This window comes from Panthera onca, chromosome A3, assembly GCF_046562875.1.
Source record: "Panthera onca isolate mPanOnc1 chromosome A3, mPanOnc1 haplotype 2, whole genome shotgun sequence".
Lineage (NCBI taxonomy): Eukaryota > Metazoa > Chordata > Mammalia > Carnivora > Felidae > Panthera > Panthera onca.
In genome coordinates, this window is record NC_138341.1 from 75,729,962 (window position 1) to 76,710,313 (window position 980,352).

At 39.8% G+C, this 980,352-nt stretch overlaps 5 protein-coding genes, 1 long non-coding RNA gene and 1 pseudogene across 21 annotated transcripts; 2 read left to right on the forward strand and 5 right to left on the reverse strand.

Annotated features, from left to right (window-relative positions):
• Positions 1-92,960: 92,960 nt before the first annotated feature.
• On the reverse strand, positions 92,961-498,570 carry CAMKMT (calmodulin-lysine N-methyltransferase). 5 transcript variants are annotated; one of them, XM_060607408.3, is made up of 11 exons: positions 498,068-498,541; positions 481,550-481,722; positions 474,758-474,822; positions 156,679-156,739; positions 154,538-154,592; positions 153,413-153,476; positions 145,396-145,462; positions 118,151-118,225; positions 110,587-110,650; positions 99,449-99,580; positions 92,961-93,556 (listed from the first exon to the last, which is right to left on the reverse strand). In XM_060607408.3, the coding sequence occupies exons 1-11, from the start codon at positions 498,335-498,337 to the stop codon at positions 93,479-93,481; spliced, it is 1,104 nt and encodes a 367-aa protein (XP_060463391.2). In that variant the 5' UTR covers positions 498,338-498,541; the 3' UTR covers positions 92,961-93,478. The 5 variants fall into 5 exon arrangements, with proteins under 5 accessions (XP_060463391.2, XP_060463418.2, XP_060463410.2 ...); XM_060607417.3 differs by lacking the exon at positions 92,961-93,556 and adding an exon at positions 93,618-98,714 and having other exon boundaries at positions 498,068-498,570; XM_060607435.3 differs by lacking the exon at positions 99,449-99,580 and having other exon boundaries at positions 498,068-498,570.
• A 141-nt stretch (positions 498,571-498,711) lies between these two features.
• Positions 498,712-556,363, forward strand: PREPL (prolyl endopeptidase like). Of its 4 annotated transcripts, none has more exons than XM_060607265.3 (15): positions 498,717-498,840; positions 500,179-500,701; positions 513,377-513,499; positions 515,177-515,243; positions 515,785-515,988; positions 517,415-517,550; positions 534,091-534,307; positions 534,880-535,065; positions 543,217-543,414; positions 545,510-545,685; positions 548,483-548,699; positions 551,754-551,903; positions 552,298-552,421; positions 553,246-553,319; positions 553,693-556,363. In XM_060607265.3, exons 2-15 carry the CDS (start codon positions 500,483-500,485, stop codon positions 553,780-553,782), a joined length of 2,181 nt encoding a protein of 726 aa, XP_060463248.1. In that variant the 5' UTR covers positions 498,717-498,840; positions 500,179-500,482; the 3' UTR covers positions 553,783-556,363. The 4 variants fall into 4 exon arrangements, with proteins under 4 accessions (XP_060463266.1, XP_060463248.1, XP_060463240.1 ...); XM_060607257.3 differs by having other exon boundaries at positions 498,718-498,840; positions 515,782-515,988; XM_060607291.3 differs by lacking the exon at positions 500,179-500,701 and adding an exon at positions 512,801-512,862 and having other exon boundaries at positions 498,723-498,840; positions 515,782-515,988.
• On the reverse strand, positions 522,229-522,310 carry LOC132672905 (U4 spliceosomal RNA; annotated as a pseudogene).
• On the reverse strand, positions 554,467-590,739 carry SLC3A1 (solute carrier family 3 member 1). Of its 2 annotated transcripts, XM_060607304.3 has the most exons (10): positions 590,234-590,739; positions 585,555-585,734; positions 585,253-585,407; positions 579,527-579,652; positions 568,546-568,665; positions 565,616-565,740; positions 563,567-563,762; positions 560,620-560,787; positions 559,621-559,737; positions 554,467-554,907 (listed from the first exon to the last, which is right to left on the reverse strand). In XM_060607304.3, the coding sequence occupies exons 1-10, from the start codon at positions 590,649-590,651 to the stop codon at positions 554,467-554,469; spliced, it is 2,046 nt and encodes a 681-aa protein (XP_060463287.2). In that variant the 5' UTR covers positions 590,652-590,739. The 2 variants fall into 2 exon arrangements, with proteins under 2 accessions (XP_060463287.2, XP_060463294.2); XM_060607311.3 differs by lacking the exon at positions 579,527-579,652.
• A 21,703-nt stretch (positions 590,740-612,442) lies between these two features.
• On the reverse strand, positions 612,443-708,931 carry PPM1B (protein phosphatase, Mg2+/Mn2+ dependent 1B). 8 transcript variants are annotated; one of them, XR_009602502.3, is made up of 8 exons: positions 708,488-708,929; positions 651,391-652,250; positions 642,685-642,802; positions 639,504-639,615; positions 639,057-639,114; positions 634,753-634,830; positions 616,860-616,904; positions 612,443-616,118 (listed from the first exon to the last, which is right to left on the reverse strand). XR_009602502.3 is itself a non-coding variant. In XM_060607360.3 (7 exons), the coding sequence occupies exons 2-6, from the start codon at positions 652,234-652,236 to the stop codon at positions 616,860-616,862; spliced, it is 1,179 nt and encodes a 392-aa protein (XP_060463343.1). In that variant the 5' UTR covers positions 652,237-652,250; positions 708,488-708,929; the 3' UTR covers positions 612,443-616,118. The 8 variants fall into 8 exon arrangements, 6 of the variants coding, with proteins under 6 accessions (XP_060463343.1, XP_060463356.1, XP_060463371.1 ...); XM_060607360.3 differs by lacking the exon at positions 634,753-634,830; XR_009602499.3 differs by lacking the exons at positions 612,443-616,118; positions 616,860-616,904 and adding an exon at positions 630,868-632,181 and having other exon boundaries at positions 632,445-634,830.
• A 108,147-nt stretch (positions 708,932-817,078) lies between these two features.
• LOC132662109 (uncharacterized) lies at positions 817,079-834,389 on the reverse strand. The gene is made up of 3 exons (XR_009602518.3): positions 833,786-834,389; positions 829,218-829,288; positions 817,079-817,399 (listed from the first exon to the last, which is right to left on the reverse strand). It is a non-coding gene; the product is annotated as an uncharacterized LOC132662109 (long non-coding RNA).
• Positions 834,390-862,813: 28,424 nt separating this feature from the next.
• LRPPRC (leucine rich pentatricopeptide repeat containing) lies at positions 862,814-973,994 on the forward strand. The gene is made up of 38 exons (XM_060607488.3): positions 862,814-863,016; positions 878,100-878,296; positions 879,619-879,741; positions 882,462-882,583; positions 882,690-882,748; positions 883,479-883,565; positions 884,399-884,525; positions 884,877-885,021; positions 885,339-885,484; positions 885,738-885,843; positions 885,925-886,032; positions 895,681-895,799; positions 897,542-897,635; positions 900,908-900,974; positions 913,489-913,516; positions 915,543-915,600; positions 916,688-916,794; positions 917,017-917,094; positions 917,432-917,476; positions 917,824-917,937; positions 918,976-919,106; positions 919,814-919,899; positions 921,317-921,524; positions 931,023-931,147; positions 931,628-931,734; positions 940,870-940,938; positions 941,731-941,821; positions 948,781-948,923; positions 949,059-949,167; positions 952,248-952,374; positions 958,665-958,753; positions 962,445-962,649; positions 964,411-964,550; positions 964,683-964,798; positions 967,335-967,409; positions 969,548-969,632; positions 971,828-971,970; positions 973,835-973,994. The coding sequence occupies exons 1-38, from the start codon at positions 862,868-862,870 to the stop codon at positions 973,889-973,891; spliced, it is 4,185 nt and encodes a 1,394-aa protein (XP_060463471.3). The 5' UTR covers positions 862,814-862,867; the 3' UTR covers positions 973,892-973,994.
• Positions 973,995-980,352: the final 6,358 nt, after the last annotated feature.

The window sequence follows — 980,352 nt, forward strand, 5'->3', positions numbered from 1 at the left end:
GATTATGAAAATAATTATTTGCTGTGGAGCTCTACGTATTCTATGGTTACACTTCCTCTCCTATACTTAACTTTCCTTGTTTCCCTTGGCTTACTGTATACTTATCACTAATTCATCCCTACATATTTGAAATCTTCTCTCAATGTGTTTAGAATATTATCCATTTTATTTTTTTCCCTAGAGACTTTCATCTCAAAGCTCTCTATCCTCCTGCTTCAATCTGGACTGGACATTCCTGAGGCTATTGTGGAGTTAGTATCTTAGATCTTTCTTATTACTATCTTGATGATCCCCTCAGCTTCTAGCTTCTCTCTCTCTCTCTCTTTGTTTATTTTAGAGACAGAGCTCACAAGCAAGGGAGAGAAGGAAAGCGGCAGAGGGAGAGAGAGAGAGAATCTTGAACCCCGACATGGGGCTCGATCCCACGTCCATGAGACCCTGACTTGAGCTGAAATTAAGAGTCAGGCGTTCAACCGACTGAGCCACCAGGCACCACATGCTTCTCTCTTATATTACATTCTCTGATTTTTGTGTCCTTGTCTTCCCTTTGTTGGTTTACTTCCTCAGAAGCTTCATAGTAAAAATATAAGTAAAAAAAGGGGGAGGTGACTTTTTGAGCTCTTATAAGCAAAAATGTCATTATTCTGCTCTTATGCTTGACTGATAGTTTGGCTAGGTATAGAATTCTAGGGTGCAAATAATTTCTCTCCAGCTTTGTAAACACTTCTATACCTCCTGGGATTGCATGCTGATTCTGAAAATATTAAACCAACTTGACACTATCAGTGACTATCACAGTGATAACCTACTAGATTTTTGAGAACTGGAGAAAAGTTGAAGGGCAAGAGATCACCCTTTGGCAGGTATATATTGATTATGGTATAGTAATGGTGGCATTAATTTTTCATAGAACTTCCTTCCTTGCTTAATGACCCTTAGTGTTTCTCACACTCCCCTGACCATAGAATCAGGTTCAGTCTTCTCTAAGCAGCCTTCCAAGCTCCTCTCCACATCCTGCCTTTCTCACATGCCTTCTATAGTCCAGTCCAGAGAAGATATTCTTCTTATTAACCCCTGCCCAATTTTCCTCTTCACCAGCCAGGAATTCTTTTCCCTGAAAATTTCCTTCTTAAAACAAATCCTATACATTTTCAAGGCCAGTTTCAAAGCTCATCATCTGCATATACCAAATACTCTAGATTTGCTCACTCAACTTCCCTTTGCAGTTGGAGAGGTTAGAAAGATTAAAACGACATCTCTGAAATTTTCTTGCAGCTAGAGTTCTGGATTTGAATTAGGTTCTAGCTAACTAAATACACTCATGCAAGGTTTGGAATTGAATTGAATTGATTTGGAGTTTGGAATTGAATTATTCACCACAATATATGAAGAAAAAGAAAATGAATGAGGTCTAAAATAGAAGAAAAGAGTTTCTCTCCAAGCTTATCCTCAAAGGATTAGTTTGTCACCCTCAAGCTTGACTATTTGTGTGAACCAGGGTCTGCCTATTTCATTCATTAGTCACTCAGTGCATGTTTGCTGAATGAAGAAAGGATTAATGATCTCTAGAAAGCTACTAGAGATTTCACAGACTGAGGTACTCATTAATCCTTATCCCCAAAGAAAAAGAAAAAGAAATAAAAAGGAAAAGGGGAAGAATATTTCAGTAAACAAATACTGTCCTGGGAAGTTCAGAGTCATCACCTACAATGGTGGCCAAGGGGTTGATGGAAGATGGAGGGGTGAATGCTTAATTAACCCTGCACATCTCATCTACAGAGTCTCCTCCCGGTTCCGCCTGGCTAGGGGCATTTTTGTTTTTTATTCCTTTTGGAAGCAAGTTTCTCTCCCCTCAAGCACCCTTCACTTCATCTACTGTCCAGTTCATTTCCCACTTGCAAGTGTCACGGGAAAATCACTCTCTAACAACAACACTTGTGTATTCTCCCAAATTGAGCTCTGTGAAGTCCCTCATTGTTCTCCAGGGAACTCATGCATGTCCGCCATTATGTCACTTCTGACACAGAGAAGAAAAAGAGGACTCTGTTGAGAGCGGTTGACAAGGCTGGGACAATGTATTCCCAAGTCAGACAAGTCAATCTTACAGCTGTTCACAAGGAGCTCTTTGGAAAATGGCATAAATCTAAATACCATCTCAAAATCTATATGTAGGGAGGCAACAAATATACGATCAAATATATAAATAAATGTTTCAAATGATCACTTACCAACATCAGTTAATGAAACGACTACTGACTGTGTTCACCAAAAATCATGGGGAACCAGAAAGGATGGACAAGAGCAGGAGAACCAGAGTCAGAAGCAATAACTAAGTTAAAACATGCGAATATGAGTGAACATCTGCTGTTTTCAAGCACATTATCTCATTTAATCCATACCTTGTGGGTTATATATTATCAACCCCATTTGGCAAATGAAACTTAAGAGTCAGAGGAGTTACGTAACTTGTCCAAGGGCATACACCTTGTATCTGAATTAGGATTTGAACCCAAGCAAGAGTACAGATGATCAAAAGCCCCAAATAATGATATAAGCTAAAAATACTATATTGTATACATTTGAGTAAATAGAATGGTTAAATGGAAAATTTTATTATACATATATATTTTTTAAACATACACATATACACACACTGTAAGTGGGAATGTAAATCCTTCATGGGAACTGAGATAGAAAATTTTAGTAGACACCAAACTGGACCTGATTTCAAGTCATGGTCTCAGTTTCAGTCTTTGTGCAATTATATTCTCACCAGAATATGACAGATGGTGAGAACCAGAGAAGGAGTTGGAAGAGACACAATGTCCATTAATGGGTTTAGGATGAGTGTTGAGGGGAAAGGTAAATGGATGAGCATTGTTTACCCTGGGAAACGGAATATCTTATGACTTGTTATCATACTCTTTACTACAAGACACAGATGAAAGTTAGACAAGCAGAAGGCTCCATTAGCCAGGAATTGTCATGTGTATTTCTCAGAAGCCTTTGATCCTGGGAGAAATTCTCTTCTGTCTAGAGCTTTCTGGGAAGCTTCCAGAAACTTGAAGGCAGAGAGGAGCATTAGTTCTTTTACCACAGCTCACCCAGAACACCTCCATTGAATTCAGTTAGGTACATTGGTTTTCCCCATAAAAAATAGTTTGAAAACCAGTATGGCGCTGCAGAGCTTGGAATCAAGTGTCTCATCAAGATTTCTGTCATTCATTCATTTAATGTAACAAATGCCAATTTTGCTTTTGTAGTTTTCTCTTAGAATCAAGAGGCAATAAATACATTTTACACATGATTGTTGAAAAGAGACCATGTAGACCCTTGGATTGTACTCAGGCGCCCATAGACGAAAATGAGCTGGGGGCCCCTGGGTGGCTCAGTTGGTTAAGCGTCCAACTTCAGCTCAGGTCATGATCTTGTGGTTCGTGAGTTCGAGGCAGCATCGGGCTCTGTGCTGTCAGTACAGAGCCCCCTCTGGATCCTCTGTCGCCCTCTCTCTGCCCCTTCCCCGCACACACACACACACACACACTCTCCTTCTCTCTCCAAAATAAATAAATGGACATTTAAAAAAATGACCTGGACTTGGTACAGAGAATGAAAATAGGAGCAAAGTGCTAAATGTATATCCTATGAAGTGGAAGGCGTCTTCTACTCATTTTTGTTTCCTCCATGGAGAATCACACAAAACATAAAGAGCACAAATATACAGGTATTGGTTTCCATCAGAATTGGTCCTTAACCACATGTTCTTGGAATTATTTAGGTGTGGTGAAACTCAGAGGCAAGGGAATGGACTTGGTGGCCACTGGGGGGCCCTGTAAAGATCGGGTGCCCATAAGTGAGGACACCACTGAAGTATATAATGCACACTGCTTGATTGTTACCAAACAGCCTCTGGTTTCTTGCAAAGTGTTTGGGGACCCCTCACCCCACACTGGTCCCTCAACTCTCCACCAGTCTTGGGACACACAAATCAAACTAAAATCTTCTAAACACCAAATTTCAGATGCACATCAGTAGCGCTCACCAGCTGAAATATTTTATCTGTAAAACGTATCACCTTTCCATCTTGGAATTCTGTCCAGAATGAATGCCTCTTACTAATCTCCGCATACTCTCAGGAAGACATCATAGCAGAGGCATAAGGTGATGTCATAGGAAGCATGTCATCAGGAAGCATACGGCAGATTCTCACATCCCTTCCACTTATCATGGGCAGGGACACAGAGAGAGGGAGAAAGTGGGCTCGGCCCCTGACATTCAAGGCTGCTGCGTGGGCCAGGCTGAGCTGGGTTTGTGGGCAGGAAGCAGGATTTAAGAGGGGAATATAGGGCACGGTTTTACCCTGAGGGGGGCTGTATTTAGTTGGGGAGACACATACAGTGATGGAACACAAGCACCAAGAGGTAGAAGGGAGTCCTGGATTGTGTGACAGCCACAGCAATTCAGAGAGGGGAGGGATGGAGTCTCCAAGGAAAATTATGGTGATTGAACCAGGCAGGGCTTGCCCCCTCTCCAGCGTGCTTGAGGCTGTTTATCTACCCTGTCGAATCGCTCAGCTTTCCCAGGTTCCTATCTCGTTAAAGATGCTTTCCTCTCTTCCCACTCCCAGAAATATTGGCAAGCTTCTTTTGCCATTTGTGTTTCTTCACATTATCAAGGCCAGAGGTATATCTTCTCTGATAGATAATGGCCCTCAGTTAAGACTAGCAAAAGCTATTTTGTTTGATGTATTAGCGCCCTATTTTAGAATAATCCTATTCCCTTGATTCTTTAGTATTTACAATTTTTGTAAGTACCGATTATATTTTCTAAGTCAAAGTGGGATAAAATTAGTGCATTGTGTCCTGTTGTCGCCGCTTTCTGGAGTAGTCGGTCTGACATATTTGAACAATACCACCCTGGTGTAATTTTAAAAGGTAAGAGCTCGATTCTGTAAAAAAACACTTAGACGGGCAGTGTGAGCTCTCGCTGAGGATCCTCACATTAGGAGTGTTTTACATATATCACACAAAAGGAAAATGCGTTCTGAGGGGATCGAGGCTCATCCGAGCTGGGAGCTGAGCCCGCTGAATTGTGACAGATGGGCCCTTTTCTGCCAGCTACATACTGTCAGCTGGGTAACATTGGAGGCTATGTTCTGTTAATGGGCTTGGGGTTTGAGGAGGGACTGGTGGGGGTGTATGAAGTCCCCGTCAACTTCGTAGGGGCCCTCGTGGGCTTTGGACCTGACTGCTCTGGGTTATCGAAAACTCCTGAAATGAAGAGTTAGTGATACACAGTGAGCAGCGGCTTTAGGGGCTCTGATAGTTGAACAGAGGGAGAGGTGATTGTTAGCTGGAATAGTCTGGGAAGGCTTCCTGGAGGAGTGGGACTTCAGTACAGCCTGGAAAGGTCACCAGGATGTAGATGGGCAGAGCAGAGGACAGAGACAAAACCTGACCATGTGCTCTGATCCCAAGCATGGCCTTCCCTTGGCTGTGAGAGACCATCCCTTTGGAAACGTCTTAGCTGTCAGCTCCTTGACTGTTACACCGGACTGATCACTTTGCCAAGTGTTCATCTATGGCCATAGGCTCAGTTCTGTCCTCTTTTTGAAATCTTAAATTAAAATAGTAAGTACATGCATAGAGGAAGATATAACGAATGCCCACATCGTCCCAAACAGGAAAATATTCAATCCTATTTATTCGGATCTTTTTATAATGAAATAACTTTTCCAGACAACATATTCCCCTACATCCCTCTCCAATCCTATCCTTCCCACCAGCAACTACTAACATGAATTCAGTTTATATCCTGGTTGTGTTTTTATACTTTTCAAGTGCATGTGTGTTTTTGTTGGCCTGCTCAAAGAGTGTTTATTTATTTCCCTTTACTTTTTTTTTTTTTTTTTAATCAGGAAGTAGGTGCTTCAAGTATCAGACACTACAATGCGGAGTTGGGAACACCTGGACGGCAGAGTCAGTAGAACATGAGACTCTTGATTTCAGAGTCGTGAGTTCAAGCCCCACGTTGGGCATGGAGCCTACTTGCAAAAAAAAAAAAAAAAAAAAAGAAGAAGAAGAAGAAGAAGAACACTGCATGCAAAAATAAAATCAAATAAATAATCAAATGGGGAATTGGCTAAGTGGAGGTTGGAGGACAGAAGAGGCTGGGAAGCTGGGGACAAGTAACCCCAGTGTTCCTTGGGACATAGACAATTTGTCTACTAAAGCTGTAGTATTAAGAAGAAGTTCAGTTGGGGCGCCTGGGTGGCTCAGTCGGTTAAGCGTCCGACTTCGGCTCAGGTCATGATCTCACGGTTCGTGGGTTCGAGCCCTGCGTCGGGCTCTGTGCTGACAGCTCAGAGCCTGGAGCCTGTTTCAGATTCTGTGTCTCCTTCTCTCTGTGACCCTCCCCCGTTCATGCTCTGTCTCTCTCTGTCTCAAAAATAAATAAACGTTAAAAAAAAAAAATTAAAAAAAAAAGAAGAAGTTCAGGATCTTGGTGTGTTAACTCTATCTTACTGCCTTTGGTAATATCCTACGGGGAAGATATGACTAAAGGCATCCTAAAGCAGAGAAAAGAGGGAGATCGAGCAAGAGAAATGTCAGTGTCTTGCCATCCCCTAGGTCCTCGCCTGATAATCTGGACCTTTGCAGTCAGGATGGTTTAGAATTGTTTAAGACAGAGGCCAGGAGACTGGAGGACAGGGCCTGGGGCTTCTGTTATTTGCATTCAAATGATTTAATTGAGAGGGTATCCATAAATAACTGTATTTTATTACATGTAGGTAGCCATAAACAATATATTGCTTCCTGCTCTTTTAAATTCACTTAAATGAAATCCTACACTTGGTAATGTTACATACTTCTTTTTTCTTCTACATTGTTTCTAGATCTATCCATGTCGATACCTTTAAGTACAGTCCATCCATTTTAACCCCTTGATAGTAGTTTGTAGAATAAACATAGCATAATTTATTTGTTCCTTTTTCTTTAAAACAATTTTCGTTAGTGTGTATTCATTTTTGACAGACAGAGACAGAGTGCAAGCGGGGAAGAGAGAGAGGGAGACACAGAATCCGAAGCAGGCTCCAGGCTTTGAGCTGTCAGCACAGAGCGCAATGAGGAGCTCGAAACCACAAACTGTGAGATCATGACCTGAGCCAAAGTCTGACACCCAACCGACTGAGCCACCCAGGCTCCCCATTCCTTTTTCTAATGGACATTTAGATTGTTTCCGATTTCAGGCTGTTCCAATGCTGGAATGAACATTCCTGTAACATCTCCTTGAATACATGTGCAAATGTTTCTCTACAGTATTTAAAGTCGGTTCTACCAGGGCATAGAATATGCACATTTCACATTTTGCTGGATATTGCCAGGTCGATCTCCAAAACGGTTGTACCAATTTGCATTCCAACCGGCATTGTGTGAGAGTTCTTATTCCCCCATATCCTTTCAACAATCAGAATTTATTTTCTGCTAATCTGATGTGTGTGACATGATCTCTCATTGTGATTTTAATTAGCACTCCTTGATTATACTTCGGCTGAACCTTTTAAAATGTGTTTTAGGCTATTCAGGTTTCTTCTTACATGAATCACGCATTTTTCTGTTTGGTTGTTTGTAGTCTTTTTATTCTAAATAGTAATCTTCTGATTGCTATATGTGATGTAAATATCTTCTCTCAGTATACTGCTTGGCTATTCATTTTGTTCATGGTGTCTTTTGTTCCACAAAGTTTTCCACTTGGATGTCACATGTTTTCAGCCTTTCCTTTATGATTTTTCTGTGTATATGTTCTGTGTGTATGTGCCTTTAAGAAACATTATTCCTTACCTTGTGGTCAAAAATGTGTTTGCCTATATTTTCTCCAAATAGATTTAAAGTTTTACTTTTACTTTTTAATTAAACAACTTCTTTTTTTTTAAAGGTTTTATTTGTAAGTAATCTTTACACCCAATGTGGGGCATGAACTTACCACCCTAAGATCAAGAGTCACGTGCTCTACCGATTGAGCCAGCCAGGTGCCCCAGTCAAGTTCAATTTTAAGAGCAGTTTTAGGTTCACAGCAAAATTGAGCAGAAAGCACACTGAGTTTCCATATACTCCTTGTCGGGCACATGCACAACCTCCCCCACTATCAATTTCCAGCACCAGAGTGGTATATTTGTTACAAATAATAAACCTATCGTTATCATGCAAAGTCCGTAGTTTACATTAGGGTTCACACTTAGCATTGTCCATTTTATGGGTTTTGTCAAATGTATGATGAATGTATCCACCACTGCAGTATTGTGCAGAATATTTTCCCTGCGCTAAAAATCCTCTGTGCTGTGCCTCTTCATCCCTCTCTTCTGATAACCTCTGACAACCGCTGATCTCACTCACTGTCACCAGTTTTGCCTTTTCCAGAATGTCATATAGTTGGAATCAAACAGTATGTAGCCTTTTCAAATTGGCTTCTTTCACCTAGTAATTTGCATTTAAGGTTCCTCCGCGTCTTTTCAGGGCTTGATAGCTCATTTCTTTTTAGTGCGAAATATTTCATTGTTTGGATGTACCAGTTTATTTATCCACTCGTCAACTGAAGGACATGTTGGCTGCTTCCAGTTTGGGCAATTATGAATAAAGCTGCTATAAACACCCTTGTACAGGATTTTGAATAGACATAAATTTTCAGTTCATTTGGGCAAATACTAAGAAGCACGACTGTTAGATCACATGGTTAAAATATATTAGTTTTGTAACGAAATGCCAAACTGTCTTCCCAAGTAGCTGTAACATTTTTGCATTCCTACCAGCAATGAATGAGAATTCCAGTTGCTCTATATTCTTGCTACCATTTGGTGTTATAAGTGTTTTGGATTTTAGCCATTCTACTAGGTATGTAGTGATATCTCGTTGTTTTAATTTGAAATTGTAATTTAGTGACATATGACATATTTTCATATGCTTTCTTGCCATCACGTTTTTTGGGGTGAGGTGCTTGTTCAGGTCTTTTGCCCATTTTTAAATTGGACTGTTTATTTTTTTTTGCTGAATTTTAGGAATCCTTTGTATATGTTGCATAACAGTCCTTTACCGGATGTATATTTTGCAAATATTTTCTCCCAAGCTGTGGCTTGTCTTCTCATTCTTTTGACAAGTCTTTCACAGAGCAAAACCGGTTAACTTTCATGAAGTTTAGCGTAGTAATTATTTCTTTCACAGATCATGCCTTTTGTGTTATATCTAAAAGGTCATTGCCAACCCAATACCACCTAGTTTTTCTCCTGTGTTTCTTCTAGGGGTCTTACAGTTTTGCATTTTACATTTAGGCCTGCCATCCATTTTGAGTTCATTTTTGTGACGGGTGTAAGGTCTGTGTCGAGATTTATTATTTTGCATGTGGATGTCCAGTTGTCCCAGCAACATTTAATAAAAAACTATCTTTGCTCCATTGTTTTGGTCTTTGCTCCTTCGTCTAAGATTAGTTAACTATATTTATGTGAGTCTATTTCTGAACTCTCTGTTCTGTTCCACTGATTTTTTTGTCTATTCTTTTGCCAATACCACACTGTCTTGGTTACTGTACCTCTATAGTAAGTCTTAAAGTTGGTTAGTGTCACTCCTTTGACTTTGTTCTTGTACTAAAATACCGTGTTGGCTTTTCTGGATCTTTCACCTCTCTATGTAAACTTTAGAATCATCTTGTCAACATCCACACAATAACTTGGAACTTTGTTTGGAATTACACTGTATATTAAGTTCTTGACCAATAGGTTATTATTAGTGTCTAGAAGTGTTAATACTTTACATATGTTGGGACTAAGCCCAGCAGCCTTGTTGAATACTCTGATTAGGTCTAAGAGCTTGGTTTTTGGATTTTCTCTGTAGATAATTATGTTATCTGTAAATGATAATTTTTTTCTTGTGTTGTTGTAAATAAGTAAAGTTTTCCTATTGTTATTACATTCTCTGAACCTCCAGGATAATTTCGTGTAAGAGGAGCAGAAGAGGGCATCCATGTCTTATGACATCAAAGGAAATTAAAACTACACTTCAAACATTAACTAAGATATTATTATAGATTTTTGGATGATATTCTGTATCTGATTAAAATGGCCCCTTCTATTTCCAGTTAAATAAACATTTCCTTTTTTTCGTTATGAAAGAGTATTTACTTTTGTCAAATATTTTCTGCATCTTCTGAGATGATCTTTCAATCTGATAAGTGGTCACTTACATTGATATATCTTTTGCTATTGATTAACACATTCCTAAGATAAATCCTGCTTGATCAGGACATATTTTTACTTTTAAACCTTTCTGAAGTTGATTGATATAGTATATTCCATCTATGTTCATGAGTAACATTGCCATATGAGTCTTTTATCTTTCCTTCCTTCATCATATGATTTTCTCCTGTCCTATTATCCTTGACTGGGTTTACTACCAAGGTTAAACTAGCTATCTGCAATGAGTTGGTTAAGTTTTCTAAATTTCCATTCTCTGGAACAGTTTGTTTTGATGATGCAATTTGTACTGATGCAATTTGTTTAATAATGATTATAGATCTCTTAAAGATAACAATTTTCCTTGAGTCAGTTTTGATGTTTATCCATTTATCTAAGTTTTTCAGATTTAAAGAAATGTAGTTTTCAAATTTCAGTAAAATCATCTATAGATTATTTTATGATTTAAAATTTTCTATTGCATCTGTAGTCAGGTCCTCTGTCACCATCCAGTGTTATTACTTACATAATTTCTGTATTTTCCACTTAATCTATCCACCTGATAGAGGTGTACTAAAATCTCTCATGTAATTTTGGGTTTAAATTTTTTTTTCAAGGCGTCTGGGTGGCTCAGTGGGTTGAGTGTCCAACTCTTTTTTTTTTTTTTAAGATTATTTATTTATTTTGAGGGAGAGTGCAAGCAGGGGAAAGGGAAGGGGTGGGGGTGGAGAGAGAGAGAGAGAGAGAGAGAGAGAGAGAGAGAGAGAATCCCAAGCAGGCTCCACAGTCAGCACAGAGCCTGACTTAGGGCTTAAACTCATGAACTGTGAAATCATGACCTGAATCAAAACACGTAACCCACTGAGCCACCCAGGTGGCCCTGAGCCACCTACTCTTGATTTCAGTTCGGGTAGTGACCCCAGGGTCATGGAATCCAACCCTGCATCAAGCTCCATGCTGGGCATGGACCCTGCTTGGGATTCTCTCTCTCTCTCTCTCTCTCTCTCTCTCTCTCTCTCTCTCTCTCTTTTTCTCTCTCTCCCTCTGCCCCTCTACCACTCACAAGCACGAAATCTCTCTTTAAAAATAAAAATAAAAAATTTTTTTTCCTTGTAATTATGTCAGTTTTTACTTTATATATTTTGAGACTATCTCTTATTAGGCATATACGATTTCATGATTATTATACCTTATTTATGAATTGTTTTTTCCATTATGAAATATTCCACTTTATCTCTATTTATGTGTGTGCCTTAAGTTATATTTCATCTGATATGAATAATTATTTTGATTAGTATTTGCGTTGTATACCTTTGCCATTCATTTGGCTTCAATATTTCGATTATTTTGGTTTGAGGTGTACTTGTAGACAGCACATATTTGGATTTAAAACATATAATTAAAAAAAATCTAAAATCTGAATGATAAGCTCAGGGTTTTTGTAGTTGAGTTTAGCCCATTTATATATATGATGATTATTGACATGTGGAATTATTTCTGGCATCTTCTTTTTATTTCCCTTTTTTCCATGTGTTTCCTTGACTTCTTTTTCTGCTCCTTTTCTATTGTTAGATTGAGGATGTTTGCTTTATCCCCACTCTTTTTGTTTTTTCTGCTAATTTGGAAACTGCATATATTTTTTATTTTGTTTCAAAGATTTATTTTTTATTAAAAATTTTTTTTAGTATTTATTTTTGAGAGAGAAACAGCACGAGCAGGGGAGGGGCAGAAAGAGAGGGAGACACAGCATCCGAAGCAGGCTCCAGACTCTGAGCTGTCAGCACAGAAACTGATGCAGGGTTCGAACTCACAAACCACGAGATCATGACCTGAGCCGAAGTCAGATGCCTAACCAACTGAGTTACCCAGGCACCCCAAAGATTTTTTTTTTAATTTTTAATTAATCCCTTTAACCAACTTGGGGCTTGAACTCACAACCCTAAGATCAAGAGTTATATGTTCCAACTGAGCCATCCAGGTGCCCCTATTTTTTATTATTTTAATGGTTATCCATAGTTTAAAATTTTTTGCTATGAAATATTTAAAATATATAGACAGTTGCACCAAATAATAGTACATTCATCAGTGTACTTACTATTCAGCTTCATAGGCCATGTTTGGTTCAGATTTTTATAAAGAAATAAAACATTACAGAGCAGTTGAAAACTCTGTGTACTCCTCCTTAATCCCACCTCCTTCTTTCTCTCCAGAGGCAACCACTAATCTGAATTTGGCAATTATCATTTCCATCCATGTGATACATTTATGTGTTCATGTCCAATATAGAGTGTTGCTTTGCAATTTAAAAAACTTACATAAATGATATCTTGCCATATACATAATCCTACAACTTTTGTTTTATTATATGATGTATTATCATCTATTATTATTTTGAGATTTATTTATTATAGCACATGTGGCTTTAGTTCATATCTTTAATATTACTATAGAGTATCTATTGAAAAAAATACGTCACAATCCATTCTCCTGTTGATGGATATTTGGGCTGTTTGCAGTTTTTCACTGTCACAAAAGCTGTTGGAATAAACTTTATTGTGGTTTAGTTCCTTGGGCAAATGTGTAAGAGTTTCTTTAGATTATTGACTTTGAAGTAGAGTTTCTTTGTCCTAGGGTAGGTTCAGTGTCAACTTTACTAGATACTGCAAAATCGCTCTGCACAGTGGTAACACAAATTTACTTTCCCAGACTCCTTTGCACCTAGCATTCCAGATATGATCCAGTTCTGCAAACAGAACGTACTCACGAAAAACCCAGAACGGGGAGTAAGCCACGCTCTGCTGCATCCAGAAGCAAGCACAGGTGGGAAGCCATTTTATTTTTCTGTGGTGGCATTAGTGGGGGTCCGAGGGCCTGGTCCCCAGTCTCAAGGGGATGGAGAACAGGGTGTAGGATAGCCATTGTGTTAGTGCAGATCATAGCAGGAGCTTCCTGATCGTGGTGCTTCAAGATCATATAAGGGGCAGCCACCATCTTGTTGGCCCAATTAGTTTGAGAATTGGTGGCCTGGACAACTGTTTCTGAAAACTGAACCTAGAGTCCGTTTCTTTGGTGGAATGATTCTGTGAGCTATTTAACTTCCTGTCAGAAACTCCTTTCTATTGAACTTTCTAGAGATTCAGTGTTTCCTGCAGTACCCCAGCCGACAGATTAATTGTTTTTATGGTTACTTTTTCCCTAGAGTCTAGGTGCATTATGTTTTCAGTTCCGTTTCTGTAAAAGTCCATTTAAAAATTTTAACCTATCTTGAGTATGATCATCATTTTAAAGCTGAGTCAATGCTTGAGACATGTTTTAAAGGTAACACATGCACCTGTCAAACATTCGAAAAGCACTAACAGGTTCTCAGTGAAAAGTAGGTCTTCCCTCCTTGGTCCCTTCCCTCTCTGGCCTCAAGCAGCTCAGTTCCCCAGAGGCAAATAGCGCTAACAGTTTTGTGCCAATCCTTTCAGAGTTATTTTTATGCAGAGACAAGGGGATATATGCATCTTATTTTTGAAAATAAATAGTATCATACAATGCACATAGTTCTGCACTCGCTTTTGTGGAAGAAAAGTTGTTGCGGGAAAGAACACGCACACAGGAAAGCAAAGAACATCTATGTGGAGTTACAATAAAAGCATACACCTGTGTAACCACCGCTCAGCTCACGACACAGAGCAGTGTCAACACTCCAGAGCCTCTTCTTAATATCCGTTCCCTCCCTCCCTGTAGAGGGAACCGTTATCTTGACTTTTGTGATAGTCCCTCCCTTGCTTTTCTGCACAGTTTTGCCTCCTCTGAATTGTATCTCTAAACAATAGAGTTTAGCTTTGCCTGTTTCTAAACTTTATATTAGTGGAATCATATCATATATATTCCTTTGTGTCTTTGCTTTTTATTGCCTAATATTATATTTTTAAGACATGTTGTTGAATGTAATGCACTTTTCTTTTTCCGCTTACAAATGCATCTTGGAGATCGTTCCATTGCACCGCACGTAAGAGCAATAATTCATCCAACCGGTGGCGTAGTGAGGGACATTTAAGTTGTTTCTCATTGTTTGCTGTTACAGGTATGCTTCTGTAAATATTCTTGTACGTACCCGTGCAAATAAATGAGTCGAATAAATTCCTAGATGCTAAATCCCTGAGTAAAAGATGATGTTCATTTGTACGCTTTTTTTAAGTTCATGTATTTTTTTTTGACAGACAGAGAGAGAGCAAATGGGGATGGGGCAGAGACGGAGAGAGAGAGAGAGAGAGAGAATCCCAGGCAGACTCTGCACTGACAGACAGAGCCCCTGTGTGGGGCTCGAACCCATGAACCATGGGCCGAAGTCAGATGCTTAACTGACTGAACCACCCAGGTGCCCCCATTTGTACCCTTGATAGACATTGTTCTTTATAAACATAATATTAGTATTTACTCTGATCATCAGTATAGATTTCCTTTTTCCCTACACATTCTCCAAGACATTTAAATCTTTTTCCTATATGATAAGTAAAATATGGTACTTCATTGTCGTTTTAGCTCTTCTTGTATTAAGAGAGAGGTTAGGCCCCTATTCATTCTTGAACTTTAAAAACAATTTATATATCCTTTTCTGTTAGTTGGTTTTTTTATCACTGACGTTTAGAAACGTTTCATATTAATATTTTTCCTTTTTTAGGTTTATGAGTTGCAAGTATTTTCCCCCAGTTTTTCCTTTTTTGTTTGTTTTTTCCATTCTTTATGATGTTTTCTCCCATGAATAAACTTTGGTTTTTATACAATTAAGTTTTCCAAATTTTTTTCTTGTTCCCAGCTCTTACGGCATAACTACAGATGATGTCCTCAGCCTGGACCCATTAAAAATACTCTGGGGGAGCCTGGGTGGTTCAGTAGGTTGTGTCCGACTTTGGCTCAGGTCATGATCTCACGGTTCGTGGGTTTGAGCCCTGTGTCAGCCTCTGAGCTGTCAGCATCTGAGCCTGCATCAGATTCCGTGTCTCCCTCTCTCTCTGCCCTCCCCTCCTCGCACTCTGTCTTTCTCTCAAAATAAATAAACATTAAAAAAATAATATAAATAAATAAATAATAAAAATACTGTCCCATATTCCTTCTTGCTCTTTTAAAGTTCACTTGTAATTATTTATATCTTTGAACCCCCTGGAGTCTCTTTAGGTAGAAGACCTGAGATAGGTATACAAATTATTTTTATTCATAGTTCTATTTTTTTAATGTTTATTTATTTTTAAAAGAGAGACAGACAGAGTGCCAGTGGGGGAGGGACAGAAAGAGCGGGAGACACAGAATCTGAAGCAGTCTCCAGGCTCTGATCGGTTAGCACAGAACCCGACGTGGGGCTCGAACCCATGAACTGTGAGATCATGACCTGAGCCAAAGTCAGACGTTCAACTGGCTGAGCCACCGAGGCGTCCCTATTTATAGTTGTATCGATCTGTCTATTCATGTGCCAGTATCAGACTGCTTCAGTTTTATAGCTTTATAATATAATTGAATATCTGGATGAGCCAGTTCCTTTCATCACATCTCAGTTTTGAAATTTCTATGGCAATTTCTGGCTTGTTTTTCCATGTGAAATGTAGTATCGGCTTGTCTGATTCGCCTTCTACCAAAAAAATGTACTGGGATTTATAGATTAATTTAGAGACTATTAGCATCTTTATGATGTTGACCCTTTCCGTAGAATATCCTTTGTCCAGATCTTTTTTGGTCCATATTGTTGCTCATTGACATTTGAAAGAATCCATCATTTGGACATTACCTGCTCGATTTCTCCCTAAGTATGGTTTCTTCCTTTATCTCTTCTAACATGTTCCCGCTTTCTTTACAAGGGCTATATATTACTTTATATTAATTTCATACTCAGTCATGCCACTGAATTATAAGAGTTTTTCATCTGAGTCTCCTATTGTTTTTTTCCCTCGGTAAGTGATCACCTCGTACACGAAGAATCATCACTTTGTTTCTTCTCCCTGCTGCATTTTGTGGGCCCGTGCTTCTAGGACAATATTCAATAATAGTGCTCCACAAGAACACTGCGGATTTGTTTTTCACTTTTATGCATCTGCTTCTACTGTTCCATCCAGCCAATGGAAGTTTTGCTCCAATAAGTTGGAGAAAGCTGGGGCCACGGGGAAAAGATGGTGGCAAAGTTCATGACCCTCACAGAAAGCCCATGGCTCTGTCTCATTGGCTGGGCTGGGTTGCAGGGATGCTTCTGTTTTGCCCAGTTGACCACCTTACCCTTCCTCAGGGCAAGGTCAAGGAGAAGTCCTATGAGAGATGGAAACCAGGTGATGGGAGTGGGGGTGGGGGGTTTCAGAGAATCCTCTGGATTCCTCTCCAGGGCCAACGCTGACCGTGGATAGTTACAGCCCTGGAGGCATCGGCTGTTGGTCCTCCTTTAACATCCCCTCTGTAGTGTGTCCCCTTTCCACTCCACGGGAAGACTGGGAAGCTGCTTAGCTGTTGGAGATGGGAGAGACGAAGAGGACAGAGAACACTTACTTGCCTTTCCTCCTAGTGCAATGTAAGTTTGGAATATCCTTGTTTCTTTCCCGTTAATAACATAACAACTTATTTACATTCATCACCACCTCTCCTATATTACAGAACTCCCTTCCCTTCCCCCCCGGTCATCGCGGAAACATTAGAGTAATACTCTTTTCTCAGTTAACCTTTCCTTCCAGGATAGTTTATTTTCAAGAGGAAACATTTGATAAAGCTCAGAGTAATTTTAAATACATGATTTGCCATGTTAACACTTGTCACTTATCATATGCACTTCAGTCTGACCTCCCTGCCATTCTGTTAACCTTCAGAGGCACCGTTAAAGCAAGCCATTTGCAGTTGCCCTGTGAAAACTCTGCATTTAAATTGCTTTTCCTCCCTTCCCCAAATTTTCCATAACTATAAATAAATTTAATTACCATTCCAAGAAGTGTAAGCAAATCTTCTATTACATTTTTTAATCTTTTATCTCCTCCCTGTCCCTCTACCAAATATACAGTTTATCAGGCAGCCTCCCTGCCTCTGGTGGCACTTGCCCCTCTCTGCTCCTCTCCCACTAATACGAATCTCAGTCTGTGTCCCTTGTGCCCAAGTGGGTTTCCCGAGACTCTCAGTCCTAACGCTGCACTCCGGGGCCTGCTTGGAGACCCGAGCAATTCTGTAAAGGGGTCGGTGGGGAGTCAGTACGTAGGGCTCCTCAAACGCCTTTTCGGACCTCTCTTCGCTGGCATCTAAACATGGCACGTCCAAGGTTGTGTCCTTTTTGCACCAGAAGAACACATTTCCTTTTGTCATCATGAGGTTGGACCCAAATGACATCTTATAAAGACACACCAATAACAATTTACCTTGAAGGCTTTACTCTTTAGAAAGTACTTTTTTTAAAAATAAGTATTTTGTTAATGCTTATTTTGAGAGAGAGAGAGAGAGAGAGAGAATGGGGGGAAAGAGAGAGATTCCTAAGCAGCCTCCATACCACCAGCACACAGCTCAACGTGGGGCTCAGACCCACAAACCATGAGATCATGACCTGAGCTGAAACAAAGGGTTGGACGCTCAACCCACTGAGCCACCCAGGCGCCCCTCAACGTATTTTGTAATGCATTATTTCCTTTGTTCCTTATTTCCCAATTATATAATACAGTGATATCAGCTGTATATTTCATTCGTTGTTGACAAGCTCTTCACAAGGCAAGAATGGGGAAATTGATGCAGATGGGGAAATTAAGACACATCGCGCGCGCGCGTGCGTGCACACACACACACACACACACACCTGTCTCTGTCTCCAGAATTGCTTCATTGACCTCTACCTTCTGTTCTTTCAGGTGATCTTCCTCTCTCTTCCTTCCCTAAGCACATCAAAAGCTCCTCACAGAGACGGCCATGGGGCTTACAGCAGGGGTTGCTGGACACTCCCTCAACACCGCTGAAGGCAAAGCACCCGTGTCTGGGTCTATGTCCTGGACTCTGGAGCTTTCTGTGCCTGCTGGTCCCTCCCTCAGTTTAGCCCTCAGATCGTCGCTGCACCTCTCTCCTCAGATTCCCACACGGTGAACCCAGGGCTAAGCTCACTTTACTCTTTTCCCTCCATCCGTGTTATCCAGAGTTAACACACCACTTCTCAAGTGCCTCCCTCCTTGAGCTCAGGACTCTTGCAGGGGTGACTTTGCTGCCTAACAGCCCATTCCTGGTCTTCTGGCCCACAGCACCAGCTGCCTCTGGGCCTTTAGGTCCTGGGATCCTGGAGCTGGTCTTGCTAGAACTGAGCAGAGAACAACGGGAAGGTGGACACATCACTCAGATGGGAGCAGGAAGACCCAAGGCAAGAAAAAGATTGAGAAAGACTGGAAAGGACCCAGGACCTTCATTCCAAACAGACCAACAATCGTGGGTGAGGGGAACCATTCCAGATCTTCTATCGTCTAATGGCCAGGCGAGTGTAGAGAAAACTCATGAGAGGCATTCAGGGGAAGCTGTCGAAACTGCTGCCTGCTCATAGCCAAGAATAACAGTGAGAGTGATGATAAGAATTGCAGTGTCACAGGCATCCTTTAAGCGCCTTATATATAATAACTCATTTAAGCTTCCAGCAATCCTAAGCAGGAGATAATATTATTATACACATTTAACAGCTGAGAAAATCGAAGCATAGAGAGGCAAGCAAATTTTCTGAGCTCACACAACTAGTAATTGATAGAGTGAGAATTTAAAATCAGGGATTTGGGGGTGCCTGGGTGGCTCAGTTGGTTGAGCGTCCGACTTCGGCTCAGGTCATGATCTCACAGTCTGTAAGTTCTAGCCCCGTGGTGGGCTTGGTGCTGAGAGCACAGAGCCTGGAGCCTGCTTCGGATTCTGTGTCTCCCTCTCTCTGCCCCTCCCATGCTCATGTTCTGTCTCTGTCTCTCTCAAAAATAAATAAACATTAAAAAAAGTAAATTTAAAATCAGGGATTTGGGTTCTAGAGTCCATGTTCTTAACCACTACACTTGAGAATCAATGATGGCAAGAAAATTTTTAAATCTTGGTTTAATGGGTTTATAACTTGGAATGCCTACCACCGCAAATATCAGAAACTCCTTCCCCAAATTACTTACACACGCATCATGAAAGAGCCTTGAGGACATTATGCTGAGTGAAATAAGCCAGTCACCAAAAGGCAAATACTGTTAGAATGGCTATGATAAGAAAGGCAAGAAACAACAAGTGTTGGAGAGAAAAGGGAACCCTTCTACACTGTTGGTGGGAAGGCAAACTGGTGCAGCCACTACGGGAAACAGTATGGGGGTTCCTCAAAAAATTAAAAATAGAAACACCATATGATCCAGCAATTCCACTTCTGGGTATTTACCTGAAGAAAATGAAAACATGAACTCAAAAAGACATCTGCACCCCCTTATTCGTTGCAGCGTCACTGACACTAGCTAAGATATGGAAATAATCTGTCTGTCAGTGGGTCAATGGATAAAGAACATGTGGTATATGAAAACACAATGGAATATATTCATCCATAAAAAGAAGGAAATCTTACTATTTGTGACAACATCGATGGACTCTGAAGGCATTATGTTAAGGGAAATAAGTCAGACAGAGAAAGACAAACACCATATGATCTCACTTAAATGTGAAATCTAAAGCATACAAACAAAAAAACACAAGCGCATAAATACAGAGAACAGGATCCACATATGAGTGAAAACATATGGTATCTGTCTTTCTCTGTCTGACTTAGCACAGGTGCTTAGCATAGGCTAAGTCACCTTAGCTAGGTGACTTAGCATTTCACCTAGCATAACACTCTCCAGTTCCATCCACGTTGCTACAAATGGCCAGGTTTCATTCTTTCTCATTGCCAAGTAGTATTCCATTGTATATATAAACCATAATTTCTTTATCCATTCATCAGTTGATGGACATTTAGGTTCTTTCCATAATCTGGCTATTGTTGAAAGAGTCGCTATAAACATTGGGGTACAAGTGCCCCTATGCATCAGCACTCTTGTGTCCCTTGGGATGAGCAATGGGTGTTGCATGGGAAACAATTTGACAATTAATTAGATTTAATATAAAAAAATAAATGAAAATAAACATTACACATAAATAAATAAATAAATAAATAAATAAACAAATTGGTGGTTGCCTGAGGCAGGGGATGGGGGGAGGTGGGCAAAATGGGTGAAGGGGAGTCAAAAAGTGAAAAACTGGGGCGCCTGGGTGGCTCGGTCGGTTAAGCGTCCGACTTCGGCTCAGGTCATGATCTCATGGTCCGTGGGTTCGAGCCCCACGTCGGGCTCTGTGCTGACAGCTCAGAGCCTGGAGCCTGTTTCAGATTCTGTGTCTCCCTCTCTCTGTGACCCTCCCCTGTTCATGCTCTGTCTCTCTCTGTCTCAAAAATAAATAAACGTTAAAAAAAAAATTTAAAAAAAAAAGTGAAAAACTTTCCATTATAAAATAAAGAAGTCATGGAGATGTAATGTACAGCATGGTGATGACAGTTAATAACACAGTACTGCATACTTGAAAGTCGCCGAAAGAGTAGATCTTAAAAATTCTCACCACAAGAAAAAAAAATTGTCACTGTGTATGGTGATGGATATTGACTAGGCTTAGTGTAGTGATCATTCACAGTGTATAGAAATGTCGAATCCTTATGTTGTACACCTGAGACTAGTATAATATTATAGGTGAACTATACCTCAATTAAAAAAAAAAAGAGGACGAATACTAAATGATTCTACTTGTAAGAGGTCCTGGAACAATCATATTCATAGAGCCAGAAAGTAGAAAGGTGGTTTCAAGGGGCTGGAGGACGGCAGAGAATGGGGAGTTAATATTTAACAGGTACTGAGTTTCATTTTGGAAGGACGAAAGCTCTAGAGATGGATGGTGGTGATGGCTGTACAAGAATGTGAATGTATTTAATGCCACAGAGTTGTACACTTAAAAATGGCGAAAATGGTAAATTTTCTGTTATTTATATTATATAAATATAAATAACATGGTTATGCCACAGCTGTTTATAAAAGCTGTTTATAAAAGACGAAAAGTGATTTACAATCGGGAAATTTAAAATGATCACACAGCACACAAAGCCCAGAGGTAGAGCAACTCTACAGCATGTGATCAGTGGCTCGGACACATCGTGGAGGACGCAGGGCCATTCCATCTTTCTGCCCTGTCATTTCTGGATGTGTACCTGGCTCTTCTCATGGTCACAGAATGGTCACAGTTGGACACATGACATCCAGACATGATAAATTATAGAGAGACCATTTATTCCTAGGGAGAAGGGGGTTTCCTTAGGAGAGAGGAAACATTTCCCACATGTAGCCCCATTTCACCGACCAGAGTTACATCACACCCTACCCCGTGCCTAAGGGGGACCATAATGGCCATCTCAGACCCCTCAGGATCTGCCCTTTGGAGCTGGGACCAGAGCCAGCTTTCCTTGAAGCAGAAGGCCACGTGGAGTAGGGTGGAACCTGAACAAAATAGATTCTGTGAGGACAGTAGGGGTGGTGGAAATGATGCTGAAAGCCACCCAACTGTGTCTGCTGCAACTTTGTAAAATAGCACTTAATAAGGCCATTTATTACTCATGGTCACCATGACCCTGTCGCCCTCACTAAAACGTGTGTCATGAATACCTGTTAAATTAAGCTGTTTTAAGTTAAAAAAAAAAAAAAATGTATACAGGGGCACCTGGGTGGCCTGGGTGGTTAAGCAACCGACTTCAGCTCAGGTCATGATCTTGCGGTTTGCAAGTTCGAGCCCCGCATTAGGCTCTGTGCTGACAGCATGGAGCCTGCTTCGGATCCTCTGTCCCCCTCTCTCTCTGTCCCTCCCCTGTGCTCTGTCTCCCTCTCGAAAATAAGTAAACGTTTCAAAGTGTGTATATATTGCAACAACATCTCTTCCATAGCTCATTTTGTACAGTCACCTTCTCATAACAGCTTAGAAATACAGAAGTGGCTCGGGTCACCACTGCAATTTTGGTAACACATCTGTCAACTTCTTTTTCATTCGAAAAGTTTAGGGAAAGGGAAGAAGGGAGGAGATCTACGGAGGAGGTGAACCTAGATTAAAGCGTCTGGAAGGGGTCCTTTGCTGCCCCCACCCCCGACCCGCACACACAGAGGGTCGCGGTGGGTGGGTGGGTGGGTGGGTCAGGCCGTAAGACACGCAAGGGGTTGTTGTGAGGAGCTGACGTAATCCCAGACTCTTCCCTTTCCCTCGCCACCACATCCCTTCAGGATATTCAGCCCTTCCTCCCCTTTGGCGCCCTGCACCGCCTCCCCGGCCCTGGCCTTGCTCCAATAGTTCCCTAACCCGCTTCAGGTCTTTGATCTTCAGCCACCCTCCCTCCCTGATTCATTCACCCTGCAACTCTAAGAGAGACCTTTCAGAGACACACATCTGATCCTGCTGTGGCTCCGTCATGCACAGGATAAAACCGAACTGCGTGGCATGGGCCCTGGGCCCGGGACTGTCAGGCTTCCTGGTCACGCCCCTCTGACCTGCTCCCAGCCCCAGCTGTCCCTGCGCCCCCTGGATGTGCCTGTGCCCTCGTTTACATGTCTCCCTTCACCTGAAACGCCGTTCTCTGGCCCGACAGTCAAATGCATCCTCCTTTTCAGTGGAGTTTGGAGTCAGTTGGGTCTGAATTCTAACCTCAGCTAGCCAGCTAGCCAGCTGTGAGACCTGGGACGACTAGCCTTACCTGTCCCAGTCTCAAGTCCGTGAAGGGTCTGGTGGGTCCTACAGGGTAGTGAGAATCAGACAACAGGCAAGGAGAGTGCCCAGGACGGGGCCCTGCTCCGGTGAGTTCCTCCAAAGGACAGCTGCTATTCTTAGCAGCCCATATGTCCCAGCTCAAGTATGGCTTCCTCTGGAAGATTTTCTAGGCCCCTGGGCTAGAAGAGTCCCTTCTTCATTTCTGCCCAGAACCCCTTCTCCCGGCCTGCTCTAGCATCCACGACACGTTCCGAGATGAGTTGAGTTCCAGGTCTTCCTGTATCCTCACCTCACTGGACTATAAGCTCCTGGAGGGCAGGAACTCATTTATTCATTTTGGGATCCTCAGCCTCTGGTCCAGGGTGCTTCACAGGGCTGTTGCTTTACCTAAGTGCTGTACCCACCCTGTAACAACCCATCAACAGCTTTCATGTCCAGCCCCTCAGGCCAGGCCCTGATGCCAACTTCTCCAGGGAGACCTCAGAATCGGGGCTAGATGTGGAGGTAAAAGCCCGTTAAGTATAACAACCCTGACTTCCATCTGTCCGTGTCTACTGGGTAACCTACTTGTGTCCCCCGACATGCCGTGGTGACCCCCTTGTCCTCCCTGCCTACTACGGTCCAAGACTGGAGGTGAACTTATTTAAGTACCCACATAGTCTCCCAAATTGCTTTTCCCTCTCTCCTCTCCCCTGGTGAACAGAAAGTAGCATTCCTGGGCCATCGTGCGTCCAAGATACCTCCCGAGTCAGTTTATCAGTCTCGTTTTCAGATGAGGCAAGTACTGCCCCACGTGAGCAGACCTACAGAGAGGTCTCTGGGAAGGCGGGGCATGAGGCCCTGGCCACCATGAGTAGGGGTCAGATTGTTGGATGGGTTCCTGAAAATAGTCTTCATGTCCACAACTTTGTTTTTGTTTTTTTTTGTTTTTGTTTTTTTCTGAGCCTGTGGACAAGGCCAGGCTGAAAGTCTGGTTTACCTCTGCTCCTCCCCCCAAACCCACTCCATTTTTATATTGCTCCGAGGTTAATAGCCATGTCGTGTGGGGTCATAGAAGACATCTGTGTCTCAGATAATATGCTTACGGTGATTACCACACATAATTGACTGACCTTCCCTCATTCTTTCCCTGCTGCAGGCCGCGGCTGATAGGATGAAGCAAGCCACAAGAGTTTATTTTCCATCACACACCATTGTGCTGCTGAGCAAATATTTTAGCAAGCTTTGAATGAACCACCTTTTCAAGCCCTAGGTTTTCAGAGTTAAAATAGGAAGCCATGACCAACCTAATAATAGTAGAGTTTAAATCAGCTTTGGGCCACCCTACTTAGAGCACTATTGTGAGTCTCCTGGAAAACCAGGTTGGGGGCACGAGCATCGCAGGACCCTCTTCCCTTCAACCTTATCCTTCTTCACGTTGCCTTTGCAGGGAGTGGGGAACCTTGATACTCCTCATGGCAGAGTCTGGGTCTTTATAGGGAAAGGAAAATTCGCCTTTGGGTGCCCAGCCAACCAGGTCCCGGAAGGGTAACTGGAGTTCAGCCTTTCGAAGTCACCTCATCTCATCATATCACTGGCCACCCGAGGCCCAGCCACCAGCTCCTGCCTCCACCCACCGTCACAGGGCCACCTGGATGTTCTTAACAAAGAACATCGTGAGCTCTCAGCAAATGGATCCCTCCTTCTGCAAAGACAACTAAGACTCCTGATCCCGGAGAGAATGGAAAAAGTAGGAGACTGAAATGAAAAAATTCCCCAAAGCAAATTTCAAAATGTTGCATTAAGATTTTAAAACTTCTTAATAATGTTTTACCTGAGCTCGATTCCATCTATCTAGCAATTAATCCATCAGCCTTCACATAATACACACCTACAGGAAACGCGATTCCGCGTCTCTGGGCTGGATTCCACTGTGAATTACTAATGCGTTAACACTCGGGAATGCCTAGCTCCCTTGATTTTCAGTACCCCCTCTCCCCGCCGCAGCCCTCCCGATTAAGTTCCTATGTGTCACAGAGGACAAGGCCGGGGCTCGGTGACTCCACCAGGGTTTGGTCCCAGCCTCAGAGAAGCAACCAGGGTCTAACTCTCAATGGCACCACCTCACCCAGATGGAAAGATCTCAGTGTTTGCACTCTGAAACCCACATCAACTCCCCAGACCTCTACCGTGCTGCAGTTCAGGAGGATTACCCGGAAAGCAAGTGTCAACAAGAAAGTTTCCTGCCACAGTTTATCACACGAGCGCGGCTTCAAAGTCATTTTAATTTGTGCAGTAACCTAAGTTGGGTTCTAGTTGCCACTTAGAGAAATGCACCTGGAATCAGCAGTTCACCATTTCACGTAAGTCATCCCTATCTTCTGTTGGCAGGGGAGGGACCAAGGAGTCAAGCTGGGGGTGGGGGAGAGATCGAAACTGCTTAACAGAAAAATTATACATATTCTAAACATATGGGTGATCTTTAGAAAAATCTCAGCATCACTTCATAATTATATACTACAAGTTTTAATTAACTAAAGCTCTGCAAATCATAATGCCTTATTAAAATGCAATTAATCCTTTGATTAGAAAACAAAAAGCACAAGTATTTACAACAAAAACACAAGTAGAATAATTACAAATATCATGTACCCATTTCTTTTATTTGGGTGTCACTTATGATGTTGCCTGCTCCCTTCATTAATTCAAACACACACATTATCTCGCATCCACAGCAGCGTGAGTGACAGTGGCCACCAAACACACAGCACTATATCCTATTGATTTCGGCAAATCCCGAACAATGCCATTTGCATGCTTGTTTCTGTAATAATAAAGATATGCCATTCAGAATTAAAGCCCGGCCAGGCTAGTGGCAACTAATTGTGTTGTATGTAATGAGTGCAATTTCAATTTGATATCACCCTCAGCTTTTCTTGCCGCCCTCGCTAAGTACTTTCAAGTCTTTGTGGGGAAATAATTGATTTTTTTGTGCCGTGGGCACAAGAAAATTATTATGATCTTTTGAATAATGCCAAAGAAAAGACCATGAATGATTTAAATTGGTATATGAAGAAGGCTTCGCCGTGGACTGCGGCTTGACTGACATCCCACTAATGCAGTATCTAGATTAGCAGTTTTTAAGGAGGCAGCTAATAGGAAACTAGTAAAACAGAAAAGGTTGCTACCGGGATTGGGTGGTGGCGGGGCGGCGGAGAGGGGTGTGGGTAGTGAGGGTTGTTGTTCCATTTTATTTGTTATCCAGGAAGGACCAACAATTCGGAGATTTGAGGCACGACACACGATTACATAATTGCCTGGCCCTCACCACCGAGGGTAAGTTTCCACTGATAAATTACACATTTGAAATGGGCAGATAGGAGAGGGCTGAGTGGGATTGTTTAGCGGGGCCACAGTTCAGTTGGGGAGACCCACCTGCGGTGGGCAGATCCCGGTGCCTAGAACATGAAAGTTAGTTAGTATCTTTTTCTGACATTCAACTCCAGGAAGAAATTGGGAGTAGGGTGATGAAGGAGCTACTTTATTTATTCCTTAATCTTCCCATTAGGAGCTGCAGCTCTCTCCCACTGTGAGCATGGCTTGGGTCTAGCAGAAGAGCTAAGTCCCCTTTTAACCTGGGGTAATAACAGGGAAGGAAATCCAAACCTAAGTCAGGTTTCCTTTGTGTCCAGGAAACCTCGGATCTGCAAACCCAACTGGGACAACCGACTGGTCTCCCTCCCTCTCTCCCCAGCCTCCAGCTGAACTCCATCCCCACTGTGGCAGCCTGGACTATAACAGGCGAGGAAATAAGCACCTTAGAAAGATGGATCGCCAATTCAAAACACAATTCCACCTTAAAATGCATCCACCTTCCAAATCTCATTCTTCAGAGGAGGGAGTGTTGTTAATTTAGTTGGTCATAACTAAATAGTTTCTAATCTGGAGCAGGAGGCTGCTGGGAATATTGGACAGTTTAAAGGTTAATCACCATCGCCTGGTTACACAAGTGAGGCAGAACTAATTCCTCCAAAGGCAAATGGCTTGCAGTTTTATCAGCAGTGCAGATTAGAAGTGTTAATATACAGAACAGAATGGACGCTTAAGGGCCGGTTTTCCCCTTATCGGCAAACTTTGCAACAGAACTCAGCTCCCGCACAACCTCTGCACTTCTATAATAAGGCCCCTTATTTTGCCTCTCGAGCAGAACTATCAAACAATCCTGTCCAAACCACTGCCACCAAAATCAGGGTATTACAGACCACGGCTAATTGGAAGATCACTATAATGAAGGAAAAGATAAAATACTTTGGCTGTTGGCCTAAAATGTGGATCAACACAACATAGGAAGCTATCTTGCTATGTCACATTCTGAGAGATTTACATAAACAATAAACTCAATCCAACTGCCCCCCCCAAATACATCTTTGTTTACAGTAAATGCAACCTAAAGCCAGACTAGAGGAGGCGGGAGAAGTACTTTACATAGGCAATATGATTAGGCCAGCAGTTTTGCAACTGTGCAGGGGAGCAGGGACTGTGTAGATTTCCTCTCTTGGAATCAGCAGGGAGAAAATGGTTTTTAATGTTCTCCACGCTTCCTATATCATAGATATTTAAATATTTGGACCACTCAATATGCTAAAACGCTTGTACCAGCCGCACAAATTGACGACCATATTTCTACTAGGGCTGCAGGTGCCCTTCTCGGGGAGGGAGGGGCAGGGCAGGGAAGGCGAGGCTGCTACAGGCTGGTACCCAAGTGCTTTGGTGGGTTTTCCTTTGGTGACTGGAGGAGGAAGTGGATGCAGCTGGGAGAGGGTGGTATTTTGAGAGCAAAATCAGAGAGAGCCTGCCTAACTGGGCAAGGAATGATGCTTCCTTGAAGGGAAATCTTTTATTATAACAAGACCAAATATTCCAAACGCACAAGGAAGAGACTTTTGGGGCAGTAGGGGGCTGGTGTGCACCGAAGGCAGGTCCATCCAGGTGATAGTTTCTGGAGTCAGATTTATCTTTTCCCCAGGTATACCCAGCAGCCTGGATGGGTCGATCTCCCAAGTATTATTCATTGACTTTTCCACCCTGGCTGCTGGCTCTCTCCTGGACTCCAAATCTTGCCTGAGCCCTGAGATGGTTGAAAAAGAGGGATTCTTATCTACTGGCAATAGGCTTCTGTAGTCCTGTTATTCAATATCCCATTCCTTTATTGTGCAAGCTCCTACCAGAAGGAGCCGTGTCTTTTGTCTGAATGGCCCACAGCACATGGAAGAGTGTTCCCTTAGGTATTTCGTAATTTATACCAACTGACTAATATAGTTATTGAACGTTGTAGAGCATACAGGCTGTCTACAGGGAACTTGCAAGCTTACGGGCCAAAGCCAAGACTATCACCCGAGGGTTAGTGCACCCCAGGAGATAAATGGCTATGTGATAAAAGGGAAAATGTGACATGAAATTGTGGTTAAGTGTCAGCCACCTAGAGCTTTGGGAGTTGAGGAGGGTGGGACCTATGTGGTTAAAGTGCTCAGGAATTTTGAACTGGGTCCATAATTCATTCATTCAGTGTTTTAGTCATTTGTTCACTCAACGAACACTTTCTCTGCTCCTACCACGTGCCTTGCTATTTTCTAGACACCAGCCGTGCAAAGATGAGTAGAGCAGGGTTCCGCTATCAGGATGCTCCCAGTGGGAGGTGGGGAAGAGGGACAGATACACGACTAAATGACCCCAATACATCAGGTCCTTGACACTTCCAGATCCAGCATGTGAAACTTGGACTCATGTCAGGAATCAGCGTTTGGGCCCGTGACATGCAGCCATGAGTGCTGAATGGTGACTGCAGAGGCCTGTATATGGAGGGACACACTTGGCTAATAATAGGACTTGGCCAACTGGCAGTTTAGCAAGCAGAGAAATGGCGCAGCAACTGAGGGGAACGTGAGGCCCAGGGAGGATTTTTAAAAGGGAGACAAATTCACAGCATGTTTATGTGCTGCTAAGACCCATTCCGAAGAGACAGAAAAAAATGGTGGTGCAGGAGAGGAACACAAGTATGGGACCATCGTCCACGATTCTATGAGGAGGAAGAATCCAGGGCACTGTGGGAGGTGGGGAGGGGGGCGAGAGCAACTCATCCCGGTTTGCCCAAGACTTGCCTGTTGTTTGTACCGAAAGGCCCACCTCCCAGGAAAACCCTCAGATCCAAGCAACCTGAGATGGTTGGTCACCCTAGAGGAGGGGGTGAGGGAGCAGGGGAGGCAGAGAAGGTGACACAGATGTGGGTGGATTGGTTGATTGGTGACAGGATAAAAAGGTGGTTCTCTTTTGATGCTTCTATTTTTTTTTTTCAGTGAAATAAAGAGTATTGTATTAGCTGAGAGTAATGAGAGCAAGAGGAGGGGGTTGAAGGTTTGAGGGGAGAAGAGAAGGGGGCAATAGTCGTCTGGAAGAGGAGAGCACAATAATCTGGGGGAGAGGTTAGGACTTCTAGACAGTGCTGAGTGCCCACTAGAAATTTGCAGCAATAAATTGAAAGCGAGACCAGTCAGTGTGGCCCATCTGCTTTTCTCTAGCCACATTCAACTGTCGAGGAGCAGGGACCATGTAGGAGGGAGATTGCATGTATCCAGAGCATTCGATCCTGGGTGGGGAAACTGAGGACTGACAGTTAAGTGAATTTCATGCAGGAGCTGAGGCAAGGCCTGGTGAACCTGCCTCCCAACGCAGTCCTTTCCGTTTGCCAGGAATCAGCACTCAGGTCTCACCGGTCTCTTGGCCAAAGGTGTTTCCACGATCTTCAGAAAACCTGCCTCCCCATGCCTATAGGGCCCAGCGTGGGTGAGCTGATAGGCTGTGGGCAGCAAGGAGGAGGAAGGCAGTCCAGGATACGGGAATGACCAATTGGCAGCCAGGGACCACAGGCAGGAGTACCTCGGGGACATGTCCCTGTCGATCGGAACAGTGGTCTGCCAAGGGATTTAATCTCATGTGCCTGTGGAAGCATCCAAATATACAATTACAGCATTTCATTCCTCAAACTGGAGCAGAGCTGATGAGACAGCAGCCTGCCCCATCTCTCCTGTATCCCAGCCCCGCCACCACTTTCCTTGGATTCTTTCTCTGAGCTCTCTAGCAGAGGCGTGGTCATTTCTTATACCTCTTGTTGGGGGAAAGGGCTCAGAGACCCCAACGGGCATCAGAAGAAGAACCTTGGACAAGAGAATTTTATGCTTCACCACAGGAGAGCCATGGTAGTTGACTAGGACACATGTAAGAAGTCTACCAGTATTGACTGAGCCCCTTGTGAGTACGTGGCTCTGTGCTGGGGACCACAGGAGACACAAAGAAGAACAGAAGTTGACAGCCCACCATACCAGGGGCTGGCATGGCCAAGGAGGATTGTCTGGGTCTGTTGAGAACAGAGCGCAAGAGAGAGGCCGGAAGCCACTTCACCTGGGCTGGGCGAGTCATGGTCAAAACCCCCCAGCAGCGGCTCCCTGTGTTCACCTGTGCCTATAATGCTGCCATGAGCACCGGTGAATTCAGACATTGATTTTAGTTACTCTCCACCTGAGGTTTCCAAAGGGGCCGATGAAACTCTTAGCAATGGGCATGCCAAAGTATTTCAATATTTTAAAAGTCGAAATCATAGATTTAACCACCATAAGCAGAGTAAATTTCAAGTGTCTTTACCTTTGGCTCGAAAAGAACAACTCCACATGGCATTTCTTGGCAGTGAGAAACTTGATGGGCAGTTCTGTGTCTCTAATCACCATGAGACAGTAGTTACTTAAGATGCCATTTGTTTGATGGGCAGTATCTCTTCAAGTATCATGCTCAGGGGGTAATCTAATAAAAAGAAGGAGACCGAAAGTTAGGAAAGCAAGGATCTGTCTACATGGCTTGCCGTCTAAGCTATTTTTTTGACCCAACGTTACAACTAGAAGGTTTGGTGCCATGTTAACGAAGCAACTTTTGTGTAAGTAAGTGCAATTTACACACGTGCATCTGCTTCCATTTCCAGCTCAGACACCTCCCTGACTCCTCACCAGCTCAGCTGATCATCTGGGACCTAGAACTTGGCTTCCCATGCTGTGAGTAGCCATGGATGCTCTTCCACTAAAAGTTGATGGTTACCTGTGCTCGCCTGTCCACAGTGATGAATGCTTCCAGGCCCTGCCTGGTGTTCACTCCTGTCTCCTTGGCTGAATTCCTTTCTGCAAGCTCAGCCTCAGAAAGGACCCAGTCTGATCATAGCGGGCAAACTTGGAGAGAGTCAGAGAAAGTCCACACTTTGTATTCGCCCACTACAGACTCTTGGAACTGGGCTTCTTCCCTGATTCTATGATTCTTTCATCAGATATTTATTGAGTGACTATTAGATGCCAGGCACTGTGTTAGGTTCTACGGCTACAAAAATTAATAAGTAATTATCCTCTCTTCCCCCAAAGAGCTCTCACTGCTCACACGTAAGCAATGATACCACCATTGTGGTAATGGTTCTAAGACACACAAAGGCTGTGACAGGCCTTCTGGAGACAATATGTGTATTAGAGAAGCTTTATTCAGGTATGAGTTATAGTGCTGTTGGTCTTGAGTCCAAGGTTAATGAATCACCCATATATATCGAATAAGGTATCTTTAAACAGACACACATAAAACAAAGTTATGCATTGACCCATTCATGAAAATGTGGCCAGAGGTTTGTAGGAAAGTAACCTGGTATTTGCCCTGGATGTAATGGTTCAGTATTTGCTAATTTAGTGATCAGGTGACTTTACAGATCGTAACTACTGCCAATAACAAGAATTGACTGTAAATAGGACAAGGGATTTGTGGAGTTAAAGGGAGGCCCCAGGCACTCTGGAGCTGGAGTCCTCCAAAGCTTGCAGGAAGTGGTCTGGCAATAACTACCCCTTTCAATAAAGACTCAAATTGTGGTGGGGGGGGGGGGCTTTTGGAAATAGTTACAAAGACATTCTTTATTGTTGTTTTTTTTTTTGAAAGATGTTATTTTCTTGCCTTTAAAGGAAAAGCGCAAGATCTTGGCCCATCCTGGCCCTCAGTTCTGGTTATAGGATCCTTCTGGGTGAGTCTCTGTCCAGGATTTCCAGAACTAGAATCCTGCTCTGACTCAACCATTTCCCTCTCCCTTCCTTCCCTTTCTTGTCTCTCAGCCCAGGGATCCATTTCTCTGCCCATTTTCTGTCCAGATGCCAATTGCTTGTCTGCCCAAGCTCTCATGGGTAACCTGCCCCTGATTTCATGTTCCCCCAAGTGCTGGTTCCACTCAACGGGGCATATCCACCGGCAGACTCTAGCCCTCTCCTGCCACCTTGGCTAGGGTCATAGGTTGAATCAAAGCTCATTGGCTACAAGAAACATAAATTTTACTTAAAGAAAAGGATGATTGCTAAAAGGTGTGGAAGCATCTTCTAGAAATAAAGTAAATTCAGACCTCTTGGGAACTGAAACTGGCAACGAGAAGGCACAGGCAGCCAGAAAGATTCCCGGTCCCCTCTGGCTTGCTTTCTGTCTCTATGCACCTGTCTTTCCTTCTTTCCATTCTCCTTCCCTTCTTTCCCACTTTTTCTCATTCCTGGTTTATCTCTCCTGCTCTGTCTCATTCTCTTTGCAGACCATTTTGCTCTGCTCCCTCTGACCACTCCTCCCTTCCAATTCTGGCTCACATGAAGCTTGGCTTTGCCTTGCCATTAATTCCAGAGCCAACTCTACATGGTTATCTCCAATGCCTGCTCCCAAATACAATTAGTTTGCATACAGAAGGGAGGATCTGACTGGCTGAGCTCCCTAGCTAATGCAGGCTCCTCTTACGTCAGATGCCCACCCCTGGCTCACTTAGCTGCAGCTGGAGAGGGAAAAGAACATCAGACGAGTCATGGCCATCTACACCTGCTCCTTTTTAGAGGGTAGGCAGTCCTGCGGGCAGAACTCAGTTCCCAGAAAAGGGAACAGAACCCCAAAATATGTTACCTATAGTCATTTCATCACTCAGACCATATTCTGATGTATGAGAAAATGTTCCGGTGGATATTAGGAATTCTTATTTAATCTTTCATGTGGCCTCATTGTCTAATGGATAGAGTTGGCAAGTCATTTATGACACTTAATCCTGTGGTTTAGGACTGTGTTCTGGGAACAGAAATTCAGTCCTCTGGCTCAACCCCTCTTCTTCTGTCTGATCTCCCCACTGTCTTTCTTCAGCACTTTAGGAGGACAGACAGAACTGTCAACCAAGGACCACTGTCTCCTTCAGGGAGGGCTCAAGCGGGCTGAGGGTTTCCCAGGGAGCAGTTTCAGAGCCCCTGTTGCACAGCAGGGTCAAGGTAGGGATATGGAGGGACAAGCCTGTGCTGATCTACAGGTAGCAAGAGGACTTTCCGAAGGTTCTCCAAGTGAAGGCACATGAATCTCAGAGATCAGAGATGGTCTGACTCAAGGTGGGGATGGATGAGGTCATGTTTCTAGGCCAGCTTTCAGTTCTTCCTTTCTATTGGGCACTGCCTTGTTGGGGAGGAAAGAAACTTCTCCCCTGCCCTCTCCCGCCATGTTTCTGCTTCTCTCTGTGGAGAGGACAGAACATGGCACAGTCCTCTTTCCCGCCCTGGTGGGTGTTGGGGGAACATCCACACTCCCCTTTATAGATTCTGTCCCCATGGGAGGAGGGGGGAATCTGAGAGCCTAAGGGTCACCGTACATAAAAAAGTTCGTGAACATTTTGCCCACGTCCTCTTTTATTTCCTGCTCCACATCAACACGGCCCCTGGGGTCTCACAACCCAGACAGCTATTCAGTTGGGCACTGGAGACACTGCTCTTTCATCTACAAATAAGCTTCAAATTGGCCTTTCGTAGCACTGCATCCTTAGGTTCTGGGGCTAAACGAGGCAGATTTGGGAAAGTGGAACAGTTGCCACTTTGACCTGAAGCCTGAGCCATCTTCCCCAGCCCTGCTTTTTTCAGAGCCCTGCTTTGGGGTTATACAGTATTGGCCCAGAGACTCTTTAAAGCTGTGTTTTGTTTCACAATTGGCTACTGATCTTTGAGCTGCTACTCAATCCATCAGAACCTCCGAGAAGGCCAGATAGAGAAAGACAAATACTGTATGATCTCACTCACATGTAGAGAGTAAATCCTAAAAGGTCTCATCTCACACAAACACACACACACACATGCACACACACGCACACACACGGACACACACTTGTAACTATGTGAGGTGATGGATGTTAACTAAACTTACTTGTAGTGATCATTTTGCAATATAAACATATATCAAATCATTATTGTGTCGACCTGAAACTAAAAAACAATGTTAGGTGTCAATTATATCTCAATAAAATTGGAAGGAAAAAAAAATCTTGGAGAAGGGAGGAGGCATTTACTCCAATATGCTTAGGAGACCCAGAATCTAAAAGCAACTTAATTTGTTTCACCAATGATTTTATCCTTCATGCTACTTAAATTTCTACAAGTTAAAAGGTGGGATGCCTTAGAGACTTCTGTCTTCCTCCATCATGGAAGAATGAGAAAGTTAAGAGACAGGTTTTGTTTTTGTGATTAAAATGTTTTATTTAAAAAATTTTTTCTAACATTTATTATTGAGAGACAGAGAGAGACAGAGAATGAACATGGGAAGGAGAGAGAGAGGGGGAGACACAGAATCTGAAGCAGGCTCCAGGCTCTGAGCTGTCAGCACAGAGCCCAACTTGAACTCACAAACTACAAGATCATGACCTGAGCCAAAGTCGGATGCTCCACCCCCTGAGCCACCCAAGCACCCCTGTGATTAAAATTTTTTTAATGTTTGTTGACTTCATCAGAAGATTTTCTCTGCTGTGACATCAGACCAATTTGGGTTATGTAGTTTATTCTCTTTTACCCACCTGTTGTCCTCACATTACCTGGGCAGCATGAGGACCCAGGAGGGCCTCCTCTGAAGGCAGTGGGGGAAATGATTTCAGAGCCCCTGCCCTGGTGGGCCTTTCCCTTTCTAGGGGAAAAAGCAGGGGGCCTCTGAGACCCTGAATATATCCGTAGGGCCTTCTAGAATTGGATTAGGGCCTCTGCCTGAGCTGCCCATGCTATGTTAGGAGACTGTGTCTCCCGGTGATCTTGCAGGTAAGTGGAACAATGAGAAATAGCCCATCTAGAACTTGACCATTAGCAGACCCATCCTTGGCTCACCTGTGGCCATACACCCGGTTTCCCCCACCTGGCCCTTCAAAAAATCTGCACAAGTATATACTACGAATTATATAAAATTTAGAATACAAATAAACAAAAAGAAAACCACCACCTGAAACCCCACATGCTGGGTGGACCCTGGCAACACTTTGATGTATGTTCTTTCAGATTATTTTCATGCACATGTGTGATGTTTATCTACAAAAAAAGGGAGCCATATTATGTAATGCTCATTTGTAATCTGCCATTTAAAATCTAACAATACAGGGGCTCCTGGGAAGGCTCAGTTGGCTAAGCGTCCGACTCTTGGTTTTGGCTCAGGTCATGATCTCACGGTTGGTGGGACTGAGTCCCACATCGGGCTCTGAGCTGTCAGTGCAGAGCCCGCTTGAGATTCTCTCTCTCCCTCTCTCTGCCCCATCCCTGCTTATGCGCGTGCTCTCTCTCTGTCTCTCTCAAAATAAGTAAACTTAAAAATGTTAAAAAATAAAATAAAATCTAACGATATAGTGTGACTGTATGTTCATGGTGCCATCCAAAGGTCGACAGCATCGTTTTGAGTGGTTGTACCCTCCTCTGAGGCAAGGCCATACTGTCATTTATTAACCAAGCCCATCAGTGGCTGGTTAGGGGTTCTCCAGTGTTCCGTTGCTGTTGTAAACAACAGCGCGGTAAGCATCCTTGTTCATTCCCCTTTCAACACTGTTTGGTTATTTCCTGTGAACGCATTCTTGGACATGTAATTGCCACGATAAAGAGCATGTACTGCTTAAAGCTTCTTTTGCATATTGGCAGATTAAGTGCCCCCGCCTCCCCGCAAAGGTAACCAACTGACACCTCTACAGCAGTGAATGGGAGGGCCCATTTCTGCCTACCCATGGCAACATTTGACGTCATATCTGCTCCTTCAGAGCAGTGGTTGAAGCATCGCGTGTGTATGTGTAAGCCTCTTTTGTCAAAGCATCTGATGGGCACAATAAGCAGCAAGTCCTTCGGCAGCGTGGGCCTGGGACCGTGGGCCTCCCCGGACGTGATCTGGCCCACTCCGAGGGGTTTTGCTCCTAACAATGAGCAGGTCTCGGGCCATTACTCTTACTGCTCACCCAGGTGGCACCCCCATCTCTGTCCTCTGGCCAAAGGCCCATCGCCCTGTGGGCTAAGTCAGGGCTGGGCCTGCTGTAGCAGGAAACACTGGAAGGTGAGAATGTCAAACACACCAGTCTTCGCTTCCCCAGGGAGCTGTGCTTTCACAAACACCCTTGAGGCCCCCTCCATGGGTCCCAGCTGGCTTTCTGTGCAGGTTGATTGAAAGCTTGGAGCTTCCTCATCAGTAAGTGTAGAAGAAAATCTGTTCCGTCACTCAGCAAGCCACGGAGCTCATCAGAGACCACAGAACCTGGAGAAAGCTGAGCGAGCCAGAAGAGCAGAATGGCACCCACTCTTCTGCTGGCCCATGTCTTCCTTTATGCTGTTCTTTCTTGTCTAGCTCCACAAAAGCTGCAGCTCCCTCCAGCTCGTGAGGAGGCTAGCTTTCCCTGCAATCTGCATATTGTGGTCCAAGCAGACTCGAGTCTCCAAGGGGAAGGTGGTTGATTTATGGGGGCCCTCCCCCATATCTTCAATCAGCTTCATTCTCGCTTCTGAGGCTCTCCAGCCACTCCCGTTTGGTTCTTAATTCATCAATCCCCCCACTGCCTCACACTTGCCTGATCCGATTACTTTTACATAGAACACGTTACTGTGTTCCTTTATGTAGCGCTGACTACTCGTGTGATAATATGTGCCCCTGCACCTCGTACTAGGAGATGTGAAGGGGCCGATACGGGTCCTTCTCTCCATCCCGGGGACACCGGGACAGAGCAGCAGAAAGAGAAGTGACAGTAGGGGAGAGGCTCACCAGGGTAAGGAACCTTCTCATCTTTCGGTTCTTTCTTCATTATAGAGAAGTTTTAAAAACGTCTGCATCTTCAGAAAACATGTAGCATCAGCAGCATCTCTGGGGTCTCGGTTCTTCTGCAGGATAATGTGGAAGGTCCGCCAAGGGGACCTGACTTATCTATAGAACATTCACACTTCGCTTAGGGCAGGATGGCTGAGAGCTTCACCAGAACACCAGGCTGGCAGTTAGCATGTTTGAAAGGAGATATGCTAAATTTTAGAGCTAGAGAGGACTCAAAGATGATTCTTGTCAAACTGCCTCATTTTTTTCCTATTTTTTCCCTATTTTTTTTCCTCCCTCCCTTCCCTCCTCCCTTCCATTCTTTTTTTCATAGCCATCCAAGGAAGTCAGTAGCTCAGTGAAAAAATACTGGTCTTGCATCCAGAATCCAGGGGCTTGGGCACTACCATGGGAGTGTGCCAACTGGGTCAGGGAAGAAGGTGAGAAGGCCCCAGGTGGGCTTGCAGAACCCAGGTGTGCAGGACCCTATCTCATACTGGGGTCCCCAAGTGTGACTGTCTTCAGGGCTCAGATTTTAATGGCAGGGTGGGATGTGGGTTGCCATTTAGAAGATCCCAGTGAGGCTCTGCTGACTCACAGCAGCCCAGAGTTCTTACCCTGGAGAAAGTGGCCAGGCCTAAGCATGAGTCCCAACTCTATGAGCCCCCACCTTTGCCCCAACCCTCGTGTTCACTTTGCCCACCCCTGTGCTTTCTCTCCCCAGCACCTCATCAGTCTGGCCAGTCTCCTTTACCTCTCACATTCATCATGCTCAGCCCTGCCCCGGTGCCTTCTCACAGGTGGCAGGTGCCTGGAAGGCCACATTAGGCCATGAATCCCACCTCCTCCATGAAAACTTCTCTGATCGCTTCAGACTACACAGCACTCGACGGGCAGCACTGAGGGACTCGTTAATTATGTTACCGGAGTCTCTCAAGAGTCCACTCTGGAGGGGCCCTTGCCTCTCCCTCACTTCTAGGCTGAGTGCCACATGCTCTGAGCCTAGAGCGACACAGAGCTTCTCTGGAGCCCAAGGGGGTTTCATGTCCACCTTCCCTCCTCCGCCTGTCAGCTCCTTTGGGCTGGGCCTTTGCGTTTTTCTTCTTTGAGCCTCTAGCATTTAGTGCTGTGCCTGGCACTGATTAATTAAACAGATACAGATCAGGGTCAGGGAAAGAGTAAAGAGGGGAAAAGCTACAAAGTTAAAAGAAGCTTCTGTCATCTTACAACGGTTATTTCCAGTGTGCATGAAAACAACAGTTCTCAAAGTGTGGTTTGGAGCCCCCTGGGGTCCCCAAGACCCCTTCAGGGGACTCTGAGGTCAAAATTATTTTCAAAACAATATCAAGATATTATTTGCCTTTTCCCCTCCCGTTGTCTCACATGGTACATTGGTGTTTTCCAGAAGCTACACGGTGTGTGATCTCACAAAAGACTGAAGGCAGGAGCAGATACAGGCATCCAGCTGTCCTCTACTAAGCCAGACACTGAAGGGATTTGCAAAAATGCAAAGCAATGCTACCTTTCTCATTGATTTTTTTTTCTTTGAAAAATATAGCTATTGTCATAAAAATATGCTATACGTGCTAACATGTAATGGGCTTGTATGGTGACTTCAAAAGTCACCATAAATATATAATTAATATTAATAATATTAATATTATTAAATATTAATAAATATGTTTATATTTATTAATAAATAAATATTTTAAGCCTTAATAAATTAATAAATATTAATAAATATTTTAAGCATTTCTTAGTTTTAATTTCTAACGCAATTAACAGCAACAGCTATAAGCCACATAAACAAGAGTTCTTTGGGATCCTCAATAATTTTTAAGACCAAAAAGAGGCTTAAGACCAAAGAGTTTCAGGATCTTTGCACAAGAACATGAGTATTAATTGCTTGTCTGGTAATCAGTACCCCTTCCCCCTTACACACTCCCAGTTTCCATCTCTTGTTTATTCCTGGAGCCTGTGACTGTGGATTTTGGGATTCCTCTTTGCTCTGGAAAATCCACAAAGTGTGGCTCCCAGTGGCCCTCAGTGGTGGCATGCTAATGAGGACAGGCCAGCTGTGTGAGGAAGGGGGCTTAGCGAGGGTCCCTGGGCCTTCTCCCCCACCCCATGCAATGGCCCGCGGGCCTTCCCCCTCCCCCCACTTTATAGAAGCCCATCAGTCTCTCTCATCACCTCATAAATGACTTGTTTCATTCCCCACAACTTGACCAATCCAACAACCAGCCCTCCTCAGCTCACAAGCCCTTTTCCCAAAGCAAGAGCTGAGAGAGCGCTTCTCAAGACCTATCCTTCAGGATTAGCTGAGCCCCAATTTTCACTCTCCCTTGGAGATGCCAGGGGGAGCAGGGGGAGCAAGGAAGAAGGGCATGTCCTTTCCAGAAGGCAGCTGCAGGGCTGGGGTTCCTGGTGTTGTTACCGCTAAACCGACACACGCCGCAGAATCCTCAGAACCATCTGACACGGGAAACTCGTCTCGAGGCCCAGACTGAAGCGTGATACGTGCAAGCTGCTGTTGCCGTGAAAAGACGGAACAGCTCGCTGCTCAGGATCCAATCAATGAAAGCATTTCGAGCATTGGAGGGTCACGTCACAAAGGAATGGAGATTTGTCTGCAGGATAAAGGGCAGGGGCAGAATTTAAGGGTAGAAATGCCGCCACCACCCAAATAAATAGTAATAATAGTAACTAACGCTTACAGTTAGCGCAAGCACCCTGATGTACTTCCCGACGACAACCCAGTGAAGCAAGTGCGTTGTTAATATTTTCTGCACTTTGCGGGTGAGGAAGCTGAAGCTCAGCAAGTTGAAGTAATGTGCCACCTACTAAGTGGTGGGGCTCGATTCTGGCTGCAGAAGTCTTGCTCCAAAGCACGGCTGGTGAGGGAGTAAGCGTTCTGGAGAGGCCTGAACAGGTAGTTGGTTCTCTTGGCTAATTATTGCCCGGAGGAAAGGAAAGAGAGCCGCTCTTCTGCAAGCCACATTAACTGATCGTAAAACACCTGCTTCACACTTCATGCGGTGGTGGTGACGTCATTTCTCAAGCAGTGCATCCAGGGGACACACCAGGAAGTGTGGGCAGGCTAGGCAAACATTCTTGAATTCCTTCTTGGCAGGTTGGCGGAGGCTGGATATCTGGTGACACCTGCTTTAAACATTTTTCAGGCTAGACCATTGGGCACACCGCCTGGAGGGGACCCTGGACACCTGTACCACTCTGTGTGTGTGTGTGTGTGTGTGTGTGTGTGCGCACGCGCGCGTGCATTGGAGCCAATTCCAAATGCTTTCTGAGGAGATACCTGGCAGAGCAATGAGTCTCCCTGGGCTCACCTCCAGAGGAGGTGGGATGGCTGCCTAGAGAGGGGAGTCCCCAATGTCTACAGCTTCTGTAAGGGGACAGCCAAGCCTGCTCCCAGCTGGCTGCCATTGCCCCACAAAGACAAGACCCTGATGGTTCTGCCAGGCCCCTGCCAGTGGCACAAACCCCATCTCACCTCCCTGTATTCTGCCAAGAGCACGAATCATTTTCTCTAAGGACATCTTTGCTTGAAGGACACATGGTCCCTTTATGCCTCCAGGGGCTTGGAAGCCCACCCCTGGGCCAGGCCAGGTTGGCAGAGAGCGGGGCCTACCCTGCAGCTGTGGGGCTCCTGCGGAACTACTTTATGAATGGGCCTTGCTGTGATGCCAATCACAAAAAGCAAAAAGAAAAACAAAAACTACTCACTGGCTCGTGGCAAGGCTGTCGTGAGGAGGCCGTTCATCACGTCCCATGGCAGGACCAGGGGTGGCCCCCACCTGTCCCATCCTTGCAGACAAGTTTAGGTAAAGAAGTACATAAATGTAGATTCCTAACAAATAGCTTTCTCCCCCAACCAGACACACACACGTGCACACACACATGCACACATGTGCACACATACGCCTGCAGGCTCCTGGATCCCTACAGACACTCTGGAGCCACCATTGCTTCTGGGGTTTCTAGTATCAGCTTCTGGGCTTCTCCAAAGCCCAGATAGGCTTTCACCTGGGGACAGTCATGACACCATGAATTATATAACTGACCCGGCACCTTTCTTTGTATCGGCCTTTAGAAAGCTCAGAGATAAATTTGTGGCTCCCTAGAGCAAGTAAATACAGCCTTGAGGTATTCTACCAAATCTTTTCTACTTCTTTCCCTTTTTTAAAAACTTGAGGAACTTTGAAAATTCTGAAAAGCGCACACAATAATGTTATATCTGATATTGCCATACAAAATTGACAAGCGTTACTATTTTGTTATATTTGCTTTAAGTCTGTAAAACATTACACACAAAGTTGAAGTGCCCATTGTCCCCCTCTAGGATTGTTCCCTGCTCCCAGTCAGAGCATAACTCCCAGTCAGAGCATAACTAATATCTTAAATTTAATTCAGATCTTTTTTTTTGAAATTGCAATAAACATTTATACGTGTTCATAGAAATTTGTAGGCAGACCTATTTTTTATGAAGTTTATAAATGGCTCACAGAGTATGCATTATTCTACAGTGTGCTTTTTTCATTTAACAGTATGTGGTGATGATTCCTTCTGACCCTTTCTGTGTTCTTGACTGTATTTTATGGTTCCTTCCTGGCCATCATGTATCCTTTTAGAAACAAGGCAGTGTTTGGGGCGCCTGGTTGGCTCAGTCGGTTGAGTGTCCGACTTCGGCTCAGGTCATGATCTCATGGTGCGGAAGTTTGAGCCCCGCGTCGGGCTCTGTGCTGACAGCTCAGAGCCTGGAGTCTGTTTCAGCTTCTGTGTCTCCCTCTCTCTCTGACTGCCTCCCCTTGTGCTCTGTCTCTCTCTCTCAAAAATAAATAAATAAATAAATAATTTTTTTTAAAGAAACAAGGCAGTGTTCAAACGACAAAGGGATTAATAAAATAATGATATTCTGGTATCATAGGTATTATCCTAAGTAAGAGCTGGTCGTCCGCTATCTGTCTTCACGGACACCTACAACAATGAAAAACGAATCAATGTTGCCCGAGGAGACACTTGAGCTGGATGTCAGGAAGCTTCCCCTATGCTCAAATAGGCATTCTCGAGAAGTTTTCTCTAATGTGGTTTTGCTTCTTTTCTACGTGGAGACAAAGAAATGGATGAAATGAAATGACCCATTGAATTTTCAATCAACTGAGAGGTCTTGGGAGGGAGCTAGTGGGCCAGCTATCAGGCTAAATGCTAGGGAAGATGAAAGTGCCTGTGCCTTCCAGGGCTCTATAATCTTGGTGGGAAGATAAGTCAGGCCACATCAAGATGGCGTGGGCGTACGTGGGGCAGTGTGCGGGAGAGGGTAAGAGCAGGGAACCCAGCTGCCTGGGTTTAAGTCCCTGCTCTGCACTAGATAGCTCTATGCATTTACTGTACCTTCTTTTTGCCCCACTTTCTCATCTGTAAAATGGGAACAATAAGGTTGAGTGAGAATTAGATGTACTAATATAGGTATAGCTATGAATACAGTACCTGACGCTTAGCAGGCACTATATATGTATTTGTTGAATAAAAATAAGTGTTTCAATGACACAGACCATGAGCTATAATGGTCCAGAGATGGCTTTGAGCAGGGGGGTGGGGGGAGGTTATGTGAAATGGCTTCCCAAGGTGGATATCAGAAAGAGTGTGACCAAAGGCCTGAGCAATTCAGATCTCTTAACCAGAAGACTTTCTTCACTAAAACAAGGTATGTGTGGGCCCAATAAGGAGAGAGGTCGGGTGGGACCGTGGGAGCACGTGAAGAGAATCCTGATACCTAGAATGCATGGGGAGAGGGGAAGGGCTCGATGTCAGGACCAGAAGTTCGAGATTTATCCTGTAAGGAATAGGAAGCCCATACAGGTTCCATACAGCGGTGACATACTGTAAGGACATATATCAATCAGGACACGCCGGCACCCCCCTACTTCTCAGTGGCAGACAACAAAGTTTATATGCCCTCTGTCAGTTACCTGAGCCTCTGTCCCACATGGGCTTCACGTTGAGATCAGACCAAGGACAGACTCGTCTAGAACACTTCAGGGTTGTTGCAAAGGACCAAAAAAAAAAAAAAAAAAAAAAAAAAAAAAGGAAGAGCAAACTGTGCTGGCTCTTAAAACTTCCTCTGGGAAGTGACACAGGTGTCATTGGCCCAAGCAAGTCATACAGCCAAGCCTGCTGCCAGTGGAGCTGGGACACAGGTCTTCCCAGGAAGCAGCAGCAAATATTTGTGAACCATAATATACCCCTGCCACAGGGAGTTTTAAGACCCTTCCTAATATTATCAGACAGGCTCATGCCCTGCTATCCCCTCCTTCCCAGCAACGTTGCTATCATGCGTTGTTAGGAATTTTGCTTTTACCAAGATGTTTTAGAATTTGCTTTGAAATCAATGTGGACCTCACCCCCACCTCAGGATACCCCATTAGCTGATTAAAAAGAAACCATTCCTCTAAGAATCGTTTTCCCCCCAAGCCTGAGAAATGAATATAATATTTCTGCCTTTGAGTTACTCAGGCATCTTGGTGGAGGTGAGCCTGTGTGTTCTCCAGTTTGCCTGGTCTTATAATTTTGTAGCCTGCTGCGATTTCTGGCCTATTGATTAATGGGTCTCTCTCTCTCCACCACAAGCGACCTTAATCTTTTCTTAATTGCTTTAATGGCTGTTCGGCTCCCCTCTTGTGCCTTCCCCCACAATGTTGTTGTTGCAAAGCTTTTGTGTCTTAACTTCATTCCCCAACCGAGGACTTTGCAGGAGCTTGAAAGGTGAATTCTTTCTTTGTTTACCCTCTTTTCCTTGTTTTTCTCTTTTGCTTTATTTCTTCTTCAGCTGTTTTCACATTATGTAGCCAGTGTGGGGCATTGTTTGAGGTTCCTGGGCACAAATAGAAAAATAGACACAAATATCATAAGGAAAGCCAATGCCAAGGCTCCCCTCCCCCACAGCGACCCCTGCACCCACTCGGTCAGCATTCTGTCTGGACACTGCCTCTCCCTCTCTGTCTCCTGCCCAGCAAGGCCCGTAGCAGGCAGGCCACCCCTCCCCTATGCCCAGGGAGTCTGAAAGCCAGACTAAGGTGGAAGGGTAGGGCCAGCTTCCACCTGACCTATTTTGTGGTTCTCTCCCTCCTTAGGAACAGAATTCCAGGAATTTTTTCAAATGTACTTCACTCATTCATTAATTTATTCACAAGCACTTATTAAATGCCTAGTGTGTACCTGACACTGTGCTAGGTATCATGGGAAAGTACAAATAAGGCATAGACCCTGAGCTCCAATCACTCACATTTCAAACTAACTGAGGTAAAAGGGTAACTAACAAAGAAACACCTCAGAAACCCGTGAGGTACTGGATGACGAATACTGTGGGAGTTTAGAGGTGAGAGGCCATGGCAGGCTGGAACAGACTGCCTGGAAGAGGTGGGCTTTTTAAAATGGACCTTAAGTGATGGGTGAGACACACAAAACAGACAAAAGAGAAGGTATTTCCAGAGGTGAGAGAAACATAGGAGTTGGGGAAAGGGAAGCATAAAAGTGGGAACTCTGACTCCTTTGCACCCCAGGCTGCCATGGCCTGGGAGGTCAGGTGTGGTGAGGGAACACTTCACTGTGTGCACCAATGCTCGCGTCTGCTTGCATCTGTGGGAGACCCCTTTCTCCTTTGATTCCCCATTATTATGAGGAGAGAAGGATGATAGAAATGGTTAATGGGTGCCATTTTGAAGGGAAGAGAAGGAGACAAAGAATATTCTCAGTCAACAAGGATTCAGAAAACAAAATTTCTGGAACCTTTTTAGGTGGCCCTACAAAGTCTGAAAGGATTCCCATGGAGCCTGTGCCCTCCATAGGACCCCAGACCCTGGTCTTCATACCAAGCCTGTTGGGATGTTAAGGCTACATTTCAGCATCTCACCATGTCCCAGTTGGTCGCCAGGCATCTTGAACTGCTTCCTGGCAGACTCCCCAGGTGTCAGTGAACCCCTGGGGAGAAGTCAGGGTCCTCTCCTGTAAAGGAATAGACAGGACCTGGGAGCCTGATAAGACAGCCGATCCAAACTGCTTGGCACCATTCGTGCCAAGGGACTCACCTCTACTCTTACTTATAAACTCTTAGGGGAGGCAGAAAGAGAAAGACCATTTACTGAGCATTTATGTCAGTAAGTTAAGGGAGGCATAGTATGTGGTTAAGAGTTTATCTCTGGGATCAGACAGACCGAGTTCAAATCCAAACTCTTCAAGTCTGCCTCTTCCCAGCTGGGTGACCTTGACTGAGTTATTTAATCTCACTTTTCTTTTCCCAAAATGTCTTAATTTAATTACAATATATCTCAAATATAAAACAAGCACTTATAGGGGCCCCTGGGTAGCTTAGTCAGTTAAGCATCAGACTTGGGCTCCAGTCGGGATCTCGTGGTTTGGGAGTTGGGGGCCCCGCGTCAGGCTCCGTGCTGACAGCTCAGAGCCTGGAGCCTACTTTGGATTCTGTGTGTGTGTCTCTCTCTCTGTCCCCCTCCCCTGCTTGCACTCTGTCTCTCTGTGTCTCAAAAATGAATAAACATTAAAACAAAACAAGCACTTATATATAATCTTTACATTTATATGTAACAGGTACCCATATATTCATCACTAACATTAAAGACATAAACATTGTATCATATTTACTCCATATCATCCTTTTTAAAAGAAGAAATGGAATGTTAACAATTAGTTAAAACTATCTTCTCATTGTTCCCCTTCTTTCCTCTACTAGGGTAACAAGTGTCCTGAAGCTGTTTATTATTCCAGTGCATTTTTTTTAAAACGTTCACTACCTACATAAGTAACTGTGAAACATATACGCCGTAATAACACCTGCTGCTTAAAATTTTACATGATAGGTACCATATTTTATGGATTCTTTTGAAAATTCCTTTTTCTCTGCATTCGACATTGCATTCTGGGACTGACTTTGGCTGATGCTTATGTGATGGCTGTGTGGTATTCTTTATTTATTTTTAAATATTTTTTAAAATCTTTTTTTTTTCTTGACAGAGAGAGCCCACGGGTATATTTGTGCACAGCAGAGGAGGGGTAGAGAGAGAGGGAGACACAGAATCCAAAGCAGGCTCCAGGCTCTGAGCTGTCAGCACAGAGCCCAATGCAAACTCACGGACCTAGAGCTCATGACCTGAGCCGAAGTCAGACGCTTTTAAAGGACAGAGCCGCCCAAACGCCCCTATGGTATTCTGCTCTGAGAGTGTGCCACTGTTTTGTTTCTCTACTCCTAGAACAGGGACCAGCGATCTTCCTCTGTAAAGGGCCAGAGAGTAAGTCTTTTAGGCCATATGGTCTCTTCCATGATTTAACTCTACCACTGGAGAGGGAACGCAGCCATAGACAGTATGAGTTTGGCTGTGCTCCAATAAAAAATTTATTTCAAATAATTTTTTAAAATAAGATTTTATTTTTTGGAGCAGTGTAAAGTTCACAGCAAAACTGAGGGGAAGGTACAGAGATTTCCCATATATTCCCATACGTCCCCCCCACACACGCACAGCCTCCTCCATTACCGACATCCCCCAACAGAGTGGTACATTTGTGACATCTGGTAAACCTACATTGACATGTCATGATCACCCAGAATCCATAGTTTACATTAGGGCTTACTCCCGGTACTCTACATTCGATGGGTTTGGACAAACGTATAATGACATGTATCTACCATTATGGTTCCATACAGAGTAGTTTCGCTGCCCCCCAAATCCTCTGAGCTCTGCCTCTGTGCCCTCCCTACTCCCTATACCCCATCCCTGGCACCACTGAGCTTTTTACTGTCTCCACTGTTTTGCTTTTTCCAGAATGCCACACAGTTGGGATCCTATGGTACGTAGTCTTTTCAGACTCGCTTCTTTCACTTGGTATATGCACTTAGGCTTCCTCTGTGTCTTTCCATGGCTTGGTAGCTCGTTTATTTTTAGCGCTGAGTGGTATTCCACTGTCTGGGTGTACTACAGTTTATTTATCCATGAACCCTGCAAGACGTCTTGGCTGCTTTCACGTTTTGACAATTAGGAATAAAGCTGTTAGGAACATTCATGTGCAGGTTTTTGCATGGACATAAATTTCGATCATACTTTTCATGTGTCACAAAATATTCTTCTTTTTATTTTTTTCAACCATTTAAAACGGTTCGAAGCACTCTTAGCTCGCAGGTGGCAGGCCAGGTTCGGCCTAGAGACGGGTGAGCCATTTCCACTCTTCTCCTGTGGCAAACGATGCTGCCATGTTCATTCCTGCGAACACTTCCCCGAGGACCATACGAGCACTTCTCCAAAGGAGACACTGAGGGGTCAAACTGCTGTGGCGCGGGGTGTGCATTTACGTCACCGGATACTGCCCGATTGCTGCAGAGTCCTCAGACCCATTTACATTCCTACGGGCACCACCTACGTCTCCTCCCATTCTCACCAACGCTTAGCGTTGTCAGACTTTAACTGGCCAAACCCATGAATGCGATGCGTGGTATCTTATTCTTGCTTTAATTTGCAATTTCCTGAGAGGTGGGGAGGGGGGCGGTCTCCAGATGTTTATTGTCCAGGTTGCTTCCATCCTGAATTGCCCCTTAACACCTGTTGCCCATTTTTCCATTGGATGGTTTATCATTTCCTGGTTAATTTATAGGGGTTCTTTACCTGTTCTGGATGATTACTTAAACCTTCGTAGCCCCAGTTTCCTCATCGGTGGAGCTGCTGGAAGGATTAATGTACATGAGTATCATATAAATGGTCTTTGGCCTTATCACAAAGAGTAAGGACAAGCAGGACATCGTGGTCCCCAGAATCCCTCCTGGGGAGAGCCCTGTATCTGCTTGGAGAAAATGTTATGCTAAACAACACAGAAAGGAGGGTAAAGCAGGAAAGGAATATTCAAGAGCAATGGAGTGTGTAGCTAATTGGCTACATAGGACAAAGTGCCAGATTTGCTTGATCACTGAGAGGGAGGGAAAGAGAGGCTGCAGTAGGTCAAGGGGACCACAGGGGCTGGGGGAGGGGGTGGCGGTGGGTTCAGGGGGAGGTAACAAAGAAACCTCACAGAGAGACATTGGAGGAGGATAAAATCTCAGACGTCTTTTTCGACTGGCTGGGAGGTGTGTGGTTTAACTTCCCTCCCGTGTTTCTCCTGCGGAAAGTCTCCGTTGCTCACAAACGATGTTTGTAAGGGGACTCTTCCGTGCCCAGAAGAGGTACCAGTGTGTGCACTGGGTTTGGTATGGGGGTGGGAACTGCTGGCATGGGGGCACCTCAACAACTGAGTCTGAGGGGAGGGCTGACAGCTCAGAAGTTGTTTGCCAGTTTTATGATGTCAGGTGCTGTACTTGGTCCTTTCCATACATTACCTCATTCAATCCTGGCAGCGGGATCACACAGCCTTGATATCATTCCATCTTTAAAAAAAATTTTTTTTTAATCTTTATTTTTGAAAGGGGGGTGGGAGGGGCAGAGAGAGAGGGAGACACAGAATCCGAAGTGGGCTCCAGCCTCTGAGCCGTCAGCACAGAGCCCGACACGGGGCCTGAACTCAGGAACCAAGAGACCATGACCTGAGCTGAAGTCGGATGCTTAACCGACTGAGCCACCCAGCTGCCCCTATATCATTCCATCTTACTTGAGGAACCTGAAGTTCACAGAGGTAGAGTTACTTGCCCAGGCTCATGCAGTCAGCAGGTAGTGGGACAGGATTGCATCCAGGTATGTCTGACTCTAAAATGGCCGTTCTTAAAGAGAGATAGAGTTGGGAGAGGGAGAGAAAAGAGGCAGGAGGGGAAAGAGGAGGAGAGCGAAAGAGAGAGGGGGAGATGGAAAGAGAGAGCAAACATCGCTGATCCTTCTGGAAGCCCCATGTGGAAGGAAGGGAAGGCAGGGCCACCTGGGAATCCCAACCACTCACAACAGGTGGGATTGCCAAATTCAGCCACTAACGATATGGGACACCCAGTTCAATTTGAATTTCAGACCAACAATGAATAATCACAATTATGTCCCCATGAGCTATATGGGACATACTTATACTAAATAATCATCTGTTGCTCTTCTGAAATCCAAGTTTCACTGGTGTCTGTGTGTAATCTGACAACCTCCCATGCACAGCATCTGGGTCCGGCGCCTGGAGAGACAATCGGCAGCGTCTGGAAAAAAGCACCAGAGCAGTGTTTCCCTTCACCTCCTAATGCCCGGGATCTTCAAACAAACATGCCCCATGTAGCAGCTGCCTCCTTTCAGAGCACCTGCTTCTCAACCATCTGAGCTAGGAAGCCTTCCAGCATGGCGGGAGCCAGCAGAGGTAGGGGTTGGTGGGAGCAGCCATCAGCGCAGCATCCCAGCTGCCCATCGAGCCCTGTCGGGAGCATGGACAAACTTGACGGGTGGACAAGTTTGCCTTTGGGGCATCCCACCTGCTGTGTTCTCCCTTTTCCGGGCATTCCTTTACTAACCCAGGCTCCCCGAGGCACCGAGCCTCCTGCCAAAGCATTCGATAAACGAGTCCACGCTGAGGTGGCAGGGACTGCACATGGGACCCCTTCCTAGGAGAACCTGCAATGGAAAGAAGGAGCTCGAGGAGGATATGCTCGAGCCAAGGGCAGGAAACTCAAATGGCAGGATGCCAGGCCTTGTGACAAGTGTTGGAAGGAGACTGGGAACAGAAGTGCCCTTTGGTAGTCCCCAAAATATACCAACTGGGTGACCACCTCTTCTGCCAACTCTGCCTGAAGGAATGGGTACCAAAACACGAGCACGTAGTATCACACCTAACACGAAGTTCCAGCCTGAACCAGAACTCTCTGGGGCTCGTCCTGCTTTGGGCAGCTTCCTCCACGCTGAGGAGCAACAGGGGCCGAAAGGCCTTCTTTGCACAGGCATCACCGGCCCTGAGCTCTGAAGTCTCTAGTTGGTCTCGTTCTTGCTTGGCCTCCATCCTCTCCTTGGAGGGTCTCCACCCGGAAGGCAGACGGTGCTGAGCCATGGTCACAGACCAGCTCATGGAGAAGGCGCTGAGCTTCCCGCACCCCAGGGCCAGACTCTCAAACACATACCTGTCCTTGGCTTGTTGTTGCTCTCTCCTAGAAAGAGTACCAGGCCTCCCACCCTGGCCTTCCCACCTCTAAACAGCCTTCGAGTGCTGTTTCCATGACAACCAGAGGCCTTGCTGTAGTTTCACACCTATAACACGGATCTCCTTCCCTCCCAACATTTTGCCCCTCTGCCCAGGATTCTTGTCAAGACCCTCTATGGTCTCCCCGGGTACCTGCATGCTCTGCCTAACAGACTCCCACTTCCGTCAGCTTCCAAGAATTTTACCCCCATGTTTACTCAAACACATCAGTGGAGGCCTTCCCTTTGAATATGGAGGGTTTGTTTGTTTGTTTTTTTTATTTGTGGTAAGCTAAAAATGTAACAAACAGGGTGTGGACCATTTACAAAAACCTTTGGTACAGCCGAGACTATGATAAGAGCTTCAGCGATGTGAAGGGAGAACTTGGCCCAAAGGCCTGTATGTGGAGATGTGATTATTCTTCAAGTAGGAGTTAATGGGGAGGCAGATCTCCAAATATTTCATACAGGGATTACAGCCAATTATTGTATTATACAAGAGGCCAGCATGCGGGCTCCCCTCTGGCCATCCCCACATTGTCAACACACAAATGGCAAGGAAGAAGGGGACCCAGGAGAGACGCCTGGGTAAAGTGTAGTGAGGAGTAGAACCCTCCGGGGCCCGTCCACTCCCTCTGCTCAGCCTCCTTGCCCCAGCTCTGATTCTGCTCTCGGTAATTTTTGGAGCTCCCCACCTCATTCAGTTGGCTCCCTCAACCACAGGCTTGGGTTGTTTATAGTCCCTCTCCCCACCCAATGCTAGTCCAACTCATTCTGCCACATATGTCATTGGCAAAGCGTCATTCCCAGCAAACCCACCCATCGGACCAACTTGGAAGGCATATAACGTTCCATAAGGGAAGAGAATGGAGAATTATAAAACCGTATCATCTGATTTTTTTTAGACCTTTGCAAAATAATCATATTTTGTTGATCGTGGCTGAGAGGGTCCTTCCGGGAGGGGATGCCCAGATCCAGGAAGGGGACAGTCTTTTAGATTCAAGTTTCTAGATGCCTGGGATGTGGAACATTCTCTGGTCCTTCCTGAGGGTTCAGAAGTCTCTACGTGGTTTTTCTGTGCCCACCAGGAGGCCCTTCTGATAGGGTCAATCTCCACAAACCCTGACCTGCCATCTCCCCGCCAGACTCCCACCCTCAGCCCCTTCCTTGTTGACTGGGTGGCCAGAGGGCAACTCACATGTCGTCTATATAATCCCATAAGTGGCAGTAATCAGACAATGAAATCTCCATGGACCTCCTCTCCAGTATCTCCTGAAAGCAAAATTCTAAAATACAACCTAAGGTTACTTTGTCCCCATGTAACTCCTTCCTTCGTAGATGGGACAGGATGTGGCATCAGGTGATGAGATCTCCACGGGGTGTTCTGTTTCAGCCTAAACCCTAGTGCTTGGGAAGTTTGGGGGATTTTGTGACAAGTCCCACAGGGTAGGCTGATTTCCCCAGAACCGCCTGGCCCCATGTCACAAGGTCCCTTCAAGTGAGTGACAGCCAACGCAAACCTGGGATTTTAGGTTATAAGGCCAATTCCATTTCCTATTCCAGAGGAGAGCAGACCTTTCAAAGAATAGCTCAGCAGTGCACATTCTGGTCTCCCCAACCCAAAATGTCTCCACAAGGGTGTCCTCTGCCCTGTTCACTCTGGATCTATTCCAGCTTGACTTTGGACAACATCTGTCTTCCTAGGAATACAAAGTGCTAGACCCTCAGTTTCTCTAGTCTCCCCTGCCGGCCAGCTGGTGACAGAGGTTAGCCTCTACTCTCTACTCTCTACTCTCTGAGCATGAGTGAAACTGAGGACCTGGAAGGACATAGACCTTTCAATCCCTTAGCCCAAGAACTTCCCAAGTTCAAGATGCCCAGTTTGGAGGTAAAGGAACTCAGACATCTCTGGATTGTGCAACCTCTCTGCGTTCCTCCCACCCTGCCCTTGTCTGGGGGAGATCCCAAACTTCTGAAAGTGCCTTTGAGCTGGTCTGCAGCCTCAGTCTCCACTGTATGTCTGCTTAAAAATTCTCCAAATCAGAAGACGCATAAGTTACAGCATCCTAAGATTCCACTAGGTGAGTCAGAGAGGCAGCAAGGAGTGTGATAATTCAGTACCTAGGGGGCTAACCACAGAAGGAAACAGCAAAAGAAAGATTCTCATGTCTTCTCTTGGCCCTTTCTTGCAGCTCCCACCTTCACCTCAGTTTGGTCTCAGCCTCCAGTTCCCCAGCCCCAGCAGATACCATCCGGATCAACGAGGCAGGGACTCTGCTCCCCACTGGATCCCCTGCCCCTCCCTCATTCCAGGAAGTCTGAGGTACATCTGGTGAAGAGAACTGATCCCAGGACTCTCACTCAAGTGAACTTGGATGGACCCTCCGGGACATTAGGGAGTGACTTCTGCCAGTGCCATAGTCAAACACAGGCCTTTGTGTGTGTGTGGGGGGGGGGGGGGGGGGGGGTGCCTGGGTGGTTCAGTCAGTTGAGTGACCAGCTTTCTCGTGGTTTGTGAGTTTGAGCCCCACATCGGGCTCTCTGCTTCAGCGCAGAGCCCGCTTTGGATTCTCTTGTCTCCCTCTCTCTGCCCCTCCCCTGCTCACGTGCAGCCCTGGGCTGCATGCTCTCTTTCTCTCTCTCTCAAAAGTAAACATTAAAACAAAAACAAAAACAAAAACGGGCTTATGGGGAAACCAAGTCAAGTCTCCAATTAAGACTCAGGCAGGAAGTTCTGGATTATAGGACAGTCAAACCCGAAAGAACCTTCAGAAATATGAGTGTAATAAATTGCACACATCAGGATAGTTAGCCTGCCAGGGAGTGAGACCCCTAGATGTCAGCCTTCGGGGAATATCTCAAATGACTACAGGCACATACATCTCCAGAGGGAATGGCTTGGGTGCCAGGGTTAGCCAAAGCCAGAGTAGACACTGGAAATATTTTGACAACAGAGCAGAGCTATCTGAGAGGACGCAGAAGCTACGATTTCAAATGGGAATGAAATTGCTGCCGGTGTAGGATTGTCTCCATTCTAGAAAAAAACGCACCCGTTTACACTTTTAAGACTAAAAGATAATTAGCAATTCAGCTCTGGAAAACCTGTTTCCTACTCTCTCCTTAGCACGTCTGAGGAGGTCGGCGATATGACAGCATGTGGGAAGAAGTACTTAGTGACGAGTGTTGCCAAAAATACAGGACGCCCGGTTCAATGTCAACTTCAGATATCCAACGAATACTTTTTTAGTATGAGCATGTAGTACATTAAAGAAAAGTGTTCATCGTTTATCTGAAATTCAAATTTAACTGCGCATCCTGTATTCTATCCGACCACCCTCCCATCCCTGCATGAGTGAGGGAAAAAGGAGCAAATTCCTGAGGCCCTTTCATTGCAAAATTCATTCAGTCTATAATTATATACCAAGCACCTGTGCTCTGTGCCCGGCACTGTGTTCCATGCTGGGGTGATAGACCGAGTGCCTGACCTCAGGGAGCCTACAGTCCAGCCTGGGAGGTAGAGAGGAAGTGACTATCAAAGCACCCTGAGCAGGAATGTCCCGGGTTAGGAAAAGCCAAGCAAGAATCGACATTCCAGATGAGTGAGGGAGCAGAGGTCACCACCAGTACAGAAACCTCAGCTCTGCTGCATGTCTGGGGCAAAACACGAAGGCCCTCTTGGCCCTTTCTCTGTTGTGGCACGTCCCTCTTTTCACCAAGAACCCATTCATTCATTTATCCATTTAACTGACGTTTATTGAGAGCCTATCATGTAGCAGACCTTGTGTATACTAGAGAGACAAAAATAACCAGGACATAGCACCCTTGAGGTTGACAGCCTGGGAGTCAAGAAACATGACAATGAGCTCAGTCTCGCTGTGGGGATAAAGCAACGAGGGACCACTGAGGTGTGGCCCACAGCATCAGAAAGTATGGGCACCCCAGTCACACGACTTTGTTCTGAGGCCAAAGTCCCCATCGATGTGTTGAGTGACCCTGATCAAGTCACTGAACCTCTCTGAACTTCATCTTCTTGAATTGAATAAAGGTGATGTTCATAACAGTGTCTGTCTCCTTGCTCTGAGAAGCTAATAAAACAGCCAGCATTTGGTCAACCATAAATGTGTCACATAAATGTGTCATAAAAGTGATTTTTGGTTGACAAGTTCTTAAAGGTTAAACATAAAATTACCATCTATGATCCAGCAATTCTATATCTAGCTACATACCTAGAGAATTGAAAGCAGGGACTCAAACAGACGCTCGTACACCCGTGTTCAGAGCGGCATTATTCACAGTAGCCAAAAGGTGGAAGCAACCCAAATGTCCGCCATAGAAAGATGGACAAACAAATGTGATACATGCATACAATGGAATATTATTCGGCCTCAAAAAGGAATGAGATTCTGATACAACGCGAATGAACCTTGAAAACATTATGCTCAGTGAAATAAGCCAGGCTCTAAAGGACAAATGTACTATGATTCCACTTATATGAGGTATCTAGGGTAGTCAAATTTATAAAGACCCAAAGTGAGTTAGAGCCTCCAAGGGGCAAGGGGAAGAGAGAACGTTCTTGTTGAACGGATACAGGGTTTCTTTGGGGGATGACAAAATAGTTCTAGACATGGATGGTGGTGATGGCTGCAAAGCATTGTGAATATACTTCATGCCACTGGACTGTACACATAATAAATAGTTTAAATGGTAAGTTTTATGTTATATGTTTTTGCAGTTAAAAAAAAAAAGTCATTCTCCAGAGAAGGCTGGGAAGTCAGAGAGGGCATGAGACAGGAGGTATTCCTTAGGCAGAATTGGACTGAGAGAGATGGAGGAAGGACCTTTAAGCAGGACAGACAGAAACTACAGGAAAGGCAGGGCTCTCTAGGAGCTTCCTAGGCCCAGTGGCTCCTGTAGGAGAAGTCCAGTCCTAAGGTTGAGATGCTTCAATGCCACCTGCTATGGAGTTGTCCTGCAGGCCAAGGAAGAAAGCATCGATGATACACAGGGTGGTGCCAGGGCAAAGGCTCATCTGGGAAGTGGGTAGAATGTGTCTGCTGTGGAGCTGCTACCCCAGAAATCAAATCACTGGAGACGGTGTATCTAGAGGATCGGGAGCTCAAAGAGCCTGAGGAGCAGGTCATAGACAGCTGGGGAGGAGGAGCCAGAAGGTAACCAATGGCTGGAGAGGAGGGGTTAGAAGCTGACCAATGGCTGAGGAGGAGGAGGAGCCAGAAGCTGACCAATGGATGGGGAGAAGGAGTCAGAAGCTGTGTGTTAGGGTCAAGCTGTGGTTAGGGTCAAGGTGGCTAGAGATGGGGGGAAGGGGGCCTTATGCAGGAGACATCCCTCAAGCCCAAGTCATTTGGGAAGGTAGGTTGGGCAAGTAACCCAGTGAGGATGGGCTGAATCCAATCTAAGACCACGTCCACACCAAGCAGAGACTTTCGTGGTTATTCAGAGTCCTTTCCAAGGAACCTGAGTGCAGACCCTGGGATCTGCTCTTGTACCCTAACAGAGACTGGTCTTGTACTTACTTATCCTCTGGACAAAAAAGCAGAGATATCATTTCATAAGATCAAAAACTCAGACTCTCCTTCCCTCGTCCGCACTCCTTGGAAGTCCCTCTGATTCATGGTCATTTTCAGCAAAATTATAAATTCAGTGAGGATAATTTCCTTCCTCCCATCCACCCTCAGAAAAGGGCTGGGGTATCAAGCATTTTGCACCTTTTTGTGAATTCAAACTTGAGTGTTCCTTTTCCCCCAAAGCATTTGCATTTTAGCCAGATCTATTGTTAAAAGATTTTAAACATCAGGGACCAGGCTGGCAAGATTTAGAGACAGGGAGGTCTTTCCAGCTCTCTCGTGCAATCTCTCCTTCAACTATAAGAGACATTCTCCTGATGAAAGGGTCACCTCTCCTCACCTCTAGCAGATTGTCACCTCTCCCTTAAGTCAGCAGCAGCCATTGGCTAAACAGCAGGGTTTTCATTTAATAATAAAATGTCCTAACAGCAAATAGAAAATTCTCTAGAAATAGAGATCATGTAAAATGACAGTGGATTAACATTTTAATTAAACATGGCAATTCCAATCATTTTTATCATTATAAAGATACCCAACATTTTGACACATTTCAGGCGTAAATTGATAGTTCCAGTCCGATGGCAAATTGAAATAATTTTTCAGGTGATATTTGTAAGCTTTCCGTGGCAGCAAGAGATGGTATTCAACAGTCAAAGCCACAGATTCTAGACATTCCCATTCAAAATACTAATCCTGAAGCCTCCCTCCCTCCAGAGAGAGCTTTCAAAATTATCTCCCCAGACATCACACACACAATCATACACTAAATTGATGCTTTATGATTTGCAAAACTCACACCAAAGGGTACTTTGTTTTCCCTGGTAGAATGTCAGACTCTGTTCTTTGGCTGAAAGGCATGGCAAGCAGGACTGACGTGTGTATTTGTCTTGGCAATTAATGATTTATTGAGCACGGAGGATGTGATTTAACATCACACCACTGCTGATCCTCCCAGGGGACCATGCAAGACTATTGTGGTGGCTGCTGCAGAAAGAATTTAGGTTCAGAGCAGAGAGGTGACTTGCCAAAAGGCACACAGCGAGAAAGTGGCCGGACCAACACTGGAACCCCCCAACAATTAAGCTCTAAACACTGGACCCTTTGACTACCATCTTTCTTCCTCGTAAAGGAAACTTGGTACCGCCTTGGTTGAAAGGGAGCTCCGTAAATGGTTCTTGATTTGTCATACTTCTCCTACCTTCTATGCCAAAGAAAACATTCCAAAGCTGGTAACCTAACCTTAAGGAGACACTTTGTCACGTTTCCTCTGAGCTGACTCTCACCAAACCATCACCACCAACCACTACCACGGCAAACTACAGGTGGTATTTGAAGGAGAAATATTTTTTCAAGAAAACGAGAAACATTTTAACAGATGGATCATGGTTTTTCTATACTAAGCAATTTCAATCTTTAAAATCTAGGTTAGGCTCCATGCGTTCTTGGTTTCACGACCTTTATTGTTACCCACAGCGGGCTGAGCCATTGGCCTTAGTTTACAGTCACCATTTGCCTTCAAGGCCCCCTGAGAAACACACAGGGCTTTGCCAGCGAGGGGAAGCAATTGATATGCCTGTGGAGCCTTCTCCAGAAACTTCCATCGCTGCCCAGGCTGCAGTGTGCTGAAACGCTACACAGAGAATTTCACATTGAAATGATAGACCCACTCAGGGTAAACGTTCCTCTAAGTGAACATGCTGAACAAAATATTTCTGGTTTTGGAACCTTTGGAACATGTCAGAGAAAATGAAATCACTCTGAGAAAAATTGCATGGTAACTAGTCTCTCCCTCTTATAGTTTGATGAGCAACTCTTGATGATTTAAGATGCTAAAACTCTGTGGGACTGAATAAAGTTTATTAATAAAATCAGTAAATATCCCCTGACTACATTTGTGGGTGCCAGCAGCACATCTTCAATGATCTTTTAAAACAAATGTCTCGAGGGCATGACTGTTGCTTTTCATCTTTGTAACCCACAACAGGGCTTAGCCTGGCACCACTCTTGGAAAAATCTGTTCCACAAATGTTTGTTGAGTGAATATCGATATTTAATAAGTCTTCTCCAAAGACTTGACGGTGATTCTACAACTGGGAGAAATTATAACTAAAAAACGAACTACAGACACAACATTGTGAATGCCCGAAATGCCACTGAACTGTTCACTTTGAAGTGGTTGATTTGGGGTTATGGAAATTCCACCTGAATAACAACACTAACGGCAGAAACCAGGGAATAGCAACCTGACAGCTTTCGTTAATATGTAACACGGTATACTCTCATATTTTCATAACAACTATAAAGTATTTGCAACAAATAAAAAGAGCCCATAAATATTTCTTACTAGTAGGAAGTATAAAAAATCGTTATTAAATAGATACAGTTTAAAAGTTCCAACAGAATTTCCAGAAATTGTGATGCAAATAGCCTGAAATATTTGAAGCACTCAGGGCTTGGGGGGGAGGATCTAGAGGGTTTTACAGCATCCTCCCTGGCTGTTCCTGTTTGTGGAACTCGTGGCCCCCAGCACGCTGGAAAGGGCAGGGTGAAGAAGCCCCGAGTTTCTTCCCCATTCGAGAGATTTTCCAAGTACGTAGAGAAATGTGCCCCATCCCGACATGCCTGTCCTTTCGCCAACTTTAACCTCAGTTCCAAATTCAGGGTGATCCTTCTGAGAACCTCAAACATACAAATCATTTCAAAAATGAGGCTTCCCTTCTTAGATGACAATGTGACAAGCTTCTTTTTTTAAGCAGTAAAGAAAAAGCCTCTCATTTAAAAGGTTTTAGTAATCTCAGTAATTCAGTAGGGCTGCAAATACAAATGTAGCTTCCACTAGTTTAGGAAGCAATATTTTCTGATCATAGACAAAACAGTTTTTCTTTTCCGTTACAGGGTCGTTTACGGAGATAAATGCTTCAGTTCCGAGGACATCGCATGAGGTTTGCAAGCTGTATCTTTTTTGTAAAAGGCCAATGATTGCACACTTGTTTTCAAAAAGTTAACACATTTCGAGTAAGCCGCAGCTTGGAATCTTGTCTGTATCAAATTTTCCCTTCTGCTTTCTGATAAATCACAATGTGACAGCCTGCGAGCCTTCCTCCCTCATCCGTTTGGCTTGCTCATTAGGTCTTTAAGAGAAAATGCAAATCCTCATCTCTTCATTAACCCATCTTAGAAAATAACTCAGATGTTCCTAATTTCTCGTCTGATTTATCAGACCGGTCTCTGATAACTTTTGAAAGAAGTCCATTCAACATTCTCAAGGACAAAGGACACTTTATAGAAATAAATAAAAAGGAACCCTGACATAAGCACAGAGGAGAAAACCGCCAAGACGTTTGGGACGTGTTGCTTGCTTGTTTCAGAATTATTTCTAGTTCTGTCCGAACCAATAAACACCTTACACTGAGAATGTTTTATTCAAAAACTTCTCTGATATGATCTACGAAAATAACTAAAAGACTCTCCATTTCACTCCACGTTACAGATGCCTGGAAGCCTGAAGGAAATCAACACTCTACTGTAACCTTTCCTTTAAAGGAAAATAACAATAAATACAGCAACATGATGGAGCCTGAAGGAATCAAAACATGTTTATTCTTAACTCCTGAAAAATCTTTTCACCATGTGACGTGTGTGCATGTGTGTGTATGTGTGTGTGTGTATTAAAACCTCTCTAAAATTAAGTCTTTTTTCACACACCAACACTAAACTAAATCCTAGGGTCTTCTCAGAATATCTCCCCATGATCAGGTGGCTTTAAAAAGAATTCTATTTACCAAAATCATTATGACCTGTTTATTTTCCTCGGGGGGGGGGGGCTGGAGGGAGGGCAGGAGGGGAAAGGAAAGAAAGCTGGTGAGTTTTTGTAGAATAAGTGACCCTATCATGCAAATAAACAAGCGCTCCACTTTCAGGATATCTGTTATCAAAGACATCTCCAAGGCTGACAGCATTTCTCGGCTCCTCAGCAGAAACAGGATTACTGACCCCACCAAAAGTAAAGAAGATCTTTCTCCTTATCCCAAGACACGGGGAAAGGAAGGCAGGGAGGCTTGTGGGGGAATGATTTTTTTGAGCAGTGCACCAGACACATTCTCAGCCATTTGACCACACTCTGGGTACCTCCCCGTCCACCTTCTTCCCCTCAAACAAATCGCACGGGTGGACCCCATGCTCACAAGAATTCCATCATACTGCTTTCCACTGTTTTCTTCTTCAAATTCTCTGTATTTATGGGTCTCCAAGTTAGGGAAGGGGCAGGGAGGAGCTCTTCCTCACAAAGACAAACACGGTTTGCAATAACAAAGCAGAGAAAGTGTGTGTGTGTGTGTGTGTGTGTGTGTGTGTGTGTGTGTAGTGGGGGTGGGGGGGGTCACGCTTGGTTTTGTTTTGCTTTTCCCCCCAGAAGAAGGAATTGAAAGGCCACCCAGAGTTCCAAAGTAGTCAGTTTCTGAGGAGGTAACTGGGGAAGGAAAGCGTTTGATAAAGTCCCGGACTGGAAACTCAATCACCAGATTCCAGAGAGAGAGTCCAACACCTTCTTTAAAAGGGGCATCCATTGTGTTCTTCTGCACCAACACCTCCTGTCAGTTCCACAAAGACCCAAAGACACACCTCAGCTGGGAGAGCATTGTCCCCTCCACCCATCCAGGGCGGGCTGGTCCCGTCAGATGGGTACAGGGACAGAAGGGAACTTAGACGTGGGGACGTGCAGCAGAGGCAGAGGAGGGCCCACGGGACTGGATCTTTCTTTTCCGGAGACTGCCTTCTCTTCTCTTCTCTTCCACCTGCTTCCCGGCAGGGAGTCCGGTCTCTCCGCTGGTGGGGGCCTGTTGACTAATGAAACAGCGAAAGCCTAGGTCAGCCATCAGACAAATAATAAACATATTTGTGTTGCACATCTGTTAAGCCTGTTTAATGGGTCGTCCCTCCATGTAAATGGGCTTCCTACCCCAGCCCCCATCGCTCCACCTGTATCAACAACAATGCCTCCGCACAATTATCTTACCTTAATGAACTTAATCTTTAATTTCCCAGCTTGGCCCTGGGACTCAGCCTCCTAACAAAGGAAGTGGAACTGTTTGAGTCCCCGTGAGCCGCCTTCCTCCAACAGCTAGGGAAACTTTACCCACGACAAGGATTTTTGCCCCTTGTGGAACTGTCAAAAGCAATAAATATTTTTCTTTTTATTCCATCATTAGACCCTCCTAAGAATGCCTCCCCATTGTCCACTGTAATTCCCAGAGCTCTCTGGGCAGGGGCGTTATTGTGGAAAATGAATCCTGAAGTGTTAACAATCCTGCCAAAGCGGCTACACTTTTTTTTTTTTTTTTCGAGGGCGTAACCGTTAGGAATGTGTCGCCTCACCATAGCCTGCTCGGCGAAAAGAGCACTTGTGTTTTTTAACACTGGGCTTTGAGAAGGATGCTCAAGTTAAAGCATTGTGGCCACTGTAAATAGATGCACTCAGCAGAATAGAGCTTCTTCATTCCTAATTAGGGAAGTAACTCTAGAAAGACAGAATGTCACTTGCTAGGCTGTGCGTATTGTTGAGTTTGTACTCGCCTCCACAATGTGAGGTAATTGGAGTTGTACCTTTTAGAAAGCTGCTAATTTCACATAGGAAGTGCTAACAAGACCTTTCTGGGCCATGTTTTCCTTCTTCCTTTTTAAGGAAGTTACAGACCTTCAGTAGTGGGAATGGCTGAGCCCTGGCCTGGCGGAGGAAACAGCAGTAATGAACCACTTCAGCCCGCGGTTAGAAAAAGGAGGCCTCATTTTGGAGTCCTGAGAATACTAAGCACAACAAAAGGTTCTGTTTAAGCTTGTTATCCAGGACATTCTTACAGGCTACACAGCTTTCCCTGCAATGACCCTCTCCAAACAAGTGCATCAAGTTTGAGCAAATAGAAACACCCAACTTTCAAGGCTCAGAGTTATAGTTTTCTTTACAAAGCCATTTATATAATGTAAGCTGCAATTAGCATGGGACAGAGCGAGGAGATTTAGGCTGGAAAGTTCTTTTAACAAAAGATAGAAATTAGTGGAATAAGTAACAGTTAAATATCGGCTTCAGATAACTAGTTGAAAAGGCCTTTTAAATCATTTACTAATAAAATAAAATAAAATAAAATGATTTTGCCTCAGACCTTGTTCCAACCAAAGTGTGGTCTTTTAAATCACTGAACTGATTAATCTACTAATTTTAAATTATCCAGCAAGAATGGATCCAAGCAAAAAAAAAAAAAAAAAAAAAAGTCCACACACCCCCAAATGAAAAGCACTACAGCTTTTAAGCCTGACAATTTCATCAAAATGTCCATAGGAATTACATAAAAAATTCAAACCGTAATGAAATAAATTGCTACTTACATTATGAAAAGTCTGCAAAAGCTTTTTATAGACTTCAAATGCAGAAGTTATATAAACTGCACAGTAAAAAGAATTAGAAATTGACCTTTACAGATCAAGGGCTAAAATTAACAGTCTTCAGGGGAAAAAAAAAATTCCCAGTTCACAGTGGCTTTTAATGCCATTTTTTCCCCCTACACTCATTTATCTAATAACCATGGCAAGGTTAGGATAAACAATGAACAGTATGTTTTCACATTTTCCACCTTTTGTGTCCTCCATATGAATTTCTAAAACACTTAGGAGAATAGATACATAAACCTGTGACCTTCAAATGAGCTTTCTGATACTCTCAACATTTTGAATAAAAAGATCAGAAAATGGAACCACTTTTACATAGTAATGAATTCCATTCTGTTGGGTAAACAAAGCTAAATTTTAAAACAGAGACCTGACATTTGTATAGCTCAAGAAGCTGTTCTGTTCTTTTGGGGGTAGGCAGAGGGAGGGAGGGGACTTTGTCCGTATGACCAAATGTACAATTCGCATAAAAAGGAGACGAATCCATTTGGCCCTGTTCAACAGACAGCCACCGTTTCCAAGACAAGGACAACAAAAATGCCCAATTTTTATGACAATGTCCCCCCCCCCCCACCCCACCCCGTGAACAATCGATCCATCCCACAGAAAAGGGGGGTTGCTGGGGGAGGCCCATGCCGCCATTATGGAGCGGGCGCTTATTGACGGGAGCTTACAAGGGCCTCCAAAAGTTACTCCAATTTCCGTCGAGCTTTTGTGCGTCCCTTGTCCTGTCTGAAAGGCTCAGTTAGGTATTGTTGCAAAAAAAGTCTGCATCCACATTTGTTCCCCTCTAATTCATACTCGGCATTGTGAAGTTTTGCTATTCAGAGGCTGATTGGACAACAGCCCTGACAATGGCCAAGCGATTAGTCCCTCAGCATGGGCTGGGGTTGTGGGTATAAACCTAGGGATGGGGCTGGAATTCACTGGGGCATTCAGCTTCCTCTCGGGGCCTTCCCGAGAGGCCGTGCCTCCTTTGCTGCAGGTAATGCATTCCTTCAGACCCGGGAAACAGAATCCTTGTAATTAGCGTGTCCAGAACGGGGCAGGCCGCCCCCTCCCAGCAAGTCGGCCCTCAGGGGCCCTGAAGCTTTCTAAGGAGCTCAGCCCCTGAAATGCTCCAGCCTCGTCGAATTGAAAACTTTCTCGGGCGACTCGGCGGGCCTGAAAATCGGCGCACAGGGGAGGGGAGCCAGGGGAGGCGGCGATCGGCGCCACTTAACCCTTGGCGCGCCGAGCCGCGCGGCCCCTTCCCCTGCTCTGGGAAGGCACCGCCGCGCTCCGCGCTGCGCCCCGGCGGCTGAGCGCGCCGCTGAGTGTACAGATGTCAGTCTGGTGTTTTACATGTCAGTAACTGGAATTAATTTACATTTATTTTCCTATTGTTTTATATCACTTTATGACAATGTGCTGCATAATATAATTTAAATCTTTAATGTACAACTAATTCTCTACCATTAATTTGTCAACATGATTACTGGATATGCCACCCGGAAAAGCAGGCTGCCTTGAAATATGTGTAAGACGTTCCTGTGTTTTTTAAGAAGGTTTATATTGAAAATGACAAAGATTTACGGAGGGTTTTTCCTTGGACTGTCTATAATCTTGTGAAAACGACAATTTCAATGGAATTCCCGCTTAGACGGTGGAATTCTGGATATCAGTGTGGGAATAATGCACGCGCACAGCCCCCTTCTTGGAGAAATTAATTTAGGTAGCGCAGGGTTCTCGCAGCAGCGGCCGGAAATGAGCGGTGGCCCAGCCCTCGTACGGAGATGGATCCCCCAAGACGCCGCTGGGGCCGCGTGCGCGCGCGGGGTGGTCGGGCCTCGCCGGGAGCACTGCCCCGGGTGCTCCGGGAGGTGGGAGAGCAAGAAAGCGGGCGCGGGGCCCGGGCCGCGTTCCCGGGGCGCCTGCGGGCACCGACGGCGTTGGGAACAGAAAGGAGGAAAGGGCGTGCCTGTGGGCGAAGCGTTTCTGGGCTGCCCTGACTTGGAGACGCCCCCCCCCCCGAAATTTCCCCCCAACCCCAGCGTCCTTCTTTCGCAGGCTGTCGGAGCCCAGCTTGAAAAAAAAACAACAACAACCTGGTCCTTCCCTCCACGGCCCAGGAGGACGCGCGCCCTACAGCCACCAGCCGAGTGATAACACCCAAACGTCTGCACCATTAAAATTAAAAAAGAAGAAGCACCCCAAACCTTATTAAACATTCAAATAGAAAAATTAAGATATTCTGGGCAAAAGAAGTGTTTAGACAAAGGCTGTCTGCTTCAATTTCCCCCGTTAAGCGGGGAGCTGGCTGCTCAGAGAGAGAGAGTGACGGTGAATTCCATAAATTAACTGAAAATCCCTCTTCTCCGGAGCCCAAGTTATCTCTCCGTTGCCTGCAGCTCTGATTTAGAATGGGAGCCGACTTGTTTACCGGTTTAATTAATGCTCCTTTTCAAGCAGGGAGGAGGGGAAGGGAAATGAAGTGACTCCGCGATAAACAGGTGTAGCGCGGCCTTGTAGCACAGCTCACGGGGCCTGTGGCAGCCTCATCAGGCTTGACTGGGCCTGACCCCGCCAAGCGAAAAAGGTAGATGGCCCAGTTGGAAACGCAGTAGGTGAGCATTATTTTAACCGCGAGCCTGTGATTGGAATGGCTTAAAGGGACAATCAGCGCTTGGGGTTTTTCTTCTTCCTCCAGAATGCATTCTGATTCTTTCCTGTTGCTGAGAGCAGAAGAGACCTTGAAGATATAGGTCATAGGCCTTTCTCCTCCTCTTCCTCCTCCTTTTCCTCAGCCTGCACCTCCAAATGTGAAGGAAGAAGCTCTTAAGGAGGAAACCTGGCTCGCTCAGGTCGCCGAGGACCGGCTTTCTGCTCTGAAAAATCCCTGGGCATTCTCTCTTTATTTACTTATTTCGGCTTTTAATTCCAAGAGCCTAATATCTGGGATTGGACTGTCCGTGGCCTACGTGTTTCTGTGACCTTACAGATAACAGGGAAGCTTGGATGGAAAATGAAATTCAAGCGCCAGCTAATTTTAAAAACATAACTAAAAACTCATTCCCGAGGGGGAAATGGCAGTTTCAGTAAGCACAGGCTGAACATGTTTTTAAATTAATAACTAGCCCTGGTATTTGCTAAATGATGGCTGTATGGGGGTGGGGGGGGGGGGTTAGTCATTAAAAACAGCCGGTGCTGAAGGTGAGAATATATGTTTCATGACTTTAAGTCACCTGTCTGCTTTGCCTGCTGCCTTTCTTCAAGCCAGCGTCCCGGAGAATCAGAAGTGAAACCAGAAGCTGGGACTGTCAGCCATGCTGGCCTTTTGGAGAAGAAGAAAAAAAAAAAGGCTTTTTCTTTTTTCTTTTTTTTTTAAATTGCCATCTATCCAATGCCTATTTGATGCCTCCACATATTAGTGCCAATTCTTACAGCTTCCTTATGAGGCGGTTATGCTCATCCCCATTTTTGAGACGGTTTTAGAGAATTCTACGTGATTTTCCCAGGGCCATCAAACTAGTTAAGTGCCAGAGTAGGGATGAGGACTGGGGTCTCTCTGACCCTAGGGCCCTCACTTCTTTCACTCTCTGCGAGGTAGCAGTGATCCTCGACACCCACTTTCATGTGCACGCTGGGATTCCATTCTAGACCGGGACCGGTTATGTCCTTGGTTACAGAAGAGAGATGTTTGCCACCTGGAGAATTCCACTCCAAGTTCCGGTTCAGGTCTATGGGGGCCCAACACATGTATAAGCACAAAGTACTTTGCGGAATACAGATTTCTTTCTGGAAAGATCTCTAAACTGGGATCAGGATCTTTCAATTTCGTTGCTCGTTCTACTACCCTTGAATGTGTGATCTGGAGCAGGTCACCTTGGCTGAGTGAAAGTCCCTCGTCTCTGACTGGCATCGCCTGCCTCACGGTGGGGCCAAAATGCGTGACGTGAGTTCAAATGCGTTGATCGCCGTGAGGGGCTGTCCAAATGTACTTTCATGACCAGTTTCGGAGAGTTATCGGGTACTAATTATGACCATAGGGGCGCCTGGGTGGCTCCGTCAGTTAAGTGTGTGACTCTTGATTTCCCCTCAGGTGATGATCTCACAGTTCCGAAACTGAGCCCTGAGTCACGCTCACAGGGTGGAGCCTTCTTGGGATTCTCTCTCTCACCCTTTGCCCCCCTCCCCCACTTGCGCGCGCGCTCTCTCTCTCTCAAAAGTAAATAAACTTCAACAAAATCTTTTGAAGGACCCTATGTGCATGTGCTTTGAAAGAAGTGAATTACTGTACAAAAGGGGAGACTTTTTTTCTCCTTATGAAAGACAAGAGCCCGTACCTCCTACTTTCTAAACGTGAAAATCCTGGCTATGTTAACAACAGTTCTAAAAGTTCTAATGCATCCTAAAATAATATAATTTTGATGGAAGAGACCATTAATAATAATTTAAAATTACACGAATGATGACTAATGTTGCTGTATGCCAGCAGGACACGAAATACTTGACCTGTACCAATGAGTTCTCATCATAACTCTATGAGACAGACACTGTTATCATCACACCCATTTCAGAGATAAGGAGACTGAGACAGAGGTGATTCGGTCACATGATTTCACAAATGACAGAACAAACATTTGAGTCCACACACTTCATCACTGTGTTGTACAGCTTCTCATAAGAGACTGTCTGTACTGTCCCTACCTCTCCAAACCACACGTTTAATATGGTAAAAGTGAAGCTCAGGGAGGCTAAATGACGCCAATTACCACACATCTGTTTCAAAAGGAGAGCTCGTATCTCCTAATGTCCGGCTGCGGTTCTATTCCTAACCTGATTGCTACTCACTTCACCCAGCCTTCGGTGCTCTCTGCAGAGACAGGCTGACTGGTTTGAACATTAGCTCTGCCACCCCAGGCAAGCTCTGTAACCTCTCTGAACCTAAGATAATAATGCCCACCTCACTGTTAGGCAGATTGAATGAAATAACACACAGAGATATTTAGCACAGTTCCTGGCATGTAGTAAATGCTCAATAAACCCTTCTCAAAAGTAAAATGTGGGATCCAGGAAGAGAAGCGTGAACAGCGGGGAGGCCCTGACTTGGAGGTGGTTGTTGCTGTCAGTGAGTTGGCCCAAGCTAAGTTGAAGGAAGAGACTAGCAAGGCTGAGAGGAGGTGCAGAGCCCATCAGTTTGGAGGAAACCTGAGGCCAGCCCTTCAGACATTAGAAGATCTTCTGAAGTGAGTCCTGAGGACATGGGACTTTGAAATCATTGGCCAGCCTGAAGGACAAAGGGGAGGTACTGACTCGAGAAAACAGGAAGGAGAAAAGGAACAATCAAAAGGGATGGAAAAAGCAAGTTAGGGAAGGCTGGAATAAGAAAAATGGCTGCCTCAGCACTCAGTCATCATGGATGGGGCCGCGTCACAGCGTTGATCCCCAGAGACTTTGGCAATAGTGTTTCCCTCCATGGGGAGAAGGAAGGATGGGTTGACAGGAGATTGAATGCCGAGGAGGAGCTACAAAAATGCCTGGCCTACAGAAACATCCTCTCTCCATGTCAAGGCCTCCGTGGACCTTTGTCTTTTTCTGTTTCCTCACCTCATCAGCAAAATTTCCCAACTGCCCAACTCGGGTATTGAAGGGATCAAAAGAGTTATTTGATGTAAATGAAAACCAGATATGTCAAATAAGTCTAAGCTATTGTTACCTTGTCTGTAGAGAGAGCAAGGGATATTAAGTGAGGAATTTTATTATTGAAAATTTCAAACATATACTGAAGTAGAAGAGTACGATGAACTCCCATGAGCCCATCATCTAGCTCCAACCATTATCAATTTATAGCCAATATTGTTTCATCCTTCCCCACCCTCCGCCCAGCCCACATTGGACTCTACTGAAGCAAATCCCACATATCATGTAATTTCATCTGTAAATATTTCAGAATACATTTTTTAAAGTTTATTTATTTATTTTGAGGGAGAGAGAGCATGAGCAGGGGAGGGGCAGAGAGAGGGAGAGACAGAACCCCAAGCAGGCTCTGCACTGTCAGCACAGGGCTCTACTCCGGGCTTGAACTCATGAACCATGAGATGGTCACCTGAGCCGAAATCGGACGCTTAACTGAGCCACCCAGGTGCCCCTCAGAATACATCTCTAAAAGATAAAGCTCTTTAAAAAAACATAACCAGGGGCGCCTGGGTGGCTCAGTCGGTTGGGCGTCCGACTTCAGCTCGGGTCCCGATCTCGCGGTCAGTGAGTTCGAGCCCCGCGTCGGGCTCAGGGCTGATGGCTCAGAGCCTGGAGCCTGCTTCCGATTCTGTGTCTCCCTCTCTCTCTGCCCCTCCTCCGTTCATGCTCTGTCTCTCTCTGTCTCAAAAATAAATAAATGTTAAAAAAAATTAAAAAAAACATAATCATAATTACATTATCACATAAAAGGATTGATAGTATTTCCTTAACATCATCAAATACCGAGCCTAGGTTAAAATCTCATTTGTCTTACAAATGGACTTTTACAGATGTTTTCGCAAAGCAGAGTCCAAACAAGATCAACACCTTGCATTTGGTTGATCCAGGGAAGGGACTTTTCCTGAGGGTTACCCTTGTCCTCTCAGCCCGCCAAGGCTAGGGGACCTCCTCTGGGTAGGGTTTGCCTAGACCTGACGCGAACAGTGGTTCCTAATCATCGTTTGACCATCGATTCATCCTTTTGAAGGGGTTCTTGGACATTTAACTATGGATTGAGTCGCCCTTCTGAAGTTTGGGAAGGCCCAGAAAAAAGGAAGCATCTTGGGGTATGCTGAAAGTGTTGGTGGCAGACATCTGCTCCTTTGCCAAGGTGAAGTTTGAAACAGAGACTTTAAGTAATGGAATTTAAATAAAAACTTGAAGAAGAAAAATCCAGAGACTTTATTTTTTATTTTTATTCTTATTTTTTCTTTCCTTTGTTTATTGAAGTATAGTTAACATACAATATTATGTTAGTTTCAGGTGTGTAACATAGCGATTCAACATTCATATGCATTATGAAATCACCTTGATAAGTCTAGTTACCATCTGTCCATACCTTATTACAGTATTATCGACTATATTCCTTATGCTGTACTTTATGTCCCTGTGATGTATTTCTTTCATAACTGGAAATTTGTACCTCTTAATTTCCTTCACATATTTTGCCCATCCTCCCTCTCCCAGTCTTCCCCTCTGGTAACCACCAGATTGTTCTCCATATTTACAAGTCTGTTTCTGTCTTTTGTTCATTCGTTTTTTAGATTCGACATATTAGTGAGATCACATAGTATTTATCTTTTTCTGTCTGACTTATTTCAATTAGCATAATACCCTCTAGGTCCATCCATGTTATCATAAATGGCAAGATCTCATTCTTTTTTTACAGCCAAGTAATATTCCATTGTGTATATATATATATATATATATATGGCGCATATATATATATATATATATACACCACATCTCTATCCATCCATCTATCAACAAGCACTGAAGTTGCTTCCATATCTTGGCTATCGTAAATAATGCTGCAATGAACATAGGGGTGCACATATCTTTTTAGATTAGTGTTTTTGTTTTCTTCTGATAAATACCCAGAAGTGGAATTGCCGGATCCTGTGGTCATTCTATGTTTAATTTTTGAGGAACCTCCATAGTGTTTTCCACAGTGGCTGCACAAGTTTACATTCCCACCAACGGTGCACAAGGGTTGCCTTTTCTCCACATCCCTGCGAACAGTGGTTATTTCTTGCCTTTTTGAAATAAGTCCTTCCGACAGGTGTGGGGTGACATCTCATGGTGGGAAAACAGAGACTTTAAAAGCAGACACTGGAATTCCCGCTTCTTCCTTTCCCCAAATCCCACTTCCTCCTTCAAGTCACACCTCCATCACCAACCCTGCCTTGCCCTCACTCTGGTCCCTCAGCTGAGCCCCTGTAGCATTTAGCAACTACCACTTTTTTTTTTTTTTTTAATCATTTGGCTTCTAGGAGTGGAAGCCAACCTCTCTTAGAGGATTTGCTGTTCTGTGCACAATATATATCTTGCCTTTTCAATTGAATTCCAAGCTCCTAGAGCTCAGGGACCCATAGCATCTGGCACAAAGTTGGTCCAAGTACGCGAGACCTGTAGGCGTCTGACAGGTTTACAATACGAATATCTACACTATTTACAATATGAATATCTCAGACAAGTATTCCTTACATACCTGCTTAAAACTTATGCAGTAGGGTAGGACAATGCTGATTTGCTATTGATAAAATTATCTGCCTTTTCCTAGATACTCAGAGTGAGGGATTGATTTACTACATGCACCGAACACATTTGAGACATCTTTGCTCCCATCAAAATAATACACACATATACTTGCAGATCAAGTAAGGAGCACATGCACGCTTGTGAGTAAAAATGCTACAGCTCCAGGGCGCCTGGGTTGTTCAGTCGGCCGAGTGTCGGACTTCGGCTCAGGTCAGGATCTCACGGTTCGTGGGTTCGAGCCCCACATAGGGCTTGCCGCTGTCAGCGCAGAGCCTGCTTCGGATCCTCTGTCTCCCTCTCTCTCTCTGCCCCTCCCCCGCTTACGCTCTCTCAAAAAGAAATAACATTAAAAAAAAATGCTACGTCTTCTCCCACCATCAGCCCACTGCTCTGAAGCAACCTCTTTGATCTGTTGGATTTTTAGTTCTTCCAGTGGATCCAGGGTTGCCGAGTTTAGGGAGGAAAAGTACAGGACGCGTTGTAAAACTTGAATTTCAGACAAACGGCGAATACGTCCAAAATACTCCAAGATACTGTATTTTATCTATTTCATTAGATCCCTCATCTAATGTATAGATTTATATACAGTATGCCTCTAATGTATTTCTGTCTTCATTTCTTCATTTACTTGTTAGTATCCATAGAATCAGAAGTGTGAAAAATTTTTTTTAATTTTTTTTTTTAACGTTTATTTATTTTTGAGACAGAAAGAGACAGAGCATGAACGGGGGAGGGTCAGAGAGAGGGAGACACAGAATCTGAAACAGCCTCCAGGCTCTGAGCGGTCAGCACAGAGCCCGATGTGGGGCTCGAACCCACGGACCGTGAGATCATGACCTGAGCCGAAGTCGGATGCTTAACCGACTGAGCCACCCAGGTGCCCCAGAAGTATGAAAATTTTTAATAGTTATATCCATTTTTCTGTTTGCCTTTGTAACTTTAACAGAATGTTTAAACCTGTATTTATTGATCCATCAACTTTTAGCATTGCCTCTTGGCTGTCTACTTCATACGTTGAGTCATTACCGATATCCTCTCCTTCCTTCTATATTTTTCTTTCCCTTTCCATGTCTCACCTTCTGCTACTATACTTGTACTTTTACATTCATTAGGTTGTTAAAACTTATATTCTGTTCTGATACACACCCTTGTCTTCCCAGCTTTGTCTAACAGTTGACTCTTACAATGAGAAATGGATCATATATTTTGTTATTATTGTGGAATTTGTATTTAATGGTAGTTATCATGTTAGGTTTACACACCCTGCCTCTCCAAGGGATGTTTCTGGCACCAGCTCACGTGGATTCTCATTCCTTACACTTTATCTTTAGCTTAATATCACGTCACATTTAGCTAGCGTCATATTCAGATCTTGAATTGAATTGAATATCAAATCAGTTTTCCTCCAGTGTTTCCAGTTGCCTTTCCTTTCTCTTGCATTACTTGTTACTATCATATGCTTATTTCAGGATCTGCCCGTTATCTAATCTATTGAGAACAACCTTCTCCCCTTCCTCGGAGGCCTCTGTCCATCCTGCTCCAGTGTGGGCAAGTTGCTCCCCAGGCTGGTGGGCAACAGTCATCTGGAGACTTGTCTTTACTGCCTTCCCAGGTGTGAGCCCAGATTTTCTTCTTTCTACCACCTTCTGTCCTAGTTTTCCTGAAGTATGGCCTCGTGTAACTTCGTAAGAAAGAGCGCGCGCGCTGGAGACAAATTTTCTGTGCTCCCTTTTGCCCAAAAATTTTTCTGTTGTCTTTCATTTGACTGATAGCTTGTGTATAGAATTCTAAACTGAAAATAACTTTCCCTCAGAATTTTAAAGACATTACTCCATTGTCTTCTGGCATCTAGTGTTGAGGAGAAGTCTGACACCACTCTTACTGCTATTTGTTTGTAGGAGATCTGAACTTTCTCTTTGGAACCTTTCACAATCAACTCTTTATGTGTAGTGAGTTGATATTTGGCCAGGATGCATCTAGTTGTGGGTCTTTTTCTTACACTAAGCGGTCCTTCCAGTATTAGGACTAGGCTTTCGTAAGCCCTGGGGAATTATCTTCTTCACTTTCTTTGAGAATTCTCTCCCCTTTAATTTCTGGTGGTTTCTTTCAAAGATTCCTATTAGTGAGAGATTGGATTATGCCAGGGTGTCTTTTTTTCTCTTATATTTTCTCTCTCTCTGTGTCTTTCTGCTCAATGCTTTCTGAGATCTCATCTACTTTTTAGTGCTTCTGCTGAACATTTTTTTTTCACCACTTGCATTTTCAACTTCCAAGAGCTCATTCTTGTTCTCAAAATCCCATTTCAGAATGCATTTTCTTCCCAGCCCCAATAGAAAATTCTAAAAAATATTTAAAGTGATTTCCTGTTTCTTGTGTTTCCCTGGGATGATAGTTTTCAGCTCGCTTATTTTTATGTATTTATTTCATGTGAATGGTTCTCATCCTGCACATATGCCTCCTTGATTATCCTTTGATGATGAATGTGGAAGAACTCGAGATGGTGTGGATTTACTGTGCAATCGTGCACATCTCCTGCCTGAATAGACTTCCCTGAACCTTTGTGAGGTTCTCTGAGTGAACTGGCTCCTATCTCCTCTGCTGCCTCTCAAAGAGCATTTTATGCATGGTTTCCTTCAGCCCTTTCCTCTAACAACGGCTCCCATATACTTGACATGTTCCAGAAATTTGTCTTACATCTCTTATCTGTTGGTGGCCTCCTCCCCCTCTCTTTAATGTTACAGGTGTATATCATTTTGGAATTCTAAAAATTTATTTCAATGAGACTTTGGGAAAGATGGGAGGCAAATGTGTATCCTGGGTTCACCATCTTGAACTATAAAAAGACTCTGAAATTTTTGTGTTTTTAGTTTTGTTTTTTGTTTTTACACTTTTGATGGCTTCATCTTCCAGCAGCTTGGTACCCCTAAGCCAGGAGGTCCACCTGAGGTTTAGGGGCTCCCCAGGAAATTGTTGTTCACAGACGCTTAGCATTTCGTGGCCCTCACTCTTACGATGGTACACATAAACTAGGGCTTGGTTTTCCCCAACTTCTTCCTGCACAGCCTTGGGGGCCCCAGGAAGTAGAATGAGGGTAGCCTTTCTTTGCAGTCACCATCCTTTTCTTCACCACAGGGTCCAAGAGCCTCTACGACACCCAGCAGGCTCCCCTTTGTCCTTCATTCCATCTGTTCCCATCCCCAACCTAGCTTAGCCCTTATGTGCCCTTCAGACCCCAGATCCAGCACCATTTCCTCAGAAAAGTCTTCCCTGTCCCTCTTGACTCAGCCAAGTTCCTCCATAGTATAATCTCTCGTTGTTTTTGCTTTTGGTGTCAGATTCAAAAAATCATCTCCATGACCTATGCCAAGGAGCTTACCACCTATGTTTTCTTCTAGGACAAGGACGTTCAAGTATTTAATCCATTTTGAGTTAATTTTTGTGTATGGTGTAAGACCATGGCCCAGTTTTCCCAACATCATTTATTGAAGAGACTGTCCTTTCCCCATTATCTATCCTTGGCTCCTTTGTTGTAAATTCATTGAGAATATATTTGTGGGTTTATTTCTGGGCTCTCTGTTCTATTGATCTATGTGTCTGTTTTTAAGCTCATGCTACACTGTTATAATTACTATAGATTTGTAATACAGCGTAAAATCAGGAAGCAGGATGCCTCAAGCTTTGCTCTTCTTTTTCTAGATTGCTTTGCCTATTTGTGGTATGTGTGTGTGTGTATGAGTGTGATTCCACACAAATTTTAGGATTATTTATTTCTTCGAAAAACTCCATTAGAATTTTGATAGGGATTGCATGGAATATGTAGATTATTTGGGGTAGTGTGGACATTTTAACAGTACTGATTCTTCCAATCTAGGAGCTCAGATTGTTCCGTTTATTGGTGTCTCCTTCAATTCCTCTCATTAAATCTCTTGGAATTTCCAACATACAGATTTCTCACTCGCTTGGTTCATTTATTCCTTGGTATTTTAGTTTTTTTGATGCAGTTGTCAATGTTCTTGATTTCTCTTTCTGATTGTTATTGAAACTAACTTTCATGTTTCATGGAATAACTTTCATGGTTCATGTTTCATGTTACTAAGTAACAGTGAACAGATTTTTGTGAATTTATTTTGTATCCTGCCATTTCTGAATGTATTAGTGCTTATAAAAAATTTTTTTAACGTTTATTTATTTTTGAGAGACAGAGACAGAGAGTGAGCAGGGAAGGGGCAGAGAGAGAGGGAGACACAGAATCTGAAGCAGGCTCCAGGCTCTGAGCTGTCAACATAGAGCCCGAAGCGGGGCTCGAGCCTTCGAGCCGTGAGATCGTGACCTGAGCTGAAGCTGGATGCTTAACTGACGGAGGCACCCAGGTGCCCCTGAATTTATTAGTTCTAACAGTATTTTGATGGAGTCTTTAGAGTTTTCTATATATAATCTCATGTCATCTGCAAAGAATGAAAGTTTAACTTCTTTGTTTCCAATTTGGATGCATTTTATTTCTTCTTTCTCTTGCCTAATTGCTCTGGCTAGAACTTCCAATACTATGTTAAATAGATATGGTGAGAGTGGGCATTGCTGTCTTGTTCCTGATCTTATGGGAAGGCTTTCCACTTTTCACTGCTGAGTAGGTTAGCTGTGGCTTGTCATATATGGCCTTACCAAAAGCAAAAGCAACAAAAGCAAAAATAAACAAGTGGGACTATATCAAACTGAAAATCTCCTGCACAGCAAAGAAAACCATCAACAAAATGAAAAAGCAACCTACTGAATAGGAGAAAATATTTGCAAATCATGTATCTGAAAAGGGGTTAATGTCCAAAATATATAAAGAACTCCTATAACTCAATAGTAGAAAAATAAACAATCTGATTAAAAATGGGCAGGAGGAGGGGCGCCTGGGTGGCTCTGTCGGTTAAGCGTCCGACTTCGGCTCAGGTCATGGTCTCACGGTCTGACAGCTCAGAGCCTGGAGCCTGCTTCAGATTCTGTGTCTCCCTCTCTCTCTGACCCTCCCCCATTCATGCTCTGTCTCTCTCTGTCTCAAAAATAAATAAACATTAAAAAAAAATGGGCAGAAGGGGCTCCTGGCTGGCCCAATCAGTGACTCTTCATCTCAGGGTTGTGAGCTTGAGCCCCACACTGGGTGTAGATTCTACTTAAATGAATAAATAAGAATTTTTAAAAATAGAAGAATATCTGAACAGACATTTTTCCAAAGAAGACATACAGATGGCCAACAGACACATGGAAAGACGCTCAGCACCACTCATCACCAGGGAAATACAGTGCTCGCTTTCGCAGCACTTATAGTAAAATTGGAACAATCATCAGGGAAATGCAAATCCAAACCACAATAAGATAGCACCTAACACCTGTTAGAATGGCTATTATTGAAAAGATAAGAAATAACAAGTACTGGTGAGAATGTGGGGAAAAGAGAACCCTCGTGCACTGTTGGTGGCAAGGTAAATTGGTGTAGTCACTGTGAAAAACAGTATGGAGATTCCTCAAAAAATTAAAAATAGAATTACCATATGATCCAGAAATTCCACTTTTGGGTATTTATGCAAAGCAAATGAAAATACTAACTCAGAAAGACACATGCACCCCCATGTTCATCGCAGCATTATTTACAATAGTCAAGATATGGAAGCAACCTAAGTTTCCATCAACAGATGAATGTGTATAGAAGATGTGGCCCATATCTAGGATGGAATATGATTCAGCCATAAAAAAAAAAAAAAAATGAATGAAATCTTGCAACAACATAACCGTGGATATATATCGAGGGCACCATGTGTGAAATAAGCCAAACAGAGAAAGACAAATACCAAGATGATCTCTCTTACATGTGGAATCTAAAACAGGAAAAAAAAAAAAAAAAGATACAGAGAACAGATTGACGATTGTCAGAGGCAGGGGATAGAAGTGGGTAAAGGGGGTCAAAGGGTAAAAAAAAAAAAAGAAAAGAAAACGCTGAGATAAAACATGTGACAATAACAACAAAAATATATATAAATTTATTCTATGAATTGTATGTTTCTATTATAAAACTTTAAATATTTGAGACTGGCAACTTACTGGCCATGTGCCTCTGGAAATTTACTTGCAATTATAGATCGTAGTTTCCTTATTTATAGAATGGGATAATGATATCAAGCCTTCCTTGTGAAGGATTAAGTGAGATAATATACATAAAGTGCCCAGCACAGTGCCTGACCCATGGTAGGTTCTCAACAAATGACTTACTGTGTTTGAGAAGTTTGGGATGGCAGTGTGTCTCAGGGCACAGGGCAAGGAACATGTGAGGAGGGAGAGGTTTTATACATTTGTTCAAATGCCATTTGGATGTAAGAACTGAGGAGAGGACATGGAAAGTAAGATCAGAAGAACTGGCAGAAATCAAATAAAGGTGGTTCTTACCAAAAATTCTGGAAATGTGGACATGGGCACACCTATTTATTAAGTACCTAGATTTCATGGGTCCATGGAAAAAGATTACAATAAACTATATGGACAGGGCATTAGGAAAAAAAAAAAAAAAAGACTTGCCAGGGAGATGGTAAAGGGCCAAATCTCAGGCAAGCTGAAATGGAGCATCCATATTTTCCTTGGAGTCCTACATTTGCATAAATTCCCACAGTCCCCCAAATGTCCCACTGTCATGCAAAGAGAGTCTCCCAAGCACCTCAATTTACTTTTGATTGTACTTTGTGTTTTCAAGCCCCCCTTGGTCAATTCATCATGTTTCCTCAGCACATGACCAAGCATTGGTGTGGACCACTTAAACAGCTCACCGTAAGCAGAGAAAGACTAAGATTTACGCTAGGCTTTGACAAAATGCCAGTGGGACAGGTACTACTTAGGGAGTTCTTGTAGAGAAAAGTGTACAGTATCCTTTATTTGGTCCCCAAGAGATGACAATGAAGATAGTCCTCTGGCCTTTGAGAAATAAACCAAATCGATTTCTTGGCACTATGTGAATTATCTTTTTCTCTTCATTCACAGAACTTAAGAGGCATCCCCCTAGAAAGAAAAAAAGAAAAAGAAAAAGAAAAAACATAGTATGGCCTCATGAAACAATTTTTCCTCTCCTTTACAGCCCTTAACTCCATCTGTATCATTTGTAGAGTGAGACCACGTCTGTTTTCTGTTCACTGTGATGTCCGAGGCACTTGAGGACAGAGCTGGAGCATAGCGGGTGCTCAGTGAGTATCTCTTGAGTCAATGAATGATCACGAAGGTGGCCACAAAAGAAACATTCCTTAACTACCCATAGTTTGAGAAATAGCTCACATGTGCCCAAAGTAAACACCACATATACATATCAGACGCCTGATAGCCGACTAGGCATAGACATCCAGGTTTTCATCAGCACTGCCCAAAGCCTGAATCACAGTTTTCCCATGGCCTCTTGTCTGAAGCCTCAGCTCTGCCCATGGTGAGCCCCATGGTCAAGAAGGTGGGTTCTGGTGCAGCCCAGAGCATTTGAGGCTTCTATGGCCTTATGACCACCCAAGCATTCTGCAGAGACTCTGTTCAGAACGGACAAAATTGTGACTCATCTCAGACAAGGCCCTTGAAGCCTGGAACGAGGGAAAATAGCCAACTCACCCAAGAGAACAGGAGGAACTTTTCAGCCAGGGCCACAGAACCCCCAGGGGGTGGTCCAGGGGCTGCCCAGCACCAGTGGTGATATCCCCAGCTGGGAACAATGTGGCTCCACACCTCAGCTACCTTTCTGACTCTGGCTTCCCAGTGGTGAGGCTTTTATTAAATTTGGGATTACCATGTGTAAAGCACAGTCTGAATTTTGTTTGCTCTGCCATGTAACTTGCCTTTCCAAACACTCAGCCAGAGCTGTAGTTAATCTACTGACCACAGGCTTAATCGGCAGGTGGCCACGAGGCCCCACCAAATTCCTCCTGACCCTTTGTTACCTGGCCTGGAAGGCAGAGACCCCTTGTTTGGGAAGTGTTTCTCCTCCCCCCGAACATTTTCAGTATTAGGAGTCTTTTGTCACCATAAATCTGAAGCAGGGGATTATGACGGGCAGGCTGTCACCCAGATTGTTTCTTGCAGGGGATAATGGGACAAGTTTGCGGGCCGGCCTAATGAAACCTTTATTCAGGGGACAATACCATTTCCATTAAGCTTAAAGCTCAAGCCTTAACAATGCCTCAGAACAAACCCAATTTGAATATTTAATTTGGGATGGAAGGGACTGAGTAAACACCCTCTCTCCCCTCAGCCCCTTTCTGGAGACCCCTTGCAGCAAAATCTGAGGAAGATTCCCGAGTTGTTAATGCCAGCTTAGCAGCTGTTGCTGCCAACCTCAAATGTAGAAAAATCCAAATCTTTAATATTCAATTGACATCAAAGAATGTTCTTTAGTCCTCACCCCCCATTCCCTCCCCTCCTCCCACAAAAAATCAGGAAGGGAATGCTAATCATATAAGTGACCAACTAAAGCTGTCTGTTCTGAGCCTTACAGACTTTTGGGTGAGAGCTCTCCCCACCCCAAGTGCCCACAACCCACGACCAAGCCCCAAGGTCCTCTGAGAATCGTGCCCTGCCTCAAACCCTGCCCAATTCCTCCTTCTTTGCTTCTTCAAAGAGAATCTCTAAGAGAATGAAACATCTAAAATGCTCGATCATTTTTTTAAATGGCTATACTGACGTCAAATACACGGTAAGAGAGTGGAATTTTCTGTGTCTTCCTCCTCTACCTGGCAACCAGGCAGCGAGGCAACAGGCACTTGAGAGATGGGGTTGTGTGTGGGCTCCCTGTGCTGAGAGGAGAATACCCAAGAATAATTTCTCTGTGGGATCGCTGGTAGTTTTCCTGTCCCTACCCATGGCACGTCCGTGGATCCTTGGTCTCCTTTTTGCCTCTTGCTTCCTGGGGGAGACACCTTTTGTTCTAGCCAGTTTAGGCGGTGGCTCTACTTCCTCAGCTCTTCTGTTTTCCTCAATTTTCATAGTCTCTACCTATAGCAGAGGTGATGAGAAGCCACTGAATCACACTGTAAGGGGTGAATCATCATCCTGACACAGTTGATTTCTCCGTCAAAAACGTGGCTTCTGCCTTGCCCGTGACGAACAGAAGGGAACACAGAGAAGGAATGTCTCTGGCACTGCTGACCTGGTGGCTTTTGAGCCTAGTCTCGGCCCAGGTGAGCAGGCCACAAGTGACTTCACGTGGGAGTGACCACTGTGGCCACAGTGTTGGATGTCGTCTGAAAAATTCGAACCAAGTTGCCAACATCCATTCCGGGCGATAGCAGTCAAATCCCTAGACAAAGAATGCATCTCAGACTGGCCACCGGGACCAACTAGCCATGGGCTACCACTTGGAGTCCTGGGAGGCCAGAGTCCAAAGAAACTTCCTTTGCAGGCAGGTTGTGTGTGTGTGTGTGTGTGTGTGTGTGTGTGTGTGAATGAAGGCTTGGCACTCGACTTTTGAGAGGTGGCTAACCTCTAATCTGTCTGTGGTTTGGGCCCTCATCTGGCCAAATCATGTGCTTCACAGCCCCCGCAGGGCTCCTTGCTCAGACATGGCTCTCTGATGTCGATTCGCTTCAACAACTCCATCAGTCTAACAACCAGGCACCAGTGACACCACTCTTCCTTTCCTCTGCCTTCAGATTAACCGCTAAACCTTCTTCCTAGGTGAGCCTTTCCTCTGGACAATGGTCTCACAGGCCGAACGGCCAGGGTTCATCTGGGCCCATCATTCCCTCAGCAGAAATGGTACCAGGCCAGAGATGGTTGGTCATTTCACCTGTCTGAGCCTCAATCTCCTCGTCTACAACAAGGGGGATAATAACAACAAGGTCAGAGGAATGCTGTGAAGATAAAATGTGGCAACAACGCAGAGCACTTAGCACAATGCCTGGCCCTTGGTAAGTGCTCGGTGAATGTGAGCGGCTGCTACTGTTTCCCTTGGGTCTTCAAATCCTCGATGGAGGTTTTCTTTCCTTTAAATAGTCCCATGGGGGCACCTGGGTGGCTCAGTTGCTTGAGCGTCCGACTTTGGCTCAGGTCATGATCTCACGGCCCGTGAGTTCGAGCCCCATGTCGGGCTCTGTGCTGACAGCTCAGATCCTGGAGCCTGCCTCAGATTCTGTGTCTCCCTCTCTCTCTGCAACCTCCCCAGCTCGCACTATCTCAAAAATAAATAAACGTAAAAAAAAAAAAAAAAAAAAAAAAAAGTCCCATGGTTGTAGGGCATGTGATCGCGGACGACAACTCTTAGAGGTTTCTGTTGGGAAGTGTGTGACATTTCTGCCAATTCCTGAATGTAGCCGAGCAAAGAGGGTGGAGTTGGGGCCAGAGATGTCCTGGGCCAGTTCTTGTCCAGCCGCCTTCCTCCAGCCTTCCCTTCCATCAACTACTACCTGCCAGATGCTGGGATGCCTCAGTGAATGAGACACCGCTCCCTGCTCGCATGGGTCAGTGCACTGGCCCTGAGGCTCTCAGGGGCCGGGCTAAGGTCCTGCAGTCGTCACACGCCAAAGACAGACCTGGAGCTCTGCTTCCATGTCTGCAACCTGCAGCGCAGGAATATTTTCACTCCAGCTCCTTACAAAAGTCACACCAGGTCAGCAGTCTTGATGGTCTCCCACTGCTCCCAGCTGGAGTCCAGCCCTCTTGGCCAGATGGATTCTCTCTGCTGACTCTCCAGGCCTCAGCCGGCTCCCTGTTTTCTCCCCTCACCTGTCACCTCCTTCCCGAATGACTATAACAGCTTCTCCTGGTACCTTCCACTTCCCCTCTTACACCCCCCTCTTCTCCTCGCAGCAGCAACAGAGAAATCAAGATCATGTCACTCTTTCAGATCCTGCAGTAGCTTCCCACTGAAATAAAATCCAGCTTCTCCTCCATGGCCTACAAAGTCCCATACGTTCCTTGCCTCACACCATGCACTTCACTTGTGCCCTGAGCTCCATCCGCCCTGGCTCTGCAGATTTGCTCCTGCCTCAGGGCCTTTGTACTTGTTGTTGCCTCTGCCTGGAATTCTCTTCTTCTCAATCTCCAAAGCTTGGCTCTTTCTTGTCATTTAGGTTTCAACTAAAATGATGCCTCCTTCAAGAGAGCTTCCTTGACCTTGTATCTAAAGGAGGCCCAGTCACTTTCTAAAATAGCAACTCATCTTCTTGTCTTCACCAGACCTGTCCTGATTTGAGCCAGTCTTATTTGTGTGCCTGTAGATTGCCTTTCTCCCCCACACAGGAATGCTGCTCCACGAGAGCAGGGAATTTGTCGGTCTGGTTTGCAATTCTCCCTTGTGTGCCTGGCCCCTGTTAGGCTTTGATGAGCCTCAGGCACCGCTCCCTGCTGGATGGGATGAGCGAATCTGTACCTCAGTCAACCCCACCATCCTGCCAAGTCAAACGTTTTCCGAAATCTTCCGCTGGGCCTTAGCTCATGAGGTGCCCTCCCTGGCAGGGCCTCCCCTTCCACCGCCACCACCTCGAGGCCTGCCGCGAACCTGGCCTCCTCTTGTATGGCGCTCCTGCTCCCCCCTTTGGTCTCTAGTAACCCTTATGCCAGTCGTTTCCCATGCATCTGTATTATTTGAGGACAGGCTCCATCTCCCTACGGGTTTCTAAGTGCTCCGTGGGCCTCATTCTCTTACTCCTGTGCACACACAGTCAGGTGTCCACACTGTCCAGTCAGGACAGCCCTCCTGGCCCCAGGTAACATCGTGAAGCTGACGAGTGGATCCTCCCATTTCGGTTCCTCCCCCAGGTCTCGGGGCCCCTTTCCTTCCCCTAGGTTCCCAGGGTCCTCTCCTCACCCACCTCACCCATTTCACTTCCCCATCCCCACTAAGGCCTGTTCTCAGATATTTCACACCAAGGACCATGAGACTGGACTCTGCCCAGAGAAGCCTCATTTTAACAGCACCCCCTGCCTTGAGCTAAGGGGAAGATGTTCTGTTGGTGGAATTTCAGTATCAATGACTCGTTTCTTTCCCACCCAAGAGCTTTGCTGGGCTCTTTAAATCTTGCCACATAGGGGATTACTTGTTCTGCCTGTGTTGAGCTCAGTGGGGCCTTATGATCAGGACAGAGGCTAGTCTCTGACCTCCTTGGGTTTTCCCCTTAGAACTCCCAAGTGTTGATGCCTAGAAAACAGTATGAATGAATGAACTCTTCTATCCTGGGAGTTATGTCCAAAGAAAGGATACAAATGAGCTCCTAGTCCTATAGCCTCATCCTGTCTGGTCACTGCCACCTCGGACTCTGAGCATATCAGAGGATGTTAGGCAGGTCCACCTGGGGGGCCAAGGAGGCATCAGGATATGAAGACCCCTGTTCCCAGGTTCTTGTAGATCATGAAGCTGGGGGTGGAGCGTGTGGAGGTCCCATCCCATCCGTGGTCTGTCCTCCCACACCGCCACATATCCCCAGCCAAGTGTGGCAAAGGGGCTTATATTCCCAACGCAGTGGGTTCAGATTTTTAGGCTGACCAACCATATCCTCACCCGAAATCGGGCTACTTGCAGGTCAAGCACAGACTTTGAATTGGTTTGTTCCTCCTTCCTCATGGTCACTTGCGTCCCTGGTCCACACTGTCGTTTTCGTCCCCCAAGACCGCAGCGTGACAGAAGCCTCCTGATTGGAATCTCCACTTCCTCCAAACTGTCCTCCGTCCAGCATCCGGGGTGAGCTTTCAAAAATATACATCTGATTATGTCATTCTCACTACCCCAAACCATTCAGTGGCTGCTCATCAGACTCCAGATAAAATCCAAACTCACGAAGTCCTGCACAGTCTGGCCCTCACACATCCCACGACCCTCCTCCCAAGGCCCCAGCTCCACTGGCCTCCCTTTCACTCTTCAGAGGCCACATCTCCAGCCTACCTTGGGGCCTGCCTTCCACATTCCCTCCCTCTGAGCTCCTCGGCCCCACCATCACTGCTTTGCAGGAATGTCCCTTCTCACAATTGAGACCCTCGGGGCTTTCTCCCATCCATCCTGTTTGAAGTAAGTCTCTCTATGATTCTCCATCAATAGGACCCTATCAGTTTCATAGAATTTATCACAATTCATAATTATTCCATAAATGCACTGGCACCTTTACTGTTTAGAATGCAAGCTATGTGTGGACAGCAGTTCTGTCTTTCTCACTAGACCCCAGCATAGAATGGGGTCTTTTTGTTCACTATTAGATCCCCAGCACCTAACAGGGTGACCAGTACCCAATAAGCATTTATAGATAAATGGATAAAAATGAAGGCTCAAGGGTCCCCATTGCTCCTTTCTTTCCCCCCAGATTCAGCCTGCAACAGAGCAAGGTAGGATCCTGGGGTTATTCCAGAGCCCCACCAGGCTAAGTCTACTTAGAAGTACTAAGTATTCTCAGGGTGTTGGGGTGGCTCGGTAGGTTAAGCATCTGACTTCGACTCAGGTCATGATCTCATGGTTCACGAGTTCCAGCCCCATGTCGGGCTCTGTGCTAACAGCCCAGGACCTGGAACCTGCTTCCAATTCTGTGTCTCCCTCTCTCTCTGCCCTTCACCTGCTCCTGCTCTTTCTCTCTCAAAAATAAACGTCAAAAAAAATTTCCTCTCTCTCTCAAAAATAAATAAAAACACTAAAAAAAGTTAAGAACGACTAAATATTCTCTAGGACCAAGCTAATGCGGAACAAGTTTTTCTTGGCAACATCAGAGAATTCCAATTCCCTGAGGTGATGAACATCTCTGGCCCTGATTGATAATGGAATGTTTTTATCTTGAATCCTTCAGAATTTAGTGTAAAATGGGAAATTAAATGATCTTGTTCAGAGAGGAGGAAAGTGATGCCCAGGGAGTGGGTAGCTTGCCTGAAATCACCAGTTTGTTACTGGAAGAGCATGGGCCAGCATCTAGTTATCCTAACCCTGACTCCATCGTTCTTTCTCCCATAGCTTATTTTCTCTTGTGTCTTCTCCTAGGAGCCTGAGAGTGGTTTGCCTGTGGCACTTGCTGGCCTTCTGATGGGTGAGTGAGGCCTGTGTGGCCTGTATCCTCTTTTAGTATTTTCAAAATGCTGGTCACCATGTGACTCAACACATTTTAGGCAAAACATTATCTCAAAAGTTTTGGTACCTCAAGGTACACTTAAGAAAAGTACTTCAGGGGCACCTGCATGGCTCGGTCGGTTAGGCGTCCGACTTCGGCTCAGGTCATGATCTCACGGTCCGTGAGTTCGAGCCCCTGCGTCGGGCTCTGTGCTGACAGCTCAGAGCCTGGAGCCCGCTTCCGATTCTGTGTCTCCCTCTCTCTGACCCTCCCCCGTTCATGCTCTGTCTCTCTCTGTCTCAAAAATAAATAAACGTTGAAAAAAAAAAAGAAAAGAAAAGTACTTCAGGGAGGGGTGCCTGGGTGGCTCAGTCAGTTAAGTGTCTGACTTCAGCTCAGGGCATGATCTCATGGTTCAGGGGTTCGAGCCCCACATCGAGCTCAGTACTAACAGTGCAGAGCCTGCTTGGGATTCTCTCTCTCTCTCTCTCTCTCTCTCTGCCCCTCCCCTACTCCCCTGCTCACTCTCTCTCTCTCCCAAAATAAATAAATAAACTTAAAAACAAAAAAAGAAAAGTGCTTCAGAGAGAAAAGACCAAGGATTATATCTGTTATCCCTTCCTGTGTAGCAAACTGCCGTAAACTTTAGTTGCTTAAAACCACCATTTAGGGGGTGCCTGGGTGGCTCAGTCGGTTAAGTGTCTGACTCTCGTGTTCAGCTCGGGTCATGGTCTCATGGTTTCTGGGATGGAGCTCTGCATTGGTTTGTCTAGTCTTGCGGGGGGGTGGAGGGGGGCAGAAAAGGAAGCTGAGGCTAGACATAGACCCCCAGCTGTGAGGTGGGGGGGGGGGACACTAAAAGCCAGCTGGCGGTCCTGAGGCCTCTGTCCTGCAGCCCAGGGGGTCCTACTGAAATGGACTGACCCAGAGTATCTGAGAATCGAGGATACACCTCAGACAACTTGTGAGCTGTGAGCTGCCTCCTTCTGGTTAGCTCTTGGCATCAGGAGATGCCACTTATATAAATGGTTTGGCCAAGAAAGAGACAGAGAGGGTGCATTCCACTCAAAACACAGGCGGGTCAGTGCTGTGCCCTCTGCTCCTAAAAATAAAGCCTATAAAGGAAAATGAAGGCTAATGTACCTGGAGATGAAACCATAGGTCAGGTGGGCAAAGCTTTTAAAAGTCGTGTTTTCTGCGCTGGGAACAGCATGGTGACATTCCCCCCCCTCCCCCCCCAAGCTCAAGGAGAGCCGCCCACAGGAGGCAGATGCCACATCAAGAGATGAACTGAGCTCACTTTCCAACCCTGACAGACACGTGCTAAGCTTCCAAATTTCTCACATTGCCGGGCTGCAAACAAACAAACAAACAATCAGAATTCAATTTAAAAAGCGGTGTGCCTACTCGAGGTTGAGCAGGCGGTTTCCCCTCCCAGTGTTTGCACATCCCTCCGCCAAGCCTCCCCTGCGGACCTGGCCTAGGATGGCGAGGTGACAGCGCCCACCCCGAAGGCACAGGGGCTTCCAAACGAGGTGAGGGAGGGACGCTGCTCTGAGGCCTTTTTCTTGTATTTCCAGACAAATTAAAAACCTCCTTAGCAGCCATTCATTCCGAGGAGGCCTCTTCCTTCCTCCACAGGGGGGCTGCTGTGTTGGAAGGAGATCGGATTCTGGGAGGCTGGGCCTCCCGGGGCTCTCGAGGAGGGGGAGCCCACAAGAATGGAAAGAGGGAGGACCCAACCCTGAAGAGATTGGCAGGCAGGGAGTGGGGGCAAAGTGCGGCCCAGGTCACTGGGAAAAAAGAAATCTCAGAGTAAGGGAGTGGGGGAAAGTTCCACTTCCAGCCTAATTATGAAAGAAGCCTGGGTAGAGAGGGGCGGGAGAGCCCCAAGGAGCGAGAAAGGGGAAGTGAGACGTTGCGGAGAGCAGAAAAGAAATTCTCAGGGGGCACCGGCTATTGAAGGAGCACAGGCAGGGAAAGGTGTCGCCTCTTCAAACAGGGGCCGGTTAATAACTGATTTCGAGAGACCTGGAAACACATTTGCCTGGGACTCCCAAAGAGGGAGGGCAAAATGCCCTATTAAGGGTGGGACGAATTGATTTGCCAAAGAACAGCACCATTTCCTCCAAATGCCCTCTGCAGTCCTCCTTAATCTGCCTTGGAGGCGGCAGGTGACCTCTGCACAGGCTCCTGGAGGCGCCTTTGTTCTGGGGCATTCTGCAGCGGCTCCGCCCCCACCCCTTGCACCTGGGCAGCAGACTCAAAATGCACTTGTCCACCCTGGGCTGGCTGGCTCGAGGGGAGGGATGGGCGGATGCCTTTGTATGTGAAACGCCACGAGTCCTCCAACTCTTGTTTTCTCTTCAGCTTGACACATTCGCTGATGGTTTTCCTGTTCCCTCTGACAGCCACAGAGACCTACTGGGGGAGGGGGGGGGGGGAGTTTCGCCTGCAAGACCGTATCTGGTTAGGACAAGTTTGTGATGGGGACTACCCAAACAGGCAGACCCTCGCTATTCACGGCGAGAGCCCCGCCGTTCAGAAACTCGGCTCGGCCCCAGAGTCCCAGGTGTTCCCCGCGGAGTCCTAATCCCATCCCTCCGAGGTTTGCTAATTGAATTGTGTAATGGTCCACACCCGAGACATTCCCTTAACTATCTTTAGGACAGTACTTAGCTTAAAAGAAGGACTAATAAGAGTACTAAGACGGGGACTTAGACATTGAAAGCTTTTGTCGTGTCTAAAACATCTGAGTCAAGCAGAAGCAAACCGGAGGGGGTGGGGGAAGACCTCCAAGTTAGAAAAAGCAACAAGAAGTAATTAAAGTTCTTGCTAAGTGAGTCTGAAATATGTATTGAGCCCTTGTAAATTAAATGCCCTGGGTTTTTAAAGAGCGATTTCTCCAAACATCTATTATTCACATCAGTAGGACAGACGGTAAGCCACTGTAAGATTTATAGAAACTAAAAGACTTCCTCTGCTAAAGGTTAATGAAAGTGTAATCGGAATCATGAAATCTTTATGTGTCGCTTCAGTTTACACCGAGGGCTCATTAAGGATGCGTTTGGGTCGGCAGGTGACGTCACAGCGGGTATTTACATGGGCGGGGCCAGGCTGCCCGGCATGTAATTCTTTAAAAATATAAAAGCCTCCCTTTCCCTCTGTGTCTCCAGCTGTAACAACTTCACTGACTGTCTTGGTTCCACCCCGAGGATTTCGTGGATAGAACACGTTAGAGGGAATCAGGAAGCAGAGAAAAGGTCACGAATAAGCACCTCAGGAACAATGAAAGCTTTTCTCTATGCAGCAGTGGGAGAGTTGCTAGAAAAACTGGAAAGGTATTAATCAGAAGTGGCTATAAATCCTCTGGAGTTTTGCTCTTATAAAACTCCTCAGAGAAAGTCTTGAAGGAAATGCAGGTCAAAGCCCAAAAAAGCTCTTGATCAGAGATTGCTGGAGGAAAATCTTCCCAGACGCCTTTAATAGGCAGCAATCACCCCAGGAGTGGGGAAGCCAAGTACGCTTGAAACATGGTTGCAATTCCTAATAGGTCTTGTCACACTTAAGGCACCGCGAGCTCCATCCAACGAACAGCTGAAGCTAGCTGGCGATTCATAAAGCCAACAGTTTAAAGTTTATTATGATGAAAGCACTTAATGACAGCCATCGCTAGGGGCCCATCATTTATAAAGCTGTACCGAGTATTAGGCATGTAGCATGACCACCAATTTTATGTCACAATTGCTACCATAAAATGACCTTTGGTGATTTTTGCTGCATGTGGTGGACAGCTCTTCCTTCACATTAGTGCTCTGTGGCTTTCTTTGCAGACTATTATGCTGTCTGAAGCTTATTTGGCACTGTCGTGAGCCTCAACCCTTGTTATTACCCCGAAGGCCTGTCTAAAAAAAAAAAAAAAAAACCAAAAAACCCCACAAAACAACAACAACAAAAAAACCTTCATGCTCTATTACTCCACTCCAGTAATTTACAGTTCTTACCAGCCTTGGTTGGTGTAATATTTTAATGCAAATATGCTATACCGTTGCATTTTATTTAAAAAGAAAAAACAAGTTCCCATGCTTGTGGCTAGGGCAATATCCATATGATAGGAATTCACTGAAATCAGCCTCTGATTTCCTGGTCAAGTCTCACTGAACGGGCACTCTTTTCCCTGGTGGGTTAGAACCCCTCCAAAGGAAGGGAAAAAAAAAGGTTAATTAAACTTCCCTTGAGATTTTTTTTTTTTAAAAGATCCCATGTGTGATAAACCCACCTAAGGCAGAAACACCAATTCTTATTTCCTTACATCCCATCCCATTGCAAATTTACATCTGAGTAACATTATTTAATTAGGATTCCATTTTCCAACCTGCTTTGTGTAGTTCAAAAGTGTTTGAATACACGGCCACTTTACTGCTCTGATGTAAAACGCTGCTGAAAAAGTGGTCTGTCCATGCTACACCACCTTTAAATTGTATATATAATTTTATAAATGATATAAAATCTGCTTCTAGTTCCTGAAAACACACACACACGCACACACATGCACACACACAAGCATGGCACACTGCAATTTTGGAAAGATTTAAAATATGTGATTTCTGCTGGTACCTACTGTATTGGGTTTTATATAAAGCTTTTTTCAATAAGGTAAATTGTTACATGACAAACTCATCTTCCACCATTATCATCTGCTGTTTGTGTTTAACAACAGGAGTGCCGCTCTAACAAAACTGTTGTAATGGCTGTACAAATTACTCAGCTGAAAGCTTTTCACCAAACAAAACAGTATTAATCAGCAGTTCTTATGAAGGTGCTAATTAAAAACAATTTTCTTCCTCAGTTTGCAATACTAAAGCCATCTTCACTTGCACAGTTTCCAATATACAGCTACTGTATTTGCTCACACTTCAGGCCCTCTATTAACTATTGAATCTCCCATTAGCCATTTTATTACATTTCTGTTTACAAGCTTGTTGACATTTTAAAAGTCACAGTATGATCTGTTTTATCTATTTAAAAAATGTATTAATTGAAAAGTCAGAGAGACCAAAAAAAAAAAAAAAAAGGCAAAATATAGACTCCAAATGCAGACTTCCAGGGCAGTGAGCACAGTGAGCTTTTAACCACAGCCTAGGCAGTCAGCTTCCTGGGTGAAACAAAGTCTGAGAATTAAAAGTGGCATTTCGGGCTTAATGGTTTGTTAAACACCAACAAGCTCCTTCCTAATTTGGAAACAGTCCACTCAGGAAAACATATTTGCCCTGTCTAAATTCAGTTTCTAAGGAGACTGACTTTCAAATCAGTCTTTCTAATCTATGAGATACACTCTGCATAATTATGACATTTCGGGCTGTCTGAACTCAGGAGATTTTGATCTGGTGTGAGGAGCAGATCTGGAATCTGGGAACTGGAGCCCCAATCTAGGGTCTAAATAGCCTCATCTTCCTTCTAAGTGTGTGTGTGTGTGTGTGTGTGTGTGTGTGTGTACCCGCGTGCGGGCACGGGCACACCTACATCTACTTTCATTCCCTCCCTCATGTGGGTGTCCTCCCTCCTCCACTACCAGAGTCCAATGAAAGGGTCCTGCTGGATGATGCCACCAAATTGTTTGGCACTGATTGGAAACAAGTCGAATGCTAAGACAAACTCCATGGAAGCTGGGTTTAGGGAAGGGGACGGTCTATTCCTGTTAAACAAGGGAAAGTCTAACCCTTAGGAGAAGGTATGCTCCACTTTGGCAGTGGGAAGAAGGAAACAACCACAACAACCACAACAAACCCACCACCACAACAGCCTCCTGCCTATGCTATTAAAATCAGCTTCTTCAAGTGTCAAAAGCAGTTAACTAGTTCAGGACAGACACCTGGCTGTTGAAATAGGGCTCCGGAGGGCCACTAATCCTTCCATTCACTCGGTTAACTGCTGGATCCCCCAAATTGATTCAACAGGTATGCCGTGGTAAATTCAGCCCATACTGAAGCCAAAGGGAAAATCAGCAAGGGGTGGGCAGCTCTTCTCTGAAAACACCCGAGGAACCAGCCAGAAAAGCTTTTATGGCCCCGACAAGTTTTCTGCTGAATACTGAGCACCTAAATTACCCTTCCCTAATGGAAGTTACATTTTCATGCTCAGTCAAAAAGCCAACAAAATACACAATTTATACAAAATAGCATCAACCTCTTAGGTACTCTTTGCTAGCACTTTTATCCCAATTCACAGCATATGTCTTGCTATAAAATAAAATATATTTCTTATAACCAAGTTGTATGTAGCTGTTCATACCACCGCATCAGAACTGACCACGGGTGATGTGGAAAACATTCTTACGTCCAACCCAATCTACTTATTATGATAAAGGGAAATCATGAGTTTTATCAGGAGATACAGGTACACGGAGAAGAGGAATATCATAATAATCCTACTGATTTCTTAAGTGGACAGGCCTCCTTTCGAAACAAACACATATATAATTACCTAATAGACAATTATGGAAGGGGCATTTGAACTGCAATTATACAACCCAACAATGATGCATACAAATGGTTCTTAATCATAAAGTTCAAAGGAAATGAAAATGGTAACCTTTCTAAAGCAGCTATATATTTTTTTCCTTCTCAATATTGGCATTTCATTAAAATTTCAGGAAATAAAAACAACTTAAAATTATTCAATACCACACAACGTGAGTTCCTCACCAACCTCCCAAGAGCCTGAACTAGAGACATCTCCAGGCGAGGATCCCATAAAGATCAGCTCTAGGAAGCCTTTAACATTTTGCAGGAGACCCTCTGGGTTTTAATCACAATAAGCCTATTTCTTTACCAGGCATCTCTTGGCAAGAAAAGCCCAATTCTTACACCCCATCTCAAGCTTGGGAACCTATACATGCCATTCTCAGATACATTTTTTTAAAGAATACATCACTAGTCCCTTTTTAAGGTAAAATTTCTCCCAAAGAAATAAACAGTGGATGTCTACACCCACAACACACAAATGCAAATGGAATTCTTGCCGATTCACGTCTTCTCATGGGAAAAAAAAATGACAATATTCTCTACGTTTTGAAGAAAAAAGAAAAAGGAGAGCCCATCTTAGATGCTACTGTAGGGATGGGTTTTCTTTGGCTGATTTAGTTGCAGGTTTTATGGAAGAAATAATTCTGGCTGTTTTTCCACCCGTATAAATGGAACTACCTGTGTTGCCTTTTAAAACATTCCAAATTCTAATTTTTAAACAAGAAAATGTGAAGCCAGTGTGCAATCTATACAGTCGCCAAAGGAGAGCTGCCACTAGCTGAACTACTCGGCTAAATGGCTGGTTTGCATTGCCCTGGTCTTTATCTAGCACTGAGAATAGACTGCTGTTTTATCCATAGAGGAATAAATTGCTGTTATTGTGATGTTAGCCCATCGCTTGGCATTGCAATTCAAGTTTTTGTGAGAAAGAAATGTATGATCTAACTGCGACTTGACCTATGCCTTCCGAGATCCATCTAGGTGCTCTAATGGAGCAGAAAAAGTGGTGAATACAAGGACATGCAAACTGATGGTGAAAAATTTGTTTGATGATAGAAGTGAGCAGAGGAGACATGTGAGAGTGGCTGTTTTTATGACAGCTAAGTTTGTTTAACATGCAAAAGGATTTGCCCCCCAGTCTCCCACCTAGCACTTTAATTGTATCACACGAGATACATGCTTTGCCTCCACTGAAGATATGAGCATATATAGCTAACCTACTAATGACATTACTGCTAAAGTGGGCACAGATGATTCCTTACAGATAAACATCTGAATTTCCACAAAAGGCATTAAAGCTTCTCGCGGATGCACCAGGCAAGGATATGCTTGGGTTCCCCGCAGAAAAGTCATTCTTTCTTAATCCTAGGTAGCACCTATTAAATGTTTACTACACACTTGAATCCCAGCACACAACAAGATGTACTTACTTTAAATAAGATAATTGTGTGATTGAGTTTTTAAAAACTCCCCCCTGGTCGCAATCCAGTTTAGCAACCATTTATTCAAAATTTCTCTGGAAAGGACCTATTTTGAAAGAGGCCTGGAGAATAGCAGCAGTTAGATGTGAGCCCCGATAAAGGCTCACTTTTCATTCATAGTCAGAGCCTAAATGTGCTCTTCTTGTACCTAAACAGATAATAAGCACTCAGCACACTCCTCCTCCTTGACACAACACATTGAGACTAATCACACATAATTGGAGAGGAGGAGCAGAGGGCTGGCCACGCTATTGTGTCCAGAGGACAAACGGTCAGTTTATGAGGCTTTGGGCTGATGTAGTCATTTCTTATACATCTACAGGGAAAAAAACATCCTGTTGAAAAGGAAAAAGAGAACGAGAGAGAGAGAGAGAGAGAGAGAGACAGAAAAAAAAAAGATGGCAGATTTAATACAATTAATTCGAGGGAGGTGAGAAAGATATGCCTTTATTTCTTTCTTTTCTCAACCAGGAAAGAATCATGATGTTAGCTGTTTACAGATTAAAAACTACCACCACAAAATAAAACAAAGACCAAGATATTTTCTAAAAGGGCTGGCGGGAGTGGGAATCAACCAAAAGAAATTCTGTCTCAAAAGGAAAAATATTTAGGATTCTCATACGTCCAATTCAAATCGCAGGCTGTTTATAGATATTTGAAGACAAACAAAGGTTTGGCACCAGAAGAGCAGATGATAAAAGGAGGAGTCCAGCAAGGCTGGAAATAATGTGAGTGAGGACAGGTGGACTCCATAACCCCACATGTGGAATGTTTGCAAAGGTGGTGGTGGGGGGGGGGGGGTGCTCACAAATCTCAGGGGGCCTCAGGGAGCCTCCTCAGGGAGGATTTAAAAAAAACTCCCATCCCAGACTTCTGTTTTTGTGAAAATATTCCCTGTGCGCTTGGTGTTTTCTTCGCCTTTTGAACATCTTAATCTTCTATCCATTTTTGGTTAAAATAAGCAGAAGCGGGTAATGAAGGTTTTCTTCATATACATCCTGGTTTTCCTTTTTCAACTGAAAACAATAACAGAACAAAAAAGGTAAGGAGACTCAGATTAGGAATTTTGACCAGTAGTTTTGTTTTTTTTTTTAATATAATTTATTGTCAAGTTGGCTACCATACAGTGTATACAGTGTGCTCTTGGTTTCGGGGGTAGATTCCCATGATTCATCGCTTGCATACAACACCCAGTGCTCATCCCACCAAGTGCCTCCTCAATGCCCATCACCCATTTTCCCCTCTCCCCCGCCTCTCCCCCATCAACCCTCAGTTTGTTCTCTGTATTCAAGAGTCTCTTATGGGTTTGCCAGTAGTTTTTCATGCCGAATGCAACGAAGACTTCTTACCCGAATATATTGTTCTGGAAAATAAATCACAAAAAAGCAACTCAAAGTAGTTTCAGTGGCATTGGCATGATAGTACCATGCACCAGGCTGGGATGTTTCCTGGGAGGGTGGGAGGGGTGGGGGGGGGACGGGCAGGTAAGGAGGAAAGGAGGAGAGCAGGGTGGGTTTTTTTTCATAAATAGACAGTATTTGTGACCTCTATGAACTGTGAGGCACTTCAGTGAAGGGAAAGCTGGAGGCTCAGTCATCTGCACCAGACCAGCCATTTGGCATCGAAGTTTCTGCTCTTGGTCTACCGTGTCCCACACCTGAGCCCCAGGAGCAAGGCGGCCAGGCATTTCAGATCTCTTGGAGACTGGCAGCACCTGGGCACAAGGGACAGGTTTCCAGGCCTAAGACATTTCAAAGGCTCTCCAGCTGCTCCTTAGCGGGGGTTAATATTAATGATAATTCAAAAACTCTTTTCTCTGAGGAGGAAAACAGAGTCCAACAATAGAGCAGCAAGCTTCGATACCATTCAGGTGAAGTTCTGAGGGCCTTTCCGTGGTAGTTTTAAAAATCCAATCAGGGTTCTCAAATCTAGAGTACTCTTTTCCTCATTCGGCCAGAAGACTTTGACGGTCATATTTATATTTCTCCTGGCAAAAAATAATTTGCTATTTATAAAGACAAAAATCAGTATTTTGACATCGGCGTTTCTGAGCCAATTGTTAATTCAGTTTTTAAGTGATAAGGATCAGAAATAAATATTTCTTTTAATAATACACGGAACCAATTCTTTTATTGTTTTGAATCAGATTACCTCCCCTCACCCCCCCCCCCCCCAAACTACATGAATGGCTCCAATATGACACTTTCCTGGATTACTATAGGTCTGGGGCATATTAACTTGAATTTTTTCATGTTTCTTCTAAATCATATTCCCAAACTGTGACACACCCTCACCGGTAAGGACCAGGAGCAACGGGGCCGGCTTTACCTCCCTCACTGGGGAACAGAAAGCCAACCTCGCCTGTACTCTCTAATCCATTTTCACAAGAAAAGATGGTGTGCAGTCACTGAGGTAACTTCCTTCTGTTTTCTTAGACGGGACTTTGCTTTGTTTACAGATGATTAGTTGCCTACTTAGAAAGATCCCCTGGAATTTTGTTACCGCCAAAGTAGTGACAGTGTTAATCCCCAACACACGGTCCCTTAACATCACTCTTAAAAAAAAAAAAAAGGCCAAGAAAATGGCTTCACAAACTTCCCAATCCAAACCCACTACCTAGGGCCTGCCAGCTGTAAATACCTTTGTTGCCAGCTGCCCCAGTGATAGGAGCTCGCTGACATACATTACAGAGGGAAGAGGGGGTCAGGCTAGCTCGGTTCTTCCTCAGGGATTGGGGATGGAGGAAAGTTGATTACTCAGCGTGAGTCAGCTGACCTACTCACTCACAATGCACTAATATACAGAGACTCAAATGAGCTCTTTATATAGTCCCCAAGGTAATATGTGGGATAAATAATTCTTTTGTAAATATGGGTTAGAAATCACTTTTAACTTGGATTCTGTGCTGACCTCTGGAGGCCAAAGCAGAGGCTTCCTTGCTAGAAGGGGCCAGGGGCCAGCCCCGCACTGACTGCGAGCCCTTCCTGCCACGGGGAAGAACCAACGCCCCTCAAAGGCATCACCACACCCCAGCACCAGATCATTTCTGAACCAAGTCTGTCATGTCAGGGCACCTGAACACACACAAGGCTGTTGGGAAATACTTGCTGTCGACGAGGGAATGTGATGTGGTCTAAGAGTAATTCCATTTGCCCAGGCTGTACTTCTCTGCTCAATTGATAATTACAATTTTAAGAAATGAAAACCACCTTGAAAAAAAATGAACAAAAAGCAAATTGCGAATAAAACAATTTTTCAATTTCATCGGTTAAAACAGGGTCTTTGAGGACCCAACTAAATTACATAGCGGCTATTAGTAACATTATGCTTTACTTCATAATTGGATGTAACACGCTCAGCCTCGCCACTGTGCTGAGCGAGCAGCAGCACTAGGGACAGAGTTCAGACTGTTTACCCTTTACAGTATCCACAATTATCAACAGCACACCACACAGATTATAAGCACCAGCCACTTGTAAAGTGGCATTTTGAATAGATAAGCAGAAGTGCAATACGGCCATGCTTTTAACACAATGTACCGACTTCACAAATGAGCCCAAGGCTGTTTTCATGGCGAAGTCTACAAAATACAGAAAATAAACACACCGGTGGTTTTGCCAAAGTTAAAAAAACAAAAACAGAAACAAACCCCAAAACGTGTGGCATGTAGATTTCAAAGACTGCATGAATGAGAGTATTTTTATCAACTGATTTCAAGCCAGCAGTAAGCTCCAAGTGAGGTCTCCACCTTGAGAAACAATTTGCTTATCTTAACATCCTAAAGGTTTTGAGACACGGGCAAGGCACGGGATTCCTAGCCTGGAGGAGACCAAGACGTTGGGAAGGAGAGGGAAGTGTTCTATTTTTCTTCCCCCGTCGCCTGGAAGAACAGAAAGGCAATATTTTTTAAAACACCACACCTTCGGCCGCCTGGTTCCTGAGCACGCTGGCTGCATGGTGTGGGCACAATTTAACAAAAGCACTGGCAGAAAAGTGCAGAATGGCACCGTTTTGATTACAGGCTTGCTTTTTAACGGAAATAAAATTTCACAGTTAACAATGAGAGGTGAAAAGTTTAAGAGGCAAAGCTGTTCCTCCTGATCACTGACTGTTAATCAGCTTCATGGGTGGTTGCCTAAATCTGTAGATTTTTTTTTTTTTTACCTTCCACTACTGCCAAGATTGTAACTAATTTTTTCCCCTGTTGTAAGAGGAGGGGTGGAAAACTCAGCATAGAAGCCAGCTGTGTATGAGTGACGTGAGGCACTAATGCAGAGGGCGAAATTAAAATTCATGAATCTCTTCACAACCATTTGTGTAACAAGATTAAGACGGGACAGCGGAAAAGAGCGGCATTATCAGGCGTCTTACAGTCCTCCAGCTGGTTACGCTCTATTCCAACACAGTAGGGCTAAGAGGATAACACGCAGCCCGAAGGAAAACGCTGCTCCTCCGTTTGCGAGCAGGCTCGGCCCAGGGACCGTGGGGCTTTGGCCAGAGACGGAGAGGAAGAAAGCTGATTGCCGCGCAAGATGGAAAACTTTTAAGCCCTGGCTATTAGCACGCGGCAAACAAAAGCGGCCAGGGTGGAGGTTCCCGGCGGCCGCGCGGTCCCCAGCGCGTCCCCGGAGCCCCGGGGCGGGCGGCGGGCAGGGGCCCGAGGGGGCGCCCCGGAGAAGAGCACCGGGGCTCGGCGCGGAGCAGGGGCGCTCCCCGCTCCCTCCGCCTTGGCCCGCGGCCCTGTCTGGGCGGCCTTCGGTTGCAAAGGAGACCTCCACGTGCGAGCCGGAGCCGGGTGTCGCCGCCCCGACACACCCGCCAGGCGGCACACGGTTATCCGCGCCGCCGCCCGAAGCAGGAGGGCAGGGCATTCTGTGCTTCTGGGGCAGAAGGGACCAGAGGCGCTCTTTTGCTAGAACACCAGACCAGCTGCAACTGCCCCCCCCCCCCCATCCTTAAAAAATACACATCTTGGGTTCACGTTGGTACCGCGTAGTCAGGGGCGCCCCAACCCTGCAGAATATTCGCCTGGCGGCTCCACTTTCTGAGAGCCACACGCAACTCTCAACTCCTCATAAGCTGAGGAGGAGGGAAACTGTTTCTTAGCCCAGGGTCAGCAAAGTGGAGAGTTTTAACTTTTGAGCACTCATGAAGAGATGAAAACTAAGGCCGCCTGGTTATTTATGGAAATTTACTTCCGTGGGACCAATCAGTCCATGGTTATTTACGGAGTACTACCTACCTGTGGGTACATGACACAATATAAATACAAGAGGCATGTCTAGCGATTTATGGACCGTGCTATGCTTAGCAGGGTAGTGTACAGCATTGAAAATAGAGGCAGCTGCTGTCCGCTAGCCGCTGACAATCTAAAGTTCTAGACAAAGGAGACGTGGCCACGAAGGACTCACGTGGCCCAGCACACTTCCAATCTTGCAGGGAGGACACGGAGGGTATCAGGCACAACGCTGACCCTCTCCGCTGGTGGACAAACCCTTGCCTTTGCTCTCCTGATCTGTGACTGAGAAACTGAAAGCATTTGTTGTTCTAGGGGGAAGGTGAATGACATTTAAGCAGCCACAGGCTGATCCCTGTAGCTCTAGCCCGATCCAGGAGAGAAGGCTGTTTTTGTCCCTTTGGGTAGAGGAGAGACCCTTCCCCTACCTGGTAAAGCCCTCAGAGGCTTTCCTTTTATTCTGGGGAGGGGTTGCAAAAGGGAAAAATCTCATTCTGGAGAAGCAGGTCAGATTTGAATAACACACCATTCTCTTTTTACTTTCTGACTGTAAGCAAAGGGCAATCCCACCAGGCAGAGGAGGTGATTTAACCCTTTCAGTTCACAAAGCATCATTGTTTCCTCCCCCACCCCCACCCCCACCCCCACCCCCAGGGGGGCTAAATGAAACCTTAGACACCCAAAAGAGTGAACCCATCTCCACAAAGTAAGGATTTTCTTTTTCGTGCCTGAAGATCAGATCCACTTTGCATATAATTTTTCAAAAGTCAACATACTTCGACATTATATCATAGTCCTGGGTAATAAAGAATGCTCTTCCCATTTTCTCAGGAGAAAATTAAGGTCAGGGCTTAACTTTTCTGCGTTCACAACTTGCAAAATCATGACAAGTTCAAAGTCTCTTGCCAAGGTCAGACTAGCTCAAAGAAGGGAGATTTCTGTAAGGCACAAAATTACAGAAGTAATACATGTTAGACTAGCAAGTGTGATATGTATTAGCAAAGGTGAGATTCCTAAAAAGTTTTCAGTGGAACGCTTGCCTCTCAGTGTCCTATACTGCTCTATACTTATAAATAATAAAAAGGCTGATAACATTGCTTTATGTAAGCAAGCTTAGAAATCACTCTCAGATAAGTGCTTTTGACCTAAATCTTGTAGCTCCTCGATCTGACATATAACCTCACAACTGTGAAATTCTGTATGAGATTTAACAGTCTCAAACTGCCAACTGACCCAGCCATAAAGCAAGCAGAGATAAAGATTTACAGTCCAACATGATACAATTAGACATTCACCTTCTATTTATTTCAGTGCAGCTGAGCATTTAACCTACTTAAAAGCCGAAGGTTTTTCATTAAAATATAAATGCTTGTTTATCATTCATTCTATGCCACCTCCCCTGCATCCTACAAATTAGTCTATTATGAATGAAAAGATTAGTTTGTTTCAGAGAAAGGAGTAAACAGAAATGGTTTCTGTAAAATCCTTCTAGACATGCAAAGATAAAAGATGGCTTTACCACACAAAAATAATCAGATACAAATAGCTGTTCAGAAGCAGCACACCTAAGGAGTGCTTTAATCAAATATTTAGGTTACCTGCCAAAAAGACCATGATCTCTTCAAAATGCAATGCGGATTAAAGTGTTATCTAACATAAGCAGAAAACTAACCTTGGAGTGGAAGTTTGAAATGTGTTCATCATAATTTTCATGTCTTTGGATAGAGAAATCAGCTTTTCCAGCTAGATTGCAAAACTGGTTTAAAGTATTCCCTCGGCGTGGGGCGAATACCATTGCTTTCCCCTAGAACATTAAAAAGGAAATTCACACATTTTAAACCTGGAAGGCAACCAAACACAACAAACATTGGGTAAAGCATTTAAAGTACTGCTCTCAGGTAGAAAACACAATTGTTCTTGGAGACATCCACACAGGATGGGCATTCACAGCGAGAATAATTTCGAGGACAGATATACATCGAGCAAGAAAAAATACGTGTATTTCGCATTCAAATGTTGTTGTCTTTCCCTTTTCAACTAACGCATCTGATAAATAAAATGTGGCCCAGAGTCGGTATTCTGTACGACACACACCTCTCTTGGGTCCAGTGGTTCAAACCATCAACTAGATGTTAGAGTAACTGGTCCACGAAGTGCTACCCACCTTGTGACTCCTTAGCAGCTACCAGCTTGTCCACAACACTGCTCCAATGTGTGTGTGGCAACGGACGCCTAGGGACGTTAGTTTATTACTGTGCCCTGAGAACTCAGTTCCAAGAAATTCTCCACAGAGACAGCTAAGTGCAATCTCTATTGAAGAATTTTGCTCTTTGCTACCACCAGCCTTCTCCGGGACCATGCTGTCAGAGACAAGGCTACCAGATCTTGGTTTCCAACTTCATCGAATCCTTCATGATAGTCATCATTAGAGCAAAGCAGCTCCTTGCGGTACTCAAATGATTGCTTTTCAAAGAAAGTGGTATAATGAGGGTCGCTGGGCTTTTCCAAATAAACTGCACAACCTCATGAGCTTGTTGCCGTGGAAAGGATGGAGGGACTTGAGTAAAATCTACACTGGATTTCAGAAGGCCATTGGACACGAGACTCCATGATGTCCGTTTGCTGACCCTTGGCTGCAAGCGGACTTTTCCGCGCCCTCTGAGACATGCACAGAAGAGCTCAACTTCCAAATCCTTTCTTTTTGTTCAAAAGATGACCGTACGCTTCTGTTAACTTCAAGGTTATACTTCACCTCTGTCAAATGCTTCTTCAGGTTTTGAGGGAGTCATGAAAATATTTCTTATGAAAGGTGGTTTCTCATTTATTACTGCCACCTATTTATGGAGCATCTGGGATAGGCGCTCCATTGGCCTCATTTGCTCTTCACACCATCCGGTAATGGAGGTGTTATCAGCTCCATTTTTACAGCATGCTCCCAATGGTTGAATAATTGGCCAAGATGACACAACCGGCAAAAGACTGGACACTTACCGGACTCCAAGGCTGATGCCCGCTCCACGACACTACACTGCCTCCTTATTAGCAATAGCGATGGCAATAATAATAATAATAGCTACCGGTGTGTTTGGTGCTTCACCAACCTTCCTTTCCATCCCATCAACGGTACCCTCAATGACCTTGTGTGGTAGACATTACATTTCACACATGATTAAACATGCAGTGAAGGCCTTGGAGAAGACGAGGAGGAAGTGCGTGGCAGAAAATGTTCTGGGCTTAAAAGAGTCTCCACCATGACACAGCTGTCACCTCAGGAAAATTAGAAGAAGGAAAAAAAAAAAAAAAGCCGTAGAACTGTTGAACGAGAAGGGACCTTGGGGATGACGTAATCCAGTCTCTTCAGTCATCCCAGCCGACCCACCAAGGTTTCTCACTCACCAAACGGGAAGAACGAAGCCGCAACCCCCCCCCCCCCCCCCGTCCCAACTCCAGTAAGTTGTGAGGATCGAATGAGATGACGAATGTGAAAATAATCTGAAAATCAAGGTTATGTCAATGTAAGACTAGAGACATCTACACCACTTAACAATGCCAGAGGGATTCTATCAGTTCTTTGTCCCTCTCTTTCCCTCATCCACCTGCCAGAAAATACACTGATATAGTGTCCTGGACATCAGGTGTGTTTTCATACTGTGTTTACACAGACATGTGCACACTCAGGCACATAATTATATCAGCACCAATCACGCCACCACACTTCAGGTCCTGTCAGCTTTTCTAATATTAATTGCTATTTTCAGCGTTTTTCAAACTTAGCAACAAAAATTCATTTTGATGTGAAACTGGATATAATACATGGTCTCGGCAGGGGAGCAAAAGTCTCCATTAAAAAAAAAAAAAAAAAAAGGAATACTAGTGGGTCATTTTAGTCATTTCTAAGAGCTGGTTGCCAGTCTGGCTCTGTGAATAATGGAAGTTGCTTTATTTTCAAGTCACCTGCAAAAATGGTCTCACAGTTAAAATTGAAGAGTTGATTTTTTTTTTCAAGATTTTATTTTATTTTTTTTTTTAAGTAATCTCTACACCCATCGTGGGGCTTGAACTTACAACCCTGTTATCAAGAGTCGCATGCTCCATCAACCGCGCCAGCCCGGAGCCCCTGAAGAGTTGATTTTTAACAGTTATTATCTGAGCTACCTATCATAATGTTTACAGGGCTACAGGGCTCTTGGCTGGGTTGGTGTTTACATTTATAAGCACACGCTCCCCACCCCCACCCCCACCCCTTGCTGGTCAGGGTGAGCTGTAGGGGGACCCAGCTAAGCATATGGCATTCCTCTCCGCCCAGACATCTCTCCCTCTCTGGGTCCCAGCTTATCTGTCCTTCCCTAACCACCCTCTAGAACAGCAGCTGCTTCCCCATCACGCTCCCCTCCCCTCCCCCCTTCACTTTTGTTCTTAGCGCTCATCACCGCTAACACACATTATATCCCTGTTTGTTACTGCCAGTCACCTTCGGCTAGAACGGACGCTCATGACAACGGGATCTTCTAATGTTTTATTCACTGCATTTTCTCAGTGCCTAGCACATAGTAGACTCTCAGTCAATACTTGTCGAGAGAATAAACGAAATCCAGATGTTGAGTAATGTGAGAAATGCAAGTCTTAGGGAATTCGAAGGCCACATTCTATTGCTTATTCTTGAAAAATGATCTTCCCCAGGAAGCTTTTACAGAGTCTGATGGGATTTCAGAGGGCAGCATTCTGTGCACAATACTGTGCCCACAACAAAGAGAAAGGGTGAGCAGTAGTTTTAATCTCTAATTACTCAGTTTTGAGTTTTAAAATGCTTTCTTTTTCACTTTATTGAATACAGACAGACACCTTTGAGGTGTGAATCAGTATTTAGGAGGGACAATAGCACATCATCCATTCATTCAATAAACAGCTGCTGAGTGCCAGCATCCACCCCATAAGGAATGATTTTAGAATTCCCCTGTCCCCAGTGGAGCAGGACACTGGTACAATCAGAGGAATATGGCTTACAATTTAGGCTGCAAAAATCAAAACAAGAAAAAGAGATATAGATTTCAAATTAGCCCATCACTTTAGAAAAATTACTTTCAATTTACCAAAGCCCAACTTTCTAGGCATTTGAAGTCCTAGAATCATCTTAAACTCAGAATGAACACTCAATTGAACGTAAAATTTTGACTGATGGGCAGAAATTTGAGAGAATTCATTTATCCCTGGAGAGGAGAGAGGAGTAGTTCCACTAAACAACAATGATATTGTTTACATCGTGAGCTCAGTTGTTGTTATTTTGCTACACTAATCTATACTCATATATTAAAGGGTGTGTGCTTCTGGAAAAAATAAGTATGCTTCAGATTTCTTTTAAAAGGAATATGCTATGCTGGTGAAATGCCTTTATTCCTGTTTCATTTCCAGGCAACCAACTATTAAATACCGATTACATGTTTAAGCTTATGTTTATTTTTTTCTTTACCTGGCTTCTGAGATGCTGCCTTTGCCTGCTTCCTCCCCTCCATCTCTCTCAACCCCCTTCCCTGGCTTCTCCACCTGCCCCTTGGTCTCCAGGGATCTGCCTACTTTTTCTTCCTGTTGTGCTCGATTCTAGGCAATCGTATGGAAGTCCACGACTTCAGCTCTTACTGATACATCAACACTTCCAAATATTTATCTAGAGCATTCATCCAGGGCCCACCCATGTTTTCAGGTGCCTACTAGATCTCTCCATGAGGATGTTCTGAAAATACTTTTTTTTTTTTAAGTAGGTTCCATCTGGAGCCCAACTCGGGGCTTGAATTCACGACATTAAGATCAAGACCTGAGCTGAGATCAAGAACTTAACTGACTGAGCTACCCAGGCGCCCCATGATAAAGGAGTTGATTTTTGTTTTGTTTTGTTTTGTTTTTAAGTAGGCTCCATGCTCAATACGGGCTTGAACTCACGACCCTGAGATCCAGTCACATGCTCTACCAACTGAGCCAGCCAGAGGCCTTTTGAAAGTACTTTTAACCTATTCTGTCTACAATGGAACTCGTACCCTTGGCCACAAACCCCTTCCCACCCCCATCCTCCCACCCAAACACACTGAGTACCTACTAGGCACCAAGCATTTCCGTACCCTTCACCTTCAAAATGAAGCTGGAAACCAGGGAATTGTGGCATTGCCTGTAAAACCCTCCAATGCCACACCTGCATCAGTGTCATTTGCTGTATATGATTTTCAGACTGTGTTTGAGTTGTGTCCAGAGTGACATGGGAGGGTGAAAATGAGACCAAGAGCAGAAGTGCTAATATTCTCACATCCAATCTAACCACAGCTGCTTCACTTTTATCTGTCTTACAATTGGGGTGATGGCTAAAAACGTTTTGACCGAAGGCTTCTCCCATTTAAAAAGAGTTTGAAAACCATGACATGGGCCCCACCTTTCTGGGAAGGCAGGCAAAGTCTAGCATGACCCGACGAATGCCTCTATCTTCAGCCCCGGCTCTAGCCCCTCCCCCATACCCACTTTGAGCTCCAATCAGGCCAAACTCGTCGTAGTCCCCCGACTTGCCCTTTCATGGACCCCATGTGTCTTCAAACTTGCAAACATTCCCTTGGGTGAAATGCTTCTCTTACCCCCCAGTTCTTTGTCTGCCTGGTAAACCCTACTCCTCCTTCAGCACCCAGATTAGACACCCTGTCCCTGGGATGTCTTTGCTGACCATCCCTGGCCTCAATGCTGTGCCTCCTCCCTGTTAGCCACTTTTGCCCTCTGCTTCCTCACCCACACCTCTGTTATATCCTTAACACACCATCAGGTAATTGCTTGCTTGTTTGTCTCTAACACTAGACTGGGATCTCGTTCAGGGCAAGATTCCATTGTACCGTATTCTATCCCCAGGTCCTAGCACAGCATCTCAGCATCTGGCATCTGAGAGGTACTCTGTAAATGTCTGCTGAATAATTCCTCAGTAAATATCCACTCAATTCTCTCTTTTCCATCTTCAGATCTTCTTTAGCTCCTAACTATTCAATCTCATGTACAAGTTGGTCCACGATGGTGACCTGAGGAGACTTGCTGATTTCCAGCTCTCTCATACTCCACTACAGCCTCTATGTGGGCCAGTCGATCTTTCTAGAACCCACATCTGACCACCCCACTGCTCAAACACTTTCAGTGGCTCTCTATGGCCCATATAATAAAGCCCAGTTTCTTCTCATAGTGTCCTCAGCCTTTCATAAAATGGCACCCCAAACTAACTCTTTAACCTCATCTTCTGCCCCTCCCAATGCTAACCCCAAAACCACACAGATTCTCACACTCCAGTCAGAGCAAACTTTCTGTTGACCCCAGAATGCAACATGCTGTTTCATGCCCTGTACCTGGGAGCATCGTTCCTTCCACCTGGGATGTGGGATGCTTCCTTTCAGCCCCCTTCCCTTGAAGCTTAGGATGCTTTACTATTAAAGACCAGAGTCAAAGGCCACTCCCTCTACAGAAACCTTCCTCAGGCAGTCAGTCACTCTTTCTAGTGTACCTCCTCCCCAGTACCCATCACACTGCACTGTAATTCCTGGTGGCTCAGGCACTCATCTGCTAAACTGAGATTCTCAGAGTGCTCATGATACATATTGACACCCCTACCCTACATTCCCAGCAGAGTGCCGGGTAGTTCGTAGTTGCTTAACAAATGTTTATTGCATCAAGACAGAGTCCAAATCTTGACTATCACGTTCTACTGAAGGCGTAAATTAGAAAGACTGTCAAAGCAAATAAACTCAGCATCGCATTATATGTGACCAAAGGCTGGGCTCTTGTAGGCCATTTTTCACTGTCCACTGGGGTTCCACCTGTGAGTGTGGTACATCTCCACGACCAGATTATAAATTCTTTGGGGGCAGAGACTCAGTACTACATGTGCTGAACAAGCACCTGGGTAGACTTCAGGAAAGAACTTCTAGAGCCAGCCTCCTACTCTGAGGGTCTTAAAACAATCTGGAGATTCTCTATTCCTACAACTGGGAGAGGCAGGTATGGCTGAACCCGGTTTCTCACCAAGAACAAGGGAGGATTTGTTGGGTCTCTGACCCAGCTGGCAGACAGGAAAATAAGGGCCCTTCAGCACCAGCTCAGTTCATTGCCCTGAACCCACACTCACAAGGCATTTCCCTGAGATAAGCAAAAACAGAGGTTTGTACAGATGTATGCAGAGATGTTGGATTAAAAAAAAAAAAAAAAAAAAGGAGGAGGAGGAAATCTCTGCTCTTCAAAAACCATGTCTGTGATTTACATGCATAGCACTCTTGGCATACAAGCAGGGCTCCAGGAATTTGGTGGTTAGTTAGGGCCAGTTTTAAAGGTTAAATGAATCCCAAGATGGCATTTCTGAATTCCCGACAACTGGTTAGCGGCAACGAGCTGGAGAGCGGTCAACATGGCATCCCCATCCATCTCTTTGCGCTTCTGAGTAAATTCAGACCGTCTAGCTGGCTTGGTGTCCCTCCCTGCACTGAAAGCCATTTCAGAGAAATATTAGTAGATGCCATTTGTGGCTTGTCATTTCCAGGCTAAAGTTCAACTTGCAGGTTGCTGTGGCTATATTTTAAATTACATTCTGGTCCTCTGATATCAGACATTGCTGATGTTCTTTGAAGAACACAACAACGGGGGGTCACCTATCAATCAGCAGCAACAAGAAGCCACTCATGGAAGGGAAACAGATGGGGAGGGGACGCTTTGGAGCAACATTGCTTCTTAGAATAAGTACATTTTGCCAATTTCATTCCTTTTTAGTATCTATTCTTTTCTTTTCACCTTTTAAGTTTGCTAGAGAGTTCCCTGTACATTCTGGCAGGACGCCAGTGTTCTATAGCTTCTCTCAACCAGCAGGTTGAGGACAGTTCCCATTTGGGCCGGCGAAAAACATTTCCTGCTGAAATTTGGGGCTTCGTGTAATGACTCTGCAACTACAGGTGCCCATCTGGCTGAGGATCTAAGCTCAGCCCTGGGATTTGACATCGGCACTGTGCCATGCCTGGAGTGCACCTTGGTGGCTCAGCTCTCTCTGGGGTCTGTTCTTCTCACTCATGACCACACTACGAAATCTGAAAAGCAGGGGCACCTGGGTGGCTCAGTTGGTTAAGCGTCTGACTTCAGCTCAGGTCACGATCTCGCAGTCCGTGAGTTCGAGCCCCGCGTCGGGCTCTGGGCTGATGGCTCAGAGCCTGGAGCCTGCTTCCGATTCTGTGTCTCCCTCTCTCTCTGCCCCTCCCCCGTTCATGCTCTGTCTCTCTCTGTCTCAAAAATAAATAAACATTAAGAAAAAAAAAATTCAAAATCTGAAAAGCAGGGAAACTCCTCTTCTCCATCTACCCTTTTTTGCTTCTGGATCGTGTGACTCCAGACAGCTGATTTGCCTTAGCTAGAAATCAAGGAACATACCCGCAAATGGCAGAGTTCATTTCTTCCCGCAGCTCACCCCTTGAAACCTCACGTGACAATTCCTCCGTTATTGCCATCTAGCACTGACCTCTCTCCTCTCACTCTATCTGTAGCCAAAAGTGTCATCTTCATCCATGCGGACAGTCCTCCTGGGACCGAGGGACCCGCTGCAAGGCATGCAGGACCTGGGTGCGGGGGAGACGCTGTATGTGCAGGTATGTGCAGAAATCACCAAAGTTTGGGTCAAGAGAATGGTGTATTCCCCTCCCACCGGCATATCTGCAAGGAAATATTCTGTCCTCACCACAGTCAGAAAGTCTCTCTGGTTCTTCTTTAGGAGCTAAAATATATTCAGAGCCAGTGGTGTGTGTGTGCTAAAGCTTTCTGATGCGTTGGCTTGTTCCCTCCCCATTTTACACATGGGGGAAACTGAGGCTTCATGAGATGAACCCAGTAAGTGGCCCATCTGAACCTTAAACTTTCAGACTCCAGAGAACAAGCATACCTTCCCTCCAGAAGAAGGACTTGGTGAGAGAGATTGAGTTCCAGAGCCTGCTAGTGTGAACTTGGGCCTAGATTCATGTCCCACACCACCCTCCATCGGCCAAGTCAAGTGTCCCTTTGGACAAGTGTCTCATGGGTATTAACCCTGACAAGCTAATAGAGCAATAATAAACAGCCAGTTTTCATCCTGGAGCACATCCCATGCACCAGGCACTGGGCTGGGCATTTACATATGCAAATACTTTACATCAGGAGGAGGTAAGATTTACTCCTCCCTCACCCGGAGGTGATGAAACTCTGGGCTCAGAGAGCCTTGATAGTAAGAGCAGACTTGGGTTTTGTATGCAGATATTTGTGACTTCACCCTCTAGCTTTACCTGCTTTCCCAGCAGAAACTGGGGCCCTCCTGGGCATTTGGAAGCATTTGGCTGAAATAGTTTTCACAGAGCACCCTGAGAACTTGGCTTTTATCTCCCACTGAATTTGCTGAGCCTTGAACCCAGAAGTTGGGATCCACTAATGGAGCCCCCCAAGTTGTTTCTTTGTGGGCCTCTTGTGACACCTTTTTAACACCAGGGCCACAAAACCATGGAGAAGTTGTCTGGGCTCAAGAGAACGTTAAAAGCAGCTCTAATTGTAATGGAATAAACCTCTCATGTTCTCTTAGTCTTAGATAGTGATTTCCGCAGGAGGAGAGCCTATGGCAGCAGAACAGCCAGTCCTGAGACCTAAGAGGGGAAGGGGTCAGTTTTTGCTCTGGTTACCCCCCCGCTCCGGGTAACCAGCCCACTGGTGCAAGATACGGAGCTCCTGGTGGCCACTGCCAAGTCTATGTGATCCTTCTACCACCCACCTGGTGGAGGCCCAGGAAGTGCAAGTGCCTTGCTTCCAATGGGGAGGAGATTCCTGGGCGGTAATTTGGGCATATCCGTGTGCCACCCACAACTTGGATTTCCCCTCTCATGGTGGGTCTCTGACACCTTGGGCGAGAACACCCAGCAGCCTTGGGCATCAACCATCCCATGAGGGGCCTAAGCAAGGCTCCCTACTCCCATCTCGAATGCTGCGGTTCAGGGCAGGCCTCTCTGATTTGGCCTTCCTGCTCCTCACGTAGAATGGGCAAGTACCACCTACTCCAGGGTCCTGCCTCGTCCTTCTCGAGCTAACGGTGAGTATCGGCTGTCACTAGGAGGGCTGCTCCGTGGAGCCACACTTCAGGCAAGGTTCAGGGTTTACTGGAGGGTGTAGAAGAAGCTGCTAGAGATTCCAGCCCAATCCGCGTTTAGGACTATCCACAGCCTGGACGGTTTTCCATTGGAAATCATTTGAAAGATTTACAATAGATCCTAGGTAAATCATGCAAATCTCTGACAAATGGAGCATTTGCCACAAATAGGCTTTGAAGGGTGTTGGTGAAGTCCTGTCTGTGCAGCGTGAGATCCAGGAGTCCTTGAAAGCATTGTATTTATGTATGATACATTTTCACAGAGGCCTTTACATCCAAGAATCTCCATGCCCTCTCTGAAAATCCTGACCTTGCAAGTGCTCACAAGAATCACCCAAGGCTAATGGTGGGGGTGGGGGGGATGAGGAGGCTCCCAATTCCTTCTTCTACCCTCAACTTGGGCTGCTCATTCAACCATGGCAGCAGCCATCAATAGCTTGGAGCATGCCCCTTCCTTGCCTCAAGACCTACTACCCACCTCACAGGGGGAATTGAGAAGGCCAATTTAATTTAATTGATTACCACTTACCAAGCTGTGGTTACTCCTCTGAGAGGCCTATTTAAAGTTTCTGAGCTACACAGAGATAACAAAATAAAAAGCAACAGCATAAGGCAAAGGACGATTATCAAATTGCTCTGGGAACCTTCAATGTGAATAAGATATAAAAGAAAGATTGAAAGGTATTAGTCCATAAGTCTCATCGAGGTCAGAGAACTAGAGCAAACCTTCTTAAAAAGACTTTTGAAACAAAACTTTAGAAAATACTTTTACACACACACACGCGCGCGCACACACACACACACACACACACGCTGCAGTCCTTTCTCAGACAAATATGAGTACCTGTCTTAGAACTGCATTAACATTGTTAACCTATTTTAAATTCCTAGGGCACAGCAAGAGTCTTACATACTTATAAGATTTTTTTTTTTAATGCATGAGCTTTAAACTTGTTTTCTTACTTTAAATAGATGTATATTAACTCTCCGGTTAGGCTGTAGGACCTCCTAGCTTAGTGGAACAGCCCAACAAAATAAGAATGGCTACAAACTCTGTAATTTACTCACAGGCATAAATGGATATATAAATGTAAAAATGTGCACAATATTTTATGCCATGCTTGGCTTCATTGTGACCTAATGTTTATAATATGTAAATAATGGCTTCCTTTTAAAGCAAAGAACTTTTAATATACAGATTCATCTGAAGTCCTATTTTTTTGATATAAACAGAAATAAAAAGAAAAAATATTCTTTTGCAATAAATAAATACCCAATGACAAAGGTTACCATTGAAGGCATTTAAAATGACAGAAGTCAACAGAAAACTTTCAATATCATACTTCTACTTTAATATGAAGATATTGTTATCAAAGGAAAAGACTCAAGAAATTCTTTGATAAAAATAATCTCACACTATCTTTGAAGCGGTTTCATTTATTTTACTACCCACTGTGTTCCTTATCAGAAGGCCAAGGGTAAGAAGTTTCCTAGTTGTGATTAGGAAAGAATCTGATAGATCAGAAGACCCAATTGAAGTTGGACATAATAAGTATTAAAGTATTACATGACATTAATCCTGCCATTCCATTACTCTCTCCATCTTTGTGCACAGACTAATTATTCTGAAGCCAGTGTTCAGGAGAAAATAGAAACATACTTACTCTGGGCTGGAGTAATCTCTTTATTGCATCAACAAGGCTGGCTCTGTACTGGTCCAGAAACAGGCTGACATTGAGAAGAGAGCAGAATCCAGATTAAACTGGGTTCCAAGTCTAATGATACTAATGGAGATAAGTACAAGACTAATTACACATGTTTACTCAACACTAAAAAAGGAGAAATTGTTTCCTTCCATTCAAGTGTCTCACTGGAACAAAAAAAGATATTGTGGTTGGTGTTATCCACCCGAAGCCAAGTCATCAACATGCAACTGGCCAGGATTCACACATGACTGGGTCATGTGTGAGTGACAAAGGGACAATTTCTAAGCTGCCATTTGGGGGGATCATCTGGTTGAGATGTAACACTTCCTGTCATGAGAGCCTAGTTTATATAGACCTGGGCCATCAGCCAACGGAGGGCACTATGAGGCCACCCTCCAGAAACAAACACCAGCCCTCTGATGCCCAAACCACAGAACAGATCTCAGGTGGTGATGGGTTTCAGTGACTAACAGCAGCACTGAGGTCAGACTCAACCACTGACCTAGGAGTAAACAGTTCCAGAAACAAAGACCAGGTTTAGGCAAGGTATCACACAGGGTTTTTCTCCTTTGACCTCCATGTTGATTTTTTTCGAGTTCACTGTGATTTTTCATTTTTCTTCTCTTTTGAGAATTTCTTTTTTTTTTAATGGTTATTTATTTTTGAGAGAGAGAGAGAGAGAGAGAGAGCATGAGCAGGGGAGGGGCAGAGAGAGAGGGAGACATAGAATCTGAAGCAGGCTCCAGGCTTTTCACTGTCAGCACAGAGCCTGATGTGGGGCTGAAACTCATGAACCATGAGATCATGACCTGAACTTAACTGACTGAGCCGCCCAGACGCCCCCTCTTTTGAGAATTTCCGTTTGTTGCTCTGTCACCCCTTTGGTTGGGTCAGGCTAAGCCTTCTTTACCAGGCCTGCTCTTGGAAACCTGGGGCAGATTTGTCTTATCTGGGACTTGTGGACTAAAGCACTGAGCAGCCTTGTGAATCAGCCACCTCATAAGGGGCCTAAGTGGAGCCTCGTCCTCCCGTTTCTAATGCTGCAGTTTGGTGTGGGTCCCTCTGATTTGGCCTCCCTGGTCCTCACATAGCATAAGTAAACACCACAGATTCGAGGGCCCTGCCTCATCATCCTCCTCTGAACTCAGCGTGACTACCACCTTTCAGTAGGAGGGCTGCTGTGCCGAGTCAAACTGCAGGCAAGTGGGGAGCCCAGTGCAGGGTTTAATAGACTTCTGGCTCTGAACTTTCTACTATGTGTGGCTACGTTGCTTCACACGAGGCCTCGGTTTCCTGGTCCATAAACGCCCACCTACGTGGCTGTGGTGGGCATCAAATGAATAATAAATATTAGGTGACAAATATTTGTTGATCATCTACTACATACTAGGGGCTGTTTTAGGCATTGGAGACATGCTGTGAATAAAACAAAGTTCCCATCCTCAAGGAGCTCCTGGTCTCTCTTCATTTACACACTACAAGTTCTAGCACAACCAACATACGCACCCAGAAGGTACTCTCTGTAAGTATCTGCTTACTGCCTGACTGGTAGAGAAACACAGTTCTTGAAATCGAGCAACTTACGTACGGTGTTGGTTTCAATGACCCTCAAACAGGCTGTCCGCACTTCTTTACGGGTATTGTTAAGGAATTGTCAAGGAAGAACCAACACTTGGGTAGAAAGTTCCACCAATTAGGTTGGTTCTCTTCCAAGTCTCTCATTTGAGAAAGGAGTGGGGGAGAGCAGTGTATGAAAAATTGCCAGGAAGTCAGTGCTTGGGTTTCACCATGACGTGTACAGTAGAAGGTTCTTCTATAAAAGGATGCTTTGAGCATCGGAGAAAGAATCCTTTAAAGATGAGCTAAAATCATATCTAGAGTGGGAACCTTATCCCGCTCCATCCATCAATCAGGACAACCTGAGGGTGAGCCAGGGGAAAATGTTCCTATCATTCCATTAAAAAAAAACAACCAAAAAAACCACAAAAAAACCCCACTAAATCTTAGAGCTTAGAGTGTGTCTAATTCAAATGCTACAAAAACTTGCCCATAAGTCATATTAGTCAGTGATTAATAATCATTAAGGGTTGATAAGAAAGGAATCAAGTTTGGGGCACCTGGGTGGCTCAGTTGGTTGAGCATCCGACTTCGGCTCAGGTAGTGATCTTGCAGTTTGTGGGTTCGAGCCTGCGTCAGGCTCTGTACTGACAGCTCGGAGCCTGGAGCCTGCTTCGGATTCTGTGTCTCCCTCTCTCTCTGCCTCTTCCCCGCTCATGCTGTGTCTTTCTCTGTCTCTCAAAAATGAATAAACGTTAAAAAAAATTTAAAAAAAAAAAAGAAAGGAATCAAATTCTATCTTGGTCTTTTTTAAAGTTTTCTCTTCAGGACTGTATACCCTATTCTTTAGTGAGGTAGTAATATCTTAATTTTGTTTTAATTTTATTTATTTATTTATTTATTTATTTATTTATTTATTTATTTTTAGAGAGAGATAGAGAGAGAGAGAGAGATATCAGGGGAAGGGCAGAGACAGAGGGAGACACAGAATCCGAAGCAGGCTCCAGACTCTGAGCTGTCAACACAGAGCCTGAAGTGGGGCTTGAACTCACGAACTGTGAGGTCATGACCTGAGCCAAAGTCAGATGCTCAACAGATGGAGCCACACAGGCGCCCCAATAATATCTTAAATTTTAATAATTAAGCACCCTGGTTTTATTTTTTAAAATGACTATCATTGTGGGACAATATCTCTGTCAGTTATTCAGGCCCGTAGGAGAGCTGGCTGGTTATGATACGCAACATTAAGCAAAAGACTGCTCTTCAGTTTGTACCTGTGCATCCTATGAGCTGGTAAGACTGTCAGAAATAATCAGCACCTTAAAAACTGAGCTTAAAACATAACCTTATAAAGCCCTGTTTCCACTCAACGTTGGTGATATGACAAAGATATTAATATTGCAGCCTACTGGAAAATGCACCTTAACACCCAAGCACCCATTCCACACAGGTATTTGAATGGCAGTGTTGTCTACTCCATCCTTCCAAGTCAAATTTCCCAAAAGTAATTCTTACAGTTCTCTAATAAGTCTTGATTCCAAGCAGCTCACCTTTCTACTTAGCTCTGAGGCAGAATGTATAATGCTTTGTAGGATACGTCATATGAGCAATTTCAATGTGCTTTAGTGGGAGTGATGTATAATCTCCTGAAAATTCACCCCTTAAATAAGTCCTAATGGGCTCTGAGAACAACAGCAGCTTAAGTGGATCTATTTAAAAAAGGCTGAGTGGGTCACTGATTGGAATGGAGATACCATTTCAACTCTCCCTTCTGTTACTGATCAAAATACATGGACAGTTGCACTAGTTTGGCTATTAAAATACACACACACACACACACACACACAGCCCTCTATATAATGCACTTGTGGAATCAACACTTGCTTTGTTCCATTGATCTGGTCTGATTTCAGGACAAAGGAAAGGTGCTAGGCCATTTTCACCGCCTCCCTTAGAATCAGAGTTTTAGGCAGAGCACAGAGCACCCAACCCTCCACTCATAGACAAATTAATTAATGAGTGCAGTGGACAAGGAGACATTTCTCGGTCAGTATCCACAGAAAGGAAGGTCTCTATGCAATCTTTAAGATGACATGTGCTAAGTTAAAGATTTAACTTTCAGAAGAATGGCCTCTATCAATATTTATCAACTGATTGCTGTGCAGCCAGGGTTGATGGGGGTCTGATTGCCTGTGGGGCTACCCCTTAGGGTGCCAGATCTTTGACAATTTGTTTATCTTCTTTGGGACTGAGTTTTAGGTATGGCTGAGTTTAGGTAAAAGGGCTGGCCGCATTTGGGTTAAAGAGTTTTTCAGGTGGGAAGGCTGCGATTTAGAACTATCCACGAGCACAGCATCTGGAAGAAAACAAAGATATTCTAGAGCCTGTTTTGAGAAAAAAAAATTTTTTTTTGTTGCCACAAACACACCTTAAAAATCAAACTTTTTTCATCATTTAGAATAATAGAAAATAGGAACAACCCACCATACATAGTGTAAAAATGCTAAGAGAGCCAGTGGGGTGGTGTAACCTTCCTCCATTTCTCCACAAAGTCTCAGACGGCGCTTGCAGGCACAGTGCTGACTGTCCTGCGGACCTAGCGCGATGCATCAGGCTATGGGTGGCATTTTAGACTTCCTTTCCAAGCCTTTAGAGAATCCAAACATACAGAATCATTTTTATTTATTGCAGAGCTACAATAAACTGGACAGCCATCGAACACTGAATGAAAGCGTTCATTGGATGAAAAAAAAAAAAAATCTTACTTCCAGACTCTGAGATTATTGTGATTGAACAGGAGTCTGGAAAGGCAGGCTGAAAATTAACAATCATGTGCTAATCTAAACTCAGCAAGGACCAGGCTGGACTGCATTCGGGTAGAAAGGAACTCTTACATTAAATTCGATGTTAAACAAGTCAACCGAGGAACTTAATAGGCAGGTTTTTCTTCTACACCTGTGGTTAAATATTCTAATATTGTGATGTTTGTCAACAGCATCCTTTCGCAGGTGTACCTCAATTTTTTTCCTCTTGTTTATTTCAAAGTTGACATTTTACAAGTTATTTAGAAACTGTTGAACCATGAAACTATATTTCATTGTCAAAAATGCTGAATGGTGAAATACTGGCTCGCTTTCGCAGCTTGCCTCTTTATTTTAGAATCTGGGGAGCTCCTAAATTTAGACGTGAGCGAAGGAGACCGTCTCTTCTGGGAAAGAAGTCATTTCCCCCACAGCCCACAGGTTTATGAATGTTTGAATGTAAATATATGAATATATGAATGATTTAAAAACATAAACATATCACCCGCTCCCTCTTGTAATCATGTGCATTTTCCCTGAACCGCAACGTGGGTTTGGAATAGGTTTGTGAATGGGGTTTGTTTTCATGTAAATGGGATCAAGCAGTCCCACTGGTTAGCTATTCAGAGAATCAGACAATGCCACCCTTGCTGGAAATGCTTCAGTAAGGATTTAATCCATGAACCTAATATTTGAACTCCAACTCTTGCTTCATATTCCTATGGCCTTAATCCAGATCTCACGGATAATAACTAAAGGACGGTGTGCGGCAGTGTGATCTGTTTATGCGTGGCACCTATTTCTGCCACTGAGTATTTCAAGTTTCATCTTGGAGGTGGTGTCTAAAGAGAGTTGTTTTTTCTTTTCCCCTCCTCTGTAACATTGTGGAAAAAAAAAATGCAGCATGGTCTGCCTGCCCGTCCCCAGAAGCATCACCCACGCCAATCACTGACAGAGCAACACCAAACCGTCAGGACATAAAGAGCTCACGGAGCCTTTGCTTCACTGCTATGTGTACAACATGCATATTAAAAATATCACTGTGCTTTCTAAGTTTCTAAGCAGCTTACCCATCCCTGTGAATATGAAGAGAGACTATTACCAAAGCATTTCTTTTGGAAATAATATCGGCATTGCAGTGAGACTAGCTTAATGTTTCACATTTACAAATGGGAAATTATAAACAGGCTGACATTTTGGCACTTATGACACCAGGGGGAAAAAAAAACTTAACAACTCACGCATAGAAAAGCCATTTATAAAATAAAACTTGGTATATTTAGTTCATTTGAATCCATAAATACTCACATAGCTCCTAGATGTGTGTGTGTCTGTGTGTGTGTGTATACATCTAACATTGTGCTATGTTATGTATTTGCAATGAAAGCCTTAACTGAATATGCATTATGTATACCGGTTGTACGTGACCCTGTTGTTCACTAGGGGAAAAAAAAGATATTTCTCAAACATGCTGTGTGGCTATTTTTAACCTGAGAACATTAATCAGAAAAGAGCTTAAATCTTACTTCCGCTGCTTGTCTCTCTGGTACAAATAGGATGACATGGTGTGAGTGTCCATAGCACAGGGCCTGACAAAGCCAGGCTGTTCTGATATTTGTGTAAGGGACACATTTAACTCTAAATCTCCCAGCCAGACCTGACTTTCTCCACATATCAGAGCCCACGCCTGCGACCCTGTCTAAACCTCCAAGAAGATGCCTCCCTGCTTCCCTCTTCCTGCTGCTCTCTGATCTTTCATGCTTAATCTCATCTAATCCTGCCAGCATTATCTTCACCTGTGCAATGAAACCTGGAGGATCCTTTCTCATATTTGGTGAGGAGAGGCAGTTACTAAATTACTTGCTCAAATCATATGGTGAAGTTTTAGTGCCTTGGTTTTGATCAGATGAGGGATATAACATTAGGCACCATACCAACGATTAGTCCAAAATCTGTTTCTCCCTCTTTTGGAACAAGGTTTTCTGAAATTGGGTGCAAAGACACTAAAAGGCCATGGAAAACTAGAAATAGAACAAATTCCTTCTTTTCCCTTGAGAAGTATTTTTCAGAAGAAAAAAGAAAGCAAATCTAATTCCAATGACTTACGTAGAAGAGTTACCTATTGAAAATCTTATTTAGAATAATAATAATAATAATAATAATGACGGCCTGAAAATTTCATCCCATTTCTCTCTGGGGAAAGTTGTCTCCAGGTTCCGGATCTCGTAATTGGGTTGATTGATACAATAGAACTTCTTCAAAATCCGAACTTGTGTTTTCAAATCTAAAGTGTCATAAAACCATGATAAAACGACAAATAACATCTTACTCTTACCAGGGAAAAAAATACTTTAGAACTGTCAACGTTTCCCGTATGGTGAAATAATTCTTATTCGACGTGCATGAAGAAAATACCTAAGATTATTTGAGATAATTATTAAGGTTTGATACATATTTATCCTGCAACTTGGGATCAGGCTCTCATTAACAATAAGTAGATTGAGCTAAAAGAGAAGACAAAATATCTAATGTAAATTATTTTTAAAACGCAGGCACCTGACAGAGATTTTAATGTTATTTGCATAACAATAAAATGTAATTTTATAATTCCTGTTTTGTGTATAATTAAACATCATAATTGAATACATTGAAAATTTAGATAACAAAGATACATTTTAAGAAAAGATATTTCCCCGAAGATATTCCACAAATACGTTTATTTGTAGGAGCATATACGTGCGTGTACATACATGTACCTATATTCCCTTATCTCAATAGTCAGATCTCTCCTAAGAAGTAAGCTAATTGAGCTGTTTGTGTTGATAAACTCCTTTTTCTCCAGACTATTCCTCTCCGAGCCATAATTATTTGCAATTTGCCTAAGTCGTCCATTTACTGATACGTCAAGCATGAAACAGAGGCAATTCCAGAAAATGGAAATGCTTCTCAAAATCAATCTTTGGGAAATAATGTGGTAGAAGTTACTGTGTGATAGAAGACTACCTTATAACTGTCACATGGAGATGAATATTAATTTGTTGAGGTTAAGGTGGCTTTGTGCTTCATTTGTTGACTTGACTTAGCCGTCAGCAAAGCAGCACAGCCCAATTACTCCAGCAAAGCTATTTTTTCTAACAGGAGTTTTATGATTTTTATGTACTTACCAGTCAGCACACATAACAATGTCAAAATGTCCTTCCAGTTGAGAGACATCTGTCTCATTATCCCATCGTAAAACGCTTGAGGAGAAAAAGATTTTAAAAATTATACTTAGGGTTTTTTTTTTTAACTTTTGATTTTGAGCTATTAACATTATTTTTTGTGGCACTTGAAATTATTTAAAAGGTATATACAAATTATTTCAAAAGGTATAATAAAAAAATTAAGGATGTAACTGTCTGTTCTGTATTTTACTTAGTCTTCAAATCTAGAAGAGGAAGAATTCTCTATTTAGATACAATAGTTAAGCTTGTGCTAGTTTTTATAGTTTTTTTTTTTGTAGATGAACCAGGGAAAAACATCTTATTTTTACCGTAGTCATTACAATGAGTCCAGACTCTTAACATCAATGAGGTACATATTGAGATCAAAGTATTCCCCGTCTGACTGGAATACAAATTTATAAAAATAAATGATATGAAACTTAGTGTGTATCTATCTTGCCTGGCATGTCAGTTGCCTTTGCCTTTCTGATTGAGGGAATGAGCAATTTGGCAGGATGGAAGAAGAGCCAACTTTCGTTTTTGGTAGTTCTAGTTTTTAGGCACATTTTAAAATTCACCCATCCTACCACTTAGTCTCCCTAAGAGGATCAGGTTTTAAACCTCATATTAGCAACAATAATTAATAGCACATATTTAAAAATTCTAGTTGTGCTTATGAAGCCAACCAAAGATTTTAAGTTACTTTTAATTAATAATGGGGATAATCAGCATTTTACCACATTAAAGTACTGTAATGATTCCTCTTTCCACATCGAAAGTGATTTGCAGTGCTATTTTTCAAAGGAAAATTGTGCTCCTATCTTCTACTTTGATTACTATTTAAAACCAAACTGAGTGAGCACATTCAACCCTGTCCAGATATATTTGGTTTTCCTGGTGGGTTCTTTATTTCTTCTCCATCTTCCCTGGGTGAAAAGCCATATATTTGAATAAAAAAAACTAAGTCTTATGTCGGTAAGTCCAAAAGTTCTTCCGCTATACGCTAATATACACAAGTGGTAGTGAATTTCTTAACGCAGAAAAGATTAAACACATCACCACGAAAATATCTATACAGACTGAGCATCAGTTCCCCATTCACTCATCAACTCGTTGTTACTGAGCACCCACTGTGTCGCAGGCCCTGCATTGTGCCACAGGCTGTATCTTCATGATGGCAGCCTAGCAGGACATGCAGATACATAAACCTATAATTCTGATGCTGTGTCCTATGTGTTGTGTAAGCATACAGACATAATAGAGCTCCAGGGAGGGCTTTCCAGAAGAACGTGTCATGCCATGACACTTGGACAAGCTTTCTAAATTAACTCTACTGTTCTACTTACTTGGGCCTACTGGAGAGCCAAGGAATGGAAAAACCAGGGAAGCCCTAAGAGATTAAGGCTTACTTTGTTTTTAGATTAATTCCTTAGAAACTCCATGCACCTGAGGAGAGTGGGACACAACCGATATCAACTTTTATGGAAATGCTGAGGCCTCCAGTGCAGCTGGAACTCCAGCTCCCTGGGAAACCGGGCCCATTGAGCCCTCATCAGAGACCTAAGAGTCCTAAAAAGTTACTACATGAAGAAGCTAGTTGAAAGGATAGATCTATTCTTGACCTTTTCAAATCATAAAAATAATGTACCCATCGCACAAATTTTAGGAAAAAGAGAAAACTGTGAAAATTACTCATAATCTTACCATTCCGTAAACCATTATTTAGAAAGTGCTTCTAAAACATAAGTAGTTACTAAAGCACATGAACAGAAAATGTAGGAAATCCTGTGGTGGGTACTGCATGTTGGATTCCTGGGGTGCTTCAGCCTTTGATTCGACAAAGACAAATTGGAGAGACAGGGGCCTAGATAGCAATTGGCTGTGGATTACCACAGCAGATGTAACGAGTGATTCTAAAAGAAACTGAAATGCTTGGCTTGGCCACATGGACCACAACACATTCCCAAAAGGCATTTGTCTTAGTTCTCATGAGGCTTATGGCCATGCTATCCCCATAACGGTAAGCATGTGACAAAAGAGTGGTGTATAGACAGAGTTCAGCTTTGGGGTGACAGGCACACCTAGGTTCAAATTTTGGTTCCTTCCTTGACTGGCTATGTGAACTTGGAGTTTGCTTTCTCAGCTGAAAATGGAGAGAACAATGGCCACCTTCTTGAGAACACCATTCACACTGTATTCTGGAGTTACGGTGTTCACGTAGCATACGACGAGAAGGGTGCCCGCTGGAGCTATGCAATCAGGAGACCTTCCATCTTGGAAGGAAACTGACGATGGTGACGTCAATATTCAAGAAGCTGGGCCTTCCAGTTCTTCTCTTCCAATGACCTTGCCCTCCACCCTTCTCAGATAACTCACAGGATGGTCATGTACACTAGAGCAGTATTTTAGCTGTGGGGAAGGACCAGATTTTGTTGTTATGGTTTTTAGACCCAGTCTGTTGCAGACCAACCCTTTTATAAAATACAATATAAATTAATAGACAGATGAGATTTTAAAAGCCAAGACATTCTAAATATAAGTCCACCGATCATATGCTTGGATAGCACAGTAGTGTTCCTAAACGTTTACTTTCAGTTTCTGAACTTTCCTCATTGCAGATGAGTAGCATGCAGTTCACATATTGGCTCCAGTGTATGGCCTATTTGTTGAGCAACACTGTTCAAGACCTTGTCTTTATGAATAACTACAATCCTGACCTACTCTCTGACCAGCCCTTTCACAGCTAACCCCTTCCAGAAGGTATTCTAATCTCAACCATTCTTCTACTCCCTTTTCCCTTTCTTACTCCCTCCTGTTTGTTAAATCCAGCCCTCTGCCTGCTCTGAGACTGCACCTGTGCACCTGAGTGTGATTGGAGAAAGCACAAAAGCATCCTGACTGGCTTTGCTTTAGATTCATAACCATGAACCCCAAGTGGACTCTTGGTGATGTCTAACAGTTATACTTAGACTTCCCTTGTCCACTTACTCCCCCAGTCTCCCAGGTTGCTATTTTGCACTACCTTCTCTTTTCAAAATGCTAACACTTCCTCTCTCACCCTCACTCTCAGCTGATCACCTTGCTTCCTACTTTATACTGTCAAAATTGCAGGTATCAGATGAGAACTTCCACATACTCTCACCACCACACTTATGCTCCTAACAACATCTGTTCCCATATACCCTGCCTTCCTGCCTGTTTTCATAGATGAATTAAAGATGCCATACCCTGGGGTGCCTGGGTGGCTCAGTCAGTTGAGCATCCAACTCTTGACTTCGGCTCAGGTCATGATCCCAGGGTCGTGGGATTAAGCCTCATGTCAGGCTCCATCTGGGCATAGAGTCTGATTGAGATTCTCTCTCTCTCTCTCTCTCTCTCTCTCTCTCTCTCCCCTCTATCCCTTTCCCTCACTCACATGCTCTCTCTCTCTCCCTCTCTAAAATAAAATAAAAATTTTAGGAGAGTAGTTCTCTCTCCTAAAATATCTTCACTCTACTTACCCTCCAGTTTTAACTCTATTTCCCAATTCCTCCTCTGCAGGAAAAATCCATGAAAAAATTGTTTAAACTCTTTATTTTCAATTCAACCTCATAGTTTACAGGGTACCGGGTACAGTCCTCAGATGGGTCTTATCTCGGTAGGGGAGAATATTTAGTCCTAGACTAAATGCTACTCTGGTTCTGCCTAATAAATATTAAAAGCAAGACCCAAAAGTTATTTCAAAATAACTTAACTGTGACCCAGAACAAAATTCAGAAACGTTTACTGGAATACAAAAACGTTCGATTCCAACAAGATAAAATATAAAATACCTGGCATACAATCAAAGATTACCAGGCATACAAGGAATTGAAATAATACAACCAATGATGAGACAACTGGTTTCAAACAACTGAAACCAGTCTAAACCTGCCACAGATGTTAATATTAACAGACAAGAGCATTGAAATAGTTATTATAATGATATTCATTGTATTTAAAGAAATGAATAGAAACAAGAAAGATATTTTCAAAGTCCCAAATCAAACTTCTAAAGACGAAAACTACAATGTCTGAGAGGAAAAAAATACATCAGATGTAATTAATAGCAGATTAGACATTTCAGAAGAAAAGATAAGTGAATTTGAAAACAAAGCAATAGAAACTATCCAAAATGAAATACAGATAGAAACAAAGAATAGAAATAAATTAAAAGAGGTTTAGTGATTGAGCTGTAGGGCAAATTTAAATGACCTCAAATATGTGTAACTTGAGTTTCCAAAGGACAGAAGCGAGGGAGGAGCAGGTATGGAAATTATTTGAAGAAATAATGGCTGAAATGTTTCCAAATTTAATGAGAACTATTAACCCACAGATCAAGAGATTGCACCAACTCCAAGCACAAGAAACATGAAGAAAACTATAAGGCACAAATAATCAAATTGCCCAAAAGCAGTGATAAAGAGAAAATCTGAAAAGCACCCAAAGGAAAAAAAGACACATTATATATAAATAAAGGTAAGAATGACAGCATATTTCTTGTGAGTAATGGGCAAGTCTGAAGACAGTGGACTGACATCCTTAAAGACTGAATGGGAAAAAAAAATCTGTCAAGCTAGAATTATATAGCCAGTTAAAATATACTTTCCCCCAAAATGTAAAATAGGTATTTTCAGACATACAAAACCTCGAAGAATTAATCATCAGTAGACCTATAGTACAAGAAATGTAAAGGAAGTCATTCAGGCAGAAGAATGATCATACCAGACGAAAATATGAATCAACAGAAAAAAATGATGAGAACCAAAAATTGTAACAATATGGGCAAATATGTAAGATTTTTTAAATTATTTAACTCTTTGAAATATAATGGACTAGCTAAACAAATAACAAGCACTGTGGAGCTTATAACATATACCTCAGTAAAATATAAGGCAATAGCATAAATACTGGGAGGGCAGTAATAGAAGTATACTATGATAAGGTTTTTATAGTGTAGATGAAGTGGTCCATCACTTGAAGATAGACTGTGATAAGCTAAACATGTATATTGTAAATCTTAAAAAAAAATTCTTTTTTAACATTTATTTATTTTCGATTTTCGAGAGACAGAGGGAGACAGAGCATGAGTGGGGGAGGGACAGAGAGAGAGAGAGACACACAGAATCCGAAGCAGGTTCCAGGCTCTGAACTGTCAGCACAGAGCCCAATGCAGAACTCGAATCCACACACTGTGAGATCATGACCTGAGCTGAAGTTGGACGCTTAACCGACTGAGCCACCCAGGAGCCCCTAAAGATGTATATTATAAAACCTAAAGTAACCACTAAAACAGCTAAACAAAATTATAGCTAATAAGTCAACAAAGGAGATAAAATAGAATGGAAGGAGAAAAAGATGAAAAGAGGAAGAAAAAGATGGAACAAATGGAAAACAAAAAGCAAAATGACAGATTTAAATCTAACCACATTAGTACTTGTATTCAGTGAAAATGGTATAAATGCCCCCAAATGAAAGGCACAGTGTCAAGTTGGATTAAGATACTGCATTCTCTCTCTCAAAAAAATAAAAAGTAAAAAGTAAATAAAATGCTAGATGCAAGTATATGAGGTTTACAGTGAATCTATTTTTTTTTTTTTTTAGAGAGAGAGAGAAAGCATATGAGCCAGGGGAGGGGCACAGGGGGAAAGAGAGAGAGAGAGAGAGAGAGAGAGAGAGAGAGAATCTTAAGCAGGCTCCACACTCAGCACAGAGCCCGATGTGGGGCTCAATCTCATGATCCTGGGATCATGACCTGAGCAAAAATCAAGATTCAGATGCTAAACCAACTGAGCCACCCAGGCACCCCAATAAGTGTATTTTAAATGTGAAGCACAAGTGGGTTAAACGTAAAAAGACATACCAAGAAACACTAGTCAGAAGAATTCCAGATTGCCTATGTGAATGCCAGACAGTAGATTTCAGAGCAAAGAATATTATTGGGTATAAAACGGATCACATTATAATGTTAAAGGGCCAATTCAAGAAGGAGACATAACACTTCTAAATGTATATGAACTTAATAACAGAGCTTCTAATTTGAAGCCCAAATGGGTATTACTGCAAGAAAACATAGACAAAACCACAATTATAATGAGTGATTTCAATACTCCTTCTTCAATAATTAATTGAAGTAGACAGAAAATAACCAAGGTTACAGATGACTTTAACAATGCTATTGAGCAACATGACTTAATTGATATTTATAGAACACTCCACCCAATAATAGCAGAATAAACTTTTTTTTTTTCAAATAGATATGGAGCATTTGCCAAAATATATCCATTCTGGTTCTTAAATATTTTTTTTAATATTTATTTTCGAAAGAGAGAAAGAGATAGCGAGCATGAACACGGGAGAAGCACAGAGAGAAGGGGACAGAAAATCTGATGTGGCTCTGTGCTGACAACAGAGAGCCCAAAATGGGGCTCAAACTCACAAACTGTGAGATCATGACCCCAGCCCAAGTCAGATGCTCAAGCAACTGAGCCACCCAGGCATCCCTACCCATTCTGGATCTTATTCTAACTTTCAACAAAGTTAAAAGATTTCCAGTCATATAAAAATATGTTCCCTGCCCATCATGGAATTAAAATAAAAATCAATATTCTCTATAAATAATCTCCAATATTTAGAAAATAAATAATATGCTTGTAAATAACCTAGCATCCAAAGAAGAAATCAAAACAGAAACTGAAAAATATTTTTAATTGAATGAAAATGAAAATACAACATATAAAATTTGTGGGATGATATCAAAGCAGTACATGGAGGGAATTAATAGCACTAAAATGCCTATATCAGAAAAGAAAGGTCTCAAGTCAATAGACTCCATTCCAAACAAAAGAAACAAACAAAAAAGCACCCCCTCACACACAAGAAGTTAAACTCAACATAACCAGAAGAAAGGAAGTAAAGATTAGAACAAAAATAAATGAAATAGAAAACAAAAACATAATAGAAAAATCAAAATAGGAATAGATTTCAAAATAGAAAATTTCAACATAGAAAACCAGTGAAACCAAACACTGGTTCTTTGAGAAGAGCAATAAAATTGATAAACTTCTAGTCAGACTGACTAGAAAAACAGGGAGAAGACATAAATCACCAACATCATGAACGAGTGAAGTGGCATCACTACAGATTCTACAGATAGTAAGAGGATAATAAGAATATAACAAGTATTCATAAAATATATTAATAAATATATATATTCTCTACAGGTATATAAATACATATCAATATATAGATATAGATGTCATGATCAAGTGAGGTTTGTCCTAGGGATACAAGAAGGTTGCTTTAATGTTTAAAAATTGATCAATATAATAAATCACCATATTAATGAACTAGAAAAGGAAAAAAAAACATATCTCAATAAATACAGAAAATGCATTGACTGACAAAATCTAATATCTATGCCTGATAAAAATTCTCAGCAACCTAAGAACAGAAGGGAACTTCCTCAACCTGAAAAAAGTCATCTGGGAAAACCTACAGCCAGTATCATATTTAATGGTGAAAGACTAGATTTTTTTTCCTTAAACATCAGAACAAGGAAAGGATGCTTCCTCTCACTATTGAACATTGCACTGGAGGTTCTAGACAATCTAATAAGGCAAGAAAAAAAAAGGTCATCAAGACTGGGAAGGAACAAGTAAAACTGTCTTTATTAGCAGGCAACCCTATCGTCTATGTAGAATATTCAATAGAATATACAAAAAATACCAAGCAGAACTAACAAGTGAGTTTAGGAAGCTTATGGAATATAAGACCAATATACAAAAATCGGTTGCATTTCTTTATACAAGCAACACATAATTGGAAATTGTAATTTCCAATTCCATACCATTCACAATAACATTAAACAATCCATACCATTAGTAGAATAAAAATATGAAATACTTGGAGATAATTCTGACAAAAGATGAGAGAAATTAAATAAGACCTAAATAAATGGAGGTAATTCAGTGGATAAAGGAGAGTATTTTCAACAAATAGTGTTTTAGCATTTGGATATCCACATCAAAAAAAAAAAAAAAAAAATATATATATATATATATATATATCTCCAACACATATCTTGTACCATATTAAAAAATTAACTCCAAATGGGTCATAAAATTAAATGTAAAACCTAACACTATAAAACTTGTAGATGAAAGTACAGGAGAAAATCTTTGTAACTTTGGATTGAGCAAAGATTTCTTAAATATGACACAAGATACATGATCCATAAAAGAACAAATTGGTAAATTAGACTTCATTAAAATGAAAACTTCTGTAGTTTGAAAGATGCTATGAGGTGAATGGAAAGAGAAGCCACAGGCTGGGTGGAAATATCTGCAAATCATATATCTGATAAAGGTTATATCATGTAAGCTTACATATAAACATATAAAAAATATATAATGAACTCTCAGAGTATGTTAATAAGAAAACAAGCACCCCCCCACCCAAAAAAAAAAGTAGGTAAAGCATTTGAGCAGATGCTTTTCCAAAGATATGTAAGTGGCAAATAAGCACATAGAAAGATACCCAACATCATTAGTAATTAGGGAAATTCAAATTAAAACCCTAATGGGATAGTACTATACACCTATTAGAAAGGCTATAATTTAAAAAATATTTTTAATGTTTATTTATTTTTGAGAAAGAGAGAGAGAGAGAGAGAGAGAGAGAGAGAGAGAGAGAGACAGTTGTTAGCAGGCGAGGGGCAGAGAGAAAGGGAGACACAGAATCCGAAGCAGGTTCCAGGCTCTGAGCTGTCAGCACAGAACCCAACACAGGACTCGAACTCGCGAACCACGAGATCATGACCTGAGCCAAAGTAGGACGCTGAACTGACTGAGCCACCCAGGTGCCCTAGAAAGGCTGTAATTTAAAAGACTGACCATATCGAGTGTTGAAGAGGCTGTGGACAAAACAGAACTCTCTGACAGCACTGATGGGAATATAAAATAGTAGAACCAGTTTGGAAAAGTTTGTTGGGTTCCTTAAAACATTACATATGTGTCTCTATATGATTTAGCTGTTCCACTCGTAAGTGGTTTACACTAGAGAAGTGAAGGCACATATCCATATAAAGAATATATCCACATATCCGTATGTGTACATAAATATTCCTAACAGTTTCATTCATAACAGCCCCAAAGTGGCAACAGCCGAAAAGTTCATCGATGAGTGAAAACAGGAATAAATTGTGGTGTATCCACACAAGGGCACGCTACTCAAGAATAAAAAGGAAAGAACTATTGATCCATGCAACAACACAGATGAATCTCAAAATATTCTTACTGACTGAAAGAACACTGACTTTCTAAAAAAAAAAAAAGCACGTACTGAATGATTCCATTTATTTAAATCTCTAGAAAATATAAACTCACATAAGGGGAGGGAAAACAAAGCAGTGGTTTTCTGGGGAGGGAGGAACCTTCAAGAAGCAAAAAGGAGGGATTATTAAAGGGCAAGAGAAAACTTTTTGGGGGTGAGAGATATTTTCAGTATTTGGATTGTGGTGATGGCTTCAAGGGTATACACAAATTTCAAAACTTACAAAATTGTACATACAGTTTACTGGATGCCAATTTACCTCAATACAACTGTTAAGGAAAAGCTAAAAGGGAAATGCTTTTTGAGACAGCAGGGTGTATACATAAATACTCCTAGCCCCTGGACCTATATGGACTTTACACAATCTAAGGCATAACATTCAGATGCAAAGACAAGTAAAAGATGGTTCTTCCAAATCCCCAAATCATGCCAATGTGTTACCTAGAATTACACCGACACTGAAGAAAAATTTATGTTGTCACCATTTTATTTGACCACAATGTCAAAATCTTATTTGTTTGAAATTCATTACGAAGCAGAGTACAATTTTACAGATAGAAATATAAAGCCAATCATCATTACAGAACTCCCCATGCTTTAGAAAAATCTGAATACCTATAGGCATATCAAACCCAGTAAGTTTAACAGGTACAGCATAGCAGAAAGAATGCTGGGCTTGTAGCTAGGAAGTTCTGAGTTCAAATACCAGCTCTGCCACTCACAGGCCAGTGGGGCTGAGAGACGCAGAGTATCATGGCCCTCATCTGTAACAGATGTTAGTTGCCTTGCACAGCAATAAAGAATCGAATGAGCTAGAATATATGAAAGATGCATTATCGGTGCTCAATATCAGTTTCCCTTCCCTTATTCTTGCACTAACTTAGACTTTTTTTTTTTTTTCATTCTGGCTTTGACTTTGGAGTTTCAACCTGAAATGCAAAGCCAAGTCAATTTCTGATAGGACTCCTACCTTGTGATTTAAAACTCACACTAAAAAAAGAAAAAAAGAAAAAAAATTTCTCAAACAGAAAGTCTGCTTTAAGTTTATAATAAAACCTAATGTCAAACATGCTTAATCTCATTTGTATTTCATTCTGGTGTTCACAGATAACCTTCCTTCTACAGATTTAAGGTATTTCTTTTCTCACATTCGCACAGTTAATATTTGTTTACCGTTATATTTGTAGATTCTTTGTTGAGGAGCGAGTCACAGTTTTTAATTCTGCTGTTAAAACTGTTGTCCCTTATGTGTTTGCAATAGTGTACTGATATAATTCTTTAAAAAAATTTTTTTAATGTTTTTATTTATTTTTGAAGGAGAAAGACAGAGCATGAGCGGGGGAGGGGCAGAGAGAGAGGGAGACACGGAATCTGAAGCAGGCTCCAGGCTCCAAGCTGTCAGCCCAGAGCCCAATGCGGGGCTCGAACTCACGAACCGTGAGATCATGACCTGAGCTGAAGTCGGACGCTTAACCGACTGAGCCACCCAGGCGCCCCATGCTGATACAATTCTTGATGATGTTTGCCAAATGTAATGAACTTAGACTTATTAAACAAAACAAAACAAAACAAAACACAAGCTGTCCTACCAGCAGTGGGGAAGGCAGTGGTTTTCTTCACATGGATATTACACCCATTCTTCCTTGCAACAGACTCCAGGAACCCTTCCACGGTTTCTTACATCTTACTTCTCAAAGACTGTCTGGGCTTAGCTCCCCCTTATGGAGGGTCCATTCAAGTCATTTATAGTATTAACCTACACTGGGGAATCATTTCTCTTCTTTCAAACCATTCCCTATCACTTGGCCCTCCATTTCTCCCGATCTTTTAATAGAGTTTCAAAATGCCATATGCTAGAAGCTTCTCTAATGGTGCCTTAGACACTTGGAGGAAGGAATCTAAATCTAGAACAGAAACCGAGAATGAGGAGGGACACCAATCTGTTGATTTCCTAACTTGTGCGCCAGTCCATCCGCAGGGTTATTCAGCACTTGTCTGGAGGCTGTGAACCGTAGGACAAGGAGGACCTGTTTCTAAGTAACAAAATTAGAACAGTCAAAGGAAACATATAGTCTTATCTGGAAATGAAACAAAAGAATTACAGAGGGCCATGTTGGGGAAAGTAGGCTAAAGAAGGTAGAAGGTGGAATGTGATGTTAAAGTCAGGTTTGGACAGGAAACAGAAAGAGGAATTACATCTTAGACAAAGTGTATAGGAGGCAAGGGTTTGGAGGCTGGATGTACACATCTCTGTTTTTAGCTCCCCAACATCCCAGGTCTTTGTTCTCGAAGATGACCTTATCTCAAGCCTGGGGCTCTCTGATATCTTTCCCCTCTTCTTCATCTTTTCTCTTTGCCTCTTATCTAAAAGGAAGTAGTCTTTCCTTTCAAAGTCCGTCCTTTCCACCTACGCGCAGGGTTAAGCCACTCCCTCTTTCCTCTAGCTCGGTGTTTTTCAAACTTGAGCATGCATCAGAATGCTCAGAAAGTTTGTTAAAATACAGATTGCTGGGCTTCAGTCGCAGAGTTTCCGATTCAGTAGGTCTGGGGTGGTGGCAGCAAATCCACATTTCTAACAAATTTCCACGTGGTGCTGATGCTGCTGGTCTGGGGACCATGCTTTGAGAAGCACTGCTTTCCATCCTTGCTCCATCAAATCCACCCCCCGGCCCCGCCTCACTTCATATATTACTTATTTCTTCTTCCTTGGCTGTCCTCAACTCTGCTTCTCCTTGACATACATACTACTTGTCTCTTTCCCTTTGCCATCAACAGTTTGGCAGGAGGAGTCTACTCCCTTTGATTCACCTGCCCTTGCAATATGACCTCTCCCCCAGCAGACACCAGCACTGCTCTGCAATTTGCCAGACCTGACCCTGCTCCCGTTAAGGAGCAGTTTTACGCCACACCACCCTGCATCAGCCTTCCGATCTCCAGCTCCTTCTCTGTGTCCCTGACTGACTCCTATTACTCTGCCTCCAAAACAGCCATTTTCCAAGATTCTGTCATTGGCCATCTTCTTTTACCTTCCAGTTTCCATAGTTCTGCTCTTATCTCTTCACGTCGATCTCCAAATCTTCTGGCACATTTCCTGAGATTTGAACTCTCCTACTTAACCGCTTGCTAGTTATTGTCACATATAGAACACACATTTATGTTCTATGACCACATGAATGTATCATGTCCCAAACTGCTCTCTCACTCCACCTATTTTCTTTAGTGCCCACATATAGTCAATTCTCTGGAATGGCCTCCATATTTGCTTACCAGGTTGCACTCTTAATCAGGCCTGATTACTTCTTTCCCTTTCTCTGGAACCACTGAGATGGCTTTGAAACAAGCAAAACAAAAACAAAAACAAAAACAAAAAACAACACAAAACAAGAACCAAACAACAACAAAAACCAACCCTAAAACAGTGAAACAGAAAACTATGTGAAGCAAATATGCATCTTAATTAGTTATGAGGCTAAAAAACTCGGGACCACCACCCAGATCAAGAAATGGAACTTTGCCTGATCCCTCAGAAGTCCCTTTATGTGCTCTATCATTCACCTTCAACCTTCACCTCAATGCAATGACTTTCTAACTGGTCATCGGCCTCTACCCTGCCACCATTCATCACACCAAAGAACTAAATTTGCCTGGACACATCTTTTCTACCTCTATGCCTTTGATGATTTCCTCCCTGCTTATCATATCTAGAATGCACTCTTCAACTGCTTTTCTTCTCTTGCCTTTCAAGGGCCACCTCCTTCATGACCCTTTGTCAGATCCCTCTTCCTTGGATTGGCTGATCTTCTTTTTATACTTATAAAACACGAGTAACCCAACTAGAGCAGACTCAGTCTTGTGTTTTGGTAGTTGGGCAAGTATCTTATGTCTCATGTGGATATCTTGAAACCTCACCTTACTCATATTTAGGGGTTACTCATGGTAACCCCTAAAGGGCTCACCATAGTGCTTTTACATGGAGCAGACTCTAAATTACATTTTATTACCTTGAACTGAATGACACAAGTTGAACTAGAATATAGCAGCTAATTTAGTGAAATATTTTAGGTAAAAATGTTATTCACTAACAAACTTAATTAAAGAAGAGTGTATGTAAGACAGATATAGCAATTCAAAAAAAAAAAAGAAAAAAAGTCCAGAAAATAAGCAATGCTATAAAAGTGATCCAAGGTTAATTTCTGGATCTCCATTTTTCTCAACTAGTATAGGATGAGTGTTTCTCAACTGGGGTAGTATTGGCATTTGGGACAGGACAACGCTGAACTGTAGTCCCTGGTACTGTAGGATGTTTACTCTCTCTGTTCCCTCCGGTTCTAGTAACAACCCTTAGGCATTGTGACAACCAAACAGAAATACCCCACATAATTACAAACAGGTACAGAGGTGGGCACACAGTCCACCTCTGGTTGAGAACAGCTGGTGGATTATCTCAAAGGACTCTTCCACCTCTGATGCGTGCTTCTTGTTGGATCCCAGTAACGAAAGGCTGTGATGCAGACAAGAAACTAATCAGAACTCTCCCTTCTCTGTACAACTTTCCCCCTCCCACTGCCATTTACATCGTCACGAAGATGCCACCATAGGAATCCAGAGTCCAACATGAGGAATAAAGCATGGAAGGTAAAAACAAAACAAAACAAAACAAAACAAAACAAAACAAAAAACAAAACAAAACACCTCTCCTAAGGACAAATAGCGGGATATCCAATAGATTCGCCTTTATGCTTTCAGTTGGTATGCTAAACTGAACAGCATTGTAGGAATAAAACAAGTTGATCAAAGTGTGATCTGTGATCCAAATACATTACAGTCACCGTGGGAGATTGTTAAAATGTGAGATTCATGAACCACAACCCTGGGGAGTCCAGTTCAGTAAGGAACTTTTGTTTTTAAAATAAGCACCACAAGGTAATTCCTATGAAAATGGGTCATGCATCATTTTGAGAAACCTGTTCCAGAAGATCTTTACCAGTATAGATATGCATTTAGAATACTCTTTAGCCAAAGGTCTAGACTTTTAGTTCCACGTGTCAAATGTCTTTATTTTCAAAAGAGTGATTTTAAAAAGGGTGCCATTCCAGAGAAGTAATAGTGGCCCTAAAAACAGAATTAAGAGCACTCCACACTATATACAGAACTTATATAACTCAACACAACATCATCATCACCATCACCACAATAATAATGATGATCCCATTGAAAAATGGGCAGAGGACCTGTCCCAAGAAGACATACAGATGTCCACCGGACACATGAAAAGATGCTTGACATCACTAATCATCAGGGAAATGCAAATCGAAGCCACAATGAGATATCACCTCACACCTGTCAGAATGCTAGAATCAAAAAGACAAGAAATAACAAGTGCTGGCAAGAATGTAGAGAAAGAGAAACCCACGTGCACTGTTGGTGGGAATGGAAATTGATGCAGCCAATTTGGAAAACAGTAGGAAGGTTCCTCAGAAAATTAACAATAGAAATATCCTATGATCCAATAATTCCACTACTGGGTATTTACTCAAAGGAAACAAAAACACTGATTTGAAAAGATATCTGTACTCTTATGTTTATTGCAGCATTATTTACAATGGCCAAGATATGGAAGCAACCCAAGTGTTCCTCAATAGAAGAATGGATAAAGAAGATGTGGTATATATGTGTGCAATGGAATATTACTCAGCCATAAAAAAAGAATGGTGTCTTGCCATTTGGGATAACATGGATGGATCCATAGGGTATTATGCTAAGTGAAATAAGGCAGACAAAGACCATACGATTTCACTTACATGTAGAATCTAAATGACAAAGCAAATGAATAAACAGACAAAAAGCAGAAATAGACCCATAAATGCGGAGAACAAACATGGTTGCCAGAATGGAAAAAGGTGAAGGGATGGGCAAAATGGGTGAAGGAGGTGGGATACAGGCTTCCAGCTGTGGAATGAACAAATCATGGGATAAAAGGTACAGCATAGGGAATATAGTCAATGGTGTTGTAATAGTGTGTGGTGACAGAGGGTAGCTACACTCGTGGTGAGTATAGCATAATGTAGAGACTTGTGGAATCACTACGCTGTACATCTGAAACTAACATAACATTGTGTGTCAACTATACTTCAATTAAAACAAAAGGAAACAACAACAACAACAAAACCCCACTCCCCCCTGGATCACTAAGGGAAGGAAGCAACATCACAGATTAACCAAAACAGGATTTCATTTATATAAATTCCTTGAAACAGATGACCTGACCAACTTTTTGATTTTTATCCTGAAGTGAACTAATTCACATTTCCAGACTAAGAAAGAAGGCTTGGAGAAAGGGGAAAGGGAAGTAAAATGAGGTCTCGATGAAAATTTTACTTTAGAGGATCTACAAGATTGATTAATTACAGACAATTAAGAGTTGCCAGGATGTCAGATCTTGTACTTTCTTTGTAAATACATGAGATCTATAAAATAAACATGGGAGTAAAGTGGATGGAGCTGGTTTTAATGAATGAAAATTGGGACAACTTTAAAGCAATGAAACACTATAGAATTTAACGAGAAACGCTCAGAGAGACCGCAAGTTCAGTGGTTCTCAAGTGAGGTCTCCAGACCAGCAGCAGCAGGGTTACCTGGGAACCCTGCTCAAAATGCAAGCTCTTAGGCCCCCACCTCAGTCTCTCAGGGGATAAGGCCCAACAATCTCTGTGTCACAACAAGTTCTACAGATGATTCTGATACTAAAGTTTGAGAGCTATGGCTTTAGCTTGTTGTATATTTCTGGACTGACTTTAAAACTGACCCCACTCTCTGGATCTGTGTTTTTGTCTGTAATTCAGCTGAAATAAACTTACTTCAGAGTCCAAAAGGAAGACAGATTTCCTTAACATTTGGACTTCCTAAGTTGTTGACCAGTATATTCCACACTGGTTAAGGAGGACTGGTAAAGGGTTTTGAAATCTTGGAATGAAAGGTACTAATTATTTTACTAATTATATTTCCCATTTCAAGTATCTCTGATTCCATAATTATGACAGCTGATTAACTTACATAAGAGCAAAACAAAGTGATGATAAAAAATTAGAATTAGCTCTTATTTCATATCAAATTACAATTATGTGCCATTAGATGTGAAATCACAAATTGATTATTGTTTTTTCATGTTTTCATTTCTTTTTTCTTTTTCAAACTTATGAACTTTCAAGCATAATGCAATTTTAATATAAGAATTTCACTATTTGTTGCCAACTTCAAGTCATAGCTTCCAAAATAATGGGGTAAAAATTGCTTTGATCTAGCATTATGGTAGCAACTTAGGGTGACCCAGATTAGGTGGTTCAAAAGATAAGAAAAGCTTCCAAATTCTTTTAAGAAGCCATCATACCAGTGATATTAAAATCTAATAAAGATTGTGCAATAAAATTGTGGACCATTTCTACTGATGAATATCAGTGCAAAAAGCCCAGATAACAAATACACTGCTGGTGGGAATATAAAATGGTCCAGCCAACTTAGAAAACAGTCTGGCAGTTCCTCAAAAGGTTAAACATAGAGTTAGTATATGATTATATACACCCAAGGGAAATGAAATTTGTCACAAGAACTTGTACACAAATGTTCATAGCAGCACTATTCATAATACCCCAAAAAGGGCAACCACCCAAATGTCTATGGTGAATGGATAAATAAAATTGTAGTCTATCCATCCACCAAAAAACTATTAGAACTAATGAATGAATTCAATAAGTTTGTAGGATACAAAATCAATGTACAGAAGTTTGTGGCATTTCTGTACACTAATAATGAAGTAGTACAAAGAAAAACTAAGAAAACAATCCCATTTACAATTGCACCAAAAATAATAAAATACCTAGGAATGAACTTAACCAAGGAGGTGAAAGACCTATATTTTGAAAACTATAAAACACTGATGAAAGAAATTGAAGACGACACAAATAAATGGAAAGACATTTCCATGCTCATGGATTGGAAGAACCAATATTGTTAAAATGTCCATACTACCCAAAGCAAACTACACACTTAATGCAATCCCTATCTAAATACCAGCAGCATTTTTCACAGAACTGGAACAAACAATCCTGAAATTTGTATGGGACCACAAAGACCCTGAAAAGCCAAAGCAATCTTGAAAAAGAAAAACAGACCTGGGAGTATCACAATTCTACACTTCAAGCTATATTACAAAGCTGTAGTAATCAAAATAGTATAGTACCATCACAAAAACAGACATATAGATCAATAGAACAGAAAAGAAAGCCCAGAAATAAACCCACAATTATATGGTCAATTAGTCTTTGACAAAGGAGGTAAGAATATGCAATGGGAAAAAAGTCTCTTCAACAAATGGTGCTGGGAAAACTGAACAGCTACATGCAACAGAAAGAAACTGGGCCACTTTCTTATATCATACATAAAAGTAAACTCAAAATGGATTAAAGACCTAAATGTGAGATCTGAAACCATAAAAATCCTGGAAGAGAGCACAGGCAGTAACTTCTCTGACATTGAGAAACAACCCACAAAACTAAAAGATAACCTACTGAATGGAAGGAGATAATTGCAAATGACATATCCGATAAAGGGTCAGTATCCAATATGTATAACAAATTTATACAACTCAACACCAAAAAAAACCTCAAATAATCCAATTAAAAAATGGGCAGACGACATGAATAGACATGTCTCCAAAAAAGGCCTACAAATGGCCAACAGACACATGAAAAGATGCTCAACATCACTCATCATCAGGGAAATGCAAACTGAATCCACAATGATATATCACCTCTCACCTGTCAGAATGGCTCAAAACAAAACCAAGAAACAACAAGTGTTAGCAAGGATGTGAAGAAAAAGGAACCCTCATGCACTATTGGTGGGAATGCAAACTGGTGCAGCCACTGTGGAAGAAAGTATGGAGGTTCCTCAAAAATTTCAAACAGAACTACCCTATGATCCAGTAATTGCACTCCTGGGTATTTGTCCAAAGAATATGAAAACACTGGGGCACCTGGGTGGCTCAGTCAGTTAGGCGTCTGACTTTGGCTCAGGTCATGATCTCACGGTTCGTGGGTTTGAACCCCGCGCCGGGCTCTGTGCTGACAGCTCAGAGCCTGGAGCCTGTTTCAGATTCTGTGTCTCCCTCTCTCTCTGCCCATCCCCTGTTCACGCTCTGTCTCTGTCTCAAAAATGAATAAACATTTAAAAAATTGTTAAAAAAATATGAAAACACTAATTTAAGGGATATACACACCCCTATATTTATTGCAGCATTATTCATAATAGTCAAATTATGGAAGCAGTCTAAGTGTCCATCAGTAGATGAATGAATAAGGAAAATGTAGTATATATATATACGATTGAATATTATTCAGCTACGAACAGAATGAAATCTTGCCATTTGCAACAACATGGATGGATATAGAGAGTATAACGCTAAGCGCAATAAGCCAGACAGAGAAAGATAGATGCTATATGATTTCATTCACATGTGGAATTTGAGAAACAAAACAGAGGAAAAAAGTGAGACAAACCAAAAAACAGACTCTTAACTACAGAGAACAAACTGATGGTTACCAGGGGGTAGGTGGATTGGGGGACGGGTAGAATAGATGAAGGGGATTAAGACTACACTTATCTTTATGAGCACTGAGTAATGTATGGAATTGTTGAATCGATACACCTGAAACTAATACAATATTGTATGTTAACCATGTTGGAATTAAAATAAAATAAAGTAAATGTGGTCTATCCATAGAGTGGAGTATTATTCAGCCATAAAAATGAATGACATCCTGATATGTGCTAAAACATGGATGAACGCCAAAACATTACGTTAGGTTAAAGAAACCAGACATGAAGGACCACACGTTGTATGATTCCATTTATGTGAAATGTCTAGAATAAGCAAATCCATAGAGACAGAAAGATTAGTGGCCCCCTAGTGCTAGGACGGAGAAAGTGTGGGGGGGCAATGGGGAGTGACTGCTAATGGGTCACTTTATTATTTAGAATTTAGAACATTTGTATCACTTTTTATATTTTATAACACAAAAATGTTCTCAAATTGATCATGATGGTTGCACAGCTCTGTGAATATACTAAAAACCATTGAGTTGTACACTTTAAGTGGGTGAATTGTATGGCATGTGAATTGTATCTCAACAAACTTGTTATAAAAATAATTCCAGATATCACGTTAGAATACAGCAGCATGTTAAAGGACAAATTAAGACTCCATGACCAAGTGACTAGAAATGCAGAGATGCTTTAATATTAGGAAACTGGTTAATAGGACTTGTCATAATTACAGGTGAAATTAAAAAAACAATTTGCTCAGCTCCGTTCATGCAAAAAAGGCACCTGCTGAAGTTCCAAATTTATTTATAATAAAGTCTCTTAAAAACTAGGAACCAATAACAATTTCCTTAACAAGATAAAAAATATCATATGTATTTCCACTCAAAAGCTAATGCATAGCTAATGGTGAAATATTAGAGGAGTCCCAACAAAGTCATATTCAAAAATGCCTATCATTTAATATCATCTTGGAAATTTTTATCCAATAAAAGTATACAAAGGATACAAAAGAAGAGGTATGAGAATTGGAAAGAAGTCAAAATCGTCATCGTTTGCAGATGATGTGATTGTTTATTTGGAAAATTCAAGAAAATAAACTGACAAACTTCAGAAACAATAACTCATAGAGATGACTAAACATTTACTATACAAAACCCTGTAGCTTCCTTTATAAACATACAAATAACAACCAGTTAGAAAATATATGAAAGAAAAGAGCTCATTTATAAGAGAAACAAAACTAATTTCCAAAAATAAACTTAACAAGAGACATGAAGAAAGATTTTAAGTGCCAGTGAAACATCTGGAAAAACTTGAATAAAAAGAAAACGCCCTGTTCTTGAATAGGAAGACTCAGTCATAAAGACGTCAAGGCTTAGTAAATTATATTTCTTTCAATCACAATGAAAATGCCAGTGTAATAAAAATACCAACATAATTTTAGAAAATTCTAAAAAGAAAGCATAATGACAAGGGACTAGTCTTAACAGATAGGAAAATATATTACTAACAGGTAGTAATTTACCCTTTGGTAGAGCCATATGAATAGACAAAGTTCACTTCTGAAAGTCTGTTGTGTAGATATACTTGCAAATATACAGTCTACGTACAGATGTGTTCACTGCAGCACTGTTTGTAATGGCAAAATACTGAAAACAGACTATTATTAAAGTTAAAAAACAATTAGTTTTTAGCAATGGATTATGATGTGGCCATTCTCTAAAAAAATATTTTAAGATTGCCCCTTGTCCGTTTTAAAGTGAAGAAATCCTTTGAAAACGAAGACGTTTGGGGCACCTGGGTGGCTCAGTCGGTTGAGCTTCTGACTCCTGATTTCGGCTCAGGTCATGATCTCGGGGTTGTGGGATTGAGCGCCGGGTGGGGCTCCGTGCTGAGCATGGAGCCTGCTTAAGATTCTTTCTCTCTCCCTCTGCCCACTCCCCCACTTACACATGCTCTCTCCCTCTCTCTATAAAAAAAAAGAGAGAGAGAGAGAGAGAGAGAGAGAGAGAGAGAGAGGTGCCTGGGTGGCTCAGTCAGTTAAGCATCTGACTTTGGCTCAGGTCATGATCTCGCAGCTGGTGGGTTCCAGCCCCGCATCAGGCTCTGTGTTGACAGTTCAGAGCCTGGAACCTGCTTCCGATTCTGTGTCTCCCTCTCTCTCTCTCTCCTCCTCCCCCACTCACACCCTGACTCTCAAAAATAAATAAAAATGTTAAAAAAATTTTTTTTTCTAAAAAATAAAAAAGAAAGAAAATGAAGACGTTTTTATTTGATATGTAACTTCGGTGATACACATTTCTATAAAGGAGTGATTTTTCTCTTAAAACTAGAAGGCATTTTTGCAGAGGATGTAGTAGTCTGACATGCACACCTGGCTATCAATATTGAACTTGGCCAAATTTGGATAGTGAGATTTTGATCTTGGTGAGGAGTAGGAAACTGCATGTCCAAAGAGTTAATATAATGTTATTTTAGAATAAGAGACCTTAATTTTTAATTTACTGCAGTTTAAGAGGATGCCTTAAAAAAATACAATGTCCCCAACTGTTAAAATCTGGCTCATTTTAATACAAAAAGGAGAACTCTATCAAAATAATCAAAAACTGGATAACATGCCTGTGGGAGCTGGTTTCTTCAGGGCAAAACACTGAAGAGTAGGGGGCATGGATCCTTCTTTAAATTTGTCAGGCAAATAAAAAATGTTCGTAATAGAAAGTACATGTAGCAATTTCCTTCCCCCACATCCAAGATAGCAATGGAAGGAAACAGGACTGTGGCATCTCTAGAATTGTCAGCAGTTCTCAAGATTCTGTTACATAATTCTAGCAAAACTCACTAACAGGTATAGTTATCAGAAAATTTCCCAAAGACAGCCTTCAGCCTCCTTATCTCAGTTACCTTCTTCTAACCTTCCTCTTCAACCTGACAAAGGACCGATAAATGCCTACTTACAATGTCAGTTTGTCTATAGACACGGCATAGGCATTCCTGAGAAGAAGCCTATCCTGAAATGAAAGTCAGCTATCTGATGTATAAACTGATGTCTGAGTCTCCAGAGCTTGACTTTCCTCCTACTAAAAATTATTTGGTTCCATAAGCCTTATGGATTCATGTCTTTCAAAATGTGCTCCAACTACAAATCTTAAAAACCTTTTTCTATGGCAGGGATAAAGCGTACTAATTGCTTCAGGGAATAGAAAAACATATTAAGCAGAACCTTTGCCTTCAAGAAAATTATCCGTCTCCCCTGCTAGAGTGTGAAGTCCAAGAAGGCATGGGCTTTCTCAGTCTTGTTCATCACTACATCTCTGGCACCTAGAATAGTACTTGGTGTGCAGAAAGTGACAGAAATATTTGTCAAGAAATGAATGAACCTCAGCAAAACTAAAAGGCAACCAAAGGAATGGGAGAAGATATTTGCAAATGACATATCAGATAAAGGGTTAGCATCCAAAATCTATAAAGAACGTGTCAAACTCAACACCCAAAAAACAAATAATCCAGTGGAGAAATGGGCAAAAGACATGAATAGACACTTCTCTGAAGACATCCAGATGGCCAACCGACACATGAAAAAATGCTCAACATCACTCATCATCAGGGAAATACAAATCAAAACCACAATGAGATACCACCTCACACCTGTCAGAATGGCTAACATTAACAACTCAGGCAACAACAGATGTTGGCAAGGATGCAGAGAAAGAGGATTTCTTTTGCACTGCTGGTGGGAATGCAAACTGGTGCAGCCGCTCTGGAAAACAGTATGGAGGTTCCTCAAAAAATTAAAAATACCATCACCCTATAACCCAGCAACTGCACTACTAGATAATTATCCAAGGGATACAGGTATGCTGTTCTGAAGGGGCACATGCACCCCAATGTTTATAGCAGCACTATCAACAATAGCCAAAGTATGGAAAGAGCCCAAATGTCCACCGATGGATGAATGGATAAAGAAGATGTGGTATATATATACAATGGAGTATTACTCAGCAATCAAAAAGAATGAAATCTTGCCATTTGCAACTACATGGATGGAACTAGAGGGTATTATGGTAAGTGAAATTAGTCAGAGAAAGACAAATATCATGTGACTTTACTCATATGAGGACTTCAAGATACAAAACAGATGAACACAAGGGAAGGGAAGCAAAATTAATATAAAAACAGGGAGGGGGGACAAAACATAAGAGATTCTTAAATATGGAGAACAAACAGGGTTACTGGAGGGGTTGTGGGAGGGGGGATGGGCTAAATGGGTAAGAGGCATTAAGGAATCTACTCCTGAAATCATTGTTGCACTATATGCTAACTTAGATGTAAATTTAAAAAATAAATTAAATAAATTAAAAAAAAAGAAATGAATGAAAGAAGACACAGACAACATGCTTTGAGCAATAAGAGAATATGGCACTTTTAACTGTGGGATCAGTCTAAGGCCAATGGAAGTTAAAAGGATGACAAGATTAAGGCAGGATAAATGATAATTAGGCCATCCTACAAGGAAGAATTTAGAAGGACGAGGGGGAAGGGAATAGGACTGGTTAAGGCCAGTGACGGGAAAGACCAAATGTGTCCAGAGAGTGCAGAGGCCTGGGTGGCCATGGGAGAAGGCCACAGGAGAAGGCCATGGGAGAAGGCCCCTGGAGAGGGCCAAGGGAGAAGGCATATGCTGGGGAAGCAGAGGGAGCTAGACTGAATGAGGAGAGTGAAGGAAGTGAGGGCAGGCTGCAGAAGGCCTAGAAAAATCAGCAACTGGATCCCACTTGGTGGACATTTACACTTTTAGAATCATTTTTCACACCCTTGATTTAACCTTTAAAAGGAAATGAGCCTCAGAAAAGGCATAAATCTTAAAAAGCAGTAGGGCAATGGGGCCAATAGCCAGTCCTGGGGGCCCACATAAAGGTGAAATTTGGGTTATAAAGAAGTCTTAAATGTTATAATAAGTTCCATAGTTTACTAAAATTAATGGTTTATCAAAGAATAATACAAGTCACAGGCCTAAATTCGCCAGCAATTTTCACACAAAGATAAACTCTTTTCTTAGGCAGAAACTTACTTTTAATATCACAGCAGGGTATATTTAATAGATTTTTTAAAATACTGTAACTGTTAACTAATATTAACCAGAGAATGACGCCCTTCACTAATTCTAGAACACCCAGAAACATGTAGACGTCAAAAGCTCCAAATGCTTTTTTATGAGACAGTCAAGGTTTTGAAGACAGCTTCAGATAAACCTAACAATTGAGAAGCCGTAAATATCCTTGCTCTTTCCACCACTCTCCGGCTATATTTAGCAGCACAATTTCCTTTGTTCACAAGTTACTCTCGCTAACTCCATATTTATATTCTCAAAGGCAGAATGCCTTGGACCTATCAGTTAAATGAGTGGATGGCTACATGGATGGACAAACACGTGAACCATCAAATGACTGTATTAAGATCTGTGAGATGAAATGGATATAACGCTTCATCAATGGGCATCCTAGATCTTCCTTCACCGGGGCTAAAGCTCCCAGGCCTCCACAGATATGTCTGTCTCACTATGCAACAATTAGACTGGGATTAGAATGGAACAGGGGGAGTGAGAAAGTTTGTTATTAAAGGAAGGGCATTATTCTAGGCAAGGGTGGTGATGTTTAGGAGAGCAGGGGTGGGTTCGTTGTGAAGCTAGTGGAGCTTAAGTATCTGGGTCCCTTACTTGCACAGGCTCCTTCCAAGCACATGAGGCGCCCCAGTGATGTGTTCCTATGGTCAAATGCTTCTGTAAAATTTGCCAAAGTAAGATGTCATCAAATTCATTCTCCTGAAGAGAGCCCTCAAAATGTGGGGCCCCACAGGCACCCGCGTCTGCCCTGGCTGAGAGGCAAGAGGAGGCTGATGGTCACTGAGCATGCTGTTGGAGCAGCGGGAAGGGGAGCTTGGGGTGCCGTTGCCATTTCTGGGCAGTTTCCCGCTCCTTTCTAAAAACACACCATTTCCTAGGCCCCATGTCCTCATACCCTGATACACCTTTCTGCTGTTACATCTCCTTTGCGAATGAAGTCACAGGAAACTCTCGGCTGTTCCAAACTTCATGTCAAGCTTTGAAGTGCTTTTCAATAGCAGAAATATTGGGCTCACGGGTGGGCTTTGTAGCTATGGTAAATACTTCTTAGTTATCTGTCGCTACTGTTATCCCACACCTCCAATTTGGAGGAGAAATTCTGCATAGGCATTGAGGCAATAAAAAAGAACATTGAACTATATCTTAGCTCTTTTGTGAACAGTTTCCTTTTATTTCTTCTCGCATGGAACTAATGTGCTCATCATATTGTACTGGTTATGGGTGGGAAAGCAGTGGAGAGAAGGGAAATGCTGATTACTACATCACTGGTTGGCAGTTTCCTCTTAGCTTCTGGAAGGTTAAGTGGTCAAGTAGCTTCTTAATATGAGATCAAGGCATTTCAAGGTCTGACTCATCCGCTGGTTATCTGGCAAAGTGTTTTTAGTAGACTTTGGACACAATGCCTGCAGTGGTCAGAAGAGAAAAAACTGACCACAATGAATAGAAGATAAAGACAAAAAACCCAAATCTCTCACCTTGGGAGGTTCCTATAAGACTACTGTCATGTAGACTATATGTCCAGGTACATATCAGAACAACATATTTAGAGATCACATTTTGAATAACAGGTAAATAGAAACAAAGGCCATTTTGGATACGTCCTGTGTTGAACAACGACATTTTGCTTCTTTCTGTAACAATTATTTTATGAAAAGATGACAGCAAATTCTGTTGCACTCTGTAAGTTAAACACTTGACATTTTTATTCCTCAAAATGGCACATTTTAGAAATGTAGATATGTTTATTAATTAGTGATTATTAACACCCAGTAAACAACATTATGTCTTGTAAAAACACAATCTCACTTCACAGCATGATGCTGAAATCTATTATTCCCTGATTCCATATGCTGAAATACACTCAAATGGTCACAAATGACCTTAAGCATTAAATAAATGTAAATGAGGACAACATAGAAAATGTGCTTTTGATTGATAACTAAAAGACCAGGTTGCAAATCACGTCCCTAAAGAAGGCCTCCCCAGAAGGGTAGGGCGGTCTACACCGCGGTGTGAAGGCTGTCCTAAGAATGAAGGATACACAGGTAACAGATTGCTCTTTCTCCTGACCTGCCTGAGGCTTTCTGGGAAACAGAAAGGGTTTGTTATTTACATGAGGAACACAGAGCACATTGTCCCCTGTGCCACCAGCCCACTCTGACATTCTACTGCGAAATTTCAAAACACATACGTGGACACTCCATTATCTTCACCAGCTGACAGGAGAGAAAAATAATTATTGCTATTCCATGGCCTCATGCCAATGTGTTGACCACTGTAGGTTTTAAGCGTTGTTGCTGTTCATTCATCTCCCTCCCACACCCCCAAACTGAGCAGTTTGGGTGGGAAAGCATCTTCAACACACAGAAAACTCAAAATATCAAAGGGTGACAGGTTAAGAGTAATAAATAAATTAAATAGTTAGTTAAAAATCAGACTGTTCTTCTAATGTCTGGGGTTTGACCTATGCATGAAAAATGCACAAATACAGACATTTCATGGGAAAAGTACTGAACGATGATTACTCACTCTTCTGGTTCCTATCATCAGGGCAAAAGGAAATGTAGCATCACAGAAAGCACTATTGTTTGGGTTGAGGGGAGGCATTTCTCTAAGTTTGAATAGGAATCAACAGAATCTGAAAGGGAAAGGACACCTAGCCCATTTTACAATCATGAATGGAGCGAGGTTTCTCAAAGGGGCCCGTCTTGTGCATTGCAGGAGGTTTAACAGCATCCCTGGCCTCTGTCTACCAGATGTCAGTAGCAATCCTCTCCCCAGGTCAGGACAATGAAAAAGTCCCTGGGAGCAAGACTGCCCCTAGTAACAGAGCCTTCATAAGGAGGTCTCACGAGGGACCTCCCCAGCCTCATCCTGTACACTCTCAACCCTCAAATCATTCCCAACCCAGGGTTCAATACACTTCAGTTTTCCTCACTTATTAATTGAAGATAATGAAAATGTCCGTCTGCCTCATTACAAGTTCTTTTCAACATTAAATGAGATACTTTTAAAGTGCTTAGAACAGGGCCTGACCCACAGTAAATGCTCAGCAAATGTTAGCTATTATTATTTTTAATAATCATCCCTTGGTAGTGAGAACACCAGAGTGTTTTAATGCAGAAGGGTATCTTACCCGCTTGATATTTTCCGAGTTTTAAACACACCAGCCTTCTGATTCCTTGTGATGATGTCTCTCACGTCTGAAGGACACAGTTAAGAAAGCTTCTGCAGAGACTGTCAACTGACTCAAAACAAAACAAAACCAAAAGGTCCACAAACACGACGATCTTCTTACAGTACATGGAATCAGCACGGTGAAAAGAGAAGAGTTGTAGGAGAAGAAAGGTCTAGCCCTGGCTCTCCTACCACTCTTCACCACCAATGTTGAACTGCTTGCCACAGGCAAGCTCTCTGGACTTGCTGGGCTGCAGTTTTGTCACCCGTGAAATGGACATTCAGGGAGCATGCTGGCAAGGCCCAGGGCTATGAATGCTGGTGGGTGTAGATGACTCCTGCGTGGGCACCATGCCCCACTTGCTTAAACGAGCTACAAGCCCCAAGGCAAGCCTCTTTCAGTCAGTGGGGAGGGCAAAGGCAGTTTTCGGAGACTCTCCAGGTTGAAGAATTTCCAATCTCGTAAACGCTAGCAGAGAGTATGGGGACGAGCAGCAGGGAAGGGCTTGGGAGGAAGTGAGAGGCGAAAGACAGAAAAGCTTGGAGAGCCTTTGAGAGAAAACAAATTACTAAAGAAGAAAGTCAGTCCAGGGAAAGGCCCCTTGAAGAACTGGCTTTACTTTACAGACTCATGCCGCGGCCTTTGGCCATCTGCTGGCACATAAGGGCTTGTACGAGAAAAGCCATATTTCTCGAAGAGATGTTTTGAGGAGCTAGTCCATTACATCACACAGCACCATCTTGATGAGGGCCCGTGGGAAAAATCATGTCACATTCCAACACCGGGGCAAGGCTAGACTTGAGATCAACCGTTTTTGCTTCAACTTCCAGGCGCTATAAATCTTACAACTGTCCTCGTTTCTCTTCTTGCTCTGGTCCCTGTGCAATCCAGAGCCAAACGGATGACCAAACTCTATCAACCACAAGAGCTCTTATGGTATGTGTTTTCTGTACTGACCTCTCATCCTGGCTTCATCATATTTTCCTGGCTTTCTGATTTCAATAATCCTCACTTTCTCATTTATTTCATATGGTATATCCTATGCGTTACTGTAAAAAGCCTCCAAGTCCCTCTTTCGGATCAAGGCAGGTTTAAATAAGCAAGAAATAAAATAATTCCACTGAAGGCTGCAAGCTGAACTAAATTGGGCCCATGGGGAGGACACCAAGCAGACAAGCGATGTTCCCCTATTGCTCAGAAAAACAGATTTCCTTTTTTTTTTTTTTTTATTATAGAAAAACAGATTTCCTGAATGCTCCAAACAAGCATTGGCCAAGATCTCCCCGTAAGAACAGAGCCACAGGACTTTTTAACCCAAATCTCTGCTTGAAACATCAGGCACACCCATTTCTTCTCTGAGTGAATAAGCAGGTACTGTGATAGTTTTCTCCCCCCCAGGAGTGGGTAGGAAAAATCAATTAGGTCTCCTAATGAAGGGCTTTGTGGAGGTTTACAAAAGTGCATTATATGGAGACTTTTTTTTTTTCTGGGTGAACTTTCCTGTATGCAAATTAAATACCGTTAAATTACATTCATTAAAAAAATAAAAGAGACTAATTTGCCTACTTGTTTTGATTAACTAAAATGACACATCGGCCTACAGTTCTGTCTATTTCAGGAAGAAAGTATTTCAGGAAAGTCTTCTAAACGAACTGTCTTGTAAGAAAGGACAGCTGACATCTTTATTCTGAGAAGACCAAAATTAGTGAAGAATCAACTGACAACTGTTTTTTGGTTATGCTCCCCCACACGCCGGCCACACCCTTCTCGACATTTCCATGACATCCCACCGCATGCAACAATGTGCCTGGTTCACCTGTAGCGTCGTATGAGTACATGACTAATCTATCAAGCCAAACATATTATTTTGTTAGTGGAGGTAATACTTCTTATAAAATAGTCACAGGGAAGTTAAATTACATAAGCCTGAAAACCTATTAATAATTTTTAGTAAACATCTTAACGCTCCATGCTTTTATACAATTTATAAACCTGTGGCACTGGGTGGTCAGGTTGAAGCAAGTGTACGTATTTGTAATTCTAGAGGTGCTTTTTTTTTTTTTTAATATAATGAAAAAAATTCACAGCAGTATTTGGGCTGCTTTATTTTTAGAACTGGGAAGGAGATATGTTTTATGGTTTAGGAGGTGTTTTTATATTAAAACAAGTCCAAAGAGAAAAACAAATGGCAGTAGTGTATTTAAATATCTTAAGAGATACATTCTGATATTCTGCTCCCCCCAACCTTCACTTTAGGTCAGATTTTGAGGTGGTTCCTCTGGTTGGCATGTATCTAATAACAAATTTTATCATTTTTTAGTGTCACTTCAGAGTAACAAAGGAAATCCAATCCATATATATATAAATATATGTATATATAAGAGCCTGGGTGGCTCAGTAGGTTAAGCATCCAACTCTTGATCTCAGTTCAGGTCCTCGTCTTAGGGTTGTGAGTTCAAGCCCCATGTTGGGCCCCACACTGGCTGTAAAGCCTACTTAAAAAAATAACATAAAATAATAAAACAAACATTGTGATTCAGAAAGCAATACTTTCTGAGTTTATGTTACCTTTATTTTCACTGGACCATCCAAGGTGAGGGTCGAAAACCATGAAGTTATAATATAAATCCTGTTCATTTTGATCACTGGTTTTTAAAAATGCTTGATGTGGCAATATTTGCCAGTTTAAAGGCTGCAAAACATTCTTAAATGTGGTTGTTATCAAAGGAATTGAGAGGATGACAGGAGATGCTTTGAACTCTGTTAGCAGTGTCAACTGTTATGTTTTTGGATGAGAGGCCTTTTCTTACTGAGGGTGCTGAGGAAAATGTAAGATGACACTCAGCAGACCATTCTAGGTTTTGGTGAAACAAAATGGTTTAATGGGGGCGGGGGAGGGAAGCTTTGAAGCCAAATGAACCTGGCTGGCTTCTAAGCTGATTTTGATACTTAACGGCTGTGTGAACTTCGGTAAATTAGCCTCTCTGAGCTCCACCTCAAAAATAGGAATAATGATTCTGCTAATAAATAATAAATTATTTAATTTTATAGGCTTAATGGAGTACTCCATAGGATGAGCCTGACACATTGCCTAATTCATGCCAATTCATTATCTTTTTCAAGAGTTCAGGCAAAAGCTTTGGAAGGACGAAGAGGCTGGTGAGTAACTAAAATGAGGTTTGGCAGTTAGGCTTTATTTTCTCTCCCTGCCACTCAGAACTAATAATGTTAACGTTTATGTTGTAGAATTTATTATTTAAAAAAAATTTTAATGTTGATTATAATTAGCAGGGGGCGCCTGGGTGGCTCAGTTGGTTAAGCGTTCGACTTCGGCCCAGGTCATGATCTCGCGGTTCACGAGTTCAAGCCCCACATTGGGCTCTGTGCTGACAGCTTAGAACCTGGAGCCTGCTTCGGGTTCTGCGTCTCCCTCTCTCTCTGCCCCTCACTTGCTCAAGCTTTGTCTCTCTGTCTCTCAAAAGTAAACAAACATTTAAAATTTTTATTTATTTATTTGTTTGTTTGTTTATATTTAATATTTATTTATATTTATTTTCTCATTATAATATATTATAAATTATAAATATTAACTTATTCACATTTATTTATAAATTATAAATATTTATTTCTACAGTTATTGTTTATTTTATTTTTGTTTATTTAATTTTTGAGAGAGACAGAGACAGAGAGACAGAGCACGAGCTGGGGGGTGGGGCAGGGAGGGAGTGAGACACAGAATCTGACACAGGCTCCAGGCTCTGAGCTGTCAACCCAGAGCCGGACGTGGGGCTTGAACTCGTGAACCGTGAGATCATGACCTAAGCCGAAGTAGGATGCTTTACGGACAGAGCTACCCTGAAGCCCCTATATTGTAGAATTTAAATAACTGGAAGGAATCAAAGAATTTCTGCCCTGCAGATTTTCAATGTCTTTCCTATGTATAAATGTGCTCCAGCCAAGGCACAGTCCGAGTCCCATAAGAACAGGCACTTGGTTCGTCTTGTCCACTTCTATGTCTTCAGCACCTGAAATGGCGTGCAATTAATAGCGGTTGGGTTAGTTTTAATTAATTACTTAGATTAATTTATTACTTAATTTAAATTGAATTTCCAAAGCCATTTATTGAGCTCCTACCCAGTATGAGGCACATGGAATCCATTAATGACTCAGCCACCAAACAGAAGTGCAGTTGGCACAGCTATTAGAGGAAGAGACCTGAACACAGGACGATGGCGTGGCATTCCCAAGGTCTCAGCCATCCGCAGCACAGGCTGCACAGTCTACAGGAAGCTGAATTTATTAATTCCTCAAGTCAGGGATTCTGCTAATAAATAATGTTAAGCCAGGGGTAGCATCTTTAAAATGCACAGGAGATTTACCAATTTTTGGTGGACCCTGAGCTCGAGATCATGGTCCGGACTGTGCATGCTGGGGGAATAAGACGCCTGAGTCAGGAGCACAAGAAATGGGTCAACAAGCACTTCCACCGTCTGCAGATAATACACTTGATGTTTCCTAAGGATGGATCAAGGCAGGGTGCTTGTGTTGGGGGAATTAGTGAGTATACCAGAGAGGGCTCCTTAGTTCTGGGTGTTGTACTTTTATTCATGATGATTTGGAAGAGGCTTAGCATCGACATTAATTCGGTATATCACTTCCCTCCCCTATTCTTCTGTCATTGTCATCACCAGCTATGAACTGTAGTGAGTAATTATTATCTGTAGGCACCGAGAGATTTCTTTCTTTATTACACCAAAAGGGCCACGCCAAAGCAGAGGGAATGCATTTCAAACTATTTTAGGTAAATTTGAGAGGTGGACGAACCAAAGGATCCCATTTCTAATTTATCTCTTGTTCTCTTTGGGCGCAGATACACATGGCATCTGTAAGGAGAGGGAGCTCTCAGGTAGAGGGGCTCTGGGTTAGACCCAGCAATGCAGTTTAAGGACCCAGGAGAACCTGAGGGGCACGTACCCACGAGTCTAAGAAAATATTTAGGACTCACAACATTCACTTATACCTCAAGTCTTAATCTCTTTTCAGATATCTCTGTTTAGTAGATCTCAAATCAACATCTAGCTTTCCAGGGTCAAGGGAAAGAGCTCTGAAAGACATAGCCAATCCATTTGATACATCTTAGGGAAGATTATAAATAACCTCACAACTGGTTGACATGCTTCTAGGAAATAAAGATTCAGAAGTCATCCATTCATTACATGTTAAAAAATAGAAATCACAGGAGATAAAAAGGAAATATCAAAACATGCTTTTTTTTTTTTTTTTTTTTTTAAAGGTAAAAACTAGAACCTTAATAAGCCTAAGAGACTAGAAAGTAAGATTCGGTTGGATTCATTAAATTCAGATGCCAAGAACAACAAAAATAATTTTTAAAATGATGAGAATAATATACAGGCCAATACTCAGATGTGATGTGCGATTGCCAGGTCGATTTTCAATTACATTTCACTGATGTATTCATTTGTTTCTTAATGTGCTCATCTTGCCCATTAAGAATAATTAGCAGCTTTGCTTAGAGATTTCCTGGCTTCTGGCAATGTTTCTCCCCCCCTTTTTTTTGTTGACATCCACTTTTACTTTTTAGAAAGTAATTTTTGGATAATATCCTACAACTGGTATATAATTTAGGCTTCCTAAAATTTTAAAGGAAAGATGTAAACAGTAATTTTTAAATGAATTTGTTTCGATCTATATGCATCAACAGTATGTGATTCAGTAAATTAGTTATTCTCACAGAAAGTGGGCACACAAATAGAAAAAAAAAATTTCATTCATATTAACCCTATTCAGGAAAACAGCTTACAACGAATGCCAATTGTAAGCTCTGTTAGCAAATCGAGAATAACATCGGTATTAAAAGCAGGAGAAACACATTGCCAATTTTTAAGGCTTTATGCATGCTTTTTTCTCTTAATTAAAAAAAAATTAGATCTAGTTACAAAAGAAAAAGGCACACACACAGAACAGCTGCATGATAAAAACTGAACTCCATCAGGAAAGTCCTGAGAGATGAAATAAAACACACTCCGAGTTTTGGTCTGCATCCTGAAAGGACCTACTTTATCTACATCGTAAAGTTCTTCCCCTCCTGCCCTTTGGCACCCCGCTATATTAAACCCATTGTAAAACCCAGCACAATAAAGCACTCTCAGGGCTGAGCTTCTGAGGACCAAATGTTAAAAATCCATTTTCTTGGGAGGGGGCTGTACCAATCATTTCCTTGAAAGGCCAGCAGAGTGAATACAGAATCTAAGATTTTTCCTCTCTGGTTTCAAGAGCTGGCATGGCATCTTTGCTGTTTAAAGCAAAGGTGTGTTAATTAATGACATTAGCATTGCTTCCCTTCTTTGGAAGCTCTGTACTTTAGCTCTCTAATAATTTTAGCACGATTAAATTTACATGCTGACTACAGATGTTCCTATAGCTTGATAAAAGTTCGCATTTGTTTCTGACGCTATTAAATGAGACACCTGCTGACTTGGAGGAAAACCTTGGGTTGCCGGGCCCAACCTGAAAGTTTCTGTGGCTAAATTGACCCTCTCTTGTCCAATAATCCTCCTCATTTCCCCACCCCCACCCCCAAGGGGGGTGGGGGAACATCCACTGGGGCTGAGCCAGCATACCTGACTTCATCTCACTGTCTGTGTTCCCTGACATGCGAAGGAGGAGCACAGTGAAATGATACAGTGCAAGGCATAACTCAGAATAAAGCAGAGTGAATGAAACAGCACAGGCTCATCTCCGGGGATATTTTGAGAAACTTGCGACAGTCTGAAGATCATGATTAAAATCCTGCATCTTAAAAAAGGAAGCACCTTTTGTGATCTCTTTCCCTTGTGTGAAAGGCCAAGATTGTGATTGGCTGTTTTTCCTTCCCGAATTTTTTTTTTTTTTTTTTTTAAGTCTGTCAAGCAATTAGCTGGGTGGGGCTCTGTAGAGCACAGAAGGTGCTGCGGAACAATATTAGCTACTGTGCTTCTCACATCCCCTTTCTCCTGTTCGAGCAGCCTGATAGAGCTGCTGCAAGTTTTGTTTAAAAAAAAAAAAAAATTACATAGCAGGGGTAGAAAAAGAAAATCGAAAACAGGCTTTATGTAAGAGGCCACAAAAATCAAACGTGCTTTGGCATTTTAGGGGTCTAGAATTCACGTAAGTAGATTGCCTCCTTCATGATGCAAATGTAAGGCACACCAAAAAAATCCAAAGCAAATATACCTTCCACTTCGCCTCTCAATTTCTAACGGCTGTTAACTGCTCCTGAACAAGTCAGCTCGATTGCTAAAGTAGCCACAAATTATGCTTGCTTTCTTAGTTAAAGTACAGTTCAATTTTCACGAACTCTGTGTACATATTGGTAAAGCATAATCTAATATAATGGGGTTTGAACTGTAACAGCATAGCAGAAAAAAAAAGAGATAGCTTTTATAATCCTAAATAAGAGGAAATAACGAAAGACTGATAGCTGTTTCCAAGGGGGAGATACAGGTAACCCCTTAGCAATGAGAGTAGGTACCGTGCTACTTAGCACATAATGTTCAGTATCGAACGCAAGAAAGGTCATAATGAACATGAAGCTGGATGTTAATTTTTGCAAGCAATATCCAATATAATAAATATTCAGTTGTTTCTTTTATCCTGGGAAACTTCCGTGGAAATAAAAGGACAAGAATGCCTGGAAATTATTATGAAACAAATGCTCTTATTGCCTTGAGAGGTCCACAAATCATAGGCTCCTTTAACAAGAAGTGACTGTAAAAATCTATCGAGATAAAAGAAAAAAAAAAAACAGTCGTATCCAATGAATCCCATATATCTCTACTTTTTCTTAATTACTTATCATGTGTGTGGGGGGAATTCTCTTTTAATACCCCATGCTGTCTTTCTTTATATCAATTGTTACTCAGCCGGGAAAAGGGAATGAGCACAACAAACCCGTTTTCTATCTGAATAAGGATACTTCTGATGGCCTTTTCATTCCCATCAGTTAACAGAACTTCTTTGACATCTGCAGAAATAGCAACCTGAAAAAAAAAAAAAGGAGCACAGCAAACAATGAGCAAATATGCTTGTCTGTGTGGAAGTGAAGACAGGAATGACAAGCCTTCAGTATCATGCTTCCTCACCTATTCCTCTGTAACAATCTTCAATCTTTTTCCATTTTATGTCTGCATTATTTTAATCATTCAATCAAATCAGTCAATACTTTTATCATTCCATTTGCGGGAGCCTCTATCTTGCTATCATTCTGTTCGGTAATTGCATTGTGACAGCGGATGATGGTATTCTGAGAGGCTTTCATTTGTGGGCTTCTGTTTATCTAGTAGAGCCATCATACAAGGCTGTCTGTCACTCTGCCTTTCAGCTCGCTTCTGTCTGACTGCCTGATGCCCTTCATATAACTTTGCATTGCAGGCAGATGGCTTTGTGAGGGTAATTTTTTTGTGAGCTTTGACATGCTCGCACATTGGGCTGTAACCTCGACACATTGTGTAAGAGCGACAGGTTTGTCAAATGCCAATCAGTGTAACAATATGCTTTTATTTGTAGAGACATAAAAACTTGTCTAATGCACTGTGCTGCTACATAATATCTCCTGAATACATGACTCAGAACCCAGAGAATGGGGAACGACGTTCCTGAATGGCCAATCTAATTCAAAAGAATCTAATTACTGAGCGCTCTGGATCATGTTTGTTGGTGTAATAATGCAGGCAAAACATTAGCAGCTATATCATGGTGCTCCAACTGTGATTCGCCGGGCTATTCCTGTATCTTAGCAAATGGGACTATAATCTGAAAAAAAAAAAAAATGCTTTCGCTATGGCAAAGAAAGACTGCGCGAGGCCTGGAATGTCACAACAAGCGATATTGACTACACTGAGGTAAAATGTTTCTGCTCATCGAGGCAACCATAAAATCAATATGATCCGAAAGTAAGTCAATCTAGAAGGTCTCTCAAGACCCGGCAGCTTGACCGCAGCTGATGCTGTTGACGGTTCTCTGACCCAGCAGTTGGAGGCCCTGGAACATTTTTCCTTTTGTTCCTCCCTCTGAATGGGATTGGAATTGAGAAAAGACCTACCATGAGCCCAGCCAAGCATGTCATGCCACCCCCTAGCTCACACACAGCAAGGTCCCTGAAAGAGAGAAAAGAAATGGTAGAACCCATACAAATTAGATGAAAATGGTCAGAGAGATATATATGTTACAAGAACAAATTGCCATCTGCAGTAAGAACGGCACTACCAGGAAGTTGTAGAGACATGACTAGGCTACCTCATGTTGCTTTGCGTTTTAAAAATAATTATGAAATAGAAAAGTCACAAAGCAGGCAAATCAGTGGGGGTTCCCTCATTAGTGTTCACTGCAACATTACCACCGCTGAGCTGAAAAATCTGAGAAGGTTCCCTTTTTTTCCCTTGTCAATGGCGCTGTCTTTTAGAACTAAACTAGCTAGAGTAGCGAAAGATAATTGTTAGGAAAGGATAACACTGTTAATCCACATTCATTCCTTCAAAAACAGTTAGACAAGTAAATGAAGAACATATATGAGTGTGTATATACCTATGTTATAGTCACACACACACAACACACACACAAATAAATGCAACCTGGAATTTAAAAAAAAAAAAATGGAAACCAAACTGAAACATTTTGGAAAGCCGAACCACCCCCATAAAGAACAATTACACAAAGAGCATTTAGCAATTAACACTTAAATCACAACTGACCCCAAGACAACACAGTGAATAAACAATGCGGGGGCATAATATGGTTAAGCCAGCGAACCCGGGCTAAAGTAATGACCGGGCTCTGACTTTGCCGCTCCAAAGTAAAGCGGTTCAGAGTTAAAGCGGACAGTCTAGGGTGGCACTCGGCACTCACCTTCCCCTTTGTGCCTACATATTAGCCCTCAACGTGTGACATTCTTGCCCTGGCCCACAGCTCGATGATTGGAGCTCCAGTCAAGCTTACGCACAGCGAGAAGAGCCAAATGCCGGACTCCCAGGGCAGCTTTGTGGCCCAAATTCAATACTGCCCTGCTGTTATTTTATATGCTTAAACCCTTAAGATTGTTGCATCTTCCCAGGTTGGGAAGTTTATCACCTCCACAGGGGAAAAGAAAAAGAGAGAGAGAGAGATAACTGAAAGGGAGGGAGAGGTGCAAAGAGGGGGAAGAGGAAGAGAAGAGGCCAAACGAGGATGTTCATATTCTGAAATGCACTTAATGGGCATTTAGTTGTTCAAAGCAATTATAGACTGGTTGGTAAATATGGGCCACAGAGCTTCAAAAAAAACATATTATTGACCCAATCTTGTAAGTACATATTGTTAAAACACACACCATGATCTCTAGTGACTTGTCTGGAATCATAATGGGCTATTCAGGGAGTATATATTAGATGACTTTTATTAAATGAGAATTAAAATGAAAAACCTGTATTTTCTGGGTCTACCAAACATCTTTAGAATTTTTAAGTAAAAGGAGGTTTCTCTCCCCTTTTTCCTAAATCCCATCCATGGGTTTAATCTATAATGCACACTGACAATTGAAAACAGTTATTTCCATAGCATGAGTTTGTAATAGTAATTTATATTTTACAAATACATATTGTTAGGTATATAAAATACCTTTAAAACCAGGGCTGGGATGGCATCTTTAAATAAGAGCTGTGGGGTATATATTTATCAAATATTCTGCAATGATTTCCCTAGCAGAAGTTTAAAGAATGTCCTTATTGTGGTTTGGTTTTTTTTTCTTTCTTTTCTTTTTTTTTTTTTTTTTTTTTTTTTTTTGACCTTCACAATCAGTAAGGATTGATTGGAGCTTCACTTTTGTTTCCCCAAAATCAAAGTGAAATAAAATGCCTTGAGTGGAAATCAAAAGCCTTTGACATATAGCAAAAAGCTTGCTGTGCAATATTAGTACCCAAAGGCAATTCAGATTTCTTTTTCAGAAGCAACATGTTTTCACCATGAACTTTTTTTCCTTTCTTTTTATTTCTTTCTTTCTTCCTTCCTTTCTTTTTTCTTTCTTTCTTCCTTCCTTCTTTCCTTCCTTCCTTCCCTCCTTCCTTTTTTTCCTCTTTCCTTCCTTTCTCTCTTTCTTTTTTATATGTTTCTAACAACTTAATTTGAAGAATGCAATCATGGCAATCGTTAACATGCAGATACAATATCCACAAGGGGCTAAAAAATATCTTTTTAAGTGCAGCTTTGTACCTGAATATATGACTGTGCTTGAGGCAGTAGTAAGCCAAAACCTCTTCAGATGGCCAGATGCCTGGAAAACACAAGAGGATACACTTTTTGATTATAGGAGTCTGTTCTATAATCATTCTCGTAAGAAACTGCTTTTAAAAATAATGTTCAGCACAAGGTATTTCCACCTGAACCAAACTTAACATAATTATTACTTGTAATATGTCATATCACATGGGTTTCTTTTGTTGTTGATTATAGCTCCCTTCCCAGATAAACAGTAAAATATCCTAAATAGATTTTACTACATTTCAATCACAATAAGAGAGCAAAAACAATAACAATCAAATTACAAATATTAAAAGTTCAATTTTAATGGGATTTCAGGTAGATAATCTTGTACACATGAACATTCTTCTCAGCCAATCCATAAGCATCAGTTGAATACCTACTATTTATGCAGCCCATATGAGGCAAAAATAAATGAAAAAATCACTTGCAAGTAGCAAAGAAAAACCCCAGAGGTCATTATACTTTTTTCTTTGATTCCATCCTAATCTTTTCAAACATGCACAATGATTTCCTTTCTGCAATTAGAAATATCAAACTGGAGATTAAAATTAAGAACTTTAAATTTCACCAACTTTTGGCACATCTTTAAATTTAACAATAATCCTCCCCACTAAAGTCCATGTATGGGCATTTTCTAAAATCATCTCTTAGAAGTCATTTATTTTGACGACTTATATAGTCTTCATGAATGAATGTGAATTCCTTAAAAATAAAAAGACAAGCATGGAAATGACAGTTTCTAGTGGTTATCACAGGATGGTAGGGTTGCAAGTGCTTTCAATGTGTTTCCTTTACACTTTTTTATATTTTCCAAAGATTTTCACAACGAATGTGAATCACCCCTATGATCAGAATTAACCATGGTCTTATGTTTTCCCCAAGGGGCCAGACTCAAAGCTCAGGCAGGCAGGGCACCAGCATCTCGCTCTGCCTGAGGTTGAGAAGGCTCTGCCTTCCTGAGGAAGAGCAGTGAATGTTCACCGCCTTAGCACTAAACGCTCTTCTAATGGGTCTGGATGCAAAGCTGAAACACCTAATGAGCATTAAATTTTTTTTTCTCTCCCAGCTGCCTCTCCAGCTTCAAAGAGTGAGAAATCCGAACATTTCAGAAAAGAGGATGGCAAAGAAATGGTAAGTAAAAGCCTAAGGGAATCAATGGGTAAATATAGGGACAGCAAAGACAGTGACCCCACAGAAGCATGTGCCGCAGGAGAGTCCAGTCAAGTGTGCTCAACAAATTCAGCCTCCATGGTATTTCTAGTAGAAACAACAGTTTGGGAGAGAACAAGGTCCCCAGCAAGAGGCGTTGGAGTCGTATTTATGAGGAAAGTCAGAAAGGCAGTGGAGTAGGGCAGTTAAGACCACAGGTGCTTTGGAACCAGACTCGTTGGGCTCCACTCCCAGCATGTTGGACTGCATGCCCTAGCTGAGTAACCTTGGGTAGTTTACTTAACCTCTCTGTGCCTCAGGTTCCTCATCTGTAAAATAATGTAATTGTAGTATCAATTTCACAGAATTGCTGTCAGGATTAAATACATAAAATACACGATATGTATGTAGAACAGTTCCTAACTTATAATGAGCTCCAAGAAAAATTCATCGTCAAATGTGACTCTCCTGGGGCACCCAAGCGGCTCAGTTGGTTAAGCATCCAACTTCGGCTCAGGTCGTGATCTCACGGCTCTTGGGTTCGAGCCCCGCATCAGGCTCTCTGCTGTCAGTGCAGAGCCGGCTTTGGATCCTCTGTCTCCCTCTCTCTCTGCCCCTCCCCCGCTTGCTTGCACGCATGTACGAGCTCTCTCTCTCAAAAATAAATGAAATGTTAAAAAAATAATGTTATTCTCCTGAGAAGGGGGACAAAAGAGTAGAAGAGAGAATATGTGGACCCCAGACAATTATCCCAATGACAGAACAGATGGAGAACATTTTTGTCCTGCTCCTGCCCGTGAACGTTGTCACACCCCAAAGTCCTTAATACCTGGCATACCTCCACATAAAAAGAACTCCATAAAGACTAAAGCACATAATAAAATTTTCCAAAGGAAGAGCCCAAGACAGTATTCTACACCATGTGCGTATAATCACCAGAATAATAAATTTCTTTATGCCTTTAGTAGATGGTTTTGAGGTTTTAAAAAATAATGATAGGGGAAGGGTATTTAACTAAAATTCAAGCTTTGATTAAGTACAAAAATGTGACTTCTAAAATGCATAGTTTTTCAAGAGAGTTTTATAATTTTCTCAAAAAATTATAGAGGTTGATTTTTAACTAAATTAAATACAAAAATATGTAGAACAAAGTTAATAAAATCACCTAAAATTCCACCACTGCTATATAACCCCTAGTATCATTTTGGACATCATTCCATAAAAAGCTCTCCAAGCAGGGGCGCCTGGGTGGCTCAGTCGGTTGGGCATCCGACTTCACCTCAGGTCATGATCTCATGGCTGGTAAGTTCGAGCCCCGCATCAGGCTCTGTGCTGACAGCTCGGAGCCTGGAGCCTGCTTCAGATTCTGTGTCTCCTTCTCTCTCTGCCCCTCCCCAACTTGTGCTCTGTCTCTCTCTGTCTATCAAAAATAGATAAATGTAAAAAAAAAAAATTTAAAAAAAAGATATTTTACACAAATGGCATCTTATCGTGCAGGTATTTGGCAATCTGATTCTGCCCCACTCAATATGTGATGGATAACTTGTGATGACAATAAAAATCTACTTGCATCATAATTTTTAAAAAAATTTTGGGGGCATCTAGGTGACTCAGTCAGTTAAGTGTCTGACTTCAGCTCAGGTCATGATCTCACGGCTGGTAGGTTCAAGCCCCCTGTCAGGCTCTGTGCTGACAGCTCAGAGCCTGGAGCCTGCTTCGGATTCTGTGTCTCCCTGTTTCTCGGCCCCTCCCCTGCTTGTGTTCTGTCTCTCTCTGTCTCTCAAAAATACATGTTAAAAAAAATTTTTTTTAATGTTTATTTTTGAGAGGGAGTGCGCACCAATGGGGGAGGGGAAGATAGAGAGGGAGACAGAAAATCCGAAGCAGGCTCCGTGCTGTCAGCACAAAGCCAGACGCGGGGCTGGAATCCACGAACTGTGAGATCATGATCTAAGCTGAAGTTGGAGGCTCAACTGACTGAGCTGCCCAGGCACCCCACATCATTGTGTTTAAAGACTTCCTAGGGATTTTATGTCTGCATCATAATTTATTTAGCTAGTTTCCTCTTGATAGAAGTTATTTTGAGTTCTTGATATAATGAGATTATAAACTGTGGTACAACGAAGACACATTTTTTTTTCCCCAAATGTGGTTTTTCTCCATAGGTCAAATGCCCAGAAATGGGAAATCTGGTCAAAAGCTAAGTACATATCACATTGTGATATATCAAACTGTCCTCCCCTAAATTTGTACCAAAATATACCTCCAAATAAGAGTGTTTACTTCCTCAAAGCCTTGCCAAGATGAGATTTTGACAACGTATTTTATCTTTGCGAATGTATTAAGTTTTTGAAAGTGATCTCAGTGCACATCAAAACCACAATGAGATACCACATCACACCTTCTAGGATGGCTATAACCAAAAAAGTCAGACGATAGCAAATGTTGGCGACGATGAGGAGCAATTATGTAAAATGGTAAAGCCACTTTGGAAAACAGTCTAGCAGCTCACCAAAAACTTAAATATAGACTTAACATATGGCCCAATAATTCCATTCCTAGGAATGGACTCAAGAGAATAGAAAATAGGTCCACACAAAAATCTGTACTCATGTACATGTAGCAGCATTCTTCCTCATAGCCAAAAAGCAGAAGCAACTCAAACGCCTATCAACTAGTAAGCACATAAGTAAAATGTGCTATGGCCATGCAATGGACTATGACTTGGCAATTAAGACATAAAGTATTGATTCATATGCTACTACAACACAGATGGAACATGAAAACGTTATGCTAAGTGAAAGAATCCCAAAGCAAAGAACCATGTGCTACATGGTTCCATTTACATGAAATGCCTAGAATAGGCAAATTCATAGACACGATACAGAGTGGTGGTTGTCTAGGGCTGGGATGGTTGAGAGTAAATGTGGAGTGACCTTTTACCAGTGAGGAAATATTCTAGAATTGATTGCGGTGATGGTTCCACAACTCTGTGAATATACTAAAAACCACTGAGTGAACTGTGTGGTATGTGAATTATATGTCAATAATGTCATTATTTAAAAAAGTTTTCTCATTCCTATTTGTGGAAACAGTGGTCTCTTTTTTAAAGAAATTTTTTAAGTTTATTTATTTTGCTAAAAAAAATTTTTTTAAATGTTTATTCAGTTTTGAGAGACAGAGAGAGACAGAGCATGAGCGGGGAAGGGGCAGAGAGAGGGAGACACAGAATCCGAAGCAGGCTCCGGGCTCCGAGCTGTCAGCACAGAGCCCGACGCGGGGCTCGAACTCATGAACTGTGAGATCATGACCTGAGCCGAAGTTGGACGCTCAACCGACTAAGCTACCCAGACACCCCTCTTTATTTATTTTGGGAGAGAGGGTGGGGGAGAGTGAGCAGGGGAGAGGCAGCGAGAGAGAGAGAGTGAGAGAGAGAGAGAGAGAGAGAGAGAGAGAGAGAGAGAGAGAGAGAGAATCCCAAGCAGGCTCTGTGCTTACAGAGGGGCTTGAATCACGAAACATGAGATCATGACCTGAGCCAAAACCAAGAGTCAGGACACTTAACTGACTGAGCCATCCAGGTGCCCCTAAAGGATTTTATTTTTAAAGAACTTATCCAGAGTTTAAAGAGCCATTGAGTTCCATGAGAATGATCAAGACAAACAGCAGTACCCATCCCCTCTGACCCAGTCTTTCTCCTTTCTCAGAAACTAGTATTTCCAATTCTTTTAGTTGATGCTTCTGGCAATTACTTCCATATTTCTACATATGTGTGTATTGTTACTTCTTGATTTTTCAGTTTCAGGCAAAATCTACTGACCCCCACTATGGAAGATAAGCATTTTTCACTTTCATCTACACGCCCCTCCCCATGCCACACACACCATGCTCCTTATCCATCCACTATCACCGTCTTCCTATCATAGATATATTATAATTTTGGGAAGATCACTACTCTTTGTCAATTCCCTTATGACCATGAAATAATACTGAGCCATGTAGTAAACTATGATTGCTTTTCCTCTCAAGTACAATTTTCTTTCCTGTGGAGTTTATAATTGTCCATTTTTTTTCTCATTTGCTAAGATTTTTATTCAATCTCAAAATCCAGTTGTCAATTTCCCCTCTCAGTACATTCATTCACATCAGGTATTCTTTTTTTTTTTTAAGTTTATTTATTTATTTGGGGGGTGGGAAGAGAGAGAGAGAGAGAGAGAGAGAGAGAGAGAGAGAGAGAGAAGTCACAAGCACACAAGCAGGGGAAGGGCAGAGAGAGAGAAGAAGAAAGAAAACTCCAAGCAGGTTCCGCACTGTCAATGCAGAGTCTGACATGGGGCTGGATCCCATGAAGCATGAGATCATGACCTGAGCCAGTATCAAAAGTTGGACACTCACTGAGCCACCCAGGTGCCCTCACATCAGGTATTTTATCAACCTCATGAGGAAATCTCTCCTGGTGCCTTCTGATCTGCCTTTGTCTGGAACGAATGCGCCCTATGCATGGTGCACAGCTGATCCCCTAGAATCAGTCTTCACTATCATTCCAGGCTCTCTTTTGCCCTTTTGCTGTATCTCATCTCTTGTTTCTCTTTCCTTTGTCTTCTTCTCTTGGTTTACGTCCTCATTTTAATGCAACATATCCTCCAGTAGTTTCTTTGAAAAGTGTGTGGGAAGTAAATGTTTGGGAATTTTCAGGATTCAGTGGGTAATTTCAACCTGGAAACTTGATGTTCTCAGATCCTCTAAAGTTTTTTGGGAAGTTCCGTTGATGATTTCCTGACCTCCATTTTTACCTGTCCTTTTTCTCTGGAACTCTTGCTATTTGGATGTTGAATCTCCTGAACTCATCCTCTAATTTTCTTATCTATTATTCTTCCCTGCTTTCTAGTTCTCATTGTTTTCTACTTTCTTGGAAATTTCCTCAACTTTATCTCCCAACCCTTTTATTGTTCTTTTCATTTATGCTATTGTTGTTGGTAGTTCTCTGAATATTTCTTTTTTAGAACATCTTACTCTTGTTTCAAGAATGCAATCTTTTAAAAAATTATTTGACAATATTAATTAGTTTCTTTTAGGTTTTCTGATCCTTACATAGTCTGTTTTCTTCATGCTGTTGGTTTTGTTTGTGTGTTTGTTTTTGCTGATGTTCATTGATTTGGGTACCTGTCACATTAAAAGTTTTCCTCAGATAGCTGGTAATTCTTTGTTGTTTGCTTAAACATAGTCATAGAAAGATAAAAAGCTGGTTGGAGATGAAGACGGCCGAATGGGTGGGCACGGAGCGGAGTGTGGGTGGCTCTGTGTATGCTCACCCAATCCTTCCAGCCTGCTTTTGGTACTCTCTCTGATTTCAACTGTGCCTGGTGTTCCTTAATCTAAAACCCTTCAGTTTAACCCTCTCCAGAGAACAAATCTCTTCCACTAGGGGTACAGAAGAGGAAGTTACTCAGCAGACTGGAATAGGGATGTAACTGCTTTATAAACAGCTTTCAATCAGTCTTCCTTATTTTAGCCCCCTTCAACTCCTACTTTTACAATTGCCCCAATTTCTGAGCCTTTCAAAGTTTCAGATGTATGAATTGGTTTGCTTCTCAGCTTTCTCAACTGCTGGCTTTCTCAAATCTGCTAAGTCAGTGACTTCTCATCCACCTGCTTCCCAGGTTCCAAAATTATGTTGTTATATGCCCCTTCATTCTATCATCCTTGTGTGTTTAGGTCTTAAAAACATCTCTCTATAGTGGTTTACTACAGTTTCTCAAAGGAAGTGATTTTAACGCATTGTTCAACCCCCATGTTTACCTGAAATCCAGAAATGTCTGGTCTTTTGAAAGTAACTGTTTGTGGGATAATTCTGGAACCCAAGACATATAGTAACGGTTCTTATCTCTCATAAGGTACATTTTAGTATAAATGCTTTAAGGTCTGAGTGGTGGGGTTTCAGTATGCACCCCAGGAGAACAGTGACTAGAAGGACTTCATGCAACAGAGAGAAACTCATTGGAAAAGTGATGAGGACAAATTAAAAAAAAATTTTTTTTATGTTTATTTATTTACTTTGAGAGAGAAAGAGACGGGGGCAGAGAGAGAGGGAGAAAGTTAAAGAGTCCCAAGCAGGCTCTGCACCACCAGTGCAGAGCTAGATGTAGGGCTTGAACCCATGAACCACGAGACCATGACCTTAGCCTAAATCAACAGTCGTATGCTTAACTGACTGAGCCACCCAGGCACCCCTAAATTTTAGGAGGACATACAAGCCAATGACATGAATGGGGAGGTTTTTCTCATGCTCAAGATTTTTATCGTCCATTAATAATACTGTAGGACTCTATCAATCAATTATAGGCATTTCTGCTATATGCTTGACATCACCCATTGAGACAGAGAAGAATGACCAAAGTGGCATTTATAGTAGCTAAAGCATTGATCCCCCAAAAAGCATCACAAAATATTTTAATTAATGACTTATTCTAGATAACTTGTTTCCTAAACACATGTCATGAATTAGGATACTTCCTTAGAAGTTATTTGAAGGCATATAGTTCTCTATGCCTTAGTGTTTTCTATATAAATTGAATTCATTTAACTCATAGGAGAAAAGTCTTCCTTCATCCACTGGGCCTCCATAAAAGCATTAGTTAAACAAGAGCTCTGTTTGGAAGAAAAAAAAAAGAATACTATATTATACTTGGGTTTCCATGGTCATTTGATTTCATTCCATTTTCTTTCAAACAAAGGATTGGTTCCCTGCAGATGCTTCTGTCAGAACGGGGCCTGCTGGATATGACAAACTTCAGAAAGCTGTAGCCAGCCAACACGAAAATAAGAAAAACTAGCTATCCATGTAGCAATAATGAGGGGGGAAAATGACAATGCGATCTATTTTATGTATGCAATCACTTTTTTGTTGTGGGTTAAGTAGCTAGTTTAGAATTATTTTAAATGCCAACTTTTATAGTCAGTCTGGAAACAAACAATAAATCCATTATTAACCTGAGGGCTGAACAAATCTTGAAACTAACTATGTGGATGATAAGAGATAGGAGTCTCTAACTGAGCGTGGGTCCTCCTAGATCACTTGCATCTGAGAGCTTTTTGCTTCCCCAGAGTTCACGTTAAAGGAAAGTCCTAAGACTCTGCCAGATGGCACTGGACCCACAGCACTGCTGACTCTTGCTTCTCACTCTAACAGCTTGTACTTGGCCCATGGGGACAACACACCCAGCTCGTGAAGCAGAGAGATGACTTTCCTCTGATCAGCTGATAAGGCACCCAAGCAGCAGCTTTCTTTACCCTCCTCAAATGAAAGGGTCACGTCCATTACACAGGAGTCAGAAGTAAAGCCTCTCTCAAATCTGAGAGGAGGCCAGCACACCCTTAGCTAAGCTGTTGACTCTTCTGGAAGAAGAAGCACACCGGCAGGTGTTACGAAAATGAAAATCAGCTAATGTGGAATGGGTAGGTAAATCTCTTGGACTGTTTTCAGTGTTTATACTCTGACTCCTCTTCCTTAAACATTTCTGCTTTGTCACTAATATTTCGACCCAGAGTGGAAATCCAAAAGAGGACTACAGAATGCTCCATAAATATTTTGGGGGCACCTCCTACATCTCAGGCCCTGTGGGTCGGCAGAGAATGAGACAGCCTGGTAACTGGAGCTTCCGTCTAGTTAGAGGAGATACTAAATAAATAATTACACAATTAATGTGCCTAAGTATAATTATAATAAAGGCTATGTTGGAAAAATAGAGGGTACTTCTGAAAACATATCATAGGAGACCTGACTTGGCTGGAAGGGAGGTTGGGAGGATTCCATCAGGGAACACTTCCCTGCAGAGATGGCATGAAAAGCCAAGTAGGGCAGGAAGAAGGGGACAGATGAAGGGAATGGTCCATAGTAAGGAAGCCCCATGAGCGAAAGCTTTGAAGAGGAGAACAGTTTGATATTCTAGGAATGGAAACAGGGTCAGTGGAGCTACAGAATATATGAGAAAGGAAGACAGCAGTACCAGGCGAGATTGGAGGTGTGGTCGGGGGCCAGATGCCACAGGCTCAAAGCCACATTAAGAATTGCAAATTGCGTCTTAATATAAATAATACATTTTAAGCAGCAGAGTGGTATGATCAGACTTACATCTTAGAAGATTTTAGATTACTCTAAAGAAAACATATTGAAGAGGGGCAAGAGGAGGCAGCGAGAAACTGGGTAGGAGGCTACCACAATGACCTAGGTGAGCACTGACAGTGGCCTGGGTGATGGTTAGCAGAGATGAAGAAAAGTGGGAAGATATGAGCTATATTCAGAAAGTACACTGACAAGACTTAGTAGTTAATTAGATGGAGGGGATGGTAAGAGAGAGGAAAGTGTCAGATAGGACTTAGGTTTGTGTCATGGATTAGTAAGTAGGTGGGTGATGCACAGCAAATGCATATAGGATTTTCTTTCAATTTCATATGAACCGAGGAGGCCGGGTTCATGGTACAAAAACACCAGCTAGTGGTTTGGAGTCTGATTCTGGCTCTGTCACGGATAAGCTATGTGATATTGGGAAGTGATTTAGCCTTTCTGAACTTCAGTATCCTCATCCCCAAGAATCTAGGCTGGGGCCAGATTATGCCTAGGAGGACTTCAAGCTATAAAAAGTTGTAATAAAAAACCAGATTTCATGCTCCAGACTTAAGAGTCCAGTTTGAGGACTGGCTCTGACGGTTGTGTGACCTTGGGCAAGCTTCTTAAACTTTCTAAGCCTCCATGGAGGAGGGCACTTGTTGGGATGAGCACTGGGTGTTGTATGGAAACCAATTTGACAATAAATTATATTTAAAAAAAAAAACAACCCGGGGCACCTGGGTGGCTCAGTCAGTTGAGTGACTGACTTGGGCTCAGGCCATGATCTCACGGTTTGTGAGTTCGAGCCCCGCGTCCGGCTCTGTGCTGACAGCTCAGAGCCTGGAGCCTGTTTGGATTCTGTGTCTCCCTCTCTCTCTGCCCCTCCCCCACTCACACTCTGTCTCAGAAATAAACATTAAAAAAATTTCTTTTAAAAACCCAAACTTTCTAAGCCTCATTCATTCTTTTATTCAACTTATAATTATTGGCAGCCAGGCCTGTTCTAGAAGCTGGAGATCCAGAAATGGTTAAAACAAAGCCCTTGCCCAAATAACTTCAATAGGGGCAATAGGCAGTAAACAAGATAATTTCAGATAATGATTAATGTTGTGAAGAAAATAAAACATCAATGAAATTAAAAAATAACTACAGGGTGGGGGGGGGGGGGTATTGCTACTTCAGCCAGCATTGTGCAATGCCTCAGTTCTCTCACTTATTAAGTTCCAGCAGTATAAGTACCCACTCAGCATGGTTGTAAGGATTAAATGAGATAATATCTGTAAGGCACTTAGAACGGTGCCTGGCACATAGCAAATTGTTTTATAATGTTAGCTATGGTTGCCGCTGCTTTTTGTCATTGTTATTATTTTGACATACTTCTATCCAGGAAATTTTATCAACCTTGATTATACTTTTATAATACTTCCAGGGGGATTATGATTCCTAAATCGATAAAAAAAAAAAAAAAAAAATCAACCCAAAATCAACCCAAAACTGAACTGGGGGAAAATTCACCCTAGCTCTGGGAACTTCGAAAAACGACTGTACATAGAATTCCATAAAAATGGGCAATACTTGTGGGCGCCTGGGTGGCTCAGTCGGACTTCACCTTAGGTCACGATCTCACGGTCCGCGAGTTCGAGCCCTGCATCCAGCTCTGTGCTGACAGCTCAGAGCCTGGAGCCTGCTTCAGATTCTGTGTCTCCCTCTCTCTCTCTCTGCTCCTCCCCTGCTCACGCTCTTTCTCGCTCTCAAAAATAAATAATCGTTAAAAAACTTAAAAAAAAATTTTAATTGTCTTCCTGCTCTGACCCATTAACAGACTTGTTCTGAACAATAAATTACAAGTGCAGGCCTCCCTGTTTTGTGGAGCCAGGTCACAGAGAACACGGGTCCATCTGGATGAAAGGGAATGTCTGCGTAGTCGGGTACAGCGAGCTGGTGGACGCCTGCCCCGTGACGTTCCAACATTTATCGAATGCTAAGTATCCTCTCCTCGTATACTAAGCGGTATACGAGGAAATCAAGGGACGGAGAGGTTATGAAAGCCTTCCCCCCAAATCAGACAGATATTTTGTCATGAAGTTAGAATTGAACGCAGGTAATCTGACTCTAGTGAATGCTGTTAGTGTTAGTTTTTATTACCATTAATTAGCAGCATCACTAATTGGACACTCACTGCTTCACAAACACTGGGCTATTTGCTTTATATAGATTATCTCATTTAATCCTTAAAACAACCCCGTAAGGTATGTACTATCATTACGGCCAGCTAAGGGGCACAATGAGGTTTGCTGACGCACACAGATCTGAAGTGGCTTCGCTCAACCTCCAGGGCCCGGTTTCTTAATCACTACCCTGTATTGCTCGAACCCTAGTGGTTGGTCCTGAAATCCAGGGAACTAGTTTCTAGTTCTCATGGCTGTCAATAACTAATTTTAGGACTTTGGACAAATCATATTTGGGCTCTAGCTTCAAGAATAAAATGGAAGGGTCAAATTGATTTCTGAGGCTTCTTCCAACTCTTAAATCCAGTGGCTATATAGATCATTGTATTTGTGCGTTTCCAAATGAAACCTGTAAAATGGTTAGTGGCTCTAGCCCGCAACATTTTAAAGAAATTCGATTCGTTTAAATATTTTATTTGTACTATAGTATCAAATCTAAAGGAAATATTTTAGTTAGGATTCAAAATGGTCTCAGAAGTCAAACCTTCATTACCTATTTTAATTGAATTAGCACTGCCTTTGTTAATTCAACCTCATAGCTTCAGAAGAGACTCCTCTATCATTGTATTCTGGTGGCAATAGCTTTTTTTTTTTATTTAGTTAATCCAGCATATTAATAACAACCTCCTCGAGTATAATTTTTCCTCTCCAATACTGAGCAGGGTTCTCAGATAAATACCGTATTTTTTTCCCTCCTATTTTCTCCTTGTCTGGGTACCAACCACCCTTGGGGCAGAAGAAATGTCCCCGAAGTCTCAAAGCACAAGTAGGACAGTATCTCCGAGTGCAATCTTTCTGGGCTTAGACCAGAAAATGCTCCATCCCCGTTGGTCAGAGAGGATGTCAGAAAGTGAGAACAGTCATGTCTGGCAAAGGAACACCCAGAGAGCTCCTAGCAAGAGAAGAAACATGGCCTGTGTTCCCCTAGAAACAGCACATTCTCCTCATAGTTAAAGAGAGAGAGAGAGAGACAGAGAAGACAAAGAAAGACACAAAGAAAAAGAAAGAGAAATAAAACAGGGAGATTTTCATTGCCAGTTTTACTTTAAGTAACACCCCCCACCAAGACCTTGCTGTGCTCAGTGTCCTTAGAGTGGAGTGACCAGGCTATCATTTTAAGGAGAGCACCCTTTTTCCTTTTAATATAGGACTGTGTTGTGTCTTGAAGTCATGTGAAAGCAGCAAGGTGTCAAAGTAGAGCAAAGAAAGTATTAGGGGGCGCCTGGGTGGCTCAGTCAGTTAAGCATCCAGCTCTTGATTTTGGCTCAGGTCATGATCTCATGGCTCATGAGTTTGAGCCCCGTATCAGACTCCGTGCTGACAGTGCAGAGCCTGCTGGGGATTCATTCTCTCTCTCTCAAACTACAAAAAAAAAAAAAAAAAAAAAAAAGAAATTAAAAAAATTGTTTAAGTATTAGAAATAATTGTTATTTTTCCTTATCTTAGGCACTGAGTCACTTCACCAGCTCAGACGTACACTTCTTACGTGGCACACCAAAGAAAAGTAGAGAGTGAGACCCCCCCCCCCGGCACCCCCCCACCCCGTCTTAGTCACCTACGATTTGTGAACTTGATTTCTGAAGCAGCTTTCTACCTTGGGGTCCGGCTTTATCTCACTTCTAGGTGAATGCTAAGACTGAATTCCAAACAAATGGAAAGCCTTGTGCTCCAGGCAGACTACATGCTCTGCGCATTTATGAAAGCCTCCCTGGAGAGAAAATGGTATTCAGGGGGTGCGTGTCACAGGTGCCAAAGCAAAGTGCATCTATTAAACGGCCCTGGTGTTAGGCTTTTTAGGCAGAACTTATTTATTGAGCAGTGTGGTTTGGAAGGTGCACATCGTAGTGTTTCAAAACTGCCTTCGTTCCAAGTTCCTCCTCTTAGGCCTGAGAGGGGGTGGGGGAAAGAGAAAGCCCGCCTCCCCTTCTTACGGCAGGAATTGCCATTAGCAAGTTCCAGAAGGAAAAACATCATTAGGCAAATTGACGCCGTAGATATGGCAACATCTCTGTGTGCTGAGGGTGTTGAGGTGCGGTCTCAACTCACTTTAAACAAACCGCTCTCTGCCATTCTATCTGAAAGTAAACGTGTGGTGTTCAGTGTTCAGATCGCGCATACACACACACACACACACACACACACACACACACACACACACACACATATATGAGTTGGCAGAGAATCTCAGCTGTGCAAAATGGCCTGGGTCTGTCCTTCCGGGCTCCCTGCTCATCGTCATTCATTGATACAAAGGAAACATGACGGTCTGCTCTCCAGAAATTTCTGCTGCTGTCCAAACTTGGGCAGCTCACTGCAACTAATGTGGAAATAGAGTGCGAAGCACGTCCTGGCTGTAAACACAGCGGTCTTGCTCTGTCAGGGCCATCCACAAATGGCTCCAACCAACTTGTACGATTGTCTTTAACACCTTTGTGTATTTTTTAAAGAAATGAATTTGATTTCATTTTCCTTCCCCAGGTTTCAAATAGTCATTAAAAATTAAACAACACCGGGAAAGGCTTTTGTGATTATAGCCTTCATTCTCCTGCAACAAACTGGATCTATAAATTTACGTACCATTGTAGATGTAAATTACAAAATTTATATTCAACTATATTAAAACATCTATTCCAAAAATGATTACCAGTTGTGAAAAGCAGACAGGCTTATCACTTGCTGTCAGTTGTTCATGTCTAGTTAAGCAATAACGTGCTAAAACTGCTCTTTTGTTTTGTGTAAGAATTTTGGCAATAGAAGAAATGAACGCTCAGTTAATAAAAACTCAGGCTGCTTTTTGCTTTGATGGAGGAAGCAGCTGCCTGTTTTCATTTGCTGCAGAGCAGCAAAACCCATCAATATAATAAGCAGCTTAGATGCACCCATCCACAGCATCTGTAAGGATATAGGGCTATTCGCTCAAAACCAATCCCTGGTTTAATTTTAACAAAGATGTGTCTGACATATTTGAAAATGCATTATAATAGGTTTTGAAACATGAACAATTTCCCTTTCTTTTAAATACTTTTTCCGGATTTGAAAGGTTAGTATACATAGCTGAATGATAGCAACGATAAAAAGCTGTCCAAACGGTGAGGCCATCCTAAAACAAGGGTAGTAAAGGGAGCAGATCAAGAGGCAGCTATTTGGTCCCCTTCAGAATGGGAATCATTCATTTGAATGTGATTTCACTCATTTATTCATTCAGACAAATATTTATTGAATCCTTACTGTGTACTGAATTGGGCTGGATACTGAGGCCACCTTTCTTACTCTCAGTGAGTTCACCCTTCAGGGGAAAAGATGGGCACAAAAAAACCATAAAGTGAAACAATGGCGCAGGCACAGTGATGTTAGATGTGCACCTTCTGCTACCTCTGTTTTTTTAAAAAAATCAAATGGGTAGAGAACACAGAGGGAACGAACATGAAGAAATTGAAAATCAAATACTGTCTCCTCTATTATACAGTCACACACTTCATTAGACATTCCTTTAAGGAAACTGAATTATGTTTAAACACATGTCAAACTGTTTACTAGTGTAGCCAAGAATTATCACACTTTGGATAAAAGTTTTATGATTTTAAGTTTCGTTTGGACAGCCTCTAGTTTTACAGCAACCACTAGATACCTTTACATGATCGCGAGTATACCACACGGCAAGCCTAGTAGAAAACACAAACTTTCAAATAACTTAAAATGGGATACAGTATGCTTTGGCTAATGAACATGCTATAGGGATTTATTTTATTTTATTTTATTTTATTTTATTTTATTTTATTTTTATTTTATTTTATTCATTTCATTTCATTTCATTTCATTTCATTTCATTTCAGTGCTGGGGGCATTCCAAAAAGTCAGATAATTCTAAATCCTCCTCTTCTAATTCAATATCAGATAAGTGGGCATTTGCCCAGGATCGGCTAGGGACCCGTTGGATGGTATACATAAGTGTAGGGTTAGCCATCAGCTTCTCAGGATACAAAATTTAAATGAGCAGAAACATTGAGGAAATGCTCCCATAAGTGAGAGCTAAGGGTGTTCTCATTCAAACGTGCGCATTGTGAAACACACATACCTGGGTTTTAAAAATAGAGTTTTAATTTTGAAATAATGTCAGATTTACAGAAAAGTAAAAAGTTGCTGAAACAGTACAGAGAGTTGCTGGATACACTTCATCTGGTTTCTCTCCTTATCAACATCTTAACATTGATCAAAACTAAGAAACTGACACTGGTACGTTCATATTACACTATATCCATGGGTTCGTTTTTAATGGGAGGGTAACTATTCAAGTGGAGAGCTAGGCAGGTGTCTGTCAGAAAGCCAAAATTTAAGCCTAAACGACAATACTAGCATCTATCATATGTTTCCTTCCCTTAATTTTCTTCCTTCTTCTCAAGTTACTCTAAAGAAATTCGTATCAGATTTAAGAATTAAAGCAGGGCACAAAATGCATATAACTCAGGGTTAAAAAAAAAAAATCTGACCCCATCAAGGGAACTGTGTAGTCCAGCTTCCCCACTACATTATTGAATGGGCAGAATATTACTTCTAAGTCATTATTCACATAGAAATTCTGATTGCCCCTATTCAATTAATACTTTCATATCACAGTGTGATATGGACCTTATAACCAATCTTGTGGCAGCATGAGTTAAGAACCACAAAGAAGTCAGAGGTCATTATTTTTCAGCCATTCAGAATGTTTATAAAGCATTCACTACGCACCCTCTCCTCTCTGTGCGTGCTTTCTTACCCCCTCTGCTCCACTGCTTAATGGCTGGGCACAATGCTTCCAGAATCCTGCAAAGATTCATGGGCTCCATACTGGTTAATGGTAGTCTCTCCAACAGCAAGTTGGAAAAAACACCTTTGGGGAGATACCCTGTAGCTACAAAGAGTGGTTGCCATAGACCGCGAGAAGGAAATGTCCGTTGTTAAAGCCACCCAGTCTATGGCATTTTGTTAGGGCAGCACACATTGGCTGAGACAGTGGTCAATGGTTCGTGCCTGATATTTGAGTGAACACTCCCTCTCTAGCTCCAGTACATTCTAAGCTGAAAGAACTCCCTCCCTAAAACATACACAGGACCCACAGCACAGACAGAGCACAGCCATGGCCCCAGTAGAGCCCTTCACTCTGCCTAGTCCTTTCTGCCCCCCCTTGATTCCTTCAGTGTCCTCTCTATCCCTCTCATTATCTCTCCTACTTCTCACTTCAATCTCGACTAAAGTTTTAGCCTCCGCTTTCCAGTTAAAAGAATTCACAATAGAAAAGCAAACATTAATCACACTCTGATAAAGACATTTTGCTGGTACCGCCTTCAAGGTTTTATAAAAACATTTTAATCTGCTTCTTTGTTATCTTGAAACAGAAACTCCTTGAGGGCAGGGAGCTCATTGCTTCTCTTACCTCTCTGTGGCATGTTTACATGATGCATGTGAAGGCATGCTGAAATTGTGTACAGCAGTAGCCAAATGTTCTAAAGCTGGAAATCACAACAATAAAAAAAAAATGAATCCCTTTTCTTCTGCAAAATCTAATGTTGAGCTTTATATGATGGATCTCCTCAGGACCTGAGTCTAGCTGTAAATGCAATCATGGGTCAATTCTTGTGTGGATAAGTTTCTAATTGCACTCAATCCACTTTCACTGGCTTTCTTATCTATATCCACAATCTGCAGGGCTGGCAGGACAATTATCACCAGAAGACAGGATAGATGCTCTGGGGAGCAAGGCTGTCCTGGGCCTGAAAGGTACATGCTTACAAGGTTCCAGGCCAGCAACAAAGAATCCACATTCAATAGGCCATCTTTCTTTAAATCAATCCTTTTGCCTCATTCAGCAGAGCACGTGTTGTGAGTGCTCATATCTGGGGTTTATCTGTGGATATCTACAAACAGGCAGGTCTCTAATCATAGTAGCCTGGAATGAGTCCCAGAATGGGCCCTTTAAGTGACTTGAGATAGAGAAAATGGTTCTCTTTTCTTTTCATTCTTTCCCTCCTCCTTATTTTATTTTGACCTCCCCCCCGCCTTTTTTTTTGCTTTGATGAAATTTATAACCTTAACCCACAGAGCAAAGTGTTTTCTCCGAGAATCACAACTCTTGGAGAAGGGCCTTCGAAATAAACTATCTAAACTGAACTATTGCTCTAAAGTTGACACCACAATCATCTTTCTGTTGGGAAAAAGACAAAATTCTAGAGCCGTTATATTTGTCACTGGCATTCTCACACCAGGACAAACTGGTGCATTTAAGTTGAGATCAAAGTGCACGGGCTGAATTGCTGGGAGTGGAGAAGTCATCATGGTCTCTCTGGACTCACGCTGGACTTCTCAGGACAGAAAGCAGATTTCCTTCTCTCTCCAGCAGCAAAGAGTTCATGTTATCGTGAACCCCATCATTCCTCCTCCTTGGCCCCACCCGCAACACATGATTGAAAAGGGGACTTCAAACCCAGACCATTTCATTTAGACTGGCAAATATTTTTCATTTGTTCATGTTGCCCAAGCACTGAAGAGATTTTGGCTGACCAAATGCTATAATCGAGGTCTAAATTCATGCCATAATTGACACGGGAAACAACCTTTTGGGAGAATATAAACCAGTGTTGACCTACCGTGAGACTACTTAGCTACTACTTTTCCTGGGAGCTTCAGAGAAATCTCGATTTATGAAGTAAGGCCCAGAGAATTAAGGGACTTGCTTGTTAGCCTTGGCTAGTCAGTGGCTCAGCTTCAGTTAGGACCTCAGTTCCCTAATTCCTCTCCTTGGTTCTCTTTGCAGAGGAAGAACTGGGGCAGCAGAGCAGGAAAGACATCGTCGGTTGCATTTGCATTTTGTGGAAGGATGTTACCTTCCAGGTGGAAATCGGTATTTGAAGAGATGAATCTTACTCCTTCCAATTTCAACATATTCGCAGACTCTCAGGAATCAAATGTGAGTCTTGTTGGTTTTTATTTCTCAACGAACAGTTTTGTGGAAATACGCACTCTCTCCAAACCATACCGCGACATCCTGGCTGGAGGAAGAGGCTATAGATAACATTCAGCTGCAGCCCACCTAATGGTGGAACCTCTGAATTGAGGCCAGGAAGCAATGAATAATCTTCGGAAATAGTGACCCCTTTCTCCAGAATTACAATGATTATGTGCCTTGTTTTATAAAATTGGGCTTCTGTTTGTTTTCAGGAAATTTATTATCCACGCGGTCATTATTCTCGCTTACTCAAATGTCCCCCATGCAATTTGCCTTGCAATTAAGAGTTTGCAGCAGATCCCAGCTATTCTTTTGATTCCCAGCATTCCAATCATAATAAAAGTAATTTTATTTTATTTTGTTGTGTCTCAGGAGGGGAAATCATGTAATGTATACAATTTTCACACACACCACCGTGTTGAGAAATGTAATTTTCTGCGTATTCTCTTCTAAGAATATTTTCCACGTTCCTGGATTGTCTCTGCACTCAGAAACGGGATTGAAATCTCCACTTTGGTATTTATCTGAGGCTGTGATAGCTCAGTCGTCTGCCGCCGAATGCCAAGATAGAGGGAATCTCATCATCCAGAGACCAGCTGCATGATGGGCAGTTAATAGATATATCAAACCTTAGGATATATGCTAAGCTGAAGAGATGATTGGTTGGTTGATACACTGATTGATTAGCATAGGGAGAATGGGTTTCTTCTTGACAACCTAAGATTATGCTTCAACTAAGCTCAAATTGCTTACACCTCTTCTATTGGGTTTAAAATTACAGTCCTGTCATCTGAAATCTCTCTTCAATGAAATTTTTACCATATATAAAAATTAAAGGGGAAAAGAAAGTAGGAGCACTGGATAAGAGTAAATGGAGTAGATACATTTCATGCTACTGTTGTTGATTCCACTAGGAAAAGTTGATATGTAAATCCCCTCAAAAAAATGTTACACATTTCATAAACGATTACTTGAATATTATACAATAATTCAGGGGGAAAAGTTCAGTATGCTCATGTTAGCGAACACCGTATTTTCCAACACATTAAAGGTAGATCTCCTCTATGTAAATATGTGAATCAAAACAAAGCCCCCTGTTGATCAGGTTTCCGTTCAAGGGCACACAGACTCTATCCTCGGACTTTTAATATTTTTAACTGCTGGCATGCCTTCCAGGGGGCAGGGGGAGATCGGGCAGACTTACGGAGCCTACGGATTAGCTTTGTTTTTGAAGCAGCTTAACGCAAGTAGTAACTTCTTTAATTAGCACTAATGATCCTGAAGATAGTCACATGGACATCTTGAAATATGTGAATATTGTGCCTGTTTCCCACGCATGTGGCGTCGGCTAGGCTTTACGACGAAACAAAACCACTTGAACGAAGGAAACACAACCTTGTTCTACCAAACTCTAAACTGATGTGTAAGCAGTACTGAATAAAAATCATCAAGATGTTTTGCACAAAAGGCCTGCATTTTGGAGCTCTATAAACATCTGATATTCTTAGTTAACAATAAACTCATTAAGCGTAAGCTTGGTTTACGATGTCCTGGGTAAAGACTCAATCTCATTGTACTCCGAATTATCAGAGACCGGCTGACGAAAAGGCCTTGCTCTGTCTCTCCCCTTCCCCCCTGCCCCTCCCCCTCCAAAAAAAAAAAAAAAAAAAAAAGCTGGTAAGCTTTAATTCAGCACTTTGAAGAACACCCCCTCCTCTGCCTGAGCAAATAAGGATTTGGTTGCCGAATCACACTGGATAAGTGGTTCATTGAGAATGTTAAAATCTGCATTAATAAATAGGACTGGGCTTCTCGGATTTTCCCCCTTCCTATCAGCTATGAGCGGTAGGGGATCAGCTGCGACCGAAATCCCCAGCTGAACAACCCACATACAACTCAGTGAGCAGACTTAAAACAAGGCCATTTATTGGTGACTGTTATGCAAACAAAGCGTCCAAGTCTTAGAAACAGATGTCAACTGAAGCATATGCTTACTGTAAACTGGAGTTTGATTCTCTTTATAAAAATAGACATAAATGGGCCTTCAGAAAGTAGACTGCCTCTTGTTGTCTACCACTGCCTAACTCGATTCAGCCTAAAGCTTTTGAAGAGATGAATGGACTGATATGGGAGGGCAAAGGAATAAAACTTAAAAAAAAAAAATTAAATTGGAAATAAATGATAACACGCTGGAGCAGTTCCCAGAAGCAATTTTACAGATTCTTCTCTAAAAACACAAGACAGGAAGTTAAAAGCCTAGTACGGGTCACCGTGGCACGTCGAGTTACCATTTCCTGCCACTTAGGGTGGAAAAGAAACCGCGCTTTCGGGTGGCAAGTTTCGTGGCGCGGACTTTTTACCCTCCTTTCCCTTTCTTTTTCTCTCCCTTACCTCTTCTCACATCTTGATGTCTTTTAAATGTCACTTATTTTACATGAGGCAGTTGGTGGAGACATGAGTCAACAGCAATCAGAACCATTATCCCCTGCAGCGAGTGCTGTTCTTAATGCATTGTGACACCTTTGCTGGCCAGCCACCGATTTACCTTTCTGCTTCTTAGGGAATTAAGTGGCATCATGTGAAAATGGTTGTGATATGAACAGCATGGGCATAACTGGTATTAAATTTACCTCTCAGCCTAAGTGAATTTTCCTCACATGTGACTAATCAAAATGAAAGCTCGTGGACCCAGGCTGAGCCGGCCGGCACTTCCCCACCCCTGGGACCAGGGCTATTTTGTTTTATCTCTTTGTACACGCTGGCAGAAGTTTAAAGTGAAGGGGATAATCCAGTGCTGGTGTCTTTATGAAATAACATCCTTACATGAAGAGGCTTTTAACTGTCTGTCGCCGTCCTCTCAAAAAAAAAAAAGAGTGTGACAATCTCATTTTGCTGAGCACCCTCCCATGAAAAGGGAAAATAATAGCCGTGGCCGCCATGGCTAGTACTGACCTTACATGATCCATTATCCACTAAACACTTTAAAAGTCAGTTTTACATACACTGTGGGGGGAAATGAGGGAACTACCACAATCATCTTCACTTTAGTGAATTTGCCATCCATTTGAAGTCAGTCACTTGATATCCCAACACATCCAGCCGGTGTCACAGTAGAACGCGGCAGAAAGCACAGTTGATTAACAGATGCCAGGCAGGGACGCAGTGGCACCCTACTATTTAAGACACGCGAGGAGTAACGGCCGCAGTGCAACGGCTTTGCGTGAACTTTCCTCAAACTTAAGCGTGAGGAAAAGAACAATCAAAAAACTAAGTCCTTCACATTTTCAGAAGTGCTTGACATTCCTACAAAAATGTTTTACTAACCACTTAGCAGAGATCAGTAGGTGCCAAAGGAAGTGCAGGCAGAGCAATTATCTTCCTGCACAGTCAGCCTGATGCTTATTCACAGACAAGAGTGGCTTGCATTCCGCCATGAACCAACTGTGCATGTTGCTGATAATAGAGCAGAGGTATTGCTAAATTGGTACTGAAATAGCACACCTCGTTTACTTCCAGCAACTTATTTGTGGAAGGCAATGAAGGCTGGAATATTTTCTCATCACTACAAGAATACTCACCTCATTGTTAACATTAAAATTAGTTTTCTGACATGGCTCATGCTATGCATTTACTTTTCCTTAAATAGGAACTTCCGTGCCTGGAGTAAAAACACTAATGGCATTTCTTGCCCCTTGTGGATAATGCATTGCTTCATTAATAAACCATCTGGAAGCCTGACTGGTAATCAGAGTCTTGGCCACTTTACAGTTCTTCACTCTGAAGTTCATAGACTGTTGCCCTTCATTTTGGTAACACATTTATTCTTGAACCCTCCTGCTCCGAGGCGAGGCAGGCAGGCAGAGTGGAAAGAAATGGTGGGGAGGAAATGGCTGAGAGTGTGGCAGCCGTCCAATATCAAACATGGTAACTGCCAGATCTTGAGCCACATTTATAAAATTTTATTTTACTATGTCAGGGTGCTGCGGCAGGAGCAGAAGAGAACAGCCAGATATATGGTTACAATATTCATGAAGAGTTGATTCACCTACCCAACCCTCACAAACTGGAGTTTGAGTTTTCTGAGCTTAACCTTTCATTCTGAACCCCACACCCCAACTCTACCAGCCAGCCTAGGGGAGACCACGATGGCTATTCAAAAGAGTTTGAGGAATCTTACTCACACAGGAATGGAAGGAGGACTCTGTTAAGGTTCTGCTGGGACCAAACCAACTTAAAATCCAGTCTGCTACTGATTTCCTGGAGATTTTCAACTCGGCGTGGAGTCAAGAGAACCAAAATTCTCAAGGACAATGAGTGAAAAACAGGATTTGTGGCAAGACAGTTGTGGGAAAAGAAAAGTGAGTAGTGGAGTCTGCCATTTTCATAAACCATGAACAGAAAATTCCAGAGACTGCATTTTTAGAGTTCATAAGAGAAAGTCTAAGAAGAGATGGGAATGGAGGCTATTGGAAGAAAAAGAGAAGACAATATATGAGCGTTCACACTTAAAATCTTACTCATGAGAAAAAAAAAATACAACACAAAACATCAGAAGGTAGGCTTGTGAGCTGCTATTATCCACTAAAGAGTGCAGTCTGCTTTGGCTGAGTAAAACCTGCTGTGCAAAGGAAAAATAAAAACACCCAAGCAATTGGTTTTTAGAATTTGATTACATGCTTCAGGAATGAGACAGGAGTAATGAACCCAACCCAAGCATTTGGATAGACTGGCGATCTTAGACACGTCTGAACCATTAGCTTGAAACTAGAGTGTCGTACCAGGGGTGGCCGTGCCGTTCACGGATGACCGAGCAGCACTGTAGCCTCTGCAGCAATCTCAGGGAAGAGCGAGTTAAGTTTAGAGAACTACACTCCTGACTATACCTGAAGGTCTAATACATGATGGGGAACTAACACCATTCCCACTTTCACTACCTACTTTTTCACCATTCCAAAACATCAAAGGAAAATAGCAACCTGAAGTCTAATTTTCCAATGCCTACTTATTAAAACCTTTCTCCAAACTACTCATAAGAGTTGTTTGGAAGTTTTGTGGCTGCTGTTAATGGGTTTTCAGAGACCCAGCAATCTAGCTGGGTAAAGAACACTGTCCGTTCAGGATCCATATGTGGAATTCCTATTTTCAATGCAGCTGGACGTGGCCCGGCTACTCTGGACAGCTCCCTGGAGTGCAGATTGCTGATGAGGAAGTTGGGATTTAATATGCCTGTGTACCCTTCTTCCACGAACTGAAGACAGTCTCCTACCCAGGTGTGTCTTCTGCTGAAAATGTGAAAGTCTGTCTCCTGCTGAAAATGTGCAAGTTTGCCTGTTTTCCTGCCAAATTGTATTTTGGCGTGTGTGTGTAGGGGGCGATATTCATTGATTCCACTTATCCTAGTTAAAACTCTTGGCACACTCAAAATAAAGTTATGTGTAAGATCATGCTGCCCCTCTATCATTCCCTCCAACGGAGGGATTGGGTTCTCTCCAATCATGGAAATCTCGCTTTACTGACTTTGTAGCAATCTTCTTCTAAAAAATGAGACTGGGCTCAATAAATCTTGCAGGTTGTAACTGTTTTGTATAAAACAATTTTGATGAGGCAGTCTACGAGATGGAAATCCCCTCCAAGATTGTTTTAGGAATTCTAAATGTCACATCAAATCCCAAACACAAATATGAAGGATCAACCCTGAACACAATCACTATCCTCTGATTGCTATACTGAATCAAGGACATTGTAAAATGAAACATAATGCTAAAATGCAGTGGTTTGTTTCCTTCAAGTCACTAAATATTGGGAGAGAAAAATCTTTATAAGGGAAGAAGGCTAGTAAACTAGAAGTAGGAAGATAGGATTAACAGAAGAATTACCATTTACCTAGCTTCTGCCAAACACTGGGCACCGTGCTGGGCTATTTATAAATATTATCATATTTAATGATCAAAATGCCTTGCAAATTGGGCTTTCTTCTGTAGATAAGGAAATTGGGGCTCAGTGAGGTCAGGTGACTAGCCCAGCATCCTCTCTCCTTTCCAAGCCAGGGAGTGGCCAAGCTGGAGTTTGAATCCAACCCAAGCCCTTAGATCCACCTGACTAAGAACCTCTTCTGCAAGGACAGAGAGGCGAGGATGGGTATGAAAAGGATCAGGAGGCAAAAGTGACAGGACTTTATGGCAGTGAATTTGGGGGATGCAGGAGAAAAAGGCTCAAGAATGACTCGGAGTTTTAGGGTCCAGGTGACTGGGGAATTTGTGGCATCATTACAACATAGGGGTGTCAGAATGACAAGCTTATTTTGAGGATCAAACAATGACTGGCTTGTTTTTTTTGCATGGTGACTCAAAGGCAACAGAGATCCCAGGTTCTGTTGGATGTACTGGATATCTGGAACTAGATTCAGCACCAAGATTACATTTAGGATATACGTTTTGAGAAACATCCATATGGAGATTATAATTTAAAATGTAGGATAAGATCAGCAAAGATGGGAGGGAGGGGGAGAGGGAGGGAGAGAGAAGAAACAAGACTAAGGATAGAATTTAGAAGAATGCTTTCCCACGGGGAAAAGCTGTGTAGCTTTGATCGGTTATTGTCTGAGCCACATTTTCACCATTATAAAATGGGGATCATCAATGGAAGGATGGATAAACATTCTTCAAAATTCATAAAAATGTGACATATCCATACAATGGAATATTACCCAGCCTTTAAAGTGCAGGAAATTCTGACACATGCTGCAATATGGACGTACCACAAAGACATGCTAAGTGAAATAAGTCACAAAAGAAGTAAGTCACAAAAAGACAAAAACTGTGAGTGCATTTATATAAGACGCCTAGAGTAGTCAAATTCATATACACAAAAAGGAGAAGCGTGGTTGTCAGGGGCTGGGGGTAATGGGAGAATGGAGAGTTAATGTTTAATGGATGCAGAATTTCAGTTCTGCAAGATGAAAGTTCTGGAGATGGACGATGGGGATGGTTGCACAACAATGTGAATGTACTTAATGCCACTGAACGGTATACTTAACAATGGTTACTATGGTGAATTTTATATTATGTGTACTTTACCACAATTATAATGAATGAATGAATGAATACAATTTTAAATAGGAATAATATTTATCTCTTAGGATTGATGTGAGGACAAAAGGAGATGTTTGAAAATCTGGCACAATACCTGGCATACAATTCGTTTTAAGTGTTGATAAATACTAGTTTCTTTTTTTTTCTCTCTCTTACCAGGAATGAAGAAAGGAAGGAGGGAAGGAAGGAAGGGGAGAAGGGAGGGAAGAGGAGAGGAAGAGAAGAGAATAAGGGGAGGGAGAAGAAAAGCACAAAGGTAACATGTCATGGAAGTCACGTACGGGCACATTTTGGAAAAGGGGCGGGTCGGGGTGCCCAGGTGGCTCAGTTGGTTAAGTGTCCAACTCTTGATTTTGGCTCAGGTCATGATCTCAGTTTGTGAGTTCGAGCCCCGAGTCAAGCTCTGCTCTGACAGTGCTGAGCCTGCTTGGGATTCTCTCTCTCTCTTCCTGTCTCTCGGCCCCTCCCCTGCTCGAGCATTCTCTCTCTCTCTCTCTTTCTCTCAAAATAAATAAACTTAGAAAAAAAAAAAAAAGAAGAGAGGCAGGTCAACAATGTGAAATGCTGCAGACATCAAGAAAACTTAAGAATGTAGAATCTGACGATCCAGAATATATCGATAACTTTCGAAAGAGCTTCATCAGAGTGCTGACACCAGGAGATCTTAAGGGAGTAAGAAGCAGTCAGCAATCAAGCTGAGGCTACAAGGAATGTGGGTCCCCTTTAGGAAGCTTGGGGAGATGTAGAGGCGAAAGATGGTGGAGGCTTCCGGGTCGCAGCATAAGAGAAGATTCCTGCACTTGTATTTGCTGGCTCACTTTAAAAAAACAAAAACAAAAACAAAAACAAAAAAACCTTAAGGATGGTAACCCCTGGACATGTTTGTGACAGAAGAGAAGAAATTAGTGGAGGGGGAGAGGGAAAAGATGTAGAGCTAGAAGACAGAGGAGAGAAGGATCAAGGCCACGGGTGGAGGGCTGAGTTTGGGGAAGGAAGGAGTTGTCTTAGGAAGGGAGAGAAGAAGTGGAGAAGATTGATGGTTGGGTTCCCCCCACCCCCCCCCCCCACCTTGTGGGGGAGAAATCATTACATGCCAAGAATGAGAGGCTATTAGCAGGGTAGAGAAACAACAAAGCTGTATAATCAACTCTTAATTATCAGCATTTTAGTTTATCAGCTTCAAATCTTGCTTTCAAGCAAGTTAGCACTTACTCAGCTTAATTACTTGCTTTGTTAGCATTTCAAACTCAGTGTAATATAACTTTGTATGCGGCCTGCAGCCCAGCGGGGTAGCGTTTTGACACCTGAACACTTAACCACTTCCGTTGTTCTGGGGAGAGATTTACAGTAGGGCACTTGGGTTGAGGTTGGGGGCTTCGCGGCAGTCTGAGAGGCAAGCAGTTAAGCTTTCCAGGTGTTACTATGTTTTCACTGTGCGGAGGGAGGCATTACTTTGTTCGCAGTGATTTCTCAGATCAGATATATCTATTTCTTCAATTATTTATTCAACTAACATTAAACCCCAGCTCCATGCCAGAGACTGTGCTCTGGGTTTTGGATACTAATATGATCCCTGCAGTCAAGACACTGATAGTCTCGCAGAGAAGACAGATGTAAACAGATCATTATAATACAAAGGGGTAAGTGCACAATATCAAAATACAAATGCAAATAATCAAGCGTAAATCCCAGTGGGATGCAACACCATCTTGGCTTATCAACCTTTCCTCTCATCCTAAACAGTTCATATAATAATGAAGTGACTACACCCTCGCTGCCTCTTATGTACTGCAGAGCACAGTAGAGAAATGAGGCATCCCGATAAATCCGATAGAAACATCAAATTTAGTGAGCCCTGTCAGACAATGCATGATTCCACATCGACTTCCTTTATGGGAAAAAATTCAGTTAACTTCTTTTTTCTTTAGGTAACACTTAAGGTCTCAGTGCGTGAAAAACAGACGCAATGCAAACTCTTCTTCATTCATCATGAAGGGGGTTCACCATGAAGATCAGTTACTGTGCTGGAGTGGTATGAGGTGAAGAGCTCCAGGGTGACTGGAACCTACCATCTACTGGGCTGTCTCACTCTGTGAGCCCGGTGCCCTCAGGGGTAGGTGTCCCAAAAGGCTGCTCAGCTAGGCTAGGCTGTTTACCCCTACCTGTGTCAATTTCTGTAACTGATGCTCTCCTTTCCTCACATCAGTGTTTAAATCTGTTTCTCTTTCCAGTGACCTCCACTGTCCCCCAGTCTCCCTTCATATCCTTTCTTCTTCCCCCTTTCCTTTGTTTTCGTGTTGCCTGACTCCTTTGTCTGGCATTCTCCCGTGTTTCTAGGTTGTTGCAGCAAGTCCCTTGGTTTGTACAGCTACCAGCACCAAATCAGAACCCTTCTTTTTTGATTCGCAAACCAACCAATCATGCTGGCCAGTTCTAATCTTTAGGTCTTTAGCTATTTATTTTAACCATTCACTGCCCCGAGTGAATGTTTGCCTGTTAGCGCCAAATTTTTTTAATCAAACAAGATCATATACGTAGAGGGGCTTTGTCATCTCCCATGAGACACACAATTTATTTATTTACTTATTTTTAATTTATTTTTGTTTATCTATTTTTGAGAGAGAGAGAGAGAGAGAGAGAGCGAGCGGGGGAGGGGCAGAGAGAGAGGGAGACACAGAATCTGAAGCAGGCTCCAGGCTCTGAGCTGTCAGCACACAGCCCATTGAGGGCCTCGAACCCAAACCGTGAGATCATGACCTGAGCAGAAGTCAGACGCTTAACCGACTGAGCCACCCAGGCGCCCCCTGAGACACACAATTAATTAAGGTTATTACTCCCTGTTTCGGCACTGTTCTGGTGTCTAAGGTTGCTTTAAAAAAAAGTACAGTTAACAGAGGCATGGATTTATTTTTATTAGATAGTTATGAAATACCTAATTATAAGAACTGCTACTTTTCAAGTACATAGTTACAAATAGAATTTTCCTGGCTCACAAACGATACAAAACTTTATTGTTTAGTCTCTCTTTTTTTTTTTTTTTTTTGATGACTCATAAGGTACTTACAGATCTTATAATGCTTCGGAGTTGTTATTATCTCAATTAACACAAAACTATAAATGTATAAAAGTGCCCAGTAACCCAGAGCTTGGTTGATAGTCTGGCAAATAAAGCAAGTCTGAGCTTCTGGAGTTGGGAAACATAGACACAATGCCCTCTACATTCCCAAGGCATATTCTCCCGCTGTGTCATAGGGTTCCCTTTGAATGAATAGACACTGTGCTCGTGTCAAAAGAGGCTAAATTGGAGAAGGTCCCTAAACCCAACTAAAAAAGAGAAGTGGCCTCATGGTACAAATGGTTGTCTTGTTTTGCAAAAGTAAATCAAGATGGTTCAGCCAACGTCAAACTACGAGCAACAGAAAAAAAAAAAATCCCATAAAATTATTTACTGTTTTAGCTGCAGAAACTAGAAAAGTGGTGTTTCAAACTGAAATCACAAAGAACTCTATGCACTCCGCTTGTGAAGCTGCATTCAGTTTGGGCAGGTTGTTCTGAGAGCGGAATGCACTCTTTCCAAGTATGTATTGCTGCCATTCACCAGACCTCCTTGCTAGCCTGCAAGCAACTATCTCCCCATTATACATCCAAAGAGTAATCAGGGTGAAAAGGACAGTCAGTGTAAGAAGAAATAATTGCAGCTTAAACTACTCTTACTCATTAAGAAGCAAGACTATTTGGGGAGCGTGGGGGTTGGGGGTGGGGGTTGGGGAGAATGGTACTGAGTTTTCATCATCCTGTCAGGGCAGGTCAAGTTTGAGCTCTAGCAATTTTGGCATGATTTTCTATAATCGCATTACAGTTAAAAGTATATTAATCACAGTAGCTATCACCATCCTACGGTGAGATTAATACTTGCAGGAAGGACAGGAAAAAAAATCTGAAGTCTGTCCTGGGGTCTGCTTCTGTGTTTGGTGGGAGCTGCCTTTTGTCTTGGGGAAATGTGGTCGAGGATCAGTAAGAGAACAATTACGAAAATATAACCCTCTCCTTTCGCTGTGGACAAAAGAGAAATATACAATAGGAGAGAAATGGAACAGGTTAAAGAGGTTTGGGTTGAAATGTTAAGGCTCAAACCAGCTGACAGTATTTCACGAGAAAACCCACCAGAAGTTAAGCATGAGATGTCTCTAAGTTAGTGGTTTGCAGCCAGAGGAAATTTTGCCCTCAGGGGACATTTGGCAATGCCTGTAGACATTTTTGGGTGTCACACGGGGTAAGAATGGGCTGCAACTGGCATCTTGAGTAGAGGCCACTGATGCTGCCCAACACGGGCGGCCCCACACAGCAAAGACTTACCCAGCCCCAAAAGTTAATGGAGTCACTGTTCAGAAAGCTTGCTCTAGGGGTGCCTGGGTGGCTCAGTCAGTTAAGCGTCTGACTCTTGGTTTCGGCTCATGATCTCACAGTTACGTGAGTTCTAGCCCCGCATCGGGCTCTGCGCTGACAATCTGCTTGAGATTCTCTTTCTCCCTTTCTTCTACCCCTCCCCCAATTGTGCTGTCCCAGTCTCTCTCAGGATAAATAAACTTTAAAAAGAAAAAAAAGAAAGCTTGCTCTAAATAAACTTGAAGGACGACTTAAATATTTGTTGTTAATCTTTACTCAGTATTCTGTTGCCCATCTGAGGCTTTATTATTAAAATGTTTGATATTATTATGCATGTCCTAGAAAAACTCATGGGGGTCACAAATGGGGCTGGAGATGTGGGGTGACTAACTCACGACAGGAAAGGGTAGGCATTTTAAGTGAAATTTGGAAGGAAGAAAAGGAGGGTTTTGCAGAAGGAGACTTGGTACCAGAGCATGACAAGACAGTGCGTTTGATTCATGATTTAATATTGTATTAGAATAACTTCATCACACAATATACTCCTAAAGGAGGTGGCAAAGTCAGTTAATCAATAGTCCTGGGACATTTTAAAAGCTGTATGTTAACTTTGAACAAAATGGCATTTATTTAACATGGCAAGCACTGCCTAGGCTGCTATCTGCACCCAGGACTGGTAAGACCCACTAACGTCAACTGAGGCAACCCTCAGCTGGGAAAAGATTGACAGGTCAAGAACTCCTTTGGCGAAAAGGACCCTGTGCTGAGCAGGAGAGATGGGCTATGTGTTAGGCACAGGGTGTGATCTCTAAGAAACCGTGGAGGGAGAATTGGCTAAAGGTAAGAGTGAGAAGACAGAATGGGCTGAGGCAGACTTTCTCACGGTGCGCTTCCTGGATCAGCAGCATCACTTTGGGAACTTACGAGAATGCAAAGTCTCACCTACCACTTGAGAGAGGTACTGAATCAGAAACTCTGCAAACGAGGCCCAGCACTGTGTTCTCATAAGCTCCTCAGGAACTGTATGGAATTGTGTCGTAGAAAATCATCACCTATCAGCGATTTCTTACAGTTGAACCGAATCCATTAACATTAAGAATTTCGCTCATTAAATCTTCATAACAATGGTAGAAGGGCAAGCTGAAAACTGGGAGCCGATAACATATACCTTGACAAAGGATTCGTAACCAGAATACATAAGGAATTCTTACAAATCAAGAAAAAGACAGTCCAGTAAAACAAAAGGTCGGGGGGGGGGGGGGGGCGGGGAGGAGAGAAGGCCCAAATACGAATAGGCATTTAAAGGAAGAAGAAACCGGAAAGTCTATAATCATTGAAAAGGAGCCGATTAGTAAATAGGGAAATTCAGATTCAAACCATAATGAGATGGCATTAATTAACTACCAGACTAGCAAAAATTTTAAAAGTCAGATGGTACCAAGTTTTGGCAAAGACATGGAGGAACAGGAACTTCCATTTAGTGTGTATAGTAGTAGAAATTGATTAAAAAAAAAAACACATTAGAAAACAACTTGGGAATATCTAGTAAAATTGACCCAGTAATTCCACTCCTCAGTATATACCCTATGGAAATTCTTGCACCTGCACACATCAGGAGCCCAGGACCAGAATGTCCATAGCAGCATTGCTAGAAATAGCAAAAAATCCAGAAACGACCCAAGTGTCCATCAACAGTAAACTAGAAAAATATATTGTAATATGGTCATAGAGTACAATACTACGCTGCAATGAAAATGAATGAACTACACACAATTAGGATAGTATTTTTAAAAAGCCTAAGTTGGGGGGGGGGGCACCTCGGTGGCTCAGTTGTTTGGGCGTCTGACTTTGGCTCAGGTCATGATCTTGCCCTTTGTGGATTCAAGCTCTGCGTCAGGCTCTGTGCTGACCGCTCAGAGCCCGGAGCCTGCTTCAGGTTCTGTGTTTCCCTCTCCCTCTTCCCCTCCCCTGCTCGCACTCTGTTTCTCTCTCTCTCTCTCAAAAATCAACATTAAAAAAAATTTTTTTTAGGCCTAAAGGGGAGTGGCAAAGCAAGTGATCAAAGTATGTAACTCTATCTAGGTAGAGTTCAAAAACAGGCAAAACAAAAATGTATTACTTAGGGATACATACGCATATGGTAAACTTGTAAAGAAAAACAAGAGTGATGACAAAAATTCGTGACAGTGCTTACCTCAGCAGTGTAGGGAGGGGAACACACTTGAGGAAGGACATACACGGGAGGAGTTCAGGTTGTAGAGACACAGGTGTTACCTTTATTTCCTTTAAAAAGAAACCTACACATCATACATGCTCTCGTCTATATGTATTTCACACAAAAAAGTAATGAAAAATAAGAGTGAACTGGAGGTGATGGAGTTGACCGATAAAGACAACTCTTTCGAGGCATTTTGCTGTGAAGGGGAACAGAGAAACAAAGTAGGTAGAGGTACTACGGTCAACAGAGGCCTTTCCTGTCCTTTCCTTTCCTTGAGATGCGCGCTCTTGCCACATGCTTCTGTAGTGATGGGAGTTCATCAGCAGTGAGGGAAATTTGCTAATGAGGGAAAGAGGGAATAATTACAGACCAAAATACTGAAGCTAATGAAGAGACTGGTACCCAGAACAAAAGTGGGGAGGGCTAGCCTCAGCAAGGAGCGGGGTAGTTCATCACTACTCCTGAAGGGAAGGTAGAGACATGGTACACAGGGGTGGGGGCAGGAGGATGTGTGATGAGAACAAGCAGCAGATCTAGAGTAATTGCTTCTATTCCCTCAGCCAAACATCTGCCAAGTCATCGGCTGAGAAGGACGGGAGAGGAGAAGCTGGAGATCCGTGATGAGCAAATTTCCCAGGGGAATGAACGCAGCAGGATTTCTCATGATCTGAGATCTGCGATCATGGATTCAAAGCAAGGCCAGTGAGCCTGGCTGATTGCCATGGTCAGCTGCTCGGGTGCAGGCCCCGAGTGTATCGGGGGGCCGGGTGAGTTTCCTGAAGTGAGCGAGAAGGAGGAGTGTGGAGGATGTGTATCAAGAATGACTTATACGGTGATGAGTGTGCCACATAAACAGGTAAGAAGAGAAATGAGAGCCTGAGGTGGGGGGGTGGGGGCGGGGAAGGGTGCAGGAAGGAGGGGTGACAGGCAATGAAAACTATATAGGGTCAATGGAGTGGAGGTCCAAAACAGTTCCACGCTGTTGGGATGGAGTTCTCCCGGTTGCTGGGCTGCAGAAACAGAAAGTGAGGATGCTACCCACAGAGACTTCAGAGGTGGTGCAGTTCCTGGTGATGACAAGGTCTAGACTATGTACTAGGACTATAGGGATGACTAAGATAGCGTGGAGGAAAACTAGTGTGAGAGATGAGGGTGAGGAATGAAGAAACCAGGGTTAGATCTTCTATCTACATGGACATCGGTGCCTTTGAGAATAGTGACAAAGAAGAGAGTGAGGCAGTTTCTAAAATCTTCAACAGAGGCGCACCTGGGTGGCTCAGTCAGTTGAGAGTCTGACTTCGGCTCAGGTCATGGTCTGATGGTTCAAGAGTTCAAGCCCTGCATCGGGCTCTGTGCTGCCAGTGCAGAGCCTGCTTGGGATTCTCCCTCTCTCTCTCTCTCTCTCTCTCTCTCTCTCTCTCTCTCTCCTTGCTCTCTGCCCCTCCCCTACTCGTGCTTTCTCTCTCTCAAAATAAATAAATAAACTCTAAAATCTTCACCAGAGTGGAGAGTGTCTCAAATCAGCAGGTAATAGCAACATGAGCTTCAAAGGAGCTACAGACTTTGAGAGAGAAGGAAGGAGAAATGTGTGGAGGTGGCAATGTGGAGCAGTGGTAGGAGGAGGAAAGAGAAGCAACCTCCAGCTTCTGAGAGAGCTGCGGTGGGGGGGGGGGGGGGGCATCTCTTGCCTATTTTTTTCCCCTTAGACTTATCATCATCTAACTTCCTGGAAATTTATTTATCTTACTTATTGATCTCCTTGCCTCACTATAATATAAACTCCATAAGGCAAGGATATTTGCCTGTTTCGCTCATTGCTGTGTCCCTGTCACCTAAGAGCACTGCCTGTCACATAGAAGATGATCAATATATGTTTGTTATATAAATGAATGGAAAGATTCACAAAGAAGATGCTACCTGGAGAAATCAATAGAGTTTGGATGGCTCAAGGGGGTGAATGATAAGACATTATAGAGAAGCAAAACCCCATGAGTAGAGGCATGGGGACGTGACTGATAGAGTGTGGCTCGGGGCAAGTAGAGAGACTGTGCTAATGGTCATGCTATGTCTGAAGGAAGAAGAAAGGCTCACTGAACACAAGTCTTATGAAAAGGGTCCGGAGTGGAGAGAGGTTGAGAACCTTTAGAAAGTTGTCGCTTCCAATGCCTACATTGAAAGGTCCACAGTCAAAATGCTAAACAAGGTTAAATGGAAGGGGAAAGCTCAAAACTGAGCAGATTTCATAATTTACTTTATTTTTTACTTGAAGGTGATAGCTGAGTGTTTGCTGAATCAGTGATATGGAAACTGTGGACAAAGACCTGGGGAGTCTTCACAGATATCCAACTTCTGAAGCATAAAGAACACTGCTTTTAAGGTGAAGAAATCAGCAGGCACCTGAGTGAAATGCATGATACTGGATTGGATCCTGGAACCCCTCCATCCCTCCCCAAAAAGCTATAAAGGACTATATGGGGATAATTGGTGAAATGTGAGTATGGACCATAGATTATATAACAGCATTATATCAATGTTAAATTTTCTGATTTATAACTATATTGTGGCTATTCAAGAAAATGTCCTTATTTGTGGTAAATATAAACTGAAATACTTAAAGAGGCACATCTGCCACTTATTCTGAAGTTGCTCACAAAAAATTAATATACAACTATTTATATTTCTGTGTAATGTACATCAATCTATCTAGAGAATGATAAAGCAAATGGGTGAATCTAGGTAAGTGATACACGGTAATCCTTTGAGATATTCTTGAAGTCTTTCTGTAGATTTAAAATTGCATTAAAATAAAAAGTTATCCCCCCTGTCAAAAACTAAAAAACAAGAAAGAACACCTTCCCTTCAAACTTTAATGGGCTGAGTTTTGAATATGCACTTTCAATATGTAAATGCAAGAGAAAATATAGCTTAGTAGTGTTGGTGTGGTTCAGATATACTTTCCATTGATAGTAAGTACAGGGCAAGTCCATGCGATACAACTGTCAAAGAAGCTAGATCTTCAGATCCATTAGCAAGTAATGGCAATAAGGCCCCACTCAACCCTATAATGGTCACTCAGCATCAAGAGTATGGAGTGTCATTCTGGGTATGAGACTTCTAAGACGTCTCATAGAAGGGTAGAAGGGGCTAGAGGTAGAAGAAGGGTAAGAAAGGGGCTGACAAAATTTTCAGATAAAGAATAGAGTAGGCGTGACTGGGTGGCTCAGTCGGTTAAGGGTCCTTTTGATTTCAGCTCGGGTCATGATCTCACGGTTTGTGAGATCGAGCCCTGAGTCGGGCTCTGCACTGACAGCTTGGGATTCTCCCTCTCCTTCTCTCTCTGCCCCTCTTCCACTTGCACTCCCTCTCTCTCAAAATAAATAAAAACATTAAAAAATTTTTCCTTCTTAACCTATCTTAGTTCTGAAAATCCTTGGGCAAGTGTCAGATAATATATATAGTGATAGATATATACACATATAGCCAAGCTATTTTTTTAGGTGAAGGCATGATCTGATTTTCTACGAAAGGTGCAAGGACGGGATTGGGCCGAGCTGTATGAAGGTATGGCTGAAGGTGGTAGTTAACACTCCTCCACCATGTTTATTTTATTACCCATCTGAAACCTCAAGGGTATGTGTCCCATAAGCAGAAAACTCTGTTTATCACCGCTGCTACTTCAAAGTTATCCAAACCAGACTCTGTTGCCACTGTTGGGCAGGTCAAGCACTGGCAGCCTCCCTTCTGTCCAGTGGAGCTATTTGAAAGTTCAAGACTATTTTCCCATGGAAGGAGAAATGGAGAACCCAGGTAATTACTGGAACCAGCACCACCATACTGCAATGGAAATTCCATCACACTGAAGGCAGAGCTGGGATCCTTAGAGGATCCTTAGAGCAATACGTAAGCTTAAAGTCTTGCTCACGACCATGATTGCTATCACCTAAATTACAAAAAAGACGTAAAATACAGTAAAATAAATGTGTTGTTCTTCTGTACTAACTTATTCTGAACCTAATGCCACTCTGTAAATAAGGCAAGCCATCTCCCTTTCATCATGAGCTACCTCACAGCAGGAATAAGACAAATCAATTTGCTCCACTCTAGTTATAGAACGGTATAAAGATGATATAACAAGGAACACATACAAATAAAAATAATGGCTTAATAAAACTAGTTTTACTATTATCGATTGGAAGGATAAAAAAGCTAAGCCTTCCTATATACCACAACTAAAAGGATGATCACTGTTCAATATTTTTCAAAAAGGCTTGCCAAAAACATAACACTGATTTCATATATTGCTAGTAGCTTTCAAAATACATTGTCTAGATCTTGAAGGAAAAATCTAAGCATTCCCATCAACAATAGTTTGACCTTAATGTTTCTATGAACTTTGGGAGAAGGCTTAGAGGCGTATTTTCAAAACCTTAACAGCTCACTGAAACCATGAAAAAGTAAAATGTGGGCAAAACATTAATTTCGATTTCTTATATTGCTATTTTCATCGGCTACGTTCTACAGCAGCAGTTCTCAAAGTGTGGTCTGGGGCCCTGAGCATCCCTAAGACCCTTTCGGGGGTCCTTAAAATCCAAGCAATTTTAATAGTAGTAGTAGTAATATATATTTGCCTTTTTCACTTCCATCTACCCACTAGGCTACAAGATGTATGATATTGCAACGGAGTGAATGCAGAAGCAGATCTAAGAATCTAGCTGTCTTCCATTAAGACAAACATTAAGATGTTGGGGTGCCTGGGTGGCTCAGTCGGTGAAGTGTCCAACTTTGGCTCAGGTCATGATCTCGTAGTCTGTGAGTTCGAGCCCCACGTCGGGCTCTGTGCTGACAGCTCAGAGCCTGGAGTCTGCTTGGGATTGTGTCTCCCTCTCTCTCTGCCCCTCCCCCAATTCATGTTTGGTCTCTCTCTCTTTCTCTCTCGCTCTCTCTCTCTCTCTCGCTCTCCCTCTCAAAAATAAACTTAAAAAAAAAAAAGATGTTAACTACACTTGTGTTGATCATTCCACAATATACACACATCTTGAAGTGCTATGTTGTACAGTTGAAACTAATATAATGTTATATGTCAATTACAGTTCAATTAAAAAAATAGCACACAAGCAAATATTACATAGGTTTACAAAAACAATACCACTATTTTCTCTAAAATGTTCTGTTGCTGTTGTTTTGGAAATTATTGTTCATATAAATTTATGTTAATGCATAGTGGATTTGATATATAATGAGCTAATACATAATGAGTATATATTTTATTTATTTATTTTTTTCCAATATATGAAATTTATTGTCAAATTGGTTTCCATACAACACCCAGTGCAATGAGTATCTTTTTTAAATGAATTTGTAAGTCAACATTTTTTACAAGACCAGTGCTCTAACCCCTGAGCTATAGGGCCAAAGTCAACATTTTTTAAATTTCTCAGTTTTAATATAGACATTGAGAGATAATAGCTCACATAAACAAAAGCTCTTTGGGTCTTCAACAATTTTTAAATAATATTTTTTAATATATATATTTTTAATGTTTATTTTTGAGACAGAGAGAGACAGAGTATGAACGGGGGAGGGTCAGAGAGAGAGGGAGACAGAATCTGAAGCAGGCTCCAGGCTCTGAGCTGTCAGCACAGAGCCCGACGCAGGGCTCGAACTCACGGACTGTGAGATCATGACCTGAGCTGAAGTCGGATGCTTAACCGACTAAGCCACCCAGGTGCCCCTTAAATAATTTTTAAAAATATTTATTTTTGAGAGGGAAAGATAGAGCACGAGTGGAGGAGGGGCAGAGAGAGAGGGAGACACAGAATCTGAAGCAGGCTCCAGGCTCTGAGCTGTCAGCACAGAGCCCGATGTGGGGCTCAAACTCACAGACCATGAGACCTGAACCAAAGTCGGACACTTAACCGAATAAGCCACCCAGGTGCCTCGGTCTTCAAAAATTTTTTAAAGTGCAAAGGGGTCCTGACCAAAAAAACTTGAGAACCACTGTTCTATAGTAACATGATGAGGTACAGGAATGTGTATTACTCTTTTGATTTTTGCTGGGAAAATAGAATTAAATGATTTACATTGAGCTAACTCTGTAGATGGGTATTTTGGGTAAAACATCAGCTCAGGATTGTCATATTTTCCCAAGTAAGTGATACAATAACGATCTAATACTATCATTAACAAACAGTAAAAATTAAGGGGAGAATAGAAACTTTGCCACCTATAGAAATAAGCACTATGAAGTACCATAAAGAAAATGCAGCCTTATTATTTCATTCTTTATTTATTTATTTTCCACCTACTTTCAAAAGGATTTGAGACAACTTCCAATAAAAGCACCAGAACAATAAGACCAACAACTAACAACGCAGGATGAAAGGCCAACATTTAGAAGGGAGGGGGGAAGGGAGGAGGGAATGGAGTGGAGGCGAACAATATTAAGCCCTATTTGCAGAAAGCCACAGCAATTAAGCCTGAGTACTAGCTCCGTGTTTGCTACTAGTCAAAGTAAAGGGGAAAATGGCTCCCACTGTCTAGAAGGAAATAGACTAGCTCTTTCGAAGACATAATCTTCCTTGGGGACCTGAACTCTGGAGACATTTAAAGTAATCTGTCACACGACTCTTTTCACTGAGAGTGAGGAGGAGAGTGAAAGCAATAGTACCCTTCTTGAAGGAATTTCATACATTCCATTATTTAACAATTTAGGAAATGGAGTCTACCAGAGGGTAAAAAGATTGCCCAGGGCAATCAGCTCTAAGTATCAAATAAAGCCAAGATGTAAATTCAAGTCTGTTTGACTTCGAAGTATGTGTCTTAACCACTTTGCTAATCTGTCAAGGTTTTCACGTTAAATCACGTTTTTCTTAAAAAAAAAAAAAAAAAAGAAAAAAAAATCTTCTTCTTCCAGTATTCTTCGGTCTCCATCCCTGGCCAACAGTTTCTCCTAATAGTGTGAGAATAAAAAAAATATCCCCACAAATTTTAAACTGCACCCTTTAAGAACCACTGGCTGAGAACCTTGTAATAGGCCTCCCACGGTTGTGAATTAGACCACCATGGATATCCTCTCCAGGCCTAGCATGATACAGGGGAGCATGTGATCAATTTTAAAAATCAAAACTGGATTACTTTGGAAAAATGGAACTTGCTTCACGAGAACCCCTCTTCTGGGAGCCTCGCCAATTCTAGAGCCACCTCTGATGACCCATGTGTGCAACAGTTCAACTTAACAGCGATAAAGCTTGGACGATCAGAGGGGACAGAAAGCAAATACACGTTTGGGTTCGTGTATGTCAGGCTGGGGTACACTCCAGGAATGTGTACATTCCATAGGGGTACACAGTGTTGTGCCAAGGTTACACAGCACCGCAGAATCAAACAGAGCACGTGGGAACCAAATTTATCAATGACTGGGGGGTGGAGGGGAGACACATCACTATTTTATATTAAAACACAGTATGGAGAAGAATACAACACTTATATGAAGTTTGAAACTAAAACCGAAGATCTTAAATGTTGAGTCTGCTATGCTATGTTGAACTCTGACTCTACAGTACAAGTTCCTTCTTTCTTTGCTGTGTAGAAATGCTTGAGAATCCAACTTTGTCAGTTATTCTTATACGTGACTGAAATAAGATTTTTTTTCCCCCCTAAGAGTCTACAAAATAATACACACGTAGCTGGAAAAGATATATTTTGAACAACAGAATTGTCTGGCTTTCTTGTTCAAAAAAGTGGTGACCCACCTTCAGGAGGGGGCCTCAGAAACGCCTGTAGCTCGAGGTATGGTTTGTTCAGGAAAAGCTCCATGTTCATCTACTCATGTGCTTATGGACTTAGTTTAATTCCAAACGTATGCACCATAAATCATGGAAGGCATGACACTGGCCAGAAATGGCTCAGTGACACATGTAACCAAGTTTCTGACGGGCTAGATCCTTTCACGGGAAGGATGGAGAGGTTAGTTCCGGTCTAGACTTCAGATCTGTGACACTCACGAAGAGCCACATGGTTAAGGCTTAAAGCTCTCTCCAAATGAGTTGGGTGGGATGTGCAGTCATCGCATTTGGGTGTGCATGTTTATATCATTGATCAGTTACATGTAAACACGGAAGATAAATCAATAATTGTTGCAACCCTGTTTTGGCATCTATTCAGTTCTTTCCTGTGCTTAAAGCCTCAAAATGTAAAAGGCATCTGGATCTTGCCCTACACTGTACTCTGAGAGATCCCGACCTCTGGCCTCATGTGGCTCTCACACATGTTGGATTTGGGGCGGGACTACACCCTGAATAAGAACATGAGAACAAATTAGAAATTGCCTATATCCTCCGATATCTGAGAGTTAACTTTTAAATACATGAACGGTAGCCATCTGGATGTGAAAATGTCTCCGTGAAAAATCAATCATCTTAGCTTTGTGGTTCTTTCTGACAACAAGTAGCCAACAGTGTCGGTTGCTTCTCGAGAGCATTTGTGGCATTAGAATATAAGAAGAGGAAGCCTGCTTACCCTCCTGCTTGCTGGGACAAAGTATTAACCCAGGACATGTGAAAGCTATCAACGTGTTGGAATATACATTGAAGTGTGTTGTATCATTTAAAATGGGAATTTTCTCTTATTTTGGGGGTAATGGTGAGAGGGAAAAGAAGGAGTGTTAGTGGCCAAAAAAAAAAACAACCCAAAAACCAAAAAACCAAGGCTTCTTCTGGAGGCCTTCTTTAGTGTTAGAATTAAAGGACATAATAGGTTTCAGAGAGTCGGTGACACTCAGAGTGACAGTCACAGTGGAACGGATGGAGAAATGCTTACCTGGGTTTCAACAGCTCTTTGTGTTTCTGTAATTCATTTCACTGCAGTACGAAAGCCATGGGCAACAATGCCCCAGAATTCACATTTCTTATCCACTCTTACTATTACATACAGCACAGGCTTTCTAGAGACCCCTAAAGAGGGACTATTGCTTTTTTTTTTTTTTTAGCTTCTTTTTTTTTTCCAGAAGCAAAAAATATTCTTGAGAAAATTATCATCTAAATCCAAGTATATCTAAATAAATCTAAACATATCTCAGAGTGTAATTCATTATTCTCTTTTGGTGACAAGCTAGGGCCTTCCAAACATACTCTTAGATGTACTGTTATTTTGGCTCAGGTTTGAGTTTAGTTTAGTTTTTTAAGAAAATGACTAATAATTCTTTTTGAGAGAAATTTCTTATAGGACATAAATTTATTGTCTAATGAACGATGAATAATTTAGCAAAGCACATACTCACCTCTCCCATCGCGGCCTCACAGAAAGATAAATGAAAATATTTCAAATAAATAACATTCCCTTACTTTAAGCAAAAACCACTGGTAGGCAACTTGAAATCGTTTTTGTAATTATACTTCTCTGATGCTTTGGAAAGAACTCATTTCGTAAAACATAATCTTCAGTGTTCTCATTGTGCTCTAATCTCTGTTTGCTTGTTATAGATTATTTTCTCCATAATATCACTTAAAAGAAACTAATGTTTTGCTTGTCCTCCCCCCCTCCTGCATCCACTTAAATCAACAAAACTGAAATGAAGAGCCTTCTGACCTATTTTTAATTCCATGTCTCTTTTAGTTAGCACAAAAAAAATCGTACCAGAAGAGGCTGATATTTGCCACATGATAACTGAGGCCTGCTGGCATCTCCAGATTCCAAGGCCATTAAATTAAATATAAAAAGATAAAGGTTATTGCAGACTTTATCATGAAAATCATAATGCCATCAAGTTGAACAAGCTCAGTAAGCATAGCCTCTCTCCCCTCTTGTCTCCTTTCGTCCTAATTGGATAGCGCTGCTCTTACATCCCATTGTGTGCAAAACTGGGGAAGCCTCCAGTTTCCTTACTTTAAATACTCCTCTAAAGTGGCCTTGCCTGAATGTTTATGTTCTCTTGTGGGTATAGATAGTACAAGACCTATTTAGGAGATAAGTTCAGATTGCTGGAAAGCACCTGTAATGTGTCACTTTCACTTAATTAAAAAGGCAACACCTTATTGTTTATATAATCAGCCTGGAAATGGGTAAATCAGAGGGGAAAAAAGATTAGTGCATGGTCCAATGACATTTTGCCTCCAGCAAGAAACCGCCTCATGTCAACCAGCTAAACAAAGCATCCAGGCTTTGAAAATAATGAGGGGAAACCGATCAGCATAATTTAATATTATTATTCCTAAGAGAAGACCGTCATTTAAAGCATTGAAATATCTTAAAACCATCTACAACAATGTGTTTGGAAGATCATCATTTGTCAAATACAATTGTATCATTGCATAATAAAAAAATGTGTTTCTTGCGAAGAAGCAAAATTAAGTACTAAGTCCTAAAAACATCTTAAGTCTCTGAGGCAATTTCAAAGTCTACAGGAAGATAATTTCATTGACACCTAAAAACTCATTTCCCACCCTACAACTGAATCTATTTTAAATTCAGCAATCATACTCCTCAGAACCTATTCTAAGAATGTAAGTGAATATGTGAGTCAAGATGTATAAATAAGGAAGTTCACCAAGGCACTGTCTATAATGGCAAAAAATGGGAAATAATCTAAACATCCAAAACCAGGAGATTAGTTAAACAAATTATGGTACTTGTACATAATGGAATACTATGCAACCATTAAGAATGATTTCTAGAAATATTCACAAGATAAGAAAAAGCTCAGTTTTAAAACAGTGTGTAATTGATGAATGGATAAAGAAATTGTGGTTTATATACACAATGGAATACTACGTGGCAATGAGAAAGAATGGAATACGGCCATTTGTAGCGACGTGGATGGAACTGGAGAGTGTCATGCTAAGTGAAATAAGTCATACAGCGAAAGACAGATACCATATGTTTTCACTCCTATGTGGATCCTGAGAAACTTAACAGAAGACCATGGGGGAGGGGAAGGAAAAAAAAAAGGTTAGAGAGGGAGGGAGCCAAAACATAAGAGACTCTTAAAAACTGGGAACAAACTGAGGGTTTATGGGGGGGGTGGGAGGGAGGGGAGGGTGGGTGAGGGGTATTGAGGAGGGCACCTGTTGGGATGAGCACTGGGTGTTGTATGGAAACCAATCTGAGGATAAATTTCATATTAAAAAATAAAAATAAAACAGTGTATAGAATATGGCCCCATGAATATGCATAGAATAAAGGTCTACAAGGGTACACAGCCAATAGTTAACAGTTAATCTTTGGCTCCTGGAGTTAACACTGGTTTTATTCTTCCTTGTGATCACCGATACTTTCTAATTTTTCTAAAATGAACATGTATTATTTGAGTAATGTATAAAACTTTTAAAGACAGCAATATAAATTACTTTTGCCCTCATGCAAAGGTTCATGGGTTATAGAACTATAAACCTAAATATATTCTCTAAAATTACATAAAGCCCTCCCCTCACACCTGGAATTGGAAACGCAATCTGATGTTTGAGATTCACCTTAAAAATTTACGTTAGTCATACCCAAGATGTTCAGGCTAAGATTATAAAATGTTCAATGGGCATTTCATTTGTAAGTGACAGGGTACTAGTTTTCTCTGGTAATTTATGACATTCACACACAGGTATTTCAGTTCATTGTAATTTGTGGCTGAACTACTTGTCGAGAGTCAATTAAAATACATGGCCAAACCAAGAAACTTGATTCAAAGAAGACTAATATTTTTCATAAGCGGACTTGATAATTCTGGAACTAAATAATACTCCTAGTCCTTAGAAAATGAGAAAGTTTTGGTTTCACTCTTTCACTCAGCAAATTTTAATTGATTGCTACCATGTCAGGTTTGTTGTAGGCACTTGGATGAGAACTTTGCAATTCTTACTTTAGGTCAGTCTTTAAAACAAATAAAAATAACTCCAAAAAAATTACTATTTTCCTATGATATCTATAACTCCAAAAGATCTGTGTACACAAAAGAGGGATAACATTTTTCTTTTTCCCAGCAGTATAATCTAAGCCATTCTTTTTGCATACCTTCTGCGTAACTCCTTTTATATGATCCTTGGAAATCTGAAACATAACAGAAATGGCTCTAGAGATCTGAGTTCTAGTCCTGACTCTGCTACAAATGTTCTGGGCAATCAAAGACAAGTTACCTTACTCCTTTGGGCCCACGTTTCCCTGTCAACAAAAGTATCTCTAATGCTTCTTCCAATTCTGAAAGTCTAGAGTTTTCTGTCAGTTTCTTTTTTTTATAAAAATGGCATGTCTGCTCACTGCTCCTTACTGTTGTGACTTTCTCATGACTTGCCTGGGCTCAGGTCATGATCTCACCGCTCGTAAGTTCAAGTTCCGTGTGGGGCTCCATGCTGATGGTGCGTAGCCTGCTTGGGATTCTCCCTCTCTCTCCCTCTCTCCCTGCCCCTCCCACCTTCAAAATAAATAAATAAACTTAAAACAAAAATAAAGAAAAGCAGAGGAGATCTCTTTATTTTGAAAGTACTCCCTAGCTAGCTGAAAAGATAAAACATCCAAGAGATGACCACTAAAGGACTTACGAGGCAAGGATCAACAAGCACAAGATTATGCATCAGAAACTAACAAATGTGTCTTGTGAGGAATCCAAATATACCAAGAGACCAGATTTGATCAAAATCACTGCACTAAATCAGCCAAAAGAGAGGGTTTGATACAGGTAATAGAAATGGGTTGGCAGAAATGGACTGAGGTATTTTGAGTATTTTCCCTGTTAGGAAGAAGGGAAGCAGGCAACCAGCCAGATGGCAAAGGAGGAGAAGCATATGGCTTGGATAATCCACACTTTGGATGATCGGCCCCTGAATGACCGAGGGCAGGCTGCGTTTCAGTAGGGAGCCAGTAGATGTCCATTGTCCAGCACTGCTTTGCATGGATCCCCATTGTCTAGTCTTTACTTTGGAGACAGGGATTAACTCCTTTCCATCATCACTTCCACACCCACCCACCAGACTCCTTCTTTTCTCCTAAAGGATATAAATTGGTTATTTGGCATTAAGCCTATATACACAAGTGTGAGTGTGGGTGTACGCATGCCTCTGTGTGTGTGTGTGTGTGTGTATTATCTTGGGAGACAGTGAGATGCGCTACCACTAACTTTAATCTTCAGGTAGTGAATTCAGACTAGTGAATTCAAAGACTAGTCAACCAGATTCATAATCTAATCAGGCCTGTGCAGTGGACAAGCCCAAAGGGGTTGTCATCCCTGGTTATTTCTCACACCCCCAAAGAGAGTTGGCTGCCTGTGTTCCCTCGGGGACAGTGGGCAGTCCAGCAAGCCTGGGGAATACACCAGGTACATCTCACCAGGAACAAGGAGCGGGGCAAATAATCATGCTTTTATACTTCTTATAAACTCTACCTTTGAGAAGGGAGGAGCAAAATTTCTTTATAAGGATGCAAATAAGGAGACTGCTAAAAATAGTGTTCACTGCATTGATCACCTGGCATTAAGCCTGTGCTATTTAGTCCTAACTACAAAGTCAGAGGAGATCATTTCTCATGATGAAAGTAAAACTATTTTTCTCTAGCCTATGGGCAAGTTATTTTCTTCGAAAGTATGGCTTTTAGGGACTCTGGGTTGGCTCAGCTGGTTAAACGTCTGATTTTAGCTCAGGTCGTGATCTCGTGGGTTGTGAGTTTGAGCCCTGTGTGGGGACTCTGTGCTGACACCTTGGAGCCCGGAACCTGCTTCGGATTTTGTGTCTCCCTCTCTTTCTGCACCTCCCCTCACTCGTGTTCTATCTCTCTCCCCCTCAAAAATAAATAAACATTAAAAAAAATTTTTTTAACGAAAGTATGGCTTTTAAATCTCAGTCACAAAACCCATACTAAAGTGAATGACAAGACAGGATTAAAAGAATTACTTCACCAGTCAAAAACATGGCCATTCATCACACAATGCACATATACCATATTAAAATGCTTTCTTCAAGTGTCACTTTTTCATATCAGAATAATCCTACCGCTTAGTACAAGACTTATTTATGATAGAAAAACATCTGGTGTGATTTACACTACTACTGTGAGCAAAAAAATTTTTCCCAGAAAGCTCATTAAAGTCTCCTTACCTCCTAATGATTTCATCAACATGCAAGCAGTACAGGAGGATTTTAAACCAAACAGTAAGCTGAATATGCTTAAACAGTTTTTAAATTATACGAAAGTTGGGAAGATGACAGAAAAATGGCTCCCGATCATATCACCTTAATACAGCTCCATGCTCCTGGACACCTTCTGTACACTCCACCATCTCATTTGTTGCTATCTATCCACGTGCGTGCCTTCAATTTTACATTAATGCCATCATGTATACAACGTAGAAAAACCACGTAACCTTAAAACAAGTCTTTCTTCATGTTGTCACGGGACTTCATTGTTACGCCTTTGGATGGCTGCGTTTCCAACAGGAGGATGCATCATAATTCACCCACCTGCTCCTCTACTGTCAGACAAGTAAGACTGCTCCCAAGTTTTCACTGTTACCAGTGATTCTGCAATTCATAACCGCATGAACACAGGTTTTTTTTTTTCTTCTTCTTCAGGTCTATTTAGTGAGGTTAGATTTCCAGAAATATTAATTGTGGGAACGTTTTGATGACACTGGATGTATCTGCCAAATGCTTTATTTACAAAGGGACTGCAGCAACGGCTATTACCCTCGGCGATGTAATTATTTATCAGTTACACTGCGATTTAAATTGCACTTTTTAACAATTATTAAATACCTTCCCACATGTTTGCAGAACAAAAATGAATGGTGTTTTTACACATGGTCTGGTCACATCCTTTGACTACCCATTGGGGTCTTAACAGTTATATGTAATATACCGTTTATGTTTACTGTCTGATACGGCATAACATTTCCTAATCGATCATCTCCCCATTGAGTTTTTCTTGCACAAAAAACTTAACATTTTTATACAGTTAGAGCTCAGGGACCTTTTCTTTTATTATTTCTACTATTTCTTACAATCTTACAGTTCTTGCAATTTAGTTTTTACAATTCTTACAGTCACACAAATATTCAAGAGACCAGATTCTTTGTTTTATCTACAGTTCTGTGAAATACTTAACCCTTCAACCTATTCGCACATTTTGGGGGGCATATGGTGCAGGTATGAATTTTAAAATTATTTTTCCTAAAGGTATAACCAGTTACTTGAATACTGTTTATCTTTCATACCAATACACTTCAAATAAATAGGAACTATTTTAGGAATACTTTGGAATTACTCTTAATTATTTCCTAAACTACTTTAGGAAAATTATGAATTATTTTAACTAAAAAACTGGAATAAACTAGAAATAAAATAAATGAACAAAATTGGAATGTAAATAAGAATAAAAATAAAGCTTTTAAAAATCTGTTACAGGGGCACCTGGGAACTCAGTTGGTTGAGCGTCTGACTTCAGCTCAGGTCATGATCTCGTGATTTGTGAGTTCGAGCCCCACACTGGGCTCTCTGCTGGCAGCACAGAGCCTGTTTTGGATCCACCTTCTTCCTTTCTCTCTGCCCCTCCCTCATTCGCACCCTCTTTCTTTCTCTCTCAAAAATAAACATTAAAAAAATAAAAGTTTATTACAAAACCTAGGTATGAAGAAACATAATTTGGAAAGAGAGCATTTCTTATTTATATACCAAGGGCAAAGTCATGGTGGTATGGATTGAATTATATCCATCCCTCCTCCTTCCAAAAGGTAATTCTTAAGTCCTAACTCCCAGTACCTCAGAGTATGACCTTCTTTGGAAACAAGGTCATTGCAGACACACTTTGTTAGCTGAAGATGAGGGAGTGGAGTGGGCCCCTATTCCAACATGACTGGCCACGTGAAGACAGAGACACAGGAGGGCATCATGTGAGGCCAAAGGCAGAGACTGGGCTTCCCCAGCTAAGCAAGACCAAAAAACACCAGCCACTGCCCACAGACCAGCAGAAGCTACGAAGGGGCAAGGAAGCGATCCCCTCCGGATTTCGAAGGAGCAGGGCTCTGCTGACACCTAGTTTTTTGACTTATAGCCTCCAGAATGGTGAGACGATACATTTCTGTGGTTTAAAGCCACCCAGCTTGTGGTACCTGTTACCCAGGAAAGTAACACACAAATGGCAACAGCTACAAAGTAAGACCAAACCATGACGACTGATGAAAAAGTTACATCTCTACCTCTGGGAGACACTACAGGTTGGCCAAGGTCATTCACAGTCTCCTTTGGCCTCACCTTCCTCCTCCAGAAAAATTGTTCAGCCTCCCTCGCCGTTCACAGTGGCCTGTGTGGCCCCTTCCTGTCCAATGAAAGATCCTGTCCACTGGAAGATCGGGGGGAAGGACTTTCCTTCCTGGGAGAAATACAAAGCCTCACAACTGAAGGTACAGTTGCCCTTTTGACCCTGGGGATGAAAGCCACGTGGCAAGGATAGCGGAGTGGGAAGGCAGCTGAAGCCTCTACCATGAGCTACCTACATCTCTAATTTATTTAAATAGTACTTGTTGGATTTTCTGTCAGGACAGAAAAGAGGAATCAACCTGATTGTCATTTCAATTTTATTTTTTAATATATTTTAAACCTTTTGTAAGTTTATTTCTTTATTTGAGAGAGAGAGAGAGGGAGACAGAGAGAGAGAGAGAGAGAGAGAGAATCCCAAGCAGGCTCTGCACTGTCAGCGTGGAGCCCTATACAGGGCTTGAACTTATGAACTGTGAGATCGTGACTGGAGTCGATATCAAGAATTGGATGCTTAACCGACTGGGCCACCCAGGCACCCCTGTCATTTTAGTTTTATAAACAGTCATGGAAAACTTCACACCAAACGTCAAGCAGCAGCTCCAAACATCCAGCCTATGATAGAGGATTTCTACCTAACAGGCTCCTGTCTTCCCTTCAGGTTCCAGTTCAGGTGTTTCCTCTCTTATGAAGCTTTCTCGGACTCCTCACACAGACTTCAGTATACTTGTCCGCTTTCTCCATCAATATCACTTACACGCCTTTATTTTTTAACCCTAATCACATCATGTTGCAAGGATCCGAAATTCTTTCTCCTTCTGACCAGGGGCACCGAGCCCCTACTTTCTCATCGTAGTACTACCAGCACCTGGGATTGAACCTGGAACTCAGAAGGTACTCAATAAATGATTGTGGAATGAACAAAGGAATAAGAAAAGTCACTGAACTTCAAGGACAGGAAAACTGAAAGGAAACGAGGTCCAAGAGCATCAAGAGTGTGTCAGGCTTTTAATCATCAAATCATTTTTTTTTTCCATTCACTGAAAGGAAAACCTGACAGCTGTACCCCCAGAATCTTGAAAATGTCATCTCACTTATAATAACATTATGATTTAGTGGGATCCATGTGTATGTATAATTTTTACTTCCTTGAATAGTTACTCTGTGCTAGGCATTGTGCTAAATGTCTTAATCATCTCATTGAATTCCCTCAACAACCTTCTCAGGCAGTGGTGGTGCTCTCTTTTTACAAAGAGAGGGTTTAGAGTTAGTAATCTGGTTGGAAGTGGATGACTAAAGTACTTGTCTGAAAGCTCTATTAACCGAGCTGGCCCACGGTTTTTTCAGTTGGGCTGTATATTTATTTGAGGTGGTCCAGGGGAGCAAGCAGATGGAGACCGTAGAGGAGGAAGATGTGATGCGACTCTAACTCCATCTTGAAGATGTGTCTGCTCTCAAAGATGCTATTAGTTTAGGGGCGCCTGGGTGGCTCAGTCGGTCAAGCAGCCAACTTCGGCTCAGGTCATGACCTCACAGTTCCTGAGTTCGAGCCTCGCATCGGGCTCCGTGCTGTCAGCTCAGAGCCTGGATCCTGCTTCGGATTCTGTGTCTCCCTCTCTCTCTCTGTCCTCCCCTGCTCATGCTCTGTCTCTCTCAAAAATAAATAAACAGTTTAAAAAAGATACTATTAGTTTGACTACTGCCTTTCACACATACGAAAACGGAGACCTAGAAAGGTTAAGGAACATACCCAAGGTTAGTAAGTGATGGTGCAGGAGTGGACCCGGAGCCCTGCCTTGAACTCCTACACATACTGCCTGAAGCGGATTCTCACAGGTGAGGTAGAAAGATCCACTCCCAGCAAAGAGGCTGAGCAGGACCAGAACAGCACCATAGATAGTGCAGTTATGAACAGCCTTCTAAAACCTGATGACATCTTGGGGCGCCTGGGTGGTTCAGTCGGTTAAGCGTCCGACTTCGGCTCAGGTCACGATCTCACGGTATGTGAGTTCGAGCCCCGCGTCGGGCTCTGTGCTGACAGCTCAGAGCCTGGAGCCTGTTTCAGATTCTGTGTCTCCCTCTCTCTGACCCTCCCCCCACTCATGCTCTGTCTCTCTCTGTCTCAAAAATAAATAAATGTTAAAAAAAAAAATTTTTTTAAACCTGATGACATCTAAAACGTCCAGTCTTTAGAAGTATTTTTGTTAACTTTTTATAGTTTCAAACATGTATCTCTTTATTACACCCATGGGCCCTGTTTCTCCAGGGATCCCTCAGAACAAATCTAATCTTCCAGGAGTAACCCTTTACATGTTTCAAGGATGCCATTATGTTCTCCTTGAGACAGGCTCTGTGCAAGCCAAATATCTTAAATTATTCCTCATGTGAGGTTTTAAAATTCTGTACACTTGGCAAAAATTAACAAAAGAATTGTGCATTTGTTGACCAAAAAATTAAAATGACACAGAGGTGCAAGAGCACAATACGAAAGTCTTCCCATCCCCAAGCCCCAGTCTCCAATTCCTATTGCTTAAGAGTAACAGTTGCTGACGCTTTGGTGGGCTTTCCAGATATTTTTCTATCAAATATAACTAGATATAGAAATACATATGTGTAATGCGTGCATGTGTCTATATGTGCCTGCATGTGTATATCCACATTTCCTTTTTATATACATGGGATTATACTATATAGTGTTCCCTTCTTTAAAATATAATTTATTGATGGGCGCCTGGGTGGCTCAGTCGGTTAAGCGTCCGACTTCAGCTCAGGTCACGATCTCGTGGTCTGTGAGTTCGAGCCCCGCGTCGGGCTCCGGCCTGATGGCTCAGAGCCTGGAGCCTGCTTCCGATTCTGTGTCTCCCTCTCTCTCTGCCCCTGCCCCGTTCATGCTCTGTCTCCCTCTGTCTCAAAAATAAATAAAACGTTAAAAAAAAAAAATTAAAAAAAAATAATTTATTGTCAAGTTGGCTAACATACAGTGTATACAGTGTGCTCTTGGCTTCGGGGGTAGATTCCCATGATTCATCGCTTGCATACAACACCCAGTGCTCATCCCAACAAGTGCCTCCTCAATGCCCATCACCCATTTCCCTCTCTCCTTTGCCCCTCCCCATCAACCCTCAGTTTGTTCTCTGTATTTAAGAGTCTCTTATGGTTTGTCTCCCTGTCTGAAACTATTTTTTCCCCTTCCCTTCCCCCATGGTCCTCTGTTAATATACTATATGGTGTTCTAAAGCTGGCTTCTTTCACTCAATAATGTATCATGGACACCCTTCTGTGTTAATACATAGCAGATTTACCTCACTCTTTTTGATAGCTGCACAGTATGAATGTACTAACTTTTATTTAACTAGCTCTTCTTTCGGGTTGTTGGTCTCTATTTGTTCCCATTACAGACAACGGTGTGTCGAACATTCTTGTGCAGGCAGTCTTTGCTTTTCTCTGACAAGAGGTGGGTTCACCATGAAGATCATGACGCTCAAGTTGCGTGGCCCTCCACATGTATAGGCCTCTTCGAAGGCCGTGGGAGGGGCAGTGCAGCTAAGCTTGCATGAGCTGTCGAAAATTGAGAAGCCATTTGCCCACTTTCTGGGTTAGGGCACCTCTTCCATGCTCCATGGTATATTACAGATTTTTAATTTTTTTTTATGTTTATTTATTTTTGAGAGACAGAGAGACAGAGCATGAGCAGGGGAGGGACAGGGAGAGACGGAGACACAGAATCCGAAGCAGACTCCAGGCTCCACGCTGTCAGCACAGAGCCCAAGGTGGGGCTGGAACTCACGAACTGTGAGATCATGACCTGAGCTGAGGGAGGACACGTAAAGGAAGGAGCCACCCAGGTGCCCCCAAGGTTTCGAAAAGATGATTCACATAGGCTCAGCTAACATGCTGCTGTCTGCGCTTCCTAATTCACTCAAAGAAATGCTTTCTACCTTCATCTCTGCATTAAACACCTCTTCCTAAGGTCATCAGTGGCTTCCCAGTTCCCAAATGCAATGACCACTTTTCAGTCTATTTCTTCTTGAATTACTTGCAGCATTTGACATTGCTCTATATTCTTCCTCACTTAAAATTCTCTCCCTCCTTTGCTTCAGAAATAATTCTGATTCTCCTCTTAACTTAGGTGTTACCACGTCAGTCTCCTTCCCTTTCTCTGCTGGCCCCCTAGGTGTGCTTTCAGGACCAGGACCCCAACTTTCACTCTATATCCTTTCTCTGAGTAAGGACATCCTTTACCAAAGATGTGACTACGATTCATTTATCAGTGAGGGCTAAAGCTGTCTCTAGTCCCAGACCAAGAGCTTCCAAGTATTTATAATCAGTTCCACCAGTATATCCTGAACTCCTCATATCTAACTGGTCCAGAACGGAGCTCACCTTCCCTTCCCAGCCTCTTATACTCTCTTTTATAAGCTAATGGCATCACTATCCACCAAATTGCTGTCATCTATGATGCCCACCTCCTTCTCATCCAACCATACCTAGGCAGTCACCAAGTTCTACAGGTTCTGCCTCTGAGACATTCACCCATCCACTCTCTCCTTTCCAGTCTCATCACTCCTGCTTCAGGTGAGGCCTCAGCCTCCCTTATGGAGTAGGGTAAGTGGCTCCTTACTAGCATCCCTCACCAGATGACAACTTCCTTACCATCTATCTGTCCCCCATACAGCTAATGGAAGGAGATTTCCAAGTGTAGATTTGATTATGTCACTTCACTGAAAACCCAAGGCATCCAAGGCCCACACATCACTTCTCAGACTCATTTTAGCTCCTCCTCTACCCAGACAGTATGCTTCACCCCCAACTGAACTGATGTTTCCTAAGTCGGTACCAATGCCTGGCATGCCTCTCTTCCCTTTTCCATCTGTTCACTCCCTAAAACCCAGCCTGTACATCATCTCAAGGAGTCTCCCCCGGTTTCCCAAACAAAGGACACTGCACCCTCCTTTATGTTCATCTGGCTCTTTGTAGGCTCTTTTTAAGAGGAGAATCAGAATTATTTCTGAAGCAAAGGAGGGAGAGAATTTTAAGTGAGGAAGAATATAGAGCAATGTCAAAAGTATTTATGTGCTGGGTTGCAGCACTTTTAACACTGTATTGCGAGTACCTAAGGGACTGGATTATGTGTTCTTTCCCATGTCTGGAGTCTGGTACAGTGTTTGGCACTGAGTAGGTGCTCAATAATGCCTGTGGGATGAAGGGAAAGGAAGAAAGGAAGTCACTGTCTTTTGAGTCAGACAGTGTGTTAGATATATATATATATATGGCATTCAGTTTAAAACTCTGACATTTTGGGTTTGTATTATTTTCTCCTTTGGATGGATGAGGACTGTAAGGCTCTGAGAGATTAAGTGTCTGTTCAAGGTCAGATTTGCTTGTGAAATGCAGCTCTAAGACTCAAACTCAGGTTTGCCTGACCCCAAAGCTCAGGCTCTTGATGGAAAGCAAAAGCTGTGATAATCCTCCTGACCTAAAATCCAATGGCAAATGCCATTTACTTTTACAGTAACAGGCATGAAGACGTAATCTGATACGTATAGATGCAATTCCATTGCAATTAAGTATATGAGACCTCAAGGAATGTTTTTAATATCCCATTTATATGAAAAGTAACCAGGAAAGATCCTTTCCCTAATAGTCTGCCTGTGACTCTCAACTCCCCACTGGAGAGCAGCACAGGCCCATTGGTCTTTACCCTTCTTTCATCTAAATCATTAACCAGCCTACATAGTTTGCCAATGAGAGACAATGCGCTCTCTTTAATGCTCTTTAAAAGGCACAACTGTACCTTTCTTGACAATCTAGTATCTATGAAGTCTCTGGCTTCTTACTGAGGAAGCCTGGGGCTTGGTGGTGGTTCTCTTCAAAGCAAGTTGAATAAAATGTGTCCGAATTACACTAAATGTAAGGTTACTGAAATTCCACAGCTTTAGAAAAAAAGGTGGAAATTTTGTCGTGGGCATATGCTCTAGGCTAGCTTCCAAAGCAGGCAGGAAAAAATGTTTATCTCAGTATGGAGTGCAGAGACTTGAGGGAGGCAGGCAGGCCGGGACTTAACCCGTCTCAACAGTGAAGATTTCAAGTTATCTCCTGGGCTTTATTGCAGTTGGTCCCGGGTCAGCTAAATCACTAGCTGAACTGTAAGAATTTGGTGATGCTTCTCTTTCCTTGAGCCCCTCATTTTTCTGTAAGGTTGTAAGGCAGGTGAAGTAGTCACTCTACTGGGATAACCTTTGGAACATCACAAACTTCGTATTAATTAAAAACGAAAACAAACCAAAAAAAAACCCAAAAAACCAAAAAAACCAAACATTTAGCAATGCCTAACTCTGTACAGTTATAGGCACACAGAACACAAAGCTGAAATCCATGATACTGCTATTCGTCTCTAACCTGAGCCGAAATATTATTCCCTTTGGTAGATGGAATCCATAACCCTCACACAAACAGGAAATGCTAGACTGTTAACAGCTTCCCCACGATCTGTTTTTTGCTCTGATGCCTCCTATGAGTTCATCATAATTTAGGCAGAGTATAATATCACAATTGATGTTCCCCGGCACGAACCCCCTCTAACTGTTCTACGATCCGTTTCCTTCTCAGTCTGGTTTTCGATCTCTTTTTAAAGTAGAAAATTCTTAAACATGCGATGGGAGCACATGTAGAGTTATAACAGTCATAAGTTGTTGCTACAATGTTTACAATGCCATCTAACAGGATAGTCTGACCCTAAGCAAAGATCGTTTCTTTTTTCTTGTTGTTTTTAAATGTTTACTTATTTTGAGAGAGAGAGAGAGAGAGAGAGAGAGAGAGTGTGTGTGTGTGTGTGTGTGTGCACGCACATGAGCAGGGGAGGGGCACAGAGAGAGAATCCCAAGCAGATTCCCTGCTGTCAGTGTGGAGCTCGATGTGGGACGCGATCTCATGAACCATGAGATCATGACCTGATCTGACATCAAGAGTCGGATACTTAATCGACTGAACCACCCAGGTTCCCCGAAGATCATTTCTTATCCTGGCTCTTCGGTAAGACACTCCTCTTTGTCACAGTCAGACTTTCTACTCTTTGGAAGAGAAGATTAGTAAGGAGTGCAGAATTTTGTTATCTTTTCTATTCATTCTCTGCTTAACTCTTTTCAGTTTTCATTTGTTTGTTCTGCTAATGGACTTTCCCCATTCACTTTTGGTTTTTGTTACACTTCCTTTTTGGTCCAGCCATTTTTTCCCCCTGAAGTATGCTTCACATCCAGCACAGAGCCCAACTCGGAGGCTTAAACTCATGACCCTGATCAAGACCTAAGCTGAGATCAAGAGTCAGCCCAGTCATTCTAAAAGCTCTCCTAAACTTCCTGGAGCCCGGACCTATGCTACTTTTTCCCTTCTCCTTGTGCCCACCTTTCCACTGACCCTTGCCCCATGCCTCCCTGCTGTGGCTGCTCTGTGGCCGGACTATGCCACTGGCTGACTCTTTGAGAAGAAGTCATCCTGGAGCAGATCTACCACCATAACGCTTCTCTCCCCGTGATGCAACTCCATGAGACAGGACTGGGGGTAAAAGTTCATTTTTGGCTAATGTGTATGTCGGTGTTTTTCCCCCAGTCTCCTAATTACCACCACCTTCCATCCCAACCCCTAGCCTTCCAGTTTCTACCAAATCAAACGTGGGCCAAGCTTGGGTTGTTTGCTTGGACTCAACTACAACAGTGTGATCTGGGATGGCAAAAGGTGCAAAAAATAGCCTTAACATTCAGACATGAACTACTTTTATCGATGGGGAAAGAATGTTAGAGCAAAGCAAGCTTTTCTACAGTCTTGCAATACAAGTCTGTGTGAGAGAACGACAGAATTCTTGCTTCTCCAACACAGGGCTGAGCTGGTAATTACATATTTCAGAAGAATACCACATACAATTAAAAAAAAATCATAAAAAACCTACCAGCATAAAAATGACATGACAGGAAGCTCAATATAAAGTTGTTCAATGCACATACAGTAATTGCACCAATTACATTTAAAATATTTATTTGCTTACCAAAAACCCCAAGATGTAAAAGGCTAATTATCAAAAATGACACCAGTGAATGGTTTGCCCAGCCTAACCAAAAACAGAATAATATTAATAGTGCAAAGAAATGAAAAGAAACTTCAGTTTACATTTTGAATTAAAATGTCAGCTAAATAAAACGGCAAATCCATCCGCCTTGTTCACATACATGGCTTCAACATTTGAAGAAAACACAAAAAGCCTTTTCAGCTTAGATAATCACTTTGACTCTTTGGAATTGATTGAGAAAAGGAACTACGTCAAAACTTCCATGTGTTAAGATAGGTTAAATTCAATGCATAATTTGAAAACATGTGATACTTCTTTAAAGAACACATGAGCCTAGTTAACGGTTCCCATTCTCAGTGCCTTGATGGAGTCAACTTACAGACTGAAGTGTTGCAGTGCCCATGTTTTATCTCCAAACGCTACATGAAGTGCATGACACAGGATAGTTCTTTTTGGTGTATTTTACACAGTGTTTCTTTCTGAGTTTCTCAGGCCTAAAATTAAAGAATTCTACGTGATGACAGTCAAGGGGCGATTTACTGAAATGAATGACATTCTCTACTGGCGGCTCAAGATTGGATTCAGATTCCTCTGTGCTAGGACGATGCGATCCCTATGAATAATTAAATAATGGGGCATAGATGATCGTAGTCATGTTAGTGAAAAACAACTCTGCCCACGTTTATGCTTTGACTTAAAATGAAGAAAAACGAAGATCCTGTCTTTTGTCACAAGAGGTAATCACTATGTGAGAGTAGTGCTTGCTTCTCCTGAAATGGGCAGAGGTAATGTTTAAGAGGTCCCACCATCTCAATGCTTTGTCACTGTCTCTAATTAGTCTACTTTATCATTAAGTGTTAATGGTGATCATAGCTACATGATATGGAAATGTTAACTGATCTCAGGTACGATCTAGTGTCTTCTCTTTCTGGGTTCATGGGGAAAAGGTGTAACTACAGAATCACGGCGAGGTTCAAATACAGAAGCATTTCCAAATCATACCAGGAAGGTGAATGGTTACTTTTAAATAGGAGGATATTTCATTTCTTCCTGAGAAAAATACAGAAAATTTCTACACTTTTTAAAATTTCTAAATTCCTTTAGAAATATTTTACTCCTTCTTACCGTTAGTGGTTACAACTACGAATGACTGTGGCTTCCTAAAACCTTTAAAAACAATTTTGCAAGTTCGTTATTATTTCCTTTAGCTGGAAAACTCTCTCATCTCATTTTTACCATTTAGCTCCTGCCCATCGTTTTAAGAACTAACTGAAGCTTTTTTTTTCCTCCATCAAGCCCTCCCTCATTTTTTCGGCCTGTAACAATATTCCTCTCCTTTGAATAGCTCCAGAATAGTCCATTCCTTATAGTAGTGTCCATTGTATTATAAGGTCCTTTCCTTATATTAGATATATTCTATATCTTCTCTTATATCATTTGTTAACTCTTTTATGACGTGCCTTTGCTTTTCCAGTAACTTGAGTAGTTTGAGCTCCCTCATTTCCTACCCTCTCCATGCCTTTACACAGTGCCCCCAGATCTACTGGACTGATGGAAACAGCTTATTTTCAGTAGGGTTTCCTAAGGAATATGAAATAGCCTAAATCTTGCAAATTAAATAGAGAGCCACCTTCGATATACTCATGGGGAATAATTTAACTGAAAGTTTTTTGAAAACTAAGCAAAAAAGAGGTAGCAAGACACATTGTTGACCGATACCTCCATGGTCATTTATATCCATAGGGTTCTACATGTTTTTTCTGCCAGTCTGTCTCCCCTGCCCATTTTACTGTCAGTCCTTTCAGACTAAGAATTAGGTGTTCTTATCTTATGACCCATTAGGCTTACGCCCATGCCCTGAACACAGCAGATGCTCGACATGAACCTTTGCTTGAGAGTCATCCATGGGTAATTGTATGTTCTGTTTATTCAGACAAAGAAAAGTTAACTGTTTCATGCACTGGATGAAATCCTTCACCAAACCTCCTCCGAGCTTCAGTGCAGCTGGGTCCCAGAGTGTCATTTCATTTCATGTTCCAGGAAGACTGGACCCAAGGGCACTCCGCTCCCTCTGCCCCCGCTGCCCGCCCCCCTCCCCACAGTCCTCCTCCAAAGTAGCTTAGACACATCCACCAGGCTTGCCAACACCTGGGGGCAATAAGGGCACACCTTATTTCACAAACAAGAGAATCTGTGTGAAGAGGAGGCCAGAGACTTCTCACAAAGTCACATACATAATCACAGACACACAATGCTGGGAAGCAGAAGGAATGCTTCTTGAAGATCAGCCTTCTTTTCAAAGACCTAGATCACACTCATTCCCTAGATTATAATAAATGTGTATGAAAGACCAGTACCCTTTTCAGTCTCAAGAAACAGTGGAAATCAGGAAGACACTCAGCTTAGACTCAACACAGCTGCCTCATGCCACCAGTGCCACTAGGAAGCACTTGAGACAATTCAAAGGCCACTTGATTCCTTTCCACCAGATGAGCCTGTCTTTCCTCTACAGCCTTATTTTCTCTCTGCCCATTCTTTGCTTACCCTTTGAGTTCATTCTCATCTGTTCCTGAGGCCTGCCTATACCACCTAGCACATTATTCAGGCTGGCACTCAAGGTGATTTTTAGCAAACAAAAGTAAAACTGTCTTCCCTTATTTTTTCCATTAATTATTTTTATATAGGAGGCAGAAAAAAAATACAAATACCACAGCATTACCCTTACGCTATGTCTTTACGATTAAAGTAAGAAGTCTGGAGACAACATAAGCCTTTAAGAATAGTAGGCCTAGGGGCGCCTGAGTGGCCCAGTCGGTTAAGCGTCTGACTTTGCTCAGGTCATGATCTCGCGGTCCATGAGTTCGAGCCCCGCGTCGGGCTCTGTGCTGACAGCTCGGAGCCTGGAGCCTGTTTCGGATTCTGTGTCTCCCTCTCTCTGACCCTCCCCTGTTCATGCTCTGTCTCTCCCTGTCTCCAAAATAAATTAAAAAAAAAAAAAAAAAAAAAAAGAATAGTAGGCCTAAGAGGCACCTCGGTGGCTCAGTCGGTTAAGCGTCCGACTCTGGCCCGGGTCATGATCTCACGGTTGGTTAGTTCAACCCCACGTCAGGCTCTGTGCTGACAGCTGAGAGCCTGGAGCCTGCTCTGGATTCTGTGTCTCCCTCTCTCTCTGCCTCATGCTCTGCCACTCCCTGACTCACACTCTGTCTCTCTTTCTCAAAAATAAAAAAACACTAAAAAAAAAAAAAAAAAGCAGGCCTGAGAAGTCTTTTGCCCAAATGTCAGGATACTAGATGGCAAGATAGGTAAGGATAGCTCAGTAGATGCATGCATAGCTAATCTTGGTAACAACGATGGTATTTCTCTTCTAAAGCCCTGATTCATGTCTGGGATCAGACAAAATATAAGATTACAAAAATTCCGAACAATGGAACTTGACCCTATAATGTGAACAGCCAGATGCATGTGTTTGAGTCTAGTGGTTCACGTCTGGGGTTGTTTTTGCAAGATTAGGCTATCCTCTCACCTGAGAAAACTGTTCATCCTGACACATGGAAAATCATATTTGCCCCAGGAAGGGACCAGACTGAAGGGGCTCATGAGATCATCTTCCTCTGTAATTCTTTGAGAGGAGCTTAAAAAGATCAACGTTAGAAAAAGAAAAGAGGCAGGCATGAATTAATTATGTTAGAATCTAGAAAAATTAGCAGTGACGATAGAGAAATAACTACTGCTTTGCTCTTGAATGTAATCTTAGTGAGGGAAAAGCTGACATTAACAAGATATTTATATTTTCGTACTATTATTTGAAAGATTCTTTAGGTTGAGAAGATAATGTGTGAGATGAAGGAGGCAATTGAGATTTACAAAAATCACTATCAGGGGATCTGAAGAAGATCAGAAGGGATACATCCACCTGATCTATAACACAAAAAGGAGGGAGGCCCCACTTCCTGAAGCACGTAGCCTTGGTCGCTCCATGTCCGGTTTACGTAGCACAAAATAGGCTCATGGCACTCGTGACTCCAGGAAATGGCATTAGCTGGACATGTTTGGAAGTGCAGGAAGGCTTCGGGAAATTTCATGGCTGACAGATTAACATTGGGATATTAAAGGAAGCTTGTAAATACAATTGACCAGAGACCAACATGGGTTTGAACTACAAGGGTCCACTTGTACGTGGATTTTTTCCGATTAATACAGCACAGTACTAAGTGTTTCTCTTCCTTATGATTTTCTTAGTAAAGTTTTCTTTTCTCTAGTTGCCTTTATTATAAGAATCCAGTGGATAATACATACGACATACAAAATATGTGTTAACCGACAGTTTACGTTATCGTTAAGGCTTCTGGTCAACAATAGGCTATGGGTAGTTAAGTTTTTGGGTAGTCAGAAGTTATATGGGGAATCTCAACCGCACAGGGGTGGATGGCCCTAACTCCTGCATTGTTCAAGAGTCAACTGTATTTCTAATCTTTTCAAGATTAATATCACACTAGCTTTTACTAAGATGCCGGCACTGTATGGTGTGCTTTACTTATGTTATGAAGCCATTTAATTCTCCATCACTGCCATGGGGATGATTTCTCCACCATGTAAATGAGGAAACTGAGGTCTACAGAGGTTAGGTAATTTGCCCAAGTCAGAGCTAGTGAATGGCAAAGCTAGGATATTAAGCCAGGCAGTGTAACTCCAAAGCTCATGCTCTTAAATTATGTGCAACCCAGTGCGTATTTACATTTTTCAGAGGAATTCAAACTCTGAAACACTCAAAACAAAACTCTACATAAAAGGGGAATCAAATCAGAGAAGATATTTCTTTGTATTATGTTGTTATAAAAGGTGTTTTAAAACGATTAAGAACCACTGATCATTTCACTTATGATGGTTCTATTTAAAGTACTATTTCTATTCCATTTTACCAAAAGTCATATTATTGATACTCATATAGTCATATTGTCTGTTTGATGACACATCAATAGTAAAATGACTTTTAAATTGTCTGTTGCTTAATGTGGATATTCAAAACCTATGTATTTAGTGGAGGGATGTGTGTTCCACAAGGAAAACTCATTTTTCAAACAGGAGGGAAATGGGTGCTCACTGGGTCCTTGGTAGATGTCCCCCTTTCCTCCCCCCAACCCCCGCCCAGGGCAAAAACCAAGACTGCAATAAAATCACATACAATCCCTGGGTCAACCAAGTTGGGGTTGTATAGCTTGTTTGGTTGTATAGCTTACCACCTGGTAGCTGCTCAGACAGTCCAAAATGTGAATCAATCCTAAAGATTTACAAATGCATTAGAAGCTTTTAAGTTACCCTAGTGTCCTTAGGTAATTTAACCTAATCACAAAATTAACTTGTATTCCCAGAAAACCCAATCAGCTTCTAGTAAATGGGGTGCCCTCAGAAACAGGGTGAATAGGGCAAAATAGCCCAGAATTGAAATACCTCCATGGATAGTCCTCAAAATGAGTGATCGTCACTTGGTTATTGAGCATTGACTGACTACAAATGAAAAAACTAAACTTAACATTCGGGTGACCGGCCTTTGCCACATAGGATTAACCTAACAGAGTGGAATTGAACACGGGGCTTTGGGATATCATCAGTATCCAAACATCCAGCCACAGAAGACAGGAGCTGGTGTTGAAAATTATTGTGACGACACATATGTCATCCAGAAACTATACCACTGCTTCAGCCATACTTGTCTAGTGCTTTCTGTGTAGCAGGCTTTATTCCAAGGGCTTTTCTATTTATGAAGTCACCTCCTACAACCCATGACAACATTATGAAGTAGGCACCATTATCAGTGCCATCTTATGGATGACGAAACTGAAATTCGGACACTAAGGAATTTGCCCATTCACCCGACGAGGGAGTGGCAGAGTTGCAACTGAGATCCACACGGTCTAGGTCCAGCATCTGTGCTCTCAACCACTAAGTAAACTGTCCACAAGAACTGAAATAACATAACACCCCCTGGGAAAGTCTGAAAGATGGTACTGCTGCCTGTGCAACAGGCAAACCATGATCCAGTTGTATCTACTACCTTGCCAAAGACACCCTGGAGACTCAAATGAACACAATAAACTAAGAGCTCGCTCACCCATTAGGAGTTTCGGTCAAGTATCCTGACCTGAATTAGCTTTGTTAATGTCCCACGTTGGCTTTGTTAATATACCCAGTCTATCTAGTTTTGATTGGAATGTTTCTTAAATATCAAAGACCAGTCTTGATTTGCTTTCTTGTATCTTGTTTTCTCCATGTCAAAAAGCCAAAGGAAATAAGTGTAACTCAGGATATCATGAAAAGATCACACCCGCTGTGGAACAAGCCATTTGGGAAGCTAACTGGGTAGTTCAGACAACCCAGAGATAATCTTCTCCACCACTTGAGGGCTTGGGCTTGCCAGCGACTACAAATGAGTTCTTTCTATCTATCCCTCTGCCAGCTAAGAAGGCAAAACTGGCTATCTAAGGCTTGTGCCACTGACCACGAGTGCTGGAGCAGGCAAAGGTCAGGAAAGGGCAGGGGCAATTAGTCACGTGTATCGGAAAGAGCAGAACATATCTCCTGCTTGTGTATTTTCTTGATGTCATGCCAATTTTTTATAAAAGAAAAAAAATCAGAAATCATATTGCATCCTACAATTTTACTTTAGAGGGGTATTTCCTTTCTCTTGAGAGGCCTTGGCTCCATCAGAAAGATAATAAGACATCTATCTATGAGGAATTAGAAGAAGCACAGTGTTTTGCTTTGGATTCTCATTAGGAAAGATTTCATACGAAGCGGATGGCAGGATTTTAGACTTCTCAGCTATCTCTCATGACACACTGAAGGAACCTTAGTTCCTTTCCTCCTGTTTTTTTTTTCAACGTTTTTTATTTATTTTTGGGACAGAGAGAGACAGAGCATGAACGGGGGAGGGGCAGAGAGAGAGGGAGACACAGAATCGGAAACAGGCTCCAGGCTCCGAGCCATCAGCCCAGAGCCTGACGCGGGGCTCGAACTCACGGACCGTGAGATCGCGACCTGGCCGAAGTCGGACGCTTAACCGACTGCGCCACCCAGGCGCCCCTCCTGTTTTTAATCTCTAATAACGACTCAGGTAGAAGAAAGGTAGTCTTTTAGATTTCACGGGGGGAAGGGAGGGGAGTTCTGAGTATTCTCCTCGAATCTGGGGGAAAAAAATAGCCTATTCCAAATAGAAATCGAACAATACTGACCGACACCCTAACTTTCACAGCACTGCCTTGAATGCTGAAAGACACAGGAAAGAAAGAAATATCTGTGGAAGATGCGGTTTCTCTCTCAGGAGATAAAACCATAGTACACACACAAAAAGTACAGTTTCACCTACAAACACATAAATGCATATGTAAATTTAAGAATACTTTAATATGCTGGCTTCTCAAAAAAGAAACTGTAAATAAATGGGAGGTTTATTATTATTTTGAGTAACCACTGTCATTCTGGGTTTAAGATTATCAACAGGCTCCTTACCACTGAAGTCCAACCTGAAGGAGGAAGAGGTCCACCTTTTCCAATATACTGCCTTAAAGTAAAGGGAGCAGGGGCGCCTGGGTGGCTCAGGCCGTTAAGTGTCTGACTTTGGCTCAGGTCATGATCTCACAGTTCGTGGGTTCAAGCCCCGCATCAGGCTCCGTGCTGACAGTTCAGAGCCTGGAGCCCGCTTTGGATTCTGTGTCTTCCTCTCCCTCTGCCCCTCCTCCACTCATGCTCTGTCTCTCTCTGTCTCAAAAATAAATAAAAACATTAAAAAAAAAAAGTAAAAGGGTCCATTGGGTACCTCAGAAAGTTATTTAAAATGGCTTATATATATTTTAAAAATAGAAAAGGGCAACTTGCTATCTTTAGGCTGAAGTTAACACAGTGGTGGGGGTGGAGTAGAGAAAAGACTAGTTTCCTATTAAAAATGGAGACCTCAATGATTTCCTTAAGACTAAACTCACATTAAGAAAATCCTGATTTGAAAAAAATTGGATAATAAAAAACCAAAAAGCATTCAGTGAAAAAAAAATCCTTCTGACAGACTAATAAGGACTTTAATATGATAATCTGGTGTTTATCTGCGCTTGGCTTGTGCAATTGCCGTTTTCTCGGCTATTATGCAAGAGCTGTAAAATGAAGAATACCTAATTGCCTCCTGGAGAAAAGTATTACTACCGAAGTGACTTAAGCAAACACATTCTGAACTAACAAAGTATTTTAAAATAATCTGAGCTGAAAAGTGAATGACAGGTAAATGACTGCCATTAACTGTTCTACAGGTGCCCCTGGCTCTGGCCCATTTTTTTAGCGAACACCCACCAGCCTCAGGACAGCTACAGCAGCAGTGTGTCAAACACGTTTGTAACTCGGTGCTCCCCTCTTACCTGCCACAATGCCTGTCCGCTTGAAGCCCTACTCTATCTACTGCTGGGTGAATTCACGACAGGGGATATTCTCGGCTTCTGTTTTTAGAGTGATGTGATGTTACCGCAGGTAGAGGTGTCAGGTAAAATGGAGCAAGAGGTAGGCACGGTGGCCCCAACGACTCTCCAGGCAAGAAACAAAATCGAAGCTGGAGGAAAGCTGGAAGAGGCAAATGGAACCCTGTCCTACCCGACAGGAGTAAGTTTTCTGGACGTGGTTTTCCAATTTGCAAAAGAAGTTGATAGGCCTTTGCTCTCAAACTGCATAGAAAGTATAGTATACAAGGACATGGTTGATACACTGTCACATAACTTAGGAAGCGCTCCCTTTGTTCTGGGAGATAATATTTTTTAAAACTATAAATAGAATTGTTGAAAGTTCAGAAATAATAGAAGTGCTTCAACCAGTGGGTAAATGTGGGGCATACGGACTATTCCCAAACCATCTTTCTTTCCGCCTCCATTGCCCACTCCAGGTAGGTTCTCCGCTCTGCCCTGGCAGCCTGCCTCACTGGAAGCCCAGAGACTCTGCTGAGCCGAAGCCGCCTCTTCATCGTTCAGGTTTTCCTCGGGGCTGGTTCTTTGCATCCATTCACCAAGCTCTTGCAGACCTCCTGGGCCCTAACTCTGGTAATTCTGTTTTCTTAGTTTGGAGGCACCTCGTCCTAATTCTGGTAATTCTGTCTTTCTCGTTACTTCCTTCTCAAATACCTGGCTTCTCACTGTGCCTGATGTCTTCAGCTGCCTGAACTCTGGCTGGCCTCCCAGCCTGTACCATTGATTTCTGGGACTTTCAATTCTACCTGGTTTTGTTTCGATGGTCCAACTTCTTGCTTAGTGTGCCCAGTCTGGATCTGTTCCATTTTTGGACATAATACAGGTGAATCAAAAAGTGATTTGCCGAAGTTTGAAATGTCAAGTGTAGAGTGAAGGCCTGCAGGTAGCAACACCGGTTTTCATCGCAGGGAACGGCGACTCCGCGTTAGACACTCCACTGCTTCAAGTCACTTGGCTGGTCTAGTGTATTACGTCTTGATGATGCGACAAATAACCACTCCAGGTTAGATTTCTATCCTCTTCTAAGGAGCAGCCCCAGCTATATAATCTTGGGTCTGGAAGGAATCATATTTAGTCCAGCCTCTCCTCTGCTTTAAAGGCCATTACTCAGAATCAAAGTCACGTTCAGAACCTTTTTAAAACCGAATTCTGATCAATTTCATTGCCTGCAGAAGAATCTTCAAAGATCCCCACTGTCTACTGGCCTACAAAGTGAGGGTTATGAACCTAGGGTGTGCAAGACGAAGCATGGAATGCAGGAAAAGAGTACTGCAATGTCGATTTGCGTTTATATTATCCCACTTACATTTCCTTTCTTTTTGGTATATTTTTTAGTGTATATCTCAACCTAGTAGTACATATATATAGTTTATTAATAAATGTGTATACCTATGTTGGGGGTAGTATGCAGAAATCTTTTACAGATGGGAAGTGCAATAAAAAATGTTTGGAGGACAGTGGCCTTCAGGACAGTGACTAGCCCCTTACAGCAGCAATTAAAGTAGCTTAAAATCTCCCTTCAACCTGCCATCCCTGTCACCTCACCCACAAATATTACCTCCACCTGGACACCCTACACTTCCTCCACACTGAGTTGCTAGACTGTAAGCTCTATGAAGGCAGGAATTATGAACATCTTACTCACCCCTTGGATGCCCAACCCTTAGTACATTGCATAGCATCTAACGGATACTAAAGACAGATTTACTAAATGAATGATTACTTAATTAAACTAGTTTTATATGCACATTGTGCTATTTCATCTGTCTGAACCTTTCCATTTATTGCTTTCTCTTTGCAATATCCTTTCTGCCAGCTCTCGACCCGGGCAACACCTGTGAAACTAGGACTAATTTCTTCATCAATACCTCTGCCCCTACCCTGCAGCTATTTATGTCTTCTTTTTAGCCTCCCACATACCTTTCTAATTGTTTATAATACATGTTTGTCTTCTCTGACGTTCCTTTGTATCCTCAAATCCTGGCATGGTACTTAGCAGATTGCAGGCGCTCAATAAATCAGTGTAACGGGGTGTATAAGTGAATTTCTAAGCAATTACTTATTAATCTTTAAAAGGCATTAGAATGCTTCTGCTTCTAGTGAGGACTGAAAACGAGTACCAGACTTGACCTTCAACTGCAAACACTTGGACTAAATATATGAAACCACTGTTTTCAGCTACTGGACAACAGGCAGCATAGGACTGTGATCTCCAGGAGAAGGGAAATAAATGAGGTGAGCCTGAAGATCACTCCAGGCAGAAGATGGATGATTTGCTGAGTTGAGGAGATTAAGCCTGAATTAGGGGAAGCTGAGGTAGCTGGAATTGACAGGGCAGAATATCAGAGAGGAGGGAGCGATGCACAAGTAGAACTTCAAAAACGTGAATAGGTTCTTTCTTGAATCTTTGCCTAAGCATTAAGCTCTGCTTCCACAGAGTGACTTCTTGAAGCTGGGCAAAGAACGCCAGGCTGGATGGTGTTCCAGTTCAGCTAGCCAATACTGGAAGGATATCATTACATAATGGAAGCATTCAGTGAAGAGCCCGAAAGGATCCCAAAAGATCCCCTTTGGTAGTAGGGCTAAACTAGCCAGAAAGTAAAGGCTACTCTAGACACATCCCAGCAAATTTTAAAAACAAAACATAAGCAAGACTTCAATGACACAAGCTGATCCACAGCAGCTTAACTGACTACCAAGAGAAAACAAAATTCAGACCTTTAACAATGTAATGTTCACATCTTGCATCCTGAAAAACTTACCAGACTTACAAAGAAGAAAAAAAGTGATCAAAAGAGAAGAAAATTTGCCCAATAGAAATAGACCCAGAAGTGACAAGATGATGGATTTAGGAGTTATAAAAAGATGTTACAAACGTATTCAAGCGGGTGCCTGGGTGGCTCAGTCGGTTAAGCGTCTGACTCCTGATCTCGGCTCAGGTCATGATCTCAGAGGTTCATGAGATTGAGCCCCGCGTCAGGCTCTGCACTTCAGTATGGAGCTTGCTTGGGATTCTGTCTCTCCTTGTCTCTGCCTCTCTCTCTCTCCCTCTCAAAATAAATAAATAAACATAAAGAAAAACATTTGAGAATTAAAGGAAAACATGAACACAATGAACAGAGAAATGGGAACTATTAAAAAAACAAGGAATCAAGTACACTTTTAGAGCCAAAAATATACAATGTCTGAGATTAAAAATTCACGAGATGGGGTTTAATGTCAGATAAATCTATGGGTGAAAAGACTGGTGATAGTGACAGCTAAGCAAATTGAAGGAAAGACAGAAAAAAGGATGAAGAAAATGAACAGAGCTTCAGTGACATATGGGACAATATCAGTGTAAAACATACATATAACTAAACCTTTAAAAAGGACTGGGGAGGGAAATAAACTCAAAGAAACAAGCCCAAAACTTGATGAAAATTATCAACCCAAAGATCCATGTGACCAGCAAACCCCAGGCAGAATAATTACAAAGAAAGGCACATTAAGGCACCTCATAATCAAATTACTGAAAACCAGAAATAAAGAGAAAAATCTTAAACCAGTGTCTCCCCTCCAAAAAGACATAGTGTATTCAGAAGAAAAAAAGATAAGAATTATCACTGATTTCTCACCAGAAATATACAAGCCAGAGAACAATGAAATGATATCTTTAAAGTGTTAAAGAAAAAAAAAAAAAACAAACCTGTGAAACTAAAAGTCCTATCCAGAAAAGAGTGTTAAAGAAAAAAAATGCCATAAGCCTAAAATTCTATGTCCAGTGGAAAGAAACTTTAATAATGAGGGAAAAATAAAACCTTTTCCTGACAAACAAAAGATGACAGAAGGCATTGCTGGCCAACCTGAATATAAGAAATGATTAACAAAGATCTTCAAGCAAAAGGAAATGACACCACATTTACAGTGAGATTTACATAACAAATGAAGAGCACTGGAAATGGTAAATATGTGGGTAGTATATATATTTTCTTCTTGTTTTTAAGTTGTGTTAAAAGATAATTAACTGCTGGGGCGCTTGGGTGGTTCAGTTGGTTAAGCGTCCAACTTCAGCTCAGGTCATGATCTCATGGTCTGTGAATTCGAGCCCCGCATTGGGCTCCGTAATGACAGCTCAGAGACTGGAGCCTGCTTCGGATTCTGTGACTGTGTCTCTCTCTGCCCCTCCCCTGGTCTCTCTCTGTCTCTCAAAAATGAATAAATGTTAAAAAAAAATTTTTCTTTAAAAGATAAGGAACTGTTTAGGCAAAAATAAAAACATTGTGTGGTGAGGTTTATGACATATGTAGAAGTAAAATGTTTGATACCAATAGCATAGAGGAGAGAATGGAAAGAGTGAAAGTATATTCTTGATGGTTCTAATATTACATGTGAAGCAGTATATAATAGTACTCCTTTATCCATGTGGATACGTTCCAAGACCCCTGGTGGGCACCTGACAGTGGTGGATAGTACCAAACCCTACATATGCTATGTTTTTTCCTATACATACACACCTATGATAAGGTTTAATCTCTAAATCAGGTACAGTAAAAGATTAACAACAATAACTAACAATAAAATAGAACAATGATCACAATATACTGTAATAAAAATTATGTGAATGTGGTCTCTCTCTCAAAGTATCTTTTTTTAAATTAATTTATTTTTTTCTCTCAAAGTATCTTATTGTACTCTACTCATCCTTCTTCTTGTGATGAAATGATAAAATGCCTATGTGATGAGATGAAGTGAGGTGAATGATGTAGGCACTGTGACATAGCATTAGGATCCTCTTTCCTTCTACATCAGAAGGAAGATTGGCTGTTTCCAAAAAGAGATTGGCCATGGGTAACTGAAACCATGAAAAGTGAAACCATAAATAAGGGGTGCGGGGGGGAACTACTGAAATACCATTTGAAGGTAGATCAGTTAGTTATAAAGTTTAAACCTTACAGAAGCCACTAACATTTTTTAAAAGTTCATTTATTTATTTTGAGGGAGACAGAGACAGTGCAAGTGAGGGAGGGGCAGAGAGAGCAGGAGAGAGAGAGTTCCAAAGAGGCTCTACAACAACACTGTGCAGCCTAATATGGGGCTTGAACCTACGAATCGTGAGATCATAACCTGAGCTGAAATCAAGAGCTGGACGCTCAACCAACTAAGCCACCCAGGTGCCCCAGCAACCTCTAACTTTAAACAGAGGTATAGTAACTGAGCCAATAGCCGAGAAAAATGGAATGCTAAGAAATAATTCAAACAAAAGAAGACAATAAAGAAGAAAAAAAGAAAAATACCAAATGGGACAAATAAAAAACAAATAGCAAGATATTAAACTCAAACACAGCTATATCAATAATTAAATTGAGTCCAATTAAAAGCAAAGTTTGCCAGTAGGCTCAAAATCCAAGACTCAACTATATGGCTGTCCACAAGAAACATACACAAAATATGAAGAAACAGATATGTTAAACATAAATGGATGGAAAAAGATATACCATGCAAATACTAATCATAAGAAAGCTACAGTAGTTATATTAATATCAGACAAAATAGACTCTATACAAAGAATATTACCAAGGATAAAAAGGGACATTTCATAAATATAAAGGAATCAGCAAAATATGAAAACATGTAGCAATAATTAATATATATGCAACAAATACAAGGGCTTTAAAATATATGATGTAAAAACTGACAAAAGAAAAGAAAAATAGACAAATACATAATTATAGTAGGAGATTTCGTCACTCCTTTCTCAGCAATTGATAGAATAAGTAGACAGAAAATCAGTAAGGATACAGAAGACAAGAGTAATACTACCAGAAAACTTGATTTAACTGACATATATAGAACAATATATCAAACAATGGCAGAATACATATTTTTTTTCAAATGCATATGGAACATTCATCAAATGAAAACATATGAAGGGCCATGAAACCAGTCTCCATGATTTAAGATTAAGTTCTACAGAATCCATTCTCTGACCAAACTAAAATTAAGTTATAAATCAATAACATACAGATGTCTTAAAAATCTCCAAATACTTGGCAAACAACATACTGCCAAATTATCCATACATTACATAAATCACAAGAAAAAAATTTAAATATTTTAAACTAGTAGTATTTTGAATACTAATTAAAATATATTGAAATCTGTTGGGTGTGTAGTGCTTAGGAGGGAAATTTGCAGCATCGAATGCTTACATTAGGCAAAAAGAAAGGTTTAGAATCAACGACTTCAGCTTTCATATTTATTTGGAAGCTAGAAAAAGAAGAGCACATTAAAACCAAAACAATTAGAAATCAGGAAATAAAAAAGATAAAAGGACAAAGCAGTGAAATAGGAAAGGGACAAACAACAGCGGAAATCAATGAAATCAAAAGCCAGTTCTTTGAAAAGATCAATAAAGTTGATAAACCTCTAAGTAGACAGCTTAAGGAAGAAAAAAGATATGAAACACAAATGTTGGGAATGAAATAGGGGACACTGCTACAGATCCTATGAACACGAAAAGGGCAACAACGGGATATTATAAACAACTTTATGCTCATAAATTTGAAAAATTACAGGAAATACACAAATTCCTCAAAAATTGTCAAAACTGACACAGAAGAAACAAACAATTGGAAGCACCCTCTGTATTTAGTTGACAATGTAAATAAGAACTTTCCCTTTACAAAGAATGCTCTAGGCCAGATGACTTCATCGGTTGAGTCTGTCAAACATTTAGGGAAGAATTACTATTAATCTTATACAAAGTCTTTCAGAAAAGGGAAGAGCAAAAAATAGCTACCAATTTATTTTATGAGTTCAGCAATAACTGGACAAAGAAACTACAAACAAACTTGAAGAAAAATACAAACCATGATGGCTGGTATGGACATAGATGACATAATCCTTAACAAAATAGTAGCAAATCAAATAGAGTCATATCTAAATATCTAAATATCTAAACATCTTATGACAAAAAGCTGTTGATTCCAAGAATAAAAGGTTGGATCAACATGGAAAATCAAACGTAATCAAGTGTATTTACCATATTTAAAATAAATAAGAAAAACTATACAACACTTTCAAAAGATGCAGAGAGATAACTTGACAAAATACATATTCATGACAAGATTTCTCAACACACCAGAAATAGAGAGACACTTCCTCATTTTAATAAAGGGCATCTACAAAAAACCCTATACGTAGCATCATAATTAATGGTAACATACCAAATACTTTTCCCTAAGATCAGAAACAAGAGAATAATATCCACTCTCAACACTTCTTTAAAAAAAATTTTTTTTAGTGTTTTTATTTATTTTTGAGACAGAGAGAGACAGAGCATGAGCAGGGGAGGGGCAGAGAGAGAGGGAGACACAGAATCTGAAGCAGGCTCCAGGGTCTGAGCTGTCAGCACAGAGCCTGACACAGGGCTTGAACTCACAGACTGTGAGATCATGACCTGAGCTGAAGTCGGATGCTTAACCGACTGAGCCATCCAGGCGCCCCCTACTCTCAACACTTCTATTCAGAGTTGGACTGGAAGACCTGTTTCCAGGTTATATAAAGAACTACAATTCAATAAAAAGAAGCATACAATTCAATTAAAAACAACGCAAAAAATTTAAGTGGAATCATCAAACTTCACAAAAGAAGACATACAAATGGGCAACAAACACATGAAAGATATTCAACACCAGTAATCACCAGGGAAATGCAAATTGAAGTCATAATGAGATGCAGTATATAGTCGCTATAATGGCTGAAAAATTAAAAAGACTGACTCTACCAAGTGTTAGTGAGGATGTGAAGCAGCTGAAACTCATACACTGCCCATGGAAATGTAAAATGGTCAAACCACTTTGGAAAACTTTAGCAGTTTCTGAAAAAGTGAAACATACACCATACGACCCAGCCATCTGACAACTAGGTATTTATCCAAGAAAAATGAAAATGTACGCCCATAAAAAAAACCTACCACAAATGTTTCTAATAGTTTCATTCACAATAGCCTCAAACCAGAAGCAATCCAACTGTTAATCAACAGATGAATGGATGAACAAATAGGGGTAGCATACTAATACAATGGAATACTACTCCAAAATAAAGGAGACTGAATTGCTGATATACAACAATGTGGAAGACTCTCTAAAAACAAAAACAAAAACAAAAACAAACAAAAAAACAAAAAAAGCCCACAAAGATTTGAGGGGAAAAGATACCCACAAAAGATTATATACTATATAATTCCATTTATATAGAATTCTACAACAAGCTAAACTAATCCCTAGTGACAATACACAGATCTGCAGTTTTCTGGATTTGGGGCTGGGGCTGGAGCTGGGAGTTCATCACAAAGGAAATGAGGGCACTTTTCCGAGGGCTAGAAACATTTTATAACTTGACTGGCATAGTGGTTACACATGAGTTGTTAAAACTCATTGAGATATACCTTTAAAATGGGTGCATTTATTGTATGTAAATTGGAACTTTTATAAAGTTGATTTTTAATTTATTTTATTAAAAATTTTTTTTAATGTTTTTATTTGTTTTTGAGAGAGAGAGAGAGACCGAGTGCAAACAGGGGAGGGGCAGAGAGAGAGGGAGACGCAGAGTCCGAAGCAGGCTCCAGGATCTGAGCCATCACCACAGAGCCTGATGCGGGGCTTGACTTGAGATCATGACCATGAGATCAGACCTGAGCCGAAGTCGGACGCTTAACCGACTGAGCTACCCAGGTGCCCCATAAAGTTGATTTTTAAAAGTTAAAAAAGACTCTAGACACAAATAAGTAGAAGTTTTCCTTGCTAGCTACTGTACTATGAGAAATGAGAAACCAAGGCCATTTTGAGATCAAAATGAATAACTTTGTAGTTTGAATTATTCCTTACTCTTACCTTTACCTTTGTCTGTCTGGAGACTGTGGACTGCTAGAGAATGACTTATATAAATAACCTCATCATCCACCCTATTGTTCAAGCCAGTAACTTAACAGTCCTAACTTGATGCTTACCTTTCCTTCACTATCCCCCCACAACCAGTACATAACCATGTCCTGATTTCTATTTCCAAACTACATCTTAAATTCATCTATTTCACACCATTACTACTGCCATGACCACAATCCAAATGACTATTATTTCTCAATTAGAATAATGCAATAATCTTTTATACACCTTTCCTCAGTCCACTCCTGCCCCTCTAACAAATCTATTCTCCATGAAGCAAAAAGAGCAATCTTCACAAGATACAAATAAGATCATGTTCTTCCTCTGGCCCAAACTCTTCCCTGGCCTCCCATCACACTTAGAATAAAACCCATACCCTTTATGTGGCCCACCAGGCTGCTCTGTGGTGCTGGCCCCAGCCATCTCACCAAGTTCATCTTGAGCCGTTCTCACCCTTCCTTCCACACTTCAGCCTTAATTACTGTCCCTTCATTCCTCAAACAGACCAAACAATTTCCTTTTTTCAAGGCCTTTGCACTAGTGTGCCCTGCCTAGAATAAGTCTTCTCAGCTTTTCACTTGACTGGCCCATGCTCATGCGTTACATCTCAGCTTATATGTCACTTCCTCAGAGAGGCCTTCCCAGACCACCTTAGGTAAAGAACCTTCCTCCTGCTCATTTCCTTATGCTACTTCGAACAGTCAGGAACGCAGGTAGTGCTTTGGAAAGGTAACAGTAACGATAATAACCATTACATGTATTGTGTATGATCTCTTATGTGCCAGGCCCTGTCCTTAGAACTTTATACATATTAAGTCACTTAATCCTCTTGGCAACCCTAAAGGCAAGAACTATTATAATTCTCACCTTACAGATGAAGAAACAGATGAAACACAGAGGAATTGACTAACTTTTTCAAGGACACATAGCCAAGAAAGGGTGAAGCCTGAATTCTAAACTAGGCAGTCTGGTTTCAGAGTCCATGGTCTTAAACATTAACCTTGTTGGAAAAAGGAACCTTCTTTTGAGAAAAAGCATAGGAACGAAGGGTGAATATCCAAGTCATCTATTACGCCTGAAGATACTGGCTAGAGGCAAGGTTGGGGAATGGAGAAAAGTGTGGATCGAAAATAGCTCCTGTGGGGAATGGGTAAAACGGCCACCAGGTGGTACCAAGGGGCCACTTAAAGCTGGAAATCACACTTGTGTAATGGTGCCATCAACAGTCACACATTTTTCTTCAACAGCATTTAGCAGAGATTAACAGGAGCAGAGAAAAACAACTGTTAGCTTTATATGTAGTTGGTGATTGAATGAGTAAGCATAAAAGAGGGCCAAGGGATGAAAGCTTTCAAGGGACAGATGACAGTGCTACTGAAATGCTCAACTTGGCTGGGTGGGATGAGAAGGAGTCAAAAACAGGCATCAAAGGACAACATGAAAATAGCTTTGGGGAGAAACGTGTGTGTTTAGAAAAAAGGAAAGAAATGTATCAAAATTTCAAACATTGGTCATCCTGGATAACAATAACAAATAACATCTGACTCTACCTTTGATAATATTAAGGAATTATTGTTGAATCTGCTGTGTTAATGGTATGATAGTAATGCCACCTTTTAGATATGGAAATATTTTATGGATGAAATTATATGGTTATCTTGGATTTGCTTCACAATAATACAAGACAAGGGGTGAATGGGGTTTTTGACGAACAATATTGGCCAGGGATCGTTGCCTGTTGGGACTGAGCAATGGTTACATGGGGTTCCGACCAAACACGGCCATCTTAAAAAATAATCCATTTGAAAACATGATCTGATGTTGAAGGATTTATTTCCCACATATTATCATTGCTTTCCAGAGCAATGTGTACATACGAAACCATAGGGTTAGATTTCCAAATCCAGCATTAAATACATACACCAAAGATCCCCTGTTTCTAAATCAAGGTCTACAAAAAGGACTTAACCACTATAAGTTGCCAAGGTGTTAGTGACAAAATTTTAATTTTGTATCTCAGCAGAAGAGTACTCTCTAATAGTCTGAAAGAACTTATACATGCAAAATACTTTCATTTGCACCCTTTTCAGAGGTCAGTAATTACCAAGTAATGGCACCAGAATGTAATTGTAGAAATTACAGAACTTTGTTATGAAACATAAATTATAAATATAAATACACAAAGAAGTGCACATGTGTTTGCAGCTGCATATGTATACACCCACACAAATACAATCGGCTAGCATCATTCTTGCTTTTAAAAATGTAAGCGTTAGGTACAACTTGCAAACTATCGCAAATGATTTATATGCCTGGTAAGCCTATCAAATACCAGAAAGTCGAAGTTAGAAATGTCAATTATCTACATAATGTAAAAGTCCACATCATACTAGTTTACTGATGTTAGTAGATGTTAAGGCTGTTCAGCAAATCTTTAAGTACAAATGCAGACTTGATAACAGTAATAGTCTTTCATCACCTCAATCAAGTATCCTGTATAACTTTATCCAGGTCAAAAATGAAGCTTCCCAAAGATACCCAGTTTCCATCTGGACGAGACTGGTTGCGTTAGTACTACATCTGTGTTTCCATCCTTGTGTTTATATCCCTTCCACTCGAAGCTGCCCCAGTCTCTTTGGATAAAAGGTCATGGAGCGAAAACAATGGCGTCCTTCCCAATCCCCATGGTTCCCAAGCCACCCTGAGAAGTAAGTGGAGCTGAATTTACAGTAGTCTAGGAGAGAAGGAAGATGTCACAAAGGCTCTTTAACTTTATCATAAATGAAGTGATCAATAACTACATGCAATATTGTCATCAATTATATATGAAACAGAATAAAAGGTAGTCGTGCAAAATAACTGCTTTGGGAAGCAAAAATAAAATAAAATAACAAGGAGGTAGAAGCACTGAGAGCCTTACTGCTGAACTCTGCAGAAGGCGCCTTCAAATAAATATTTCAAGCCTTCATATGAATATTTTAAGCATGACAACCACACATAAACACACAGCCAAAGTGCTCAAATCCACTCAAGAAAGACTATTAAGTCATCAACTTGCTCCTGACAGGATCCACTGAATATGGCAACAGTGAGAAGTCAGGAGACAGTTGGAATCATTTCAAGACTGCTAATTTAACTTGTCTTAAAACCAACCAATGCTCAACGTGTCATCATCAATGTCATCTCATCGCAGTCTGAAAAGCCTTCGACCTAAAGCAAAAAGGTCCCCAAGTGCCACCCTTCTTGTCTACTGGTTGAAAATCTAATTGGTTCTGCTGACAGGCTTGGGAATTGGTAGGAAGGCTGTTCAGTTAATCTCCAAGGGCCAGCAAAGAGCTCAGTATCCATCTCTGAGCTTTGCTCCCTGGCTGTCGTAAAATGACTCTGATGGCAGTGCGAGCTCTTATGCTTCAGCTGTCTTCTGACTTCTGTTAAGTCAAATTCAATAAAGTTTGTCACTCAATAATCTGAGAGCTACCCAACAAAACCTCTTTGATCAATAACAGCTTGCCTGCTTGCACTTGGGAAGGTGACCTATTAAAGATTAAAAACACACCTGCTGCTTGAAGCAGAGAACGTCTTTTACTTTTAAATGAAAATCCAGCCATTAAAAGCAGTTTAACTATTAAAAGTGTATACAAAGCGATGCACGGGGGAAACAGGAGGGAGATAAAAAGAACAGCTCGGATAGTTTCTTCTGAATAAAGAAAAGTTTGATATCTGTACGCTTCTGCTGTATTTGGTTCCTATATAGGCCACCTTTATCCCATTTTTGCATTTCAGAATCACATTATTTATTTGTTGCCTGCGTACGGACAAAGACTGTACTGTAACATTAACTCAATCCTCAATCAAAACAAAGTAATCTGTTGTCCCATGTCATCTGCCTTTCTGCGAAAAATCATGAGTGTGCATTCTGGGAAAATGCACTGTACTCTTCAAAGTCACAATGTTCTTTTTATTTAAGTGGTTTTCTTCACCCACCTACATACCTTCGGTGAGGCTGTGATGAGGGATAACCCCAGGTGACTTCAAAATGAAGACAGATTGTGCAGTGAGCCCAGGGAGCAATGTGTAAATTAGTGGGAAAAGTAGAGAAACGTGTATGTTTACATCCCACACTCAAGTTTCCCATCTGGATGGTTAAAACTATTGCAGAATGAAAAAAATAACTTCATAAAAAAATCTTATGAAGAATGCAAAAAGAATTCAAAATTTAACCAAGGGTATTTTGTTTCGTTTTAAGAAAGAGAAAACTGTAGAACTCCTTTTTCCAAGAGCAGAGAACAGTCTAGTTTAGGCCTTTTCTCCTATCTAAGGAGTGTATGTTTAGGATGCCATTCTGTTTGCATTCCAACAATAATAATTGATGGGGCGCCTGGGTGGGTCAGTTGGTTAGGCAACCGACTGTGGCTTGCTGCTTGTGGGTTCGAGCCCTGCATTGGGCTCTGTGGTGACAGCTCAGAGCCTGGGGCCTGTTTCAGATTCTGTGTCTCCCTCTCTCTCTCCTTCTGCCCCACCCCCCCTGCTGATGCACGCACGTTCTCCTTCTCTCAAAAATAAATGAACATTAAAAAAATAATAGAGATGCATTACCATTATACAAAGAACATTATATAAATAGAATAAGATAAAAAAAAACTTCAACAGAGACACAATTATGGCTCAATATTAGTAAAAGGTTCTGCTAGAATGTGACCCCTGATTGTCAGCTGCACTCACTGTGAGGCAGATGAATTTTCCTGTAAGACGAACATGTCCATCTCTGAAATGTATGTATATCAGTCTCTTGTGTGGGTATTCTTCACAAAGTTTAAACATGTTTATTCTGTAAGGCATTAATTTTCTCCCATGACATTCACGGTACTATCACATAGGACATATGTGACAGGGAGATATGGATTACATCTCCAACAGCCCCTAATAATTTCATCATAAGTCTCTTTGAACTCTGCAGCTTTTTCCTGATCTGAATTAATCACTTCTCCCCTTCGCTGGCTATTATCTCCTTAGTTTTGTGCTTCTGGTTTTCCAGTTTCTATTTGAAACGTCTTCATCAAAGCAGCTGCATACAGAAACATGAGTTCATTTCTGCTTTCATCTGCTTTCTCCTGATTTGTGTGATATGCATAGATCAAGGTGTTTAACTCCTGTATGTCACAACACATAAAGTCCAGAAAGGCCAACCTAATCTAATTAAGGTTTTCTAACTAAAATAAGATAATTCTTCATGTCAGTTGAACCCTGGGATGAGGTGACTCATTTCTGAGGATATCTTAGTTTGCTCAAATGTATAGTTATAATGAGGTTGAGCTGAGGACAAGAAACGTTACTGCTTGTGATCAAGAAAGGATCACCTTTTCTGGTGAATCAAAAAAAAAAAATAGTGTTGAAGGTTGTTCTATTAGTATACATATGTCTTGTGATGGAAAAGCTTTTAAGTCATCTAAATCAAATGACAATAGTAAAAAAAAAAAGTGAGTTCTAGAATATGAGAATTAGAGACAATAAAGGAACAAGCAATCAACAGAGCTCTTCTTCCGTGGGGAACAATTGCTTGGCAGATAAAGGCAATTTTTCTTTTTGTTTTTTTACAGTCTAAAGTTAGTCAGTATGTGACTGGGCATCTTAGGGTAGGTTTGTAAAAAAATATATTGCAGCAGTTTAAAACACCAACAAGAACCGGAGTGGACGACATTATCATCTTGAATCTGTATGCGGTATCTCATCCAGACCATGCCTGATGCCTCTCAAATGTAACACGCCCCAAACCATTTTCATCATCTCGCCTAAATGCCTCCGAAAACTTTATCTTTCTCAGTGAATGGCATCATCAGCCGCTCAGCTACCCAACAACACAGAAACCTGGGAATTACCTGGAGTCTTCGTTCCCCTTTGGTTACCACATCTAAGCAATCACCAAGTTCTGGTGATTCTTTTCCTTCTAAATCTCTGCATCTGTGTACTTTTCTCCATTCCCTTGGCCAGCGGCAGCACTAGCTCAGGTGCTCATCATATCTTACTTTGATTTCTGCTCCTTGATTACTGATCAAACGGTCTCTATGACTTTGGGATTGTATCTCTCCAATTCATTCTCTGTATGATGGCCAGATCTGTCACTACCGTGCTTAAAGTTCAATGGTTCCCCACTGCAATCAAGATGAAATCAAACTCCTTGCAACGATTTGCAAGGCCTTTTTATGATCTGGTCTCTGCATCCTTTCCAGAATCACGTCTCAGTATGACTCCACATACACCAACAATATCCCCTTCTCTCTTTGACATCATCAATCTGCTACAACTGTCCCCTTGCTCGCGGCAACCAGCCATTTGGTGTCCTTGCTGTCCAAGAACATGCCAGTGATTTATCATTGGGTATTCTTTCTGCCTGGAATATTCTTTCTCCGTAGAGAGTCATAGGGCTTGTTCCCTTCTTGGCTTTCAGCATTTTATTCAAATATCTCCCTGAAGCTGTTCCAGACCTCCCTATTTAAAACTGCAGGCTATGTCTCCCAGCTCCAGCAGACCCCACCACTTCCCCTGCTTTGTTTTTTCCTACTGCACTTTTCACCATGTTATGTTCTACGTTTTACAAATCTTCCGTCTATCTTGCTCATAAGAATATAGGCTGTATGAAGGCAGGGAGTCTGATCCACTTTATTCTCTGGTATATCTCCAGCGTCTTGAATGTGCCTGGAAGGTGGACACCAATTAGAACACCATGCATCTTTCCATGCTCTTTCTTTCAGGTGTCAGACTGCATGCGATGCGTTAGGGCCCCACCACTCACAGTTTGCATGAGCTTGGAAAAATGACTTCATCCCTCTATGCCTCAGTTTTCTCATCCGTAAGACAAGGAAAATAAACTCCTAGGGATATTATGAGGGCTAATGAGATGAAACATGAAACATGCTTAGAACAGTGCCTAGGCGTCTAGTAAGTGCTATCAGCTGCTGTTCCAACTATTGCTGCTGACACATCTGTGAGCTCCTTGACACTAGGAGATGCGACTTCTTATTCCCTGGTGAGTTAAGCACAGTGGTCTGCATGTAACCAAAGATGATTTAAACATTAAATATCTTCACAGCCACACTAGGTTAGGGTCCTGAAGACTCTCTGCTGTGCCTTTCATTTTCCTTTTATTTGCTGGATCATAGGGAGATCTAGAGGTTTCTGGAAGAGAGCCTGGGTCTTCCAGAGCATGGAGGCAGAGCATGGCTCCGAGGGCAGTGCTATCTCCTAATTAATATAAAAATAATTCAACATTTTAACAGAAGGTACGTTTGTTCTGCTGTGTAATGTGGATCACACTGTATATAGCAGACACCCAAACACTAATTATACAAATAAAAGACAACGTATGAGTTAAAATTTTGTCAGTAACACTGCTATGTTACCAAAATAATGCCAAATACAGAAATCTTACATTGCTCCCAAAATGATTCATTGAAGTCTCATGTAAATTTAAAAGAAGAACCATGGATTCTTTATTTAAAAAAAAAATTTTTTTTGAGGGGCGCCTGGGTGGCTCAGTCGGCTAAGTATCCGACTTCGGCTCAGGTCACGATCCAGGGTTTGCTGGTTTGAGCCCCGTGTCGGGGCTCTGTGCTGACAGCTCAGAGCCTGGAGCCTGCTTCAGATTCTGTGTTTCCCTTTCTCTCTGCCCCGTCTCTGTCTCAAAAATAAATAAAACATTAAAAAAATGTTTTTAGATAAAAAATAAATCAATATGTTTTGAACCGTGGATTTTTTTTATAGCCTTATTCCCATCCATCTTTCCCTTTTCACCACTATCCCCGCTGCCACATAATGTATATGGAAGAAATGTATATGCAGGCAGCAGACAAAGTAGATTGGCAAAGATCTGTTCACATTTAAAGAAATCTTGATTTAGTCTTTAAAAGCCACTGATAGTAATGAGTGAGTGGGGTGAGGGGAGGAAGTGGAGAGAGGGAAAAAAGAGAGGGAGAGATTGAAAAGTAAGCTCAACAGTAATTTAAATAGTCTTACTAGTTATCACTCCAATGAGTTTTAATATCACCTTGGAGGCCCTGTCGTGATTGCAATAAACATGCTCCTTAATTTTGAATTTAAACTCCCGAGTCAACCTTTCGTTCACCCTTGGTCAATGTTGTTACTGATTTTTTTGGTGGGCCGGTCTAGTTGCAAGTCAGACATTTTCCATCCATGCTCTTTATTATAATAGGAACTAATAATGTATTCTGCTGTACTTCTGTGCAACTACTAAAAAACTATTTGATCCTAAGAATACGAATATATCTCTATTTGTGATGCCTTTCAGAGTGAGAGGAAATTATTACTGCTAAAATTCCACAGTGAGTACTCCCTCAAAGTTAATTCTCCTCTTTGCTTTTTTTAAAGTAGTGCCTTTAGTCAGTAAATAACATCATTTCTGACAACTAAAGTGATGAATGTGATGCTATCTTTATTGATTGGCAGGGAGATACTAGAAATTTTCTGGAAACTTTGAACTATCAATAGCTGCCAGCTATCCCCCTTCAAAGCAGCAATGTATGCTGCCTATTCTATTTCCTGAATGATCGTTCCATGAATTGACTTTCTTTTTTGGGAAATGTGTGCAAAATTCTGTATGTAAATGTAAGTAATTCTCAAGAGAAAGGGCTCTATAGCTTTCATCAGTTTCCCATAGACTCAACACAAACGTTAGGAACTGTTTGTTTCCACCCGCGCTTAAATAACAGAACACAATTGAGGCTTACCACTCATATCTTATTTTTACTTTGGGATGTTTCATTTATTTTTAGCAAATAGGTTGCAAGGGTAGCTTGCCAGTTTCATTGAAAGGGTTACATTATTTTGGTTGTGCTGACAGTGTTTGTTCACTGGAACTGTAGATTTTGGTAATTTGGGTAATTTTCTTATGTGAACCACAAAGATGGAGGAAACTTAAGAGCTTTTGGAGAATTGTCATCAAACTCACTTCACATGATAAAATCAGCACCTCCCAAAGAAGCCCCAGTTTTTCGAAGAGGCCCAAATTCCTTCAGAAATCCTTTGGCACTTATTCTCGGTTTCATTCTGCTTCCTGGGCTTTTTTTTTTTTTTTTTTAATTTTTTTTTTTTTTTAACGTTTATTTATTTTTGAGACAGAGAGAGACAGAGCATGAACGGGGGAGGGTCAGAGAGAGAGAGGGAGACACAGAATCTGAAACAGGCTCCAGGCTCTGAGCGGTCAGCACAGAGCCCGACGTGGGGCTTGAACTCACGGACTGCAAGATCGTGACCTGAGCCGAAGTCCGCCGCTTAACCGACTGAGCCACCCAGGCGCCCCTGGGCTTTTTTTTTAATCCCAAATCCTAATGCTTAATTAAATATTACCTTTCATTTTTATTTAACTCTTTCATGTCTGTGTGCCTTCTCTGTTTTATTAGTATTAGTATTAGTATTAGTATTAGTATTAGTATTAGTATTAGTATTATTTGAGTGTAGTTGACACACAATGTTACATTAGTTTCAGGCGTACTATACTGCGTAGTAGTGATTCGACAAGTCTACACATTATACTATGCTCACCGCAAGTGTAGCTACCCTCTGTCCGCACCCACTGCTATTACAATAGTGATGTGGAAATGTTGGGGTTCAGAGCTGATGGCCGAGAAAGAATTCTTAAGATGTCTTCGGGGCAAAAAGGTGGTTTTACTAAAGCACGGGGTCAGGACCCATGGGCAGAATGAGCTGTACTGGGGTGGTGAGGTGTGGCCAATGATCTACTTTCAGGTTGGGAGGGGGTTAGGAACAGCAGGAGCCTCCAAAGAATTTTGGAAACAAGGTTTCCAGGGCTCCGAGGGGGCTAGCTATAGTTAGGAAAAGGTCATTTATTAGTTTAGTAAAAGCTCAGTCATGAGACCCTTCTTTATATCCATGTATATCCATGGGCCATACGTTTGGAGTATGTTTGCCAGCATACATCCTGGGCGGGCAGAGATAAAGAAAGTTTCCAAAGGAATTCCTATATGTTTAAAGTAGACTCACAGGATCCTGGGGGGTCGGGCTAATGTTAAACTAAGATTGCCTTTTGCCCTTAGCAAAGTGTCATCATCCAGGCAGTTGAGTTCCCAAGGAATGTCACTCTGCCTGTATCAAGGACTCGTCAGGGGCTGTAAGTAGCAAGGAAATTTAATTTTTTCTTTTGTCTTTGTTTCCCACATCAATACTGTTGACTACGCTCCTTTATGGGCCTTTTCTCTTCAACCAAACTAAAAGCTCTCGGGGGCAAGGGGCACTTAAAATTTTTATTTTCTTTCTCCCTCAGAGATTTGCACCAGGCAATAGTAAGTAGACACTGGGTAAACCCCCACTAAATGAATACACTCATTTCTCTAGTCAGAAATGTATCCTCCTCCGTAATCTAGTCCAGGTACGTGAAATGAGCCTTCTTCCTTAGTGCAGAAAGAGAGGTCACGATACTCTCTGACCTCTGTTTTCTTAATAGTCAACATCCTAGCGTAAGATGACTTTGAAAGTCAATGAGGCACACTGAAACTTTATACAGCAACTTTCTCATGAGGGTCTTACACAGATAGACTGTGGTTTTCAACCTCTCTTCCATCCCCAGCACATCTGACAGATGTCTGATGATTCCATCAATAGTAGTGGTGATGACTGAACACTACATGGGAGTGTTCAATTCAGTAGGGATAAGGCGGAGGCAGGGAGGGGAAGATCAGGGGGCATTCAAAGCCTTAAGGATAATTCCCAATCCATCCTTCTGGAAATGAGCCCATTCTCTCTCCTTCCTCCCCAGCAAGCCGAGAAACACTAAATTAGAACGTTTCGGAAAAGAAGAGAATTAGCCCATTGGAACAAAATTTGTAATTTCAGAAACTGAATTCCATAAAATTACAGTGGTTAACAAGCACTTGGTAATGAAGAATTTATGGCCATATTAGGAGTCACTTACAAAGACTCTTACCTAAAGGGCTTAAAATGGCCTTTGTACACCTCAGTGGAACTCTCTCCACCCACAAGTAAGAATGAGCTAAAATTTTGAGTTGATTAATCTCTCTTTTCAAGGTCTAGGAACAAGTGGGAAAGCAGTCTTTTTATATGTAATTTTCTCTTTAAAATACCTGCAAATGTGGCAACAACGTGGAAGGAACTAGAGTGTACTATGCTAAGCAAAATAAGTTAGTCAGAAAAAGACAAATATCATATGATTTCACTCATATGTGGAATTTAAGAATCAAAACATAAACATAGGGGAAGGGAAGGAAAAATAAAATAGGATACAAACAGAGAGGGAGGCAAACCATAAGAGACCCTTAAATACAGAGAACAAACAGGGCTGCTGGAGAGGCGGTGGGGGAGGGGATGGGCTAAATGGGCATTAAGGAGGGCACTTGTTGGGATGAGCACTGAGTGTCATATGTAAGTGATAAATCACTAAATTCTATACCTAAAACCAACACTACACTATACGTTAACTAACTTGAATTTAAATTTTAAAAGAAAACATAAAAAGGGGTGCCTGGGTGGCTCAGTAGTTGGGCAGCTCGGCTCAGGTCATGATCTCACCATTCCTGAGTTTGAGCCCCACATTGGGCTCTGTGCTGACAGCTCAGAGCCTGGAGCCTGTTTCAGATTCTATGTCTCCCACTCTCTCTGCCTCTCCCCCACTCACACTCTGTCTCTGTCTCTCAAAAATAAATAAACATTAAAAAAAATTTTTTTAAACATAAAAAAAAACCCCTGCCAATGTGATTGACTGGTATGGCAAGAATAAGTTAGACCTGGGGACTGGACTTTCCTTGAATGAATAAATACAGTACTTTACTTGAATGAAGTAGAGAAATGAAGACATGTTGAGATTTACATTCCCAGCAAAAGATGAAAGATGATATTAAAATAAAATATGAAGGGGCAGCTGGGTGGCTCAGTTGGTTAAGCATCTGACTCTTGATTTCAGCTCAGGTCATGATCTCACAGTTTGTGAGATGGAGCTCTCTCTCTCTCTCCCTCCCTCTCTGCCCCTCCCCTGTTCATGCTCATGCACTCTCTCTCTCAATACCCCCAAGGAGGTACTATCCAAATAATCCAGAATATGGGGAATTCTACAGGACGAATGACCCAGTTTGTTTCATAAATGATTGGCAAGAGAATTTTTTTTAAGTTTAATTATTTATTTTGAGAGAGAGAGAGAGCAGGGAAGGGGCAGAGAGAGACAGAGAGAGAATCCCAAGCAGGCTCCGCCCTGTCAGGACAGAGCCGGATGCAGGGCTCAAGCTCATGAGCTGTGAGATCAAGACATGAGCTGAAACCAAGAATCGGAGGCTTAACCAACTGGGTCACCCCGGTGCCCCAAGAGAATTTTTACAAAGGAGAAGGAGGAAACCTCAGTTTAAGAGATTCAGGAAAAATATTAGCCAAATAAAATATGTGGACTCTAGTTTGATCCAGATTCAAACAAACTGTAAACATGTATATATGATGAGATAATCAAGAGGAAAGGAAACCTGAACTCTTTGAATATTTGATGGTATTAAAGAAAACATTTTAGATGCATTCTTGGTGTACAATTTATGGATTAAAGTTCTTCAGGATGAATGATGTCTGGTATTTTATTTGAGATAATCTCATGGAGACAGAGTGGTGCAAGGAGATATAAATGAAACTAGATCTGTAAGCTTTGATTATTAAAGTAGTGATGGGTATACTGGGCTCATTATATTATTATCTTTACTCTTGCAAATGTTAAAATTTTTCATAATAAAATATGTTTTAACAAGAAACCCATATACACTGCTAGAATTTGGAGGATAGAGGATAAAAAATCAGAAAGTTTTGAATTATAATTACTTCCATATGCACAAATACAGACTTCATTTAAAATGCCAATTAGGGGGCGCCTGGGTGGCTCAGTCGGTTGAGCGCCGACTTCGGCTCAGGTCACGATCTCGCGGTCTGTGAGTTCGAGCCCCGCATCGGGCCCCTGTGCTGACAGCTCAGAGCCCGGAGCCTGTTTCAGATTCTGTGTCTCCCTCTCTCTGACCCTCCCCCATTCATGCTCTGTCTCTCTCTGTCTCAAAAATAAATAAACGTTAAAAAAAAAATTTTTTTTAAATAAAATGCCAATTATGCATCTAATTATATCAATTATAGATCTCTGCTCTTAAATCACTACAGCCAAGGGTTTACTTATTTTGGGCCTCATTATGGCACATAAAACACCACATTTTACGAGAAAACGTATCAAGAATTCAGAGTATTTCCTGTTCTTCCAATACATGATAGGTAGAATTGACAATAAGCAGAAAATATCTTTTTTGTGTAACTCACTGGAGCTTTTATGTTCACTGCTAGAACCCACATGTATGCAAATGTGACACAGGCAAGAGCAATTTGGTGTTCAGTTAAGAAATAAACACAGGTACTGCTAATTTTTAAAATATTTTTAAAGCTTCATGTATCAACCTCCTTTCCCCAAATTAGCTTCCCAAAGAGAAAAGAAGAGATTTCGCTACCATTTCCGCTGTGAGTTAAACCTTTTATGTTATTGGAGATGATGGAAAACATGAAGAAAATGTTCTTAAGAGTCAGAATGATCTCATCAGCATTACTGGGGCATTCTGAATGTAATCAAAGAGGTAAATGGGAATAAAAAATATTCTTTGACAGATGAGCCTACCATGTCATGGGAATTTGCAGCCTGTCTGCACAGAATGAATTTCCTATTGAGGCAAAATGTTCCCTCTGACGATAAAGGAACTGCTACCAAAATAACTTTAAAACCACAGAACTGTTATAAGAACAGTAAGAGGTGCTGCGTGACACATCACAATTACGAGCTACTAATACTGACAAACAATTCAGGGTCTATATAAGCAGGCTGGGCTTCAGTGAAGGCTTCAGGATGGTCATGAAAATGGAAGGGAAAAAATTACTGCCTAGAGACTGCTGCAATAATCTGCTGAATATTAACTATAGAAGACGAGTCTAGCAGAGTGATCTTGGGGGACGTGGGGCATGTGTGTCGGGCGGGGGTCATATTAAAAATCTTCTCAGTAATCTATTCAACTTTGGTTAAATACTGAAATTCTACACGAGGCACTTCATTTATATTCTGGAAGGGTAGATAATTGAACTGGATAACCTCTAATGCAGTGGTGCTCGGATTTTTGTAATTTCCTGAATGGTACAATTTGTTTTTAAAGTTTGGGGCCCCCGACTTTGCTGAGAAAGATCATTATGAAAACAAATAATAACAGCAAGAACTAAAAATAAACAATAACAGCAAAGATCTATTATTACAGTCATTTTGAAAATGATATTTCAATAGTAAGCCGGGTATATTTAGCTCTATGACAAGTTCACCCCATCATCTACCTCCTCCTCACTGCACTACTGAGGCTAACGTGCTGTCATAGACTGCTCGTCACAGGCTGGTGGACCGGCTGTGGGTGCCATTACTCTATGGTCTCTTCCAACACTGAGTAAGAATCATGGAGTCTAAGATCTTCAGACTCCCGAGATGGTAAAGAGGCTGATCTTTGAGGGTATTTAAATGGAGAAGGATATTTGCCATTTTGAAAGGCAATTTTTCAGCCACTTTGTTTCTCCGGATGATCAAGTATTGTCTCATTTCCTCACCTGTTTTCCTTTCCAAATCACTTTACAAAACAGGTATTTTAGACACATTGTTTATTATAGCAGTGGGGATCCCTTTTGGCTAATACTTTAGGAGTTAGTTTGAAAGTCCTGATTTTGGGGGGTGCCTGGGTGGTTCAGTCAGTTAAGAGTCCGACTTTTGGTTTCATCTCAGGTCATGATCTCCCAGTTCATGAGTTCGAGTCCCACATTGGGCTCGGCACTGGCAATGGGAGCCTGCCTGGGATTCTCTCTCTGACCCTGCCCTGCTTGTGCTTTCTCTCTCTTTCAAAATAAATAAATAAACTTTAAAAAAAGTCCTGATTTTGGAAAGTAGTATAGACAACTGATTTTATAATATGCTTGAAAAGGCAGCTCCAAACCCTCATAAAACACAAAAACAGGTAACTGGTTCCTGGAGTAGTTCATTTTGAACGATACTCATGTGAAGTGTTCAGTTGAGGGTAGCCTCAAGTTCTTCCAATGATCATGGGCAATATAGAAATCTTCTTTCCTTTTATATATTTCCAATTAAAAAGGAAATTTACCAATCGATTATTCTTCAACAGTTTGGAGCTGTTAAGAATATTTGAAAGGGGTTGAAAAAAAGGATATTTTAAAGAAGTTAGAAAGAAAGAAAGAAAGAAAGAAAGAAAGAAAGAGGCTGCTTTCTATCATTAACATCAAAATTTCTTAAGAACCTCAATGTACAAGATTCTACTCCATCAGAACTCACTTTCATGTTGGGGAATTCGGACGAACAAGATGTGCATTCACAGAAGAAGAAGAGCTCTGTATCACTAACCATGGGACTTCAGAGGAGTCATTTCATCTTTCTGTGTCTTCGTTTCCTCAGGGTATTAAAATAAATGCCCACTAAGCCTCTTTCAGTGCCGACCTTTTGCTTCTTAAAATTCTAAAGTGGTGTGCTTAACCAAACACAATAACAGCAACAGCCACCTGTGGAAACTACTTTTTCTACACATATCTTAATTAGTCTCATTGCCTTATATACGTGTGATTGTACACCTGTGTGTGTATGGAAAGGTGCTGTGTGTAAACACATGTTACCCAGTGTGATTCCTTCCAGTGAAATCACCCATATTGATTGCAAATAACCTATATCTGCTTCCAAAACAAAACCCACCTCTCAAGAAAGAAGATTTGCCACCACCAAGTATATTCAAGACAACATGCAACGGTTTGAAAAGATCTTAACAAAAATGCTGGGAGCAACAGCAGCACAGATAGGTTAAGATAACAAGTGTGAAGGAGGCAACACTTCTGTGTATGCTAAGTTTGGATATGTGCTCTAATAGGATGATCCGTTTCTTAACTTTGAGTTCCCCTGAGGTGAAATTCACTTTCAATTATGGCTCTTTTTTACCCTCAGGAGTTTTGGATTCCCTATTCCACAAATAATTAAGAAAAAAGGAATTGAGGGATAGAAAAATAAGGGGAAATAAAGTAGAGGAGAACAGAGGTATTACCATGAATGTCTTGGAGAGGGAGAGGGTGAGGGACAGGAAGCTGAGGGAAAGTATACGGAGGCCTTGGAAAGCTACATTTATCAGGGACTGAAAGCACTTAGTCTGGAACTAAGGCAATGTTAACACTCCTCCTGAAATGGGGGTAAAGGCACACTCATTCAGGCTGTTTGAAAAAAATGAGCCACAAACAGCTTACAAGTCCGGTTTTCTCCGTCTCTGGGACCACGGTGGGAATTAGACAATGGAAGTCAACTCCGTATCATAAAATTTGCTGGAGGATCAACACTTACACTCAGGGGAAAAGACACCAAACTGTTAGTATAAGCACGTGCTGCAACAAGCACAAATTGAAGTTGTAAGCATAGGGTTGAAATCAAGGATGATGGAGAGCCTGAAAAGCTTATGGCTTTAATTCTTCAGGATCTCATTATAACTATTTTAATATGTGTATTCAGTTGCTGAAATTAGTATTTTATTTTAGTGAATGTAAAAAAAAAAAAAATTAGATGAGCTTTCATAGGTTTGCTTCTGCCCACAAAATCCCTCAAACATATTTCCATGAATTCTACTAGGTGGGGTTTGCAGAAAAGAAAGGGTTTCTGAATTTGGGGAAATTGGTTGTTTCCCTTCTAGTCACACTTAGTATTATAAAGGATGGTCAGAAATTTAAAGATGGTAGTGAAATAAGCACTTTAGCAATCCCTGTTGTGAGCTCAGTGGCAAATATTTCAGCAGATAGTTTTGTGTTCGTGATAAAGAAGGTAAATTTCTAACCATAATTTTTTTGAACAGTATAAAATAAAATAAAATAAAATAAAATGAAATGAAATGAAATAAAATGAAATGAAATAAAATGATTCTATACATGAATCTATATACTCTTCCCTAGTCTATCTAAATTATACCTCTAATCCAAGACCGAAATGAAGCCCTACCTCCTTAACAAAACCCCCAGTCTACAGAACTTTAATTTAGCCCCTTTCTGAAATTCAATGGTAGTTACTAAGTATTTACTGAATGCTTACTAGATGTTAAGTAGTTAACCCAGTCTATCCTCCAGAGAAGGGAAAGAAGTAAGCAATTTGACAACTATACAAGTTCTTATAATTCAATTTGACTATTTTGTAAGTGTTGGTGTTCCCAACTAGATTATAACTTCCTGAAAAACAGACGATGTCTTATATTTCTTTCTTTTGTATTGTTCTTAATGTCTAACTCAATATATTGATTAAAATGAATCCAGCCAGCATCTCAAAAAGTTATTCTGAACTAAAATGACTTTGAATTTAAAAAAAATGCAAAGAGAACCTAAGGGAAGAAAAACATTTTAAATAATTAATAAGGATAATTTGGCTATGGGTATGTATAACTTTATATAATTGAACTCCAATTCTAGGGATTCATCAAGTGAGAATATCTTCCTCCAGAAGACTCAGCAAAGCTGACACACGATTGTGGTGGCAGGAATAATCCCCACTGTGACCAGCAGAAAAATTGCCCAGCTGAGCTCAGCCTATACTGTTGACCCATACAACCATGAGCAAATAAAGCATTGGTAAGCCACTAAGCTTTGAGGTATTTTGTTATGCAGCAACAGAAAGCTGATTCAATTACACTAATGAGTACGTTATTTTTTCTAATAGATTGGAAAACAACTTAAATGTAAAACAATTTTTGTTTTTTTAAATATAGGTTCAGAAGTTTCCTCAAAAAGTTAAAAATAGAACTATCATACAATTCAGTAATTGTACTATGGGGTATTTGTGCAAAAAATATAAAAACACTAATTCAAAGGGATACATGTGCTATTGTTTAAAAAAATTTTTTTAACGTTTATTTACTTTTGAGAGAGACAGAGAGAGAGAGAGACAGAGGGAGAGAGAGACACAGGATCCAAAGCAGGCTCCAGGCCCTGAGCTGTCAGCACAGAGCCCAATGCAGGGTTCAAACCCATGAACTGCGAGATCGTGACTTGAGCCAAAGTCGGACGCTTAACTGACTGAGACACCCAGGCACCCCCATGCACTATTGTTTAATGTAGCATTATTTACAATAACAAAGATACAGAAGCAGCCCAAGTGTCCATTGATAGATGAATGGATAAAAAAAGATGTGCTATATTTATACAATGGAATATTATTCAGCCATGAAAAAGAATGAAATCCTGCTGTTTACAACAACCTGGATGGATATAGAGACTATAATCCTAAGTGAAATAAGTCAAAGATAAATGGCATATGATTCCACTCATATGTGTAATTTAAGAAACAAAACAAAGAGGAAAAAAAAGAGAGAGAGACAAACCAAGAAGCAGACTCTTAACTATAGAGAACTTACAGATGGTTGACAGAGGGAAGTTGAGTGGGGGGAATGGGTGAAATAGGTTATGGGGATTAGGGAATACACTTATTGTGATGAGCACTGAAGTACTTGAAGGGGGAGGAGTATACTAGTATACTGAAATACATAAAAAATACAAGATGTCTTGATAGGTAGAGAGAGGGCTAGTTCAACTGATATGTGATAAAGCAACTATAATAAAATGTTAGTTGTAAAAGCTAAGTGGTGGGTATGTGAGTGTTCACTGTAAAATTATTTCAACATTTCCATAGTCTGTTTTCTTAATACAATTGCTGGGAAAACAGGTTGGGAGGTTGGGTCATGTGGTGCATTCAAAAAATAGAATGCTAGGTACTCATTAAAAATAAGAGGGTGGAAGAATGTTTATTATCATAACTGAATGACAGATCTTTGAAAATCAAACTACAAAATAGTATGTGCAGTATATCACTTTTGCAAAACACAAGTTAAAAAGCACAGATACTAAAAAAAGAACCAAAAGACATACACTAATATCTAAGTTATTACCTCTGGACATGGGACTATTTTTTTTTTGTTTTTAACTTTGCATGTTTTCCAAATTGTCTACTTAATTAGGAAAAACTAAAAAGTAATTAAGAGAATGGGGAAACTGTTTAATAATAAGTTTTAAAGCAGAGATTTCAAAAAGAAATTTTAAAACTAAAGTGTTCAATATTTTAAAATGGAAGAAAATGAAATATGAGGAATGGAGTTTAGAGAACAGTAAGAGTTTGTTTCTTACTATATTTGAAATGTTTGATAATAAAAGTAACTACATCCTAGAACAGAGACTAGATTTTTCCTCTTTCTGGAAACATAGTCCCTAAGAAAGGAAACTACATAAGTGACCTCTTGAGGTTTCTTCCAGTTTTATGACTTTTTTTTTTTTAAAGCATGGCTGATATTTATAGTCAGTCTAAGGGTGTCAAAATAGAGCCAGATGTTATAATTAACTTGGAGATGTATATTATTCCTCCCTTAAACTTAGGCTATGACAGAAACCCAGCAATTAGAGGAAAAGACAGTATCAACAGAGGAGGCTGAGGGACTCTAATCTCCAGAGGTAGCTCAATTGTTAGCCAAACCTCACATAAATTCATGAGTCTAAACACTGGGCAGTTTCAATCCCCATGTGACCAAAAAAACCCCAAAAACAAAAAAGAAAAACAAAGAATAATTTCCCAGAAGTCACCATAACGCTCTCCACGGAAATTTTAAAAATTAATTTTAACACCAAGAAACCTTGGGAATAACAAATCAATTTCATCCTACAACTCAGGGAGAGTTTGCCAACATGCACAGGCACGCCTATGTGTGTGTGTTAACTGAACAATGGGGACAATAACTTGCCCAGGCTAAAGTACCTAAACACGAAAGTGGAAAACATTAGGGGAAAGGTTTCTGTCAAAAACTTGGTATTATGGTGATGGGGATGTGTATGAAATGGTGAGCTGGGGACAGGGTATTGTGAATACAGTTTTAAACTCCGAATCTGGAGAAAAAAAAAAAAAAAGGTTTTTTTTAAATTTCGATTCAATTATAAATGTAAATTTCAGAATGTGGAAATACTAACAGCATTTCTAACAAAATTTTTCAGCCAACATGGGTTTTTCATGAAGTAAAACCTTGGTTAAAATGAGAACACTAGACACATCTATGAGCTTATTCATAAATCTCAAAATAAGGTATTTAAAAACCAAAGTCCATAGAGTAAGGAAAATTCATAAAATTCCCATACTGGAATGAACCTCTTCTTAGCTTCTTAAAGCAAACAATAAGAGAAACATACAAATTGTTTTATTGGCCTTGTTGAGGTAATTAATGTCACTGTTAATATAAACTCTTTCTCAGGAATACTATCAGCTCAACCTGAGCTGGGTTATTAGACTAGACATGTTAGAACCCAGGCTGAAAAATAAGACCTAACACATGTTTGAAATCTAAGCCCTAGATTCCCATTTCTGAGATTTTTAATGAGTGTGTTTGAGATTCTTTAAAGAAAAAAATCTAGGGTTTCTTTTATTTAAAAAAATTTACATAGACTGATCTTTAAAATTTTAGAAATGATTCTGACAAATTACTTTTCATTTCCACAGAAGATAATGGCCCTATTAAACGAAATAATAATAGGGCATGGATTAAATGGGCTCTAAAAGGATATGATATTGATGTACCTACATTTTCCAGCTCATTCATTGAAAGGATTAGCTGTAACTAGTGCAGTAGCTATAAAGGTTGAGAGAGAAGAGTTCTGAAGAACTGCCAGATGGTCAGAAGAAAATATCTTACAATAGTGTGACTGGAGCCCTTCACACAAGGACAGATAGAATCTAGCTTTGAAAGCTGCCAGGTACCATGCAGCGTTGCTTTCCATTTGTAAATAAACGATGAGTTATTGTCACAATGTTGGAGAAATGGAGAAAAACAGAAATTTCTGACGAAGTCCCAAAGCTTCTCATAGCGAGGCAATTCTCACCAGTTTTAAGTATTCTTCCATGTCACCTTAAATGTTAAAGCTAATTGTTGAGTAAACAATGATCAAGAACCCCCACGTGCCAGGGTCCACGCAAGTGGAGAACTTTACATTGCTAGCAGAGTTTTAGTTGATCAAAATTTAAAAGACATGATAAAGGGGTGAACCCTACTCAGACAAAATGCATACATTTTTCTTAGGTAATTATGGCTTTTTACCAACATGTGCAATTACTCCATCTAATCACGCAATGCCAGTTAGCGACTTGCAAATATGATGTTTGGCATATCTACTGAACACCTGTAATAGGATGTAATTCTTCTGAGCCTCATATTTTGCAAACAGGACTTAATTTGTTCCTTCTTTTTGTTCTCTTGTATCGTCCCTCACCATCATCTTACCACCCAGAGCCTTCAACAAGTTTCTAAACTGAATGAGACCCAAAGGACTTCTGATTTTAAGGGTCCCAAGCTTGCAGCCTTTAGGTTCTTCTAAGCTGGGATTTCATTATGATATATAATTCTCTCCTTTATATCATTATATTTCTATTTTGTGCTAACATTCTAAATAGGTTTCACAGATTAAAAGTGCTGTATGATTAAGTCATACTTGTCAGGCTGTTCATTAGTGGTTCATTGAAAAGGACAATGCTAATTCCAGCAGGAAGTAATGGAACATAAAAAAAAAAAAACAAAACGTATATCAAAATGTTGAATACCAATTCAACCAATTCCACAAGAAAAATGGACCTTCATTTTTTTCTCTCATATTCCTTCATAATTTATTTTTTGCATAACTTGTTTTTCACGATTCGAATTTTCATTAAAAATGAACAGAAAGTAAGCAGGGTTTCTTAGGATTCATGGAGTGAATTCAGGGGTCCTTGAGCTTGGAAGGAAAAAAAATACCCGTTTTTTACTAAACTCTTGAAATTTTAGCATTTTCTTCAGTTACAAAGGTAGGCTATGAACAGCGATATTTTCATTGACATTATAGTTGTTGCAGTTATTTCCAAATGCCAAGTAGTAGCTCATTCTTGATGACAAATTACAATAGTTCTTATAGCTGCAACTAGAGCTTATTATTTTATTGCATGAATAAGGAAGCACATATATTACTACAACACAATTGTGTTTTAAACATATTTTGATAACTGTATTTCAGTGTAATTGGTTTCTTTTGTATTCCTATAATTTTATTAATACATTTGCAACATTATTTTGAGAAAGGATCTATAAGCATCATCTAATATCAAAGGGGCCCATGGAATAAAAAGGGTTAAGAACTTCTGAGGGATTGTAATATATACACTTAAACACCATCTACCAAATAATATCACGTTTCCACTCCTTACTGGAACATAAATTAAAATTTAAAAAGAGCTCAGATACCCAAAGAATACAAAAATACTAATGCAAAGGCATACATGCACCCCGATGTTTACAGCAACATTATCTATGATAGACAAATTATGGAAACAGCCCAAGTGTCCATTGACTATGAATGGATAAAGATGTGATATATGTGTGTGTGTGTGTGTATACACATATTCACACAATAGAATATTAATCAGCCATAAAAATGAATGAAATCTTGCCATTTGCAATGACATAGATGGAGCTAGAGTATTATGCTAAGCAAAATAAGTCACTCCAAAAGACAAATGCCATATGATGTCACTCGTACGCGGAATTTAAGAAACAAAACAAGAAAAGGCTGGGGGAAAGAGACAGGCAAACCAAAAAACAGACTCTTAACTATAGAGAACAAACTGATGGTTACCAAAGGGGGCAGGGGAGGGGATGGGTTAAATAAATGATGGGGATTAAGGAGGGCACTTGTGGTGAGTACAGGGTATTGTAAGGAAGTGCTGAATCACTATATTGTACACCTGAAACAGATATTACACTTTATGGTAACTAACTGGAATTTAAATAAAAACTTAAAAAAAAAAGAAAGAGCCCAGAAAGTGACATGCTTCCTACATAAAGTGGTGATATCACTGGCTGGTGAATATTATTGGTAATAGATTCACCAAAAGGAATTATGGACATTAGATTTTTTTGATGATTCTATATTTAGTCAAACAAAATGTTTGTATGTAAGTACGCAGTCAGTGGAAACCTATTATTCACAAATTGGTACCACCTTCCTAGAATCAGAACTTAGTTGCAATGATAGTTAACTAGTCTCTGTGAAAGTTGAACCTTTGTGAAAACAGTAACACCACAGTTCATCAAATCTGGTACAGATAAATCAACCAGTCAATTAACAGGCACTTAGGGAAGTGCAATGACACCCTTAGAGAGCTGTTCTCTGGAAGAGAAAACAACTAACTTGAATTTATTATGTAATAAACAACCTCTAAGGTGACTTTTATCAGTAGAAATTTCACAATTACTGAAAAGGATTTTAATCTTTCCAAACTTTAACAGAGCAAAGATCTAATCAATAACATGGAACAACTTATTTTCCTTATAAAAACATAACTTTAAAAAGTTTGATTTCATGGCAGATTGGAGCAAATGTTCAATTGTCTATTGGCTATGAAATAGGAATCTATATGCATATTCCTAATTACCAAGTAAATTTTAGACTTGTTACAATTCTTACAATTCTGCCAGAATGACTTTCTGACAGTTTTCTGCATGGAATTTTCTGGGAGAGAAAGTTCTACAGTTTAGTGATGCAGGTCTGTGATGACACAAACATAGTTTGAAGCTGAGACTCACAGGTTGATCATGACCCCGTTAACCTCTTGAGAACTGCCACTTCCCTGGCTGCTTGATGATTGGATGGGCCTTTAAGAAATCACATTTTATCCAATCAGAATCAGATGGGAAGCTTGTTACAAACAAAGTTCTAAGCTCACCCACAGATCTGAGATTTACTAGGCCCAGCTGGCTTCGCTGGTGCATTCTACCAAATAGCAAAGGAGACAATAATACCAATTCTTCTCAAATTCTTTCAGAAAGTTGAAAAGGAAGGGTACTGTCCAACTCATTTTATGAGGACACTACCCTGATACAAAAACCAGACAAAGACATTATGAGAAAATTCACAAGCCCAATATCTCTCACAAATATATATATCCCCTGTTGTAACTTCTATTTAACACTACAGTATAAGTTCTAGTCAGTTGCAGAATGACAAGAAAAAGAAATAAAAGATATCCAGATGGGAAAGGAATAAGTAAAACTGTCATTATTAGCATGTAATATGATTGTCTATGCAAAACATTCTATGGAATCTACCAAAAAAAAAAAAAAAAGCTAATATTTAGTTAGGTTGCAGGATATAAGGTCAATTCACAAAGCAGCTGTATTTCTACATAATAGCAACAAGCTATTGGAAATTTAAAATTTTTAAATAAAATTTACAATAGCATTTAAAAATACAAAGCACTTAGAGATAAATCTGACAAAAGATACACAAGACTGGTACAATGAAAATCACAAAACATTGCTGACAGAAACTTAAATTTTAAATTAATGGAGAGATATACCATGTTCATGGGTTTGAAGACTTAATGATGTTAAGATGCCTATTCTCTCCAAACTGATCTATTGATTCAATGCAATCTCAGTGAAAATCCTGGCAGTCAAGTAAAAATTAACAAGATGATTCTAAAATTCTATGGAATGCAAAGACCTAGAATAATCAAAACGTTTTTGAAAAGAAGATCTAAGTTGAAAGACTAAGATTTCCTGATTTCAAGACTTACTATAATGATCAAGCAACCAAAATAGCATGGTTTCGGGGTAAAGTTGGACAAGTGTGAAGTTGTGACTTACAGTAAGAAATACATATTTGATCTTCATCCCAGTTTCTGGCACAGAGCTTCTAAAACCCTTGGAATCAAATCTCCCAAGTGGTGAGAGAGACTGGGGTGTCTTTTGTTGGGTCAGTGAGGTGACTTTGTCACCTAAGGATGGAGGCTGGTTGCCAGGGGAACCAGCCAAGTGACAGGTGGGTTGGAACTTTCAATCCCACTCCTCTACCTCTGGGAAGAGGAAAGGGGCTGGAGATTCAATCACCATTGGCCAATGATTTGAACAATCATGCCTGTGTAATGAAGTCTCCATAAACACCCAAAAGGACGGGTCTAGAGAGCTTCTACGGTGGTGAAGGTGTAGAGATTTGGGGAGAGTGACCCACTCAGGGAGCGTGGAAGCTCTGAACCCTTTCCACATACTTTGCTCTATACATCTCTTTCATCTGGATGTTCATCTTTATCCTTTATCATATCCTTTTATAATAAACTAGTAATCCAAAGAGTAAATGGGTTTCCTGAGTTCTGTAAGCCACTCCAGCAAATTAACTGGACCCAAGGAGGGGGTTGTGGGGACCTCTGATTTCTAGCCAGTCAGCCAGAAGGCAACAACCTTGGCTTGCAACTGGCATCTGAAGTAGAAGCTGGCCTTGTGAGGCAGAGTCCTCAGCCTGTGGAATTCGGGGAGCATCAGCATTGAGGTGAATTATAGTATGTCCAACTGGCCTCCGAGCATTGCTTAGAATGCTCACACATACATTGCAAAATGGATCTCAGAACACTCTAACAAGTAAACCAATGCAACTGAATTGGGAATCCAGAAATAGACCCAAACATATATAGACAAATGATTTTTGACACAAGCTCAATGACAATTCAGTGGGAAAAGGCAGTCTTTTCAACAAATTATGCAGGAACAACTAGGTATCCATATATAAAATAAAAACATTGATCCATACCTTGTACCATATATCAAAAAATTATTCAAAATGGATCATGGATCTAACTATAAAACTTAAACTATAAAACTTCTTTAAGAAACATAAGAGAAAATATTGGTGATCAAAGAGTTTCTAGGGGTGCCTGGGTGGCTCAGTCAGTTAAGCGTCCCACTCTTGATTTCAGCTCAGGTCATGATCTCACAGTTTGTGAGTTTGAGCCCTGCACTGGACTCCACACTGACAGTGCAGAGCTGCTTGAGATTCTCTCTCTCTCTCTCTCTCTCTCTCTCTCTCTCTCAAAATAAGTAAACTAAAAAAAAAGTTTGTAGACATGAACAAAAAGCATGATCTGAAAAAAAAAAAAAACCACACCAACAAAAGGATGAATTGGACTTCAACAAAATGAAAAACATCTTCCTTTGAAAGACACTGTTAAGAGAATGAAAAGGCAAACTACAGACTGGGAGAAGATATTTGAAATCATATATCTGCTAAAGGACCTGTATTCAGAATACACAAAGAGCTCTCACAACTCAAAAATAAAACAAATGCCCAAATTAAAAAATGGGCAAAAAAACTGAAGAGACACTTCTCCAAAGAAGATACTCAGATGTCAAATCAGCACATGAAAAGATACTCAACATCTCTGGTCATTGGGTCAGTTTAGATTAAAACTGTAATGAGATACCACTATACACCCATTAGAATGTCTAAAATTAAAGACATTCACTCATCATCAAGTGTTGGCAGAACTCACCGACAAGTGCTGATGGGAGTGTAAAATGGAACCACCACTTTGTAAATGGAAAATAATTTGGCAGTTTCCCCCAAAGTCAAATATATACCTACCATAATGATCCAAACATTCTACTCCTAAGTATTTACCCTAGGAAAATGAGAGCTTATGTCTATACAAAAGCTTGTACATAAATCTTCACAACAGCTTTATTTGTAATAATAAAAAAACTGGAAACAACCCACATGTCCATCAAAGGAAAAATACATCAACAAACTGTATATCTCCATACAATGGAATACAATACAAAGAGGAATGAACTACTGAAATACATTATAGCATGGATAAAACTAAAAATCAACCTGCTAAGTGAAAGAAGCAACATGAAAAAAAAGTACAAATCATCAGATTCTACTTACATAAAATTTGAGAAAATGCAATTTTATAGTGTCGGAAAACAGACAATGTTTGTCTAGAAAGGTCTGGGAAGAAGAACTACAAGGGGGCATGGGAAAACTCTTGGAAATAACGAGTATATTTGTTATCTTGAGTGTGGTAATAGATTCATGGGTATATATTTAAGTCAAAACTTATCCAGTTATATACTTGAAATACATGCAATTTATAGTAGGTCAGTTACACCTCAAGAAAACTATTTTACAAAAAAATTCTATCCAAGTGATCCTGACACTGTCAGATTTTGGAACCATTGGACTAAACCAGAGCCTTCAACACCTATGCTATGTTAGGCAGAAGGCTGTCTATTCTGTTTTCAGCTTACAAGAAAAAATATTTCAGATACTCTCTGATAACATGTTTTAGCATTTAATGAACTCAATAGGAAAAGAGTTCTTCCTTTACCTACCCACACTCTTGCCACATTTAAGCTGATTTGTTTTATATACTCCCCCTGTAAAAACAAAACAAAACACTTGCTCCAGAAACTGACATGAAATATCTTGACAATCTGACATATATATCTGCTACTCAACAAATGACTATAAAATTTGAAGAGTGGTCGCTCTTCTCTAGTCTGAACTTTAAAGAAATATCCACTCATCATCTTACATATTTAGAAGGTTTTTTTCTCTGGACCATCTAGCTTCCCTGCAGTGTAAAATTAGAGTAGTCTGAGAATTGTGATTAAAACAGACTATTGTAGAGTAATGACTTCTGGGCGCCCCATGCTTGCAAATCATATTCCTTTTTACACGGTCTAAAATTATGTGTTACTTACAAATAATAACACAGAATTGTTCAGCGATACATGGATCGGGTTCCACCATTGACTACCAAGTCTTTCTTTGCCATATTTATGGCCAAGCACTCCCACTTTGTATCTATCTTTGGTATTGTTCATGATCACCACAGCATGTTATTATGAACTTGGTCCTATTGCCCTTCGCAGAGTACATAATGGTTCACTTTTATGGTTTAAGATCATGTCATTTAAACCATAACAATCTCCCCAAGTCCTTGTATCAAAGCTTTCCTCAGCCAACACATGAGTTTTTTTTCTTTTGTTTTTTAATGTTTATTTATTTTTCAGAGGCGGGGGCAGAGGAAGGGCAAAGAGAGAGGGAGATAGAGAATCCTAAGCAGGCTCCATACTGTCAGTGCAAAGCCTGATGTGGGGCTCGAACCCACGAACTGTGGGATCATGGCCTGGGCCAAAGCCAGATGCTCAACTGACTGAGGCACCCAGGCACCCCAACGTGAGTTTATTTTCAATTATTTATCTATGACACAGATAGACACTCAGAATAGAACTCCAGCATTAGATTATGCATTTATAGAAGAGGATTCATTATTGACACCAAGCTCTCAGTAAGCATTTTCAATTGTGACTTGTCAGAGAGGTGGGCCCCTTCCTACAGGAGGAATATGGTCTGGACTGGATCATATCCTTTGAGTTAGTGCTAAAATGGCACATGTGACTTCATCAAAATCCTGTCTGAAGTTTAGATAAATTACATGCCCTGCTTCCTAAATGTCTGTATAAACTGTCAATCTCTTGAAGAAGAAAATTAAATCGACTTGGTACAATTTGCTCTTTGCAAAGCCAAGACAGTGACTACTCAGTACTTCATGCTCTCCTATGTGGTGACTAATTGATTGTTCAATGATTTCATCTAGCACAGAATCTTTAAAGGTATCAACATTAACCTGAGTGGCTTATAAGAGATGTAATTTGTTCCGCTTTTAAAAAGCTGGGCACTATGGCCCAAAAACAGACACTCAGATCAGTGGAATAGAATAGAGAACCCAGAAATGGACCCACAAACGTATGACCAACTAATCTTTGACAAAGCAGGAAAGAATATCCAGTGGAATAAAGACAGTCTCTTTAGCAAGTGGTGCTGGGAAAACTGGACCACAACATGTAGAAGAATGAACCTGGGCCACTTTTTTTTTTTTTCTAAACCTGGGCCACTTTCTTACACCATACACAAAAATGAACTCAAAATGGATGAAAGACCTAAACATAAGACAGGAAGCCATCAACATCCTAGAGGAGAATGCAGGCAAAACCTCTTTGACATCAGTCACAGTAACTTCTTATTCAACATATCTCCAGAGGAAAGGGAACCAAAAGCAAAAACAAACTATTGGGACCTCATCAAAATAAAAAGCTTCTGCACAGTGAAGGAAACAATCAGCAAAACTAAAAGGCAACCAACAGAATGGGAGAATATATTTGCAAACGACATACCAGATAAAGGGCTAATATCCAAAATCTGTAAAGAACTTATCAAATTCAACACCCAGAAAACAAATAATCCAGTGAAGAAATGGGCAAAAGACATGAATAGACACTTCTCCAAAGAAGACATCCAGATGGCCAACTGACACATGACAAAATGCTCATCATCAGGGAAATACAAATCAAAACCACAATGAGATATCACCTCACACCTGTCAGAATGGCTAACATTAACAACTCAGGCAACAACAGATGTTGGTGAGGATGCAGAGAAAGAGGATCTCTTTTGCATTGCTGGTGGGAATGCAAGCTGATGCAGCCACTCTAGAAAACAGTACGGAGGTTCCTCAAAAAATTAAAAATAGAACTACCCTACAACCCAGCAATTGCACTACTAGGTATTTACCCAAGGGATACAGGTATGCTGTTTCGAAGGGACACATGCACCCCAATGTTTATAGCAGCACTATCAACAATAGCTAAAGTTATGGAAAGAGCTCAAATGTCCATCGATGGATGAATGCATAAAGAAGATATGGTATATGTATACAATGGAGTATTACTCAGCAATCAAAAAGAATGAAATCTTGCCATTTGCAACTACGTAGATGGAACTGGAAGGTATTATGCTAAGCGAAATTAGTCAGAGAAAGACAAATATCATGTGACTTCACTCATATGAGGACTTTAAGACACAGAACAGATGAACATAACGGAAGGGAAGCAAAAATAATATAAAAACAGGGAGGGGGACAAAACATAAGAGACTCTTAAATATGGAGAACAAACAGAGGGTTACTGGAGGAGGGGTGGGAGGGGGGATGGGCTAAATGGCTAAGGGCACTAAGGAATCTACTCCCGAAATCATTGTTGCACTATATGCTAACTAATTTGGATGTAAATTTAAGAAGTAAAATTTTAAAAATAAAACTAAAAAGCTGGGTACTAAAACTGCTTTGGTTTAATCAACAAGCCTTTTTACTATTTTTTATCATTTGATGCAGATCCCCAATTTCCAAGTTTTAGACCACAGGACCTCTAGGGAAGGAATGCCATCTTGCTTATCTTCTATTACTTTATAGAACTGAATACTATGCTTTGTGTATAGCAGACAAAAATATTTATTGAATTTTAATTCTAAAAATTATTGTTGAGTTCCAAAAGTACCCCACAATGAATGGTATTGGGTTAATTTGATTTTAGTGTCTCACACTTCAGCATTCTACTCAACAACTTAGAGAGCATGTAGTATTATCCATAAATTATCAGGGAAACTGTGTTTCCGTAGGTAGGATTTGTCTTTATAACAGACTTTCATTGGGGGATAAAAATGATTTCAATGTAGGCCAACTTTATTTATATATGGTGAATACCACATAACATCCCAGGTCATTCCCATAGTTCACAGCTAAAACTAAGCCCTTACTTTCATCTTATCCTTTGGGGAACAGGTTAAGGAGTGATCCATAATCTCATTGGATGAGGTTCTATTTTACAAAATATCCAAGTAGGATTTAAACATCGCTGAGGATACTTTAGGCAATAAACTGAGGTCAGCTTAATAAGCCATTTTACAAACTACTTATAAAAATAATAATAATAATAGCTCTTTTTTATTGAGAATTTTTGTGCCAAGCATATTGCTACAACTCTTTATCACCATGAGCTCTTTTAACCCTCACAACAACTCTGTGATGTAAGGCGATATAATTATCCCCATTCTACAGAGAAGGAAACTGAGGTTTAAGGTAATTAAATAACAGGTAACAAAGCTGGCTAATTAGCAGAGCAGGGATTTAAAGCCTTGTCTGTCTTACTACAGAGGCTAATAAGCTCTTCTTCACCATCCTATTTAGTCATTCTGTGGGCCTTCTATGTGCCAAGTGTGGCTCTAGATACCAAGAGGAAAAGACAAATTAGACATAGTCCCAGTTCTCAAGGATCTTAAATTTGTGGGAAGAGAAAGATGGCCCATTGCAATGGTTTTTGCTGTCATTTTGTCCCTCTATAAGGTGGCTTTCTTATCTGGCATCCATAATGAGTACTCTAGGGATTCCTGCCCAACTCATGGGAGTCTCTCTAAAAACTTGCCCATGGGAAGATAGTTCCTTAATCTCAATTTCTCTTTTCTTTAGCCTTCATCTCTCACTTAACCTAAATGTCGTCCTTTTCAATATGCATATCTGAGTTTCTAATTAAACAATGTTGTCTGTCCCAAGAATTGTTGCTAAGAGGTCTGAAATTCTTAATTTAAAAAATACAGGAATTTCCAGGACTTTTGGCAGTGAGTTTACCCAAATATAAGAACAAGATATTAGGAAAGTGTTAATAAGATGTAATAGGCCAACTTTCTTTCCTCCACAAGTTTTTTTTTTTTTTCTTTCTGTTGCTCTCTGGGAGCCAGTGTTGATTAGGCAACTGAAAAACAAGTTTACTTTCCCTTTCTCCATTTCTCTTTGGAATATTCCACTCTCACTGACACTTTATGATATAGCTGATTCCTGCCATACTCAGGCCACAGTACCTATACACATAGCCCACTCAGGAAGGCAGAAATCCAACAGACAAGAATTTGAACAAGGACAATGGTCTCTGTGTTTCTTAATGTTCATCGTAAAAGAAAAGTTTCTAAATTTTAATCTGGTGACTACTACTTTTTTTTCCCTATTAATTTCTCAAACTGAAAGACAAGGTTAAAATCTGTTTTTCAGAAATGTGTCTCTTTATGTTCTGTACTTACCCTCTCAAATTTATTCCCTAATATAAAGATTGGTGAGGACTGGGTGCCTGTGTGGCTCAGTCGGTTAAGTGTCTAACTTCAGCTCAGGTCATGATCTCGCAGTTCGTGACTTCAAGTCCCACATCGGGCTCCTCACTGACAGTGCAGAGCCTGTTTGGGATATTCTCTCTCTCTCTCTCTCTCTCTCTCTCTCTCTCTCTCTCTCTCTCAAAATAAATAAATCAAATAAGTAAACAAAACAAAACAAAAAGACTGGTGAGGACTTTACAATGGTTTGAACCAACTTCAGTTTGGGACAGTATGAGAATCAGAGTATAATGTTTTCTAGGCCAAAAGGAGACAATTCTAGGGGAGAAATGTTACTTGAAAAACATTTCACAGGTTATGTGAAAAGACACAGGGGCAAAACAGCGTGTGTAGCTGCAGTTTTTAAGATAGCAGACCTAACCAGAAGAGACAGGACTTATGTTGGAACACTGGAAAATATAAGAATTTAGCTTGAAGGGTAGAATGCAGATGGGGGGTATGACCCAAGGGAAGGGAGAAGATTCTGTAGGGCTTTGAAGACCAGAAATGTTGGGACTTAAAGTCACTGACCAATCGGACTCTTTGTAGGTTTTTGCAGAAAGGTGCAGAAGGAAACCTATGGGCTCCAGAATCAGATAGAACTAGGCACAAATTCCAGCTCTATTACTGTTGAGAGTTTAGTTTTTGTTGACTACAAGGTGAGGTTAATGAGGCTTGCTTCACAGAATTAAATGAAATAGTGTGTGATAAGATAAGATAAGTCAAGACAATTCCAAGATTTCTAGCTTAGGCACTGAAAGAATGGTGATGGAAACAGACTTGACTGAGGGTGAACAGACATGGTGACTTTGGGTGTTTCCATTTCTGATATGTTGGGATGGAGGTAAAGTTAGAGGATCCAAGAGATTATGCCAGGAGGTGTTTGGGAATATATAGAATAAGTAAGAGAGGAAGCCTGGAACTTTCTAAGTCATTGACCCAAAGAAGATGAATGCAGTCAATAGACTCCTTGAATTTCTAAGGAATAGAGAAAAAGAAAACAAAAGCTATGGGTTTAGAGCCATGAAGATTAGCGCTCCCCTACCCCTGACTGTACACATACAAACAACCATATGCTCATCAGGATCACCCTTGTAAAACATAAATCTAAAACATGAACCTGATGTTGACACTCTCCTTATTAAGAACAGCCTCATTTACCTTTCAAGTTCAACAGTATAACAGTAATACCCAAACCTTCACAATATAACCTTGGCCTCCTTCCATATCACACCTCTCCCTGTGTGCTCTCTCTGTCTCTCTTTCTCTCTCTGTCTCTCTCTCTACTTCCTCTCCCTCTACCAACCACCCATAAAAACTCTTTACCTTACTCAGAACAAGATAGCTTCTGGGTCTCTATATGCTATTCCCTGGGTGAGCAGAGGAATGAAATAGTATGTTAAGAAGATTATTTTTGCAAGGACAAGAAGGGGATTGCAGTTTACTTTTCCCCACTTCTACTTCTGACCTCAATAAGATACTACTACACTTCCCATACTGAGTGCTGGCAAAGACATAATAGAGCAGTTGGAACCCTCAAGCGCTGCCTGTGGCAATGTAAAAGAGAAAATCATTTTGTTAAACAATCTGGCAGTTTTTCATATAGTTAAGTATACACTTCCCCTATGAGCCATCCCGGGATTCCACTCCCTATTTTCTCAAGAAAAATGAAAGCCTATGTTCACGTAAAGACCTCTACATTAATGTTTATAGTACCTATATTCATAATTGCTCTAAACTGGAAAAAAACCTCAAATGTCAATCAACAGGTAAATGGATAAACAAATTGTAGTATCTATTAGTATTCTATTTTATGTATATATATATATATATATATATATATATATATATATACACGTGTATATATATATTCAGCAACAATAAGGAAAACACTGATATACACAAAAACATGAGTGAATCTCAGGAACATCAGGCTGAGCAAAGAAACCAGACACAAAGAGTGTATGCTGTATGGCATCATTTATCTAAAACAAATCTGAGGTCCTGGGGAAAGTTGTGGGTTGTACTGGGAAAGAGCACAAAGGTACCCCTTTTTGGGTAATATAAATATCCTAAATCTTTTTTAATTTTTTAATTTTTTTCAACGTTTATTTATTTTTGAGAGAGCGAGAGACAGAGTATGAGCAGGGCAAGGGGCAGAGAGAGAGAGGGAGACACAGAATCCAAAGCAGGCTCCAGGCCCCTAGCTATCAGCACAGAGCCAGACGCAGGACCCAAACTCAAACCGTGAGATCATAACCTGAGATCATAACCAGATGCCCAACCGACTGAGCCACCTAGCTGCTCCCCTAAATCTTTTTTTTCAAGTTTAATTATTTATATTGAGAGAGAGGTAGAGCGAGAGAGAGTGCAAGTGGAGGAGGGGCAGAGAGAGAGAAAGGGAGAGAGAGAATCCCAAGCAGGCTCCACACTGCCAATGTAGTGTGGGGCTGGAACTCATGAAATTGTGAGATCACGACCTGAGCCAAAACCAAGAGTTGGCCGCTTAACCATCTGAGCCACCCAGGCGCCCCTAAATATCCTAAAGCTTGATTAAGGTGATGATTATAAGGGTGTATAGGTGTGTGCATACATATATGCCTGTATATGTATATATACTCATACATACATACATGTATATGTGCAAACAATTACTTATATATACACATATATACATACATATACACTTAGATATGCATATACTTAGATGTATACTTACATATGGGTATGTATAAACACTTGTACAAACTCATCAAAATATACACTTGAATGTATGCATTTTTAAAAAGTGAAATCAGGGGCGCCTGGGTGGCGCAGTCGGTTAAGCGTCCGACTTCAGCCAGGTCACGATCTCGCGGTCCGTGAGTTCGAGCCCTGCGTCAGGCTCCGGGCTGATGGCTCGGAGCCTGGAGCCTGTTTCCGATTCTGTGTCTCCCTCTCTCTCTGCCCCTCCCCCGTTCATGCTCTGTCTCTCTCTGTCCCAAAAATAAATAAAAAACGTTGAAAAAAAAAAATTAAAAAAAAAAAAAAAAAAAGTGAAATCAAATTTTAAAGGTTGATTTTTTATTTTTTTTCATGTTTTATTCATTTTTGAGACAGAGAGAGACAGAGCATGAGCAGGGGAGGGACAGAGAGAGAGCCAGACACAGAATCCGAAGCAGGCTCCAGGCTCTGAGCCGTCAGCACAGAGCCCAACACGGGGCTCAAACTCACAAACCACAAGATCATGACCTGAGCCAAAGTCAGACGCTCAGCCGACTGAGCCACCCAGGCGCCCCTTAAAGGTTGATTTTTAAAGATCCCTGTCTTGGAGAACAATAAAAATGATCTGATTTATTTTTTTAATTTTTAATTTTTTTTTTAAGTTTATTTTGTGAGAGAGAGGGTGTGTGTGCGTGCATGTGAGCAGGGAAGGAGCAGAGGGTGGGGTGGGGGAGAGAAGCCGAAGCAGGCTTTGCACTGTCAGCTCAGGGCCCAATTCAGGGCTTGAACTCAAACCATGAGATCATGACCTGAGCCAAAACCAAGAGCTGCCCCTTAACCGATTGAGCCACCCAGATGCTCCTGATCTGATTTCTTTCTTATTTTTAAGTTTATTTATTTATTTTGAGAGAGAGAGAGATACAGTGCAAGCAGGGGAGGGGCAGAGACAGAGGGAGAGGGAGAATCCCAAGCAGGCTCTGTGCTAATAGCACATAGCCGGATGCGGGGCTCAAACTCACAAACCATGAGATCATGACCTGAGCCGAAACCAAGAGTCAGTTGCTGAACAGACTGAGCCACCCAGGCGACCTTGATCTGATTATTATTAGAAAAACCTCTAGCATCTTGAAGTTTGTTTAGGTATACAGTATTAAAGTGAAAAACTGCATTAATTAATTATGTAATTAGTTGTCTAACATCTGTCTCATTGCCTTCCTCACTGCTTTGAAGAGCAGGGACTGTGTGTGTCTTGTTCATTGACTGCTGTATCTGATGCCCCCCTACGTTAGGTAAGAAAAGTGTTAGAGGAATATACAAACAGCTATTTTCTTTGGTCCTCACAGAGACATCAAGCGCTAAATATCTCAACTCTGAGCGACTTCTGCGTGTAACTTTCATGCCTTTCACCCATTGTCTTCTGAAATATTTTAAGCAAGAGATCAGTCATTTGGTCTTTTAAAACTAGGAATATAAAATAGTTGTCAGAAAGGAAAAAAATCATTGCTCAATCATGATTCAAGAGCTGCAAGATTTAAGACCAAACGGGAATGTGTTACTGCTGCACTTGGCTTATGGGACTACTTGCTGTGAGTTTGCCTTTAAAACACAATGAGTAGGTAACCACTGACCTTTAGAATACAATGGAGGAGTAGTTGTCAGCAAGAAAGGATGAAACAGCTAATTACTAGGCACAACCAAGAACACTTAGAGATGTAGAACTATGTGTAAATGTCCCTTCGTCTAGAACACCAATTGGAGAATCCGATTATCAGTTCCAAAACGTTAATATCTTTATAGTATTTCATTGTTAGTAAAGTGCGCCCTTTTTACACCTCTTTCTTTTCAGACAGAAGGGTGAACATGCCATTGTGAACACTGTCGGGTTTTAAATAAACGTATGTATGGGGTGACTTGAATATCAAAATAGGCTTCTGTGTAGTGTCAGAAAGGTCCAGTCCAGGCATCAAGGTATGATGCCACGCTACGGTTATCTGTGAAGGGTAGAATGATTCCAAAATGCAAGAGGAGTCAGACTGAGGAAGGTAAGAAATGGCAGAAGAAATAACCTTAAAGAATTTTCCCACATAAGCAAAACATTCTGTAAGAAACATCTAGATTTTAAGGAGCCGCCAGCTATAAAATTCATATTGCTCTTTATATAAAATGACTTTGTCTTGTAAAATATAAATCCCCTGCTAGACTTTGGTCTTTCAAATGCTGTAAATATTTAATGCCCCAGATAGTCTCAAAAGTTACCCAATGCAATAATTTATTTAAATAACATCAAGGTCTTTTTTTTTATGTTTATTTTTGAGAGAGACAGAGACAGAGACAGAGACAGAGCATACGCGTGGATGGGCAGAGAGAGAAGGAGACACAGAATCCGAAGCAGGCCCCAGGCTCCGAGCTGTCAGCGCAGAGCCCGACGCAGGGCTCGAACCCACCAACTGTGAGATCATGACCTGAGCCAAAGTCAGACGCTCAACAGACTGAGCCACCCAGGTGCCCCCCTCCCTTTTTTTCTTAATGAACCTGAATGAAACATTAGACCTTTCAGGACATTTTTAATGGTCAGATTGGATAACTTAATAAGGGAGAACAGCAAGACAAACTCGACTTATATTCAGAGGAAATCAAATTCATGCCTAGGCCTCAGTGTTCTTACTGATAAAACAAGAATATTAACTTACACATCACAGCCTTTAGACATGAGAAAGCACTATATCCACGTAAGGTCTCATTATTATCATCAGCTAGATACACAGAGGCTGGTATCATTACAGACGGCCCCTGATTTACAATGCAGCAGCTTAAGGATTTTTTGACTTTACAATGCTGCGAAAGTGATCTGCATTCAGTAGAAACCATCCTTCAAATTTTGGATTCTGGTCCTTCCTGAGGCGAGTGATACACAGCACTCTCTTTGCAACGGGAGGTAGGGGCAGTGGCCCCAGCCCCCAGTCAGCCCCGCCATCACAAGGGCAAACAATCGATACACTGACAACCATTCTGTCTCTCACTTTCAGTACAGTACTCAATAAGTTACATGAGATAGTCAACACTTTCTTATAAAAGAGGCTTTGTGTTAGATGATTTTGCCCAACTGCGGGTTCATGTAAGTGTTGTGAGTGCACGTTCAGATGGGCTGGGCTAAGCGACGATGTTTGCTGGCTTAGGTGGATTCAACGCATTTTCGAATTAGGATATTTTCAATTTAAAATAGGTTTATCGGGACATAACCCCGTCAAAAGTCCAGGAAGATCTGTATATTCATATGGAGGGACAAATACAGAAAAGGTAAAGTCTTTGAAAATTTCTCTTTGTAACCTCATCTGGAACACGCTTGTTCCGCCTAGTTTTCATATTAGCTATAGTCTGACATTTGTGTAGTCAACCACAGCCACGGCGAGCAGGATGGCATTTATCTTTTATAATAATACAGAATGCTCTGCCGTAAAGTAGGGTCACTGAAATGAGTAATAATCCCACCAGTATCTAAGGTACAACCAGCAGGGTCCAGGTCAACAGGCAAGCAGCCGATAATTTGCCCCACAACACTGAATTTCATCTGCCCACAGCCTCTATCTACTGATTATACAATCAATACACCTCAGATGAGAAGAGCTAACAACTGACCGGGGCAGATCAATGCTAGCAAATAAGCGCTTCATGACAAAAAGTTTGATAATTACCATTCTGAAGCCGTGTAAATGTTGTTTCTATTGTAACAACATTCATGATGATACTGCTATGATTGCACTGTTATTATAGGTTTAATGTTAGGCAATCAAGCTACAGTGGTCTAGATATCAACAAACAGCATCAAAAGAAAACATCAAATTGTCCCTATTCTTTTGACACTGTAGCTGAGAAATTTTTCTATGTTAGTGGCCCTAAATGAACAATAATAAGTGACAATTTAGTGGAAAACACTATTTTCACATCTTACAAAAGTCATGCAATATAGATTGATACAAGTATGATTATTTCTAGGGCCACTTGAACCAGGGGATTAAAATAAATTCAGTCCTGTGACCATGGTTTTCTTTCTTTCCTTTTTCTCACATACATCATTTAAAGAGGATTTATGTAAATTTTCTCTGTACTCCTAATTTTTCAAGCATTAGTGCAGTCATAAGTATAGGGCACCTTGGCTTGATTTAATTATTACTGTTCCTAATACGGCACACTTTATTTTATTTTATTTTATTTTTGAGCCCTGATTGCTAGTTCATTCTCGATCATTAACATTTAGAAGAACTAGTCATTACTGGTTTTCAATAGCTGCTTGGGTTCCTATAAGCACTAAGAGTCTTAAAACACAGAAATGGAAAACAGACATTTCAAAGGTTGGGTTCGAGAAACCCTGGGTGTGTGGGCACTGAAGCACACAAACTCTTCACTTTTCCATTTGCCTTTTAAAAACCACAAGGAATTGGGTCTAAAAAAACTAGGACACCTCATTTCTGTAAGACGCTTGCTCATATAGAAAAGTGGGAACCGATTCCAAAATGAAAGTCTTTTCAAAAGAATGGCAGTCACTTTGGGCCATAATAACTATTTCTACAAGGATATGTCTGACTTTCGATTTGTGCAACACACGTTTTTAATTGTCCCTTCCATAAATACATCCTCCAGCTGCACCCAGACGGCAATAAAGTTACCTGTCTAAAACTTGGTCTCCACATCCTGAGTGGCCAAATCTCTGTCTGGAGTCAATCAGCCACCTTTCCATGTAGATAAGAGACACGGGGGGGAAGTGGGGAGCACCGCTAAAGAGTTTGTCAATAGCTCGGGAGAGAAAGGGCACACCAAAAACCTTTTGTGAGCAGCAGTGCGAGCAAGATTTTCAGCATGCTCAGGGGTTGCTACTAAATGTCTTTTTCAACCGCATTCTCTTTCTTTCCATGCAGCTTCTACCTCGCAACAGAGTCAAAGAATGTGATGTATATTAAAATGCTTTGCCTCTCAGATGGGGTTCATTTTTATTCAGGGACAATTTTGCTGACTGACAGGTAAGCGCTCGGTGCTGAAATTGGACCTGTACGAGAGCTTTGCATTTCATTTGCTCCATTACACCAGTGCATGAATTACTGGGCTTCCACGTTGGCATCTTTCCATTACTTTCAAATATCTGACATGAGCAAAATGACTCATCTGACATTTCACGTAACAAATTTGTTCCAAAAAGAATAGAACATTATTATACTATTTGATATACGTGGGTACTACAACCTTCTACCCTAATCTGACCAGAAATTGTAAGTGTATAAATAGTAGTTGGTATCAGTTTAAGAAAACACACTGCCAGTGACAGCTGTAAAATATCGCGGCAAGAAAGAGTTCTGCTTTTTCGTGTTGCCCACTGTCACTGCACCCTACTTCCTGAAATGTTAACAAACTTTATCAAAGGCATAGCTTTGCATTTTGGTGTCCTTGCCACCCCTGAGTAAACCTGGAGGCATTATTGATTCCAGTGCACCAATGTGTCAACTTTTTCACTTTTAATCCGTTGCTTTAACATGTGTTCATTTTCCCTTATAGAAGCATACTTCTTGGAACAGTACAAATACCTAATAGAGTCAAGGAGTTACAAGGCCTGTATCAAATAGTCACTCATAATTGTAACACTGCTATTTGCTGACCAGAACAGAATTATCTGGTCTTCAAATCCTTCTAGCTCTCACTTTTCCTTTGAATGCCTTTTCTTTTTTCTAGAGTGACAATTATACAGACCATGACGCACAGCCTTAAGATTACTTCTCAGCTCAAACCTAACATCACACCCACTTATCCAGTTTGCCCTGTAGAATTAGGAAGGTGCTTTAATTCTTTGCTAGAGGCCAGTGTTATCCTACAGAGCCTTGCTCCAGGTAGAAGATTAGAGGAGAAAGAAAGAATCCTCGGCTTTATGACTCAGCCAGGAGTTTTTCCCACCTCTTCACTTAAAAATACCTCAGTGACACATTACAATCTGCCATCTAAAGCTGAAGATCACAGAACTACACTCAAAGAAGGGTTTTTCTAGGTGACAGTATAACATTTCAGAAAGTAGGAGCATAATTATGTGACAGCAAAATTTAAAATATCATGTTCACTGTTAGTATGAATACATCAAATTAATACAGTATTATTTCCATATGAAATTATTAGCCTCATTATTATATAATGGTATTTTCTTTAATAAATGGCCTCCTTACATCATAAATGTTAAAGTACTTTATACTATGGTATATCCTTCTTACCAATGTTAATTTACCTTCAGGCATTATTCATATGTTGAATTTATGGAAAGCTACGATAAAAGAAAATGAGACATTCAAAAAGTCTCATTACTTTTGGCGTTATAACCATCTGTATTAAAAAAGCATCTGGGAATTCACAGCATTTCCCTGGTATACCAGCACCAAAATGATTTGCCCACTCTGGGGAAACATTTAACTAGAATGCTTATAGAAGATACTGCATATTTGAATAACATATACCTTTAAAGAAATGGTATTAATAAATGGTCCAAGAAAGTAAATCTTTTAGAAATAAACTCCTTGAAAATAGCTCTGGTACTGAACACAAGCGTTCTTTCCACAGAAACTGAATGAATGAAATTCTTTGCAAAATTTTTATCTTGGTTATGAGCAGTGGCGCTATTTAAGTGTCCGTGATGATCTTTTGAGTCGCATTTTTAAATTGTGCAAGGAGGCCATTTCTGAGCAAATCGTAAGCATTCTCTAGCTTCAACAGTGCTGTTACCATTATTCTTGATATCCCTCTCTCACTAATCCTCATCTGTTAGCCCTCAGAACTGGGAATTTCACCAACCATTCTCCCCACCTGCTCCTACGCTTACTGACTGCCATCGGGGCAAGGCATAAAGTCACATTCACTTGGATCACTGACCACATTCATGTTGGGCTGCTGGGTAATCCAACAAGCTTTCTATTTCTCTCACAAGATATATCCTCCTCCATTCAAACTTGCCCCTGACCCTTCATTTTCAGCAGACGATTGCTTCTTCCTAAGTTACCGAATATATCAAAGCCACTGAGCCCCACATCCCAGAACTTCTGTGCCCTTTGCTTCAGATCTGTGGCTTCTTTTGCTTCGGCCTCTCCCCTCTCCTACCTGTGTTTTTGATCTCATCTGTTCTTATCTTCTCTGAGACATATTCTACCATCTGCCTTCCCTCTATGCAACATCTCCACAGCAGTGCTCAGATCTCCCAGATCTGGATATAGCAGGTCCCCAGGAAAGGGGATGCCTGGTGGGTACCTGCGAGTCTGATGCACACTTTATAAGTAGACAGCAAATATTTGCTGGGAAAATAAATGAATGATTGTGAGGGGGAGCAAAAAACAGGACCCCAAAATACTCTACTCTGGCATGTGGATTATGTTGAGCTGAAGGCAATCAAGACCCAGCAGACTTAAGAAACAATTTTACCTCTCCCTTAACTACCTAAAAGAATTTGTACAGGTGGCCTGGCCCAGAAGAGGCTATTACCAGAGATAACTTTTTACCTGAAAGACCTATCTGTAGGTCAGGGCAAATGTCTAATTACCAAATATTTGCTCTTCCTATTGTCCTGTGAATTACCCTCTTCCTGTTTGAAGCCCTAAGCCCCTATCCCATTCCTTACTCAGGATGGTGTATAACCCTCAATTGCCCAACTTGTCCTTGGGTCTCCTATTTTTTATGGGGCTTCCATGCGTATGTAATTAAATTTGTTTTTCTCTTATGAATCTGTCTTCTCTCAGCTTGATTAATAGACCAGCCAAAAGAACTTAGAAGGGTAAAGGAAATATTTTTCCTCCCCTACAATCAAATATTGAATAAGATCCTATAAAGGCTTAATGCTATGTGAAGCCACAGGCAAACAGGAACAGCAACAAAAATTATAAGGATATTTATGTTTGGTTTATTGGTCCTAAGTCTCTTCAAACATTGCCACTGTGCTCTGAATCTAAGGACTCTCACTCCAGATGATCTAGCCTTTAGCTCAAGATATTTTTTATTTTAATTTTTTGTACCAATAAGTGCCTCCTATCTAATAGTACAACAGGACTAAAATATGGCAGGCTGTCTTTTGAAATTAAAACATGCAACGAACACTCTGATACTCTACCAGTGTCTGATGAACTTCTGCACACAGGGTCCCAAACTTGCACTTTTATAAGCCAAGTGGAATTGGGGCGCCTGGGTGGCTCAGTCGGTCGTGCGTCTGACTTCGGCTCAGGTCATGATCTCGCGGTCTGTGGGTTCAAGCCCAGCGTCGGGCTCTGTGCTGACAGCTCAGAGCCTGGAGCCTGCTTTGGATTCTGTATCTCCCTTTCTGCCCCTCTCTAGCTTGCACTCTGTCTCTCTCTCTCTCTCTTTCAAAAACGAATAGATGTTTAAAAAAAAATTATAAGCAAAGTGGAACCATGTTACACAGTAGTACAGATCATTTTCAGTCTGTGGCTGGTTTTTGTTGGTCCTACAGGCTTCTAAAAAGTAGAATTATTCACACCAAACTATCTAAAAATTAGGCAACTTTGATCAGATTTGAAGAAACAGAAGCAGATAAGAATAGCTACCAGCATCAGTAGCTTCCATGTGAGACTGTTCCTGCTGCGTATCAATAACAACAAACATTTATTTAGTTCTGACTGCAGATAAGGAACTGTCTTCCCCCATGTAAATGAATAGATATATCTCCATTATGAGGAGACTCAGATAACGGTATTTTGTTAAATTCCTGGAATGCAGTTGTTTGAAAGAAGATGATAAATCTATTCCTCTAACAGATTTAGCATTGCCACAGGGATTTCATCATAGTTCAGTCATAAATTAATTGCATAGTAGATTTATTCATCTACCATTCTCCTATAACAAGTCTGATCGTGATTGCTTTGCATGTCTCCATTTGGCACACTGGAGTTTTATTCATTTAACAGGATTATTTATTAATCAGGCATTTATTGAATACGGTTTAAAGGAACTCAATGGGTCTGATACAGAGTGCATTAGATCTCTCATTAGGATTATTTTTATTTCAGGTATTCCTTTAAATGGGCCTCATTGTATTTGGGGGAAGTATTACTCATAAGATGAATATTTTCTCTTAAATACATTTAATCTAGCTTTATGAAATACCTGATATGGGGCTAATCCAGTTAAAAAGAAAAAAATTAACTATGTAGCATCTCTATGATTTTGGTATTTAGAGGGGGAAAAAAAACCACTTCTAAATTAATATCCGATAAAGGAGTAATCCTAGTTAAGAAATAAAATCCTCCCTGATCCAAATGGCAACTTAAAAAAAAAAAAAAGAAAAGAAAAGAAAAAAAAATATCACCAACAACTATAAAAACTCCCCACACAAATAAAACCTGCCAGTTGCTATCAAATTCACATTATCAGGCTGATACGCCATTTTGCCTTATACCAGAGAAAAATTGCCATTGCAACAAAGAGCTTTTTATTTGAGGGCTAAATGAGTAATGACTGCACTTGAAGCTAATGCACAGAGAAGATTGAGGAAAGAAGATCAGCCAGGACTAGGGCCCAAGCTTCCCTTGATAACTACACTCCTTGAATATTCTAACCCACACCTCTCAAGCCAGCCACTACCTTCACAAAGAGAGAGCGATGGGAAACTGAGCGAAAGGATGGGATGAGAGATGAGAAGGCAGGAAAATCAGGGTATTTGAGAGTTGGAAGAGATTTTACAGAACTACCGAGGGACAGTAATAATAGAGATTCAGAATGAGGTTCTTTTCTTTTTTTTTTTTTTTTAATGTTTATTTATTTTTGAGAGAGAGAGAGAGACATACACAGAACCCAAAGCAGGTTCCAGGATCTGAGCTGTCAGCACAGAGCCCAACGCGGGGCATGAACTCGTGAGCCGAGAGATCATGACCTGAGCCGAGGTTGGACACTTGACTGACTGAGCCACCCAGGAGCCCCAGGGAATGTGAAGTTCCTAAAAAAAACTGATTTTTAAAATGGGGGAGAAAAAAAATGCCAATGACTCAGAATCATTTCGATGAATACATTCCATCGGATTACGTATGCAAATTTAGCGAAATAACTCCAAGAAAATCGCCATTCCTATAATAAGCTGTAAGAAGCCTATGATATTTGCATCTTGATTTATAGACCTTTACCATGTAAGCAGAAACATTGCAAGTAACTGATCTTAGAACTTTTGAAAATGAAAAACATTTATTTTGAAGCAGTGAGATGATATTATCACCAGTTATTAATGGTTTTCCTATTGAGTTGTCTCTAGGTACAATTGTTCCATGAATAAAAATCACAGGAGCGTGATTTGAGTGTGATTTTTATTCATGAGGCACAGTCTCAGAACACATACTTAGTTTGGGGCTCTAACTGTCTCGCATTAATCTAAGCAATCCAGAAACTGAGGTAAGATGGCCAGAGCACTCAGATGAAATTCTAGGACTGGCCTTTCAACCACCATCACTGCATCGTTGCCGAGACCTGACTACTCCACCTTGTGAATATATCATGAATGCTTCCACTTGTCTCTTCCACAGCTGTCCCCCTTATTCCAGTTTTCAGATCTGGACTTTTCCAGTAGCATCCCCAGGACCTCTCAGAACCCATACCCCATTCCAGACATAGTCCTTTGTGCACTCCGTAACCAGAGAATTCTTTAAAAGTACCAGCCTGTGCATTTCATTCCCAGGCCTTGTGCCTTCAACACCTTCCCATTTGCTTTTAGGATAAAGGCCAAAACCCCTGCCGTGGCCCATGGGGCTCTGCAAAGTCTGTCTCTTTCTCCTTCCTCCCCTGTTTTGCTCACTTGCTCCACCTAGGCTGGCCTTTTTATTTATTTTTTAACACTTTTTTTCTTTTTTTCTTTATTTTTGAGAGAGAGAAAGAGCACGTGGGAGTAAGCAGGGGAGGGACAGAGAGGGAGGGGGACAGAAGATCTGAAGCAGGCTCTGTGCTGACAGCAGAGAGCCTGATGCGGGGCTGGAACTCACCAACTGTGAGATCATGACCTCAGCCAAAGTCGGATGCCTAACTGACTGAGCCATCCAGGTGCCCCTAGGCTGGGCATTTTAGACTTTCAGTTCCTTCAGTACCAAACTCTTTGTTACCTCAGGGACTTTGCATATGTCCTTCTAGCTGTCTGCTTTGCCCCACCCCTTTGTCTCTAACTCCAGTACATCCTTTAGATTTATGCTTAACTGACACTTCTTCAGGAATGCATTCCTTGAGCACCCTAGCCCCACCCTGGCCAAGTTAGATCTCCTTATTTTAAGCTCAAACAGCAACTGTTTACCACAACTGTAAGCAAACAATTACCTCTCCAGGACTCACTTGCAAACTCCATAAAGGCAAGAAAGGAATTTGCTCTCGTTCACCTGTTTCCCCAGTACTAGGGAAGCACACAGCACAACACAACAAAAGAAAACAAACCCACCTGCTGAACGAATAACTCTAGATCCACAGAGCAGTGACCAGCATCTTTGAAATCAGCTTGGATGGCCATGCTGTCAAAGAAAAAGTGAATCCTGGTGTGGCACTCAAATGTTGGACTCCGCCATGAATCATGCTAGCAGGGCTGTGCCAGGACAACAGACAGAACTACAGAAGAAATCGGACGCAGGAAAGCCTCGGTTTTTATCTTCTTTTTTTTTTTAAAGTTTATTTATTTTTGAGAGAGAGAGAGAGAGAGACAGAGCAATGAGTGGGGGCAGGGGCAGAGAGAAGGAGACACAGAATCCAAAACAGGCTCCAGGCTCTAAGCTGTCAGCACAGAGCCCGACGCGGGGCTCGAACTCACAGACCACGTGATCATGACCTGAGCTGAAGTCGGAAGCTTAACGGACTGAGCCACCCAGGCGCCCCTTTATCTTCTTTCAATTTGCATCCCTCCCATCTCTGTGTCCGTCTTTTTTTTTTTTTTTAATTTTTTTTTTAACCTTTATTTATTTTTGAGACAGAGAGAGACAGAGCATGAATGGGGGAGGGTCAGAGAGAGGGAGATACAGAATCTGAAACAGGCTCCAGGCTCTGAGCTGTCAGCACAGAGCCCGACGCGGGGCTCAAACTCACGGACCGTGAGATCATGACCTGAGCCGAAGTCGGACGCTTAACCGACTGAACCACCCAGGCGCCCCTCTGTGTCTGTCTTAATAGCAATCTTTTCCTCCCAGAAATCAAGCTGAGCCCTAAACTGAGCTTCCTCCAAATGGAACCCCACTGCTACCAGTGCACTAGCTTAGATAAGCATTCTTACTCAAAACTCTGTGTTGATCTCTTGCCTGACTTTGTGACGAAGGATTTGCACAAGAGAGAAGCGAGAACATAATTTTTCCAGCCCACAGCTGCTGCTCTGTACTCCCGCTCCACGAACATCATGTCCACGCAGAGGTCACCCGCAGCTCCACGGTCCTGTGGAGAGCATTTTAAGGTGCCACTGATAGTTGGGTTGCATACGTCACATAAGCCTGACAGTAGGACTGAATTCATGTTAATCAGGACAATCTGAGAGCTCTTTGGATAACCCGAGACTGAGCCAGTACCACTAAAAGAGCTGCAGGAAAATTTCTGCTCCTCTATTACATCATCCAATAATTCCACACTGAGACCACTAGATTGGAGACTCTTTACAAATACACACAGGAATCTTTTGATCAACTGGTAACACAGAAGCAGAATTTACTTCTGGAATACTGGTTCCTATGGTACCCGTCCTCCCTCAAGCATCTGACTTTGGCTATTTAATGACACTCCAATGCTGCTTTCCACTACCACTAGTTTTTTGTTTTGTTTTGTTTTGTTTTTTAATGTTTATTTATTTTTGAGTTATTTTTGAGAGAGAGACAGTGCAAGTGGGGGAGGGACAGAGAGAGAGAGAGAGAGAGAGACAGAGAGAGAGAATCCAAAGCAGACTCCAGGCTCCAAGCTATCGGCACAGAGCCTGTCATGGGGCTCGAACCCATGAACTGCAAGATCATGACCTGAGCCAAAGTCGGACACCTAACCGACTGAGCCATCCAGGTGCCCCTCCACCACCACCACTGGGTTTCTAATCCTAGAATCTTGTCTCCCTGAGAAATACTTACAGATCAGGGCCCAGTTCTTAAGTACACATTTACATGAATCTTTGTTAAAAGCACAAGAGACCGCGCCAACTGAGATGTTTTTAACATGTATGTTTTCCATTTATCTTAAAATTTTTTAATGAAAAGCATCCTTTAGCTGGTTATTCTTACACAATCCCTCAAACCGCATCCACTCATGAAATGTCGAGTGGGGTTCTCAGACTGCCAGCTGAAAAGCCTCGATTTGTTTTGATTCTGCCACAACTTCTTAACCTCCTTTCCTGTGGCTGATTTAAAAAAAAAGAAAGAAAGAAAGAAAGAAGAATGTTAAACGTCATATTTCACTGCTGTGGCGAAGAGGTCTGCTTGATCCTTCCACCATCAACCAGAAGCCCCAACAGCGGCCTTGTGGTTCATAGGCCTTTAAGACTGCCCCTGTGTGAGTCAAACAATAGCTCATATAGGATCCAGCAGCCAGACTGAAAAGAAATTCCAAATTCTGCCCCAAAGGACTAATTGAACTTAGCAATTTGTTCTTTTTCATAAAAAAATACTTGTAGTACCTTTTTGTAATACAACAATAAGCTACCATGTGGATTTCTGCAGAATTCTGGAACAAAGCCAGGGCAACAATAGCTCTTTTTCCTTAGGAATAAGACCCATATGTCAAAATTTATCTAGAAACTCAATTTGGCTTGCTGCTTCATCATGCTAGGAGAATAACTACAAAATTATATTACTGTTCATTATGTCCAGGGGGACCCCAATTTATTATGATTTGTGCCAGAGTAAGTACAGTAGCCCTAGCAATGGCTATTGCTGTGTGGAGATGTGCCAGTCTCATAATGGTTATGAGTGGATCATAATACTATCCTTGGTTTTTGCAAATGTTTAATTGACATGAAATATTCAACAGCCGGTAGAGATAATTTGTAATCCTCAATTCCTTTTTAGCCCCACCTAATTTACTCAACAGATTTACAGGCTATATACACCCACGCTTGCACTCACACACAAATACGTGTTGCCGTACGACAAAACGATATTGTGCGGCAAACTACCTCTCTGTGAAGCCAGCATCATCAACTTTCAAGAATCCAGCCTTCCTATTTATTTTTGTAAGCCAAAACAGTAATACCTGTGGCATGACCAAGACTCGATCACTTATTAAGACAACGGGGAAACCGTTTGAAAACGGTGTCTTTGGCTGAACGAAGAATCACTTGGGAAGTTTTGAGGTTTTTGTTTTTGTTTTGTTTTGCTTTGTTTAATTCCTGACCCGGGCCACACTTATCTCACTTAAATCGGATGATCTGGGGTAAGATCCAGACATCAGGTCTTCCTCCAAAGCTCCCCAGGTGATTCCGATGTGCAGCCAAATTTTAGAAAAACTGCTTTAAAATCTGTTTATTTCCAAGTCTTCTTTTTCTCTTCCTCTAAAGTAACAAGCTATAGCAATAGTAAATTACAGAATCCTCACATGTCCGTTCTGGAAACAATCTAAAATAATCATCTGATGTGATGTCTTCATTTTCAAGAAGGGGAGATAGAGACCCAGAGGAGTCAAGTGACTTCCCCGAGTTCTCTAAGCAAGTTGGTGGCAAATTTTACAGCTACATCTTCCTGCTCCAATCTACTGTTCTCCCCAAGATACCACACTGCCCGAGTACTGACTTTCTTTGGTTTTTAATTTCTACTTCTTTTTCTGAGCATCCCTGACCCAATTTATGAATTAAAAAAGTGTTTGGAGCCATTACCATTAAGCCACCTCTGCCATGTTAGGTGAATGTAAAAGTTAAACCATTTGGAGGGGTCCTCTTGACCTACACTCTGCTAGGAAATGCAATGCGCAAAGATGAGAAAGACGATGCCCTCTCCAAAGAATCTACAGTCTAGTAGGAAAAATTAAGATAAGAACACACATGACTCTGGCATCGGGCAGACCAAGTGAGGAAGCAATGGATAGTCCTGGCACAGCTTTTTGGACTATGATTCCATCTCACACAACTCTAATAGCAACGCTACTACAAGGTCCAATGAAAACTTAAAGTATTATCAGCTTGATAAATAATAGAAATGTAGGCCTTTATTCGTCCTGAATTAAGTTCTAGTCAACGAATGTGCTTTGCACCTCAACCTTATTGATACTATGAAACTACTACTTAAAATTATTACCCTTACTATTTTTCCACTATGAGACAGTATCAGAGCACAAAGGGTAATATTCATTCACATGAGGAAAAACAATACGACTATTAAAATAAAATTGTAGAAGAATATTTAATCACACCGAAATGTTCAAAATGTATTTTGAAGTTTAAAAAAGGCAGATTAGGAAAAAGACGCTTCAACAAATGGTACTGGGAAAACTGGTCAGCTCCATGGAAAAGCATGAAACTCCACCCCTTTCTGACACCATACACAAAAATAAACTCAAAGTGGATTAAAGACCTAAATGTGAGGCAGGAAACCTTAAAAATCCGAGAAGACAGCTCTGGCAGTAATGTGTCTGACATCAGCTGTAGCAACATTTTCTAGATGTGTCTCCCGAGGCAAGGGAAATAAAAGCAAAAATAAATTATTGGGACTACATCAAAATAAAAACCTTCTGCACAGAGGAGGAAACAATCAACGAAACTAAAAGGCAATCTACTGAGCAGGAGAAAATATCTGCAAATGACATATCCGATAAAGCGTTAGTATCTAAAATATACAAACTCATAAACTTAAATATATATAAAAATATGTCCTACAACCCAACACCAAAAAAACAACTAACCCAATTTTAAAATGGGCACAAGACATAAACAGACCTTTCTCCAAAAAAGACATCTAGATGGCCAACAGACACACGGAAAAGACGCTCAGTGTCACTCATCATCAAGGAAATGCAAATCAAAACCACAATGAGATATCATCTCACACCTGTCAGGATAGCTAAAATCAAAAATACAACAAACAACAGGTCTGGTCAGGATGTGGAGAAAGGGAACCCTCTTGCACTGTTGGTGGGAATCCAAACTGGTGCACCCACTGTGGAAAACAGCATAGAGGTTCCTCAAAAAGTTAAAAATAGAATTACCACAGGATTCAGTTAATTGCACTACTGAGTGTTTACCCCCAAAACACAAAAACACTAATTCAAAAAGACACATGCACTCATGCATTTATTGCAGCATTATTTACAATAGCCAAATTATGCAAGAAGCCCAAGTGTCCACCACTGGATGAATGGATAAAGAAGGTGTGTTATATATATGCACAATGGAGTATTACTCAGACACAAAAAAGAATGAAATCTTGCCATCTGCAACAACGTGGATGGAGCTAGAGAGTATGATGCTAAGCGAAATAAGTCACCCAGAGAAAAACAAATACCATATGATTTCACTTATATGTGGAATTTAAGAAACAAAACAAACGATCAAAGGGAAAAAAAGAGACAAGCCAAGAAACAGACTTTTAACTATAAAGAACGAACTGATGGTTTGCAGGGGCTGGGAGGGACAAGTGAACTAGGTGATGGGGATTAAGGAATACACTTATCATGATGAGCACTGAGTAACGTATGGAATTGTTGAATCACTATATTGTATACCAGAAACTAATATAACACTCTATATGTACTACACTGGAATTACAATAAAGCAATTAAAAAGTTAGGTTATAAAACAGTACATGCTGTATAATCCTGGTTTTTTTTAAAGAAATAACTAATTTTTCTATACACTTATGGGAAATGTATCCAGATAAAAAGTAAATACCTCTAAGTAATGGGATTATAGGATGATTTTTATAATAAGAAAAAATATTGTAAAAATTCCATGAAGGTAACCTTGGTATGATTTAATTCATCACAACTTTATTTTTCTCTTCTGTAAAATAGGAATAATATTTACAGCAGGATTGCCGTTTAGATCAAACGGTGTAACGTCTGTTTAAAAATGTTTTAAATCTCTGGGCACCGCGGTGGCTCAGTCTGTTAGCGACCGACTCTTGATCCCAGCTCAATCATGAGTCACGATCTCATGGTGTGTGGGTTTGAGCCCCGTGTCAGGCTCTGTGCTGACAGAGCAGAGCCTGCTTGGAACTCTCTCTCTCTCTCTCTCTCTCTCTCTCTCTCTCTGCCCCTACCCCACTTGTGCTCTCTCTCTCTCGTTCTCTCAAAATAAATAAACTTAAAAAAAAATTTTTTTAATAAAACAAACTTAAAAATGTTTTAGGTCTTTGTATATTATGAGATGCATACTTATCTCTCTATCTTTACACCCCACTTCCACCTCTACCATCAGTACTGCCGGATGCAGAGCCCCTTATGCAGGCCAGGCAGGTGGGGGTATGATATGTTAAGAGTTTGGCTTTGGAGGCAGATCCAAATCCTGGCTTACCAGCTGTATGACCCTGGACCAGTTACCTTGCTATAATAAAACCTACCCCACAGGGCCATCTTGAGGATTAAATGATTTAATACGTGTATCGGGCACGTAACAGAAGCTCATAAAGTGTGAGCTTTTATTGTTGTTAATAGCTGGCGTGACTATTATAACAGTTATAATTACACTACGAAATAAATGCATAAGAAGAGAAAGGAGGCATCACAGAGGCCTGACAACGTCAAGAAAAACACGCCTAGTTTGTTGTGAAACTGCTCAGGGTCTGAAGGGCTGAGGTACAATCCAGGATGGCGCGGGAAGGGGTAGAGGGCAGTCAGCCCCTCTTGCTAGCTCAACACATCAGAGGAACCCGGACTCAAAGTAGCAGCTAGGTGGGATATCGCAAAGCCCTCAGCAGAATACTCTAATAAATTTCCTACCCACTTGATCTTGGATCTCATTCTGTGCATGCTCATTACCAGTAAAAGCAACTCTACCCCCACGGCTACTCGCCCCCCACCCCCAAGCCCCACCCCATCACAGCCACCACCACTCTGAATGGAAGCTAGTTTTTTCTCCTACTGACACTCTCCTGCCTTATCTAGGGCTCACTTCCCTACTTGGCCACTGCCTGGTGATTTCCCAGACCTTTCCTAACCAATCCCCGTCCTGAGGCTTTGCACCGCACAATTCCACGCCCCTGTTGATTTAGCAGCATCAGATTTACTTCACCTTCTGTCACAAGTGAGTGAGGGGCCCCAACGTGACCAGATCTTCAGGCACATCATTAATGCCTTAGTTGCCACTTGTCCTAGACCCATATGTTGCTTCCTGTCTATCTACAGTTTAACCTAGCAGATTGAAAAACCCTTCAAGAGGAATCCCACTCACCTCCTAAAAAGGAGGAAGAACGTGTTTGACAAAAACCTGGCTGAAACGACTGAGGAATATTCCTAAAAAGACCTATAGGTATGACTTTTCCCCATATAATTGGGAAAGGCCACCAGGTCATCTCAGGAGAAAACAAGAGGGAAAACAAAGTGAAATGCCTATTTTGCCCATTATGATGGTTAATTTTATGTGTCAACTTTAACTAGGCCATGGATCCCCAGATGGAACATTATTTCTTGGTACATCTGTGAGGGTGTTTCTGGATGAGATTAGCATTTGAATGGGTGGACTCAGTAAGTAGATGATTCTCCCAAATGTGGGTGGGCATCATCCAATCCCGTAATGGTCTGAATGGAAGAAAAAGAGGGAGAAAGAAGGATTCTTGTCCTGCCTGCCTGCCCACTGCACTGTGACACCAGTCTTCTACTGCCATTGAACTGGGATTTATACCATTAACTCCTCTGGTTCTCAGGCCTTCAGATTCGTACTGGAATCACACTACCTACTTTCTGGTGTCTCCACCTGGGAGCTGGCAAATCATGGGACTTGTTCAGCCTCCATCATGCGAGTCAGTTCCTCCTAATCAATCTCCTTATGTAAAGACAGAGATAAAGAGGTAGAGAGACTGGTTCTGTTTTTCTCAAGAACCTTAACTAATATGCCTATATACCAATGCATAGAGATGAGTAATGATTAAATTGTATGTAAAATCGTATTTATCTACATAAACATATAATACAAAGAATAAAGTAGAGATTAAGAAAGGAAAACAGCAATGGTAGTCCTATGAGAATACATATATTAGAAACCACCATCAAGATGGAGAATTAAGATGATCCATGTCTAAATCTAGATACGAACTTGACATTTTCCTAAGATGTAGTAGTGATAAGGAGCTTCACCTTGACAGACTTCTGCTGTAAAGTTGATAGGAGCTTATACAACATAGTGTTGGAAAGGCCAAATTCCAGAAAGCTAAGGTTTGCAAGAAGAAAGAAAAAAAAAGGGTTAAGATTAGAAAAGGTTGTTTGGAACAAGAAGATAAACAAGAATGTTATAGAACAAGTGTCCAGGGTGTGCAATGTAATAATAAAGAATGACAAGAAGAAGGCAGTACTTATCAATTCCTTTTTTTTTTTTTTTTTTTGCTCTGATTTAAATTGCTCTCTGGGAAGGGTAGAACAAGTTAAAAAGAAGGACTCAAAGCCCCATCTAAGATGTAGAATAGTAAAAAAAAAAAAAAAAAAAAAAAAAAAATTGCATGAAGTTACTTTGAGTGAATTCAAGTTTACATGAGTAGACCATCTACATCCCAGGGTACTGAAAGAATTTAAGGGTGAGTGTGCAGAATCAGTATTAGGAGCTTCAAGACATCCTGAAGAACAGGGGAGGTGCCAGGAGAATGAAGATAAGAATAGGCTTTGTTCATATTTTTTTTAAAGGTAAAAGATTAGGTAAATCTATAGCCCAAAGAGTATAACTATAATACCTCCTTTCCTCAAACTGTAGATATTAATAAATGAAAGTATGCTAAGCTCATCTCATAGTCTTTTTTCCCCTTTTTTGACAGAACAATCAGGCTGTCATTAGAAGAATGTCACAGAGTATCTCTTCATTTCAAGAAGGCATTTAAACCTCAGGAAGATCCTTACGGACATATTCAAGAAAAACCAGCCAAGTTAGTTGATGGATGTCAACCTGTCTTAGGAGAAACTCCCAGAATGGTGTGTTTAGATCTACCCCATTCAAAAATTTTTATTAACAACTTGGAAAGATGTCAAAGACAAACTTTTTGGCTATTTTTCCAATAGCCAAAGCAGGAAGTTTAGTTGATAAGCTGGATGATAAATGAAAATTTTCAGTGGATTTTGATTGAGTAAAAATGAGTTTCAAACCAGTATTATTCAAATTCAAATGAAACCTAGCAGGTAGAAATATAAAGAATGTTATTTATCCTAAGACAAACAAAAGCCAAATATACAGGTTAGAGAAGACCCTGGTTGCTAACAGTTCAAATGAAAAGGAAGGTGATTTTCAATAGTCATAAAATGCTTTATCATGAACCAATCACATAATTCTAATTCAATCAACTGTTTCAGGCACTATACGACATTCTTTTACCTATTTCTTAATTAGGCTTCAGTAAGTAGCGGGCCCAGATGCACAGATGTAATAGTCTGCTATACTGGACCCTGTGTGAGATGTGTCTTTCAAAGGGACGACAGATTTAGAACAGAAGAGGGTGAAAAGTCTGAAGACCCTGTTAAAAAAAAAAAATAAGTGGTTATACAAAATAGAAATTCATAGTCTGAAGAAATGAAGACTTTAAAAAGCCATGAGAGGGGGTGCCTGCATGGCTCAGTCGGTTAAGTATCCAACTTCAGATCAGGCCTTGATCCCCCAGTTCATGGGTTCAAGCTCTGTGTTGGGCTCTGTGCTGATGGCTCAGAGCCTGGACCCTGCTTTGGACCCTCCCTCTCTCTCTGCCACTCCCCTGCTCATGCTGTCTCTCTCTCTCAAAAATAAAATAAACAGTAAAAAAATGTTTAATAAAAAAAAATAAAGCCATTAGAGTTGTCCTCAAAAATGTGAAGGAGTCTCATGAAAATAGGGTAGTGCTTCAGAGAGAGGACAAAGAGTGTATATTACAACATAAAGATAGATTTAGGCTCATTCTGGGGTACCCTTCCTCACACACGGTTAAACAATGGTCTAACTATGTTCTACCCTCAAAAGGAGTGTACTTCCTAGGAGTAAATATGCTCACAAGCCTGTCAAGATGCTTATTGGAGGGGTTCCTGCATTGGGGGGAATAGATGGAAGAGAAGACTGTATATCCCCTTGCAACACTATTGTTCCATGTTCCTACAAATACTGTGCCCTGATTAAAACAACGCCATCACTAGGTTCTGCTTCTAATCCAACAGCTCTCAAGTTGGATGCCTCTAGTGGGTCTAAACCTTTGAAGAAGCATCTGTTATAGGTACTGAGAATTAATTAATGAGTCCCTCTGAACCTTGTCTGTTTAAGATGGACTTTTGCCTTGAGAAACATCCTTTGAGGCGAAAACAGAAGGTATGAGCATTCCTCATATCCTTTCATATATGTAAACTGGTCTAAACTTAGCAAGCACCGAGGAATTTGTGACAGTGAGAAAGAGCTTTAAAAAAACCTGACAATACCACCACAGTTGCTAATCTCAAGGAGAGACTTATCACATACATTTTCCTTTAATGCCAGGTAGGGTCCTGCTCACAGATATTTTAAATTGACTGACATGAGACAGAAGGAGGGCAACTTAAATTGATAGAAGGCAGAGAGTAATGGCTAATCTAATTCTTAAACTGCCTCCTATCTCTTAATATGTTATTATTCTCCCTTAATATATTATTATATATTACAAATTAAACACAAGGAACATTTGTCTATCAACATGGAATGGAAACATCCAGAAAATAATTAAAAGTGCCTTTAAAAAATCATCTCTCCACATAAAGTGGTCACCTGCTGCTACAAGCAAATGGACAATGACTCAAAAATATGGTACAAACCATCCTTTTAATTACTTAGAAATTTTTTTCCCAAGCCTTTCCTAAAGATATTATTACTACTATTACTGCTTCTATTTTACACATGGAAGGGGGAGGAAGAAATACAGTGAGTTGTTCAAGGTATTCCAGCATGTCAACTCCAGATCAGAAACAATACCATCAGACCATCCCACTAGTATTCCTCCTCTTCAAAAACAGATTGCCAAACAAACAAAAGGATTGCCCTCAGAGAACTACAAAATTAAGTGCCTTATTAAACATGGTTTAGTATTGCTTCCTATTTTTTTCATGTGTGAGTCTTATTTCCTCAAATGAGGGAATGTACTAGCATTTAAGTACAGCCCTATCCCCAAAACAGAAACAAGACAGAAAATATTCCAATTGCTTCCTTTTAGTGCTGTGCTCCGGCAGAGCTGTGAACATGATTGAAGCAATGCCAAAAAGAGGACTAAACAGCAGTTATTACCATTATATTTCTACTGGACATTTCTGTGACAAATACTGCTTATAAAACACATTACCATTAATTATGAATAAATCTTATGTCTAGGTAAATTAATAAAGAAGACATCTCATCTGTGAGAAGAGACAAAGCAAACCACATAAGGGGAGAGTTAAAAAGACAAATTCTTAGCATACTGTTGCATTCATGGGGGTGGGGTGGGGTGGATATTTTCTATACATTTTCTCCCTGAAATAAAATTACATCCTTCAAATATATATATACATATATATATATACACACACATATATATGTGTATATATATATATATATGTATGTATATATATATATATATATATATATATATATATATATATACACACACACACACACATATATATATTTAATAACCTTTCACTTTGAAATGGAGATGCCACTTACACAGGCAGGTATGCCCCTACACTCTCCTTTCTGCTGCTCCCCACATCTGGATTTCCTTTATAGACAAGCCAGACTTCCTCACCTCCCATTCACTCCTCAACCCACTGCAATCTGGCTGCCATTCCTTATTACCTGCTGGAAGCCTCTCTGGCCAAAATCAATAATGACCTCTTTGTTGCTAAATTCAATGGATACTTTTCTGTCCTCATCTTACCGTCTCTGCAGGATTTGACATGGTTGACCACTTTTTCCCTCTTGAAAGTTTCTCCTCCCTTGGTTTCTATGACAACACCTTCTCCTGGGTTTCCTCCTCTCTGGGCATTAGTTTTCAGTCTATTTCCCATGGTTTTGTTTGCTGCTATCCACTCTTCAAATCTGTGATCACCAGGACTCTATCCTAAACTCTATTCTATTCTTTCTTTATTCCTCTTCTTCATGTTATGCCATCATGGCTTCAACTCACATGTACTTGAAGAAGAATCCCGAATCCATTTCTCCAGCTGAGACCTCTCTGCTGACCCCTAGACCTCTGAACAGCTGAAGGCCTAATGGGACAACTCTTCTCGTTGTCCCACAGATTCTGCACACTCAAAATACCTAAAATGAAACTCACCTTCCTGCCCCAGCTCTTACCCTAATTTGTTCTTCTTCTTGTGATCCTTGCTTCAGCATTACCCGTTTCACAAGCCAGAGACCTGAGAGTCACAAATGATTCCCCCTCATCCCTTATCCCACACATTCAACTAGTCACCAAATCCTAGTAACTCTACTTTGTTTCCAGCTCTCTCAACACTTCCATGCTCTCCCATTCCCACTATCAATACCCTTAGTTTAAGGCCTCAATGATTTTTTTTTTTAAATTTGAATAATGTCAACAAACCTTTGACTGGTCTCCCTGTGTCTGCATTAACCCCCCTTCCAATCTATCTTCCATGAAAATACTGTAAAAATCTGAATCTCAAAATGCAAATCATGCCCATGCTTTTATACAAGACTATCTAACATGGCTCCTGCTTCTCTCTCCAGTTTCTTCTCTCAATGCTGTCTAACCCCCTTTCCACTCTCTTTGGCAGTTCCAAGACTACTCTTGTCAAGTCCTTATAGATATGCAGTTTCCTCTGCTGGAACTTCCCTATCTCCCCCTATTCCCATTCCAACCAAAACGACCTCCATCTCATTAAAGTCTATTCATCTGTTCAGTTTTACTTATAATACTGCACTTACTATGTACCAGATGCTGTTCTAAAGGCCTAATAAATATTAACCAATTTTTTTATTATGCTCATTTCACAGAAGAAAAAAGGAAGTACAAAAAAGGCCAAGTAACTTGTCCAAGAGCACACAGTTAACAGGATTCAAACCCAAGCGATCTCGGTCCAGCTTCCATTTACTTAACTACTAGGAAGACTTTTGTGTTCCTACGCAACTGAATGCATCCCTCTGTCACAATGCTTAACTAACCATTGGATTTTTCTACTCTCTTGTCTATCTCCTTCATGAAACAATTTCTTGGAGGCAGAAATTATATCTTACTGATCTTTGAAGGTCTAGTGGTTATCCTAGTAATTGCTATTGAATATACAGATACTAGATACTTGTTCAATGAATGAATAAGGTAGCAAAAATGGTCACAATGGATAAGTACGCTTAGTATTTCTAAAACCTAAACAGGTATCCATTTCTTAAGATTCTCCATACTTTTTTATTTGCAAGTCACTTAGACTCTAATACTTAGAGCCTCTTTTTTTAAAGTTTGTGTTTTATAGAACCAGAGGACCCAACCAAACAATAAAGGTAACCAATTAAATGAACAACACTTTGTAAGAGGAATGTGTTAAATTTTAAACCCATTAAAATGTCTTCCTTTGGTAAATTATTTTTATTTCAGTGTAAAATTATAATTCAAAACTCTATCTGAGCTGTGTGAATAATTGTACCATTCGTTAGACTAGAGCAAAGTATCATTCATTAGAATAAAGCAAAAAAGGGTACAACTGTGGAATATTTTACCATCTAACTCTGGTAGGCCACAAGAGGGGAATGCCGTTCTTTCAGCACATTTAAAAAAAAACAAAAAACAAAAGCAAAAATAAAAACGTGTCTCACTCCTGGACAAAAGGATGCCATGTCCTTTTAATGGATAAAACAATACAGGTTAAAAAGTCAACTTGTCTTGGGGTACCTGGGTGGCTCAGTGGGGTAAGCCTCCGACTTCGGCTCAGGTCATGATCTCACAGTTTGTGAGATAGAGCCCCACGTCGGGCTCTGTGCTGACGGCTCGGAGCCTTGAGCCTGCTTCGGATACTCTGTCTCCCTTTCTCTCTGCCCCTCCCCCCCCTCATATCCTGTCTGTCTGTCTCTCAAAAGTAAACATTAAAAAAAAATTTTTTTAAAAGTCAACTTGTCTTTTCTTAGGAGTACTTATACATAGTTACCTCAGAATGACAGCCCTTGTATGAGAGTATAAAACGAAGAACGTTCACATGTTATCTACACATGTGAGTTTCTGGCTTAATGGTCAACAAGAGTGGCAGTAGTAATACTGTGTTGGTCAATAAGAGATATTTGGATACCATCCGCTACTTGCTGAAGGGGTTCCCGATTTTAAACAAAAGACTTTCATGTGCCATGAAACTTTAAATCATAGCACATGTCTGGTACTTAATTTCTGTGACAAAGGAGCATTCTGACCTTGTCTTTGGCTAAGCACCATTTTACCTTGTGCAAAATTCATGCCAAGGGGAATCTGGCATGTGGGCATTGCCCCACAAGTGTCTGCCATGCGGATTTATAAATTTTAATGAGTCCAAAAGAGAATTGTATATTTCAGGCTAAATATTTGAAAACCTCTGCCCTGTCAACTAGAATAAGAACCACAAACCTCTCCTCCTAAGCCCAGTGAGACTATATAGCCAAGTGTGCATGGGACAGTCCTACTCCATGCAATTACTGGAGCACAGTTATTAACTGCACCCCCTTTCGCCCTCAAAAGTGTCCCTATTTGTATGACAAATTATATGGCCATCTTAAAAATGCCTATTTAAAAAATGTTTTAAATGTTTATTTATTTTTGAGACAGAGAGAGACAGAGCATGAAGGGGGAAGGTCAGAGACAGAGGGAGACACAGAATCCAAAGCAGGCTCCAGGCTCCTGTGCTGTCAGCACAGAGCCGGATGCAGGGCTTGAACTCACGGACCGTGAGATCATGACCTGAGCCAAAGTCCGACGCTCAACCGACTGAGCCACCCAGGCACCCCAAAATGCTTTGTCTATTAGATGCACAGAGATGGATGTAAGACACCAGGCAAATCACACTCAGTATCTCGAGAGGAATAATACAGAATGGAAAATCATTCTCAATCATACACAGGCAAATAAATCTGAAGATTTATGGTAGGTATGACAACAATTTCAGCTCAGTATTAATATTAATGTCAGACGACACATTAATATTCCTTGTGCTAGGTGAGGAAGATGTAGACTAAAAGGGGAACTCTTCTCTTATTTTCTTTCCAACTTTCCTATTCCCTCCCTCCAAAATAGTTTTTTCTTCTAAAATCACTGCAGATTTGTCTAATGACGATCAGGGAGAAACGTCCTACCTAAACTATATAAATTTACTCTACCCCTGAAGCAGAAGAACAGGAGGCAGTAGTCCAATGGTTAAGAGGTGGGCTTTGTGGCCAAACAGACTAGTTTTCACGTCGCCGCTTTCGCACCACATACTGTGTGACTCTGGACAAGTCACTGAGCTTCTGTGCATCTCAGTTTCCTCACTTGTAGAGTGGGAACAATATTAGTGGGACAGTTGTGAAGATTAAATACGATGATGTCTGTAAACTGCTCAGCATGGCTCCTGAAACATAATAAATAGGTGCTGAATAAATGGAAAATATGAGGGTGAGTAGTGGTGTCAGTCCTCATACCAGATTCTGAGCACAGCTACAGTACTGGGTGTGGAAGGACTCCAACTGTGTAAAATTCCAGAATTTTAGAGTTGTTATGGTAAGATCCTCCATTTCTAGAGAAGAATGTCAAGCCCTAGACAGGTCAGTGACTTGGATCAGTTGGCACAGCTTGCTAATGAGAAAGCCAGAAGTAAAATGGAGTTTTTATATTTTTCTCTTCTGAATTTGATTAAAGATTCAGAAGTAGCAATGACTGTAGACAAAATATCAGTGGATGTCACCGTGAATGCTTATCTATCCTATATGCTAGAAACCATGGTGCACTTTGCCCAGAGTAAGTTACATTGGCTCTGATACAAATGCCAACATACCATTAAGGAAAGTTCTCCATAGCTTTTCAGAGGCAGATTGTGTATGGGCCTCAGTTTTCTCTTATGTAAAGTGGGAGTAAGGGCATGTGATTCCCAGTGCTGTTACCAAGATCAAAGGAAATAACATACAAAAGCACTTAGCACAGTGCCTCACTGTGATGTCCCCAAGTTTACTGCGCTGATAATGATCTCTATTCTTCCACACAAATTCATCTATAGTGACATAAAATTTCAACAAATCTTTTCCATTGCTGCCATTTAAAAAGCATTCTTTGGTTTAAAGCCCAGCCCAAGATGTTTTGAAGAAAGCATGGCCTCAATGCTAATGGACTGGCTGTGTTCCAGCATCTTTTTGTTGGAAACTCTCTCTTGCAACTGAATGTTAAATACAGATCACAGGTGACCCTGATAAAACTACGCAAGTAAGCAAATTCGACACCTTTCTTTCTTATGCATAAAACTCCAGGGAGCTTCAAGGCCCATCAGTAATGGCCAGAGGAATACAAAGGGCAACTTGCACAATTCCCTCCAGAACTTGCAACCCTTCCAACACTATGCATGAGCCATCTGCTTAGAGTCACCTGGACAATGGGAATTTGAGGTCTCCACGCTCAGATTTCTAAAGTAAATTTATGAATTCAATTAATGTGACATCTAAGGCATGCCCAACTACTATGTGACACTTGGTGAAGCCCCACAACAGTTCTTTGGGCAATCTAAGAGCGAGAATAAAGATCTTGTGGATGTGGGTTTCTGCCCCAAGTTAAATAGTACTATGTAATCTTGTGATTAGATTACTGGGGCGTATTCTGTCTGGAACTTTGGAACACCACCTGGAATTGTGTGGCTTGAGGGAATGGATAGCTTTTTTCCAAACAAAACACTGAAGAAACTGCTTTAAAATTAATCGACTTTTAGGTCTTGCAAGATGTCCTACTTTATGTACAGGAATTTAGGTAGGTGGGCATTCACTGAACAGGGAGTTTAAAATTTTGGTCCCAAGCCCCATTCTTAGCAGTCCCTGTGAAGATATACAAAGAATATATAAAACATCCACAGTTCCCTTCATATCTTGCAATGTATGAGGCAATACATCATTGGCTTAATCCCCAAATACAAGTGGAAAAGAGGGAAACACAGAATATAACTCATCCAGACACTGCAAGCTTCTAGAGTACTCCTTTGGTTTAGAAGATAGTGAATCAGGTATCATTTGTTTACTGACTTCTTCCCATATCCACCACATGGGAATAGAAAAAAAGATATGAGGAGCCTATAAATCCCCTGTATTCACTGTCTCCCCAGAGCCTTGTTTAATGTTAACCTTCCAGTAGACATTTCATAATTGATTTAAATCATTTACTATCCCAGGGGCACCTGGGTGGCTCAGTCAGCTAAGTGCTTAACTCTTGATTTTGGCCCAGGTCATGATCTCATGGTTTGTGGCATCGAGCCCCACGTAGGGCTCTGTGTTGACAGAATGGAACCTGCTGGGGATTCTCTGTCTCCCTCTCTCTCTGCCCCTCCCACTCGCTCTCTCTCTCCCTCCCTCAAAAATAAATAATAAACATTAAAAAAATCATTTACTATCCCACATGTGGAATTTTCATATATGTGTTTTATATGTAAATACACTCTTATACGGTTGTCAGTTTAAAATATATATATATATATATATATATATATATATATATATATATATATATATATGCTGATGTTCTTTGTGCTGACACTGTCTCGTTAGCAAGACGTTTCTGTAAATACGACTCCCTAAACACACTTCCCTTCCCCATTCTCTGCCCACCTTTTAATGTTACTTCCAATTCTGACAGACCAAAGTGAATCTCTCCTATTTTAAAAATCCTAGAATCTAAAGCCAGTAAGAACTACACACTAAGCAAGGGAAGGCTGGAGTAAAGATGCTTGCCACATAGCACCATGACTTTGAACATGACAGAGCTGGATCTGGAAACAAAATGTATGGCCAAAGTTCAACAAGTTCAAGAAGACCCATTCTGTCCTTCTAAGATGAAAGCCCAGCAGTGGGTGGGGTTGGAGGACATCACAGAGGACATAGGTTAACTGGGACTTGAGGCTTCGGGGTCCTTAAGGTAAGCTGGTAAACAAAAGGATAATGATTCTCTGTCAAGAAATGTCTTTAAAATACATGAGTAGCTCAAGAGGTTGTGGCAGGTGGCTTGACAGGAAAAAATGGAGTCTTCCTGCTGTGAGTGAAGGATTCTTCTCTTCCCTTGGGGTGAATTATGTTTGCCACTCGATGTACATTTTCCGTGTTTGGGGGATTATAGAACTATAATAATCATAGTACTCTGGCGGGGAATCCCCCCCGGGGGTGCCTGAGTGATCAGTCACCAAAGAGAGCCCAAAGAAGTGGACAGAGCTGGTAAACTAAAGAAAGCCTTAGTCATTCTCTAGCTTCAGAACATCATAACCATCTCTTTCTACAAATGAACCGGGAACATTTTCCTCCAGCTGAAAGAAGAACTTAATGGATGTGAAAATAGAAAAAGGAGATCATGCTTTCCTCTGGCCTAGGAGGAAACTAATATGGAAAAGGCAAGAATCAAAGAGAGATGACACCTTCGTTTTCTATTACTATGTAACAAATCACCACAAACTTAGCAGCTTAAAACAGTACCCACTGATTAGTTCATCATCTTGTAGGTCAGAAGTCTGGCATGGCATGGGTGGGCCCTCTGCTCAGGGTATCACAGGCTGAAATTGAGGCATCAATGAGACTTTCTCATCTGGAGGCTCTGGGGAAAAATCCACTACCAAGCTCATTCGTGTTGGTAGAATTCAGCTTCTTGTGTTTGAGAGACAGAGGTCCCCTGTTTCTTGCTGTTGTCACCCAGTGGCCACTCTTTGCTCTAGAGACTACCAGCATTCCTTGAAGTGTGGCTCCTTTTGTCTTCAAGTCAGTTAAGCCCTTCTCATGCTTCCAATGTCTGACTTCCCGTTTCTGACCTCTAGCCTCAGATTTAAAGGGCTCACGTGATTAGGTCAAGTCTACCCAGATAAACTCCCTGCCTTAAGGTCAACTGATTTGGGGCCTGAATTGTGACTGCAAAATCCTACCACAGCCAATACCTAGATTAGCATTTGACCGAATACATGGGAGAAGGTGTGTGCACACCAAGGGCCAAGAATCCTGAGGGACATTTTAGGATTCTCCCTACCGCAGGAGACACCTGTTATGGAGGCTTGAGGTGTCATGTGAGACTATGACTTCCTAGTTTAGAACCAGTGAAAGCCAAAGCAGGTATAGAGAACAATGGTCTTAGACGACGGAAGAGCTTCCAAGGCTTTGGATTCACAGAAAACTCTAGACTGGGACTAGAAGTGACCTGTACTTGTCTAACATTCATTCTGTGATATCCAACAGAAGTCAGGACTGAGACAGGAGGGGACCTGGAGCTGGCTGTGCCTGTAAACTATGCTAACACGTAGGAAGCACAGAGTAGGGTGCTAAGTAAATATTTGTTAATTAAAAGAACTAAGCCCATTTGGGGGCAAACATTAATTAATGTTGGAATCACACACCTAAACCCAGCATATGTCTATGCTTCTGTCTCTCTTCCATTTCCCTAAATTTGTAGGAAAATGTTCTAAACTGAGGCTCTTTCCCACTCCTCCAACAGGCTAGTGAGAGTGGCTAGTGTGCCTCTGATAGGCAAGTATGCCAGTGTCAGGACAATGCTGCAGGAGGGACAGCCAGGGACAGACAGCTGTGGGGATGCTCTCTTTCCACCTGAATTTCAGTTTAATCCTGTCCTCCACACTGCATTATAATTAACTAAATTTAGCCCTTTATGGATAAGAAGGGGGAGTAATATAATTTACTATGTGCCAGACACTTTTTTATAAGTCCTTACTTACTTCTCATAATAACCCCATGAAATGGACATTATTTCTAATGAAGAAATTAAGGTAGAGGGATGGGATCTGAAACCTGGGGCTTTCTGATTCTAAGGTCCAACCACTGTGCCCAATCTCATTCCATGTATTGCTAACCGTCAACTTGTAATGATCTCATTCACTGTCTTTTAAGTTTTAGGTTAATCTTTCATCTACCATTTCCTGACTCACTCTTCTTCCTTGAACCCTGAATTCCCAGCTTGATCAATCCTGCTGAGACACCGTCCTCCCAAACTATCGGCCTAGACCAGATTTTATTCTTGCTTCTGCTGGGCGAATTTCCAAGAGGCTGCCTAAAGGTTGAACAAGACTACCAGTAATGGAGTGGAGGTTTCTGAACCTGGATCACGTTCTCTGGATTCTAGTACATTCACGGTTTCTTTGGGGATCAGAGAGAGACATTCGCGCCTGAGCTCCTTCTGTCCAATCAGGTTCTTTTCTCCACCCACAAGACCCCTCAACAAACACATTTCTGCAGAGCCAGCCAAGCCAACCCAAGCGATTTATCCTTATTTACCCTTGGGGATTTACAGTCTATATTTTAAAGTGGCAAATCCCACCAAAAAGGCACATTTACAGAGGCAGAAATGAAAGGAACACCAAGTCATGTGTCATTTCGTGTTGTATGGTCAGTCTCCATGCACACTGCACTATATCAGCATTAGGGAAAATTAAGTGAGAAAAACATTACAACAGCCCAGGGACACTTCTACCTAAATTTTGTGATTACATTTTAAGTGCTCTCTGTCACAGATATCATAAACTGATTAAATCATTTCATGCCTGACCCCTACTGACTATGCTAAGTGAAAAGAGAGGGCTATTAATAACTACCCATTTCTGACAGCTGCCCAGGGGCAATGCTGCCTTTTGCAGCAGTGAAATGACTCCCCAGCTCACTTACTGAATGCTGAATATTGATTCATATTATGAGTGTTGTCAAACACAGAGTGCAGGGCTGCAGATCCGTGGTGGCAGGTCATCAGGAAGAGCATTAGCAAATGTCAGGTCAGGAATCAAAGGCCTGCTGGACTCTTTAGGGATGAGATTTATCGATTCCATAAAACGTGAAACAGATCAAGTACTTGTGATGATGGAAATGGTCGTGGCAGAATGAGGCTGAGCCTACTCTGATGTAGACCTCAGGACAGATGCAGCACACAAGTGACCACTGAAGAAAATGCTAAAAGTTGGAGTGTCTGGGACAAGGACAACGGCAGCTTTGGGCTAAGGAGATTTTAGGGCTAAATGTCAGATCTCAGATGTGAAATTGGTCAAAGGTGTGTGTGTGTGTGTGTGTGTGTGTGTGTGTGTGTGTGTGTGTGTCTCCTACCAGTCTAAGGTATTTCCCAGAGCCAAATCCAAAAGAATATGATCAGGTGCCAGAAGGAATGTTACAAACAAAAGGCAACTGTCTATGTAAAAGGTGAAATTTGTTATCTTATTGACCTCTCTTTTTGAAGGCACTTAAAATATAACTGGCTTCTGGATTTCCATCACTAGAATTAATTTTTTTGAATCAACTCCTCCCATGCTATTACGCCATTCTCATATTAGTCCACAAGGTGTCCTTTAACACTGTAATTTTTGTAATTCCCTTCTCCCCTCTGGTGGCTTCATCTTGATATAGGAAGGAAGGAAGGAAGGAAGGAAGGAAGGAAGGAAGGAAGGAAGGAAGAGAGGGAGGGAGGGAGGGAGGGAGGGAGGGAAGAGGCTCTAGACTAGAAGTCAGAATCCTAGATTTTTTTAATTCCATTTATCTTGTTACCTTAGGCAAGTCACAACCTCCTGTATCTCAATTTTGTCACCCACAAAAACATAAAAACCAAAACAAACAAAAAGTATAGGTGTACTAGCTCCGCAAAAAGGTTTTAGGTAGAGGATCAATAACAGATCACAAGTTCCATAATGGAGAGCAGGGTACATGTGGTATTATTACCCATCTTGATGTTCTCAATACCTAGGAAAGTGACCGGCTCGCTAACTGATCACTAATCACTAATTAGTGATTGGCTTACTGATAATTTACTTTTAAATTTCACTAAATTAAAGATGGATATGCTTTGAGAAAAGTTTACTAAGTTATTCTTATTGCCTTTATTATTATATATGTGTTTGCTAAGTATGTAGTACTTGGTCTAGTATCACTGGAAATGTTTTGAAACTTGCATTGCTTAATGGAAGTTTGCAGAAGCCATACTTTGTTTTCACCTCTCCTAAAAGCAGACCACAATGACTTCTTCAATTTTGCCCCATACTGTGATGGAGCCTTGAGCTCTCCATAAAGGGAAAGCTAGCAGCTGCGAAGTTCTAATTGTTTATTATATTTGACTAGGTAAATGTACATTTGTTATTTACAGCTCAAGAGTTTTCTGCTTTTTGAAGAAAATTTGCTCCTTTGACCACGGTAGTATGTCCTCATTGATTAACTTTTTATCTACAAAATGCATTTCAGAAAATTAAACAAAACTATCCTTTTCAAAAATTATTTATAATAGCCTAGACATCATTGGATGACATCAGCTTAGTCCACCTTTGAAATAATTTTTAAGAGAAATTTACATGTGGTTTATTTTTTTTCTTTTCTTCGTTCTTGCTTAAATTCTAAATTTCCCTCTGATAAGAAAAGAAAAAGGAAGAAAAGAATGAGGATCTTTTAGCCTGCCCATCAAAGGATCGCTCTAGTCTAGTTTTAAATCGGTTGATGAGAGAAAATGAACAGGTGCTACAGGTTACTCAGCTGTTCTAAAATTAAAGATTGATATTTTTCCTCTTGTTCTATTAGCAGACCTTTAGTGACATGTTAGCACTGGATAATGGTTGCAGCAGTGTAAGCCTCATGCTGTGATTTTCAACAGAAAGCCCAGCTACAGCAGCAAACAATGACATCTCCCCGTAGCCAGTAACCTAATAAGGAAGCAGTTGCAGCCTTAGGCAGTTTGACTAAACAGCAAGAGAAATCTGACTTCCAATGTACTAACTCCACTTTAAAGACAATGGCCTGGCTTAATTAACACTGTATTCATTTGTAACTCAATCAATTTAGAATTTTTGTCCTTTAACCATTGACTCTGCCAGCTTAAAAAGAAAAAGAAAAAGAAAAAGAGGGCTCACGCTGCTGAAAATCCCTCTTGATGAGTATAAACAGAAATTTCTGAACCAGCACTAGAATAAATAATCCTGAACTTTAATTGCTAAATTTCCCAAATGGCTAGGTAATCATGAAACTATCATTTAATAAAAGAATTTCACCGACTATTTTGGGAATAAATTGGGAATGTACTTAATGTAATAGAAATTTGAAATTGTTTGAAACCATACTCCTCTTTCAGGGGGCACTAAATTTAAATATCAAATCTTGTGAAAAACATGTATTTTGAATTATGATCACCAACAGTAGCCTGCATATTTTGTCTAGCACACTTATGGGATCTCATGAACTTCATTTGGCCTATCTTGGCCCCTTGGCTTTGGTTTGACCAATATATACCACCCTCTGAACAGAAATTAAAATAAATGCTAACTCAGATTGTTCATAGATGTTGATTTTCATTTTAAAACATATCAGTCAACAAATCAAGTTAATTATGTAAGACTCTAGACCAAATCAGTATTCTGAATTCTCATAAGTAAAGATACAATTTTAAGAGAAATAAATCACATAATTACTGCATGGATCAACTAAATTGTGTAAACACTTGATAAATATTAGAATTTGCAGCCTTATAAAACCAACCACATAATCTTTCCTGACAATTTTTGCATTCTGTAAAATTATGTGCTAAAAAATAATAGGGCTTGGGTGTCTGGTTCAGTTAGTTAAGCATCCAACTCTTGGTTTTGGCTTAGGTCATGATCTCATGGTTTGTGAGATCAAGCCCCGCGTTAGGCTCTGTGTGGACAGCCCAGAGCCTGCTTGGGATTCTCTCTCTTCCTCTCTCTCTCTCTCTGCCCCCCCCCCAAATAAATAAACATATTTTAAAAATATGTTTATTTATTTTTCAGAGAGAGGGAGACAGAGCATGAATGGGGCAGAGGCAGAGAGAGAGGGAGACACAGAATCTGAAGCAGGCTTCAGGCTCTGAGAAGTCAGCACAGAACCTGATGCGGGGCTCGAACCCACAAACCATGAGATCATGACCTGAGCTGAAGTCGGACGCTCAACCGACTGAGCCACCCGGGTGCCCCATAAATAAATATGTTTTTAAAATAATAATAATAGAGCTTATGAGGGTTAACTCAAAACATGTTAACCAGAGCATAAATGAAAGTAGTAACGATCCAATTAAAAACACCAGCATGGTTCATCTCTGCTGATATTTACACTTAGTTTGGCAACCTCTGCAGCCTTAAACCTTGAGGCTCGTGCTTCCTCCTACATACAGGTCTTGGTGGGCATTTGATTTTAAAGAGACTATTTTCATGAAAACGAAACGTATGGACAATCCACAGCATAGCGTTCTTCACTAATTCATGTTTTTAACGAGGGAAATGTCTTGTTGCCTTCTGGCCTCCACTTGCCTCCATCTTCACAGACGGCTTAGCGCCATGGAAGGAGCAGAGATTCTTAAAGCCACTACGTGACCCACTACTTGCACTAAAGGAAGGCACTTCTGCAGACTGTCAGCTTCTCTCTTGAGGTCTTCAGAAAATGCTAAAGTTTTCTCTTCAATTGAAAGAAAGCTTGCCCTGATGGCTTTAAAACATAAATCAAAATATATAAATAAATAAATAAAAACCAACACAATTTCCACATCATCTCCTACTTCATTCCCCTATTTACCAACTCACAAGAGATAATCTGCATGAAAGAAACTGTTCAGTAGATAAACCATATTCTCTATTATAATAAGAAAAAAAGTATGGCTTTTGAAAGCTACTGAGGGTGAGGAATGGAGGCTGAGGAGAAAGAGGGTCCCAGCTTTCTAACCTGGTACTCTGAGCTTCCCACCATCTGACCATTATTCTGGAGTTCCAGTTTCATCTCCCAGACACAGCTCATCAGATGAAGCCAGGCCGGAATGATCTTTAATTTGGTCCTTACCTTACGCTTTCCATAACTGCTGTCCTGAATACCATGCCTGTTTCTGGGCCTGGCACTGATCCTACCTCTTCCATGAGCCTTCCCCGCCTCCCTCCTGAACCTACTTGTTTAGTTCTTTCTATGCAATGCCTCCTTGACCTCAGCCAAGTTTTTACATACATATACATACGTCTGTGCACATGTGTGCACATATGTATATGTATAGCTATGTCTACGTATAAAAAAAAGAGAGTCTTTTTTTTTTGAGACAGAGACAGAGAATGAGAGAGAGCGAACACAAGCGGGGGACAGGGGCGGGGGGGGGGGGAGAGAGAGAGAGAGAGAGAGAGAGAGAGAGAGAGAGAGAGAATCCCAAGCAAGTTTCATGCTCAGTGAGGAACCTGACACAGGGCTCAATCCCATGATGCTGGGATCATGACCTGAGCCGAAATCAAGGGTCAGACACTCAATTGACTGAGCCACCCAGGAGCCTTGAGAGAAAGTGAACCTTATCTCCTTGGATATGAAGCAAGTTGAGTAGAGGTCTTAGTTATTATCTTCCTCTTTTTTTCTGGTAACCCCCAATGCCTAGCAGTGTTTATGCATGGCAATAGCTCTCTAAGTATTTATTCTGGATTTTTTGGGCTGAGGGCCTTATATGGAAATGTATACTAACCGCTCTACATTTGATAAATATATTCAAAAGAGTTGAAAGAAGTTATGAACCAAACAGTATCTGAAAATAATTTATACACACAAACTCAGATTTGAGTTGATTATATCCACAAAGATAAGGCTACTTTTAAGGATTCACCCTAAAGAAACACCTGAACATTGCAAAAAAATACATATACAAAAGGTTATTCATTGCAGCATTTTTTGTTAAATTTAAAATATTTTGAGGGGTGCCTGGGTAGCTCAGTTGGTTAAGTGTCCCACTTCAACTCAGGTCATGATCTCACTGCTCGTGAGTTCAAGCCCCACGCTGGGCTCTGTGCTGACAGCTCGGAGCCTGGAGCCTGCTTTGGATTCTGTGTTTTCCTCTCTCTCTTACCTCCCCCACTCATGCTCTGTCTCTCTCTCTCTCTCTCAAAAATAAATAAACATTAAAAAAATTTTTTTCAATAAAATATTTTGAAACAGGGGCACCTGGGTGGCTCAGTCAGTTGAGCATCTGACTCTTGATTTTGGTTCAGGTCATGATCTCATGGTTGTGGGATCAAGCCCCACAACCAGCTCTGTGCTGAGGCAGAATCTGTTTGGGATATTCTCTCTCTCTCTCTCTCTCTCTCTCTCTCCCCTCCCTCTTCCCCTTCCCCACTCATTCTCTCTCTCAAAATAAAGAAATAAACTTTTAAAAAATGAAATAAAATATTTTGAAACAATCTAAAGGTCTATGAACAATAAATAGAGTGGCTAAATAAACTATGGTACATCAACACAGTGCAATAATTAGTAGCTACAAAAAAAATGTTGGTGAGGATGTACAGAAAGGGGAACTCTTTTGCATTGTTGGTGGGAATGCAAACTGGTACAGCCACTCTGGAAAACAGTATGTAGGTTCCTCAAAAAATGAAGGTTCCTCAAAAAATTAAAAATAAAACTATCCTATGACCCAGCAATTGCACTACTAGGTATTTATCCAGAAGATACAAAAATAGTGATTCGAAGGGACACATGCACCCTACTGTTTATAGCAGTGCTATCAACAATAGCCAAATTATGGAAAGAGCCCAAATGTCCATCGACTGACAAAGGGATAAAGATGTTATACACACACACACACACACACACACACACACACACACACTGGAATATTACCTGGAGATCAAAAAGAAAGAAATCTAGCCATTTGCAACAATGTGGATAGAACTAGAGTGTATTATGCTAAGCGAAATAAGTTAGAGAAAGACAAATATCATATGATTTCACTCATATGCGGAACTTAAGAAACAAAACAGATGAACATATGGGAAGGGAAGGAAAAAAAAATAAAAACAGAGAGGGAGGCAAACCATAAGAGACTCATAAATACAGAGAACAAACTGAGGGTTGCTGGAGAGGTGGTAGGGAGAGAAATGGGCTAAATGGGTGATGGGCATTAAGGAGGGCACTTGCTGGATAAGCACTGGGTGTTATATGTAAGGGATGAATCACTGGGTTCCAGTCTTGAAAGCAATGCCACACTATATGTTAAATGACTTGAATTCAAATAAATAAATTCTTTTAAAAATTAAAAACAGAAGAGGGGCGCCCAGGTGGCTCAGTCGGTTAAGCATCTGACCTCGGCTCAGATCATGATCTCACAGCTCATGAGTTAGGGCCCTGTGTCAGGCTCTGTGCTGGTGGCTGGGAGCCTGGAGCCTGCTTCAGATTCTGTCTCTCCCTCTTTCTCTGCCCCTCCCTCACTCGCACTCTGTCTCTCAAAAATAAACATTAAAAAAAATTTTTTAATTAAAAAAAAAGAATGGAAAGATCTCTATAAATCAATACAGTGATTCACAGTATATATTAAAGTGCAGTAGTATATATGGAAAGGTATCTTTTGTATAAGAAAAAAGATAAAATAAGAAAATATACACTCTGCATTTCTTTGGCAAAAGAAATCAAGAAAGGATAAATCAGAGATTAAGGAATATTTCTTAGAGGAAGCAGGTAAGAATGGGTGGAAGAGTGGTCAAGTGGGGAGGGAGCAAAAAGACAGTTCTTTGAGTGATACACTTTTGGGACCATGGTAATACTTTATGTATTAAAAAGATAAAATAGCACAAAGCCAACAAGGATGAGAGGGTAACCTTAAAATGCAGTATGAGTAAATACAAGTGAACAGAACTTTATATTTCAATTAAATAATATAACTACACTGAAGGTGGGAGAGGTTGGAAGGGGCAGGTGGGGATTCATTTTATACCTCACTCTAAAGACAGAAAGAACTATAAACAAATACTGAACTCTAGTAAATAGGTTTGTTTTTTGCAGTATTTATGGGTTAGCAGTTCTGAAACTATTTTCTGTATATTCTAGGATTCAGCAAATACCTAAATATATTGAGGATAATGGGAACCAGATTTTTCATTGATAAAAGAGAGGGTTACAAATATGGTGTTGAAATAGGATTGAAGATATCAGTAGTGTGTGTGTGTGTGTGTGTGTGTGTGTGTGTGTGTGTGTGTAATTTTTATAGTTTTGTTCCCTGTGAGGGCCTAAAGGCAGTAACATCCCAATAATAATGAGCACACCTAAAAACCACTTCTGGGTTTTTAAATCACATTTTCTACTAAAAAGAACCAGTGTTCCTTGGAGAATTGGTTGGTGCCATGGCTGGACCAAGAAAGTATACAATGAGCCTAGAATATCTAGTTGTATCAGAAAGTAAAAAAGAATACAAAAAACATAGGGCCATGTCAAAGAGACAAAGGGGTCAGCTTGAAGGGGCTTCCACTGACCAAACCTGGGGCAATTTGAGCACCAGAATAAATAACGAAAACAAAATATTTTAATCTATTGACTAAAACAAGAACCCATGAGTCCATACTAAAATGCATACATGCATAAGAAAGGGGAAATGGAAAGTTCTTCTTTACGACAGAATGTCAACTAATAAATGCAGAAGTAATTATTTATACAATAATAATTGATTCAAGAATGATTCATCAGTGAATGCTAAAATCGGCAGGTGAGCGTTTGACTGGGGAATAATATATTTGAATAGTCTCAAAGTTTCTCTCCCGATTACTTATTGATTACAGAAGGAAAAATGGTAACTGTACAATGGAAAATCTAGAAGTCATCAGCTTTGTCATCACCAAGTGTTTGAGACAGTATCACCTAGAATGGAACAAACCAATATGATGTTATCCCCTGATGTCATGCACTGATAAAGACATCATCGCTCTGTGATATGCCTGCCAAAAAGGTATAACCTGAATTTGATCATGAGGGAACAAGACAAACCCAGATTGAAGGACATTCAACAAAGTAATTGGCCTTTACTCTTCAAAAATGTCAAGATCAAATGAGACAAAGGGAGGCTGAGGAACTGCTATGGATTAAAGGAGACTGAAGAGACATGACAAGTATATTAAACGCATGATCCTGAATTGGATACTGGTATGGGAAAAACAGCTACAAAGAATATCAAGATAAGTGATAAAATCTGCATACGGATTGTGGGTTAGATAACAGCTTTGTATAAATGTTAAATTTCCTGATTTTGACAATTGTTCTGTGGTTAGGGAAGAGAGTATAGATATAGAAAGGCATATACAAAGAAGTATTATATACATGACATAAAGGTTATTGAGATAGATGGATGGATTGAGAAAATGTTAAATTAAATGGGGCAAAATGTAAATAATGTATTCAAGTAAAAAGTACAGAAGCTCGAGTTCTGTAAGTGCGAAGTATTTAAAGTGTGTGTCTACATAAATATATAATTTGCACGTGCGTTTGAGTGTGTAAGAACGTGGCCCACAAAGTACTTCCTCGGGAGGGTGTCACAGACAGTGATCATTTCCCCTGAGAAACTCAGGGTCAGTTAGAAGATAAGCTTGAAGGAAAGACCAAGCTATCCCCAATGAAAGGAGAGCCATCAGAAAATACTGAATATGTTGGTCACTTTAGTGGGAAAAAAAAAACAAAAAGAAAAAGAAAAGAAAGCCAGCGAGAACCCAGGAGACCAAATGGCCTATGTTCAGTCATCCATATGGAGTCCCTCTGAAAACAAGTTATCAATAAGAGAAGAAAATATTCATAGGAACTCTAAGATGGCAAAATAATGAGTAATAAATTTTGCTTTGTCCCAGACATCCCAATTTATGCCTGTGTTCCTGACATGTGATTCATAAGCCCCAAAAGTGTTCAAGTTGGGATGACAAATTATAAAATCATTTTACAGAAAATTAACTATATGGCTTTCATCTTTGTAACCACTGTCATCATTTCTTGTTCCTCTTTTTCTGAAATTTCCCAGGTCATGTTTCATTTCCTTCAGATGAATCAGCATATCTTCTCTGATTCCGTATCTCCCTAATTCTGGTCTTATTTTACAGAAGCAACTATTTCATCAAGTTTTTGTTTGTTTTGTTACTATCCTTCCTTCCTATCTTTCTACCTTTTCATCTATCTTAAAATTATGACCAAATATGGTTATTGCCTCTACTCTATTTCAACACTTTTCTGGTAAGTTTGTCACTGGTTTTTTTTTTTTTTCTATTTCTTTTCTTCTTTTTCCTTATGATATTTCTGTATTGATCCTGCCGACTCCTTTTTTTGTTGTTTTTTTAATTATTAGTCATCTTTGAACAAGGTGAATTTTTCCAAGGCCAGCTATTTGCATAAGGTTCATGTTGGGGAGGCCCAGAGCCACACTCCAGGCTATTAGTCTATTGGGATTTCTTCTCTTTTCTTTTTTTTTAATTTTTAAATTAAGTTCATTTATTTATTTTGAGAGAGAGAGAGAGAGAGAGAGAGAGAGAAAGGGAGAGAGGTGGAGAGGGGCAGAGAAAGAGGGAGAAGAAAGAATCAGGCTATTGGGATTTCTAATAGGACATAAGACTGAATAAATTCTCTGAGCCTTTCCTTCCCCTGAGCCAAATGAAGTTAACACTCCAGGGCTGTTCAGAATGTAGTTTCTCTTTCCTCAACTCCACCTTCCTGAAAGCCTACTTCCTTTAACTTGCTTTACCCTACTTGTTTCTCCAAGACTTTATGCCAAAATTTTCAGGGAAGCTCTCAGTGTCAGTCTATGTATCCACCTACTTCCATGATTTTAAAAAATGAGATTTTTGATTTCCCCCTCAGAGTAAATGTGGAGGTAACTGCCATCTTTATTCTGCCTCTTCAAAACTGTATCTCTAACACAAAAATGTGATCTGTCAACCTGTGAAAAAAATCCAGCGGCATGCAATTAGGGTAAAAGTAAAATTCTTTAATATGACTTACAAAGTCCTCATAAATTTTTTTCAGCTTTAATACTTGAATTTTCTGCCTGCCCAACTAGAGTACGTTAATAGTGATGCCTTCCCTGGCTCCCACAGAAAAAATGAATTTGTCCCTTTTTGTGTTCCTATTGGAACGTAGGTATCCTATTATATATACTACGCATTACCATTATTTATTTGCATGCCAAGTTTCCCCAATATACTTCAAGCTCCATGAGGGCAGGCAAATTGTCAAATTCACCTCATGCATCAGATACAGAATGTGACATGTCGTGGGAGCTCGATAAATGTTTGTGGCACAAGTCAAAATATAATGAGAAGTGCCATTGCATGCAAGCTGATATGTAAACTTCTGGATTTCTGGATTCCTTCCTATTTTATTACCTATTTTCTTTTTGCATATCAACAGGTCATCTTCCCTTTTCAATTTATATGCCCATGTATTTGTCAACATAATCTATATGTGATATTAATAACTGTGATTTCTTAGACACTTGTACATTGTAACTGTTTAAAAAAATTTTTTTTAATGTTTATTCTTGAAGGAGAGAGAGAGAGACAGTGTGTGAGCTGGGGAGGGGCAGAGAGAGAGAGGGAGACACAGAATCTGAAGCAGGTTCTAGGCTCTAAGCTGTCAGCACAGAGCCCGACATGGGGCTCAAACTCATGAGCCGTGAGATCATGACCTGAGCCAAAGTCAGACGCTTAAATGACTGAGCCACCCAGGCACCCCTGTACACTGTAACTTTGATCAACAAAACATCTTACTGTTCCAACATACTGACACTTCAAAAGCAAGTAGCTACCCTCTCTCTATGCTGTAGGTACCATTTTTTAAATAGTTAATTGATTAAAATATTGATAAAAAATGATGCTGGCTCAACATGAAACCAGATTTGGAAAATGCATGTACATACATATGTACTATACATTGGACTAGAGGAAAGCACTATAGGGAATACAATCAAGAGTCCTAACTCTCAGTTACTATGACATACATTTATTTTAAGTTAGTTGAATAGCCTCTAAAAATACCCTTTCCTGCCTTTTATTTTCTAATGCTTAAACTCCTGTAGAAGATGCCTTAGAATGATGGCATCACACTGTAAAATTGTGATAAGACCAAAAGAAAAAAAAAGAGAAGAAGAGAAAAGAAAATGCAGAAACGATGCTCTTTTAAATATACTCAAAAACATTTGGCTTCCTTTTCTTAGGGGAACGTGTGTGTAACTGAAAAAATACAAGTACAATATCATGAGATTCAAAGGTTTATCAAAATTGCTATGACATAGACAAACCTCAAGTAAAACAGATGCCGATATGTACCAGAGAGATTTGTAGTGCTACTATTTATTTTACATAAAATAGATATACATGATGTGAGTGAATAGTAATCAGAAAGTAGGAAGCCCAGTGGAAAAAGGTATATATGACTGGAACCGAAGCACTAACTCCTGTGACTACTAATGCTCTGGCCTCTGATAAAACTGTGAATCTCATGTCAGTTGTCTTTCTTATTCAAATGAGACTTCTTGTATCCACATCAGCACAGCAGTTGTGGGCTGTCAGCCAGGACACTTAAAGAACCTTAAAACAGCTGGATCTTACAAAGAAATCCTTCATCATGGGGTTGTGCAGTCTCAAATTATAGCATGGTATATTAAACAGAGCAATTCTTACAAGGAAAACCATATAAAACATTGTTAAGGAGAGCCATGTATTTCCAGGATTTGAAGTCCATGTAACTCTGTATTGGCTCCATTATTGAAAGAGAGATCCATTGGGTTGGACTTAATGCTTTTTTTTTTCAAAATTTTTAATGTTTATTTATTCTTGAGAGAGAGAGAGAGAGAGAGAGAGAGAGAGAGAGAGAGAGATAGCGAGCAGGGGATGGGCAGAGAGAGAGACACACACACACACAGAATCTGAAGCAGGCTCCAGGCTCCGAGCTGTCAGCACAGAGCCTGACGTGGGGCTCAAACTCATGAACCTTGAGATCATGACCCGAGCCGAAGTCGAAGGCTTAACCAACCGAGCCACCCTAGGCACCCCTGAACTTAATTCTCAACCTTAAAAACAGAGTGGAACAGAACTATTACAATTCCTTAGAACAATCTTTAAAAAAAAAATAGGTTTGCTAACTACCCTAACAGTATAATCCAGAAAGGGAAAAACTTATCTTCAGTTTATCTTGCGACTAGAAAATGAGATTTTTCATGTCATACATTTTTATTTTATTTATTTTTTTTTAATTTTTTTTCAATATATGAAATTTATTGTCAAATTGGTTTCCATACAACACCCAGTGCTCATCCCAAAAAGTGCCCTTTGGCTCTCTCCCACTCTAACCTCTTTTTTTTTTTTTTTTAATTTTTTTTTTTTTCAACGTTTTTTATTTATTGTTGGGACAGAGAGAGACAGAGCATGAACGGGGGAGGGGCAGAGAGAGAGGGAGACACAGAATCGGAAACAGGCTCCAGGCTCCGAGCCATCAGCCCAGAGCCTGACGCGGGGCTCGAACTCACGTGACCTGGCTGAAGTTGGACGCTTAACCGACTGCGCCACCCAGGCGCCCCTAACCTCTTTTTTTTTTTTTTCCTTCCCCTCCTCCATGGGTTTCTGTTAAGTTTCTCAGGATCCACATAAGTCATACATTTTTAAAAGTCAGTCTCGAGGCGCCTGGGTGGCGCAGTCGGCTAAGCGTCCGACTTCAGCCAGGTCACGATCTCGCGGTCCGTGAGTTCGAGCCCCGCGTCAGGCTCTGGGCTGATGGCTCAGAGCCTGGAGCCTGTTTCCGATTCTGTGTCTCCCTCTCTCTCTGCCCCTCCCCCGTTCATGCTCTGTCTCTCTCTGTGCCAAAAATAAATAAAAAACGTTGAAAAAAAAATTAAAAAAAAAAAAAAAAGTCAGTCTCTGTTCTTTATAAGATATTGCACTCCTAGCAAGTTCACATGCACAACGGGGAATGTCCTTGTCATCATCTCTTGTTTCTTCTAAGGCCACTACACTATTAAACCATTAATAATATTTTTTACAAAAAACATACACCTACAAGTACTGTGATACTGCTTGAGGTTATTAAACAAACGGTGGATATTTTAAAAACTTTCTACACATTAACATTTCAGAATGACTTTTTAAAATTAGAATTTAAATAATGTCTTAAAATATGTCATATACCCTCTCTTTTCCTTTTCTCTAATATGTAATACAGGAGCGCTGAAGAGGCACGTCACTTATGACCATCAAAAATATTAAATCATTCATCAAGTGAAATGTGTCTTGTTTTAGTAATAGTGAGACCGCATGTGCTTTGGCCCTTTAAGGACCTTAAAGGTATTCAGTTGGAGAAAATACACTGACTGAACATTGACAAAGTACGGTACTGTTAGAATCATTCACATCAAACACATCATCGGTGATTTTCTAGAGAAAAATGCCAACAGTGTGGCTAATCTTTTTGGTTAAACAATGCTTTTAGAAGTGCCTTAAGAACAAAAATGAATATCTAAAAATTCTTTCAAATGCTATAAGGCCATTAGTAGACAAACACATTTGTCAACAATTTAATGAAATATTTTTAAGTCATCTCAAAGTCACGTAGTGGTCGTTTTTTTGTTTTCAAAGCATCACACTTGTTATTGATATGCTACATAACAAATAATACATTCTGAATTTTTCTTTGTTTATTAACAAGCCCTTGTAATTAACTTGCTTTTAAATCATAAGTATGATACTATTTTAATTTCCCTCACATTCTCTACCCTATCATTTGAAATCACATTAAGCTGACTCTTAGAAGGCCACCTGGTGTAATACTGTGACATTGAAGGAGCTGTTCTGGTATGTGGGAAACACTGACAGTCTTCTGTGCTAAAATCCATTTCTCTAACTGATGACAGAACTAGGGGAAATTAATTTTTGCTATTCATAAATACCTGACAGGTTTAATGTAAATGTTTTGAAAAAGACCTCAGCATATGCGGCACATACATTATATATGCAGCACTGCACTGGAATATTGTATGTGAAACCCATTCAATTTCTAGATCACTACTGCTGAAACCGTTGAAATTTCTCAAATTACTCACAGATTGCAATTTTCTCCATATACATGTAAATAACAACAGAAATCCCCATGAAACCTTTCAGTCACTGGAAAAATCAGCAATTTGACACTTAGGACAAATTTCTTTGATAGGAATACCATGAAAATGCAGGTAAACCTGACAAATGGCTGAGCATTAGCCTAGCTTCCCTCCTGTGGTCAGAGCCAAAGAACTTACGGGGAGGAGGCTGTGTTTGTTTTTAATGCCCTGAAGAGCCATTGCAGAATGCCTGCCACCTCAGAAACAATGCTGGCCCAAAGCAGAGGAGTTGGGATCTTTCTGATAAAGGCGAACACGTAGTCATTCCTTAGGATACCATACACAGTCCCCGAGATCCATGGAAACACTTTCGTTCAAGTGTATATGCCCAGTAAAGGCCCCCGTGCAGGTTTGACCCACTTTGTGTATTAGATATATTCCCGAAAAACCAAGTGTAACAACACAGGGAAGCTTTTTCTTTAAATAAATTCAATGAAGGAAAGCCATCTGTAATGCAATCACCCTTTACTGATCTAATTTTCAAATTTTATATGCATTTTCAGGTTTGAGAATCAATAGAATAAAAACTGTAGTGGATTGAAACACATCAAATAGGTTAAAAATCTGTGAGTTCATAATGATACTAGAAAAACAAGCCAGGGGTGCCTGGTTGGCTCAGTCAGTTAAGCGTCCGATTTCAGCTCACGTCATGATCTCGTGGTTCGTGAGTTCGAGCCCCATGTTGGGCTCTGTGCTGACAGTTCAGAGCCTAGAGTCTGCTTCAGATTCTGTGTCTCCCTCTCTCTCTGCCCCTCCCCTGCTCACATTCTGTCTCTCTCTCTCTCTCTCTCTCAAAAATAGGTAAACATTTTAAAAAGTTAAAAAAAGAAAGAAAGAAAAGAAAAACAAGCCAAATACAACCTGGCTGGTCCCCTTCGGAGCATGCTAAGGAACAAATTCATTATTCTGAAAACTGGTAGATAAAGGGAAAGAAATCAAGCATTTAATCTGCCTTTCCCATAAGAACTGTACCTCAGGTTATTGATAAGAGAAATTTTCTCTTAATAGAAGCATTCCAGCTAATAAAGGAAGAAAGATAAACATATTAGAATATCACCATTTTGGAAGCCTCTAATGAAATAATGGCCACTAACATCAAAAAACAATCAGATACTTGGTTGAAATAAAAATGCAGAGTACGAGCAATGAAGTATTCTTGTCACCCCCCTCCCACCCCAAAAAGGCTTCTTAAGCTAACTATCAGTTTATAGGAGACAAATGTATTAGACGACGCCACAGAGATGCAATGAGCAAATCCTGAATGTGAGAAACAACAGGAAGAAGGACCCAATTTCTTGAACAAATAAAGAAGGGAGAGGAAACTATAGATTAAAACCATAGATAAAAATGCAATGGGTGGGGCGCCGGGGTGGCTCAATCTGTTAAGCATCCAACTTCAGCTCAGGTCATGATCTCACTGTTTGTGAGTTCGAGCCCCATGACGGGCTCTGTGCTGACAGCTTGGAGCCTGGAGCCTGCTTTGGATTCTGTGTCTCCACTTCTCTCTGCCCTTCCCCAGCTTGCGCTCTGTCTCTCAAGAATCAAAATTTAAAAAAAAAATTTTTTTTAATGCAATGGGTGATGCTTTTTGCTCCCAATTTAAACAAACTGACAGTTAAGAAAAAAAAGATGGGAAATTTGGGAAAATTTGAGCAATGGTTAGATGTTTGATGATTTTAAGGGATTGTTGATCACTTTTAAGGTATGATAATAGTACTGTGTTAATTTTTTTCTTAAAGTCTGTATCTTTTAAAATACATATTAAAGTATGTACGGATGAAATTAGTGATGTCTGTTAATCAGAAATGATTCAGTTGGTAGGAGGTGGCACTGGATAGAAGGACAGATAAAAAAGACTGACCAAAAAAAAAAAAAAGACTGACCATGTATTGGTAACTGTGCTCTCTCTCTATATCATATATCTATCTATCTATCTATCTATCTATCTATCTATCTATCTATCTATAATATTATATATATGTTATGCTCTCTACTATTGTGTATTTTTGAAATGTCCTATTATAAAAAATGCTTTATTGCACATAAAATAAAAACTAAGGAAATACTGTTTCTTGTTAAATTCTAAAATTTATTGCCTGACTAACTATAAACTGGGAAGTTAGGAAGAGGCAGAAGCTACAAAAAAAGAAGAAAATTCTACCTGTGACACTCAACAAGAAAGGAAAGAATAAATTCAGCTGAAGAGACAAAATTCTTACTAGATCCTTCCCAACTGGTTGGTTGAACTAAATAATCTCTAAATCCCTTTCCACTATGAATTTCTATAATTCGATGGCTTTAAAAAGAACTATACGGGATTAAAAGGCAGAGCACAGAGGATTTTTAGGGCAGTGAAACTACTTTGTATAATACTGTAATGGCGGATACATATGTCACTATGCATTTGTCACAACCGAGAGGATGTGTAACACCAAGAGTGAGTCCCAATGTAAACCTTTATGGACTTCTGGGCGACAATATCATGTTGTTGCAGGTTCATCAAGTGTAACAAATGTACCACTCTGATGCGGGATGTGGGTAGTGGGGGAGACTGTACATATGTGAGGGCAGATGGAATATGAGAAATCTCTGTACATTCTGCTTAATTTTGCCATGAAAAAATACTCTAAGAAATAATCTATTTCAAAGAAAAAAGAGGAACTATAAGACACTCATCAACAGGCTGCACAAACTCAGAATACTGCTGCTCTTACACATGTATGATTGACTCTAAGTACAAATAATCGTAAACTATCTTAGAACGTTAAAAATGACTTGGGGAGCTGGCCTAGAGATAGGTGGATTGGGAGGAAATGAGAAGTGACTGCTAATGGGTAGAGGGTTTCTTCTGGGTGATGAAAATGTTCTCAAATTGGTTGCGGGTGTGGTTATACAACCTTGTGGATATACTAAAAACTATTGAATAATACAATTTAACGGGTAAATTGTATAATATGTCGATTATACCCTCATAAAGTTCTTATTTAAAATTTTGAGGGGTTTTGTATCCACATGTAGAAAAAAAATTGAAAATTATCTGTGAATGTCCTTAGCGTTATGCATTTTCTAAGGCAGTAGCCATTAATGTCATAAGATTATCAGCATATGTATTCAGTTTGTTGGCACAAAATTTCAGTGTGAAATATTGGGGAAGAAGCATATTGCTTAACACAACCGGTTTGAGATCTGACAGACCCAGGTTGGAGCCCAGGCTCTGCTACTTATTAGCTGTTGACCTCAGACAAATGAATTATCCTCTCTCAGCCTCAGTTTCTTATCAGTAGAATGATTTTTACCTAATAAGATTATGATAAGGACTGCATGACATAAGATGCTAGAAAGCGGCTAGCGCTCAAAAAATAGAATTATAATTTTCCTGTGAAAATGTGCAGTGAAATTTTTAAAGGAGATAATATCTTTCTAATATTTATTGGGACAATTTTTCTAATGGTTGTAATTGGATTTTAGCCATCAACGAGCTAAACATGGACAGTTTTTAATAGCAGTAATATAATTTAATATACATCTGTATCTAATTTAATATACATCTGTATCATCTAGCTCGAGATGTTTGTATAAATGCCTAAAAATATTTCCAGTACTATTACTATTAGTATAATTACTCATATATGCTGGACATCTTAATCCCACCTATTCTCATATAAAATAAAGGGTTTTAAATGAATATTTGATGAAAATAATACAAAGCGTTGCTTAACAAGCTACATTGGTTATTTTATTATGATACTTTGCACTCGTGTTGAGGCTCTTAAACTGTTCAAAGTAAAAAGAAAAGATCTTTGGAAGCATACTGGCTATCGTTCAGAAGAAAAGCAGAAAAGGAAAATCATTCATTCAGTTAATCATTCTACAAACATTTGCTGGATTCTACCCATCATGCCAGACCTGGTGGATTAATGAAGACTTTTGCCCACCAGGAGTTCCCAACCTATTGTCATACACAGGTTTAAGTAGGCAAATAATTCCAATAGAATAAAATAAATGCTAACAAGAGGGATATACAAAGTATTTTTGGACCATAAGGTAAGGCATGGCTGACCGCAAAAATAAGGACTCCAAGATTTCTCCAGCCCTATTGTTTAGTTCATTTATTCACTAAATATTCACCAACTATGTACAGGTGTTGAGGATACAGAGGAAAACAAGGTAGACCTACCATTCTCCCAAGAAGCTTCTAGTCTAACAGGGAAAGTAGACAATGTAAATAATTACATTAATGTCTTCAAAGTAGTAGAGTGGGGCACATAATGGGTGTTAAGAGTAATGTCAAGAATGCCATTTCTCTTAATGTCAAGGCAATAAGTTTATGTTAACATTTTAAATTGTTGTGGAGGTTTGTGAGACAAGCTATTTGAGTTACAAGAAATGATATCTTAAAATTCCTGCTTAATTTCACATGAGCCATTCTGACTCACCTAGCTCACTTCCAATTTTTTAAATTTCTCCTACTTTGTGCAAAGACATTGTCCACTTAGTGGATTACCGACTTAAACAGTTTACTGATTACCTACCTGCTGTTGAGATGAGTCCCTAGTTTACGTCTTACCATATATATTGGGACAACTTCAAATAACTGGAAGTAAGCAACCCTAACCTAATGATATTTGAGTATCAGTATCATTCTACTCCTCCATTAGCATGCATGTCTGACAAGTGACTTTATTAAGCGCTCAGGAAATTCATACCCTAAACATGTTTTTCTATATTCATGAAATACTCACAGATTCTTCTGGCCAATTCACTTCCCCCAATTCCATTCCCATTTTAAGTGATTTGCACTGACAGGGCAAGGAGTTCTGTACAAGGTTAGCAATTTCATTCTCTCATTTGTACCAAAAATATTGTCTACTGGCCGCCCTTGGGGAACTAGAGAGTCCAAATGGCTTCTCATACTTTATCTCCCTGGAAGTTCAAACAAGAGACTCTATTTTACAAGAATTTCCTTCAACTTTACTCCTTACCGATACAGTGTGCTCACAGGATGAAAATGTTCTCCAACATTCATTCTACCTTTTTATTCTATTTATTTTCTCCATTGTGCTCTTGTCCTCTTTTCAAATTTTACAGCTTGAGATATTTTAAAGATTTCAGATTGTCCTTAAAGCTAATAACCTCCCCTCCCCCCACTAAAAAAACCCCCAAGAACAACAACCAAATGAAAACAGATACTAAGGGACGTCTGGTGTACATCACTCGATGATGAAGATGATGATGAGGGAGAAGTAGGGAGGAAGAGAAGTCGGAGAAGGAAGAGGAGGGGAAGAAAGGCACAGAAGAAGGAGGAGGAACAGAAAAGAATAAAGAAGAGGATGATGAAAAATATAAATAGGATTAGAACACTAACAAAAGAGAGGCAATAAAAACACCATCTTTGGACAGAAACACTTCCATCTTCAATAAAATAGTATCTTTTTAAAAAATTTTTTTCAAAGTAATCTCTATGCCCAAACTGGGGCTAGAACTCATGACCCAGAGATCAAGAGTCACATGCACTATCGACAGAGCCAGCCAAGTACCCCAGTAAATAATATCTTGAGGGGCACCAGGGTGGCTCAGTCGGTTGAGTGCCCGACTTCGGCTCAGGACATGATCTTATAGCTCATGAGTTGGAGCCCTGCGTCGGGGTCTGTGCTGACAGCTCGGAGCCTGGAGCTGATTCTGTGTCTCCCTGTCTCTCTGCCCCTCCCCCACTCATGCTCTGTCTCTCTTTCAAAAATAAATAAACATTAAAAAAATTTTTTTTAAATAATATCTTGAAACCTCCCATCTGACTAGTAGGAGAAATTCTTCAATGAGGAATGGGGGGATTAGAGACAGGTTACTGGGCCATGGAGTCAAACTGTATTACCTGCCCCCTGAATTTTACCATCCTTGTGGCAGTTTTAAGACATGAACCCAGGGGCGCCTGGGTGGCTCAGTCAGTTGAGTGTCCAACTTCGGCTCAGGTCATGATCTCACGGCCTGTGGGTTTGAGCCCCGCATCAGGCTCTGTGCTGATGGCTCAGAGCCTGAAGCCTGCTTCGGATTCTGTGTCTTCGTCTCTCTCTGCCCCTCCCCCACTCTTTGTCTCACTCTGTCTCTCAAAAATAAATAAATGTAAAAAAAATTAAAAAATAAAGACATGAACCCAAAATTCTTTGATACTTTCCCCATTAAGCAGTGAATTCTATGTCCCCTTCCCTTGAATCTGGGCAGACTTGTGACTGCTTCAACCCACAGAATTCACTGGAAGGGATGCTATGTGACTTCTGAAGCTAAGTAAGGAAAAGTATACAACCTGGGCCTGATCCTTGCTCTTGGAATGCTTGGAGCCCCCCTCACAGAACACCCTCTCAGAACCTAGTACAAGCTACAAAAAGCCCAAGCCACATAGAGAGGCCATACCACGATAATCTAATCAACAATACCAATTAAGCCAGCCTTTTAATCATCCCAACTCAGGTACCAGACATGTGAGCAAAGAAACCATCTTAGAAATGGATCCTCCAGCTCTCAGCCATTCCAGTTTTACCAGCGGAATCCCAGACATCATGGAATGGAGAAGAGCCATTCCTAGATTCTTGATTCATCAAATTTATGAGCATTATAAAACAGCTGCGGTTTTACACCACTACCATTAAGATTGGTTTGATTTTTTAATGTAACGAAGATAACCAGGGCAGATTTGGTTACTGGAAGCATGATGCTGCTATATCAAAATCTACAACACATGGTCTTAGTTTTGGAACAGGACTCTAGAGGCTAAAAGTGAGGGCTTAAAGGAAGAAAGATGTTACTGGAACCTGGAGGAAAACAGGCCCTTGTTGCACAGTGGCTTAAAATGTGGCAATACTTACGCTGCAGAGGCATGGGAAATAGGAAACATAATTCATTTGGTGATATAGCTAGGGAGATTGGGAAAAGAACACTACAAGTATTACCTGCCTTCTTCTTGCTGCCTATGATAAAATGGGAAAGCAGAGAGATGAACTGTTTGGTTTTTAGGCAAAATTTACAGGAGCCATAAAGCAGCCAGGACTTGGTGAGGTTGACAGACCCAATTTGTTTCTTATTCCCAGTCTCACAGCAAACACTTCTCAAATTAAGAAACACCTTCAGGGGGCGCCTGGGTGACTCAGTAGGTTAAGTGTCCCGCTCCTGATTTTGCCTCTGGTCATGATCTTACAGTTCATGAGATGGAGCTGGAGTAAGGCAGAGCCTGCTTGAGATTCTTTCTCTCCCTCTCTCTTTGCCCCTCCTCCACGTGTGTGTATGTGTGTGTGTGAGCACACACACACGCAGGCACTCTTTCTCTTTCTCTCTCTCAAAATAACTAAATAAACATTAAAAAAAAAAAAAAAAGAAATGTCTTCAGGGTAAAGATCAAATCTAGGGTGATGTGAAGAAAACACCACAGACTGTGAATGACTGTAAAACCCATTGTTAAGCCCTTTGTTAAGTGGCCCCTGGCTGGTTCAGTCGGTGGAGCATGCATTTCTTAATCTCAGGGTTATGAGTTCAAGCCCCACAGTGGGTATAGAGATTACCCTATAATAAAAAAAGAAGAAAAAGGACCTTTGTTAAGGTGATATATCATAAGCCCTTTTGGACAGATTAAACAACTTCTAAATCTCCTAAGATCACACTTAAGATGAAGACTTTCTCTGATAAATAACAGAGCTTCTAAGCATCTTAAAGGTGTTATTCTACAGCAGCCTCACAGGGAGTCCAAAGGAGAGAAGGACTGATTAGTAAGTATGGCTTTTGTCTAATGTAAGGGGTTATAAATGATTATACAGTAAGTTGACAAAGTGTTTAAAGGAATTGTATTAGTTTACGTTGAAAGGGCAGATAGAGTACAAAATGAAAAGAGGCTTTTGGACCACTAAGTTTTTACGAAGAGGAAGCAAGAGAATAAGACTACTCAGTTGTAAACAGGCCATTTCTTTTTTTTTTTTTTTTTTTTAATTTTTTTTAACGTTTATTTATTTTTGAGACAGAGAGAGACAGAGCATGAACAGGGGAGGGGCAGAGAGAGAGGGAGACACAGAATCCGAAACAGGCTCCAGGCTCTGAGCTGTCAGCACAGAGCCTGACGCGGGGCTCGAACCCACGGACCGTGAGATCATGACCTGAGCCAAAGTCGGACGCTTAACCGACCAAGCCACCCAGGCGCCCCGTAAACAGGCCATTTCTTATAGGAAAGAAAGGATGACTCAGAACCTAGAACCTAGAACCTTCAGAGCAGAGCCAAGAGTTACAAAGAACATAGAACATGCAACACGTGCCGGGATGTATAGTTATGGGTCAGTCATTATCACGTGTCCTATTCCTCCTCTTTCTGAGTAGGAATATGCTCAGCAGTTACCCAGTGCCTATCCCACCACTGTGTGTGGCCATGCATGGGGGACAGATGCATGGGGGACAGAGCATCTCTCTGGTTCATAGGACTAGAGAAGAGAAACCATACTCAAGCAGTCGTATAGCTGAGGACCTCATGAACTTGATTTGGATGACAAGTTCCTAGACTTCCAGTTGTCATGATGGGAAGATAGGAGAACATAGGGGAGCATTATAAGTCTATTTTAATTTAAAGGGGGACTGTAAATAATTTCTGCCTCCAGCTCAGCCGAGGATAGGACACCTCTCCAGTGATTCTCTCCAGTGGTGTTCTTCTAAGGACTGAGATTCAAGATCTCCTCCAGAACACAAAGAAGGCCCATAGAATTTTACTAACTTCTAAAGTTTCTCAAATCCACTAAGGATCATTGGCCTTGACCAGCTGAGAAGACTCCTACTCCAGGATTCACTGACTTTGGCTTTTTTCTCTTCTGTTTCTTTCCTGGGCACCTTCTTTTTTTCCCTCAAAAGGAGCAGTCTCACATTACTTCAGCCACTCATGTGAATAATGAGAGCTATTCCTAAACAACTTAGCTTTATAGAAGGCTATATAAAAAGTGGTTGAGAGCATGAACTCTGGAGACAGATCACTAAATTCAAATCAAGTGGCTCTGCCACTTAGTAGCTTTGTAATCCTAGGAAAGTTGCCTAACTTCTCCGTGCTTCAGGATCATCATCTATTAAGTTGGAATCGTGACAGCACCGACCACGTAGACTGTTGTGGAGAATAAGACATAAAGTATAAAATGCTTTTAATAGTACCTAGGGGCGAGCAGTCCATAAATGTAATAAAGTTTACCACAAAGCAAATTCACCTACCTTATGTCATTTTCAATTTGGTCCTTCCAACAAGCCTGTGGAGATAGGTTGCACTGATATCATTATCCCCACATTACATACTAAGGAAACGAGAGATTGGGTGAATAAATCCAGAGTCACACAGCTAATAACTACTAGAGTTAGTCTTTGAATCCATATTTTATGACTCTAAATCTGCTTTTTCCGTGGTACCAGGTTGACTTTGAAATAAGAGGGACAGGTACTAAAACCAACACTTAATAGGTAAAGAAATTGCTCCCCCCAAAATAATTCACCTATGATGAAATGGGTTGATGAATGGAAGAGAAATGGGTAGACGACATGAATAGACACTTTTCCAAAGAAGACATCCAGGTGGTGAACAGACACATAAAAAGATGCTCAACATCACTCATCATCAGAAAAATACAAATCAAAAACACAATGAGATACCACCTCACACCTGTCAGAACGGCTTAAAATTAATAACTGAGGAAACAACAGATGTTGGCAAGGATGCAGAGAAAGTGGAACGCTTTTGCATTGTCGGTGGAAATGCAAACTGATGTGGCCACTCTGGAAAACAGTATGGAGGTTCCTCAAAAAATTAAAAATAGAACTACCCTATGACCGAGCAATTGCACTACTAGGTATTTATCCAAAGGACACAAAAATAGTGATTCGAAGGGGCACATACACCCCAATATACCAACACAGCAACACTATCAACAATAGCCAAAGTATGGAAACAGCCCAAATGTCCATCGACTGACAAATGGATAAAGAAGATGTAGTATGTGTGTGTATGTGTATATATGTGTGTGTGTGTATGTATATATATATATATATATATATATATATATATATATAGACTTTAAATACAGAATATATATATATACACATATATATAGACTTTAAATACAGAATATATATATATATATATATATATATATATATATACACACACATATATATACTTGAAATACAGAAAACAAACTGAGAGTTGCTGCAGGAGAGTTGGGTGAGGGGGTGGGCTAAACAGGGGATGGGCATTAAGGAGGGCACTTGTTGGGATGAGCACTGGGTGTTGTATGTAAGTGATGAATCACTGGATTCTACTCCTAAAGCCAATACCACACCGTATGTTAACTAACTTGAATTTAAATAAATAAATTTTTTAAAAATGCTTTGGTTTCCTCATGTACAAAATGAAGACAATCACTACCTCACTGGGTTGTTGGAACCAAATGAGATAATGTGTCTTGAGTTCTAAGCACGGTGCCCAGCACATAGTATAAGTATTTAGTAAATACACATCTCCTATGCCCTGTGTCACAGATTTTTTTTTTTTTTTTTTTTTACCAAACTGTGCTGACTCAAGTCTGTCATTTCATTTCTTAAGTCTTTGTGGTAAAAGAAAGTCACTCGAGGCTTGTGGTTAATTATCTTTCATAAATTATACTTGACACTTTGTTATGCATGTAGTAAGGTGGAGAGGGAAAAGTACTTAATAAAGTGTTTATTTTAAATGAATATAAAATGTTTTCACTTATTAGATGGTCTTTCAGTTCACAGGAGGAGAAAATCGTGATGAAAATTATACAGGTTCAAAATTACAAACTGGAAACCAGCTGTATTGAAAAAAGAAATATTTAATAATATACATAATACTCTCTATAAACATACATCTCTGCTTCAAAGTATATTCCAAAGGAAGGGTTTATGTCCCAGCTTATTTAAAAACACATGTATGGGGGGTGGGGGGGGGGCGGGAAGAGTTCAATTTCCATCAGTGGAAGGAAGCGATCTGTTTCACCATGGGTCTGGAACGGTTTTAACAAGTCTGAGATATACAACAGCGGCAATTTCAACTCTTCCTAGCATTCTATTATGCTGAAGCATCTCATTTTGTGACAGCATTAAAAGTTTATCCATCCCGGAGGATTAATAGTTAAAAATCAGTTCCATATCACATTCATCACATTTGGCCCTAAAACAGCTCGGAAAAGTGGAGGCATCTGTTTTACTTTGTAGGTGCCATTATAAAATAAGAAGGTAACCAGGAAAGAAGTATCACATGGGAGGTATGTCCCGGACTATTTTTCTCTCCGAAAGCTGGAGCCTACCTTTCAGTATTCAACTAGCAACACTTCAGCGTTGTCTCTTCAGGATGACATGTTCTAAGACATTCTTCCCACTCACATTTGTCATGAACATGCACTCTCACTTTGATTTCATCTGGGCACGTCTACCTGGCTAAGCTCCATCTGTCAGAAATATACATCGTAATCAGACGGTTCAGGACACTCCTACTCTGGAGAATACCCGTGGATCATTTACCTTGATGTCCTACAGGTTCAAGTGGGAGAGAAGGAGCGATCCCAGACATCTTTGGGTTTAAAAAAACAAAACAAAACAAAAAACCCTCTTTGCTAAAGTAAATAGATTAAGGAGGGGGGTTGAGGTTTGTACAGGGGCAATTAGAGTAAATCATTTAATGGAGTTAACTAATTTTTCAAAAGTCTATTTCTATTTTCAAGAACACAGAGTAGGTTCATGTTTTCTATTGTCACATTGGATTATTCCACCTGCTTCAACAGCTGTTTGAAAAAAAATTTTTTTAACCTTTATTTATTTTTGAGACAGAGAGAGACAGAGCATGAACGGGGGAGGGGCAGAGAGAGAGGGAGACACAGAATCTGAAGCAGGCTCCAGGCTCTGAGCAGTCAGCACAGAGCCCGACGCGGGGCTCGAACTCACGGACCGCGAGATCGTGACCTGAGCCAAAGTCAGACGCTCGACCTACTGAGCCACCCAGGCGCCCCACATAGCAGCTGTTTTAGAAGTGACCTTCACGTGTTTTATTTTCAAAAATAGCTCTACAGATATCACAATAATATACAACATATCTTGAAGGTGTGCAGAAAACAATAAGATCAGTAACATACAAGGTACAGTGCAACCAGACATGTCACATGACAGTGTGACAACACATAATGGTCCCTTGACGATCCCCCATGACTCCAGTGACCAGAGACAACATTCATGTTTTGGTCTAACAACAACAAAAAAGCACTACATTTTCTCCAAAAGAAAAAAAGAGAAAAAAGGTGTTTTCTTTTTCCTTTTCCATATTCCTCCAGGGTCTCTCATTTAAAACTGAACAGCAGAAGAGGCACCTGGGTAGTTCAGTTGGTTAAGCAGGAGTCTGACTCTTGATTTCAACTCAGGTCATGACCTCATGTTTTGTGAGTTGGAGCTCTGCATCAGGCTCCACACTGACAGTGGGAACGGAGCCTGCCTGGGATTCTCTCTCTCCCTCTCTCTCTGCCCCCCACCCCCCACTCTGTTTCTCTCTCAAAATAAACTTAAAAAAAAAAAAAAACTGAATAGCAGAAGATCTGTAACACCTCCCTAATTTTCTAAACCCTAGCCCCACCCCCAAGCCCTACCAAACACTAGCTAGCACCAGACCCAAGATGGGTAAGTAATTTATTAAGTGAAAAGGAAAACTAAGTGGTTTCCTGAGAAAAGCAAAAGAAAAAAATTCAAGTGTATGGAGATGGCGTATTGAAAAATCACAGTGTAAAACATCATTCACTTTAGGAAACAAATTAATTAAACTGTTAAATGTCAAACAAGACCCCTTATTATTCATGTCAGCGAAATTTCAACTCAGTAATAGGTGTGATAGAGATGTCACCTAATTGTTGATGATCTTTCTAGCTAAATTGTTCTCACACAGTAGCACCGGGGCCTTGGGAGATGAAGTATTTATGGCTGTCAAAATCTTTCTCTTGGGGTTACCCATTTGGCCTGTAACTTGGGATACTGCCGTTTTCCACTTTGTTCCCCATTACACCTTTCAATACTTTCTGACTACCTGGGGACGGCAGAAAGGCTGGATCGTGCTCACAATGGGCTGTACGTTAAAACGAAGAGCACCACTTTCTCTGTTGAGACAGTGTATGGAGGTATTACAGAGCTCTGTGCAAAAAGAAAACTGTCTTTTGGGGTTTTCTTTCCTCCAGAAGAAAATCCCATCCTTCTAAAAGTACGCCACTGGAAAATTACAAGAGTCTGTTGAGCAGTTCAGCATTAGAAAATTATTGCTGTAATTTATCTAACTCCACATTTCATTAATTCTTAAGGTACTCAGAAAGTAATTTTCAATTAATCAAAACTGAAGACTTCCCCCTAGACACAGAGTATTTCCAGACAATGCATCTTCTGTGATGTATTTTTGTAAATTGTTTATTCCAAAAAAATATTTTTATATTATCTGCAATCTCTTTAGCAACTCCTTTTAGTTATTCAAAGAATGTGGTTATAGTTTTTTCAAAGAATTTTATTAATCAGAAACTTGATTAACAAACACTTATGTACATTTATGTTGTAATAATTTTTTTGAGTTTTATTTTAAAATACTTGGCATACATACAGAGAAAGACAGATACCATATGGTTTTACCCTTATGTGGATCCTGAGAAACTTAACAGAAACCCATGGGGGAGGGGAAGGAAGAAAAAAAAAAAAAAGAAGAGGTTAGAGTGGGAGAGAGCCAAAGCATAAGAGACTCTTAAAAACTGAGAACAAACTGATGTTGTTCTGGGTTGATGGGGGGTGGGAGGGAGGGGAGGGTGGGTGATGGGTATTGAGGGGGGCACCTTTTGGGATGAGCACTGGGTGTTGTATGGAAACCAATTTGACAATAAACTTTATATACTGAAAAAATAAAAAATTAAATTAAATTAAAATAAAATAAAATAAAATAAAATAAAATAAAATAAAATACTTGGCATACATTGGGGCATCTGGGTGGCTCAGTCGGTTAAGCGTCCAACTTCGGCTCAGGTCATGATCTCATGGTTTGTGGGTTTAAGCCCCGTGTCAGGCTCTGTGCTGACAGCTCAGAGCCTGGAGCCTGCTTCAGTTTCTGTGTCCCCCTCTCTCTCTGTCCCTCCCCTGCTCATGCTCTCTCTCTCTCTTAAAAATAAATAAAAATTAAAAATAAAATACTTGGCATACATCAATGTACACATTTAAGGCATACAGCATGATGGCATGATTTATATATACTATTAAGTGATTATCACAATAGGTTCAGCTAACATCAGTCTTTTCATTTCGATACAATAAAAAGGAAAAAAAAGAAAAACAGGAAAAACTTTCCTCCTGGTGATGAGAACTCTTAGGATTTACTGTCTTAACAACTTCCCTATATACCATACAGCAGTGTTAACTAGAGTCGTCATGCTGGATATTATATCCCTAGCACTTACTTACCTTATAACTGAAGTCTAGACCTTTGACCACCTTCCTCCAATTTCCCCTCCCCCTTCACCTTCCGTCCCCAGTAACCACAAGTCTGATCTCTTCTTCTACGAGTTTTGTTTGGTTTTAGATTCCACATATAAGTGAGATCATATGGTATTTGTCCTTCTCTGCCTGACTTATTTCACTTAGTGTAATGCCTTCAAGATCCATCCATGTTGTGGCAAGTGGTAGGATATAAATATACCACACCTTCTTTATCCATTCATCCACTGATGGACACGTGGGTTGTTTCCGTGTCTTGGTGTTGTAAGTCATGCTGCAGTGGACACGGGGAAGCACAGATCTTTTGGAATCAGTGCTGTTGTTTCTTTTTGGATATACTTCCAGAAATGGAATTGTCGAATCATATGGTAGTCTATTTTTAATCTTTTGAGGATCCTCCACACTATAAACTGTACCAATTTACAATCCCCCCCAACAGGGCACAGGGCTCCCCTTTCTCCATATCTACACCAGCATTTGTTCTCTCTTGTCTTTTTGATACTAGCCATTCTAACAGGTGTGAGGTGATTTCTCCTTATGGTTTTAATTTGCATTTCCCTAATAACTAGTGATGTTGAGCATCTTTCCACACACCTGTTGGCCTTTTGTTGCTATAATACTAATTTAATTATCGTAATGATTCAAAGCCCTTCAAGATCTCCAAAAGCTTTCTTACTTATAAAGATTAAGCTGCATTTAAAATAATTTCATTGGGGGCACCTGGGTGGCTCAGTCGGTTAAGCGGCCGACTTCAGCTCAGGTCATGATCTCGCGGTCCGTAAGTTTGAGCCCCGCGTCAGGCTCTGTGCTGACAGCTCAGAGCCTGGAGCCTCTTTCAGATTCTGTGTCTCCCTCTCTCTGACCCTCCCCCGTTCATGCTCTGTCTCTCTCTGTCTCAAAAATAAACGTTAAAAAAAAATTAAAATAATTTCATTGGTAACTGTTTATTTTTTTAAATAGTACATAATAATACTTTTCTTGAAAAGCTATATAGTTAAAATTAAGCATAGAGAATTTTTTTCAAATATTCAAGGGTAATGAGTTAATAGTATGTCTCTTCAGCTGTCGCAAATACAGCCATTTCAATACAGAGGCATTCTTACCAAATTAAATTTTTTGACCTTTGAGAAAGATGCTTTGCTTGGTCACGTGTACTGGACATTAAACCCAAATCTCTCCCTCACTCTGTCCTCTGAACCACACCAGCTGGCTAAGACTCAAGCCCACATCAAAAGAAACCAACAAAAATTAAACTAGGAATGCATGCTAAAAATAATTCAATAGCAGGGTTCCCCTCTAACCTAACACTGTGGCATTTACTTCATTAAGTGTTTCTAAAAAACTCCCAGTGGGAAAGGTACTTAATTTATTTACTGCATGAGTCTAACGAGACTAGGAAAGAAATTTTAAGTAAACTGTCATGGTTTGCAGCAGGATTACTGAAACAGTTGGTTTTCTATATGAGGCTTTCTTTTTCACCCATCAGTCACCCTGGTGCGTTTCAACACAAGCAATGAGATGTTCTTCTTTGGCATTGAGCATGTATTTCCTGATAGACCTCGATAATAGTTAAGTTCTCAAGGAAAAAAAAAATGGCAAAGAAAACTGCTTATCTGTGAATCTTGTTCTTTAGATTCTCACTCTAATAAATAGAAGTCACTGCTTTGTGTTTTCAACATGTCATTAGCGATGTCCTAATGCTGTTAGACTACACATAGGCAAAGGACCTAACACCTATCAAGGCAACAGGCTAAATGTGGTATCTGTGGTTCATTGCTTTCCCGGGGCGGGGCGGGGGTGGGGTGGGGGGAGGAGTTGAACAAAAAGCAAATGATCCCTAACTTGATTCTCCCCTAAGCTTTCCCTCTGTTCTTCCCAGCTCTCTACCACAAATTTCAACATGCCGTGCTGTCATTTCCCACTCAGAATTTCTAAAACCAAAATGATGATCCTTCCACCCAATCCAGTTTCTACTTCCAAATTCCCTGACCCATTCACTGGTGACATTATTCCCCCAATTTTTCAAGTCACATCTCTGGTTCACGTACCACAGTAGATTCCTCAATTTCAGATATTCCTTAGAAGTAAGACCTCTGTAACTGACAGGTGAATGAACTGCCTGTTCCATTGGCCATCTTCTCCCCTAAATGCCCCTGTGTTTTAGGATATTCTGTAGACACTGTAGAGATCCCTCACCAGGGCCTGAAGGGCTATTTTTGTCAGGCTCTGAGCATTTTGACCCAGTGTCGTAAGTCTCTTTGTACCCAACCCAAATTTCCTCTAACCCCCTCCCCATCCCCCTGAAAAGCCTCTATTAGTGACTAGAGCCACTCTCCCAAAAAGCTTTTCAGACACCAAAGCCAGCATCTGAAGAATGATCTAGCGGTAGATTAAAGCTCCTCTTAAACAGAAATTCGAATCACAGGTGAGGCCACATTCACTTCTAGGTATAATCTTTGTAGATGATCATATGATGTTAAACCCCAAATCCTCGGCCTTTCCCTGGCCACTCCCTTCTCGATCCCTTACATTATACAGACATTAAGACATAAAAGTATATTGGGCCAGCTCTATTTGTCACTTGACCTGGTGCAGATAAGCAAGTGGTTTACACAGACTACCCAACTTCTCAGAGGCTGTGCAGGCTTCATATCCAATAGCATCCTCCCTTGTGAATATACTAAACCATCTCTTGCCCCATTCCATAAATCACAGCAACTATATCCTATGATTACCTAACATATTCCTTCAATATGTACTTAATTATCTTAACGTATTTGGGATGGATATTAGGAGAAATCCAGGCATGGCTATCATTGATAGAGCAATAACCCTTACATAAAATCGACCTTGCATTTAATCTGTCAGAAGTTTCTCCTGTTAATACAATCATTCAAAACTATTTACTGAGCATCTGCCATGTGTCAGGCCCTCGTCTAAGAGCTGAAAATAGAGCAACGAATAAGACAGACAAGGTCCCTGCTCCCATGGCATTTATAATCTCATTAGCTCTTCCTCTGCCTTTCTTATCATCGTGGCATCCCTTGCTTTGGAATCAGACACCCTTGATTAATCTGCACAGCACCTCCCTCTTTTGACCTTCTACCTAGTACAGACTAGCAACTCCCACAGACCAGTGTCACCTGCTCTCAGAGCAAGCTAGCTCTAGGCTTGCTTAGTCCTCAGAGAGGAGAGACTTTTGATCGATTTGGACATTCAGGGCCATCTATGGCATGCTACCCTAAAAAAGCTGGATCTCAGCAAGTTTGCCCTTCTACCAACCTCTCCATCTAGCCAGTCACCAAGGTCTGGCCAAAGGTATTTTCAGTACCTTGCCTGGCACAAACATTAAGTAAACTTTGTCTTACTCCTAAATACATTTGCCTTTCTTGGATATAGGTTCTAACCCTGGACAACTAACTCAGCTTCTTCATTCCTCTTATGGTGCTTTTCATGCTGGTCTCTACATAACCATTCATGTTCTGCTTTCTTTAAGCGCTGAATTTCTTTTCAACCTTTCTTCCTCTGTCTTGGAAGCGGGGCGGGGAGGGGGGTGAGGAATGTCTGCCCTATCTTGCACGGTGCTCTCTTCTATACTGTCAGAATAAATCGAAGTCCACGGTAACCAGAGTGTGTCCCTTCCAGTGCCCCTACCCAAGAAGGGAGGGAGGAGTGAGCACTACAGGCTGCCATGAGAGGAAGCCATGATAGGAACCGGCCCAGAGTCCCAAGAGGACCTCCCCTTGCATGTGCACCATGTCTTTCTTAAGTGCCCTAGTCCAAATATGGGAGGTCGCTTATAATATTAAGGCACCCTGCTTTACCAAAAATTTTTAAATAATTGGGAGTAAACATACGATGTATCAGACACCTCGCCTAGTTGCTACAACTGAATAATAAATTTAGCCCTGACATTTCTAGCAGTCACGGGGAACATGGAAACATCGTGCCTATATCATCTGTGCATTCATTAATTCGATAACAATTATTGGGTCACTACTATGTACTAGTCATACTCTTATGCTCTGGATCCCTCTCCGCTGGCCCCCATCTAACTCTGTGTGAAAAGCAGAGGGGGTTGGGTGCATAGTGGGGTGAGCTGGCTGTCTGCGGTGAACCACAAAGAAGAGCTGCCTGAGAGCATTTCTCCCTCTGCAGGGCTTGGAAATTACGAGCACCACTAGTACTGACCATGAAAATAAATACATATAAAAAGTTATTAAAACTCTCATCAGAATGTGTTTTAATTCCATGAAAATGCATGGCATCTTGTGAATAGTATTAACACCAATGTAATTACACAGGATTTTTTTTTTTTTTTTTTTTCTGTACTGGCTCCACATACATAGATGGGGGACAGCATGTATCATATCATTGCAAGTCCCTCTGGAGACCCCAGGAATACTGACATTCATTTTATTATCCGCTTCGAGAAAGGAAGTTTGCTTACATTTATCTTAAGAAAAAAACAAAAATAGAAATCAAATGAAAATTCAACTTTAAGCAGGTATGATAAAAACCATTCTAAGTTAGCTTTACATCACGCCTTTCAAAATTTTATACAGACACAGATTTAGGTTTTTATACGTTTTATGTTACCTTTGGCCAGTTGGCCTTCCAATATACAAAAATCACTAGCTTATTTTATTATAATTCACATACATCACAGTCCAGGAATTGAGAGTGCAAAAAAGGTAGGGGACCCTTGAAAGGCTAGCAATAATGAAAGGGTAGGAAGAATGTTCTTTAAAATTTAAGTACATGTAGGTCAGAAGAAGAAGTATACTGTCAAAATGAGGTAAATGAAAGTACAATTTTGTTCCATATTTAAAACGCATCCATAAAAGTTAGATAATAATGATAATAGCTGCCATTCATTGAATGCTTACAACGTGCCAGGTGCCAAGCTAAGTGCTTCATGTGTGTTTTCTTATTGCATCCCTACAGGAAACCTGTGCTTTATTAGCCTCCATTTATTTTTATTAAAAAAACGAGACACAGAAGGGCGAAATTATTTGCCCAAAGTCAAAATGTGGGTTAAGAGAGGAGCTAATAATAACTTTATGCTGTGTTTTTAACCACTACACTACTGCCTCTTCAGAGGAAACACACACACACGCACACGCACACACACATGCAACAGAGGGAGAAATTTTGTTTGTAGTGTGACTTTTTTTTTTAAGTTTTCAAAAAAAAAAATAGTAATCTCTATACCCAACGTGGGGCTCAAACTCACAACCCCGAGATCGAGTCGCATGCTCTTCCAACTGAGCCGGCCAGGGACCCCTAGAGCATAACTTTCTCGATGAAAGAAGAAGGAAGTTGACTTAATTCTGGTATAAACTCCTAATTTCATTGCAGACTGGTACTTTGACCAGCACTGCTCTACACTTCATCAATAAAAGGCAGGTAGCAAAAAATACCTATCGCAAAGGGATATTAAACATGAGGCTTAATGTAATCTACGTAAAGTGCTTATCAAATGCATTAAATAAATATAAATTATGATGATAATTATTACTATTATCAGAACAGAAGAGGAGATCAGGGCAAAGAGCATAAGAAAAAAATGGGCAAAGGCATACCACCTGGCATGGTATACTAATTAAAGGTAGCCTGCAGATTTGGTTCAGTGGGTTTGTGTAGTCAATACAAAGAAGAAAATGCTATGTGTTACATGATTCATAATGTCCATCAGATTTTTGTTTTTTTTTAAGGAGCTCCAAAGAAGTACCACGAGTCCTTGTTCTGAATGAAGGTCACTAAAGATTTAAGGTCTTCATTTCAAAATTGAAATGAAGACTACTTTGCCTTTTGCCTTCAATTTGTAATGACAAAAAGAATTTACTGAAGCAAGCTAGAAGTTTTAACAGACTTGCTATAGAGGAAAATTTAGCCATTAATCTGTCATTTCAGTCAAAGCTAAGCTCATTAATAACTTCTATTCAGCTTCAAACTGCCTTCAATTTTTCTATTCCTTTCTGATGATAAGGACCTACATATTCAAATTTCTCCAAAAAAAAGTGAACAAATTTTATGAATTCAAAAATGAACAGGTAAATAATATTGAAGATAATACTTTTCTTGTAGGCACTACCTTTCTAAATGCCTTGTGAGCTTTTAAAATTAAAATATTTTAAAGAGTATGTTTGCCATTCTGTCACATAGTCATTTTTATAAACATTTCAAATGTGAAGATTTTTTGATCAGCATAAATTTGCAAGATAAAAATGATACCTTGATTATTTAAAGTAATATTAGCTAACACATTTTGAAATATGACAAAAAGCAAGAATGGTTTAAACAGAGTTAATTTTGGAGGAAAATTAGTCAGTAGACTTATTACAGAAATTCAATTTGGTGTAAGGTGACGGATTTCTTGAACTATATTGATACTATAAGAAATACTTTGTGTTGTTAGTCATTATCAGCACTAAAATTCTGGGATTGTGGGTATCTGTATTTATAGAGTCCCTCTGCAATGAGAAATAAGGTTTAATTCTGACCAGATTATAATCAGGATTTTAACATAATTTCAACTCCAACAAATAAAGAATAAATTACATATATATTGACAAAAACCAACCATTATTATCCCCGAGTGTCAAAAATCAATTATAATCAGGAAAGAGTAAGAAAAATAATTTACTATGTTTAAATAAAAAATCTCTGAAAACTGTCTCATATACCAGAAAGAGAATCATCCCTTTATATTACAAAATCCTTAAGGGATGAGAAAATTTCTTAAATAGAAATAAATACATTTTGCAGAAGGGATAAGCTCTTTCTCCTTGAATTTCAACTTTCCTTACTTATTTAGTTATCTTGCTTTGATATCCCGATCACTCAGCAACTAGTCATTTTCCGCTCTGTCTTTGCCTTGAAGCAAACACACATTAAAACTCTTTGTTTCTCCGTAACTGAGACAAACTGGCATTTTTATTTTTATATTATTTTTTTAATGTTCATTTTTGAAAGAGAGACAGAGTGTGAGTGGGGAGGGGCAGAGAGAGAGACACAGACTCTGAAACAGGCTCCAGGCTCTGAGCTGTCAGCACAGGGCCGGACGCGGGGCTGGAACTTATGAGCCCTGAGATCATGACCTAAGCCGAAGTTGGAAGCTTAACTGACTGAGCCACCCAGGTGCCCCCAAACTGGCATTTTAAAACAACATTCATTAGCAACAAAAACAAAAAAGAATCTCAACTAAAACTTCACACAATATACAAAAGTCAACTCCAAATGGAATATGGACTTAATTTAATGTAAGACGTAGAACTATAAAATTTAGACAAAAACACAGAAGAAAAATTTTCAGGATCAGGATTAGGAGAAGAGTTCTTAGAATTGATGTCAAAGCACAATCCACAAAGAAAAATAGATAAATTGGATTTCATCAAAATTAAATGTCTTTGCTCTGCAAAAGACCCTGTTAAGAGGATGAAGACATTAGCCGCAGACCAAAGGAAAATAATTGCACACTATGTATGCAACAAAGGACTAGTCACAGAATATACAGTCTCCAAACTCAATTATGAAAAAAGCCAAATAATCCAATTAGAAAATGAGCAAGACATGAACAGATATCCCACCAGAGAAGATATACAGATGGGGAAATAAGCACATGAAATACCTTCAACATCACTGGCCACTAAGGAGATGCAAATTAAAACCATAATGAGATATCACTATACACCTATCAAAATGTCAAATAAAAAATAATGACACCACCAAATATTGACAAGGATGAGGAAAAACTGGATCACTCATATGCTGGGAATGAACAATGGTAGAGCCACTCTGGAAAACGGTTTTATAACTAAAAATGCAATCGCTATATGATCCAGCAATTACACTAGTAGGTGTTTATCCCAGAGAAATAAAAGCTTATATTCAGAAAAAAAACCAAAAAAAAACCAACTGTACATGCCTGTTCATAGCAGCCTTATTCATAAAAGCCCCAAACTGGAAAACAACTCAGATGTCCTCCAACAGGTGCATGGTTAAGCCACCTGTGGTACGTTCATACCACGGAACACCAGACAGCAATAAAGAGGAACAAAACTTTTGGTACATGCAACAATGTGAATGAAATTTAAGGGAATTATGCTGGTTGCCGGAGATTAAGGATGAGAAGAGGTAGATATGGTTATGAAAGGGCAACATGAGGGATCCTTGACGTGATGGAACTGTTCTGTCACTTGCCTGTGGTGGATACACATACCTACATGATAAAATTGCATACAACTAAACACATACAGGCGTGCACACACATACACACACACAACTGAACACATGGGAAACTAGAAAATCTGAGTGAGGTTAGTGAATTGTATCAATGTCAACTTCCTGGTTGTAATATGATACTATTATTTTGCAAGTGTTACCATTAGAAGAAACACTAGGTAGGGGCACCTGGGTGGCTCAGTCAGTTAACCGTCCAGCTTTGGCTCAGGTCATGATCTCATGATTCGTGAGTTCGAGCCCCATTTCGGGCTCTGTGCTGCCAGCTCAGAGCCTGGGGCCCACTTCAGATTCTGTCTCCTTCTCTCACTGCCCCTACCCTGCTCGCTCTCTGTCTGTAGCTCTCAAAAATAAACATTAAATATAAATATATATATACATATATATATGTATATATATATTTAGAAGAAACACTAGATAAATGGTACACTGGATATCTCTGTATTATTCCTTACTGCATGTGAATCTACAACTATTTTAAAAGTTAAATAAAATAAGTGAAAAGAAAAAGGATATCAGTTAAAACAATGTTCAAAATAGTTGAAATAACAACATAATTATTTCTGATTTAATAATTCCAATAAAAGTAGCATACAAAGAAAACAATACCTTACCACGCTATTTTATGACAGGGCTATCCTTCTAAAACTATCACCATAAATTAGCCGATGCAGCACATTAAAGGTGGCCTTGAATTCTTTGCTAATGGTCCCACTGAGAAGTAAGGTCTATTTCTTTTTACCTTGAATCTGGACAGGCTCTGTGATTCCTCTGACCAATAGAATATGGTGGAAATGACACTTTACCTGTTTCTGAACTCAGTCCCTAGCATACTGGCAACTTCTACTTCCTGTCTTTTGAAACACTCACTATTGTAAGCCAACTGCCATGAAAGAAATGTGACTACCCAGAAAAAATGATCAAGCCACCTGGGGACATCCTGGAGGATGACAACACACGTGGACACAGACTGGACAAAGAGCACCAAGGCATTTGACATGTGAGCAAACAGCCATCATCATTGATCAGCTGAGCCTTGCCAAATTCTTAACCCACGAAATCATGAGCAAAATAAAATGGTTGCTTTAATCCATTAAGTTTTAGAGCAATTTGTTATGTAGGCAACAGGTGGCCAAAATAGCTGACAGGGCCCATAGGCACTTTGCCTAGATGTCTTCCCTCAGTAGGTTGGCCTCCAGAGGAATGGAACCATCTTCTTTCCTGATATCCACATGCCTTCTACCAAAATATTCATTTCCTCCTCTTCTTTTCTGTTTCTAACTTTAGTCTCTTTCTCCTGGAGTGCTCTGTCGCTCAGCTCCAGGTTTTAGTCTGAGGGATGCATCTAGTTATAAGTTAAAAGCAGTGTTAACCTAAACCCTTGAATCCCAGCAAGATGTCCAGTCTAGTGTTTTTAAACCTCTTTTCATCAATGATCCACAGCAAAAAACGTGTTTTATATAAAAACACTCACACACACACACACACACACACACACACACACACCTGTAATTGAAAGACAAGTTTCAACAGACAATCCTTACCCTTACTATATGTGATTGATTCCAATATATTCTATCCTATCACAGTAGTCCATTCTATTTATTGTAGTCTTTACTAGAACCCAATCTTTCAGCCACTAGGCCAGAGCTTTGCCTTTTCTTTTTCTCCCCTTAGACAAATGAGGGCATCATAACGATTACACTATGGAAAGAAAAAATTCCCCATATCTTCTTATTGATAACCTTCTCGAAAATTATGCACTTCAACCTCTTCTATAAGGGAAGAATAGATATTAGCGATCTAAAATGCTGACCCTTATGGGGGCGCCTGGGTGTCTCGGTAGGTTAAGTGTCCAACTTTTGCTCAGGCCATGATCTCATGGTTTGTGAGTTTGGGCCCTGCAGAGGGCTCCGTGCTGACAGCTCGGGGCCTGGAGCCTGCCTCAGATTCTGTGTCTCCCTCTCTCTCTGCCCCTCCCCTGCTCTCCTCCTCTGTCTTTCTCTGTCTCTCAAAAATAAATAAATGTTAAAAGAAAAATTTTAATGTTGACCCTTACAAAACAAACAAAACTGATGCACAAGTCACTTTCCATTGTCTAAACAGAGAAGAACATGCTGACATTTTGGTAGGGAGATCATTCATCTCTGCCTCCTTTTCTGTCTGTTCACAAAGCTCTTTCTGACATAAGAAGAAGCTTCACAGGAAAACTGGAGGTAAAAAAAAAAAAAAAAATTAAATTTGGGAGAAAAAAAACTTTCAGAGATGCCCTCATAGGCTAAATGGAAAGAAGTACCACAACTTCTCATTTGGACATAGGAATGGTCTGGAGACATTAATGGTGTGCCTATTGGAATATTCTCACATTTCTTTTTTTTTTTTTTTTTTAATTTTTTTTAACGTTTATTTATTTTTGAGGCAGAGAGAGACAGAGCATGAACGGGGGAGGAGCAGAGAGAGAGGGAGACACAGAATCCGAAACAGGCTCCAGGCTCTGAGCTGTCAGCACAGAGCCCGACGCGGGGCTCGAACTCACAGACGGTGAGATCATGACCTGAGCAGAAGTCGGACGCTTAACCTACCAAGCCACCCAGGCGCCCCTCACATTTCTTAAAATGTATTAAAGTCTCTCCTTAGGTGGGCCTTTCCATTGTACTGATACAACTGACTGCCCACTGCTTCTTGAAACTCATTACTTTATGGATAAGACAGAGACTGTTAGTACTCTTGGAGTCCTCTGTACTTCCCAGCCTCCCTTGCATTTAGGCTGGGCCCATTTGACTACTCGGGTTCAAGTAGTAGTTCAGATCAAGGCAGCAAAGAACTGGTGTCCCCCCCTTCATCTCATTTTCCTCCTGCCAATGACAAACTCATAGCCCACAAGTTCCACCAAGTGTTAAAGCAAGGAGGTGAGGGCTAGACCTGCATAGGACTCTGCATGAGAAGAAATCAACCTTTGCATGTGGCCATTTCACTGTTACTTGTTTGTGGTTTTTGTTGTTACTGTAGCTTAGCACTGTACCCTCAGAAGAGTACTTGGCTGCTATGACAATACTCTCCGCTAATTGTCTCCTCCCTCTCTGCTCCCTTCTTGGGCTTATCCTTCCTGCACACTCCTTAAACATTGTTCACCAAGTCTCTGTCCTGCTCCCTGTTCACTTCTCTCCACTTTTTACCCTGTCCCAACACAATCTCCTCCATGTTCGTGGCTTTAATAACCATGTGTATGCTCATGATTCCCAGTCTATAATAGGACTGGGAATCCACCTAAGCCAGGCATGTCACTTTGGCTGTCCCAGAAGTACCGGCAATTCAAAATTTTCCAACCTAATGTCATAAGCTCTGAGTACACCATACAAGGCTCTCCCATGACTTGGCCCCATCTAATTCTTCAATCCTGTTACTTGACAAATGGCTCTTGACCCTTTTGTGAAGGCACACTTCTAGCAGTTGTCTAGCAGTGACTCCAAAGTGTCACTGCTCATGCCGCCCCTTGTAGCTTCTCATTTTGCTTCATTTGGTTCATGCTTATCCTTCCTTCAGCTCCTCCAGAAAGCCTTCCTTGAACCTCCCAAATTGGCTAAGTGCTCCTCCCCTGTGCTTCAGAGAACCCTATGCATTACCTTGATCTTGGCGTTTATCAACACACTGAAATCATCCCTTATGACTCTGTCTCCTTAGCTACACTATCAGTGCCTCACACATCATAACCATTTTGTAGCCCCATCACCTAGCACAGAGGTTGGAAAACTAAAGCCCACAGTCTGGATGCTTATTCTTGGAAATAAAGTCACACTGATTGGTTTGCATAGTGTTTACGGCTACTCTGTCTTATAGGCAGAGTTGAGTAGTTATGAAAAGACCCTATGACCCACAAAGCCTAAAATATTTGCTATCTGCTCCTTTAAGGAAAAGTTCAGAAACCCCTGACCTAGCGCAATACTTTGCACATAATATGTGCACGATACAAATTTGGGGGAGATTAAGGGTATATAAAGGTTCTTTACGTATTCAGTAATAATTATAACAAGTTCATAGCAAGTGCTTTTATACCCACCTCAATTCTGCCCTTGTAAGTACAGGGACAACACGTTGAACAAACTCCTAGGTCACAAATCAGAAAGAAGCCTCTAACAGGCATCTGTTAAGTAGTTGTTAAATAACTAAACAAACCACATTTATGTCAAGCCAAATATTCACTTTTATGGAGTTATAAGGTGACCCAATTTCTCCAAAAAGCTAATTTTGAGAGAACAGTTAAGGGGTAAGCTGGCTGGCTCAGTCGGTAGAGCACACAACTCTTGATCTCAGGGTTGTGAGTTCCAGCTCCATGTTGGGTGTAGAAATTACTGAAAAATCTTAAAAAAAAAAAAAAAAAGAAAAGAAAACAGTTGAACATGAATCTAAAAGCATTTATAAATATTTGAAGTCAGAATTAGTACAACCATAAAAACGTAAAGGGAAGGCCCTGAACCAAATCTGGACTAAGTCTTTGCTGGGCATCTTATCTCCCAGGGTGTTGAAGGAAGACAGGGAGTCAAAGCAGAGATGGGACTGTACATAGCACATATGAGCTATGGGAAGTGCATGAACTGAATGTTAGTGACCCCCAAAATTCATGTTGAATCACTAAAACCTCAAAGTGATGGTAGTTGGAGCTGGGACCTTTGAGAGGTAATTGGGTTTGGATGAGATCATGAGGGTGTTGCCCTCATGATAGGATTAGTGTCCTTATAAAAAGGGAAAGTCTGTTATAAGATTAACAAGGTCTGAGGATCTTATGTGTGACCTGGTGACTACAGTTGATAACACTGCATGGTATAATTGAAATTTGCTAAGAGAATAGAACTTAAGTGTTCTCACCCCCAAAAAATAAAGGTAAATATGTGAGGTGAGAATGTGTTAATTAACTCAACTGTGGAAACCTTACACAAGGTATATGTGTATCAAATCATCACATCATGTAAAGATATTACAACTTTGTCAATTACACCTCAATAAAGCCAAAGAGAGAGGGAGAGAGACCTGAAATCTCTCTCCCTTCACATGCAAGCACTATAGAAAAGCCACATGAGAACATAACAAGAAGATGGCCTCCATGAACTAGGAAGTGGGCCCTCATGAAGAGACTGAATCTGGCAGCACCTTGACCTTGGACTTGTCAGCCTCCAGAACAGTAAGAAATAAATTTCGTTGGTTCAAACTTCCCAATCTATGTTGTAATAGCAGCCAGAGCTGACCAGCACCAGGTATTTGGAAATAGGAGGGGCCAGCCCAGTGGGTTTAGACAGGCTTCCTGTGGACCAATGAAGAAACTTGGAAGTTAATAATCTTTTTTGCTCTTTTCCTTAGTTTGGTACATGTACCACCTTTGGGGCTCAGAATTCTACAGGAGCATTTTAACATTTCCATCTCAAAGGTCCTTTTCCCTTTCACCTGTTCAAAGTTCAGCTTAAAACTTCTCTGGCATCTCAAGCTTGTTGTAATTTCTCTTTCCTCTCTGATGCCTGATAATGTTAACTTTATCACATATCTTAGAACTAAAAATTACCCTGGCTTGCCAATAGGTTGCTTCATATGGAGTAATCTGATTTCTTAATAGACCATAAATGTCTTATGAAAAAGAACTCTATCTTATATTCTCTTTATTCTTGCTTTCCTTCACACTCCTACAAGTATAGACTTGGAAATGCAGAGATTCTACCAAGGGTAGACCAGAAGTACTTCAGTTGCTTGCTCTTGGATGAAATCTGAATGACACAAGCAAGGGAGGGGTTAAATAAATACCTGGGGGAAAAGGTTTGATCATTACACTAACAAAAAGAAGTATAGAACCTAAGAAAGGGATTTTTTTTTAAGCTTTTATTTAATTATTTTGAGAAACAGAGAGAGAACGAACAGGGAAAGGGCAGAAAGAGGGGGGTGGTGGGGACAGAGGATCTGAAGCAGGCTCTGTGCTGACACCAGAAAGCCAGATGTGGGGCTGGGACTCACAAACCATGAGATCATGACCTGAGCTGAAGTCAGATGCTTAGCCCACTGAACCACCCAGGTACCCCGAGAAAGGGATTTTTTTAATGATGACATAATCTTTCTATGAATAGACTTTAGTTTGTTCTTTGTTGCAGTTTTTTGTCAAGAAAAATAACGTGAACATAATACAAATGCCCCCTTCATAGTTTAACAAATGAGAGTTTACCTATAATAAATACTAAACAACTCTAACAGAGAATTATAAAACAGGGCAAATCAGCAGTCATCATCACAAAGATTAAAAATAGATGATTAAAAAAGGAAATGCTTTCCATCTTCCAAATTGTGTGTCCTGTTAATATAAAATATTTTCATTTCAATATTTTCATTTAATTGGCTAAGAGTATGCAACTAGAGGGTATTTTATTATGGATCATAATTGTTGAATAAAGTTTTGCCTTCTCTCTTCTAAAATAAGCTTTCCTTAAGGAACAGTCACAGTCTTATACTTAAATTAACAAATCTTGAAAGCAGATATGCATTGATAGTCTATCAGTGTTCTTTTTCCTTCCAAATAAATACCTAAACAAACCAGCTTGAAAGAGTGTCGAAACCATCAAAGTCCAGCCAGCAAGGGGGTGTACCCTGAAGGGTTCTTCACCAAAAACTGAGTAAGTTACAATTATTCATTACCATGGCAAACTCGAAAAGGCTATCACATCATCAACTACTACCAATTAAACAATGATTGGTGCACAGAACTAATTGCTAGGTCAATGAAATACAGAGGGACTGAAATGGGCTTGGCAATGTTTGGCAATGTTTGAATGAAGTTTGACCTAAGGGCATGGGACATGGGAAGGCTGGTAATGCAGAAAGGGAACAGGGGCACAGGCTGTGGCAAAGGATCCTTATCAGAGGGTGCATGAGAGCACCGGGAAGAGTTTATGAAAGGAAAAAGACTATTCAATTGATGAGGTATGGCTGGTAAGTTTAGAAACATCAAAGATAAATGCATATCTACTTGATGATTTTTGCCAGAAGTAAGCCTTCTATCACCTTTATATTTTCTAACGTATGATCTAATTCAGACATTTGAACTGTGCCTTAAAACTATTCCCTGAGTAGAACCAGTGTTTAAATTTGTCCAAGTCTTGGTTGAGCTAAAGCTTACGAAGTAATTATTCTATCTGTTGGAGAAAGTATCAACAAAGACAGACTAGGATGTGCCATATGCACTGAGCAATAGAAAACGTAAACTATACAAGCCCCTTTTCTTACTCCTGCTCCAAATTACAGTGCTAGATTTTACAGAAATATGTAGCACTTTCAATAGACCCTTCAAAAGTGTGATGGAACATTTCTCTTTTGTTCTTATATATTCTCTGGTGTGCACATGCATAACACAGTTAGTGGTTCTACCTCACCCACAGAAAGTGTCTAGTAGTAAAAGAGTGTCAATGCTTTCTCAAAAGAAAGATACCACACATGGTTATAAACAAAGAGAAATAAACTACTAACTAACAAATTACCCAGGCTTAGACTGGGGTGTGGGGGGTGGCGGTGGGATGGGGTGAAAAGACTACCTTTGCAGAAAGAAAAGAAATAACATTGTCATATATTTGTATACAAAGATTAAGACTTGTCATAAATATATATATATAATATTTACATCACATATATTAATGTATACTATACAAATTGAAAGTTAGTACTAAGTATAATCCCCAGAAAACACAATTTTTTTTAAAAAAGCTAAGAAAATGCTAACAAAATTCAGCATCCTTTCTTAATAAAAACCCTCGAGAAAGTCGGGATAGAAGAAACATACTTAAACATCATAAAAGCCATTTATGAAAAGCCCACAGCTAACATCATCCTCAATGGGGATAAACTGAGAGCTTTCCCCCTGAGATCAGGAACATGACAGGGATGTCCACTCTCACCACTGTTGTTTAACATAGTGTTGGAAGTTCTAGCATCAGCAATCAGACAACAAAAGGAAATCAAAGGCATCAAAATTGGCAAAGATGAAGTCAAGCTTTCACTTTTTGCAGATGACATGATACTGTACATGGGAAACCTGACAGACTCCACTAAAAGTCTGCTAGAACTGATACATGAGTTCAGCAAAGTTGCAGGATACAAAATCATTGTACAGAAATCAGTTGCATTTTTATACACCAATAATGAAGAAACAGAAAGACAAAAAACTGATCCCATTCACAATTGCACCAAGAAGCATACAATACCTAGGAATAAACCTAACCAAAGATGTAAAAGATCTGTATGCTGAAAACTATAGAAAGCTTATGAAGGAAATTGAAGGAGATATAAAGAAATGGAAAAACATTTCATGCTCATGGATTGGAAGAATAAATATTGTTAAAATGTCAATACTACCCAAAACTATCTACACATTCAGTGCAATGTCAATCAAAATTGCACCAGCATTCTTCTCGAAGCTAGAACAAGCAATCCTAAAATTTGTATGGAATCCAAAAGGCCCCGAATAGCCAAAGTAATTTTGAAGAAGACCAAAGCAGGAGGCATCACAATCCCAGACTTTAGCCTCTACCAGAAAGCTGCAATCATCAAGACAGCATGGTATTGGCACAACAACAGACACATACACCAATGGAATAGAATAGAGACTCCAGAATTGGACCCACAAACATATGGCCAACTAATCTTTGACAAAGCAGGAAAGAATATCCAATGGAAAAAAGACAGTCTCTTTAACAAATGGTGCTGGGAGAGCTGGACAGCAACACGCAATAGAATGAAACTAGACCACTTTCATACACCATTCACAAAAATTAACTCAAAATGGATAAAGGCCTGAATGTGAGACAGGAAACCATCAAAATCCTAGAGGAGAAAGCAGGAAAAAACCTCTCCGACCTCAGCTGCAGCCATTTCTTACTTGACACATCCTCAAAGGCAAGGGAATTAAAAGCAAAAATGAACTATTGGGACCTCATCAAGATAAAAAGCTTCTGTACTGCAAAGGAAACAATCAACAAAACTAAAAGGCAACCAACGGAATGGGAAAAGATATTTGCAAATGACATATCAGACAAAGGGCTAGTATTCAAAATCTATAAAGAACTCACCAAACTCCACACCCAAAAAACAAATAATCCAGTGAAGAAATGGGCAGAAAACATGAATAGACACTTCTCTAAAGAAGACATCCAGATGGCCAACAGGCATATGAAAAGATGCTCAACGTCGCTCCTCATCAGGGAAATACAAATCAAAACCACACTCAGATATCACCTCGCGCCAGTCAGAGTGGCCAAAATGAACAAATCAGGAGACTATAGATGCTGGAGAGGATGTGGAGAAACGGGAACCCTCTTGCACTGTTGGTGGGAATGCAAATTGGTGCAGCCACTCTGGAAAGCAGTGTGGAGGTTCCTCAGGAAATTAAAAATAGATCTACCCCTATGACTCAGCAAAAGCACTGCTAGGAATTTACCCAAGGGATACAGGAGTGCTGATGCATAGGGGCACTTACCCCAATGTTTGTAGCAGCACTTTCAACAATAGCCAAAGTATGGAAAGAGCCTAAATGTTCATCAACTGATGGATGGATAAAGAAATTGTGGTTTATATACACAATGGAATACTATGTGGCAATGAGAAAGAATGAAATATGGCCTTTTGCAGCAACGTGGATGGAACTGAAGAGTGTTATGCTAAGTGAAATAAATCATACAGAGAAAGACAGATACCATATGCTTTCACTCCTATGTGGATCCTGAGAAACTTAACAGAAGACCATGGGGGGAGGGGAAGGGAAAAAAAAAAAAGGGTTAGAGAGGGAGGGAGCCAAAACATAAGAGACTCTTAAAAACTGAGAACAAACTGAGGGTTGATGGGGGGTGGGAGGGAGTGGAGGGTGGGTGAGGGGTATTGAGGAGGGCACCTGTTGGGATGAGCACTGGGTGTTGTATGGAAACCAATTTGACAATAAATTTCATATTTAAAAAAATAAAAAATTAAAATAAAAAAAAGGTAAGAAAATGCTAACAAAATATTCTCTACATCTTTGATCTTTAATGAATTTAAGAAAATGGTAAAATGCTATATTTTGGTTGGAAAACGGAATCAAATATTATGTGACAAAACAAACTAATAGAATGACATAATAGACATATGCCATAACTTGGGTCAGGCTTTTTTTTTTTAAATGTTTATTTACTTTTGAGAAACAGAAAGAGACAGAGTACAAGCAGGGGAGGGGCAGAGGGAGAGGGAGACACAGAATCTGAAGCAGGCTCTAGGCTCTGAGCTATCATCACAGAGCCTGAAGGAGGAGGAGGTGGGGCCGGGGTGGAGGGTTGTTTCGAGCTCAGGAACCATGAGTTCATGACATAAGCAGAAAAAGTCAGATGCTTAACCAACTGAGCCACCCAGGCACCCCTTGGGTCAAGTTTTTATGATCTAATCAACACAAAGTATCAATTCTCTTTTACAATCTTAGGAAAATTTATTTTTTCATATAATAATCTGAAAAAGTAATTTGTTAAGATAAATGACTAAAACAATATGTTTATAATTTTATAAATATTATGAAATTGAAAAATAAAGCACAGGGGCACCTGGATGGCTCAGTTGGTTAAGTGTCCAACTCGTGACTTCGGCTCAGGTCATGATCTCACAGTTGGTGAAGTCGAGTCCTGCATCTGGCTCTGTGCTGACAGTGTGGAGCCCTCTCTCTCTCTCCCTCTCTCTCTACACCTCCTCTGCTCTCTCTGTCTCTGTCTCTCAAAATAAATAAACTTTAAAAAAAAAGAAAAAGAAAGCACAAAATGCTTTTTAAAGAATAATGTCTGATAGTTCATTCTTCAACATAATTTAAATAAGACATAAGCTCAAAGGTTCTTTAAAAGGAGGCCAATTCAAAATGTATCATGGATTTAATTGTGTAATTATATTTGCAGCCTTAGATGGAAGAACTTCAGTAGATGCTGCAAAACCCACAGGTGAGAACTAGATTAATGATGTTGAAGGCACATGTGGGGACAGCAACCACTTTGAACCTATATTCTGTGGCTTTGTGCTTATGTTTTAGTCAACAGCGTTGCAGGCTATTGTCCCTGTTCATGTATTTTAATACTTTCATCAAGTGAATCTTATTTGTATTTACTTCTTGAAGAGTAAAATGAAGAGTGAAATTCTGAATGTCTAGAATAGATAATAAATATGTACATAAAATCCAACTCAAGGATTGTTCCAATACATAGTGCAAGCTTTTCATATTCAATTCAACCCAAGGTGTAAAACCAATGTCATCCCCATGAATGAAACATGGAAAGACTAATCCTGAGTAAGAACTATAGCCATCCAAAAGGATCACAAGACAGATTGACTCAGCACTGTTGTGCCAAAAGCCTTTCATGTGAGAGTCTGAAAATCCACATGGTTCCACAGCATAAAAATCACAATCTCGTTTCAGAACTTCACATTCACTTGGCTAGAAGACCTGGGACGCTCTGAGTGATCTTAGAAGCATCTCGTCAATGCTCACCAGGCTTAGAGAGGACAAGTACAGTGAATTCCCATTTTGTTGTAAAGACATGAGATAATGTGAGATTTCTATTATCCACAATAAGTATTTAAAAAGACATACAATAAATTATAAAGACAAGCTCCCATTTTGTAAGAATTATACTGATTTCTCAGTATGTCCTTCACACCAGAGGAGAACAATCATGAAGTATGATAGGAACACACCAGAAGTTAGCCTGACTATATTCAAAGCTTCAATTAATTTTAAATGATCAAACAACTGCACTGCCGAGACACAAGAAACCATAGGTCTTTTACGTGATCCTACAAAGTAACAGGCAGAAAGAGGTCACTCTCTAAGGTCAACATATGCACCGCTAGATACATTCAAGAAAAGAACTTCACATAAATGGCTGCAGACACTTCCGAAGACAGTCCTTGTTGGCATAATTACTCAAATAGTACTTACAAGTTTCTCCTCAGATCTACCCATTCTTAAGGATAAATAACTGATTCGATGTATTTTCTTAGACATCAAAGAATTCAATTAAAAAAAGACCGAGCAGAGGTCATTAATCTCATAACTGCAACTAGTCTTAAGTAACAAGATCTCTTACAATGCAGGAGATTTTGCAAAAATGACATGGTGACCTGTATCTTTATCACCACCACCACCCTGAACATATTACCTTCACTCTGCCAACCCAAATGGGAGATTTCTGATTATAAACTTGAGAGAAATTCTTTCCCTCCCACCCCCCCATCATCCACACCAAATTCAAGACTTGAAAGTGCTCTGGATAATTTGGTTATTTCCAACAATCAAAAGAGACCAATCTCATATGGGAATATTGGCCAATAATTAAGGAGATATCAGTTGCCCTAGCAACAGATTCCTTCTCAAATAAGCACTGTTTTCATTCAGCAGCCTTTAGCCAAAAGGGGAATTAAATCACTGAAATCAACAATTCCTTTGTTTAGCAAACAGAACAGCTTTCCAGGTCTCAAGAAAACAGAGCCCTCACAGTTGGTCCAGCATTGCCCAAGGTAGCAGTTTAGTTGAATAAGCCAACCTCTTGAATTGCAGGATTTTATCATCAAAACCACCGCTAACAGAACTGCTAGCTTTTGCCAAAGAAACATGACAAAAGAGAGCATCTCCTAAGTGATACTAATGAATATATTTAGCTTTCTAGATTTTAAGCTGACATAGAGAATGTATTATGTATGTACTTCTGTCTATATATATTGATGTAATTCCAGATGTCTAGCATAGCTAACTATTAATCAACCCACCCCATTAGCTAATAAATAGCTTCTTTTTTTTTTAATTTTTTAATGTTTATTTATTTTTGAGAGAGAGACAGAGCACGAGTTGGGGAGGGGCAGTGAGAGAGGGAGACACAAAATCTGAAGCAGACTTCAGGCTCTGAGGTGTCAGCAAAGCCCAATGCAGGGCTTGAACTTAAGAGCCACAATATCATGGCCCAAGCTGAAGTGGGAGGCTTAACCCATTGAGCCACCAGGCACCCCATAAATAGCTTCTTATACTTCAATTTATAGATGTAAGAGTCTGACCCCGTGTTAGACAATTTAAAAAATATTTTACATGTGTCATTACCAAAACTGAGAAAAATGAATAGCTTCATTCCTGAATGTTGATATAACCTGACCAACTGAAGTCATGTCATTGCATTAAGGTTGTCTGGAGAGGGCAACTATCATTCATTTTCTGATAAATAAAAATAAAAATAAAATAAGGGGCAACTGGGTGGCTCAGTCGGTTAAGTGTCCGACTTCGGCTCAGGCCATGATCTCGCAGTTCATGGGTTTGAGACCCGTGTCAGGCTCTGTGCTGACAGCTTGGAGCCTGGAGCCTCTTCGGATTCTGGGTCTCCCTCTTTCTCTGCTCCTCCCCGCTGTGCTCTATCACGTTCTCTCAAAAATAAATGAACATTAAAAAATAAAAATAAAAATAAAAATAATAAAATTAGTAAAGGCTCACTATGACTGATCTCACTCAATAGAGACACATACCTAAACTCCCAGTGGCTCCCCAGGTTAACACTCTTGCCACAAAATGCTTATATCCTAGCTACACTCCAGGATCACTGATTTCATTATTTCAAGCTATCTCCATAAACAGTCCCCTCACCTTCCCAATCTTTCTCCACTATCACATTCCCTCTACAGTCCTATTCCCACTCCACACAGGCTCCCAGTTGGCCACCACTGGCGTGGGTTGCGGATTTCTCTTTCGGCAAGAAGACTCCATCAGCCAGCAAGTATCTGAATTGACCTGTGTCATGACCAGGTTCTAATGACCACAATCTTCACCCCTTCTGCCATCCTCTGACTTCCTGAGGCCCTTCACATTTTCTCTGTCTCTGTGTGTCTCTTTCTCTTTTTGCTTATTTCATAATTTTTTTAAATTATAGGAATAATACATGTTATTCAAAGTAAACTGCAGTACTATGGAGGTATATAAAATAAAAAACAGAAAAGGCCCTCTGGTTAGAGGCTTGTTCCCCAGGGGCAGTCATGGTTAATAATTTTGGTGTGCAACTTTCGGGTATATTTTTTCTACATCGATATAAAATTTCTTTTTTCACAAAGAGGGGTCTTTGTTACTCTCACTTTCTCCTACCCTTTGCCATGCCTACACGGAAAAACTTGAGTTAAAAAAGTCAAATATGAAAGAATGGGTTCCCTGAATCCATCCCATCCCACACCTTGAGCTGTACACACCCACTTTGTACTTCTTACCTCAAGTACTTTGTTCCCCCCGTGGCAATACTATACCATTTCCTTTTCTATTTATGAAAAATAAAGTGTCCAATTCTATGCTATTTATTTTTATGATTATGAAAAATAGAGACAAGGCATCCCCACTGAAACAGAAATGTCTACTTATTTGTCAATATCCCCCCGTATTAACTGAGGTGAAATACTCAATCAGCTAATAACATTTAAAATCATGATTTCTCTATGAAGATATATGAAACTAGCATTCTAATTTACTTTGGAGCCTTTAAAACTGTACTTGGTTTTAATTCACATTGTCTCATTTTTAACAAAGGAATCATAACAAATGTACTGCATCTATGAATAATAAATGAGGATATTCTCCCTTTTCCAATTAAAAAAAAAAAAAAAAACTCATACCTGAAAATGGCTAAGGTTCTTTGGCTAGCAAATAATTCCAGCCAAAGACTGACACTTAACTTCTAAATCCACCGTCACACTAATAATGCAACATATGATGCCAACAAATATGACTGCCAGGAGCAACGAAGGTTCTCACAAGCAAATGAGTATATCAGAGTCCCTAGGTGCCTATACTTTAGACTCAGATGGCCAGTAGAACCAAGCATTTACATGACTATAGGTTGCCATTACTCATTTAAATGTCATTCCCCAAGTCCCTAACTGGGAAACCGCTTTTGTGACCTTACAAATTTATCCATGATGAAGAGAGGTAATTCAAAGTCCTATTCTCTTTGGAATGTAGAAGACCACCAGACATTAATTAACTCTACCGAGAAGGCTTGGTTATCTCACATGCAGTACTGAAAAGCAGGGATATTCAACTCTCATCAGCAGCTAATATTTAATGAGTGCCTGCAGGGTATATGACAATATACAAGTCACCTACAAGGGCGGGCTCTAAAGGCTATATTAGTCAACAGTGGAAAATGCTGTTGTTACTCTATGAAATATACATGAAAGCTGACCACATTTTCTACTGAGCTCTACTTATGCGTACATAATAAAGTAGGGTGCCTGTTTCTTTCAATCTGTAGGGAGTGTTCACCTTTCAGCCTTCACTCACCAGACAACAGCTGTTCTTGTCTTCAAGTATTGACAATACTGTGCAATAGTGTCTGGAAAATAGGACTACTGAATACTCTTTATTGTTATAGGACAGTAAGGGATCAATTTATTTAAAGAGCTTTGGTTTATGTTAGGGGAAAAGTGTAATAGTGCTTGTTAAATTAATAGTCAAATCTTTAGATCAGTCAATATAAAGGATAGTGTAAAATTGTACTGAGGACTTTACCACAGAAATCTGAAAAACTTCAAATGCCTTGACGTTTTGAAAATTACAAACTTGGTTATGGCCCAGTGCAACCATAGCTTTCTTCTGCACGCAAGAGGGGGAAAACTTTGCTGAATTTAAGGTGTAGAATTATTTATGGCTCTTTACTTGGAAATTCTAGATTTCATAAGAAAGTAAGAGATCCTGCCAAAAAAGTGATTAGAGATGGGAGGAATCTAATTTAATCATTAATAAAAATGAAACTCAACAACAGCCCAACAGAACGATAGCAAAACTTTTGGCTGACCCATGTTCACTGGACACATTCTTTGTGGCCTCCTGATGGGGAACGAGAAGTGTGCGCACCCTGTGACCGCTGTTAAAGAAGGGGGCCTGACTAGACATTTCAGCTTCAGCTTGGGTCCAAATCTGGTTCACATCATTGGCCAACAATTAGCAGTAAGGAAGAACTGCTTTTTTTTTTCTTTTAAGTTAGATATTTTATTTTATTTGCTTATTTTTTAATGTAATTTATTGTCAAGTTGATTAACATACAGTGTATACAGTGTGCTCTTGGTTTTTGGGGGTAGATTCCCATGATTCCTCACTTACATACAACACCCAGTGCTCACCCCAACAAGTGCCCTCCTCAATGCCCATCACCCATTTTCCCGTCTCCGCTGCCTCAAGAATCACTTTCGATTGACATCCTTGGCCACCAGGAAAGGATAGTATTGAAATTAACACTACAAAGGATTATTTTTTGAGAGAGAGAGAGAGAGAGAGAGAGAGAGGGAGAGAGAAAATCTAAAGCAGCCTCCACACTCAGCGTGGAGCCCGACAAGAGGCTGGATCCCATGAACCCAACTCACAATCGATTCCACAAGCCCAACCTGGTCCCATCCCACAAGCCTGGATGGCTGAGCCATCCAGGTGCCCCTACAAAGGCTTTTCAAAACCCCAAAGCAGTCAAGTTACCAAAATCAAGTGATGATATTTTTGGCAATATATTTTTACCAACTTTTACATATACATAATTTTTAATCATCAGTCCTCAAAAAATAATAAATATCAACTCTTCTGGAAGACCGCAGAGACATTTGTTTCTTAATGAAAAGGCAATGGGAGTATTTTCAAGCCCACACATGCAGCTTATTTTGATGGAAGGATGTAGACGTAATTAGGGTCTGTCCAGCATCTCTCTACACCTGATATTCATTCAACAGATATTTCCTGAGCAACTACTGTGTGACACGGGTGAGACACGAAGCCAAATAAGATACAGTCCTTGCCTTTAAGGAACTTTCTGACTAGTGATGATGTGCTAGGCATGAGGTATGTCTCACACAGAGAAAACGAGACGAGTATTCTTACAAGAGCTTCACAGAGGTGTACCTGACCCAATAGGTGCAGGAGATGAGATAGGTCAGAGAACGCTTCCAGAGGACGTTTTCATTTTTAATTTACTAGTTATCAATTTTATGTAAACCTTATCTGTTGTGAAAGAGTCTCTCTCCCCTATATTAGTTGATATGTTTTAGGTAACTGTAATCCACATTCTTTAAAAGAGACCATATTCTCTTGTTACAATTTAAAGTGGTAAAGAAAAGCAACTAAAAATAATTTTTTTTTTTTTTTTTTTTTTTCAGGAAGGGATTCCTTTTCTAACCTCCCAGCATACTATTGTCTTAGAACCACAGTAAAGCTCCAGGAGAGCTGTTTTCTATTATTCTTCTATATCTCATCCTGTGATACTCTTTAACCATTTTAAATATAGAAGACAGACAAATAGGCAGTATGGGGAGTCAACTGATGAACTGAACACTTAGGTTACAAAACACCTCACACCCTTTCCAGACAAAGATCTTGTCAAACAATCCCCTGCAAAACACCGGTGAAAATTTGAATCACTCTTTAACAAACTGTTCGAGTTTTAGGAAACTGTTCGGTTTACAGAAACTGATGTAAAATGCATGTAGTGGGTACACCCATCCATAGAACAGCTCTGCTGTTTTTTCCTTCAGTTTATAAGGGATGTAAAGGGGTGGGGGAGCTGAACTTCCATAGTATCAAATTTTTTTTTTTTAACGTTTATTTATTTTTGAGACAGAGAGAGACAGAGCATGAACGGGGGAGGGTCAGAGAGAGGGAGACACAGAATCTGAAACAGGCTCCAGGCTCCGAGCTGTCAGCACAGAGCCCGACACGGGGCTCGAACTCACGGACCGCGAGATCATGACCTGAGCCGAAGTCGGCCGCTTAACCGACTGAGCCACCCAGGCGCCCCAGTATCAATTATTTTTAATAACTCCCTTGCCCCCAATATTTTTATGCTACCCAAAGAGACTAAATCTGGGGCAGTCCTTCTTATGCACTTCATCCCTCCCGGCACCTGAGATTACCACACCATCCTGTAGAGCGTCTCCTAGTCTTTGGTGTCATACCAGAATTGAAACTCTCACAGAGAGAGACTGGGCCCCCGTGGCTCAGAAAATAAAATGACTCGCCCACAGTCACACAGCTAATTAGAACCAAAACAGGTATGGGTATCTACACCTGCTAATTTCTCTATTCCTTAGAATTCTCAACCAAAAAACTGCCTCTCGTTCCTAAGCATAAGAAGAAGAACACAACAAAATCGATTTGCTCTGCATTTCTCTAATATCTGTTTCACTTCATCAAATTTAAGACAATCTAACACTTGGAACTGCATCTTAACATTGAAAACGTTTCCGTTTTTATGTCTTAGTCTTTGATGTTATTAACATTTCACATTCTGTATGCATTACCCCGTGGCAACACACGTCTTAAAAATTTGAACCAAATCCTAGAGAATGAGAGCATCTGGATTTTTTATATCAACAGAGGGAAGAAGAAAAAAACTGATGTGGCATCTCTCTCTTGCCCACCTAAACACAAAAGAAATGTATTAAAATACCACTCACAGAATTTCAAGAGGACACAATTCAAAGGATAATAATAAATGCAGGTCACCAAGAGTTGACATTTCCATGACCTAAGCTTGTTGTATACTGTACCTCCCGCTCCATGTCTGCTGACATCCAGGAGTAAACCCTAAGGGAGTTGTTTTGAGTGAGGGTTTCTGTATGTCTCTTTGAATAGGAATACAAAGTGACAGAAAAATAACTCAAAATTGCTATAAAATGAATGGTATTTCCAAATGCGCAAGCAAACAACATGCACTTTAATGTAACACATTTCTTCTTATTTGGCAGTAAGTTAAAACATATGTTGTTTGAAGTTTATATAAAATGGATGAAAAGGTGTTATTTGTGTTAAAAATGAAACCAAATTACTAAGTGGTTTAAAATCTATGGCTTTTATTATCCAAATGTAGCCATTTAAAAGTAATGTCACTTGAAGAGTAAAAATAAATTAGGGTTAACAGTTACTGGTTTGCTTGGTTTTTTTTGTTTTGTTTTGTTTTGTTTCTTGATGAAGGAAATAAAGTAAAAACCTTCAAAAATATGCACTCAGTCATTACAGTTTCGCAATTTTAACACAATTCCAAAAAAACAAACAACAAAGAAATTCAGTTACCCCTGAAAATCAAGTACAAATATTTTTTTTCCTGAAGGCTTTTTCTTCTACCAATTACCAAAGAAAGAGCTGTCAAAAGCTTAGTCTCACTTCAAAAAGGAAAAGTCAATGGCAGCAAGTAAAAATCCGGTGGTCAAAATGTCCTCATCGGCTGGCCCTGGGAAAAATCTCATCAAGAACAACATCAACAAAAAGCAAAAATCATTACTATTAAATAAATTATTTTTACCACCAAGAGTTTGATTAGCGCTTTGCAAAGCAAATAAAAACAAGAAAGCGTACATACTCTTGAGTTGTTTAGAGACAGAAAGAACAGGTTTTCAAAACAGGACTGGAAGATGAGAAGTTCAGAGCCAAAACTTGAAGTTTTGTTGCTTGGTTTTTAAATATAAAGTATATCCAAAAGCATTTGTTTCTTAGCCCTAAGGTCCCTTGCATAGGTGACTTTCTTGTCATGTTCTTTTCTATAACCTATTTAGGATTCAAAGTGTTTTTCTCTTCTGTTGACCATTGCTTAATATAGCCAAAATAAGATCTAGTATATCTACAAAAGATCACATCATTTAGCTCTAATAAATACAATCAGGGAAGCATGTTTGGTTACAGTAAATTCTTAAAGTAGGTACGAGTGCCTTAAAAGATAAAGCTTTTATCTTCAAGTACTATATAAGGAATTGTAGCCCATTTTGAACACCGATAAATTTTTTTAGATTTATTTATATAAGTGATCTCCACAACGTGGGGCTTGAACTCACAACCACGCTATCAAAAATCGCACACGCTTCCAACTAAGCCAGCCAACACACCCCAAACACTGATGAAAATATTTTGTCACGCATTACATCATCATTGTCACCGACTGGCAATAAAAATGGACCAAGTGGTGAAGAGGAGCTGACCCACAAACCAACATCATCAGTGACGTGGGCTCCAAGGAAAATGTGTCAAGAAACGTGTCAAGGAAAATGGGATCATCATACTCAATCGCCGCTTTTGCACAGCAGTAAAGTATACATCCAGATGCAAAACACATTACATCATGTTATATTACATTGCTTACCGTTATCAATTTTTTTTTAACCTTTATTTATTTTTGAGACAGAGAGAGACAGAGCATGAATGGGGGAGGGGCAGAGAGAGAGGGAGACACAGAATTGGAAGCAGGCTCCAGGCTCTGAGCCGTCAGCCCAGAGCCCCACGCGGGGCTTGAACTCAGGGACCGCGAGATCGTGACCTGAGCCGAAGTCGGACGCTCAACCGACTGAGCCACCCAGGCGCCCCTCAATTTTTTTTATTTATCTTTTTAAGTTTACTTATTTATTTTGAGAGAGAGAGTGCAAACAGGGGAGGGGCAGAGAGAGGGAAAGACAGAATCCCAGGCAGGCTCCTCGCTGTCAGTGCAGAGTCCCACACAGGGCTCCGTCTAACAAACCGTGAGATCATAACCTGAGCTGAGATCAAGAGTTGGATGCTTAACAGACTGAGCCACCCAGGCGCCCCTAATTTTTTAAAAATTTCTGAAACACATTACATTTGTATTCTTATCTAGAAATAAGAGGAGTTAAGAAATTCAGAGCACTTTAGAAACTTTCAGTTTAATATTGTCCATGTTGCGGAGAAGCAGTGACTATCAAAAAAATTTTTTTAAATACAAGGTAAAAAAAAGTTTATGTAAGCTGATAATAATTTTAGGAGGAAATAAACTCTTAACCATAGACTAACCTTCCTTTGCAAATATGATCTGCTTCTGTCAACATTTCAAATAAATGTTGAGTATTAGTGAATATCCTCCTTTATTCTCACATGCCAGCATTCTGTAGACAAATGAAAACCAAAATGCTTTATAAGAGACACAAGTTCATTAATCTTCATATAGTCTCTGTGAGGTTTATATTTAATCCCTACCTGTTTTCTTCTGTCCCTCAAAATCAAATAAGTAATAAAATCATAATTGAGATCTAGATAACAGTATCTGCAGTACTCTAACTAGTGTATCACATTTCAAAGAGTTGGTCAGCTGGAATCTGGATTTCAGATGAATCAATTATATGTCAGTTATATCTCAGTAAAGCTGGCGGGGTGGGGGGGGAGGCGGAGATGAACCAATAATGTTACTAGAACTAAGTATGGATATTTAATTTATTTAAAAAAGAAAGCAGTCCTGTTCCAGCGTAGGTAGTGATTGAGTTGCCATGGCAATGCAGTAGGGAGGTACCTGGTTCATGCACTACGGGTGAAAGTGGGGCTTAACATAAATAAATAAAATAAAATAAAATAAATGAGAAAGAAAGAAATAAGAAGGAAGGAAGGAAGGAAGGAAGGAAAGAAAGAAAGAAAGAAAAAGAGAAAGAAAGCCTTTTCTGAATTTCATGCTTTCCAAGATTTTTCTATAAATTTGTTGGTGTCCCAAATAATGTTTATTCTCCAGGTACTTTTAAGGCAATTAGTTACCAATTAAACAAGGCCCATTCTAGTTGGGGGGTGGGGGGGTGTAATGGGTAAAGGAACAGCACTAAGAAAAGTATATGTTCCAGTCCTCGCAGTGACAAAGAACATCAAAAGGAGGTCATATATATAGTCATAAGAGATACAGTGACAGAGATGCACCTGGGTGGCTCAATCAGTTGAGTATCTGACTCTTGATTTCAGCTCAGATTATTATCCCAGGACCCTGGGATCAAGGCCCACATCTGGCTCCACATTGAGGGTGGTGCCTGCTTAACATACTCTCTCTCTCCGCCCTCTGCCACTCTCCCCTGCTTGTGCATATGCTCTCTCTCAAATAAAAAATAAATAAATTGAATTGTTCTTGTTCTTCATACAATAATCCAGTTTTTCTATTATGTTACCATTATTTTTCCCATTCTGTTATAAAGTTTTCTTTTCTTTTCTTTTTTTTTTTTTTTGAGAGAGAACATGAGAAGGGGAGAAGGGTAGAGGGTGAGAGAGAAGGAGAATCTTAAGCAGGTTCCACCCTCAGTGCGGAGCCCAAAGCGGGGTTCAACACAGGGTTTGACCTCACAACCCTGGGATCATGACCTGAGCCAAAATCAAGAGTTGGAGACTCGACTGAACCACCCAGGTACCCCTTATAAAGTTTTCAGAGCCTAAGAATCACAATTTTTACTTCTCACAGCAATTAGTTTGTAAAGTTTTTGTTTATTTTTCCATAATTTTAATCCAAGTATTGCAATCCACTATTATAGCTCATGAATACATTGTGAAGTTCTGCCATGACATCATACTGTAGAAAGTATTCCATGGATAAATAGATCTGGAAATCTTTAAGCTAAAGGAAGAGTGATAAACTTCCAAAATTAAATAGTACAGCCAAATAAAACAACACTGCCTAGTGAAATCAACTCAAATTTAGAAAAATAAATCAAAATTAGAGACATTAATAAAAATGTTAAACATATATAATAAAACAAAGGCTTTTTCTAATGTATAATAACTATCTTTGAGCTTAAAATATATCCTGACTCCATATTTTATAGAAACACAATTGAATATAACTTTATAAGTAAGTTATTAAAATAATAGTAAAATATTACAGGATTATATACAGGTAAATTTACACATTTCATAGCCCTAAAGCTAGACAACAGATACATATTAAAAACAAAAAACAAAAAACAAAACAAAAAAAAACACACGGTTTTTGGAGACCTAATGCCATTAATGTTGGTATGAGATGTGTATTTCATTCCATTCCTTTACAGGTTTAAAATATTTCTCATACAATTACAGATAAGACACCTAAATTTTAGAGTTCTCTTATCTACAACAGAAAGCTTTACAAAGCTACCACGAATATAAGGCAGAAACCACGCAAAAGCCGACTGTGCCATGATATAAAGAAAATACCAAAGAGCATTTGGAGTCTAGCCTATAGGTCATAAATATGAAAATCTACCTGCTGAAGCAGAATTACTTCACTGAAGAAGACATGATGTCAAAGCCCTTAGAAAAGATGACAACCGAAACCACAGGCGAGCCACTGTATTGAGAACTGTGGGAATTTCTAAATTAAAGGGCCTCGTGGTCTTCTGTCTATCCATTTGAATGCACAAAATGATGAAATTCAAGGACTTGCATCCATTTCACATACCACATCCCAGGACACAGATTGTGTCTGTGATTGCCTTCGCACAACAACCAACAAATACAAAAGGGAGAATTTCATTTGTCTTCACTCTAGTTAGCTGCTTTTGGCATTGTCATTAAATCAAACAGTTTCTATTTGTGGTATGACATAGACATCCGTTCCTATAACTCCAATGTGAAAATTACACTTGTTAAAAACACAGTTAATTTGAGAGAAAGCGTACCAATGGCTAAAATATGAAATTCAAGCCTGGCTTCACTACTTGATTATAATTATGACTATAGTCCATATTTTGACTTCGTACAATTAAAAAAAAAGAAAACACCAGACTCAAAACATTTGAGAAACTCTCATCTATAATAACTCTGCTATCAAGTTCTTTTTTAGTTGTGATTCAAGAGCAATTTGAAAATATCACTAAACTCCATGTTATCAGGAAAAAGAAATGATTTCACATCTTCATAAAGTAAGCAGAGACTTTCAAGAAGGTCACGTTGTTGCTTTGAGAAAAATGCTATTTTAGAACAGGGAATACCAGACTTTTTCAAGCTTCTACTTTCTTGTAAAACTTAACTGTAACGACCAAAGGCAGGTGCCTAAAAGAGTCCCAAATTCTTCATCCTAATATTTAGTGCTCACAAGAATTATGTATTTCAAACTGATCAAATCTATCTACAAAATAGTTAAACACAGGGGCGCCTGGGTGGCTCAGTCGGTTAAGCATCCGACTCTTGATTTCAGCTCAGGTCATGATCCCAGGGTCATGGGACCAAGCCCTGCATCGGGCTCTGCCCTGAGCATGAAGCCTATTTGGGATTCTCTCTCTCTCTCTTTCTCTCTCTCTCTCTCTCTCTCTCTTCCTGCCCCTCCCCCGCTCATGCTCTTTCTTTCTCTCAAAATACATAAACTTAAAAAAATCTAAAAATAAGAAAATAAAATAAAATAGTTAAACACAGACACCCATCCCGTTATGAACTGCTGACTTCCAGTCATTCGTGTAATGGCTGAGTACCAGCCATCATGTAAGGCACTGGGATTTGAAACAAGACAAAGTTACTCCCTTTTGTTGTTGTTGTTGTTTTTAATGTTTTTATTTATTTTTGAAGGAGAGAGAGAGCATGAGCGGGGGAGGAGCAGAGTGAGAGGGAGACACAGAATTTGAAGAAGGCTCCAGGCTCTAAGCTGTCAGCACAGAGCCCCATGCGGGGCTCCAACTCACGAACTGTGAGATCATGACCTGAGCTCAAGTCAGACGCTTAACCAACTGAGCCACCCAGGCACCCCAACAAAGTTACTCCCTTAAGAAGCTTACAGTGTCTGGGGAGCAGGGACGTGGGGGACACAAGGACTGGTACTGTGGGTGCATAAAGAAGGGTGCCTGGCCCAAACTGACAAGTCAGGAAAGGTTTTTAGGGGGAAATTGTATCTCAGCTGAGCAATGTATGCTCAAGGCTCAACAGCTTTAAGTTCTATGACTAAGACCCCTAGCCTCGGACAGCATTCAAGTACTTTATAAACACTATCCTATATAGGTTAAGAAACACAGCACACAGGGGTGCCTGAGTGGCTCAGTGGGTTCAGTGTCCGACTTTGGCTCAGGCCATGATCTCAGGGTTTGTGAGTTCGAGCCCCACAGCAGACTATATGCTGACAGCTCAGAGTCCTGGAGCCTGCTTTGGATTCCGTGTCTCCCTCTCTTTCTTACCTCCCCCACTCATGCTCTGTCTCTCCCTCTCAAAAATAAATAAAATAAATTTAAAAATTAAAAAAAAAAGAACCACAGTATACAGAATGTTACAGTACTGTTGTTTTATGAACAACATCAACACACACTATGAGTTTTTGGCTCAGTGAATGACACTGATTTATCTCATCTGTGAGCCACCTCCCCCAAACCAGAAAAAGAACATCCAGAGCTCCTTCTCCACTCCCTGGCCTGTTTCTCCTCTGCCCTCTACTTTAAAAACCTGCAAAAATACTCCTGTCACCTCTCTTTTTTGTTAAACGTGTTTCCTGAAGTACAACCTACATACAGAAACATGAAAAAACAATAAAATCATTGATGAAAAAATCCTCACAAGTTGAACACACCCACATAATCATCACCCAGTTTAAGAAATGGAATATTCCCCACACCCTTTAAGCTTCCCTTGTGCCCTTTCTCTCCTCCCCAAATGTAACCAGCACTCTGATCTCAACATTACAGTTTTGCCATCCTTTGAATTTTCTACAAGTGGAATCACACAGTGGGCATTACTCTGAGTCTGGCATCGTTTGCTCAACATTATGTTTGTGACAGTCATTGAGGATGTTGTGTGTAGAAGTAGCTGATTCATTTTCTTTGCTTTTATAATAAAGTATTCCATTGCACGAATGAACCACCATATGTATTCAGTGTTGATGGGCATTTGTGTTATTTCCAGTGTTTTGCTGTATTAATAATGTTACGAACATACTTCTATATGTCTTTTGGTGCACATATACACACATTTCTGTACGGTCTATTATCCTTAAGGGAAATTGACAGGTAACGGGATGCTTATAGGTTCAACTTTAGTAAATAGAGTTTCCAGATGGTTTTTGCCACTTCTATCAGTTGTATGAGTTTTGTGCGCTTTGCGTCCTTATCAGTACTTGCTTTTGTTAGTTTTCAAAAAAATTTTAGCCATTCTCTTGGGAGTGGTGTATTGCTATCTTATTATGGTTTTAATTTGCATTTCCCTGGTGACTATTTAGGTTTAGTATCTTTTTCTGTGTTTATTGGCCATTGGATATCCTGTTTGTGAAGTGTCTGACCATATCTTCTGCATTTGTGAAATTAGGTTTTCTTTTTCCATTGATTTGTAAGAATCTGTTATATATTCTGAAAACAAGTCCTTAGTAAGCTATATGTATTGCAAATATTCTCTCCTATTCTATAACTTACCTCTTCCCTTTCTGAACATCAGTAAGAGAAGCTCCTAATTATCATGTAGACCAATTTATCAATCTTTTTCTATGTGGTTGTTTTCATCCTGTTTAAGAATTCTTGGCCTACCTCAGGGTCATGAAGATACTCTTACATATTTTTGTTATCAGCATTATTGTTTTATGCTTCACATTTAGACCTTTAATCCACTTGGAATTGATATTTGTAGATGATGTGAGGTAAGGGATCATGATTTTTTTTTTCCTCTAAGGCTATCCTGCTAGCTCAGAATGCTTGATTGATTGTTTCCTTATTGATTGCTCAAGCATAGAATGTTTTACTGAAAATTCCACCTATCTCTATTGTTCTGTAGTGACACCTATGTCATAAATCAAGCTTCCAGATACATATGGGTCTGTTTTTGGACCCCACACTATTCCATTAGATTTCGTCGTCTTAGACATCATCAACATTTAAAGCAACACCACACTTTCTTAATTCCTATAGCTCTATAATAAGCCTTGATATCTGGTATTGTAAATCGCCCTTCTTTTTCTTCAAGATTATCTTGACTATCATTGGTCCTTTGCATTTCTGTATAAATATCAGACTCATTGGTCAATTTCTGCTAAAAGTACCTCAACTGTCTCCCTCCCAATTGCCCAGACCACCTTCTCCTCGTGAGGACTCAGTGTAATAAGGAATACTAAGTTCTGCAGAGAAGGCATGAGGTACCAGTATGAGGGGTTTCAGACTGGAGGTTCATGGCACAGGCTGAGGAGCAAGCCCTTACTTCTTAGAAATGTGCTTGTGTCCCTTAGAGATTTTTTTAAAGAGACAGCTATCCAGACTTCTCTCCAAATACACTTTTATGATAATTGCCAGTATCATGTACTTTCTAAAGTCTCAGGGTATATTCAGAAGTTCCAATTATATCACCCTTGAAAAACAAGGGGAATCACCAACTTCATAGAATTTTAGAAGGCAAAGGGTTTTCTGGGATTACCTCTCTTTTGATTAAATCCAGTTTTACTTGAATATCAGATTTTAAAGTGAAATTCTCACATAATCATTATTGTTTTATATTATTATAAGAACTGCAACAGCATTATTTTCCCTTAGAACTTCGACTGAATAATGACTTTCGTATGTTCTGACAGCTTTGGGGGAGTGGTTTATTCATTTTTTTAGTAATCTCTACAATCAAGACTCTGACTCAAGACTCTACTGACGGAACCGGCCAGTCACCTCCGTTCTTATAGCTTTGAATTCTCAATGCCCAACTTACAAGCAAACTTTAGAAGTACAAACAGTCTAAAACTAGAAGTCAAGAATTTAGGATTCCGGTTTGAGCTATGCCATCAAGTGTTTACAACTACTCAGATTTTCTATATATGAAAGAACAACTGTATTGCCTGTGTTTCATCTATTATATCAACTGGGTGATGATTTTAAGGCTAGTGCAATCCATTAGACTACAAAGGACTTCAGGAAAGGGACAGTTGAATCCCTACACAGTAAAAATAGTAAAACATAATAATTGTGGTTGAATTCATGAGCAATTAATTTTATCTCATCAATGTTTTTCTGAAAGAACATGTGAGACTAAGAAAAATACTTAACCTGAATGGGAACTGTCTTAAAATGTCAAGTAGGGAAACTAAATTTCACACTGGGTTTTGTTCTCCCCATGGTTGACAGGTGGTATATACATTTAGATGAGTGAGTAGATGGGGCTGGTCAGTCAGGCCTGAAGGGGAAAATGTCAATTGCAGGGTTCTTCGCTCTATCTTCATCCAGTGTAAGCATGTCCTGCCCATGGTGTCTGTGCTATGTACACTTGTTGATTTGATGTGAGAGCATTCAAAACTAGAGCACTAATATCATAATTCTTTACAATATCGGTGGTACATTTTAAAATGTGAATTTTAGGGGTGCCTGGGTGGCTCAGTTGGTTAGGCGTCCAACTCTTGATTTTGACTCAGGTTATGATCCCATGGTTTGTGAGTTCGAGCCCCATTGTCAGGCTCTGCACTGACAGTGCGGAGCCTTCTTGGGATTCTCTCTCTCCATCTCTCTCTGCCCCTCCCCCACTTGCTTGCACGTGTGCTCAAAATTAATACATAAACATTAAAAAGAAAAAAAACTGAAATATGAACTTTAAGCAGAGCCTGATCTATATGCCCATGGGTTGGAAATGGCCCTTTTGTGGGCTGTGGGACCAGATACATATGGAGACAATGTGCCATCCATGAAGGGAGAGAAGAATTCCCCCAAATACTGGAATATCTGGCATGTTTATGGTACTAATTGACCTTTCCAACCATCATTCTACCATATACAGAAAAAAAAAACAAAACAAAAAACATGTCCATTAGTAATACCCAAGGTGAATTCTATGGAGTGTCAGACCTGTGAAAGAACAAGGCTCTCCTACAGTAAATAATAAAACCATTTTTGAGGGTCCAGGAATTTGTAGGAAGCCACTCAGAGAAAAAATTTCTTGAGGTCCTACTCTTTTAAATTATATGACTCAGAAAATAACTATGCTTACATAATATTTTAGCTAAATGTTGATAATAAATACCCTTACTTAAATTTACAGAATTGATATTAACAAACTCTCATTTGTCTGTAACCCAAGCAATCAGAAAGTGCAATCATGATCAAATTCTTTCCCCATAAAACAAGATGCTAAAATAGCAACAGATGCTCAGGATGGTAATCAATGAGACTAAAGATCACAATAGGCCTCCTGAGTAATTTTTTAGAAGCAATTACTTTTAGTGTATGTTAAAGTTAAGTTTCTCTGATTATATTCTAATGATTATAAAGCTGGCCACATGTATAGTCTATACACATGGCTAATTGGCTAAACAGAACAATTCAATTGATGAGAAGTTCCACTCACCAACCATTACATAGAATCAAGGGTTTAATGTACCTGCTGCTTTCTCAAAGTCAGACTATCAGTTGCTGTGCTTCCTCTCTTAAAAATCTTTCCCTATCAGTGTAGTACACTATTCTGTAAGCTCTAAAATTCCCCTCAAAATATGTGAGTTAATCTTATCCTGTCCTTTCAAACCTTAAGTAGTTTCTATGAACATCTTTTTTAGGTGATATTTTATTAATATTAAAGTTCACTATCATTGAATATGGGAAAATAAAACACAAATTAATTTTGAAATAAATTGGCAAGATTTTTAAGTATAAGGAAGTAAAAAGAAATGCTAATACGTGGGTTTAAATGAGTCTAAATCAGTCAAGCTTAACCAAATAGCTCATTTTCCACATTTATGATGCCTAAAATATTTTTGCTATATTTTTAAAGCCTACATACATTTTAAATGCTGAAAACAACTCCAAGAATTCATAATATCGGACTCATAGAAAGCTTTGTTATTTGCCAAAATAACTTTACTTTCAAAAAGAAAATCAATGTTAAATATCTTGTTAAGTAGCAATATAAATTCATTAAAATACTTCATAAAATTTATGAACTAGAGCAAAGTGATCAGCTTTACATGTTCACTATATGAGAAACTAACAAATTGGGATTGATTTTAACTAAGTTTCTAAATAAGAATTGTCCAAAATATGGAATTTATGTTATAATATCTTGATGTATATCTGGCTGAAATATTTTTGGAGAGGACATAGTGCTTCCAGATAACCGAGAGAGCCCTGTCTTAAGTGATGGATCATTGTTATGCAGCCAGCTAGTTTAAATATGCTAAAAACAACAAGGACAAAAGAGATATATTTGCACATAATTAAATTGCTATGCCACCAAAATCAGCTTTATATGAGCACATATTAAAAGTATTCAAAAATAAATTGACTTGTATTTTTGCTCCTAGGAGCTGCTTTAAAAACAACTTAGGTTTGTTATGTAGCAGACAATGCACACACAATGTAACTAACTATTCAGATCCTGGAAGATTCCTAGCAAACTTTTTTGCTTTTACCATTGTTTCCTTTCATAACCCATCAAATGGGATATGTAGGTATATATAACACTCATCATTCTTTATGAAAAACACCACTCTGAACATACAGATAAATAAATGTTTTGATATATGGATGAACAATATAGGCATATATCTCTTGTATGATCCAAATATTCCATAGCTCATAAAGCTACATTTCCTTTATCTACAAGAAACGCAAATATGCATGTCTGTGTATATGTACAATGCATATAGATCTGTATGTTCTAATTTAAGAGTTCAATAATCTATTTACTTAACAGAAGCAGATTAATTCCAAAAACTAAGATTCAACAGAGTTAAAAGGTATCTAATTAATAAAAATAGATGAGCTCCAATATCCGAGAATAAGTTTAACCTATTCCCTTCAAAATATATTTGGATACTTATATAGTACAGTTAATTTACTATTCTGTTATCTCAAATGATAAATACAGAGAACTTAGTCTTTCCTAAATTAAAAAGAAGATAGGATTCCCAGACTTTGATGTTAATTTGAATAAATTATCCTTTTTAAGTTCTGGAATAACTAATTTCAACAATAAGACAAAGGTTGCCAAATTTCTCAACAAACATTTCAGAGGCAGGCTTAACTCTATTTTAACTTGAACCAAAAACTAGTTTCATTTAGGATTTTGCGAGTGTGAATTAAACAAAATAACAGTCAGGGAAAATTGTTTTTAAATAATCACTTTGACCATTAAAATTAAATGAATAACAATCTTTCTACCGAATATGGGGTTTATTTGGGACAGGTGGAGGGGTGTGTGTGTGTGTGTGTGTGTGTGTGTGTGTGACCAGCCACACTAATGATGACTGCTTCTTCTCAGAAGCAAGAGGTGACTGAATTGCTCGAAGAGTACTTAGTTGCTGAGTTCTCAGTCAACTAATAGGAAACTACAGTATTATTCAAAACTCCTTTTATTAAAGACAGTTACAAAATCACTCTTTTATAGGTGCTACAATTTGGTTCAAAGCCTCCTAGAAGCTGAATGGCAATGTTAAACCATTAACCACTCAGCTCCTGAACGTGAGGAAAATTACGCTTGTATAGCAAGTAAGATTTCCCTCCCAAGATTGCAGGGGCAGTAAAAATTAACAATGAATTATTCTTGTATGTGTGTGTGTGGCGGGGGGGGGGGGGGGGGGGGGGGGTGGAGCAGTGGAAGGAAAGGGAAAAAATAGTTTCTATCATGTCTTTCCCTCAGATTACCTAAAGATTTATACTTCATAATGTAACACCATAAAATTAAGGCTGTGGACACATGTTTGGGGACACAATTTAAAATATAAAATGGAACTTAGAAGAAAGATAAGCTACTTAAATCTTAAAAGAGAAACTAAAAACTAATGGTAATTTTCTGATGTATCACATTTCAAAGAAGAGCCCTTACAGTATAAGGATCCCATGAGTTCATGACAGCTTTATTCTTAGACCCACAAATCAAGCCATTGTTCTGCTCTGAATCTGCAGGAACTGCTGCCACCTATAGGCTCTAACGATAATGGCAGTGTTTTACTCAGCAGTACCCTCTATTGGGGACAGAAATGTGCTGAATGTGTAAGCACTTTTCTTAACAGCAGGTGGCCTCACTTTTGCTACAGATTTACCTCAAAGACGTTGGTTTAAAAGCTTTTTCGTGTTTTGTAAAATAAACTCCAACTTCTGCCTGAATCTAAAGTTGTCAGGTGATTTGAGAAGGAAAAAACACAGTCTTGAACTCTGCAAATTCACATCCATAAACAGCTTTACAAAGTCGTTCTCCAGTTGCTAATCTGATGTCACTTAGTGCCACGCTGTACCAACAAGGCCACAAAAGAGAGAGACTTTCTGCTGAGAGTCACTGCAAAGGGGTAAGATGAAAGAAAGTGTTTTTAGAGTGTAGAATGCCAGTTACCAGAGTTAGTCCCATCTTCCTGGAATTTATTAAACAGGTACTCTATAATGAAATAACCAGAAAGCTGACAGCTTCTTGTGAAATTCTTAGGTGATTTACAGCAGGGTATACATTTTAAAAGTCATTTACTGTTAAGGATTCCAAAACTCAAACCCTTATGGGCAGTACTGTGTACCAAGGAGGGCCTGCATAATTTTTCTTAGAAAAAAGCAAATTAACTTTTCTGTGTTTTTACTGTAATCATCGAAGGACAAAACAAAAAGTTTCCCTTTGTTTTTATTTTGTCCATATTAATTAAAATAGCCAATGCTTTTATTAATGTTAAAGATTTGGGAGCATTTTTAAATGTTCAAAAATAAAAGGTATTATAACCAAGGGCAGAGGTGAAGGATGTCAGCATATTCAGAAGCCAAGGTAAAATAAGCTTATACATGAAAATCTTGTAACAGAAAACATTCAGAGTCAAGTAGCACTCATGCTATGAAAATATTGCCCCACATACCGCCGTAGACATGCTATGAACTGACAAGTTGAATTCAACAGCAAGTTACCACAACTGCTAAACTCTAAACCTCCCATTGTGATTCCCACAAATAGCAAGAAACAAAGTAGACTCAAGACAAAACAAGGAAACAAAACAATACTCAATCTGGGGCTATGAAAAAGCAAATGAAATGATCATCAAAATATGGACTATTCCTGAAATATGAGACGGGTGAATACTGACAAATATCACCACCTGTCCAGATGTTCATCGTGTTTCTATAGAAAAAAACTTGGGATCTGTTTTTGAGTATCATTCGGATCTTTGGTCACAGAATCACAGATTCCTAAAATATACTTAACATACACTGCTCTTGATTTTACACACTAAATCTATGGTACAGAATATAGATATTCTTTGAGGTCACTGACATAAATTGTCACTGTGGCCTCACATACATGGCATTTGCCATGTAGACCTGTACACAGAAGTATTATCCCTCCCTGTGGGTGAGGTAGCTTGTTAATAAGCCCATGAGTTCTCACATTACCATCCTTCACCTGTGATGAGGCTTAGCCCATACCTACACCATTGTGAATATGCTGATAGTCCTGAAGTGAGGCCTATCACCTCATTTTTTCTTTGCATGTCTAACCTGCCACCATCTTCTTCAAATGACTTTTGTGCTGCTGACAGAAACTCTCACAGACTTTCAATCCCTTTCAGAGTTGAAAAATGGCAGCTAGGCAAAGTGGAGAAATAGGAAAAGCTTAAGTGCTCAATCAAAAATGTACTGGCACCTAAGAATTCTAGATACTGGGCTTTACATCTGTATTTTCAAGTTTTTACAAGTTTTTTTTTTCCCCTAGCTACCTACACAAGCCATTTTTAAATTGCTTATGTAATCATTATAGTTTCAACTTTAATTTTCTTTCAATTTCCAAATTGAAATCGAATTTCCAGTTGCTTTATTAGATCAAAATTCCAAGTTCCTATTAACTCAGTAATGAACTGTTTCAAACTGGACTTTTACCATGTAATTTTTAAAAGGTGATTCGATATATGGACAGATATAATTATATGTGGAACTATATTTTTCAAAGTTTTCTTCAAATTTTATTTGCATATTCTTTTTTATTTTCCTCAATTCTCCATGTCCTCACTATAATGCTTCCTCAGAGTCTATGTCCCAGAACTATCTTTGATGTAATTATGTGAAAACTTCTTTTATTACTTCAGTAATAAGCCACTTGGATAATAACAATAGCTGTGATATAGTTTGTATCCACCGTTTATCCTGTATTAGGAACTTTTTATTCATCAACATTGATCCTTAAACCATCACTGTGAGATATTATCCCCATTTCACAGATGAAGAAACGGAAGGACAGGAAAATTACATGACTTGCCCAAGGCCACCAGGCCTATGAATTACAAATTAAGTGCTCTTTGCATTAAGCAACTGTGGATATAATTTAATTCAACCCAAAGAAAATTATTGAACCACTGCTACATGGAACACGTGATGGAAACACATTTTTTTTATAAGATAATTTATTTTACAAAATTGGGTCACTCAAAATTCTTAAAAATGCATAAAGTATTATAAAAACCTGAACATGACAAGATTTAAAATTTTACTGTTTTCTTGACATATATTATCACACAATGAAACGAACACATCTCACAGCAAAAAAAAAAAAAAAAAAAAAAAAAAGGATTCAGCAGCTGGAAAGCATCAATAGCTGATGCTGTAAAGTCATTATCTACCCCATTTTTAAGAACACATTGCAATATGCAAACCCATAAGGGGACCCCATATCGATAATGAGTGGGATCATCTGAATTTACAATATTCGTGGTCTTTAAGGAATTAATAATCTCGTAGCTCATTTTTTTCAACAACATACTTTTACCACTTTTGTAGTGTCTTCATTCTGAAAGCACTTGGGAGAAACAGTTTAAAAACTGTAATTTTCTTTGTAGGTGCGGTATTAAATGCAGTATCGACTCAAGCACCAAAGAACTACAGTGCTAGTCTGAGGATAAAAGGCATTTTAGATGTCTTAAATGTATTAAAAAGAAGCCTGTTCTTTAAGTCATCAAGTAAAGTCACCTCATTTTTTAAGACAGTGATTTAATCTTGTTTTACACAAAAATTCAAATGCAGTTAACATCAGTCCCCACACATTACATAGCGAGAAACAAAGGAAAAGGTTTAGAAGGATATCCTAACGCTTCGGTTCTGAGGGACATAGGTAGGTGAGCAGATGGTGCAGTCACAGACTATTTCCCCTTCACAAATTCCTAAACGATGATGCACTTTGATTTGGAGGGTACTGTTGATATGCCCACCATATGCCTCTAGTAAATCGGGATGAAAATGAGATCATGCATGAGGCTCTCTGAATGAAATTTCCCCTTAAAATAGTGGGCCATCCCCCTCTCTTAACAGTCCTCCTCCCGGTGGGGGCTGTCTTTGCAATGCACACCGGATGCTGCTGGCGCGCTGCTTTGGGCACACCAGTTGATTCTTTCCAAAATTTCCACCTACTCTTAACTATGTTTATAAACCCCTACTTTTCAAGTAAAACCCAGTCTTCTATTCCTCATTCAATATAACAAGTTCCTACCATTATTAAGACTCCTTTTTTGTTTTTACTACTTTAAATTTTAAATCGGATATCAATAACATTTATTAAATGCTTAAGAGAAGGGCCGTCTGGCTGGTTCGGTCAGAGGAGCGTGTGACTCCTGATCTCGGGGGAGTGAGTTCGAGGCCCACACTGGGTGGAGAGATTACTTAAATAAATGAATAAACTTTAAAAAAAAATGCTCAAGGGGATACAAAAGAAATATAGAACATAACGAATACTAAACTAATGCCACATGCCACAGAAAGATTACATTTTGGGTCTTTTCAACTATGTAGATACATATTTTGGTAAATAATTAGAATCAAGTTTGTTCAGATAATAATATACCTGAATCAGGTCTATCACTATGCCTCAGGTCTTATCATTGTTATTCCTAGCCAGTATTTCACACTGAGTGTCTATGTTGTTGATTGTAAGTATTTGGATCACTCAGCCTTCAGTTAACTTAGAGCCATGTACCAGGTACTGAATAAGGCAGAGTTACTAGTTTGAGGAGCTTGTCTGTTAGCAATGTAAGAGAAAATGTGGAAATACAACATTTCAATTGGGAGTGTTTCAATGCATCTATAGTGGCGCTGATGCAATTGATAGAAATAACACACAATGCTGTTTGGAACACAGAGGAGGAGCACTTGGCCTAATGAGGAGAGGCACATGAGGAAAGAAACCCAGCTCAGTTGTCTGCTGAACTTGAATCTGAGGTATTCACTGCCTTAAAGATTTGAGATCTCGTTCGGTTGACAGACATACAGGAATCAAACAGTAACAGAACATGTTAACCGGGTTATATTTTTTCCAAAAAAATTACCCTGGCATATGACTAGTTCTTTCTTTCTCTCTCTTTCTAAATGCTTACGTTCTTGTTGTACTCTAAATTTCTATTCAGTTGAAGAGGTATTTCATAGTTCCAATGAACTATGATGTTTATTAAGGTGTACATCTACCATGCATCGTGCGATGAGATTGATGGAGTTGTAAAACATCGTTCTTTTTGCCCTGTGCTGCAAGTATACAGAAAACCTGTTACAGAATTCACGTAATTGCTGCTAGATTGTATTTGATTTAGATGGTGCCTCACAGATAATCTCTAAAGAGAACAGTTGGTCCAGTTTGCTAGATAAAAGGCAGTTGCAAAAGGAGGACGCTAATAAATGATGGGGACCCCATTAACCAAAACTCAGCTGCAAAGGACTATGATCCTAGCAAGTCTACCACCTCCCTGGGTAGTTGGGTTTTCTCTTCATGAATTCTTTTAGCTTTTGCCATTTGGGTTTCTACCGTACAGTTTACTTATTCCACTTTAAACTGTAAATTCCAGGGGTACCCGGGTGGCTCAGTGAGTTGAGCCTCTGACTTGATTCAGGTCATGATCTCAGGGCTCGTGGGTTTGAGCCTCCAGCCGGCTCTGTGCTGACAGCTCGGAGCCGGGAGCCTGCTTGCCATTCAGCCTCCATCTCTCTCTGCCCTCCCCTGCTCGCACTCTCTCTCTCTCTCTCTCTCTCTCTCTTTCTCTCTCAAATATAAATATATTTCTTTAGTTAAAGTTAAAAAAAAAAAACTAAATTCCATAAGAGACTCTTAAATATAGGGAACAAACTGAGGGTTGATAGAGGTGGGGGGGGTGGGTTAAATGGGTGATGAACAGTAAGAAGGGCACCTTTTGGGATGAGCATTGGGTGTCATATGTAAGAGATGAATCACTGGGTTCCACTCCTGAAGCCAAGACTACACTGCATGTTAACGAACTTGAGAATAAACAAACAAACAAACAAACAAACAAGCAAACTGTAAATTCCCCAAGGATAGAGCATTCTTTTTATAGTTTGTAACCTCAGAGTATCCACTCAAAAATTCTACACAAAATCATGGGATGTAAATGTTTCACTGTCTGAAAGTGGGATCTTCCATTTGAGATGCAATTTATTGTATATAACTTAAATTTTCTCTAGACAATTTCTCTCTCTAAATCACATTTTTAAATTCAAACTGTACTGTTAAATTATTTCTGAAATGTGCTCTTTAAAAAAAAAGCTCGAGTGTGTCAGTGGTAATCCACCACTGTCGGTCCTTCTCCAACAAGGAGATAAATAATGGAATTATTTATTTAGCTCTGATTTGTTAGTGGTTCAATGTTTAACTTTTCAAACACAGCTTACTAGCATTTTGGTAAATAAAAGGTAAAATCTACTAATGAGGTTTCAATTATATAAACTATTTGGTTTCTTAAATACAAGGCATATAATTTTTCATAAAGCAAAACAAAGGAAACGTGCACAAAACCACATATACTTTGGCCAGGAACAATCCATGTCTCTGGTTTTCTTTTTAGTAATAATTGATAGTAGAACGTACAACATGGCAGGCAGTACCACTATCTGACCAATGGAAGCATTCCTTCTGCCTCCTCCCCCAAATTCAGGAGGAACTGAAAAAAACATCATGATAGAGCTATCCATTTAGATATACTATACTGGAAGAGTGAGCGAATGTCCTGTCAGCTGCCCTCCCCCCCACCTTTCCTCTCTTCACGTTTATCCCTCGTGACGATAACTGAAATGGGCTGCTTGCACATCAATCTCAGAAGAAGTAGGAAAGAAATGTGCACAGATTGCAAGCCAGCTGGGAAAAGTACAACCTGATGATTACATAGGGAAGTACTAAACGTATATAAATAAGTATACTTTGATTATTTGACTCCAACACTCAATCTCATCAACACATAACTTTTGTTTCATCTGGAGAATCAAAGTCTGTTAAAAACCAGGTTCCAAAATTCTGTTCTCTGGCTTGTGTAATTTCCAGAAGGCAGTCTCTTCTAACAACTGCCTGCCTTCTCTACCAACTATGGCTCCTACATGACATCAACCATGTCTCACTTTTGCATTCCCTCAGGGCCTAGTTTACATTGCATCATCTATAAATACGTGTTAAAACGAAAGAGGAGATATGGAATATCTGTACGATGAATTTTTTAAGTAGCATATTTTAGTACAGAGTGGTTTTTGAAGGCTGATACACAAGTTCAAATCTTAGACAAGTTATCAGATTAAGCCTCACAACAGCAGTCAGTAGTAAGAGCTACCATTTATTAAATGACTACTATGGTATCTACTTTAATAAACATTATCATATTTAAACTTCACAGAAATAATAACCACTCAAATGAACTTCAAAAGCAAATTTTCATGCGCTGGTTAAAATAGGATTGTTTATGTTCTTCTTTTGGGAAAAATCATAAATAACTCCTTTGAAAATCTACACAACAACCCCTTGAAGTAAAAGGTGCTATTTTTATCTCCTTTTTCCATGAGACAGTCAAGACTCCGAGAGGAGCAATCTGACCAAAGTCCCACAGCTAGCCAGTGGTTAAGTTTACTCCAAAGTCCATGTTCTTTGTAATAAGCCAATTCACTTTCCCAATGCCTATAAAATGGGAATAATAATATCTACCACACAGAGTTGTTGTAAAGCTTACTTTTAAAAAATATGTGAAAACATGACAGCTGCCCACAGAGTAAACATTCTATATATATTAGCTTTCTTCCTTCATCACTCACCTGATTCTGTTGCTTCATGGATCTATAATACCTAACAAATACCCAAATATCTATTTTATGTATTATATATGTAATATGTATATATAATATATAATACATATATATGTATATATGTACCTACATCCCTTATTTATTTAAGTCTATATTATTCTTACCTGCTGTTTATTAGCTCTTAGACACACATATACACATAAATGTATGTGTATGTATGTATAGGTATATGTATATGTGTGCCTATATGTGTGTGTATGTGTGTGTGTACATAAATGTGTATTAGTTAAACTAAATCTCATTTACTTTACCAACCTATTCTATATTCTATACCTTAAGCCTTATTCATGTGTACCATCCATAACACCTCAGTTTCTGAGTTAATCTTGTAATTATTTAACTTAATTAAATTAAATTATTTAGGATATTTAATTGTTCCTGGTTATATTGCTCATTATCTTTAAATTTACACATGACTTGGGGAGCTTGGGTGGCTCAGTTGGTTAAGTGTCTGACACTTGGTTTCAGCTCAGGTCATGTGATTTAATGGTTTCATGGGTTTGAGCCCTCATAGGGCTCTGCACTGACAGTGTGGAGCCTGCTTGGGATTCTCTGTCTCCTTCTCTCTCTCTCTGCCCTTTCCCCACTCACACTGTCTCTGTCTCTCTCAAATAAACTTTAAAAAATTTTAATAAAAAGGTAAATAACATCACTCATCATCAGGGAAATACAAATCAAAACCACAGTGAGATACCACCTTACACCTGTCACGATGGCTAACATTAACAACTCAAGCAACAACAGATGTTGGCGAGGATGCAGAGAAAGTTTAAAACAACTTTGCATTGTTGGTGGGAATGCAAGCTGGTGCAGCCACTCTGGAAAACAGGATGGAGGTTCCTCAAAAAATTAAAAATAGAACTACCCTATGACCCAGCAATTGCACTACTAGGCATTTATCCAAGGGATACAGGTGTGCTGTTTCCAAGGGACACCTGCACCCCCATGTTTATAGCAGCACTATCAACAATAGCCAAAGTATGGAAAGAGCCCAAATGTCCATGGATGGATGAATGGATAAAGAAGATGTGGTATATAAATACAATGGAGTATTACTCGGCAATCAAAAGGAATGAAATCTCGCCATTTGCAACTACGTGGATGGAACTGGAGAATATTATGCTAAGTGAAATTAGTCAGAGAAAGACAAATATCATAGGACTTCACTCATATGAGGGCTTTCAAGAGACAAAACAGTGAACATAAGGGAAGGGAAACAAAAATAATATAAAAACAGGGAGGGGGACAAAACAGAAGAGACTCATAAATATAGAGAACAAACAGGGTTACTGGAGGGGTTGGGGGAGGGGGGATGGGCTAAATGGGTAAGGGGCACTAAGGAATCTACTCCTGAAATCATTGTTGCACTATATGCTAACTAATTTGGATGTAAATTTAAATAAATAAATAAATAAACAAACAAACAAAATAAGGCACACCCTGTATCTAATCTTTGGATATCAGACAAATAGCTAAGTCATTTACAAAAGAAATAAAATCAAATTGTTGTCAGATTTCAAAAACAAGGTTTTACACCATAATGCAATGAGCAACATAGTTTTAAAACAATTAACAGGAAAAAAAAATGAACCAATAATTTTCTATCTAGCCAAAATAACTTTCAAATACAAAGAATTCAAACTGTTGCAGACGTGAAAGAACTCAGGATTTCCATAAATTCTTCTTGAGGAAACTACTAGAAAATAAGTTCTAGGCAACAGAGGCCAACTGAGTTTTAGTGAAACGGTATCCTCCACTCTACATGCTCTTCTTACAATGTAACCTTGACCCTCCTCCACTGAGGTAGAAATGCAGTCCCCCTGAATCTGGGCTAGCCTTCTGAATCTTCATAATCAACAGGAAGAAGCACAAGTTGTATCGTGAGATTCCTGAGGCTAAGTTAGAAACGACCATGGAGTTTCTACCTAGTTTTGTTAGATGTCTGTTCTTGGGGATGTTACCCATCATGGAAGATTGATGACTGACCTGAGAACTATCATGTGAAAAAAACGACATGTAGACACTGAGGATAACAGCCTCAGATGAATTCAACCTTCTAGCCAAGCCCAACCAAACACAAGACACCGGAACAAAGGCATAGGAGTCTTGGCTCCTCCAGACCACTCTACCCACCAGATGAATGACCTCAGTCAATACCAGGAGGAGCAGAAGAACACCTGAGCCATGCCTGAATACATGAACTGCAGAATTGATGAAATATATAAAACCTGTTGCTGTGATAAGCCTTTGTTACATATAAAATTTACTGTCTTAGCCATTATTGTGTACAGTACAGAAGTGTTAACTTTATGCATATTGTACAACTGATCTCTGAATTTTCCCATCTTGCAAAAGTGAAATTCTCTACCCAACAACTCCCCATTTCCCTTTCCCCCTAGGGCCTGGAAACCACCATGCTACTTTCTATTTCTAAGATTTGACTACTCTGGATATCTCACGTAAGTGGAATCTTGCAGTATTTGCTGTTCTGTGACTGGCTTATTTCAATTTAGCATAATGTCCTCAAGATTCATCCATATTGTAGCAAATGACAGAATTCCCTTCTTTATTAGGGCTGAAAAATGTTCCATTGTATGAATATATCATGTTTTCTTTATCCATTCACCTATTGATGGACATTTAGGTTGCTTCTACCTCTTTGCTACTGTGAATAATGCAGCAATGAACAGAGTATGCAAATATATCTTCAAAACTCTGCTTTCAATTGTTCTGTATATATACTCAGAACTCGGATTGGTGGATAATATGGTAATTCTATTTTTTGTTTTTTTTTTAATTTTTTTTAAATTTTTTTTTAACGTTTATTTATTTTTGAGACAGAGAGAGACAGAGCATGAACGGGGGAGGGTCAGAGAGAGGGAGACACAGAATCCAAAACAGGCTCCAGGCTCTGAGCTGTCAGCACAGAGCCCGACACGGGGCTCGAACTCACGGACCGCAAGATCGTGACCTGAGCCAAAGTCAGCCGCCTAACCGACTGAGCCACCCAGGCGCCCCACTATTTTTTGTTTTTTAAGAGCCCTCTATAAATGGTTTTCCATAGCGTTGGCACCATTTTACACTCCCACCAACAGCACACAAGGGTTCCAATTTCTCCACATCCTCACCAACGTTTATTGTTTTCTATTTTTTTGATATTGGCCATCCTAATGGGTGTGAGGTGATATCTCATGGTGGTTTTGATTTGCAATGTTCTAATGATTAGTGATGCTTAGTAGCTTTTCATCAGCTTGTTGCCCACTTGTATATCTTCATTTGGAGAAATTCTGTTCAATTCTATTAAAGTCCTTTGCCCATTTTTTAAAGCTTTATTTATTTTTGAGACAGAGACAGAAAGAGAAAGAGAGAGAGAGTATGAGTGGGGGAAGGGCAGAGAGGCAGGCAGAGGATCCAAAGCAGGCTCTGCGCTGACAGCAGAGAGCCTGACGCAGGGCTCAAACTCATGAACCATGAGATCATGACCTGAGCTGAAGTCAGATGCTTAGCCCACTGGGCCACCCACGCACCCTTCCTTTGCCCACTTTTAATTGGATTGTATTTTTGTTGTTGAGTACAGAAACTCTTTATATATTCTGGATATTGATCCCTTATCAGATATACAGTTTGAAAATCCCATTCCATAGATTGCTTTTTCACTCTCCTGATTGCTTCATTGCTGCACACAAGTTTTGAAGTTTGATATAGTCCCATTTGTCTATTTTTGCCTTCACTGCCTGTACTTTTGTTATCACATCCAAGAAATCATTCCTAAATCCAATATAATGAAGATGTTCCCTTATGTATTCTTCTAAGAGTTTTACAGTTTTAGGTCTCACATGTAAATCTTTAACACATTTTGAATGAAGTTTTGTACATGGTGTAAGGTAAGGGTCCAACATCATTCTTTTGCATGTGGATATCCAGTTTTCCCACCACCATTTGTTGAAGGTTCCATCCTGTCCCCATTGTGTAGCCTTGGAAACACTGCCAAGTTATCATTTTGACCATTTATGTGAGGGTTTGTTCTGGGATGGCACCCAAGAACTCTCTATTCTCTTCCATTCATTTTTATATCTGTCTTTATGCTAGGACCATACAGTTTTGATTACTGTAGCTTGTAATGTATAAAAAACCAGAAAGTGTGGGACTTCTAGCTTTGCTTCCCTTTCTTAAGGTTGTTTTGGCTATTTGAGGTCCTTTGAAATTTCATATAAATTGGGATTTTTTTTTTTCTTAAAAAAATTCCATTGGAATTTTGATAGAGATTGCATTGAATTTGTACATCATGTTGGATAGTATGGACATTTTAACAATATTAATTCTTCCAATTCATAAACACAGGATATTTTTCCATTTATTTTGTCTTTAAATTTTTCTTTCAGGGCACCCAGGTGACTCAGAGAGTTAAATGTCCAACTGATTTTGGCTCAGGTCATGATTTCAAGGTTTGTGAGATCGAGCCCCACATCAAGCTCTGCATTGACAGCACAGAGCCTACTTGGGATTCTCTCTCTCCCTCTCTCTTTCTCTGCCCCTTTGCTCTCTTTTTCTCTCAAAATAAACATTTTTTAAATAAAAAAATAAAATTTATTTCAACAATATTTTATAGCCTTCAGTGTATAAGTCTTTCCCTTCCTTAAGTTTATTCGTAATTATATTGGTATTTTGATGCTACTGTATATAGGATTATTTTCTAAATTTTATTTTCATATTGCTCATTGTTAGTGTATAGAACCACAAATGATGTTTGTGTGTTGATTCTGTGTCTTAAAGTCTGTTCAATTTCTTTGTTAGTTCTATTATTTGTAGAATCTTTAGGGTTTTCTACACATAAGATCATGCCATTTTTGAACAGAGATAATTTTACTTCTTCCTTTCTGATGTGGATGCTTTTATTTTCCTTGCTTGATTGCTCTGACTAGGACTTCCAGTAGTACGCTGGGTAGAAGTGGGAAGAGTGGGCATCTTTGCCTTCTTCCTATTCTTACAAGGAAAGGTTTCAGTTTTTTCCCCATTGAGTATGATGTTAGATGTGGGCTTTACATATGTGGCCTTTATTATGTGGAGATACTTTCCTTATACTCCTAGATTGTTGAGTGTTTTTATCATAAAAGACTGTTGAATTTTGTCAAATGCTTTTTCTATGTCAATTGAGACGGTCATGTCATTTTTGTCCTTCATTCTGTTAGTGTGGTATATTGCACTTATTTTTGCATGTTAAACCATCCTTGAACTCCAGGGATAAATCCTACTTGGTCATGATGTACAATCCTTTTAATACGCAGTTGAATTCAGTTCACTAGTATTTTGTTGAGAATTTTTTGCATCAATATTCATCAGGATATTAGCCTGTAGTTTTCTTGTCTCACAGTGTCTTCTGTCTGATTTAGTTATCAGGGTAATGCTGGTCTTACAGAATAAGTTCAGAAGTGTTCCCCTCCTCTTCAAATTTGGAAGTTTCAAAAGAATTGGTGTTAATTCTTTAAATGTCTGGTAGAATTCTCTGGTGAAGCTATCTGGTCCTAGGCTTTTCCTTGTTGGGAAGCTTTAGATTACTGATTCAATCTCTTTGCTAGTTATAGGCCTATCCAGATTTTTATTTCTTCATGATTCATTCTTGTTACAATATGTTTCTAGAAATTTATCCATTACTTCTAGTGTCCAATTGGTCTATAGTGTTGTTCAAGTCTCTGTTTCCTTATTGATCTTCTGCCTGGATGATCTATGCCTTACTGAAAGTAAGGTATTGAAATCTACTATTGTGTTACTCTCTGTTTCTCTATTTGGTTCTGTCATTTATCTGCTTCATATATTTGGGTGCTCTCCTGTTAAGTGCATATATATTTATAATTATTATATCTTTCTGGCGAGTTGAACAACTTTTATCATTATGTAATGTTTTACTGTGTCTCTTTGACAGTTTTAGACTTAAAATCTATTTTGTCTAATATATGTATAGTCACACCTAGTCTCTTTTGCTTACTATTTGCATAGAAAATCTTTCTCCATCCTTTCACTTTCAATCTAAAATGACTTTCATAGGGGCACCTGGGTGGCTCAGTTGGTTAAGCAACAGACTTCAGCTCAGGTCACAATCTCGCGGTCTGTGAGTTCGAGCCCCACGTCGGGCTCTGTGCTGACAGCTCAGAGCCTGGAGCCTGTTTTGGATTCTGTGTCTCCCTCTCTTTCTGTCCCTCTCCCACTCATGCTCTGTCTCTCTTTCCTTCAAAAATAAATAAACATTAAAAATTTTTAATAAAAAATGAAATGACTTTCATATCTATTTCTACAGTATAGATATTTCATATCTAAAGTGAGTCTTCTATAGATAGTATATAGTTGGATTGTCTTTTTCATCCATTCAGCCACAGTATGTCTTTGAATTGGGGAGTTTATCCATTTAAAGTAATTAATGGTAAGAAAAGATTAGTGCCATTTTGTTAACTGTTTTCTGTATGTCTCATACTTGTCTCTCTTTTCAGTTCTTGGTGCCTTTCTTTGTATTTCAGTGATTTTTTTTTGTGGTGACATGCTTTTATTCATGTCTCATTTTCTTTTGTGCATCTTCTATAAGTATTTTCTTTGTCATTACCATGGGGATTACATAAAACATCTTTTTTTTTTTCCTTTTTCTTGAGACAGAGCATTAGTGGGGGAGGAGTAGAGAGAGAGCAAGAGAGACAGAATCCGAAGCAGGCTCTAATCCCTGAGCTGTCAGCACAGAGCCCAGCGTGGGGCTCAGACTCATGAATCATGAGATCATGACCTGAGCCAAAGTCAGATGCTTAACTGACTGAGCTACCCAGGGGCCTCCATAAAACATCTCATAGTTATAACAATCTATTTTAAACTGATATCTTCAATCACATACAAAAACACTACTCCTCCTTTGTATCCCCCACATGTTATGTTATTGATGTCACAAATTATATATGTTATATTTTATATTCAGTAACAAAGTGTTATATTTTTACGCTTTTATCTTCAAATTCTATACTTAAATTAAAAGTGATTTATATACCCCATTATAATATTACAGGATTCTGTATCTGTCTACATATTTACCTTTATCAGAGGGCTTTATATTTTCATATGCTTTGGTGTTGCTGTCTAGTGTCCTTTTGTTTCAACTTGAGCAATTCTTGCAAGACAGATCCAGTGGTGATGAACAACCTCAGCTTTTGTTTATCTCCATTATTTTGGAAGAACAGTTTTGCCCGATATATTATTCTTGGTTGACAATTTTTTTTCCTTCAGCACTTTGAATATACTATCCTAGTCCCTTCTAGTGTGTAAGATTTCTCCTGAGATATTTGTTGATAATCTTATGGGAGCTCCCTTGTACATGACAAGTTGCTTTTCTCTTGCTGCTTTTAAGATTCTGTCTTTTGATAGTTTGGTTATAATGTGTCTTGGCTGTTAGCCTCTTTGAGTTTATCTGAATTGGAGTCCCTTCAGCTTCTTCAATTCAGGTGTCCATTTTCTTCCTCAGCCTTGGGAAGTTTTCAGCCATTATTTCTTCAAATAAACTCTCTGACCCAGTCTCTCCTCCTTCTAGGAGAAGATAATGCAAATACTGGTCTATGTAATGCTGTCTCCTAAGTCCCTCAAATTTCCTTCACTTCTCTTCATTTTTCCCCCTCTCATTTGATAATTCCAAATGACTTGTATTCAAGTTCACTGGTTCTTTCTCCTGCTTGATCAAGTCTGATATTGATCCCTGTCTAGTGAAATTATCAATTCAGTTATTGTATTCTTGAGCTCCAAAATTTGTTTGGTTCTTTATTCTATAGTTTGTATCATTTTGTTGGTATTCTCATTTTGTTCATGCATTGTTTTCCTGATTTCATTTAGATCTCTGTGTTCTCTTGTAGCATACTGAACTTAGAATGATTATTTTGAATTCTTTGTGAGGTAATTCATAGATCACCGTTTCTTTTTTTAAGTTTATTTATTTTTGAGAGAGAGACAAAGCAGGAGAGGGGCAGAGACAGAGAAGGAGAGAGAGAATCCCAAGCAGGCTCCACTGCCAGCCCAGAGCCCAATGTAAGGGCTCAAGCCCAAGAACCATGAGATCATGACCTGAGCTCAAACCAAGAGCTGAACACTTAACCCACTGAGCCACCCAGGCAGCACCCCAAATCTCCATTTCCCTAGAGTCAATTTCTAGAGATTTATATTTTTCCTTTGATTCTAGCCATATGGACCATGTTTCTGTTTCTTCCTGTGCTTTGTTTTTTGTGTTGTGACTTATGCATTTGAAATCACCGCCACCTTTTCCAGGAAGGAAGGAAGGAAGGCAGGCCCAAAACACTCAAGCCTCTAGTTCTATCAATTTACAGGGAATACAGAAGACAGAAGCTCATGTTAAATGACAATCTGGACAGGTAATTGGCAAAATTCAGATTCTCTAAGAAAATCTACAGGACAAAAATATCAGTGTCTATGACAAACTGTAAGGGGAAAATGTAAAAAAAATATAAGGAAACCTATAGAGTAAGAGATTAAGAAGCATTTTTTAAAAAATACTTGATACCTAAGTTATATATATATATGTTATATATACGTTATATATATGTTATATATATATATATATATATATATATATATATATATATATACACACAAACATACATATTAATGTTTATTTATTTTTGAGAGAGAGAGAGAGACAAGCATGAGCAGGGAAGGGGCAGAGAGAGACGGAGACACAGAATTTGAAGCAGGCTCCAGGCCCTGAGCTGTCAGCATAGAACCTGATGTGAGGCTCAAACTCACAGGCTGTGAGATCATGACCTGAGCTGAAATTGGATGCCCAACCAACTGAGCCACCCAGGTGCCCCTACCTAAGTTATATTTCTGTTCTCTCATATTATGTTACTCTTGCACACAAATGCTCCCTCAGCAGTAAAATAAGGGCTTTATACAATGACACACAAAAGAAAATCTTTCATCCAGCAACAATTTGTGTGTGTGTGTGTGTGTGTGTGTGTGTGTGTGTGTGTGTGAACTTCAATTTTTTTGGAATACCAAAAATAAGAAAGGAAGGAATTTAGGTTTATTCTTAGGAAGTCAATTAAAGAATAAATCCAAATAGAATGTTAAGAAGTCATTAAAAGTAATAATGATGTTCATATAATGTTTGTTGCCATGAAAACAATCCAAAACTATTAAGTGAAAAAAAATGCAGGTTATCCAGTGACATGTAAAATATAAATTCATTTATTTAAAATAATGCATAAGTACCTAAACATATATAGCTCTCTGGAAGGATAATAACCAAAATATTAATAGAGAATTAACAGCTTTAAGTGATGGGAATATGAACTATTCTGAATCGTGAGAATATGATTTATTTTTACTTTATTAGTTATCCTTGTCTGTATTGTTCAAAATTCAACATGAATGTGTATGTGTACTATATTTTTAGAAATTGTGTTTTATTTTTATCTTCTAAAAGAAACCATAGAATAGAATCCTCCATTCACTTACTCATTTAATATCAATTTGATACTTTAAAAATATTATTGTCTTCTCCAAAGACACAGTAAGAAAGGAAATAAATTGAAGGTGAAGATATGCATGCCTCTTCTATTCCATTTTACTCAAAACATTTGGAAGCCAGATTACATTCTACTTATTAGTTAATTCACTTCCAGAAGAAAGCTGCTCATATTTTAGAAAAGAATTAACCCATTCAGAACACAGTATAGGAAGTATTATGCAAGGATACAAGAGGAGTTCATTCTCATGTGATCCACAGAGAAATCCACATACCTAGGGTAGACAGGGTATGAAACCAAACAAGGTCAGGGAACTCTGGCTCTACCCTTATCTCATCATTAATAAGTGGCCATGTTGCCATTCTAACTGGTGCTAGAATTATACACACAAGGCAAATACTTAGAACACCAGCAAAGCAGAAGTAAAGTAAATTTTTAAAAGACTTTGATACTGAATATTACTTTGGATATAAACTTAATACTCATTTACATTCATTCATTCAACAAATATTTATTGGGCCCCTCTATAGCCCAGGTTGCTAGATGATAAGTGCAAGAATAGAGATGAACAAGACAGTGGGATTCCCTGCCACACTGGAACTTGCATTTTAATATAGCAACACATTTTCAGCCACATAAATTTCTTCCGGTTGCCATAGAGCAATTGTGATTAAGAACACTGACTCTGGAGCCAAACTAGCCCACCTCACCCATTTACTAGCTATACAATTCTGGGCAAGTTATTTATCATTTTTTGCCTCAGTTTCCTCAGTTGGGAATAATAATACCTCTTCTTAGAGGTTTTCTTTTTTCAATTCATTCTTATTTTTTGAGAAAGAGAGTGTGCACGAGCAAGCAGGGGAGGGGCAAAGGGAGAGGGAGAGAGAGAATAATAAGTAGGCTGCATGCACAGTGCAAATCAACACGGGGCTTGATCTCCGGACCATAAGATCTTGACCTGAGCCAAAATCAAGAGTTGGATGCTCAATCAACTGAGCTACCCAGGCACCCCAGAGTTTTTTAAATAAGTTAATAAATGACTAGAGTGCTTAGAAGAACCGACACATCCAATAAGCACTATGGGGGAAAAAATCATACATATAGAATTTTATTAGGTGTTTCATAGAAATACCAGCCTGGATTACCACTAGGTACACAAAAGCACTTAATTTTTCTTTAACAAAATATACTTATTTTCTTTATATTCGAAAATTTTTGAGACTGTCTGAAAACGAAGGGTTGAAAAAATAGCATCATATTTGATGTGTGGGTCTATTTGGCAGAAACATACTCCCAGATGGAAAAGGCTCTCCTTAAGAACCTATCATTCTCTGAAATGATCTCTTTGTTTACTTATTGTAATTCTCATGAAAGAAAGAAAGAAAGAAAGAAAGAAAGAAAGAAAGAAAACATAGAAAGAAAGAAAACATAGAAAGAAAGAAAGAAAGAAAGAAAGAAAGAAAGAAAGAAAGAAAGAAAGAAACATAGAAAGAAAGAAACATAGAAAGAAAGAAACATAGAAAGAAAGAAACATAGAAAGGAAGAAACATAGAAAGGAAGAAAGAAAAGTCAAGCTCCGAGAGGACAACTGTACTACTAGTGCCCAAGACAATGCCTGAAATAAATGAGTGCTCAATGTTTTCTAAATGAATGACAAAAGAGAGTTCTCATATCACAAAAATGGGAACCTAATAGAATTTTGAGGTAAGTGTTTTTGATAAGTTTGCAGAGCCAATATCCTCAAATAAAAAGTACTGAACTTGATTTTATATGAAAGTAATCATTAGTTAAAAATAGGATTGTTTGCCATAGTTGTGGTATTTTAGATACAAAATTAAGTAAGGGATTAAAAAGAATAAAGAGTGGTATATGTGAGTGGAAGATGCTCTTCGTTCTTATACCAGAGTCCTCTTAGCACTTGTGCTTCATAAAACTAAATAGTATTTCTGGATTCTTTCCATTCTGGTGCCGTTCATTATAATTTTTGCCGTGAAACAAATTAATTCATTTTCTCTTCTTTGAGAGAAAACGAGATGATCAACTTCCCTGTCGCTTTGGTCACAGTATTAATTTATATCTATTTCAAAGCTCACATGTTAAAAGAAATCTGACTTACCACAGGCAGCAAAGTTTTTGTGCTTGAAGCAAATCACTAAAAAGACATTTTTTTTAAAAACTTTTTTACATTTCATAGCCCCAAGATCCTCATTACCTAACCTGCATAACTGTGCCTACAGTTTAATTCCAAAGAAATAACTCGTCAAATCTTTCAATTATACTCTTTTCTTTTGAAACAAGTTATTTACATTTTTATGGAAATTATTTGCTATGATTGAAGATTAACAACATAATACAAGTAGTCACAGCTGTTTTTTTTTTCCCCCTGTTATGTTATCTATAGGCAGAAAAAATGAGAAGCTTTGATTATGCAAATGAAAACAGAATCTATTATCTCCTTCCTGATCTATGTCCTGATCCTGGAGGGTTTTTAAGCAATGTTAGTTTCCCACATTAGGAATCACAGTCAGTTAACTACTGCTGCTAACCGATGGGCTATATTTGCAGACTCTATCAGTTTGACCCAGCTTCCAGAGCTTAATGGTCCTCCAGGCTAAAAGAGAAAGCTGATCCATCAGGCTTACATTAGCATAGAATCACACTCGAAGCTTATTGATGTGTGTTCAGCGTAACTACCACCCCCAGACCCAGCTCAGTCCATTATTTTCATTTTATCTCAAGTCATTTGTATGGTTGTCTGCCCCAGTTAAAGCTCCAGCAAGACTGGTACTTAAATGAATTTGTGAGAAAGGAGACAAATGCCCCCTGAACTTTCAGCACTTTGCTATCAAGGCTTGCTAACATAAAATACTCTAGTACTCTTAGGTCCACTTAGTGAGCGTATCAAGAATAGCCTATTGCAGGGGGGGGGGGGAAAGTCACTTAGTACCCTATTAGCCAACAAGGAGTGTAATGATTAAATGATTTTTTTAACTGTAATTTTAAAGCACTGCTCTGATTTCTGCTAAAAGCTATTTATAAAAAATAAATTTCATAACAGCTATGTCTTTCCTGCTTAAATACCTTTCTTTTTTAAAATACAGAACACACACTAAAATAAATGTTCCCAGTAATAATACATTTCATCACCTAGGGAAATGTTACATTTAACGGAAACAAGAAAAACAACAATCTATAACAACCAGGCATTTAATGTGCACAAAACCCCATAATAAGAAGGGATTTAATGTGTGCATAAACCCTGTAATGGGTTTGTATATAATCAGGCATTTGAGGTATACATAAAATCACTTTAATTGTAAATCTTTAAAATGAAAATAAAGTGCTTCTGTAGCTGTTTTGAATATACAATAACTATTGAAATTCTAAAGCTGGTCTTCAAAACTATTTTTTATGAATTTACATAGTGCTTACAGCTATAATTCCAAGGGAATCTGAAAAGGGTACTGTTTCCAAACCTTTTTTTTTTTTTTTAAGAAGGAATCTAAGGGCTACAAAGGTGAAGTGACTAGCCTAGATCCCATAGTGAGTTATAACTAAAACCAAAAAGTAGATGGTGAATTTTCAATTTATCTGTCACTTATAATTCAGCCATATTTTTGCCTCACTGTTTGTTTTATTGCCATACGGGAAGTCAAAACCTAATCTGAGAGTCTTTCTACCACAGCTGGTTTTCCTCTTTGTGTCCATCACTATAGCCTTTGGAAACTTCATAGTACTCCAACTAGGGCAAAAAGGAAAAAACTAAACACTTTAAATAATTTAATCTATCAAATATTGCCGTAGATGTCTTCATCTGTAATCTCTTTTCATTCATTCCTCTCATCTCCCTCAAAGAGAGATTAGACAGAATAGAAAGTTAACTTTTGCAAATTGTTAAAGCACAACACAAGGGCTAGTCTGTAGATTTAAAAAAGTTCTGACACTCATAATATGAATGATCACCTAAAAACTTCTTCCTAAATGCCGTTTTCAATTTGGAGAAACACCATCAGACTGAACACTGCAACGCACTGAAAGTAGGATTAAATATCATGGAGGACTGGTTAAAGAAAGAAGCTAACATTTATTGAGTACCTACTTTGTGTCTGACACTATTCCACTGAAATCATCTTGTTTAATCCTCTGAAACACACCAGAAGATTTGATTACTCCCAATTTACAATCTCAGGAGGTGACTCAGGCACTGACTAAAAGTCACAAAGCTACCAGATCTTCATGCTGGTCTCCGAACCTCGATAAATCTGACCAAAATGGGGCATGTTCCTGGGTTATACCTTTGGGTATGCTGTTTCATGCTTTCAAGGGAATCTTGGGGCTTACTGTGAGTTTTCAGAGAGACCACATTATCCTTCAGCAAGTCATGGAGGAACTACCTATCTCAACTTTGTCAAATCTGGAATTTTTGTCCTGAGAAGAGAATTTTCAAGAGGAAACCAATTACTGAGACTTTCTAATCTTTCTTTGTTTTCTCTCTTTATTTATCTCCATTTTCAAAGACTTTTACACACTAGGCACTTTTAAGATATATGACTTAAGGCAAGTTGGCACTCTCAGAAGGAGCTCTTGACCTTCCTTGGCTCTCGTCTTTTGGCTAGAAAGTGGTACATTTGCAAAAGGAAAGTCACTTCCATTTCTAAGTATACAAAAATGCATCTAACCATATATGGTTTTGCTTGTATGTAGAAAATGACTCTGGACGTATACAAAAAAAAACAAAACTGGTCACTGTGGTTGCTTCCAAGGGAGGTGAACTGAACTAATGAAGGGCCAGGAATGAGAAGGAAACTTTTCGCAGTATATGCTCTTGTGAACTTTGAATCATAGGAGTGTACTACCTACTCAAAACATATACATCTACATAAAAACATATGTAAATCACATTCAACTGTCTTTATGATGAATGCTGATCAGTATCACTGCAGCTGCAAGCTAAAGCAATAATTATTTTATGAATCCTGTACTTTACTAAGCATTTTAAATAGAATTTATTCTAACAATACAGCATAGAAACCTATTTGAATGAGTTAGAGATAGCATCCCAGACACTAGCTTTGTATAAAACACTCTTGAGCTGGGGAAAGAGGAATCTTAAAATAGGAAAATAGGATAACTGATTACTGACCTTCCAGAGAAGAAAAATATTTAGCATGAGGATTTCTGCTCCAATTGGAGTCAAGATCATGAAGGCAAGGACAGGTAGAGTGCCTCAACCAGAATATTTTTTCTTATGAGCTCCTTCTTCCTAACCATATTTACCGGTAAAATAAAAAAGAGGAGAGTTATTGGTGGTGATTTCTTTACTTTTCACCTAGTTCATTTCTTCCAAAAGAGAGAGAGATGACATGTAGAAAAGAAAGTTGGCTGTAGTTAAACCTTTTCATTCTGAGACAGTGTTGCTTCCTTTACAAGCATGTACAAATTTTTATAACAAATTTGAGAATTAGAGAGAGGGTTAAGAGGTCTAAAGAGGTCAAGAAAGACCCAAATATTCTTCTACAGCAAATAAAGAGCTAAATATCCACTAACAACCTATTCTTTACAACTGTGAAGGTTCTGTTATTTCTCTTAATAAAAGAACTAGAATGTTTTCCCAACCCTATAATCAGGATGCAGCCAGTTATATCTAACTTAACACTTCTGTTATAAATTCAAGTCCTCCATCACTAGTGAAAATAGCAAGCACTTTCACACATATACCACAAAGATATAAATATTTTTTTCATTCAAGTTCCATTTTTCAAGAGTCTAATGAGTACTAGCAATGGATTAGGATTCATGTTGATCTGACTTTCATAGAACAAATATTTGAATTATACAAGGTACAATTTAGGTTACAAAGATAGGCAATATACAGCATGTCCCCTACTATCATGGAGTTTACTAAAAGGGTAGAAGCCATGATTTCAACCTTTTATAAATCTGACCCCATGCTACTTAATATTTATGATTGGTAAATGTTGTCAAATCAATCTGAGTACTCACTTTGACTTTCTCTTCTCAGTTAGGATAACCAATGACTTTAACCTTTCAATTAAACACTCAGATCTTTAAGAGCATTCCAGCTATAATGGATTTTGAAATTATTTCTTTTTAATTATAAAAATGTAAATATAAATAGAAAAGGAATTTTGAAACAACAAAAATAAGAGATTACTTGTATCAAGCTCTTTCTAAATGCCAAGCATTGTTCTGAGAACTTTATTTTTGAGAGACAGCGCGCACATGCTTACGGAGCAGGGGAGGGGCAGAGGGCAAGGGAGACAGAATCTTAAGTAGGCTCCAGGCCCAGCATGGAGTTCAAGGTCAGGTTCGATCTCACAACTGTGAGATCATGACCTGAGGAGAAATCAGAAGTCCGGCGCTTAACCTACTGAGCCACCCAAGTGCCCCTGTCCTAAGAACTTTAAATGTTTAACTCATTTGATCCTTATACTAAACCCAGAAGGTAGATGCGGTTTTTATTAGTTTATAGATAAGGGAACTGTGGCACAAAAAAGTTAAATAACTTGGGCAAAGTTATAAAGGTAGTAAGCGATGAGGCTCAAACCAGGAAGTCAGTCTCTAGATAGAATATTTCTTAACTACTACACAATATTGACTCTCAAGACACTAGAGTTTACTTTGAGAACTTTCCAATGGGTGTGTTTCATTGTCCCACATCCCATTAAATTCTTCCAGCTGCAATGGATGATAATTGGGTTGGAAACCTTCTCAGTATCTTGCAAACCGCTGCCATATCATATTTTCCTCAAGCCCTCCACAGTGTATCATGGCAACACAATTTCTTCTCCTTTTCCCGCACTGCTCAGACTTGAAAGTATAGTTTAAAGGCAGAGGGGACAGAAAGGATTAAGCCAGATAATACAGAAAGCACTTACTAGAATCACTGGTGACTTCCTTCATCCTGCCCGTCTTTAGCACTAAGCCTCCTAAAAAAGATCTCTCTAGGCTTGGCTTTGACATCACTAGTCCTGCTTTCATTTTGCCACTAGTTTCCTCCCCAAGAATAACATCACCAAATGTGACAAATTATTTATTTTTTTAATGTTTATTTATTTTTGAGGGGGGGGGGAGGGGCAGAGAGAGACGGAGACACAGAATCCAAAGCAAGCTCCAGGCTACAAGCTGTCAGCACAGAGCCCCACATGGGGCTCAAACCCACGAACCACGAGATCATGACCTGAGCTGAATGAAGTTGAATGCTCACCCAACTGGGCCACCCAGGCGCCCCAAATGTGACAAATTATTTTATTAATTCAGCACCTGAGTACCATGGGTACCTTCTCAAATTATGCCTCAATCAAGAAAAATATCCTTCAGGTACTTGGGTTAGTACCCCAGGTTGCCATAGAGAAGCAGGGCTAATATGATAATGCCCTTCTGCCTCATACAACATCTTCTATCCACAAGTAAACCAAGATTTCAAGAGGGTCACTTCACAACAAAATCAAGAGCTCAGAGTTCAGGCTACAAACTGATGTCAGTTGCTAGAAATAAGCTGGATCCTGTTAGATGAACAATATCCTCTCTAGCTTTAAATAAAATGTTTATTGAGGTGCACCAATTCTTTCATGTCAGGAAATTCCTTTGATTCACTGATATAATACAATTCTAAACGAGAGTACAGTAGTGACCTAACATGAAAGCCTCTCCAAAAATGATTGACTTGTACATAGATTCATTGCTGCATTATGTTCGGGGACATTATGTCTTTCAAGAGAGAAGTAAAATAGAGAAACATATGGGGAATGAAAGTCTATTGACTATTAAAGATGATCTGCAGGGTACCTAGGTGGCTCGGTGGGTTAAGCATCTGGCTCTTGGTTTTGGCTCAGGTCATGATCTCACGGTTCACGGGTTCAAACCCCAGTCTCCAGGCTAATAGCACAGAGCCTGTTTGAGATTCTCTCCCTCCCTCTCTCTCTGTCCCTCCCCCACTAACTCTGTCTCTCTCTCTCAAAATAAATAAACTTAAAAAAAAAAAAAAGATGATTCGCTTTATTTTCCTAATTTAAGGCATAGTCCCTAAGCAAGGCTAGCACTCAGGCACTAGCCCTTTGGGGACCCAGAGGAGGTGCCCTGGAAGCAGGGAAGGGCAATGAAGACCCATGAATGGAGGTTCCTGGCAATGTATTGGAAGGGGATGACTCTGACATTTGTAAATTTCCATCACTGCTATAGACATAGGTTCTTTTATGGGTTGGAATATGATCGGATAAAAGGAGAAGTATTCAATTTACTTACTTAACTCACCCAATTTTTGAATAACGTATTGCTGCTTTATTCAGATTACATTTAACACAAATCCTCAATGTTGAACCTAAAGTTTCTATCTTAAAAGCCCTAATAATTAGCTGCACTTAGAAAAAACAGCAATTAAATTTCTCAGGCAAATTTTGCTATAAACAGGAAAAAAAAGAAATAATTTACTGTGATTTACTCTATTATTTTGACGAGTTTTTAAGTATACCTATTTTATTTAAGAATTGCAGAACAAACATCTCCAACTCTTCTGAGTTGCCAAAATCAGATGTTACCATCCCCTCAAAAGAATTTCTCCAAAATATACAGTCCGGCAGGTATTTTCCTTCTTTCCTTCCATGCTATTCTAATTGTTAATTCCATTAAGACAACACTGCCTCAAGCTTTGTGTCCATTTCCAAAGACTCTCTTATTTCTAAAAAGCTACTTCTTTTAAACTCTGAAAGACTAAAAAGCAGCAATGAAAAACACATTCTATGGTAACTCTTAAAGTCATTTTACTAGACTGACTCTTTCACCCATGGCAGAGGAAAAAAAAAAAGAGGAAATGTGATTTTAAACTGAGGTCCTAGAGATGATGTCTAAGTAATTCATTAAAATATGCATTAGAGTATGATCCTATACTCTAACAGTGATATCAGTCCCCCAGAATGGACAAATTTACTTTTAATAAAAATGTGTGCTTTATAAACTACAGGATACAAATTTCCTTAAACTAAACTGAATCCACACTCTATCCTAAAGATGACAAAAATTATCCCACTAGCTGAATTTCATTGCCAAGCTGTCAACTTGAATTTCTTCTGTTTAAAAATAGCTGTTCATTACATTCAGTAATGGGCTGTCAAAGCAGTACAGCACTGAACCTGTATCATACATCGAAGCAATTGGGCAATGTGCATTATTATGTTTAGATTATTTGCATTCTTTACGAGGCCCCTGGGCTAATTTTAAATAAGATGGTTCACTTGAACTAAATCAAAATCTATTTTATTTTACCTGAAAGCCAATACCTATTTTCCGTTTATGACTCACCAGTGTAAGCACGTAAGACAAAAACCTCATTGAATATATTAGTGTAAGTAAACATGCACATACATGTGTTTATGGGTTTGTATGTGGTTTTGCTCCCTGTAGTCATATCTATTTTTAATAATAGATGATTGAATTACAACACCAGGCACACCAAATTAGATAATATTGCCAACATGTGAGCAAACATTGTCGCCTCCATGAATACATGATAGGTTGTTAACTGGAAGCATCACTCCTAAAGCATATAGTCTTTGATATTTTAGCATAGTGAATCAATTAGACATCTTTCTAACTAGTTAATGCATAATAATTCACCATATAATTTAGTATGGGATATTGTGAACAACTCTAAAAAAGCACATGAAATCCACAGCTGGACCATTCTTCCACAGCATGATATCATAACCCCAAAGGCATGCAATAACAGCTACAAGATATCAAATAGATGGCAACTCCACTGGCCACAAATGACTTGCAAATACCTCTAATGAATGCAAGGACCAGGTTAATATATTTTTTTATTTTTTTATTTTCATGTCTTTATTTTCATTAATCCACAGATGCTACTGGGAGAGTCATATGAGAAGAGATTACAATAGTCATGATATTAAAAAAATAAATCTTACCTTTAAAAAAATCATCTCCAGATTCCTACCACGAAATACCAAAGGTATAATGATTTGCAAACTCATAAACCCCATTGTTGGAGAAGGTAAAACATTAGTAATTTAGCAGGATTAAATTCTGTAAGCCAAATCTGCCCCCCCCCCCCAAAAAAAAATATTTTAGGACAGGAACAATAACGTTTCTTTGTTAAACAAACAAAAAAGTATGTTTAAGAAAAGGGGGGTAGGCATACACACATTACATTTCAAGGTTGCTTCTGTGAGCCACCAATACATCGGGCACATGTGTGGCGAACAGGTGAATATAAACAACACGAAAAACACCCAAAAGATGCAGCTATTGCATTTATTTACTTTAAGGACAAAATATTCTGCCTAAAACCTGAGATAATCAGAACTATGCCTACTTAGAAGCCTGATAAGCATGATTTATTGACATCAATGCTCTTCACACTCCAAGATACAGTGGAAATAAGAAAATTTATTCTATTTTAAACTAACTCAGGTCCTCATACACATCCACATTTTATTCCTAAAGCTCTCCAAACATTTCATTTCATCATGGCCCCTTTAACAACACGGAAGATGATTCTGGTTAAAAATCCATTTTTGATGTAACTGCTCTATTTCAGTTAAAAACACCTAAGATAGCTTTTTCAACCACCAAACAAATATGAATGGGGTATAGTGAACAGATTTATAATTAAGAATCAGTTTCATGGGATGAGCACTGGGGGTTATACATAGGGGATGAATCACTGGAATCCACTCCTGAAATCATTATTGCACCATATGCTAACTAACTTGGATGTAAAAAAAAAAAAGAATCAGTTTCATGTTTTGCTGGTCAAATATGTGATAATGCCAATACATAAATTATATTGTGTCTGCAATGCTTTGCTTAAACATGAGAAAACTAAAATATTTATGTTCTTTTCAAATATGAAGTTATTTTCACCAGTTGGCTATGCCATTCAGTCAAAATAGAAAACCTCTCTTTAAAACTTTATTATGAAAAGTTTTGAATATATAGCAATGTGAAAGAATTTTACAGATAAGACGCATATACCTACCACCTAGAAACTACAATTAACATTTTACTATGCTTGTATTATTACAGATCTGTCTGAAAGAGTAATTTTTAATAAAAGATAAACATGTTTCATAAGTATAAAATAAAGAGTAGCAAAAAGAGTACAAATGCTTTACTGAATAATGAACCTCTGAGGTTAACAGTTACCATTTGTGATTGCAGCCAGATTCTCGTAAATTGTCAGCTCTCTTTTAAAAACTATGGTATCACTTGGTCTTAAGAAAAGGCAAACACGTTCTATGGTCACTAAATTCTAAATCTAAATTCTACATTAGATTCTGATTACCATATCTTAATTTGAAGGGCAAACTATGACAGTAAGGGGGCACACATTTCATCACTTGGAAAGAATATGGACCAAGAAACAAAATATCATGTCAGTTTCTTTTTTAATTACAAACCAAGAATTGGGATGATTTTTTTTTCTAATCATCAGTATATCAGAAACCAGAACTATTCTAAAATTTAACATTATGTCTGTATAATATGCGTACATTATGAAAAACTTCAAATCTCTACTTTGTCAAAAGAATACCATCCAAGGTACTCTCTCTAGGAACCAAATGTGTTTCTGTTACTACAATAAAATTATTTTTTTATTAACATCCAAAATTTTTTTCAGATTTGGAGAGTTTATATCCCTCTGCTTTTTGCTTATTTTATTTAGGTGGGAAAGGAGTTTTAAAATTTGAGTCACAAACAAGAATACCAGTTTAGCTTCTAACTTTCATTTTCTCAGAGGAACATTTGCAAAGAATGTCCAATACTGTTTCCTCCAATCCTTTGATTGGGCACTTCCTGCAAAACTTCAACAGGTCAGAGAGCACAGGGATTGAAAAGCAATAAGTAAAGCACATTTTTAATGCTCAAATAATCTATTATACATTAAAGACTTCAGTGGCAGAAAAATTCCTAAATCTCAAAGGCCACTATGAGTTAAATAATTTTTAACCAGTTAATTTTTTACTAAAACTAGAACACTGATTTTTGTCTTATGGAAATATTTTTCATACCCCAAATTATTCTGACTCCACACAGGTATAGTGAATTGCACTATTTATTTCCCCTTCTTTCAAATGATTAAAAAAAAAGTGTAAGCTAATTAAAAGTGAATAAGCTTTTTAATATTTTTCTCCAAAGTTGAAAGTGACTTTAATTTGAATATTTGGTTTTGAAACTATAAATGAACGTGCATGGGTAAAAATGTATTTGAAAATATGCTAGTGTACCCAAGAAATTCTTAATCACCATAAACTATGTTTAAGCAAGTTTGGAATGTTTCATACCGCCTTTTACCGCTTTTATTTGTTGATGAACCAACAATGTTTGGCATAATTAACGCTAAGATCTTCAAAACTCAATGGCTGAAAATAATTGCTTCTCTTTTCTTTCCTGAGTACTCTGAAGCCCAACCTAAAGATTTAGAGCTGACTGGACAAATATAAAGGATGTCAAAAACAGTGACCGCTGACATGCCATTCAAGGCACATGGAAGACAGTTCAGGCTTGAATGCTTCTAAACTGCTCATTGGTAAGATCAGCTATCAGTGAGACGCAGTATAAGTCAGCATTATTCACTGAGCCTGCTATGACCTTAAAATCATTGCTCCTGGGGCATGTTCATCCACCAATTAGTTTATACGCTCACTAGAAATCCACTGCTCAGTAAATGCACTGGTCTCTCATTCCGCAGTGTTGATGAAGTGTGTGTGATGGCTTTCTCTTCACAACTTGACCCCAAAAGCTGACCTATCTCAAGCTGGAGCATTCAAGTCACTTGAGCACCCCTTGGTTATCATGGATTTTGATACTTTACTTAAAAACGACCACCGTTTAACTGATTGGACAAACACAAATGTTACCGTGACTATGAAATGCCATATGCAGGACAAAATAAAAAGCGGAACTGAATTTTCCAGTTGTGGTCACAAAGTGTAAAGTCAAACACTCGCTAATACTTTTGACAGAAGAAACATCTTTGCTGTTTTTCAACAATTATAATTAGCACAGCTCTGCCAAATCCTACCTTTTCTAAAATTTTGAAAATATTCACCTTTCGGGCAGGGTAAAATCCAATGAATAAAAGGAGACATATTTGAAAAATACTTTTAAGATGATAAGACAGGATAAAAGATTAGATCTAAAAATGAGAAAAAAGAAAAAGAAAAAATCTCCAAGTTTTCTAAATATCAACATACAAAAACTGAGGGTACAGAAAAATTAGATATTTAAGAAGGGAACTAACTAGTGGTGGGTAACACATGTAAAAATGTCCTGGACATAATTATAAACATTTAAACAAAAGATCTGGGATGGGAGTTCTATGAGCACAGAGGCTGTTAGTTGAATAACATGTATGGGTTTCTTTTCAAATAACTTGACGATAGAGCTTGGGGACAAAACTGTCCTGATTCTTCCCCTTTAGGTTCCCACAGGAGAAGAAAATGTTCCCCTATTCTTTCCACAAAGGAAGCAAGAAACTAAGGGGTCAGCCTTGAACTCACTTCCAACCTGCTTCTTGGAAAATGATCCAATTGAGGTGTTTGGTCTTTTTTTTTTTTTTTTTTTTTTTTAGCAGCTTTATTTAGGTATAATTTACAGGTCACAAAATTTCATCTATTTGAAATGTACAACTCAATGGTTTATCATGAATACATGATTTACAGAGTTGTCCATCTGTTGCCACAGTCAATTTTAGAATGTTTTCATGACTCCAAAAAGAAACCCTGTGTTGTTTAGCATTCATTCCCTGGTCCCTGCTAGAGGCAACTCCTAATCTACTTTCTGTCTCTATAGATTTACCTGTTCTGCATAGTTCATATAAATGGCATCATGTAATACGTAGGCTTTTGTGCTGGCTTCTTACACTCAGCAAAAGGTTTTCAAGGTTCATTCATACTATACCATGTATCAATAATTTGCTCCCTTTTATTGTTGAAAAATACTGCATTTAATATTTATGCCACAATTTGTTTATGCATTTGCAACTAGGTCTTAGGGGCGCCTGGGCGGCTCAGTCGGTTAAGCATCTGACCGGCTCAGGTCATGATCTCACAGCTCCTGAGTTTGAGCCTCGCATCGGGCTTTGTGCTGACAGATCTGAGCCTGGAGCCTGCTTTGGATTCTGTCTCCATCTCTCTTTGCCTCTTCCCCGCTCATGCTCTGTCTGTCTGTCTCTCTCTCAAAAATAAATAAACACTAAAAACATTTATAAAAACAATTGGGTCTTATAGCAACATAAAACAACGCCTGAGAACAATAGTTTATATAACATATGCTTATAGATAATTAGTGAAAAATCACCTTCCAGATGTGAATTACATGTTAGTTATTTGTGCATTCTCAGTTGGGTGAAGTTGATTGCCTTGCAGAATTAGCAACATCGATTTTATAAGATATAAACCATAAAATTGCTAAACTTCAATAACACCAAAAATTAATCACTCTGAAAAGGTGGTGAAAATATTCAGAGAATAATATTTAATTACTTAAATTAAATATAGGCATGCCTCATGACCCAGCAATCCTACTCCTGAGTATAGGGCCCAAAGAAATTCTCACACAGCATCATTGACTGTGGTAGGGAATTGCAGGCAATCTAGGGAGTGGATAGGCAAAACGTGGTAGATGCTTATCATGAAATACCATGTATTTACCAGAGGCAACAAGCTGGATGAATATGTAGCAATGAGAAATAATGTTAAATGAAAATAATTAAGAAACAGAATATAATCTCGAGCATAATACCCATTATATAAATTCACAATACACAACCCAATCAACAGAATGCATCTTATAAGAATACACTGAAACAAACATGAATAAAAAAAAAGAAAACAGCCATGCAGGACCCATGATGACAGTGTGTCACAAACTGAAAAGTGTAAGTTACTCAACACTTTGTATCTAGGGTCACAGTAAAAAAAATTGGGGGTATTATTTTTCAAAAATATTTGCTGTCCCTACCTGGTAAAGATTATACTTTTCCACCCTATTAACAACAAGCTTGGCTATATAAATTGCTCTAGACAATAAGATGTGAAAACAAGTGTCTGAGGCCCAGCACAGCATTCATTGTGTGTCTTTTCTATCTCCGACAATTGTTCCGGAATTTGCTTCATCATCCTAGGTCCCAGATTGAAGGCAGTATGGACCAGAGCCACAATAAACCCAAGATAAACATGCACACGCAAGAAACTTTGGTGTTTTAAGCCACTGAAGTTAGGTAATAGGCTATTTGTTATTCCAGCACAACCCATCTCATTATGACTGATACATTCACATATATCTACATGATCATTACATCTCGTCTAAGTTTATTTATCCAAAATCACTGCATGGTGCTAATGTTATGGATATAGGTTGGAGGGACAGAAATACAGCCCTTACCTCTAGAGGTTTTAGAAAAGAGATAAATAAAACAAGAGGAGAATAAGAGGAATCAATTACTCTAGTGAAAAGCACACTCTATGAGTTATAAAATGTGGGTTTTAATCCTACTCTTCCCATGTATTATCCAAATGCCTTAAGCCAAATCTCTTAACCTCTCTGAATCTCAGTTTCCTTATATGAAAATTAAGGAAGGGTGTATTCTAACCTCCAAGGTTTTTCTAATTCTGAGGTTCCATGTTTCTGTAATAAAGCAATATTTTAGATGGGTCACATATCCACTAAATAAAAACAGAACTTTACATGAAGGTAAATTAAAATTCTTTACTCTTGTCTTAAATGGTATGCCACACCAAAATTTTATTCACTTGTCAGGAATATGAGTTACACTAAAGAAAGAACATTTGGGTAACTAAGTATAGACACTGCCTTCATAAACGCTAAAATGAAAAAGGAATCAGCAGAGGCCCAGGTGTGGGAATTATTAATACGCATGACAATAAAATAAAGACACAGGTGTGCCCATAATTCCTTGCGTTATAATGAAGAATGGCAGAAGATAAGCCTTAGGGCAAAGACTGATTGATAAAAGGTCTCGATCTGGACCATAAGCATGCAGGGTACACAAGAGGTGGAAAACAGAGGTGGAAGGAGGCCACTGGGTCTGAACTTAGGTTGTTGAAGTAAATGAGAATATAAGGGAAAGAACAAATCCAGGAGACTCTGAGAGTAAATCACCACTGAACCTGACATAATTGACATTCGAAAAATATTCGTTGACTGGATACAGATCCTGCAACTTCCAGCGAAGAAATTTTAGGGGCACCTGGGTGGCTCAGGTGGTTAAGCATCCGACTCTTGATTTCGGCTCATGTCATGATCTTGCAGTTCATGAGTTCAAGCCCCGCACAGGACCTGCGCTGGAAGTTTGGGATTCTCTGTCTCCCTCTCTCCCTGCCCCTCCCCTGCTCACACTCCCTCTCAAAAACAAGCAAACATTAAAAAAAAAAAAAAAAAAAAAAAAGAAATTTTACTTTTCCGAAATATTTCCACACCAAACACAATGACCAATTTATTTGATGAATCATATTACCAAGACCCTTTCTCTTCCAGTAAACATCACCTCCCATAAGATTAAGACCCCAAATAAATCCTTTCGGGATTTTTCTACCACCAGACGAAGAACAGAATGTGTGAGAAACAAGCTACTTAATGCCTCATGTGCCTTATCATGCCTGCCTACCCATGTCTCATGCCATCCCTAACCCATAGAATTCAGCAAATGAATTCTGGCCTCAAAATTACATGTAATAATGGGCAGTCTGTTATCATTTCTTTCTTTAGTGTCTTTATCATCATCCAGGTATCTCTGGCTTTAGGGTTGGTCATGTTTCAATCAGTCTACTCTTACCATGATGCTATGTCCTTCCCTGCCTCTAGCCATTACTGATTTCTCTCATTCCTAACATATGTAGCCTTTGTTTGGAAGATTTTACATTTGATGGTCATCAGTTTAGCATTTAATATTTTTTGTTTGTTTGTTTTAGATTAAATAGTGAGTATACAATGGCTACTTGGGCACATGGAGGGCAAGGGATGTCTTTCTCAGACAGATTACAAAAGTTCTACGAAAGAACACAAGTTATAGGAGTGAGAGAGGATTCAGAGTATCCTAACACTTCAAAAAGAAAAGAAATCAGTGAATGGGACTAATAACATAGACTTAGTTCTAATCAGCATCTTTAAATTCATAGTAGCATTTGACCTATAATAGTGCTCTGCATATTTTACCTTTGCCTTCCTGGGGCAGATATTATTAATTTTGTTGATGTTATTGTTATTATTATTATTAGGCAAGAGAACATAGGGGTTAAAAGATCCTCTAAGCCACACCTTCAGAGATAACTGCAGGCCCACCTGACATCTTGATTTCAATCTCTGATACCCTTGGCCACACAGTTTAGCTCTCTTGAATTACTGACCCCCAAAATTTGTGAGATAATACATTTTTATTTTTGTTTTAAGCCACTGGATTTTGAGGTAATTTGTCATGCAGCATCAGCTAATTAATATCCTGCACCCCACAATGTACCCTTCTTTCTCACTGGCCAGAATCTATCACAAGGTCACCCACCCAAGGGAGTGCAGATAGTATTTTCACTGGGCACATTCCTGCCCTAAAAAAAAAAAAAAAAAAATCTAAGTTCCCAGGGCACCTGGGTGGCTCAGCTGGTTAAGCATCCAACTGTAGATTTCATAATGATCTTACGGTTCAAGAGTTAGAGCCCCACATCAGGCTCTGCACTGACAGTGTAGAGCCTGCTTGGGATTCGCGCTCTCTCTCTCTCTCTCCCCCTCCTCCACTTTCCCCTCGCTCTCTCAAAATAAATAAACTTAAAAAAATTCCTGAAAAAAAATCTAAGTTCTGGTTCTGTTATTAAGGAAGAAAGGAAAGGCAATGGACAACAGGCAGGCAGCGGTTCACCTTCTACTTCAATTCAGTCTTCTCCTGGAAGAAAAAAAATCAGTCTTCAGAAAGGAAGGGAAAGATGAGCAACATAAAAAAGAAAACACAGGCCAGAATAGGTGAGGAAACAACAGAATATCTAGTAGCTGCCTTAGGAGGGTTTGAATCTCCAGAAAAAGCAATCTATATTTCACCATACTAAGTTTAAAACTGGTATCTATAATCTGCTGTCAGGAATCACACTGAGGAATCATGACAAATGACTGAAAAGAAGGAAACGGGAATATGGATGTGCTGTTTTGATTTCCTGGGAAAGATAAATAAGTGCACATAAAAAAATAAGTACACAAACTTGAACAGTAGTTTGACATCCATGATAAAATTCTGTAACTGACTTAACTAAGTAGTTTATATATGTTTAGAAAATGACGCCATGTTCAAGCATAGACCAAAACACATGCTAAGAACAAGTGTGGGAGTGTCAGAATGCTCTTTCTTGCCCCCAATCTTGCCCTTGACTTTTCAATATTTTTAGCAGTGACTTAAGACACAAAAGGGATGCCTATCAAATGCTCATGTGACACATCTGGGGATGATACATATAATAACAGAATCAAAATTTTAAATGATCCTGACAGCTTACAATACTGTCATTCATACATCCAACAATTCTAAGAAGTTATTTCACGGATTTCATTTTCGTCTCCTCAAAAAAGATGCTAAATTCGTCGGGGGCAGGATTGAATCACACACTTTTTTCAAAACCTCCTCTGGTATCCATCACAGTGTTGGGAACACAGAAGGTATTTCATTGATGTTTAGGGACTTGAGTTGAACTGTACCAAGTACAAATGTAGAAAAGTTTAGAATAAATCTGTCATCTGGGCAACATAACATCCTCTTGTTTTTCCCTCACACCACATCACTTATCTCCTTCACAAAGACCTCTTCAAAATCACATTTTTCCAGCACACCCTTCCTGAGCCGCCTTCAGCCCTTTAAAGAAAGACTGCACTGGAAAAAAACTTCGGGGCTATTTCAAAGCTTTGTTACTTTTTTCTTTCTTTATTTTTTGTTTCAGTATTATACCCGGTCTGTGCCGTTAGACTTCAAGCTAGACTTCAAGCTGCTTCCATAGTGTTTTAAAGCCTTTCCCGTACATATGGAGTGAGAATAGATGCACACCCCCTTTGCAGAGCAGCACAACATAACATTTTCTTGTTACAATTCAATATCATTGCAGCAAGATAAGCACACCCCATAGTCTCATTTAACAGACATGAAGAAGTCAAGCTCTATTGTTCAATGTCACAGCCAGCCAGCCCTGCATGATCAACCTTTATTCTTTTCTGGCTTCATTATGAGGATGATGCCTTTCAACTGTGGTGACTAAATCTGTTAAACTACAAAGCAAGAAATTTATAGAACCTTTATACGAGTAATACTGAACAGCTTAAATGTAAAACCTACAATTAAATTCCAAAACTAAGCACTTCACCCCCAAGAAAATGCTAAGTAGTTCTTCAGCAACATTCCTGATTTACATACCCCCAAGATGACAGCAGTTATATACATACATGCTGCAGCGATATTAATAGTAATTTTTTCAAGTAATGTTCAATATAAAACATGGTAATATTAACCCATGCGTTACAAAACTAATAAATTGCCCCCTGGCATACCAGGGACGGGAACTGTGCTTTTTCATTTTCGAAAAGCTTCCTTTTGTCAGATGAAAAGCCCCAAGAGTAAAATATTTCAGTATAGTTCTGTGATAACAATGGATATGCCATTAGATTACCATACAAGTGAATAAAGCACCAAATGATAGCGAACATTTTTTCACACTTTAGATTTTGATGGGAAATGAGTCTAATTATTTATTCATAGACTTTTCCTCTAAGGAATTCAAGGCACTATATTTTAAACCTTCCAACACATATTTCCTAAGCGCTAAAATCTACCAGGTAGGACAGAAGAACACGTGGCACGGAAGAAGATACAGAAAAGCAGCACAAAAGAAAAGGGAGTTGGAAGAACTCAAGCATGTCTGAAACCTGAGGTGGTAGATTTTATTCATGCTTCTCTTCTTTCAGTCATTCAGACATTTACTGAGCACCTATTTTAAGTCTAGGTCTGTGCTAAACGTTAAGGATATAACCTTACCCCGCCCCAGCTACAGACGCTCTCCAGACAGAGGCATGACACACACACAGTGATAATGACAATGGGCGCTAAGTCCTGGGACAGAAGGATAAAGTAAGTACTGTCGAAGTACAAGGGAAGGAACCCCTGGCCTGAAGGAATTTGGAAAGGCACGTAGGCAGCATTTCAACTGTACCTAGAAAAGAGTAGTAAAAGTCTGCCAGCAAATTGAGAAGAGCATCTTCAAGGCAGAGGTAATATCACATTGAAACACAAGCTGTCATCAAAAAGTGTGGCCCTCATCAGAAAGCTGAGAAATACAACATGGCTTATAGGCAAGAGATGACCTAGAGATGTCATTTCTAGATGTGCCTAGAAATCACAGGCTTCAACTTTGTACTAGGAATAGACTATAAGAATGCCGTAATCATGAAAACCTTGGCGCTAATCAAAGAAAAGTGAACAGATCTAAACCACACATATATATAGTTATACATTATATTAAAATACATGATTTTATTACATACATATTTATATGTGTATATGTATTATCTGCATTGGTTATATATGTACGTGTCATATATAGTTTTAAGTATATATTTGTTTTATATATATAGACCCAATGTGTGTACACACACACACACACACACACACACATATACATACATGTAACAAATATATGCATTCATATACACACATGCATACATGCAGCTCTATGGGAATTATAACCTATGCTATTGGGCTTCCGATCTATGCTCCGCTAGGGTCGCTGAAGCTATTGTAAGGCAATTGGGAGAGCTGGGTCACATACACCTTATCCCTCATTCACCTCATCTACACAACTCCTTCTTCTCTTAAATTCAAGTCTCTCAAGTGAAGATGAATATCCAGGCCAGACTCTGCTGACGTTCTTTATCCCCAAGCTGCTACCAGCATGTCCATCCAGAAACAAGGACACTACCTGCTTCCCAAGGGCCAGCTTTGAAGGCCAGCCCAACATCTTTTCTTTAAAGTGCTATGGGGCGGCCTCTTTTGCTTCCTCATCAATCCTATATATATAGTTGCCCACAGAAGGTGCTGAAAGAAAGGGGGGAAAAAAACAACTGTCTTAGAGGTCTACATAAAGAGAATACTTTCCTTCCCTTTATATCATTTCAAATATAAAGACTCCCATATCAAAATGCACAGAAAACAGTGGCATATAGAATAGACATAAAAAGGCAAGAATGAGGTGCAGCTGTCACCTTCTGCAGTAAAACTAGTTGGTATAAGGAAATATATACCTACAGAGTTATAAGGCAGAAGGCCTAGCACTAAATTAGAGTTATCTCTATAACAATTCACTAAAATTAAAAGGTATACAAAGGCATTATATTGCTCACTCTGTGTTGGGTTAAAGGCACAAAAAAAAAAAAAGAGAGAGAGAGAAGAAGAAGAAGAAGAAGAAGAAGAAGAAGAAGACGACGAAGAAGAAGACGAAGAAGAAGAAAGCACAAGAAATGGGTTAACCAGACAACTTGCCTTTTTTATACAGTTAATCATCTATATTTACTGAACACACAAAATGACATCTACCATGGGGAAAGCAAAGACAGAGTTTTAGTTCTCAAGAGTTTTCCAAAATCTTTTTTTTTTAATTTTATTTATTTTGAGAGAGAGAGAGAGAAAGAGAGAGACGAGTGGGGCAGGGGCAGAGAGAGAGGGAGAGAGAGAATCCCAAGACCCAGTGGGGAGCTCAAACTCACAAACTGTGAGATCATGACCTGGGCTGAAGTCATGACGATGCTTAACCTACTGAGCCACCCAAGCGGCCCTCAAGACTTTTCTATTTGCAAGCTTAATGATACGGGCTGAGGATTAAAGACCTCATTGTCATCATTGTGATCTAGCCTGGATCTTATCACCCAACAGCACTGATTTAGGTAAACTATTAGTCATAATTTAAAGGCCAAAGAATTGTCTGATCCTGAAAACTCATGATACAGAGAAAGAGTAACCCCTTGTTTTCCAGCAAGCCAAATCAAACGGCCTGAACCTCAAGTATCCAGAAATCTCAGCTCGAAAAAGAGACTTGAATATAAACATGCAAAGAGTCACAACACAAGAAAAGTGTCCTGATATGTAACAGGGAACAAACAAGCAAGGGAAAAAATCCTAACAAAGTAGGACCAAAGCACTACTTCAAAGGAGAGGACGTGACCTAACAGATGAATCCCTGAGGTGCTGGCCAGGTAAGCACAAGGTGTAACGCTAATGTTCATCTCATGACGTGGAATTCAAATTAGCGGAATGGGCAAGAGTAACGTAAAATAGGCCATTTTGAGAACACAAGGGTGGGCTAAAAGATGTATAGATGTATACCCCCAATAAAAGAGAGATTCTGTGAAAAATAATGCCAAGATATTCAAAACGGACAATGAGAAAAAAATCAGAGAACAAAGGTTCTACGATTAGAATCAACACAAGTAGTATCGAATTGTCAGAATGTGAGATTCTTCTGTGAAAAACGAATGTCTTGGAAACAAGTGCTGCTTACCAGATCCTTCTGATAGACACATATGATCCCTGCCCAATATAGTAGTCATTAGCCACATATGGCACTGAGCAAACGAAATGTGGCTAGTGGACTGAGGAAATGAATTTTTAATTTAAGGTTTTAAATTTTTAATTAAGCTTAATTTTAAAAAGCTACGGGGTTAGTGGCTACCACAGTGGGTAGTGCAATTTAAGACTTAAAGAGTTTGGGGACGCCTGGGTGGTTCAGTCTGTTAAGCGTCCAACTCTTGATTGTGGCTCAGGTCACGGTTTCACGGTTCATGAGTTTGAGCCCCACACTGGGCTCTGTGCTGACAGTGCAAAGCCTGTTGGGATTCTCTCTCTCTCCCTCTCTCTCTCTCTCTTCTCTCTCTCTCTCTCTCCCTCTCTGCCCATCCCCACTCTCTCTCTCTCTCTCAAAATAAATCAATAAACTTAAAAAAAAAAAAAAAAAGACTTAAAGGAGTTTGTTGGTCCACCTGGCTGGCTCGGCTGGTAGAACATGTAACTCTTGATCTCAGGGTCATGAATGCAAGCCCCACAGGGGACGGAAAGATTACTTAAAAAAAAAAAAGAGTATTGTTACAGATGTAACAGTGGAACAAGTACATGCTTTGAAATCAGACCTGGGTTTCAAATCCCAATATTAATATTTACTAGCATTTACTAGCATTGTATCATGGGGCAATCTGAATGTCACGTTCTTAATTCCAAAAAATAAGAATAATACTGTATTTTCTATTACTGCTACCAACACCCTCTCTATGACATCTTCCCTGAGACCTTTAGATAATTTAGAAAAGGATAGCACAGGGGCGCCTGGGTGGCTCAGTCGGTTGGGCGGCTGACTTCAGCTCAGGTCATGATCTCGCGGTCCATGGGTTCGAGCCCCGCGTCGGGCTCTGTGCTGACAGCTCAGAGCCTGGAGCCTGTTTCAGATTCTGTGTCTCCCTCTCTCTGACCCTCCCTCGTTCATGCTCTGTCTCTCTCTGTCTCAAAAATAAATAAACGTTAAAAAAAAAATTTTAGAAAAGGATAGCACAGTCTAGCTTTCAGAATCTTAAGATTTCCTTAAGGAAATCAGAAGCTGAACTATATACATGGGACCAGAGGATACACCATCCTAAGCCCTAGCTGAAATGAGTACATTTTGATGAGACCTATATAAGTCAAAAAACTTTTTCCATTCCCTCCCACATCAGCCCCTTCATCTCCAACCAGCCCCGCCCTGTACCATAAGAAGCCCTATCCCATGACATGGAGACATTATCAGAAAAAATGGGAATCTTGAACCTTGAACCTGCCAATGAGAACTTTGCCTCCAATCAAAAAATGTTTATTTCAGGGTTTTTATTCAGTAACTTCGTTGTTGATGCCTGAACACCTCCTGACCTACAGTATTTAGGAAAACTGGAAAAGTTTTCAGACGGACCCAGTATGCTGACATCTCTTAAATCCAGACCAGCAGAGAGGGGAAACAACTAGAACCTATTCTACCAAGAAGTTTTTCTGTGACAAGGAACCAAAAAGGAGGTGGGTGCCAGGGGACTAGAACAGTCGCTAGGATGGAAATCAGGTCAAGAGGGAATTATTTTTAATAAGGGAGGTACGATGGCATGTTTGTGTGCTGATGAGAATGATTCCATAGAGAAGGAGAAATAAGGATGTGGGAGAGAGATTAATTGCAGGATAAAGTCATTGGGATGATAAGAGGGGAAAGATCTAGGCATGCAAGAAAGAATGTACTCCAGCAAACTGTGCCCCAAAACGAGAGTTTTTAATGCTTTGATGACAGCTGATGGTGGTTTCAACTGGAGGCTCCAAAAGGCAGTTGGGAGAAAAAGATTGTGGCTTCAAGAACATGAACCAGTTGGGCCAAACAAGTATACCTTTAACTATAGTTGTTTATTCAGCTCCTACCCCTTTGCTCGAGTTATCAGGCCAATGGAAAATAGCTACAACAACTTAAAAAAAATTTTTTTAATGTTTATTTTTGAGAGAGAGTGAGAGACAGAGCATGAATAGGGGAGGGGCAGAGAGAGAGGGAGACACAGAATCGGAAGCAGACTCCAGGCTCTGAGCTGTCAGCACAGAGCCCGATGCAGGACTCGAACCCATGAGCTGTGAGATCATGACCTGAGCTGAAGTCGGATGCTCAACCAACTGAGCCACCCAGGTGCCCCTAGCTACAACAACTTTAAAACAATCTGTTGAATGAAACAATAGAAGGCTGCAACAGAACATTGTGAGGTTACAAAAACAAGGGCACCAACCAAGTTTAGGGAGGCACTGAGGGGATGTTGTTCAGTCTTCCTAGAAGGGGTAGTATCTGATCTGAGTTAGACAGGAGGTTTAGCTGGGGAGAAATAAGAAACAATCCCATGTAAAGGCAACAAATGAGGCAAAAAAAAAATTGCATCTGAGTGGAATTTAATATTCCAGAAGTATAAAGTATAAAGCTAGATGTAAGAAATAAAACTGAAGACACAGGTAAGGTACATACCTTTAATACCATATTAGAAACCTAACTTTATGTCACAGTGTTTCTTAAACACAATTATTCTTTAAAAAAAAAAAAAAACCTTTAAAAATTTTGAGGGGCGCCTGAGTGGCTCAGTCAGTTAAACATCTGACTTCGGCCCAGGTCATGATCTCGCGGTTTGTGAGTTCAAGCCCCGCATCGGACTCTTTGGTGACAGCTTAGAGCCTGGAGCCTGCTTTGGATCCTGTGTCTCCCTCCCTCTCTCTGCCCTCCCCCACTTGTGCTCACACATGCACACACACTCTCTCTCTCTATGAGATAAGCATTAAAAAAAATTTTTTTTAAAAAGAAAAGATTTGAAGATTACTCTAATTGTTCACTAAATTATTTTTGTAATTTTAATTATATATGTACAGACATAAATATAACCTTATATTTATAGCTTTTATATAATCACAAAACCAAAACAAATTTACAAATTCAAGTTCAAGGCCATGTAATTTAAACTGAAGTCATCCATTTATTGTGATGGATAATGTTTTACTGAAACCAGATTTAATAGTAGGAAGATGTAAATCTAGTGTTATCTTTAATTTGAAACAATGTACAAATGAATGGTTACGAGGACAAACTTTGAAGCCAGGCTGCCTACATGCAAATCTCAGCCTGCCATTTATTAGCTGAGTGGCCTTGGACAAATTATTAAACCTGTATGCCTCAGTTTCCTCATGGGGCTAAAAGTACCTTCCTCATGGAATTACTGCCAAGATAGTATGAATTAATACATGTAAAAAAACTTAGAACAAGGCAATAGTAGGCACTTAAATTTTAGCTATCGATATTTTTTACTTCAATAAAACCAACAGGCATGTCAGAAAAAGAGTATATATGTTGGTGGATATCTGGACCAGATGACATGAAAAAAAAAAAAAAAAAAGACCCAGAAGTCCACAAAACCAGAAATTTAGAGAAGGCAGTAGTTCTCTGAATCCTATTTGGTTACGCCTCCTAACTGTGTCAACTAACAATGAAAAAGTAGATGAATCCGAAATACAATTTCAAGTAGGTCTTTTTTTTTTTTTAATGTTTATTATTTTTGAGAGACAGACAGAGTGTGAATTGGGGAGGGGCAGAGAGAGAGAGACACACACACACACACACAGAATCCAAAGCAGGCTCCAAGCTCTGAGCTGTCAGCACGGAGCCCGACACGGGGCTCAAACTCACGAACAATGAGATCATGACCGAGCTGAAGTCAGATGCTTAACCGACTGAACCACCCAGGCACCCCAGGGTAGGTCAGTCTTTTAAAGTTTGATATGATGTACTGGGCTATACACTGCCATGAGTTGCACATGAACCACTATGTTGTCAAGTCCCAGAAAAACAAAACACAAAGAAAGATAAATGAGCTTGAAAAATTCTAGAGGTTTGCTTTAATAAACACTACCAAATATCACCATCACTCTGCCGCACCAACCTTGCATTTTGGATTTTGCATTTTGTTTTAATACAAAAACGTGTGTGTATACACACACACACACACACACACACACACACACTTATATACATATTTGGTTGGGGAAATTTAAAGAGAAAGCATAACTTTAACCGCAAATAATACCACTATTATCAAGGGCCATATTTTAAAACTTCATCCCATAAAAAATAATTACATAATGGTATTTGAAATACTGAACTAACAAAGTCTGTATCTTGAATTTTAGAAACACTGGCTCATAAAAGCGTTGTACCTCAAAAATGCCCCAACAAATTAAAATATTGTTTTCCCAGAATCTACACTGTAAAACTGACTGTGTGAATGAGTAGTACAATACAAAACTGGAAACAAATGACAGCTAATGATTTGGGTAGAAAGGCAGTTTTAGAGACAAAACCATTACAACCTTCCGCTGACATCTCATTTTTAACTAAACTCCTACTAATTTCTATATATTTTTTCCATTCTCCTTTTTCAGTTCTATTGTTCCTTTCTAACAAGTTGCCAAGATGCCATCTGTAACTGCTCCCTCTTCCCTTTCTCCCCACGTTTGGTTTCCTCTTTCACCAATTCTGTCACCTGTACTTTCTCAATCTCTGGAATCCACCCACGCATTTCTCCCCATGGCCACATCACCAGCCTCCTAATTGTTCTCCCTGCTTGCTCTCCTCCAGCCCATTCTTCATGCTGCAGCAAGAGTGAAAAATGTTTCTAAAGCACAGATTTGATCACACCACTCCGTTAGCTCCCTATTGCCTTCAGGATCAAGTTCATTCTCGTTGGCAATGGGTACAAAAGGCCTTTCACCATCTGGGTTTTCTGCTCTCTCCAGCCTCACCTTGTTTCTTCCCCAGAACTCATGAACTGTGAGATCATGACCTGAGCCGAAGTCAGACGCTTAACTGACTGAGCCACCCAGGTGCCCCAACCTCAATTTGCTCTTAAAGTGGCTGTGAAGACCTTTGTAGCAACGTAGATGGAACTGGAGAGTGTGATACTAAGTGAAATAAGCCATACAGAGAAAGACAGATACCATATGTTTTCACTCTTATGTGGATCCTGAGAAACTTAACAGAAACCCATGGAGGAGGGGAAGGAAAAAAAAAGAGGTTAGAATGGGAGAGAGCCAAAGCATAAGAGACTGTTAAAAACTGAGAACAAACTGAGGGTTGATGGGGGGTGGGAGGGAGGGTAGGGTGGGTGATGGGTATTGAGGAGGGCACCTTTTGGGATGAGCACTGGGTGTTGTATAGAAACCAATTTGACAATAAATTTCATATATTGAAAAATAAAATAAAATAAAATAAAATTATATACATTAAAAAAAAAAAGTGGCTGTGAAGACTGAATGAGATGATGAATGTAAAGCATTTGGGATAGAACCTGGTACATGGTAAGTGCTCAGTAAACATCAGTTGAAAATCACCTGTATGTCAGACTTTGGCAGTTTAGTTTAGTGATTGAACTAGTCAAATCATTTAATATCCCCACTACTGAAGACTGTATGTTTGGTCAATTGGATATTACTTTTTTTAAAAAGGAAGGGCAATTTACAATAGCCAAATTATGGAAGCAGCCAAAGTGTCTATCGACTGATGAATGGATAAAGAAGATGTGGTATATATACGTATAATGGAATATTTACTCAGCCATAAAAAAAGAATGAAATCTTGCCATTTGCAATGACGTGGTGGAGCTAGAGAGTATAATGCTAAGCAAAATAAGTCAGTCAGAGAAAGACAAACACCATTTGATTTCAATCGTATGTGGAATTTAAGAAACAAAACAAATGAACAAATGGGGAAAAAGAGAGACACAACTAAAAAACAGTCTTAACTATAGAGAACAAACTGATGGTTACTGGGGGGAGGTGGGTGGGAATGGGTGAAAAAGGTGATGGGTATTAAAAAGTTCACTTATTGTGATGACCACGGGGTAATATAAAGAATGGTTGAATCACTGTATTATACCCCTGAAACTAATAGAACACTGTATGTTAATTATACTGGAGTTAAAATACAAAACAATAAAATTTTAAAAAATAAGAAGGACAGGAAAACAGGAACAAAAAGCCAGCCTCACTATCTAAATAATGACTCAAAATTCTTGTCTCTATAATTTGGTATTATGTGTGCGTGTGTGTGTGTGTGTGTGTGTATCTTTTGTAAAGTCATTTAGGAGGATCTGTGGGAGTGGTTTTGTCCTGGTAGCCATCTGAGGGCTAGAGGAAAAGCTCTGAGAAGGCTACCCTCTAAAACGGAAGGACTAGAAGCCCACTGAGGCTACTGTGCTTAGCAGCACTCTTGCCTCCTAGGCATCTATGACCTAGTCTGCTAAAAGATACAAATATCTCTTTCCCTTCACCATTTGACCAAAATAATACTAAATTTTTCAAAAGCAACATTACTAATAGCTTGAATAAAAACAAAGAAATTAGGAAAATATGGATACCAGGGAGTCGATTAAAAGAAGTTTCGAAACAAAGGTTTGACAGCCCCAGGTCTACTGCCACTCCCCATGCCCCATCAGGAGGACAACTGTCCCCCAGTGACCCTGCCTAGGGCTTCTTTAAGGAAGGGCTTGGAGTCTGTGTCCCCTAAACCAGTTGACACTAGAACATAAATTAAAAAGTTGAAGAAAGACACATTCACATCTAGGTAAACATTAACCTACCAACAAAAATCTGAGATGCCCGGCACCCACAATTAAAAGATGCTTTTCCTTAAGAAAAGTAAAGGGGTGTCTGGCTGGCTCAGTTGGAGGAGCATGTGACTTTTGATCTTGGGGTCATGAGTTTGAGCCCCACATTGGGTATCTCTCTCAAAAATAAACAATTTTTAAAAATTAATAAAAACAAACAAATATATAAAATGTGTACTGTGAGAAAAGGGAACCAGTTGTCTGCAATTTCAAAAATATAGGGACCAGGGCACCTAGGTGGCTCAGCCGGTTGAGCATCTGACTCTTGATTTCGGCTCTGGTCATGATCTCAGGGTTGTAGGATCAAGCCCCGCATCTGGCTCTGTGCTGAGGGTGGAATCTGCTTAAGATTCCCTCTCTCTCCCCCTGCTCCTTATCCCTTGTTCATGCTCTATTTCTAAAAATAAAAAAATATATAAATACAGGACAGAATAGTAAGCACTCAAATATCAAGGTGAGATTTTTTTCATAAAATTAAACAATTAAGGATGAAATTAAAATGGTATGTTATAAATTATCTGTCAAAATATACTTGTAATATAACCTTTCATTTTTGTTTTAAAATGAATAGCTTCAAAAAGTTTAATCTTCCAGATAGCTAAATATACCACTATAAATACCAGAACTTTATTTTGATTTCTGATAAAATCTAAGATGTTGTGCTTTCATGCCTTCTTAAATAGGACATTGAGAACATAATTTGTCCATTTTGTTGATGTTTAAAAGTCATTGTTATAAATTATTTCATTCCTGACTATAATTACAGAGTAATTACATAAGGGCTGAGAGAATATATAGGGCTTAGTGACACTGTCCTGAATCAGAGATTGGCAAATTAAGGACATTTGGTCAAATCTGGCCCTCGGCCTCTTTCTAGATGACACTTGAGCTAAGAATTACTTTTACATTTTTAAAAGTTTGTAAAAAAAAAAAATTAAAATGAGAATATGTGATAAAGAATACCTAACATATTTACTATCTGACCCGCTACAGAAAAAGTCTGTCGACCCCTGCCCAAAGTGATCCCCACCTGGTGGGCCTGGTTAAGTTATCTTGTCCTCTTTCTCTCCTCTATCTGAGGAACCAGACGCTCCGGAGTGAGAACTGTGTTTGAGTCCCAGATTAATCACATGCTACCTGTATGCCTTTGGGCACTATTCAACCTCTGTGCCCTTGTTCAATCATCTGCAAAATGGGAATAAACATAACTTCACAAGACTTTTAGAGGAATGAATGAGGTACAATGGTAGACATTCAATAAATGAAAGCTATTCTAATTGTGCTTCATTATACAAAGACTACCTCCAAACGGAGGACAGACAACTTTGTAAATGGAACTAAAAAGGCAGAATTCAATAAACTTGGTTTTAAATTTTCTTGAAAATGTCCTTCTTCTAGATAAATTCACACATCATGAACTTTCTTTAACCTTAATATTAAACATTCTCAGTTCTTAAGGAGTAAATTTGACTAAAAGCTAAAGACATACAAAATAATAGCCATGACAGTCAAGCAACTTCTGAATTCAGAAACATAGTGATTAAGTCACTACTGGAAAGCCAGATTCTATTTTTGATTCACTTGGATCACCTTTATTTCATTATACATTTTATAACATCAAAGCAAAACATGGCATAATTTCAGGCACTGAATCATCATCAAACCGAGCTGCAATTAAGGATAAGAACATCATTAAGTTTTAGGTAATGCTTGCAATTGTAAGTAAGCAGTGCCTTTCTATTCTTCTGGAAAATGTCATTTAGGAGGCTTCAACAATTCTCCTAAACCCAGACTGTAAGTGCCATGCTTGAATTTTTTTTGGATGCGTGCCCAACAATAAATGATCCACAATGATCTGAGGACAGCACTCCCATCCAAGAACTTAACCAGATTAATGATGTATTTGTTTTATAAAAATGAAGTACATTAAGCCTGAGAATACCTAATTTACATACTAAATGGTTGCTAGGGACCGAAAATACTAGGGGTTTTTACAAAACTGAGGTTACAAAATTGTCTATTGTCTTGAAATCTGTTAGTAAATAGCAGTGAAATGCAAAATAATAAACAAATGTTAATGAGTAGTATTTATATGTGTAAATTCATGAGACGGTTCAAAGGAACCTAGCGATGTTCATATTCCAAAACATACGCGATGCCAACGCGATTCCATTATACGAAGTCGGAAAGAACAACAAACTTACTTAGGATGTTTTCTAATTGGTTTGACCTCAAATTGTGATTAACATTCTACTCTAATTTTTTCATTTGGGGTCCTAGTTTAATATATGCAAACACAAACAGTAAATTAGCAGTCTAGGTTTCTGCCATTTTTGTCGGAAGCCTATTAGCAACCTTTCTCTAAAAAGGGGAGGAGAGCTTTCACAAAGCAGCTGAATTTTATCAAATCCTTAAAGGTGTATTAAAGGCAGGCGCCTGGGTAGCCCAGTCCATTGAGCATCTGACTCTTGATTTCAGCTCAGGTCATGTTGCCAGGGTCATAGGATCAAGCCCTATGTCAGGCTTCATGCTGAGTGGGGAGACTCCTTAAGATTCTCTCTTTCTCCCTCTGCCCCATTTTCACACTGTGTCTCTCTCTCTATTAAAAAAAAAAAAAAAAAAAAAAAAAGGTTCATTAACAGCATTTCTGGATGTCCTGTAATGGATTCTATCCCTCCCTCCCTCTCTCTCTCTCTCTCTGTCACACACACACACACACACACACACACACACACACACACACACTACTTCATTCAATAAACTCATGTTTACTGAGCTTAGGAGGCAAAATAAGACAAAGCCACTGCCCTGTCTGCTGAACAGATAGCAGGTAAACAGCTAATTAAAATGTAACAGGACAAGTACTACAATTAAGGTACAAACAGAGAGCTCTGGGCACAAAAAGAAGCCAGCCACCAACTCTGCTAGGGGACAAGGGATACGCCACACACACAAGTAACAGTTCCCAGTTCCTGTCACCTGAGAGGACAGAACAACTCCTGCAGGAAACAGTGAGAGTAGAGAATGGGGCAGAGGTGAAGTCCACGGGCCTGTATCTATACATTCCTCCACTTTAAAAAAAAAACAAAACTCAAATTTCATTTAAATCATGTGAGACTTGGGGCACCTGGGTGGCTGCATCAGTTAAGTGTCCGACTTCAGCTCAGGTCATGGTCTCATGGTTCATGAATTCCAGCCCCGCATCAGGTTCTGTGCTGACAGCTCGGAGCCTGGAGCCTACTTGAGATTCTGTGTCTCCCTCTCTCTCTCTGCCCCTCCCCAACTCATGCTCTGTCTGTCTGTCTGTCTGTCTCTCTCTCTCTCTCTCTCTCTCAAAAATAAATAAAAACCTTAAAGAAAATGAAAAATCATGCAAGACTTACAAAAATTGAGGCTACATTGAATGAACTATTTTTTATTAGAAGCTTAATGTTAATAACTTACATTTGTATTCAGTAAATACTAGATAAGGAGAGACAGGGGGTAAAAAGCCAAAACTGAATTATAAAAACACCTGAATGAAAACTTGATTAAACACGGAACTTCAAATTTAAAAAATTAGTTGAATCCAGGGCTCCTGGGTGGCTCAGTTGGTTAAGTGTCCAACTTTTTGCTCAGGTCACGATCTCATGGTCTGTGAGTTCGAGCCCTGCATCAGGCTCTGTGTTGACAACTCAGAGCCTGGAGCTTGCTTCAGATTCTACATCTCCTTCTCTCTCTGCCCTTCCCCCACTCTCTCTCTCTCTCTCTCTCAAAAAGTAAATGAACATTAAAAAAAAATTTTAATTAGTTGAATCCAGATTCAAATATCAATTTTTATAAGACTTAAAAATATATACGCTAGAAAAGTAAGAAATTTTGGATGCCTAGAGGTAAACTTGGAATGAATACTGATGCATCATATAGAAGAATTAAACCATATTTTTGCTTTAAAATTTTTGGAGATGTTAAGATAAGAGTGATAGAAGAAACAAAAACTTAGGAAATTAGAGTATACATTAAAAAGCTGAAGGGCGCCTGGGTGGCTCAGTTAAGCAACCAACTCTTGATTCTGGCTCAGGTCATGATCTCATGGTCTTGAGATCAAGCCCTGCACTGGGCTTCGTGCTGAGCGTGCAGTCAGCTTGGGATTCTCTCTCTCCCTCTCTCTCTGTTCCTCCCCCGTTCACTCACACATGCACGCACTCTCTCTCTCAAAATAAATAAACTTTTTAAAAAAGGTTATTCATTTATTTTGAGAGAGGAAGAGCGTGCACAGGAGGGGGGAAGGGCAGAGAGAGAGAGAGAGAGAGAGAGAGAGCGTCTGAAGTAGGCACTGCACCAGCAGTGTGAGGCCCAGTGTGGGGCTCAAACTCACAAATCATGAGATCATAACCTGAGCCAAAACCAAGAATTGGACACTTAACTGAGTCACGCCCCAACATTTTTTTTTAAGGTGATATAAGGGCGCCTGGCTGTCTCAGTCAGAGGAGTCTGTGACTCAATCTTGGGGTCGTGAGTTTGAGCCCCATGTTGGATGTGGGGATTACTTAAATAAAAACTTTAAAATGTTTTTATATAAAAGTCTTATAGAAGCAAGAACTAGAGAAATAGGGATTAAAATGATCATATACAATTACATCACCATCAAAATAGCAAACAGCATTTACTGACCACACATGTCTGAGTACACGGAATGCTGTGGAAAGTGCCTGCAATTGGTTCAATGTTTGAAATGTTGGCCAGCCAGCTTGTAACCATCATATTTAGCTGACAGACTGCTGCCCAGCTGCCATGGCCAAAAACTTTGTTGGGGCGCTTGGGTTGCTCAGATGGTGAAGTATCCTACTCTTAGTATCAGCTCGGGTCACGATCACACGGTTCTTGAGCTCTGACCCTGTGTCAGGCTCTGCACTGACAGCATGGAGCCTGTTTGGGATTCTCTGTCTCCCTCTCTCTCTGCCCATCTCCTGCTCACGAGTGCATACTCTCTCTCTCTCTCTCAAAAATTGTAAATAAACATTTAAAAGATTAAACAAAAAGCACCTTTGTTCAGAGAAAAAGGATGTTCCCTCTAAAAACTTTACTAGCTGGGCTTTAGACGAGTACCCATTTCCATGAAAGATGGTTCTGGTCCCAGCCAGTTGAACATATTATCCCATTTGCCCCTAAACATCCATACATATGCTACCTTCTTATCCTGGATAATTCACTCCCTCAATGTAGTAGATTCATGGATGTATGTTGTTCTATTCATCTCTGTCTCTTATATATATGATTATTTTGTATCTATTCACCATCTTAACTAAAAACACTATACTTAAAGAGGTTTACAGAAAGAAACAGACAAAGGGCATCATTAAAGACCTTACAGCATACTCCACGAAAAAGAAAACAGTTCAAGAGCTGTAGAAAATTTAAATAAAGGAAACACTGTAAGCTGAGTTGTATACACAATAATACAGAGTTGCCTATGTGTCATAATCTTTTTTATAGGTAATCCATGTCGATTTGCTATAACTGCAATCACAGAGACAGAGGGTAAATATTTACAACCTTAAGACCTGGCAAAATCCTGGGCACTTAATGTTTCCGAATAACAATTCTGGTAGAGAATAAAAAACATCAAACATGTCAAAGCTGGAACTTGAGTAAGGCAAGGAAGCTGATCATTCAGAGTAACCAGGCAAGGTTCAGTCCTTTGATGAGAGACACGGAGATCATACTGCCAGGGAGAACATTATTCTGGAAGGAAAACAAACCTCCAATGTCCTAAAATGTGCAAATATTGAAAAACGAAGATTTGTTACTTCTAGAAGCAACAGATTCCTTCAGAGGGGTAAATCTATTGCTGAGCCATCTGTTATTTGCAAAACACATAATAAATTCAATAGATGGGTGCACCCCCAGTGCTTCCTATAAACAGATGGTTTTTTTAAGCTCTAAAATATCCTACCAGTGGAGACCACAACACCCCCGCCCCCACCACAAAGAAAAAAACAAACAAACAAATCCCTCCCAACTACACGGCCCACAGTCGAATACTTGGTTTCTTTTCATTCAGCACACACATAATAAAGATAGCAGTGCAAACCCTAGCCTGCCATCCTTCTGTTACCATGAGAGCAACATCTTTTCTTTGTGAAACACATGTGGAGACAAAGGAAGACTGTTCAGTTGAACTGGTTAAAGATCTTTTGTTTGTACCTGGAATGACGATCTATCCGGTCAGCAACCAGAAGCAGTGTGGCCAATAAATAGCTCACCGACTTCATTTACTTACAAAACACACACAAACACAGCACACAGACAACCACCATGCCAGTGAATGCATTCGGTGTGTAAAAAGACATACCAGGGTCCTATTACAGCAAGATATCTAGTCCCAAGGTATTTCTCTTAAATTTATGAGAAAATAATACTTTTGAATGAAACACCGATGCCTGAAAACTTTTTAAAAATCTACTCAAAAGCACTTATTTACATAACTGTATTCAAGCATGTTTTCAAAAGTTCATCAAATGTTAGCATTTATGCCATAACCAAGTCATTCATCCAACATTCATATGCAAAGTAGTTATTTTTTGGTGAACAGTTTGGGGGGTCAGCCAATAGAAATTATTTCATACAGAACAAAGGCAAAGATGAAACTTCAGTTTTTCTCTATCCAGGCTTAACGTAAAGTGTTGTATCAGACACTTCCATTTTTCTCATAAGAAACATTCTTGCTATGAAACATCTTTTAGTATAAGAGCTTCTGAAAGTCTAAGATCACCAAACATTTCTCATATCACTGACAACTTTGAGTTGAAAAATGTATGTTTACAATTTACACACATTAAAATAATAAAAGCTCCACTATATTCATTACTCATTCTTTTAATGTGTCTTAATTTCTCTTACACCTGTCATGAATGTCCAGATGTTGGCCAACCTGAATCACTCACTTGCTTGGAATCAATCAATTACAGACATATATACAGGGTGTACCCTGGAAAGGGACAGGAAATATAAATGTATTTCAAGTCCATTGTATTTAAGTACTCTCAACTATTTTAAACTGAATTAAAATTAATAAGAAGACGTAAACCAAAAGACCAGCTCTAACATGACATAAATACAGAAGAAAATCAGCAGGGTGGCAGAGTCTTCCCCGCTAATTTGACCAAAACATTAGCAAGCACACAAGAAAATACCTCTTAAGTTTAATGACAACTACATCATGTTTCAATATAGCTGATACTCACTACAGGCCAGATAGTTGAGTACTTTTACTTTTCATCATTTAGCTCATTTTAGTCTCACTATGGCCCCAGAAATTCACACTATCATCCTAGTAAACATATAAAATGCTGCTTTGAAAGCACAAGAAAACCTATAGGGAAAAGGCAGCCCAAACACAGTCTCTCTTACCACCAAAGTTTACGGAATCATGTCACCGAGGGAGCGTTAACATGTTAAAATTGAAGGCAGACTTGCTATATTAGTCTAAATGAAGACTTAGTCTGACTTCTATCTAAAGTATCAAACAAAGTTTCAGAGAGCCATAAAATAATACACATCAATTAATCATCATCATCTGCTGAGTCAAACATTGGAAAATAACGTCAAGAAGTTACCCTGTAATTACTTTGTGGCTCCTTGAAAACCCATTTGACATAATCACTCTCTGACAGCTGCAAGAGGGAAAATGTTCTATTTCTTCTCCCACCAGTACCCTCTTCTGAGAGCCAGGGGCATCGCTTTTCAGCACTTCCTGATCTGCCAAATGTTTACGAGGGAAGTGTGTGGGGTGCCTCCAGTAATCAGTGCTCCTGAGGCCAGTCAGGGGTTGAGAGTTTCCAATCAAAGCTGCGGATTCAGGAGAGTCACAGTCAGGGGACGGGCACCGGGCTTATTATTACCAGCCCACAGGGAGGAAAATTACTCAAGTACAAGAGTATCTGGTTTTATCTAAAAGATCACTGGAATACTTCCCTTTCTTCTTTCTGTCAATGACATTACATTTCCATTTACACTCAGTAGCCACCACATCATGTTAAACATTCTTATTTCCCAGTCCTTGGGTCAAGAGTTATTTTAAACTGTGACTCCTTCATGTAAACTAGGTGAGAAGTTAAATCATCCTGAAGCCAGGTGACAAAGCCTGTACTTCCCACTAAAGGTTCCTGCACCTTGGGCCACAACAGGGTTTTCTGCCTACACCTAATCTGATAGAGGCTAACTAAAACACCCTCTCGAAGTGAAGACCAGCCTCTCTGACAGCACACTTCCAACCTGTGGATAAGGTGCTCCATCTTTTCTCTGAACTTTGAGCTGCCACCTGAGGCCATTTCTCCACCTTCCAGGGAAGTGTTTTCTAGTTTTCTGTTAGAACTACTGCTGGTTTTCAGTCAGGGCCACCCTCCAGAAGAAAGATCTGTTTCTTTCCCTTTCTTTCCCTTTCTTTCTTTCTTTCTTTCTTTCTTTCTTCCTTCCTTCCTTTTTTTCTATCTTTCCTTCTTTCTTTTCTTTCTTTCTCTTTCTTTCCTTCCTTTTCTTTTTTCTTTCTCTCTCTCTCTCTCTCTCCTTTTAAGACCTAACTTTCTGATAGCACAACATGATTAGCATAAAACCCCAGCACCTCAGCAGCAGCTGAATATGAAAGGAGCCTAGACAAAAAATTCCTGCCAAACAATCCTATTGTGAGGAACTGAAGCTGTAAAAATACTGTGCTGAGAATAACCGTGTTCTTATCGTCGATTTTTCATATTTTTCATCAGAAGAGATACGAGTTAGGCTTGTGACACGGCAAGATTTAGAAGGTCTAGAGCATTAATGAAAATGTCATCGTATCTTATACCTCTATAGTAAAAACGGGAAAAATAAAGGCAAGGAAAAGAAGAAAGCAATGAAAGAACTAACCAGGCAACACTATGATAAATATTACCCTCTGGCAGGCCCTTTTATCCAGCTCATGAGGGCAACAACGGGAGAAGTCATTTACACGGTTTGGCACTTAGAATGGAATTGGGAAGTGCTAATGCTAGTTTTCTAATTTCCCTAAGCTTCCGAGCTCTTCCTCAGAAGTCAACGCATTATAGATGCTACTACATTATAGATTAATACATTAAGATAATTTTTCCCACTTCTCAAAAATGAAAACTTGAAAAAATAGTTTACAAAAAAACGTTATTTACAGTATCTTCAGGTTAAAAACAAAACTTATGCAATAAGAAAAAAAAAATCTTTCATTAAAAAGGAATAGGTTAATTGTGCCCATCTAATTTAAGTCAATATAATTCTCGTTTTTGTCCCCAACAATGTCACTTGCATATTTATGAGTAAGAGAATTCTGGACGGCTAAGAGTGAATTTACAGAGCTGAATTTCAGAGCTGAATTTCAGAGCTCTGAATTTCAGAGCTGGCATTTTAAAGTAAATTTTTAATAATCTTTATTATGTGCTACAACAATGATAATTTTACTTATCAAAGCCTTATTTATTTACAATGTCGATATCTCTTAGAGTACTCTTGCAAATCTTTACTAATTTAACATTACAACTTCATATCTTTTCCTAATCTCATGTAATTTACCCTACTTAATTCCTTGCTTCTGGATATGCTACATTTGCCACCCAATGAGTTTATTTCACTGGTCATTTACTTTTAACAGGAAAGCCAAACTATTTGAAGGGAATAATCTCCCTGCAAATCCAACATAGGGAAAAAAAGAGTCTTATTTATCCAGCATTTTTGTGCCATGAATCGAAGCTTTATTGCAAAGAGTAAGCAATAAACAAAAACACCTCAGGGGCCTGGGAGGAGCAATGTAACCAATTACATTTAATTAAATCAAAGGATGGGAGCCCCAGGGTTGAATGAGCTGAAGAACAAATTTGCATTAACACCTAGCAGCCAAACAAGTAGCTCGGGGTCTGGTCTGCAAGTACAATTGTTGCCATCTATTCTCTGCACTGAAGGGGGGCCATTAGCTAAATTCTTAGGCATTGTTTGTCCACTGATGAGAGGCTGCCTTCTCAACATTTCACTTCATCACACATGAAAATTGCCTACTAAAATAAACAGCTTCCTCTGAAAGCTCAGAAACAAACATTACCTGACTCCAGTTTGCAATTTGGTGAAAACTCTTCAGGGCTGCTAAAGGAGAAAAAAAAAAAGAAAATGAAAGGTGTGTTTCCAAGCCCTAACGTTACATTTGATGGAGATCCTATGTTTGAGCAGATTCTTCTGTTAACATCAGAGACTACAAGGCAGGGTATTCCTCAGGCCCCACCAAGAAGAGTATCTTTGTTCTAAATGGAACACTTTGACTTGATCTCACAACATGAAAATTTCAAACATTCGGAGCTGAAAGCCCACTCGGTTATTCAGGTCACAATTCCGAAACGATGCTCTCACTTTATGGACAGTTTCTCCCTTGGTAAATTACTGTTTCGATTATTTAGGGAATTTTGTCTTAATATATTTATATACACACATAATACATCTATCTGTATCTATCACAAACTCTATTTAACCCTACTTAATGAAAGCCTACCTAATCATAGTAAGTTAACCTAACTCTGGTAGGTTTTATTTTGTTTGACATATTCCTCTTTTACACTCATTAAAATACTATACTCTCAAAAACAGAACAAAGCAAAACAAAACAAAACCCAAACCCTGGAAGGAAACTCAGTAAGTCATTAGTACACCCCCCCATAGAAGATGCGGAAGGAAATACGATAAAATAGGGACCAAGAGGCAAAGATACGGGCTAAGACTACTTCAGACTGAACAACCATCCAAAACTATAGTTGAAATATGATAAATATCTTGAAATATTAGTTTGAACTAATAATCTATAAGAATTCTATATCTATAATAATTGAAAATTTCTTTTAATATATTAAAGTTACCAAGACACCAAGATAACACATTACACATTGCTTCAACATCAGCTGCACAGCTTGGAGGATGGGGATTCCAGCTTGAGTCTGAGTCGGAAGCAAACATTTCTGGGCTGATAAGGTGAGCCTGTGAAAATTAATAAAGGGAAACCTCACAACAATTGAGCTGAGAGGCCAGAAGGAGGAGCTCTAACTCCCTACCACTCCTAGTAAATTGCATGCCCCAACAGTAAGAGCGGTACCTTGCAAGTAGATACTACTTTACAACCGCAGGGGGTTGGGGGAGGTGGAAGAATGGTTTTCTCCTTCCGTGGAAACAGCCTACCAATGAGAGACTCAGAAATCTGCCAATCAAAAGCCACTATACTTCCAACTCTCAGTTTACTGCAATGTTCTTTTTATTTAGAATAGTCCCTTCCAACTCACTCCTTGCCCTCTAAGAGTGGTTCTCTCCTTTGTTCTCCACACTTGCTTATGGTTTTGCTGTAACGTGCAAGTCCCAGATTGCAATTCTCTGCTATTCCCAAATAAAGCCATTTTTTGCTGGTAAAACAACTTAACAGTTTTAGTTTTAAGGTTAACAAACCCATCTGACAAGACCTGTTGTGGTCAAGGGCTCAAAGGGTCCTATAAAAAGAGCTAGGCTCTTTGATTTGACCTTAAGTTCAAGATGGCTGCAACAAAGATTCTCACAACCTATCTTTCAAATCTCTTCCTTAGACTCGAAGCATTCTTAAAGCCCCAGTAGTTGGAGAAAAGACAGGAAAAGGCAAAATAACCTCCTCTCCTACAGTGTCCGGGTTCAGACTGTCACAACAGCAGACAGTGCACACTGCACAGGACCAAATGCCTGCTGCCCCTGCTTTGAGATCCTCGAAAGTCTACAAGAGTTTTACAAACTCACAGACTCAAGACCAACTTGCATCTGGAGTCGTAGCCGCCAAATTTTTGGCTCCCTTACACAAACTAAAGCCATTAAATTATTTCTAAGGAAAACAAAACAAAAACAAAACTAATACAAATAACAAGGTTACTTGTCAGGCTGACACCACGGTAGTTAATGGAGCCTCATGGGAAAGAACACACATTCTGCCAGCTGCTGGCATGGCTAGTACATTAGTGGGTAGAAGCCAACAAAGTGTCAGGGGCAAGGTGGGAAGATGAGGGTCGGTCACTGAGTAAACTTCTAAGAAATCTGTCCTAAATAGATAAACACAAAGTAGTGGAAAGTGGAAACTAGGCACACTGATGTGACCCTGAAGGGTTGCTGGACAGGACAAGAGCTTGCTGAGCACCCTCTGTGGGACTCATGAAAAAAAAACTGGAAGAATCATTTCTGTACAAGACAGACATAAGCAGCATTGTTTTGTTTTTTTCAAAAAAAATTTTAATGCTTATTATTTATTCTTTTTTTTTAATATTTACTTATTTTTAAGAGAGAGACAGTGTGAGCAGGGGAGGGGCAGAGAGAGAGGGAGACACAGAATCTGAAGCAGGCTCCAGACTCTGAGCTGTCAGCACAGAGCCCGATGCAGGGTTCGAACTCACAAACTGCGAGACCGTGACCCGAGCCGAAGTGGGATGCTTAACCAACTGAACCACCCAGGCACCCCTTGTTATTTATTCTTGAGAGAGTTAGAGAGACAGAGTGTGCGCAGGGGAGGGGCAGAGAGAGAGGGAGACACAGAATCCAAAGCAGGCTCCAGGCTCTGAGCTGTCAGCACACAGCCCAACATGGGGCTCGAACTCACGAACCATGAGATCATGACCTGAGCTGAAGTCGGACACTCAACCGACTGGGCCACCCAGGCGCCCCAACAGCACTGTTTTAGAATAATGAAGAGAAATACCAAAGGGAGAAGTTCTTGCTCCTCTGTTTCACCACTAATCACTCCACGTTCTACACCGCCATGGTATACTCCTCAGGATACTGCCCAGAAAGGGTAGGGCAAGAGACCACACTACTAGAAGAGCACTAGATATACCCAGATAATTCCCGACAGGCATAGGAATATCATATGAAAGACGCCTTGTATGTGAGCACTTGTGATACTCTTGGGGACTTTCAGGAATATTTCAGGGCACATTAGCTGAGGTCCTTCAATAGGAGTAGTTATAAGAGCCAGTGGAATTTGAGTTATTATGTGACTCCATACCTCTAAACTGGTGTGAAGAAAATTAGGTACACACACACACACACACACACACACACACACACACACAAGAATTCTGGAAAAATCTTGTACTGTGTTTACCAAAAGAAATAGCTACAATCTACAAACCCTTACACATTTTTATCAAAAAGGAAAATATACAGTCTGTTTTGGGTCACATATTCATTACAACATGAATCTAGTATATGTTGTGGTGGCTCCTGGCATCTTGGGGCTCCATGTTAATTTATGTTTGAAGCCTAGCTGTTAATGTTTTGCAGTCAATATTTTTATGCCAAAGGGCTATGAAGCATCTCATTTTGGTGTGTGTGGTGGTATTCTGACTAACCTGAACCACGAGTACTCCTCAGTCTCACCAAACTACTAACCTTCGGAACATATTTGATTATAATCTGTACTAACATAAACTCTTCACATTTTTCTCCACAATGAATATTTTCCCAGATACTCTTAATCACTATGTATTTAGATTTTCTTAGTGGCCAGGAAGTCATTCTCAATGGTACAACTACAAATTTCTACTGGTACAGACATTCAAATATTTATTTTTCTTGGAGCCAAGCAACCCCTCCACTAAGTAAATTTTCCTTGTTACAGTTATGTTGAGTTGCCCTTGCCTTAACTTAGTTCTGTTTTATACAAACACTAAAATTATTTTTCAAAAATTTTTAAACTATGCTTTAGAATTGGCATAATTTCAAATTATTCTTGCAAAGCAAATTACTTGGTAAAATGATTTTCATGTTTTTTTTTTAAGTCATGGACAAAGCTATTAAGTTTTTTGCTTAATGGATTTAATCCTAGATAGACTCAGAGAGAGAATTAAATCAGTCTCCCTGAAATCGTCTCTATTTTACACATACGGCTTTTGATTTAACAGTTCTTTTGCCCTTTCAAAATTGTAACCTCATTTACTCATTGTATGTTACCAAAAAAAATTAGTAATTGAAGGGTCAATCTCATAAATCTGTAAATTTTCTTGGAGATGTATGAATGTAAAAATGAGTCATAGCCTTTTCTGTAATCAAAATAGTTCATATCAAACGTCATTGTTTTTTGATTGCTCTATTAACTATCAAAGAGTCTATAATGACCTCATCTTTATATCTTTATGATAATTTGCAGTCACTGGTCTCTTCTTTTAGTCATGATATTCTTCTTCTCACAATGTCAGTAAATCCTCTCCATCAAAAGGGGTGTTATAACAACGGTTAACAGATGCTGGATAGGCAGATCATTAGTCTCAGCTAGATTTGAAATATTGCTGTCTTTTGTTAAGATGAGTTGTATTCATTGAAAACCTGGCCACAATCTATACTTAAGTAGCTTTCTTTTATTTTTAATTAGTCTTTATAACTAATATGAATGAAGTCATTATAAAAATATCAGCATCATTTTCTTTATCAACTTTAGATTGAATCCCTTTTTATGAGACCAAGTACAGAGGCATATGTAATCCTGATGACACATCCTAGCATTACTACTATGACTGTTATTTTATTAAGGGGACTGAAGAAAAGAGAGTAAATGAATACAGTTAGAAAGGAGGTCAAATCAGAGTCAAAAATTGTAATAAAGGAATGAGGATGAAAGATTCTCCAAGCAAATTATTTTTTTGATATTCATTTTTAAAAGGATTCCTGCTTCTAGAAGGCAGCCAAAATTTTGTTTTTACTTTTTTATTAATTGAAATCCAAGTTAGTTAACATACAGTGTAATAATGATTTCAAGGATAGAATTTAGTGATCTGTCACTTACATATAACATCCAGTGCTCATCCCAACAAGTGCCCTCTTTAATGCCCAACGAGAAGGCAGCCAAAATTAAAAATAAAAATACTATTTCAGTTATGATAGACAAAGGTCCAAAATAAGTAAATCAATACATAAAGTAGGTTTTCTCTAAGTCTTATATAGCACAGAAGCAAATTTAATAGACGATATATAGGATAACTAATAGTTTTCTTGAATTCATTAAAAACTTGACCTATAAGTATCCTTACTTTTATAATCCTATATATCATTTGCTTAGAAATATTGCTCAAAAATTGCCTTGAAATGTGTGCTGAATTTTTCTCATGAGATGAAATTAACCATTTACTTCTTTTTTTAAGTTTTTATTCAATTAAGTTCTACACCCAATATGGGGCTCCAATTCACAACCCCGAAATCAAGAGTCTTATGCTCCTCAAACTGAACCAGCCAGGTGCCCCTAAACATTTGCTTCTTTAAAGAAGCAAAGGTTACAATATATGATGCAGTCTTTAAATTAGCAACTCTCAGGGCACCTGGGTGGCTCCGTCGGTTAAGTGACTGACTTCAGCTCAGGTCTTAATCTCACGGTTCGTGGGTTTGAGCCCCGCATCGGGGTCTGTGCTGACAGCTCAGAGCCTAGAGCCTGCCTTGGACTCCGTGTCTCACTCTCTCTCTGCTCCTTCCTCTCTCTCTCTCTCTCTCTCTCTCTCAAAAATGAATAAATATTAAAAAAAAATTGTTTTTAACTAGCACTCTCTGGGGCACTGAGGTGGCTCAGTCAGTTAAGCATCCGGCTCTTGATTTTGGTTCAAGTCATGATCTCACAGTCATGCAGGTCTATGCTCTTGGTGGGGAGCCTGCTTGAGATTCTCTCTCCCTCTCCCTCTGCCCCTCCCCTGCATGCACATGCATGTGCATGCTCTCTCTCTAAAATAAATGAATGAATGGATGGATGAATGAACAGATTAGCAATTCTCTAAGCATAGGATGAAATGGTAGTAGGGAGTAGATCCTGTATCAAAGTCTCTAAAAGAGTCTGTGCAGTTTGAAAACAAAGCAATACTTTGTCCCTTAAATCGGGAGTCATGATGTTGAATGTGTTCTAATTTTGAATAATATTAAAGGAGGGTGTGAGATTTTACTATTTTACCAAAGGGGGTAATTTTTTTTAGATTAGAGGTCTCGTGTAGTGTTCTAGATCACATAATTTAAAAAGCCAAATCCCTAAAGGTTTAGTTTTGTTCCTACCCTGTTCTCAGTTTTCTAAGCAGAGCTGGCTGGCTCGCACAAGCTGCAAAGCTTACAAAGCAGCAGCAGGTCAAGAGCAGAACTCGGAACATCGAAAAGCACACATTTATCTCTTCTTCCTCTAGAAGTTCCACTAAAATGACAACAGAGCACAAACCCGACAACAACAAAGAGAAGGAAAGAAGTTGCATGACAGGGAAAAAGACTGGCCCCATTATGTTCCTATGGAAGATGGAAAGCAAATGGAACAGTAGCAATTAGTGAAGCAGGGCAGACAAACCCAAAAATGGAGAAGGGAAACAAGGTACCATCAGAATCCTAGAGACCTTCCAGGCTTGGAAGCACCAGATAGTAAGGGAGAGATGTAAGAGCAGAGCTAAACCCTGAGGCACTAACAGAAAGTCTGTCTACAGGGTAGTTGATCCCCCCCGGCAGCCATTTTTGTCTACCCAGTTGAAAACGAAATTGAACGGCCCACGGAGAAGAGACTCTGGCAGTCACACATTAGTGGGAGTTCTCCGCTTGGTCATTCTAAAACAAACCTCTACTCATATGTATGCACGGAACTCTCAACTGGTTTCTGGTGTCTCATTCTTACGTATGACTGAACAACTGAGGCTCAACAATTGAGAGAAAGCTAAAATGTAAGAGAAGACCGTGGCAAATGAAACAAAACAATGAACTACAGAAGACAGAAGTAATTTGGGAAACAGATTGGAACAAAAATATTCTGAAAGCCTCAGAGAAATTGGAAGAAGATACTGCATATATAAAATAAGAACTGGATGCATGAAAAAGAAAACAATCACAAAACATTAAAGAGTTCCTAGAAATAATATGCTTAACAGGGTAGGTGATAAAAAGAAGAAATTAACACAAAAGGTTAAAAAAGGGGGGGGGGGCGAGAAATGACTGCATATGTGTATTAGGTAATATTAGGGGGTATCACCATCAGGCCCAAGAGTGTATAAGAGCTCAAATACATGGAAATTCATTTCTGTTCCTGATAGGCTGCTTTCTTTCAAGCAATAATTTACAGGTTCAGGATCCTTCTATCTGTGGTCGTACCATTCCCCTAAAGACCTTGTTATTTTCTGCATCTTCCCAGTGGGAGGGGAAAAGAGCAGACCTAAACACTCCTTAAAAGCCTTAATCCTCAAATGGCATACATCGCTTCTACTCATATTCTATTGTCTGGAACTTAGTCACGTGATTGCATCTCACTGCTAGGGAAGTTGGAAACTTATAGTTCACCTGTGGTCCCAGAAAGAAGAAAGCAAGTGTTTTGGTGTATAATCTCTGCCACAATATGCATGGAATACCTCTAGAAAGATCAGAGGGGGAAATAAACTCGTAATGTAGGGTTACGTCAGGGAACCAGGGCATATAGCAGCAGAGGTGCAAGTTTACTTTTCACGGTGAACCCTTTTATATTATTTTAATTTTTAAGTAATAATTATATAGAAGACAGAGAAAAATAAAAGATTAAGGTAGGAGTTCCAAACTAGAGAAGAGAGGAAATGAAAATGAGGAAATGATCAAGGAAATCATACAGAGAATTTCTCAGACTGAAGGATATGGGTCTTCAGATTCAAAGGACCTGTCCACAAGCAGAAGACACGTATCTCTTTTTTACAAAAAGACATCTATCTAGGTTTTTCTTTGAGAAATTTCAGAAGACTTAAGGACAAAAAGAAATCCTAAAAGCTTCTCACAAAAGGAATAACAGACTTTATATTAGCCACACTGGCTGCTGGAAGGCAACAGCCAAGACCCTGATGTTATTAAAGGCATTTAATTATTTTCTGACTAGAATTTACACTCAATCAATGAAACAACAAAGTGTGATGGTAGAATAATTCTTCCCATACACATGGGCTCAGAAAAATCCCCTTCCTTTCTTAGGAAGTTATGTGAAGATGTGTTTCCCCAAAACAAAAAAAAAAAGTATACCAAGAAGGAAGTCACAGATCAAAAACACAAGAGATTCAGACTAGACAGTAAAAGAAAGTACTCGTTGCCAGCTACGCCGTGAGCTTAAAAGACTAACGCAGGAAGACATTGGGGAGACAACTGATGGAGGACTGGAAAAAAAATTAAATATACACAGTACAGAAGCAGTAGAAAAGCTGTACAAGAAAGGAAATATAATTATAGAAAGGAAATTATGCAAAAGGATAAGGGAGAAAAAAATGTATGAGAGACAATATAATTAAAGACTCCAACGTGGCTCTATATTGAATATTATTTACACAGTTAAAATAATGTACATGTTGATTATTCATAAAACCAAAAATATCGGGGCGCCTGGGTGGCTCAGTCGGTTGAGCGTCTGACTTCAGCTCAGGTCATGATCTCACAGTCCATGAGTTCGAGCCCCGCGTCGGGCTCTGTGCTGACAGCTCGGAGCCTGGTGTCTGCTTCGGATTCTCTGTCTCCCTCTCTCTGACCCTCCTCCGTTCATGTTCTGTCTCTGTCTCGAAAATGAAAAAATATCAAAAAAAAAAAATTTTTTTTTAAATTAAAAAAAAAAAAACCAAAAATATTGATCCGTATCTCATAATGGTGGAGGGCAGTCAATAAGCTGTGCAAAACTGATGAATCAAGAAATATTAGGATAAGTATCTTTTTTAAAAAAAATCTTTAATATTTATTTATTTTGGGGAGAGAAAGAGCGTGAGCAGGGGAGGGGCAAAGAGAGAGGGAGACACAGAATCCAAAGCAGGCTCCAGGCTCTTAGCGGTCGGCACAGTGCCCCACACGGCGCTTGAATCGGACCATGAGATCATGACCTGAAGCTGGATGTTTAACCAACTGAGCCAACCAAGCGCCCCAGGATAAGTATCTTTTTAAAGAAATACAGAAATAGCTAACAGAAAAAATACTTAGAAAAGTTAAAAGTGTTGGCCTCAAGAAGCAGGACAGGGGGAAGACAGGGTAGGAAAAGGGACTGTTGATTTTCATCATTAAGCTCTCCTGAGTAGTATCAAATACATCAAATATAGCATCAAACTGAATATAAAATATTTGATTCTAACCATATGTATATGTCACTTTGATTTTTAAAAACTGAGCCCTTACTATATCCCAAACATAATGTTAGGTACAGAAAACAAATCTGAAATAAAAAAAATTTGAAACAAATGTTAAAAACAAATGTTAAAAATAAATGTAAATAAATAAATAAATAAGTAAGTAAGTAAATAAATAAATAAATGTTAAGTAAATGAAAGTCTGTTTCTTGTTCTCCAGGATTTCATAGTCCATGGGGAAGATGAGATATATATTTGTTTAATTAAACTTCAAAGTGATAACTGCGCTTATAGAATATTTACAAGATGGCATCTCTGCAGCACAGGAACACAGAGGAAGGCAAGAGATGGGGAACTAATATGGGAAATCCTGGGTTTTTGAACTGTCTACTTATTATTTTGAGAGAGAGCACGAGTGCGTGAGCAGGGGAGGGGGAGAGAGAGAGGGAGACAGAGAATCACAAGCAAGAGCCATGCTGTCAGCACAGAGCCCAACATGAGGCTCAATCCTAGGAACCATGACACCATGACCTGAGCTGAAATCAAGAGTCAGATGCTTAACAGACTGAGTCACCCAGACACCCTGTGCGGAATGCTATTTGAGCTAAGAGCTTTTCGTGGAGTCTGTACCGGAGCATACGATTACTCATCCTCTCATCTAGGTTCACTCCTGGGATGAGTCGTTAAAGCCAGGACAGCCCATGGAAAAAAATACTGTTCCTCTTGAAAAATCCATTAAAAATCATTTATGATACTGTTATGACTAGAGAGAAGAGGAGGAGGAAAGAAACGCTGAGACCGAAGGTGTTATGGATGTGTGGTGTGTTACACAGCAGTGATTCTGAAAACAGGAGCCCACTTCACGGCGACAACAGTAAAGCCAGGGGCTGACAACCCAGAGAATTCACTGTTCCTATGCATATCTTTTCATCAAAAAGCAGCTCACCTCTTAGAAAACTGAAGACTTATCCTCTGGGTTGGTTGGGGCAGAGGCGACTGGACCCAGCCTGCCCTGTTTCCTGCTCAAGCCCCAAGCCCCACTTTCCAGACTTTAACACAGGTTCTAGGAACTGCCCAACATCCAATAAATTTTATTTCTACTCAAGTTAGTCAGTATCAGTTATTTTGCAAGCAGAAACTAGATATGGCACAAAAACAATGAAAAGTCAGAGAAATTAAAGGATTCCTAAGTCTAAGATATTCTTAACCATCGTTGTTCTAAAAACTATAACGGAGTCATGTGCTTTAAATTTTCTGTTTTTGATTTAGTAGGAAAAAGAGAATGCTTTCAAAACAAAGGAAATATTTCACCTGAGTAATTAAGAAGTCTACAAGCCTGTTATGAATATTAAACTAGCAAACTTTAATTACAAAAAGCAAGATAATTTTTCATTTATCTCCAACATCCTGGATCTGTTACAATTGTTTTCATTTTGTATTGTGAGTAGGAATGTCACCTTTTAATATTTTTCAGTGACACATTACTAAAAAATTTGAAGATGTGTTTATTTCTTAGAGGATAATTGCATTTATATATTTCAAAAAAGTTATTCTTAGCTGAGAGAGCATATTTAATAACTTTACCTTTCACAGTTTTTTATCTTTGAAAGAAAGGCCCATGGATGTTTTTATCAAACATGTAAATATATTCATATGAAAAAGTATAGGGACGCCTGAGTGGCTCACTCAGTTAAGTGTCCAACTCTTGATTTCGGCTCAGGTCATGAATCTCACAGTTGTGAGAACGAGCCCCTTATTGGGTTCTACACCAGGCATGGAACCTGCTTAAGATTCTCTCTCTCTCCTTCTGCCATTCCCCCACACTCACACACCCTCTCTCTCTCTCAAAAAAAAAAAAAAAAAAGGATAAACCTAGACTCCTATCTTATACCATTCCCAAAACTTAACTTGAAATAGATTAAAGGCTTAAACATAAGACCTGAAACCATATATCTCCTAGAAGAAAACATAGGGAAAGGCTCCTTGACGTTGGGTCCTGGCAATCATTTTTTGGATATGACATGTAAAGCACAACCAACAAAGTCAAAAATAAACAACTGGACTATATCATACTAAAAAGCTCCTATACATCAAAGGGAATGATCAGCAAAATAAAAAGGCAACCTATGGAATGGGAGAAAATATTTGCAAACCACACACCTGACAAGGGATTAATATCCAAAATATATAAGGAACTCATACCCTTCAATAGGAAAAATATAAATAATCCCACTAAAATGGGCAAAGGGCCTGAATGGACATTTTTCCAAAGAAAATATTCAAATGGACAGCAGGTAGATGAAAAAGTACTCAACATTACTCATCATTAGGGCAATGGAAATCAAAGTCTCAATAAGATCAAAATCAAAAAGACAAAAATAGCAAATGCTGGAAAAGGGAACCCTTGTGAACTCTTGATGGGAATATAAAGTGGTACAGCCACTATGGAAAACAGTAAGAAGCTTCCTCAAAAAATTAAAAATAGAAATACCATATACTTAGCAATTCCACTTCTGGGTGTGTATCTGAAGGAAAGGAAATCACCATCCCAAAAAGACATCTGTTTACCCCCATGTTTACTGTAGCGTTATTTACAACATACAAAACATGGAAACAACCCAAGTGTCCATGGATGAATAAATGGATAAAGGAAATGTGGTACAGATATAGAATGGAATACTATTCAGCCATCTGTGACAACATGGATGAACCTTGAGGACATTATGCTAAGTGAAATAAGTCAGACAGAGAAAGATGAATATACACTATGATCTTATTTATCTGTGGATACTAAAGAAACCAAACTCAGAAACAGAGATCAGATTTGCAGTTGCCAGAAGAGAGGGATGGCGGTTTGGGGGATGGGGGAGAAGAAACTGGGTGAAAGTGGTCAAAATATATAAGCTTCCAGATATAGGATAAATAAGTTCTAGGGATATAATGTACAACATGATAACTATAGCTAACACTGCTGTTTTATATATTTGAAAGTTTCTAAGAGAGTAAATCTTAAAAGTTCTCCTGGGTGGCTCCGTCGGTTAAGCGGCCGACTTCGGCTCAGGTCATGATCTCACAGTCCGTGAGTTCGAGCCCCGCGTCGGGCTCTGTGCTGACAGCTCAGAGCCTGGAGCCTGTTTCGGATTATGTGTCTCCCTCTCTCTGACCCTCCCCCGTTCCTGCTCTGTCTCTCTCTGTCTCAAAAATAAATAAACATTAAAAAAAAAAAAAAAGGTTCTCATCACAAGGACAAAAACTTTTGGGAACTATGTGAAGTGATGGATGATATCTAAAATGTATTTTGGTAATCATTTCACAATATAGACATATCACATTGTACAGCTTAAATTTATACAATGTTATATGTCAATTATCTCAATAATATTGGGAGGGCACATGAAATATAAGCGTTTATAAGAACAAAAAATGTAAATAAAATTTCTTCATATGGTCAAAATTTTTTAAGTTTTTAAATAAAGAAAAAGTCCTTCCTTAAAATTTTCCAGAAAACGGCTTGAAAGAACAATATGAATAGGAGAATATTTTAAACCATTCTCAAGAAACATTAGTTTTGTATCTTAATGGTTTGCATTCTATTTTCTATGGTTTTATTTTTTGGATATTCAGTACTGCTCAGACATCAAATTTCCCGCAAACACAATATTAAGAGTCAATTCTCACTAAATTATCCCACAAATACTCAAAGGAAATATACAGCAGATACAGAGAGCAGCCAATATCAACTTCCTTTGTGAATAAAGATTGAGCACTTTCTTTGTGAGCCTCCTGACCACTGTGATGGATAATGCAAAAGCTCTGGAAGCGATTAACAAAGATAACGAGGTGACAGTTAATCCCTTACACAATTTTCAAGAAGAACTTTACCAAAGGGGAAGAAAAGGTAAGCTTCCACCAGCAGGATGCAGGATATGAAATACATGATCCTCTGTCCTGGGAACAACTCCAACAAACTAATATTTTTTAAGATGTAATTAAATGATTTTAGCTCCAAATTCCCTACAAAACCTTCAAGGGCCTAGAAACAATCCAGGTAATGTTTCGGATGCACCTCACTGCACCAGGTTTTTTATATATTTTCTCTCTGCATATATATATTACCTCTCTCACAACTTAAGGGAAAGTATTGTAGGTCCTAAAACTGAAGAAAGAAAAAAAATCATGAAAGCAACAGCAAATATTAGTTAGAAAACAGCCAGAGACTTGACTGTAAAACTTACACAGAAATATGCAAATTGCACATGATGAACAGGTCACCTTTTGTTTCATATGCCTGGACGTGGTCCTTGGAAATTTTTAAAATACAAACCAGAGATTTAAACTATATCCCATCATTACTAAACTCATGCCGAACTCATACAATTAATAAACCTTTGGGGCGCCTGGGTGGCTCAGTTGGTTGGGCGTCCGACTTCGGCTCAGGTCATGATCTCGCGGTCCGTGAGTTCGAGCCCCGCGTCAGGCTCTGTGCTGATGAGTCAGAGCCTGGAGCCTGTTTCAGATTCTGTGTCTCCCCCTCTCTCTGCCCCTCCCCTGTTCATGCTCTCTCTCTGTCTCAAAAAAATGAATAAACATTTTTAAAAAATTAAATAAATAAATTTTTATAGGATATTACCTACAAAATTGTGTAATTTCCTGAGTATTCACCTCAACTTGGAAGAGCAGTGACATTGTCTGAGTACTTCTCAGACAGCAAAAAGCTCTAAATACTAAAACAGAGAATGATGGCATTACATCATGTATCGTATCTGATGACTGTGACACTCTGCATTTTATTTATTTTTTAATGTTTATTTATTTTTGAGGAAGAGAAAGAGACAGAGTGTGAGCAGGGGAGAGGCAGAGAGAGAGGGAGACACAGAATCTGAAGCAACTCCAGGCTCTGAGCTGTCGGCACAGAGCCTGACGCAGGGCTCAAACTCACAGGCCGTGAGATCATGACCGAGCAGAAGTCGGCGGCTTAACTGGCTGAGCCACCCAGGCGCCCCACTCTTTGCACTTTAAAAAATGATTATTACTAACCATAAAAAAAAAAAAAACAGAAAAATAAATTCTAATGAAATTGCCACATTAGACTAACAGAGCTGATCAAAGGATGATTTGCTTGTTTTGAACAGAACCTTGCTCAAAGGCATTCCATGGTAAACAAAGATCACTTATCACTTGCTACCTGTTTAGAAATACCCACGTTGGCTTGATTTGATTTTGTGATGCACTTATTATTTTAGAGGTCTACACATTCTTTCTATGGCACATTAGTTGTTAATTCTATAATTCTCATAAGAGTTACATCTTCTGAGCCATGACAAAAGGCATTGGCAGTGTGTTCCTTTTATTATGCTGTACACATACAAGTACCTAAAAACCTGACTCTTAGCTCCTCCTTTCCCCTTGGGGATCTCATCACTTACCATCATCACTGTTACAACATTGTCTTGGTGGGGGAGTCTACCAATTTTAGCCTTGGGTCCAAGTTTGGACACTGGATTCCACACAGTGCCTTAAGGTGTTTTGATGCATTAGGCAATACAGTTGCACTGCTTAGGGCCTATATGCTTTCCAAAAACTTGTGAAAATATCTAAAACCTAAAATAAATATTGTGCCAACACACGTAACAGTAACTATAGGATCAAAATTAACAAAGGTTCAAACAAATGTCTGCAAAACATAAGCAGCAATCTTCAGTTTAACACATGTGATTGCAATTGAATTGTTTTTAATGGGAGCTATGGGTGCACTGTAATCAGCCTTGCTAGAGTTTGCCTCCAAAAATAAGAATTCCTAAGACCTACAAATGTCCTAAAACAGTTCTGCATCATCCTGCTGACACAGGCTGAACTGTTTAAATCAGATCTACAAAAAACTTAGGAGTTAGGATTTTAGAAAGAATGTGAAAATGGACCATTCCGTTTAGAACATAGATGTCTTCAACTTCTTGTTTCCTATCGTGGACATCTTATCTGTGAACGCCCTATATCTTCTGAGCATCCATTAAGGTCTGGAAATTTTCACACGTTGTGAATTCCTCTTTTCAGGGTAAAAGCCAGAACTCACTCTCTCATCTTACCTTGCTAACAGAGCAGACTCAGCCAAACACACCTGCACATTACTCAGTTTACTAGTGACCAAACTGAAGAAGCAAACATCCGATGGGATTCAACACGGACTGTGGGTTTAGTGCCAAGTGGTTTCCCAATGTGATTTGGGTACTGTACCTGATGCATCTCCCCCAAGCCTGACTTTCTGGCTCTCCTAGGATTCCATACGTTTCTTAACACTTTCATAAACACGTTTTCAGTTAAAGCAACCAGTGTGGATTCTGTTGTTTGCAAAGGACCCTGACTCACATAAAAGGACCCTCCTGCTTCGCACCTGGCCAAACTCCAGGCTGCAAACTCACTTTGCAGCAACCTTTCAGTGCATAGCTAGGTGTTTACTGTGCGAGATACGGTGAAATAGAAATACTCAGCATACATTCCAACTTTCTTCTAGACTGACTTCTTGAACCACAGAAGCAGGAAAACTACATTCCCAGATTCCATTACAGCTAAGGTTCTCAATGTGAAATAGGTTGCACCACTTAGATGCACTTACACCAGATTTGAAATGTGGACAGAAGACAATGCTTTGACTAGCTGCTGCTATCATAAAGCACAATGATAAACATGCTGGTTTTTTCTGCAAAACCACTCCAGCATTCAGCCATTTGCTTCATGGGTGAAAGAGGAAAGTATACCTTTCTAATCCCTAGATCTCAGGTATGTATTCTTGAATTCAACAGTTCTGGTGGTAACCCCCTGACTCCCCAACCTGAAGATGCAGGAAGGGGGCCACAAGCCAAGGAATGTGGGAAGACTCTAGAAGCTGGTAATGGCAAGGAAATGGATTTGCCTCTAGATGTCAGAAAGGATGGCAGTCTGCGTACATCTTGATCTTGGCCCAGTGCAACCTGTGTCAGACTTCTGACCTATATAGAACTGTAAGATAATAAGAATAAATCTATGTTGTTTCAAGACACTAAGTTTGTGACAATTTGTTAGGACAGCAACAAAACATCAGTACAGAGTCTATCTTGTGTAGCACTGTTTAAAATATCAAAGTCAAGGAAAAGTTAACTTTCCATCAGTGAGGAGTCTAAGGAGCAGTTAACACTGCAGTTAACTATGCAACCATTAAAAAGATGAACTACAAGTTTGACAACTTAATCTGGTGAGATATTTAATATTTACTGTTAAGTCAGAGAATGAAGAAAAAAGTTAAGTACAGAATAATATATACACAGCATGATTCAATATATGTTTTAAATATCCTGTTTAGGGGCAGCTGGGTGGCTCAGTTCATTAAGCATCTGACTCTTGATTTTGGCTCAGGTCATGATCTCCTGGGTTGTGAAATCCAGCCCCACATCAGGCTCTGTGCTGACAGCGTGGAGCCCGCTTGGGATTCTCTCTCTCTACCTCTCTCTCTGTCCCTCCCCGACTTGTGCTCCCTCTCAAAATAAATAAACATTTTCAAAAACTGTGTCTATAGATACGTTAAAAAGCCTAGAAAGAAGTCCATTAAACATTAACCAATTCTATCTCTACAGGACAGAATTTCAAGGGGACCTTCATATTTTTATATTGCTGGATTTTTTTCCAGTGACAGTGTATTACATAAAGAAGTAATATATTCCATTTTTAAATAAGTTAATAAATACAATCAGTTTTATCTATGTATTAATATTTCTATAATCTTTATGGAATTTAAATATAAATCATTGGATATACCATTTCTAAATCTTAGCCAGATGTGGTAATATCTTAACTCTGATGGAAGTGATTCAATATTCTCTCTAAATACACTGGACCACTCAAACTATATTACTTTTGTTTTTAACGTTTATTCATTTCTGAGAGACAGAGAGAGAGTGTGAGTGGGGGAGGGACAGACAGAGAATCTGAAGCAGGCTTCCAGGCTCTAAGCTGATAGCACAGAGCCCAATGTGCGGCTCGAACTCCCGAACCACGAAATCATGACCTGAGCCAAAGTCAGATGCTTAACCGACTGAGCCACCCAAGCGCCCCAAACTATATTACTTTAATGCAGTTTATGTTCAGATTATTTCTCACTAAAGCAAAACAATGCAGCAGTAATGTCTCACAAAGGGCTATAGTAATAAAATAATCAGTTAAAATTTAAACAACGAGCATTCAGTTGAAATTAAAGTTAAATTAAATTTAAAATAAAAATAAAATAATGGGTTAAAATTGAACATTTGTAAACAGGTGGTTTATATTCCAGAGAACCTGCTGAATTCAAAATTCAAGCATGGCACTGCCTGGTCAAATGTTTTAGTCATGGGCTCTAAGGGCCAGTTAGTACAAGATGAATAATTAAATATTCATTAAATTAAATATTAAATATTCAATAAATTAAATATTGAAGAAGCAAACCTCAAATCTTTATATGCATTCAGACTTTAGAAACAGACCTCAAAGTTAATTAGCAAAGAATCTGAAGTGCAAGGGCTATTATGTGAACCCATTGTCTTATTTATATAGACACATTGAATTGAGAATAAAGAAAGATCCATTTAAGGGGTGCTTGTGGCTCATTTGGTTAAGCGTCCGACTCTTGATTTCGGCTCAGGTCATGATCTCATGGTTTGTGGGTTCAAACCTCACATCAGGCTCTATACTGACAGCATGGAGCCTGCTTGGGATCCTCTCTCTCAAAATAAATAAATAAAGATCCATGTAAACTTTATTTCAGGGTTAAAAATGAGCAATGAGGGAAAGGAGGGAGGAGCTAACAGTTACCATTACCAGATACTATGCTAATGATTTTCAGAAAGTATCTGTTTTCGTCATTATAGTTTGACATATAACCATTGGATTTTTCATTAAGATTACATTCGAATATCTATACATCATTTACTATTAGTAAAGATATTGGTATATATATAAAAGTGACTTATTAGGACTTCTATCATTTTATAATTATGTAACTATTATAAATTTTGAGGGTAGATCAAGTTAACATTTTATATAGTAATACACTAGACAAGAAGACAAATACAATTAAGAACTTATAAGACATATGCTAAAAGCAATAATGTACTTAGATATAATCATTCTAGCTGCCATGTCTGGTTTAATGATTATAAAAGTCACAAAAGTAACCAATAATTCATTTTAAATTATTGAGTTGGTATTACATTTAAGATACACAAATTTAAAAAATAATGCGTCTATTGAAAAGCATATCCCAGGGCACCTTAGTGGTTCAGTCCATTAAGTGTCTAACTCTTGATTTCAGCTCAGGTCACTATCTCACAATTTCATGAGTTCAAGCTTAGCCTTGGGCTCTGTACTCACAAGTTCACAGCATGGAGCCTGTTTGAGATTCTCCCTCTCTCTCTGCCCCTTCCCTGCTCGCACTCTCTCGGTCTCTCTCAAAATAAATAAATAAACTTAAAAAATAAAAAAGAAGGGGTGCCTGGGTGGCTCAGTCAGTTAAGCGTCCGACTTCAGCTCAGGTCATGATCTCACAGTTCATGGGTTCAAGCCCCATTTCTAGCTCTATGCTGACAGTTTAGAGCCTGGAGCCTGCTTCAGATTCTGTGTCTCCCTTTCTCTCTGCCCCTCCCCGCTCGTGTTCTGTCTCTCAAAAATAAATTAAAATGCTAAAAAAATTGTTAAAAATAAATAAAAATAAGAAAGAAAGGTATATGCCATAAAACGATAGTAAATTGACCCTCTTAAAAATTACCTACATCTTTTCAGTTAGGTACAAATAGAAATTGGTAAATTTTGTTTGCCTTGGCCAAATTATTTAGCTCTCATAAGGAGAGACCTTTTTCTAATAATTTACCTTACTTGTATTTAAAATATATTTCTGGATTGGGGCTCCTGGGTGGTTCAATTGGTTATGTGTCTGACTCTTGGTTTCAGATCAGGTCATGACCTCATGGTTTTGTGAGTGCAAGCCCCACATGGGGCTCTGTGCTGACAGTGCGGAGCCTGCTTAGGATTCTCTCTCTCCCCTCTCTCACTCTGCCCCTCTCCCATTTGTGCTCTTTCTCACAATAAATAAATAAAACTTTTTAAGAAATTAAAATACACTTCCAGATTATAATAAACTGATTTTCAGCAACAGTTAGAAATTCAAATGTAAAAAAAAAAGTGATCTAAAACATGATTTTAAAAACATGCAATATTTAGGAATAAATTTAACAAAATCTGTGCAAGACCTGGCACGTGAAATCTATAAAGCTTTGCTGAGAGAAATTAAGGAGTACCTACATAAAGAGAGAGCCACATCATATTCATAGTTTGCATGACTAAATTTGTTTAGATGTCAATTCTCCCCAAATCCATCCGTCGACTTAGCACTATTGCAATCAAAATTCCAGTAAGCTTCTTAGTAGAAATTATTAAGCTGGTTATAAAATTTATATGGAAATGTATGAACCCAGAATAGCCAAAAGAATTCTGAGAAACAAAAACAAAGTTGGAGGACTTACCCAATTTCCAGAATCATTGGAAGCCACAATAATCAATAATCAAAACAATGTAATACTGGCATAAAAGATCAATGAAACAGAATAAAGAGTCTAGAAATAGACATACATACATTTATATGGTGTGTGTGTGTACAGTCAACTGATTTTCAAAAAGGATACAATAATAAATTAATGAAGAAAGAATAATCTTTTCAATAAATAGTGTAGGAACAACGCAATATCCATATGCAACACCAACAAAAGGAACTTTGACCACAACCTCATGCCATATGTAAATATTAACTCAAAATGGACCATATACCAAAATAAGAGCAAAGCTATAAAACTTCTAAAAGAAAACTTAGGAGAAGTTTTTCATGACTTTCGTGCAGACAAAGATTTCTTAGGATATAAAATGTATGCACCATAGTGAAATAAGTTCATAAATTGAGCTTTACCAAAATCAAAAACTTCTGCTCTTTGAAAAACACCATTAAGAAAATGCAAAAGCTAACCACCAGCTGGGACAAAGTGCTCTCAATGCATACCTGACAGAGGACTTGTATTCAGAATATATAATGAACTCCTACAACTCATCAGTAAGAAGACAGACAACCCAATTTTAAAATGGACAAAAGATTTGACATATACTTCACAAATGAAAATACAGAAATGGCCAATAAACATATGAAATGACACTCAACAGCACATCATGAATGAAAATATACAAATGGCCAATAAACATATGAAATTACACTCAACGGCACAGTCATCGGGTACTGTATAAAATCACAATGAGATACACAACATACCCAGTATAATGGCTACAAAGACAATACTAAGCACTGACAAGAATATGAAAGAACTGGAATTCTCATACATTGCTGGAGGCAATGTAAAAATGTGAGTACAACTTTGGAAAACAGTTGGTACTATCTTCCAAAGTTAAACATACACTTATGCAACCCAGAAATTTGACTCCTAGGTATTTACCCAGGAGAAATGAAAGCACATGTCCACACAAAAACACATATGCATGACTGTTCACAGCAGTGTTATTAAAAATATCCAAACACTGGAAACAATCCAAATATCCATCAACAGATGAGTGGATAAACAAATTGTGGGTCTATTCATACAATACTGTTCTGCAATAAAAAAGAAATGAACAACAGATGTACGCAACAATATAGATAGATGAGCCCCAAAAGCATTATGCTAAGTGAAAGAAGCTAGAGAAAAAAATAGAGTACTACAGTGACTACAGTGACAGAAAAGAGATCAGTAGTTGTCTGGGAGGAGAACCGGAGACTGACTGGAAAAAGGACCAAGGCAACTTTTGGGGCTGATGTAAATGTTCTATTGTCTGGATTTTGATAGTGGTTATATGAATATATAACATTTTCAAAACTCACCAAAATGTACATCAAAATTGGTACATTTTATTTACACAAATTATGTCTCAATAAAGTTGCTTTGAAAATTTTAAATGAGAAAAGAGCAATCTTAAGTCATATATTACTTTTGAAAATTTTCAATATAATTTAATTATTCTGTTAAGATACTAAATTACCTCCTCCTCTGAACACAGGGCCACTTAAAAGATATCGTTTAACAACAACAAAAGATAGCCATTAATATTTAATTATGTAACTATGCACCTACTACTTTTTTCTTTAATAAATTCACTAAACTCAACTATACTTCATAAATTGATATTATTTGGTGAAGCATTTAGTTAACTGAAACAATTATTCAATGTCTTGAAAGGATTTTGAGTAATATTAGGTCACATTTAGATTGACATGAGAAGAATCAAACCTACACCCATTTACGAAACTATTATGTGCAGCTTAGCCAACATTAGTAGCAATTTCCCTTTAAAAACAATATTTGAATTTAAAACATAACACAGTATTATGAATCACAGCATGATTCAGTGTGTAGGGGTTAGAAATGAAGTACTGAATATACGTATAAGGGGATGCAAAATACTTTGAAAAGGAATACTATGATTTCTAGCACACTTCCCACCCAGGGATTTCAATTTCCATTCTATGGCAGCCACTTGAAGAAATGTGGAATCATTGTTTTCACAAAATTGAAGACTTTAAACATATAATTCCTTCTCTAAACTGTGATTTCATTATAGATTTCACACTCATGCATATATATGTGTGTGCATATATATATATGCACACACACAATTTGCTCTGTTTACATTAGAAATTCCTACAAGTAATGCAAAGTGACCAATTTAAAGGCCAAAGAAAAAGACTCAAAAGAAAGTATAACCATCAATTTACCTGTGTGATTTTTTAATTTGTATCACTACCACCATAGAGTCTGGAGACAGTGCAAGTAACTAATATAGGACTGTCAAGGTGATTTGTAACTATGTATTGTTATAAAAAATTCAATATCTACTCTGGCTAAATCAGGATGGTGGCTACATGCATGCTTCTCATCTTCTCAATACTCTGTGTACTTGCAATAGTTCATAACTCATAAATGTTGAAAATAATAACAGCTAACTTTATATAAAAGAAGCTTAAAAATGAGGGATATTAGAATGGAAAAGAAAAAACAGTGACAGTTTTTTTTCTACATAAATTCCCTCTTCTTCAGCATCTCCATACTTCTGTTCACATAGTTTATAACTTAAATAATACTCTGATGGTCCAGGGGTGCCTGCCTGGGTGGCTGAGTTGGGTAAGTGTTCAACTCTTGATTTTGGCTCAGGTCATGATCTTATGGTTTGTGAGACTGGGCCTAACGTAGGGCTCCATGCTGACAGGGTGGAACCTGCTTGGGATTCTGTCTCTCCCCCTCCCACTGTGCCTCCCCTGCTCACGCTCTCGCTCACGCTCTCTCTCTCTCTCTCTCTCTCTCAAAATAAATAAATAAACATTAAAAACAAAATACTGATGGTCCAAAAACAATTTGTGGCAAAGTTACGCTCTCCTTTGTTTTGATGATTCATTCATTCGTTCAACACATATTTGGTCTTCCACTGTATGCACAGGACTATAGTAGGTGCTGCAGGGGATATACAGAATAAATGGACAGACTGAGTTACCTCTAGCTGTTTCATTCAGTTGCTCATGGTTGGACATAATGTTATGACAATCAGTTCCATCTCTTTGTGGTTACCTTTATATGCTGTCTTCTCTCATCTACATGCCTTTACCCTCAGAGAATCCTGGCTGAAGAATTAAAGAAGATTCAGTGCAAATCTAAACTGTCTGCTGAAGAAAACAATTTTAAAAGAATTTTCATGTAAATCTTCATTGGCTAAGCCAATGAAGCCAGAGTAGACATTGAATTTTTTTATAACAATATATAGTTACAAATCAATATCCAAAGCCAAAGCTTCTTTAATAATGTTAACGATGCCTTGGGCAGTAAATCAACAATGAAAGTGAGGTTAAAAGAGTCCATTGATATCTAAGAGGTTTGGATGACAATGAAAAAAATTATTTAAAAGACCGCATCAAATGATAACAATTCAAAAAAGCAATGGTAACTGGCAAAAAACATAAATGTCCACTCGTGTAATAGCAAGGAAGGTGAAAAATACAGACAGAGTTTAATACACGGAATTTTTAAAAAAAGAACTTGGGGGGGAAACTTGGGGAAAGATTATTCCAGTGGCAGATACAATGTATAAAAGAAAGGTAGCCATATGACATTGTCAAAGGCTGTATTCATTTGCATACTCAATATGCTAATTAAGAAAATGCAAAAAAATTGCTACCCAGAATTTATTTCTATAAGGTAGCCTTTAAGACCCTTAACAATGAAGGATCCTAAAATTCTCATTAGGGGATTTATAGATTATATAATCCAATTGCATGGCTTTATAGGTGAGGAAACTAAAATCTAGAAAGATGAAATTATATGCTCAAAGTCAAATCATCTAAAAAATGCAATTATTTCTAATATAATGTGAGTATAAAATGTATATCTCCTTGGATTCTAAATATTCAGAAACTTTGAAAACCAAATGTAGTTTTCCTATAGAATAGTATCTTTTTTGCTTTTTTTGGCTCTGTGCTGACAGCTTGGAGCCTGGAGCCTGCTTTGGATTCTGTGTCTCCTTCTCTCTCTGCCCTTCCCCTGCTTGCTCTCCCTCTCTCTCTCTCTCTCTCTCTCTCTCTCAAAAATAAACATTATAAAAAAATTCCAAGGATTATAAATGATATTTGCTCAAACAAAAGAAGCATTCATAAAACAAAACAATTCAATTTCCTACTTTTAGGAGTTCTTACAAGCAGGAACTATTGAGTACAACAGTAAAGACCATCTCTGAGAACTCAGCAATCAAGGATGGGTATTCAAACGATTAGGTTTCTTTTGTTAAGGTGTATAACTCCAATAGGAAATTCTTGGCCAAAAGTTCCTTAACACTTTGGAACTATCAATTTCTTTTTTAAAGTTAATATTATACATAATGATACATTTCACCAAAAAACTAATTGCTTCATTTACTGCAGGTGAGCTAAAATTCACTGATCCTTAAACACAGCTGTTGTTTTTAACCTCTTAAAATTCTCCTTTAATCTCTGGATACACTGCGACCCGAATTAGTTATCAAGCAATTGCCTCCACTTGTTAATGAAGTTGTTTCTCCAAATTACTACACTAGTCTTTTGGCATATTAAATAGGCAACTGAAATAATGCTCCAAATAGAGTATGTTTCATTCAGATGAAATGAGTCATGAAAGCCTATCTTGCACTGTGAATAGCCTTGGAACTTCGACTTCAGAGTTGGTTACAACTCTCAATTTTAAGACGATCCTCCACATTTCACACTGGCTTAAAAGTATCCTTATACATCAAGTAGAGAGGCTTGTGAAATACTAATATCTAACTGGTGTCCACATGTTTATGGAACTGAAAACATGTCCACTTAAGAGATTATGTTAAATTTGTCAGGATACACACATTATTGCAGGATTGCTGGTTTCTTACATTCTGCTTCTTTGATAATACATGATGTGAAACTGCTAAAACATGTTCTCTAACAGATTCAGACTTTTCTACAAGTTTTTTTTTCTACAAAAAATTTTTTTCTACAAAAAAAATTGATGTTAAAAAAAAAAAACAAAACTGGGGCACCTGGGTGGCTGAGTTGATTGAGCGTTCGGCTCTGGATCCAGCTCAGGTCATGATCCCAGGGTCTCGTGGTTCATGGGTTCGAGCCCTGCATTGGGCTCACTGCTGTCAGCGAGGAGCCTACTTCAATCCTCTGTCCTCTCTCCCTGCCCCTCCCTTGCTTGCACGCTCTCTCCCTGTCTCTTTCTTTACTTATATATAAGTAAATAAACTTAAAAAAATCAAATCAAATCAAACCAAGATTCAGGTAAAATTTCAAGACGAGATAAAAACAGACCAAAAACTAATTTATAAATCATCTAACCCAGTGTGATATGAAAGTTTAAATGTTTCTGGGCCACAAGAATTTAAGAAATGTCACACTGGGCATAACCAATAGGTCATGGTTGCCTCTGAAGGATCAGATGGAAACTACTGAGAGAATACATACCTACAAGAATGCTGGACACTTAATAAGCACTGAACAGATACTTCACTGCATTTTGGCTAGCTGTTTGAATCTAGCAATAAAAGGTTATCAGCTAAAATAAACACCTAAAAACAAAACATATAGGACTTTCTGAACACTGCCTTTCCTCACTACATCTCTCGTTTTTGGGAGGCAGAGTGATGTAATGAAAAGAGTTCCGACTTTAAAATCATGCTGGCTTTGGTCAAAGCCATGTTCTAGCTTAAACTCGTGGAGCAGCCTTGGGCAACTCACTTGATCCTTCTGAGACTCAATTTTTTTCACCTCTGTACATAAATAAATAATAGGGAATAATCCACATATCGCAAGGCCCTCATAAAGATTAGAGAGAATGTGATCAGAGTATCTAGTCAATGTCTGCCCACAGCAAAACCAAAATTCTATAAACCAAAATTGTTATTATTTCCATTATCTTAGAATCCACAGATAAAGAAGGTCTCTACAAAGAGAGGGAGACGTGCTGCTTTTGTCCTCTGACTCCAAACCAACCAAGGCCTCAATTAAATTTCCCTGATCGTTCCCAAGGTATCAGGAAATGTCTTAGGTACTATCTGCTGATACATTTAAGCAACATGCCTCTGAAACACCATCTTCTGGTAGAGTACAGCAAAAAACAATGAATGAATGAATGAATGAATGAATGAAGGCATCTTTCAGGTACAGAAGACTGATTTAAGAAAAAGTACTTTGTAATCATTTCATGACATATAAGTCAAATCATTATGCTGTACATCTTAAGCTGATACACTGCTATGTATCAATTATATCTCCATAAAACTGGAAAATAAATAAATAAAAAGTACTTTCAAGTCAAAATGTGGCTGGCTATCATTGTCTTTATGCAATCTACCCAAGATGCTCTCTTGCCTTCAGTCTGCCCATCTAAGTCCTCCTAATTCTTTCAAGTGATGGCTCAATCTATACTTTTTGCATTGAATATTACCTAATTAACAAATATTTGTATAGAATAGTTTACAGCACATAAAACATTACATTGCCATACCTCGTGAGGTAGACAGCAATACTGTTTCCCTTTTACTAACAAGGTTCATTATGGTCAATTTTTTTTTTAATGTTTCTTTATTTTTGAAGGAGACAGAGAGACAGACTGTGAGTGGGGGAGGAACAGAGAGAGAGGGAGACACAGAATTTGAAACAGGCTCTAGGCTCTGAGCTGTCAGCACAGAACCCAGTGCGGGGCTTGAACCCACGAACTGTGAGATCATGACCTGAGCCAAAGTTGGACATTCAATCGACTGAGCCACCCAGGTGCCCCAATTCTGGTCAGTTTAGACAACAAGGCAACCCCACCCCACCTGCATAGACACTAGGCAAAAGCCACCTGCCGTCAGGAAAGGGGAGAAAACCCACTCTTGCCTAGGACCCTGCACTAATACAAAGCAAAAAATTGCTGCCACTTGGAAAAGTGCAGGGACACTGAAAAAGCCCCACTCCTGAGGTTCAGGTGCGCAGGACCTGCCAAAGACTAAGCCTTCTAAGGCCCCACCACAAGACCTGAACCAATTAACAAACTAGAGCAGTCTACTGCTAGGGCAGCTCAAGAGCATAGAGTGAAACCCTCTCTGTCATACAGGCATGCAAAGCCTTCTAAAAGCTGTACATAGAGCAGAAATTCTGAGAAAAACTCTCTAGGCTTCAAACAAAGCACAAGGTAAATGGCAGTCCACTGGCACAACTTGAAGTCTGGGGTATACTGAAGATAGCTATGGCAACAGTAAAACCCAAACCCAGTTCAACTGTCGACTAGATGGACTGAACCCCTAAGCCAGCATCCTAACAGAACAAGAGGCATGCCCACCTCTGGGCATGAATATTATTACCTCAGTCCCTGCTGTCCTATTACACACAGTGTTCAGTTTTCAATTATAAAGTATAAGAGACACAAAAATTAAGGGAAAAAACACTCTCGAGAGACAAAATAATCAACAAAATAAAGAATACATGGGAAATGTCAGTAGCGAGAAGGAAATTATCTTTTTAAAAAGTCAAATGAAAATGCTAGACATGAAAAATGTGATTTTGGAGACAAAAAATCCTTCAACAAGTGTATTGACAGACTGGACACAGCAGATGAAAAAAAAAAAAAAAAGATGAATTTGACTACAGATAGGGAAATAGAAATCACCCAAACTGAAATACACACACACACACACACAAACAAAATGAGTCAAAACTGAATGGGGCATTCAGGTGCTGTGGAATAACATCAAACAGTGCTAACATGTGTATTAACTGGAATCACTGAAGAGAGGAGAGGGAAAAAAGCAGAATGTACATGTGAAGAGATAATGGCCAAGAAGTTTCCAAAGTGAATGAGGCAACTAACCACAGAATCTAACAAACGGAATCTCTGGCCTGATAAACATAAAGAAAAGCATATCTACACACATCATAATCAAGAGCTGAAAATCAAACATTAAAGAGACAATCTTGAAGGCAGACAGGGGAAAAAGGACTATTACAAACAGAAGAACAATATAAAAATCAGAGCATGCTTTTCATCAGAAACCATGCAAGCTGGGAAACAATGGAGCAAAATCTTTAAAATACTGAAATAAAAAAAAAAAAAGTATAGCATTCTATACTGTGAAATGGTTTTTTTTTCCTTTTTAAAGTAGGTTCCATGCCCAGTGTGGGGCTTGAACTCACACCCCTGAGATCAAGGCTCCACCAACTGAGCCAACCATGCATTCTGAAAATGTCTTTTAAAATGAAGGCAAGAGACTTTTGCTTCTGGATTAGATAGAGTAACAGGGACTAAATGTACACTCCCTCCTTAAACAACTAGAAAACCATATAACGCTATATGGGGCAATATTTTTGAGACATTGGGCAACTGGTTGCATGGGGCTATGATCCCTAAGGGAAAAAAAAAGAAAAAAGAAACAAGGCAATCCTTACAATTGCAGTAACTTACTGCCCAGAGAAGTTTCTAAGCCACAATGCAGGGAGTGGGGGCCCAGAGCCCAACAGCCTAAACAGAGCCCAACAGTCTTTCTGAGTCAAGAAGACAGACATTCAATTTTGAGGATGCCAAAGCAGCTAGAATTTGTGAAACAAAAGTACCAGAGAGGAGGAAGCTGCGCAGAGAAAACTCTAGAAAGCTGCAGAGGTCTTGTCTCCAAAGGAGGGAAACACACACACAGACACACACACACACAAACACACACAAAGGAGAGAAAAAAAAGCACCAAAAAAGAGTGTAGGACAACTACCATGACTTACACAGGGCCAGAAATAATTCACATTCTTACCAGCCAATTTGAAAAAACCCTGTGACATTGACTAGACTGCCCAGAAAGATTTCACCTGGGAAATGGGGCTAATTTAGTCCTAGAACCAAAGGCTCCTCTGGCTCTCAGCCTAACAGAGCTTAAAAGCAAGCCTCAAGAGGCTCCAACTGATTCTAATTACCTAGAACAAAGTCCAACACAATTTAAGGGAACATAACAATCCAGCAAAATAAAACTCACAGTATCTGGCATCTCATAAAGAATCCTCAAGCATGCAAAGGCACAGGAACAGATGACCATAAACAGGAGAAAAAAGTCAATCAATAGAAGCTGAACCAAAAATGACAGAGATGATGGCATTAGCAGGCAAAAATGTCAAAACAGTTAATATGCTGCATATGTTCAAGAAGGGAGAATGTTTTCTGAACGTAGAGAGATAGAGAGATGGAAGACACGGTTACCAAATGGAACTTCCAGAAAACATACAGTATCCAAAATGAAAAAAGTTCTGAATGAGATTAACTGCCTATTAGAAACTACAAAAGAATGGGGCCCCTGGGTGGCTCAGTCGGTTAAGTATCTAGCTTCGGCTCAGGTCAGGATCCCACAGTCAATGGGTTCGAGCCCCCACATAAGGCTCTGTGCTGACAGCTCAGGGCCTGGAGCCTGCTTCGGATTCTGTCTCCCTCTCTCTCTGCCCCTCCCCCGTGTGCGTCTCTGCCCCTTTCCCATGCATGTGCACACTCTCTCAAAAAGTGAATAAACATTAAAAAAAAATTTTTAAGACGTAACAATACCTATGTAAAAGCAACAAAATTACATGTTGTTGGTCAGTCGATCTGGAAGTAATTTTGCAGCTTACCTGCCATTGGTGGGGAAGGGGGAGTGCCTCAATTCACAGTAGTCTAGGGTCACTACAATGTCAAAAGTAATTTAGGGTGATTATATACAAATTAATTCACAGGGAAAAGATACATATGTATTCCTTAAGACGTAAAGGCATGGGAATTTGAGATTAGAATTACTCAAATTTATCTATTCCCATCTTCTAGTTCTGTGTTGAACCATGTTTAGCCTCTACTTTTTTTAACTTTTTTAAATATGAAATTTATTGTCAAATTGGTTTCCATACAACACCCAGTGCTCATCCCAACAAGTGCCCTCCTCAATGCCCATCACCCACTTTCCCCTCTCCCCCACCCCCCCATCAACCCTCACTTTGTTCTCAGTATCCAAGAGTCTCTTATGGTTTGCCTCCCTCCCCCTCTGTAACTTTTTTCCCTTCTCCTCTCCCATGGTCTTCTGTTAAGTTTCTCAGGATCCACATGAGTGAAAACATATGCTATCTGTCTTTCTCTGTATGACTTATTTCACCTAGCATAATACCCTCCAGTTCCATTCACGTTGCTGCAAATAGCCAGATTTCATTCTTTCTCTTTGCCAAGTAGTATTCCATTGTATATATAAACCACATGTTCTTTATCCATTCATCAGTTCGGGGACATTTAGGCTCTTTCCATAATTTGGCTATTGTCAAAAGTGCTGCTATAAACATTGGGGTACATGTGCCCCTATGCATCAGCACTCTTGTATCCCTTGGGTAAATTCCTAGCAGTGCTATTGCTGGGTCATAGGGTAGAACTAGTTTTAATTTTTTGAGGAACCTCCACACTGTTTTCCAGAGCGGCTGCACCAGTTTGCATTCCCACCAACAGTGCAAGAGGGTTCCTGTTTCTCCACATCCTCTCCAGCATCTATAGTCCCCTGATTTGTTCATTTTGGCCACTCTGACCGGCGTGAGGTGGTATCTCAGTGTGGTTTTGATTTGTATTTCCCTGATGAGGAGTGACGTTGAGCATCTTTTCATGTGTCTGTTAGCCATCCATCTGATGTCTTCTTTGAAAAGTGTCTATTCGTGTCTTCTGTCCATCTCTTCACTGGATTATTTGTTTTTCAGGTGTCGAGTTTGTTGAGTTCTTTAGCCTCTACTACAAAGCTGTAATCATCAAGACAGTATAGTACTGGCACAAAAACATACACATAGACCAATGGAATAGAATAGGGACTCCAGTATTGGACCCACAAAATTATGGCCAACTAATCTTTGACAAAGCAGGAAAGAGTATCCAATGGAAAAAAGATAGTCTCTTTAACAAATGGTGCTGGGAGAACTGGACAGCAACATGCAGAAGAATGAAGCTAGACCACTTTCTTACACCATACACAAAAATAAACTCAAAATGGATGAAGGACCTGAATGTGAGACAGGAAACCATTAAAATCCTAGAGGAGAAAGCAAGAAAAAACCTCTCTGACCTCAGCCACAGCAATTTCTTACTTGACACATCTCCAAAGGCAAGGGAATTAAAAGCAAAAATGAACTATTGGGACCTCATCAAGATAAAAAGCTTCTGCTCTGCAAAGGGAACAGTCAACAAAACTAAAAGGCAACCAACAGAATGGGAAAAGAGATTGGCAAATGACATATCGGATAAAGGGCTAGTATCCAAAATCTATAGCCTCTACTTTTTAAAAGGATTTTACTAATTGCAGCCTTCAAGTGAGCCCTGCTGGCAAAGAGAGCAGAAGGAGCTGGGTCCCAACAGCTCATTGGGTCTGAATTCAAAATATGCCCTAGAGAGGGGTGCCTGGGTGGCTCAGTCAGTTAAGCGTCCAACTTCGGCTCAGGTCATGATCTCAAGGTCTGTGAGTTCGAGCCCCACGCTGGGCTCTGTACTGACAGCTCAGAGCCTGGAGCCTGCTTCAGATTCTGTGTCTCCCTCTCTCTGCTCCTCCCCCACTCACACTCTGTCTCTGTCTCTCTCTCAAAAATAAAATATAAAAACAATTTTAAAAATGCCGTAGAGAAATTATATTCAGTTCAAGTCTTTAAGCACATCCAAGCAATCCCTGTGAGCTACTTTAAGATTTATCAAACAACTGTATTTCTCTTTTTTGTTTATCCTTCCAGTTCTCTCTCCTCTTCCACTGCCACACTCAAACCATACCATTTTATCTTTTTTTTTCAATAGATACTAATTCCTACAACATCTTAACATACCCAGGTTGGTTACATGACCAAGTGGCTGATGTAGAAGGCCAGATTTCACAGTAGAGTTACTGATTCAAGAAATGGTTATTACAAGTCCACTAAGATATCTGGCACTGGTTCAGACTGAGGGTGCAGCACAGAGAAAGCTTCTGCTCTCATGAGCTTCCTTTCAGCAGAGGGACAAAGAAATAAGAAGGTAATAACAGGTAATAGTGAAGGTTATGAATAAAATAAGCAACATGGAGTGACAGGGATTTGGGAAAGATAGGTACAATAGATAAGGCAATTAGGGATGGCCTCTCTGAGAAGGTGAAAACGTGCGTCCCAAAAGATGAAATAGTGCCACCCATCAGAAGAACTGACAAAAGACACCATGAACAGAGACTGAAATATTCTCAAGGAAACGTAGTATGTTTGAGGAACTCATCTGTATGACCACAGTTAAATTGTCAAAATCAGGAAATAAACACTGATATATTACCATCTAATCCACAAAACCTATTCAAATTTCTCTGATCATGCCTATAATGTCCTTTATAGGTCCAGGATCCACTCCATAATCACATGTTACATTTAGTGATCATGTCTCTTTTTTTTTTTTTTTCCTTCAATCTATAACAGTTCTATCTTCCATGATCTTAACTTTTTGGAAAAGTACAGTCCAGTTAACCTTGTGAAATGTCTCCCAGTTTGGTTTTGTAGGATTTTCCTCACAATTTGTGATTTTCAGCAGGAATACCACAGAAGCAATGCTCTCTTCTGTCACTGCACTATATTAGGAGGCACGTGATATTAATTTTTATTTCTTGGTTAAAGTGGTGTCTGCTGGGCTTTCCCACTGTAAAGTTAATTAGAAGCATATGGTATTTATCAGTTACTAACTAGTTAGTGCTTCGTGGAGATATTTTGAGATTAAGATATCTTACTCTTCATCATATGTTCACTTACTTTAGTATCCACTGATAATCCATGCTGAAGTCAGTTATTACTATGATAGTTACCAAATGGTAATTTTCTATTTCCATCATTCTTTCCAGATCAGTGGTTGTCAAATGAGGACAGAGGGTGCAATTGTGCCTCCTCATTGCAATGTGGCAATGCCTGAAGACATTTTTGCTTTTCACAACTAGAGGTTGAGGGCAGGAGGGATGCTACTATCTAGAAGGTAGAGGTCAAGGATAATGCTAAACATCCTACAATACACCAGACCGTTACTCTCCCACTCAAAACAATTATCTTTCCCAAAATGTCATTAGTGCCAAGGTTCTAGATTTACTAAATGACATTCAGAATTTTCTGTTCTTCATTTATATATTTAATATTAGTGTGGATTTCTGGAGTTCTATTTTACTCAAAAGGTTACAATCTGTTTATAACATTTATTTTGATACTCAGATGGTCTCAGAATTGGTCAACACTAATCCTTCAAACCTGTTACTGTGCCCTTTGGGGCATGTGTCAATTACTATTTGAGGGCTTCCTTACTTCATGATATAAAATGCCTAGTGAGAGAGTCAACCATTTCTTCAAAGATCCCTGGTCTGGGTCTTTTTAGTGAAAAATATTTAGAAACCAAGGTCTGGGTGCTAGGTGTGCTCACTGCTATTATACCCAGACACAGCTAGGAAACACACACACAAACACACACACACACACACACACACACACACACACACACTCATACACACCCCTACCTACCTAGCTAGCAAAGCAATGAGATCATACTGATACCTCTAATTCTTTTTTTTTTTTAATTTTTTTTTTATGTTTATTTATTTTTGAGACAGAGAGAGACAGAGCATGAACGGGGGAGGGTCACAGAGAGGGAGACACAGAATCTGAAACAGGCTCCAGGCTCTGAGCGGTCAGCACAGAGCCTGACGCGGGGCTTGAACTCACGGACCGCGAGATCATGACCTGAGCCGAAGTCGGACGCTCAACCGACAGAGCCACCCAGGCGCCCCATGATACCTCTAATTCTAATTCAACACCACAGAGTTGGTTTTAGGCTTCCCCCTTTCCATATGTACAATTCTCTTTGTTGACGCTGAGAAACTTAGCTTCCATTACCCTCAATGTATTTGCTTATTTCCATCTCTTGATTGTAAACAATTTCTCAGCTGTAAAGCAGAAGACTTAACCCCAGATGTCCCAGCCCACTACCCTCCCACCTCCCAGTCGCTGCCCATATTTGAACCTAAACCTTGACTCCAACAAAAGAGAAGGGAGAAATGGGTAGGAAGAAAGGCTAGTTAGAAAGTTTGGCCTTGATCTGCCCCTCAAACCTCCACTCCTACTGCCAACTGAAAACTTGACACCAAAGACGGATAAGGAGAAAAATGAGCCAGATTCTAAAATAAGTACAGTGTACCCTATGTAAGTAGAAGTGTTGCCTTTATCTAGTACATAGGGAGAACTTCATGCTTCTCAAAATAAAAAACATTAAGCTGGCCTTTATATACTTATATAAATTTGTATGTTATCATGATTTATAGTTTATAATAAAAATGGTGTTAAGCCTCTTAGAAGAGTCTTCTGTAAAACAAAGCCAGATAATTCCCTTGAAAAATACAGTCAAAATTAATGTGTTATTTCTAAAAGGTATGTAAGAAACTTCTGGAACAATCTGTTGCACAGATTTAAAAAGATCATAATATAAAATTCCTGTGTTCCAGTTAAGTAGACAGAAAATATAAAGAAAAGCATAGGAATAAAATCATAATTTTACAGGTGGCATTTACAAGAATCTCCCTGGGAAATTTACAATTAAAGAAAAAAAAGATACTGAAAAACTATGTCCCCCCCCCCACACACACACAGATATGACATTTAAGAGAAACTCAAAGATGACATTCTAAAATAACATATATAGGTTGAGACTATCTGTATTTGAATGGTTATACCTCTTATAATAAATGAAACTAATTATAATCCCAAACTCACCATTTACTAGAGAACAATTTAAACAATGGATTCTATATAAGTTCCCTTTTAAATAATGACAAATTTTTTAGGACTTAACTAAATTTAATCCAAAAAAAAGTGTCTGGCTAGGAACTTTCAATGCAATGCTCTAATTAAAAGCAGGAAATATAATTAGAGGCATACTAAATCATAAAGCAAAATGTCCAATTGTCAAGTGAAACTTAAATTCTATTACTGCTTAGTATCCTTCTAATACATTTCTTCTTACCTAAATTAGCCAAAGTCAGGGGATTTTTGCTTGCGATCAAAGAACCCTAACTGATATAACTAGGTACCCTAGTTCTAAGTTAAATGTGGCCTCTTAAAAATGGGACATCTTGGGGCACCACAGTGGCTCAGTCGGTTAAGCGTTTTGACTCTTGATTTCGGCTCAGGTAATCAGGTCATGATCTCATGGCTCGTGAGAATGAGCCCCTTACCAGGATATGTACTGACAAGGCGAAGCCTGCTTGGAATTCTCTGCCCCTCCCCTGCTCGTGCTCTTTGTCTCTCTCTCTCTCTCTCTCTCTCAAAATCAATAAATAAACATGAAAAAAAAATTTTTTAATGGGACATCTTTATTTATGAAATAGAATAGTTCAAAATCATAACAAAAAAAAGGCTTTAATTTCATGTACAGTTGAACGGGTGCAGGAGGTCTACTGAATTAATATAGAGAAGGTCAAAGTCTTGTTTCTAATTGTCACCAGGAAATTTCTGTTGGAAATCTGGGTATAAGGTCAGAGTTCAATATATAGACACAAGTATCAATTTATTTTTCCTTCTGAAGGCAAACTGATCTAATGTACCATTTAGTTTCCTATGCACATCACTTTCCACTTCTCTTTAAAACTTAAAAAATGAGTTTTTATTATCATGGATGAACTGACACTCAGTTTGAAAATATTTTATTTTTATATTTATTTTAAAAATTTTTACTACATTTCTCCCAAAAGTAACACATACTTGAAATAAATCAAACAATACACATAATGATAGAGAAAAGGCTAATTTTTCCTCTACCTCATTCCCTCAGGTCCCACTTTACTAAAATAACCAAAACTGATAATTTGCTATATATGCTTTCACAGCTTTTTGTAATATTACCAGTTTCTTTTTATAAAAATGAAATGACATTATATACATTATTCAATGCACTTAACAACACATCTCAGACATCCCTCCGAAGTATATAGCATATAACTCAATTCATCCTTTTTAATTTTTGCATAATAATCCATTGTATAGATACACCATAATTTATCCAATAATTTCATTAATTATCAGACTCATCAGACTGTTTCCAATCCAAATAATGCTCATCAATACCCATGTACATGTGTCCTGATATACTAGAGGACAGATACCAAAAAGTGGGATTGCTGGGTCAAAAGGAATAAAAAATGATACTTCCATTTTTTTAGAAATCTTGTATGTATAAAAGAGTCTATATACACAAAAATAAAGGGAATATGAAATAATGAACTCCCATTTACCTATCATTCAACTTTGACAATTGCCAAATATTAATGTTCAATTGTTTTTTCCTTCTCTAAAAAATTTAAACAAGTCTCATTTTAAAAGTTTTGTCTCGGAGCCTGGGTGGCTCAGTCGGTTGGGCGTCCGACTTCGGCCCAGGTCATGGTCTCGCAGTTTGTGAGTTCGAGCCCTGCATCAGGCTCTGTGCTGACAGCTCAGAGCCTGGAGCCTGCTTGAATTCTGTGTCCCTCTCTCTCCCTCTGCTCTTCCCTACTCATGCTCTCTCTCTCTCTCCTTCAAAAATAATTAAAATGTTTTTAAAAAAATTTTTTAAGTTTTGTCTCAGGGTGCTTAGGTGGCTCAGTCAGTTACGCGTCCAACTTTGACTCAGGTCATGGTCTCATGGTTTGTAAGCTCCAGCCCAGCATCAGGCTGTCTGTTGTCAGCACGGAGCCCACTTCGGATCCTCTGTTTCCCTCTCACTCTGTCCCTCCCCCACTCACGCGCTCTCTCAAAAATAAAATAAACATTAAAAAAAAAATTTTTTTTTGTCTCCACAAATGGCTCTGAAAGTTTATTAAAATCCCTTTTGGAACAGTAGTTACATAGTAACCACCAGTGTTTGTATCTTCTTTAGTACTGTACATAACAACTGAAAAAAAAAGTCACCCATAATAGTCACTTCCTCCCTCTACTAAGCTCTTCGCCATGGAGAAACAGCAGAATCAAAGCATCTAAGACAGTAGAAAAAGAGACTAGGAAAGATCATCCTAAAAGCATACAAAGACCTTGAAAAGGAAAATATCAGGCAGGCATAGAGGTATATTAAGTGACAGAGGCAACAAAGAGAAAGAAAGGAGTAACATTAAGTAGATTTTTAAAAGCTAGCATTAGCTGGTGGGGAAAGTACTTAAGGGATTGCTGGTGGTCCGAATGGGAAATTTAAGCAAAGAAAGAGCAATTCATGAGGAATAGGACATGCTTTTGAATGTATTTTAGAACTAGCTGCTTAAAATCTATTGCACTACTCATCAGAAAGCTAGGAGAATAGCCACTTAGCGCTCAGCCAGCAAAGGGAATTTGGAGGGAAAAATATCACTAATGTGTAACAAAATAACATTTATTTCTCTTCAAATATAAGTAACATCCCTACTAAGGAAGAACAATATAGAATGTATACATATGTACACATATATGCAAAAGGAATACTACACCAAAATGTGTTCCTCAAAAAAACAAAACAAAACATGTAATGAAATTTCAAATGCACCAAAGACAAGGGCTATTTAAAGCAACCCCAAAGTAAATTATTTTGTACAGTGAACATTTTATACAATAATCATATCCTAATTTATTTAAAGTGTGGTTTCTCTTTTTTTAAAATATTAAATTCCCTAATCCACACAGCATTTTATTTTTTAAAGATTTTTTAAGCTTATTTATTTATTTTGAGAGAGAGAGACAGAATAAAGGGCGGGGGGGGGGGGGGGGGGGGAGAGAAGCCCAAGGTGGCTCTGCCCTGGAGCTCAAACTCACAAACCCTGAGATCATGACCTGAGCCGAAATCAAGAGTTGGATGCTCAACCGACTGAACCACCCCCCAAAGCATTTACTGGTTGTTCACTATATGCCAGGCACTGTACATACAGAACAAAACATAAAACATCAGTCCTGCTTTCTAGGAGTTTACAATCTAGTGAGTGATTTAGACACAATTAGGATACAATGTCATATATTTTAATGGTATATTTTTTCATTTAAGTCTGCAGGTAAACACAAGAAAGACCACTGAACTATAGCTAAGGAGAGTCAGGAAAGGATTTACAGAGGAAGTGAGCGACATAGGAGTTGAATCTTGAAGGCTGAAGAGTAATTCAGAAATAAAAGAGAAAACAATCTCTACAAAGATTATGCAAAGCTTGGTGATTCATCTCAATGCATTTAAGCTGGAAATATATTTCTAGTGCAGATTTGACAAGAACCATATGTGGCCTACTGATACGAAGTTTTAAAAATTTTATTGTTATTGTTAAGCTGTTACAGCATTTATGTGAGATTGATGTATGTAGGCATGTGTTTATATGTATATGTGTTGAAAATGGTGGCTAAAGATATCAGAGTGAATCTACATATTAGCTTCCACACGCTTCCTGATACCCCACCTACAAAATAAGTAGATTTGAAAATAAAACAAGGGTTCATAAAGGCACACGAAGTTGACAGCAAAAAGCTGAATCCTTAATCGCAGGGAGAAAAGCCATTCTGTGAATGGAGGGAAGAATAAGTGAAATACAGGATCTGTCGGAAATGTATTCACAAGACAGTTAGACCTTGAAATCTTATCTAGAGTATAAATGTGAGAGTCTCTGGACTGTAGGGCATTAGCACAGTAGAGGGAGGGTATGGGGGGGGGGGGTAAGGTAAAATATTTTTTAAAGGGAGACTGAGTAACTGAATGTTGAGACTCTTCTTCCCACCCAACTCCTAACATGTTAGCTGCTAAGGTACACACACTCTCCAAGGCAGCAGACTCAAAAGAGGGTTCTCTGGGAAACAGATCAGCTCAAAAGACAACACCTAAACATACAGACATCCGGAGTTCCCTAAGAAACGGCCCAGCCAGATCATCCCATAGTTAAACCCATAACCAACAAACAAGGAGGAGGGCACCTGGCTGGCTCAGTCAACAGAGTGTGCAACTCCTGATCTTGGGGTTGTGGGTTCAAACCCCACGTAGGGTATAGAGATTACTTAAAAATAAATTCTTAAAAAAAAAAAAAAACCAACAAGCTATGGCATCACAGTAGTACCCAATTAGTTGTGTAGTACAACTCTTAAAGATCACCAGATATTTGATGATGGCCTCTATTATGAAAGACAGAGGCCAAAGAAAACAAATGGAAAAAGTAACTTGAAGGAAACAGAGACAATTAAAAGAGGAAAAAAAAAAAAAAAAAGAACTTCCAGTAATATATTTTAAAAACTGAGAGACTAAGAGAAGCAATCAAGAAATATGAAAAGAATGCAATGGGGGAAGGGGGAGGACTAAGAAGAAAAAGGTCATTACAAAGTATAAAAATTAGAAATGAAAAATTTAACAGAAAGGTTGAAAGATACAGTTATAGAAATATCCCTGAGAGTAAAGAAAAAAGACAAAAATACGCAAACAGAAGGGGTGCCTGGGTGGCTCAGTCAGTTTAGCATCTGACTTTGGCTGAGGTCATCATGATCTCGCAGTTCGTGGGTTCGAGCCCCGCGTCGGGCTCTGTGCTGACAGCTCGGAGCCTGGAGCCTGCTTCGGGTTCTGTGTCTCCCTCTCTCTCTGCCCCTCCCCCACTCGTACTCTGTCTCTCCATCTCTCTCAAAAATAAAAAAAGCATTAAAACACGTATATATACACACACGACAGAAGATGAAAAGATAATTTTGAGAACCTGTCCAGGAAATGGAAGGTCTGGAAAAACATCAGTGAAAACAAAAGGAAGGAAATCATTAAAGAAATAATTCAAGGGGTGCCTGAGTGACTCAGTTGGTTAAGCATCCAACTCTTGATTTTGGCTCAGGTCATGATCTCACAGCTCGTGAGTTTGAGCCCCGCATCGCACTCTGTGCTGACAGCATGGAGCTTGCTTGGGATTCTCTCTCTCTCCTTCTGTCTCTACCTCTCCCCAACTTGTGCGTGTGTGCACACACACTCTCTTTCTCTCTCTCAAAAATACACATTTTTTTTTAAAAGAAGAAATAATTCAAGAAAATTTCCTGGAGCCGAAAAACCATGACTTTCTAAATTGAAAATGTCTGTCAAATGTTCAACACGATGTTTAAAAACAGAGCCACACCAAGGTTTTTAGAACACTGAATAAAGAAGATTCTGTCAAATTTGAGAGAGAACAGATTTCTTAAAAAGATAAAGAATTTTAGAATAATATTAAACTTTTAAAATGCAACACTTGAAACTACAACATACTGTAGCTGTAAAACTGTGAAAAAGGAACTATTTCAAATAGTCATATCCAACCAAAGTATCCCAAGTTCTCAAAAATTACTTCCTTTTCTTTCTCCTTTACTTTCTATTATAAATAGAGTTTATAATCTTCAAAATGATCGGAGTAAATAAAGAGGAAGCCATGGGATTTGGGAAATGAGATCCAACAAAAAAGAGGTGAAGACAATCCCCAGGATAATCGTGAAGGGAGCGTTCAGGATGAAAGGTCTGTAGCAGGCCCAGAGAGGACAGCAGGTCAGAAGGCATCAAAAAAGACTTCATAAACATGAAGTTGATGGTCTACATATGAATAACTTTAACTGAGAATATACGAAGCTTTAAAAATAGACAAATATCTTGTGTCCTGAGACAATATGTTCACACCGTTAGATTTAATGTAGTTAAAGTCAAGCCATATTCTCGCCGATATTCTAAAAACTGCTATCAGGCTCAATCCTTCACTGATGAAGCAATGTAGCTCTTTTAAATTATTTTTAAAAAGATGTCTGCTGGTGAGATTTAAGACATTATTCACAGATCATCCAAGGACCTGGATGCATCAGACACTGAGATATTTATCCATATTTTAATACACAGTAGTTTCTTCAACATGTGGAGAAGAATGTTTTATTCCTTTGTAGTAGTTCAAAGTTGAGAAACCATTTGAGAAGTGAAAATGCAGGAGAGGGGCGCCTGGGTGGCGCAGTCGGTTAAGCGTCCGACTTCAGCCAGGTCACGATCTCGCGGTCCGTGAGTTCGAGCCCCGCGTCAGGCTCTGGGCTGATGGCTCGGAGCCTGGAGCCTGTTTCCGATTCTGTGTCTCCCTCTCTCTCTGCCCCTCCCCCGTTCATGCTCTGTCTCTCTCTGTCCCAAAAATAAAATAAAAAACGTTGAAAAAAAAAATTTAAAAAAAAAAAAAAAAAAAAAGAAAATGCAGGAGAGCACATAATAGGCCCTTAATACAAACACTTGCTGAGATTGCTTTCTTTTCCAATCTATAAACAAGAAAAGGCAAGTGAAGATAAAGTTAACTATGTATTTTACATATACACATAAACATTCATGTACACACACACAACATACATTCACAAATATTTGAAATTTCTCCCATAGCTCTATGTGAGTTTTCAATTTCATTTTTTAATATATTTTACAATTTTAACTCAAATAAGTAAGCTTCAAAAATGTGTTTTCTTAAAGAGACTGGATGTTGAAAGAAATTTTAAACAATATCGCCTTTACTAAATAGAACAACAGAAGTATTTGTATAAGAGTTGTCATTCTTAGATAGTATGGGCAAAAAATATTTCCCAGAGATGAATGATTAACCTGTTGAATTCAAAAAGGCTTATTATGTCCATCACAGGAATAAAAGGCACAGCATAAGGAATATAGTCAATGATACTTAATAGGGTTGTATGGTGACAGATGGTAGCTACACTTGCGGTGAGTACAGCCAAATGTATAAACTTGTGGAATCGCTATTGTGCACCTGAAACTAATGTAACACTGTGTGTCAACTATACTCAGATAATTTTTTAAAAAGACTTATCCCAAAAGACTTTACAAGTATTTAATTAGCTTTGACAAACAAGTTGACTAATCAGAACTGATTCTTAAGTAGGTAACGAAACAATCTGAAAAATACACAAAAACAAACATGGCTTAAAGTTCTCTGGGTACAGAATACGTAAGAGAAGTTGCGAATTCACACATACATGGGTGGAGTGGTGAGGGTACAAAATGGAGAATGTGCTCAGTTCCAGATAATCATTACCAAGTGAGCACAGACTCGGACCTCTAGATCATTATGTTTCTCTAAGAGAAAACTCTGTGAATTTTCCTATTGTCAAATCTTGATAGTAATTCATTTTTTTCATTTAGCTAATTTTTTCAGCTCATCAAAACAGGTATGTGTTCTGAATTCAATTTCTAGAGTTTATGGGGCTTGTAGTATATGCCCTCTAAAATTGAGACCCAGATTTACCTCTGTGTTAGATAGAATAGTGTATCAGATTTACTTCTGTGTTAGATATAATAGTGTATCAAATATAAATACACTTGCATAGAATGAATGAATTCATGTGAATGTGACTAAGGATTCAAATGATTCAATGCATACTTTTTGAATACCACTTGAGCCAGACCTTGTACAAGTCACTATGGTGGAATAAAGAGGTATGACTGGACATTAGTAATTAATGTAAGTTTCCGATCTTTCTCTGTCTTCTAAAAATGGGCGAATAATTTATCATCCAAACCAACGCACTTCTGGGAGTGAAAAGAGCTGTGTTAATAATTAGGCTGAGAGGGGTACCTGGGTGGCTCAGTCAGGTGAGTGTCTGACTCTTGGTTTCGGCTGAGGTCATGATCTCGCAGTTCATGAGTTCGAGCCCCGTGTCGGGCTCTGCACTGACCGTGCGGAGCCTGCTCGGGATTCTCTCTCTCCCCCCTCTCTCTGCCCTTCCCTTGAGGTACTCTCTGCCTCTCTCAAAATAAATAAAATAAACTTTACCAAAAAAATAATTAGGCTAAGAACAACAGGCGTAAACTGGGACCCTGCCAGACAAACCAGGCTGTACAGTCACCCTACCTAACAGAAACCAGTCTGCTTCAGTCTCCTCCCCTCTGCCTACCCAGGCTCACACAGTCCAAGGAAAATCCCGCCTTGCCAGGCTATCTCTTCAGACTATAACAGAGAATTAGAAGGAAAGGGGGTAAAAAGGAAGTCGAGAGTTGTCTTATGATAGGAAGAGTTAGAATTGTTTCCTAAGATTTTTGTTTTGTTTGGTATTTAAGAGGTACACAATCAGCGGCAGTGTGGAATGACAACGGATGGGTGAGGGGAAAAAAAGAAAAACTGCTAGAGACTGCATGTTGCCTTCGTGTCATTTAATCAAGAGAGGTAAAGCACTCAAGTTAGCTGAAAATCCTTTTGTCGCGTAGACTGGGACTACCATCCTTAACCAGAGAGGACATGGTTTTATGAATGCGGCAGAAGTAGAAGACATGGTCCTGCAATCTAGGGAGTCAAACTTTATTTGGGGAGAAAAAGACTAACAAAGAATTAATACAGTGTGATACAAAGTTGAGTGCTCAATCGTAGCACAGGAGCTGCAAACCTGTAGGACTTGAGAAAGATCGAACAGAGCAATGTGAATCAATCTCCCCTTCTTGTTGTTCTCGTTTCTCCTCAAAAGGATCAGGGGACAGGCACAAGCAGAGGAGTTCTCAGTTGTAGGTAATGACAGTCCAACCAATCCCCACGAAGCTCTGATGGGGTTATCAAATATTAAAATGAAAACAAAATCCACGATTAATCAAAATACTGGGTTTTTTTTTTCCACCCGTTGACTATCACACTATCAAAAATGATACTTCATTTAAGTTGTGATTCTGGATTCCACCACACCTTTCAGTCAGAAACTAAGGGACCCCTGGTAAATGGCCATGACACAGAAGTCTGGCCTCCAACAACATGGATGGGCCAAAGCTTCAAACACACCATGAATTTACCACCAGGAACAAAGACTCTACCTGATCCAACATAATAGAGTTGGCAGATTGTGAGCATGGGGGGCATCTACAACACACAGAATATATCCATATTTTCCAGCCCATATACAGAACAATCTGAAACTTTTCCTCATTCCTTCCATGGGCCATCCCCACCTCCCCGGGATAAAAGACAAATAGTCAGATGCAGGGAAAGGCGGCGGGGGGCGGCGGGGGGGGGGGGGGGGTGAAGGGTGAGAGGGAAGAACATAAGAAAAATGAGATACATATATACAGACACTAAATTCATTGAATCACCAAATATTTTGTCCACATCAAGCATTCATCAAGGGATACAACATACACAGGCCACACAAGTATCCAAATATCCATAATTCCCTGTGGAAAGGCTGGCCACAATCCAAACAACTTCGGTAAAAACAAGAATATCCTTTCTGTCAAGCTTTCTGTGTGACTTCTGTTTCTGTTAAGCAATTTTTTTTTTTTTTTTTTTTTTTTTATTTTTTTATTTTTGGGACAGAGAGAGACAGAGCATGAACGGGGGAGGGGCAGAGAGAGAGGGAGACACAGAATCGGAAAGAGGCTCCAGGCTCCGAGCTGTCAGCCCAGAGCCCGACGCGGGGCTCGAACTCACGGACCGTGAGATCGTGACCTGGCTGAAGTCGGACGCTTAACCGACTGCGCCACCCAGGCGCCCCTGTTAAGCAATTTTTTAAATATCATTAGAGCCCTAAGCTTGAGAAACACTTGAGTACCTCAGAGAAAGGGCTATGTAAAAACACAAATCACTGCTACTATTATATTACTGTGCAAAAAGCAGGACTTCCCAAAAAGGAGAAAAAAAAAAAAAAAACAACAACAAAACCCTGACATAAAACAAAACCCACATTAGGTTTCAGACTATTAAAAGAAAATGCATTCTCTTGCCCCATCCTCACTCCCCAAATCCCCGCTCCATTAGATTGTCAACTACCTTGCAGGAACCCTACAGAGCCCATTTCCAGTGACCTTTAATCAGTCTCCTCTGAGATACAATCCACTGGACAGAATTCTTTTCCATTTGCCAAAGTTATTTTCTAGCACTCCAAGTTACCACTTTTAGTTCCAATTCCCACCGTGAACTTTTAAAATTCATTCCTCGCCACTTTGGAGAAATGCTACCTTCAAGAAATACAGAATAGCTCTAAATTCCTGTGTAACAACCTCATAAATATTAATTTTTAAGCAAGTTATCTTTATCTGAGTATCAGTTTCCTCATCCCTTGTCACATAAAGAGAACTAAATGGGAATAATATTCACAAAGCTCCTGATAAATCGGGGGGGGGGGGGGGAGGGAGGGGGAGGGTGCAAAAAAAATGGTAGCTATTTAAATGAAGATGAAGAAAGAAGTGGTATTACTCAGCATTTGCTCAGAGGAGGGAAGAAAAAAAAGACTTGTTTGGCATATGTCTCTTCTGCTAAAACTTGGAGGCACTTAAATTAGGAACATCCCTGCAACTACTTAAAGGAGGTTTGAAAAACTAGCAGGTTTATGGCAATGATGTGAACTATGCTCCAGTGTTACTGCGGTCACGAAGCATAACACACATTGGTGAGTCTAGAAAGGATTACAGGGTTTATTTCACTCTTTTCTCATGATAGCAGCACCTACTATTAAGAATCATTTCAACTCTGTAATTTTTTATTTCAAATAAAAAAAAATTTTTCTTAGGGGCACCTGGGTGGCTCAGTCAGTTAAGCATCTGACTTCTTAATTTCGGCTCAGGTCATGATCTACAGACATGATATCAAGGCCTACATCAGGGCTTGGGAATCCCCTGCATGGGATTCTCTCTCTGTCCCTCTCCTGCTTGCATGTGCGCTTGCTCTCGCTCTCTCAAAATAAACATTATTAAAAAAAACAAGAAACAAAAAACCTCTCTCCCACAAAGACTACATAGTACATGAACACTGTGATTCTCAAGAAGGGCTAGGAGCCAAACCTAATGTCAGTGTGGCCTATCACCAGCTCCCCACTGACACGGGGCCTACCACAGTCTAGGGGCCCCTGACCATTACCCACACATAATAACCATGTAATGCACTAAAACTTAAAATTTATTTTTTAACAAAACTTAAAATTATCAATGCCCAAGCTCAATATTCTGCCACCACCTGAGCTCTTAAGCCTCTTTGGTACTCCCCCCAACCTAATACAGGGAGAGGATGATTTGATCTCTGATTTATCATCTCGTAAGTCCATTGGGAGATGAAGACAATTAATGTGGAACATGCTGTGAGCTCCCTAGAGAAAAGTGCAATTTTAAAACAAAATATTTTATATTTTTTTCACTGGTAAAATGAATTGCTCCTTTTTTTTCCACAGTGCTGTACTTAGCAATTCAAGATTTTATCACAGCTTTCTGTCAAAAATAGTAATACTCAATTTGGAAGTTAAAGAATATCTATGCTTTTTCAAAATGAAAAGAACATTGTTTATTCCAGTTATAAAACTAATAAACATGTGTCATAAAAAAATCCATTAGTACTGGAAAGGATAAAGAAGAAAGTAGTAATCAACCATAACCCTAATGCCCCAACAAAACATGAGGGGCATTACGACATAGTTCTATGCATATACATACATACACACATAATTAATGGATATCTATGTATTTTACAGAAGATCATATTCCCTAAAGTGATTTTTTTAACCTAATATGATTTAAAAATCTTGAACAGCTACATAATATTTTATGTCCATGGATTATCCATAATCAACCAGTCATCTAAAATTAAAGTTTTATGCTTTTTCCAGTTGTTCTTTGTGCTACAATGAACTCTCTTACATTCCAGGCTTGCATAATGGTTTCATCAGTTTTTAGAAAAGCAATTATTAGTCAAAATGATACGGATACTTAAAATTATAAAAGATATTGGCAGATCACCTCTAAAAGTAGAATCATTTACCCTCCAACCAATAGCAGTTGAAAAGGCCCATTTCCCTATAATTCACTGGTTATTGCCTATCTCCTCTCATCTTTGCCAATTTGATAAACAAAAATTTTATTTCACTGTTTTAATTGTTTCGTTACTTCATTTCTGGTAAAGTAATTATTTGATGTGTTTATAGAGCATTGGTTTTGGGGGTGTTTTTGTTTTTGTTTTTGTGGGTATGTGTGAAATAACTTGTCCTAATCTTTGGCTATGTTCTCCCCTTTTCATATGGATCTGCAGTCTGTTTTTGCTATTGCTTTGTGGGAGTTCTTCACTCAATAAAGGAAATACATCTTTGTCTGCATATATGTCACAAATAATACCAGTTTGTCACTTGTCTTTCAACTTTTTTGATGCTTTTTGAATAAAGTTACTTTTAAAATCTTGATTTAGTCAATATATTCATCTTTAAATTCATGGGGTTTGGGTCACTATTCGAAGGCCCGTCCTTTTTTTTATTATTAAATTATTCATCTGAAATATCTCAAAGTGGAGCGCTAGGATTTTTAATTAAATATTTAATCCAGCTTAAATTTGTATCAGTACATAACATAAAGGAGAGATTCAGTTTTGATATTTTTTTCTAAATTTTTAAACAATGGTTCCCAACACCATTTATTGAAGAATCATCGTTTCCTTTCTTACTGACACTCCATCTTCATCGTATGATAAATCGCATATATTTATATCTTTCTGAACTCTCTTTTCTAAAACACAGCTTTATATGTGTATTTCTGCACTGATACTCACTGTTATATATATATATATATTTTTTTTTTTTTTTATTTTTGGGACAGAGAGAGACAGAGCATGAACGGGGGAGGGGCAGAGAGAGAGGGAGACACAGAATGAGAAACAGGCTCCAGGCTCCGAGCCATCAGCCCAGAGCCCGACGCGGGGCTCGAACTCACGGACCGCGAGATCGTGACCTGGCTGAAGTCGGACGCTTAACTGACTGCGCCACCCAGGCGCCCCGATACTCACTGTTTTAATTATGTAGCTTTGCACTGTGTTTTCACATAACAAAATAATGCAAAATATGAAAACAGGATGGCACACACCAAAAATATTTCCTAACTTGTGTTATTTTACAATATTAAAATATTGCAAAGGTTGAGACAAATGATATGAATACTAACGATGAAAACGAACACACACATGTTAGGAACACACATACTTTACAGTTTACATAGTGCTTTCACATTACCTAACACTATGTCCACCACACTAGAAGCTATTGTTCCTTACCCAATCATAATAAGGAACTCAGATTTGTTAACTCACCTATGATCACATAGTTAGTAAATGGCAGAACTACAACCTGAACTTCATATTCCATGATCCTTCCATGAACCCACTAAGTTAAAAATAGAGCAATTACCTATAAAAGCTCAAAAATTTTTTAATGTTTATTTATGAGAGAGAGAGAGAGATAGAGGGCGAGCAGGGGAGAGGCAGAGAAAGAGAGGGAGACAGAATCCCAAGCAGGCTCTGTGCCATCAGCACAGAGCCCGATGTGGGGCTTGAACCCATGAACCATGAGTTTGCAACCTGAGCCAAAACCAAGAGTTGGATGCTTAACCCACTGAGCCACCCAGGCGCCCCCCAAATTTCTTATTTTTAAGCAAACTATCTTACCAAGTATACATTCTATACACACGCACATATATAAACACACACATATAACTACACATAGGTATTATACACCTGTACACATACATACACGTGCATGTGAATGCACACACATACCTTTATTTGAATGAAGAAAAAATTTTTAAATCCAAGCTGATATTCCTGAAGCTTTGATAATTCCACCAATATTACAGACCCTAACTATGTAACACAAAAGAATGAAAAAAAACTAAAAATTGGGACTATATTTCCTTAGAGATGGTTACCTTCTCTTGGTTTCCCAAATGCAGTTAAAATACAAAATATTTTCTTTTTTTTAATGTTTATTTATTTTTGAGAGAGACACAGCACAAGCAGGGGAGGGTCAGAGAAAGAGAGAGACAGAGCATGAGTGGAGGAGAGGCAGAGACTTAACCGACTGAGCCACCCAGGCACCCCAAATATTTTCATTTTCTAGTAAGAGTATTTCCTCAGGTAGTAATTATTACTAAACTGAAAGAGATCAGTTTTGGATACCTAATAAAACAGGTCCCACTATCAGACCACCAGGAAGGATCTAAAAGCAAGAGACTATAGCTGTGTATATTAAAAATCCAGATCAGCCCTGAGATTCACTGGGGGAAAAAATTACTATCGTCAAATGTGAGAGTATATAAGGCAGAGGGTCTACAAATTTCCCCGGGAGACTATGGTATACCAACCACCATGTCATGTAGCCCAGCCAGGAGAAAAAAAAAATTTTCAAAGAATGGTAGAAGGGGTCTTACCAATACATTCTCCCAATTTAAGCTGCAGTGTTAGCCAAAGATCCTGAGCCACACAAGGTTACTGTAGGGATATATTATTATTGATTTCCTATCCGTTAAAAGCTTATACATATTATATTGCATATATCATGCACAATAAATTGTATGAAAAGTATTATTACCTCATCTATTCAAGCTGCCAAATGAAGGATGATGTGCTAAAAAAGTAAAAAATGAAGCTATTATATCCCCAAGCACTGATGAGACTTTACAAATACCAAATAGTTATATTATGTAATATGACAACCAAATTTGAATCAATTAAGCCTTGGAGAGGATCACATTCTTAAAAATTAGTTTTAGTAGAGGAAAGAGATGACTTTGGAGAAAGAGAACTGGGTTTGGAAGAGACGGCATAGTGGGACTTCTTTGATTACAGGTCAGGGACTTGCTAGAAAGGAGACTCTGCCCACAGGGAAAACAGAAGCAAGTGATCTGCTCCAGTGCTTGGCAGGGTACTCTTGTTACCCAACGTATTCAAGCGACATGTTACATGAAACACAGAAGCAGCCAGTACCCCACCTGAGGTAAAGGATGCCAGCCTATACTTTTCCCTAGGTAGCATGATGGCATCTCTTTCCAGGCATGAGGAATCGATAGCAGACATAACCCCTCCACAGGGCAGCTTTGATACTTGAAAAGGAAATAGGTCCTCAAGTAGTAGACCCAAAGAATGAAATACACATACCTATCCCAAAATAGAGGAAAGCAGAAAGGGAGCTTGACTTTCAAAATAATGTGTTCTCCACAACAGCAAATATATTCTCTGGGGCAGTGAATCATTATGCCAAGATGACTGTGTGAGATTCATTTTTAATTTTTTCCTACAGCATTCAAAGAAATTCAAACTCTGAGAGGATATCACAAAAATATAAAACACTTCACAGGTTACACATTTAGAAACACAAAACACTTGTAACTAATAAAGGTAAATAGAATTTTTTTTCTAATCTTTCAGGAAATAAGGAACTACCCAGAAATTTCATTTGTTTTCCAAAATTAAAGACATTTCCATATCTTTTTTATTAGAGAACAAATTCAGGAACAAAGACTGATCCTGTCATCTTTGAAAATTTTACAATAAAATCATTACTTGGTTTTAAAAATTAACTTAAAATGGAGATTAATGGTTCCATTAAGCCATGAATATATTTTGTATACACACACACACACACACACACACACACACATAAATTTTATACATATACACATATCAGGTTTTTATACCTTTAAAATATGTTAGTCATTTTTTCTATTATTTGGAAGTTCTGTTAACCTGGACTATTCCTGAAACAAATGAATAATTCCATCTATTGGTTCTCTCACAGTATTAGAAACTTTTTTCCTTATTTTAAATATCTTTCAGTGTACCATCAATGTATTTACTACCATGGCGGTCATTTAGGAATAGATATTCTTATATAGAACTTCTGATCTCTATCAAGATTAACAAGACCAAAAATATTCCTGTTTTTAAAGCTAGAAGTACAAAAATTAAACTGATATTGAAAACAAAAGACAAAAAAATTAACTCAAAAATAACTCAGGAAAATCTTCTTTTTTGTATTGATGGATTGCTGAATATATTAAATACATGAAAAATAAATCAAATGGAAATGCTTCAGCTTACATCTTCATATGTTTACATGATGAAAACTTAGGGTTATTATTCAAGTTACTTATTCAAATTATAGTGTGCTGTGAGACAGAATTATGATTGTGGCGCCCTCTGCTGGGTTTTCTAGTCACAGACTCAACCTAATATCCCTATCAAGTTAAAATCAAACATTTGAGGCATCAAGTGATAAACCACTTTTTCAGTCACTGACCATTTTAAGCCTTGGCAAAGATTGTATAAAAGATTATATAATCAACATCCATTTTACCATAACAGGATTTTACCAATTTATCATTAAGTAAAATATCAGTACAGATTTTTCTTTTAAAGTAGGAAGATAATATAAAAATTACACTAAACATGTTTTAATAGGTCTTATTTTTGTCACCACTTCCATCCCTTGGCAATATATTCACATTTTTAACACAACATTTGTGACAAGACTTTTTAATAAATTGCTATTTTGGTAATTTGATGTATTTTTTTCCTACCTTGTTAGTTCAATCAAAATAGTTTACTTTAAAACATGAGAACAACCCTTAATATTCTCTTCATTATTAGAAAAAGATGGAAAGATGTTCTAGAGGTACTCATCACAAGTAATAATTAATAAATTGCTTCCATTTCCTGAATGTCAACTATGAGGAATATGTGTTATACACTTTCTATGTATTATATCCGGTTCTAAGAGATAATATAAACTCATATAAATTGACATAATGTAAATTGCTCAAGATGAATTTCAGAGCCAAGATTCAAACGTAGGTGGGTCTCATTCAAAGACTCAAACCTTTCCACCAAACAATACAACATCAGTAAAAAAGTACCTTTTGCATGCAATTTCTCCATTTGTCAATGCAACAACTGGGGGTGGATGAAGGCGGTGTGGAGTAAGTTGATGAGAAAAAAATGTCAGAGGAGGACAAGACAGGCATTCGTGCATAAAATAATAACGTAGACCTTTATGAAAATATTTTTATTTTACATGATGCTGCCAGCTAGTGGCCCTATTTCATACTAGAAACAATACTTAAGTTTTACATTACTGAATCAAAAAATTCCACATTTAACATTTTAGGACCATGTTCCTAAATTATTTCTTTTTTTAATTTTTTTTTTTTAACGTTTATTTATTTTTGAGACAGAGAGAGACAGAGCATGAATGGGGGAGGGTCAGAGAGAGGGAGACACAGAATCTGAAACAGGCTCCAGGCTCTGAGCAGTCAGCCCAGAGCCTGATGCGGGGCTCGAACTCACGTACCGCGAGATCGTGACCTGAGCCGAAGTCGGACGCTTAACCGACAGAGCCACCCAGGCGCCCCCATGTTCCTAAATTATATATGCATAAACCTGACTTAGTGATATTTTACATTAAAAGGAGAATGTCTCCTCAAACACCACTAGCATCCCTTGTCCTAACCCTCGGTAAAATGGAGATATGCCTAAGTGGGAAAGAATTCAGCAAGTGCCAACATGTAGAAACTAAAAGGCAAACCTGTCACTATCTATGAAAAAGGAACCCATATTATTTAAATATTTTTGGATAATTTTAGGATACTTTTAGATTCCTTAGTGACAAAATACATTAATATTTGTCTATATTATGAAAAGCTTGCCATAGGTGAGCATAAAAACAAAATTATTGCCTGAGTATTGCTCAGGCATAATTCTATGCAGACGTAAAATTAGAACGCATCTGATAAAGTAATACTGTTAGCAAAGTTCATTAGTTTAGTTCAGAGAAAAGTTACAGCAACAAAATTTCCTCTGAGAAAAAAGTATCTGAGTACAATGTTTACATTTGAAAAGGTCATATTACACAAATAATTCACTATCTGAAGAGAAATATCCTAGGCAACACACATGAAGGAGTACGCAGCTCTTCATCATATGTTGTTTAACATGGTGATAAAAATATATTATTGGCTGATTTCTTTCATCATATGACATGATAATTATTTTTTTTTAATTTTTTTAACGTTTATTTATTTTTGAGAGACAGAGAGAGACAGAGTGCAGGGGAGGAGCAGAGAGAGAGAGAGACGCAGAATCTGAAGCAGGCTCCAGGCTCTGCGCTGTAGGCACAGAGCCCGACGCGGGGCTTGAACTCACGAACCCTGAGATCATAACCTGAGCCAAAGTCGGACGCTTAACTGACTGAGCTACCCAGGCAGCCCAACATGATAATTATTTAGATAATTCTCTCAGTGAATAAATTTATCCTGACAATCAGCTTAGATGAAAAGGCAACGTGTTCTATATTATAATACTGCATAAAACAGAAACCTTCTGGCATTATATTCACAGCAAGGAAAACAAATGGTTTTATTCTGTAATGAAAAAGCAAAGCAGGAAGTGGAAACGAAAGTACCCAAAATATAGCAAAAAAGAAAGAGACAGCCCATCTGTTGGATTAACTGAGAAGGTCAAAATGGAAACAAGAAAAAGAGACAGTCCAGTATTCCTTTTGACCTACATTCTGTTATACACACACATGCATGTACGCACACACGCACACACACACTCACACAACTGCAAAGTGTAAAGACACCCTTATCCTACTGAGTAGGTGCATCTTACATGATGCTGATTTTGCAGCAGGAAACAATAAAAGTTTGTATTACACACACACACATATGCACACACATCATTACAATAAACATTAGTGAGAAAAACACTAATTATAAATTCATTTTAAAACACTAAAAATATTTCCACAAAGGGAACATGCAACTTACAAACATTTCCTGTATTGTCAAAGCTGGTAAGAACATCTTCAACATTCAAAGATCCATTATTATGCCTAGGAAGGAATAAAACATTTTAGTCAATGATTCTGAAATATTAACATTTATTAATGTTTTTAAAAGCTGAGACACTGTATTGTGATGCGCCCACTCAACACTAATAAACCCTTCCCTGCTATATTTTCAAAATAGTTTCTGCCCACTAGAGGGAGAAGGAAAAGAAGTAACAGAATACATTCCTCAGGATATTTAATGTGATGATATTCTTGATGAGTAATCTACATTTTAAAGTATTAATAAATATTTTTTATCATTTTTGTTTTAGTTATATAAAGGTAAGGTAGATTATTAAAGACAACAAAACAAAACCATACCTTTAAGAATCTCAAGAGAGAAACAAACTGTCAACTCCACAACCACACTCAACAATATACAGATTTCCTCCATACCGGCCCAACAAACTCAGAACATCAGTCACAAAGAACTAACCCACCTTCAGATCTGCACGATCTACCTACAGAAAGTTGTAAATGTCAGGGGGCCAATAGTTTCATATCTTTTGCCCACTAACCTTAATTCCACTCCCTTTTAATTCTAATCTCTCTTCACTTGGCAGCCCCTGAAATATCTAATGTGATTGCTGATATTTCATTAATACTTACAAAAGATACTATTCTTCATATACAAACATATACAAATGGGCCTTATTGTCAACAGGTCACAAAGTTTGAGACACTTTTCCAGGGGTGATTAAACACAAAAAATTGTTGCTAATGCATCCACAATCTTCCATATTCTCCCCTATATAAGGGGAGTTCATTTACAGCTGTAGTTCTCTAGGATGTTGTAACAGTTCATAAGCAGTTAATTACAATTTACTTCATCAACACCACTTTGTCATTAAACTTATCATATCTGACATATATTGTTACCAACTGAACTGTGTCTCCAAATTTCACATGTTGAAGCCCTAACCCCTGGTACCTCAGCATAAAAGCGTATTTGGAGAAACGGCCTTATTTAAATAGGTGATTAAGTCAAAATGGGGTCATTAGGGTAGGCCTTCATCCAGTATGACTGCTGTCCTTACGAGGAAAGGAGACTGGGAAAACAGAGCATGCGCACAGAGGACCAACCGTGTGAAGAGGCAGCAAGAGGGCAGCTACTTGCAAGTCAAGGAGAGGGGCCTCAGAGGAAACCAAACCTGCAACACCTTCCTCTCAGACTTCTAGACCTAACACTGTAAAAAACAAATTTGTTGTATAAGCCATCCAGTCTGTGGCATTGTTTTTGGAAGCCCTAGCAAACTAATACATTTAGTAAGAAAATATACGTAAACTGTACTAGCCTTTGCAGAAGAACTTCTTATTTCTGTCATACAGACCCAGTTCTTGGACAGAGTGACTGAGATTGGAAGAAGTTATGTGCAATCATCACAGCCAAATAAGCATTGGGCTCAGAAGTATCATAATCTAAGAAGACAAAGCTACCAAAGTGTTACCAATAACACAGTGATTCTGTACCTTCTCTGTATACGTGATTCTAGGTAGAGATGAGGTTATACGCCCTAACATGGAAAACTACAGTATACATGTAAGAAAAAGAAAGAAAAAGGACAAAGTATTTAATACCTAAAATGCAAGATGAGGCTCTAAAAGTGATCAGCAACATGGCACAGAACTCAAAAAAGTTTTTCTTAAATATAAAAGCAATCTACAGTTCCTTCAAGAAAAACAATGCTCATAATCCTATCATGCAGAGACAACCACTATTCATATTTTGGTATAGAATTTTATTCCATGCGCATACTTTCATTAAATAACTAAGAGCATATTTCTCCTGTTTTGAAATTTGTGTTTTAAGATATTATAAAACAGTTTCCTACATCACTAAGTATTATTCTCTTGCAACATGAATTTAATGGCTGCCAAGCAGTTCAGCGAATGATTGTTGGCACCATAATTTACTGAACACTTTATTTGTTGTATGTTTAGTTTGTGCCCAGTGTTATGCTGTTATGCATATCGTTACAATGAGCATCCTTGCAGAAACATCACTGAGCCCATTTCTCATTTTCCTGAGGACAAATCCCTAAAAGTTTCTCAATTCAGGATGGATATATATTTGAAATTAAATATATATTTTGAAAAATGTTAAATATTTCTAAAAAAAAACCAGAAACTGGGATAATTGAAGTGAAATTCATGTTTAAAAATTAAAAAGCATTATTCAAAATAAAAGTGTGATTTGGCAAAATTATCACTGAAGCAGAACTTGTCTAGTCTTAAAAATGTTACCTATGGAAGCCAAAAAAAACAGAGTGTAGCCTATGACATTTTTAAATGGGGTAGGAAGTGCTTGGATGGCTTAGTCGGTTAAGTGTCTGACTTCAGCTCAGGTCACGATCTCGCGGTTTGTGGTTTGAGCCCCACGTTGGCTCTGTGCTGACAGCTCAGAGCCTGGAGCCTGCTTCGGACTCTGTGTGTGTCTCTCTCTGCCCTTTCCCACCCCCTCAAAAATAAACATTTAAAAAATAAAATAAAATAAAATGGGGTAAGAAGTAGGGAAAGTGTAAAACTAACTCTATCCCTCTAAATAACTTACAAAAATGAAAATCGCTTATCTATGAAGTCTAGACATCCTAAAAGAAGGCATCTCATGAAAGAATAATGTCAGCAATCACTGTTTTCAACAGCGTAAGAATTAGTGCTAACTATAGGAAAACTCTCATGAACGTAATGAGGTAAAGATTCAGTTCGATTATTTCAAGTTCCCTATCACTTGTCCCAACTTCATGGACAGCTTTTTCTTAACAGAGTCATCTACTTTATTAATGTGTCAACTGTATAACGTCTTGTCTAACCCTAATCTTTCAACAGTTTACCTAGGTCCTTCCTGGACAATGTGGTTAGATAAAAATACTTATAAGGAAGGGACCCCAAAACTTCAATCTTAGCATTACACTAGCAATTGATGTTACTGAAAAATGACATTTTTTTTTTTGCCAACATATCAAGGTATAAAAAGTTCACTCTATCTTTCTCCTAAACTCCAAAGCTTTAACTTCTTTCCCAAACCCTTAACACCAATAGCCATTGTAAATGTTCTCATCACAAAAAAGAAATAGTAGCTATGTGACATGACAGTGGTATTAGCTAATGCTATGGTGATCATCATTTGACAATATATAAGTGTATCAAATCGACACATTGTACACCTTAAATTTACATACTGTTATATATCAATTATCTCTCAATAGAGCTGGGGGGAAAATTACCCATAGTCAGTCTCTTCTTTTTTTTTTTTTTTTAATTTTTTTTTTTAACGTTTATTTATTTTTGAGACAGAGAGAGACAAAGCATGAACGGGGGAGGGGCAGAAAGAGAGGGAGACACAGAATCGGAAGCAGGCTCCAGGCTCTGAGCCATCAGCCCAGAGCCGCACTCGGGGCTCGAACTCACAGACCGCGAGATCATGACCTGAGCTGAAGTCGGACGCTCAACTGACTGAGCCACCCAGGCGCCCCCATAGTCAGTCTCTTCTAAAAGCCAACCCATTTTTTCATCAAGCACTTTAAGCTAACCTATAATTGAGGATTTTTGAGTTTCTCCCAAGAATGGCCTATGGAGTAAGTAGACTAAGGAACAAGTCACTGGGGCAGATTATTATTTGAAAAGGAGGGAAACATGGGAGTTCGAGCCCCGCATCGGGCTCTGTGCTGACAGCTCAGAGCCTGAAGGCTGCTTCGAATTCTGTGTCTCCCTCTGTTTCTGCTCTTCCCCCGCTCATGTTCTGTCTCTCTCTCCTTCAAAAATAAATTTAAAAAAAAACATTAAAAAAATAAAATAAAATAATTCATCACTTCTTGTAAATCATTCCATTGTGTTGATTTAACAAACTTTAAAAAATGTACATGAAAGCAATGGTACGTCATTCCAAAACTACCTTCTAAACCACTACTTTTAGCTACTGCAAGTAATTTGTTTTTAAACTCTAGAATGCTCACAATTCAAACAATACTGAAGACAATAAAGGTAGCTAAAGAAATGTAACGGAAGCAGGTTGAGAAAACAGTGGATACAAGATGTTAAAGGAACAAAAACGGGGATCCATCCATGTTGGGCAACTAACAGAAAACAAGAAGTGGTAAGAGAAATCAACATGAACAAAGTGGACAATGGAATGGAATAAACTATTCTTGGCAGAAATCCTCCCCTCCCTAAGCAACTGCAGTAATTTCAGTGATTTTCTATATGGTAACAGAATTATAGAGTAAGAAATAGAACGCTCAGAATAATCAATGAGGAAATTAGTTTATCTGGGCCTCAATCCCTTCAGCTGTAAAATGAATAAGTGGATACATGATTGCCTCAGGAGAGGCAGCATGTGCAGAAGTTAAAAGTGCAGACTGTAGCTGTCATTACATAAAATGTTACCAATGGAGATAGCTAGATGAAGGGTATGTGAACTCCTTGTACTATTTTTGCAACTTCCTGAATGTCTGTAATTACTTCGAAATAAAAGTTTTTAAAAGTACAGGCTGTGGAACCAGACCACTGGGGTTTGAATACAGGCGCGATCACTGGCAGTGTGACCTCAATCAAGTCATTTAACCTCTCTGGGTTTCACTTTCCTCATCTGTAAAATGAGGATAATAACAGTACTTACCTCAAAAGGTGTTGCGTGGATTAAATAAGCTAATACATGTAAACCACTCACGACAGTGCTTGTGACATAGTAGTCACTCAGCAGTCAGCCATCATTAATGTGGTTGTGATCTTTTAAAAATTATTCTAAGATTGTGTTCAGCTCTAGAATATGTGCACGCTATTGTTACCTTTGTATTACTAATGTGGAGAGAAAAGAACTAGTGTGAAAAAAAGAGAAAAAAATCTTGGTAGCCATCGCAGCCAATGTTCTACCTCGGTCACCTGTCTTCTCTCCATAAATTAGGATTCAATGTCGAATTTACATAGACAGACTTGCATTTATTTATTTATTTTATTTTATTTTATTTTTATTATTATTATTTTTTAAATATTTATTTAGTCTTTTGAGACAGAGAGAGACAGAGCATGAATGAGGGAGGGTCAGAAAGAGAGGGAGACACAGAATCGGAAACAGGCTCCAGGCTCTGAGCTGTCAGCACAGAGCCCGATGCGGGGCTCGAACTCACGGACCGTGAGATCATGACCTGAGCCGAAGTCGGACGCTCAACCGACTGAGCCACCCAGGCACCCCTATTTTATTTATTTTAAAAATGGATATATCACAAGGAACCATGCCACTGGAAAGGAGTCTCAGTTTACATTGGAGCCTGGGTTCCTGCCACACCAAGGTCATCTCCAGCAGGTGGAGAACCATGCCCTATTTTGAAAACTCGCACGAACCGGAAGATTTCCCATTCTCTCTAGCTAACCCTTACCAGGACTTGGAAGATGTCAGGAAATCGTTCATGGTACATACTACACTTACTGCATCTGGTCTACCAGCAGATGGAGAAGTTAAGTTTTAGAACTTTATACCTGAAGACCCCTATGGGATCACTCCGTTCTTCCTTCTCTTTAATTTCCTTATAGATGCTATCTTCCAATTGTGTAATCATCTTCATTGCTACTTTGCAGAGTTACCGGAAGGATTACAAGAATTAGAATACGACAAAGCACCTAGCTTGGCACCTGGCACACGGTAAACATTTCATGCATTTTCCTTCCCTTTCGGAACAGGAACTAAACTAATTATCTCCATCTGAAGACGAGGCAGTTGAGGTATTCTAATTAGAATCTCATAATGAATATCCAGGCAAGCTCACAAATCCCTAGGTTTTTATCTTCTTTTTGGAGTTTGCAACAAAGCAGTATTGTGAAACCAGATCCTAATGGTTCTTCCCTGCCCACCCTCGTCAATTTTTATCCAGATCCCAAATTTTCAGCTATTATGATGTCTTTTAAAGCTTAGATATTTTAAACTAAAATGGTTCGAGAAACATATACTATAAATAGACACCCTTTGTGAAAACTTTTTTTCTGAAAATTATTCCTCTCCTCACCTAAACCTTACTCAGTCACATTCCACTTAAAATGTTTTTTGCTCTTCTTACAGTTACTGTAAATGTGCTCCTCCCTCCCTTTCAAGATGTGAAATCTTGTCAAAAAAGGCAGATTTTATAAAATCAAACACCTACAGTAATATTGCAACACGCTAGACTGTAACTGTGAGAGAAAATTAATTCGGTAAAAATGGTATCTTGTTACTTCAGTGTGCAACTCTTCTGTCTCTTTTAAAACGATTTTTAAAGCCAGAACAGTCTGTGTGCTTCTCACAGTCTCCGTGTTTTCAGCTGGATTTTCTCCTCCTATTCTTAAGATTCCATTCTGAAAGCGACAAAATATGAATGGGAAAAATACCAAAGCTTGATTTTTCAGATAACTACTCCTTGAAGAGTAGTTTAGAAAATTCTGTTTCCACTTTCAGCTTCAAAAAGAACTTGGCTTTCTGTCATAATCAAATGCTATGAGAGAATGGTTAAATGAACCTTTTGATTTGCAAGCCACTTTATCCTCAAATGCCACTACATTCCTGAGACTTTTTTCCCTCAGTTCTGAGGATACAACAAAACCCAGTTAAAGCAGCAGGATTTCCTAATACAATGCTGCAAAACCGAAGTTCTGATCAAGATTACCTGCAAACTCAACAGAATGCATAATGAGATTCTTATTAGACTGCTTTTCTTCTACAAGAGAAAAATACTTTTAAAAATATCTTAACCAGAATGATGTTCACCTTAAAGAAATGCTGTACTCAGGATAGAAGACACTTGTATATTGGATCCATGCACCAACGTCCTCTTCAGTTGTCCTTTTTTGGGCTTCTGTTACTGAAAACAGATTAAATGATTCGAATCTTCTCACAGATACGTGTCGCAGACAGTCATCCAGGTGTTTTTGCTTCAGAACCTTTGAAATAAAACCAAATATTGTGATCATATTATATAAACACAAGTGTTCAAAGTTTAAGTGGGAAGGGGAGTTTCATTTCCAATAATGGCAGATTAGATAATGGAGACCAAACTCTTACTGGAGACGACTAGAGAAGATGGGCAAAATATCTTAAAACATTATTTGATAGTATCAGAGAACAAAGAAGATAGTGAAGATTTTACCAGTCTCAGAACTCAGAAAGGGAATAAATCTAGAGAGGTGAGCCTGGCTTTTGCAATCACTTTCCTTGAGGGGAACACAGGTCCAATTCCAAAAGAAAGAGTTAAGACGATAAGCAGCACCTTTTGCAGCCTGTAGAGTTAGGGGGTAAAAGTTGATTTTCAAAGCTACCTAGGCAGAGGCAGGTATGTTATTCCAAGCCTGTCTCATGTGTGTGTGTGTATGTGTGTCTGTTTTAAGATAAATCAAATGAGTAATTTTATTGGGGACATTTAAATGTGGGTTTTTAACTATGGGAGAAACCAAATATAGCTGTAAGCTTAATGATGTTAAGCAAAAACCCTATAGCTCTGAATCTGAATAAAATATAATAGAAACAAATGATGTATTTATTAAAACATTTTTTAAAATGTACATGTTTCTTACATCAGACCTCTTAAAAGTTCTAAAACAGGGGCCCCTGGGTGGCTCAGTTGGTTAAGCATCTGACTCTTGATCTCAGCTCAGATCATGATTTCATGGTCCATAAGTTCGAGCCCCATGTTAGGCTCTGTGCTGACCGCATGGAGCCTGCTTGGGATTCTCTCTCCCTCTTTGCCCCTCTCCTGCATGCGTACTCTCTTTCTCATTCTCAAATTAATTAAAAACAAAAAAGTTCTAGAAACAGTGACCAAACTAGAAGCAATGAGCACATTTAATACCCACATTGCTGTCTCTAAATACCATTTTCTACTAAAACAAAGTAAGGTCCCTTGGAGAAACAGCACGAATTGTACAAATGAACCTGGAATATCCTGCATATAAGAAAAAAAGAAAGCCATAAAAAATTAAGGGTTATATCAAAAAGGCTCCAGAGCCTATTTGAATAGGGTCCATTGGCTAAAGATGGAACAGTATGAGCATTAACAAAGGTAATAAATGTAATAGAATCAAAACATACAAGCTCATTGGGGTATTTTCTTAAAAAAAAATGATCACTAAAGGATGCTAGAGAATGAACTTATTTTGAAAACTAGTAAATAAAGAGAAAGAATCAAGTATCTGTCTGTCTTTCCTATATGAACTGTAACTGAGAATATTCAAGTAGAAGGGGAAATTTCTCCTTATAGCAGTATCCCAGGGAATAAATGAAGAAGGAATGATGCAATTAGAATATCACCATTTTTCAACCTCTCCATGAATTCATGAACCTAGAAAATCATCATCAAGAAGAAAAATAACCAGACACGACTATGATTACTGATGAAAGCACACTCTACCGTCATTTGACCAACCAAACCAAACCAAACAAAAAACGTTAAATCTGAATCTGATCAAGCCTCTAGACCTACGAAATAGGAACTTACAGGAACTAGGAATACAGGAACACATTAAACATCATCATCAAGTACAATGAGCAAAGTTCAAATTATGGAGAACTCCTAAGAGACAAGAAACTCAGTTTCTTCAATAAATAAATGGCAAGAGTTGAAAGACATATCTGCAGAAGAAACATTTAGATTAAAAATACTTATAAAATGGGGCACCCAGCTGGCTTAGTCAGAAGAATGTGCAACTCTTGATCGCCAGGTCATGAGTTCAAGCCTGACGCTGGGTGTAGAGATTACTTAAATAAAAATTTTATGGGGCACCTGGGTGGCTCCATCAGTTAAGTATCTGACTTCGACTCAGGTCATGATCTCACAGCTCGTGAGTTCAGGCCCCGCATCGGGCTCTGTGCTGACAACTCAGAGCCCGGAGGCTGCTTCAGATTCTGGGTCTCTGGCTCCCTCTGCCCCTTCCCCGCTCATGCTCGCTCACTGTCTCTCTCTCTCAAAAATAAAGATTAAAAAACAAAAATTTAAAAAATTTTTAAAATAAAAACTTCATAAGAAAAAAAGACTTGTAAAACTTATCAAATAATAAAAAAGTTTAGATCTTATTTGAATCATGCTTCAAAATAATCAAATTGTAAACAAAATCTAGAGACAATGGGGAAAATCTGGAAACTGACCAGCTATTTATTTCATGACATCAAGAAATTATTCTGGGTGTGGTATGGTATTTTAGTTATTTTAAAAAATTTTCTTAATGTTTATTTTGAGAGAGAGAGAGAGAGAGAGAGAGACAGAGTGCTACCAGGAGAGGGGCAGAGGGAGACACAGAATCCAAAGCAGGCTCCAGGCTCCAAGCTGTCAGTACAGAGCCCGAGGAGGGGCTCGAACTCACGAATCATGAGATCATGACCTAAATGTCAGATGCATCACCTAAAAGTCGGATGCCTAACCAACTAAGCCACCTAGGCACCCCATGTTTTAGTTATTTTTTTAATGTCATCTTGTATAGGTACATACTGAAATATCTATAGAAAAAAATGATATATCTGAGATTCATTTCAGAAATTTTTTTTAAAAGTTTTTTGACGTTTATTTTTGAGAGAGTGAGAGAGAGAGAGAGAGAGAGAGAGAGAGAGACAGACAAGAGTGCGAGTGGGGCAGGGACAGAGAGAGGGAGACACAGAATCCAAACAGGCTCCAGGATCTGTGAGTTGTCAGCACAGAGCCAGACACAGGGCTTGAACCCACGACGCAGGGCTTGAACCCACAAATGGTGAGATCATGACCTGAGCCAAAGTCGGGCACTCAATCAACTGAGCCACCCAGGTACCCCAAGATTCATTTCAAAATAATCTGAGGTTGGGGTATAAAGAAAAGAGATATAAAATACGGTTGGTCAGGAGTTAAAAATTGTTGAAGTTGGGGCACCTGGGTAGCTTAGACAGTTGAGCGTCGGACTCTTGATTTTGGTTCAGGTCATGATTTCAGTTTGTGAGATTGAGCCCCACATGGGGTTCTGTGCTGACAGTGCAGAGCTTGCTTAGGATTCTCTTTCTCTCTGCCCCTCCCCTGTTCATGTGCTCTGTTTCTCTCTCTCTCTCTCTCTCAAAATAAATAAATAAACTTTTCAAAAAATTGTTGAAGTTTATGGATATCTGAGTGAGGATTATCCTGTTATCTCCAGTTTTGTATATGTTTGAAATTTCCCATAATAGAAAGCTTTTTTAAAGATATAAAACATCCAGGGGTGCCTGGGAGGCTCAGTCGGTTGAGCATCCGACTTCAGCTCAAGTCATGATCTCACAGGTGGTGGCCTCAAGCCCCTCATTGGGCTCTGTGCTAACAGCTCCAAGCCTGGAGCCTACTTCAGATTCTGTGTCTCCCTCTCTCTCTGTCCCTCCCCCTGCTCATGCACACACTGTCTCTCTCTCCCTCAAAAAATAAACATTAAAAAAAGATATAAAACATCCTAATAGTCATAAACAAGTGGAAAATAACTAAAAAGATACCTAAAACATCAAATATATTTGGAAAGAAAGCAATATAAATTGCTTTCTAAATAAAATTGAAAAACTGGTTTCTAAATATCTTATGAACCAAAAAAAAGAAAAGAAAAAGAAAACTCAATGGAAATTCGAAAGTATTTTGAACAGACTAATACATTTCAAACCACATGAAATGCAGATAAATTCACGCTAAGAGGAAAATTTGTGGAAAAGCTAAAAATCAGTAAGCTAAATATCCACTGCAAAAATTACAAAAAGAAACAAGTTAAGTTCCCTAGTCAAAATTAATAAAGTAGAAGACAAAAATATAGATAGAAAGATTAAAACACCAAATGCCAGTTCTTTGAAGAGATTAATAAAACTGACAAATCCTTGATGACACTAATAAGAAAAAACAGAGAAAATATAAATATCAATGTGACATAGAGAGATCACTATAGATCCAGCAGGCATTAAAAAAAACTAAAAATTTAGATGAATAGACAAAGTCCTAGAAGAATACAACTACTAAAACTGACACAAGAAGAAGTAAAAAGTCTGAACGGTCCTAAACTATTTTTTAAAATGTGATGCATAAATAAAAGTCCTACCAAAGAAAACTCCAGGCCCAGATTGCTCACCAGCAAATCTGGTCTAAGACAACCCAATGTCTAAGTAAGAATCAATGCTTATCTGAAATATGGCCTTTTGTAGAAACGTGGATGGAACTGGAGAGCGTTATGCTAAGTGAAATAAGCTATACAGAGAAAGATACAATATGTTTTCACTCTTACGTGGATCCTGAGAAACTTAACAGAAGACCATGGGGGAGGGGAAGGGAAAAAAATAAAAGTTAGAGAGGGAGGGAGCCAAACCATAGAAGACTCTTAAAAACTTGGGGCGGCTGGGTGGCTCAGTCGGTTAAGCGGCCGACTTCGGCTCAGGTCATGATCTCGCGGTCCGTGAGTTCAAGCCCCACATCAGACTCTGTGCTGACAGCTCAGAGCCTGGAGCCTGCTTCAGATTCTGTGTCTCCCTCTCTCTGACCCTCCCCCGTTCATGCTCTGTCTCTCTCTGTCTCAAAAATAAATAAACGTTAAAAAAAAATTAAAAAAAAAAAAACTGAGAATAAACTGAGGGTTGATGGGGGGTGGGAGGGAGGGGAAAGTGGGTGATAAGCATTGAGGAGGGCACCTGTTGGGATGAGCACTGGGTGTTGTATGGAAACCAATTTGACACTAAATTTCATATTTAAAAAAAAAGAGAGAATCAATGCTTATCTTGCCACACACTCTTCACTAAATCTTCAAGTAACCCTATGGGGTAGATACTTGTTATATGAGACAGGAAACAAGGGGATGTTAATTTGCTCAAAGTCAGAAAGCTAGGAAAAAGCAAATCCAGACCGACTACAGAGCCTAAACTCTTAACATTTCTGCTTGTGGAGAATATGGTAGACATCAATCATCCATTCCAACTTCCTTCTAAGATACCTACTGATATTATAAAGCTAGAAAGCTAGAAGCCACGTTTCCCAGAGTCCCTACCAACCAAAGTTTCAGATGTGATTTTGTTAGCTAATCAGATGCACTAACGTGTGCTCTGAAAGAGGAATAGACGTGGTAATTACATTTCTGTGATTTTCACTGGTAGAACAGTTGTAAAGACTTTTGGCTCTTCTGTAGCATCTTCAGCAGAGGTCCAGTATTCCCTCCCTAATTTAACGGGAAGTGAGAGGAGGCACAAGGGGCATCACCTCTGCTGGGAGAGATCTAGTAGGCAAAATGTGCCTCCAGAGTCTGTAGTTCTGGCAGCAGCTTCCTCATCACCAGAGACAATAGATAAAATAGTGTAATGCTGGAGACAGATCAGATTCTTCATTTTGGTAGAGGTGACATTTCTGTTGGCAGGTCAGCTTTGCATTGTTCTGGGACTTTGTGTTGTTCTGGGGCTCATTCTTGGCCTGCTCCTCTGGTACGTCCAAAGAGTAAGTACTTAATCCACTATATTAAATCACTTCCTGCTAAAGACAGCTAGAGTTGTTTCTCTTACCTAAAGAGGAACTCTGACTCTAAGGATGCCATAATTCTTATATGCAAAAGAGCAAACCAAGGTCAGCACCAAGCCAGAGAACACATCAGTATGAACATATCTTTACTTTTTTTTTTTAATTTTAATTAATTTATTTTTTTAAGTAGGCTTCACGCCCAGCGCCGAGCCCAATGCAGGGCTTGAACTCACAACCCTGAGATAAAGACCCTGAGATCAAGACCTGAGCTGAGATCAAGAGTCAGACGCTTAACCAACTGAGCCACCCAGGTGCAGTTTTATCTTTTATCAAGATAAAATCTTGAGGGAAATCTGTTTAAAATTTATACACTATGTATAAGATGTAAAAGGTTCGGTTTTTTAATGGAGGATCAGAAAAGGTTGTCTCTCTTTGATTTGGTTGAAGGTTTCTTTTTTTTTTTTTAAAGAATGAATTATTTAAAAGTCTTTACCGGGGCGCCTGGGTGGCGCAGTCGGTTAAGCGTCCGACTTCAGCCAGGTCACGATCTCACGGTCCGTGAGTTCGAGCCCCGCGTCGGGCTCTGGGCTGATGGCTCGGAGCCTGGAGCCTGTTTCCGATTCTGTGTCTCCCTCTCTCTCTGTCCCTCCCCCGTTCATGCTCTGTCTCTCTCTGTCCCAAAAATAAAAAAATAAACGTTGAAAAAAAAAAAATAAATAAAAGTCTTTACCAAAAACAGGGCCTTATTACTATGTCAACCATGGTTATCAGGAAGAAAAACCACCCAACAGAGCTAACTCTTAAGACAAAAACAAAGTAATTAAACTTTTAAAAATGTAAAATGTAGATATAAATTGTCGTGTATTTTGTCCATCTAATGTCCAAAAAGCAAACACCTTTTTTTTTTTTAATGTTTATTTATTTTTGAGACAGAGAGAGACAGAGCATGAACGGAGAAAGGTCAGAGAGAGAGGGAGACACAGAATCTGAAGCAGGCTCCAGGCTCTGAGCTGTCAGCACAGAGCCCGACGTGGGGCTCGAACTCACGGACCGTGAGATCATGACCTGAGCCGAAGTCAGACGCTTAACCGACTGAGCCACCCAGGCGCCCCTCAAACACCTTTTTATATTAATTATGTTGTCAAGATTACAGCACCACATGTCTGATGTCAAGATTACAGCACCACAAAGCACTAAGGCAAAAAATCAAGTTGCCACAGGTATAATATTAGAAGGGGCTTTTACAGTTTAAATAAATCCCATGATCTACAATATGAACAAGCTGATACCCAATGGAAGTAACAGGCAATACATTTAGGGTAAAAACAACACTTCTTTATATAATCTATATTCAGCAAAGGTAATTACAATGGGATATCAAGTCCAATTACTTTTGACATTTCTTTTTAGTTTGAAGATTCAGTTACTTAAAAACAATTTTTTTAATGTTTATTTTGAGAGAGAGGGAGAGACAAAGAGACAAGCACAAGCAAGGAAAGAGCAGAGAGAGAGGAGGCAGAATCCAAAGCAGGCTCCGGGCTTTAAGCTGTCAGCACAGAGCCAGACGCAGGGCTCAAAACCACAAACCATGAGATCATGACCTGAGCCAAAGTCAGACACTCAACCCACTGAGCCACCCAGGCGTCCCTGAAGATTCAGTTATTTTAATGCCACCAATAATGCTTGCAGCTTTGTGAGCTGACAGGATACTTGAATCTCCCATCGAGGTATAATCTTATCAACTACCATTTTTAGAATATTACCTTCAAAGCTCCTAGGTACCTAATTAAATAAAATCCAGATTGCATTATCTGGGGTGAAGGAAAATGCTCAAAGTCAAGACATTGTCTAATTCCTCTAAATCAATGAGTTCTTTAATCAAGGATACATGTTATACCAAGTAAGTTCATGTCAAAATATCAAATATCCGAAGGGGTAAAAAAATGCATGGACTGCTGGACCCATCAGGTAAAAAATGTATGCAACTAAACACAATGAAAGTCTAAAACCCATTTAATTTACCTGAAGTATTTGTTTACTCCAGAACTAAAATACACTGAACATAACTATGTAGGAAGCCTACTAACCAATACTCTAAAAGTAATGTCACTCAGAAAATGAGCAAGGGTTTTGCAGTAGGAGAGCCTCTCCCTCAATAGTTGAGTGCAAGCACATTTATTATCCTTTGAGTTCAGTCTTTTCCCCTGTAAGACAGGAATAGTAATGCTTACACTGCAGCTTCTAATACAATGCCTGATATACGGTAACTGTAGACTGACTACAAGACTCGTGTGAAAATTAATTAAAATAATATACGCTATCTGGAAAACGTCTGGCTTAGAACAGGTACTCAGTACATAGTTAACTAAATTCTGGTTAAAGAAAGCAGACCGAACACACACACAGTTATATCCTATCCCTTCCAAAACTCCCCAGAATACCAGTTAAAGAGTAAAAATAGCAAAAATACAAAAGGACAAAGAGACCTGGAGGAGACATGATGAATGGTAACTTATTCGACAGGCTGCCAAAATCTAAGTGCTGACAAAGGGAAAGCCAAGAAACAGCAAAGTTCTACCACACACTCAGGAAAGACTCGGTCACTGGGGGCACTAATGGCAATGAGGATAGAGAAGTAAGACTAAACACAGAAACAGTGGTTGAAAATATTTTTAAGAAGTACTAGATCCCCTGATTCCATCAGCAATGCCAGGCAACTACCTTTCTCTCCCACAGTGGCACTCTGAATTCTCTAAATTTCTAGAGAAAGGGTATCATAAAATTATGGTCGTAAACATCAAGCGGAGCTTAGAATGGCATAAGATGCTCTTCATTCTGATGAACATCCCTTTCCCTCACTTACCTTCTAGATCACAGGCAGTCAGTCTTATATCAGCCAGAGAAGAGATTGCAAGATTCCTTTTGGGGGCTATGGGCCAAGAGAAAAGACCTGTAGATACTGACATCTGGGATCTCCCAACAAAATGGTCAATTACTGCAGAAATCACCCTATGGTAAAGACTTACTAATTCAATCAAGACGGTCTGAAACCAGAAGGGTGCTTAATTCTGGGGCCCCAAAGGGATAATAGTTCTCTTTTGAGAGTTAGGGAGCCCCCAAAAGAATGAAGCAAGAGAGTACAAAACAGAAATAAATAGGCTCAGTCAGTTAAGCGCCCAACTCTTGATTTTGGCTCAGGTGATGATCTCACAGTTGTGAGATCTTTTTCATAAAAATATCCTTTTAATAAAAGGTGCCCAATTCCCACAACTTCTAGGACAACAATTTATGTCACAACTGTTACCAAAAGGACTTGAAGTGGTTTAGAAAAATACAATACCACAGGATGCCATTCATTAAAGATGCATGAGGGAAATTAAAAATAAGGAAATAAGGGCAGGGATAAAAAACAAAGATAGAAATAACGGTGACACAAAAGTACATTCCATGAAGAGTAAACACTTGATACGGGAGATCAACAAAGAGCACACACTAAGTGCTGGAACTAGGATTGGAACCACATGTGTCCAATGTCAATGCTCTTTCCACTGTGCCAACAAATTGCTTAAATATTCCTTAGTTCCACAATAATGCTTAAAGTGACTTCAAAACAGTAAGATATTTTCCTTATTCCACTCACCAGATTCAGTAATTTCAGCACTAAATAACTTGAGAAAAAGTAATTATATGACAATAGAAAATCTGAGGGGTTAGAAAGCATCTCAGAACTAAGTTCAGAGGAAGAAGGTTAAAAACCTTATAAATAAAACTTGGGGTCTGACCAAGGACCATGAGGTCAAGAGAGAAACTGGAGAAAGCAGCTTCCAAAAATGGAACTGTTTCTGTGAGTGTTATGTGTAAGAGATGAATCATTTAGATTTAGATTTACATTTACATTTACATTTAGAGTTGCATCACTAAATTCTATTCCTGAAACCAATATTACACTATATGTTAACTAATTAGAATTTAAATAAAAATTTGAAAATAAACAAATACATACATACATACATACATATATACATACATACATACATACATACATAAAAGTTACGTATAAGAAAAAACAGGTGATGGGGCACCTGGGTGGCTCAATCAGTTACGCATCTGACCTTCAGCTCAGGTCATGATCTCACAGGTCTTGAGTCTGAGCCCCACGTCGGACTCTGTGCTGACAGCTCAGAGCCTGGAGTCGGCTTTAGTTTCTGTGTCTCCTTCTCTCTCTGCCCCTCTGCTGCTCACACTCTGTCTGTCTCTCTCTCTCTCTCAAAAATAAACATTAAAAAAATTTTTTAATAAACAAAAAACAAAAGCGGGCATATAAAAATATTCAGCATTATTCCAGGCAAGGCAGCTAAACTATTCAACTTTTGAAAAGTTACTACATTTACTGATAGGAAGATTATTGGTTAATACAGCTCTGTGAAACTGAAAACAAAAGCTTTTATATCTAGAGCCTTCTAAACTTTTTTTTTCTTTACTCCACAATTAAAAGTTCATTTTTTTTTTAATTTTTTTTTAATGTTTATTTATTTTTGAGACAGAGAGAGACAGAGCATGAATGGGGGAGGGGCAGAGAGAGAGGGAGACACAGAATCGGAAGCAGGCTCCAGGCTCTGAGCCATCAGCCCAGAGCCCGACGCGGGGCTCGAACTCACGGACCGCGAGATCATGACCTGAGCTGAAGTCGGACGCTCAACCGACTGAGCCACCCAGGCGCCCCAAAAGTTCATTTCTTTTAAAAAACGTATTAGGAGAATATCTTGGTTTGGGACTGATAAACTACATACTTTTAAAATTCAAGAAAACATTCACATCCTCTTTTTTAACCTAAAGTACAATCCTAAATATTTTTAAGGAATCCAGAGAAACCAATTATTAATCTTAATAAGTCAGACATAAAAAACAAAATCTCCTCCAGTCACTGACATACATGTCAACATGGTTTGAACAGCAGGGATTAATGGCGAACCTCGTACCGGATCCTTAGGACTCAAGCGCGCTCCACAGCGCATGCAAAAATCTATGTCATCTGTTGCCTCAGAACTTTAAAATTCTATACTATTTAAAATTCTATACTAACTTGAAATGTCAGTTTAATCTTAACACTGTGAAAAAGCCCTTATAAATACAATGATGTATAAAACTTTACGTCAATAAATTACTGTCAAAAAACGAGAGAGAGAGACAGAGAGAAAGCACGAAAGAGCTCAGCCTCTGCTGCCATTAAGTCAAGTGATGCCAATAAACACAAGTCCCTCACTTTAAGTAGAAATCCAAACCACAATCCTCAGTGCAAAATCTACAAGTGCACCACACCAGCATTTCCAAGACAAGGTCTCTGGTGTCTGTTTGCCATTTTAACCATAGAACCAGAAGGCCTAAACAGAGCACGCTATAAAGTAGCAGCTCTGTTAGCTGACTCTGGATTAACAGACGCTTTTCATTCCCTCTATTAAATATTCAAAGTGGACTTTAAGGTAGTAGCCAAAGCACTGTTCTTGCCCTTTCCTACTGAGCCGTATGTTTGCCAAGTTAACGGTGCTTCTTCACAAGTTTTGTTACACCAGTTGTTCTTGTTACTGTCATTAATTAAATTTGCAAAAACAAACAAAATGGTAATTAAAACCGAGTTGTTGCTTCCATAAAAACTAAGTTGAGGGGCGCCTGGGTGGCTCAGTTGGTTAAGCGTCCAACTTTGGCTCGGGTCATGGTCTCACGGTTCATGGGTTCGAGCCCCGCATCGGACTCCGTGCTGACAGCTCAGAGCCTGGAGCCTGTTTCAGATTCTGTGTCTCCCTCTCTCTCTGCCCCTCCCCCACTCATGCTGTCTGTCTCTCTCATAAATAAATAAGCTTAAAAAAATAAAAAAAAATAAAAAACTAAGTTGAATGTTTTGGAAAGGTAAAGGCAAGTCTGCTTGATACAAGTTGCTTAAAACCTTACTATTAATTTATTTATATTTTATTTTTTATTATTATTTTTTTTTTTTAGCATTTATTCATTCTTGAGAGACAGAGAGCAGGTAGGGATGGGGCAGAGAGAGAGAGGGCGATACAGAATCTGTATGTAGTAGGCTCCAGGCTCTGAGCTGTCAGCACAGAGCCTGATGCAGGGCTTGAACCCACGAACTGTGAGATCATGACCTGAGCCGAAGTCGGACACTTAACCGACTGAGCCATCCAGGTGCCCCAAAATCTATACTATCAATTTAGGTGTGGGAAGCCAACCATAAAAAGTCTAAAGAACTAATCATAAATATCTAGAAGTATTTAGCACTTAGGTTATAGCTTCACTTTAGAATATGTATCATTTTTATGATTCACCTCTTTAACTCTCTCAGTTAACCAATCCAGGTAATAGGTCTTCTACTGTATAAAGCATCTTGATCTGGGAATAATTTTGTCCAATCATGTGGAGTTTTTCTGGTAGTCAAGGGTCTTTAGTGTTTTACCTTAAAATGAAAAAAAAAAAAAAAAGTCCTCCCTTCCCATGACTGTACTTCATTAAATTTAACACATCATTGATTACAAGATGGCAACATTTCTTTCTTCTGTTGTTATATAGAATAGACTGCCAATTAACCAGCGTGCAGTCAACTAAAAGCCGTATCTCAATTTCAAAGATGTTAAAATTAAAACTATGCATTTTGGCATAGATGGTAAGTGATTTGAAAATAATCATGTTGGGGCGCCTGGGTGGCTCAGTTGGCTAAGCGTCCGACTTCGGCTCGGTCATGATCTCATGGTTTGTGAGTTCAAGTCCCGCGTCGGGCTCTGGGCTGACAGCTCGGAGCCTGGAGCCTGTTTCAGATTCTGTGTCTCCCTCTCTCTCTGACCCTCCCCCGTTCATGCTCTGTCTCTCTCTGTCTCAAAAATAAATAAACGTTAAAAAAAAAAAAAGAATCATGTTTACTGTAAAAGAAATTTAAGTATAGAAGAGTAAAAACCCACTTGAAATTCTACTATTCTGGGAGAGCACACTGTTAAACATGTATGCCTACATATACAAATAACCATGAGTAGGGGTGCCTGGGTGGCTCAGTCAGTTAAGCATGAGACTTCGGCCCAGGTCATGATCTCATGACTGGTGAGTTCAAGCCCCATGTTGGGCTCTGTGCTGACAGATAAGAGCCTGGAGCTTGCTTCAGATCCTGTCTCCCTCTCTCTGTCCCTCCCCTGCATGCACACTGTCTCTATCTCTTTCTCAAAGATAAATAAACATTAAAAAAAACTAAAAAACCATGAATAATTCTCAAAGGGCTCATACTATGCATACTGTCCCTATCCTTTGATTTTGTCTTTGACATTGTAAAAATCATTTTTAATACTTTAAAGAATACTGTGATAATCTCACTTGTATACGCAGTGTTGCACATTTATCCAATATGTAAATTTTTTAATGTTTACTTATTTTCGAAAGAGAGAGATAGAACGTGAGTGAGGGAGGGATAGAGAGAGGGGGGGACACACAATTCAAAGCAGGCTCCAGGCTCTGAGCTGTCAGCACAGAGCCCAATGCAGGGCTCAAACCCACAAACCATGAGATCTGACCTGAGTGGAAGTGAGATGCTTAACCTACTGAGCCACCCAGGTGCCCCCAATATGTAATGTTTTGTTTTTAAGTGTTAAAAATACATCAATCAAATCCTTGTTAGGAAAACATAAAACAACAGGACAAGAACATAGAAAATGAATTTATTTCTAACGCTGGTAAATAATTTCACTCCAAAATAATCCGAGATGAAAATGGTCTTAGAGAAACCTACTACTGTTCCCTCATTCACAACTGAGAAACTGAGGTCCAAAGAGGTTGCTCACCATCACACAAATAGTTAAGGGCGGATCTCGGCCTGAAATTAAGTTATATTAAATTCCATTCCAGAAATCATGCTATCTCCTTCAGCACTGATAGTCTCAAACATACAGCATGGCGCTTTAATTTAAATCATGCTGTGAAATAGTCCATTAATCAGATTCTTCAGCCAAATATGAGACCTGTAGGCAAGATTATTCATTCTGAAGGTGTTTGTGAGTATGGGTGTGATGATCACTGCCACTTTTTCACCTGTCCTACATCCCTTCCTCTTAGGAATTGCCCCTCCCTCACTCTACGTGTTAAAGATGGGGATTTTATCTTCCCAGCAACAGGGTGGGCTAACGTCCCAGGTAGCCAAAATGCCTCATTCTCCTAGACACAACAACGGGTCCAACCTTGGCCTATTAGAGTTGTTCAAAGGACATTATTTGGGTTTTGGGAAAAAAGGTCATTTCTTCTGGATCACTCGTTGGGTACATGATGAAAGCCTGTTGTTACCAACAGCCATCTCTGCTATCAGGTGATGACACCCAACAGAGAGGAAAACAGAATACTATCTAAAGCCTCTATCAATATTGATCCATAGTCTTCATCTGATTAAAGTGAGCACTAGGCTCAAAAGTCAGCAATTTATCATGTGACCTGGTATCAAACGACAAACTAGGTCAACTGGGCTTTTTCTAAAAAAGGTTAATTACAAAACCAAAAAAAAAAAATAAAAAATTATTGAACAGTTAAAGTGAAGGACCATTAGATAGCACTGGAGCCCTATGGGGTAATAGAGCGACAGAACTGTGTAGAAGAAAACAAGCTGGCATAAGCAGATGTCATGAAGATGTCCCATAAGAGAGAGAGAGAGAGAGAGAGAGAGAGAGAGAGAGAGGGAGCGCTGCATATCTCTATCACTGCTTAGATTCTTGAGTTTTCCAGCTCTGGATGCATACAAGATATGGATGGTCAGTTAGTTTGAAACATATTTACTAAGCACCTGCAAATGTTTAATATACATGGTAGGTTAGATTTATTATGGAAAAAGGATTCACTTCCTTTCTTGCCCCCTCCAAGGAAGGAGTATACTTCCCGGCCCTTTGATTTTAAGCTTAGCCAAGTATCTTACCTCGGATAATAGGAGTTAGCAAGACCTTAAAATGAATTTTAGTGGCTGGGCTTTACTCTCTTATACTTCTGCCATCACCTTGAGAATATGTCAGCCAACTGGTCCAAGGATTAAAGTCTGCTGATCATAGCCTATGTTAGTCAATTCCCAGGTGTCCCACGGATACACAAAATAAATGCTCACTATTGTACGCCATTGTGATGTTGTAGTTGTTTGTTAGTCATTAATATCTAAATGATACAATACATTGAGGACTTGATACTATGGGCCACTTAAAGCCTGTTCTTACTTTCAGGCTTTCCACAACACTTAACATCTACTAGAAACCACCTAGCCAGGCACTGTGCAAGGTGCAGAGGATAGAGATCAATAAAATATCACCTTTTCCCAGGGAGAACTCCCATTCTGGTAAGTTATATGGACTCTGATCAGATGATCATAAAATGATATGATATGGGGTTCACTGGTAGAGTGAGTTGAGGGTCTAACTCAGCCCAGATGAGTTAAGAGAGGCTTCACAGAGGATGTTAAAATGTAGTTGTGAAAAATGAACTTCATCGAGTAAGAAAGAAGACTCTAAGCAAAATACACATGTGTACCAAAACATTAAATGTCAAATAAAGTATGTGGGGAGTTCAAATGGTAGCCATAGCTGAAGCTTGTCCTTGATCTGATGTAGACAGCAATTCAGAATGAACATATGTGCTGGTCAGCTGGAGTTTTTACCGTACTAAGAAACACTGAAATTATCACAATAAGATTTGATTAATTTAATGCCCTAATTTACTACTTTGATAATTCAACTTTAACTGCTGTTTTATTTCACTGTAGAAAGTTCCTATGAGAATGATCTATGAATGATGCATTTAATATCCTATAATTTTGTAATATTAGTAACAAAACCAGACCATTAATGCTTTGGATACACTTTCAAAGCATCAGCAAAGAAATGATCTCTGAGTCCCGTCATGACATTATATGAAAAAGTGACTTGAGACAGCTGCAAACAATCTCCAAGTGGCTGTAGGTGGGAAATCCTTCTCGAAATACAACAGTCAGAAGTGGAAAATGTCCTCGAGTCAAGTTTTCAGGAGAAAAGCTCAGGCAGAGGATTAACACTGGTGTGCAAAACAATAAACAGATTTTACTTCAAGCAGTTTGGAAAGAGGGTCGGCGATGTCAAATCAGACATTTGTCAAACCTGTGTACAACTGAAGTTACCAACAGCAGCAACTCTAAAGTACTAGAAAATGACCGCCGTTAAACAAACCAACACACCGGGACTAGTCCACCTTGGGCACCAAGAATCTTGCTGATCACTTCAAACTACAAGTTCAACACGAAACTTTCACATGCCACCAAAGACAGAAGCAGCTCTTCTGGATACACCCTCCACTCTCCGCTGTACCGACACCGCGTGCAACTTCACAGTCCCAACACAGTCAACCACGCTGATTTCCGAGGAAGGGGCCAGACTTGAACCAGACTGAGGCTGGGAGATAAGAAGCAAGGAGAAGAAACCTGGGGAAAGAAGTAAAACAGAAGCAAGAAAGAAAATAGCATAGGATGGGGAGCGGCGGTCCCACCAATTGGATTGGTGAGCACAGAGAAGAGTCCCCGAGATGCAAACAAATGTCCAAAAAAAGATCTTATACTTCCATCTGAGTTTCCCAGGAACTCAGTGTTGGCTGCCCCCTCCCTGCCCCACCCAATCCAATTCTTCCCTTTTGGTGGGACCTTTAATCGAAGCAAGGGGGCGCTTCTCACGTGGCTCCTGGCAAAACTACGAGCGAACTCCCAGAGTTGCAAAAAGGAGAGACACTCTACCGGTCGCTCGCTGCGAACCCGGGAGGGAAGTGGCCAGAGGCAAAGGTGAGGTGAGTGGGCTTTCTCTTACTTGCCGCAGAAGCTTCCACCGGGCAGCTCCCAAGGGCTCCGAGACTGGAAGCCTCTGAGAGGCATCGCCGCTTGCTGGGCCCTCGGCCGCAGCACTCTGAGCCTCGCGGGCCTCGGCATCCGCGACTCGCGACTCCATCCGGTTAAACCCGCCTATACCCCGCGCCGTCGCGACCACAACTCTCCCCTGCCAGGACCTGTCTACTGGTTCCCAGTCAGGACCTGTGAGCTCCGACCGCCCCAGCGCGCGCGCCCTCCCCGAATTCCGCATTTCCGGTGTTCGCGTCTCCTTGGCAACCGGGGCAGCGCGGCTCGCGTCATTGCACCATTTTGCTGGCGGCCATCTTTTGTGAGGGCAGACCAAAAGGTAAGGAGCTGTGGCAGAACTAATGGGACGCCGGCTCCTCTTTTCCCATTGTCCCCTGCCTCATCTAGATCACAGAAGACTAGCAAAGAACCAAAAGTCTTAGAACTTTGAGAGTTAAAAAAAAAAAAAAAAAAAAAAAAACCCAGGAGGAGACCCTATTCATGACCACAATAAAAATGGCGAAATCCGCTTAGCTCTGGTGTTTGACTGGGGTTACGTAGATCAGCGTGCTGCAAACCAGCTCTGGGCGGCTCTGGATTGGCTGTCGTTCTGCGGGCTGCGGAACGCAGACTTCGGCTGGACGCGACTGAGGTGACACCTGTGCTCCTTCCTGAAAGGTTCTGGTTCTCAGACTTGCCCTCCTTCGTTTCGGTGTCTAGAGCCCGGCCAACTGTCCTTCAACTTGCGTACGTACGGAAGGCATACCGTGGCGGGGGCGGGGTCCTCTCCTTCCTTCTCTCACCCAGCCACCCGTCAGCCCCCCTGGTCGCTTTTTGCTTGGCGTCCCTTCTTTGCGTGGCACATGCTGCCACCTCCCCTGACCTTCTCTCATTCACGCCGTCTCACCCCTGGGGTGGAGAGTTGCACAGGGAAAACGAGTAGGTCCTCCCGGAACACCCCTTCGTTCCCCCCCCCCCCCATCCTTATCTTTGCATACTGTCTTCTCCCTGTGGATGAAAGATGGATGGATTGAGGCTTCTGGCATGGATATAACGACTTAGGGCCTTACAGGCCCCTGTTACGGGACCTTGGTGGGCGGGGAGGTGGAGGTGGTTAGTGTTGGCTGCTGATCTGTTATCCCCACTCGCCCGTTATTTTGCTGCGACACAGAGATTGCGGGGGGGGGGGAGGGGGGGCGGGGCGGAATCGTCGAAGCGGATCAAATCTGTAGTAAATCTGACGCAATAGTGTATCTTTGATACCGAGGGGCATTTTGTGGAAGACTCCCATGATGACATTCAACAGTGTGCAAGAAACTTAGATTTTTTAATGTAATAATAGTAACAAGCATTTATTGAGTGCACACTACATGCCAGGCACTGTATTGAGATCTTAACGTGAATTCTGTAATTTTATTCTTACAACTCCATAAGGTAAATGATGTCATCATCTCAGTTTTGCAGATGAAGAAACTGAGGCCCAAGTGGTGAGTGCCCGAGTGAGGATCTGAACCCAGGTGTCTCTCTTAAATACGAGCCTTTGATGGTTTAATAAGAACCATCTTTTCAACAGAAACCAGAGGCGGCCTCACATTATATTTGTTCATCCTAAAGTGATGTGCTTTGTTCTGTTTTAACTAAAGAGCTCAACACCTTTTTAACGTTAAGTCCATTGTTACGTCTAACATTTGGAGCCAGCCAGATTGGACTTTTTGCTCTGCTACTTACTGTCCAAATGACCCAAGGCACTTTGCTAAAACCGCCCAGAGCCACAGTTGGCTCACCTGTGAAATGAACATTACAATAGCTACTCTATCGGGTAGGTCCTTATGAAGTTTAAATTAGACAAAGTGTATAAAAGTGTCTGGCACGTAGCAAGCACTCAACACTCCCCTACCTTTATTAAGTAATTAGGCTTTTTCCTAATATACACACCGGAGACATGTTCTGAATTATGTAAGACCAAAGCCATTTTGCCTTGTAAAGCCCTCAAGAGTTCCGAAGATGCCATTAAGTCTATGTGTTTGTTTGCAAATTTTTATTTTATTTTTTTGTTTTTTGTTTTGTTTTGTTATTGTTTTTTAGTTTGCCTCATGTGTACCAGAATCAGTGCTGCGTAGTTTGACCCTGATAGGATTGACTTTACAAATGAGACATTTTAAGTCACGTCTGCCAAGAGGTGTCATTTGAATGAAACTGTAACTTATACAAGTTTTCAGGTATTTTTAACCTGAGTTATCAGCTGTCTGCAGTTATTCATAACCTGAGGGGTGGATGGCCCTGAAGGGGAGGGATAAGAACTGCGGATCTTAGATATTCTGAGAACCCACTACTGTGAAATCATGTGCTGACAGCCCCAAAGGGAGCATAAACCAGGGGCTCTGATATCATGCAGCAGAAGAGCAAATTATTTCTCCAGGCTTTGAAGTATAGTATTCCTCGCCTTGGGAAATGCATGCAGAAACAGCACTTGAATCACTATAACTTCGCTGATCATTATTACAATAGAATAAAATTGAAAAAATGTCACCTAACCAAGTGTCTGCAGGATAAACCCACGATATCAGAGTTAGCAAGGAACATCCCGAGTCGGAGCTTCTCATGTAAGGTATGGACTTTTTAAGTTAACCTATTTATAGGTCATTAAGATAAATTTTAGTTTAATAATAAAGAATGGATAGGCCATCAGTTACTAATTTTCTCAGTAATTCTAGTGTGATTTTTATAATGTTAAAACTCAATTGTGTATAGTTCAATATAAGTGTGAAAACACGCATTTATAGAGCTGTAATGTAATATATAAAGATGTATATTAATGAAAAATGGTTCAGCTTAGGAAATCTTATGCCTATGCGTGCATTTCAAAGTATAATTCACCTTCCCGAAATGCCTAGAATACCATAATAGCTTTTTAAAAAATCCAATAATATACTAATTGCTTTATGAATCCCGAACTTGTAAGCTTCCATAACTCTATGTAATTGTGTGTTCTTTGTAAACAAACAAAAAGAAAGAAAGAAAAAAAAAAAAAGACTTGGACTTTTGACCACTTGGGTCCTTCAGGAAGATGTTCTCAGACTATTGTACTTTCACCAGACCCCAAGCTATGGGCCTGACCACAATGAGGATCTGATAGCCCTTGTAGGGAGCGTTCCCTCACATTCCAATTTGCCTGGGACAGGCCCCATCTACACCTCTTGTCCCTGTGTAATTATTAATAGTGTTCTCTCAAAAATGTCCTGGTTATGATGGTAAGTTATGTGGACATCCTACTCATTTGGGATGAAACTATTTATGCTGCTGCCACTTTGACATACCTCCCCCACCATATACTTGTTATGTTCCTTAGGTTCCTTAAATTATATTTGGGGGTGATACTCTTGCAGTAACTCAGCATATTATTTTAATATTTTAATTTCCGGTTTAAATTGTTTTGTTGCATACTGATTTTTTTCTTTTTAGTCTGTTTTGGCTACTTCATTTTTTATTGTGGTAAAATGTATATGACATAAAATTTGCGATTTTAACCACTTTTAAGTGTATAATTCAGTGGCATTAATTACAATCACAATGTTGTATAACCATTACCACTGTTTCCAAATCCCTGTCATCTCCCAAAAGAAATGTACCCATGAAACCATAACTCCCCACTGCCTCATTTTCCAAGTCCCTGGTCACCTTTAATCTACTTTGTCTCTATGAATTTGCCTGTTTTAGATAATTCATGTAACTGTTGTCGAATATATCAGAATTTTGTCCTCTTTATGGCTGAATAATGTTCTATTGTATATTTATATACCATATTATCCGTTCGTCTATTGGTGGACACTTGAGCGGCTTCTCATTTTAGAAATGATTTTTTTTTTCATCTTCTTTTGCTCAATTCCTTTATTTTATTTAACATTTGCTCTTAGTTCATACTTGTGGGCTCTTATGTGGGTTTTGGTTTTTTGTCTGTTTTTTGTTTGGTTTTGCTTTTAATTTTTTATCTGTAGTTCCTAGACTTTTTTACTCTTTGTCTTAATCTTTCAAATTTTTTTTTTTTATAGTATCATGGCTTAGTTTAGCATTTTGCATCTTTCTTTACTCAAATTCTTTATGCCTTTCATTTCATTATTTTGTACCTGTGTCTGCAGCTTTCGTCTACTTAAGAAAAATAAACTTTTAAATTTTACCTGTTGGAAAAATGTTGGACCTATAGAACATCTTAGTTTACATTTTGCTTAGAACATTTTGTCATCTAGTACTCTTGAGTCTTAGTTTATAAATAGCAGGCAGGAATTACCAGTGAAGTGACAGCTGAGATGAGCTCACACCCTGAACAGGAGGTTGACTATTTTTTCCCTCCGTTTGTCCCTGAGGCAACTTTTCAGTTCTCTTTCCCAGATTCCTGTCACCTAGAAACTTTAACCTGACTCAATGACTGCAAGAAAAGTAGCTCTTTTAGTAACTCTCCAACCTGAAAAACTGGTCCTGCTTTCATGTGTCATATATCAACCGTTTTCTTCTCTGAGAAGTGATAAGATCTGAAAGCTGTGCTCCCTGTCTTGTGTGATCCCGGGGACCTGGGGAGGCTGTGAGGAGACCTGTAAACAAGAATGCACATTTTCTTCTTTCAGCAAGCTTCCACTCAGTTCCAACTTTGTTCACTCCTACAGGTACAGTAAAGTAAAAAAGAGTTGTTGGTGTCTGTAGGCAAATTACAAATAAATATATATATTTACCTTAAGGTAAAGACCTGTTTAAGTTAACTAAAGAATAAGAGGGGCAGCATATGTAATAGAAATGCCAGAGTCAGGGGGTCTGTCTATGACTGGTGTGTCTGTGAACTAGCCAGGATTCTAATCTTCCTGAATGGAAAAAGAAAGGGAGTTTCAACGTAGTAGTCTAAAAGTCCTCCAGGTGCTATAGTCTCATGATTCTGTAGCTCTTCCTTATTAACCTTAACAACAAATTATCCCCTATACATTTGGGATTCTTTAGTACCAACCATATTCTGCAATATAGCTGTGTATCAGAAGTCCCTGGGAGCTTTTTAAAAATACAGACTTCTGGATCTCATCCCACATCTGCTGGATCAGAATCTCTATGGCTGGGGTCTTTCCTCCTCTTCCTCCTTTTTTTTTTTTTTTTTTTTAAGTTTCTCAGATAATTCTGAAATTCCCAGCCTGACACTGACAGCAGACTTGCATTTAGGATCTAGAGACACTTGGTTACCAACTGTTACTGATCTAAACCTAATTGAATTCATTCAGTTCTGAAGTTCTTACTGGCAGGTACCTGAGCTTTCCTTTTTTTTTTTTTTTCCACCCCGTTAATTTTTGAGAGAGCGCAAGTGGAGGAGGGGCGGAGAGAGAGGGACAGAGGATCTGAAGCAGACTCTGCGCTGACAGCAGAGACCCTGATGTGGGGCTTGAACTCACAAACCATGAAATCATGACCTGAGCCAAAGTTAGATGCTCAACTAACTGAACTGACTGAAGCACCCAGGTGCCCCTTAGCTTTCCATTCAACAGTACCAGAAGGCAAGTTGAATTTAGTCCATTATACTCCTACAGCAGCAAGTAATAGTCAAAGACCAACATCAAACCAGATACCACATTTATCTTCTACAGCATTCTGCTTTGCCTTCAAGAATAATTCCTAAGATCTTTGATCATGCAGAGCTGAACAAGATACAAAAAGAAAACCAAATAAGAAAAGAGAACATGCTAAATCCTTTGACTAAACATGCTGGCTGTTTCTACAATACAGATTATAGCAAATCCTGCAGTAGTTCTGAGATAGATAATTTGGTAGTGGATATCCTCACTAGCACTTCTGACCTGTGATTTGTAGGAATTACTAAAGGGTTTGAAACATCATCAGAAAGAAGAAGAAAGGGGATATTTTAAAGTAAAACTCAGGAGGGGCACCTGGGTGGCTCAGTCAGTTAAGCGTAACTTTAGCTCAGGTCATGATCTCACAGTCCCTGAGCTCAAGCCGTGCATCAGGCTCTGTGCTGACAGCTCAGAGCCTGGAGCCTGCTTCGGATTCTGTGTCTCCCTCCCTCTCTCTGCCCCTGCCCCCACTCATGCTCTGTCTCTCTCTGTCTCAAAAATAAATAAACATTTTTTTTTTTTAATTTAAAAATAAAACTCCGGAAAGCAAGAAAAGAAAGTGAACATTGTAGTCTCACAATTTTTTGTAGTAATTCACAGAGTGAGATTGCCTTGTAGGTACAGCTTCATATTTTCTCCACAGTCCATTTGTTCTTTAACCTGCTGGAGTATGGCTCCTATTCCTCCTTTAAAATCTCAAGTCAGTGTCACCAATGATGGAGCGTATTTCAACCCAGTAGACCTTTCTCTTTCCTCCTCTTACAGGCTTTCTCAGTAAATTTGATACACTTGACCATCTCTTCTTGAAAGACTCTTTTGTGTTTGCTTCTTGACTCCATGTTTTCCTGGTTTTCTTCCCCCCCTTACAAACCTGTCTTCAGTCTTCTTTTCTAACTTTTCTTTCATAGGACATCTACATTTTGGAGTTTCCCAGGGCTTAGTCCTGCCCCTTTTTTCTCTCTTTAATTTCTTCTCAAGCAGTCTTATCCATTCGTATGGATTTAAGTATCGTAGCAGTTATTCATCCCAGACTCCCCTCTGCTACACGGTATTTTGCAGCCTACTTAATTAACGCTTGCCAGTTGAACATCTTGCAACAAACTTTCCACAGTTGAACTTCCCCAACCCAGTTCTACTTTTCATTGCTGTATACTCAGTTGTTCACAACTGGAAACACAGAAGTTTTTATTCTTCCCGTTCCTTTACCTGCCATCACTTCACTTAATACTGTATCCCAAACAGGCTTCATGATTTTTGCCATATCTCAATAGCACCAAGGCTATTGTTTACTTAATTATTTTAGCTTCAACTTCTCTTATTCCAAGGAATAAATTTAGTAAATGATGTGCAAATTGATGTGCTAGTTATATTCTTTCTAATAAAATGTCCACATATCCCAAATCCCATATGCCATCATGTTGACATGCTTTCAGAAACACTGCACCAACCTCCAATATATATATATTGCATCTATTTTTCTCTGTCCATACCATCACGTTTATAGCCATCTTTCACCTGGACTGCTAGTAAAGCCACCTAAACAGGCTCCTTGTTTGCCCTCTTCTTCCCTTCCAACCCATTTTCTGTACAACTGGAAAAATGATCTTAAAATATAAATTAAATGATGTCCGTACCCAACTTAAAATCCTTCCAGAATTTCTTACTACATAAAGATAAAATCCAGTTTTCTAATCATGTCCCCCAAGGGCCCGTAGCATTTTACACTGTCTTATTTCATGTCACTTCGCTCCCCGTCCACCTTGGTAAAGCTGCGGTGATTATATCCCAGATCAAAGAATACAGCTCTTTCCCATCCATCTTAGGGCCTGTACGTGGCATTCCCTTTAGGTCACTTCTACATGTCTAGTTTCTTGTCCTATTTTAGGTCTTGATAAATGGTACTTCCTAAGAAAGTACGTTTCCAATTATGGTGATCAAAGTAACTTCTTCGCTTTGTTATTTTCTACTTTAGCTTTGTTTTCTTCCTGCCACTCTAATTATTTCATTGGTCATTTTCCCTTTTTATTTTGTCTTCCTAACTGAAATGTAAAATTCATAGGGCGCCTGGGTAGCTCAATCAGTTAAGCATCAGACTCAGTTCTAGCTCAGGTCATGATCTCATGGTCATGAGATAGAGCCCGGCATCTGCACCCAGCATGGAGCCTGCTTGGGATTCTCTCTCTGCCCCTCCCCAGCTTGCACATGCATGCTTGCTCACTCTCAAAATAAACCTTAAAAAATAAAATGTAACATTCAAAAGGGTTTTGGTCCATTCCTATCTTGTTCAATATTGTTTCCCTGTTTCTGAAACATTGCATGACAGTAGTATTAAATGAATGCCTGTCCCCATAAATATGGGCCTACGTCAGTTTTAAGAATGCCATTCTGTGGATTGCAATATAATTATTGAACCTACCTCCCGAAATAAAGGATTGAGCTAGACAAAAAAAGAAATGACTCAGATGTAGTTAAGGTCCTGCCAGGCAGCAGGAGCAGCATGTGTAAAAGCTTCAAATCTAGAGAGGGCATCTGTACAAGTAGTGTAGCCAAAGTGGTCAAAAATGAACCAATAGAAGTAAATAGCGGCCAGAACATGTATAGACAATTTTGTAAATCTTGTGAGAAGTTTAAACTACATCCTAAAAGTAACAGAAAGCCATTGAAAATCAGGTGCAGTCAGATTTGCATTTTAGAAGAATCACTCTGACAGAACTGCAGAAAATTGATTGGAAGTAGGAGGCCTTGCCAGGAACTCAGATGCATGAAGATGAGAGTCTAACCTAAGGCCATAGCCATGAGAATGGAGAGAAGTAGATTTGAGGAAAGATTAAAGAGCTAGAATCACTCAAACTTCTTCATTATAGGATGGTTACATTTTATTGTGGACATCTTAGTAGAGGAATAGAGAATATAGGTTGATAATCCCTCTTCTGTTTGCATTTTAAAATTCAGAAGCCTCTTACAGAAGTTGTTTTAACTCTACCCTTATCCCCCACAAACTGACACAGAGCTATTATAGTTTTTATCCCACTTAATAGATGTTTTGCTCCAAAATCATCTGTGTTTCATTACAAGATAGTGTCCCCCACCACCCCCCCCCCCACATACACACACACACTTACTGGGATAGGCACCGTATTAACTTTGCAAAATCATTAAATTCCAAAGCACATCTAGGCATCATTACGTTTCAGATGGACTTATGTCATAGTCACAAGTATGTACTCTGTTACTTAGATCTTAAGGGTGAGGACAGAGAAGAAATAGATATAATTCACTACTAAAGTGGAGATTTCTATAGACAGTTGGATATCTGAGTCTGGAATTTGGGAAGAGTTATCCATATATAGGTACTGAGTTTAGGCCATAAAAACCATACTTCATTTAATTGTGCTATTAACTATTATATAATTCCTGATTGTAGGGAGGGCACCTGAGTGGCTCAGTCAGTTAAGTGTCTGACTCTTGGTTTCTGCTTAGGTCATGATCTTACGGTTTTGTGAGTTCAAACCCCATGTTGGGCTCTGCGCTGCCAGTGCTGAGCCTGCTTGGATTCTCGCTCTCTCCCTCTCTGCCTCTTCCCTACTCATGCTGTCTCTGTCTCTCTCAAAATAAGTAAACTTTTAAAAATAAATAAATAAAAGAATTCCTGATTACATTCACATGCTAATGTTTATCAAATTAATTTCTGAATTGATAAAACCAGCTTACAAACCAGGAATATGAGAGTTCTGTCTGTATCTCAAGTAACACTTGATATTATCAGACCTTTTCTTTTTTCCCCTTCCAACAGGTAAATATATCAGTATGTCGAGTGTGTCATTAATATTCAGTGTCCTGATTAGTGATAAAGTTGAGGATTTTTTCTGTGCTCATTAACCCATTTTGTCTTCTTGAATCGCATGTTCACGTCCCTTAACCATTTTTCCAATGAGTTTTCGTTTTCTTACTGGTTCATAAGAGGTATTTACATGTCCTTTGTCTTTTGTGTGCTGTAGGTATCTTTTCTGTATCTTTTCTGTGCTATGTGTTTTCACTTTGCTTATGATGTCTTATTTAAATGGGTTTTTTAATTTTTATGTTTTATGCTTTGTTTCATTTTACTCAGCAATTATTTGTTGCACCCCTACTCTGCACCATTCTAGCAATTGGGTATATAGCGGTGAGCAGAGGAAACAAAAATCCCTGCCGTCATGAAGCTTATCATTCCAGTTGAGAGAAGAGAGAAGAGCGAAAAAGTATATGAATAAAATATAAAGTATGTCAGAGGCAATAGGTACAGTGAAACATAAAATAAGACAGGGAAAGAATGAATAGGCCATACTGAGATAGGGAGAGTTGTTATTTAATAGGATGGTCAGGGAAGGCCCAACTGAGAAGGTGACATTTGAGAAATAGCTTGAAGGAGGTGTTTGGGCATAGGGCATAGCAGGTTCTAAGAAACAGAGTTGGGAGCAAGCCAGTCATGTTCAAGCAATATCAAAGAGGCCAGTGTGGCTCAGACTAAGTGGGTGTGGGAGGAATATAGTAGTAGATGGAGTCAGCAAGGTAGTGAAACAAGATCCTTTAGGACCTTGTAGACCATTGCAAGCATTTTCCCTTTTCTTCTTGAGCAAGATGGGAAACCATTGGAGGGCTTCGAGTCAAGAAATGATATCTGACTTTAGGCTCATGCTAGCTCTTTTGTTGAAAATAGTTTATGGAAGACAGGAGCAGAAGCAGAGAGCATTTAGGCTTTTGCAGTAATCCAAAGGAGAGAGGATAACAGTACCACCAGAGTAGTTCCAGTACAAGAGTAAGAAGTGGTCAGATTCTAGATGTATCTTAAAAGTTGAAAGGATTTGCAGATCACTTGGTTGTATCAAGAGAGAAAAGACTGGTTTGAAGCTTGAGCAACTGGAAGGACAGAATTGTCATTTATCAGGATGGGAGTGATTGAAGAACAAGATTTTTTTGGGAGAGAGGATACATGGGGAGACTGGAAGTTCGGTTTTGGACATTTTTTGACATACCTATTAGTCATCCAAAGTGCAAATGTTGAACAAGTCCGTTGGATATAGAAGTTCAGCTTATGCAGGGGAAAGTTCAGACTAGAGATACAAATTTGGGAGTCCTCAGCATATAAATAGCATTTAAGGTCACAAGGCTGGATGAGATCATCAAGGGAATTCGTGCAGACTGTAGATGAAGAAATGGTCCAGGGCATGCTGATGTTAAGAAGCCAGGAAGTAGGAACCCATTAAAGAGACTGAGAAGGGCCAGTGAAATAGGAAAACAGTGAAAATGAGGTGTTCTGGAAGTCAGGTGAAGAAAAGTGTTTTCAGGAGGAGGAAGTGATCAACTGTGGCATGATGCTTATAGGTTAAGTAATATGAATACCTAGAATAACCTTTGTATTTTGCAGTGCTGTGGCCATCAGTGACCTTAACAAGAGAGTCAGTGGAATGAGAAGGGCAAGGAAAAGGAAGAAAGGAATTGGAGGCAGAGAGCATAGGAAACGGTTACTTCCCTTCGTTTAACAATCACTTTTGAATAACAAAATAGCAAATATAGCTAGATATTTTAAGTAAATATAATTAAGATTATTAAGACGTGTTTCACAGATGCTAAATAAGGTGTGTACTAATATGAATACACTTCAGGTATGTTAATTACAGATTACATATGGTCCAGTGTAAAACAACAGAGACTGTTTATCAAGTCAAAGAAGTTCCTAGTTTTTCTAAATTCTCCATTCTTAATTAACGTTTTATCGTTTTTTTAAAGTGCCTTGATTATTTTCTATTTTTTTCTGCATTAATTGAAATGGCCCTAAGATTTATCTCTTTTATTTGTGTTAGATTACAATAATAGATTTTGTAATATTGAACCATCCTTTCATTCTTAAGATATATCCTACTTGGTCACATAGGATTTTATTATTATGTTACTATTTTTCGTTTTGTGCTTTTTAAAAATACATTAATTCATTATACTTTTGGTTTTTTTAGTCTATATTTTATGATAAGATTGATTTTTAATTGTCTTTTATCGTCATTGTCCAGTTTTGGTTTCAAGGTTTTATTTGCCTGATAATATGAATAGTCTTAAATAGTTGACATTGTTTTCTTAGCATTTGAAAAGATCCTTGAAGATTTAAGAAAACAACTTTTGAAAGCAACTGGGTTTGGTATCTCTTTTAAGAGGATACTTAATTACCACTTAATTTCTTTGATAGTTATTGGCTTATACAGCTCTTCCTTTTTTATCCATTTTTAGAATTCATTTATTTTCTGGGAAATTACTCATTTATCTGTTTTCAAATGTATACACACAAAGAACTTTATTGTGATTTTTTAAAATCTGTATTATATCTGTAGTTATACCACCTTTTTCATTTCTAATATTCTTTTGAAAAGAACCAACTTTTTTTTTTTTTTTTTTTTTTGAAAATTTTATTTTTGAGAAAGAGAGAGAGACAAAGCACAAATTGGGGAGGGGCAGAGAGAGAAGGAGACACAGAATCCGAAGCAGGCTCCAGGCTCTGAGCTGTCAGAGCCTGATCCAGGGCTCCAACTCACAAACTGTGAGATCATGACCTGAGCCAAAGTCAGGCACTCAACCGACTGAGCCACCCAGATGCCCCGAAAAGAACCCACTTTTCATTTTGTTGATCTTCTCTGGTTTCTTTACCAATTTCACTGAAACCACTTTATTTTGTTTCTTTTACTTCCTTTAGGTTTACTCTCTACTCAAGTTGAAATGCTTCATACTGCATTTCACAGGACCTATAATGTCAGTCTTTCCTACTATTAATGATGTTAAGTTTGATAATTTTGGTTACAGTAATAATTGCTAGTTCTCCATACATAAAGGGACCTTATTCCTTTTGCAGTTACTAAGTAATCAGTAGGGTACTACTTCAGTACTGTGTTACCCAACATCATTTCACCTAATACGTTTAACAACCGTTGATGATCTTTACCCTGATCGGTTGTTTCACTGGGGTTGCTAATGATTTTCCTAATTCTGTTCTACATTTATTAGCTGATATTATTTTGTAAAGAAGAGTTTTCTTTTTTGTTAAACTCTTTTTTCACTTTAGTGTGTTTGGAGAGTTTTGTTTTGGTTTGGTTTTTCAACTTACTTTGAATTTTTATATTTTTCAGGGTAATATCAGTTTTAATCATTATTTTTTTGATGCTCAAATTCTCCCAGATGTAGGAACCTCTACAGACGGGCCCTTTTAATGCAGCTCCATTAATCTTTGGGCATTTCCTTGCTTTCTGACTAGCCTACTTTTTACTCTCTTGCCCTGGACTCGGAATTAGCCATTTATTAATGGTACCATCTTGACTAAAAGCTGTCCAGTATTTTTCTACTGTGTGATTTTTTTGGTCTTTAGAATTACGCATTTTTTGCCATAATGAAGTTCATATATTCCATCCTCCTGTTTCATAAGTTTCATTGTTAAAATGGCTTTATAGTAGGCTACATGGAAGGTAAAGAGTGCTTTTTTCCACTAATGGAGTCTCTCTTAATACTGTATATGTAACCTTAAAATTTTAAGTTAAAGCTATCCTCACCTCAGCTCCATTGGGTAGTATATATGCCCTTCAGACCAGTAGACTATTAACATATTAAGATACTTGGCTGTAATGGGTAGGTTTAGCTGTGTAACCTAATGATAATGCTAAGTGGCATTGAAATGAAAGCTTAAAATGCCCAATGGGTATTGTTGGGACAGAACTAAAACCAAGAACAACTTGGAATACTTTATGAATATTGTAGAAAACCTCAATTTTTTCTGGGAGTAATTCTTCTTAAGGAATTATTTACAAAGCTCTGAATTCTTCCAAATTAAGGCATTTAAAAATCATACTGCTTTCAGGGTTATTTTGGTTCAGATAAGCTTGGTATATTTGGATTTTTGACACAGAAAAAGGTTAATCAAGAATAAAATTGACGAAGAGAACAGGTATTATACCCAGTTCTGTGCCTTTAGCCCTGTGCTAGCCATGGCTGTATAAGAATGGGTATTAAGAAAAAGAAGAATGGTTATTTAAAAGGAGATGCAGAATGTGCTAGAAACTGTAAGATAGAAAGAGGTACTCCTCATAGCTATCCTAACTCTACTTCATAGCTACTGTACTTGAGAAGGTCCGATGAAATTACAGAATAAATAAGCAATATATCTGGAAATGAAAAAACAGCTCCTATCGCTAAGTTACAGTTTGAAGATAGATTTCTAATGATCTCCTGATTTGTGTTTTGGATGATAATAGGAAATTACTAATACAGATATTTCACCTCACTACTCTAAAGATCAGCTCTAGATTTTGTGTATATTCTAAAAAATAAATGAAAAATAAACATGAGCCTCCAGTATTTGATTTCAAATAATTATTCAGGCATATTAAGTGTATGATTGAAGTAGAGACTGAATGACTTAGACTACCATAACAACAATTGTTCCTAATTGGAATCTCATCCAAATCATAAAGCATCTCGAAAAGTCCAAAAGAAAAACTTAGAAAATGATCATTTTTCCAGTAATTTGTTTTGGTGATATTTCTGTTTTATTCATGTGTTTAATTTTAGATTTTAAACTGTGACATAAATTGTATTTATAGCTTACATTCTCTACAGTGTTGGTAAAGTATCATGGACACACTTGTGCAATAAATACTTACCAGCTGTTAGAGGTCCTTCCCAAAGGCTTAGTGCCCCTCTGGCACAAATCACTGTACAGTTGTCATCTTGGGCAGAAAGCTGACGTTGAAAATCTTGGCTAGAATTCTTTTTGCTTAACCAAAGCAAACCTGTGGAGTTTTGAATTAGTGAACCTTGTTTGTGTGATAACTGAGGTTTCTGCCTTATCCAAATTTTAATAATTCATACGGCATTTACATGCTCACCAGAGGTCACCTAAAGCCATTAGCTTTTCATATATACTTCTGATAAGACACTAAATGCTTCTTTAGCTATAATCTGTATCTCTGCTCGTGTTTATTAATTTTCCATTATTTTTTCTTATTCTTGTATACAGTGAACATACTATTTTTTCCTTAAACTTAAAGAGAAGCTCTTTTTTAAAGTATTAATTACCCTTTTGATCTGATAAACAGTTCTATTTAGGAGATTCCTTATCCCCACAAGAGAAGAAAATTGCAGCTAATAAAGATATAAAGTAAGACACATTTCCTGTAATACTTGCTGTGAATAGAGTAATAGTGAACATTTACTAATAAAGATAATGCCTTCCTCTCCCTTTGAACTGTCCTTCCTTTTAGGAAGTATTATAGTACTTTATAAAACTCAGTAAACAGATTTTTCTATCTCTTACACCTGACTACTAAATGTGTAAATGTCCTTTCCTGCTTAATTTTGTATAAATCTTACAGTATTTCTGAACATTCTTCAGTGCTTCTTAATGCTTCTGCATCTTAAGGACTAAATACGTGTAAATTAATAGTATAGCCATCAGGTGTTCACCTTATTTTATTTGTTTACATCTTTAAATGAAAAAGAGGGGATCGTTTATTGAGGTTAAGAAACATCATTTATGATGAAATACATATTTCATAGGTCTAAACCTAACATTGTAGTACTTGCATGAAAAGTAAGTAAGGACGAGCTCTAAAAAGCAAAGGTTTTTTTCTCTAGTTTGAAATATTATGATCATACCAGTAAACTTTTTCCAGGATTTTCTGCCTATTAAACAAGAAAACAAAGACTCACTTTCAGAAAACATGGATGCATTTGAAAAAGTGAGAACAAAATTAGAAACACAGCCACAAGAAGAATATGAAATCATCAATGCAGAGGTAGGATATCTTACTTTTTTTTTTCCTATATCTCATATTACCAGTCAAGATGCAAATGAAGTACTTTGTTTTTTGGGGTTTTTTTTTTAACTTTTTTTAATGTTTATTTTATTTTTTGAGAGCGAGACAGGGTATAAGTTGGGGAGGAACAGAAAGAAAGGGAGACACAGAATCCAAAGCAGGCTCCGGGGTCTGAGCTGTCAGCGCAGAGCCCGACGTGGGGCTTAACTCACGACCTGTGAGATCATGACCTGAGCTGAAGTCAGATGCTTAACCTACTGAGCCACCGAGACACCCCGCAAATCAAGTGCTTTGTGAATTTAGACATAAACCCACATCAAAATTAGACCTTTTATATATGCTGAAAAACTTAAACAGAGAATAATCAATGTGATTTTTAAAATAAACAAAGGTCAAAGTGAATTTCCAAGCTATTGTGTTAACTCTATTTTTTGGAAACAACCAGTTCTTTTTTAAAATGCTATTAACAATTCCAAGGAGAGGGGCACCTTGGTGGCTCAATTGAGCTAAGCATCTGACAGTTGACTCTTGATTTTGGCTCAGGTCATGACCTCACAATTCTTGAGTTTAACCTCTGCATCAGCACAGAACCCGCTTGGAATTCTCTCTCTCCTTCTCTCTGCCCCCCTGTGCATACGCGTGCACTCTCTCTCTATCCCTCTCAAAGTAAACTTTAAATTAAAAAATAATAATAATTTCAAGGAAAAGTTCATATGAAACCATCATGTTTTTATTATTTGAAAAGTATCTGATTGCCCTGTCTACACTTTTTTTAATAAAAGGAATTCACTTGAAGTAGTATAATACCGCAAAAGCCAAGTATTTGATCTTTTATGGTTACCACAGTCGTAAATATTCAGTTGAAACAGATTGAACATGCATGTTGCAAATTTCCCAATAAGACTGGAAAATAGAACCACAACTTATAAATGAAAATCATATTCATAGGAGAATGGAAATAGCAGTAGGTTAAAAATCAGGAATCCAGATTCAGAATATGCCATTTACTAGCAGGTGATAAATGCATCTTAGGCTACCTGAAATCCTGTCGATCAGTCAGTTGCATTTAATATGTAGGTATTAGACAAGAACACTATTTATATATTGAGTAATAGTCTCTCGATCTCAAATTGTGTATATCTGTCAACCTGGAAGATGCTTTGTGTGAAATCAAATCGAAACCATGGACAGTTGGTAGTGACTGCATACTTAGAGGAAAAGAATCTCAGCAAGTTTTTGACCGGATTTTCAGAGTAGTCTGAGCCATAATTTCTTCATCTGCCTCATTTTGGATTACCTTAAAGCTGCATTCAATCTCTATTAATGGAATCCCACCATAGGGATGTCAGATGCTCCCAAATATACCTAAAGTGATTTATACAGTCATAAGAACCGACATAGATTTTGTTATGCCTTCTCTTTGTTGCCTCCTACATTTATATGTTAGAAACTTCAGTGATTATGAATGTATGAAAACCATATCTTAACCACTGTGTTGTAAAAAGTGATCCATTTTGTTATTTGTTATGTGTTCATCCATAGACTTAAGTAGGTCTACTGAAGATTTCATTTCTTCATTTTAAATGGTCAGATCATTAAACAATTAAATTGTGTTTAAATAATTATTAAATAAATCGTTTGTTTCTTTTTTGTCAGGTGAAGCATGGTGGTTTTGTTTATTATCAAGAAGGTTGCTGCTTGGTTCGTTCCAAAGATGAAGAAGGTACACCACAGTTTTCCCATTTTTATTTTTTAACATACTCTGATTTTTTATATTTCACGTATTTCATAGGAAATTTGGTATTAATTTCTTAAAGGTATAGAAAAAATTTTTTTAGATTATTTCTGCATTTAAAAAAAATAACTAGTTAGTATCTGGGTTTACTTAAGATATAGTTAACAGGTACATCCAAAAGCTTTGGTGGGGAGAATGGAGGTGGGAACCAGCATTTTTTTTAATATCTCCTATATTAGTTCTCTTGAAATAATAACCCTTTAGGTTCTATATGATCTATAAATACTAGACTATATTTATCAAATAATATCACATAGGCTGATGTGTGGAATAACACTGAATAGCATAGGACAATAATAAATAACAAAATGCAGTTTCTATGCAAATAAAGCTGTTATCAAGGCTGAAGGAGGCTGGATTGTATCCTCTTCAAGAAGGGGAATGCTAATTTAAAACATTGAAATACTAAAGATTTTTTTTAACTACATCTTGTGGAGTTATCACTTTCATACTTGTCTTTATGCAGCAGATAATGATAATTACGAAGTTTTATTCAATTTGGAGGAACTTAAATTAGACCAGCCCTTCATTGATTGTATCAGAGTTGCTCCTGATGAAAAATATGTAGCTGCTAAGATAAGAACTGAAGATTCTGAAGCATCTACCTGTATAGTTGTGAAGCTAAGTGATCAGCCTGTAATGGAAGCCTCTTTCCCAAATGTGTCCAGTTTTGGTAAGCCACCAAACAAAACAGTCTTCTGTGTTATGACAACTGTAAGAGAATTGTCAGCACTTTTGAAACGTTTTTACTTGTCCATGTGAGTGAATAAGAAAGTGAATGCCTAATCCTTTTATCCCTATGGACCCAAAGCTTCCTGTGTGTCTCTCATTCAGGAGACCTTGCCTTCCTTAATTATATATCCAAATTCATGTTCATGTTTTTTAAAGTACTACAACCAGAATCCAGGCTGTACAGTTTATTTTGATATATCAATAATTCTTTGCAAATTTATTAACTCAGATACATTTTTGCACATAAGTTGTATCTTAATATGTTACTGAACTTTAATTTTAGGTATCTATTTTTTAAATTTCACGTTATCTTGTCAACTATTAGAGCAAATTGCCCAAGGTCACTACCGAGAAACTTTGGAAGATGTTGAGCTAACTAACTCACTAATAGAATTTGTCATATTTTTACTAGTAGAACCAACTTTAAATTTTCTCTTTTATTGGGGCACCTGGATGGCTCAGTTGGTTAAGCGTACAGCTTCAGCTCCAGTCATGATCTCGCCATTCTGAGTCTGAGCCCCATGTCAGGCTCTTTGTTGAGAGCCTAGAGCCTGTTTCAGATTCTGTGTCTTCTCTCTGCACCTCCTCCCCTCATGCTCGCTCGCTCACCCTCTCTCTCTCTCTCTCTCAAAAATAAGTAAACATGAAAAAATTTTTTTTTAATTTTTTAATTTTACCTTTTATCATTGAGTGATACATATGTTCATAGTTTATCTTCCTTTTTCATTTTCTACTTTAATTTTCCCCATTGTTTAATAACTAAGTGCTTTTGTGGCAAATTGAAATTTTAGTCTAATTGATTCTTAGATTTACAATTTTGCACATTTTAACCTCTTTAAAAATCAAGATCCATATTATACAATGATGTATTACAGTTACTGTCAGCCAGGTGGCAGTCATGATGTAATCGTGTGAAAACTTCCATTGACAGCTTCTGGTAAGATCAAGAAAACTCCAGCATTAAATGTATTAAATGAGATATCCTATGGCTTGAAAGCAGACAGAAAAGAGGCATGAGAGAAAGTGATCTGGTATTTCTTCAGACTTAAAGTTGGGGGTTGTAGATGGAAACAATTCATCCCATGTAAGCTGTGACTCTGAAAATACTAAACATTCAACTCTTATTCAGAAACCTGGGACTGAGAACTGCTCGAAACCTTGGAATTGATGTGGCAGTATTTTATTTTCTGGAAAGCTCTCTGACTTATTTTGGTGACCACGATCAAACCCGTGTTCAATTTACATTTCCAGGGATGAACTTGTGCGTCTCTTTTTTTGAGGAAACTCAAAATTTGAATGCACTGTGCCCTTTTTTTCAACTTCGAGTAGTATGTAATGTATATAAATCTTTAATTATTTTCTTTCAGAATGGGTAAAGGATGAAGAAGAGGAAGATGTTTTATTCTACACCTTCCAGAGGAACCTTCGCTGTCATGATGTGTATCGAGCAACTTTTGGTGATAACAAACGTAATGAACGTTTTTACACAGAAAAGGACCCAAGGTACTAGAACAATGAAATTAAATTTTTTCCTCCAGGGTTTATCTCCAGTTATCTAAAGTGCGGTTCTTGGTTGACATAAGATGTTGATTTCAGCTGGAACCAGGTGTAATAGGGAAGATAAGCATAATCATTCTTTTATTAGTTGTTTGGATTCAAAATTGGAATATGGATCTATTCAAACTCCAGAGTGAACACAAATATACCAGTACACTGCATATGCTAAGTTGCTTACATTCTCTTGGGACCGTGACATATGAGGAGAGTTGTTAAGTCTTTAATCGGGTTGTCATACTGCGTTTCTAGATCTCTTATAAACCGTAGAATATGGTTCTATAAACTAGAATGCCATGGTGTCAATTGCACAGAATTCACTACATTTTATATAGATGATCTTTCATTTAAATTCTATTGCTTTGAGCCACGATGTCCACTGGTGTTTAAATTTTACTCTCTCCAGTATTTTGATAATTGCTTCTTAAAACTAATTCTCTTTGGGGCGCCTGAGTGGCTTAGTCGGTTAAGTGTCTGACTTTGGCTCAGGTCATGATCTTGCAGTTCGTGAGTTCGAGCCCCGCGTCAGGCTCTATGCTGACAGCTCAGAGCCTGGAGCCTGCTTTGGATTCTGTGTCTCCCCCCCCCCCCCCCCCCTGCCCCTCACACTCTGTCTCTGTCTCTCTCTCTCTCAAAAACAAACAAACGTGCATGCATACATACATACATACATACCTACATAAAACTATAAAAGTAATGCTCTTTACTCCTTGTAATCCAGGACTCATGTCTTATACTCAGCAAGCGTGAGAGGAAATGACAGTAAGTTTATCTGGCAAAATCCCATTATTCTTACCCAGATACACTTTTCCAAATGACTTATTAGAAACACATTTTTGCTTGACACCAGGTCCTGTCACCTTATATGTCAGTTAATGGTACAGTTTGGACAGTGTCTGAACAGAAAAAAAAAAAATTTAACACCAAATCTATGTCAGTGAAATTGATACTCAAAACAAGAAAATTAACCCATCATTTCATGAAATGTCAAAACTGACAGGGATGTAATGAAAATCTTGTACAGTCCCCAGTTTATATTGAGAATTTGAGATCTGAAGAAGTTCCATTTTTCCAGCCCATAGAACTAACATTGTTGGCCTCGTGATGCTGTCCTTGCTTTTTTTTTTTTTTTGATGATGATTGTTTTGATGAGAAATTACTAGAACTATTCATATGATTCCACTATTATTTTCTTTTTTTATATAATACTATTGTCAAATTGGTTTCCATACAACACCCAGTGCTCATCCCAACAGGTGCCCTCCTTAATGCCCATCACCTCTCCCCCTCTCCCCCACCCCCCATCAACCCTCACTTTGTTCTCAGTATCCAAGAGTCTCTTATGGTTTGCCTCCCTCCCTCTCTCTAACTTTTTTCCCCTCTTCCCTCCCCCCATGGTCTTCTGTTAAGTTTCTCAAGATCCACATAAATGAGTGAAAGCATATGCTATCTTTCTCTGACTGACTTATTTCACTTAGCATAATACCTTCCAGTTCTATCCACATTGCTGCAAATAACCAGATTTCATTCTTTCTCATTGCCAAATAGTATTCCATTGTGTATATAAACCATATCTTCTTTATTTGTCAGTGGATGGACGGTTAGGCTTTTTCCATAATTTGGCTATTGTTGAAAGTGCTGCTATAAACATTGGGGTACATGTGCCCCTATGCATTAGCACTACTGTATCCCTTGGGTAAATTCCTAGCAGTGCTATTGCTGAGACATAGGGTAGATCTATTTTTAATTTTTTGAGGAACCTCCACAGTTTTCCAGAGCAGCTGCACCAGCTTGCATTCCCACCAACCGTGCAAGAGGATTTCTGTTTCTCCACATCCTCCAGCATCTGTAGTTTCCTGATTTGTTCATTTTAGCCACCTTGACCGGCATGAGGTGGTATCTCAGTGTGGTTTTGATTTGTATTTCCCTGATGAGGAGTGACGTTGAGCATCTTTTCATGTGTCTGTTGGCTATCTGGATGTCTTCTTTGAAAAAGTGTCTATTCATGTCTTCTGCCCATGTCTTCACTGGCTTATTTGTTTTTCAGGTGTGGAGTTTGGTGAGTTCTTCATAGGTTTTGGATACTAGCCCTTTATCCAATATGTCATTTGCAAATATCTTTTCCCATTCTGTCAGTTGCCTTTTAGTTTTGTTGATTGTTTCCTTTGCAGTACAGAAGCTTTTTATCTTGATGAGGTCCCAGTAGTTCATTTCTCCTTTTAACTCCCTTGCCTTTAGAGATGTGTCGAGTAAGAAACTGCTGCAGCTGAGGTCAAAGAGGTTTTTTTCCTGCTTTTTCTTCTAGGGTTTTGATAGTTTTCTGTCTCATATTCAGGTCCTTTATCCATTTTGAGTTTATTTTTGTGTATGCTGTAAGAAAATGGTCTAGTTTCATTCTTCTGTCCAGTTTTCCCAGCATCATTTGTTAAAGAGACTGTCTTTTTTCCATTGGATACTCTTCCCTGCTTTGTCAAAGATTAGTTGGCCATACATCTGTGGATCCAATTCTGGGTTCTCTATTCTATTCCACTGGTCTATGTGTCTGTTTTAGTGCCAGTACCATACTGTCTTGATGATTACAGCTTTGTAGTAGAGGCTAAGGTCTGGGATTGGGATGCCTCCCACTATGGTTTTCTTCTTCAGTATTACTTTAGCTATTTGGAGTCTTTTGTGATACCATACAAATTTTAGAATTGTTCATTCTAGCTTTGAGAAGAATGCTGGTGCAATTTTAATTAGGATTGCATTGAATGTGTAGATTGCTTTGGGTACTATTGACATTTTAACAATATTTATTCTTCCAATCCATGAGCATGGAACGTTTTTCCATTTCTTTGTATCTCCTTTAGTTTTCTTCATAAGCTTTCTATAGTTTTCAGCATATAGATCTTTTACATCTTTGGTTAGCTTTATCCCTAGGTATCTTACACTTCTTGGTGCAGTTGTGAATGGTATCAGTTTCTTTATTTGTCTTTATGTTGCTTCATTATTGGTGTATAAAAATGCAGCCAATTTCTATACATTGATTTTGTACTCTGACTTTGCTGAATTCATGTATCAGTTCTAGCAGACTTCTGGTGGAGTCTGTCAGGTTTTCCATGTAGAGTATCATGTAGTCTGCGAAAAATGGAAGTTTGACTTCTTTGCCAATTTTGATGCTTTTAATTTCATTTTGTTGTCTGATTGCTGATGGTAGGACTTCCAACACCATGTTAAGCAACAGTGGTGATAGTGGACGTCCCTGTTGTGTTCCTGATCTCAGGGGGAAAGCTCTCAGTTTTTCCCCATGGAGGATGATGTTAGCTGTGGGCTTTTCATAAATGGCTTTTGTGATGTTTAAGTATGTTCCTCTATCCCAGCTTTCTTGAGGGTTTTTATTAAGAAAGGATGCTGTATTTTGTCAAATGCTTTTTCTGCATCTATTGACAGGATGCTATGGTTCTTTTATTAATGTGATGTATCACGTTGATTGATTTGCGAATATTGAACCAGCCCTGCATCCCAGGAATGAATCCCACTTGATCATCGTGAAGAATTCTTTTTATATGCTGTTGAATTCGATTTGCTACTATCTTGTTGAGAATTTTTGCATCCATATTCATCAGGGATATTGGCCTGTAGTTCTCTTTTTTTTGCTGGGTCTCTGTCTGGTTTGGGAATCAAAGTAATGCTGGCTTCATAGAATGAGTCTGGAAGTTTTCCTTCTATTTCTGTTTTTTGGAACAGCTTGAGAAAGATAGGTATTAACCGCTTTAAATGTCTGGTAGAACTCCCCAGGGAAGCCATCTGGTCCAGGACTCTTATTTGTTGGGAGATTTTTGATAACTGATTCAATTTCTTCACTAGTTATGGGTCTGTTGAAATTTTCCATTTCCCCGTTTGAGTTTTGGTAGTGTGTGGGTGTTTAGGAATTTGTCCATTTCTTCCAGGTTGTCCAGTTTGTTGGCATACAATTTTTCATAGTATTCCCTGATAATTGCTTGTATTTCTGAGGGATTGGTTGTAATAAATCCATTTTCATTTGTGATTTTATCTATTTGGGTCCTCTCTCTTTTCTTTTTGAGAAGCATGGCTAGCGGTTTGTCAATTTTGTTTATTTTTTCAAAAAACCAACTCTTGGTTGCATTGATCTGTTTTTTTGGATTCTATATTATTTCTGCTCTGATCTTTATTATTTCTCATCTTCTGCTGGGTTTGGGGTGTCTTTGCTGTTCTGCTTCTAGTTCTTTTAGGTATGCTGTTAGATTTTATATTTGGGATTTTTCTTGTTTCTTGAGATAGGCCTGGATTACAATGTATTTTCCTCTTAGAACTGCCTTTGCTGCATCCCAAAGGGTTTGGATTGTTGTATTTTCATTTTCATTTGTTTCCATATATTTTTTAATTTCTTCTCTAATTGCCTGGTTGACCCATTAATTCTTTAGTGGGATGTTCCTTAACCTCCATACTTTTGGAGGTTTTCCAGACTTTTCCTATGGTTGATTTCAAGTTTCATAGCATTGTGATCTGAAAGTGTGCATGGTATGATCTCAGTTCTTTTGTATTTATTGAGGGCTATTTTGTGATGCAGTATGTGATCTGTCTTGGAGAATGTCCCATGTGCACTCAAGAAGAAAGTATATTCTGCTGCTTTGGGAAAAGTTTTCAATTAGCAATAATCACACCTTGGATAAACCTCATTGGCTATGATACTGCCACTGCGCAAAGCTTATTCTGCTGCTTTGGGATGTAGAGTTCTAAATATATCTGTCAAGTCCATCTGGTCCAATGTATCGTTCAGAGCCATTGTTTCTTTATTGATTCTGTGTCTAGAGCATCTGTCCATTGCTGTAAGTGGAGTATTAAAATCCTCTGCAATTATCACATTCTTATCAATAAGATTGCTTATGCTTGTGATTAATTGTTTTATATATTTGGGTGCTTCCGAATTCAGTGCATACACATTCATAATTGTTAGCTCTTCCTGATGGAGAGACCCTGTAATTATTATATAATGCCCTTCTTCATCTCTTGTTACAGCCTTTAATTTAAAGTCTAGTTTGTCTGATAGAAGTATTCTATTTTCTTCTTTGTTATTTTTGTTTGTTTGTTTGATTTTTAGTTTAGTTAGCACGAGTGGGAGAAGGGGCCGAGAAAGGAAGAGGGGGAATCCCAAGCAGGCTCTGCACTATCAGTACAGGTCCCACATGAGGCTTGATCTCATGAACCGTGAGATCATGACCTGAACTGACATCAAGAGATGTTTAACCGACAGAGCCACCCAAGTGTCCCTGTGATTTTATATGTCATTTGTTAAGGCTATCTTTTGGGGAGATCACAGTTTAAGGTAGTAATTTATTATATCAATAACTTGTGATTACAAACTGTTTGCCATCTTGTGAATAAAGCTCAAAATTAACACAATGAGCTATACCCTGGAATGAGATACTCACTTGCCATATATCGTTATCATCCTAATTTCTAAGATTAAGTAGAAACTTATTTGGCTTGTAGCATGCTTTTCTGCCCCATAAGGAACTAACCAATTATGGTTAAGCCTAATTTGACATTCAGAACCCTGATCTACAATACAAACTAGTTTGTAGATTCTTGACACTTTATAATGCCCAAATCCAGAGGGGAAGACCAAAAGGGAAAAGCAGAATACCTGAAGAGAAATGGAGTAAAGGTCTTCAAAGAACTTCTAAAACACAGAGCTGCTTTTTTACTATGTTTGCTCTGATCCTCAGGTTTCAGTTTTCTGTTCTCATAAGTAAAGTTCACCAAAGCATGTATTTACCTGCCCCTCTGGGCCCAGTTTTGGAGACCTGATTTTTTTTTTCCTTAATTTTTTTTTTTAATGTTTACTTATTTTTGAGACAGAGAGAGACAGAGCATGAACGGGGGAGGGGCAGAGAGAGAGGGAGACACAGAATCGGAAGGAGGCTCCAGGCTCTGAGCCATCAGCCCAGAACCCGACGCGGGGCTCGAACTCACGGACCACGAGATCGTGACCTGAGCTGAAGTCGGACGCTTAACCGACTGAGCCACCCAGGCGCCCCTTTCCTTAATTTTTGTAAATGTCTATTTATTTTTGAGAGGAAGACAGAGACAGAGCATGAGCGGGGAGGGGCAGAGAGAGAGGGTGACACAGAATCTAAAGCAGGCTCCAGGCTCTGAGCTGTCAGCACAGAGCCTGATGCAGGGCTCCCAACTCACAAACTGTGAGAATATGACCTGAGCCAAAGTCGGATGCCCAACCAAGCCACCCAGGTGCCCCATGGGTACCTAAATTTTAAAGATGTGCTATTATAAATGTGCCTAAAAAGAACCCTTACCAACCAGGTTCTTCATCTGCTTTGTTTGCAGTGCTTTGGTAAATTTGGTTGTTCAAAGGTAGTTTTCTATTTCGATGGTAGAGAGCCTCTGAAAGTCATGTTCAAGGAAGATGCCTCTGCTATTCTTAAAGATCGATACATTTTGAATATTTATTCTTCCATTTTATTTTATTTTTTAATGTTTATTTATTTTTGAGAGAGAGCACGCAAGGACAGGAGGGGCAGAAAGGGAGGGAAACACAGAATCCGAAACAGGCTCCAGGCTCTGAGCTGTCAGCACAGAGCCCAATGCAGGGCTCGAACTCACAAACCGTAGGATCGTGACCTGAGCCAAAGTCAGATGCTTAACCAACTGAGACACCCAGACATCCCTAATTCTTCCATTTTCAAATACTTCCGGAACCATTTAATTCACAAATTCTGGGAAGAACAGAATTATATAGATTCTAAAGGAAAAGATCTGAACCAAATTAAGAGACCTGCTTTTCAAGTCACTGAAAAACAGCACCTCCCTCACAACCACCAAAAACACAACTGGTACAGATGCTATTCACTTACACAACGCATAGTGTGGTTCTGTCACTAGCAGCCAGAACGGGGCTAAATTAGAAAAGCCTGGGAGGTTACTGAAAAGGCCTTGTCATTGAAGACCAGGGGTTCAAACCCCAAAGAACCCAGGGAGGCCGTCTCAGGGTAACTTGATTATATTAAGCTGCACCAAACACTTGACATCTTAGAAATTTCAAGTAAAGGGAATTTTAGAGGTATACCTTTAACTTCATTTAGAATTAGCCTTTTGAAAATAAAGACAGTTAATGATTTACCTGAAATCATACAGTTCATTAAAAAAAAAAAAAAAACCAGACACCTGCATCTTCTAGCACTTGACACTGCTCTCCTTCACAATAGAACCTAAATTCTTGTGGGAGAAATGGAATTAGCCTGGAATGGCCCCTTTTCCTCTATGTGGCAGATGGTTCTAGTTTTATTTTTTTCCACAGATTGTTTGATCTTGGATAAGCCATTTCTTGTTCAGTTTCAGTATCCTTGGTAATACTTAGGTAATGCTTTAGGATTTGGATAATGACATTGACATATTGATTCCAAAAGTCTTTCTGGGTGTAGTTTGTGTTTCTGTGTTTCTTTCATATTTTGGAGTATACCTATCTTTATATATATTTACTCAAATTAAAAATCAATGCAGATCATTGCAAACCCCTCACTTACATATCCAGTAATACTGCAGAATGAGAAGTTGTAGTTTGCTACCCATGCAAGGGTAATGGTTGCAACGATTGTAATTAATAATAAGAAAAAAAAGACACATTTGATTATTAAAACTGAAATTGATTTTGTGCATTACACCATGGTTCCTACATGTAAACTCTATAAAGACAACCTAGAATTGCTAGATAATGAACAAAGACCGAATCATTTCCACCTTTTCATCTTTACTGATGAGTAGGGTACCAGGCCTGTATCATTGCCATTCATCTATGCCTATTAGTTAAATGGTACACTTAGGTCAGTTTCTGTCTTTCAAGCTAAAACCCTAAACCAGTGATGGCTGTGAGTACCTTTTAACCATTGAATTCTTAGCAGGATATAGCAGAATTTAAAGTATGTGTTGCTTTGTGTTAAGTATAGCATAACATATAAACTTGTCAAATCACTTTGTTGTATACCTGAAACTGACATAACATTGTGTGTCACCTGTGCTCAGAAAAAAAGAATATATTGCTGCTGAATTATAAATTAAAACTAATGTAAAAATGTATTACTCCACTGGGTGAAAAAAGTGAATATATAGTATGATGTCAACTTATTTTTCAAAGTAAGCATGATTATTTTCCTAATCAGAGGTAAAGGATATATTAAGTTTAAAAGATATGTATCAATTGGGGGCCCCTGTGTAGCTCAGTCAGTTGAGCATCTGACTCTTGATTTCAGGTCAGGTCATGATCCCACAGTCATGGGATCAAGCCACATATCAGGCACTGCACTGAGCGTGGAGCCTGCTTGAGACTCTCTCTCTTTCTCCCTCTCCCCCTCTCCCGCATTTGCACACTCTCTTTCTAAAATAACAATTAAAAATTTTATAATAAATATGAATTGAATGGGAAAACAGATTGCCCTTAGTTCTTTACATTCCTTGTCTTCTCTCTCTTTCTGAATTGAAAGTTATTTGGTATCATTCTAGAGCTTTTTTTGTCAATGCACATGTGCATTTTTTTTTAAGATTTACTTTTTTCAGCTTTATTAAAATGTGATTGACATATATATATATATATATATATATATATATATATAACATGTTAAGTTTAAGACGTATGTGGTGATTTGGTACATATACCTGTTACAAAATGAATAACAAAAGAAGTTTAGTTAATATCTCAATCACCTCACAAATTACCACTTTTTTGTGTGTATGGTGGTAACATTTAAAATATACTGTCGAGGCAGCTTTCAAGTATGTTAATACTGTATTGTTAACTATAGTCATCATGCTGGGCACCCGATCCTCAAAGCTTGTTCATCTTATATAACTGAAAGTATGTACCCTTTTTCCATTATGTCCCCATTTCACTCAGCTCTCATCCCCTGACAACCACCATTCTACTACTCTGTTTCTGTAAGTTTGGCTTTTATAGATTCCACATGTAAATGATATCATACAGTATTAGTCTTTTTCCATCTGACTTACTAGCAGAATGCCCTCAAGTTGCATCCTCGTTTTTACAAATGGCAGGATTTCTCTTTTTTTGTGGCTGAACAATATTCCAGTGTGTGTGTGTGTATTCTTTATTTACTCATCAGTGGACATGTATGTTGTTTCTGTATCTTGGCTGTTGTTCATACTACAGTGAACTTGGGAGTGCAGATGTCCCTTTGTGATCCAGATCCCACTTCCTATAGATATGTGCTCAGAAGTAGAATCGTTGAATCATATGGTAGTTCCTTTTTTAATTTTTTGAGGACCCTACATTTTTTTGTCCATAATAGCTATTATTAGTTTACATTCCCACCAACAGTACACAAGGGTTTCCTTTTCTCTATATCCTAACATTTGTTACCACTTGTCTTTTTGATAATAGCCATTCTAACAGATGTGAAGTGATACCATGGTTTTTATTTGCCTTTGCCTTAGGATTAGTGACGTTGAGCATCTTTTTATGTATCTGTTGACCATTTGTATGTCTTAGGAAAAATGACCGATCAGGTCTTATGTCCATTTTTAAATCGGATTTTTTGTTTGTTTGCTTGTTTTGCTTTTGGGTTGTAGGAGTTCCTTATATATTTTGGCTGTTAACCCATCATCAGATAAATGGTTTGGGAATACTTTATCCCACTCCATTGATTGCCTTTTCTTTTTGTTGATTGTTTCTTTTGCTATGTAGAAGCTTTTTAGGTTGATATAGTCCCACTTATTTATCTATTTATACTTCTGGTGTCATAAAAAATAATTGCCAAGACCTATGTCAGGGAGCTTTTTCCTTATGTTTTCTTCTAGGAATTTTATGGTTTCAGGTCTTATGTTTAGGTCTTTTAATCCATTTCAGGTTAATTTTTGTGAGTAGAGTAATATTGGAGTCCAATTTCATTAGCATAGCAATTTCAATAGCATGTGATTATCCAATTTTCCCAGCACAATTTATTGAAGAGATTTTTCTTTCCCTTTTGAGTATTCTTGGTTCCCTTATCAAATATCAGTTGGCCATATACTCAATGGTTTGTTTCTGTGCTCTCGGTTCTGTTTCTGTGATCTGCATGTCGGTTTTTTGTTTTGTTTTTTTTTAATGTTTATTTTTGAGAGAGAGAGCGCGAGCAGGGGAGGGCAGAGAGAGAAGCAGGGAGACACAAAATCTGAAGCAGGCTTCAGGCTCTGAGCTGTCAGCACAGAGCCTGATGCGGGGCTGGAACTCACCTCGAGATCATTACCTGAGCCGAAGTCCGACGCTTAACCAACTGAGTCACCCAGGCGCCCCCATGCATGTCTATTTTTATGCCAGTACCATACTGTTCTGATTATTATAGCTTTGTAATACAGTTTGAGATCAAAAAGTGATGCATTTTGCTTTGTTCTTCTTTTTCAGGCTACTCTAGATATTTTGTGGCTCTATACAAATTTTGGAATTGTTTTTCTGTTAAAAAATGACATTAGAATTTTGATAAGGATTGCATTCATTGTATAGATGGCTTTGGGTAGTGTGGACATCTTAATGATAGTCATTCTTCCAAATCATGAATATGGCGTATCTTTCCATTTATTGTGTTGTCTTTATTTTCTTTCATCAAAGTCTTAAGTTTTCAATGTACACATCTTTTTCCCTCCTTGATTAAATATTTTCCTAAGTACTGTGTTTAGTTTTGATGCTGTTTTAGATGGGATTGTTTTGTGTGTTTTTCAGATATTTCATTGTTGGTGTATCAAAACAACTGATTTCCTTATCTTGATTTTACATCTTGCAACTTTACTGAATTCACTGATTAATTCTAACAGTGTTTTGGTGGAATATTTAATGTTTCCTATATATAAAATCAAGACTGACAGTACTATGTTGATTAGGAGTAGTAAGAGTGGTCATCCACTGATCTTAGAGGAAAACCTTCCAGCTTTTCACCACTCAATGTGATGTTAGCTGTGGACTTGTCATATATGGCCTTTATAATGTTGAGTAACATTCATTTCATATCCAATTGTTGAGAGTCTGTATCATGAATGGATGTTGAACTCTGTCAGATGCTTTTTATAAAGATAATCATGTGATTTTTACCTTTCATTCTATTAATGTATGATATTTATTGATTTGCATATGTTGAACCATTTTTATATCTCGGATTAATCCTACTTGATAATGATGAATAATCTTTTTAATGTGCCTGCTGAATTAAGTTTGCTAGCATTTTGTTGAGTATTTTTGTATCATATTCACTGTGGATATTGGATAGTTTTCTTATCTGGCTTTTGTATTGGGTACTACCAGCCTAATAAAATGAGTTTAGAAGTGTTCCCTTCTCTTCAGTTTTTTGGGAAGAATTTGAAAGGATTGGTGCAAATTCTTCAAATATTTGGTAGATTTTACCAGTGAGTCCATCTCGTCCTGGGCTTTTTTCTTTGCTGAGAAATTGTTGATTACTGATTGGTAATCAACTCTACCTTACTCTATTGGTCTGTTCAGATTTTCTATTTCTTCATGATTCAGTCTTCGTAGGTTGTATGTTTCTAGGAATTTACTCATTTCTCCTAGATTATTTAATTTGCTGGCATATAATTTTCATAGTAACTTTATACTTTTTTGTGTGTCTACAGTATCAGATGTAATGCGTCCTTTTTCCTTCCTGATTTTGAATCCTTTTTTTTTCTTAATTTCACTAAAAGTTTGTCAGTTTTATCTTTTCAAAAAGCAGCTCTTAGTTTTGTTGATCTTTTCTATTGTTTTTCTGGTCTCCTTAATTTATTTTTCTCTGATCTTTATTATTTCCTTCCTTCTTCTAACATTAGGCTTATTTTTTCTTTTTCTAATTTTTTGAGGTGTAATGTACGTTATTTGAGATAGTTCTTTTTTTCCTCTTTTTTTAAGTTTATTATTTGAGAGAGAGTGCGTGGGTGCACATGTTAGTGGGGGAAGGGCAGAAAGAAAAGGAGGTAAAGAATCCCAAGCACACACTGTCAGCACAGAGTCCCAACTCAGGGCTCAAACTCAAACTGTGAGATCATGACCTGAGCCAAAATCAAGAGTCAGATGCTTAACTGAGCCACCCAGGAGCCCCTTTTTATTTTTTTGTGTAGGCTATGCACCCATCGTGGGGCTTGAACTCATGACCCTGAGATTAAGAGTTGCATGCTCTACCGACTAAGCCAGCCAGGCACCCCTATTTGAGATACTTTTAATGTAAACACGTATCCCATAAACTTCCCTCGTAGAAGTACTTTTATGTATCCCTTAAGTTTTAGTATGTTCTATTTCTACTTTGATTTTTTCAAGATATTTTTGATTTTGATTTTTTTGACCCATTGCTTATTTAGCGGTATATTATTTCCATATATTTGTGAATTTTCCAGTTTTCTTAATAGTTACTATTTTGATTGGAAAAAATACTTGGTATGATTTCAGTCTTCTCAAATTTTCTAATATTTGTCTTATGACTTAACCTATGATCTACCTACACAAGAATGTTCCTTGTGCACTTGAGAAGAATGTATTCAGCTGCTGTTGAATGGAATGGTCTACATATGTCTGTTTCATCCATTTTGTCTAAAGTATACATAGAGTCCACACCCAATTTTTTTTATTGATTTTCTGCCTGAATAATCTCTCCATTGCTGAAAGTGAGGTATTAACATCCCCTACTATTATTGTGGTGGTGTTGTCTGTTTTTCCCTTCGAATCTGTTGGTATTTGCTTAATATATTTAGGTGCTCTGATGTTGAGTGCGTACAGGCATACCTTGTTTTATTGTACTTCGCAGACTGTGTTTTTTTAACATATTGAAGCAGGTCTATTGGCACCATTTTTCAACAGCACTTGCTCACTTCATGTCTTTGTCACATTTTGGTAATTATCACACCATTTCCAACTTTTTCATTGTTATTTGTTTATGGTGATCTGTGATCAGTGATTACAGCTCCCTGAAAGTTAAGATAATGGTTAGCATTTTTTAGCAATAAAGTATTTTTTATTAAGGTATGTACATTGTGTTTTTAGACATAATGCTGTAACACACTTAACAGTTTACAATATAGTGTAAACATAACTTTTATCTGCACTGGAAAACCAAAAAATTCATTTGACTCACTTTTATCAGTGGTTCTGGAACCTACCCATATCTCCAAGGTATGTCTGTATATAGTTACAACTGTTATATCCTCTTAATTAACTGACCCATTTATCATTATATAATGGCTGCCTTTATCTGTTACAACTTTTAAGTTAAAGTGTATTTTCTTTGATATTAGTATAGCTACTCCTGTGCTCGATTGGTTTCCACTTACATGAAATTTCTTTTTACATCCCCTCATCTTGAGCCTGTATGTGTCCTTGAAGCTGAAGTGAATCTCATAGGCAGTATATAGTTGGGTCTTCCTTTCTATCCATTCAGCCACTCTGTGCCATTTCATTGGAGAGTTTAATCCATTTACATTTAGAGTAATTATTCATAGGTGAGTACTTATTAATGCCATCTTATTGATGTTTTCTGGTTATTTTGTAGCTCCCGTGTTCCTTCCTCTCTCACTATCTTCCTTTGTGAATTTATGATTTTCCATAGTGTTCTGGTTTGAGTCCCTTCTCTTTTCTTTTGTATATCTGTTGTACATTTGTGCTCTGTGGTTACCATGACTTGTCTTCTCTTTCTAAGAAACCTGTTTCTGTAGAACCGGTTGTATTCTGACTTTCCTATAACCAAATATCTGCCAAGTAGTTGACCAAGTAATTTATCTTTTGATTACCTGTGTCATCATCAAACAAAAATAAATAGATAAAAGTAAAATATTGAAAATAGCAAAGATAGCATTGAAAATAGCAAACTAGAGTAAGGAATTTGTCCTAAAACCATGTATTAAAACACATTAAGCTACAGTAGTTAATACAACCCGATAGACAAATAATAGAGATCAGAAGAGATAACTCAAAAATTTATATATATAAAAAATTATGTAAAAGGCATCACAGACCAATGAGAAACAGGTATAATTTTTTAATACTGTAGAAAAATAATTTTCATCATTTTATACATCAGCATACATTCCTAAAAGATTTAAAGAATCAATTGATAAAAATAAAACTATCCAGAAAACCTAGATGCCAGTAGTAAGTACTTCATTCGACTTGGTTGAAATATTTCCAAAACAGGGGCACCTGGGTGGCACAGTTGGTTAAGCTTCCAACTTCAGTTCAGGTCACGATCTCATGGTTGCGGGTTCAAGCCCTACATCTGGCTTTGTGCTGACATCTCAGAGCCTGGAGCCTGCTTCAAATTCTGTGTCTCCCTCTCTCTCTGCCCCTCCCCTGCTTGTGCTCTGTCTCTCCCTCTCAAAAATAAACATTAAAAAAAAAAGATTAAAAAAATATACTGCTTATCATTAAATTCATATTTCCATTCCTAAGGAATGGGTAAGTATTTGTCATAGGGAAATAATTGTAAAGGTGAGGAAGGGGGAACTGTCTTCATGAATACGTTCCCTATTATATTCTTTATTACAATGAAACATTAAAATCTTAAGTTTTAAGAATTATAATAATTCAACCTAATAGAATATTAGGTAACCATTAAAAATAATGATCACGGGGCACCTGGGTGGTTCATTCAGTTAAGTGTTCAATTCTTAATTTTGGTTTTTTCAACTCTTTATTTCAACTCTTGATTTCCAGTCTTCATGGTTTGTGAGATCGAGGTCCACGTCAGGCTCTGTGCTGACAGCATGGAGTCTGGGATTCTCTCCTTCTGTCTGCCCCTCCCCTACTCGTGTGCACATACTCTCTCTCAAAATAAAGAAACATTTTTTAAAATGACCATAAAAGATTGTAATTAATGTGGGGGGAATACTAATATTATGTGAAGTCACAAATGCAGAATCCAAAATTGCATCTGTGTTTTATAGAAGTCCTGGAGCTGGAAAGTACAACATAGGAAATATAGTCAATAATATTGTAATAATGTTGTATGGTGACAGATGATGACTGCATTGCTGTGATGAACATTAAGTAATGGGTAGAGTTCTCTGATCACTATACTGTGTATCTGAACTAGTATAACATTATATATCAACTGTACTTCAGTAATTTAAAGTTTTTAAAAATTTTTTTAATGTTTATTTTTGAGAGAGCATGTGCACACACTTGAGCAGGGAAGGTGCATGGAGAAAGGGAGGCAGGATCAGAAGTGGGCTCTGCAGATAGTGGAGAGCCTGATGTGGGGCCCAAACTCACAAACCATGAGATTATAACCTGAGCCAAAGTCAGACGTTTTTTAATTTAAAAATGAAACACAAGGGTGTCTGCGTGGCTCAGTCAATTAAGCATCCAACTCTTGATTTCAGCTCAGTCTCATGGTTTGTGAGACTGAGCCCCCTGTTAGGCTCTGCACTGATAGCTCAGAGCCTGCTTAGAATTCTCACCCTTCTCTTTCTCTCTGCCTCTCCTCCACTGGTGTGCACATTCTCTCAAAATAAATAAACATTTAAAAAAATAGTAAATCAAACAAAAAACACATATTGAGGTGCCTGGGTGGTTCAGTTGGTTAAGCATCTGACTGTTGGTTTCTGCTCAGGTCATGATCTCACGGTCATGAGATCGAGCCCCACATTGGGCTCCATGTGAAGCCTGCTTGGGATTCTGTCTCTCCCCCTCTCTGCCCCTCCACCAGTCGTGCACATGCTCTCTCTCTTTCTCACAAAATAAATATTTAAATAAACTTTAAAAAAATGAAACACATGCATGAAATACAAATAAAGGAGAAGGAAAAATAGAAGAAGTAAACAGTTAACATTAATTTTTAAAATGTGTTTAGATTGCAAGCATTTTTCTTCCTGTTTGTGTTTCTGTTATTTCTATTTTGTTTTGTTATAAAAGTGGGGGAAGGGGAACATACAGAGGAAGAACAAAGTAAATTCTGTGTCCCTCTTCTTTCCTACAATTACATATCTCCTCTAGTAAATTTATTTCCTCTTCCCACTAAAAAGCCTATAATCTATTAACGTGATTAAGTGAGAGAGGATACCTTTTGTGTACCTGAAAATGCATTTAGAAAAAGATGGATTGATGGATGCACAAATAATGTAATAAAGGAAATATGAGCAAATCATTGGTAATAATTGAATTTCAGTGGTGGGTGTATGGGTATTCACCTGACATGTTCAACTTCTGTAGTTTTGAAAATGTTCATAATAAAATGTTAGAGAAGAAATTCCTTTGTATACTTCCATGGGGGAAATGAGAAAAATAAAAGTTTTTTTTATTTTTTTTATTTTACAAGCAGTGTTCACTAAGGAGTTATTTTCTGTCTGCATTATAAATCAACATATGTATAGCAGGCAGTGAAATACTGTCATTAACAAAGTAACATGCCACTGAAATTTACTGGATTTCTCTCTCTTCTCTCTCTCTCTCTCTCTCTCTCTCTCTCTCTCTCGGTCTCTTTCTGCGTGCGTGTGTGTGTGTGTGTGCATGCAGCTATTTTGTTTTCCTTTATCTTACAAAAGACAGTCGTTTCCTCACCATAAACATTATGAACAAGACTACTTCTGAAGTGTGGTTGATAGATGGCCTAAGCCCTTGGGACCCACCAGTACTTATCCAGAAGCGAATACATGGCGTCCTTTACTACGTTGAACACAGAGATGACGAATTATACATTCTCACTAATGTTGGCGAGCCTACAGAATTCAAGGTAATCCTGGATTCTCCTTGTCCCTATGTGGTCTGTTCAAAAGTATCACACTTCCATCAACAACATTCTTTACGCTAAGAGTTAACTGTTTTCGTAGACTTTTGGTAAACTGTAGAAATTGATGCTACCTTTACATGCATAACCAATTCCGTTTCTCTTCCCTTAGATATAATGTCTCTACACTTTGTAATTATGCCTAAAAAGATTAGCAAATGAAACCTACTTTATCCTGATTATATCATGAAAGCCAAACTTAATGATTTAAAAGAACAGACTTTTATAAATTCATGACCTTATAACTTAGCAATTTGGTATTGATCTCAGCTAGGCAGTTCTGCTGGTCCCAGCCAGGCTCCTTAGTGCATCCACAGTTAGCTCGCTAGCAAATGCCTTCACTCAAACATCCATTGGTTTGTTGTGAGGTAAGCAGTAGGCCGTGCTATCTCACCACACAGCAGGCTCCTTCACACGGTGATGGTCACACTGCAGCCCTGATGTGTTCTTTGGCTCTTCTGGATGCCGTGGTTATCACATTTTGTTACCTGGATCTCTTCTGACTTTGTTCCACACAGCTCATGAGAACAGCAGCTGATACCCCTGCCATTATGAACTGGGATTTATTTTTCACAATGAAGAGAAATACCAAAGTTGTAGACTTGGACATGTTTAAGGACCACTGCGTTCTATTCCTGAAGCACAGCAATCTACTTTACGTTAATGTGATTGGTCTGGCTGATGACTCGGTTCGGTCTCTGAAGGTAAGTTTAATTCTACATCCAGTTCAGTGTAACAGAACATCACATTTTGAGTGATAGCAACATACTGTTTCTTGAGTGGAATTTAATTTCAATGAAACTTGGCATACTGGATCTTTTCATACTGGATCTTAGGGGGTTTATTTTAAAATTACTTGGAGGACCTCACTTTTAGTAAAGTTTTACTTAAAACATGAACTTCAGAAGTAGAGTTCAGTGTCACGTTCCTCTTTCCACCTATCGCTATATATCATCCATCTCTACAACTTGGCGTATACTAATCACTCAGGCCAACTTGCCGGCTAGAGCCTGACCCACTGCTGCTGCTCCCATCCCACACCCCCCCGTGGGGATAGGAGGCATGCCCACCATATTTCTGCCTTTGCAGAAATACCCTCTTCTTTTTGTTCGTTTTCTTACCTGTGGGGGTTGCGGAAGGGACCAAGAAACCTTTGGTCTCTTTCAGTAAGGGGTGGCAGTGGTCTCCACTGCAGCACAGCTGTGAATGGTGGCACATCTGCCTGGCAGGCTGACTTGCTGATATTGCCTGTGGCTGCCAGAAAAGATAATCTGCCTCCACAAGTGAACTTCTTAAAATTGGTGAATGCCAGCCTTACAACCCCATTTTAAAGCAGCATTGACATGTAGGTTAGGGGCGCCTGGGTGGCTCAGTCAGTTGAGCATCCGACTTCGGCTCAGGTCATGATCTCATGGTCTGTGAGTTGGAGGCCCACATCGGGCTCTGTGCTGACAGCTCAGAGCCTGGAGCCTGCTTCGGATTCTGTGTCTCCCTCTCTCTCTGCCCCTCCCTGGCTCATACTCTGTCTCTCTCTGTCAAAGATAAATAAACATTAAAAAAAAAAATTTTTTTAAACATGTAGGTTAGAAAACAGGTGCTGAAGGGAACGGGAAAGGCCTCCATTTTACTTGATATGGAAAGAGTTGTTAAAACAGTTGACCACTTATACCTAGTTTGAGGACCTAGCCAAAATGGAGAGAGAAATGCCATTTGAGCATCTTGTTTGGTTAAATTTTATCCCAAATAATTGAAATCATTACCTTTTTTCTTTTTTAAGTTTATTTATTTTGAGATTTAGTTTGAGCATAGGGAAGGGCAGAGAGGGGGAGAGAGAGAATCCCAACCAGGTTCCTTGCTCAGCAGAGCCCAACATAGGGGTCAGTCTCACAACTGCAAGATCACTACCTAAGCCAAAATCAAGAGTCAGACACTTGACTGACTGAACCACCCCGGCTCCCCATTTTCTTTATATATTTTAGATACTAACCCTTTATCGGATATATCATTTGCAGATATCATCTCCCATTCTGTAGGTTGCCTTTTAGTTTGTTGTTTCCTTTGGTTTATTTTTGCTTTTTCTTTCCCTTCCCTTGTCTAGAAAAAAAGTTGCTATGGCCAGTTTCAGAGAAATTACCTCCTGTGCTCTCTTCTAGAATATCTATGGTTTCACGTCTCACATTTAGGTCTTTAATCAATGTTGAATTTGTTTTTGTATATGGTATAAGAAAGTGGTCCGGTTTCATTCTTTTGCATGTTTTCCCAGCACCATTAGTTGAAAAGACTGTCTTTTTCCCATTGGATATCACTTCCTGCTTTGTCAAACATTAATTTACCATATAGTTGTGGGTTTATTTCCGGTTTTTCTGTTCTGTTCTGTTGATCTGTGTATTTTTGTGCCAGTACCTACTGTTTAGATCACTACAGCTTTGTGATATAACTTGAAATCCAGAACTGTGATGCCTCCAGCTTTCCTTGTCTTCTTCAAGATAGCTTTGGCTATTTGGAGTCATTTGTGGCTCCATACAAATTTTAGGATTGTTCTAGTTTTGTGAAAAATGCTGTTAGTATTTTGATAGGGATTGCATTAAATGTGTAGATTGCTTTGGTAGTATAGACATTTCAACAATATTTTTTTTTTCCAATCCATGAGCATGAAATGTCTTTCCATTTGTGTCATCTCTAATTTCTTTCATCAGTGTTATAATTTAGAGTTTTCAGAGTCTAGATGTTTTACCTCTTTAGGTTTATTCCTAGGTATCTTATTATTTTGGGTGTAATTGTAAATTGGATTGTTTTCTAAATTTCTCTTTCTGCTGCTTCATTATTGGTGTATACAAATGCAACAGATTTCTGTAGATTGATTTTGTATCCTGCAACTTTACTGAGTTCATTTACTAGTTCCAGCAGTTTTTTGGTGGAGTCTTTCAAGTTTTATATTTATAGTATCATGTCATGTGCAAATAGTGAAAATTTTACTTTTTCCTTACTGATTTGGATGCCTTTATTTCTTTTTGTTACCTGATTGTTGTGGCTAGGACTTCTAGAACTCTGTTGAATAAAAGTGGTCAGAGTGAACATCCTTATCTTGTTCCTGATCTTAAGGAAAGGCTCTCAGTTTTTCCCCATTTAGGATGATGTTAGCTGTGGGTTTTTAATAAAGGGCCTTTATTATGTAGAGCTAAGTTCCTTCTAAACCTACTTTGTTGAGGTTTTTTTTTTAATCATAAATGGACATTGTACTTTGTCAAATGCTTTTTCTGCATCTACTAAAATGATCATGGGGTTCTTATCCTTTTTCTTACTGATGTGGTATATCACGTTGATTGATTTGTGAATATTGAACCACTCTTGCAACCCAGGAATAAATCCCACTTGGTCATGGTGTATGATGTTTTTAATGTATTGTTGGATTCGGTTTGCTAGTATTTTGTTGAGGATTTTTGCATCTGTGTTCATCAGGGATTTTGGCCTGTAGGTCTCTTTTTATGGTGTCTTTGTGTGGTTTTGGTATCTGAGTAATGCTGTCCTCATAGAATGAATTTAGAAGTTTTCTATTTTTTTTTTGGAATAGTTTAAGAATAGGCGTTAACTGTTCTTCATATGTTTGGTGGAATTCATCTGTGAAGCTATCTGCTCCTGGCCTTTTGTTTGTTTTTTTAATTCCTGATTCAATTTCATTGCTGGTTATCAGTCTGTTCAAATTTTTTTCTTTCTTTCTGTTGCAGTTTCAGTAGGTTGTATATTTCTAGGAATTTTTCCATTTCTTCTAGGTTGTCCAATTTTTTGGCATAATTTTTCATAATATTCTTTTATTATTTGTATTTCTATGGTATTTGTTGTTATTTCTCCTCATTTGTAGTTTTATTTAGTTGGGTCCTTTCTCTTTTTTTTCTTGAGAAGTCTGGCTAGAGGTTTATCAACTTTAGTGATTTTTTTTTTCCAAAGAACCAGCTCCTTGTTTCATTGATCTGTTCTATTGTAGTTGTTTGGTTTCTGTATCGCTTATTTCTGCTCTAATCTTTATTATTTCCTTCCTTCTGCTGGTAATTAGGTTTTGTTTGTTCTTTTTCTAGCTCCTTTAGGTGTAAGGTTAGGTTGTTTATTTGAGATATTTCTTGCTTCTTACAGTTGGCCTATATTGCTGTAAATTTCCCTCTTAGAACCACTTTTGCTGCATCCCAAAGGTTTTGAACCATTGTGTTTTCATTTTCATTTGTTGCCATGTACTTTTTTTATTTCTTTTATTTCCTGGTTGACCCATTCATTGTTTAGGAGCATGTTATTTAACCTCCATGTATTTGTAGTCTTTCCAGATTTTTTTCTTACAGATTTTTTTCTTTTAGTTTCATAGTGTTGCAGTCAGAAAAGATGCATGGTATGACTTTGATCTTTTAAAATTTGTTGAGGCTTGTTTTGTAGCCTAATAAGTGATCTGTTCTGGAGAATGTTCCATGTGCACTTGAAAAAAATGTGTATTCTGTTTTAGGATGGAATGTTCTGAATAGATCTGTCTGTTAAATCCATCTAATCCAGTGCGTCATTCAAAGCCATTGTTTCCTTGTTGATTTTCTGTTTAGTTGATCTGTCTATTGATGTAAGTGGGGTGTGAAAGTGCCCTACTGTTGTTATATTATTACCAATTAGTTCCTTTATGTTTCTTACTAACTGTTTTATGTATTTGGGTGCTCCTGTGTTGGATGCATACATTTTATAATTATTATATCTTCCCGTATTCCCTTTATGATTATATAGTGTCCTTCTTTGTCTCTTGTTACAATCTTTGTTTTAAAATCTATTTTGTCTGATATCAATATTACTACTCCAGCTTTTCTTTGACATCCATTTGCATGATCAGTGTTTCTCCATTCCCTCACTTTCAATCTGCAGGTGTTTTTAGATCTAAAATGAGTTTCCTGTAGGTAGCATATGGATGGGTCCTGGTTTTTATCCATTCTGTCACCCTGTGTCTTTTGATTAGCGCATTTAGTCCATCTAGTTTTAAAGTATTTGTTGATAGATATGTATTTATTGCCATTTTTACTTGTTTTGTAGTTATTTCCGAAGTTTTTCTCTGATCCTTCTCTTTCTTTCAGGGTTTGCTGGTTTTCTTTAGTGATATATTTGGATTTCTTTCTTCTTTATTCTTTGTATATTTATTAGTAGTTTTTGATTTGTGGTTACCATTAGGTTTTTATATAGCCTCTTTTGCTTATAGCAGAAGTCTATATTAATTTGATTGTCGTTTAAGTTTGAACCAGTTCTTTACTCCTCCCCTCCCCAAGTTTTAGATATATGGTGCCATATTCTACATTGTTTTATTTTGTGAGTTCCTTGACTGATTCTTTACAGAAATATTTGTTTTTACTGGTTTTGTGTTTCCTGGCTTCATACTATCTTTTTTTGGTCTTTCCTTTTCACTCAGAATCCCCTTTAATATTTCTTGCAGGGCTGGTTTTATGGTCATGAACTCTTTTAGTTTTTATTTGGGAAACTCTTTGTATCTCCTTCTATACTGAGTGATAGCCTTCCTGGATATAGTATTCTTGGATACAGGTTTTTCCTATTCAGTATTTTGAATACATCATGCCACTCCTTTCTGGCTTGGAAAGTTTCGCTGAAAAAACCACTGATAGCCTTATGGGGTTTCCTCTGTATATAACTGTCTTCTTTTGTCTTGCTACATTCATTCATTCATTTATTTTTAATGTTTATTTTTGAGAGAGAGACAGAGTGCAAGTGGGGAACGGGGAGAGAGAGAGGGAGACACAGAATCCAAAGCAGGCTCCAAGCTCTGAGCTGTCAGCACAGAGCCTGATGTGCAGCTTGAACCCACAAACCATGAGGTGATGACCTGAGCTGAAGTCATACGCTTAACTGACTGAACCACCCAGGTACCCCTTGACTTGCTACTTTTAATATTTTTTCTTTATCACTATATTTTGCCATTTTAATTACAGTATGCCTTGCTATGGATCTGCTTTTGTTGATTTTTATCTGGGGAGGGGTGGTGGTTCTCTGTGCATCCTGGATCTGGATTTCTTTCTCTTTCCTTCTCCAGATTAGGTAAGTTTTCATCTATTATTTCTCAAATTCTCTGCCCTCTTTTCTTCATCTTCTTATGAGACTCCTAGAATACAACTGTTATTATGTTTGATGGAGTCACTGAGTTCCCTAAGTCCATTCTCATTTTCCATAATTCTTTTTTCTCTCTTTTGTTCAGCTTGATTACTTTCCATTACTCTGTCTTCTAGATAATTAATTAGTTCCTCTGCTTCCAGCCTGCTATTCATTGTATCAAGCACGTTTCTCATTTTGTTTATTGAACCCTTTATCTCTGGTATATTATTCCTTATCTGTGCTAATAGTTTCACTGATGTCCACCATTCTTTTCTCAAGTCTGGTGAGTATCCTTACGATCATTGCTTTAAATTCTTCATCAGGCATATTACTTATATCTGTTTCACTTAAATCTCTGGCTTTTTGTTCATTTGAGACAAAGCGTGTCTTCTCATTTTGTCTAAGTTTCTATGCCTATTTCTGTGTGAGGAAAGTCAACTACATCTCTTGTTCTTGAGGGTAATGGCTTTATGAAGAAGAGGTCCTATAGTGTCCTGCAGTATAATGTCCTCTGTTCTCCAGGCCCTGATGCTTCCAGGAATGTCTCCAGTGGAACATCATATCTGTAATTTATTCTATATCCTCTCTTTATTTCCTGACCCTTTGCAACCTGTAGTACCTTTTGGGCTTTGTTACAGTGTTTTGAGTCATCAACACATAGAATCAATACTACATTATATATTAGGTTCTACTTAAAGAAAATTTTATAGATCAGAGCCTTTCATGAACTGGATAATACTGATTAATATGCAGGGACAATGCCATACACAAAGGACAAAATCTGTAAGCCAGACTATATTATAAAATATTTCTGTATGTAACATCTCCGCCTAGTAGGCACTTCACTAAAAGATCTTTTTAAACTCCATCTGGGCAACAGAAATGTAAAATCCTTAATATATTTGCCTCCTATCTTTGGTCATCATATTACCAGTTTTTCCTGGTAATTTTTTTTCACAAAAAGAAGCTATGATAATTTAATTGGTTATGATACTTAATTTAAGCAAATCTTGGGGAGATTTTTTGCTTTGTAGTAATATCAGCTCACATGGAGGCATTTGCACACTTGGGCCAGTTTTCTTTCAGTGAGATAGATGACTACGATTGCTGGTAGGATGCTAGCGCTGAACCTGTTTCTTTCGTGTATCAAAGAAATATCTGCATATCACCTAGCCAATTTATCATTATTCTTGGGTGCTGTCCATTAACATACCCAGATAGTACTTACTGCAGGTTTCTCAATAGGAAATGCGGTTTAAGATATCCTTGAGATGGCTAACATTTATTTCTGGACAACTAGAACTAGACAAACTAGAACAGTTTTTGTTATGGTAAAACTTTACCCTTGGTCCCAGTACTTTAAGAAATACACCCAAAAGAGTTATTTATTGGAACCACTTGGTTTGAAACTATGACCACTTACCACATGGGGCACATGGAAACTCTTTTAAAGTTTCACCAAAGGACAGAAAAATTTGTGCCTCTGTGGACTTAGGCATCACGTACCCCCTTTCTGAGACCTGGTTACAACATGAGTAGTGAGAAGCGGTGGTGGTTTTTCCCAGCAAGGTCTCCATTTACTCACTCCCATTTATGCTTCCAGACTTCACAACTTTGATGTGCCACATGCTTCTTTCCGTTTTATGCCTTTCACTTAAGTAGACAGATTATCCTTGAACATAATTCTCAGTCTGAGGACAGTAAGTTAGGAACTCTCTTTGAGAGATATTTTGAATATATATTCTTGGAGTGTTTCAGGAAGATAGATTCTTTGGACAAATAGTAAGACATATGCTCTGTGAACATAAACTCTGGCTGTAGTTTCTACAGGTTAGATGATGCACTCTTTATGCACACAGCCCCCACCTACCCTTTTTGAATAATGCCAACCTGTGACATTGCTGTACCAAGACCTCTGATTTTCTTTCTACAATTACTCGGGAAAGGAAAGGCAATTTTCTTTTAATGTTCTGACTCTCAGTACCATTTCTTATATTCTGCCAGCCTGCTTACCACAATTCTTTGAAAGGTGTAAGAGGGATGTTAGTGGCAGGCTTGAAACTGGACCCTGCTGCTCTGAGAGAATAAATTTTGATTCCTTTCCTTTTTTCTTAAAGTGAAGAATCCTAATCATAATAGCTGTGAGTTTCTCAGAGTGTATGTGCCAGGAAAGGTTTTGTTCTGCACAACAGTTAGCCTGGGGGCTGAAGTTAGAAACAGATTGTAAATGCTTTAGTGCTGCTGAGTGAGTTTGTAGCCCTGGCATGATAACTGTCACCACTGTGGCTGTCTAGGCCGCAGGGGAAGGGCTGGTGGGTAAATCATTAAAAAAACACCTGAGCGAGATTTCATGTTCTCTGAGAACGGAGATCTGGAGATGTTGCCGGGTTCTGGAATTATTTGATTTGCTCTTATTCTTAACCATTTTACTATTCACTTCCCAAGTTTATACCCAAAATAAATGGCTTTATTAAAGGAGATTCTGTATAAATCCAGAGTCATGATAAACCATTTTCCTATAATTTTTCCTTATTTTATTGGTCATTAATGTGGAGTCCTGTTCATTTGTTACTTGAAATATATTCTGTTGTGCTGAAATAATAGTTAAATGAGGGATTACTTATAATGGATAAAAGTAAACTTGATGTCCACATCATCTTGTTTGTAGCTGACTCAGAAATTTAATTAATGATACTTAGTGTGTAGATAAAGAGTAAAAATAACTTTTATTTCTTTAGCTTCCTCCTTGGGCCTGTGGATTCATAATGGATACAAATTCAGACCCAAAGAACTGCCCCTTCCAGCTTTGCTCTCCAATACGTCCCCCAAAATACTACACATACAAGTTTGCAGAAGGCAAACTGTTTGAGGAAACTGGGCACGAAGACCCAATCACAAAAACTAGTCGTGTTTTACGTCTAGAAGCCAAAAGCAAGGTAAGTCTTTGTAATCCCAACTCTGAGCCCCCATCTACTGCATTCATACTACTTGTCAAGCATTGTGCAGTTGCTGCTGGTGTTACATTAGCATGGGTTTCTGAAGTGGATCTCACATACCACAGTAAGACCCAAATGATCTTAAGGGATCCATGGATTTTTTTTTTTTAAATACTCCCGTATTTATTTTAACATGGCTTAGAAAATGTATAGCTAGCACGTCAAGTCATTGATTTCATCAAGGCTTGTTAATATTTGAATTTTGAATGTGAATTTTGAAAGTTGACTTAAAGAAATTGTCAAAGTTGGTTTCTAGGTAATGGCAAAAAATTGTGAAGGTGGTAAGCAGTTGACTAGAGTGCTTGAATCTAGTAGGGAAGATGATTGATGTTGAAGGAATAAGTGCTAATGTACTGACTGCTGCAAAGGACGCCGTGTTGAGTACAGTGGAAACATGGCACAGGGACCTTACCTAGGCTGGAGGGATCACTGAAGGCTTCTGAGAAAGTGATGTCTCAGGTAAAACCTCAAGGATGATTAAGAATTAAACTAGAAAAGGGGCAGGAGGAATACATTTGTGTAGAGGCTCTGAATTGAGGGAGAAATGGTACTTTCAAGAAGTAGAAAGGAAGGGGTGCCTGGTTGACTCAGTTGCAAGAGGATGCAACTTTTGATCTCAGGGTTGTGAGCTCAAGCCACATGTTGGGTGTAGAGATTACTTAAATAAATTTTTTTTTTAAGTAAAGGAGGACAATATGGCCAAAGTGTAGAGTAAAAGGTAAGACTGAGGGCAGAGTGAAAAGTATAAAAGAAAATTTGTGCAAGTGGGGAACAAATTAATAAACTGTGGCCTTTGGATTTAAGGAATTTTCAGACCTTGACATATCAAACATCAGATAATTTCATATGTGTTGGCAATGAATTATGACACAGCCTTTTTGTCTTTATGAATTTTTTTCTTCGTTGATTTTCTTTTAAATCTTTATTTAAGTGTATTTTTTTAATAATACAAGAGCAATACACATTTCTTAGAATAAATACAAACATGCAGAATGTACAAAGTTTAGATGACTACTTTTCAGTTCCATTTGCTATACCTCTTAGATATAATTATTGTTTACCATTTATTGTATCACTTTCCAGATTTTTGTGTTTGGTTTTTTGTCAACAGAATATGTTTACAGGGGCGCAGTCGGTTGAGCTCAGTCAGTTGAGCATCCGAATTCAGATTAGGTAATGATCTCACGGTTCGTTAGTTCAAGCCCCATATCAGGTCCTCCACTCCCAGCACAGAGCTGGCTTCAGATCCTCTGTTCCCCCCTCTCTCTCTGCCCCTCCCCCTCTTACACTCAAAAAGAAAAGAAAAAAATATATATGTTTAGGCTTTGTTTTGCTTTAGAAATGTGTAACTGTACCATATACCAATCCATCAAAATGTTGTAGTTATCATATCCTAAGTGGAAAGAACAGTGAAACTAAGTGAAATTCTGGCACTTAATGGTTGAGGATTCTGCCTATAGAGGACAGAAAATTGAGCAGTTAAAACTTCTTTAGTCAGCCTATTTGTAAATACGCAAAGATGTGAAATGTCAGTATCTAGCCATAGGTGTGGGGAAATTAACTATGCTAGTACGTCTAATTTTGGTAGCTATATTTTGACTTAATCTTGAAAGAAAAAAATTACAGTAATAGTAGGTAGTAAAGAACTCTTTAAAATCACTTAACTGTCTTGGAAAGCTGCATTTCATAAAATGTTTTCAAGCCTGAGTTTTGCTGCTCTTTTCTAGTTAGCATTATGGGTCAGCAAAATAGCTAAAAATGGGGATGAACCATGATGTATTTTTAAAGACCTTAACCATAACTCTGTTGTCCTTTTTTTTTTTCTTTTTTTTTAAGTAATTTCTATACCCAACGTGAGGCTTGAACTCACAACTCTTAAGAGTCACATGCTCCACCAAGTGAGCCAGCCAGGAGCCCCTCCGTTGTCTCAATTAAATGAAGTTTGTATTCAACATCAGTAAGCAATGCATAAAATTAGGGATAAACTGTTTTAAAAAACTTTTATTTACATTGCGTAGTAACTCTTCATTTCCAGGATGGAAAATCAGTGCCAATGACTATTTTCCACAAAACGGATTCTGAGGACTTGCAGAAGAAACCTCTCCTGGTACATGTATATGGAGCTTATGGAATGGACTTAAAAATGAATTTCAGACCTGAAAGACGGGTGTTGGTGGATGATGGATGGATATTAGCATATTGCCACGTTCGGTGAGTCAACACATTTTACCTGGCACATGAGTGTTGTGACAGATGTCCAGAACAATGCTATATCAGGGAGGAAAGTTTATTTTCTCATTTGTGTTATTGAATTTATGTATTCCTAAACATGTGCTGATAGAAGTTGATTTAACAGACTAGCTGATCCAGAAAGCAAAAGGGTGGATTTTTAGGATCTTGCACCAGATTTTTTTTTTTTTTTTTTTTTAATTCTATTGAGACCTCTTTACTTTGGGCAAAAATGAGACCTGAAAGCAAAGCAGTAGGTATATAGTAAATAACAGTAAAACAAGCGACAGCTTTGATGATCACTTTAGAATAGCAAGTATTTAACACATTTTGAAATTAAGTCTATGAATGAGCTATTCTTTCTTTTTCTTTTTTTTATATATAATTTATTGTCAAATTGGTTTACCCAGTGCTCATCCCAAAAGGTGCCCTCCTCAATGCCCGTCACCCCTTTCCCCTCTCCCCCACCCCCCATCAACCCTCACTTTGTTCTCAATATCCAAGAGTCTCTTATGGTTTGCCTCCCTCCCTCTCTGTAACTTTTTTCCCCCCTTCCTCTCCCCCATGGTCTTCTGTTAAGTTTCTCAGGATCCACATATCAGTGAAAACATATGGTATCTGTCTTTCTCTGCCTGACTTTTTTTTCACTTAGCATAATACTCTCCAGTTCCATCCATGTTGCAACAAATGGCCAGATTTCATTCTTTCTCATTACCACATAGTATTCCATTGTATATATATAAACCATTATCTTCTTTCTTTGTCAGTTGATAGACATTTAGGCTGTTTCCATAATTTGGCTATTGTTGAAAGTGCTGCTGTAAACATTGGGGTACAAGTGCCTCTATGCATCAGCACTCCTATATCCCTTGGGTAAATTCCTAGCAGTGCTATTGCTGGATCATAGGATAGATCTATTTTTAATTTTTTGAGGAACCTCCACACTGTTTTCCAGAGCGGCTGCACCAGCTTGCATTCCCACCAACCGTGCAAGAGGGTTCCCGTTTCTCCACATCCTCGCCAGCATCTATAGTCTCCCGATTTGTTCATTTTAGCCACTCTGACTGGCATGAGGTGGTATCTCAGTGTGGTTTTGATTTGTATTTCCCTGATGAGGAATGACGTTGAGCATGTTTTCATGTGCCTGTTGGCCATCTGGATGTTTTCTTTAGAAAAGTATCTATTCATGTCTTCTGCCCATTTCTTCACTGGCTTATTTGCTTTTCAGGTGTGGAGTTTTGTGAGTTCTTCATAGGTTTTGGATACTAGCCCTCTATCCGATATGTCATTTGCAAGTATCCCATTCCATCAGTTGCCTTTTAGTTTTGTTGATTGTTTCCTTTGTGGTTGCACCAGATTTTTAGAATTCATGTACCAGTCTGTGTACTCTGACTTCATTTTATTTTAGCTGTTTTCCAGACACAAATAATATTTTATGTTTCTGCTTAAAATCCTTCTCCATCTCCCTGTCTCCAAAATAAAATCCAAACTCCTTACTTATAGTATTTAACATCCTAATGATCTGGCTTATCTCTGTAGTGAGATCTTTCATTACTGCCCAGACACACCCTGCACTCCAGCCCTGTTACATCCTTTCAGATGACACTTGCTCCTCTCTGCCTTTGCACATACTGTGTCTTGATGTTTTCCCTTTCTTTGTGCGTCTCATATTTTCATATTCTCATATTCTTCCTCCAAGACTCGGATTAGGTATCCTCTCCTTCTTAAGCATTTGTTTTAAGAAGTATATACCCCTAACCTAATAAGTGGATGTTCTTTCTACTGTTTCTGTGATAACCTGCAGTACACTTGTGTGAAAGCAGCAACCACATGGTTGGCAGCTGTTTTCTTTCCCCCCAAAATTATGATCTTCAGGCAGGAGATTTTTGCGTGTGTGTGTGTGTGTGTAGATTTTTTTTTTTTTTAAGAAAGTTGATTTGTGGGGCGCCTGGGTGGTTCAGTCAGTCAAGTGTCTTTGGCTCAGGTCATGATTTCATGGTTTGTGGGCTTCGAGCCCCGCGTCGGGCTCTGTGCTCAGAGCCTGGAGCCTGCTTCAGATTCTGTGTCTCCCTCTCTTTCCGCCCCTCCCCCACTTGTGCTCTGTCTCTCAAAAATAAGTAAACGTTAAAAAAAAATTTTTTTAAGAAAGTTTATTTGTAATCTTGTATCATTTAACCTAATGATTCTCAGCTCTGGGTGTACAGTCATCTGAGGACCTTTTGCTTTTTTATATTTTTAAGGCCAGCATTTAGCACAATACCTGAGAAGCAGAAGCAGCAACTCAAAACATATTTGTTGAGGGAGACCTGACTGGCTTAGAGCATGCTGAGTTTATTGATCCTTGGGTCACGAGTTTAAGCCTCATGTTGGGCATAGAGCTTACTTTGAATGAATGAATGAGTGAATGAGTGAGCGGAAAAGAGAAAATGACAAATGACTCTTATTTTTTTATAAAAACATATTTCTGGAACCCATTTTTGACTGCCTCTTAACAGGGATTGATGAACCCTTTCTCTGAAAAACTAAATAGTAAATATTTCAGGCTTTGTAGGCCACCTATGGTCTCTGTTGTATATTCCTCATTGTTTTTTGTTGTTGTTTTTTCTCCCAACCTTTAAAAATAAACCGTTCTTAGCTCTAACGCCATTTAAAAAAAAAAAAAAAAAAAAAAAACAGGCCTCCTGGTAGATGTTGCCCACCGGCTATTGTTTGCTGACCCTGAAATATACCATTAATATTTTTTTCCCCACTAAAAAATTTTTTTGCCCTTTAATTTCAGGGGTGGTGGTGAGTTAGGCCTCCAGTGGCACGCTGATGGCCGTCTAACTAAAAAACTCAATGGCCTTGCTGACTTAGAGGCTTGCATTAAGACGCTTCATGGCCAAGGCTTTTCTCAGCCAAGTCTAACAGCCTTGACTGCTTTCAGTGCTGGAGGGGTGCTTGTGGGAGCATTGTGTAATTCTAATCCAGAGCTCCTAAGAGCTGTGACTTTGGAGGTGAGTATACTTTGTCTCTTCTATTTACAAAGTGGGAAAGTGGGAAAGCCCTAGGATGCTCTATAAAAAATATTTGTTATATCTTTTCACATTTCTCTCTCTCTCTCAAATAAATATTTTTAAAGAAGTTGCTAACATATTTACTAGCATAGGGAGTATAACAAACTTTAAAATTTTAAACACAGAATTGTAGCTCTGGGAGAACTTCTAAACTTAATCTAACTGCTTATCCTTTATCCCTTCTTCCTGGACAGTGTTATTAATCATTGAGAATTTCCACTGAAGAATATTAATGGCTATCCTCATTGACCATTTCTTATTTTTAAGAACATGTAGAGTTGGTAGAAAAGAGGCAAAGGATATATGACTCACCAGTTCCAGGGACTCAGGCAGAGCACACTGTGACTCTGGAATTCATGAAATCCGTTGCCTGTGCTGCCCATCAACCTTTTAGTCCTGGATGTAGGGGCTCTCTGTTTTTTAGATACTCCATTCTTAAAGGTCTTTAAGGGGTAGTTTTTCTGTACTTTAATTGAAATATCTTGCTTTGTTCTTAAAAGTCTCTACAGTTGACCTTTGAACAACATGGGGGCCAGGGGCACAGACCCATCCCCATCCCCGTGCAGTCAGAAACCCATGATAAACTTTGGACTCCCCAAAAACTTAACTGCAAATAGCCTCCTGTTGAGCAGAAACTTTACCAATAACGTAAGCAGTCGATCAACATGTTTTGTATATTCTGTGTATCACATACTATGTTCTTAAAATAAGTTAGAGATAAGAAAATGTTATTAAGATCATAAGGAAGAGAAAAAAATGTTTGTACAGTACTGTGTGTATATCTATTGAAAAAATCCAGATGTAAGTGGACTTGCATAGTTCGAACCTATGTCACTCAAGGGGCAACTGTATAGTCTTCCTGGTGTCCAAAATTATGACGTTCTATTAAAGCAGCTCATTTCACCTTCATCACTGTGCTCCTGGTTAGGTACTCTAGAAAATAATGACCGGAATGGAGAAAGCATATTATTTTCAGGTTTCTTTTATTGTGAGGATGGGGGTATATACACTGTGGACTTGTAAATAAGTGTTAAATAATCCTCATCTGTAAATCTACTTTTTTAAGTAGAAATGCTAAATATAGAGGGGGGAATCTATATACAAAGATAATAATAGCAAAGCTATTTACAATATAAAGAGAATACAACTGGTCTGTGACTTTTAGAAATTAGAAAGGAAATAATCAAAAAGTATATGAATATTCATCCCACGTTGCTTATTAGAGTCAAACTGTAAATATCCAACAATAGAGAATTCATAGTTTTAATTAGAAGTACCAAATACCAGCTCTACTTTAAGCAGAAAAGGGATTTATTAAAAGGTGGTGGGGAGGAGCAGGTATAGTACCAGTCTTAGAGGCTGCACAGCCAGAAACATGTCCAAAATACACCATAAAACTGCCCCAGTGAAGCTATCACTGCCACCACTGCTGCGTACAAGTCCCCTCATACTGCCAGTGCTGCTTCTAAAATCTCAATATAAATGTGGCACGTTTGCCAGAGGAAATTCTCTATGGTCCCTACTTCTTTGAGTCACTAACTTGCCATTCAAAGTTTGGAGCACATTATGTCTGATTTGGTAGACCCAGGCCATGTAGTTATACTCCACAACTGCAGGGAAAACTAAGAAAGGAAATACAGGGCATTTAGTACCTCCGTAGTGAGAGGCAGGCTTTGCCTCATAAGGTTAGGGATAGTCTAAATGCAAAAAAGTTCAGATTCTAGGCAGCTGGAAGGAATTGCATTTGCCTACTAGGTTAATGCCAATACAAGAGAAAGCTGAAAAGCATGTTAACAGAATACTATAAGCTAAGTGGAAAAAAGCAGCTGCCGTTTTACTAAATGTTTTAATACTGGCTTTAAGCCAGTGAGTGATTTTTTTCTTATTTCAATTTGGATACTATCTAGACTTTCTTCAATCAACATTTATTACCCATATTTTAAGGTAAAATGTCCAACTGATAAAGTAGGGTTTACTCATGTGTTGGGGTTTTTTTAATGGTGATAAAATAACAAAATTTACCATCTTAACTATTTTTACATGTATAGTTCAGTAGTGTCCAGTATGTTCACATTGTCGTGGAACCAGTCTCCAGAACTCTTTCCACCTCGCAAAGCCAAAACTCTGTGCTCATTGAATAGCAACTCCCCAGTTCCCCCTTCCCCTCAGAACCACCACTCTCCTTTATGTCTCTGAATTAGAATACCTGTACCTCCCGTAAATGGAATCGTACATATTTGTCTTTTTGTAACTGACTTATTTCACTTAGAGATATCCTCAAGTCCCCAAGGTCCATCCGTTATTGTAGCATATGTCAGAATTTCCTTACTTTATAAGGCCGAATAATAATCTGTTGTGTCATTGTGTATATTTTGCTTACCCGTTTATCCACCATTGGACACTGGGTTGCTTCCGCCTTTTGGCTGTTGTGCATAATGCTGCTGTGACTATGGGTGTACTCTTCAAGACTCTGATTTACGTAGGAATATATTTGCTGGATCATATGGTAATTCTAAGTTTGATTTTTTTGAGAAACTAGCATACCGTCTGCACCATTTTGCATTCCCACCAATAGTGCACAAGGGTCCCAATGTCTCCACATCCTTGCCAGCGCTTGTTATCACTTGTTATTTTTGTTTCTTTTTAATAGTACCCCTCCTAACGGATGTAAGGGGTAGCATTTATTACTTTTATATAAAATGTACACTAAGGCATCAAACTAAAAACTTGTGAAATTAGAAGATAAACCCATATATATATCTGAATACCTTAAAGGCCAGTTATAAATCACAGGGCCTAGTTAAGGACTGAGTAGGTCTGAGTAGTCTGCCTCCTGGGAATCAGCGTGGCTTCTTGACATTTGTTCTCTCATGTCAGCATTTATATTCATAAAGTATATTTTTCTGAAATTCATTTTACCAATTTGTTAGTCAAAGTTTAAATTTCTTTGGCTTTGTGGGGTTTTTTTGTTTGTTTGTTTGTTTGTTTTTTTAGGCACCTTTCTTGGATGTTCTCAACACCATGATGGATACTACACTTCCTCTGACATTAGAAGAATTAGAAGAATGGGGGAATCCTTCATCTGATGAAAAACACAAGAACTACATAAAACGTTACTGTCCCTATCAAAATATTAAACCACAGGTAGTGAATAACAGTTCTGATAAAGTATCCTAAAATGATAGAAAAGATAATCAAAAGAAGACTTACCCATGCTGACCCAAAACTTTGTAGGGCTTTAGATTGTTTCTGCTTATAATACCCAAACAACTTTCAGCGCCATCTCTGCTCATACTCCATGTTTGTTTCAATGTAATAGTTCGGAATAGGTTAGATGTGGTCATGGTCTCACTAGCCAAGAAAAGGGTATTTCAGGTAGCAAGTTGTCTAGTACTACGAAACTGTAGATCTCTCAGTATGAAATGAGAAGAAATTATCTAGCACTTAGGTCAAAAAAATGGGGTTATTTTTCATAACCTATAAGGTAGAAAAGGACCATAAGGAATAATGCAAATCTTGTACATCTATTTTCTTTCAGCATTATCCTTCCATTCACATCACAGCTTATGAAAATGATGAGCGTGTACCTCTGAAAGGAATTGTAAACTATACTGACAAACTCAAGGAAGCCATTATGGAGCATGCTAAGGACACTGGTGAAGGTAGGAGACCAGCTGGAAGCAGGGAGCATAGCTAAATGTTCTGTTACCTACCACATACTGCTCAGAGTAGTACATTTTATGCCACAGACCAAATCATCTGCCCGTGAGTTTGGACAGTTGGTTTTCCTGTGTTGACTACTGAGTTGAGGCATACCTAATAACTATATCTGACTTGCCCCTTTTTCAAAGGACAGTCTTAAAATAAAGTAGGCAAGGCACAAAGAAAAATAAATTTAAACATCAAAGTATAACTTAGAGATACACTGTCATACAACACTCATTCATTTAACAATATGAATTGAGCCATTATTCCTGGAAACTTCTAGAAAAGCTTTTGCTCTGGAGCTTCAGTGTCCAAACTAGCTGCGTTAATTTCCTCTAGATCTTTCCATTTCATTGCATAGGAACTCTTACCTTTTTCTTCCTTATTAGCAAGACCCTCTGAGCTCAGGGTGGAAGGGACCCACATGCAAGTTTCAGTCACCTTGTTTTCACCTCCATGCCTCACACTTACACATTGCAAAAGTTGGCGTTTCCAGGTCATAAGACTCTGATTCCACAGGGCCATTGGCTTCCTCTTGCTTCACAACCTTCTCCATGTGGCCCAACAAGTCTCTTCCATCCAGTGTCCTCAGCCACTCATCCTCCTGTTGCTTTCTCTGTTTCAGAAATTTGTCTTTTGCTGCTTGCCCCCTCCCATCTCTTACTTGGTGATAGTTTATGCCTTTTTCCTTTGCTATTATTTTAATAGCGTACTTGAGAGGAAAGGGGAGAAATGAATCTCAAACAAACCTTCTAATTGTTGCATATGTTAACTCTTTCAGGCTACCAGGCCCCCAATGTTGTGTTAGATATTCAGCCTGGAGGCAATCATGTGATTGAGGATTCTCACAAAAAGGTATGTTTTCAAACCCCTCTCAGTTGACAGATGCCCAAGTAGAGATCTGTCACTGTCACCATTTCATCGGTTGCAGCAGAGTTTATGACAGCTGCTTTGTCACTCTCTGGTCTGTGGCTGAGGCCCAAGAGCAGAAGGAAGAATGCTGAGTCGAGAAAAGGTTCCCTCTTATACTTGATAAGTGAGCACTGTTAAAGAGAGTGATGGAATCTTACCTGTTTGGGAGCACCTTCTGCCTCTGTCCCCAAATAAAAGTAGACTTGCCATAAATGGCTGACTTTGTGGTTAGGTGAAGATGGACAGACAAAGAGATGTAGCCCTCGAGTTTTACCACAAAGGCCTTTATCTAATTTTTTAAATGCATTTCTTTTAGATTACAGCCCAAATTAAATTCTTGTACGAGGAACTTGGACTTGACAGCACCAGTGTTTTCGAGAATCTTAAGAAATACCTAAAATTCTGAAACGCTGCATTCCATGGGAATTGGAAACACACTGAAATATTTCAGTCTTATTTCCAATTGGGTAAGCAACAGTGAGATTTTTTTTTAAGTTAGTAATTTTTTAAAATTTGCTTCTCCATCCACATTTTGTCTCGTGTATATCTCACTTGCTTCTACTGCTCTGTCCTTTGGCACACGTGCCCTTTAACCTAGGAAAGGGGTTTTCAAACCGTGCTCCTCAGAAGGACACGGAGGATGGGGTGAAGGAAGGTTTGGTGACAACACAACTCTCCCAGCTCCCCCTTCAGAACAGCTCTGTTTCTGTCTGTCCGAACTAACATTTCCTTTGAAAAGTTTACAAATCAAGGTCCTGCCTCTTTGCTAATGAACACTTTTAGACACGTCAGCAGTAAGTCCTCCAATTTCTATGTCTGTATTTTATGAAAAGAGGTAACATTCTTCACATTAGAATTCATTAGATCTCTCTGACAGTCCGGGGTCCTCAGGTGTCCCGATCATCTCTTACACTGATGCTAGCTCAATAAAGTTACAAGTTCCTGCAAGCGATAGTTTTATTATTTTTAAAAAACATTTGAGAACCTTTTCTAAAGCTGTTACATTCACGTTGTATTACCCAGCCGTCTGTGGTGCGTGAAGTTACTGCACATGCTTAGGAGGGAACAGGACGTCAGTGTCTTCATCTCTTTAACACAAGCTGTGCAGTAGGTTTAATGTGCTGGAATAGCACGCCCGATTAGAAACAAAACATCTGTCTCTGAAAGCTGTTTGGTGATGAAGGAGATTCTTCGTGTTGTATTCAAGGACGAGGCCTTCTCCTTTGTCCAGTAAAATGTCATGCGTATCAACTTCACCGCCCTTGTCGGCAAAACTGGTACTTAACCTTATGCTTGCTCTTGTGGGAATATTGGGAACCATTTCCTTTAGATTTAGCGGTGAGGATTCTCCAAAATTCAGAACCACCAGAAAGACTCGGTCGATGCCATCCAGCTCTCTTGTGTACACGACAGAGTGGCTGTTATTCCTCAGATAGCAAAACCAGCCCCTGCTGAGGAGCAGCTCATTGACATGAAGCAAACTTAATTCTTGATAGAACTTCAGTGCTGATCTGGGCTGAGTCTTTTGGACCTATTTAAAAAAAAAAAAAAGAAAAAATTAACTATTCACTTCTCAAATAGTTGTTAGCGTGTTTTTTTTGTTTTGTTTTTTTTTGTTTTGTTTTGTTTTTTTTTTAGTAGTCTTAGTATCAAATAAGGAACTTATTTCCCAAAAAAGTTTGCTTCGGTTTTGCCCATTAAAATGACTACCAAATTGTAAGTATTGATAGGTTGGTAAGAGTAGTTTATTTAACTACCGAGAGATACTGCAAATGCAGGGAGTCATTGGGTGCACAGCGTTCTGCTCGCATTTTGGCCAGACGTTATGAGAGACCAAATTTGACTCCACTTTAGGTATCTCAAAACAATGTCCGTGTCTAAGTTACCTGGTGTTTAACTTGCCTAACTACAGTTCCTTTATGCTACATTGTAACTGGAAGAAAGGCTGCCACTATGGCCATGAACTGGGAGGGCTTCCCTGTTCTCTTTTGTAGAATAGTTTGGAGGTCTCTTTAACTTCAGCAGACACGTGTTCCTTACGTAGCCAGTGGTGAACAGAAAGTTGCAAAAAAGGACACAAAGCAAAATGCTGCCTACAGGGAAAGTTTAAAAATTATACTTCTTTAATGTGTATCCATTAAAGAAGATTGGGGTTTATTTCACAGCTATATAGAGCATATATAATTTAATTTCAAGCGCCTTCTCCTGTGATTATGTTAAAATGTCATTTTAATAACAGGATAATGTTTGGTTGAATGGATATACCAAATTTAAAACCATCCCTGTCATTTCAGCATTCAGCTTTCTAATATTTTCTCATATTTGTAGTGCCTCTCCCATATCTGGATTATTTATTTAGGATAGAAAGACCATTACTATGTCAGAGAGTATGGATACTTGATACATAATGCCAAATTAGTCTTCATAAGAGCTGTTGCCAAATCAGTGGTGATGTTCATTTCCGTGGACTCTTGCCAGCCATGTTGACTGCGGCGGTGGTGGCTGTCATTGCTGTTATCGTTGTTACTGCGGGGCAGGTGCCTAATGTGTGGTCTTCAGTGAACATCTACTGAATGTTTGAAAAATGTTTATTCTCTGTTATCAGGCACAAAGGTATTTATGGTACATGTATATGGTATATGTATATGACTTGTCAAATTACTATTAACATTTTCTATAGCCTTAGATGATGCATGGAAAAGCATAGTTCGGTGCCACTCACATAAGAAGTGCCCAGTAAGTGTTAACTATTATCTGTGTCTACTTTCTAGAAGTATGTTGAAGTGTCTCTCTGTAATTGTGGATTTGTCAGTTTCTCTTGGCATTTCTCATAGTACTTGTTTTATATATTTGGACGCTATTGTTAGATGCATAGATCATGACTTGTAGTGGAATGTTCTTTAACAGTTTTTGAAAATTACATTGGTCTCATAATGCTTTTCATATTGAATTCTATTTTGTCTGCTATTAAATATTTCCACACCTGCTTTTTGTAACTTTATTTTTTTTAAATAGGAAATGCATGCACACAGTATAAAATTCATTTATAAGAGGAATATATAAAATAAGGTTTTTCCCAACACCATCCCCTCGCTTTTCACCTTTTGTCTCAGAAACAGACACTATTGCTGTTTATGCTACATCCTGTGCCTTTGCAAACAGATGTAGATATACTTTTTCTCTATACAAGTGGAGGCATGCTACCATAATGGACTCTGTTGCTTAGTACAGGGTAGAGATGGTCTCATGATACCAGTGCATTCTTTTTAAAAGCTGCATACTAGTCCATTGTGTAAGTCAACCATAATTAATTCTTTTGATAAAATATTTAAATCATTTCCAGTGGAGATCCTTGAATATTTATCATTTTCCACATATATTAGTATTCTCGGAATGAAATTACTAAGTCAAAGGTTATATGTGCGTTTTTTGTTTTAGCAATGTCTCTATATTGGATTTTGTCTCTTTACCTTAATCTGAGAGTTTTTATCTTTTAATAGGTGAATTTGACCCATTTATATTTGTGATTGCCATGTGTTTGGACATACTCCTACAGCCTTATTTTATTTTTTATTTATATTTGTACTATTGTTTTCATCCTGTTTACATCGGTTGTTTTGATGTAATATTTTTCCTTCTATTCTTTGAAAATGATACTCTTAAAATTGTAATGCCTGTTTTAAAATATACTTTTCTCAACATCCGGAGCAGTGCTGTCCAGCAGAACTTCTGCAGTGCTGGAAGTGTTCTATATCTGTGCTAAAGTGGTAGCCCCCAGCTGCTCTGCACTTGAAGCGTGCTAGTGTGCCACAGGAAGTGAATTCTGCATCGTTTAGTTGAGTTACTCCGTTTCCATGCCCTGAAAAGAGTGCTTTAGCCTGCTCGCTCACACATTCTCTGTCTTTTCTCTCCCCTTCTCTGCTGCCACTTCCCATATAGAAATCAATCACTAAGATTTTTGTTCCAGAATATCTTACTAACCCTTACTTTACATTATGTACCAAAAAATATCCTTAAGTTCTGTTGATTCCTTTCCTTACTGTGTTTTATACATCATGTATTATTTTTTTAACATTTTTTTATCTTTAAGTAATCTTTATACCCAACATGGGGCTTCAACTTAAAACCCCAAGATCAGGAGTCACATGCTCTACTGACTGAGCCAGCCAGGCACCCCACATCCGGTCTTTCTTTTAGATTCATCTTTTTGTTTTGTTTCAGTCCCTGATGATTCTTTCACAAGCTGGCTATTTATGGTAAAATTGGGGTGCATGCTTTTCCAAGACTATATTCATGAACGCTAGTTTCAGTGGATATAAGATTGTAGGTTTAGAATCAAGTTTCCATCATAGCGTTAAAGATTAAAGTTCTAATATGTTCTAGGATCCGCTTAAGCCAGTCCAGTTCTCAGTCCTTTGCTTGGGCGGTCTGTTTTGCAGTTTGGTTTTGGTTTCCGCATATTTTTAGACTTTTTTTCTTTATTCTTGCCATTTTTCTTTGAATATATAGTTCTCTTCTAGAATTTCATGTTGCAATTTCTAGATTGATTGCATATCAAAAATTTTCTCTTTGTACTGTTACTTGCCTTTTTTCAGTGCATTCTGGGAGAAGTCTCTGGATCAGTTTTCCAGCACCCTAATTAGAATTTCTGTTTCAGTCTTTCACAATGTTTTACGTACCTACATGCTCTGATCACTTTTTTTAAATTTTTATTTAAATCACCTGTACACCCCACGTGGAGCTCAAACTCAGGACCCCAAGGATGAAGAGATGCATGCTCCACCCACTGAGCCAGCCAGGCTCCCCTCTGATTCCTTTTTTAAGAGAATCAAGAGACTCCATAAGACAGTATAACAATAACAAAGTCTTCCGTTTGCCATATTTCCTCTACTTTAACAGTTTTCTGTTAAGAGTGGTGTTCTCTTCCATCCTCTTAATTTTTCTCAAATGTGTCTTTCTTGGCGATCCATTTACTTTTGCATTTTGATACTCCTTGTCTTCGGTTGTCTGCCTTTAGTCATTATGAGAAGCTTGATTTTACTTTCTTTTAGAAATTAAATTCTTACCTGTCTCTAGGGCTCTTAGGGATGTATTTTATTAAATAGCTTAGCCTGAGACATTGTGTTACGATTTAGTATTCCTCCAAGCATTACTCTTGATCATTTGAAAGACTTGGTTAATGTTGTAGAAAAAATTGTTTTAATTTGCATTTACCTTTTTTCATCTTTCTGGTATATATTTTTATGTAGGACTTCTTAACCTCTTGGACTCAAATTGAAAACCAGTAGATGCATTTAATCTCAAACACAAATGTTAAAATACATATTTTTGTTTTCAAGGACCTATCTAATACTATCCCAGAAGCCTCTGTGGAGTTTGGAGCAGGGAGTTGTGGAAACAGGAGGGTTTGCGTGAAGCTCAAAACAGATTAATAACCTGGGGAGGCTGCACTTACTGTGATGAGCACTGAGTAATGTACAGAATCGTCCCATCACTGTGTTGTACACCTGAAACTGATATAATATTGTGTGTCAGCTATACTTCAGTAATTTTTTCAAAATACTTAGTAGATTGGGGCAAGGGGAGATTTTTGCTTTAAAATTTTTAAGTCTCATGGGATGCCAGGAATTTCTCTTCTGAGGTGGTTTAAACAATGACATTTTCACTAGTACATGACTCCACCTGAAGCCATTTCATAGTGTCCTGGTCCAAGGAGATGTACTTAGCCCTTTGCCAAATTAAGCAAACTGATTTTCTAAACAGGAATGCGTATATTCCAGCAACTCCAGCTGAATCTGGCAACCTTGATCACTAGGATGATAGAAAACAGTGTAGCCAAAAGCCAAAGGGTGTGCTTTTCGAGAACAGTTCCTTTTAGGAATTGGTTACATCTTGGTTTCTTCAGGTAATTATCCTTAATCTTCTTTCCTTCCTTTCAAAGGCGGGAAAGGAGGACAGATAGCTGGGCTTGCTGAAAGACCTCCATAAAATCTCCTTAATAGCTCAAAGTTCTCAAAGTCATTCCAGTGAATAGCTGTGTATTCCATAGGATACTCCACATGGTGCACTTCTGTACCAGTCTGTACTTCCACAAAAACATCACTTAAAAACTCTAAGTCTATGTGATTAATTTAAAGAGAGCATCAGTTAAGGTCTTGGGCACCCTCAGGGTGACTGTTCGTTGTCAACACAGAAACTCATTTCCTATTTCTGGAATCAGCATAACATTTTCATTGATACTTACATCAACATTCACAGTGTGGTAATCTGAACTGGTGGGTAACCACGTGTGACTGGCTTCAGAAAAACCAGCATTTGAGCTATTGTCCCACTGCATCGGTGACTTGGAGAAAAGGGTATCCTGTGTCACAAGACCATAAAGAGAAAACAGTAGTTATTAAAAAAATATAATTTGGTCATGGTTTACTTCATAATTATTTAATTCCCTGTACTTCTTAGTACTTGTATTTATTAGCATTTATAATGAAAAAGCTTCAACATTCAGTACATAAACCGGCTTCTCACTTTTAATTGGAAAATCGTGACATGTTGAGTTTGAATAGATTATGGTAACTGGACTTTGATACATGCTTAGAATCTTTGCAGCTTTTCCCTAAAAATGAGTAACGTAGGATTTCAAAATGTGCGATTGCCAACACGTTCTGTGGTGTAGTGGCGATGAGTTCAGGTATGCACCCATGTACAAGTAAGCCTAAATTCTGCCCGCTTTTATTCAGCCTGGTTGTTGCACGTGAACACACACAAATTTAGGAAATGTACACCAAATATTAGGGAAATTGGATCTCCAACACTGAAAGCTAACCATACAAATTATTACGGGTTCACCTAAGAACACAATTTCGAGATCCATAGCCTCAAAAAACACTCAAGTCTGGGGCTGTGCATTACATTTGTTAACATGAAAGGAAGAATCTTTGTGCTGTGGTCAAAATCTAGCAGTACAGACCTCTGTGTTCCAGGTAGAGGGCACTGAGTAATATTCCCAACTCAGAGCACAGGTTCTGAAATTCTAGTAGGTCTACGAATCAGCCGGAAAACATCTTTAAAATGTAGATTCCTGGGCTCTACACAAGAAATTCAGTTGTGCGGCTTAGGAAACAGTATTCTTAGCTCCCAACAAAGAAAGGTGACTGTCTAATAGTACGAAAGGAAAGCAAAATAATCGTTTTCATCAGTAGAAGTAAATTCTCTAGTTTCATGTAGTTAGATTATATTAACTTACAACGTCATAGCTTTCGTTGAGATTTGTGACTAAAATATTTCTCATTCCTATTTCTTCCCCATAGTAAGTTATGGGGGTTCCAGGGAGTGTGAAAACAAGCATGTTCATGATGTTGACATATTCTGCCCCCAAACGAGAAGTTAGCCGGGCACGGTCCGGTCCACCGATCTGAAAGGCAGATATTTTTAAGGACGTAGCTTAATATACAGTTTTCTGGAAAACTTACCCTATTGTACAAAAAGTTCATCAGGCAGAAAAACAAAGTTAGCTGTGAGTACCATGGTATCAGCAAGCCTGGCTTTGAGTACCAGCGCTGCTTGCTACTTGCTACTTGCTGTGTCACTGACCAATTTACTGTCTTGGCCATTATGATCAACAGAATGGTGTTAACAATTCACTTCGCAGTGATGTTGCAAATGTGATAAAATGTATGAGGGTGCGTGTTAATATTTTCACACATTTGGATGAGAGAATATGGACAGGAAACAAAAATGTTTACCCCATTGAGGGCACAACAAGGAGGGAACAGGTGGAAGGGGTAGGAGCAGTTTCTGGTGTGTGTGTGTGACTTGAACTATTCAAAACAAATTTTAAAGATAAATCAACTTTTATAGAGCAATGTACACAGTCCAAGAGAAAATTTTCTAATGTGTTTCCTGTTTTTAAATTTGTTATTTCTATGCTGAATTCTCTAATTACATATTATCATATATATTACCTAGCCCTTAAGAGTTTATTTAAATCACCCAGCAGTTCTCTTCATATACCACAACTCGGTCTCATGTGCATTTGCTGAGCATGGACTTTTACTATTGAAAAAGTACTTTCGGGGTACCTGGCTGGCTCAGTCGGAAGAGCATGCAACTCGGTCCTGGATGAATTCAAGCCCCACATTGGGTGTGGAGATTACTTAAATAAATAAGCTTTTAAAAAAAAATTCTTTCCCACCTACCTTCTATCTTCTTGCCCTCCTCCCCTGTCAGGTATTCTCTCCAGTGTACAATGATGAAACGACAAGCTCTGAGACGTTATATCACTTATTCAAATTAGGGTATAATGCAAAACCAGCCTTTGAGTTTGAGTCTAAGATTAAGAACTTGGTTGTTACAGTTCACGAAAAAAAGGAGTTTTGTTTTTTTTTTTTAGATGTACTAAAAACTATCTACAGTTACCTTTTTGTAGACCACTGTAAATTATTTCTCTATTTTTATGGTCAGAAAAGTCAAATATCACCTCTGTTTATTTTCATTATCTCGAGAGCATTTGATAAGAAACCCTATGGTTTCTCAAACTTTCTGGACTTAGAGCACTTTCAATTTCAGAACTGAAATCAAGAAATATTTCCGCAGGTAGTTCACAGCAGTGGACAGAGATTGGGGCCTCTCATAGGCTGAGAGAGATCCCAGTCACCTAAGCTAATGGAGACTCTCAGTATATGAAAAATACAAGTGCTAAAACTCCATTATAAAATAGAGGGGGCCCTTGTGGAATGGTGGAGGAAAGACCTCCAAAATCTCAAGGAGAATGCTGGCAAAAACAAAATCCACTGTTTCAGAACTCTGGAAACTAGCTAAAGGCCTTCAGTAATCTTAAGAAGTATTTACTCAAGAAAAACAGCAAGCTTTGTGTCATTTTAACTGGTCCTGAACTCCTGCCCCTTGGATCTACGATAGCCTTGAAAACCTCAGTCTAGCAACTACTGTAGCTGTGAAAACCAGGAGCCACTGTGTAGTGTGGGGCGGGGGGGGGGGGGGGGGGGGGGGAGGGGAGGTGGGCAGAATAGGTTTAGAGTTCACCAAAAGCTCCATTTAGAGAACTGTCACAATTTGACCTTTCTAGCACTCGCTTTTAGTTGGATTTTTTTTATTAGAAAGATGCCCTATCCCTGAGATATTGGCCAGAAATAATCAGCAACAGTTATTTAGCATCACATCTGCCTGAGGAGGTATTGCCATTTGGGGCTAAACAGAGACTGACCAAAAACCTTAAAAGCTGTGGAATGAGGTGACCATAAGAGCCTTTGAAAGGCTCTGACAGATTCTTGGAATCTGGAACATGTGCAGATACCCTGGGAAGACTTGAGAAGGCTCTAATCTCTCATCTCTGGCTAACCTTGAAACTCAGTGCAAGCAGAAAGTGAAGACTAAGGTAGAACTACCAACTGCCTGCCAAAGTGTTGAAAGCACACCCCAACACACACAGTCCCTCAGCAAAGGCTGGGAGACTTCATGGTTCACCATATTTCAGGAATCTCTTCAAATCATTAGTTGATACTCTGACCAAGCAGACACTTCAGCGGCCACACCCAACAAAGAGCACAGATTTTACAAAATTAATCCAGGAAAGTCACTAAAGAAACAACCAGCAACAATAAACACCAGGGAAGAGAGAAGGGGTTTTCCTACATTACTACATTATTTAAAATATCCAGTTTTCAACAATAAAAAGGAATGCAAAGAAAACAGGAAAATACAGCCCGTAATAGAAAAAGCAGTCAATAGAAAATGTGGATAAAGAAACACTGGCCTAGCGGACAAAGACATTTAAGTCAGCTGCTATCCATATGTTCAAAGAAAAGTGTGAGGACAGTGTCTCATCAAATAGATACTGTCAATAAAAAGGATAGAAGAAAGAACAGGAAAGAAATTTCAGAGTTGAAAAGTATGAGCACTGAAAGGAAAAACTCATTGAGAAGGGCTGGACAGATTTGAACTAACAGAGAAATCAGCAAACTCGAAGACCGATCAAGATTAGTCTGAGAACCAGAAGAAAAAGAATGAAGAAAAATGACAAAAACCTGGTCAGAAGCTGGGATAGGCCTGGCTCCCTGAAGAATCACCGATGAAGGGAAGGGTGACGCCTGTTTACAGACCTAGCCCTTGCATTAGGGGTGACTATTCAACAAGCACCACAGCCCCAGACGTGCTGATCAGGCATGAGGACTTACCATCCAGTTAGGCCATTTTCCTTCTGGCATGTTTTCCATCCAGGATGTGATAACCTCAAACACACCGTTCCCAGAAGGAGTGTTCAGCTCACTGAGATAATTGTTGAAGGGAAAATCTGCTTCTTGGACAAAAGGCAACCCGTAGTACATCATGGTCCTGTCAATGCTCTCTCCGTAGGCTTCAATCCCCATGAACCTGGAAGAGTTGGCAGGGTGCAGTGTCCTCAGGGCCCGTCAGGGGACTGAGAAGCATTCTGCAGCTGCTTCCGTCTGCTGGACTCTTATCCACATCCAGCTGGGCTCGCTAGGAAGCAGAATCAAGCCAGATGGCCAGGTAGTGGCATGCCTGCTCACCTGGACCCTTTCTCACTTCTCATGGACAATAAACCCAAGGACTAGCCTAATACTATGCCGTGCCTAAGAGTTAGGAAATACATTTGGGGACACCTGGGTGCCCTAGTTGGTTAAGCATCCAACTCTTGATTTCAGCTCAGATCATGATCTCACAGTTCTGAGTTCAAGCCATGTGTCAGGCTTGAGTACGGAGCCTGCTTGGGATTCTCTCCCTCTCTCTCTGCCCTTCCCCTGCTCATGCTCTTTGTCTCTCCAAATAAACATAAAATACATTTGGATATCAGTCAATATTGTTCTTTCTTTCTAAATCTTATTGAAACTCAGTAACTTCCAGAACTCTTTAGCAATCTTCCTCACACTTAGAATCTGCAGTGTGTGCGTATCATGTGAAGGGGTTTTCCCCCCAAATCTTCCCGTTTTATTTGAATCCCTATAAAGCCTCACTTTATTAGGATGACCCTTGACTATTAAAAACCAAACACTTGGAGGGGCGTCTCGGTGGCTCAGTTGGTTAAGCTTCGGCTCAGGTCATGATCTCACAGTTTGTGGGTTTGAGCCCCACATCCAGCTCTGTGCCGACAGGCCAGAGCCTGGAACCTGCTTCAGATTCTGTCTCCCTCTCTCTCTGCCCCTCCCTCATTTGCACTCTCTCTCTCAAACATTTTTTAAAAATTTTTTTAAAGCATCTGACGTTTATTTTGGCTCAGATTATGATTTCACAGTCCCGCATGTGCGCTCTGTTGCTCTCGCAAAAAAAAAAAAACCCTTGAGGTGCCTGGCTGCCTCGGTAGAGCATGTGACTCTGGATCTTGGGGTCATGAGTTCAAACCCCACGTTGGTTGTAGAGCTTACTTTAAAACAAACACTCTTAGGGAAAGACATCAGCCTGAAATGACCTACATCAGTGCTGACTTCACCTGTTTGAAGTAAGTGCACACTATCTGGAACCCAAGTGTTTCAGCTCCGGTTCCATCCCTGCCATTTACTACCTGTGTGACCATTGCCTTTGTGCTCGAGTCTCAGTTTCCTTATCTGTAGTATGGGGATAGCAATCAGAGGACCTACTTTGAGGAGGAGAAATTAACTCCTGTTGCTGCTACTGGGTGATGTATATAAACATAGGAAGAGATTTAGTGAGTTTATGTTCCCTGTTTTAAGTGCTTCATATACATTATCTCTTGCAGTCTCACAAAAGCCTGAAAAGGGTTTCACTGTCACCTGTTAATTGATGAGAAAGTGGGACTTGAGTCCGCCAACCAGCCCAAGGTCACACACAGGACTCTACCTTAGGTCCATCTGATTCCAAAGCTGTGTTGCTAACCATTGTGATCTAATAGCAGTTTAGTTTAAACATTTGGATTTATACTGGACACTGGACACTAACAGGCCAAATAGTAATGATTAAAAGTAGAAAAGTCAATGGCTAACATTTAGACTATGTATTTTAAGCTAATTTCACAAAATTCTGTGAAGGACTGTGATGCGCATTGTCTGAACAAAAAAAGAAACTGAAAATGAGCAAAGTTAAAACAACATGAAAGACTATCCCAGGCCCTGGCAAAACTGAATTACAACACACTGTAGTTATGGAGATTTGTTAAATAATCTGAGCCTCTCGAGAATGCCTGGCTGTGAAGGATAAGCTATAGATCACACCCTACGCCCGTGAAGAACAGAAGCGTGTCTTGTGGTCACCTGTATCTCCCAGGCTCCCTGCTGTATTGGTCCATTGTCTGCCGGAAGCTCCGGACAATGTCATGCATTCCCACTTGGGTGGTGGTGAAGTCATGATACAGCTCCCAGTAATGTGTGACCGTGTCCTTAGGAAACCAAGAAACATGGTTACCATCATTTCATATGTCAGATGCCTATAGCTGGCCTTATGCGAATATAGATGGTCTCTTCAAAGGGCTCAAGTCAAGACAAACGTGCTGAAGGATGATCCTAGGACTTTAAGTGCTCATGGGGTTTTATGGCTGGAGAGTAACATTCATGACTATTAGGACTTCCTTTGATGCTTAAATTATTAAGTAAAACAAATTTTACTATGTAAACATTGATTACAAATGTATTCAACAAAACCCTTTTCCTAAACATTTAATGGTCCTAAATGCTTAAAGGCAAAGAAAACATAGAGCTCCTTATTACACCTGGACTTTATCTGCTTACAAAATTATCATCCAAAGTGTAACAGAATAAAGGATAGAAGTGGTAAGTAAACACTGCCAGGGGTTCAGTAATTTTTCCTGATATTCATTCTATGCCTTCCTAGGGTTACAGTAATCTAGAATCCAAAGTAAAAGACTATGTCTGACACAAGCCAAGGTCATAAATCCTGGGTTAGGACATGGATCTACACTGCCATCCATTCAGTGGACTCCTTTTCAATAAGTGAACTTGCTAGATCAAGTGAAGAGTTTTGGAGTCCTAAGTCTCTTACTGAAATCACTTTTTCTTTAGGTTTGTCTTGGGTGGCACACAAGACCCATTGTTCTGATCTTTTGTCATGGCTGGAGGCATATGCCTGTCTTATGACATCTCATCATAATTAGGAAGGTTACTTTGAGATTTCTTCTCCAAGGATATGCACTTCTCTTTGGGACTAATATATCACCTTTTTTCCCCCTTCATTTTCCCTATTGGAAATCATGTGCTTCCCACCGCTGCGCCTCCCCAAAAAATGGCCTCTGATTCAGGACATGCTCTCATAATTAGTCCAGGCATTGCCAACTTTTCTTTAGTTAACTGATTTGGTTTAATGATATTCTTAAGTACCCATAAATCTATTAGGATGAAAGCTAGACACTTGATAATTAACTATATGCATTTCATGCAAAGTGTATCATGCTTTATATAATAATTTTAGGGGTTTTTTTAAGTTTATTTATTTTGAGAGAGAGCGTGCAGGGGACGGACAGAGAGAGGGAGAGAGAAGGAGAATCCCAAGCAGGCTCTGCACTGTTGGCACAGAGCCCAGTGCAAGGCTCAAATTCATGAACCATGAGATCATGACCTAAGCCAAAATCAAGAGTCAGATATTTAACCAACTGAGCCACCCAGGTGCCCCTAGTTTTTTTCACTAAACATTACACTGCTAAGATTCACCCATATTGTTGTGTGTCACTGTAACTCATTTATTTTGACTAATGTATAATATTCCATTGTGTAAATTTACAAATCCATTACTCTGCAACCCATTTTAGGACTCCTGTCTAGCCATTGAACATAGAGTGACTGTAGAGTGGTGGTCAACCAGAAGAGCAGAGTGGCATCCTGATTACTGTCTCTGGTGTGACATGGGGGGAAGGGTGAGAACCACTGGTGTGGAACCACAAAGAACCCAGATTCTGTAGCAAGATAGGCTTGGTTTATAGTTCTATTTATCATCTCCATCACCCCTGATAAAGTCGGTTCTCTAAGATTTTCTAAATGAGGATCATGAAATGTCTCCTGTGAGCTGTTGCAAGAGTTAAATGGACTGTTCTAAATAAACAACACCTAGCATACAGACATTCAGCAGGTGTGTGTTACCTGCTCTTCTGTGTGTTCTTTAATGATTACAAAAGCAGCTCAGGAATCCTAAGCCTCCCCACTTGAGCTTGAGTGAGGTGATACAATATCAGTGAGTTGTCAGAGCCCTTGGTGGAGCCCGTGCCCTCGGAACCCTTGTCACCAAAGTACTCCTTAAGGATGCCCTACATCAGAGGGTGCCAATGAAGGAAACATCTAGGCATATGCATTTGAAACAACTCTGTTCTAAAGAAATGATCCAAAGCATTTCCGATAGGGGCGCCTGGCTGGCTCAGTCAGTGAAGCATACAGTTCTTGATCTTGGGATTGTGAGTCCAAGCCCCATTTTGGGCATGGAAACACACACACACACACACACAACTACACTTCAGGCACCATGGTGGCTCAGTTAAGAGTCCAACTCTTGCTTTAAGCTCAGGACATGATCTGCTGGTTCATGGGTTTGAGCCCTGCATCAGGCTCCATGCTGCCCTTCTCTCTCTGCCCCTCCCCCACTCCAGTGTGCTCATTCTCAAACTTTAAAAAAAACTATGCTTTAAAATTCAGAGGCATATATTAATAAATTTAACTAAATTAAATATTTTTTTAAAAGCTTCCTATAGATAGGATCAAATTCCTCTCTGGTCAGTGGTGTCTCGTGCTAAAAAAGAAAACCCTCTGGGGGCGCCTGGGAGGCTCACTCAGTTGAGTGACCAACTTCAGCTCAGGTCATGATCTCTCAGCTCGTGAGTTTGAGCCCTGCGTCGGGCTCAGTGCTGACAGCTCAGAGCCTGGAGCCTGCTTCGGATTCTGTGTCTCCCTCTTTCGCTGCCCCTAACCCACTCTCGTACCCACACAAAACCCACAAATTTGTTGTTACTAGCCTCTTGCTCTTAACCAAATTCATTCATTCAATAAGTATTCAGGTTCCAACTGTGGGCCAGGCACTTAGCTAAGCCCTACAACCATGAGCAAAATACAACAGCTGCGGTCCTAGGTCTCCTGAATTTACGTTCTGTCTCTCTCAAAAATAAATAAACATAAAGAAAAAAAGAAAATGCTCTAATGACATTTTTAGAAAGGGGGAAAAAATAATGTTTAAGACAAAACTTTACCGGTATTTGAGTCTTATTCACTTGGGCTTCATCTCTCAGATGCTCTGCTTCTAGAAGAAATTTAACAGCATCGAAACTAAAGCCATCAACACCCTTTGTGAGCCAGAACTGTATGATTTCCTAAACACAAAGAAACAAAATGCTGTGGTTACATTATGCATTTTTATAATGCTTAATTAAAGTTTCTGTCTGTAATGACTTTCCACTATAAAACGACCATCTCCAGATACAAAAGAAGAACAGCACTCCTATAGTGTATTTTTGTCTGTTGAGCATAGCAGCAGCTTAATGTAGTGAACTCTCACTGCATTTATGGACTCCCATACTTCCCTCAAATTTGAATTCAGAATGTTACATTTGTAATTAACGTTATGAGCATGCTTCCAAAGTTTAAAGAATCACTCAAAATGAAGGCATGAAACCACAGTGAAAGGGACTCAGGAGAAACTGGGAACATATCTTCCCCCAAACCCCAGTTCCTTAAAGGTCACTCCAAACAGAGAAAACAATCAGCTAAGCATCAGGTCATGAAGGGTTCTTCCACCAGAGTGGGAGATTCTAGAAGGAAAGACTGCAGCTTTCATTTCTGTTACCCTTGCCTCAGACCACAGCACCAGGTCCTTAGTGAACCAGTCATGGATTGAAAGTACACAGTACAAAGCCCAAATAAGTCAAACATGCTGTGATACCATTGGGACACAAAAATTCAGCATGGCCCCGGACATCAGTGCATTTACAGAATAGTTGGGGACACATGAGACATGAGAAAATTACCTAATAATGCCAGGTGGGGTGCACTGTAACATCATGAGAGGAGACTCCTTGTCTGCAGGGCTGTTGGCGCTCCAAGAAGATCAAATTTAACATGGGTGGCCACAAACAGCGAAAGAGCTAGAGTTCTACCTTGACCAGTGGGAGTTTATCAGGGAGTACGATTAGGAAGAACATTCCGGACTGTTTGTAGGACAGCATGGCTAAGCACGGAGGCAGAACTGACTTGGCCTCTACTGGGGCAGCTGGAAGGACCACAGGGCCTTGAAGAGCAGAGGAACTAGGTCTCCGCTCTCCACCCCTCCCAGCTGGCTCTACTCTGGCACCAGCCGCAAGCTACCCTTCTGCAGAGGGACAGTGGCTCTCCCCACTTTCCTCTCAGCTCAGCCCTTACTGAGTGGAAGGTTTTACAGGAACGTACTTATCACATTAGAACAGCCCACAACTCGGAGTACTAGACTAAGTAGCTAATTTATGGAGAACAGAGCCATAGGTCCCAAATAAAGACTATCACCCAAAAAAACACGTGTCCTTTTTAAAATGTGTTTCGTGTCTACACATATGGGATCTCTGGAGCGCTGTAATTCAAGGGTCTCAAGGGTTTCTTACAGGCTAACTGGAAGGGTTAATACTGCTGAGGTCAAGTCCCTTTAAAGTGACATGTGTGAGTAACAAACTTGAAAAACATTTTCAAATCTAAGAGCAGACTTAGAATCTTAGCGTGGACACAGTTGAACCAAATACCCTTAAGCTGGTTCTACCCACACAAAACCCACAAATTTGTTGTTACTAGCCTCTTGCTCTTACCAAATGCATTCATTCAATAAGTATTCGGGTTCCAACTGTGGGCCAGGCACTTAGCTAAGCCCTACAACCATGAGCAAAATACAACAGCTGTGGTCCTAGGTCTCCTGAATTTATTTAGAATCCCCAACTAGACAGCAAATAGTAATGCAAGAATATTTAAGTCACAGCCAGGTAAAAAGCTTTAAAGGAGAGGCACATGATCTTACAAGAAGATGAAATAGCAGGATTGGTCCTGGAGGTCAGCGCAGCAGGAAGGCAGGAAGTGAGAGCGATTGGTTAGAGATTGAGAGAGAGAAGTCAATAGATGTAAAGGTACCTCATTGATGAGGCAGAACCATCTCGTCCCGGTGGCTCCAGGGGTCAACTCAGCATGAAGCTTCAGGACCCCTCAGTAACCCCGGCCCCTTCCTAACCACCTTCTTTCCCCGGGCTAAGTAAACACTCTGTACCTAACTTTACACTATTTTAAGAAGGCCCCAAATTTTCACAAGCTTCAGACTCCATACAACCCAGGCCTACGGCCAGGTGGCGTTGGTCCTGACAAGAGAGAACATGGGAGGTGGGTCAGGGTGGGGGTGGGACACAAATAGCTGTAATCCATCCAAGCCACCTCCGACAAAGCTGTGGGAAAACATTAAACACCACTCTGTTGTAAACATTAAGCTTTGGGGCACGGATTTCCCAGAAAAAAATCTGCTCACTTTCTTCATGGGGTCCTTATTCCCTTTGGGAATAGTTAGACTTGCTAACGGTTGACCCAGCCATAAAAAATGAGAAATGTGTACCCGAGCAAAGGTTTCTGGCCCTGGCAGGGGTTTTCACTTCAGTCCAGTAAGAGATACAATGATCGTTTGAAGAGACAAAACAGCAAAAGTTGGATGGTTATTTTTGAGAGTCATTGTAAAAATGCTGTGGTCTTCATTCAGATAATCCAAAATGTGCTCTTGAAAAATATTTGTGCTATTTATTCTCCCAACTAGGTGAGAAAAGGGAGCTCTAGATTTTAATCATTAACCCTCTCTTTACCCCATTTAAGCTCTCCCAGGGTGTCTGGTGCAGAAATGGGCACAGAGCCTAGTTCTGCTGGGTCTGGGTGACCCACAGAGGCGCCATGGGACTCTGGGGACAGTACATTGTGTCCCCGATTCCTGTATAACTCCCATGACATCACAGAGTCCTGGTTTCTCTACCAGGCACCTTTTCATTCTTTTCTCCTTAATTCACTGCGCTGAGTAAAACAGGAACCAATTCAGCATTACTAGTCTCATATCCAGATTCACGAAACCTAGAGGCAAAACTTTTCTTTTGAGATGACTAAAGTTACTGGGCCATTTACCTAAAAAGCTTAGTTTGCGAAATAGAAAAACTCTGCTCTTACGGGTGACGATCTGTAAGACATCGTCTTGAAAGTGACATAAACCCCAGGTTCAGTCCATCTCAAAGAGGAATAACAAACTATAGGATATTTTAGAAGTACAGAGAGAAAACTATATTCTCTGCTTTTAAGCAAAGGAAAGAAAATTGACCCTACTGCTGTTCAGAAATGTTGGTGAAACTCTTGGCTAACTCCTCCAGGATCACGGGCTCAGGATTCTGACCCATCCAAGTGCCCTTCCCAGCTTCCCACTTTGCATCCAGCTGCGTGCGTTAGGGCATCTGCATGATCTTACTGACCTTGCTTTCCTCATCCATAAAATTACACCCGCCTGGCAGAGTTTCTGTAGGGACTAAATAAGGTATTGCTGCTAGAGTCAATTCATACTTGGATGTTTATATTACCTGATCTCTGCAGTGTTTGGCCCTGCTGACTAAACGCGCCTCTAGAAATACTCCTATCCCTTAGCTCCCGGATACCCACTCCTCGTTTGCCACTTTTCTCTGTCTACTCCGCAGTCCTTTAAATATTAGCATTTTGGGGGGCGCCTGGGTGGCTCAGTCGGTTGAGTGTCCGACTTCAGCTCAGGTCATGATCTCATGGTTTGTGAGTTCGAGCCCCGCATCGGGTTCTGTGCTGACAGCTCGGAGCCTGGAGCCTGCTTCAGATTCTGTGTCTCCCTCTCTCTCTGCCCCTCCCCCACTCATGCTCTCGCTCTGTCTCAAAAATAAAGAAAAATTAAATATTAGCACTTTGGGGGGCTCTTACACTCCCTGTTCATTTCATTTCACAACATTGTATTGACTCATTTATCTACCCATTTATTATTTAACAAGCATTTAAATAACAAGGAACACCCTATCCTAAATGCCATACAGAGAGGTTAAACCACTTAATCCCCAATCACCCCTACGAGGTATGTGTCATTATTGTTCCTTCCTGTTTTACCAACGAGGGAACTGAGGCACAGGGAGATGAGGTAACTTGATCACGGTCACAGAGTTAGTAAGTGGTGGCACCAGAATTGGAACCCTCTGGCACCCTTACCCATTTGCTCTGCTTTATTTTATTTTATTCTTTCGATTGGAAGATCTGCCAACTCCTGGCCCCTATTCCCACATGCCAACAATCACCTCAAGCTCAGTTGCAAGTGACCCCCTTGTCCATCTTGGCCAGCCTGGTGCTCTCACTGACACAACCTGCCTGACCTCTGTAGGCCTTGTCCGCATGCCCACAAATCCCAGAGTTTTATCTCTAAGCCAGACATGTCCCCCAAGCTCCATGTCCTTATATCCGAGTCTCCACTGAATACTTTGACGTCTCAGACGTCAAACTCTCCATGATTAAGACATGCCCCCCGCCTCGTATTTGTCTCCCATCTCAGGAAATGGCACCACCACCAGTCTGCATTCAAATCCGAAATCTGAGAGTCACACCAGACTCCTCTCTAACCTGATGATACCCCTGCAACCCCATGCCACCTCACTGCTCTGAAGCCCCTGGCATTTCTTCCCTGATGACTGACCCATCCTCTCCCCTGGCCCCTCTGCCTCCAGACCTACCCCACTCAAACCCCTTCTCCACAGTCACTGATTTCCAAAATGCAAATGGAAAATGATTTCCCTAAGACCTTGTAAACTCAAATCCTCACCACCTCACCACCAACGCCGTGCTCAGTAGGAGCAGAGTAGAGCTGACATTTAAGCCGGGGCGGGGGGGGGGGGGGAGGGATGGAGGTGGGGTACCTGGGCTCCCTGTCCCCAGTGGCCATGAACATACTAACTCCCCAGGATCCCACACTCCAGCACTCAACATTTCCACATGGCGGGCTCGGGGTCCTGACACCGTTCAGGCAGAGGGCTGGGCTGTGTGGAGTCTCTTCCCTGCTCTGCTACTAACCCAGCTCTCTGGACTTCTGTTCGCTCATTTGGCAAAGAAGAGACTTGATCGCAAGTAAAAACCAAAGTGGCTGGAAACGTCCAAAATGCCATACAAACGTAAGCCTCCACCTTCTCCCAAGAAGGCTTCTAGACTTCACGAGGTAAACACACTCAAGCCCCGAGAGGTTCAGGGCAGAGCCAAGTCCCCTGAAGACCAGTGCAAGGAGGATTCAGAGAGGAGAGACGAGGGTGCTGTGTGCTGTGGGTCTCCCGCTTGCCTCCCACTGTGCAGATAATCTGAAATCTGATGGGAGCCAGAAGGAAGAAGTTGCCATGAGTGCAAGCTGGTATGCAAGCAGGAATCATTCCAAATGCCTCCCCACCACAAACTCGCTGGGTTGCAAATAATTAACCTGCTCTACTCTCTACTCTCTAATCTCTACTGCAGAGATAAGTGCTGCTGGGGGGTAAGAGGGTGTTGGAAAGTCCCCTTCATGTGAAAAGTCCCTCTTCAGCAGCAAAGAGCCTTTCCTTGCAGCTTCTTGGCCTTTCTTATATAGTTCTAGAAGCAAATCTTCTATACCAGCCTTACAAAAATGTCTAACCTTCAACTGGAGGCAGTTAACGATTCATCCCAAGGGGAATCTCATTCTGTTGAGACTAGTAAATAAGGCTCTTGTTCCACTACTTGGATGCCTGCAAGGGAACAGCTGGAACAGTCAAAAAATAATTAATGTATTGGCTGGCACCTTTGGACAAAATTTATCACACTTGTCTAAACATCTCCAGACAATCCATCTCTATTGCCACAAGGAGCCTGGAGAAATCCACTGCCTGATAAACCAACTGGATTATACTCACATTTATGAATTTCTATTTTTTTTCTTTTCTTAATGTTTATTATTTATTTTTGAGATACAGAGAGAAACAGACAGACAGACAGAATGTGAGCAGGGGAGGGGCAGAAAGAGAGGGAGACACAGAATCCAAGGCAGGCTCCAGGCTCTGAGCTGTCAGCACAGAGCGGGACGCGGGGCTCCAATTCTCAAACTGCGAGACCATGACCCGAGGCGAAGTCGGACGCTCAACCGACTGAGCCACCCAGGCACCCCACCACATTTATGAATTTCCAACTGAAACCCCTTGAAAAACTGTGTAGGGAAAGTGAAGCACAGAGACAGAAACAGGTTTGCCTCAAGTCGGAAGTGGGGTTGTGGGTAAGAGGATGAACTCTGGGTTTGAATCCTGCTCTGGATCAATCCGCCCCAGGTGGGTGACTTCACTTCTTTCGCCCTCAGTTTCCTTCTCTGTAAAATGATCCTACAGTCTCCTAAATAAGGCTTGGTCAGAGCATAAATGAGATGATCCAGGTAAGGCACTTGGCACAAAGTAAATGCCCAAAAGTGTATGGGGGTGGGTGGGGCGGGGAAAGGTACAGGTGGGGGTGTGTAAATGATCTTTGGTGAAGGAAGACAGTGTCCACCCTCCAGCAAAGAAGGTTAAAACTAACCCTAGTTGGGAGCTATGTCTGCCACCCTGCCCCACCCCGCTCTCCCCAACCTCAAAGAGACAAGGCTGCACTGACAAGATGCCTACCTCTGGAACAGATCATCTAAATTCATCTAAATTCTGGGAAACATTAAACATGTGTAGTAAAAACAGCCTTAGAAGTAAGGAGTCTACAGGAATATATTTAACAGCAACAACAACAAAATGCAAGACTTGCACACTGAAAGCACAAAACAATGTTGAAAGAAATTAAAGACCTAAACAAGTGGAAAGACATCATGTGTTCCTGGTTCAGAAGACTTAATATTGTTAAAGTGGCAGTGCTGCCCCACACTGATGCCCGCATTCAATGCAATCCCTATTCAAATCCCAGGAGCAGGCTGCTTGCAGAAATTGACAAGCTGATCCTAAAACTCATATGGAAAGAATATGATCCAGTAACTCCACTCCTGGATATTTACCCAAAGAAAACAAAAGTACTAACTCAAAAAGATACATGCACCCCCATGTTTAGTGCAGCATTATTTACAATAGCCAAGCTATGGAAGCAGTCCAGGTGTCCATTCATAGATGAATGGGTAAAGAAGATGTGGTCTGTACACACACACACACACACACACACACACACACACACACAACGGAATATTACTCAGCCATAAAAAGAATGAGACCTGGCCATTTACATCGGTATGGATGGACCCAGAGGGGATTATGCTAAGAGAAATAAGTCAAACAGAGAAAGACAAATACCATATGATTTCACTTATCTGTGGAATCTAAAGAACAAAACAAAAACAAACAACAGTCTTTTCAATACAGAGAATAAACTGGTGGCTGCCAGAGGGGCGAAAGAGATAAAGGAGATTAAGAGGTACAAACATTCAGTTGCAGAACAAGTCATGGAGATGAAAAGTACAGCGATGGGAATATAGTCAATATTCTAGTAACGTTGTATGGTGACAGATGGCGACTGCACTTACTGTGGGCAGCGCTGAGTAATATACGGAATTGTCAAATCACTATGTTGTACACCTGAAACTAATATAACATCGTATGTCAACTATACTCCAATAAATAATAATAATAATTGATCGCCAAAAGAAAGAAAGGAATACAAGGACCCAAAATAGCCAAACAATCTTGAAAGAGAAGAACAAAATTGTAGGACTCACACGACCCAGTTTTGAAACTTCCCATAAAGCTAGGCTAATCCAGACATTGTGGTATTGGCACAAGAACAGACCTACAGATCAATAGAGAAGAATTGAGTCTAGAAATAAATCCTGACATTTATGGCCGGTTGATTTTCAAAAGGGTTCCAAGACAGTTCAATGGGGAAAGAATACCTTTTTTTTTAAACACATGTTGTAGGAATAACTGGATAGCCACATGCCAAAGAATTAAGTTGGACCCCCTCATATATAAAAGGTAATTTAAAAAGTGGATCAGATACCTAAAATGTAAGAGCTACAACTATAAAACTAGGAAAAAAAACATAAAAAATTTTCATAACCTTGGGTTAGGCAATGGTTTTTAAATGACACTAAAGTACAAACAACAAAAGAAAAAAAACAGATAAATTGGACAATTTAAAACTTGTGCTTCAAAGGACTCCATCAAGAAAGCAAGAAGACACCCCACAGCATGGGAGAAGATTGCAAATCATGTATCCAGAATATATATAAAATTCTTTTTTAAAGTTTATTTTATTTACTTTGAAAGAGAGAGAAAGAGAGAGAGAGAGCGGGGGAAGGGCAGAAAGAGAGAGAGAGAATTCCAAGCAGGCTCCTCCCTGGCAGCCAAAATCAAGAGTCAGACACTTAACCAACTGAGCCACCCAGGCGCCCCTATACAAATTTTTTTACAACCAGGGCATCTGGGTGGCCTAGTCAGTTGAGCATCCGACTCTGGCTCAGGTCATGATCTTGCAGTTTGTGGGTTCAAGCCCCAGGTAGTGCTCTGCTCTGGACAGTGCAGAGCCTGCTTAGGATTCTCTCTCCCTCTCTCTCTCTCTCTGTCCCTCCCCTGCTCACACTCTTTCAAAATAAATAAACTTCAAAAGAATCTTAAAACCAACAATAGAAAGACGAATAACACAATTTTAAAATGGGCAAAGGATGTGAACAGACATTTCTCCAGCAAAGATATAAAAATAAACTACATAAGCGCATTTAAAGATGCTGAACGTCACTAGCCATCAGGGAAACGTAAATCGGACGCTTAACTGGCTGAGCCACCCAGGCACCAGGGAAATGTAAATCGGAACCCCAGTGAGATGTCACTACACACCCACTAGGATGACGGTACTCAAGAATACAGACAGTAACAAGTGCTGGCAAGGAAGGATGTGGGGAAATCGGAACCCTCATACATTGCTACCGGGACTAAACATGGTGCAGCTGATTTGGAATAGAGCTGGGCAGTTTCTCAACTTATTAAATATAGATTATAAATACAGATACATATCGTAGACATACAGGTAGATATTGTATGACTTTGTTTATATGAAATGTCTAGAACAGGCGTATCCACGGAGACAAAAAGTAGATTAGCGGTTGCCGGCAGTGGGGGGGTGTAGGCACGGAGAGTATCTGCTAATTGATATAGGGCTTCTTTAGGGGGTGAAAGAAAATGTTGTGAAATCGGTGGTGATAGCTTTACGACTCTGTGAAGAGACTAAAACCACTGAACTATACACTTGAAGGGGTGCATTTTATGTTTATGTGAATTATATCTCCCTAGAGGTAGTACTTAAAAACAAGAGGGGCGCCCAGGGGGGCTCAGCTGGTTAGGCATCCGACTTCAGCTCAGGTCATCATCTCACAGTTTGTGAGTTCAAGCCCCTGCATCGGGCTTACTGCTATCCGCGCAGAGCCCAAGTCAGATCCTCTGTCTCCTTCTCTCTCTGCCTCTCTCTCTCTCTCTCTCTCTCTCTCTCTCTCTCTCTCTCAAAAGTAAATAAACATAAGAGAAAAGAAAAAAAAAACAAACAAACCAAGAACAAACTTAAGGGTTGTGGGCGCCCTCAGTGGCTCCAGAGTGGCCACCTGCACCCTCACCCTTCAGCTGACAGGGTGCGAGCTATAGAAAGGGACCCACAGCTCTCTGTTCTGTTCGGGTCCCCTCCCCACCTACCGACCTCAGAGCACTCCCCGGACACTAACCTGAATCCCTGCCCACTACAGCCACAGCAGCAGCAGCAGCAATAACACAGCTGATGTCTGTCTTGTTGGGTATTGGAACCACCACTGTGTGGTGACCGCTGACAGGAAGCCTCCTATGAGGGGCCACGGAGGGATCTTCAGCAGCTCAGCAGGAATCCCTTACAGCAGCCTTCGTGGCCCCGTGGGATCCGCCCCTCATCTCCACTTCTTAGATCTCAGCCCCTAACCCTCCCTCTCGTGTCACTCATATGTACTGGCAGGCTTGCCAGATAAAACACAGGACACCCCGCTAAGTTTTCATTTCAGATGCGCCACGAGTAATGTTTTAGCAGAAGCGGGTCCCAAATACCATCTTTCTCGTTGTTTATCTGAAATGAAAATTTAGCTGGTGTCCTGCATTTCCATTTGCTCCCTCCGGTCACTGGATGCACCAGCCTCCACGTCATTCCTGAAACACACGAAGCACACTCTCACCTCGAGGTCTCTGCACTGGCTCTTCCTCGCGCCTGGAATCTTCTTCTGCCAAACATCCACGGGACTCCCTTTCAAACTTCAGGTCTTTGTCCAGACAGGACCTCCACGGAGGGATGGCCCCAAACCAACTTGTGCCTGGCACTCTGACGTCCCTTACCCTCAGGGACCACCCGACACGTTACCCGTTTAGTTGGTAACTGTGTGCCCTCCCCTCGGTTTGCAGACAACGCCTTGAGAGCAGGTTTTATTCGCGGCTGCATTTCCAGTGCTTAGAACGACCTGGATACAGAAGGCCGTGCACGGGTCATGTCCCGCAATGTTCCAGACAGCCCGTGAGACGAATACCGCCTTCGACCGTGTTTCACAGATGAGGGGTCAGAGACACGGAAAGCCAAATATCTCACCCAGAAGCCCACGGTAGCAGCAGTGGCGCTGGGTCCAGATGCAGGCTCAGATCTAGAGCCCACACTCTGGCGCACCTCACTCCATCCTCTCGTCATCACAGGCAGAGGGGTGATGACCTCAGGGCTAAGTTACCAGGTATTTCTGCCTCCCTCCCCCATCCGTTGTGTGAGGAAGGAATGACCAGCATGTCTGAGGGTCTAATATTTGCCTCAGACTCCATAATCCCAGAGTTTAATTGTATTACTTGGTTGTTGTTGTTTTTTTTTTAATTTTTTTTTAATGTTTATTTATTTTTGAGACAGAGAGAGACAGAGCATGAACAGGGGAGGGGCAGAGAGAGAGGGAGACACAGAATCTGAAGCAGACTCCAGGCTCTGAGCTGTCAGCACAGAGCCCGACGCAGGGCTCGAACTCACAGATCATGTGAGATCTGTGATCATGACCTGAGCCGAAGTCAGACGCTTAACCGACCGAGCCACCCAGGTGCCCCGTATTACTTGGTTTTGCCCGAACAAGTACTGTTCAACACAAAGTGTATCGGGTACCCACTTCTACACCCATGCAATGGAGAAGTCTGTGGGGGTATCTGTACTCACTTTTATTTCCTCTTGAACATCAGGATTGTGGAAATTTAAGTCAGGTTGTTCTCTCATAAACTGGTGAAAGTAACATTGGTTTCGTACTTCGTCAAAGTGCCAACTGGAGTTTCCGTACACACTTAGCTAGCAAACAGAAAATAGCATATCACCTTCTTAGCATCCATGTAATGGAATTGCCCGCAAAGAAACAATCATTGCCATCCCTGGCCCGGTGCAGGCAGAGTGCGTAAATCCTCAGAATTTTCCTTCTAGGGAGAGCACTGGATAAATTCATTCCTTAAAATGTCACCCACGAAAGCCGCACAGATGTAGTTGGGGTATATTTGTCTAGTAGAAGCTGTCCATAACAACCACAATAGCAAACCAATGCTCTCAAATGTAGAATGAGGCCAATTTAAGGAGCGGACATTTTTTTTCTCCAGAACAGGATACTTTTTTTATTCAAGTAACTACAAATCAGAAACCAGATTGGGGGAGGGAGGACCAGGCTGGGACAAATAATGGCTACCTCTTCCCTGAATGGGGAGGAGGTGGCCCCTACACCCTCAATGGTTAATACAGGTCCCCCCGCCTCGCTCTGCCACAGCATCCCACTTTCCCTGGGACTGGGGTGGTCGGTAACCCAGCCTGCTCTGCCCCAGGCCCCTTCCCCTAAGAGCATCTTGGAGGAGGGGGATGCGGGCAGAACAGCAGGAAGCAATGAGGACGAACATTTGGTGGTCATGGCAGCGATGACGTGTGTCTAAGAATGGAAACATCGAACAAAAACAACACACTGTCCAGAGGTAGTTTGTGAACAGAGGAAAGATGGAACCAGAACCTTGGGGGATAGGGAGGAGTGGAAGGCTGGGAGTGAGCAAGGCTAGTTCCTTGTTATTAGTGCCCCGTGTGAGGCAAGGGGAAACCAAGGCCTAGGGTGGAAGCGGATGGGGTCAGGCAATGGCTGCGGCCCACCTGAGGTGGCTGCCACAGGGAACCTGGGCCTCCTGGATAATGGGTGGACTGCATTTCCCTCACTGCAATAGATTCCAGGGTGGCGGTGAGGTGGGCTGGAGCCCATTTACAGAGGGTAGGGGGATCAGACCCCTCCTGCCTTCCCTCTTGTGCCCCAAATGGGACCATCTGACCTTGAGCAAGGACTAGGCAAGGTGGGAAGGAAGAAGACTAGGTGGGAGCCACACCTACTGAGGCACAGGTCGGCTGGGGGCATCTTGGAGCTGAGCGCCCCTCCCCATTGGCCGTTATCTGCTGCTGCCAGGGCTATGGAGTGGGGCAGATCAGAATGAGATGGGGCTTGAGCCCCTTTTAAGGCCAGGGGAGCCCTCCTGGGCCCCTTAGTGGGAAGCCCTTAGAGGGAAGAGTGGGGAAGCAGAAGGGACGCCCAAACCAAGAGCCCAGTCAGCAATGTCCCACCACTGAGCGTGGGGATGCAGCAGGGGCAGGATGCAGCAAGGTGGGAAGTCAGCTTTGTCTGGAAGGGCAAGTATGCGCCTGGGGTGAGGGGTCACTGGAAACCAAGACCAAAGGAAACTGCTCCCCACTTGGGCCCACAGCAGCTGGTGGTGAGGGTGCAGGTGGGTGGCAGTGATGCATGGGCCTGGGGAGGGGGGGGGCGATGGGAGTGGAGCTGTCGAGTCCCAGAAAGAACCTAAAGAGCAGACATTTCTAACATATTTTCTTGAACCTTCTATCCAGGCTCTGGACTCTTGTTTGTGAAGAAATGCAAATGATGGTCAACTGGGGAGAAAGATACATTCCATTGGTCTTGGAGTTTGAATCCACAGAGTGGATATTTAAACTGTATCCTCAGAAAATTAGTAGAATCATCCACTTAAAACTCTTCTTAAAAAATAACAATAATAAAATAAAATAAAATAAAATAAAATAAAATAAAATAAAATAATAAAAATCAAAACCCTCTAGCCCTCAGGAATAAAAGAAATCTTAGCAGCTTCAAGCACCTGGCACTGATTTCCTCTTTCTAGGAATGCTCACAAATGTGACTCCGAAGCATGACTCTCCTGGCGGACTTTCCTGCCTCTCTCGCTGCTGCTTTTAAGTCAGCTTGGTTCCTTCAATGGGGCGGTTCCTCAGGTCTCTAGCTTGGGCTTTTGTTCATTTCATGCAAAAGAAAACATCTGGACAACATTTACAAACTGGGGGATTTTGCACAAATCTTTTTCTTTTTAACTGGAAGACCCAGTCATGGTGGGTCCCAATTGCCACTAAAACAAGTGGGTGGAGCTAAGTGGCAGCTGCCGCCTTTCAAGGAAACACACCCTCAGCGCCGGCCCTGACACAAACCAGGATATTTACAGTCTGTGCGACCAAGAAAAGATGGGTATCCAGAATACAAAAAGAACCCCACCAATTTCAAAGGCACAAACAACCCAAAAGAAAACTGAGGAAAGAAACCATAAACAGGTGTTTCACCAAAATGGAAGCTCAAGTGAATGAAATGTACGAATAAATGTTCAACATCATTAGTAACTAGATAAATCTTCATTCGCAACTAGATAAATGGAAAATGAAGACCTTAAGGTGATACCAATTTAGGTTCACTTGGTAAAAATTATTAAGTCCGGCAGTACCAGTAAGTTAAGGAGAATATGTATGTTTTATACTGCTGGAGGGGATATAAATTGGTACAACCACTTTGACAATCAGCTTGGTATTATCTTGCAGAGGTCAGCATGCAGTCTCGTGCACCCAGAAATTTCACTCCTAGCCATTTGCCTTTCAGAAGCTCTTGTACATGCACCCCAGGACAAAGAGACTAATGAGAATGTTACCATGGCATCGTTAATAATAGTAAAAAAATAAAATAAAATAAAATAATAAAATAAAATAAACACCTGGAAACAGTCCAACTGCCCATCAGTGGAAGAGTGGATAAATAAATCATGGAATATTTACACAATGGAATATTACATAACAATGAAAAAGTATAGGGGCACCTGGTTGGCTCAATCAGTCTTTGGCTCAGGACCACAGTTCATGAGTTCAAGCCCTGCATGAGGCTTTGCACTGACAGTACAGAGCCTGCTTCTGATCCTCTGTCTCCTCCCTCTCTCTCTGTCCCTCCCCCGCTCATGCACTCTCTCTCTCTCTCTCTCTCAGAAATAAACATTAAAAAAAAAAAAAGAAAGAAAATGTATAAACCACAGCTACCGGACTCTACATAGATGAACATTAAAAACAGTGAAAAAGGTAGTTACAGGAGATTTACATGCACCAGGACATTTATCATAGAGTCCAAAACAGGAGAAACTAAATAATAAATCTTTTAAAAATATGCAGCATATGCAGCACAGGAAAAACACAAAGCAAGGACTTGGAAAACCCCCAAATGTGAGGCAGTGGTCACCCCTAAGAGGAGGTGTGGGGAGGGACAGGGAGGAACCTGCAGGCATTTCCAGCAGCGTTGGTAATGTTCAATTCTTAATTTGGGGATGGGCTCATTGATGTTCACTATATTATTACTTAGATACATATTACCTATATTTTCTAACAGTTTTATTCACGTATAAATGAACACAATAAACTGCACATATTGTGTGTATGATCTGATCAGTTTCAACATGTGTATATGTTTGTGAACTTCTCACCATGATCAAAATAGTGAATATATCCATCCTTTGGGACCCCCTGACCCCATCTTCCACTCCTCCCCATCTCCTTCCCATCCTTAAACAACTAATTGGCTTCCTGTCACTACAGATGAGTTTCCATTTCCTAGAATTTCATGTTAAGTGGAATAATATGTACCCTTCTGTCTGGCTTCTTTCACCGGTATAGTTCTTCTGAGATTCATCCATGATGTTGCCTGTTATCAATAGTTCATTCCTTTTATGGCTGAGTAGTATTCCATTGTATGGTTATGCCACAAGATGTTTTATACATCTATCATATATTACATATATTTTGGTATGTATCAACTATTTTTTAAGTTTATTTATTTTGAGAAAGAGAGAGAGAGAGAAGTGCCTGTGGGGGAGGGGCAGAGAGGGATAGAGACAGAATCCCCAGCAGCTTCTGTGCTGTCAGCACGGAGCCCGATGCAGAACTCACTCACAAACTGTATGATCATGACCTGAGATGAAATCAAGAGTCGGACACTTAACCAACTGACCACCCAGGTATCCATGTATCAACTACTAAAAAAACAAAAACAAACAAACCCAAAAAGCCAACAATGTTGGCTATAGCGGAGAACAGATGGAAGGATGGAGAAACTGGAGGCTGTTACAGGCCTGTAGGCAAGAGATGATATGGTTGGAAGTATGGGCAGCAATTTTTAAAAGTAGACTGTATGGTGGGACGGTGCCATCATTAGCCCTTTCATTTACTGGCTGTGTGACGGAGGGCAAGGTGTTTAACATTGCTCATCTGCAACACAGGAATTAAAACTCATAGGCTTGCAGGGCAGATTAAATGAAGGAATGAATATAACACACTTAGCACAGAGCCCGGCACATAGTATGCATTTAGTAAATGCTTGTTAATATCGTAATCATTTTAACGAGTGTGCGGGATTGGGGAAAAGAAAAATTAAGGAGCTAAAACTGCCAGGATTGCTGATAACCCGCTCACCAGGCTGCATACTAGTACTATTCACGAAACCTGGGGTACGAGAGGTTGGCGGGGAGAAGATCACACAGTCAGCATTGATACGTGTTGATATTGAGTGCCCTTCGTTCATCTAAAAGTTGATGCCCAGGAGTCAGCCTCTTTAAGTGTTTCTGGAGAAGGTCAGGAAGAGAGAAGGAGGGACTGGAGAGTAGAGATCCAGAGGATCCAGGGTAAACAGTTCTGCAGAAAGCAGGACAGACATGAACCAGAGCAGGTGGGGGGACCAGCCCAGGACAGGGGCAGAGTTGCCAGATAAAATACAAAACATACAATTAAATCTGAATTTCAGATACACAGTGCATCATTTTTAGTGTAAGTATGTCCCATGAAATATCTTATACTCAGAAACTATGCAAATTCAGATTTTACTGGGCTTCCTGGATTTTTACTTATAAGTCTGGTAACCCCAGACAAGACAGACCCGGCCTCTGCCGTTAAAAAAAGGTGAGTAGGAAGAGGGCGGGTATAGGAGCAGGCAGGTTTGATGACTTCTGCTCACCCTTCGAAGCAGAGCTTGCCGCTGAGCATGATACGAGGCAGAGATGGCAAGAAGGGTGTTTGAGGAAGAGAGAGGGCCTGGATGGTAAAATTCCAAGACTGGATGCCTCAGTTCAGGTGAGGACAATGGATGTGTGATGTCTCTGAAGGCACAGACACCAAAGTTCAGGCGAAGAGAAAGTGGACGGTCAGGCTCATGTATGGCTGGGGTTTTACTGGACAGGGGAGTCACACAGTCAGAAAGACATAGGAGTCTGGAGTCAGAAAGACGGAGGAGTCAGCGAGACCGTTACTGACCTAATAGGACATGGAGTCCAAGTCTGACGGCATGGGAAGTAAGGGAGGAAGAAGCTAATAACAGAAAGTACAGGCTTTAATTTGCTAAAACACATCAGTTCCACAATGGAATAAAAAGTCCAAATCCAAACGATTACAAGCCTTGGGTAGGTTATTTCTATTTATTTGGGAAATTTTCCCCTCCCCCAAAACTATACCCATTCACTTTTTTCCTTAAAAGGACTTTATAGATAACCAGTTTAATCACCGAAGATCTGCCCATTTTCTCTTTGTAAATCAGACAAGTCGGTACTTACCCAGTTGTTGGGTGGTACGGTTATGCCATTCTCATGGGTACAGTCATGCCAGATGTAATAATCAGTATATTTCCCTGTCCGGGTCCGACTCAGTTGAAACCAAGCATGTTTATCACTGGTGTGGTTTGGTATGAAATCAATTATTAATTTTAAACCTAATGAGTGAAAATATTTCAAATGTTAGGAAGAGATTATATTAGACAAATACAGGTCTGTTAAGGAAAAAAATGCTTTAAGTAAGCAATTGGAGAAGCTTTTCTCCACCCCCCACCCCCAACACACCCACCAACCACTCAGTTTACCTTTATCATGTATGGCTGCAACCAGATTCTCAAAATCTTTCATTGTTCCAAAAATAGGATCGATTTCTCGGAAATCTTCAACACCATGTCGGAAATCTTTAAGGGATGACTTATAAAATGAAGTAATCCAAATAGTTTTTATATTTAAAGTTGTGATGTAGTCCAGTTTCTCTTGAATGCCTGAAGAAAAAAGTCAAGGCCATGAGAAATAAAGTTTGACTTTTTGATCGAAGGATTAAAAACAAAACCAATATGGCTAAAATTGAAATATGTATATTGAAACAGGAATACTCAGAATTCTGTTGAATCTGATGAAATTCAAATAGAAAAGTCTAGTTCTACCAGTAGCATCAAATGGTCTTTTAGCAATAACCTTTGACCTTTAACATAAATGGAAAACATTAACATCTGTCTGTGCCTTCTTCATAGATTATATTTAAAATCAAGGCTACAGTATTGCTAATTTATCCTACACATGGTTTTTGAACACCTAATCTAAGCCAGGTGCTGGACTAAGTGCCAAGGGACAAAGAAGAGTAACACACGGTCTAAGCTACACTGTCCAGTATGACAGCCATTTGTACACGTGGCCATTGAGCACTTGCAATGTGACTCGTCTATTGAGATGTGCTGTAAATGCAAAGCACACACTGGATTCTTAAGAATATGATAATGTAGGGGCCCCTTGGTGGCTCAGTCAGTTGACTGTCCACTATAGCTCAGGTCATGATCTCACAGTTCGTGGGTTCGAGCCCTGCGTTGGGCTCTGAGCTGACAGTTCAGAGCCTGGAGCCTGCTCCGGATTCTGTGTCTCCCTCTCTCCCTGCCCTCCCCCACTCATGCTCTGTCTCTCTCTCTCTCTCTAACAAAAATAAATAAACATTAAAAAAAATTTTTTTTAAGAATGTAATAATGTAAAATATCTCAGAAATATTTTATGTTGATTATATGTTGATATGTTGGCTTAAACAAAATACTTTAAATGACTATTATTAAAATGGATTCTAAATTAAAATTAAATTTTTTTAAAGATTTTATTTTTAAGTAACCTCTACACCCAACATGGGGCTTGAACGTATAACTCCAAGATCAAGAGTCACATGCTCTATTGACTGAGCCAGCCAGGTGCCCCTAAAATTAAATTATTATTAAAATGAATTTCTCATCTGTTTCTTTTGTACTTGTTTTAATGTGGCTCCTTAAAGAATTCACAATTATCTACGTGGTTCACGTTCTATACCCTTTGGACAATGCTGAAGCCAATAATTTACACAGAAGAGAATTCTAGATTTGGCTGAGAAGAGACACAGGAATGAAACTCCTTGTACTTGGAACCTTGTGGGATAATTAGCAGATAGTGTGTATTTGTGTGTGTGCGGTTCCAGTTCAGAGTCCTAATTGCAGATCAGACTTGAGTGTAGTAACTTCAATCTCCAATAACTTTGGGTGGGACCCCTATATGGCTTCCTACAATCAGAGCCTGTCACAGGTCCCACAGCAGGCTGGAGGTCACTGAGACCAAAGCACAAAGTCTCCTGACTCCTGGCATTGGGGCTCTTCCCCTATTATAGGATGCTTGTTTTTGTCCCCTTTGTACCTCAGTTCCTCCATATGGGTGTCTGTGAGACCTCACAGACTATTCACCACCAACAAAAGGATTTTGATTTCAATCAGAACAATACAAGATATCTTAAGAATAAGGAAAGGAACAGGATGGTAAAAACAAAGGGGCTGGACAGATACAAAGTAAACAAGGGATCCCAGGCCCCCACTCCAGGGGACAGAAGGCAATCACCAAAAACAAACTGAAACCTGGAGTGGTTCCTTCAGATAGTAACAAGCAAATCCCCTCAACCTCAAGGACAAATACCTATTGATTAAAGGAAACAACTAGTCCCTCAAGGCAAAGTTACTAGAAAAGGCAAACATAGGAGCTGATGAGACATGGCCCTGTGTATGGGAATTTGGGATGTATCTAGAAGGGGATTACAAGGGGAGGGCCAGGAAGTGGGGAGTTTATTTGGGTTTAGGAATTTTAGCTCTATTTTGTCAAAACATCACTTTTGCTAAGCATTTACTGCATAAAGGGAGCAGGTGCTAAGGCCACGCAGGGATGAGGGGTGTTGGAAGGGAAGTCACCAGGATAGGTTACAAGGCGGTATCAGAGGGGACTGTAAACAGTCCAAAGTCCCATGAGCTCTGGGGAGGGGAGTAGATGCTCTGACTGAAAGCTTAAATAAAGATTAATATAGGGGCACCTGGGTGGCTCAGTAGGGTGAGCATCTGACTCTTGATTTCAGCTCAACTCATGATCCCAGGGTCTTGGGATCGAGCCCTGCGTTGGGCTCCATGCTGAGTGGAAGAGACAGAATCCTCTCTTCCTCTGCCCCTCTCCCCTGCTTGTTCTCTCACTCTCTAATGGAAAAAAAAAAAAGATTAATGCAGAAAGAGTTTCAACTGCACCTTGAAGGACAGATAATATTTCAATTAATTTTTTATTAATTTTTTAATACTTAAAAAAAATTTTTTAACATGTATTTATTGTTGAGAGAGAGACAGAGCACAAGTGGGAGAGGGACAGAGAGAGAGAGGGAGACACAGAATCCGAAGCAGGCTCCGGGCTCTGAGCTATAGAGCCCAACGCAGGGCTCGAACTCACGAGCTATGAGATCATGACCTGAGCCGAAGTCGGACGCTTAACTGACTGAGCCACCCAGGTGCCCCCATTTATTTTTTTAAAAGTTTATTAATTTATTTTGAGAGAGAGTTCAAGCAGGGGAGGGGTGGAGAGAGAGGGAGAGAGAATCCCCAGCAGGCTCTACACAGTCAGCATGGAGCCCGACGCAGAGCTCAAATCTACAGCACTGGGATCATGACCTGAGCCGAGATCAAGAGTCAGACACTTAACCAACTGAGCCACCCAGGCATCCCAATATTTCAATTAGTGAGGACACAGGAAGATACAAAAAAAGATATCAAGCATGAAAAAGAAAAGCCTTTTATTAATTATTTTAAAGTAATCTTCAAAAAAATTTTAAAGTTTATTTTTGAGAGAGAAAGAGACAGTGCAAGTAGGGGAGGGGCAGAGAGAGAGAGAGGGAGACAGAGAATCCCAAGCAGGCTCCATGCTGCCAGTGCAGAGGCCCATGTGGGGCTCAAACCCCCAAAACCCTGAGATCACGGCCTGAACAGAAACCAAGAGTTGGACGCTTAACAGGCTGAGCCAGCCAGGTGCCCCATCACATAGTCTTTCATTAATTATTAAGGTAAGTTAGAGATTTCAAGATCCTATTTGAAAGTTAGATTTTAAAGTTAGATTAAACTCAGGGGCACCTGGGTGGCTCAGTCGGTTAAGCAATGGACTCTTGATTTCGGCTCAGGTCATGATCTTCCGGTTGTGAGACTGAGCGCCGAGTCTGTTTCTGTGCTGAGGGTGGAGCCTGCTTGGGCTTCTCTCTCTCCATCTCTCCCTGGCCCTCCCCTGCTGTGTTCGTGTGCGCTCTCTCTCTCTCTCTCTCTCTCTCTCTCAAAATAAATAAATAAACATTTAACATTAGATTAAGCTCATCCCCAGTTCCCATACTCTATTAGATCATTTTCTTTTATTTTTTTTTTTCAAACTAAGTCTTATCAAAAATTACCTTGTTTGTTTCTTATCATTACCTGAACTAGAGTGACCGTATCAACTAAGTTGTCCAGGACAGCTCCTGTTTACATTTGCTGTCTGGCAAAATTTTCCTTTAAAAGTGTCCTGATTTAAGCAACAAAGTATAAGGATGCTCTACACTTGACTCAGAAATTATTGGCGGAACTTAAAAAAAATAGTTTTGGGGGGATTCCTGGGTGGCTCAGTCGGTTGAGCTTCTGACTTTGGCTCAGGTCATGATCTCATGGTCGGTGAGTTCAAGCCCCGCGTCAGGCTCTATGCTGACAGCTCAGAGCCTGGAGCCTGCTTCGGATTCTGTGTCTCCCTCTCTCTGCCCCTTCCCCCCTTGGCACGCTCTTTCTCTCTCTCTCAAAAATAAACATGAGAAAAGTTTTTTAATAAAAAAATAATAATGTTTACCTTGTGTTTCATTTTATTTTTACTAATAGGGATATTATTTTAAACAATCCTCAATTCAAGTAATGCCCAACACTCTGCTAATACCTTTTTTCCTTCCCTTCATTTCTCAGGATTTAAACTTTAAAGACTCAGCCTATACCTTTTAAAGATATCACTTAATTTTTTTCTAAAAACATAATGTATGCTTTATTCACTAATAAGAAACTCAGCTAGATTACCAAACTAGCCCCTACACACACTGGGAAAGCAGTTCTAAGCTGTCACTCTGAGATAACCAACTAGAAGGTGCACAGAAGCAGGAAGCATTTGAGGAGGAAATGAGTTCCACATAAGAAGTCAGAATCGATGAGCTAAGCATATATACTTAGTGGGCAATAAATGAAACAACTCACTGGGGGCTCAAAGGCATGCAGCGAGGAGCCTTTCATCGTGCCAAGAACTGCCGGGTTGTGCTGAATGGCTTTTCGAATATCATAAACAAGGAGAAGCTCGGCGTGACCAGTCACAGCGGAGTGTGCTTAGCGCCCAAGCCAGGCACAGTTCGGTTTTGAGGATTGAGAGCCATAAACCAGCTGCATCCCGGCCCTGCCCTAATACCCACTCCTGAACCCACCTTTTAGGTCTCCGTTCCCATCCATGTCACTGTCCTTGAAAGATCTCGGGTAGATCTGGTACATGGGCCCCGCCTGCCACCAGTCGAGACACTTTGGAGAGACGGCGATGATGGCTACGGTAGCCCCGATGAGCACGAACACCGAAGCCACGGTGAGCCAGAAAAGCACCTCCCGGGGCAGCCGGTAGCGGGCCTGGCCTGAGAACTGGAACAGCACCTCCTTGGGCATGCCCGCGTAGGGCCTGATGTCCTTCAGGTCGGGCTCCACAGGGCCAAGGACGGCCACGGCGTCGTCCAGCCGGCTGCCCGGGTCCGGGTCCTTCTCCAGGATGTCTTCGTTCTGGACAAACCCGTTGTTTGTCCGGCATCCCTGCATACTCATCCTGATGGAGTCTGTCTTGCCTTTATTCTCAGCCATGTCCCACAGCCTTATCCCTTCAGAGGGCCTTCCTGCAATAAGAAAGGTGGAAAGGTGGCTTGCTGAAGTGCTTGGTCTTGTTAATGAGCTTTCGTGGTTTATAAATAAACCTGGGCGGACAAAGTCCAGCCAAGGAAGAAAGGGTAAAGGTAAAAGGGGTTTAAAAAAAAATTCTCTCTACATCAACCCTTGCGGCTGTTGTGGCTACTGTCCCAACGCTGAGGGATTCAGAACTGGACGGGAACAGGGGCACGGAGGAGGGGAAAGGGGAGGAAGAAAGAAGCAGGGTTCCACCGCAATTTAAATGTTACTTGACTGGGTACACCAGTGTTCACGGCAGCGTTATTCACAATAGTCAAAAGGTGGAAACAAGCCAAGTGTCCATCAAAGGATGAATGGACAAACAAAATGTGATATATGCAAACAATGGAGTAATATTCAGCCATAAAAAGGAAATCCTGTCACATGCTACAACATGGATGAAACTTGAAGACCTCATACTAAGTGAAATAAGCCACAAAAGAACAGATATTGTGTGATTCCACTTGTCTGGGGCACCTAGATGAATTTATAGAGACAAGAGAGTAGAAGGGTGGTTACCAGGGGGTGGGAAGAAGGGAGTCATGGGGACTCACTGTTTATGGAGTACAGAACTTCCATTTGGGAGGACGAAAAAGTTCTGGAGATGGAGAGTGGAGATGGTTGCACAATAGTGTAAAAGTACTTAATGCCACCGAATAGTGGCAAATTTTATGCTATGTATATTTTACCACAGGAAAAAAAAAAAAAGTTTAAAAAATGGTCCTTTTTAGCTAGGTAGGAGAAAAAGAAATACTGAATTTTGCAAGCGGAAACAGGCTTTTCTGTATGTTTTGTTTTAAAGGTCTCTTTTCTTCCTCCAAATCCAAGAGGAAGAGTGTCTGGAGACAGGGAGCAACAACACTTTTGTAACTGAAGCTAACTTTATTTTATCTCAGTCCAGGCCAACCCTATAAATAAGCTTGTTGTACACTCAGTTGGACCTCAGGTGCCTCCAGTCTTGTTTTCTTTCTTTCTTTTTTTTTTTTTTTTAACGTTTATTTATTTTTGAGACAGAGAGAGATAGAACATGAACGAGGGAGGGTCAGAGAGAGAGGGAGACACAGAATCTGAAACAGGCTCCAGGCTCTGAGCTGTCAGCACAGAGCCTGACGCAGGGCTCGAACCCACAAACTGCGAGATCGTGACCTGAGCTGAAGTCGGACGCTTAGCTGACTGAGCCACCCAGGTGCCCCTCCAGTCTTGTTTTCTATTTTTTAGCTTCCATTCATTGAAGTACCCTCTGAGGGTGGGGAAAGAGAAGATGGGGAGAAAGGATTCCATGTCTAGCAAGTTCAAGTGCTTTACTATAGATAAATATAAATGCACTTAATACACGCACTTAAGAGTTATTTAATCATTGACAAGTGCAAAATACAACATTTGCAAACCCGAGCAAACTGCACTAAAGTTAGGTGTGCTTTCCTAGAAGATTCTTCAAGGCTTCCAAGAATGTGATGACTCATGCTTACCATTTAATCAATGGAATTTAAACAGCCTTATGACTCATTTGATCAGGTAACAAGAATTTTTGGTTCTTTAAATAAAGCTATATGAATTCTTAACATTCCTGTATTTTTTTATAGAATGGCTTGGAAGCAGTGTGTGGTACACAGGAATAAACCACTTGATTTTGTCCAGGTTATTTTTCTAAAAGAGTAAATCCCAATACCTAGCTCATTGAATGCATCCAACATGGCATTTCTCATTAATTATGCATACTGTGTATTTTTTTAAAAATCAAAGGAATTCGGGGCGCTTGGGTGGCTCAGTCGGTTGAGCGTCCGACTTGGGCTCAGGTCATGATCTCATGGTTTGTGAGTTCCGGCCCCATGGTGGGCTCTGTGCTGACAGCTCGTAGCCTACAGCCTGCTTCAAATTCTGTGTCTCCCTCTCTCTCTCTGCCCCTCCCCTGCTCATACTCTGCCTCTGTCTCTCAAAAATAAATAAATGTTAAAAAAAATTTTTTAATAAAAATCAAAGGAATTTACCATTATGTCTTGAAATTGCTTTATCTCTCAAACACATAATAGTAATTTTCACAAAAGAATCTAATTCTTTTTTTTTTTCTTTTCAAATTTTTATTTAAATTCTAGGTAGTTAAATTACAGTAGGTTTCAGGAGTAGAATTTAGTGATTCATCACTTATATACAACACCCAAGGCTCATCATAACAAGTGCCCCACCTTAATACCCATCACCCAACTAACTCATCCCCCACCCAAGTCCCTCCATCAACCCTCAGTTTGTTCTCTATCATTAAGAATCTCTAGGGGTGACTTGGTGGTTCAGTCAGTTAAGCATCCAACTTCGGCTCAGGTTGTGATCTCCCAGTTATGGATTCAAGACCCCCATCAGGCTCTGTGCTGACAGCCAGGAGCCTGGAGCCTGCTTTGGATGCTATGTCTCCTTCTCTCTCTGCCCCTCCCCCACTTGTGCTCTCTCTGTCTCTCAAAAATAAATAAATGTTAAAAAAAGGAAAAGACTCTCTTAGGGTTTGCTTTTCTCTCTCTGTCTTTTTTTAAAGTTTATTTATTTTTGAGAAAGAGACAGAGAGTGTGAGTGGGGGAGGGGCAGAGAGAGGGAAAGAAAGAATCCCAAATAGGCTCTGCATCATCAGTGCAGAACCCAATGTGGGGCTCGATCTCATGAAGCATGAGATCACCACCTGAGCCAAGATCAAGAGTCAGACACTTAACCAGTTGAACCACCTAGGTGCCCCTCCTCTCTCTCTTTTCTTCCCCCTTCCCATATGTTCATCTGTTTTGTTTCTTAAATTCCACATGAGTGAAACCATATGGTATTTGTCTTTCTCTGAGTGACTTATTTCATTTAGCATAATACACTCGAGCTCCATCCACATCGTTGCAAATGGCAAGATTTCATTCTTTTTGATGGCTGAGTAATATTCCTGTGTGTGTGTGTGTGTGTGTGTGTGTGTGTGTGTGTGTGTGTACCACATCTTCTTTATCCATTCATCAGTCAATGGACATTTGGGCTCTTTCTACAGTTTGGCTAAACAGGACCTAATTCCTGAAATTCTGTTACTATTTGGGGGAAAAAACAATGTGCAAAAATACCCATAGTTTCAAAATAATTTTATACAAAATAGCTTTTAGTTATAAATCCTTAAATTCTAATTATGCAATCATATAAATGCAGAGAAAACTCTACATCACAGCAGTATGCCTTCATGACAGAAATGCTCCATTTCAACTTTTCTACACCCAAGATGGGGCTCAAACTCAGGACCCAAGATCAAGAGTCACACACTCTACTGACCGAGCCAGGAAGGTGCCCCTCAACTTCTCCAAATTTTATTTAAGATAGCAACAATACTTTAAGCTTCCAGACATGCAAACTAGAATCTTTTAGAAACAAACGAATGATTATCTAGTCTTTGGTGGGAGGATTTCTTTAAATAATAAAAGCAATCACAAAAGAAGATTGCTTAAATAGATTGAATAAAATTTTTGAATTTATTATATCATAAAGTGTAGTCACTAAAAAGCATATGCCAAGTTGGGAAATATATTGGTAACAAATATGCCAAAGAGCTATGTCTTTAACATTAAGGGGACATAAACATTGTTAGGCTTTATACGTATGTATATGAAAGTTCATGATATCAAGTAAAAAATATGTATGTCAATAGAAAACTCAGAAAAAAATATAAAGACATTTCACACAAATTAATTCACTAATATTAGAGAAACAAAGGAACATTTCCAATCACCTTGGCAAAGAATTTCTAAAAGATTATAGTGCTGGTGAGTGTCCAGGGTAAATTGACATAATAACGCTAGAAAGTAATTTGGCAATGTGTATCATGAGTTTTAACATTTTCAGAGTAATAAATGAAGCCAGGTTTTAAAATATAAACTCCAGTAAAATAAGGAGTTGGTACGAAAGAAGGGATAGGTCAAATGATCAGCTGAACAGATTGGAGTCACCAAAAATAGACCCCTATTCAGAAGGGAATTTAGAACATGAAAAGGCAACATTTCAAATTAGGAAAAGAAAGATTATTTAGTAAGTGATGTTGGACAACTAGCTAGCTATTTGAAAAAGAAAATAAAGCTATATAGCTTTCCTTATTCCTTACATCAAAATAAGTTCTATGTAGATCAGATTTACAAGTAAAAAGTAAAACCATAAAAATGCTAGACAGAAATTTGTGAATGAAAAAAAACCTTGGAGTTGGAAAACCTTTCTAAATAGAATATGAAATATAAAACCTAGATCCTATAAAGGAAAAATTTATCAATTTTTTTAATGTTTATTTATTTTTGAGAGATAGAGCATGAGCAGGGGAGGGGCAGAGAGAGGGAGACACAGAATCTGAAGCAGGCTCCAGGCTCTGAGCTGTCAGCACAGAGCCCAACGGGGGGCTCAAACTCACAAACCGCAAGACCATGACTAGAGCTGAAGTGGGACGCCCAACTGACTGAGCCACCCAGGTGCCCCTTACAAAATTTAAAAACAAACAGAGCAATCCACAAAGATAGAAGGCAAATGGCAAACACATATGACAGCTAATATCCATAATACAGGAATTGATTATACAAACTAACACCAAAAAATAGAAAAATGGACAAAGGATATAAAAAGTTGACAGGAAAAAAAATACAAGTGGTTAATAAACACACAATGTAAATTTCCCCAAAATTAAACAAATAGAGACAAAAATAAAAACGATATACTACTTTCAGACTATCATTTTGGCAAAAATGAAAGACTTTGGTGATACCCAGCATCCAAAAATATAGAGGGAACTGGCACTCGTACATTCGTGCATACATTAGTGCAAACTTTGTGTAGAACAATTTGGGAGTCTATGTCAAAATTAGAAACTGCATAACTTTTGATTTGGAAATTACACTGCTAAAAACTTACCTTGAAGATGTAACCAACAAGACGTATGTACAAGGATGTACACTGCAATAAAATTGAAGACAATCTAAACATCCATCAATAGAAAATAATTTAAGTAAATTATGGTTGATTCAGACAATAAACGATCACATAGCTACTGCAAAGAACAAGTTTATAGGGGTGCCTGGGTGGCTCAATCAGTTAAGTGTCTGACTTCAACTCACATCATGATCTCACGGTTCATGAGTTCAAGCCCCACACTGAGGTCTCTGAGGTCAGCACAGAGCCCACTTCAGTTCCTCTGTCCCCCTCTCTCTCTGCCCCTTCCCTGTTCTCATGCTTGCTCTCTCTCTCTTTCTCTCTCTTTCAAAAATAAATAAATAAGCAAACAAACAAACAAACAAACAAATAACATTGGGGAAAAAAGAAGTTACTGCCATAAATACTTAAGTGCATGAAAAAAAGAACACGTTTATATATCTCTGCTGATAAAGAAAAATGTCCAAAACATAGTGTGAAGTGGAAAACAATGTTTTGGAACAGTACAGATAACATCAGCAGAGTTGTGTGGAGAAAATTGGACACACATGTACACGTGAATATTTCATTCTCAGCTAGTGGTTGACTGAGACTAAGAGAATGAGGTCAATAATCCTTGCACTTTTACTTTTCACTATTTGCCCTCAACATATACAACTTTTGTAATAGAGGGAAGGAAAAGTTCATAACCTTTAACTCAGCAATTCCACTCCCAACAATTTATCTTAAGGAAATAATTCAAGATAAGAACAAAAATTTGCATATAATGAGGCTTCTAAATTACAGTGCTATTTATAATAGCAAACACGGGGGCGCCTGGCTGTCTCAGTCAGTAGAATGTGAGACTCTTGATCTCAGGGTTATAAATTTGAGTCCCATGTTGGGTGTGGAGATTACTTATAAATAAAATCTTATAAGAGCAAACATTGGAAACAAGCTAACTGTTCAGTGATGCAAGACTAGCTAAAACATTATTATAGATCCATGTGATACAATATTAATCATCAAGTATATTTTCTAAGATTTTTAAAAAAATTTATTTATCCATTTTGGGAGAGAGAGAGAGAGAGAGTGTGTGAGGGGGTGGGGCAAAGGGAGAGCAAGAGAGAATCCCAAGCAGGCTCCACACGGCCAGCATGGAGCCCGAGGCTTGAGGCCCAAACCTACAAACTGTGAGATCATGACCTGGGATCATGAAGTCAGATGCTTAACCAACTGAGCCACCCAGGCACCCCTATTTTCCAAGATTTTTAATGGCAGGGAAGAAATCCCACGTTATCATGCTGAATGGAAAAATGAAGAATATAAAGAAATTATCCCACTTATGTGAAAAAAATTGCATGTATATCTTCAAAATCCTATTAGAAAATATGTTTAGAGGGGCGCCTGGGTGGCTCAGTTGATTGGGCATCCGACTTCAGCTCAAGTCATGATCTCACGGTTTGTGAGTTCAAGCCCCATATCGGGCTCTGTGCTGACAGCTCAGAGCCTGGAGCCTGCTTCGGATTCTGTGTCTCCCTCTCTCTCTCTGCCCCTCCCCTGCTTGCGCACGTTCTCTCTCTCTCTCTCTCTCCCTCCCTCCCTCAAAAATAAATAAACATTAAAAATTAAAAAAAAAAAAAGAAAAAAGAAAATATGTTTAGAGTATTTATATCTGGGTTCTAAGATTGTGGGTGATACTCATTTTGTTCTTTAAACTTTTTTGATTTTTCTAATTTTTCTATAATAAATATGTATTTCTATTCCATTGGAAAAAAATATTAAGTCAGGAAACCCTGAGCTGGGAGTCTACCTAGGCAGGTGGTAGAGTTCAGTAATAAGGTGACTTCTCCTAGCAATAGCCACCCCAAATTCATAAACACCCCATACTTATATCTAAAGTAAAGAGAAAAAAAGCAAACTTCAAAAAGTAGAAAGAAAACAGAAGAATTCAGTGAACCAGTACTGAAACACCGACAGAAGAGGCAGTTAGCAGTAATCTGGAAAAGAGTGCACAAAGCTAACAATTCCACACAAGTACAAAGCTATCAGTATCACTTTCTTTCAAGGAGATTTTAAAAGGAAATACCGATTGTAGAAAGCCAAACACACTACTGTTAAAACTTTTAAATGTGACTAAGGAACAAGAACACTAAGGAAGCTTGAAGAGCCAACAAGGATAATCAGAACAAAGAATCACAGATAATGAAGATAAACCCGCTTGGTAAATTCAAATCCCAAGTGCATTACACAATCACGATCATAAAGCAGAAACGAATGAAATATCTAGAAAACAGGAGATAGCACAACGGGGAATACCACAGGATCCAGAAACACCCTGTAATTAAACAAAGAAACAAATATACAGAAGTAGTAACCAGTGGGGGAAAAATGTATGTATATAATGAATTTTAAAGCCATCATATCATAAATATCATCTCAGCAGCAAACCCACCAAAGTGACATGCAACATATAACCTGCCAGGTTTGTGAAAATTTGAAAAAGAGGAAGGATTTTCCGTATTTCATTCACCTATTTACAGCCTCTCTGAACTAAGGGTGGGACCTGTTGCAACGTTCTCTCTCTCTCGGGTTCCCAGAGTCTGGCTCAGACGCTGGTACGTTACATGAATAAGAGAACAGTCACTTAAAGATGGATGGACAGAACTCAATGCTGAAGGAGGAGGAAAAGGAGGATGTGGAGGAAGCGGAAGAGAAAACGTGGAAAGTACACTCTGCACAAAAATGTAGATTTGTATCACCTAGCCAAATGTTCCTGCCTTGGAACGATTTCATGAGTGAAACTGGAAGTCAGAGGAAGTGAGATGCATCACGTGCGCTCTGATCTTGGGACCCACTGCCAGCTTCGCTGAGGCCTCTGTTACCTCACCTATAATATTAAACTTGGTTCCGGGGTGACTATTCTAAATACAGTCCAGGGTAAAATGTTTCTCTCTTTTTTTTTAATGTTCATTGATTTTTGAACTAGAGAGAGTGCGAGCAGGGAAGGGACAGAGAGAGAGAGAGAGAGAGAGAGAGAGACACGCAGAGGATCTGATGTGGGCTCCGCGCTGACATCCGAGAGCCCCGATGTGGGGCTCAAACTCATGAGCCGTGAGGTCATGACCGGAGCCAAAGTCAGACCTTTAACTGACTGAGCCACGCAGGCGCCCCTGAAATGTTTTTTTTTAATAGTTCTAATTAGAAGGAAACAAAAAATAGATTTATCCCAGCTAGTGAGGGAAGTTAAACTTACATCACCACTGAAATCAAAGGAGAATATTTAAACATGTTTCTGCTGAAAATGAAACTATTTTAGAACACTTTTATAATCAAATATAACCAAAAAATGGCAAAAGAAATGTGGACAGAACATGAGAGTGTGACAATGTCACAAGACATTCTTTCTATGCCCCACACACAAAGAATTAATGGAAACATACAAATCAATAGCTAAATTACATTCAATACAAGATTAAAAGAGATAGCAAATTATATCTAGGAAATTAACATCACATAAAAGTCACTGCATAAAAAGTATTTGCTTGATGGGAATAGAGAAATATAAATTAAAACGTTAAGGGTGGAACACCTGGGTGGTTCAGTCAGTTAAGCAATTGACTTTGACTCAGGTCAATGATATCATGGTTCGTGAGTTTGAGCTCCATTTCGGGCTCTGTGCTGACAGCTCAGAGCCTGGAGCCTGCTTCAGATTCTGTGTCTCCTTCTCTCTCTATCCCTCCTCCACTCATGCTCGTCTCTGAAAAATAAACATTAAAAAAAATTCCTAAATGTTAAGGGACATGATGGATTAATTGCATCAATAGCCCAATTAATGGTCTTCCTGTATGCATGCCTTTTGTCCCATCATTTCTTAGACCCTTAACACACTGAGCCTTGGCTTTGGACATGTGGCTTGCTTTGGCCAATGGCACAATAACAAACTTGAAACAAAAAGAAGTTTTAAAAATTGCTTGTGCATTTCTGCTTTTCTTTTGCTCTCCTGCCATCACCATGAGATTATGTCCAGGCTAGCCTGCTGAAGGATAAGGGTGGGATGTGGGACATGTGTGAATGAGTGTAAAATCTTCCCATCCAGGGTCTTCTAGACCAGCCAGTCCCCAGGCAGCTGGCCAATTGACCATAGATGCTTGAGCAAGCCCAGCCGTGACCAGTCGAGGCCACCTAGTTCAGGTCCGCCAAACTGCCCATCAATTGTTGTGTCATGAAAATTAATAAATGGTTGGGTTACTGTTTGGTTTTCACCTTTAAAAAACAGCTTTATTGAAGGATAAGTGACATACAATAAACTGTACTCATATAAAGTATTTAGGGGCGCCTGGGTGGCTCAGTTGGTTAAGCGTCCGACTTCAGCTCAGGTCACGATCTTGCGGTCCGTGAGTTCGAGCCCCGCGTCGGGCTCTGGGCTGATGGCTCAGAGCCTGGAGCCTGCTTCTGATTCTGTGTCTCTCTCTCTCTCTCTCTGCCCCTCCCCCGTTCATGCTCTGTCTCTCTGTCTCAAAAATAAATTAAAAAAAAAAAAAGTATTTAATTTGGTAAGTTTTAACATGTGTATACACCCATCACCATGATAAAAAATAGTGAATACGTTGGGGCACCTGGGTGGCTCAGTCGGTTAAGCGTCCGACTTCAGCTCAGGTCATGATCTCACAGTTCCTGGGTTCAAGCCCCACGTTGGGCTGTGTGCTGACAGCTCAGAGCCTGGAGCCTGTTCTGGATTCTGTCTCCCTTTTTCTCTGCCCCGCCCCTGCTCACACTCTGTCTCTCTCAAAAATAAACATTAAAAAAAATTTTTTTTTAAATAGGGAACATGACTGCCAGATTGTCTTCCCAAGTGGCTGTACCATTCATTTTGCATTCCCACCAGCAATGAAGGAGAGTTCTTGCTCCACTTCCTCACTGAGTGTTGCTATTGTGCTAGATATCAGCCATTCTGATAGGAGAACAGTGACGTCTCGTTGTTGCTTAGTACATTCCTTTTTACCTCTGAGTAGTATTCCATTGTATGAGCATACAACTGTTTATAACTGAACACTTGGGGCTTTTCCCCCCAGTTTTTCACTATGACAAATACAACTGCTATGAACAACCATGTACACGTCTTTGTAAGGATATGGCTTTCTTTTCTTTTGAGTAAATACGAAGGAGCGGACTGGCTGGATCATATGGCAGGTATATGGTATATAAACCTTTCAAGGAAGTACTGAGCCGTTTTAGAAAGTGGTTGCAGCACGTTTGAGAGTCCTGGTTCTTGTACATCCTTGCCAGCACTTGCTATGTTCTGCAGGTTTAATTTTAGCAATTCTGGTAAAGAGGGAGTGGTATTTCACTGTGATTTTAATTGGGGCATCCCTGATTACTCATGCTGTTGAGTATCTTTTCAGGGTTTATTTGCCATCCATGTAGCTTTTTGGTGAAGCTGATGTTGGCCATCAGCCGGGGGTCTCCGTTCTCTCCACATGGACCTGTCCATGTAGTCTCTCCATGTTGGCCACGTTGGGCTTCGTCATAGTATTCTGGCTTGGCTCCATACGTGAGTGTCCCAAATGAAGAGAGAAAGCAAGGCAGAAACTGTATCCTTTTTCGTGACCAGCCCCAGAAGTCACATAGCCCCTTTCGGACTGTACTTTATATACAAGCCCAGAGCCTGGGTGTGAAGTTCTGGGGTAAAGGACGTGGACGCAGGGAAGCCATTGCCTGGGATATTAATGCAATTAATCTATCACGTACTTAACTCTTTTGTCATCAATCGTGGTGAAAAAACACAGAAGATATACCGTCTTGGGGCGCCTGGCTGGCTCAGTTGGTAGAGCCCGCAACTCTTGATCTCCAGGTTGTGAGTTCAAGCCCCATGCTGAGTGTAGAGATTACTCAAAAATAAATTGTTTAGTTTTTTTAATGTTTATTTTTGAGAGAGAGAGAGAGAGAGAAAGAGAGGAAGAGAGGGAGAGCAGGGGAGGGGCAGAGAAAGAGGGAGACAGAGGATCCAAAGTGGGCTCCATGCTGAGAACAGAGAGCCTGATGTGGGGCTCGAACTCATCAACTGCAAGATCATAACCAGAGCCGGTCACTTAACTGACAGCCACCCCGGCACCCCAAAAATAAAATCTTTAATATATATTGTGTCTGAACATTTTTAAGGGTATAGTTCAGTAGTATTAAGTACATTCGCATTGTTGTGAAACCGATCTCTAGAAATTGTCGCATCTTGCAAATCTGAAACTTCACATACCCATTAAACAACTCTTCTACCTCCCCTCAGCCCTTGGTAACCACCATTCTCCTTTCAGTTTCCATGAATTTGACGACTTTAGATTCCTCATATAAGTGGAATCATACAGTACTTGTCTTTCTGTGACTGGCTAGCTTATCTCACTTGGGATGATGTCCACAAGATTCATCCACATTGTAGCCTGTGTCAGAATTCTCTTCCTTTTAATTAAAGAAAAAAGTTTATTTTTGAGAGAGAGACAGAGCATGAGGGGGCAGGGGCAGAGAGAGAGAGAGACACAGAATCTGAGGCAGGTTCCAGGCTCTGAGCTGTCAGCACAGAGCCTGATGTGGGGCTTGAACCTGTGAACTGCGAGATCATGACCTGAACCAAAGTTGGACACTCAACCAACGGAGCCACGCAGATGCCCCAGAATTTCCTTCCTTTTTAAAAACTGAATAATATTCCATTGTATGTATATACCATCCATTCATCTGTGGGACATTTGGGCTGCTTGTATCTTTTGAGTATTGTGAATGTTGCTGCTATGAAATTGGTTGTGCCTATATGTCTGCAAGATCCTACTTTTGAATTGTTTTGGATACGTATCCAGATGTGGGGTTGCTGGATCTCTATGGCAATTCTATCTTTCGTTTTTTGAGGAAACTCTGTATCGTTTTCCACAGCAGTTGCACCCTTATGCGATCTCACCAACATTTTATTGTGATATTTTACTGTGGTTTTGATTTACATTTTTCTGATGATTATTGGTACTGAGAGCATCCTTCATATTCTTGCTGGCATTTGCGTATCATCTTTGGAGAAATGTCGATTCAAGTCCTTTGCCCCCTTTTTAAATCGGGTTATTTGATGTTTTGTTGTTGCTGAGTTGTAACCATGTTTAATTTATATTTCCAACAGGCTGCTAACAGCACCAGGTGCAGCCCTGAGCTGATACTTCAGCCTGATAAGAGGTGTTTCTGTGTATACCTCAGGCCCAAATTGGTGATGATCACAGCCAGGGGATTTCTATGGCCATGGTCAACCCAGAGCAACTGCTATTGATAATAACACTTCACCACTGTGCCTTCCTGGTGGCCTATCCTCCAAACATTACAAAACAAAACAACATACACACAAACAAAAAACCCTAATAATGTCCTAATGTGACATCATTGGCCAACGATGTAATTGCATCCACAGCATAATGGGCTGATTTATCGAGTGTTTGAACCTTGGGGTGTTTCAATTCTCTACCGCTTAAAGACTGTTCTCAAAAAAAAAGTCCAGAATCACAAAAGAAATAATGACACATAGTATCTGGTCTTTAACAAAGTTCTATTGAAAAAGATCACCCAATAGTTAAGTGCCAAGTTACCCACCCTGTGGCAAATACTTCAAATTCAGACACACTGAACGACTCCAGAAAAACGTGTCATTACTAGCACCGGGACACTGTGAGCATGAATCAAATCAAGAGCTACACTCATCTGAGAACACTGTGCATTAGAACTTCACTGGGACACTAATGTTACTCTCTGCAATTTAAAGCTGGGGGAATGTGGTTGTTGGATGTTGAGCGAATTCCTCCATTCCCAGGCCGGACCCAGTATTCTGGGGACGGGAGGGGGTCTATGTCTCCCGGACCTTTAATGGACACTCTCTTAGCAAAGCCGGGCTCAAAGCCCGGACACATTCAGCATGACTTTGGGTGCCGGATCAAGGTCTCTGAGAACATATATCAGAGGACAAAGTGCCAGGATAGGTAGAAAAGACACAAAACATGTCCCTACTTTAAGGAAATGGCTTTGCCTACAGCTAGGCATATACACAAGTCCACTGTGAATGTATTCCTTTGAAATAAAGCCCACTGACCCAGCACAATCTGTCAGACCACTGACCTTCTCAATAACACTTCTATTGAAACTCTATAGCTTCCAGTGGCTTCTCACTATAAAGAGGACAAAGTCCAAATATCTTGGCCTAAAGTCTAAGCTTCAGTCTATGCCAACCCTACATTCTAATCTTACTTCTCTCTTAATATCTCCAGTCATTCAGTGATGTTCACCGTTCCTTCGCCGCAGACTAGGCACACCTCCTTCTGGACATTTGTCCCCACCTCTCCCGAGTCCCTGCTCTGTCCGCCTTCCCCACCATCAATATTATTCCAGTGGACACTCATCTAGCCCCCCCAGAACCCTGTGTTACTCGTTTGTATATTCATCCTTATAATTTCGGTTATTTTAACACATGATTTCATTTGGCCCTCCCACTCCGATGACTGAGCACTGCACCTGTTACCACAGTGAGCAGGTCGGGGCGTTGCCAATGGTCTTGCCGGCAATGGAGCTTGGGGATCATCTCGGGCAAGCCTCCGCCAACTTTAGTCTGGGTACAAATCTTCTGTAGGTCTTGTGAAAGTGCAGGTTCTGATTCAGTGGTTTTTGGGTGGAGCCTGTGCTTCTGCCTTTCTAACCGGCTCCCAGGTGAGGCCAGTGCTGTGGTGCCTGGACCACACAACAGGAGGCGGAGACCTGCAGGACCGAGGTGGCGCACATGGGTGATCGGGCAGCATCGGGCACAGCAGAAAGGAGCAGGCTGGTGGCAGATTAGAAGGCTCCTGTCCAGCCTACGGGGGCAGCGGCCACTCAGCTAAAGTGACAATGAAGAACCAAGACTGACAGATCTCCTCTTTCCCGAGAAGCTGTGAAATCTGCATTAATATGTAGAATTCCCCCAATTTTATATGTGGGCAATTAACTCAAATCCATGTTTGAGAGGATCTGTAGAACACATCCCTAATCTCTTCATTAAAAAATTTTTTTCTTAACGTTTATTCACTTTTGAGAGACAGTGTAAGTGGAGGAGGGGCAGAGGGAGAGGGAAACACAGAATCCAAAGCAGGCTCCAGGCTCTGAACTGTCGGCACAGAGCCCAACGCAGGGCTCAAACCCACAGACTACAAGATCATGACCTGAGCCAAACTCCAGCACTCAACCGACTGAGCCACCCAGGCACCCCACCCTTAATGTCTTTAGATGGCCCTCTGTGTGACGACTGAGTACTACTCTCGGGTCTTCGTTCTGTCTGAAGTTTTAGCTTTTTCTTTTTCTTTTTTTTAGTTTATTTATTTTGAGAGTGAGGGAGTGAGCATGGGAGGGGTAGAGAGAGAGGAGAGAGAATCCCAAGTGGGCTCCACGCCATCAGCTTGAACCCACGAACCTTAAGATCAGACCTGAGCCAAAATGAAGAGACTGACACTTGGGACTCCTGGGTGGCTCAGTCAGTTGAGCGTCCGACTTCAGCTCAGGTCATGATATCATGGTTCATGGGTTCGGGCCCCGTGTCAGGCTCTGGAGCCTGCTTGGAATTCTGTGTCTCCCTCTCTCTCTGTCCCACCCCTGCTCACACTGTGTCTCTGTGTCTCTCAAGAATAAATAAACATTAAAAAAATAATTTAACAAAAAGAGACAGACACGTGACTGACTGAGCCACCCAGATGTCCCTGAAGTTTTAGCTTTCTTCCTGTAACAGCCTTTATGTAAAGATTAGAGTTTTTCAAACTGAAAAAACTATTTCAAGGAAAAAAATACTCTGTAGCCCTAACAATAAATATTTGACTTGATAGTCTGTGTATAATTAGAACAATGATCCCCAAACTTTGGGACTTTCTAGGCAAAAATAAAAAAAAAAAATCCAAAAAATGGGGGGAAACCAAAAAAAAAAAAACAGTACCAACACTTCACTTTGTTCAATAAGGAGATTAAAAAATAGTCTACTCCTGGGGTGCCTGGGTGGCTCAGTTAGTTAAACGTCCGACTTTGGCTTAGGTCATGATCTCATAGTTCATGGGTTTGAGCCCCACATTGGGCTCTGTGCTGACAGCTCAGAGCCTGAAGCCTGCTTGGGTGTCTGTGTCTCCTTCTCTCTCTGCCCCTCCACTGCAGAGACTCTGTAGAGAGACTCTGTCTCTCCCAGTCTCTCAAAAATAAATAAACGTTAAAAAAAATTTTTTTAAGATAGTTTACTCCCAATATCTTATTGTATGAAGGACATTGTGATGCCAAAACATGTAGGAAGAACATAAATCTTAGATCAAAGGATAATTCTTTAAGTAGGCTAAATTGTAGCTTTTAAGGGAAAACTGCACCATTCTTGTTTTTCTAATTTTGTGAGAGACAAGTGCAAACTTTGACTCAAGTTCTAGTTTGACAGAACCATTGATTACGTAATCCCTTCTGTTTGCAGGAGAGGAAACTAAGATGCCCAACAACCATGTGACTTGCTCATTGCCACCTGCTTTAGTGGCATAGCCAGTGCCCTCCACTGTTCTTGCTGGGGGGGTTACAATCTTACGATAATTCACCTCCACTCAGCCTGGTGAGATGCCAAAGTCTTGGGCCAAAGAGATGTGGGTTTGAATCTCAGATCAGCAACTTATAAGTTCCGTAGTCTTGGGTCAATGGTTCAACCTCTTTGGATGGATCCCAGCTTTTTTATCTGTTATACTTATTCCACAGGGGTGTATGAGGATTAAACAAAATACATGTAACATTTTAAATTCATTTAGTTAAATAAAAATTAAGTACAATATTTAAAAATTAAATTAAATAGCATATACAAACTACCTACCAGGGTTAAGAGGCTCCTCTTGTAAAGATTGGTTAGCTTCCTCCCCAACAAAGAGCATATAGTGAGTCCAATGTCCTTGATAAAACTTACTGTTAACATTACAACAATTACTATTAAGCATTAAGTATCAAAACAATGCAGTCTACTCACTACATTTATAGAACTAAAGGGAACATCTCAAATTATTCTTCACAAAACAAGAATGATCTGCTCGGGGGTAATTACTCTATCCTCAGTTATCCCAAGAGGCAGCTAGAAATTTCTCTCACTAAATAAGAAATAAATATTAGGATTTTTTTAATGTTTTATTTTTGAGAGAGAGAGAGAGAGAGAGAAAGAGAGAGAGAGAATGGGGGGAGGGGCAGAGAGAGAGGGGGCCAGAGGACTTGAAGGGGGATCCATGCTGACAGCAGAGAGCTGTGCACAGAGCCCGACGTGGGACTTGAACTCATGAACCCTGAGATCATGACCCGAGCAGAACTTGGACACCTAACCAACCGAGTGAGCTACCCAGGTGTCCCTACTTTTTTTAAAGTAAGCTCTACACCCAACATGGGGCTTAAACTCACGACCTCGAGATCAAGAGTCACATGCTCCACCAACTGAGCCAGCCAGGCACCCCCAAATTAGTTCTTTTTGATAGCAAACACTGCATAGGAAGAGCCTAGAAGCAATAGAGTATAATAATATCTACCATCATCTCTTCTTTGTTTTTCTTTTATTTCCACTTACTAAAATATATTTGTTTAATTTGAATAAGACCCTAAGGGCAAGAACTCTTAGCTCTTCTAAATTCTATTGAATGATGGCAGCTTTACTTGAACATCATGAATCATCTGGAAGTCCTTATCTAGTTACTCTGCTTTAAATCAGGAGAAATGATCTGATTACAGGGAGCACCACAAATTGTGTAAGGATCAGTCACAGATGTTGGTCATGTCCTGTGTACTGCTCACAACCAAGAATGAAATGTTGGGACTAAACCTTCAACAGGAGTGACTTTGGTTTGTTGGTTTTAACAACAATGGTTTTAACAAGAATAATGGTCATCTGTCATGACCTGAAAAATATAAAAAAATACAATCTTATAGGAGGGTAAACAAAGTAAAAGTAACACCTACTAAAGTACACTTTACCAAGCAAAGTTGTAATCAAATACTTGAAATATTTTGTAAACCAACTTGAACAAATATGTTCATATTTTCTAGAGACTTTTGTATACCAGTTAACCATAGAGTCCAAGAATATGCATATCCTGATCTGAAGCCTCCCTGATGAACACTTCATTACTGTAAGGGAGGAAAGATAATCTCAATGTTTTTATGCTCGGTCTGATGAAGAGTGGAAGGTCGTGGAAAGGCATGATAGGACAAAACATTTAAGGGAAGCATATAGTAAGCGGCAGAAAATCTAGCAAAGCTAAAATTTATTCAGATTCTTCTCTGTGTCTTTGCCTTGCAAGATAAGGATGTTCCTTTCCTCTGAGTATTGGGGGAGCATCTCTCACAAAAGGGTTTTACTTTATTTTTTTAAGTAATGTCTACTCCCAACGTGGGGCTTGAACTCACAACCCTAAGATCAAGAGTTGCGTGCTCTACTGACTGAACCAGCCAGGCGGCCCGTCAGAAGAGGGTTTTATGACCTGCTTCAGAGGAAGGTCAGAAAGTTCTTCCTGAACATGCCATTTCTCAAATTCCTCCAGCTTTAATTATGCAATATGCCAAACTACCATATTTTCTGGTAGTATTTCCTTAACCCCACTGTTAACGTTCAGCATTAGTTTTCTTGATAGAAGTACCTGGGTTATTTGACTACAAACACTTTGTCATAACAAGTAGCAGATTTGTTTTAGGGGGTATTTATAATCTACAGCCAGGGCCAGCAAACTTTGTCCCAGGTCAAATCCAGCCCAATACATGTTTTGTAAATAAAATTTTATTAAAACACAGCTGCTTTTGTTCATTTGTGTGTTATCTGTGGCTGCCTGCCACGACAGAAGAACTGAGAGACAGAGACCACATGGTCCTCAAGGCCTAAAATACTATCTGGCCCTTTACAAAGTTTGTCAACCCTTGTTATGTAGAATAAAGACAAATAGCTAAAAATGCTAAGGGATCCCTAAAAAAAAAAAGTTATCACTCCAAAAGCTTCAAAGGATGCCATCATCCTAAGCCTATATGCCTTTGTACCAGCAAGGCAATAGTCTTTGCTTAAAAGGTAGACCTCCACATTCCTAACCATGAGGAGACGTCAAAATGAAAGTCATAATCACAATGGAGGCACTCTACTTTCTAGAAGTAGTAAAAGAAAGGGAGTTTGTTTTCGGCAATGTTGCATTAGTGAGGATGCCATGCCAGAGGGAGTGCTCTCAAAGGTTTCAAAACCATGGCTCTTGAAAAGAGAAAAATCAACCATGGGCATCTTCTATAGCTGGATTTCAATACAATTTTAATTACTTTTACAACATTTTATTTTATATTTATTTTTTAATGTAAACTCTATGTCCAATGTGGGGCTCAAACTCACAACCCAGAAGTCAAGAGAGACATGTTCCACTGACTGAGCCAGCCAGACGCCCCTACAACATTTTAAAGTTATGCTCTATTGATACGTCTTCCTGATTGTTGGGGGAGGCAGATGGGATTATATAATAAAGTGGACTTCATCAATTTGTATTTATCAATATCACATAATTCAGCCCATATAAATGGATTACTTAGCAAAGCTTCCTCCACACTCCAACCCTATCATCATCCCAGATGCTGCTTAAGAAAACCATTAAGGAATTAACCAGATGAATACATTCATATACACACATAACTACTAAATCAATACCTAGATGGTAAATCCCTGGTGCTACTTACCCTAAGCAGGTCACATAGAGGGGCCCCTGTGAAAAATAACTCAGGCCATAAAATTTGGAGTATTCTTCTCTAGCGAATTTCATCTCAAGTTCACTTCTTTTGAAATATGTTAAAATGAAAATTATGGAACATAAAACAGATTTGGAAAAAAATTGTTTTTAATTTTTAAATATTTACTTATTTTTGAGATAGAGACAGAGCATGAGCAGGGGAGGGGCAGAGAGAGAGGGAGACACAGAATCCCAAGCAGGCTCCAGGCACCAAGCTCTCAGCACAGCTATCAGCTCAAACTCACAAACTGTGAGATCATGATCTGAGGTGAAGTTGGACGCTTAACCGACTGAGCCACCCAGGTGCCGCAGATTTGAAAAAATCTTACCGTGAATGCCCACAAACCCAAATCTACATTAACACATTTTTCCTTTAATCAGATTCATGTACAGAACACAGACTTACCACTTGTAGATGTAGAATTTGATGAGATTCGACACAGGGTTAGTTACGTAACCACTGCCACAATCATAAGATAGAGCTGGTCCATCGCTCTGGAAAGCTCCCCAGACCCCTCTGCAGTCAATCCCCAGCCCCTGGCAGCAACTGATCTGTTGGCACTATAATTCTGCCTTTTCTTGAATTTTAGAAAAATGGAATCATACCATATATAGTCTTTGGGCTTTCTTTCATTCAACATAATGCCTTTAAGATTCACCCATGTTGTTGCATGAATTGGTGGTTTGTTCCTTTTTGGAACAAACTTTGAATAGCATTCATTGTATATATGTGGTTTATCCTTTACACCAGCTTATGGAACTTGGGGATGTATTTAATTTTGGGCTATTATAAATGAAGTTCTTTATAAACATTCCTGTGCAGATTTTCATGTGAACATGTTTTCACTTCTCTTGGGTAAATGCTGAGGGATGGAATTGCTGGGTCCTAAAGTTATATAATATTTAAGGATATAAGGGAGGTGGTTTTTTAGAATGTTTGAACTAGAATCATCAGGACAACTTTGATAAAGGAGGATTAAGTTGGAAGATTCATACTACCTCATTGCAAGAATTACTATAAAGCTATAGTAATTACAATAATGTGCCAAACTGTTTTCTAAAGTGGTGGGACCTTTTTACCTCCCATAGGCAATGTAGGAGCCTTCCATTTGCTCCACATTGTCACTGAAAATTGGCGACACCAGTCTTTGTAACTTACCTCTACTGAGTAACACTGGTATTACAATGTTCATTTCTTTAATGACTAAGGAATTTGTTGCATCGCCATTTGTTATATCTTCCTTGGTGAAATGCTTGTTCCATTTTTCAATATTTTACCTATCTAAAAAATCTGTCCATTATACACATGAGTTCTTTATCAGTTACATTTTGCCTAAGGCTTGCTTTTTCATTTTCTGAACAGTTTTCTTGAAGAGCAGTTTTTTGGTTTGTGTTTCAGTAAGCTCTACACCCAATGCAGGGCTTGAACTTGCAACCCCGAGATCAAGAGTCACATGCTTCACCCACTTAGCCAGCCAGGTGCCCCTCATTTTTTGATATTACTGTAAATATTTTTTTTCGTTTCCATTTCCAATTGTTTGTTCCCTGTACGTGAAAATAGAAATGTTCTGGTACATTGACCTTGTATCCTGTGACTTTGCTAAGCTTATCTATTAGTTGTATTATTTATAGATCCCTTATCATTTTCTACTTACACAATTGTGTCATCTTCAAATAGACAGTTTTATGGGTCTTTCTTTCCATTTTGTGTGTTTTTAATTTCTTTCTTGGTCTTGTTGCCCTGGTGAACATTCCAGCGGCTAGGAGTACAAAAGGTGAGAAGAGACATTCTTGCCTTGTTTGGGGTTTTCCAGGGAAAGTATCAGTCTTTTACCATCAAAGAGATTACGGTTAGGTGTCACATAGTTACCCTTTGTCAGGTTGAGCAAGTTCCCTTTTATCTGTACTTTGCTGAGAATTCCTATCACAAATAGGTGTTGGATTTTGTAATGCTTTTTCTAAATATAATGAGATACGGTGGTTGTTGCTGTTGTTATTTTTTTTTACTCCCTCCCACTATTGAGTTACATTGGTTTTCAAATGCTTCCTCTGTCAACTTCATGGGCATCAACATTTTCATAATATTCCTTTTTATACATGTCTGTAGGATCTGTGGTGAGATGTTCTCCTTTCCATTTCTCATACTGACAATTTCTTCTTTTTATTTCCTTCTGACCAGTCTGGTTAGAAGTTTATCAATTTTATTGATATTTTCAAGAGCCAGCTTGTGATTTTTCTATTTTTTGTGCCGTATTTCATTGATTTCTGTTCTTATCCTTGTTTCCTTCCTTTCTTGTGCTTCTAGTTCTTAAGTTGGAAATTTAAAGTTAGAGACCTTATATTCTTTCTAATAGAAGGGTTTAAACCTATAAATCTCCCCCTACGTATTGCATTAGCTGCAGCCCCAAATTTTTGGTATGTTGTGATTTTCATTTTCATTCTGTTTGAGATATTTTCTAGTTTTTCCTGTAACTTATTTTTGGTACATGGTTTATTTAGAAGTGTGTCATTCTTTTGTAGGTTAATTCCACTGTGGTCAGAAAATACGTCTTCTAGGATTTCAATTCCTTAAATTTAGTGGGACTTCTAAGAAGGTAGGGGAATCTTTTCCTTGTTCACTTTCCCCTTCCGCTGATTGGTACGGTTGACAACCAGGCCCTGGATGACGATGTAGCCATGAGATGGAAAAGGTCTCGGACTTGAATCACCACATGGGAGAAACACACTTACCTGGAACACCCATCCTGGTCTATAAGTGTTAAGAAATAAGCTTCTAGGATTTGGACCATTATGGGTTTGGTTCTGTTTGTTACAGCAGCTTACCTTACCCTAACTAAAATGCTGCTTATCTTTTTAAGGCTCCCCTGTCTCCCCACTACCCTGAAAGTGAATTTTTTCATAAAGCATAATCTGTATTTTAGTTCATACTATCCAAAGCATATTGACCACATCTATTCAACTACCTTCATGTGTTCCGTTAACAGACAAACATTTCATATGAATATAAATATATGTGATGTTTACTGCATCAGCCATGGTTCCTTTTTATTTTTTAAATAAAGTTTTATTGAAGTATAGCATGCATACATTAATGTGCACAAAATACTATCTCTCTATATTTACAAAGCTGTCTAGATGTGGGCCATTCTCGTCCTTTCCATCATTTCTTTCTCACTTGCTATTTTTGCAGCCCTGGTAATTGAGGAAGTCAAGAAAACAAGACAGAAAAGGCCCCCTGCTACAGAGTGCAGTCACAGAGGGGCCCTTCCTGCATTCAGCTCAATGCCTCTGGCATATGCCTCCAGAGCCACCTTTCCCCATTTTTATTTTTAAGGGACAGAGGATATTATACAGGTATGGAAGAATGTAAAGAGAGAAGCTGCGCTGATCTCCTTTCCCAGAGCAAATGCGAGACTCCAGCCAGGGCTGTTGATACACCATTTTAGCATCAGAGTTATTTTTTAAAGTATTTTTTTAAGACATACATACAGGATGAAAATGGACATGTACCTAAAAAGAGTGCAGTAACAACAAAATAAAAACAAGAAACCACCGGTGTTCACAGAAAGAAATATTAACACGTTCAGAATTTCAGAAAATGCATAAATGATGTTAAAAAAAACACCATAAGCAAAACCAACACCAGAAATTTGCATGTATGTACAGGAAAGGAGTCAAAGTAAAAACTTGAAGTAGCAGAGTTACACACAAAAGAGAGGGCCAACAAGAACTTTATTTCCTATTTTATGCTGATGGAAAACAAGAAAATGATACTGAAAACCTAAGAATATTTCTGGGTGGCCCATTGTTTAAGTTACAGAGAAGTGTGGAGTAGGGTAGCAGCCACAATACCAGAAAGGGTAAAGGTCATTCCAATCTGGGGGAAAGGTGAAAAATGATGGCAACTTGATACCGATCCCAGGAAAGGTCCCAGACTAGATCCTTCTAGTGTTTTCTAATTCTTCAGGAAAAAGAACATCATTCACTATGAATCGACAGGTGTGACCTCACAAACTGTTGGGGGGCAGTTACTTGACTAACGTTTTGGGAAATGCAGGACGTCCACAAGGAACGTAAGATCCCACAATATCCTTTATAACTTGGGAGAGATATGGGCTGATCAGTAAATCGTGACATCCTTACCTAACAGGTTGGTTAATACATTGTTTAACTTAGATCCTACCGAAAAGAAGTTTCTAAGGCCTGTGAGAGGCCGTTAGACTCAGACTTGTTTCATTCAATATACAAGGTTTACATATGAAACTTAGGAGTGATCGGAAAGGAAAAGATAGCTAATAGATCTTACACGAACCCAAAAAATTCTCAAAAGGTTAATGAATCTAACACAAGAAAACTTACTAAGAATGAACACAGATTAAACAAAACACCAACCGTACAAGTGTGGGATAGGGGAAAAAACGCTTAACGGCAGTAAAAATCGTTAACTTCTGAAGACTCATACAGTACTGTGTGGGTGTCAGCAAAGCTAGTCCAACCTCTGGGTGCTACACGGATGAAGAGTATTAACTAGCACAAAGGGCAGGAGAGCTCTGTTACTTATGAATGTTCAGCTCTGGGTTGGGTACTTTCAGAAAGACGTAGAAAACCAGAGTAGTTGCAGGAAAGGGTCTTAGACGGTAAAGACAATTGAAGCCGTGCCATCTGATGAGTGACCTGGGGCAGAACAGAGTAGATGCTAGGAGTCATCATAGTAGCTGCTGTTAAACGTTTGGTCTCAAGAGCTAATAAGACAAATGAAGGGAAGAAACAAGGGACCAGTGAGCCCCCTAGAGCCCAAGACAAAATAGATTCTGGTCCTGGAGGGTCAGGCCAGAGACTGCTAAATGGTTTTTCCAACTTTGAGATCCTATAAATGTACACTTAAAGATCTGACCAGGTACAAAATCTGTTACTCTGTTTTTCAAGAACACACAAATGACAATCCTTCAGAACTACTATGTTGTAACTTTTGAGTCTATAAAACTACAAATCATTCAGAATTTGCTTTCTTGGCCACTTTTTATCTCAAATGGACAAGTGTGTGTGTGTGTGTGTGTGTGTGTGTGTGTGTGTGTGTGTGTGTGTTTCCCTCCTTGTTTTACTGAGATACAAGTGAAACGTGTGTGTTGCTGTTTGATGGGAAATCAGTCTAGAAAATGTAATTTATTTTGTCCACTCCCCCCTCTGCTAGTGTTAAAGCAATCAGCATTGTATAAATTTTTCTTGGTGAAAGAAACTTCACTAGTATCGGATAGTACACATTTATACTGTAATAGGGGCTACTCTGTCTTACCTGCTATCTTCATGCATGGTCCACCCTGAAAAAGCAAAAAGCCCTAAAAAAACCATACATACAATACAAACATGGGTCATTAGAAAGGAATTCCTTTTACACAGCCAATCTTCCAGGTACATTTAACTTATGGTTTTATTTATATAATTGAGGTTACCTCCAGCTACCTGGAAATGTGTGGTATGGTATGAACCTAATTCTAATCAATTCCAATTTTGTCTTAAAGATATATCTTAGTACACTACAAACGTGCTCTAGAAATTACTACATATCTGAGATTGCCATAAACCGCTTTCACCATTCTTCTGAGATTATGCAAAACTTGAATAAACCCATGCAATGCACTAAAGAAATCTGCTATTCTACATACTACATCATGAGATTACCCAGAGATCAAAACATGAAAGGAACTTTTCCATGGCTTTCCCTAAAAGAAATTATCTACTGTCTTTCCAAATTTTTGCCATATTACTTCCTGGAATATTTAGACCAGTTCTTTGGAAAAGCAAGAATTAAACTTGGCAGCCTTTGTGCTCAAGGATCAAACTGGGGTTCCTTTTTTCTTACCAAACTTTCTTGCACCTTTCATCTCAGGGTGGAAATACAATCTCTCAGAAAGGGAATGTACATAGTTACTGTGCAGTTACAGTCATTTACTACTCTCTGATTATCTAAAAGTAAGTTAAATGGAACTGTAATAAAAGGCACCAGAGGGGAGCTTACTTAGGTGATGTGTTTTCCAAAAGTAAAAATTTTTGGCCACTGGAAAAAGTATTTACAAGAAAATACCTGAGCTGGTTTCTTGTGCGACCAAGGTATCCACTACCTCGTATATTTTTAAACACATCTTTGACATCATCTAATTAGTTTATAAAGTATCTAATCTAAGGGGTTAAGTTTTGTATTCATGTAAAACAAGCCAGTTAAAAACTTACTTCCCTTTATATTAACTATAAACACTGAACCTCATTTCAGAAGAGGTCTGGGGCATCACAAATACCAGAATCAAAGAAAGATGTTCTTACATGAACATTAAGAGACCCAGGAACTTCTCATTTAAATGGCACTTTTAGGAGAAGGGAAACAATAATGACAGATTCAAGACTGCCTCTAGCCATGAGAATCCTTGGAATAAAACCAAAATCCTGCCCCAAAGCCACAGGTGTTTATCACATGGACAGAGATTTAGAAGGGTGCAATGACAGTTTTTCTTTGCCTCCATTAATGGGCTGTAAGATTACAGGTTAATAGAAGTATAAATAATGCAATTACACAATGTTGAGTTCATTTTTCTTTCGGGTTAAAAAAAAAACAAAAACCTTCATGTCCTTGTACTTTTAGGGGCTTGGAAGGTCTGCCAGCCACTGCCTTTCTTGTCACCAGAGCCTTGTTGGGTTTACAGATGGACATGCCCGAGACTGCCATCTGGTGGAAATGATAGAAACTGAAATGATTTTGTTGTTAAATGGTTAAGTACATTGTCTACAAAGAAGGTACGAATTAAAAATATATGAAGGGGGAATGTCTCATTCATAACAGCAGTAAGAAACATAAAATAACAAGGAATTTACTTAAGAAATGGGTAAAAAATATGAATAAAACTGTAAGACTTCAGTGGGGAGTGGGGGGAGGCATAAAAACACTCATATACATAGAAAGATGTAGCATTTTCCCGGAATGGAGCTCCTCTCTGCTAAAGATATCAATGACCCTCCCCCACCCATTAATCTAAGCATATGACAACTCAATATTCATGGGATTTTTATTTAGTAGAGAAAACTTGGCCAAATTATTCAAAAGTTCAAATGGAGAAACATACATTCAATTTTTGTTAAAGCAGGGTAATAAGGAAGCACCTTCCCTACCAGATAATAAAATGTATAATAAACTATGGCACTTAAGATGACATATTGATACATAATACAAAACACTGAAATGGGATGCCCATAAAAATACAAGCTTATACAAGAATATATAGTATAAGGGCATTTTCAAATAAATGAGAAAAGACTGGCTTATGTATTAGCTGGTGTGAGGGGAAAATGGAAAATATCACATTAGGTTTTCGCCATGTAGTATTACCCCAAAGTTCGTTCAACTAGCATTATGTATTTATAATAAAAAGAGCAAAGTCATAAAAGAAAATATATGTAAATATTTACTTACTCAGAATGTGAAAAGATTGTCTATGTATACAACTGAAGGTTCAAACTGTTAAAGAAAATGATAACATTCTAAAACTTTTGAACTTTATTTATTTAAGTAATCTCTAATCCAACGTGGGGCTCGAACTCAAGACCCCGAGACCAAGAGTTGCGTGCTCTTCTGACTGAGCCACCCAGGCGCCCCAAATTCTAAAACTTTTGAATATAAATAACCAAGGGATTCTTCTCAAAACTCATCAAATGAAACACCTCAGATCTTTGCAGTTTACTGTCTGTACATTTTACTTCAATTTTTTTTAAAAGTACAACAAAAAATAAACCCCATTATATTTTACTTCAAATGGCATATGGCGGATAAAAGGATAATCTTTACTATTTTTGACCAAAGATAGCTATCCAATACTATTCAGATCAGAGCCTCTTAGCTCTCTAGTGCCTCTCCAATCATTGCAGAAAGACTTCATTCTGCCTGTAGGAAGAACCGGCATAGAAACGAAAATTTACTGTGTAACAAAAAGCACAGAAATAAAGTATCATGACATAAGATTTTTGGGGGAAAAAAACCCCATGGTATTGACTTAGTAGTTTTTGAGGAATTAGGTCTTTTCCGTATTGGTAGATGTGTTTTGTTCTTAGTTCCATCCCTCCAATATCCTTATTTAAAAAGACAAATGATAATAAAATAGTAATTTGTGGCATATTTAAGAGAATGGTTGATTTCCTAAATATATAGAGATCTCACAAATCAATAAATCAGCAGAAAATATGCAAATGAAAAAGGCTTTATTAAAAGATATAAAAATCAGCCAAAATGAGGAAAAAATGTTCAATCTCAGTAGTAATCAAATATAATTGAAAATTAAGTCAAGAAAATATCACAAATTACAGTATCTTACCCACCGGTTTGGCAACGCGCAACAGTTGAGAGAAAGCAAAAGACACAGGCATTTTTGTGTCCTGTTGGGATTATAAATTGGTGCCCTCTCCCCAAAAGGCAATCCAGGACAACTAAATTCACTTAGTTTCTGTATTTTATTTTTTATTTCAAAATTTTATAAAAAATTCAAATATACAGAAAATTGCAGAAAAGAATTATGATATCCTTATCGAACTGCCCAGATTTAACAAACGTTAACATTTTGATAGGTCTTTGGGGGGCTGGGGGTGGAAATAAAGATCTCACACTTCCCAATGCTTCCAAATAAACACTGTCCTAAATTAATGTGTATCATCCCCATGCATGTTTTATACATATTATTTACCTATAAATTATATATCAAATTTCAAGATTTCGTTATTTTCTGTGCCACTCTTTTAATGCATAATTAAGAAAAAAATTAAACGACAAAATGGTGCTGTAAGAACACTTAGGATTACTTTATACTTATTGTCATAGGGTTTTATTCCCCAGTAAGCTCTATGCCCAACGTGGGGCTTGAACTCATGACCCCGAGATCAACAGTTGCACGCTCCACCGACTGAGCCAGACAGGTGTCCCATAATAGGTTTTTAAGACAGACTTTTTACAAACCTGACATTGTCATTTGTTTTGCTTACACAATAACTTTGCTTCTATGTTAAATCATACGTAATCATCTTTAAGACGTTTTAAACAGCATTGGAGTTAACACGTGTAGTCCCAACCATATGCAAAGCCCCACCGTGGGTCTGAAATATGAATTGCTATTACCAAGTCAGAGCAACTGTGCCAGGACAGATGCCTAGCAGATGGCTACTGTAAGATGCCACTGACCTAAGATGCTTCTCGGTCTCAAAGGTATTAAAATAGTGCATTTTGGAATAAATTTTGGAGATTAATGCTGTTACTTAAACGACGTCCTTTTAAAACCTGCCATTTCTCTCAGCATCACATTTTTAGAGTATTAAAAGAGGGTTCACTGCCTAAGGAAGATAAGCCAAGAGCAACTAGCTGCTGGAGCAGAGGATTCTCTGCCCAGCCTTCCCAGGATTTCACTAAAAACCCCAGGACAAACTGGTTTATGCCAAAGGGTACTTGTGAGGAGGTTGAGTTATTCCTCCTTGGCAATATCTGCCTTAAATCAGGAAAATCGTCTAGAGACAGTCACTTCAACGGCCCACAAGTTCACATACTTATCGGCCAAGCCGAAGGTGAATCAAGTGACGCACTTAAATTGGGGCCAAAAAACTCAGGAACTGAGAGAAATACACTCGTGACATTTAAAAGAACCAAACTAATGTGAAAAACATGATGAACAAAACATCAAATTTTAAATAAAGACAATCGTGGTCACTGAATTTTCCATTTGCCTCAGGCTTCAACACAGCACGGCAGGGCTCTTTTACTGGTCCAGCCTTACAGGGGAAGGAAAGGGGTCAGAATGACCTCTGGGCTAGTTTAACATGTAAATGTGCAACAGGAACACACAAAGGAACTCTCATAAGCAGGGTGAAAATTCTTCAGTACTAGATGCCAAAACGGAAGCAGGCTGCTAAGAAGTAGAGTGTGGATTATTCAATTGTAGTTTTATTAAAGGGAACTACGTTTATGTAAGAAGGTGGCAATGCGTACCTGCCAGGTATCAGCATTTATGAGGCCACAGTAATGAAAACGTGGTATCTGACAGGGTTGCACCAAAAGACAACAGAACAGAATTTAGAAATAAGAAGTGCATCATGTATGTAGGAAACTGGTATGAGACAGGGCTAGCCTGGTGTTGACGCAATTAGCTAGTGGCCTGCCGAAAATTAGATTCCTGACTTCATGCTATATAAAATAGTAAACTCAAGATGGATTAAAATCCTAAATATATGGGCTTGGGAGATAGGATGAAGACTTTACAACTACTGGAAGCAAAGAGAATATGTGAACCTGGGATGGTAATGATTTCTTGAACAAGAAAGACAATAGTACAAACCATAAAAGACTGATAAATAACAAAAGACCCCATACACAAAGTGCGTGTGTGCACATATGTGTATATGTGTGTATATATGTCTGTGTGTGTGTGCATATTGAGAGAGAGATACTAGGTTTTGTAGCACTTACAAGCAAAGGTTAGTATCCAGACTATATAAAAAAACTACAAACGAGAAAATGGCAAACCAAAAAGAAAAATGAGCAAAGGACATGAGCAATCATTTCAGATGAAACTCAAATGGCCACACATACAGAGATGTTCCCCTCACATGTAACCAGATATGCAAATGAAGACATACTATTTCATGTTCACCTAACTGGTAAATTTAAAGTCTGGCAATACCAGCATTAACTGAGAATGGAGATGGACAGAGAAAAAGAATTTTTGTACATTTCTAGTGGAAATGGAGACTAGTATACACCTTTAGTAGAATGCATTTGCATTATTAACTTGAAGACATGACTACTTAATAACCTAGTAATTTTATCTCTAGGCAAATACTAGAAAAACACTAGTACATGTGCTCAAAAGGACACATGCCAGGATGCCCACTGCATCACTTTTTTTAGTGGAGAGTTACAAATAGTCTAAATATCCCTTGATGATGAAATGGGGACTACACTGTGGGGTAGTCACACAAAAGAATACCAATTTATTTCTCAACCATTAGCTTGTTTTATAGAAGAGGGGATGTAGAGGTAATAATATGAGCAAATAAATTCAAACCTGAGGTTGGAAATAACACCCTTTCCTCCCTGTAATACCACTCCCCAGCCCCTGGCCCAAATCAAAACTTACCCCAACATGGTGGGTGGATGTGGGGGGGGGGGGAAGGGGTAATGAGATGGTTGACCCCTCGTGGTGGGTGATATTTGGCCTCTGGCACAACTCCATTCCCCTTCCCCACCTCCTAAATATGTAAATCTGAATACTTGGATAGATCACAAATCAAAACCTGTAATCCTCATTCACAGTTCAGCCCACACACTTCTGAGTTTCCTTCCTTGTAAAAGAGCGTAGGTCTACTTTCATTTGCCAAGTCATATATATATACACTCTGACCCTGGTGACCTTTAAGCTTTTCAAAGTCCAAGAACCTTTAGTCAAATCAAATCTCCTATGGAATCCCAACAAGTACCACAGAAAAAAGCAGAACTGCTCTGGAGGTTGAAAAATGGCACCCTTGTCATTCTAACATTTTAGGGAATTTGAACTACACGAACATTCTTAAGGCTATTACTTTATTGTTGAGTATAAATCATTTTAAAATGTTAACTATTGGGGCACCTGGGTGGCTCAGTTGGTTAAGTGTCCGACTTCAGCTCAGGTCATGATCTCGCCGTGGTTCACCAGCTCAAGCCCCGCATCGTGCTCTCTGCTGACAGCTCAGAGCCTGGAGCCTGCTTCGGATTCTGTCTCCTCTCTGCCCTTAGATTGTACTGGTCCTCTTCACTCAAATACATGCCCAAGTATTTTCATTAGAGGTAGATGTTTTAAGAAAAATGCATTTGTTGTACAAATTTAATTACTAAAGAAGTTACTATTGCCATTATAGACTAGTGTTATTAGTCAAGGGGGGAAAATCCCAAAACTTTGATTCCACCCATATTTGATGTTCATTTATTTTTGAGAGAAAGACAGAGCATGAGTGGGGGAGGGGCAGAGAGAGAGGGAGACACAGAAACCAAAGCAGGCTCCAGGCTCTGAGCTGTCAGTACACAGCCCAACGTGGGGTTTGAACCTATAAGCTGCGAGATCAAGACCTGAACCAAAGTCAGACACTTAACCCACTGAGCCACCCAGGCGCCCGATTCCACCCATACTTGAAAGTTACAGTTCCTTTTTGTGCTGCTAGAGTTGTGGATATAAGAGATAAAAGAATTACTAACCTCCTAATCCCAAGATCATGTACCCTTCACTCCTGAATTAGAGGAGCATAGCTACCATTTGAGCAGGAAATGATGTATCTAGTTAACAGAAGTATTTGACAGGCAGAATAAAACTAAAACAAAATAAGGGGCGGGGGAGAAGAGACCACAGTCAAGAAAAACAGCAAGTGAGAACAGCAGGGATGTAGTCGCAGCCTGAAAAGCAACTTATTATTCTGTATTAGTAGCTAGCTGGTTTACTTCTAGACCACAACGTAACACACAATGCACAAAAATAAACACTTGCTTAGCGTTCTCATTAGGGCTTACAGAAAATTGCCAAAGTTGAATAGGAAAACAAAAAAGCAAAAAACAAAACCTTAAAGCAACTGAACACAAAAATACAATGCAAAACAAATTGTTATAATGCCCATAAGAGTTTATTTGCAAAAGCAAGTAACTCTTCAAATTGCTTTGAAGTACCTTAAATTCTAGTTGTAATGACTTTTAGCTTTTGTATTACAAATACAATGGAGTTTCTGCACTTTGAGCATTGTATTAACATGTGAAACAAACCACAATATGCTAGTTTTTACTTACTACTATTTAGCCACCCAAAACAAAATGTGCTCTAAAATCTTCATCAAATGCTTTCCCTTATTATTAGTTAAATCCGATTAGTTCCAAAATACAAATAAAGGCAATTTGGAAGAGGAAATATGAATTTGAAATCATTGAAAAATGCAATCTATGATTTGGCAAGTAAAAGAAATTCAATGGCCAAGTTCCAGTTAATTTCAGTAACTGAAGTTTAACTCCAGTAACATGTGGACGCACTGGTCTGACTGCATACTTTCACGCATCCAGAAAACACACACACACAGTTTTCTGATGACCAATTTGTTGTCTAAAAACTAACTTTGTTCATAACGTCAGCATACTTATTTATACAGTCTTCCTCCATCAAGTATTTCAGGTAGCTTAGTTTAGAATATGAATTAGTGAGGCTCTAATTCCCAGCTCAAATGTTGGGCTAATATTATAGTAACCTGTCTCCCCAACTGATGACCATTTCCCTGGTCATTAAAAGCCATTCTGAAGCCTAGCTTGGGGTGGGGGTGGGGGTGGGGGGGAAGGAACACCTCAGGGGACATGGCAAGCACCATCATTTTCACATAGGAAGACTGACTCATTATATGGAAACTTCATCTGAGTTTTAAATTTTGCTACAGTTTCTTATGAAGACCAAGGATCTACTTATGTGGTTGGGAGAGAGCCTGACAAGCACTGTGAAAAGACATCAAAACTCAACTGAATCCCACACGTCCCCAAAATAAAACCGACCTAAGGACTTAAGGAGAATTCAGCGTTGCAGTTACTTTTAACTAAACACATTTAAAACCAAAAGCTCAAGCAGTAAGTCTCTTAAGTCAGTATTATAACTACCAAGCCTCATAATTGGGCAAGAAACAGGAGACAAATTACGAGTGCTTGCTTTTTTTTTTTTTTTTTTAACACTTCCATGACAACTTCACTCAACTCTACTTGAATGTTCAGCTAAGTGAAAAACCTTAACAAAAAAACTTCATAACGCTCCCATCCATTTAATGGTCATTAAAAAAAAAAAAAAAAAGTCCTATCTTTATCCGGCCAACGTGACGTGACATCTCAGGTGTGGTAAAATGATTTAACACAAATCTGTAGTCACCGAAGACTTCGTAAAAGACTAAAATGGACCTTTCAAGGAGGTCTATGAAATCAGAACTACGTCCTTAACAATACTAACACCTATTATTTTTTCAACATGTTGACACTTGCATGGACCGTGCAAAACAAATAGTGGGTAATAGTGAAGACCCCTCGGTGTGCATCCAGACAGACAACAAACTAATCAGCTGCTACTGTTCTCTTCATGCCACACGCAGAGAAAGGGCGGGGGCGGGGGGGACCTGTTTCACTTAATGGTGTCCTTGATTAAGCAGGAAAACTTTTTTTTTTTTATTACACCTTTATCCTCCAGTACACATCTTTTGAGTATCTTAGGTGATGAAAAGGGAGGTACCAGCTCCTGTAGCATGCTTGAGTGTGACGGCTGTCACTTAAGCTGTGTGCTGAACTAGCCGCTTTCATGAAGCACCATTTTGCCTTGAAAGAATGACTGACAGACTATGGTTATTCAGCAGACATTTTCTCCGAAACAAATGAAGTAATAAGCCTGTCGCTTAAGGAAAACAACTGACAATATTTGTTGCCGGTGACAAAATTTCACCTTTCAAATGACAATTAGAATTTTGAAAAATCTGTATCCGTCACCGTGAGCCTGACAGCTTCCCAATACTTAACAAGATTTTTTTCTGAGGAGATCAGTTATAGTCACAAGAAAATCTTAAACACTGCATAATAATGTGTCAATATTCTAAAGAAAGCACAATTCGATGAAACAGTATTTTCCAAAAGATCAGTGTATGATGTTACAAAATCATGCCAAAGTAGGAGATCCATTCAAACTCCAACAAGATAGAGCAAATGGATTTTAATGTAACAGAGTACGAAGCTGATCAAGTTGCGGATTTCACACTGCATCCAACCTTCAAGAAACTACCTACCAGCTCTGAAGTTCTGACAGTATATCAAACAAAATATTCAAAATTACCTGAAGCTATTAAAATACCCTTTCCATATACGTATTTTTGTGATGCCAGATTTCTTCATATACTTCAAAGTGCCACATTGCAACAAAATGAATGCACAATCAGACGTGAGAATCCAGCCCAACATTAGAGTTTACAAAAACGAAAACAAGTGCTACTTGTCACACATAATTTTCTAAATTTGGAAAATAATTATTTGTCATGAAACAATGTTATTTATGTTAACAGTCAATTGATTTCATTTTTTAATGAATAAAAATAGTACACAATATAATGTCTTGGCTTTAATTTCTAATACAATAAATAAATAAAACCCAGAAAAGCAGTTCTTTGGGATCTTTGATCTTCAAAAATATAAATGAAAAAAAAAAAAGAATATAAACGGGTTCTAAGACTAAAATATTTGAAAACAGCTGGACTAGAAAATTCAGATTAGTGAAGACTGAATTCAGGTTTTTCTTCTCAGTCACACATTATTTGTATGTCAAGGGCCACCAGACCACTTGAAAAAGTGGCATAAAAAATGGTTTTGGAGTGAAGAAGGAATTAGTCAGTATTGTCCTATACAGTTTGGATAATTTCTCTTTGGGATTATAAATCACCCACATGGCTTTGCATGAAAATTTCACAATAAATATTCCAACTACATAAAATGTTGAAAAAGAACATTCAAAACTGGACTTTTGCTTTTAAAAATCATACCAAATAGTAATATGTCACACTGTTTTTATCAATTCTTTATTTAGGTAACAAGTTGGTTATGTTCACTGCATTGTATGAAACATCACAATATCTTACTGGAAAGGTACTATCAGTACAGGGTTGGATCAGAGTGGGCAGTATGAACAATAAACCATTTTGCATTCTTCATTCCCTATCTTTTTACAACCCCCCAAACCCAGTAAAGGGACAGATAGCTTTTAACATCATCATGTAAAGCACTTTAACTTACAAGCCTAAAATCTAAGGAATAAATAAAATATATTGTGGCAATAATTCCTTTAGACCAAAAATCAGGTGCACAATAAATCAAATGATCAGGAAAGCTGTCTGTATTCAAATGGTGTGGCTCTCCAGAAACAGCTTCAGGAAAATGTTACAGAAAATATCATGAATTCCATTTCACACAGGACCAGATGACGACTCATTTTAACTACCCACAAGGGCAATTACATCCTGCTGAAACACAATTTAAACATATAGGATAATGTTTACAAAGCATCCACAACATGTAAACCATGTACAAATGGATACATTCATTGCTTCTCCTACCCCAATAGCTTCTTTTAGATAAATATTTTACTCTTCATGTTCAGCATTAATTGGATTTACTACATGCAAAACTCAAAAGAATTCAAGAATTCAAGGTTATTGTAAAAATAGAATTAAAATAATCTTCAAGTACCTTATGTGATAGCCACTCTGTACCGTGCCCAATGTTATAAAATGAAAGGTTACTGAACCCATGAAAATATCTCTGTAATATTTCCTTAGATCTAAAATAGATAATTTTAAATGTATTTATAGTCATTTCAATGTGATATTCTGAGCTTTTAAAATAACGTAAACAATTAAAAATTATACCAAATTACACACAAAACTTGTATCTTAAAAGCTGAAAAAGTAAAACTATAGAAACCCACATGTAAAACAAAAATCACAATTTACATTATAAAGGCAAATCTCATCATTTAAAAAAATTTGCAGCAGTGAGATGTCAAAGCAAATTATAAATAGCCATAAATTAACCCATTTGGTTTCAAAAGATTTTCTAGTGAGAGTTGAAGGATGTAGTAGATACATGCATAAAATTTGTGAGGGTTTATAATATTATTGCCAAATACACTTTATCTTGAAGCAGGCAACATTACAATTTGGACATTATCGGAGAACCCAGTTTGGTAATACAGGTAAAATTAGAAAAAAAAAATTAAATAACAATTAATAATAAATATATATCCTATAGTAAATTGCTCAAAGGAAATCTCAAGCCACAGAGCTGCAAAAGGCTTCCAACGTGGTGAACTGAGAAAGGAGCATCCCATACAGTTCTTTACTCTTACATGCTTATATGTTGTGTGTCTTGTCTAAAACAAAAACGAAAACGAAAACATAATGTATCTTCAGAGTACAGCTAACTATATTCCCATGCACCTTGGGCACAGTTTGTTATTTGTGGTGAAATCACTCCGTTGGTTCCTAGGGCCCAAAGTTCAATACAGGTGTAACCAGTATGCCTGAGGTTGGCGAAAAATACTGCAGTACAGGCAATGCTACAAGTGGCAATTATCAGAAAACACAAATATGAACAAATGGTGGGAAATGCTAATGATTTTCTGCTCATATCACAAAACGGCGGGAATCCACAAGAATATGTTTCCCTTGTATTGAAGCAAATTGTGATTAAAAGTTTTTTTCCCCCAATTTTCAGAATCAAAAGCATTTTAGAAGGTTTATAAGGCTACCATGGGTCTTCTAGATCTCCAGCACCCTACAGGAAGAGAAAAGGAAGAATATTATTATTATTTACCTACACCACTTCCGGGTTGGATTGAATTTCAAAAGAAAACAAAATTAGATGAACAAATTACCTTCCTTTGTTTGAAAAGGCACTTTTACAGAGAGCTGTGTGCAGTGTATACCTTGTGTACACACATGGGTCTATCTACTACAGATAGGTAACTGGTTGGGTTTTTTCCTCCCCTCTCCACCAAATGCCTTCCTCTTTCACAAACCACTTAAAAACATTCTGGCATTGGAAAAACAGATCAAAACATCAGCTACGTTCGAAGATCCAAAGTTTCGCCTTAGCGCACGTTAAGCAATTTTAGATACGTGACAAATATAAACACGAAGGAGAAAAGTTAATGTTCTACACCCACAAAATAATTTAGCTGTAAAAAAAAATTTCCCCATGTGACTCCCGCATCTTAAAAACCTATTTTTAACAACAACAACAAAAAACTCATATCTGCCACTATGTAAAACATCCTGTGATTCTTGCCTTTGTTAAGAGCTGATGAATATTTACAGCAAAGATCACAGTCTTGCAATCTTTAAAACGCTCATCATGGCAATTTTCCGACATGTCTATGTGTGTCCATACTGTCCAAAGATTAGTATCACAAAAGATTTTGTATCACAAAAAGGGGATAAGAAGCAGAATGGATTTGAGTAAGCAAGACTTTTCAAAATGTTTTCTTTTAGTTACTGAAAAAAGCCAAGCCAAAAGTTTTCTAAATGGTATGTAAATACAAATGAATTTCTAATGGGCATTTTTCCAATATACCAAACCTGGTTGTTAAAAAAAATTTTTGTTTTGATTTAAAAATAAGTACAACATGCATAGATTATTCCACATCACATGCTTTATTTGGACTTGAACACTTATAATTTCATTCTAAACACTTGGTTGACATACATTTTGATGTATGTAGTTAGGCTATACAGAATGTACAAACCAAAGCTGTATCAATAATACATAGATTTTTCAAAAAATAGGTTTCAATAAAGAATACAGAGAAAGGAAAAATAACCACATATGCAATAGCTCAGAACTTCTAAAAATAAAACTACAGAGATGTAAAATATAAACAAGTCAAAGAACACACAAATCATCATCTTTGGAAAAAAAAAAAAAAAAAAAGTACAGGCCAGCATCTGCCATTCTTTGAGGAACTGAAATTACTAAAGAAAACACAAATTTATTACAAAGCTAACGATGAGTGTTCTAGTATGTAAAATAATGTGAAGCAATATAATTCTACATTAACAAGTTTTTCCACAATATAATGTAATCTCGCTTATCAGTAATCTCTAATCCTGTCTAGTATAACTTTAACTATTGATTTGAATAACTAGTAGCCTCATTCTGGCATACAATAGGAAATGACATATAACTTTATTAAATTCAAAGTTCTAGAAATAGTCCACTTTAAACTGATAAAAGTGTATGCAAAGGCCTTCTTTAAAAAACAAGGCTATATGAATGTAATAAAACTAGTTGACCAAGGGTTCAAATAACAAAACGGTTCTACAAATGCATACATTACACTTCCTAAGTAAAAACCATCAAATCAAAGATCACAAAAATATTACCACGGAGTCAGGTCACATGGGTTTACCACTCATCTTTGTCCCTGCATCTTCATTATAGCTGTCTAATTCAGCAAGATCACTTTTTGATTCAGTATGGCCTTCCTGCATTGTCACTGGGCTTCCAGCATCACTGTTCGAAGAAGGAGCTGTGGCAGCTTGGTCAGCCGGGCTTTCTTCTCCCTCTACTTTAGCTAGCCTGTAACTAGTCAGCATCTCCTCCAGAAGTTGTCGGTAGTTTCCCCTATGATTAATTCTCATTTGCCTGAGAGCTTCCACCAATTTTCCCTGTGATCCACTTTCCTCTGCTTCCTCGGAGGCCTTTTTTTAAGATTCAAGACCCCAGTGTCAGTAGACAAACTAGGATATCACATGTATATCATAACATATCACAGCAAAGCACTCATTTCTCTACCACGAGTAATATAGGCTAAGCACGAGAACAGTTCATTAGATACGTATCAAGTCTTACTTGTGTCAATAAAAACTTCCAATGGAAATATCAAGTCGATTTTAGCAAATTACCATTAACTAGTTTACATCTTATTCCACACTGTCATTTGAAGCTCCATCTGAAATTTACTCCGCTATTGGAATTCAACAGCAACACAAGCATTCCTAAAACTGACTTACTTATAAAAGAAAAACCAGTAATTAGCTATAATGGTTTAGTACAAAAGGAAATTAGTGTTTAAAGCAATAGGAAAGGACAGAAAAGCAGGCCATTAGAACATTAGTTTCTTCATCACTTCTGCAAAATGACAGGTAGGAAAGGAGACACAAAACGTAAAACTATAAATTTAGACTGGATTTTGGGGAAATTTTAACACTTCTGTGGATAAGAATTTTATTTCCTGTTTGTACTTAAATACTTCAATTAAAACATTTCTAGATAAAAATAAACGAGTTATTTTAAACATGATAATAAGATATGAATAGGAAACTACTCACTCCTTTCCTATTTTATTAAATTTTGGAAAACTTACAGGTTTCTACAATAGCAGCTGCTTAATCTCGTTAGCTGAACACGCTCTCACATCAAAGCTGATCACAGTTAAGCTGACAGTCTAAAAGGAAGAACCTTACATCATGTGCCTCCTGATGTGATGCATTAGGGAGTGTAGGGCCATGTCCTGTGTGTTCTTGCCAAACATGTTTAATACAAATCTAATAAAGCGAGTTCCCAATTTATGGGAAAACAGGGAATACAGGACTGAGTTAAAGGACACAAGAAAACAATCACATGATCCAGAATGTAGGACATGCTATACAAAGCTGGCTCAGGCCCTTCTTTTTCAGTGGCAAGGGAAAAAAGAAAGTGGGGGCTTGGTTACGGACTCCATTAATATGCTTGACTGATACCGTAACAGCCTGATTAGACCATCGTTTAAAATAACTACTGTAACAGGCATTCTAGGGACAACTGGGAAAATCCGGAATTGGCACTAGATGATAATCTTTATCTTATTAGGTATGATAATAGTATTATGGTTATAATACTAGAGTTATGGTTGGAAAGATGTCCTCATTTTTTTTCTTTTTTTAAAACTAAGCTCTATGCCCAATGTAGGGCTTTAAGTCACGACCCCAAGATCAGGAGTTGAATTCTCTATCAACTGAGCGAGCCGGGCACCCAAAATGTCCTCATTTTTAAGAGCTTCATGCCAAAATATGCCAAGATGATGTCTGCAATGTACGGTTAAAAGGTTCGTGAAAGAAAGGGGGAAAAAATACACACACACACACACACACACACACACACACACACACACAGAGATAAAGCCAATATGGTAAAATGTTTACAGTTGTTGAATCAAGGTAGAAGGTGTGTAGGTGTCCATTGTGATCATTTCAATTCTCCATATTTGGGAGTTTTTATCATAAACTGTTGGGAAAATCAGGGCGCCTGGCTGGCTCAGTTGGTTAAGCGTCCGACTTCGGCTCAGGTCATGATCTCAACAGTTCATGAGTTCGAGCCCCACATTGGGCTCTGTGCTGACAGCTCAGAGCTTGGAGCTTGTTTTGGATTCTGTCTCTCTCTCTCTCAAAAATAAATAAACCTTTAAAAAAAGTTGGGAAAAAAAACTCAAAAAAAATGGTTACTGATCTAGATGATCTGACATAAACTTTTAACCATCTCTGGAAACTGATACTCTACAATTCTGCAACAAAGAAACAAAGATATGCTGATATAACCACATAATAAATAGCAGCGCTTATTAGAAAAACGAAGAGCACCTGAATGCTTTGGGGGGAAAAAAAAGTGCCCTTGTGGCAAAAAGCAAGAGATGATACTGTGCATCGTGTATGTTTTATGTGTATGTATATGTCTATTATCTGTTCATTTTAGGATGTTATATGTAAAGTGCCTGGGAAGACAGGAAATACAGCAATATACAAGTGATGGTATTGGATAGTGAAGTTATAGATGCTTTATTTTCTTTGAATTCTCCAATTTTCTACCTCAGGTAGGTTAACTGTCAAATAACTTTTAATTTTTTTTTCCTTTTTAAAATGTTTTTATTTATTTAAGTGATCTCTACACACAACATGGGGGCTTGAAGTCACGACCCAAGGGTCAAGAGTCGCGTACTCTTCCAACTGAGCCAGCCAGGTGCCCCAAATAACTTTTGTTTTTCTTAACTTGCAAAATTTACCGGGTGGAGAAAACATAATAAAATGTGCTCTGTTAAGATTTTTCTTATTTTTTCTCCCTTACCTTTCCTTATGTGCTAAATAAACATGTTTCCCTATATAAAGTTTCTCATTTGAATCTATTCAGGGAAGGTTAAGAAGGAACAACTGGGTGAATGCTTGCTAATCATAAACCTTATTGGTCTTTAATCAAGTTTTCCAAAAGGCAATTTTCTCCTTGATAGTATATCACAAAGAACTTTCAATAGAGGGCCTAAGAATCTCCCCACCTCACCCCCCGATCCAAAAAAACTGAACTCCCTTTTTATAAATAAATTAAATTAAATTAAATTAAATTAAATTAAATTAAAAAAAAAAACCTTCTAGGGCATTGAAACAAATTCTGAACTGATGATCAACCCTAATTTCGTACCAGGACTGCCTGTGGAGCTTTTCAAATTATATACATACTGAAGTTTTAAGCAAATGATATTCACACTCATGGGGTTGGGGTGAGTTTTTTTAACTTTTTTTTTTTTTTAAAGCTTTATTTATTTAAGTACTCTCTACACCCAATGTGGGGCTCAAACTCACGGCCCAAGACCAAGAGCTTCACGCTTCTAGCCTGCCAGGCGCCCCCTCCTAAAGTTCAAACACATATTTAGATTCACTGGGGGGGCGGTGAGTTTTTTAAAGCCTGCCAGGCGATTCTGATACACAGAACCTGTGATATAGACTCTTCTTACTGGAACTTATTGATGAAAATGTTATGTTAGTTGCATTTCAATTTTGGTGGGTTCAAAAGATACAGCACCTCTTGCTCTCCAACTGACACCTGTTACTACAGCAAGCGTCTACTATGTCTCTGTGGATTCTGTAGGAGTGCTAGCTGGGGAGGAGTAGCTGCTTTCAAAAAAAAAAAAAAATTAAAACCAAACTTGTAAGTTAAATTGGGATGGATTTACAATGGCTGCCATCACAGAGCCACTGAACTGAAAAGAACTTGAGCTAATGACCACATTTAAAAGTCATTTTATCTCAAGACAAATTACATTTCCCTACTGTGCTCGATAAAGATAGATGGATGAGACCTCTTACCCAGCCATTTCATTGGACTCTTCACAATACTGTTTCGCAACTCTCTTATGGATTTTCATTAATATTAGAAAAGGAACCTACTGGGGCGCCTGGGTGGCGCAGTCGGTTAAGCGTCCGACTTCAGCCAGGTCACGATCTCACGGTCCATGAGTTCGAGCCCCGCATCAGGCTCTGGGCTGATGGCTCAGAGCCTGGAGCCTGTTTCTGATTCTGTGTCTCCCTCTCTCTCTGCCCCTCCCCCGTTCATGCTATGTCTCTCTCTGTCCCAAAAATAAATAAAAAACGTTGAAAAAAAAAAAAAAAATGTAAAAAAAAAAAAAAAAAAAAAAAGAAAAGGAACCTACTGTTTGGCTGTACTTTTTTTTTTTTTTTTTTTTACCTGAAATCATATATACATTACATCACGATTACACATCTATTACAGCCATCAGTTCCACCTTGCAACTGTTAATAAGTCTTTCCAATTAGATTGTAAGCTCTCTGAGGTAAAGAGAATTTCATATTCCTTTCTGTAATTAATGTCTGTACTTGGAACTTTATGCATATCATCTCATTTAATCCTCATAGGTACCCTACCTAATAGGTACTGCAGCCCTTATTTTTATAAGTGAGGAAATTTATAAGCTCAGAGAGACCGAAGTTATTTATCAGAGTGAGAATGCTAGTTAAGTGACACAGTTCAGATTGTATACAGGTATAATTAGCACCAATGTCCTCCTGCATGTTCTTTTGAATACATGATGGTAACCATTTTTGCGTAGCAAATGCCCCATATAAACAGACACTCACTAAAGAAATATTGCTTAAAATTATTGTAGAAGTGGGCCACAAATTATTTCATAGTCAAGTCTACAATGTATTTCCTTGATACAGAGAGACTAATGAAATTATAGGACGAAAAAATTCTATTAGATGGGATGGTTTAAAAGTACTCTGCAAACTAAATTAAAGGCAATTATGGAGATGAGAATATAGAACTTTACCCTCTGTTTTCATTTTCAAGGTTTCACTGTCATCTAGACAAACACAGTTTAAAAGAATCAAATCTCTCACGAAAATACTGCTTTCTCCCAAATAAGACACTGGAATATAGACAGTGAACAGAAGGGGGAAATTTTTAAGCACATTTAGAAGATAAACTTTAACTAGCTAGTATTTATTTGCAGCATTTGTTAATGCAGTTGCCATAAGCAAAATTCTTCAAACGACTAGCTAAAACAATGGAGAAAAAAGCGAAGAATAAATATTTACTGTGTTTTTGGTACAGTCCTATCCTCTGCTTCTCAGCTAAAAATAACTTTTAGAGCTAAAAATTCTCAACTATGAGTTCGTGAGATAAAATTAACAACGACTAAGGAAGAATCTAATTAGCTGTTATCTGCAAGGATTATGTAAAATTTAATGAATCTGAAATTATTTTAAAGAGTCATTTAAATGATCAAGACCACACAGCTTAGAGAAGCAGTATGTCGTACCATCTTTAAAAATAGACTAAAGTTTGGCATATTTTCAAACAGTATAGATCTTCTCCATAAATATGTTCTGAGAAGTAAAAAAGAAAACAATTTACCAGAAGACTAGTACGCACACAGTCCTGAAACTGTGATATAAAAATGTAAAAGCAGCTATGTTTACTGTAACTGATCAGTTTGAAATTATCAACAGAAAGGCTATATATAAAACTTAATGTGAAAACAGAATACGAAGATTCTTTTGGGCTTTTGTCCGGTCTTTCCTCCCTTCTCAAAAATCAAATGCCTTAAAAAAGATTTTGGATTAGGACAAACAAAAATGTGTACTATTTAAAAGAAAAATAACTGGTAAGATATCGGACTTGGCTGCTTAGTTTCAAAAACTTCATGAAATATTCCTTTTCAAAACCAGAGTATCTTAAGACTATTAAACAGGAGATTCACAAAAGAATGAGGAATGATTTTTCATGGCTAGTAAAGAGATGGGGTACAGACATATAGGTAATCTCTAAATATCTTAGATAACACAGAAAGGTGTAAAGACAATGGTTCTGGGAATCCCCATGCCTTAGACTGAAATTCTGGCTGTATCATTTATTTAGCTTTGCAACCTAGGCTAACTACTTCCTCTCCCTGACTCTCAGGCTTACCTGTAAAAGAAGGGTGTTGAGGATATCACCTATGACTTTATACATATCCAACAACTGGACAGCTACAAGTCCCCCCTTTGCCCTTGGAAAATCATCAACCTATATGGTTACTTGATCAGTAATATACTAATTAAAAAGCATTTTAAGTATTCTTTGAGGGAAGAACTTAACATTTTTCCATGGAAAATATAAAACTCTATACATGTACTTTCATACAAATTAGCAACCTCAGATTATTTTTTTTAAATATATGACTTAAGGATAGTCTGAAGCAAACACCTAGAAATTAATAAATAGAAATGGCTCTTATTTAGCAAGTATTTACTGAGTTCTCACCACATGCCAGGCACTGTTGTAGGTGCCGGGACTATAGCCATAAAGAAATCAGATGAAGTCACAGATCTCGCAGAATTTCTACCTCTAGTTATAAGACGCAACCTAGCTTTTTTTTTTTTTTTTTTTTTTTTTTTTTTTAAGATTAGAACCTAAACCAATGAAATAGCTTATTTTTTACTAATCTACATACCCAGTGTGGGCCTTGAACTCATGACCCCAAGATCAGGAGTCACATGCTCCATCTAGTGAGCCAGCCAGGCACCCCAACCTAGCATTTTGGAAGAAGAAAAAAGCCATGATCTCAGAGCCCTGCCTAAGGTAAGAACAGTTTAGAGCAAAATGCAGTTTTACTTTTTCTGGTCCTCTAGGTGATTGTTCTTTTGGGGTCACAGACGCCTTTGAGGAACTGATGAAAACTGCAGACATACTATACTTCTCGTTAAAAACTGCGTATGTACACACATAAACACATTTTCAAAAACTTTCTGGGGATTCACAGACCACCTAAGAATTCCTGCTGGACTCTTCCAAAGATTTTACTAGGTGGGAAAATGTCAATACTGCTTGCATTAAGAAGTCTTAACATACTCCAACAGGTTGAACTAAGAAACAAATTTAGTAGACAACTTCAGAAGACTCCTTTCAATAATGAACTTTCTGAATATGTTCTAAATGTTTTAATTTCTGACTTACATTCCACTGGGCCTTCTGAAATACATTATCCACAAGATTTTCTTTTCATATAAGAAAAATAAATGAATCCTTATTTCCATAAGTAATCCCCAAATTACTTATAGGCATTTACAGCCAGATAATTCTATCTCTGATATGAAGCAGACATTTTAGGATTAACTCGAATTAACTCTGACTAGCATTCTTTTTTATTTTTTAATTTTTTAAATGTTTATTTATTTTGGAGAGAGAGACAGAGAGAGAGAGACAGACAGACAGAACATGAGCAGGAGAGGGGCAGAGAGAGAGGGAGACACAGAATCCGAAGCAGGGTCCAGGCTCTGAGCTGTCAGCACAGAGCCCAACACGGGGCTCGAACCCACGAGCTGTGAGATCATGACCTGAGCCGAAGTCGGACATTTAACCAACTGAGCCACCCAGGTGTCCCCCTCATTTTTTAAAATGTCTGAACAAAATTTTTATTTTTGTTACTTAAAAAACCCCCAATTTTTATAAAATGTCCCAACTGGCTCCTCTTCTGTATTTCCACCACTCTGCTGTCTTTCCCATTCTGTAAACTAACCCTGGGCTCCTGCCACTGTACTTCGGCAACATCTTCCACATGGCACACATCTAACTAAGTTAAGAAGCACTTATGGAGCACGTCCGTGCCTCACTCACTGCTACAGTAGCTTAAAAAGTAAAAACTTAAACACCTATAATGACTTCATTTTTTTTTCTGCTTCTTTGTGTTCTTTTATTACATTACTGCTACTAGTGATGATGGGTCAACATTTTTCTAAGGTCATGATTATTCTGAAAGGGCAAAGTGGTATTTCCCAAAAGAGGGCTCTGGACTGCAAAAGTTACTTTTTATAGTAAACAGGGAAGTTTCTCTAATCCGCATATCTGTCTGATAATGAGTTTACGCTTATCATCTGATCTCTGCAATTATTTCGCTACTTGACTGCCAGCATCTCTTTAATCTAATGCTGCACATGTTTCTAACAGATTAAAATACCAGAGATATTCCTTTGGGTCTATCATTCTTATGCTCCAAACAGATGGTGGCTCCTCTCTGTAAAATATAAAGTTCAAAAGGCCTCTCCAGGAGCGCCTGGGTGGCTCAGTCAGATAAGCATCTGACTCTTGATTTCAGCCCAGATCGTGATCTCACGGTTGTTGAGATCAAGCCTGCACTGGGCTCTGCACTGACAGCACAGAGCCTGCTTGGGATTCTTTCTCACCCCTTCCTCCCGCCCCTCTCTCAAAACAAATAAATAAACTTAGGGAAAAAAAAGGGGGGGGGGCACTCCAGTCTCTCCAAAAGTACTTCTGGCATCCTAAGTTCTTTTTTTTTTTTCCAAACGGTCATTGGTTTTTGAGAGAGAGAGAGAACAAGCAGGAGAGGGACTGGGGAGGGGCAGGAGGGACAGAGGATCTGAAGTCGGCTCTGTGCTGACAGCAAAGAGCCCGATGTGGGGCTCCAACTCATGAACCATGAGATCGTGACCTGAGCCGAAGTCAGACACTCAACCAACTGAGCCAGCCAGGCGCCCCACATCCTTTTTTTTTTTTTTTTTTTAACCACAGCAGCTCTATGCTCTGGACAAAATGAGGTCCTTTCTTTAAAGACTGGCTTATACTTTGTTCTTGCCTCTCCCGTCCACTTGAACTACCATCCTCCTCATTTCATTTGTCATTCTCATTATTCTTCAAATCCCCTCTTATTTGTAATTCGGACTTGCCAGGCAATCAGCGTACAGGTCACATGGAAATGAATCACATTCCCTATTCTGTCACTTCTTTCTGTTCTTTACCAAATGATGTGAAACACTGTATTCTTTAACTTGTGTGTTTATGTGGACACGGCAAGCTGCAATGACAGGAGAGATGGAACCATGCCTCATGTTCTGTAGTCTCCCCGCTGTATCACTTCACCTCAGGGTAGACTGTCCGTGTGTCATCTGCTGATGTTACTAGAAAGCTTATGCATCTCCTAACTTATACACAGTCATAGAATACTCATATGCAAGGCCAGTTTTTTATCCTGAGAATTTCTCTTCAGTTTCATGGCTCTGTTTTTTATTCATTCACTGTTTATTGAGCTGTGTATAAGTATTTTCTATTTTTTAAAAAAGTTTAAAACATTAACCCCAATGTTAATTTAGCGTTCTGAGGCATTTTAAAAATCGTATCTGGAGTAAAAGTAGCCAACTTTTTTGAGGGACAAAGAAATTTGGCAAGGCATAATGAAATAATTTTTTTTAAGTAGGCTCCACCCCCAACATGGAGCTTGAACTCATGACCCTGAGATCAAGAGTTGCGTGCTCTATCTAGACTGAGCCAGCCAGGTACCCCAAAATTATTTTCTAAGATTACACACCGGGGTTACATTTTCACACACATGAAGAAACAGGAGCACTTAGACAGCTAGTAATGAATCAGTAACTACCTTTTGAGGGTTTATTTCCCCTAACCATAGTACTGGATGCTGTGTGGAACCTATAATCTAGCTGAAGGGACCAGCCTGTCTTCACTCCACCACCCACTTACGACGAACTTTTCAGTCATGGCCACCCCAACTTCTGTCCTCATTTGTTTGATTTAGAGTTCTCAAAGGTATCACATGACGTTTTTAAATTAATTTCATAGCTTTAGATACAATTCTTAACACTCTGAGGTACCGAACACCAAAGAAAGACTCAGGACCACTGCTCTAGACCAAGATATAAATCCTGTTATTAGCAGTATACAGTGTCACTTATATTCAACTCACTACAATGTATTAATTGTAAAATGTTCCTTTTTGCAAGGACACTTTTATTGTTTAGAAAAAAAAAAACAAGAGGATTTTGCTGCACAAAAAGGAATACAGTGCAATTGAGAGGATACCAGTGGCTGACGTCTCTCTCAAGACCTGTCACCAGGAGCTGGAGACTTGGAGGGTGAGTCTATTTCTTCTCAATGAGTTTCATTACTAACTTGGGCTCCCTTAAATCTTTCAAGCATAAGTGTTAAAAATTAAGTTATTCATTTACAGATGTCCGAAAACTTCAAAACCCTACGAGAAAATACTTATTTGAATTACTGACTTTGAAATACAGGACAATTAAAAAAAAAAAAAAAAAGAAGAAGAACAAGAAGAAGGAGGAGGAGGAGGAGGAGGGAGGAGGGGGACAAGGAGGAGGAGAAGGAGGCACTGTTTTGTCTTCTGGCACTAGTACCAAGATAAAAACAGTACAGAGACGCGGCTGACAGCACATCAACAGCAGTAAGGAAGGTAAAGTGACAGAGTTCTGCTCTGAGGAAGCACAGCAGAGAACAGCAAAAATGGTTATCTCAGCTCAACACACATGCCTACAGCGGCAATGCTAAGGTTAGAAAGAAATTATCCTTAGGTGTTCAACTGGGCACACAGGGGGACTGAGAGTCAGGTCTTTAAAAGAATAGCTCATTTTCTCTATCACTACGTTCTAGTGATGGTAGCAGCCTGCTGAAGGAGAAACTGAGATACTTCAAAGCACATTCTTCGCCTCAAAATTAAGATTTAAGGGAGAGGGAGAAGGAAAGGCAGACACACAGGGAGGAAGTAAGTACAGCCCAACAAAAAGGTACTCGGTGCCCGTTAAGTGGCAAGTCTATCTACAGAACAGAACTGTATCTCTACTTCCATTTCTATACATTCCCTTAAACTTTAACTGACTCCTTAACATGAAAAGTACTAATACTTTATTACAGATTTCATTATGTGAAAGTATTATATCTAGTATTTACATTATAAAATTATTTAAAATGCTTAAGAAACGAAATAAAACTTACCCCATCACTTTCTCTATGTGGATTCAGCCTACTATAAACAGCTTCAATAACATTGCGCCTAAAAAAAATTACGCTTCAGGTTTATTAAAATTGCATACAATTACTAAGCTTGAGTATTTAAAATAAGGCTTCATCTGGACCGTTCTCAAAAATTAACTGCCACACTTAAACACTTGCCAAGAACATAGTTTCTATATCTCACTCATAATCTGATCCAGCACAACCCCAAATTTGTTCTCATTTATCAAGGAAATAGGACCTTCACCTTCAAAGCACATGATAAATAATTCCCTTAAAAAAAAATCCCTTTTGGATGAAATTTTAAAGTTCTTCTCTAGTAAAAGAACCGTCAACTCATTTCATTTTTAGATAACTGATATACTTCTTGCCCAAAATTAATTACTAATTATAAATGAACTCAAAATTAGTTCTTTTTGTTCTACTTACTTGCCAGCAAGACCTCCCCCAGGAGGCAAATTTGGGATATTTTCTGCAGACAAGATGCGCATGACATGGGCAAGATCAGGCATTCCTTCCTCACCAGACTTCTCCATAATTTCTGCAAGTTTTTAAAAAGAGTTCCTAAATTAATGTGGTAAGTCCGGATTCACAGAGTGAAACGAGGGGTACTATTTGGTAGTATCAATTTTCAAATGTAAATAAAGCAAACATTATCTTACTATCACACGAGGAACAAAAAAAGTAATATAAAAAGTTAGGTGCATACATAAAAGCAAAAACTGAAACAAAGGAAACGTTCTATGATACAGCAATAGTGGAGAAATTTTTGGTATAAGCCGAGTGAAATGGTTTATAATCACTAAAAATGATCCCTGTTAGTACAGTTATGTGGAAAAGCATATACATCTGATCTGATTTTATATAAAAATACAAAAGTTATTAAGACTATAATTATAAAAAAAAAAGCGATGGATAAGGATTGTAAGGAAAAGGAGAAAAAATAGAAATCACTTTATAAGATTGTTCATTTTTAATCAAAGAATAGCTGACGTATTATATTCGTTTCAGGTGTACATAGTGATCCGACAATTATATACATTACTAAATGCTCGCCACGGTAAGCGTAGTCTCCATACGACGTCAGTGCAATATTACTGACTGTATTCCCTATGCTGTACTTTTCAGCCCTGTGACTTGATAACTGGAAGTCTGTAGTTCTTAATCCCCTTCACCTAGTTCGCCTATCCTTCCTCTGGCAACCACCAGTGTGCTCCTCATATCCAGGAGTCTTTCTGTTTTGTTTTCTAGATTCCACATAGAAATGAAATCATAAGGTATTTACCTTTCTCGGTCTTATTTCATTTAGCATAATACTTTCTAGGTCCATCCATGTCGTTTTATAAGGTTTTTGATACCTAAGTAGTAATGTTCCACAACAATTTAAAGAAAGGAAAATGAGTCACAGAACTTGCTGAAGCTTAGAACAAAGTAAAACATTTACATGTTCCGTTTACATTTACAATTTATGGAAAACAGGTATTTAGTACATGATTATTCGGCCAGTATTAAGATATAAACTCCTTGGGGCTCCTGGGTGGCTCGGTCAGTTGGGCGTCCAACTTGGGCTCGGGTCATGATCTCACGGTTCATGGGTTCGAGCCCCGCACTGGGCTCTGTGCTGACAGCTCAGAGCTTGGAGCCTGCTTCAGTTTCTGTGTCTCCCTCTCTCTCCACCCCTCCCCCCACTCACACCCTGTCTCTTTCTCTCTCAAAAATAAATAAACATTAAAAAAATTTAAAAAGAATGATATGAACTCCTCAAAAATCAGACAGTGCCCACTGACTTGAAGTTAACAAAAAAGCAGTATCCTTGGCGGTCACCACGCCTCACCAGGCCCTCACCATAACCTTAACTTTCACCACTCCCATTCGACTCTGCCCCTGACCCTTTTATTCCCACAGGCTCCGTTCAGAGCAGCCTTCTCCTGCTTCTAGATCTTCACATGTACTTCTACGCTCTTTCTGCCAGTCCGACCAACCTATTTTGCATAGTTCATTCACACTCATTCTTCAGGTTTCAACTTCTTATGTCACTTTCTCAAATGCGTCTCTGACCCAAGCCTGGAGCAGGTGCACCGCTGCACACTTCCACTGCATATGACAGTTAATGTGTCATAAGACTGCAAGCTTCTTGGAGGCAGGACTGTAATTCTCCTGCCTTATACTTGCATCTCTATAGCACAGGATTTCTCAGCCTTAGCACTACTGACATATTGGACCAGACAAAAAAAATTTTTAATGTTTATTTCTGAGAAAGAGAGAGAGAGAGAGAGAGAGAGAGAGAGAGAAAGAGAGAGAGAAAGAGAGAAGCACAAGTGGAGGAGGGGCAGAGAGAGACACACACACACAGAATCCGAAGCAGGCTGCAGGCTCCAAGCTGTCGGCACCATGCCCCACAAGGGGCTCAAACTCACAAACTGTGAGATCATGACCCGAGACGAAGCTGGATGCTTAAGCAACTGAGCCATCCAGGAGCCCTGGACTAGACAAATTTTTGTTGTAGAGGCTGTCTGTGTACTGCAAAATGTTAAGCAACATCCCCGGCCTCTACTCCATACTAGAGGTTGGCGACACCCTCTCAGTTATGACATCAAAAAGGTCTCCAGACATTGCCATGAGAGAGAGAGAGAGAGAGAGAGAGAGAGACACAGACAGAGACAGAGAGAGAAGACTGGGTATGTTACAGAAAGTATATATAGAGAGAAGTCAAATGAATTATAATGTAAACAAGATGGGGAATCTAAGTAAAAGGTACTACATGTACATGGGAGCTCTCCTGATTTTTTTTCAACTCTTCTATAAATTTAAAATTACTGCAAAATAAAAGATTAAAAAAATAAGTACAGTTGACCCTTGAATGACTCAGGTTTGAACTGCATGGGGCCATTCATGTATAGATTGTTTTCCAATACAGTACACTACTGTAAGTGTATTTTCTCCTTATGATTTTCTTAACACTTTCTTTCCTCTAGCTTACTTTGAATACGTGTTAATAGACTGTCTATGTCATCAGTGAGGTTTCCAGTCAATTAAGTTTCAGGGGAGCAAAAACTTATGTGTGCATTTTTAACTTATGGGGAGTGCTGGGAAAAGAGGTGGGGGTGGTGGTGTGTTTGTACCCCCAACCCCCACGCTGATCAAGGGTCAATTGTAAAATCAATGATCTCTCACAACACCAATGCTAACTCTAATCGGGAAGATAAAAACCTACAGTAATGAATTCCTATGATTAACTTGGTAGGAGGGAATGAGTATTAGTGGAATTATAGCACTTGATGTTCATGATAACCCTGGAGGCAAATTTCACTGGACTCCTCCACTAAAAGTATAACAAAGGAAAGGGACAATAAAATAGCAAGGTTTAACAGTATTTTCGAATTTTTCTCCTTGGGGGTATCATAGGCCTATCTCTTCTCCCTGCCAATCAATTCCCACTCACTGGTCCAAGATGTGACAGTAAATCTCAGGCAGACAGATGCCTGTTTTTTAAGGCCTTGTTTAGAAATACTTAGTCATTTTTTCCCAATTAAAAAAAAAACTACTTGATAAACAAGGAAGAATACTTTTCCTTTCCTTCTTAAAAAAAAAAAGCACCTTTCTTACTTACCTTCAACCCGTGATTCCAAGTGCTTATCCAGCTCTGAATCTTTTCTCACTGCTTCATCTGAGACCTTGGGAGCATTTGAAAAGCAAACTAGTACAATACTCATGTTATCTCGACTTCCCTGTATATTCAAGAAAGAAAAAGAAAGAATTATATTTCTACAGTCCAGCAACTTCCTATTATTTAATTCAAAACAGAGTTAATTACATTAAGCAATTATAGTTTATTTAAATCACCAGAATGCACACATTCAACACATTCATTTCCATTCCAAAGAACTATTTGAAGCATTCCCTGAAGAAATAAGATCTCTAGATAGGGGTAGATCTGGAATTATTTTATGACTTTTAATTCTGTGTACCTATTCTTACCCACCAACACTCCACAAATGAGGAAATGAGGAGATGCATCTTTATATGCATTACATCGTCTAAACTCTGTTTCCCACTCAAGACTACATATTCCCAAAGTGGCTCAAGCCCAAAACACATCTTCCCAAACAAGTGTGTAATTTTCACCTAATTAACCTGCATTAGAGCAATGCTAGCAAAACGCCACTGAATTTGACACAGCTGAAAATTACTGATCATTAGGATACTCAAGAGACTATACTGAACAATTAAGCAGAGAAGAAAACAGATTATAAACCATTCCGAGGATAGCAAACAATGGAATGTAACTGGATGGCTGAGATACTATACAGTCAAATAGAAGAACTTTTGAAGAAAAGCCATCATATTGTTAAACAGAATCACAAACAGGGTCAGAGTCTGCAGAGGGGAGCTAAAACTGCTAACTTAAGGACAAATTTTACTGCTGCCTTGTTAATCACACTATCACGTACAAATGATCTATATTTAAAAAGTAGACTACTACCGTAAGATTATGAAAAATGAATTTAAAACTTTCTCATTACTTTTCCTATAGATATATTACTTTAACGGAGTTTCTTAGAACAGGATAAAACAGTGCTTAGGTCACCTGGATGGCTCACTCGGTTAAGCATGCAACTCTTGATTTTGGCTCAGGTCACGATCCCAGCGTCGTGGGATCGAGCCCCATATGTGGCTCCACGCTGAGTGTGGAGCCTGCTTAAGCTTCTCTCTCTCTCCCCAGCTCAAGTGCTCTCTCTTCCTCTCTTAAAAAAAGGGGGGCGGGGCGGTACCTGGGTGGCTCAGTAGGTTAAGCGTTCGACTTCAGCTCAGGTCATAATCTTGCGGTTCACGAGTTCCAGCCCTGCGTCAGACTCGGTGCTGACAGTTCAGAGCCTAGAGCCTGTTTTGGATTCTGTGTCTCCCTCTCTCTCTCTCTGCCCCTACCCTGCTCATGCTCTCTCCCTTCCTCTACCAAAAATAAACATTTTTAAAAAATAAAGAAAAAAAAAGAATAAAACTTCTTGAAATAGTGACTTTTCAACCGCCTCCCTCCCCCCCATGGTTTCTATTTATGATTCTAAACAAACTAAATCAATGTAGGTGGTAGGCTATTTTGTCTGATGGTGCCCTTTGCCAACTCAAGTGAAAAAAGCCTAGGCCACATCCATTCTAGTCTTTTCATTCAGTATGGCCAGAATCTAGGCAGGCACTGTTTGTTCAGACTTGTCACTTTTTTGGAACCCACATGACACAGCCAAAAAGACAGAAAGATCTTGCAAAATGTGAAGGCAATGGAGGCCAGGCCTTAAGAAGGCTTCAAAAAAAAAAAAACTTTTCACAGACTTGCATGCTTTAGTAGGAAGAAACATCATGAGTATATAACCAGATTCTCTGTATTTGGGAGGGAAAAAAAAAAAAAAAAATCAAGATTTCCAAAAAATCAGGATTGGTCCAAACTAATTTCGTTCTTTAATGAAACCCACCAAGACTTTCACAATGACTTAATATTAGAAATACTACAATGGCTGTATGAATATATATACATATCCACACATAAACACACCATGGTTCCAAACAGCTTCCCCCTCCCACCCAAAAAAAGAGTCAACACATTCTACAGGATTTACCATGTAAGTTCAGGTCAGGAAAAGCTTTATACCATAGACATTCAAGACACACACACACACACACACACACACACACACACACACACACACACAATTTCCATTAGGTTTTTATGTTATAAAAATTAAATCCTACCAATTGGAAAATTAACTGAAAGATAGTTTAAGGAAGTTTAAATATCAAAAAATAAAGGAAATAATTTACATTTACACCTAAGCATGTGTGATTTCAAGGATGCTTCTATTTCTACATAAAGATGACTTTCCCCTAAGTACAACGTATGAGTGCGTTTCAGTAATTTTTATACAGCAACTTAAAAAGATGTTTTTCCCTTTATGCCTCCTCAGTTTTCTAGAGATAAACTATCCTTACATAATCAGTATAAATTTTTCATTAAGTTCAGAAATGAAACATGATAAAAACAAAACAAATCCAGCTTGGTGAACTGAAGCAATTAGCCAGATATTTAAAACTGATTATTTCAGTGCCTCTTCTTTTTATTTTTTGACAACAGCACAGCAGTACCACTCTAAGGAATTAGACCACTAACGGATAGTTCTAGGTCAAAGCAGCCAGCGTCCCTGCCATATGTAAGGGCATTTAAATGGAAACAGAAAATAATCTGATGTGGTTAATTTTAAAGCTGAATGCTGCCCAGTTATAAAGAAGTGTCCTGGATCAAGTGTTAACATGGCATATGAAAGTAAGTTGTGAACAGAATACCATTGCCAAGGTTAGTAAATGAGTATCTGATAAGTAAACCATCAATATTCCTCATTTTTTTAATCATTTTTTTCAGCCTGGTACTGTGCTTATCTTACTTACATGTTCAAACACCAGCCAAACTTCAAAAATAGACCAAATTTTCACCTATCCATGAGAGATGGAGTCTATGATTACTTCAAGAACACTCCCTTCCACCATTACCTTATTCCCTGAACCTGTATTTCCTTCACCTCCCTGTTTCACAACCATCATCTACAGAATTAAAATTTATCGAGGTCTATAAACCAGAGAACTATTCAGGCACTTACCAAGAGCTTTACCCTCAACAACTCCACAAAGATATTATCATTCACCGCTATCTTATAAGATGTAGAAACTGCAACTTCACCCGAATTCATTCTATGTGGTGCGGTATAACTTAAAACCCAGCTGTCTGGCTCCAAAGCCTATGTTCTAATACTAAACCCATGGTTCTCACATGGTGCACCAAAAAGCCCCAGGGTGCTGTGATGTACTCACAGAGATATTAAAAATAAGGGGAAATACAGTGATACTTCACATCTGTGGACACCCTACAATCTACCGTGAAGTAATTCACAGTTTTAACATTAGATAATGTGATATTCCTCTCAATGACATCCTATCTTTTCAAAGCCGGGGTTTTAAGAGTTGGTGTGATAAAAAGCAAGTCCCATTAAAAAAAAAAAAAAAAAATCAATGTGATACAGGCAATGAAGATGGCCATGCCCAATAATTATAATGTTTGAGAAGTCGTGCAGTGACCAACAGGTACACATATCTCATTAATATGTAACTGTAGTTTCTTAAAGAATGAAATAAAGTATTTTTTCAATGTATGTGTATTATTTTGTTAAGACATATATACTCATTAAGTTTGCATCTCACTACATAAACACTTGTATCTGTTAAATATTACTATGGCTAAGTAGCACTGTGAAAAAATTACTAAGACACTCCGGCAACATGGGACTAAGAAAGTTTGGGAATCACTACACTACAGACTATACTTTTACATTCAGTCCTTCCCTTCCATGCCCCAAAATACCCAACCACACTCCATTCTAACACAATCCAGGTCTACCTTTGCATTATTCAGAATTATATTTTCTGAAAACTATAATGGAAAAACTCCTGAGTTTAGAGCTGAACAGTTGTTTTGGGGGATACACAAGTGCATTTTCCGTATTGGACTACTAATCTGGAATGATGCTGCCTTTGGAAAATAAGTCATTAACTTACCTCAATTTTATCCAACTATCAAGTACTATCTCATGTTTTAAAATAAATAAGCTTGGGTGGTTCTGTTAGTTAAGCATCCAGCTCTTGATTTCTGCTCAGGTCATGATCTTAAAGTGTATGAGTTCCAGCCCCACATCAGGCTCCACGCAAACAGTGTGGAGCCTGTTGGGGACTCTCTCTCTCTTCCTCTCTCTCTGCCCCTCCCGTGCATGCTCTCTCTCTCAAAAATAAATAAAAATAAAACTTAAAAAAAAAAAAAGCAAAATAAAATAAATGAGCTTCTGATAAGTAGCATATAAACTGAATTTAGGAATATCAAATAGTATTTTAAAAGAAAAATAAAAGAACAATTTAAAGGAACACTGAGTTTTATAATTTAAGAAAAATGAAGCAGGTGGCAAAGTAACATGCATAGTATGATCCATTTCTGTAAACAGTAAAAAACAAACCAACCCCTCCGCCTATTTTTATACTCCTGTATGTTTGTATAATAAACACAGAATTATTTGGAAGAATATATGTGGTTGCTTAAGGGGGATGAGATTTTTTAAAAGGACATCAAGATTAGTAACTTTACTTAAAACATCTTCGTATTTGTTTGCAAATGTTATTCATCTTGTACTTAGTGTTATCCTTCAGGAAAAATTTTTCATGAAACCCTCTGAGAAATACTGGCAATAAACACACCAAACTTGAGTCCGGAAACGTGAATTCTACTCTTGGCTTCAACACTCACCAAAACAGGACTTACAGCTATCTTTTAATGTCAAGCCTCCATTTCCTTAATTGCAAATTGGAAATAGATTTTTAGTTTGTTCACCTCAGAAGGTTACTAGGAGGATAAATGAGGGTTACTTATAAGTTATGAAAGGGTATGCAAACAGCCGCTATGTTTTCTATGCAACCTGAAATTAACATAAATACCATGGATGCCAGCACTGGCAATAAAATGGGAAGGGTGCTTTCTTAGGGACTATTCTCTCCTACAGTTAAATATCTTAAAGAGAGTAATGCCTGACCAGAGTCATCCAACACTTACAGCTTCATATTGCTAAGTGGCAATCCTGAAAAAAAGATTATCATTAGCAATAATAATGCTAACTACCTTTCATGGTTGTGAAAATTAAATGCGTTAAAATACCTGTAAAGTGCTTAGAATAGCGTTTGCTCATAAAAAGCAGTAATTTACTGATGCTATTGTGATTACGATGATTATCACAATCTCCCAAGATTTCATGAGTTAACATATAAAAGTGCTTGTAAACTATTAGGGCATGACAAGTGTTAGAAAATATTAACACATCATTTAAATCTATTATCACGAAAACTTCAATACTTAAAAACTGTGTCTATTCTCGCTTTCTCCTCTTGAAGTAGCTCTCACTAAGTGCCAAGCACAAGGCTAAAGTGCCTTCCATGAAATCTAAAATTTTGTATTCAATCTTTCAGACTAAGTTCAAAGTAATCATATTCTATTTTAATCATATATTTTTTTAATTTTTTAATGTTTATTTTTGAGAAACAGAGTACGAGCAAGGGAGGGGCAGAGAGAAAGGGAGACACAGAATCCCAAGCAGGCTCCAGGCTCCGAGCTGTCAGCACAGGGCATGATGCAGAGCTCAAACCCATGAACCACGAGATCATGACCTGAGCCGAAGTCAAAGGCTTACCCGACTGAGCCACCCGGGCGCCCCTACTCACATTATTTTAATTTTTTTAATGTTTTTTTTTTTTTTATGTTGTATTTATTTTTGAGAGAGACAGAGAGAGAGTATGAGTGGGGGAGGGGCAGAGAGAGAGGGAGACACAGAATCTGAAGTGGGCTCCAGGCTCTGAGCTGTCAGCACAGAGCCAGATGCGGGGCTCGAACTCACAAACCGTGAGACCATGACCTGAGCAGAAGTCGGACGCTTACCCAACTGAGCCACCAGGTGCCCTAATGTTTATTTATTTTTGATGTGAGGATGGCAGGAGCAGAGGATCCGAAGCAGGCTCTGTATTGACAGCAGAGAGCGCCATGTGGGGCTTGAACTCACAAACCATGAGATCATGACCTGAGCCAAAGTTGGACATTTAACTGACTGAGCCACCCAGGCGTCCATGTTTTTATAATATTGCTAACCCTTAGTTTTACAATACAAATGAGTGAAATGACAAAATTATGGACTTAGAAAAACAGAAATGGATAAGGTGTTTAATATTTAATTCCATTAAGTAACATGCAAGGTTCAAAACATTCATAAGTCTGTAATCTTTCAACATAAAAGTTAATTAAGCTTCTCAAAACTGATTTCAATTTGAATGCAGCTTCATTCAAAGGAACTATGATGGTCAACTTCCACTACAACTGAATGAATCATGTGTTCCAACCTTTTGCCCCATTACTATAGTAATTTATCATTTCTGAGATTCTAGGAATTCAGAATGTTTAATGCCATCAACGGGAATATTTAATCACTTTAAACTGATAAAAGCTATCAAGCGAAGATATGAAGATAAGCTACCAGAATCCTTTCAACTCCATTCTGAAGGGTCAAGTCAAATTCCTGAAAACTAGCATCCTTTCTTTTTTTTTTTTTTTTAATGTTTATTTATTTTTGAGACAGAGAGAGACAGAGCATGAACAGGGGAGGGGCAGAGAGAGAGGGAGACACAGAATCCGAAACAGGCTCCAGGCTCTGAGCTGTCAGCACAGAGCCCGACGCGGGGCTCGAACCCACGGACCGTGAGATCATGACCTGAGCCGAAGTCGGCCACTTAACCGACTGAGCCACCCAGGCGCCCCAAACTAGCATCCTTTCTATGGAAGGGAGAGTGCAGTTTATCCACAACACAAACTTCTTTTTTACTCCAAATTACAGACCTACTAGATTGTGGCTATTCCCTTCAAAACTACATGCCATTCTTTCAACAAAATGCTATGCAACCATGACAAATGATTTAGACTGACACCTACAGACATGGCGATCTCTCTACAGCATATTGTTGAATGAAAAAGCATATTGTAGAATAACAAGTATAATGATCTCATTTTAATAAAAATACACACACTCACAGGCAGGCAAAAAAAGACTAGAAAGATACATACCACAACAATGAATGTAGCCAAGTTAGGTGAGAGGCAAAATTGTTGAGTGTTTATATGTTCTGGATTATCTGGAATTTTTTTCAATAGCCAAGTAAATACTAGTTTGATAATCAGGGAAAATTCTGTTTTCATCTGCTGGTCAGGCCAAAAAACACCTGCTTGCTTTTGTCTTAAAAAGCTGCAGGTCAGAATCTCTCTATTTAGAGTCCAAGGAGAAGGCATTTTTGAGCCACTGACTATTCAATCACTGACAGCCATCGATACCTTCAGTGCTTAACTTGTCCAGGTAAAAAAAACAAAAAAACAAAAAAACAAGAACAAAAACAAAAAACAGAAAAGAAAAGAAAAAAAAAAGAATACAGTGCGCTTAAGGAAAAAAAAAATCAAAAGAGCTAAAGGAACCACCATTAAAAACCCTTCCGGAAAAAAGCTGCCAACTACAAATAGCAGCCCTTAAATTTTGTCTATTTGAAGTTGCCTTTTCCCGTTCTATGGAAAAGAAATAGACACTTCACCAAAACCTGGGTACTTCCATAGACTCAGAGATCCCTCCTGGGAAATTTTTTGGCTATGCTTGTACCTTCCAAAGCAACTTACATGGTGGAGAGACAGAACAGTTCTAATCTAGACAGAATAAATAAGTCAAAACCTTTCTTTCATATAATCAAAGATTAGTTTTGCCTTAGTTATCTTTTCAATCAGAGTCATACAATACACGCATATCCTAGGCACTGGCCAGATAACTCCAATTTTACCTGATTGCTATACAGACACTGTTAAAACCCATTGGAAACTACTGAATACTTTAAAAACATTGAAGGGAATTGCTAAATAAGTTAGTCTGGAGTTTCTTTCCCTATTACTGTATCAAGTTAAGATTCACAGAACATTATAAAACTAAACGTTCATGTTCCACAGGAATTCTTCACAGGATTGTATTTTACGTTAGTCTCTGGTTTTGAATCACTGCTGACAAAAACACCTATAGGAAAAGAACTCTGGTATCTTCTACAAAAGCTAAGATATTCTCCACCATGTCATACATCACTTACATGGAGCCACATGAAAATTCCTTTTTGATTTTATCACTAGGAAAGAGCTGCTTTTATTAGACAATAAGATATACACAATTTGTACTTTTACTTCGGTTTTCATCTCATCTGCCAGGAGGCTCAGATATAAATCACAAAACTTGACTTAGCCTAGGTCTCTGGCATATCTTTTGTAGATCTAATACAGAACTATACTATATACATGGTTCACCAAACTGCTTCAAAATCAGGCATAAGACAGCTTATTGCCAGTGCTGAGAATTTAAATCAAAAGGCACAATTCTGTATAGATGCCCTTGCCACATCAACAAGCCATAAAGTACTTAAATGAGAACAAATGCCACAAGCTTATTAAACCTAATTTTCAAATTAGAAGGCTGAGATAAACGAGGATGGCCAAAAATAAATTAGTTAATTAATAATAACAAATAAATAAGTCATTTCTGATGAAGAAGATAATTTAAAAATACACAGGTTTTCCCTAAGGGAAAAGTTTTCAAACTTTAAGTTTGGTTAATTTTACTTACCGTGCCTTTTCAAAATTAATAGGGTATTTATAATTATAACAAAAAGACTTACATACCTTATGTAAACAAGTGTCCACTACCCAATTGCACACATTTTCCAGGTCATCAGATACCTCAAGCCTAGATTTAACAAATTCACAGAGCTCCTCATTACTCATAACATCCCAGATCCCATCACAAGCCAAGATGATAAATTCATCCTCTTCTGCTCTTAAAATTTCATAAACCTCGGGCTCTGGAGAAACAAGTTGTTCTGTTGGGCCCTTGCCATCAACACACTTGTAATCATAGTCCCCCAAAGCACGAGACACTGCTAATGAACCATTAACACGCTGTATCATTACGCTGCCTCCTGCATTTTGGATTCGCTCCTTCTCCCTTGGATTGCAAGGTTTGTGATCCTGGGTGGAAAAGCAGACTTGTCCATTCCTGTACAGAACAGCACGTGAATCACCACAGTTGATAAAGTAGATATGCTTGGGTGAAATCAGGACCCCCACTGCAGTTGAACCACTTCTGTCCATTCCATTTCTGAGGTCGGAAAAGTTACGCATGTATTCGTCAATTTTCAAAAAGCCAGTTCTGATGCCACTCTTGACATTTTCCACTGAGGGCTCAAGAGCAGACCCTGATTTCCCAGCTGCCCTAAAGTCTTCATTATTAGTGATGTGTTCTAATAAATGTGTTGAGCAGTAATTTGCTACTCGAGATCCAGCATGACCATCATAAACTGCAAAAAATGACCAGTCGTCCAAGCCGTGAGGAATACCTACAACAGCTGTGTGTGCATCTTCCATTTCCACTCTCCATCCTTGCATGCTGCTCAGGCCATAACGTAAACCATTCCCAGCACCATGAGCGTTATGTTTCTCAGTTTTGGGTTTATCCAAAAATGCACCCATGTTTAATAATGAATCTGAAAGAAAACAAAAATTGCCAAGTGTTATATGCTTCAGTCTGTGAGACAATGATCTATATTCTATTCTATTCTTCACTATTCTATCTATTCTCTACTAACTTCTATCTCGTATATTTTTCAGTGTTATCTGAATTTACTGGAACAAAAAAGAAACCAAGAAAATTTCCCCACATATCCTTATTCTAGAATGGCGGTTTCTCAATCGTAGCACATTAGAATCATCAGACCGATTAAATCAGAACCTCTAGGGGTAGGACCCAGATATCAGTAATTTTTTGAAGCCTCTCCGGTGATTTGTATGTGCAGTACATTGAGAATCACTGTTCCAGGAGAAAGGAAAACAAAGAAACAAAACCTGGCTAAGTTTTCTTAAACATGCAACTAAGATCACCCTGGAGTTCATATAGAAGTTCAGACTGGTGTGGCATTTTTTCCAATAGATTAAGGTACTAAAGTATGCGACTGTATTTCAGAAAGACTTCCAAAGGCATGTATTATGTTTTCCCCCAGTGATCCTGACAACCTCAAAACTCAATTGAAACATAAAATCTCCATTCTACAAACATCTGATTTTATCAAAGCTTTACTGTGTATCAAATGAAAACCTTTACCTGGGATTCTGGCAAAAACAATAAAACAACACAACTTTAATGATGTGCTACAGAACATACTTACTGTTGTCAAGTTTTGTAAGCGTGGAGTAGCATTAGGACAACTTTTACTAAGTGCTGACTGACAAAAGACTTAAAATTCATAGACAGTACTACTAGGTAGTGCTAAGGTAAGTACCACTGTGCATCGCCCTCCCTCCTGACTTTCCTATTATTTTAGAATAAAGCTTTTCCAATTTCCAAGGACTTGGACTAGAGTAGTGGTTCTCCAAGTAAGCGTGGAGATGCCCTGTCAGTTTCCTACCTACAATCCTGGCCCTAACACTCATTAGCTGTGTGACCGTAAGCTTCTTAGTCACTTCTACCTCACATTCCTGCTCTGAATTAGTCACTTGCACCCCCACCTCCCCTCTGTCAAATGGGATAACAAGAGTACCTACACTTCACAGGGTTGCAGTGAAGAATGAGTTAATGTAGTGTGCTTAGAACAGTACTTGAAAAATAGTCAAACCATAAAATGTTTGCTGTTATTTGCTCAAAATGCAGATTCCATAGCTCATCCACACACCCAAAGATTTTTTTTCAGGAGATCTTAGATAGGGACATTCAAAAGAGCATGCTAGCAACTGAAGAATCACATTTTGAAAGACACCAGTCCAGATCAACCGTCTTTTTTTTTCTAAGTTTATTTACATATTTAGTTATTGGGGGGGGGGGGGGGGGAGGCAGGGGGAGAGAGAGAGAGAGAGAGAGAGAGAGAGAGAGAGAGAGAGAGAATCCAAAGCAGTCTCTGAGCTTGTCAGCACAGAGCCCAATTCAGGGATAGACCTCACAAGCCGTGAGATCATGACCTGAGCCGAAATCAAGTCAATGCTTAACCGACTGAACCACCCAGGCGTCCCTAGATAACTTACAGCTATGAAAATCTTTTTCATATCTTCTTCAGCTATGCTCATTAACCTAACTTTACAATAAAATTTTATCTCTATTTCTAAAATCCCAATGAACCACCATATATAATATTTATAAATTACACAATTTTACAATTTTTCATGAATTATAGAATACTATACTAACAAATTACAAATATAAATATTTAAAAAAGGAATTCTGAAAGGTAAGATTCAAAAAACATAAAAATTATTTTCCATTCAAGTATACAAAACTATATTCTGTATTAACAGCAATGTAATACAATGTTTATTTTTTAATGCACTGGTTTAAAACTGTGACACAACAATCTGAAAGCCTACTTCTAAGTACATTTTTATTTAGATTCTTGTTTTTAAATGTTTAAGAGAAAGTGAGTGCCCATGTGAGTGGGGGGGAGGGGCAGACAGAGAGGAGAGAGAGGGAGGGAAAGAATCCCAAGCAGGCTCTGAGCTGCCAGAGTGAGCCCTACTCAGGACTCGATCTCATGAACCACCAGATCATGACCTGAGCCGAAATCAAGAGTCAGATGCTTAGCCGACAGAACCATCCAGGTGCCCCTGGATTCTTGTTTTTAATCGCTATTTCAGCTGAGAAAGACAACTTAGATCATACCTAAATGCAAATTAACTGAATTATTGACTATTTATCAAACCACTTTTTTTCTTTAGATTTAACTTTTTAAAATTATTTTAAGGTTTTTATTTATTTATTTTTAGTAATCTCTATACCCAATATGGGATTTGAACTCACAATCTCGAAATCAAGTTGCACATATTTCTGACTAAGCCCGCCAGGTGCCCCTACTTTTAAATTTTTTTTAAGTAATCTCTGTTCCTAATATGGGGCTCAAGCCCATGACTCAAGATCAAGAGCTGCAGGCTCCAGCTACTAAGCCAGCCAGGCACCCCTCAAACCACTTTTCAAGCCCATCTATCAATTATGGGGAAAAAAAAAAGTGCTGTCATTTCCATCATCTTGATGTTCTTGCAGTTAAGGTGCTACTGTTTTACACTTCAACAAATAGATTCAAAATTCATAAGAACTCCTCATTTTGAAAATTAAAACAATAGTTGGGAAATTTCTATTTCCAAATTTGTTTTTAGGAATAAAGAAAGGAGGGACAGAAGAAGGGGTCTTCGATAGAAAGTTACAGGGAACATTAAGAACCAAACAGCAACTGGAAGGCTGACTCGGAAAATCATCAAAGAAGCCCTGTCCCAAACAAAGGAGCCAAACACTGAAATTTACACCAAGAACAGCCTTGCTTCTGTGCTGCTGCTGCTCTCACTCCAACGGTTCCTACCTGCTGTCTCCCTCTCAAAGTCACTTGCTCAAGATTCAAAGTCCAGGAAATGGGTATCTGACAGAGCTTAGGTCACCAGTACACCTATTGGCTTTGTCAGGAACTGCATTCTTCTGCAAACTGGTCATTTTTTAATTCCAAATTGCTATTTTAAAGTTGAGGTTGTCCCTTGGGGCACCTGGGTGACTCCATCAGCTGGGCGTCCAACTCTCTGCTCAGAGCATGATCTCACAGTTCGTGAGTTCGAGCCCCAAGTCAGGCTCTCTGATGTCAGCACAGAGCCCTCTTCGGATCCTCTGTCCTCCTCTCTCTCTGTCCCTCCCCCACTCACACTCTCTCTCAAAAATAAATAAACATTAAAGTTGGGGTTGTCCTTCAGTGATTTAGTTTTTTAAACATGAAATATCATACATATGAGTTTATATAATGTACACATATAGCTAAAGAGTAAAAAAATGAACACCTATGTACCCACTATACAATTTAAGAAATAACACATTACCAAGATCACTGAAGTTTCCTATTATCCTGAATATTACCATTGTATCCCTTGTATTTTAACCATTTGACGTGCAATTGTTTAGTTTTATATGTTTCACATTATACATTGATGTGAAATACAGTAGGTGTTGCTCTACTATTTTTATCATTTTTTTGGCCCACCACTAGATTTCTGAGATCCATCCACACTGATGCAGAGCTATTATCCATTCTACTATCAATGAATATTTGAGTTACTTCTCATTTTTTAGAACTATAAAACAATGATGTTGTGAATAATCTTTTTTTTTTAATTTTTTAAGTTTATTTGTTTATTTTGAGAGAGACAGAGACAGCATGAGTGGGGGGAAGGGCAGAGAGAGAGAGAGAGAGGGAAAGAGAGAATCCCAAGCAGGCTCTGTGCTGCTAGCACAGAGATTGATGCAGGGCTTGAACTCACGAAACTGCAAGCTCATTAAGAGCAGGCTGCTTACCCGACTGAGCCACCCAGGCATCTCTGCTGTGAACGCTCTTGATGCCAATGTAGGAGTTTTCCTAGAACATATACCACAATTCCCAAGTACTTAAAGTATGCAAATTTGGCAGTAACTATACATGACCTTTTTTTCCAACAAAAATCACAAAACAAACCATTATATTTCCAAACTAAATTTATCCCCCAAATGCTTATTTATTTGGTAACACTACCTTCTTTAAAATAGATACCTTCTTGGGGCGCCTGGGTGGCTCAGTCGGTTGAGCGACCGACTTTGGCTCAGGTCATGATCTCACAGTTTGTGAGTTCGAGCCCCAAGTCGGGCTCTGTGCTGACAGCTCAGAGCCTGGAGCCTGCTTCAGATTCTGTGTCTCTCCCTCTCTCTGCCCTCCCCTGCTCATGCTCTGTGTCTCTCAATGATAAATAAACGTTAAAAAAATTAAAATAAAATAGATACCTTCTTGGTAAGTAACCTTTATCTTGAATGGGAACATTAAAGTGTGTGTTTCTTTTATCTAAAAATATCTGCATACGGACGACTTCGGCTCAGGTCATGATCTCTTAGTCCGTGAGTTCGAGCCCTGCATCGGGCTCTGTGCTGACAGCTCAGAGCCTGGAGCCTGTTTCAGATTCTGTGTCTCCCTCTCTCTGACCCTCCCCTGTTCATGCTGTCTATTCCTGTCTCAAAAATAAATAAAACATTAAAAAAAATTTTTTTTAAATATCTGCATACTGCTGAGGAATTAGCAACTCCTATTTTAAGTTCTACTGTTCTTCAGAAGCAAAGAACTTTGCTATGAGATAATCGGCAAACTTCTATGCGATAAAATGTCTGTCTTGGTTACTTCTCATTTATAAGCACTGTCAATAACTTACTATCATTTAAAGTTAAAGGTCTTGTTTCTATCAAATTAACTACACTGATGACACACTAACCACTCCTTATAAACTCCTGGTTCAATTTCTTTGCTGTGGAAATTTACCTAGGAATGATGCAGTGAACGATTTTTACCTTATGTGACTACGATTTTTCTTCCATAAAAGGTGGTCTTTATTAAAGAAAACATTTATTGTTGAAAATACACATTTGCCTAGCATCTCTCTGCTTTTGCTATTCATCCCCATTATTACTGAAACACAAGTCAGCAAACACTAAGGGGAAGAAGGTATGTTACAACACCTATATTTTAATCAACTGCAAAGCAAACCTTCCACAACGTATAATTGTTCTCATACTGGTTTCTTCGAATCAGCACTGTATACCAGGCATGTTTCAAAGGCATTTGATGGCAAAGGAATGCAGTTTAATATTTTGCCATATGTTCCATGTTATTTCGGTCATTTTGACCAAGACAAATAAAACAAGTGTTTCCCCTGTGATATGGCTTTCTGTCGTTTTACTGCTCAACAAGAAACCTCAAAGGGCCTTGTAAACGTTTATAATTTGGTGAAATCTTGTACTCTTTTTTTGGTTGTTGTTAAATTTTGTGTTTTTAAATTTTTTTTTTAATTTTTTTTAACGTTTATTTTTGAGACAGAGAGAGACAGAGCATGAACGGGGGAGGGTCAGAGAGAGGGAGACAGAATCTGAAACAGGCTCCAGGCTCTGAGCTGTCAGCACAGAGCCCGACGCGGGGCTCAAACTCACGGACCGCGAGATCATGACCTGAGCCGAAGTCGGCCGCTTAACCGACTGAGCCACCCAGGCGCCCCTTTAAATTTTTGACAGAGAGACAGAGCGTGAGCAGGGGAAGGGTAGAGAGAGGGTGACACAGAATCTGAAGCAGGCTCCAGGCTCTGAGCAGTCAGGCTCAAACTTGAGAACCACGAGATCATGACCTGAGCGGAAGTCGGCTGCTTAAGTGACTGAACCACTCAGGCACCCCCAAATTTTGTACTCTTATTGCATGTTGTATGGCTTTATCAAACATCTCTGAAAAAAAAAATCACAAAGTTTTTGTTTGTTTTTTATTTTAGAGAGAGTGAGTGAGTGCACACAAGCGAGGAAGAGGGGCAAAGGGAGAGACAGAATCCCAAGCAGGCTCCACACTCAGCACAGAGCCCAACGTGGGGCTTGATTCCACGACCCTGAGACCATGACTGGAGCCAAAATCAAGAGTCAGATGCTCACCAACTGAGCCACACAGGCGCCCTCATAAAGGTTTTTGATACTCAGAATGCCCAATTTTTAAATGTCTTGCTAATTTCTTGCGATTTCATGCTATCGTTTAGCTACATGTCAAGCAAGGTACAGTTTCAACAATAGAGATCTACACTTCAAACAATCTTTTTTGACAATCTCAAATTTTTTGTAGTTGACATTTCACATCTGATTATAGCACGGTTTTTACCGCATAATGAGAGATCATACTGGAATTAGGAGTTCTAACATTTTTCATGTATATGCCTGTGTGTGCTTTATTATAATCAATCAGATTTTTTGATAGGAATCTTTTATAGTCATTTACTCACTTTTTGAAGACAGCTTCATTAAAACCTGACCATATGGAAATCAACATAGATACATGTAAACTTCAATGGGATACCATGACGACAAATACAAGTGAGAAAGTGAAAATTCCTCCCTTCCTTAGGATCTCTCTCACCAGCCCAATTTGACATACTAACAGCATGGGAAGCCAGTGTCAATCACTGTATTAAATGCAATTTGCCTTTTTCAAGATGAAAGGTAATAAACAGAAGTTCTAAGTTTTAAAAAATTAATACTAATGGCTTGTTCTACATACCTATGTTTAGAAACCAGTGATGTATACAACTCTGTGGGCCACAGAGTTTTTACAAGAACGTCTACACAGAAAGCATTACCTAAAAACAACACATTTGTCCTTTTCCACTGCCTTCTTTGAGAAAAATACATTAGTGAACCCAGAGCAGCCCAGTATGGTAATTGTACTATGCAATAAGAATCTGAGAAATAATATTTTAAAAGGGGTTCTCAGACCTGGAAAACTGGGGACTACTTGTCTTTTTTTATTTAAGCAATTTGCTTAAATCACTTTAAGTGATCACATTTTAATTTTTCTTAATTCTAATTCATTATTTTTTTAAAGGAAACTCCAAGCCCAATATGGGGTTCTAACTCACAACCTAGATATCAAGAGTCACATACTCTACAGACTGAGTCAGCAAGGTGCTCCAAGTAATCACATTTTTAAAATTACCTAAAAGATTGCACATGTGTTTATAGAATATGTAGCATTCAAGTCTGGGATGACCCTACAATTTCTCATTAATAATCAGTGCATAAAATACAGAAATAAATTATACATACTTTTAATGTATCTGTCAAAAGAATACTTTAACTTTGTTCAATTAATTTAAAATTACATAATAGTACAATAGTTACTCATTCAAATATTTTCTTCCCCCCTCCTATTTTTTTAAGTAAACTACCCCTAACGTGGGACTCGAATTCATGACCCCAAGACCAACAGTTGCATGCTCTACCAATTGAGCCAGAAAGGCGCCCCTCATTCAAGTATCTTCTCAGTACCTACTGCATGCCAGGCACTGTATTAGGTACTAGGAATAAGATGTCCCCTTCCCTAAAGGAACTTATAGTCTAGTGGAAGATAAAGACAAGCGCACAGATCATGAAGGCACACTGTGATATAGGGTACAAGGAGATAAACAGAGATATGCTAACAGGAGGTGTCAAAGACAGCCTTATATATTTAAAACTTTTCCAAAGTGGGGCACCTAGGTGGCTCAGTCAGCTGAGCGTCCAACTCTTGATTTTGGTTCAGGTCATGATCTTACAGTCACAAGGTGGAACCCAGTGACAGGCTCCTCACTGTACACGAAGCCACCTTAAGATTCTCTCTTTCCCTCTCCCTGCTTCCCCTCCCCAGCTCTCACAGGCATGTGCAAGTGCACTCTATCTCTCGCTCAATAAAAATAACAATGGCGGGGGGGGGGGGGGGGGCTCAGTCGGTTAAGCCTCGACTCCAGCTCAGGTCATGATCTCACGGTTCGTGGGTTGGGCCCCGGGTTGGGCTCTGTGCTGACAGCTTGGAGCCTGGAGCCTGCTTCGGATTCTGTGTCTCCCTCTCTCTCTGCCCCTCTCCTGCTCACGCTGTCTCTCAAAAATAAATAAATGTAAACATTTAAAAAAAAACAATAAAACTTTAAAAATTAAATTAAAATGGGGTTTAAAAAAATCCCCCCCAAAAAAGCCAAAGGTGAGGCCTAAATGATGGAAGTGGGAGAAGGCATTAGCCAGCACAAACACCAAAAGAAGGGCAAAAGCACAAACAGTTTGGTATAGCTGGTATGTGTGTATGTGTACGTGTGAGTCTATACGTGAGGATTTCAAGGGACAAAGCAGCAGCACTGAAATCCTAAGAATAACATTATTTCCCACTGAAATGTCCATTATCTACTTAGAATCGTGGATTTGAGAACTCAAAACCACGCGAACCTCTTCTTGCCTGAGAAGGTAGTAAACCCATCTGACAATTGTGCTTTTCAGTGTGAAGAACATATCTGGGGGAAAAGTCTAGAGGTCCTAAAATTTAGGTGAGTTTCTACAGTTTACATTCTTCTATAGAATAAGCCTCCACATAAAAAAAAACTTGATACCTTTGAGTTTGCTTACAAACCCACTCTAAAAGGGAGGAAGGGTAGGGGGGTAGGCAACCTTCACATATAATAAGTCAAATTTCATTGAAAAGAGACTTTGAAGGGCTGTTCAAATACTCCCAATGAAATATTACTACAACGTTCAAACAGATCAAATACATGCAAATACACATAGTCAAAATGTACTCACACTACTCATCACCAGATAATTAAAACAGTTGCAAAACTGAATTTCAGGTTCCTTTTTTCTTTTTTTAATATCTATTTAAGTAATCTCTACACCCAACACAGAGCTCAAACTCTTGACCTCGAGATCAAGAGTCAAATGTTCTTCTAACGGAGCCAGGCAGGTGCCCCTTAGGTTCCTTTTTTTCTAAACCCTTCTTTAGTTCATTCAAAATCATCTCTACTCCTTAGATCAAATGGATCCATAGGACAGAGGCTTTTTCCTCTCTTTTGTCTTAACCATGTCTAGGGACTAGAACGTCATCCAAAGAGGGGCACACTTACTTCAAAGCTGCCCTCAGTTTATAATCAAGCCCAAATATATTTCACATTTATAAACAAAACTGACAGCACAGTAGCAAACACTTAATAATAGGTCATCAAAGAATATACCTTCAGTTTTTCAAATAACAACTAACTTATAAAAGGGAAGAAAAAAACCCACATATCGCACTAAACATTTGCAGTAACTGACTAGAGTTACTAGAGTAACTAGAGCCTCAATTCAAAAGCAGGACTATTTTATCTACCATAATTTGGGCACTAAATTATTTTCAAATCGTGCCTCCCCACGCCCTTAATTATCCTCCACCTATGCAAAGCTACATTCTTCCAAAAATGTCAGATGTGGGTCTCACCTCTTCCAGAAATTCTTTCTCTGTGGTGCTCTATCTACTAAACTTCATTTTTTTTTTAACTTTTTTTTTATTATTATTTTTTTATTTTTGAGACAGAGAGAGACAGAGCATGAACGGGGGAGGGGCAGAGAGAGAGGGAGACACAGAATCGGAAGCAGGCTCCAGGCTCCGAGCCATCGGCCCAGAGCCCGACACGGGGCTCGAACTCATGGACCGTGAGATCGTGACCTGAGCTGAAGTTGGAGGCTCAACCGAGCCACCCAGGTGCCCCTCTACTAAACTTCATTAACAGTAAATGCTACTTGCCCATCCATTTAGTGCATGCTACTCTGCATAATCAATGGCCCCTCTGTGTATACCTCCTATTTCCCCCAAATAGTATGTTCATTTCCCTGCAAAAACAAGTACTGAATAAATGCTGGATTTTTTAAAAATTAGTTTGAGAGAAGTGATTTTACAAAGCAACACTTCCATTCCCAATAAGTGATAAATGTTATGTGGCCTTTACCATAGGCCATATTCTCCCTCATAACTGAAGTAGATTTCATGAAGGACAAAGACAAGCCTTTGTATTACACTGAAAAGATAAAGGCCTTAAACAAAAAACCCCTGAACTTGTCGCTCCAGTGTCCTAGAAGAGCCTCTTTCTGTCAGAGAAAAGATTTCCAAGGAGGACAGCATCCAGGTATGGGATCTAGGGTAATGAATGCCAAAATGGTGTCCACCACATTAAGTCAATCCAGGAATTATATCTTTGAATGAAACTGTGCATTCCAGAAGACAAGGCATCGATTAAATTATATTTTTGGTTATTGTACTAGATGTTTATTTTCCTTTGGATTTCCTCTATCTTTAATATAGCTTAAAAGTTCTTACTTATCTCAATGATCTTATGTCAAATTAAGGGGGGAAAGACTCACAGACATGTTCTAGAGAGGGCTTTGAACTTAAACTGAATGCTCTCTGCCTCCCTTAAGTCAGTAATAATAAAGGGCAGTAGTAATAAGGGATAGTCTCCCAAAAGTGATAGAGACATTGGCTTAAGCAAGGAGCTGGGAATGAAAATTCTGGCCACTCCTACCTGATTGGACCAGTTTTTGTTTTTAAAGAATGGTTTACTCATACATGATAGTCATTAAGTCATTTTAACTATTAACCAGTTCATTTCATAGTATCATCTATAAGGCTTGGCCATGGAAATCTTCTCACATGAATTATAAAAACATCTATTAGAACAGATTATTATGACCAAGGGCCATATTTCATTGAGATAATCTGGGAAAGCTTCATGCAACACAAAGTCTAGAAAACAAACTACATTTTTACAAATCTAAATCTGAAGAGACTAAACGAAATGGTCCCAAAAGAACCAAGAAATCTGTAGTGCTTAGAAGAATATCTTCTGATAATAAATAAAAGCATACTAACTTGCATCTAAAATAACAAATACATTCAGTAAACATACCATCTTAAGACAACTAACGGTGGGAAACAAGGAACCAAACGCTAAACATTGGGTTTGATTCTTGGCTCTACCAAGTATCTGTTTTCCTAGGGATGGGGGAAGCTGTACAAAACAATACCAAGCATTTCTTCCTGTTCTGAAATTCTGTGTGGTTAGAGTCTGACTAGTAAGTAAACTACCAACTGCTGACAACAAATATAAAATTATAGGACACTGTGAGACTAAAATACAGTGAAGAGGGGATAGTACAGTACCAGTGAGCAAGTTTGTATTTCATTTGCAATATCAGATAAATACAAGTGAAATACAGTAAGTAAATAACCTAAAGATTTTAAAAAGATTTCTCGCTTTCTGAATGAAAGTTGGAGAACTTCGGCTTATTGCCCAAGGCTCCCAAAATGATAGCAAATATATCCTCTTCTCCAACTTGAAAAAAACAAAACCTCAAGTCAAGCATGTCCTCCCCTATGATATTTTACAGACTACTCCAAACAAAAGTATTTATCGGGGCACGGGGTTGGCTCAGTCAGTTAAGCGGCTGAATTCAGCTCAGGTCATGATCTCCTGGTTCCTGAGTTCAAGCCCCGCGTCCAGCTCTGTGTTGACAGCTCAGAACCTGGAGCCTGTTTCAGATTGTGTCTCCCTGTCTCTCTGCCCCTCTCCCGCCCATACTCTTGTCTGTCTCCCTCTCCCTCTCTCAAGAATAAATATTTTTTAAAAGCATATTTAAAAAAGAAAGTACCACCTTTCTGAACTCCTAGAAGTAGAGTTCAGAAGGCAATTAACTGTATACTGCTTTATGGCAATCTTTGTATTAAACGGTAACATTTATATCATTCCAAATGTATCTATGTCAAATGGTACCAAGTTTCCATTTCAACTTTCTATTCAAACCAAAAGCAAGCTTCTTACCGAAACTTACTATTAAGCAGAACCAAGCTTGTTTGTCATATTTTCATTATTCACCCAATTTGGATTTTACTTTTTTTTTTTTTTTTTTTAAGGATGGTGTCAGTAATTTGGCATGGTTATCTCTTTAAGAAGTTTAGTTTTACACTTTATGTAAAGAAAGCCAATGCTTCTCCACATTGCTGGCACTGTCCGCCTTGAAGAATGACTGCTGACTAAACAGAAGGGAATAACATTTTGGTAGAAAACGTCTCTGAATTCCTCTCAACTGTAAGGGACTTTTTTTTTTTAATTTTTTTTAACGTTTATTTATTTTTGAGACAGGGAGAGACAGCATGAACGGGGGAGGGTCAGAGAGAGAGAGGGAGACACAGAATCTGAAACAGGCTCCAGGCTCTGAGCTGTCAGCACAGAGCCTGACGCGGGGCTCGAACTCACGGACCGCGAGATCATGACCTGAGCCGAAGTCGGACGCTTAACCGACTGAGCCACCCAGGCACCCCTATAAGGGACTTTTAAATCCGTGAAGATAAAGTTAGCGAGAGTGAAGTCAACAGCAACCACGCTGTGAAGCCGGGGAAGCAGCAGAACCAAGACTCTGACTTAGTGGAATGCTAAGTTAAATGCTAGGCTAACTGTGAGCAAACAAGGACACTAGTTTAAACTGCAGCGTGGAGGTACTGCAGGCAGTGGGGGTGAAACCAGGACTAACAAGAGGACTGATGGAAAGTCTACTGCAGCAGCAGGTGCACTTCCCAGAATTCTCCTCTGTGGGTCTGCGCAGCCGAATGAAGGAGTAGCATCCCCTCACCCCAGAAAGAGATGGAAGTTTATTTCTGAAGAAGGTAAAACAGAACTTTTGAAGAGGAGAACACCAGGCTGAGATTAGGGCTGGAAACTAGCCTTAAAATGTAAAATTAAGTAGAAGTTTACATATTGTTTGATACACTAGCCTTTTTCAGACACTCAGTTCCCCAAATGCTGGCAATCAAATGTATACCCTCTAATAAAAGAGGCTTATTTATACTCTTTAGAATCTCACTAGCTCTACAGGAAAAGATCTAAGGTACTGACATTGGAGGTTACTCAAAAAGCTAGATCAAATTCACCCCACAGCAATCCCACAGCCAACCAATCCCATGGACAGGCACAAAACTTCCAACCATCTATTCAACGTCCATTTTAAAATACAAGCAGACAGTCCATGGCCAAACATCAGTGAATTTTCCTAACGGAAGAGGGGCCAACACAAGCAGAAAAGGGCAGCTTGGAAAAGAAAAGCCTAGAAAGGGATTAGGTTGGGCAAAGAAAAGTTAATCACAGGAGGAGGAGGAAGGAAGCACGCAACCAAACTCCTTTCAGAAAGGTAAGAGATTTTGATTCCATGGAATAACCGGATGTTATTAAAAGGAAAAATAAAACAGAGGTATAAAAGAGCTCCTGTAAAGTGAAAACATAATCACAGAAGAGAAAACTGGGAAAATGAAAGTTGAGAGGAATTCCCAGAAATTAGAGCACAAGACAGATGGTACAACAGGAGAGGATCGGCCTAGGAGTTTCAAGAGCCAAAAAATGGGAGTAAGAGAATACAGGAAATTGAAATGCAGGCACACCTTGGAGATACTGCAGGTTTGGTTGCAGATGACTGCAACAAAGCAAGTATAGCAATAAAGCTAGAAAGTGAAATTTTTTTGGTTTCCAGTGCACATAAAAATTATGTTTATACTGTACTGTAGTCTATTAAGTGTGCAATAGCAGTATGTGTAAAAAAAAATGGATACACCTAAATTAAAAAATAGTTTAGGGGCACCTGGGTGGCTCAGTCGGTTAAAGCGTTCAACTCTCGGTTTCGGCTCAGGTCATATCTCACAGACTGTGAGGAGCCTGTTTGGGATTCTCTCTCTCCCTCTCTCTCTCTCATTATTACTGGGGCACCTGGGTGGCTCAGTTGGTTGAGCATCCAACTTTGCCTCAGGTCACAAATCTCATTGAGCCACACACTGGACTCACTGCTGTCAGCACAGAACCCGCTTTGGATCCTCTGTCCCCCTCTCTCTGCCCCTGCCCCACTTGCACGCATGCGCATCCTCTCTCTCAAATAAACATTTAAAAAACTATTGCACTGCAAAAAACTGCTAACCATTATCTGAGCTCTCAGTGAGTCACAATCACTGATCATAGATCACCATAATAATTATTATAATAATAATAACGGAAAAGCTTGAAATATTGCAAGAATTACCAATATGTGACAGACACAAAGTGAGCAAATGCTGCCCCCAAAATGGTGCTGAGATTTGCAGGGTTGCCACAAACCTTCAATATGTAAAAATCGCAGTATCTGTGAAGCTCGATAAAATGAGGTATGCCTGCAGTTCCTAAAATATAAGAAAACTTCCACACTGAAGTTTGAATGAACTCCAGTTCATTCCATGTCCACACATGAATTTCAAAACTGAAAAAGCCCACTCTGTGACAAGCACAATGGATGGAAACATATTTACAAAGGCACATTACCAAAACCTTCAGAACACTGGAGATAGGCAGGTATAAGAGCCTACAGCTATCAGAAAGAGGTTTAATTCAAAAGTTGAAGGATCAGAATGCCACTGGTCTCAACTGGAGGTTGAATTAGCAATTAGAACATCAAACACTAAACAAAATGTATTAATGCCAAGAAAACAAGAAACTGTGCAGGGAATAAAAAGCAATCCTATTTTAGAAAAAAATAAAGAAGAATGAGGGAGTATGTGTATGTGTTATGGTTAGGGTAGTGGAATTGAAAGAGCTAGATTTCATCTATAGTAATGGGACAGATAATTCCTAGAACTGGAAAAAAAATAATCAAATAGCACATTAGAGATTTAAAGATAAATTCCAAAAGAATCAACTGTAAAAGTTTAAAATGGTTGGTTCTGGAGAATCTTCTCCAAGAAGAGGAGCTCACAGAACTGTGTGGTTCTTCAAACCATGTAAATGTTTATTTTAATTAAAAAAAAAAAAAACAAAAAAAACTAAAGAAACATAAAGTAGAACAATAATAGCACACTATGAAATAAGAAACTGCAATTCAGATCATAAACTAATTTCCCTAATAAAGAGACATAAAAATGTCTCATTAGGGCTTAGTATCCAAAATATATACACAGCTTACACAACTCAATACCAAAAAAACAATCCACTTAAAAAATGGACAGAGGACCTGAACAGAGCTTTTTCCAACAGGCACATGAAAATCGCCAGGGAATTGCAAATCAAAATCACAATATCACCTCACACCAGTTAAAATGGCTAGAATCAAAAAGACAAGAGGGGCACCTGGCTGGCTCAGTCTGAAGAGCATGTGACTCTTGATCTCCGGGTTGTGAGTTCAAGTCCCACATTGGGTATAGAGATTACTAAATAAATAAATAAATAAATAAATGCGCTATGATACTACAGGTTTCTTTAAAAACAAAAAAAAGACAAGAAACAAGTGTTGAAGATGCGGAGAAAAAGAAAACCTTGTACACTGTTGGTGGGAATAGAAATTGGTGCAACCACTGTGGAAAACAGTGTGGACCTTGCTTAAAAAATTAGAAATAGAAATACCATATGATCCAGTAATTTCACTACTGAATACTTACCCAAAGAAAACAAAAACACTAATTTGAAAAGATACGTGTGGGGTGCCTGGGTGGCTCAGTCAGTTGAGCGTCCGACTTCGGCTCAGGTCATGATCTCACCAGTCGTGGGTTCGAGCCCCACATCGGGCTCTGTGCTGACTGACAGCTCAGAGCCTGGAGCCTGCTTCAGATTCTGTGTCTCCCTCTCTCTCTGCTCCTCCCCTACTCAGGCTCTGTCTCTCTCAAAAATAAATGTCAAAAGAGATGTGCACCCCTATGTTTACCGTAGCTTTATTTACAATAGTCAAGATAGGGAAGCAGCCCAGTGTCTATCAATAGATGAATGGATAAAGATAGGGGTGTGTATATATGCACACACACACACACAAACACACTGGAACACACACACTGGAACATTACTCAGCCTTAAAAAAGAATGAAATCTCACCATTTGCAACAACATGGATGGGCCCAGAGGCACCAAATGAAATAAATCAGAGAAATACAAATACCACATTATTTCATTTAAACAAAATAAAACAAAAGAGTCTTAAATACAGAGAACAAACCAACCAGTGATTGTCAAGGGAAGGTGGGTGAGTGGATGGGCAAAATCGATAAAAAGGATTAAGAGGTACAAACTTCCAACTCTAAAAATAAGTCACGGAGTAGAAAAATACAGCATAGAAAATATAGTCAGTAATATTGTAATAATGTTGTATGGTCACAGATGGTGACTACACTTATTGTGGTGAGGGAGGAGTTAACAGAACTGTCAAATCCATCAACTGTCAAATTCAGATGTTATGCACCTGAAACTAATAACATTGTGTGTCAACTTAATTTTTGAAAATCCCATAAATCAGTAAGAAAATAATCAAAAACACTGATAGAAAGATGGACCAAAAGAACCCCACAAATGGATCTTAAACTATGCCCAACCTCACATTCATGAGAGAATGAAAATTAAAACTACACTGAGATATCATTTTTTATGTATGACACTGGCAAACACCAAAGGTTTGGTAATCATTCTCTTGACAAGATTATGCAGAAACATATTCACATTGCCAGTACAAACAGACTGGTACTATCTCAGTGGAGGGCAATTTAATAAAATTGATCAAAAATTACACTTGCACCTACTCTTTGACCAAATGCTAAAAATTTACCTACAGGTTTATGTACAGAATGACTATTCACTGCAGCACTGTAAGCAAAAGTAAAATACATGAAACAATCTTAGTATCATTCATTTGGGAATTATTTTATTTAGTAAGATGAATCATGATGCACATTCCATGCAAAATATGCTGAAATATACCCTACGATTCTTTTAAAAGGAATATACACACATGCACATGTGTATATCCGTTCGTTTCTGCAAGCGTACACAGAACACAGGAAATTGTGGGGAAGAGAAAACAAGAGGTTGGAAGGCAGGGATGAAAAGGACGCTCTCTATTATATGCTATGTTGTATCCTTTCCATTTTATTTATTTTTTAGGTTTATTTATTTATTTTGAAAGAGTGAGAGAGAGCACACGAGCAAGGGAGGGACAGAGAGAGACAGAGAGAGAGAATCCCAAGCAGGCCCCATTCCATCAGCTCGGAGCTCAATGGGGAGGAGCCCCACACAGAGCCCGACTTGGGGCTCAATCTCACAAACCGTGAGATATGACATGAACCAAAATCAAGAGTTGGACACTTAACTAACTGAGTCACTCAGGGACTCCTATGCCTTTTCCATTTTAAAATATATAAATGTAGGGGCACCTGGGTGGCTCAGTCGGTTAACTGTCCGACTTCGACTCAGGTCATGATCTCACTGTTCGTGAGTTCGAGTCCCGTGTCGGGCTCTGTGCTGACAGTTCAGAGCCTGGGGCCTGCTTTGGATTCTGTGTCTCCTCCCTCTCTCTGCTCTTTCCCCACTCAAGGTCTCTCTCCTTCGAAAATAAATAAACATTAAAAAAATTTTTTTAAACATATAAGTGTAATAAAATTAAATTTCTTGAATTTAATGCCATTAAATGAACATTATTTCAACTAGGAAAATTCCTTTAGAGTGAATCTTCTTTTAGCAATCAAAGCTCTAATCCATAAAAATCTAAACCATTTATAGGGGCACGTGGGTGGCTCAGATAAATGCCCGACTTCAACTCAGGCCATGATCTTGTAGTTTGTAAGTTTGAGCCCTGTGTCAGGCTCTGTGCTGACAGCTCATAGCCTGGAGCCTGCTTCAGGTTTTGTGTCTCCCTTTCTGTCTGCCCCTCCCCCACTCACTCACACTGTCTCTCTCACACACACAAAATAAACATGAAAATAAAGTTTAAAACCATTGTAAATATTGACATATTGGTACCCAAAGGTTTCTTCTCTGCAAATCAAAGGAATGATCATCCACACTGACAGAATGAGTGGGCCATTAAGACCCAGCAGATACATCCTGTTCATTTTAATATATCATTTCCTTGAAGAAGTAAACTCATTGGTGAGTCCTACTATTAAAAAGAATAAATAAGAAGCATGAATACTACACTCAATGCATGACGAAAACTGAGGTGTAATGGTGTCGATTAAGACAGCATCAAGCTACGGTAAAGCATATCATAAATTCATAAAGAAATGCATATACCAAACAGAGGAAAAAATTGTTTTCTCAAAAGAATTTAGAAGAAGAGTAAATATTTAGTGCTGCTATGCTGTATATACAAGTATCAAGTTCTACCTAAATGAATTGCACTTCTGTATGAGATCCAATGAAAACAAAATTCTCATGGTGCATTTTATAATTTTATAGAAATAAGATTAACACGTATTTCACCAGACATGAATATAAAAGCTATCCTATGAGACATGTTAGCAGAAATCCAGTATTTCTTTTTTTTTTTTTTTTTTAAATTTTTTTTTTTTTTCAACGTTTTTTTATTTATTTTTGGGACAGAGAGAGACAGAGCATGAACGGGGGAGGGGCAGAGAGAGAGGGAGACACAGAATCGGAAACAGGCTCCAGGCTCCGAGCCGTCAGCACAGAGCCTGACGCGGGGCTCGAACTCACGGACCGCGAGATCGTGACCTGGCTGAAGTCGGACGCTTAACCGACTGCGCCACCCAGGCGCCCCTAGAAATCCAGTATTTCTGATAACACTTTCAAGACATTTCTTCGGTCTAGGACTGCAGTATAATATTCTGAAAGCATTTGAAACAAACCCATTAATGCAGATTTCAGCTAGCAACATACAGCTACTGGAAAACACAAAACAATTTTCTACATTTTCACAATTGCAGAAAACAAAACATTTACAGATACCCCTGAGGAAAAACAAAAATTACAAAGATGCAATTAAAGACTAGAATTGCATCTTATACAGGGGTTAGTGTATAAACTCAGCAGATGGCTGACATTATGTAGAATGAAAATTACCCTTGCAAACCTGTTAAAATAATAAACACTAACCTTTATATAGGCTTTTTAATATGACCAGGCACTAAATCTACATTAATTTCATCTATATCATTCAATTCATTTAATCTCTTCAACAACCTTATGAGGCAGACATTATGGTCCTCATTTTATAGAAGGGCACTGAGTCACAGAATGGCTTAGTAACTTGTCCAAGGTAAGGAACCCAGGTTGTCCAAATTGTAACCCAGTCTGTCCTGACTCCAGAGTCCGTGCTCTTAACCACCATGCCAACATACAACAGTCAATATTAAAAGTATACCCGGTTTGTTCTAGAGTTGAAACAAATCTGTTTCTTCACATCAACAAAAATATCTGAATGTCATAACCTTGATTCTGCTTCCTCTCCCACACAGTATTCTGAATCATTAATAAATCCCATCAATTCAGGGTGGGTGGCTCAGTCGGTTGAGTGTCTGACTTCAGCTCAGGTCATGATCTCATGCGTGATTCGTGAGTTTGAGCCCCGCGACAGGCTCTGTGCTGACAGCTCAGAGCCTGGAGACTGCTTCAGATTCTGTCTCCATCTCTCTGCCCCTCCCCTGCTCACACACACACTCCCTCTCTCTCTCTCTCAAATATAAAATAAAACATAAAAAAAAAAAAAAAAAAAAAACTTAAAAAAATCTCATCAATTCTATCCCCAAATATAGCCCAAATCAGTCCCTATCTCTCCATCTGTAGCTGCACCAGCCTGGCTGAAGTCATCATCATCCCTTGCCTGGACTACTACAATAACCTCTTAACTAGTGGTTCCACTTTTGACTCCCTATAATTCATTCTCCAGGGTGATCTTTCTTAAATGTAATGAAATCACGTCACTCTTGCCTCCCACTGAATTAAGAAGAAAACCCAAACTTAATACAGTACTCTACTCTCTGACCCCTGTTCCGTTCTTCAGCCTTACTTCCTGTAACTCTTCCATCATCACTTACTGCTCACTAGCCACAGTGCCCTTTTCTATTCCCCTCACTGCGTCACACTTGTTCCCCATCACTGGACTTTTGTTTTTACTGTTTTCTCTTCTTGGAATCACCCTGAATTCCACACCCCCAGTTGCATGGCTGACTCTTTCTTGACATTTAGATCTCAGCCCACCTGTCAACTCAGAGACGTTCCTGGACTACCCAATCTAAAGTAGTCTCCAAACACCATCACGGCTCGTTATACTGTGTTATTTTAGTCATAGCTTGCTGAAATTGCTTTTCGTTAAGTTCTTTATTTTTTACCCCAAAAAGAACGTAAGCTCCACAAGTAGACAAACTCTGTCTGTCTTGTTCACTGCCAAAATGACTAAAGCTACACATGGCACATAGTAAGCACCCCATAAGATATTTGTGGAATGAATGAATGAATGGCCAAGTAAGCACCAAATGGGAGTAGCTGACTTGCTATAAGTAATATGCATTGCACGATGCTCACGTTATAGGTTTACTGTAGCTGAAAATGGCTGTGTCATGGTTACCAAGTCAAGCTCATTAAAGCCAGAAAACATAAATACAACAGTCTAGATTAATACAAGGTTCAATATTCTGACTTGCCAAACATATAAAGCGCTGCATTCACTAAGAACCGCGCTTCAAGAGGGACACTGACAAAACCTAAATATATCCTAAGCAGAAGAATGAGAATAGCTGCTCAAAAGGCATTTGAAGAACAAATGAAGAACATTTGAAGCTGGTACTGCTTAGACTAAAGAGGAGGTATTAAGTCCCAACAGGGCTGATGGTGGATACTGAATCCTCGCAGAAGAAGAAAAGGCTTATTCATTTGTTCCAGAGGACAGATCCAGAATCAACGGATGAAAGACAGGTGTCTCGTTAACATTAACACAGTTTCAAAAAGATTATGTTATTTATTAGGGATACGGAAAGAAAGGAGACAATCAAGTTGAAAACTGAGAATTCAGTTTATGTGCACTACCACCCACCCCCACACCAAGGATTTTTTTTAAAAAGACACCTCTCTATTTGAAGATGTTACCTGTTTATAAATACATGGAAACCAAGATGTATCGTCATCTTGGCGTCTACTGCAACATAAAAATGTCAGTGTCTTTTCCAAGCTGAAGTCAGAAAAGACTATAGAAAGAAGAGCAAATAAAGAAGGAGAGAGAACTGAGAAACAAAATAAAAGTTGTGATCTCCACTTAAATGATTATCACTAAGACTACGTACCAAAAAAGTAAACAACACAAAGAAAAACAAAAATATTTGTACTCGTTTTACAATGTAAAATTTATGCATATAAAATATACAAAAATTAAAATGGTTGCTATTGGACTGATAATGTTATGAGGGCTCAACACAATTAAAAAATACTATCTTAATGTCCATACTGTTGAAGTAGGGTGACCGGTAAAGGAGGGCTCAATATATACTATTATTTCTGCCTTCATGTAGGTCTGAAATTTTCTGTAACCAAATTTTTACAAACTAGTTTAATGCTGTCTCCCTAGGGTCGGCCAAAATTAAGACCACTTCTTCCCCAACAACCACACTTGGGATACTGGTGACTGTAATGAAATTTAAATTGCAGGACATGCAGAGGAAAACCTGCCAAAACAATTTCATTCTCCCTTTATTCCTTCATAATTACAAATGTCAGAAACTACCCACACTTCCACCAACCCTAAGCCAAAGGTAAGAACCTTCAAGGGTCTCACTAGCACGAGGGGGCAGATGGCAAAGACTTCTGGTCAGAAACCAAGCCCCTTCAGGGACAACCAGGTGACCAATCTTAGAGGATTAATGGTCCTCTCACCTCTTATTATTTTAATTAATTTTTGCTCCAGAGACTCATTAGAACAAGTAATCAAAATGTGGGCATCTCATTTGAGGCGCTAAGGAATAAGCGACTACATCCATGGGGCTCATCCTGTTGCCGGCACTGTTTTAAACGTTTCACAAACATTCTACCCTTTAGAAGAACAAATATCAGAAAAGCAAACAACTGTCAAAGAGACCTTCAACCCCAAATCTTTAGACATAGCAAATTATAAAATTTCAACCACAGACATTCAGTTACTGCAAAATTTCCCCTCTCCTTTCTACAGCTGGCACACTATTTAAAAGGTGTGGGGGCGGGGGGGCACATGGACATTGGCAAGCCTTGCTCAGGACAGCACAATCTGCCAATCCCATCTGCCTCCTATCAGAAGGATGAGGTCGTGTCAGAGATGCCTCAGGCCCATGCACAAAATCTTTCCCAAGGATTTCTGGAGACTAGCATGTTGCTCTTTTGACTAAAGGTAACACAGAATAATAAACTTGCTATTTTTTCGTGAGGTCTACATGCCAGACATTAAATGACAAGAGATACATGCACCGTAGCATTTAAATCAAATAATGATTTAGTAAAGGTCATACAATTAATGTTCCTAGTCTACCACTGGGAAAATTGAGATCCCTAGTATAACCACACAACACAACTTAAATGGCAAGTCAGAATTCATACCAAAGTAGACTGGCTTAGAGCTTGCATTCTTAGACTCTAGGCTTAAGTGATTAACATATTAAAAACTTGTCTGCTGGGGCACCTGTGTGGCTCAGTCGGTTGAGCATCTGACTTCAGTTCAGGTCACGATCTCACGGTTCATGAGTTCGAGCCCCGCGTCGGGTTCTGTGCTGACAGCTCAGAGCCTGGAATCTGCTTCAGATTCTGTGCCTCCCTCTCTCTACCCCTCCCCAGCTTGCACTCTGTTCTGTCTTTCTCAAAAATAAACAAACATGGGGTGCCTGAGTGGCTCAGCCGGTTAAGCGACCGACTTTGGGTCAGGTCATGATCTCGCGGTTTGTGAGTTCGAGCCCCCAGTCGGGCTCTGGGCTGACAGCTCAGAGCCTGGAGCCCGCTACTGATTCTGTGTCTCCCTCTGTCTGCCTTGCACTCTGCTGCTTGCACTCTGTCTCTCGTATTGTCTCAAAACTAAATAAACATTAAAAAAACTTTTTCTTTCAAACAATAAAAAAATAAATAAATAAAAACTTGTCTGCTTTTTAAAAAATCAAAAATAGTTATACATAAATGCTTGGGGACTCCAAAGGCAGAGGTACTAATGTAATGTGGTACTCGGATCAGATTCTGGCATAGAAAAAGGGAATCTCTAGAAAAACTGGTGATATCCAAATAAAGTCTGGAACATCATTAATAGAATAGTACCAATGTTTGTTTCCCAATTTAAACAAATACACCATAGCTAGGGAAGAAATTAACATTAAAGGAAACTGGTTAAGGGGTATGCAGGAACTCTCTGCACTATGTTTGTAACTTTTCTGTACACCTAAAATTATTTCAAAATTACAAGTTTGTTTAAAAAATTAAAATAATGGGGCGCCTGGGTGGCGCAGTCGGTTAAGCGTCCGACTTCAGCCAGGTCACGATCTCACGGTCTGTGAGTTCGAGCCCCGCGTCAGGCTCTGGGCTGATGGCTCGGAGCCTGGAGCCTGTTTCAGATTCTGTGTCTCCCTCTCTCTCTGCCCCTCCCCCGTTCATGCTCTGTCTCTCTCTGTCCCAAAAATAAATAAAAAACGTTGAAAAAAAAAAAATTAAAAAAAAAAAATTAAAATAATAGGTAAGCCTCAGTTAAGTAGAACACCTCACACTAACCAAAGTGTTGGATAAAGCAAGGATTATAAAACTGCTATGGAAAATCTTTTCACCTGTGACTGTGACTATCATGATGGAGTAGCTTAGAAATGTTATTCTAAAAATATCAAGATTACATAATAACTGAAAACTCTGACACAGTGCTTCGATTTCTGAGAAGTTATCTTTAAAAACATATGTACAAATTGTACATGAAGAATGTATTATGATCTTAAAAAATTAACTATGTTAACAAATGGAATCTATTAGCATATTAAAAGAATGTCATTCTATAACAAAACAGGAATAGAAAAGTGGTTCTAGGGGAGCCTGGCTGGCTCGGTCGATAGAGCATGTCACTCTTGATATTGGGGTTTTGAGTTCAAGCCTCACGTGGGGTATAGAGATTACTTAAAAATAAAATCTTAAAAAAAAAAAAAAAAAAAGAAGAAGAAGAAGAGGGGCGCTGGGGTGGCTCAGCTGGTTACACATCTAACTCTTGATCTCAGCTCACGTCTTGATCTTGGGGTTAAAGGCCTGCATTGGGCTCCATGCTGGGTGTGGAGCCAACTTAAAAAACAAACAAACAAAAAAACAAAAGAAAAAAAAAAGAGAAATGGTTATAATTTGGAAATCAGTTATGTAATTCACACTAATAACATCAAAAAGAGAAAAATCTTTGTGTATAATGATGTTCATTACAGTGTTATTTATTCTAAAAATCTACAGGAGTGGTTATCAACACGGGGAGATTTTAGCCCCCAGAGGACATCATTTGATAATGCCTAGAGACATTTTTCTCCATTGAGAGAGAAAGAGAAAACATCCATGCACACGTGTGCCCAGGGCAGAGACTGATGTAGGGTTTGATCTGACAAACTTTAGATCATGACTTGAGCTGAAATCAAGAGCTGGACACTTTACCGACTGAGCCACCCAAGGGCCCCATAGAGACATTTTTTTTAAATAATTTTTTAAATTTGTTTATTTTGAGAGCGAGAGAGACAGAGCATGAGCAAGGTAGGGGCAGAGAAAGAGATACAGAATCTGAAGCAGGCTCCAGGCTCCAAGCTGTCAGCACAAAGCCCGATGTGGGGCTCGAACCCACGAACCATGAGATCATGACCTGAGCCGAAGTCGGACGCTCAACTGACTGAGTCACCCAGGCGCCCCATCCATAGAGACATTTTTTGACTGACAAGTGGCGCAGGGAGGGGATACTGGCATCCAGTAAGTGGAGGCCAAGTAGGCTATAAAACATCTTACAATGCACACAACAGGCCTGCAGCAAAGAATTAATGGTTCAAATGTCAATGGTGCTGAGGATAATAAAACCTCATCGAAAGGATGAAATACTACACAGTCATATCTACTAAGAATTTGGGGGAACATGTTTACAATTTAGGTTAGGGGAAAAAAGCATAATATGTTTAAGCTATTTATTTTAAAGGCAAATAAAGAATCCCATGGGAATTCAGTCTGTCACTCTTGTCCACTCAGTCTTAAAGCCACTTAAAGCAGGAGTAGACAAATCAGGCTATTCTCAGTTTTTCCAAGATACAGTGCAGAAGGAGCTAGAATAATGGTAAAGACTTCAAAGAAACAAAGCACGATGCAAGTGTTTTATCTCTAACTAAACTGTTGCTCTTTCAAACGTGTCAAGGGATGCAAATTATATCACAGTGGCATAAGAATTATTTTTGCACTGAAGACATTTGAAAATCAACAGATGCAGAAAGGCTTTATCTCGACTTCCTACCCCTTTTCTCTGCCTAACAAGCAGAATCCTCCAACAGAACCGAACAGGACAAAATCCCCCTTCAAGGGAGGCTTCCAATAACAAGAGACTTACTCTGATCACCTTGCAATGGGAAGTCAGCACTGGGATAAGAAATCAAACAAACATTGCCATACCTCTCATCTGCTCTCTCCTAAAGACCTAATTTGTCTTTCCTAAGTCTTGTTTTTCCATGAGAACCCTTTCTCTCCTTCCCCTTCCCCCATTAAAGGGAACTCTAAATTCTAAACTCTAGGGGCGCCTGGGTGGCTCAGTCAGTTAAGCGTCCAACTTCGGCTCAGGTCACGATCTCGCGGTCCATGAGTTCGAGCCCCGCGTCGGGCTCTGTGCTGACAGCTCGGAGCCTGGAGCCTGTTTCACATTCTGTGTCTCCCTCTGTCTCTGACCCTCCCCCGTTCATGCTCTGTCTCTCTCTGTCTCAAAAATAAATAAACGTTAAAAATAAATAAATAAATAAATAAATTCTAAACTCTAAATTCCAACTATCTGTTTAAGTTCCCAAGTACATACACAAATGAACTTTGTCTTTTCTATTGTTACTCTATATTTTGGCAGTTTAATTCACAAGCCCCCCAACCCACTGATATGAAACGGCAGAGGAAGTTTTCCTCCCACTTGTGCAAGAGTGTAATTTCATTCTTCTAGGCCCTTTCTTATACAAACTACTGAGAGCAAACTTGGCTAAACAAGAAAGGACTAGAGAAAAATTGGGGATAAACATAAATCATAATGAAGTTGAAATAATAAAGTAACTGACACAGACTGGAAGGTACTGGAAAGAAATGAAGGTAAAAGATAGTGCGTATGTGTGAATTTCTGCTTTCATGGGAAAGATGGTCATTTGTTTATAGCTATTAAATAAAGCGACAGAGGTATATTAACCAAAGAGAAGTAATTAAAGAATCAAAATCAGGTGGCAGAGGATAAGTAGTAAATATTAGAAGTAAACTAATTTCCACATTTTTGAGGTATCATTAAGATAGAATTTCAGCTTATAATGCAATTATAAACAAACCATTAGAGAAACACAGAGATTATAAAATGTCTAAGTCATAGAAAAACATTCCCAAAAGACAATAGAATATTTTAAAATTTTCAAACATTTAAAAGAGAAAGCAAACAATTCAGAACAAAGACACATCATATTAATAAACATAAACTTGCCTATTTAAAAAAAAATATTCTTGGGGCACCTGGGTGGCTCAGTCAGTTAAGTGTCCGACTTCAGTTCAGGTCATGATCTCGCGCGGTCCGTGAGTTAGAGCCCTGCATCGGGCTCTGTGCTGACAGCTCAGAACCTGGAGCCTGCTTTGGATTCTGTGTCTCCCTCTCTCTCTGTCCCTCCCCACCTCTCAAAAATAAACAAAGATTTTAAAAAATGAAAAAAAAAGATAAATATAATCCACAAAGAAAATTTAACTATAGTGATAAGCCAAGTAACGTCAACCAAAATATGTAAGTAAAAACTATAGGTAAGGCAAAGGGAAAGAACAAGAAACAACAGAATTAATTTGTTACTATTACACTATGGTACATCAAACAATGTGTTTTAATGGGCAAAACTGGAATAATCCGTGCAATAATAGAGTAGTAGTGGATTATAACCCAAAGTACAAAATAAAAATTCCATGAGTCCGTACTGATAAAAATGAATGGCTGAATAAATGAGAGAGAATAAACCTCCAGTGCAGAAGAATTCCAAATAATTTATGTAGATACCCCACACTCAAATAGGTAAGTCATCACTTTCCACCCCTTCAGTGTGGTCTGAGCATGATGACTTCCTTTTCAAAGAGAACAAAATGAAAAGGGGGGAAAATAGTAACTTTACAGTGGAAAGACATGACACACACTATCTCTGGCAGGTGATCAAGGTCAACGTCAACAATCAGAGTCATGTTCACAGTATGTTCTCTTTAAATAACATGATGAAAATAGCACTGAATCTCTGTGGTCTTCTGCCCCAAATCCCATAACCCCAGTCTAATCATGCGAAAAGCATTAAATAAATCCAAATAAAGACATCATGCAAAATAGCTGACCAGTACTCCTCAAGATTGACAACAAGATCATTTAAACCAAAAAAAAAAAAAGAAAAAAAAAGAAAAAGAAAATCTTAGCAGCTCCCACAGACAAGAGGGGCTTAAAGATACATGATGATTCCAAAGTAATGTAGCATATCCTAAATGCAATCCTGGGACTGAAAAAGACTTTAGGTAAAAACTATGGAAGCCTTCATAATATAAATAACATGGATAAAAAGTAGAGCATAGGGAATAAAATCAATAATACTGTAATAATTCCGTTTGGTGACAGATGGTAACTACACTTATCATGGTGAGCATTTTGTAATGTATATAAATGTCGAACCATTATGTTGTACACCTAAAAGTAATATACTCTGTCAATTGTACTTCCATTAAAAAACAAAAAACAAAAAAACCTGAGGAGGGGAGGCATCCAACCCTTGATTTTGGCTCAGACCATGATCTCATGGTTTGTGAGTTCGGGCCCCACACTGGGCTCTGCACTGACAGTGCAGTGCAGACTTGGGGATTCTCTCTTCCCATCTCTCTCTCTGTGCCCCCTGTGTTCTCTCTTTGTCTCTCTCAAAATAAAGAAAATAAACTTAAAAAGAATTATTTAAAAAAAAAAAAAACCTGAGGAAACCAGGGTAAGTATGAGTTTTGGTTAATAATAATAATATATCAATATTGGCTCACTAATTATAAGGGTTCAACTGAGCAGTTCCCACTTGGGGTTTCTCACATCATTGAGCAGATATTGGCTGGGGAGACAGTCACCTAAAAATTCACTTAAAGGTTGGCAGTTGATGGGAGCTGCTGGTAAGAATTCAGCTGGAATTGTCCCCAGGAGCGCCTGTACATAGTCTATCCAGTTTGACTATCGCTGGGTAGTCAGACTTCTTACATGGGACCTGGCTTTCCCCAGAAAGAATGTCCCACGGGAACCAAGCAGAAGCTATTTCTCCTTTTCGGAGTGTCACCAGTGCCACATTCTACTGGTTAGAAGCAATACACTAAAGCCAGTTCAGATTCAAAGGGAAGGGATACAGACCCCACTCTCATAGCAGAGACCCCATCTCTCAAAAAGGGAAATCAAAAAAGAATTTACAGACATATTAAAACTACCACACATGGCAAAAAGACTAGAGGTTTACTTTGAAAAAAGCTGAATTACAAAGGCTCTGAATTTAGAGACAGCATATTTAGTTGAGAGCCAGGGTAAGAAACCTTACTGAAACCAGAGATTTAAGCGATGAATACTGAATCCCTGAGCCTTCTTTCCCAACTCAATTTCCAGAAATATATTTATAAATTCCAAGCACGTAACAATTCTACTGCTCTCTGAGGAAATTCAATAGTCCCAGAGCAAGTATTTACGGATTACTTACACACAGAAAACTCAACAAAATGGTCAGGTCACCTTATGGACAGGTCTACCAAATGATGGTCCCTGTCCCTTTCACACAAGGCTTCCATACTTAAACATGAACGGACACCTGAAGGAAAACATACAATGTGAAAAACAGAATAAATCAAAACAAACAAAAAGGAAACAGAAATAACAGAGTACAAAAAAAAAATCGTCAAGAGAAATGATTCATGAAACGAGATCGAGACGTTATTTTAAATAGATAGATAGATAGATAAATAAATAAATAAATAAATAAAATGGGGGCACCTGGCTGGCTCAGAGGAGCGTGCAACTCTTGATCTTGGGGTCATGAGTTCAAGCCCCACTCTGGGTGTAGATTACTTAAATAAATACAAATTTTTGAAAATAAAATCACTAGCATATATGTAAAAAAAAAAAAAAAAAAATTAGAGAAAAAGTAGGTGTCCTATAGGACCTAAAATGAAGACGGACATTTTTTAATAAAAGGTTACAAAATTAAGTCAGAAATACAATCCAAAAGCAGGATTCTCTGTACCTCCTTCACCCCAAAATATGCACGCGCATGCACCCACACACTCAAAATAGGAGAGAACAAAACTAGGCAAGTTTTAGGATCAGTCCTGGGTATAGCATCCAACTAACAGATATTCTAGAAAGAACAAGGAATGTAAACAGAAAAAATTTATCAAAGAAATGATTCAGAGAAGTTCCCTGGCACTAAACGTAAGTGCCAAGACTGAAAGTGCCTTGCCAAACCGACAGCAAAGCAGAACCACTTCGGCCACAACAAAAAAAGGTAACTGAAATTTCAAAACACTGATAAGACAAAAACCCTGACCATTCCCAGAGGGGAAAAAAACAGGTCACACAAAGAGGATCAGGAACCACAATGGCATCAGAAATCTCAGAGTAGTATCTGACAGAGCTTCCCGTGGAATTGCTGGGTTATACAGTATCCACCCTAGAGGAACTCTATACACAAGGAGGGGCACAAAATGAGACTCTACAGAGGTTAAAAATACGGGTTCCATCTACATGTATCACCATGAATAAATCCAGTGGGATGCTATTTACGCCAAGTTATAAAATGTAAAAAACAATAAACAGATTAGATGAGTAAATATCCAGCACAAATATTAAAAACATGCCTGGCTAGTATAAAAACTAACTATCATACTACTGGGGTCACCTGGCTGGCTCAGTGGGAAGAGTGTGCCACTCTTGATCTCTGGGTCATGAGTTTGAGCCCCATGCTGGGTGTAGAGCTTACTTAAATAAATAAAACTTAAAAATACAATAAAATTACTAAACTACTAAAACCAGTTTGATAGTAGCTCACTTCCAGGGAAAAAGAGTCAGAAGAGATGGGATGATAATGTTTAGATAAAGTTGTTCACATTTTCTTTCTTTTTGAGAGCAGTCTGAAGCAAACATAGCAAAATGTCAATGTCTATTAAATCTTGAGACAGGCACATGAATCCTCCTGTCATGAATCAAATTGTCATGCTGTTCCAGAAGCTGCATACGCTGACATGAAAATTCATATCTCAATACATACAACTTCATTTCAACACAATAATTCTGCACCAATTTCTTTTACTATTAAATGGTCATTAATACCCATTTCCTTGACAAATATTACAGTAAAGTCTTGTCAACCTAAAAATATGAGTACTTGCTCTGTTCAATTTATGGAGTGTGAAAATGCTATGTAAACACATATGTAGAACAGAAACTGTTTAGCCAAAATAAATGTCACTTCTGTTTTAACAGACGCCTGGTCTAACACTTATAAATAAAAGATCAACTCATTTGAATTTATCTCCCTACTAAATTTTGAGAGTTCTTTAAAATTATTTTCAAAAGAAAAAAAAAAAAAAGCTTTAAAAAATGGGAACAAGCAAAGAGGAGAAAAGTTTCAAAAGTGCAGAGAAGACATAAGACTTATAGATTCAATTTTCCCAAAATCCAATGTATTAAGTTTCTCTAGACTATTATTAAATATATGTACACAAACAAAAGCCCTAGGGTAGCTTACTCTTCAGTGAAAAAAATTTTTAAGTAAGCTCTACACCCAATGTGGGGCTCAAATTCATGACCCCCAAGTTCAAGAGTTAAATGCTCTACTGACTGAGCCAGCCAGGAGCTAGTGAAATGTTTTTATAATGAAAATAATCATTAATATTGACATATTAACCCACGTCAGGAAGGATTTTCTAGTTCAAGACAGATGGAACATAGCCCATTTATCTCTAGCCCCTCCCAATACACCATCAAAATGTTAGTAAAGTTATTTATTTTTAAGTATAAAACAAACAAAAACGAAAATTTAGGAAGGAGAAGAGGGAAGTGAGAGGCACAGCATCACTGGGTACAGATATCAAAAATCTATGGAAGGTGTAAAGCATATGGAAGCATGGTAACTAACTAATGAACAGAATGGAAGAATCTGCACTTTGGAATACGCAAGCAGCAAATGAGAACTGGGAACACGACTCCTAGCCAATTCAGAGCTCATACACAGCATGGTGTTTGCACACGGTAAAATGGGAGAGAACATGAAAATGGAAATGGGGGAACTACTGAAAGTTACAAAGAACCATTAACACCATTCCACCCCCAGTCCACATCCAGAAAGGCATGTGCCAGACCTTTAACCCCCAACAAAACCAGAAGTGTTCTTTTCTCAAGAAATTTAAAAGGAATTTTATATGCTTATTTATTTTTTTAATATTTACTTTTGAGAGAAGAGAGAGAGAGGAGAGAGAGTACGCACACACAAGCAGGAGAGGGGCAGAGAGAGGGAGACAAAGTGTCTGAAGCAGGCTCCAGGCTCTGAGACATTAGCCCAGAGAAAGACACAGGATTCGAACCCATGAACCATGAGATCATGACCTGAGACAAAACCGAGAGCTGGACTTTTAATCCACTGTGCCACCCAGGCACCTGCTATGTGCATATTTAAGAGGAAGCATGAACAGACAAGTCAAGGATAATCAACCATGTGAGGAAACTCAGCAGCACAAAAGGCAAACAGTTGGGATGATCTCATTATAAAGAGAATTTTAACAATGGAGAGATTTTTTTTTTTTAGTAAGAAATCAGAATCTTCAGAAATTCAAAAAAATGCTGTATCTTGTTTCCATGAAACAGGAACAGGGTGCTATGAAAATGGAACACAGGATGAGAAACAGCCCCTCACATTTAAATATATGGCTGCCCGTATCCCTCACCCCACCAAAAGAACAAAAACAAAAACAAAAACCACACACCTCATTCAATGGTTTTTGGGAAGTTTAAACAACTCACAGCAACCTCCCGGACTATAACAAATACCAAAATAAGGAAAAAAGAAAAAAGAAAGAAAAAAAAAAAGGTGAACATCACAGAGGAGGTTCAATGTATTCCAGAAAGAAAATAAGAGAATAAATTATCAAAGGAATAAAGAAGAAAAACAATTTCTCAGAGCTGAGGACAGAAGTAATCAGATTCAAAGCCCACTGCTTGGGGGAAGAAGTGGGGAAGGGGAGGGACCCATGTTCAAATAGACCACTGTGAACTTTCATATGACCAAAAATTAAGAGAATCTCTTAAAAGCTTTCAGGGACAATGTGGTGGTTCCCCAGAAAATAAAAATAAAACTACCAAATGATCCTGCAAATCCCACTTCTGGGCACATATCCAAAAAACTGAAGGCAAAGTATCAGATATTTACACACCCATATTCATAGCAGCTTAATTCACAATAGCTCAGAGGAGGAAGCAACCCAAGTGTCCGATGATGGATGAATGAATACACAAAATGTGGTATATACATACAATTAGTTATTCAGTTTTAAAAAGGCAATTTTTTAAATCATTATACTGTATATCTGAAACTAACATAACACTGTATGTTAATAACTATACTGGAATTAAAATTGGGGGGGAAGGAAGGACGGAAATTCTAACACTTGTTACAACATGGATGAACCGTGAGCATATTACGCTAAGCGAAATAAGGCAGTCACAAAAAGACAAATACTACATGCTTCCACTTATATGAGGTATCCAAACTAGTCAAATTCATACAAACAAAAAGTAGAATTGTGGTTACCAAGGGCTGAGGGGAGGGGATATAGAGGAGTTGGTATTGTTACAGGGATTGTTTTTGTGGGTTTTTTTGTTTTTAAAGTTTATTTATTTTTGAGAGAGAGAGCATGCAAGCGAGCAGGGGAGGGGCAGAGAGTGAGGGAGAAAGAACCCTAAACAGGCTCCACCCCAAGGCAGGGCTCGAACCCACACACCATGAGATCATGATCTGAGCAAAAACCAAGAGTCTGATGCTTAGCTGATGGAGCCACCCAGGTGCCCCTAGAGTTTGTTTTATAAGATGAAAAAGCTCTGGAGACCCACTGCACACGAATGTGAACATATCTTAATACTAGTATACATTTAAAACTGATGGTAAATTTTATGTGTTTTAAGCACAACTTTAAAAAATTATTTAAGCTTTTAGGTATGAAGCTGGAAAGTCATCTATACAAAAACAAGAGTCCAAATAACATGGGACTTGTTAGCAAAACTAGATGGCAGAAAACTCCTTTGAATTTCCATAGAAGAAAATCAAACTATGTCTAATTAAAAAAAAAAAAAAAAAAAAAAAAAAATCATTGGAACGCCTGGCTGGCTTAGTCAATCAAGCATGTGATTCCTGGGGTCGTGAGGTTCAAGCCCCACAATGAGTGTAGAGCTTACTTAAAAAAGTAATAAATAAAAATTTTTTAATTTAAAAATTCATTAAATAGTTGTATAAATATTTTAGTTAAAGATAATGGAATTACCAGAAAAGCTCACAGATATCAAAAATTGTTCCTGTAGAAAAGTATTTATTTTCCTCATTATAAGCTTTCCATACATTTTACTTTAAACAGCACACACTTTGTTATTTTTTTTTAATGTTTATTTATTTATTTTGAGAGAGTGCATGCACAAGTGAGGAAGGGACAGAGAAGGGAAGAGAGAGAGAATCCCAAGCAGCACAGCACAAAGCCCAACTCAAGGTTTGATCTCACAAATCATGAGAGCATGATCTGAGCCGAGATCAAGGTTGGATGCTTAACTGATTGAGCCATTCAGGCAACCCTGAGCACATACTTAGGGGAAAAAAAAAAAAACCAAAAACAAAAACAAACAACTGGACGTATATCACTTCCTTTTTTTCACTGTGATACATAAAAGTGTCTTTACTGAGCTTTATAGACTACTAATACATCACCAAAATAAAGTTAAATCAACGTTATTTTCTTATTGCCTTCCATTATTAAATATGAAGCATGTTTCTCTGAATTTAAAAAAGTCAATGGTCCATGTTGAGCATTTTTTCTTTAAAAACGAAAAAAAAAACATTTAAGAAAAAATGGGGAGGGGGGGTACCTGGCTGCCCCAGTGGGTAGAAATGCAACTCTTGATCTCAGGGTCATGACTTCAAGCCCCACATGGGCCTACCTTAAAAAAAAGGCATGTGGCCTACCTTAAAAAAAAAAAAAATTTTTTTAAGTCAATTGTAAAGGTAGTAAAATGGCATTTAGAAATGAAGAAATCTAAGGCAAAGCAAATTTACAAGAAATATTCTTGCTGAAAACAAACAGTAATTATAGCATTCATAAGAACAGTACTGGTATGTTATGTTCAAACTAGCCAGAATACTAAAAATGTGTAATTCAATAGCGGGGGGGAAAAAATAAGCAGAAACAGGATACAATTTTATGTTGTGTACTATAGTCCTAGATCCCTGCTAACACCCTGGACTTTTAAACAGTTTGAGGTTAAGAATCGCTTATCTTTCTGAGTCAGATGATCCAGGTTTCACAAGTCTGAAAAATTCTCAGCTTTCATCTCTTATTATAATGTATTTCCTCAATGCACTCTATTCTATGTATTTGAAGTTAAAGCAAGGTCTCTAGAGCCAAACTACCTGGATGTGCATTTACCTCCTATATGCTAGGTGATCTTGTCAAGTTATTTAACCTTTTCTGTGCCTCAGTTTCTATAAAATGTGAGAAATAAAACCTACCCTAAGAGAGCTGTGAGAATTTAAAAAGCTAATACAGGTGAAATGCTTAGAACAGTGCCTCTTTCTACTTTCACATTTTAACTGAGGTCATATATTCTCCTAAGGATTATCAAGAAATGTTTCTACAATGTAGCCAAGTATTCTTCACTACCAACCTGTTGCTAGACACAATGCCTAGATTAACAGCTTTTACGAGTATAATATGTTGGTAAAATTAATGATAGCCTGGGGCACCTGGCTGGCTCAGTTAGTAGAGCATGCAACTCTTGATCTCGGGATTGTAAATTTGAGACTCATGTTGGGTGTAAAAAAGGTTAAAAAAAACTTTAAAATAGAAAAATAAAGAGTAAAATTAGTGATCGCAGTAATAAAGTCCGTAACCAGCTCCCGCTCTAAATGATGATGCTTGGAAGTCACACGGTACCAATACCAAACCAGAGCCTTACGGAGAATATCCTTCACAAATATCTGCTTCAAATCCTAAACACTAGTCTCCGCTTCCCTGGGAAGCAAAGGAAGAATACTTTTTCCCCCTTCACTAAATTCACAGAAACAGAACATTTGGCTCTCATCCTCCTTTCCAAAAGTTCTCTCTTCTTCCAAATCAACCCTGAATTGTAGTGTTAGTGGCATTTGCTTAAGATTTCTGAAAAAATAACAGGTATGGAAAGTTCGAAAGGGTCTGAATAAATGCTAAACTGATACTTTCAACATTTTTTTATTACAGCTGGATAACTAGGCATTTACCACATCCAGCTCCAGTAATAGAGATGTAACTGATGGGAATATAAATTAATCTGGCTCCAAAACTAGTGTTTCATTTGGAATTTACACGTGCGGTGCTCCCAGGTCTTTCCAACTAATTCTTTTTCTGTTGTTGTTAATTTTTTTTAATGAGAGAAAGACAGTCACAGAGCATGAGGGGGAGGGGCAGAGAAAGTGGGAGACACAGAATCTGAAACAGGCTCCAGGCTCTGTGCTGTCAGCACAGAGCCCAATGTGGGGCTCAAACTCACTAACTGTGAGATCATGACCTGATCCGAAGTCAGACGCTTAAGAGACTGAGCGCCACCCAGGCGTCCCATCGTTCCAACTAATTCTAATATTTGCTTGCCTTCCAAAAAACAAACAAACAACAACAAAAAACCCCAAAGGTTGGAAACTATAGCTCTAGATTAGATTATATTATGAAAACAAATCAATTAAGTTGCAGATTTTGTGAACTTATAAGTAAGGTTCGCCAGATGTGACAATAATTTAGATCTTGTTCTAATTCAAAAGCATAGCTAAAATTCCAACTTTGGGACAATAGTACCATTTGTTAATCCCTCCCCTAGTCCCTCAATAAGGAACAGGTAGGTCATAAAATGGAAATAACTTTTGTTGACCATGGCCTTTTGCTTTAGCTGCTATTTTAATGAGAGAAAAACCTGTCACTGTTTGGATATGTATAGTATGTGTTAAAAATTAGACTACCTGCATATCTGAACTACAAATAACATGCATTCAGGTTATATATACACATACGGGTTATATATATACATCGTCAACTCTGACAGAAATGCCATAAGCCAAGAACAGTGATCTTGAAGAAATTCAGGAAAATATCTGCCACAGATTTTACACCCAGCAAAACGAATTGCAAGTATAGAAGAGTGTATGCAAACTCATAAACATGCAAGAACTCAGGGAATATTGTTTCCATGAGGCCTTCCAGAGGAACCTGACTTGAGACAATGCTAGAAGGATGTCAGGAGTGAAGAGGAGCACAAGAGGAAGAGAAAGGATCTCCTAAGGGCAAAAGACAGACTGCTGGATGAATGACCTTGGGAATGGCAGAAACCTCATTTTCAATAGCCATCACTGCCATTAGCTCAGATCCGTGAAGCACTGCCTGACATCAAGGGCTGTAAAAGCTAGAAATGCCACATTCTTTGGTACTCAGGATCCATTTAGCGTGGGCCACAGAATCCGCAGAAAACCAAGTTATGCCCTCTTTTAAATCACCACTCTTCCCCTCAAGACTTCTTTTTTCACATTAAAAAAAAAATGGTATGGGCTTTACCACAAAATAGACTTGAATCAAATGCCAGCTCAACCGCTTACTGTATGACCCTGACCTAATTATTTAATTTTTAAAGCCGTGATATATTCGTCTAAAAGACAGCAGTATTAAAAGCACCTATGTCACAGAGTTGTAGTAAATGAATGAGATAGTGCAGGTTAACTGTAGGTCAGTGCTGGGCATAAAGTAAGTGCTTAAAAATGTTAGCTATCATTATCATTATAAACCATAAATCAAACTTAGTCTACCATAACCAACCTAGTGCATAAATGAAATCAGACGTAGTCAAACAGCAAAATAAAGTTATAGTTTACCTCTCAGATCAACTATCCATACATAAATCGACAGAGAAGAAAATACCTGGTGTTTAGAGAATGACTATCCTGTGGATAACATTTTGAACTCAAGTTTTTCCAACCAGGCTCAACTGTATTTAAACATCCTTTAAAGGCTTTTTCATTACTGAAATCCTTTCAATGACTTCTGAAACCAGCAAACCAGATGGGGTGGGGAGAAACTTAGTTAACTGGATATTACCCAAATGTTTTAGTTAATTATATATATGTTTACTTGCATCTCAAACGTAGCAAAAATCACTGCGTTAATCTCAATTGTGTTCTCTTACATATACACTCCCTGTCAGACACATCAAGGAGTTTCCACCAATGTTAGACAGCTTTACTGTCAAAATGGTCAATTCACTATAAAAATGTCAGATCACAGTCCAATCAACAAAGTTCCATTCTGCCATCCAACTCCTTCCCGCTGCTAAAGACTCCTGGCTGTTTTTACGTGTAATAAGATGCACCTATTCTATGTGCACAGTTTGAGGAGTTAAATATAGATACTTGGGTAATCACAACCACAATAAAGATACAGAACATTTCTATCACTTCAGAAAGTTCCTTCACGCCCCTTTGAAACCAATCTCCCCATCACTTCCAGACTTAGCCATTAACGAGCTGTCCATAGAATAGCTTTGCCTTTCCAGAATTTCATGTACATGTAACATATAGTATGTGCCCTTTTCTGTCTGGCTTCTTTCACTTAGCATAACGTCTCCAAGATCCATCCACATTGTGTTTATGATCAGTTTGTTCCTCCTCACTACTTCCATGGCTTTTAAAAACTTTGGGTCCTAACAGATTTGGAAGAAGACTGAGAGGCAAGGACTAAAGAAAGTAGTTTAGGCCAATATAAAGCTGGTTATCACCAGCTACCTGCATGTGTCCATTAAAAGCTTAATATTTTGGGGTACTTGGGTAGCTAAGTAAGTTAAGCGTCCCACTCTTGATCTCTGCTCAGGTCATGATCTCAAGGTTCATGAGTTTGAGCCCCGCATCAGGCTTCTGACAGCGCAGAGCCTGCTTGGGATTCTGTCCCTCCCTCTCTCTCTGCCCCTCCCCCCTCCAAGTAAATTAATAAACATTAAAAAAAAAAAGCTTAATATTTTAAGACAAAAGAATTATTTTCCCTTGACCCTAATAGTAAATTTTTTAGCTAATGTTGCTGAAATCAGAAGGAGTTCATGTCCTTCTTTATTTGACTACGTGGATGATGAAACAAATGTAGTTTGAACTTTGTCATGATTTTGTGCTTGTTTTACTACAAGATTGACTTAAAACATACTGACAAGAATTCACACCTTTTTAACATCTGCAAAGCAGCCCAGAACTAAAATAATTGCTTTTCCTAATCCCAATAGTTTTTCTTAAAAAAATTTTTTTTTACTGTTTATTTATTTTTGAGACAGAGGGACAGAGCACAGGTAGGGGAAGAACAGAGAGAGAGAGGGAGACACAGAATCTGAAGCAGGCTCCAGGCTCCAAACTGTCAGCACAGAGCCCAATGTGGGGCTCAAACCCACAAACCGTGAGGTCATGACCTGAGCTGAACTCAGATGCTTAAACCGACTGAGCCACCCAGGTGCCCCCTAATCCCAATAGTTTTTCAATGGGCAATGACAATAAAATAACTCCAGGGCTACATGATTTACTTCTAGTTGTCCTCTGTCCTCTCTTCACTCCCAAATAAATGGCTCCAGATTACAAAAACCAAATTAAGAACAAAATCAGACAGCAAAAGTTTCAGGAGGCTTTCAGAGTGAATTTTATTTGTAGGTTTCATTATCTTTAGTGCTATGATTATGAGTAGTGACACAACATGACTCTACTGCATCGTTACGGTCCTAACACCCACAAAAGTGAATTTACTTCACCCTGAAGCATGGTCATAGTATGACCAACATATATAGAATATTTCATATTCAGAATGTTTCTCATGATATAATATGTAACTATATCATTACAAAAAGCACCACTACTCCTGGCAAAACAACTCACACACTGAGGTCTTTTTGGTAGAATTAGCTATTTCTTGATAGAATTAGCTAATTCATCAGTCTGGTCCTAAAAAGTAGGCTTCTCAAGATAAGGTATTTTGTTGCACTTCACACTATTGATAACACCTCCCCTTTCCTGAAATTCTTTCCACTTCTGCAGACTTTTAAAACACAACATTCATGGGGCGCCTGGGTGGTTCAGTCGGTTGGGCGGCCGACTTCGGCTCAGGTCATGATCTCGCGGTCCATGAGTTCGAGTCCCGTGTCGGGCTCTGTGCTGACAGCTCAGAGCCTGGAGCCTGTTTCAGATTCTGTGTCTCCCTCTCTCTGACCCTCCCCTGTTCATGCTCTGTCTCTCTCTGTCTCAAAAATAAATAAATGTTAAAAAAACAAAAACAAAAACAAAAAAAAAACCCACAACATTCACAATCATTCATGCCCCTGCTTTCTCCTCCAGCCTCCAACTTTCAACAGGGAAGTGGGTCCCCCAAATAGTAATTAGCCTTCAACCCAAAATATAGTATCTCCCCTTTGACCCAATCTCATTGCTTCAGCTACCACTTTTTAATATATACATATTTTTTAATTTTTAGAGAGAGAGAGAGCGGTTGTGAGCAGGGCAGAGGGAGAGAGAGAACCCCAAGTAGGCTCCAGCTCAATGAAGAGCTGGACTCAAGGTTCCATCCCACGACCCAGGGATCATGACCAAATCAAGAGTCAGGTACTCAACCAACTGAGCCACCCAGATGCCCTTCATATTTTTTTTTTTTTTTTTAAGTAGTATCTACACCCAACATGGGGCTCGAACATACAACCCTAAGATCAAGAGTCACATGCTCTACCAACTAAGCCAGCCAGGTGCCTCCCAGCTATCACTTCTATATTGACTTCTCAGAATTTTATTCATTAAGCTTGGCTGCTTTATTCATTAAGCTTGGCTACATATCTCTTCAAACAGAACATAACCAAAATCTTCACCTGTGCACCAAACCACCTTCATATGCCAATCTATTTGTATTCACTGCCTATTAATCTCCCTATTCAAACTCCTTCTTCTGGTAACTCAGGCTAGAAACCATAAATCTTTTATATAAATCCACTCAGAGATACACCAAATCATTATGTTCCATCAAATCTCTCCCTTTAAGTGTCTCTCTTATCCTCCACCCTAATCCTGAACATCATCGCCTATTGTCTGGATTATCTAACTGCCTCCTAGTTGGTCCCCCTCACTTCACTCTCCCCTTCCTTCAATCGACCCTACAGATTACCACCAGCCTCATTTCCCTAAAACATACTTTAGCTATCCCAAAAAGATTTAATGGCCTTCCACTCCCCAAGTGACACTGAGTACAAAATATCCAGTCTGGAACCTCCCTCTATAACCTGCCCCGCCTAGGCCTTACATGGGCCAGGAACATCATTCTCATTCCCACCGAAGTAGTCCTATCTCCTTTCAGTGAACTAACCAAATCATTCAAGGTGCCTAAGAAATAACACGTCCTCTTCGTCACCATCAGCAACGCTTCATCCCAGCCTCTCACCACCCCTATACAGTCATCCATATTTCTTTTGACATTTTTGCCTTCCTTATCCTTTCTACCCTAACCTGTGTCTCTGACACTTAGCACGTACTAAGTAAAATACATGTGAAGTTAAAAAACCCTTCTTCAAGAGAGATATCCTAGTCAACCATTCCAAAGTTCACAAAAATATTAAGTTGGCAGAGACCTAAAAATCTAGTAGAACTCTGATTAACCTCTGTCATCTACTGTAACATACATTAAAAGTGCAAGCAGCTCTTATTTCCAGCAATTTTTTAAATGTTTAGAGTAATTTTTCTTTAATTTTTTTTTAACATTTATTTTTGAGAGAGAGAGAGAGAGAGAGAGAGAGCGAGCATGAACAGGGGAGGGTCAGAGAGAGAGGGAGACGCAGAATCCGAACCAGGCTCCAGGCTCTGAGCTGTCAGCACAGAGCCCGACGCGGGGCTCGAACCCACAGACCGCGAGATCATGACCTGAGCCGAAGTCGGACGCTTAACCGACTGAGCCACCCAGGCGCCCCATGTTTAAAGTAATTTTATTAATTATGTTTATGATTCCTATCTTTTATTGCTTTTACTTTCCGAGTCAACCAACATTTCCAGGAATGGCTAATTCCACCACGATGACTAAATTTCTCCTCAAGGGCTTTGCTCACACATGGAAGCTTAAGTTCCTACTTAGCATGTTACTGTGTACTTGGCCAGCCTGTTAGGAAATCTCATTATCACTGCCACCACAATGTACCAGAACCTCCACACACTCATGCACTTCTTCCTGAGGAATCTGTCCATTTTAGAAATGAGCTATATTTCTGTCACTGTCCCCAATGCCTGTGTAAACTCTCCGACAACAGAGCCATTTCAATGGTGATTTCCAGCAATTCTACTTTCAGTGTTTCACATTTAAAGCACCCAGTCAATCACACCCACTTACTGCAGACAGAAGGTACACTAATGAATTTATCACTTGGTTTGTTTCCAGAGGCTCCGCATTAAGCATCCCCAACTCCCACATCAGTCTAGCCCTATAAGCCCTTTTTGAGAACATCTTTGGCTCTAGACCAGAATCCATTCAGCTTAGCTCTTCCTACAGGTCTCTGAGCTTAGAGTTAAGGAAAGGAGCAAACTGAGCAAAGGGAGGAATGTATAGAGGAAAAGAAATATACACAGGGATGCTGGGTGGCTCTGTTGGTTGAGCCTCTAACTCTTAATTTCGGCTGAGGTCACGATCTCAGGGTGGTGGGATCAAGCCCCGCATCAGGCTCTGTGCTGAGCGTGGAGCCTGCTTGGGATTCTCTTTCTCTCTCCCTCAGCCCCTCTCCCCACCTCACGTGTGCACTCTCTATAAAATTTTTAAAAATACACAAAAATTTTTTAAAAACATACACAAAGTATTGTTTACCTTAAGTATAAAGCAATCAACCTATCCCCCACCCCCATATTACCATTCAAGTACTACCCTTCCAAGCACCTACTTCAATCCAAGCATTTTGGGAATTATTTTAAAACTGCCTTGAGGTTAAAACAGGATTTGGGGGATTTTAGAGATTTTAGTTTTAAGCAATCTCTACACCCAACATGGGGCTTGAACCCACCACCCTAAGATCAAGAGCCACGCCACTGCCTGAGCCAGTCAGGCACCACTAAAATGTCTGTGTCATTTTACAGACCCGCCATCTAATTAATCCCTAAAAACTCTTAAATACAATTAAGAAAAACAGCAGCATTCTAATTTAAAAGGAAGTCTGTATTTATGCCTACAAGATTTTGTCATTAAAAAAAAAACAAAAAAACAAGAAAAACATGGGAGTGCCTAGCTGGCTCAGTTGGCAGAGCGTGAGACTCTTGATCTCAGGGTTGTAAGTTCCAGCCCCACACTGCGTAGAGATTATTTAAAAATAAAATCTTGGGTTCCGGGGCGGCTCGGTCGGTTAAGTGTCGGACTCCTGGTTTCTGCTCAGGTCATGTCCCGTGCCAGGCTCTACACTGATGGCACAGCACTTGCTTGGGATTCTCTTCTGTCCTCTTTCTTTGTCCCTTCCCACTTGCACTCTTTCTCTCTCAAAATGAACAAACTTCAAAAAAATAAAATAAAATCTTAAAAGAAAAGGGGCAAATGGTAACAGCAAATACATGGAGAAATTCAAATGGCCACTATACATATGAGAATGTTCACCCACACTAGTAAGAGGAAAACATAAAATTAAAGTCACGAAACAGTGTTTCTCTCATTAGATTGAAGGAAAAAAAATTCTCAATACCAAGTGCAGACAAGGCCATAGAACTCTGCTGTGATACAGCAGCTAGTAGCCACATGTGGCTAATCCAAACTGAGATATGCTATTAAGTACAAAATACATACCATATTTCAAAGATTTAATAAAAGAGAATGTAAAAGTATCTCATTAATTTGTACTGTTTACTTACTGAAATGGTATTTTTAATATACTAGATAAAATATAATTACCTTCACCTGCTCCTTTTTGTTAAAGTGGCTACTAGAAAATGTTAAGTTCCATGTATGGCCAATATTGTATTTACACAGGGCACCACCTGCACCATTGATATAGGGCAACAGAAACTTCTGTATCCCACTGGTGGGAGCTTAAGTTGCTACGGCCACTTTGGAGTTAATTGTGGAAATACCTAAGTAGGTTGTACAATGAGAAAAGCCTACAATTCAGCAATTACACCCCTAAGTATAGGCTCTAGAGAAACCCTCACACATATGTACCAAAAGACATGTAAACTGCATTTTAGCAACATTGTTTACACTTACAAAAATAATCCAAATGTCCATCCAAAGAGATTACACAAATGTGTTATAACTGTCCAATAGAATACTATATAATACATATGCAATACTATTAAAAAGAGAGGAAGAGAGCAACAAGGAAAAACCCTGCAAACATGCTGAGTGAAAAAAGCAAATTGTATAAAAAAGCATTCCATATACAATCAGGCACAAAAACTCCAAAATCTCTTAAAACAACAGTAGATGCTATTTAGACATAGATCCACACATGGAGATCATATATGTGAGGGTAGGCAGGCACAAAATTCAGGACAGTGGGAAAGAAAGGATGGAATCTGTGAAGGTAACAGAAGGGCTTCAAGTATGGTGGAATGTCCTATATCCTAAACTAAGCTGAGTAGCGGTTACTTTGGCGTTCATTATTCTTTATAACTCTTTTTATACCTGATAGATTTCTGTGTGTTTAACATATGATTGTACAGGCCATGTACAACACCATACTTTATGGATTTGGAGACACAAGCAGAAATTTCACAAGTCTCCCCATGTTAAAAGCAGTTATACCCTGAACAACATCAGGATGCAACAAAAGCTACATACAATTATATGAACACCAAATACATAAACACCACTTTTATACCACTACTACCAATACGATGAGAAAAAGGGGACAATATATACATACTACATCAGGGATGAGCAAAACTTTTCTTTGAAGAACCATAAAATAAGTATTTGGGGCTCTGCAGAGCCATATGGTTTCTGTCACAACTATTCAACCTGCCACAGCTGTGGGAAAGCAGCTATAGACAATACGTAAAAAATAAGCATGCTGTGTTCCAATAAAACTTTATTTACAAAAACAGGCAGGAGAAAAAATCTGGCCAACGAGCCATAGCTGGGTGACTCCTGTCTAGATACATCTTTTTGTTTTGTTTTTTTAAAATATTTATTTTTGAGAGAGAGAGGGAGAGACACAGTGCGAGTGGGGCAGGAGCAGAGACAGAGGGAGACAGAATCCAAAGTATGCTCCAGGCTCTGAGCTGTCAGCGCAGAGCCTGACGTGAGGCTCAAACTCACAAACTATGAGATCATGACCTGAGCCGAAGTTGGACACTTAACCAACTGAGCCACCCAGGTGCCCCATTAATGTTTATTTATTTGAGACAAGGAGAAAGAGAGAGTCAGAGTGCAAGTGGGGGAGGGGCAGAGAGAGAGAGAGAGAGAGAGAGAGAGAGAGAGAGAGAGAGAGAGACAGGGAATCCGAAGCAGGCTCCAGGCTCTGAGCAGTCAGCACAAGAGCCCGACTCTGGGCTGGAACCCAGACAATGAGACCATGACCTGAACTGAAGTCAGATGCTTAACCAACTGAGCCACCCAGGCACCCCTAGATCCATCTATTAAAAAAAAATCATGGGGCACCTGGCTTAGTCAGTAGAGCGTGCAACTCCTGGTCTTGGAGCTGTGGGTTCAAGCCCCACAATGGGTGGAGAGATTACTTAAAATCTTAAAAGAAAAAAAAAAAAAAAAAAAAGAGAGAAATCAGTAAATCCATTAAGTAAAATTCTAAAGAAGAAATGGATTTACATGGTAACAAAATATGCCAAGATATACCGGATAATCACAAAAGGGAAAATGTTACTTGTCCATGGGGCTAGCTAGTAATCACCAACTTCACCTGTGATCAAAGTTAGCACCACTCAGTGTGACAATCAGGCACTTTGTGCCTTCTGATGTGAAGGATGAAGCCACATCACCTATGAAGCATCCTGGCCAAAATGTTTAACCTGAATTTAACTCAGTCTTTAGCTCTAATTTAAGAGTTTACAGAAGACAGGGGCGCCTGGGTGGCGCAGTCGGTTAAGCGTCCGACTTCAGCCAGGTCACGATCTCACGGTCCGTGAGTTCGAGCCCCGCGTCAGGCTCTGGGCTGATGGCTCGGAGCCTGGAGACTGTTTCCGATTCTGTGTCTCCCTCTCTCTCTGTCCCTCCCCCATTCATGCTCTGTCTCTCTCTGTCCCAAAAATAAAAAAAAAATAAAAATAAATAAAAAAAAAAGAGTTTACAGAAGACAAAGGAGTAAGTTTTAAACAAGACCTCAAAGAATCAGACAAATTCTGAATACAGGACATTTTACAAGATAATCAGTCTCTTCAAAAAGACAGTCACTTAAAAAAAAAAAAAAAAAAAAAAAAAGATGGTCACTTTTTAAGTAGGTGCTTAAATTTAAAAGAGAATTGAGACACAACAGCAAATGCAGCACAATAATGCATGATGTTTCACTGGATCTTGGTATGGAAGGGAAAAACTATGTAAGTCATTTCTGACCCAGCTGGGGACATCTGCATAAGGACGGGGATTAGATGACTTCTGGAGATTAGACAACCGCGTTATATATCATGATGACAATATTGTAGGTAGGAAGAAAACGACATTTGGGGAGTAGATTCATACTTAAGTATTGGGTGAAGTAACATGGTATCTACAATTTATTTTGAAATGTTCAGCAAAGATTATATAAAGCAAACATGGTAAAAATATAAATACTGTTGAATTTAAGTAGTGGGTATAGAGGTACTCAATGTACCATGACAATGTTCTGTAGGATTAAAAATGTTCATAAACTAATACGGCATTAGATGTAACTATGCTTCTATGAAAAAATTTTTCATAGAAAGGCAAAAATGCATTGTGATTGTTAGTTTATTAAATTGCATTCATCAATCTCCTCTACAAATACTAGTTTTAAGTCTCCCCCAGAGTTCTCAAGGTTATGTATCAAATTTGACCCAAAAGAAACTCTTCTAAAGTTCATGACCTTGATGTTTTTTCAAGCACCTGCTTTCTAAAAGCAGAACAAGACAATTACAAGATACTCTATACTGCCATTTGATTTTCATACATTCTAAAAAGGTTCTAAATATATAACATATACCTCTAATTTCTTTATGGCATTTTTACTTATTACCTTGTATAATTAATCACATACGTTTTACTCCTTTCCTCACTCCCCCAAACAGCAGATTCAAATTATCTTTGTTCTCCAAAGTGCCTAATGCTAGCAGAAGTATTTATTTAGTAAATAAAAATTGAACAGCAAGAGATTTGTGTTCATACCTTTAACAAGTTAAGCATTCAGTCCTTGAGAAGGAATGCTAACCTCTCTCCTCTCTTCCTACTCCCTAGTCTACTCTCATTACAAGATACTGTTTCTATGAAAAACTTTACTTGGCAAGTATTTACAGACACAATATAGATACATGGACAGAGCAGCATACAAAACTAACACAGTTGTTGCCCTTATGTAGCTAACAAACTCTAACAGAAAATGAGAATCTTACAATAGAACTCTGGATTTTAGAATCAAAAGGACCTCAAGATATCATATGGTCCAGCCTTCTGCCTTAACTCAGGTAAAAATATTATACTGCATATTTAAACTACTAAATCCTAGAAAGACTAAGTAACTCGAGAAGTCACAGAACCATTGATAGTTTCTATGGGTGGGGCACCTGGGTGCAGTGGGTTAAGCATCTGACTCCATTTCGGCTCAGGTCATGATGTCATGGTTCATGAGTTAGAGCCCCGCATCTAGCTCTCTGCTATCAGCAGGAACCCATTTCTGACCCTCTGTCTTTCTGTCTCTCTCTCTCTCTGCCCCTTGCCCACACTCTCCCTCTCTCTCTCAAAAATAAACATTAAAAAAAAGTTTCTATGGGAACCTCAAACCGTGTCTTCTGCCTAGGTTAGGTACTCTTTCAACCTATCATGTACTAATAGTAACAGTAGTAGTCATAGTAACGACAACAGTAACAGAAGGCACTCCAATGGCAGTGATTACGTGTGCCAGGCTCTATAGGAATAGCTTTACATGGACTGTCTCAAGCTAACAATTTTATAAGATATATTACCATTCTGGGACACCTGGCTGGCTCAGCGTGCGAGTCTTGATCTCAGGGTTGTTTGTTCAAGCTCCACATTGGGTGTAGAGATTACTTAAAATCTTAAATAATACAAGATTTTAAAAATTAAATATACATATATATATATATATATATATATATATATATATATATATAATCATTCATTTTACAAATGAGAAAACTGAGGTTTAGAAACATTAAGTAACTTGCTTTAAGTTATCCATCTACAGAGTGGTGGGACAGGAATACAAATCCAAGTAGTCCGACTTCAGTGTCCATGTTCCCAATCATCCTCCTTTTGGAGCTTTTTCCAGAAGCATAATCTGCTCCAAGTATAAAGCTTCTTACATCTAATAAACACTTACAAACATACACAAGTAAACTGTGCTAAGCATTCTGCAGCATTAACTAAATGCATAAAGTAGCAAAAATTCAGAAATATGTATCTAAATGTGTTGAGATGTCTCATGCACATTTGTGGACAAGTAATTCTCACCTAGATCTGTGGGTATAGAATAGTTTTCATTCACATGTGACTAAGAAGGATTTTATGATTATCAAGGCATTACTCTGAAATAATAAAGTTAAGGCCTAAAAAAACAAAATGAAAAAAATAAAAAAAACACGGTCTCCTAATGTCATCACCATTTGGCCAACTCCTCTGAGCATTTTTCAACTGATACACTCCTGAAGCCACTGCTATACAGCATCTCCCAAACTGTATTAGCCATAATATCATCTGACAATCCATTAAATATCACACTTATCTTTTGCTGGATTGGTTTCAGTCCTTGTGAAAACGCAGTATCAATGTTATTCCAGCTAGCTCTCTAAAATTAACTATGCATCTCTTCTCCTTTCTATTCAAAATACACCTTATGCTTGACTCCATAATTTGCCCAGGCAATATATGCCTGAACAAAAACAAAAGACCCGCCTATAAGAATTCCAGTCTGTAGGGTGATCATAAAGTCTGAAAAGAGATATTATTTTAACATTCTGTACTGTAACATCAATTAGCCATTTATTATGTACGCATCTGTGTTTCCAGACCTGGTGGCCACCCTGTACTTAAATAAAAATCAAGCACAGACAGAGGCAGAAAAAAAGCAACACAAAACAAAAGCACAAGAGAAGAGAAAATAACCTGAACCTAAAACACAAACATATCACTGAGAAAAAGACTCAAGATCCAGGATAAGAGCAATAATGCAATCTAAATCATCACTAATCCTTCCAAACCCCTAAGTCCCTTACAAACTAGTTAGATTGCACAAAACAAAAACAAAGAAATGGAGAGTATAACCGCAAACTATTCTATGTATTAAGCCAAAAGTTATCATTTCACTTCCACATTTTACTTCAAAAGACTCCAGAACAGATGACGAGAAAGAAATTAAACTCCACTTCCTCACACTTTGGACCTACAACCATCAAAGTTTTAATAAAATTCTGTACCATATAAATGAAACCAGTTACAAGAGATAATTTAGACATCAAGTAAGGCTTTGTCTTGTTTTTTAATCTAAACTATGGGCACATATTTCCAAATGTTGAACAGCTCAGTGAACCTGCTCTGACAGCACTGAATTTAATACATTCAAAGAGTTCAAATTCTTCTGCACATCAGCATTTTGATAAAAGTGATATAGTTACCAAAATACATTAACAGTGAAACTAGTAATTTGAGGGCTTAATTTGGGTGCTATAAATGAAGTCTCTTAGGTCTTGAATGGAACCAGTGCTCATTTTTATATTCAGGCCCTGAAATAAACACAAGTTGATTTGCTTTAAAATAAAATTTAAAAAAATCTCAACTCACTGCAGCAAGCAAGATCACATGAGAGTCTGGCTCAATGCCTCACAAATGAAAGCAAAAGACCATTATGTATGAAAATAAAAACAAAGATCAAAGATCTCTCGTGCTTATCCTAAGTGTGCAATGGTTGTGTAAACTCAGGAAGAGACATCTTTACCAAACTGGATCATCACTAGGAAAGGTACATAACAGAAAGTAGAAAAATAAGCACCTGATTCATATCTAAGTGCAGTAAGATATCCTCATGCAGAAATTTACAATGCAGGAAAAACAATGGCACAACTTCAAGTTATACAGCACAGGTCTAGAATTAAGGGAAGCAGTAACAAATATACAGACCAATTTTAGCGCAATCAACTAACAGACAGATTGGCTCCATCAGTTATCTTCAAAAGAACTGTCAAATAACCAGAAAAGAGAAGTAGCAGTCACAAATCAGTGACAGGAGCGCCCGGGGTGGGGGGGGTGGGGGGTGGGGGGGTGCTCAGTCAGTCCAACTACTGAAGTCATAACCTCAGTTTGTGAGTTTGAGCCCCACGTCTGGCTCTGCACTGACAGCGTGGAGCCTGCTTGGGATTCTCTCTCTTTGCCCCTCCCCCATTCTCCTTCTTCCTCTCAAAATGAATAGACTTAAAAAAAAAAAAATGCATCACTGACAATACTTCCAGACACTATAAAGGCCAATCACTCACCTTTCAAATATACTCACAAAAGAACACAAGAAAGAGCAACAGGGTCTTTTCTAAACACAAATGACAACGTATGTTGTATAGGTACATAGCAAGTTACTGAAACCAATCTTGTTAACAAGTCCTACTCACCCTGTTCCTATTATCCTACCTTCTCCCATTTTCCTGTCTAGGAACTTATCTATCTATCCAAGGCTGGCCAGTAAAAGTAAACACCTGAAGGCCCCAGCTTCTGGTGGGATCTCTCTTCGACCTTTGGCTCACCTTTTAAAATCTTTGGTACAATATCTCCCCCTTTCTACTTCCTCTTTCCATGTATCAGTTTATGTCTAGTTATAGAAAAACTCTTCTTCCCTCCTTTTTTTCTTCCCTCTCTTTTGTTAATAATAGTAAAGCTCTATAAGGGCACCTAACTCAGCCAATGGAGAATGAGACTCTTGGTCTTGGGTCATGAGTTTAAGCCCCACACTCGGTGTAGAGCTTACTTTAAAAAAAAAAAAAAAAAAAGTAAAGTTCTCATCAGAGCTTCTAAAGTGTAGCATAGAAAACCATACATCCCAAATTTTCCACTCGTAATTTCGGCCATCCACAAAGGGAGTACAGTTGAAACATAAACTGAGGAAGTGTGTGTGCCATCAGAATGTAAAATTCATGAGGGCAGGGATTTTGTCAGCCAGGAATGGTGCTTTGCATATTAGAAGGCACTCAGGGAATGCCAGAATAATGGTTGGGGGTGGGGTGGCCACAGACTAAAAACTATTAAACTACATGGAATTCTTTACTTCTCAGTGGGTTGGTAGCCTAAAGTAATGGGAAGCTGCTCATATCTCAACTTGATCTCCCATACATTCTATCATTCAGAGTTGCTTTGAGTTCACAATTTCCTCTTTGTAAGGGACTAAGAAGAGCCACCTGTATTTAATAGATAACACCCTTCATTAACTCAGACTTGAGTGCTTTAATGAGAAGAGGGGGAAAAGAAAAATTCTTTGCCAAGATAAGTTAAATACCCATGAGCAATATGGACACTCCTAGATTCTCCTAGTTGTAAGAACATCTATTAACTACCCTTTTTCAATGTTAAGAGTGTACTTATACATACCTACATCAAGAAAATTAAATGCAATTAGACTTAAGAATCAGTGACATTACTCTCAAGCTTTAAAGTGCTTTGAAATCCTTTCGAATTTCACAAATTACTCTATTTATCCTTTGTTAAACCTGCTTTTCAGGTTTGCACTATCACACAAAACCTATTCATTTAGTTTTTTTCTTCTATTACACATTTGATTATACCTGATAACATAACCACATCTTAAAAACAGAAATAGTTTTCCACGAAGGAAAGAAAAGGTTTTTCATGTATCTATCATACAAATGCACTTATCATCCACCCGTAATTTGAAGCGGGGGACGGTCTATATAGACGAAAAGCACAATACTAGACACAGGTTTAACCTGCCTGTACCACTGCCAATAATTGGTCCCATCTCTAAAAGTAAGACAAGTTCCTTAACCTTCAGTAGAAGTCTTCCAATGTTCATCTCTCTCCTCTAAACATCAGACCATGTATTTAATAGTCTTTTGTTCAAAGGGATGTAAAACAAATTTTTCAATAAGGGTAATGTTTCCAAACTTTAAGGTCTTTAGATTTCAGAAAGAAATCAACTTAAAGCCAATAAATGTAATATTGATATTTCAACATACTCCCAAAAAAGCACTTTTGAGTCCATTTTTAGTAAGTTAATATTAAACTACTTAGTAAATGAGGGGTGCCTGGCTGGCTCAGTCAGTACAGCATTGTGACCCTTGATCTCAGGGTCAGGAGTCCAAGCCCCATGTTGGGCGTGGCGCCCACTTAAAAAGAATAACTTAAAAAAAAAAAAACCACAATTTAGTAAATGAAAAAAAGCTTTCAATTTGTAAACTGTGCTTTAAATGTTAACAAACCATGTTAAATTTGTCTAAATAGATTAACAAGTTAAAATCCCACAATTGATTGTTAAACTACTGGGTTCTTGAACTTAATTATTAAAAGGGTATCATTATAAAAGGTGTATGTTATGCCAAGAAATAATAAGATATTGTAGATGTGGCCACAAGTTAGCTGCAGTTAAAAAAGAAAAATATTTACTTGAGAACTCCTCTGTGTCATGACCTACCATAATTCAGAGCAAAATGTTTAGGTCTCTGTTATTTAACATTAAATTTCAAGGGAGAAATAAAACACCCTGAAGTTTGAATGAAAACTAAGAAGAAGAAGAAGAAGAAGAAGAAGAAGAAGAAGAAGAAGAATGAGCTACCTTATGCTATTTGTTTCTAAGGTTGTTAGATGATGCTAAAAACGAAATCTCATGATCTTTATAAAATCTGAAAATTAAACTACAGTATATAGAATACACTTCTGGAAAACTTCTTTACATCAAGAATTTAGTAAAAACTTCTTTTTATCATTAACATTGATTCAACTACCTGACCAAATCACTCGAGTTAGTCTAAAAGGTGATTTTCTTTGGGGGGAAGGAGAAGATATAGCTTAAACACTGAGAAGTGTAATTCAGGTCAAATCTACACAAAGAGGCTAAACCACATTAGAGATGTTTCTTTTGAGGGGCGCCTGGCTGGCTCAGTCAGAGCATTCGACTTTTTTTTTTTTTTTTTTTAAGTTTATTTATTTATTTTGAGAGGCAGAGAGAGAGCACACACATGTGCGAAGAGGGTACGGGCAGAGAGGGAAGGAAGGAAGGAAGGAAGGAAGGAAGGAAGGAAGGAAGGAAGGGGGGAGAGGGAGAGAGAAAGGGAGACACAGGGAGAGGGAGGGAGAGGGAGGGAGAGGGTGGGAGAGGGTGGGAGAGGGAGGGAGAGGGAGGGAGAGGGAGAGACAGGGAGGGAGGGAGGGAGGGAGGGAGAGAGAGAGAGAGAGAGAGAAAACCAAGCAAGCCAGCTGTCAGCACAGAGCCAGAGATGGGGCTCAAACACACGAATAGGGAAATCATGACCTGAGCAGAAATCAAAAGTATGATGCTTAACGGACTGAGCCACTCAGGTGCCCCTGGAGCATTTGACTCTTGACCTCAGGATCTTGAGTTTGAGCCCCACACTGGGCGTAGAGATTACTTAAAAAAACAAAACTTTAAAAAAGTTAAGAAAAAAAGAAATGCTTCTTTTGAAAAAAGATTCCAAAATGGCTAATCAGAGATATTAGCATACTTAGTCTAAAAGATCAAAAGTTATTTTCTTTTAAATCAATATTTTGGTATAAACAAGTATCAACAAACACAAATAAACAAAGATTATGAAGTACCTTTTCTTCACCTATACTTGTTAGATCAGTATGACAGTTTATACAAAAACTACAAAAACCAGTATTCTCCAAATCCACCCTATTTCCCTTCCCTGTTTGGTCTGAGTACAGGATAGTAAGATGGAAAGTAGTCGGGTTACATTTCCAGGGTTTACCTAGTTTCTGAGAATTTTATCTCATATCCCCAATTAATCAGTCCTTTTAATCCACAACTCTACTGATATGATATATAAAATATATTCTACAGTAAAACTTTAAAGCTGCTAATATATTATTTCATTTTGACCCACATTCTGAAATTAGTTCATTAAGAAAAAAAAAAATAAAAAGAATCAAGTACAATGTGGGGGAGAGGGGAATGGATATCCAGAAATAACCATATTCTCCAACATTCTCTTCCTGCTAACCATAATTTTATATGTTATGCTAAGTATCACTTGAATAAATTTTGCTATTTGAATTCTGGAATTTAAAATAAGTTTATTCTAACTCTGACACTGTCAGTTGTTTCCCAACTCATTTTTGTTTAAAATCAGTGAACTGTGAAAGGCATATTTCACAGAAAAAGTAAAATACCATGTTATATTTTAATAAGTTAATTTTACTCTATTAATTTATGAAAGACCACTATAGAGTTAGAATTATACTTCCTTACTCTCTATTGTAGGTAGTATCACAAAATTCTTGAAAATAGTTACATGTAATATACAAATATTCATACAATGTAGATAATGCGTGTAACTAACACCAATGAGAGTGGGGGGAAAATTCACTCTCAGTGTCATGTGCGCTAAAAGAAATGTTTACCAACCCATTTACAAGGGCATATTTACAATTGTTCCACCATTGGCTCAATTTTTAATGAATCACCACAATCCCTAAGCGACACTATGGCAAATTCTACTCTTCAACGAGTATCACGAGACAGTCTATCAGCATCAAGTTTTAATTCAAAAGACTTTGTAAAAAATGTACATTATAGGGAAAAAATGTACATTATAGGAAAACAAACTTTCAACATGAACTACTTTTTCTGACCCTTGTCAACTTGTGAATTAGTTTTTCTTAGAAGCACAGCTAGGTAGACATACCATTCCTTCAGATGATGTAATTTGTAGAGATTTGGTAATTACGATATGTTAACAACTAACATAAAATAATATTTATTGCCGTGACTATCAAACTTTAAAAGCTTTCACCTATTCCTGGAGTCTTCGCAGAAATCAGACACCTGGTATGAGAAAACAGGTGTTGAGAGCTCTGCTGGTCACTTCTAAGAGATTAATGCAACATGTACAAATTCCACAGATTATATACAAAAACTGAGGAAATCTTAACCAAGGGGTACAAAAGATCACATAAAAACACAACTCCATGCTGACAATGCAACATGGAGAGCCACTGCAGAAACTGTGATAAAACTTTATGAGAGCAAAAATAAATGAAGAGGGGAAAACACACAACCATCATTTAAAGAAGACACTGACAGAAGCAAAGAAGCACAGTAAAAAATCAGGATTATCCCGGGCGGGGGGAATCTGTTGACAAAAAAAAACAAAACAAAACAAAAACAAAAACCCAACCTGTTCTAAATACTAAATTTTAGAAGTGGAATTGAAACAACACATTGCCCATTCAGGAGGCCTACAAAAATATTTCTTTAAAAAAGTTATCACCTTAATAGTGTAACTTCAACCGTATTTTTTTAAAGCCTGTACACTTGGAAAAGATTATCATAATAATTAGAATAACTTGTCTCTATTTAGAAATGCTGTTTAAAAGCAGGCCAATGATAGGAACTCTGCTATTGCACAACAGAGAAAGTAAATGAAATAATGTCCATTAACATTCAGTGTTGATGGCATGTTGCTCAATCTCCCAGAACATAGGGACTTACAGTATCTGCCCTCTACAATTTACCACTTCTACGTCCGTGCAGTAGCTCAAATAAAATGAGTTCCTGTGTTAATCCCACAATAAACCTCAGTAATTCTCACATCACAGTTGTAAAGGTTTGTTAACAAAAAGAATGTTTTTCCCAAAATAGCTACATATCACTAAGACTACTCAAATTCCTAAATAATCCTTTTACAAGTCTCCTGCCAACTTTATTTTGATACATTAAACATGTGGAGCCTATTTTAAAAGGTCTTTAACTGTGACTTCATGAAAACAGCTTCCTAGTTGTTCATCTAATGTCTTCTTTTTAAAGTTTCCACGTTGTTTTTAAGCCGACTTGAATACTTATGAATCTGGGCCGACTATCAAATGCTTAAGAAGCAGTTTTGCCAAGTAAGATGGGCAAATGTTCTAGATCTGCTAAATCGGACAATAAAGGTCAGGCAACTTAAAAAACGAAATAACTTATTTCCAACATTCACTGAGCCCCTCTTTTTTAAATTACCTTGGTGTTATTCTCACATTTAACGTTTATGAATACAACCTACTTTTGAAAGGACATTAGACCCGATTAAATTATTTAAAAAAAACTGATCTTCCATATAAAGCCGGTTAGTCTACTCTTAATGGGCCTCTGGAAGATTTGGGGTACTGATGGCAGAAGTTTCATTTAAAAACTTTTTTGTGGAAAAGAATGACATCCGAAAAGGACTGCTGGTGAAGGCAGGGAAGAAGAGCCCGGAGTCACCAAGAAGAGAAAGAAGCGATTTAGAGCTACTAAGAAGGAGGTGGTGAGAGGCAGAGAAAGAAGAACGAGAAAGAAGATTTAACAAGGAAGTGAAGTGGAGCGCAGAGTGGGGCAAAAGCTGATGAGGAAACAAATGTAAAAGGTAGGGTTTTCAAATAGGCATGATCCAGGAAGGGATGAGTTAAAGCCTGGAGTAGCCCTAGCCCCAGTGCTTTGGTGTGAAAGAGACGCTCGCTGTCTGAAGCAGAAAACAGGGGGAAAGCAGTTCACTTCCAGGCGTTGGAGCAAAGTAAAATTCCCTGCCCCGAGCCTCTCCCAGCCTCGGCCGAGCGCGGAGGCGGCGGCTGGGGAAGGGGCCTACCCAGGAGCCAGGCTCCGCGTTCTGCTCCCCCAGACTCCACGGCAGAAAGAAAAAAAAAAAAAAAAAAAAAAAAAAAAAGGCGAGGATTAGACAGGTAGGGCCCACGACCGCAGCCCGGCGGCACGCCGAAAACGGTCCGGGGCCTCGGCGGTGCCCGCGAGCCGTTTCCCCTGCGGCGGGGCGCGGAGCGGCCTTACCTGGGGCGAGGGAGGGAAGCGAGGTCTAGGGCGTCCGTTCTCGCCCGCCGCAGAGAACCCTGCTGCACTCAACCCAGGCTTCCGACTGAGGCGCGACCCTGCCTCAGCCGCCGCTTCCCCGTCGGGGTCTCGGCCACCGCCTCCGCCGCCTCCGGGGCTGTTTACACCGTCGGGCCCCGCACGCCGCCGCCGCCGCCGCTGCCGCCTTCTCTCCACCCTAGCGCCGTTGCCGATTCGGCCGCCGCCACCTCCTCCGCCGCAGCCTCGTCTCTCTGGAGCATCTTCCAGCCACCGAACCCTGAGAAGCAGAGAGTCCAGCCGCGCCGGCAGGAAACTCCCCCGCAACTGCTAGGGGGACCAGGCGGTCAGAACACCGGCGGCTTTTCCGCCATTGAGCAGCAGCCGCTCGGCTCCTTCTGCAACCCCCTCCCCGCACCCTCTCCTCCCCGCCCCTCGAGCAGCCCCGCCCCCAGATCCCACCCATTGGGACGGCGCGGCCTCTGGCTGCACCCGGTTGGCTGGGCTTCCCGTCAATCAGCGTCCCCCTCCCACTTCGGCTGCCCCGTACCTCGGTACTCAGTTTTCCCCGCCCACAATGCCCCGCCTCTCAGTTCCTAATTTCCCATTGGGCACCAGTGACCACCTTCAATTGGCAAGGTCAACTATCCATCAAACACCGCCCACTGAGTGAGACCCAACCCTTCATTACCATTTACTTTATTCAGCCCCGCCTCTGGACGTCAGGAACCAACCCACCCTACCAGCCATAAGTAGAGATCGCCATCAATCAAATAACGCCCACCTGCACTCCGCCTCGCAAAGCCCGAACCCTAACGATTCTCTTTTGTTATTGGTCCAAAGGGTGACCCGAACCCTCAATCATTGGCTTTCTCTGAGTGTCCGTCACTAAACCAATTTCCAAGTCCGTCACACTGGCTTTTTTTAAATAAACGCGCAAAAGGCGGGGAAGTATTCGAAAAGCGATTGGCTAGTCTTCGAAAACGGTCAAATCCAGACAGTGTGTGCGGATCCTTCCCGTTCTACGAGAATCATGCCCCTTTATTTCTAACCTCTAAGCCTTGCGTAAAGCAAGCGCCATAAAGGAGCCAACGCGCTTGTGCAGTTATAGGTGTGGAAGCCTAGTCCCACCCGGAATTGCAGGGGGTTGGCTGCCGATTGGCTAACAAAGTCCTGTTAGGCCCTCATTGGAGAATATAAACGCCTCTCTTTGGCGTAGAGACGGAAGGGATGGCGCGGGCGAGGATCAGAAGCGGTCTGGGGAGAGGCGGTTGTTTTGCTTCAGCCAGCGGGAGGGGCATACGCGGGAGAGAGAAGCTCAGAACGCTGGGCTCTGGGGGAGGTGTTGCGGGGAGGGAAAAAGCCCGGATGTTTCCCAACAATGAAATCATCGCCGACCAATCAGAGCTGCTGAGCTGATATACCTGCCGGACCTGTCCGCAGTAGGGGAGGGAATGAGTTAGTGAGCGGGAAATTGGGGTATCAGGAAAGGCTGGAAAGCGAACTGAGAAAATGGGACACGCGATCCCTTCAAGAGGGCTCTGTGCTGTTAAGGGTTATTTGTGTTCTTTCTAAGCCTGCAATGCCTGGCATTCAGCCCTTGACATTTCCATGTTTTGTTTCTTAGTCAACATTGATTTTTAAAACTCGGCCTAGTCTTTGACATTCATTCCTTCGTTCCACAATTCTTGAGCGCCTGCTATTTGCCAGGCACTATGCGAAGAACTGCAGACACAAAACTAAATTAGGCAATCCCACTACAAGATGATACATGCTATCACTGAAACATGCAAGGGATGGTAGTGACATAAAGGGATCATCCCTGTGTATAGGTTTACTGAAGAAGGCTTCACAAAGAACAGTATCAGTCTAGAATGAATGATTCAAGAGGCAAAGGAAGGGAGTGGACAGGATTCCTTCAGCAATCGAATTAGACTAACAGGTATTGCCAGGTTAATTCCCCCCAAAAGAAAACTAAAGTGTAATTAAAGCATTCTAACACCTTAGAATACCTTTTTTTTTTTTTTTTTTTTTTTTTTTTAATGAAAGTGTCCTGATAAAGGATTTAAACCTTATTCACACTTTTGTGTAAATTGGTTTGGACTGACAATCAGAGCTGGCCCAGCAATGGTGAGAATGGCAAAAATAAAGACTTAATTGCAGTTCAGATTTTTTCATCTATGCCCCAATTTTGCATAATAATAGGGGTTTTTACGGTATGGTGGCTAATGCACCAGCATCATAATCAGCTGGCGTGCAGATTCCTGGGTCCACTCACACCCATAATATCAGGGACTCTAGGGATAAGACTTAGGTGAATTTTTAAATTTTTATACACACCAATGATTGAGACCCTCTAGCATAGGTAATGGAGACACCATAAACTAAAATTTAGTTGCCCCACTTCTGCATGATGGGAGGAAAAATAATAAAGAAAAAAAGAAGTAGGCCCATTTAGACTTTGCCTTTCCCTTGTCTCCTTTGTTATCATTATCACTTCTTAGGAAATATTTCTTAAATAACTTATAGAATACATTTCCTTAAATCACTTTCCTTTGTCTGACATACTTTATATAGGGGAAAAGGAGTCTAGGATCTCAGCTTCCAAAATGAGAATCTAAAGATCATAAAAATGGAAACATCAGAGGACCCTGGTTTTGAGAATCCAGGCAATCTCAGAAGGACATCAGAGAGGTTTCTTGATCTGATTGATTTCCTTCTCACTTTCCCTTGGTTGACCCTAAGACTAATACAAATCACAATCATTTAGGTGGGCTGATGATTGCACATCATTCATTCTTTCAATCACTAAAAGTAAAGATGCATTGGGCACCCTGGTGGCTCAGTTGTTTAAGCATCTGATTTCAGCTCAGGTCATGATCTCAGGGTTCACAAGTTCAAGCCCCTGCCTCAGGCTCTCTGCTGTCAGCATGGAGACTGCTTCAGATCCTCTGTATCCCCCCCACCCATCTCTGCCCTTTCCCCCACTTGTGCATGCTTTCTCTCTCTCTCAAAAATAAATAAAAATAAAGATACATTGAATACTGTCTTAGGGGTTAAGGATACAATAGGGATAAAATCACATTTAGGTTAACTTTCTTGTATGCTTTATTGTATTAAAACACTAAACCAATAGGGGTGCCTGGGTGGCTCAATCAGTTAAACATCCAACTTCAGCTCAGGTCATGATCTCACGTGGTTTGTGAGTTTGAGCCCCGGTGTTGGGCTCTGTGCTGACAGCTCAGAGCCTGGAGCCTCCTTCAGATTCTATGTCTCCCTCTCTCTCTGCCCCTCCCCTGCTCGCACTCTCTCTTTCTCTCAAAAAATAAATAAACATTAAAAAAAAAACTAAACCAATAAAGAAGGTCCAACACAATTCACAAATTTAAAAGGTAAATTGGTGTGTACCATCATAAACATATAATGCATCATAAACATTGAGTACCATCATAGAGAGCTCTGATTCTAACTAGCTGTGTGAATGCAGCTAGTCTAAGCTCTCCTAGCTTTGTTTTGTTGAGATTTAGATGTTATTAAAGGCAAAGCAGTCCCCAAAATATAATAAAAACAATACTTAATATAATGTAGAGGGGCACCTAGGTGGCTCAGTCAGTTAAGCGTCCGACTCTTGATTTTGGTTCAGTCATGATCTCACAGTTCCTGGGATTAAGCCTGGAGTCAGATTCTGCAAGCTGACTGAAAGAAGCCTGCTTGGAATTCTCTCTCTCTCTCTCTCTCTCTCTCTCTCTCTCTCACTTTCTGCCCCTCCCCCACTCATGCTGTCATGTTCTCTCTCAAAATAAATATATAAACGTTAAAAAAAAGTGAATGTAATGTAGAGAAAGTCCTGATTTTCCCAATGTAGACTACAGTATTCTGGTGGTCTTTTTAAAAATCATTTTATTTATGTAGTATTATTATTATTGTTATTATATTATTATTATTAGAGAGATTATTATAATTATATAATTATTATATATTATATATTTTATTATTTATTATATATTATACATTAATTATATTATATATTACATAATTATAATATAATTATAATATAATAATTATATTATTATTATGAGAGAGAGAGAGAGAGAGAGAGAGAGAGAGAGAGAGAGAGAGAGAATCCCAAGCAGGCTCCACACTCAGCACAGAACCCAACTCAGGGCTCAATCCCATGACCCGGGGATCATGACTTGAGCTGAAATCAAGATTCAGATGCTCAGCTGACTGAGCCACTCAGGCACCCCAGTGTTCTTTTTTAAATAAGACATCAGATATTGGGGTGCCTGGGTGGCTCAGTCAGTTAAGAGTCTTGACTCTTGATTTCAGCTCATGTCATGATCTCATGGTTTGTGAGATCGAACCACTTTGGCCTTTGTGCTGATAGCATGGAGGCTGCTTGGGATTCTCTGTCTCCCTCTCTCTTTGCCCGTCCCCCCCCCCCCCATACACACACACGTTCTCTCTTTCTCTCTCTCTTTCACTCTCCAAATAAATAAGTAAACTTTAAAAAAAAAAAAAAAGACATCAGATATGGGGCCTCTGGGTGATTCAGTCAGTTAAACCTCTGACTTCAGCTCAGGTCATGATCTCATGGTTCGTGAGCTCGAACCCCACATCAGGTTCTGTGCTGACAGCTCAGATCCTGGAGCCTGTTTTAGATTCTGTGTCTCCCTTGCTCTCTGCCCCTCCCCTGCTCGCACTCTGTCTCTCAAAAATAAATAGACATTTAAAAAAAAAAATTTTTTTAAGACATCGTATAACAATTTTTTCCAAACAACTTTGGGTGCCTCAGTTTTGCTGGTGTCCTAAACCCATCCTTGATAATCCAGTACTGTCTACTTCATGTAATTAGATAATCCAGTACTGTCTACTTCATGTAATTATTTTAAAGATCAAATGGGAGGTGCCTGGATGGCTCAGTTGGTTGAATGTCAGACTCTTGATTTCTGCTTAGGTCAGGAACCCAGGGTTATGGGATTGAGCCCTGCATTGGGCTCTATGCTAAGCATGGAGCCTGCTTGGGACTCTCTCTCTCTTTCTCTCTCTGCCCCCTCCCCTGCTTGCATTCTCTGTCTCTCTAAAAAGAAGGGGGGGGGATTAAATGGGATATGGTATACAATAACAATACAGTGCCTGTCACAGTTGAATCATAATTCTTATATGTCACATAGAAGAAGTTTCATGTATTTATTCAGCATATTTATACACCTATTATATGCAAGCCATTATGCCCCCTCTGACAGGGTGCTTCAGTGTCAAACTTCAAATAGTCCAATTTGTGCAGACTGATCCACTCCTCTCTTAAGCCCTGGAAATATTCCAGTGATAAACCTGTTTTCCTCATTAAAAAAATTTTGGTGGTGGGGGGGCAGTGCCTGGGTGGCTCAGTTGGTTGAGAGTCTGACTTCAACTCAAGTCATGATCTCATGGTTCGTGGGTTTGAGCCCCATGTCAGGCTTTTGCTGACATCACAGAGCCTGCTTTGGAATCTTTCTCTGCCCCTCCCCTGCTCCTGCTTGCTCACTCTCGCCAGCGCTGTCTCTCTCTCTCTCACTCAAGAATAAATAAACATTAAAAAAATTTTCTTTAATTTTTTTTCACCAGTTCCACTCTACAAATACTTATTAAATTTTTTTTTTTTCCAACGTTTTTTATTTATTTTTGGGACAGAGAGAGACAGAGCATGAACGGGGGAGGGGCAGAGAGAGAGAGGGAGACACAGAATCGGAAACAGGCTCCAGGCTCCGAGCCATCAGCCCAGCGCCTGACGCGGGGCTCAGAGCCTGACGCGGGGCTCGAACTCACGGACCGTGAGATCGTGACCTGGCTGAAGTCGGCCGCTTAACCGACTGCGCCACCCAGGCGCCCCTACAAATACTTATTAAACAGTCACTGTGCATCAGGTATTATGGTAGATTATAGGCACTGCTGCCTTTGAAATTAGTTAACAATGAGTGGTGCCTGGGTGGCTCAGTCAATTAATCGCCTGACTTTAGCTCGGGTCATGATCTCATGGTCCATGAGTTCGAGCCCCACATCAGGCTCTGTGCTGACAGCTCAGAGCCTGGAGCCTGCTTCAGATTCTGTCTCCCTCTCTCTCTGTTCCTCCCCCACTCCCACTCTGTCTCTCTCTCTCAAAAAATAACATAAACGTTTAGGGCGCCTGGGTGGCTCAGTTAAGTATCCAACTTCAGCTCAGGTCATGATCTCACAGTTCATGGGTTCGAGCCCCGCATCGGGCTCTGTGCTGACAGCTCAGAGCCTGGAGCCTGCTTCGGATTCCGTGTCTTCCTCTCTCTCTGCCCCTCCACTATTCACACTCTGTCTTTCTCTGTCTCTCAAAAATGAATAAATATTAACAATAAATAAATAATAAAATTTTTATTAATAAATTAATAAAATTATTTATTATTAATATTACATATTATATAATATATTATTAATATTATATTATAATATATTATATAATATTAATTATTATTAATTATTAATAAATTAATAAAAATTAAAAATTAAAAAATTTTAAAGAAATAAATTAATTAACAATATTATTGTGATATAAAAAGAAATATATATTTGATTTCATCCCTGGTTCCTGGCACAGAGCTCCTAAAACCCTTATCATTTTTTGAATGATAGGGGTAAGAAGAGCATTTTTGTTATTCATAAGTGGCCTTTTTTTTTTTTTTTTTTTAAGTAAGCTGTAGGCCCAAGATGGGGATTGAAGTCAAGACCTGGAGATCAAGGGTCACATGCTTTACCACTGTGCCAGCCAGGCACCCCATAAGAAGCCTTTCTGAACCCTTGAATTTATGCTAATGAGGTAACTCTTAGAAGATAGCTCGTTGCCAGAGGAAGCAACAATGTGATGAGAAGGTCAGAATTTTCAGCGCCTCCCGACTGTTGGGGAGGGCAGAGAAGCTACAAATGGATTTAATCACCCATGACCAATGATTTAATCAATCATACTTAGGCAATGAAGCCCCCATAAAAGCCCTAAATGACTGGTTTGGAGACTCCTGGGTTGGCATACACACTGAGGAGCTGAGAAGGTGGTGAGCCCAGAGAGGCCATGGAAGCTCCATGCCTCTTCCCACATAGCCTGCCCTATGCATCCCTTCCATTTGGCTGTTCCTGAGTTATATCTTTTATAATAAACTGACCAGAGTAAATAAAGTGCTTTCCTGAGTTCTGTGAGTGGTTCTAGAAAATTATCAGACCCAAGGAAGGGGTTATGGGAATCCCCCATTTGTAGCTGGGTGGTCAGAAGAACAGGTCACAACCTGGGACTTGTGACTGGCCTCTCAAAGAGTCTTTAACCTGTGGAAACTGCCCTAATGCCATGTAGTCAATGTCAGAATTGCTTAAGGTGAGGAAAACAACCTGCACATTTGGTGTCAGAAGTGTTGTGAGTAGAGTAGGAAACAACTTTTCCCTTTCATCGACCACTATTACTTTCTTAGGTTCTACCCTAGGTGGCTCAGTCAGCTGAGCGTCCAACTTTGGCTCAGGTCATGATCTCACTGTCTGTGAGTTCGAGCCCCACATTGGGCTCTGTGTTGACAGCTTGGAGCCTGGAACCCACTTCAGATTCTGTGTCTCCCTCTCTCTGCCCCTCCCCTGCTCACACTCCGCCTCTCTCTCAAAAATAATAAATAAACATTAAAAAAAAAAAAAGTTCAACCCTGATTTTAATGAAACCACAACATGGCTTCTCTCAGTCTCTATTTTTTTTTTTTTTTTTACTTTTTAAAAAAAGTTTATTTATTTATTTTGAGAGAGAGAGAGCCAGGGCGAGTGGGTAGAGGGGCAAAGAGAGAGAAGAGAGAATCCCAAGCGCTGACAACTTGGAGCCTGACACAGGGCTCCAACTCACAAACTGTGAGATCGTGACCTGAGCAGAAATCAAGAGCCAGATGCTTAACTGACTGAGCCACCCAGGCGCCCCAAAATAGTTTCTCCTAAAAATGTGTCTCAAAGAGCTCCAGAAAGCCCTTTACGACGAAGACCCTTTTATCCCAAGGTATCTGGGATTCAGCAAGAATTAGGCCACACATGCTAAAAATTATTTTAAAAATCCATCAGAATGTTGCCCTCTGCTCCACATTTAATTCTTATTTCAACACGAAAATATTGTTTAAAGTTTTTATCATCATGAGGGGAAAAGTCTTTTTTATAAACCATGTCATAAAGTTAGAGTTGTGTTTGGCTAATAGAAAACCTAAACAGTGGCTTAAATAACTGGAGGGTGTGGGTGGTGGGTGGATTTTTTCTTTTTTTTTAACAAGAAGTTTGGAGGTGAGCAGTGATGTCAGGGTCAGTGCTTCTACAATTATCTTGTCACCCCAAGATTGCAGGATGGTTACTGCAGCTTCAGATAAGATGCCCAAGTTCGAGGCAGTAGGGCGTGAGGACATCACATGACCACCCCTAGCTGTAAGGGAGGCCAGGAAGCTTAGGGAACTGTGATGTCATCAGTTTCTGAGAGTGAAGGTCCTCAAACTTTACCAAGCATCAGAATCCCCTGGAGGGCTTGTGAGAACATGAATTGTTAGGTCACTCCTCCCAGAGTTTCTGATTCTGTAGGTCTCAGGTGAGACCTGAGGATTTACATTTCTAACAAGTGCCTTAATGCTGCTGCTCCTGCTACTGGTCCAGAGACCACGCTTTGAGAACCAGTGACTTAGGGTGATCATGACCCACTGCCTGGCATTGGCACACGGCTGTCTAGATGCATGGCCATGTTAGCATTTATAAATATTTTTGTAGGTATATTTCTGTTTCATCTCTTGCACAAATAACAATAAACTCAAGCAGGGGTGCCTGGCTGACTCAGTCCGTAGAGCATGCAACTCTTGAGCTTGGGTTTGTGGGTTTGAACCCCATGTTGGGTAAAGAGTTTACTTGAAAAATACATATATACATATATATGTACATTGGAAAGAAAGAAAGAAAGGAAGGAAGATAGAAAGAAAAGAAGAGAGAAAGAAGGAAAGAAGGAAAATAAACTCAAGCAGAAGCAAGACCAAGAAGTCTTTGCAGACACCAGTTGGTCCTCAATGCATCCAGCCCTGTCTTTCCCAAGCCATTAAAGAGCTTAGACTCTGAGACACTGGAACTTTACAGCTTTCTAACTTCCACTAAAATTAAGTGGATCGGCTGCCATGGACAATACTTTAACTGAAGTTTATCCTTAAGGTACAATAGCTCTCCAGCTTGCATTAGTCAGAGTTCAGCAAGAAACAAATGATGCACTCAAATTAGGAATTTTGAGGAGAGTGTCATAAAGGGACTATTTCCAAAGGTGCAGGCAGGGTAGAGATAAATCATACGGTCGAATCCCCTTGGGCTAGTAATGGAGGCACATTATCACACCTGTGCCTGAAGGGATGTCGGTTGGAAAGGCTTGCAGGAACAGAGAGGTGCGTGCAGAGTCCTGTGTCAAGAACTCTGATCCCCGTTGAAGGACAGAGTGAGCTCTTTCCAACTAGGGAATAAATACCCCAACCTCATCTCCTCCCTCCCTTTGATCTCATGCCAGCGCTACCCCTCGGCCAAACCCAACTAGAGCCTATTGATATTGTCCATTCAGGTCACAGGACAGAATGGAGAAAGGTAGAGGGACATCTGGAGGGACAACAAGAGATATCCAGCACAGACATATTTGAATTTTATACCATTTATTTTTAGGTATAGAATTAGTCTTTTTCCATAGTTAAAGAAAACTCAAATTGCAAAACAGAGTATGGTCTGAGGACCCTTGAGGGTCCGCAAGGTCAAAACAATTTTCACAATAATGGCAAGACACTATTTGCCTATTTCACTCTCATTCTTTCAGAAGAATACAGAGCCTTTCTAGAGGCTATAGAACATGTTCTATTGCAACATACTGCAATAGCAGATACAGAGTCCAACTGTCTTCCATTAAATCAGAAATTAAAGAGATCTGCACACATAGAAGACAATGTCTCCTTCCTTACTAATATTTTCGCTTTAGAAAATACAGTTTTTTTCACCAAAAAATTCTCTTGATGTGAACACATAATGGGCTTATATTTTATGAATTAAAAAATATTTTTAAATTTCTCAATTTTAATTGCTAGCACAAGAAATGTTTATAGACATAGCCTGCACAAACAAAAGCTCCTTGGGTACTTAACAATTTATAAGGCTACTGAGGAATTCTGAGAGCAAACTCTCAGAGAACTGCTCTAAATCATACTCCACATAAGGCTAGCTCCAAAGGTAGTCCAGCTTTAGCCAGTTTAAGGAGCTGGGGAGAGGGGGAAGGGAACAAAAAGGCTGACCCAGAAGGTAAAATGCCTGCCTTTCTTATCTCTACTCTCTTGTCTTCCCCTTTACTTCTTTTTAAAGGTACCTGGTCCAGAGACCACACTTTGGGAACCACTGACTGAGGCTAATCATGATCCATTGCCTGGCATTGGCATGTGGCTATCCAGATACATAGCCACATTAGCATTTCTAAATACGCTTAACGGCTTTATTTCTGTTTTATCCCCGCACAGATGAAAATAAATGCAAGCAGAGGCAAAAGCAAGAAGTCTTTGCAGACACCAGTGGGTCTTCAATGCACCCGGCCCTCTCCTTCCCAAGCCTTTACGTTTTCTGATTTCCTCTTCCTATTGAATCCCTTTGTGGCTCCAATTCTAGAACAGTTATCCTATAATAGACCATATTATGATTATTTAGGTAATTTCTTGTTTCTGCTTCTACCCTCTCTGAAGGACATGAGTAGGAGTACACATGTACACACAAGTACACCCACGCACAGGATGAGAAATTCTTAACTTGGGGGTCCACAACGTCCCAGGGGATTGAATTCACAAGTTTAGGAACTTGGACAGGAAAAAACTTACACATTTATTTTCACTAGCCTCTAACTGAAAGTTAGCATTGCTTTCTTATAAATGTAGACAGCACCACAGTAGCACCAGCAGTGTCTGTGACTTTATCACCAACAGAAACTACTGACATTTTTTTATATCCCATTAAAGTCGTGGATCTCTGGAATTACCATTTACACTCAACGCTATTTTGAAATTACAGGAGTTATTAGACTTGACCCTATATCCTGTTATTTAAAGCATTCATAAGGAAGCACATGTGGGGCACCTGGGTGGCTCAGTGGTTTAAGCGGTCTGAACTTCAGCTCAGGTCATGATCTCGCGGTCCATGAGTTTGAGCCCCGGCTCGGGCTCTGTGCTGGTGGCTCAGAGCCTGGAGCCTGCTTTGGATTCTGTGTCTCCCTCTCTCTCTAACCTTCCGCTGCTCATTCTCTCTCTCTCTCCCTCAAAAAATAAATAAACATTAAAAAGAAGAAGAAGGGGGCGCCTGGGTGGCTCAGTCAGTTAAGCGTCCGACTTCAGCTCAAGTCATGATATCGCGGTTCATGAGTTCGAGCCCCGTGTCAGGCTCTGGGCTGATGGCTCAGAGCCTGGAGCCTGCTTCCGATTCTGTGTCTCCCTCTCTCTCTGTCCCTCCCCTGTTCATTCTCTGCCCCAAAAAAAAATAAACGTTAAAAAAATATTAAAAATAAAATAAAATAAAATAAAGAGACCATCCACTAACACTTCAAAGTAATGTTACTACATAGATTAAAAAAAAAAAAAAGAAGGAGGAGGAGGAGGAGGAGGAGGAGGAGGAGGAGGAGGAGGAGAAAAAGAAGCATATGTATAGGAGCTGGCTGGCTCAGTCAGGAGAGCATACACCACTTGATCTCCTGGCTCTGAGTGCAAGTCCCACATTGGATGTAGAGCTTCTTTGGGGTGGGGAGGGGGTAGAAAAAGGAAACATATGCATTACCGTATCACAAATTTTCCTGTTTTTTTTAATAGTTTTATGACTATTTCAATATAATTGGTTTCCTTTGAAATTTTCACGAACTTTACGTATTTAAAAACATTATCCGAGAAGGAAGCCACGGGATTCACCAAAGGGATACATAGCAAAAAAAAAAAGTATAGGGAGTAATAATCTCTGCTGCGGCGGTAATCTTCAATTCAGCAAGGACATTATTTCTTTTGTTGTGCATTGCACACAGTAGATGTCCAAAGAGCATTTACCGAATTGCATTTGGGGGATTTCAAGTAGTTCACTGGATGTTTTCCTTTTCCTCAGTGCCACTCCACCAAGGCTGGGCCAGCCCCCACCCCACTTCCTCCCGAGAGAGGAAGTTGATCAAGCTATCGCCATCCTGCCTGCAATCCCCACAGCCTTGGAGGCCAAAGCTGGCTGCCTCAGAGTCAGATGCTCCTTTGTGTTTTCAAGTGAGTGTCATGCACATGAGATGATTGAGATTATGTTACAACACAGTGGGTGGTATCAGAAACACTTTTCACTTGGAGCCCAACTCTATAGATGCTGCAAGTGTGTGCTTAGCTGGAGAAAGCTCTACCATCACCATTTATGTAAGCATTTTAGCATTTTTGCCCAAGTTTATTTACATTATTCATTTGCTTTGTTATGTTTTGTCTTCTTTTTACAATAAACTATACATTTCTGCCAACTCTTCATCTTTTGCTTCTTAGCAGCACTGCCATTTGCTTATGCAATATGGTGGTTTGCTCATGCTTCAAAAACCCAAAGGAAACCTTGTGCTACTTTTTCCCTTATTTTTCTTCCACATCTGCAATGACTCCTTTCCTGTTTACTTGTCTGAAAGCTCTTTTTCTCCTGCTGTTAAAGCTGGGCATGAGTGCTATTCTTAAGAATCGAAGCAGACTTTCCAACGGAGCAGACATCAAGGAGAACACAAGAGTAAAGCCACAGGTTGATTGTTCTATAAACAAGCATGCAGCGATACAGTTGTAGGAAAACTCTCAATGAAACAGTCATGGTGAAAGGGACACCCAGGATAAGAGCTATTAGTTTAAAAGGCTTCATAATGTGGGTGCTTGGATGGCTCAGTTGGTTAAGCATCCAACTTCGGCTCAGGTCATGATCTCATAGTTCATGGGTTTGAGCCCCGCATCAGGCTCTGTGCTGACAGCTCAGAGCTTGGAGCCTGCTTTAGATTCTGTGTCTCCCTTTCTCTCTGCCCTTCTCCCACTCACCTGTCTCTCTTTCTCTCAAAAATAAACATTAAAAATTTTTTTGAAGTTTTCATAATAATGCCCACATATAATGTCCTTTAGATAAAGGGCTTATGTTTCTGGAAAATAGCAGAGACCTCAGCAGTTAGATAACTGGTCTAGAGGCAGGTATCTTATCAAGACGTGGCTACAGAAAGAGTGAAGATCAGGGTTGAGAAATTCAGGCTTTGAAGCCAAGTAGAAACGGTGACAGGAGAGGAAGCCAGAGAATCCCAGCAGAACAGCCAGAGCACGCCAGCAGCAGAAATGGCTGGAAACTAAACCCGTGAGAGGCCAGATGAAGGCTTCTTATATTCTCCCTCCAGGTGACCAGAACTTCTCTCAAAGTATGGTAGTGGGTTCAAACCTTAGACAAGGGTTCAGGCACAAAGCTGCAGAGGGTTTGGGGAAGCAAGGATAGGAAACACCTTCATAGTGAGTTTCCCTGAGCTCCATGATGGTTTTTTAAAGATTTTTTTAGGGGCACCCGGATAGCTCAGTCAGTTACGAGCCCCACTTCGGCTCAGATCATGATCACACAGTTCGTGAGTTCCAGCCCCACGTGGGGCTCTATGTTGACAGCAATGAGCCTGCTCCAGATCCTCTGACTCCCTCTCTCTCTGCCCTTCCCCCACTTGCTCACAGGCACTCTCTCAAAAATAAATAGATAAACATTATAAAAAACATTTTATTATTTTATTTTAAAAATAATCTCTACACCCAACGTGGGACTCAAACCTACAACTTCGAGGTCAAGAGTCCCATGCTCCACCAACTGAGCCAGCCAGGTGCCCAACAGTCCTTTTTTCTTTTGCTTTGTTTTCAAAAAATTTTATTAGGGAAATTTTGAGACACACACACACACACACACACACACACACACACACAGAGTAATATTATATAATGAACCCATGTACCTACCACACAGCCTAAACAATTCTCAACATTTTGACTATACTGCTTCAACTATAACCTCCCCTCAATTTTTTTAAGGTTCAGCTGTTAGCGCTCTGATTTCTACACTATCTTCCTTAGAACTGTGCTGCATTCTCGTGACTCCAACTACCGTCTCAATGCCTCTGAGCCCCAATTGTGGAGCAACAGCCCCATCCTTTGATGTACCCTCAATGGCGTACCGGATCTGTCCATTTCAAGGTCCCACTGCACTTCGGTCTGTAGCAGATACTGTTGGCTGCCTTCCAAGTGGCCTCCCCACCTTCATGTTCTGTCCTGCTATAGAATCTCACTTAGTTGATACACTGGGGGGAGGTCTAGTAACCTTTCAGCCCTGGAGATTAATCTTCATTAGTCTAAACTGTCCATGATAGTTTCTTTCCCCTCTTTGGGTGACTGATTTAGGAATGTGCATATGTTTTCCACAAAACTCTGCCGGTAAGAGTTTTCCTTACTCTTTTTTTTTTTTTAACGTTTATTTATTTTTGAGACAGAGAGAGACAGAGCATGAACAGGGGAGGGGCAGAGAGAGAGGGAGACACAGAATTTGAAACAGGCTCCAGGCTCTGAGCTGTCAGCACAGAGCCCGACGCGGGGCTCGAACTCACGGACCACGAGATCATGACCTGAGCCGAAGTCGGCCGCTTAACCGACTGAGCCACCCAGGCGCCCCGAGTTTTCCTTACTCTTATAAAGGAATATGAAAAAGGTACTCTCTTCCTTTCTTGGAGCCACTCACCAGCTAGGTGACTCTGAGCAAGTTACTTAACTTCTCTGTACCTCAGTTGTCTTATCTGTAAAATGGAGATGATAGAAGCAACTCATGGGGTTGTGGTAAAGAGCAAAGGAATTAATATATGCAAAGTGCTTACACCTGTATCTGCCCTATCAATAGTGCTATTATTCAGCACTATTTATTTTAACTATTATTATTATTTTGTAAGGGCATGATGCTTGGAGCTTTGGCAGCCATCTTATGACCAGAAAAGGACAAGGCTTGAGGATACAGACCAGCTCACTATGCATGAGAGAAGAGACATGTGGAAAGGACTTTAATCATTGATGATGTCAAGCTACTGAATTAAACAACCTTAGAACCACCCTACCCCTGAATTTCTCATTAAGTGAGATAATAATTTTGCTTATTATATGTATCTCTTTGGTTGAATTTTCTATTTCTTGCAAACAAAAGCAGCCTAATTGATACATATGCCCCAAATCAGATTTCTTCTTCTCTAAGCCTGCCCAAGTTTATTGCCTCTGTCAAGGCATCAAATTTCCCCTTTCAGTCTTCTTTATAATTCCCCATATCTAGCCAGTTTGGTCATTGTTTCCTTCTAATTTTTTCTTTCCCTCCATTAGCAAAATTACCATTAGTGGCAAAAGAAAATATAGTGCAGCTAAAGCCCTGAACTAGCCGTCATGAGAACTGAGGGGCTCAAACAAAGTGAAAACATTGGTCATGGCCAACTTTGTCTTGTTCATAGCTTCTAGAACATTGTAGACATTCAGTGTATATTTGTTGAATGAATGGATGGAGGGATAGATGGATGAAGCATTTTCAAGTGAAGATATTTTATCAGAGGATAATTTTTCAGAGCAAGAAATCTTCCTCAGAGGTGCCTGGCTGGCTCAGTCAGTAGAGCACGTGACTCTTGATCTTGGGGTCATGAGTTCAAGCCCCACATTGGGCATAGTTAAAAAAGAAACAAAAACAAGTTCCTCTGCCAAATAAGTTTGTGTATTTGATTAACCATCAAACAAAATTGCTTCAGGACTCCTCAGAGCCTTCAATATGCTTCTATTCATTAAGAGAGGTGACTCTACTATTCAATGCCATCCCAGCTTAATTGATCAGAGAGGCATTTTTTTCTCAAATCACTGTTTTCTGGAGTTCCACAGAACATAGCTACAGCAGTTGATCTCAAGCTATTTTTGCCAATTTTGGCTTCAGGCAGAAGAGAAAACTCTAGAACAACCTATACCCTATATTGCTTTTCTGTCTACTCATTCTCATTTCCCACTGCAAAAAATAGTTGGACATAACAATGAAGTGTCATTCTACAGGAAAATTTGGGGAGATTACGTATGCATCTATTTTTGCAATTCTAGTATGGCTTACTGATTGTTTAAATAATGTGTAAATGTCTAACGTCTAAATACCTGAAAATCCCATGCTAAAACCCTATTGATGCAAATATATACTACTGCATGTAGTAAATTAATTAAAACCCCAGAGCAAACTGGGGCGCCTGGGTGGCTCAGTCAGTTAGGTGTCTGACTTTGGCTCAGGTCATGATATCACTGCTCCTGAGTTCAAGCCCTGCATCGGGCTCTGTGCTGACAGCTCAGAGCCTGGAGCCTGCTTTGGATTCTGTCTCCAACTCTCTCTGCCCCTCCCTTGCTCACCCTCTATCTCTCTCTCTCTCTCTCAAAATATAAATAAACATTTAAAAAAACACAAAAAACACAGCCAACCAATAATGATAAAGCTTAACTGGGCATGAAATGTAAGAATAGCAACTTTTTAAAGCCACAGCCAACCTAAAACCATGCTAATGAAGCACTAAGAATAAAAGTGTCCTTCCTGAAAATTATGGGAATTTCTACCAGCCGTATATGTCCAGGTGCTATAGCAGCTGTGCAAGTCTGCTGTCTCCCTGGAAGAACACTGAATTAGCCCTCATTAAACTCTAACAAATCGTAATTGTAGTTTATGAATACCAGAACTTCATAACCCTTAATAACTCAATGGGTTTCAACTAGGCCTTAGTTTTACGTGAAAATGAATGTCATTGGAATTGGCTGAGATAATGTGTTTAAGAAGCAGACACCGTACTTCTAAGGATGACTTCAATGGGGCCTGCCTAGATTAGCACGATGTGCAAAGAGCCCATGTGTTTATCTCCCTCATATGTTGGAGGCCCTCATGGAGGGCCCAGATTAGCCTTCATATCAGGACTATTTTATTAACTGCCCCTCGTTATTGCTACCAGATTAGTCTGGATCATCATCTTCTCCCACTTAAAAGATCTAATACCTACCAGTAAGAAAAGTTACCAACTGCTAAATTAGTACCTAGCAGTTTAGGGTCTCCACACCTCTCTAATGGTGCTGAAAAGTTATCAAGGGAGGCCCGCCTGGCTGGCTCAGTTGGAAAAGCATGTGACTTGATCTTGGGATCATGAGTTTGAGCTCCACGTTGTGTGTAGAGATTACTGAAAAAATAAACTTAAAAAAAAAAAAAAAAGGATTATCAAGGGAAACTGAGAGCTATTTTCAATATTTAAAAAAGCCTAAAGGGGGGGCACCTGGGTGGCTCAGTCAGTTGAACCTCTGACTTTGGCTCAGGTCATGATCTCATAGTTCGTGGGTTCAAGCCCTGCATCGGGCTCTGTGCTGACAGCTCGGAGCCTGGAGCCTGTTTCAGGTTCTGTGTCGCTCTCTCTCTGTCCCTCCCCTGCTCACACTCTGTCTCTGTCTCAAAAATAAATAAACATTTTTAAAATTTTTTTTAAAAAAGCCTAAAGGAAAATGTGCATTTACTTGTCATAAGTGGCACTGGCCCCATTTTGTGCTTTCAAGTTTGGAATTATACCAACTCAGTGAAGAAATACCAGTTATCTCCTAGTGACTTGAAGTTCAGAATGACAGTTTTATATCTTTGGCTTATAAAACATGCTAAAGCCATCCTCATCTCATGTCTTCACTAACCAAATTCTCCCCATTTTTATTTTTTTTAATGTTTATTTATTTTTGAGAGAAAGAGAGAGACAGACAGAGCTTGAGAGGAGAAGGGCCAGAGAGAGAGGGAGACACAGTATCCTAAGCAGGCTCCAGGCTCTGAGCTGTCAGCTCAGAGCCTGATAGGGGGCTTGAACTCACAAACTGTGAGATCATGACCTGAGCCAAAGTCTGACACTTAACTGACTGAGCCACCCAGGTGTCCCTGAATTCTCCCCATTTTTAAAGGATAGGCTCAAGATTCCGCTCACTGCAGTCCCCAGAGATTTCCTACTACTCTTAAATTCTCCAGTACTTGATGGTCATTTTATTATCCTAATTTTTGTCAGTGTTTAGTTTATTTTTGAGAGAGAGAGAGACTGCGCAAGTGCACGAGTGGGGGAGGGTCAAAGAGAGACAGACGAAGATCCGAAGCAGGCTCTGGGCACACAGACCCATGTGGGGCTCAAACCCATGAACTACGAGATCATGACCTGGGAAAATCTGGTGTTCACCCATTGAGCCACCCAGGTACCCATTATTATGCTAATTTCTTAACAAGAGCTAGTCTTACCCCTAAACATTGCCTTGTCTTTGACATCATTTCTGAATCAGCATTGTCCACATAGAATGTTCTCAACTGGATAGATCCTCAACAAATGAAAGAAAATCACTTTTTGAATAAAACTGATTTTAACTTGTAGGACAGTTGATCCCAATTCATCTATTTAATTTATATAATGTGTAGTGTCCTTAAAAAAACAAACAAAAAAAGAACCCTGAGGTTAAGCAAAAGTTTTCAAACTACGTTTTTATCTCCCACATTTTTTAGTATGAATATACATGGAGAGAATACATGGAGAGAAATTGAAAGAAAATTACAATGACTATCTATATACTCTCCACCTAGATCCAACAATTGTTACCATTTTGCCATATTTATTTCATCACTCTCCGCTGATCTGCCTATATATATTTTATACTGTTGCTGAATCACTTAAAAATAAGTTATAGGTATCATAACATTTACCCTTTAAATACTTTACTATGCTTTCCTAAGGAAGCTTCTTGTACCTAACTATAATATCATGATCATGCCCAGTAAAATTAATAATTAATTCAATATTATCATCTAATATCCAGTCTTTTTCAGTTTTCCCCCATTTGTTCTAAGAATATCTCTTATATCTGTTTTTTTTTTCTTTCCTGTCCATGATCCAGTAAAGTTTTATACATTGCATTTGGTTGTTATATTTTGTAGGGGAAGAAAAGGTTTTCCATATTTGGGGAGTAGCACGTCCTGGACATCATTAATCTCTTTACATGATTTTAATCTAAAATGCTCCCTCTTCTTTTTTTAATAGCATCAGCTTTTTAAAGAGGCAGTTGTACAAACAGTTCTAATAGTGTTAAATACTATAGGAAAGACATTTTTCCGTTTCCCTTGTTTACAAAAAAAGAACTTCCTGTTCCGAGGTTCTGAGATTTTAAATCTTAAACTAATCATCAGTTGATACGGTTCCAAATAAAACAGCCACTGAAGAAAAAAGAGAAAACTGTGAATTTACAAGATAATACATAAGTTCCAGCAATCACTGGCTAGGACTCCTTGAGCAAGATATTTAGCTGCCATGAGGTTCATTTTCTGCTACGTAAGAGGGAGATCATGCCTACTTTGCAAAATAAGGATTACCATGAGATAGTTACATGAATGCCTAGCATAGCAGAGAGGCTTAAATGCTTGTTTCATTCTCCTAAGTCCCTATTTGTTGTCAAAGAATGGGGTATTTCCAAATTGGTAAACTTCCCAAGTATTATTCTTCCTTTGAACATTTTGTGGCGAACTCAGTTGCAAAACATAAAGTCCGTACTTAAGTTTTACAGTACATTTTACTTTGCTTTGCTTTGGGTTGTGTTTTGAAAATAATATTTGTGTACCTTCTTTTTGAGTTTTTATGCAAATGATTTCTGAAAAGCACTTCTAAAAGTCATGTAAGACAAAATCATTACTATTTTAAATTAACATTTTAATCTAACTATGTTTTTGGTTTTCTATTTCTGCCAGCATTATATCTTTGTTAAATTTATTTCTTTTCACCTCCCAGTGTTTTCTTTTATTATTTAAATCCAAGTTAGTTAACATACAGTGTAATAATGACTTCAAGAATAGAATTTAGTAATTCATCACTTACATATAACACCCAGTGAACATCCCACCAAGTGTTCTCCTTAATGCCTATCACCCATTTAGCTCATCCCCCCCACCCACAACCCCTCTAGCAACCCTCAAGTTATTCTTTTTAAGAGTCTCTTATACTTTGCCTTCCTCTCTGTTTTATTTTATTTTTCCTTCCCTTCCCCTATGTTCACATTTTGTGTCTTAAATTCCACATATGAGTGAAATCACATATTTGTCTTTTCTCTGACTGACTTATTTCACTTAGCATAATACATTCTAGTTCCATCCACACTGTGGCAAATGGCAAGATTTCATTTTTTTGATCACTGAGTAGTATTCCATTGTCTATATATACCACATCTTCTTTATCCATTCACCAGTCAATGGACATTTGGGCTCTTTCCATGCTTTGGCTATTGTCGATAGTGCTGCTACAAACATTGGGGTGCATGTGCCCCTTCGAATCAGCATTTTTGCATCCTTCGGATAAATACCTAATAGTGCAATTTCTGGGTCGTAGGGTAGTTCTATTTTTAATTTTTTGAGGAACCTCCATACTGTTTTCCAAAGTGGCTGCACCACCAGCAGTGTAAAAGGGTTCCTCTTTCTCCACATCCTCCCCAGTATCTGTTGTTTCCTGAGTTGTTAATTTTAGCCATCCCGACAGGTGTGAGGCAGCATCTCAGTGTGGTTTTGATTTGTGTTTCCCTGATGATGAGTGACGTTGAGCATCTTTCCATGTGTCTGTTGGCCATCTGGATGTTTTCTTTGGAGAAGTGTCTGTTCGTGTCTTCTGCCTGTTTCTTCGCTGGATTATTTGTTTTTTGGGTGTTGAGTTTGGTAAGTTCTTTATAGATTTTGGATACTAACCCTTTATCTGATATGTCTTTTGCAAATATCTTCGTCCATTCCAATGATTGCCTTTTAGTTTTGCTAATTGTTGCCTTTGCTGTGCGGAAGCTTTTTATCTTGATGAGGTCCCAATAGTTCATTGTGCTTTTGTTTACCTTGCCTCTGGAGACATATCAGGTAAGAAGTTGCTGAGGCTTGGGGCTCCTGGGTGGCTCAGTCGGTTAAGCGGCTGACTTCGGCTCAGGTCATGATCTCGCGGTCCGTGAGTTTGAGCCCAGCGTCAGGCTCTGTGCTGACAGCTCAGAGCCTGGAGCCTGTTTCAGATTCTGTGTCTCCCTCTCTCTCTGACCCTCCCCCGTTCATGCTGTCTCCCCCTATCTCAAAAATAAATAAATGTTAAGAAAAAATTAAGTAAATAAAAAAAAGAAGTTGCTGAGGCTGAGGTCAAAGAGGTCATTGCCTGTTTTCTCTGCTAGGATTTTGATGGCTTCCTGTCTTATGTTTAGGTCTTTCATCCATTTTGAGTTTATTTTTGTGCATGGTATAAGTTAAGTGGTCCAGGTTCATTCTTCCACAAAACTGCTGTCCAGTTTTCCCAACACCATTTGCTGAAGAGACCATCTTTTTTCCATTGGTGATTCTTTCCTGCTTTGTGGAAGATCAGTTGGCCATATGTTTGTGGATCTATTTCTGGGTTCTCTGTTCTGTTCCATTGATCTATGTGTCTGTTTTTATGCCAGTACCATACTGTCTTCATGCTTACAGGTTTGTAATACAGCTTGAAGTCTGAAATTGTGATGCCTCCAACTTTGGTTTTCTTTTTCAACAGTACTTTGGCTATTGGGGGTCTTTTCTGGTTCCATGCAAATTTTAGGATTGTTTGTTCTAGCTCTGTGAAGAATGCTGGTGTTATTTTGATAGGGATTGCATTGAATATGTAAATTGCTTTGGGTAGTATGGACATTTCAACAATATTTGTTCTTCCAATCCATGAGTATGGGAATGTTTTTCCATTTTTTTGTGTCTTCTTCAATTTCTTTCATAAGCTTCCTATAGTTTTCAGGGTATAGATTTTTCACCTCTTTGGTTAGGTTCATTCCTAGGTATTTTATGGTTTTTGGTGCAATTGTAAATACGATCGATTCCTGGATTTCTCTTTCTACTGATTCATTATTGTTGTATAGGAATGCAACTGATTTCTGTACATTGATCTTATGTCCTGTGACTTTGCTGAATTCACATGTCAGTTCTGGCAGTTTTTTGGTGGAGTCTTTTGGGTTTTCCACAGAGAGTATCTGCCAACATTATATCTTTAAAATATGACATTTAAAAAATAATAGAAAACAATTTCAAACTACTTGCATGAAGGTGGACACAGTTCTGATGAACTACCTTTAAAAATTAAAGAGGGGCGCCTGGGTGGCTCAGTCAGTCAAGCAGCCGACTCTTGATTTTGGCTCAGGTTGTGATTGAAAGGTCATGGGATCCAGCCCTGCTCCCTGCTTGAGATTCTCTCTCTCTCTCTCTCTCTCTCTCTCTCTCTCTCTCTCTCCCTCTGCCTCTCTCCTCGCCTAGTGCTCTCTCTCTATCTAAAAGTAAAAACAAAATAATTAAAGAGATACATTTTGGATGAGATTTTCCATCTTGCTTATATTGCTCTTAATGAATCAATAAATCTTTGATATATGTTTATTCTTAAAAAATTAAAGAGATACATAGTAGATAAAATTGTAATTTTTTAAAGACTTTATTTTTTTTTCATTTTACTTATTTTAAAGAGAGAGCGAGAGTGCACAAGCAGGGGAGAGGGGCAGAGGGAGAGACAGAGAGAGAGAGAGAGAGAGAGAGAGAGAAGCTTAAGCGTGTTCCACCCTCAGCACAGAGCCTGACACATGGCTTGATCCCCACAACCCTGGGATCATGACCTGAGCCAAAATCAAGATTCAGATGCTAAACTGACTGAGCCACCCAGGTACCTCATAAAGACTCTATTTTTAAGTAATCTCTGTACCAACATGGGGCTCGAACTCATAATCCAAAGATCAAGACTCACATGCTCCACCAACTGAGCCAGCCAGGTGCCCCTAAAATTAGAATTTTCTAAAAAATAATTTAAATAAAAGCTAATTAATTATCTTTGAAGTAGAAAGATTATATGTCACTAAAGATTACAAAAAAGAAAATTAAAAGAAAATTATCCTTTTCAGAGCACCATTTTTTAAAAGATACAGGATAGATAGAACGGATTGTGAAAATTCTCTGCTTAGAATCTCTTATAGTAATCGCTATATTTAAGGTTAAATTTGGCACAGTAAATAGCTAGAGAGGGGGATAAAGGAGCCGTCTTACAAAACATAGTTTTCTTTTTTTTTTTTCTTTTCAGAGAGAGAGAGAGAGGGCATAAGTGAGTGAGGGGCAGAGAGAGAGAGAGAAAGAAGTGGGGCTCATCTGAAGCGGGGCTTGTGCTCACCCCATGTGAGACTCGAACTCACAAACTATAAGATCATGACCTGGGCCAAAGTCAGATGCTTAACTGACTGAGCCACCCAGGCACCCTCTTTTTTTTTTTTAATGTTTAGTTATTTATTCTGAGAGGGTGGGGGGCGGGGATAGAATCCCAAGCAGGCTCCGTGCTATCAGCATGGAGCCTGATGCAGGGCTCAATCTCACAAACCGGGAGATCATGACCTGAACTGAAATCAAGAGTCCAATGCTTAACCAACTGAGCCACCCAAGCACCGCAAGTACGGTTTTCATTGTATTATTTTGGAACACAGTTGGTCATTAACAATAAATTAAACACCATTTTCAAACTATACGGTAGTAGTCATCTACCCACACAGGACAACTATTTTGGTGGTTTTGTTAACACCAAGTTCATGCAATCAAGGACAGGTGACACCAAATAAAGGTCATTGTTGATAAATTATATAGTTCAATTCTAGAATTATAATAATAACTTTATAAAAATAAGTCATAAGGGAATGTATGTATATTTTTGTTTCTGAATGGCGGCTATATTTTGTGTGTATGTGTTTTAGAAGATTACATACAACTATTGTAACAATTTTCTTTTACTGTAACTTCCTAGCATTACTTTTATTTACTTAATATAGGTTGATTATATCATCAATGTAAAGCAGTTTGTGAATTTCAATTACTACATGAATATGCACAGGTTTGTTCATATTTAGATGACTATATGGTTTGCTATGAATCATCATCACACAAGACAACATGCAAAAGCCAACCCCAGGGTTTAGACACAATTGTTAATGTTTGCTACAAAATACTTCCCCAAATAGGACAAATAGCTGATTGACCCCAGGAAATCTAACCTCGTTGTATCAGGCTGAAATAAGTGAAAGTAGACTGTGTGTTGAACATGCTGTAAGATTATAGAGAAGAACAACATCAATTAAAGCACTGTGCTTTTGTAATTTCCCAACATTACAAGAGAACTCACCACCAACTGGAAGCTAGTAATCAGAAATTAGAGAACTATTTTTAAGCAAATTTCCTACCAATTAGTCACATGAATTCTCTTCTCTAGTCCTGCTGGTGTGCTCTCTATGAAACCCCGCCCCTCCTCTCTCATCTCTGATCATGACAGCCTCAAGAATCTTGCTCTCTTTCCCGAACTACAGTAGTGTTTCTGTGCCATGCAATTTAATACCTAATTATATACTTATTTGTGTTAGTCTTTAATTGTTTTACATGTGCTATATATTCTTTTGTCAACTAGATTGTAGTCCCTGAGGCTAGGACCATATGTCAATGCTTTTTATGCTAAACATGGTAGGCACTAAGTAATGTCTTCTAGGAAAATCTAAAAAGAGCCTTTGGGTTCATACAACTATGCCCAGAACTCAAACCAAAAAAACCTCATGTCTGTGTGGGGTAGAAAGGACACTCACTGGGCACTGATGTTTTTAAATTCATTCAGATCCTCTGGTTATAGTGAACATAAATCTACTCTAGTTGGCTTAGCTAGGATACCTATTATAAGCAGACAGGATAATTTCATGGAGCCCAACTGCAGATTGGTGATTAAGACTGAACTTGGAAATCAAAAGGTCAGAAACCAGCCAGCGTCTTTTTCTGAACATGAACATGTTTTCTCTTTTTTCCATTTCTCCCTCTAGCTGCTTCTATCTCACTCGGTAGGTGGAAGCCAGTTTCCCTTGCTGTCATGTGTCTTGGCATGTGGCTTCTCCAGCATCAACCTTCCATCGTCTTACAAGTCCAGGACCCTTGGGTAACTGACACAGTCTTCACATTCCGTGTCCAAATTTCTGACAGAAAAATACAATTGGCCTGTGATGGGTCAGATAGTATTCCCTGTCCCAATCAGCTGCCACCAGGATAGCAAGGACCACATGCTTTGACATTTATTCTCAGCAGGGGTGTGGAAATAACTTTCAAAGAAGAGGAAAGACAGAAGGCAGGCAACTTGATTGGTGCAACAATTACAGTTCAAATCCACAGGAAATCGCAACAAAAGTTTTGTAGGTGTCTTCCTAGCTCATAACTCCCTTCTCCTGAGAATTACCTGACCCTGTGGGGTGGGGCCCCAATGAACACATTTGCACTAAAGGACACTATCCTTCTGGTCAGCTGACCGCTGACCAGGTGATCACTCTTCCCTGGTTTTCTCCTGTGAGGTTTGATTTGAGGCCAAGAAACTGCCCCTCAGGCTAGGCTGCTCTTTTGAGAGGAAAGGCTGTGGACTCAACTGTTTTAGGACCATCTTTCCCCTTTCCATATGTAGGAAAGAGAATGAAGCAGATATCCTTAGGAAGCAGGGCCGAGACAAGGGAGCAAGCCCTGCCTGATTCTTCAAGGCTCGAACAATTTCCGCTTCCAGAAACCCACTTGAGTTCTTCTCTTGAGTTCTGTGAAGCATCTCCATGTTGTTATTATTATTATTATTATTATTATTATTATTATTATTATTTTGCTTGCATTAGCTTGAGTTGGTTTCTGTTGTTTGCAACCAAAATAGCTGTAACCGAGACATCCAGATTAAAGGTAAGAGTCTTTCCTATACTTTACCACTGAGACAAGTCAGTCATGTTAAGATGCCAATATTTTGTTGCCATGAAAGCTTTCTAAATTTATCTTGTAGACTCACATATCTGTGTGGCTATAGAGTACATCTGTTGGTGACTCATGAGGATTAAATAGTATGGGAGGCTGATTTTCAGTTGGGTACCGTATGATATCTTGAAAGAGAACAATTTATGAAGGAAAATTAGCCTTGAAATTTTTTATCATTTACTGTATGTCTATTATTACAACAGATGCTTGTTACCATTTTCAAAGCACAATTACACACATTCCCTTATTTGACATCCACAACATTCCTCTGAGAAAATATCACTCCTATCTCATAAATGCAGAAACTGAGGCACCAAGAGATCAAGTGATTTGTTCAGTATCACCAATCTAGGAAGGATACAACACAAACTCAAAACCAGTGATCTTTGTATACTTCTGACCCGCATGGTCTTCTTACAGCCAGGGTATGTATGTATGGATGTGTGTACATATGTATGTATGTATGTGTGTTTGTATGTATGTATGTATATGTGTGTGTAGGCATGCACATATAAAAATTCTCTTTTCTATTGAAGTGTTAAATAGGTACAGAAAAGTACACAAATCGTAAGTGTAGAGCTCGGTGAATTATCACAAAGCGAACACACCACATAATCACCAATGGGGCATGAGAGTGGATATGACCAGCACTTCCTTCTGCTCCCTCCCAATCTATTCCCTCCCTCTTCCCCCAAAGAAACCAGTCTCTTGACTTTTAACACCATCGATTTGCCAATTTTCAAACTTTATACACATGGACTGGGGCAGTGTGGGTACTTTTGTGTTCAACATTTTTTACTCATGTGAGATTCATCTACTTTGCTGTATGTAACTGTAGTTCATACATTTCTATTCTTATATAGCATTTCGTTTCATGAGTATACCACAATTTAATGTATCTATCCTATTATCTATAGATATTTGGATTGATTTTAGTTTAGGACTATAACGGATGCTGCCGTTATGAGCATTCATGAGCATATCTGTTGGTGTGCCACATGCATGCCCTATCGAGTAAATACCTAAGGAATGAAATCGCTAGGTCAAAAGTTCAAATTTAATGACTACGGCAAGGCAGTTTTCCAATGTGGGTGTATCAACTTACACTTCCATCCCACTGGAAGAGGAAAATTTTGGCCGGTCCATATTCTCATCGACACTTGTTGTTTTCTACTTTTAATTTAAGCATTCTGGTGGGGTGCCTGGCTGGCTCAGTCAGTGGAGCACACGACTCTTGGTTTCAGGGGCGTGAGTTTGAGCCCAACATTGGATGTAGAGATTATTTAAAAATAAAATCTTAAAAAAAAACAAAACAAAACACATCCTGGTAAGTGTGTATAGTATATATCATTGTGGTTTTAATTTGTTTAATTTTATGGTAACTAATGAGCTTGAGTAAATTTTTATGGTTACTGGTCATTTGGATATCTTCTGTGAAAGGCCAATTTAAACTTTTGCCAATTTGTCTATTGATTTGTAAGAATTCTTTACGTGTTCTAAGAAACATGTATTATGTTCAGCAATATGCATTGCAAATATCTTCTTCCCCTCTGCGGTTTGCATTTTCAATCTTGACTTTTTTTTAAAGTTTTTTATTTATGTAAGTAATCTCTGTACCCCTCATGGGGCTCAAACTCATGACCCTGAGATCAAGAGTCCCATGCTCTTCCAACTGAGCCAGCCAGGTGTGCCCCTCAACCTTGAATTTTTGACATGAAAGAAATTATAGCATCTTACTTGCACTTCTCTGCTTCATTAAAAAAGGTAATGATTTTGGGGTGCCTGGGTGGTTCAGTTGGTTTGAGCATTTGACCCTTGATTTTGGCTCAGGTCATGATCTAGCAGTTTGTGGGTTTAAGCCCCACATTGGGCTGCATGCTGATAACTCGGAGCCTGCTTAGGATTTTCTCTCTCCCTCTCTCTCTGCCCCTCCCCCACTCATTCCCTCTCCCTCCCTCTCTCTCTCTCTCTCTCTCTCTCTCTCTCTCTGAAAAGAAATAAACCTTTTCTTTTTTTTAAAGGTAATGATTTCAAATAGGGATAAAATCCAACCAAACAAGATGTTCAAATGGCACTTCTCTCTCCGTTTTGGCTAGGCTCCCAAGCTAAAACCAACACGATGGTTGATCAGTACTCCCTAGTCACTCTGGACCTGCGAAGAGTATGTAAATGCTTCTGGCTTTCATGAACCCACCATTGACCTTGAAAGTATAAGGAGGTTGATGTAGGACAGAGGGGTGAGAATTTCTTTGGAAAGTGCTTTCTCCTCCCTCCTTCCCATGGGGTCAGGGAGGAGTGTACACTCACTTAACCTCAAACTAAATGAGAGGAGCCTCAAGACCTCCCAGAATTTGTCCCCTGGAATTTCAGGAAGAAGGACTTGGGTCTGATCCTCAACAAATGTGAAGGTTGCAAAGTATGTCTGAAGCCTCACCTGCTTGCAGGATACATTGTATGGAAACTGGACTTTCACTTACAGGAGGCAAAGGGGAGTAGGTCCCAGGGAACAAAGTGGAATCCATAAAAAGCACTGGGCGGGCATCATCTGCAAAGGAATCTTGCCTCTTTGCCCTGCAGTGGGGGAAGGAACCACCAGAAGCCCAAGTTTGAGGGAGTTATTAAAAACTGACAGCCAGAGACATGTTGTCTGCATCAGGGAGCTTACAGTCAGTCTGTGGAGGGAGAAGGGGGCATTTCTGAGAAAAAGGCTGGAGAAAAAGAGGCAGCCTTGGAGAATCTCCATACCCAGAGGGGACTGATGCCAGATGACAGCAGCTGGCATACAAGACGGTTTCCCTTTTCCCCTAATCCTCTTTTCCCCCTGGCACGGGGTGGAGAGGTCAGCCCTAAGCCACAGGGGAAGCAGTGTGGGAGGAGAGGAGCCTCTGACAAGGCACCTCCCCCACTCAGGTTCTGAGGCTTGAAGCAGGCCCGAGCTGGGGAGGCAGAGGAAGTTTAGCTCTGAACAAGTTTGGAATTTTGAAATTGCCCTTGATGAGACTGGGGTTATGTGATTATAAGCCCGGCCTGGAATCTTCTCCAAATCTCTCCTCCCCGGTTTCTATTCTGATGCTTGATTCGTCTACTGAGTTTTCTACTTCAATTATTAAAAGTTTCATCTCCAGAAATTCTATTTGGTTCTTTATCAATTTGTTTCACTTTTTTTTTTTGGTAGTCTTTTTGTTCCTCACGCAGATTTTGGAGCCCCTTTTTAACTTCTTTAAATACATTACAAATAGTACTTTGCTGTGGGGTCCGACCGTTGTCATGTCTGAAATCCTTGCAGGTCTGTTTTGTTTCTGCTAGCTTTTGCTCCGAGTGCCTCATTTCCCTGTGTTGTTAGACTTTCTAAACTGTGAGCCGAATCGTTGGCCTTGGCGTTTTATCTGTGGAATTTCTTTGAGGTCCAGGTTGAAACTGTAGACCGCCTGCCTGTTGCCTGGGGAAACTACCAGCCAGAGAGGACTTCGAGTTCAATGGTCATTTGAGGTTTCAAACCTCACCGGGAACATGTTTTGGGTTTGAAAATCCGCTTGAGGCCAGTTTGTGCTATCATTGCTCAGGGGGGATTTTTCCACGGTATTGTCCTCAACCAGGGACAAGTTCAAGACAGGCCAGTATCCTGCTGTCTACTTCTGAGTGATAAGTGTGCTTCTCTTTGGGATCTCTGCAGTCCCAGCTTTATCCAGATCTTCTAGTAGATGCTCTACTTGGGTAGGCGTTAGGCATTATTTCCTGTCCCCCAAACTCTGTGCCGCTGTCAGAGTGGAAGCCTATGGTCACCAAAGCGCTTCAGAAACCTTAAAGCTAAGCCAGCTTTGGTGACTCAGTCAGTTGAGTATCTGCCTTGATTTCTGCTCAGGTCATGATCCCAGGGTTGTGGGACTGTGCCCTGTGTTGGGCTCCACACTGAGCGTGGAGCCTGCTTGAGATTCTCTCTCTCTCTCTCTCTCTCTCTCTCTCTCTCTCCTCCTCCTCCTCCTCCTCCTCTGTCCCTCTCCCCTGCTCACGAGTTCTCTCTCTCTCTAAAACTAAAAAAAAAATTTTTTAATATTGTTTTCAATAATTTCTTCCAGGTTAAAACTCAGACTCAAGTGGGGGGTTTACCAAACTTCTTAGAGCCTTCTGTTTGCTCATGAAACCTATGTTACTTTCCCCCTGGATGCACATACTTCTGGAAATCTGGACAAGACCCCTCTATGTTTGAAAGAGATGAAAGGACTTTTTGTTATCTCAGAGTAACTGGATATATGACTGAGTTTTCACCCAGTCAGGGGTGCTTAACTGAAACCGGTGATGACAAATAGAGCTACCTTTTTTTTTTTTTTTTGTCTTTTAAAGTAGGTTCCGCACCCACCTTGAGGCTCGAACTCACAACGCTGAGATCAAGGGTGGCATGCTCTACAGACTGAGCCAGCCAGGCATCCCTAGGGCAAGCTACTTTCATTCATAGCTGTGGATGCCTTTAACATTTCTAAAGAAACATTAAGAAAGTGGTAGTACTTCATTGGGGCACCTAACTGGCTCAGTCTGTGGAGCGTGCAACTCTTGATCTGGGGGTCTTGAGTTCGAGCCCCATGTTAGGTGTAGGGATTACTTACACACACACAAAAAAAAGTGGTAGTAGGGCCTCTAAGCTATTGAAGTCATCCTGCAGAGGAGTGAGTTTGAGGCCTCACTGAAATGGAGTACTCGCTGACATGTATTTAATACAAGTGAAAGCTTGCTGCTCTGGTGCAAACCAGCCCAAAACAACAGAGATCATCAGTCAGGCTGTGGATGTTTAGTGACTGCACCTTCTCTAGTATATACAGTCTCAGCTTTGCAGGCAACCCCAAGTGGAGGGTTAGCAAACCTCCTACAGCCTCTGGGGGGAGGCTTTGCTCCAGGGCCACACTTCCTAGCCTCTCTCACAGGTAGATGTCATCTGAGTTTTGGCCAATGGAATGTGGAGAATATGTAGCACCTTTAGCCTGGCCTATAAAACTCTGTGACTGGTGAGCCACAGCTATTGGCTAGATGTCCTTGCCCCTGCTTCTCCCTAGTGGAGGTAAGTCTATGTTGATTCTTTCCATCTGCTGAGACTCTTTGCTCAACCAGACCATCAGCCAAGAAGGTTGATGTGAAGATACAGGACTTATGAACACTGAATAACAGAGAATTTAAGTGGCCCATCCGCTCTGCTGATATCTTATCTTAACTCTGGTTATCTGCCTCATTCTCCTTCCTCTTGCTGTAGTGTTTAAAATTGACTCTATAAACCATGTAACTTGAAAACCAAAACCAAAACCGAAACCGAAACCAAAACCAAAACCAAAACCAAAGCCTGCATGATCTTCCTCTTCTGCCTTAGAAGCAAAGGCTGTAAGGCTCCAGAAGATGGCAGACCAGGGGATGGAAGAGACTTGAGAATCTGAGTTACCAAATGGAAGGCCATTCGTTAAATGCTAATTGGTATTTGACTGAGAGAGAAATTAAATTGGATTAGGACATTGAGATGTTAGAGTGCCTCTGCTACTACAGCTATTATGTTAACAAATATAACCCAGGGCACTCTGAAATTTCAGCAAAAACCTCATGCGGTTGTAGACCCTGTGTTAACAACCCAGGTCATCTGGCTCTAGCAACTAGGACTTAGATATACTGCTTTACTCTGTCACTATTTCCACCTTGCTACATTGTCCACAGGGTTGTGATAATGACTGAGCATCACAAACACATAGTTTCACTGCAACAGGTAACAATGATAAGTCCATGGGCATGTGTATCATTTATCTATGAGGCCAAGGAGGGACTGAGCTAAGCAAGCCTGGCCAGGGTCTGCCAGCTACACATACTGATAAAAATTGTGTTTCTACATGTAGCCTGAATAACTCTGGAGGTCCCATATGGAAGGGCATTTGTGCGGTGTATCAATCCCACAGTTCAAGAAACAATACTCTTGGGGCACCTGGCTAGCTTGGTTGGAGGAGTGTGCGATTCTTGATCTCAGGGGTAAATCAACTTCAAATAACAACACTGACTCTAGGGACACCTGGGTGGTTCCATCAGTTAAGTGCCGACTTTGGCTCATGTCATGATCTAGCAGTTTGTGAGTTTGAGCCCCGTGTCGGGCTCTGTGCTGACAGCTCAGAGCCCAGAGTCTGCTTCAGATTCTGTGTCTCCCTCTCTCTCTCCGCTCCTTCCCCACTCGTGCTCTGTCTCTCAAAAATAAAGAAACATTAAAAAATTTTTTTGATTAAAACAAAACCACAAACAAAAACAAAACAACAACACTCTGACTCTAGAAACACTGAAGATCATTTTGATCTTTATTCCAGTGAAATAGGAATTTTACATACTATTGTCTCACATTGAATGGGTCAGGGTACTTGGTAGAAAATAACAGAAGCTAATTCTGGCTAACTCAAGCAAAGAAACCAGCAAAAAATCTGAATTATAGGGGCACCTGGGTGGCTCAGTCAGTTGCGCATCCAACACTTTTTTTTTTTTAATTTTTTTTTTTTAACGTTTATTTATTTTTGAGACAGAGAGAGACAGAGCATGAATGGGAGAGGGTCAGAGAGACAGGGAGACACAGAATCTGAAACAGGCTCCAGGCTCTGAGCAGTCAGCACAGAGCCTGACGCGGGGCTCGAATTCACGGACCGCGAGATCGTGACCTGAGCCGAAGTCGGATGCCCAACCGACTGAGCCACCCAGGAGCCCCCCAACTCTTGATTTTGGCTCAGGTCATGATCCCAGCGTCATGGGACTGAGCCCTGTGTTGGGCTCCACGCTGAGTGTGGAACCTGCTTAAGATTCTCTCTCTCTCTCTTTCTCTCTCTCTCTCTCCCTCTGCCCTTCTCCCCTGAGCATCTGCTCTCTCTAAAAAAAAAAAACAAAACAAAAAAACAAAAGTAAAAACAAAAACAAAAATCAAACAAAATAACCTGTAAATTATAAAGGATAGCTTACAGACTCAAAAAAAAAAAAAAAAGAAAAAACCAATCTGGTGAACCATACTCAGTAAATTGGCAAGAAGGACACCTGGGTGGCTTAGTTGGTGAAGCATCCAACTCCTGATTTTTGTCATGATCTCACAATTCATGGGTTCGAGCCCTGCGTGTAGAACCTGCTTGGGATTCTCTCTCTCCTTTCTCTCTGCCCCTCCCCTGCTCTCCGTCTGTCTCAAAAATAAATAAATAAAACTTTTAAAAAAAGGTATAAACTGGAAAGAATTATAGAAAGTTAGGTTAATGAGAACTCCAAAACCACAACATAGGCTACATGTCTTAAAAGTATTATTCCTCATGAGGCGCTTGGGTGGCTCAGTCGGTTAAGCATCCGGCTTCAGCTCAGGTCACGATCTCACGGTCCGTGAGTTCGAGCCCCGCGTCGGGCTCTGGGCTGATGCTTCAGAGCCTGGAGCCTGCTTCTGATTCTGTGTCTCCCTGTCTCTCTGCCCCTCCCCCGTTCATGCTCTGTCTCTCTCTGTCTCAAAAATAAATAAACGTAAATAAAAAAATAAATAAAAAAAAATAAAAGCTTTAAAAAAAAAAGTATTATTCCTCAGATTACTTTTTTTTTTAATTATTAATCTAGCATAGTTAAAGTACAGTGTTATATCTGGGTTAATATTTGTTAATATAATACTGTAGTAACAGAGAAACTCTAAAATCTTAATGTTCTAATACAATTTAATTTTTCTCTCAGGTACCAATTAGCATTTAACAAGTGGCCTTCCATCTGGTAACTCAGATTTTCGAGTTTCTTCCACTCCCTGGTCAGCATCTTCCGGAACCTTACAGCCTTTGCTTCTAAGGCAAAAGAGGAAGATCATGCAGGTTTTGGTTTTAGTTTGGGTTTTCAAATTATATGGTTTATTGAATCAGTTTTAAACACTACAGCGAGAGGAAGGAGAATGAGATAGATAGCCAGAGTTAAGGTATCAGCAGCATGTAATAATAAATGTACAATACAGGGATTCAACAATTCTGTACGTCTATCTTTGGCTTCTTGCTCTGTCTCTCCCTGTCTCTCAAAAATAAACATTAAAAAAAAAATTTAAGATGAGTGTACTCTTAATCCCCTTAACCTATTTCACACATGCTTCCCCCCCTCCCCCACTCCCTGGATTACACATTAACTATGAAAGAGAAAAGCTGCTTCTACTAAGGAGGGATCTGGCAGATAACACTTTAAGTGATCTAACTTAATATCACCAATAATGGGTCAAATTCATATTACCTGTCTTCTGAAGTGATAAAATGAAAGGATATACGGCATCATCTGTGTGGTATATTTGGGAAATATTTAGCCTGAAACTAATCTGGGGGAATAATCAGGTAATTCCAGATTATGGGACATTCTATAAGACAATTTGCTTATAATCTTCAAAATTATTATTATTATTTTAAATATTTTTAAATGTTTTATTAATTTTTTTTTTGAGAGAGAGAGAGACAGAGACAGAGTGTGAATGGGGGAGGGGCAGAGAGAAAGGGAGACACAGAATCTGAAACAGGCTCCAGGCTCTGAGTTGTCAGCACAGAGCCCGACGCCGGGTTCGAACCCACAAACCGCGAGATCATGACCTGAGCTGAAGTTGGATGCTTAACCAACTGAGCCACCCAGGGGCCCCAAAATTATTATTTTTTTTAAGTAGGCTCCATATCCAGTGTGGAATCCTAAAATTATTATTGTTATTGTTATTGTTATTGTTATTGTTATTGTTATTGTTATTGTTATTATTATTTTAAGTAAACTCTATGCCCAATGTGGGGCTTGACCTCACTACCCCGAGATCAAGAGTCAGATGCTCCTGACTGAGCCAGCCAGGTGCCTCATCTTCAAAATTATTAATGTCATAAAAGGCCAAAGAATGCAAGGGACTTCTCCAAATTAGAGAAACATGAACATTGATGAAATCCTAGTTTGGGAAAGAGAAAACCAAAACTCTTTTAAAGGGTATTTGGGGAATATTTTTAAAAATCTGAATGTGTATTAGATATACAGTATATTATATTAATGTTACATTTCTGGAGTGAGACAATAATATTGTAGTTATATAGCAGAATGTCGTGGTTCTTGGAAAATATATACTAAGTATTTAGGGGTGAAATGTCACGGCATCTATAACTTATTTCAAGTGATTTAGCAGAAATCAAATATAGGTAGGTAGGTAGGTAGTAGGTAGACACAGACAGAGCAAGCAAATGTCTCCAAAGTGCATGATAGGTAAATCTAGGTAAAGGATATATGGGTATTCGCTGTACTATTTTTTTTTCAATGTTTTGTAGGTTTAACATTTTCAAAACAAAAGCTTTGGAAAGTCTCAGCAATTTTGTCATGCTTCTGAATTGTGCCGAGGAGTTTACACTGAAGGTGTGGCAATAAATTATACAGGAATGGGTCTGTGGGCAACCACCGTGTTGAATGTTCATGTTAGCCTCTGACAAAACTCATGTAGCTTCTGGTAGGTATGGCCTAATTCAATAGAAAGTTTTAAAAATGAGAGAGGGAAAGAAAATCACCAAAGGTCGCATAGCTTACCAGCAGCAGAGCTGGGATATACACTCATGTTCACACTTTTTTTCCCTCTCTGGACAGCCAAAAGTCCAGAGGCTTGCCACACTCCAAAATCAAGCAACTTACTCCTCAGTTTTGGAGAGGCCAATCTTGAAAATCATTTTTAAATCATTCCCAAGGGCTAAAGATAGTTACAGAATAAAAGGGAAAGAATGCTTCCAAAATACTGCTTTATTAGGCCAAGCCTGAGAGTACATTTGGGATTTATAAGAGGATTTTGAAGAATTTAATAAAACAGTTATTTAAAAACAAGAGAACAAGAAGCTCTTTGATAGGGATTTAACAAGAGTTTTAGGAACAGTTGGGAAAGACTCACTTTCAGGTAGTCTAATTAATGTGTTGGATTTGTTCGGGAGAAATTAAATGCTAAAGTGGAGAAATATTCTGAAAAATTATGTTTCAGAAAAGTCGCTAAGTCTTACAGTAATGGACCTTTGTCCTCCCCACACCCACCCCGGGTCTTTCAAGCTTCTGTTCTCAGACCTGCTCTCGTTCCTCTTTGTCAGCACCCCTATCTGCTACCTTTCCTTTAACCAAGAGCTCAATGTAAATATCTCCAAAAATCTGGATCTCTGGTCTTAGCCTCTTGCCAGGCCCCACAAGTACATTTTCAACTGCTTCTAGGATTTTGTGAAGGTATCTACTTAACATCTCACACTCAAAATAAATTATTCTCCCTTAACATTTGGCCCTCCTTCTGATTTCCTTGTTCCTGGCATCATGACCTCCTCAGTTACCTGCTTCACACTTCGGATTTTTTTTTTTTTAATCTTTTTTTATTTTTGAGAGAGAGAGAGAGAGAGACAGCATGAGAATGGGGGAGGGGCAGAGAGAGAGAGAGAGAGGGAGACACAGAATCTGAAGCAGGCTCCAGGCTTTGAGCGGTCAGCACAGAGCCCAACACAGGGCTTGAACTCATGAACCGTGAGTTCGTGACCTGAGCCGAAGTTGGACGTTTAACCAACTGAGCCATCCAGGCGCCCTGGATTTTTTTTGTTTTTTTTAATCCCACCTTCTCCTCTGCCCTACAGTCCTGTTCAAAATTCTGTGTACTCCACTTCCACAGAACCACTTGTATCTGCCCCAGTCTTTCCCTTCTTGTTATCTGTTCTAATCACCTCTTACCCAGATTGCTCAAGCAGGATACTACTGACATTTTGGACAGGATAATTTCATTGTTGTAGGGGTTGTCCTGGGCATTGAAGAATGTTTAGCAGCATCCCTGGTCTCTACCAACTAGGTGCCAGTAACACTCTCTCACTTATGAAAACTGAATATGTCTCTAGACGTTGTCAAATGTCCCCTGAGGGACGAAATCACCCCTAGTTAGAACCACTGCTATAGCTGCTATAAATGATCGCCATAGCTTTCTATCAGAAACATCTTCTGGGGCACCTGCATGACTCAGCCGGTTGAGCATCCTACTCTTGATTTCAGCTCAGGTCTTGATCTAGCAGTTCATGAGTTCAAGCCCCATGTAGGGCTCTGTGCTGACAGCACAGAGCCTGCTTGGGATTCTCTCTCTCTCTCTCTCTCTCTCTCTCTCTCTCCCCTGCTCATGCTCTCTCTCAAATAAACATTTTTTAAAAACCTTAAAAAGGAAGGAAACATCTTCCCATCTACTAGGAGAGGATATTCTAGGCATTGCTACTGGTTCACTCTTCTTATGGTTTAGCTCTGATCATACTATTTCCCTGCCCATAAATTTTCAGTGGTTCCCTACTGCCTACAGAGTAATGCACAAATTCCTCTGTTTAGCCTTTAAGCCACCCTACCATATGGCCCTAACTTAGGTCTCAAATATATTTCCTACTGTTACTCTCTATATTCCTTGTTTCAGCTTTGTGACCTCTGAAACTTTGTTAAGATTTATTCGCTCATTCAAAACTTTATTCATTCAACAAACACTTATTGAGCAACTATTAAGTTGCTATGCTCGGCATAGTATTAAGTGCTATGCTGGGCACTGAAGCTATAAAGGGAGACACCACCCCATCATCCCTTATGGAGTTTAACACAGAGAGCGAAGATTAACAGTGGTCTGGATGTCAGTTGTTTTGGCCTGCCTATTAGCCCCTTCTACTTCTTCCAGCAACACAGCCTCCCTTTATTGTGGGGACCCTTTCCATGAGATTCAATAGGGCTGATTCATCATTCACCATTTTGGAGATGAGGAAACTGAGGCTTAGAAAATTTGATAAGGAAATTCAGACTTGGGGGAAGTTCAGTGTAATTTCCAATTGACTGGCACAAGATCACAGTGCTGGTTAATTACAGAGCCAGAACTTGAAGGCAAGCATTTGAACGCCAGAGTCCATATTCTTGGCCATCATGCTGCACCGATTCTCAATTGAAGAAATCGGAGGATTAATGTCATGACTGAAATCTACTGGGCATCAATATCTCAGCTGCCAGAAGGCTCAGCCCATGCTTGAGTTGGGGAAATGTAATTAAAAACAAAATCTCCCCTCAATCCAGAAACGCTCTCCACAAAAATAGAAAAAAAAAAAAGAGAGAGAGAGAAACTCTAAATTTGAATAAACAGTAAATCAGAATCTGATGAGCAACACAGGTAACCCACTACAGGGATTGCAAAGACAGAAAGGAATCTCCCTCTTTTTTTTTTTTTTTTTCTTTTATTTTATTTTATTTTATTTTTTTTTTAATATATGAAATTTACTGTCAAATTGGTTTCCATACAACACGGAATCTCCCTCTTTTGTACAGCTAAGTGGGTATAACCCATTCACTACTATTAAGTAGGTTTTGCGATTTGGAGTCCGGTGACAAGTTAGCCCCTCTCCTTCCATGAAATGGGGAGACTGAGTTTTCTCTTCCTTGAGGATACAGAAACATTCCCTAATTGTGAGGTTGGGGCTTGGTTAGCCATTAAAAAGATTTACATACTGGGGCGCCTGGGCAGCTCAGTCAGATAAGCATCAGACTCTTGATCGTGCGTGGCTCAGGTCATGATCTCACAATTCGTGGGTTTGAAGCCCCACATCAGGCTCCATGCTAACAGCATGGAGCCTGCTTGGGATTCTCTCTCTCCCTCTCTCTCTGCCCTTTCCTGCTCACTCTCTCTTTCTCTTAAAGTAAATAAATAAACACTTTGAAAAAAAGAAAGATTTACATACATTTGAAAAAGACAGAGAAAGAAATTCAGAAAGAAAAGGAGAAGGGGAAAATCTCCTTCCTCAGTTTTCAGCAGTGGAGACAATTTGTGTTTAACCTCATCCTTTCTAGTATTTAAGATTAGTCAATATTCTCAGCTGGATTTTATGTACTATTTTTTACTTCATTTATTTATACTTAATTTTCTGTTGCTTTGAACATTTTTGGAAGTGATTTTCTTGGACCAATATAAACTCCCTTTCTATTAACTCACAATTTTCTTTTTTTTGCCAAGAAGAGGAATTCAGTAAGTCTTGTGAAATGATCGACAGCTGTCAGCTCTAAGGACTTGAGAGCAACCTCGAAGCTGTTGAATATTGTCCATCCCCCACCAGATCAGCATCAAGCAGGAGCTAGGCATCAGGGCCCAAAGATAATAGAGGAATCTGCCCTCTTGGAGGTTGTGAACAATCATGTCCCAAAGGAATATGGAGTAGAGGATATATTCAAGTCAGTCTTAATACTGGTTTAAGTTTATAGGTAAACCTTAAAATAATGCTTAGAATATTACCAATCCACCTGCTGTTTTCTTTTTATAGTCAACTCTACTTTTTTTTTTCTTTTTGTAAGTAATTTCTACACCCAGCATGGGGCTTGAGCTCACAACCCCGAGATCAAGAGCTGCATGCTCTCCTGACTGAGCCAGCCAGGCATCCCTAGTTAGCACTACTCTTAAAGGAAGTATAAATGTATCTGTTAAACGCTGTCCTTGGGATTAATAACTGACAAAAAGAAAACAGCATTCGCTCTGAACAAATGAATGAAAAGTCATTTCCAAGGATAACACGCAATTTAACAGGTAAAATATGAGGCCTAGGACAGAGACTTGAGATACTAACATTTAACCTTTGTTAAAAGATAAGTTGAGGCACATTACATTTTTTTTTCAATTAACTTCGATTAAAATCAGGCAGCATCAAACTGGAAGTGGTTGAGAGTGCTCTACCAATTGGGGGTCCAGGAGAGACTTTCATAGAGCAAAGAGAGAAGCAAACTAAGGAAATTATTGACTGGCTATAGCTTAGAACTAGATGGCTGTTTGTGACTGGTTGTCCTTAGGTTTCCATTTCTTAACTTTGAGGCATTTACAGATTTAGATTTTAGTTTGTTTACATAATGCCACTTAGGCATGACAACCACCTCAGTCTCACGGCCTCCTTGCTTAATCAATGTAACACCTTTCAGGGTAACCTTGAGGCTGGCATTAGGCTGGAGTTTAGTGCACTCATCTGAAAACTCTTTTTTTTTAATTTAATTTTTTTAATGTTTATTTTTCAGAGAGAGACACACACACAGAGTGCGAGGGGGGGAGGGGCAGAGAGAGGGAGGCAGAGAATCCGAAACAGGCTCCAGGCTCTGAGCTATTAGCACAGAGCCCAATGCGGGGGCTCCAACTCACCTACCGTGAGATCATGACCTGAGCCGAAGTCGGATGCTTAACTGACTGAGCCACCCAGGAGCCCCTCATCTGAAAACTCTTAAGAGAGTCCCAGACTCCTGTGTTAAAATGCAAACATTTCTGGCAGGGATCTCACTTTGAGCCTTTACCAGTGTAGTCTTCCTTAACACTTTTTGCTATCAGTTAATAGCTTTAAAGAGCGGAAAGGTCCTCACGTGACTTGAGAGTGTGGGGTAGTTGTGATAAATCAGTGATTCTGAAGGAAAGATGGCTACCTTAGACGATAATAGCCTGCCTGCCAAGGACAAATTGCTGCTCTGTTGAGAGTCTGACCTAAGAGAGAAATAGTCTGAACCAGGCAGCGTGTCTAGGGTTAGTGGTAGGCCAAATTTTTATGAGAATGGAACTTGTGTTCCTCACCTCTCGGGTACTCTATATTGATTTTTCCCTCCCTTCAAAGCCCCAGAGCCCTCGCATTGCTTCTCCCCAGCCTGCTACCCTGGCTGATTCAGGTACCAGAGCCTTGAAAGACCTAATTCTCCCACCTTCCCACCTGCTGACTTTGTGCCTTCTTCACATCATAGCTTAACTATCTATTTACTCAGGGATCTGATAAATCAGGAGCCTGATGGATCCTTTAGATGGTCAAGATCTAGTTTTATTCATTTATGTTTCTCTAGCACCTAACAGCTGGAGGCTGTGCAGGAATGATGCTGGCTATGTTGATATAGATTAATGGAAGATAGTAGCTTAAAGTGTTTCCCTGTTGAAAGCCAATATTTTGGAAGAAGGTAGGCCATCCATTCTCCACATCTCCTTTTCAGGAGAACTACCGACTCCATCCTTAATTGTTCTGAGGCTGGAGGTGACTTGGTCGCCGCCTGGATGCGAGTAATAAAAAAGGGAAAGACAGTAAGCCCCTGCCCCCACCCCCCAGGTTCCCCATATGGCAGGGGGAGGGGAAGTCAGGCAGGAAGGCTCGTGAAATAACGAAACTGGCATTGCTCTAGAGATCAGAGCCCAGTCAAGTACTCTCGGTAACCTGATTCCAGCATTCGCTTTTAATTTAGCCATATTACCGTAAATTTGTTAAAAGGAACCGAAATCTTCAAATCGATGCTTACTTACCCTCAACTAGAATTTGACCCGTGATACTCTTAGTAAAAGGAATTTAAATAGTTATGTTGAAAATGTGCTTACATCTACTTATCCAGAATTTGACCCATAATACTCTCGCTGCTCTTGTATCTCACAGAATGTCCTAGAAATACTGTGATCTTATTTCTAATAGCTGAATAAACTAATCCCCGTAAAGCCACATGAGTACTTCACCGTGATGTAGTACAAGAATTAGGATGTTCTCAGTAGGCAGCCGCAGTAAGCTACCTGCTGAGTCACTGAGCTGATCTATTTTTAATCCAATGAGCAAAACTTCTATTTGGTATGACCTTATCTGAATGATATCCTCGGTAGAGCTTGTAAAAACTACACCACTCAAAAAAAAAAAATTGAGGAAATGTTCATTTTCATTATTCCCTGACAAAATAATTATGCTGCTTATTCAGTTGGGCATAAATCTTTTAACTAGGAATCAAATAAATATTGCCTTAATAAAGACAGACTGGAAGCCAGGTTGTAAAAACAAAACAAAATGAAAAAAGCTCAGTAAAACTAAGTTTCTATTTTTCTTTGAGAATTTATCTTTACAGTAATAATTACTGGAAATGCATTAGTCACGGTGAAAATTATAATCTTACTTTACATATACTTCTCTACTCGTACGGGAAAATGAAAATGACTAAGGTCACCATGTGATAACCGCTTTTGATAGTCTTAAATTAGATGAACAACTGGCTTTGTTATCGACGAAAAATGTTCCATCAAATGTTTGAAACTCCTGAAAAAGGAACCCAGAGTGTTTGTAAAAACCACTGCTAAATAGAAATACTACCTAGGGGAAAAAAAAATCTTGTAATTGGCTACCACTTGTTAGTGATTTCCTTTTCAATTTCCACAAGAAATAATTTGATGCTAATTGTTTGGAGAGGTTGAGAGAGGGGTCAATGTCCGGTGTTAATTTACTCTTGGTAAGAAAATCATGCACATTAATACTTTTAGATCAAGGAGAAAAACCTCCTTATAAAATTGTGCAGGATGAGAGGACATTAATTTTATCAGATCTGAGAGTTTGGGGCCTATGGAAATAGGATTCACTATTGAATCACTATTTTAGATGAATTTCTTTTAATAGGCTTCAGTAAATTCACCTAATCATTATGCATCTTGTGGCTGAGAAACACAACCTTCCTGGCCGTAGTCTGTGAGGTCTGGTTCTAGGAACTCTATTTCCATTTTTGAGACATACCCACCAGCAGTATTGTTAGCTTTCCCTACTGATTTTCTAGAGTTAAGACTAGTCTTAAACCTATGGGCAGTAATTTCTCAGGAAGGTAGAAGACCCTGCGGGTAGTTAATTAAGGCTAACAAAAGGAGGAAAAAGGCTAACAATGGGAAAATCTTTTGAATTCTTTTTTTTATTAATTTTTTTAACATTTATTTATTTTTAAGAGAGAGACACAGAGCATGTGTGGGGGAGGGGCAGAAAGAGGGGGAGACACAGGCACTGAAGCAGGCTCCCCGCTCTGAGCTGTCAGCAAAGACCCTGGCACATGGCTCAAACTTACAAACTGTGAGATCATGACCTGAGCCGAAGTCGGACGCTTAACTGACTGAGCCACGCAGGCACCCCTCTTTTGAATTTCTTTCACCTTCCAAATTCACAGTGCATGTTTGTGAGGTCAAACACAATTCAGGATTAACATTGAAAGTTACTTTTACCCTTCACCATAGGCTCTTTTCCCAAGTAGTCTCTTCCCTTCCTCCTTCCTAATGGAAATAATTTGTTTACTGTGTCTGAGTACCCAAATTAAAAATACTCACTTCCCCGTTCATCTTTGAAGCTAGGGGTGGCCAGGCAGCCCAGTACTGGCAAATGAAGTATAAGTGATTTCTACTAGATGGGAGTTTTCCAGAGAAGCTATTGTTTTCCTGAGTCTAAGGGACGTGTATTTAGAGGCTACTGTTTTCCTGATTCAAAGGGGTCAGACTCAACTGGCTAAGGACTACTGTCTTCCCCTTCCTCCTTCCCTTTCTCCCATTCTTCCAACCTGGAACATGAATTTGATGCCTGGCAGTAGAATATCCATCTTGTAACCCCTGAGGACAAAATCCCATCCTACCATGTAAGGAGGAGTTAGCAGACATCTTCAGGCAGCCGCATCTGCCTGGACAGTCAGCTTCTACGATTGCCACATCAAATACAGCTTACCCAGTTAACTGTGTGCATGAGACACCTCACACTGAAAAACGCTTCATTATCCATCTGAAATTCAAATTTAACTAGACGTCCTGTATTTTTGTGTGGCAGCCCTACCTGCTTCTAGACTTCTTGCTATTTGAAAACATTAAAATCCTATTTGGTTAATATAGTCAAAGCTCCACTACATGCGGCTGAAGTCACCCCCTAACTAAGGCACTTTTAAGAAATAGGAAAGAAAGAAAGAAAGAAAGAAAGAAAGAAAGAAAGAAAGAAAGAAAAAACAAAAGTTATTTGTCTTAAATTAACTTAGACTTTTTCTTAAAATCCTAATTTTAGGTTTTAACTATTTGGAATTATGAGCTGCATAATATCTTCTTTCTTAGAAAATACAATACATACACAGTAATTGTTAAATTAACTAAACAAGGAGGCCATTACCCTACAGTGGTTCCAATGCTTTATGTGGCATTATGTAAACAAACCAAAACCCAAGCCCATAAATGCAGCAGGATTAAGATATCAAAACCTAAGGGCAACCAATCACAGTCAACAAGTCTTTCCCAAATAAGGCAGCTGCTTAAGCTATAGCTGATCAAATAGCATTGTTGTCTTGCTTCCACCCCTTCTCTATACAACTTTTTTCCTTAGGGGCACCTGGGTGGCTTGGTCGGTTGAACACCTGACTTCGGCTCAGGTCATGATCAGTTTGTGGGTTTGAGCCCCGGATCAGGCTCTGTGCTGACAACTCAGAGCCTGGAGCCTGCTTCGGGTTCTGTCTCCATAATGTTTTAATAAACATTAAAAATATTAAAAAAAAAAAAATTTTCCCCCTAGCTCCTGTCAGTGGATAACTTTCTGGTTTGACACTCCTGATTGATTTTAGCTCAAATAAGGTCTTAAAATTTTCACTCTGCCTCAATCTATCTTTCAACAATTTAAATGATTAGGTATTTTTTCTACCAGTAATTGGTTCTTGAAACTTAATAGCATTAATAAACAGAATTCAAATTTGTTTGTCCATATGATTTACCAATTACAGGCACAAAGATTTAAGGCAACAATCCCAATTTCAAAAAACTATACACATGATGGGAACTCAAGCTGGTGCAGCCACTCTGGAAAACAGTATGGAGGTTCCTCACAAAACTAAAAATAGAACTACCCTACGACCCAGCAATTGCACTACTAGGCATCTATCCAAGGGATACAGGTGTGCTGTTTCAAAGGGACACATGCACCCCCATGTTTATAGCAGCACTATCAACAATAGCCAAAGTACGGAAAGAGCCCAAATGTCCATCGATGGATGAATGGATAAAGAAGATGTGGTATATATATATATATACAATGGAGTATTACTCGGCAATCAAAAAGAATGAAATCTCACCATTTGCAACTACGTGGATGGAACTGGAGGGTATTATGCTAAGTGAAATTAGTCAGAGAAAGACAAATATCATATGACTTCACTCATATGAGGACTTTAAGAGACAAAACAGATGAACATAAGGGAAGGGAAGCAAAAACAATATAAAAACAGGGAGGGGGACAAAACAGAAAAGACTCTTAAATATGGAGAACAAACAGAGGGTTACTGGAGGGGTTGTGGGAGGGGGGATGGGCTAAATGGGTAAGGGACACTAAGGAATCTACTCCTGAAATCATTGTTGCACTGTATGCTAACTAATTTGGATGTAAATTAAAAAAATAAATTAAATTAAAAAAATAAAAAATAAATAAAAAACAGAAAAAAAACTATACACATGAAATATACATTAGTAATTTCAAAGGGGACTATTATTCATGGAATAACTGATGTATTTCTAGATTTGCTTGTATTCTTTCCTGCACTTATAATACCAAATGACTCAAATTACTGAAGTCAAACCAACTAATTCAATTGAATTATTAGCGACTATACTTATCACCATACATAAGAAAGCTTCGATCATAAAGAAACTGAAAATAATATGATGTCTACCCTCTAAGAGATATAATCATTTGAAGGAGAGAAAACTTAACAGGAATCGAATACCTAAGGATGAAAAATTAAAGAAATATATAGAAAGATAAATTATGGTTAAAATGGAATATTTTTAAAATACCAAAATACAGAATGCATATAATGGACTGTTAGGTTTGTTGTTGTTGTTGTTTGTTTGTTTGTTTGTTTGTTTTGCGGGGGAAAGGAGCAGAGGGAGGGAGAAAAAAATCTCAAGCAGGCTCCACCTTCAGCGCACAGCCCGACAAGGGGCTGGCTCAATCTCACAACCGTGAGATCATGACCTGAGCTGAAATCAAGTGTCAGAAGCTTATTAACCCACGGTGCCACCCAGGCGCCCCTATAATGGGCTGTTAAGACAGAAGCTTTTGGGGAAGATTTCATGGAGGAGGTGGAATTTATAATGCGACTTGAGACTGATGCTGGCCAGCCAGGTCTGAGCACCCAGACGGGGTCCCACAGAACAGCCAAGAGTGTCCCCGGCTTCTATAAGGATGGAAATCAGACACGAGCCAGCAGGAGGTAAAAGCAGAGTTCATCGAAGATACACAGTAAAACTTGGTTTGTGGGCATGATTCCTTCTGGAAATATGTTTATAATCCAAAACACTCATATCAAAGCAAATTTTAAGAACCATTGGCTCAGCTGTGATCATTTGACATTTGGCATCATGTGCTACTGCATTGCAAGACATCGCTTGTTTATTAAGCTAAAATTGACTAGAAATGTTTGCTTTCTTGCAGAGCAATCCTAGAACAAGTTACTCGTAATCCAAGGTTTTACTGTGTATATATCTACATCTATATCTATATATCTATATCATCTATATCATCTATATCATCTATATATCTATATCTATATATCTATATCATCTATATCATGTATATGTATATGTATATGTATATCTACATCTACATCTATATCTATATCTATATCTATATCTAATCTATATCTATACCTGTATGGAGAGAGAGAGAGATACGGACACAGCTTCCTGGAGACTCCGGAAAGGAAAAGAGTGTGAATCTTATCTTTGCTTGGGGTCTGGGGTTTTTATTGGTGGTTGTGGTCTTGTGCACATGTCCTCTCAGGCATCCAGGAACTGGTCAGCACAAGGACAGGGGCGAGGTGTCCTTTCTAAGTCATTCATTCCCTGAAGTCAGGGGTCTCGGCATCAAGGTTTTTGGTTCCGGTGGTTATGGAGAATGTTCATGACCGCCCTACCCGGTCACTCCTTAGATGCTATCTGTTGTGTTAGAAGACTGAAGACTCCAAAGATGGCATCTCCTCTTGGTCCCTTGCAAGGAGGACATATGCTATTTGCATTACAAGGCACGTGTAGAGTGGGGTGGGGGTGCAGGGCCTAGTAAGAACAGAAGCCAGGAAAGGAGCAAAGGAAAAAAATGGCTTTTCTAATGGGGTTCCTTCAGTTTCCCTGTCTCAAGATCATCTGATTCATGCCTGTGATATCTTTTTTTTAATTTAATTTTTTTTTTTTTTTTTAAGTGAGCTATACACCCAGCATGGGGCTTGAACTCCTGACCTCAAGATCAAGAGTCCTCGAGATCGAGTAACTTGTTCCATCAACTGAACCAGCCAGTGGCCCCCCTGTATGTGGTATCTACATAGCATCTCTTACTTAGGGCCAAGAATGTGCTTTGCTAATTGTGGGGCATAACCACCACTTACATCTAAGGCTACGGGGATGGTGTCACCTCCGTGTGAATGGTGTCGCCTGGAGCTGTGCAAGGAAGCATCACTGTCAGTCATTCTATGGCATGCCAGGGCATGCAGGCCCAGGGTCTGATTAATCTAACAGAGGTTTATAGAGTTGTAATAAATATAAAGCAGCAATAAATCTGTCATTTCCATGAGTATCCCAGTTGTACTCTCTGTTCCCTTGTTCTCCAGTCTTTTCTTTTTTTTAAGATTTTATTTTTGAGTAATCTCTACACCCAAGGTGGGGCCTGAACCCACAACCCTGAGATCAAGAGTCGCATTCTCCACCGACTGAGCCAGGCAGACACCCCTGTTTTCCAGTCTTAACTAGCTCCCCAAATTTTATGAACCAGCTACCGGTTTAAGTTGTCTCTTGTAGCTATTTATATAACACTGTGTAAAATAAAACTCATTCATAAAATGAAGATGATAATAAACCTTGTCCTACTTATCTAAAAATAATTTCCTATCTGCAAAATGGGGCTAATAATACCTACCCTATTGATTTCACAGTGCTGTTCTGAGCATCAGACTGGTTACTATATAAAAACAGATTGAAACCCAAAGTATTACACAAATCAGAGGCATCCCCATAGTTCTGCCTAGCATTGCCTGGCACTGCAACCAAATCATTTTTGAGAAAAGCAACAAGCTGTCCACTACAATATGTCTGGCCATGAGGGGGGTATGATAGATACTAGCCCGTGGACCGACCAAAATGTTTGTGCTACATTTTGTGTTTACTCTTCTTAGGAATAGCTGTGTTTAAAGGAGTTGGCAAAGTCCCAGTTTCCCATTTCTTTCCACAAAGGGTAACATTGTTCAAAGTAGATAGAGCACTTTTCTTGCAGATACTTTCTTTTTACCTCTTAGGCCGACTCCAGTTTGAATTCATCTGGTATGATCATTAGAATTTTCTTCTCAGAAGTGAAAGGGATATTGTACCACTATTCCGGGGGATGAAATGAGCTCACTGCAGGAACCAGAAACCTGGGTTCTTGTCCCAGCTTTTATGTGACTTTAGGTCAATTACCTCTCTTTTTGGGCTTTCAGTCTCCTCCTCTACAAAATTATTGCTGTTAAAGTTTTTGTTATAATTTCTTCTACAATGTAATTAGTTGGGGGGGAGCTTTATTGAGATGTAATTAACATACCATTCAAGTCACCCATCTAGGGGGTACAATTCAATGGTTTTTAGTATATTCACAGATAAGTATAACCATCATCACAGTCAATTCTAGAACATTTTCATCCTCTCAAGTAGAAACCCCTTATGCTTTAGCTATCAACCCACTACTCCTGCACTCCTCACTGCCCCCTGCCTCCCCCACCCCCCACCCATTAAGTAATTGCTAATTAACCTTCTGTCTCTATAGATTTCCCTATTCTGGACTTTTGTGTAAGTAGAATCATCTAATATGTGGTCTTTTGTGATTGGCTTCTTTCAGTTAGCTAATATAGTCAAGGCTCATCCATGTGATGAAATGTATCGCTTCTTTATTCCTTTTTTTAAGACCAAATAATATTCCATTACATAGATATTGCTACATTTTGTCTATTCATTTGTCTGTCGATGGACATTTGAGTTTTTTCACTTTTTTTGCTATTCTGAATAATGCTGCTATGAATATTCATATACAGGTTTCTATGTGGACATATATTTTCAATATTCTTGGGTATATACCTAGATACAGAATTGCCGGATTATCCCTTAATTCTGTTTGATTGTTTGAGGAACTGCTAAACTGTTTTCCAAAGCAGTTGAACAATTTTACATTCTCACGAGCTGTATATGAGAATTCTGATTTCTCCTCATCCTCCTACACTTGTTATTATCTGACTTTTTGATTTTTAGCCATTTAGTGGGTGTGAAGTGATACCTCATCATGGGTTTGATTTGTATATCCCTGCTGACTAACAATGTTGAGCATATTTTTATATACTTATTAACCATTCGTTTTGTTTTGTTTTACTTGTTAGCCATTTATATACCTTCTTTGGAGAGATGTCTATTCCAATCTTCTTCCATAAATGTTTTTGTTTTTGTTTTTAATCTAAGTAGGCTTCTTGCCCAGCATGGAGCCCAACATGGGGCTGAACTGACAACCCCAAGACCAAGACCTGAGCTGAGATCAAGAGATTGATGCTTTGGAGCACCTGCATGGCTCAGTCGGTTGAGTGTCCAACTTTGGCTCAGGTCGTGATCTCTCAGTTGGAGTTCGAGTCCAGCATCGGGCTCTCTGCTGTCAGTACGGAGCCCACTTTGGATCCTCTGTCCTCCTCTCTCTCTGCACCTCCCCCACTCTCTCTCAAAAGTAAATAAACATTAAAAAAAAAAAAAAAAGAATTGGATGCTTAACTAACTGAGGCACCCAGGCGCTCCTGTGATTATTTTCTAGAGGATAAATAACAAGAGAGAGAAAAAACTATCTAATAGACTTTCTAATGCTTGAAAACAAAAATATAAATAACTAAGCTAACAATAAAATCTCTGAACTTTTGACCCTAAGTTTGTTTTTAAGCACGTTTATTGGAAAAGCTAAATTAGCACGAAATCCTTTTGTTTTCTCATCTGTGATTTTTATAGTAGCGACCCTATTAAAGGGGCATATATAATAATCAGTCATCTACTCCAACATTCTGTTTCAGATATCAGGGATTCTTTATGAGGAAATATGGTTATTTTCTGTGATGGTGGTTCTCAAACAATGCTCTGCCTCCCCTGTCACCAAAAGCCTTTCAAGAGGCCTATGAGGTCAAAACTATTTTCCTAATAATATTAAGATATTATTTGCCTTTTTCATTATGTTGACATTTGCACTGATGGTACAGAAGCAATGGTGGGTAACAATGCTGGTGTCTTAGCACAAATGAAAGCATTTGTATCAAAGTGTATTAATAGCCACTATATTATTCAGTGCTAAGCACTAGCAGTAAATAAGTAAATTAAATTTAAGACACTTAAGAATGTCCTTGGTGAAAGAGTAAAAGTTCCTAATTTTATTAGATCTTGACTCTTGAGTACATACATTTTTTTTCACATACATGTATTTTTATTTATTTATTTTTGTGAGAGAGAGTGCAAGCATGGGGGGCGAGGTGGAGAGGGGCAGAGTGAGAGGGGAGAGAGAGAGAGACAGAGAGCATGCACAGGCAAGGGAGCGTGAATAGGAGAGGGACAGGGGGAGAATCTTAAGCAGACTCCACGCTCAGCAAGGAGCCTGACTTGGAGCTCAATCCCAGGACCCTGAGATCATGACCTGAGCCAACATCAAGAGTCAGACATGCAACTGACTGAGCCACCTAGGCGCCCCTGAGTGATTTTAATACTATGTGTGATGAAATGGGAAGTGCATATTAAGCCCCTGTGCTTCGTACTTAAATAGGGGGATATCTTGAGGAATACACTTGTTCTTTGAATTGCAAAGAACCAACTGCTTTTTTCACAGGGCTCTATTTTGACTTAAAAGAATAACAGGTAGACAAATTATAGTGTTCAAACTTGGGTATTTGGCAGACATTTTCTCAAAAATGAACAAAGTGGGCCTGTCACTTCAAGGAAAACAATTGAAAGTATTTGTTGCCAGTGATAAAATTTGAGCTTTCACATGAATACTAGAATTTTAGGAATCTTCTTTCTGCCACTGTGAACTTGACAGCTTTCTGGTATTTAAAGACCTTCCCAGTGACATCAGTGGCGATATTAATGAATGTGATTTTGGGGGGTTTTGTATAATGTTATGTGTCAGCATTTGGAAGATATCCATAATTCAATGAACCAATATTGTCTGAATGAAAATGTATGATGTTATAGAATCATGCACTGGTAAAATATCCATTCAAAGGATGAGATAGGTAAATTGACTTTTAAAAATTTTTTTCTAATATTTATTTATTTTTGAGAGAGAGAGAGCATAAGCAGGGGAGGGGAAGAGAGAGAGGGAGACACAGAATCTGAAGCAGGCTCCAGGCTCTAAGCTGTTAGCACAGAGCCTGATGCAGGGCTTGAATTCAAGAGATCATGACCTGAGTCGAAGTCAGACACTTAAACTGACTGAGCCACCCAGGTGCCCTGTGATTTTAATATAACAGAGTATGAAAAGGTCAGATCTCAGATTGCAACTAACCTTTAAGAAACTACCACTTGTCAAGTTCTGATGTAATATCAAATAAGAATATCCATAATAATCTGAAAAGACTATTAAAATCCTCCTCTTTTTCCAATTGCCTATGTGAGGTCAGATTTAAAAAAAAATCTTTTTAACGTTTATTCATTTTTGAAAGAGAAACAGAGCGTGAGTGGGGGAGGGACAGAGAGGAGGGAGACACAGAATCTGAGGCAGGCTCCAGGCTCCCAGCTGTCAGCACAGAGCCCGATGTGGGGCTTCAACTCACGGACCACGAGATCATGACCCAAGCTGAAGTCAGTCACCTAACCGACTGAGTCACCCAGGAGCCCCAGGCCAGAGGTTTTTTTTTTGTTTTTGTTTTTGTTTTTATTATTATTACTTGTTTAAGTAAGCTCTAGGTGCAACGTGGGGCTCAAAATCACAACCCTGAGATCAAGAGTCACATGCTCTACTGACTGAGCTAGCCAGGTACTTCTTTAAGGGTCCTTTTAGCATATCTATGTTTTTTTTCTCTTGTATTTACCGTTTGTTTTTTTTTTTTTAATGGTAAACTCTACTCCCAACGTGGGACTTGAACTCACAACTCCAAGATCAAGAGTTGTATGCTCTACAGACTGAGCCACCCAGGCACCCCTGTGTGACTTCATGTGTTTGAACGCAAAGATTTCACAGCAGATTGAATGAAGAAGCAGATCTTAGAATCTGTCTTCTATTAAGCATGACATTATGAAGATTAGTAAAACAACAGCAACCACAACAAAACCAATGCCATTCTTCTCTCCAAAATTTGTTTTTGCTTTGGAAACAATTATTTTTCATAAGACATATTATTTTTGTTAACATATCATATATTTATTATTATTTTAAATGAATGATCACATATTTAAATTTTTTCAGTTTTAATTTCTAAGTTTTTCCTTAGTAACTTAGAATAGATCTAAACCACCATGGTTCTTAAGCCTTTTATCTTCAGTAACATACCATAAACCCCTAAGTAATGGTGGCTGGGACCTACGAGGCAAGGAATGGCATATCATCTTAGTCTGTACTGTATCCCCAGCACTCCACACAGAGCCTGAGTAGTTACTTGGCAAATACATTGCTGAATTGAATTGATTGGAATGACAGCATTGATCCTCAGCTCCCATGGTGTTTTCTCATGTATTGGGGTACATTATTTTTTCAGAGCAAGGATTTTAATTTGTTTCAAAACCAACACAATCACTCTTGAAAGGCATCAAAGAGAAAACTTGACTCAACCACTACATGGGAGACATAAAGGGAAAAAAGTAAATTACAAATCCAGCCATGAAGTTCACAGATTAAATTTTTTTTTTTTTTTTTTGCTTAAAAATGGCAACGGTTGTAAGTGCTACTTCAGAAAGATTAGAATCAGGCTGCCTAGTTTCAAATTTTGGCTCCATTATTTGTCATCTGTGGAATCTTGAGAAAGTCTTTAACTCATCAATGCTGCTCAGTCTTCTCATCTGCAAAATGGGATGGTACCATTATCCTTTTTGTAGGATTATTTTGAGAATATGATGAGTCCTATACTCAGGTAGAGTTATACTTATTAGAACAATGAATTTAGAACAGTGCTTGGCACTTATTTTCTCAATAAATTTTCCCTATATTCTATAAAATGGAGGAAATTCACAAAATATATGCTGACATGATATATAATTATTCACAGTGGATGAAAGTACTTTTTAACCATTTTAAAAACTAGTGCACACTTCGTGGGGCGCCTGGGTGGCTCAGTTGGTTAAGCATCTGGCTTCAGCTCAGGTCATGATCTCACAGTTTGTGAGTTCAAGCCCTGCATCAGGCTCTGTGTGGACATCTCAGAGCCTGGAACCCACTTTGGATTCTGTATCTCCCTCTCTCTGCCCCTCTGCCCTCTCTCTCTCTCTCTCTCTCTCTCTCTCTCTCTGCCTTCCCCCACCCACGCTCTTTCTCTCTCTCACTCTCAAAAATAAAATAAACATTAAAAAAATATTTTTAAAAACTCATGCACACTTGGAAGAATATATTTACACTGGTACATGAGGAGCCTGCTCATGACCTGGGTTGAACAGTCTAGAGGCTCCCACCTCCCAGCACCTACCCAGGTATTCCAAAGGATAAGGGGAATAATACCTTGGTATCTTGTAAGTCATTCAGAGACTGTGATGTTCTGTAGATCACATCCACACACATCCACACACATCAACATATATAAACATAAGTTCATGTGTTCAAAACAAACACATCTTCATTCCTGTTCCCAGGAAACTGTATTAGTCAGGATAAGCTAGGGCGCGCTGTGCTAACAAAATAAATTCTGGATTCTCAGTGACTGTTAGGGATGAATGTGTCCCTGCAAAGTGCATATATTGAAGTCCCAATGCCCAGTACCTTTGTATGTACCATATTTAGAGGTTTGTAAAGAGATGATTAAGTTAAAGTGAGGCCATTAGGGTGGGGCCCTACTCCAATATGACTGGTGTCTTCATAAGAAGAGGAAGAGATACCAGATACCAGGAAGAGACATCATATACCCACATGAAGAGAAGGCCATGAGTAAACACAGAAAGAAGGTGGCAATCTATAAGCTAAGGAGAGGACACCAAACCTGCCAGATATCTTAGCTTAGACTTCTAGCCTCCAGAACCACAAGAAAATATATCTCTGTTGGTTAAGCCACCCAGTATGTGGAATTTTGTTACGGCAGCATTCCCAAACTCGCAAACTAATATAGTGACTTAACATCACAAAAAGTTACTTCCTTTTTTTTTTTTTTTAAGATTTTCTTTATAGTAGGCTCTGTGACCAACATAGGACTTGAACTCACAACTCTGAGTTCAAGAGTCAGATGCTCTACTGACTGAGCCACCCAAGACTCTATTTTTAAGTAATTTCTACATCCAACATGGGACGCAAACCCACGACCCTGAGCTTAAGACTTGCACACTCCACCGACTGAGCCAGCCAGGTGCCCTGAAAAAGTTATTTCTTACTCAAAGTCCAAAGAAGGAGGGTGCTGTGTGGTTCAGTAGGTTAAATGTCCAACTCTTGATTTCTGCTCAGGTCATGATCTCACTGTTCGTGAGACTGAGCCCTACATCAGGCTTTGCACTGACAGCACAGAGCCTGCTTGGGATTCTCTCTCTCCCTCTCTCTCTGCCCCTCTCCTGCTCATACACGCTCTCTCACACACATATAATAAATAAATAAACTTTAAACAAACAAACAGGGGCGCCTGGTGGCTCAGTTGGTTAAGTGTCCGACTTCAGCTCAGGTCATGATCTCATGGTTCTTGGGTTCAATCCCTGCATCAGGCTCTGTGCTGACAGCTCAGAGCCTGGAGCCTGCTTCGGATTCTGTGTCTGCCTCTCTCTCTCTCAGAAATAAATAAACATTTAAAAAACTTTCAAACAAACAAAGTCCAAAGAAGGCTGGTGAAACTCTCCTCCATTTGGTGACTTAGGGATCTAGGCTCCATCTCTTGTGACATACCATCTCAGTATGTGGTTCCATCCCCACTACTCCCAACCTCAGACCAGAAGGGTCACACAACATATCGCTTCTGCTTGGTCTCCTGCAAGAACTAGTCACATACATGGCCCTAACCTGACAACAAAGGATGCTGGGAAATTTAAAAAAAGCAATGGGATATTGGGTGAACTCTTCCTCCGACACAAAAATAGCTTTTCAAAAACTTGGTTAAGACGAATAAGTGTAGCTCCCCTGTTACTCAGATTGCCTCTTAGTAAGAGTAATAACAGACCTATTTATCCCTTTGTGGAAAACAGGACTTTATTAGTATTTAATTGCAAACAAATGGGAATTCTTCCCATTGTTTAAAAAATACATGCTGACTTCTTTCCTCGTGTTACTTTTAGCCCTCTTGAGATTTCTTTTATGGCTTTGCTTTCATCATTGAGCACGGAATTACTTTACACTTCTGTTAGAATATAATTTCCAGTGAAAACAAACTCTTGAGCAACTTAGGAAAATATTGGAGAAAACTGAAAAACTTATTACTTGAACCATATCTATTCCAGAACACTTTTTGTATCAAATCCTAACTCTACAGACTATCCCTTCAGACTCTCCCTCAGGGCGCCTGGCTGGCTCAGTTGGCCGAGCTGGAGCACGCGACTCTTGATCTTGGGGTTGTAAGTTCAAGCCATATGTTGGGTGTAGAGATTACTTAAAAATAAAATATAAAAAAAGAAAAAAGATCCTCCCTCAATAATCATCCCTTCTACCACACACACACATGCACACACACACACTCTTCTAGGCTACTGTCTTCTTTTTTGAAAACAGGGTTGTTTTTTTTTTGCTCCCGCCAAAGCTATTCTCAATGTAAAATAAATTAATAACCATTGATTGGGATGCTATGCCATTTGTTTTTAATACTTGGTAAATTATTAGCAATAATAATAATATTCTAGATTTTATTAAATACTTTTTATATCTTAAAAGCTGCAGTTTTTTCTTTATTTTTGAGAGACAGAGAGATTAATAGTGGGGGAGAGGGGCAACAAGAGAGAAAGAATCCTAAGGAGGCTCCATGCTTAGCTCAGAGCCCAATGTGGGGCTTGATCCCACAACCCTGGGATCATGACCTGAGCCAAAATTGACAGTCCAACACTCAACTGACTGAGCCACCACCCAGGCATCCCTAAATGCTGTAGTTTTCTTATTGTTAGATCATAGATGCTCATCTTAGCTTTTATCCTTGACCCTCCTGCCTGGGAGGGATTCTCGTCTTGGATAATTCAACTCTGTCTTACTTACTAATGAAAAACTGAGGACCACATAAATTTCTAGTAGTAAGGGCATACATAGCCAAGTAAGCTATCCAATACTGATATTATATAGCTAATGAAAATGCCAGCAAGGGGACTCTATCACCATATTACATAGATATAATGACAATACTCTGTAGTTTCTTGACTGCTCACTGTATGCATGGTGCTAAGTGATTTTATATCCGTTACCTTATTTAATCCAAGCCATAGTCCTTTTCATTGGTTAAATTATCATACCCAGTTTACAGATGAAGAAACTGGGGCTCAGTAAAGTAACGTGCCTAAGTTCAAACAGGCAGAAAAATGATTCTGAACCCAGAACTGACTGACTCAACCACCATGCTATTCTCTCCGACAGGTATAGGAAATAATGTAAAAAACACTAAAAAACACTACATGTGTACAGTGATTGCTAGCAATTGAACTCAAATGTATATCCACTAAAAAAGATTGAAAATATTTTTAAGTTAAGAAATTGAGAGGAAGTACAGAAAAATATGCAACGGGAAAAAAACCTAGCCAGTATTCTCTCATCCTAAATCAAAAAGTTAACAACTTGGTGTATTTCTTTCCTGTTTATATCTTCCGTGTATTTTTGCATACACAGTTTTGTCTCCAGCATTGTTTTCACTTCTATCACATAAGCCTTTCTGCATTAAAAACTTAAAGACAGCTTCAAGTTTTGTAAGTTAGTTTGTATTGGTTAGTATTCACTTCAGCTGTGAACGGAGGCAAGCCAAACAACAGTGGATTAAAGTTTGTGTCTCAAATAAACATAAGACAATTTGGGGCTGGTATGGTGGTGGTCATGGAATCATCAGGAACCAGGCTCCTGGATTTTTGCTGCTTTTCTATCCTCCATATACAGCTTCTGCACCACGGCCTAGGATGATGTATGTAGCTCCAACCATCAAGGTCCCAGTCCATCAGCCAAAAGGAGAAAATGGAGACAGACAGTAGGCTCCCTCTCCTTAAGGATCTTTTCTGGGGGCACCTGGGTGGCTCAGTCGGTTGAGCGTCCAACTTTGGCTCAGGTCATGATCTTGCGGTCTGTGAGTTTGAGCCCTGCGTCAGGCTCTGTGCTGACAGCTCAGAGCCTGGAGCCTGCTTTGGATTCTGTATCTCCCTCTCACTCTGCCCCTCCCCTGCTCATACTCGGTGTCTCTCTCTCTGTCAAAAATGAATAAACATTAAAAAAATTTTTTAAATAAAAAAAATAAAAGGATCTTTTCTGCAATCTTCTCATGCTATATTCATATCCCATTAGTCAGAACTTGGGCACATGATCACATTTAATAGTGAAGGAGCCTGGGAAATGTAATCTTTTTTCCAAGCAGCCATGTACTTGGCTTACGATCAGGAGTTCACCCACAGTGGAATAGGGAGAGATGAATTCTAGAAAACAACTAGCAATCTCCTGGTAGCTGAATTCTTTGTTTTTCTATAAAAATTAATAAAGTTGACTTATTAGTTTATAATCCTTAACACATTATAAGCTGCTTTGAAACAATATCTCTTGAATAAGAAGGCATTATTCTATTATATTATTCTATACATTATTCTATGTATTTTTTTGCTTTCCATCCCCAATAAGTAATAAAATACTTGACACACAGTAGTAACTCCATAATAGTCTAAGCTCCTTTCTAATGATAAGTGAGAAAGAATAAGCACTTTTCACCACCCGCTATGTCTTACACACTTTATTTCATTACATCCTCTTTTCCCTCTATGAGTAGGTATATTATTTCCTCAGCATACGTAAAAAGACTTCTCTGACTCACATAATGAGAAATTAAGCAGGCTGCTTGAAATCACACTGCTGGTACTTGGCAAAGCTGAGGTTTGAGCCCAGGACTGTCTAACTTCCAGATCAATCCATCTGATGCACAGTGCATCAGAGCTCAAAACACCATCAGGAAGAAGTGAAAAGTTCAGAGGAGAAAGTATTTTCATCTGTAAAACTACAATTTACCATATACGACCATCTATTAGAGAACAGCACAATTCCCTCAGTTTAAGAACTCCTCTTAATTTTTAACTCTTGTATCAGATTATTGTTTTCCTAATAATATCTGAAAAGTGTGCATGTGTTGGTTTAGTCACACATTCACAAATACTTATTAGGGACCTCTACATTCCCAGCACTCTGCAAGGCTCGGGAAGGTGGCTGTGGGTGTGGGGGGGGGGGGCAGGGGGCGGGGGCAGAGATGAAAGAAACAGCCCCTATTTGCGCCCAGCTTACCTGGTCATGGGAAAGACAGATAACTGGCGGCAACAATAACAAACTGCAATTCTTTGCCTTTAAGGGCAATGCAGCCTAGGGGAGTCAGGGCATGGTTCCTAAAGGTGATCCTGAAAGAGCTTTTAGAACAATGCTAGAAGCACAGTCCAAATTTAGCAAGGCAAAGAAGTGTGTCTGCGCAGGGTGCAGAGACCAAGATATGAAGAAGAGAGAATGTGGAACACTGAAAAAGTAGTTTGGAGGGGCGCCTGGTTGGTTCAGTCGGGTGAGCATCTGACTTTGGCTCAGGTCATGATCTCATGGTTCATGGGTTCGAGCCCCATATTGGGAGCTCTGTGCTGACAGCTCAGAGCCTGGAGCCCCCTTCAGATTCTGTGTCTCCCTCTCCCTCTGTCTCTCCCCTGCTCATGTTCTGTCTCTGTCTCTCAAAAATAAATAAAAACATTAAAAAAAATTTTTAAGTAGTTTGGAAAGGCTACCAGCACCTACAAGACTGCCATGTTGCCTGAGAATCACCCCAAAACTTAACCGTGCAGATTTCTGGCCCCATCTCCCACAATTTTTGATTCTGTAGACCTCAGACAGGACCCAGGAAACTATAAATTTAGTAAGCAGTGATTTTCTTAGGTATGGTCTAAGGACTACACTTTGAGAAGCCCTGAAAATAAAGAAAGAAGGTGAAGGTGGAGACAGGGCTGGTGAAATAGGCAAAAGCACAACCAGGCTGACTCAAGAGTGTGAAGCGTCCTCTGATGTCAGTGGGACAGAGGATTTTAAGTGAAAGAGAACTGGATTGTTGTTTTAGAAAAATGATTCTAGATCTGGTTTACAGGAGAGAAAGGCTAGAATACTAGGGACCCTAACCAAGGCAGTGAGGAGAAAGATGGAGACATGGAATGGTATTTATGTATAAATTAAGTAATCTCTACATCCAACATGGGCCTCAAACTCATGACCCCAAGATCAAGAGTCGGATGCTCTACTGACTGAGCCAGCCAGGCACCTTGAGAAGGGTTTTGAATGATATTTTGTTTTTATTTTTTATTATTTTTTTAAATTTTAAGTAGGCCTCACGCCTAGCACCGTAACCCATTGTGGGACTTGAACTCATGACCCTGAGATCAAGACCTGAGCTGAGATCAAGACTCAGGCACTTAACCAACTGAGCCACTCAGGCACCCCTGAAATATATTTTTATTTTTCTTTTTGAGAGAGAGAGAGAGAGAGAGAGAGAGAGAGAGAGAGAGAGAGAATTTTAAGCAGCCCGAGCTCAGCCTGAGCCCAATGTGCAGTTTGATCTCATGACCCTGGGATCATGACCTGAGCTGAAGTCAAGAGTCTGATGCTTAACCAACTGAGTTACCCACAAGTCCCTGAAAGATATTTTGAAGGTAGAATATCCCAAATTTGTACTGGAATGTGGTGGTGATAGCAGTGCTGAGCAGGAAGACTTCAGGATACCCTCAGAATTACTGCAAAACTGGAAAAGGGGCAGATAGATCAATCTCAAAACAAAGGGGCATTGTAGCATACAAGAGGCTGGTAAAAATATTGTAAAATTTAAAATTTTAGTACATTTTAAAATATTTTTATATCTGAAAAACCTTTTCAAAACCTGCATTTGATTTAGTTTCTGAACCTTAACAAATAAAATCACCATTAGGATTCATGAAAGTTTCTGAAAACGGGACATTCTAACCTCAGGTTAAACATTGGTCCCAAGTAAAACTTATTTTCCGGGGACTGTCTGATCACTCCTTCTGGCACTGTAGGGGAATGAAGGAGAAATTAATTCTTAGCTCAGGAGCAGGCCCTCTGACACCTTCTTTCAGGATTATGTGAACACATTGCCAACTTGTTATGGAATCAGTCTACAGGTATATAAAACATATAAATTATTCGCATTAGTGGGTCATGCATAAAGGTAAGAAGATAAAATCCACTCATTTTAAAAATACACGTGCATTAAGGAATTTCTCAGAAATAAAGAATACTGCATCTAGAGGCTAGGAAGACTGTTTTCACATGCTTACCTAAGGAAAGAATGTTGTAATTTGTAAGCCAGGCCTCATCACCCTGCCGTGGTCATAGCCTCAGCAGCAACCCGGGGCAGGGTGAAGCCATGGTTATGGAGTAATAACTGGCACCAAAAATAAAACCGACTCGTAATTGGAAGGGTCTCAATTATACCTTTCTGAGTCAGACCAGTCATTCTGGTTTGCCCATTATGTAGTGATAGTACCCTGGTCAGGCTGGCACTCACAGGAGATCGGTAACCTTGATCTTAGCAACTGAATGTTGTCTCAGTCTTATTTATGAGAGAAAACGATAGCCATTTGCTCTTTCTCAAGAACATTTCATTTGCTTTTGTTGATAGAAAATTCTGGAAAACCTGGCTTGCCTGCCACCTCCTCTGACATTCCCATACTCTTGGAAGGAGAAACTGTAACAAACTGATTCTTTCCATCATGGAGCTCACCATCAAGGGGCATAAGGAAGGTCAAGGACACAAAGTGCCAGGCAATATGTGATATCTAACTCCAGAATGATAGAAGTGAAGTCCTATAGGATTAGAAAGGAGATAAAGATCACTCTGGGGTGATCAAAAGTTTTCACAGATAATTAGAACTGAGTTGTGAAATATACAACCCCTGCTTAATTGAATTCAGGTATCCATTTATATTTGTTTTCTTTTTTTTTTAAGTTTATTTATTTGTTTTTGAAAGAGAGAGTGTGTGTGAATGAGCAGGGAAGGGGCAGAGAAAGAGGGAGAGAGAGAGAATCCCAAGCAGGCTCCATATTCTTTGTGAAGCTCGAATTCATGAACCATAAGATCATGACATGAGCCAAAATCAAGAGTCAGATGCTTAACTGAGCCACCCAGACACCTAATTTATATTAGTTTTCTATTGCTAAATAACAAGTCACCACGAACTTAGTAGCTCAAAACAAAATTCATTTATTAGCTCATAGTTCTGTAGGTCAAAAGTCTGGGTAGCCCAGCTGGGCTCTTTGCTTAGAGTTTCACAAGGTCAAAATCAAAGTGTTGGCCAGACTGGGCTCTTTTCTGGAGGCTCTCTGAAAGAATCTGTCTCTTCATTTGGGTTGTTGGTAGAATCTGGTATCTTATGGCTGAGGTCCCATTTTCTTGCTGGTTGTCATTGGAGGCCACTCTCTGCTTCTAAAGTTTATTTCTTTATACTGAGATAGAAAGGGCACAAGCAGTGAGGGGCAGAGAAAAGGAGAGACAGAATTCCAAGTAGGCTCTACACCATCAGCACAGAGCCCCATGTGGGGCTTGAACCCACAAACCACGAGACCATGACCTGTGCAGGGATTGAGTCAGATGCTTAACTGACTGAGCCACCCAGGCGCCCCCCCCCACCTTTTTTTTTAAGTTTATTTATTTATTTTGAGATAGAGAGAGTACAAGCAGGTGAGGGTACACTCTCTGCTTCTAGAAGCTACCCACATTCCTTCTCACCTGGTCTCTTTCATCTTCAAAGTAAACAATAGCACACAGATTCCTTCACTTCCAATCTCTCTGACTTTTTCTTCTGAAAAAAGACCAGAGAAAAAACCCAGCTTGTAAAGGGCTCTCCATATCTTCAGGTCAACTAACTTGGGACTGTAATTATATTTGCAAAATCTCTTCACAGAATTACTAGATTAGTTTTGATTGAATAACCAGAAGACAGGAATCTTGGGGGCTATCTTTAGAATTCTGCCTACTATGTGGTTATTCTGTGAACCTGCCTTAAGGTGTTTATCAATCAGTCTATCAGTTTGATCATTTATTGGCCACTTATTAAGTGCATTGTACCAGTCACTGTCATGCTAAGTGGAATCTTAATTTTAGTCTGAAAGGTTTTTCAGGTACTTCAAAACTTGAAGTCTATCCAGGTTTGAAAAAAAGGTCAAATATTTTCAATAAACAAATTTTATCTTTCTATATTTCTATCTTTCTATTTTTTTATCTATCTATCTATCTATCTATCTATCTATCTATCTCCACCTCCACTGTGGGGCTTGAACTCATAGCTTTTTAAGCTACACACTACTTTCTACCTCATTCCTCATTTCCACCCAGGGAGCAGAAGGTTAACTCCCTATTTCTCCCATCCTTTCTCCCTCCCTCCCTTGTCCTGCTCATGGAAAGTCACCACCATAATGAATCACTGTTATCCATTTCTTCACTCATGATGATCTCCCCTCTGATCCTCACATGTGCTTCATTCTCTTTTGCCTCAGGAACTTCCATGCATGTAATGCATTCCCAATCATTATGCCTCTCAACACTTCGCCCACACTTCATGACTTGGCTCAAACCCTGCTTTCTCCATGCCTTCTGACATACCTAGACTTTTTTGTGTGTAATCCATTTGGCAGTCAACAGTGTCACTGTACTGCATCACTTCTATTTCGATCTTAATTGCATATTTACATATATATATTTAAATTTTTTTTTTTAATGACAGTATCTTTTTTGTATTACCCCAAAGTATTTAGCATGAAAAAGATATTGAAAAAAATGTGCTGGTGTGATAAAATTGCTCTGATTGAAAACTTCTGATTAATAACTTCTATTAATATTATTTATCTAGTTGTCACATTTCTTAAATATTTTTAAAAAAATTAATCAGGATTTAATCAGGATATATTAATCAGGATATATTTAATCAGGATATATTACTTGACAAACAAGTAATATATAATCACCTGATAATAGTCCCATGTTTTCCATTTATGAATCGGCTTCTATCTGAAAAATTTTTTTAATTTATGTTTTTATTTTATTTTATTTTTGAGAGAGAGAGAGAGAGAGAGAGAGAGAGAGTGTGTGAGCAGGGGAGGGGCAGAGAGAGGGGGAGACACAGAATCCAAAGCAGGCTCCAGGCTCTGAGCTGTCAGCACAGAGCCTGATGTGGGGCTTGAACTCACAAACTGTGAGATCATGACCTGAGCTGAAGTCAGACACTTAACTGACTGAGCCATCCAGGCACCCCTTCTATCTGAAATTTTTAAGGGTATATGTGGTCAGGTATTGACATTAGCAAGCAAGTAATTATAAAATGTTCTGAAGCTAGAGGCAGTCTTATTAGTTATGTTCTTAGATATTTTTGATGGTTCACTTTCTTTCCATTTATGTGATGAAGACAGTAGCTGCCCACCAAAATCTTCCTCATCTGTGTCAATAGAGTTGTGGCTGGAAGCATCTGCTCAGCCTGGAACTACATTTCCCACCAGCCTCAGAAGCCATGTGTGACCACGTGACAAATCTTTGTCAATAAAACATGAAGAGAACCGATTTGTGCCAGTCCTGGGTATAGCTCTTTAAGAAGGTGTTCACTCTTACTTTCCCCTTCCTCTAATTAGACACAGAGAGACAGAGGCCCTCAGGAAATGAAATCTAAGAGAGAGGAGTGATTCCTCAGGCGGAAGATAGCTGTTGATGTCTTGGACTATTCGCCCTGTTTCAAGAGTGATAAATGTTGCTGGATTTCACCCATTATATCTTGGAGTCCATTTGTTTCAGCAATTTGACCTGGTACAAATTCATCTAGTCCAAATTCATAGCTAGTACAGTTAATTCTTGTATTGTTTGTCAAGCGTCTACTACCTATGTAGTGTGGCTCCCGTAGCATACACTTATTTAGAAATCCTGCACAAGAGGCGAGATCTAAGTAATTACCAAGGAAAACGCCACCAGCTCTGATTCTGAGGAATAGCTGTTTTCATCTCTATGAGAAGAAATAATCTTAAGAAACTATTCATAGTAATTGAAAGCAGAACTTCTAGTGAGCAACACCCTTGAGGCAATGCAGTCTGGGTTCATCTGTTTGTGGCTTACGGTCAAGGAACCTTGCTGGATGGCCCATCTCTGCTTCATCAGAAAAAGTAGAAAGAAGCTAAATTCTATTCTACCTAAGGCTAGAACAATGCCCTCTGATGTCAATCTCCTTGAATTTGAATTCTTCTCAGAATATATATCTGCCAGGAAGATTACCTGACGACTGCACTCTCCCCACCCCGGGCTGGATAAGATGTCGGTTATCAAAGTATCCCCAGGACTCACTGTAATTCTCTGTCACTATTCTCACCACACTAAAGCATCTGCCACTTCACAACCTCCAGTATGTCAGCTTCTTGAATGCAGGGACACTGTCTTCCTCATCTTTGTGGTCCCTCTGTCTAGTATAGTGCCCGGTAGAGAGATGTTTCCCAAATGATGGCTGAACGAATGGATCCTTGAATTTAAGGCCCTCATGGGAGGGTATTCTTCTGCTTACTTCTGTAGGAGACAACTTCATCATAGTCATTACTGACATCAGTTTCAAGCCCCTCCAAATCTTTTTAAATGATTTGGTACCACGCCTCATTACTTTATACTGGTCACCATGCCTCATTACCACTACCTTTGCTTAGATCAGCCAGACCTATGTGCCTTCCTGAGATATATCTTTGACAAAGATTATATATATACATATATATACATATATATGTATATATATATATGTATATATATATAAGATTATATATATACATATATATGTATATATATGTGTATATATAGTTAATTTTATAAGATTTTTATAATTTTATAAGATCATATATATGTATATATAGTTAATTTTTAATATTCTCAAAACTTTACTACATTGGACACATTGTGTCAAGAGATAGGATTGAGGAGTAAAGAGAGACCTGGGCCAGAACTCAGGAATCCTTGTGTCTCTTTTATCTCTTATGGCTCTGGTAAAATGCCCCCCCCCCCACCACCAAAAAAAAGGCCACCGTAAAATGATAGTGAATTAGAAAAGAGTAAGCTCTAGAAGTATTCTTCAGACAAAATGCTACCTAGAAATAATAACAAATTTTAAAAGAGATAAAAGCACAGCTTGGCATGGGGCTTCTGAGAAGCAGAATTTGCAAAGCACAAGCCTGGATCATCTCAAAAACCCCTTTCACCTGTAAAAGCCTGTGGTTCTATGTAAATTAATTGCTCTGCATTTTTTATGTGTAAATGATTCAATGTTGGTACCTTCAGATCTGTCTACTAATGAAGCTAGCACTGTGTACTAGCTGTATCTAATAAAATTATCTCCTGCTGACATACCATTTTACAGGGGCATTTATAGAGGTGGTGGGACACTGGTTACCAGCATGGACTTTAGAGTAAGACTATTCAAATCGAATACAAATCCGGACACTTCCGTAAACTAGCAATGACTTAGGCACATTACTCAATCTCTCTAAGCCTCAGTGTCCTCACCTGTAAATGAGCAGAAAAATGCCTGCATTACTGGGTGTTGGAAGAATGACGTGGGATATAGTACAGACAGCATTCAACACAGTGCTTGGCATGTGGGACATTCTCTATGGAAATTCGCTGTAGTTAATTTCTCATTCCTCATTTCACTTATTCCTCGCAATACAAGACAAGTGTTACTATTATCCTTACTTATAAAGTTGAGACTCAAAGAAATGGAATGACTTTTCATTCCAGTAAGAGCAGAACCGGGCGCTCTTTCCACGGCCCTGCTCAGAGTCTAACCGAGACAAGGAACTAAGACATAAGCTCAGGGAGGGGGAAATGAAAGGGGAGGGTGGAGGTGGGGAGCCACAGGAACAAAACTTGCTGACCACACAGGGATGGCCCCCCCACAAGGTAAGCGTGGTGAGGAGGATTCCAGAGACAAATGGGACTCACTTGTAATAGCGTGTGAGACTGCGACACTACCTGAGCATGGCACAAGCCAGGGTGTCACGGTGACCTCTCCACCCGTGCAACTTCCAAGTCCATGGCAGAAGTGGGGCTTCTCCTCAGCCCACCTCCGGCTTTTGCGCCTCGCAGGTGTGCCCACTGAACGCTTGCTAAGTGGCCTGGGTAAGAAGGCTTCTCTTTTTATTGCCCCCCTCCCTTAATTTAGAAGACCTTCCTGGTCCTTGAAATCATGAGGAATTAAGGACTCTTCTTCTTCCTGCCTCAAAGCAGAGGGAGGAATCCTCCCTGAGAATTCAATTTTGTATCAAGTAGCTGATTGATCCTGACAATTACCCCATTTACTGTACTTTAAACGGCAACTCTACCTACCTTTCCTCCCTCATCCTCCAGCTCTTCACACCCAAGTCCTGGTGCCTCATTTATCCGCCATCTTGATTTCTACCCTGTGCACAATGATATCATCACAAGCAAGCACAGCCACCCCCCCCCCCCCCAAAGAGAAAGAGGCAGAGACCCGAGAGCGAAAATTAAGGAGCTTGCTCATTTCCCCCGCTCTCCTGCCCTGTCCTCTCTCTTACTGTCCTACTGCATTACAGAGCCTGCTCCTTCACAAGAGTATCTGTGGTTCAGAGTACCTTGCAGAGACACAGACTGAAATCCCCTTATTGCTACAGTATATTTCACTATATATATTTAAAGCACAAGAGGAAATGCAAGAGTTGGTCTTCTTCCCTCTAATAGATTTATGTGTTTGGGTTGTTTTCATTTTAGAGAAAATTACAAAAATAAAGGACCAGAAGGGTTAAATAGTCACAGAACAGCCTGTCCTCATTACTTGTGTGAAATCCCCACTGCATCCCAGGGACAGCATGTTAAATCAATAGAGACTTGAGCTGTTAATTTCCAAAAAGGAAGAGATGATTGAACAAAAATAGTCTACGTTGGGTCTCTGCCCACAGGGGATGGGAGACCCTTTATTTCCAGGTCTTTCTACAATTAAGTACCTTCTAGGATCACGAACCACTTTACAAAATTTCCTGCTTTGGGTGGGGAGGGGGAAGGAGGGAATACTTTGTGGACACAAAAGCTTTAGTTTTGCACAGCACTGAGTTCACAGCAAGGTGGGAGGAGGTGAGGTTCGTATGTAGGTGTATGAAGGCGATGAAGGTGGGGTGAGGCTGGAGAGGTGGGGACACATCAAGATCAGTGGCAGGTTAACCTTTGTTACTCTTATTTCAACTGCTCTCGCCCACCCCACCCCACTCCACCCCCCTCCCCGGGCTATGCCTCTGCAGTTAAAGTCCAGGGGAGAAGATTTTGATTTCTTACCGATCCAGGGCCCTCACTTTTTATTTTATTTTATTTTTTCCAGGCAGAGGCTGAGAAAGAGGCTGTTTGCATTGTATGCAACTCTTGATCAATGATTTTTTATCAGGTTGGCATGATCAAATGCTTGTAGGGTCTAGGGAGGACCAGCGTGATAAAGGACAACTTTTTCTAGAAGTCATTCTGTGATGCCATTTCTTGGTGGGGCTATTTCTTGTGAACTGTAATAGGTGTCATCATCCTGATGACCTTTTACGTATACGGATTGTGGCAATCCACAGAGTAGGGAACTAGGCATTTTTCAAATAAATGTCAGCTGATTGTAATTTTTTAATGAGTTCCTCCCTTACTTTTTTTCTCATTCTTGGCTATGAGCTCTTCAAACTAAGAGTCTGCGGCAGCTGGCTGTGGCTTCATTTCTTATCCAAAAAAATTCCCTACATTCTTAGAATGGCCATGAGCTCTACACTGCCATCTCTGAGCTGGTCCCCAGCAGAAGTGAAAGGCAGCTCCCCAATGGCTGTTGGAGGGGAGATGAAGGAAAAGAAAATGTTCTACCCTATCACCTCCCAAAGGACTTCCTTCCTCCCAAAGAGCAGCTGGTTTCCTTAGGGGAAGGGCTGGAGAGGCGGGATGGGGTTTTGAGATCAGGAGAGGTGTGTCCATTAGCCTCATTTTTCCTACCCTCATCTATCCCTGCTCCCTGCCATTTGATCTGTGAATGGGCCAGCTCTAATGCTAAGCTACTCCCAACCAGGGCAGGTGAGAGTTGCAGCCCTGCATTCCTTCAGTTACGCCCCAGGGGACACTCTGGGGGCCTAGGGGCAAACTCAGTCTCTTCTGGTCTAGGAAGTGTGGCACTCCCTCCCCTCTCTGGACTGGGCTGTCTTTGCCTTATTTTATTTTTATTTGAGAAAGAGAAAGAGAGAGAGAGAGAATCTTAGGCAGGTTTCACATGGAGCCAGATGTGGGGTTTGATCCTACAACCCTGGGATCATGACCTGAGCCGAAATCAAGTGTTGGATGCTCAACTGATTGAGCCACCCAGCTGCCCCGGGCTGTCTTCATTTTAGAGTAGTGATTCTCAGCCGTGCCTACACCTGAATTTTCTGAAGAGCTTTTAAAGATTCCCAGTCTTGGGTCTACCTTAGGGTACTTGAAACCAAACCTCTGGAAGTGGGGACCAGTCAAGTGTGTTTTCAAAGCCCCAGGGTGAGGGTGAGAATGTGCTTCCCACTGTCTCATGCCAGCTTATGGCACTTGGCAAGACGTGGCAAGACCCTTTGAGCCGGGCCTTCAGCAATGGCCCTGTCATAGTCAAATGCTGCATGCAATCTCACGGAGCCCTCCTGCATTCACTGTTGGTCTTCCTTGTCTTGCTCTCCATCAGCCTGGATGTTGCTCACTCCTGCTCAGTTAGCTTTTCCTCTCAAGATGGCGTCTGGCCTTAATGCTATCCAGCCCAGCCATCTCTCTGCATAGATGGCAAAGGCCACAGTGACCCACATAGGGCTCTCTCACAACTGATCGTGAGGCTATAAGCTTATTTGCAGCTTCTCTCCCTACCCTCCCTTCACCTGAAATTTATTGAGCATCTATGATGTGTCAGGCTCAATGCCAAGTACTTTGTAAGTTTGATCCTCACAACAGCTTAGAAAGAAGTGTTATTGTACACAGAGATTCTGAGAGGATAAAAATCTTGGCCCGGGTGTCTTTTTTTTTTTTTTAATTTTTTTAATGTTTATTTATTTTTGAGAGAGACAGAGTGTGAGCAGGGGAGTGGCAGAGAGAGAGGGAGACACAGAATCCAAAGCAGGCTCCAGGCTCGGCACACAGAGCCCAATGTGGGGCTTGAACTCACAGACTGTGAGATCATGACCTGAACCAAAGTCGGACGCTTAACCGACTGAGCCACCCCGGTGCCCCTTGGCCTGGGTGTCTTACACCAGGTTTGGTTTTCAAACGCTGATTCCAAAGCCCACAGTCCCCCCACTGCTGCAGTGCTCCTAGTGAAAAAGACCTGTTTTCTGCCTGGAAGTGTTCACAGCCTGGTTAGGAAGATACAGGAGACAAGCAGGAGGACAGAGGGAAACTGAGCTGTGGGAGCAAGTGGAGAAGAACTTACCCAGAGAAGCAGTCCTTGAGAAGATGATACTTTGGTTTTTTGTTTTTAATGTTTATTTATTTTTGAGAGAGAGAGAGACAGAGTGCAAGTGCAGGAGGGGCAGAGAGAGAGAGAGGGAGACACAGAATCTGAAGCAGGCTCCAGGCTCTGAGCTGTCAGCACAGAGCCCCACACGGGGCTCAAACTCGTGAACTGTGAAATCATGACCTGGACTGAAGTCGGACGTTTAACCGACTAAGCCACCCAGGCGCCCCCGAGAAGATGATACTTTGAATTGAATCCCAAAAGATGAGCAAAAGTTCCTCGTCTGAAGAAAGTGAGAACATCATGTACACAGCTCAGAGAAATCACAGACCTGCACGAAGTTCAGTACGGCTGGGAGATGATGCGGAGGAAGGGGCAGGAGGTGACTATAGGCAGCAAGTGGGGCAGGTCATGAACCTTTAAGTCACACTAATAGGTCTTGCAGTTTACCCTGGGGACAGTGGGCACCAAGTGAAGAATTTTAAGCAAAAGAGAGAGAAAATGAACGTTGCATTCAGGAGGAAGGATTGGCAAAGGACGTTCATGTCTAGAGATAGGCAGCACAGATAAGAGGCTGCAGTGCAAATTCTAGTGAGAGGTGATGGTGACCAGAACTAAGACCAGTGAAATGGCAAGGAGGGGAGAAGATGAGGAGCTATTCAGAAGGCAGACGCAACTGAATTTGACAAAAAACTCACTATGGTCGGTGAGAAGAAGGAGTCGAGAGTAAGTGCTCTCCTTGGGACAAAGGACACAGGAAGAGGAGCAGGTTGGGGAAAGCTAGTAAGTTTCTTTCCATGTGTAAGTGTAGGGGTCCCCTGGGCAGCTGGATATAAAGGTCTGGAGTCCAGGAAAGGGGTATGGACTGGAGATCTAAAGTAGGAAGTAATTGGGGTGCCCGGGGGGCTCAGTCAGTTAAGCGTCTGGCTCTTGGTTTCAGCTCAGGTCATGATATCACAGTTCATGAGTTGGAGCCCTGTGTATGTCTCCGTGCTGATTGTGTGGAGCCTGCTTGGGATTCTCTCTCTCCTTCTGCCCCTCCCTGATGTGCTAGCATGCTCTCTCTCTCTCTTTTTCTCTCTCAAAATAAATAAACTTAAGAAAAATAAAATAGGAAGTCATCAAAACCATCCCTGACACCAACGATGTAGTAAGGGGTCCAGAGGGAGTGGGTACGATGAGAAGAGCTGCATCATCAATGGCCACTGGGAAGGATCCCACCTTCCCTCTAGAACTTGAGAATTATTCTGACCTCTGCTGCTGTCTGGACTCTCTCCCTGTCATCCAACACCATCCAAAGAGGACCCTGTGGTACCACTCCATTCCCAGCCTTTCTTTTCTCTTTGGGCACTGTGTCTGAAATAGACCAAACACCATTTTAGGACCACTGAAATCAGGTTAGTTCCTACACCCTAAGTTGGGAAGGGCCCTCCTTGTTTCCTCTTTTTCCCCTTTGGCCCAGGGCTGTGGCCTGATCCAGCGTGCCTCACTTCACAGCCCACAGAACAGGCATGCGGGACCCTGAATGGGGCTGAGGCCGAGGCCGATGAAGAAGCCTGGGACCGGGTGGCGGTTCCCCAGTCTATCCAGCCACATGGAGCAAGAGGAGAGGAAACACAGCAGAGGCTGACAGCACGGAAAAGTGGAACACCAGAATTTGCTCCCAAGGGAGACTGGCTGTGGAATACCTTAAATTAGAAGTCTTAAAAAATGTGTTAGGGATCCCTGTTGCCCTGGTTGGCTTTGGGTGTGGTTCTTTCCAAAGGAGAACGATTGGTGGAGTTTTTCCAGCCCTATAATTCTACTTGTGATGAGGTGGAATTAAAGCTGAAATGTGAGTTCATAAATTGCCTAGTTGGTGAATAATAGAATTTAAATCTCCTCAAAAAAAAAAAAAAAAGAAAAGAAAAGCTAAATACGAAATCATATTAAAATTCATAGCCATCTGCCTACAACGATCTAATTTAAAAATTGAGCACAATTAATTTTTAATCCGAGGTCAGTTTCCCACCCCCACCTGTCTCTCTCCTCACCGCCTCCCCCATCAGACAGTCACTGTGTGCTCAGAGAACTCGAGACCATTTTAAATATTAACCAGAGCCACACATACCTAGGAAGATGAATCCACACACACACACATCTTCTCCTCTTCCGTCTATTATTACTAGCATAGCTGCTCACATATTTCTACACGTAGTTCTGGTTAAAAATAAATTCTGTAAACTGGGAATGCGGGGTGTGTCTGCCTCCATAAAAATCCCTTTGTTCTCTGTTGAGAAGTGAGCAGAGATGCAGACGTAGAAAGCAGGCTGTATTTCAGGAAAAGATCCTGTGCCAGTGTTTCAGTATCCACCTTTCTGTTAGCGGTAGGGGTCACTGAGTTTGAGGAGAGATGTGGATACTTCAAGGTTTTACGGCCTAGACTGTTTGACTTCCTTCCCCGGCTGCTCAGTTTGGATGGGAAGAGATTCCGTAAGAGAGGGTACAGGAATAGGCAGAAGCAGGGCAGGCTAAATAAAGCCGGTTATCACCAGGAAGCTGACATGATCAAGCATCCTCCAAAAGCAGGCAGGCCAGGGCTGAATCAGCGAAGTCCGGAAGCTGCTTTCAGCATCTTGAGAGACCAGCACACTTCGGGAGAAGAGCTCTTCTGACGGAGATCCCCTGTTGAATGAGGCCTTTCCTCTGGATGAATTGAATCATGCAAAGTTTTAATGGGGTTTCCTCTCCTCAGCATTGGGGTCCTCATTTTCTATGACAGACCCCCTCACCCTTGGGGGCAGGAACACCAGGGTTCTCTGTATTGGCAACAGCATCGATCCTTGTAGAGAAAGACGAGGGGCAGGGCAATGAATCCTGGGGGTATGGTAGACCACACTCGGTGAAAGCAAAAACCAGAGAGGGTCGCTACTTACTTGACACCGTTCTAAACAAACCCTTGGATTGCTCACAGCCCAAGATCATTAGTGAGCTAACCTAAAGGTCGTGGACCCAAAGGGCAGCAACAGTATAGAGCCCAAAAGGAGAAAACAGAGGTCCCAGAGGCAACTGTGAATGCTGCCATGTGTTTTGAGTTTTAGAAGCTACTGAATGTGTGATCACGTGTGCTGGAGGTACTGGCCCCTAAGACCTTCTGAAGAAATCAGTGTTGGCTGTGTAATAACTGATCTCAGATGTGTGACGAGGGAGACTATGGTGTCAAGGGCCTCCAGCAAGAAGCCATGGAAGGTTAGCTGGAGCTAGGCTCTTTTTTTTTTTTTTTTTTTTTCCCAAGTGAACTCTATGCCCAAAAAGGGGCTTGACTTACAACCTCGAGATCAAGAGTCACGTGCTCTACCACTGAGCTTACCAGGCGCCCCAGGAGCTAGGTTCTTAAATGGAGATGAAAAGCTGTGATTGAAGAATGACCCATTTGGGGAAAATAAAGCCGATGATGGGAAATGGGCTGCATCTTAGATTAGAGTCTCTTTTTTAGTAAGTCCTGAGGTAGAGGGCATTCGGGGGCTGAAAACCCAGAATGTCAGCTAAATTTGGCCTCAGCAAAGAGAAATTAGGTCACAAGTGCAATACTTTGACCAAAGGCACTGCAAAGAAAGAAATCTAAAGTAGTTGCCAGTGAACAAACAAGGCAATTATCAATATCAGGAAAAACAAAAAGTAACAAAGAAAAATAATAGTGCACTACAATGCTCTGCTTTCCTTGCATGTATATAATCATGTAAACACCAACAGTAATCTAACCAATAATTATAATACATGACATAGGGAGGACGAGGGAGAGGATGGCTAAAAAGAGCACTAAATCCTCATTTACCAATACAGGAAGATAATACATCTAAATTGTTGAACCAAAAGAGAATAGCACGTGTAGATTATTTAAAATATGGCAGTTCTCAGGGCACAGTTGGTTAAGCATCCGAATCGATCTCAGCTCAGGTCTTGATCTCAAAGTCATGAGTTCAAGCCCCGGGCTGGGCTTCATGCTGGGTGTGGAGCCTACTTTCAATGAATGAATGAATGAATGAATAAATAAATAAAATATGGCAATGTGTAAATGGCAAAAAAAAACCAAACAAAACACTAAGACTTGGGGGTTGTGAGACGGAATGAGGAAGGAAACTGCTGAAGTTCATTGGACTTTTAATATTATTTGACTTTTTCAATTATGTGCACATGTTCATTAAAACAGTTTTTAAATGGTCTTTATCTGAAAGGAGAAGACAGAACAGAACATCTTTACAGTTAAAAGTAGGTTGAAAAGACAAATTAACTTCAAGCTCCAAATACGCTGAATAACAGAGGACAGTCAGGAAGCAAGCGTAAGGCCTAACTCTCCCTTAGTTGATTTAGGCACAGTTTGATAACAGTTAAGTTTAATAAAAAGAGTCTTTAGTTCATAGCTAGATCTTACATAATTTTATTTAGTATTTATTTATTTATTTGTTTGTTTGTTTGTTTTTATAGAGAGTGTGTGAGCATGCAGGGGAGGGGCAGAGAGAGAGGGAGAGAGAGAATCCCAAGCAGGCTTTGCTCTGTCAGCACAGAGCCCAATGTGGGGCTTGAACTCATGAACCATGAGATCATGACTGGAGCTGAAATTGAGTTGGATGTTTAACTGGCTGAGACACCCAGGCACCCCAAATCTTGCATAATTTTAAAACTTGCTATTGTTTACGTAGTATTTATAAGACAATTAATTAAAACTTCCCTTAAAAAGAGATAGTTTGGGGACACACCAAGTGGATCATATTCTGTATATCTATGTCTTTAATTGTCCATGCAATTAAGAAGAGTGCCTAACCAGCGTTAGGTTAACACCACTAACGTTTTGGGTCAGGTGATTCTCCTTTGCAGGGGTCTAAACTGCGCATTTTAGATGTTTAGAAGTGTCCCTGGCCTCACACCAAATGTGATGCCAGTGGCATCCCTCCTGCCTGGTTGTGAAAACCAAAAAATGTCTTCAGTTGCTCATCAAAGATTTAGGCTTAGTCCATATTACTAACTCTGCATCACAGAACATCTAAACAGTGATTAAAATGTATTATACCATTCTGCATCTGATAACTGAGACATGTTAAGTGAGAAGTTTCTCCCTAAAGTATAATTAGGCTATGTAAATTACCTAAGTATTTTTAAATCTGAAATAAAATTGAAAACACAAAGAATCTCATCATGACATTCTGACACTCCGGTTAGATCTTTTTCCAGGGAGGAGAATCTTGCTCCAAGCATCTTCATAATCTTCCCCTCAACTGAGCTTGCTTCAGCTTTCAAGAAACCTGGAGCAGAACCCATAAGGGGTTTGAGTGGGCAAAAGGCACTCCAGAAAGGATTCCCTGGCCAGAGTGGGGAGGACTGGGTTTGGGACATAAATAGCCGCTTCATCATCAAAGCCTCCTCCTGCCCAAGAGAAGGCTTTCATGAGAACTCAGGCTCGTCGTGTGAAAATTCAGATGACTGAACTATAATTAGCTCGATTAGTCAACATTTTAATTCATAGGATTCTGGCTTTGATGTGCTCCTTTCTCACAGAATCAAAGCTAATAATTCTGGAATCATAATTGGGAGCTGAGTGCCAGCTTGAAGCTTGGGGAGCTCCCTCACCTTCTTGGCAAGCCCTGCTTCCAAGACTGATGCTTCCTGGCCGTGAATGAACCCAGCCCAGGCATCTCCACCTTGCCCTTCGGCTCCTTGCTTCAGAGGACATTTCCTGAGCATCTTCTCTCTGTGAGCCAAGATCTCCAGCATTTAGGTTCTAAATTTGCAGTGGTTGGCATTAAACTATGATGTCAGTACCTCCAAAGCCTGAGCACATAATAGGTGCTCCATAAACCTTTTTTTTTTTTTTTTTTTTGATGTTGCTAAACAAATAGTGGAGCAGATCATTGGTTGGTTGTCTATCTAATAGCCATTCTTCCTGCTTCAGGAATAAAACCTGATTGAAACAACCAATTGTGATTGGTAGTGATTGTCTTCTTGTTCAAATATAAGCACATGAGGGGCGCCTGGGTGTCTCCGTTGGGTAAGCGTCCAACTGTTGATTTCAGCTCAGGTCATGATCTCACGGTTCCATGGGATCAAGCCCCATATTGGCCTCTGCACTGACAGCGAGGAGCCTGCTTGGGATTCTCTCTCTCCCTCTCTCTCTCTGCCCCTCCCCCATTGGTGCACACACACACTCTCTCTCTCAAAATAAATAAATAAACTCAAAGAAAAAAAAAAAGAAAATATAACCACACAAGATAATTCTGGTTGATGAGATATGATAGGCATTCTGGGTGGATTTCAGAAAGATTTCCTTGCTTAAAAAGGCATATACAGGAAGAGACAGTTCTCTCCTGCTATTGGACATGCTTGTGTTTCCAAGTGACATCTAGAATCAAGTGCCCACCATCTTGAAACCATGAGGAAGACTGTCAGGGGACGAAGCAGACAGGCTGAGGATACAGGTCAGAGAGATGGAAGAATGTGTGGCCCTCTAGGACATTGTTAAGCTATGGATCAGCCAACCCGGAAGCTAGCTCTGGATTTCTTAAAGCAGATGACACATTTCCCTTCCTGTCAAGCCCAGTTGTATTTTCTGTGCTTATTATGGTTGAAAGCATCCTAACTGATATAAGTGATTCACCAGATATTTTTTTATAAGAAGGGATTTAGGTAAAAGGCTGGCCTAGCAGGAACTTTATTTTATCAGCCACTGCTTACTGAGCACCAACCATGCACATCGCCGGAATCGTGTGAACGTTGACTCTAATCCTCATGATAACTCCATGAGGTGATTTTTGTTATTTGCATTTCAGAGATGAGGCTGTGAGAGCATAGGGAAACTCACACACAAACCATCCCGTTACTATGCAGTCCAGAGATGGATGCCAGCATCTGACTGCCGTGAGCTCCCACGGCTGCGGTATGGGACAGACTGGAGCTCATCCCTGCACCATATCCAATGCTTCCCTTTGGCCACCCTCCCCTCTCCAGCGCCCATCAGCCTCATGCTTCCAATGGTCAGCAAAGACGCAAGTTTCCTCACATTTCCTCAGGCGCTGCAAAGAACCGATAAAGGAGTTAATCTCTACACACTATACACCCCAAGAGCTCTCCCTGAGCAGGCTTGCTGGCCTGGCACGCTGACAAAACTGGAGAGGCAGGAGGAGATCCAGGTCTCCTGGATCCGACACATCCACGGAAGCAGAGGCAGGAAGATGCGTCAACACAAAGCGTGTTGTCTCAGAGGGCCAAATGTGGCTGAGAGGCTGAAAAAGATAGAAGGGTGACCGGTGGATGTAGCAAATGTGGAAACTATTGGTGAGAAGAGCGGTTTAGGGGAGCAATGGGGGCCTGAAACGCTAATGGATCTATGGAGGAGAGAACAGGAGGGGAGGAAGTGTCTCCAGACAACTCTTTGAATAAATTTTTGCTATGAATGGGATCAGAGAGCTGGGAGAGGATGTAGAATCAAAGAAGAATTTAAGATAAGAGATATCAGAGCATCTTTGTCTGCTGAGACTATTCCTTTCCAGAGGAAGAAACTGACAATGTGGGAGAGAGAAGCGATATCTACACAAGGGGCGGCCTTTAGGAAGGGGAGAGGTGGGGGGAACCTGGTTCTCCCAGAGTGAGATCTTTCTGGAAACTTCACTTGCTCTGGTCTTCTAATGGACATCTGCTCTGTGTGCCCTCAAGAAGCAGCCTAATCCAGGACAGGGCCAAGAGGTACTGGAAGGATTCCACGCCTCCCTTAGCTTTCCATGCTGGCCTCGGGATCCAAGCTGTGGCAATCTGCTGCATGGTTGGCTTTCTGATTTCCCAGGGCATCCTCCCCAAGGGCTGGGGCAGGTGAATCTGCCCGGCATTTTTCAAAGGTCGAAAATTTTCAAAGGACTGATCTCCCCCAAGTAATATAACCTTTACTATGGGCCAGACATTGCATTTATGGACTCCTTTACTGTTATCATTCAACCTTCCAGATGGGGAAGTTTAGGCATGGAAATGTTAGATGAACTGCTGGAGGTCACATATCTGGTAGGTGGAGGAACTGGGATTTGAACCCAGGCCACATGGCTGTGAGCCCGCCTCTTCCATCCCCCGCCCCGCTCCATTCTGTTTCTTCCCTTCAGCCCTTCTCCAGTAAGGCCTAGGCTCCTTTCAACCAACAGAACCCTTGTGGCCTGTCTTGACCCAGAAGGTCCTAAGTCTGGGGGGAGTCAGACTCACTCTTGCAGTGCCAGGACCCCCTCCACGCCCCTCCCCTCCCCTAACACACATGCAGAGACCATCCTGAAGCCCTTCGAGTGAGAGGTCATTCTGATTCCCCTGTGACTGGTCCTGTGCCCACGAGGAATGTTGCCCACACAGGGAGGAAGACACAGAGCTGCTGCTTTCCTGCCTCCCTATTTATATCAGGCCAGACCTGGGCAGGAAACAGATGGCACACTCCAATTGGGTAACTTGAAGAAAGTTGAATAAAGGGGCTATTTACAAAGGTGTGGGCAGGATGTAGGGAAACCACAGAGGCAGTGCAATAAGTAACAGCTGCTTGACTACCCTTAGGCCCGAAGGGGCAAGGGGAGGTGCAGTCGCCAAAACCTGGAGAGTGCGCCCTGTGTTCTTAGAGCCACCTGACAAGAGCTGTGGCCACGAGAAAAGGGAGGCAGCCAGCCTGGGAGTGCCACCACCTCGGGTCTCCCTCCTGCTTCTCCCTCCCTCTGATCTTCCACCTAGGACTCCCTCTGGCCAGGGCAAACAGAAGTATCTAGCCCACTAACCAACTTCTTAGTCAAGGCGGTGGCAAAGCGTGGGGCTCTGCAGACAGGCCGCCTGACTTCAAGTGCCGACTGCCCCTTACTTGCCGAGTGTCTCTGGGCAAGTTACTTAACCTCTCTATACATCAGTTTGCTCCTCCATAAAGTGGGGAGTATAACCCCAACCTCACAAAGTTACAGTGAGCATTAATGCTTAATTTATCTCACTCAGAGATAACATAAATAAAGCACTTAGCATACAGTAGGTACTCAATAAATGCTGGTCCCTTTCTTCTCTCACCTTATTCAGGTAAAGCGTGCGGGGATGAGGCCCTATACTTGGTACGTGGCAGCATTATACGATGCACTCCATAAATAGTGCTTGGTTGATGGTTGAAGGGCCCTTCTGTTCCTTGGAGGCTTCAGAACATCCTTCAAGTGACCTGTCTGGTGTGTCCTTGGAGCCTGCAGCAGTTACCGAGGCTTAAAAAGTTCCTGTTGGAAAAGAAAAAGAAAGAAAAAAAGTTGTTGTTGGGATTGCTGGCATGGTTCTCTCCTTTCATGGGTGGTTGCAAGGTTACTAAAGTATTTGCCTTATGATTTATTCATTCGTATGTTTGTTTTATGCTGTTGCCTGTTATTTGTTTTATAGTCAACAATTAGAAGGTTCTTGAAAATCTTTTTAAAATTTCATGTAACCATACAAAAAATGTCATTGTTTGCTTTCTCTCCGTTTGCACTTCCCCGCGATTAGGATGGATCTGAGTTATCACCAGATTCATGACAGAAGGCATTTAAAAAGGCAGTTTCGCTGGTGACAAGTGGATCCGGGGCTGCTTACTTCTTTCTATTCATGTACTACTGCCTATTCACAGATGCAAGAAGCTGAAGCAGGTCCAAAGCTCATCCTACGGTAAGCAGTTATAGGGAATGCTCCCTAGTCCTGAACTTTCTTTGGACAACTCCGTGGTTCCTGGTGACTGGCTCCAAATCCGTGCCCTTCGATGTACCATTTGACCCTGAGCAAGTGTCTTCCTGTTTCCTGTTTCCACCTCCTTCGGTCTCCTTAGAGCCCCTGAGTGCCTACAGTGTGGGGCTCCTGTTCTCCATGGAACAGCTCTGCCATTGTCGTCGGGCCCTGCCCCCAACCCACTCTTAAGTAGACACCAAAGTGGAGGTACACTTTTCCAAACTATTTACCTGCCGCTCTCCTCTTCTACTGCAATCTCTTTCAACCCCTCTTCCATCATGTGCTTTCCAAAAGGAGCCCAAATCCCGTAGGACTATAAGCACGACTAGACTCAAAGTTCTGCTGTGGCAGTGACCGTGACTTTTCATGTTTTTATAACCTATAGTGCCTGTCTGAGACTATCTGATCTGACACAGATCAGGAGCTCAAGAAATGGTCGTTGAATCGAACTGAACTGGATTTCCTTTCCTTTCCTGCCTACGTGAAAACCGTCTATTTCTCCAGGCCAGTGTGATCATGTCACTGGACTGCGCGTGACCTGGGGGAGAGGACTTTGCCCTCTCTGGGAGGTGGTTTACACACGGTAGCAGCAGCAGGAGTGCTAAAAGAATGAGATGGGAGGTGCACAGAGAGGCACAGGCACTTAACTATGAGGCTCATTTATTTTTAACATTATAGATTTTCTCTTTCTTTCCTTTAGCATAAGACGTGTCTACCCTCTTCTTGTAAAGGATTGCATAACCGGAGAACTCTATTTGTTTATTTTGCCTCTTGCACAGTCACTGGCAAACTCAGTGCCTTCCATCCCCTAGTCACCAAAGCTGTGCAAGAGAGAGCAGAAACTCCAGAGCTTTTGATGTTTTTACTTGTGCTCAAACTACCCAGGCCTGGAGATGAGAGAGTGAGCTTGACCATTTACCTCCTCTGGGACTCACCTGTCCTCATCAGTACTGGGTAGTGTGGGAGTAATAAATGAGTAATAAATAAGTGAGTGGTGCTTGTTGTTGTTGGCATGAACAGTTCCAGCCTGTGAAATGCGTGATTTATGAGACATTCAGGTCCAATTCCTGGGTGAGGGCATCTGAGGCAGGTACTCCTGAGCCCCTGAACTTCAAGGTGTCTCCCCACAATGAGTCAGGACACAGATTGGCCAAATCAGCTGTTTTCCTTATCCCTCCAAGTTCCAAAGTCCAAATGTTTTCCTGCTGAGTAATTATTTTATAAAGTGGAAAGGGAAGTAAAATGGCAGACTCCTTTTGCGGACTCCCAGCTGGCTCTAGCAGTGTCTCCCAGACACCCTTGTTGTATCTGGCCTCCCCACTCTGCCTAGTTCACACTACCCTCCTTTGGCTCCAAAACTAAAGTGACCCTGAATCAAGCCCGTAGCACATACAAACGCGCAGCTTTCCCATCTCCTGAAGATGAAATTCCAAGTGTTTGCAAAGAAATACTCCCCGCAGCAAAATTTCATTGTCAAGAAGGACATCGTGCTTGTCCCGACGCCCACATGAAGGGCCTTTTGCCAAAACGAATGGGAAATCATTGGCCCAATTAACATCCTGTGATCTTAGATCTAAAAATGACCCGGAGCCGGGTAAACAAGGTGACGTAAGCTGCAGGGCAGGGAGCGGCTCTCTACTGCCACCTGGAGGAGAGCGTTTGCAATGGCGCGGAGGCTCTGGGCTGCCGGCAAGCAGACCTCTGCCCGCGGTCAGGACCTGGGTTACAGCGGGCAAGAGCTGAGCAGCCCCGAGGAGGGGAAGAAATACAGGGAGGAACCCAAACAGAGGACAAGGACGCTCCTCCGTGACCTCAGCCAGAGGAAAAAGAGGTCTGTGTGAGCCGGGCCGTTGGACCTTGTGGCGATGACCCTTGCTGGCGTCCTTCAAGGGAACGTTCCTTTTATAAAAGGGCTCGGGTACCATGAACTGTCGCTGGAAATAATCATGGCTAAAACTAGTGGGACAGGATCCCCAACGCTGGAGACCCCCCGATAAGGACAGTTGGCAGTTTCTGAAAGGAGAAACAGTGGCTTGGCTGTGCTAATTTAAACACAGAGCCACCGGATTTTCTGTCTTACTCTGGACTTGGCAGTGACTTAAGTGGGGGAGGGAGTGCCGGAGTGTAACAGTCCTAATTTACTTTCTTGTCAGGCCGATGTGAGAATGAGGCCGCAGAGCTTTCTGCATTACGCAACCGGCATGCTGGGAGGTGCCCCAGAAATATGCTGGGGGCTAGGAGAAGGTCAATGCTGGGGAGCGTTATTACTTTCCCCCCTGTAGATGATCCACAAAAAGAAAATGAGGAGTTGCTTTTTAGCTTGATAAAAACAAAAACAAAACCAAACCCGCTGTACTTAGTCGGTTTTTGCTTCGTTGCAAACTACCTGAAATTCTCAGTGACGGAGGTCAACAAGCATTTATTTTTCTTGCTAATGGGTCTGCAAGTCAGTCTCGGCGTGAACTCAGCTGGCCTCCAGTCTTAGGGTCAGATACGGGTTCCACGTGGTTCAATTTCCTGACCCAGGATGAAAGGACAAAGGCTACCTGAGGCATGCTCTTGTAGCAGAGGGTGTGCCCCGTTCAAGAGTCCAAGTCAAAATAGGGGAGCACAGTTGGAAGTGTGTCACGTCAGCTAATATTACATTGGGCAAAGCAAGTCTAATCAGTGGGGGTGAGGTCAGGGTCAGGGGTAGTGGGTTATACTCTGCTTACTCTAGTGAGCTGACCTAGCCCGGGATTTAACCAATGGGTCACTGTGTGCTCACTACAGACCATTTGCTTCTTGTGGAAGAAATGGAACATGAGGATGGCCTAGATAATCGTTATACAGTATCTGTGGTCCTCAACATGAATTCAGTTTTGCCTGATAGAAAACTTTTTTAAGTTTGTTATTTATTTATTTATTATTTTTAGTACTCTCTACACCCAACAGTGGGGCTGGAACTCACAACCCCAAGATGAAGAGTCACATGCTCTACCAACTGAGCCAGCCAGGCACCCTGCCTAATAGATGCTTTTAATTTCCTTTTTATTCACATCTATCCCTCGTGACATTATGTGCTCATAATGGACAAGGGACACAATATCCTTGTCTACATCTGGTGTACTTCGTGACATTCTGTCTCATGACAGGGTTTACGCAAAACTCCCTGTGCCACAGAAGGCAGAGTTAGCTATGTAGGTATCACCTGTGGAATGAAAACGCAAAGAGATTCTTTGCGGAGGCAGTGTGGTATGCTGAGAAGACGACTAGACTTGAGAATCAAGAGACCTGGGTTTCTAGTCCTGATTCTGCCAGTGTTGGAATTTGGAAGGGTCAGCAGGAACCAGAAACCAGGTGTCTTTCAAGTCTTGCTGAGGAGCTTGGACTTTATCCTGTGCACTGGGGCACAAAAGGGTCAGATCAGACGTTTTGTGTGTTCTTTTTTTTTTTTTTAAAGCTTTTTGGCAACAGTGTGGAGGGTGGATTGAAGGAGAAAAATTGGATTGGAGACAAGGAGATGAGCTAGATACAGTCCAGGTGAAAGGTAATGAGGGCATAGACCAGGAAGGAAGCCCTGGAGAAGAAAAAAGGGATGAATAAAGAGCCTTTAGAAGCAGAATTGAAGGAAGAACTTAAAGACAATCAGTTATGAGAAGGAGAAAGAAAAGGGCAAGGGGGAGTCAAAGATGACTGTAGGGACCAGAGTGCATCACCTAAATAGTGTTAAATGTGGTTTCCCAAAGTCTTTCTTACAGCTGCGTACATGTATGTATGCATGGGCTGGCAGGCTTTGTAAAATGTATTTCTTTCCAGAACTGGTCCAAAAAATGACACGAAATGGACTACATCAGTGTTTCTCAAACTTCAGCCATTTGCGAACCTTATTCACAATCTTTGCTGTATGCAGACACCTGCACCATTAATACTCAGTGTTGTTCTTTCTCAATTTTTCCAAGATTTTATTTTTGAATAATCTCTATACTCAACGTGGGGCTTGACCTCACAACCCCAAGATCAAGGGTCCCGTGCTCCGCTGACAGAGCCAGCCATGTGCCCCTAGTATTGTTCTTTAAATGAAGTCATTTTTTTAAAACTTAAACACTTACGGCAGCCTCATCTTTATAAACCATATATGTGAGATCATGACTTTGTTGTGCCAGTTATGTGTTTATACATAATGAGACAGATACCGGGCCATTAAAATTTTTAATGTGTCTGTATCCTACCTAAAAGTGTTATTTCCCATGGCCATAGTTATTTGCAAGCCACACTTAGGAAACCCCTGACCCCAGCATTAACTAAAGCCACTGGGATTATACATATTTGCTTTCTCTGCCCTCCTCTTAGTTTCCATTCAGATTGTATCAGCATCCAATCCTGGACGACAAGTCTGGTCTTTGCAGCCATCGTTGGCAAGGCCTTGCCCTGCAGGCAGTGACCTTTAGCAGAGCTGGGCGAGAGGTTGTCATCCAAACAAATGGGGGCTGACCTGGACTGTCTTTTTAACTCAGTGTCTCACATCCTGAGCCTCTGAAAGCCACTGCCAAGAGCGGCCAAGCCAAATGATCTGGGTCCCTCATCTTCTGCAGACAGGAGTACAAACAGGACCTTGGGGTCCCCTTTTGCTTCTCAAGCATTCTCCCTGATGATCTTCCAGAAGCCACACATATGGGTCTGAATGTGGAGGGCAGCAACTTCTTTTGTTCACTTCTGATGTATAAAGATCTCTAGAGACCATTCTCAAGGTAAAGTTGAATTAATTCTACATGGCTGACATGAGGCATGTCACTGAACTTCTTTACATTTCCCTCTGTAAAATGGGGGCTTGGGCTGGTGATCTGGAGAGTGTCTCCCTTTAACATCTTAACTGTGCTCAACAGTGTGGGGACACTATGCTTCTCCTTTGAACTCCTTATTCAAGTCTTTGTCCATTTCTTATAGGATTGTTTGTTCCTATATTTAAAATTTATTATGGTCATTGTAAGTGTTTTATGCATATTTTATCTCAGCGCTTTGTCATTAATATTGCAAAATTTCTGGGGCGCCTGGGTGGCTCAGTCGGTTAAACGTCTTACTTCGACTCAGGTCATCATCTCGTGGTTCATGAGTTCAAGCCCCGCATTGGGCTCTCTGTTGTCAGCACAGAGCCTGCTTCGGATCCTCTGTCCTGTCCCCCTCTCTCTCTGCCCCTCCCCTGCTTGTGCTCTCTCTCTGTCTCAAAATAAATAAGTGAAAGCTTTAATTTTGTTAAATATTGCAAAATTTTCCCTATTATTATTTCAACCTTGTTTCTGTAGGATAAGGAGACATTTTTATTTCGCTGTGGAGACGTTTTAACGTCAAAAGAAAAAAAAAAGCCCCAACTGACATTCTTTTCCTTGAGAATTTCTACTTAAAAAGAGCTTCCTTACTCTAAGATTATAAAAATATACACTCAATTTATCTTCTGGAATTGTAATGTATTCATTTATTTTATTTTTAAATTTTTAGACCTTTTAAAATGGATTTTATACAAAGAGTGAGATTGAGATTTTATTTTTCTTTATTTTCTTTTTCAAATAGGTACCCCATTTATTGGCTAATCTCTTTCATATTTGAAAATACGATCTTTATGAAATTTTTAAAAAATGATGTTATATGCTTATAGTAGTTAAAGTTATAATCAATTATACTATGGCATATTTTAAGTATTGTACTAATGGAATTACTATTTTTATCTTAAATCTTAAAACCATAGCAACAATATTTATTTCAAGTCTTACTACAATCACTTTAATGCGTTTAAAAACTTACCATAAATGGTCACTATAATGACTGTTAATTTATAAAAGCTCTCAGAAGGAGCAGACTTCTCTTTTCCATCATGGTAATTAGTAATGGTAATCATAGCAATTAGTAGAAGTCAAATATGAATCGTAATCGGAAAGAACTCAGCTGCTGTGATTTAGGGTAAAGTAGGACTTGGCCCTAGGCAGGTTATTCCAGAGACCCGGGTTCCCAGGCAAACTAGGAAGTTAGAGATGTTTCTCCCCAGGGGGCCCCCTCCCTGCTCCGAGTACCCACTGTTCTCTCCTTCTCTCTACCTCACTTCTCTTAGCATCTACTCTCAGATCTTCATTCACACTGAGGTGTTGATGACTGGTTACTGTCCAACACAGCTATTCTCATTAGAGTGTGAGGTATGTGGAAATTAACTTGTTACTAATAATAGAATGCTGAGTTTCAAATACTTCACTTTTTAATAAATGTGAGTTGACTCAGTGTTTCCTCTGAAATGAATTACCCTGATGTTATTTGCCAACCTCTTTTGCAAGAGAAAGAGAGAGAGAGAAAGGTGTGCTGGTAATTGTAACTTCTTTCTCACAGCCCTTTGGGAGATAACAATGTCCCATTCATTGACAAGGCCACTTCAAACTGCCACTGAGTTGAGTTTATATCTTTGTTTTCATTTTCTCTTTAGTGTTGTCCACGGGTAAGTTTTGAATAATGTCGCCGAATCTGTATTGCAAGTGAGGAAGAATGATGCCAGAAACATATCTGTTAGTAAAATTATAAAAATTGTGATTACTTAATGAAAGACAGATAAAGTGAGGACACAATGTACTCTACTGTTATTCACCCTGGGTGCTCAGTAAATATTTGTTAAGTGAATGAATATTTAAAACTCATTAAAATCTGTGTTTATGTGGTTAACAAATGAAATAGGGTTTGTTTATACTTTTTTGAGATATTTACTCATTTTTTTCTACTCACTTTTAATACCATTTGTGATACAAAAACAATAGTTTCAAACATGTTTTTCAAAATGAAGTTTAATATTCCTTTAAATGTTATTTTTATATATTTTTCATCATAAAATCATCTGTTTTAGAATAAAAGTCTGAGTGATAGAATAAAACCTAGGGGACAAGAGCATGGTAATGCTTGAGGGTATAAACATGTGTCAACTGGCCTCTAAATTTTGTCTAGAATCTTTGGCCTCAGGAATATCTTGCCTTAACCATGTAAAAACCCTTTTATGAGTACCTCTGTACTTTTGAAATATTGAGTTAAACTAAACCGGGATCTCTGATAAGAGTAAGTCTGTGCCATCCAAAGTGAGGGAAAAGTTTGAGAAAGAAAAATTTGAGAACTGGGACGATAAGCTAATGTTCCCAGTGTCACGCACAAACACACACACACACACACACACACACACACACAGCACTAGAAAGCCTTGAACTAGAGGGAAGAAGTCCCCAAGAGTAAAATGGAGGCATGAGCAACACGGAGGACCTCTGAAACCAGGCCCGTGGGCAGCACCCCCTCCACGCCCCCTCCCTCTGCCCCGTCCACTTGCAGGGTCAGCCCTGCTGTGTTTTTGCATTCCATGTGCCATTTCTGATTGCAGGAAGGAAAGTGGAGCTGGGACCACTACCGGGAGCCACCGACCAGAAGTGCTGCTTCTCCCGGTTGGGTAGAATATAAACAACCCTTCCTTCCCCAGCTTGCTCCCCCTGCCATCAAAAAGGAGGATAATTGAGGTATCCTTGGTTTGTAGGAGGCAGCAAGCATTCACCACAGGGTCCCTTCCAGGGGATTCAGTGACTTGGGACTTCAGTTCCTACTCCCCAAGCAGTTTTCTCAGTACAAAAGGTTTTCAGTTCTTTTAAATTCATCTAAGGACACAAACTATGCAGAGCAGTCAGGATATAAGCCATGTGAACAACAAATAACAAAGCATAATTGCATCTAGTGGGCATAGAGTTTCAGTGACTTCATGTTGGCTAAATATAGGCAAACACTTGGCGTGTTGTGCACGCCAGGGAGAACCATGATGCAATTACCCCCTCCCTTCGATGGAGGGGGAGAACCAGGATCAGAAGGCAAGAATGAGATTGCCTAATAAACGGTCACTTGTCATGGTCCCCAACTCCACTTGCGTCCAAGGTTTGTACACACACACACACACACACACACACACACACTAAAACAAAGCAAACATTACTAGATGGATTTAAATAAAGCAACATAAATACTCAGCTTCTGACCATGGTTACAAACAGCTGCTTTATTTTAAAATTTAATTGTTTCAATTTTCTTTTTAATATTTCTTATATAAGATTCACATCCATCTTAGAAAATATAAAAATAAGAATAACCACTAATTCTTACTGAGCACTTAACAGGTGCCAGGCACTCCCCTGCTATAGATGCTTTCCATCATCAACTCATTGAATCCTGACAATAACTCTGTGAGCTAGGGACAATGAATATTCCTGTTTCACAACTGAAAAAGAACAAAGGATGAGTTCAGTAAATTGTTCAAGGTCACCTAGCTAGAAAAGTGAAGACTGGGAACTGAGCTCAAGTGTGCCCAATAGCAAATTTCATGCTCTTAAACTCTAGACCAGTGCCACTCAATAGATATATACTGTGAGCTACATATATAATGTAGAATTTTCTAGTAGTGACATTAAAAGGAGTAAAAAGCAGCAAGTGAGATTACTTTTGATAATATTTTATTTAATTCAGTGTATCCAAAATCCAATCATTTCAATATTTAATCAATATAAAAAGTAACTAAATGAGTTATTGCACATTCTTCTTTTCATACTAAGACTTAAAAACTCAGTATGTATTTTACACTTACTTCTCAATTAGGACTAGACAAATTACAAGTGCTCAATACACACACAATGACTGCTGGAATTGGACAGTGCAGATATAGAACATTTCCATCATGGCAGTCAGTTCCATTGGACAGTGAGTGCTGCCCTACATTATACTGACAGTCAAAAAGAGAAAAGTCCCCTATAAACTCACATCTGTTTCAATGTATCATTGAACATTCCTGTGTTTTCTTTATGTATTTACAGGTATAAATATGTTTTCCAATAGATGAAAGTCATATTATAAATATAGTTTTAATCAATTTATCTCTTTTTTTTTCTAATTTCTCTCTTTAATGAAAGTATGCACCTCTCCCATGGTCTTGTCTCCCTGTATATATGTGAGGCAGTGCTGATGTGCTGAAAATAGCATGGGACTTGGGAGAGTCCGAGGACTCTTGGATTTTAACTACAAGGGAAGAAACCAATCATGACTCTCCACCTCTACAGATGGATGGGACAGCAGCACACACTCTCCAATCAACAAGGAATCTACAGGGGTGCCTGAGTGAATCGGAAGGTTAAGTGTCCAACTCTTGATTTCAGGTCAAGTCCTGACCTCAGGGTCATGAGTTCAAGCCCTGCATTGGGCTCCATGCTGGATGTGAAGTCTATTTAAAAAAAAAAAAAGCCTAAAAAAAACCAAAAAAATCTATGAAAATCTGAATTTTCATTGGGTCAGGTGAAATGAATTTGGTGGGGTTCAAGATATGCTACCCCCAAACATGGCACTTTGGTACTCTGAATATTTTAAGCTGAAGGATTTTGAGAAAACAGCAGAAGAAGGCAGGTCTTTTTGACCTTTCTCTTCCCAACTCCCCTGAGGCAGTTCATAAGATCCTCATGTGAGGTGTACTTCCTATACCTGGAGGAAAGTGGTATTTTTATATCCTAAGATAGAGAGATGCAGAGAAGAATATGAATGAACAGGCCTTGCTAAGTTTCCCGTAACTTACTACCCTTAGCTCATCCCCTTTTTTTCCCATCGTGTTTTTCCACCACTTCTCACTTTTCATCAAACCTCATATAAAAATGCTAAGATTTAACAGCCATTTTATTGTGTGTGTGTGTGTGTGTGTGTGTGTGTGTGTGTGTGTGTTTTGTTTGTTTTAAAGTTTATTTCGAGAGAGAGAGAGTGCACATATGTGAGTGGGGGAGGGGTAGAGAGAGAGGAAGAGAGAGAATCCCAAGCAGGCTCCACACTGTCAGTGCAGAGCCTGATGCAGGGCTAGAACTCAGGAACTGTAAGATCATGACCTGAGCCGTAATCAAAAGTTGGACATTCAACCAACCAAGCCACCCAGATGCCCCAACAACCTCTTTGGATCTTTATTTCCCTATGAAGGCTCTCATATCACATAACACTTACACTAAATGTGTATGATTTTATCTTATTAATATGCCTTTTGTTTCAAACTCCCAACTGAAAACCTAGAATGGTAGAAGGAACAATATTTTTTTTCCTCTCTAAATGTTGTCAGAGCAATAAGGCACTTTTAATTTTATACAGATAGTTGAGTGGACAAACTACTGTGGTTTCCAAGGTAGATTCCCAGCAACATTACCAAAAAGAGGATAAACATAGGCTTCTAGACAATGAAGAAAGCCTTAGATAATGGCTTGGCATCACTAGGTGTAGGAGTACAAAAATATCTAGCTCCCTATAATGCTAAGCAAAATAAGTGAGTCAGAGAAAGACAAATACTATACTATTCACTCATATATGGGATTTAAGAAATAAAACAAAGAAAAAAAAGACACAAATAAAAAAAATAGACTCTTAACTATAAAGAACAAACTGATGGTTTCCAGAAGGGAGGTGGGTGGGGGGATGGGTGAACTAGGTGAAGGGGATTAAAGAGTATACTTATCATGATGAGCACTGAGTAATGTATTCAGTAATGCCGAATCTCTATTTTATACACCTGAAACTAATATAACACTGTATGTTAACTGTATTGGAATTACAACAAAAATATCCAGCTCCCAACAAGGTAAAATTCACAATATCTAGAATCCAATCAAAAATTTCTAGGCACAGAGGGGCGCCTGGGTGGCTCAGTCGGTTGAGCGTCCGACTTCAGCTCGGGTCATGATCTCACAGTCTGTGAGTTCGAGCCCCGCGTCAGGCTCTGTGCTGACAGCTCAGAGCCTGGGGCCTGTTTCAAATTCTGTGTCTCTCTCTCTCTCTGACCCTCCCCCATTCATGCTCTGTCTGTCTCTGTCTCAAAAATAAATAAACGGTAAAAAAAATTTTTTTTTTAAATTTCTAGGCACAGAAAAAAGCAGAAAACACAACCCATAAACAGGAGAATAATCAATCAAAATTGATCTAGACTGACACACATGTTAGAGTTAGGAGAAAAGGACACCAAAGCACTTTTAACTATATTCTACATAATCAAAAAGTTGTGTGAAGAAATAGAAGATATAAAAAAAGACACAAATCAAACATCTATGAAATGAAAACGACACTATCTGAGATGAAAAAATACACTGGATAGGAAAAATGGCAGATTGTTAGATATTACAGAAGAAAATATTAATGAATTTGAAAATACAGCTAAAAAAAAACCCAACACAAAGTACCTAAACAAAAAATAGAGAGAGAGAGATAAAAAGTGTGAAAATAAATAACAGGATCAGTGAGCTTTGGGACAACTTTGAGCCACCTAATAAATGTATAATTGCAGTCTCTGAGAGGGAGTGTGGGGGCACAAAAAATCTACTTGAAGAAATAATAACTGAAAACTTTTCAATTTGATGAAGAGTTATAAACCCAAAGATCCAAAAAACTCAATAAACCCCAAATACAAGAAACATGAAGAAAAAATACCTCTAGAATGTTTCAAGTAGAATAAATATGCATTATTTACCCTATATATGTAAGACTGGACATGAGGTTAAAATTTAAAAAAATAAATCTCTGCTAGCACAGAAAAGCTTAAAGCGCCCTTGACTGTCTTCATGGGTATTATGGAAGACTCCAGAAAATGCACAATGTCTGTCCTCAAGTAGGTTTAAGCCACCTGGGTGCACTAATGTAGGAAACACTATTCCTTAACTCCACAATATCCATGCTGGCAGACCCCTAGTTGTATCCAAATATCCACCTCTTTCCCACATGACTCCAGAAAGAAAGACCCTATCAGAGACCCAGGAATACATGAGGATCTGATTCCTTTTGACAGTAATTGACATGGGGGTGGCTGGCTGACCCATTTCTGGCAAAGAGCCGTGGGGGGAAATGCTGGAGGATTATTGAGAAGGATTCTTTTTCTTCTAAAGAACATAAGGGGAAGAGATAATCTCTTCTTCCTTTGGACACTGACATGTCTGACGCCTGGAACTTCTGCGCACTCAATTTGTGACTAAGCAGGGCCAATCTGAGGTCAGAGTCAACATCCTGAGGATGACAGAACAGTGGAAAGAATTTGGATCTTAGACGATATTATGGAGTTGCTGAATTAAGCAAGTCTGAACCTCCTGTATGAGTGAACTTTTTCTCATATGACATGAGAACATTTCCTTATTGTTTAAACTAATTTGAATTAAGTTTTATGTTTTTTGTAGCTTCAAATATTCTATTAGCAGTAACTAAATATTTACATAACTAATTCTACCACTTTGGGCAGATAACTCTAAGGCTCACATTTCTCCTATGGAAAGTGAAGAATGTGGACAAAACAAATTCTACAGTCCCTTTGGGCCCTAACCAATCCACTTTAAATGTGACTGATTAGTCTAGGCAGTCAATAATAACCCTCATGTGTGTGATTCAGAAAATAGGTGCTCCATGACTCAGCATTCATCTCCTAGGGATATACCCCAGAGAAACTAGTACATCTATCCACCAAAAGACATATATGAGAAAGTGCATAGAAGCTTTATTCATTGTAGCCCAAATCTGGAAACAGAGAAACAGAACGAATAGGATATATATATACACAGATATATGCATATTTATATGTGTGTGTATGTGTATATATGTGTGTATGTGTGTGTGTATATATCTATATCAAAATTTAAGAAATTGGCTCATGCAGTTGTGGAGGCTGGCATCTTTGAAATCATATGGGAGGTCAGCAGGCTAGAAACTCAGGAGTTAATGCTGCAGGCTTTTTTTTTTTTTTAATGTTTATTTTTGAGAGAGAGAGAGAGAGAGAGAGAGAAACAGAGTGTGAATGGGGGAGGGGCAGAGAGAGGGAGACACAGAATCTGAAGCAGGCTCCAGGCTCTGAGCTGTCAGCACACAGCCAGATGTGGGGCTTGAACTCACGAACCATGAGATCATGACCTGAGCTGAAGTCAGACACTGAACCGACTGAGGCACCCAGGCACCCCCATATACTTTAATACTTAAAAATGATAGTCTATCAAAAAGATTTCAAGAAAAATGTGCTACAGGAATTTAGAGTGGGAGAGACCATTCTGATCTAAGAGGACAAGGGAAGTCTTCATGGAGACGTGCACCTGATCTGGCCTTTGAAGCGTGAGTGGAATCACACTTTGAAGGGTGAGAGATAAAGAGAAGTAAACAAAGTTATGGAAGAGGAAATGCATAAGACATGGTCAAGGGATGATGATATTTTTTCACTTAAAAATTCCACTTTTACCCAGAAAACACAGTGAAATACAGTACATCAGAAGCAATGTAGAGGAGCAGTTACAAGAATAGGCTTTGGGGTCAAGATACTTGTGGAGTTGAGTCCTGCCTGTGAAGCTTTCTGGTTTGAATGAGTACTTTGGACTGCTTTCTCATCCCTGAAATAGAACTCATGCATCCTTGACATGGTCGTGGGGAGAATTAAACCGAATAATGTGCATGACATGATTAACACAGTCCTGTGGACAGAGAGTTAAGCTCTCAATAAATGGGAACCATTGCTACTGCTATTATGTCTGTAATTGCCGGTCTGGGCCATCTGGTCACCTTCACTTGAGGGTGGTACTGCCCAAAGGAAATGGAATGGCCTAATGATCACTTGGAGTTCTTTCAAGCTCTCAAATCTATAATGCCTAATAAAACCCAAATGACTGAATCAGAGCAAACGAATGACTGAGGTTTACCCTTCCAAACCACCTGGATATCATTTCCCTCCTCTCCCTCCCATAGTCTAGTCCCTTGGTCTTTCCTAACTACACTCCTTGATCATGCCAGCATACATCTCTGTTCCAGATAGGAGAGCTTGTGCTCCAAACGATCTTACATGTTAGTAGTCAAATGATTAAAACATTCAGCCCAGGCTTTGTTGCTGAGCCTGGGGCTACCAGTACTCCCAGATCCCTCTGAAGGGGGTAGTCTCTCCATACTGACCCTTGCTCTGCCCTCCAGTGATGGACTCGGGACAGAGTGAGGCGGTGCGTATCAGCACTGCACTTTCATTCTGGCCTCGCCTCTAAGCAACTATTACACAGAGCCCATTCCACCACCAAAACGATGATCACCTGTGGTATATGTTACCTGTATGTGTCTGCCTTCCCCAGCAGAGTGTGAAAACTGGATGCAACATGAACACAGTAGAAGGCACTCAACAATTTAGGGTAAAAACAAACCAACCTAAACAAATATGGCCAAAGAGATCCTTCTCAGGTAGGAGGTAGAAATTGCAGTGAGGGAAATAAAGGCCACCAGAATGGGGACACTTCAGAGCAGTGCAGAGGCAGGTGTGGGGAGGCAGAGGATGGGTCCTGGGCCTTGACTGTCGTGTGCTCCATTTCCTGTGCAACAGGCCCCCTCTAACCTGGTCAGACCTGATGTAACCCCCGCTTCCCTACCCCAGGGGTGGGGGGTGGAAATGTGTTTCTCTCTTCAAGTGTACTTGTTATAATCTTTGCCTCAAGAGACCAAAGAAAATTGTAGCCAAGCCTACACACCCATGAGCAGTCTTGTGATGGAAAAACTCAGACAACTCTTTTGTACTTTGGATTTTGATACACAGTAAAACTTTCTGCCAGAAGCCAATGTTGACTTCTCTCACCAGCATCCAGGTCAATAAAGCTTAATGAATCTTGACGTGACCTGCTCTTTCTCCACTCCTTTTACTCTACACTGCCTGCCACACCCATGCATATGCATTCACATTCAGCCCCTTCCCAGCTGATTAATTAGAGCGTCTTCCTCCTGTCCTTTGAAACACAGACGGTAGCACTGAGATGTCAATCTGGGGGCCTTGTTGTTCTTGCAGTCATAGTAACGTCTGCTTTTGGCAGGCTCTAGGGGCACTTGGCAGAAGCTCCCATGTTGCTTCAGTTCCAGGTAGATCGTGTGGTTTGCTTAAGGCAGCCTCTGGCCACTGGTAAAAGGGATGGGAGGGAGTCTCTAGGCTTGTACCCTCTGGTCTGGAGAGCTAATGGCCAAGTTACCCTGCACTGATCTCACATTGCCCTCCTTCTGCGGATGTATTCCTCCCACTCTATTACCTAGTAATCGGCACCCAATCATGCTGGAAGAGCCATGCACCATGGCCTTTACCTGTGTTATCTTCTTTGTTCTTCTAGACGGATCTATAACACGGTATTACTACAACAATCCCCATTACCGACAAGAGAGTGAGCCTGGGAGAGCTTAGTTAATTTACCCAAATCTGCACCAACAGTAGCTTGCTGAGTGAGGTGAGACTAGTTCTGCTTGACTGCTAAACCCTGGCTCTTCACCTCTGTGGCATATGGCCTAGGCCATGTTGCTTCTCATGTTAGTTGGGTTCTTATTAGTCTTAGTTTAAAGATGAGGAAAACTGAGACTCAGAGAAGGTAAATAACTTACCCAGATTTGTCCAGCTTATAAGAGGTGACACCAGGGTTCAATGCCTGATCCAGATGTCTGCAGTACCTAGCCATTGTTGGCATAGCATCTTTTGTTCATGCCTTTGCTGACGTTAGTCCCACTCCCACCTCCATTCCCCGGCCCCCAGTCCTCTCAGCTTTTAGCAAAACATGTCCCTCCCTCCCACCCTTGACTCCTGTTTTCTCTGCCTAGGTAAAATACTCTCATTCTGGCCCTACTAAGTTCTGTCTCCTCCAGGAAACTCTCCAGAAGAGAGCTCCTAAAGTTCTACTTGACTCAGCCATCCATTTGTCAGGCTTCAATATCACTGTGTGCCACCATGTACATTTACACTGTGCCCCACCATGTGCATTTATTGCCATGAGAATCAGTAGTGGAGATGCCTGAATTCCTGAGCTGGACCGCATGCTCCTTGGTCTTGTACTTCTTCGCACCGCTCACTTCCTACTGTGGCTGGCACTCAGGATGAATGAGCATCTGAGAGCGGTTAGTTGAAATGGTGTCACCAAGTCTAGCAAGTATTTAATGTCCACCCTGTGCTAGGCCCTCTCACACATGTCGCCACACTTAAGTCTATTTAAACTGCTCCTATGTGCTCATTGGTTTCTCTCTTGACACAGTGCACAGGATTATGGCTTCTGCGTCCTTACGGGGCAAAAACTGGTCTACCTGATTCTAATGAAAAACAAAAACAAAAGAACATGTTCCCTGAGTTTCAGAAGCAGGCAGCTACTTACACATTGATGCTTAAAGAAGAGTTAGACAACATTCCTCACTTCCAAAATGTCCATCCCATTGATGGCCATTATGCCATCATAACTTCATTCTCTTAGACAAAAATTTTATTTCTCTTCTGAGGTTCCTTCTAAAATAAAATGCACCCTGTCCTGTCTCCCCCATGAGTATTAAGTCTTATCAACAGACATAACAACTGGGAATGAGGAAGAATAGGACACAGGACAAGTACCTGGGGGAAGGGAATATAGTCCAACTCCTTAACATGGCTCAAGATACCCATCGGGATCTGGTCCCTGCCTGCCTCCCCAATTTTTTCTCTTATCACCTTGCCTTTGTAATTCTCCAATCCTGACACACCCAACATCTTTTGTATCCTTCTTCATTCCCTGCTCTCTTCTGCTTTCTGGCCTTTCAACATACTATGCCCACTCCTTTGGCTGCCTGACTCCTATTCATCCTCCCAATTATAGTCAGACATCACTTCCTCCAGGAGGCCTTTTCTACTTATCTCATTGCCCTGCCATGTATCCCCATGGCTCCTTGTGTTTTCCTCATCATAGCACATAATGCACTGTACTATATGATCGTTCATTATCCATATACCTGGTTGACTGTGAGCTCCAAGGGCTCAGGTTCCATATTGGATTTTTCACTATCCCAGCACCAGACACTGCCTGGCACATTGTAGTTACTCAAGGAACACCCACTGAATGAATCAATAAGCTGGGCCTGAATGGGCAGACGGGAGTACTGGTGACAGATTTCATCTCCCTCACATGTTGTCAAGGACCTGCATTACTGGAGCTCCATGTAGTTTCCCTAACTCCAGAGAAGCCCCTCCTAAAAAGCATACTATAGATCACAAAGGATTCTGAGAATGTGAATAATTCTGTACGGCCCATTCCCAAGCCTAGATGTACAACTTGGAGCACACATCATTTTTTTTTTTTTGATGGGAGACAATGTGCCGATGTTCTTGGAAGTCTATGTGCCCACCTCAGAAGCTTTAGACATCACCGTAGGCCACCAATACCATATCAGCATGAATAGGGTTTCCAGGGTCCTTGGGAAAATTATTAAGGTGATCTTGGAACCAATGGTCAGATTCCCAATTGTATGAAGATTGGAAGACAAAGACTGTCTTTTAATCCCTGAGACAAGTGCCTAAGAGAAGCCAAGAACTCTGCCTGATTCAGGAGAGGAATGGAGACAAGAACTCTGCCTTGAGTAATGTAGGCAGCACAGGTCATGCTATGCTTAATAGCTTCCAGGGAGGCATGCTGCAGGTCCCTGGGGGGAGGAAGAGAGGAACTCAAAAGAGCTCATTTGAAGAGTTGAAAGAGATATAATTACAAGAAGCCAAGCCTTCCAAGGTTGACTGAAAGGCTCACTCAAGGAACACTTATTTCCATTTGAGGTAATAATCATGGTAATAGTCACAGCTGGCCATTTTTGAGAGCTTACAAAGTGCTCACTTCCTGATTTTGGTGCTGTACAAATATTACCCAACTAATCGTCACCATGCTCTGTGATGAGATAAGTCCTATTCTTACTCCTGTTTCACAAATGAGGACACTGAGGCACAGATGTGTTAGGTGACTAACCCAGGATTGCGCTATTAAGTGGAGGAGAAGGAGGTTGAATCCATACCCTCTGGCTTCAGGGCCCACGGTCTTGGCTGAGATCCTTGGCAGGAGTGAAGGACACTGGTCATCAGTGCAGACAATGGGAATGATGACCCAATGGGACTAAGGCTGGCTGGCGGGGGTTCCCACGTTGTATTCTCCTATGCAGTACTCATTAGCCTCTTCTGTGCTGTGTGTGTCTGACACAGGGTCAGGTATTGGGCACATGAGGGTAAGTAGAACCCGGTCCCTGTCCTTGAGAGGCTCTCAGTCCCTGTAATGGCTGAGATGTGGGAGTCAAGATGGGGAAGCCCCCTGCCTGGGGGAACTGATGGAGAGAGGAGGCATTCACCCAGCTCTGGAAGAGTGAGAGCTGTGATTCTGGCTTTATCTTTTTGCTTCCTGGTTCTGTCCAGGAAATACCTAAAAACCAGGACAGTGTTTTACTTACCTTTGTGTCCTTAAGTGCCAGCATGATAAATGGCACTAGTAGTTGTACAATAAGTATATATGGAATAAATGAATGAATTAACTGATTTTATAGAATTGATTGTAAAGAACTCTAATTTGGGAGCAAATGCAGGCAAACCAAAATTTAGGAGCTCCAGGTAGACATAAAACCAGAGTGAGTAATGCAGAATAAGGAGGAATAAAACCCTCTACATGCAGCTCGTTGGAGAGTAAGTCTGCTGGAAGTCTCTGCTCTGCTCTCTGTCCTGTCTCTCTTTATTGTCTGGAAGGGCTGAGGGCAGAAAGTGGTTGTTCCCTGTAGGGTCCTCAATGGTGCTGCCTTTGTATCTGGAACCTGGGTGGGAAGGCTGCTTTCCAGAGAGAGTTAGCAGAGCCTGGAATCAAGTAACATACATCACTCCAGAAAGTCCTCCAAACACCACAGATTTCATGGCTACTGGCAGCTCCTGGATATCCAGCAGCCAGCCAGTAGAGTGGGACCTGCGTGATTTTATCACCCTTCCCAGGTCACCTCTGGGCCACTGCAGATTATTCTTTTTTTTTTTTTAATCTTTTTTAATGTTTAGTTTTGAAAGAGAGAGAGAGAGACAGAGAGTGAGCAGGGGAGGGGCAGAGAGAGAGGGAGACACAGAATCTGAAGCAGGCTCTAGGCTCTGAGCCATCAGCACAGAGTCAGATGAGGCGCTCGAACCCACAACCGCGAGATCATGACCTGAACTGAAGTCGGACGCCCAACCAACTGAGCCACCAGGTGCCCCTGCAGATTATTCTCAAGTGGAGAGGGAGTGGCAAAACCCTAGCATCAAGTTCTCTGCTTTTAATATCACCTTTGCCACCAGGACCATGTAAGGGACTATGAAAGATCTTCTTTTTTTTTTAACTTACCAATTACCACTATCTCAAAATTTTAAAATCTAAACTAAAAAGAAAAATAAAAAGTAAAAACCTAAGTAACAAATGAAGACTGGTTAAATAAATTATGGTATGTCCATGCAATGAGATATTTAGCAGCCATTTTTTTAAAGTTTATTTATTTATTTTGAGAAAGAAAGTGTGAGTGGGGGAGGGGCAGAGAAAGTCGAGAGCTGGAATCCCAAGGAGGCTCCACGCTCTCAGCACAGAGCCCAATGCCCGGCTCCAACCCATGAACCGAACCATGAGATCATGAGCTGAGCCAAAGTCAGATGCTTAACTGACTGAGCCACCAGGCACCCCGATATTGAGCAGCCATTTAAAAACGTGTAGAGTTTAGGGGTGGTTCAGTCGGTTAAGCATCAGACTCTTGACTTCAGCTCAGGTCACCATCTCATGGTTAGTGCATTCAAGCCTTGCAAGGGGCTCTGCACTGACAGCACAGAGACTGCTTGGGATTCTGTTTCCCTCTCTCTCTGCCTCTCCCCCGGTTGCTCTCTCTCTCTCTCTCTCAAAATAAATTTAAAAAAAGGTGTAGATTATACTGTTGGTGGGAGAGCAAAGTGGTGTAGGCACTGTGGAAAACAGTATGGAGTTTCCTCAAAAAGTGAAAAATAGAATTATCCTGCAATCCAGTAATCATACTACTGGGTATTTACCCAAAGAATACAAAAACACTAATTCGAAGGGATACATGCACCTCTATGTGTATAGCAGAATGGGTAAAGAAGACGTAATTAGTGTGTGTATACACACACACACACACACACACACACACACACACACAGTGGAATATTACTCAGCCATAAAAAACAATGAAATTTTGCCATTTGCAATGACATGGATGGAGCTAGAGAGACTAATGCTAAGCAAAATAAGTCAGAGAAAGAAAAATACCATATGTTTTCACTCATATGTGGAATTTAAGAAACAAAACAAATGAACATGGGGTGGGGGGAAAAGAGAGGCAAACCAAGAAACAGACTCTTAACTATAGAGGACAAACTAATGGTTCCCAGAGGGGAGGTGGGTGAGGGATGGGTTAAACAGGATTAAGGAGGGTGATTGTGATGAGCACCAGGTGACGTATGGAAGTGTGGAATCTCTAAATTCTACTCCTGGAACTACTATTGTGTTGTATGTTAACTAGCTAGAATCAAAATAAAACAAAACAAAACAAACACTTGGAAAAAAAGTAAAATGGTGTCGATTTTTATTGACATGAAAATTTATTTAAGATATATTAATAAGTGGAAAAATATGAGTGAAATAAGTTATGAAACAGCTTGTAGATATATATGTATATGTGCATAGCCATATACACAGAGGGAGAAAAGCCTGGGCAGTTGTACATCAGAATGTTAAATATTGGCTATTTCAGGCAGCATCCTCGTGGATAATTTTTATTTTGATTTCTATCTCTATTCTTAGTTTGCATACAATAAGCAATCAATGAGCAATCATAAAAGGTCTGAGTGAGTCTCTGGGATGATTTTAAAAGCAGAGAGTTTAACCCTGGGGTTTCATCAGCCCCTCCCCACCTTGCAAATAACCTGAAAGGCCCCAAGATGATCTGGAATGGGTGATGAGATCATGTCAGGTCACATGCTGCTGATTGGATGTTGGAGTGGCAAGAAGCTGGCAACTGAAGTAAAATCTGCTGTGCTTGGGAGGTTTTTTGGACAATAACATATAGTTCTGATGGCAGGTGTTGCTAATTCTCTCCTTTCTGTCATAGTTTCCCGAGTCAACGGCGGCATCATCAGGTGAATGTACTTGGGACTCGGAGGTGAGCACTCCTCCAGAAGGCAGAGATGGTCCAGGTTAATTCTGATAACGCTCTAGCACCTGCCAGTTTTATTTCCTCTCCAGTCTTTTCTCAATTCAGTCAGGGGGTGAGCCTGGGCTGGGAGCAGATCACTTTACTCACCATTATTTCATTGTCTGCATTTACCTCCTGCCCAAGAGGCCAGCTCACTTTTCCACTGTAAATTATTTATATACAAAGTCTCATAAAAGATCCTTGATCTTCTCTTCCCAGTTCCTCTGGGGTCTTGCTTCCAGCATTTTAACTCTCTCCTATTGTCCTCCTGGACATCCTCCCTAGCTCTGGTGTCTGTCTTTCCACTACATTTAGGACTGAAGTTTGGGGGACATGGAGAACTGAATCAAGGGTATAAGTTCCCGAAGAACAAACCCTTTGGCAATTTAGTAACATGAAGGCTCCCCTCTCTGGCCAGGATTAGAATGGCCTCCATAGTCATGCTGAACTGCTCCATCAGAGAGAAGGAGAGGAGAGCTCTTTCCCACTCAGCCCTTTTTCATAGATGCCAACAAGTATCTCCATATATGTGTTACATAGAGGAATATACCACACCCAGAAATGACATGCAATGCAGCCATGTATACACGCACAGTCCGTATACACATCCTCAGACACATTTGACAGACCGAACATGTGTTCCCCCCGGCATCCACACCTATTAGTATATACACATAGAACACACACAGGCACTCATACAGGCACTGGAGCGCACACAACAACATGCAGGCACACACAGACACAGCTGTGCATTCTTACACACCCAGACGTAGATACTCACACACATGTTTAACCACGCAGACGTGAGCACACATAAATCTACTCTAGGCAAAGAAGAGAGTTGACAGAGCCTCCCTAGACAGAGACCATTCTCACTCACCCTGACACTGGGATTGCTTTGTTTTGTAGGAAGTTTTGTAGAAAGTTGGCTGTGCCTTTGACAATGAGTGCAGCCCTCTTCTGCCTCCTGCTCCCCAGCCAGCTTTCTCTTCCCTGCCCCCTTGCAGCCCCATTTTTCATCCATTGCTGTGCCTGGCCAAGGGGAATGCTAATCGCCATGACAGGAACTGTTTCCACCTGTTTACATCCTGCTCGCCTCCCCTTCATGCCATTTTAGATTCTGCCAAGCAGCGGAGGAAGCCTGCTGTGCAGGCCATGGTGAGGGGGGTAAGGAATAAGCAGGAGGACAGTTGGAGTGTGAAAAGGACCCGTCGCTAAGTGACTCCCCATTCCAACAGCCACACACAAGATGCACATAATTGCTTTTAGCACAGTGGGATGGATAGAGATACAAAAGGTCAAATCAAGGATTTGTCCCATAATATCTTTGCTAAGCAGCAGCGTCAGACGTTGGAAAAGCATATTCATGAATTGAGTTGCCAGAGTGTGGGGCAGGCTTTTCAGAGGCGGCTGTGTGTTCCCTCTTTGAGGTGTGCCTGCCGTGGTGATTGGATTCACACGGAGCAAGTGACTTCTCAATGCTCAACAAAGCTCTGCCTGTGAATTGGACTAAATAGACGACTTGGCAGGCAGCTGAGATAACTATGCTAAGTGAATTTCAGAGTTGCCCCCACTCTCCTTATGCCCAAGTCTACTGGAAAATGCAGGATAAAGGCCAAACTCCTGAGCGTGACACTGACGGCCCTCCACTTATCTTTCCAGTCACTCCCCGACATGAATGTTGGATGGCCATCCCACTGGGCCCTTCTCCGATCTCTGAATACACGGGAGCCTTGCTGTTTTGGAGACCCTGCCCGTGGCCTTCCCCAGACTGCACTGTTGCCCTCTTACCCATTCAAATCCTCTTTGTTATTCAGGCTTGACTCGCGTCCTAATTCCACCAATCCTTTCCTTGTTGCCCACCTAGATGTGACCGTGACCTTCTTGAAAGGAGGAGGGCAGCAGGGTATTAGAGAAAGAATGTGCTTCTGGACCCTGCGGTCTGACTTAAACGTGAACAGGCTCACTAGCTCACCAGGGCTGGTGTGTTGAGGACAGTCTGTGAGGCAGGGAGGGACCAGAAGCAGAAGGCAGTTTGGAGGTTATTGTGATCATGAGGGGGGTGGATGATTTGAACCAGGGAACCAGCAGTGGGGATGGTGAGCAGAGGTCGGATCCTCCTGAAAGTACATTTGAAAGGTATTGCCCAAGGACTGGTTGTGGGATATTAAAACAAAGAAAAGAAAAAAAGTTAAAGATGATTACAAGATTTTTGGCCTAAGTATTAACCGGCATGTGGCAAGAGTAAACTTGGATGGTGGATATTAAGAGTCCAGTTTTGAGCATAAGGTGCCTATTGCACATCCAAACAGAGATGCCAAGACTGAGAAGGACAAGTAGTAAAACAGAAGAAAACTAGGGGAAGGTGGGATCCTGGAAGAAAGTCTTTCAAGGAGGAACCCATGATCAGTCATGTCCAAGTTGAGCTAATAGGTCTAGAAGACAAGGACAAAAAGCGACCATTCCATTTCCTATGGTGGAGGCCTTTGGGGACCCTGGCAAATGTGGTTTTGTGAAGTAGTGGAGACAAAAGCCCAAACCTGAGAGGTTTCAAGAGGGAATAGTGAATTTTTGAGAAGTTCTGCAGGAAAGGGAAGTAAATCAATGAGGTGGAGTAGGGGGATCAAAGACGAATTTTGGGGGGCACCTGGGTGGCTCAGTCGGTTGAGCATCTGACTTCAGCTCAGGTCATGATCTCGTGCTTTGTGAGTTTGATCCTGGCATCGGGCTTGCTGCTGTCAGCATAGAGCCTGCTTCAGATCCTCTGTTTCCCTCTCTCTCTGCCCCTTTCCCACTTGCGGTCTCTCTTTCAAAAATAAACAAACATTAAAAAAAAAAGATGAATTGTTCTATGGGAAACAAATACTGTCTTCAAGACACAGTTGCCCACACCTTCTGCTCCCTTCTGTCCTTCTCATCCAGAGACAGGTGGTGTTTCAGTGTTGTTCCAGAATAAGGCATGCCATTGGGTTCTCTGTGACTGAAGGCATCCCCACCCAAGTTTCTCTGAAAACCAAGGAGTTCCGGGGCGCCTGGGTGGCGCAGTCGGTTAAGCGTCCGACTTCAGCCAGGTCACGATCTCGCGGTCCGTGAGTTCGAGCCCCGCGTCAGGCTCTGGGCTGATGGCTCGGAGCCTGGAGCCTGTTTCCGATTCTGTGTCTCCCTCTCTCTCTGCCCCTCCCCCGTTCATGCTCTGTCTCTCTCTGTCCCAAAAATAAAATAAAAAACGTTGAAAAAAAAATTAAAAAAAAAAAAACCCAAGGAGTTCCTTGAGTCCTGTCCTGTGACTCTGGCCACATCCACCTCTCTCCCTCCTAACGTCGTGGCCAATTTGTCATTCTTTTCCAAATTTCTCATGTTCACCCAGGAAGGCAGGGGGACTTTTTTCAGGAGAGTCATAGATTTTCCAGTAAGTAGTACTGGCAAGTCAGTTTTTCCTAGCAACTTAAAAAAGATACATAAATAGTTTTAAAATGTAACATTCTTCTCCGTAGGAAAAAAATATATATATACCTGGCACATCAACTGCAGAGATGTTAAGTGTATTTTCAGTTTTTGGAAAATACACTGTGTGTCAGGTACATAATTTCATTAGCCTATTGCGCGCAGCGAGCTGTTTTTAAGAGGTCTGTCATGTCTCCATTATTCCCAACCCCCATTGGGGTTTAATCGTATTCAGGGCTATTTGCAACTATGGTTTCCCATTTCAAATGACATTAGGCTAAAATGAAGCCTATACCTTATACTTTGAGATTTAATATGCAACACTTTCCATCAGCATATTATACTGGTTAAGTTGCTTCTGAGCAACGTAAAGGAAAAATAAAATAAAAATATCCAACTTAGCATGAGAACTTGAGAACCATTCATTTTGTAATTTTCCTGAAGGTCATCTCCAGTAGGGAAATAACTGGGAGGGCCACTCATCTTTCTTTGGCCGTGCGGCTGAAATCCTGTCAATCTCATACCAATGTTTGTGAAAAGGTCAGTTGCCCCTCTCAAGGCAGTGAGTTTGGTGTTTTGTTTTGTTTTTTAAGATTTTATTTTATTTTTAACCATATTATTATTATTATTTTATCGTTAAGAAGGCCACTTCTATGACCGTCATGAAGCCCAGGCTGGGTTAACAGTAATGAGTGCTGGAGGTAATTACATCAGACTCTGGACTTTCACTGTCTTTTCTCTCTACTTCAGCTGAAAACGCAGACTCATGAGGCCTCAATCCCTGCCTCCGTATTCCTGGAAGATGCCAAAGCCAACTACGTAGGAGGGTTTTCAGAGGAGAAGACGACTTTGTCTTCCCAGAAAATAAACACTCTACTTTGCTTTTTGAGACAGAGGGCAACCCCAAACCACAGACAGGTTGGGACCAGTGCAGGCCTCAATAGTTAAAAATTTTAACTTTAAGTAATCTTTGCACCCACGTGAGACTCAGACTCACAATGCCAAGATCAAGAGTCACATGTTCCAGTGACTGAGTTAGCCAGGCATGCCAAGGCAATGAGTATTTTTGAAATAATGATTTGGGGTTGGCTCTTAGGTTCCCCATGGTCTCCGACTTCACATAGACCTGCCAGTTAGCATTGCATGGGTTGGCAATGGTGCTTTCTGGAGTTGTGCAAGTCTATAATGTACACAATTATGGTCCTGCTTCAGGGAGGACCTGAAGGAGAATGGCAGAGCACAAGTACTTGGAGTTTCTTCAACAGTGGTCCTGCCTTTATGGACACTGAGTCCCTCTCTCCTCCATTCCAATGGAGAGGGCTGAGGGTACTAAATGTGCCACTGCCACCGTACCATTCAAAAACGTCCCACATGTCACATTGACTGCGGGGTCTGCAACCATGATGTACCAAAAAATACCCCACAATACAACTGTGAGTTTGCTCTATCCTATGTGCTCAGAAAAATGGCTCCTGGGTCCCTATACAAGAAGCACCATAACCCCATGGTAGCGAGAGAAGTCTTGTCCTGCACACCCCCGGCTAAGGCTCAACCAACTGCTTAAGAAGCACCACAACACCCAGGCATTCAGGAGCTCCTTCTGTCACTTCTCTTTTCCTCCTCCATGAGCTCCTTGGGTTTTTCCTATATGTCTGCCCTCCACAGAATGCTGGCTTCATTGTAGAGAGCACTCAGTTCCTTGAGGTCCTTGAGGGGGTTCTGGGTCTTTCAAAGAGAAACATCTATAAGGTAATGGCCTTTCTCTTATTAATCAGTTGTATCTTACAAAGGACCTTTATTATAGACTGAATATGTGTGTTTTCCCCAAATGCAAATGTTGAAACCCTAAAGCCCAATGTGATGGTATTTGAAGACGGGGTCTTTGGGAAGTAGTTACGGAAGATCAGGTCATGAGGGTGGGACTCCATGATGGAATTAACATCCTTATAAGAAAAGTAAGAGACTTGAGGTCCATCTCTCTCTCCCTGCCATGTAAAGATACAGGGAGAAGGCGGCCATCTATAAACAGGAAGCAGGTCCTTGCCAAGAACCTGACCATGCTGGCACCTTGACCTTGGACTTCAAGTCTCCAGGACTGTGAGAAACATGTGTTGTTTAAGCCCTCCAATCTATGGTATTTTGTTACAGAAGCCCAAGCTAAGACAACCCTCTCCCAAGAAGACTGAGCAGGAAGGAAAATCCCATTCTAACCTGGAAAGTTCTTTCTTCCTTTGATCTGAATCTGACTTCTAGAAGGTTTAGGCCCAGTTTTGCTCTGAGGAACAATACCTATGTGACTCACACCTCTCCTACTTTCAGCCTTCACCTTCTGAAGCTCATTGCCATAGTTTTCTTCAGCATTTTCTTCTAAGAGCTGAATTTTCCTAGTTATTCCTCTGTATGGCCTCGTTTCCATATGCTTCACCATCATAGTTAGCTTGCCACTCACGGACCATGTTGACATGCTTTATAAAACTCAGGGCCCAGAAATGACCGCCCCCCCAGACACGGTTACCTGGGAGTGGTCTCTATTTATTTTCATGCGTGTGTGAGAATTTTATTTGACACAAAGTAGCTAGGGGGATATTTAAAGTGCTTCAAGATTGGCTTTTAAAAAAATAGACTAGATTGGTACATAGGCAAAAAAAAAAAAAAAAAAAAGCCTGCATTTGAACCATTACTCTATGGGATGTGTTTTTAAGCCACCCACATGGCTATATTAGGTAATACCTACTAGAAGATCTGATCAGTCCTGTGACTGTTGGCAGGTCCTTTCCCCCATTTTGGATCCCAAAAACCTCATCAGGTGGGTAGGTGGAGGGCAGTGGGGCACTAATCCTCTGAGTCCAGGACCAAGAGACCAAGGCTTATTCTTAGCTCCCTCATCTGAGCCAGACTAAGGTAAATTAGGGCAGAAGAAAAAGCCCCTTTTCCCCCACTTCCCTTCTTGTATGTCTGTGCAAAGGCAGGAGGCACTCTGTATAGATGTATTCTATGTGTGCTCCCAATGGGGCAAGTTTCTCTTCTCCCCAGTGATGTCTACTCACACAGGCATTTAGGGGAGGAGAGGGAAGGTCTCCAGCCATGTAAGGAAGGAGTGGCCTCACTCTGCCACAGTCACTTGCGATCACATGCCCGGGAGAGCTACGTCTCAGTCTGAGCTTCCTCCATCCATCCCGGCCCCCCTCCCATAACGTGACCCAGAACTTCCACTTTATAGAGTGAATTACCTGCAGTCAGTCCTCACAAGACCCAATCCTACCACTATCAAGTGACTCCAGAAGGAGAAAGTACTGCCTTGTTTTACATAGCTCCCCTCTCAATGGTCTCTGACCCGAAGGTGTTCTGTGTCCACTGAGCTGACTTTTCTTCAGCATTTAGTTTCTCGTTGATACTTCCATAGCCAGCCCGGTGCCTGTCCTTCTCCCCCATGTCCTCGTTCCCAGGTTGGGAGCCTTTCCCAAATCTTCTCTGGTCTAATCTAATCTCTGACAAGCAGCCTCGTGTGCTGCTTTCTCGCTCTGATAGACTTGATTTGTCTTGATGCATCAACCTTTGGGCCACAGAGGCCGTGCTGACCTCTTTGGGGAGCTCAGCTCTTGTGTTGTCCAGGAACCCCCCTCTCCTGAGGGCTGTATCAACCAGTTCTTCACTACAGCAGATGATGGGTTTTTCTACAAAGGACCTAGGAGAACAGCCCACATAGTGACTAAGGCTGTCAACATCTCTCCTTTCTTAGGAGGCCTTTCTTTCTCTCTCCCTCCTGCCCACCCGGCAAGGGCCAGGGGCTGGAGGTGGGGCAGAAACCCAATCAATTAGGCAACAGTTCTTTAGATACTGGACATGCTGACAAAAGGGGCAAAACATTATGTATCAAATCATGTTTGTTATATTTTAATCATATCACATCTGTATTCATTTGCTAGGGCTGCCATAACAAAACACGACTGAGTGGTTGGCTTAAATAGCAGGAATTTATTTGCTCCCAGTTCTAGACACAGGAAGTCCAAGATCAAGGTGCCAGCAGATTTTGTTTTCTCTGAAGCCTCTCTCCTTGGCTTGCAGGTGGCCGCCTTTTTACTGCCTCTTCACGTGGTCGTCCCTCTGTGCACGCACCCATGGTGTCTCCCTTGTGTGTGTCCAAATCTCCTCTTCCAATAAGGACACTAGTCAGATTAGATTAGGGCCCACCCTACCAACCTTAATTACCTCTTTAAAGGCCCTATTTCCAAATGTAGCCACAATTTGAGATACTGGGGGGCGGGGAGGGAGGCCTTCAATGTATGAATTGGGGGTGGGCACAAGTCATCCCATAACAATATTTTTCCCCCAATGCTATCATTGATTTGTGCTGAGGTCATAGCAAAGAGAACAGTCTCAAATTGCAGGGAGGGAGGTTTCGGCTATAAGCAAGGTTCAGGCATATTCCAAATTGAGATCCTGAGGTGGAATCTCACCTGAGGTGAGGAAAAAGGAATAAAAGTAAAGGCAGGCATCCCAGAAAATACACATTCCCATCCATTTGGGACCCTTTCCAGGAGGTTAAACGAAATGATTTTTTTCAGTCTCGACATTCATTCATTCAATCATTCATTTGGCAAACATCCACTGAACCCTCACCACGTGCCAGTCACCAAGAATCCAGAACTAAACCCACGAAGGTTCTTGCCCCCAACAAAGGACTGACTTATTTATTTATTTATTTTTAATTTTTGTTTTAATTTATATCCAAATTAGTTAGCATATAGTGCAACAATGATTTCAGGAGTAGATTCCTTAATGCCCTTTACCCATTTAGCCCACCCCCCCCCCCCACAACCCCTCCAGTAACCCTCTGTTTGTTTTCCATATTTATGAGTCTCTTATGTTTTGTCCCTTTCCTTGTTTTTATATTATTTTTGTTTCCCTTCCCTTATGTTCTTCTGTTTTGTCTCTTAAAGCCCTCATATGAGTGAAGTCATATATTTGTCTTTCTCCGACTAATTTCGCTTAGCATAATATGCTCCAGTTCCATCCACGTAGTTGCAAATGGCGAGATTTCATTCTTTTTGATTGCTGAGTAATACTCCATTGTATATACATACCACATCTTCTTTATCCATTCATCCATCGATGGACATTTGGGCTCTTTCCATAATTTGGCTGTTGTTTATAATGCTGCTATAAACATTGGGGTGCATGTGCTCCTTCGAAACAGCACACCTGTATCCCTTGGATAAATGCCTAGTAGTTCAATTGCTGGGTCGTAGGGCCAGAAAGGACTTCTGTATCTTGATATCTAAACCCTGAATGGGATGGGAGGAAGACAGGAGCAGGCAAAAGAAGTGTCAAGAAGACCACAAGGCTTGAATATTAAGGAACCACAGACCTCAGCCCAAAGTCAGCACAAGCTTGGGTAATTCCTTGCTGGCACTCAGCAGTCCCCATACTCAGGGCAGGACCCTCTGTTTGACGGAATCTTGCAAAAAGCATAAACTCCCTGGTTTTGGGAGATCTGTAGGACCTTGCGCCTTGAGCCAGCAAGAGAGCTGGAGACATTCCTAAGCCCCACACCCAGCGCAGGCAGGTAGGAGAGGGGCATGGCTGGTGCTGCAGTGGAGTCACCATAGCCACAAGTCATGAGGTTTGGGATCCAAGGAGCCCTGACCCTGATCCTACTGTAGCTGCAGTCAGGCAGGCATTTCCAAACCGGACACCTCTTCCCCTTGCTTCTCACCAAGGCTTAGTCACACCCTCCCTGGGGAGGCCACCAGATGTCGCCGAGATCTGCTTGAGAGTGTGTGGCAGCTGGAAGCAGAGGAAGGGCTGCCCGGGCAGGGACACTTCTATCCACAAGGTAGCAGACACCTCTATCTGGAAGGTAAGCCTGCCATCTAGTGTCCAAGTCTGAGACACGCAGGGGCAAATCAGGCTCTCCTCACCCTGTTGGCCCGGCTCAGCCTGTGGAATATTCTTTGGCCACCTTCCACGAAGGCAAACCACTTTGCTTTCAAAGTGGATTTGATTTTTTAGAAAGAGCTAAAAGTCATTCTAAGCCAAACGGTTATTGATGGGAGTACAGAGAAATAATACAGATTTTCCTCTGTAGTTTGTAACCATCTAAAGGCAAGTGATTATTTTGAAGAATGTATATACTTTTGATTAGTGTCTTGAGATTAAAAGTCTTATTATTTTATTTTTATTATTAATTTTTTAATGTTTTATTTATTTTTGAGAGAGAGAGAGAGAGAGAGAGAGCGCACACAAGCAGAGGAGGGGCAAAGGGAGGGGGACAGAGGATCCTAAGCGGGCTCCAGGCTGGCACCAGTGAGCCCGACCGATGTGGGGCTCGAACTCACCAACTGCGAGATCACAACCTGAGCCGAGGTGGAATGCTCAACCAGCTGAATCACCCAGGTGCCCCCAAAAGTCTCATTATTTTAAAGTCGACAATATATACCATGGAATCCTACTAAAGTACTTTTTTATAGAGAATTTAAAATACATATCCCTACCCCACCCCACCCCCAGAAACGAGTGTTGGTGTGGCTTTTTCCATGCAGACCCATCTTTTATAAGAAGAATGGTTTCTTTGATTTATTCAGCTGCTGAGAAGGGAGTCATCCCTACAGCCTGACAGAGCCCAGTCTTCCTTCAAGTGCTGGTCCCTCAGAACTGTGTATTGAACCCAGAAATTGGGTCTTGTTTACCATGGAGCTTTCTTCAGAAGACTTCAGATCCAGGAAAGGGCTAATGGAGGGACACTAGGCAGCATTTCAGCTCTATTCTTGTTTCTCAAAGACAGTGAGGAGCTCAATGCCCAAGCCATGGCTGGCAAAGGGTCTGGAGTCTGTCTGAGAACACAGAGGGGTGTGCCCGAAACTCAGAGCATCAGAGACTCGGACATTTGGTCCCTGGGGTCGGTGAATGATAGATACTTCCCTGAAAAGCAGGAGGGTCAGAGCCTCAGACTGAGGCCGGCTGAGGCGGGAGAGGCTAAAGAAAGTCCTCCCCAAACCAGCAAACCTCCTGAACAGTCCTGAGCTCTCTGTGTCTTGGAAAAGGTCCCTTCTGCAACACTTAGAGCCCTCTTTTCCAGAAGCAAAAGGTAGACCCCTCTCCTAGGATACTTGTTAACTTCAACATTATCTGAGTACAAAGGGTCACTTCAGTTGTAATGAGCCTGGGATTTTAGCTGGGCCATTAGGTGGTGAGGAGGGTGAACTAATCTTTTTTAATATGGAACAAGGTCAGGAAAAGAGGGCCCTCACTTGGCCCTGAGTGCCTGGCAACTCTGTTATTCCCTTGCTCAGCAGTATTCTGGAGCTGGAAGAGTCCCAGCTCATAAATACAGAAAAAATTTTAAAAGTTTTCAAAAATCACTAACACTCCAAGTGAAATAATGGACCTAGGTAACAACCACCAGCGAATGCTAAAATCAGCAGGCGAAAGGTTAATGGGGAACTCTGTGGGCCGACACTACCTAAACCTACGGATCAAGAAACATCCAGCGTTAAAAGTGATACATGCCTCACAGTAACAGCATCACCCTATGAAGTGTTGGTGCCTAAAAATATTGATCTTGAATCTAATTGAGGCCTTAAATATAACTACAGTTTACAGGGAATATGGAGGATAGAGGAACATGTTACCTAACTCCACAAGAATACAATCAAATACAAGGGGCACCTGGGTGGCTCAGTTGGTTAAGTGTCCGACTTCGGCTCAGGTCATGTTCTCATGGTTCATGGGTTCGAGACCCACATTAGGCTCTGTGCTGCCAGCTCAGAGCCTGGAGCCTGCTTCAGATTCTGTGTGTCTCTCTCTTCCCCTCCCCAACTCACACAGTCTCCTTCTCAAAAATATACATTAAAAAGAATTAAAAGAAGAAAAGGAAACAATCAAATACAGAACACAAGACATTATACAGAACAAATGATCTGGTTCCTCTTCAAATCAATGGCCAGGGTGGACTGCCTCAGAATAAAAGAGACCAAGAGACACAACCATAATGCAATATGTGGATTTTGAAAAAGCCAACTGTAAACATGATGTCTGAAACAATCAAGAAATCTGAATATGAATTGGGTTTAGATGATATTGAGGAATTACTGTTAATTTGGTTAGGTAAATAATGACATGGTGGGGTGTAAAAAAGTCTTATCAACTAGAGATAAGTTGAAATGTTTCAGGTGAAATGACAAGATATCTAATATTTGTTTAAAATACACGAGCAGGGGGTGCCTGCGTGTTCAACTCTTGATTTCGGCTCAGATCATGATCCCAGGGTTGTGGGATCAAGCCCTGCATCAGGCTCTGTGCTGAGCATGGAGTCTGCTTAAGATTCTCTCTCTCCCTCTCCCTGGCCCTCTCCCCTGTTGGAGCTCTCTCTTTCTCAGTAAAATAAAATAAAATAAAATAAATAAAATAAAATAAAATAAAATAAAATAAAATAAAATAAAATAAAAATAAATAAATAAAAATAAAGTACACTAGCAGGAAAAAAAGGGAAAGACAAATGAAATAAGGTTGGCAAAATGCTGACAACTATTGAAGTTGAGTGATGGATACAGGAAGGTCCTTTTATTCTAATTTTGAGTATGTTTTGAAATCACCATGATAAACACACACACACACACACACGCACATGCACGCACGCACTGTGGTGCCCTTGACTCCCATGCAGATCTCAGTTTGTATCATATTATGTAAAACTCAGCCTCAGTCTGGGGTTTGGGGAGAACAGGTAGACTCACGTGGAAGAGGCAAAAAACGCCCCTGGGCAGGTTTGGAAGACTGTTCCTTCAATCATTCTGGATTTGAAAAGACAACTGAAAACAGCAAGATAGCACAATAGACCTATTAGAATGGCCAAAATCCAGAACACTGACAACACAATGTGCAAAATCCTACAGCTACTCTGTATGATAATACAATGGTGGATACACGTTATTACACATTTGCCCAAATCTACAGAATGTATAAAACCAAGAATGAACCCTCAAATGTAAACTATGGACTTTGAGTGATAATGATGTATCAATGTAGACTCATCAGTTGTGTACCACTCTAGTTGGGGAGGCTGACATTGGGGAAGGCTATGCACCTGTGAAGGCAGGAGGTGTATGGGAAATCTCTGTATCTTCCTATCGATTTTGTTGCAAACCTAAAAACAGATCTAAAAAATAAAGCCTATTTAAAAGAAGACAGGTGTACAAGGCTGGCTCAGTCAGTAGAGAATGCCACTCTTGATCTCAGGGTCATGAGTTCAAGCCCAACATTGGGCTCCATGCTGGGTGTGGAGCTTACTTAAAATAAATAAATAAATAAAAAACAAAAAAGCTACTCTACAGTCTACAGTCTCCAAAATGGACAGAATGGGACAAAATGGACTTTTAGGCGAGAAGAATCTAAAAGGCTACTTATTGGCAGTACTGGGAACTGCTACTAACTAAACCAAAATAACCTGCATCTCTCACACACACATGTGAAAGACACCTTCAAGGCACACATCGACAAGTCAGAACACAGAGGAGCAGACAAATATGTGTGCTGACACATCCAGGAAGGTACACACAGACTACACACAGGTAAACTGACCCCAGCACAGACACCCATATGTACAAATGTCCAACTACCCACAGGGCATGAGTATACACCTGCTTCACAGACACTGCTGAAATATGAATCCAGAGACAAACAAATGAATTTAGTAGTACTGAACATTAACACGTGGCCATACAGAGGAAGAAGGTTTGGCAAATGAAAACAAAACTCTCAAACATCCATCCTAGTAGTACTGGAACATCTCGATTAACCCGAGGGCAAGTAAATGTCCATAGTAAAAAGACAACATTTGACCTTGTTGTTCTTAATTCTCATGACACACATTCCCTCTAGGAAACTTCATCTAAACTAAAGCCTCATTCAGTGCGTAGATACCAACCACTCTCAATTCTCAGTCACTAGTTCCTGCTCTTTCCTAAGATGCAGACATGTATTTTCAACTGCTTATTGAACATTTCCTCTAGGAGGCTGCATTGTAGTTAAGGTACAGACTAAGCTTCTTTCTCTCTCATGTAACAATTCGGAGGTAGTTGGCCCAGGGCAAGTTACATGGCACTGGCATCTTCAACATTTCCACCTCTGAGCCCAAGGTGGCTTCTCCAGTGCTGGTTATCTTTTCTGCCAAAGGAGAAAAGAGGCAGGAGAGTTCACACCCGATCCTTCTAAGAGCAAGCAAGACACATATCACTTCTTCTCACATCCCATAGGCTGAAGCCTGGTCACATGGCTACTTTCTCCAAGGGAAGCTGGGAAGTAAAATCTTTAGCTGAGCGCCTATGTGCCACCTACCACTACCCCTACAAAAGGGCAGAAAGGTACTGGGGGACAATTGGAACTCAGTTATCTCTCAGATACCTCAAACTCAATATAAATAAGTGTAACCTCATCATGTTCTTTGTCTCTGTTCCCAACTGTGAGTCCTTCAATTCCCAGCTTAACAAATGACCTACCACTTACCCAGCCCCCCAAGTAGGTTTTCTGGATATTGAATTAAATATTAAATACTGAATTTGTATTTTAGATAAATAATCATATTTTAGTATCAATATGTCCCATATATTGTATATATTTTTATTTGTTAAATCTAACAACCCTACACCTAAGCCAGAATCCTTGGAGTGATTCTGAATTCCTCCCTCCTTTTCCATTTTCAATTGCCTTCTGAGTCCTGCTGATTCTTTTCTATAATAGTTCTCATTCTGTCCCCTCTTCTCCATCTCCACTGTGACTTCTTTGGTTTGGGCCATCACCTTCTCTCTCAAAGACTCTTGTCAATTGCCTCCCACTTGGCCTTCCTGTTTCCAGCCTTGCCCCTTCTAATTCATGCTATGCACAACAGGTAAACTGGTCTTTCTTTTTATTATTATTATTTTTTGAGAGACAGAGAGAGACAGCATGTGCATGTGTGCACAAGTGGGAGAAGAGCAGAGGGGGAGGGAGAGAGAGACAAAGAGAAAGAGAATCTTAAGCAGGCTCCATGCTTAGCGTGGAGCCCAAAGTGGGGCTCAATCCCACAACCCTGGGATCATGACCTGAGCTGAAATCAAGAACTGGACACTCAACTGACTGAGCCACCCATGTGCCCCTAAACTGGTTTTTCTAAAATGCAAACCTGACCACATCAGTCCTCTGCTTAAAATCCTTCTATTGCTCTCCATGGCTTTCAGGATAAACTTCAGACTGATTGGCTAGGCTGACAAAGCCCTTAATCATTTGATTTCCTTTTCTCCCTCCGTCTGCCCATTGCCCTCAGGCTCTAACCCATCACGCATGCCCCAGCCACATCAAGCTTCTGGGAGTCCTATATGGGAGTCCTATAAGGGTGCTCATTCCTACCATAATCCCCATATGCACCTTACTCTTTTTCCTTTGCTTGACCAAATCCTAGTCATTATTAAAACCCAGGTTAAATGTCACTTTCTCCTGGAAGACTTCCTAACTTATTATTTTAGGCATATATTTTTGCTTCCATTGCCCTTGACACACTGTATTGCAATAGTCGACTTGTCTGTGTGTTTCCCCAAGCACGTTTTACATTTTCCTTCAGAGCAAGGACTATGTCTTATTTATCTTTATACATTCAGCAATTTTCATTCATACATTCTTTATACATTCAGCGATTCCATACAGGAATTGGCACTGGTAAACAATTAATAAATGTTTATTGGATGAATCATGGTTCTCTGGCTTAAAATGTTCCTATTCTCATCCCTGGCTGGACCAGCATGTCTTCAGTTGGACATTTCTCTTCATTCCACATGTGGACCTTTCTGCGCCAGTCTTAAGCCTATTATATCTTTACTCTCATAGAAACTATGAGCTCTGATTTCCATGGCTCAACCATGATGAAAAAGCTTTGTGTCCACTCCATTACGCTCCTACCTAATGGATGTTAGAATGAAGAAATGACACCTTACCGAATGAGGCCCTAGCCAGTTCCCCTCCTGAGCTGAGTTTCAGATCATGATTCTAGCTGACACTGGGCAGCTGTTAGATGAGAGTTTCTCGTCTGCCCTCCCAACCCCCACAATTTGCCCCCAGCCCTTCCTCATCCCCTGGGGAATAACTTCTCCTTTTTTTTTGTTTTGGGCCACAGCAGTGTTTAGCGGGAGCAGGCAGCCGTGCCTTGTTTGCACTGTGATCTAACACCAGCTGACAGGTGGGTTTCGGGGTGTCTCTGGGGCCGTGGCCTGTTTAGTGGATTTACCACTCTAAACTCAATTACAGGAGACTTTCACGCTCCACAGGCAATTCCAGTCCCTTTTTGATAAAAACTCTGGTGAGTAAATAAGTCATGATGGTGATAGGGGCCTGCCATTTAATATTCATTGAAGTACACATGTTTGGAAATTGGAAGCAGAGTTTAATCCATTTTCATATTTATATCAACATGCAGCCTTAAAAAGGATCCCTCCTTTTTTTCCACCAATCTTGTCAATTTCTCCTTTGGAAAGATAAAGGTAAACTGGATATAAACTTTATTTTTAAAAAGTTAGAAATATGTGAAGTTATAATTACTCAAGTGTGAGCTTCAGATCTGTTCATTTTCACCTCAAAACTAATTCTTGCATTTCATTTGAGCTCCTGGGAGAGGCAGGTAACAGATAAACCAAAGTCACTGCTGTTTCTGGTGGCTAGATTTGGGGATTTGACTTTGCTATGGGAGCTCAGTGAAAAGAAGAGGTTGGGAACATGGTGATCTCAGCCCCAAGATCTTACAAGTTCAGGGAAGGTTTCACAGCCATTCCAAGTAGTGTAAAAGCACCCCTTTTAAAATAAAGGCAAGGCTCACAAAATAACCAGTGTTCATGCTCACCAACAGAAGTTACAGGATTGTTCATTGAGGGAGACCTGAAACCTGGGGAGAAAGAGTTAACACAGTGAAGGAGTGTTGTCTCCCAACTCTACCTTGTTTTTTTTAATGCGGATGAATGTTTAAGTATGGTGCTGTGGTCAAAGGCATCTCTTTTAATAATGCAACACACAGCTTCCTGAGGGGACAGCAGTTGATTTGGAAACTGAATATGGTGCACTCTAAATTCTCCTCCCCAAGGAAGGCTGACTAACTGATAAGTGCCACGAGCTAGCATGGGGACTCATTCTGTCAAATCAACTTGCTGGAAAAGCCCCATGCGGAATCTTCTCCAGTCTCCGGGAGCTAATGTGAGCAGACACTTGTGACATTAGACAGTGCAGCAGGCCTGGCATGAAGGAAAAGTTCACCATTCACCAACAAGGTGGTCTTTATATGACAAGGATAAAGAAATCAGTGCAAATTTGTTAATGTAACAACTTGGAAAAGTATGCTTTAAAAAAAAAAAAGCCACTCTATAGGGAGAGAGGATCAAAAGAAAGAAAGGCAACAACAGTACTTGGAGGCTTTCTTGGGGCTTTTTGTACTTTTTGGGCCATAGGCTTTTCTCCTGGTCCTTTTTCTATACTGGGGAATCTTCAGTTAAGCGAGGGAGTCCCACCGCACAAGCCACTCTCCACCTAAAACTGAAAACTGAATAAAATAAAAGTAAGGAAAGCAAAAGCAACGGAGACAAAAGAAAAGAAAATGCTTGTGCCTTTGCCTTACTGGGGTAAATACCGTGTCTCCTATTTCAGATGGGTGATCACCTGACTGTCTCTAAGGGAGAAATCTCATCTGTCTGATCTCGGTGCGTTAGTGCTGAAGGAAAACGGAAGCGACTGTTCTCTGGGAAGAGACATGGTGATTAGATGTTACCTCTGTGTCTGACACAAAATATAAGTAGACGTCTATAATGGGATCAAGTATTTTAAGAATCGAACAGCACTGCAGGAAAAAAATGTAGTTATTAATATCAGATAGACAAATTTGATTGTGTTGAGTGTCTGATTCAAAGAGGTGGTTCTGTCAGGTTTTTTCCCCCTTGGTGGGGTCAATTTAATTTTAAAAAGGCAACTTAGGGGCACCTGGGTAGCTCAGTTGGTTGTGTCGGGCTCTTGAGTTTGGCCCAGGTCATGATCTTGCGGTTTCCCGGGTGCGAGCCCCACGTCAGGCTGTCTCGCACACTGTTTCTCTGCCTTCCCCACTTGCGCTCTCTGTCGCTCTCAAAATGAATAAATAAACGTTAACAAAAAAAGGCAGTTTAGTATAGCATACTTCTTTCATATGTAAATTAGAAAAAAAAAAGTCATAACTTTGAGTATGGTGAGCTGAATCAGCTCTTTCATGGCAGCTGTGACAGCATGGGCTGTGGAGAGAGGTACCCTGCGTTGAGATCCTGGCTCTGCCACTTACTAGTCTGTGATCTTGGAAAGTTGTTTAATAAAAACATTTGCCTCATAAGATCATCCTAAAAATACCTGCATCATAAGAGCCTTATCACGAGTGAATACATGTGAGGTTCTGAGTTCAGTGTCTGGACTATATAAGGGCACCATACATTTGGCCCTGATTATTATTTCAATGAACCTAAACGGGTTTCCATAGGCCCTTAATGACCTTAACTACAAGAAAAGTTTCTGCGGTCAAGTAAATTTAGGAGCCAGCTTTAACAGAACTAAACAATTTTTTTTTAATGTTTATTTATTTACTTTGAGAGAGAGAGGGATAGAGAGTGAACAAGGGAGGGTCAGAGAGAGAGGAGGAGAGAATCACAAGCAGGCTTCGCACCATCTGCACAAAGCCCGATGTGGAGCTCAAACTCACGAACTGTGAGATCATGACCAAAAGCCAAAACCAAGAGTCAGATGCTTAACCAACTGAGCCAACCAGTGCCCCAGAATTTTTTTAACCATGGTATTTTTCAGTGTCTTTGTTACGTAAGCATGCATGATGAACACCTAAGGAAGAATTTGCTTTCTTTTTTTTTTTTTTAATTTTTTTTAACGTTTATTTTTGAGAGAAGAGAGACAGAGCATGAGTGGGAGAGGGGCAGAGAGAAAGGGAGACAGAACCCAAAGCAGGCTCCAGGTTCTGAGCTGTTAGCACAGAGCCCAATGCAGGGCTTGAGCTCACAAACTGCGAGACCATGACCTGAGCCAAAGTCCAATGCTCAACCAATTGAGCCACCTAGGTGCCCCAAGAATTTATTTTCTAATATTTGATCTTATAAACCCTTTGTACAGCCAATGCTGTTCTTCAAGTGAAGGAACAACAGTATTCCCAACCTCTGGTTCAGGAGTTAAAGACATTTTTGAGTCATGATGCCTGAACCACTAAGGCAATAATTTATTAAAAAAAATTTTTTTTAATGTCTATTTATTTTTGAGAGAAAGAGAGACAGAGCATAAGTGGGGAAGGGGCAGACAGAGAAAGAGAAAGAGAACCCAAAGCAGGCTCCAGGCTCCGAGCTGTCAGCACAGAGCCCAACGCGGGGCTCAAACCCACGAACCGCAAGATCATGACTTAAGCCAAAGTCGGATGCTCAACTGACTGAGCCACCCACGTGCCCCAATAATTTATTTTTTTAATCTTTTTTTTTCCCTAAGTAAGCTATGCCCAATGTGGGGCTTGAACTCACAATCCGGATAGCAAGAGTTGCATGCTTTACTGACTGAGCCAGCCAGGCACCCTCTAAGGGAGTAATTTAAAGCATGATAACTGGTTACCATATAGACTTCAAAGGTCTCATAACACTCCCTTTACTATTTTTTTTTGACATTTTTATTTATTTTTGAGAGACGGGGGGAGAGAGAGAGAGAGAGAGAGAGAGAGAGAGAGAGAGAGAGAGAGAGAATGAGCAGAGGAGGAGCAGAGAGAGAGGGAGACACAGAATCACAGAATCCAAAGCAGGCTCCAGGCTCTGAGCTGTCAGCATAGAGCCTGACACTAGGCTAGAACTCACGAAAACACGAGATCATGACCTGAGCCTAAGTCAGATGCTTAACCGACTAAGCCACCCAGGCATCTCAAAACACTTCCTTTTTAAAATAGCATTTTGTAAAGTGGGATTGGCAGGAGGCAGAATAGTGCACAGTTAAAACCCAGACACTGGAGTTGGACAGACCCAAGTTCAAATCTGTCAGGCAAGTTATTTCCTGTCTCTAAGTGGTCAGTATCCTCAGCTGTGACATGGGGATAGTAGGGATGTTTACCTCCTAGGCCTGCTATACTAATTAAATAAGGTAATGCCTGGCTCTGTCAGCTATTGTTGAGATAGATATATCCTAACAGAGGGACTAATATTTGCCAACAGGCAAAGAATTGGTCATTTTGTGCTCAACTGCTCCCCTCATTCAGAGGCCTGGATACCTCTAGGTTGCAGTAGAAGAAGCACTAGAATAGGAATCAACATCTGTGGGTTTGGAGGCATCCTTTGTGTTTAACTGAGGAATTAGCTGATGAACACATAGGACGTATTTACCAAGATTACCACACCCCTGTGCCCAGTTTTCTTGTCTATGAAAAACAAAAACAGCAGCACACGTTTCCTGCTTGTCTCAGGGTGATTGTGAGACCCAGAGATGTTCAGGTACATATGATTTTATTAAAATAGAAAGACCTGTTGCTTTTTTAGACATAACGCTATTGAAAACTTACTATAGTCCACGTAGTGTATTAGGTCTTATATATTAGGCCTTATTTTAATCCTCACTATGAGGTGGATATTATTACACCTATTTTAGGAATGAGGAAACTGAGAGGCTAGATATTGCTAATTTCCCCCCAAGTTCTCACAGCTAATAAGAGAACCAAGAATCAACTCTAGATCTGTCTGACTCCAAAGGTCCTAGAACCACTGCGCTTTAAAAGAAAAAAACCATTAAAATACATTTTAAGTTCAAAATTAGTATTGGCCACATACAATTTCTCCACCAGCTTCTACAGACATCTTATTGGTACTGTAAATATCCTTAACTTGGACAGTAGCCACCAGTTAAAGGAATGAAGATGAAGCATTGTGTAGAAAACAGAATGACCAACACAGGATCCAGCCTCTTAACTGGTTGATGATTTATGGATACCGGGTGGTTGGTTAACTTTCCCTGGGACTTATGCATTTGCTGTGATTATTATTATGACTAGTGTATGTTTGAGGGCACCCACTCAGAGAAAGTCGTAACCTGTTGGTGACAGATCTCTACCTCCTGAGAGTTCCTGGATGGCAAACTGATGTGTACAGCAAGCGGCTTCACATACTGAAGTAGAGCAAGGTCTGTCAGGGAGGGAAAATCCATATTAATGATATGCTATAAAACACTTTTTGTTAGTTACATATATTCCTTTACTTTCATTTCCCAAGAATAGCTCAGCTGTCAAAGCATTTCCAAGATTTCCATAGATTCGGCAAATACTGTGCGATCGAATTATTGCTCTGAGAGAAGCTGCAATTAAAACACATTAATCATTGTAACAAAGGATCCTTATTGAGGCTGACAAAGATGGTGAAATCTGATGAATAATTAGTCTGGTTAATCTTTTAAAAGTGAATTAAACTGCTAACAAGTTAAATCACTGTGATTTTCAAAATAAGCCTCCAGGGTGAGCAGAAAATGGGAATATTATCTTCATTTTTAAAAGATATTTTTCCCCTCTTTCTTATCTCTCGGCTTGCACTGGAGGCCTTGGGTTACAACAGTGGGGTCCTGAGGAGCAGCTGGGGAGAACATGGCTGGTCAAGGTGTGAGGGCATGTTTTTCTCTATCCTCCCAGTGATTTCTTAATATACCTAAGGTGAACAGTGGATAGAAGAAGAACCATGGATGACCTTTAAATCTGGTCCAGAACTAACATGGCACCTGCTCACCAGCCATTCTCAATGACCTGAAGTGGATCCGTCACTCAGTTCTGATTTCATCCCCACTGTAAGCCAACCAGCCATGACAATGGGTGATTCTATAATTTCCTCTTTTGCCCTTCTCTCCAGTCAGAGGGCTTATTCTTCCAGACAACACCTCTTCTCTTTGCATTTCAATTACTCTGGAAGGTTTGTCATGCTCTGAAATAGACAGAGATGGGCAGATACAAACTGGAAAGTCATAAGAAATGGACAGAAGGGGATAATAATCATTTGGGCTAAAGTCTTGACTTTGGCTGAATCTCCACAATTTGGGGAGTTTTAGGGAATGCTATAATGTGTTGCCCAGACCCCCTTCAGGAAGGAAGGACTTACTCCCCCAGCTGCTGGGAGAGCTACTAGAATTTGGCCTTCAGCTGTTAGCCTCAAAAACTGCCCCTCCTCAACAAGGCCACACTTCCTTACAGGGCTGGCTGCCATCCAATTTCTGATCAGTGTTGGGGTACAAAGACTGGCCCAATCTGGGAGAAGTGAAGGTCATCCTGGTGTCAGAGTTCCCTACAGGGTTGGCTAACACCTTTGTTGGGATAGCATCACAGTCCAATTTCTCTCTTACCCAATCTTCATTTCTTCTCCTCTCATAGGTATCAGACCCAAGAGCACCCCCTAATAAATAAACTGACTGCTAAAACCCACCTTGGAATCTGCTTCCTGGTGGCCCCAACCTATGACACATGTAAGGAAGAGGTCTCTAATGACTATTGATCCTATAAGAGCAGATGGGAAAAGAGGATCAGCAAAGCTCCCAGCTCAAGGGAGGTGGAGAAACTACTACTTCCTGGCTCCATATCGCTCCTACAGCAAGTGTATTCCTGCCAGCAGATGCCCCACAAGATAGCAAGGATCACCTAAAGAAGAGAAGGATAATTGCTGTCACAGATGAAAGGCTTATAGCTTTAGAAAGCAGATGGATCTTAAGCAAATTCTTTATTTCAGGCTAGCTACTTGTCTGTGATTGTTTCCTCATTTGCAAAGTGGGAAGGTACAATTAGTCTCACAAGCTTATTGGTTACATGAGATGATGAAGGCCAGCTGCCCTACCCCAACTCCCCTCAAAGGTTTATTTCTCTTCTACATTCTCCATCTTCCTCATCTTGTTTTTCAGATTCCAGGAAAATCACTGCTTTCCTTTTTTGCTGCTTGATTTCATCTACCCGGGGTTGGGGTGCTTGGGGATTCCATTTCAGATTGATGGTGTTTGGGAGGGTGCTTAGCCACCCATCTTCTGTCCATCATGTCCATAGTTACATGTCTATACATGTTAGTCCCAGTAGGGGTCAGGGACACCACACAGTAACTCCCTGGGGACTGATGACCTTTCCTACTTGGAGGATACAGAAGGACAAGTCAACAGTACTGAAGTGTGTTTGTTTTCAGCTTAAATCTGGTTCTCGGTTTCATGTGTGGTGGCCATTTCTCCCCCACTAAACTGTAAGTTCTGTGAAGGCAGGTCACATGCCACCTCTTGTAACCCAGAGGATTTAGCTTGGAGGGAGTGGGTTTTTTTGCCAGATTACTTGGGGTCTTGACAAACAAACTGCTCAGAGAATAAGCAATATCCATAAAAACTAATATGTTCTGGGATCTTCCCAATCACTCTTTGGCAATTTCCAAGACATTTTAATTACTCTTTACTCTCCTGGTGATGCCTTTGCCTCAGGTCATTGTGAGAGAAAGCCAAGTTTAAATGTTCTTGCCATGAATCTGACCCGTCTCTATCTTAGGCTTGAACCTAGAGAATCTTAACAAGCATCAAGGTAAAGTTTGGGAAGCAAGCTAAAACTGGAACTCAGGGGAAAGTGAAGCAGAATTGAGGTCATTTGGCCCAGGATAAGGGAAGTTCTGTTCACTCCCTTCCAATGCAAAAAGTCTATTATGAGGAAAGTGTTCTTTAACTTTCCATAGGAACAAACAAGATTGAAACAGGAAGGACTTTGCTAGGATTACCGATACTGAACATTGAAATCTTTAGGGAGATTAAGTCAAACTTGTGTGTATGTGTGTGTGTGTGTGTGTTCTATTTTTTATTTTCAGGATTGCTTTTTAAATATTATTTTGTTTTATAGCTGTGTAACACTTAGATGGCTTCAAAGCAAATCCAGAGAACAATGTATATTTAGAGAATTCTTTTTTTTTTTTTTTTAATTTTTATTTGTTTTTGAGAGAGAGAGACAGAGTGTGAGTGGGGGAGGAGCAGAGAGACGGAGACACAGAATCCAAAGCAGGGTCTAGGCTCTGAGCTGTCAGCACAGAGCCCGATGCGGGGCTCGAACCCACAAGCCATGAGATCATGACCTGAGCCGAAGTCCAATGCTCAACCAACTGAGCCACCCAGGCGCCCCTAGAGAATTCTAATTATCTCTAATCCTCCTACTCTAGTCCCTCCCCCTCTCACAGGAAGTATTTGTATGTTTTTACTCTGTTTTGGCCCATATTCCTTCAAAAAAAATCTCTTTATTCCTTTTTACTATTTCTCTTCAGTCATTTGTCTATTGTGTTTATTCTCTTTTTTAAGTTTTTATTTATTTATTTTGAGAGAGAGAGTGAACAGGGAAGAGGCAGTGACAGATGAAGAGAAAGGATCCCAGGCAGGTTCCATGCTGTCAGCACAGAGCCCGACTTGGGGCTTGATCCCATGAATGATGAGATCATTACCAGAACAGAAACCAAGAGTCAGATGTTCAACTGACTGAGTTACCCAGGTGCCCCTGTGCTTATTCTCTTTTGAGATTTCCTAATTTAGTCTTCATTTCTGAAATAAATCTTTCCCTTTATTTCGAATTCTTTCTGGGCCTATCACTTCATTTCCGAATTTTTCTCATTTGAAGTTCCCATTCTTTTATCTCTTCTATCATTTTCTCAGTTTTTTTAATCTTCTTTGAAATATTAGGATATACTTTTCATGTGTCTCATGAGCATATTTTTCTAAGTAGTTTTAATTTGGGAGCAAAAATGTTTCCTTGACACCCTAGCTTCAGTGACCTACGTCTTCACTCCTCTCTGTATGCCTCCACCCATCACCAGCCTTAGGAAATGATTCTCAGAATTCCACCCCTCTCCTCTCCTTCAGGATCTTGCACCACCAACTGCCGTCTCTTCTCTTTTTCTGTACTTTTTTTTTTTACTTAAAAAAAAATGTTTATTTACTTTTGAGAGAGAGAGAAGAAAGTGAGCTTGTGAGGGGCAGAAAGACGGAGACACAGAATTCGAAGCAGGCTCCAGGCTCTGAGCTGTCAGTACAGAGCTAGATGTGGGGCTCGAACTCACAAACTGCCAGATTGTGACCTGAGCCGAAGCCGGATGACTGACTGACTGAGCCACCCAGGCACCTCTCTTTTTCTCTACTTTTAACCTTTCTCTCCTGGAACTTTTCCTTCAGCGTATAATCATATTTGTATCTACCTATCTTTAAAAACTAAGACAAACTGCTCCTTTTCCATTTTATATTCTCTTTAGCCACCTTCTTCTCTAATTCTTTTTTCTTTCTTTTTTTTTTAAACTTTCTTTCTTTCTTTCTTTCTTTCTTTCTTTCTTTCTTTCAATGTTTATCTTTGAGAGAGACAGACAGAATGTGAGCAGGAGAGGGGCAGAGAGAGAAGGAGACACAGAATTTGAAGCAGGCTCCAGGCTCTGAGCCATCAGCACAGACACTGAGGTGGGCTCAAACCCACCAACCGCGAGATCATGACCTGAGCTAAACTCGGATACTCAACGGACTGAGCCACCCAGGCGCCCCTTCTCTAATTCTTTTCTTAGCCAACCTTTTGTGAGGTCCATCGGCATTAATTCATTTCCCATTCCCTCCCCAACCCATGCTGTCTCTCAACTCACGCCATCTAGCCCGGGGCTATATACCTCTGCTGAAACTGTTGTGAAGGTCTCCACTGTCTTCCTTGCTGCTAAATCCAATGACCATTTTTCAGTTTTTATCTTATGTGACTTCTTTCTACTCTTGGACACCACTGGCCAGTTCCTCTTTCTTGAAGTGCTCTCTTTTGCTAGTTCCCTTTCTCTGGTTTCTCCTTCTTTAGCCAACCACATAAATTTGCTTTTCTGGGGGGTCCTTGGCCGTTGTCTCTTCCTATTTTGCCCACTCTCCCTGGGTTATCTCATTCACCCCTCAATTTCCACTACTACTCAAATGCTAATAATTTCCTATATACTTATTTATTTACTCACACTCCACTCTATTTGAAAATGAACCTAAGATATGTCACTAAAATATCCATTGAAAAAATTAACAGAAAATCTAGGCAAAAGGGCATGGGACAGGGGAAGGAAGTAGAACACAAAATTTGGCTCTAAGATTTCTTGCAGTCGATGCAAAAAGGAAAACAGAATAATGCATATGTTTCACTGTGTTCCTGAAATAAAAGTAAACACTTTGCTCCATAGAAGCACAACATGTATGGTTCTGAGATAGAAGCATTTTGTCCTATGGGTCCTCATAAGGGGGACACTGCACTATATTATGGAGCATCGCACAGTGTATCAGTGAATACAACAATGTTTTTCCACAGGTTGTTTTTTAAAAAAAATAATGCCTCTCAATATTGATGAGTTAGAATTAGGGCTCTGCACTGACAGCTGCGAGTTCAATGTGGGGCTCGAACTCATGAGACCATGACCTGAGCTGAAGTTGGACGCTCAACCGACAGAGCCACCCAGGCACCCCGAATCAGATTTTTTAAAATTTTTATTTATTTTTTTTAATTTTTTTTAATGTTTATTTATTTTTGAGACAGAGAGAGACAGAGTATGAACGGGGGAGGGTCAGAAAGAGGGAGACACAGAATCTGAAACAGGCTCCAGGCTCTGAGCTGCCAGCACAGAGCCCGACGCGGGGCTCAAACTCACGGACCGCGAGATCATGACCTGAGCCGAAGTCGGCTGCTTAACCGACTGAGCCACCCAGGTGCCCCCAGATTTTTTTTTAAGTAAACATAGGGAGGGCCAAAACAGTGTAGTCCAGGTACTCTGGTTTGTGACAATACTTTTCAAACTCTCTTTAACAGCAGGCTTCACTAGAAATGAAGTCTCAGGGTGCCTGGCTGGCTCCCTGGTAGAGCAAGCGACTCTTGATCTTGGGGTTGTGAGTTTGAGCCCCACGTTGCATGTAGAGATTGCTTACAAATAAAATCTAGTAACAAGCAGCAGTGAATGTAAGGTTATATTCCCAAACATGTACAAGTATTCTAAGTTGGTATTTAAGGGCAGACCCAGATGATGACATGATTGGCCAAGTTGAAGGTGGGATCAGCATCCTCTTAAGCAGGTGCTCTCAAACTTAAACTGGCATCAGAGTCACCTGGAGTCTTCTTAAAACATAGATTGCCAGAATTTCTGATTTAGTGGGCCTGGGAAGGAGCCTGAGAATCTGTACATCTCATAAATTCCCAGGTAATTCTATTGCTGTCAGTCTGGGGACCACATGCCGAGAAACACTGCTTTTAAGGAAATTTAAAGTAACCTAAGGTGGCTACCTCACCTATCCAGACAGAGCATCCATTTGCAGGTCTATAATACTACTCAAAACATAATTTTGAATTATAACATGACCCAGACGTATGCAACAATCAAGGCATTCAAGTGATGTGATTTAAAATGGCAACAACAGGGGCACCTGGGTGGCTCAGTCGGTTAAGTGTCTGACTTCGGCTCAGGTCATGATCTCACAGTTTGTGAGTTCGAGCTCCACATCGGGCTCTGTGCTGACAGCCTGGAGCCTGCTTCACATTCTGTGTCTCCCTCTCTCTCTGCCCCTTCCCTGCTCATGCTCTGTCTCTCTCTGTCTCAAAAATAAATAAACATTAAAAAAAATTTTTTTAATGGCAACAACAGTGGGCACCTGGGTGGCTCAGTCAGTTAAGCGTCCAACTTCGGCTCAGGTCATGATCTCATGGTCTGTGAGTTCAAGCCCCGCGTCGGGCTCTGTGCTGACAGTTCAGAGCCTGAAGCCTGTTTCAGATTCTCTGTCTCCCTCTCTCTCTGACCCTCCCCCGTTCATGCTCTGCCTCTCTCTGTCTCAAAAATAAATAAATGCTAAAAAAAAATTTTTTTTTTAATGGCAACAACCGTGGGCACCTGGGTGGCTCAGTTCCTTAAGCGTCCAACTTCGGCTCAGGTCATGGTTTCATGGATAATGGGTTTGAGCCCCACGTCGGGCTCTGTGCTGACAGCTCCGAGCCTGGGTCCTGCTTTGGATTCTGTGCCTCCCTCTCTGCCTCTCCCCCACTCACGCTCTGTCTCTCTGTGCCTCTCTCGAAGATGAATAAACGTTAAAAAGAAAAAAAAAAGGTTCAAAATGGCAACAACAAATGTTAAAGTGAGAAAAAAACTGAAAACCTCGTTGTCATCTTGGTCTTAAAAATATAAAGAGGTGTGCCTGGGTGGCTCAGTCAGTTAAGCATCCGGCTACGGTTCAGGTCATGATCTCGAGATTCGAGATTTGATTTGTGAGTTGGAGTCCCGAGTTGGGCTCCGTGCTAACAGCTCAGAGCCTAGAGCCTGCTTCAGATTCTGTTTCCCTCTCTCTCTTCCCCTCTCCCACTCACACTCTCTCTCCTTCTCTCAAAAATAAACATTTATATATTTATAAAGAAAAAATATCTAAAGCTCTAATTGAATGAGACAACTTGGTAGACAAAACACAAAAAGAAAAAAAAAAAACCTAAGATCTCATTAGTTTGATTTACTTATCTTTCATTCTGAGTGAGAGTTCACATTTGTATTTCTTTTTCTGTGAACTACCTTTTGATACATATCTCTTCCCTATTTTAATAGGATTGTTGTTGGTTTTTTTTCTTGTCAATTTAATACAACCTTCTGTCTGCATTTGGGTTACAAATATCTTTCAGGTTTGCTTTAACTTTGTGGTCATTTTTTTAATTTACATGTTTTGAAATTTGTTACATCCAAGCATATACATCAATCTTTTTCTACCATTAAAAAAAATTTTTTTTTAATGTTTATTTTTGAGAGTGGGGAGTGGTAGAGAGAGGAGACACAGAATTCAAAACGGGCTCCAGGCTCTGAGCTGTCAGCACAGAGCCTGAAGGGGGGCTCAAACCCATGGACTGTGAGATCATGACCTGAGCCAGATGCTTAACCAACTGAGCTACCCAGGCACCCCAATGCTGCAGTCTTGAAGCAGAATCTCTTCTCTGGGAAACCTCAGTTTTTGTTCTTAAGACCTTCAACTGATTGGAAGGCCCCACCCACATTATCAAAGGTAATCTCCTTTACTTCAATTCAACTGGTTGTAGATGCTATGATATCTACAAAATATCTTCACAGCAACATCTAGATTAGTGGTTGGTTAAATAACTGGGTCAATCTTTTTTTACTATCTAATGTTTTTTTCCCCCATGTTTATTTATTTTTAAGAGAGAGAGAGAGCAGGGGAGGGGCAGAGAGAGAGGGAAACACAGAATGCAAAGCACGGTCCAGGCTCTGAGCTATGAGCACAGAGCCAGATAGGGGCTTAAACTCACGAACTTTGTGATCATGACCTGAGCCAAAGTCCGACACTTAACTGAGTGAGCCACCCAGGCACCCCTCTTCATGGTTTTATATTTTGAAAGTTAGAAAGTTCAAAATATTCTCTATTGCAGATTATATTTTTAAAATTTCACCCATTTTCCTCTCTCACTTTTTATGGATTTGTGTTTTTATGGTTGAATCTTTGACTCATCGGAATTTTATCTTGATGGGGCACCAAGGTGACTCAGTTGGCTAAGCATCCGACTTCAGCTCAGGTCATGATCTCGCAGCTTGTGGGTTTTAGCCCTGCATCAGGCTCTCTGCTGTCAGCGTGGAGCCTGCTTCGGTTCCTGTCTCCCTTTCTCTCTGCCCCTCCCCAGCTTGTGCCTTCTCTCTGTCTCAAAAATAAATAAAAACATCAAAAAAATTAAAAAATAATAATTTTATCTTGATAGAGTGATCCAGCTTTATTCTTTTCCCCATCCACTGGACAGTTACCCTTCAGCCACTTATTAAATAATCTAACATAAAAAGCTGCCCTTCCAGGGGTGCCTGGGTGGCTCAGTTGGTTTAGCATCAGACTTCAGTTCAGGTCACGGTCTTGGGCTTCGAGAGTTCGAGCTCCAGACCGGGCTCTGTGCTAACAGTTCAGAGCCTGGAGCCTGCTTCAAATTCTGTGTCTCCCTCTCTCTCTGCCCCTCCCCTGCTCACGCTCTGTCTGTCTGTCTGTCTGTCTCTCTCTCAAAAATAAATAAACGTTAAAAAAAAAAAAAGCTGCCCTTCTAAAGAAAAAGACGAGATCAATATTTCCCAGACTTCCCTGATGGTAAGAGTCTTGAGTTCACAGGCCCCTCCTCCAAGAAACTCTAATTAGGAGAAGCAGAAGTTTATGTATTTTTAACAAGTACCCTCAGATGATTCTTATCATCTGGGAAGTCTGGCAAACCCCAGAGTAGACTCTGCTCTGGATCTAAATAGACAGGACCATGCCATCAGAGACTGGATCTTGACCTTTCTTGAGTGGTCTGAGAATTTGCATTTCTCATAAATTCCTGGAGCCAAGGAATTAAAACTAAACCTGTATTTCTGATGAGTCTCCTACTAACTCTCCCTATTCCCTGTCTCTGCTTCACTTTTCTCCCTAAAACCTATCACTATCTGGCATATTATTTGCTTGTTTGTCGGTGAAGATAGGAATTTCATTTTGCTCACTGCTATGTCATCATTAGCACTGTGGGTGGTAGGCAGCTGATGAAAAACAATAGTTGTCTAATGAATTAATGAATGTTTCTCCAGTTCAGAGTTCTCTTCTGAGATCCTGATTCTGTTATCCACTGCCCAGTAGATACCTCCACTTGAAAGCCCCTTGGGAACTTTAAACTTAATATATCTGAGATTGAGCTCATCATTTCTCCCACCTCAACCCAAACTGCTAGTGCTCCCTGGCTGGGAGAATAGCCTCACCAACAACTCTCCTATTTAAGGAGAAGGCACCATTGAGACTTTCTCATCTATATCCTACCAGCCACTAAGGCTTGGTAATCCTACTTCTCATCTTCTCTCAAGTCTGTATTCACCTCTCCAGTGCCTTAGTTCAACTACCGTTATTTCTTGCCGGAATTATTGCAAAAGTCTCAACGTCCTCCCCAATGAGTACAGATTTCTAAAATATAGATCTGTAATCCTAGCTTAAAATCTTACAATGGTTCTGCCTTGTTTTGAGATGTGGTTTAATTGTCTTAACTTGACTAACTAGGCCCTTTGTGACCAACCCCTGTCATCTACTTCCTCATCCCCTTCAACCTTTGATCTCACAAGATTCCTTCTCAACAGACAAACAATGGTGAAGCAAGAGTGGAATGATGAGAGCAGTCTGTTCTGGGTGGAGACAGCAATGGGTTGTCTGATGCATCGTCTATAGGTGATATTTTTGTTTAAACTGGTGTTGTTTGAAAACCAATTTGCAGGAAAAATTTGGAAAAAAAACAAATACTGAGGAAAAATTCCCTCCTACCCTTTTAGGTTCTATGGCTGGGCCCAATAATTAAATTTACATAAGACAGATTAATAGGAGAAAAGCATATACATCGTATTTAATATTTTCATGTGCATACGGGGGATTGTATATGGAAAATGAAGACCCAAGGAAGCAGTTAAGACTGAGAGTTTATATACTTTTTAAACAAAAAAATTATAAATTTGTGGAGAACCCACAAACGTATGGCCAACTAGTCTTTGACAAAGCAGGAAAGAATATCCAATGGAATCAAGACAGTCTCTTCAGCAAGTGGTGCTGGGAAAACTGGACAGCAACATGCAGAAGAATGAACCTGAACCACTTTCTTACACCATACACAAAAATAAACTCAAAATGGATGAAAGACCTAAATGTAAGACAGGAAGCCATCAAAATCCTCAAGGAGAAAGCAGGCAAAAACCTCTTTGATCTTGGCTGCAGACACTTCTTACTCAACAGGTCTCCACAGGCAAGGGAAACAAAAGCAAAAACGAACTACTGGTACCTCATCAAAATAAAAAGCTTCTGCACAGCAAAGGAAACAATCAACAAAACTAAAAGGCAACCAACAGAATGGGAGAAGATACTTGCAAACGACATATCAGATAAAGGGTTAGTATCCAAAATCTATAAAGAACTTCTCAAACTCCACACTGAAAAAACAAATAATCCAGTGAGGAAATGGGCAAAAGACATGAATAGACACTTCTCTAAAGACATCCAGATGGCCAACGACACATGAAAAAATGCTCAACTTCACTCATCATCAGGGAAATACAAATCAAAGCCACCACAATGAGATACCACCTTACACCTGTCAGAATGGCTAGCATTAACAACTCAGGCAACAACAGATGCTGGCGAGGATGCGGAGAAAGAGGATCTCTTTTGCATTGTTGGTGGGAATGCAAGCTGGTGTAGCCACTCTGGAAAACAGTATAAGGGTTCCTCAAAAAACTAAAAATAGAACTACCCTATGACCCAGCAACTGCACTAGTAGGTATTTATCTAAGGGGTACAGGTGTGCTGTTTCAAAGGGACACATGCACCCCAATGTTTATAGCAGCACTATCAACAATAGCCAAAGTATTGAAAAAGCACAAATGTCCATCGATGGATGAATGCATAAAGAAGATGTGGTATATAAATACAATGGAGTATTACTCGGCAATCAAAAGGAATGAGATCTCACCATTTGCAACTACGTGGATGGAACTGGAGGGTATTATGCTAAGTGAAATTAGTCAGTCAGAAAAAGACAAATATCATATGACTTCACTCATATGAGGACTTTAAGAGACAAAACAGAGGAACATAAGGGAAGGGAAATAAAAATAATATGAAAACAGAGAGGGGGACAAAACATAAGACACTCTTAAATATGGAGAACAAACAGAGGGTTACTGAGGGGGGTGTGGGAGCGGGGATGGGCTAAAATGGCTAAGGGGCACTAAGGAATCTACTCCTGAAATCATTGTTGTACTATATGCTAACTAATTTGGATGTAAATTTAAAAAAAAATTAAATTAAAAAATAAAAAATACATTTGTAGAGAGGTGACAAGACAAAGGGGTTTGGGCTAGGGGACAGTAAATTATGGGACAGTGGCTGGGAAATACATGAAGGAAACTGATGGAAGATCAGTTACTTTCGGTTTGTTTGCACAAGTTTATTATGGCACTAATTCTCAGTCTCCTGTGATAAAAATGTTCTTCTCTTCCTGATACAGGGAGAGGAAATTTTATTGGCTTGATTTAGGCAGAAAGGGAGAGGTCAGAGAGCCCTTCCTGTACCTGCTGTTCCTCAAGTGCCTTCTGCACAAAATAAGTCAAAACAGCATACTGTGGGGTGGCATGTTCTGAACCCCTTCAGTATGCTAGCAACTCTAGATGATGACAGTGAGAAGAAAAAAAAAAAAGCCAGCTTCTAATCTCCAGAAACAGATCTAATGCAGTCGGTTCAATGTATTACAAACTGATCTGATAAAGCTAAGCTATATTGTTCTCCTGCTGTACAAAAACATGTTGCAGAGTATCCACTTCAGACATGGTCACTGTGCAACACCCAATCCCACATATCTCACTCTCCTGGCTAATATGATTGACTGCTTTACCAGTTACAGCTTTACCTTTGATTCAGTACCCACTCTCCTCATGATAAGATTTGTTGAGATGCCCAATCACAGAATTGCCCCATTTTCTAATAGCACCCAATTCAGAATGAGCCTTTCTTTCCTTAGAAATTCCTTCTTTCCTCCCCCAGATTACCCAACTAAAGCCCAAATCCAAACCAAATAGGTTCTTTCTAACACCCTCTTACTGAGACATCCCATAGTTCCCCATGGTGTGCATTGTCCCTCAGTGCAACAATAATAAACATAACTTATTCCACTATACGTGTGTCCCTGTTTGTGTCTGGGTGAAGGGCGTTAATACAATGCAGAATCTCTTTTATAGGTCTAACTTCTGAACAATTGCTATGGTTATTGTTGAGCTTCAATAAAATACATATAGCCTTCAAATTAGACCATGTTTATTCCTCGAGACTTCTGCCTGGATTGCATTTTATCCTTCTCTTGCCAGGCAATCTCTACTCATCCTCAGCCCTTAGCTAAAATGATACTTCTGGAAAACCACCATTAAAACTTCCCTTGTCAGGGCCCCCTGTGGACATACATGTATTTCCTTTTTGATATTGCCAGTGCTTATTAACTGTTTATTACCATGGCTAGTTTGTGAGCAGCATAAGGATATGGTTTGTATTCCTCTTGCTGGCTCAATAAGTGTTTGTTATTGCATTAAATAATGAATCCCCTCCCACACCACCTAAAGTAACAGGACATGAGCTACAGAGCAAGTCTTTTGGTAGAATTCTCAAAGCAGGAAGTTTCTAAATAGAAAGTTTTCTAGGAGGAATTCTCATAGCAAACTTGTGAGAATCAAAAGAACATGCTTTGGTTTTACCTTCTCTCCATTCTTCCAATCCCTCCTTCTCTACACCCTTTAACATCACATAAGTGTCCCAGGAAAATTCAATGTAAAGATAAGGAAAATAAAAACCCACTATAGATGTCCAAAAACAAACAGAATATCAAGAAGAATAGGGATTGGCCGGGGTCGGGGGAGGGGCGTGGTGGGAGACCAGATGTGGGAAATGTCATCCTCCCTAAAGTAAACCTGTGAAGAGCAAGCACTTCCCTCCTTAACCCTCAACTCTGCTAGGTACAAAGTTTTCAGAATTAGGATGAGTGAAGGGGCAATACCCTTGGGGCTCCAAAGGCTGAGGCAAACCTGGAAGAATGAAAATAAGACTGACTTCTGGGATGGGGGATCAGAGAGTCTCCAGTTCTCTTGAGGATCCACTGGTGGCTTGGGTCAGCAGGTAAGAGGAAGCCAGGCATCCTGGCTGAGATATGTTTTGAGTTCCCTTTGTCTTTAGCATTTTAACATGAGGATTCAGAGTGACAAACACTCGCTCATGTGCCCAAGAGCCCTTGTGTCATGTGTTTAGGGATGACACCCAATCCACAGGATGGCTCACGTGGAACACTGCAGTGCAGCAGCCTGACCTTCATAGTTGCCCCAGGAAGATAAAATGATATGAATATCCAATGTTGATATGCATGCCTGGTGTGGACACTTCAGTCTGCTTCCTGATAGAGAAACACAGAGTTCCACACACAGAATCGCTATACTGATTAACTATATTGATTAACATGTATATTTTGAAGCAGAAAAAGATTCTCTACATTACAGTAGAACTGAGGACTTACATGTCAGGCTGAACCTGGTACAAATTAAACAAATGAGTAACAAATCCTTGCGGAGAGAAGCTTATAATGGAAACACTGATGAGATATAATTATGATCTGGATTTTGATCACTACATTCTATTGAAGACACCTCCAGTATACAGTAGTTATGTAAAATACCCATACACTGTTGTCAAGTGGCATTTTAGAAAAGCATTAGGGTAAAGCTAATTTTTCTGAGCCTTGAAAACCACAGTGATGATTAAGTGAAGAAGCCAACACTGCACTCTCTTTGCTACAAAGGAATTCAAGGGAGGTGAGAGGAAGGGGTGACTTGTGGCAATCCACTCAGGTCCTATCTGTTTTACCTTAACTTCTGAGCAATTCTCGGCCTTCAGAGTATATGCTAAAGGTCTAATTGAAGGACTGGTACACAAGTATATCTTGACTGACAGAATTTTCTCAAATAATTCAACTCAATAATCATTATGGATTGCCATGTGGTACATACAACATAAGTCACAATCACTACTCTCGAGGAACATACAAACTAGTGGAAGAGAGATAATCCAACTACACAAAGTACCAATATGCAAAGTTACACACTGTAGGTGCTGCTGGGGCTTAAGGCACCTTATTTAGTTAGGGAATTAGAACAAACCTAGGAAAACAAAGGGCTTACAGGATGGGTAAAATCTTCAGAAAGAGACAAAGTGGGGTGTGTTTGGCATGTCTGGCATAGGAAACAGTGAGAACTATGGTTCAGAGGCCCATAAGGTCTAAATGGGCAAAGCACTAGACAAAGAGAAGCAGAACCTTCCAATGTGTGATATAGGCATTAGTATGAGGTCAGCCTGGAATAGATCCATGCTAAAGACTTAGAACAATAATACTGCATTTTCTATTGAAGGTTTGTCATCAGAAAGTAGTTCCATCACAGTTGTGTTGTGTCCAAAAAGAGAGAGAGAGAAAAAAAAAGCAATGTCCCTCAGTGACAGAATAGTCCCCCTTTTTAAAAGAGGAGATGTGTTGTAAATGCTTTTTATGGATTCTAAATCCCTTTACAATTCTCTTTGCATCCTTTTTCTCTCTCTCTCTGAAGCAAAGAATACCATTCTATCCTGAGATGTCATTTAGGCTCAACCTCAAGCTAAGCCTGATCGAGTTTGTAGATGAGAATTAAGAAAGTGGAAAAAACTCAAATACTCTTAGAATCAGGCCACCCAAACTTTGCAGATTTTTGTCCTTTTCTGTCTTGGGCCTTAGCGAGAAGCAAGCTGGGGGGCTCAGACTAGGGATAATTGGCTGGTCTTAGGGTGCTCAATATAATGGATAATTGAGTTCTATGGCAGGAAAAGTTGAGAACGGGAGAAATGACCCTTTAAAATCTCCCTATTTTCTTCTTCTAGGGTCCTCATTCTTCATAAAAAGAGTTAGTTTTAATTTTCTGAAAGCGTTGAGTTTTCTCTGTGAGTATACGCATGCACATAGGCACACATCTGCACACCAACTCTCTAAAGAGAATACATGTGGGGCTCTCTTGCCTCTGATTGGAATCCAAAGAAAAGGAAATTCGGTAGAAAAATTAGTCTTTGAAGTTCACTAAAAGATTCCATTCCACTGGTTTGGTGTGACAGATCTATTACACCAAGTCTAAATTCCTTTGCGGGTGGATGCAGCATGGGGCCACGGCATCGCTGTCCATGGTGCTGACACATCTGTACTACATGATTGGTTTCTCTGAACTCTGAGACAATAATGATGGTGAAATTAAAGTCCTTGTGAGCATTTATGCCACAATGGGCATAGTTGTATGTAGTCGATTTTCTATCTGAAGAATAACTTTCATTTTTACTATACTGCAGAACTAAATTATAATTTACCTATCCAAATATATGCAGTAAATTCACATACAGTGAGTTCTATCATGTGTCAGTTAATTACAAAATTTCCCCCCTGGAAGGCCCGTGGTCTGTCCCTCCTTCCTCACATCTCTCCATTTATAATTCTATCTGGTTCTGAAATTACTCTACAATCTGATCACAATACCTGCACATCCCTATCTCCTACTTTCAGCAATAGCAAGAGCAATGGTCTCTTCCCTCATCATGTGCCACTGCCATTCCCCTCTACGTCTTAGCTCATTCTGGTTCCCAGACTGTAATTCCTCTCACCTGTTATGATCTTCCCTTCTACTCATAAAAACCCTACCCAGATTTCAAGTTCTAGCTCCGACCTTGCCTCCTCTGTGAAACCTTCCTTGATAACCCAAGTACTTTCAGTTGTTCCTCCTCTCCAAATTTCTTTAGAATTTATTATTTGACAAATGTGACATTTCATCTTGGACCATAGTACATTTAGAAGGGAATCTCAACTTCAATTCTGTGCCACTGTAGTACAATGGAAAGGGCGTTTTAGTATCAGACAATTCTCAATTTCAATTCTAGCTCCTCCATTGCCTCGCTGAGTGAGATCCTTACCTTTCAGAGCCTCACTTCTCTAACTGTGAAGAACAATCTTTACCTATTTATAGGTAAATATGTATATAGGTATCTTTACCCTATATAAAGCTCTCTTCTTCTTCCCCACTGTAACCTTCATACCACCTACCACATGTTAAATACATGGTAAATGTGGCTGTACTGAAATGCATGTAAAATTCAGCTTGTTTACTCAACCTTGCTATATGATCCACCTGCAAAAACTGACCATCTCTGATCGAGCACATTTTGGGCAGAGAAGTGTCCACAAAACCTGAGAGAGCAAACATAAGAGAGACCATTTGGAGAAGATGTTGAAATACTTGGCTCTTGAAATGGTTATTAGGATGACTAATTTTATGAGTCAATTTGACTGGGCTAAGGGATGCTCAGATAGCTGATAAAACATTTCTGGATGTGTCTGTGTGGGTATTTCCCAAAGAGGTTGGCATTTCTATCAGTAGACTGAGTAAAGAAGATAAAGCCCACCAATGTAGGCACCATTCAATCCATTGAGGGCCTAAATAGAACAAAAAGATAGAAGAAGGGTGCATTTGCTCTCTACCTGAGCTGGGACATCCACCTTCTCCTGCCTTTGGATATCAGAGCTCCTGATTCTTAAGCCTTTGGATTCAGACCAGGACTTACCACTAGCCCCCTGACTCTTGTTTGGGTCTTTGGACTGAGATTAGGATTGGCTCCCATGGTTCTCATGCCTTCAGATCCAGGCTGAATTACACTACCAGTTTTATGGGTTCTCCAGCTTACAGACAACAGTTTGTGGGACTATTGAACTTACGTTATTCTATAAGCCAATTCCTAAAATAAATCTCTTCTTACATATATCTGTATGTATGTATGTACATACATACGTATGTACGTACATATGTATCTATCTACTATCTACTGATCAGTATATCATTGGCTCTGTTTCTCTGAAGAACCTTGACTAATACAGTCATGTTCTCAGTCAAGGTCTGATGAATGAGTGCAAATACTGTGAAGCTGTTCACAGACATGGGCTCTGGCAAAGAATACAAATGGATGTGGAACACTGACTCCTGAACAACCTGTGCCCCAACTCTTTAAAATTCAAAGTACAGTGTTGGAGAAATTTCCACTCTCTACAGCATGCCAAATTTTGACATTTTCCCCACTGACATTTTTTATTTTCTATTATCAGAAAGGGCAGAATTTCTTCTGAAAAAGAGAAGAAAAAGAAGATACACAGAATATCGGTTTTTAAGTGTTATTTTTGTTCTTGAAAAGGCTTCTCATAGACTTTAAAAGAAAGCTTTTTTTCCTTCAGAGATTTATTTTGATAGAATTATCTGAGCCTTGTCAGGGAGAACAAAATTTTGTGAGCCTACCATACGAGTAAAATGCCAAATTATATGCTGTAAGTTTTTTGTTTTATTATCTCTGGGTCCAGTCAAAGAGAGAAAAGATTTTGAATCCAGAACTATTAGCATTTGGAAACAAAAGAGTCTTCACTGCAGCCGTTCCCCCAGGGCTCATTTCCCCAGCACTATGGGCTCCATCATTCAGGTGGGAAGATGCTGTATCTCCTCCACCCCCACTCCACCATGCACTTCTCTTCTGGAGATCCAAGGAGTTTACAAACAGGATCAATTTCCTCAGCAACCTCTTTCAAAAGCTTAAAGTCAGCTTTAGAATGAACCCTGGGACATCAGCACACACACATTCACACATACCCTAAAAAAAACCACATTTTACTGAGGGCATGAAGTCCTGGTCATAGAGACGTGCCATTATGCAATGGAAAGTGCTTAAACTTTAAAACAAGATACACTTGAATGTGAATCCTAGTTCTATCACTGTTCAGCTCTGCTACTTTGGGCAAATACCTAACCTCCCTGAGCCTCAGTTTCTTCCTTTGTGGAGAGGAGATAATAATATCTATGTTGAGGTGGCATGGTTAAAAAATCACCTATGTAAAATACCTACACACTGGCTTGCCTGTAGTAGGAGCTCAATAAGTGGTAACACTGTTATTATAAGTGAAACCTGAGACTACAACACCTGAGAGACAAACGTAGGTGTTGGGGACACCACAGGAAGGGTACTGGGTGGAAAGAAGCACCAAGAGGGAGCAAGTTGATGGGGCTGGAAAAAGGAGCAGGGGCCACATCACATAGGATCTCATGCAACCATGGCAAGGATGTTGGATTTTTTTTTAATTTTTAAAAATGTTTTTATTTAGTTTTGAGAGAGACAGAGGCAGAGCATGAGCAGGGGAGGGGCAGAGTTAGAGGGAGACACAGAATCTGAAGCAGGCTCCAGGCTCTGAGCTATCAGCACAGAGCCTGACGCAGGGCTCAAACTCACAAACCGTAAGATCATGACCTGAGCCAAGGTCAGACACTTAACCGACTGAGCCACCCAGGTGCTCCAGGATGTTGGATTTTTGTTCTAAGTGTGACAGAAAAGCCATAAAGGGTTTTGGCCAGGGGAATAAAATGATTAGATTTGTTTTAAAAATACAACTTTGGCTGTTGTGTGGAAAATATACTGCAGTTGAACAGTCAGGAGGCTATTCTAATGGTCCAGGTGAGAGCTGATGGTAGAGGGAGATGATGGTGTGAGTCACAAGAAGTGATCTTAAGTGCAATATGCCTTGATGGTGGAGTTGACAGGGCTCATTGATGAACTGGATGCATGGAGAAGGGAGGAAAAAACCTGATTTTTAGGTTTTTGCTTACAGGAATTAGGAGAATGTAACAGCCATGAATGAAACACGGAAAACTGGAAGAAAAAGTTGGGTTCAGAGATTTCTAGTAAACATCCAAGTGGGAATGGGGAATTGGACACTGGACTTCGGGTGCCATCATCATAAAGATGGTATATAAAGCCACGAGACTAGAGGAGATTGCCAAGGCAGAGAGAGAAGGAATCCAAGGACTGAGGTCATGTTACTGCAATGTTTGGAGGTTGGAAAAAGGAGGAAACCCAGCAAAAATAGGCTTGGGAGGACTATTCACCTCTGGATTTGGCAACATTAAGTATTAACGTAAGTGAAATGGTGGGGACAAAAGCCTGACTGAATGGAAACTGATGAAGACCAGTATAGACAACTCTGTCAGGAATCTTACCGTAAAGAGGAAAAAAATCCAGGGAGTTGCTGGAAGGAGAAATTGAGCCTGAAGGGTTTTTTAAAGATGGAAAATACATTAGAATGCATGCTGATGGGAATCACTTAGCAGACAGGGCAACTTAAAAAGGAAAAAGAAGGCAGAATGTCAGGAGTGAAGTCCTTGAGGAGGCAAGAGGAGATGAGATCTGAATATAAGCAGGAGGATTAACCTTCGACACAATGGATCATAAGAGGAAAGAAGGCCAAGTTTATGGGCACAGATGCAGGAGGCTGGTAGAATAATTGTCTTGCATATTCCAGAAGCCTAGGCCAGGGCACATTACTGAAGAGTATCCTATATTGGAAAGGGTGGCGTTCTATTATACCAATAGATTTCACAGCACAATATAGGGAAAGTCAATTTTTCATTTTTTTCTTGGTTCTCTCCTATCGACCCCTCCTGCTGGCTCTGAGGCTTTTCTAACCAGCCTCCAGCATGGACACTGCATGCTAATGAGACAATACTTGGTCCAATCCCAGACACTTGTTTCTGAATAATTAATCTGGCACCTTCCCAGCGCCTACGAGCCTTGGTTTTTCTGATGATTAAATAAAAGGCCAAGGCTCTTAACAGCCGTCAACTAGCTCTTCGGTATGGTTTGGCTCCATGTCATATTAACACACTGGGAAGTCTGGACCGATCTGATGAAAGGAGAACACCCTCCTCCTTTTGGCTCTCCACCAAACTATAGCTCAGACAGCAGGGGTCCAGCTTAGTCACTCTAGGGAGATGAAGGAGGATAGGATGTCCTGACAATTCTGACCCCTCACACCCATTTCAAGCATCACCTGGGACCCTCTGGCTTTCCCGAGTCTCCTCCAACCATTCAAATGCCTTGTTTTGTTTGCTTTCTGGCAATTCTCACGTCTCCCTCCTCCCCATCCGATAGTCTTATGTTCTCCTGAATGTGAATATGATCAACATCAGCTTAAGTTCCCCAGACTGCATGACTCAAGCCCTAAGTTCAAAATGAAAGGAAGTCTCCTTCCTACTGAAAATTAAACAAAACAAAACCAAAATGACAGGTTTCTCTCAGCTCATGTTTGAAAATGCCAAGCAGAAGCCCCACCTTTCAGACAAGCTTTGAGACTCCTTGAACGATGACTGAAAGAAAGAAGAGAATGAGGATCGGTTAGCAACGGGTTTTTGTGAAGTCCTGCTGGCACTGCAGAGCTTTCTGAATTCACAAGGGGCATCAGAGGCACTGAGATGGCAGAGATCGTTGTGGCAGAAGCAACTGGAAAATGTCCTGAGACTGAAATACAGACAGATTAACATCACCCCGGTGGACACTAATGACTTGCACTTTGAAATGCCAGAGGCTCATGCTGCCAGTTAAGACAAGGAAAAAACACATTTCTAGTCTCCAAAGACCTTAGATCTTTCCAAACTCTGCAGGCAAATGCAGCCATCATGAATTTCTGCAGCTGGGCAGCCCCTTCGCGCCGCGAGGGGAATCATTGCCAGAGTTGCTGTGGGCAGTGTAGTCAGCAAAGCTGAATAAAACAATCACTGAAAACCTCCCAGAGGTTAAGTTAGTAATGATTCAATTTATAATTCAATGTATTCAAGCCCACAGCCTTTCCAAATAGAAGCTTATTTTGGCGGCACTAGGTAAACCACTCTTTGCCCTGAACACTCACAAGCTCAACAAATTGGTTCCCAAACAAGTTTTATGATTTACCATCGACAGAAAATTAGAATGTCTTTTCAATCACTGGCATCTGGATAAAGTAATTTTGTCCCAGCATGAGCATTTCTAGGAAGCAAAGAAAAGTCAAAGAGGAAAGAGCTTGCTGGAAGCATGCTCAAAAGCAAAAAAATTTAAGAACTGCTCTCAGCTGCAGGAAAGGAATGTTCCCACACCAATTTGATTAGCAAAAGAAATGTGGGCTTTGAGTGGTATCAACAAAAGGATATCTGATGTGACCGAAGGAAGGGAATATCTGGTTGAACATCTAAAACTACAAAAGGGCAGGAACTGATAAAAAATGTAATGTCAATCTCAAGAGTTCAGTGCCAAATGCATCTAAAATTCACAAGTAAGCAGGTTTCGAAAGTCAGTTTACCACTTCCAAATCTGGTCAGCAAATAATGGTACACCACACAGCAAATAATGGTACCACTTCCAAATCTGGTCAGCAAATAATGGTGCTACATGCAAGGGGAGACAAAACTGGACCTCAGTTCATGGTCAATTCTTTTTTTTTTTTTTTTTTTAAGTAGGTTCCACGATCAACATGGGTCTTGAACGCATTACCCTGACACCAAGAATGGCATTCTTCATCGACTCAGCTATCCAGGCACCCCACTTAATTTCTGATACAGTTGAAAAGGCAAGACTAACAGCACAAAAGGGATAGAATTCGATACCAAATTGTAGGATGCTGATTTTGAGTGTCAGAAGTTCAGGGGCACATGGTGGCTCAGTCGGTTGAGTCTGACTCTTGATTTCGGGTCCGGTCATGATCTCATGGTCATGAGATCAAGCCCTGCATCAGGCTCTATGCTAGGCTTGGATCCTGCTTAAGATTCTCTCTCCCTCTCTCCCTCTCCCCCTGCTCCTCCCCCGGCTTGGAAGAGTTCCCCAAATGAATCCAAACATGTCTCGCCCTGGCCTGCCTACAATTGTCAGTCACCATTACTGCTGTGCCATTATTGCCGCGAAGGCCATTACTTTAAAACAGTACAGGATAGTGGTTAAATAACTGGCTTTGGAATCAACCTGCCTGGGTTTCAAACCTGGCTCAACCATCGACTATCTGTGGGATTTTAGGCAACTTAGCCGTTCTGTGTCTCCATTTCCTCATTTTTATTTTTTTAAATTTATTTTTATTTTGAGAGAGTGAGCGAGAGTGAGCAAGAACAAGGGAGAGAGGCAGAGGGAGGGAGGGAGCGAGGGAGAGCGGGAGAGAGAGAGAGAGAGAGAGAGAGAGAGAGAGAGAGAGAGACTCAAGCAGGCACCATGCTGAGCATGGAGCCCCATGTGGGGCTCTATCCCACCACCCTGGGATCATGACCTGAGCCAAATGCTCAACCAACCGAGCCACCCAGGCACCCCTCCTCACTTTTTTTTTTTTTTTTTTTTTTTTTAATTTTTTTAACGTTTATTTATTTTTGGGAGAGACAGAGACAGAGTGTGAACAGGGGAGGGGCAGAGAGAGGGAGACGTGGAATCTGAAACAGGCTCCAGGCTCCGAGCCATCGGCACAGAGCCTGATGCGGGGCTCGAACTCACAAGCCATGAGATCATGACCTGAGCCGAAGTCGGACGCTTAACCGACTGAGCCACCCAGGCGCCCCCCCTCCTCACTTTTAAAATGTAGTTGATAATAGAATACACCTGACAGAACCATTATGAAAGTTAAGTGAGTTAATTGATGTAATTCACTCAATACATTTATAGTTTGGTGTGCATAGGAATCACCTGGGAAGTTTATGTAACATATTTATGTCATGGGGTCTGTAGAAGTTGAAGAAATGATGCCCCCTAGGGCACCTAAATATATCTGGGGAGACAGTGGTAGCATGTAGTGTAGAATTTAATTAAGACTTTGTTTGAAAGTCTTACTTCCAGGCCACTTGGTCAGCGGGCCATTCCACCTTTGCCCTAGGGTAGTTCTCCTCAACCTCTTGCACTATTTTGCTGTGAAATACTTTTGGGTGTGTCTTTGTTTCTTTCTTTCTTTTTTTTTCTTTTTTAAGTTTATTTTGGGAGAGAGAGAGAGCATGCACACAAGTGAAGAGGGACAGAGGGAAACAGAGGGGGAGAGAGAGAGAGAGAGAGAGAGAGAAAGAGAGAATACCAAGCAGGCTCCACACTGTCAGTGTGAAGCCTGATGTGGGGATCCATGTGGGGCTCGATCTCAGGAACCCTGAGATCATGACCTGAGCTGAAAACCAAGAGGTGGATGCTTAAAATGACTGAGCCACACAGGTGCCCCAGTGTGTTAGTTTCAATTAGGAGTATATCTGATTTAAAAGAAAAAATGCAGGGACACCTAGTGGCTCAGTCAGTTAAGTGTCTGACTTTGGCTCAGGTCATGATCTCACAATTCACGGGTTCAAGCCCCATGTGCTGCTGTCAGCACAGAGCCCACTTCGGATGTTCTGTCTCCCTCCCTCTCTGCCCCTCCCCTGTTCTTGTTCTCTCTCTCAAAAGTAAATAAACATTTTGAAAAAAATAATAAAAGAAAAAATGCAGTCACCCTTGTTCCTTTTGAGACTCTGGAGGATAGCTTGGTTATATTTTACTCTTTCGGCATTTTCAGTGCATTATTTTCTTTTAAAAAAGTGGAATGGGTTACAATCAACAAAATGATAAAAGAAATGATGAGAACACAGAGAATGAATTAAAACATTTAAATAATAACAAAAAAACCCCCAACACTTATTCATGTTTAAAGGAAGGATACTATTAAAGGGTGAAACCTAAAACTAGGGAGAATAGGGCTCCTATCTGAAGTCAACATTAAGTAGGGCCTGTTTCTAGTGCAACAGCAAAAACCCCTCAAATTAGCTCAAGTACAAAGGTGATTTGTTGGCTCAAGTAACTGGGAAGTCCAGGGGTAAATTTGTCTTCAAGTACAAGTGGAAGTCAATGAAGTCATCAGGTCTTTCTCCAGTCCTTAGCTCCGCTTCTCCACACATTCTTATTCTCAACCAAATACAGGTGTCTTCATGGGGCAGGAAGAATGGCCACCAGCAATTACTAATTCACATTCTCAGGGCTGATGACTCTAGGATGAGACCTCTCACCTACCAGCCACAATTAGTAAAATCCAAAGAATTACACGAATTGCCTTAGTTTGGATCCCCAAAATAATCACTCTGGCCAAAAAGATGGGATTGTCTCAGAGGGTGGGCCTGGGTCACGTGCTGATCCCGGTGACCAGAAGTGGGGGGGAGGGTGGTATCAGAAATCAAAAGTATGGGGGCACCTGGGTGGCTCGGTCAGTTAAGTGTCCAACTTGATCTCAGCTCTGGTCTTGATCTCAGGGTTGTGAGTTCAAGCCCCATGCTGGGCTCTGTGCTGGGCATGAAGCTTTAAAAAAAAAAAAAGAAAGAAAGAAATCAAAAGTATGTATGTAGGGGAAACACTGTAGAGTAACTCAGAAGGCTGACTAAAACAAGCCTTCTAACATGCATTATAGACACATATCTTTCTTCCCATAAAGTGTTTCAATCTAACATAATTCAACTGTCCCACACTTGCCTGAAAACACACCACTCACTCTTCAGTGGGAGACAACTCAAAGACACATAACATTTCTATATTCCGTTCTGTGTACCATATTTTCAGGCCATTTGCATTCCTCTAAAACAGGCTTGGAAAGCAAGATAGGCAGCCAGGAACAAGAACTATATTAGTGTCTTTGCAACTTAATGCAATGGAAAATCCAAATGCTCTTTTTTTTTTTTTTTTTTGGTCTTTTTATTTTTGAGACAGAGAGAGAGAGAGAGAGAGCACAAGCAGGAGAGAGGCAGAGAGAGAGAGGGAGACAGAACATCCGAAGGGGGCTCTGCGCTGACAGCCGAGAGCCTGGTGTGGGCTCCCCAGAAAATCCATATACTCTTTACTGAGCCCAAGTAAATGCTATTAATCTCCCTCTCCAAACTGAACTAAACTTATCAGAAAGCAGTTGCATGAAAGTGTCCAACTTTTTTTTTTTTTCAACGTTTATTTATTTTTGGGACAGAGAGAGACAGAGCATGAACGGGGGAGGGGCAGAGAGAGAGGGAGACACAGAATCGGAAACAGGCTGCAGGCTCTGAGCCATCAGCCCAGAGCCTGATGCGGGGCTCGAACTCACGGACTGCGAGATCGTGACCTGGCTGAAGTCGGACGCCCAACCGACTGCGCCACCCAGGCGCCCCAAAGTGTCCAACTTTTTTAAAAAGTTTTATTTATTTAAATAACCTGTACATCCAACATGGGACTCAAAGTCATGACCCTGAGATCAAGAGTGGCACACTCTTCTGACTGAGCCAGCCAGGCACCCCCAGAGTGTCCAACTATTAAAAGGTAAATTATTTTTCAACCCTTAGAGAGACACAAACTAAAACAAAAACTCCACATTATCTATTGCTCCAAGAAAATTAAATACATTTTCTAGTTCCCTAAAAACAAAACAATAAACTTCAATTAACCAAGAAATTTAAAAAATCTACGCCACATTTTAGGAATTAACAATGACTGTTAATTGGGGCACCTGAGTGGCTTAGTCGGTTAAGTGTCTGACTCTTGATTTCAGCTCAGGTCATGACTGCACGGCTGTGAGACTGAGCCCTACACTAGGCTCTGCGATGAGCATGGGGCCTGCTTAAGATTCTCTCTCTCCTTCCTTTTGCCCCTCCCCCACTCATGCTCTTTCTCTCTCTCTCTCAAAGAAAAAAACTTTCTCAAGTTTATGTTCAGCTGTTACAAGGATTATAACGGTCTTCTGTCTGAAGGGTTTATAGTACACTGAAATGGCAATTATGTTTGACTACTTTTCTGTATTGATTTATCTAGACACTATCAGCCCTGTGGGAAATGCTTAAACTTTCAGCCTTCACACATGGTAACACTGGGAAAATATCAGCAACAACCCCTTGTTGCCAGTGCTGGTTACTTTCTTATAGTAAATGACCCTGCACCTGTCTTCCTGGTTTGTGTGTTTATGAATCAATTATTGTTTGACAGAAGTGTTGCTGAAGGGTGTAACAATGACAAATTGGACCTCCACTTATAATGAGAATCTGGGGGCTATGTGCAAATAAAGGTTTGAGCAGAATATTTTTTGAATAATTGAGAATTACACACATGAATAAGTTTGGATATGAAAAATGTAGTCAGATGGAGGAAGCCCTTGATTCATCAGACAAATGCCTTAAGAGAAAATACAATCATAGCTATACATTAAATCTGCTGCTTAAAATATGTTAAGACTTTTAAGCAAAACAGGCTTTTAAACTCAAGGCAATCCCTTGGTCCTTTGCTCACACTATTTTGAATGTATTTGTGTGAAAATTGGAGGAGACTCCAAAAAGGCCAACAAACAGTTGTGAATGATCAGTACTATTTTCTGATTCTTTGTGATCCATCATAAGTTGTTATGAGGGGGAAAAAAAAGTTAATTGACCAAAATAAAATGAGATTAATGTCCACTGCCTTATAAGTTTTCCACTTAGGGTGTTGAGTACCATACTTTCAGCTCAAATTTTGAAGATAAATGTTCTTTTAAACACACACACACACACACACACACACACACCCCACTTTGGTCTTAAATGAAAATTTTTGTCGTAGATTGTAATGGCCACAACCTTAGGTATTTCATATTATGTGTAAAAATGATATAGCAACAACGACAAGTTTTTTTTTTTTTTTTCAAATGTTTATTTTTGAGAGAGTGTGGGCAGGGGAGGGACAGAGGATCCAAAGTGGGCTCTGCACTGACAGCAGCAAGTCCGATGTGGGGCTTGAACTCATGAACTGCAAGATCATGACCCAAGCCGAAGTTGGATGCTCAACCAACTGAGCCACCCAGGTGCCCCAACAATAGCAAATTTTGATGTCCGAGCAAACTATTTGCTGGAGAAGTCAATCGCCCCTATGAACAGGTCTCCAGCTCTCGCAGGTACATTTGCCTGTCAGGTGCTACTTACTTTGCATTTATATTAACATGATTGAATAAAGTGTCTTTCAAAATTCCAGTCATGCTGTACTAGTGAGTAGTGAAATCAAGATACAACCAGCATTTAAGATTTTTCTTTAGGAACATTCGTAAACATAGAAAAGTAGAGGGAATAAAGTAAAATGAACTCCCATACACCCATCACCCATATACAATGATTATCAAGACATTATCACATATTTTCTTACATAACCACATAGCCCATTGTCACACCTAAAAAGTTAGCAATAATTCCTGGTATTGTGCAATATACCTCAAATGTCTAAATAATGTTTTCTTGAACTGGTTTGTTCAAATTAGATCAATCAGCATTTTTTAAAAAGGTGAAATAGGAGAAAACAGATGAGTGAATATCCAAGGGCATCATATGTAGTAAGGCTCGTTATTGTTTTATGGAATTTCTTTTTGTATGTGTGTATTTATGTCATTTGTAAAACGTATTTCCTTACCACTGGCCCTGGTCACCAGAAGCGTGAAAGCCATTGGTTTAGTGATCCTCTCCTCTGCAGATTTTGGTATCCAAAACACTTTCTGTAGTTTAAGGAAGGATGTATGCACAAGAAGGAGAGCTCTGTATCTTTGCTCCTGCCATTCCCTCTGCCTAGAACTCCCCTCACCACCATGTCTACCATTTCGTATCTTCCCCAGCCTCCAAGGGCAAATGTCATTGCCATCATGGAGCCTTTTTCTGTTCTCCTGCCCAGCTGTCACTTGGCTTGCCTCTTCTTTTTTGTACTCATCACACTGCCTTTGGTAACAATGGTTATCTGGATACAATATATGTTTTATCCTACCATATAAATTAAGCTCATTACGTGTATGATGCAGAATGTCTTTGCCTTGAGATGTTACTTGCTCTGTGCTTTGTTAACACTAAGCACTTAACAACTGAATAAACTGAGTTAGGAGTTTGAGACATGAGCTATATTAGGCAGTGTCAAAAAACCAGACCCCAAGGAGAGACCAGAGAAGAACCCAAACTTATGAGGTTTAGACTAGATCATAAGAAGCAACAACAATGGTAGCTACATCATTCTTCAGAGCTTCCTATATGCCTGCTACTGTAAGAACTTCACTTATTTTATCTAATATTTCCCAAAAATTCTGGAAGGGTATCACCAGCCTTACATATAAGAAACCAAGCAATTGGGGCGACTGGATGGCTCAGTTGGTTAAGCATTGGACTTTGGCTCAGGTCATGATTTCATGGTTTGTGAGTTTGAGCCCCACGTCAGGTGAGCTCAAACCCCGCTTCTGGGGAGTATGAGCCTCCCCCTTTGGGTGAGCCATGCTTCTCTCTTTTTTCCTCTCTCCCCCCCTTCTCTGCCCCTCGTGGGATTCTCTCTCTCTCTCTCTGCCTCCTGCTCACTTGTGCCCTCTCTCTCTCTCTCTCTCAAAATAAACAAAAGAAACCAAGCAGTTAAGAACTTTTGCAAAGTCTAGCACCTAATCTGTCCTTTCTTTTCTTTCTTTCTTTTTTTAAATGCTTATTTATTTTCAAAAGAGAATGAGAGAGAGATAGAAAGCAAGCAGGGAGGGGCACAGAGAGAGTGAGACACATAATCCAAAGCAGGCTCCAGGCTCTGAGCTGTCAGCATAGGGCCTGTTGTGGGGCTTGAACTCACCAACCGTGAGATCATGACCTGAGCCAAAGTCGGACGCTTAACCAACTGAGCCACCCAGGCATCCCCTAAGCTGTCCTTCCTAATAAGATTATGTTCTGAGGCTATTCCATTCACTGGGATACGGACTCTCAATTTTTAACCAACATTTGAATCCATTTCATAGTTCAGGATAAACTAAGGGCAAAACCAAGGATGATCAACCTCGACTTCTCTTCCAATTTGCCAGTTTCTGGAGTCTAAAGAATTTGGAGAAGAATTAGGGAAGTTTGAACTGAAAAACAAGCAAACACCACTCTTTTCCTCTTACACACACATGCATGTGCACACACACACACAGCCACACACATACGTGTATGTATGCACCTTGCATGTGTTAGCTATTCATCCTTCAGACCACAATCTAACAATCCTTTTTCTGGTAATCTTTTTGACTCCCAGGTGAGGTATATTCTCTCATGGAAACATGTCTCTTTCCCTCAGAACACCTGTTTCAGTGTGTAACTCATTTAGTGTGATTATTTGATTAGTAACTGCTTTGCCCTTTTGGATACAAGTTCCTACATCATAAGGACAACTACTGTTTTGGCCCATCATATTTTTTCTAGCACTTAACTGCTGCCTGACCGATCTCAGGTGTTCAATAAATAGGGAATATGTTCACGAATGAATAAATACCTAGGCCAATTTCATCAGTAGTTGCTTCATACTTTAAGAGGAAGCCTGGTACAGCAACAGAAAGAATGTTGGTTCGGAATGAAGGGTTTTGGGGCTAGAAACAATGAGAAGAGAACATCATCCATTCTCGCCACTACCTCTACCAGCCTTGCTGCATCTGTTAACCACATACCTTGTCTTTCCTTCTGTGACAATGGCTGGAATGTCTGGATTCTTATCTAAGTCAACCCCTTCATGGCTCAGGCAGTTGAGTGTCTGACTCTTGATTTTGGCTCAGGTCATGATCTCAGGGTCGTGGGATCAAGCCTCACATCAGGCTCCACAGTGAGCATGGAGCCTACTTGGGATTTTCTCTCTTCCCCACTTGCACATGTGTGCTCTTTCTCACTCTAAAATTTAAAAGAAAAATGTTAAGATTAAAAAAAAATTTAAAGTCAACCCCTTCACTTTGTACTGGATCCTATTCCCTCCTGCCTCCTCAATGTACTCATTCTCTTTTCTCATGTATTATCACATTTTCACTCCTTACTGCAGCCCCATCCAATAGAATTTTCTAAGATGATGGAAATGTTCTCTGTTGTGCTGTGTTGTTCAGTATGGTAGCTACTACCCACTTGAGTACTTGAATAGCTATCGAGTACTTGCAATGTGGTTAATCACTGAGGAACTAAATTTTGAAAAGTTTATTTAATTTACGCTCCTGGGTGTCTCAGCTGGTTTTAATGAAGTTAAAAACTTAAAAAAAAATAAGTTATTTAATTTAAACAAACTTTAATAGTTACATACAGATGACTTCTGTCAACATCAAACATGTTATTTTTTCCATCTTAAAAAATATAACCTCTCTTGACTCCACACTACTTCTAGATATCCCATTCTCTCTCTGCTCCCTCCTTCACAACATATTCTACAAACTGTTTGTCTATGCTCCCTGTATCCAAGTTCCCTTCCTTTATGTATGTTTTAAAAGTTTATTTATTTGTTTTGACAGAGACAGAGAGAGCACACGTGCAAACAGGGAAGGGGCAGAGAGAGGGGGAGAGAGAGAGAGAATCTCAAGCAGGTTCTACGCTGTCAGCACAGAGCCTGACATGGGGCTCAATCCCTCGAACCGTGAGATCATTACCTGAGCCAAAATCAAGACTTGGACACAACCAACTGAGCCGCCCAGGTGCCCCCTTCCTTCGTGTACTCTTAAACTTACTTCAATCTATCTTTTGACTCAACATGTCACCCAAATGATGCTCTTCTCAGCATCACCAGGGACCTCTGTGTTGCCAAATCCTATGGTCAATGTTGAGTTTTCATTTTACCCGAACAGCAACATTTTACATGGGTGTTAATTCCTTTCTTGAAAGACTTGCCTGTTATTTGGGATTTTACCTCTCTTTCTCTTTCTCTCTTTCTCTCTCTCTCTCTCAGTTCTCCTCCTACCTCTCTGGCTATTCTTCCTGTTTCTTGTGCTGGATTTTCACCTTTGCATCCTCCAAATAATGAAATGTCACAAGCCTCAGTCCTTAAACCTCATTCTCATCTATATTTTCTTTCTAGATGCTTTCATCCACCTCCATGGCTTCAAATATTATAAGCAGTGGATGCCCAAAACATATCTCTAGCTCTGAACTGCTTGCATATCCTATAGCAAACCCCCTACTGAAACCTTACATTTGGATGTCTAACAGGAACCTCAAACTTCATATTCTGTAAGATCATTTTTGATTCAGCTTTTAAATCTGCTCTTCCCTGAGTCTTTCACATTTTAATCAGTGCCATCTCCATCTTTCTAATTGCCAGGCTCCAAATTTTGGAGACATCCTTGACTGATATCCTACAGCCAATCCATCAATAAATTCTTTGTCCTACTATTTAAATAAAGTAAGAACCTGACCTTTTCCCATTGTCTCACCTGCTACCACCCCCTAGTTCAAGCATACTAGGGCTAGTCTGGATTATTGCAAGAGCCTCCTAACTGATCTCCCTACTTTTATTTACCTTTACCCCCTTAAAATCACCTCTACAAACAGAGCCAGAGTGATCCTTTAAAAATGCAAATGTAGGGTCTGTTGGGTGGCTCAGGTCATGATCTCATGGTGAGATTGAGCACCACATCTGGCTGGGTGCAAACAGCACACAGTCTGCTTGGGATTCTCTCTCTCCTTGTCTCTCTGCCCCTCCCCTGCTCTCTCTCTCTCTCTCAAAATAAATAAACATTAAAAAATGTTTTAAATAAATAAATAATGCAAATGAACTCATATCACAGCAAGACACCAAGCTTTCCAATGGTTTTCCATCTTTTTCTGAATAAAAATCAAAGTCCTTACAGCAGCCTATCATATCCTGCATAATCTGGTCCCCAACTACCTCAGATCTCCAGGCTCACCCTCCCTCCCCTCCCTGACTTTGTCTTCCTTTAATCCACATGGTCCTCCTTGCTGTTCTTTGGAGGGCCTGAATATGCCACCTTCAATCTCTTTATACTGATTTATTTACTTATTTATTTAAACATCTTATTTTTGAGAGAGAGACCGAGTGTGGGTGGGGAAGGGGCAGAAAGAGAGTGAGACACAGAATCTGAAGCAGGCTCCAAGCTCTGAGCTGTCAGCACCCAGGCGGATGCATGGCTCGAACCCACAAACCACGAGATCATAAACTGAGCCGAGGTCAGATGCTCAACCGACTGAGCCACCCAGGTGCCCCTATGCTGATTTATTTTACATGGCAGTTCTTATCTATCTTTCCAAACTAAACTTTGGAGCCCTTAATCAGAGTTCAGACTTGGACTGTTTTGTTCCCTGCTGGATTCCCATCTCAAAACAGTGCATAGCACTGAATAGGTGTTCAATAAATCAGTGTTGAGTGAGTTAATTATACTACTAATGCCTAGTAGTATAACCCAGAGTAAATCATTTAGCCTTTCTTGTACCTCATTTCCCTCATCTCTCAAAAGAGAGATACTCTAGGTAATCTCAAAATGCTCATTTACTCAATAAATATTTAATGCTGTCTACTGTGTGCCTGGCACTGAGTAGGTGCTTCACCTACAAGGAAAGGTCACAGTCCCTGCTGTCAAGGAGCTGGATGTTGAGTGGGATAACCAGCCACACGGGGAATTACCATGGAGGGCTTCCAGCGAAAACTTCTGAGTGTTCACCAGGGAATGGGTAGGATTCAGTTACGTGAAGAGGGAGTGGAAGCCTGTTCCTGGCTTCCCACGTGTGCATGGGGAACCCTTCCAGACTAAACCTTGTAAAGGCTAGGACCTCCAAATCCCCAGATTTGGCTCCAGTCTCTTAATCCTATCGTTACCTTACCTCCGATGCTGGTGCATTTACTGAACGAAGAAGCGGAGTGGGAGTTGGGGGTAGAGAGTTCAGTTCCAGCTTTAAAACTATCCGACCTTGGTCAGCAACCCCTCTTTCATAAAGCGAGGCACTGCTAATGGACTTAGGCCCGGACATGCGTATCCTTTTACACTGTTCTCAAGCCCCAATAACACAAATCTCATCCTATTAACCTTAGAGGTCCTTAGCACAGCGCAAAGGTCCTCAACGTTTTTTCCGTCTCGCATTTCTCAGAGCTTTCCTAACAATACGTTCCCGTCGGCGCCAAGCCAAGACGGCTGAACGTCTGCGACGACGTCGGCGCACGCCCGCGAATTGTCCCACACTCTGGGACTTTCACGGTCGGCTCTTCTCTAGAGTTCCCGGATGTCCTTGCTAGTTGGCCCCCCGCAAGCCCCTGCGCTAACCTGGGAGGAGTTGACCTCTTCTGACTCTACCAACTGAAAAGCGCAGGGGTGGACGCACTGAGCATGCTGGGAGGAAGGCTAGAAAACGAAAACAGAACCTCTCTCAAATAATCACTCAAGTCTCATTATTAATAGCACATCGCATGGGGCTCATTTGTCCTCAGAGAAATAGGTTTGTCCACCTTCCATGCGAAAACAACGCGTGGCTCCCCCTACGTCTGGCGCGCCCAGCCTTTGGTCTCTTCCGCGCCGGGCGACCCCGCGATCACGTGCTCCCCCATTCCCTCTCGCCGAGCGTGCATTCTGCCTTGGGGACGGCCGAGCCATGGCAGCCCTGCTGAGATCCGCTCGCTGGCTCCTCCGTGTCGGGGCGGACCCGCGCCTCCCGCTATCCCTGCGCCTCCTGGCAGGTGGCGCGAGCCGGCTGCACGCCGCCCCTTTTCTGCCCGCGGCCCGCGCCGGGCCGGTCGCCGGGTGAGTGTCCATGCTCTGCCCCCGTCCGCCTGCAGCGCGGGCGTCCCCCGGGATCGTGACGCTGGTGGGGGCCAGGTCTGCCTGTCCCTCTCCGTCGCTCTAGGGGCCGAGCGTCCTGGGGTCTTAGACCCCCTTCCCCACAGGGGGTTTACTGCTGACAGGGTCGGTCGACTTTGGAAGGTCATGGCCGTGTGCATGGTTTGCTTCCGGCATGGATTCTGCTCTCGCCTAGGACTGGGTCGTCCTGCCCTCCGGCTACCAGCGGCCTATGAAGCTGGGGGCTGAGGGGTGGGCTTTGAACGCGGCTGCTGGGATCGGGTGTTACTCTTCTCCTTGGGATTGACCCGGCTTGTGTGCTGTCCCACGTGGGAACATTATCGGTGATCAGTGATCAGCTAGGACGTGTATTTCGAGAGGTTTATTGTGGGGGGACGGGAGGAATAGGTTGGGAACTTGCGTGAGCTAGGGATCATTTAGAGAGGGACGTTTAATTATTACCAGCTTGGGCTTTTGCATGCATTTTCTGGAGTGGGGTTTTCCCCTAGCTATTTACAAGAGTGTGGTATGAGTTGGGAATTGTCACAGTAGGGCTCTGTAAAAGTGTCAATGGATGAATAAGTGAACACGTGGAAGGGAAGTTAAATTCCCAGTGGGTGTCAGTGTGTGAATGGATGCTCTGATGGATTGAGGTTTATCAGGAGATAGGTCAGACATAGACTTGGAAGTAGGGGGGATTAGGAACTTTGATGGAAAAGTGTTACAAGTAGTATTCTGACCCACCTAAGAAGGGGAGATGGGCACTGAGCTTTTAAAATAGGAGAAAAAATGATTTTGAAAGACTGTTTATAGATAAAAAGTACTTTGGGAGACAACAGGACTAAGTGCTAAGGATTTGCTGTTGGACAAGTTACTCAATATTTCTAGACCTCAGTTTCCTTAGTTAGACGGAGTGGTAATAACATTGGTAGTACTGCGTGAGATAGATTATCTATAAAAAGCACTTAACATAGGACCTGGTACTTAGTGCTTTATTAGTTATTACACTAGTAATAACTATGATTATATGGATCTTTGTGAAGCAGCCTGGAAACTTATTCTCTGCATAAAATTATATGGAGGAAACATTTTATGACTTCTTAAGGAGTCAGTTACAGATCTTTGGAGTGTAGCCTACTTGTAACTTATGGCCTGCCTGGGTTGTTCTCATTAGGCCTGCAACAGCTAACCTTCAGGAGCCATGCCTCTGCTTCCACAGAACTGCATTTCTTTGCTTTCCAAGACCTTCCAAGAAAGTTGTGCCAATTACTCTTAATTTTTTTAATCTTTATTCCTGTGAGGCCAGAGGAGGGTCGATATTATCTTTCATCTTCACTGTTGCATTTGTGGAAAACAATAGAACACAATCTGTAGAAAGAGTATTGGTCTCAATGTTCATCAGACCTGGATTCTATTTACTTGCTACGTAATCTAACCTAACCTCTTTGAGTCTTAATTTCATGATCTGTAAAGTAAAGGTAACAAGGCTTTTCTCCCTTCTTTGCAAAGCTGATTTCTTGTCATTCAGGATTCAACTTAAACACTGTTTCTTCAGAGAAGGCTTACCTCAACATTCACTCTAAAAAACTATCCTATTTTTGTTTTAGGTTATGTGTCTGACTTGTTTGTTTCCTTAGTAGAGAAAGTGAATTGCATAAGAGCAGGACTTTGTCTTGTTCCCCACTGTGTGCTGAGCTTATAGCAAGCAATAAAGAAGTATTCCCTCTTTCTCTTGCACTCTTAACAATCCTTTTATACAGTCTCATGTAAGCATGCCCACATCTTTCCCGCCTGGAAAACAAAACCTTTCCTAGAACTCTGGACTTAACTGTAGATGCTTACCAGTTTTCCTTCCCTGTTCGTATTCCTGTCTCCTTTATTTCCTCTCTTTGTGTTCACTCTTTCACCCATTGCAGTCACACTACTGGTAAAAGCTATCATTGTCTTATTACTTTTTTCTTGTATATTTTTAAATTATAAAACTCATGTGCCTTGAGGAGCAATTGCAAAATAGAGAGGGAATAGTTATAAATTAAAAGTCACTGTTGGGCGCTTGGCTCAGTCGGTGGAGTGTGCAGCTCTTGATCTCTTGGTGTGAGTTTGAGCTCCACATTGGGTATAGAGATTACTTAAAAATAAGATCTTAAAAAAAAGTTATCCTTAATTCTATCACCCAGAGAGAGCCATTGAGATATATATGTCCTTTGTGTATGGATGTTTGTATGTATGTATGCATACATAATTTATGTATGTGTAGATGAAAGTTTATTTCATTTATTTTTTTCCCCAGGGACTTCTTAATTACCAGACCCACTTTTAAGGCCTTGAGCTCTGGCATATTACCCTGTGTCCCATTTTGCCCTTCATGAGACCCTTTGCTTTGCATGAGTCTTTCATGATTCTCTTCTCTTTAGGATTTTTCTCACCTGCTTTGTTGCTTCCTTTTTCTTCACTTCATCTCTTAAATGCTGATGTGTTGGGTTTATCAGCCCCTACCTACCTATCTGATCATGGTGTTTTTTTCTCTTCCTGGATATAGACACCTCCAGTGGTTAAACTACTTGTGCCTCAAACCCATCAAATCTCAAGTTGGACTCATCTTTCCTCTCAAATCTGTTCCTTGCGTATTCCCTGTTTTAGTGAATGTTGCCATTTCTATCTGCTTCCTAGAGATTTTTCATTCTTATTTCATTGACATCTCCCTTACCCCACTCACCCCCTATGTATTGATTATACAAATGATTAAGTTCCGTTAGATATTTTCATCTGGAATAAATCTCCTCTTCCTCCAACCCTCACATTATTCCCTAGTCTCCTTGATAACTGTGATCATGTCATTTTCCTACTTAAAATTAGACAATGTGATGGCTTCCATTAGTTCCAGGATAAGGTGCTTCATGATCTGGAGATGCTTCTGAGGCCTCACTTTTTGTGAGTTCCTTTCCATGACATCCTGTAGTCTAGCCATACCATACTAATGAGTCCTCTGCAGCAGGGCTTTTTCACAAGCATAAGAATTCCTTGTGGGAATCTTGCTAAAACGTAGATTCTGATTTTGCAGGTCTAGGCAGGGGCCTGAGATTCTGCATTTCTGACAGGCCCCCAGATTATAAAGGTACTGTTGTCAATCTATTGACCAGCAAGTCTCTGGAGGGGCCATGTTGCACATCTCTTTGATTTTGAATGTGGTGTTCAGTCTTGGAACGTGTCTCCCCTTCTCTCTACTCAGGTGTTCCATTCCTTTAGTCTGTTAAATCTTGACTGCTTTTCCCATTTGACCACTCTTTTGTGCTTTCTCTCAGATCCTGAATCACTAAGCACCTGTTAGCACGATTGCATGTGTGCCCACCAGCACTCCAGACCTGGCTGTAAGTTCCTTCAAGGCAGGGACTTTGTTTTATTCTTTTTGCCTCCTCTAGTGGCTGACTTCATGGCACATAGTAGTATGGGTGTCAGATATTTGTTGGGTAAATCAGTGAAAATCTTAGACATGGAGGAAGGAATATCATGACATGCAGAGAAGTTTGAGGGGATATTTAATCCATGCATATAGTGTGGCAAACCTCCACACGTTCACCCCAGTCTTGATTTCCTAGAATGTCCTGGGAAGGACAGATGAGTATCATTGAGTAAAATTATTAGGATTTATTAATTTGTTTTCAAAATTCAAGCGCCAAAAAGTATATACTTTTATATTCTTTAGTCTTGCTTTTCATTTCCCATTTCAGCACTTTTTTTTCATTTTTTTAGACAATTGTTTTCTTAAAAACCAGCTCTTAGCTTATCTTTTTGGGGAATTTGAGGGGCAAACACTGTTGCTTTCCCACAGACTCTCTTTTTCTCACACTTCTGGATCAGAAACTGCTTATATTTTCTTGTGAGACTTTTTTAGGCCTCTGTGCTTCAGAGGAAAGATAAGCTTTGAATCAAATCAGTTTGGAAGTGGATCTAGATTGATGATTGGCTTAAAGGTGAAGAGCACATATTGCCCTGTGACAGAATGACGTGACTTCTCAAGTTGGAAGGAAAGAAAACTTTCCCTTGTTTATTTTTTAATAAGACAAGAATCTTAACAAATATTAAGAGTCTGGGTCCTTTTGGCATTATGATTCAACCTCTGTGTATATAAATTTATCCATTACAGAGGGCTACGATAGGCACATGTAAAACTCATATATGCTGTTCATAAAAGAGGAATATAATACTGGGGCATCTGGGTGGCTCAGTCAGTTAAGCATCCAACTCTTGATTTCAGCTCAGGTCACGATCTTATGGTTCATGAGTTTGAGCCCTGTTTGGGGCTGTTGCGCCAATAGTGCAGAGCCTGCTTGGAATTCTCTCTCTCCCTCTGTCTCTGCTCCTCACCCGCTTATGTACTCTCAAAAATAAACATTAAAAAATATAATACTGTAGTATTTCAGATAGAAGAACAGTCACATTTGTTTATGTTAGGGGCTCATTTGAGTTTAAGAGGACATTTGGTAATGAGCAGCCAAAGCGTTCCAGGGGAAGAGAAGAGGAGGAGACTTGTTCGAGGCCATACTTTTATCCTATGTGGCTATGTGGGGTTGATACTGCGAAGGCTGGTTGATTTATTGTAGCTATTAAGGTTGATTAGAAGTTGGTCATTTGAGGGGTGCCTGGGTGGTTCGATTGGTTAAGCTTCCAACTTCAGCTCAGATCATGATCTCGCACTCCGTGAGTTCAAGCCCCGCGTCGGGGCCTGTGCTTGATAGCTCAGAGCCTGGAGCCTGCTTCAGATTCTGTGTCTCCCTCTCTCTCCGCCCCTCCCCCACTTATGCTCTGTCTCTCTCACTCTCAAAAATGAGTAAATGTTAAAAAAAAAAGAAGAAGAAGAAGTTGGTCATTTGATGGTTGAAAGCCATTGGAGAACTTTGAGAGGTATAAGTCTTGACAAAGTTAACACAGACTATAGGAGAGATAGAGGCTAGGAATGGATAGACCAGTAGGAACAACATTGATACCACAGATTTGGGCTAATAGGACCTCAGCTAGGTGGTGCAGAACTGCAGACCAAAAAACAAACACTTCCTTTTCTTCTTGAGAGATTGAGAACAGGAAGTTGGTCAGCACTTTGGCGGAATTACACATAATAGATTTGGAGATGAGGATAAATAGTAGTACCTTCAGATTAGATCTTTACTGTTTTCAAGCTTTGTATGAATACATCACACATGCATTTCATCTCTTGTGGGTTCATATTACAAATTAGGAAAGAAGCTTAGAAGAACAAAGTAATTTATCTGAAATCTCCAGTTGGGATTTACTACAGACACTGTGATCCCCAGTTTTGAAGTGTTTTGAATGTGTTGTGCTTTAGGTGTTTAGATTACTTATATACGTAAGTAATATGGATTACCTGTGGGTATACCATTTTAAAAAGGTGATATGATACATCATAAATTTAGGAATTAAAGACTATCCTAAGTGAGTAAGCATATGATATGATCTTAGAATGTAAACTCTGCAAGGGATCTTTAGAGTAATCTTGTCCATCCAGATTCTCCCTTCATAGATTCTAGAGAGTATCCTGTTCCATATTACATCATAGGTCCCAACTGGGGTAATTGACTATTCATCCCTTCCTGTCATAGCTGAGACAAAGGAGACGTACCTTTGGACCGGGAGAGCCTACGGTGGAGAGGACGTCTGGATAGGTAAAAAGGAATCGGTGTTTCCAGCCGGGAGACTTCTTTTTTCTTGTAATATTTATTTATTTTTGAGAGAGAGAGAGAGAGCAAGCACACAAGTGTGCAGGTGAAGGAGAGGCAGAGAGAGGGGGAGACTGAAAATCCGAAGTAGGTTCTGAGCTGTCAGCACAGAGCCCGATGAAGGGCTTGAACCCACAAACCATGAGATCATGACCTGAGCCAAACTCGGACACTTAACCAACTGAGCCACCCAGGTGGCCCAAGCCAGGAGACGTTTAAGTGTAGAAGAGTTCAAGTGGCTTTTTTAGTCTAAAATTTTGTGACCATAAAGCATAGAACTGTGTTTGGGATACAGCTTAACTGGGCAAGACTTTTTGGAGAATTGAGGTTTTGCAAAATAGTTGAGTGAGAAAGTTCATTGAAGTACCTTTACAAAACATTTTTTTTTTTTTTAATGTTTATTTTTGAGAGAGAGAGAGTGAGCGAGCAGGAGAGGGGCAGAGAGAGAGGGAGACACAGAATCTGAAGCGGGCTCTAGGCTCTGAGCTGTCAGCACAGAGCCCGATGTGGGGCTCAAACCCACAAACCACGAGATCATGACCTGAGCCGAAGTCGGATGCGTAACCGACTGAGCCACCCAGGCACCTCTGCTAATACATTTTTAAAAGAAGAAAATGCTCTAGGAAATGCGAAGTTAATATTTATTATGCTTACTCTGCCGGGTCTTTTATGTACACTGTCTCAGTGTTGCTCAAGCTTCGGGCATTTGTGTACTGCCTTCAGATTTTTTTGTGAAATCTGAGTATAACTGCAACCATTAATTATATTTAATATTTTTCTTTACATTGGTTTTAGGTTTAAAGTGATCTTTTTATAACTTAATTTCATCTTAAGCAAAAATGTTAGTAAAATAAAGAGCTTGATGTGATAGTTATTTTTAAATATTAATTAAAATAGATAAAAGTACTGAAATGGAAATTTTTTGCCTAAATGCTATATCTAAAATCATCCTGCCTAGCAGAAGGGTGATATTTTGGGAAACACTGTATTATCTCCATTAATCTTTTGTGATGTCCTTGTGAGGTAAATACTCCCAGAATTTACAGGCTGAGAGAAAGTTAGAGTAACTTGGCCAAGTCACACATCTTATAAATGGCAGTGCCTGAATTCAGGCTGGACTGTAGGACTCAGACTCATGCTCTTAAGCTCAGAGCTCCTGTGTTTCCACCATGCCGTGGAGCCTTCTGTTTTTGTCTCTAAGATGGTCCTTATCCATTGTTCGTGAAAATGATACGCAATAGGGTAGGATGTATACGGAGGATTAAGGGAGCCTCTCTAAGGCACTTTTACATGAAATTCTCTTGGTTATTTATAAGGAAGTGAGAATTAACAAATTGTATTGGTGAGACTTGTTGCTTGGAATTTGCAGTTAAATCAGCTGGGGGCCGGGATGCCTGGGTGGTTCAGTCTGTTAAGCATCCAACTTCCGCTCAGGTCACGATCTCATGGTTCATGAGTTCAGGCCCCACCCTGGGCTCTGTGCTGACAGCTCAGAGCCTGGAGCCTGCTTCGGATTCTGTGTCTCCCTCTCTCTGTCTCTGCTTTTCCCCCGCTTGTGCTCTCTCTCTCTCTCTCTCTCTCTCAGAAATGAAGAAACATTAAAAAAAAAAAAATCAGCTGGGGGCCTTGGTACCAGGTATTTCTTTTCCATCTCCATCACCCACTGTGGTGTAGCTTCCCTTGGCCTTTTACCTCGACTACTGCAGTGGTTTCCTAAATGGTATCTCTGTCTTAATACTTTTTATTTCAAAAAAAAATTTTTAAATGTTATTTTTGGGTGAGAAGGACACAGAGTGTGAGTGGGGGAGAGGCAGAAAGAGAGGGAGACACAATCCAAAGCAGGCTCCAGGCTCTGAGCTGTCAGCACAGAGCCCGACGTGGGGCTTGAACCCACAAACTGAGATCATGACCTGAGCCGAAGTCAGATGCTTAACTGACTGGGCCACTCCGGTGGCCCTCTCTGTCTTAATTCTTGGTGCCCTCTAATTTATTCTTCACCCAGCAGTTAGACTAATCTTTTCAAAACAGAAATAAGCCATAACCCCTGCTTATAAACCTTCAATACGTTTCTGATACAGTTCTGTACCTGGCATAAAATCTGTACCAAGAATAAAATCCAGACTCTTTATCTTCATAATCCTTCATGATCTAGCACAGTCTCCCTCTCCAACCTCATCCCATCTGTTGCTCACTTGCTTGGCCTGCTGACTGTTCTAGTTTGCTTGGAATACTTATCCCCTCTTGTCTATGGCTGCTTATTTTCATCCTCAGCTAAAAAATTAAAGTTACATTTACCTTGAGCATTTTTTAAAAGATTTTATTTTTTAGTAATCTCTACATCCTGTGTGGGCTCAAACTCATGACCTCGGGATCAAGAGTCACATGCTCTTCCAACTGAGCCAGCCAGGCATCCCCATTTTTCTTGAACATTTTATTCATAATAGAACCCTGCTGTTACTCTTTCATTGAAGTCTCTTATTTCCTTCTAGAGCTTAACAGCAGTTTTTAAATTTTTTTGAAGTTTAATTGATTATCAGATTTACTTACTAGATAAGTAGAAGGGCTGATCCTAGCACGGTGCCTTGGACATAGAAGGTGCTCAGTAAATATTTTTTGAATTAATAAATCAAAGAACTTAGGTTTGTTGTGTAAAAGTAAAGAACAACTAAAGGATATTAAAGAGGGAATGACATGAAGATGGTTTGGGGGATGGTTGATCTGGCAGTTGTATTAATAAAAGCTGAAGCCTAAGAAAGTAAGGAGTTTGTTGCAAAAAACCCATGTATTCTGGGGGCATCTGGGTGCCTCAGTCGGTGGAGCCGACTCTTGATTTCAGCTCCGGTCACGATTCCAGGGTTGTGGAACCCACGTAGTGGTGGTATGGTCAGTAGCAGTAGAGAAATTTAAAAGGAGTACCAACCACTTTTAAAAGGAGGCATTGTGTATTTTTTTCTTGTGTGGACTACTATAGAAATTATACTCCTTGACCCTCAAAGATAGGGTTTATTGAAGTCACGATACAGCTTATGGTTTGGGGTACCAATCTGAATTGTGAAGTGAACAACTAGTATTTTTAAAAAACATTTCTCTGGGGGGTGCCTGGGTGACTTAGTGGGTTAAGTGACTCTTGATATTGACTCAGGTCATGATATGGTGGCTGTGGCAACCAGCCCCAAGTCAGGCTCCATACTGAGTTCCACACTGAGTGTGGAGCCTGCTTGGGATTCTCTCTTACCCTCTCTCTGCCTCTCCCCGCATGTGTGCTCATTCTCTCTCTTTCTAAATAAATAAATAAATATTTAAAAACTTTCTCTGTTGGGGCGTGTGGTTGGCTCAGTCAGTAGAGCTTGTGACTCTTGATCTCAGGGTCATGAGTTCAAGCCACACATGGGGCATGGAGCCTACCAAAAAAAAAGGCATTATCTTTTTGAATTTTTAACATGTTAAAACTTAAGTGGAATCAGTAATATAAGATGTATAAAAAGAATTATAACTGTGTGCGATGGTGGCTCAACATTTGAAAATCAATCCATGTAGTCAACCGTATCAACAGGCTAAAGAAAACTCGAGTGGAATAATTAAAATAGGGGATTGGTAAGAACATGAGATAAGTTTGAGATCCCCACTGCTACCACTTTCCATTGTGAACCCCCTTTGCAGCCGCATTCATTTTCTTGATGCCTTTCTGCCATGTTGAACTCCTTTCAGAAGATGACTACCCAAGTACAAATCCTGGACCTGTTATCCTGTCATTAACTAGCTTTTACTGTGACTCTGGGCAAGTTGCTTCAGTTTTATCTGTAAAATGAGGATTATAGTAATAATTTTTTGTTATTTAGCATGCATCATTAAATGCATAATATACATTAACTACTGGTTATATCTATTCTATTGCATATCTATATCTTTTTTTTAAACTCTAGTAGCTCCAAAGTGCTAGAAGCTGGATTGACTTATAATAGCAAAATGATGACAGTAACAGGGAAGATGATGTTTTGAGAATGTGTGTTTGTTTGGTGTACGTTTGAAGTTTAAAAAGAATGAGTAACACTTCAATAAAAAGTTTATTTGAAAAAATAAACACCAAGACTACCCAAAACATACAAAGATCTCTTAAAACTCAACAATAAGAAAATTAAAAAAGAAAAAGAAAAACGTAATAACCCAATTGGGAATGAACAGAAGATTTGGAAAGTTCACAAAGGAAGACATATAGGAGGCAAGTAAGCATATGAAAAGATGTTCACCATCATATGTCATTAGGGAATTGCAGATTCAAACCACAATTAGATACCATACTTTTTAAGATGACTAAAATCCAAAACATCTTCGGGATCAAATGTTGGTGAGGAGTGGGGCAATAGGGAGCTCTCATATTTATTGCTGGTGGGAATGCAAAGTGGTACAGCCATTTTGGAAGGCAGTTTGTCAGTTTCTTGCAAAGCTGAATAAACATAAGCTTACCCTATAATCCAGCAGTCACACTCCTAGATATTTACCTAAGTGAATCGAAAATTTACATCCACATTAAAGTCTGCACACAAATGTTTATTGATGCTTTATTCATATTTGCCCAGGTTGGAATCAGCCAGTATGTCTGTTCTTCATTAGGTGAACAGATAAACAAATTATGGTAAATTTGTAAAATGGAGTATTATTCAGCACTAAAAAGAAATGTGTTAATCAAGCCACAAAAAGACATGGAAGAACCTTAAATGTATTTTGGTAGGTGAAAGAAGCCAGTCTGAAAAAGGCTCCGTACTGTGTGATTCCAACTGTAAGACATTTTGGAAAAGGCTAAACTATAGAGAAGGACAAAGGTAGTTAACAGTGGTTCAGGAGGAGGGGGGGAAGGGATGAATAGGTGGAGCATAGGGCATTTTCAGGGCAGTGAAACTCTTATGTGTGGTACTGTAGTGCTTATCATAGATTTGTCAGAACCCATAGGTTTTTCATGGAGTGAACCCTGTTGTAAACTATAGGCTTTAGTTAATGTATCATGATTGGTTCATCGTTTGTAACACATGTACCACACTAATGCAAGATGTAAATAGGGGAAACTGGGTGAAGGGGAAGAGGATATACAGGAACTCTGTACTCTGCACACTTTTTCTGTAAACCTAAAAATGCCTTGAAAAAGTAAAATATTAGAAAAAAGTAAAGTATTGGAAAAAAGTACAGGCTTAAGAGGGGAATTTCACGGAAGCCTGCTTATAATAATAGGTCCTTGTACCTTTTTGAAATATGGACACTCAACTATAAAGTCATTATTTTTTTGTACTAAAGAGTTGAAATAAAAACCACCACCAGTTAAAAAAAAAATGAGAAAAACAATGCCACATTTTGCCAGAGGAAATGCGTGGGTAATCTGAATGTTAGTGGTGAGTGCCAGAGTCTCTGGAGGGAACCTAAGATGTTTAACTCAAAAATTCAAAAGAGCCATTTATGACTTGTTGATGAGATGATGAAATAATTTTCACTTATGTAGTTACATCAGTTTTGGTCATCAGATTGGAGGCAGTGCGTTCTAGCTTGTGCAAGCTTGATGGGTAGGTGCCTATACTACATAGACTCTCCTTCACCCCGGACTTGTTCTCTTCTTTACTTTCTGTCACAACATACCTGTTGTTCCAGGCATGAAATTCTTGTTACTGAGGAATTTAGAAACGAATTTTGGGCCAAATAATAAATGTAGGGGCGCCTGGGTGGCTCAGTGGGTTGAGGGTCCGACTTCGGCTCAGGTCATGATCTCGCGGTCTGTGAGTTTGAGCCCCGCATCAGGCTCTGTGCTGACAGCTTGGAGCCTGGAGTCTGCTTCGGACTCTGCGTCTCCCTCTCTCTCTGCCCCTCCCCCACTCATGCTCTGTCTCTCTCTGTCTCAGAAATAAATAAACATTAAAAAAATAAATAAATATGGGGTGCCTGGGTGGCTCAGTCACTAAGCGTCCAACTTCGGCTCAGGTCATGATCTCACAGTCCATGAGTTCGAGCCCTGCATCGGGCTCTGTGCTAACAGCTCAGAGCCTGGAGACTGCTTCCGATTTTGTGTCTCCCTCTCTCTCTGCCCCTCCCCTGTTCATGCTCTGTCTCTCTCTGTCTCAAAAATAAATAAAAACATTAAAAAAAAATTTTTTTAAATAAATAAATGTAGAAAGCACTACCATGTAGGGAAGCACTGGAGACTTCCTTTTGAAGAGTGAAGAATCTTTTGGTTAAATGTGTAACCCTTCCCTCACCCCAGTTCATTCTATGGTGGGTCCATGGTTCAGCTTATCTAACGAAAGTTGAGTGAATATACTGGGGCACCCGGGTGGTGCAGTTAAGCGTCCAATTCTTGATCTCAGCTCAGGTCATGATCTCAGGGTTCATGAGTTCAAGTCCCACGTCAGGCTCTGCACTGATGGTGCGGAGCCTGCTTGGAATTCCGTTTTTTCTCTCTGTTCCTTCCCTGCTTGTACGTGTGTGCGCACGCTCTCTCTCTCTCTCTCTCTCTCAAAATAAACTTAAAAAAATAAAATAAAATGAAATTGAGTATACTTGTGTGAAGGAGAGTTGGCTGCATTAAAGATTTATTTGTGGAAAAATTAGCTTTAAAATGTTCAGAATAGTGTACTTTATCTTCTCTCTGAATTTTGTGTTTGTTTGATCTTACGTCTTAAACTGCATTTTAGCAAAGGTTTATTTTTGTGCTTTTTCACAGTTTATAAGATTTGGGTTGTATAAGAAAATCTTGGCAAATGTACTTCACTACAATTTTGAAATTCTCGTATTAATTAGCTTTGGTTGTTTTGAACAGTATTATTTATTGCATATTCACCTGAACTTGACATGTTCTGGGTGATTTAAAATAATGCTGTTTTGTGTTTGCCTAACAAGGGCATAGTTTAGTAACAACTGATCCAGTAGATAGGCAAATGGCCAGAGAAAACCTTTGAAAATAAAGAATAAATAAGTAGGAGCGTATCTTCTATGGTTCATAGGTAATTAGCATTTAATTAATTCAGCTCATTTAACAAATGAGCCATTTACAAATTAATCAATTAGCCATCTACAGTGTGCTGATCATTAGGTTTGTAAAGGTAAGAAAACATTGTCTTATTTAATTAGTATCCTGATTTTTTCCACTGTTTTCCAATTTGTTTACATAGGTAGAATCATTGATGGCCAGAGTGCTTGTGATTTGTCCCAGATCACAGTAATAGAATTTCTAGTCTAGTATCTGTTACTGCCTCTGTATTTTACATAACCTTGTGGTGAAACTTTTGGCGTAGATTTCTTTAATGTAGTATCATATACTTAATCATTCAATTTGTGACTGGTTTTCCAGGTAGAGAACATAGGGTAGGAAACTAACAGCTTTATTTTTACACTTACTACTATGTAAATGTTTATTGGTAATTGGGGTAAAAATGTGCACATGCAAGAAAAATGGGATTATCATGAAGGTGTCCCTGGATTAATAAGTATTTTTTTATATCACACTCTGTTAATATGTACTTTGTAGGGGCGCCTGGGTGGCGCAGTCGGTTAAGCATCCGACTTCAGCCAGGTCACGATCTCGTGGTCCGGTCCGTGAGTTCGAGCCCCGCGTCAGGCTCTGGGCTGATGGCTCGGAGCCTGGAGCCTGTTTCCGATTCTGTGTCTCCCTCTCTCTCTGCCCCTCCCCCGTTCATGCTCTGTCTCTCTCTGTCCCAAAAATAAATAAAAAACGTTGAAAAAAAAATTAAAAAAAAAAATCCTAATTTGATTCCAATTTGTACTTCAATCAAAAAAAAAATACATGTACTTTGTATACATTATTTAGTTATACTTAACTAGCTGCTATTGGAAACTCTAAGATATTTTGGAATAAATGTAAATCTTTGTGCATTAGAAATTTTGTGTTAAAAAGTGGTGTTTGAATGCAGAGAAAGTTTAAATTCAATTCAAAGTTTCATGATAGGGTATTTCTCACACATAAGGATTATTTTTAAGTCTGTTATTTGTAAATTAGGTATAGCCTATATTTCTGCAGTATGGAATACCTCTGATTTCATGTTTTAGAGCATTTGGCTTATGTGTTAGTTCTCCTATTATTAAAATATTGAATGCTTTAAAGGTTTTTTGTTGGGGCACCTGGGTGGCTCAGTCGGTTGAGTGGCCGACTTCGGCTCGGGTCATGATCTCACGGTCCGGGAGTTCGAGCCCCGCGTCGGGCTCTGTGCTGACAGCTCAGAGCCTGGAGCCTGTTTCAAATTCTGTCTCCCTCTCTCTGACCCTCCCCCCATTCATGCTCTGTCTCTCTCTGTCTCAAAAATAAATAAACGTTAAAAAAAAATTAAAAAAAAAAAGGTTTTTTGTTCTTTATAAACCTACATGTATTAATCTGACCTTATCTAATTTTTAAACTTTTTTTTAATTTTTGAAAATTAATGATGTTTATTTATTTTTTGAGAGACAGAGCACAAGCGGGGGAGGGGCAGAGAGGCTCTGAGCTGTCAGCACAGAGCCAAAGGCAGGGCTCGAACCCACAAACCGTGAGATCATGACCTGAGCCGCAGTCGGACACTTAACCGACTGAGTCACCCAGGAGCCCCTGAAAATTAATGATGTTTAATACCAGAAATCTAGTTTTATTTTCAATGATTGAAGTTGTTAAAATAACTAGAAAGGTACTATATAATTAGTATTTTGACAGATGGAAAGCAGCTATGAATTGAGAGCCGAAACAGTCACTATAAAATGTTTCAAACTTATTTAGAGAGATTGAAAATTCTTTGGTCCTGAATGATTCTTTAAAAAATTGCATAATTTAAACTTGGTTATTGGTCTTCTTTTAAATTTAAATTCATAATGAGATTACACCTAGAAAACATTTGAAAGCAGTTATCAGAATTTTAAGTACATTTTAGATCTCTGTAAAGGTGAGAAGAACTTTGTAGCATAAACTGCTTCATTTTCCTTCATTAAGCTGTTTTTACTTAAGGAAAATAAAACACACACACACACACACACACACACACACACACACACACACGCTTAAACCACATCATATTATTGTCTTACTTTGAAATGATTCCATGTGGAAAGTTATCAAGACACAGTTATTCAGGAGATTTACTTTGCATACAATTTGTGTGTGCTTGTGACTTTATTTAGAGTAAAAGGCAGAACTTTTCTTTCCTACCATCTTACACTTCTCTGAGCATTTCTGGTTTTGTACCAGAATTTAGGTATTTGGTAACCAATAAACTTTGTATAAATTTTGCTCAATAAAAGAATTTATATGGATAATAAGTGAGTTTAGTTAGTTACCAATTGTGTTTCATTTTATAGAGGGCTGCTGAGCCAAGCCAGGCTATATGCCATTGCTGTTGAGAAAAAGAATTATCTTCAAGAGGAGCCCTCCTCTCATAGAAAGAATGCCAGTCAATTTGACTGGGCTCTAATGAGACTGGATAATTCTGTCCGAAGAACTGGCCGCATCCCAAAGACTCTTCTACAAAAAGTCTTTGATAACACCTGTCACTCAGGTATTTCAAATTTTTTGTATATTTTCTTGTTTCAGGGCAAGATCACTGCAAAACATGTTATTTGATACTTTTAATTTTGTTTGTTATTTCTATTGATCATGATTTTATGTTATGATTGTGATCTTTTGATCTTTCCAACTCATCAGGGCAAAGTTTTGCATGAAACATTTTTGTATTAGATATTTTTTCCAAAATCAGCAAATAAAAATTGTCTTCTTGCTTTCCACTTTTTTATAAAAAAAAGTCACTCAGTGGTAAATCGTTTGGAAGCTGTTTCTTATCTTGCCTTGTATGGTGTCAACTGTCCCTAAGATGCTTACATATGATAGATTCCCAGAAGGACCAATAATCATTATTTCCCTTTCATTTTCACTTAGCTATTATAATCCATTTGAATCACTTACTTTGATAATCTGGTGGAAGGTTGTAGGCCCTTTTACCACCTCCCACCCCCCACAAGCCGAGCATGCAAACATGCACATAATTTTGCATGTAGTTACAGAATATTCACCAGCTTCCTAAAGCCCATCTGTGGATTTCATTCACATTAAGAAGCTATGGAATCTAATGATGATGGATATCAAAGAAGTGTCAGTTATAATTGTGTGTATTTAAAAGCTATTGTATCATTTTCTCTTTTTGATTTACTCAGAGTTGAACGACTATTACCATAGTTAATTTTAGAATATTTTTATCACCTCAAAAAGAAATCTCCAAACCCGTAGCCATTGTCCCCCAACCCCTCATCCCTTCCAGCCTTAGACAACTACTAGTGTACTTTTTGGCCTTGCAGATTTCTTATTTTGGATATTTTATTTAAGTGGAATCATACAGTGAGTGGTTTGTTTTTTGTTTTTGTTTGGTTTTAAAGTCATCTTTCAGAGACATGTAGATAAAGGCCATGGATAAAGGGAGAAGGAAGTTTATATTATTTTGTAATTGATTGTAAACTTGGTATTCATGGGTTTTAATTGTACTGCTCTGTACTATTTTCATAAGATACTGAGCTTAGCCTTTGAATTGTAGTAAGTAGTGCTTATAAATTAAGTTCTGTGTATTTTTATATGGTATAGAGCCTTGCAGATTACATGGATTCATAACCTTAGCTTTTTAAAAGCAGACTAATTTTAAAAACATAATTTTTAGTAACATTGTAAATGTTACTTGTGGATTTGAGTAGGGTTTTTCTAGTTTGTGGGTACTCTTAACATCTCAGTGAGGCAGGAGAGTTTTGACTATTTACGGATTTCAGTTTAAGTTTTGATATTTACCTGTATGATATTGCTGTTGTGTTAAATGATATCCATTACCTTTTTTCACAGGGAGCCCAGGTGGTAATCAAGCCTTGCTTCTCCTGCGCAGCTGTGGTTCTCTCTTGCCTGAACTACAGTTATCAGAGAGAACCGAATTTGCTCATAGGATATGGGACAAACTTCAGAAATTGGGTATGATTGTTTAAAAATATGTGTATATGTAAAAAGTGTAGATATTTTTTCTTTTGGTAAATAAGAATTTATTTACATAAATGCTATAATTCAATTTTATGGAAGAGCTACTTGGTAATATTTATCTGGTGAGTTATAGCGACATCTAGAGGCATTGAGAATAAAATAATTGTCAACTATACTCAAATGAAAAAATAAAGTAATTTTCATAACAATTATTACTTTTATGGTAAGTTAAAAAGAAAAAGGACAGGATAAAAAGGCAGTTGTATTGTCAAAGTTGGGAACGCACATATCATTTGACCAAGCAGTTCCATTTGTTAGAATTTAGATAACAGGGGCATCTGGGTGGCTCAGCAGGTTAAGCATCTGACTTCAGCTCAAATCATGATCTTGTGGTTCATGAGTTCGAGCCCCGCATCAGACTCTGTGCTGACAGCTCAGAGTTTGGAGTCTGCTTCGAATTCTGTGTACCCCTCTCTCTGACCCTCCCCTCCCTCTCCTCCATTCTCCAAAATAAATAAACATTAAAAAATTTAAAAAAAAAATTTAGATCACAGATATATTCAAATGTGCAAAGGGATATCCTTTATTGTGGCTTGTTTGTAATAGTTAGGAATTGGAACCAACTCTAATGTCTCTCACTGGGGATCAGATAAATTATGGGGTGTCCATGAAATGGAATTCTGTGCAACTGTTAAAAAAGGAGGAGTTCTTCTATACTAACGTGGGGTGTTCTCCAAAATAGAAGGAAAAATTAAGGTGCAGAATGGTGTATATAGTATACTACTATTTTGAAGAAAAATATTTATATCTGTATATGCATATAACATTAAAATAATTCTTGAAGGATAATAAATACCAGATACAATTTTACTCTGTACCTTTTTATGCTTTGAAAATTTTGAACCGTGAACATAGTATCTATTCAGAAAATAACATAGTTTAAAAGACCATTAGATAAAATCCAATGTTCATTCTTGATTTTTAAAAACCTTAACAAAGAATAGAAGGATACTTCTTTAACATGTTAAATTTAAAGCCAACAACTAATATCATGCAGTGAAATAAGTTGTGAAACAATATGAGAAATTACGGTTCTTTAGATGATATACTTGTTTACCTGTAAAATCCCAGAAAATCAACTTACAGTAAAGTAGTAGGAAATATTAAATGTTCATGAATCTATAACTTTTCCTAGTTAGAAAATAAAATGGGTAGAAGGTTTTAAGTTTAGTCACAAATATATAAAATATCTATGAATATCCTTCAAGAAACATGTAGTATCTATATGGAAAAAAACTATACAATAAACACAGAGCTTCACCTCAGTTTTGAATTCATCTAGAACTAATTTTGATGACAAGTTCGTTTGTTTAAAGTTTTGAGAAGAATAGATGAATAATGGATTTCAGAATGGAAAATAGTCTTCTAGGTATAAAAGCCAGCAGGAAAGTGAAAATAAAGAATTGACTTCAAAAAAACTAGAAATTTCTGTATGTCAGTAAGTCATGTGATTTAAAAATACATGTTGAACTGGGAGAAATTTTTGTGAAAAAGGATATACGTTCGTTCTTTCAGTCTTAGAGCCGCTTTTTAGCCAACCATTATTAGAGTTCAACTTGATTTTTTAGAAGTTTTCAGGCACCGTATGGTAACCTTGATGCACAATCACATTGCAGATGTTGAATTGTACATGGTTCCCCTTAAGGCCTTATATAAAGTGTTACAACGGTTAACAGATTGGGCACTCAGGGCAGACCACCTACATTCAAATCTGTGGTCACTTACTAGCCATGTGGCCTTGGACAAGTGGAAGAGTCAGTTTTCCTCATGCATAAGATGGGGATAAGAGTACGTCTCAAAGCTGTTGTGAAGACTAACAGAGCCTCTAGATGCAGAGCACTTAGCACAGTTTCTGAAACATAGCACAGTATGTACAAGTCTACTAAGATAAAAGCAAATATTAATAGAGTAAGTCCTGTGTGGTCTAGAATCTCAAAGTGACTGACCAGAGGCCTGTGTTGCTACAGGCAGTTTAGAAATAAAATTTAATTCATGCAAATTTAGTAAAAAAATAGCATTAGATTGATACGATGACCAAGATGTCATCAGTGGGTTGAGGAAGGCTGAGTGGCTACCTTGATTGATGTGGCCTTAGGCAAGATAGGGCCTGGAAGAAAACAAAGAGCTTTGGAATAGGGGTAATTAACAATAGCAGACTAGAAACTGTAACTGGAAATGGAGCCTTCAAACAAACACTGAGTAGCCTGGTGAGTAAATAACCAGGTCTGCTAGTACAGTCCTCCCTGTATAGAACAACTGCAGTCACAGTCCGTCTTGGTGTGTCTGTTCTGTGGCAAGGACTACTTTCTATCAAAAATGTTTGTCACTTTAAATACAGAGGTATTGTCAACATTTTCTAACAGGAAGGGATATTATGCTTCATAAGTAAGAAAATCTTTGTCACTTTACATCTTAACATCTGAATAAGCAGTTACTTGTGATTGTATAGTAATTCAGTTAATTACTGTCTTAAATGCTTAACTTGCTCTGTTCTGACAAGATTTCTGTATAGTTGGGCCTAAGTATGGGGTGAAATGCTGAAGTGACCATTTTACCCCTTTTGTTTGTTAAATTTAAGTATGCATATTTTAGTTGTGATAAAGAATATGATTTTAGGTCCTTTTCTAAAAATTTGATTTAAATTTTATTTGTAGGTACTGTGTATGATGTAAGTCATTATAATGCTTTACTTAAAGTCTATCTTCAAAATGAATATAAATTTTCACCAACTGACTTCTTGGCAAAAATGGAGGAAGCAAACATTCAACCAAATCGAGTAGGTAGCTGCTATTGTAAATGTTTATTGGTTATATCACTTTTTTTTTCAACCCCAGGAAAAAGATAGTATTTAAAAAATATTAACTAGCCCGTTTCATTGACAGGTGACATACCAGAGGTTGATCGCAGCTTATTGTAATGTAGGAGATATTGAAGGTGCCAGGTATGGAGCTCTATAAATGTATGTTTAAGGAAACAAATTTGTTAAGTCCTGTAAACCTAGGATACGTTTATTTGTCTTTTTTTTTTCTTTTAAGCTTATTCTTAGGGAAATTATTTCAGAAGGATTTTAATCTAGCAAATTTGGTAATATGACTTAGATAAAATATAAAATTGTGTAAGAGGAGAAAGATAAATGAGTATTGCTTTTTTTTTTTTTTTTTTTTTTTGAGTATTGCTATTTTAATTAAAATTTGGATTTACTGGAACAGAGGCTTAAAATTGCTGAGGTGTATAAAGTTGGCTTTAGTCCTTTTAAATTGATTATTTCCTAAAGGAAATGTTCTTAGCCATGTAAACTATTCATTTATAAAACTTGCAATATTCTATCTTGCTGATTCATATAAAATCAGTTGTGACGTTTATTTCTCTGTAAAATTTAGTACTGCTTTTGGATGGCAGCTTTAGGAAATAAGGAATAAATTGAAATGTATAATTCATTTTTAATTGAATGGATTTTTATTAAGCTTTATAGGCTTTTTAAAGGTTAATTAGTATAGAAGAAACAATCACATTTTAAAAACTTACCTGCTATTTTTACCAAGGGTAGTTCAAGATCTATAATTTGATATAATTGATATAATTTCAGGGAGTGAGATTTTGTGTTTGTATGTTGTAAAAAGTGGTTCTGATGTATATTTCCAAAAAGTATTTTCATTTCTCTTTTATTGCAGCAAGATTCTTGGATTTATGAAAACTAAGGACCTGCCAATCACGGAGGCAGTTTTCAGTGCTCTTGTTACAGGGCATGCAAGAGCCGGGTAATGTTCAACTTAAGGTTTTGTTCTCGAGCGAGGTTTAAATTATAGGAAATTATTGTAGAAAATTCTTAAACCATGTTTATCTAACCCCTCAAAAATTTTGAGCGTGTGAAGTAGAACATGCAATTTTTTAAGAACTTATTCTTAAATTTATCTGTTTCATAAAACTTTTATTTGAAAATAATTCAATTTTAAAAATTGGGCCTGATCCAGACTAGTTGACTTTTTGTTTGTTTGTTTGTTTTTAAATTTTTATTTATTTTTGACAGAGAGAGAGAGAGACAGAGCATGCGTGGGGGAGGGGCAGAGAGAGAGGGAGACACAGAATCCGAAGCAGGCTCTAGGCTCCGAGCTGTCAGCACAGGCCCCAACACGGGGCTCGAACTCACGAACTGTGAGATCATGACCTGAGCTGAAGTCGGATGCTCAACCGACTGAGCCACCCAGGCACCCCTTGACTTTGTATTTTAACTGCTCTCTTGATGCTCTTGGAAAACAGTTTTATTTTTGAAGAATAATTTACTAAATGTTATTCTTCCCTAAAAAGGTAAATTTGAGTCATTGCACACTTGATGAAAGAGGGCACATTAATTTAAGGTCTAGGTGATTATTATGCAGTTTGGTTTCTCTTTAATTTGGAACATTTATTATTTTTGTTGTTTCAGAAACCTACAGCTGGTTTCATGTGTATTTGCTCTTTTCTGATGTCCTTTGCTAAATGGTTTATAAGAGTTGTTAATTTTAATAAGTACAGGCTAATATATTTTAGAATGATAGTATTACATTTGCCAGTATTATAATAATCTGTTCTGTTTTCTTTGAATAACTTCCAGAGATATAGAGAATGCAGAAAATATTCTCACAGTGATGAGAGAGGCTGGAATTGAGCCTGGTCCAGACACATACTTAGCATTATTGAATGCATATGCTGAAAAGGGTGACATTGATCATGTTAAGCAGGTATGTCTTATGTCATGTAAATAATACTTTAAAACTATTGCATAAAAAAAAATCATTTGTGTGAGCTTGTGTTATGTTTTGCATGAAGCAGAAAAGTGTAGCTTATATCTGTTTTTAAAGGTATTTCTTGTAGACATTAGTATTGATGGAGAATTTTTAAAGTTTGGTACCTTGGTGTTGATCTTACAGTTATTGCTGAAATGTAATGTTTTCTGTTTTATAATATAAGCCCTAAACCTTTAGATGGTGTATGTTCCTAATTTTTTAAATTTTGGTATTTTAATTTATTTGGCTATAATTTAAAAATACTGGTTTCTAACTCGTTCTTCTAATTTCTGAAACTGTCTACAGACTCTGGAGAAGGTGAAGAAGTCTGATCTTTACCTTATGGACCGTGATTTATTGCAAATTATTTTTAGTTTCAGTAAAGCTGGGTATTCTCAATATGTCCCAGAAATTTTGGAAAAAATTACATATGAAAGAAGATATATTCCAGGTAGTTTTTAAAAATTTATTTTTATGATTTTTCTAAAAATCTGAATTACTATTCTTACATGATGGAAAGGGCATTCTCTAACGATAGGGGATTGTAGTGCATGAACACAGGACTCTTAGAAGTCAGATTAATGAACTAAACAACTTGAGTTAATGAGCAGATGGGAATGTTTTGATTTGGAAGTGTTTCACTGTTATCTGGGGAGATATATCCTTTTGGCCTTTGTAGTTCATAAGTTTGTCTTTCAGAGTGGCTGCGGTGTAAAAATATTATTCAATTCAGTAACAGAATATGTCTTTCTTTTCTTTTCTTCCCAGATGCAATGAACCTCATTCTGCTTTTAGTCACTGAAAAATTGGAAGATACAGCATTCCAAATTTTATTAGCATGTCCTGTATCAAGGGAAGACAATCTGAATGACTTTGGCAGTTTCTTTTTACGACACTGTGTGACTATGAATACGGTATCCTGTCTGTTTTTACTTTATTGACAGTGTAATAGGCAGTGAAATAAGAGTCTATAAAGTAGAAGAACATACTATGAGATGAGACCAGTTACAAACATTATGAAAACTTTGTTTCTGTGTTATAAGTTTATCAGTTAGAAAGAGGACGAGAGGTTGAAATTTTTCATTCCAGGAGTGGTAGCATATCTGCAGAAGGTCAAATGGTAGGATATTTGCAGACCCAGCTGATGTGTGGTACCTTTCCCCCTAGCCTGCAGAGAAGCTGAAAGATTACTGCAAGCAGTTAAAGGAATCCCAGATGCATACATCTCCTTTGCAGTTCACACTCCACTGCGCATTACAAGCCAATAAAACTGGTATGATATTCTCATCATTAAAACTGACATAAATAAGTTTTGCTGAAGTAGCTTTGTAATATTTTATGATATCTCTTTCAGATTTGGCAAAAGCTCTAATGAAGGCTCTGAAGGAAGAAGGTTTTCCTGTCAGAACTCATTATTTCTGGCCATTGCTAGCTGGACATCAGAAGGAGAAAAATGTTCAAGGTTAGGTTTTGCCTTTTACAGATTCATAATGGTCCAGAGATCCAGTGTAAGTTTCTACACACATCTAGTTGGATTCTTTGGGAAGGCAAACTTCTCTCTGAGTAGTAGACCTTCTGAGAAAATAGAATTGATTGAAGTGAGAGTCAAGAATTGGGCAAGCATTTTTAAAAACATAGTGGATTTCTTTCGTCTTAATTTCATTCTGACTTCGTCTCTGATCTTGATACTCAGACTTGTGAGTGTAGTTTTAAACAGTTTTTTATTTTTAAGTTTTTCGAAAAGCTCCTTAGTTTTTGATTTTACATATACCGTTCAAAATTAATTTGTCTAGCCTTATTCAAGATAAAGTTATACATAATCAAGCCATTTTCTTTGTGGACCAGTCTCCTTAACTGAGCTGAGTTACAATAATAGGAAAGGCAGGAAAACTTTTATTGCAAAATGAGTGCTCATGACCTGACAGCCTGCTGATTGAAGGACAGAAATGTTCAATCTCTCAGGTTCTTAAGTACGCTTATGCATTTAGCATACTTTTTCCTTGTACACATGGGATACCTATAGGATATGAATAAGAATTGAACAAATATTAAATTTTAGAGTACAGTATCTAATTCTTTGGTTTGCATTATTGGTAATTCAGAAAGAGTAGTCTCATAAAAAGATGCTTTTAACAGAAGTACTTCCCCCTTGGGGAAACAAAAAATGGTCTTTTTCATTTTATCTCGCAGTATAATGTGCTTTAGAATGAGATGCAGAGTTGTTAGTATGACACTGGGTGACAAACAAAATGCACAAACAACAAAAAAAGTGCTTTTAGCAGACTTTCATATTGCAATTTTATTTTAAATATATAGTCGTCTTCTGGTCTAAAGGAAATAGTGAAACAAGTATTCCCTAATTGTTTCTGGCTATAAAAGTCTCAAAATCCTTTTTAGAAAAATCTTCATGAAAACAGTATGCTAGTTGATTAACTCTTTGCACATCCTCCAGTTTTGAAAGCTCCCAAGAAGTAACCTTTAACACAGTATTTTTGAACCAGAGAAAATTTACATCATTCCATGAAAATCTTCGGGCATATTCATATTGTCCACCTCTACACAGATAAGAAAATACCCCTGTTGAAATGTTTGTTTGTTCATCAGGAAAATTTGCTTTCTTCAACCGTATCAGTGTGTCTAGACTTGAATTGGTTACCACACTTTAACAACTTAGTAAGCATAGAAGAATTCAGGTGATTTCTTTTGATAGTTGTAGCTCAGACTAGTAGAAAAATGGGCTTTATCTTGAATCCATCCTCTCTTAGAAGCTTATAATTTAGATCACAAAGGTGCCTTGTTGAAAGACTGCTTTATATTAATGAAGTAACTGAGAGCAGCAGAGAGATTCCATGACTGACCTTGGATTCCACACCTAGCTGTCAGTGCTGCTGGGCTTAGAACTGAGGATTTCTGTTCTATTTTAAACACTCTTTTTGGGGCACCTGGGTGGCTCAGTCGGTTGAGCGTCCAACTTCAGCTCAGGTCACGATCTCGCGGTCCGTGAGTTCGAGCCCTGCGTCGGGCTCTGGGCTGATGGCTCAGAGCCTGGAGCCTGCTTCCGATTCTGTGTCTCCCTCTCTCTCTGCCCCTCCCCCGTTCATGCTCTGTCTCTCTCTGTCTCAAAAATAAATAAACATAAAAAAAAAAAAATTTAAACACTCTTTTTAAATATCAAAATACCTCCGTGTTAGACATTTGTAAGTGTTATGTTGTGTTTATTTTATAAAAATTCTTAGCTATTAACTAAAAGTTAGGTGCCAGTTTTTACATTAGGACATTTAAAAAAGTGGTATAAGTTTTTTAATCAGTGATGGTTTTATCTGGAAAAACATAAAAGTTGAGAAAGGTAACTTGAGGTACAAGATACTGTCAGTTGTGTTACAGTTTTTAAAAACTAGTTTCTCCCTTTGTGGGAGCTCCAGAAATATAGTAAAGTATGTGTTCTTCAGTTGTCCTTCATGTGACAACAAAATGGCTATATATACTTTGTATGGTTTCTTCAGGGTCAGGTAAGAAGGTCACATTTTTTTCAGTGCAATGAACTTGTTCTTGTCCAGGAAAATGTCCTATATAAACTGGTAGAAAGAACAGAAGAAAATAACAGCTGTAGTGTTGGAAGATGTAGAGGAGCGTTTCATAAGGAATAGATAAAACCCTTCATGAAATCAAAGAAAGGTATTTAGAGATCAGATCAAACTGAAGCAAGAGTTTTCAACGATACTACGATCATTCATACTATTATTGAATTCTAGAATATTTCTGGCTGCCAGTTCAGCCATCACCAACCCCTAAGGAAGATTCTCACAGTGATTTCCTTATAGCTCATTTTACTAGTATTTTTCTCTGTGGCACAAATGGAAAAGTCACCACTTCGAATTTTAGCAAGTTGGCCTGAATGAGAGGGAATAACCCAAAATGATTGAGGATTTATATCTCTGAGTATATTTAGAAAACCGAAAAGTTAAGAGTATAGAAGGGATAAGATCTATAAGGAAGGGGCCATACAGAAGCTTGAATGCCAATTGAGTAAAGTTGGTTGAATAGAGAATACTTTTCAAGAAATAAGATATTGCCTCTGGTAGAGGGAGTGCCCTACATAAGACTCAAAAATCATGTGGAGTAAGTGGTCATAGTTTGTGAAAGTTGTTCAGATCAACCATTTATCTTTCCCAAAAGTATAAACTATTTTAATTCTACAAAGCTTTTTGAATGGAGGCTTTCCTCTGGATTCATGAACTTTGTCGTGACTATCTTTGAAATTTTTTTTTTTTTTTTTTTTTTTTTTGAGAGAGAGAGAGCACGTGCACAAGTTGGGGAGGGACAGAGGGAAAGGGAGAGAGAATCTTAAGCAGGCTCCATGCCCAGCACGGAGCCCTGCTGAGGGCTCAGATCTCATAACTGTGAGATTGTGACCTGAGCCGAAATCAAGAGTTGGTGGCCCAACCAACTGAGCCATCAGGTGCTCCTTAAATATTTGTATTCGAGCAAATTGGTGCAGCCGCTCTGGAAAGCAGTGTGGAGGTTCCTCAGAAAATTAAAAATAGACCTACCCTATGACCCAGCAATAGCACTGCTAGGAATTTATCCAAGGGATACAGGAGTACTGATGCATAGGGGCACCTGTACCCCAATGTTTATAGCGGCACTCTCAACAATAGCCAAATTATGGAAAGAGCCTAAATGTCCATCAACTGATGAATGGATAAAGAAATTGTGGTTTATATACACAATGGAATACTACGTGGCAATGAGAAAAAATGAAATATGGCCTTTTGTAGCAACATGGATGGAACTGGAGAGTGTGATGCTAAGTGAAATAAGCCATACAGAGAAAGACAGATACCATATGGTTTCACTCTTATGTGGATCCTGAGAAACATAACAGAAATCCATGGGGGAGGGGAAGGAAAAAAAAAAAAAAAAGAGGTTAGAGTGGGAGAGAGCCAAAGCATAAGAGACTGTTAAAAACTGAGAACAAACTGAGGGTTGATGGGGGGTGGGAGGGAGGGCAGGGTGGGTGATGGGTATTGAAGAGGGCACCTTTTGGGATGAGCACTGGGTGTTGTATGGAAACCAATTTGACAGTAAATTTCATATATTAAAAAATAAAAAAAAATAAAAAAATATTTGTATTCGATTGCTTAGTCTTAGTTCGATTTTCTAAGTTCACAGAGGTTTGGAATCTATGTTTCTCTAGGTTAATATATGATTATTTTAATCTTTTTATTTAAAAGAAAAATACAAGGGGCACCTAGGTGGGTCAGTTGGTTAAGCATCTGACTTCGGCTCAGGTCATGATCTCATGGTTCGGTTCGTGGGTTCAAGCCCTGTGTTGGGCTCTGTGCTGGCAGCATGGAGACTGTTTGGGATTCTCACTCTCACCTCTCTCTCTGCCCCTCCCCAACTCGTGCTTTCTCTCTCTCTCTCAAAATAAATGAATAAACGTAGAAAAACATTTTTAAAAAAAGATAAAAGTAAAAATAAGTAAAAGAGAAATATGAAGGCACCTGCTTGGGATTCTCTCTTTCCTCCTCCCCCGCTGCTGTCCCCTCTCTCTCAAAATACATAAGTAAATATTTAAAAAATTAAAAAAATATATGAATTGTATTTTTTAGGAGGAGGTAAGTGGGTATGTGATATCAATCATGTTTTTTTCTCCTTATTGATAAGTTTTTCTGTCCTCCCATCGGACTGTAGTTATTGAAGTGAATATCTTTGTATCCTCCCTCAGAATGCCTAAGGGAGTGACTGAACTTAACTGATCAGACAGGTGTGGACCTGGGTTTTCTTTAAAAAAAATTTTTTTTTTTTAATGTTTATTTATTTTTGAGACAGAGCATGAACGGGGGAGGGTCAGAGAGAGAGGGAGACACAGAATCTGAAACAGGCTCCAGGCTCTGAGCTGTCAGTACAGAGCCCGACGCGGGGCTCGAACTCATGGACCGCGAGATCATGACCTGAGCCAAAGTCGGACGCTTAACCGACTGAGCCACCCAGGTGCCCCTGGACCTGGGTTTTCTTAAACCAACTTTAATTTCAGTTAGAAAAATACATGTTAAAAAATGCTGGCATCACACATCCTCTAAATGAGCAGAATACACTCCTCCCCCTAATGTACCTTTTGGAAGAACAATGAGTTAAGAGAATAAAATGTCTTTGGATCCTAGATATCAGAGTGAAGTGTTTTGTACAGAAATAAAAATCTTCTGTTTACATTCAATTTGTTGGTCTATTTTCGGACATCAGAAAATCAAATACATAGTTACATTATTCTGCATTTACTCTGTGTATCACTAAGAAAATCTAAAAAATTACTAGGGTATTTTAAGACAGCTAAAAAAATGAAATCATTATTGTTACTAGTAACATTTATTTAGTATTTTTAGGGTTTCACACATTTTTTTCCTTTAATTTAAATGACCACCTTGAGAGCTAAGTGGAAAGTTTTATTATCATCATTCTTATAGACGAAGAACTGCTAAAAATCAGTTTTTGGTGACAGAGCAAGGACTTGATCCCACGTTCTTCTGATTCCAGGATAAAGTGTAGGTTTTTGCAGTTTTGTGGTGTTACGAGCACCTGCCAGCAATTAGGAAACTTTTTTTTTTTTTAATGTTTATTTATTTATTTTGAGAGAGAGAGGGCATGCGACCTGGAGAGGGACAGAGAGAGAGGGAGAGAGAGAATCCCAAACAGGTTCTATACTGTCAGCGCAGAGCCTGACATGGGGCTCAAACCCATGAACTGTGAGGTCATGACCTGAGCCAAAATTAAGAGTTGGATGCTCAACTGCCTGAGCTACCCACCTGCCTTAGGAGACTTGGTTTCTTATTCAAGATATGTCTTTGATGTTAGAGAAATCATTCAGTTTAACACTTTGGTTAAAATAAAGATTGACTTCTGAAGACATTTCCAGCTTTATTTACATAGAGCAGTACATCCCCCTGCCCCCAGTAGACAGAGTCGAAAGCCTTGTTAATACAGTTGGCCCCTGAAAATACAGGTAACAGGTTTGAACTGCATAGGTTCCCATAAACATGGATTTTTTATTTTATTTATTTATTTATTTATTTATTTATTTATTTATTTATTAAAAAAAATTTTTTTTTAAATGTTTATTCAGTTTTGAGAGACAGCAAGCAGGGGTGAGGCAGAGAGAGAGAGAGAGAGGGAGACACAGAATCCAGAGCAGGTTCCAAGCTCCGAGTTGTCAGCACAGAGCCTGACACAGGGCTCGAACTCACGAACTGTGAGATCATGACCTGAGCCCAAGTCAGATACCCAACTGACTGAGCCACCCAGGCGCCCCCGGATTTTTTAAATAAATACAGTATTGAAAATGTATTTTCTCTTCCTTAATGATTTTTTTTTCTTTTTTTGAGTTTATTTTTTAGTATTTTGAGAGAGAATGTGCATGTGAGCGGGGGAGGGGCAGAGAGAGAGAGGGAGAGCAGGAATCCCAAGGAGGCTCTGCATTGTCTGGACGCGGGGCTTGATCTAATGAACCGTGAGAGAACCGTGAGAACATGTCCTGAGCCAAAATCAAGAGTTGGATGCTTAACTGACTGAGCCCCTTCCTTCCTTTCTTTCTTTCTTTACTTTGAGAGAGGGAGAGAGAGAACTTACACTTTCTGTATAACATTTTTTTCTCTAGGTTACTTTCTTGTAAGAATACAGTAATACATAGCACATACAAAATAATGTACTAATTGATTGTTTTTGATAAGGCTTCTGGTCAACATTAGGCTGTTAGTAGTTAAGTTTTTAGAGAGTCAGAAGTTATGTGCGGATTTTCAATTGCACTGGAGCCAGCGCCCCTAACCCATGTTGTTCAGGAGTCAGCTGTTGATAGATTGATCAAAACTAAGTACTAGGATTCTTTCTGTTCAGTGTGTTCTCTTTTTCCTGTTCTCAGTCTTCCTCTAGGCCTAGACCACAAGAATTTCTTCCATGCCTGTGGGTAGTACTTACAGTTCTTGATACCGTTTCTATTTATTCACTAGGCCTAGACTCTATAAGTCAGAAAAATTTTCCATTCATTGAGTGCCTTGACACATATCAATTTGCTGAATCTAACAAGGATGGTAGTTAGGAAGGATTAAGCCAAGTGTTTTTTGATGAAGTGTCTAAAAGGCATGGTTCCTGGCATATTGTTATTTCTAATGTGTAAGCTAAGAAATTATGGCTCAGAGGGGCGCCTGGGTGGCTCAGTTGGTTAACCATCCGACTTTGGCTCAGGTCATGATCTTGCGGTCCATGAGTTTGAGCCCCACATTGGGCTCTGTGCGGACAGCTCAGAGCCTGGAGCCTGCTACAGATTCTGTGTCTCCCTCTCTCTGCCCCTCCCCCACTCATGCTCTGTCTCTCTGTCAAAAATAAATAAACATAGGGGCGCCTGGGTGGCTTAGTCGGTTAAGTGGCCGACTTCGGCTCAGGTCATGATCTCATGGTCCATGAGTTCGAGCCCCGCGTTGGGCTCTGTGCTGACAGCTCGGAGGCTGGAGCCTCTTTCAGATTCTGTGTCTCCCTCTCTCTGACCCTCCCCTGTTCATGCTCTGTCTCTCTCTGTCTCAAAAATAAATAAACGTTAAAAAATAAATAAATAAATAAATAAACATTAAAAAAGAAATTATGGCTCAGAGAGGGGAAGTTATTTGCTCAGATTTACACTAGAATTAAGTGCAAGAACAGGGTAGAAAGCTCTTTAAACTTAAAGGTCTCTTTAAACTTTGAACTTGTTTTTGTTTTGTCATTTCACTGGAGAGTCTTATTAGAAACTTAGTTATTTACTTTAAACCATGGTCATGAAAGCAATCCCTATTGGTGAGAAAGGACATTGAGGACATTAGATTAGCACAAGTCTGTTACTAGTAATTGATAGGCAACTAGCTATGCCCTCCTCTCAAGTGCTTAGTAATCTTTGCATATAAAGAAGAGCATAGTGTGATTTGCCATTTTTTATGATAGTTATCAATGTTATTAGTAGTAATTCCTAGTGAATTGTTAGAGGAATACTTCTCCTAAATTTTGCTTACAAATATTATTATGCCTGTTGTGTGCTCTATGGACCAACATGCATGTTCTCCTAAACTTAGAACTAAGCACATGCTTTACCTTGAGGGTTTTTTAAGTATTGTATTTGTATCTTAAAAAATATGTTTAAATATTTAAGGTTTTGAAGATCATTAGGTGATTTTAAGTATAATAAACTGTTTAATCTGAATAATAATCTGAATTTTATCTAAAAGAATTGTGCAGGGTGCCTGGGTGGCTTAGTCGCTTAAGTGTCCAACTTTGGCTCAGGTCATGACCTCACAGTTGGTGAGTTCAAGCCCTACATCAGGCTCTGTGCTAACAGCTCAGAGCCTGGAGCCTGCTTCAGATTCTGTGTCTCCCTGTCTCTCTGACCCTCCCCCACTCATACTCTGTCTCTGTCTGTCTCTCAAGAATAAATAAACATTAAAATAAATAAATGTGCAGATATTCATAATGTTGTCACACTTGCCTATATATTTCTGTACTCGGTGGGAATTTACAATCAAGTATTGCGCTAGAGCACATTATATAACAAATTTGTAGAAATGTAATTAAAAAAATTGTTTTTAATGTTTATTTATTTTTGACAGAGAGAGAGCATGAGTGGGGAGGGGCAAAGAGAGAGGGAGACACAGAATCTGAAGCAGGCTCCAGGCTCCGAGCTGTCAGCAAAGAGCCTGACATGGGGTGTGAACTGACGGACTGTGAGATCATGACCTGAGCTGAAATTGGACGCTCAACCGACTGAGCCACCCAGGCGCCCCTGTAGAAATGTAATTTTTCTGTAGATGATGTGATAGGGCAAACACAGGGATCTTTAGGGGAAGTTTTAATGTGAAAGTACTGAAACTAAAGAAAATAAGTTTTAAAGAGTCCTTTCTTTTATTAAACTGTGTGTCAAGTTAGGTGACACCTGAGTAGTTTGGTAATTTTCCAGATTAATTGGTCTTGTATAGAGAAATCAGTTTGGGGGCGTCTGAGTGGCTCAGTTGGTTAAGTGTCTGACTTCCGCTCAGGTCATTATCTCACGGTTTATGAGTTTAAGCCCGCATTGGGCTCTGGGCTGACAGCTCAGAGCCTGGGGCCTGCTTCAGATTCTGTGTCTCCCTCTGTCTGCCCCTCTGCTGCTTACACTCTGTCTCTCGCATTATCTGAAAAATAAATAAACATTAAAATATAAATTTTAAAAAAGGAATCTGTTCGCACTATTTGAACCTAACTATAGCTTTGGAAAACATGCAGTGACTTTTAAGACGTTAATAAAAGATTTTTTTGTAAGTGGGAGAAGGGAGAAACAATCTTGTAGATTTTTATTTTTAACTATATCGAGATAATAATTTCTTAGAATCTGTTGTTCCTTATTCCTTTTTACTCCTATAAAATAGGAAATCGGAAGTTAAGGGGTGCCTGGGTGGTTCAATTGGTTGAGTGTCTGACTCTTGATCTCAGCTCAGGTCATGATCTCCTGTTTCGTGAGTTCAAGCCCCACATTGGGTTCTGAGCTGACAGCTTGGACCCTGTTTAGAATTCTCTCTCTGCCCCTACCCCACTCGTGCTCGCTTGCTCACTCGCTCTCTCTCTCTCAAGAATAATAAATAAAAACTTAAAAAAATTTTTTTAAAGTTAACAGTTAGGGAATTTTTAATATAATGGCTTGAGAGAACGCTTTTGTCCTTGACAGATCCCCTCGCCCTGTGCCCCGCTCATCCCTTCCCTCTGCAGTGTTTATTCTGGTCAAGTTTTATTGTGTTGATCCATCACTGCTGTGTAATAGCAATGCTATTTTATGATCTGTGTTTATTTGTATAATACCAGAAGTATTAGGCTTATTTTTCAATTGTTTTAAATTTTCTTACAGTTATAATTTGTGGGATATTCCCTTAGTACTTGCCACTGGATTAATAGATTTGTCATCGTATTTCCCAGTTCTTTTGCTTTTCTGCTTTCTCTTTTTAGACAAAATGAGTATTCTTTCATACATTATGATTCAGAAAGTAAATAAACTGAACTTTCTGATCTTTTGTTAATTTGTTACAAGTATTTCATTTCTGTGCTTCTAAATTTTATCCTATAGGTATAATTGAAGTTCTCAAAGCAATGAATGAAGTGGGAGTAAATCCTGATCAGGAGACCTATATAAATTACGTGTTTCCATCCTTTGATAGCGTGAGGTCAGTTCGTGGGGTTTTGCAGGTGAGTACAAGTAAGTGTGGTTTTAATTTCATAATTGAAGAGATTTCTTTCCTCCCTAATTGTTTAGTAGTAACCCCCAAAAAAGAAAAGTCATTAAGCTTAGTACTAAAAATGGTCATTGTCTGTATACAATTTTCTAAAAGCTTTGTAAAAACACCAGTTAGTATAACATCTATAGTGGTTAAACTTAAAAAACTTGAAAAGGTAAAACACCAATTTTCTTGTGTGTTAAAAGGCAATATGTCAATATCAAGAAAAATGTAAATAAAACATTTAGACGCTCCTTAATCCTGCTTTACAGTGTAACTATAAGTTTTCAGTTTTTGACCATTACTTTTCACTTGTATATGAATTTTCATAATACAGTCTTAGTATACTTAACATACATAGTACACTTATTCTTTTTTTAAAATAATCTTTTGTTTGACTGCAAAGCATTATTTTCCTACCCAGTAATTCCTGTTTCTATCAGAAGAGGCAAGGCATTTATGAAGGGGCAAATGAAGTAATTGACTTGGATAGTGCATTGGATCAGCAAGGGCTGTACTTTGTGTTTTCAGAACAAAGTGGTCTGCAGTTAGGAACATTATGGCAGAGCACCAGCCACCTTAATAAGAAATATTTTGGGGGCACCTGGGTGACTCAGTCGGTTGAGCGTCCGACTTCGGCTCGGGTCACGATCTCGCGGTCTGTGAGTTCGAGCCCCGCGTCGGGCTCTGGGCTGACAGCTCAGAGCCTGGAGCCTGCTTCCGATTCTGTGTCTCCCTCTCTCTCTGACCCTCCCCCGTTCATGCTCTGTCTCTCTCTGTCTCAAAAATAAATAAACTTAAAAAAAAAAAAAAAGAAATATTTTGTTTAGAAGGTCTGTTTCCTAGGTGGTTATTCCCATAATGCCTAGATTTTTCTAATAATTTTAGTGTTCTTTTCTTTCTTTGAAATAATTACATAACTACAGTCCTTTTAAAGGCAGAGTTTATATCTTAAGTGTCTTTACCTCTCTTCCCTGAGTATTTAGCAGAGTATTTTGAGCCTGTGGTATAATATTTTACTGCTAAAAAATTTATATTTAAAAATTCATTTCCCCACAGGGTCTTACTTCCCCAACCTACTTTTTTCACTTGGCACTTTCTATTCCAGTGTGTAATTCCAACAGTTATTTTTTTATGCTTGAGTGCTGTTTTATTGTATGGATATACCTTAATTTATTTCTAGTTATTGCTTATTATTGATTAGGTTGTTTTCAATATTGTGCTAGTATACAGTGAGTCAGTAAATGTATTGGAGTTGAATTTTGGCTCAGATATTAAATTATTAAACAAATGATGGCATTGGGCCACATGATTAACCATTTGGTGTTAAATTGGTTTAACACCATTTGGTGTTAAATTGTTTAACACCATTTGGTGTTAAATCCAAGTGCATTGAATTTTTATTTTGTTATGAATGAGAGAATTGGTCTCATGCCTTCAATAATAAATTCTTTCTAGAAGGAAGGCATCCTAAGGGTAACACATATTTGAATTTGAAGATTAGGTATTTAATTTGGAATGTTGAAACTCTATCTCATAGTTTTTGTTAAAGTTCATTTATTCAGTTTACGTATTCTAGAAAATGATTGTTTTGGATGAAGGATTATCAAAGAATGTGTTGGTATAAAGAAATGGGAAAACAGGAAATTTGAATGGCATATCAACATATTTATAGCTGAGGCATGTTATCATTGAAATATGCTTTATCCCTAGGAAAATGGATGTCTACCTGAAAATAATGTATTTTCACAAGCTGAATTCAGAAGTGAAGCAGTTACTGGGAATTTACCCTATGTTTTATCATTTTGTAAGTATGCAACATTAGCTGTAAACTTGACAGGTATTGATTTCATTTACTATTGAGGGCATGCAGGGTAGTTCATGCCCTTGATACGTACCTCAGGGAAGGTCAAGGTAACTTTCTGTGTTTTTTTTTATATGTTTTGCTTAAGCGAGATTGATAAGACAGTTTATGAGTTTAACTTATGGACAATTTGGAAGTAATTTTAAAGTTAAAAGAACCTTGGAGATTATTTGGTAGTAGGTTAGGACCCAGAAGACTTGGTTCTATTTATAACTAACCCACTGATTATGGGACCTGGAACAGTCCTTTTGCTTCAGTTTCTTGAAATGGAGATAGTGTTACTTCTCTGCCTTGTGCAAGTCAGTGTGAAAATCATAGGAGATATTGTTTCTGAAAGTGTTTTCTAAACTGATGCATATTATAGCCACTGTTCCATGAAGCTCATCTCCTAGTCCTCATTAACCAAAATACAGCAGATGTTTACTAAACACTTAACAAATGCTATGATGCTTTACAGTGTTCATCACATGTTAATAAAATTACCTGCATTGATGGATGAAGAAAGGCAGAGATGTTAAATGATTTGGTCAAAGTTAGTGATTGAGCCGGAACCAAGATTGTCTCATTTGACCTGATTCTTTCACCCTACCCACACTTTGATGAATAAGACATTTCTTAAAGTTTTCATCTTTGAACTTATCTATGACATTACTTGACCATTTTTCTAATCCTTTGAAAAAGATGCTGTTTAAAAAGAAAACACACAAACATCAGTTTCTACACCCCTAAAATGTTAGAAGTCCATCTTGGATTAATGTGTACCTAGACTGCATAGGTGGAAACATTGTAAAAACCATATTACTGGTATTGAAAATAGTTCATCTTAATATCATAAGGGAAAGGCAAGGTGTTCAGTATGAAGAATGGTGACTCCTGGAGGTGTAGTTATTTGAGTTTAAGGTTGGGTGTTAATGCTAGCTGCTATCTGAGGGTATTGATTTTGCCTTCTACTCAGTATAATATAAAAATTTGCCTTCCTCACAGGTCAAAAACAGAAGCGTTAGCAGAGGAATCTGGGTGCATGAGGTGTATACACGAGAGCTGCCTTTTTCCCTGTAGCATCCATTCCGCTTTGTTGTCAGCCACCTGATTTTAAGACTTATTTGTTGCCAAGGAAACTAGATGCTTTTTGTCGGCAGCTTTCATCTTGCTAAGATGTTTCTGGTCACTTTTTAATGAATAAAAACTTGACAATATTCTGTAAAATACTAGTTTGAATAGTATAAAAATAACGTTTCAAGAGGCTATTAAATTTAGAAAAGAAAAATTCTAGGAACTTAAGAAGTACTTCAGGCCACTTCTGTCAGTGCCCTCCCCTCCCTGCTTTGACTTACAGGTCTTTGAAAAGCAGTTAGTTCTATAATTGCTGGTATTCCCTGTAGGCAGCTCTGAGGTATGCACTTTTGGTTACTACATCAAAAGGCATAGCAAGTAGTAGAGAAGAATAAGTGGCTTGTCTTGATCCACTTTGTGTAGTAGTAGGAAACATTTCCCCACTTGTGTTTGTAGGCGTGGAAAATTAATTTCATCAAGCAGTTTTATTAAAGGTTGCTGAAAAGCATGTAGTTATGTCCACTTTAAAACTTCCTTGAGTGACTAAATGCTGGTCATTTAAAAAATGATTTTCAGATTTTTTTAGTGCTGTGTAAAACCATTGAGAAACTTATATTCCCTGTTGAAGGATATAACAGTTGATCTAAAATAATTTTGTTATGTGTGTGAGTTAAATTTTAATTCATGTTTAGGAGAGATGGGCAAATACTCTTAAATCTTATGTGACTTTCCCATGAGTTGTGTTTTTGTTTTTAAGTTAACCAGGTATCTTAATCTTCACTAAACTGTATTTATTAATTCTGTTTTCAGAATTTGCCTCAACTATGAGCTCCTCTCTAATTCTGTCCATCTTGGATCATTCAGTAGTCACATTATGTATGAAAAGATTAAATCAGTTACTTGCAACATGGCACCATTTTAATAACAGTGGCAGGGAAAAATAAATTCAGGAGTTACCTACTTTGATTTCCTCCCTTGCTAGTAAGGGTTATGTGAAGTATCAGGCCTTATGTGGTAAGGCAATCAGGCTTACAATGTCATCATTGAAACATACAAAGTTGTAAATTGTTAAATGATAAAATGAATAATAGAACAAACAAATACTTAGAAAAGTGGAAGGTGAGAATATAAATCGGTTATCTAACAGAGGTGAAGACTTATTATGACTTTAGGCTGTCACTCTTACGTGTGTGAGGTTATTGATCATAGTGGAAAATGGAATGACAAAGTGTAAGTGGCTCTACAGAACCCAGTGCTACTCTGAGAAAAGAACTTTTCTCCTTAAATTTTTTTTTTAATGTTTATTTTTGAGAGCAAGCATGTGCAAGAGGGACAGAGTCAGAATTTGAGCAGGGAATGGGCAGAGAGAGAGAGAGAGGGAGAGAGAGGGAGGGAGACACAGAATCTGAAGCAGGCTCCAGGCTCTGAGCTGTTAGCACAGAGCCTGACACGGGGCTCAAACCCACAAACCGTGAGATCATGACCTGAACCGAAGTCAGACGCTTAACCAACCGAGCCACCCAGGTGCCCCAGAACTTTTCTCCTTTAAAGGACAGAAGTCCTATGGGTAGTTACAGTTTCTCCCTTTGTAGGGCCACATTGTCTACTAATGTACAGTTTTGGCATGCGTACCAGACTGACTGTCAGTGTGCCGGTAGATTACTTATTACCATTTAGACCAAAAAAGCACAAATTCATTTGTTGTATATATTCATGAACATGGAATAAAAATGTTTTTAAAGGATGGCTTATGTTGTAGGTATATATTACTGCATTATCTAATTAATTTTGTATCAGAACATTTCCGTTTTAAAAACAATTTCCAAGGGGCGCCTGGGTGGCGCAGTCGGTTAAGCGTCCGACTTCAGCCAGGTCACGATCTCGCGGTCCGTGAGTTCGAGCCCCGCGTCAGGCTCTGGGCTGATGGCTCGGAGCCTGGAGCCTGTTTCCGATTCTGTGTCTCCCTCTCTCTCTGCCCCTCCCCCGTTCATGCTCTGTCTCTCTCTGTCCCAAAAATAAATAAAAAACGTTGAAAAAAATAAAAACAATTTCCAAAATGAAAATGAAAAAGTATTGCTATAAATGTGTTTCCAAATAAGGTGATAATTTTTAAGTTTTTTGGGTTTGGTCTGGGATTTAATGATGATCACTTTCTTTTGCAGTGGAATCAAATACATTGCCTTTCTCATTTGCTTCTTTGAGAGGCAGCCTAATTCTAGGCTTTAGGAGGTAAGATGATTGCCTTACATAATGTTCTATGCCTGATTGCTCCTGTTTTTTTGACTTGCTGTGTAAGGAAACATACAGATATTCTTGTCTTCCAAATCTTTCCATTTGCTAGTTACCTGAAATAACCTTACCTGTTTTCTTCTTCCTGTTAAGTAGTTGACTTGAGTGCAGGCAGTCTTTTATATCATCGTTTCCAAGAAATACACACAGATTTGGTAAAGGTCTTGTATCAGAGAAGAAAGCACTGTTTGAAAATGGCAGGTTGGAGTTCCAAAGTTGTATGTATGTTTGAATGGTACTTTGAATATTTAATTACAAGGTGACTTTAGTGAGGATAATACTACTGTCTTCCTCTGTGTGCTCAGGGGATGTTAATGACCTTTTTCCTTCTTAGTGTTGTTATTTTCAAAATAATTCAAACATAATGAGTTGAAAGAATAGTAGAGGAAACATCCACATACCCTTTATGTAGAGTCACCATTTTTGATATTTTGCTATATTTGCTTTCTCAAACATATATGTACACACAAGCACATATGTATATGTGCTTTTTCCATTTTTGCTGAACCACTTGAAGTTGTAGACATCGTGATTCTGGATCCTTCAACTTTTTTCTCTTTAAGAACAAGGTCATCATCGTGGGGCACCTGGGTGGCTCAGTCAGTTAAGTGTCTAACTTCGGCTCCGGTCATGATCTTGCGGTCTGTGGGTTCGAACCCCATGTCGGGCTCTGTGCTGACAGCTCAGAGCCTGGACCCTGCTCTGGATCGTGTGTCTCCCTCTCTCTCTGTCCCTCTGCTGCTCACACTCTGTCTTTCTCTCAAAAATAAATAAATGTTGAAAAAAATAAAAAAAATAAGGTCATCGTCTATATAATCACAATACCGATATCACTCCTAAAATTTAATAATATTATAATACCATCTAGTGTACATAGTTCATGTTTAGATTGTCCCTAGTTCTAAAAATTTCTTTTATAGCTATTTTACTTTTTGATTGAGGATTCAGTAAGTGCATGCATTGCATTGGTTGCTGCCTCTTTATATTCTCTTAGTCCAGAACAATTCCCCTACCTTCTTTTTGTCTTTATGACATTAACTTTTTTGAAGGGTCCCAGGCTACTTGATCTGTAGAATGTCCCTCCCACATTTTGTATTCATCCAGTTTCTTTCTCATAATCAGACTCAGGTTGAATATTTTTAGCAAGAATACTTGATAGGTGATGGCATTTCTTATTGCAGCAAGAGATACAATGTTGGTGCCATCAACTGAGTTTGATCACTTGGTTATGGTGGTGGCCGCCATGTCTCTCTTGCAAAGGAACCTCACTCCCTTTGTGATTAGTGAGAAGTCTGTGGGATGATACTTTGAGACAGTGGGTCTATCCTCTTTCACAGAACCTTTCATTCAGTGTTTTTTAGCAGTCATTGGTAATCCTTGTTGAATCAGTTGTTCACAGTGGTAATTACAAAAGGACAGGTTTCTAATTTTGTTTTCTAATTTCTAATTTCTGATACTAATCTCAGTAATTTTTAGCCTGTTTCATCGGTGGGAACACTAGGGTTTTCTGTAGACCTCTCCAGCACCTCCCTCGCAGGCCAGGAGAGGTAGAACAGGTCGGTGGGATTCTGTGTTGCTACCGTTTCTAGTGTGGTTCCACTCTTTTCAGTCATAGTTTTGAATTAGGTTGAAACACAAACCAAGGGCTGTGCCTTTAAAGTTTAAAAATGCAAAATACATAATTAAGTGGATCAAAATGCTGGTAGAGCCAGATTTTTAAAAAACCCATAAAACTAAGTAAGAACCAGGGTTACATGAGTGACTCAGTTGGTTAAGTATCTGACTCCTGATTTCGGCTCAGGTCACTATCTTACAGTTTCGTGAGTTTGAGCCCCATATCTTGGGATTCTCCCTCTCTCTCTTCCCCTCCTCTGTGCTCTGTCTCTCTCAAAATAAATAAGTAAACTTAAAATAAAAACCCATAATATATTATGAAGTGAAATAGTAACATTGTCGTTTGTTTGTCCTTGAAAGTTTGTCGTATAAACTTCCAGGCCTGTGTATTTCCTTCTTTAACTTGACTGATTTTATGTTTTTGTAGTCCACTTGAATGGCAGTTGTTACATTTCACATGTCCTAGTCTTCTTAAACAAGGTATTTGGACTGTAAAGTTGGTCCAGTGTGACGGAGAAAAACCACGCTGTACGTTCTGGTATATACCTAGGTCGGTCATTGAGCTGGGAGTGCCTCAGTGATTGAAGTATGCAGAGTTGCTTGCCTCTACACTAAATTTGTTGTGTTTTCTGTTTCTGCTTTTTAAAAAATGTTTATTTTGGGGGGATGCAGAGAGAGAGGGAGAGAGAATCCTAAGCAGGCTCCACACTGACAGTGCAGCTGAATCTCACAAACCGTGAGATCATGATCTGAGCCATTATCAAAAGTTGGATGCTTAACCGACTGAGCCACCCAGGCACCTCTCTGTTTCCGCTTTTTAATTTTGTGTCATCATCTTTGCTGTAAGAGCTTTTGCTTTGCTCTTGACATCTTTCAGTGTATTTAAGTAACCTATGCATCCTTCAGTAATTTGCTATTTTTGATTTATTGTGGAGATTGGAGGTGCTGGTTGGGATCAGACTGAAATGTGGTAAATAACATATGGGAACTTGTCCTTTATCTTGAAGAAAGTAGACTTAATTGGTGCAGTGCGGAGGCTTGGCTGAGGCAGAGATACATTTAGAATATATTTTAATCTCGGATATATTTCTAATTTCTAGGAATTCAATTTGGATTTTTTAAACATATCTTCCATATCTCCTTGACATGCTTATGCTTTTTTTTTTCTTCTTTCATAACTAAATGGAATATTGTCGATAGGTGTTTTGATGTGTCTGTTAATTCTATTGTTTGTATCATTTCTGGTCTGTTTCTATTGGTTAAATTTTTTCTCAGTATACATCATTTCTGTTTCTTTGTGATTTCTGATTGGAGGCCAGTTGTAGATTTTATTCTGTTAAATGTGGATTTTTTTTTTATTCCTTTAAATATTTTTGAGCTTTTGTTCTGATGTTTTAAGTTATTGGAACAGTTTTCTTAGTGCTTGTTGCTTTTATGCTTTATTATGCAGGACTAGATCAGCCTTCAGTCTAGGATTATTCCCAGTAAATTAATCCAGCTCCATTATTGAGGCAGTATTCTTGTGAGTATTTTGCCTGCTAGCCCATGTTTTTTTTGTTGTTGTTGTTGTTTTTTGTTAGTATTTTTAAATAATTTCTACACACAGCATAGGGTTGAACCCACAACCCCGAGATCAAGAGTCACATGCTCCACCAACTCCGCCAGCCAGGCACCCCTAGACCATGTATTTTTGAGATCATTGGGAATGTGAGCTATACAACCCCTGTGTGAGTTTTGGGAATTGTCTTTTTCAGTCTCTCAAAAGGTCTTGGATAGTTCCCTAGGCTGCAGATTGTTGCCTCACTCAGATGTGATTGTAAGTACTCCGCTAAAGACTGAGGCCAGCTCTGCAGATCTCCAGAGCTCTCGGCCAGGGTCTCTTCTCTCTGGTAGTCTACACTGCAACAAGTTGTAACTAGTCCCTTCCAGGAAAGTATTTTTAAGTCTTCAGGTTCAAAACTGTTACATTGGTGAGTTTGTCTTATTGTAGATACAGAAAAGTTTCAGCCTATGGTAATTTGGCATTATTCATAGCATATTTTTAAGCATTTGTAACTAGGTGATTTCTTTCGCTCTCTCCCACCACAAAAACTATTAAAAATTCGGAATGTAATCAGTGTTGTTACAGTCCAGTATCTTAGGATTAATGTAGCTTTCTGTTCTTTTATTTGATGCTGAATCAAATAGTATGTATATTTTAAAATCGCTTTGCAGGACATTTAATACAACTATTAAAACAGTCACCTATTCCATGCTTCTCTAGGGTCTTGTACTCTAGTTTAGAATTGGCTGAATGAGAAGACAACTGGGTACTCATCTGCATTCCCAATAGAGTCCAGATTAACCCTCAGCAACTGCCGGGAGGATGAACACAGAAGAGATTCACTTAGTTACTCCTTACCAAAAGTAAGGACTATGAAGGATTATTCGTAGTCATTCGAAATGTAAGAAGTTCTAGAGCATTAAATGAGATACCGTAGTCACTTTGACTAATCATAAGGGAAACTTGAATATGCATTTCAATACTGGAATGCAATTTTGGGATAGTTCTCTACCCTTGATATAAACTGCCTTTTAAAAAAAAGTAAAATAAAAAAACTAAATAAACTGTCTTCTAGTAGTATGTCCAGGGTCTGTGAAGAAATAGTTCCTAGCATGTGTTCTGTAACCTGTTGGCCCAGATTAATTTTTTATGCTATCCCACAATAGTTTTGAAATACCAATACTGTTTTCTCCATGTCTTCTGAGAGTAGTGTTTGGTGAGCTAGTATTTCTGTAAATTGATCATCTCAAGACCTGGTCATTGGTTACCAATCAAGTATATGCCTTTCTGGGGTGCCTGGGTGGCTCATTTGGTTAAGCATCTGACTCTTGATTTTGGCTCGGGTCATGATACCAGGGTCATGGGGTTGAGCCCCGTATCGGGCTCTGTGCTGAGCATGGAGCCCACTTGAGATTCTCTCTCTCTCTCCCCCTCTCACATTCTCTCTTTAAAAGAAAAAGAAGTATATGCCTTCCTAAAATTTTCCAGTTTATAAATTGTCTGTTAACATTTGTAGGCAAAGTCACCTGTAGAAAACTATTTAAATTCAGTACTGCTTAGTGAAGATGAGATTATTTAAGATTATTAGGGAATTCTTAACTCTAAACTTTTTTTAAAAAATAAGGCTGTTTTTAAGTCTATTTTAAAGGGCATTTTAGATCTGACTGATAAAGTTAGTAAATTCCTATGTCAGATTCAAGGCAGACTGACATTAAGTATGAGTAAGACTTTTCTTTCCTCCTAATAATAGTGCTAGCTGAACAAAGTTCAAATAAGAAAGAGGGCAGTATACATATTATATATTACTGAAAACTACCACCAGAAATATTGAGTCACTTCTAAAACACAAAATGTCGCTGAAGCTAGTTCACAACTTGGCTGGGAATATACCATGTCAAAAATATACCATGTCAAAAAGATAAATGTTTCCAAATTGGCATGCTAGTTTTTAAGTCTTTTTTTTTTTGCCACAGAAACAGAGTTCTGTGATAGAAGGAGGGATTTCCTGACCCAATGGCAATAGTCTAAACTTGGCAAGTAGGAGTTTGTTTATTCCATTGAAGTGGTGCTCCTTTCCATGTGTTGGGAAAAAGAAATGAAGTTTCTGGCATTACCCTATTGAATTCACCAAGTTAAATGCCGGATTGTAAGGCCCTCTTTTCAGTCAGAAAAGATGCTCCCATTCATGACATCTTTATAGGAGCAGAGGAAGTATTTCATGAACTATGGTTTAAGTGCTCAGAAATTTTAACTTATTTGTGTGTTGCAAATTCTGGGACCACAAGATAATAGGTTCATCCTTGAAACCAAGGATGAACAGGAAATTTACCATCACCAAGTTGTTCATAGTTGGGAGACCAGAAAGTAAGAAAGCACCTGCAAACTGGTCTTGATCATTACCAACGTGTAGAGGAGAAGGTACTATGTCTTCTACCAAGGTCAAGGGAGGGATGAGTCCGGGCTAAGATGTGCAGAAAAGGTGCTGAGCTGAGTATTAAAGGATGAGTAGGAATTTAAGGCAAAGGAAGTACATTCCAATGATCTCTTCTAAGTTGTGAGGTTTGGACTTTGAGTCATGGCTTTGAGCCATTGAAAGATTTATGTAATGAAGGTAAGGCTGACAGTGGATATTCAAAGAGGAGAGAAATGGGTGCAGGTAAGGGAAGGTGATCCACAGTTTGTGGGGTCCTTTGAGTTGCCTTTTGAGGGACCTGTGAAACTTTACTTAGCTGTTTAAAAAAATTTTTTTTTTAGAGATGGAGAGCACAGAGAGGGGCAGAGAGAAAGGGAGGGAGAGAATCTCAAGTAGGCTCTGCGTTTAGTGTGAAGCCCGATGCAAGACTCCATCTCACAACCCTGAGATCATGACTTGAGCCAAAATCAAGAGTCAGATGCTTAACAGACTGAGCCACCTAGGCGCCCCAGATGGATTTGTTTTGTTTTGTTTTGTTTTGTTTTAAATAATCTGTGTGCCCAATATGGGGCTTGAACTCATGACCCTGAGATCAAGAGTCACATGTTGTACCAGCTGAGCCAGGCTTTCTCAGTCTTTCTCTTTCTACTGTACCTAGCCTTTCTAAGTCTGTTTCATCTTCTGTGAAACAAGGAATTTTAAAACCTACATGCAGGGGGCGCCTGGGTGGCGCAGTCGGTTAAGCGTCCGACTTCAGCCAGGTCACGATCTCGCGGTCCGTGAGTTCGAGCCCCGCGTCGGCTCTGGGCTGATGGCTCGGAGCCTGGAGCCTGTTTCCGATTCTGTGTCTCCCTCTCTCTCTGCCCCTCCCCCGTTCATGCTCTGTCTCTCTCTGTCCCAAAAATAAATTAAAAAAAAAGTTGAAAAAAAAAAAAAAAAAAAAACCTACATGCAGGATTGTCTTAAAAATAAGTAAAAAAATATGAGGTACCTGGAACTCAGTACAGAGGATTGCTTAAGGAGCAGATAGGAAGGAAATTTTTGAAAGGAGTCCTTTGAAAGGAGAAGCATCAGTAGGAGACTGGTGGAGAATGATCAACAACACAAATCTCAAAATTTAGTCACGGGAGATTAAAAAGCATTAGTTGAAATTTGAATTGAGATTAGTGGTTATTTTAGCAAGAGTACTTTCAGTGGAGGTTTGAGGCCAGAGACCAGATAGCAGTGAACATTCAGTGAAGAAGTGTTGCCTTTTCTTGACAAAAACTTAGTTTTAAAAGATTCTGTACTTTTTCTTTGAACCTGTGCCATCCATCATGAAGGTTCACATTCAAGGTAATGCTTTTAGTCATTGTCAGTTGTTTTAGATAAATGTACAGTTTTGAAAGTTTATTTCTATGCCTTTCCTAGGTACTTATTGCCAGGTTGGAGGGCAGTTTAGTATCTTAATATTTTTTATTTTATGTACGTTGATGTTTGGTGAGAGATGCGATTAAGTAGCTTTTCTTAAAAAAGGAAGCCCAGCTTATTAATGTTGAGCATTGGAATAGAGATGCAACATTTAGACCAGAGATAGTGTTTGTCTTTTTTTTATTATTTATTTATTTATTTATTTATTTATAAGAATTTTTTATTTTTTATTTATTTTATTTTTTATTTTTTTAAATTTACACCCAAATTATTTAATGTTTGTCTTCTACTATGGAGTTTTCAAACATTCACAAAAGTAGACTCCCAAGTACCCATTAGCAAACAGTTAAGATCTAGACCATCTTGTTTCATTTGTCTCCTCCCCTGCCCCCACCCCCTGCCCAACTTGGACTGTTTAAATTACAGACCTTTTGTCATTCTACCTATAAATACTTCAGTATACACCTCAGAACTTACTTTAAATACAACAACACGACCACTATAATATCACACCTGACAAAATTAGCAGTACCTGAGAAGAGGGATTCATCAGCTTCCCAAAAAGGGGTCCAAGATACCAAAAAGGTGACAAACCACTCTAAGTCTTGCCACTTACTGTTGTGTGCTTTGGGGCATTGGCTTCTAACTTGCCTGCAAACTTCCCTGCTTCTCACTCCCCCACCAACCTGCACCCCTACCAATTCCTTAGATGTGGTAGGTACCCATAGGTTAAGATTCCTTGGAATTAAATCAAAGCTGTTTCTGGCCTGGTCAGAAAAGATGCCTTATTTTTATCAATATGGACTTTACTGTATCTTACATTCACTCTGCGACATTATATTCTCATATCTTGAGTTCTCACCCTTCTTTCAGTTAACTATTTGGCAAAATAAAAGTCTTTTTTTTTTTTTTTCTTTTCTTTTTGCATATGGAAACGTCAAGCAGTCCAAGGAGGCTGCACTGTAGTCAGTGGATGAGCGAGATGAAAACTCTCATTAATAGTTGAGACATTGTTTTCTGCTACAGCCCTAAGCTATGATTTTTAGGTCAGTTTATCATTTCTTCTGTTAACTGATTTCTCAAATAATTTTTCCCAAATGAAAATAAACACTATACTAAACACAGGGCTTCATACACATTTTTTTCTACATCTATAGCGAAGAGTCCATCTTCTTTTTTCCAAAATTCCTTAATGTGCATCAGTGAGAGGGATGATTTCATCATGCATGGACATGTTTGTAGTTTTTATTTTGAAATAATTATGGAATCATAGGAAGTTGCAAAGATAGGACACAGAAGGCCTATGTGCTCTCTACCCATTTCCCCCCACTGGTTATATCTTACATAATTATAGTACATTATCAAAACACATTGGTATAATGTGTGTGTATAGTTCTGACATTTTACATTGTGTGTGTAGCTTTGCATAACCATCACTGCAGTGATGATAAAAAACTACTCCATCACCACAGTTATCCCGCATACCCCCCCCCCCAGGACTCCCCCTGTAGTCCTACCCCTGCCCCCACCCCATCCCTAACCTGTGGCAACCACTAATTTGTTTTCAATTTATATAATTTTGTTATTTTGCAAAGATAATATGAATAGACACGTTTTGAGACAGGCCTGTTTTTACTCAGCATAATGCCCCTGAAATTCATCTAAGTTTTTGGTGTGTGTTGATAGTGCAGTCTGAAAAAAATAATTTTTTTAAGATTTTATTTTATTTTTATATTTTAAATGTTTATTTATTTATTTTGAGAGAGAGAGAGCGCATGCACGCGCATGAGATGGGGGAGGGACAGAGAGAGAGGGGGACAGAGAATCCCAAGCAGCCTCTGCACTGTCAGCCAGAGCTTGATGGGGGACTTGAACTCACAAACTGAGACATCACAACCTGAGCTGAAATCAAGAGTTGGATATTTAACCAACTGAACCACCCAGGCACCCCTTAAGATTTTCTTTTCTTTTGTTTTGTTTTGTTTTGTTTTGTTTTGTTTTGTTTTATTTTACTTTATTTTATTTTATTTTACTTATTTTTTTTAATTTTATTTTTTTTAATTTACATCCAAATTAGTTAGCATATAGTGCAACAATGATTTCAGGAGTAGATTCCTTAATGCCCTTACCCATTTAGCCCATCACTCTTCCCACAACCCCTCCAGTAACCCTCTGTTTGTTCTCCATATTTAAGAGTCTCTTCTGTTTTGTCCCCCTCCCTGTTTTTATATTATTTTTGCTTCCCTTATGTTCATCTGTTTTGTCTCTTAAAGTCCTCATATGAGTGAAGTCATATGATATTTGTCTTTCTCTGACTAATTTCACTTAGCATATAATACCCTCCAGTTCCATCCACGTAGTTGCAAATGGTGAGATTTCATTCTTTTAGATTGCCGAGTAATACTCCATTGTATATATATACCACATCTTCTTTATCCATTCATCCATCGATGGACATTTGGGCTCTTTCTGTACTTTGGCTATTGTTGATAGTGCTGCTATAAACATGGGGGTGCATGTATCCCTTGGAAACAGCACACCTGTATCCCTTGGATAAATGCCTAGTAGTGCAATTGCTTGGTCGTAGGGTAGTTCTATTTTTAACTTTTTGAGGAACCTCCACACTGTTTTCCAGAGTGGCTGCACCAGCTTGCATTCCCACCAACAGTGCAAAAGAGATCGTCTTTCTCTGCATCCTCGCCAACATCTGTTGTTGCCTGAGTTGTTAATGTTAGCCATTCTGACAGGTGTAAGGTGGTATCTCATTGTGGTTTTGATTTGTAATTCCCTGATAATGAGTGATGTTGAGCATGTTTTCATGTGTCGGTTGGCCATCTGGATGTCTTCTTTGGAGAAGTGTCTATTCATGTCTTTTGGCCATTTCTTCACTGGATTATTTGTTTTCTGGGTGTAGAGTTTGAGGAGTTCTTTATAGATTTTGGATACTAATCCTTTATGTGATATGTCGTTTGCAAATATCTTCTCCCATTCTGTCAGTTGCCTTTTAGTTTTGCTGATTGTTTCCTTTACTGTGCAGAAGCTTTTTATTTTGATGAGGTCCCAGTAGTTCGTTTTTGCTTTTGTTTCCCTTGCCTGTAGAGACCTGTTGAATAAGAAGTGTCTGTGGCCAAGATCGAAAAGGTTTTTGCCTGCTTTCTCCTTGAGGATTTGTGGCTTCCTGTCTTATATTTAGGTCTTTCATCCATTTTGAGTGTATTTTTGTGTATGGTGTAAGAAAGTGGTCCAGGTTCATTCTTCTGCATGTTGCTCTCCAGTTCTCCCAGCACCATTTGCTGAAGAGACTGTCTTTATTCCATTGGATATTCTTTCCTGCTTTGTCAAAGATTAGTTGGCCATACGTTGGTGGGTCCATTTCTGGGTTCTCTTTTCTGTTCCATTGACCTGAGTGTCTGTTCTTGTGCCAGTACCATACTATCTTGATGATTACAGCTTTGTAGTATAGCTTGAAGTCCAGGATTGTGATGCCTTCCTGCTTTGGTTTTCTTTTTCAAGATTGCTTTGGCTATCAGGGTCTCTTCTGGTTCCATACAAATTTTAGGATTATTTGTTTTAGTTCTGTGAAGAATCCTGGTGTTATTTTGAGAGGGATTAAGATTTTATTTTTAAATAATATCTATCTGCACCCAGCATGAGGCTCAGACTTACAACCCTGAGATCAATAGTGGCATGCTCTACCGACTGAGCCACCCTGGCGCCCCCATTCTGAATATGTTTTTAGAATAAAAAATAAGTGCCTTGTTAGCTCCATATACCAAAATTCAGTCCACTCACAGCTGCCCAACATCAAGTTTAAAAAGGTATAGATTTAAAAAGGCTTGTAGATTTTGTGGGTATTTTACCATGTAAATATATGTAGTAAATATAGTCTGTAAGTTTTAGTAAATTATATTTGCATTATAAAATTACCATTAAGGGGTGCCTTGGTGGCTTGGGCGGTTGAGTGTCCTGATTCCTGAGTTTGGCTTGGGTCATGATCTCACGGTTAGTGGGTTTGCGCCCCGTGTCAGTCTCTGTGCTGACAGTGTGGAGCCTGGGTTTCTGCTGCTATCCCACTCATGCTTTCTCTTCCCAAAATAAACAAACGTTAAAAAAATAAAATTACCATTAAAACACATAGTCTTTTTAAAGTAGATGATATATTTAAATTAAATGTACAGAACTTGTAGACATTAAATTTATGAAGCTTAAAAATAGTGTAAGACTGGTTACACTGGTTCACTGGTTATCCTGTTTCATAAATGGCTTTTCATTTAAATAGGAGAAATTTGGGTGAGACATTCTTTTTGCTTTCTTTGGAGTAATTTCAGATGTATAGAAAATTGGAAGGATGGTACAAAGAACTCTTATATGCCCCGTTTACTAACTTTTAGCATTTTTCGACATTATTTTTCTACATTATTATTATTCATTCACTCTATCAATCAATATACACCCATGCTTATTGTGTGTATGCATGTGTACATGTATCAATCAATGTACACACATATACATAATAAAATTTATGATTTCGGGGGGGTTATTCTACAGAATAAGGATATTCTTTTTTTTTTTTTTTTTTAAGGTTTTATTTTTAAGTAATCTGTATACCCTACAAGGAGCTTGAACTTAGAAGGGTTACATGCTCTACTGACTGAACCAACCAGGGGCCCCGCTACACAACAAGGATATTGTTACACAACCACAGCACAGTTTACAAATTCAGAAAATTTAACATTGATGGAATACTTTTATCTAATATGGCTCTTTTTATTCTAGATAGATAGATAGATTTATGTATGTATGTATGTATGTATTTCCCCCCCTCTCTTCCAGAAGCTCCTTCATGGATGGATGTTGTCCTTTTTCTTTAATTTTCTCTAATCCAGAATGTTTCTTCAGCTTTTGTCTTTTACGACATTAACATTTTGGGGGAATACAAGCCAGTTATTTTATAGAATATTCCTTACTATGGTTCCCCATGATTAACTTTAGGTTTTACATTCCTGCCTGGAGGAATACCACTGGAGTGATATTCTGCCCTCAGGGAGTTAAATCTAAAAATCACACATTGTCCATCAGCAATGTCCATTAGTCTAATTTTGATCACCTAGTGAAGATGTTGTTCAATTTCTCCATTATATGGTTTCTATCTTTACTAACACAAGTAATAAACAGTCTGAGGGCAGATGCTTCGAGAGTATGCATATATATATCCTGCTCTTTCAAACTTGGACGCAAAGATTTAGGGATGATTCTTAATGAATCTTGTTTAAATTAATCATTATTTTGATTGAGTTCAAAGAGTCAGCCTTTCCAGATTATCCCAAAAATTCAACTTAACTTTGGAAAAATTTATTTACTTATTTTTTTTATGGCTTTTATCTGCATTGCATATAATAGTTGCCAGTGTGTTGTGACTTACAATGTTTTTTAAGCCTCTGGATTTATTTTTAATCCTTTGCTGCCCTCTGCAGGTCTATGGATATAAATCTTTGGAGCAAGGTAAGTACTCCTAATAATGCAATTCATAAGGTGATTTCTAAAATGCTTTTAAGAGCAAAAGGTATAGTAGCTTCATACATTTATGATATATTATTATAAATTAATGAATTTTACAGTCTTGAAATCGGTAGTTTTCAAACTGTCTTCCTAGAGCCTGAAATTGATGATTGCAGTGATCCTTGACTTCGTCCTAAATTCTTCATAAGGTTTTCATCTTTTCCAAAGGACAGCTGTTAACATTATTGCAGTGACATTTGGCATAAAATTTAATAATTAGTTTTTAAATTATATATACATATGGACATTTGTGTGTCTCTGTATATGAATGATGTATAGATCAATTTTAAATTGCTAGTTTTTTAAAAAGTTAATTGCTTTTATGCAAGAAGTACCGTTACCCTTATGCTGAATTGCAGGAAACATTTGTAGCTAAATAAAATCAGAACATACATCATTAACAGGAATTTCCAATTTGTATATTTTTTAAAATCTAAATTTCCATAGGGGTGCCTGGGTGGCTCAGTTGCTAGAGCGTCTGACTTCGGCTCAGGTTATGATCTCACAATTTGTGAGTTCGAGCCCCGCATTGGTCTCTGTGCTGACAGCTCAGAGCCTAGAGCCTGCCTCGGATTCTGTGTCTCCCTCTCTCTCTGCTCCTCCCCCACTCACGCTCTGTCTCTCTCTCTCTCTCTCTCTCTCTCTCTCTCAAAAATAAATAAACATTAAAAAAAATTTTTTTTTAATCTAAATTTCCTTTAATTCTGTTTTAAGTATTACTTATACTGCCAAACTATACAGTCAGTTATAACTTATGCTTGGGATATCTGTATTTAGAAATGATTTTTTGACTAGAAAGATTTTTTTATTGGTTTATTCATGAAATGTGTTTTTGTTCAAAATTTAGTATTAAATGTGGCTATCTTATATCTATTGGATGGCTATAAATTACAACTTCTAGTAGGATTATATTGTCTATTTTCTGTACATGTCTGTGTTAGTGAAAAATAGTTTGTAGGTAAGAACTGTTTCATTTTACTTTGTTTTTAAGTACTGTCTACCTTAAGTAGAGGTCTACCTATCCTTTGAATTGCCATTAACTGCAGCATGATTTACATGGTGGAATAAAGTGGGATGTGGCCAATTTTGCCTAATTTTCTATATTAGCAAATAAATAGTAGTAGAAGTAACTGCATTTTGAGTTGTCAACACTTGTAATATGTGCCAGGCAGTATTTTAAGAGCAAATAAATTCAGTCGTAGAATACCCATAAAGTAGTTTAGAATTCTTAACTCCCTTCTTACTATCTTCAGCCCAAGGATACATAGTCAAACACTGTGTCCAAAAGTCACAAGTCAGTACTATAGGTTTTGTAATCATTTTCATGATGAAATACATATTTGGATTTCTTTTGTTAAAATTGGCTTGCAGAATTAATGTCGAAGAATTAGTGGTGTGTATGTCTTTGAGTATTTGTGCATTCCTCTTCTAAGAATCCTTGAGAACAAGCACATTAGAGCTCTTGACCCCTTTGGTTTTAATGCCATTGAAATGACTGGGAAAATGTCGTTGGAAAAAAAAAACAAAACTAAAAAAAATTAAGCTATTTACGAGTCCAGGATATTGTTACTTTATTACTTCTGTAATACTTCATTTAAAGGTGGAAACTGGCCCAGTGTCAACAAGACCAAAACAACATGATGAGAAATAATATTGGTTGGTAATTCCTATAAGCTCTGTCCTGTTTCTAACAATTTATTTAAAACAATATATAAACAAATCGGTTTAGTGACATTTCATGAAACACTGTAGTTTTTCTTCGACGTGGATTTGTTTTGTTTTTGTTTTTAAAGACCTATTATTTAAAAACGAAACAATCTCCTTGGCAGGTGGGGTAGTGTTGAATAACTGTGATATAGAATAATACCTTACTGGGGAGAGGTTTTATTATTTCAAGAATTCAATTTCAGATTGTATTTGTTCTTGTTTGCTTCTCTTGCTGCAATGCACGCATTTTCTGTCTTACCAGATAACAGAACTGTTGTACAAGGATGGACGTTATTGCCAGGAGCCTCCAGGACCAACGGGTAGCGTTTCAATTTCGATGATTGTAACTTATCCACAAATCCATTCTTCTGTGTAATGATGGGCTAGAAGGATTACAGCAGTAAACATTTTCTTTTTGAAAGTGAAATTTGAAAACATTTGGTTATAAATCTTTATATTGATAACTACAACATTTTGAGATCTATGAGGTGTTTGGTTTTATCATTATAATTTTTTTAAAGACAGGGTTGGAGGCTTTTTCCTTCTTAGATATTGAAGAAATGCCTCTTATAGCACCTACCAAAATAGGCTTACAAACCAGTATTCTTAGTGTTTGTTATTTTAATGTTTTGGAGGTATAGTTAATTTTAAATTTGTAAGATAGTAAAAGAGATCTTTAGATTTATTCCTACGTAAATACAATTTATTATCCAAAATGCCTTATTTTGACATTTAATGGTTTTTGTTTTCCACCTAATGAAGCCTAGAATATATGGTTTTCTTTAAGAAGGTACCCTTCTTGAAAGTTCAGATTTTCTATTCTAGGTATTAACATATGGCCCTCTACATTTTATGCTTGAACGCATAGGAAAATTACTGTTGTTACAAAACATCTTTGTTAATCTTGGTTTTTCATTGGCTAATAGGCAGCTCTCCACAGGATTACTGTATCTGCTTATTAAAATTATTTAACTTTCTGTACTCAACATTTAGCAGCCATTTCTAATTTTACGTGTTCCCCAAATATTGTCCACAAAAAAAAAATTAGTACCGAAATGTGTACAAGGCATTTATTTATTCTTCCTACTCGTGATTTGGACAGGAAAGGGGTAAGGCCTTGGGCAGGACCACTTCTGTCACAGAGTGGTGGAAAAAAATAGATTGAAGTAAGATTCAGTACTGAAAAGCTGTCACTCGGTCTGAAAATAATTAATATTCCTTTCACTCACCAGTTAGATATGTGCTCCCAAACCACATAATCTCTATGCCTCAGTGATCATTGTTGCCATTTCAGAGCCTCTCATCAGGGTGACATCTCACACCAAAATGATTTCTTATAAATTAATCTTGATAACATGACAGTCTCAGTAATTTTAGTGGAATGCTTTCTCTTGTTTTTTTCCACAGAAGCTGTTGGCTATTTTCTTTATAACTTGATTGACAGCATGAGTGACTCAGAGGTACAGGCCAAGGAGGAGCGTTTGAGACAATACTTCCATCAGCTGAAGGAGATGGTACCATTTCATTTTTTGCTATATAATGCCTGTCCTGTCTGACATGTATCTATTAGATTTGAAATTGCTGCTTTTAAGTACAACCAGACCACTTCTCAATGACATACACGAGTTGGAGACTTAAATTATGTCTGAGATAATTTCTGTTAGACAAATTTCAGTTTGGTTGTCTAAAACTCAGGATGTTTTTTTTTTTTTTCTTCCTCCTTTCCCTTTGCACAGAATGTAAAAATTCCTGAAAATATCTACAGAGGCATTCGTAATCTACTGGATAGCTACCACGTTCCTGAATTGATTAAGGTGTGTGAAATAGTAAACTTTTTCAAAATGCTTGATTTATATATAAAAGCATGTTAAAATTTGACTTAAGTGTGATGCTTTTGGACAAAAAAAGTTTACGTGGCAACCATGGAAATAAGGTTTTTTTCATTGATGGTTGGTAAATATTGCTTATATATCTCAAAGAATGTGTTTAAAAGATTAATTACAATGGTTAATGAAGTATGAATAGAATTTCTGGAAGATTGAAAATATGAAAAAATAGTAAAATGAGCTGAAACTCCTAAAATCTGCTTTTGACATTTGCTGATATACTTTTCCATATGTTTTTTAATTCTAATTTAAATCTCAATTTTAGGATGTTAATATGTTGGTTGACAGAGAGAAGATAGACTCTCGAAAAGTAAGTAGGTTTTTTGAGTAGATTCTAGATGCTATATAACCACCACATTTAATGAGAATTCTAGATTGTGTCCTTATAAAACCAGTGATTCCTAACATTTTTGTCATCAGTACATATCTAAGAAGTTAGTAACAGCTATTCCCTATCTTAGAAAAATCAGCATATCTAAGAAATTCGCATATGTATCTCAGGAACTTCAAAAACCCTTGGAGTCCATCCACATCCAGCTCCCCAGATTAATATCCTTGATAGCACTTTTGACATCTAGGAAAGGTCAGTTTAAAGGGAAGAATGACAAGGGGTACATTTTCTTTTTGTAGTAAATTTTTCTTTTTCCCTTCCTGTAGACTACGCAGCTTACATCATCTGTTTTGGAGTCTACACTTGAAAAACTAAAAGCTGAAAATCAACCTATAGGAGATGTCCTAAAACAACTCATACTAGTACTTTGTTCAGAAGAGGTAATATTTGTTTAAGTATTTCAAATATGCTATTAAGGTAAAAAAAAAAAAAATTCTTATAGATAAAAGTAAGAAAGCCAAATATAATATTTATGATTTTCACAATTGATTATTATACATCATGTGTGAAGAGTGCAATTAAATGAAAGGTTAACTAATTTCAGCTACACCTTGAATGGCATGTTTTCGGGTTGCTGTAGTTTGTTTACGATAATCTGCAAAGTGAATGATAGTAACAGCCGTGATAGGTTTATCATACATGCCAAATGTCCTTTCAAGCCATGGCTCCGGTCTCTTATATCTAGATTGTCAAGCAACTGATACATGCAGTAGTCATTTGCAAGTCAAATATTACTAGGTTGTTAATGCAGGGATTGAAATTCCATTTTCCTGCTGGAAAAAAGCTCTTTCTGAGATAAAGGGTCTCTTGCATTTTTTCAGCAGGCGTCCAGCTGTACTTTGTGTTCGTTTTAGTGTGTGTCTGCAATTTGTGGTATATCACTAGACTTTTTCAGTTTCTAGTTCAATATGATTTGGTTGTATGCCTGTGTTTTTAGGGGAAAAAAGCATAACTGAGTTTAAGATTATAACATGGTACTGTTGAATTGTAAAATATTGCTTCACTTGGATATTAAAGTAGACTGTGAGGAGCTTTGCGATGATACATATTTCTCTGTGTGGACATTGGACTGTGAGTAGGAGCTGACTTGGTACACATTTAATTTGGACATCTTTTTTACGATACAGTACCTACAGTACCTACAAAGCTAAAACATCAGATTTGGCGTAGCAGCTCATGTTGCGTTACATGTAACAAATCTTTTAAACCCTACATATGTATCTTGGCTGCTTTTGAAAGGTGAATAAAAACACCCCAAGGAGAAAGGTGAAATTATTAACACCGGATCCATTTGTTTTTAAAGTGCTATTAACTTTTTCTACACTCCGAGTGTTAAGCTTAGAGATTTTACATTTTTACTTTTATATCATTTTATACCATCTTCCTTCTTTCTTTTTTACTTCTGTCCTTTATTTTAGAACATGCAAAAAGCTCTTGAATTGAAAGCAAAATATGAATCGGACATGGTTGTTGGTGGCTATGCAGCTTTAATAAATTTGTGCTGTCGACATGATAATGCAGAAGATGCATTGAACCTGAAACAAGAATTGTGAGTACCCTGGCACTGGAACAAATCATCAGCATTTATGCGGATAGTCAGTCCTTCATGGATCATGTAAATTGAATATTCCTCTTATAGAATGTAATTTTTAAAAAATCTTTTTTGTCAGTGTTTTTTGAAATTTCATAAAATGACTCCCTTTGATTAATTGCAGCTTGTTTTCAGCAAAGAGTCTTTGTTTAAGTATGATAAGACATCCTGTGCCTGAAAGCCAAGGATTTTTCCCAATTGATTATTTTACAACTGCATATCACAACAGGGGTGATTATAAGGCTTAACATTCCCCTTTCTGTTCTATAGTGTGAACAACATTCTGTCCATTTCTCAGGTATCTTTGGTTTCCCATCCTGATAGATTTTTTAATTAAAAATAATGTCTTTGAGTATTTCAATGTTTATCACAAAGTTAGAATCACGTAAAGTGCCACGAAGCAAAGAGTTCCTTCGTTTGTAACATTTGCAGATGGTGTGATGCAATAAACATGTAGTGTTAGGTTTTTACCCTTTTGTCACTTTGAGTATAATTACATGTGAATTTGAATATGGCTTCAAAAATAAACCTTCACAGAAATGTAGAGGCCTACGCTAATAACAGTTCAGAACAACTGATGAGTTTTTGAAAAGTGATAACATGGATATTGCAGTTCTTTTCACAATCAACTTTTAACATAACATAAATGTGCCTTTAATTTTTAGTGACCGTTTAAATCCATCTGCTGTCCTTGACACCAGCAAGTATGTAGGCCTTGTAAAAGTATTGGGAAAACATGGCAAGCTCCAAGGTAAGCCTCGGCACATAAAGGAAATAGGTGATGCAAGTATCTTGCCACTGGAATAACATGTGAATTGATATTAATGGTATATCATGTCCTGCAAAGTGCTTGAACACTTTGCATACAAATTTGCATGTGAATCCATCCAGAGCTGCGTGGACAGTGTAGGCCATTAGTTTTAATGGATTGGCAAGCTTGTCATTTACATTTGCACAGCTCAGTGCTTTTTGCATTTCTACAGCTAGTTTTTATTAGCATTGCTGTTTGGATTGAGTTTGAAGATCATGACTTATGGCACAATTTGCTTATATGCCTGCACTAATGGCTTTGTTTTTGCTTAAGAACATCTGAAGGCTGAACAAAACCTATAAACATACCCTTTATTTAAGAATATGATTTCTGTTGTAGTCTTTGTCTTAACTTTTAATAACATTAACAAAAAATGTATATACCTTAATAAGTTTTCATTTAGAAGTTTGCAGGGAAAACCTTGCTGATTTTACAACTGAGATGCATGCTGTAATTTTCTCACTGTTGAGATAATACTAAGCCTAATTACTTACACTTGATCATATATTCTTACTGTTTGCTTGTTTCTTAAATTTCTCATTGGGCTTGATTTTGAAACTTCCTTTTTAGCCTTCCTCTCCTTTTTATTTCTAGAGAAGATATTTAAAGAAAATTTTTACAGTGAAAAATGTCAGGAGGAAATACTTGATCTGAACGTTGAATTTTTTCTTGGGACGTCCTTCTAATACAGAAAACTCTTTATAAGCATTAGCCTGCTTTTTAAAAATCACTTTTTGTAAAACGGTCAAAACATTTTGTCTGGGCAATAATTAAGAACAACATTATAAAAACGCACTTATTCCATATCCTAAAATGTTTGTTTCTGCCTTCCTAATGAAGCTTAATGAATCTAATGTATTAACATGCAGTCTTTTGGAAAGCTTTCATTGGCTCTGCTTGGCTAATTAGTATCGACATAGCAAACAGGCCCTATCGGTATCAGACCATTAGTCTGGCTGTATATACAGTGTAAACACATCTTTATTATCTGGCCTCCTGACAAGCCATCTGCTGAAGAAACAATGATGTGATTTAGCAGATGTTAGCTTTGAACGATAAAAGCCTCCATTTAGGAGGATCTTACAGCTATAGGGCAGACCGTACAGGGTTATGTGGTGCAGAGTGGGCACACAGTCCCTATCTATAATTTGTAGTCAAAGTTGCAGGGAAATGATAAAACCATGCTATTGTGGATTTATAATTGTAGTCTCGTTTAGAAATGCAAGTAGTAATTAACTTGAAATCGGCATTATACACTAGAATTTACATTCCTGCTGGGCTTGAAATGCTGTTTTAATAGCAGTTTGTTTTCCCTACATGAAATTACCTAAGGGTCTTTTGTGTTACTTCACTGTAGATGCTATTAACATTCTAAAGGAGATGAAAGAGAAGGATGTTCTTATCAAAGATGCAACAGTCTTGTCCTTTTTCCACATCCTGAATGGCGCAGCTTTAAGAGGTGAAACTGAAACAGTACAACAGTTGCACAAAGCCATCATGACTCTGGGGTTAGCGAAACCATCCACTGCCTTAAGTTCCCCACTGGTCACTCTGTATCTGGAAAAGTAAGTTAAGTGAATTATGAATTTTAAATCTTGGTATTCAAATAATGAGGCTAATCATTTGGGAATTACACTTTGTAAATACTCTGTGGTGCTATGGAAGCCTTGGAGGTTATTTACCACAAATAAGAGGACTTTTATGGGCTAGATGACGTTTAAAATGACCAGCAGCTCTGTGGCCCTATGGCTTACTTCTCAATGGATTGGTCTGCGCTGATTTTTTTTGTGGGGCATGTGATGATATCACATGAAATTGAATCTAATTTTTCCCAGTTATGAGCCTTAGAGGTGTTAATTATTAATATAAGAAGGAAGGATTCTCTGGGGCTTTTGATTCTGCATCCTGATTGTTATTCGAGTAGTAATGTAGCAGCATCTCTTTGGTGCTCCTTTTCTCCATGTTGTAATTGATTTTAATAGTATGTGCCATTACAGGTTTACTAGCTTTGATAAATGCTGTAGAGGATGTCTCTGTGCGTTGGAGGAGGAAGATGAATTTTGTTGATAGGGTGAGGTTTACTTAGTTTGAAAATTTTTACATTTGATAGCAACTGATATGCTTTAATATGCCCAATTTAAGGTATTATTTGCAATACAAATCATAAAAATCAACCCTGCTCTCTTGCAGTGAGTAAAACATTTTAGTAAGACCACTATGCACCCTTTATTATATCTTCTTTTCCTTTTGCATTTGTTTTCCCTTTTTTTGCCTTTTTAAAAAAAATTTCTTACATCTTTCCTCTTTATCATCTTTTTCATGGTTTAATGCAGTTTTTAATTTGCCTGTTTTGTGATTGGGATTTTCTGATTTTATTTTAATTCCACTGTAGTTAACATAGAGTTATATTAGTTTCAGGTGTACAATACAGTGATTCAGCAGTTCCTTATGTTAGTCAGTGCTCATCAAGATAAGTGTAGGGATTTTTCTGATTTTAGTATAGATACTGCCCTATCAATGCCAGGAAAAATAAAAGATACATCTTAATCGTTCTCATATTCTTCCCAAATTTCTGGTAGTTTTCCTTTATTAATTAGAGGGTACAATTAATTGAATATAATGAATGGTTTATTATTGAATTTTTTTTTTAAGTTTTATTTATTTAATCTCTACACTCAGCGTGGGGCTCGAACTCATGACCCCAGGATCAGGAAGCACATGCTTTCCCACTGAAGCCAGCCAGGTGCCCCTAGTATTGAATTCAAAATGGGGAATAAAAATCATCTTGGCTCCATGTTAGGAAATGTAGATATATATATATTTATACACACACAGATACATACATACATATATATGTTTGATGAAACAATTTGTCATCCAATCAAAAAAAAGCTTATCAAGTTAGATGATTGGCCACATCTTAACCTCTACAATCTCAGCATTACATCCTTTTAAAGAAATAACGATTCAAACAATTACTGTGTTACTGAGTTCTCATGTTCACAGCCAACTTTATATCGAAATCCTATAATTAATATGCTTCCTACTAGAATTTTTTTGATTGTTTGAGAGACCCATCTCTGCAAATTGCATGTGAAGCTCTGCTTAGGGATTTGAAAGAAATGGGCCCAGTGCCCAGAAGAATTAGGCCCTCCTCCACTACTGGGCAAAAATAAAATAATTAACAATGAAAACGAGGCCATGGTAGAATAGTATCTTACAAATAGAAATACTTTGAATACAGAGAAGACATGAAAGTTTTCTGAAAGAGGTCTGCAGATGGGGCTCATGAACCAAGGAGAGCTTATCCACAGGAAAATGAAATAACATGGAATCTACATGTTAACCTAGAGCATGCTCTGTGCTTCTGATTATAGAGGACAGTCAGAGATTTGTAGATCTCAGGAAAATTGGGCTGTCTCTCTTAATTGGGCTAGAGAAATCTAAATTAGTATCTTTGCTTTTTGATTTCTTACTACTTTCAGATACATAGAGAAATTATTACCCACTATTTTGATTTGCCTAGTCTTTTTTTTTTTTTTTTTTTTTTTTGGTATCTCTGCAGAGGCAGTCTCCATGACAGAATCTTTCAGTTTATCTTAATAAAAAGGTTTTGTTGACTGTTTTAGATAAGTCATGAGAGTAATAAAGAGAAGACAAAGGAAATTTCCTTTTTATAGAATTGCAGAAAACAGTAGTTGCACTTCTAGTCTGGGATAAGTTGGAAGAAAAAATTGTCTTTGAAACTTTTTTTCTGTTGTGTTTTCCGTAACTGGTAGAACATAACTAATTAATTCAGAATCATGACGAGAGCAGTACAGGGATTAACTACACTAGCCTGCTAAAAAGTCCACATGTATTTGATTTGATTAAATATGTTTAATCTTCAATAATATCATGTAATTGACCTCAGCAGGTGTGAGCTCATCTAGAGAATGAGCCTTATTTATTCAGACTTGAGATAAAATTATGAAACACGTTTCAGAACATCATATAGACTCTTCATCTTTTCATTCAAAGACAAGCATCATTTTGGAATGCCACTGCAAAGACTCTAAAGAGACTATCACTTAGATACTGTAATTCTGGAACAAATCTGTGAGATTGGGTTTTTTAGAAAGATGATGTTTCGGATTCCGTAATATCTTAATTTTGAAAGATAATGCTGACTTTTCCAGCATTAGATAAAACACAGGAGAAAGTAATCCTGTGTCAGTTTGTTACTTGGAAAGTGTATAAAAAGTTTATGGGTGTGGAAAACAATACACTTTGTTTTCATTTATTTGCAAAGAGAAATACAAAGTAATAATAACACTTTTGGAAAATTGTAAAGAAGTTGGTTAACTAATCTGTTTTTGTATTATCAAAATTATAATACTTGTATTGAATGGAAAAATAAGCCGAGTTGAACAAAACTTTCAGGTGTTTCATTTACATTAGGATTATTTTATAAGCCACGTGTCTACCTGTAGGCCAAATGAATGCTACTTTATTTTAGGTAACTACTTAAAATTTTTTTTCTTTTCATTGAAATCATGCCTGATTCTGGAAGATGATCTGGGCCCTCCATATTAAGGAAGAAAGAAATGCTTTAAAATAGGTTAAAAGAGCTTTTGATTTGTCTTTATGCCATGGTAAAGGAAATGAAATTAATAAAATCTGGGCCATTAGGTTTAAAAGCATAAAAATTTGTATGATGTAGTTTCAGATTCACGTGTCTTACAGCTTATCCATTTTGGTTTCATCGCATGTGGAAAAACTATCTGAAGCTGTTTAACTGGATTATTTAGTGCAAATGATCAAAGAAGCTTTAATTTCTGCTTTCCATTAAGGACTTTTCTGTGCTGATTTGTGCTATAATCTGTATATGTCCACATGCATTTCATTTAAGTGAATCATGGACTTTGTATATTTAATCATCCCAGAACTCTTGCTAAGTTAATCTTGAGTTCTTCATAAAGGTCACAATTTCTGTAAGATGAACCTATAATAATAAAAGTTTTAAAACTCATTGTAGCACTTTAGAATGTTATGTAAATGGGAAATATATTTTTTTAAATGCTGGTTATTCTGTCATATTTGCTCCCCTTCAATTTTAGCATCTTCATTTGTACTAGATACTTTTATTATTTATGGGAATGCTTGCCTTCTAGAGTAAAACTCTTTATGTGCTGAAAGGAAATTAAGGAGGTTTGGCTCTTTTACTCCATTATTGCAATTAAGAATTTAGCATCATCAGTGCCAAAGGACAAAAGTGGTTCATTTGCCCTAGGGGGACAGGACAGTGATAAGATGATTTTTCGTCAAGGATCATTGGGTCGTAATTAAGTTACATTCATGGCTATTGCTTTTTGAAGGATGATTGGTAAATGACAGGCTTCATGTGCTTAGTACGGACAGTGTTCAGTAGGGTTTTTTCTCCCTCTGTCAGAAAATCCTGTTGAGCCTGATAATGTAAATGTGGCATTTTATTCTGAACAAAAGAGCAGGGAAATGAGCTATCTTGTCTAATCATTCAGTTGTTTAACACCGACTTCCAGTTTAGACTCAATTGGCTGGAAAGCTCTTGACATGTGAAGTTAGTGCTGTTCCGAACGCATGTTTGAGTAAATTTTAAAGTAAGTGACAGCTAAATTGTACCTAGGGAAATTACAAAGCCTTCAACACAGTTAATTTTTTGGGGAGGATTAGTTGTAATTGCAACACCAGTCTACTTGAAGATTCCTCATTTATAGATGATGAACAGAAAAAAAACATTTAGCTCTTTCAAAGGCTGGTTCTCCTTACAGAATAATTTTTATGAGGACGATGGTTTCTCTTGAATTGATTTCTTTCCACACTGAACAACTGCTTAAGATTTATAGAATAGTTTGTTCTTAGAGTGAATTGGGTTTTTTTTTCTTGTTTTAAACTTTTTTCTCCCCCAGACTCCCCTTTTCTCTAGTGATTTCCGATTTTGAGAGCTTTTCAGGCAGTATGCCCTTTAGGTAAATTACCACCTCACGAACACCTTATGCATAATGTCGAAGCACCTTATTCCAATTAAAAATCAATATTTGTCCCTTTTTCGTTGTTTAAATCAAGTATACTCTCTGGATTGGAAAGTTATTTACGATAAGTAAGGAGATTAAGTTTGAGGCTACTGATAGGTGAATAGATCGTTGTCACTAGTTCTAACAACATGAGATTCTGTGAGATGCATTTGTGGTTTTTACAGTTATGTAGAGCGAGGAATTTGACTTAAGAGTGCTTTGTTTCCTAGTATCTTTGAGAAGGTATTTTTGTGTTCAGTGGATGCCTCATATGGATGTATGTCCAGTGTTTGTTTTTCCATCAGTGACATTATAACATACTTTAATTTCATAATAATGACCGAAACAAAAGGTGGCAACAGATTTGCTATCTGAGCTTCAAGCTTGCCATTTTGGATATTCCTCCAAGTAATAATGGAAAACTACAGTTTGTAGTAGTTTTATGTTCAGTCATGTTCCCTTAAAAAGTGAATTAGAGATTCTAGAGTGAATTTTAATATGGGCCGAGTCCATTCACGTTGATAAATAAAACTCTCTTTTATTTTTTCTTTAATTTTTTTTTAATGTTTATTTTTGAGAGAGGGACAGCGCGTGAGCAGGGGAGGGGCGGAGAGAGAGAGGGAGACACACAATCCGAAATAGGCTCCAGGCTCTGCGCTGTCAGGGCAGAGCCTGACACGGTGCTCAAACTCCCGAACCGTGAGATCATGACCTGAGCCAAAGTCGGAGGCTTAACCAACTGAAGCCTCAGAACTCTCTTTTAAATGTTCAAATTACTTACTGGACTCAACCTATCTTAGATACTTGTTCTTAAAATTGAGAATTTAGAATATTCCTTTCCTCTCTTCTGCCTCATTTCGTAGACTCACAGAATTTGATAAACCTTATGTTTGCATCAATGAAAAAAAGTTTTTAAATGATTGCTTATTGTCATATATAGTTTCATTCATGAAAATTGTTTTATGTACTTCATTGAAATATTTGGGGGGGAGGGTCTAGTCATTGAAAAAAAGTCTTAGTTACGGTTTTTTTTTTCTTTTTTCTGTTTTTTTTTTTCAAGTTTATCTAATTTGAGGGAGAAAGCCTCAGTGGGAGAGGGACAGGGAGAGACAGAGACAGTCCCAAGCAGGCTTCACACTCGCAGCATGTAAGCTGATGTGGGGCTTGAAGCCATGAACTGTGAGATCATGACCTGAGCCACAGACGGAACCTTAACAGACTGAGCCACCTAGGGGCCACCCCCCCCTATTTTTAGAGATACCAATATGTTATAGAGTTGGTTTTCTTTTAGCATGATTTGAGGTTTGTGACAGCGGTGGCTAAATTTTTATCAGGAATGGGCTTTTAAAAATTTGTGATTCAATTGTACATAAAACTTTCAGAGTTATGAATATATGCTGAAGTAAGCATAGAATCAAAAGCTTTGGATCCAGAATTAATGTTATCAACAAGATTTCTTCAAAGCATTATTGTTATTTTAGAGTAGGGTTTTAAATCCATTCTAGGGTTTAAAGTGTGCAAAGGAGATCATGGAATCATTTGAGGTCACGGAACCTCGAAGCACACTGATAAAGTGCTGTCCCACATCTTGGGTATAAAGCAGTTCCACTTTTTCCTTTTTATGTTTTGCTGTTCTTACTGATTTCATCTTGTCTAATAAAAGTCGTACTTTCATGTGATGATTTTCTCTGGTGGTGTGAAACATTTGAGTTGATGAATCTAATAAGCTCAAATTCACAGAACCTCACATTAGAGAATTAGAACTGGGAGGGAACCCATAGATCCTTGAGTTCAGCCATTGTGATAATCTGCCTTTCATCACCACTTCTGGAAATTTATCACATGGCTACAGCCAAAGCTGCATGTAGTACTTACCAACCAAGTGGGATTGAAATTCAAAAGTCCTGTGAGTATACAACTATTTGTGTTGATTTTAGATACTTTTTCATATTTTTAATTTTTATCACCCAAGTTTTTAAGCTTTAATAGGAAAGATTAATGATGACATCATATCATACGAAACATGGATATTTTTATCTCTTTTTAAAATGACATAATCAGCCACAAGTCAGAATGTAGATGATAGGGATTGAAAAGAGCCGGCTAATTATTAGTTCATTCCTGCCTCCCCCCACCCCCCCACCCCAGGTCATTACATTAGTTCATTTCTGTCATGAGTACACTTTGTATGAAATGTTTCATTATAGATTTCTAACTCATGTTGTTGGCAACCTGAGAACAGTAACAGTGGTACTTAAAATTACTAACAAATATATGAATTATTTCCAGTTTGCTATTCTTGTCTTTTCTGTTGTTGTTCTGAGTATGTATAATCTTCAGAAGCATGTATTTGGAGACCAAAGACTGTTAACATGTCTCTTTGATTGACAGAACAATTATTCATTCATTTATTGATAGCTTTGACCTAATGTAGAGGAAATACAATTGAGACATACTATTCTAGTTTGGGAGTTGATCTGAAAAAGCAGATCGTACTGCTTTAGAAAAATCAGTATGTGTTAGTTATTCTCTTGAAAATATTTTAGTGGTTTTCCGTTAAGTGGAATTGTAGAAAGCTAGTAACTGAACTTGTGTCTGAAGCAAGGGGAAATACTGATTATATAAAGGTTTATAGCGTATGTGGTAGCTACTGTAGCATTTCTCTTGTATGACAGTAATCTAGCCTGCAACATCTACTTGCAGTTTTGAAATTAACCTGTAATTTAGTCTTCACCCCAAATGACAAAAATTCAAATGACTCTGTGGGGTGCCAGAAGATGCACTGTAAACAGGGCTTAGGAAGGGGAGAAGGTAGAGCTCCCTCAGGATCGGCTCGTTTTCACTGTGTCAGTATTATTGCAGTAAAATTAACACTTCTTCGTGGTATTTTCCTTTCAGTAGAGCTTAAAATCTTAATCTAGATAAAATAGTAATTCAGTCTCGGGCAACAGAACATTTGTATAATGGACCAAAATGTTAGGGCTTCAACAGAAAATTTAAAATGCTTTCTTCCTTTTGAAAACTGTTGCATGTGTGAGAGAAAGGTGTTTTCTCCACAGAGCTTGTTATGAACTGTCACTAACCATGCCTGTCTGTCTATATTTCATACATTCTCTTCAAAACTCCTTAATTTCCTCTTCCAAATTGCACCACCTTATTATAAGGTTAAACAAACAGCAGTACTGTAAATAGAGCATAATGTATAAGTAGAGGTAGTTAGCCGAAAGTGAGAAGTCTAGGGACCCGAAGGCAGTGCCTTCCTCTGTTTACCTAGTAGCCTTAGGCTAATCATTCAGTCTGTACATGCCTTCATTTCCTCATCTATTTTAAAATAAAGGAGGATGGGATGTAGAATTGGATCACACAATTTCTACAGTTTTTCTAAGGTCTTACACATTTCTCACACTGTCATTTTCCTTTTAAAGGAAAAAGTGGTTTTGAGGACTCATAACGATGTTTTTTCACCCTCTTGTTTAAGAAACTCTGGCTTGGGGTACCTGGGTGGCTCAGTCGGTTGAGCGGCCGACTTTGGCTCAGGTCATGATCTTGCAGCCTATGGGTTCGAGCCCTGTGTTGGGCTCTGTGCCAACAGCTCAGAGCCTGGAGTCTGCTTCGGATTCTGTCTCTGTCTCTCTCTCTCTCTCTCTCTCTGCCTCCTCTGCTCGCCCTCTGTCTCTCTTTCTCTCAAAAATAAACATTAAAAAAAAACCTGAAGAAACTCTGACTTAGAAAATATCTTTTTATTTTAATTTATTACCACAGAAAAGAAGCCCTAACTTTACAATTAGAAATAATGTTTTTTTAAGGTCTTATTTTTAAGTAATCTCTATGCCCACTGTGGGTCTCAAAGTCACAACTCTTTTTGATCAAGAGTTGCATGCTCCACTGATTGAGCCAGTCAGGTACTCCTGGAAATAATTTTGAAAACCTCACCCTCTAATGAGAAATTTCTTCAGGGTTCTCCTGGAATTCACTGATCTTAAGAATATCCTAGTTTTTATCCACAGTAAGGTTTCTGTATTATGAATCCTGAAGTTATTTTCTCCTTGTCTGGAGAGGTGGCAGTATGAAAACTAGGATGATAAAGTTGAAAGTACTCAAGGGGCACCTGACTGGCTCAGTCGGAGGAGTGTGCAACTCTTGGTCTTGGGGTCGTGAGTTTGAGCCCCATACGGGGTGTAGAAATTACTTAAAAAAAGAAAAAAGTACTCAAAAATTCCTTGGTAGTTATTGCTGGGCATTTCATAAAGTTTCCCGAATCTAGAATTATTAAGGGCCATGAACATACATAAGTATTTGGAAAAAAAATTTGATAGTAGTCCTTATTTTTAGAAATAATGTGTTCTTATAGCATCTTAATATGTGAAATCAGGTTTTATTTGTAATAATCTCAGAGAATGCCTTCATTTATTTGGACTTTTTGGGTTTTTTGAGAGACAGGGAGTACGCGTGCATGTGTGATAGAAAAACAGAGAGAATCTAAACAGGCTCCACACCCAGCACAGAGCCAAATGTGGGGCTTGGTCTCACAACCCTGGGATCATAACCTGAACCTAAATTAAGAGTCAGATGCTTAACCGACTGAGCCACCCAGGCTCCCCCATTTGGATTTTTTTTTTTTAATGTTTGCTTATTTTTGAGGGAGAGGGCAAGTGGGGGAAGGGCAGAGAAAGTGGGACAGAGGATCTGAAGCTGGCTCTGTGCTGAGAGCTGTGAGCCCAACGTGGGGCTCGAGCTCATGAACCGCGAGACCATGACCTAAGCTAAATTGAGACAGTCAACCGACTGAGCCACCCAGGTGCACCTGGACTTATTTTTAAGAGTGCTGTTTAGCAAACAAAATAATAAAAGATAAAGGAGGGACAATAGGGAACTGCTCATGATGTCTGTACTCTGAACATTTATTTATACTATATAAGGATTATTTTCTCTCCCTCCCCCCTCCCCATTTTGGCTTTATTGAGTAAAGCTCATCTTGTACATTTTGACTGGTCATTGTGTATTCATTGTTAATATTTTGATGTTTCCAAGGGATGACGTAAGTGCCGCTCTTGAAGTCACCATTGACTGCTATGAAAAGTATAAAGTATTACCAAGGATTCATGATGTCTTATGTAAACTAATAGAGAAAGGCGAGACTGATCTAATTCAGAAAGGTTGGTCACCTCCAGTATCTTGGTGTATTCTTTTCCCCCTCTTGCTTGCTTAATCTTAATGCATTGCTGTGAAGAGAAAATTTAACAGGAAGGGAAGCACATCCAGAGAAACTTTGTTGTGCTTCTAAATTAAATTCTAAATTAAAAAGGTAGATTTTCAATGCTATAAATGTCCTTGATTGTAACAACTGTTCATTTTGCAAACTTGCCCCTCTATTATTTTTTGCTCTGCTTCTTGGTAATCTGCCTTTAGGAGGAGTTTTTCCCCCTCACCCTCACCAGTCCTCCGTGAAGCTAATCTTAGGTCCTCACTGGCATAAATGTATACCCTTAGATAAGGAATGTGACAGAAAATAGGTTGATACAGCATCAGTCTTTAAGTCATTCTAAGTATTTGTTTTAAAGTTTTCTTGTATTTGTCCAGAACTTCAAGTGTTTTAGTATTTTTTCCTCTGCTTTGTTTTTTTCTTTCCTCTCTAGCAATGAACTTTGTGAGCCAAGAACAAGGTGAAATGACAATGCTGTATGATCTCTTTTTCGCCTTCCTACAAACAGGAAATTACAAAGAGGCCAAGAAGATCATTGAGGTACGATTTTTTAGCTACAGTATTCTAATTGGACAGCTATTTAGACTCTTAATTGGAATATGTTTAAGAATTTTAACCTTTAATTACAGTTGTTCTGATTCATGTTAATATAATTCAATCCCAGTAATGGGGGCTGGGGGGTACTCGGCCAGCTTCTTTATTGTATGTAATTACAGTTCAGAAAAGGCAGCCTGGTTGTATATTGAATTTGTTTCCTCACTTTGTTAAATTCACTGTTATGTATCAAAATGATATTTGCATATTAAATCTTGGATTGTGGAACAATTAAATTAAACTGGCATTCCTGGGTGTAAAGTTGCTAATCCTCTTTGCCAAGGAATTCTTTGTTCTTAAAAGCAGTGGAATTTAATTTGCTGCAGACCATGCTCAGATTTATTTGTAATGCTTGTCTACAAGTTAATCAGCCAAACAAGTGCTGTCTGCAACTGTTTGGCATTTAATTTAAAATTTCTTCTTCTTCTTCTCCTTTTTTTTTTTTTTTTTTTTTTTAAACTATGTAAGCAGCTTATGGGAAATGGTAGGTGACAAACCTGGCCTACTTAGGATTAGTGTATTTTATCTAGGCTTGATTGAAATTTTGCTTACTGAAATTGATAAGTCAAAGGGCAACTATATAAAGTCTGTCCAAATTATGATTAATTTCACTATTAAACAATTCTGTTTCCTCTACATAAAACATTCCACAGAGGATAGACCCATTACCTTAAGAAAAAATACTTAATGTGAAATAAATACAATAGACTTGTAAATATATCCTTAATCATGTTTCTGTCAGATCATACTTTGCCATTATTCTGTGTCTTTTTCCAAAACTTCCCAAAGGTGATGTGTGGCTTCCTTGTTTGTATATTGATGACTGCTTATCATGAAATTGAAAATGTAGTTATATAACCCAGAAAATCTTTAGTTTCTCTTGATGTTTTTCGCAGAAAAATATGCAAAGGGAAGACTGTGATACTGATTCAGAATGTTCCTCCCTGTCTGTCTGTCTGTCTGTCTTACAACTCAGTCTGTCCTCCTGTCAGAGGGAAGTGGGATGTGCTGTCTTGGACAGGTGCTTCTGTAGCTCAAGTAGTCCATTTGAATTTTCTAGAAAATAGTATAAATTCTTTCATTGAAAGTGCACAGTGTATCTGAAAATGCAGGAAGCTCTTAAGATTCACCTCTTCAGAAGTCTTTTGAGTTCTTCTGCTCTGTATGCATGGTATCAGTATTAGGGCACTGATCAGAGGAGAAATGAAGCTCAGGTATTCAGATAATAGTGGCGAGTGGCTCTACAGTAGGAAATCATGCGTGTCTCTTTATGGAATAAGCAACACGTTATAGGAAGAGCCAAAGGCATAAGAGTGAGTTTGCCTTTTGCCATCTACTTGCTAGTGTGGTAATGGACAGTTTACTAAACCTTTTTAAGCTTCCTCATCTATAAAAGGTAATATAGTATCTTTCTTTAAGATTCAATCACATAATGTATGTAAAGCAGCTTGCATGTTTCCTGGATTATGGTAGTAATCAATAATATTAATTCTCTTTGCCCCTCAAAAGTAGGGATTGTGTTATCTTCTTTACCCTGCGCAATTCACAATATGATGCTCAGTAGAAAGATACATGTTGTCACATGAATAGGCAAGAGAAAACTGCCTCTTAATTACTTTAAAGCTTTGCCAAATGCCACATCATTGAGCATAATCATTTAGGGATGGCTGTCTACTGATGACAGAATTTTCATAGTGGATGTGTACAAAATTGCTTAAAGGATAAAGAATGGCTTTGTGGAACCCCTGCCGTGTTGTAGGGTAGGACAGCAGGTGTGTAATACATGAGAATAGACTGAAGCACATTTTTAGTTTCTTTTTTTGATGGTTAGTTGGAATTGAATTAAAGTGGGAACTTACTTATTTTTTTCACTATTAAAATTCAATACCCAGGGGCACCTGGGTGGCTGAGTTAAGTGCCTGACTCTTGATTTCGGCTCAGGTCATGATTTCATGGTTGGTGAGATTGAGCCCCGCGTCTGGTTCCATGCTGAGAGTAGGGAGCCTGCTTAGGATTCTCTCTCTCTCTCTCTCTCTCTCTCTCTCTGTTTCTCACATACTCCCCCCCGCCAAAAAAAAAAAAATAAAAAAATTCAAGACCTGGAATTCTCTCTCATAGTTTTCTAAGAATTGTTGAAATATAAAAAATAATAAAAATTAATCAACTATATCAGTGTATGAAAGAATATTGTAAACAGTGAGCAACATTCTTTATCATTTCCAAAAATGCCAATAGTGTCTTATCAGTGGGTAGATGTGCTGGGGTTGAGTTTTCAAAGCAGAATGTACGGTGAAGCTTCTTTGTATTTCATGGACTGTGAGAGATCAGATAAACCAGTTATGAAAATGTTCACATTAAATGAAGAAAGAAGAGACAGGATTCAGTGTGTATTACAGTATTCAGTGTAGCAGCAACTTGTGTTGTTTTTTAAATGAGCCCATGTACATATATCATATAGAATACCTTTTAACATAGCCTTTATATTTTATTTCTACACATGGATTATTGCAGGAGATTGGATTTATAGCTATTTTACTTTATACTTTTCTGTATATTCTGAGTTTTCTATAATGAGCATACATATTCTTAATACTCGGAGAAAGTATTCTCTTCCAAATGAAAGTAAGAGAGAAAAGGAAATCAGACTAAGAACTAATGTGAAGCTCTTTGAATGTGAGATTAACGCGTGAGGATAATTACTATATGAGACTGAGAAATGTTAACTGCTACAAGAAAAGTATGAATCGTTCTGAAAGTTCAAGGGTGGAACTTACTCCCAGTGAAGGAAATTAGGCAAGACTTTCTGGAGAAAATAGAGTATGAGGTGAGGGTTGATGAATATAGTAGTACTTTAACATTTGAGAGTCTGATGGGGTCTGGGAAGGTTACTACAGGTATTAGAGGTAGAGCAAAGAAGTAGAAAGGGAAATCTCTAAATAGTTCTTTTTCCCCAGCTTTATTGCAATAACTGACATATAACAGTGTGTCAGTTTAAGTGTACATTATGTTGATTTGATTACTTGTATTTTTTAAGTTTATTTATTTATTTTGAGAGAGAAAGTGGGGCAGAGAGAGAGAGGAGAGGGAGAGAGGGAATCTCAAGCAGGCTCTCCATTGTCAGTGCAGAGTCCGATGAAGGGCTCGAACTCACGAACCATGAGATCATGACCTGAGCTGAAACCGAGAGTCAGACACTTAACCAACTGAGCCACCCAGGCGCCTCTGATTGCTTATGTTTTACAAAATGATTACCTCAGTAATGTTAGTTAGCGCCTCTGTCACCTCACATAATTACATTTCTTTTTTATGGTGAGAACATTTACGATTTACTCTCAGCAGCTTTCAAATATTATACTATCACTGTGTTGTACATTAGGTCCCCAGAACCTGTTCATCTTCTAGAGGAAGTTTGTACCCTTTGACCAACGTCTCCTCATTTTCTCTGAGCCCCTGACAACCACTGTTCTAGGAGTTTGAGATTATACTGTATTTGTCTTTTCTCTGCCTGACTTCACTTAGCATAATGCCCTCCAGGTCAACCCTGTTTGACCAATTTCCCCTCCCTCCCTTCTTCCTTTCTTCCCTCTTTCCCTCCCTGTCTCTTTCTTCCCTCTCTCCCTTTCTTCTTTATATCATTAACAAATAATTACTGATGACATCTTGCAATCTAATCCTAGAGAAAGACCTTAAAAAAATGAGTCTATATAATGTAGTAATTGCCATAAAAAGGGTCTGTTCCAGACTCAGTCTTTCTGGGAAAGTGATGTTTGGGATGAGAACTAAAGGATGGATTGGGAGCCAGCCACGTAGAGTGGCGGCAAAAACATTTCATGTAGAGGGAACTCCCCGTGCAAAGGCTCTGAGGTAGGAAAGTGCTTCTGTCTTGTTCTGTCTCTCAGGACTCTATCAGATAACACTCAAAGAGTGGTACATTATCAAACACTTTTTTTAAATATAAAGTTTATTTGTTTATTTTGAGAGAGAGAAAGAGAGCACAGCAGGTGAGGGGCAGAGAGAAAGAGTGACAGAATCTCAAGCAGGCTCTGAGCCATCAGCTCAGAGCTTGATGTGGGGCCTGAACTCATGAACTGTGAGATCATGACCTGAACTGAGGTCAAGAGTCAGATGCTTAACCGACAGAGCCACCCAGGTGCCTTTTTTTTTCCCCCCTTAAATAAGGTTTATTTATTTTGAGAGAGAGCACAAGCAGGTGAGGGGCAGCATTATCAAACACTTAATAAATGTTAGTTTTATTCCCTTCCTTCTGCGTGACCTTCCCTGTGTTGAAGTCAGACCTTTTGTCTCTCTCCTGCAGTCTCATCCTCTGCAGGCTAACTATCCCTAGTTCCTCTCAGTGTTCTTCTGGCACATTCTGGAATGAAATTGGGAATGTTCACAAATTATTTTTACAAACTTATTTAATAATATCAGGTAAATATTTTGTGAACTGTATTCTGTGTTGTACCAGTTATGATGATCAATCTGACGTTTGTTTTTTCCCCTGTGAATAGACTCAAACAAAATTTACTACACATGTTACTGTTTAAAATATTTCAAGTCCGAAGACACATTATTAATCTCACTACTCGTCTAGTCATCCCTGTGGTTTTTCTGTACTTTATTCAGTGCCTGTTTCTTTTATATATAATTGAAATAAATCGTACCATAGCTTTACCCTACATCACTGCTTCTGCATTTCCCTCCATGTAATTAAGAACTCTTCTAAGCATTATTTTTAATGACTTTATCATTCCATTGTATAAGTGAAGCTAAAGTTTATTTGCCCATTTTTCTTTTGAGAAAAATGTTTACTATTACAAAGAAATCATAACTCACATCTTAAGCTATAGATACAGGTATATTTGGTTTTCAGATTATTTACATAGGACCATTTCTTAGAAGTAGGTGAAATGTTATTACCATTAAGGCCCCTGATACACAGAGACAGAAACTTTGTTATGTCTTTATTTTATTTATTTAAAAAAAATTTTTTTAATGTTTGTTTATTTTTGAGAGAGAGAGAGAGAGAGAGACAGAGTGTGAGCTGGGGAGGGGCAGAGAGAGAGGGAGACACAGAATCCAAAACAGGCTCCAGGCTCTGAGCTGTCAGCACAGAACCTGGCCCGATGCAGGGCTCGAACCCACAGACCGTGAGATCGTGACCTGAGCCGAAGTCAGCTGCTTAACCGACTGAGCCACCTGGGTGCCCCGGTTCTGTCTTTGTAGATGATACCTCTTTTATGATTATCTTAGCAGAGATTTGGTCTAAAGTACCTCTTGGTACTTTAGAGGTACCTCCCAAGTTCTAGTCCCATAGCTAGAAATTATCATAAACTAAAATGGTTTTACTTTTTAAAATCTGGGTAATGCTGCCCTCGTGGAATGAATTTGGAAGCTTTCTTTTCTGTTTTTTTTTTTTTTGAACTTGAGAAGAATAGGTATTTACTCTTCTTCCGATGTTTGGTAGAATTTACCTGTGAAGCTATCTGGTCCTGGGACTTATTTGTTTACTGAATCGATTTCATTGCTAGGAATTGATCTGTTCAAATATTCTATTTCTTCCTGATTTGGTTTTGGAAGGTTGTATGTTTCCAGAAATTTATCCATTTTTTCTTGGTTCTCCAATTTGTTGGCATATAGTGTAATGGTATTTTCTCATTTAAGAAAGGACTTTATTATGGGGGCACCTGGGTGGCTTAGTTGGTTAAGCATCTGACTCCTAGTGGCAGCTCAGGTCATGATCTCACAGTTTGTGAATTTGAGCCCCACATCAGGCTCTACACTGATAGTGCAGCGCCTGCTTGGGGTTCTCTCACAAAACAACTCTGAGAAGTAATTAGGGCAAAGAAACTAGTTCGGAGTGTCCATGTGGAGCTGGTTTAGTTAGTAGTAGGCATGGAATTTGAAATTGGGTCCTGATTTCATATTTTCTCTTGGTTCTTTTACACCAATTCCTATCTCTGTGATCTCTCTCTCTTTTTAAAATTGAGATAAGATACAGCATTGCATAAGTTTAAGGCATGCAGCATGTTGATTTGATGCATTTATATATTGCAGTATGACCTCCATGATCTCTTGACAGACCCTTAGTAATCTAAGCCATCAAAAGAACTTATCCTTTCTCCAGATTATTCTCTTGATTTTTCTCCCTCTTCTTATCTGCTGTTACCCTTCCATCACATTGTAGCCAGAATAAGTTTGCTATCTTCTCAGGGGGCAAAACCTTTCTTCTTTTTATGGTTTTGTGTTTAGAACCAAAAGGTTAGGGGCGCCTGGGTGGCACAGTTGCTTAAGCGTCTGACTCTTGATTTTGGCCCAGGTCATGATCTCACAGTTTGTGACTTCGAGCCCCCTGCATTGGGCTCTGCACCAAATCTTAAAAAAGATTTTATTTTTAAGAAATCTCTGCACCCCATGTGGGACTCAGACTCACAACCTGGAGATCAGGAGTTGCACGCTCTTCCCACTGAGCCAGCTAGACGCCCCTCAGAAGGATTTTTAGAGCTAGTTTTTTCCCCTGTGATCTCCCACATTTCAAGAGATGGATGTCAGTTCTCATACCAGTTCATACCCCCTCTCTTTAGTATCTCCTGTAATGCCTGGTTAAATGGGTCGTGTTTACTTTACCATAGTTAGTCTGCTAGTTTGACTTGCTCAGCCATATTTTCCTTACTACTCTAGACATGGTCTTTATGTCAATCTCTGAAGATTTTAGAGAAAAGGACAAATATTGGAAGATTTAGTAAGTTCCATGATACCCTTTTCCTCCTTTGCTATTCTAGCTATGGACATAAATAGTTGGGTTTTTGTTGTTTTCGTGTGTCCGGTCCGTCTCATGCACTTGGTTTTCCTCCCATGCTGCCTAGAGGGTGTGGGGCTAGGGTAGTTGTTTGTTTTCCGTTTCATGTTTCTAGCACTAATGGCAGGAAAAATCAAAACAGGTAAAAACTTCTATTTGAGTCAAATTTAAGATAGTTTTCCTTGAGATCGATTTGAAGTAGAAGAATCTTCATCTCTTTCTGCTTTAAAGACAATAATTACTTGATAGGTATTTTTACTAGTATGTATAGAAGCCTATTACAATAACAGGAAATTTATATTAGAGTAATGTAATGAAATTAAATGAAAATTATTTTTTCTTTTGGATTACTATTATTCTTATACAAGTGAACTTACTACTAAATTGGAACATCACAAAGAATGTTTTGAAGCCCAGTAACCCAGGGGGAAACAAACATGCCAGGTTTTTTATTACAGTAATTACTTTATCCTCACTGTCCATTAATTAGATTGTCGCAAAACGAGAAAAAAAAACTAGGTAAGTTCGTTGTTTTAATTAAGTGTTAACCGATTTTTTTGATAAGTTATATTTAACATCCCAATTAGAATTCTGTTCTCCATATTTTTATTACATTTTCTATTTTTGCTTTCAACTTGTAGTGTTTAAAATTCAATAAGATGTTAAGAGATAAGCCAGAAATGTAGACTATTACAGCAGCCTAGGAGATTTAGTTAATCTGACCTAGATGTTCTTTTGATGATTGAGATTTATAATGTGAAAACAGTTCTCAATTTCAAAATGAAACATAGGAATATCTGCTGTATAAGCTGTCCTGCCAGTGACAGGCAGATTAATCAGCCACAAAAAGGAAGAGTTTACCATAGAAGTTGTGCTCTTTAGATTGTTGGCATTTGGATCAGCGTTAACGTTGAAAGTTATAAGTGAATGAATGTAGTAGTCCTGGCATTTTGCCTCCTTCTAATGAAGACTGTCCAGAATTTTTGCAAGGGCTTTTTGGATACGTTAGATTTCATTTGGTTTCATTTTCAGTGTAATTCATGTGAAACAAAACAGGTAATTAGATGAGAAAACCCTTGAGTAGAAATTGTGTGCAAATGTAAATATTAATGATATTTGAGAATATATTTAAACAAGTAATTTATTCAGCATTTCGTTCTTGTATCCCCAAGTGTGCATACTTGCACAGTTAGAATGAGAACACTTACACAGCTTCTGCTGTACCAGCTTTTCTGTCATTCTGCCAAAACTCTGAGGTGTTAGTGTCTGCTTCGTTCCTTAATTTAACATTGTACAATATTATTTTCAGAGGTAAAAAATAATGAAGACTTATAAATAAGAGATCAGATTGGAGGGGTACCTGGTTTAGTCAACAAAGCGGAGTGGAGGAAGCAGTAAAGGTACCTCCTCTAGACTGGAGCAGCCAGGGCTAATGAGTGTGTAGTTTTCTTATCATAATGCTGTGATTGAAATGTAGTATTTAATGGTGAAGCCCTCTTACAGATGATGAAAATACTATAGTTAGAGTGACAAATCCTTGGAATTATGTGTGAATTGGTTTTCCTTTTATTCCAGTATGAGAATTGTAAAATAATTGTTTTACAGCCACAGTTATTGACTCAACCTTAGTAATTTCTGATTGAGGATATAACCTATGTCTCAGTAATTAAAGTAAACTAAGACTGTGAGCTAGTTTAAAGTACTAAGTTTGTTTTAAGTACCTAGCTCTTTAAACATTTAGTTTTAGATACTAGGCAGACATATGTGGTAGTCAGTACTTTTTGATCACTAAACTTCACAAAGCATGTTAAAGGAAAAAGTAAAAGCCATTGGTTTATGGTTGTGATAATGGTTAATAAGTTTTTGTAACAATAGTTTTTGCTTCTTGAGTCCATTGGGATCTCTGAGAAAGAGAGAGAAACAGTGTGTGTGTGTATTTGATTTGACATCTTTTGGAGTTTAGTTCGAGTCAAGGTTTCTTTTTGAACTAAAGAAAGCTTAACCATTTTAATATTTAAAAAATGATTTATTGAATGAGAATTGACCTACAAAGCAACATTTTGATGTAAATCAAATCTTCTAGATACTGGTTAAATATCGGTTACCATTTATGCTGTTTTAATCCTAAAAGTCTTTGATAACTATGGTATTAAGTTACAGGTTTCTTTTATTATATATATTTGGGAAGGAAGTGGCAAATTCAGTAGAAGGAAAACTTTGAAGGAAAATTAACATTTAGCTAAGTTTTACCTCACGTGCTATATAATTATTTTATTTTATAGACTCCAGGCATTAGAGCTCGATCTTCAAGACTTCAATGGTTTTGTGATAGATGCATTTCAAGTAATCAGGTTTGTGTTTAATTTCTGGTCTCAAGCACCTAAAACTGTGAGTAGAAAGCAAGTGTCCTCCATGTCATATGAGCATTTGGGGACATACAGCATTATTAATGGAAGCAGCGTTATCTTCGTTGTTTTCCAGGTAAGCGGTAGCTTAATCCTTGTTTCTGAGGTGCCGTAGAATCCCAAAAAATTTTAATTGGGGCCCTGAAGATTTTCACTTGCTTTATCCTAGTTGTTGGCTTGAGCAGGCTAACCTTGCTTCCTTGGCAGTTTAAATCTGCTTCAGTTCTTAGTGACCAGAGGAGTCGCTTGATGGGAGCCCAAGTCTAATTTCTACTTTCTGTCTCCTCCAGTGCAGATATTTGTTCATATCCTGCAAAGTAAAAGCCACAGGGGAAGAGGAGTATATTGGGTGGAGGGATATTCTTATTAATAAATAGAGGATGTGCTAATTCTACCCTCTACCCCAAGTATCTTTGAATTCTTCAAAATGCATGTTCATGGAGATTCCCTCAGTTAGGTGATTGTTCATGTTTTGTTCTTGACTGCAGAGTCCTTCAGCTTTTCAACCTAAAACATTTTTTTTAATGGTGGTAAAATACATCTAATAAAATTTATCATTTTAGCCATTTTTAAGCATTAATTACATTCACATTGTTCTGTTTGGCTCTTTAAATTTTTAAATGAAGTTAATCTGCCCTTTGGGTAAAGCTTATTTGAAGGATTATTCAACTGACATTTGTGAATTATAAAATATATCCTTTACACAGTCTAGATCCATCTGTTACTCTTATTTTTAAGGTTGAGACTCTAGAAAAATTAGTGGAGCTAACGCAGAAGCTATTTGAATGTGATAGAGACCAGCTGTACTACAGTCTGCTAAAACTATATAGTAAGTAATCTGACCATTCCTCATGTTTTCATCTTGTGACATTTATTCTGTTGAAGGCAGGTGCTAGAAAGGAGTATAAGGAAGGTCCAGGGATTGTTAGATGTGTAGCCTTTAACCGAGGCTTAAGTAGAGGCCAGATTGAGTTTTATCACAGAATGTTACATTGTATCACTAGATACCATACAAGTTTCATAATTTCTGACAATCTTACTGCAGTAATCAGAAGATGAGAAAAATCTTCATCAGGGCCACAGAATTTAATGGGACTTTTTGAGGAGAGACTAATGTTTTCTTTTTATTTAAGTGCTCTAGTAGACTTATCAATCAGTCACTTCTATAAATAGCATAATCATTGACCTGTTCATGTCTACAAGATCCTTTTCCAGAAGAACGCATATTGATATACAAACTCATTGCTAGTTTTTAAAATGTGATTATGTTATAATACGGTTTTGACTGCTTCTATATTATAGACATTTTCTTATATTTTATTACCTACAAATAACTTCATTGAATGGATATACTAGATTTACCCAGCCAATCTCCTAATGCTAGACGTTGGAATAGAATTCAGTTTCCCATGTTATAAAATAGCGCTGCATTAACCATCTGTGTGCCGTAATCTTTGCGCATACTCTTAGTTGTTTCCTTGTACTGCATTTATATTTGTGTCCTGAAACTTTTTTTTTTAATGTTTATTTATTTTTGAGAGAGAGAGACAGAGTGCAAGTGGGGGACGTGCAGAGAGAGAGGGAGACACAGAACTCGAAGCAGACTCCAGGCTCCGAGCTGTGAGCACAGAGCCCGACGTGGGGCTCAAACTCACAGACTCAGGGACCATGAGATCATGACCTGAGCTGAAGTCGGCCACCCAACTGACTGAGCCACCCAGGCTCCCCTGTGTTCTGAAACTTTTGATCTCTATTACCAAACATTGCTCTAGTGTGTTGATTCCAGTTTATACATCTGGGAACTTGGTAGTCTCTTTTAAGGTATTTGGGTAGAGAGGAACAACACTTATAATAGTCAGTGACCCTGGGGCGCTTGGGTGGCTCAGTCGGTTGAGCGTCCGACTTCGAAAGCTCAGGTCATGATCTCGCGGTCTGTGAGTTCAAGCCCCACATCGGGCTCTGCTGACAGCTCAGAGCCTGGAGCTTGTTTCAGATTCTGTGTCTCCCGCTCTCTCTGCCCCTCCCCTGCTCACTCTCTATCTCTCTCTCTCTCTCTCTCTCTTTCTCTGTCAAAAATAAACATAAAAAAAATTTTTTTTAAATAAATAAAAAAAAAAAAGAATAGTGACCTGACCTCCCCTCCCCTCCTCTCCCTCCCCTCCCTTTTTCACTTCATAGATATCTGCTCTAGATTATTTTCTTTTTCTCATGGGAAATTTTCCTTCACCAAACACCATAGACAGCAGTGAATAAGTTAGTTCATTTGTCTATTTGAATTTGTATTTATTATCTTTAGAAGCTTTGTCTTCTATGTTGATGGTATAAATAAGACTTTCCATAAAATTTACATTTCACTTGTTGGCTGCATTGAAGTACAGACTTCACTATGTAGTTCTTAAAAGTCTCAAAATTCTTAAAATTCAGTTCTTTGGTTTGAATGAACTCTGGCATATAATACTGAGGTGGTTGTTATTGAATATATAATTAGAAAACTTACATTTTAGGAGTTTAGTCCTCAGTCAGTGGATTATAACCTGTATTCATTCAGGTGCTAATTCTTTCCCTTCCCCACCCCCTTTTTCTTCCTTTTGAGGAACAGTTTCACACTTAAATTTTAATTTTATGCAAACTGGAAAAGAAAAAAAACCCTGAATTTATGTTTCCACACAAGTCCCAGCGTTTAAAGTCATCCCCATAGAAGACCCTAATCCCTTACTGTGCTAGACATTGAGGAGGGCCCTGCAGATAAAAAGGTAGTGCCCTGTGGAAAGAGTTAGGCCTGTGACCAAGACTAAAGACTAGCTATACAGAGTGAAAGAACAACTGGAAGAATGTACGAGGTACAGTACTAGTCTGGGGAAGGTGGAAGTAGCCAGCCTCACAGACTTCTGTTTCCCTGTCCAGATGACCTTTGCTGTTTTTTGTTTTGTTTTGTTTTGTTTTGTTTTTTAAAGAAAAGAAAACAATTTCTAAGTTCAACTTTCCTTTAGGGATAAGCAGTCTCTGAAGTTTATCACCATTTTTTCTCCTTCACCCTCTCTTTGCTCTGTTGGACACCTCCCTCCAGTGTTTTGCTCTATATTTGAGCCACCAGTCTGAAGAGCACAGTCACATGAGAGTAGCCTCTTGTGAGGCTGGAAGCCAGAGGAATCGTTATAATGAAGTATACTTTTTAACCCGGTTGGTGTACTTCATAACCTTTGTAGTGCTACAAATAGATAATATGGTTGTAATAATCCTAATCCTTCCCTTTCTGCCGAATAAACCAGTGCTCTCCTTTTTGCCCTCTGACTTGGACCACTACTTAAACGTGTTAAATAATGTATAAAGCACTATGGACTCAATTTGTTTGAAAAGGAACATATAATATGGAATGATGTATGAGATGTGGTGCTATCATACTTGAAAAATCCCTATCTTGGATTGTGGATTTCTGAGAAAGTAATTTGTTTGACCTACCAGAACTTTTTATGAATTCATTCTTTCTCATGGTGTAATTTTAGTCGTTAAAAGCGATTGGCCTGATTATTTTGGGGTATTTGTCGAAGAGCGGTTTTGTTTTGTTTTAAGAGTATCCCCCACCCACCACACCCTTCAGGTTGTGAATTACAGCATACTACAGAAACAGGCACAAAACAACGATACACATGGCTCAGTGGTTTATGATAGCCAACATTCATGTAACTGTAATCTAGATGAAGAAATAGAAAATGAAACTTTTCATATCTTTAAATACTAGTTGTACTAAACGCGTTTCATTTTCTACTTACTGTATACAGTATGATGTCCATAGGTGATCTGTTAAAAAGAATCTGTCACAATTCAAATTTTAGTTTGAACTATCTTTTCTTTCTTTTTTTTTTTTTTTTAATTTTTTTTTTTTTTAATGTTTATTTATTTTTGAGAGAGACAGAGACAGAGTGTGAGCAGGGTAGGGCCAGAGAGAAAGGGAGACAGAATCTGGAGCAGGCTCCAGGCTCTGAACAAGCTGTCAGCACAGAGCCTGATGCAGGGCTCGAACTCACAAACCCTGAGATCATGACCTGAGCCGAAGTTGGACGCTTAACCAACTGAGCCACCCAGGTGCCCCTCTATCTTTTCTAATACACTTTCTAATATCACCTTTCATGGTGATAGTCTTGCAAAATTAGTTCCTAAGACCTGTAACAAACATGAATGAAGCAGCCCCCTCATCTGCATAATGAATATACTATTATTTTGAGATAGTATTTTTACCTTATTGAACATTTTCTTATATTCTAAACATGTCAATTTCTTTTTATATATATACAGATAGCTTATTATTTGTGTACATTATTGGAAAACAGACTGCTTTATGTTTGTTTGTAATTTTGTCTTAAAATTTTACAAATCGATTTTTATTTTTTTTTATTTATTATTTTTTTAATGGGAAATTTATTGTCAAATTGGTTTCCATACAATACCCAGTGCTCATCCCAACAGGTGCCCTCCTCAATACCCATCACCCACCCACCCTTCCCTCCCACCCCCCATAAACCCTCAGTTTGTTCTCAGTTTTTAGGAGTCTCTTATATTTTGGCTCCCTCCCTCTCTAACCATTTTTTTTTCCCTTCCCCTCCCCCATGGTCTTCTGTCAAGTTTCTCAGGATCCACATAGGAGTGAAAACATATGGAATCTGTCCTTCTCTATATGACTTACAAATCGATTTTTAAAAAGCCAACATTTACACTTTAGCATTTATTCTACCTCTGAAGTTATTTATGTGCTTTTTTTTCCCTTTTTTTCAAGTACTTCCATTGACATTTCTTTTCGCACTGTGTATTTATTATACAAATAAGGCATGAGTATATTCCAAATTACTAAAGAGTCAAGCAATGCAGTAGTGTAGTATACAGAACAAAATGTGGAAATGTCCTTTTGTCCACCCCTCAGAAGTAACTTGTCAATTGGCCAGCCTTCCAGCCTTTTTTCTGTATATTTGTATCCATATAGTTTTTACATATACACCTATTATTTTGATTATTTTATTGTCTACATGTTTCATACTCTACGTTATGGTCTGTGGCTTCCTTTTTTACTTAATGTGAAATAAATTCACAGGGAAAGATCAGTGCCTTTTCTCTCTTTAATTACCATATTTAAGTGCTGGTGTCCTTGGAATCTCCAAAGTTGAACGTTGATTTTTTTTTTTTCAATTCGTGAGTTCATATTTTAAAAATTTATTTGTGTTTCAGTTTATTGCGATCATTGTTTTCTAGGTGCTCACATTGTTCCATCTTTGACCAGTGGGAACTCCTTTCCCTTGTCTCCCAGGTCATAGAACACCTCTCGCTAGTCTTGGATTGTATTCAGGCAAAGCAAGACTGTGCAGGCTTGCATAGCGAGATCCCTGTCCGAGCCCTAGATTTGTTATTTTAGAGTGGAACCATCATTTGGAAATTACCCCCTCTGATCAGTAATATGTAAAAACTTTCAATTTCAACCAAAACCCCAAACTAGACATTTTCATTTCTTAGTTCATTACCATAGCGGCTGCGCATACAGTGACAACTTGTTACACACTGGTCCTATTGCCATAAATTACAATCCCACAACAGTGTGTATTCTGGTAAAATCACTAGTGGTGTCCAGAATCGTTGGTTGTGTAGCTTAACAATCCTCAGAGATTGTGTAGTGGTCAGTCCTCTCATTCTTTAAAGAGGGGGAACCAAGAGTGCCAGGAGGGTGGTGATGGGATTATAGAGGCAGAGTGTCCGTTCCCTGGCCACAGCCCAGGCAACGAGTAGGATTGTTGTTGTCTTGGTAGAAGGCATTTTAAGCCCCAGAGGGATATTATACAAGAAAGGCATGGCCTTTCTGTGCCTTTGTGAGTTTTTGTACACAGGTGCAAATGTTGGCATGCTGACTAGTTTGCCTCAAAGGTTTGTTATGTATTTTGTGATCCAGGCATATTTCCAAGAAGTTTTTTCCCTTTAAACAAAAAAAAAGTGTCTGTGTTTTGTGTGTGTGTGTGTGTGTGTAAATATAAATGAGTTGTTTCATGGTATAAACACTATCTAATTTTCATGTATTTTGAAATATTCTCTTGTATAAGTTGCTAGTTAATTAAAGGTACATCTCTGTAATATCTTGTACCCCCAAACTGGAAGCTTCCATATACATGTGCCTCTTTTAGAAGAAAATTGTCTTCCTCTAATTCTTACAGTTGAAGGCACAGACTTGTACATCCTCCACCCATCTTCTCTTCAGTGTTTGGAATAGTTATGTTAGTGTCAAAATGAATCTCTTTAGAAAGCACCTTAGCAGTGCTGTTTCCAGTTCTTGGAAACCTTTCCTGTGTCTTGTATAGTCCATAGTACTCTGGCAGGGAACAGAAGTGTTCCACCTTTTCTACAGGATTAAAGATACTGGAGCTTGGCGTTTTGCTTTTAATGTCTTTAGTTCAATTAGTTTTATATATTCACATAATTGAAAAGTTGCTGCTGAATTTTACGTTACATAAGAACATTCTAATGAAGGATAAGCATAATTAGCTTATGTGAATCTTGTTTTGAAAATAGGTTGTAAATGTAAGCGTTTTATATACAAATGATTTTATTATCAAAGTATGTACAAAATCACTGCAATTTGTGTATGACCTGGTGAAATTTTCCTACTTACTACCCTTTTACTTAGGTTTCTGATGGAGCATGAATGTGTTTTGTTTTTCTTCTTTGAGTTGTTTACTTTTAGGAGTCATTAGTTATCAAAAAACTTAGCTTTTCAGTTGGAGGGGTCAGGGAGAATCTAGGAAGATCCCATTTGTTTTAATATTTTGGAATTCCTGAGAAACATTTATTTATGTTTTCTGGAACATTTTGTGCTCTGAAATAACCCCTTTCCTAGAGCTGATGGTGCACAATGAAGATACTCTTTATTCATATTTGAAAATTTAAAAAACACTTTTAAAGGAGTATTTCTTTGTGCTTAATAGTTATATTGAACTTAATTAGTGTCATGATATTTTTCATATTTTGGTCTAGTTTTTCACAAGTAAAAGTTTATTATATTAAATGACTTTGACCTTTTCTCTTTTTAAAACCCATTAGAAGGTTTTAAAAAACAACATCTTGATTATTAAATTTTTGCTATTTGTGAAGACTAGGTTACCACATAAAAGGAACATAAAAGGAATACCACATATTCAGTATGAAGGAATCTGCCTATTTCCTTCCAGTAAACTTCCCTTGCCCTATAATACTTATACTCTGGTGGCATTATTTGTTGGGATGAGAAATCTGTCACACAACGTCACAGACATTCTTCAAGTCAGCAGAAGAGACAGAATTCTCCCTATTCGACTAAGCGAAAAGCATTTGTTGATTCGTCCCCTTTGAAGAAAATCATACATCTACCCGTATTCACTCCCTTTAGACCTTCAGCTGTGTATTATACTGCATACATGTACCCATCATCTTTCCAGAGTTTCACGGACATAGTTGAATTGTTAGCTATTTCTGATTTTGATTTCAGAAATGGGCAACTTCTCAGTTACTTTAAAAAGGTTTTCAGAGTATGTAGTAAAGGGTAGGAGGTTTGTTGTTATTTTTTAATAGGTAAGGGATTTCTATTTGAATTTGAAAATTCAAGAGGTATACATAAAGAAGTCTTCTCATCTTTGGTCCACAATCATCCTGTTCCTTTCCCTGGTAGCAGTAATTTGGGGGTAATGCTTACAATTCAACATCAAATAGGAGGAAATTCTAAACATTTTTATGAATTCTACTTCGTATGCTCATTAATTTCTGCCTAATCAAATTTTACAGAAATAAGTGGTGACTGGCAAAGAGCTGATGCTGTCTGGAATAAAATGCAAGAAGAAAATATTATTCCTCGTGCAAAGACCTTAAGATTATTAGCAGAAATCCTTAGAAACAATAATCAGGAGGTTCCATTTGATGTACCTGAGGTAATTTGTTTTTAACTATAAGCATAACAGATTTTATTGTCAGTATAACGTTAGGGCATAGGTGAGCCCGGTTTTATACTAAAAAAATCACTGTGTATACCAGTTTTTGTTTAACTGAAGAATTTTGTTTTTAAGTTGTGGTATGAAGATGAAAAGCATTCCCTGAGTTCATCACCACCTTCACGTGAAGAAACAAATATCCAGAAAGATCTGTTGAATGCCTGCCAACGAAAGAAAAGCAAAGGTAAACCTGTACACAGGGGTCTAATAGTAGCATGAGATCCAAGTCCATTTAACAAATTAGAAGTGCTCTAGGACAGAGATGGAACTTGTATAAATTGCTTTCTTTCATTTTTTAAATTAACAAAGATATTTTGGGGCAGTTGGGAAAACTTAAATATAAACTGAGTAGTAGATAATAATAAGGAATTATCTCATTTTGTTTTTATGTTTATTTTTTTAGTAATCTTTATGTCTAGTGTGGGGCTTGAACTCATGACCCTGAGATCAAGAGTCGCATGCTCTTCTGACTGAGCTAGCCAGGTGCCCCATCTCATTTTTATTAGGTTTGATAGTGGAATTTACGACTTATAGGACAGTATCCTTAAATGTTAAGATCTATAATGAAGTACTGAGAGATGAAAAAAAAAATCAAGATATCTATAACTTGTTTTAAAATATCTAAGCCAAAGTGATCAAGCACCATTTCAAGGTTAGAGGCTGGACGTGAACCCTGTGTCTTGCTCATCTTCCTGTTTTCTAGCAGTAAACTTCTGACGTGACGTGCCTACCACCTTTATGACTACTTTAAAAATTTTATGACCATCTTGAACACTCTGGTAGCAGCTTGCCTATTACATTGTAGACATTTCCATTTAGACTTCATTGTACTCTTTCAGAATCATACATTACTGTTGTTTCCCTTTTTTTGTTGTTAATTTTTCTCCATAGCATGCTAGCATGCTCTTTAATTCTTTCAGTTTTGTGTGGATTTTCAAGTATGCTTTATGATACTTAAACTGTTATGTAGATTTTTATTCATTTTAGTATTGATCATTATGCGCTGTGTTCAATAGAAAGGAATCAATTTAGAAATTTATAATTTCCTCTTATTTCTTAACTGGAAATTTTGTGACACTGACGTAAAGTGTACAGGGTCACGAAGAGTAACTTTATCCTTTGTGTCATTTTCCTTTGCTGCATACTCACCCTATACATCCTTGAGTCCTTACCTTATATATGGTAAACCTAAATATAAAATTAATTATGATCATCAATACTATTTAAATATTCCAGTGGAGTTTTTATTTGACTGAAACAAATATGAAATTAGTATATAGTTACTTTGTGAAGACTCTAGAGCTCCTTCATATATTACCTTTTTAAAAATTGTTGTTTTGGGGGGCACCTGGTTGGCTCAGTCAGTGAAAGCATCTGACTTCAGCTCAGGTCATGATCTTGTGGTTGGTGGGTTTGAGCGCCGCATCAGGCTCTGTGCTGACAGCTCAGAGCCTGGAGCCTGCTTCAGATTCTGTGTCTCCCTCACTCTCTCTGCCCCTCCCCCACTCACGCTCTGTCTCTCTCAGAAATTAAATAAACATTTTTTTTAATTAAAAAAATTGTTTTTAAATGAAAACCTTAACTAGTTAACTAGATAAATATAATGTAGTGTTTATTATAAACGTGGAGATATACCCCAATTCTGGTTTTAGTATGCAACTTACATTTATTGTACTTGTTTTATCCTGTTAATTCTTCAGAGTTTTTATTCACAAATCTCAGGATTTGAGTGCTTAGCAAAATATCAATACTTTGGAATTTGAATGCTTTGCATAATAGCACTTTATCGAATTTCTGGTAGTTTAGCCTCCTTACCAACTTTTACACCAGAAACCTGTGGTGAATGAGTGTGGCACTTTACAATGATAGCCCCTTCCTTCTTTTCCCTCCTTCCTTCCCTCCTTCCATCCTTCCTTCCTTCAACTAGTAGAGAATAATAAACAGACATACCGATTTCTTACAATGCCTATAGTTTTAGAAAACAGTAAGATTTTCTAGATTGTTTTGTCAATCTTAAATATTCGAATTATACTTATTTTATATTTCCATTCAGGAAACCATGCTTGTTGGGGAGTAAACAAAAATTGCACTGCATTTAACCTCTTAGCTCCCTTAAAAGGGAGCACTGTGTACAGAATGACAGATTTTATCTGTTCTCCTTGGTTAAGACGCAGATATTAATGTCATACCTTTTCTCTCTTGTTTTCTCTGAGTTTACCTTGAAAGAGGGTTTTTCACAATGTCACCTCAGTTTAAATTGAAGGGCTCATACAAACTCCCCTAACTTAGAAATACAAGTGTAATGTCTGCTTGTTCAGAAACCTCTAAAGTGGCTCTGAATGTTTTTTTGAGCATCAATATCGTGTTCCCTCCTAATTGTATGTACTGCATTTCCTTACATTGAGCTTTATACCTATAGAAGTTCGTACGTGTAGTTCACTTATGCCCTCTCTTTTGTGGTTTGTTTATACACACCGGAGAGTGGATTATAGTTTCAGTTGGATGTTTATAGCCAGGCAATTTTATTTCAGAAAAGTAAGTGACTGAAAAGTGTAGTTACTTCTCTTTTGGTAACATCTTTTCATTCACTGACAGTTATTGTGAACAAGTGAAATAAAACTGTTAATCAGTCAAACAAATGTTGCTTAGTTTACTTGTTAGATACCTGTATATTTGAAAATTGTATGTTTTTGTATAAGTCCTGTCGTAGCCAAATAATTTGATCTCCTAATTTTAGAATTATAGGCTATATTCATTTTAATGCTATTGTGTTGAAATGTTAACCATTGTAACCACCCACTTATAGATTAAAGAGTGCTTTAAAATGCATCTTTTGCTCCCCTCAATCTAAATTATAACTGTGGTTTATTTGGACTTTAACACACATTTTGCAGCTTATTTTGAAACTGGTATCATCTTTTGACAAACAAATTCAGAAGAGCTCTTTTTCATTTTTATTGCCATGAGAATAATTTATTGACTTCAGAAAACTAGTATGAAAAGTCATTTTAAAAGGAAGTCCTTTCAGGTACCTTCCATGTGGCTTAAGTAGAGTTTCCAAAGCTGTGACTTTGTGTTTACAAAGATGAGAAGGGTGACGGCATCTGCTGTTTAGGTCAGTGTGTGTGTGGAGAGTGGTATGGTGGATGAGTATTGAAACAAGGAGAAATAATGTGGTTTGGGGGCCATGTTCTAGGGTTTCTTCCCTCCTTTTTTGCCATTTCAGAGTAATGTCACCTCATTTTATGTTTTTTTCCTTCATAGATGCATATAGTATTTTCCTGAAAGCACACAAGCAAAACATTGTGCTGAACAATGAAACTTATGGCAGTCTGATAAAATTACTTTTGGAGAAGGATAGCTTCTTACAAGCAATGCAAGTGAAAGATGTGTAAGTATTAGTCTCTTTATTAAACCTGTCACTTAAAAAAAGTATCAGCTCTCATTAGACTTTTTCTAATGATTTGTACTGGTAGCAGCTGCTTAATTATCCTCAACTACACACAAAAATCCTATGAAATGGTTTTCTAATTTTATGGGTTTCTTTTTAACCTACAAAAGAAAAAACCTTTACTGGCCCTGCACAGTGCAGTACATTTTATTTGCCTAATATAACTTTGCCACTCATTTATGATGTCCATATACAGAAAAGTAATTGCTTTTTCTTCATCATACTCTGTTTCTTGTTCAGCAGCTAGATCTGTGAACCTTTTTTGGTGGGAGGACCCTAATATAATGAAAACACCCAAAGGCTTTGAACTTAGGCAAGGGTTCGAATCTTACTTGAAATTTCTATTGGGGAAATTGCCTCCCATCTGTGAGCCTCATTTTTTCTTTTATGTGATGAGGAGATGATAACAAGACTTATATTAAAGATCTCTTCTAGGTGTTGAAGAACATAGAGTGAAGTAGAGAAAATATAGGTGCTCAACACATTTTATTGAATGACTGATTTTACTTATTTTTAAAAAAATGTTTATTTGGGCGGTGGGAGGGAAAGAGAGAATCTCTGTCGGCACAGAGCCCGATGCAGGGCTCTGTCTCACAAACCACGAGATCATGACCTGAGCCGAAATCAAGTCAGGGGCTTAACCAACTGAGCCACCCAGGCGCCCCTCAACACATTTTAAATGCCTTTCTCTTTGCCCTTCTGTTGCGTTTTTTGTTTGATTTTGGACTTTTTACAAAAAAAAAAAAAAAAAAAATATCTGTGTGGTGGTCATGGTAGGGGTTTTGTTTCTCTGGCTGGTTCCTCAGAGTAAAATACTTCATTATTCAGAACAAGAATGAAGTTTTCTTACCTGGTGTGTCAGGTAATGTACTCTGTTGTCTTATCCCCAAGAAGTTAATGTGAAAAGTTGAGTTAGTAACCAGAAAGGGCCTAGAAAGGAATAGATCACAGTCACCTGCCCGGGAATATAGAGCTGTCCTGGTGATGAGTCAATAACCTTACTTTCAGTGGCAAAGGTCAGCCTTTTCCTAACGTATTACAAGTTCTTAAATAATCTCTCGGCTCAACGTTGGCCTTCAAAATTTTTAAGTCACAGTACTTTTGGAATATTAGAATCCTGAATGGAAAGTGGATGCTTGGCATTCTTGCAGTTTGCTGGAAAATTTGGTGTTAATGCTAGTGTTACATTAAAGTTATGCACCATAGGGGCGCCTGGGTGGCTCAGTCGGTTAAGCGTCCGACTTCGGCTCAGGTCATGATCTCACTGTCCATGAGTTCGAGCCCCGTGTCGGGCTCTGTGCTGACAGCTCAGAGCCTGGAGCCTGTTTCAGATTCTGTGTCTCCCCCTCTCTGACCCTCCCCAGTTCATGCTCTGTCTCTCCCTGTCTCAAAAATAAATAAACGTCAAAAAAAAAAAAAAAATTAAAAAAAAAAAAAGTTATGCACCATAGGGTCATATTTACTGTTTGTATTTCATTACATTTTGAAAAATGTATCTGACTGTACTTGTCTGGAAATACATAACACACCCATGTACAGTGTGTATACGTATAGTATATATAGATGTATATATACAAGTATAATATATACTTATACACACACATGCACACCATATATATCTGTGGTCTTCAGCCATCATTTGTATGTCCTATATCAAGGATAGTCACACTAAGACTTTTTGAAAGTTCAGGTTTTTAATGTATTCTGTATCCCATTTGTGTTTTTACTCAGTTGCTAATTAAATTACGTATCTCTAGAATACTTGAGACATGCTCCATTAGTGACTTGGAAAATTTTCCATTGAACAGCCTATTGCCATCTGTAATCATTGAAGTCATCAAGGGGATGTGGTATTTTCCTAAAATTACTTTTCTCAGAAAATTATTACCTAAACTCTCTATCCTAACACTGCCCATAGTAATCAAAGGCATTCTGAAGCAATAGTGATTTAGGAGGAAAGGGAGGCAGCGTAAAGAGAAGAGCATTTTGTGTTGTGAACTGGGTGTGATTAAGTGAAGGGCTAGAAGCAAAGAAGAAAAGTTTGGTTTTTTTTTTTAACTTTAAAAAGAAAACATATTTATTTTTGAGAAAGAGAGAAAGAAAGAGACAGCATGAGCAGGGGAAGGGCCGAGAGAGAGAGAGGGAGACACAGATTCCACAGCAGGCTCTAGGCTCTGAGCTATCAGCATAGAGCCCAACGTGGGGCTCGAGCCCATGAACCGTGAGATCATGACCTGCCTGAGCCGAAGTCAGACACTTAACTGACTGAGCCAGCTAGGCGCCCCCAAACTTATTTTTTTAAACTTTTAATTCTGGGGTTGGTCACAGAGATCTCTGAAATTCCCCAAAGTACAGATTGTAATTTTTTCTCATTTTAATTGGGTTTGTTCTAGAACTGCAAGCCTCACATTCTGGTAGCATGAAGATTCCCCACAGCCCACTCCAAAAGTTCTGATTCAGTCCATCTGACTCAGTCCATCCACCCAGCAATGGTTTGGGGCCCAGAATTACTAAACACCCCAAGTGATTCAATAATCACATGTCATAAACATTTTGATCATATCCATTAGTAATGAATTGTACTAATGTAGCACATGTTAAGTATATTATAAAACATACTCAAAAAATAGAGGGGCATCTGGGTAACTCAGTTGTTGGGCATCTGACTCTTGATCTTGGCTCAAGTTATGATCTCATGGTTCATTGAGATCAAGCCCCATGTCGGGCTCTGTGCTGACAGTGCAGAGCCTGCTTGGGATTCTCTCCCTCTCTCTTTCTGCCCCTCCCTCACTTGCATGCACTCACTCTCTCTCAAAATAAATAAATAAACTTTAAAAAATAGATACTTTTCAGAGGATAAGATTTAAAAATAGAGGACTAAACAGCCTCTTGCCTCCCTTCTAGAGTGCTCGTGCAGTGTGCACATCTTTCATTGAAGTGGTTTTTCAAACTGCAGTTGTAACCAGTAAGGGTCATGGAATCTGTTTAGTGAGACAGGACCAACATTTTGTGTAAATGAAATAGAATAGAAAATATCGAAGCACTCCATGTGATAAAGATGGTTTTGTGAGTTTTATTTAGTAAAATGTACACTAGTAGGTTGTGTGAAACGTTCCTTACCCTGTGTGATGGGGATCTTGATCATACAAGTTGTTGTGAAAGCTGCTGATCTAGAAGATGGTAGAAGATGCCTGCAATCACAGCCCTCCTGTTTCCCCTTATGTGCACAACGTGTAAAATGTATGTTGATTTTTCCTCCTTCTCTGGATCTCCATGAAGCCTTTCTGTACTCTGAGGGCACTTTTATCTTAGCTGTGTTATCCTTCCAGGAGGATTTTGTAGCTGCCTTCCACATGCAGCTGGGTGCACCTAAGAGAATCCTAGATGCAAAGCCTTACCATGCCATAAGCACCTAATCTGGGGATTGGATGCACATCCTTTCCCTTGAACTGAGATGTTATATCGAACTCTGAAGAATTGTACCTTGGGTTAGATCTACATTGGGTTGTTTTGAAAATAACTCTGGCCTGGAACTTCAGAAATGGTAGTTGAAGTTCACGTTTCTGATGAGGTCATCACTTCTTCCAGTTTCGTACCAGTGCTCTGAGTAAAAAAGAACGGTTGCTTTTTTTAAATGGCCTTCTTGGGGCACCTGGGTGGCGCAGTCGGTTAAGCGTCCGACTTCAGCCAGGTCACGATCTCGCGGTCCGTGAGTTCGAGCCCCGCGTCAGGCTCTGGGCTGATGGCTCGGAGCCTGGAGCCTGTTTCTGATTCTGTGTCTCCCTCTCTCTCTGCCCCTCCCCAGTTCATGCTCTGTCTCTCTCTGTCCCAAAAATAAATAAAAAAAAGTTGAAAAAAAAAAATTTAAAAAAAAATAAAAATAAAAAAAAAAATAAATGGCCTTCTTTATTGTGATGTAGCGTGACCAAATGAGCAAGTGGCAGTGCCCCCCATGTATTTTGGCACTGTTATTGGCAGTCCATAGATAGCAACCTGTTGTTACTTTACCTGCATGACGCCTCTTGTCCAGTCTTCAGAGCAGTTTTCTCTGTGAACTAAAGAATGCAGTCTTTTTTGCTGTACCCTTGCTGTACCCTCTGATACGTTGCATTTACTTGACCTCTAATGAGATTTCTTCATTTTCAGAAGGTCATTTAAACCTTCCCCACAAATAATGGCACCTCAAAAGTATGTCACCTCAACAGTGACAGCAGCCTTTAAAAAATTAAAGAAGTCAACTTTCTTTCATTTTTAGTTAGAATTACACTTCCTCATGTTTCAAAATAAAAATTTAGATATAATGAATGCTTTCAAGGGAGGAGAAGTGCTTATCCAAAGAGCAGTAAGGGAGATAAAATACTGTTTTAAATCTCTGATAACACTAAACTGCGTTTTTAGGAAATTGACATTTGCATTCCTCCATCACAGTAGCCGTATAACCACGTGTGGCTGGTGGCTAACGACCGTGCTGGACAACATGGATAAGGAATATTCCCATCATCACAGGAAGTTTGATTTGATGGCTCTGAACTAGATTTTTTTTTTTTTTATAAAAGGAAAGATCCAAAGTATAGGTCAGAAGTAAACTTTTATTGTCCGACACAAAGATCTCTGCCAGTAACTTTTTGTAGTTGTTTTTTTTTTTTCCTTTTGCCAGTTTGTAATATATTTTTATTGTGATTGGTCAGTTTGTACATATGTAAAATATAGATGCTCAGTGTATTATAGAACTGAGGAGAGTTTCTGTCTTTCTGTTGATCCCCACTTTCATATTTGTATAGAAAAGGCAGTTTCTTGAGATTGAAAGAAATTATTGAAAGAAAATGTTCTGTGTTCTGAGGTTTTTGAAAGGTTGATAGTTCACTCTTAATGTCAGTTAAAAGGGAAGTTTTGTTACCGCATGGTCTCAATGAATTTTAGGTAATATTTTCATGTAAATATGGTATAATACATGTAATAATGTTGACTTAAGAAGTGAGCTTAATTTTAATGTGTCTTCTGTTTATTTAATCATGCTAAAGAATGAGAAAGTAAATCCTTTATGCAGTTTATAGTCTCATGCATGAGTTGTTGACTTAAAAGCTTTGACAGATGGGACAAAGGAAAAAAGTCAAACTGAGCAATGGGTGCTTTGGTGGGATTAAGAGGATTGGTCAGGCAGGGGGTGGGGGGGATAAGAAAATCCTGTGCCCGGGGACTGCAGGGGTGAATCTCAGAGGCTGGAAGTGACTGAGAGGCTGGTCACGTCACCGTGTCTTTGGAGGATTTTCTTGGGATTGACGAGAATAATTTACGAGTGACCCTGCTTTTCTCGCAATCTGCTCAGCTTCGATGTTCACGTCGACAGGCTGAGGTTGTTGGCAGCAAGATCAGCACCGAGCTTGCTAAGGCAAATGGCGGCGATTGCTTTTGCTCCTCGTGACCTGTGGGGATTTCCTCATCGGGAGATGAACCCTTGGGGGCATTAAGGGTACTGAAATTTCATCACAGGAGATGTGCAAACAGTGTAGCAAACAGAAATCATCCCAGGCTAGGGTTTTTTAATCATGTCGGTTTTAGCCAGAAGTCAAGCGATTTTTGTTCTTGAGTTTTAAAAAGTTGCGGGGGGGGGGGGGGGTTGCCAAATTAAAAGGCTGGGACAAGATTGTTGAGTGAAATTTTCAATTTTAATGTCACGATGGATTTAGTTATGCAGTATGCTCACCTTTAAAACCTGTATGTATCTAGATGACAGAAATTTGAAAATTAATCAACCAAATGATACGGTGTTAGTAATATGCTTTCATTTATATTTAAAATATACAGCGCTGGAAATAAATGTTCATTTTTGTTGCCGAAAGAATAGTTTTACATTTTATAATTATGGTGAATGTAGAAAAAAGGAAAAAGTATCCAGCTTAGGATACAGCCGAACAATGCAGGGCATGCAGTTATTTTAGTCATCTAATATGTCAGCATTCAAGAATCTGAACCGATTGTTTAAAAAAAATCTTGTACTTTGTTTCTTTTGTTGCTCATTTCCAACTTTGTCATCTGTCAGAATGCAAAAAAAAATTATCCTTCTATAACCATTGACAGGATAACACAAAAGCTGTCTCCAGGTCGATATTTTGCAGCAATATTTTTAACATACGAACAGTAGTTTTTATAATTTCACCTTGGTGCTCAACCATTTATTATCGTATCAGAAGCATGTCAGTAATTCCTTTCTAAATGTCTGCTTCTTTTAGCGCTGAGACCCACATCAAGGGCTTCACACTGAACGATGCTGCCAACAGCCTCCTCATCATAACGCAAGTTAGGCGGGATTATTTGAAAGGTATGTCACAATGCTTGACCTTTACGTCACATTAATGCCTCTGCAGATTTTTCTTGTAACGCCCTTCGAATACTTGGATAAAGGAGTCCATTTAGCAAATTACCTGCTTATCAAGAGCCTTTTGTGGTAGCTGAGAGACGTAAATTACTGTACATGCATTTATAATACAGCTTGAATATGAATGTACTTGTCATTTGACCACTTAGTCCAGTTTCCATTCCATTTAACACAAGATGGGTTTTCTTAAGATGAATCACAGCTCTTCAGACATGCAAAATTTGTGTTCCAGAACGAGAGAAAGTACAGGCTTTCAAGTGCGTTAAAATTCACAGCACAAGTCATTTTGCTTTGGAAATTAACATACTTTAGAGCATCTGAAACAATTCCCAGCAGTTGTTTCTTGCATATTGTGTTGGTTGTGTGTGAGATAGCAAATGAGTTAAATTGAGTGTTAAATGTGTGGGGTTGTGCACCAAATGATTATAATATTGATTTTTAAAACTTAATCTAATACTTTTTCAATAGTTCATAATACCAACAGCAATAAAATACAGTGTTTGGAGTTTAGCGTTTAGTGTTTTTAAATTAACGTTAAGAAAATAACCCCAGAAAGCTGCGGAGAGGACTTTGGGGAAGACTGGAAAGGGGGCTGTTTGTTTGGTAGAGGGTATTTGTGGATGGATTTGGATCTGGAGATCTTATGAGTGAGCTCCCCAGGAGGAAAACGATGACTCTCTTAAATGTAGGTAAGCGTCCTCTCTCAGGCTTTACATTTGAATTTTAGTCAGTACAGTAAAACCATTAAAACCACAGTTTTCCAATCTAACAAAACCCACTTAGGAAATCTTTAAGGAACGTTGAAAAAACTCTCACTGTTCAGTATGGTGTCTCCTTTCTTCCTCGCTCTGTAGTAATGATGTGATTCTTCACTTGCACGTTTATAAAATAATTTCCCATGCCTGAGAGAAAGTTGTTAATTGTGCATCTTTAATGTTGGCCTGTAATATTTAAATACGCTGGTCTTTAGAGGTCTTCTCATTGATTAGGACAGAGTAGGTAAATGATGATTTTTCTCTTTTGCAAAATTTCTATCGCAGCACTCCACAGGCAGGGCCAGCCCATCTAGACAGTCCTTTTGGACAGGGCTTGTTACTAAAACTTTAAAGCTGTCATTTCATTTTCAATGTAAAAAAAAAAAAAAAAAGGCTTTTTGTCAAGTTGACATTTAATGTAGAATGAAAAAGAGTTTTAAAACATTGTAAACTTGCTCCCCATATAAATATTTCTGTAGACATGGAGATAAAGACACAACATTTTTTTAATTTTGAGGGGTTAATTTTTGAGCTGAATCTGAACTGAATTTTTTTTTTAATTTTTTTTTTTTTCAACGTTTTTTATTTTATTTTTGGGACAGAGAGAGACAGAGCATGAACGGGGGAGGGGCAGAGAGAGAGGGAGACACAGAATCGGAAACAGGCTCCAGGCTCCGAGCCATCAGCCCAGAGCCTGACGCGGGGCTCGAACCCACAGACCGTGAGATCGTGACCTGGCTGAAGTCGGACGCTTAACCGACTGCGCCACCCAGGCGCCCCTGAACTGAATTTTTTTAACTTGACTACTGTCCTTCGCTTGTATATTAGATACCCTATGAAAACTACAAGAAACTTTACGATGTGATTTCCTGTCTACTCCTCTCAGTTGTTCAGTTCAGCAGGAAGTTGGCCGAGAGTGGGAGCCCTACCACACTCCCGCCTCCACCCCCCCATGCCACCGTCGCCGTCGGCTAACCTGTTGTTAGAGTCCCGTGGTCGTCGGCAAGGATGGCAGTGGTGTTGGTACAGTCCCCATCTCCTTATCTTGCTCCATGGCTGACTAGGGCTCCCAGTTTTTAAAATTCCCTTCTCTTTTTCAGGTTTCTTTTTCTCAATGCCATCTAAAGCAGAAAAATAAAGCCAGTTCAATCTTAATCTAATTTTGTAAGCGTATACTGTTCTGGAATATTAATAGCTGATTTATATGGCATCTTGGCAATATAATCAGTGTTACTAGTAAATTAAGGAGACTGTGAAAAGGACTCAGGGAGAGAGTGTGGATGGGTACCGTTTGAGTGTCTCTTGGGTCCTAAACTATATGGAAGGCAATTCCTGTTCTGGGAATTTGATTTAGGTTCTAAGGTCCCATGCTCCCTTTCAGTGGACATAAAATGGTCTGTTGTCCCAGTCCTTCTCTCTCACTCACACATGCACCCGTAGATGCAGGTGTAGGGGTGTTGGATTCTTGGGTTGCTGTCTAGCAATATGACCTTGGGCAAATTATTTTAAACTCTGTTGTCTCAGTTTCTCACTTATAAAATTGGTACTTACTTCAGAAGGGTAGTTGTGATTGTAGCTGCTGACTATTGTGTCTACGTGTAGTAAATGCTCAACACTATTGTTATCTTGTTTTTGGTACTGTTTTGATCCAGTCGTGGGAAGATCCTCCCTAGCAGCCTGTATTCTTAGTTAAAAGAATATTTTTAAGTTGATTATCTATGTGTGATTACCAGTTAAAGAAGATTTTATCAAGCTTGTTTCATAGATTATATTATTAAAACAATATCAATAACATTTTGTTTCCTAGTTATACATGTGTATTTACAAAATATTAGAGAATGTGCCTTTTGAAGTACCTATTTTTCCCATTTGAGAATCACGGATTTGGATTTTTTGTTTGTAGTAGTTAAAAATGGTTTCCTCAATAATAAACACTGAGCGTATTTTTTTTTTATTTTAGCACTTTTAATAGACTGTTTAGTTATTCCCTTTCCCTCATTCTTCTGTAAAAGATAGGTTTGTTCTCATTTGGAAGCTGCCTTCAGAGTCTCCATTTTTTCTAGGTTACATTGCTTTAATTCTAAAAAGCCGTGAAGTTTTTCTTGATAGCAGTAGTGATTGTTAGGCTAAGTGTTAAATTTTCCCCCCAGTCTACCACTTTACTTTAATGTAATGATTTCGCTACACTGGCACATGAGTCAGTAAATCAAGATATTTCGTATTTATCCGTAATCAAGTACTTACAAGTATGATACTTAAAAAAAAAAACCTGTGGCTATATCCATGGGAATCTGATGATCTTTATTTTATGTATCTACCAAGTGTTCAGTCATTTAAAATGAATTTGTTAGTGTGGAAGTTGAATGTTCTAGTTTGGCTGCTTCTGTGTAATTGCTCCTGTTTAGAGAGAGACATTGTTTCCAAAGATGAATCTTTGGGATATTAGATTTGGATAAGCAGGTAATGTTTGAATGTAATAAAATCTGGTAAAGTATGAATGTGGTAGAAGTTACAGTATTTATGGAGACTCTTTAATTTTTAAAATTATTTCTATTTTTCTGAACTTGTCAGTTTCCTTAAAATTGGTCACTAAATGTTATCCCTGAAGGGAACCCATGTTCTGTCGGTAACATTTGTGTTTTCTCTGAGATTTAAAGAAGAAATTTCTCTGGCCTCTGATATTTTATAGATAGCCAAATAGATCATTATTTTTTTTAGGTTTCTCATAAAGTATTAATGTTTTCTGTAATCTAGAATAAATTATTCATAGCTTTTTGTGTGTAGCCATTTGGTACTCATATCTAAAAGCTGGTTTTCAAAATGCATTAGTCAGTACGGTTCATAAAAGAAGAACTCTGTCGCCTGCTTTTCTGTTGTAGAGGCTCTAAAAACGCTAAAAACCGCCTTAGATCTGGAGCAAACACCTTCTAGGATAGCAGTGACCCGCCTTATTCAGGCATGTGCCTTGAAGGGTGATGTAGAAAGTATACAGGAGATTCAGAAGATGGTAAATGGACTTGAAGATTCAATTGGACTTTCAAATATGGTTTTCATCAATAACATTGCTTTGGCACAAATAAAGAAGTGAGTATTTTCAAGTTTCTTTTCTTTCACTGGATACTAGAAGGAGCATTATCTCAAATACCACCTTTAAAAACTTTTCTTAGGCTATTAGAAGCCATATCAACACAGAGGAAATACTGATGTCAGTTGCTGATTGTCCTCGAACTATTAGGGAATAATTATGTGTTACAAAATGTGTTTTAGCTTTAAATTAGACCAACGAATGACATTTATCAAATTTTTCAAAATTGTGAAACTTTCTCCATGGCGGTAACTTTCTTCATGTGCATGCCAGGCCCTTGTGTTGAAACACTGTTACGAACGTGAAAAATGAGTTCATGTGATTGTCAGCAACACTGAGGGTGACACTCTGCTAGAAGATTGTGAGTGCGGAGGGACAAGCAAGCTTGTTAAAAATAGGCATTTCTGTTTCCCCCACCGTCCTTCCCATCCCTGCTGTCAGCACACACACATAGGAAGCGAGGTGTTTAGAGGTGGTTCTTTTACCATCACCTCTAGATTCCTTATGGAGACATGCATGCCACTGTAGCAGTAAATCAGAACTTGATTTTTATTAACGTCTCTAGCAAAGTACGTTGCCTAAGTTAAAGATTCATGGGATAATTATGGAATCGACACTCTGCGTGCTTTGTTCTTGAGTAGTTAATCTCACATACAGTTGATGGGTTGCGATAATCAAAATATAATGTTTGTTTTTGCAGGGTCTTTTGTTTGTTTCTATTTCTTTGGGCAGAAAAGCTGTGTTTTGTTTTGTTTTTTCCTTTTAAAATGGTTCCCACCCCCTGCCAGATAGAACTTTGAATTTTCCCTTAATAAGAGAATGTGATTATTTTAGGTTAGAAGATCAAGGAAACTTTCCAAGTAAGATCTGGATGAATTTTAAAATGCTACCATATTAAACACAGTTTTATATGATGTAGAGAATGTGATTTTATTCACTATTAAGGAACTATCTCACTGAAACCCATGAGAAAAACTTACTGTAACAGGGTGTTCATTTTTATTAGAGGGTTCTTATGTTTTAGGTAAGAATTCCAACAAAAAATTGATTATTTGGATTCTGAGTACCATATCATGACTGTAAAGTATCAGTTAGGAGTACCTTGACCAAAAAGATAGTCATACAGATCATTTTTTATCATAACTTGTTAAATAGGGCCATGTAATTGATTTTTTTTTTTGAGTGTAGAGGTACTTTTTTCTGAGAATCTTAGTATAAATTAATTATTTTTCAAATGTATGATACCTGACAAAAACAAATTGATGTGACTGGTTGAAAGACATGCAAATAGCCCTTCGAAGACCTCAGCAGCAGCTTGAAGAATCCTGAGGTGTTATGCAATTATTATCTTCACCTCATGCAGCAGGAAGCAGTTGTAGATCAGAAAGCTGAAGTTAGAGCACTTAAACAAGTTTTCATTTGATACCCAAAGAGCTACAAAATCAAATTAAATATTTAAGGTAAACTATTTCTTAAGGGACTGTCATTAATTAGCTGTTTGATCTTGTCTCTAGGGCAGTGTTTTACAATAAGCAACTACTTCGATTATTGTAGCATAAACTGCCTAGCGATTGCTTTTGTGACCTAAGAGTGGAGTTCAGCTTTGCCTAGTGGTTTTTATCTGGTTAGTTGTAAATCTGTTTTCACTTTTTCCTAAAGTATTTGTATGTGTCAATCTCTTAAGTTCTTATACTGAAACTGCCTACAAGATTAATACAAAAGCAAATACTTCTTTAATAATTTGTTTTACTCTTTGACAGCAATAACATAGATGTTGCAATTGAAAACATTGAAAATATGCTTACTTCTGGAAATGAAACCGTGAAACCCCAGTACTTTGGCTTGACATACTTATTCAGAAAAGTAATAGAGGAGCAGTTGGAACCAGCAGTTGAAAAGAGTAAGTGAGCTGTTCTTGCTAAAAGAACACAGAAGCACATTTTCTCTCTGGTGAGGCTGGACCAGATTTCTTTGGTGGATGAGTTATACTACAGTTTAAACAAAAGAGTTTTCTTACCTGTTATTTTTTCAGTAAGCATCATGGCAGAGAGACTGGCCAATCAGTTTGCAGTTTACAAACCTGTCACTGATCTTTTCCTTCAGCTTCTGGATTCAGGCAAAGTGGATGACGCCAGAGCTCTCCTACAGGTAACGAGTCACCACATCTGGACAGTGGGGCTTGTGGCTTATGGGAAATAAACTGAGAAATTACTAGACCTAAGTATAGGGTAGCATACTGGAAATAGAGCATAGTGCTGCTAGTACATTTAAATTCACTGTGGATCCAGGTCACATGACAAAGACTGGCTTGTAAGCGGGAGGTTGTTGGTTTGAAAGATGCCAGACTGGACTAGAACTGCCCTTCGATTTCAGGGGGAGTGAGGGAAGATGTGTTTTGCTGAACGATTTAAAGACAAATGCTTTTGTGCAGATAGGTAATGCAAAGCCCTTCCTTTGATTTCCTACTTTAATTTCTCTAATGCTCTAAAGACTGCATCACCATGGCAACACAGTTTGCAAACAAAAAGTAGGAAATGTTTGCTTTTCAAGTACAGCTTCTCACTTGAATACTCAAACATTCTCAGTGCCTTATTCAAGGTTTATTAAGAGTTGAATTTGCTTTCTATTCACTTGTGTGTCACAGACACATTAAATGACAAATGCAGGTCTCTGTGGCCCGCACTTGCAGTTAAATTAGCAATCTTCAGGGAAGGAGACAACTGCATTCATGCCATTTTAACAGCACTAAATATAAAGCTGTGCCAAGTGCCGACAGAACGGTGGGTGATCGGAGCTGCCACTGGCAATGTACACAAACAGGCACCACTGGGGAGCCCTTCCCAGCAGGTGGCAGTCAAACAGTCACCGTGATCCCTCCAACAGCAGTGTTTGTGTAGACTCCCTGTGTCAAATTGAGGCCTGGGACCAATTTCTGATAGTAAGTAGTACTATATTCCATTCCATTTTTACGAGCTGCGAAACATATTAAGTGGTAGATGGGGAAGGGGAAACCGTACCCCTGTGCTGGAGCCCTAGTTTTAATCCTTGAAGTTCAGCTAGTTTGACAACAGAACCCAAGCCATTTTTAAAAGGAGTTCTTGAGAAATTCCTGTGTGAACAGTTTTGCAAAAGGTGGAAATTGGCATGTGCCTCTGAGGTTGTTTTTTTTGGGTTTTTTTGTTTTTTTGTTTTTTTTTTGTTTTTTTTACTTTTTGTTCCTGGACAGAGAGAAATTCTAGTTAATTGGGAATGTTCTTGTTTGGTTTGGTTACTTTTTTCTCCTCTCCCCTTCCCCGCCTTTTTTTTTTTTTTTTTTTTTTTTTTAAACTAAACAGCAAAGGCAGTTGATCATACATAGGGATTTCAGGAATCTTTTCGTGGTTTTGTCTTGCTGCCTTTAGTGTTAAAAGTTCCACCTAAAAGAAATAAACTCTAAAGCTTTATCTTTGCGTGTACGTATCTGTACATATCTAAGTGTACCTACCGGGGGGGTTACGTGTCTCTAATTATACATGTGATAGTATTCACTCCATTTCAACACACTATTTTGATAGTTCTTCAGAAAGTGGCACTTGCTGTTTTATCTGCCAGCTTGTCCTGAGCCATCATCGCCCTGGCTCTTAGCGTGCACAGCGGCCAGCGGGTGAGGTGGGTGCCTGTGCCCTCGGAGCCGCACTCACACGGCGGCCTCTGCAGGGCTCTTGGTGGCAGCTGTGCGTTGAGACATCGGCCACAGTCTCTTCGTTGTCAACCCCTTCAGCAGACAGACGCTTTGGTTGATAAACCCTTCACCTGTCCTTTACCTGCTTGTCAAACAGTAAAAGATTATTCTTGCCGCGGTGAAGAATATTTTGTTCACAGATGTCGAAAACATCAGTTTATAATGTAAATGCTCTGTGTCCGCAAAAGTTCTTTTTAGACTATTCGTTTTAGTATTGACAATGTCTTAAAGCTTTGAAAGAACAGTGTGCTCTTAGAAACTTAAGAGAATGACATCTGTGATGAGTGTAAACTAAAATATTGTCTTGCCATATTTGATTTTACTATAGCATCTAAGATGGGATAGACACTTGATTTCTCTGGTCTGTCATATAAACTTTTTTTTTTTTGAGTTTAACTTTTGTCTCTTTCTCAAGCGCTGGCTGTCTGTTGCAATGAAAGCCTTTTATAAAATAGAGAGATTGAAATCAGTCCTTTTGTATGCATAAGTGTAGGTAATTATACTTTAAAGAGAACTTGCTTTGTACATTTTAATTTTTATAAAGAAACGAGCAGTTATCTCCCTGACACCTTATTAAATGTATAATTAACCTTATGATCCCTAGCTCACTTGTGAATGCTTGGCAGAATAATTGGAGAGGAATAGTGCTTCTTTTTTCCCCTCTTTCTTTGCAGTCCTAAACCTTATTCTGTGGTTGTTGAAGCATCGGTTTAATTTTTCCCTTTTCTTTTTAAACAAACTTCATACTCGCGGTGCCAAGGACAGCACTCCACTCACAAAAGCTTGGCATAGCTGGAGTTTGTTTTCTTTTTCTTGCCTTAAAAAAAGTGGTTGACAATTAGGCCTTCCTGTTGGTAATGACACATTACTGTATTATTGTGAACTTTGTTAATTGGAAATATTCACCTTGGTCTCCTTGTTTATTAAAAACCTTCGCTTACTGAATAACGTTTCAATTTTTAGAGATGCGGCGCGATTGCTGAACAAACTGCAATTTTCTTGGTGTTCTGCGTTAGGAGTTCTCGGAAACCAGGAAAGGTACTGTGCGGGATTTGCTGGCCAGTCAGGGAGGCTAGAAGCCAGTCTTGTTCGGGGACCTGAGTTTCACAGAAGAGCTTGTTGGTTCAGTGCCTTACATAAAAACACTACAGAGACCAAAGATTTTGCTTGTCTATACTTGTTCACTTTTTTAGATACTGAGACAGAGTCAGTCCAGGCTCCTTTTGTCCTGGAAATGCAAAACACGTTCATGCAGTGAATCGCCCGTTCACGTAGTTGTGTGTGAAGAGCCTCAAGAAAGGGCCCTTACAGGGGCACCCAGCTGGCTCAGTCGATGGAGCGTGCGAGTCTTGATCTCAGGGTTGTAAGTTTGAGCCCCTCATTATAAGCAGAGATGACTTTTAAAAATAAAAGAAGAAGAAAGACAGGGCCCTAGAAAGGAAGATAAAAATCCTGTTGCTTAGGTCACTTGGTCCATTTAACAGTGGGGAAGCCCTACAGAGGGAGCTGTCCTCCTGCAGAGCGTCTCTGTGCTGGTGGCTATGCCAGCCATTTCTCAGGTCCAAGCCGTCAGGTAGATGAGCCACTTGGCTTTAAAACTGGCACGTGCCACAAATTAATGTTCTCAATTTGTGTGGTTACCTCATTCATACTAAAAAGCTACGTGTGTGTATGTGTGTATAAAACAAAGCCAAGTCCTATTTTTGATGTGAAAAAAAATAAAAGTACAGTTCCAAAAAATATTTGTAGGTCTGATTTTACCTCTGAAGCAACATAAACCTCATTGTCCGTTTATTTGGGCACATACAAAGTTTTTTTTTTTTTTTTTTTCCAACGTTTTTTATTTATTTTTGGGACAGAGAGAGACAGAGCATGAACGGGGGAGGGGCAGAGAGAGAGGGAGACACAGAATCGGAAACAGGCTCCAGGCTCCGAGCCATCAGCCCAGAGCCTGACGCGGGGCTCGAACTCACAGACCGCGAGATCGTGACCTGGCTGAAGTCGGACGCTTAACCGACTGCGCCACCCAGGCGCCCCTTTCTTTTTTTTTTTTTTTTTTGGGCACATACAAAGTTTTAAACCAAGTGCCAGTTGTAATGTTTGTTTTATGCAAAACATTTAGGTTTCTAGTCTGAGAGTCTGTCTAGTTCTCCTTAATTTCCCTCATGCTAACACACTGGTTTTGGGGTGTTTTTAATTTACCCAGTTGCACTTTTTATCTCTTACTCATATTTATTTACAGCAAACAGCTTTTCAGAAGTACTTATTGGTTGCTCTTTTTCCTTTCAAAGAGACTTTTTTTTTTTTAATTTGTGGATTAAAAAGTATAAGGAATCTAAAAGGCATTTGTCGCTCTACACACAGGTCTGCGCCCACATGCCAAGTACCTACTGCCTTGCTTGGAAGATGGACAGGAAATGTACAGTAAAACACCTGTTGAGGACGTTCCTCCCAGGAGACTTTAAATTGCAGGAAGTCCTGGAAGGATGCAGGTCCAGATATATAGGTTGAGAAAACATGTAAAAAGTGAATTAGGATTTTTAAAAATTCCAGTTACAGTGTCTGCCTGTTTGACAGTAGAATAATTAAGCCAGGTCATGTATAAAATCCATCCTTGGTTTATCCAGCAATATTGGAATGTGTTTGGTTACTCACTAGAGTATGGCAGGTCTGTCTTCACTATAGGAACCAAACCCACTGGCGTGTCTAGATACCTCTGAAAGTAACCAAGTAAACATTCCAGGGATATCTGGAAATGCTCTGTTTATATTCAAAGCATGAAAACTCAGAAGGACTGAATTCTTCACATTTTGTTTAAAAATCTTGGCACCTTGAGACATCGTTGATATCTGTTTCTGCTCTTTAGGATTTCGTAATTTCTTGGTAAGGTTACTAGTTGACAAAAGAAGCAAGCAGTCTTTATGATATTTTAGAAAACAATTTATAGAAGTGTAAGTGGAATTGCATTAACTTTTGAAAAATGTTTGTTTGGCTGTCAGTTATCCAATCAGCAATAAAATACTAAGATACACTAGAAGGGAAAAAAGTTTATTAAATTGAATAGGCAGTTCTGTTCTAACTGTTGTGAAGATTCTCTGATATAATGTACGTATACCAGTGTTTTATTTCACTCTTCTTTTGAGCTGTGGTAACATTTCTTGTATTTAATTTCCTAGGCATCAACTCTGAATTCTTTATTAGAATTGATTCCTGAATTAATTGAAAAGGAAGAAGCATACACTTCTATCATGAAAAGCTATGGTAATAAGTTTAATCTGACTATGTTGTATTTAAGTCATTTAGATATTTGTAGTGTTGTCAACTAAGTCTTTGGCTCAAAGACAGTAATCCTAAATATCAGGTAATCATGATATAAATAATTGACTTAGCTTCAGAGTATGTTTTAAAAGCACATTTAAGAAAAATAGGCAATTATTCGTCTAATTTTAACATTAAAAAGTATCACTGGGCATCTTCAGAGGGGCCCAGCTTTGTTGAATAGGATCCCGGGCTCCTGGCAAGACTTGGAAGTCCACTTGAGTGTACACACTGGGCACCCATCCAGTCTCCCCAAGGCCACCTGAAACAAAACATGAAATAGGCACATATTTGAGACTGTCACGTGACTTGCCTTCTTGCCTCTTCAGTACCCTCCCCACCTGCCTACATTTCTGAAATAACAGACTTCTTCATTAAAAGTGGGCCCCAAGATTTTACTTTAAACCACAGTTGAAATTCCACTCTTTTAAGCACTTTGCTCCCTGATTGCCAGCTCATCACACATGAAAGGGAACCATGCTAAAGTTTCCTCAGTAGTCAAGATAAATGTAAGCATTTCATTTCTAAGTGATGATCACCTATCCACCTGCCACGAACTGATTTGCTCACATGAGGCAAGGGCTAAATAAAGAATTGCTTTGTTGATTTTATTGTTGTCAGGACAACAAACTGCAATCAGAATTCGTCATCTGGTTCTTCGTTTCTCCCCACCTTACAAGGTGACCATGATCTATTTCAAAATAGAGACAATAATCACAAAATTTCTCAAAGTTCCATTTGGGGGATTGGGAGATGTTAAATAATGACTAAATACCACAAAGTAGTGTCAAACATCATAAAACTGCTACTGACTTTTGTAATCCTACTTGGGAATTGGGACAGGAAAGAGCAGGGAGACCAGGAAGGTAGTGAAAGGCAAGAGGGAAGAGTTTTCTGAATAGCTTCCTGGAAGATGGTAGAGTTTGGGCTGTGCCCTTGACAGTGTCAGGGAAAGGATTTGGTCCCTGAGGGAGGATAACAAAGGATTTATAGATAGGAAATTGACTTCACCCAAACTGCAAAGATCTGTTCAAGCCCAGTGAGAGCTGATGAATCACCCACACTCGCTCCCTTTTCGGAGATCCTGAGATTGATCCCTAGACTTCTCCTATCCATCCTGCAGGCTTGCCCTGGCTGTGCTGGAGTTGGGATTGGTTATACAGCACTGGTGTAGGGTAGGAGATTGTTAGGTGCTTAAATGTTAAAGAGTTGAGTTACCAACAGTGATTGTTAGCAGAGACCTTGTGATCCCAATAGTAAACCTCAAAGTAAAATTTCTGCACATCAGCTACAACTGGAAAGCCAGCTAAACTTAGCTCCTAGGCTACTTCATCATCCATTTAAGTGAAATATTAGTGTAAGTCGTTAATGTTATGTAGATGTGTGTAGTTTTTTTTATGTAGATTAACGTATTTAGATTATTTTTGTCATTGTAGCTAACTGTATATCCCTCATATTTGCTTAGTTCACAATAGGAGAATGTATTGAAAGTCTTTTTGGTGGTGTTTAGCTGATGATCTTCACCATGATGTAGATCTAGATTTCCACATAATTTACACGACCCTCCCCACAATAGTTCTACAATTGGCTTGATTTCGAAGTGTGGATTAAGGGGTGCCTGGGTGGCTCAGTCGGTTAAGTGTTCGACTTCAGCTTAGAGCGTGATCTTGTGGTCCTTGAGTTTAAGCCCCGCGTAGGGCTCTGTGCTAACAAGCTCAGAGCCTGGAGCCTGCTTTGGATTCTGTCTCTCTCTCTCTGCCCCTCTCCCACTCACACTCTGTCTCTGTCTCTCTCAAAAATAAATAAACGTTAAAAAATTTTTCTTTTTTTAAGTATGGTTTTAAGCAGAAGAGTGTTGAATGGTGTATGTTTACTTTGGTTTATGGCCACTTTAACTATCCTGGGTCTCTTAATAGCCTTATTTATCATCTTCTCTTTTATACTGAATAATGCTGAATTAGAGGTGTGGGGAAGAGCGAGGGAGGGAGCTGGTAGTTTCTGAATGTGGCTTTTTGTTGAAAGTAGTTAACTATTCATTTGCCTTGGGATAAAGGGATTCGGGAGTCCTTGAACGGCTGTGTTTTGAGAAGAGAGTAAGGTAGGTGGTCTTTATCTATGATTAATATCTTTTTTTTCAGTCTTAGACAAGGATGCTGCGTCTGCTAAAGCACTGTATGAAAATTTGACTGCAAGGAATATAAAATTGAATGATCTGTTTCTAAAGCGTTATGCAGTTTTGCTGAAGAATGCTGGTGAGCCTGTCCCTTTCACCGAACCCCCTGTGAGTATTTCTTAATTAAGGAGAAAAAATACCTCTACAGATTTACGTATGCTTCATATTAATGTGTAAAAAAAAAAATAAGTTGAATACTTAATTACATGAGGATTAGATCTCTGTGAAGAACCCTCAGGGGAGAGCTTCAGGAACTGAATAGTCCTGCCGTGAGTTTGGCTGTGGGAGAACGGAGCACTCTGGGGCTGAGGTTTAAAACACAAGGTCAGTCTCAGACCTTCAACTATAGGTATGGATTTATCAAATGTCCTTGGGGCAGTTCTGTCATCATTTCAACTTGAAATAGGATTTAATGGCCTGTATTTCAATAGCCTAGTATATTGTGTCCCTATTAATTACTTGTTCATTTTAAACAAGTTGGTTTTTATTTCTTCATCTAGGAAGGTTTCTTTTTTATTGAGGTGTAATTGACGTAACCTTATAATAGTTTCAGAAGTACAACGTAATGATTCGGTATTTTTTTTTATAATGATCACAGTAAATCCATTAACATCCACACCACACATAGTTATAAATTTTTTTTTTCTTGTGATGAGAATTTTCAAGATCCACTCTCCTAGCTACTTTAAAATATGTGGGGCACCTGTTTGGCCCAGTTGGTAGAGCATCTGATTCTTAACCTCAGAGTTTTGAGTTCAAGCCCCATGTTGGACGTGGAGCCTATTTAAAAAAAAAAAAAAAAGACATGCACTACAATATTCTAGCCCTATACATTACATCCCCATGATTTCATCATTTATAACCAGAAATTTGTACCTTTTGACCCCCTTCACCCACCTGAGGCAACCACAAGTCTGTTCTCTATATCCATGAGCTTGGGGCTTTATGTTTTTTGATTTTTGTTTTGTTTTTATATATTCCACATGTAAGTGAGGCTATACAGTATCTACGTTTTCTGATTTATTCTGTTTCGCTTAACGTTCTCAAGGGTCCATCCATGTTGTTGCAAATGAGAAGATTTTATTCTTCTTGTGGCTGAATAATAATCCGTTGTATGTGTCATACATATATAATGATACGTACATCACATTTTCTTTATCCATTCATCTGCTTGTGCACACTTAAGTTGTCTCCGTGTCTTGGCTACTGTAAATAATACTGCGGTGAACATGAGGGTACATGTCTTTTCAAATTGCTGTTTTTGTTTTCTTTTGGTGAATACTCAGTGGTGGACTTACTGGATCATATGGTATTTCCATTTTTAGTTTTTTGAAGAACCCCTCCATACTGCCTTTTCCACTCGCTATGCCAGTTTGCATTCTCACCAGCAGTGCACAAGGGTTCCCTTATCTCCACATCCTTGCCATCACTTAACTTCTTGTCTTTCTGATACTAGCCAGGTATTAGGTGCTGCCTCATTGTGGTTTTGATTTGCCTTTTTCCTGATGATGAGTGATGTTGAGCACCTTTTCTTGGGTCTGTTGGCCATCTGGATGTCTTCTTTGGAAAAAATGTCTGTTCAGGTCCTCTGCCCATTTTTAATTGGTTGCCCAGTAAATTTTGTTTTGCTTTGTTCTAATAAGAGAAATCATATATGCTAAATTCCTTTTTATTGTGTCATTAATTTGCAAGTTAGTACACCATGTTTATTTGAACCTTCTGTACCCAGGCGTAAATACCTATGTGCCCACACGGTGGAGGCTCTTGGTGCTGGCTTTAACTCTGGACTTGGGGCCCTTGAACTGGTGATTTCATGAATAGAAAGGAGTGCGGAGGCTTGAGAAGACAGCAGCTGCCACGGGCCCGGTGGTCTTTGCTATCACTTTGCAGGATTTTATGACTTCTGAGTTTTGTGCCATCAGCTCTTGCTAGAAACTGTACCTGTAACTTCCCTCCCTTTTTGTCTCAACAGGAAAGCTTCGAATTTTATGCAAAGCAGCTAAAGGAATCAAGGGGAAATCCTCTGTGAAATAAGCAGTCACTACTTTATTTTGTGTGTATTTGTGGTTCAATGTCTAAAATGTTATTTTTTAAATATATTTGAGAGGACAGAATAAATAAATGAAAAGTTACTTTGTGTATTTTTTTTTTATTCATAAAGTACATGTTCAACACCTTATTGACAGCAATGGCGTGCACTTAGTCACTAGGCTTTGTTGAGGTTTTGCCTACAACGTAAATATACGGCATTTTCTTCATGGTGTCTGATGTTTGAAGCTGTACCTTTTCAAGGTTCTTCTCTCTAACACTCTTGATGTCTCCCCTGCTCTGTTTTGTTCATTATTTTCATAAAATGTTATTCCTTTATTTAAGACTTGCTTGTTAATATTGTTTACGTGAAAATTTTGGAGCTAGACAAAATGATGCTCAGTGCGCCTTCTAAGGCTTTGCTATTTGATAGGAAATTCTCTTCATGTGTGAAACCCTGCATAATTTTCCAATTTTGTAAAATGCTGGCACTAGCAGCCATGTTGTAAGTCATCTAGCACTTGTTTTCCAGTGAAAAGCAGAAACTCAGACTGTTGCTTGCTCTTGGTCGGGGTGCTATTTGCCAACGCCTGGACACTCCCCACTATGCTTTCCCTTCTATCACGAAGAATTCCGAGGGCCTCTGTTCATAGATGCCTCTGAGTCCTAGCCATGACTTTGGTCATGAAACCGAGCAGCTCATTTCCTCTTGTCTTGGTTTCGGGTGTTTGTCAGCATAGGTACATCCCATACCAGGCTTGTTACTTCATACTCATCCTATGAATGTGTGATCTTATATAGGAAGGAGATTGTGGTTTGTATTCAGTTTTGTCAAAGTTATCCCCAAATCGTTTAGTAATTACTGTAAAAGAATGCAGGCTGGGTTGTGAAACAGTTTACCATTACAAAAGTATCTTAATATGTAACAGTGACCTATTTGGGGATTAGGTAGTTAATTACCAAGAAAGCTGAAAATGTTTTATTGGAGGTTTATCCTTGTTTTGGCGTATTGCTTCTCCCATTTGAAATCAGTGGTTCCCACTATCCACACGAGGGGAGACCTTGCCTTGCAGGAAGTAAGCTGGCCTCATGCTGGTTGTGCTGCTAACCTGAGTCTTCATGGAACCAACCATCCTTCATCTAGAGCCTGCAAGTAGCATGAAAGAGGAGGCTGAAGGAGGGAAGCCAAGAAGTAAATGTCATCGTGGCATTGTTTCCTTTGTCTCTGTTTTGTGCAGTTAGACCTAACGCATCAGAGGCCTCAGCCAATGTCGAGTCCTGGCCTAGAGGACTTAATGAAGCTCTCCTTTGTTTGCTCCAGGTGCAGGACCCATACCTGTTGTGGTTTTGATATTGTTGGATTTGCCAAGAGCCTCACTCCACCAGTGAATTCCACTGGCCTTATTTTTTGCAGTCACACTAACCAAAAGTTAGTTGAGCAATATTTTACTGATCTCCATTGAAACAGGTCTCTCAGATGAGGCACGGTCTTGGGGCTTACCCTGGACTTCTCAGTTGCCTGGGCCAGAGACTTGAGAGTACAGAATGTAGTCTTATTTGTATGAAGTGACTCTAAGCCAGCCTTGTATATGGAGTCTGATAAAATGCAGGGTAGTACAGAGGAAATAGCATTATCTAGCATTCTATTATTATTATCTATTGTCTATCATTAGCACTCTAAACAGCACTATAACTGCTTCCCCCTCGAATTTAAATATTTAAAATATAATTGTATATTCTAGGTGGGCTAATAAATGCTTTCTAAATGTCTAATTGCAAAACTGAAACAAATAGTAGAGAGCAGACACAATTCTAGAACTCAATAATGTTTTAGACTAAAATTACAAGGAAACAGTCTAAAAAGTAAACATCATTGTAAACTTTTGGAAAGTACAGTGTTTTATATGTAATTGTATGTTCATGTATTTGAACCTAATATAATTTTATTGTGAAATGCTTTGAATAAATTGTACCCCAAAAACTTGTGAGCTTCTTCATTTTTAATTCTATCAAATTTTTGTATAACCACTTTTATCATTTCAAGGACTTTAGTCCTAAATTTTTTTTTTTTTAATTTTATGTTTATTTTTGAGAGAGAAACAGAGTGTGAGCAGGGGAGGGACAAAGACAGAGAGGGAGGCACAGAGTTTGAAGCAGGCTCCAGGATCCGAGCTGTCAGCGCAGAGCCCGATGCGGGGCCTGAACTCATGAACTGTGAGATCATGACCTGAGCCGAAGCTGGACGTTTACCCGACTGAGCCACCCAGGTGCCCCGTAGTCTTAGAATTTTAAATTAAAAATTGTGTGGTGGCCTCTGTTGCGACCAGAATTTCTTTGTTAAATGGTGTATGGTTTGTGTGTGGAGAACCAAATGAAATCATAGCTTCTCTGTTGTAAGGACAAGTGGATATTTAATTTGAGATCTCTGAGGTACAGAGTTGGCAAGAATTAGTAGAGTTGGACGCATGGTAAGTGGACACTGAAAATGAAGGGGGTTTTATCTGCATTGAGTGTCAGCAGCATTCCACGCCATGCAGGTGACTGGGACCACCACGGATCAGTCCCGGGCACACTTCCCTCCTCCCTACCCTCCTGTTCCTTTCTTGGGCGTGCTCATTGTGGCCAGCATCGGGGTCTTCTCTTTGCAGTTTCTTGGCCCTTCTCCCCACCCAGCACATTCGTTGTCTCTCCAGGGCTCCTGTAGCCACTTAAAAGAGCAGGTGTCAGGCAGCTCGTGAATTCCTTGAGGACCACCAGTTCTCTGTGTCGTGTTTGCACCCCTGGACCTCACACAGACCTGGCTGCAAGCCCCCATGTACCGTTGTCAGGGCCACGTGTTCTGTGGGGTTAACCATGGGTACCCGCTACTGTGCATCGGACACTCCTCTTACCTGACATTCACAATGAGAAAGTTGGGGCTTACAGAAGTTAATGTACCCCCCCCCCTCCCCCCCCCCCCGGTATCACAGTGCTGTGATATGGCTGGGATTGACTTTCAAAAAAACAAGCAATCCAGTTAAATTTTAAATTCAGTTAAAAATCCCGTTGGGGCGCCTGGGTGGCGCAGTCGGTTAAGCGTCCGACTTCAGCCAGGTCACGATCTCGCGGTCCGTGAGTTCGAGCCCCGCGTCGGGCTCTGGGCTGATGGCTCGGAGCCTGGAGCCTGTTTCCGATTCTGTGTCTCCCTCTCTCTCTGCCCCTCCCCCGTTCATGCTCTGTCTCTCTCTGTCCCAAAAATAAATAAAAAAAAAAAAAAAAAAAAAAAAAAAAAAAACGTTGGAAGAAAAAAAAAAATCCCGTTAAAAGTCAAATCAGAATCTCTAAACTGTTAGGGTATTGTTTTTTAAAAAGCAAGCTTTCACATTTAACACAAGTGTTCCCAGTCTGGACAGCTTTACATTGTAAAGTTATTTTCTTCCATTTAGTCGAATACTCGGTTTCTGGCATAATCACCCGAGTTTGTGAATTCCAGTAAATTGTATTGCACATTGTTCTTCCCCATACAATTTATTCCACAAGTCTGCCATGTGTGTACTCTATACTTTTTCTCGTGTTTGAGGACAATTTTCATTTAATATTTGTCTTTCTGACAAACCAATATTTGTAGAGTTTCTATAAAATGAGAGCAACATTCCTGAAGTATGGTGGAGCTAATAGCTGCAGGGGGTACAAAATCATGGTAATTTATCGCTTTGCTGTTTCTATTAGAAATGTATCCTGCTTTCAGACCTGTGGACTTTACAAAGCCCACATTATGCAGCCTTAGTACAAATAAAGGAAATGGCTGCATTTGCAAATTAAAAATAGGCACTTATCTTTTTCTTTTTTGCACAAAGAAACATCATCCGGTTCAGGCAGAGCAAAAACATTTAACCGACTTCATACTTAACCATCCCTGCACATTAGTTTGGACAATGGCTGGCTGTTGGGATCCATGCTTACAAAGATCTCTTGAAAGTAGTATCTTCACCAACCCTGCCCCAGGCATACACTTACTGAAATTCTCATTATTTACTTGCTTTTGTCGTTTCCTCCCCTAAACTGAGGTCTCCTGGTGCTTTGCAGGGCCACCAGTTAGAACCAGAACCTGGCACTGACAACCCAGTGAGCATCGTTGAATGACAATGAACAACACAGCACCTGTCCCGCTTTTCAAGTCCTATTCTGAGATGTGTGCCTTGCATGCATTGGTGGGTTTCCTCACACTTCTTCCCAAGAGATCAAAGATGCCACTAGGTAGCTAGGAGCTCGGATATTGGGGGCTGAAGCCCAACAAGTTCTTTAAAACCCATGTGCCCAAATGAAAACACACTCAACTTTATTGCCATGAGGAGGGCTCTCAAATGTGTGATGGTGCAGCTCAGTGTTAAGAGTGGAATCAACAAAATGAGGGACAGTGGAGCTTTTTGGCGGTTTGGGGAAACAAGGAATCACTCCAACTTTACAAAATGGCAAGACTATCATACGATAAACGGCACTATTACTACATAGAAAGCTGAGAAGTGTTTTTCTGGTCTTTGAGTTGGTGTGTGCTAAAAAATCTCAACCTGCTGCTTAAAAATGACTGTTTTGTTAGCTGCTGATACCACATGGCTGCTGCTGTTCCCCAGTTGCCAACAGAAATGGGCTGTGCTCCACCTGCCTCTCACCTCCCCTGCCCTAGTGTCTTGGGCAGACACCATGTGATAGGGACCAGGATATTGCTCTATACCCTGGCCATTTTAAAGGAAGAACCTATCCTACTATCAAAAGCAAGTGTCAGGGGTTCCTGGGTGGTTCAGTGGGGTAAGCGTCTGACTTCAGCTCAGGTCCGTTGGGCTCTGTGTTGACAGCTGAGAGTCTGGAGCCAGCTTCCGATTCTGTGTCTCCCTCTCTGCCCCTCCCCTGCTCACACTGTCAAAAATAAACAATCATTAAAAAAAATTGAAAAATAAAAAAAACAAGTGACAGATAACTTGAGATTTGAATGACCTAGTTTAGACTATGAAAATAGGGGCCTTTACTTTCAGGCGTAAGCACTGGATGTATTTTCCAAAGAACAGGTCAGTCAGCAAGATGCTTCCTCACTTTCGGCTTCCCAGTCCCTTGCCCTGTTCCTCTGGAGCCTGATGGGTGCTCCAGGCCTGTGGCTGGGCCAAGGGAAGCAGGAAATGGCACATGGTGGCTGTGCTGCACCCCTCTGTGAATGACATACTTGAGTCTCAGTAGAACGCCTATGTCTACCAGGTCTGTAGTTAGCGCTTGGATTTGGTGTCCATTTAAATATGCCTGCTGCTAGCTGTTTAATCTGGAATCAAAACAAGAAGACAAGTGGGGGGGTGGGGGGTGGGAACACAGCAAATGCAAGATCTCTGTGAACCTGACCCGGGAGATTAGCTTGACCGGGGGGCAAGATTAGGTTTTAAGTCATTTTTGTAAGAACAAGAGCAGGAAAATAAAAATCACATCAGGAAATATTTCAGTCCATATAGGTAATTACTTTCTGCTTAATTAAAATGTCCCTGTCAATAGCATAATTTGAAATTGGAGGGTTTAAAATACAAATTTCAAAACCTTTGCCTTCTGATCAAGAGTGTGCAAAGCTTACAACCTTGGGCAAAATCCAATGCACTGCCTGTTTTTGTACATAATGTTTCACAGCCACACCATCCATGTTTCAGAATTGTCTGCAGTGGCTTTCACGCTGCAACAGAGTTGGGTAGTCGCAACAGATACTCTGGCCCCCAAAGCCTGAAATACTGTCTGACTCTTAACCGGAAGAGTTTGCATCCCCTGCCTTTGATAATTACTCACAAGCCGACCTCTCTCCCTTTCAATGCAGGGAGGGGCTGAGTCGACAGCCTGCATGCCCCAGGGAGCAGTTTTTGTTGTTGTTTTTTTGTTTTGGTTTCAAAAAACAGACCTGTGAAATCAGAATCTCTGGGATTGGGGTCCATAGTGGTATTTGTTAAAGCTGTGGGGTGGAGAACCAGGATGCTGTAACAAAAAAAAGAAGAAAAGAAAGAAAGAAACTGTGGCTGCTGGAGTTTCTCCAATTCTCCTGCCTCAGCACTTTGCCCCTTTCCCCCACAGCCCTGTGCACCAGAGTCCACTGAATCATTAAAGCCCCTTGTAGACTGAGTGGCCATAACTCAGTTAGATGATGTACCCCACTGGCTGCCAGCCCTCACTGCACATTGGAATCACTGTGGAGTTCATAAAAAAGCCCAGTGTCCTCTACCTCCTCCATTCAGGCCTAAAGCCATTAGGTGACTGTGTATGGATGTGGGATTGAGAGTGGGGTAGGCGGCAGTAGGGTGAGAATGGCATCTGTGCAGACTAGGGGACAGCTTGATAACACAGCCCCAGCAGAGTGAGTAGGGTGCAGATGGGAGATTGGTTACATACAGGGGATTAACCAAATGAGTGAAAATATGAAGGACAGTGGAAGCCAGGTTTGTCACAATTGGAAAAGGGAGTTAC

What these genes read in the sequence shown, in the direction of transcription:
- CAMKMT (XM_060607408.3), bottom strand. Translation starts at nt 498,337, where the DNA reads ATGCGGAATTCGGGGAGGGCGCGCGCGCTGGGGCGGTCGGAGCTCACA. An exon ending in ATTGTTATGTGTGCTGACTG is followed by an intron (nt 110,651 to 118,150) that starts GTAAGTACATAA and finishes TCTCAATGTCAG; the next exon opens with CCTGTTTCTGGACCAGTACA. An exon ending in TTTCAAACTTCCACTCCAAG is followed by an intron (nt 93,557 to 99,448) that starts GTTAGTTTTCTG and finishes TATTGTTTTCAG; the next exon opens with TTGAAAAAGGAAAACCAGGA.
- PREPL (XM_060607257.3), top strand. Translation starts at nt 500,483, where the DNA reads ATGCAGCAGAAGAGCAAATTATTTCTCCAGGCTTTGAAGTATAGTATT. An exon ending in ACTCGGTTCGGTCTCTGAAG is followed by an intron (nt 535,066 to 543,216) that starts GTAAGTTTAATT and finishes TTATTTCTTTAG; the next exon opens with CTTCCTCCTTGGGCCTGTGG. An exon ending in TTGAGGATTCTCACAAAAAG is followed by an intron (nt 553,320 to 553,692) that starts GTATGTTTTCAA and finishes CATTTCTTTTAG; the next exon opens with ATTACAGCCCAAATTAAATT.
- SLC3A1 (XM_060607304.3), bottom strand. Translation starts at nt 590,651, where the DNA reads ATGGCTGAGAATAAAGGCAAGACAGACTCCATCAGGATGAGTATGCAG. An exon ending in ATGTTCAAGAGGAAATAAAA is followed by an intron (nt 568,666 to 579,526) that starts GTGAGTACAGAT and finishes CTTTGTGTTTAG; the next exon opens with GAAATCATACAGTTCTGGCT. An exon ending in TCAACGAAAGCTATGACGTT is followed by an intron (nt 559,738 to 560,619) that starts GTAAGTTAATAT and finishes CTTGTGACACAG; the next exon opens with GATACCCTTTTCTCCAAGTC.
- PPM1B (XM_060607326.3), bottom strand. Translation starts at nt 652,236, where the DNA reads ATGGGTGCATTTTTGGATAAACCCAAAACTGAGAAACATAACGCTCAT. An exon ending in TGGACACTTGTTTACATAAG is followed by an intron (nt 642,803 to 651,390) that starts GTATGTAAGTCT and finishes TTGAATATACAG; the next exon opens with GGAAGTCGAGATAACATGAG. An exon ending in GGGGGAGGTCTTGCTGGCAA is followed by an intron (nt 639,115 to 639,503) that starts GTAAGTAGAACA and finishes AATTTTTTTTAG; the next exon opens with GCGCAATGTTATTGAAGCTG.
- LRPPRC (XM_060607488.3), top strand. Translation starts at nt 862,868, where the DNA reads ATGGCAGCCCTGCTGAGATCCGCTCGCTGGCTCCTCCGTGTCGGGGCG. An exon ending in GTCACTCTGTATCTGGAAAA is followed by an intron (nt 921,525 to 931,022) that starts GTAAGTTAAGTG and finishes GATGTTTCCAAG; the next exon opens with GGATGACGTAAGTGCCGCTC. An exon ending in GCAATGCAAGTGAAAGATGT is followed by an intron (nt 952,375 to 958,664) that starts GTAAGTATTAGT and finishes TGCTTCTTTTAG; the next exon opens with CGCTGAGACCCACATCAAGG.